Source organism: Ochotona princeps, chromosome 7 (assembly GCF_030435755.1).
Source record: "Ochotona princeps isolate mOchPri1 chromosome 7, mOchPri1.hap1, whole genome shotgun sequence".
NCBI classification, from domain to species: domain Eukaryota; kingdom Metazoa; phylum Chordata; class Mammalia; order Lagomorpha; family Ochotonidae; genus Ochotona; species Ochotona princeps.
The window spans coordinates 58,807,050-59,960,482 of record NC_080838.1 but is presented as its reverse complement, the minus strand read 5'-3'; the positions used below and the strand labels follow the sequence as shown (position 1 = coordinate 59,960,482).

The 1,153,433-nt window shown below is 39.4% G+C and overlaps 4 protein-coding genes, 1 long non-coding RNA gene and 2 pseudogenes across 16 annotated transcripts in view; 2 read left to right on the top strand and 5 right to left on the bottom strand.

Annotated features, from left to right (window-relative positions):
* The window catches only part of ARHGAP24 (Rho GTPase activating protein 24), a 422,476-nt gene extending 14,412 nt beyond the window's left edge, over positions 1–408,064 (bottom strand). The window contains exons 1-7 of one of the 6 annotated variants that reach the window (XM_004590591.2): positions 407,569–408,064; positions 337,694–337,893; positions 228,792–228,879; positions 51,608–51,730; positions 28,807–29,014; positions 4,574–4,706; positions 2,000–2,073 (exon numbers count right to left, since the gene is read on the bottom strand). In XM_004590591.2, the coding sequence (XP_004590648.2) occupies positions 2,000–2,073; positions 4,574–4,706; positions 28,807–29,014; positions 51,608–51,730; positions 228,792–228,879; positions 337,694–337,873 (806 nt within the window). In that variant the 5' untranslated portion in view covers positions 337,874–337,893; positions 407,569–408,064. Of the gene's footprint in view, positions 1–1,999; positions 2,074–4,573; positions 4,707–28,806; positions 29,015–42,304; positions 43,533–51,607; positions 51,731–113,078; positions 113,949–127,176; positions 127,551–170,026; positions 170,294–228,791; positions 228,880–337,693; positions 337,894–407,568 lie in introns of those variants that run through there. The other 5 variants (XM_004590593.3, XM_058667089.1, XM_004590594.4 and 2 more) reach the window with 5 other exon arrangements.
* Positions 346,682–346,806, bottom strand: LOC131480877 (U2 spliceosomal RNA; annotated as a pseudogene).
* A 90,660-nt stretch (positions 408,065–498,724) lies between the features above and the next one.
* LOC101527274 (phosphatidylinositol N-acetylglucosaminyltransferase subunit P) lies at positions 498,725–853,768 on the bottom strand. Its single transcript, XM_058667082.1, has 2 exons — positions 853,203–853,768; positions 498,725–498,736 (listed from the first exon to the last, which is right to left on the bottom strand). The coding sequence occupies exon 1, from the start codon at positions 853,649–853,651 to the stop codon at positions 853,247–853,249; it is 405 nt and encodes a 134-aa protein (XP_058523065.1). The 5' UTR covers positions 853,652–853,768; the 3' UTR covers positions 498,725–498,736; positions 853,203–853,246.
* WDFY3 (WD repeat and FYVE domain containing 3) lies at positions 830,079–1,040,634 on the top strand. Of its 6 annotated transcripts, none has more exons than XM_058667077.1 (67): positions 830,079–830,204; positions 864,700–864,987; positions 879,030–879,153; positions 885,785–885,838; positions 889,758–889,867; positions 893,676–893,837; positions 899,597–899,789; positions 900,848–901,034; positions 903,033–903,199; positions 909,254–909,721; positions 910,261–910,362; positions 913,098–913,291; positions 918,507–918,964; positions 920,581–920,664; positions 925,088–925,265; positions 926,357–926,571; positions 929,393–929,508; positions 929,936–930,167; positions 932,706–932,806; positions 932,944–933,162; positions 938,592–938,773; positions 940,460–940,691; positions 941,858–942,018; positions 945,993–946,104; positions 947,388–947,578; positions 949,309–949,461; positions 952,670–952,743; positions 952,821–952,982; positions 955,896–955,990; positions 961,768–961,888; positions 962,128–962,345; positions 967,081–967,271; positions 968,963–969,097; positions 970,499–970,678; positions 971,975–972,208; positions 977,199–977,298; positions 978,674–978,834; positions 979,798–980,027; positions 980,947–981,056; positions 982,995–983,177; positions 985,320–985,477; positions 986,076–986,153; positions 987,519–987,746; positions 993,198–993,251; positions 995,460–995,628; positions 997,810–997,973; positions 1,001,103–1,001,251; positions 1,002,299–1,002,419; positions 1,002,933–1,003,018; positions 1,005,423–1,005,503; positions 1,008,856–1,008,910; positions 1,009,181–1,009,300; positions 1,011,909–1,012,026; positions 1,012,899–1,013,005; positions 1,014,419–1,014,572; positions 1,019,032–1,019,123; positions 1,019,281–1,019,493; positions 1,022,037–1,022,184; positions 1,023,229–1,023,383; positions 1,024,267–1,024,425; positions 1,027,206–1,027,385; positions 1,031,250–1,031,432; positions 1,032,563–1,032,659; positions 1,035,076–1,035,399; positions 1,036,324–1,036,435; positions 1,037,610–1,037,807; positions 1,039,986–1,040,634. In XM_058667077.1, exons 2-67 carry the CDS (start codon positions 864,808–864,810, stop codon positions 1,040,107–1,040,109), a joined length of 10,596 nt encoding a protein of 3,531 aa, XP_058523060.1. In that variant the 5' UTR covers positions 830,079–830,204; positions 864,700–864,807; the 3' UTR covers positions 1,040,110–1,040,634. The 6 variants fall into 6 exon arrangements, with proteins under 6 accessions (XP_058523060.1, XP_058523059.1, XP_058523061.1 ...); XM_058667076.1 differs by having other exon boundaries at positions 967,081–967,316; XM_058667078.1 differs by lacking the exon at positions 885,785–885,838 and having other exon boundaries at positions 967,081–967,316.
* Positions 844,322–844,427, bottom strand: LOC118759088 (U2 spliceosomal RNA; annotated as a pseudogene).
* Positions 1,040,635–1,056,078: 15,444 nt separating the features above from the next.
* Positions 1,056,079–1,125,312, bottom strand: CDS1 (CDP-diacylglycerol synthase 1). Of its 2 annotated transcripts, XM_058667074.1 has the most exons (13): positions 1,125,073–1,125,312; positions 1,107,531–1,107,658; positions 1,098,968–1,099,064; positions 1,097,175–1,097,272; positions 1,093,749–1,093,888; positions 1,073,629–1,073,687; positions 1,071,620–1,071,702; positions 1,069,609–1,069,696; positions 1,067,294–1,067,362; positions 1,064,647–1,064,799; positions 1,062,516–1,062,635; positions 1,060,618–1,060,721; positions 1,056,079–1,056,331 (listed from the first exon to the last, which is right to left on the bottom strand). In XM_058667074.1, exons 1-13 carry the CDS (start codon positions 1,125,187–1,125,189, stop codon positions 1,056,202–1,056,204), a joined length of 1,386 nt encoding a protein of 461 aa, XP_058523057.1. In that variant the 5' UTR covers positions 1,125,190–1,125,312; the 3' UTR covers positions 1,056,079–1,056,201. The 2 variants fall into 2 exon arrangements, with proteins under 2 accessions (XP_058523057.1, XP_058523058.1); XM_058667075.1 differs by lacking the exon at positions 1,107,531–1,107,658 and having other exon boundaries at positions 1,125,073–1,125,207.
* A 21,944-nt stretch (positions 1,125,313–1,147,256) lies between these two features.
* On the top strand, positions 1,147,257–1,149,909 carry LOC131480770 (uncharacterized). The gene is made up of 3 exons (XR_009245805.1): positions 1,147,257–1,147,601; positions 1,148,826–1,148,896; positions 1,149,196–1,149,909. It is a non-coding gene; the product is annotated as an uncharacterized LOC131480770 (long non-coding RNA).
* The last annotated feature ends 3,524 nt before the right edge of the window (positions 1,149,910–1,153,433 follow it).

Genomic DNA, 1,153,433 nt, shown 5'->3' with positions numbered 1-1,153,433 from the left:
GATTAGGAAGTTTCAAACTTAAGGAAACAAATCAAATATCCACTGTGACCTGGCCTGCTTTGACTTCCTCTGCCAATAACATGTAATCAATGTGTTTGGACAATTCTAATATGAGTTTGAAAGTCAATACTATGGATTTCCTTCTTGTTTTTTAGTGAAGTTACATTTATATAAATACTCAACTCAAGAACAATATATAAAACCTTCTGATATAATCCCATATATTAAAGAGTGGGGAATAAGCCCTCTTGAAAGAAAGACACATAAACTACAAACTTAGTCTATTAAAAAACAAAATCTACCTCAGGAAATAAATCACTGACAGGAAAAAGCAGTAAGCACAAGTTATTTCAAATTACTAGCTGCGAAAATGAGAGTCATGGAATAATACTTCTAGTAGAAGAGACTTTTTTTAATGCATGAACTCCTCTTTACTTCTATAGGAATTTTTATTATTCCATGGCTTACTAATTGCACTGATGGACACAATGAAAAACAGAAATAAAAATACCATTTATGTAGCACTACTATGAATGGTTCTTGCTGCAAAGTTGTTAAATCCTCAAAGGTAAGTACTGCTATTATTGCCAATTTACAGATGAGAGACAAGAGGTACCAAAAGTTAAGGAACTGACAGTTGGTACATAATAGGGCTGATATGTGACCGCTGGTGGTCTGACCCTCAAGTCCATGCTCTGAAGTACTATATCATGACTTTCCAACAAGTGCCTATTTCATAGGTTTATGATTGTTACATGAGGGGACTTCAAAAGATTCATTGAGAATGAGATCTAAAATAAAAATTTATTTCAGTGCAAAACTGTTTTTTAATTGAATGGCATTTTTTTTCACATATGCATTTTCCATGGTCTTACAGAAGCATCTCCAAACCCAACCTGCAGGAAAACTGAGGCAAAGAGTGTATGAAATACCTGAACTATCTGATAAAAACAAAACAAAACCTGCTAAAATGCGTAAGGAGAGATTAAGTACTTCTATTGTGAACACAGAGATCTCAAACCAGAATTTCTTCTCCTTTGTTTATGGAAACATAACCCTTTTATTCTCCATCATGGTACTATGCATTGGTTCAAAAATGACAAAAGCCTTACATGTTAGTTTCTATTCTGAGAGTGCAAACGTTTCTTAATTTTTCTAATTTTGAACTCTAACTTCCTGTTTCCTTCCAAACTATTGCTTCTGACCATTGGCAGAAAAAAATCACTTTCTTACCCATTTATTCAAAAGGCAGAGTGGAAGATGAAGAGGGATGGAGAGAGGATGAAGTAAGGAAAGAATCTTCTACTTGCCGATTTATTTACCAAGTGTTCACAGCAGCCAGGTTTGGGCCAGGCTGAGCCAGGTGCTCCCAACAGGAAATCCATTCAGGTCTCCCACGTTGTGTGAGAGATCCAGGTGTTGGGGCCATCTACTGCTCCCTTCCCATGTGTATGAGCAAAGAATTATATCAGAAACCCCATAGCTGCAACTTGGACTGGTGCTTGAATGTAGCATTCAGGTCTCCCAAACAGTGGCTTCACCAGCTGAGCCACAGCACCCTCCCATGTCACTGCTTTTAAACTCCGTGGCTCCTAGTCAACTGTGAAAATTATATGCTCTCATACCATTTTGCTTATTTTGAATTTAAAACTCGGAAAGGATGATAACACTGCCTAAAGGTGCACTCAACAGTCAATGGAAGCATCTGGATTCCCATGCAGGTTGTCTTTCTAGTGCCAAGATACATGGAAGGAACCTACCTGGTATAAATGACTTTGAAATAAATTCAAAACAATGCATCTTTAATCAGCAACATCAATTCAGAAAACTCATCAATTTTAGTGCTGAAACAAACTTCTGAGACCACTTTGTCAAACTTCCTAATTTTGCAGTAGTTCCCTTAGAGCAATTAAGTGATGATATTTGTTGTCGAGCATAAATTACTGTCAGGAGAAATAGAATATGTTTCATTTTTTTTGTCCTTTAGGACAATTCTTACCGGCAAATGTACTTTAGGAGGTTGTAATTGACCACTGGCAAACTCTTCACCTGCTTGGCTAATTCCTTAACACCCTGAGAACAAAAAGTAGGGAGAATAAATCGTTACCTCTATTTGTGTTGGTGTTGAAGTTAAAGCCAGCTGCAATCGGCTGTGCTGCGCTTTTAACAAAACATTAATATCATTTGTGATCAATGAGAGATGTTTCTATGAAAATTTGCCATCACCATGGTGAACACAATAGAAATATTTTCAAAGATGGTAAACATCTCCATAAGTGCTGTTACTTATAGAGAAGCATATGTAAATAAAACTCTTTAAACACTTTTAGCATTTTTTCTGATATGACTGGACAGTGAAGGTGGCTCAATTATATTAATGTTTCCCTTTAAAAAAGGCTCTAAACAGTGACCCAGAACATACATAAACACAGGCCTACAGACTGGACTGATTGTGTCAAGGCCACATTTGTGTCGAGGGTTGGAAAGTCTCATTTTCCAGGAAACTTCATGACAGATTAATTTATTTCTTTTCATTACCTATTTGCCTCTAAATTTAAATGAGCTCAGAATTAAAATAGTTAATGCAATTGGGGTTTTTTTCCTGCTCTTTATGAAAAACTATGTCACATGTTTAGAGCACATAGAGTTTCTATAAAAACTGCTGCTGTAGCACTAAAGCAGCCAGACACTATTACATGATTGAATAAGCTGCATTTGCAAACAAACAAACAACAATTATACTGTTTTTGACAATAATGCCAAGAAAATTTGATGGGAATAAGATAGAGAATAGTCCTTTGAACAAGCGGTGTGGGACAACTAGACATTCTCATGGAAAAAGAATTTAAAGGTCCCCTTCCATATACCATGCATTAAAACAAACTCAATAGCAGTCACACACATAAGTGCAACAGCTGAAAATTTAAGTCCTAGTACAGGAGTCTTTGTGATTCGTGCTAACAGAGGCCTTCTAATCCCACAGCTGACAAAGGAAACAGATAAACTTGACTTTATCAAAATTAAAAACCTTGGTGCTTCAAAGACAGCATCAAGGGAATGAGTAGATGAGTCACACAAAGAGGGAAATATTTGCAAGCCATATAGGTGACAAGGGGCTTCTACCTAAACTAGGAAAACCCATAAACTCATTAATAATATGATAAATATGTTCAGTTCTCCATACCTGTGGATTCAGACAACATTGGATCGAAATTATTTTTAAAAATTGCTTCTGTTCTGAACAAGTGCAAATGTTTTTATCGTGTAATTATTCACTAAGTCATACAATGTAACAGCTATTTAGATAGCATGGACAATATATTAATTTACAGGTGATTTAAAATAAAATGGAGGAGAGGCATAGGTTATATGGAAATACTTTGTCATTTCATATGAGAGACTGAACGTTTACATACTTTGGAATGGTGCAGGGTTCTAGAACCAATCCCCATAGGCACTGGAATTATTCTAGCCTGAGTAATAGATAGAGAAGTCTTCTACATTATCCATAGAACATACACAAAAGCCAATGTGTACTTTGAATGATATTCACATCATCAGCCTTTAGGATGCTTTCACTCCAACCTCAGTGAGGAGACTCCACCTTGTGCACGTGAGGACGGTTGTGACAAGCCACACAGAGTAAAACGAGTGATGACAGAGATGTAGAAAATTAGAACCTGCTCCCATTGTCCGTGGGCCCAGAAATTCTTGCAAGAAACAGGAAATTATATGTTTATGCTACATAAATATTTACAACATTGTAATAGTCCAACAATGTAAAAAAAAACAAATGTCCTTCAGTGGATGAATAGATGAACAGTAGAGTATAATATAGAAATAAAAAGAAATTAAATAATGATATTCAGTAAAACACAGATGAAAATGGTGAAAACAGCAGTTGCAAGAAATCACATGTTGAATTATCCCATTTATGAGAAAAGTTCAGAATAGTCAAATCTATTGTGACAGAAAATAGATTAGTAGTTGTATGACCTGAGGATAGAGGTAAATAGGAAGGGTAGGTGGTTTGCTTGAAGCGAATACAAATCTTGTAAATACTCCAAATTAGAATTTAATATCTGCACAACTCTGAGAATTTACCAGCTAGTGATCTGCATAGTTCAAATGACTGGTTATACAGTGCAGAAATCATCCACCAATAAAGTTGTTTCTGCAATGCAAGCTGTGGATGTAAATCCTTGCCCACTACTGGTGCTGATTAGGCAGCACCCAATGAAAAGGGGATTATGAAATACACACCCACTTTTTTTTCATGGAATACATGAGCTGTGTGGCACTAGAATCAACCATTCAGTGAGCTGAAAGTGACAAGCGACAAGCAGGGCTGATATTATTATTCAGCCATGTTCATTTCAGGAGAAAAAAAGAATCACAAAAGTAACATCCACACTGTAGCGTATAACATCTAAAGGTGTATGATGCTAATACACAGCACACATAGTAGGAAACCAACCAAGAATTGGACAAAGGGAAACTTATAAAGACTAAGAACAGTACAACAGCTCCAAACAGAAGCTTCTTTGGAAAGAACAAATACGCATCAACGTACGGCCTCCTCTTCCTTGCTGAGCAGTTTGGCACATGACAAGAAATCTTCATACTTCGCATAAGGAACCACCGGTTCTGGAAGTTCCCGGAGATACAATTTAAGGAGGGATGCCACTGTATGCACGTCCGTGTTGCTGTGGAGATAGAAGTGTGAAAAAAATCTGTAGGACTGAACTTAACACCATTTTGCTTATTTTTCACTGAATCTGTCTACAGGTCATAATTCTATTCAAGTAGGCAACAGAATCGATTGACCCAGTTTCTAGGGAGCAGGCACTCAAGTCATGGCTGTTAGATGCCATCCCAGGTGGGGAAGAGTGGCACACTGCCGATCCTTCAGAATCCTTCATGTGCTTCCAACATCTCACTCCTGCGTGTATTTGATTATCCATAAAAGGGATAACTTATGAAGATAAGGACTTATAGGACTTTAAGTAAAATGCAATACAATTTATACATTTATGAAATCCACATATCTATATTTAATGCTAAATGTAATCACCAATGAGTCCTTGCTTCATCCCTCAGAATGTGGAACTGATTTTTGAGAAGGTCTTGTGATTGGTTATGGATTCTGGATGCTTATTACATGCTATACCTTATTTTAAAAAGGATGTATTTGTTTGAAAGGGAGAGAGGAAGGGGGCAGGTATGATTATCCATCTGGATTACTTCCCAAAAGTCTGCAATAGCCAGGAAGTCCATCCGGCTCTCTTATATGGGTGACAGATGCGCATGCATCCTGACCATCTTCTGTTGCTTTCCCAGCTGCATTAGTAAGGGGCATCTGAAGCTCGGACCAGTGCTCCTAATGGGATGTTGGAGTCATAGGAGGCCTGACAAAGTTGGCTCAGATATGCTGGAACTTCGTTAAGAAGAGCTAATTTTGAAGATGACTATTTCTTAGCTTAATTATTTAATATTCTAAAATAGCTGATCTTTTTTTTTTAGAAACAAAGTGGTATAAACACAAACAATGAAACTGGGACAAGTATTTCATATAATTTGCATACTTTATTTTTATCTCCTGCTGAATACAAGTTGGGAAATTTGCTAAAATACTAACTCCTGCTTTGTTGTCTGTGTTCCTTTAAAGATTCCCTGTTCACCTGTGAGGTCTGGTGGCCAGAACACAGGGAGCCATTGCTTTGGAGGAGGGTCAGTCTTGTGAAAAGCCCTCTGCCTGTTACGAAGCACAAAGTGGGACAATGAACAAGTCAGGGGTAATAGAAACCCCCAGACAACAAGCTCCTGGAGGGATAGGCCCTGAGAAATTGGGGTTACCTGCTACAGTGATCATTCTCATCACAAAGGTGGTTTGACATACCTTTATAAGCTGCGACAGTGTACTTCACGGCTCGCAATTTCAGAGGCATGGGTTGATTTCATTAGTTATCTTTGCACTTTTACTAGGTATTGGGAGTAATAGAAAATAACGGGTAGGGCTAGTGAGGATTTTTTTTAAATATATTTTTCTGCTTTTCTCTTAGCCTGTAATCAAGTGGGAATGGTAGCAATTGAGCTGGTAATCATACAACTCCGTAATTATAAAGTGTGGTGGTGAGCGGTGCTAAGAACAACTATTACATGATATCTAATATCATGAGAGGACTAACCCAAGGTTTAGATGGCCTCTCTGAAAGAAAGATACTGCAACCAAGACCTGAAGGGTGTGTGAGGATACTGCAAGGGTTTGTAGGGGGAAAAGCTGATGGAAAATGGAATTACAAGTAAGTTCATCTGAATGAAAACAATTGTGGAATCCATACCTAACTTTCTCATGATATGAGTTTCTCTGAACCGTATGAAGACTACTCAATTCCTAGACTTCATCTTTTTTTGTATCAAAATAAGTTTTTATCCTAAATTAATTTTTCAAGAGCTGTTTTTGAGTAAACTTGTATGCAAATGAACTAAGACAGGACAGGAAAAATGCAGTTCTGATCAAGCAAGGAAGGAAAACAGAGCTTGAAGTAGAGAGGACGTTTATGTGCTTGAAGAACTGACACAAGGCAGGGAATGTGGGCCTGGACAAGGTCTGAGCAGTGGGCTGCATCCCCAAGGACTTCAGAAAACTGCCTAGCTTGGGGCAAAGGCTGAGGGTTTCCATTCATCAACACTGGAATCCATCAGATGCTCTGTGGAGCACTGCAGATTTGAAAGTGCCACATGGGCCCGGCAGCGTGGCCTAGCAGCTAAAGTCCTCGCCTTGAATGCCCCGGGATCCCATATGGGCGCCGGTTCTAATCCCGGCAGCTCCACTTCCCATCCAGCTCCCTGCTTGTGGCCTGGGAAAGCAGTTGAGGACAGCCCAAAGCTTTGGGACCCTGCACCCGCGTGGGAGACCCGGAAGAGGTTCCTGGGTCCGGGCATCGGATCGGCGCGCACCAGCCCGTTGCGGCTCACTTGGGGAGTGAAACATCGGATGGAAGATCTTCCTCTCTCTCCTCCTCTCTGTATATCCGGCTTTCCAATAATAATAAATCTTAAAAAGAAAAGAAAGTGCCACATGGAACCTGATAGGGTCTATTCTAACTAATCGCTTTTATTCTTTTCATAATGGATACTTTTTCTTTTAGAATTCAGAATTAACAGGCAGTGTAGAAAAATCCATCACAAAGCTTATACAAAAAAGCAATTCACATATCCAAGATGCTTTGAAAGCAGAATGAGTTTACTAGTTCCTAAACAGAATTTTCCTCAGTTTAAAAAAAAACAGATTCAAGGTAGTGTTACGCTCGCTTTACGGCAAACACCTCTATTTCATGCTGATCAGACCCACCTGTGTTTCTCTTGCTATATAGGAAGCTTTTGACCTTGAAGGTAGAGTCATTAATAATAAATCCCAGCATGACGCAGGATATTCGGTACAACCTATTCCAAAAGTGATTTTCATTCTGTTCTAAGCCAAGTCACTACCATAACTGTTTGTTCTGCTATTCGAGTCAATCACAACGTTGTTCAGTTATAACGGAAAAATGGAATGACATGGAACCTATATTTCAAATAAACACATTTTTATAAAAATAAATACATATCTCAGTATATATGCATGTATACATCTATGACTGTGTAAATAAAACATAGCAAATGTTCATGAATAAATGGAATACAAAATTTAGATTAAGAAACATACAAATATTGAACAAGACTTGTGTTTTAGTTTCATTGGTGATCTATTCATTACACTGTTTCTGCTCAGATATATTATATCTAATGTAACTTGCTTGCTGGTTCCTTTATTTGACTTTCAACGGAAGTGAAACATTTTTTTGTGAGCTGTGGTACTTACAACATTAGCCCACTAGATGGCAAGATTGCAAAGTTAGACTTAGTGAAAATTGCACAGCAGGAAAGACTGCAGATTGATTCTTCGTCTGCCGGCAATTTTCTCAGCACTAGAGCTGCTGTGGGATTTTAAGAATAGAGATATCCGAACTACAAATCAAGATAAGAGAGGTAGAGTGGGGTTGTCATTTTATTTCTTCCCTAAATTGACAGGTTGCATTAACTTTCTAACATCAAAGTAAACATAGTTAATTACATGAGAAATGATGAAGACCAGATGACCAAAGATATTTGCATTTTCTTCATTTAATGAAGGTTATTAAATTTTGCTTAAAGGCTTGAACTTCAAAGTTTATGACTCTCTTTTTTTATTATGTTAAACTTCAATTACATTAAGGAAATAGAAATTTCACATTTTTTTTTTTACTGTTCTCATTTTTACTTTGTCTTTTCCCAGAGAATGAAAGAAATAATTAGTTGTGGACTGTCTTAATCATGTTTTGCCAATCCTGATTAACCATACATGTTAATAACCACTCTGCCCCAATTGTCAGTAAGCTACTTCTTGCAAATGGGCAAGATTTCATGATTCTTTGTAAAATCTTGCTGTATATTCACTCTCCAAAACACCAACTGGTAGTGCTCACTCTCAAACCTGATACTTCTTATTAAAAACTCATTATCTAAATTAATATATACCTTAATATTGAAATCAGTTAGTCACATATCTATGTAGTATGTTGGTTACCTTCTGTACCTAGAAGAATGCATCATCTTTGCCTCAAAGGAATACATCTTGACCTTCACCAAAATGAACTGAAGAGACTGTTTGTTGTGGCAAAACTCTAGGTAACTCTGCAGAATAAAACTGCTCATTTGTTAACAACACCAACAATACCTGCATATGCCTCAGACTCTCAACGCAGTCTGATGCATAGCCTCTGATATATTTGATCAGGCAACTGCACATATAGAAAATCATTTTGGCTATTCACTGAAGTAGATGGAGCTTTGCGTTCAAAATTTTTTTTAGCAGACGTTCAAACCATCTGGTAATGTCAAATATGAACAGACGCGAGTCTCTTTCACTTATCTGCTGGCAGAATCTGTTTAGAAATTAAGATAAGCCATCAGGCTCATTATATCCAGCTATAGCAAAAGGTAGAGCTAGGCAACAGTTATCAGACCAAGAGGAGCTCTGATTAGCAATCGGTTTTATTTTTCATGGTATTTTGTACCTGGACTTCATTTACGAAACCTATTTTCCATGATTGGCAGAATTTTATATTCTTATGAGTCTTTTTCTTTCCCAGGTTATCCATCACCCACTCTCCAAAATGAGGGATCTTCAAAAAGATCATGAAAATGAAAGAAACTATTTTAGAGCCTGGCATAGTAGCCTAGTATCTGGAGTCTCGTCTTGCATGCACTGGAATCCCATCGGCATACTGGTTTGTGTCCCGGCTACTCCACTTCCCATCTGGCTCCCTGCCTATGGAATGGAAAAGCAGTTGAGAATGGCCCAAAGCCATGGGATCCTGCAACCGCATGGGAGACCTGGAGGAAGCTCCTGGCTCCTGGCTTTGGCTCAGCTGAGCTCTGGCTGTTGCAGCCACGTGGGGAGTGAATCAGTAGACAGAAGACCTTTCTGTCTGTGTCCCCTTTTCTTTGTATATCTGCCTTTCTAACAAACACAAATAAATCTTTAAAAATCCCTATTTTATTTTTGTACTAAAATCAGGTTTATAACTCCATTTTTCCATAACTTTATTTTAATGTGAGAAGGATAAAAACACAGAAAGACCCATTCAAAGAAAGACAGAGTGATATCACATCAGCTAATTCACTCCCCCAATGCCCATAATGGCTGGGGTTGATTCAGGGTAAGAGCAGAGAGCTGGGAATTTCATCCAGCTCTCTCATGTGGGCATCAGGAATCTAATTAGTTGAGCCAACATCACTGTCTCCCAGACTCTGCCATGGCAAGAGGCTGGAGGTCAGAGTAGAAACTGGCATGTACAGCTTTGTGCTACAGGTGAGGTCAAATGTAGCCTCCATGTGTCTTTCTTGGGCTTATGTTTCTAATTCACCACCAGCTATACCTTCTCAAATCAAATCTCATCTCTCCAACTTCAGAACACTTCTTGTATATTTTAACTAATAAGTTTCTGCCAGATGTGTAGTATTGAATTTTCCATCACCATTTCTGGAAAATCACTTGTGCTACTGCTGTCTATGTATAAGTCCCTAATGTGCACAGAGAGATGGGAGTCTGACATGGCTTCCTCCTTGCTCTTCTTCTAGTCTCAGTCCTCCTTCCTGAACAAGCATTCTTATTCACAGTAAGAAATGCAAATGTCCCTTCGTTATAAATTTAACATTATACAGACATAATCTGGTAACATTTAAGCCTCAGAATTAGATGTGGGAATCGTTCACCCTGGATACCATGCACAGAACACAGTATAATCACTTGACTTAACTGAAAGGGATACATAGGAAGCCATCAATGATAGTGAAAACTTGTCTTCAATAAGTGCCATGACAAGACCTAAAATGCACTTGAAATTAAACAAAGTTGCCATGTCAGACTCTAGACTCCTATGAGAGCACACAGCAGGCTGCAAACCCCATGGCAGCACTATGAGGATGGGTACAGCTGCCAAACTCTCCTGGTGAAACAACCCTTGGCTCTGCTTACTGGGTTTCACTAAGGCACAGAAAAGCAATTCCAAATGTACTAAATAGCTACAAACTAAATAAAACTGCTTTTAAAAGTCTGGTTCTGTTGAAGCCTATTTTTTTAAGCATCTGTCCAAATTGGGGATATTTTGGTGGGGAAACTTGAATTTGGATAAATCATTTTTGGCTTAGTAAGTATTCCCACTAAATCATACACAAAATTGAAAGACTGCTCATCTCCAGGCAAAGTCCTGGGTTAGACTGAATCAGTGCTTGTCCCAGTACAATCCCCTTGCTGCAAGGAAGCAGTGGTAGATGACTCCATGATGACCCAGGATATTAACTGAGCGGTGCCCTTCAGCCAGTCTATTCACAGAAGCCTAACTCCTAGTGTGATAGCTTTTAGAGACGGAGCTTTTGGCAGTTGTGGATCAATAATGTCATGAGGTGAGGCCTTGGGCTCACCTTATATAATACCCTTATAAAAGCAGACACCAGAGGGCTTTGTTTTTCTCTCTACCCTTGTACATGCCCGCACTAAGGAACGGCCATGCCAAGACAGCCGGAAGACAGCAGCCCTCACCAGCACCTGCTCATGCTGTGCTGATACTCAGCTCTCTGAGCTCCAGTCACCCAAACTGCAACAACGCCAACGTCCAGTCACTAAGCTATTGGATCTGATTTGACAGTCTGAGGTGACTAACATGCCTCCCCCTAATCTGCATTTGGCCAATTTGCTTCTAAACCTGTTAATAGTCTGGTAGACTATAAGGTAGTGAAATGTGAGCCAAAACATAGAAACATGTTTTCAATTTATAGAAACTGTGTCTGATAAACCAGTATGATACAGAAAAAGTCAATTCTCAATTCTTGTTGAATATTTGAATCATCTGCAAAGTTTTAAAATATATGATTAGATTCTATACATTCTGACATATTGATCTGATATAATGAGCTCATAAAGCCTGAGTACTGACATTTTATTTTCAAGTGCAATCACTGTTGGAAAAACTCTTCAGTAGAATACATGATTGCATCGGAAAACTGTTGGACGTCTGACTGGTGAAGGACTATACTACTGTAATTATATATGAGAAGATGGCCTAATATTGGACAAAGAATGAAAAGGAGAATCCCTCTTCCTACAAAACTGCATTGTGGAAAATAATAATAATATTTTTTAATCTTCTTAAATAAAGGCCTAGAAAAGGCAGTGGAAAATGGCCCGAGTCCTTGGCCCCTGCTGCCCACGTGGGAGACCCATTAGACTTCACATAAGCACCTACTGGTCAACATGACTATATGTCATTGGAAAGATTGTTATATGATACAAACTGTTCAGCTAACATTTACCCCGAGGAAAAAAAACAAATGGAAATGGTAATACATAGTCTGTACGCATACACTAATTATAAAGTTATATTATCAGATTCTATACATGAGCTTACATGTTGTTAATTAGCAAATGTTTAATTAGCAAATGTGGCTTGGCCTATAATTTAACAGACAAAGAAGTTATTATACTGTGTAGCTTATATGACTCTTATAGTACTCTTTTCTTCACACTAGTAAATGAAAGTGCTGGAGACTTCCTCACATAGCCCATTCTTGTTTCAGTTGCATTCAGGAACTGAAATGCTATAAGTTGTAATTTGTTCAAATGACCTTCAAAATCTTGGCAAATGGTTAATGAATGTGGCTTAACCAAAATAGAGATGTCATGGATTTTATTCATTTACTTTAGGATTTTATTTTGTCTGCCTACATTTTTTTAAAATTATTTTCTTTTGGTAAGTTCTCATATGAAGTTTTGGGAAAAACAAAGGAAATGCAATCCTCACCATAAACTTCTGAGAGATTTCAGAGTATGAAACCAAGGGCTTCTGAGAGAAGTACTGAGCTCCTGATAGCAACAGGATATGGCTTAAGCTTGATAATAATAATAATAATAATAATATCCCTAATAGCAAACCCATACGTCTATTTTAATATTTCTAATTAAAAATAAGTAATAAAAGGTAAATAAACATCAGTCATTTTTCTAGCTAACAAAAGCTTCTAGCTTTACATATATAATATATATATATATATATATATATATATATACAAATACATATATACATATATTTCTGTGTCTATGTATCCTGAGTCATGGCCTGTGACATGTTATCCATGGCAACCATCATAAGTGTGGAGAATTGCGATCGCCTGCTTTTGCGACAATGAAGGATGCAAACTTTTTTTCCATGAAATTTATTCTTTCACAATATAGTCAATGAAATAGAAAGCAAAATTGCACTTTACATCAGTGATAAACAAATAGAAGCCTAGGTTTGTGTTGTCAAATTTCTAATTAGTACTGTTATTTATAAAAGGGCTCTGATATGACAAGGTAGGTCTATACGCTAACACCCAATCCATTCAAGTCCACACAAAATCTGCCCTTTCTCCAACTACTTCATAGTCTTTTATAACAACATAGAAGTATTCTCAGTGTATGGATCAGATGTTATCATTCTAGCTTACTAACATGTATATATTTGGCCAGGGAGGTGAGAAAAAGCTTTAACAAAGTTTCATGAAGTTGTTGAGGCTCTCACATCAAAACACTGTGATATTTTGCGTGGAAGAAATATTTTGTCACAACATAAATAGATGTTTATTAGTGTTTTCTACTTGAAACATGTTTTTAAAGATCTATTTATTTTATTGGAAAATCAGATTTACAGAGAGAAGGAGAAACAGGAAGATCTTCCATCCTCTGATTTGTCCCCTAAGTGGCTGCAACTGCAGGAGCTGAGCTGATCTGAAGCCTGGAACCAGGAATTTCTTCTGGGTCTCCCATGTGGCTGCAAGGTGCCAAGGCCTTGGGGCATCCTCTACTGCTTTTCCAGGCCACAGGAGGTGGATAAGAAGTGGGGCCGCCAGGACACACACTGGCTCATATATGGGATCCTGGTGCATACAAGAAGAGGGCTTTTAGCTACTAGGCTATTGCACTGTCCCCTACTTGTAACATTTTAAAAGTGAACTCAGATTAAAGGAGAGCCAGATAACAAACCATTTTATTGAGAAGAAGCAAGGATTTTTTTATACTTCATGGAGTTTGAATTTTGTTTGGTTGTCATTGTCTTATCATAAACTATCTTTAAGTTAACTTTGGAATATAGAGCATACAAATACAAGAAAACATTTTGGGAATAGATTAATACAGATACTGGTCTTATTTAGAGTTCTGGCTTTTGTAAAATTATAAACTCAACCAGTAATCTGACTTTGTATCTTAATACAGGCATTTTGCATAGTTGGCAAACATGATATTTTTTTCAAAACTGGAGGAGTTATTTTGAAAAGCAATTTCAAGTTTCCTAAATTCTCATCTATGAAAATAAACATATAGATTTTCTAACGTTGAGATGCCATAAATAATAATAATATCAGTAAATATATTCAAACTATGCTATTTGCTTTTATTTATTCAAAAAGAGTTATGGTATACCTAAATTGAATCAGACATTTTTCTAGCTGTTAGGGATAATAAGGTGACCCATATTCCAAAAATTCTCTCTCTTCCTTGAGTTCCCATTTTAGTTATATGTTTAGGGTTTACTTTATGATTATAGGGTTTCAGATTTACACCCAGGTAACAACACCATGAATAGATACATGATTTCATGATATCACAATTACATTATTTCAACCCTAAATGGATATTTTCAAAACACTTCTAGTGATTCTTTGGAGATTTTTACCCTATTATTTATCATAAAATATATTATAATAAGAAAAATGAAACATTTTAAAACCATATGCCTTCCAAGAAGATATATGAGCAGCTTGTAAACTCAGGAAACTGTGAACAGTTGTTAGAGAACTGCACAGTGTAACTGAAATGAGATAGTGTTTCAGTCACTAGATTGGCTAGAAATATAAAATGGCACAACCATTTTGGAAAAATAGTTTAGCAATTCCTCAGATGCTCACTACAGTTATGACCCAGCGATTCCACCTCTATATACGCAAGAGACATGAAAATATGTTCACACCAAAGCTCAAACATGAATGTTCGCAGAAGCATGCTTTAAGGCACCAAAAATTGGAAGAAACTTGCGTCTTCCAACTGACAAGTGGATGTACAACGTATCCAGCATATCCATAAAAAGAACTTGTGTTCACTGGGAAAAAGGATCAAACTTTTCATACGTGTTATGAGATGGATGCCTCCAACACGTTATGTTATTCTGCAGAAGCTGAATGAAAGAGAGCATTTAATGAGTCCTTTCGCATGAGATGTCTAGAATAGGGAAAACCTACGGAGATGGAAGTTCCATTAATGGTTACCCGGGGAATGTGGGGGCTGGAAATAACTGTGACTTGACATAAGGGTTCTGACGGTGCTGAAAGTATTCTGAGCTGATTTATCGTGATGATTACATGACTCAGCGAATTTGTTAAAGATCATTGAATTATAGTCTTCAAGTGAGTGAATTACACGATATGTGAGACATAATGCAACAGATTTATGTCAAGAAACATACGACTTCAAGGAATTCATTTTTATGCAATAGTCTTACTATCTGAGCTGTAAAACACAAAAAAATCACGCACTTTCAGATCATAAAATTTTATAGGTCTCCTAGTTCTTCCAGTGGGAACTGCCATGGAGATTTCAAAACAGAAAGAAAAAAATTCCTAAGGAATTATAAACACTAATGAGTTTATGGTTAGCCATCAGGGTCTGCATCTCTTGGATTCATGATCATCACTTTTTCTTATGAAAAGAAAATGTCACTCTGAATTATCATTATCATCATCATTATTATCACCATCCTTATAAAGCAAAACTTGGATGACTATTACGCTGGCAACAAAAAGGCCTAGTAAATGCCAGGGAGTAGCCTAGATGTTCCACTTTTACATTGAATCGATATTTTTTTTTTCCAAATGGTTTTTAAATGTGTGAACACAAGGCTCCGTTGGGGTTAGCCATCATTATTTTCATTTCCAATGAGAATATGAAGAGTTTGGGGAAGTTAATTGGCTAGGTCCAGGTCATGAACTGGGTAAAAAATGGAACCCAAGAATATCAGCCTGTACCTATGTGTCATCAAAGCCCCAACTCTGTGTCCTTGTCAGTAAGCAACTCATTAACACTGAAAGTTACTCAAAAAAATTCAGAAATTTCCAGATTAACTGGGCACTTTTATTCATAACCCATTCCTCAGTGGAAGGGAGACCAACTTCTGCAGACATGAATTGACTGGGGAGTGAAGCTCTTGCTCCTAAATTCAGGTACATTAGCTTTTCAGATCCTTTGCAAAAATTTAAAAAGCTGCAAAGAAAACTGACACATTTCTAGCAGATGACTTGTCCAAAAAACAGTATTGTGCAAATTCCTAGTCATGTATTTTCCATGTACAAGGTATTTTCTCTTAAAGCTCATTAAGTTTTCAAATGTATACATGACATTTTATCCCCCACAGTAAGAACATTAGTCTTTTACTGATTGTCTTTCAATTTTTCTGATTAAACTGACAAGAAAGTACTAGTTGGTAGTGAGAGATGAGTTAAAGTTGCATCAGCACTTGCTAAGGTCCATTTTCATCAAATAAACAGATAGACTTAGGCTGAGTCTTGGAACGTAGCTGTGTCTAGGGGCATCCAGTGCCAAGCCCTTGTAAGCATTGTGTTATATTGTAAGTTGTACTGTGTTACACTGGTAAGCTGTAGCTACACTGTGAGTTGTACTGGTTTTCAACTAACAAGAATATACATTTTTCTACAACAAAATAAATAAGAAAATGAAAACAATTATTACATTTACATAAAAATACCTATTGACCTAGAGACTATAATATCCAGATGTGAAGTTATAGTACAGTATGCATCTCTATTTCCAAATTAAAGATGGACTCCCAAAGAAATTGTTGAATATATCTTGACAACAGGATTCTAGACTCTGCCATTGTTCGTACCTACTATGTCAGGACACACTTAAATAACAGAACGACAAAACTTATGACTGCTGTACTAATATAGGGGAAATCAGTGAGTGAGTAGGGAGGAGAAATCCCAGACCTAGGGAACTGTATCATAAAATAAAAAAATAAGTAAATAAATAAATAAAATTTTAATAAAGAAAGTAAAAAAAGAAAAAAACATGACAGTATGTGGCTGGCAACATTTTGAGAAATACAAGATAGTATTTAGCAAATCAGTGACAACACTGCATCTTTAAGAACTGAATCAAAAAACAGAAACATTAGGAACTACGATAGCTGACTAACTGTTCACTTGAGAACTCTTTAATTATGGAAACGGGTAGCCATTTTGCTGCTTAAGCTTTCATGATCTCGTTAGGTAAATATCTGAGAGTCTATTTTTCCAATCCATGAGATGTCTGTCTTTTACCTATCCGCACGCTCTCAAGGACCCGTGTTCTTTTCGACTTTCCTTCACCAATCCTATCCGTAAGATCTTTTATGCGCACTGTGAACCCAAATCTCTGCAACTATATAATATGCTACTGTTACTCGGGAGTGTTTGAGTTTTCTCATGGATCAAAGTCTAAAGGGGCAGGGATGTAATGTTCAGGTTGCCTGGAAATGGCATGCTCCTTTTTAAAAAGATCAAATGAAGGCGTTCACCTAAACTCATTACCCCAGAAAATAATCCAATCTTTCCAGGTAACATGAGATTTACTGAACACAGAACAAATACAAGGAGACATTAAGTTCACGAACAATGGAATTTAAAGATAAGTTTATACTGGCATGTACACATTTGGAATTCAGGCTTCGAGGAGTCATTGAAAATTTCATGAAAAGGATATATTATGAAAACAAAACAACAAAAAATCAAAAAACAACTGCGCCTGGATTCCAACCTGCATTTGCATAAAAATCCCATTTAACTGCATTTTGCATGAGCATTTCAAATTGCCCTTTCGCGTTGCTTCTAATAGCACTACGACATTGATTTTGCCATTTGATGTACTAGAAAAGGAAAGCACAGTATCTGTAATGAGGAACACCCTGTTACTCTGGTCTTCTGCATCCTGTTGTCTAGTTTACTATTTCTCTGGTTATGGATTTATGATCATGTACATAAGAATTGTCTGGGAATTGGTTTAACACATATATTGGTAGGTATTCCTCAGCTTTGTAAATCAAGAGTGAGAGTAAGTGGTGTCTGGCCTCCTGAACCTGCAGATACTCCTCTAAGTCATTCTTATGCACACTGATACTTGAGAATAACCACTATATGCACAGTGCTCCCCATTTCCAAGTTCACTTTTTCTAATTCAATTCAATAATGACAAGAGCTACTTGGCTTTTCAGGGAACAAAGTTAAAACACACCTGGCTTCTCTGACTTGAAAATTTGGGGATTCTTTTTTCACACTTTATCTTTCTAGACTTATAGTTTTCCACCAAAACACACCAGAAAATGAATGAAAACAGAGAAAAGTAGGAGAGGATAGGAGGAGAAGCAGGGAAAGCCAGAACTGAGTATGTGGTGGGGAGCTGACGTCCCTCTGATGGCAGCTGTTTTGCAAGATCTGTGTCAGAATGTGGAAAACCCCCAGCTTTCTGCAGCCACTGTCTTCGCTCTCTAAATGCAATAATTTTTGTTGCTGATTCCCTAATGCCACGAGGCTTGCACCCAGGTTGCCATTCTTGACCCGACCTTCCCAGCTCTCCTTAAATGAATCTTTTTATTTCATTTATTATTATTATTATCATTTTATGATACATAGGCCCTGACATTGATTTTCCCATTTGATGTACCACAGGCCCTGGGATTTCCAAATGAATTAAAAAATTTTTTTTTAATTGGAAAGTCAGATATACAGAGAGGAGGAGAGACAGAGATGAAGATCTTTCATCTGCTGACTCACTTCAAAAGTGACCACAATGGCTGGAGCTGAGCTGATTCAAAGCCAGGAGCCTGAAGCTTCTTCCAGGTTTCCCACATGGGTTCAGGGTCCCAAGACCTTGGGCTGTCCTTGGCTGCCTTCCCAGGCCACAAGCAGGGAGCTGGATGGGAAGCAGGGCCATTGGGACAGGAACTGGCACCCATATGGGGTTCTGGGCATGCAAGGCAAGGACTTTAGCCACTAGACTACGGTGCCAGGTCCAAAGGAGTCTTCTTTAAAAGCTCACATCATCTGCAGACTTTCTAAACTGAATCTCTAATTATTTTACACATTCTGTATTTCACTTTTGTCCCTTGAAAAGCAGGGCAATTTAATACAACATGTCCTATTTTAATTTGTTTCATTTCTGAGAAGAGAGGATCTGGCTTCTCTTTCTTATTTAAAGATGACAGCAACTGATAAGGATGAAAATTCCTCCAGGTTGCAGAGGATGCCCTTTCTCACAAAACTCACTCAGGTTAAGAAAATATGGTAAGTTTAGGAACAGTGAATCATGCAAATTACATATTAATCTTGAAATTCAGATATGGAAAAATACCAGTTCCTGTAACTACAGAAGTAAGAAAGCACATGATTTAATAAAATCCGCTGCATGTGTTTTCTAAGTGCTTTCTTCTCAAACCACTTTTTCCAACTTGTTTTTCTATTACACAAAATAGCTATTTTTCACTGGAATGTGAAACATTATGTTGCAAACCACAAATGGATCCATGACTTCAGAAGCACCATCAGGTTCTGTAACACAGACAATGTTCTGCCAAGCTCTGATAATGTGTGAGACACTGAGAACAACCACAGAAACAATGTAGTGATCTGACGGATTAACCCATCCTCTCAGGGATTATGTGACTTCTACTAAGTCTGACCTTAAGACTTCTACTAAGTCTGAAAGTTTTCAGGATACAATGTTAAAGAGAAAAAACAACAGATGAAAACTGCAGGATTCCAGTACTTGACAAATATACACAACTGTATTTTGATATATCTCTGTAACTATGTCTCTACATGTCTCTTTAGTGACAGACCATCTATAACAGGACCTTTTGGGGCCATTGAATCATCAAGTATTTATCCTCCCTTCTTTGTATTTCTATATACTTTAAATTGAATACAAAATATTATCCTTTAAAATAGGATTCTCATATTTAAATTAAAATTTAATAATCAGGCATGTTTCTAAAGCGTAAGCATCTTAACATTTTACCACTGAAGTTTCATTTTAAAACCCAAATCTCAGGGCTTAATATGGCAGCCATGATGTCACTGAGTAGAGATTAGTTTTTCAGAATACTTGTGGGAGTTTCTTTCAAAACTTTGATAAAATGAATGGAAATAAAAGGTAAATCCTATCAACTCTTGTTAGAACAGAGAATAACTTGTGCATTCTCATTCCTCAACATTCTTCATCACTGAAAATAGCTATACTTTGCTTTCCATTCTAGTTCAACACTGAACGTTTTGCAGAATCTGTATTTTGTAAAATTACCTTTATTATTAAGTGGTAGATGCACAAATTGCAGCTTATCTTCATTTCCTGGCATGCTAGTCTCCAGTATACAGTTCATCTATGAGAATATATGCATATTCATGTTTGCCTATACATCTATGTATTTTGTGTGAAGGTTGTCTTAAATCAGAGGGAACATATGATACTTGTCTTTTGGGATTGTCTTATTTCACTGAACAAAATGGTCTGTAATCGGGACCATTTTGCTGCAAATGGTAGAATTTCATTCTTTTGGATGGCCAAGTAGCATTCTACAGTTGCTTTATTCAATCCTCTTTCGACAAGCATCTGAGTTGTTTACACATGTTTGCTAATACGGATTGTGCTGTTACAAATACAGGGTTGCAGGTGTTTTTCTCATATGCAGTCTTACTTCCTTTGGATATATTCCCGGGAATGGGATAGCTGGGTGATACGCCAGATCAATCTTAGCACTCTCCACACTGACTTCCATACTGTTGTACTAGCACTCTCCAACAACAGTAGAGTAGGACACCATTTCCTATACATCCTCATCAGAAGTTGCTGTTATGTGATTTCTGCATGTAGGCTATTCTCCCTAGAGCTAGATGGAGCTCCAATGTGGCTTTTATTTACATTTCCCTAATAGCTAAGAAATCTGCGCATTTTTCACATGTCTATCGGCCATTTGAGTTTGTTCTTTGGAAAAAATACCTGCTCATTTCCTTTACCTGTTTCTTCACAAAGTTGTTTTGTTGTTGTTGTTTATGAAGCTCTTTGTAAATCTTGGGTATTAGTCCTATCTGTTGTGTAGTGTCAAATATTTCCTTCCATTCTATTTGTTGCCTTTTGCTTTGTTGTTTCCGTTGTTGTACAGAAGCTTCTTAGTTTGGTGTGATCCCATTTGTTTCCTTTGTCTTGACTACCAACGACACAATTAAATATACTGTGACAATGTGATAACAGATTTTCTACCCTTGCCTATACCTGCAATTTAATGATACACTTGGTAGCAGAATGTGAAACTTGTAACTATTGCTAAAGAACTATGCTATTATGATAATAGGGAGAAGATGACCGGAGGGGAAAATAGGGAAGGGGCATGCGGAGAGGGAAGGAGAAATCCCTGCACATTCAAAACTGTATCATGGAAAATATTAATAATGCTACGTTTCTTTTTAAAATCATTTTTCTTGTGAATATTGATGAAACTAAGTTGAAATAATGAATATTTCCGAGAAAGTTAATCTGCACATCATGAATACTAAAATTGAGTTAGAACTTGACAATTTGGAATGGCAAGCTCAGCTAATAAATCAAAAACTAACAAAACAGAACAAAACAAAAAACATATAGATTCAGAACAATGTACTTGACCAAGTTTCCAAGAATAGCTTTACCATGCCCTGGGAAATCAAAATTCTGTTTTCCCTATAATTTTTTTTAAAAATGCTAATTACCTTGATTTATCAGTAGGTGCTGTATTAATATCTTTTTTTTTTTTTAAGATTTCATTATTATCGGAAAGCCGGATATACAGAGAGGAGGAGAGACAGAGAGGAAAATTTTCCATCCGATGTTTCACTCCCCAAGTGAGCCACAACGGGCTGGTACACGCCAATCCGATGCCGGGACCAAGAACCTCTTCCTGGTCTCCCACGTGGGTGCAGGGTCCCAAAGCTTTGGGCCGTCCTCGACTGCTTTCCCAGGCCACAAGCAGGGGGCTGGATGGGAAGTGGAGCTGCCGGGATTAGAACTGGCGCCCATATGGGATCCCGGGGCTTTCAAGGCGAGGACTTTAGCCGCTAGGCCACGCCGCCGGGCCCTCCCTATAATTTTAATTCACCATTTCATGTTGCCACAAATGTTACTTTTTTCTTTTTTTACCAACCCCCATCCCAAGTTTTTTTTTTCTTTAGAAAAAGAATTCAGAAATTTGCAAACTTGAGACTGACAGGTGCAAGCTTGACATTGTGTCTATCAAAAGAGGATATTCAGGTTGTTGCAAAGGCTCAATTGGCTAGTTTTCCCCTTGCGAGTGCCAGCATCCCATACGGGCACTGGCATGCTTCCATGCTGTTCCTCTTCTGATCCAGATCCCTGCTTGTGGCCTGGGAAAGTAATAGAGCATGGCCCAAAGCTTTGGGACCCTGCACCCGTGTGGGACATCCAGAAAAGGCTCCTGGTTCCTGGCTTCTGATTGACTCAGCTCTGGCTGTTGCAGCCAGAAGGGCATTCAACCAGGAGATGAAAGTTTTATCTGTCTCTTCTCTACACAAGTTTACCTTTCCAATAAAAATTAATAAACCTTTAAAAAAAAGAGGATATTCAAGACTCCAGAGAAAATTACTCTGATACGTAATTAAGATTGTTTCATTTACCTGATAATATTTCAATAGACTTTAGTCTTACTTAGAATAAGAACCAGGCTTCTTGTTGTTCTGCCATCAGTGTGCCTGCACAACAGGCATCCTGTCCAGCTTTTCCAAATTCAAATTTTATGTCTTCATAAGGTGAACCATGCCACTATCACTTCACTCACTAACACATTAGCATATCATCCCTATTGGAAGTAAATGCATATTGTTTATTTCCACATAATTAGTGAGGGGACCCTCAGAAGAGAGTGGACCCTGACTGTATGACTTGTGGAATGCTGTCTAAGACAGAGTAAGGACTCCCAGAAATCGTTTGAGGTAGATGGCAAAGAGAACTGTGGATAATTTCTTCCTTCCCTCTCCATCCAGACTGCTGCTTGGAAGAAGACTCAAAGAGGTGAGGGCAGCTAGATGGTTGACTAGAGGTGCCTGGTATACTTTTCTCCACAATGAAGAACTCAAAGAAAAAGCAACAGTAATTTTTACTGGAAGAGAGTCACAGTGCAGTGTAGATAAGGGAGAGACAAGATGCAGAATGGTGATAGCTATGGCTTTATAAAGGAGAGAGGTAAGAACATTAAACCTGTGATCTCATTGCTCAAGATCAATTCTGAGCGGACAGAGGCTTTGCTTAGTGCGAAAAAGACAACTAAGTGAGTGGAAACAGCTTCCCATCTGATTCCAGACTTTTGTGGATCAGGTAGTCCAGGGCTGCCTACTCAGCTGCTTTCTGACACAGAGGCTCATGGCACTCCTCATTCCTTTCACAGACACAGATGTATTCACTGCTAGAGAAGCTTCCAGTCGTCACATGCTGAAGACCAACTAATGCCAATTCTTAAATTATTACAAATTATTGAAAGGTTGGACATGCTTTCAAACTTCCAAACAGCATTACCCACATACTAACATCGGACAAGAACATGATGCAAAAGTAAACTACAACACAATATCCCTGATGAACATAGATGCTAAAATTCTTGCCCAAATGTTAGCACATGTGAAACAGGGCTGACACTATGGTGCAGCACACTAACCCACTGCTCGGGGCACCAGCTTCAGTCCCAACTGCTCTGCTTCTGATCCAATTCCTCGCCAACACACTCAGCAAGGAGCAGATGAGGAGTCAAGTACTTGAGTTCCTATTACCACTCTTAGCAATTTGTGTCCTTTTAGGGACTGAACTAATACGTGGAAGATCTCTCTCCCCTTCTCTCCCTCCCATCCTTCCTTCCTCCATCTGTCACTCCATCCTTCAAATAAAAACAGTTGAATAAATAGATAAATACATAAATAAATTCTAAAAATATTGTATACTTTTATCAACCAAAATCTATGCCAAGGACACAAGGAAGGCTCAACATACAAAAATAATAGCCATAATGTATCACATGAATAGCAGAGAAACAAAAAAAATCATACAAACATCTGAAAACATATGGATATACATTTTCACTTATTCAATACTGTAATAAAAATATTAGCCAGATCCAACTAGACAAAATAAATAAATAAATACACACAAATAGCAAAGAAGGTGGTCAAATTACCCCTGCATGCAGAACACAAGATTTTATTTACAGGAAAACATGAAGACTCCAGCAAAAAAAAAATCAGTTAAACTTATGATCATATTTAGTATTGGTTTGGAATAGAAAATCCATATTTGAAAAAAATCTGTATTTTTTATTTAGCAATAACAAAACTTTTGAAAAAGAAATCAAGAATCGTATTTACAACAGTGACAAAAATTTTAACTACCTAGGACTATATTAACCAGGGAAGTTAAATCTCTACAACGAGAATTGTAAAATACTGATGAAAGAAATTACAGGGACCTGAGAAAAACAGAAAGACATCCAAAGTCAAGTGCTGTTAGAATTAATGGTGTTTAAACAAAGCCAAAACCACCTAATGTAATGCACAAATTTAATGTAATTTCTATCAAAATACCAATGACAGTCTTCATGGAAATATGAAAAAAATGCTCTTAAAGTTTCTTAAACTATAAAAGATCCCATTATACAAAATATCTCATGTATAAAGAACAAAGCTGGAGGCATTACAAAACTTGATTTCAAAAATACCAGAAAGCTGTAATAACCAAAACAGCATGGTGCCAACACCAATTGCTGAGCACCAACAATGGAAAAGAATATAGAATAAAGAAATAAATCCACAGTTGAATGTGCAGCTGAGATTTGAGTGTGGCAATAGGCTTATAGACCGGAGAAAGGAAAGTTTCTTCAATAAATGGTGCTGGGAAGTATACTTACACCATAGAAAGAAATCATTTCCCTATCTTTAACTATATATACAAAACAATCCAGAATTGACCAAATTTAAATGTAAGATTCTAAACTCTAGTGGAAAAAAACACATGACAAATGCTTTAGGACATTGATCTGGGCAAAACTTTTTCATACAATCCCAAAGTCACAGGAAAGGAAAGCAAGAATTGAACTACAAATGGATTATATGAAGCTAAAAGGCTTCTGTGTAACAAAGGAAGCAACAGAACGAAGAACAAACCGATTGAATGGAAGACAATATTTGTGAACTACTCAAATGACAAGGGATTGATACACCAAGGATGTGTAAGAGTCTCAAACTATTCAAGAACAAAAAACTTCAGCAATCCTATTCTAAAAATAGACAAATCACTCAAAAAGACACTTCTCAAAACAGGAAACACAAATAAATGACAAATTTCTGAAGTGATATGACATATATCGGTTAACCTGATTTGACTAATACACATGCGATACACATATTGAAATATCATGCCTTAATCCAGAAATGTGTACTGTTGCTACATGTAAGTTAAAAACAAAATCATAAAAACGAGTAAAGAAAAAAGTGAAAATTTTAGCAAAATTTGCCTTCATCTCTGGACACTCTGCATTTTAAAGTTATTCCAGAAACACAAAAATACACATAGTTCAGCTGTGAGAAAGTGTGCTAAAAATATTAAATTGGTACTTAAACATTGGCCTTAAATATTTAGAAGGTGTAACAGGAGTTCACTTTAGAAAACAACAGAAATGAGTAACATCAAAAATCTGCCCTGACATTTAGCCAGCCATTATTCATTTTTCTTCACATGTGTCATTAGATGAGTTGCATGTGACAGTGGCCCATCCCTACAGGAGAACTCTGCTACAGCGTGGGCAGTTTCCTCACGTATGCCATAGCACCAAATTTATGACTTCTAATGGCCTTTTGTTCAATGTGTATCATATAAGAATTAACAACACAAGTCAAATAGACTTGATTCAAATTATTCACGTGTCCTTTATTATATAGATGATATTATCTTTCAAAATTTCAATTTCTATGTCTGCAACACAAGGACATAGTAATATACCATATCTCATGATAATGTTGAGAAAGGCTTAGGAGGGAAGGAAGCCCTGAGAAATCCCAGATTGTAAATAAAAAAGAGAAAATGAGCTGTCCAAGCAGCCAGCAAATATCGTCTTTTAAAAAGCTTATTTTATTTATATCAAGTAATGAAATTTCCCCATATTTCATAATACAGATTTAGGAGCATGGTGATACTTGCCACCCAAGCATCACTCCTGCCCACATTCTTTCTTCAGCCCCAGCTTAGGCACCAGACTTGCAGATAAAGCTCTCTCGAAAACAGCAGCTACACTAAACTGGGTAACAGCTACCAAGCGGCACACAGACAGGTGTTGTCACAATGCAGAATCTAAAAAGGTTACTATTTTTTTAAACCTAAAACTGTTTTAGAGTTGTTTGTTATAGAGCACTATATTCTCTGAAAGAGTCACAGGTCTCCTGCAATACAAAATTTGCAGTTTCTGTATTGGCATTTGGACCAACCCAGGTCTGGACAGACCAGCAGAACAGTGGAGAAAATGCTCTTGGAGATGAGGGAAAGATAACTACTTACAAAATAGTGCTGGAGAAAAGAACAAGGCTGTTGGATGCAGTAACTTGAACAATAGAACATATTCCTGATGAACTTTTGGCCCTGGCTAAGGAGTTTTCCAGGCCAAATGTCGAATGAAAGATTGGATTATTTTATTTGCCTCTGATAAGATAGTATGAGAAAGAGGAGCTTTCTATGTTCGAAGAGGAATCTGGAGAAACTATAGTGGCCTGAGTCCATACCCCTGTCTGGTAAAGATTCTCAAAGAAAGAAATGACCATTAGAAAAAGATCAAAGCCAGTGAAACATGAATTACAGCCCATTGAAGGGTGTGACTTTGTTCCAAAAGACTAAGCACTTCATGATTTCTCTCAACACACACATCTTTTGTTATATTTTCTTCCGTCTGTTGATGCATGATGTGCTTGACACAAAAATACACACATTTTAATAATTAGAATCATATGTCATGTAAAGGCTGCACAGTGTTTTACTCCTAGTCAGAAGTTAGGATGAACTCCATTTGGAGACGAATGCTCACATCTTATGTAAGCACTTACAGTTGTTTTAAAATACTCAAAGCAACACTCTCCTCCCAAGAGGCTGACTCCCTTTCCCCCCAAGACTTAAACTTCCCAGTGCAACACAATTAGAAGCTTTTTGAGCCTGTCGGTTTGGAGGATCAATGAACATAAACTTTATTTCATGGACAAAATTATTAAAATACAGCATTAAATTACCCAAAGGCTGTGGGTATAAGGCACCTATGAAACAAACATGAAATGCATCTATGGACTTGGAGCCCTTCTCCAAGATGTACCATTACGTCTGCACAAGTACTATAGCATGCTTCTTCACAGTAACAATTCATTCCGAGGAATTCATTGTTACATGAATGTGAACTTCTACAAACTGTGACAGGCAGACATTATATGGCACCACTATCACAATGCCGTCTGTGACTGACATAAATGTTAGGTGGCATGCACATGACTGTGCTTCAAAATCTGAAACATTTTGAAATTGGAAACATTTTGACTCTAAGTATTTCGGATAAGGAATACTGGTATCAAACAATTCTTATCTACCAAGTTCAGTAAGAGAATCTTTCCTAAAGAAATACGCTAAAAATAAAAAAAAAAGTGTTGATAAAAATCAACTGAGTATCTATAAAGAAAAAATCACAAATGAATCCCAATCATATTGAAATTGTTATTAATCTGTCTGTACAGTAAAATATCAGCTATTAAGATAATGCTTTCAGAAGCTGCTGGTGATAAAAATGTTAAAATATATCAAAGCAATGGGCACTGTGGCACAGTTGGTAAAGCTACAGATTTTCCTATGAATGCAGGCCTAGGTCTTGGAAAAGTAGAGGAAGATGACCTAAACTCTGGAGCACCTAAACCCAAGTGGGAGACCTGGATGAGGCTCCTGGATTTTTGCTCCAACCTGGTTCAACTCTGGCTCTTGAGGCCATCTGGGAGTAAATCAGCAGGTGGGTCTCTCTCTTTCTCTGTCTCTCTCTCTCTCTGTAACTCTATGTTGCAATTAACTAATCTACTTTTTAAAAGGTAATCTGAATGAATGAGTAATTTTCAATTATCATATAGAAAATTTCTGCTATACAATATTTAATAATTTTACTATATATGATTTATTTTCTACTCAGTTTTTGAAATATGAAGAGAAGGAGATAATTCACAAAATACTAACAATGATGAAGTCTTAACCAATGTATTTCTGCATGCTTTATATTTTCTTCTCTTGGCCTGCAATTATTTTTGAAATTTCACTATGCTGAATTTAAAAAAAAATTACTTCATCATTTATTTGAAAAGCAGAGAGAAGAGGAATAACTTTTTCATCTACTGGTTCAGTCTCCAAATGCCCATAAAAGCTTAGACTGGGACAGTTTAAAGCCAGGGGCTGAGAACTTCATCAGGGCCCTTCATTAGATAGCAGGGACTGTAGCTGGGCTACCATTTGCTGCCTCCCAGGGCACTAGCTGGGAACTGCATACCAATTGTCTCAACTGGGACTCAGATTGGCACTCCGATATGGGCAGACTATGGTGCAAGTGTCAGCTTAACTCCCTGGACCTGGATGCTGGCCCATATGCTATATTTCTTATTTCCTTGATATTGTATTCTATGTAAAAGAGGAGCTATATATTTACAATCGTAATATTTTTATTATCATTACAAACAGTTTTTTAATTTACATTGCCAATGTGCAAATCTCCACTCAGCAATATTTTAAGTATTTCTTTACTAAAATAAGTTTTAAAAATAAAAACAAATAATGAAAACTTTTACTTTAAAAGATTTTTTTTTTCTGAAATAAAAGTTTAATACTATTTTGAGTTAGGACCAAAGGAAAAGAAGAAATAAGAATGTGTTAAGAAATTGGAAAAAAAGTATGGAAGAGAAAGACATCTAAGGTATCCCACTTTTGACTATGTACTTAATGAAAATGGATTTTCTATCACATTTTTATCAAGGTGATGCAACCTCAGTTCAGTGTTTCCTTTTAGCTCAGCTTAGTTCCTCAGGGAAATACAGCAAACCCTAGATATCTACCTGTCAAATGATGGCTTCTCTCCACAGTCAAATGCATCCTGAAGCTCCTTCACCAGATTGGCCTGCCCTGGCAGCCGGAAGAGACCCTCCTCTTTCAGCCCCCTTTGTCGGATGAAGTCCACGCATTGTTCCACCAACATCGGAGCCAAGTGGTTGCCATATCTCTTCTCGTAGCGGACAGTGTCTTCTAGTTTCTGTCCAAAAATGCCTGAAAAAATAAAGGAAGAGTTTATATTTGAGAAATGTATCTCTGCGTATTGTTATTTTCTTTTTAAAATTTTTTTTATTTTCTTTTTTTAATTTATTTTATTGTATTGTTGTTGACAATCTTTACATAGTTAATTACGGTTTAAAAAAAAGGTTCGGGGGTATAGGGAAGTGGGTAATACTATTATGTCCATATTGTTTCCATCGTGTATCTGAGGTAAAGGGGGATATTGAGGGAGAAGACCCACCCATTTTCCCGCCCACCCCAAGTCCCGGATGTGGGGCATATTCTGAGATATTTGCTCAAGTGGTTTTAATAGTTCTCCAGTTATGAATCGCTACCAGTTTCGCTCGATGAGGTCGTCCACTGATTGATATGGTCCATCATAAAGTCTCCGTTTGCCCCATATTTCGCTGCCAACATATAGCTGATATGAATGATTGACCTGTTCTGTCTTCTGTCTTTTCTTGGCTAGGGTTCTGAGTCCAGCAGTTCGATTGGGGAGATCTCCAAAGAAACTTTGAGGTATTCCCAGACCAGATTCTTGTATGTTCTAGCAAGCACAGGGGCCGGCACAGTCCATCACCCCGATCAGCTGGTGGTTGCAATTGTTGGGTTGGTTCTGTTTTCAGTCCCGAGTTGCACTGGAACCAATGGGTGTTGCAGTCCAGTCTGGTTCTGCCCAGCACATACTCGGCCCTTACATCAACCAGTGAGAGCTGCAGCCTAGTCGGGGCGACCCACAATAACCCCCACCAGGCCCGCCCCCTACCCTGGTTTGCCAGTATGTGTAGCAGTAGACCAGTCTGTCCCCCATCCTATTTTCTTCTGACACTCAATGGAATGCAAAGGCAAGCACTGGAATGGTAGCAGGCATTTGGTTTATCACATTGTCTTAAAACCACATTCACATCAAACAAATTCATCAAATGGAAAGGTTACCTTATGCTGAGCTCAGAATCAAAATAGAAATTTTATGATATCCACTATGAAATAAAGAACACAGTAATAAATGTAATTTCAGATTGGAGTTTTTACTTTTTTGTTTCTTCTGGAAAAAGAATTGTATTCAAAAGTTTAAATGTGGAAATAGTCTTTAGTTCTATCTTTATGTTCAATTTACTTTTTGTTTAAACTATGTTCCTTTCTCTTTTTCTCTTTTGTTTTCAAATGAATTGTGATGTCTCTAATGAGGCAAAAGTGATTAAAAAAATCTGAATAGAAAGCCTGAATTTCGCTTCCCTGTGCAATGTTCCAGGTTGTGTTGGCTCTTAAAAGCTTTAAGCTATCCATCTCTTTGCAAGAGAAAAATATGAAGCAGTGCATACTGAAAATGTAGAGGTCGGGTCCTGGTGGTTTGCTCTGGTAAGGATAGTATTTGATCGCTACTCTTGGCTAAAATTGCTGACACATGTTGCAAAGAAAAGCATGCCAATTGTAAGTGTGCATTATCAATGACTAAAAAATGCCTACAAACCAGGCATGCTTGATATACTCATGTAGGGCTGAATATCCCCTTCATTTTCTCCCTTAGTATCCTAGTGACTGAGGTGCAATAGTTTTAAAATTTATTAATATTAGGTGATAGTTTGGCAGACATGATCAATCTGTGAGAAAAGGTGGGCAAACAGGCAGAGCATATGTGACTCCATTGTTTCCAGATAGAATAAATAACCAAATGGTTCTAAGGGTCTAATGGATCTCTAAAAGTGGAAGGAAGGAAATTAAGGGTTGCATGTGGAACGTCTGTAGGACTCCAGAATGTTTGGGAGCTTACTTACCAGCCACTAGCTTAAGGATTTGACAATTATAACACATGCTTTGCTTCCACCATTGGTAAAATAATTTGTTCATAGATTCAGTAGTGCAACACCATCATATTCTAAACATTAATGACTTACCACCACAGAGAATTTTTTGAGCCCCAGTAGGGGCAGTAATAATAGGCAGGTGTATTCTATCCCTGGGAGCAGACCCAGCAATGAAAGGATTCAGAGGCTCCTTCTGGGAAATAAGATTGAGTGACCTAATATCAATATTGAAGTACATATAAAGGAGAATTTAAAAATGGCATTTTCTAATGGCAGTACAGATTCCAGCAGATAACAGGCCTATTTACTTTAGTCTGTAGACTTTAGAACAAGCAGTTCCTTGATAATAGCATATCAAATATTATTCACTAATTCAACAGACATTCACACTGGTATTTTCTCTTAGCCTCTCTATTATAAAAGTTGGAAAGACAAATAATTTTATATTTCCTTGTAGTAGGGTTTTTGTACAACAAAACCTTGACTAAGACATAGCTTTTGGAAAGACTTGCAATGTTTTTGTTTGTTTTGCAGTTTTAGTTTTCTGTCTTCTTTTGGATACGTTAATGTCGCATTGATTTATTTGATTCTAAACCTACTAGGGAAGTTCCTTTTGTCCCCCCTAAGTTTATGTGAGAAATGTTCAATGTTAAATGTGAGAAATCACAAATACACATGGGGCATGTTCAGGGTGGAGTGGGTTGGTGGTGGCAAGGTGAGAGAGAGGGAATTGTTTCTGAATGGAAATCCTCCTCTTCCTCTTGAGCTGAAAGCCAAAGGCAGGTGCTGTGGTTTAGTGGGCTAGGTCTCCTCCTGTGAGGCCACTAGTCTCGCCTGGGTGCTGGAAGAACCCCATTGCTCCACTTCTGATCCAGCTCCCTGCTAAGGTTCCTGAGAAAAGCCACAGGAAAGACGGTGAAAGATGGACCAAGCACTTGGTCCGCTGCACCCAGACAGGAGATGGAACTGCTAGATCCTGCCTTTGGCCTGACCCAACCCCAACCGTGATAATCATTTCGGTAGTGGACCAGAAGCTAGAAGATCCTCCTGCCCACCTCTCTATAATACTTCCACATACGAATACATCTTGAAAGAAAAGAAAGGAAGAAAGAAAAGAAAAGAAAAGAAAAGAAAAGAAAAACAAGACAAGACAAGACAGCTGGAATTTCCAGTCACTTCCTTTTCCTGTCTAGAGCTTGCATATGATGATATTGGTCATTGTGTAAGTCATTTTCTAGCTACTAAATCAAAAAGCTGTGATACCAGAAATGAAATAACTAAATCACTAACCCAAGACAAGGAGTCTCTTCCTTTAGATTGGTGTTTTCTAAAAGTTTTACTTGTTTGTTGACGTTTGAGCACACATACACACAAAGCGAGACAACAAGGATGAGAGAAAGAAAAGAGGAAGGGGAGAAAGAGAGAGGGAGAGAACTTTTACCTTTTTTTAAAAAAAAAAAAAAGATTTATTTTTATTGAAAAGTCAGATTTACAGAGAGAAGGAGGGGCAGAGAGATCTTTCATTTGTTGATTCACTCCCCAAGTGGCCAAATGGCTGGAGCTGAGCCAATTTGAAGCCAGGAGCCAAGAGCTTCTTCCATGTCTCCCATGTGGGTACAAGGTCTCAAGGTTTGGGCCACCCTTGACTGCTTTCCCAGGCCACAAGCAGAGAGTTGGATGAGAAGTAGAAGAGCCAAAACATGAACCAGCACCAATATGGGATCCTGGCACATGCAAGGTGAGGGTGTTAATCACTAGGCTATAATGACAGGTCTGAGATCTCCTTTCTTATTGTTCACTTTTCAAATGCCCACAACAGTGGATGCTTGGCCAGATAAAAGCCAAGAGTACAGAATCCAAAATGAGTCTCCCATGTGATTAGCAGGAATGTAGGCATTTATCGCATTATCTGCTGCCTTCGGCAATGCACGTTAGTGAAGCTGGAATGCAAAGCAGAGCTGGGGGCGCAGTACAGTGGTTCAGTGGCTAAATTCTTGTAAAAAAAAAAAATGGGATCCCATATGGGCACCAGTATGCATCACAGATGCTTCACTTCCCATCCAGCTCCCTGCTTGTGGCCTTGGAGAGCAGTAAAGGCCAACCTAGGGCCTGGCGGCATGGCCTAGAGGCTAAAGTCCTCGCCTTGAACGCCCCGGGATCCCATACGGGCACCAGTTCTAATCCCGGCAGCTCCACTTCCCATCCAGCTCCCTGCTGTGGCCTGGGAAAGTAGTCGAGGACGGCCCAAAGCTTTGGGACCCTGCACCCGCGTGGGAGACTCAGAAGAGGTTCCAGGTTCCTGGCTTCGGATTGGCGCAGCACTGGCTGTTGCGGCTCACTTGGGGAGTGAATTATCGGACGGAAGATCTTCCTCTCTGTCTCTCCTCTCTGTATATCTGACTTTGTAATAAAAATAAACAAATCTTAAAAAAGAGAGAAAGTTAAAAAAAAATAAAGGCCAACCTAAAGCCTTGGAACCCTACATCCACATGGGAGACCCAGATGAAGCTCCTGGCTCCTGGCTTCACATTGGTTCAGCTCTGGCTATCGTGCCCACTTAGGAAGCGAATCAGTTATTTTTCTCTCTCTGTCTTCTCTCTCTCTGTAAATCTGCCTTTCCAATAAAAATAAATAAATCTTAAAAATGGAAGGAAAAAACAAAGGAGAGAAAGAAGGAAAGAAAGAAAAAAGAGAGAGGAAGAGAGAAACAAAGAAGGAAGGAAAGAAAGAAAAAGAAAGGGAGAGGAAAAAGAAAGGAAACAAGTAAGAATAAAGGTTGAGCTGGGACTCCAACCCAGGTATTCTGAAATTAGTTGTGATTGTCTTCTAGGTAGCTTCTAAATTTCTGTGCCCAACATCTGCGCCCAGACAGCTTTTCTATTTAAGATTTACTTACTTATTTGAAAGGCAGAGTTACTGAGAGGGAGGAGAGCAAGGAATCTTCTATCTACTTGTTCACTGCCCAGCTGACCACAATGGGCTATACTGAACCAGCCTGAAGCCAGCAGCCACAAGCTTCATCTAGGTCTGTCACATGGGTGGCAGGGGCCCAAACAGTTGGGTCATTTCCACTGTTTTTCCCCAGGCCATTAGCAGGGAGCTATATTGGAAGTGGGACACCAATTGACACCCATGTAGGATGCTGGTATTGCCAGTAAAGAGAAAAATAAGCCACCTATATGTTTAGCCCATCGCTAACTGGGCTTCTGTTACTTGCAGCAAAGCAGATTTCCAAGCTATTCAGTAGTGATAATAGTTTTGAAATTATTATAGTATTTTAATCACAAGTACTGTAAATTGTAAATGAATGGGAAATATTGATGCTTTTGCTGTATGTATTTTTTTAAAAAGTGTGCCCCTTATTTGCCTGTAATGTTTGAATTGCATTTTGCTAAAATTAAGGAAAAAGATTTGCAAGACACAGATAATTTAGAAGAATATATTGGCACTGGGGATTATAGTTTAGATAGTATTTATATTTTACTTTGGATAGACAAACAGTACATAGTGGCTTTTTCAAATCTAGCAGAAAAATCTACTAACTATGTTCTATTTCAGCATCTCTGTGTGCTACGAATGAGAAACAATCTGCCAAGGTTTAGTTTTATACAATAATAAATGACAAACCTTCTTTTCTTAACCCCCAGGATTTCTTTTTCTGCCAACAACTCAGGTGGGTGATAAAAGAATAAGGTATTTTACTTCAGGTGTGCAGTTTTTTTTAGATGTCTTTGTACATGCAGAGGTACATCATGAAAAAACAAGAATTTATTCAGAAATTATAGAAAGAAGCTTAAATCCCTTATGTCCCTGATGCATATTTTCTTCATAGGAAGCAGATAAATTGATGGCAATTCCACTTATATATGAGGAAATGGGAACCCAGAGGGATGAAACAATGTTTTCCAAGGTTACTTGCAGAACAAAAGTCCATATCCAAGTTTGCTCAGCTTAAAAACCTTTGCTCCAGGCAGAACATAAGTTCTTTTAATTCAATCATGAGTATATTGAGTTATTATTTTTAAGTAATTCAAAATATTAGTAAAGGTCCAAAGTAAGTATATCTTTTTTATGCCTTAAGGAGCAGTAATAGCATGAATTTATAGATATAGATATAGCAGACATGTTAAACTCACTTAAAACTCACACAACAGGGGTTGGTGCTATGGTACAGTGGATTAAGCAGCCACCTGCAACACAGGCACCCCATGTGGGCCCTGGTTCTTGTGTCCTGGTCATTCTACTTCTGATACCAATTCCTGTTGATAGACTAAGAAAAGGTGTAGAAGATGGCCAAAGTGCTTGGGCCCTGGCTACCCACTTTGGATATCTGAATGGAGGATGCTTCTGGCTCCTGGCTCCTGGCTTTGGTTTGACTCAGCTGTGGTGGTTGTGAGCCTTTGGAGAATAAAATGGCAGAGGGATGTTTGTCAATGTCTCTCTCTCTCTCATATATATATATTTTTTGAAAGTCAGATATACATATATATATATATATATATTTATATATATGCTTTCAAAATAGGTAGATGAATCTTTAAAAGATTCTCTGAGGACAAAGATATCTAGCCTAGCAGTTAATACATCATTTAAGGCATCTGCTCCACTTCTGAGTGATAGGCTGGATACTCAGCTCTGCCTCATCAGTGTACCTCCCTGTTCATATGACATAACGCAGCAGTATGGCTCAAGAAATTGGGCTCCTGCCACACACAAAAGAGATTTGGATGGTGACTGGGGTATGTTCTGAGTGATGGGCTTTCAGAGCCTCTCTGTGTCCAGTACTCTCCCTTTCAATGTGTACAAAAGTGCTACCACATTCTAGCTTTCTTACCCCAGCTCCTTGCAGCATACAAGAATGGAGGTCAGGTAAGTTGAGCAAATATGCATGAGGCAGAAGGTCAGTACTCAAAGCAGGTGGAAAAATATAGTCAGTGAGCACAGTACTTAAAGAACTGATTTCCTTTACATGGGCTGCTACAAGTGTAGCAATGTTAAGCAACTGAATACATACAATTTGTACATAGAATTTAAAGAATCCTGGGGAGGAAATGCCAGTTTCATCCTGCAGAACCGGCTTTGCAATTAAATGGGTGCAGGAAAAGTCTGGTAGAAAGTGGAATTGAAAGAAATTTATTCAATGGAAAAGATTTTTGCAATCTGTGTCTTTTCCCATAATGCACTTTTCCGATGAACTTGCTGAAGGCCCCTTTATATACATGAATTTCAAAAACATTGACCCCAAAGTGAAGTTCCCTTCAAATTCTGTTTCCCACCAGTGGTTTGAAGAACCATTGGAGATATGTACTCTACATTTGACAGCACTGGAAACAAAGTTTGCCAAATGCCTCCAACTTAGGCAAGAACGTGTGACTTAATGTTCTTCTTCATAGGAATATACTTTGTGGGGAAAGTTATCAAAATAGAGATTGTTAATTTGAAAAAAAACACCTTACTTAAGACTTTCCTTGAGAGAGTAGAGAAATTTCAATTTCTAAAATTAACAAAATGTACAAAGCTCATGTGCTGTTCTCAGCTCAGCAAAAGGGCACACTGGTTAGTGAATTATTAATGAGAATATTCCCCATGCGGTGGGTCTTGCAAACAGTTCATTTGAGGCCACTTACATGCCCAGTGAGATTTCCCACTCCCTGACAGAAATGTCCCTGGGACTTCCAGGTGACAATGCTATGTCATATTTACTTCCCTTGGGAAACACTGATGGAATCATAAAGCATCAGCTGGGACGTGATTTTTCTGTGGTCTGAGATGGGAAATCCCACAGGTGTATTTATAGCAGCTGCAGGAGGCTGTTCCTACAGATGTATGAGCGAGGAAGAACTTCCTGTCCCTTTGGGGATGGCAAGGGTCATTTCCCACAGTTACTGACTGACCCAATGACTGGAGGAAGCCTTTCGAATGTGATTAGATACTTCGGAAGTGCCTTTTAAAAAGTTCATGGGAATGCACATCATCAAAAACCTAAAAAACCAATTTTTAAATTATTATGTACCCAAAGAAACTTATCTTTTAATTACATTTTCCATGAACTTGGAAAACCTTAATTTATGTTTTTTTTTATTTGGATAGGCAGAGACAGAGAAATAGAGATCTTGCACACATTGATTTGTTCCTCAGATGCTTTCAACAGCCAGGTTAGGAGCCTGAAACCTAATCCAGGTCTCCCACGTGGATGGTAAGGACTCCGGTGCTGTAGCCATAATCTGCTGGCTAATGGGAAAACAATTAGAACAAAAGCTAGAATTGGGCAAGGGGACAGGCCAGGCTTGAATTAGACATTCTCACACAGGGTGTAGGCATCCCAAGGGGTGTCTTAACTGCTATGCCAAATGTCTTTCATTCACAAACTTCTAAAAATAACCTTGAATATTCAACTATAAAGTAATATAAAGTCAAACCTTTTTGGACTCTATGTACGCTCTATAGACTTAGCCTCCTTACATGCATGTTTCCAGTTACTGGTAACTTTGTCTTCATTTCATCAATTTCTATTCTCTTGTTAACCTATTGCAATTTGACCTTTGATCCTGACATTCTGCTTAAATGACTTTTTTTTTTCTTTACAGTTGCCAACAAGTTCCAAGTTGACAAATCACTGCTGGTCAGAGGTATGCTTTTGTACTACTTTGTTCTTTCCCTGTGAAATGGTTGGTGTCTCTCCTCTCTGATTCCGGGGTTAAGTGAGTCCTGTTTCTCTGAATGTCTTTTTCAGCCATTTTTTTTTCTGTGCTACTAAGTACAGCCTTTAATAAGTTGTATGACCATCTGGCTTCTATACTCAGCCCAATTTTTACTTTATTTGAAACAATTCCTCTGTTGACCTTCATCTAATCTCAACTCATCAATTGTTCCCAGATTTGTAACTCAATTTGAGCTGTTATGATCTCTCACATTGGATTTCTCAGTGCTCATTCAGTACCACAACATGGATGGAAACATATCTCAAAATCTTCTCAAGTTTAAAATCTCTACAACTTGTCATGCCACGTTCACTTTAACAATGTACCACTTGCTTTAATCTTGATTGTAGCTCCACACAAAAGCAGGGAACAGTGCAACAGAAGCCACAGTATGTTTGTTTTTATGTTGTCTTTTCTAGGCTTATGAATGAATGTTGAGAATCCATTTATTTGCAGTGACTAACACGCTACGGAAGGAAAATACCAGTTTCACACTGCTCCCTCAAATATTCAGGAGCCACACAAAAGCCAAGCCCACTCACACATTTTCACTTTGGTTCCCTCCATACTCTTTGCTATTAGATGAAGTTAAACATCCATATTTCTTACATGACCCTCCAAAACACAGAATTCCCTACGCAACCAAATGCTTCCACGGTAATTACAATGTCTCCATCAGCCCACGCTAGTTTTGAACTTTGAATCTCCCAGTGATGTCTACTTGGCCTTTCTTGGCAACCAAACTCTGACTGATAAAATAAAATCTTCCGATCTCTATTTATCCTCCCTTCAATTAACAAATGCTGCAGTATATCTACTTTTCCCCTCACGGATAGCATATTCTCATACGATATTAAACTATTTGTTGTTCTGTAAACACAATGTGACTTATATCTTCCTGCTCCGTCTAGAAGGGAAGTCTTGCTTTCGTGAGTTAACCCAGAACAATCTTATCCTGTAAGAATAATTTCACATCACCCCCGTTTAAGTCATAAAAGACATTTGCTCAACCTCTACCCCAAACCTGATACATTGCTTCTCTGCTTCCTTAATGCATTAGTTTAGATAGCTGTGTGTAATTGCTGGACAAGTTTCTCATTAGTTTTATAATTATTTGAATTATTTTATATTTTTATGAGTATTACAAATAATATTGGAAATCAGCTATAGGCCATAATTCATTCTATAAACTTCAGAAAAATATTGGTAAATTTTTCAGGATGTCACAAACACAAGGAATGAATTGGAATTGGCCTCAAGACTCTAAAATTCATAAAGGTTGAATATTGCTTTTCTGCAACTCTTCTTTCCAAGAGTGCTTCATATTTTGTGAAGTTTTTAAATTTTAAACACTTGCATATACATAATGACATGCTTTAGGGATAGGATCCAAGTCTAAACACAAAATTTGCGCTTCATACAGGTGTTCTAGATGCATCCTTCTGAAGGTAATTCTATACAACATTTCAAATAATTTCATCCACGAAACAAAGTTTCATGCTGAGGAATTTCATACTTGCAGCATCATTTTGGTGCTCTTTGGTATTTCGGATTTTGGAATTTCAGATTAGGGATGCTCCATATGCATTTTGTTCTACCATAAAACTAGGAGAATAGGCATACATGTGTATAGGCACACTATAAATTCCTGAGGTGTGCATAATTTTTGTTGTTATAAAGTTTTGGCCATCCTGTCAGCTCAAGTAGAAAGATTATACTCATTTAAACGCTGGGCAAGAACACACTTTCAAAAAATATCAAACCTATATTTCCTTTATACGCTGTTTTCATAAATGCAATATGAAACAGCTTAAGTGCAGATTAAAATAAACACTGCTTTGAGAACAGCATTTATCATTGCCTCAGTTTTAAGACATTTAGCTTGGACTGCAGTATGTAACTCTGAAGAAGCCTGAAGGAAAAGTTTTCCTCCACCACATCAGTTACTGTACTATTCCCAGAGGAATACTATTTGGTTTGTCTGGAGGACAGAGCTGATGTGTGGAATGCTGGGGGGGGGGGGGCAGCGCGAGGAAGGCAATGACAGGAGAAGCAAGTGAGCAGGAGCCAAGGGGCCGGAGTGCCACGTAGGACATTGTTAGAGGAGAAACAGTGGGATGGCCGCAAAAATCAGGGGCTTATATCCTAAGGTAGGGTTGACACAGATTAGAAGGAATTGGTAATTTAACCGCCCCGTAGATCCACCTGCGACCCGCAGGGACTTACAGACTGCCTTTGAGCTGTGGGGCGTTGCTGGGCAGTATAGAGTAGTAGAAATGCTAACTGGACAAAGCGTCTCCAGTGGGACTGTGTGCGGCAGAGAGTGAAGGATGTTGGCGAAGAGACCCTGTAGGGAGCCACCCTGTGTTGAAGGCTCACTGCTAAAGCAAGAGGCAGGCAGGGAGCATTAGGTGTACAAACGAATTGGGTGACAGGGACGGAACCGAAAGCATATAGAAAAGACAGGGAATTTTACAATCAAGCAACGGATCTGATTTCAGTGAGACCTAAGCGTTTAAGGCTCAAAGCAAGCCTTAGGCGCACTGGTAATCACACAGCATGGGTCGTGCTCCCATGCATAAACAACCAGAGGTCAAGCAAATACCGGCTGTTAAAATTCACAGAGTAAAAAGTTCCCTGGAACCTTATCTCACCAGAACATGACACATAACTACAGCCTCCACAGATATTTCTTAGTTTTGGGATTTTTCAAATCACTAAACAAATGTCTTCAGTGACTTTAATTAGGCTCCCAGCAAGCAAAGAGAGAAGGGCATTAGAGGACACAGGAGTTGGGGGAAGGGGGACAGGAAAGTGGGTTGGGGCTTGCAGCACGCCTCGCCTAACCTTCCCGAGGCCCAGTAAACTGTCCCCTCCAAGGCCGCTGGGAGCACAGCCGGCTTCCTCGCTAGTCGTCCTGCCCTTGACAGTGGTGAAAAATGTACTGTACAAGAGGTTCGGAAAAAGCAGCCGGGTGCACATCTTTTGCTTCCAGTGGCTCTTGGGTTCTTCTTCTTGCTGTCGTTCAAGTACTCTCCCTTTCCCCAGTCCTCCTTCTCATAACACCAGCGCACAAAAGCACACATTCAGCCAAAGCTCTCTGGGTTTGGAAGCCGGGTTGGGATGCGGAGGGAAAGTTCATTGTCTGCAGTTCCAAACCTCCCGTGGTGGCCCCCTAGCTCCCTGCTGTGTTGGGCTGCCTGGAGCGTGCGTGTCACCCTGCTCCTAGCCATTGTCCAACCGTGCATGTGCTGCCAGCTAGCAGCAAACCCAGAGACCAAGCACAGGACATGGCATGCAGCCTGCGCCTTCCGCATCTCCTCTCCCCGCAGCTGGGTAAGCATCTCTTACTTTAGAACTCAAATGTTTAATATTCCTCCTCCCCTTCCAACCCTGCCATTAAGCTTTTGTTTTGTTTTGTTTTCCCCCTAGGTAAGGGACACCAATTTAAAAGCAGCCCCCATGAGGAGCTGAATGGATGTGGTTTCTCCCTGTGCCAGCCCTAGGGATCTGGGCTCACAGGACTGCTGTCTCCATCTGGGCAGAAGAAGCAGGCCCAGAGCAGGACCTGTTCCGGGATGCATGCGGATGAACTGTGCAGGAGGCGGGGGCCATACCTGTCCTCTGTTCTCATCTGTTTCTCTATGCATCACTGCCATAGGCTCCATACACTGCTGATAGAGCTATAACCTAATGGGACATGCAGTTCTTACCAACCTCATGGATGAGATATGAAAGTGGATTCCTTTTAAACAACATTGACAAAATCATCCTGGCCAGATTGAAACTACTCACCAGGAAAACCTGAAGGAGGGAGGGTTTCAAAAAAAATCCCCAATTTTTTTCTTTTTGGTATTTAACTTTTATAATTTCATTTTCTTTGTGGATACTAAACAGGGGTTGTAAATTAACAAGTGGCAGATCAAAGAGGAAAGGGAGAAGGGAATGTGATTTAGCTCCTGGCTGATTTATCAGCTTACTGGACAGGGCATTAAAATTACATGCACCATGTTTCTATTTAGACACTGATTCCATTTAATTATTCTTGCTTTAAAGCAAGGGGTAATTATACAATGTGTTGATATATCAACCTTGTAGGTAAACATTTCATTTGACTGATGCTGAACTTTATATATCCTCCACTCCCAAACAATCAATCCAAAAGCATCTCAGGTTCTTTTCTTGTTCGTAAATTTTCATATTTTTCCAACCCCAGTTCCTACTACTTTACATGTTAGGCCTCCCCCAGTCTACCTTATAAATACATTTGAAAGGTCACCCTAACTTGAATGTTAATCAAAGCCACCTGTGATGGGGTGAATACAGACAATTGGAATATTAACATTTTCCCAATAGTGGAGGTGAGGCAGGCACAGGCAGCCAGAATGAAGTGCCAACAGGTGAGAACACAGAACAGGGAATTGCCAGAGATGTAATTCAAGGGGTCACAGCAAGGCTACTTGCTGGGTTTACGTCCAAAAAGGGCCCCTGGTGGCCATAGCACCTCCTCTCAGAATGGTCAGCCAGCTTGCTTAATTCCCATCAGTCAAAGTGATCCTTAAAGGACTGTTCCCTAAGCCCCACCTACCTAGCCCTTCACTCACACTAAGAAACAGAAGAATACGGGCTTGGACAAATGAGTGTTGGGAAGCAAAGGCACCTTCAAATCACTCTTTCACAGTTCCAAGCTCTAGATTTCCAAAGTTGCAATTTATCTAAACAGAACATGAATGTGTATATATGTAGAGATAAAGGACATTGATAAACCGTCTACCTACCTTTCCGAAAACTAAAACACCGTTTGATTCTTCTGTATGTAGTTTTTGGGATGAAAGGAGATGACGCTAAGGCACCTGAGGGGCGTGCCCCAGAATTTCTGTCTTCAGGCATCATACAAGCCCCAGGTCTTGAGACAGCTTCAGGCTTCTTTAAAATCTGCCTCTGTGCAAAACCCCACAGCCCCTCCCTCACATCTTTGCTTATTTGTTAGATTTGAAGTGCCGATTCTTAAAACTCCAAGGTTGTGATCATCCAGGCTCAGGCTTAGGAGTAAGTTATTACATTTCATTTACTCATTTTTAAAATCAACTTCCCTTTCTTCTGCCTAATCTGGCGAGTTTTAAAGGTCTTTTCCTTTAGGTTTCTGTAGACATTCCTGAATGTCACAGGAAAATTGCAGCAAGCAAGCTGCACTTGCCACTCAAACAGCAGGCACCGGTTTCATCACTACTATTATCATCATCATGAAGTACTGTCTTCTCAGCTGGACTAGGATTCCTTTGCAGAGGTCAGCAGATAGCCCAGTGCACAAGGGGGAAACCCAACCACGACAGAGAGGCCCCTGAGGAACACGTCAGGACTGTCCTTGCTGGCTTCTTTCATCTGAGCATAAAGGGGAGAAAAATAATGGCCCTTTCTCCAGAAAGCATTTTTGTGCTTGATGGATTCCTCTCCAAGGACTTCTCCGTTCCTTTGACAGCACCCCTTGTGTTCTGATGCGCTCTGCAGGCTTCTCCTTTTCCCCTTCAGTCTTCAAACTCCCCTGGGAATCCATACGTCAGAAGAGTCCAGTGCTCATTCCAGAGGCTGCTTGGGTCCTCTGGAGCAGGTAATTTGGCGGGGAGCTTCACCCCCTCCACTCGCTCCTCTCCTCTTTTCTCAATGAGGGCTGGGCACGAGCAGGCAGGGCTGCAGTTGCCTCGTCACTGTAGCTGTGGCTGCGGCTGCCTCCAGTGCCCGCTGGTCACATGCAGCAGGTGCAGTCACAACAATATGAGAGGAGGGGGGCTGGGGGATGGGAATGCCATGCTGCAGTGCCATGCAAACTCCTTTCTTCTTCCTGACTTTGCCTTGACCTCCTGGCTCCCATCTGTACAGCACATTTACAGCAGGCTGGCACAGCTCTCCATAAGTAACACAGCCCCAAACCACTTCTCGGAGAGTCCAATGTCCCCTCTCCCTCCCCTCTCTTACCTACATGTATTATCTTTCTGTACAAGGTTTACATTTTTGCAAAGTCTTTGCAACAGCATCTAATGATGAATGTTGCTTTCATGTGTAGAGCAGTAAATATGCATGTTTGTTATAAATGGATATGTATATAAGTTTATGTTGATAACATAGAACGTTAGTTAAAATACAATGGCCGAATCTACAGGTAATACAAATACACAAAATGTGCGCCTGTGTGTGTGGGTGTGTGTGTGTGCACACATGCACGTGACATACACACGTTTCCCAGATAGAGGCTTGAGAAGCAATTCGGTTTTCAATATTCTCACATGCTCTTGCATACTCCCTCCCCGCTCCTCAACCCCCACACCCACCATCTTTCTGAGTCCTGCTTACTGAACAATTTACTCCCTGGGTTAATCATTCATCCACCTGGCTGTTCCATGAGCAGGCTTGGAATGCTAGTGCTTTAACCCCAACTGACCCACACAGCCCTCACTGGAGCTTTACAGAGCTATAAGGGGTGCTGAAATGATACTCCCCTTAAAAACATCCCTACCCTTGCTAGCATGCCCAGATCACTAATATTCTGCCATTGAAAGCATCATTATTAGTTATCTACACCTCTTAGTTGTGTCCCCCATGTGTTGCTAGGAAAACAAAGAGTTACAGAGGACAACTAACTCAGCACCACTGACTACAACATTCACCCATCAGACCCCATGACTGTGAAAGGATTCCTTGCCTGCACAGGCTTTGGGACTGGAAATGCAAAAAACAGTTTCTCCAATTTTCTTATTATCCAAGTGAGAAAACTGAAGCAAAAAGAAGAGAAGCCATATATCCAAGATCACACAGCTGCTCCAGTTCTGAGGCAAGATCAAGGAATTGACCTCTGAATTAACCCTCGCCTACCCACAGGCCCCTCTGTCAAAAAGCATTCCTTACAAGCAGGATTTGCACTGCCTTGCTGGGTCTCCCAGGAGACAGGTATAGTAGGAGTGTGATTTTGTTAGTAACTGACGGTGGGCTCAGCATTCAGATCTAAGGAATAATAATGAGTTCTCACTCTCCTGGATCCCAGCTAGGCACTTCCACAAATACTCCCTCAGGGACAATGGAAGACAATGGAATAGAAATAAAAAAAGCAAAGGTAGGGATGAACATGGGGAGGGAGACAGGAAGAGAGAAAGAGAGAGAGTTAGAGGGAGAGAGAGAGAGAAAAGAATAATTTTCCACCTGTTCAGTAAGTGTTCTAATATTCCAACTTTTGGAATTAACCTTCTAGCAGAAACCTATGACTCTAGGTAGCAATGATAAGACCAGAAGTGGCCGTTTAGGGGTGCTAAGCAGATAAACTCAGCTGGCATACCTAGACTCAGCACCAAACACTGTTATCAAATAGGAAAGGTCTACTTTTCATATTTCTACTGGTTCCTTTCCCCAGGCTAAATATTTGGCTTTTTAAAAATCTGATTGACGATTACTTACCTACACTATGTTTGGGGTGAATATTTACTACCATTTAACTTTAGTTAATAAAAAAGAAAAGGTCTGTGACTACAAAGGCCTACATTTTATGATTTTTATGAAACAGTTATAATTTCTAAGAAATGTAATTTTCAGACAAGCACCTTAGTTATTTCCTATATTGGAATCATATGGCCATTATAATAGTGGCAAAGAGGAAATGTTTTGCATATCATTATACCTAATAAAGGTAAACTTGATTTATGAAAAACATTGTTATCAAAACACAAGTTATGAAACTGCCACAGCGAAATGAAAGACACATTAAAAGTGTCTCCAGAGGCAGTATACTGTAACAGATAACCATTCATATGTCATCTTTTCCAATAAGCCATCATTGATCACCTATAAGCACTGGAGACAGAGTTAAAAACCAAGAAATCTCTATTTAAGATGAAGTAATCTAGAAAAGGAAGTGTACTCTCTTATGAGAGTAAATTGTGGTAATTTAGATACTTTTAACAGTTTTATAGAAATACAATTCACATATCAAAAGTAAACATGGCACATGATTTTTTTTCATTTTACACCTTTTTCATTTTACAATTTTACTTCAAGTTCTTTCCACACACTTAGAAATGTTATGGTCATGATGCAATAAAGAATGAGTCTCTATAGCCAGGAAAAGAGCAATTATTGTTCAGTAGATTTTATTTTCAACTTACTTTTAAGTAGTTATTTCCCAAATAGATTCTATTTGAATTATGCCTACTGTTCCCTCACATTTTAGCTTAGAGTCCATCTTAAATTACAAAGTGAAAACTTTCATGCGTGTAGTTTTCTCATAAAAGCCAGGAATTGAGAATAAAAACATGTTAAAACCAAAAGTGAAGTATATACTTTGACAACCCCTTCATTAACTCAACAACTAGGTAATCACTTAGCAATGAAACTTACTATATAAAAAATATTTTTATTATACTTTCATCAATGGTAGAAAAATCACAGAGCACCAAAGCATTCTAATATTTCTAAATTTGTGACGTTAGCACAGTGAGCATAAATGCTGGAAGCTGTTTCCTCACTGAAATAATGTCTTTTCTTCTTCTTCTTTTTTTTATTAATTATGTTGCATTATGTGACACAGTTTCATAGGCTCAGGGATTCTCCCACCCCCTCCCCATGCCCTCCCCACATGGTAGATTCCTCCACCTAGTTGCAGCAGTACAGTTCAAATTAAGTCAAGATTCTTTCGTTGCAACCATATACCAAGCATAGAGTCCAGCATCTTATTGTCCAGATAATTTCAACAGTTTCTTGGGGAGACCTTCTCTGGTCTGAAGGTAGAGCTGGCAGAATATAATCCCATTCAATTGAAAGCCCCAGCACAACATCAACAACAATTTACAACATTATGGAATTAATTGACATGCTATTGAGTAATCAATACGTTATAACAGTGCAAGTTCTTAACCACATCCTGTGACTACTTCATTGACCCTTCAATTTTTGTTTGTACACAGAACCAGCTGCTATACACTTTAAAGTGGCTATAGGGTACTATTCAGCTGTCTCGTGTCTGTTTTCATTTTATCATTTAGCAGTTTATTGTGTTGACGCATAAGTTTGTTGTACTTGATAGATTTTAGGATAGTCTAAACTGGCTTATAAATCTAACAAAGTCTTTGTCAACAGTTGAGGTGCAGAACAGTTTTAGGAGGGGTGTGCAGAGAAATCTTCCATACCCTAGTGAGGATTAACTCATCTTTGTGTTCTGTCTAGTAAGATATATGTGGATCCCTATTGATTCCTGTTTGGTTCTAAGCTTTCCTTGAATTTCTCTGACCATCTATTCTATTTTTTGGTGGGGGGGCTCTGGGACAATCCTGATGGTCATTGTAAGAGAGGGTGGGGATCCAAAGCTGGAGCTAAGCAAGGACCAGAGGAAGCTCCTCTCCCTAGTCCTGAAGGAAGTTTGCTGTTCTTCTGTTTCTGCAGATCCCTCAGGGCTCCTGGCTGTTGTTCTGATGACCTTGGATCCTGCAAGGAAAGATTTGGGCCTCTTCCATCCCATGTGGGAGATCCAAACAAGGCTGGGTGACCTCGGAGTTCCCGGCCTCTGAAGGCACTGCAATTCCCCATGTTCTCCTTGTCTGTTGGGATGTATTCCTTGGTGCCCATACTGATAGTCCTTGGTGAGGATTCGAGTCTTCAGGGTTGGGATACAAGCCTCCTCCTGTCCATCTGCTCCACTCTGGGGTCCCCCCCTGGTCTGTGCATATGACCTCCTGTTAAGAGGTTGTCAGGATCGCTCCTGATTCCCCCTATATGTCTTTGTAATTGAACTATTGTTTAATGCTGATTCAAGTCTGTTGTCTATGAATTGCTTGTTATGCTTCTGATAGATTATACTTTACGTCTTCCTCACACATTCTAAGGAGATGGAAGATTTCCCTGTTCTTCCACCCCATTTCCAACTAGCTTAGGGTCTTAAAAGTATATTAGATTTTACAATTCTTTGATGCAGAACATAAGCAATCTGATTCACATTAATTGTATGTTCATTGATTACATCACAATATCTTAATGCATTAGATACAGGCTGTTTGGGGTTAAAATAATATTACAATACATGGGTACTATTTTCCAGATTGATGTCCTTTCATCTTATATTAAGGCAAACATGTGGTATTTGATCTTTTGGGATTGGCTCATTTCCCTTAGCATTATGGTTTCCAGTTGGGCCCATTTGGCCACAAAAACTGCATTTTGTTTTTTTTTTTAATAGCTGAGTAGTATTCCACGGAGTAAATGAACCATAGCTTTCTTATCCAGTCTTCTGTTGATGGGCATTTTGGTTGCTTCCAAGTTTTTGCAATTATTGATTGTGCTGCTATAAACATATGGGTGCATGTTGGTTTCTCCTGTAGCAGGTGTTTTGGATATATTCCTAGGAGTGCAATTGCTGGATCATATGGTATGCAGATTTTGAGTTGTTTGAGTGTTCTCCATACTGATTTCCATAGAGGCTGTACAAGTCTGCAGTCCCACCAGCAGTGGAGTAGGGTTCCCTTTTCCCTGTAACCTCGCCAGCAAGTGTTGTTGGTAGTTTTTTGTATGTATGTCATCCTTGTTGGCGTTATGTGGTACCTCATTGCTGTCTTAATTTGGATTTCCCTTATTGCCAAGGAACTTGAGCATTTTTTCATATGTTTGCTTGCCATTTGGGTTTGTTCCTTTGTGAAACATCTGCCCATTTCCCATGCCCATTTCTTGAGTGGTTTATTTGTTTTGGTGTTTTGGTTGTTCTGTAGATCTTTGTATATTATGGAGATTAGCTCCCTATCACCTATGTAGTGATGGCACATGATTTTTAGCATAGTGATGGATATATGCAACCATAGCCACAGTCAATTTCAAGACATTTTCATTGTCTGATAAAGAAATGCCATGCCTTTTGGCGACATTCTTAGTTCTCTATCCTAGACCAAAACAACCATTAATAGTATTTTCTGTCTCCAAAGATTTCCCTATATGTTTTCATATGAATGGAATCACATGAAATCATCTAAGTGGTCTTTTGTGACTGGCTTCTTATGCTTCTGATAATGTTTTCTAGATTCACTGAATCTGTCGCAAGAATCAGTGTTTCATTCCTTTTCATGGCTGAATAATAACCTAACCTATGGATATATATGGTCGTGTCTTGCTTAGGGAGGGAGAGATGTTCATAGTTAAATTTATCAATGTTGGAACATTGTAGAGCTTGCTTGTCCTTACTAAGATGGCTATAAAGTCCCTAGGGATTACTGTCACATTTGACTTTAATGTCTTTAGGCCACTATGGAACTCTATTTCATGTATCCATTCTTCTGTTGAAAGGCATTTGTCTTCTTTTCATTTTTTCTTCCCTTCTTGATGTTGTCAATTGAGATAGTTTTGAAAAGCACAAGAAATGCTATAACCCTAAATAGTATACTTTAAAAATTGTTGTTTTTCATATATTGGAGGATATGTGTCCAATAAGACATGGATTTGTAATTATGGTGTTTTTATACCACAATAGAAGTAGATCACACCACTGTGTTTTAAGCCACAAGAAAGACAATGACTTTCCATTTTTGTAACAGTGTAACATGTGGCACATGATTCACATCTGGGGTCTTAATGACCTAATGCATAGGAAGTGGGATGGAACTGAAATGTTGGTTTTAAAGTGTTCTATCACAGTGGAAAACTTATTTTCAGTGAAACATTAAGTGACATCTTAATTTTAAAGACATAAAATGATTTGCAGTTATACAAATTGTTTAAAACTCAAAAAAAAATTTTTTTTAACATTTTGTTAACTTTCAGTGAGCATGTAACTAATTAGTATGAATGTGAACACCCAAAGCCCAATATCATGAGTGATAGTTACAGTCTTACATCAGTGTCAACATTCAGCTTGGTTCTGTGTTCTATGTTAATTTTAGAACACTCTGATATTCAAAATAATTGCAGTGAGCTTTTTTTTTTGGAGGGAGATTAAATGAATTCCTGAAATATGTGGCTTGGAATCTCATAGTATTTTCCATTTATTCTTTTACAGCATTGTTTTATTAGGCATGCTCTACTGTAAAACATAAACATTAAGTTTTAAAATTAAGTTTGCATAAAATGTTCGTAAAACTCCTGAAGCATGCCCCACGTTGTCATGTGCATAAGCTAACGATTGACTACAGCAGTGTTAAATAGCTGGTGCCCAGACTCCCTGGAATGATTTCTCAAAATTCTGGGCTTGTGGAACTGCTTGTGGCTACATATTTGGAAATTCTCACTGGATTTCCTTCATTCTTCCTGAAGAAAGAACCTATGTAAGAGGAGAAAATAGCGCACAATGGGAACAAATCCTCAACTGAGATAATTCTCTAGCAGATATTAAGATTCCTCTTGAACTCAGTTGCCTCAGCAGTCTTGCTACACAGGGCGGAAGCAGCCTTATTCCGAAACAACAGGAACTTTGAAAAGACACATCCTCCGTGACTCCTCTCCCCCACTCCCAATCCTTGGTCCTGAAGGTGTCTGCCAGCTTGTTCAACTTGAATTTGCATCTCTGGTTTCTGTCATGAAGAAGCCTCAAACAAAACCGTGGGGTGGGGATTTTTCAGCCTTGGGGTCTTTTAAAATGCTCCACAGTCACCTGCCAACGTTTGTTCATAGAGTTGCCATGTATGTGATCATTCTAACTAGGACACAGGGAGGTGAAAGGTGAAGCTCTGAACATTCCACGTGGGAGGACAAGGATGAATCAGACTGCTGCCTGGAAGCCAGGAGCCATGGTCACTCTGCTTATACCATTCCTTGCCCTCAGCAGGCCACAAAAGTAGGCCAGAGAAGGTTAGCAATGATCCGTCTATTAAATAGTAAATGTTTCTCTGATGGATCTGTACTGTTTTAACCATAATTTAAACATTCAACCTTTTAAACTAACCATTCAAAGATGATTTTGAACTGTAGAATGATCATTCAGTCTAAGCGGCATCAAATATGTTAGGAAGAAAAAAAAAACTAACTTTTTGAATTGTATATGCTTGAGAATACACAGATAAGAACGCAACATAAATATAGGGGACCGTTATTATGGCACAGTAAGTGAAGCCATGACTGGCAATGCTGGCATCTCATACTGGAGTCCCAGTTTGTGCCTCAGGACTGCCCTTCTTCCAGTCCAGCTTTCTGCTCATGCACCCAAGAAGACTATAGATAATGGTCCAAGTACTTGGGTCTTTGCCATCAGTGTGAGAGATCCAGATGTAGTGTCAGGTTTCTGACTTTGCTGTTGCCCCACTCTGGTTATTGTGGTCATTCATGGAACGAACCAGTAGAGAGAAGATATCTTTCTCTCTCTCTTTTAAATAAATAAATAGATCTTTAAAAATATACATATCTGGGCATTATGATTGCCTTATGAAAAGTGAATTCTATTTTGTACTGTTTATTTCAACGATATCAACATAAAAGAATTATGCTTTACATTCTTGGTATATGTTGCTTGCACATAATTTTTGTGCTCTTTTTTGACTCCATCTATTGTATTTTTTCCTTGAATGAGTTGTCTGCTTGCATTATTTATTCAATATTTCTTGAGAGACTAACAACATATCTTTCCTTTGTCATTGTAATTCTATCAGTTTATTCTTCACATTCTAGGACTTTTAAAAAATATTAAAGTTACAAATGCCTGCTTCAAACTACATTTTTTGAAGCTATAATAATCCTCAGATTTTCATCCCAAGATTTCGCATCCATTCCTTATGCCACTGAGAAGTTTGGGGCGGGGATTGTTTCCAAATCTACTGACCAACATTTTTGTTTCATAACTAGATATTCTTAACCAACCCACATGCATTAGTGTTCTCCTATAGCAGTTCATTGTTAGTATAATGGAAAATAAAATATAAGTAAAGTATTCTCAATTTTAAAAACTCAAAATATTCATGGGAAAAGGATGGCTATTAATGCTTTGGCATTGCAAACCTAAAGGAGTTACTTGAATATGCCTAACACAATGCTGAGTTGTCTGCTCTTTGTTCTAATATGAATTCCAGAGATGACAGTACCATTAGGTTTACACTTGGTAGACTTTCCTGTCTTTCTGTGACTTAAAATGGACTCACCTCCTCCAAAAGGGCCCCATATCACTCGGCGGATGGACTTCACCCAGTCTTCCATATCATTCTGGGTGCTCGCCATGAGGAGGTAGCTCTCATGATTGCTTGTCATCCGCTCCCGATCACCTCCTGTGAAATTGAAGACAGAGACACATTTAGCCAAAGACTTAGCCACCTGTATTTCATCACCAGTCTCCAGGGACTCCCTGAGACACACACGAGGCCCGGCACACCCAGCACAAGGTTTGATCCACTGATTTGGAAATCGATACCAACACGGGGGAAAGAAATATCTACTTACAAAGGAAAAGCTCTTCTGTTTCTAGGAGAAAGCTGGAGAGCCAATGTCACTCCCCGAACACAGCCTGGATTTTTTTGTCCTAGCAACCATCCATGGGCCTGCATTAACTCATAATCCAGTCTATTCACAACAAGCTGCTGAATAGGGAGAAATAGAAAAAAAAAAAATGAAAGCTGGAGAAGGTGGGTAAGTAATCCAAACAAGCCTGGATTATGAGCTGAGGCAAGGACTGGACAATCTGAGTATGGCCTGCTGTTCACATAGTGAGGCAAACACTGGAAGGTTGTGGTAGCATATTAGTTCTAGAAAAGAGATAAGAGACACATGCCAACACTCTGGACCCAGAGGTCTTTCTCTAAGTCTGGATCCTGGAAGAGAAACCTCATCCCCAGGTCACCTGAGGGGAAAGAGGAGGAAGGCAAGAAAACTTAGGTCTTGCCAGCCACAAATGCCAAGTTAGCTCTCCAATGGCCTTCACACCTGAGGGTGATGTATGAAATTCTAGCAGTGTCTCCACTGGAAAGGTTAATGATTTCTCCAAAATACCTCCCCAAAGAAACCCTGACACACTTAAAAACCTTTATGATGTCCAAGATCAACCTTGAAGCACTGGACTTCCAATGCATGTAATTAAATTGCTAGGAAATCTTTTACAGCACATTTAAGTTTCCCTGGTTACTTAACTTGCCCACTTACAAAACAGGGATAAGCATATCAGACTGTGAAACGACTTGAAACACAGTTTCCCATACACTTTTCAAAATTTTTTTTATGTTTAATAGAGTATTTTTGAGGACAACTATCGTGGATTATATTGCCTTAGTCCTTTAGAAATTAAGGTTGCCTCATGGAAGCAAAAAGAGCAATAAAAGAACAGAAAAGTAAGTATTTAACTGAACTCGGTTAATATGTTAATATTATACTGACTTCTTCAGGTACTCAAATATCTACCAACATTTAATTTTTAGTAACTGTTGTAAACTTACAGCCTTGGGTTGCATCAGCTAATATCCAAATGTTGTGTTTGGCTAAGGTACTGCAGTTTCTTTTCTTGTAAGTAGATGTTAATACCTTTATGAGGACTTGCAGGCTGCAATCTACAAGCATTACCACTCTCCAATCTTTCATATCCCATACAATTTGAAAGCCACAGCCATGGGAGTCTGGGCCTCTGAGTGCTAAATGAATGGTCTAGATTGGGAAGGACATCTGTTCTGCAAATGTGTAGTATAGGTAAGCCAATACAGGAACTTTAAGCCAATCAGTGGGATAACGGAAATTGGTGTTTTAAATTTATCAATGGAACTTCAGTGTGAAGCTAAATTGAATTACATAATTAAACTTATTTATACGCAAAATATTTTGAAACTCATGCAGAATGTTTTCTTCTTGCATTTTTTTCTTTCTTTCTTGCATTTTTATGAACTTCTTGATGATTCTGCATACAACTAGAGAGCAGAAGGAGGGGCCAAGTGACCGCATTAAATGGGTTTTCTAAGGTTTACAAATCTCTCGATCAAACAAATTGAGCCTTCTCGCATCATACAGAACATCTCACAATTAGAAACAATGCCAATTTTGCATTTAGGTTCACCTTAGATCAATAATCACTAAACAACTTGTATCTGTGGACATCTGACTTCAGGACTGAAAGAAAACCCAGCTAGAATTGCAGTTGTTATTTTTTCTTAAAGATTTATTTTTTTTATTAGAAAGGCAGATACAGAGAGAAGGAAAGACAGAGAGAAAAGATTCTCTGTGCGTTGATTCACTCCCAAAGTGGCCATAACTGCCAGAGCTGAGCCGATCCCAAATAGCCAGGAATCTCCTCAGGGTCTCCTATGCTGCACAGGGTCCCAAGGCTTTGAGCCATCCTCCACTACTTTCCTGGGCCACAGGCATGAAGCCGGAAGGGAAGTAGAGCATCTGGGATATGAACTGGTGCCCATATGGGATCCTGGTACATGCAAGGTGAGGACTTTGGCCACTAGGCTACTGAGCCAGGCCCTGCAGTTATGTTTTATACTAGTTCTCATACCTTCACACAAGGTATGTAAAAATGCTAATACTGTGTCAGGTTAGCACACAAATCCTGCAGATATTAATGGCATCTCATTTTACTATCTCCTAGACAATGCTGGAAAACAACTAGTCAACGTTGACAAGTAATCGGCATCTTTCTTTGACATATACATAAATATCAGGGGACTTCAAAATTTTATACTCCCCACACATACTAATACACTACATTCAAATCTGTATGTGACATACATGTGATAGGAGTAACTGCATGACAAAACACAAATGGGCCTCACTGGTACAGCACAGTACTGAAAGTTGGTTCTGTATTCTTGCACACATCACGTTACTGAGACAAAAAATTTTTACCCCCTTTGAATTCAGAATGTTTTAATTATTCTTACTGTCTGAAGGATGCTTAGCTGTTCAAACAGCAATATCCTGCTCTGTCACTCACAACCCAAGCAGCAAGCAGAAAGAGCCCACGTAATGAGACTGACAGCTAGAGCGTTTCTCTCTGCAAGCAGAGGGGAAAGAGAATGAGATGCACAACCAGTTATTATCTCTCGGACTTTTCATTTGATTCGTTATCATTGCCAGTGATACTGTATGTGTCTGACTCTGACTCTCGTTTAGACTGCCAGCCAAAGATATGAAATCCCATCTGTGGATTTCACCCATGAGCATGTCTTGATTTCTTAAGTGAGGGAAAAATGACTTAGGAGAAATTTTTTGTTGAGTCTCGGTGGCAATATAGACTTATTACCAAATGTGTGAAAAACAATTACGTGAATTTATGTTGTTGCCACAGGTAGAAATTCAGTGTTCTGAGAATAAAACTCTGCTGGAGTACTTGCATGCAGGGCAATACTTGACCAAAAGTTGGCGCCATCAGAGGCAGGTGTTGTTCTAAAGGTAACAGGTTCAGGTGTTGGATGTCAGCATGAAAGGTTGGCAGCAGCCAGAGAAGGGCCTAGCAAACCAGCAGCAGGTGTCTGAGAATGGAAACTGTAAGACAGGATCATGGTTGGCAAGGCTGGAGCCCCAGGCAACACACATTCCTAAGGTGAGAAGCCTTGGGTTCCACTCTCCACCTCTCCCTGGGTGTGTGATGTTCTCTTGAGGACCTCCTGGTTGGGACTGAGACTGGTCAGTAAAAAGCAAAAACAAAAAACTCACAAAAATAAGACCTACAGATGAATTGGGTTGATACAAAATATGGTTCCTGAAATGAATAAAAGCTGCCAGAAAAGGTATTGAGTTGTTCCTCTCTAAGTAAAACGCTGCCCACTTTCAAAAACTTCTCTCTGTCCTTTGTTTTCTTGTTGTGTGTCACTCACTTTCTGAGCCTATGCTCATGCCAGGCTGGTTCCAGCAGTTACGGTCTCCCTATTCACAGGGTAGGTTTCTCATGGTCTGGTTAGCCCATGGTCTGAAAGGATTACATGGACAACTCCAGAAATAAACAATTCATGAGTTTTAAATAGCTTTCATTATTGTGTATCATTATGGTATTTGTAATTTTGCTATTGTTAATCAGTTTCTGCACTAATGGCACTAATGGTCAATTAAAATTTATCATTACATGTATACTTGAGGGGGAAACCATACATACTGATTTTGGGGATCTAATAGGGATCTTGATACATAATCACTACAGAGAATGGGATATCACTGTATAGACATGAACTACTCACACCATATGTAATATGAAAATAGTGCTTCCTAATGTGAAGTCATCTCTGTTTTTTAAGGACTTCTTTATTTATTCAAAAGTCAGAGTTATAGAGGTGGAGGAGAGAGGTGGTTGGGAGAGAGAGAGAGAAGGAGGGAGAAAGGGAGAGAGAGAATTATTCTCTTTGCTGTTTCACTCCCTAAATGGCAACAACAGCTGCAGCTTGGCTGGACCCAGTTCAGGAGCCTAGCACTCCCTCAGGTCTCCTAAAACAGAGCAGGGGCCCAGGCACCCGGACCATCTTCTGATGCTTCCTGGGTGCACTGGCGGGCCTGAGAGCAGGTTTTTGCAGCTGAGACTCTAACACTCACAAGGGTGCTGGTCTCCAAGGTAGTGGTTAAACCCCCATGCCACAAACACAGGCCTTGGGTGCCGTCTCTTCCAGTGAAAAACCCCTCACTTACTATTGTTGCTGTTATTGTTGTTTAACTGAGGGACAGAGAGAAACAGACAAGGATAGGACTTCCACACTTGGTTCACTTCCCAAATGCCTCTGACAGCTAGGACTTGGCCAGAGCTGGGAATCGAACCCAGATTTCCCTCCTGAGTGGCAGGGACCGAGTTATCTATCACCTGCTGCTTTCCGAGGAGTGCATTAACAGAAAGCTGGAATTGGAATTGCAGCCAGAACTCAAACCTAGGCATTCTGATATGAGATGCGGGCATTGTAAGTGGCCAAACGCCTCAGCCAAACCCACAGTTCTAAAAGCCTAGTATTGTACCTAGTCATCGAAGCGGCTCCAAAACATGTGTCTTAATGCTTTACTTAGCACTTTTAGTTAAGAAAACCTGGATGAGAAATTTAAAAATACAGCATTGATACTGATCAGTGGTTTCAACTGAATGTTTCATAACCCTCTTTAATCCACACATAATATGCATGTGAGTATGTAGATTATAACATATTATGAAAGTCAAAATGCATTTTCTATTCTCCAATTCTTGAACATAAATATAATACAGTTATAATTTTAAAGTGCTAATTTAAATGATGGTGCTCTTGCAAACATTTTAAAGAATACAACATATTGGTAACATACTAATTACTACAGCCACTATGAAATCAGTATGGAGAGTGCTAAAACACCTGAAAATTGATGCACTGTATGTCCCAACTATCACACTTCTGGGAATATATCCAAAGGAAATGAAATCTGCATATGAGAAAGTGACCTATAATTCTATATTTACAGCAGCATGGTCTACAATAGTAAAGACATGGAAACAACCCAGATACCCATCGGAACAGGAATGGATGAAGAAATAGTACATCTACTCTATGGGATACCTCTCAGTCATGTATATGCACATATTCATCCAGAGGAATTGTATAATGGAGACTAGCACACCAAGAAGTGAAGATACAGTGCAGCATACATTTCTACTCCCAAATAAAAGATGGACTGCATATGAAACTGTTAAATATATCCTGACAATAGGATGTTGGAATTTCCACAATTATCTATACCCACAAAGCAGAAGGATGGACTTGTGGCTGCTGCTGAAGGACTGTACTGTTGTAGTGATGTGGGGGAATATGGAAGGGAGGAGGGGAATAGGGAGGGTGGAAAGGGAAATCCCAAATCCTTGGAACTGTAGCACGAAAAGTAAAAATAAAAAAAAAAAAATCCAGGAGATTAGTACCTTCAAGATTTTAACTTCTGTTGCTAATAGTGCTTTAGTGTTATGGTTAACATAGCAAGCATTCATGATTTTCAGTTAATGAAACGTAAAATAAAATTAAATTACAAAAATGAACAGGTAAAGCAAGAAAAGCATAATGCATTTAATGGATTAAGAAACACATCATCTAAGTAATCTGTACTAAAAAAAAGTTATTTCAAAACACAGCCACACATACCAATTAAATATGAAAATTTCCAAAGGCATAGTGAATACTAATTTTAATTTAAAACATACTTTTGATGAATGCATTTGAAAAGAAGATTTACATTTTGGAAAAGAAATATTGGAAATTGTATGCCAAGATATGCACATTCATTGCTTATGGGAATCTAGATAATATTCCTTATGATGAAGCCACTAGCATAGTACTCTGAAATAAATTCATGGGAGTTTCTATGGTAAAAGCAAACATACATGTTTTACCTTATCTCCATTTTCATATCATAGAAAGCCAGAAGAGAACAGTACTAGATTAAAATCCCAAATCATTTTAACAATGGTTTTCCAAGATTGCTATGGTGGGGAAATTTTTCCGACTCTCCTTTTGGGCTTTTCTGTATTTTTCACATGTTCTAGCATATGCTGTGTCATATCAAATGTGATATTCCAGATGTTTTATCATGTAGTAATTTATCACACATACAAACACACACAGAATTATTTATGAGAACACATGTTAGATTAGATCATAAGGTTGCGAAGGCACTAAACAGTACAAGTAAAGACCATTAACCTCTCATACTGTCACCGCAGACTGCCCCCTTTGAATTGTCACTAAGTTACCTATAACCTGCTCTCCCTCTTTGCCCTCACGGTGGTCCATAGTGTATCTTCAAAGCAAGATTTGGGACAAGTGACTGGTCACTACCCATTGCTCCTCCAGCCGTCCACGCCGTATCACATAATGTGGACTTCCTCAGAAACAAAAGAAGCTTATTAGGCATTGCTGTTATAAAAAATATGCTTTAAGAAATATTTCACTGAACTCATGGTGTGGAAACATGGTGTGGAAGGAAATTGTCTCAAAGTTGACTGTTGCTTTTCTTTGTGGGAAAAGAATGATAAGTTGTCGCTAAAATGGTGAACTAAGAAGAAATACAGTGTTTCAGAGGAGATACACCTATATGTGCGTCATATTCCAGTAAAAGAAAATTTAAAGCTAGGCAGTGCATTGTCTGTACTTGAAGTTTTAAAACGAGTTTCCCAGAGGAAAAAGCAGTCACAGACCTTGGAGTTTGTTTTCAAGACAAGCTCATGGTACAGGCCTGAGGACACATCATTGAACATTTCTGATGCTGTTAATAATTTCAAGGGAGAAATATTTCCTCATTCCTAATTGCAAATCAGGTCAAAACCAAACTACTGTACTGTATTTTATTATAGCTTCTAGAAAAATACTTTAATGTTCTAACTAGTGTAATTAATTTTCACACAACTGTAAGCTGTTTTTATTATGCATTCTTATTTTCAAAACTTTGGGGGCTTTGTTGGTTGTAGAACTTTAGGGTTGAATTGCCAATTTTAAAGTATTTCTGATGCACATCAATGGAAAATTGCTGAAATGAAGAAACTTTTCTGCCCAGTCTGGAGACTGATATTTTGAAAACAAAGTTATGTAAAGTAAGGCTTCTACAGGTACTAGTGCCTCTTAATAAATACCAACAAGAAAAATTACAAAACAGCACAAGGCTAGAGAGCAAAATGTTCTCAAATTCAATATTATATTTAGGTTTTTCATATTATTCTATTGTTATTATTATTCATATTATCTTAAAGGTTTTTGTTGCTTGAAAAGCATATGTTTTGATATATTTTGTCAATCTGATTTTTTTCCAAGTATTAATTTTAAGTAAAATTACCTTTAAACATAGCAGAAGCTAATAATTTGTTTTGTCAACAGAACTACTTGCATTGCTGGTGCCTGTATTGTGGCACAGCAAGTTAAAACTCCACCTGTGGCAGCCTGGACCTGGACATTGCCGTCGGGTAGAAGAATGGGTCAGTGGCTGGAAAATCTCTGTCTCTCTTTTCCGTCGCTCTGATTTCAAATGTATCATGTATTTACTGTTTCATTGATCTACTATTATTTTAAGGTCCTTAAACCACAAAGTGAGAATTATCTAAGGGCCCCATGGTAGCATTCCATTTGCAGTCAGTACCACACAACAAACACATTATTGCTGGCATGCATTATGTTATTAGCAATGCTATGCTTTAATTTCCTGAGAAATTTATAATATTGTTTTATATATTTTATACCCCCAACTATTTTATTATCTTTTTGTAAAAAGGAGCTATCCTGCAGTACAGAGCTAGCATAGGTTTAACCCTAAGGTAGCTAAAAGTGAACACTTAGTGATTACGATTGACTGGTATTTATTAATTAGGGTAAGTTTCTAAGTATTAAACATATACATGACTTTGGGGGGTGGGGAATCTGTCTCCTTGGCCATAGATACATAAAGAGCAGACCTAGGAGTTTTACAGCACGTAAGTTATGAACGATTTGCTTTTCATCAATCTTTATTGAACAAGGCCCAAAGAACATGAACATTTGAACAAAAGTACTGCTTTTTGATTAAATTAAATATGAATATGTGCTGGTAAAGAAGTATTAAAAAGCAGTTAAAAGTTGGAAGAGAGAGAGCCAAAGTTTCTGGGTTCAAACCAGTCATCTCTGCCTGTGAGAGCTGTCACCATCTTTAACTGAGGGTAATTGATAATGGTATTCTCCTTGCAGTATTTCTGTAAATTAATTAAACTCTGAGAATCATAGAATACTTCCTGGAGTTGTTTGGACAAGGTTGCTCTGCTCATGTTATTATTGCCCTGCATAATAATTTTGACCTTACATTTATTTATTTATTTTTGCTTTGAATTGTATGGTACAATTCCATAGGGTGTGGATTCTCCTCCCCGCCTACTACAAAATTCCCACCCCCTGGACTGATTAAATAACAGGGCTGATTAACTTATGGCTGCTTAAGAAGAACTATGCTATTGTAATAATATGGGGAACATTAATCTTACATTTAAAATAAGTATCTTAGAACTTAAAATTTATACATTTCATGTGTAGTTTTAAGAACTTAATGATACTTTCCATTTTACCCTCTTCCCCTCACTTCTTCTTCTTCTTTCCTTTCTTACTTTTCTTTTAACTTTTGCAAAGGCATGTGTTCAAAGTATTTTATAATCATAAGCTTCACCTTCAACTAAATGAAGAATTGAAAAAGTGGTAAATAGAAAAACCTCTGTTCCTCAGGAGTACAGACAAGAGCTATGAACAATAATAAAATCTCAACATTTTATTCTTGCTCATGTACATTGTGATTTTTGTACTCTCTATTATTAGTTACTACAAATCAGACAAAATATATGCTATTTGCTTTTTGGGGGCTGGCTTATTTCACTAACCAAAATGGTCTCTGATTGTATCCATTTTCTTGAGAAAGACAGTATTTCATTTTATTGATGCCTACATGGTATTCCATCACACACACACACACACACACACACACACACAAACACAAATCTCGCTATATAAAATACCAAAATTTCTTCTTCTTAAGTCTCCCACATGGGTAGAAAGGGCATAGACACTTAGGCTGTCCTCCATGGCTCTTCCCAGGTTATTAGCAGGAAGCTGGATCAGAAGTGGAGTATCCAGGACAACACGCAGAAAGCACACGAGGGGCAACAGCACAGCACAGGCAGGGGCTTAGCCCATGGCACCACAATCCCAGCACTAGCCCTTTCTTTCTGAGGACCTTGAGATGTATATTTTGAGATCTGTGGTGCATTTCGTAGCCTGATAAAGTAACAGAACTTTCCAACAGAGTGCTGTATTAACAGGTCACTTAACTGTGGCAGTCTCACCAAGAACAGACCAAGGGACATGTCTCAAGGGAGGGTTGTGTGTTTGTGTGTAGGTGGGGAGGGGAAGCCAGCAGCTGGCTAAGCCAAAAATATATATAACTGGGGCACAAACTGGCACACATGTGGGATTCTAGCATTACAGATGGTGGCGTTGCTTTCTATGTCACGATGCCAGCCCCAGCATAACTTCTTTATCCAGTCATTAGTTGATGGGTATCTGGTTTGTTTCTCTATCATATCAATTAGGATTTGAGCTGCTATAAACAAGGAGGTGGCATAATTCTTCCACACTTGGATCTTTGAGAAAATCGCTCTTTCAAAATGTGGGAAGGTAGTTTGCTTTTGTGTTACTTTGAATGTATTTGTTGCGAAAAATGCAATAAGATAGTAATTTTTTTTCAAGCACAAATTGGGTCATGTTTTTAAGGGTAAAATTGTGATCAATTAGCTTTAATTTTTGACATGTTTATTTTTAGGTGATTAATGAAACAAAATCTCCAATAGGCTTAAGTTATATCTCCACTAATTTCCCTATCTTGGACTGCTTTTTCCTAAAAAGTATAGCATTTTTTTCTTAGGTACATTTATGAATAAGAATGATATAACCTTTTAGAAAGATTTATTTATTTTGCAAGTCACATTTACAGAGAGAGAGAGAGAGAGAATTTTTGAATTACCAGTTTATACCCCAGGAACCAGGAGCTTCATCTGGGTCTCTGGATTGAGTAATAGGGGCCTAAACACTTGTTCCAGCCTCTGAAGCTTTTCACAGGCCATCATCAGGAGGATGGATCATCAGTGGAGCAGCTGGAATACGAGCTGATGCTAAAATGGGATGCTAGCACTGCGTGTGGAGGCTTTATTGCATACCACAACACTGGTCCAACTTTATTCCCACATTGCATTTGAAAGGTAAGAAAGTCTCAATTGAAGTCCAACAATATATTTTGATTTTCATTTTTATTAGTTTCATAATCTGAAAACCTAATTAAATTCTTCTAGTTGAAATTTCCGAGAAATAAAGGTAGAACATTTTCCTGGCAAATTCTATTTATATAGAATTTATGTCCTTGTCTAATTTCACTTGGTATAGGTTGAGAGACAATGAATTAAATGTAACTGACCGGGCCTGGCACAGTAGCCTAGTGGCTAATGTCCTCGCCTTGCATGTACCGGGATCCCATATGGGCACCAGTTCTAATTCCAGCTGCCCTGCTTTCCATCCAGCTCCATGACTGTGGCCTGGGAAAGCAATAGAGGACAGTCCAAAACCTTGGGACCTTGCACCTGTGTTTGAGACCTGGAAGAGTCTCTGGGTTCCTGTCTTCGGATTGACTTAGCTCAGGCTGTTGCGGCCAGTTGGGGAGTGACCAACACATGGATCTTTGTTTGTCTCTCCTTCTCTGTCTATCTGACTTTCCAATAAAAATAAATCAATCTTTTTTTTTAAAAAAAGTAACCGATTGATAGAGGAGAACAGTAGGTAGCATAAATGACATTTATATGTAGGTCAGTCATTGCTGCTTCAACAATTACGATAAAAAGCCAAGTCAGAAAAGAAAACCAGATCTGATGCAAGAGCCTATAATGTGTAGCAAATGGAAAAGCATTCATGGCTAAAGAAATAAGACGGGGAGCTTCTGGATTTCTATGAATCTAAAATTATAAGCATTTTTTAAATCAAGTACTCTCTTACTAGAACAAAATAAGACATTGATATTGAACTCAATTTATGAGTAATATAGGAATTCCTTTCCAACATGGAAGTGAAAATATAGGAAACTCTGAAGAACTTGATGAAGAAACATGCATCCCTCATGTGGGAGGACAAATGTTTTAGGCATTAAATAAAAGTTTATACTCCCCGTAAATGTGGTGATAAAACCTCATGGCAGTGTTTAACAAAGTTGATTAAAATGTTAGTGTATAGGTCCCAATTGTAGAAAGCAGCCTTCATACTATGTGGCAATTTCTTTAAAAACTGAGGGTGGAATTCAGTGGTCCCCAGGCAACTGTGTTTTAAGGTGCTGACAGGTGACTCTGGTGCACCATAAAGTCTCAGAGCCTCTACTCTTATGAGAGGATTTACTGTAGCAAGCCTATGAGAGGCTATAAACTTTATATCCATACACTTCAACCACACTCATCTCATTAGCTTGCATCCTTGTCTGAATCTTTCAGCCACGGATCATATGACGCACCCAATTTCTTATTTGCATACTAAATGATTACCATTACGAAAGTAGTTTTGCAAGGATACTGCCATTCAAGTTGGGATTCGGAGAATCTGGCAAACATGACTTTCCCACATTAAAGACACCACACCTTTAATCACAGCAAAAACAAAGATGTTTCTTTTTGTATTTGAGAACAGAATTGCTATATCACTATCTCTGATACCCAGAATTTGATAAGTAGAACACTGAATGTGGAAAGATACACTACCGCTGAAGCTCTAGATTGAAAGAAAGAAAACAAATAATTTACTCATTTGCCACTCCTCTTAATGCTTTTGAATATTACAAATGTGTATACATAATCATAATGCCAGTTGGAGGTAGCAGGGTTATTTTCATTTTGCAAATTACCTTTATATTCCTTGACACATTTGGTTTTTACAGTAACTCTAGGAGGTGAAGCAGTGTATTCATTCATTTCTCCTACCCATTTCTTTGAGTAACTGCGCCAGTTACTGTTCCAGGATCTAGAGACATAGCAGTGAAAGAAAACACAGGCTGCAGTTGGGGGCAAGGTCTGGACTGAAGACTTCAGTGGTATTCTCAGAGAACAAGAGGGGATTTCAAAGCATTCAAGGAAAATGTGTATTACAAAAACAAATCATGGATAGATTTCAAAATGTTTGGGCACACAAATTAATGTATCTTTCAGTTCAAGTGCCCATGAACTTGTTGAATACCCTTGAAATATAAGTCGAAAGGAAACATTTAGTAAGGCAGTAAGACAAAAAGGAGCTGCTGAATGGCCAGATCAAGCAAAAAAAAAAAAAAAGTTGCATGGTTTTTATATGAACTTCGGACAGTTAAATCCAAACAAGCACTTTTAAAAAGAGTTATCTATTTTATTTGAAACTCAGAGCTCCAGGAAGAGTATGTCTTCCATCTGTGTTTTCACCCCCCAAATGTCTGTAAGGGCAGGGTTTAAGCTAGATTGAAGTCAAGATCCAGGAGTTTCATCTTGGCCTCCTACATGGGTTCAGGGACCTGAGTAAATGGTTCATCTTCTGCTCTTTCCCAGGCCATCAGCAGAGAGCTGGACAGGAAATGGAGCAGTCAGAAACAAATTGGTACCCAAATGTGATACTGGTTTCATGGAGGCAGTTTCACCTCCTTTGCCACAATGCCAGCTCTGATAACTTATTAAAATTAAAGAGAGAAAAAAAAAACCCGAGAAGCTCCTAGAAAATGCCGCTAGACCTTTCACACTGCATCATTTAGATTTAGTTATATGTGATCTTTCATATCCAGCAAAAATACTTATTTGAATTTCTAAAACTGTAATTTTATAAACACTTGTAATAAATTAAAATTTATTTTTCTGCTGATAGATTAATGTTACACATGTCTTAATTTTGAATTGAAGAGTAATCAGAATCCACAAGTCAATTCAAGACAGCATACTATCATTCATTAACAGTTAATGAACACCCATGGGTATGTGCAATAGTGTTACAATTCAATAAACCAGTCACTGTTTGAGGGCAACATATTGGGGTCATGTTTAATTACCAACCTAGCTAAACTCATCTAGCTAAACTCAGAGGGCTGATTGCCAGATCCATGGACATATTGTTAAAGTAAACAGGGTTAGAGTGGATTCACAGGGAATTATGTGGCTGCCTGCAGTTTTGGCATCCTATATTAGAGCACTGACTTGAGTCTCAGTTGCTCTGCTTCCAACCCTTCTCCATGCTAATGAGCCTGGGAAGACAGTGGAAGATGCTCTAAGCTCTTGGTCCTCCATAATCCATGTGAGAGAACCAGATGAAGTTTTGGGTTCCTGGCTTCAGCTTGGCATGGCCATTTGTGGAGTAAATGGACATATGGAAGATCTCTCTTTCTCCCTCTCTCTTCACACTGTCCATTTCAAATAAATAAATAAATATTTATATATGCATATTTAATAAACTTAGATTGAAAATATGCCTGTTTAAACACTATATGCATTCATGTCTGCCAAGGCACTTTGATGAATGGAAAAAAAGAACATGGAAAGCTATCAAAGTGGAAATGTACCATTTCCAGACCTTATCTGAGAGGATTATGCTCACACACAACACATCCCTTAAACTGGAGAGATAAAAGTCACATGCATCCAGCCATTTATTGAGGAAGAAAGTTTTGGAGTTGAGAGCAATATTAAATCAAACTCACTCAGTTTCTCTTTAACATATGCCATAAACACCTAAAACTTGATATTTTAGATAGTGGAAAAGCCTTACCCTTCAGAAGATCTGAAAAAAGCAAGACTTGAACCTTAAGCTTTGAAACCAGTTCTAGAAAAATCATCAGTTATATTAATACCAACTAAAGTTATTGTGTAAATAAGATAATAAGGAATTAAAGAATGTTCTGGCTTCATTCAAAGTTTTATACTCTTATCCACTAGACCTAAAATATCCACACACTAGACCTAAAGGTCATGTGGGGAGATCTCTTGATGGTTTATAGCTTACTAATCATTAAATTCAATTTATTTCCAGTAAGGGTATATTGCATTGTGTTTATTTTCCTGGCTCCTCACTCTGAGGTTGCCATGGCTGGTCTCATCTCTAGAGCAATACTCACTACTATTTCAAGTTCTACCAAGAATTTTTGTCTCTTAGGCTGGAAAAGCTCAGTCATTATGAGTAGAGCCATTACTGTTTCACTATTATCTGCGAATCCCCTGTTGCCTATCCACTCTGTGTAGATAATTTTTAACTCATCCAATTTTGAGTGGTTCCCCTTTGCTAGTTACCACTATAAATGATGCAATTAAGTTATACATTTTTACTCTTTAAAACACAATATTCTCCCCATTACTAAAGTCTCAGTTTATTTATAACTTTAATGCAAAGGAAAAGTATAATACATTTACCTTAATGCTAGGTCTATTTAAATTCTATATTCTTTCAGTTCTGGCAAGGCTCTTTGATGAATAAAAAAAAAAAAAAAACTTTAAGATATTCTCTATCCACCAGGACAATGTGATTTAATTAAGAAGTCAAGGTGTGAAATGGGGAACCTGATTAAGTAGGGATTGAACATCATCATGGGCAATCATTTATGATACAGAAAATTAGAAATACCACTTGCTAAAAAAGTAGGAAATCAATGTTGACATACATTGTTGGCAAAACGATCTGACCAAAAACAGGTCTGAAATACATGTTTGGATTACTAGTCTAAATTCAGGTGGTGCTGTACACTGCAAAAAAGAATATTGACACATGGGAGATTTCATAGATTTGCAGGCTGGCCCAGATGTTTTTGTCGCAGCCTTCCTGTCTCAGGTTGATTAGTTTCTGCCCGCTCCACATGTTTCTCAGCTTATGTCCGTGCTCTGAGACATCCTTTCTCACTTCCCACCAAAATATTATTTTTTCTTTAAATATTTAGCTTAGTTATTCGAAAGGGAGTGTGGCAAGGAGAGAAAGGGAAAGAAAGAGAGAAACAAAGAGATCTTCCATTTGATGGCTGCCTCCAAAAATGACCACAAATTCAGGTCTGAGTAACTACTCTGATCTCCCAAAGGGATGACAGGGATCCAAACACTAGGACCATCTTCTGATGCCTTTTCAGGCACATTTGCAGGAAGCTGGATTTCAAGGGCTACAATGAAAATTTCTACTCTAGGACGGACTACCAGTGTTATAAGCAGTAACTTAACATGCTTTGTCACAGTGCCTCTCCATGTTCCAAATAATCTTCTGTACTCTTGTTCTGAGTGTTCCTTTCTCCTGTGCATTGCCATCTTTTTCTACGCTTAGTGTTTTTGTAAATAACCACTCCATTATCAGACAATGCCTAACAGAGGAGTAAGCAGGGCGTCACTTTTGGGAACGAAGTCATTTTGAGCCAATACTAGTGTAGGACCCCCTCATCTACATGGCTTACCTTTCAACAGCCAAATAGGAACCTGAAACTGGATAGTAGAGAACCCTTCATATGCAAGGTTTTGTTTTTGTGTTTTCTTCTATACATATGCAACTGTGATAAATTTTCATCTTTTCACTAAAGAACTTTGTGGCTTCTCTTGACAACATCAATACTTTTTTGCACTGCATGGTTATTTTTAAAGAAAAAGGAAAAAGGTATTGATTGAACACCAGCATGGATGCACTGAGTTTGTCTGGTATCTGAGTCAGCTACTAAGTGACTAACAAGTAGGCACACTACATAATATCAATAACTTGAATACAAAGGATTCCCTTCCTAGGTAAGAGACAGGGATGGCGTAAGTTTTCACAGCACTGCTGAGAGCAGCATGCAATTTAAAACTTATGAATCATTTGTCTCCGGAATTTTCCATTAATTATTTTTGGAATACAGCTGACCTCAGGTAACTGAAACCATGGAAGGGAAAGTGTCAATGGACTACATAGTCCAATCATCAAACTAATTATGAACCACAGACATAAAAATAATTAAGACACAATTCTTAACCATGAACAGCATGCTGTCTACTGGAGAAAATAAATAACTACGTAAATGACTCTCTATTTTTTAATCCCTAAAACAGCAAAGGAATTATGTGCAAGTCCAATGGTTACACAAATACATGTTTACACACATCTGTATATATGTAAATACACATATATATACAGATGCCCACACACAGACACATCTGTACTGGTAACTGTATCAGGCAGGACATCTTCTGCAGCTGACCTAATTGAACAGAAAAAGTGCATGTTGTTGAAATCATTCAAGACATCAGTTCCAAAAAGTGAATTAAGTGCTGGAGTCTTGCTAATTATCAAGACAGTAATGCATTCCATTTTGATGGGTCCACTTAGTTTCCATGAAGTGATTCGGACAAGAAAAATAGACAACTTAAGCATACATAAAATTTTAAACAAAACTAACTCATTTGACTACCTTATTTTAAGTTGGCTTCAACAGGAATACCAAAAGATGAGCTGGCCACAGAAACTTAGAAGCCTATTAACACTAGGAATATATGAACAGCTACAAAGGAGGGCAGCAGCAATTTGAAAATCTAATATAGGAGCTAAAATTAGCTAAGGCTAAGTCACTATTTCAAAGCTAGCCATTGGAGAAGGCGAGATTCCATGCAAATCAGGCTTACTTACTATTCATTTTTATTCTAATAAAAAGAAAGTCAGTGACATGCATATTTGTTTTACCAGCTGATGTCCTTTGGCATAACTTTAACCTTCTCCTATCTTTTAGAGGGAAATAGTGAAAATGTCTTTCTGATTCATAGCGAATGGAACAAATTAACAGTGAGGGCAATGTGCTTCTGTTTAAGCATAGATCATACTTTTCCATTTATCTGTCTTTTCATGAAGCTTTGCATGTGCTCATGTGCTAACACAAAACAAAATCTCAAAATTCAGTAATCACCAAATTTGGAGATTCATAATTTATTAAGACAAAACATAGGGTAAGTAACATAGCTTTTGTTCTATTACAATACTTGTACATCGTTTGGGTTTCTCAGTTTGTATGTGTCATGAGCCAAAGCCAGGTTGCTATGAAACATGAAGAGTACAGGGCCTGACACTTTGGTGAAATATTTCTTGGGAAAGCACCATCCCATGTTGGAGCACCTGTGCTGAGTCCTTCCTTCACTGCCCGTCTAGCTGTCCTGCTTCTCTCTCTCTCCAACTTTCTCTGTTGCTCTGCCTTGCAAATAAGTAAATGAAAATTTTTAAAAAAAAGTTTCCTAACATTAAAAAAAAAGGAGCACCAAAAAGCATGTGATAGTTAAGGCTAAAATATTTTCATAATGTTTTAATTTGTAATGAAGAAAAATCAATAGCAGAAATCCATAATGAAAAACAATAAAGAAAATAGTCAGTATTACTGACTTTTTTCTTTTCCCATATACTTGAATCTCATGGTATCAGTCAGAGACTTTAGTTTGAATATTTTCAATCTCATTTTCAAATGCAATCTCAGCCAGTGCGCATACCACTTTCTGCCAGAAGACATGGCTGTCACCATTCATTTGACTGCAAGATATACACATCTTTTTCATATGAGTGATGGCTTTTATTATGCTGGAAACACTATAATGTGTACTTTGTATGCTATAGGGGTTGCCATAATTCTGGAATATTTGTAGTAGGTTTCATTACCTTTTTTTGTGAGAAGAATGAAAATGAGTAAGAGTAGTCTGTGTATTCTCTCATTATTATAAGGCTCCTGCATCATAATATGGTTCCTTGGCTAAGCAGTCTTTTTGGCCTCCAGCACCAGGTTAAAAACAGCTTTAGCAGTGACCTTGATGCCAAGATGAAAAGAGCTGTTAGTCTAATTTCAGCTCCTCCTGGGCAGACGTCCAACGTACTAATTGGCACCCAGGTGACAGTGTCATGAAGCCAACCAGGGCAAAATCACATATTCAAATACCCTGTGCAGGTATACAATTTCAGACCATCTTTGCTCCTGAGCACCAAGCATTTCAAATTTTCCTTTGCTTAACTTAATTAAATACATGGAAGGGGGTAGGATTACCTGTTAGCCCTGCTATTATTAAAGTTGATTATAATTTCAAGTGAAATACTCAGTGTGTGTATATACAAGTACAACAATGAATTGATGGGCAGCATAAACCCAGGAAGAAGACACAAGCTCAATGCAAACCAAGCCCAAGGAAAACCTCTCTACACAGAAAAGACCTGGAACGTGGGCTCTCTGCCCCCTTGCTCAAACTTTTGATCACACTTATTCATGTGAGTGGTGCAGTGGTATTTTCTCAAAGCAAGAAATAGCAGGAACAAGAGACAAATAGCAAACCGAAGAGGGGCGGAAAAAGAAACACGTAGTTTGAATATAGATACAGTATACCAAAGCTTATTACACAATTTTTTGTTATTAGTCTGAACAACACTTAATCCTTTTCTGAAAGTCCAACAGGATTTGAAGAAAAAGTTTTCTACTTAAATGAGATAATGTCACTAGCTTGGCAGTTGGTTCAGAGGATCTAAAAAATTTTAACAATCATTCCTCAATCAACTTTCTTCTCTTTTCAGTATGTTAAAACTAATAACCCATTATCTTCCTTTTTTATAACACTTCCAATGTTATGTACCTATATCCTTTCTTAGAATTGTGACCCTGTCTCTACTCTCCATACCCAGAACTTCTTTACTAGTTTTCTGATGGAAGAAAAAAGTATCAATAAAAATTTGTGTCGCAAATTTTGAAGAATCTTCTGTCTCCTCAATGAAGTGTCAACTTCAGTTTTAGAAAAAGATAACAATTAAGCATTCCTCATATAATTTTGTTTTAATGTATTTTCTATTATTATAATAACAAAACCTATTTACACACAAATTTTCTGTAGATATTTAATGGTCCTGCGATAAGTACTTTTGGTAGTTCATAAATTACTGAAATGATGTCACACATTTTGACCACTTTTGCTGTTTTTCCAATTATTTTATGCAATGAAAAAACTAAGCAAAAATGGTGTGCCTCTTTTAGCATTTCATTTTTAATGATTTATTTATTTTTGTTTTTATGTAAAGGCACATTTATAGAGAAAAGAGACAGAAAGAAAAGATCTTCCATTTGCTGGTTCACTTGCAAAGTAGCCACAATGGCCAGACTTTAGCTGATCCAAAGCCAGCAGCCAGGAGCTGCTCCAGGTCTCCCACACGGATGTAGGTTCCCAAGGCTTTGGGTCATGCTCTACTGCTTTCCCAGGCCACAAGCAGGAAGCTGGATGGGAAGTGGAGAAGCTGGGACTTGAACTGGTGCTCATATGAGATCCCGCTGCATACAAGGCAAGGATTTAGTCATTGAGCCATTGCGGCAGGCCCAGCATTTCATTTTTAGATGCATGTTGGACAATATGAATATTTCATTTTCTATCAAAACTAAGTAGAAACAATTCTCATTTCTAGAAGTATATATCCTTAAAGCCATCTGATCACATAAAAATGAGAACCGATGGAAATAACAATTTAAATCTTGTCGAAATTCATTTAGTAACATTTCTTAAAGGACATTCTTAGGAAAATAGGATTTAGGTCTAGACAGAGACGCTACGTGAAACACATACATCTGAAGAGGATGGGATTTTGCTTTGTTGTTTTTGTTACAGGTCTTCTCAGCATCTGAATACTTGGAAATTTCTAGAATCTCTGAGACTGAAGAAGAAAATGAGAAAGAAAGGAGGAAGGGCCAAGCGTGAGCAGAAGGGGGCGTGCGATGGAACGCACCATTATGCTCATAAATCTGCATGTACGAAATGCATGACATTTGAGTGCCTTTTACAAATAAAAAAATTTTAAAAGATTTATTTTTTTAATTGCAAAGTCAGATATACAGAGAGGAGGAGAAACAGAAAGATCTTCCATCCGATGATTCACTCCCCAAGTGACCTCAACGGCCGGTACTGTGCCGATCCAAAACCGGGAGCTCTTCCGACAAACAAAAATTTTTACAGAAAAAAAATGTAAATAGCTAAATAGCTTTTAGCCTTAAAGCTGTACATTGCAGCAGCTTAATATTATTAGCATTGGAAAATTTTAAATATAACTGTTTATATGATTAATTCACTGTAGTTTTTAACCTACTACAGTAAACCACTAGTGCCACTATGGTCTGGAAAAAATGTGCAATAATGTGATTGCTGCACAATGTAAGAATCTTGACTTAAAGTAATCTAGTTTTTATAACACACTTTTATTAAAAAATGCAAAATTAAAAGTTCAGTCTTAAGTGGAAACAAACTATAATAAAATCACATCCATAATAAAATAAAATAAAAATTAAATAATAAATAAAATAAAACCCATGCTCTTAGCATTGCCAAAAATCCAGCATATACAGAATGTTAGAATTTAGATCCTCTTGACTGAAAAATAAAGTATTCAGAAAAATGCCTCGACCTTACTCTTCTCATAATATAGATTATGATAATGTGCTTCTTTAAGAAAAAGAATTGGACACTTTTCTATGTTTACAATAATTCAAAAGGAGAAACGTTTTGTGGAGAATACTTAGTTCCAGCTTCAAAGCACTATTATTAAAGCATACATGAATAACCTCTATCTTGGAGAAAAATATGAAAATAATAAAAAAAAATGGTACAGGACAGAAGCCTGAATCATTTCACCAGAAAGTGTTAAGTTTTCATTAAATTTCAAAACTCTGGTTACATCTGATTTGCTGTGCTTGCTTTTGGTTTCAGTAAGGTTTGGTGAGCTCTTTGAAAACAGCTTTCTGACCTAGCCTAAGGGGACCATGTTGCCACTGACTGCAAGCCATGACTAACAGACCATGGAGGTTTTATGTTCTTCCCACAACCAATCTTATAAATGAGTGACCAGTTAAAAGCTAGAAGGTTATCTGAGGCAGGGAACCATGGTGTTGTGTCAACTGACATTGGAATGTGGAAGTGTGAAGGCCTCAAATCCCTTCAATGTGACTGTTTCAAAACAAAACTTCCTGGGAAAGAAAATATCATAATCTCTAAAATAGACCAGTAGGCTAGCATTGGTAACCCTCTGTGGTGCCGGAGGTTTTCAGAGATTCTAAACATGTTTTAGGGGCACTACTACAAAGAAAGTATCCCATATATTTGCCCTAAAGAATAAGTTTACTCAATACAAGGTGGGTGCAATTTACTTGGACACTGATTGTCAACAATACAAACTGCTTCTTTTGGTAGTAAAACTCCAACAAGCATACACTTTGTTTGGCAAATGAATTATTTATTGGCTATAAGCTGAACCTTCTTGGAGGGGAAGTACTATAATAACGTAAAGCAAGTAATTGGTGAGGTTTTGGCTCAGCAAGGAACTAGTCTTTGCTGAGAAAAGAAAATGTACTTTGAAAAACGACAAATGGCAACCAAACAAGTGTTGTTGATTCTACTCAAATTCTCATTGTATTATATTAAAGATTCTAAAATATCATGTCGAAAATCTAGTTTTCCATCAAATATAGTACTCATCTCCTAAGAGGTAGGAAATCTGAGTGTGCGAAAGAGATTTAGGCTTTCAAAGTTCTCCTCACTTATTTTTTTTTTAACTTTTTGCTCCTTGGTCTTCCATAATGGAACATGGTAAAACACCAATCACCTTGCCGCTCTTGTTACTTATTCTCCTCCAGTCTAAGGGAGAAACATCAAGTTAAGATGGTCACAGGTCTCTGTCGTAGAAACAGTTGTCTTTGATTGATCTGCAACTCTGCCAAATCATTCACTTTTCTTTTTTTTAATCATACATATCTAGCACCACAAACAGACTTGGGAATGTGATCTCCCTAGAAGAATAGAATAAGACATTTGGCCCTGCAAAGATTTCTTTCCTCAAGCAAAAGCAAGGTGACCACCTGAGAAAATGCAAGCAGAGATGGTGTAGGGTTACCCCTACCTGCAAGAATAGAGGCCATGTTTTTCCAGGGACAGAGTTTATTTCTAGCAGAAACATGAAAATAATATTTAGTGCATGCAGTGTTTTGCCTTTTGCAATAACTTGCAAATACAAGTTTCATAACTTTGGTTCTACAGATGAGATAATTGAGATAAAAAATTTAATGATTCACTGACATCTAAGAGATTCCGGTCTGGGTAAGGCACCGACACTCTTCATACACTATTTTCTCTATAACTAGGGGGTAGACTATTGTGTTGCATCTTTGCATTGTCTTCAATAAGCGGCAGGTTTGATGAAGTTCACATAACCATAGACTTCTTCATGTTCATGATAACAATTCAAGATAGTGCATTTCTAGGAGGTTCACAGCGACTTAATTTTAGTTTGGTTTTTCCGATTTAACCTTTTTAAATATCACAAAATCTAACTTTTCATTTCTTGCCTTTTCTTTCTTCCTTCTCAGTCACAAAACTGGAACTTGCTATCAGCCAAGGTACTTCCATATATAACTGCTCTTTCCAAGGTCAACTGTTTGTTTCTAGAAATGTGAATAGGTAATGCGAAAAAAATGAGATGGTTTGGCTTGAATGAATTTGGAAAATGTATAACTCCATTCTACTCATTATCTTTTGAAGACCCACATAATGCTTGAGTATATTAAAGTTTCTGAAGCACTATTCAAAGTATGTGGTAACATGTGTACACTGGCCATTCTTAATTTTGCTTGAATCGAAACATTTCTCTTCTTTTAAATGCCTTAGGCAAATGATCTGAGGAAATCAGTTCTACTAATACTAATATAAAGATCCGAAAATGTCACAAAAACACAGAATGTTTAAAAAAAACTAGTATTTTGCTCTCCAGGATTTATGTAAAATGAAATTATTATTAAATGAGATATGGACAGGACAACAGTGATTATTGTTTTTTGAAAAATAAAATCATGTCCTGTTCCCAAGCATTTAGCCTGAGTGATGAAGAGTATCTGATTCAGGATTGAGTTCCTCACTAGTTTCTGTTAGTGCAGACACTGTGGGTAAGCAGTGATGATCCAAGCAATTACATGGTGGTGGCCTGGACTGTGTTTCTGTCTCTAGGGGAGAGCATTAGCTTACTCTTGCTGAGTCTCGCTCTTTCTCTTTCTCTCTGCTTCTCTCTCTCCCTACTTTTTTCCTTCCCTCTGAAATAAATCTAAAACAATCTAAAGGGAATTAGAAATTAGCTTCAATACATTTGACTTAAAAAAATCCATACCGAAATAGAAGTGTTCTGAGTTTATATCACAAATATCTTTGTAAAGAAACTGAATTGGGGCCCGGCAGCGTGGCCTAACGGCTAAAGTCCTCGCCTTGAAAGCCCCGGGATCCCATATGGGCACCGGTTCTAATCCCGGCAGCTCCACTTCCCATCCAGCTCCCTGCTTGTGGCCTGGGAAGGCAGTCGAGGACGGTCCAAAGCTTTGGGACCCACATGGGAGACCCGGAAGAGGTTCCTGGTTCCCAGCATCGGATTGGCGCGCACCGGCCTGTTGCGGCTCACTTGGGGATTGAAACATCGGATGGAAAATCTTCCTCACTTTCCTCCTCTCTGTATATCCGGCTTTCCAATAACAATAAAAATCTTAAAAAAAAAAAAAAAGAAAAAGAAACTGAATTGGCATTTACTGAACCTGAAACAATTTATGCAAAAAAAAAAAAAAAACACAGAGTAAGCCAAAATATGAGACCTACACTCAGAAAAATAAAACAACCACTTTTTCCACATGAAAATTAGCTTATTGCACACACACTTACCTATTTTAATGTAATATATACATATCACATCAGAGTTAAGTAGATCAATTAATTGCACATCTGTCAAAGCAGATGGTAAGATGGTTTCAGCTGCATTGACATGAAGTCATGTGAGGACCATTCTTCTGTAGGAATCTGTCTTTTCTGATGTTGTAAGAGAACAGTTAACAGTGCAGGATGCTTGCATGGTTGGGATTTGGAAGATGGATTTTTTTTTTGCCACTGCAGAGATCCAGGATCCCTGGCCTCAGCATTTCTGCTCCTCAGAGGATCTCATTGGAATGGGGACACCTCTTCTCTCTGAAGAAAGTATTGACATTAAAAATGTTCTGCAGGATCCTGCTGCTTGAGATCCAGTGCATTACTTAATTTCCCATGTAAATGCATGCCATCTGTGCTTGCTGCCCACACCTTTCCTTCCCAACCTGTCAGATGAAATGAGCAGGCAGTGCTGTCAAGTCGCTCCTGCACCGTTAAGATGAGAAAATAAACTGAAATCTGGAAAGGAAATATTTGATGCTAAGAATATGTAAATACACAACTTAGTATGTGGATGTTACCAAGCATTACTATGAAACAGTATATTAAGTCTTCTATTCAATAGTTTTGTGATTGTCCCACTATATTAGCAGCACAGATTCACAGCAGAAGCATTTTAATGTACACATTCTTCTTTTTCTTGTTAGTTTGTTATGTTAGGCATTTTGACATTATAGAATTTACTTGAGATTTTTCCATTAATATGTTTATGAATCAATAACTCTGTAAATTAGTGTTTGAGGTAATAGAATCTTTAATATTACCTTAATAAAGAATATGGACTTTAGGAAAGCATTATAAATTACAAATGGAGATACTAAAGTCCTAGTTTGGGGATTTTTGAATATCGATGGAAAAAAGCTAGAAGTATAAATTTATGCTGGGCTTGGATTTAAGTTTTCTCAAAACTTGACTGGATAATATCCCAAAACATGCTTTGTTTCTATAACTTCTTATTTTTGGTTTATAATATTCTCATTTAATTTTCCTAGGAATCTATCTTGATACTTTTACATGTTAGCATTATTTTATCTTATTTTCCCATTGTGAACCTGTTTCATATATAGTGAAATATTTATTTAAAAAGCAAAGAAAATAAATGGTGACCTTTGGAAGTGAGTTGTTGAAGCAAAGAAAGGACCAGGAAGGTACCACTGAAACATGGCTTGTGGCACAGCCAACGTCACTTACTGAGTCACTGACCTTGTTCTAAAGGCAAGTGAAGCAAATTTCCACTCCAGTTAGCAACATGGTTTTGTAAATTTTGTAAGTATTTCAGTTTTGCTATCCACAATGGATTTTCTTTTCCATCCAAGGATATTCTTTCACAAATATGGATTTCCTAAAGCAAAGAACAGTTTAGACCTTCAACAAATTACTTATGAACCTGTGTTTTAAAAACTATCAAAAGAAGTTACTAATTGCTTTTGTGATACAGTGTGCAATAGTTATGTATGTAGCCATTAAAAATTTTACACATATATTAAGCCCCTACAATTCTGATTAGAATAACTTTTAGAAATATTTGTGGATGCTTGTCTTTGTTTCTTTTAAGGAAACTGATAAGCTCACAGGATTCCAGGTTTACCAGCTGCTCAGCCATGTTGATTCAATTTTATCTGAAAGTGTGTCAGGGTTTATTCATGTTCATAGTGTGGCATTTCTCATCTTAAATGATTTATCAAATGCACCTTTTAATTGCAAAAGAAGTGTGTCCCAGCCTAACTCGATTCCAAATGGGCATCTTACCAGTTCCAGCCAGAGGCTGTCATGTTGCTCTTTAATCAAGTAAGAGTGTATTGCCGTGGGGACAAAAACACATATCCTAGACCATGTATGCATCCCTGGTTAAGCTTGTAGCTGTTATTGATCTCTGCGAATAACAGACAAATGCTGTTGTCAGTTAAAGCAACTCCTGCTGAAGTTTGCTCATAGAGCCCCGTTTTCAGCAGTCACGCACCAGAGGGAAGTGGCTACAACTACCTTCAGCTTGCTTTCCCCTAACGCAACAGTTCTTTTTTCTATTGGCTGTCCATCAAGCAAGAGTACAAGTATAATCTTAACAAAAAAAGTCATAGCTAAAAAGAAGGCAGATCTGCAGGGAGACAGTAGAAATTTAATCTTACACAAAACTGTTTTTACAGATATTTCTGCAAACTAAAAACCACAAGCCAAAAACATACCTAATCCTCATAGAAATATCATGTGTAAAGTGCCATGTTGGAAATGTGTTGTATCCATGCTTCCTTCTTAGCTGTTACTCAACCAGCATTCATAGACCCACACACAAGTGTGCACACTCACACACACACAACTTCACCTTCCTCTCATGAGAACGTCTTTACATCTTTCATGTATCTATGTACTCAAGTGTTTAACACATTAAAACACAAAAGAGGAAAATTGAGAAAACTTAAAATAATAATTGGGAAAATGATAACAAGGGAGGTAAATGACAATAAATATAATGTGTGGGTGAAGCAGCAAAGGAGTAAGAAAGACAGTAAAATGAGAGGGACACACATACAGGGGGAAGAGACAAAAAGAAAGAGAGAGAGAGAAAATGCTAGGATAAGTGTGAAGAATATTCCTTTTGATTTCTATTATTTGTCTTCATTTCCTTAAATATGTGAATGCTTATAATTCTCTGATTTGTATCAGAAAGTTACTTTAAAAAATTAATGACAATAATAGATAACGCTGAAAGACTCATTTCAACAGATACTAAACCAGATGACCTCTTGGGGTCTTGAGCTGTCCATGACACGGTGATTGCTGATGGGAAGATAAAATCAAAAGGAATGTGAACATTTCACATGGATTCCAGTAGCTCTTTGTTTCTCCTCTCTGTCTGCAGTTCTTAGTTTTGCCTTTGTGATTGTATATAACTTTTTTATGTTATTTTCAATAGGATACCTGCATAATGCTGAAAGGGTTGCCAAAAAAAAAAAAAAAAGAAAAAAGAGAGCAAAATCTAGAAGATACTTTTTTTAAACCAAACTTCATAAAAGACTTTTGGTTTTGAGTCCTACACTTTAAAGCCAGAACCTACTAGTAGCATTGCCTGTTTCATGAGAAGAGAATAGTGATCCTGAGCAGGGCAACAGACGCGCCTATTTCATCCAAGAAGTGAGATGGGACCTCACATTTAAGTGGAGTCCAGTAGAGATCCCCAGCGGAGAAGCAGACACTGGGATGTGAAAGGCCAACTTGATATGCTGCTGGGGCCCCTGGACATCAGAACAGGCAGTTGTGAAAGGGTGAAATATCATGTTGTAGGTAGAGCGGCTTTAGTTCTATTTCTCACAAATAAGCAATGAAATAAACACAAATTATCTTTATATAAATAAAACTTCAGGAAAGGAATATGATCTCCTCTTTGATTACATTTTACCCCTGAGACAATTCTACAAAGAAATTCCACCACGCTGTGAGGTTTGAGGCAACTAGAATTTCCAACACAGAGGTGACAAGAAATATACAACCCAAGAAAGATGGTGTCTTCTCTGTAGAAAATGGCCACAAGAGAAATAGAAGTTTCATCAAAATTAGGCAAAGTTTTGGAGGAGATAATACGGTAATTAAGAACTGCTAACAACTGTAGAAAAACAACTGTAACTGGACAGATTTCAAAAATTAAAAAATAACAGCAATGGTAAAAGTGTAATATTAATTGGAGATTTCAAATTATCTTTGGCTACATAAAATTATCAAAGTAAACTACTGTAATTATCTCTCTAACAAGTGCATTATTTCACTAAAATTTAAGAACTTGGTTTAACTATCCCACCAGTTTTGCACTTAAGATGGCGGTTAAGATACACTCAGCCCATATCCTGGAATAGAAGACTAGAATAGAATAGAATAATAAGACTCTTGTAGAATGTTCTATTCAGTTATACCTCTTTTCAAGAATGTTGTTTACTTAGGCATGGAAGCTGCTTCCAGTTTTGTGTTTTTGCTTAATCAAGGAAATTATGTGTTTAGTTTTGGGAGCCATTAGCTTTACATTGAAGTGCACTCTCTTCCTTGGAATTAACGTAATTGATCACTACAGAAGAGAAGATCTATAAACTGCTTCTGAAAGAGAGAAATGAGCTATAAATCTTGCTGACAGGTTTTTGGGAACTAGCACTGCATTTCCATATGTTCAGATGGACAGCCTAGAAATGAAACAGCAACGCCAGGCAATAACATGCGTGAGGCTTAGCTCTGGCCTTGTTGAAGCTGTTTTGGTTGCTTATTAGTCTATCACATGTCAGGTACTCACAATTCTCACCATGTATATTTAGGCACATATACTACCATTTGTATCTGGAATTTGATTTCAAAAATCACTGATAGAAATCAGGCTAAATATATGTGAAAGCATTCAAAATCAGAAATATTAATTCTGCCCAAACACATTATTGATATGAAATTGTTAACATAGCTTCCAAAATACAGATCTCTTCCTGTAAAAATAGATCTTCTTGAGAAAACAAGAACACAAAAGGTGGAAAATTCAGTTTCTTGGTGCATGTTCTAAATACCACGATTATAACTACGTTTGTTCTTCCTGAGTGCCTTGCTGGCAAGAGCACAGTGACCTACTTAGAGATTATGGAAAGTGGCCATTGTATAGATAAATTTATACAGATTGTTCCAGCTCTGGTTCTAAACTCTTCCGTGTAAAATTCCCCATGTCAAACCCCACAAGTTGTCTGTAAAAAATGTCAGTTTTGCTTTGAATTTGGAATCTTTTACCAGTTTTCTGTTTTGTCTCCTTTCTGCTAAATAGTTGCATGAGTAATGTGAAATGCAGTCATTAGTGCTAACTAAATTCTTCAATGGTTTCACTACCTAGAATTGACAATTCTAGATCGACACTGTCAATCACATCTCATCTGTAGAAGCCTGTTGCACTTACAAAGCCCAAGAGAAGAATCAAATCACAGGGTGGGGCAGCAGAAAAGAGACTGGCATTGTCTTACGGGTCCCTTTTCTTATAAGTTGGGTTATTTTGAACTTATTTATTTAGCTACTTAATTTGGGAGACATACAGGAAGGAAGGAAAGAGAAAGAGAAGGATGGAGGGAGGAAGGAAAAATTGGATGATGGAGGAAAAGCAGGGAAATGGCATGCTCCTTACTGCTGGCTCACTGCTTAAATGCCCACAGTGACCAAGGTTGGATCAGGCTGAATCGAGGAGTCTGGAACTCAATCTAGTTCCCCGAAGTGGGTGGCAGAAACTCAAGCACTTGAACCATCATCTGCTGCCACCTGGGGCACATATTAACAGGAAACTTCAACTTGAAACAGAACTGGCACTCAAACCCAGATATGGCAATGTGGGATGCAAACCTCCAAAGCAGTGTTTTAACCATGGGAGGTTACTGCATTTTTCTTGTCCTGCAGTCCGCTAACTTTGATGTCTTCCATTAACATCTCACCAATGTTACATTGATCTAAAACAGTCCCTAGGATGTACACTCATTAAAATAACATTTGTGACTGCTCATTTCCTGTCCTACTGGATTTTCTGTGCTATTGCCATGAACTCAATTATATGATACTTTGTAAAAACTTTGATATCAATCTTATCATCAGTCTAAGAAGTCCCCAGTTCTAGAGGCATGCTGAGTGCTTAACAATCTAGTCCCAAACAGACTTTCAGTCCTGATATTGAATCCAAACTTACAGTTCATCATTTTTCTTGTAGATGGTCAATTCTAGCCCCTCACTTCCTCAGTATGCTTTCATCTCTTATTTATATTATATATCTGATTGCTTTCTTGTAACAACTCTGTTGAAGCTTTAAAAGCTTTCTTGAAAATTTCACCATGTGTGAGGTTTTCCTCATTATTCCAGCATACCTCAACTGATTTAGCTAGTTGTTCTTTTAGGACTGTATTTGTTCATGTCTCTCACACCACCCATATTCACTGACTATTATAATTCTTGGCTTGTTTATTTTTCTTCCCTACTAGGCTGTCAGTTCCTTAACTGTAGGAAAAATAATGTATCTTTCCATATGGGCCAGGCCCTAGCAACAATTGTGTCATGATGGTAGCTCATAAAGATTTGTAAAATGGCCAAGACTAAAGAAAGAAAATCAACAATTACACATATATATTTGGCACTAAGGGAAGAAGGGAGGGAGAAGGAGAGAGAGAAAGAAGAAAACAGTGTTCCACAGTTAGTTTTTAGTGTTACTGAGAGTTGAAAGAAGACACTGTCTCTAATAGACCATGCTATAGTTTAGTAACTTATTCTTTTCTCTGGACTTTTCATAACAGAATCATTGCATTTCTACAACCCTGATAGTTTAATGGGCAGAGATGATTACATATAAGTACATAATTCAGTGGGTAATTTGAATATATCCCTCTTTCAACTCATGGATTTAAGGGGAAAAAAGAAGAAAGAGGCAATAAAAAGTGGCAATCAAAGTGTTGGGGAGTCAGAATAAGATTCAGCCAGAATTCAGGTGATTTGTGTAGAGATAACACATTTGGGGGGGGGGGGATCAAGATTCACTGTGCTTTGCTTATTCTGGCTACTCTGCTGTAGACGATAACAGTACCAGGAAGCGTGGCATCATTTATATTGAAGGCTTTTCCAATTGCTCTGTAAACTTGAGGAGAGTTAATGTGCAGAGCTGTACCTAGTGAGATACGTGGGCGTTCCCCTCTCATTCCATCCATCTTGCTCTGTAAACACTAATAGGCAAGCAGCTCAATAGCCACTGAGAGGTGGCTGATTATCTGCATTCTCTAACATTGCAAACACAGAGCCACCTTATCCACTCGTACATGAGGCTTAGGCCTCACCAATGAGAGGGCGAAAAGTGTTCCCTTTTTACTTTATTTCCATGAAGTCGTCTATTTTAAAAAAGAAATAGAGTTTATTGAAGCATCTCCCTAAGTACATAATTTCACTTACGCCTTCTCTGTCAATCGCCACTTGCACTACTTAGGAAGGTTTGAGGAGTTATAGATATTGGCCTATCGTGATCAGGTTACACAACCAGATACATAAGAGAACACTGCATTTGTCCATCTTGCAGGTTACTGCTAATGTAAGTATTTTTCTCAGTGGGAAAGGGAAGCTATTCCATTTTATAGCACATCTCTATGTTATAGATTTTATTCTTTATTTATTTTTAACAATCTTCTGCTCCCAGCAACTAACTTAATGGAATAAAACCACATCTGATGCCATAAATGTCACTCTTGTATAAATTGAACTTTCTCAAATGAGGAATCCCTAAAAATGACAAAAAATCAGATCAGAGTATCAAAAATAAAATGTCATGAAAGTGAGGCTTATTTAATTATATTTAGAAGTCTTTTCCATTTTATATTTTTAAGGAATTTTTAATACGTTAGATTCTCATGGTCACAGAAAAGGCATGGCAATTACTACAACACAGTTCTCATCAATTTTTATGCTACTGTAATATCAATATAAAGAGAAAAACTTTTATGTAATTCATTAAAACATTCTGTATATCAATAACTATGCAAAACCACGAAATTATAAACATAGATGACCTGTGTTGCGCTCATATTAAGAAGACGGAGTGAAAGATAAGGGGAAGACAGTAGGGAATGAAGAAAGAACAGTAATATTGACTTCATGAAGACAATTTTGGTGATGGCAGTTGGGGATAAGGGGATGTTGGTTCCTCTGTGCTACATAAAACTGGAAATTAAGAGAACAAAAGGAAAGGAGACCAGCTTTGTAAACTAAGCAGCACTCAGGTGAGTTAACATATATTATCTGGGAAATGAAGATTTATGACCCTGAGTATTCTCTCAATGCAAAATACTAGCTGTGATATTCGTCAAGGATTAAAATAGTAAGATACAGTTCATTCTTTAGCTCTTTAAAATTTTTGTTAATATAAAAGGAATAGGTGTTATGCTCCCCATAGGTACAGTTCCAAGAAGGCAACCACACTTTCTAACTCTCATTCTTCCCACCACTACTCCACCTGCCCTACCCTCTATTCATAAATGTTTGCAAAGTCATAATTTTAATCTAGTCTATACTCACCTGCTTAATTTTCCACTAACCATAATATTTAACAATCGAAAAATACAAAAATCACAGTTCCATAGAGTTATTAATGTGGACTAAAAATGATAATCAAACTTCCAATATGACCATTTCATTCTAAATTGAGTAAAATGTCGCCAATTAGAAAAAAAATCCAATGGTAAAATAATTAAAACAGAATTTGAAATAAATTTCTCCAATATGACCTCACCTTTGAAAGAAGGTTTAATATCTTTTTATTTTGTAATATTTTAGGGCCGAAGGGACCTAAAAATCAGCTTTGAGAATTTGAAACAAGGTATGTGGCTGAAAATAAGGTAGTGAGTTTCACGTAGAGACATTGGAAAGGTTTGGATTTTCACCACTGAAAACACACGGTTGCATGATATTGCTCCGCCTTGGTGTTGGTATTGACTCTTTCCCAATCTATATAGTATTTAAATAGATGGGGCACCTGTTTGTCAATCTTGCACTCTTTTCCCTATTATTTCAAACATCAAGCTTCATTTGATGTCACTAAAGGCTATTAAAATCTGGCAGGCCGGTCCCTTGACTAACAATTCTTCACAGACATTCCAAATGTAGTTAGTGAAACCCTGGGTGAAGAAAACATTTTGCAGGTTTGGAGTTAAAAACTTTGATATGTCATTCATCTAGATAGATAGATAGATAGATAGATAGATAAACTTTTTCATAATTACTAAATGATTCCTTTAAAAATTGCAACATGTTGCAAAAACAATTGATGATATTGATGCAAAAAGCTCCAAATATCAACAGAGTAAACAGATTAGCTTTCAGAGAGATCAAAGTGAGAAATCACAGACAGGTAGTGGATGGTGAAAGCTGTTGCCAAGCCTATAGTGACCAACAATAAAATGAACGCACATAAACATAAGGCCTATGAGCCATGCATGCATCAACATCTTACACTAAAACATCTGTAAACTATTCTTTTTCCATCTGTGTGAATACAGAGGCTAATTTGAACTTATTTATTTTTAAATCTTCCAGGGAAAATGGATATGGCCTAGTTTCAATGTTTCAGCTGCTTTATGATCTGATTTGAATATATAATGTATTCAATTATAATCTTTAAATCAAAGAAACTATTCAATTAATATTTTCAGACCTCTAAATATGTTCTCAATTTAAAAGTGTCACTTATAAAATAAATATAAAATGACTGCTGCTTCCCTGTCAAGCAGGTTGGATAGCATAAACTCAAGTTACTATTATAGCAGTGACTCCAGATGCAACATACCATGTAGGTCTACCATGATAAGGCGTAATACTTGTGGGACCATCCAATAAATGCTCACTTGACATGCCATAGGCATGTCAATCAGAAGTCAAGATGAAAATGGAAAATGAAAATTAATTCTAGCCTTGGAGGAGTTTAATGTTGTACACAAATGAGTTAGCAATCCCAGATTACAATTTCTATTGTTATATGATTGCCCTGTTAAAATTATGGGATTAATGATAAATTATGCTGGCATATGACACACTTTGATAATCATTAAGCTTTCACCAAAAGCATGGTTTGCTAAAGATTGTCTGTGGCCTTTGGACAATACATTACTTCTGAGTTTAGGCACTGCTACATGAAAAATAAATATGATGGCCTGAAGATGATTTGAAAAAGCAAGAGATTTTAAAAAATTTTCCATAGCATGCCTCACATCGGGGACCTGGGTGGGTGGGAGGCTGGGTCGGGCTTTTCCCTTTGTTTCTCCCCTGACCCCAGATACATAGAAAAAAATGATAGTGTGGAAACAATGGTATTACCCACTTTCCTGTAGCCCTTGACACTTTGTACCCTAATCAACTAAGTAAGACTATTTAAAAAAATAAATTAATTAAAAATTTTCCATAGCACTTAAATAGTGACATAATGAATTGCATTAATATTCACCTTTAAATTTATTGGAGAAATGTAACAAACCGATCATGACATTGTATTTCAGATTTCTTTATGTGCAGTTATTACATATAGCAGAGTAAATAACCCAGAATTTTCCCTTAGGCATAGAAGATAATCAATAAAAGAACAACCCAATACAATGTACTCTTTCTGACGCTAAAAAATTGCATTTAAAAGCTCAGATTCAATGAAACAGTCACTGTATACACCATTCCACACTATTTCCGTTTCCCATTTAGTTTCATATATGTTGTATTTTTCAGTATTTGAAAGTGTATGGAATCACCAAGGAGAATTATTTTCCCCAACTTTTTAGAGGTAAGTAAAAAATATAAATATACAATAAAATTAGAGATAAGTAAAATATAGATATCAAAATCCACAGTAATATAATGTATTTTAAAGTCAAAACTATACACTATGTGATAAAAATATCTTTTATTGCGTTTCCAACACTTAAATTTCAGAGACAAGAAAAAAAACACCTTCCAAAAGGATGACTTTGAAGATTCTAAAAAGCATATTACTACATTCTCTGAGACAATTCCTATAACCCAAATGGGGTAAGAACTAATAGATGCTGCATGTTTCCCTAAGAAATGTACTATGAATTAGAATTTGTAAAAATACCTCACAGTTGAAAAGCACAACTTAAAGTGGGTATAAATAAAAACATTAATTTAAAAACCTATAAATAGACACCAAGTGTCAGAAGCAAATATAAGCTTAAATTAAGCTATCTTCGTGAATTATAAAGCTAAAAGGCTAAGAGTGTTACACACACTTAAAGTACTGTAATCAAGATCAAACACAAAATCCTCGGGTTTACACAAAGGAATCATAATGAATCTAACACATACCACAAAGGAAACAGATCCTAAATTCTACTGGCCAAAAATGAATCAATGTGGGTACTGAAGAAAGACTGCTTGCCTTGTAAGAAGAAAAGTCCTCTCCAAGCTTCACTTTCCCCCTATTTCATTCCACATGTGGCTCCATACCACCCTGGAGCTTCTTTGTATTTTCTGACACACACAAAAAAACTACAGGCTTAACAAATTCTTGCACCCATTTTCACCATACGTGTCTGTGCCGGAAGTAGCAAAATCTAAAATAATTTATTTGGCAATGCAGCAAATGGAACTGCAATATCAAGATTTCTAGAGAACAAACTTAGTTCTTGCACCAACTTGTCTCTGTACTTAAAAACTTCAGCTCCAAGAATTCTATATCCAGTCTTCCCAACATTTCTAGAAATAAAGAAAAAAAAATAATACCATTGTATTTTACCTTCCATCCTTTCTAGGAGAAAGTCAAACATTCCACAGCTTGCTCATTTCAGACGAGGTCTTCCTTTATTAGACAGATGTTTATCGTCAGTGGGATGGGGGGGCTAGTTTATTGACCTCCAGAGGGAGGCTCGTCCAGACTGGATGGTGCTGCGTTCACCTTATCGCCCCTTTTATCAGCTGAGGATGAGAGACCAGTGACCACACATAATTCCTCTGCAACTCCCCCTTGGCAAATGTTTAGAAAGCTCCTCTTGACAGAAACTGATTACGGGGATAAAAATCACACCATCTTGTCCCCTTACCACAAAGGACTCCACAATGAGAAGATTAAAAGACGGGCTTTGAAGTGGCGGACAGTCCCAGTGGTCTTTAAAGTCTAAATAGGGAAGTTTTGTCCCTCATTAACTTTTCAGCATCTTCCAGTTTAAATGGAGCAGAATATTCTGTGCCAAAAGGGGACTTGTTTCAGAAAGTTTGAAAAAATAATGTAAGATAAGTTGAAATGATCAATTCACTAAGTAATGATCAGAAAAGTTTAGAAGAGGAATGAACTAGTTTCTGAGTTTTGTGTTCTTATAAATTACAATTTAACTGCCACATTCTTAAATAAAAATTTTTGTGGTCTATAATTTTTTTGTGAGGACACATATATTTGACCTCCAAATACAATGGGGATTTTAAAAGGAAAAGAAATGTGATGGATTTAAATCTCCATTAATAAGGAAACTGAATAAGCAAGAAAGCTAGAACAAGTAGCTTTCATCCACATAACGAGATATAGGCGATAAAAGAAAACCTGAAGGCTTCATGCCTTCTTCGCTTGTGTTGTGTTTTGCTAGCTTCTTCCTATCCCTGTGTTTGGAATCATCCTGGCGTAATGATGTCAATTATTGAGAAACATTTGCTGTTCTTGGCTTCCAGGCTTCATGATATTTTGGTGAATCCGTATCTCTTGTTTAGCAAGTTTGTAAAGATATTTCATTGGCCCCCTTTCTTGTTATAATGCTTTATTATTTCCTAGCACAAGTACTCTAAACACCTGCAATAAGCAAATCTGGATAAATAACTCTTTGTTCCTTAAATGAGTCTACCACGTGTGTGCTCCGAACTGCCACTGGTTCCCTTAGTGTCCCTATCCCAGCACCTGTTGAGCCTCGCTTACGTATCACAGCCTCCAGAAAAGGTAATAAAGCCTGTGATAAAATATTGGAGAAGCAATCCTGGTGATTCAGTTAGTTACAATGTTCATCCATGGTTAAAAGCTGCAAAAACCCTCTCTTTAAACCTTGTGTAACACTTTCAGCCAGATGTATCCCTTTTCTCCTTCGCAGTTCTGGCAAGTTTCTGATGATCTGTACAAACTATGTTGTATATAGACTTTCCCAGGCATCCTCCTACATGCGAAGCTTAGAAGAGGGTGAGAGTCCTCTTCACTGTTGTTTTCAAATTCCGTTGGTGGTTTGGGAGTTAGGGGTGGAGGAGTGGTTATAGCAGTGCCTGCGCCACTTTTGGTGCTCACATTCCAAGCAGGACGGCTGGTGCAAATCCTGGCTCATCTGTGTGGGAAGCAGCAAGGGATGGCTGGAATCTTGGAGTCCTGACCATCTTATGGGAGGTCAAGACTGAATTCCTGGCCCCTGGGTCTGGTCTGATCCTGATCCTATCCCACAGCAGAATGTCTTAAGCATGCCATGAGTGGATCATGGGTGGAGGAATCTGTCTTGCTGTCACTCTGCCTTTCCAATGAAATGAACAATTACATGATACATAAATTCCTTAGTCCCTCAGAACTATCCCTACATGTAAGATTGACTTAGATTACTCAAACACTGGGCTGAAAGTTGTGAACATCCTCAGTGCCTTTCTACCCCAGTCTGGGTCAGTTCAGCAAGTTTCTTCTTCCTCTCCCTGATGGCAGCTTCAGTGCAATAAATCAAGTATCTGGCAGACTGGAGTTAGTTCTTGCCAACACTCTTAACTAGGCAAATTTAACTTTGCTTCCAGTTTGCTTCTCTATAGACATTAGTCTTACAAGGATCTCAGCACAATTACAGTGGTACAGAGAGCCACACACCAATGCTACCATGAACACTAGCATGATCCTGGCATTTTCTCTATGAGCTACATTCTAGACATGTACATAAAACTCTTGAAAAGGTTTTGTTAAACACCCCCTGAATCTCTTGGCCATGTGGATACTTTACTTTGATTTTTTATTGGCTCTGTATTGGTTGGGCCTATGTTCTAACCCTGTGTGGCTCCAATTAGGGTCAGGAATTATGCCAGGTCCCAGATCTGTTCTCACCAACCAATGTCTTTTGGATTTAAGATATTTCCAAGTAATAAACTTGAGTCCTACCATTAATTAAAAACTGCAGTTTATTTATCTATGCTGTAATACCACAGAGTATGTGCACATTGGGAGTTAAGCCATATTATGAACATATTTTGGAAAGCATAATATATATAAGCTTGTTTTTAAAAATTAAATTGTCCTAAAGTCCCCCAGCTATTGTCCCTTGGGGTTCATTTCATTCAAATACTTCTAAAACAGCAGAACACAGAAAACCACAGAGATTATTGTGCTCACACTCTCTCATTTTAAAGATCAGAAACTCAGCCACAAGAGTTTAATGATTGTCCTGGGTTCTGCACAAGGTTAGTGTTGGAGACAGAAGACCTACCTGCAAACTTACTAATGTTAAATACCTACTAGAAATGAAAAATTTGTATGTGCTGTAGTTTCTAATTCTCAGAAAACTGTATGGTACTGATAATAGGTGCTTATTTTAGAGGAAAGGAAAATGAGAATCATCATTTAACTTTTATTTTCAAATCTATAAACCAGACAATGAAAGATTTGGGAATCAAGGTCTACCCAGTTCAGGAGCCTGTGGCCAATTCAATCTCAGGAAAGACAAAGTAGTAAGAAGTCTCAGGTTGACAAGAAATGCCATGGAATCCCATTTCTGAAATTGGCTCTTTATTTTTTAATTCTCCATCAAATTCCTAAATTAAAGAAAATTGCATGCTGGGGCTTTTAAAAAATTTCATTAAAAGGTCAATATGATTCAGGAATATATAAAATACAGCAAACAGCTTTAATCTTATTGGGTCAGAAAATGCTCTCAAGCTCTTAAATTCCCAATGAAAAGCATCTGATTTGTTTTATGCAAAGCACGGACACTAAATTTTTATGGAAGTATTAATTCATGAATTCTCTGTTTCCCTCGCTAGACTATGGGATGAACTGAAGGGAGCCAAGAGGAAACCAGAGTGTTGAATGCTATTTGTAGTGTACAATTAAAAAATCTGAAGACGGAGGTCAGCATAGAGGTCAGCATGGGATTTACAGAGCACCCCCCCAGGTGCTTAGCAAATTGAAATTTGTGTCTTTCTTTTCCCAGGTAGCAATGACACGTTTTGCCATTTGGAAGTATTCCAAGCATCACTGACTTGCACAGTTAAGTCTGACCAAATGGATAATATTTGAATATTATAGGTTTGAATACTTGAATAATAGAGATGTGACTAAATGAAAAAAAAGCTGTACATTAAGATTAGCGTACATCTTACACAGTCTATACATTTTATAACATATCTTTTGTTTAATGAACAAAACTTTATTTCATGACAAGGTTAATGATTATGAGATATGAAACACAAATTTTCTACTTCCATAAATTCTTTCATTATTCACATTCATTTGAAAGTTTGATTAACATCTCCAGCACAAATACTATGTTATGGAATTTTATTAAGTATTATTCCAATTATCATTTATAGTTATATATGAAATGCATGAAAACTTGCAGTTTCACAAGAAGGAAAGCATAATTACATCTAAGGAATGGCATCAACAAGTTTAAAAATTTGCCAAAATATTGTTGCACCGGAAATCTGCATTTTATTAGTGTAATAGAAATCAGCTTCCTGAAATTGAACTGTTAAACAGTACTTTTGGCATTTATTGCTTGTTCCATGTGTGTAATTATAACAGATAGATGGTGATTGTAACGGTTCTCTAAAAGTAGGTAGTGCATTATAAACCATCCCATTACTTTTAATGCAAAAAGTCACCAGGATAGTTTTCAGAGTTCATTAAACTTATATGTTCATGATTCATGATTTTAGTATCCTGTCCTGTAGAATATGTTAAGAAGGACATGATTCTGAAATTTTACACCAAAAGAAGTCGAAAAAAATATTTTCCTCATGAATAGACATGCTATGTCCCTATTCTTCAACATCATTTACCAAAATAAAGCTGCAACCCCCTTTTTCAGCAGTCATCCTTCATAATATTTCAACAAGTATTGAAACATTTGGTAGTGGGGTTAGCTGGATTGCTTGGTGGAGATTGACTGCCATGTCAATTTTTCATTCCATGCTTTCACACAACTCCTTTAATGCTTTCACAAACGTGACAGCTTAAAGCATAAATCTCAGCCACTGGGGGAAAAAATTCAAGGCTGTGAAGAAAATGACCATAATGTGCGAGAAACGTTATATTGGAGATGGTGGTATGGCAAAGTTTTAAAATTGCTGTTCCAGAAACCTCTTAAGGGACATAACTGGAGGAGCTTCCAAAATAGTACGATGTTTTGTGATAGCAAAGACTTTAAATTTATTTGTACAAGGAAACACATGTATTACGTAAAATCAGAAATTAGAAGGCTGAACTTGAACTGACTTGCATCTATGAACGGACACTAAGTGTTCTACCATTAAAGTTCTTTTAAATTTTAATGTTAGAAAATAAATTTCTAGATACATTTTGGTAAAGACAATTAAAAAACAGATATATTCAAGCACGAGAAGAGACATAAAAAGAGAAAAATTTCTTCTACTTTTCAAAAGATGGCGGCTTTAACATTAACTGACACTAATTACAACTTTGAAAAGTTGGCTAAATATCCCTTCCAAAATGTTCATAAACTTGGGCTACGTACCTGTTGTAAATACATTTTATTAAAAAATGCAGGCACAAATTCCCTGGCATCATTACTAAAAGATAGTCATCTTGTTCTACTTCACACTATACTCTATTCCCAAGCCAAAGAGATTCAACTTGGTCTTTAAAAGAATTAAACAATATCACAAACACACACCATATGTGTCTGTCTGTCTGTCTATCTATGCATATACACCTCTGAAAATTAAAGGGGATTAAATAAGCATCTTTGAGTACTGCAATAATTTGACATAACAGACTTGCTAAATTCAGGAATAATTTAGTCTGATATTAAGAAGAAATAGATAGTTCTTCTTTCATTATGTAAGCATTCCAGAGTTCAATTAAGTACAGAAAACAGTATTGTTATTAAGCCAGGCTGACATCAAATGAAGAGTCTAAAGCTCTGAGGTGTGAATTTATTTTATTATTTAACAATGCAATTATTAATTATTAAAACTGCACTTTATGTGGGTATGCTGTTTTACAACCAAAGACTCAAACTATTCTTTTAGAAATAAATGTAAATAAATCAAAATTCATTTATAAAAGATTTACTGGAATACAACAATTATGTCAACCTCAAAAACATGGCAGTCTTAATTTGTAATCTTTTTATAACACTTGCTAGGGAAAAAGAAAGTTTTAATGATCAATGGTAATCCCCTTTTACCTCAGATACATGATGGAAACAATATGGACATAAGAGCATTGCCCACCTCCCTATCCCCCTGAACCTTTTTTTTTTTTTTCTTCTCTTTCTTGATTTTCCTTCAACTATAGTTAACTATGTAAAGATTGTCAACAACAATACAATAAAATGGATTATAAAAAAAAAAAAAATGATCAATGGTAGAGTTAGACTAATGAAAACACACAGCTACTGTCTTAAACAGCCCTTTGCAGAACTCTGAAAAACCACATTTATCATCAGGGGGTAAGATCAGAACAATAAATGCTCAATTTGGCCAGTGATCAGTGGTCAACTACTTCTAATGTTGTATGTCCTCTGTCACACTTGCAACCTAGGGCCCTCAGACAGGGACATGATTCTCCAATGGGTGTTGGAGGGGGGTTTTGCAGTTTGATTTTGTATTATTTTCATCAAATCCAAAAAAGAGATTCAATATCATTCATGCTTAACGTGTGACTGACCCTGGCACTCCTCAATTTTGTGAGTATGTCTTAGGGTTTGGTTATCCTTCCTGAGGATGGAGGTTCCTCCGGCAAGGGGAGTTTCAAAAGGCAAAGACTTGAGAGAGATCTTATCACGGTCTTTACGCTATGTGCTAGTGGGCTATATTGTAGCTGTACTGTAGGGTGTCTGGTTGGGTATATAATTGCATTTGATCGTAAGGAAGTAGCCCTTACAAAACAGGCAAACGGCTTGAAAAGATTCCTTCAGAAAAGCTAAATATTGAAGACAGTGCTGGAAATCCAAGCACAAGCATCTTCCATCAGGTACACTATAAGAAAAATAATTTAATCAAGTCTGACAAAAAAGTAGGACAAAACAAGATTATAGCAGGAGTTTATAAATATATATAAACACCGCGTAGCAAGCACTGTTGGAAATCTAGCACTTAATCGGGTCAATACAAGGTATTTTCTTTCTGCCTGTTTGGGATAAGGTATCTCATTTATAATGGTCATCAAAACACTCGTTTTTATGAGGTATTAAAGTTTCTGATAAACAAAGCCACATATTAAATATACCCATTTCATTTAAATAAGATTTATCATTATTCTTCACTAACTTAAGTATTTTTTTCCTTTTAAATTCTTTATTTTTCATGATACAGTTCCTTAGGCTTAGGGATTTCTACTTCTACCCTCCCTCACCCCCACCCCGTTTTTTTCCTATAACAGTAGTGTAGCCCCTTAACTACAGTCACAAAACAGTGGGTTTTTAAAAGACAATTACTTCTGCATAATTTCTTTAGTTTCTTCTGTGATTTATGACTGAAGATGTGTGCTCAGCTGAAAGGGTAGTGTGGACAAAAGAAACAAAGGATTTAACATGAATCTCTTGCTCACAATGGGTCAAATGGAGAATCAATTACTTTTGAGTTTACAGCTGCTTGAATAGTACACAGCCTGTTAACAAAGAAGAAGCTGAAATTTCAAGGCTGATCTACTCGCCCGGGGTAGACATAGTCCACAAGTAGCTGGGCCAAAATTTGAAACCTGTTCTATCTTGAGGTTTATATTCTGGGCATCCTTGTGCCACAAGTAGGAAACATGACTTCTACTGAGGCTACACACAGACCGCAGCCTTTTTTGCACAGAATACTGATGCCTAATACTGGATTCCTTAAAGTCCAGATTTTCAGTACCTTTATGGTTGACTATGACTTCCCAATCAAGGAAGACAAACTGGACATTAATAATTCACTTCTTTCTTTAAAGTTCATGTTAAATGGATTCATTTTAGTTTGGTTAGGATATGTTTTAATACTTAAAGTGATATCTATATTAAAGTCTCAACTGACTCAGTTCCTTAATATGATACTTGGGGTATTCAAATTACACTTGTGAAAGATTGTTTCATAGGTTGAAAGTCACCATCAGTTATCAAAATATATAATCTTCAGATCCAAACAAATATTTGTTCAGTTGGTTTGATGTGTGTCCATAAATAATTCATGAATATTTTCACATTTCTTTCTGTAGAAAAACCAGTGACTTAGACTACTATTTAATCCACACTAGACTTTGGTTAATATGTAGTTAAAAAGCAAATATACTTCCTAAAATATCGACCTTTTCATTATTTTTAATGAAAATAATTTATTTTCATCCTTATCTCAGCATATTGATGTTACCCGATGATTGGAAGACTTCAATAGAGCAAAATATGTGGATACTCACGGAGGGTCAATATGCCATCATTGCTTTGTGCTCAGAATTGACTTACATGCGAAATAAGCGAAGGTTGCATTTCAATGCTTTCAGTAACCTGGGCACTTCCAAGGTCCCCAGGGTCTGTATCCCATGTGCTCACACTGTCACACATTTAAACCACAGACTATCAAGTTTGGTCTTTATTCCAGTTTACCACCAATGACACTTTGCATGGGCCATGTAAACAGAAATACTGTTAGTATTTTGGCAACTAGGCAAAAGGAAATTGTATTGGACATTTATCTCGGTTAGGTTTGGTAGGATATATGCACATTTGTGGCATTAAAAAGGCTGGATTATCTATCTTCTCACTCATTTTTAGAAAATAATTTTATCATGCAGTTGTCAAATCTGGGGTACTCACTAAGTATACAGTCTATTAAGGCAGCAAAGTAGACACAAAAGGCATTTCACACATAACAGTCTGTTTTTTTAATGTCTGTGGGCATTTATTCAGTTTTTTTTTGTAATTCATTAATTACATTGTATTATGTGACACAGTTTCATAGGTGCTTGGGTTCTCCCCACCCCTCCCCAAACTCTCCCACCATGGTGGATTCCTCCACCTTGTTGCATAACTACAGTTCAAGTTGAGATTTCCCCATTGCAAGCATATACCAAACATATGAATTTGTTGTGATTTTTTTAAATTATAAAGTAGTATTTGATTATTTATAATTGTACTCTTTTTCCTTAACAAGATTCCTAAATTATATAAATGGTAGGCCTCTCAACAACTGTAACAGAGTCACCCTTAAAAAGTAATGTGAAGAATCTGTAGGGATTAAAACCTTATAACTGTGTAACTTTATAACTTGGATCAGATGAGAAAACCAATACTCTTTCTCCCAACCAGGAATGTTCTAAAGAGAAAAAAAAGTTGTATTCAAAGAAGAGAATAAATGGGAATAACAAGTCTAATCTATCTATTTGATAATTCCTCCTCTTATTTCAACATTACCTTGTTAGCAAATAGAAATACAATTACACCATTCATTAGGTACTATTCAGTACAAGGAAACTTGAAATAACCTCGCGAAACTGTAAACAGTGAGTACACTGCCACCTTCAAAACAAAGGAAAGCTTATTCTTGCCTTGCCTTCCGTACCTTCCCTTCTTGGTATGTCTCAAAATTTTCCCTTTTTGTGTACTTCTACTGTCAAAGGAAGAACCTAAAAAGCTTCATTAACTGATCAAACATCACTATATAACATAACTAGATTTTTTTTAATGTCCTCAGAACTGTAAGCATCAGTTCTCGTTTATAAAACATTTAGAATCCCTAGTCACTCATGTCTCAAAAGATTAACCTGCAAATGCTGAGGGAATATGAAAACAAGCTGCCTTACACAGCCAGTGCACAGGAGTTTTCACAGGTAAGTTATGGAAGGCTGGCAAAGCACACTGGGCAAATGGAGACTCTAAGGTGGACTATGTCAATCAGAGGATTCTGCAGCAACCTCATCGTGCTTGGAATTGTGAGATCGGCAGCAATTCCTAACTGTTGAACTATCAAAACCACCTGAGCAAGACCCTCGGAGCATGCCCCACATCAGGGGCCTGGGATGGGTGGGAGACTGGGTGGGGCTTCTCCCTTTATCTCCTCCTTTACCCCAGATATAGGAAAAAAACAATGTGGATATAATAGTCTTACCCACTTTCCTGTAGCCCTTGAACCTTTGTGCCATAATTAACTATGTAAAGATTGTCAAAAATAAAGGAAAAATGGAAAAAATATATGGAAAAAAATCACATCTTTGTTTTTTCCCCCAGCAACACTCTCTTCTGGATCTCGGAACATTTCATATTCATATTTGTGTATTTTGTATCCTAGCCCTGGAATCAGAAATTTCTTAAGAGATTTAGTTTGTTCTATTCATTCTGGTACTTGGCTTATGTTTGAATTTTAAAATTATCTTTTAGATTTTTCATTATTTTTTCATTTAAGGTAAAGTGTGCTACCCTAGGTATGAACAATTCACATATTTCCCCCATTCTCTTTTCTTTTTCTTCTTCTTTAACATTCCATCCTCAAATAATTACTATTTCCCGTTTCCCAGTAATCAATGGAGGGAGATACTCCAAGATTTCACACAAAATCTGAATTTTAATGGCCATTTTCATGCCCACACCAGGTAACACATTTCTAAGCACTCATCCTTTTCTGCTCATTATCATAGTGGCAATTTTAGATATATTGACAGACTCTAAAGGAAATGCATATAATGTCATTTAGGTCATCTAGATTATTTGTGCCTGAGAATAATAATGAGGATTGAGAGCTATTATAAAAATAGAATATTTAAAAAGACAGCTGAAACTTCTGGCCATTACTAGATTTCTATTTGTTCCTCTCCAAAAAAAAAAAAAAAAGACTCAATTTATCAAGCCGTCTAAATCATGCATGCTATTTTGAGGAAAAGAAGTTGTCCAGATTATGAGAAAAAAATCTAGAAACCCCATATGTTTATAATCGTCTAACCCAGATCAACAATAATTCTGTCATCATCTCCTATCCCTGGCTGAACAGAAAGTCAGACACTTTCAACATTAGTTACTTGGCCAGTGCCTACAGTCTTATGTGCTTTTAATCCTGACTCCGGGTATAAATGTGGTAGAATCTATGACAATGAGATGCGAATAACACACATGTTCAAGATGGAACACACATTATATCAACAGCAACATCATAGAAGAAAATGGGGCTCTAAAATCAGTTGTTCAATTTGCTAAAGATAATTTTTAACCAGGTGTTAATGGCTTTATGCACAACTTAGTTCATGCATTCCTTGTTTTCAGTCCTCCTGCGTTAAGTGCTTTAAATCTCATTTAGAAAATAAGAGGTAAGGCACTCCTTCAAACACTCATGACAAGCCTGCAGAACAGATACAATGAAATTTTCTGGTGAAAATTCTGAGCCCAGAACCACTTTGATGCTATGTTTATCAATATTTCAAGAGGAAATAGCCCATGCAAATTAATCCATGATAATCCTTACAAGGTTTAATGAAAGGACTGTGCAAAAAGGCAGGGGAGGGCAGTAAGTATGTCACGAGAGATAATCCCATGTTTGGTAAAGTCGTGTTGCATGACCCCCCCCCCCCAAGGATACTGCCAGTCAGAGTTGATACACCCCTCCCTTCATCCATAGGAGAGGGTCATGGGAAAAGACACCCCACCATTGTTCCCCTGGTCGATTTTATCAAAAGACACAGGGCAAGGAAACTGTGAGAGCCCTGGAGTAGAAACTGTGTGGAAGTTAGGGGCAGTACTACGGACCCTTCAAATGGAATAGTTTGGTAAATACTGTCTTTCCTACCTATTTGAGCAAAGAAACATGTCACATTCTTATTTTCTTTAAGGTAGACTTGTAAACCAGCAGTGAAAGAGTACTCTTCTGAATGGGTAAGAAACAAGGTGGTGTCAATTCATGTGGAAATGCACACACACACACACACACACACACACACACACACACACACACACACACTTTAACCATGCTAAGTGCTCCCTTACAGCCTGAACCCTTAGCAGGGTTGGCTAAGAAAACACCCCGTATCCTTTAAGCAGTGTTGTTGGAGTCGGAGCTCATCAGGCAGAGCTCACTGTTTCTGTTGGCTCGTGAAGTCCTTAAATCATGAGAAGCTGGTCCAGGTTTCCGAAGCCTTAACTCTGGCTGTCACGGAGGAGCTGGATGTGTCTGAACAATGATTGAACATGCTTCAGTGACTGTTTCCATCTGTGTTGCCATACAGCACACTTCATGTTAAATATGTATTTATTGATCAAGTTAGAATTGCATCTGGTTAATGCAGAGTCAGCCGGCAAGAAGAGCTAAGGGTTGTTATGAGGATCAGAAATCCAATGAATGAGAAAATATATGCTTATACTCAGCAAGCATTAAATACACACTGCAAAACAGATGTTTCCAGCAACCAAATCCATTTCTCTGCTAATTTTAGCTGATTTTTGATCTGCACATTGTTTTAATTTTCAATGCACTTTGTATACAATCTTTAGAAATATGCAGCGAATACGTGATAAATAATAAATATATAATAACATTATATAAAAATATATAAAAATAATGAATATTAAAGCTAGCATCTAATAATTCAGTCTTATTTTGAATGTCTGATAATTGGCTTCTATGACAAACAATATTTTTAAAATTAGTAATTCTTATTTGAACCAAATAATTCCTTTTACTTAGTACATCTTGATTTCAATATTCTAGACTTATTGATAAAATAAATTATGCAATTTACTATAAAACACATTAGTAAAATAAAGTATAGTCACTAGGCATAGTTAAAAATTTACTCAATAAACAATTGATTTTTGCCTTATACATTTTGTGAGCAGAACTTATAGCATCTCAGAATGAACTGATTATGTGGAAGGAGAAAGATATGAGAACCCACCAAATATCAGATGGGCAGCATTGTCATAAATTAGAAGGAGACAAACACAGCTCAAGGTGAAAGGAAGTCACATGGAAAATTGCTCAGGTTGATGTTGAGATGCATGGTAAGATGTCTGAGACTGAGCCTGGTGCGGTAGCCTCGTGGCTAAGGTCCTCACCTGGCACGTGCCAGTGTCCCATTTGGGTGCCGGCTCTAATCCCATCAGCCCAGCCTCCCATCCAGATCCCTGCTTGTGACAGTCAAGAATGGTCCAAAGCCTTGGGACCATGCACCCATGTAGGAGACCCAGAACAGGCTCTGGGCTCCTGACTTCAGATCAGTGCAGTTCTGGCTGCTGCTGCCGCTTGACAAGTGAATCAATAGACAGAAGATCTTTCTTTCTGTCTCCTCTTCTCTGTACATCTGACTTTCCAATAAAAATAAAAAATAACATAAATCTTAAGAAAAGAAAAGATGTCTGAGTCTGCATGTTAATCAAGGTAGAGGGTTGGGACAGGGGTGAGGGCCTGATGCAAGAGTTGAAGCTTTAGATCAGCCCATTCAAAGAAGAATAGGCCTTAAAAGTTGGCAGTTAGTTAGAGGTCAATTTAATTGTGGAAAAACAAATGATAGGCTTTGCTGTGGTGAAGATTCCTTGTAGGCATAGAGTGGGGAAAAAAATGGTGGATCAACCAGTAAGGACCCCATCAGGGAATTTTACATTTATGGTTTATGGAGGGCTTAAAAATTTTAGGGAGTTATCAAAGGTAACTGAATAACAATGTGCAGTAGGAAATGTTACACAGAGAAAATGTGTGAGGGGCCTTCAAAAATTGCAGAAAGCAGAATTGAAAGATATTTTGTTGCACTGTAAAAAAAAAGTCCATGCAATTAGTTATAGCCCTTAACATTATTAAATGACTATAACTGTACACAGATGATGTTTGCAGAAGGGGGAAACATGGTGTTGATGTGGTGGATCTTTCAATACATCATTTTTGAAATTACAGTGAAGAAATCAATGAGTTTTGGGGGCTGAGACAGTGGAAATAAAGAAAAAAAGTATAAAAATAACAAAGTAACTCTACCAAAAAAAATGGTGCCTGTGATTGCCGAGAGGGGAATAAGGGAAAATAACCTGTCAAATGCCATTCATAGTTCTTTCCTTCCTTAATTATCCACCCTGGCAATATGCCGAAGCAGGGTACACCATGTGTTTTGCTTCACGCTTTGTTTCCTGTGGAATGGTAGGCACTCAGCTACACAGCAATAATGGTAAACAAGAGGACAAAACTGGTGACTGCTGGGCCAAGGAGGTTCCAGAACAGAAGCAAGGAATGCTGCAAGTTAAGATGAAGATGTGCAGGGTCTATGGCTTGACCATGCACAATATAGTGGTTACACAGCTGCACAGTATAACATTTCATCCTTTGCTGAACCACCTCATATATGGCTTTTCTCCTCCTCTAAAGGAAAAGGATGATTGCTAAAACGCAAACACTATCAAAGATCATAGTGTAATCCAGTCATGGGGAAATGCAGCCATCAGGGATTAACTCGTGAACAAGGCAGCTTCACAGCTGCTTTATGATTCACCTGGACAGTTCTATTCATGCAACGGTTCTGAAGCAGTATTGAGCCGCTGAAAGATGTGTCTCTTTTTTGTCCTGGTTTTATTATTTATAAAAGGATATAATCTAACTTAGCTACATGGGAGAGGGTGTGTGTGTGTGTGCGTGTGTGTGTGTGTGTGTGTGCACATGCACCTTGGATAAAAAAATATACTCTCAAGGACTGAGACAACTCAGAGGTAAAACACAGATAATAAATGCTGATTAAAACAATCTGAGAAAATCGGCATAAAACATTGCATTCCTCCAAAGCATTTTATTCGGACATCAGGGAAAAAAGATTTAACAATATTAACAAAAATTTGCTCACAAAATATGTTGAATAGAGAAAGTGACTGCCATGAATCATTTTAATAACTAATGAAAAGGTAAGAGGTATGCTGGCAATTGTCTTCCATATCTCCCTCCCTCATTCCACCAGTGACTGAAAAATTATGTCATATTGTACCTAGGGTACACTATCAAATCCATTCACAATCATTCATTGTTTTATGTTGTCCTGTCCTTGGGAACCTAAGCTGTTTTTAATACCGACTTTCCTTTAGTAACTGTTGTTTCACTGAGAGCAAGTGTGCTAACGTAGCCCAACCCTGGGTTTCACAGAGAAACATACAGGAAAAGCCTCTACTCTTCATTATCTATTGGGCTGGTGATTTTGCAATAATGGATCCCACCATACACAGCTGAAGTAGGGCTGTCATGGCCAAGATGGTCGACAGATCTGATATCAAACCATAAATGAAAAGATGTCCCGAAATAAGTGCATTTAATATTTGGTCTTTGGGGAGACTATCTCTGTAAATCTCAATTCTGTTCCTTCTTGATATCTCTTGAGTATTCTCTGCACAATATATCAGTGTGTTTCCCTCACCTTTCGTCACACTCGCTTTTTATATTCTCCAGAACAAATCCCTCACTCTGTAATTCATCTTGCATGCCCCATTCTTTCTAAATTTAAGCTTCTTGACTTGGCTTCTGCCATATTAAAACACTTCCCACAGCAAGCTCATGTTTAAAAAGCAAATCAATTGTTCTGATTCATTTGACATGAGCTTCTGGGTGTTTTTATAATTTATTGTTAGCTCTCAGGTCAATACCTCTATGATAGCAGTATTAAATATTAAAGGCTGCTTAGGGCACGATCTTTATCAGAAAGCTTTGCCCTGTTAATATCATGGAAAATGATAGTCTCCCTCCTGGGAGAGTGCTTGCATTTTTCAAAGTTGCAGCCTCTACAGCTTGGATTCGCCATGTTGAAGTGGTGGTGAAGAATGGGTACCCTACAGGAGACTAAAAGATAATGAAATGAGTTCAAAAGAAAAGAGTTCCCTGTGTTTCTCTCCCTTCCTCTCTACTGTTAAACCAGCCAAATTAGCAGGCTCAGGACCTTAAAAAAAACCCACAAATTAGATTGTCAGACTCCCACAACCTGCAAAAAATCTGTCAGAAAAAATAACCCATGCACCTGAGTATATGAGAATGGTGATGACCATGACACTTCCCTTACCACAAGACTGGTTGCTACCACATGTCTTGTGAGAAAGACCTCAATCAAATACAAAAATCTGATAGAGAAAACTCTGTGGTTTACTTGTATCAGATGCTTTTTACATATTATACAATTATTTCATACATTATATATAACATATATTCTTATATAAATATTCTTGTTCCCAAATTCACTTTGTATTTACAAAATTGGTGATCCGTACTAAAATATGTTGGCACCTGTCAAGGACTGTGTTTGTAATCTGCTATGATTTTCTATCTTTGCTTTATGTGAACATTATTTAAGCAAATATATTTAAAGTTCTTTTGGCAGAAGTTTATGAATAACTTAAAGGTGGTTTAAGGCAGAAGAACTGACTGTGCATTGCATGAAGATCAAATTGCTCGCAAGAAAGACATAAAGCCAAAGCACATCATACCTGCGTGTACGTGTGAGTATGTGCATGGTGCACTTCTGTGTGTATAAGCACGTAGGTACCTGTAAATACATAATTGTGCATATTTGTGTGAGGTGAATGTCAGCTTGCCAGTCTTTATTTTATTCTCTCCAACTCTCAGACACTGTGTCAATGACTATTGTAAGCCCATACAAAAATGGATTTCCCAAAAACGTCTAAACAGGCAATCGGAGAAGGACACGGATTATGGAGATTGTGTGGATTGACCTGTATAGGTTGTATTGCTCCTGTGCACCTCGGGCTCAGAAGTATCTCGCCCCAGTTCCATTCCATAGTGTTAGCTTGGCATGAAACATTCTATACACCTTCTAAGCTCATATATCTGTATTTTCAGCTGATGTGCCTTTCCCCTTCTCCTGGTAAAATCCTCCAGGTCCTCTCACATCCCCCAGGATGCTCGGCTTCTGCATGCCACATTCCTTTACCTGTAATGCCACCCACACACTCTTTGTCCTTAACCTGTTAAACACATTCACTTCTAAGACTTTGCTTTCTAGAGTTACTTTGTCCACAAGGACAAAGTGACTTTGGGGACCCATGGGGAGTCAGGTACTGTTTTATTTTAATGTTTGTATGAATATATTTTGTTTTTAACTATTTAACACTGTGCATGCATGTGACTTCATTGAATAAGGCATTTGTTTTCATACAAATGCTACTGCCATAATAAAAGGGAAAGTACAGATATATCACATTAGACTTGGCCACCATTTAGTGGTATTCTATTATTGAAGCAAAAAGAGAAATCCTAAGTTCACGATAGAAGGCATGATCATGTACTAGGGGACTTTAAAACAAAATGGAATTAAAAAGTAAGTTTTTTTAGTGTAAAAAATGAGGTCTATGCATAAATTTTCATAAAATGCATTTTTCATGAACTTCTTAGGTATTCTTATATTACAAAATAGTTTAAATGAATACTGACAGAATGTCAATCAAGTAAAATATCATAAATTATTATTGGTTATCTAATAATAATGACTTTAGGGATTTTGAAGACCCATTAAAGTGTCCTGTACCTTTGCTTCTGTATCCAAGCATTACAGTTGTCTTCCTCATTCTCTCAGGTTTAGGGAAGCTCTTAATGTACAATGGGGATTTTGTAAACACGTGGTAAGTATTGAAGGTGTTTACAAGCAATCCTTGGTCCACTTCCATTTCTTTCTTATAGGCAAAGGAAATAAAATATCAACTCAAGATACTGGAGAATTATGAAAATACGGTGCATGTTTAAAATCACCAGGAAATTGCAGATCAAACTCCAGAGTTATAGGGGGCCAAAAATAATTAAACAAAATTGAAAGCAATAAATAACCAAAACAGTAACCCACATTCATTGTCTCCTTAGCAACTACTACTAGTTGCTGTGGTTTCTAGCCATTTCTATTTATTTTATATATCTGACAACTGGAAGAATAATTTCAATCAAAAGAAATACATGTTCCTATTTTCTGTTTCTGTTGGGTTGAGGATGTAATGATCTTGTGTCTTTTGCTTCTTTAATGATGTAAATTTTCCAACCAACAAATGTTAGCACTCTTCAACTGATAAAACTTCACAGAGAACATTTCTGAATAGGGAATGAAAGTATTAGGAGAAAGGCTACATGAATTTTGGGAAGTAAAAAATATCAAATAATTGGTCATCTTGATGAAGTTGAATATAAGTTCTACTTTCTTCTTGACAAGTCAAATACAGTGAGAAATGATGAATTTCACAAAACAGTAATCCTTATTGGCACTGGTTCATATCCTGGCTGCTTCATTCCATTCCAGTTCCCTTCTAACCACCTGTGAAGAGCAGCAGAAGAGGGTCCAAGTGATTGACCCCCCGCTCCTATGTGGGAAATCTGGGTAATGTTTCTGCCTCCTGATTTCATCTCGGCCCAGGACTGGTCACTGACTGGTCACTGACTGGTCACTGAGGCAATCTGAACCATGAAACAGCAGATGGAAGACTTTTCTTTCTCTCTCCTTCTTCTTGTCTCATTTTAACTGACTTTCAAACAGATCTTTTGAAAAAAAAAAGTATAAAGTAAATAGAAAAAAATATTTGAACACTTGTCAAAGGAATATTGTATGAAGGTCCAAAAGTACAGAAAAATACTAAACATCTTTAGTCATCACAGAAATGCAAATTAAAACCACAATGAAATATCACTAAGCACACACTGGAACACATTGGCATAACTAGGATTAAAACAATGAGTACGGATACCAAGTGTAGGCAAGGATATGAAGCAACTGGAACTGTATGTGCTGGTAATAATTCAAGATAGTAATGGCTGATTTGGAAAGCAGTCTGCCAATTTCCCAAATTAAACACACATTTTAGCACAACAGTCAGCCTATACATGAATTCTCCTAATATTTATAACAGTCCAAATTACCTCCACAAAAAGCATTAGAATTCACTCATAATGGATTTTTACAGGGAAGCCAACAGGTCACATGAGGAGGCCAACCACACAACTAGGCTAAGGAAAGGAGAAACGTATCAGCTTCCTGCTTTTCTAGAGAGAATACAAACATCATTGGAGCCTCGGATACTTCATTTAGAGACTATCAGGCTGAAATTTAGCCTATACACATTGTTCCTGCATCTTATCACTGTTAGTCTCTACCTTTTCCTTTGCACCTCACTTAGTTTTGGATCCAACATTTCACACCTACACCATTTTATATGGCATAGGAGAGGAAATAATGGATTTGGATACTTGTGATTTTAGTTTGGCCTTGGATCAGGGTTTCTCACTTCTTCATAATCACACACCAATAATATCTTAGCTTTTAGTTTAATACTAACTAATACACAGGATGTTTGAACCATTAATGGAGACAGCACATAGAAAGCTGTTTTTCAAAACAAGATGTTTACTACAAATTAGTATTGGCTGCATCTTCTGGGGGTGATGGGATGTGGACCTTGACTGCAAGTCACAAAGAGTTGATAATACTACTTGGTGATATTTCTAGAAGAATAAAATGATGTTCACATAAAGCGGGGCCTTTGAAAACCCCATCAAATTTCTATGACTAGCCTAGCTTCAAAAGCTGAAAATTTTCAAGTGTTGTTTTCTCTTGGAAGGGCTGTCTGTTGAGTGCAGGACTGATGGCAAACATGGTTGAGTGTCCATTCCCTAACTGTGATGTCATCCCTGAAAATATCCTCTTCACGTGGCAGTCCTACAGAGATCAAGAGCATAAGGTATCTGAGCTGGGCTATGGGCTCAGAAGGAATAACCAGCTTCACTTTGGCTCTGAACCAAGGAAAAAAACGCAGTCCCTAAGCTGGGCAACTTCTAGGTTTTCCAGGTGAAAGGAAAAGAGAGAGATGAAGCAAAGGAATAGATTGAGGGAATTCCACAGCTTTCAACAACAGGCTTTAAGATTTAAAGGTAGCCTTTCCTGGCACCTGGAATTTAAAATCAAGGTTGCAAAACGGAGGTAAAGGGGGAGAAATAAAATGACAGTTTTTACAAAGCAAGTCTATGATCTCCTATTCTTAGAGTTTTGTTCCTTGCTATTTTCTTTCTGAGCAGTCACAGCAGCTAAAAATGCAACATTACTCCTGTTTAGGAAATCCCTTGAGTCTGTGTATTGACAAGTTCTTAGCCCACTGGAAAAAAAATGCTATCCTAACTTTTCAGTTCTGTAAGTACAACATGGTATTTGTCAAGTATAGTTAAATTGCTTATCATTATATATTGCCTCTGTGACTTCTCTGTGGCAATCATGACATTACATGCTCACATTCCTTTTAATGCACAGGATTTCACTTATTTACTTATTTAGTTGAGGGAGGGAGGAAGGGAGAAAAAAAGGGGGAAGACAGAGAAAGAGAGAGAGAGAAAAAGAGAGAGAGAGAGAGAGAGAGAGAGAGAGATCCGTCTTCTGATTCACTCCACAAATGTCCACAACAGCAGGTCTGAGCCGAGCTGAAACCAGGAGTTAGAAACTCAAGCCAGATTTCCCAAGTGTGTAGCAGGGACCCAAGTAGTGGAACCAACACTGTTACCTCCAAGGGTGTTCACTTGCCAGAAACTGGAATCATGACTGGAGCCAAGAGTTGAACCCAATCACTCCAATCCTGAACATAAACATGCTACTCTCCAGAGTGAAATCCTTGCAGTATTAATAAATACACATTTGAAACATACATGAAAGCATACAACTTAGCTACTCTGTTTCCAAGGTGAACAAACCTATAAGTGAGAGATAGTTAAATTGTCAGACCATATGTTCCTGAATTTGGGCACAGAAACAGCTGATTTTTCTGCTTGTGAAGATGGTGTGCAAGACCAGGAGAAAGGTGGGGGAACATACATTCAACGATCCACATTCCTGTTTTTTAACTGGGTGAGCCAACCGACACATATCTGATTCTGTAGCGCGAGTCTTTATCTGTAGAGTGAACTCCATTCCTTTGTAGCATATAAAGACACATTCAAGCGCCTAACTTGTCGTTTGAAGACAAGGAAATTCTGTCTCCCTGACCTTCCCATCACTAATACTGCAGAATATCGCCGGGCCAGTGAGGATGACCATATGCGTGTGTCCTCGTCTCTGACCGGGACCAACCCTTCACTTGCCCCCCTGTAGCAAACTGGTCAGCTTGTAGTACCATACATAGGTCAGGCATGGGTGTGTACCTGAACGCTTGCACTCATGGTTTTCTCAGCTCTGAAAGCTTACCATACAGCAACCCACTCCTTGGGTCTTCACTCAAGACTCTGTGGAGAAGTTCGTTTTGACCATCCTGAATTAGAGTACTTTGTTCCTCTCACTCCTTTTGTTTCCTACACCATTTTTTATGGCCCTTTCTGCCTGCTATTTTGTTTACATTTATTTTATTTAGCATAATTTATGCATGTATGTTTGTATATTGTTCTTCTGTGTCTAGCACTTGCAACAAGAACTGCATCACTCTACTTCAGTGTCATATTCCCAGCAGTCAGAGCAGTACTTGCCATAAAATACAAATCAGCATACATTAGACTGGTGAATTAAAGAAATGAATCAAGGAAATTTCCTGGTGGTTAAAAACAAAACAAACTCAGTGACACTTCAAACTGTAAGAAAATCATGGCATTGCCATAAGTGAATAGTAAAACCTAGACGGTAAAATGTTATGTTGTCATAAAAATTTATTGACTCAGCTTTTGTTTTCGCCTGTGCTCCAAAGGTGTTTTACAGGAATCTGGTGTGGAGCGATTCCCATCACAGTCCAAAAGGCTGTCTGCCCTCAATATACTCCCCTTCTGCTTCTAGAACTGGGAGACATCTATCGTCTCTCAACAGGTATGGATTCATTCTGCTTTAGGTTTAATTATAGTTCCGGTCCAGCGAGAGTTGAGCTAAAAGCTGACATAAGATTATTTCAAGTTTTGCTATCTGTCTCTTCCTGGAACAGAAATAATGAATTGTTTTTCAGGTGACTGCTTTACTCCCATGACTGAAGGATAGCTCATCATTTAAGTAGTATTCAGAAAACGAATTGTTCAAATCTGTTTTCTTATTGCTTTTCCCAATTAAAAGGCTAGAAATTACTTTTCTTTCTGTTTTAAGCAAACAACTATGGTATTGTGATGAAAACAGTATTGGAATTCCAACAAATTATTTTTAGTGAAGATAACAGAGAAAAATGAAAGTGGGTTTATATCCACATACCATGTCAGAGAATAACACCATTATCATTATGTGGGAATTAATTGATCATTTTGTAATTTCATTCCAATAGAAAATTTAGGTATTAGCTGCAAAAAAACAATCCACTAAGCCCAATAATCGATAGGCGGTGATTTATACTGAGCTGTTTGACTTAATTTTATAGCAGTCACAGCAGATAAGATATTAAAGTAGTATCTCTCAGCAAAAGCATCATTAATCAAAAATTGTAACAAATGAAGGTGAAATGCCGAGTTACCAAGTCCCTTAACGGTACTGAAAGCAGAGCAGAGGGTGAAGGCAAAGTGGCTATGGCAAGCTAGTTTTTTTTTCCTTTTTTTCCTGCTGTTTTTTTTTGTTTTGTTTTGTTTTGTTTTTAAAGTAATGTCAGTAACAATTCTATAACATATGAAATAACAGAAAGATAAAATATCATATTTAATTTAAAACTTAAAATCATCAATAAACATTTAAGCTCTTTTGTAGCTAAATAAGCTATTCAGATAACTCTAGACTTTCTACTAATTTGGGTAAACAGAAGGGGCTTAATGGAAAGTCCACCAATAGTACCTACAACTCTCTGCTTGATTTTTTTTTTTTTTGAAATCCATTAATGCAGGTAGGGGAGTCCAATCCAAATTTACTGTTCATTTCACTAACACAATTATGTGATCATTGAAATCTGAGGAAATATGAAACATAGAGAAAAATCTGGGGAGAAACCAAAGTGTAATCCATTAACTCCAAAACATGTACACTGATCTATATGTACACTGATCTATCTAAATAGTTTGGGAGCAAGACAGATCAGAGTTATAGAGGGAGTCTGTTACTTTCCAGCTATGTTACTTGATGTTAACTCTTTACTTTCACTAACCTCAGGTTTCTCATCTTTAAAACAGGAATGCAACAATTACTTCTGGGATTGTTGTGAATACTGTCTCTTAAGTGAAGACTTATGTTGTTGGTTTTAATTTAGAGTATTTAATAGAATTCTTTTATGAATAGCAAATTCTTTCATGGGTTGAGTAACAACATACTTCTGCTTGAAAAGTTTACTTCAATGATACTATCCAAGAAAACTGTAATAGTGTTTCCTTTAATTTCCAGACACTGTCCAATAATTTTGACATGCAAAAGCAAGAAAAAGTATTATCTATTAATAATACACAGTTTTGTTCTATTGCAAGTTTAAAGTTGGAGAGAGCAAAGCTATAAAGTATGTGGGTTGAGCTGACTAGCTAGAATTTTCCAAACTCTTGGTCAAGGAAACTTCTGTGAAACTGCTGCCATGAAACAGGTCATTTCAAGGATTGAGTTGACCACTGAGTCCATTAAATGCTTGTTAAATTCCAGTCCTCTGTCTTCCATATATATACATCTGCAGTATGCTCATTTCTACATACATACATCTGCAGTATGCTTATTTTTGTAACATTGACATAGCATTGTTTATACACACAAAAATTGAGTCAAAAATCAAATGCACAACATAAAAAGCCCAAAATATGAAGTATATCAAAAATCTCAACTTATTCATAAAATTTCTTAAGACTTTCACCACCTAGCAAAATATTCAAAATAGAAAGTAGAACTGCCATTCCAATTTATATGAGGTACGTTCAAATAATTACTTAGGAACACTGTGAAGCATTCAATTATTTATCCAATTACATAAATGCAGTAACGAACCATGCTTTTAGTTGATAAAACAGCAATTTATGATGATGTACATGTGTATGTGTGTGCATGTGTAAACTGCTAGTTAAAATTCCTAAAAATATGGAATAGAAGAATATTTAGAATTTTTAAAAATTAATTCTGTAATCTCAAGCCATCTCAAAGCTAACTTAGCATTGTGTAATTTATGGAATGAGTTTTATACATTCACTCAATAATTTTCTATTAATGACTCACAATATGTTGGGTTTATAGGTACATAATAAGGATGATGCAGAATGAATAATTCAACAAGGAAGCCAGTAGATTCTGCTGGAAAATACATGCATACTTCCCGAATATTTTATGACAGTGTATATAATTAAATTTTCTTCAAATCTGTAAACTTATTTTATGACATTTTAATACTATTTCATTATGCATAAAATTTTCTAAGAATACCAGGAATATTAATGTCAACCAGGACATTGAGCAAGCTACTACATTCTAGGGAGGAGCTAATCTCTTAAGAATGTTATCTCATTTAATCTTTGCATGAGGATGTGAAACATTAGGATCCATATTTTGGTTTTCATAAATAATAAAAAATTTAAGGCATTTGACCACGTCATGTGCTAGGTCTTTTAGTGTCATACATTGTATTTATTCTGTACTGAATAAAAATGCCTCAATGATAAAACTAATTAATTAATCTCCCTATATCTACATCTAACAGTACTAAGTTCAATACAGGTGAAACCTATTATCGTATATATCCTTCAGCTCCGCCCAGCCTCCCACCCTACACATCTTTATCCATTCCAAAAACAAAAAATAAAACAATGTAAATCAACTGTTTTTCATCCTAGCAATTAAGTTGTACTCTAAGAACAACTGTTTATTTTCAATCCAATGACAATGTAATATCTTCCATTTCACACTCAACATCTTACTGTAAATTTTGTAGAACGAGGCTTTAAAAACCTTGTCTTGCTCTTGTCGATGTAAATCATAAAAAATCTTACTCATGGGAAAGTTTTGAATGGGCAAACTTTTCAAAAATATTCATTCATGAATATGTATAAATTTACATTTGTGACAATTACTTTAAACATAAACCTATGTATAAAATAGTTTGCTTCTTATTTTACTACATTTAATTGTCAAGTACAAGTTTATCAGAAAGTGGGCTTTATTCTGAGAAGAATTATGTTTTGGAATGGGTGACATAGAAGATATCAGTTTCAAGTCTACAAATTTAAGTTTTTTTTTCATGAAATTTTCAGGTGATTTTGTCTTATTTTCTAATTTTAAGAAATCATGACTTTTCTCATAACCAGAAGCCCTGAGAGGTCCACAGAAACAGAAGAACAATAAACATACCCCGGGACCAGGGAGGAGAGCTTTCTCTGGTCCGAGCCTGACTCCACCTCTGGACCCCCACTCTCCCTCGCAATGACCATCGGGATCGCTCCGAAAACCCCTCATAGTAAACAAACAATCATACAAACTAAAAAAAAAAAAAAAAAAAAAAAAAAAACCCTAAAATACAGTAGACAAACAACAAAAAGTAGAACTTGGAATCTGACAGGAAAGAGCAGGCGTGGATTGGCTCATGCCTCGCTGGGTGGGACACAAAGATTAGTCACTCCTCACCATGGTGTTGGGGATTTTCCTGCACACCCCCCCCAAAAAATGTTCTGCACCTTAATTGTCGACAAATGTCTTGTTAGAGTTACAAGCCAGTCTAGATTATCCTAAAATCTGCCAAGATCAGCAAATCATACTTCAACAAACAAATGGCTAAATACTAAAATGAAATAGACACGAGACAGCTTAATAGTACCCTATAGCCATTTTAAGGTATATAGCAGCCGGTCCTGTATATAAACTAAAATTGAAATGTCAATGAGCAAATCATAGGTTGTGGTTAAGAACTTGCATTTTTTTTTAACATACTGGTTACTCAAAACCATGTCAATTCCATAATGTTGCAAATTGCTGTTGATGTTATATTGGGACTCTTAATTGACTGGGATGATATTCTACCAGCTTTAACTTCAGACCAGAAATAGTCTCCCCAAGAAACTGTTCAACCCATCTGGACAATAAGTAGCTGGACTCTATGCTTGGTATATGTTTGCAAAGAAAGAATCTTGATTGAATCTGAACTGTAATACTGCAACAAGGTGGAGGAATCCACTGGGGGGAAGAGTGTGGGGATTCCCAGAGCGTATGAAACTGTCACATAATGCAAAATAATTAATAAAAAAAAGAAATCATGACTTTTCTCATATTGTTTGCCTCTTGATGTTGGATATTTGTCCCAAAACTTACTGTGTAGTTAAACTGCATTGTTTTGACTTGTAAATCATTAAAGATATGAACTTAGAACTAGTTTGAGGTCTCTTGATTTATAGTCCTATTTTAATTCTATTAATTTATTTTTATGTTACCAAACAGAAAAATACAAGAGAAACATCTAATGACATAGCACTTAAATGAAATTATTAAACTAAAAGAAAATATCTCTATCATAAATCCAATCTTGCAAAAACTTAATGACAATTATAAATGCTAACAGTGTTTCACAAATTCTACTAATATTAACAATGAGAAATTAATCATTTTCCCTGAAACCAACCCTTTCAGACATGAGAAAGACTAGAATACCTCTAATCTTATGCACTTACAATTTTTCCCAGCTTTAGCATGTATAGTTTCATTATATTCTTTCCTTGAACAATTATTACCCTAGTAAAGGAAGAGCTAAAATTATAACATGGGATAGAGCAAACTAGAAATGAAAGACCTAAGAAGTTTTGAGTAAATTAATGTCAAGGAAGAAACAGGGCATTGATAAACAAGCATGTGTTGAATCTTTATATATCTTACTTTAAATGTCATTGTTTCTAATTGTTAACTTTCCTGTTTTGATTGCTACCTCCAAGTAAGTGGTCAAGGCAAGTATCCAGAATAAACTTTAAAAACTCACAATGATATGGGTACTTCATCTTGGAGTCACAACCTCACTCTCTGTGGGTTCTTGGCTAGATATTTCACCACACTAAGTTTCCTTCACCTGTAGGTCAAGGGTAACAATACCACCTCACCATCAAGCTGTGAGGCTCAAATGAGTTAACTTCCACGGCAAGCTCAGCACAAGCTTCCTTCCTCATGCCCTACTGCCAGCTGGCTGGCAGACAACATTAAACAAAAAAAGGAAGCTATGTTCTCCTTGTTCCAGACAGCTGGTAATCCAGACATCACAGGAGTTCTACAGTGTTGACTAATTTTTGCCACAGCTGACGTGTAGAGAATGAGCCCTGCCAGCTCTCTCAATGGGGTCAATTCATGACCATGGAATAATTGAGTTGCTTTCCTTTTTGCTCTTTGTTTTATGAGGCCAGATTGAGGTAAAGCAGGACTTTGGCAATGTTTTCTACATTTCATGGACAAGGAGGATTCTATTTACTGTCTTAACAATAACAACAGTAAAGATATTTTACTTTGTTTAGTCCTCACCACAGTCTTATGATGCATGAAATATTATTCGACACAACTTGTAGATGAAGTCACCGAAAAACACAGGCTAAGTCAACCGTTGGCACTGCCGTGGCAGAAAGTGGCAGAGTCAGAATGTGAACCTAAATGTTCTGACTCCAGAGCCAATCCACTCAACTTTCAGAAATAAGAAGGTTCGATTCTCATGCAAAGTGGACCCAGTTCCTAAACTTCATCTACCTTCCATAACATTCAACCGAGTGTGCTGGATGAAGGCAAAGACTTCAGCAATGGACATTCATTTCACTGCACTTATTTTGAAAGAGAAACCATGACATTTCACCTGAAGGGATACATCTGCATCTGTGCCGCTCACAGATGATACATACAAAATTGCTTCTGCATTGGCTGGAGCTGATGCCAGGAGCCAGGAGCTGAAGCCAATCTGAAGCCAGGAGCCAGGAGCTTCCTCTGGGTCTCCCCCATGGGTGCATGGTCCCAAAGCTTTGGGCCATCCTCGACTGCATTCCCAGGCCACAGGCAGGGAGCTGGATGGGAAGCACCGATGCTGGGATTAGAACCGGCACCCATATGGGATCCCAGCGCATTCAAGGCGAGGACTTTAACCACTACGCTCTTGTGCTGGGCCCGATATTCAAATTCTAATCAATATTATCATTAAGCAGTATTTATACTTTCCTCTTTGAGAGAAATATTTGGAAGCAGAAACTATGTTAAGCCACATTTATTAAAAAATATTTATTTTTAACGTTTAAGATAATTTGTGTAAATACTTTTAAGACATTTCAGTTTCACTATGATGTACAAAATCAATGAGAGTCACTTCCATTTTTAGATCATTTATGTCTTCCCCTTCCTGCAGGAACTGAGCAGGTATTAATCATTGGATGCTATCCAAAGGACTTAGTTGTGCATAAAAATGCCACAACAATGTTCAGGCTGTGGCAACTGACGTAAGTTTTATGGGAGCTGCGTATAGAACTAGTATGATAATAGCAAACACATGTGAGGAAGTCAATGTATCTGGGAGCAAGGGGCAAGGAGAGAAGCAAGAGAAAACATCTCAAGTGAATCTCATTTGGGAAAAGCTTTGTACCAAGCGTATGGAAATAATTTTATTTACCTTAAATCCAAATGGAGCTGTGTCTCACAGAAGGGGACAATTCAAGAAATGTCAGCAGGAATAGGCGAATCCTAAACACAACTACAGTGATAATTATGCAATAAGGGCAGGGTGTTGAAAGTACATTTTAAGGATGGTTATTTGAGCATCTAAAAGATTCATACAGAATGCATGTCTTTTTTCAAAGCCAGTGCCAACCGTGGTTAAGCACACAGGCTCCAGGGACAGAGCTGAATTCTGTCATGAGTTGTCACTACATTTTAGGTAAACTCACAACCTGCTCATCTGTACACTTTCTCATCCTTGCATAGTATCACTGAGAGAATTCAACGTAAGAAAACATTGAGGAGAATCACTGGCACATTTGGAACAATACTCAGATCACTTCACTATTCTTCAAGACATTCTTCGGGAGCCACGGTGATTGCTCAACTGGCTAATCTTCCAACTTCATGTGTCCACATAGTAGATGCTCTACTTCCCATCAAGTTGCCAGCCTGTGGCCTCTAGCAAAGCAGAAGAGGACAGCCTAATCATTAGGAACCTGCACGCCTGTGGGAGACCCTGGCTCTTAAGCTCAAATTGGCCCAGTGCTGGCTTTGGAGATCACTTGGGGAGTGAAACAGCAGATGGAAGATTATTTCCTCTGTATCTCCTTCTCTCTGTATATCTGTCTTTCCAATAAAGATAAATCTATTTTTTTTTTAAAAAAAGAGACATTATTTGAACTCAGTGCATAATGTAAGAAGAAAGGCTGTCGTGGCATTCAAATGATGATGTAGTGCACATTTGAAGTGTGTACTTGCAGTTTAGTATATACAGGACTAACAGATCAGAAATACAATGCTTATTTAGGAATGTAAACAAAGTACAAATCTTGAAAGATGATGGTACAAAAATATCATCCACAGTTTTCTGATTTTCAGTTACAAAGCTTCATTGCCATATATGGAAATTTATCTTCAAGATTGTCCACGTCATCAGTTTCACTGGAATCTGAATATGAGCCACATTGTAAACTTGCGGATATCCTGGAATTTAAGACAGCAGCCTCCTCCCTGAGCACTGCTTGCTGTGGAGGATAATCCTGTGTCACTTCAATTCCCCACCCCCAAGAGAACTGTGACCTCAGAGTTTCTCTTGGGAAGTGACATTTGCACCCCTTGTTGTTCTAAATGTTTGCCCAAGATGACTCCAGGGCAAAGTCTAATTCTGCCCCTTTTATTTTAAACTCATTTCTTTCCACTTGTCTTTATGTAACATTTTTGTGGAGGCACAAAGACCTGAGGCAGGAAAGGCAGAAGCAACATTTCACCACATACCACATGTTTTTAATCACGTAGAAGACCATGCTACAAACTCAAATGACTTTTCTCCATTAGTTAGAGATTTTTTTTTCCTTGACAGGTCTTATTTCAGGAATAAATTGTATGAGTCAACTACTTAGACTGGTTCAGATAATACCATAGTGGCTGTCTGAAAAGAACCAACCTACACAAGCAAACTTAAGTGAAGAAAAACAACACTGCCACCAACAACTTTGGGCTACCTCTGTATGTGGTGATGTTTGAGTCCGCTCCCAAGAGTAATGTGTGGTAATGAAAACAACTGGCTGTCTAAATGTCTCTCCTAGAACTACCTCCAGAATTCCATATATGACAGCTGGGCTAGCATATTGGCCCATAATTGCTACATGTACTTATTAATGGGGTCCCTAACGTATATACTGCTCCATTTGGTTTGATCTCTTGGCATTTGAAATGGGACTTCCACTTTATGAGATAGAACAACAATGGACATAGCTTACATGGAAACAATATTTCTAAGTATATGATCTTCTTGATTCTTTTCCATGTTATGAGTGAAAAGAATTTTAACAATAGCCTCTCACTCATACATTCTTCAAGTCCATTATGACACAGGCAGATCATTTTCTAGATAGTTACAGGATGAATATAGGCAGTTTGTTTAATATTTCTAGGTAAAAAGTCTCCATGAGAAAAAGATAATTAATATTAAGACATTATTCAAACTAAAATGTCCCTTTTCACTGTAAATTTACAAAAAATACAAAAACTTACAAAGGACATACAACTCTGAGAAAACATAACAACTCCAACTGCAAATTCTAGGTAGCCATGTGTCAATCACTGAAAACCAGTTACTCTATTTTTTTTTTGTTAATGTTGTCTTAGGACAGCATATTTTTTTTTAAGATTTACTTTATTTTACTAGAAAAAATTACAAAGGGGAGTAGAGACAGAAAGAGAAAATGAGAGACAGAGACAGAATTAGAGACAGAAAGAAAGATTTTCCATTTGCTGGATCACTCCCCAAATGACCACAATAGTTAAAGCTGGGGTGATTTGAGCCTGAGAACAAGCAGCTTTTGCCTGATTGCTCATGTGGGTGTAGGACCTAAAGTCTCAGGTTATCCTTCGCTGTCATCCACAAGCAGAGAAATTCACGAAGCACAGGAACCAGTTTTTCCCAACTACCTTCAGAGGGAGCAGTCAACACTTTGACTTTAGACTTGTCTCCAAAAATGTGAGACAGCAAGCTTCTGTTGCTACAACCACTCAGTTTGTGAACATTAAATACATATGGCATAAGCAGAATACTCTAGCTTCTTGTTATGGATTTTTCCCTGATAACTGTTCCTTCTCTTAGTCTGACACAAACAGAAATGCTAGTGCACTAATAAACTCAGAACACGATGAAGTGTGTAGTATTGCTAAGGTCCAAGGTTAAAGCTTGAGTTGATTCTATTGTCATGACACCTTTCAGGCGTGATCTTTTGGGCATTTCACACAACAATTAAGTTGCTGTTTGGGATACCTACATCCTCTGTTGAAAAACCCTCCTTGGGTCATGACTATTCTGCCTGTCGTTCAGTTTTCGGCTAATAAACACCCCAGGAGGTGTTCAGCATGGGATGGCTCACATACTTGGGTCCATGCAACCAACAGGGAGACCTGAATTGATCTCCAGGTTTTTGGCTGCAGTTTGGCCCAGCCCTGGTTGTTGAAGACATTTGGTGAGACACTCAGTGGATGGAAGATCTGTTTGTTTCTCTATTCCTTAGAAATAAAATATTTTTAAAAAAACTTAAAAAATGATGTTTCATCACAGATGGCCAATGATACTCAACTTGACTTCTCTAATTTATTCCAAATTTCTCTCATCTAGGAAACTCGATTTAATTCCATTTCTTCTTATCATTTTCACGTAGTTGGCAGTTTCACCAGTTTATTTTGTTCAGACATTTTTCTACAATGAGATAAAGCTTTCTTTGAGGTATCATAAGAGTTATTAAGTTTGCAAGGAATACACGTAGAGAAAAACAAACCCATATGAATTTCTTTATAAGGGTGAAGGAAAGAATGAGGTAAGTTAATTTTATTCACTACATAAGTGATGAGACCTTACAAATCAGACTCATAGAAAACATGATTCGAGCACATTAATTTTTTTTTCAAAGGGTAAGGTATTACAGACCTTTCTTTCACTTACAAATTTCAAGAAAGTGAAAGTGTGACACTTGATTCTGATAATAAGCCATTACACTTTTGAATATAGTTCATCTCATTTTGATACCCTCAATGATTCTTGATTAGAGGGATGAACACCAATTTGAGAATGCTGAAAAAAATGTTGGTATGTTCAGATTTTCATATAAAAGTAGCCATGTTTGGCATTTAATACAAATATTCTGAAAAACAAACGATGATAAATATGTCCCTCATCAAATACCAAAAATTTGTCTACGTTAAAATTCTCATCTTGATACTTCTTCAATATTATTGGTTGTTCCAGGATGGGCTCCATCTCCATCTTTTGTCTTCTAACAGAGATCATGCTGTCTTCACTGGTCTTCTCTGAGGTCTGACAATTGTATCACTGTTTCACATGCTTAAATAATGGTAATTTATCCCTCCCTTCCTCTGTATGTGCATTATAAGATGGCACTATGGGTTCAGGATACCTCTTGTTCATGATTTGTTGTGTCCCTTAGGGAAACCAAGGAAGAGGAGTTGAGAATCTCAGAGAAACTGAATCAAGCCACTGTGCATCAGATAGCATGTGATAAGGTATTTTTAAATTATCTTTTATGCAAATTTTCAGTTCCCTACAACATTACTAACACTATCTCCCACCTTTCATTTTTCACTCATTCACAAATACAATCACTTGCTGTATGGTATATGGTTCCATGCAATGAGGTCAAATATAGCGGCAAGCTCTCCATTCTGTGATAAACAAACTTACCATTTTTAATCTCATATGAATTTTTGTTATCTGATAACTTTCTCAACTCCTTCCACTTAATACAGAAAAAAGGACAGTCACTTCTCCAAAATATCATAGTATTACAAGTGTTTGTTAAAATACTATCCACAGATTCGTTCTAAGATTATGCCTTCTGCTATAGACAAATAAGTTCATCATGTATGCATCACAATGTACAGTGTATGCAAAACAACATAAAAAATGAGCCTTAGAAAATTTAAGTAACTTTATCATTGCCAAACAACTTGCTCATGGGTTTCAAAACTGACCTAGCTGATCTTAGTGCCTGTCTCCTTACCAATATGAAATGTTTTGGCAGTCAAAATCCACTTCTTGTGGTTAGCAGCAAACTTTACATGTACTATTAAAAAATTATAACATTGATGCATTTGGTCTTCACTCATATTACTTTGACTAAAGTCATCATAATTTTTTAGTCATAATTTACAATTAAAAAATAGTTGTCTTTCAAATTTCTAGTAAAATTTTTGAAAGATGTTTAAAACTGTTCCGCGTTTCTAAGCAGCAGAAGTTCCAAATATAACCTGTAGTCCTCTGTGATTTTTCAATGCCTTCAGGCCTTTGAAGTTCTGTAGATTTGCCTTAATCTGTTGCTAGGAACACTGCACATTGCTCTAAACAGCCTGCCAGTCTGAGACACGAAGCGTGAATGACATAAGTGTTTATTTTATCCAGGTCAGAGGATGGTGTGAGACGGTATGTGAGGTTACAGGACGGGATGAATTACAGGATAAGGAAAACTAACTAGAATAGGAAGGGAAAAAAAATAGCAGAAATCTATAGACACTAAGGAAAAATCTTTCCAAAAGAGTGCTCCTGCTCCCACCAGACCTCACTCATGACAGCTTTTGGAATCAGTTGAGTCTAGTCTGATAACATATTAGAAGAGCCCATGTACAGCTGACTGCATCTAATTCTGTTGCCACCCAAGGGAAATCACATATCAGAAGCTGCAGATAACAGAGGATTTGATGCCACTATGAAGCCTTCGTGAAGTGTCAGATTTAAGAATCAGGAAAGTTTTGCGCAAGAACGGATTTCCTTTTTTTTTTTTTTTTTTTTTTAAATACTTTTCTGGCTGCAACATCGACTTTGGCACTGGCTTTGATATGACAAAGAAAATCTTTGGAGGCCAGCATTGTGGGACAGCGGGTTCGCTGCCACTTATGTGGCATATTCTCATTCTCGCTTGGGTCCCAGCTACTCTGCTTGTGATGCAGCCCTCTGCTGTTGCATTTGGGAAAGAAGGGGAGGACAGTATTTGAGCCTCTGTCACCTCAGGTGGAAGATCTGGACTCAATTCCCAGCTCCTGGTTTTGACTTGAACCAGATCTGGCTGTTCCAGTCATTTGTAACCAGAGAGTTAACCAGAAGATGAAAGACTCATCTCCCCATCATTTTTATTCAAATAAAACACAAATACACAGATTTCTTTAAGAGATTAGTAATCCAAAGTTAAACCTTCTTTGCTGTTCTTCTGAGGATCCTATGCTCCTCAAAGACAGAATGCTGGAGGGACATTTTTCCATTCTTGCAGAAACTACCAGGACTATCAGCAATCGAGGTCCCTCCCAAGCTGCAAGATGCTGTTTCCCAAACTGTTTATGGCTTCTTGGTGACATAACAGGTACAGCATATTCCCTGTGCAAGCAAGCATACCAAGGCTGCTTTGTGGCATGCCTGGAGCTTCACATTTTACGTTGAAGTTTTCAATTTATTTGGAAATTTAGTTTGGTAGAAGGTTCACACCTAGCATTTCCTTTTCTAAGTGACTATTGAATGTCCAGTACTTTTTACTGACTTATTCCTTCTTCCTCCACTGTTTTCTCTTCCCACCTTCTTCCACACCAGATTCCAATAATTGGAATGAAGACACTGAATAGGAAGAGTTTCCATTGAAACTCCATATGTAGGTGCCCTCAACTGTCTTCAATACTTACAAAAAGTAAAGGTGAGACAGGCATGCATGGACAACAGTCATGTTACTGACATCTTTCTTACTTGATTACAGGCTATTTTCAGAGGATTAACATCAGTTCGTGTCTTCTAATTTTTAACTATTTCTTTTACTGTTGAACTCTTTCATACTTGTGTGTATCTCTATTCTTTGAGAAGTAGGAATATTATTAGGGACAGTTTTACTAGTTTATCTAACAATACAATTGCTACTCAATTTACACATGTCCCTGCCTCATTTTACATTGGCTCCTAGAGGCACAGCTAGTTATAGATCTGTTTAAATAACAGAAGGTTGATGTTTGTTTGAGGAAAATGGGCAATATGTTTTACACTTCTTGTCTAAGTCTTTGTTTTGAAAATCAGAGTGGAAAGAGCAAACAAGCATCTTAGGAAACCTGTCAAAATTCTACCAATAACTTGGTTGCTATATTTATGTATTTGATCTCTTAATAATTATGTATGGAACGTCTGTTGTATTCTAAAAGCTGGTCCTAACAAAAGCCAATGATGAACATGAAAAGAGATCATTCCTTTTACAATTCTACCCTAAACAGGGTAAGCATTAGTTGTTAAGCTCTGAATCAAATAACATATAGCTATGGAGTATGGGTAAAGTTACCAAGTTCATTCAGTTAGGAGTATTATTTGTTTTCAACTCTTCTTCAGCTTACAGTATAGAAAACAACAAAAACAAAGCCAGAGATAACTAGAAAAAAAAATCTCTTTGGGAGTTTATTAAGAGAGGATTCTGAATGATGGAGTGCATTTGTGGTGAGGAGCGGGTTGTCTCCCATGGACTAACCAGATGAACACCACATCTGGTAAAATAATACTAAGTTGTCTATTCTTGTTTGGGTGTGTTAACCTATATGCAATGTGCATTGGCCTATTTCTAATTGCTTGACTGTCCAGGACCCATTAGCCTTGAACAGATTGTCCCTTTGAATATCAGAAAGTATCTAGAGTTAGTAAATGAGTCACCAGTGAGCTTGCCTCTCATGTACAAGCCATCCAATCTAGAGCAATGTGCAACCTTCTCTTCCATGAGGCTTATATACTCTGGGATGACATTCCATGATCTAAGCACACCAGGACCAGGTGCAAGACATTTAAGAACAGCCCATACACCTTAGAGTCCACTGAAATCTTACAAAGGGAAGCTAACTCGTGCTTACTTACCCTCCCCTGTTTTCTCCTGCATGTGGAAACCACAAAGGCTCTTGTCCATGTTTAGGTGGGGTCCCTCTGCCTACTGATGGACACTGATCTCTATGTCCCCTGCTTGACATGGCAGGTTCCCATCCCCTTAGGATAAAAAAAGACAAACTAACTGAGTCTGGCAGCATGGCCTAGCAGCTAAAGTCCTCGCCTTGAATGTGCCAGGATCCCATATGGGCGCCGGTTTGTATCCCAGCAGCTCCTGCTTCCCATCCAGCTCCCTGCTTGTGGCCTGGGAAAGCAGTCAAGGACGACACAATGCTTTGGGATCCTACACCTATGTGGGAGACCTGGAGGAGGTTCCAGGCTACTGGCTTCAGATTGGCACAGCACTGGCTGTTGTGGTCACTTGGGGAGTGAATCATCGGATGGAAGATCTTCCTCTCTGTCTCTCCTCCTCTCTGTATATCTGACTTTGTAATAAAAATAAATAAAATCTTTAAAAAAAAAGACAAACTAACTTTTAAATAGCAATTTTCTCCTGATCTGTTAGCTTCACCATAGGTTCAAAATAACATAATCTGCATTTAAAAGCCTAGTTGTTCCACAATCTTAGGGGGGAAAAAGATATTTTCTGTAGCTACAAAAATGATTCCTGCTAACACACTGACATGTTTTGCTGAATTAGTAAAATGAAATTCCATTTACAAGAGAATAAGAGCTGGAGAATGGGCAACCTCCAAAATAACAAGCATACTGATCTTAAAGTATTTCATCTAAAGGGAGCATATAACAGTCTCTTTTATTTCCTTTAACACAAAGATAAAATTGCATGGAAGAGATGGTTGTTTGCCAGACCCTGGTTAGACATATCAGGTATGGTGCCTAGCTACCCCAGTAGAAATAATTTAAACCACAAAAGCGTATTAGTTGTAACCCAGGTTAAGAATCCCTAATCCTAAAATCTCCAAATCAAAATGCTTCAAAAGATGAAACTGTCAGCACCAACATGAAGCTGTGGGTACAATTTCCCACATCTTACCTCATGTATCACACATATTCCAGTCAAAATGTAGCTGCACTAAAAATATTGTATCAGTGTCCCTCCAGGGGCCTGGCACCCTAGCTTGACTAGTTAATCCCCAGTATCTCAGTTACCCTGCTTGTGGCCTGGGAAAGCAGCGGAGGATGACACAAAGCTTCACAACCCTTTGCTCACATGGCAGACGTGAAAGAGGCTCCTTGCTCCTGACTTCGGATGGGCTCAGCTAGGGCCATCGAGGCTATCTGGGGAGTGAACCAGCGGTGGAGTGTCATTCTCTCTTTCCTTCTTTTTTTCCTGTAAATCTTCCTTTCCCATGAAGATAAATGGGTTTTTTAAAAGTCCCTACAGGTACGTGTATATGAAACATAAATAATGTGTGTATTTAGATTTGAAGCCCTATTACCAAAATATCTCTATATGTATATGAAAATATTCCAGTATCCAGGAAAAAAATGTAAATGCTTCTGGTCCCAAGCATTTTGGATAAGAGATTCTCAAATTATAATGCGTATTCAAGGTCATGACTTTCGGGCTCCCTTGCGCTGCTTGCAGTTCTTCTCTCCAATGAAGAATCACTTACAAACATGTGCATCCACCCCAACTACCAAGTCCTTAAAGGGCAAATGTTCACCTAGGAGGCAGTGACTGCCAAAAGATGGTGCTCTCAGGGAAGCGGTTGCTTTACACACCCTACCTTCTAGGTTCCTTCTTTCCAAACAACCCAGGCCTCCTTGAGATGTCTCCTTGAGCTAAGAGATAAAAGTGAGTTAAGGGCCCGGCGCAATGGCCTAGTGGCTAAAGTCCTCGCCTTGAACGTCCCGGGATCCCCTATGGGTGCCGGTTCTAATCCCAGCAGCTCCACTTCCCATCCAGCTCCCTGCTTGTGGCCTGGGAAAGCAGTTGAGGACGGCTCAATGCATTGGGATCCTGCACCCGCGCGGGAGACCTGGAAGAGGTTCCTGGTTCCTGGCTTCGGATCGGCGCACATCGGCCCGTTGAGGCTCACTTGGGGAGTGAATCATCGGACGAAGATCTTCCTCTCTGTCTCTCCTCCTCTGTTTATATCAGGCTGTAATAAAATGAATAAATCTTTAAAAAAAAGTGAGTTAAAAGGGACTGAATACTCATTCTGTTTTTGGAACCTACTTGCCATTGGGAGGGGTTAGTGAGCAGAATACAATTTACTAGATATGGCAAACAGATTGACAGTCTTTCTAAATATCACTAATCTTAGTTTACCAAAAGTGTGAAAGTGTATCTCTGCTGGCATTTGTAAATGATTGCTGACTGGGCTTCCAGCCCTGGTTACAGTTCATATGACTAAAAAAGTATGGGGCCCGGCACGATAGCCTAGTGTGGGGTACCGGTTCCGAATCTGGCAGCTCCGCTTCCCACCTAGCTCCCTACTTGTGGCCTGGGAAAGCAGTTAAGGACAGCCCAAAGCCTTGGGATCCTGCAACCACATGGTAGAACCGAAAGAGGCTCTGGGCCCCTGGCTTCTGATCGGCTCACTCTGGCTGTTGTGCCCACTTGCAGAGTTAATCAGCAGATGGAAGATCTTCCGCTCTGTCTCTCCTCCTCTCTGCATATCTGACTTTCCAATAAAAAATAAATAAATATTTTAAAAAAAGTATGAAGCTCAGAAATACAAGCCACAATAGGCTTAGTCACTGCCAGTAGGGTTGATATTTGTCTTAGTCTTTCTTACTCTCTCTTCTGTTTTCCAGCCCAGATAGAGGGCAGGGATTTGTTAATTTCGGGGGATAGAGGTTTTTCTTGGTCTCAGAGGATAAAGCATAACTGCTTTTGTGCCCGTAGTGTGTAGACACTGACTTTAGGCCAAAGGAAAAAAGATCCAGTACATTTAAACTTATCACTTTGAGAGTCTAAAATAAAAGCACAAAACTGAAAGAAGGAAGAACAAAAGCAAAAATACGAAGTGTAAAGTTTGAGCTTTTTAGAAAATGAGAGATACTTATCGAATATATACCTAAAAGCTTATCTTTCCATCCATGGGACAGCTTAATTGCACAGAAGTAAATGTGTTTGAACGGACTGTCCTGTGCTTTGAGGTCAGTACCTATAATCTCTAAACCTTTTAAACCTCTTTGCATGTTGAAGTAAGCCAGTTATCTGAAGAGTAAACTCAGACACTGTTCAAGACATCTCTTGCCTGCCTGCACTGACTATGGTCCATCAAATGTGACTAACGTTCTAGTTGTTTTATATGGAAGCTGAACACAGGTGGACATGCATGCCCCATTTGAAACTTTTGGGCTGTGATCATTAAATAAAAACAGTCCTCTGGTTATCTAGAAGTGCCTCCCACACATCATGGGATTCAGTGGTGTTAAACACTCTTACAGAATAGTCACATTTTAGATCACAGAAATATTGCAGCCCAGGGTTCCAATATCAATGCCAATCATCAATCCTTCCCCAGCCTCAGGTTACACATCTGTGAAATTCAACAAATGGCATTCCTTCCTTGCACAGAAAGCCTGCTGATGTTAAAGGCGGGTATTTTTTGCTCAACCTCTCATAAGGTTTTCACACAGAGTCTGGAAATAATAAAGAGAGCCTCCAACCAGCTTGACAGTCACTGCATTTGTAGAGAGAGGTGATACTCTAACTTGCAGTGTTAGAATCCTCTTTCTAATGAACTAAATTCAAAAGTAAGCTGGGTGGTTTTGATATTCTCGCGTTGCCAACTGTTTTGAGTAACTTTAATATTCATTGCATTGTGATAAATGTTATTGAAGTCTTCTGAAATAGAGGCCAATTTTAAATGAGGTTTTGGAATTCACTGTTTCCAATTTAATTTTATGAACCACACCAACAGAATTCAACTTAATTGAGACAGACAAGTGCATTCCACAAGTTGACAGCATGTTTTATTAAGCATGTGGACTCTTGGCTTTCTTTCTGCTGACTCTGTGTTCCTTAAGTATCTATTCTACTTTAATTGGGCAAAACATGTGAGCAGTTGAAGTACATTTCAGAATTTCCTTTTAATTACTCCTCATTTTGATGTACTATCTTCTTCTGTCACTGCCTTCATTTTCTTCTGCCACCAAATTCCTATAGTTTTTTTTTCCTTTCCTAGAATGTTTTATAAGATCAAATCCCTACGTATTTACTTAAAGATAACAAAACAATGTATCTCTTTGTTTTCCTAGGCTCACGGTAAGTAGCTAACATTCAAAACTGGCCCAGATTAAGGCCCATCTGTTTATTCAAGAGCTTTTACTCGTTCCTATTGTATGTACTCACCATGAGTGCATATTCTATGTTCCCACACATTCTCACAGGCTCACACAGTGCTTGCATTGTCCTTCTGTACACAGACTGTGACGCTGTAAAATTCAAATATGCTGAACATAAAAGCTTTCTAAGTCGATTAAGTCAATTGTAAGCACATCAAAATATCTCAAGTGTTATTTAGCTTTCTTTTTGGTTCTCAGTCATTTTAAAGTACACACGCGCGCTCACACACATACACACACAAATGGCCAAGTAAAAGTTTTCATTCTGACAAGCAAATACACAGAGACCGCCCTGATACTTCAAGCATTAGATCAAGCCCCAAGACACTCTACTTTTTCAGAAGTTTCAGCCACCGCCATGTGAGTGAAGCCATGAACAAGCTACAGCAAGTACTCCATGAAACAGCAATTCAGATTTCCCTTTGAAGCTGTTTGCCTGTGACTGTGAACTAGCACTGGATTCCTTATAACAGCCAGGTCGACAGTAAGTAATGAAAGAACCCAAGAAATCGGCACTGTAACGATCACATTTCAGCTTGGAAGAACAACTCTGCGTCCAATCTGCTGTCACGATTTGGACACCATGGAGAGCTGAATGAACCACGACAGAAAGCAAGGGCATAACTAAAACCACACGCAAGTCTAAGTCCTGAATTTATGGTGACAGAAATAGCCCCAAATCGTGAAACGCAATCTGCAGCAATACCTGGTCGTTTGTCTCCACGTTAAGGAAAAGTACCCAGCTCTCACCTTGCACAAACACACACTTCAGTGGTCAGTGACAAATGCAGGCTGCACTTGCAGGCTGGGAGACAGAGCAGCTGCTGTCCTGAGCCGCTTACAGCACACAGCCGGCTCAGGTCCGACTCTGTATTTGCTCACTGCCGCTTCTCCCATGACTCCATCACCCAGGAATGGAAACCACTGGCTCTTGTTTTTGCTTTCCCTAGCCCTCCAGCTACAGAGCCAGGTGAAAATGCTGAGTCCTGCAAGGTCATCGCAAGGTGAACATGAAGCAAAAGAGTGGAAGGAAAGAGAGGGGGCTGTGAAGGAGAATCCTTAAGCTGTAGACAGAGACCTTGCCTTTCAGGAGATTCTGAACTCCATAAATCAGAGCCGGGGCAAGAGGAGGTCAGAGAGCAGTAAATCCGAGACTGCAAAGTGGCACAAAGCCAACCAGCTAACCTTGGAAGCTTGGGGATGAGGGTGGGGGCGTTTAATGGTGCTTTCTCTCTCTCTCTCCCTGCCCCCTTTCTTCTCTCTCTCTCTCTCTCTCTCTCTCTCACACACACACACACACACACACACACACACACACAGATGGACTTTAGTGTATCTATTGTAACATTGCCCACAAATCTCAAGACATGAAAGCTTATGCTTATCCTATCCAGGTAACAAGTCTTAAAGATGAATCTTGGAAAATTGAAGTCTTTGCCAAAACCAAAGTAATTATTTTGAAAGCAAAACAATTTCTGATCACATAGTAATGAGCTCTCAGATTTCATGAACATACTAGAATTACATAAGCACTTCCTGTATAAATTGTTTTTAATTAATGGAGCAGAGTGGACTGATAGAATCAGTTTTAAAAATCTCGTAAAAATTCCCATCATCACTTTCAAGATTAGGGTTTAATTATGAACATTTCAATGGGGGCGGGGGAAGCTGATCTTTAAGAAGTAATTTCTCTCATAAAGCAGAGTCACTTTGCATGGTATAATACAAACATATTTGTACACATATCTCTAAAATATCAGCTTTTATTTTCTGTATGTCTATGTTGTCAGGAGGCGAAATGGATCAGTGTATAAGCTTGTGAGTACATTATAAACATTTATTTTTTTGTGTGTGGTAGGCATCAAGAAATTATTCTCTCCCTGTAGATTCCCCCTCCATCTCCAGTTACCACTATTAACAGCTTATTTCACCTCCTAGGAATCTGGATTTTAATCTATAAAATGGATTTATTGAGGATGTCATCTTTGGTTCATTCCTGTAGCGGAGTGAGGCTACAACAGAACAATAAGTAGGATGAATTGCTTTGAAACATCCGTAAAACATACTGCCCCTTCCCCGGCTCCACCAACAGCCCTTGTTAGTCCTGGGACTGGAGAATTACTTTTCGTGTTTCCAAGGAGAGCTTGCTGGGCTTCATTGGAGAGTGCTTGTTTCAAATGTAAAGTCTCAGGTTTTATTGAACCACTGTCTTCCCGGTGCCCTGTCTTGAGGGCAGCCACCAATCAATTCATTGTGGGCAACACGTGTTCAGTCTAGCCTTTGAGGCACAGTGAGAGTTGTGGAAACTCTGATAGAAAATGATCATGCACATGGCTAGCTTCAAAGTTTGCCTAGAGTCCTAGTGTACTCCAGTTTGACTGAGTTGGAGCAGAGAGTTAATGAAGGGGAAAGGTTGAGAATGGAATGCCAAGGTCACAGCTAAGTTAATTCAATGGACTTTCAGCACTTGTGCTAATACCCCTAAAATCACGTAGGCAATTATCTACAGGTTAAGTTATTCTGGACAGGGAATGGGAGGCAAACAGGTGGCAAAGAGGAAAAAAAAAAAGCTGCCACCTGCCTTCAGAGACACACAGTGTTGGGAACTGTAGAATCTTACCTCACCCAATCCTTGTAATAGTCCTGTGATGTAATTGTTCAAGAGGAGCACATTGCTCAGTGGGGCAGGTAGGGTGGAAGGGGAAATCCCTGTGCTGTGGAACCATATCATGAAACAGTTCCATAAAGGGAGCACATTGCTCCCTCTCTCCCTTTCTTTATCCCAGAAACTTCAATTATCCCTTACCACTGGATTGTGAGATCCTCTTTGCAAGAAGCAGATACTGAAAAGAATCACCCTTTGAAGTTTAAGAGTGTGAACAAGAGGAGCTAGCATTGTGGTGCAGTGGATTAAGCCATCTATGATGACATTTTCAATGTCTTGGCTATTCCACTTCCAACCATCTCCCCACCAATATTCCTCGGAAAGCAGCAGAAAGATGGCCTATGATCTTGGGTCCTGGCATTTATGTGAGAGACCTAGCTGGAGTTCCTGGCTGCTGGTTGTATACCCCTAACTCCAGCCCTGGCTATCGTGGCCATTTAGAGAATGGACAAACAGATCTTTTCTGTCTATCTCTCTGACTCTCCTTCTCTCTCTGACTCTATCTTTCAAATAAATAGCAAACTTAAAATAAATAATTCTAAGTATGAAGAAAAACTCATTCAGAATTATAGGCCAAGATTTGAAAGCGTAAATGCAATGGTTTTGTATTATAACAGGCCCTTTCCACCTTGAACAATGGTAGCCCCTTCCTGGTGTTTTCTGCGGACAGTATCTTAACTTCACACAGATATTGTTGAAGGCTTGTTCTGAAACTTATCATCTTTCCACTTAGGGGTGAACTGGGCTTTTGAAAGTGCAGGATGTAAACTAAAGAACATTGTTCTACACCATTTTCCCTGGTCACTCTCTCTCATTTTGTTTTATCTTGTGTCTAAGAAAGAACTCCATTTAATAGTGTCTGTTTTCCCTGGAGAGCAAATACTGTTGAAATAATGAGATCTATTTAAGCAAAAATTGAAAGCAATCTGAAATGCATATGTTTTTAGTGCTTCAATCATTTTATGTAGATGTGTAAAGACAATCTGTGTGAAACCTCTTCACATATTGTAGGAAATGTGGCACACACAGGTGTCCCTAAACAGCGTGGGACAACATCCCAATAAACCTGTCATAAGATGAAAATGTCAATAAATCAGAAATGACTGTGGTACATTTAATATATTAGTGTCACATGGCCTAATTTAAACATTTGCCACTCATTTATTGAGCCTACAGTAGAGCAAAAAGACCTATAACAAAGACTTTATATAGTACTGAAGGTCTCATATAATTTGAATATCTACACACACAAAACATCAACACAGTAGTCTGGAGAGCATCGGTTGTTTTGCCTCATGATAACAGGACCAATGGTAGCCACAGCTGCTTCTGCTGCCTGGCATAGCCACAGAGGATCTTGCCATGTGTCGCTGGCCCACATCTTTTGGAAAAGCTCCAAATCCACATTGTGAAGTATAATTTCCACTGAATGCATGTCACATCAACACTACTGTAAAGTGGAAAACCATCATAAGTTGGAGAGCATTTTTTTGTTCAGATGGAATACTTTTTAAGCAGTCATAATTAATTTTGTTCTTAAACATACTCTGGTTTTATTTTACTGCATGATGCAATTGATGTGTCTCTTCATGCCTTCCCTAGTCTAGAGTGAGAAGTATCACTGGCCTGGTTTGACTGAAAATGTGCCTAATGCAGTAGCAGTCATGGGCTATTAGAAGAGAAACATTTAGGAATGCGAAGAAGAGAAATACTTGAGATTCTCTCTTGTGTCCTCAGAGTAAGACATCTGTGGATACATACAGTTATTTTAAAATGTGTAAGTATGGGACCGGTGCAGTAGCCTAGCAGTTAAAGTTTTCATCTTGCACACGCTGGGATCCCATATAGGTGCTGGTTCTAATCCCAACAGCACCACTTCCCATTCAGCTCCCTGCTTGTAGCCTGGGAAAGCAGTTGAGGATGGCCCAAAGCCTTGGAACCCTACACCCATGTGGGAGACCTGGAGGAGGTTCCAGGCTCCTGGCTTCAGATCAGCTCAGCTCTGGCCTTTGTGGGAGTGATTCATCAGATGGAGGATCTTCTTCTTTGTCTGTTCTCCTCTCTGAATATCTGACTTTCCAATAAAAATAAACAAATCTTTTAAAAACATGCAATCATGACCTTTGGATATATCTGAAATCTTTGCAAAAACTGCAGCCTTATAGTCTAATTGGCCCCTTGCCTACTTAAGACATGAAGTCCGAGGTTCCCAGCAGGCACCTGGCAGTGGGGTGACTAGAGGTTTGGCTGCTGTTCTATTCCACTCAAATAGTGTTTAACCTGGTTCAGGAAGTTGGGCCACATGGACTGCAGGTAATCCTTGATGATGGAACCTTCAAAATCATCACAATCAATGGTCCTAAATTCTAAATAACCTCATACACATCCCTGCGCCATGATATAATCCTGGTGGAAATTTGAATACTGCTAAGTCTTTACGGATCCTTGTATTATTACCCAACATTGAGGAAAGCATATTAGAAAAGAGTGGGTTCAATGTTATCTGGCTTTTATAATCGATATGTAAGAATGTAGAAACATCTGAAATAAATGAGTGGTGAGTTCCGGAGCATGTGGACTTGATTTTTGGAATATATATCAGAGACATGGGAAATAAGAAGAGGGTGTGTTTGTAAACTCAAACATATATAGAGAAAAAATATATTACAAATGTAAACAGCATGACCTACATTTATGAATACATAATCACAGTCTTAGAGTAAGTTCTATTTCTAAAAGTGGAAAGGCGAACTTACAGTATACATAAGGCCTAGAAAAAATATATATATTTCCTTCTAAACTTTTCCTGTGCTTTACCATATATTTCAGAGAGATGATTTTTGTAGTGGTAAAATAAATTTGTTGAAGGCTGAATAGGGCCCTTAGCATGGGAATCACACTGCTGATGTGACCTGAGTCCAACTTGCAATTTTGTTCGGCTTCCATATGTCTTTCTAACATGACCAGGAGCCAGCTGGTAGAGAACTCGGGTTACAAACAAACAAAGGAGCATCTGCCTGTTGATTGAGTGACCCACTTGGCTCCCACATGTATGCATTTCTCAGAAGCTGGAGTTTGGGGCACTAGAGTCTTCAGTCCAGTCAGTATATTTGAACTAAGCCGAAAATCCATCCACCTGCTATTGGTTGGTTAGTTTACTGGTTGAAATAACATTTGAGGGACTGGAAGTAAAGCAAGACTAAATTATCATGAATAAAACACTTTAACTTTCAATAGTTCACTCATAGCCATCTATTTTCTTTGCAAATGAAAATAAAATTTTCTAACATGATTAAATGGAGGAAAAGGTTCATTGGCTGACAAAAGCCTGTTTTTCAAAGGGCTCTAATTTGCTCTTTAAACAAGAAGTCAGGACTGGGTTCCCATCACAGTGAATTAAATCAACACTGTGACACCTGCATTTCATATTTGATTGCTGGTTCAAGTCTTAGCTGCTTCTCTTCAGAACCAGCAACCTGTTCATGAGCGTAGGAAAGCACAGGGTATGGTGTAAGTACTAGGGTCCCTGCCATCCAGGAGGGAGAACCGGAGAGAGTTCCTGGCTCATGGCTTTGGTCTGGCCCAGTCCTGGCTGTTAGGAACATGTGGCAAGTAAGCCAGTGGATGGATGTTTTATCTCTCCAGGTTTCTCCAACTTTCTCAGTCATTCTGATTTTCAAAATGAATAAATAAATAAATAAATAAATACACCTTTAAAACAAACAAACAAAAGCTAACATTTTCCTAATGAAATACCTAGACATGATTAGATGCTGATGTTCCTATAAATGCCACATTCATTTATACATGATAGGTTCTAAATGCCAACTACACTTCCTAATTATTTACCAAGATATATATATGTCACGTTTCTAAAGAACTCACAGTAGTTATCTGATAAATTTATGCTTGGGTCCCTTAAAGGTTACAAACTAATTTTAATGACATGAAACATTCATTAAAAGTTAATAATGGAAGATAAAAGTCATCGTTTCCATGTTGTCACTCGTCAATAACTTGCTGTAATAGGCATGTTTAAAATTATTCACATTTTATGTTTCAGAATAATCAAAGTTAGTGATTTCAAGCAGATAGTGGATGTAGAAATGATATGTAAGCTGAGAATCTAAGAAATCGTGACTAAAAATTATAATAAAAAAGAAGTTGTGATGATATGGTGATATGCACTAAAGTTGGATTAAATCTGGCATGACATTGATTTTACATTAACCTCTATGGCTTTATATGCCAGGCAAGTCTAAGTAACAACACAACATGAAGGCATGTGATCACTAGCTCATATCCACATAAAAACTGAAACCATATTATGAGGGTTAAAAGCAAAATAAGAAAAGGAAGAAGGAGGGTGAGAATGTATGAGGGAGAGCAAGTGGAAAGTATCATTACGGTCTTAGAACTACATACATGAAGTACATGAAATTTGTTCTTTTATATCCAGAAGAATATTTTAAAAAGCAAATGAGAGGGCCCGGCAGCGTGGCCTAGCGGCTAAAGTCCTCGCCTTGAATGCCCCGGGATCCCATATGGGCACCGGTTCTAATCCTGGCAGCTCCACTTCCCATCCAGCTCCCTGCTTGTGGCCTGGGAAAGCAGTCGAGGACGGCTCAATGCATTGGGACCCTGCACCCACGTGGGAGACCTGGAAGAGGTTCCAGGTTCCTGGCTTCGGATCGGCGTGCACCGGCCCGTTGAGGCTCACTTGGGTAGTGAATCATCGGATGGAAGATCTTCCTCTGTCTCTCCTCCTCTGTGTATATCTGGCTGTAATAAAATGAATAAATCTTTAAAAAAAAAAAAAGCAAATGAGAAAGGAATGGTGTGTGACACTGAGTCCACAAGCATTGCTGTGCAGCTTTTCAATCTGCGTGAACAGTAGTTCTCAAAATCTGTCTTCTGGAAACTACTGCCTTCCATACATCCCATGACATCTCCCATGAAAAGAAAAGAGTGTACCATGAACGCAATCTGTCACAAAGAGGGCTGTTGGGACATCTTGCAAAAGATGGGAAAACTAGGAATGAGCAGGTGGTAGTGGAGATCACGAACATCTCTCCCCACAACAGGCAATCAACAATTGCTGTTCATTGGCTGTAGAGAAGAAAACAAAAGATTGAACTCACTGGTGAGGGAGAGGAGTAATGCAGGGAGGAAAATTGAAAGTGGGACTGTTTCTCCCTTAGGAAATGGCATGTGACCCTACATGAGGTATCACTTTCTGATAGAAGCTTTCAATGCTGTGATCCATAATATGAGGGGACTTCGAAAGTTCATGGAAAGTGGAATTAAGACATTAGTTTTACTTTGGAGAAAATAATTCAAATCCTGCATATGAGATCTTCAAAATGAAAAAAAAGCATACATAAAGTCTTATGCATAGACTTCAAAAACAATTTTCTGCATCAAAATAAACCTATCTTTTAATTCTATTTGACCATGTTTTTTTTAATAATGTATTTATTTTTATTTGAAAAGCATACTTACACAGTGAAAGAGAGATAGAGTGAAAAGGTCTTCCATCCCCTAATGTCTAGAACTGAGCTAAGCTAAAGTCAGGAATCAGGAGCCTCTTCCAGGTCTCCCATTTGGATGTGCAAGGTCCCAACAATTTGGCCCATCCATCATTGCTTATCCAGGCCATAAAAGCAGGGAGCCAGATTGGAAGTGGAGCAGCTGGGACAAGAACTGGTACCCAGCTGGTATGTGGGCACCACAGGATCCAGCCCCGGTCCATGAATTTTTTGAAGTTCTCTTGTGCTAGGAGTAGAAGGATGAACAAAATGGACCAGCTAACATCTAGTTGAGACATATTTCATGATCAAGCCAATCATTTCCTGCTTTGATGTTGAACATTTCCTTCCTCATTCACATGGTCTAAAATTGGGCTAAAAGATACATAAGAACCTATGTGATGGTGCCTTGTTTATTGCTTCTTAAAATTATTTATGTATTTATTTTATCATTCCATGTTACAATTCCATAGGCTCTGGGATTTCCTTTTACCCTTTCTAAATCCCTGCCCAAGCCCTAATTTCCCTAATGTCATTTTCAGATGAAAAAGACATTAAAAATGGAAAAGGCTGCAGTGAAATGTTCATGCTACAAATAAGGAAAATGCATCTTAAGGAAATGCTGCATCATTCTCACAGTATCAGTCATCACCCACTGGGTGACTAGTGTTACAACATTTTCTTAGATCAAACCTAAAAAGAGATAAAAATTAGGACTTGAAAAGTTCAGGTGATCGGTTGCCAATTACAAGTCAAACAATAGCCAACTGCGAGAGGTCCCAGAATCTGGGGATAAAAGCCAACATTTTCTACTGAATATCTCAGTAGGCATCTTTGCATTGAAAGGATTATCCTCACTGCATTGTTTATACTTGATTTTAGTACTAGTATCAGATGTGCACTATATAAGAAAGCTAACATATTTATTGTGTTCTTTATGAAATAAGCAATTAAATAGTTTCTCCAGTATTTTATGGATTCAAATTTCTAATTTGAATCCAACATCTCCTCATTTCAGGCCATGCTGGATACAAAACATAGGATAGCTACATGCAGATTAATGAAACTGGACCCATATCTCACAGTACATATAAAAAATCAACTCAAGGAACATTCAATGCTTAAATATATTACTAGCAGTTGTAAAGTTATTAGAGGAAAACACAGTGGGAAAGTGTCATGGTAATGGTTTAGCAGTGATTTTTTTTTTACACTACCTCAAACACAGGCAACCAAATACAGACAATTTGGATTACATTAAACTATAAAGATTCTATATATATGAAAGAAGAAAATCCTTCAGGTTGCTGAGACAACCCACAGAAAAGAGACACTGTTTATCATACATTTGATAAAGAGTTAACATCCAAACTATGTAGACAACCCAAATGATTCAGTAGGAAGAAAACAAAACAAAACAAAAATCCCTAGATTTAAAACATACAGAAGCTCTGAATAGACAACTCAATAAAGATATGTCAGTGCCCAACAGCTATGTGAAAAATGATCAATATCTCTAACTATCAGAAAAACACAGATCAAAACCAAAATAAAGTACAACCTTATACCCAAGGAAATGGGTAAAAGGAAATGCTTATGGGCCCGGTGGTGTGGCCTAGCAGCTAAAGTCCTCGCCTTGAATGCCCCGGGATCCCATATGGGCACCGGTTCTAATCCCGGCAGCTCCACTTCCCATCCAGCTCCCTGCTTGTGACCTGGGAAAGCAGTTGAGGACAGCCCAAGGCCTTGGGACCCTGCTCCCGCGTTGGAGACCCAAAAGAGGTTCCAGGTTCCTGGCTTCGGATCGGCATAGCAACGGCCATTGCGGCTCACTTGGGTAGTGAATCATCGGACGGAAGATCTTCCTCTCTGTCTCTCCTCCTCTCTGTATATCTGACTTTGTAATAAAATAAATAAATCTTTTTAAAAAAGGAAATGCTTATGTACTGTTGGTTAGGAAGTAAATCGGTACAGTCATTGTAGAAATTGGTATGAAGATGTCTCAGAAAATTAGAAATCAAACTACAGTGTGATCTAGGAATCTCACTTCTGGGTGCATATTTAAAGGAAATGAATTCATTATCTTGACAAGATATCTGCATTTCCATTTTCCTTACATTATGATTCATAACAGCCAAGGAATGGTGTCAACCTAAGTGTCTTTCAGTGAATGAATGGCTAAAGAAAATGTGGTGTATACACACCTGCACAGACATCCACATACTCACATACTCTGTGACCACATGAATGACAATGGTTAAATGAATCCAGCACAAAATGACAGTGTGTGATCCCATTTATGTGTGGAATGTAAAAGTCATACAAGCAAAGAAAAGAATTAATAATAGCAGCAAAATAAGAGGTATGATTGATCCCTATCAACCAAAACAATTCTTTTGGAATCTTTCATTTTGAAGAACTTACAAACCTGGAGAGGAATGTGGGAATTTAATGGCTGTGGACTCTGACACGCTCAGAAAACTAGTTCCCTGCCAAAAGTCACACTGATATGGCACATTTGAGTCAGACTTAGAAAACACCAGAAGGCTCTTTTGTTGCAGTTATGTTTTACTCTAAAGTTTTGTTTCCAAATTCCTACTTAGACACAGTAGTTGTAACTCCCTGGTGATGGTTCCGTTGTTCCCTTTGTTCAAATCAAGGCAGTTTATGGAGAAATGCAAGTGAACCATTGCCTTCTTGCCCCTGTGCCTTCCTCCCATGACAATCCTGGGTATACCGATGTGTCCTGAGGTCATTACATTATTCCATTATGGTCTTCAGTTACAGTGTCTCCTGGAAAGGGTAAATAATGCTCTTATTTCCTCCTGCCATGAAGTGCTTCCTTCATAAAGAAGGCTCTCAAACAGCCCAGGAAAAAGCTGTTCTCAGACTTGAGTCTAAGCTTTCAGAAACACGGGAGTTTCAGAAGCCTTCTTGAGTGACAGGTTCTGGGTGGCACCAATCCCACTAGACAGAGTAGGGGGTTTGGTGTAATCAAAGCAGTACACCCTGGAAAGCAAGGGGTATTTCATAGCCAGATGATTTAGTTGTGTATTGTTACCTTTTGTCTTCCCTGGGTCTTTTGTAAGAACACAGCCTTGGATCATGTGTCCTATCAGCAATAATGAGGAAGCCTGAACAGGTAAGTCAAGAAAGCCAGAGGCCCTGTGAAGTCATTACGATAATGAAGATAGCAAGCAGCTAATAGAAAAGTAGTTGCTAAATGAAAGAAAACTTTCAAGGCAGTCAGGGAAAGAGAATGGAGCTATGGTTAACCATGGGAGACCCTCCCCTTACTGACAACCTGGAGGATCTGCGTTTTACTGTTGTACCGGAGAGCAGTTTCCTTGCAGCAGGAGAAGATATATTTTCTCTAGGGAAAAAGAACAGTTTAGAATACCAAATGTTGTGTTAAATTTATTGATAGCTTAGAAATAATGTGAAATAATATCTTTCTTTGGAAATGACTGGATGGCAGAAAATAATCTTAAATCCAAATATCACTTTGAAAATATCACAAACCTATACCTGAAATTTATCTTATAATTAGCATATTTACAATAATTAGTCATTATTATACAAAATGTTATGAAGAGATCATGAAAATTATGTTTTGATAAAGTAACAAATTCTTAGCTATTTACAAACTAATGGATTTATATTAGAAAACGTATTTTTATAAAGGTAGACAATATGAATTGCATTATCAGATCTATACATATAAATTCCACACAAGAGATTAATATGTGTATGTCTAAATAATAGTGAAATAAAGTTTGCATATATATTTTTATGGTCCTGTTGATAAGTGTGAGCTTACTCACATAATAACAAGAGATGAAAACTTTTCTCTAACATGTGAATGGTTGTTCTTAATTGGAATTTCAGTTTTATAATCACAATATTCCATGTGTGCTTGTTTTATTTATTTTTTAAAAATTTACTCATTTTTATTGGAAAGGCAGATTTACAGAGTGAAGGAGAGACAGAGAGAAAGATCTGTCGACTGGTTCATTCCCCAAATGGCCACAACGGCTGGAGCTGAGCCAATTTGAAGCCAGAAGCCAAGAGCATCTTCCCAGTCTCCCACTTGAGTGCAGGGACCCAAAGCTTGCTTTTCTTTCTTTCTTTCTTTCTTTCTTTCTTTCTTTCTTTCTTTCTTTCTTTCTTCTCTTTCTTCTCTTTCTTCTCTTTCTTCTCTTTCTTCTCTTTCTTCTCTTTCTTCTCTTTCTTCTCTTTCTTCTCTTTCTCCTCTGCTTTCCCAGGCCACAAACAGGGAGCTGAATGGGAAGTGCAGCAGCCGGGATATGAACCAGCTCCCATATGGAATCACAGTGTTTGTTAGGCAGGAATTAGCCGATTATGCTATTGTGCTAGGCCCCATGTGCGCTCATTCTAAAAGCATATTTTTATAATATTTGGTTTATTTGAAATGTAAAGACAAAGACACAGAGATTTTTCATCTGTTGGTTTACTCTGTAAATGCTTGCAATAGTTGGATCTGAACCAGGCTTACATAGCCCAAGTCCCTGACAGGATCTCCTTTGCAGAGAGTAGGGCCCTAAGTATTTGGGTCATTGCCTGCTTTTGGGTGTGCTTTAGCAGGAAGCTGGGATTGGAAGTAGCTGAGGAACCAAACACACATTTTACATGAAATGCTGGCATACTGAGAAGCATTTCAATGAGTATGCCAAGCATCTACCTCTGTTGATGATACTTTATCAGTGGGATAAAAAGGCAAACATTTAAGTAATCACACCAGAAAAATGAATTTATCAGAAAGTACCAAGAAATTCTATCATGACGATTAAGTAACATGTATATAAATGCCAGCATGGACTGGGCATCTCATTCCCTTGGACTAGGACGTGAAGTCCAACCAAATTCTTCAGCAGCTAGATTACAAGTTCTTGGGTGAACCCATACCTTTCAGACACTGGGCATCAGAGCAAACATTTGAGAAGAGAGCAGTTTTGATATGTAAATACTTTCAAAATTTGCATTCAATATTTTGTAGTATTTACAGTCTAGTATCTTGAGACAAACCCTTTTGACTCATACCAGTAACAACTCTAGATATAGTTACAAATGCTGCCAATTTTAATAGCTAATAAACTTGCCAAGGAACACATAAAAAAATCACAGAATCGTCACATTAGGTGACAGTAGCCTTGAAATTCAAATTCCGCTCGTATTTTTAAGCTTAAAATACTTATTGAGGGCCCGGGGGCATGGCCTAGCGGCTAAAGTCCTCGCCTTGAAAGCCCCGGGATCCCATATGGGCACGGTTCTAATCCCGGCAGCTCCACTTCCCATCCAGCTCCCTGCTTGTGGCCTGGGAAAGCAGTTGAGCATGGCCCAATGCATTGGGACCCTACACCCGCGTTGGAGACCCGGAAGAGGTTCCTGGCTTCGGATCGGCGCGCATCGGCCCGTTGCGACTCCCTTGGGGAGTGAATCATCGGACGGAAGATCTTCCTCTCTGTCTCTCCTCCTCTCTGTTTATATCAGGCTGTAATAAAATGAATAAATCTTTTAAAAAAATACTTATTGAATGATGCATTTTCTTAGTAACTGTAGTGCACTGTTAACAATGGAAGAACAGCCTTCTGAATCTTTAAAGAATATGAAAATATGACAGAGCAACCACACAGTGTGAACCTTCACATTCACTCATGGAAACTAAAGCTACCAAGGACATTCTAAGGGTGTTTTGATCATTGAACTTGCTGTCTTCATACCCTCTTTTTTGTGTTAATAGCTTTTACAACATATTTACTCGTTTGTGGCAATACTACACATTTCAGGTGAATGTGTGTTCTAATACTTTTATAGCTCTATAAATAAAAGACAAATCTCTGCAGAATCATATATTTGCTTGAGGTGAATGAGTAAAGCATTGATATTTAGCTAGATTGTGGTAAAGTAATTTAATATTTTCATTAAAAGTATTTATTGCTTCTGGAAAATACAGACCCATTAAAACAAAAGAAGCAAGAGACATTTCAAGACAAAATATTTTCTCTGTACTACTACCAGGAAAGTAAATGCTGTGAATGATAGGAAAAAAAAGAAGAAACCGAGGCACAACACAGAGCTGTGCCACTGAAGGTCATTCAGGAGGAACTGCACCCAACATATCAGGTGGTTTGGCGCAGTATGTGGGCTTCTCAGGCCTGAGCTATGCTGTGTTCTGAAGCATGCTACTGCCTGTGCCTGTCACTTATTTCTGTGGTGATGGAGAACAAAATGATTGCATGCTATTAGCAACAGGGTCCTGAAGTGCTCTGCCATTAGTCAGGTTAATATCCCTGCTACCTCATACGTGAAACAATGAAATCACATAAAGGTTAAGGGCATTTTTTCAAAGGCATATAGCTATTCTGAGCTGCAAATGAAAGATGGAGAAAATGGTGTTTAACAAACTTGTTGATACATGAATATGAAAAGTAAAGCTGATTTTTTTCAAAAGGAAGTCTTAGTTGTGCCTATCACTTATTGAGCATTGGTAATGTTCCAACAACCTTAAAAATATTTTTGTTATCCTCTCAATGATCTTAAAAGGTAGGCTCTCAGTTTAATTCAAAATTTGATAACATAATGTTACAGATGAGGAAATAGTGTCATGAAGTTCAACTGACTTGCTCCCAAAATACAAGTAAGTCAGGTAATGAACCAGGACTGCACTCAAAGATAACGTGCTGTCAAATATATTCCGGGGCATTCATGATAGCGATAGAAACTAGAAAAGCAACAGAAAGAGAACATCCTTAATTAAGTTTCCTTACAATTTGTCTTTTGCATCTGCTCCCTAACTCATATCCCTGTGCCCACTTAGTTTTCATCACTCCTCATCACTCATCACTCCTATGGACTTGAGAGCCCATCCACACCTGCCTGCCACCCCCTACCCCCGTCCTGACCACTTGACTCAGCTTCCTTTATCTTATAGTTAGCTTGTAGCTGGAATGGCAGTACAGCATGTTAGTCCCCTGACTATGGCACCAGCGTCTCATAAATCCCAGCTGTTCTACTTCTCATCCAGCTCCCTGCTAATGGCCTGGGAAGACAGCAGAAGATGGTGCAAGTGCTTGGGCGTCTGTGCTGACATGGGAGACCAAGAAGAGGCTCCTGCTTCTTGGCTTTGGACCAGTCCCGCTCAGACTTCGATTACAATTTGGGAAGTGAACCAGCAAATGGAAGATCTCTGTCTCTCTGTCTCTCCTTTCTGTGTTACTTTGCCTTGCGAATAAAAAAAATATTTAAAAAGTTGGCTGAACACAATGTTCAGCGCACCATGAGACAATGAAAATGTTCAAACTAAGCACTACAATACCTGAAGTAGATTTTACACCTGAAAAGGAATAGGTGCTAAAGAATGCCCTATGGACTTTGATTTGCATAAGTACGTTCAGTTGCGTTATAATATTTTGGAAAGGACAATGCATGTCTTAAGTGGAATAAAATGTCTCTTTGTCTTACTCAGACTATTTATTTGATTAAATACATGAATGATTCATTTACTGTATTCAACATCCTCACATACGAAGGAGTTGGATATTTCTTATTGTATACAATGCCAGTTTTCCTCTCAATTCTATTCAAATGGAAGAGTTTGCTTGCTTTTAAATTTAAAGCCCTTTGAGTAGCTAGCATGGAAATTCCCAAAATGTTAGTAATGTTGACAAAGTGATGAGATATGTATTCATAAATATTTATAGTTACTATTAGAGAAGCTGTCTTTGACCTGGTCTGTATTAACAGAACATGCTTCTGTCCTAAATCAGTTGACCCTGCAGTTAGTATCTCTCTTTGTTTACCAAACTCATTTATGGAGTATGGGTAATGATTTCCTACTGAAGGCTTACAGCCAACTGTTTATTTCAACTCTCAGGAAAGGTGAGAGGAGTTGTGTGAATGTTTCTGCCAGGACCTTCTATGACCTCTAAAATGGCACAGTCTCTTGTTCATAATGTAAAGAAGAGCTTGGTTTCTGTTCATAGAGTAATTTGAAAAATTACTCAACTTCTCTCATCAAGAAAACATTTTTTGTTGTTTTAATGCCACAATTCCTTCTGAATCATTCTTTCATGATTCAAGCAGGTAATTATGACTGTGCTGATTTTTAGATTGCTGGTGGCTTTTTAGGAACACAGTATTATGAAGAGGCTGAGGGAAGCGGATACTGAAGGGAGATAACACCTAGGGATGTCTGGAAAGTAAAACTCAGCTAGAAGCTCCCTGGAGCTAAGGAATTGTGCCAGCTGATAGCATCAGCCTTTCTTATCTGAAGACTTTGGCTTGAGGCAAGAGGGAAGGAGCCCTGGGGAAAACTAGATGTAAAAGACTGAAGGATTCCTTTGGAACCAAGAAAGGTGAAAGTGGCAGCTTGGTTAGAGCAGCTGAAAGGAAGGTGGTAATCTCCCAAAGCAGAGTTGCTCAAAGTAGAGAAGTGTCTAGTGTCGAGACATGAAGATGGAATAGCAAAGTTGGAAGATGCCCATTTGTGATCCTAGCACTTCACACTGAGATTCTTCCTTTATACTGATGCTTACACAGAGGTTCACAATGAAATAACAACCATATTTTTGAAATTAGAAGAAAAGTAGAACAGGAATGTTGGAACATCTGGTCTCTTTCAATGCAAGAAGAAACAAACAATGATGTAAAACTGTCAGAAGTAAATAAACATATGTATTCAGACAAGTTATTAAGGAAAAATTCTCCCACTCCAAGAAAGGCATGTCAACACTGCGTTTTAAAGGCTTGTGGTGGGGAAAACTGTTTTAGAAAGGGCATTGGGGTTAGTGATAGAGACATGCTTAGTGGGAAGAGACTAAAGACGCTGACGTCAAGATAGGGAATCACATTGTCCCTGACTGGGAAAGTAGGGGAGCTCCATAGACGCAAAACACAGTGGCACTGAAGTGTTCCAGGGCGAACACAAATCCTGGAGGGGAATGGTTGTTTAGTCCATGGGCCAGCCCTAGGCCCTGGGGTCTTGAAGGATGGATAACACCTCAAAGCCCCTAGGGATGCTGCTATCGAACTAGCCAAACCACCCATTAGTGGGTATTAAGTGCCCTGGTCCTGGATAAAGACCATATTACACTTACTATTTTTTATTCTATTTGACATAGAAAAACGAGAGGGAGGGAGGGAGAGATAGATAGATAGATAGATAGATAGATAGATAGATAGATAGAATGAATATTTTGCATCTACTGGTTTATCCTCCAAGCCCACAAAGGCTACAACTGGGGCAAGTCCAAACCAGGACCACCAAACTCAATCTCCCATGTAGGTCGCAGAGACCCAAATACTTCAGCTGTCACCTGCTGCCTTTCAGGGTGCACATCAACAAGAGACTGGAATTATAATGCAAGTTGGGACTTGAATACAGGAAACAAGCATCCCAAGTAAGGTTTTAACTGCTGTGCCAAATACCTATTCAAACAATTCCAATTCAAAAGGTTGGAAAAGATGAGACAAGAAGGGATGGTAATATGTAAGATTTAATTTTTTATTTAGCATTGTGTTAAGATGAACTTCAGGGCTTAAGCAGACTAGAAAAATAAGTTAGTTCTGGCACTTGATCACAACTGGGGTCAAAAGTCACAGGCTTATAAGAACACAATTTTATGGACACCAATGATCTCTAACTATTAGACACCAGTATTAGCTGAAAAACACTTCCTGACATAAAGTGCCTTTGACTTAGTTGAAAAAGCAAATGCTTTTATTCAGTAATGGTGTAATAAGATTTATTGTTAGGTTAAGAATCATACCCCGTAAGTATATTTTTCTTGCCACCTGAGAAACAGCCAGGCTTTATTCATATTAAGATAAATTTAATTAGGAGTGAGAAAAACATCATATATAGCAAAAGCTATATATTTTGGCTTGGTCATGAAATTTCTCTTAATTTATTAATAACTATATTATTTTGATATTCTCATGCTAGAAAAGGAATTGAACTAGGAATTACCATAGTGAATATATGAAAATAATTTAATGAGGTAGCTGGTGAAAGAATGTTATTTCTTATGTTTTTTTATACTTGTTTTATTAAGTTACAGGAGTTTTTATAGCAACATCCCCCTGCTGAGTTCCCAAATTAAACCTGATACAACACTGCATGTACTAGACACAAATGAGACTGTCTGGACTACAGAGTTAGTCTGGGATCCACGTGTGAATGACTTTCTAATGGCACAGGGAACCTGAAATTGCATCTAAAATCCTACAGTTATGTGCACAGGGAAATTTTCCTAGGGAGACTCACTTTGCCTTGATGTTAAATTTCCAAACAGGATCATTCAGCCCAGCTCTGGAGGGCTTGGCTACTGCTGGGGTCTGACTGAGCTCTTCCTGAAGCTCTAAATTGACCAAAATAATTATTTCGGAGTTGGAAAAGTTAACTAGCACTAATGGGACATTAACAAAAAGGCTAAAAGAAGAAACCTGAAACCAGAGAAATTTACATTTTAATGCTGTGGTATACCTGAGCAAAGTATTTCAAGTCATAAAGCTTTTTGCTGCTAACAAAGAACTCTGACAGCAGGGGAATCATTTGTGATCAAGACACATTTTAATATAATCCCCCGGTCAACACTATGGAGCAGCCAATTTTACAACTTCCTATTCCAGATGGTGCCGTTTTATCAGTTTCATACCTTGGTATATTCAGTTAATTAACGTCCTGACAGTTTTTAATGGTAGATTTGTGTGGTGAAATTGACTCTGGAACAGATGTCGGTCAATCTATCAAAGCAGCTGGATGATGAAGCTCACGGTGTGCCACAGGACTGTTCTGTATTCATCCAGGCAGACTTGTACAAGACCTACAACCCACCTTGACCTTTACAGTTTCAGCTGGAGTAGGGGTGGGTGGGAGAAGGGTGGAAGTGGCACCACGAAGCAAGAGCAGCTAGATCCTCAGTCACAATCGTTGTTTGCAACAAATGATTAGTAAGGACAGCATTCCAGCCAACAGTTTCAATGCAAAAGTATCAAGGTGTATTTTTTATGAGACTCTCCCTGAAAGTCTCACCACAGGCTCCCTCATCAGTTTATATTCATGCTTGCCATAAACTTGCAGCTCCAACGAACTTTTATCTAACAGCCTTGTTCTGATTTTGTCTGCAAATAAGACAGCAACCTATTACAATCAGAAATCAAAGGGAAAATGGTGAGAAGCCCTTCATCTACATGAAATTCACCAAGGTCAGTTTCCTTTTAACCAACCTCCAAAGCTCCATGTTCCTTGAGCTAAACATTGTAGTGAGAGTTTGTGTTCCCATGAATGTTCTGTGTTCTTTGGCAATCTGAATGCTGTGGACAAGCCAGCAAGAGGGAAACCCAAGGAAGTGTCAGAACAGAAAGCTTTCACTGCAATAAAATGAAATGTGTTAGGAAATATGAACCCATTACCGATACATCATCTTCTTAAAAATCAATTGACGTCTCTTGGATATCTGTTAATATATGACATGCTGTTTATTAGGCTTTAAATATTAGAAACAAGAAATTTAAAAAAGGATTGAGGCAAGCAAAATAATGCATGAGACAGGGCAGTTAAAGAAGAGAAAAATGAACATTACTGCAAAGACATAAATCTTATTCTCAGGTTGTAACATGCATACAATGTTTTGCCTTTCCTTTCTTGACCCCAACAATGGCGAGAGAGAACCTGGAAATTTCTATCTCAGCAAATAAAGTGCAATCCTATTTCCTCATACTAAGAAACATGTAGGGTCCCATTGTGATAGCCTAGTGGCTAAAGTCTGCACCTTGCTTGCTCCAGGATCCCGTATGGGTGCCGGTTCTAATCCGGGCTGCCCCACTTCCCATGCAGCTCCCTAACCTGTGGCCTGGGAAAGCAGTTGAGAACGGCCCAAAGCCTTTGGACCCTGAACCTGCTTTGGAGACCCAGAGGAAGCTCCTGACTTCTGGCTTCTGATCGGCTCAGTTGTGGCTGTTGAGGCCACTTGGGGAAGATCTTTGTTTCAGTGTCTCCTTCTCTCTCTCTCTCTCTCTCTCTCTCTCTCTCTCTCTCTCTATATATATATATATATATATATATATATATATATATATATATCTACCTTTCTAATAAAAATAATTAAATCTTTAAATTAATAAAGAAAACTGCAATACAATGTGATCTTAACCACAGACAAAGGTGACTATAATAATAGCAGAGTAAACATGCTCAGGTCCCATTCCAGCACAAAGGCCAGCGTCATGTGTATTACCTTGGTATTATGCAATGCTAAGAATAACGAGGCAGGTTGAACTTGCATTGTTTCTCATTTTATATACCTCAATCTATCACCAATCTGTCAATTGTTAAAACAATCTTATTGTTTTGAAAATGTAAAAAAAAAATTTCACGGGTGTGGAGCGACTTCTCCCTTTGCTGAAGTTGAGAAATGCAGATCAAGTCCACCTAACTAAAACATAGACCCTTTCATCATTCCATTCCAAGGCCAATGCACTGTGTCCCAAAATCATCCTCACTTACCTTGCAAATTATTTTTTAAACTGGATAGTAATTCCCCCTAAATTAAGAAGCTGCTGTTCTGTCTCACCATTTAAAAGTCAATTCTTCCTCTGGATTTGTTTGCTCAGCTCTTATGTTAGACTCTCAATGCCATCTCCTGCGGCTGTTGGCACAGTTAAGTGCAGATGAACACCACAATAGTCCTTCATTCAAATACCTTTCTAGTTTTAGACAGAAATAAGTGTTAAACGGAGAGGTAATCATTTAACAGATGACATATATACATAAATGTTGTCTTTTTTTAAATTATTTTTTTATTAATTATTATGCATTATGTGACAGTTTCATAGGCTCTGGGAATCCCCCCAACCCTCCCCCCTGGTGGATTCCTCCACCTTGATGCAGTATGACAGTTCAAATTCAATCAAGATTCTTTCCTTGCAAACATATACCAAGCATAGAGTCCAGCTACTTATTGTCCAGATGGGTTGAACAGTTTCTTGGGGAGACCATTTCTGGTCCGAAGTTAGAGCTGGTAGAATATCATCCCAGTCAATTAAGAGTCCCAATATAACATTAACAGCAATTTGTAACATTATGGAATTGACATGGTTTTGCGTAACCAGTATGTTAAAAACAAAAAACAAAAAACAAAAAACAAAAAAAACAAGTTCTTAACCACAACCTATGATTTGCTCATTGACATTTCAATTTTAGTTTGTACACAGGATCGGCTGCTATATACCTTAAAATGGCTATAAGGTACCATTCAGCTGTCTCGTGTCTATTTCATTTTAGTATTTAGCCATTTGTTTGTTGAAGTATAATTTTGCTGATCTTGGCAGATTTTAGGATAATCTAGACTGGCTTGCAACTCTAACAAGACATTTGTCAACAATTAAGGTGCAGAACATTTTTTTTGGGGGGGTGTGCAGGAAAGTCCCCAACACCATGGTGAAGAGTGACTAATCTTTGTGTCCCACCTAGCGAGGCATGAGCCAATCCATGCCAGCTCTTTCCTGTCAGATTCCAAGCTCTACTTTTTGTTGTTTGTCTATTTATTTTAGGTTTTTTTAGTTTGTATGATTGTTTGTTTGCTATGAGGGGTTTTCGGAGCGATCCTGATGGTCATTGCAAGGGAGGGTGGGGGTCCAGAGGTGGAGCCAGGCTCGGACCAGAGAAAGCTCTCCTCCCTGGTCCCGAAGGACGTTTATTGTTCTTCTGTTTCTGCGGACCTCTCAGGGCTTCTGGTTATCTTTCCGATGACGTTGGTTTCTGCACGGTAGTGTTTGGACTTCTTCCATCCCCAGTGGAAGCTCCGGTTGGGGGTGGGTGACCTCAGAGTACTCGGCCTCCGAGGGCATCCAATTATAAATGTTGTCTTAATTGATTCTCACGCATCCTTTAGAATTGTTTTAAAGAGGTTTGCAAATTTGGTTAGGTATTGGTGTAAATGGCCACATTTGGAAACCAAGTAGCCAGTATTAACAATTCTCATACAAAGATGGCCGAGGAAAGAATCTTAGCTAATGAATGCCATTTACTTTAATCTAGCACAGATCCATTCCTGGTGAGAAACAGCTATGTTTCATTATTCAACACTTGCTGCACCTCATTTTTTAGATTCTAGGCTCACCAAGACATCTTTTAAGTGTCATATACCTTAATTCCATGGAGAAAAAAATATAAACTTCACTGATGAGAACAACCTACCCAAAGTAAAAGTAATATCAGAATTCTGTTCTTGTAGGTGATTCATTCTCTTGAATGAATCGAAATCGACCTGACATTGCAGGGATACCCGAATGACCGGTTTACCAGGTCTGTCTAGCATTGCAGACGGTAAGAACGCCTGTCTGAGACTGCTGCCTCATTTCCACCAGGAGAACCCAAGCAATGATTGGAATGTGTAGCTTCTTTCTGTACCTGGTCTGATCTCCAGGGAAAAACTGTAACTTTCAAATGCTTTCTAAGGTACATAAACATGTAGCACTGCAGAAGATTCCCTTAGCTGACTCCTATTTTATGAATCTTACTCATATTTTAGCCATTCATATGCTCAAGAGAAGATATGGTAACATACTTCCCTTTTTACTTGGAAACAAAATTCTCATGGCAGGGCAACTCTGTCACGTTTTTAGAAGTAACCTTTAGGGAGCAGCACAATGGCTAAATGACTAAATCTTTACCTTGCAAAGGCCAGGATTCCATATGGGTATTAGTTCATGTCCTGGCTGCTCCACTTCCCATCCAGCACCCGGCTTATGGCCTAGGAAAGCAGTAGAGGACGGCTCAAAGCCTTGAGACCCTGCACATACGTAGGGGACTTGAAAGAAGCTCCTGGCTTTGGATTAGCTCTGCTCCAGCTTTTGTGGCTATTTGGAGAGTGAACCAGTTGATGGAAGATCTTTGTCTCTTGGCTCTGTAAATCAAATCTGCCTTTCCAATAAAAATAAATAAATCTTTTTTTAAAAGATTTATTTATTTTTATTACAAAGTCAGATATACAGAGAGGAGGAGAGACAGAGAGGAAGATCTTTCATCCGATGATGGAAGATCTTCACTCCCCAAGTGAGTGCGACGGCCAGTGCTGCGCCGATCCAAAGCCAGGAACCAGGAACCTCTTGCAGGTCTCCCACACGGGTGCAGGATCCCAAGGTTTTGGGCCGTCCTTGACTGCTTTCCCAGGCCACAGGCAGGGAGCTGGATGGGAAGTGGGGCAGCCGGGGTTAGAACTGGCGCCCACATGGGATCCTGGCGCGTTCAAGGCAAGGACTTTAGCTGCTAGGCCACGCCGCCGGGCCCATAAATCTTTTTTTTTTTTTTAACGTAACCTTTATTTCACATTGCAATGTTAGTGATAAGTTATATAATGCTAGGATAATTTCAGCTGACAGTGATGGAATGATGACTGGTTATGAGCTGCACTTACTGTAACAATATGGAGGAAATCAATATGGGGGGAGGGCTTGGGGGAATCCCAGAGCCTATGAAACTGTGTCATCAAATTAATTAATTAGTTAATTAATTTCAGCTTGACTTGGTGATTTTCCTAAGGCTTTTCTTTCTTACAAATTAGAACACTTTCAGATCTAGTTACTTATTATTTTAATTTTTGTATTTCCTAATTATTCAACATTAAAAGTTTGGGGAACAGGTCTTCTACACATCAAGAGGACATAAGTAGAAAGTTATGCTACGAGAGGGTAGAGTTTAGGCTAAGAAAATTTATCACCCAATTAGTTATTTTTAAGTGCACTTTAAAACTTCTACACTTGAATAACAACAGAAAAAAGAAAAAAAAAGTTAAAGAAAAAAAAGGTTAAAACCTATGAAATCATTGTTAACTTAAAATAACAGCAAAGACTAACAGGAAATCACCTGTCGTGCGCAGTTAAGGTGCTTACTGTTTCTCTATTAGAGCTTTGTGTCCTTTGAAAGTTCTTTTATTTATGCATTTAACAAAAAAAACAAGCATGTTTTAAGCAAATCGCTAACATGAATTGTCTTTTCTTACTGAGAATTTCAGCTGTAAATATCCAGCAAATTGTATGTATTTACTCTGTGAATACTTAGGAAATTATCAGCTTGTGCTAGAATATTCTTGACTCACAAGGCAAACATGAAAACAGTATTCCCTGTCTTTGCTGCTGAGGGCACCATGTGGTTACAAGCATTGCTTCATTGTAGCCTGTTTTATTTGCTAAGCAGCAATCACTATTCCAGCCCTTCCCTGCTCTTTAACAAATTAAAGTTTATCATCCAAAATAACTTTTTTCAGATGCGGTCGCGGTGCTCCTGCCCTCCACTTTCTTCTCCTCTTCCTCCTCTCTGCTTCTTTGTTCTTCTTCCTCTCCGTTACCTTGCCTGCAACAGTTTGAGTCAGTGATTATTTTGCCTTTCGGGTTCAATTTTATTCAGCTGAGTTTCACCTGAGCAATTCATTTCTCTTGTAGAAGAAATAGCTAGGGAGAATTTGTCATTAGTTACCAGTACAGTGACTCTCAGGTCTGAGTCAATGCCACAATAGCATGGCAGGCTTTTCCCTTGTGAGCTTTTAAAAATTTGAGGTGCTTTCGAGTGCATAGAAGAGCTGTAAAGGTCTCCTAACAAAAGTCCTAGTGTATTCATCACTCAAGTTTCGCAAGTGTTAAACTGAACACCTCACTTTGCTATGACAAAGTATCTACTCCTGAATCAAATATGGACTATTAATCAAATTATCAAATATTATCAATATTATCAAATATGAATGAAACTATCAAATATATCTTGACAATAAGATGCTGAAATTTCTGCCATTGTCTATGCTTAGATGTCAGAATACACTTAAACAGCTGAATGATGGACCACGACTTTCTTGAAGGACTATGGTACTGTAATAATATAAAGAAAATAAATGTGGGGACGGGTCTGGAGAAGAAGGCATGGGGAATCCCTAAGCCTATGAAACGGTATCATAAAAAATCAAATAAATAATTACACTGGCCATCATTTGACCTTGACACCAGTTTATTAAAAAATAAGGCATCAATCTTGCCATAAGATTATCCACTATATCACAGAAATGATTAAGCTTTTGCTAATATTTTTTAAACCTTTTATATTTCAGGATACAATGCAAGATCCCACGTTTCAATGGGCTTTTGTATCCTTTTAGTCTTCTCTCGTCTTCCCTAACCTTCCATGACTGACAGTTTTGAAGATGATTGATTTTGTAGCTTCCCTGAATTTGGATTTTTCTGGTGCTCCCCATTTTGGCTCCCCACCCTCTTCTCCTGGCTGCTTTAGACTTGTACTAGCATTTGGGTGAGCAAGCATATAAGCAAAAGAGGTTTCCAAAACCATCACATCCCTAAGCCACGATGAGTGATTTGCAAATGACACGCGGCACAAACCACACTAATCAGAGTCAACAAGATCCAATTCTGGGATTTCTGTTAACTGTGGCTATGATGAAAACTTGCCTTTTGCTGCTGACTGTCTTGTACCACGTATGGTGGCAACCCTCCTAGAATGAAGCCGCTACCCAGGGGAAGCATATGGAAAATGGAGAAGAAGAAAATGCTGCTAACATCCTGCAACTTTTTGAATCCAGCCCCTTGACTGTCAATGAATCTCTTTTTGTCCGCTCTGTTAAAGTGGTTTGGTCCCTTGGAAAATTTATCCATGGCCTGCTGGCACTATATGAAATTGTCAGTAGAGGGTGCTAGAGAGACATTGCGGAAGACAAAGGCATTTGCTTCCTGGGGATTGTGTACTGGCTGTGCTGGTTCCCATGGCACAGGCTTCTTGTCCAGAACCGTGGTTCTCCAGGATACACGGGGCTGCCTCAATTCCCAGTACCTGCAGCACACAGCGCTTTTTCAGCATCAAGTACCCTCAGTACGAAGTGCCCAGAGCATTCAGTGGCTGTCCTCTTCTCTTTCCCTAAAGCAGTTTGTAGCAGAGGGCCTTTAATGAGATACCCCCCCGCCCCCCAAGAATGTTAATGGCACCCAAGAGGACTCTTTAATGGTAAATTCCCAGGGAAATTTTCCAGAAAATTCTATGGGCATAGCACTGTGATGCCTCTGTGAGCCCTCCTTGGAGTCTAAGACAGACCTTCCACAGCGAAGTCTGGATCTCAGTCTATGGTATGGACTCCATCCCACACGAGATCGGGTGGCTCCCTGTAACTGGAATTCCTAAATCTCTTAGAATTCTTTTTTCTTCTTCCTGGCCATACCTTTGACACTAATTCTTCTTTGAAACCATCCCTGATCAGAGGAGCATGTGATTTCTTTCTTTTCATCAGGATCAGATAGGCATGCCGCACCTGAAGGCTGCACTTTTCCCTTCTCCTCAGACTTCACAATTTTATGAAAGTGTAAATTACATTTTTTTGGGCCATGTTAAGTAGGGCTGATTAGTTAGAATTACAAATGTTCTGATACAACTAAGATCTAGAAATTCAATAGGAAGGCTAATAGAAACTTAAAACAGGTGATAATTAAATTCTATTAACACAAATTGAAAACTCTCAGTCATATAGAAATGACATAGTTACGAGCTGGACTTTTCTCTAAATTACACATTTATATGACATAGACATAGATAAGCATATTGTTTATATGCCTACTGCAGTAAACTTCACAGCTCTAATCCAAGATTATACGGTAGGGAACAGGTTTCACGTTGTCATCACTTCTAGGGCACAGTCTTCCTTCCAAGGAATCGACACTGATCACTCTCTGATGATGAATTCATATCATTAAGTAAGCATCATAGAGTTAATGCACATTGATTCAGAGATTTCCTCAGGTGAGGATGAATAACTGTATAAATGCAGATTTAATGAAAGATATATACAAGCTATATCCTTAAGCCAAGAAGCACCACAAATTATTTTTGTTTTGATTTTGTAATTTTATTATTACTATGAGGAGTTGATTTTTTAAAAAGATCTATTTAGTTGAAAGACTACAGAGAGTGGGAGAGAGATCTGTCTGTTGAATCACTCCAAAGATGTCCCCAAAATGCTGGGGCTAAGCCAGGCCAAAGCTCGAGGCCTGGAGCTTTTTTCCAGGAACCCCACGTGAATAGCAAGGGCTCTAGCACTGGGGCAACGCCCTGCCTTTCTCAGGTTATTGGCGGGAAGCTGGATTGGAAGTAATTAGGTCATTGACTCTAACTGTATGGGATGTTAGCATTGCAGGCTGCAGGTTTATACCACAATGCCAGTCTCAGAGGTTGCTTGTTTGCTTTCCTACTATGCTGCATTAACATAAATATATCTCTCTTATTTAATACAGTTCAATTTAAAAAGCAAAATAAAAAATCTGGAAAGTTTTGAAAGGATACACTCCAGGTAGGAAGATAATGTGTAAATAAATACCCTTATTTCAGATTCTCTGCTTAAAAAGTGAGATATTTGAGTTGTTTTGATTTGAGTATTAAATAATTGTTGCTCATTTATAACTTCCCATGTGAAAAGATGAGACCCAATAGAAGTATTCTAGATATATTCCAGCACTAAAGTTAAATCACTAACATTTTAAAATTTAAAAAAAATGACTAAAACCCTAGCACACAGAGCATTGCTTGTAATTTATTGGAACCTACAAGAAGTAAATTTTGTAATAAGTTGTGTGGCCTTTTGGTGTCAGGAAAAGTAAGGTCTTTGGACAAGGATGTGGGGGAGAAATTGCCAGACTCTCCTGGTCTCAGGTCAAATCTGAATTGCCACACAAGGAACAAAGGTCATTATAAAGTCAAGAGTTAACAGCAGTCCCCACTTCCTGATCTCGAACTCTCATCTGCTTGGAAAAAAGGATGAGGATAACGTGACAGTAAATCACCTTTTGCCATTGAAGGTTGGGGCAGCGAAGGGGTTTGGATTATAACTGAGTTGTGGCGACTTTCCCAGTTAATTTCCTGTTTTTAAAAAGTCACGAATAAATTCTACTACTAAAATCTTTTATTTTCATAAATGTTTAAAAAATCCCATTATCCTTTTACAAATTCTTTTTATTTTCAATAAAAAAATGGAATTACTTTCTAAACTTAAGTTTTGTGTGTTTAAAATTGTGTCAGGACTAGGCTAACAGGCAAAACTGCCATTTATGATGCTGGCACTCCAGACTGATGCCGACATGAATCCTGTTGCTCCGATTTCAATCCAGCTCCCTGCTAAAGGCCTGGGAAATCAGCATAGGGTAGTTCGAGTGTGTGTACTCCTGTAACCACAGAGACAACCTGTGGTCGTCCTGGCATTGGCCTGGTCCAGTATTTTACGGTTCTTTGGGTAGTAAAGAGTAGAGGGGCCCACTTCCCCCAGCAACTCCAATGTTTTCTCTATATGACTTTCAGATAAATAAATAAATAAATATGAAATGAATCCTGGTCCCTGTTTTTCAGCAACAGAGGAACTGGGTAGAATTTGCTTATTTCGCCAGTTAGAATATATTAAGCAAGTCTTATGTCACTATACATAGAAAACATATTTTTTAAAACTTCTGGTTCTGCTACTGTGTTTTTTGCTTTAATGTTATTGTTGTTATTATTATTATCGTTAAAAAGGCAGATACATAGAAGAGAAGAAGATACAGAGAAAGCTCTTCTGTCTGCTGTTTCACTCCCTAAGTGGCTACAACTGCTGGAGCTGAGCCTACTGGGGGCAGGAACCAGAAACTTCCGCTGGGAATGTTATTGCTCCTCTGTGGTGGAAAACACAGAGGACTAAAATAGACAGTAGGACTAGTTCAAATCCTAGATTTTCTGGAATTTACAATCCATGAGCTTTCCAATTCCCCATGTTATGTTTCAGTGGGGAGAGAGACAGAGAAAGGAGAGAGAGAGAGGAAAAGAAAAGAAAAAGGAGAAATTAGAGTTAAGGATGAATGATGAACCAAGCACCCTATGATTATATATTTTCTTGCCTTCCAAAGGCATTATTGACTCATTTACATGAAGTTTATATGATTTTCTGTTTCTGGAACAGACGCCAATTTCAACAATGTGAAAATGTGAAAGACTGAAAGTAGACAGCAGGAAATGTGTTGAGGAGTGCCAGGCTTGTGCCTAGCACGTGGGGCTCCCCAGCAATGGGTGTTGTCCAGGTCCCTGTGGAAGAGCTTTGCCTGGTTGTGCTTTGTTACCTTGCTCTGATCATGAAACCTGCAAGATGCTATTTGAACACATAAATCAAGAGATGCCTGAGGAGGGATCCTTGCGGTATGGGTTACCAAGCAATGCCACATGAACCAGGTGAGATGGGACAGCAAGCCTGCCAAGGGGCAATGGCAGTGTGACTCATCCAAAAGATCACAAAATCAGAATTTCCCAAAAGCATCAAGACAACGTTTCAAACAAATCTGCAACGTGTGCGCATATAAGTTGTATATGTATGCATCATAACCTACAGTTGTATTTCATGATTATTTTTTCCCTTTTATGATTGCTTTTTATTAGGCCACTCGCTTCATAATGTTGTCCAATGAGAGTTGAAGACATTGGCCAAATGAGCCACAGTGGTGCTGGGGGCTGCTTTTCCATTCCATCACTTTATGATTTTAGTAGAATCCAACTATTCTCTTGATGGACATAAATCGCATCATGAAGGACTTGTATAGCTCCATCAGTAGTCTCAAGTAGCTCCTAAAAGCCACAGAAATGGTAATAGAAAAATAGATGGTTCTGTAGAAAACAAAGATACTCAGAATTGTTTTTTTCCCCTCAACACTCTAGGACGCAAGGTCTTCTATCCTCTCCGCGATGCAGTTATCTGATCAGATTAACATCTTCATTCTGTGACAGGAAATATCCCAATCTCATTCCCTTGAAAAATCTATCTGAAATTTTAAAGAGTATACACAAATTGATGGCAATGGTCTTAGAACTTTTAACACATGTTTAAAAATAAGATGTGATGGAGGAGTTTGCCAAGTGCCATAAATAGAACTATAAAAGAGGAACAATCCCAGCCTCTGAAAAGTCTGTGGGAACAAAGCTCAACACTTCTGCTAACCCTGTTTTAGCTTGAGCTAGTCTATGATAGCTCAGTTGCTTCTCAGTTTCTGTATTTTGAAACCAAGATCATAAGTCAAAGACTACGAGTGCATCTCTATGAAAAAAACTTTTTAAGGTTTAGACATAAGACATGCTTTAGTCTTTCTTCCTAAGGATCTCATCGTTGACATTTACTGTAAATGCATTTATTGTGAATTCTATTTACTGTAATTTAAAGCATCACTGAGTTTTGTGAAATATACACCTTAGCAGAGATATTTTAAACTCAAACATGTACATTAAATATGTAATTCAAATACACTTAAACAAATGGATTTATAGTACACTGTATTCCTAAGGCATATTGGATGGTGTGTCCTGTAACATTTATGACCTCTTGATAACACAAAATATCATTGTTTAAAAATTTATTGGTGTTATATAACTGGGAACTCACTTTGTCCTTTTTTTTATACCTGTCAACTCTATTTATCCTACTGTCTTTATGAAACAAAAAGATTTTCATATTTCAAGGAGGATTTCCAAACTGGCAAAGAAAAAAATAATGAGTTTCCTGCATAGACTGATATTGTTCAGCCCAATTAAATAATGTTAAGGAGTTAAATAAGCCCGACTATGAGTAGATGGTGGAACTTGTTGATGTACTTCAGTGGTACGTGACAATGAGATCTGACAGAACTTCAAATTGTACTCTGATAAACCAGCTTGATGATCCAGGAGCTCTAGAACAGGAACTATACTTTTTGAGATCAGACGTTTCGAGGAAATAAAGTCAAACAGGGAGCAAAGGCAGACATGTTCTCTGTACAACCCATACTCTGAAACGTGACCCATATCTGTCATCACATTCCACAAAACACTGCTCATTTGTGTGTTCCGTAAGGAAGTGCAACAGAGAATATTACTGTTCCTTTTACTTGATCTAGATTCACTTAGGGAAAGCACACAGTGCTGATCTGTAAGAGCAGTAGATGCAATTGCAGATGAGCCAAGGATAGGTCCCAATCGTTCATGCTGCAAAACTGTCAGACAGGCAAAAGAATGAATGCTGCAGTCATCTGGGTTTCAGTTTCCACCTCCTGCTCTCTTCTTGATTGTGGGTGAGAATGACATGTTGGACGTGTAACTTTTTTCACTTGAAAGAATATGTGGCATCTGTCTCCCCCATCCTTGACTTTCCTTTGATTGATGCTAGATTATGGAATAAAAGTTGAGAGAATCAAGGGGAGAAAACAGAATGAAAAAGAAGCATGGGCTTGATTTCAGAGAGGAGATAGGAAAGTTTCAAGCATTGGGTTCAAGTCCTCAGAGAATTTTAAGAGATACTGTTATAAAATAAATATCAGCATGCTCTAATATAAGTTTCTGCTCCATTTAAAAACAACAACAGTAATTAATTTTTATCGGAAAGTCAGGTTTACAGAGAGAAGAGAAAGGTCTTCCCTCAGCTGGTTCAGTCATCAAGTGGCCGCAACGGCAAAAGGTGAGCCAATCTGAAGTCAGGAATTCCCAGTCTCTCACCTGGGTGCAGGCTCCCAAGACTTTGGGCTGTCCTAGACTGCTTTTCCAGGCCACAGCAGGGAGCTGAAAGGGAAGTGGAGCCGCAGGGACTAACGCACCTATGGATACTGGTGCAAGCAAGGAGAGGACTGTGGCCATTAGGCTATTGCGCTGGACCCCTTTGCTCCATTTTTAAGCAGTCTTTTTATGAGTAGAATATGTGTGACATGGTTTTTGTACAGGTAATATATAATACTCTTATTTTTTTCTTGACCTTGATTCTAAGTTATTCTTTCAGGACATTCATACTATAAATTCTCTCGATCTGACTTTTTTGTTTGTTTATTTGTTTAAATACAACTTCACAAACTGTCAGAACTTAGATTTTTATGGGAGGATGGCATTGCAAATTCCTGTATATGCATTTTTAGCTATGATATTACTTCCAGTTCATTCATTCAATCAATAGTTTCAATGGTTAAAAGAAAAAGTGGAATGTCCTTGCCATTTAGCCCATGCTCCATTTTCAAATTTCGCCATTATTGACATTTCTTTTTGTACATTTCTGCTTTTTTCTGTATAAATACACGAACATGTACTCTGCAGTATTCGTTCAGTTTGATATGACCCAAATTGACCACACAAACTGAACTATGAATTGCAATTCTCTTTTTAATGGTTCTTACATTCCATTAAAGGATGCACAATACACACCTGTTCATTGTTGACAGCCTCTGCATTTACTTTGGAAATCTCCAGTTTATTTCAGGACATTTGAAATGCTTTTCGTTTGTTTCAATGCCTGCAATTAATCTAGTCATGATAGGCTGAGTCATGCTGCCCTAACATGGGAAGCATCAAGAAAGAACCTTTCTGAGTCTCAGTAGTTTCTCAGTGTGGTCATGAGGGTCCCTGCTTCATCACAGCCATTCAAAGTCCCTACTATGGGGCTTGCACAATCCGAGAGCAGTGGAAATGACACCAGGTAAAACGAAGACACCAGGAACGTGGTGTCTCGACAGTTGTGTTCTGAACTTCCACCTGAATATAGGACACACCACTTCTGTTCATTTTTCATTGGCCAGAAGAAGCAGGCTCAAGAAGTGGGAAAGGTGTTAACAGTGGCATGTACTTTGACAGCAGAGAGCTGGAAATATGTGGTGAAGAAAACCCGTGGCTATCACGGCATTTTGTCATATACCATTTATTTTTGAGAGTCATTTCTCAAATCCTGTTCACTACTAATATTTTACAGTAATACCTTCTGTCTTCATGCTTAAGCATGTTTTACTGCTCTACCGGAACATGTTGCTACAGCAGACATTATAACACTGAACACATCAACGATGAATCTATTATGAAAGAAAAAAGGCCTGAAAGATTCCCTCACATATAAATATTTAGTTCTAATTGTGCACTAAAAGTAGTCTTATATATTATTTCCCAAAGATCCTTTCTTTTTATATTTCCTTATTCTTTTGTTGGATTAAAAAGTTTAAGTACACCACAGAGTTTTGACGAGTGGAATAGCCCCAATCATGGTGTAAACTTGCTATTTGGTCCTTACAGACTTTAGCAATTACAAGTGTCCATGAGTTCATGGTTAAATGCTTATTATACTTATTTTAAGGCCAGGTTTTCAGTTTTTCCAATGTAGTTCATGAAGAGCGAATCATATGTGAAATAGTCACCCCAAACTTGGCTGAAAACAAAAGGCTATGACTACAGTGCCTGCAAGAATGCTTATTCAATATTCCCTAGACTAACATATTTCTCACTAGAGAAAAGAGCATATACTAGAGCCATGGAAAATCTGGGGAATTTAAGGGCTTGGAAATACCATTCACACTGCATCAAACTGGAGCCCACTCAGGCAATGTAAATCTTTCCATATGTGACGAGTGCTTGCAGCCCAGCTTTTTACTTGGGAGGAGACATTAATACCCCCAACACTCGTCTGTAACATCTTCCAAGAGCCCACAGCTGTCTTCATGCTTTGCAGTTGAAAAGAACAATTAGCTAATAAACTAGGAGGAGAGAGATTTCACTTGGGGAACAGCAAAAAAGGTTCAATCTTATGATTCTGGTACAAATTAAAGCCATTTTCATATTCCAGAACAAGGATTTGTTTCAGTTAAAATAAACTGCCTTTAAAAATATAAAAACTAAAAGCAATCAAAATGTAATTACTCATGAATTCTGGACTATACCCTAAAATCCTCCCTTGCCAATGTTTTGGTCCAGGATACTTTAATAAAGATTACTTTCATTCAAGATTGATGGTGTAAAAGAATGTTCTGGTACATGGAGGGCAAGAGGCACTGTGGGGCATGTAGCACCTCAAGGTGTGGTCCATGGGCCTCCTGCATTACAACCTCCTGCAGTTCCTATGAAAGTGTATATTTCAGGACCCCATGCCGGATTAATGTAGTCAGACTCTTTGGGCATGGGGCTCATATATATACACTTCAGCTTTTCAGGTGATTTCTGCCCTGAATTAAAAACAAAAATCAGATACATATGGATTTATTGAGAGAGGACAATAGAAAAGGACATGTAAAACTGGCTGGGAATTTGGGCAATAAGTAATAAAACATTCTCTGATCTTACAGCAAAGAGATGGAAGATTCCTACAGCCTTAGAAAATCCCAATGTAATGGATTTCTCAAAGGGATTCTGAGGCATCCTCCACAAAGTTTTTCTGGAGGAGGTGGCTGTAAGCTCCAGCAATAGTTTCTGCACAGCATGTAGTAGAGTAGCAGGTGCTAACTTGTCCATCACCTCTGGCATTCCACACTAAAGTCGGAAATCCAGAACTGACACAGCACTGAAGACTTGCTGGGTTTCTCTGATCACTTATATTTATGATCTACTTTTTCTTACTATAATTTTGTTCTTATTGCTAGCTCAGCCTTGCCTTACACAGACAGAATCAGGTTTTGGGTTATCCTATTATAAACTGACTTTTCACTTTTATTTTCTGCCTTAGTTTCCATCTAATATCTAGAATCTGGGTGCACTATGAGTATGCATCTTGAATATCGTTTTTCTGCTGATTGATGTTCTAAGAAGGCCTTGGGCATAGGAAGCATCCTTGCCTGTTATCTGTGGTTCTCTGTAGATGCAACTCAGTGTTCAAAGATTCCCTGAAGACTGCGCCTGACATGTGTAAGCAAGCAAGTATCAACCCAGAGGCTCTCTAAACTCCATTGTCCTGAGGTTTACATGGAGGTCCCATTGCCTAGCATGCCTGAGGAAATCATCGATCAAGTTTGCAATTAACTCAACTCTTAACCACTCCTCTTCAGAGGAGCTGGAGCTGAGCTGATCCAAAGCCAGGAGCCAGGAGCTTCTTTGGAATCTCCTATGTGGTGCAGGGTTCCAAGGCTTATGGGTAACGCTCCACTTTCCCAGGCCACAAGCACAGACCTAGATGGGAAATGGGACAGCTGGATCATGAACTGGTGACCCTATGGGATGCTGACATTTACAAGTAGGGCATTAGCCAATTGAGCCATGTTGCCAATTCCAATTAAAAAGGATTTAAGATCCATGTGCAAAAGTAAGGGCAGACCAAATGCATATTTATCATTATGCTGCAATCTCATTAAATCAGAAATAAATTTCCTTTTTTGTCCTCGGTTTCTTCTTTTTTAAATGTTCGAAAGATTTTATGGAGAGAAGGAAAGACAGACAGAAAGTTTCCCATTTGCTAGCTCACTCTCTAAATTGCCACAATGGACAGAGCTGGGCTGATCCTAAGCTGGGAGCATCTTCTTGGTGTGGTACATGGATACAGTAGCCCATGGACTTGGGCTATCCTAGGCCATAATCAGGGAGCAGGATTAGAAGTGGAGCAACTAAGACATTAACCAGTGCCCAAATAGGATGCCAGCACAAGCAGGTGGAGGATTAGTCAGCTACACCACCACAGCAGCCTTTATCCTTGATTTTTAGAGTCCATTGCTTGAAACAGTGTTATTGTTTTGTTACATTGGTGTGATTGAAGAACTTGGGAAAAGATCACTCATTACCAGTATGGACTCATTTTATAAGATACTTTCAGCCAAGCTGATCACCATTTGTGTTGTATCCCTCGAGAAAGATAATAAACATGCGTGGTCCTTAGAGATCAGAATTTGGATGAAAATAAAACAGTCTAGAAAGGAGATTGTCCCCTAGGATAATTCCTTCCCTTCACTAATCCTCTCACCTCTGTGTTCAAGGTGAAATCCCTTGCTAAGTCCTTCAAACGTTACAATTACACCAACTTCAAATAAAAACAGGCACACTTTATTTTTTGATATTATAAACCATCCTTTCCACATCAAAATTTTCTACTGTAACATTGGCTGACAGAAGTAATTGGTTTAAGTTAAAAACATGACTCACGCAGAAGGAATGGGTGTTGATCTATAAATTCAGATGAATAAAATGTAACCCCCTTATTATTTAATACTGCCAGGTGGCTGAGCATGATTTTTGGTTGATCTGGGGCCCCCACTCTCCTGTCTATCAATGGAGATCAGGGACACACAGAGTGTCCTCATGTCCTTGGTGAGGGAGATGTGGTCTCTAGTCATCGTTCTCTGCATCCAATGGCACTTGGAAAGGCTGACGTCCTGACAACTCTGTGTGTTTCTCAGCTCAAGCCTGCAGACCGCGGGGTCAGATTGCCTGTGCTGACACCTACTGTTCAGCGTCTGCCCTCTCACTGCTCTTCCGTTGCCTTCTTGCCTGCATTCAGTGGCGATGACCAGGAAGGCTGCCTTGTACCTGTCTGTCTAGACACTCACTTCTCAGGACCTGGCACCATGCAGAGCGCCTCCATGATTTTTTGAGGACCCTTTATACAATAACAAATTGCTATAATATAATGTTAAAATCATCTGAAATATAGAAGTCTATTTCTGATACAGTTTACTCCTAAGAACGCGATGGAGTATTGTGGTAATGACTGTGTTGTGGTGATGACTCATAAACATTTTGTTATATGTAACACTATTTTACACCAAAAAACTGAAGAAGTCCAAAGTCAAGGAAACAGTTTTCATGAATGAAAAGGAGAATAAATTTCCAAGAAACACCTTGTATCTCAATTATTCCTGTTGACACTGAAAGATGAACAAAAAAGGCTAAGGTTAATTTCTGTAGTGAATTCAGAACCATGTCACGCAAGCAATATTTCAAGGAGTTGCCAGCATGACTGCATGATTCATATATTTTACAGCACTGAGAAGTTCCTTAAGCTACTTTGAACTATTTAGGTCATTTTAATTAAGTAGGTCTTTCATTACAAGAACTTTACTATTAACTGTAAGTTACTTATTGTATGGTTTATAAAATTTGCATTTGTAAGCAAATGACAAGATGCTTAAGGAAATGAAAGAAGTTACAGAGAACGCTTTGATACTAGGAAAGCACCAAGATCCTTCCACAGAAGCAACTGCAGTGTTGTCCAGGGGAAAGTACTGGAGGAGCCATTACAACTTACAGTAAGTACAAGAACAAATGGTCCATCTGCTTATCCAAAGGAAAAACAGGTGATGCTTTGGAAAAAAGGAATTGGCATAAAACTTTGGAGTAAAATAGTAGTGAAGGAATATTAGAGGCATATGTCTATAAGGTTTATTCATTACTCTGAATTTGATTTTTCAATTATATCTGATTATGCTGCTAAGTGGACTGTCAAATTCAAAGAAAAGGAAATATGTAGCCTGCAAAGGTAGTCTTATGTCAAAAAAGCCTGGGACAGGTTTGTGGTCATTCCGCTTACTTGTTTTGTGACTCTATAATTGAGTTAGGAAGAATAAATGCCAAATTAGGTGCATTGTATAAGGAAAAGTACTGTTTGCATTATGCAATTTGCAGTGGTAGAAAGAAGAGAAACTATTCTTGCTATCCTTTCCTTAAAAATGGAACAAGAAATTCCTTTTCCCCAAAATGAAAGACAATCTTACTCATCTTTATTTTTACCACCACTTGCAACTATGCCAGGTTAATCTGCATTTAACTGCACTTAATTGACCTCAGATAAAATAAAGCAACCTCTTTAGGATTCACTGGCTTTCACTTACTTACAATGATTAGTATAGATACAAACACTCACACTGTTCTGGGTGTTGTAAGAACTGTATGGAAAATAGGCGAAGCGCCATGGCTAGCATGAGGAGTGCTTTGGTACATGAGATGTCACTACTGGTACTCTGATGATAGGTGAGACTTCCAGATTTAGAAAGCATAGGTAAGTATGTGAAGGATGGATTTCAAATAAGGAAAAGAAAATGGGTGGAAGGTGGTGAGGAGACGGAGGTGAACAAGAAAAGATTAAATTCCTAACAAGATGAGGTGACGATAATAAGAAAAAATGCCAACAATAACGCTTTGAAAATTCCATAACAATTTGCAGCTGGCTGAATGTGAGGTGACGGATGAGGTAAAAGATGAAGACTTGGCTTGAATGAGAGAAAAAGAAAGAATCTGAACACTACAATACTCAAGACAGCACTGCACAGAGTCCTGAGTAGCAGACTATCCTGTTTGTTGTTGTTGTTGTTGTGGTTGTTGTTGTTTGTCATGTTTTTTTTTAAGGGCATGTGAGGTTGAAAGTTCCCTTCCCTGCTAAGCTGAAGATTCTGATGCAAGTGCTATGCATGCAAACGGGACCTCTCTCAAGGCTCACACAGAGGTTAAAAGAGAGCTTCCTAACCCAACATATATCTTGGGTTTTAAGTGGAAACCATGGAACTAGACAAAGCTTTCTAAGGAAGAAAGATTAAGAGGTTACAGGAGTGGGGGAAATCAAGCAAACACAGATATTCAAATGGAGGCGGTGGGAAGAAGACTGGAGCCCTTTAAGGAAGAGGAAAACAAAAAGTCATGCAGAGGAATAGAACCTTGGCAGAGTACAAAATCCCTAACATCGCCAAACAGTATAAACAATGGCGAACAAGTAAAAGGACAGAGGTGAAAGGTAGGAAGTAGTGACTTAGCACTGTTAACCCAGCCACTAGGAGCACCCGTGACAGGCTATGTCAGCACTGTGGTAGAAATCAGTGCTATATGCAAAACACAGAGCGAAACGAGGAAGCAGACAGAAAAGTGCATTTTTTCTTGCCGCTAGGAAGACTATGTGACAGAAAGCTTAGTGTGTGTCTGTTGGTTTAACACAGCAGATGCCTAAACACCAGTGGGCACTGAAGAAAAGCAAAGGGGCAAGGAAAGGGGCATCATTCAAGAAGCCAGTCCCAGTCCCATCTTCAGAAATGTTTGGTTTAAAAGTTCCATAAACACCAGTGGCCCAGGAAATGCTTTAGCAGATATTCATTAACCAAATGACAGCTATTTTTAAATGTTCCCATAGCGATGATATGTTTATCACTCCTTGTGTAATGAAGACTTCTGGCGTGGAATCTCGACTGCTTTGCTCAGTGTGAGAGCCCTTTCATTCCCTTTCAGGGACTAGGGTACATGGTTGACCTCTTACTCAGATGGAAGGAAATTATGCTATTCCTTCCGGACACTGCATACATTTGTCACCTAGTCATTCTTTTTTTTTTTTAAAAGATTTATTTTATTTTTATTACCAAGTCAGATATACTGAGAAGAGGAGAGATAGAGAGGAAGTGGAGCTGCCAGGATTAGAACCAGCAGCCATATGGGATCAAGGTGAGGACCTTAGCCACTAGGCCATGCTGCCGAGCCCCCACCTAGTCATTCTAAATCAATATGGAAATAAGACTGATAGTCTTGGTTGTACATGAATAATATTTCTGAACATAGTTTCTTGACTTTGTATAAAGAAGGATCAGGTTTACAAATTTCTAAGTAGCTTCAGCTCCTTAAAAAAAAACCAAGTAACACTGAACAAAAATCCTATATAAACAAATGCCGACTCTAATAACAATGCAGCAGAGTGCACCAACATAACATAGGTCCCTGACAATGAGAGCGTGTTCCATTACACACAAGATAGCTTTAAAACACAGTAGCACACACTATTGTTTTAGAGATTTTTTTTTATTGGACAGTCAGATATACAGAGAGGAGGAGAGACAGAGAGGAAGATCTTTCATCCACTGATTCACTCCCCAAGTGGCCACAACAGCTGGAGATAAGCCAATCCAAAGCCAGGAGCCAGGAGCTTGTTCTGGGTCTCCCACATGGGTGCAGGGTCCCAAAGCTTTGAGACACCCTCAACTGCTTTCCCAGGCCACAGGCAGGAAGCTGGATGGGAAGCAGGGCTGCCAGGATTAGAACCAGCACCTATATAGGATCCTGGCATGTGCCAGATGAGGACTTTAGCCACTAGGCAATTGCACCAGACTCAGGAACACACTTTAAACACCTTTATTCCTACAAAATATTCTGAATGATAATCTCTACAAAAACTATAGCAAAAAAAAAAAAAACCCAAAAACAGTATAATGAAAAGATTGATTCTTTCATTTCTCTCAATGGAACTACTGGTCACATATACTGCTTTATCATGAATACAACTTACAGTTCCAAATTACTGATAATAACAATTACATCATTTTAGTGGTATTACTTACTGGCTTATTCATATTTTGGCATGACCCAGCAATAAACTAAATAATTCATATCCAAGTAATAAAAGATAAAGTGAAACATAGCTCTCTTGAAATAATTTTATTTAGTGATTTTTGAATTATAGGTTTTATTTTCACTCAACAATTATTGCATGATTAAGATGCACAATAATCATCTTGGTGCTGGACCATACTGCCTTTGAAGCTGTCCAGAAGTGCCAGTTTAATACACTACATGAGGGCCAATCTGTAAAGACACACTTGAAGCAAGTTGAACTGCTTTTCTTTTCTAAGAGGCTATAACTCCAAATGAATGAAATATAAGCTTCCATGGGGACAAAGCAATCCTTTCTTTTTCTGTTCAACAACTGCAGATATCCTGTGAGTTTCCGTTTCCCATCTGGAACCTGTAGCATCAAGCTGGACTGCCTCTGTGAAACCACAAGCCTTGCTCACTGATGTGGAGTTTATGAACGGTCGAGAGCTCAGCCTTAGAATTCGTATGTTGTGCTGGGGTTACCAGTGCACACTAACATGGCTTGGCTTATCCCTAGGATGTCATTCTTTTTCAGTTTTTAATAGGTATGCTTGTAAATTAAAGACTTTCTCACTATGTATGTATGATGATACTGATTTTCAGGAATGTTGAACATTACAATAGCACTAAGGTGCTCATGGTGAAATTTATATTCTTTAAAAGGTTAAATTTCCTATTTAGGTATCACTGTGAGAATTAAGTTCCACTGAAACTGAAAAATTTACAAGAACAGAATTATTTCATTGATTTTAAATACTTCAGTTGCAATTTAAAAGAGCCATGTTTCAACTGAAATAATGATTCACTTAAGTCATGGCACTAACTGAAAGAAGTGGAAAGCAAAAAAAAAAAAAAAAAAATTGGATGATTCTTAGAAAAACTCCCAAACATACGTGAACCCCAGATTCGCTACTGCAGACAAAACACAATTTCTGATTCATTATTTTAAACAGAAGAATCCACCATATGAGAGTAAACTACATATTTCTTTGATATGAAGGATTTCTACAGTGACTAATTAAGGTTTGTATTTTTAAATAAAACTGAGACACAAAAAGATCTATAACACAAAAGGCTCCACAATACAATTCAGATAAAGACATATGATTAATTAGCAAATAATTTTAATCGAATTTGGAAGTTAGAATTGCCTTAGACTCAGCTGATAGCATCATTCACCTTTAATTGATTCAGATGATTTTTTGTGCAGAGCAGGAATAATAAAAACATTCATCATCATGGTCAATCAAGATCATTTAGAAATCAGTAAGGTATGAAAACACATACTGGCATACACTGAGCTTCAGTTGAAATGCACATAGTTTCTAAAATTGTTTCTTGGTATTTCTCAGCTTAAAAGAACATGCAAGTAAGTAACAAAACAATTCAAAATATTCAGAAAACTCACTGAAAAAATTAGACTAGTCTTACTCATTTTCTTCTAATGCATCGTCTCTACACAGAAGAATTTTATACACCAGAACATGAATATTTTCTTCCCTCCTACACAGTATTATTGTGCTATTCCAACCTATGCATGTGAAGAGCATGTGTGTGAATGGATTAAGATAATGCACTCAGTGTCTCATGAGCGTCAGGTTTGCCTCTGGGAATTTGGTTAGCCAATGATTCCTTGAAGCATACCTCCAGTAACTGTATCAAAAAAAGAACAAAGAGCACTTACTGTGTCCAGTGCAGTAACATGTTACTTCCTCCAGAACCAGTTCCACGGCAAACTCTACTACAGAACACAACTGAGAACTTGGACCCAAACAGAAGCCTCCTGAACACCCAAAATAGACATCATTGAGTCTATGTTGTTTGGTACAGGCACTTTGCTCATGAGAAAATCTCTCGCATGCTCAGAGAAACTTGCTGACTCTTGGTTCACCCATGATTCTTTACAAACTTTCTGGTTTTTGTTTCTCCTGCTCACACAAGAAATGATTACAAGGAGCTGGCTGGAGCTGAAAGGAGACTGTTATAACAATACAAAACTGTCTACCACCATAGGAATCCAGTCTTTTTCCACATGGAGGGTAGATGCAAGAGAAAAGAATGTCCCATAAAAAGTGCACATGAACTCAGGTCCATTTAAAGGTCATAGTGATGGTGTGACCTTTTGATATATAAGAAGTGATGGCCTTACCCATCACGGCACCAGTCCTTCCCAAAGGTTTCATTACAATGTAGAATAATCCTATAATGAACATCTGTGATCAAACACTGCTATTCAGAAAAAAACAAAATTGAGCTTAGTTCCCTCCAGAGTGCCATCAAAATATACAGAAGACCTCACAAAGATGATGACCCAGGCACGCCCTGGTTTAAAAAAAAAAAAAAGGTGGAACCTTCAACAGTAAACTGACAAACATCACTTTTGAGAAACTGCACAAGTCTTTAAATGTTGCTACTAATTGTTTACTGGCCAGCGGTAAATATTATCAATCATGATCTGGGGTCATCAGGGAGACCAACATTTCAAATGAAAGAGTTCTTGGGATCCATCCTGCCCATTCCACACCCTCCCTGGGCAACTTTGCTTTATCTGCTCTGCAAGTCCCTCCAAGACTCAGTAACTTGAAATCACAAATGCAAAGTTTAAGGAGTTTTGTTCCTTTAAGTTGGGTAAGTTTAAACTAAAATAAACCTCAACATAGGGAAAAAGGCAAGCAGCCTTACCAGAAGTTTATATAAATAAACGAGGGAACAGAAAAATTAGAAAGTTGACTGAAGTTAAACCTCTGTCCACAAACAGCATGCTTCCCAGGTAAGCTCTAGCAAGTTGTAATGGGGTGAGTGAATCCCTCTGAAAGTGCCCTGTTGCCCTGCCTGATGCTTTCCATACTGGTTCTATTCTTCAAGTGCAAGATGATGAGCCTCTCCCTCCCCCGTATTCAGGAACATTCTGTGCACTCTGTAATGCGAAGGCAGATTCATTCTTCTTCATCCAACACAAACAATAAAACATGAAAACTACACAGGACACCACGCTACAAAGGGACAGAGCTGAGTTAGCCTTTAGAATAAAGGAATGAAAACAGTATCACCCCAATTGGTACCTGAAAATAAAACAAAGACCCAGCAGCTTCCAAATCAACAACCGTAAAACGACACAGCCAAAAAGTGAAATAGAAAGTTAGAAAGAAAGTGGTTTCCCTGAGAATTGAGTTGAGATAGAAAAAAAGAGGTGAATGGCCACAGAATAGCAACCTGAAACAAATGAACTCTGAAGATTTCACTGAGTACAAAACAGTACCTTATAAGTAACTGGTCTTGTCTGCTCACAGCTGTTCTCTGTGCCGACTCTGGTTTAACTGTCTACTGCCTTCAGTTTAAAGTTAATTCTGTTGGCAAAAAAAGTACACAGCTTGCCTGGAAAATGCTGTTTGGACACAAACCATTCCTTTCAGAGCAGTGGTGGCTATATTTAAGTTTTCTTGTAGACGAGGATATAAACCCTTCCTGTAGCTGATTTTCTTCCTCCTCCTTCTCCTCAGACTTAGTCAGTATCCTCCTATCCCATATATTGAAGAAAGGGAAGGGGGGGGGGGGGTGTTGCTGGGAACTACCAAAAATACCTTAAATAATGTAGTATTTGAGCATTTAAAAAAACCCCACAGAAAGACACACAACGCATAGAAAGTTCATCGGGAACTCAAATATAATTTAACCAAATGCACTTACTTTATAGGTAATGAAAATTAAGCTTAGAGAAAAGATGACTTATATAAGCCACTCCCATAGCTTATTAGTACCACAGTTAATAGATGTCAGCATTCACAGCTCCCAAGCTTCCACTATACTCTTGTACCAAGTTTATCTTTTTCTTCCGGATCCTTGCATCAAATTCAAGAGTTGGCAGGGACACACAGTTAGGTTGCAAAAACTATCTGTCTCAGAGAAAACCATTTTCTCAGCTTTAAAATCCTTAATGTCTTTTCATACTAAGCAAATCCATTTGTTGATTTTCAAAAATATTTCCATGGGTCAGGGGGTGTTAAAATCCATTATTTCTTACACAAAAAATTTCATCAAGCAGGTATTGTGACAAATGTTATGTGATATTTGTTACCTGTTACCAGTGATGCTATTGCATGGCTCTTGAGCTACAGCCACATTGATTATGGCAGCAAATAATTTTCCAAAATGTTTTCTTTCGTTACCCACACGTACAAATTTACTGATGACTTAGCGACCCATTTCATAAAAGAAAATTGAGCTGCAATATCACAATTTTTGTCTTCCTCTTAGCATTTCCTATTTATGTATGGAAAAATGTCTTCTCCTTAAATAAGGAGGTGATGTTCTTATTATGGTGACTAACATTTTCTCTTTGTAATGAATTAATTTATAAACATATTCATTTATGTCACAAATATTTATTTAACAGCTACAAGTCTATTTCATCCTTCCCATGAGGAGCAGAGTAACTGACAAACAACATCATCAGACCAGTGTATGACTTTCAATTCAGATCAAAGGATTTGGATGGGAAGTAAAGTCAGTTTTCCATAACTATTTTTATAACTGTTTTCAAACTTCAAACAAATGCCCTAAATTGATTTACATAATATCCAGCAATATACTGCCTGGATCAGAAAAGTCAAACCATAAAGTGATTATGACTGAAACCACTCTGATCACTATTAATCTTTCGTTTAATTTGGTTCCTTAGATATTAATAGCAAAGTCCCTTACACCCTGCAATTCAAAAGCATAATAAGCAAATGCTCACACCATTCAATATCCATTTTCAAACTGTTACCCATTCTTTAATTAAGAAATTCAATGTTAGGTTTTAACATAATTTTTAGTAACTAAACTAGCATCCATAAATGAAATTTGACATTTGGATATGTCATTGTCTCTCTCTCTCTCTTTTAAAGATTTATTTTTATTGAAAAGACAAATATACCAAGAGAAGAGACAGAGAGGAATATCCTCTGCCTACTGACTCACTCCCCATGTGGCCACAATGGCCAGAGCTGAGCTGATCTGAAGCCAGGAAACAGAAACTTCTTCTAGGTCTCCCACAGAGGTGCAGGGTCCCAAGACGTTGGGCTGTCCTACAATACCCTTCCATGCCATATGCAGGGAGCTGGATGGGAAGTGGAGCAGTGGGACATGAACCAGCACCCACTTGGGATCCCCGTGCGTACAAAGTGAGGATCCAGCCAGGAGGGCATGGTGCGGTGCAACATTGCCTCTTTGTTAAAACTATGCTTAAAACTGGTATGAAGAGAACAGATTTCATATAATGATTTCATAGATACGATTCTAAGTATACAATGACACTTCCCCCTTTCTCTCCCAATCTTTTTTCTTCAATTTTTGCAATAATAGATTTTCAAATTTATTTTATAGTATTAACCTTAACGCTCCAAAACAAAGAATTGAACAATAAAAGTAGAAGCATCACCACTGAGCAGATTGTATCTCATATAATATCCAGGCATCCACTCTTTCCCTGGACTTTGACAGAAAGCAATGCATTTATGAACGGATAATTATAAAAGTCTGAAATTTAAAATGACAAATGTCAATCAGGTATTTTTGAACACATTTTAATAAATCAGTACAATACCTTGTGATGTATGGGTATGATATCAGTTGTCCAAGCCTGAAAAGAGGTAACTAACATTCAAAACATAAATGTTGAAACAGAAATCTTGAGATCTTCCTGCATGTTTTTGACCCAATGTTAGGATTTTTAACCCTCAGTTAAATATGTGCACCTGAGCTTTATGTAAAGGTCACCCCTCAAAATGTTAACAGGCACATTTACCAAATGGGACGTCAAAACATATTTATAGGCCTTGCTTATATTACCACTGACCTAGAGTTATTTTACTCTTCATTTAGGGGGCCATAAAGTCAACTATAATGGCAATTAAAATGTTATTTTAAAAATAGAAAGAAAAAAGGGAGAAAGGAAGGGAAGGAGGGAGGGAGAGAAGGAGGAAAGAAGGAGGGGAGAGAAAGAAAGAAAGAAAGAAAGAATGAATGAATGAAAGAAAAAAGAAAAGAAAAGAAAAGAATAGAAAGGAATAGAAAAGAAAAGTGAGGGAGGAAGAAGGGTAGCAGGGAGGAAGGGGATATCATTGTATTCTTAGAGTTGTATCTATGTATTGCATTAAACCTGTTCTCTTTGTATTAATATTCTAGTAACACAAAAAATAAAGCAACAGAAAAAAAAAAGAAAATGGAATAGAAGAGAAATTAAAAATATAAATTTTCCTTCTTAATATACCCTCCCATCAGTCTGAACACACTTTTATAAAATGGCAACAGCCATTTAGTTTATCTCCAATGAACTGAGTGTGGATCCCTGGAATTTCATCATATCAGATAGTTTTTTAAAACATTATTAACCAATGAAAAATATGTATGTTTAAACATGTTTTTTTTTAAATTATAAAGTTATATTTTTTATTTTTAAAGAAAAAATGACAGAGAGAAGTACAAAGAGAAACCTAGATCTCCCAGCTACTGGTTCACTCCCCAGATGTCTATAGCACCTGGAACTGGGCCAGATCAAAGCTGGTTTGAGAAATTCCACCTGGGTCTCCCCTTTGGTTGACAGGAACAAAAGTGTTAGGAGAATCTTTGCTGCTTCTAAGCATGCCCATTAATAGAAAACTGGATCAGAAGTAGACTGCCACTGTATCCCAGGTACTACGATAATAGAATGGAGGTGCCCCAAGTGGTGGTTTAATCAGCTGTTCTAAAATCCACCCCTAACTTTTTTAAGATTAAGAAACAGAAAAATGAGTTAAAAAAGTAGCTGAATCGGGACTATAAGATTAATGCCTAACGATTTCCCACTGGCATTCTCTCAAAATCTTTCTTGTTTGATGAAGACAGTGCAGGAGGACTTCCCAGGAAATTTTTTCACTAAGGCTTTGGCTGACTTTTTACATTCTCCTAAGACCCTCCTTAACATCAGCAATATATGCTTTAAGTAGCTCCAAAAAACATGGCCTTGACCTTGGTGTTTGACTAGCCTCTTTTGGAATTGTCTGGTCCACTTCCGCTCCTGGTAGCCACTGCTTTGATTGTGCTTTGTCTTCAGGATCATTTACCGATGAAGTCACATCTGATATCTTGTTCCTGTTTTTCCAATAAATGGTGCAAGATCACATACAAGATCCTGTTAAATGTCTATTCCTGTCTGCAGCTGGTCTGTGTGCTGCCGCGTTCGCATCACTGAGCACAGTTTGTTCTAAATTAACTTTTGCTCAGAATTGTGTAAGTGAATAAATGGAGATGTCCATAGCATTGGCTATTGATTTTAGTGTTAATTATTGGGTCTTCTCAATTAGGACTTGAATTTTTTCCTTGCAAACTGATATGGATAACCTACTACCATGGGTTTCATCTTCAACCTGGACTTTAGCCTTTTGTACATTGTGGATTTCCTAGGGGTATTTCCCTCATAGGATTTTCAGAAAACATCGATCGTTTAATCATTCATCAATCCAACCTTCAAAATAAATTGACTGTTTTTTCTTGCTTCAGTTTTAGCAGACTTTATTTGCTGATAGGGTCTTTTTCAAATTGATATATTTTTCTGCTTAGTGTCTCAAACTAGATCCTGTTCAAATGTGTTATAACAAGCTAGCACAAGTTTATTTTGATGAAAAATTTTGAAATCTATAGACAGCTTTTCATAATGTGTTTTTATATAAATTCCTTAAAGATATGTCATAGATAACATTAATATGTAAATTATCATGAGAGTTTGGTTCATTTATACAATAACCCTTTGAGATTACTGAAAATTTTCCAGATTTCCTTTCTAAGATTTATTTTAATGTCAGTTTTAATTTTTTTTTTTTTTTGAAATCAGAGTTACAGAGAGAGTGGATGGGAAATACAGAGAGACCCGCCATCTGGTCTACCCTCAGATGGCTGTAATAGCCAAGGCTTGGCAAGGCTGAGTCTAGCCAGATACCAGGAACATCTTCCAGAGCTCTCATTTGAGGGGCAGGTACCAAAACATGTGGCCCTCCTCTGCTGTATTTCCCAGGTCATCGGCAGGGATTTGAATTAGAAATGGAGCAATCAGAACATGAACCAGCGCCCATACAGGGTGCTGATGTCACAGGCAGTGATTTTACCCATTATGTCATCTTTTTCCTTTTGATTGTTAGAAGAAGCAGCAAGGAAGTATGAGGTCTAGCTAGACAAACGAGTTGTCGGGAGATCCTGGTGAAATGAGTGAAGGTGATCAAGTGTGGTTGAATGACCTCAGGAGAGAACGAAAGTGTGAAAAGTTATTTCACACAAACAGACTGAAGCAGCAGTTGACTGTGCCACAGACAATATATTATAGGTTCTAAACTGAAGAACCAAAGTCTCTCAAAATAGGCTTAACCAGGAGGAACCCAGCAATTTTGGTGACTAGTGCAAGCAACGGGAAATTGGCCCACAAACCTACTTCGTATTTCATGGCATAGTTCAGCCCAACTAGGGAAGTGAAGCACGTATGGTCAATAAACAAATTTAACACAGTCTAAAAATAGCACAGTGTTTCTCAACCATTAAAAATGTTTCTCTATATTTAGGTTCCTTGGTCATAGTCCAGCCTTTTCTCCTGGGGGTATGGTATGGATTTCAGAATAGAGAGGACTAGCTCCTGTGTTTCGAGGGCTGTATCCATGGTGTTGAATTTCACTGATGGGAGAAGGACTTACAGTGGAGGTGAATTCTAGGGCAGGCTATATTAACATAGTAAGGCAGTTGGAATTCTCAAACTCTTTATCTCGCCTCTCAGTTTGCAGGTTTACAGTAACACCAGAAGACAGCGTACACCAAGGAATCTCCGAGAGCTCTTGGTGATAGCCAGGAAGGATGGTGGCTGCATGAAATACAAAAGTACACTGCTCTGTGCCTGAGAGGAGATTTCACGCATGCAACAGACACAAAAATATCAGGCATTCCACTTCCTTCAACCAATGTAAGCCCACATAGACTCAGTTCCCACTGCCTTCATTCTCTTCCCAGCAGCCAGAGTAATCTCTTGCCTCATTACATCCCCCGGTGATTTCTCACTGTTGCCATTATTTCTTGTGCCTCGTGCTGTCCAGTGGTTCTCATATGCTTTACCTTCTTGGCTACCAGTGATTTCCCTTTATTCTCTTGCTTCATCCTTGCATGATGTCCTAATCTCTTCAGTACAAATTCAAATGCCTAATCACAGCTTCCTAGCACTACATGATTCAGCTCCTGTTTATATTTTCTATCAAACTTCCCAACCGGCAGTCTCATCATCAAGAATATTTCTCTCTCAGATGTTCATATAACTATTTCTTCCTTATTCAAGACTCTTCTTAAATGTTGTCTTGTCTAACTATCCTCCAACATAACATCTCTTCCTATATTTCCTTCATAGTATTAACCACTGTCAAAAGTTATTTTCTTACTCATTTAAGTAGTTAGCAGAGATCTTTACTATTTGCAAAGACAGTAAAGCAAGTATGCTTAGAATCAAAAATATAATGTTTAGGACTTTTAAAACCAGATTATTTGCAGTATTCAAAACACAAACACAAGTATTTCCCTAATTGATTAATTACATTTGCTACTGGGATTAATGATCACTAATTAATAAACATAACATCGTTCCATAAGCAGAAGAAGAGACTTATTTCTGCAAACAAATCAGCTCCACCCGTCTCCCTGCCACCCAGCAGGTAGAATCACTGGATGGCAGGGAATAAGCCTTGCTGAACCAAGGGAGTTGTGTCTACAGAAAATTCCTCCAAGATTTTGACCGTTCTTTTTTAAAGAAAAGATTTATTTATTTGTTATTGCAAAGTCAAATATACAGAGAAAAAGAGACACAGAGAGAAAGATCTTCCATCCACTGATTCACTCCTCAAGTGGCCGCAACAGACAGAACTGATCCGATCTGAACCCAGGAGCCAGGAATTGTTCTGGGTCTCCCACGTGGGTTTAGGGTCCTAAGGCTTTGGGCTATTCTTGCCTTCCCAGGCCACAAGCAGGGAGCTGGATAGGAAACGGGCCTTCTAGGACATGAACAGGCACCCTTATGGGATCCTGACGCATGCAAAGTGAAGACTTTAGCCATTAGGCTCCAGTGCTGGGCCAAGGTCTTGACTTTTATTGACACAAAAGCCACTAACCTCGACTTGCCTGAATGTCCCGCCTGGATATATGCACCTCTTTAACTGTGTTACTTTGATGCTGGAAGGTCTTAAGAGCTTCAGACATCCCCTTCATTTTTTGAACTCTACAGTCATTTCTTACTGAAACTATAGCCATTGTGGGGTTAATTGTATCCTTTCCACGCAGTTTCAGGAAGCTGCTCTCACCTGCCAGATCTTCAATGGTGCAAGCTAAATCCTAGCAGTCAGAACATATGTTTTTAAATTGAAAGGGATTGGGGGGAGATCAAATAATTCTGGAGAGATCATCACAATCTCAGCTCTGCCCTGCACTGATCTGGAGCTCTCTGGTGAGTTGTGAATTACATTTCCTCTCCTGTTCTACTAAGTCAGCCTGTCTGAGCCCTGGGACTCAGATGCATTGTGGGAAACCCTGACTGGCTCCAGCCACATCAGAAGGCACAGAGACAGGGCACTTTTTTTGTCAGAAGAAAATAACCACTTCCAAAATACTCAAGGGAAAAAATGTTTTACTTTGCAGTGGGGCCACTCAGAAGCAAATGACTTCCATTTAAAATGCAAACAATAATGTGCTCTTCTTTTGTAATAACACCTAGGCAGTACTTCCAAAAGTTTGTGGAAAATGAAATTAAAGGATATATATTTTGGTGAAAAAAAGTTTGATATCCATACAGTGTCTGTCTTCGTACATATTTTTCATGAAGTTCTAAAAGATCTTGTTATTTGTAGATTTCAAGAATATTTTGCACCCAAATAAGTTTCTCTTTCAATACTAATTTTTCATCAGCTCTTTGAAATTTGCATGTATATTAATCTGAGTACATAAATGTCATTTATTTGGTAAGTGAAACCAAACTATGAATATATGTTGATTGCCTTGTATGGGAAAAGCCTTGTTTGAGGTTCTGAAGCTGTGTAACTACTCATGATTCCTCCAGGTATAACAATATTTCTTTATCTGGAATATAGGCTTTCCCAGGAAAATAAGGAAAACATTCCATCTATGAATTTCTACAAGTCCATATTTACTGATCCCATTTAATGTGCCAAATGCTTGGGTACAGAGACAATGACAAATCCTTCCTCAGAAACTGAATCTGTTAAAAATGAGGGGAGTTTCCTGACTATTGAGGAGAAAAGCACTGGGTTACAGGAGAGCTTCAACATGTGGGGAAGCAGGTTTGGAAATAACCAAAGAAGACATCTTTGAGAAAATGATGTTATTATACCTCATTGACTCAGAAGGAGAAGGAAAGGCTTACAAACCCAAGTGGGAAGAAGACATACTTGGGTCTAAGTAGTTTTGTAGAGCTGAAATGTAGGATGAAAGATAATAACTAACAGGTAACACATATCTAAGGAAAGACAGAAAAAGTTACACTCATGAGTTACATCTTTATTCTGAAGATAACGGGTAACCATTGAAGGATTTTAAAGTGGAGGGGGTGGAGCTTAAACACACACACACACACACAAAATGTGGGTGAAGAATTTAGGGTCAGGTAGTACAAAGAAAGATTTAAGGGCCTGGCGTGGCCTAGCGGCTAAAGTGCTCGTCTTGAATGCGCTGGGATCCCATATGTTTGCCAGTTGTAACCCCGGCAGCTCCACTTCCCATCCTGCTCCCTGCCTGTGGCCTGGGAAAGCAGTCGAGGACAGCCCAAAACCTTGGGACCCTGCACCCTTGAGGGAGACCTGGAGGAGGTTCCTGGCTCCTAACTTCGGATCGGCATAGCACTGGCTGTTGTGGTCACTTGGGGAGTGAATCATTGTATGGAAGATCTTCCTCTCTGTCTCTCCTCCTCCGTATATTTGACTTTGTAATAAAAAATTATAGATTTTATAAAAAACAAAGAGTTAAGACATATTTTCTATATCCAAGGCATTGTAGCGATTGGAGAAGAGGTAGGAGAAAGAGAGTTAAAATTTGCAAATTTACTTCTAAAATCTTTGTAAATTTATTATAGAAACATAGATACCATATGCGAACTGGGTGAAACTAGTGTTTTAAAAATTCACCTTATAGAAAAGACAGTTTTTATTGTTTTTATCTGTTTATAGATGAGAAAACTGAGACATATAATTTGAAGCAGTGATATAATTTGAACTCATGGCTACATTCTTAATCAAGTTCATATTCTTTATATTCAATTGCCTTTCTATGTGAGGGAAACCTAAGTTATGGGCACAGGGTGACAAGACTTGAAGACATTGTTTGGAGTATGGCAAACCTAAGACAATCTGTGGGCAGAACTGTTTATGCTTCCCGGCAACAGTATGTTCAGATTTGAGATTCAACACACAATTGTATTTGCACAGTTTCTATGGTACTGCATGTTTAACTACCCTGAAAAGCACAGATCTTTCATCAAATTCTTTTTGGTAATCTAATTATTTTTAAGCCTGGAAGATTTATTCACACGCTATACTAGGACGGCCAGTGGGAGCCAGAATGAAAGTGAACTTGGCAGGTACCCTAGTTCAATCAAGTCAAATATTGAGTTTTGAGTTACATGGAGTTTTAAGGATAATTCCGTTTCAATGAAGCCCAGGGAGTAGAGAGGTAAAATTCTAAGAAAGGCAGACATAGCCTGAACAGGAGAAAATGCTGATATTTGATTAAAGTTGGAGCAGGATAATTTCCTTTCTGTTTTTCTTCACTGCTTTTAATTACAATGGAACTTAAGAGAAAAAAAAGGACTGATACATGCATATTTGTACATATCACTGTATCAAAAGATATGCTTTATTTCTAATTTTCAGATAATGATATGAAGAATAAAGCATTAGGACTTGGAATAGCAGTTCCTAAAGTGAGGTAAGACAACAAGAATTATGGGAGAAAAAAAGTTTATTTGAAAGAGAGGGAGAAGTGAGGGAAGATGGAGGGAGGGAGGAGATAGGTACGGAGGGAGGCAGGGAGACAAAGTAAGGGAGAGAAATGTGTGGAAGCAGGTTTGGAAATAACCAAAGAAGGCTTTCTTGAGAAAACGATGTCATTGTAAGTCTGATGAAAAATCTGCTGTTTTACTTATTCTGCAAATTCCCGCAATAGCCAAGTCAGGAGCCCGGAATTTCATCTGGGTCTCCGTTTGTGTGGCAGTGCCCTAAGCTCTTGTACCATTATCTACTGCCTTCCATGATCACATTAATTGTAACCTGATTAGAAACCAGAGTTCAAGCCGGGGACTCCAAACAGGGTGTTGGCATTTCAAGAAGTTAAACAAAATGTGTCACGGTGTTGGGCCCTCCAAATCAAGAACTCTTAACACAACTCGAACAAGGAGATACTCAATCGCATAGGCTAGATCAACAATCTGTAATACTACATTACTTACTCCAATGCATGGTTTACTAAAAATGGTACAGAATAATGAAAATTAACAATGCTTCTTCTTTACTAGTGTCACAGAATACAAGTTATGATGATTACGTGTTACCTTGACTAGTTTGAAGATCAATTAGCTGGTACAACAGTCTGGAGCTACTAAAGAATTTCGCATATGGAATTAATAGATAAGTCTAATTTGGTGCCAAAAACTGAAAATCATGTGCAAGTATTTATGATATGCATTTTCCATAATTTTTGAAGACCCTCCAGTGTATAGATTTTGAAATTTTCTTTCGATCCCACTTTTTCTTTTTTTGGTGACCTATTTATTTTTATTGGAAAGGCAGATATTACAGAGAGCTGGAATGACAGAGAGGAAGATCCTCCATCTGCTGATTCATTGCTTAAGTGGCCGCAATAGCTGGAGCTCGGCCAATCCAAAGCCAGCAGCCAGAATCTTCTGGGTCTCCACATGGGTTCAGGGTCCCAAGATCTTGAGCCTTCCTCAACTGCCTTCTCAGGCCACAAGTAGGAAATGCATGGGAAGCGAGGCACCAGGACATGAACAGGTACCCATATGGGATTCCAGCAGGGTGCAAGGCAAGGGCTTTAGGCAATTATGCTACCATGCCCGACCTCCAATCCCACTTTCATAGGAACATTTAGAAATATTCTCACAAGTCTGAGTCTGTCTGTGACAGTGTTTCCGTAAATGATTGGCAAGTGAATAAACAGATCAAGTTAGAAGACAGTTTTCCTCAGTTTCCTAGGCATCAATCAATCCAGTGTAGAGTCGGATAGCACAAAAGGTAGAAGATGAGCAATGGTACCCTGTCTGCTTGAGCTGGGTGATGCATTCTCCCTTGCTCTCTGACATCAGAGCTCCTGGTTTGTGGCCCTCAGATTTAGACTGGATTTAGGACATTAATTTCCCTGGTTCTTAGGCTTCAGCGTTTGGATGAAACGCAAGCATTGGTTTTCCTGGGTCTCTGGCTTGCAGAGAATAGATCCTGGGTCTTCTCAGCCTCGGTGGTGGTGTTACTCATTCCTCAAGGCCAATTTCCCTCTACACAATTGTCTATGTATGTCTTAGGGTTCCTCTTTACCCATAGGAACCCAAAACAAGATACATACTTCCTTGCTTCCCATCTAAAATAGTGTGTTTGCATAAACAGTTTGGCCATTTTATATGTCTATAGACAGTGTACATAGACCAGTACCCCTGAGGTATTTTGAGTGTGTAAAAGTAAGCACAGTATTCATTTCTTCAATGTATTAATCATCAGTGAGTTAACATCAATAGACACGAAAGTGAATCAAATCTCAACCTACTGTTGTACCCACTCCTGACTTTCCTAAGGTGAGGGCACTTCTCCTTGCATGGCAATCTTCCTTCACAAGGGGAGATGAAGAAGAGGATGGTCATAGTATGGGAAGCAAACATCCTCAGGTACAGACAGGAAATATCAGTGAAAATTAATTATGTTTTCAACTTGGATTGTGTAGGCAAATGGTGGTATGACCTTGAGCAAAAACAACATTTCACTTCACTGGGACTGAGTTCCCTGCTGAATAAAAGAAGGGGATTTGGGAAGATTACCCTGAAGGTTCTTTCAGATGTGAAGTTTGGCTGTTTGCTGAGATAATTATCTCCCATATGCTTCACATTTCCTTCAGGCTTACTTACCTTTTCGGATTGGGAAGATATTTGTTACATCATGTTATATATTCATGTCTACATCATGTTATGTATTCATGTTATATCATGGAAACTAAAACAGTTAGGTATGGCAAAATGACTGTAATGATAACAATAATAATGATTTTAAAGACTCCCAAGAATGTAAACACAGAGAGCAGGGAGACATTCCACTTTGTGTGAATGTATAATTGAAGGATGACTTTAATTTTTTATGTAAGGGAAAGCATCAGAAATAAAATGCCAAATCACACTGTGCTTAGTAATGTTTAAATATTAAGCTGATTAGTCTCCCTGAACACGCTGAAGATCAAATTTATATAAAGAAATATTGTTTTCAAAAGCATTGAGCCACTTCCCTACACTGTCATTTTTTCATCATAAATGAGTGAATCCACATTTGTGATACAGAACATTAAGCACCTCCCTGAGCTATATAACTTTTGAGAAGTTCCTAGATGCACAGAGTCTCTCAGCCTTGAGATATTAGCTTGACTCCAATCTTGAATAAAACCAAGTATAAGAGAGCCAGACTTTTCCCTCATATTATAATTATTAAAATTTAAATGTGATGTACAGTAAGTACATACATTTATAATATACAATTTCAACTTTCCTATCCAAACCAATACTCAATCCACACCAATACTATTATCTTTTAAAGATTTACTTGTTTATTTTGAAAATAGGAGAGAACTTCTATCCGCTGGCTTTCTACCCAACTGACCACAAAAGCCAAGATTAGGCCAAGTCAAAGCCAGGCACCAGGCACCAGGAGCCAGGCACCAGGCACCAGGAGCCAGGCACCAGGAGCCAGGAGGCAGGAGCCAGGAACCAGGAGGCATGAGCCAGGCACCAGGAGCTAGGAGCCAGGCACCAGGCACCAGGAGCCAGGAGGCAGGAGGCAGGAGGCAGGAGCCAGGCACCAGGAGGCAGGAGCCAGGCACCAGGAGGCAGGAACCAGGAGCCAGGCACCAGGAGGCAGGAGCCAGGAGGCATGAGCCAGGCACCAGGAGCCAGGAGCCAGGCACCAGGCACCAGGCACCAGGCGCCAGGAGCCAGGAGGCAGGAGCCAGGCACCAGGAGGCAGGAGGCAGGAGGCAGGAGCCAGGCGCCAAGAGCCAGGAGCCAAGAGTCAAGAGTCAGGAGCCAGGCGCCAGGCACCAGGAGCCAGGAGTCAAGAGATTAGGAGATTCTTCCTGATCTCCCACATGAGTGGAAGAGCATACACACTTGAGCCATCTTCTGTTGATTTTTCTAGGCATTTAGTGGGGAGCTAGATTGGAGATGGAACAGCCAGGACCCTGGACCGGGCACAATAGGGGATGTCAACACTGCGGCCACAGCTTTATTTTTTGCTCCATAATTCCAATTTCACATCAATTCTATTTTTAAACAATTTGTTTTGGATCCATCCTGTCTAGCTATCTGTAGAGTTCACATATATATATACTTATACAGGTATTTATATGCACACCAATAAAGGTGTTTTTGGAAATGAAAATACTCTAGTAATTTACTATAGTTTTTGGTACAACTACTTTTTCTTTCTTTAACCTTAAAGGACAGGCAAACAAACAAGGCAACACAAATGTTTCCTTTTTCCATCAGAAAATATTCGTCCTCAATTTTTAACTCCTTGGACATATCTGTACAATTTACTAGGTGGTTAAGAAAACTAACAATGATATCTTACTTGTAGTCAAGATATTTAGCAAAATGAGTTCCTAATAAATGTTTACTGATTGAAGAGCTAAATCACAATAATGACTTTGATCTGATCAATGTGGGTGATGCTGCCAGGAAACAACCATGAGTAAATTGACTCCCCTCATAATCATGCCTCTTTTAATCAACTACTTCTAAAAAAAAATCACTGAATTTTCATAAATGCATATTTCTTTAAAACCTGAAAATACTGTATTTTTTTAAAGATTTATTCAGTTTATTACAAAGTCAGATATACAGAGAGGAGGAGAGACAGAGAGGAAGATCTTCCATCCGATGGTTCACTCCCCAAGTGAGCTGCAATGGCCGTTGCTGTGCCGATCCGAAGCTGGGAACCTGGAACCTCTTCCGGGTCTCCCATGTGGGTGCAAGGTCCCAATGCATTGGGCCATCCTTGACTGCTTTCCCAGGCCACAAGCAGGGAGCTGGATGGGAAGTGGAGCTGCTGGGATTAGAACCGGCGCCCATATGGGATCCCGGGGCTTTCAAGGAGAGGACTTTAGCCGCTAGGCCACGCCACCGGGCCCGAAAATACTGTATTTTTATCATCACTGTAAGACCACAAAGCCATAAAAAGCTTGACATGAATACAGCCTCCATCCTTCATCATAAATTGGGCTCTGTAGTATCTCTCATCATTTTAATCGGTGCTTTCTAGGGTGTGTTAATCCAGTATCACTGTGGAATTTACAGTATCTGAGATTAAATGATGTTAAGTTGTTTTATGTGAATTTTAATTTTTAGGCCCAGCAGGAGTCCTGAGAAAATGGATGAGACATTTTTCCTCTCTTCCACCACATGAATTATGTATCAGGGTTGTATTTTTATCTTTCTTGACTCTAATGATTACCAGCCACATTTATGCAGTCTTCTGATTTGTCTTTTCAATTCAGAAGTATTTTTCTCCTATGGTTTTATCTTTCTGTGTTTGAGCTTCAGCATACTTGACTCATATTTTCTTGCAATTCTTATACGATGCGTAGCAATGCTTACTTGTGGAGGACCTGATACCTCCTCATCATTTTAGCCAATATTAGATTCGTATTTTAGCTCATATATGCAAGGTTTTTCTCATTTGTTCTTGTTCTTTTCTTCTTATTTTGCTTGTATTATTTCAGTTTCATTTTAGCACATTTGAAAGATGTCATACCAATTCCTTTCACTTTGCTCCAGGACGATAAAACAGCCACATCTAAACAGTTGATTCTGACGTTGTATGAAACTCTGACATCTTTCTTGCCTTGTAAGAGCACTGTTTACCTTTCCCTTGAAGTGAAGGTAATTTTTCAGGAGTTGGTATGTTTTCCTTGACTGTACACTCAGAAGGTCTCAAGATTTTCAAATTCACAGCTGATCATTCCTGCTACAAACATTTCCAAGGGTCACATTATAAACAAAAGTTAATAATGGGGAAGCCTCATAGTGTAGTATGTACAAGCAGGTATCCTGTCCCCAGGGTCACACAGCACAGGCTCATCTGTGTGATAAGAAATAAATATAACACTTGTGTAGTATGCAAAGATTTTCTCCCATTCTGTTGGTTGCTTCCTCACGTTGTTAATTGTTTTCTTTGTTGTATAGAAGGTTTCTAGTCTGATGCAGTCCACTTTGTTTATTTTGTCTTTGCCTATGCTTTTAATGTCTTTTGTAGGAAGCCTTTCCCTGTTCCTACAGCTTGGAGAGCGCTTCCTATGTTTTCTTTTAATAGTTTGATGGTATAACAGAGTTTGATTCCAACCTGTAATGGCACACTTTGGGTGTCCTCTCATTTTTTTTGAATTTCCAGGTGTTTAGGGTACTTTTGTTGCTGTTGAGACACTCAGTTTATCAGTGTTATTGATATATTTGGGTATGGGTCCTTCTTCCTCGGAAGCCCCATAAAGCATGCTGTTGTTAGAGAGTGATGAAAATCAAGGTGATGAAACATGCACAGGAAAACATGTGGTATGTATGCATGTGTGTGTGTGTATCATCAGAGCATATCTGTAATGTACTTTGCCTCTAAATAACATATCACTACACCTCACAGGGGCCAACTGGGGGCAATGCAACCTATTCAGGCAGTTTTATTCATTTTTAGGACATTACCTGAATGCTTGCACCCGTAAGAATAAACTCACACGTTTTATATCTGTTAAATTGTAAGAAAGCTTTATCTGACTTTGAGAAACAGAGAAACGCAGTTCAAGCTAGTACTGTTTGCTGTTATTTATTTATGTATGTATTTATTTTAGGTTAGGACTAATGCGTGGTCTTTGTGATTTATCCCCTAGTAGGGAGCATTTTGCATGAGAGAGGAATTTTGAATTGCTTTTCATATGTGCTCTCACACAAGGACAGTTTACTTTCGTCACATTTTATATTTTACTGTTCATTCCTTGGTCTCTTTGGAAACAAAATAACACATATCCTGCCAATAGACATGGAGCTATATTATATTATTCTTTAATATGCACAAAAATCTGCCTACAAACACAGATTCTGATTCTGCCCCTAAAGGAGACGGCCATCCTTGAATTTAAATTCTGAACAACTTCTCAGTAATGCCACTGGTCAAAGGACTACATTTTGAATGACAAAACACTAGTCACTATTTATTTTAAAAGAATAGTTCAATTTTAAGGGCCTAGAAGTTCTGTGTTGGCTGAAGAATGAATAGCTCTTCCAGTGTAATTCACCACACCCCATACATTTAGGCAAAGACAAACAGTTCTGAAGTTTCTTTCCAATAGTTTTATTATTCCCATTTGCTTTATCTCTAGTGTATTTATGTTTCCATGTCTCTGACTATCCATCCCCATCCCCCTCCTCAGCTTCCTTCTTCTAAATATAAAAAGATGACTGAGTCATGGTATTTAGAATCCAGAAGTGGCTGCACTATGTGGAGCCCTTTCCCCTAGGGATTTCAGTGTTTTGATTTTACATGTTTTTTGATGCTAGTTTATGCTGAATACAGATTATGGAAATACAGAAACTGTGATTACATGGTTAAGTTCAGCAGTTAATAACATATTAGCTTTTTTCACACTCTCTTTCCAAAAGGTGCAAATGAAGAAAGCAAACCCTCCAAACAAGAAGACAAATTCAAGCAAACAAAAAACGACTCTATTCAATGGGAGGCAAACTTCTGATCTGCCCTTACCTTTTCATTGTTAAAGAACTATGCTGTATGTGAAAAGTTCTTTGTGGCCAAATGGGCCAAACTGGAAACCATAATGCTAAGGGAAATGAGCCAATCCCAAAAGGTTAAATACCACATGTTTGCCTTAATTTAAGATGATATGATGTTATGTATAACATGTTATGTTATGAATGTTATATGTTGTGTATAAACTAAAATTGAAATGTAAGTGAGGTGGTCACAGAAGGTGGCTAGGAACTCGCATTTACTTTTAACATATTAGTTACTCATTACTATGTCAATTAATTCCATAATGATGTAAATTTTTGCTGATGGTATGTTGGAGCTTTCAATTGACTGGGATGATACTCTGCTGGCTCTGTCTTCAGACCAGAAAGGGTATACCTAAGAAGCCATTGAACTTGACGGGACAATAAGATGCTGGACTCTATGTTTGGTATACGCTTGCAATGGGGGAATCTCAACTGAACTTGAGCTGTGGTTATGCAACAAGGTGGAGGAATCCACCATGGTGGGAGGGTTTGGGGAGGGGTGGGGAGAACCCAAGTACCTATGAAACTGTGCCACATAATACAATGTAATTAATGAATTAAAAATAATAAATAATAATAAAAAAAGAAAAAAGAAAGAAAAGTCATGGCTTGATAATGAATTTATTTTTCATCTGAATAGTTAGACACTGTGTTTCAAACCTATAATTCAAGTGTTTATTTTAATTTTTCATGATAAACTCTCCTACCCATCTATCCATCCCTGCAATCTCTCTCATAGCTAATTTGCTACTCTTTGGCTCTGTAACTGCAAATCAGTAGAAAGTTCTTCACTCAATATAATAGAAGTTTTGTAATAAAAATAATAGTATATGTCCACAGCTTTTTACTACAATTGCTGCTGTGCTTAGACACCTCAGGGAATGTGTAAACACTTTTTCATACTGAGAAATTCTTTTATCCCTCACCAAATCTGTATCTATATCTGTATCTATCCATCCATCTATCCATCTATACACATATATACACATACATGTATCATATATAAAGCTATCTTATTAAATTTTCCCACTCATTTTCCTCAATGCTCATTTACTAAACATTAATTATTCATCCCAAACCCATGTGTTTCCCTTATACACTCCAAATATACCCCCAAGTCTACAAATCAATCAAAACAAAAGCTTTACAATTCCACTCAAAAGCATATTCAGATATTCCACTCGTAACAGCATCCAATTCACGTATCAGAAATAATATAATACTCCAGTTCTGGCTCACTTAGACACTGAAAAGGCACTTTTAAGCTTTAGCTAGTTTTCACTAAACTCTATTTATAGAAATGGCAGTATATTAAACTTGAGTTAACTTTCATTTAAACATTAACTTCCTACAACTAAAACTTAATGCTGATTCCTATGATAGGTCACTCATTTGAAAAGGCCAAACAAATGTCCCATGTCCCATGGGGCTGGATACAGATAAACTTTTTTAAAAGGCAAATAGTATTTGGACCAACAAACTAAATCTAGGTTTTCTCAAGATAACATGCGCTTCTCAGGGCAAGGCAAGGGTGCACTGTTTTTTTTAAGCATAAACGTGCAGAAGTGGCAAAGGTTTCTGACTCCATATGCTCATAAGGAGTTGTGGAAGGAAAGACTGTCGATAATGGAAATAACTGAAAAGAAGATGTAATTAACACCTTACCAAATCTGCTGATACCAAATTCTTCTATCGCGTTTGCATTTATAAATTGGTTTCTTACCCAAATAACTTCTGTTTGTCAGACAAAGATAAGAAAGTGACCTTGGTTTCTCCTCTATGTTCATTGATGGTTAAAAAAAAAAAAAAAAACAGTAAGAAGGGTGGAGAAGGGAGAAGCAATATACTGCCTGATTCTGTAAACAGCTCAACACTAACAAAAATCTCAGATCTTGCTTCTCAATCAATACCAAGCTCACTGATTAAAAGAGCTGCAGCAGACCAGTGTTTCATCTGGTTAATGATATCAATGAGGGCTATCTCTACAAAGAATGAAAAGGTCAAGTCAAACTGCAGAGACTCGACTGCATTATTACTGCTTGGGAATGTATTGCAGTGATCACCTAAGAATTCCTGCGTACAATCCCCTTCTTTGGATGCTTTGATTACAGCAACAGAAAGTTCCCATGCAAGAAGCTTCACTCTGGACTAGATGAAAAGGCAGGCTGTCTCAGCACATCTTCTTATATTAGGGATTGTAAAGTGAAACATGCCGTGAGAAAAGCAAAAGACAAATAAGAGAAACAAAAATTTGGCTTGAGATTTCCTGGTGGCAAAAGAGAAACCATCAACAAATTCTTCCAGAAACCTTCAGTATCTTTGGTAAACTCTTTGGCACTTGCACAACACATGATGACAGATTTTACTGTTATGCATAAGTTTGCAAATTTACTTCCTCACAGACCTTAACACTTACTATGTAACACAGAGCACAAGCATCAAAAAACACAATTAATATGCACACTTATATGGAGAATGGAGGATGCTGGTTTTTGGCTTTTATATATAATTTAATGCAATTTTGACACCTTTGTAAAACTCCTTTAGTATGGAAGACTAGCTGCTTTGTGCTTTGTAAGAAAAGTGAAGAGTTTTGATGGCTTGGATGGTACTTTATTAAGTACTGTAGACTTTTGGAAGTTAAACTATCACTCTTTCAATAGTACCATGTCAGGAGAGTAACAGAACAATCTAAAGCATTTTCATTCTTCAAATGTATGAAACAAATACTGATTACAAATGATTTCCTAGTTCTGAATATAGTTTTTGCCTTTTGCAGGTTCTGTCTGCCTCGTTTTGTTTTCCCACCTGTCTGCCTGTTATCGCCAGACGCTGGCCCAGTGGACCAGCCACAGTTATGCTAGTGACACTGGACTGGATCTAATGGCTTCTCTATAAGTTGCCAAACCAACAGGTTTTATCACCTGGAAAGTACAAGAAACAGCTAGTTATGTGAGAATCCCAGGTACCCTAGTTAATCATTCTTGCAATTAATATTAAACGGGATACCATTCTGGTTTGCTGCGTTTAGCATTGTGCTTAATATAAGAAAATAAGGGTCTGGCTACCACAGAAGTAACCAGAGGCTGTCAGTGATTTATCACCAAGGACTGCTATAGACCTGTTTGTACAGTGTTAAATAATGACACTAAATCATTCCACTTAGTACATTAACTTCTTACAAGGATAAAGTACATGAATCTGGCAGTGGATGTATATATTCAAAGTACTGAAGAAATGTTCACAAGATTCACAAATGATAATTTGTGGAATGTTTTATTTTAGGTGCTATTAGAAAAACTGCAGTAGAAAAGAAGACTTTACTACATCATTACATTTTAAACATCAGTTTAAAAAAAAAAAAGCATATACTGTCACCTTGTTTTGCTTTTCCTCAAAAACGAGAGCTGCTTCTTAACTTGTTCTTCACATTGACATGAAAGCAGTGGTGGATAGTAAATCATTGTTTTTAGGAATATAAGAATTCATTCGGGTGGGTATTTGGTACAGCTTTCGATATGATGTCTGGATCACCAGCGTCTCATATAAGAGTATGTGCATTGGAGCTCCTTCCCATGTTCCAGTCCATCTTGTTGCTATTATATATCAGTGGAGGCAGCTGTTACAGGCTTGGAGCCCTCACACCCATGTGGGAGATCCAGACTGATTACAAAGCTTCTAGCTTTTTCTTGGGCCAGCCCTGACTCTCGCATGCATTTGGAGAATGAGTCAATGTATGGAGACATGTCTGCCTGTCTTTCTCTCTGCATTTCAGATAAAACCAACAATACTCCCTTGCATTAGTGTCCTAGGAAACTGCTCCTCTCTTGGTGGGTGGGCCTGCTGTTGGGCAGCTTGTGATGGCGAGGCAGGCAGTGGGTGTGTGTGTTGGAGCATGGTCTTTGGAGCCAGACAGACTTGCAACACCTAAAACTGCATACTCCATGCACTTCCTAACCATAGGTACTTTGTTTTAAAAAGAATTTCTGTTTTTCCTTACTGTCCTAATTTTTTTTTAAAAAAAGATTTATTTATTTTTATTGGAAAGTCAGATAAAAAGAGAGGAGGAGAGTCAGAGAGCAAAATCCTCTGTCTGTTGATTTCATTCCCCAAGTGGCCACAACGGCCAGAGCTGAGCCAATATGAAGCGAGGAGCCCAGAGTCTCTTCTGGGTCTCCCACATGGATAAAGGGTCCCTGGGATTTGGGCTGTCCTCGACTGCTTTTTCAGGTCACAGGCAGGGAGATGGATGGAAAGTGGAGCCACTGGGATAGAACTGGCACCCATTTGAGATTCCGACACTTACAAGGTGAGGATTTTAGTCACTAGGCTACCGCGCTGGGCCCAACTTACCTAATTTTTAATATTGAGGTAATATCTATCTCACAGATTCATTTTAAGGAATAATTCAGATATGACATGCAAGTTGCTAATCACAAATCACCTTTTAGAAACCATAATTTTGTTAATAATAGTGTACATTTATTTATGCTAATTCCGTTTGGCACAAAGTAGGCTGAGAACAGGGAAAGTTTGTCAGCCGGGCATATATTTTCTTTCACCTAGGTCCGGTCCTCCTTGTGACTAGCTTCTTGCGTTTCTTTTCTTTCTCAAACAAAAGTGCCACATAATTGTCTGGACATGAGACGAATGCTCAACTGTGCAAATATCAATGTGTATGTGCACATTGTAACTTTCAGGGTTTGTTTTTCCTCATAAACCATGGTAACATTTTCCCTCAAAGATACTAATAATTGTGCTGCGCTGTAGCTTAGCCTTTGGATGCTACTTGAGAAAAGTATCCCTTCTTCAGTGATGTTCTCTATGCACCCTTAATCATGTGCCACTTCAGAGGGAAAACTGAGTTTAAACAGAATACTGGCACACAGTGTTGCAATTCCACCGTGGCCACCAGCCAACTGGCTCCCTTCTTGAAGAGACAATATAAAGGCTCTGAGACATAAACAGGAACTTCGGGGAAGAAAAGGAGCAGCACTGTTGATCATAATACAGTGGTTACTATGGATTCTGCTTTCATTCTTTCTACAGACACCTTAAACTTATTTGTTCATTAAAGCTTAAGATCTTACCAGGAAAAGAATTGCCTGTGTCCAGAAGGTTAAAATGACTACAGTGTTGAGATTAAAAAGGTCACTATTGCCCCACAAGGTCACCGTGGTTAACGATAATGTATTCCATAGTTCAAAATCACCACAAGAGAGGATTTTGAGTGTTCTTTCCACAGAGATGATTAGTATACCCATTCCTCTGGTTTGATGATCATCATACATGCATGTGTGTATCAAAACATTGCATGGTATCACATGACAATGCACAAATATTTTGTGTTAATTGAAAATTTAAAAATGTACATACCCTCCCTGAATCCTTTATCAGTCTATTCAGGATTTTGATACATACTTCCCATTAGTCTTCTTCTAACTGCCTGGTCATTTTATCTTTTCTCCTCTTTTGATGGCAACTGCCAGCTTAGAAGAACAAACAGAAGAATTCAGGCCTATAAACAAGGGGTCCGGAAAGAAGAACTTGATCTTTATGGGGTCTTTCTGCTGGCCACCTGGCATTGATTGGGGAGGAGACTGACAGACGTCAGTGCCTCATGAGACTGAAGAGGACAAATCACACACTTAGAGAGATACCTCTGCATGCATGTTGGCTGCCCTGCAAAGCCAGGGTGCATATTTCTTCAACTTTGCTGAAGACATGCAATAACAGGGGAGACCCCAATGAGAAAGAACAGAAGCTATCTCCACGGTGTTTGAGATCTGAAGCTCTACTTGCATAAGTAATTATAGCTTATTCACCACCGCAAAATGAGGACTTATTCTTCCCATGATAATCAGACAAACATTTTCCACATTACCATAATTGTTGTTTCCTGTTGACAGTGCAATGCCCACAGAAGTCTCGTTCCTGTTATTCTCTGTATTTTTGCTTTAAATTTATGATAAGCTCTAGCATAACTGATACATGTCAGAAAGCAGGCAGCTAAGAAATCCTTTTCAAAGAGCAATTGGAACACAACAGATCTGCATCATTCAGACTGGGAAGCAGAAACTGAACAGGAGACAAAGTGAGACTGTTTAATATCTGAACTACTTGGAACAAGGCAGATTTCCCCTGAATCCAATTTGTAAGAATGGCTAACGGACTAGACTTAAACTCTTCCAAGCTCCGTCCTTCTTGGCTCCAAGGCCTTCTGCTCTTTCTTCATCTCTTTATGATAGCAGTTACAGTCCAACATATATCATACAGTAATGATTTAATAGGCATCATGTCTTGCTGCAGAAGTATTACACTCTGGTTCTTCCCCCTCTTTTTCTCTTTGGACAAAAACAGATTACTTGAATAGCAGAAATAGAAGGTCATTTCTCTTGTTATATGGAATGCTTAATGCTGAAGAAAAAAAGTTTCTTAAACTTGGCATGTAAAAATTCTACTGGAGCAAACAAAGAGGATAGTATTCCATATGGATGAGACATTTACCAACTCTGTAATGTTCTCAGTCATAAAGTGTCTTTCAAACATTGACATGCAATGCCATGTGGACCTCACGTTCATCAGCATCCAGTGAGTGATTGCAGACTATAAGATTTTAAGAGGGCTGTGGAAAAATACAATTAAAGTTTATCTTACTTGCATACAAAAATTTTGAAGTCCATGAATATAAGGATCTTAAGAAAGATCCTTAAAAAGTTGATGGAAAACACATATTTGAAAAATATATACATGGATTTCATTTTTTGCACCCTAATACATTTATGTTTTAGTTCTATTTTCCATGAATATTTGGATGATCATATTTTTGCAAATTTATACTATATTAAAATAATACAATACTGAACCAGTTAAAGTTGACTTCAGTCAGTCCAAGGCATAATTAAGTTTTGGTTTTTTTGAAATGAAAATCACATGTAACCTCATTTAAATAACCTTGTGGTATTTGAAAATAAATTGAATCAAACATGCTAACATGTAACTCAGTAAATCTGAATCTTTTCATAAGAAAAGGAAATTTAAAAAGGAAAGTTTATTTTAACTTGGCCAAATCAAGTCAATACAGCACACTCCCCTGCAACCCTTGGAGGTCTGGATTACAGGACAAATTTTCCTGTATCTTGAACTCCTAATGCCTCCATCTTCCAGTTGTGTACAGAATTTCAAAAATGGACATGATTCCCTTTGTTCCTGCTGATCATATTATCAATAGCTCCAATGCAAAAGGTGTTTTAAGATCTACTTATTTGTTTATGTATGTATGTTCATTTCATTTGCAAGGGAGAGAGACAGAGAGAGACAGACAAACAGAGAGATGGAGAAGAGGCAGAGAGAGCTCTTCCTTCTCTTTATTGATTTACTCCCAGATTCCTACAACAGTCAGGGCTGGGCCAAGAAGAAATCAAGAGCCTGGAATTCAAATCAGATCTTTTCCAGGAAGGGGGTTTTGGGGGATACCCGAATAATTGAGCCACCATTTGTTGCCTCTCATAGGATGCTTGAACTGCAAGTGCAGACATTGTGTACCAAGCGTTCCACAACGGGGTGCAGGCTTCTTAAGCAGTGATTTGACTACTGCACCAAATGCTTGCTCTCAAAAACAAACAAGCAACAAATTAAAACAACAAAACCATTTCTATCACTCCTAGTATTGATACAGCACATATAAAGAGTTTCAAGTTAATAATGAGCTGTTTCCCTCTGAAATGTTCATTTCATTTCTTTCTTACTTCCGTTCTCACGCCCTTTTTCACAGAATTTTAGGACCTCAGCAACTTCACACATTTCCTAATGTCTTTTCCTTGATTTCTGTCCTAACCTACAGAGAAAGAAACTGTCCTCCAGTGCAATTCTGATCTCACTGCTGCTTACAGACCCCTGCCAAAGAAAATACAGCATAAATTTCAGACTCTTCAACAATCTGCACAAAACCTTTTACAGCCTGGAGTCAATGTCTTCAACAATACTGCAGCCATCAGGCCCTCTTTCCTCTGCAAGATGATAGTGATTCTTCTGTTCCCTTTTCCTAGAATGTTGTTCACATGATTTTGCTGGTAAAAAAATATTACTGGTTGAATTGATAAGAATCAGCTGAAATGCCATTTGTACCACTAAATCTTTCTTGAATCTTATGTAAGAAAGTAACTTTCCCCTTCCCTTACGTCACTTGCCATCTGCTTTTATCTGTCATCTACAGTCCTCATGAAGTTTGGCCCTTCTATCCCTATGAATGTATAACTTCATCCTGGGTGATTTTAATTTGTCCGGCACCTAGATTATGCCTGAAGGAAGAAATGAAACTAGGATTAATATTTTTTCAGCAGGATTCAGGTTAAAACCAAAATTCTTGGGCCTGGCGCAATAGTGTAGTGGTTAAAGTCCTCTCCTTGAACCTGCCAGGATCCCATATGGGCGTCGGTTCTAATCCCAGCTGCCCTGCTTCCTATCCAGCTCCCTGCTTGTGGCCTGGGAAAGCAGTTGAGGACGGCCCAATGCATTGGGACACTGTACCCATGTGGGAGACCCAGAAGAGCTCCTGGCTCCTGGCATCGCATTGGCTCAGCTCCAGCAGCTGTTGCGACTCCCTTGGGGAGTGAATCATCGGATGGAAGATCTTCCTCTGTCTGTCCTCCTCTCTGTATATTTGACTTTCCAATAAAAATAAAGAAATCTTTAAACAAAAACAAAATTCTTTGGTGGTATGTTTATATTGATCACCTGACAGTGAAATTTGAGAATTAAAGAGCATTTTTTCCTGCTAATTGTAGGACAGTTGGTATAGTTCACTCCCCCCGAGCAAGGTGCTATGCCAGGCTTGCTTCTCATTGTAGGAAACTGTGACATATGCTCACAACCTCTTCCTCAGATTTCTAAGGACCCAGTTGAAGTAATATTCCTTCCTGTAATCACACACCTCATGTGCTGTTGAGGAATTCAGCTCCCTGCTGGGTTGAACATCTCTCACAGCTGACTTACAGCTCTCCTCCCTCAACACCCACTCACAAGTGACTTGGTTCTTGATTCTTTGTTCCTTAATACTTCTGCTTTATTAAGCAATTGGGCAATCATCTGCCACTTTCCAAAGGGCAGTAGTGGGCACCTGGATGAGAAGTGGAGCAGTTGGAATTCAGACTGACTCCTGTCTGGGATGCCATAGCCACATAAGGCAATTTTAACTGATACACCACAACGCTGGCCCCCGTGGCTTGGCTTCTATAAAAAAAAAAAAAAAAAAAAACAAAGTATGGGCTCTCTTTGGAGCCTTGCTCTTGTAAGTACATAGCTGTCTGGAGGAAGTTTAATGGAGAGTGTCCTTAGTGTTGACAGACTTCTTCCTTAGAGAGACTGTGTTTGTCTTCAGTTCCTTTTTCCGTGAAATGTGAAAATTACTCTAGTTTTAACAGAAGTAGAGAAAAATGCACATTTTTTAAGCAATGATTTTTTGTTTCTTATTTATTTATTTAAAAAGGCAGCACAAATTCAGTCTAGTAAATTCCTACAAAACTGGTTCCACTGACCCTCTGCTGCCCTCTAGTGAGAGTCTGGCATATCCCCTATGGGATGGAGTATACCAGGGAGAGTGGACCACAATACACTGTAATTTATTTATTACAGATCCTGAAAGGTTGAAAAGTCATCTGACCTCTGGAAAAGTACTATCTTGCAGAAACTTTCAGACAACTGTACTAACTCAGGCAACAGAGTTAACAGTGACTAAGGGCTATAGTAGTACCCCTACATTTATCCGTTGGAGCCAATTCATTCCCTGAGGGCTTCCTTCTACTGAAGAGTTAAATCATACTCCTGGTCAGCAGGGACTGTGGAATTACATCGCACTTTAACAAGCAGCTCCTGGGCTCAAAGAATTGACAACATACCAAATGGAAGGGCCCTTGTCAAAGCAAACAGCAGCAAACAAAAGGTAGCCAAGGGTTTGACATCATCTGCTGTATGATGTATGAAACGTATACTTTCCAATTGGTATGAAGACTTTCTTAACTCAAAAAATATTGAAATTAGTGAAGACTTTCAAATACTTACAAAAAAGACACTCAGAAAATGGCTGCTTCTGCTCCATAAGTAATTGGTCATGCCTTCCATTTGTCTGTAGGAACTCTAGTCCTACCAAACACTTCCGTATTGTGATTTAAGATATTGTAAAGATAATACACGAGTCCTTGCAGTTGAGGACATGGAAAGAATGTCCAGGGAAATTTTGTTTTCATGATCTTTCAGTAACTATTTTCATCGATTAATTGAAACCTTTATTTGAAGACTACTTGAAAAGTATTATGTTTAAAGTATCTACAACACAGCCACAGAAATAAGAGAAAGTCAGGCAGATGCCTTCATACAGCTGTATTTAGTTTAAAAGTATTTGTTTCAGATGGATATGATTATGATTAAATGCACATAACTTTTCATTGCAAATGGAAGAAATGTTGATTTGAGTTTGCCTATTCTAGGTCAGTTTTAAATTAAAGAAACTTAGCAGCATCATGTGTAAAGGACTGACGATGTTATTTGTACTACACAACTGTACTATGGTATTTCATATACTGTAAACAATAAACATGGGTTTGATAAGAATAAAGTGTCAAAATTTGAGGAAAAAGAAACCAAGTTCTGAAAATTCATTTCTAATGAATGTATGCATGTATTACATATGCTCTACATTTTCATTACAATGAGAACATTTTACGTTTAAGAATTTCAGTGTTTAGGTGTAAAATGCTAAATTATCCATTTTAGAAAGTATGTTAGGTGTGGCTCCTAAGCTTTTACACTTGTGATTGTTCTGTGGGACTTTCAGTTTAGTTATTTCTGTTAAGGAACAATATAACAGGTATAGATATATTATCTCTTGTAAATTCAAATATCATTGCAATTTCTTAGCGTTTTAACTTGCTAAAAGAAGTCATGAATAAGCTTCTACCCAGTGATATCCATCAGTAGCTATAGAACTGACTGGAACATTACCAGAGGGCTAAGTTTAGAAACCACATGGTGAAGTAATGACTGACACATGAAGGAATATGTTTATTCTAATACAATTAAGGAAGAAAACATCATATTCAAATCACTGAAGAGTGTAGAGGTGTTTGAAAACAGTATGTTGCTGTTATTTTTAAGTTTTTATGAATATAAAGAGGACAGATTCCATGTATTTAACAGGTCCAATTCTAAGAGTACTCCTGCTTCTCCTTCCATAATCCCCCTCCTTTTTTTCTTTCTTTTCTTCTTTAATTTTTATAAAAAAATATTTGGAGATCAGGTGCGTTCAGGGTGGTATGGCCGTAGATGACAACCGAATTTTTATAAAAGAATATTTCAATCCATTCTATCATCATGAGTTAGTGTACCACTAATCACAGTATTTAACAAGTAAAAGTAGAAATATCAAAGTCCCACAGGAGCGTAAACAAGGCTTGGAAGAACAATTAAATCACAAGATGTTGTGACATTCAACACTATGCAAGGTTTGTGTCAACATTCAGAAATCTGATCTCAGGTACACCAAGAGAACTTCCCTGAGGGGAGAATGAGTGTCTTCTCACAATAGACTTCCACTTACAAGTTTAAAAGAAACGATTATACCTCTCAGTATATTGGAATGTGGTAAACAAGAAAAGGAGTTATAATACACCATATCACATGCAAAGGTTCTGTTTTCAGTAGCAACTTAAGGTCTGTGATCAGAAGACAACACTTCTATCCTTAGATGTTTACAAAGCTTAAAATGATAATACAGGCCAAGACCTTACACTCAAATAACACTTTATGGCTCAAAGATCCTTTACATATCCTATCTAACTTAATTCTTGTAACATCTGCAGGCGGTAGACAGGAAGGGAATAACCATTCTAGCTTTGTAGAGTTGTCAATAGAGGAAACAAAAAAATTAAGGATCTGGTTCAGTCCCTTAATAATTCCAATGGAAGCTGTAATTTGATAATTAAAATCAAATTAAAGTTAGTACTTCATAAGAAGGATATTGTTTTTTTTTCTGTGGAAAAAAACCCTACTGCTTGTATAAAAGAATGATAGCTGAATCTTAAAAAGAAGCCAAAACAGGAAAATTCTCTTTTCCATAACCGATTTAGCAGATAGGTACTGGAGGGGAACTATCAGGCAGGTTTTTGTGTAGGAACTAGAAATTACTCTACTGAAATGTTGACTTTCAAACAATATTCTGAAACAAGTGCCAATTCAGAGGCTAAGCGGATACCGTCGCTAAGGAAACTGCTTCTTAACAATTGAAGCAGTAAATATATAGTTCAGTTCCATCCCCTGTCTCAGGTGTAAGTCTTATGGAAAACAGTGACATTTCTTTTTTTGTATTTATATTAAATGAATAAATTTCATATATATTGTAATACAGATTTAGGAACATGGTAATACTCTCCACTCTACCTTCCCTGTGGTTCAATTTTCTACCCATCCTCCTGTTCCTGTATTTTTCCACTCCCCTCCCTGCCCCTTCACTGCTTTTTATAACATATTTTCATTTCATTTCATAATCATTGTTATAACACTCTATTAGATAAAGATATCAGTACAGAACTAGCAGAAAACTCATAATAAAGAGCAAAAAACAAAAGCAAAATAAAGTCTTACTGTTTCTTGGAAGTATAAATGAAGGCTCTACTCAATAATAAAATCCCCAAATGGCACTCTTGTGCCTATAAATTGCATTCTTGTACTCTGTCTATTAGTTATCACAAATTAGGGAAAATGTATGATATTTGTCTTTGGGGTATTGGTTTATTTTACCAAGCATAATTGTTTCCTACTTCACTCATTTACTTGCACAAGACAATACTTCATTTTGGGGGGTGCTGAGTAATATTCCATAGTGCATATATATATCACATAGTGATATTTCTAATATATAAAACTTATTACGCTCATAACACAGAAGAAGAAATACAAAACTTAGTGATTGGAACCAGCTCCTACAGTGAGTGTGTCTGTATTTAATCTCCAGGAGTGTTGTTCATTCCATGATGGACTTTCTAATCAGTAAAACGATAGTTTCAAACAGATACTCTTTTTCTGCTTCTACAGCAGTGACTGGAAGTGCCACAAGATTCTCATTTTTTCACTCTTTGATCTTTCTATACTCATCTTAAAGCCTTGTCAAATTAAACATTATCTAGATAACTGGTAAATATTCAGTTCCTGTTCTGGAAAGAATATTTTAGTTCTGCAAGAATTTATACTGTATTATTCCTTGCAGTACAAATCCCCTCAAATCATGAAATTCTGGTAGTCTTGGTTAACAAGTATCTCTAGTACAGGACCAGTCTGGACAATAATAAGTCAGAGCTAACTACATTTAGTTGAGGGTCTCCTATGTGCCAGACAAGGTGTTAGGCAAACATATCCACTTCCTCTTGTAGCACGTGAAGAATATACATAACTCCAAATTAGTGAGTGCTATGAGCATGGAATACACTTCACTGCAGTGAAGTGAAGCCATGTAGTTGCAAATATCAAGCAGGTAGGTACAAGCATCAGGTTCTAAATTCAAGCTTTCCATTTCCACCTCTTTTAGTACTTTCTTGAAAACATGTATGCACAGTATTTGTTTTCTCAGCCACTGCAAAGATAGTGTACCTTAATAGTTCATACCAGGTGATTGGTATTCATTGAGATCCAAGAATCTACAGCTGAATTTGAGGATTTGTTTGTATGTTTTCAGCTTTTTTTTTTTTTTTTTCAGTAGAGCAGAAAGAGAGACAGACCCAGGCCTGGCGGCATGGCCTAGCAGCCAAAGTCCTCGCCTTGAACGCCCCGGGATCCCATATGGGCACCGGTTCTAGTCCCGGCAGCTCCACTTCCCATCCAGCTCTCTGCTTGTAGCCTGGGAAAGCAGTCAAGGACGGTCCAAAGCTTTGGGACCCTGCACCCGCATGGGAGACCTGGAAGAGGTTCCAGGTTCTCGGCTTCGGATCAGCGCAGCACCGGCCCGTTGCGGCTCACTTGGGGAGTGAATCATCGGATGGAAGATCTTCCTCTCTGTCTCTCCTCCTCTCTGTATACCCGGCTTTCCAATAAAAATGAATAAATTTTTAAAAAATAAAGAGAGAGAGAGAGAGAGAGAGAGAGAGAGAGAGAGAGAGAGACCCAACGGAGAGAGACAGTTACAGAGAGAAGAATTTAAGCTTTCTTATTATTTCACAGTGGGATATCATAAACAAGGCTTACATATACAAATGAAACAGATGCCAAATACTGTTTTATGAAATAAGGGTTGTCTGCAGCAGTATATTCTGAGTGCGAATTTTGAAAAGGGCGAGTAATGATTCCTGGTGGCAGTAAGAGTGTTGTGCTGCTGGTAGATACAATATGGGTATAAATTGTACTTACCCATTGACTCTACAGACACTGTGAACCTGCGTTGCGACTGAGTTTTATCTATGCAGCTGCCCTGACTTTGAGGGCCCTCCTATACCACTGACCTGAAGGGCAGAAGTGAGCAGCTGTTGCCTACTAAAGCTGCTCAGTGTCTCTCTGTAGAACAGAAACAGCCCCCAGGCATATCTTAATGCTTATAAAGATGTGTGATCCAGGCTAACAAGCTCTTCTTTGCCATATGCCGTAGTTTGGAGATCCAGGATATAAAAGTAATGAAGAGAGTACAGGGAGGAGCTTTGGTTCTCTTTATCCCCGCCAAGAATTCAGGGCCAGGGTTAAAGTTGTGATGCAGTGGATTAAGGCTCTGCTTTCTACACTAACATCCCACTTAGACAAGTGCTTCAGCTCTCATATGCTCTATTTCCACTCCAGATTCATGCTAATATGCAGAGAAAGCAACAGAAGATGGTTCAACTACTTGGGTCCCTGCCATCCAAAAGGAAGATCTGGATGGAGTGCCAGGCACTTGGCATCAGCCTGGTCCAGTTCTGACTGTTGAGGTCATCTGGGTAGTGGTCCAGCAGAGGAAAGTCTGTCTACCTCTGTTGTTATCTTTGTCATTCTACCTTTCAAATAAATAAATGAAATCGTAAAAGAAAAAACAATTTACTATCAAATATTGTGTTAGTGTCATAAACATTATTGTATCTACTTTCTGAGATAGAAATTTCATGTATTTTTTATTTGAATAAAAAAACAGAGATTGAATGATTTATTCAGTGTCATCCTAAGGCCAACTTGTAGTACAGTTCCCTGTTTGTTCTCTTTCCCATTGAACTGCCCAACTTCTACAATGGCATTTTGACACTGGAACAGATGGAAAGGTTTTGTCCTGGGAATATTGCTGAATTTGAATGTGGGTCTAGTAAACAAGAAACCACAATTCTGTAGTGATAACAATCTACACAGCTTTCTGATTTTATCCAACACAGCTTAGCATCCAAGATATTTCCTGTCTCAACAGCTGTTAGAAATTAAAAACAAATAAACCTTAGCTAAGAACTTGGAGAGCAATTTAACAATAATTTTGTTACATTAAAGCACATAAAAAATGTGATATTTGACCGTTTTAGACCTTTAAACCCAAACATTTCTTGAAGTCTTATTAGCAGATAAATTTAACCCACAAACTGTGCCGGGCCCTCTACTTGCTAGTATATACAGGAATCTGGTCTGGGAACACCTCAGACAAAGGTTCTTTGGGGATCTCCCCAGTCAAACTGCCAGACTCAGAAAGCTAACCATGAAGAGACAGAGGACAGAACAAGTCAATCAACCACCTCAGCCATATGTTGGCAGTGAAAAACTAGGCAAACGGAGACTCTAAGATGGACTATGTCAACCAGTGGATTCTCCAACGACCTCATCGTGCTTGGAGTGGTAAGACTGGCAGCAAATCATAACTGTTGAACTATCAAAATCACTTGAACAAGACCCTCGGAGCAGCCCCACATCAGGGACCTGGGGTGGGTGGGAGACTGGGTGGGGTTTCTCCCTTAATATCTCCCTTTACCTCAGATACATGAAGGAAAAAATGTGGAAATAATAGTCTTACCCACTTTCCTGTAGTTCTTCAACCTTTTTACCCTAATTAACTATATAAAGATTGTAAAAAATATAATAAAAAAATTTAACCCACATAAAATTTAAACCAGCAAACAAGATTCATGTACAAGAGAGTTTAATTTTGCTTTCAATAGCAAAGAGTGTAAATAGTCTAATAGAGAGGTATGGAAGAATTTGATTATTTTGCATCTATACAACAAAGTACTGTGCAGCTATTAAAAAGAACAAAGTGGGGCCCAGCGAGATAGTGTAGTGGTTAAAGTCTTCGCCTTGCACGGGCCCAAATCCCATATGGGCATTGGTTCTAATCCCGGTGATCCTGCTTCCCATCCAGCTCCTTGCCTGTGGCTTGGGAAAGCAGTCGAGGACGGCCCAAAGCCTTGGGACCCTGCACCCACGTGGGAGACCCGGAAGAGCTCCAGGCTGCTGGCTTCGGATTGGCTCAGCTCCAGCCGCTGCGGCCGCTTGGGGAGTGAACCATCAAATGGAAGAACTTCCTCTGTCTCTCCTCCTCTCTGTATATTTGACTTTCCAACTAAAATAAATAAATCTTAAAAAAAAAAAGAAAAAAGTGAATCCTACTGTGGTGATACAAAAAGATATCTAGAAGAAGTAAACAAATTATAGAACAAGGCTCATATTTTCAGTATATTAAGAAGTGAACATGTGTAGGAATCACACACATACATGTATGTATATGCATAAATAAATATATACATATGTATATGTATGCACACATATATGTGATTTTCACACTCAGATGTAAATATTAATTTAGGCAGAGTAACTGATTTCTAGGCAGGGCTCTAGAACGAGGATAAGCAGGAGCCACTTGGGAGCTAAGAAACATGTTTGACGGGACAAAGTTACAAGTCTTCTACATCATCTTGATCCCCAGAGTCCTGAATGCTCGCTGCTGGAGGGTGGCACAGTTACAGCCAGTGGAAAACATAGGTGTCTCTGACTCCACTGGACCATGAAACTACCTGGTCACTCCATTTCTTCGTCCCTGATTTACTTGAACACACACATATACTCCATGTAGCACTGATTACTACCTGACAGGCACACATAAACTGCTACTTCATTGCTTATGCACATTTACATGTTCTGAGAGATGCACTGTGAGGAGATGGTACTAACAGAGTGCCCTTACACAAACTCACGTGGCACAAGCCCGTCACTCCACATGATGGGACAATGGAGGGCTGCTGCTGGTGTGATGTGGCATACTATTTTACAGTTACCTTTTGTTTATAAGTAGAAGGTTATTATAAGATTATGATAAAATAGAGAGTAAATACATAAAGCAGTGACAATATAATTTTTTACCATCATCAATAGTACATACTGCACATAGTTATGCAAGCTGCACTTTTCATACAGCTGGTAATGAAACTACCTGTTTATATGCATATCACCCAAACACATGACAGGTGTATTGTGGACAACATTACTGTAGCCATCACATCACCAGGTAATGGGAATTTTCTGGATCCATTGCAGTCTTACAGGACAACCATTGTTTACATGGTTGGCTACTGAAGGAATAATTGTTACGTGGTACATGCCTGTATTGAAGCATTTTTTGTTGTTGTTTCTTCAAAGAAAAGCCAAGTTCTAGAAGTTACTGATTTGCTTTTCCTTAATTCTTTCTCACCTGAGGGTGGGATAGTGCCAGACACCATTTATGAGAGAGGGATGGATGCACAGTGACTGGCAGAAATAGAGGGACACTTGGCACTTGGATCAGAGAAAGGGAGGCGGGACCAAGGAAGGCCAGAGGGGGAGGGAGGAGAGAGAAGGAGGAAAAGGAGGTGGAGGGAGAGGGAGAGAGAGGAGGAGAAAGAGAGGGAGAGAGAAAGAGAGAATATGCATCAATATTCCATCCAGTGGTTTGTTCCCCAAATGCCCCCTAAGGTTATATTAAGGCAAAGTTCAAGCACCAAGAACTCAATGGGTATCAGGGACCCAATTACTTCAGTCATTCCCTGTTGCTTTGCAGGGTACACACATTAACAGGAAGCTGAAATGGAGAGTAGAGCAAGAACTCAAACCAGGACTTCCACATGTATTCCAAGCATCACCTGAACTGCCATGTTAAACACCCACAACTGAACTGTTGTATTTCCTCTCTGTTTTATATAAGATGATGTGAGTTGAACTCTAGTTTCAATCAACATCATCATAAATATAACAATGGAATTTCCATATTCCCACAACTCCTGTAAGTAGAAAAGAAAATTAATACCAATATCTAACTCTTAAAATAGTAACAGAATGACAGAAAATATATAGGCAGTGTTCATGTAGTTCAACTTAACTCTCACAATTAAGGCATAAAGCATCTTGGTGCTTGCCAAAACTTACATTGTGCAACAGCACTGAGATTTGAAACCATGCTGATATCGCACCATGTAGTATTACCTTCTGTATCATATTTGAGAGATCAGAGATCAAAAAAACTTTCTTTTCTAGATGTTTTGGTTTTTATAGGGCTTTTTTGCAAAGCTGTCATATCTGAATGTCACAATTGTTAGCTACCTACTGCCTCACAATGCATGTATAAGTTGAAATAACACATTTAATTTAAATAGATACCAGGAAACTAATCTATTTTGGCTTATTTACCTTTTGATTTCTTTTTAACTTTCACTATTATTGACAGCTGGGTTTAATGTACCAATGCTTTCTCGACTACAAAAATAATATGACAATAATAAAATAGCATGAATGGATTCGATAACAAAAGCATTCCCCAGATTTAATTGTTTAACTGATTTCTGCTGTATCAGAATGCTTTCTTAACTTCAGCACATGTGTGTAAGGGAAAAGAAGATTTATATTTCTGCCAAACCACGGAATAAAAATCTTGTAAGATCTGCTAATATCACACATTCACAGAAAAAATAAAGAGTATGATGTTTACTTACAATACTAGACTGTGTTTTTGCTCATTATCTATTGAGGTACACAGATGTTTCAGGTACCTTGCTGGTACAATAGATGTCAAACTGAAACACACCAGAAGCCTTCATTATAAGTAAGGATTATATAAATCAAGTATCATTTACACACTGAAGACATGTGAATGCTTTACAAAGAAACTGTAGAGGGCAGTATTGTTGTATATTTTGTACATACCGATCCACAAACAACTTTCACACAGACAATCCAGTCGTGAACAGAAGCAGGCCTGCTAGTTTAGACAGTTTGTAAAAATACCTGGTTATTACTATTATTTTCAATTCACTCACATGTTTAAAAACATTACAACCTCCCTAATCCTCTTCATTTCTTCGGTGTCTTTTTCATAGATTATCCTGTCTTGGTGCTCACATTAACAATACAAATCACCCTGATTCAGACCCTTAATATAAATGATGAATGTGCAATTTTTGGGCACTTTAATGTCATGTTACAGATGGTTTTGTGTTTGTCCTTTTTTGCTTTGAGCTTTGATGCTCTCTTGCATTGAATGGGCATATCTGCTAAGATGATTTCTTAAGAAAAAGATATTTTCTTTGCACAAATGTTTAACAATTCACATGTAAAATGTAACTTAAACCCAAATGAGTAATAAGATACAAAAAACAAACAAACATATACATAAATAAAAGAACCTACAAGAAAAGACATTTTCTCCTGTTGCTCCAGGTATTTGCCTTAAGATAGAAAACAATATCCATTGTGCTGTTCATAACAGTTTAAAATGAACCAAGCATCTTCTTCCCTGCATTTTTACTGACTGTCAATGAAGTATATATAGATCACGGTTTGGTTTGGTTTCCTACAAATAAGCACCTTGAGACCCTATGTCATGGCTTCTCAGAGTAACAGGGAGGTGAGGGTACCAAAACACACCTAACGTTGGGAAGTAGGACAAAAAGAAACAGAGAGTGTGTAACAACTGTACATTTTATGACAACTAGAGCAAATGTTGGTGATCCAAATTAGGTCACTATATATTATATAAATTATAACCCTATAAATATGTATTAATTACTTGAACATGGGTATTGAAACTAGATTAAGGGCCAGAAGGCTTCTGCAAGTGGCAGACATAGTTAGCATATAAGAATTTGTCTTGCTTGCCTAATTCTCTCCAATGAATGAAATACTGTTAAGAATTCTCTGAAATGAGGCTTAAAAATGGTATGTGCGGGGAAGGTCATAGTTTTTGAAGAACTCAAGAACTGTGTGATAGAAAAGTTAAAAACAAAAATAGCACAGCATAATGGAAAATATCCTTGAACGAGTACAAAGGATGAATTTTACCAGTTATTCTGGATTCCTGTGCAACAGGAATGTCATTTCTACAAGCCACTACATGGCTTGACTTTAACTACACTCAGAGGGGACAGGGTTTAGGAGAAACCTCAATCAGTTTCTAAGCCTCAAGCAATCTCTCCCCCAGCATCTCAGCACTGTAGTTTCTTGAATAGTTTCTTGAATGTTTCCTCTGAGAGCATGAGGCTTGGCTCATATTTAGCAAATTCTCCTCATTCATTTTGTGACTTTTTACATCTTTCTCACATATATCAAGCAAGGACATGCCTGAGACTAAAAACAGGATTTTGAAAATTCCTATGTTCAGGGTCCATGGGGTTCAAAGTCAAGCAAATAAAAGGAACATAAGCCAGGCTTCCTGCTCTTCAGGATCGAAGCTTAATGCCAAACATGTTTGAACTGTGGTATTATGAGCAAAGTACTCAGGGCTCTAATGAGATGAAGAAAACATTTTGAAGTGGAAAATGGATTCCATTTTTTGGTGAATATTTGGACAAAGCTTGAGCCACATGTGGTAGTCAAAACAAGTTCAACAGATGCACCTGAGAAAGGATAGACTCCTTAAAACACTTTTTTTTAAAATCGCTCCCCCATTTTTTTGTATTCAGTGTGAAATTTACCTACTGAGCAGCAGTTCTATGTTCTAGGACCAAACATAGGCGGATCTTGGAATTCAAGAGCTAGAAAACATCCTCGAAGTGATCTATTAGTTTTCTGCCTTGATATTTATCATTCTGCTATGTTGCAAACTTTAGTCACTAATTAATCATAATTAAAGAGATTGACTTGTTACAATTTTTTCCCTGAAATTTTAGGCATGTTTCCTTGAGTGGGGGTGGGAGAGGGCTGTGATTATAGTCACTGCTCCCTAACTGAATCTTTAGGCAATCTCGGCTGGCTTGTGTGTTATTTCAGCAAAAGGAAAACAGGGTTGAGAACTGCTACTTCTGTTAATTGCAGTATTTCTCCTCTCTGCTTGTTTTCCTTTGTTTCAAACATTTGAAAGAAAGTCCCTTCTTCCCTCATTTTTTTTCCTTCAAAGCTTCTGACTTCTCTTCTACTTGTAAGTATTGTCTAAATGGGAGGGATGCATTTCAGCTTCCATTTAAGGTCCTTGAGGTATTACTTGCTGACAACTATGTAGCCATATATTGCAATGTACAATACTGTCATTCTATCGCTTTCAACTGTTCCCTGGATGAATCTATTATTGCCCAGAGAGTTGGATTGTCTCACTAGAACTGAGATCCTGGGTCCCTGATCAAGCACTGAAATCTCATCTAAGTAGCAATAATTCACAACTTTGGTCTCCAGGCCTCACATAAATCATGAAGATCATGACATTTTGAATAACGAGACCATGAGAGAAATTTAAGGTATATTTTACCACATAGAATCTACATTTTAGCAAATTTAAATAATATGCTAAAATTACAGAAATAGTTATTTATAAACTCCTACAAAACAACACTGAGATATAGCAAAAGTTAAGACATTGTTTTGCCACCCATAAATATACAAATTCGCTAGTTATATAGAAAATGATTGGAAAAAATCATAATGGAAAATACACAAATACTAGAAAACAGTCCATATTACTTCAGGGATTGCGACGTGTCAGAACTCTGTTGCCATTCTTGTAAACTAGAACTTACTCTAATTAAAGAACCTACCATAATGGTATTACTCTGAAACTTACAAATACCTTTAAAGTTAATGTAGACATTCAACAAGTTAACTCAATATGCATTCACATATAATCCTATCTATTTTTCTATCTGTGTATTTACATTCTAATATGTGTACTTACTTTTCATTGTTTTATTATAAACATCTAGTGCATCTATTGTTTTTGGCTTCTCGTTCCATTCAAGTAGTGGGTAAAATCAATTCAAAGTGTAGCTAAATGGATTTTGTGAGCTAATCAGTATTCTCTATTTTTCTTCTACTATTCTGCTCCAACCTCCTCTTTTCTCCCAGTTTTTAGGTTGCAGGATAAGAGACATCCTCCCTGTCTCAGCTCTTTGGTTCCTATCTCGTCTGGGACAGCTGCCAGCCTCTGCCTCCAAGGTTAAGGACAACTGCCCACTCTGTGCCCTGGTGACAGTCTCGCCAAATGGTGGCAGATGGTGTCTTCCTTGCAGACATTCCAAGAGTCAGAGGCCACTGGCCTTTGAGAGTGTCACGGTTCCTCCATGGCCAAATTCTCAATCCAGCCTGCTCTGCTTTTCCACTCCCTCCCACACATGGGCAAGCAGAACACAGACTTTAAATCACTGTCACTTTTTCCATAATCCCCTCATTAGAAAAGAGTGTTTATAAAGAGCAGATTACCCTGTTTGATTTTGGTATTTGAATTACATAGCCAGACCACATGGAGTGTTTTTGACTACCCTGGTAACAAATGACTGCAACATGAGTGGGTAAAGCATCAGTGTCTGCAGGAGAAACTATTTTCTCTCCTTTGCTTATGGAACACTGCTGTCATTGTGTAAAATGGTGCATCAAAATCTCAGTAGACAATGAAACAGCTTTCAGCCAGCTTCACCCTCCAATTCCAAGGACAGGAAATGGGACATGCTGCCCAACCTGCTCGTAGCCATCTCTCTGCTATTTGGTAGTTGTGCCTCTTCCCAAGCTGTGCGTATGCCCAAGTGAACCAAACTGAATCTAAGTAATAAAATGAAAGAGGGAAAGAGTTGTGATCACCTTCCATGTGAGAATTCACTGGAAGCAGGGTTCAAAGCTGTGTAGCTAGGTCTCAAACCACCAAATATGAAATACAGGTTCCCTGACCAGCAATTCAACCTCTGCATCAAACACCCGCTCCACCTATTATCATTGTTTTTACATTTCCCTTTTCTTTTTGAGTCTTGCCTTAATAAGACATCACAAAGCATATTGTCTACATTTCTCCTAACAATTGGAGCTATTCTGGCATCATCTTGCACGCAATTTTCTGCCATCCTATCCTCTTGTTCTTTTAGCATCTAGGTTGCTAGTGCTAGAAGGAAGAGACCCTCCTGCTGCGGTCTTTGCTTCTTAGCTCTTTCTGAAAAAGCAGCAAAATTGTTCTTTGAAAGAGACTGCCTCCACCATGTCACCAGCTGGTGACAAAGCTTGTGATAGATGGAGCCTCAGCGACTTCAGCTTGAAGCTTTCATTTTTAAAGAAATGAAGACAGCAATAGCCCCTGCTTTAAGCACTACCAACTTGAAAGAACTCAAGAAGAGACTAAATGCCCAGAAAACAGGCTGTAACTTTCGTCCCTTTGTGCATAGGGCATACGTATTTTGTAGGATGAGGGCTACTTGAGTTAGCATCAGGAGCATAATATATTTTATAATGTTTTCTAATGGAAGATGGTTGTGGGTGTGGTGGGATTTTGTCTTATGATAGAATGAGTTGAGGGCTTAAAAATATGCGAAAGGGGCCAGCATTGCAGCATAGCCGGCAAAGCTGAAGCCTTTAATGTCAGCTCTCCAAATGTGTGCAGTTTATGTCCCAGTTGGTCCAGTTGCCATTCAGGACCCTGATAATGATCTGAGAAAAACAACAGATTGTGGCTGAAGTACTGAAGCCCCTGATTCCCATATGGGAAGCTCAGATGAATCTTCTGACTCCAGGATTTGGTTTGGCCTGGTCTGATCCTGGCCACTGTGGCCATCTGTAGAGTGAACCAGCAGATAGAAGATCTCTCTGTCCCTGTCTGTTCTTTCTCTACAACTCTGGACTTTCAAAATAAATAAATAAATTGTAAAAACTATAAACAAAAACATATTTTTCAACTCACACAAAAGACAGGAAGAGGTAAAGAAGAATGATAATACGAAAATAGCTTTAATATGCAATTAATTTTTTATTGGTTTCAACAATAAGCAATGGAATATAATGGTGAATAAAACATGTAACAAATAGTTCAGTTATTACATTTAGAAGACAGGACTTGGTGATATATATAAGCAAGATAATTTATAAAGAATTATGATTGGAAGTTAGTCATCCTTACTCGAAAATCCCCTCTGAAAAGAAGACATTTCAATTGAAATTTTACACAACAGAATATCACTCAACTATAAAAAGAATAAAAAATTCTACTGTGTAAAGCAAAATTTTATATTGAGTGAAATAAGCCAGATTTGCAAAGACAAATATTGTAATCTTTCTGTCATTATGTGGGAGATAAATTAAAAAGAAAAAGAACAAGCAAAGATTAAGAATAAAAGAAATGTCTGTGAATAGCACTATCATGATAAATACAGTTTGTAAAACTTTGTTCTATACCTTTATCAAACCCATGTTTAAGGATGCTATACTAGTATAGCTTTAATGACCTGTGATTACTTTATATTTTACTGTATATAGGTGAAACAGTGATTTTTCTGTTCAAATATTGCTTATAGCCATTGTCTGGCTTCCCACCAAATGAAGGTATTTTTTGCTTTTTTTCTTGCCAATTTGTGATTCAGTATTAAGCCTTTTACTATGGTAAAAGTTGGAGTATTTTGTCTCAAAAGTTAACAACAACAAAAAGAGGGTTGAGTGCAAGGATGGAAATTAGGAGGGAAGAGGGAAGGAAGAAAAGGTTACTATGTTCTTAGAAATATATCTAACCTCGTGTAGCTGGAATAGTTCAGTTGGGAGAGCGTTAGACTGAAGAAATATATCTAACCTTAAATACTAATTAAAAATTAAAACGAAAATGAGAGAGGGAAAAAAAACAACACTCTCAGGGAAAACAGGACAGGAGCATTATTAGGAAGGAATCTAACATTTACAAAAGTCTCTCCATTTGAAACTCTTGGCGTATTTCCCTATGGCAAGCCAGTGTAATTGTTGCACAGGATTAAGAAGTAATGGGTATAGAGGACCCTGTAGACTTCTGGCACTAGGCAGGGGGCTCCAGGTCAAGGAAAGATGCTGTAGCCAGTGAACTACATTTATCTTATTTTAAATGAATTTTTTCCAGAGGAAAATGGATTCTAGAAGTATCTCACTTGTAGAAATCTAAGCAAAAGATATCAAAAAGATGAAGAGAAAAAAAAGAACTGTGATATATTACTTGTAGCAAAACCAGCATTACTGGTTGAAGGCTTGAATATCAAGTGCTAGGAAGAGAGGATTCAAAAATGATGCACAGGTTTCTGGCAAGTCCAGCCCTTTTCATTCAATTAAAGGCATCTTGAATACCTGGAGAAACAGATACATAGGTGAAGTGTGAACAGACTCAAACACTGAAGTCCCAGTGTTAAGGAAGCAGAAGACAGAGAGGCAGGTGACGGAAGAGCAGGTAGGGAGCACAAGGAGTATTCCTGCCCTAAAGCTAGAAAAGGGCAAATGCCACATTAGAAAAGTCAGTCAATGGAGCAAGTCGCAGCATGGTTCACAAACACTTTTTTTTTAATGCCAATGGCTCACTGATGTCAAAGGGCACTGCATGGTGTTCCCAGGCTAGAACTTGGGAATCTTCCCTGGAGCTGAAGTAGGTAGCAGACAGGAGACTAGACAAGTACTGAAAACTAAAACTTCTTAATCAACATGACTGATCCTGTGTTCTAGTAGTTGATTTAACCCAAGGAAGGAAATATCATAACTTGAAACACAAAAGCCACAAGAGCAGTGTCAAGCCGATCCAATGGAGAAGAAATACCATGTTCAGCACACAATGATGGGACAGCTACAAATCCACATGCAAACAACAGTCTTCATATAACTTAGTGATACCATAAGCTTATGTTGGAACTGAAAAACACCTGTCTAGCAAGCATTTTAAATGCACGATTTTATGTTTTTATATGTTTTGATACACAGTTGCCCACCATTGTATTACACTTACCTACAATATTCAGTACAATATCTGGCTGTACAGATTTGCAGCTGCAGAGCAACAGGCTATATCATACAACTTAAATATACAGTGGGCTATACCATCTCGGTTGGTATAAGGAAACTCTATAATGTTCACACAATGACCATATTGCATGTTTCTCAAACTGCATCCTGTTGTTAGGCAGTCACGGTAAGTTTCTGTAATGATACAGCACTGCTGGATTTCAGGAAGTACAACAGGAGACATTCATCTCAAAGGAAACATTAGTCAGTTCACCAGAATTCATGTGCTAACAATGGGCTGAGCAGAATGGGTAAATTTCACATCTGGGCAGTACTTCAAATTGACTGGAGAGAGGATCATCAGTGGTTTAAACTTTGACTTCTGGTATTTAGAGAAGAAAGGAAATATAGTCCCACGAAATAAATACATTTTTATACCTGCAGTAATAGACTCTATTCATGTTTCATTGAATGCTTTCTTACTAACTGATTTTCACATGAACTAGGGGGAGGTAATGAGGAAGGATGCTATTGATGCTATAATTAGATTCCAGTATATTAGAAATAATGAGGTGTCCTTTCGAGATAAATTAGTTGAGCATAAGTAAGACACACATATAGTAGGAACAATGGGGACTAATTTACACAGATCACCATTCTCACTTGGGTGACAATAATTTACAGACATTCACATATGCTATCACTTTTTGCTCATCCCATGGTATAATGATCATTTCACTGATGAGGAATTGGATGCCATAAGAATTAGAGATTTGTTTAAGACACACAGCCAAAGCAGCTGTATCATTTCTGGTATCTCTAGTTCTGTAGGGGCTGCTCTGTCAAAGGGAGCTGCTAAGTGTTTCCCAGTGTGTTCAGTAGAGCTCTGTTTCTTAAGGGATAAAGATAGAGATGATAAGTGATATCTTCTCAAGAATAAAAGCTCATTTTAACTAATTGTCTGATGAACTAAATCAAACTTTGAACCAAATTATGGAACTAGTGTAGCATTCAGGCTCCTGATTATAAATGCTAGAATACATCCATTCTTTGTTATTCTATATATGATACTGATACATATCTACATATATTTGCATATGTATATCCTGTGTGTATCTCTATTCCTCCTTTTTCTCATCATTTGAAAAATACTAATTCAATGACTATGATAGGTCAGGAAGCAGGCTAAATGCTGGAAATAGGATGAAAAACATTCTTGGGGAGATATAGAGTTTATATATATGCAAATTTATAAGAAGTATAGATTCTAGACCTTAAAAATTGGCTAAAACATAGTGGGGGAGAGGATTACATGTAGTTTTCCATATGGAATAGACAATGGAGATACCATCAGTAGGATGTGCATAGTTAATACATGACTAACAAAATGAAAGGGAAAAATCATTCTAAAAAGAGGGTGTGTGGGTAGTGTGAACCATGACATAGTTAAAACGTGTTGCTAGAGGAAAGCATGACATGTTCAACAAACGGGGCCAGCAAATGACTTTAATTTATTTTTAATAAAATTTCACTTTTGTTGCTACACTTGAGAATCTATGGGATAATGAAATATGGAAGTTGAAGCTGTATAATAGGGTAAGAACTTGACAATCAAAAATCAACAGAACTGAAGAGAATCCAAAAGGCGAAAAGACTGGATTTAGGAAGAAAAGGAAGTCTTCACCATAGAAGAAAAGAAGACTGAATGGAAGATGGAAGTGGTCTTTTATGATTGGTATCAGGAAGTTAGAGGAATATCCACACAAATGAGTTGACAGTAAGGTTCTGTGTGGAGCGGAGGTGATCAAACACAATACAGTTCAAGCGATGATTGATTTGCATCAGTGATATTCTTCCTTGACACTCCCTGCTCCTCTACACTCTGTGTAAGTTGTGCTTCACAATGAGTGGCCCAGTCACCTGGGCAGATGCCATTAGGCTCTGCTTTTGGTGTCTTGCCTGTAAACACACACTAGAGCAGTATATAATGCGTAACTGATCACTTTTCCAAAGAAATTTCCTCCCTAATACAATTCACTTTGACTTAAAAGTCAAAAAAAAAAAAAACCAAAAACAAGTAACCCAACACTAAGATTATATGTTCCATGTATTCCCTTTGGGCAAACTGTTTAGAACAAAACAAAATACAAAAAACCCTGGGAGTATGGCTAAGGATATATTTAAAGTCCAGGTTAACTTGCAGGAAAGAGTAGTTAGATATAAAACACCTTTTTATTTTCCTCGCATGGCAGCCCCAATTTAAGTTTACACGTTCCTAGTTTATACGTTGGCTGCTAAACCATTTAGTTTTCTCAGCAGTTACGAAAGGAGAATGCAGAGTTCCAGGTTTAACGTGCTGCAAATGCATTAAGGTCTAGAAGGCTACATCTTTCCTTGAGGAACAGGATGAAGCTCTTGTAAAAACCACAAAGAGGGGGCTGCCCCCTACAAAAGAGAAGTCCCCAGAGGAGCAGTTAGGTGTCATCTGCTGTTTTATTCTGTTTGAACAGTTCTAGGAAATGAATACATGCTCAAAACACTCTTCCTATTGACTCCCCTTTATTCTTACAAAATAGTATACATCGGGGTCAGGTTAAGCCTAAGGAGTTGACATCCTATACGGGCTCTTGTTCGAGTCCTGGCATCTCCACCTTCAATCCACCTGCCTGCTAATGTGCCTAAGCAAGCAGTGGGTGACGGCCCAAGCCCTTGGAATCCCCACAACATGTGGGAGACCTGTAACAAGCTATGAGCCCTATGACTTCAGCCTTGCCCCACTCCGGCTCTTGTCATTTTTCTGTCTCTCCTTCTTTGTCTATCAACCTGCCTTTTAAATAAAAACAAATAAATCTTTTTTTTTTAATAGTATATCTGGGAACTGGTGTAAAGGCTCAAATGGCTAATCGCCTACCTGCAAAAGTGACATCCCATACAGACGCCAGTTCGAGTCCTGGCTGCTCCACTTCCCATCCAGCTCCCTGCCTGTGGTTTGGGAAAGCAGTGGAAGATGACCCTGAGTCCTTGGGACCCTGTATCTGCGTGGGAGATACATAAGAAACTCCTGGCTCCTGACTTCGGATCAGCTCAGCTCCAGCTGTTGCAGCCATTTAGAGAGTGAAACACTGGAGGGAAGATCTTTCTGTCTTTTCTTCTTTGTAAATCTGCCTTTTCAATAAAAATCAAATCTTTTAAAAATACTTTATCTCAATTTCATAGAAAAATTTGGTATTGGTGCAGGGGCCTGTGTTACATATTTCTTGTCTCAGAACTTTGGGCTTTTGCTAATATGATTTTAATCTAATATTCTTAACCATATAGTTCTTAATAAAAAATCATATATATATATATAAATATATATATTACTTTTCAATGATAGACTAATTGCCTCAGAATGACTTTCTCAATCACCACCCCAGTTACCTTTACTTTTTTTCCTAAATTTCCTAAATTTCTGAGCCATTTATAATTCCATTATAATAACTCACTTTCGAGGGATGTATTTATATGTGGCACTACACAGCCAATTGCTCCAAAAAGTTGATACTTTAGAGTAAACTTTATTCTCAGCTAGGCACAGTGCTGTGTGCTCCTAATAGTCTCATCTCCTTCCACCCTTACCTCAACCTAATCATGAAGACACTCTTGTTTCGTAAGAGGAACCTGCAGTTTAAAGAGCCTAAACAAATGACTTAGCAAAGTTGATGCTGACAGATGTCCAAGTCACAACCTCTTCTCCGTTCCTACACTGCCCTCTAGGTGGCTCTGAAGGATTTCCTTTCTACCATCAACCCCAACAATTAAACATGACTGTTTCTATTCTGTATTTACTTTCACCTTTCAAAAAATACTTAAGCACTGGGCAAAGTACTGAGCAAAGTAACTGAAACATAATTGGGACTTAATAAATCCCAGGTAGTTTTATTTTAAGTTATACCACTTTTGTTATTTAGGGTGTAGATTTCAGCAGATGAGGCCTAAAGTTAATGGGGAATCCAGGATCGCTCAGGACATATCAATAACCACCCTACAGGATTATGTAGGGCTGGTGTGATAGGACCATGAGAAAGATTAGTTTTAAAGAGGGCAACACTAGAGAAACACAGACAGGACCACAAACTGATAAGTAAATGAAGATAACACTATTTCCAAGCCAGGAAGGCTAAGAAGCCAAAGAAGGAACTATTGGGCTATAGATGAGTCCTGTAGTTTTATGTTCTGAAGCACTTAGGATCATTCTATCTCTAATAAAGGACGGCAAGGGGAAAGAAAGGGAGGGTAGGAGAGATAGGTGAGAGTAAGGGAGGGGAAAGAAAATTTGGAGAAAGAAGAAAGGAAGAAAGGAAGGAAAGGAGGGAGGAATGGAGAGAGGGATAAAACGAGGGAATAGGGAGGGTGAAAGAGAGAGAGAATTGGTTGAGCAGTTTGTTGCCTTTTGGCTAGGATCAAATGTGAAAGTGAATTGGTTGGCTCCCAGGGTTTTGGCATCGGACTCAGTGACTTGTTAGATCTACTCTTGCTTCAAGCAAGGGCAAAGCACATTTATTCTGGCAAGTAATTTGTTAATAGTTAGCTCTGGCAACTAAGTAATTAAAGATGTTGTTGACTTGGTACTAATGAAGTATTGAAGGGTGAGGCAGTGCAACTTACTTTCTAGCGTGAAGACTGTATGAAGTTAATGAATTCGTCTAGTCTCCAGTCTGCTAAGGCACTAGGAAGAACAGCTAAAGATTACACAATCCAAAATTTGACTAATCCAGCACAACCATTCCATAGATGAGGTTTAGTTCATCCATTCATTCAAACATATGCTGAACATATACTTTATGATACCACCCTTTTAGGCATCAGAGGAAGAAGATATTATCTCTATTCTCAACTTCTAATTTAATGGAGCAGGAACAACACATGAAATGAAAGAAATGTGATTATTGTAAGGAGAGAATGGAAACATAAGTATAGTGACCTTTAATCCTGTAATGTCATCTAGTTAGCAAGCCTGCCACTACTCTTACAGTTTAGGAAGGCTGTAGCATGACACAACTGTGTGCTCACAGGGCACTGAGTCTGGTGCAGTGTTTAGAATCATAAATCTAAAGATTTTTAGGTGGCAGGCATTAAGACATGCTGCTTGTGATGCCTCTGTTTGGTACTGGATGTCTGGATTTGAGGCCTCCTTCTGCTTCCCATCCAACTTCATCTTGATTGGACCCGGGAGCAACAGTGGTATCCCAAGTCACTTGATTCCTGCCACCAGGTGAGATCTAGCTGAAGCACCTCACGGCTATGGCCCAGGCATGTGGGGAGTGAACTGGAAGGCTATTTTGTCCATCTGCTCCTCCTCCACTTCTCTTCATTCTTTCAACTACAGAGATGAATAAAACTGGAAAAATATTGGGCCTGGCGTGATAGCCTAGCAGCTAAATCCTCACCTTGAACACACCAGGATCCCATATCAGTGTCGGTTCCAATTTTGGCAGCTACCGTACTTCCCATCCAGCTCCCTGCTTGTGGCCTGGGAAAGCAGTCGAGGATGGCTCAATGCCTTGGGACCCTGCATCCTCATGGGAGGCTCCTGGCTTCGGATCATCTCAGATCCAGCCGTTCCGGCCGCTTAGGGAGTGAATCATCAGATAGAAGATCTTCCTCTCTGTCTCTCCTCCTCTCTGTATATCTGTCTTTCACAAAAATAAATAAATCATTTTAAAAAGCTTCAAAAATTTTTATGAAAAACAGAATTAAAATATAAGTTTATTTGGTGCACAAAATTTTGAAATCCAATGTAAGCATCAGCAATGTGAATCTGTGTTGCTGATAACCAATGGAGGTGTCCGTATCCCAAGAACAACTTGTGAAACTAGCCATTCTGGCATGTGTCAATACAGGACCTGACATCTAATATTGGTGAATATTAAACACTAATGCTATGGGAATGCTTCTCATACCAATCCCAAAGGAAAATTGATAGGCTCATGGGCCGGAAGATATTAATAAACAAGAGGATGTGGGGAAAATATAACCTTTTAGGGAGTTGTCATTTTATTTATTTATTTATTTATTTATTTTTTATTGGAAGGTCAGATACAGAAAGGAGGAAAGACACAGAGGAAGATCTTCATCCGCTGATTCACTCCCCCAGTGACTGCAACAGTCCCAAACCAGAAGCCAGGAGCTGCTTCTGGGTCTCCCATGCACATACAAAGGCTTTGGGACATTCTTGACTGATTTTCCAAGCCACAGGAAGAGGGCTGGATGGGAAGCAGGCCTGCCAGTACACAAACCGGTACCCACATGGGATCCTGGCGCTTGCAAGGAAAGGATTTTCAACACTAGGTCACTGCACCAGGCCCAGAGTTGTCAATTTATTTTTAAAGAGTTCTTTACTTTCTTGAAAGAGCTACAGAGAGATAAAATCAGAGAAAGAGAAATTTTTCCATTGTCAGGATGGGTATAAGAGGCCGAGTTGAGCTAGATTCAAGCTAGAAGCCAGGGCCTTCATTTTGACCTCTTATATGAGTGACAGAGAACAAAGCAGCTGGGCCATCTTCCCAGGCTTTTCCAGGCAGTTACCATGGAGGTGAATCAGCAGTGGAAGAGTAGGGCCTTGAACTGGTACCCGTCTGGGAAGCTGGCACTGGATGTGGCAGCTTTAGCTGATAGGTCACAACAATGGCCTTGAGATCTTAGTAACTTTTGTTTGTTTTGGGAGCCTGCAGATTTGTAAACATAATGCATAAAGCCACCATCTGGGACACTGGTTTGTGTGTTTACTGCCCCACTTATAATCTGGCTTCCTACTAGTGGCCTGGGAGTCCAGCAGATGATGGCCCAAGTGCCTGAGCCCCTGCCTTCCACAGAAGAGACCCGGAAGACGCTCCTTGTTCCTGCCTTCGACTTGGTCCATCCTGGCCATCATGGCCATCTGGGGAGTGAACCTGATATCTTTCCCTCTAACTCTGACTTTCAAATAAGTAAATCTTAAAAAAACACAAAATTTGCTTGTTTTACTTCTTAGCAATGTAATGCCCTGTCCTTTAATTCACTTGAAGCCTTAGAATGCAGATGTGTGCTGTGAAAAGAGTGTTTGGAAAATGACCAAAGCTTGTCTTATAAGGGCTGCTGCCATGTTAGAACATTTAGGAAGAGCTTCTCAGGGTTACCCAAGTATGGGGTTGGGGAAGGTTCGCAAGCCAGGCACTCCCAATCTTTTATTAGTTGATTCTTTTTTTTGTAGTTTTTTCAATTTTTAATGTTTTAAAGCTTTTGTATTAAGTACATACACATATTAAACAAATATACATCTAATTTTTTATATTAAGGCATTAATTATTTTATTTAGCACTATGGTGTGTCATTTTTTGTTTCTAATAATTTTGATTGTCTTTAAGCCTGTCTTGTATAGTATAAAAATAGCATACTATATTTTCTATTTTTATTGTTTCCTTGGTAAACAGTTTCTTACCCTTTTTTATATTTTATTTCATTTTATTATATTTTTGACAATCTTTACATAGTTAATTAGGGTAAAAAGGCACAAGAGCTATAGGAAAGTAGTTCATTCTTTTAAAAAGCCATACAGCTGACTGCAACCTTTGTTAGTACTTAGAGTTCTCAACAAACTAAGACAGGGCTTGAAAGAGAGAATTTCGGTTTGGTCACCATCCTGTATTGAAGCTTCTAAATTAACACATTGCCAAATAATACTCGAATCATGATTCTAAGGTCATCAATAACACCACAGCCTGGGGATATGGACAATCCGAGTTCTAATTCTGGCTCTACTCAGACAATCAGGATTAGTGGTTCTATTAGTATCTCCAGCTTTATTTACGCAAATCTAGCACAGGGCTAAATCTGGCCTACTGCTTATTTTTTCCATTTTAAAGTACTGGGGAAAAAATCAAAGGATTTCTTGATACATGGAAAGCAAACAATAAAGCTTAATTTGAACACAACTGCACCCATGTGTTCACCATAGTAGAGACCAGCAGTTGGAACACAGCTCTTACAATCTAAGAAGCATAACATACTGACTCCTTTGCCCTTCCTTTGCTGGTTCCCGACCCAGCATGTGGTGATGGTGAATGGATCAGGCCCTACAAGAAAACAGTCCTCGTATAGGCACTTCTCCTTGGCTGATAATGAAATCACTTGTTTCATTATCCAGACATGTTTCAAATGCCTGCTGGTTGAAATGACAGAAGCCAGAATTTTGAAGAAATAAAAAAAGTTTACAAAATGTTCTTTACACCATGTAATAACCTCTTTTAAGAATACATCTTAAGATATTTTAAGTAGAAAGAGAATTTTGAAAGAAAAATATCAGATGTTTTTAAGTAAAAAAAATACATACTAGCTAAAACATGTTAACCTTTACCAATGCATTTTTTCATTCATGTTCAGAACTACTTGTGCATAAAGAATTTGGTTTTATACCATAAACAACTCCCACTCACATTCTCTAAATTATTTGCACACATTAAAACTAAGCAAAAACAAAAACAAAAAAACCTTTCAGGCCTGCCTACAAACCTAGGCAGACAACAAAGACATTATATTTGATGCTTTGGGTAATAAATATAACTGCATGGGCTTTAACTTATAGTCCTAACACAAAAGTGGGCAAAGTTCAAATAGGGGAAGTGTTGCAACAGTATGTGTCTTAGCAGCGTATTTAAAATGTTAAAAAAAGAGGAATAAGTTTTATGCTAAAACACTCTGAAAATATCCCTACATTTTCATATAAAATAGATGCCAAACAATGACTTAAATGCCAGTAAGTTAATAAACCCACAGGCATTTCTTGTACAACTCAGAAGGAGTAGCAAGTATAAGCAGTGATGGTAAACTTTCACTGCTGATGTTACATCATTATTTCAAACACTCAGATTGGCAAAGGATCTTTTCTCAGCGACACCCACGAGTAGCTGTCAGACGATGATTTCTCAGTTGGCCTATTACATAACACAGCTGTGCTGACCATGGAAATAGGTTCAGGTCTTGATAAATTAAAAATTTTATAGCCCAGACCCATGAAATGTTCAATCCAGGAACAGTTCTTTTACAAATGCATGAAATAATTCTGTGAGTTATATGATCCTAGAAGCAGCAGAAAGGGCAACTAATTAAGAGAGATAAATGTCTAAAACTGTCACGTGTACTAGGTGATAGTAAATAATAGAGAAAAAATATCCTAATTATGCAAACATGTGCCTAAGTAACATGACTAGATCAAGACACAAATAGCTAAATACAGAAATAGTGAGATAGAGATGAATGAAGTTCCTCGTTGTAAACTTGAACTGTAGATCTTAACCCTAGTGGCTTTTGGAGGATCTTAGACCACTCAAAAGTTGTATGCAATTTTAGTAGGAAAGAACAGAACATTTAAAAAATAGGTATCTTCGTTATTTAAATGACAGAGACACAAAAAGGAAAACTGATAGACTGACATTTCTCTTCCGTTGATTCCCTCCCAGCTTGCCCCCAACAGCCCGAGCTGTGCCAGGCCAAAACAGGAGTGTGAATTAAACCTGTGTTTCCTCTATGCTAGGATGAATCAAAGTGCTAGACCATCACCCTTTGCTTCCCATGTGTGCATCTGCAGGAAGCCAGCATAGGGAACAGAGTTGGAACCTGAACGTTGACAATTGCAGTTGGTTTGCAGGCATCACAAACAGCCTTTTGAACTGTACCTGTATATACACTATCCTCTGGCACACACACTCAAACACACACACACACACACACACTCACACTCACACACACACAGTCCACAATGAAGTCATTAAATAATCCAAGCATCCCTGTCCTTTAACTTTTTACTTTGCTTCTTAAGACATCCTTCTGAAGAATAACTAGTATGGATATTTTCTGTTGTTGAAATTTACACAAGTAGCATGAAATTGAAGATGTTGGAAATAATTAACATAGCCCTAGCTAAGAATGAGGTAAGTGACGCCTTGCACATTTTTATGGGATTAATTTTGTTTCCAGGCAGATTCAAATCACTATAGAGTTTCCTTCAAAAATTCTTTTTTTTAAATTTCCATAGCAACTATTCCTTTGTCCCCTTTTCTTCTGCATTCACCACATTCCTTTCCCTGAGGGAAGGAAGAAGATACACAGACCTCCTCATCCTAGTTATTATTGATTTTGGGCTGTGGGCCAAAATGGGGCTTTCCGAATCTGGAATATCGACAATTGCCCTTGAAACCTATAATGAGTCTGCTGGCTTGGTGGAGGACTTCCCAGACTTTGATTAATAACAGTGTGTGTTTGGTGGCTGGACAGGGTGATAGCTTGGTCAGTATAAGAAGGGGTCTGTGAAGAAGCTGAGAATGATTTCAGCAATGTGTGTTTCCTAATGAAGAGAGCTAAACCCCAGAGTGTAATCATTTTCTATGGGAAAGACATTCCACGTGCAGAATCCTTTGTGGCAGGTACGCACATTTCAGTAAGATCCCTGCTGTCTGTCTCTGTTTCTTCTTCACACCTTGTCTTGGTGATACAGCTGTGACCCTGGATCTGAAAGTGGGCATCTTTACCCAGTGCCCACTAATTGATGGGATGAAACACATACAGACTTGAAAATAAGTGAAATTATGTACTGCTACCTTCTTACCTCAAGTGGCAAAGCTCTTCACTGTAATAGATAAGCCGAGAAGAGATATCAGTGAATCCATTTCAGTTAAGAAAACTAAACATGTTTATATTTTAGAAAAGCCTCCAATATTCCACTAGCTCATTTTCTGGAAGAAATATACTTTTTTTTTTTGAGAGGGAGATGGGAGACATAAAGCCTATCTACCTACTTCCAAATGACAATGACTAGTGCAGGTCCAAGCTGGGAGCCACACAACTCAGGTCTCCCACAGGCGTGCAGGAAGGCAACCACTTCTGCCATCACTGTTGTTTCTCAGAGTGTGCATTAGTAGGAAAGTAACATTGGGAGGTAGGGGTAGGATTCAAATCCAGGCACATTCCAATATGGGAGATGCAGGCAGCTAATGACTCTCATTCTAAATAACTCATTTCCAAAGTGTGGGTATGTATACATACTTACTGTTATTTTGAATCACTATGAATTTTATATTTACAATTTTATTTTAAGCATAAATCAGTGAAATGTAATTAAACACACACACAAATATTCCTCAGTATACACTGTTACACAGGCAAATCCACAAGTTAGCATTGACTTTTTTTTAAAGATTTATTTATTTTTTATCACAAAGTCAGATATACAGAGAGGAAGAGAGACAGAGAGGAAGATCCTCCATCCAATGATTCACTCCCCAAGTGAGTCGCAACGGGCCGGTGCACACCGAACTGAAGCCGGGAACCTGGAACCTCCTCCAGGTCTCATACACGGGTGCAGGAACCCAAGGCTTTGGGCCGTCCTCAACTGCTTTCCCAGGCCACAAGCAGGGAGCTGGATGGGAAGTGGAGCTGCTGGGATTAGAACCGGCGCCCATAAGGGATCCCGGGGCATTCAAGGCGAGGACTTTAGCCTCTAGGCCATGCTGCCGTGCCCTGACTTTTGACTTTAATCAAATAACTTCTTTGCTTCTTAGTTTCTTCTGAAGAACAGAGCTAACACTGTCTCCATCATGGAGAAGTAGTGAGGATCCCATAAACTAATCTGTGTAAGAATCTAACACACTGCCTGGGATGCATCAGTATAAGCACAGATCAAGCTAGAGACAACACAGTTGAAAGCAGGGTGCTATTCAAGTTCCCAGAAACTGACATGTTAGCTGTTCAATGTGCCTGGGGCCCTCATGGATTCACTAATCACCGTTCTGGGGAGTTTATTCACCTAATTTCCCCCTCCTTCCCAATCAATGAGCAGCAGACACCAGGAACTTAAAGCCCAGTCTCTCTGTTCGGACCCAGTCTGAGAGACAACCTAGACTCAGAGCTCCCTGTGGCTTCAGCAGGACCTGAACCACATTGGGACTGTGAGCCAGCTTATTCTGCTCCAGCCTGACTTCCTCACTTCCTCATGGATGACGCGTCTCCAACAAGCACTCTGAGATGGCTGTTCTAAAGTAATTTTCCAACAAAGTATGTATATTGGGAACCCGAAAGAAGACTATAGAGTTGTAAACAAAACAATTTCTCCTCATGGTCCTGGAAATGAAGTTTGGGTCCAAACCTCCAGAAAAAAAAAATGCTAAGATGCCACATTCTGAACTGAAAAGCCCAGGGAAGGCAATTCCTGGGCACTTTCATGCAGGATTCACTGAAAGTGACTCAAAGAAGGGCTCCTGCCCTTGACTTTAAGAACAGAAAGACAGCAGAAACAGAAGTGTTACTTACAGAAAGTGGTGATCAACTGTGAAAGCTTGTACCATGCAGAATGGGGTTCTATCTGCAGAAATACGCAATATCCCACAATACCACCACGAAGGAGTCCATATTTGGAGAGGCCCATGGTGACCACTCAACAACAGGATCTGTGTATGAAGATTTGCACCTCCTCCCTCCCTTTTCTGGCTGACAGCATCAGAGGGCAGAGAAAGGGAAGCATGTTAAGGAGTTTCACACCTCTCAAGGCACTAAGAGCCACAGAGCGGTCTCTGCTTTACCAGGAGAAGGAAGGATCCTATAGCACGTGAGGCAGAAGTTCAGCACGGCAAAGTGGGGAGCTATCACATAGCTGAGATTTCCCTTGTAAAATTTGTGAATGCACACACATCAGTATGTAGTTGTTCAACACCTAATGTTTTACGGTACAAAGAATTAGGGATAGAGCAATGAGCAAGATGATATGGTTCCTGATTTTGTGCACTTGAAAACAAGCATAGTCCTTTGCCATATTTTGCCTGTCTCTATCTCTGAGTCAGTTTTTTTACACCTTCTAAGGAAGTTCAGGTATTTTTATTCCATTGATTTGGTTTCATTTTTGACACAGTACAGTGAAAACTCAACTAGAACACATTTTGAGAAGCAAAGAGATGTACTGAAATTTCTTTCTTCAAGGACCGCATGATCTGCCAACATTGCTTTCCTAGCCACGTCTCCCCAAAAGCTTAACACTTGGCTGTAAAAGTTCTAGCCTAAAACTTGGCATATCTGATAGCAAAGTCTTCAAATTTGTCAATTTGGCTGACATTTAAAAAAAACAAGTAGGGTAATTGGTAAAAAAAATTAGGGTGAAATGTAAATTATGGCATATTTAAGACAGCTTATTTCATGGGATCATGAATCTATAAGAAATTAATCCTGTATTTTTAAAAACTAGTAGGTTCTTTGCAAAAGCCTAAAATCTTCATATAAATATAATATACAAAAATGAAAATAAGTAATATAGATCTTCCAAGTCTGTTAGAAAAATTTGGTCACCGTTATTTGCTCACATTTTTTTTTTCATTTTATATCATAGGGCATGATAGACTAAAGCAAAAAAAAAGTAATCTTACTCAAACATACAGATACATATGATTACATTTTAAAAGCATAGTGAATACATGAATAAAACTTACATCACATAAAAAGCTTATGTTAGTTTGGATATCATTATGGGCAAACACGATTACACAAATTATTTCCTACTTACTGGTACAGCTGTAGCAGTTAGACTTGAGATTCTCATGTATGTATACAGACAGAACTGTGTTGAATGTAGAAGCATGACTTTTAGGATAGATTTGCAGAAGTGGCAATTGAGAGAATTCCCACTGAGGAATCCCATTGAGAATTAGTGTATGCAGGTAGGCCTGCAGAGGGTCCTGCAGTGGCATTGCCCATATCTCTGTAAAACTTTCTGTCTCTTATGAGTTCTGACACATGAAACCACTCCCATGTACCATCCCAGATTTCTACATTAGGCCATTACACAGGTGGAGAAATTGGAAAATTTCTTGTAATTCCCATTTGTAAAGATAAACCAAGTGTCATGATACCCCTAAATAACTCTGATTTTGCAAAGCTTGATAAAAACTGTGACACAAATACCCATATTCCCTTACCCATATTCTTAAAAAGCATAAAAACATTTGCCTGGAAACATCCTGAAATCAGAGCAAGTGAATAAAACCTTAGTGAATGAGATTAACTGCACAGACCCTAGGTAATTAAAGTAACCATGTGTTGTTAGTGCTTTCTCCTCAAAGGAGCAGACTTACATTATAAAACCTAATATAGAAGCTACTACACATCATATTATCAATTCAGGAAGCATCTTTTCAAATTATCTCTGGACATACTATATTTACTTTCACCATTATAACAACAAGCATGAATTTATTTTAAATTTTTTTGGACAACAACCTTGTGATTCCAGATATCACAATCTTAAACTTCTTTAGCTTTTCTTCTCAAAAGTCATGATTATATACACACTGCATGTGGAAAATAAGGCAAAGCTTGGCAATGTTGGAGGGGAGTTTTATCTGACTTGCCAAATCTGAAGACAAAGCTCACTTTAAAACAGTCTTGGGAATATTCGTCCATGTTACATCAGAATTACTCCATCAAAAGTTGAAATGTCTGTGCTGCTAGTAGAAAGAATGGGAACACAGACCTGTAACATTATTGGAGATGAAAAGTCAAAGCCACCGTGGGTTAACAACACGATGGTTTAAAAGCCAACAGGCACTAATGTTTGAGAATGAATAGAGAAAGAAATTTCCTCTATTGATACTTCAAAGAGTTGGCAACATCTGGAATATGGTTCCATATGAGCATTCCACCAAGGAGTAAGAATAAAAGGATTTTAATAGGGCAAACAAGATTCAGGTTTCTTACAATATGTTCTCCCTGGAGGGAAACAAATAACCCAATGCATCTGAGTAACCTTTCTGCACTTCAGCTGCATTAATTAACATTTAGTCATGGATTCCATCATGAGCCAGATGAACTCAGGGCTACAGCTGCTTTCGTGGACAGGGAAAATATGCTTTCACGTTTTATATTCCCAGCACTTAAAAACCTGAAAAAATATGCTTTATTGACACCCATGTGCCAACATGACTGACATTAATTACTTATCTTTCACCTAAATCAATTCAAAGCCACCCTAAGCTTGATTAAACCAATATCAGTATCACATGAAATTGGAATGGCCAGAACTATTATTTTTTAAATGTGTACACTTAATTCCCCTTTTCTAATGGACAGGGAAAGGCTGGAGAACGGATTGAAAATATGGATCGTGGCCTTGGAGAAGCCCTATTGCTGGGATCCTCAAAGTCTTCAGAGAAGGTCAGGAACACTAAAGGCAATGGGTGCATGGGACAGAGGAAACGAACACATGTTGCAGAAATTTAACTGCAGGATCCGATGGCTTGGTAGAGACAGAATCAGTTTAGGAACCATACATGTGTAAGTGTTTGGGAACAAAGTTGAAGTACAGAATCCCAACACAGAACTCACTGAAACACGTTTTGTTTCTGATTTTATAGCAGAAGTTCAATTTAATCCAGTTTTGTGAGTAAATATAATAATAAATGATCTTTGAAAATTACTATGCCTTTAGTATATACACATATTCCATGTGTATATCATACAATCACTGTAACAGCAAAATTTGTTCCAATGATTTCTTTCAGGTGTTGTTTTATGACCTCAGGTTAACTCTAGATTCTTGTGCAGAAATGGAAATTGTACAGTCACATGGCCATAAGTATGTGTGCGTGCATTCATCTGTACCATTGTAGAAAATGAAATGACTCCCTGTGCACATACTAACTTTGATACTTACATCTCCAAATTAATATCTCAGTCATGACTTACGAAGCATAAAACCTATCCAACAAATCACCAACATAAAACAAAATAATTTAATTAAACTAGACAAACACCCTACCTGCCACTATTTCAAAGAGGAATTTCCCTGGGTGGTCTTCATTGCAGGGATGCTCAACGACTTTATTTCCAGGAAGGAAAATAGTACCCTGTAAATACAAACATATAAAATATCAACACCATAGATCATCATCATCAGTGAATATTTAAGGAATGGCATATTGTAGTATACAATAACATACATTTTATTCATTTATTATCTCCAAGATAAAAAACTGAGCTGGTGTTTAGCTGGTGTTGTTGATCAGCATATTAAGCTGCTGCACGGATGCCCACACTGTTCTGATTAACTTCCAGCTGCTTCACTTATAACCCATTTCCCTGATAATGAACCTGGGAAAGCAGTGGAAGATGGCCCAAGTTGGATCCCTGCCACTCACACAGGAGACCAAAATGGAATTCTTGTCTCCTGCCTTCAGCCTGGCTCAACTCTGCCTCTGAGTCTATTTAACATCTAAACTAGCAATCTTGCTTTCCTGTCTCTTTCTTAGTCCTGTTATAGTTTTTTTCTCTCTTCTCTCTCTCATCCTGCCTTTCAAATAAATAAAACAAATCTTAATAAAAGTCATGTGCTAGGAAATAGGTGTTGACCTAGCGATCAAAATGCTGCTTGTGGCACTCACATCACACGCTGAAGTGCCTGGCTTTGGGTCCTATCTCTTTTTACAAGCTTAGATTCTAGGAGGCAACAAGTGACGGCTCAGGTACTTGGATTTCTGTCATCTATCTGGGATACTTGGGTTAAAGTCTTATGCTTAGCCTCGGTCAACCCTCTCTATTACAGATATTTGGAAAGTGGACCAGAAGATGGATGCGCTCTTTCTATTTTTCTCTCTGTGCCTTTCAAAAAATATTAAATATGAAATCATGTACCAAAGTTAAATATTACTTGAGCATCTAATACGTATAAGACATTTTGCTACTATCGAATTCATTGTAAGAACAAATTTATTAAATGTTTTTTATGATGCAAATTTTTACTGAGAATTTCACCAATATCTTATTATTTGTTTATTTGCTTGGATGATTGTATGAGATTTTTATAGCTGTGTAAATCAAGAAAGAGACATTTAGCCAAAGTTGTGATAAGCCTTCTCTTGTTCTCTGGTTCAAATGTGTCCTCATAAAACTCTGTGCTGCAAGTTTTATCTCCATTGTAAGAGTGTGGAGATGGCAGGTGTTTAAGTCATGGGGTGGGGACACCTCATGGATAAATTACTGACTGTCTTGAAATGGTTTGAATAGTTAAGTGATGTGATTTCCCCTTTCTTTGCTCTCCCACTGAGATAAGTCAGCAAAGAGGTTCTTGTCAGATGTCAGCTCATTAATACTGGACTTTCCAATTTGTTTTATTGTTAGTAGCATATTTTTGCTCCAAACGTATTACTTCATTAGGGATGTTCCATCATAGCAAAAATGGAGGACAACATATTGGTTAACCCATCTCCTTCCCATTAGATGTCTTTCTCTTTAGGGGACTGCTTCCATGCCAACTGAGACATATTTAAAGATCTGTCCCATTAAAACCTTGTTTGAAAACAACTAAAATAACCTTATCATTTAATTTTATTTTCCATGAACGTTTGTAAGTACAGTCGCTATTTAACTTCCTATTACCACCACTGCTTAGATTTTAATGTAGTTAATGCTAAGGAGGTATATGACTGAGGGAGTGAGCACTGTTAGGGAGATAAAGCCAGTATGGAAAACCAAGGATGCAAAGCACAAAACTCTTGCTCTTATCCACTAGATTATATTGCCAACTTTCCCCCCAACTTAATGTAATATTTAGTGCAAGTAGAATTCTACTCAACTTTAAAACTAACTGGTTTAGCACGAAAATCACAGTCATCACCTATTTCTAACTTCCTGGACTTAAAACGATAAAGTATAGCACTCCCTAACTAAAATTAAGGAATTTCAGGCTAAGAATCTAACTTATCCTTTGCTTTTTTCTTCCAAGAAGCAACTTTTTGTACTTATCATATCTAGTTTCTTTACATCCATGATCCCAATTTAAAGCATCTTTTAACAATTACTAAAAACCTATGATTTACTATGCAGGTTTAGTGTCCATGGTTTCTGTGAAAGGAGATCATGCCAGCTGTTTCGATTTCATTTATCCTACTTTTAAAAATGATTTTGTCACTTAGAAGTTATCTGAGTTTTAAATCAACAAATCACTTAATCATTTTTACACACACACATTTGTATGTATGTACATACTGTTATTTAATTCTATGCCTTCAGTTTTACTTAGGATCTTGACATAAGTCAGATTCAAGTTCCTTCCCTGTGTAGATAATAATTTCATTAAATCCCAAATTAGCTGACTTATTAAAAGATTATAAGAAATGTAACCAACTATTACCTTTTGTTTATGCACATGATAACTCCATATAGTTGAAAACTTTATTTTGAAGTTTTTCACTATGCAAGCTTTAGCTTTGAGGGCTTCAAAATTTTCATGAAACATGGAACTAAGAAGTTAATTTTGCTGCACATAACTAGGAAATTCATGCATAATCTTTCCACAATATACGTTCCCATTATTTTTTTTGACGACACCTCATATTTTGATAGTTTTTAAATGGTTAAATAAAATATCAGGGTATGTATTAGTATGTAATAGACATGCAGACAATCTAGGATCATAGAAAGTGCTAGAGAACTAAAACATGTTCTTATATCCTCCCCCACCAGGGTTGCCTCACCCAACAACTGGAAATTGTTATTGGCACAAAGCCGCTGCCAAGAACTGGAGATGGCCAAAAATAACCCATTTAGCTATGGTTTGTGCATCCCTGTAACTATCTAAAGTTAACATGGATGACATTCAAAGACCCATCACGTACCCACCATGACTCTTCTAAGATTTCCCCAAAGGGCAAGAAAATGGGTAGTCATCAAATCGTCTTTTTCCTGGAAAACTCTACCCCATATTTCTGCAAATCCCATAAAAGATTGACCCTGAAACTCCTATGCAGGCCACTCCAGAAATTGCCTTCTCTCTTTTTGAGTATAAGTTTTAGCTCTGCTAATTAATCATTACTTCTCACCCTTGATCTCCTTTTTGTGTCACAAACAAGAACTTTGATTTCTCAGCACCTCAGTACATAGACAATATACAACAAAGGATACACTATAATTAACAAACGCCTGCTGTAGTTAATTCAATAAATCCTTCAGTAGGTAACGTTATTTAATTGAAACAAATAAATTGATCATTCTATATAGAAACCAATAGTTGAAGTCCATCAATAATAAAAATGTCTAACTGTGATGGTTACTACCAAAGCATTGAGGAATATGTATGTTGCAATAAAATTCAGGTTAAAAAAGAAACATTCAAAAAAAAAAAAGAAAGAAACATTCAAATGTTTCACATTTACCTACCATTGATAACTAGTGTTAGCATCATCACAAGTATATATTTCTCTGTTCTTATGTTTGTTTGTATATGTATGTATATAAATGTGAATGACATTTTATAAAATTAGCATTTTTACTTCAAGACTAAAAGTCATGTAGTGTTATGCCCATGTAACAATCGTTATTTTTTCATGTTGACTTGTGTAGTGTTTTGTTGACTATACATACTTCAGTATATTTTGTTATTATAAAGCATTATTGCAAAGAACATTTCAATAAACATTTGTGATATTAAACCATTAAGTTTTTCTTTATTTATTACTTCAGGCAAAATTCCTAAGAGAGAAATTAGTGATAAAAATTATGCATGATTTGCGTGGGTTTGGTTATTTCTCCAGAGCTGCCTTAAATTTGCGAACCAAACAATCAACTAAGAAGAAAATATAATTCAAGAACCTAATCTAACTCAGAAGCAATTTATTAAAGTATTTCCATATGTCAGTTATTATTTCTATAATTATCTCATGTAGCATGAGGTGTGCAGAGGAAATAGAAAATAAATGGTTTAATCTTAATACAAGAGGAACACAGCACATAATCAGTGAACAAATGAGTGCCAAGGTATGTAGAAAAACAAGCTAATAAAACAAAGCTTAAGGAGAGAATGTCATAAGGGCAGTCTCATTAGTTAGGAAAGGTAATATGAAGAAAACGGTCTCTAACAAAATACTGAGTTTTAAGGTTCAGTGAGTTGGGGTAATCTTTAGTGGAAGGAATAGCATCAACAAAAGCATAAATTATGGCCATATGTGTAGAACACATTACAGTAGGTACAAGATCCAAGTGGAGCAACACTTAGGCAGTGAAGACTGTTGAATTTGCATGTTGAATGAGTGCTGTAGAGTTAGCCTAAGACAGTGGATTGTGCAGTTGATATCAGTATAAACTCTTGAACAAAACAGGTGGTGACTTAAACATACTAGATTCTTTTTTTTTTTAAAGATTTATTCATTTTATTACAGCCAGATATACACAGAGGAGGAGAGACAGACAGGAAGATCTTCCGTCCGATGATTCACTCCCCAAGTGAGCCGCAACGGGCCGATGCGCGCCGATCCGATGCCGGGAACCAGGAACCTCTTCCGGGTCTCCCACGCGGGTGCAGTGTCCCAATGCATTGGGCCATCCTCAACTGCTTTCCCAGGCCACAAGCAAGGAGCTGGATGGGAAGTGGAGCTGCCGAGACTAGAACCGGCGCCCATATGGGATCCCGGGGTTTTCAAAGCGAGGACTTTAGCCGCTAGGCCACGCCGCCGGGCCCAACATACTAGATTCTTAAACATTTGCTATCATAAAGCCATTAATTTGGTATAAAATGGCAAAGCCACGATCTACAAAAAAAGTAGCAGTGCAAATGGCTTACATTCATATTTAAGAAACTTCACTGCTAGTGGAATAATTAAGATACATAAAGTAACTGGTCCTAGTTCAACCAGGGAACAAAGAAAGAAACGTTAAATTTGACTTCAGTTTTCCTCCTAGGTTATCTAGAAAGAAAGTGATACCTTTTATGATAAATGGGGACTTAAAAAGACCCAAGCTTCTAAACCCTAAATTATGTGATTCTTTAATTTTTGTTAATTCTGGGCCCGGCGGCGTGGCCTAGCGGCTAAAGTCCCCGCCTTGAAAGCCCCGGGATCCCATATGGGCGCCGGTTCTAATCCCAGCAGCTCCACTTCCCATCCAGCTCCCTGCTTGTGGCCTGGGAAAGCAGTCGAGGACGACCCAAAGCTTTGGGACCCTGCACCCGCATGGGAGACCTGGAAGAAGTTCCTGGTTCCCGGCATCAGATCGGCACAGCACCGGCCCGTTGCGGCTCACTTGGGGAGTGAATCATCGGACGGAAGATCTTCCTTTCTGTCTCTCCTCCTCTCTGTATATCCGGCTTTCCAATAAAAATGAATAAATCTTTAAAAAAAATTTGTTAATTCTGCTAGATGTTCTTTATTTTATCATTTAGACATTTTCTCCATTTGGCCTTCTATTCTGAGCTCCAGGAGATTAATATCTGTTTTAAGATTTTATTTATTTGGAAGGCAGAGTGACAGAGAGAAGGAGAGAGGGAAAAAAAAGACTTTCATCCAGTGGATTACTCCTCAGATTGTTGGACCAGGCCAAAGTCAGGATCTAGGAACTCTCTCTGGGTCTCCCAAGGTGCCAGAGGCACACGCACGTGGGCCATTGCCCACTGTTTTCCAGGCATTTTGGCAAGAATCTGAACCGAAAGCAGTGCAGGTGGGACTCAAATTTTGCTCTGATGTGGGATACTGGCATCACAGGCACTAGCTTATCTTGCCCTGTCACAATGGCAGCTGTCAAAAGATTCAACTCTAAACATAACACACATCTGGCTGCCTTGATTTTTAACTGCAGGTTGGTTTTTGCCAGGCTACATCAAAGGTTGAAAAACCACGAGAAAGACAGGTCAAGATACGTATTTACTTATCTTCCTCTAATGCTCTAAGCAGCATTAGAACATAGCTTAGCCTGCATCTTCTGAAGTTGGAAGTTTCTGAGGTTCCAATAAAGCTGGGGATGGTAATGTTTCCTCCTTAGTTTTAGCTCCATGAAGCTATCATCACCCTTTGCCATTCATGAGCCCTCCCAGCATTTTGCAATTGGTTTTTTATACGTTTTTTCAGTGACCCCTTTTGGAGTGAAGCTATCAACTTCTTGCTGAGATCCTGAATGATAAAACAGCCAGGGTGAAGGTTGCTGAGTATTTTAAGTAAGGATATATTGTCTCATGATTTTCAATAAGCCTAATTGAAGAATTTGGATGATCCTAGAGTAGAAATTCAAGTATAAAAAGCACTGGTATTTTTGATAGTGTAGCATCTATGGCATTAGTCCTATGACAATAATTAATCACAATATAGATTGGAATCATATGTATTTCTGTCCCTGATGGAGAATATCCCTTTTATAAAGAAGTCTTAAAAATTCAAAATGGACCAACATTGTGCCTTGAATCTTTTAGTTTTGACAGCTAAGATTTGGCAAAGTGATATAATTCAGAATCATACTAGTGACTTACTTTCAGCTGAAATTTCTATGAAAGAGAAGCCTCATCTCAAGTCAGTAACAGCTTACTGAGCAAAAACCACAGGAGTTTGGGATCAGGCTAGATGATGTTGAAAATAGGCAGATCTTTTTCTCTGAAATTTGGATTGCACAAATGCATGTAGTGCAGTAGATTTATGCATGATTTGTTAGTTTCAGAAACACTAGGGCAAGGTTTCATTTTTTCTCTAGCATGAACCACAAATAGGAGCATCACAAGGAAGGATACAAAGTGTGTCTTAAAGATATACATAGATTTTTAATGAGACTACAGAGAGGTTAAAAAAATAACTAGAATAGAGTGAAACAATTATTACTCAACAATTTTTATTAGTGTTACATAATTTGGCTCATTTTTTTTCCTTGTAGCAATTAATTGCATTCTCCACTCAGTAAATATTAATTAAATAATGTTGGATGTGTACAAGGTCCTGTCCTGGGGGGAAGAAAAAATGACATGAAAGCCCCCGGCAGCCTGAGACTATATCTAAGATTCATTAAGGGAAGGTAGAGTATTAGAAGATTATTACATATAAGGCTTTTTGTGGAAAGAAACAGGATAATGATGAAAGTTATAAAGCCTTATCCACAAGAATTTGATCACACAGCAATCTGTCCACGACAGTGAAGTTGGTGGTTTAGCAGACCTGCTCTGGTATCAGGTTCCTGAGGTCCAGATACCTGCTCTAGCACCTGTTAGCCATGTGACTTCTGACAGAACACATCTCCCCATTCCTCAGGTTCTTCATTCAAAAACACAATCTATTCCACACATGGTTCTGATGAAGTCTGGGGAAAAATGTCTAGTATTTAGTATTTGTTACCTGCTTAATACTGAAAACATCTTATATCCCAGATGACTCAAAGAAATTGCGGGCACGTAGTTTGATAATCTTCAAATAATGAAACAATTTTAGTAAATATGATCATTTATGTGAACAATGATACAGTAGAAAGCTGAAATTTTAATTTCTTTCTGGTTGGAAAGTGTAGATGAACCAAAGCAAGTTCATCTCTAATCTGTAATCATAATAGTAAACCGTAGGATATTTCATGCCAATAATGGTGATTGCTCACATTTCTTTGCTTACATTTTGCTGAACAGTTGCATTTTAATATCATTAATTCATCCCATGAGTCTATTACACAGATAGTATACATACATGAGCACAATAAAGCTCGGAATCAGATACAGTAGACTCCTAAGATATTTGGTTTGAACAAAATGGATGAATCCAAGCTGTTTCAAAGACTTTTATGCTTATTTATTAAGCCAGCTAATGTTCCTTGTTCTGATCAATAGTTGTGACTAATGCAGTTTGAAGTTTTAGACATAGTTATCAAGTTTCTTCTTAGGTTCTGAAATCAGCTACATGGATTCTTGCATTTTTTCCAGGCCTGAAGCAAAAGGGAGACTTGCAAATCTGGTACCATTTTGGAACCCACCCAAGTGATTATGATGTGTAAACTCTTTGGGGAATTGTAACCTAAATACTGCTATAAATTGCCTTATAGAAAAAATGTAGCATAATATTAGTAAAAATTTACAACTTTGGAAATGTACTATTTTTTCTCAGCTAATAAAAACCAGAAAAGCCAGTAATACATGCAATATTTCCAAGTCATTATTTAAATTAACAATGACAAACATCACAGCATGAACCTATTTTGTAATTACCACAAAATAGAAATACATTCTTTATACAGAAATCTCAACTTACCCTTTAATTTTATAAACTGCAGACCTAACACCAGAAAGGCCTTATTTCCCTAGGTTCATTTAAAATTTAAAGTAACATTTGCATAATATCACTACAGATATTCAGATCCTACTATGGCTAACAAGAAAGCTTTTATTGAGATGGAGGAAAAATGTGGGCAGTATTTTGATATAATTCATGTAGAACTCTTTAATCCATTAGTTTCAGGCACAAGGATCCTTTATCCCATGTGGATTCTCCCTTGATTTTTTTTCTTGCTGCAGATTTTCTGCATAAATGCTCTTGCATGAGCCCAACCGTGCTAGTTACATTGGGCCACATCTATTTGTCAACAGTGTTTTGATTGATTGTCATATGCAGGAATTCTTTGATTGTGGTCGTGAGAAAGAGAGGTTATGAGGGTTTGTGATTTTAAATCTGAAAGTTTAGAACCAACTTCTCAAAGTTTGGAAAGATCCAAAAGTTGCTTTGCTCAGTGCTTACCTAACATACGAGTCCCTCCACAACTCCAGAGGCATTTAGCACTTGGCTGATGCATTTCATTACTTGTCCTCAGGCACCCAAGTTATTTTTGAAATATTTATAATTGGGAGGAATAAACATCAATATGTTGACCCCAAATCTCCTACCATTTCACTGTGTGTTCTTTCATTTGGAGTGAAATCCCTTTTCTAGCCTGAATTGCTAACAGCTTTTATCTACTAAGGCTGTGTCCATGTTACAGAAAGAATGTTGAAGCATCAGTGAACTAAGTAGCACCCAGTTGGCAAGGGGACAGATGTACTTTGACCCTGAGAGACCAAATTGATTTCCACAACCAGATAACAGGAAGTCACAAAGCAATATGTTGGTACATTCACTTACTCATTTATTCATCATATATATCTTTAGCATGTATTACATATTGAAGAAGTCAAAGTGCTTAGGGAAAAATGCAGAAATATTTATGAAGGTTAATGATGGATAATCTGGTATTTCTCACAAGTAAGAGATATGAGGATTTGATACTCAACAGAGAACAAAGTGAAATCAGAGGCTTAGCCACTCCACTGTCAGTCACTAGAAACCGCCAGGGACCTCCTCGGGGTCTGAGTTTAGACTTGTTGGGAAGTCCCCACCTGTCTTTTTTTTTTTTTTTTTTTGGTCATTTATTACAGCAACAAGGAAAATAAACATATGAAACAGACACAACACAACCCTTCCAATGAGTCTCCACAAAGAACCCTGCAAATTGCTCGAGGATCCCAATTCTCAAGTGCTGAAAGACAGAAGAGAGCCAGTCACGGGGGTGGGGCAGGGTCATCCACATGTCACAGCCTTTCAGGCAGGTGGTAGCCCAAGAAAAGCCTTCTCATCCAACATGTCCTCCCAACGGGAGTAAACTGTTAAACCCACGTACCCAAATGTCTATGACAAAGTTAAAAGCTTTTCTTGGGAGTAGACTCAATGTAACTGTTAACCCTTCTCAGTCAAAATTACTGGGGCCTGATAGTGTCCAACAATTCCTGCCACATTACAATTTCTATTATCTCTCAGTCACAAAGAGAAATGTCAGCTGCTCAGGGGATGGTAAATGCCAAAGGCTTGAAAAGAAGTTTAGGGCAAAAGAGAATATTCCTGAAAGTACATGAAATTTGTTGCTCATTACGAAGCAAAAATCTAAGGCCTTAAACAGGAATCTCATGATACATGTAGAGTAGTCTGTAAAATTAAGGAAAAATAGTTCCATTTAAGCCACTAATTTTAAATAATGAATAAAGTCTGCTTAATAAATTAAGTGGAAGGGACCTAGAATGAACTTTGGAAGAAAATGTGTGGTCGTTATGTCTAGAGGTCCAAAAAACCTTCAGAGCCTGAAAACAATAATTTTGCATTTTTTTAGCCAGCAGGAGATAAATCATTTCACAGCTAAATAATTTTCCAAATATCTAAATTTTAAATTTGTAATGTTTAACTTGGAGAAAGACTCTTAAGAAGAAAGCATTTCAGGACCTAATCAAAGTTCTTTAGATGCTCTGAGCTTGACTTTTTCTTTCTTTCTATTTTTTTTTTTGTTTTAAATCAGTATAAACTTTAAACATAGTTTTCATGTTGAAACTGGACATTTCACTGATTTACAGACTGAATTCAAAAATGCTCTACCATGGATTTCCAGCAGTCTATATGCTTTTTTATTCTCTAGAAGTCCTGTGCATTAAGACTATTGCATTTTTATAAAGAAAATGTAAACGCTTTGTATAAAAAGCTGTTAAGTTCATTTCGCTCACAATGTTAAAGACACAGGTAGCGGGTTCTATATTAGTCTGGATCTATGAAGGTGTGAGCTTGGGGACTGAAAACCTGCAGGGTGTAGGGTAGCACAATTTAAAAGCAATTCTGACTCATTTCCAAATTCCTTTCAGAAAGGAAAGTGTGTTTGTGTGCAAAGGTTTTTTTTTTAATACTTTTAAATTATTTTGATCTTTTTGGCAAGGAGCTATACTTTTTACACAGCAAAACAGTGTTGGGAAAACATCACTGACTGGTATTAAAATCAACTGTCTCATGTTTTAGGCCTTGGAAGACCAACTGAAGAGTAGCATGCATTTTGCTCTTGGCTGTTGCCCTAAGCATCTCAAGTGAACTCATTTCTCTCTCGGCCTTAAAAATATTGTACTGGCTGTCCTGATTCATCAGGAAAGAGGTTCAAGTGCAAATACTCATTTGTATCTGGTTTCTGTCGGATCAACTAGACTCAATTAATGTGGTAATCGAATCTGGTAATCTAATTAAAGTCCAGTGTAACTTACTAGTAGTCAAAATTAATATGACCATTTTTCCATTTTCCATTTTATCCAAGGACATTGGGTTGAAATTCTTTGTCTTGCCATTCTTTTTTTTTTTTTTAAGATTTATTGCTATTCTTTTTTAACTTTTATTGCAAAGGCAGATATTCAGAGAGGAGAGACAGAGAGGAAGATCTTCTGTCCGATGATTCACTCCCCAGGTGGCCACAACGGCTGGAGCTGAGCCAGTTCAAAGCCAGGAGCCTCTTCCGGGTCTCCCACATGGGTATGGGATGTCCTGGACTGCTTTCCCAGGCCACAAGCAAGGAGCTGGATGGGAAGCGGGGCCGCCAGAGTTAGAACTGGTGCCCATATGGGATCCCGGCATGTACAAGGCGAGGACCTTAACCACTACGCCATCACGCCGGGCCCTATCCTGCAATTCTTTTAAAAAAAATATTTGAAAGGGTAGGAAGAAGGAATAGTGTGTGAGAGAAAAGATCATAGAGATCTCCCATCAAGTGGTTTAACCCTTGCATGCCTAGAACAGCTGATGTTCCATGAGGCTAAAACAGGAAGCCAGGAGCTCAATGTAGCTCTCCCACACAAGTGGCAAGGACCTGAGCACAGGAGCCGTCACTCGCTGCCTCACATGATGCATGTGAGTAGGAAACAGGAAGCTTGAGTGGAATCAGCAAGTGAGCTCAGACTTTATGATATGAAAAATGGATATGTTCATGATGTCTTATCCTCTGGGCAAAAGGCATTGATTTCCTGTGTCAAGGCTATATTTAATTTAGAAGAATCCAGGAATATAGGAAATACAGATAAAAGTTTACTGAATGGCTGAATCAATAAAGCAAACTAACATTTCAAAAACTATCCATAAAATTACAACAGCACATCTTTGCACTGACAGAGACTCATCTGAAGAATAAAATTAAAAGTCGTGCAGAATTTGTAAACCGCAAAACAGTGTAGAAGGATCATCTATTTTGCCCTTTTTTTCTTCCTAGAGAACTCATTTTGTGTAATAATAATGGATTTTGAAAACTAAAATTGCTTTCCTTAAGTGAACTGAGTTCCTTTTTATCTGAAAAATTCAAACATAATCCTGAAAACATCACCTTGTAAGGAATGGGATTCCCAAACTTCCATTTCCTACCCAACTTAGGCATTAGTCAGTGAGGCGGGTCAAAACAGATTTTGATGAATTGGCTGTAAATTCTGACTTCCTCATCCTGCACACAATACTTTGGGATAATCATTTCAAGTATCTATAACTCTATTTCTTCATTCATAAAACAGACCTAACAAGAATCTTCCACCTGAAGGTTGTTTGATGTTTAAAGAGTTTAGTGCTTCCCTAAGTGCCAGGATGGTTGAGAAGTAGTAAACAGTAACCATTTTTCATATAATCTTCATTCTATATCTAGATTGGTAGGTCACTGGGTGTAGAATATTGGGGGGAGCAGGCTGAGGGAAGAAGAGAATTTCCATGTAAACTGGAAAGCCTGCCAGAATAATTCAAAAAGGAGTATAACATTCAGAATAGTTTTTAACACTCAGGTACATGGACAAATGACTAGCATTTGTACTCTAGTCTAACATACATTTCCACTCCTGTGGAAAAGCGGTCACAGACATACATATATGATGTCATGCTACATATCATGCTGAAGAATACCTGAAGTCTAAGTGACACCCTGAAAAGTCTGGGCGTGGGCTCATCTGGCACGGGACAGGTTACTTTGTCAAATTGAGAAATGAAAATTAATAAGCCTCTGACCTACAAGAAGACAGATTTCTGCACCATAATTTCCTGAGTGTGTTCAGATAATTGTGCTATTAGCAATGGGCAGGTGGAGTGCTGAAAAAGAAGGCTACTATTTCCTTTTTATTCTAAAAATGAAATATAAGATGAGCAATAATTGATGACATTAACCAGGTGCTTTGGGAGTGCTCAGAGCTCAGGGTGTCACAGTCACTCTGGGCTTCTTTTTATTGCACTTAGTGATAATCAACTTTCATTCTTACTCCGGAGAGGTCAGTGGCCTGATTTTTGGATAGCACAATGGACTGTCCAAATTCTATAGCGTTCATTAAAGTTTCTTTTATTTTTAAAGGAAATTGTTTCTTCCATGCACGAAAGTCCTGAAGGGAGAAAGTATTTTCAATTTCTGCTCCTTAAGAAAAATAGAAAACCTTTAAGGAATTGCTATATGTTATTAGCTAAGTGTTCAAGCAGTACTTCCTGGGGACCTCAAATTAGAATTTACAATTTAGCCATAGTTTATAAATATTATAACCTTCACAGTATTAGTGGGAAATGTTATGAGAAATGTTTAATTTCTCTAATCAACATGTCTTATTTCCTAGACAGACAAATGAAACACTAATTCAGGGAGGTACAGGGAAGTATTAAGGGAACCAACAGACTGAAAAGATTTTCACACTATCTTCCCTTAAAAATACTGGTAAAAGTATTCCTGTGTGTGTGTGTGTGTGTGTGTGTGTGTGTGTGTGTGTGTATGTGTGTGTGTGCAGGTGTATGTGTGTGAATAACATTCACATGAGAAAAAATATCTGAATTCCAAAAAGTAACAAAATGTTATGCTCAAATATTTCAAAAATGCATGTTTAGAAATAGGGTGTTTTAATGCCCTATGAACTAATCATTTTAAGGAATACCTTATTCTAATTTTAAGAAATTTCACCCTTGTCAGTAACATGCAACTCTATGTTTTAGCCCAAAGATTGATTTTAGCACTTGTTTCACTTCCTCATTTCATTCTGCTTTTTCACCCAAACATGAAAGTGAACTTCCCTTTCTAATTTCCCCCTCTTCTTTCATCTTATCTGTGCAACCACACATGCAAGCTGCAAAGAGACGCTTTATCACTTACAGGTGTCTACACATTTATATGGTTTTTTATTTTTTTTATTAATTATTTTGCATTATGTGACAGTTTCATAGGCTCTGGGAATCCCCCCACCCCTCCCCTCCCTTCCCCCCTGGTGGATTCCTCCACCTTGATGCAGTATTACAGTTCAAATTCAATCAAGATTCTTTCCCTGCAAACATATACCAAGCATAGAGTCCAGCTACTTATTGTCCAGATGGGTTGAACAGTTTCTTGGGGAGACCATTTCTGGTCCAAAGTTAGAGCTGGTAGAATATCATCCCAGTCAATTAAGAGTCCCAATATAACATCAACAGCAATTTGCAATATTATGGAATTGACATGGTTTTGAGTAACCAGTATGTTAGAAAAAAAAAAAAGCAAGTCCTAGCCACAACCTATGATTAGCTCATTGACATTTCAATTTTAGTTTATATACAGCACTGGCTGCTATATACCTTAAAATGGCTATAAGGTACCATTCAGCTGTCTCGTGTAAAGAGAGGAAAAACGATGGGCATACAAATTCACAGGTTGACTGTAATGGAGTAGAGGAAATAACTTCAGAAGGGGAAATATTTTTCTTGGGAGTGATGGATTTGGATACGCTCCCTAGAGAGAAGCTAGATCCAAACATGTCATTGTTTTGTACTGATGGAAGTGTGATCTGACCACATTACAGATACTATGGATACTCAGCCTTCAAATGGGGATTTTATTGAATACATTTGCCATATGTTTCATTCAGCTGGATCTTCCATCTTATGCAAACGCGTATAGTGCACACATGTCTATAACTGTACATTGACGACACTCACTCTAGAGTTGGTACTAATGTGAGGGTTTACTAAGCTTCTGAGCACCTGTCAGGACCACCCAAGCAATTCTGTCTCATAAAAACAAATAACAGATAATCAAACTCTCATCAGAGAAGTTGTGAAATATGAGGAAAGATTTTTCTTTTTATGACAGCTGTTCCAAATTCTTGATGTACTGATGTCATTTATTTTGTAGTAGAACACAACTTTGCATAAATTACAGACTGAAAGATCCAAACCATACACACACACACACAAACAAAATGAAAAATTGGTTATTGACTATTAGGTGATGAATAAGCTAGCTAGATAATGCGGTCATGAAGATTGAGATAGTGTGAATCTTGTGTGGCCATGTTTATGAAGAAATATAAATAGCTGATTGTGGCAGAGATAATAGGAAGTGGTTACTGCTTTAGTTCCTCTTTCTCTAAAACTTTTCTTTAAAATCCTGTAACCTATAACTACAGTAATAGGAGAATAAGGCCTCCCAGTTATTCACCTATCTTTTATAATGAAATACTTCTTCCTATTCAAGAAGAACTTAATTATTTCTAAAAAGCAAATTATCAAGGAATTGATCTTGTAAATATGTCTGCACCAAAAAGAAAAGTTAGGGATAGTCAGAAAGATTTTTCTTCTCTTTTGCTTATGGGAAAAGCATAGTGAATTTCTCCACCACAAAGGTAGAATGAACATCCATGCAAAGTCGTCTTCGTATTACAGTCATATAATAGACTTTTAACATGAAATCCATTTACATTTGCATTTTTGGATTAGACTCCTATCCAGACACAATCAGCACTAGGTTCCCTCACCTCACCTCTGCAGAGCTATCAGCACTTCCAACAAGTGCACATATTTTTTCATCTTTCCTATTTCACACGATGGAAACTTGGTCCTTCAGGATGTGCTGCCAAAAATCCTCCTGTTACTTTTGTCTTTCTTCTATATCACACTCAGTTTATGTGCCAAATGGGCTTGTTTTGTATGCAAAACATATCTGCAGGTGCTTCTTTCTATGTCTTTTGTATTATCTCCGCAGTAAACTAAAAGTCACTGCTAGCTCTGAGCTTGAAAACCTCATTTTGTTTTGTGTCCTTAAAATGACTGATTTTCCATAGAGGTTATACTAGCTTACACTCCGACTAGCAGTGGAGCAGGGCACCATTCTCCCACATCTAGTACAATGAGTATGGAAGTCACCAATGGGGATTGCTAAGACAACTGAAAATGACTCTGATGTACAATCCAACTATCCCACTTCTGGGAATATAGTCAAAGGAAATTAAATCTTCATATGAGAAAGTGACTTATAATCCTATATTCACAGCAGCACAATTTACAATAGTGAAGACACAGAAACAACCTAGATGTCCATCAAAAGAGGAATGGAAGAAGAAACTGTGGTACACCTGATCTATGGAATATTACCTGCCGTTAAAATAATGCAATGCGACCACTTGCAACAAATGATCCCAACTTGAGAGACGATTATGCTCAGTTAAATGGCCAATCCCAAAAGGACACGTATCATATGTTCCCTCTGACGTAAGGCAACCTTTATGCAAAATACAAGCTCAACAGATATACAGGTAAACATGTCTATACATGCATTTATCTAGAGGAACTCTATAATGTAAGCAAGCATACTGTGAAGAGGAGATACATTGGAGTATGCATCTCTACTTCTGAATAAAGGATGGACTTCCACTGAAGCTGTCAGATGTTTCTTGACAATCTACCATTGTCTGTACGTACAATGTCAGGATACACTGAAATAGCATAATGATGGACTTATGACCATTGTTGAAAGAGAATAAAATTGTTATAAGCAAAAATAGTGCAGGTAAGGGAGTGGAGAAGGGGAAGTCCCTGAGCCTAAGGGATAGTATCATGAAAAGATGAAAAAAGAAAAGAAAAACTAAAAAAAAAAAATCAATTTTCAGTAGACATGCTTTTCAATTAGCTGATATAGTAATTGTGGTTTTACTCCTTAAATAATAAATAACAAATGCCTCCTAGAGTTTAGGGCACTGTTCTAAGCACTGTGGATATGCTAGTGAATAAATAAAGATCCCTGTCCTAATGGAACTTATTTTCGATGGCAGAAAGATAATAAGCAGTACACAAAATAGGTACATTGTGTAACCTACCAGTAATGGAAAAAAAAGAAAGAGTAAGATCAGGAACAACAAGGAAATAGGAAAGCTGTCTGATATGGTCTAAACATGTGATCAGAGAAGGCATGTTGGAAACATAGGTACTTTTCAGTTTGATTTCTTTTTGTATATCCTGATAGAAGACTTGCAAGGAAGTATTCAGACTAAAATGACATGTTCTGCCTCATTTCTGATTTAAATCTTTTTCTACAGCAATCAAAGTTTCTTTGAGAAAGGGAGAAAGCGGTGGCTGGTGCTGTGGAATAGACAGTTAAGCCAATGCCTGAAGAATCAGCATCCCACAGGAGCAATGGCTCCCAGTTGCTCCACTTCTGATCCAGTCTTTGGCTAAGTACTTGGGTCCCTACCCCCATGTGTTGCTAGCTTTGCCGTAGACCAGCCGTGACGGTTGTGCCAATTCGGAGTGAACCAGTGCATGCTAGGACATACCTATCTCTGTAACCTTAAAAAAGCAAAATAAAATAAATCTTTAAAAAAGGAACAAAGAAAAGGAGAAATCAAGGAATGTTTTGGGTAGGGAGACAACCAAGAAACATGGACTTGTTATGGACTGAATATTTGTGACCACTCACAATTCATATGTTAAATAGAAGTCCTAACCTCCAATGTGTTGGTACTGTGGTCTTTAGGATGCAATTAAGTTCATCCGTGATCATGAGGTGTGATCTTCACAAAGCATCATCCCCTTGTAAGCTTCCATACTCTTTCTGTCTCTCTCTGCAGCATGGGACACAATGTGAAGAATGATGTCTATAAGCCAGAAAGAGAGTCCTACCCAGAAGCCGACTCTGAGCATTTCAATCTTTAACATCTTAAGAATTGTGAAAAACAAATTTCTCTTGTTAAAGTTACTCAGTTTACCTCCCTTAAGGCAGTAAGAGCTGACTAAGATACCACTAGAGAATCAAGTGTTGAAATATTAAGGAGGTGAACCTATGAAGTCAGAAAGTCTATATTCCATAGAGAAAGTTCATGTTCAAGTACAGTTTATCGCACCTCAAAAACACTGAGACATTTAATATTCAATGAGTCCCAAAAGTCATGTGAACTCTCACTCTGAAAAATGTATGGAATCTACCTAATGCTGTACACTCAACAGATATTCTCCTATAATGTTTCCCTACATAGTCTACCAGAAGCTTTGTTTGCCTCTGCAGGCAGCCAATCACAGAAAGGCTGGCAAGCTTCTTCAAATCGGGACATAGAATGACACTTATTAAATTTAAAGAATTGTTTTAGATAAATAAGGTGCTTGTACATGTGACATTAGTGATGTATTTTTCATCAAACTAAATTGTCATTTTATAAAAATCTTAAAAAGCTATCAAAGAACACTCACTCAATGTTAAACTACATACATTAAAACCACTATGTAAATTAAAAGTATAAGTGGAATTTTTTGAAGATTTTTTTTTGGAAAGTCAGATATACAGAGAGGAGGAGAGACAGAGGGGATTCACTCCCCAAGTAGCCTCAACAGCCTGAGATGAGCCGATCCAAAACCAAGAACCCGGAACATCTTCTGGGTCTCCCACAAAGCAGGGTCCAAAGGTTTTGGGCCATTCTCACTGCTTTCCCAGGCCACAAGCATGGAGCTAAATGGGAAGCAGGACCGTTGAGATTAGAATCAGTGCCCACAATGCAAGGACTTTAGCCACTAGGCTACTGCACCAGGCCCATAAGTAAAAATTTTTAACAAAAGAAAACAAGCAAACAAATTATTCAAATAAATCATTTTGCTTACTGGCTTTTAAGTAGAGTTGCATAGTTCTTGACCTTACATCCAGCTTTTCCATATTCTGATATTAAAAATACTGGAGAAACATATTTTCTTCCTACTATTTAAGTTATCAATGTAAATGTTAGTCATACATACTTAAAAGCTGATTTAGAAATACAGAGGAATGTATATATTCTATAAGCATTTGCTGTTAGGAATTTTGTGTACTATTTTATTTTAGCTCTTTTAAAAATTATTTATTTTGGACCTGGTGCAGTAGCTTAGCGGCTAAAGTCCTTGCCTTATATGCATCAGCATCCCATATGGGTGCTGGTTCTAATCCCGGCGGCCCCGCTTCCCATCCAACTCCCTTTTTGTGGCCTGGGAAAGCAGTCAAGGATGGCCCAAAGCTTTGGGACCCTGCACCCACGTGGGAGACCTAGAAGAGCTTCCTGAATCTGAGCTTTGGATTTGCACATCTCAAGCTGTTGCGGTCACTTGGGGAGTGAATCATTGGATTGAAGATCTTCCTCTCTGTCTCTTCGCCTCCTTTCTGTATATCTGACTTTCCAATAAAAGTAAATAAATCTTAAATAAAATTATTTATTTTATTGTTTTATGACACAGTTCCATAGGTTCTGGTATTTCGCTTACCCCCTCCTTACCCCTTACCCTGCCACAGAGTTCTCCTATATTATTACAATAGTACAGTCCTTCACCAACAGTCATAAGCCTATAACTCCTCTAGTTCAGTGTATCTGACATTGCAGGTACAGACAAGGGCAGAGAATCCAGCACTAACTCATAGGTTACACAGTAAAGTTGAGGGTTTTTTTCATTGACACATTGGTCATTCCATAGCACGTTATTCAACTCCGTGGTATTGTACATTTTTATTTTTTTCTTCCTGTTGTTGATTTTGTTTTATGCTTTTACTGAAGGGGATGTATAATAACTGTGTAATGGAGACTGTCTCATCCAGATGTGAAGATGCAATGCAGTATGCATCTGTACTTCCAACTTAAAGATGAACACCCAATCAAAGTGTTAAATCTATCATAACAACAGGATGCTGGATTCCCTGCCATTGTCCGTACCTACTTCATACAAGAACTTGCTGTTTTTTCCATTTATTCTGTGACTAGGGATTCTGATGATGCAAAAGTGAACTTCAGTTTTCAGCCTTACTAGAATGTGTAAATGATCCAGGAAGTATCCGATCTCCCCCCACATGTTTCGGTGAAGACACCCGTCTGTCTTGAGCACATCTTGTGAACTAACAGAATGTCAACCAAGACCTTGTGAGGGTGGCAGAAAACGTCCACAGTCATAAATCAACATCACTTGGGTTTTTTCTTTTGTGCTTGCTTTCTTTGTTTTTAAAGATTTATTTATTTATTTTAGAAAAGCAGATACACAGATAGGAGGAAATGCAGAAAAGAAAGATCTCTGTCCACTGGCTCCTCCCCAAGTTGCCATAGTGGCTAGAGTTGCTCAGATGGGAAGCCAGAAGCCAAAAGCTTCTTCCAGGTCTCCCAAGCCAGTACAAAGTCCTAAGGTTTTGGGCTGCGTTATCTTGCTTTCCCAAGCCACAAGCAGGGAGTTGGATGGGAAGTGGGACAGGTGGGGCATGAGAACTATCACCCATATGGGATCCCAGCACATGCAAGGTGAGGACTTAACCACTAGGCTACTACGACTGGCTCAACATCTCTAAGTGTTTTAAGTAGAGAAAGATAGAGGTAGAAACCAAAAGGTTCTTTTGCTTTAACAGTGGAATATTTAGGGCCCGGCGGTGTGGCCTAGTGGCTAAAGTCCTCGCCTTGAACGTGCCCCCGGGATCCCATACGGGCGCTGGTTCTAATCCCAGCAGCTCCACTTCCCATCCAGCTCCCTGCTTGTGGCCTGGGAAAGCAGTCAAGGACGGCCCAAAGCTTTGGGACCCTGCACCCGCGTGGGAGACCTGGAAGAGGTTCCTGGTTCCCGGCTTCAGATCAGCACGCATCGACCCGTTGCGGCTCACTTGGGGAGTGAAAAACAACGGATGGGAGATCTTCCTCTCTGTCTCTCCTCCTCTCTGTATATTCGGCTTTCCAATAATAATAAATCTTTTAAAAAAAAAGAGTGGAATATTTAGAACAAAGAAAGTGAAACACATCATAAAATATTTAGATCTTCTAGTTGAAGTGAGGGTTAGGTGGTCGGTGTCATTCTCCTAAAATTCCACATAAAAGTCTGCAAGTGTGATGTAAAATACAATACTAGTATTATGCATATAATTCTACTTTCATTTTCCTTGTTGCTCCAGCTGAGCTAAGCATTGCCTTTATATTATTATTAATAAAAACCTGGTATGAAACCAGATTACTCACTATGTGACGTATAGGACTAATTTGTTACTGAAGGTACTGTTTTCTTTAAAAAAATTATTTTAATTTTTTCTTTGAAAAGGAGAGTTACAGAGAAGGAAGCAGGAAGGCTTTATTTTTTATTTAATTGTAATTTTACTGGTAGATTTACAGAGAGGAGAGACAGAAAGATCTTCCCTACCCCGTTTACACCTTGTGTGATCACTACGGCTGTAGCTGAGCTGGTCTAAATCAAGGAGCTACTTCTGGTATCCCACGTGGATGACAGAATTCCAAGGCTTTGGATCATCCTCTACCATTTTCCCTGACCACAAATAGAGGGCTGGATGGAAAGTAGAATAGCTGAGACATGAACTGGCACCCATATGGAATCCTGGAGCATGCAAGGGAAGGATTTAGTCCCTCAGCCCTGGGCCCAGGAAGATTTTAAAGAGTGAGAATAAATAAATAAATAAAGTCACAGGTGAAAAAAATAAGATATAATAATGACCCAGAAATATCTAAAGAATCATCAGGAACAGATATTTGCCAACAAATTGGAAAAATCAAGAAATGGATAAATGGAGTCATGATGAGACAGAAAATATAAATAAAACCGATAACGCAAAGGTTGAATCACTAATAATGGCCTTCCCAATAGAGAAAAACCCAAGACCAATGGCTTCACTGCTGAATTCTACCAAGCTTTTCAGAAGAACCAATTCCAATTATTTTCCAAATATTCAAAACTCATTGTGTGAGGACAGAATCACATTAATCATAAACCATTAAAAGTTACAACAAAGAAAGAATACTATAGACCAATATTTCTGGTGAACTTAGATACAAATATCCTCAACAAAATACTAGCTAATCTAAACCAACAGCACGTAAAAAGATCATTTACCAGCAGTAGATGGGATTCACCCCTGGTGTGAAGGGGTGTCTCAACATATGCAAACTAATAAAGGTAGTACATCACATTAACAAATTGAAGATTGAAAATCACATGATTATCTCAATACATAAAATCTTTGTCCGTATATTGTTTTTAAATTTAAAAGTAATCTGTTCAATAACCCCAGAACCAACTTAATCTAACCTGCTTCCTGAACTAAACTCTCTGAAAAAGCACTTCATCATAAAAATTTAAAAATTATTAAGTTATTGTATTCAGGTAATATGATTATGGAAAATTTAATTAAATATTATGAACATGTCCATAATTTTTCACCATACCTTCACGTTAGTCTATCTCTCTGAAAATTAGTCTATCCATCTATCATCCCAAGTAACATCAACAACCCACTTAATACCACGTATCCCATTGGTAAGCACCTAGCAGGGATGAATGCATGGGACAAAGGTTCTTTCACACAGTTCTTAGTGAAAACTTTCTGAAAATATTTGTTATGACTCTGTTGGTTAAATATCAAAAATAGAGATTAATTCACTAGTGCATTAAGATAATTATGTGGTAATAAATTTCATGATGTTCTTCAAATTACATTTTTTTCTGAATCTGGATTCAGATTGTAGCTTCCTCCTTATGTGAATTCGGGGGGCGGGGGGCAGCAAGTGATGGCTCAATTATTTGAGTTTCTTTCACACAAACAGAATATCTGGCTTATGTTTCTGGCATGTGATTTTGGCCTCTTTGTCAATATGGGCATTTGGCAGGTTAGCTAGTGTATGCAAGAGAACTTTTTATCACCTCGACTGTCTGCCTCTTAGATAGATAACAAATAAATATATTTTTTAAATGTTTATTTTATTTTCATTACAAAGTCAGATATACAGAGAGGAGGAGAGACAGAGAGGAAGATCTTCCATCTGATGGTTCACTCCCCAAGTGAGTGCAACAGCCAGTGCCGTGCAGATCCAAAGCCAGGAGCCAGGTCTCCCATGAGAGTACAGGGTTCCAGGTCTTTGGGCCGTCCTTGACTGCTTTCCCAGGCCACAAGCAGGGAGCTGGATGGGAAGCGGAGCTGCCGCGATTAGAACTGGCACCCACATGGGATCCCATTGAAGGCGAGGACTTTAGCCGCTAGGCCATGCCACCAGGCCCAAATAAATATATTTTGAAAATTAATTTGAGGACCAGTGATAGCCTAGTGGCTAAATCATCACCTTGCATATGCTGGGATCCCATATGGGTGCCAGCTCATGTCCTCGCTGCTCCACTTCACATCCAACTCCCTTTTCGTGGCCTGGAAAAGCAGTCGAGGACAGCCCAAAGCTTTGCAACCCTACACCTGTGTGGGAGATCTGGAAGAAGCTCCTGGCTCCTGCCTTTGGGTTGGCTCAGCTCCAGCAGTTGTGGCCACCTGGGGAGTGAATCGTCGGATGGGAGATCTTCCTCTCTGTCTCTCCTCCTTTCTGTATATCTGACTTTGCAATAAAAATAAATACATCCTTAAAAAAAAAGTAGGGACCAGCATTATGGCATAACAGAGTAAGATGTTGCCTGTAACACCGACCTCCTATATGAGTGTTTGTTCAAGTCTTGACTGTTCTACCTCTGATCCAGTTCCCTGCTAATGTGTTGGGAAAGCAGTGGAGGATGGCTCAAATTCTCAAATGTAATTAAACGGCTATTGTTTACAATATCTGTGTGCTGGTACAGCTTGTCATGCAGTGACAGACATGACAGAAACATAAATTAATACCTGCTTTTGTTAAAAAATCTCAAATATGTAACACTGACATTCAGACAAGGAGAGAGCAGTATGAGAAGGAGCCACGTGGAGATTATTGCTGAGCGTAGGCAGGACAGGGAAAACATTAGAGCTAGACACGAGGCAGTCCAGTTATACAGAAGGGAAATATGTGGCAGCACTGTTGTAAAGATAACCTGAAAGCACAACAAAACTCTATTGAACTGATAAATGTGATTACAATTTTTCAGGCATAACACTCAAAATGACAAAGTGGTCATTTTTAACTGCTTATGATAACACAAAATGAGAAAACAAGCTAAAACAAATTTGCAGAAGGACAAAAAAATATGAGGAAAATATAAAAGAGGAAATATATTGCATATTTCTTAAAAATCTGAGTTTTCTGAGTTACAAAAGATTTAAAAACTATGTAATTGCATCGGGGCTACCACTCAAGCAGGAAACATTTTGAATGTGGTTATCAGGCTGTTTTCTGCAGGGGATGGTGTTGTAGTTTAGCCAGTTAAGCTGTCATCTGCAACACAGCATCCCGTATGAGGGCTGGTCCAGCCTTGCTTCTGCATTTAATATCCAGCTCCCTGCTAATGTAATCAGGTAAAACATTGGAAGCTGGTCTGAGTATTTGGGCAACTGCCATCCACATGGGTGATACAAATGGAGGTTGGATTCTTGGTTTTAACCTTGCCTAGATGCCAGATGGGGTGGACATTTGGGGAAAGAGCTAATGGATGGGAGATCTCATTCTTTCTGTTTGTAATTCTGCCTGTCAAATAAATACATACTCCTTTAAAAATAAGTGCAGGAATGATAGCAGGTTGGGCATACAGGAATAAAGACAGCACCAAGTGGAATGAGATCTAGGATTTTCAGCGTTCTAGAACCTAGGAAGTAGTCTGAAAGAACAACCCAATCTCCAGCACAGGACATTCCCTAATTCAAAGAATGAATGACTCACCCAGAAGCAGACTTCTATAGATAGTCTGCCACATAACAATTGTTCTCTGGATGAAAGGGACTTTTTGCATGATTAAAACTAGATGTGCTCTACCACCTACCAGGTAAATATGGATCATAACCACAATGAGATACAGCTTCACAACTGCTAGGATGTGCATTGTTCTTAAAATATAGAGAAAGTGACAATTGACAGCAAACACAGAGAGAAAGTCAGGACACTTATGCCTTGTTGGTGGGAATGCAGAACAGTACAGCTGTTGCAGAAATGGTTTTGAAGTTTCTTAAAAAGGTTATAAATAGAACTAACATATGGTGCTCTGATCCTACCTCTGAGTATTCAACCAAAATAATTGAAAGCAGAAACTTGAAGAGATATTTGCACTTCCAAATTTATTGCAGTAGTAGACACAACTGCCAATATGGCAAGTGAAGTAATCTAAGCATGGTACAAAGACCTCATAATTCTGTGTCTATGAGCCCTGGGAAGTAGTCAAACCAAAGAATCAGTAAGTAGAACAGTGGCTGCCAGACTGTGAAGTTAAAGACTGGAGATGGAATGCGCTATAGTCATAAAAGATAAATAAATATCCAGACATCTGCTACATCACAATACAGTTAACATTACTATGTACTATGTTTACTTTTTTTTCCGGAGAGAGTAGATATCCTTATTTATTTCTTCCCTCAAAATAAAATAGTAAAAAGTACCATCTTTAAAAGTAAAAGCGAGGCAATTTCAAAATATTTTAAACAACCCAGGGCAGTTAATATAACAGAGATCATGTTTCCAGATAGTTAAAATATATTAAGATTTATTTTCTCTATCTGAAAGATATAGCTATAGATAAGAAGAAAGAAAAAGAGCAAGAAAGCCAGAGTGAGAGCGATAGAGAGAGAGAAAGAAAATATTTCATCTACTGGTTTATACCCTAAGTGGTGGCCATGGCCAGTGCTGTGTCAGACAGAAAGCCAGGAGCCAGAAGCTTCTTTATCGCCAATGGGATGACAGTAGCCCACACACTCAAGCTGTCTTCCACTGCCTTTCCCAAACTTTTAGCTGGGAGCTGGAAGGGAAGTAGAATAGTTAGCACATGAACTGACAACGTAGGTGGTGGACTTACCGTCCACACCCTGACACTGCCCCTATTCAAGTACTTTTGAAATTAGTAGATGACTTAAGAGTTAAATGAGTAATCTAACAATTGACAGATTATGGTCAAGGTGTTTGAATAAACCCATGTATGAAATGGAGTTTTAAGTTAATTTTTTTCTCTATATTAGTAGCTGTGTTTACTTTCATTAACAAGAATACAATTCCACACCATTACAACATGTGAGAAGATTTCTGTAAGCCTGTACTGACATGTGGAAAGGTCGCTAATGTAAATAATATGATAGTAGTTCAAAAAGTAGAAGTGGAATTAAATGATAAGTTGGAATAGGCATCAAATTTCATGGTTGAGATGCCCGTACTACATATGTGAATATCTGGGTCTAGTATCCAGCTCCAAATACTGACTCCAACTTGCTGCACAGGCATCTTCTGGGAAGCAGAGGCGATGACTCAAGTAATTGGGCTCCCGCCACCATGTATGAGATGAATTGAATTCCTGGCTACTGGCCTCAACTTTATGGACATTTGGGAAGTGAACCATTTGATGAGCGAGCTTTTCCTCTTCTCTGTATCCCTGCCTTTATCCTTCTCTATATCTCTGCTTCTCAAAAAAAAAAAAAAAACCTATTTGGGATGCGAAGAGTATTTATAAATGATTTGTTTGAGAAGTCTTTGATAAATAAAAAAGCTAAAGTCCTCACCTTGAACAGGATTTTTGCATTTCTTGTAAGCAACTTCTTGAATTTTCTCCCTAGAGGCCAAACTGATGATTCTGCATTTCCATATTATTTGTCATCTTGCTGGCTCCCAATAAACTGCAGTTGCATCAGCACTGTGGCCACATTGTAAGGTCATGAGAGCTGGGAAAAGCCAGGATGGCTGCCTCTGACTCCCCTGATGTAATATTAGAAGGCTATGTGATAAGGAACCATTGCTCCTGTTTCGTAGACAGAGAAGTCTGGGACAACCCAAACCACTGACTTTTCTCATTTAAGTATGATTCTTTTTTTCTGATGACTTAGTAAAGTGGTATACCGTTTTCAAATTAGAGTACTCTGCTGAAACAATAGTAACCCAGAATTGTTTGTCTGTGGCTTATGTTGATTTCTGTGTATTTTTAAAATTTTATCTGTAATTGACTATTGATAGTGTTACTTAAGAGAAATGCACCTGGCTAACACTTCCTAAATCAGGCACTGTTGGAGGCAAGAGTATAGTATAATGTTTAAAAGTCCGTACTTGAATCAGAAAAACTGATTGGAATTAGGCTCCATATAAACTTCTGAATGTGGACAAATTCTTTTCACTTTGTTTCTTCATGTGTAAAATGAATAGCAGGGCCTACATTCTATTGCTATTTTCAGGATTAGCATATATATTCCTCATAAATCTCTTTGACTTCACATCTTAACACACAGTAAATGCTCAATAAATTTTAACTCTGATATTAATTTTCCCTACCTCTAGGAGAAAGAATTTTGTCACTGAAATGAAAGTTCCATGAAGTTCAAAATAAATGGCATAATTAATAAATCCATTTTATCAGGGTTCATCTATAGTTTCTGTCCAACTTTAACAGTTCAGTTTCCTCCTGCAGAGTCTGCAAGTTATCTGTTGTTCTGCAAATAAGATCTAAATGTATAGTTTTTTTTCTGATTCATTGCATTAAAGTTTACATATTCATAAGTTGGCCTCTTTCCTAGAAAAAACATGGGCCCTCTCCTGGGGTGAACTTGGAATTTCAAAAGGCAATCAGAGAGGTGAAGGCAGCTGTTTGTTCCTGCTGGTCCAACCAGAATGCACTGCCTCATTCCAAACAGGAAGGAGTCCTGGGAGGGAAGTGGAGTGTCACAAGTTAGTGGAGCCTTCCTTGGACTTACATCATGCTGAACTGTATCAAATGCTGCTCATTATGCGGTTAGGTTTGTGGTGCTTCTTGGAGGGAGGAACAAGAAGCAAATTTACTGGCATCTAAAACAAAACCAGAAATCTCTGTTCCCTTGGGATCTCAAATTAGACTTGAGTCATGGGATTGCCGAATTGCTCATGCTGGAGTCAGCTGGCCTGGCTTGGTTTTTACAGCACAATACACACATTCTTACTGTCTCCTAAAAGACATTATGGAAAGGACATTCTCAGAAGCAATCATTTTAGCTTCCAGTCTCAAAATTACATCAACGGTTTTCCTGTGTGTCTAAAGGCTGTCTGTTGGACTTGGTGAAAATGTGGCAGTGGTGGTTCTGTAAAAGTTCCCATATATATATTCATGAGACACACTCCTGGCTGCAGGATCAAGATAAACACAAAGAATCAAGGATGCTTGCCACAGTATTTTTTAAACTTAATATTGAGATCACTGAGAACATGTAAAGAGGAGGACTCACCGCTGATAGTTTTCATTCTTTTTGGAAGAGACTGTTGAGATTTGGGAAATTTGGGAGATGTGTATTTAATATATGAGTCTTAATTAATGGTATTGTATTAGTGTTATCTCATTCATTGGGAAATAATGGAGGCATCTGTGCATGTGAACTTGGCTTCTGAATATTTCAGTCTTGACTTCTTCTATATGATACTTTCTGCATATTGGATTTGGGGCTACTAACTTTTCCTTTAATATCAGTTTTATGCTGAAACATGGGCAAACATTTGTCTCACAGCTTTAGATGCTTGGCGAATACATTCTAGGAGTAACAACGTCCTCTGTGTTGGGATGAAACAAATACAAACCCTGAACCTACGAGCTCATAGTTTAATGAGTTCAGAATTTGAATGACACAGAAATAGGTGTTTTAAACTATCAATATTAACTGATTTCAAGATTGTATACCTTTCTTAATATTTTTTACTTTCCATTTTGTTAGATAATTTTTTTGAAACAAAATTAAATGACAGTTGCAGGAGCTGGTACCATGGCATAGCATGCTAATCCTCCACCTGTAGTGCAAGTATTCAATATGGGTGCCCTGTCAAGTCCTGGCTGTTCCACTTCTGATCTGGCTCTCTGCTGATGACCTACAAAAGCAGTGGAGGATGGTCCAGGTCCTTGGGCCCCTGCAGCCACTTGAGAGACCGAGCACAATCTTTTGGCTTCCAGACTCGGAATCGCCCTGATCTGGCCATTAAAGTCATTTGGGAAGTGAGTGAGTGGATGGAAGTTCTCTCTTTTAGGTTCTTTCTCCTAATATAAAATGTGGACTATCTGCCAATCGCCAGGACTACAAGACAAATCTCTCTATATAAACATGCTAACATCCAAATGGAGGATTAAAAACTCATTAAGATATTGTGAGCAGGATAAAGAGAGGTGGGTGAAGTAGGAAAAAAAAAATCATTGACTGTGCATGTATCTGCTGCTAAAGACCCAAGTTCCTTAATGCATAGCACACCCATGCTGCTAGGAGCAACACTTTTATAAAAGCCTGTAGACAATCATCACTTTCCCCCAACCTGAGTGTTTGCCTCTGCTCCAGGAGGAGTTCTGTCATGCTGTGTGGGCACACCTCCCCCGCTACCCCCTCCACGCCTTAAAGCCTCAGGGAGGAAGTGGCTCTGTCTATTCCTTTCCTGTGCTGCCACTGGCCAAATCCCACTGTCTGTGTTTTTGAAGGTAACCAGAATAGGAAATATGAAGACTGCTTTCCTTAATAGGCCACTATACTTTGCAACAACTGACTGGTATTGACAAAATTAAGGGGCAGAATGTTTAGGGAATGAGATGATCTTGCTCCATTTGTCCTCATAAGAATTTCAAATGATGACTAGGCACTGCTTGGTGTTCTCATCCCTTCACCTCCAGATCAGGATGCACCCTGAGGCATCCCACACAGGTCCGCAGGAACCCAGAAGGCCACCAGATAATAGTAGAAGAACCTAGACAATGGTTGAGGCCTCTCAGCTTCTTCTGCAGCATTCCTTTCCCAGGGTTTGGCTATTTGCTGCTCCAAATAGAAAACCCCCAAATCCAAAGTGAATGAAGGATGTAAATGAGAATTCTGGGGATTCTTGCTGAACACTTTTTGCCAAATTGCAATGGAGATATCAGCATTTCCCCATTAACAAACAGAGCATTTTGCAAAATGATCTCACTGAGTTCCTTGACTATGAACAAGAGCCAGCAGCAAAGCAAAATGTCAGCATTAATTTGATACAGCTTTTTTTGGGGAATGCAGTATGGTTCATTAAAACCTTGAACAGGTGGCAGGTTTGGCATCCCACTGTGTGTATGCTGCGGACAGATTTATTATGCCTTTCATTTTAAAATATTTATGCAGAAACAGAGTTGGTGAGATAAATTATCTTGTTCACATGAGCATTCTGTTCAAGGCTGCTATGATAACTGCCATATCAGTCAAATTATGCAATGAAAGCTCACCATCCATTTTATAATCATCATCAATTATTTATAACTCAGGGAACTCTTTTCATTACTTCTCCTTTTTCATTTAGAAATCTTCCAGGCAGCCTTCCCCAAGTGGTGGGAGACACCACACAATGGAGACTGTATACAGTATGCCACCCTGGTGGCTAAGGCTCAGGGTAGAAGTCACACATGGACTTCAAAGCAAGCATAATTACATCTGAATGGCTTGGCTCAGACCATCCTGCTGGAGGATCCAGGGCGGATAGAAAAATGTAAACATCAGAATCAAGTTGAAGCATTACGGCAGAGTGCTTCATCAAATGAGGTGAGCCACATGTCGGTTGAAGCTCCACACAGTGTCAAGTGAAGCAAAGGACATACTTCAGTCATGCATGAATCCTTACTCAATCGCAGTGAATCTGTAGGCTCAATGTGATCATCTTTGAAAGGAGAACTTTCTACTAGTGGTATTCACTGTATTGGTAAAGCTGATCTCAGTGACTTTAAATATTATAGAAAACCTTCTGCTAGAACAATAGCCAGAAATGATCATCTCACAGTCTTCTCTCTCATGGAACTTCTCTAAGACCTTGAGTTTTTACACGCATTTATCAATGCACCATTCTGCCATTCTGCCATGTGCTTTCCCACATTCTGACCTGCCCAGGCCATTTTCCACAGCTTCAGAAATGTTGATTTTCCCTATCAGCTCACTAACCTATGAACAACATTCTAAGGAGACTAGAAAGGGCACATGACACATGTTACACTCTTGCTTGGACTTCTGGCTAACTCTCAATTGGTAACTCTTGACTACACAAATATTCACCAGTGTCTTAGTTGAATGTCTCAGTGACGCAAGCATCTAGATTTTTCCCCACTAAAGTCTCTTTTCTGTAATTGCCCTCATCTTGCTGATGAGGCACTCTTTTGGCCTTCATGTTTTCCAAGGACAGAGGCTTACCAACCTTTACTTTTCTCTCATCAGACATGCTGTCTTCCCATCCACTGTTAACCATATCACTTATCTTTCTTCAAAGGATGTTCAAGAATAAGCTCCACAAATTATTTTCAGCTTAACTCAAGTCAGAAAATAGGTTTGGCTGCTCAATTAACACTTGTGAATAGATCTGCACAATGATAATTGGCTAGCACATTAATTTACAGCTAACTTTTACTTTGTCTTGTCCTTATCAACAAAGTCAACTTTTCAAACACTAACAAAAAGGTCACTTTTTGGGGTCCATTAAGATGGTTCTGAGTCGGGTGAACCAAGATGGCAGAATAGGGTAAGGACACATTTAAACAGGATGGAGAAACATTTAATCAGGATGAAGCAGAGACGACACATCCTAAGAAATAGGAGAGGACAGAACAACACCAAAGGGGTACCTGGAGACTGACAGACACAGGAAAGCAGTGGACAAAATGGTGTGGTATTGCAGTGACTGATAATGCAGCGGCTCAGTGAACGGTGATCTGAACTCTACCAGCAGCTGGAACTCCATCAGCACATACAAGAGTTCCAAGAATTTAAGGAATATTTTACACAAGCAGTAGCAGCAATAAAGCAAATCAAGGCTGATAGATAAAGCAACTATGAATTTATTTGGTAAGGTATGAAGCATCAGGAGTAGTACAATGCACACATCATTGTCACCACTATCACTGACTTTGTATTATTCTGGGACTGATGATGGCCCCATTCATATAATCTATTCTAAAAGATGAGTGCACTTTTTCACAGTGGAGGAGAAATAGTATGAATATAATAGTAAAATAAGCTGTCCAGCAACATAGGTTGAATTTGCCAGGCTTGGCCCTTTTTAATTAGGCTGGCAGTCAAAATAAAGAAACATCATTACTTTGTTACTTCAGTGGATCTTTATGTCTAGCCATGGATTCTGTAGCATAAACATCCTCCATGAAAGCTACTGGAATCCCAAAGGAGTAAGACCCACCCCAGGCCTAGAACGCCAGCCTTTCCTGAGGGTGTGAAGAATGCCAGTGATGGAGAAGCACCGCTTGATCAGTGGAGTTAGATTTAGAGCCAGAGCAGTCCTAGAGGCTTACTCAGAGTAAGACACCATGGGATTCCATGCAACAAATTGCCTCAGATTTTTCCATCAGTGGAAAAAAGCTTTCTTCTGCTATTTAACTGGAAACAATTTTCTAGTAGATATGGACTACACAACAAAATGATTATTGTAAAAGTTTGTGGGTTTTTTAAAAATAAAAATAATGGGCTTGGCATGGTAGCCTAGTGGTTAGGGTCCTTGCCTTGCACATGTCCGAATCCCACGTGGGTATTGGTTGCCCATTCAGCTCTCTGCTTGTGGCCTGGGAAAGCTATCGAGGATGGTCCAAAATCTTGGAACCCTGAACCCCAGTGAGAGACCCAGAAGAGGCTCCTGGCTCCTGGCTCCTGACATCGGATCAGCTCAGTTCCGGCCATTGCGGTCACTTGGGGAGTGAATCATTGGACGGCAGATCTTCCTCTTTGTCTCTCCCTCCCTCTGATTATCTGATTTTCCAATAAAAATATGAATCTTTATAAATAAATAAATAGATAAGTAAATAAATAAAAGTAATGCCACATACTTCAGAGAAAGTGCTTTGCCAGACCAACAAAGCAATGTTGGGGTTTCAAATATACGTCCCTGCAGTAAAACAAAACAAAACAGAACAAAACAATACAAAACAAAACAAAAACCACCTGATTTTATATGAACAAGTGCACCAGCAGGAACTCTTTCAGTGACATCAGCAAAGTCACTCTTTCAGTGCTTAAATATTCTATCTGGTAAAGTGAGAGGCCTGTCCTAGAAGGGCCTCAAAGCTCTTTTCTGACTATCACCATCTCAATTGAAGACTTCATTCTTTTCTTTTGCAGTCACGTCTTGAAAAGTGCACTCAGAGATCATACAAAAAAGCTAGAGGAAATACCTGACTCAGAGGCAGAGGAAGGAAAGTCACTATACAGAAAGTTTATCTTACACGCCAGAAAGTAGTTGAAATAGAACTTATCAGAAGTAAGAAATAAAATAAAATAAAGTAAAATTAAATTAAATTAAATTTAAAAATTCATTCATGAGAGTTGAAGAATGCAACAAAGTGTGTTCAGATTTCAAAAGGCCCCTGTTCCTATCCTGAGTGGGATTGCTCTGAGGGGTTTCTGCGCCAGTATGAAAGGGGCAAAGAGGAGCCCCCCGGAAGCGTAAAGCAAGCGCAGAGTTGTTGTGAGGGTCTCAGAGTCCAGGTCACTAAATGGGAGGCATGACCTGAACAAAGAGAAGGCAGCAGCACAGTAAAGGCACAGTGTCACCCATTGAATTAAAAGCTTTTCCTCATGTCAGCATTGTGACCACTGTAATACTGGCATCACAAATGAATGTTGATTGGAGGCCAAGTTGCTCCACTTCCAAACAGTTCCTGTTAATCCATGGCAGATGGTTCAAGAGCTTGAGTACCTGCCACCCACGTGGGAGACCCACATGGAGTTACACAACCCTAGTTTCGGCCTAGCCTAGCCCTGGCCATTGCAGCCATTTGTGAACAAGCAAATGGAATGTATGTCTCTTTCTCTCTGTTTCTCTCTCTGCCTCTATAGCAGTGCATTTCGATGCATTTACAGCATTTCTTTTTAAAAGAAGCACAAGTCTTTTCTCAAGCTTGATCTATCACCTCCTCTGTGTGATCCATCACATGCTACTCCTCTGACTCACTTTGTACAGGTGACACTTAGTTCCTCAAGGACCAGGTAGGAACAGTGAGTTGAATGCCCAAAAAAGTGTAGTGCCTCTGACAAACACTACCAGACACTCAATGTATTATTAAAGATAGTATGTTGTTCTACCATTACAGCTCTAGACTATTAGACTTGGGGACATGAAATAATTTACTTAGGAGGGGAGATTTTAAAGTATCAAAAGAAAGGAGTTGGGGGAAGAAGGGCAACAGCCTTTGAAAATGTGACAATTCAATATTTTCCATTTCTTATTTCTAAATGTTTTCATATGATGATTTTCCAGCCTGTATTCTCACTAAAACTCAGCATCTATTTTTTCCTCACCATGGAGTAACACACACAAACCTACTTCTTCCAGGAGCATCACAGTCGAACTGGAGCCAGGTGCCTGCCTCTTTTCATTTGGCATCACAACTCAATGCTGCAACAGATGGATAGCCAAGTTTTTCCTGCTGATACTGAGCCATAATAAAGCTGGCAAACAGAATGATTCTGCCTCTACTCACTGCCAAAATCAGCTAGGGCAACTCCAAGCAAAGGTGGCATGGGTCGCTGAGTGCAGAGAGGATGCCCAAACATAGTTATTTCCATCACTGTCTCCCCTGTGATTTCCATATACATTCTTAGCATTGTCAGCAACAAAGTTAACAAGTCCCAAAGCACCAAGAAACATTTGTACACTCCCAGAAGAAGGCTAAAGAAACAGGGACTCATGGGTATAAAAGACATTCACAAACAAGAGAGATTTGCAACCGCAACTAAGCAGAATGACCGCGTCCGGCCACAACTTGGGTAAATTCAGCAACTCTTCCCCATGCCTCATTCAAGCTCCACTTGAAGCTCTTCCTGGTGTTTCATTTTTGTATGAGGTAAGAATTTTTTTAAGTGAAATTTAATCCATATGGTTTCTGATCCACTTGTCCACATAAAATGCAGCATTATAACAGCAGAATCACTCCTGATGGGCAGGGTATCCTAAACCTTTTTTCCTCCATAGCAATAGAAAATTGGACTGTGTTCCTATTACACTCATTCATCTCTTCATAAGCTAAAGTTTCACTCCGAAGCCTGGAGTCCAAAAAGACTTTTGAAGCTGATTAAATCAGCTCCTCAAATGCAGGGGGGGAAAAAGCCCCTGCTTACTTCAGTTTAGCTCTTTTGCGGTTCCCAGTGCCTATTGTTACAGAGGTTCCTGCATTTGTCCAGTGGTATATTGCAGCATGTGCTGCTTTGCAGAGCAGGCGGCAGCAGGCATCCATTTTTCTAGGGAGTCCTGACCTTCAACTACAATTTCATAACCTCAAAAATCAGTCAGAAGATTTCAATAGAAAACCTTGTTCTTAGTCACATAAATACAGTGCACATGGAGATTCCAGAAGAAAAAGAAGTATAATTTTAAAAGAACCAGAAGGCAAGAACTGAAAGCTCTGGTACAAAGGCTGCAGTTATATGTAATGGATCTTAAGGGCATTCATAAAAAAATTAAGTGTATTAAAATATGCATATATCTCAATAATTTTTGCAAGATGTATCCATCTATCATCTATCCATCTATCTATTTGGAAAATGATATGAGGGGAAATATAGGAGGGAGGAGAGAGGAAAAGGGCAGAATACCTATAACTTCAAAAATGTATCATGGAAACCGTTAATAACAATATTTTTTTATTTCTAAAAGGTCATTGTATCTTTTGAAACTGTCCTGGGTCCAATAATGAAGTGCTCTGTGTGTCATTTGAAGTAACGTGAATTCTATCTTGTAAGACAGTGGTTCATAGCTAGGTTTGCTCACTGAAGACACCTGGAGATTATTTTTACAAACAATCATTTCAGTCCAACCTGAGAATTGGCAGTTATGTAGATCATACGGGCAGACATTCATGGACAGTTTCCCTGTTGTCATCCTCCACTCTACAAATGTGTGCTGTGAATTCTTACCAATCTGTGTCACTTCAGTGTGTTGAACATGTGATCCTGAAAGTGAAATTAGACCTGTGGAATGATCACACCTATGGAATGATGCAGAGTCAGAGTCGTATCACATTTCTTGGGTGAACTAGTTATGTGTTTTTGCTCTCCAGACACCTTGACTCAGAAGTCAAGACTGAAAAGATTCGTGTTCCCTATGCCCCAGGATAATAGGGGAATTTTCAAAATTCAGGGTTCCTGAATTCTGTTCATCCAATTATGAATTGACTATGGTCACTACACCAAAAAAAAAAAAAAAAGTATCCTCCATGTCGCCTTTGGCAATTTTTCTCACTTACAGTGAGATAGCAATAACAACAACAACAACAAAACCCCAAAACTGAAAACAAAAATTATGGGAATGTCAGAAATTTTACCATACCCACATGTGTGGCATTCATCCTGACTCAGCCCATGCTACTTCCTGCTCATTTAATCAGCTTCACAGGTGATGTGTAGACTTTGTGTTTCCTTGCCCTTCTTTGCTCCAAAACTAGAGCTAGGGAAGTCCCTCTGCATGCATAGCCAACATTTTAGTTTATAATCTAAAACCATCCCACCTTTCTCCATCACCTTTTGGGTCAAATCTCTCCTCTTTAAGATGGATTGGATCATCAGGGCTGTCTGGAAGCATCATCTTTCCTCACCTATTGCCTTATCCCTGGAGCATTGCTTCTCCCCCTTTTGTTCTAAGTAAGAAATCAGACTTTTTTTTTGTTGTTTTTTCTCTGAAGAAGGCCAGTAGCCTCTCTACATGTTACTAATATGCTTGTATGTTTCTCTATAGTATTTTGAAAATGTACTGTAATTCTCTCTTTCCTTCACTGACCCTCTTTTCATTTTTACTACCAGCTCTTTATGGGTATTTCAGTGTCTGAACACATAAGTTTTCCATTTCCAGTTATGAAATAAGTAAATTAATGAATGGAATAAAATCTTACACAATTTTCAGTTTCAGTTTAATAGTATTTAATCGGCTGGCAGAGAAAATTAGAAATTCTAAGTCCTATGATTAAGTTACATCATTAATATTGGGATGAATCAGCTGAATCAGGAGGGGGATTATGGGTCATGTACATTTTAATGAAACATTATTTTGCTCTGACTTTAGTTTGTCTTAACTGTCAGGCTGATTTTCAAAGAGTGACAGAAAACTGAAGGAGATCTCAAGAGGGAATCCCACAGCGCATTTAGGTTAGCTTTGGGATGCATGCCTTTTCCAAGTTAAAAAGAACTTTAGGATTTATAGTACTCACCATATCAGGAAACTTTGTGTTTACAGCTCCGTATAACTTTGAGCTTTCCTGGGCTATCAAACCTGAGTTTAAATCAATTTCCGCTTTCTTTGTTTCTTGACACAGCTGAGTAAAAGTAGCTTAAACAAGTATACTAAACTGGTTAATTTTGAAGTCTTTTGCTAATAGATTTTTGTTTTACATTCATCGTAACTTATTCATGACACAAGACATAGAAAATCACAAATATTTATTCAACTTATAGGTAGAAAAGTCAGTAAAATAACTTAGGTGTTAGTTCAAAGACACAGTAAGTGATAAAGCTAGGCAGGACTAACCAATGTTTCTGGTAAATTAAATCACACTTTTAGATACCATGCTGTTTTTGCAAATTTGTAAGTCTAGAATTAACAAAATAATAGAATAGCATATAGAAGATGGCGGAATAGGGTAAGCACACATTTAAATGGATGGAAAAACATTTAATCAGGATGAAGCAGAGAGAACATATTTTAGGAAGTAGGAAAGGACAGAACAACAGCAGAGGGGTACCTAGAGACTGACCAACACAGGAAAGCAGCACACAATGGTGTGGTGTTGCAGTGACTGATACCACAGCAGCATTCAGCTAACAGCAATCTGAACTCCACCAGCAACCAGGTGGTAAGGAACTTTCACTGGGAGCTTGGGAGGTGAACTCAGACAAAGAACCCTCCGTCCTGCTGGTCCGTTTGATTTAACCAGGAGCAGAGACAGAGCAGCAGATCCCAGACAGGCAGTGTGAGAACAGGGTGGATTTCACAGCCTAGTCAGCCCCCTAGAGCTGAATTCGGCAATATTTTGGTAAAGAGGCAAAGGCAAGGGAAAGGACTGAGCATAAGCTGAATTAGGAGTGAACTCATTTCTGACTCAGTGAAGCAATGTGGCATTCTACAGGTTCCACCCAAGACAGGTATGGGTAGCCCACAGACCTGAATGCCAGCAGATCAAGCACTCTGGAGTGGTACGTCAGACGCCATTTTGTACACTGTGGCAATAGCTTTAAGACTGCAGGTGACAACAGTGAACTGCGCATGTGCTGAGCTTGGGAGAACTCACTGAATTCCGTGGATTGCATTGGTCCCACAGGAAAATAATACTGACTGTGGCATCGTATTGGTCAAAATAGGTCCGTATGGCACCAAGACCTAACATCCAACAGGTTTCAACAAGATCAGCACCACCAACAATCTAACTATATAGGACACCTGGTGTCTCTAATCCTGGAACCTGCTCCAACCGAAAGTGGGAGAAAGGTTGCAGAGACAACGGTGCAGCCTCAGCATGGTATCACATGAGGTGGATAGTGGTGAGCCAGAAGCTGGGGCTGTGGAGACCACAGTGGAAATCTGACATAAGAACCCAGACCTGGAACTCGCTGGAGGTTGTGGCACAAGTGGCTGCAAGCAAAGAGCCATGTACCAACTGCAATAAGTAAAATCAAACTGTACACCTGTGGGTGGCAGAGCTTAGAAACCTGCCCCAAGGAGAAGACTCTGCTAACCAGAAGCACAATGATCAAGAGCAAAAGAAGAGGCAAAGGCACAATGAATATTGCCGAAAACTCTCCTGCAAGGGAGCAAAACCCTATGCCAACCTCAGAGTTAACTGAGGAAGACATTGAGAAAATGGGGCAAACTCATTTTAAAACTTCTGATCAAAAATGAGAGCACATGCAAGAGTTCAAAGAATGTAAGGAAGCAATAAAGCAAATCAAGGCTGGTATATCAGAAATTAAGAACACAGTAGAGCAAATTAAAAGTACAGTGGAGAGTCTCCAAAATAGAATGAAGCAAGCAGAAGAAAGAGTCTCAGAATTGGAAGATATTTCCTGTCATCAGGGGGAAGCAAACAAAAAGCTGGAAGCAGAGCTGGATCAGGCCAAAAAAAGTATTCAAGAATTGAAAGACACTATCAAGAGGCCTAACATAAGCATTATGGGAGTCCCAGAAGGTGCAGAAAGGGAAGCTGAGTTTGCAAATGTATTTAATGAAATAATAAAGGAAAATTTCCCTAATCTAGAGAAAGAATTGGGAAACAAGATCCAGGAGGGGCACAGAACTCCCAACAGGCTTGATCAAAAGCGATCTTCACCAAGACACATGATTATCAAGCTCTCTTCAATTGAACATAAGGAAAAGATCCTTAAATGTGCATGTGAAAAAAATCAATTAACATATAAAGGAATACCAATTAAACTCACAGGAGATCTCTCACAGGAAATTCTATAGTCAAGAAGACAATGGAGTGACATATTCCAGATTCTAAAAGAAAAAAATTGTCAGCCTAGGATGACATATCCAGCAAAGCTTTCTTTTATCTTTGAAAATGAAATAAAATTCTTCCACAGTAAAGAAAAGCTAAAAGAATTTGCCTCTTCCAAACCTGCCCTACAAATGATACCTCAAGATGTTCTCTTGACAGAGAAGAGGAATTGCACCTACCAAAACCGAAGGCAAATGGGAAGAACATCCCAGTAAATTGACAACAGAAGACTAAACCAATGAACAACCCATTCCTAAAAGGACAGGACTAAAGTACCACCCATACATATTAACCTTGAATGTAAATGGATTAAGCTCAATCAAACGTCATAGATTAGTAGACTGGATTAAAAAACAAAACTCATCTATTTGTTGTCTAGAAGAGACACACTTCAACAACAAAAATCAGCGGAAACTATATCGCATGGGTTTTGTTGTTTTCTGTTGGGTTCATCTCTTCAAAACACTTTCCTCTGATTAAATCATTCAATGACTCATAGATAATACAGTAGCATCATTTTCTTCAAGAAGGTTCTTGATTTTCATTTCTTCAGCTACACGTTAGTCATTTAATAGCATGTTATTTAACTTCTTGGTGTTGTTAATTTCTTTTTTCTCCCTGATGTTGATTTTGTTTTGTGGCTTTTCATTTAAGGGGATGTATAGTAGCTATGTAATGGAAACTGTCATATCTAGTAACATGTTATTTAACTTCATGGCATTGTAAATTTCTATTTTTCTTTCTATTTTTGATTTTGTATTATGAGTTTTCATTTGAGTGGATGTACAGTAGCTGTGAAATGGAGACTGACATATCCAGATATGAGGATACAATGTAGTATGCATTTCTACTTCCAGACAAAGATGGACTTACAAATGAAACAGTTCACTATATCTAGACAATAGGATTCTGGACTCTGCCATTGTCCATGCCCGCAATGATGGACATATGACTGAGTATGAAGAACTATATGTTAGTAATGATATAGAGGAACTAGGTGGGGGGGAGGGAATTGGGGAGGGGATAAGGGAAATGCCAGGAGCCTATGGAATTGTATCATAAAATGATATTAATAATAATAATAAAATTTTAAAAATTAAAAAAAGAACAGCATATAATAGCTTAGTAACTAGAATGTAACAGATTTGAGACTATGAACTATTTCCTTTTGATCACACTGAGAAAAATAATTTAGAATATTGGGAATTGGTTTGCCCTGTTCCTTCCATAAATTTTTTTCAATATATAGATTCATTCCTTAATTATTCTATTTGACTTAGATGACTACTTTCCCTCTGTGCTAGTCACAATCTGTGTTTTCAAGAATATTCATTGACCTCAATTTCAGACAGGAAAGTATCCACACTTCAATTTTATTTTAAAACATGTTTCAACATCTTACCATGATCTTAGTGATTTATGGGTTTATAATATGCATTAATCTTTTTGCAACGTTTCTGATCAAATGCCTGAATCTAGACAAATTGATAAGAAATAAGCAGAGGCTTCATATATCATAGTATCTATGCATGACTGTTTCTATTTTTGAAGTTTTAATAAAAGTGGTAGAAGTGAAGGTGAACTGAAACTCTCAAAATAACAAATGCACTAGAAATTGGAGGTCTAAAAATAACTGAAGGTTATATCTAGCATTCTCTCTCAAAAGACTCTCCACCTATAGATTTCATTTTCAATTAATTCAGGCAAGTCCCTTCCCTTTCCCAAGTCCCACAAAATGACTTTAGTAGCCTTGAATACTTGAGTTGTTGAAACGAAGAGCTGTGAATTAATTACTGTATTTTGTTATATTTACATACAAGGCGCCCTTTAAAGTTTTAAAACAGTGTTCTTAAAATTTTGATGTTTTTGAAACTAAAAACCAAGACACATGGATCAACACTAACAGAGTTAACGCAAGGACTAGCATGGGGATTTTTCTTTATTGCAGTGCTGGCAAGCAGCAGTGAATGGAGGGGAAGAATGAGGAGCACAGTCACAGCTCCGAAGTTCATTAAGGTACTCGACTGCAACGTTAAAAGCTTTAAAATCTTACATGTAGCACTAGCTATTTTTTCCATGTAATCCACTAACCTTGTCTGAGAAGTAACAAGGCCAACTTCCATGAGCCATGAGTCACGCTGCCCTTGTGGGTGCTCGCTCAGCTCCAAGCATTCCGGACTTACAAGGAGTTACTTTAAAGAACTAACGGGTAAAAATAAACCTATTGTTCCTGGGTATGGTCTCATAAGGTTATTCTGAACTATCAGAAATGTTGCTTAGAGACATGTTTAGTACTTGCCCTGGAGCCATAATAGAAAAAGGATGAAAAGGAGAAAGATTTCTAACATCATTTTTCCAAGTCCTCCTAGCATGAAAATTTCCTCTTCATAAAATACCCAAGCAGAATAAAAGGATAAAATAATGATCATATATTGGGAAAATAATTATAACCTTTGTTGTAGTTTAGTTATAAAATGTGTTTATCCAAAAGAGAGAATTTTCCAGTTTTTTAAAATATAATTGCTTATTTTATATAATTTGAAAGACAGAAACAGGAAAAGAGCAGAGGTAGAGAGAGTTCCCATCCGCTGTCTCACGCCCTAGTTGCCTGTAATATTAGAGGTTGAATCAGGATGAAGCCAAGAGCTGGAACTCAATATGGATTTTCCATGTTGGTACCAAGGACTCAGGTACTGCACCGCCTGCTATCTCAAAGGACACACATGAGCAGAAAGACAGAACAAGGTGGCTGGGATTTGAACCCCAAGCACTGCAATTTGATATATGGGCATGTCAAACAATATCTTCCCAATAAAATACCTGCCACCGAATCTTTTTTTTTTTTAACTGCAAGTGTTATTTGAAATAATGCCATAGAATTTCTAGGGTGGATAATTTAACATTTCCACCACATTCCTGCTTTGTTTTAATGTGTCTAAAACACTGGCATTTGTATTAAGCATTGTAGATGTCATCGGAACATTTTGAGACATGATTCTTATTCTGCAATAATTTGATTTCTGAGAGAATAATTTAACTATTAATGTAAGAATGGATCAACTTTAATCTTATTCTTACTGTAAGTTATTACAATGTTTTATGTCAAAAATCTAATGGGTATTTATAATAACTCCTGATTTCCCTTTCCCAAACCATTCCCCTGGCAGCCTCTCTGGCTGTTTATGGTAACTCATCTTCCAGTTGCCCAGGAAGAAGTTTCTTAGCTTCAACACCCTGAGAATCTGGTGCCAGATAATTCTATAGGGCACAGTTCAGTCATGCCATCTGGGGATGAGGGCAGCATTCTGATCTCTACCCTCTGGATATCTGTGATGCCCTCCAACAGTGATGCCCTCCAACGGTTCTGCCCTCCAACAGTGATGCCCTCCAACGGTGATGCCCTCCAACATTCTCGATATTGTCAAATATTCACAAGGGTATAGTAACCCATGGCTCAGACTCACCTTTCACTGGACTGTCACATTCCACATCAATCGCCTCACAAATCCTGTTGACTACTCCTCAGAACAACAAAGCTACACGCACTTCTCCATTTCCGTTGTGTATCCCATGACCCAGCTGCCTTCATCTAAATCCTGCATTACTTCAAGGACACTTAGACTGACTTATTGTTGCTACTCTTGGTTGCCTAATACTCTACCTTGCACACCAGCCCAAGATACAGTTAAAATGTTAAAGCTTCCTTGCACAAAATCTTTCACTGGTTTCTATGCCACAGATAACAGTCATTGCTCTTATAATATCTTTTATAGGTGTCTCTGATGTTCTATCACTCCAGCCCAATCATATTGGCCTTATTGTTCTCTTACACCTGCTGACTCCTGCCCCAAGGCCTTTGAACTTGCTGCTTCCTGTAGCTGGAAATGAAGGCTCACTTCAGTCTTTGCTGAGCCCAGCAGTGAAGTGGTCTCTGACATTTCTACTTGAAATGTTCCCCCTACACCTGCCCCCACCTACTCTCTGACCCTCTCTTTGGTTTGTTTCTTTCCAAGGATTTTTCTCCCTTCCACCATTTACTCATTGATTTTCTCCATGATGCTTTTCTTCCTACTGCATACTCTACGAGATACCGGTCTGAGAACAGCACCATGCTTCCTGTGTTGGTGTGTTCCATCAGTACAGCACCTTCTATGTTTTTTTCCATGAACTAACCTCAGCCTCCAGAAGAGAAGACTTCTGGAACATTACTGAGACACACATCCCCACATCCCTCTTATTTCCCCCCTTAAAAAATATGTTAAAGGAACAGCCTCTCTAAGGTTATTATTAGGGATTCTGAAAGGAAATATTCTGAATTCTTTAAAGTGATTGTTTTTTCTTCTTTGCACTTTACTATTGGATTCAGTGTTTTTTCCAAATAGTGTATTTTTAAAATTTTCAAACTATTTTCACAATAACTTTTCTTGTAGGATTCATGAATATGACAAGAAAAGTGATCTGAATTAAAGAATTAAAGAATTATAAGGGAGTTTTGAAATGGGGGGTGTATTTCCGTTTACACAGGCTTTATTTAATTTCTCCTTTTTTCTTTTTTTCCCATTACTATTATTACTATTATTATCATCATCATCATCATTATCATTTTATGATACATTTCCTTCGGCTCTGACATTTCCCTGTTCCCCACCCCAAAATCTGTCCCCCTACACACTGATTTCCCCCTATTATTACTATGGTATAGTTCTTCATGAACAGTCATAAGTACATCATTGTGGGTATGGACAATGGCACAGTCCCACATCCTATTGTCAAGATATATTTAACAGTTTCATTGGGAATCCATCTTTGAACTGCAAGTACAGATGCATACTGTATTGTATCCTCACTTTCGGATATGATAGTCCACGTTACATAGTTACTAAACATCTGCTTAAATGAAAAGCCATAAAACAAAATCAACAGCAGGAAGAAAAATAGAAATTTACAACAACATGAAGCTAAATAACATGCTACTGAAAGACTAATGTGTCTCTGAACTACTGAAAAAAAATCAAGAACCTTCTTAAAGAAAAAGATGGAACTGTATGATCTATGAGGCAGTAAAGTATTTAATGTGAGGAAAAAAAACTATTTTGAAGAAATGAAAATAAAAACCAACACATCAAAATTCACGAGAAATAGCTTCCAGTGATCTTTATTGGTGAGATGTTTCTCCTGTAGGTAACAGATAAGTCAGTTTTTGTTTTTCTTAATCCATTCTACTAATCTATGCTGTTTGCCTGATAGTTTAATCCATTTACAGTCAGCATTAACAATAGGCGGTACTTTGGTCCTGCCATTTGAGCAATGGGTTGTTCACTGTTTGATTTGGTTTTCTGTTGTTATTTTACTGGGATGTATTTCCCCTATTTTTTTGAATAAAATTTTATATAAAAGAAAAAATTACATGTATTTTGGGTATACACTTTTAAGAGCATAATAATATCTCCCAATCTGTGCTCTCTTCCTGGATCTTCTCTCCCTTTATATTTTTCTCTTAGGATTTTAAGTTGCAGATTTAACAATAATCATGTAGTCAAAACTTAAAAAGAAAACACTGTAACACAGTCTAGATCCATGAAATTCTTCATTACTTGATGTTTATTTCAACTTTTTACCTCTATCACACACAATTGTTGATATTTGATTTTATCAAAAAAGTTGATAATTTGAGAAAAATCCAGTATAATTTCCTTCTTAGGAAAATTCCCTCCCTCAGTTTTTCCTTGTCCTACCACCAAGAAAGCTTCTTTCATATACATGAATGTTGAAAACATTAGAGAATTGCTTAATTTTTCACTTTGTGTATTTATCAGGGTATATGCTCATTTTTAATGAATTTTACTCTCTATTTCCTTTTGTGAGCATTTAATATGAGAGGTTAGAGGGCTTGAATTCCTCTGCTTAGTTCATTTAGGAGGGGAAACCTATCTTTCCCACACATGCTCGCCAACACCATCTCCATAGATCCTATTAAAGGAGCTCTAAGATTTGGCCAGCCAAGAAAAGGAAAAAAAAGTTTCAATGACTCCCTGAAGTCCATACTTAATAACCCTAATAGTTTTTGTAAAGCTGGTTCTGGTAAAAATTACTCTAATTATTACACTGTTGGACCTAATTTGGTCTCATAATGAGTTACTTCTGTATTCAGATGATGAATGCAAAGTAGTGCTTACTGTTCACTGAAATCAGAGCAAAATTTTAAGAAGTTAAGAGTTCAAACACTGTCTGGGAAAACATTTCTACATACCTGGGCCCATAAGCAACAGGTTCATAAAAAGCAATTTCTACTGGATTAATTTTTTGAGCGAAAGGTTAAAACAACAATGATAAGAAGAACAAGAATTTAAAAGAAGAATTAAAAGAAGGCAAGGACCTGATGTGTGCTGAACTTATATCAGGGTCCAAGGTAAAAAATAATGAAATAACAGAAACACATTTCTGTAAATTCAGTAATTATCCTTTGATTTTTATGAAAAAATAAAAGGAAAAAGGTTGATTCCAATGGTCATACTTTTATCTGTCTTAACTACTAAAAATGAATTAAGGGCCTGGCACAATGGCTTATCAGATAAAGTCCTTATTTTGAATGTGTCTGAATCCCATATGGGTCCTTGTACTAATCCTGGCAGCCCTGCTTCCCATCTAGCCTGGGAAAGCAGTCCAGGATGGCCCAAAGCCTTTGGACGCTGCACTCCCATGGGAGACCTGGAAGAAGCTCCTGGCTTCTGGCTTCTGATCGGCACAGCTCTGATCTGTACTGCCACACTTAGGGAGTGAGTGAATCATCGGACAGAAGATCTTTCTGTCTCTCCTTCTCTATCTCTGACTTTGCAATAAAAATAAATAAATCTTTTTAAAAACTTAATTTATATGCATGTATGTAAAAACGTAAGACAGAAGAATTCATTTCTTTTGTCATCCAAAAAATAAGTATTGTCGGATTGACCAGTGAGAATGCTATTATGAATGAAGATTAAATGGAACTGTGCCAAATCCTCCAGAAGTATTTGTACTGTGTCAGCCGAGAGAGATTATTACCTTGTGAAAGTGCTTGAAGGAGAAAGTCATTAATTTATCCAATGCACTATTGCTGCAGGACATCAGGCTGATGGAAATTTTCTAAAGGTTATTTGTTTTGACCATTTTTCCCTCCATATTCTTTTACAGTCACAGTGAAAGTTATATTAAAGACTTTCTGTTCGTTTTAGCACATGAGTTCTTAGAAGGAATAAAAGAAAAAGTATGTCCTCTCCTTTCCCTAAAAATTATCTTTCCTAAATCATAAAATACCTAAAAAGAAGAAAATACACCTTTTAGACTTCAATACTCTCACCCTGAAGTTCCAGTACAAATAGTATGTATTCTGCCATTGAAAGAGTCATGCATAGATGACAACAAATTCTGCTTCTGCGCATTCTTATTGTTTTTCTTACAATGACATACTTTGTTTATTTTATAATCACAGGTTTATTCCTCCAGTAAATAAAGAATTCAACAAATACTAAACAGAAAAAATACATTTCCTCAAGAATACAGACAAGGGTCATAAACAAAAATCAAATTTCTAATAGTTAATTTTTTTCATATAGATTACTTTTTGTATTCTGAATATTAGCAATTTTAAATCAGGTAAAACATGATATTTCTCTTTTGGAGAGTATATATACATATTTCATGATGTTACAAACATGACTTTACTATATAGAACTAAAAGATATTATAGCTAGAACAAAGATCTATAGCCAAGCAGTCTCCTAATCAGTTCGTAAGATAACAATTTCCATCAATTAGATAGAGTCTTGGATTTTCTGTTTTATTCATGGTGATTCTTTTCCATATACAAGCAGCTCTATAAGAAAAAACATGCTGTATAACATGCTATATAACATATGAATCTCCTCTGTAACAGCCATGGTTATGGATTCTCCATTTGTTTTTTGTTTTTTTTTTTTTTAAAGATTTATTCATTTTATTACAGCCAGATATACACAGAGGAGGAGAGACAGAGAGGAAGATCTTCCGTCCATTGTTTTTCACTCCCCAAGTGAGCCGCAACGGGCCGATGCGCGCCGATCCGATGCCAGGAACCTGGAACCTCTTCCGGGTCTCCCACGCGGGTGCAGCATCCCAAAGCATTGGGCCGTCCTCAACTGCTTTCCCAGGCCACAAGCAGGGAGCTGGATGGGAAGTAGAGCTGCCGGGATTAGAACCGGCGCCCATATGGGATCCCGGGGCTTTCAAGGCGAGGACTTTAGCCGCTAGACCACGCCGCCGGCCCGGATTCTCCATTTGTAAAACAGTAGAAGACCTCCACTGTAGGACTATGTTAACTCTCTGTAATGTGTGTAAGTGTGTGTGTTAAGCATGAAAGTCTGTGTATCTCAGATCTATATGCTGAAGACTAACCTACAATGTGGCTATAGTTGACGACAGACTCATTAAGCAGGTTAAATGAACTCATGGGTTTTGGAACCTGCTCCAAATGACTGTGTCCTTCTTAGGAGAGGTAGAGAGGTGCCAGAGAAGGCCATGTGAGGTCACAGTGAGAAAGCAGCTATATGTCAGCCAGGAAGAGGCCTTGGTAGATGGGAATCTCCCAGTAACTTCATCCCGGACTTTTATATTGCGCCACACAGGCCAGGATCATTGCTCTTACACTGTGGGCCCATGATTAAATAAAATAACAGTCACTTAGAAGCAACTACTGTGATACTGCAATGGCCAATTGGACATCCAAAATGATAGCTGAGTGATTAGCAGGTGGGGGTTGGGGACAAATGCAACACAGCTGTGCTGGGAAAAAGATGACTTGGTTACGAGGGATAAATGAAACCACCAAAAGCAAAACTGAGGGTGCTAAGGAAAATCCCTGAATGATCAAAGGTCTTGAGTATTTTCTTCATTTACACTCTAGTACCAAAAATGCTAGCTTGATGCCTATTATCATAATTAGTAATAATAAAATATGGAAGGAGGGGCTGGTGTGGTGGTTCAATAGGCTAATCTTCCACCTGCAAGCACCAGCATTCCTTATAAGTATTGGTTCTAGTCTCAGCTGGTCCACTTCCAGACCTTCTCTCTGTTGATAGCCTGGAAAAGTAGTGGAGGATGGACCAAGTCCTTGAGTCCCTTGACCCACATAGATGACCAGGAAGAAGTTGCTGGTTGCTGGCTTAGGATCAGCTCAGTTCCAACTGTTGCAGCCATTTAGAGGGAACCTGCAGATGGAAGATCTTTCTCTCTGTGTCTCTCCTTCTCCCTGTAAATCTGCTTTACAAATAAAAATAAACAAATCCTTAAAAAAATATATGGAATGAGGACAGGGAAAGGTGTCTTTACAGTCGCAGTATCCCACAGAATCAAGATGGTGGTCCTTGATTTATGCGGGCTGGTATGATAACTTCCAGGTACCTGTGAATAAGCATTTAAAATGTGCCTGGTGCAACTTAAGAACTGAATTCTTGAGTCTTTCTTTTTCCCCCTTGTGCCATTGCCTGTATCTGCTTATCAAGTTCCAAGTTCACAAAGGTATCTCTTACCTTAGGGCTTTTTCAAAGTGCACTGTTTCTTCCATGGAACACTTTCCCCCAGACTCAATTGCGAGTTTAGCTTCTACTTAACCATTAGATTGCCTGTGGCAATCCTACAGAAAGTCAGCCCAGATTATCTAAGGGAATTCATAGCCTCAAGGATAATAGTCAATGACCAATTTACGCTTAACTAAGGAGCATGATCTGGGAATATGTCTTTTTTTTTTCATTGTCATAAGTTTCCGTGTTGCACCCAGAGTTCAGCTTCTCAGCTTGAATTCCACCGGTATCACTCATTCCTCTGTCACAGGGCTCTCCTTTTAAGTTTATAAATATTCAGAATTCTAAGACTACTGCATTTTCCTTGTGACATTTCCATATATATTGTGTGTAGTATTAATAATTAATGTTATGTTACAACAAATTAATGAAAGCAAGCATTTACATAGGGTGCACCATAGAAATGAGTCACCATACTTAACTACTTGATATATTTTAACTCATTGAAATGACAATTACATGAACACAGTCAGATGGTCATTGTCATTTAAAAACCCAGAAACTCAGAGAGAGTTTGGGCCAATTTCTGTTAGTGGTAAAGTGAATCTCATATCCAGAGAATATATTTCTTCAAGAAAGCTAAATAAATTCTAAATATTGAATGAGTGAAATAATTGATGATTATTTTTTTAAGAAATATTATGAGCTTATGATGACTGGTATAAATCTGCTGGACTATGTTTGCTAAGGCTCGACATGAGACCTGACTTCTTTCAGTGACAATAACCTATAAACATTGCTTACTTTTTAAGATTCATTTTATTTTTATTTGTAAGGCATAGTTACAGTGAAAAGGATAGACAGAGAGTGCGTGAGAGACAGAGAGAAAGATCTTTAATCCACCAGTTCACTTCCCCAAATGACCACCTTGGCCAGAGGTGAGTCTATCCAATACCAGAGTCTCTCCCTTGTTTCCCATGTGGGTGCAAGGATCCAAGCACTTGAACCATCCTCCACTGCCCTGCCATCAACAGGGAGCTGCATCAGAAGTGGAGCAGCAGGTACTTGAATCGGAGCTCATACAGGAAGCCAGTGCCAAAGGTGGAAGCCTAACTCAACAGGCCATATTGCCAGTTCCTAATATTGCTTATTATTTTATTAAATGACTCATTTATAAAATCTATCATAACTTTTGTTTCTTTGCTAACAATATCTCATATAGCAAAGCATTTGAAAGGAATATGAATTATTTTATATCAAATCACAGCTGGAGAACCTTTATGCAGAGACCATTTCTCTGTAATATTGATATTGTATATCTGAAAAGTTTCATGTTCTTTCTATCATATTTTTAAACAACAAACCTGGGAGTTAGTGTACTACAAATCAATTAGAATTTAGAGTTGGAAATTCTAGAGTTTTGTCCTTATTCCTCTTTGCTAAAAACATTACCCTGAGAACTACCTTGACATTTTTAAACATCAATAATGCATTTACCTATGAAAGCAGAAAAACAATATCTAATATTCAAAGGCATTATGAAGCCTAATGCATATCAAAGGGATACAAAAATACTAAGTAAAAGTACTGAAACCATCGACTATTCAGAGTGCTAGAACGAAGTCCATACTCAGTTTATTGGTCCAATGAATGAATGATGAACAGAGTCCACCACAATATCTGTTACAGTTTCATTGGATTGGTCTAGTTCCACCATCAGAAGATATCACATTTTAAGAATAAGTCTAGGCAGCCAATTCTATGTCTCAGACATGTTGACAAACCATTAAAGAAGTCAATGATTTCCTAATGGGGAATTAAAGCAATTTGTCTAAGCACTGATAAATGGATAATATCATAATATCTTAATATCTGAAATGCTAGGAAGACTACCAGGATCATTAAGGGAGAATAATGTGGTGGATGGGAAAACTTAGAAGGCCTGAATTTGAATACTGTATGTATCATTTATGGCCATGATAAGCCCATCTAATTATTCTAACACTGCTTCCCTAGTGGTAAAGTAGCATACTAAGTCCTCACAGAGCAATATAAATATGAAGCATGAAAGTGCATTTAAAAACACAGTATCTGTTTAAAACACACTGATTATGACGTGTGAGGCACCTGCTTAACTAAACACATTCTTTGACTAAGAGATTGGAGATTGCTTTTTTTATTTCACCAGTCGTGCAGCAAATGTTAGCAAATGCTGGGCAATCATAGTACATCACATGGAAAGGCCTGTCTCTGATTTCAGCCAGTTGTGATTACCTAGCTAACAGCCTATTTGGGAATTTTACTTTCAGAAATAAAAACAAGTGAGCACCTCAAAATGTTTGTGGATAAGCCAGTATTTAATCTATCTGTTTAGAGTTCTTACCCCTCTTCCTACTACCTGGGTGTGACTCCAGTTCCAGCCTCTGACCTCAGCTTCCTGCTGATGCGAAACCTGGGAAGCAGCCAGGAAGGCTCAAGTGACAGGGTTCCCACAACCCATACACGAGACTTGGTTTGTGCTTGTTCCAGCGCTTATTGTGGGCATTGGAGGTAATGGATGGGAGCGTTCTCTGCTTCCTAAATAAATCATGTCTATAAGTTTGTGAGAAAAATCAAACTAAAATGCAAGTTTACTGTGATGCACAAAATTTTGAAAACTATGCACTGTGCCTGTATAACATTGTATGTTTTCCATGAACCTTCAAAGACCTCTGCTAAGTACTTGTATATTTGTAAATACAATATATCTTATAATGCTGAATACACACATGTGACAGTGTTTTCAGGAAGGTTAGTGTCTATGGCATTAAAAAAAGAAAAATAATACATTTTATTTTAATAATATTTAACTAAGAATACTATCCTTGGACAAAGATCTTGAATGGTAGACCCTAGTGAACACTCCAAATGTGTAGTAGTTTAATTCCAGGATGCATGAGTAACTATATCCCCATAAAGAAAATAGGCTGTTTCTCAGAAACAATTAAACATTAATAAACCGGGCCCAGCGCGATAGCATAGTGGTTAAAGTCCTCACCTTGCATGTGCCAGGATCCCATATGGATGCCGGTTCTAATTCCAGCAGCTCCAATTCCCATCCAGATCCCTGCCTGTGGCCTGGGATAGCAGTTGAGGATGGCCCAAAGCCTTGGGTCCCTGCACCTGTGTGGGAGACCTGGAAGAGCTCCTGGCTCCTGCCTTCAGATTGGCTCAGCTCCAGCCATTGCGGCTGCTTGGGGAGTGAACCATCGGACAGAAGATCTTCCTCTATGTCTCTCCTCCTCTCTGTATATCCGTCTGTCCAATAAAAATAAATATATCTTTGAAAAAAGTTAATAAACCAACAGGAAGTTTACAAGTTGAAACAGGAATTTTAAAGTTATTTCCTTTTATATAAATCAAAAGACCTCCTGACGGAAAAATTTTCTAATAAGAACTCACAGGAAACTCCAGTTCTCACTAGCATGCCACATTTGGTTTTATGAATTATGACAACATGTTACTAAATCTTTGACCTTGATTCCTTTAGAATTGTCTGTTCTGTCATCAGCGTATTGGGTAGGATGAAGGTTGCATATCTATTTGCAAAAGCTCAAGGTAGAATATATATTAAAATATGCCAGTCAGGTGTGTTTCAAGAGTACATTTGAAACACTGCTTTTCATTTGCATGAGTCTTTTCATTTATTTCAAAACTGGTGTTAAGTAATGAACATGCCTTTCATCTCAGTGCAAAATATATTAAACTAATTTTTCATAACTAGAATATCTAAGAATAAACACTATCTATTAACATGTCAAAGATGCAAACTGAACAAGATAACTCATTTCAGGACGTTTCATATGGACTTCTACAACAGTGATGAAAATGACTATTCCCACACTATGGCGTGCACCAAGAGTTTCTTCTATTAAAACAAATTGGCCAAATTTCTGTGCCTTTAGATAATCTATGAATATATATATATATGTGTATATATATATATATATATATTGTCTAAGATATGTGTGAATTATTTGTCAAGAAACATTTTCAGATGACCACATTAACTAACTTACTAAGGATGTTTATGTATTCCTTAAATTGAAAATATTTCATAATAGAAATCAGTTTGCTAAGGATTGATATTACAGCAATAAATTAAGTATGAGAGAAAAAAATCCTCCGCTCATAAATTTTACATTCTGCTTTCTGAAAATAATAGGTTTTAAATAAATAAAAGACATAGTGTAAGACATGGTGGTAAGTTCCTTGGATAAAAATGAAGCAAAATAGGGCAGTAAAATTTAAAGTAGACAAAGGCAATTTTTAAAATGCAAGTCCAATAAGGTTTATTGAGATGACACTTGACCTTGAGTCCCTAACCTATCTCCATTGTACCAATGCCATTGCTACAGTTGAAAGCATCTTCATTGTCTACTTGCACAGAGTCTTCCATTTTGAAACTCATTGATACATTCACATTTGTATGTTATTCTTTGGGATGGATATTATTTTCTACTAATGTTATATGTGAAAGCACTGAGATGACAAGTATTTAAGTGCCTTGTTTAATATCATTCACCTATCAGGAGGAAGCCTGGTTGTTCGTCTCCCAAATTTGCATACTTCATGGCATGAGTGTGTTAGCGGACAAACTAAGCTGAAGGACACCAGAAAGAAAGGCGGAGTAATGTTAGGTAATGTTGTCCAATTTAGCATGTTGCACCAATTAGATCCTACTTGGTTTTATAATGCACCTCAATCATTAAGTAGAACATTAGGCAAAGAATACATGCTTCATTAAACAGTGATTATAATAGTCAAACCCAATTTCACAGTTATTTTCATCCTGTAATCAACCTTGGGTCTTTGAGTCTAACTGCATTGCCTGTCTCCATACTTCCCCTATTGGAAACTGCCCTTAAAATTTTAAATCTGACTAAAATTCAATGATCATGCAGCTGTTTACCAATTCCTCAATTTCAGTTTATTTTTCCCTCTATATATTTTTACGTAAGTAAGTTGCTTGACTAATCAGATTTTTATGTGTGCTTCTCTCTACTACTAGGTTATAAACACATTGACATGAGAGAGTCAACATCTGTTTCATCCTTGCATGCCACAGAACTCCTAAACATAAGGTTCAACTGATATCTTCTTAAACATTTTCGTTCAATGGATATGAATGCAGATACTAAGAACTCTTAAAATACAGCAAACACCTTCTTTTCCCCAACTAGGCTAAGTCATACTATGGCCAGATCATAAACCTGGTTTTAAAATATTTGTGTCAATATTAATTTGGCATACATAGAGGACAAATAATTCAAAGAATAACAAGAACTTACAACATTTTAAAATCACAAATCTAACAATGGCATTTGTATATAAATAATGCAATGAAAATATACTTAATCCTAAAATGGTGAGTGTTGGAGATAGGATTTTTTTTTACAGCTTATTTATTTGGAAGACCTTTTAAATGACAGAAAGAAATGGAGGGACAGAAAGAGAGATAAAAAGAGAAATAGATAGATACCTTTCATCCACTCCTCTCAGTAGTTCACTCCCCCAAATAACTGAAATGACTGAAATGGATATGGCTGGGCCAGACAATGCTAGGAGCACATAAATCCATTCAGGTCTCCAATATGGGAGCAGGTGCCCAATGCTAGAACTATCTTATGCTGCCTTTCCAGGCTCATTAGCAGAAAGAGCTGGATTGTACATAGTATTCTGATAAGGGTCATAGCATTACAAGTGGCAGCTTAACACGCAGTACCACAATATTAACTCCCAGGAAGATTTGATTTTATTAAAAGAAAATCATATGGAGTTAGCATTTTGAAACAGTGGGTAAAACCTCTGCTGTGATCCCAGTATCCCATATGAGCACCAGTTCAATTTTTCTTCTTTTTTTGTTCTTCAATTTTTGGAGGTTCTACTTCTGCTCCAATTTCTTGCTAAGGGCCTGGGAAGCAGCAACAGATGATCTAAGTGTTTGTCCACTACCATGTGGTAGATGTGGAAAAATATCTGGGGAGTGAATCAGTGGATATGGATGGAATATTTCTTGCCACTCTCTTGCTCTCCCTCCCCATCTTCCTCTCTCTAGTGAATGAATAAATCTTGAAACAAAAGAAAGACACAAATCTTTGTTCTAAATTGAAGCAGAATGAGAAGCAAAAGTACAGTCTTCTAAACTTCTATTGGAAGAGAAGATGGAAAACTCAGCAAAAGGTAGGGATTTCTACTATATTAGTTTTCCACACTTCAATGACTTTTCATAAACTACACAACCACCTTTGACATGTTTGTGTAATGAGCTTGAACTAACATCTATGGTGTAATACATACTGCATCTATGTCAAACACTAGGACTTTCTACTATAATAGAGATTCATAATATAGTTTGAAATCCCAATAGAATTGAGAAAACTTCAAAGTGTTTGGATCATTAGTTTATTCTGTGGGCCTGAAGATTCACACTATTTAAATTTTTTTTTCAAGAATTATTTTATTGGAAATCAAATTCTTATTCCAATAGGTGCTTTTTTCCAGTGCAAAAATGAGATTTCATAGCAAAAACATTTACCATAACACAGGGTACTCAGGTTTGATGTCTATTCCTCAGTGTCAAGTAGCGTATGCACCTACATTTAAAAAAGCCAATTATCATAAAGATCACATTCATTGTTATGGAGAATTTGATAGTACTTACATAAGCCCTCATTTTTTTCTACCTATAGTATAAACATGCAGGAAGTTAGTTGTTTACTGCTTTTTAGTCTGGAAACATTTGAGTTCCTACTTATCAAACTGAAATCTGACAGTTTCTGCAGAATACATACATATTTGTTGAGTGACTAAAATGAATGTTACATAAAAACTTGCACTATTCCTTTAAAGCAAATTTCACTGCAAATGGTTAAGAGTGTGTGTTATTCAAAGCTTATACAAATTATCTATGACATGCCATATAAAGGTGTCAATCCATTAACTAGTATTTCTTGAAACACCATATTTGCTTTTCCAAGGGCCTGGTAGGGGTTATTGCGGGTCACTCCAAACAGGCTGCAGCTCCCACTAGTTTATGTGAGGACCGAGTGTGTGCTGGGCAGAAACAGGCTGGACTGCAACACACACAGTTCGAGTGGAAGACTGGGCTGGAAACAAAACTGACCCAGCTATTGCAACCACCAGCTGATTGGGGGCGACAGACTACCGAGCCCTGTACTGGCAAGTACGCTCAAGAATCTGGTCTTGGATCACCTCAGACAAAATTTCTGTGGGGACCTTCCCAATTGAACTGCCAGACTTAGAACCCTAACCATGAACAGAAGTGCAGGTTCCATGGTCTGCCATGGAGTGCAACTGTCAAAGTCGAGCCTCCTCAGAGACTTAGATGGAGCAGTGGACAGCATATCCAGGTGCACATGGAGGATGTGGCAGTCCATTGGAACCTGCAGAGGACTCCTCGAACCACAACAGAGGATGGAGGACAGAACAAATCAATCAACTGTCCCAGTCATGTGTTGGCAGTGAAAATCTGGTCAAACGGAGACTCTAAGGTGGATTATGTCAACCAGTGGATTCTGCAGCGATTTCATCATGCTTGGAAATGATGAGACTGACAGCAATTCATAACTGCTGAATTAGCACAACCACTTGAGCAGGACCCTCAAAGCATGCCCCACATTGGGGACCTGGAATGGGTGGGAGGATGGGTGGGGCTTTTCCCTTTATCACCCCCTTTACCCCAGATACAAAAAAAAATCCAATAATTTTAACATTAAAATTAACATAAGAAAGTATTCTAGAAGTCTATTACATCTAGTCTAGAAAATAAAATTAAAAACTCCTTTAAGAAATAAGTTATGTTTTGATAAATTATCCTTTAAGGAAATATGCCATTATCATCATTGATGTGGAATCATAGGATTTTAGTGCAAAAAGACAGGTTATAGGCAATCTATACTGCCCTTATGTTTTCAATTATAAACATTTTTAAACAACTTTCTTGCCCCAGGGCAACTAGTTTGTAATGAAGCCAAACTTGGATGTCAATCTTGATTTTGATATGATGCTCTGTTCATTAAAGAAGATTTCCCTCCTAAGTTAATAATCATAGTAATATCTACTCATTATTAGTCAAGTCTCACCAAATGAGACATGTACTATGCGCACTAGCCATTTAATTTTCACAACATCATGTCAAGTAGGTCCTCTTAGTTTTGCTATTATATAAGGTGGAATTCAAAGTTCAAGTCACTTGCCTTTCACGTAACAGTTAAGATACTAGAAAAACCTCTAGAACCCTTGCCCTAAATCATATTGTAAAATTGCAGGCACTTTATAAATGGCATTTTGGTCCTCATGGACCAAAACAGGAATGAACTATCCACCAAGAGTGAGAACATAGGAATCATCTATCAGTGACACTAATTTTTAATCAGCAATAATTAAAAGATATTTAAGTCAGGCTTCAAGCTAATCTGCAGGACCCACTTGGGAGACTCAAATCCTTAGCTATCAGTGACATTTCAAATATATCATACAAAGTTTGTTCCCACTGATTAATTCATTTAGATTTCCACATTTTCAGTAAACTTTACCATCAACCAGATACTTCCGTAGCCAGAGGCAAAGATCTCTTCTCTACTAAGGGTGTATTCCTGTGGAAGAAATAGACTGCAAAGGATAAGATCCACGGAAGAAAATTGCAGACTATGTTAGTGATGAATGCTGTGAACAACAACAGAAAAATTAAAAAAAATAAGAAAGAAAAGAAAAATCAGGTTTGGGTTATTGGAAGTGAGGACAAGAGGTTGGTTGATAATTCAAAGCAGTGATAGCCAAGAGGTGGATATTAGAGCAAAGCCTGAATTAAGGAAGGAAAGTTAACCACGGCGCTGGAAAGATGAAACAGCTACAGCAGAACTCACAAAATGTGATCATGACTGGGGATTTTCTGCAAGTCAGGCAGATTGATCAAAGGCAAGAGAAGAAAGACAATGTGAGACAGATAGCTGGGGACCAGATGGTGAAGTAGCCTGAAGGTCACCGCAACGACTCTGGCTTCTCTTCTAAGACTCACGGATGTTGCAGGGTTCTGAGTACAGGAGTAACATGATCTTATTTAAGATTCAAAAGACTCACTCTGACTATGATGTTAAAAATAGAATGCAAGAACAGATGCAGGGAGATGAGCGGGCGTCCTTGTGGGATAATCCAGATAAGATATGATAGTGACTCAGACAGAAGTGACAGAGCAGAAGCACACAGCATGTTAATTTTTTGAATATGTTTTGAAGAAGAAGACCACAAGGCATTTATATTAATGGAATGAATAGGACATATGTAAGATATGAGAGCAAGGCAGTAGCCAAAAACAACTCCCAAGTTTGTGATACAAATCAGTTCAGAAGAATGGAACTGAGAAAGGCTGTGATTAGGCATGTATGGGGGCAAGAAGAGGAGTTCACTTTAAGACATATTGGGTTTGACTATTAGCATATGGATAAAATCTGAAAACAGAAAAAAGGGATGGGTTGTATCTCTACACACAAGAGTATTTCAAAGAAGTATGGAAATGGAATTAGAAGGTTCATTTTGCTACAAAATATTAAAATCCATGCACTATGCTTTCTATTTACATTTTATCTGAACTTTCTAATCACTCTTCATTAGTGGAGGCCTCAGAATATTTATGAAACAATAACCATGAGCTTGGTTCACAGTAAAATGATATAGTTTACAGAGAAGAAAAATGTACCAAAGATTGATTTGCAAGATTCTTTTCTTGCTTAATTAACAGATCAATAATTTGAGGATCAAAGGATAATCAGTAAAGGAGAATAAGAAGTGAAGAGGGGGGATAGAAGAAGCCTGAGAGAGTGTGTAATCTGAGCAGGTTTGTCCTAGTAAGGCAGGGAATAAAAATTAACCATTGGGCTTGGCATCATCCAGGTACTGGTGACTCTGAGCATCAGTGAACGGTAGCAGGTAGGACAAGTAAAGGTATATTCTAAGATTATATTCTATTTATTTTCAGTAGTGATCTCATTAATACATTTCCTTCAGATTTTGGGTCTATAGAGGGAAAAGTTCATACATTAGTTATCTTGATAATCTTCAGAACTAAAAAAAAAGTTACTAATCAACAGCAAAAGTGCAATTTTTTTTGTTCAACGGATGAATAGAAACATTTATATGCAGGACATAGTTTACCTATGGTGACAACTATATAGATGGAGAAAAGTCTTAACCAGAAGTTGTGGAAGCAGGGAGAAAGGTACCATACTATCTTACTCCATTGTTGGGGAGAATGTAGGCTAGTACGCCCACTGTGGAAATCAGAATATCCCACTTGTGGAATATATCCAAAGGAAGTAAATCTTCAGATAAGAAAGTAGCCTTCAACCCTATATTTATAGCAGCATATTGTACAACAGCGGATTCATGGAAACAAGCCAGAAGTCAGAAGTGGGATAGTTGGGTCATACAGTAAATCGATTTTCAGTTGTCTTAGCACTCTCCATACTAACTTTCTTAGTAGTTGTACTAACCTACACTCACACCAACAGAGAAGCAGCATACATTTCTCCCCACATCCATGCTGATCTATAACATTTTTTAAATTAATTAGTTTATCTGATGATACAGTTCCAAAGGCTCTGGGATTTCTCCACTCCCTCCCCAGATCCTCCTTTGCCACTGATTCCCCCTATTTTATTGCAGTAGCATAGTACTTCAAAAATAGTCCTAAGTCCATTATTTTGCTATTTATTTAAGTGTATCTTGATGTTGTAGGTATGGAGAATGGCAGAGTCCAGCATGCTATTGTCAAGCTATATTTAACAGTTTCACTTAGAGTATATCTATGATATGGAGGTAGAGATGCAAATTGCGATGTATCCTCATATCTTAATATGATAGTCTGTTACATAGTTTCTTTACATGATTATATGTACACACATGTTCACCTATGTATTTTTGGTCTTATAACCTTTTAAAAAGCAGTGTACATATGTCACCCTAAGAGGTCATTCAGGGACGCACCCAGGGTTGTTCAGGAGGCACAAGGAGTGGAAAAGGAGAAAGTGGGAAGAAAAGTAATTAAGAGATTTTATTATGATTTCACCTATTTTAGGTATGCTTAATAAGGCCCATATACAGTATTTTCTTTTTTGGAAATTATTTGTTCCAATAAAGATCTACACATACTTGCCAAATGAACCTACATATACTTTTCTAATGAAGAACTATTTGTCAGAAAAAAGGAAAATAATAAATCTGAGAAAATCTTAATTGAAATAATCAACTCTTACTCAAAGAACACAGCATTGATTGTTTCTGAATTTAACAATGTTAGAGCAAACTATGAGAGATTATCATCTATATAGGTTTAGTGAGTACTAGACAGCACATCTAAAGACCCAAATCCTATTTTTATTTTAACCTGATTTAGGTCAGATGTCTTGTTTTAACAGCCACTGAAAGATTGTTAAAAATTTACTACTTAGCATCATACTTGCTATATGAACATAGCTTTGAAATTGCATTGAAATTTTAGGATTCATTCAGTTGGGAAATAATACTGAATGTTAGTTGTCAATATGTTGTTCCAAAGTCATTTCATGAGAAACAAGTTATGATTAAGTCTGTGAAAATGGTTGTCAGATCAAATGGTTCTGAATGCTTTGAAATATGTTCACCTATTCTGGGTAATCCTAGGAAAACTCAGATTGAAAAACCATCAACAATAGAAATCCATTGTCCTGATTTGTAAAATAGATTACTTCAGTAGATATGCTGCCACAACTATTGAAACCATGTATTATGTCTTTTCTTCAGTTCTATGTCACGTCAGAATCACAGAAAGTCTGAGAAAGTATTGCTGATAGGATTTTGAGTGTTACCAACACACAATGCCAAGACCAAAGTCAATAACTAAAGCTATGAATCAACAACACTAGGTTCTTAACCTTCATTCACAATGCTTTGATCATCTCATTCTCTCTTTAAGGGAGTTATTTTTTATTCCAGAATTTTACTTGAAGATTTTTTTGCCAATAGGAAGTATATATGAGCAGGCAGAAAGTATCATTTCTATCCATAATAGCATACCCCAGCAATTAAATGTACACTACAATTTAATTTAATAATAAGCTTCAAGGGCCAGTATCTTGTAAGTCATTAAGATGCACTATAGGATGCCCGTAATCCATGTCAGAATAAAGAATTAATTTGGATGCGTCACAATACCTGACTTCAGCCAAAATTAAAACATCATGGTAATGCCACAAAAATAGCACAGAGATAAATGGAATAGAATAGAGTCTAGAAATTAACTTACGTACATAGAGCCAACTGATTTAGTCATACATAAACATAATCTCTTAAATGAACAGTACTGGAGTATCTGGGATGTATACAATTGTAAGACTGTACTTAGAGCCAGCCCTCAGCCATACACAATATCGTCTCAAGTTGAACCAAACACCTAAATTTAAAACTTGACATTATGAAACTTCTAGAAGAAAATACAGAGAAAATATGTAAAGATACTGGTGTGATAGCGTCTTAGGTAAGACCCCAAACCACATACATTGAAAGGAAAATTATACAAATGAGATTATATCAATCTCAGAAGCTTATTCACATCAAGGAAACAGGGTGAAGAGAGAGCTGACAAAAAAGAAAATACATGCAAACTATGTATCTGAAAAATAACTAATATATAAAACACATAACTCATGAAACTCAATACTAAACTCACAAACGCCAAAAGCCAACAACTTAAAAAAAATCACATTAAGAAATGGGCAAATGTCATCACGAATCACTTTTCTAAACAAGAAAACAAATGCTAAACATGTATATCTAAAAAAATGTTCAGCATCACTAGCCATCAAGGAAATGTAGAACAAAGCCACAATGAGATGTCACCTCACACCAGCCAGAGTGGCAAAGACAAACGCAGAGCAGGACTTAAAGATGAAACTCTCAGTGTTGCTGGGAATATAAACTACTGGAAGACTATGCAAAAGAGCGTGTGCATTTCATTGTTTTTCAGAATATATGTATTTATTCACTTGAAATCCAGAGTTAGAAAGAAGAGAGTGCTTAATATCTTCCAACTGCTGGTTCACTCTCTTGCAGCAGTTAAAGCTGGACCAAGCTGAAATCAGGGACCTAGAACCCTATGCCAAATAGTGGTGGAAGACCAACCGCTTGAGACATCTTTTGCTGCTTTCTCAAGTGTGGGTACATGTTTACCAATCAGATTGCAGGGTCATATTCAATCTATTTCTAGTTTTTAAATAAATCTGAGGCCACTTTCTTGCCACAGTGGTTTAAGCTACTTTCTGGAATATCGGCTTTGCATATGATCATCTGCTTAAGTCCAGGCTGCTAGACTTTCAATCAAGCTCCCTGCTTAGGGTCTGCAAAAGCAGTGGAGGGTGGCTCACACCCTTGGGCCTCTGCACCCACGTGTGAGAACAAGGATAATCTTTTTGCTCTTGATTGCAGATGGGCTCAGCTCTGGCTATTGTGGACATTTGGTGAGTGAACTAGAAGATGGAGGTCTTCTTTATGCCTCTCCTCTCTGTAAAATCTGACTTTTAAATAAGAGTAAATCTTAAAAATGATATGCTGCTATAGTTTTAATGATCTGTGATTATTTAAAAATTCACTGCATTTAAGTAATTCAGGGTGAATGAAGTACAGGATATATTTAAGGATAAGGAAGAATGAGAAATGAGAAAGAATTCATAATATTACAAGAAACAAAGCAAGAGTTAGAGAACAGCAATTATTCTGAGTAGCTCAATGGTCTTTCCAGAGTGCCCATGCATTCAAGTCTGGGTCCTAGTGCTAAGACAGCAAACTGAAAAAATAAAAGTTAAAGAAAAAAAAATCAGTGGTAATTGCAACAAGGGTATGAAGAGTCTTAGGGACAGAGGGCAAATCCATCACTGCTGGATATTTGATGCAATAATTTTGCTTATGCAAAGATGGGTAAATGATGTCTTTTGTGTGCATCAGAAGGAATGAAACGCAGGAGACAGAGTGAAACACAATGCAAAAGACGAAGAAACTGACAGGTTCTATCAGAAAGTCAGAGACTAATCTGCGAGCATGGAGCAGGCTTCTGAGAATGGCCGTCGGTACTTGTAGATACTAAACTGAAAACTAAGTGAAAGCTGAGCTGCAGACACTCTGTGTCTGATATTATCATGATCTTAGTTTGCCTCTAGACTAAAATTAAAAATGTAATAATTAAGGAATATTAGTGATCATTAGAGGCAGATCAAACTTACTGAACTGAGTAACCCTATGGAATATTCAGTACATATAGTTCATAAAATCCTGAAGTAGAACTGACACAAATTAATACAAGATGTCTTTTAGTTTTAATATTTTAATATCTTCTAATTTCCCATTTCATATTGTGTATATTAATATACATACAGTACTTACTAATTGGCAGAAAGTAGAAAGAATCATGTGTGATTTTTTTTCATATTCAGTTAAGTGAGACTGCTAATGTTCAAAATGTAAGACATCAGGCACATAATTACATTGAAGTGCAATATGCCAAGTTATTAAATAGAAGAAATTGTGGGAAAAAAACAGTAATCAGCACTTAAAAAGGGGAGATTTTCCTGCAGCATGTGGCTGGGGAAGCAATTAAGGATCTACTGATGATACAAGTCAAAGAAAAATTTACTTGGGAGAAGAAAATCACAATGATGCACTGAAGTCTATAACCAAAGATGCCATATTGCAGAATCTAAACTTAACAGTAATTTAGCCTATACAGAATTTCAGAAAACATAGAAGAACTAAATATATTCTAACAGTATCTTTTTAAAAATTAATACATAATTTTAATAAAAAATGAATAAGAGCTAAAGTCTTAACCTAAAGGTATTTTCCAATTTCTTCCATCTTGGTGAGTAAGAAGTGGCACAGGATTACAAAATACAAAAACATACAATGACTGCAAATACAACTCTGCTGGTAAAACTTGTTTTTCAAAATGGTATTTTACATAATGATAAAATGAATTAAGAGGTCCATTCAAGGAGCAATCTTCATAAAACTTTTGGAGCATTACAGATGCTGGAGTTGTACAAAAATGCCCAACACATCGTTGTACAGTTACGTGCTAATAGCAGACACCGAATGGCTAATGAGAAAAGAGTAGAGAGTAGGTTAATTTGTCAAAATGTATTTGTGCTGCAAAACATTTTCACTATTCTCACATAATCCAAGAAAAGAATAAATTGTCAAACGAAGTATGCACCCTCTATAAGTGTAGTTGATAATTATATTGACAATTAATCAAACTAATACATACCAAGAAGAAGAGTGTGTCAGGAGGGAAACTGAAAAAAATGATAGAAAAGTAAAGGGCACAAAGAGTCATTCAGACGCACTGTTAATAACAGGTGCTAATATTTCCATGTGGACAGCTTGGTAACATGGTGTGTACAAACACACTGAGCACTCTATGCCAGGTATCGCTGGGAGCTGGAAGCATGAGCACTAGACAACAGGATGTTCATTACTATTTTTCCCTCAATACACATGAATAAGGAAAAAGTGTTACCCACTGGAAGAAAACCAAAAGGAAAACAATGAATGAGCCTAATCCATTCTAAGCAAACGATGCAGTTCCTTGGGCGATTAGCACCCTATAACATCTGCTATTTCACTAGGGAAAACCACATCTCATCTTAACTCTTGATATCTTCTAAATCATTGCTAAACCTGCAAACACCCTCATGCTGTGAAAATACACAGAGCACAAGGTGATTGCAATTCCAAAGCTAAATGGTGCTTGGAGAGGCAAGCATTTTATTGGACAATGCTATTGGACATCAAGCTGCTGATAATGCAGACTTGGCAGTAGACCGCCTACGAGTTAACAGAATGTTGAATGCTAAATATCACCTCTTTGTACATAATAGAAAAGTCTGAAAATGTCAAGAGGTCACAAAGGTGATTTTGCCTTACACTCCTGGCAATGATGTATGTCATTTTCCTTAGGTTCTGCTATGTAAAGTCAGTGAAACGGAGTGTTGAGGACTTGCTGAAGCAAAGTCTAAAAAATATAGAAAATAACTCTGTTCCCAAGCATCTCCCTTCATTTTATTTTACTTTTTACCAAAAATAGATGTTAGTTTTTATGCAGCACTTGTTGGTTCCCAGATCTTATGACACAGAGTTCAGGACCTGAAACATTCCTCCCCAAGAGGTCAGGATTAATGGATGGTAAATTCTGTATGTTGTCTGTCAATTTATAGCTTCTAATTCTTAAAAATATTCTCATATGGCTAGATTTTTATATGATCAGATCTACATGACAGACCACAAAGAAGATGTCAAGAAAGTTAAAAATGATGAACCATGAGCTGGTAAACATCAGGAAAGCTATAAAGAAAAAAATATATAAAGACAAAAATGTACTATAAGGTGATATAGATAGAACACAGAAGACTCATAATTATTAAATTATTAATTGAAGAAAATTTTCTAGGAAAAAAGAAGTAGTACATGTTTGAAGACAAAGGGCACCGTTTTATGATATGGTATACGTGATTATACTATAATTGCTTGTAAAAAATAATGAAACAGGAAGATCAAGTCATTTTAAGGACTTAAAAATCAGACCAATGTTGTTTTTCTCTATTACAATGTCCAACATTGGAAGATGGTAGAAGAAAAAAAAATGACAATGGCCTCAAAGAGAGATGCAAAACTTTCCCACGGACCCAAATGTCTGTGCAATAAATTAGTATCTTGGAATGAACAAAACCAAGGAATATTTCTATGCACTCATCTTAAAAAATTACTTGAGAAGAATTTTTTTATTGAATAGGAAAAGATGAGAAAACTGGAGCAAAATTATGCTAAGTGACCAATAGATCCATTTAATTAAAACGTGAAAATTAGAGTCATGGAACTTTTTATACATGTCACATATACTGATTACAGCAGCACACACACACACAAAAATGGGCAAGAATCTGAAGAGAGACCTTGGCACTTGTAAAAGTGCAAGGTTACTTGACTCTTACAGCTTCTTAAAATCCAATACAACTTAAAGGAAACGAATGAGAAAGGCTTCAGTTATTAGAAAAATTATTAATGTAAATTTGATGTGAGAAAAAAAGGAAGAAAAACATTAACATAATCATTGTTCTTTATGACATATATATATATAAATAAATTGTGCAAATTTTTACTTTAAAATATCTTTGAGATGTACCAGATTCAATTATCCGTTTTAAAAAAAAATGAAAGATATGGTCACGGCACAATAGCATAATGGTTAAAGTCCTTGCCTTGAACACGCCCAAATCCCATATGGGCAGCAGTTCTAACTCCGGCGGCCTTGCTTCCCATCCAGCTCCCTGCTTGTGGCCTGGGAAATCAGTCAATGATGGTCCAAAACCTTGGGACCCTGCACCCGTGTGGGAGACCCGGAAGAGTCTCCTGGCTCCTGGCTTTGGATCAGCTCAGCTCCAGCCATTGTGGCCGCTGGGGGAGTGAACCATCAGACAAAAAGACCTTCCTCTCTGTCTCTCCTCCTCTCTGAATATGTATCTGCCTTTCTAATAAAAATAAATAAATCTTAAAAAAAAACACAGGAGACCATCAAAACCCCCTTTCCCATCTTGCACTGTTTGTTTTGGATTGAGCTTAGGGAAAGAGATTTTTTTCTTAACTGTCTGCTTTGGTTGAACACTTTTTTCATGGTTCAAGTGCTGTTTTTTATGTTGGAACCAAACAGTTGTCAATAAACTTTACAAGCAAGCATTGAAAAAATGTATCTTTGAGTAAAATTATGCACTACATCAGAAATAATGCAAAAATATGAATCACATCTCCAAAAAGCAAAAGATCAAAATAAATGTCACTTGCAAACATAAAGTAAAATTGAAAAAATATGATAGTTACCACATCAAGCATATCAGAAACTTTAAATGATATATGAAGTACAGAAGAAAACAATTTAGAATACCAAATGAAAATTACATGTTAAATCCAAGATAGAGATTGAAAAAAGCACATCTAATATATTCCCAAACTTGATACATTCCAAGAAGTTAAAAAACCGCAAGATAGTATTTTCTTATAAATACTCAAGAAAATAAGAAATAAATTGTAAACAATTAAAATTAAAGACTGGAAACTGAAAGTCAATTAATTTTCTCTTCAGAAATCCATGGATCAAAGACTAACCCAAAACTAAATTCCTGGAGTATGTGGAAAAGTATTATTAAAATCATTGTCTAGCAAAGCTAATGGAGGCATGGACAGAGCCTAGAATCATCCTTTCCTAAGAACGTACCTAGGTTAACAATACCAAATAAACAATTACATATAAAGAACTTTGAAAATGAACAACACAACAGCTCAGGCAAGGTCGAAAAAATATAAGTTAGAATAAATGGATTAGGAAAACAGATAACAATGATTAGAAATCACTAGAGTCAGAAATAAAATAATCTACTAGATATGATCAAAGTAAAAAGATTAGCTTAACTGTGACAATACATTAAAAAATTTTTTTAAAGACTGCTTTAAATAACTCAGTTGAAGGCAGAGTTACAGAAAGAGAGAATCATCTCTAGTTCACTCCCCAAATGGATGCAACATCCAGGGCTGGGCTAGACCAACGCCAGGAACTTCATCCGGGCCTCCCATGGTCATCTTCTGTTGCTTTCCTAGGCACATTGGCAAGAAGCTGGATCAGCAATGGATTTGAACTGGTGCCCATACGGGATGCCAGCACTGCAGATGGCAGCTTAAACCACCATGCCATAGGTTTGGTGCAGCTCTCCTCTCTGCCCCCACACTGTGATGTAGGTGGTTATTATTATTATATTATTATTATTTCATGATGCTGTCCCTTAGGCTCAGGGATTCTCCCTTTTACCTTCTCCTACTTTCTCCCGGCAACTGCTTTCCCCTATATTGAAACAACAGTTTAGTCCCTCAACAACAGTCATAAATCCATCATTCTGCTATTTAAGTGTATCCTGACATTGCAGGTATGGAGAATGGCAGAGAGTTCAGTAGCCTCTTGTCAAGATGTATTCAACAGTTTCATTAGAACATCTTTTTATTCAGAGGTAGAGATGCATACTGCACAATGTATCTATACTCCTTGGCATGCTTGCCTCCATTATACAGATCCTCATAAAAGTTGGATTAAGTAAAGAATACCCCAGACAATGTGATTTACTCAATGTCACCAGAAAAGACAGAAGCTCCAAACCACTGAATTTATATGAAAAATTTGAAAAATTCTGTCAGAATGTCCCTATAAAAACAACACCTTGTTGTTACAAAAGGAACAAATATGTAAGTGTGTGTTACATAATACAATCATTGTCAAAGGAAAAAAACAGGAAAATATGAACTATATATGCATATATGTGTATAAATATATATAAGTCATAAAGACAACTTGTTTAATTGATTAAAAGTTCTTAGAAGCCAACCACCTTAATATTCATTTACAAAGAAAACCTAATATAATAACATATGTAAAGATGTTCCACTTTATTTCAAAAATAAAAATGTAAAAAAAGTATTTTATAATAACTTTTCACAAGAGTAGCAAAAATAAAAAGTCTGATAATCTGCAAAATTGGATAGAATATGAATAAAGAAGCATGCAGATAGCTTGCTCCCATGGAGCCATGTTTCAGACTATTCTCTGTGAACAGAGTCTCCAGGAAGCCCTCCATAGACTTGGATTTCATATGAATCAAAGTCCCCAGAAGCCAGTCAGCCATGGACACTGACAGCTGGCCCTCACAGAATGTCTGGACAACCATAGAATTAAGATTTCCCTTGCCAAAGCTAATCTCTAAAAACATAGGAGATACCTAATTCATCAAATGTGAAGATATCCATAAGAGGCCATAAAGATCATGAATCATCAGAGAAATATACTACCATTAGAGAACAAAATTAAGCAAATACAGCAAAGCTATCAGTACTAAAGGAATAGATCTATGAATTTCCTGGTGAAATTTGAAAATAACACTGTTAAGTAATCAAAACGAGGTGTAACAGAACACAAATTGGTAACCGAATTGTATTCAGGAAAGCAGTATAAAACTAAAAGAAAACAGAAATAATTAGAAGAACCAAACATCAATTACAAAGCATAAAAGCCCAATGATCAAAAGAAAAACTCCATACAAACTTCAATAGCACACTCAATCAAACCCAAGGAAACAGAGCAATAAAGCCAATGACAGGTTATTTAACATTATCCATTCAAAGGAACAAAGAGAAAAAAAGATGAAAAAGCAAAAAGAAGATCAATGGGGCTTATTGGAGTCCATCATAGGATTCAATAGATACATTACGGATATGTAAGAATAAATAAAAGAAGAAAAATGAGTATATAGATCCATAAAACCCAAAGAACCCCACGATCAAATGAAATGCCTGAAAATAATTTTCAGCAACCAAATAAAATGATAAAACATTGGAAGCAGCTAAGAATAAAGTGACTCATCACATTCAAGGGAACCCCAACAATAAGATGGTAAATTGATTTCTCTGCAGTACTGTTGCAGGGCAGGCTAGAGCAGGGATAGCCTTAATGTTCAATGTGTTAAGTGGCTAGAATTGTGTCTCAGCCGGCTAATTGTGCTGCCTGTAATCCCGCATCCCTTAAGAACTCCAATTCAAGTTCTAGCTACTTCAGTTCTGACTCAACATTCCTGTTAATGCACCTGGGAAAGCAGCTGATGATTCCTCAAGTACTTGGCCCATTGCCATCCACCTGGGAGAACCAGACGGAGTCTGGTCTGTTGGACAATTTGGGCTAACCCGATATTGCAGTCATCTGGAGAGTGAACCAGTAGAATGGAAGATATCTCTGTTTCTCTGTCTCTCTCACTCTGTTTTTCTCCCTCTCTTTCTCAATTTCTCTCTCTTTCTGAAAAACTGCTTTTCAAATAAACAAATATTAAGTATATATGTAGCTAAGAAAATTGTCAATCTAGAATACTCTACTTGGCAAAGCTTTCCATCAGAAATTAAAGACAAACCCTTATCCAGAAAAACAAAAATTTGGGAGTGGGCAATGGCCTAGCTGTTAGGAGACAGGTTAAGATGCCATGGCCTACATTGGTGTACCTCAGTTTAAGCCATGGCTCTGCCCCCTGATTCCATCTTTCTGTTAATGCTTCATTTCTGGAGGCAGAAGTGATGACTCAAGTAATTGTGTCCCCAGCACCCATCAGTGTCCCAGATTGAGTAGTCAGTTCTTGACTTTGGTTGTTGTTGTAGACATCTGGGAGAGAGTCAGAGGATGGCAGTGTTTCTGCTCTCTCACTAGTTCCTCTAACTTCCTTCTGAAGTAAATTAAGAAAATATTGAAAAGTAAAAGAGTTACACAGAAGACCTGAAATTAATAAAATTGCTAGAATAAATACTTGGGGAATAGATACATGACATCATTCTGAGCAAAGATTTACTTACACATATCCACCAAAAGCACAGGCGACAAAGGCAAATAGACAGATTAGGTTGCATCAACTTAAAAAACTTTCTTAGAGAAAAAAAATCCTGAGTGAAAATACAATTAATAGAATGGGAGAAAATATTTGCAAATCATACATTTGACAACACATAAGGAACTCAAATAATACAAGAATAAGGAAACAATCCAATTTAAAAAAAAAATGGTAAAAGGACCTGAGTTTATCAAAGATGTGTGTTAAAGATATCCATTTGGTTAACAACTCTAAAATTTTTCAAAATCAATAATCATCACTGAAATATATATGAAATTGCAATGAATAATGTATCACATCTGTTAGAATGAAAAACATGGACAAGGAGAAAAGTGAAAGAACACTAGTATACCATCAGTAGAATGTAAACAGTGAATACGATCTTAAGATTCCCTTAAATACTAAAAATATCATTACCATATGACACAGCAATCTCACTTCTGGGAATATATCCAAAGGAAATGAAACAATTATTTCAAATAGTTATCTACAGTTCCACTGCAACATTATTCATAGTTTCTAATACATGGAAGCACTCTCACTGTCCATAATAGAGGAATAAATAAAGAAATAAAACATGATGAATCTATACAGTGGAATATTACTCAGAATTAATAAGGAAGAGAATTCCGTCATTTGTGACACCTGGTAACACATATGGGTGATCTCAAAAAGTTAACTTCATAGAAGAAAAGAATACAACGGTGGTTGCTGGGGGATAGAGGTGGCAGCCACAGGGAGATTTTGGTTAAAGGTTGCAAGCATTCAGTTACTCAGTATGATTAAATTCTGGAAATTTAAGTACACCATCATGGTTATAACTAACAATATTGTAAGGTATAATTGAGATTTGCTAAGAGAATGGACATTAAATGTTTTCAACCTCATACCCCTGTCCTCAATCAAAAACTAGGAAAGATGTTAGATGTATTAATTTGTTTGAGTTTGGCCAATATTTCACAGTGTGTGTATCATATTTTATATCTTAAATGTGTCAACATATTTTTGTAAACAATATTTATCTCATTTTTGGAACCTTCTAAAGTTGTAAGTTCTACAGAAAAGAGGGAAAGGCAGGGAAGAGGAAGAAGGGAAAGGGCAGGAAGGAGACCAAGAGAGAGAGAGAGAGAGAGAGAGAGAGAGAGAGAGAGAGAGATTGATTGATTTTATTCACTAAGATTAATTTCCCAAATGGCTATGATGGATGAGCTGAGCTATACTGAAGCCAGGAGCCAATAGCCAGGAATTCCATCCTGTTTTCCTGCATGGAATGCAAGGACTCAAATCCTTGGGTTCTCTTTTTCTGTTTTCCAAGACATATTACTAGGTAGGTGTTTTGGAAATCAAGCAGCAGCAAATCAAATAGATACTAACGTGAGACCATAGCATCAGAGGCTGCAGCTTTAACCACTGCTGCAAAATGCCAGCCACTAGCAAAATTATTTTTTTTAAGACTTATTTATTTTTATTGAAAGGCAGATATACAGAGAGGAGGAGAGACAGAGAGGAAGATCTTCCGTATGATGATTTATTCCCCAAGTGACCACAATGGCCAGTGCTGCGCCGATTCAAAGCTAGGAGCTAGAACCTCCTTCAGGTCTTCCTCAAGGGTGCGGGGTCCCAAGGCCTTGGGCTGTCCTTGGCTGCTTTCCCTGGCCACAAGCAGGGAGCTGGATGTGAAGCAGGGCCAACCGGATTAGAACCAGCGACCAATTGGGATCCCAGGTGTGCAAGGCGAAAACTTTAACCACTATGCTATTATGTCGGGCCTGACTAGCAAAATTCTTACAAAGGAAATTTTCAAATATCTATTATAATTAACAATTATTTCCTACTCTAAGGAAATTATTTTATGAAAAAGTTATGGACATTCAAAATGTTGTAGAAGTATCATCTATAATCACAGAGCATGGCAGATCTAAATTTTCATAGGCAGAAAGCTTATTTAAAAATTGGGTACACACTTATAATAATTACCTAGAACATATAAAAATTATAAAGGTTTCTGCAGATATGAGTATATTTTCATATTTTAAAATCTAAGTATATATTAATTACATATATAGATACTTAACATATCTACAGATCCATATGTAAATCTATGTAATATTACATCTTTAAAATTCAAAATTCAAAATTGAAGCAAAATTTTCAAATTAAACAGAATACAGGCCTGGCATGGTAGGCTGGTGGCTGAAGTCCTCACCTTGAACACACCAGGATCCCATATGGATGTCAGTTCTTTTTTTTTTTTTTTTTAAGATTTATTCATTTTATTACAGCCAGATATACAGAGGAGGAGAGACAGAGAGGAAGATCTTCCATCCAATGATTCACTCCCCAAGTGAGCCGCAACGGTTCGATGCGAGCCGATCCGAAGCCAGGAACCAGGAACCTCTTCCAGGTCTCCCACACGGGTGCAGTGTCCCAATGCATTGGGCCGTCCTCAACTGCTTGCCTAGGCCACAAGCAGGGAGCTGGATGGGAAGTGGAGCCGCCGGGATTAGAACCAGAGCCAATATAGGATCCCGGGGCGTTCGGGGGGGGGGGGGGGGCGCCTTTAGCCGCTAGGCCACGCTGCTGGGCCCTGGATGTCAGTTCTAATTCCAGAGGCTCTGTTTCCCAACCAGCTCCCTGCTTGTGGCCTGGGAAAGTAGTTGTGGACGACCCAAAGCCTTGGGACCCTGCACCCGTGTGGGAGCCCTGGAAGAGTCTCCTGGCTCCTGGCTTCAGCTCTGCTAAACTCTGGCCTTTGCAGTCACTTGGGGAGTGAATCAATGAATGGAAGACCTTTCTCTCTGTCTCTCCTCCTCTCTGTATATCTGATTTTCCAATAAAAATAAAATAAATCTTTTTTTTTATTATTTTAAAGAAAAAATACAGTGAAGCATAGTGTTCCTACTTCTGTTTCTCAGCCAGTGGTTGCTCTCCCAGAGGAAACCCTATTACTAACTGTTAATGCATCCTCCAGAGCTATTCTATGTCCACACAAATATGCATGCATATCCCTGTTGTTATCTGTGTAGATGATTTACAGATTTCATCCTTTACTTTGTTTTCCTATGCCACCACTGTGATCCCTAAATCTTAAATCAGAGAGGCAACGCTCACCTGAATCTAGTTTCCTACTAAAACACCTGGAAAGGCAGCAGATGATGGTACTAATACTTAGTCCTAGCATTCCACGGGCGAGACCTGGATGCAGTTTCCTTTGTCTTTAGCCTAAACCCAACCTGGCTTTTGCAGCCATTTTGGAGTTGAACCAGCAAATGGAAATGGAAGGTTCTCTCCTCTCCCTCTCTTGCTGTCTCCCTCTCCACCCACTTTCTCTGTCGCTCTGCCTTTTAAACTAACAAATCTTAACAGAAATGAATATGTATATATACAGATGAAATTTGAAAACTTTATGGAAATAAGAGATTTATTTTGGTGTGAAGTCTTGAAATCCTTGCATTTTTTAAAGTATATGTGCTGTGTCAATTTTTTGAAGACCTGTAGTATATGTTCATATGGTCAAATATATATATGTATATTTAAATATGCTTACAATATAACTAGACAAATATTTATACAAGGAATGTGTAAATATGTTACACATTACTGTTGATACTGTTATGTTTTCCTTCTACTTTGCATGTAAATACAGATGTTTATTCCTTAGATAATCTTAAATTTACAGAAAAGACACCATTTCTAATAATAGAATTTCTGCAAATTAGGAATAACATAAAAGTAGGAAAATTTGGATATCTTGATACAATTTGCATTATGTTTCTTAAGTCTTGAAACTGATACAAAGTCAGAATGAATAATGATAGAGTGAATGATATCTTAAGATATCAAACTTTACAAAAGTCCACAATACTTTAAATAAGAGTCACAGCAAAAAGTCTGCATGAACTCAACATCACTCTCTTTATTCAAAGTAAAAACATATCAGTAAAGCTGGAATGGAGACTTTCTCTGCAACACACATACTAAGCTTTACTTACTGCCTGTCAGCCTTTTCAATCACAATATTAACTAACTGGAAATTTGAAAAAAGCTATTGCAAAGGTAATTTCAAATCCTTAGTTTTAAATATTCCTCTCAGCTGCTGCACTAAATTAGTTTCATGCATTTGGTTTTCAGACTGGAAAATGACATGAAGAAATCAATGATGTGGGAAAGGCTTGAAGATTTTGCTCCCTAAAAAGATTATTAAATCTCCAAGTACTCCATGAGCCTGCTCAGCTTTGAGGCATATAATTAAAATATGCATCGTTTCAGCCTGAGAGAAACACAATTACACAAACAAGCTAGATTTCATTTAAAGTCAGCCAAGAAAAATATTTTCTTGGAAAAGGGGCAATAATAACTATTTTTTCTAGGATGGCTACGACAAACAATACCTTCAGTGATTGCATACTTTCATGATACACAAATCTAAAACATTTGTTGGCTGATTTAATTGTTTCAAATTTTCACTAATTCATTGAAGGAGTAACAGCAATTGATATTAGGGAATATGTAATCACCAGCATGTTCTCCTTGAATTGTAGTGTGGATAATTCTGCAGGATGGGTTTATCTCTGCTTGTGGCCTGGAAAAGCAGTCAAAGACAGCCCAAAACCTTGGGAACCTGCACCCACGTGGTAGACCTGGAGGAGGCTCTGGGATCCTGGCTTTAGATCGGTGCAGCTCCAGCCACTGCAACCACTTGGGGAATGAATAAACAGATATTAGATCTTCTATGTCTCTCTTCCTCTCTGTATACCTGACTTTCCAATTAAAATAAAATAAATTAGAAAGTAAAAAGCCAATATATCCTACAACCTTATGTCTTTAATCATAAACCAATGGATACATATTAGGGTATTGAGCATATTTGTAAAGCAAATATATATATGTCATGTAAAGGACAAACACTCCATTTTCTAAGTAAGACTATTCAAATGAATTTCTTCTGCCAGTTATTTCGAGAAGAACTCTAATGTGATAGACAGCATCTTTATATTAATTACAACTATTGTGACAACACTGTTTTTATTGCTATTATGCTTCAAAAGGTTTCAGGGCATTTGAAATTACGTGAAATCACATTTAAGATAAACAATGTTGTCCTGGAATAAGAGAGAAATTTATTAATAAATTCCCACCTGAAACTAGTAGCTTAATCACAGGATCTACGAGCAATTTTTAATATTGACAAGGATTATGTTAGATAACCAATTTCCTAGTATTTGATGTATGAGAAGGAATAAAAGCAATAAAGAGGTATTTTGAAGCATTTGAAAATTAACACTGGAACATTATTTAGTGGAGAAGAGGGGATCAAATGTGTATAATTCTTTCTTTCTGAGGTTGGTAATTTTGGCAGCAGTATGTTGCCGTATCCTGCAATTCATTGAAAGTGAGCTAGTCATAGTGAATCCATAGTGTAAGCTGTCTGGATATTGATGGGTTGTCTGTGGCACATCCCTGAGCCAGAGAAGTCCTGCATGCTAGCATGTCACATGGTTATTCATCAACCTATTATTTATGGTTGTTTATCCTTCCAACATAGATTTTAATCTTTTCCTATTTCTTTCTCTCTAATTCAGGTTATCACAGGTAGTGTGCAGTAAGTTTCCTCATTTATTGTCTCCTGCCTTCTGTTTATCAAGACAATATAATGAATTATCTTTCACCTTTTCTATAATTTGCTAAGTATTCTATGATTTCCTGTGTGCCTTCATGCATCCTCATAAAACACATTTTATTGTGGTAAGTAGATATATATATGTGTGTGTATATATCTATACATAAATTTATTCACAATACACATTAACACATTTTAAAAATTCAACAATGGTTCTTATTCCCAGTAAATCCACCATTTCTCTAAATTTATAATAACTTTAATAATGAGGATGGCATTTTTTTAAACCAATAGTTTTTATAAGGGAAACAGTAAAGTTCAGGGAAGCTCAGGGCACCTGAATTTGAAACCTCTGTTTTATTTAAGGAAAAAAAAAATCACTCAAGTATCTACTTAGTCACCTACTATCTCATACAAAATTCACACTGTCCAGTTATATGGCATGTGAACTCAATCTCAAAGATCGTTATATAGATGCAATTTTATTTTAAATAACCTCCTCTATCAAAAGAAGTTCAACTACATGAAGTTAACAAGATATACTTGTCAACCTAATCATAGAAGAAATCACATTATTAAACTTCGTATTCCCTAACAATGTTTAACACTGTGACTTTCACAAAATGTAGTTCATTTATTGGCTAATAGCTAAAAATGTTCAGCATACATATAAATTACATAATCATTCAAACTGATCATGGTTCAGAGTGCTAAAAATCACTATAGCAAGTTCACAGGTCTTTAGATACAACCTCATCAGTGGTAAGAAAGATGATCAACCACTTAAAAACCTGTTTCTGTTTTCAAGTAACTTCCTTTAAGGGCCTACATTGTTTGAAATCTGATACAGAGTTTCAAGAAGCAACAAATGTAAAACCATGACATAAGAATTTGTGCTGCCTTTGTATGGAAGATACATGGGAGCATTCTAGGTGTGGTCCCTCACCTCTTCTCCAGCTAACCGTTGAGTAGCAATAGCATTTATTACACTTAATTCTGAAAACAACTTTAGGACACAAGTGTTTCCCTCCCCCCCAAAAAAAACACAAAACAGGTAAATTCTAGAATTGAGATGCCATATCTGTAGCTCTTATCACTTTACTTTAGTGTAAGAGGTCTGGGAATGTCAAGATCATATTGTAATTTTTTTTTTTTAGATTCTTTCTGGATCAATGGCAGTGTTAACAGAGTTCTATACTGATTTACTGCTGTTTTTTCAATATACTCTGATAATGTTTGTTGCCCCTGATGCTTTTTAAATAATACACAGCATGCTCGAAACCAACACATAAGAATATTAAAATCCAGACTTTTTATTTTAACTGCAAGCTTAGTCCACTTTTTTTTTCTGTCTTCATTTCTTTTGCCCAAAATGGCTGCTGGTGCCTATCTCTTTCTGTATAAGAAAATCAATGAGCACAAATGGTTTTTGAAGGACTCATATAAGAGTACCAATATATTTTTTTAAAATTCCATGTCCATCTATGTCTCATTTTTCTATAAGAACCAGAGGAGAGTATAAGCAAAATCATACAATGTTTAGAAGATTGCCTGTATGAATTTCTAAAGAGCTGGAGCCCACCTCTGGCTTTACTACTTGCTAAGGCAATGAGTCACCTCTTTTGAAAATGAAGATTTTTTTATTTGTATAATGGAGACAACAATGCACCTCATGGAGTGTATTTCAGAACTGTGTGAGAGATCAAGATTTCAAAATGCCTGTCTCAGTGTTGGCACAAAGGAGGCAATCAACATAAACAGTTTATATTCTTCTCTGTTTGGGGAATTGCTTTGCTTTCCTTAATTTCTTACACTCCCCATGTGTATTCTTGCCACTGACTTAAGGTAGTCCACTCCTGTCTCTTGACCTTCAACAATACACGATGCAATGTTTAGCAGAAGTAACCCAAAGATGTGCTTATTTCTGTGTTTTCCTTCTCAACTTTAGATAAATGCCAAGCCCCAAATTGTCTGTGAGCCAAGGAAGGGAAAAGGTGAACCTGGATTCATCATGTACTTCTGCTCTAGCTAATCCAAACCCAACCTTGAGCAGCCAATCTCTATCAAACATGAAAACAAAATATACAATGTGAAAACAAAAAAGATGCTTCACTATTAAAAGACATTTAGTAGTATTGCAGTCTGTTTCGTTCTGTGGTGGCAGTGGGTAAATGACCCTGAATCTGGCACCAAGAAACGAGGCACTAAAGAGCCAGAAACCTAACATATGTCTCAATGTCAGAGTGATGAGTTGACATGTGAGAATTAAAGGAAACTTCCAAACTCAGGATTCATTTTATGTGGTAGAGAATATTGGGTAAAAATGCTGCCTGTCATCTTTAAGGAAAGTCTAGCTAGTGAACTCATGAACTAGGCAAACAGATTTACAGCTGGAATACTAATAAAGCTATTAGGATTCCACTGGTTGTATTTGTTAAAGTTCTACAAGAAATAGATAAGCTTGACAAAGAAAGAAGTGCAAACAGAATTGAGAGGAAATACAGTAAGCAGAAGAATATTGGGCCTTATTTAATAGACAAAAAAGCATTTCTCATTTGAAGTTTTCTGAGCCAGTAAATACCATCCTATTAAGGTATAATGTGGCAGCAAAAAACAAACAATTCACTCATTCATACATAAATATTTATCAGAAAGCCTAGCACTTAGGAGACATTTCATAAATTTAAGATTTATAACAGTATTGGGTTCTTGCAATGTAGAATAGTATGACAATTAAAATTCATAAACTATATCCTAAATGCATCAATAAAGTAAGTCAAAATAGAATAGAAAATTGAAATAGAAAGTAAATCAAAATAGAATAGAAACTGTAAGTATAGTCTTATATTTTAAAACATCTACTTTACTTATAGATACATGTGTATGTAAAAATATGCAAAGTATAGATTAAACACCCAAACTTCAGGGTAGCATGAATTCTAAGATAGAAAGGATTGGAGCCAGCATTATGACATATGACTTAAGTGACCACCTCCAAATCTAGCATCCCTCACAGTGATGATGCATCACTCACATCTAGCTCAAGTCTCAGTTGCTCCACTTCTCATCCAGCTACCTGCTAATGCACCTGGGAAGTCAGAAGAAGATGACCCAAGTGCGTAAGCCTTTGGAACTCACATGCATAACCAATATGAAAATTCTGGGTCCTTGCTTCAGCATGGTCTAATCATGACAGTTGCCATTTGGAGGCATGAACCAATGGATAGAAAGCAATCTCTCTCCCTCTCTCTCCCCCCTCTCTCTCTCTCTCTCTTCTTTTTCTCTGTCTTCCCCTTTCTCTGTAACTGTACCTTTCAAATAAATAAAATAAATACTTTTAAAGAAAAAAGGGAAACCATAGTCTTTACATGTATGTAAAAGATTTTATTGTTTTACTAAAATCTTGTCTGAATACATGTAGTGAGAGGTTTATTATGTTAAATGTGGATGATGGCATGCATCTTATAAGTTAGCTTACTTTCCAAATTTTTGAAATACTTCACAGTTAAAACTAATCATAACAGTTACTTGAAAGAAATGACCCTGGGAAAGCAGCAGTGTAACTTACCTGGATTCCTGCCTCACACAGGAGACCCACATGGAGTCCCAGTTCCTGGATTTGGCCCTATCTGGAAAGTGAATAAACTATTCCTTTATTATATAGTTTCAGGCTATATTAAGAAAATAATATTGTATGTTAAATTTCAAATTTGCCACTTCAACTACCGGGTGTCACATTGGTCTGAAATGCTCTGAAGTGTGCAAAAGTGTAGAAGACCATAAAAGAGAAACCAATTTACGTGTATGTTTCCCTGAGTAGCTACCAAGAAGAAATATATTCTAATTACTGGCATCAGGTATTTTTAAAGGGCTCTTTGCCAGAACATTCAATTGATTACAACATACCAAGTACGATTACAACAGACCTGAAAAAAACTATAGGTGAAGTACGGGGTTACAATTAAACATCTTAAAGAAGAAACAGCATATCTGTCAGATAAAGCCAGAGCAGAATCTGAAAATGAGCAAATTAAATTCACATTTTTCCTGATCATCAAGTTGCAACAAGTAGCCAGTGCGTATTTTCATCATACATTGGCCACAGGCTCAAAGGATTATCTCAATCTCCAACAACACTCTGTGTTTTCTGAGGCCTCCATTATTTTCCTTAGGCCCGTGCATGTGACGAGTAATACACGCAATGGAGACCACCAAGGAACAGCTCAGATAATGAGGTAGTGCGTTTTGTAAAGCTAGGCGATCAATCCACAATCTTTTCCATGGGATGATTTTGTTTTAAGGACTGAACATGATTTGTAAGGATCTAAAAATGCAGACACTTTTTAGAGCAGCCTTTCTCCTTAGGTGGATGATCGTTGGAGATCTAGTGGCTATTTATGCTTTACTATTAAGCAATGACTGCCATTTACTCAACTTTATGGCAAAATGTGTTTCAGTGTTTTCTGCACATCAGTTTAGGTAGGCCTTCCTTATTTGAGAATTGGTTGTTGAATGCCCTATATTTACAAGATTACATTGAGAAATAAAGGCTTTTACAGTATAAAATACACATGCATGTACATTTGATAACATAGATGTAGTTTTACAATATGCTTAATTATGACTCTGTTAACTGATAGGGTAAACATGTACCTCGGTTTGTATTGTAATATGGGATTGATTATAAAGCATATTTAATAGCAGCATTACAGAAACTGTTGTGTATCAGACTTAAAGAGGATTTGCACACAGCATAGAAAGTATGCATACTATTTTTGCATTTGAAAAGACTACAAAAATAAATAAAATGATCATTATATGATTTTAAAAAAAATACATACTTATGTAGTAAATCGTAAAATTAGCCACCTCCCTTCAAATTTTCTTCTCAGCTTAATACATAAAAAAGAGCATGGTACAATTACGTTGCTGTATACCACATTAAATACTCTTGATGGCATAACTGTTCTTTCAAGATAAAGTCCAAATGAATGTTAGTTTTATGGTTCAGTAGGAAATGGTATCCTTTTCTAAATATGGATTTATTTCTCATTTTCCCAATTTTCTCTTATTTCTAAAAAAATCTTCTGTGCTGTTTTCCTTATTTTCAGGTGCATAGATTTTCTGTCAAAAAGCAATCTTTCTTTATTTCCCTCAGACTCATAGAAAACCACACCCAAAAACCAAGCAAATCCAGGTCAAATTTTATGCTTTCAAAAATGGTGCAGCCCAAATCTTCAACAGAAAATACAAGAGTCACTGAAGTTAAGGTAATATTAACAGAACATCCCGGAGACTCTGTAAAAAGATAGTAAAAGATTCTCAGTGAATGTGAAAGAAAAACTTGCAAGGGGCCAGTCAACTCTAGATCCATTGGAGGGCAACACTTGTTCACTGCAGTGCAAGTTTCCCCATAGGTGGGAAATTGGCATGCCCCCTTACCCCATGGGCGCTGGAAACCTCTCGAAGGGATGATTTCTGACACTGTGCTAACACAGCTTCACTGTCCCACAGCTTTTACCTCTGGTCTGCCTGTGGTGGGGATATAGAGCCAAATGTATTACCACACATCAGCTTGGCCTCCTACCCATGAGTGTCTCATAAAAAAATACATTGTGTCATAGCATGGTTTTCCACACCACCTCCTCCGATGCAATGCAACACCCCAGCACCAGACATTTCACTAGACCTGAGCAATAATATGTTGATTCAGATGTGGGCCATGCCCCCGAGGTGCTCACACAAACAATATTCATTAAATTGTCTAGAGCCCTGATCATTATGCAGTCTGGAAATATCACCTGCATAACTATGAAAATGAATTACTCTAAGGTGCTGCCTGATGGTCTTCAGACACAAAGCGCTTTAATAATGAGCCATAAAGAATGTGTCATTTAGTGGCATAACCTAATCAAAATTTACCCATTTTCCAGAAAGGGAAAACCTGGCTTTTCTTCCCCAAGAAGAGAAATGGTTTTATTCAATGTCAATTAAATAATATCAAACATCATTTCAGCACTTACTGCATTACATACATATTTATGTTGCAATTTATTTAGTTAGTTAAGCATCATGATAATCCTTGGCTGTAGATAATATTGATCTCAGTGTAGAGGTGGGGCACCTGAGTCATGAAAAGCAGAAGGTCACACAGGTGTTAGTAAACAGAGAGCCAGGGCTCCAAGCCTGGCTGTCCGGCCCCAAATCGCTTCTATATAGAGCCTTCCAACTAAAGATAATCTTCCAGACTGGTTATATCGTTGGCTTCACATTAAAGAGTGTTTACTGAGTGCTGCCTATCAACCAGATTTTGCATTAAATGTAGTGCTATAGTGATGATCACTAACTGGATGGAAATAAGAAGTACAATAAAGTCTTATGTGACATCAGTGTGGGGCACAAAGGGAAGTGCGGCTAGCCTATGACCCGTTGGATGGTTGCCCTAATTCTACCACTATTATCATCATTACTGATAAAAATAGGGAAGCGTTAGATAATGACATACCCTGGAAATTCCATTTTAAGCATGGTTTATTTATGGCTTATTTATGTCCTTAACTGTTACATATGACAACAGTCTCTCCCTCTCCCTTCTGCTCCGTCCCACCCTAGTTCTTTTCTGTATATAGAGTCTTCTTAAATAGGAGAAATTTTAAGGAATTTGTATATTTATACATTTACTTCATCTTTAGCTTCCCCCTACCAGTGGGATATGTTGCAGCTTCCTTTTTGTAACTGCAAAACAGTGAGGCATACACCTGTATAAACACCAAGTCCCTGAGATTTAGACTGTGTTACAGCCAGCACCAGGCATCCTGCACTCTAGTCTTCCTTCTCACTGGGGCCCAGCAGCACTTGCAGAAAAACACAGGACAGAGGAACTAAATTTCTTGTACCTTGGCACAGGGTAGCTATAGCTCCAACACCTAGGCTAAATGAGGAAGTCACAAAAATTAGTATGTGACAGTTTTCAGAATTTTCTTTTTCTGATTATGCAAAATTTATCTCAGCATCAGTGACATACTTACATAAATTCATAGAAAAGTATGTGCAAAAGATGTGTGTCAAATTTATTAATAGGAATACAATAGTGAGGTCAGCATCTATCTATCTATGAGTTCTACACACACACATAGAAACTCCATGACTAAAACAAAAGGGGTTTAAGGGTTTTGGATGCAGATCACACATTTCTGTTATGGGCAATGTGGAAATCAATATTTCATGGGGTCTCCTTAGGCAGATGGAAGTTGTCTGGTTATCCTGGCCCTGTAAAAGGCTGTTATTGTCACACCATCTCTCTGTAATGCCTACCTGATCTTCAAAGGAAGACCTCCTCAGCTAGGGGGAAGAGGACTCATGCTCCTTCTTACCACAGGAAAACAGACTTTCCCAGAATTATAGAAACACACCTGCCAAACTTTTTCATCAAGTTCTCCCAACAACTAAGCAAGAAAAAGAGGGCATTTATTATAATTGTCTCTCATATTGTTTGAGTCTTTCCTCAAATGTTACATCATTGGTATTTCTCTGACAATTCTTCATAAAATATGTTATCGTCCACCCTGCCTTTGAGCCTTTCTCATCCGTTTGTCAGTTGAAATTTTCATCACAGCATTTAACTTTATCTGGCACATTGTGTATTTATATGTTTGCGTAATGCATTTATAGGTTTACATAATGTCACATAGTGAGGCAAGGGTTTTATTTATTCCCTGGTCTATCCCCAAGGTTTGGAATAGTGTTTATTAGGATACTTTATGCTTGGAAGTATTTTGTTGAATAAATGAATAAAGGAATGAATTTTAGGACTCATAAGAATGTGACTTGTTCTGGCTTTAACACTAGTTTTTGCTAGGTTCTAGACCACAATTTCCTCTGAAATTTTCCTCTTTATTTTCCCTGCTTTTCTATGAAAATCCACTTGCATTTTGATGCATTGAAGAGTAAAGATTACTTCAGAACATAACTGGCACAATGTAGCTGCATAATATATTTTGTTGCATCTTAAATTAAGTAACCAAGAATATTAAAAAGCCACATAAATATTGTGACTTTTCACATATCAGAAAACTTTGGGAAAAAATCAATGGGAATACAGGGGACATGGATGGTTTCTGAGGAGCAATTTTAACATCAGACGAGGTCAGTTATTGGATATAAAATGTAATTCTGCAAGGACTCTGCTGCTGTTCTCATAAACTGTGATGTTACATACACCTCCAAGTCTGGACTGCTCCAGCTTTTATGAAATGACACCCATGTTTCTGTTGTTGTTGAACTTAGCAGATGCTCATTGCAAGAATTTAAATATGTTAAGAAAAGATATACAGAAGATAATTACTTTTCTCCTAATCTAATCTTATTAATTTGAAAAAAACCACTGTGCATTTTTTATAATGCATTTTAAATAGTTGAGATTTCAGTACTACCTTCCACCTGCGTTTTAAAAAATTTAGTGACTCCCACACATTGCAGTTTCATTCAGTAGTATTACAACTTGAGTATTAAGGACCTTGCAGTACTTTTCATGAATATAGCAGGCTAATAATTCTAATGCTTGTAGATATTTTGTTGTTATGAATTATTTTCCTATAAGCAAACCCATACACATATTATATAAGCACATAATGGTGAGCTTCTCTGCTTATCTCTTAGAATAAATTCACTTTGTGAAATTTCTAGATGAAAAAGTGTAGACATTTTAAGGTTCTGAAGTGTATTGTGGACCTGTCATCTGAAAAGATTATATAATACCAAATGCTCTTTAATAGTATGCTTTCCTGAAGCTACGTCAGCATATTATGATGAACATATGCTTTATCTCTAACTTCATTTCATGATAAAAATAATGCTTGCATAGCACAAAAATGTGGAAATTTCAGACAAAGAAAAACTTTTAAATAACACCTTTTCTAATGTATACAAATAACCTTCATGAACACTCAGGGGCAAATGCTTTCTGCATCAGTTACTTGTGGACATGTGTAAACACTCACTACTATACATTCAACTATAATTATAATTTTAAAGTGACATGTCTCTTTAAATTAAAATATAAGTAACACTTTTCTTTGTATTAGTTCTTCTTCTACAAAGACATTTTAATGTTTTTTTTTACTGTCCTGATATACAAAGAAATATTATTGAGTATGGAATTCCCTGTTATCGTGATGGTAAATTCCAATCATATCATGTTTATTTAATACTTTTCATGTATTTGTTGAACATTAGTAATTCTTAAACTCATCTTACTTTCGATTCTTCTAACCTAGATCTGTTTTCTAAAGATGTAGGCATACTTTTATTTTAGTATTAGACAGCAGAAGTTTTCTGTGACAGGCAGATTAGACAATGGCCCAAGACAGCACTTTGCACTTCAACAACAGAGTCAGTCCATAGTTGTAGTCATCCTGGTTCAAAGCCACTCATTCAAGCCTCATGAGTCATCTGAGGCTGCGGCTGGAAAACAGGAAATCTGAAACTGTCACCCAACTTTACCATTATGGAGTTTTGTAGTCGAGGACAACATCTTGTTCTACAAACTGCATTCTGCACAACAAGCATGATGCTTATAACACTTGCAAAGATGCATACTACATTTTTAGGAGTGCTATCAGGGGGAGTGATGAGTGAGTGGACTTTTTGCTGAGTGTATTATCGGACAGCAACTCAGGTAAGAAATGTTACTGCATTCACAAAAGCTTGGACTTTGAAGATCATAGTCATGGGTCCTTAGTTGACTCAGAATCTAGTCCATCATCCTCTGGTAACCTCGAGGATTGCCTGATTTCTAAAACCAACAACAACAAAAAAAACTAGTCTTCCTCCTGTGCAGTGGGAGCACAGGTCATCCCCCACCACATTGCTTATGGACTTCCTTTCTCTTGCTGTTTGTGTGGTCTGGATTTTCCCTCTCAACTGTTACCTCCTTGGTTTAAATCAAATCTGCACATTTTCCAAGTTGCTGAAAGTTTTTATTCCACTCTCAAAAAGCCTATGTCTTTCTCCTTCTGCAGTTAGTATGCACCTTTAAATATACAGAAGCTTCATTTTAACATGAGACTTTCATATAATCAAGACTTTTTAAAAGTGTGGGCCATTTGTACATGGTTATCAATGTTCATCGCACATTATTCCTCTTCTCTTCTTGTCCCTGCTCTACCAACTGACTTTTTAAATTAATTAGTCATTTAATTTTATGATACAGTTCCATAGGCTCAGGGATTTCCTCTTCAACCCTCCAACTCCTTCTCTCCAATGATTTCCACTTCATTATTACAATAGTACAGTCCTTCAAAAATAATCAAAAGTCAATCATTCTGCTATATGAGTGTATCCTGACATTGTAGGATACATTCAATACACCCAGCTTAATTTTCTTTTCTTTTCCCGGAAATGCAGATTCACAGAGAGAAGGAGAAGCAGAGAGAAAAGTCATCTTTCTGCTGGTTCACTCCCCAAGCGACTCCAAGGGCCAGAGCTGAGTTGATCTGAAGACAGGATCCAGGAGCTTCCTCTGGCTTTCCCATGCATTTGCAGTGTCCTGAGGTGTTGGGCCATCCTCTACTGCCTTCCCAGGCCACAAGTAGGGAACTGGATAGGAAGTGGAGCAGCCAGAACATAAACACACATGAAATCCCATGGTGTGCAAGGTAAGGATTTAGTCACTGGGCCATTGTACTGGGTCTGGGCAGGTTGCTTTTAATAATTTTCACAGTAGGATACATAGCATTCCCACATATTGAACAGACCTTGCCACTCCCACCATCAACCTGCTGAGCTCAAACATCATTTACTTGGAGCATCTGTTCCTGACTTTACAGCACATCTTAGTGCCTCCTATTATGATCTTCCCAGACACAGCCACAGTCTCACATGCATTTATTTCAGCACCCAATTAGAAGTCCTAGCACTGCAGGTCCATGAACGAGCCATTTTGGTTATCTCATAAATGTATCACCATCACCTACTGCAGGGCCAGAAACACATGAACAAACTAAAACTTAACCATGAACTCAGAAGTGTGAACAAAAATTCATCTATTCCTCTAAAATTAACTTTTCTAATAAATGTCACACACACCATTCTGCTGATGACCATTTTGGTATCACTTTCAGCATTAGCTGAGATGTGAGAAAACCAACAGTAATATGAGAATTTTAAAGACCTTAACTTGTTGCCTTTTTCTTACTCAAACTTACACACAGTACCTATGTGTTGAAAATAAAGATATTCAACATTCACATTATTTTTTAAATACCTTTGAAAAATATTAAGCATATTGGATAACTAAAATGTCATTAAAGAGTAATCTTAACACGCTGTTATATAGAGAAAAGTGTCAAAGATGATAAATGAGACATACCAATGTTGCATCTTTCAACAAAAGATTGGAACCCAAAGAAAGAATGTATTTGCACAGATGATTTTCCAAATTTGTGCTCTTAAGTATTCAGAACTTATAATAAATGACCATTATGAATGGCAATTTATTATATAACTTTACAACCCCTCAAAACAATTGTGGGTCAAAGCACATTATTTAAGTAAGAATATAACATTTCCCCCCTGGAAATGGAAATATTAGCTTGCTAACCACGATTAAGCAGTCTGCTTCTTCACAATGCCAAGAGGTGGAACAAAATTAATGGACTTGAAGACTTAAACCAGAGGAATCTTTTTCAGGATTTCTCTTATTCCTGAAAAAAACAGGAATAATAATTATAACACATTACACAGTGAAACAGAGCACACCGAGGTGTAGTGATGTGATCCATATGTTAATATAGCAGAGTAACAATAATCATTCAATGATCATTTTCTCAGTATTAGCTGAAATGTACATGTACGATGTTTAGCTAAAATCCAACATGTGAGATCTAAAATTAGATTTCTTTATATGAGGGTCTGAGGAAAAGAAGTGTAAGATATCAAAAGACAAATGTATAGAATCCGTCATGGTAGCTTTGAAGAGACAGCATTTAGTATAAAATACAATATAATGCATTAATTTAAAATATCTTAGGATATGATGAACAGGATAAATAGTATATATGTGCATTACTTGAATAACAGAGATGATATCATGATGAATTGGAGGGGAAAGGACAGAAAAATAACTTAAATTGTGTATGAAAATGGGCATACTGAGTACGAGTAATACATCTGGCACTTCCTGCTAAAATACAGTTAGGCTTTATTTGTTTATCCAATTAGCACACATATCCTAGTAAATAAAATAATTAGTCACTTTGTGAGCTTTTGAAGTCTTTTTCTCTCTACAATCATCCAAATCTTTAAAACTTTTATGTTTCTTCAGAAAAGCTCAGCTTCCTTGCAAACTAGCTGTGTGGTCATTTGCTTTGATTATCATCTTCCCTGGGAAATTAGATGAAGTGTGATGTATTTTTTATTTCAAATTCTCTTCCCTTTTCATGTGTCCTGCAGTGTCTTATCGGTACCATGGCTTGCTTTGATCCATTTAAAAAAAAAAAAAAACATGGACTTTTGGAAATCACTATGTAAACAACCTTCCAAATGCTCTATCCTACAAAAGGACTCTACCAATCACTCCCAGTGCTGCAAACAATCCTAGCTCTTTGCAGATTGTTAACTCAACACCATTTTCTTCTCTCCTTCTTTCCATGCAAGTAATGTTTCCTGCCTGATGACTATAGTTCAATCATTTTTGCCACTTCAAAACACTCATCGTGAGAAACTGGCAGTATTTTGTTGCCAGCAAAGGATAAATTTACTGAAGTTGTGAGTTCTTTCTTGATGCCTACGAATTAAGAGCTCTGGAAGATATGGGATGCCTGGAAGTTACTTTTCCAAATTGATTAATTCATTCAAGGAAGGGTATTTCTGTTTGCCTTCTTGAATAAAAATATATTCTAACCATTTTAATTGATAAATTGAAACATTCTACATGGAAAAAGTTAGAATTTTGCCTTCAACAATTTGGAACTCATGTAATTTTAATACTTTTAGCTGCACACTGTGGAAATAGCTCTACTATCCTAATTCTCAGGTCAGGGATTTTGCTTGTATCTGGATAAAGTTTGCTTGTCACAAGTAGAAATTTGCCATTGCAGCCAGTGAGTAGAGATAAGGCATGCTGCCAAACACCCTACAATGCAAAAGTCAAACCACAGTAGAAAATTTCTAAGAAAATTGCAGTAGTGTTAAAACTAAAAAATGGCAAAAAACAAAAACAACAAAACCTTTAATACAAATGGAATTAGAGGGGAAGTTCAAACAGGAGAGGTTTCTGAGTATTATAATAATAGACAAATGTCCTTCTACTAAATGTGTTTTGCTATGTTTGAAATACACTGGCTTATTTCTGAATGTTCATTCACTCATTCACTTAACAAATATTTATTGTGATCCAAAACATGGAAAGCCTAGGGACACAACACTGAACAGGACAGACATAATTTCACTTCCACATTACTTGCGTTTCAGTTGAGCAAACAATAAACTAAAAACGAAAATTCCGGAATGGCATAAATGAATGAAAGATTTTTAGACTGCTCATAATAAGCAATAAATAAGATTAAAGTGTTCAACAAGTCATAATATTACTGCAGGGTTTGGACAAAATTTGCATATTCTTTTGTGCTATAATAAAAGTTAACCTCAGAGCACTTTCAAATTTTGTCCATCATTTACTAATGATCTTACAGGGGAATAAAGTCTGATTTGAGCATCAGTCTCCTGTTTTAGTAAAAGATGACCAGAATGTAGAATGAGAAAATGTTCCCAGGCATGCATCTATTTGACTCCATGGCCCCAGGAGTGTTTTTCAAAAAAAAAAAAGTTTTCACTGGAGTTGGCAACAGACTTGAATAGATATAGGATATTTCATGAGCCTTGCATGAAAAGCCTATAATGGAAACCACATCAGGAAGCAGATGCAGCGCAAGAACAGCTTTGCTCAGAAACGTCTGAACTATGAAAACTGCTTAGTGTGTGTAATCTAAAATACCTGGGGCTTTAGCCTTCCACAGGAAGATAAGTGCTTTTCCCATGGCGTGTGAAAACAAAGCTTACTCTACAGTGAAATTGGAGTTGGTTGTGTCTTCTACATTTTTTAATTTGAGAGATTAAGGCTGCATCTCCTTCCTTCACCCCTGGAGTACACAATAACGTTCCTAAATAAAATCTGTCTTCCTTTCATGCTCTCCTGAAACACTTGACTTTCATAGTTGCAACAATGGATTAAACCTCAATTAGATAATATCACTACTTTTCTGAAAACTCTTCAATGTTTCCATTGCATGCAAGGAAAGAAAACAAATAAACAAACACCTTAATAAGAACCTAAACTAACTGGCCCTTGTCTGTAGGTGAAAATAATTCTGTTACTTTCAATATACAACACCTTAGCAATTCCTACATAATTATAGTGCTCTAAAAGGGCACATTATAAAATACAGCATATTAATAGTAAAGTCATTTCAACTTACACTAGAACTTTGGACTTAGGAAGTGTAATAAATATAACACAAGTCTAAAATAGAATGGATCAATTTAACAGCAATTCTTGTGTATCTCTCCAAATGAAATGTTCTCTTTCAATAGCATCAAGAGCTGTTACACAATTACACACCATTACATCAACACCATGATCAAGTTCATGGTTTGAGAAGTCAAGCTTATTTTTTGCATTAGTATTTGGTTGAATAATAAAAAGGTAAATATTGTGATATACTGAACTTTAACACATTTATCCCTTCAGCTGGCTTGAAACCATTCTCCAAACTAAAATGAAGGATAAATGTGTATTTGATAATTTCATAAGTGCTCTTCATGCTTCACATTATTGCCTGTCATAATTACAAATTTGCAACTCTTCTGATATTTTCATTGATATTTTAGCCCAGAAAACTGCTTATTTAATTCCATCAGTTGCAATTTATCATGGGCTAAATTGATAGACTATTCTGAAAGATTATTTCTTGTATTTTTAAGTTCTCTCTATGTTTTTAGTCTGCTAAAGTCAAGTTATATTTAACACTATGTATAATATAAAAGTAGTTACATATAGGCCCTTCCTTTATATGCAGGAAGGAGCCCCAGATGGGAACATAGTTCTTAGTAGCCCATCAGACCACAGTATCATTTATGTCATTTTTCTAATCCCCATTACCAGGTCAAATCTCATGTTTTGCTCATTGTTGTTATATAACCAATTAAACTGAGCCAGTCACACTATGATACTAACATATAACCTTGGGCATCCAGATCCCTTGGGAAGTGAATATTAGTTTACATAAATCCACGTGATTCATATGCTATGTCTGTCCTTAAAGTACTTGTCTTTGATTACTTAAGTCTCCCCAAAACCATTTTGTGAGGTTTGTTTTCAATCCCTCTGATGTTGCCTTCCTTCCAAACTCATTCCATAGTCAAATACAAATATTTGTAGTTTTCTGTTCACATGACTATTTGATAGCAGCTTTCCATTTATGCTCTCCAAAGTTTTAACATCATCCACAGAGGAATAGAAGAAACTGCTTTACTACTTCAGCAGATATTTTACTTTTATAAGCCAATATTGCATACTGGAGCTTAGCAAGATAATGTAACCAGGAATCCCAACCTGAAAGTCTGGGTATGTTGTTTAAAGGAAATTTTCTGCTTTGCTTCATGTCTTCCAGATTACTATGAATATCACCCTCTTTGTTTACAGTTGACTGCTGTATGTCATCATTCTCTTGGTACAAAATGAACTAGGTACAAAACAAACAGAATGTGTTGTTGGCATGCGAAGGATCTTTTGTTGAGTTTTTGAATGGGAGGTGCTTCCCAATACCTGATACAGTCCATCTCCCTGAGAGAGGTTATACGCTCGGTGAATTGGTCTAGTAGTTCAATCAAGGCTGAGTTATTTGATGAGAGATAGAAGTTTTCGTTTTCTGCAAGCCAGGATAAAAGTAAAGGTAGGTTGTCTAGCAGGTGGACAGAGCTGGCCAATCAAGTGAAAGGAAGGCAGCTGAATTAAACAAGACTGTCCCCAGCAAAGTAAATAGGGCTACATTGCTGTGGGTTGAGCTTCTTCCACCTGAAGTTGCTTTTCTAAATAGACTGCATCATTTTCCTTTAAGCAAATGAATTGAAGAATGGATTTGGCATTCCATCTATTCCCCTCTTTGGAATCTCATATAGTTAAAATCAGACTTTAAGGGATTCTTTCACTTTATTTATCTATTTATTCATTTTTTTGTAATTTAGGGTTATTGGTTAGTCAACTGTGAAAGGAATGTAGGCGACATCTGAGAGGCTACAGAAGAATTCTTGGACCACACACTGTGTACAGAATGAATCTTTAGTGCTTTTGCTGGTAGACTTTCTTGGAATTAGAAGACATGAATGCTAAATGAGATTTCCTTCCATATACACTGATCAGAAGGCTGAGTCAATGACTTTGAGATCAAAGGCTGAGATGGAAGACTGATAGTACCTCATATACTAATAAGCTGGTTTCTGTGACTGCCCACAAGGCAGAAAGATTTCATGGATCTTCGCCAAATTCTAGGAAAGGGTTGGGAAAGTTCACCTGGGTAGGAAGGTAATGGTGGGAGCCACATCTGACACACCTACCTAAGATCATGAGTCAGATCATCGGTATGCAAAAGGGTTTCAAACTTACATTGGCTTCGTCTGTGATAGACATGATTAGTACTAAAAACTATTAACAACAGTTTGTTGGGGCTGGTGCTGCTGCCGTTGTCCCAGGATCATACAATTTAAAACATTCACTAGTATTTTTAAATGCCAGATATCATGTTTATTTTATATGCAGCCACTCATTTAACACTCACAGGAATATTTTGACATAGTTAAGTTTTGATTTACACTAGTTCTCAGTTATAGCTACAATTGCATCCCTTTCTCTTTCAATGAAAGAAAATATAGAGTGTGTGTGTGTGTGGCTATTATAGGGATAATCTAGCACTCAGTAAAACTTACACAATGTAAATTTTCCTCATGCATTAATATCTACACTAATGATTGTTACTTTAGGTGACTTCAGACTAATGATCTGTGACTTAATAAAGATTGGTATTACCTACAATATGAGCATCCAGACTCACTCCCTAATTCTAAACTGAATTCAATAGAAATATCTGTTTGCATAAAAGAAAAAACAGATAAAACTTCTTTTTATTCAAATATGTATCCAATTAGTAAATAAGACTAGAAAGTAAATATGCTAATCTGTGTTAGTGGTGTTGCCTAACAAGGACATTATAAACTATTTTTGTTCATTGATTCATTTTGCAATGTAGAAACTTAGACAAATGTTTTTCAATGCTATTTGACAACTCTAATTTTTACACTATAAATATCTATAGTAGGGGGGATTTGCTTTTTAAGAAAGCATTGATGTTTACATTGAACTGTAAATGACTATTTTTATGTCTTCTTAAAATTACACTGATAATATTGATAAAAGTTTTAGAGAGTTTTTAGCAGCAAAATGGGATTTCCTTTAAAATACGCTGTTATGCAGTACAAGCATGGCAGGCAAGTACTTACGAAGTATTTAATTTAATGTTAGAAGGAAGGAAATAAAAACAGAAGAAGGAGGAGGTAGTGGGGCAAGGAGGGACATTTGTTATTCCAAACAAATTAAAATCTCATTTACATGAACTGGCCATTTTATAAACATTAGTGTCTTTGAGATTATACTTCAATGTCTTGACTTCAAAAAGTGGGAAAATAATCTAAATTAACACACAAAAGTCTCATTACTATAATAGATGCAACAAAACATGATATAGTGTGGAAATTTGCAGCAATGGCTTGAACAAATATCAGTTCTAACTCCACAACTTAAATTAAGAAAGAAATATTTGCAAAAATGAAAACTCATGCCTAGTTTTTAACTCTTGAATTTGGAAAGTATTCTTTATCATACAAAACCAGTCTGTGGTATGTGTATACACTTATTTAGCTATATGTTTATTTTGTTGATAAATGTCTCAAAACTAACACACAGTTTTAAAAAGTTAATAAATAAAAAAGGCACTCCAATACAAAATTTCTCAACAGCCACATAACCTGCTATACTTACTGTATTGTGATAAATTTTCTTTCATGTGAATTGAACAAAGAAAATCAATGGAACTGTCTTCTGTTCAGCACACGGGGCTTCCACTCTAACCAATCAAAGCCATCAACTTTGTTGTATCCTGGGGGAATGATCAGTCTGTGATAACAGAATCCCAAACTTGTTGAGGATATTACTAGGTACCTGATTCATTATTCAGTAATGTGATTATCATAATTATATAATAGACTTGTCCAAACATTAAATGAAAACAATAAAAATTCCTTTCCCTAGCCAAGTGTACGTGTGCCAATATTTCCTATCCTGTGTTTTTATTTGCCTCCCCACCCCCACCAACTGGAGGCTAAAATAATGAGGTAGTAATACAATTTTAAGAGTGACTGAAATTTCAAACTAATGGAACCATTAGCTGTCAACCAATGTAATCTTCCTCTTCTTTTTTTTTTTAAAGTTTAAAAAATTAGGCTACCCATACATTATCTGACAAAGTTTTAGGTAGCAGATTTGGAACTAAAGCCCACTGATGGGCCACTGACCCCTACTGGATCGCAATTCCACTTCGTATTCAATCTAATCCGTGTTTATGTGAATACCCATAGGAGCTCCACTTGGCAGAGCTAAAAGGACATGGGAGAGTTCATGGTAGTTCTGTTAATTATTTGCCATTGTCTCAGAGGTTCACTGAAAGTTCTTGTACAAAATTGTCTTCTCCTTTGAACTTCACTTTTTAAGTGATTTACTACAAGAATACCTCCTGATGCCCTTTATAGAAAAGGCAATTTACAATTCTCTGCTTCAAATCATTCTTACATTAAAGTATAAACTTTATGTGTCAGGAAGAATGGTGAAGTGTTCTATACACAAAGTCTTCATCAATCACTACTTTTATATTTTTTACTGTGTATGTTAGAAATTTTGCATTGAAATTTAAAATACGAGGTCAACATTTTTGGAAGCTTAGAAGTAAAATAAATGTTTGTGATCCAGCATGGTTGCCTTGTGGCTAACGTCCTTACTTTGCACACACTGGGATTCCATATGGGACCTGGTTCTACTCCAGGCTGCTCCACTGCCCATCCGTCTCCCTGCTTGTGGCATGGGAAACCAGTGAGGACAGTCCTCAGCCTTGGGACCCTGCACCCACATGGGAAACCCAGGAAAATCCTCTGGCTTCAGATCAGCGCAACTCTGGCCATTGTGGCCATTTGGGGAGAGAATCAATGGATGGAAAATATTCTTCTCTGTCTTTCCTCCTCTCTGCATATCTGGCTTTCCAATAAAAATAAATAAATCTTTATTTAAAAAAGAAATGAAATAAATGTTTGGTAATTTCCCCAAATTTAAGCTATCTTGGAAGCAAATACTGAGTGTCATGATTGTCAATAATGCACTCTCTGTAATGACTTGCTCATTATTATAGCACTTCAAATAATTGTTTACTGTTATTGATCATGGTTAAGATACTTCTTCAGTCAATGGAAATACATGGACCACACAGTGCGCACACACCTGTGCTATATGAAAGGGCCCTGGACTCAAGCAGTCAAAGTCCAGTAGGGACAGTAGTGATTCTAAAGTCACCATTTGCAGAGTGGACAGCAAATATAGTCCTCCAACCCAGACTACTGAAGCAGGACCTCCATTCCTGAAGCACAGACAGAAGTAAATGGATGAGAAGATAAACATGTTTCATATATTCAATTCTATACAAGTTACTAAAAAATTCATGAAATACATTCTTCAACACTTTCATATCAGCAGATGGCTAGGTCCCATGGTCCTTTATTTTCTAATTAATAAGCTTAAAATGGAAATGCAGTTTAAATGAGTGCCACTGTCCTAAATGCCTTTATGTTCTTCTCTAAAATTACAATCACCAATGGTACATTCTTTAGGAATTCACAAAAGTGAGTGCAAAGATAGGTTGAACATATTGTCTTCGGTTCATTTTGTATTTTGCCATTGCAATTTTCTGGGTAGTAATTTAAAGACCAACACCAGTCACTTCTCTGCATTCTTTTTGTCTTGTATCAAAACCAGAACACATCACACCTGCTTTTGTCCATGAAGTCTCTTCATCACCTGCGTTTCTAAAGATAGCCAGAAATAAACCTCAGGTTTGCCTCTGTGATCTGGACGGGGCAGAGTGGTGTGATGTGAAACAACCCCCCCCCCCAAAAAAAAAATGGAATCACTTTTAAATGCTTATATGCTGCAGAGACTCAGTGGATAAATGACAGAAAATGAGTTTTACACTCAAGGCTGGGATTTAGCAAGCTGTACCTATCATGGATACACAATCTTTAAACAAACTTCCCACAGGGCCAATTGTGTTCTACAGAAAGGCAGCAGCCCCTCTTCAAACACCTATGAGCAAAAAGAATGACTTGTGAAGATAATCCTTAAAACTCCAGAATACCTTGAAACTGCCATCATCTTTTTCCAACATCCTGGAACTTCAACAAGGCTTAATAAAAGCTATATTTCTACCTAATAAGTTAGGCACAGAGTTTAATAACTCCTCTATTCTTCCCTTGGTCCATGTTTTTGTCCTATCTACCTCCAGAGAATTTTTGTTATTGTTGTTTTCTGGTCCTATATTAGTTTTTTCCATGCTACTGCCTGGTATCTCCAGTTGCTAGCATTAAAATTCAAATTTCTAAACACTTACAAGATTTATATCCCAAACAGTAATGCAAACGTATGTGTAAATAAATGTGAAAATTGATAAAATCTAAACAGAGCACTGAGTATAGAATATAGGATGGAATATTTTATAATAGATGCTTAACCCTCTCGCCTTTCTTGAAAGGCACAATGGAGCAATGAACTATTAAATATGTCTCTCCAATATTTTTAATGGCCACTGTAATCAAACAATTAAGCAGGAAACATTTGAGCCAGCTATACTCTATAATAAGGAAGCCTCTTACTTTGGTTTCTGAGATATCAGAATAATTGCCAGAAAATATCTGATATCATGTCTGGTATTTTCAGACAACATTAAAACAGGACGATGAAAAAAGTATCTACTGTGAAGAAAACGACATGATGAAAGCGCTCAGGGGATAGCATTGCACAATGACTGTTGCCCAATCTAGAGCATAAAAGGAAAGTAGAGACCAGAAACAAAGAAAATTTCTGATAAAGCGGCTGAACACAGATGCTTAAACACGGAAAGGCTACAAATACTGTTTTCACAAATTACTTCTAAATCGAATCACAATATATAATTCAAAATATCTTAATTGCAACATGTTGAAACTTCTAAATTCAGACTTTTACTCAAGATCACAAATATTTTGGAAATTTCTTCCAGTAATATTACTTTAACACTAAGAGTTGAAGATTTAGGCCCGATATTGAAATCTCATTGTAAACTTTGTAGATAGTGACACAAAGAATATTGGAGTTTCTTCAGGGTTTTATTTGTACCCATAATTCTTTGAAAAAATAATTAGCAGAACTGATAGAATTAGCTATGGTAGATTTCCAAGTGATATAATTCCGAGAATTTCAATGTCCAGGCAAGTTTCCAATTTCATGGAAGGAGCATCAGAGGGGAGAAACTCTATTGCTCATAGCTTGAAAATAATATTAAGTGGTTTTAAGGAGTCAAAGAGAAAGATAGTATTTTAAATGAACTTTTTAAAATCACAATTTCAAGTAAAAAGATCAAACTTTGAAAAGGAAATTTTTAAAGCACTGAGTGTTTTGGATAAGAAACCATGTTACTATTTGTGATCATGGCGAAAACTGTCTTAACCAAGGAAGTTTGCTTCAGTATTCAAAATGCTGGACGACATAGAAAACTTGGAACATTCTTGAAATCTCTGTGTAGGTTGAAAATTGAATTACTACTGTTCATTTCCCCCAGGATACTCCTAGCAAAATGCTCTATTTCTAAAGTATCTATTGGTATCACAATACATATTTTATGGGAAGGAAAAGGACAAAGAATACTGGCTTACTGGAAGAATATCACAGTCTAAATATTAGAAAGAGAAACATTCTTGGGGCTAAATAAAACTTCCAGAATCTTGGGGTTGAAACAAAACTTGGAAGCCATCAGCTGCAACTTTTCTTTTAGCAGAAGTCTCATGGCAGGTGACAAATGCAAGGGGGCAAAATCATTAACCAAAAGTAAAAATTTTAATTTCGGAAGGCACATGGCCACTGTGCAGCAACTAGGATTACAAAAGGCAGACATGATATTTAGAAAGTTTCCTTTAAAATCAAGGCACAGTATAGATATTGTATCTCAGCACTAAAAATAAAAAAGGCAATTAGGAAAAGGTTTCAAAATGGATACAGGAATTTGGCACTGCAATGCTGTCTGAAAAATGTATTAGAACTTTGCAGCAAATGTTTCCTGCCTTCCTTGAAGGAGATGATGAACGTTAAATACTGCAGTTAAGTTAGGACTGTTGGTTTAATCAAATAACCAGTACATAATTCAAGTAAGGCTAAGCCATTGCATGCTAACCTAGCATGTAGCTCTTTGACCTCCTAGCTACAGATTTGATTCATTATCCTAGGAAAATAGTTTATCTATGTATCTGTATTATTTCTAACATTAGTTAGAATTGACATTATGTAAGCATATATGATACATGTTTTAATAGGGATCTGGGTTTTCAAATATGAACTAAAGATTCTGCTAATAAAATTGGGCTGATACAACCAGAGTAAACAGGCCAAGAGGAAAAAATAACTTCTTAGAAGCTTAAAATATGTTTCTGGCTTAGTGTGACATAGTTTAGTATCTTCATGTTTTGTAATAACAAAGCAAACTTGATATATAGCATGGTAAGTAGCTCACAAATGGAACAGAATATAATCTCTGGTTAATAACCATGATAAGCCACCACATGAAAGATTATGGTTAACATTTGAATTTTTTTGTCCCAGTAATCTGGACGATTGAGAAGTGTACATATGGGCCAAGTGCAGTAGCCTAGCGGCTCAAGTCCTCGCCTTGCATGAGCCAGGATCCCATATGGGAGCAGGTTCCAATCCTGGCAGCCCCACCACCTATCCAGCTCCATGTTGTGGCCTGGGAAAATAGTCTAGGTGAAACCCAAAGCCCCAGGACCCTACACCCATATGGGAGACACAGGAGAAGCTCTGGGCTGCTGGCTTTGGATTGGCTCAGCTTCAGATATTGTGGCCACTTGGGCAGTGAATCAACAGATAGAAAATCTTCTCTGTCTCTCCTCTCTGTATATCTCACTTTATGATAAAAACAAAATAAATCTTTAAAACTATGTTTTTAAAAAGAAATGTGCACATTGTACCTACTGGTTATAATTTTCTTAAAATATGACACAAGGTTTTGTAGTGATTTTGAGTACGAGATATCCTATTGTCCAGCACTGGTGTCTGCAGTCCAAAAGCAGAGATACAGACGTGTTAAGTGCTTTCTGTCCTAAGAGATACTAGAATAGAATTCAATTCAGTCAAACACTACCAATGTCATTGCCATCACTGTCAGCCCTGCCCTCTTTGACAAGGGCAAAGAGTCTGGAGGACAATCTACGACCATTCCAGTCAACAGGCAAAATGCCAAAGAGAGTCACCAGCAGCTGAGGAGATTAGCACCTCACTCCTCAATGTGTTATATGCTTGTGTTGCTTTGTACCTATGCCAAAATAGTCAACAAAAAGCAGAAAATTCTGTGGCAATCAGGAAAAGCCTACAAGACCACATTCATCCAGGTGATCTTTCATGCATTTCCAGTGAGTTCAAGCCAAACCACAGAAAAGGGGATGGTCCCCTAGTTATGAGACCCCAGCAACAAAATCTTACAGGGTATGGTATCCATTCTAAGAGTTAGAATGTGAGCACAGAGGTCAAGACACAATCTCACACACCCATGATGGTAGCCGACAGTTCTAATCTAGAAAGACAAGAGAAGCCAACACGGATGTGTAGTCTCCTGACAGTGATGGGCTGTAAGGCACAGATGTATCTGCCCATGTTTTTTGTTGTTGTTATTGTTGTTCCCCTGAGAAGGAAAGATTGTCATAGCTTCTTCCTTTATCCCTGTCTCAAACACACAAACACATTCACACACCTGTACATCCCTAGTGATGGGCAGACAGAAGAACAAGTACATATGGTGCTTCCTTGCTGCTGGAAGTATATATGGCAAGTTCTGTGGAGCGGTTTGAAGGGACACAGCTGAGACATAAACTGGATGTGAACCTTGAATTTTAAGTTACATTAAAATTTAATCATTTAAAACTGACTAACAGAATCTCTCAAAAAGTTAAAAATTATTTTCCTCCTTAAAAATCAATTCCACTCCAAAATCTACGACCAAGAGAAATGAAAACAAGCACACAAAAACTTGCTCATGGATGTTCACAGAAGTATTATTCAGAAGAGTAAAATATAAACAACACCAATGCCTAACAACTGAAACAGGGACAAAACAAATGATGCATATTAATTCAATATTTGGTGGTAATAACAAAAGAAGTTTAAAAAAAAACCTTGAAAATACTGTGCTGGAGAAGTCAAAATTCAGAAAATGAGGCCAGTTTTAACATTGGAGGTGCTTCCCTCTACATCAAAATAATCAATATGTTTAAACTTGGCCTGTAATCCATGCAGTTACAGTTCATCAAGCCACTGAATCAACGAGCACACCATAGCAACTCTTGAGGAATAAGCAGCAGCTGGATTTAGTAGGATAAAGGCAAAGAAAGGCAGAGAGGAAACTCAACTGTTCAAAGGAAGCCAAATAGGGAATAAGTAACAGATGACTGAAAACTTTTTTGTATATCAAGGACAGAAAAAGTAGTGTACCAGATTTCTGCGAACCTCGAAGGGCATATAAATTACATTTCTATCAATTATGGGGTTTTTTCCCTTAATGCTCTCCTCCCCCAACTGTATTAATGGTACTTTACTTCAATTTGTAGTAATAAGACAGTACAGCAATAGACTATCTGGCACCATATGCTGAATGGCATCACAAATATAAAAGCTTTCAATCATTATGAGAGAATTTGGAAAGCAAAATTCAAAGTCTTCCAGTTCCTACAAAATGGAGTTAAGGAATAAGTGCAAAACTTTGCAAATATACCTTCTCAAGTTTCCTTGGCTATCATAGGCTTAGCTCTAATGGAGCCTCAAAAAGTAATTTAAACAAATAGAAAAGGCATATTACAATGTAAGCATTGCTTTCTGCATGATCGCCCCATGGGAATTCAGCATCCACAGCAGAGCTCCCAAGTATAAACAAATAGTTTTCATCTCTAAGGTTAAGATGACCAGCAAAAAAAAAAAGTCCTTCTAAATGTTACATGGGATGATCATCTATCATTTCCTGTGTTCTGCACTGAATAATGTGTATATTATAGATCCTAAATTCTAAGCTGCTCTGCTGGTGTAGCCTCATGATAGAAATGATGTTGCTAGATAGATGCTGGAAATGATGTTGAAGATGACAATGATGATGCCTAATATTCATTAAGTACTTGTGACAAGTTTTAACGTACCATTATTTTACGTAATATAAAGAATGAAGCTAGAATGTGGGTTTTATTTTAATTATTTTTAGAGATAGAATAACAAAGTTACTGATACAAGGTCTATAGCAAGTGGTAAAGTGTAATCCTGAACTCTTGCAATCTGATCTGAGAAACTGTATAGAAAACAGAGCTCAACAGCATCCCCACGAAATGTACATAGTGGACAAAGGCTATTTCAGGGGAAGATATGAGATTGAAAATGTTTTTACATCACTTGATCCCTCTGCCTATCATCCTCTCCTTTGTCTGAATTTCCCCTGGCACTTTTCCTCCCAGGTTCCCTGCATAGCAGGAACAGATTTGCAGGGATCTTCCTCCTAGAGTCAACGGTTTCCTGAACAGCCTGCTCATAATTCCTACTGAAATAAAGAATAATTAGAGATCAAGTCTTTACAGGCATCATAGTTGTTTTACAGTATTTTCTTCAGACATTATATCATAATATAAAATAGACAACCTCACGAAGACCAGAATTCCAGGATTGTCATCAGAAACTTTTTGGGGGTACATGCTATTAATTCCCCCACTATGGGCCTGGCATGACAGCTTAGTAGCTAAATCCTCACCTTACATTTGCTGGAATCCCATACCGGTGCCGGTTTGTGTCCTGGATACTCTATATCCCTTCCAATTTGCTGTTTATGGAATGGGGAAGCAGTATCAGATGGCCCATGGCCTAGGAACCCTGCATATGTGTGGAAGACTTGGAGAAAAGCTCCTGACTCCTGGTTTCAGAACAGTTTATCCCTGGCTGCCATGGCCACTTGGAGAGTGAACCAGGGGATGGAAGATCTTTCTGTCTCTCCTTCTCTCTGCAAATCTACCATTTCAGTAAATAAATAAATGAATAAATAAATAAATAATTCTTTTTACTCCCCCCACCAGTATAAGCAAAACACAAAATAAGTCCTGTTTTAACTGCCTAACTATAACTTCAAAAATCAGAGAAAATAAGTAAACAAAAATAGAGTAATGCAAGTCTCAAAATAAAATTTAAAATATGTATTACTGTATTACCATTTCCTAGATTCTTAACATACTGACTATGCTTACTACTTCAAGCTCACCTCTTGTTTCCATTATTTTCTAGATACTGAGATTCCTGATCATTACCAACTCCCAACCATCTACCAAATGACCATGGCTCATGGTTTTTCTTCACCATACACATGTATGTACACCAACAGATGTCTGAACTACCTTTCATTGCTCAGGTTCAACATCTATTCCCTTGATTAAATCCGTAAGCCTTGAAATGGTGACAGGCCTGCCTCCTGTAGCTGATCTGTTTCACAGTTTTCCTTAGTAAAATAATTATTACCTTATACAGTAACTGCAATTGGCCATTATACCCCTAGAATTCAATATCTTCTTTATAAATTGTTGGTGCTATTTTAAGAATCTGGGCCAGAGCTTACTCATTCTTTTTCAATATCCATGTGCCATGTCACCAAACAGTTGCTTAAGGCAGAATAGCCTTACCTCCATATGCTGTATTTTGCACTTTGGCTAACAGCAAACTGCTTTACTGAAGAAAGTAATCCATGTGCCTACAACTGATTGATCTTTGGCAAATGAGTTGAAATTATTCCATGGAGAAAGGATAACCTCTTTGACAAATGCTGCTGGGAAAACTGAACCTCCCCATGCAGAATTATGGAAAAGGACCTCTAATTTATATTCTATAGAAGATTAAGTTGCTAAATCCATAAGTTGATTCTATAAAATTAGTAGAGGAAAACATTGGGGAAAATCTGAAAGACACTGAAATAAGCAGACTTCTTGGATAAGACCATAGGACAGGCAACAAAAGCAGAAATAAAGAAAGAGATTATACCAAGCTAACAAACTCATGTACAAAATATCAGCACTCAAAAAAAAATGATAAGCCAACTGGCAGAGTGGAATAAAATGTCTCCAAATCATGTATCTGATAAACGGTTAATACTGAGTCCATAAGGAGCTCAAGAAACGAAACAACAGGTGTAGGCATTGTGGTTTGGCATCCTAGATTCTTCACTTCTGATCCATCTTCCTGCTAATGGCCTGAGAAAAGCAGAGAAGATGGTCCAAGTATTTGCACCTTGTTGCTGATGTGGGATGGAGCTCCCGGCTTCTGGCTTCAGCCTGGACATTCTAGAAATCAGGGCAGGGAACCAGTGGATGGAAGAATCTCTCTCTCTGTGTCACTTGCTCTCTCTCTAAACTGTGGCTTTAAAATTAATAAATGTGTCTTTAAAAAAGAAGAAAGAAAACCAATAGCAATTAAACAAACAACTCAATGAATAAACGGACAAATGACATGAGTAATAATCATTCAAAGGATAAAATAAAAATTGCCAACAGACCATGAAATAAATGCTCATGATCACTATTTATTAAGAAAATACATATATAAATAAAAATAAAAATAGAGACCACAACTAAGTTTTACCTCACTCCAGTTAAAATCAAGAGACCAGAAAATAATAAATTCTAGAGAGGATATAGTGAAAAAAGTATTCTAATAAATTGTTGATGGGAATGTAAACTAGTACAACTATTCTGGAAGACAGAATGGCAATTCCTCAGCAATCTAAAAACAGATCTGTCATATGACATGGCCATCCCATGCCTGGGATTTTACCCAAACAAAATAGGCATATGAAGAAGTGATTTGTAGCCTTATGCTTATAGCCAAGATACCAAATCAACCCATATTTCCATTACTGATGACTGACTGACTAAAATAATGGGTATAGGTAGATAGATAAATAATGGAATATTAAAATATTAAAATATTCTAAATCTACTAGCTATTAAAATAACTAATTCTAGGGTTTTTAAAGGATGAAACTGGAGAAGATTACACTTAGTGAAATAAGCCAGTCCTCAAAATACACACATTCTGTTTTCTCCAACATGTGGAGTATAGAATAGGAAACGATACATAACAACGAAAGTGATAACTCATGAGCTGGCTATTGATTTCTGCCCTGTTCCTATGGATCAGGAGTCTTTCTAAATTTCACTTGCTGAACAGTTGGCAGTGAGACAGTCCTTAGATGTAAAGTAAAAAGCCAGCAATATTGTGTTTTAGTTCTAAGTTTTAGATTTGAGGAAAAAATCTGATGTTCAGTGTTCCCAGTATTTTTGCAAATACTTAGTTGGAGAGTTTGCTTCAACTGGCTAACTTTTTAAAAATTTAAAACACTAAATACCTGGGATCATCATAAATTTCATGAAATCATGTGTTTTATTAAATATATAAAATTGTAACCTATGCTTAAAACAGTAACAAATTACATTAAATTTAGAGGTCATCCCTTAGATTATAACTGACTGCTTTGTTTTAAGGCATTTTGGTCTAATATAGCATCATCCTCATCATGTCCATAAAAACCTTCTCTGCACGATTGGACCAATATATGCTATAGAAAGTTTATACTAGATTAATTGGGTTGTTGCCTGCTTGGATTTTAGCCATTTTATCAAGAGTTTCAGACTGGCTTGTAAAAATCAGTGCTCCCTAATGTGAACTTACAGCATACGGGTTCATCAGAGAGATATTGACCAAAATAATCAAACATAAGACTTGGTTTTCATTAAGTAATAGTACACTTCAAGAAAAGCAAAACAGAAAACTCCAAAACAACATTCAGAAATGTATCCATGGATTCATTTAAAAAAAAAAAAGCATCATTTATAGGACTATAATATATATGTCCAATTTTTACCTGATTAGTATCAAAAATAACACATCAGTGATTTATTATAACTAATGATGAAAGATGGAAAATATGTATTTGTCACAAACTCAGTTTACATGTCTCAAAGCCTAATAAAATAAGTGTTACAATGTCCTAGGAGTAACTGTAGGGGAGAGATCATTTTAATGGATATGTTTGTAGAAGAAAACTCTCAATTTTTTCTAAACATTTAAATATGATTATATTATGAACATTTAAATTTAAAATAGGTAATATTTTCAAAAAATCTAGGAAAATGTAAGCATAAAATGCTTACAAAAGTGGCCTATAAGTGACAGAAATAATGGAGGCATTAAATGTAGTTTTAAATGTTGGCTGTAATCATAATTTTTCCTCCTATTGTTCCAGAAATCACCAGAATCATCTTTAGTTTTTAAATCTTCTGTGAAAAAATTTACAATTTCAAACACTTACATATAACAGTTTCTTAAGAGAACTTTATCCTAGGTTAAGTAAGGCTGCTGTGTTTTTCCCCCATTAAAAAAGTGAAAGTTACTAAGGAAGCTTCAATTATTTTAAATATGAAATAACTCTATTTTGAGGTCTTCCAGTAGATCACCAGTGAAAATCTAAGAACTGAAAAGCTATTGTCTCCAAATTAGAAACTGTCCTCCAAGAGAGGAGGACCTAGAGGTACTTTTGCTTTTTCTCAAAAAGGAAAATACAGGAAAAGTGCAACTTTCTGTATTCTCTTCTTGAGTAGGTTGTTGAATATTGAGAACGGAAGGTGAAATTTGAAGTAATATCTAAAATATCAACATTCAATTCAAGCAATTAAGTATTTCACATACTAAATCAGGACATTATGATCCTGTACATATAAAAACTAAGGTGCAGAAAAAAAGAAAACCCTCACTGGTAAGGAATATTCATTAACCCAGTTTCCACATCCAAGCATTGAGACAGAGCTGCCTGGATTCCTTCAGAAGAGATTGTGTGTGTAGCTCGAGGGTCACGGGTGTCATGCAGACTGCTCCCCACTGCTTTCTACAGAGTATAGGTTATGTGCAGCACACACTTCCCTTCTTATTGAGGCCTCACTTCCTTCTCTCACCACATCTCATGATACTGGTCACCTTCATCTGATGGAGATATTTATAAACTAGCTTTAAGCAATCAGTGTGTTCATGGGACGATGCAGGGGCTTTTCAAATTCTTAAGCACTCTCTGTAGAAGCTGTCAGTCATTTCTCTGACTTTTTGAATATGTGTTTAAACATTACTGTAGATGATTAAAATTATAAAGAAAGAATTCCCTTTACTTGAATTGCCATGAATGATGAGGTAAAAAAGAAAATTCAGAACTGGTTACTCAAAACTATGACTGTGTTGTTCATTATAAATATTTAACAAATAATAAATAAAAACAGAAATCAAGAAAATGTGCAAGGTAGTGGTTACTGGTCTGTATTTAATTATTAATTTTTTTAAAATTTTTGTTAATACAACTCAATTTTTCTTACATATTTTAAGTCTTAAGCCACAGTAGCCTACTAATATAAGAATACTGTTATCTTGGGCTATGAATTAAACCAGAATTTCACTATCATGTAGATTTTCTTTTTAAGTCATCATAACGTTTTGCATTTTCCTATTTAGATTTTAAAGGTTTAATCAAAATAATCATGGTCTGTGAATGATAACATAGAGGCACTGGTCAGGACACTATGATAAACTTCTCTTTAAACATCTAAGAGTAGTATTTCTCAAACTGGGGTTCAGCTGTATGCAACTTGTCACTTGCAAGTTACTGAATTTAAGAAACACTGATTCAAGCATGGTCTGCAGAATCTTATTTCATTAACAGGACATACTTTGGACTCCCCGAGCAGTCACAACATCTGTTTGCTCTGTTTTCATCTCCCAGTCACTCAGAACCTGAATTCTTGGTTTATTCCTCCAATGCCCATTTCAGATCCTGGATCATACCTAGTTAAATCATTGATTGCATACTCATTCTGATTAATGATCAAGTCCACCCAGTACTTTGTCCAAATAAGAGTCCTTGTGATCAAATATGGGAATCTGATTCATGTTTCTATTTAGTACAACCTGTTCCTCTGAAGTCTTCCAAGTCAGTTATTCTCTGCTCTGCAATATTTTTTTAATACATGAAACTAATCTCTTTTTCTGAGTTTGATATAAATGGATTTATGCTCAAGATAACAATTTAATCTGAATTTTATACAGAATAAAATAAGGTGTAATGAGAAAATGCACCCAAGAGGTTACGAAAAGAGACAGAGATACCATTAGGTTTGCTTCTGCGCTCTGTATGGGAGTGGTCATGTTGCCTCATATTTATAAACCATAATTTTCTCTACTGTAAAAAATATTCCCTATTTTCCATTGGTTTGTTATGACAAACAAGAGAATAGATGAACAAATATGTTATAATTATCATGACATCAGTATGGGACAAGCTTATTCATTTATATATGTCTTTGACACCACTGCCTGTTTAGTGTTACACATAAGTATGGTTAGTAAATATTTCTTAAATTTTCTAAACATTTCATAGGAAAACATATGTAAATACTTCTCCTAGTGTCTGGTCCTATTAAAAATTCAAGGTTATAAGTGAATTCAAAACATGACTGATACGGCTGGTTTTACATAATTCAATTAGAAGAGTGAGAATCCTGTGAAATCATAATTCTTTGCGAAACTTAAGACACTAAAGTAGAAGCCTAACCCAAAATTCTAACATGAACATCCTGGTAGGGAAGTTTATATGGACTCATCTGTTTTTTCTTTGTGTATATAAATATGGAGTTGGAGTACAAACACAGAGGTGATGCCAAGTTCCCATCTCTTTGCATCAGCTAGTAAGCGGTGGTAACAGCAAAGTCAGTCTATTGGAGTCTAAAGCTACAAATGGAGACTTTGCATCTCTCTCATTGCCACCTTGAGGTTTACAAAAAATGACAGGCAAATAAAAGAGCGCGGTGAAACCCCAAAGAAACTTATTTCCAGAGCATTATTCCAGAAACATTGTTTCCAGAGCAGCATGCTAGGTGTAGTGGTGGGATGCCTAAGCAATGTTCACTCAAGCACTTTGTTCAAATTTTATGTGAGTTAGTTAGAGTGCAAGCCTCAGAGAGTTGATGCTAAAAATATTTTAGAAATTAGTAAAAGTTGTGTTTAATGCCTTCAAATGTGTTCTTTCAATGTATTTCTGGGAAGCATAAAGATGTTTTAGCTATAATAGTTACCTCTAGAAGATATATGTTCAAAATTTCTCATTGAATAAGCTTATGAGGGCCTAGAACTTCTGCTGCAGGTTAAGAAATACTGACATTAGTATTAATCAAGTATGCTTAGCCTCTCAATCCCAAGTAACAAGTGCAACATCTCTGAGTCAAAGGAAAGAATGAGAAAGCAGGACGCACCTATGGACTGCATGAGACCAAGGAGACTGGGTTAGCCTCAGGCTCCACCAATTTCCAGCAAGTATATCTCCTTTGATCTCTTTGGCCCACAGTGCTACTTATTTTCTCTGACTTACCAAGGGCTTGGTTTCATCTTCATCTTTGAAATAATAGAGCTGATCTCCCTTGAGCACAAACCAGCGGGTATGCCAAGTCTTCACAAAGCCTCCTTGCTTTCGGAGCCACCCACACTTCATGGCATTTTGCCGCCCTTGGCCTTGCTGGGGATTCTCTGTGGAGTCATTGTTGTCCTCCATGATCAAGCTGATGGACTTTCCTATTTAGCAAACAAAAAGAGGGAGAAATATTAAGATACTTTGCTATAGTCAATTACGTTTTAAACACCATCATTAAAAAAAAGTGGAGGTATGGGGAGAAAAGAGAAGAGAATATATTTGTGAACAAATTCATTGGCTATGTTTTTGGAAGCTACAACAACAGCAGTGTGCCAGAGGAAATCTGGAAAGAACTTTTTATTCTTCAATGAGCTTAGCATCTGTGTCATGATAACTTTTTCTTTTTTTGTTAACCCCACGCACAACTGAAAAATGGGAACGATTTCAAGCTACTGTGTCAAAAAGCAATTTTTCACAACGTAAGTGATCAATGAAAGCAAGGTTTCGAAATTAATTGGCCTCTCTGTTTGGTGTGCACTGACTGAGCAAGCACCACCCCAACACATGGTCAAGTAGAAAATGACTACTTTAAAAACCTCAATGAAGGCATTTGGTTCATATATGTGGATTTCAAGAAGTGTGCTCCTAAAAAAAAAAAGCGTGCTCCTTCCCTCAAAACTTTGTCTTTAAAAATTTCTTCACTGTCAAGCTTTACTGAAAATTAGGAAATAAAGTCTGCTTCACCACTTAGTCACCCCCCTATCCCCACCCATATTCAACATGAAACTTCAGGCATTGTTGCATATCCTGTAAATGCCAAGAGAAACAAATTTTTGTAATGATTTGTAAAGGAATATAAGACCCCACACCTTCCATATAGGAAGGGAAGAAGTCCATCATCAGGAAAAACTCATTAGAAAAATATTAAACAACAGGTGAGATGCTCACTGGATGACCCAATATGAACAGAGGAAATCAACTTCCTGGGAGAGACAAAGATACAGGATTAAGAAATGAAAGAGCTGTTCCTCTTGCAAATGCTTCCTCCAAATTGTTTCTTATACTTATTTCTTTTTTTAATATATTTTTATTTTGAATTTTTAATTATGTGGTACAATTTTGTATAGGCTGGGCTTTCCCCCACAAAACTCCCACCCCCTATCAGATTTTTCCCATTTTGTGACAATAGTGTAGTCCTTCATAAGGAATCATAATTCTATCAGTCTCTAATTTAAGTGTACTCTGACATTGTTGGTACAATGTCAGACAGTTCAGCATCCCATTGTATACACATGTTCAATAGTTTCATTGGGAATCCATCTTTCGTCTGGATGCAGGGATGCATGTTCCATCATACCCCCATGTCTCATATTTACTTCTAAGGATGTATTCAGCTATTGAGAAACCTACGCTCACCCTTGTGTTTAAGACAATGATACGTAGATACATAGCAACAATAAAGAATAGACTATTCTTGTTCAGACACATTCATGCACAAAGTTCTATTGCATAAATCTGATTGATTCTAGAGGACGAGCTGTCTTCTATCTGCTCTTTATTCTCACCACTGAATTTCAATTTGTAAATACACAGTCCTACTTATGAGTTCTACGATGCTTCAATTTCTCAGAATGTTTGTTTTTGCTTTTTTAAAAAAATGAGTTTGCAGCGATCAAACTTCCAAGGTATACTCTATAAATTTAGTTTCCCATTCCATTTGCAGAAACCCAGTAGAACTTTGATTTCAATTACTTACTCTGATCATATACACAATCTTTTTAGTAGTTTACTATTCTCACTTGAATACAACATATATATCACCCTTCCTGCTTTAACTGCCATTTTTAGAACATTTAAGACACAGCGTCAAAGTTTCAATATTACTTCTCATTCAATACCCATTCCCCTCTGTGTTTATATTGAAATGCACATCTAATTAACGGACCTCTATAAAACATACTCATTTGTCATTTGTTCCAAGTGGCATTCCCACGACAGTAACTTCTTGCTGCAGAATACACTCTCCTTTCCTGAGCCAGCACACATGAGTGCAGACTGCATCACAAACAATGCCTCCAGTTTATTATACCTCTAGGGTAGGAAATTTCATCTCCTTCCTTTCACATCTCTTGACTCCCTATAAAAAGCTAGGTAAACCCCACTCTAATTGAACAGTAAATGACATAATATAATTTAGATAACCCTAAAAAGTCTTCTTGTTTCCTGGTATTTAACTTGCTCGTATTTATATAATTTCCTATCTCATAACCATCCATATCATATTTGATCTACCATGTAACTTAAATAGAACCTGAAAACAAATATTCCAAAACACATCTGCAAATAAATGCATTCTGCAACAAGAAGTGAATTCTCTTAGGTCCAATTTTCCTTCCTTTTCTCTCAAATTTATGTTTTTCTATTAGATTTGAAATAAAATCATTTCTAAAGTGTTGTGAAGTAATTAGCAACCTACTATCAATAACACTAAAATGTGAATAATCAATTATTTTTGTATATTACTGATACCTAGGTAAAATATGCATGTAATTTAGAGCATACTTTATGATTCTTCCCACATGTTGTTTATAAACCTGGCTGAAACACAGTGAGCACTTAGTTATACTGCCTATATTTTTATAACTTCAAATGCACCAGAAAATATTATACTAATACTAATTGTAATAGTTCAGTAAAGCAGAAATGAAATAGATTTTTCATTTGTATGGGAAAATAATGCTGCAGCAATTGCTGAATATGTTAAATCGTTTTATTAAAGCAATGGTGATTTTTATAAAGAAATCTTGCTATATTTGGATAAAAATTCTACCCTTCCTCTCTAGGATGAGGATGATGTTGAATTGGATTATTTCTAACTACAGCCCCTCTTTGCCCTCTGAAATCCTGTAATTCCACAGTGTATGAAGACCAAATAGCCTCAATACTTAGTATAATATCTGCCACATAGTGACATTTAATCAATGTTTGATGAACTGATCAATTTTGCAATAGGTTTCATATTGTGTTTAAAAGTAAACATGATCACTCTCTGAACTGAACTTCAAAACCTGATCTTGTAAATAACACCATGATGCACCTCGTTACAAAAAAAAGTGATCATTTAATTCATGACTTTGCCTCACTCTGAATATAAATCAATCAGTTAAGTCCAGCAGACAATTCATCTCAAAAAGACATTCCAAACCTCTCCACTTGGTTTTATCTATAGTGCTGCCCTACAGTGCAGGCCATCATCATGTTTTTTGACAGTTATTTTACTTTATTATTGTTACCATTATTATTATTTACTTGACAGATAACGAGACAGAGCTCCTCTCTGCTAATTATCTCCCTAAAGGCTACAAAAGCTGAGATTGGGCTGAGGCCAAAACTGGAAGTCAGAAACTCAATCCAGATTTACCATATGGATGGCAAGAACCCCAAAACTTGAACCACTGCTGCTACCTCCTACAGCTTGCATTAGTAGGAGCCTGGAGTCACAAACTAGAGCCAGATATCAAACCCAGGTACTGTGTCCATTGCAGGATGCAGACATCCTAATGGGGAGGTTAAATACATGCTCCATCATAATCTTTTGATCAGATGATTTTTCACAGCCTTCCAACTGATCTCACTCCTTACATTTTAACCACAAACACAAACACTTTGTTACATGCTCACACATACTTCATTCTCCATTTTGCAGCCAAACTGAACCTTTAAAAATGCAAATCAGATAATGAGGCTTACTCTAAAAATTTTTATTGGTTTCCCACTGTACTTATGCCAAATTTCAGTCTTAACATGACCTTCCAGGCTCTGACTCAACTCAGGCTTGACTTGCTCTTAAAATAATCTCATGCTACCTCCTGCTCCTCCATCACCACACCTCAAACTTATTCAACCCTATTGGGCACTTTTTAGCTCTTGAAATATTCAAGTCATTATATGCCTCAAGGATTAATATTTGCTCATCTCTACCTAGAATACTATGCTCAGGTTCTTGGCATAGCCAATGTGCTTTCATCTAATTTTCAGGTTAAAATCTAAATGTTTTGTCAACGTGTGTGTGTGTGTGTGTGTGTGTGTGTGTGTGTCGGGGGGAGGATGGGTTGGGGAAGGGGGAAGGGAAATCCCAGCGCCTATGGAACTGTATCTTCAAATGAAAATTTATAAAAGAAAACTAGAACTCAGAAATTATCTTGTGTCTTCATATCAATCTTAGTAAAAAGCCTTACTGATGGCTACTGTAACATGCCATTGTTGAGAAAGTTCTCATCATTTGGTAGATTCATAAGTTTGAATTGTTTTCTTTGTGATGGAAATTGATTTCTAAGTCTACTTACATGGTTCTTTCTGCAACAAAGTAGGCTAAGAACATAATGGTCTTGCATGGTGCATTTAGAGATGAAATTCAGGCACCTAACAAAATTTCCTAAAAGTCAAACAGCCTTCACGTAGGTATTTTGATTTGTGACTACATTTCACATTAAAAAAATTTGCACAGATATGAGCAAAGATGTATATAAATGGAATACCATTTGCCATTACATTTGCATTGTATTTGCAATACATTTGAATTTTCTTTGTACAGATTGAGCTACATATGTTCAACAAGTATAAGAAAATGAAGTTAGTAGAAAGACTAAAGTGGAAGAGGAACAAAATTGAGAACAATTTCAGTTGCCTACAGTGCCTCCACTCCCCTCAATGGATGTCTGTCCATGGCAGGTGGTAGAGGAAGTGTTTCATTGTGCAATGTGATTCCAGAGTTGGAGTACACATGATTTCATGATTCATTGCTCCTTTAAACATACTATTCCAGTTGTCCCAGCATTGAACGAGTGATCGTTTGTATTGCTGCAGAAAACAATGAAAAAAACAAAACAAAACAAAAAAACCAAAAACCTCAGTGTTGGTGAAACATTGCAATTTTTGGAGACATTTTCAGGGCTCTCAAGAATAATTTTGATGACTCCAAATTGCCACCTTTTGATTTGAATTCATAACATAATTATTTTGTAAAATACAATTATTTTGTAAGATGTGATTATTTTGTAAAATATGATTCAGTTTTATGTTATCTAACTGCAGAGAGCCAATTTATCTGAATGGTACTCTTTCATACTGAAAAATTATGTTGTCACATGGTTATTGTTAACATGCTGGTTTGTCAAAAATTAGGGCATTTCATTCTGTTGATAATTACCCACACAACAAAGATGTATACAAAGAAAAAGAATTCATATGTATGTGTGTGTACCCCTTGATGTGTGATGTGATGGATGTGGGCAGATACACATTGTGTACATGATTTCTACAAAAGAGCATTCTCAAAGGTATAATATTTTTTATATTCTGCTACCATTTAAAAAATACTAAATGCCATGACTCTGGAAGACATGTAAGATTTGCCTGTAGATTAGGTCGTCTTTTAAAATATTTATTTATTTGATTTGACATGCAGAGAGACAGACAGATGGAGACATATAAACACACAGAGGTCCCATCCCTTGGTTCATTTCCTAAATGCTAACAGTAGCAGAAGCTAGATCTTGCCAAGACCAGGATACAGGTACTCAATCTGGTTTTCCCTTCATGGCAGGGCCCACCTTGAGCCACCGTCTGCAGCTTCAGACTGCACACATGGTCACAAAGCTGAAATCGGAAGCAGAACCTGAACTCAAATTCAGGCACTCCAGTATGAGATGTGGACACTTAAATCCACATATTAATTCCTGGGCCAAATGACCACCTCCTGACATTGTTTAATGAGGCCCAACGAATACTAAAGAGCATTGCCATATGGTGCTCACTGAACAACATGCTTGTGCCATTATTATAGTGCAGCTGTTAATCCAAAGATTTATCTTCAATTATTTCTCAGAACATTTCTTTAATAGATGTACAAATGTGTCTGATTTAGAAATTAACACTTTTGATACTGTAAGCATCTAAGTAATTTCAGGATAAAATACCATTATAAATACTTTTTGTGGGTAATACGGACACCTTTATTTAAGTTTAACTGCCCATGCCCAGATTTTAGTTCAGCTGTGAATTATTTTTGAGGAATATGTGGGTACATTAGATTCTCAGAGTCACGGTGAATGCAAGATAGTTAATACAACTCATATCAGTTCTCATGTTACTGAGTTATTAATGTATAGAAAGCAGATTCAATATAATTCACAATTTAAAATCCTAGTAATTTATATTTCCCTTCCATTTTCTTCTTATTAATTTTTCAGACAGCATATTTTAATTTACAGTATAGTCAGAGGGCTCACGCTCCACCAAATCAATATCTCGACAAGAAAAGCTTTCGAAGAGATTATAATTCAGCAGGACTACAGGCAAGGACTATTAACAATAACAAAGAAAAGATGTTCATTTTACTCATGTACAGCAAATTTTAAACTCAACTACAGTAAGTTGGGGGATCATTTTCTCCACATGCTCACCAGCTTTGTTCCTTTTTTGATTTTGGATAATGCACAATTTACCTGTGCTGAGGTGCATGCTCCTTGTGTGTTTATTGCACTTCCCTGATGGCCATTTGTATTTGATCCTTTGGAAAATGCCTGTTCATATCCTATGCTCATTTCTTCACTGTTTTTTGTTTTGTTTTGTTGTTCAATTTCTTGAGCTCCTTGTATATTCTGGATATTAACCTTTATTGACTACAGATTCTCTCCCATTCGGCTGGTTGCCTCTCTGTGGCATGCTTGCTTTGTTGCACAGGGACTTCTAAGCTTTCTGCACCACTCTCATTTCTCCTCACACTCTGTGTGACCTTATTTTCTTTTCCCCACAGCACACAAAAGACCCTTTCCTGTCTTGCTTGGTTTTGCTTGTCTATTGCTCCCTTTTGGTGTGTGAGCACCCTGGATGGTGACTTTCTCCTCAGGGCACAGTTTAGAGCAAGCAGGAAGAGTTTATTAAGCCTCTGGTCACATGCTAAATCCATGCACATTCCCTAAGGAATACACTAGTAAGAAAGGAAAGAATTCTAGAATTGTTAGTGATGCACACATGCACATTCTACATAACTAATGAGTCATATGTAAGAATTTGTCTATCTAGGTTTTACAAACATATACATTTATGAAAAAATAGGGACAAAACTAGGAAGAGTCAAACAGTTAAATCTTAGTAGCTGGTTATAAGCAGAAAAAAAGTAACATCTAAATGAAGAAAACTAATGAGTAAAAAGCAGTTCACTTGTGTGCTGTCCTTCGCTGTCTTATCATTTCTTTGGTTGAAAAGAGAACCAGACTGTAAGGAAGTAAACACTCCAGGTCTACTATTGGAAAGACTCCAACAAAATTGTTTTAGCTCTGAGAATAAATTTCAAGAGTATATTTCTGCTTTTCAGGAAACAACTTAATATATTTCAGCTCCTTAAAAAGGACTTTGGTATTCATGGTCAACTTTATTGCTTTTATCAATGCTTCCCTGTTAGCTGGAATTGTCCACCTCTGATACCAACATCACTGCCATCCCCACACAGGAATTCTCCCTTTCATGTGATCCTGTATTACTATGGCCTGAGTTTCATCACATATGGACCACCTGCTTATTCTTGTACTCTTCTATACCTTCATTTCTTAAACATACTAGATAGGCATGTAGCAGAAAATTAAGGTTTGTTGAGTAAATGTAAGATGAGTAAATAAGTCTATAAATACTTCGGTCAGCTTTTGAAACCTATTACAATTGATCCCAGAGTATCAATTTAATTCAAAATATTGAGAAAACCTCCCAAAACATTGGCATTTACTTCATACAATGCAAAGATGTCAGATTTTCTCAACTAAACATAAAAACATAAGTCAAAATTAGCTATTTAAAGCTAATCTGAATGTTAGAAACCACTGAGCAAAGTATTGCCATCTGTGTCACTGCATGATACACTTAATCTTGATATGAGTTTAAATATAAAGACACATTTCTTTTAAAAATTAATAGTGAAATGAAGCAAACATGAGAAACTGAGTTAGACACGATAATAAAAAAAACAACAAAGTTTAGTCACTGGAAAGGAGTAATTAGAAAAATTTAAAGTACTAATTCTGCTCATTTGTATTTGGTTTCCTAAGGAAACATAAGAATCCTGCTGCTTGATTCACATGAAATTAAATTGTCCAAAACATCAGAGAATATGAAATAATGGAACAATATGTATATGTTGGGATGAATTAGGAATATACATTTATAATTTTTATTTTAAGCTTTAATTCATTCATATTCACTTAGTAAGAAACCAAGATTACTTAACAGAATGAGCCATTTATTAAAGAAAAATATACTTCAGTATTTACTTCGTTTTTGTTGTATATTTTGTACTCCATCTCTTCTAGAAAAATCTGCTCCCTCTTCAGGAATTTTTGATTCAACCAGAGAGAACAGTCAAATATACATATATATATATAAAACCATGCCATGTCACTCTCTAAGGGTAAGTTAAAAAAAAGAAAATGCCTAGAATTTCTAATGCAGATAACCTGAGTATAAGTCAAAATTCAAATCAAAACATGCTATCACCAATGAGATTACAAAGGTATTTACAGATCTGTGGATATTCCATGGCTGCTGTTCAAGCTCTTGAAGACATAATTAGTAATTCCCTGGATACATACACAGAGCCCTTATTACAAATACTCTAGACAGCCTCAACCAATCAGTCACATATGGACAAGAGAGCAGCATTCACTGTGACTTTAATTTTGCAAACAAAGAACTGAAGACAGTCCTTTAAAATGAAATAGAAACTGAGGCACTCACTCCAAAAGGGATGTTATTTGAATTGGGAAAAGAAGGGAAAAACAACTCCTTAAAAAAAACATACAAAATCTAGTTTCTTTACAGAAGTTTAAGGATGGAAAAACCATTGCATCATATGCATATAATCAAATAGAAATAAAACCTGAAGCATGAAATTGGAAATAGGAATTGGATTTTGTTTGTACATTAATTAATCCAATGCATAACTGTAATTCTCAAAATTAGATGAGAAACTTGATGTTTAAATGCTTTTACACTTGATCTTAGCCAAAAGGCCGAGAAGCGATGATGTTAAAATGCTTTTGCTGTGAAGTACTTTTAACATTGAAAGAAAGGTAAAGACTTTCTGTTTAACCTTTGCCCCCACAAAGCACAAGCTCCCTTATTATAAAATTCCCCAAGAGAGTGCTTCTATCTGTTCCAGTTGACAACACAGCATTGTCACCTAGAGTCATGGATATCATTGTGGTGCTAGGCATTCCAGGGGCTGGAACACATATATGTGGATATGGATCACCAAAGGAGTGTCACTCAGAGTAAATTATCACCCTAAAAATTCTTTCTGCTCTTGTCCATTTCTCTCTTGAAACCATTTTTGGCAACCACTCGTTTTTCTATTATGTCAATAGAAACTTGATTTGATGAATGCTGTGTACAAGTTTTTTTTTTTTTTTACAGCCCTCTTGTCTCTCATGCAATATAAAACTGCTTTGAAAGGCTCTTTCTAACAAAAGAGCTTCTAGATGTGAACAGACACAGGATTACACTGTGGAAAGGATGGGACTGTGATGGCACGGTCCAGGGAGCACTTCACACATAGTGCAGAGCGCTAGGCTAGGGAGGCAGCGGGGTCACTGCAAGAGGCAGGCCTCACTGGGGCTAAGCTGCTCATCTGGCTCCTTCCTCACAACAGAAGAACATATGTGTGTATCATAAATGGAGTCCCTCTGGCTCTGTCCTCTGGAGTCTATGTATTTAAGCTTAGATGGGAGCTTTTCTAAAACACTACTTTCAATATCAGGTTCCATTCCTGAGTCAAACCTGGGAAAATAGATGTTGTCAACTGAATTATGATTTCAAGCCTCTCTGTGGCGCCAGCTTTTCATTCAACGGCACTTCAAAGAAAAGACTTTTGTAAGTGGGTAACTTTGAAGAAGATAGTCATTTATCTATAGTGAACTCTCAGGTTTGCTCCTCCAAAAAAAAACCCTGAGGTACTTAATGATTTCCAATGAGGACTGCTGCTGCTTTGTCAATTAATCCTGAGGATTGAACATCATCAGGCTTGCTTTGTAAGCCCAGGAAAATTACTAGGCTCCCTAAGTGTATAAATCTTAGTCTAATCACTGAACCACAGTTGCTCCCCCAGGAGTTTATAATACTGAGGTACTGATAACGCTTTTATTAGAATTTGAGGAAGGTAGGGAAAAGATGCAAATTCAAAAAACATATATAAGCCATGCATTATCTGCTGCAATGGCCGTATCGAGAGAGCGAAGCAGATGTTGGTGTTTCCAGCGGTCCTAGATACAGTCCTATGGCAGAGTACAGGTGCTTATGTGTGTAAACATAGTCATGCCATTCTCACAATAACTTTCTGAAGTGTGTGCTTTAATACTTCTATTCTACAGATGAATAAACGAAGATACAGAAAGGCAACTACAACCTTGTTAATAAATGGCTGATTCTTAACAATCAGGCATTTAACTGATGAACTTATCTGGACAATATGATGCTGGACTTTATGCCTGGCAGATGCTTCCAATGAAAGAACCTCAGCTGAATTTGAACTGTGGTAACGCAACAGGGTGGAGGAGTCCACCATGGGGGGGGGGAGGGCTGAGGGGCTTGGGGGGGAATCCCACTGCCTATTAAACTGTGTCACATAATGCAATGTAACCAATAAAAAAGGGAAGAAAAACAATCAGGCATTCAAACATACATGAAGTAGATACAGAGACTGTGTTCCTAACCACAAATTCACATTGCCTGTCAAATATTAACAAGCAATACATGGTAGTGTAGAACAGACACACAGATTTACAAAAACAGATGAATAAGGAAACTGTTCTTTCTATGCAAAACCTGCAGTATGTATACACCTTCTGTATGCATGGCCTTATGTTCCAGATAGATCACGAATGCCCCCTTTTCTTGGGATTTATGCACATCTATTTCATTCTGGGATTTTATTTTTTAAAATTATGTAGTTCAGCAGAACCTTCCATGTGAACCTCTTTCCACAACTGACTACTCTTTTCCTTTCAGCAACTTCAGAACTGTCAAGCAAATGAGCTTGGAAGCTACATTTTGCCTATCCTTTGTAGGAGCCAGGAAACAAAACACAACCACCCTGCAGAACTCAGAATATTTTTAGCACAGAGGGAAAAAAAGGTATGTAGCAAGTGTGCTTGACCAATTATGCTGAGAAGATTAGTGATGAATGAGACTAATTCCTTTTCACTTTTTAAAAAGGTGAAACTGCACAGCATGGTGTCTTATTAGAAAAGTACAATGAGATAGTCCTAAGAATGTTGCTGTAGCATGATTTCCAAGTGCTCACTCACTCCAAATGCCAATACTTGTATTGTCTGTTTCTCTCATCTGGGTCTCCCAAGATGCCACAGAATTATAAGTGGAAGCTCTAAGCTCACCTTTGCTGGGACCTGGACTAAGGAAGAAGTACCAAACTGAAGAACTGTTCAACAAAGATGAATTTAAATGGCAACAGAATCACCAGAGGCAGATGAAAATTATGTAGTCAGGGCAACAGGAAGAACTGAAATGCTTTATTTATTCACATGTCTAACACATTGCCTGGGAAAAATAATAATCACAGATACACAGTCCCATGAATATTAAGTATCCCATAAACCTTTTTAAAATAGAGCTGATGTCCCTGTTTATATATAATCCGAGGCTGAAGTAGCTTGCCTGAGGTATTACTCTAACAAGCATGTAAGAAACAATGTGAGTGCACATTTTTTTAAACTCGGACTCCTGAAAAGGGTTTTCTCCCTTTTGTCCCTTTTGAACCACACAACATCATACACGGACTACCAACAACCGCTACCTTATATCTCCTAGTTTTCCAAAACAGGAAGGAATGAGTAAAGAAAAAAGGGATATAGGTAGACTCTTAAATATTTATTATATCATGTCTTAGTGTTGTTGCAGAAATGTCTGACACAATTAACAGAACATTAAGGAAGTTCTCTAGCTGCATTTATTTCCATAGCATTTTTTAAGGATTTCAAGGATTGAAACCTAAAAAGAAGGCATTAAATGAAGGGTAATTTATAATAATTTTGTTATGTGTACAACTTAACATAATCTTTGAGTGAAAAGAAATAAAATACATGTAAGAATTGCAGAAACAGTTTAGCTTTCCAGCATGGTTATAAAGTCTAAACACATGCTGATTAAATATTAAAATTTACAGTTAATTTTCAATTAATTAGGAAAAACGGTCATGTCACCAAGGCAATTGGCAGGATTCAGGTTTTACTATGAGATTTAGAAGCCATTCAATTTTGTCGTACTGTGAGAAGTCAGTTATCAGTAGTTTTATCATTAATATAATGTTAAGTGACTCCTTTTCCAACCACACTAACAATTGTTATGATTTTCCTACTTCAAAAACTATATAATTCCTTTATTCTATCCTCTCCTTTCCTTTTCTCCCAACTTGTTTGTTGGTCCATTTCCACCCTCGCTTTGCTTCATATCCCAATGACAGCTTCATTCTACTGCACATTTTTTGAGATTCTAAGGGCTTTCCTCTCAGTCCTACGAGCAGGCTGATAAATCTCAAACATGCATTGTATGAAGTTCAAGACCTTCAATAGATTCCAACTGCACAGCACATTGTATTCAAACATTGCCTCATATTGAGGGTGTCCTGATCTAGTCCAGCCAATTTTTCCAACTTACTGTGCATTGTTTTTCCAACAGGCATCCTATGAAGCAATCATCCAAATCTGTCTAGTCAATTTAACCTGTTCATCCATTTCATTATTCTTGCTCCCGCCTTGAAATTTACTAGAGGCACTGTCTGCAGCAACAACTAAATGAACAGATAAACTCATATAGCACTACCTACCATGCAAAGATCTAAGTGCTTTATATGTTCAAATGACTGTAACCCTCACAATAACCTCATGAAAGACTTGTTTTCCTTTTTTTTCTTTTTCTTTTTAATACACTGGTTACTCAAAACCATGTCAATTCCATAACATTGCAAATTGCTGTTGATGTTATATTGGGACTCTTAATTGACTGGGATGATATTCTACCAGCTCAAACTTCAGACCAGAAAAGGTCTCCCCAAGAAACTGTTCAACCCATCTGGACAATAAGTAGCTGGACTCTATGCTTGGTATATGTTTGCAATGAAAGAATCTTGATTGAATTTGAACTGTAATACTGCATCAAGGTGGAGGAATCCACCGGGGGGAGGGGAGGGGGAGGGAGGGGAGGGGGAGGGAGGGGGGGGATTCCCAGAGCCTATGAAACTGTCACATAATGCAAAATAATTAACAATAAAAAAAAAAGAAAGTATATGCTATTATTATCATTCCCATTTTAAAGACAGTCCAAAGTGATGAAGTAATTCATGCAAGTTCAAACGATTAGTATACAACACAGCCAGAATTCAAACCAAGCATTCTGGTTCCAGATTTAAAATACTCAAACACTACATCAGTATCTTTCAATTACTGAAAAGTATAATATGTTCATTGTATATAAGATAATTAGTCAGTAATTAAAGCATGCATTCCATTTTTGCTGTTAATGAAAACTATCTATAACAAGAATGAAACATTTTATTACTGTCAAGAACCAATATCTCTAGGGAACACTGTTTTATGCAAAGACTTCATGTGAAAAGAGTAAACATGAAAATCAAATTTCCAAACATTGTGATTGTAAAAAAAAATAGCTTTCATTTCACTAACAAAGTGATCTGGAATAGAGCTTGTCTGTGGCAGGGGGAAAAACAGTGAAGCATGTTCTGTTACAAAATTTCCAGAGAACTATATTCCTGATGGATATAGAAGCAGCTTCTCCAAAAGGTACTAGGAAACTAATACTGGAAATTTTGGCAAAAGCAATTAGGAAGGGGAAAGAAATAAAGGACACCAAAATTGGAAAAAAAAATTAGTAATAGTTACCCTTGCTTTGCAGATGACATGATGTTACACATGGAAAACTCTAACACACCACTTAAAAGCTGTTAGGATTGATAAACCAATTCAGTAAAGTTGCAGGTTTCAAAGTAAACTTTAAAAAGACCAGTAGCTTCATGTATGTTTATGATGAACTCACAGAAAGTGAAATAAATAAATTCCACATACAACAGCGACAAAAATATCAAATATCTAGGAATAAATTTAACCAAAGAAGTGCAAGATCAAGTCAAGGCCACAAAACGTGGAGAGATATTCTTTGCTTATAGCTCTGAATAACTAAATCATTAAAATGTCTATACTACCTCAAGCAACCTACAGATTCAATGCAATCCCTACCAAAACACCAATGACACCCTTACAGAATTAGATAAAGCAATCCTAAAATTCATTTGGAATCAGAACGAACCAGGGTAGCCAAAGCAATTCTTAACAAGAAAAATCAAGTAGTAGGCATCACAATAACTGATTTCAAAGTATACTACAAAGCTACCGTAAATAAAATAGCATGACACTGATATTAAAAACTGATACATAGATCAACGGAACAGAATATAGAGCCCCAAATTAATCCACATGCATATGATAATGAAACATTGATGGATACCAGAAGCAGACACAAGACTCCTGGGTTAAAAACAACAAAGAACTTTTATTTTGAGGGAGAGGTAAATAGAAAGAAAAAGATTGCCATCTGTTGGTTCACTCCCCAAGTACATTGGGCAAAGCCGGGGTCCATGAACTCAATCCAGGTCTCCCACGTGGATGATAGCTGTCACCACTGCTTCCCTAATGACGATAAAAATGGGAAGCTGTGCCCCGGAGCCTACATCGGCATCTGACCCACTAGGTCCAACACAGCATGAAGGCATTCTAACAGGAACGGTGAACTCATCTCCAATAGCTTATCCCAGAAATTCAAGACTTTATTATCCACAGCAATAGCATTAGTCAGAATATCACACCTGCATAAATATTGGATTGTGTTACCTGACGTAAATCTGGAGCCTGGGAGACCTGAATCTATTAAAATGGACAGGAAGTCTGCCTAACCTTTGCCACAGAGCGACACATCAGCTGCAGTAAACTAAACGGTCACAAAGCTGTCCTTTTCTCAGAACGATATCGTCTCTAGGTCACCAGAGGGTTACTAAACAAACAACGGTGAAACACAAGGCTCTTTCCTCTGCAGTCTGTGCCTCTGCTCACAAGACCTGCAGAATCCTGTAGCACCCACAGGTGGTGGTTTCCTGATAACTGGATGTTTTCATTCACACACTGTTCTTACGTACACAAAACGGTAGTAGACAGTGAAGCATTGCTACTGCAAGGAACCAAAGGTGACTACAAACACTTACAAGAGAAATATTCTTTATATTATATAAGATGGTGGCTAAAGTGTATTACGTGTATATGCTTTTCATGAAAAATGTACACTAAAAAGTACACATGAACTGTTTATAAATTATAATTTGATGAAGTTAACAGAGAAAAAAAACCCAGGGTGACCATATGTTCTGGATTCCTTTCCTATAAAGGATGAGAGCTTTGTCTTGCATATCTTGCTGCTAACTGAGAAAAAGTTAGCCAACTGCATATTCTCAGTAGGTTCTCGAGAAATAGGTCACAGCAAATTAATATTTAGAATGAGTCTTTGAATGTTCTTATTTATCCCATATCAATTTGAAAAGCCACAATCTTTTTTTTAATTTTGACTTTTGTTGATTTATACAGACATGTGTATGTCAAGAAGCCATATTGTATTTTGTGAATTAAGAAAATAAATGATCTACACACTGAGTTATTGAATACAGGTTCATTTTAATAATATGACAAGTTGTTTAAAAGTAAGTTCATGCTAGGTATGGAAAAGGATTCTATAGATCAAAGAACATTGTTCTCCAAAGCAACACGATAGTTTTCAAATCTTCGGACTATAATAGAAAACAGTTCAAATGACAGGCTTGATCCAATTTTCCCTCTAGTTAACCAACTTTAAATCCCTAGCATCTTTTTTTTATTCTTTTTTTTTTTAAGATTTATTTACTTTTATTAGAAAGGCAGATATACAGAGAGGAAGATCTTCCGTCTGATGGTTCACTCCTCAAGTGGCCGCAATGGCTGGAGCTGAGCTGATCCAAAGCCAGGAGCCAGGAGACTCTTCCAGGTCTCCCATGCGGGTGCAGGGTCCCAAGGCTTTGAGCCGTCCTTGACTGGTTTCCCAGGCCACAAGCAGGGAGCTGGATGGGAAGCGGGGCTGCAGGGATTAGAACCGGTGCCCATATTGGATCCCAGTGCGTGCAAGATGAGGACTTTAACCATTATGCTATTGCGCTGGGCCTGGTATTGAGTTTCTTTTCATATATCTATTAGCCATTTGTATGTCTGTCTTTGAGAAATGCCTGTTTACATTTATTACCAATTTTAACTGGATTACTGATTGTTAGATGTTTGAAAGATATATATGTTAACAGTGATTATATGACGCGTACTTGTGCTTAAATATCACAAAATACTCCATAAGTATTGAAAGATTTTAGTTTGAATAAGTGATTTCTTTAACTAATTAAGTCACTATTTGGCATACCGATTAGAATGAAAATGTATTTTATGATGTTTGAAAAGACAAGAACTAAAATTCTAAAATGGCTATCTTAATACAATTAAATTTCAAATTTAAATGTTACTCTATACTTGCATTTCATTACATTATCTGCTGTTTTCTACAGAAAATTAGAAGGAAGAAATTCTTGTGTTTGCTAAATGAAGCATTCAAGAGACTGCTTTATCTACAAAACACTATCATGTGCTGGATGTAGGTTTACTGCACAAATAAACAAATCTATTTTTACTTCAGATCTTACAGATTGTGCCAAATTCCATAACAACTTGCAGACATTTCTCATTTATTTGTAAACACTGATAGTCTACAATGCATTTATTGTTTATATATCCCCCATAATTGCCCACAGATTCAAGGATTCTACTGGTTAACTACTCATTAGCAGCAATATCAGAAAATTAGAAGCAGAACATTTGGCAAAAGCCATAGGAACCAACAAGTCATTAATAATGTAAAGCGAACTGAATGCTGAAATCACATCGTTGTAAAATATTTTTTTTTTAAGTCAGGAGGAAAATAAATGTATTAAAATGTCAGGAGCGGCAGGTGGGTGAAATGTGCAGGCAGGAGGGTGTGGGTGGGATACAAGTGGGATGCAGGTTGTTGCAGTGTTCCTGGATTTGTATCATGAAATCCAAGAAATGTATTTCCTTTTTATAAATAAATTGTAAATAAATGCTGAATATTTATAATTATATAATTTATCACTTGTCTAATGAAATTACTCTGTTGTTAGAAACTGATCTAGAACCTTAACTTCTACATTGGAATATTTCAAATATCTGAATAAGTATACACATTTCTGTCCTGCTTCTCCAAAAAAAAAAAATGGGGACTATAAACAACTGAAATACACAATTATAGGACAAAAATGTTTTCACAATTCAGCTAACTTATTGCTCTTTGCCAAACTGATGAAGTCAATGAGTCATGTTAACAAAGTTCCAAATATTTTTAGGTCATTCATTCAAGTATTAGCCAAGCAGACCCTTGTACGAGTGAAGAGGCAGAGTTCAGCACAGAGAGGTCACTGGTCATCCTGTCTTAGAAATGACCACTCAGGAGAGAGCAGATAACATAAATGTAATTTCCCCTCTAATTAAGCCTTCAGATTAAATGTAACTTTAACCAAATTGCTGATTTCTGATATATTATCACCTATCAATGCAGAAAAGAGTATGGTTTGAATTAATATAAAGGCAAATGACAAAATGAAAGTTATCAGCATACAACTACACTATACAACATACAACTGCAGTTTATACCAAACACGGTTCCCTTTAGTAACCATCTATAGGCTGGTTTACCTGCCCACAGAGATAACAATGTTCTACTTCCCTTCTTAGTCTGTATTATATAGACACAGCACTACCTGCATTCTAACCATGCTTTTACTTTCAGATGCATGAATTAAACTTTGTACCAAAAACTTTACTTTGAATAATCCTGGCATAAATATTTCATAAGTTTTATTGTGTGGTTGTGTGATCATGATTTTTATGTGCTGAGATAGTAGTTGTAACTATATCATTTCAAGTCCAACAGTTCTGGACACTGGAAAGAATGAGAGTGAGAGAGAAAAGAGAGTCAACAAAGAGTCAGTCAAAAGAGAGAGTTAATGAGAACTGCTGTCAAACTGAATGATTGGAAACTAAATACTAGAGATGTAAATTAAGTCATGGGGTATTGGTGACAGTTAATATCATGAGACATGGTGAACACCAAATGGGGAAACGGAACTGACCCTCATGTTCTTAACATTCAAAAGGCAAGCACAGGAAACAGGCAGGGAAGGGCCTTGATGGAAGTCACGGAGGGAAAACACGTGATGGTGAGTGGAACACAGGGTTAATGCACCAAGATTCAGAGGCTGTGAACTGAGGAGAGGCTAACTTCAGAGCCTGGAGGCAAGAGTTGCAGACTCACAGAAAGTTATTTGAATGAGAATCGTGAAAAATGGAAACCGTTGAGTGTGAACAGATCTGTTATACATCCCAAAAATTATGTTGTAAGAAACAGATGAAGCCATCACTTTGTGATGTAGGCATTTTTTAGATCTGTTTATTTGAAAGGCAGATTAGACAGAGAGATCTTCCATGTGCTGGTTCACTCTCCCAATGGCCACCAATGACCTGAGCTGAGCTGATTCAGAGCTGGGAACACAGCATCTTCCTAGACTCCATTGTGGATGCAGGGGCTCAAGGCCATGGACCATCATCCATTACTTTCTCAGGCCATATACAGAGAGCTGGATCAGAAGTAGAGCAGCTGGAACATGAACTGATGCTCATTAGGAATGCCAGCGTTAGCAGGTAGAGAACTAGCTTGGCACATTACTGCACCATTCCAAAATATAGGGTTTTTACAATATGGGGGAAATGGAGATACACTCACAGAGACAACAGTGAAATGGTATTGTAGAGGCTTTGTGTAAACTCAAGCTCAGTCTCTTTGTTGGTGTTAGAAGAAGTAGCATAAAAGGGAGAAAGAAGGCTGTCAGAAACTTCAAGGACAGAAAAAAGTTATGTGACTCAGATGAGAAAAATGCTCGGCTTTGGAAAGCATCATGCACCATATGCAAATCACATCCCTTCTATTTTTAATGGTTCCCTTTTTTTCTTAGTCATCTCTAGTCTTTACAAGCCAATTGACATAGAGACTCACCCTTATTTCTAGTTCACCCCGATTCCTTTCAAGTATTCATTCAATTTGTGTGCTAATTACATGATGAGCATCAAATATTGTTTAATATTCACACATGTCTATAGTTGATGCCATGTTTCAAGTAGCAGTGATGTCTTAATTCAACTGACTGTGTGCACTTAATAAATTAGTAGGATACTTTGTGTCTGGATTCAATGATCATGTTTACTTCAGTTTTTCTTATTTCTGTTAACAAAAATGCATAGTTTATCTTCTACTAAAAGAAAGTAAAAAATGGATCAGACATAAAAATCATGTATGTGTGTACTCTGAACAACAATGGAATCCTTTGTATCTAAAGTTGACACTTTTATCAGTTTTGCAAATGAACTCAAGAAAACATCATATTTGGAGGCTGAGTATAAGTTTCAGATGTATCAATTACTATTCTTGGTAAGAAGATCCACTTAATTAAACACACAGCTTTATTGAGATTATTTTCTTTGACTTGGAAGTATGGTTAACAGATCTTTGCTAGGGGCATTCTGGATTGAGAAAGTAAGCAAATGTCTCTTGCACAATTTCAGCTGCTGCCCTGAGGTTACTGTAAGCATTTTTTATTGGATTAGGGCCATATAAAGAATAATCCTGCCGGTGTGACATTAGCATGAAATTAGTAACCAGACATTGCTCAGGTAATCCTACACACATGTAGACATCAGGATAGCATGAGGCTAGCTGTTACACTCTGCTCTCCTAGCTGATCCTAGGTTCCAAGACTCTTCACTACTTTTTTCTTACCATCCCTCTTAATATTTTTTAACATTTTTTTGGAAAGCCAGATTTACACACACACAGAGAGATATTGTCCGTCTGCTGGTTCACTCCCCAAGTGGCCCCAACAGCCAGAGCTGAGCCAAACTGAAGCCAGGAGCTTCTTCCCAGTTTCCCATGTGGCTGCAGGGTCCCAAGACTTTGGGCTATCCTTTACTGCTTTTCCAGGCCACAAGCAGCAAGCCGGATGGGAAATAGAGTAGTTGGGACACAAATTGGTACTCATTTGGGACCCTGGGGATTGCAAGGTGGTACATCATCGTGCAAGGCCCACCACCCATCTTTTAATCCTTTAATTTTCATCTACTTAAATCATGACCAGTCAACAGGATTACAGTCTTTAAGATGGTCAAGCAAACCTATTCAACAAGCACTCCTGTTCTCCCAACCAACCACATTCCTTCTGCAAAAATAGAGGGCAAGAGGAGCAGACTGAGGAGGTTCAGCAGAGACCTGAGTGCCAACATCAGCCAGTCCCTCCTGGCTCCATCCTCAGTCTCAGGGAAGATGTTGGCTCTCATTCAGGGAAGATGTTTACCCTGAAAACCAAAGTTAGCCATTATTATATTGATTTACGTTTAAAAAACCTATTTCCAAGTGTTAAATTAATAGAGGAGACTCAACATTGCACTTTTCTTCTTTTCCCAGGTATCTTTTTCAACTACTACTTTTTTAACCTTCCTTACTTATAATGCTTTTTGGTTTTATGTTTGTCTAAGTAGAGATAAAGGGTAATAAACGCTGCAAGGATGTAAAGAAATGGGAACATTTATGCATTATCAGGATGTAAATTAGGCTAGACAGTGTGGGAAAACAGCGTGGGGATTCTTTAATAAGTAGAAATAGACTTTCCAGATAATCCAGCAATCCTGGTACTGGATACATACGCCAAAGACTTGAACACTGAAAGGTTATCTGCACCACCACATTGGTAACAGCACCAGTATTATAGCCAAACTTTGGAACCAGCCAGAGTATTCATTATGAGATTAATGGATAAAGAAAATGTGGTATTTGGTCCCAGTGCAGTGGCCTAGCTGCTAAAGGCCTTGCCTTGAATGCGCTGGGATCCCATATGGGTGCTGGTTCTAATCCCTGCAGCCCCGCTTCCCATCCAGCTCCCTGCTTGTGGCCTAGAAAAGCAGTCATAGATGGCCCAAAGCCTTGGGACCCTGCAGCCATGTGGGTGATCCAGAAGAAGCTCCTGGCTCCTGGCTTCAGACCAGCACAGCTCCGGCCATTGCGACTGCTTGGGAAGTAAATCATCAGACAGAAGATCTTCCTCTCTGTTTCTCCTCATCTCTGTATATCTGACTTTGCAATAAAAGTAAATAAATCTTTTTTAAAAAGAAGAAGAAAATGTAGTATTTATACACAATGAAATATTAATTATCTATAACAAGAATGAAATTTGACAATTTGTAGCAAAACAGACTCAAGCAAAAACCCTTATGTTGAGTGAAGCAAGCCAGACCCAGAAAGATAAATACCACAAGTTCTTCCTGTGTGGGTGTTAAAATTTAAAAATAAAATAAGAAAAAGGAAAGGAACGTCTGTGAGTATCTATATTGTCACAAATACAGTTATGTAAAACATGATTGTATACCTTTGTTAACCCAGTGGTTAGAAGTGGTTATAGTCCCCTAGTTGTAATGATCTGAGATTACCTTAAACTTTGTTGTATATTGGTGAAATGATTATTTTTCCATTCGATTATTACTTTATAGCTATTTTCTGTATTCCCACACTAAGCTATTTTTCTTTTCAACTGCTAACCTTCTTGATTGGTGAAGTATTAACCATTTATTGTGATATAAATCTGAAATATTTTATATTAGAGGCTAAAAAAAGAGAAAGGGAATAGAGAAGTATGATGGGGAGAAGAGTAGGAGGAGGATAATATTATGTTCTTAGAATTACATCTACAAATCACACAAAATCTATTTAAAAGCTAGTCAGACTCTAAAATGAAAATGAAAACAAGTATATGAGGAGAAAAAAAAAGACACCAGCGCTGAAAATATCACTATTTCGTCTACTACAAACTCCACTGTCCTTGGGACTGCAAACATCCATGCTCATTTCACTAATTCTTTCCTAAAGGATGTATGGATTTCTCATTCCCGAATAACTGAGATCTTGTATGCCAAGCTCAATGCTATAAAATGAAAATGTTTCAAGTTATAAATTTCCTACAAAGTTCCTTGAAAGAAAACAACTCCCCATTTAAAGTTCAGAAAACTTTAAATTAAGGACTAACATACTGTTTGTTGATATACTTAGTGTGGCATTCCTGCAGTGAAAGTATATTGATTTGATGTATACAATAACATTTATAATCAAAATAAAAATAGCTATAGTAGCGCAAAATTTGCTAATGGTATCATCTTTGTTTTTTTTTAAGATTTATTGATTTGAAAGGGAGAGAGGGAAAGAGATCTTTTACCTTCTGGTTCACTCCCTAAATGACCACAACAGCCAGTACAGTCCAGCCAGGCAGTCCAGAACCAGGAACACCGTCCTAAATTCTCAGAGGAGCAGGGGCCCAAGCACATGAGCCATCAGTGAGAAGATCAACTAGAAAAAAAGCTGAAACTCAAACTAGAACTCCAAAATGGGATGCTGAGAGAGTGGCAGCAGCCTCAGCTACTGTGCAACAAAACTGGAACCATCTTTATCTATGTATTCTTGTGTTTGATTACTGAGACAATCTTAGAGATGTATTTCAAATTTTATAAGTGATATCTTAGAACCAACAGTTACATTCTAAATGGGAGGTAGGTTACCTCTTATTCTAAGCTGCAAATCATGCAGAATTCTTTAGCCTGTAAAGCTAAGTATACCCAGAAAACTACAGTTTCCAATGTGTGGAACACTGGAGAGTTCATCTTAGAGAATATATTTTTGCTTTAAAGATGTCATTTTGGAAAGTAACTTTGACTACTCATCACCAGTAGTAAAATATATTACTAAAATCATGTAACTTGACTGACAGAATAATGTAAGTTTAAGGTCAAAAGATAAAATAATTTAAAAAAAAACACTAGAGGTATTTCAGCAAAGTATACTTCCCTAGCTTTAAGACTAGAAAATGTACCTACAGGTGAAATTAATAACAATAAAAAAGGGATATCTTTTTGGGAAAATCCTTATCATGCAAGCCATACAACTTATAAAATTACACAAAAATGGATTTATTGTTTAATTTACAGTTTCCAACAAACATTTGGATATACTCTGGCATATTTTGTCCCAAAGCATATCTGAGAAAAGTTTCCTGGGCTTTGATCACTTCTCTCTCGTGGAAACTAAACCACACAGCTGTGTCCTTGACAGTGACATTGTTCCAGGTGTCGCGACTCAGTCTTAGCCGAGAGGTTTCCTCTCTCCATGGCAGCACAGCTGTTGACAGAATTGGCTTCCGTCTACTGAGAACTAGCACTGATCAGTGAACAGAATGAACTCAGGAACTCAGACGCTTTCCATCACTGACAAAAAACAGTGGGGAATATAAAAATAGCATGACACACCAAGGTTTTGGTGAGGCTTCCTCGCACTGACAGGATGAAAATGACCAGAGCACCACACACTTTGATGCAAAAAAGATCATGAACCTGCTGATAGAAATAGCCGCTAGCAGATGGGAACGGATGCCCAAGTGTGCATAGTCTGACCACAGTACTCTTGTCCTCTTCTTTTAAAGACCAATAAGCTCACCAAACTGGTGTTACATAGTTTTCCATATGGACACTAAATTCTGCAGAATCTGATTGTGGATAAACAAGAATGGTTTTAGAAAAACGTGTGTTCTCTGATCATAATATGTGCTTTATATCTGAAGAGAATTATAGAGACGTAAGCACAGATCCAGAGAATGTTTGTAGTTTATTATGCAGCCCTCCATATGAATATTTGTGTGGGTTATTCTTCATGGCCATTCCACATCCCTCACTCCAGGAAAGGGATTTTCTGCCCTTCCCTGTCTTTATAAAGAATTTATTTCTTGAAGTCTCTTCCTTTGAGCTATTTTTTGGGTAAATTCTATCTCGTCAGCAACTTATGAAATGTCCCAGCACATATTTCTGCATATTTAGAGCACAATTCATTTCACATGATTGTTCTGAAACTTATTCCTGAAAACAATGATGTACATTATCCCCATGATCATTGCACATAGCTGGCTTAAAAACATGTATTTTCCTTTGTATTCTACCACTTTCTGTTAATCATGAGGTTTATTTGACCTTCAATTCTAGTGATTAGACAATAAGTAGGGCTTATGAGCCCTTAAAAGCTTAAAACTCTACAGTTGGTAGGTGTCAAATTCAAAACAGATATTGGAATGGGTCACCAATATAACACGTTCTAAAAACGAGATGGACACAAACAATTTAAAAATTCAGAGGTAAAATCTCATGACTGGCATTTTTTAGCTTGAATAAAAAAATTACATATGATTTTATTTACTTGGGCTTTGTTTCATTACTTGTCAGTGAGGGAAATTAAAAAACCCATTTTTATGGGACCATTGTGACAACCAAAATAAACTATATTATTATAAGTATTTAAGGAAATATCGAGTATACTAAGCATGGCTATTTTATTTTCTAAGCAAAGACCCCTGTTTTAGTAACATTAATGATTAAACAGAACTGACATACATCATAAAACCACTAGTATTGAGACACTTGTTTTCTGACAATATCAGGCTAAAATCAAACTGGGTTACAGAAGATCATAATTAAAAGTATCCCCAATTATCCAGATGGTGAAAAGAACATAGGAAACAACTGTCCCTCTAATGCTGAAGCAAAAAAAAAATCCAATCCATAGGTCACCTACTTTCTGGTGGCCCAAGATACTATGATTCCAAAGGTGGATCAAACATCCTCAGAAGGGAACGCACAGGCAAAGCAGGCTGGATTACCCTCAGCACAAGGTTCCCTCGATCACTGAATCTTGAAGAAGACAGAGAACAACACCACACTTGTGTCATTTGCAGAAGTCAAGGACAATAAGTACCAGATCTGACAGCCTGGGAAGACGCTCTGAGACATAGATGTGGCCAAGGGAATACAACGATGGAGAGAAGGCGGCGCATGATTATGACGTGCTGGATGTACCAACACAAATTGGGATCATTCAAAATGTGTTCAGAAAGCTAATTCTTTTTTAAAGATTTATTTATTTTTTAATTGGAAAGTCAGATATACAGAGAGAAGGAGAGACAAGAAAGATTCCCAAGTAACACCATTTTATGTTGTTCATGGCCATGGCCTTTCACATATCTGCATCTCAGATTTATATGACTACTGCATGATGGACATGAGAGTATTTTTGCCACCACTGAACATAATCAGGAGAAGTGCAGTCAAGGTATTTTTAAGCATCTGACTCCAAGCCAAGATTTGCTTCTGACTCTGATAATGAATTCGCAAGTATCAATTACACAATATCATAATTATACTCAACAAAATGAACAGTTATTTATTACTGTCCCATGCAATCAATGTGACATGACACAGTGCGTGTCCAATTGCAGCAACCCAGGACTCATATGGAAAAGACAGATGGAATTTTCAAACCTTCGATTTTCATTTAGTAAGCCTATAGTGCTTACTTTTGCAAATAATTGGTATTTCATATTTGACAATACTACCTTACTTACTCCTCCTGTGAACTATGTGTTATTACACTCTCAATAAATACAGAAGAGGAAACCACGATACTAAAAGAGTTTTCTCTTACCCCTGGCATCAGAACTTAATTTGTTACTTTATTGTTAACAATTTCCAATTGATGATCTCCCTTCCGATCTTTGTTTATCTAATCCATATTCTAAGTTAAGACGTCAGATTCATTTTTCCTTAACACATTTACTCATTTTGAAAAACAAAAGAATGAAATGCCTCCTAAATTTCTGCTTACAATTAAAAACAAGCTACAATGATTTTAGCAATGGTAACCGACAGGTGTCATGTCTTCTGCGTATACACACCACGCATTAAACACTTCATGTGCATTATATTGTTGAAGTGTAGCTGTCATGGTTTGGAACATAAGATCTGCCACAGTCTGACTCAAATTTCCCATTTTTGGATATCTTTGAATGGATCGCCACCTTCCATTATAGACTTTATGTCTCGTCCCCTTCCAACTCTCCAAGGAATAGATGTTCTATCTGTTTTTTTTTTTTTTTTCCACAATGCCATTTAAACATAGCCCTCCTGTGATAGCAGTAATCATGTCATATAAAGTCAACTGTGCATATACTTCTTTCATCTGTATTTGAGAAAAGCATTCCAAATTCATTTGTCTTTCTGACAGAAAAACTATTAAGCACATTAAACAACATGTCTTAGGAAACCTGGAGAAAATACTGAGTGTTTGTTGTCAATGATGACAGGAAAATCCATACCTATTTATTTGATTAGACAAGAATATTTTGTAAATGATGTGAAATATTACGAGTCATTTAAAATATAGAATGGAACAAAAACCCCTCCTTTGTTTGAGGGTGAGAATTCCTATGTTCACTGCAATCCTGGAGGACAGGATGAGACTGAATGTAGAGAAGAAGGCAAAAACTTGTTACCCCTCTGCCAAATAAGTGCAGAGAACTAAGCATAAAAGAAGAAATAAAGAAAACAACAATATTCTGTATGAAACTCAAGGTCTCTAGCGATTGTGACTTGTTGGAAGGAACCCTACTGCATCAAAATTTCTGCTTTTGGGCCCAGCATGATAGTGTAGTGGTTAAAGTTCTTGCCTTGAACGTGCCTGGATCCCATATGGTCACCAGTTCTAATCCCTATGGCCCTGCTTCCCATCCAGCTCCCTGCTTGTGAACTGGGAAACCAGTTGAGGACAGCCCAAAGCCTTGGGACCCTGCACTAGCGTGGGAAACCTGGAAGAGCTCCTGGCTCCTGGCTTCAGATTGGCTCAGCTCCAGCTGTTGCGGTCACTTGGGGAGTGAACCACTGGATGGAAGATCTTCCTCTCTGTCTCTCCTCTCTGCATATCTGCCTTTCCAAAAAAATAAATAAATATAAAAAAAATTCTGTTTTTAGGAAATTTTACCATTGAAAATTCCCAACTTTGCCTTTTATCTATTGATAAGCATATATTCTCTTCTAATACAAAAAAAAAAAAAGATTATCACGAGATGTCCATTTTACCTGTGCATTTAGTACACAATTCCTATCCAGTACAGGTTTGATAATTAAAAAATCATGTACCACATGAGGAGTTAGAGTTTACCGAGGGTTATATTAAATCTAAGACATATAGAACTAGTTTATATTTCGAATTATAACAATCTCTGAATAATATTTTGCCTCCAAAAAGGAAGTACTATCCCCTATAATATTCCAGTTGCAACTTTTTCTTTGATTGTACAATTGGCTGTTTAAATCATCCCTACAGCATGCTTATGGTTGTTCCTTTGCTCCATCTCATGACCCTTGAGAAAGTTAAGTGCACAGGGCATTTTGATGCTGAATAAAAAGAACAGTGAGTTAATGGAAATACCCAAGGAAAAATTACTGCTTAGACTTCAAAGAGATTAATTACATAACAATTGTATAGAACACACGGAAGTCTCTTACAAGCAAATATTCATAGGACATAGTAGAAATGCAATCATTATGCATTTCCAAACCTTGTTCTAAAATAAAAATGCTGGACATACTTAGATTTAGGAATGATAGGATGTTTTCTTCACATACATATTCTCTATAAAAAAGAATTGTAAGATTATTATTGACACGCAAATGTTAAATGATTGAGAGCATTTGTCTTCATATTTTGGTAAGTAACACAATCTCCAATAGGATCTTATTTCCAAGAAAATAGGTACTAAAAAAAAATTTGACCTTTTGGGGGGAAAATAGAGTTTGGTTAAGAAAGAAAAAAAAAGCAAAATTAGTTTGATGCATAGCAACAATTATCTACCTCTATAGCAAAGGTAAAATCATTATCCGAGGAAAATGTAAGGAAAATGATCCTATGAATTATCCTAATCTCTTAATTCAGGTAGAAACTCCATGAGTTTAATAGTTGCTTCATGATAAGCCTCATACCATTATTATCTAATCATTGTTTCTCTCAGGAAATTAGGTTGTGGCTTATAATCTGATTTTTAAAAAGCTTTTTGAGATGTGAAAAAGAACCAAACCATTAACACATATTTTATACCCTCTCTAGTCAAGTTAGTATACTTCAATACAGGCATCTGAACAAACTCTGAATTCACTAGGTCCATTAACTGCTTCAAAGAAGAGAAATGAAACAAAAAGTAAATAAACAAGAGCATTTACCTCTAAGAATGAAGCCTTAAAGGTAAAGGGCCTTGTAATACCTGAATCTAGTTTTTCCTTACATAAAAGATGAGGGCAAAATGAGGGTAACCTCCTAGGAAAATAGCAACACGGGGAACATTTCATCACAACTCTCCAAGAACTTTTGCTTGTGACTTGTTAGGTTGGCTATCTTCATGGTTAATGTGAAAGTCCATATTTTTCTTTTAAACTGGGCTGCTGTTTGATAACAGTGATGGTTCATATTGAATCAGCCACATTATATCACATATTATAGTCTCCAGAAGATTGAGTCTGGTGGTGAACTAGAATGAGTTAAAAACATGCAAAAGGTCCAGGACAATAGGTTTCAAACAATACATACTCCACAATGTTATTCCATAATACTCTTGCATTAAATTTCATTATGTTCTAAAAAATCTGAAGATGAAACTATAGATTTTGCCCAAGAAACTCTCTTGGTACCAAAAAGAACCTTGGCTTTCTGAAATGAATCTTTATTGAATAGTAAAGGAAGCAAAATAAAAACTTGAATCAGATACAGTAATATTGATAAAAGGTGAGTTACACAAAGCATAGGAAGGTTGCAAATAGATAATTGGAGCCACAAACATGAACTATAATTGCTGATTATATGTGTCTAGGTAAAACTGCTAACAAAAATATTACTGTAGGAGTAGAGCATAGTTAGGTTTTGAGTATTTTATAAATAGCTTATACTTGCGTCAACGATGTAGGTTGGATATCAGTAATACAGTGACTATCATATAAATATGGATGAAACCAGGTCAAACTATGCTGGACTCCACTGAAGGAGTTATGAGTTCATATAGATACTGTCCATCACTAAGTCAGAATATGATGCTGCCACATTTTACAAGAACTCTAGAGGGAGGCAAAAAATAAATGGAGTTGGCCAATCCATTACATTCTGCTGGCTTGCCATCACTTTATCCTTGTCATGTTTAGTACTCTCCTGTCTAAACTGTTCTGCAAGCCTTTCAGATACATATTACAGTCTTAGAATTTACACATGAAAAACAACAGTTAGGACATGACTTATGTCCTTATTGCACATAATGAGTAAACATAGAAAAGATGCTCTGTTCAATTTACTGAATGATGAGTAGGGTTTTTTTTTTTTCTACTGATATAAAGATCCCACATGAAAGAATATTGGGCACAACTATTGCCATGGATGTATAATTTAACTATTGGTCACTATGGCATAGTACCATCAACATAGATCATGGACTAAGCCATTACTGTACTTAAATTCTAATTCCATGTCTTATGGTACATGTGGTCTTACCCAAGCTGTCATCCTCTTTAACTGATCTCCCCAAACATAAAGCATGAGTAGTACACCCTTCAGGCAAAGCTGCTGTGAGAATTAGACTTCCTAAGTGGACAGGCATCTTCATTTAATTCTACCAAAGGGTGGAATTTCTATATATTAAATAATATAACTAACAATAAATATTGAGTGCTGGGGCCAGTGTCATGGTTGAGCCTCCAACATTGGCACCAGCATCTCATGTCAGCACTGGTTGCAGTCCTGGCTGCTAACTTTCCAATAAAGCTCCACGATCAATGGCCTGAGAAAATGACAAAGAATGGCTCAAGTTCTTTTGCACCTGTACCCACATGGAAGACCTGGAAGAAGCCCCTGGTTCCTGGCTTTGGATCTGCCCTGCTCTGGCCATTGAGGCCATTTGGGAAGTGAATCAGCATATGAAAGACCTCTTTCTCTGTCTCTGCTTTTTTCTGTAACTCTGCCTTTCAAACAAACATAAAATAAATCTTAAAGAAAATAATATCAAATGCTTAAGAGAACCTAGAGAGTTTGGTAAAAATTAAGCCTCTTCCTAAGGTTCTAATTCTGATTCAGTGACCCAGAACAGGGAATGCTTTGTGCAGTAAGACTCTCACAGTAATTCTTACATGTGCATGACACTTGGCAATATTCTTGTAGAGACAGAGAATATGGCTATTTTAAAATTAGCCTGTGGATAATTGATGTGTTCTCTAGTATACAAAACAATAGTTAGACCCACAAATGCTAACTCTGAACACAAAACCATGTTTTCCATTACTACCTCAGGCAAAATAACAAACCCAAACAAGGATCAATCTCATCACAGTACAATCATGTCAGGAACACAGGCTTAAGGGCCAGCATGACCCATATTCAGTTTCCTGTAAAACTTTAATTCTGTTGTAAAGAAATCGATGGGATCAATTTTTATTTTAACATTTTGTCTGATTCTCCTATAAAGAAAAACTTTCTCTAAACAGAGAGGAAAAAACAGCTTGTTTTTCATCTATAAAAATCAGCTCACCTCTGAGGCGTTTATTCGTTGAAAGTTAAGTGATCCTATTGCTAATTCTATTTATATTTTATAGGTGATGATTACACTCACAAATTTCATATGCTCCTTTGAGCATGCTAACAATCCCCAAAATAACATTTTCTATTTAATACCTTTCAGTAGTTTGAAATCACACAACGATCTGTGGTGAAGTGTAAAAGTGTGATCATTATATGTTTTTTAAAAATTTAAGCGAAACTGTTAAACATACCTCGACAATACGATATTAAGTTTTCTACTTCTGTGGATACCTACAATGTCGTGATGCAGTTAAATAGGAGAACGGTAAATTGTAATGGTTACTACAGGACTGTCCTACTGTAATAATATGGAGGGAGGGGGTAAGTAGAAAATGGGACTGGAGAAAGGGGAGGGAAGAGGAGGGGTCCTTAGACCCGCATGACTGTGTCATGGAAAACTAACAAAAACAATTTTTGAAAAGATAAAGATATTTGAGTTACTTACTATTTTGCTTTTATTTTCTTAAGCCACATTAAAAGTCATGAAAGATTTTTTAAAAGGTTAAACCTGTTAGATAGATAGGTAGATAGCAAATGGAAATCTAATTTAGTTGTTGTTTGAAAATGTCGCTGCTTCAAATGGCAAAACATGCCAGTAGCATTTACCTGCAGTTCTCATAGAAGTTCCTACCTTGAATATAATAACACCACTCAAAAAAGGGCCTTTGGAAAATGCCATCTTTTATTTTTCAATCTGCACCTATGATAGGACATCACAATGAGAGAAACACCAAGTGCTACACCTGGGTTCCATGAATCACACAGAGGGCATTGTGTGACAACCCAGTACCCAGCTCGTATAAAGTGAAGTGCTGGCTTCCAATAGTGTACATCCTCCGTGTGGGCCCCAGCACTCTTAGGCAAAGGCTACAAAACAGATTGTGACTCTGGGTAGTTTCCATCATATTTGCTTTAGGAGTTTTGAAAAAAAAGACAGAAAGCAATGCCTAAAGTTTAGTCATTTCCGGCAAATTTCACTTATGCTAATGAGTCTGGCAATGGCACAAAAAATAAACATTTATATTTGTTTAAGGAGTACTTAAGCTTCTACACAGCTGCTACCCTAATCATACTGTGATTAAATCATGTCTAAAATGGATTGATGCTCTTTGAGATTTACCAAGGGATGACAGTAAGAAGATGCTCTGCGGTAAGTGTGGTGTAAGCTGTAAGTGCAAGCTACTTTTTCAAAAGGAAACTATGAGTCATTTACAACACCCAGAGAAGGACTTCAGCTCTCCTTAAAAGAAAATTAAAGCGGCTTAGTATATTAATTTTATTTTAGGGTCACAGTGAAATTGGATGACTTGGGGGAAATGTGCTAGACATGCAGTAAGCATCCTTAAATAGTGGAGGTCTGTTTCACGCTGAGAAAAGAATGTGGTCTCTGTTGGTGTACAGGTCTTTGTTCTTAGCTGTGAATAGCTAACATCATCTGAGTAGACTGGATACCATTCTACCACGTCAAAGACTGGCAGAGCCACCTGAAAATGTGTCACCACCAAAGGGACAAAGGAGCAGTCCCCCTAGCATAAGCTATTTACATATACACATCAGGAGATTAAAATAACCATTTTCTGAATAAGCAGGAAGAAGGAAAGACAAGACAAAGTAAGGAGCTATAGTTCTATAATCAAATTGAGCTCAAAGAGGGTACAACTATGTTATTACATAATTCCCTCATTTTGGATTGTGTGAATCACCTGATACCACAGAAAAAGGGGTGGCACAGTGCAATAACATAGGCAGAACTCTTGGAGCCAGGACTCCGAGTTCAAATCTTGGCTATATAAATTTTGACTTTAAAAATATTATGTATATTATTGAGCCTACCATAAATTTGATTATGCTGTTGTGATGTTTACATATAATGTTCATAAATTCCATTGAATACCATCTAATTAACTGATGCTAATGAAAATCACAAAGTAAGCAATAATGACACAGTGCCCCTTTCTATCGTCACTGACACTTCTGCTATTGCTACCAACATCCATTCTTCTAATTACCCAATATCTAAGGGTCATTACCTAAGGTCTATGAAAATAATTACTTGTAATGAGTGAGTCATAGACTATTTTAATTCTTTATCAAAAGTTATCAACAAAATTGAAAATCAAGAACAAAGAAATATCACATACAAAAAACTCTAAAATGTGTGGTTGGTTTTGACTATAATTGTGGGCGTTACTGCTTTTATTAATGTGTTCATTTAAAGTACACCTCCAGGACAGTCTTCAAAAAAAATCACTGTTAAATTCTGTATCTTTATTTTTTTCCAGGTATAGGTGATATTTAGGTACTTACAAAACAGATGCTCTAATGTTTTTTTTATTCACTTTCACTTTCTGAAGCTTTATCAGAACTTTTGTCATAAGAGTTCATAAGAAGCTATTTCTCTGGACTCCAAAATTGAAAACCACCTGATAAATATATTGAGACACACATCAACTCTTGTTTCCTTTTTAACTTTCTAGAAAATCTACCAGAGAATCACCAAATTTTTCAATGACTTAAATAATTACATCTTAATAACCTAATAATTTCAGGTTCTTCACTGACATTCTGATATAATCATTTCTTTCTAACAGAAAAGTTTATCATTAACTTTGATTAGTGCTCTTGTCAACAGTGAATGATAACTTTGATTAGTGCTCTTGTCAACAGTGAATCATAACTATATTTACCTCTTAAATAGGAAGAACTATATCAGGTTAGTTTCTGGGAGTTTCCTATGAGATCCAGGAAGAAAATACATTATGTTCCTAATAGAATTTTAAATTTGTAAAAGCAAGTTAAAGTGGGGCCCGGCGACGTGGCCTAGCAGCTAAAGTCCTCGCCTTGAACGCCCCGGGATCCCATATGGGCGCCAGTTCTAATCCCAGCAGCTCCACTTCCCATCCAGCTCCCTGCTTGTGGCCTGGGAAAGCAGTCAAGGATGGCCCAAAGCTTTGGGACCCTGCACCCACGTGGCAGACCTGGAAGAGGTTCCTGGTTCCTGGCTTTGGATCGGCGCGGCGCGCACTGGCCGTTGCGGCTCACTTGGGGAGTGAAACATCAGACAGAAGATCTTCTTCTCTGTCTTTCCTCCTCTCTGTATATCTGGCTTTCCAATAATAATAAAATCTTTGAAAAAAAAAAAAGCAAGTTAAAGTGAACATAGAAAATAGTTATATTTAACTGAAAAGGTATCACATTAGGATTAACAGTGGATACAGATGTTAAAAGAAGGAAAGTGACCCAAAGATTGGAAATGTCACCATGAAGACATACAGCATGGGGATTATGTGTGATGACAATGCTGAGGTGTGACCTCAAGGTTTCCAGTTGGAGGGTTGCCTATGTGGCCTGGGAATGAAGACTGGAAGGTGTGAACCAGAAAGCAATATTGCCTGAATGTGGGTGGAATCTCCAGTTGGAGATGGTTAAAAAAAAGGGGGGGATTTGTAACATATTTTGCATTAATATATGTTATATATTTATACTTTATATTCTATATGTTATGTAATGCATTATTTCTCACTGTTGGTAAGAACATGTGGCAGAACCTCACTCTCCTACTTGATACTTCCTTTCAGCCACCAAGTAATTTTCAAGTCCTATCACAGCAATATTAAAGGCCTTCAAAGGTTGCTGGTGAGGTGTGGGGCTGCTAAGCAGAGCATCAATGCAAAAACAAATATGCCTTTTTGTTTATGGCATATGGAATATCATGCCATTTCAAGAATCAGTGTCTTGAGGCCATTTGTAAAATGCAATGGAGAAAAAGTCATGTATGTGAGCATGTTATACATTCAGTATCAAATGAAGAGTCACTCTTCTCATCCATCCTATGACATGCCAGGAACTACTTTGCTAAAACCGAGCTCTCATCCTGCCAATGCCGTGTCCCAAAGCTTTACTCTCTTCCCTAATGAAAACCAAATAATTATGGAAGTATAAATTCATTAGCTTTTCTTAGTCAACTTCTTGGTTTTCGGATGCCCTTTTCTAATCTCTTTCCAAGCCATCCAACATATTATCAGAGTGATCTACTCTACCTAGTGTCTCCTAAGCATATTTATTATGTAGTGTCTTCCAACCTCATGTGACAAAACATTTGTAAAAAATGTATCTTCCACATATTCACCCATCAAAATCCAATCAATGCTACTCCATGCTGGCAGGAAGACTGCCTGCATCAAGCATATCTGTTCAATTGAATACACTCTGAACCAACACTGACAGAATTCAGTACTACATGATGGGGACTAAATACAGGATCAAGTAGGATAGAGATGAGGACTAATGGCAGCATACATCACAAGGTAGGAGGTGACAAGTGGGTTCCTTACCTTATCACTGCTACATTTGCAAACTCTTATTAGTCACTAAGCACCTGCTGAGTAGTTGGCATTAAATCAGACCAACACTTGATGGTTACTCAACAGGAATGACTTTTCCAGAGAGAGCATCTTCCATGCCCACCCTCTTCATGAAAGGGTTCCCCACACTATAGGATATCAAGAGATAGATAACAAAGCTCAAGTTTCTGTGGTATTTGCTGTATTCCCTAGGGCAATGGTGCTGGAATCTAAAAGTTCATCAGTGTTTTTGTGATTTCTCTCAATCTCTCCACCATTAAAAGGCCATTCATACCAGGAAGTGAAAATATATCACAGTAGGCTTGCTCGGTTCTCCTTTACCAATCAGTAAGACAAACAGGTAAGAACTCAGCACAGGGAAGTCTAAAAGACTATGAAACACCTGGCATAATGCCTTAATCCTAAAATCCGCTGACACAAATCGTATTCCTTCTACAAACAAATATTACTCAGATCCTAGAAGAATGCAATTGCTATTTTTTTCTAGGTTTCCAGGCTGACTCAGTTGATCTCACAAAAACATCTAAATTAATAGACTTTCTAACTTCACTGACATCTTGTTATATGTATATAAAACCTCTCCAACAAAACTGTAAACTGTCTCACTCGTTTCCAAACTCTAACAAAAATTAATAATAGGTTGTTTGCTGACTTCCTTGGCAAATAGTGAACTCAGTAGAGGCATGATACTGTCAGATACCATGGGAAGAGATGAGCTATGTAGGGAGAGTCAGACTGTCCTGGACTGAACATCCATCTTCACATTTCTGAGCCTTTGCTTTTCCCCATTAGAAAGTAAAAGTAAAATATGTAGCATAATGCTGCCTGGCTGACATTCAGCATCTCCCAACATCTGGCATTAAAGGGAATTGAGGAACTAATTGTGAACATTATTCCCAAGACCCTTATATTTTAGGGAACCATAAAAGCAAGTACCAAGTTTTAGAAAATGTCATCTAACCAGGAAATTCCTGGGAACAAGTCAGTTGTCACGGTCATTTTCCTACTTAGTTAAGGATTTTATGCTTCTAAGCTCACATTCTTTCTCATATTAGTTATCTGCATTAGACATGTTTGTGAAAGCATCTTACATATTTCCTTGCTTCTTCTTCGTTATGTACTGAACACAGATCAATGTTTTAACTATGGATATTAGTTTAGAGAATGTTAAGGTTTTTTTGTCCTACCTTCTATGGCCTTAGATAGCTATAATTTTGAAGATTCCTATGTAATATTCTTAGAAAACCACTTGTCTTTTTAAGAGACGTTATGTCTTAAAGTTGTCACAAGGGTTGACTGTAACATCCCCTCTGGCTTCTAATATCCTGCTTCAAATCTACATTGAACCAGGGGGAAATAATCATGAAACAACTTAGAACTGCTGTTATGTTCTGAATAAACATTTTATGTTCATTTAAAAATAATAAATTTTAGTATCAAACTTATGAGAAATGACTTTAGAGATTATTAATGAAATAATAAATGCAGTCATAGTCTTAAAATACAAATGTAAAATATTAGCTGGGCCAACAATACATACATAAATAGCATAAAAATATAAGATGGTGGGCAAGCATTTCATTGGACATTATAAAGAGTTAATATATTTACATGCAGGTTTATTAAAATTAATAAAAGATTAGAGACAATGTAAAAAGTGACAAAAAAGAAATGCTAATTAGTGAATGAGCTATTAGGAAATGCTTCACCTTTTTTAATAATTGTAGAAAGGCACATTAGTTAGAATTTTTTACTATCAATAGTTTTTAGTTAAAAAAATTATTGCAGTTGTGTCAATGGTGAATGCAATACATCACAAAAATACAAGGAAAGCTGTACGGGAAATGACAGCATAATGATGATATTCATTATTAAAATAGGGGCAAAGGGCCCGGCGGCATGGCCTAACTGCTAAAGTCCTCGCCTTGAAAGCCCTGGGATCCCATATGGGTGCCGGTTCTAATCCCAGCAGCTCCACTTCCCATCCAGCTCCCTGCTTGTGGCCTGGGAAAGCAGTTGAGGACGGCTCAATGCATTGGGACCCTGCACCTGCGTGGGAGACCTGGAAGAGGTTCCTGGTTCCTGGCTTCGGATCGGCGCGCACTGCCCGTTGTGGCTCACTTGGGGAGTGAATCATCGGATGGAGGATCTTCCTCTCTGTCTCTCCTCCTCTGTATATCTGACTTTGTAATAAAAATAAATCTTTTAAAAAAGATAAAATAAAGGGCAAAAACCTAGTATAATATATTTATTATACACACACACAAACAGGATAAACATACTAGGAATATATTCTGTTTTTAAAACAGTAACCTACTAGCACAGGCACAAACACAAGTGAACATAACAGCAGGAATATCCAGAAATGGACTTAATATCCTGCAAATATGTTCCTCAGTTAAAAATATGAAGTTCATATACTAAAATACATAGAAATTTCCTAGCCTTTAAGTATAAAGAATAGTTTTCTCAAAGCATAAGAAATTAATTACAACTATACATATTGGATAGGCCCAAATGCTCAAATTAATAGCACACTAGTATGGCAGGTCAAAGTACAAACACAACTGCATAGTAAGGCAGCACTGTATTATCATGTAACTCTAAGGATAAGACTGTGACAAGGCTGAAAAAAAGTATTTGTAGTTGCCCTTTAACTACACAACACCATTTCCTGAATTTACCTTATACATTCTACAGCTACAGAACAAGGTATTCATGTTTATTTTTCTATTTCATAATAGTTCCATATAGAAATAGCCAAAATTATCATCCATGGTAGATTGGAAGAAAAATTATGATAACCAGACAATGGAGTCGTATGAAATTGTAAAGAATTATGAAGAATTTTAATGCTAATGGACAGACTTCAGCATACAGAATGGAAAGAGTGAGATAGAAAGAGTGTGTGTGTGTGTGTGTGTGTGTGTGTGTGATCCTTACTTTTCGTATGTTTAAGAAGAATGACTACCTGCATAGGGTAAGTATATATTCCAAGGACTGCAGATTAAAGTGAAATTTCTGAATTGTTTTTACTTTTAAACCATGCATATGATTTATCATGCTAAAAATTAAAAATTAAATCCAAAGAAGAAAAAGAAAAAAGTATTCCTCTGTTTGGGGGCATCTTCAGATCATAGGACCAGTCTTGGACCTTGTATACAGGTGGCTGACAGTTCTAACGATGGAGCCCAAGGCTCTAGCTTTCTGTTCCTATGTGGATTAAACCTGGCATGTATCCTACATCTCTCTCAGAGCATATCCAGCAGATCATCCTCAGCTGCCAGGAGCAGTCACCTGCTCCATGGACATTCTTCCTCGGGCTTTATTTCTTCGCTGTCTGGCTTCTCTCTTCCTCACCATGCTGCCTTGGGTCATTTCTCCAGAACCACTTTCACTAAGTCATCTATCTGTATTTTTTCTATGAGCATCCAAACCAGGACAGGCCATGTTATTTTTTATTTTCAGATGAATTATTTCCATATTTTTAATAAAGCAAAGGGAAAAAAGAACAGAAGGAAAACCCGCTCAACTGGTATAACTTGGCCATTGGAACTAAAGTAGGTTTGTGGTAAAGAGACCACAAGATGATATATCTATATGTCTACTTAGAGAGAACTTCTATCCACTGATGCATGGTTTACTGTACAAATCTTGCAACAGCAGGGGTTGAACCAGGCCAAAGTAGCAGCTAGGAACTCAACACACGTCTCTTATGGATGGTAATGACTGCATGTCTAAACCACCACTGCTACTTCCCAGGATACACATTGGGTAGGAAACTGAAGTTGGGAATAGAGCTGAAGATCTTTATGCCAAATACCCACTCTTGGAGGAAGAACATCATAGAAGTGTAATAAAGACCTTTGGGGGAGTGTGAAAACAAACGGCCCCCTCCTCTACCTCTATTAAACCTTTCTGATGGTCCTGATTCAGATAGTCCCCAGATCTGCCAGTGGTTGGGACAGGAGGAGAAACTCCTACAGGGATCCTCATCCTCTGGGAAATGGGTGGTGTGTAAGAGAACTACTGGGCAGATGATTAGCTACTACGTATGCTGCAACAGATGAACAATGTGACAGGGAACTAACCAAGAAAAGGCAAAGTTACACTGTGTGTACAGTCATATGCTGAAAGGGATGCCTTTGTTTCAGTAGAGAATGTTGGTTTCAGAAACTACATTTGCTTTTATTTGCATACTATTATACAACATTTATAATATTCAAAAACATTAATGAGCGTGTCATTTTCTGGAAGAGAAAATATGAGCGTAGATATTTTAAATGAGAAAAACAACAGGCAAGGGCCACACACACACACATCCTAGGAGTCTTGTCCTAAAGGTCCCGATTAGACTAAGGAAAGACAATGCAATTGAGATTTTGATCAGTCCCCTAGGACAAAAATTAAAACGACAGACAAACCAGATTAGGCAATTTGAAGAACAGAGAATTCATTACAAGGGATGGAGAGGGTCACTTGAAAAAAGCCTCCAACAAAGTAGGTAAGGAACCTTTAAAATACCAGACATGTTAGACATTTATTCTTTTGGTGCTCCAATTATCCCCCTAGTCTTCTGAACGGTTCTCCCTGAGTCTGGTGGCTAAGCTTTCAAGCAAGAGTGTGAAGGTAGAATTTCACTCCATGACCAAAATGTGGGTGTTCTCTACTACCCCTTGTCTTGGTGCGACTGCTGATTCAATCACCAGATTTTACGTGACTGAGATGTGAAGGGAAAGCCCTGCAGAGCATTTTCCCCTGTGGGAAGTGCATGATACGTAGTATGGAAACCTCAGGGAAGATCATCAGCTACTGCATGTAAGAGAAGTAAACCATGTGACATGGAACTAACCCCAGAAAAGAGAGCTAACTGGTCTGTATTGGCAAGGTTGGTCAAACTCACATGAGCAAAAGAGAACTCTTCCTTTGCACTCATCAGATGGTGGAAATTTAAATGAGGCCTTTCTAGAGAAAGGTGTCCTCACTTGAGGCGAATGCAATCTTAGAGAGCTATCATTCAAAGAGAAAGCAAATTAGTGTGTGGTGCTGATACCCATCAATACCCAGATTCTGTCATTCCTAATGTTAACTGCAAGCCAACATTCGCTATAGTCTATGCATGGGAATCAATAACTTTCTTTTTGTGTTAAAATTACATTGAATTTGCTATCTTCACTATTCCAACAATCCTTAATAAAAGTCCAGACATTCATGTATAACCAACTCACTAAAAAAAAAAACAGAGAACCCTTAAAAACAGATGGAAACCATTCGAATTGGGGGTTATTCAGGCAGTTGCACTTAGCGAAAACTGAAAATCACATTGACAGAAAATATTGTCAAATGTGGTGAGCCTAACTTTACCCCGTTTCATTAAGTCAGATAAAAATTATGATCATCAGAGAGGTAGTGGTGTGTGAGTATCCCCAGGGTACTAAAAGGAACACTGCACTACAAATTCCCACGTGACTGAACATGGCAGCCAAAGAGGAAAGATTTATGCTTCTTCCTCCACTGCCTGGCATCACACTCAGGAGTCCCAGACTGACTCAAGGTTTCAGCCAAAGGCTTAGCAGGCACTTAGGAATGGTCAATGCCAAATTTCTTTCTCAACTCTCTTGGAATGTGATGGCAAATTCCCTGTGGCCTCACCCCTGGACTGAGATATTCTTGTGGATGGTGAAGGTGCATTGCTCTCTTTCTGTGTGGATGGCAGCAAAGATGATGCAAGCCTCGAAAGGAGTGTTGGAGATCCAAAGCCAAGACAAACCCAAGCATTAGAGAGGCAGGATGTGTCTCGCAGAACCAAGCATGTCTATCCAAATGCACTGCATAGCTAATCTAGAATAAACCTGTTGAAATTATTTTGAGGTTCTTTGTATGCTGGAGTGTAAACAGTTGAGAGAGTCAGGTTAGCTGCCATCTAATTCACCATCCTTTACTCACTCAAATGCCTTTGTGACAACAGAACACAATTTCACCTCCTTCTGCCCTCCGCATTTTATGTTGCAAAGAACAGTTCACCATGATTATTTTTTAGTTTTCCTTCAGCCATGTAGGCTTTTAAAAATGAGAAGCTACAGAGAAATTTGATCAAGGCTTGCCTCCTCAAACTTCAATTTGATTCAGTAGTCATAATTCACAGAGATAAGCTATGCTAGAGAGACCCTAACTTCCCAAAAAATCCCGGAAGGCTTGACAAATTAAATATTCCTCAGCATACAAGTGAAAAACCTTCAGTAAAATATGGTAACTTCTACCATATGGCCTCACTCTGAGGAATTTAACAATAAATAACTATAAATTGAGATTGTGGAAGAAAGAAAAAAACTGTACTGCTGTAGAAGGGTCTGGAGTTTGTGTGGCTGGGTGTGTTTAGAATGGTGAGGGTAACCTGAGGATAGCCCTTTGGGCTTCCGTTGGGTCACTGATTGCTTCCGCTGACCATGTACTTCTCATTTTACTCACGGTAATTCAGACTCCTTAATGGTTGCGTTTACTTCATTTTACCCATCCTAAGGCCTTTGGTATCTGGATCGTAGAATCCAGTGCAAATGTGAATCCAGTGTTGGAGATAATCACCAACATCCGGATGAGTAAATGGTAACATATCAGAAGAAAGAGACTGGCCATTAAAACGATGCTGAGCATGGGATGTGAGTAGCAACAGATCTTCCATGATTATGATTCTGTCTTCAACCAAATGCACTGCAAATGAATGTTAACTTATCTTCAGGGTAACTGGGGATATTCACAACAAAACTGAAAAGAATTTATAAACCATAAGGTTCTATATTGGTTGTGTATAGTTCCTACTCATTTGAATGTTTCATCTTGCACAAAAACAGATACCAGTAAATATATGTCTGCGTTTTTTTTAATAAATGAATCAACAAATGAATGGGAGTTCATTACCTTTGTAAAATTTTGTATTTTTATTTTAATCTGCCTGAAAATAAACAGCTACTACAATTAGAAACGTGTCTAAACTATGTTTAAATAAACTTGGGAGAGGTTTGAAGTCAAGGTTTATGAATAAAGTTGATCTATATATTGCCATTTTTATATCCATTTACCTTTTCAGTACCATTTAAAAATATACATTTTTGATTACTCTTAAGTATCATTACTTCAAATTTTAAAAAATTATTATTTTACATGATATAGTTTCGTAGGTATAGGAATTTTCCCTCCACCGCCTCATCCTCCTTCTGTATTCTTCACCCACCACCACTGTTTTCCTCTATATTATGATAGTATATTCCTTCAGCAACAGGCACAAGTCCGATATTCTTCTAAATAAGTGTATCATGGCATTGTAAGTATAGGCAATGTCAGAAAGTCTAGTATCATATTGTCAAGGTATATTTAACAGTTTCATTGGAGTCCTCCTTTTTCTCAGGAGCAGAGCTGCATACTGCGATTCATCTTCACTTCTGGCATACTAGTCTCCATTATACAGGTCATGAAAATATGAATATATATATATATGAATCATATTTTTGAAGTTTACAGATATATGACCTTAGGAATTATTTTTTCATGATGCTAAAACATATCTCAACTAAAATACACCTTCTTATTTTTTATTCAAAAACATAAAGCAGATTGAGAAAACATATTTTCTAAAATCTTTTTAAAAATACCTGTAGACAATTAGTTGGGAAAATAAGAGCAAGAATATTACTGAAGATAATGCAGTAAACATGCTAAATTAAGGAGAAACACACCCTAAGATTTACCGGAGTGGCTTGTATTGAAGGTTACAGGAACGATCTTTCATTCCTGAATTACAGCTTTGAAAAAAAATTCTCTTCCTGAAGCCTAAGCATTTGACCTAAAGCTAAAAGACATTTTTTTACAATGAGCCAAAAGGAAAATGTAATACAGATCCTGAAGATAAAATTCTATCATGCTGTTTCTGAGCTCTGCTAATTCTTGTGTAATATTCTAGCTCCTATCTCACTTCCTGAGGCCTTGCTACTCCATGTCTAGATTATTGCAATTTTATGTAAATTAACTTATCTGCCTTTTGCCTTTACTTCAATGAAATCCTTCTTGGATATTGGTGTCAGTTATTGTTAATAAACAATGGTGTTTACCACATCACTCACCTCTTCCTAAGTCTATACTGATGAGCCATTGCTGTGATTTGATAACCATCCTGGACAAATCTTTGTGTTCTTCCCCCCAGGATAGGCGTTCCACAGTCTTCAATCCCTAGACATTTCCTCTAGGGAATCCCCCTCCACCCATCCTGTCTGAGTCTTGTCAGCCCTACCACAAAGCCCGCTTCTAGTCTATCACTATCTATGCCACCATTAACTGTCCAGTTTTAGAGGATTTCTAGCTATATAGTGATCTAGTTACACAACAGCTACACAATTAGACCAACTGATCTTTCTGTTATCATCTTTCATGGATGCAAATCTACCCCAGAAACATAGGAAACAATTGAAACTAAAAAAAAATCTATTTTGATCCAAAAAGTTAGAAACACATGCATTCTTTTTTTCATGAAACACATTTCCATGAACTCTGAAGATCCATCAAAAAAAATTTATTTCTTACTGGAAATTTCTTACTTGAATTAAAAGAAAAATGTTAAAATAACAGGCAAAGTGATGCCTGGAAGATAAATAAAGGTATTCACACATTTGAGAATCTACGTGCCATGTTTCACAAATAAAGTTCTCAAACTGTTAGATACATCAACATTTTCTAGCACTGGAAGTTGAAAATATACCTTAAGAGCAGTGCTTCTCTAAAGAACTCTCACTGTTCATGCGTTTTGAAATGTTCTTGTGTCTAAACATGCTGATTCTTAACATGAAATACAGATCTACTTGAGGCCTATTTCTAACATTGGTGATTTTTCTTTGCTTTTTATGATGCCTTTCCTGACTTGATTACATTGAAGGTTTTTTCTTGAACACTGAAGCTTTATGTATATCTTTGTGTTCATCATATCTATTACAAACATATATTCTTATTGTGTATTTATAAACTAATTATTGCATTTTCAATATTTTCTTTGTATGGGAGCTGCTGGGATTCGGTTTATTCCTAGAGAATCCTGCTCCAATAAGTGTGATTTTCCAACAGCCATGCTCAGAAGATGAGCTTCCACATTTATGGCCCTTGATCTTTACTATCTCAAAATATTTCTCAATGATCAAACCACAGCACACTTGGCTCTTGGCACAAGGAAACTTGGGCTTTGATGGTGATCAAGTTGCATGTGATGTGGCGTCTCTTAAAAGGGATTCTTCATAATAAAGCAATAGGACTATACACTGCTCTTTTGTTTGAGAGAAAAGATGTTGCCAAGCTGGAAAAAAATGAGTTTTATAGGAATATTTTCCTCCTCTGGGTTTTTAGTTGGATAGTTGCCCTTATGAGCAAGTGGGAGGAACTGTGTTTATTCCGTTCTGCACAAGTGGGCACCAAAACCCTGCAGACAGCGCGTGACTGATGAGAAAGTAAGACTCACACCTTCACTGGCAGCCCCATCACTCCTCATTCACTCCCTCGCCACCTCTTCCCCCTTCCTCACCTATGTTTCACACTCTGCCTTTCTGTCTCTTTGCCCCCCATTCCTTCCTCTTTGCCTTTCACTTTCTACTTTCTCCTTTTTTTCCTTTTTCCTTCTCACTTTTCTCCCTCTTTCTTTCTCATTTGCCCTAAAATAATTCTAAATCCTTTTATTTCTTATTGTATAGAAGTTTGTTTTCAACAATGGAAACCACAAACTGGTTCATCACACACAAATAGTTGTTATAACTTAGGTGCAGGCATCGTTTTGGGCAGGTAATAAAATTCACAACATAAAACATCTGATCATATCTTTGTCACTTTTGGAATAACATAACCCAGTCTCAGTTTCTCTCTCTCCCTCTCCCCCTCCCCCTTTCTCCCTTTCTCCATCTCTCCCTCTCTCCCTTTCTCCATCTCTCCCGTGCTAGTCCCAATTCTATCACTTCTGTTTTGTGAAAGAAAATTCTATATCTCTATTTTAGTAAGTACTTCCTATGGGATAGGAGCTGTGTGTTGTGCAAACCTGTGTCTGTGCACCCTAGTATTAACCTGCTTCTTGGAGATAACACTTGTTCTGTGGAAATTCAAATAAAACAATCTTATTGCCACCCACATAAGACAAAGGAAACATTTGGCGGGTGGAATTGTTCCACTTTAAATTTTGGCCATTCCAATCACTGAAAAAGACACAGAGAGGCCATTTATGAAACATTGCGAAAGTAATTACAGGGCTGTTCATTTGGCTTAACAGTTAAAGGTGTCCAAGACCTAAGTCAGAGGTGCAGGGTTTGACTTCCATGTCTGGCTTCTGACTCCAGCTTCCTTTTAATTACTCCTCTACAATCTTTCAGGCAGTGGTGGTGGCAAAAGCAGTTTCCCTGTCACCTATGTGGGAGGCTCAGATTGAGTTCCTGGCTCCTGGATTCAGCCTGTTCAAGTCCAGCTATGGTAAGCATTGGAGAGTGGACCACTGGATGAGAGTTTTCTTTCTCTGTCCATTTCTGCCTGCCTCTCTGCCTTTCAAATAAATTTTATTTTTGAAATAAAATTTAATTAATCAGTTTTTTTAAAATCAGAATTGTTAATGTTCACTACAGCTGAGAAAGAGATTAAAGAATTCTGATTTTCTAACAATTTCTGTCTTGGAGCAGGCATTGTGGCACATTCCGAAACTGCTGCTTGGGGTTCCCATATATTGTATTGGAGTGCCTTTTGCAGTCAGGGCTTCTCATCTGCTCCTCTTGTGGATACACCTGGAAGGCAGAAACTTACAACTTGAGTGGTGCCACCACATGGAAGACAAGATGGAGTTCTTGGCTCCTAGATGTTGCAGGCATTTGGGAACTTCACCTGCAGGTGTAAGATTTCTTTCTATTCAGCTGGCTGGATAACTTAACCAGATAAATAGATAGATGTGTTTAAATCTGAGTTCATCAAAATGAATTACAACTAGAAACTCAAATTGAAAATCCTGTTCCTCAGTGATACTAGTCCATTATAAACGCTCAGTAACTGAAACTACCATTCTGAACATCACTGACCTGAATGAATCCCTATCCATATTCCTTCTTCAGCAGTAATCTCTATAAAATAGCTTTGGTTTATTATATTCTGTCATTCAACAAATCCTTTCTTTAAGAGATGATAATGAATAATAGTTGCAGTAGCTAACACTAGAAGAATCAGCCATAGCCAAGAGTGTAGGCTAGTTGGGAAAATCTCTTAATTTGAACTTCTTCAAATGCTCTCCACTTTTTCTGGCTTCAGATGTTTAACTGAGTCACTGTACCAGACAAAAGTGGGAGCAAAAATTAAGGCATAAGAAGGCTTTATCGTCTTCTGAGTGTTTTGTTTTTTCATCAATAAAACACATGTGAGTGTTTGCTAATGACACTGTACATGTCTTCTGAATATCCCTGAAAGATTGCAATTTATTAATATTATATTTGAGAATAATATTACTGAATTCAAATACAATATTTGGTTATGAAACCATGGGCTTAGAATCCCACCAAGTGTACTAAGTTTAAGCTTAAATCAGTCATTTTAAAATTCATTTTAGCAATGTCCCCTTATAGAAATGTATGTTATTTTTTCCAATATTGCTTTGGTTCATGTTCCCACACTAAAATAATAGATTGGTCGTAAATTAGAAGTTATTCTGAATAAGGCCTGGTAAATAAAGAATTTTTTAAAAGACTGTTTTTAAAAATGAATAATCCATAGACTGAGATATGAGCAGCTTAACTGTGAATTTTCTTTGATTTCATGAATGATAGTACTTAAAGCAGTCAACTTATAAACCGTGTGAAGCAAATGGAAGAAAAATAACTATTTGACAACATTTGAAGACAATAATTGCCAATGACTTGTTTCCTACTCTTAGAGTTGCCTTTCACTTTCCTGGTAGTGCAGGTAAATGTGGACTAGTTATGAATATATATGATTTTATTTTTCAATAAAACACCATAGAGGATGGTTTAATTTTTAGTAGATATTCTTGAACTTCTTTGTACTAAAGTTTGTTTTCAGAAGTTCATTACAATGTGGATTCTGGAGACCCATCCCCCCAAATTCCTTATCTTCCGTGGATGATTCAGGACCTTGAGGCTGTCTCTACATGGAGGGGGGCTCTCTCCCTCTAAAGTCTTGACAGGATACAGGGCCCAAACACAAGCCTACAGTCACTCTGTCCCAGGGCTCTCTACCTTTCTACATCAAAACAACTGAATACCCCAGGAGGCAGGTCATGGTAACAATGAAACACAAGTCAGTTGGGCTGCCTTCTGTTTATTATTGAAGTAAAGTAGTGAGATGTGTCTGTCAATCTTGAGTGTAGCCTGATCCAGCTTACTGGGGCCAAGCCACGTGATGATTTGGTGTTGAGAGCCAATCCAGGTATCAGAGATGGCCATTATTCCACTGTGTCCTTAATTCCCCTGTGGTGGCTGTCTCTGGATGAGAGTCATTATGTTAGTCACCTTCGACATATTAATACTGATTCTTTGCAAGCAAGTATTTTGTGTCCTCACAAAAAATTTCCTTGTTTCTGTTACTAAGAAAAGAAACCTCTAGCCTGCCTCAAAACATATGAATTTATTTTACTTGGATAAAGAATTACACACTTTTCATTTATCAGCTTAATAATGAAAGGAACTTAGATATAACTACCTCTTGTATAATGCAGATTAGAAATGAAAACAACTGTGAAGGGAACTGGATGTTTGTGGAGACCCGAAGCTGGCAAAATGGTGGTGTGCCCAGAGGCAGTTTCAATGGACTAAGTGGAAAGTGAGGGACACAATGTTATATTCCTAATATAACAAGAAGGTATTGATTTTGCAGATACTCTGTTTTTCTTGTGAACAGTTAATAGAGTGAACAACCAGCTACTAATGCCTTTTACTTTTTTTTAAAGATTTATTTCCTTATTTGAAAGTTAGATATATGAAGAGGAGGAGAGACAGAAAGGAAGCTTTTCTGTCTATTGCTTCACTGCCCAAGCAGCCACAATGGCTGGAGCTGCGCCAATCTGAAGACAGGAGTCAGGGGCCTCTTCCAGGTCTCCCACGTGGGTGCATGGTCCCAAGGCTTTGGACTGTCCTCGATTACTTTCCCAGGTCACAGACTGGAAGCTGGATGGGAAACGGGGATGCTAGGATTAGAACTGGCACCCATATGGGATCTGGGCACTTGCAAGGCTAGGACTTTAGCCTCTAGGCTACTGTGCTGGGTCCAGCTTTTTGCTTTTGTGAAGTGATTTCAAAGTGACATATCCCATGTAATTAATCTTTACAGAATCTCTGAGAAATAAGTATTCTTTTTTATACGGTGAATACAGAGTCCACAAAAGTCATTCCTCCAACATTACACACATGACTGGCAGAGTGATAGCCTCCCAGAAGCATGCCAGTTAATCCTCTGGGTGAATCAGGCATGGATGGGCACATTGGGACTCAGTAACCACCATCGGTGACTAATGGGCTGAGGCTCCTCTGCTTGCCTCCTTCTGCTGATTAGTCACCACGTTTAGTCATCTGAGACCTTTCACATTTCTTGACCCCAGTTCTTCCTCTTTGTCAGCAGTGTCCAAATTCAGACTAGTCTCCGGGACATTAGTCACACATCTCTTAAAATTCTCCTCCTAACAGTGCTGCTTGGCACCTGTGTTCTCTGGGCCTGAAATGACTTCCTTCCTTTTTTGTCCACCTGTCTCCACATGACCTCCTTCTTCCTCCATACACAAATTTCATACCCATTTATTCAATCCACAAGAAGAATGGACATTGACCAAAAGTTATTTGAGTAAGTATCAATTTACCAAAAGATCTAATGCCTATAGAAAATAATTTGTAAAGTTCGCATGAAAATGTGGTGCTGTTTTTCTTTTTAATTGTTACAACTTAATATCTCTGGAAGCTGGTATTTGTGAATCTTCACAATATTGTCTGATCGTTTTTTATGGCTAAGTTGCTTAATTTTTTTGGTTGTGATTAAAACCTGTCTAATATGGCAATGACATGTATTTGTTTTGAAAAGGTGATCCATAAATCATTGAAAATATTAAACTCTTTATCAAAATTAGAAGAGAAAAGCAACTTCTTTAAGGCAATCATTCTTTGGTTCTGGTTATGAAAAGTAACCAGGTAAACATTCCCATCGTACAAAAGCTTCCTGCACAGCAGTCCACAGTAACTGTGATGGGTCTATTTCTGCTGCTTCTGGCCCTGTCACACGGTTGCCCTCACAAACTGTTCCTGCAGCGCAACTGTGCAGCCAGAAAGGCAATGCAATCGTGAGATTTCCTAAATTTCTGCAGGCAAAAGTTGCCAATGCCATGTCAATGACTTTCTCTGTAAGAAAACAACTGAGGTATCTTCCTTTTTGTGGTGTCTGGTAACATTTAAAAACACCCACTCATAAGCCAGAAAATTTTAAAAAAAAAAAAGGATTGGCTTTACATAAAAGAACACAGAACTTTGAAACCACTAAGTGTGACCAGGAGTGTGAATGCTTTCACTGAAAGAGTTCACTCTGCAATCTGTGACATGGAAGATAAAAGATCAAAATCTCGCCAGACTAACAGCAGTCTAACTGCTTGATGCATTCTCCAGAGCTCAGCAGCTATCAAATCAAGACAATGATATGTATACAATCTGTGTATTTCACAAGCAAAGAGAAACAGTGCTGATATTCAGAAATTATAAGGGGAGATGCCTGAGCACTAAGCTACTATTCTACCTATAAGATATTGTATCTGACATATTATTAAAGACATAATAACAGAACTTAAATTCCCCTTCTGTCTGATCATTTCCGATGAATATCAATACATTCTTTCCTACTCTACTGTTACTTGAGCTCCCTTCTTGGCATATCTTCTTTCTTCTTTTTGCTCTTCTTCAGTACATTCTCAGAAATACAGCAGCAAAAGAAATAAGTAGCAAGAGACTGCTTACACTCTGCAGTTTGCAGGTCTTTGTTTCAAAAACAAGTTTTGTTGGGTTTGAGTGTTACTTTAAGCTTAAGTTCTCTCCTAAGTTTTGGACTTTTTATAAAGTTTTATACTCAGTTACAAAATACAAAATTATAGACATATGTCAATATTAAATATTCTAAGAAAGTAAATAATATAGTATTTAAGCTTATAGATTTATTTTTTAATTATTTGAAAAAGAGCGAGAGAAGGAGGTATGCTCATTTCCCCTGCTGATTTACTCCTCACATGGCCTTACATGCCTTTTTAGCCTGGACCAAGAGCCAGGAATAAGGAATATAATGAGGTTTCCCATGTTGGTGGCAAGAACCTAATCACCTAAACCATCAATGCTACTTTTCACTGCCTACATTCGCAAGAAGCTGGATCCAAAACCAGCACTGAGAATTAAATACAGGCTCTGCTACTTAGTCTTTAAGATTCATCTTCTTTGAGCCCGGTGCTGTGGCCTAGCAGCTAAAGTCCTCGCCTTGAACACACCCTGGGATCCCATATGGGCGCCGGTTCTAATCCCGGCAGCTCCACTTCCTATCCAGCTCCCTGCTTGTGGCCTGGGAAAGCAGTCGAGGATGGCCCAAAGCCTTGGGACCCTGCACCCATGTGGGAGACCAGGAAGAAGCTCCTGGTTCCTGTCTTCGGATCGGCGTAGCACTGGTCGTTGCGCTCACTTGGGGAGTGAATCATCGGATGAAAGATCTTCCTCTCTGTCTCTCCTCCTCCTTGTATATCTGATTTTCCAATAAAATAAAAATAAAAATCTTAAAAAAAAAATTCATTATCTTTTTCACTTTATTCTCATATAAGAAGTTGAGCTCATATAGTTTTACCACTTTATAATACAAGAATAACTCCTCCTCCTCCTCTATATTGAGCACAAACTATATATATATTTTGGATACTCATGTATGCAGCATATCTAGAAAATGCAGACATGATGATGAGGTCCAAAGTAAGGCAGGATAAACAAGTCACACCAATAACATTTTACAAATGCTTACTGTGTTCCACACAGGCTTTTACAAGGACTGGGCCATTATAATCTCCTTCCAACTGTCCAGGAACCACACACAAAAGAAGCTAAAACTTTTGCTCTCCATTTTCAGAGGAAACTGAATCCAAGAAGGAGAAATCACTTTGACCAACAATCACATACCTAAGAAGATAATAAGTAGGAGTTGAGTTCTCAATCTAAATCGTAACTACTCTGAGCCATTGTAATATATAGTCTCCCAAAGTAGGGAAACAATGTAAAATACATATGATAGTAATTTGCTACATGAGGGAAGTATAAAAGTGCCACATTATCCCAGAAAATGTAAAAGAATTTATATGGATAATAGCAAAAGGAGTATCAGCTGTCCATCAATTCTGCCTGGCTACATGGTTTTCAGTAGTTACTGATGTTCGGTAGTTCTTCTGCCAACAAAGTCGGGCTAACAAACTAGAGCTCTGAACTTGTGTTGTATGATTTTTTAAAGAATATGTATTTATGTTTATCTGAAGGGCAGATTCACGGAGAGAAGGAGAGACAAAGAGAAAGATTTTCCATATGTCAATTCACTCCCAGAATGGTCACGGTGGCCAAAGCTGAATCGATCTGAAGCCAGGAGCCAGGACTCTCCTTCAGGTCTTGCACATGAATATAGGGTCTCAAGGGCTTGGGCCGTCCTCTGCTGCTTTCCCAGGCCATAATCAAGTACTTGGATAAGAAATGGAACAACCAGAACACAGAATGGTCCCAAATGGAATGCAGTTCTTGAAGGTAGAGGATTAGCTTGTTGAGCCATGGCACTGGCCCTTGTATGATGTTTTATTCTGTTTGTGTTTTTTGCCTTTCAAGACAGTAAAAACTATGAAATGTAACTACAATGAGAAACATATGTGTTATTTTTGAAATGTTCCCCTTTGCTTCTAAGAATTTTTATCAGATATTGCTTTAAAAAATAGTATTTTTAGTGATACCAGAAATGGGGAGTAAAACTACAAAACTGCAAATAATTTTGCAAGTCTACAATCTGGTTTAGCCATCACTGTGGAATTAAAACAAAAAACATACAAGGAGCATCAAGTTGACAAAGACACAGAACATTGACAATAAGAGTTACATAAGGAAGCTTGAAATAGTAGTATAAATAAGAATCTGTAACCAAAACAAAGTAATTGTTAGTTCCCATATGAGTTACAGATAAAGCTTTTTAAAAGTAGAATGCTATGTGGTTTCCATGCTGCTGTTTTACAATAAAACATGTCCAATAAAAATAAATAAATCTTAAAAAAAAGAAGGAATCCTCTACAGGATTTCTAATTATAAAATGGCAACTAGCAGCTTCCTGGTGGAGAAACATGGCAAGCTCACCCAAGGAACCGAAGTTAACATCTCTAGCAATTTGACGAACTCTGTTTAATAACTTAGCATGCTTCTCTGGCTTTGCATTTCTAAAAAGCTTTATGGGAGTGGGAGGAGGAAAGAGGAGTTAATAATTATTATTATGTAACTATCTGCTTGAGACTTTTAAGCAATTACAGTGGCTTGGGAAGCTTGAAAAGGAGCAGAAATAACCACTACATTTTTGAATAACCACTGCATAATTGAAGGGGATAGATGATCAGATAAGCATCTTGACTCACAAAAATGAAAATATCTAATGGGTCATAAGTAATTTAGAACTTACAGCAAACTGATATAACCCAATTCTAAGGCAATAGATAGCACAAGAAAGGGGGAGAGGAGAAAAGGAGACAAACTGAAAGAGACAGGAAAGAAAGTAGTTGGAGCAGATAGAAACTAGGCATTCAACTTCAAAGAGGAAAGGGCCTCTCACTTAGAATTAGAAGTAAATGGGCTGTTGACGGGTCTCTAACTCACAGCTGTCACCTGCTTGGTATAGTTTCAAGTTCATTAGAATTCAGAATATGAAGCAGCTGAAACCTCCAAGGGAGCCTCAGGCTAATTCTGTGAGAGCATCGCAGACACCCAGAAGGTCCTCCACACAGAGCCAAGTCTCGGTCTCCTCTGTCAACAGTGTATGCTGAGAGATCTTTCCTTGGCCAAGAGAAAGGGCAAAGCTTCGATTAGAGAAAGCACCGATTCCAAAGCCCCAGCATGCTCTAAGTTCGCACCCAACCTCTCCTTTGAGCCTGTTTTCCACACAGTCATGGGAGTGTGAACAGGCCCTGGGGTCCTGGTGCTTCCGAGCTGAAACACCTAGCTCAATTATTTATCAGAAACCAATGAACACATTGTCACAAAGCGGTATGTGGCAATTCATGGTCTGAGAGACTACTTTTCTGTCACTTAATATTGTAATCGTAATTCTGAAATTGATATTAAAATCAAACACAAAAATTAGCAAAGAAAATGAGACAGAACAAAACTATCATTTTCTTGAGGATTTATGTTAAATGGAACAATATCACCCTTATCATCAATGAACTATAAAACAACTATAATCTAAACTCAGTCATTAATTATTAAAAAATTATCAATTTCAAATTAGTCTAAAAAAGTATTATTTTCATGTGATAGATTACAAGACACTCAATAACTTATATGACTTAGTCAAAACTTCCAAAAGAATAAAGCAAGAGAATAAAATTTGATCCACCTAGGGTACCAAGTTTTGTAATAATCTTTGCAAACATCAGGTGGAAAAAAAATCAGTGTTATTTGAATAGCAGGTTGATTAAACAACCCTATTAACAGAAGGAAAATAGGAGATTGCAGGAAAGACGGATACTTATTTTAAACTAAAAAAGGAAAAGTTTAAAACTCTGAGATTCTTCAAATCATTCTGGGCAGTCTCTCAAGTGAACAACATCCTGAATAATGTGTACATTCATCAAGAATTTTTTAATACTACATCCTATAAGCTCTTTTTAGGAAAACAAAAAAGTTTCAAATAAGCTATACAACATTAATTACCATAAGGAGTCTAGATTCAGAGCTCTGCCTTAGGTTAATGTGACATTCCAAAGCAGCTGGGACTGCCGGATTAATAACCTCTCAAAAGCTTCCCAACAAATGTTTATGGCCGTCTATTTTCCCACAGTTTTTAACAGTCAGGAAGTTATGGTGCTTCATTTCCTTTTATTAACAAAATTATAGTTTCCCCCAAAGAGACAGGTAGACATCCTTTTAAGTGAACATACTCTAAAGAGAATTGTGGGGAAATTTAAAGATGGAATGCCAGGAAATTGGCAGATACAATAACTAGCAATTCAAGAAAATGTAGTTTTATTTCAAATCAGCATTCACAATTAAGGTAAAAATTGAATCTGGTATCAGAGCCCTCTCTAAGCTACTTTCGAATCAATAAGTACAGCCATAATTATTCCAGTTTCAATTTATGGGTCAACATTGGCATCAGAGATCAATCTCCAATCTCTTAACCCATTACTGTTCTGTTCCCTGTCAGCTTTGACAAACAACATCACCAACCACATGTCAGCATATCATAGACTTACATGAAATGTAACCAGTAATTCCATCACATTCCACCTTACCATGATACGCAGATTTACTTTCTGCTTTGCCTCTTCTCTCCCTCCAGTTCCCCACCATTTCCACTCCCCGCAGGGTCATATTAATATGACCTTTCTACATCCCTTACTCTTTCTGAATTATTTTAGTGTCTCATTTTTGTAACACAGCTCAAAAATGATATCATACACTAATAGCTTGTCATATTCACAAAATAGTTTAGCATGACTTTTATTTTAGTTAATGGCCAGTTCTAAGAGGTTGCATACTATTTATTACATCAAACTAACAGAAAAGAGTAGCAAGAGATGCACTGCTATTATGACCACAATTTATTTGGTTAGAGTATTATTTGCTGCACACATAAGTACTAACCATCACGAGTCACTGGTGTCCTATTCTTGCCTGAAAAACAGTCCCAGGTGTGACACAAAAAAGCCATTAGTAAATGTCTGATGGAAGCATAAGCACTTAGTGTCCTCTCTATGGAGACACAGAACTAACCCCATGGTTCTGAGACAATATCCTACATTCTTCACAGCTGTCTGCCAAGGTATGTGGGACAGCCTGCTCTACCCCTCACAGCTTGGCTGCAGAAAGGGCTCACCTGGAGCCAGAGCAAGGGGCTGTCTCACCCAGCTGACCCATGGACACATACAGCCAAAGCCTTTTTCTTGCCCTGTTTCAGGAAGCAATCAGTCTGCATCTTCAAACCCCAGTCCCAGATGCCTCCAAGGCAAGGGAAGGATACTGCCTGGAATGCTCTACAAATGAAACAGTCCGGGATGAGAGGGCAAACAGAGCATCCAAGCATTGCATAGAAAGAACTCCCTGTGTTGAAGATTTACACAATTGCTGAAAACTCAGTCTTCTCCCTCCATCCTCCATTCCCTCACATCTTCAATACTTACTGGACTGGCTCAGAGACTAACTGGTTAGTTAGTCTAGTTAGTTAGTTTCATACATATATATATATATACATATATATTTGTTTTATTTTGTGTGCTTTTTATTAGTATTATTTATGTAAATTGGACCACTTAAACATTTGTTAAGTAAGGACATAAATGAATGGGCCCGGCGGCGTGGCCTAGCGGCTAAAGTCCTCGCCTTGAAAGCCCCGGGATCCCATATGGGCGCCGGTTCTAATCCCAGCAGCTCCACTTCCCATCCAGCTCCCTGCTGGTGGCCTGGGAAAGCAGTCGAGGACTGCCCAAAGCTTTGGGACCCTACACCCGCGTGGGAGACCCAGAAGAGGTTCCTGGTTCCCGGCATCAGATCAGCGCGCATCGGCCCGTTGCGGCTCACTTGGGGAGTGAAACATCGGATGGAAGGTCTTCCTCTCTATCTCTCCTCCTCTCTGTATATCCGGCTTTCCAATGACAATAAAAAATCTTTAAAAAAAAATGAATAGCCTATGATACATTCTCATAATAATTAAAACGAATTCTCAGGGATAAAAAAAATCAAAACATGGAGAAATGTTTAGGTTGATAATTAAAATGGATATGAAGCTATAAATCTGGTATGTGATCAAATATATATCTTTGGAGAAAAAAGAAGCTGAACTGTGAATTTTTGGTTAGTTTTGCTTTGCCCTTAAAATTTTTTATTATTATTATTTTTCCCATGCTACAATTTCCCACATTTTTAGTGGAATGGCAGACTTACAGAGAGAAGACTTACAGGTTAAAGATCTTCCATCCACTGGTTAACTCCCCAAATGAGTGCATTGGGCAGAGCTGAGCTGATCCAAAGCCAGGAATCAGGAGCTTCTTCTTGGTCTCCCACATGGGTGCATTGCCCCAAGGCCTTGAGCAATGCTCAACTGCTTTCCCAGCAACAAGCAGGGAGTTGGATGGGGAGTGGAGCAGGGACATGAACCCATGTTCACAAGAAGCTGGTGCTTGAAGACAGAGGATTAGTCTATTAAGCCATCATTTCGGCCCTGGTAAATGGAATTTCTTATTATGGATAGCAAATGTATGCATTTAATACTTCAGTCACAGCATTTAGTGGAACACCAGAAATGCTTAGTTATACTGAATGCAAATGACTGAAGACTTCTAACTTCATTATCCATTTTCTCAGTAAAGGTGATTTTGGCCTTGGGGGATGGAAAACTCGTTTGTAATAAGAAATCATCATTTATTGTGGAGGATGAAAGTGTTCTTGATTCATGGGCTCCGAAGACCAGTAGCTTCCAACTATTTTGAAGAAATGAAAATAAAAACAAAAACATCAAAACACTTGGGTTGCAGCAAACCCAGTGCATCTTATGTGACCCCTTGAAAATGCTCTAGGTAATGTTTTTTTTTTTTAACAAATCAGCTATTATATTTCTTGATTTTCAACATTAGGAGTTCTCAAAATGCCAAACTCGTCCCCTCCAGGGAGTTTACAATTTTTGTTTTATTACATAATCAGAACTTTCACCCAAAAAGCAATGCAGCAAAACATAAAGTGAAAATATTAAATTCACTTTTGAATGTGGGTTGAACTCAGTACAAGTCGGCACAGCAGTTTTCTAGACCAAAAGAACCAATGTTACATTTAGAAGCAGTTGACTGAATAAGAAATAATCTATGCTGGTTTTTTTGTTTATTTTATTTCATTTTATGACACAGTTTCATAGGTTCTGGGATTCCCCCAACCCCCCCAAGCACTCCCCCCATGGTGGGTTCCTCCACCTTGTTGCAGTATTACAGTTCAAATCATGATTCTTTAATTGCAAGCATGTACCATGCAGAGTCTGGCACCTTACTGTCCAGATAAATTCAATAGTTTCTTGGGGAGACCATCTCTGGTTGGAAAGCACAGCTGGCAGAATATCATCCATAATGTTGTAAATTGTTGTTGATATCTAGGTAATGTTTTATACTTCCTGACATGTAAACTTTCCTCACCCCGAATGCCAGATTTCTTAAAAATCCTAAAGGGAAAATCACACTATAGTAACTCCTGAAGTAGATGCTTAAGGCCAAATGTGAGTTCCTTTCAATAAGTGCATAAAAAATGTATGGAAGAGTTCCACTGAGAGATCCCTAAAAACAAGTAAAATTTGTTGATAAATCAAGGTTAAGAGTGGTAACACATAAAGCTGCTAACTGCAGTGCTGGCATCCAAATGAACACCACTTTGTGTCCTTTCTGATCTAGCTACATGTTAGTATGTCTAGGACTGCAACAGAGGGTGGCAATTGTCTTGGGACCTGGGAGACCCAAAAGAAGCACCTTGCCTCTGACGGGGCAGTCCAGTTCTGGCTGTTGGCTCCACTTGAGGAGTGAATCAATGGATGAGGATATTTCCCTTCTTCTGTCCCTCTTTCTCTGCATCTTTCTGTCTGAAGCACTAAATTTAAAAGGAATAAATAAATATAAAAGAAATTGAGATCAACAGGGCTACAATTAGGGTATTTTTTGATTGTCAAATGAAGCCTTCAGAAAAAAATGTTTTGTTTTGTTTTGTTTTGTTTTGTTTTGTTTTGTTTTGTTTTGTTTTTTGGTTGTTTAATTCTCCAGAAGAAGAAAGAACTGTTAAATTCTTTTCTGAGTCTCACCGAATGGTAGTGATGACCACGCTAACAAATCAGGTAGCTACAAAGTACCAAGCACGCTATGAGATGTTTTTGCTTATATTACTTTTAACTCTAGAAGCAACTGGAATTAGCAGTTCAAGAAGCAATCTATATGATCCTCCATCCAAATATTATTACTGTTTTAATTGAATCTTCAGGATCAGCTATTGGTAAAGAATGTTTCCCAATTTAATATAGCAAGCAAGGGACACCAACTTGGAAACAAAGGCATATTTGCTTTGGATTCAGGGATCATGTAATTTTTACTATGTTTCCTTCTTGTGTGCTTTTCAATATAAAAATTAGAATAATAATCTGCATGTTTCTTGGGTTGATAAATAACTGATCCTAGTCTCAATAACATTCTGTTATATGTCTTATTGATGATAGAATAAAAATAAATAAAAAATAGCAACAACAACAAAAATCACCCATGCTTTTTCACATTTTTGTCTTCTCAGTGATATCAGCTATACCATCAACCTGCAGCTAATGAAAACTGGCCCTTAGGCACATGAAATCTGATGCAGAAGGCCACACTAACTTGATCACGATAAATGTGTTTCCTAAAGCCTCAAAGAAACCACAAAACTATTCCTTCAAGCTCTGCCAAAAGTACACATAAAGCCACATTCTTATAAAAATTGCCCAGAAATTATCACTTGACCACACAGACATTTCAATGCTGAAACAACCTTAAATCAGAAGCTAAAGTCTGAAAGAAAACATACACACCAACTATAAGCTAAAGACAACCATAGTGCTACCACATGCAACATAGTTATGAGAAATGCGATAGCACATGGTCTCTCTAAAATAATAGCATACAGTTGATAAAGATCCTAAGCATATTGTTTCCTTTGATGATAAAAAAGACTCAGTATATAAACTAATTTGATTTTCATTTTACCAAAATATTTTCTTGAAGCGTTAGCATTATTATTGCATTAAGTGGGTTGTTAACCTGTTCATTCTTTGTTTCATAAAATGTTGGGTATTTAAACTAAATTTTTAATTTAATTCTTAATTTTACAACTGTTTAGGCATCTGGACTATCATCCTAGAATTTCTTGAATTGAATAGTTCAGATACTGAGAGCTATGCACAAAGAATGCTGGTTTTATATTCGAGTTCTAGGTGAAAGCTCAGAATCTACTCAATGTGCTTCCACATGTTAACTAATACCCATCACTATGCATTGGAAGTAATATAAAAAAGTGAAGAGAAACAAATGCACAAATTTAGAGTTACAAATACATTGGACAGTACTGAGGAGATAGCTAGAATCTTCTTTTTTTTTACGATTTATTTTGTTTATGGAAAGGCAGATTTACAGAGTAGAGAGAGAGGAAGATCTTCCATTCACTGGTTCTCTCCCCAAGTGACTGCAACAGCAGGTGCTGAGCTGATCCAAAAGCAGGAGCCCGGAGCTTCCTGCAGATCCCTCAAGTGGGTATATGAACCCAAGGCTTTGGGCTGTCCTCGACTGCTCTCCCAGGCCACAAGCTGGGAGATGAATGGGAAGTGGAGTAGCCTGGATTAGAACCAGTGCCCATATGGGATCCTGGCGCGTTCAAGGCAATTACTTCAGCCACTAGGCTACTATGCCGGGTCTGGATAGCTAGAATCTTTTTTTAAATATATTTTTTTATTTTGAATTTTTGAATTATGTGGTACAATTTCACATAGACTTGGATTCCCCCCACCAAACTCCCACCCCCTGACAGATTTTCCCCATTTTACTACTTCATAAGGAATCATAATTCCATCAGTCTCTTATTTAAGTGTACCCAACATTGCTACAGACAATGTCAGGCAGTCAATATAATATCAACAAGCACTTTCCCCCAGTCTGGAGTACTGTATTTGGAAGTGTTCCTTAGCATATAGTACAATCATTGGAGGCCCTGCTAAAACATAAGGGTTGGTCCCTAACAGGACCCAGTAAATTTTTTTTATAAGGCAAAACTGAGCTCTTGGTCCTGGCACCACACTTATTAACTATTGTCTCAGAGTTTTCTAAAACACAATTTCTACACTGTTATCAATAATAATAAGCATGTCATTTACTTCCACCCGGTATGCAGGATGGGTACACATATACACACATACAAAAATGAAATGGACACCACAGTTTCCTTTCATTGCACATCATGAGGCTGGATATTTTTCTATTCCAGTCTATTTCACCATATTGTATACCATTTCACTCAGAAAGAAATTGTGGTCTTGAACCACTAGTGGATGTAATAGCCAATGGTAGATAAAGATCTACAGTTTTAAAAACACATTGCTCAGGACCACCCCATTTGTCATTTAACTGAGCCATAACAACTACTGAGTTTTATTGATATTTATCAGGTGCCAGACATCCTTCCAATCTTTTCCTATACGCTGTTCATGCTATAAATCAAAATCCTCCTTCCCTAAGAAACACTGGCTTTGAACAGATGATCGCAAGTGCTTATTTCATTTTTGTTTTCATCCTTTTTCATGCTTTCCCAAATAAATCAAACTTTGCTGTCACAGTTTAGCTTTCCCAAGTTGAGTCCATGTTGCCAAAACGAGGCTATACTTGCCAGGTTCTCCTTCCTCCACCTCCACCCACTGCTTACAGTGCCCTTGTGTCTTTTGTCCCCGTGTCTGAGCATTAAGTAATAGGTAAAGAACATCAGATATCCATGGTCTGTAGTCTTTAGGTTTGCTTCCCACAAGAAAAGTCCAGTTGAGCAAATCATTACACATTGATGCAGTTATTGGCCTGGTAGACAGTCTTTTCTCACAGGACACCCCAGTTAGTGCTATCAAGCATGCAATTGTACCATAAAATTAAAAATAATAAAAAAATTAAAAATTTTTTAATAAGATATGGGAATCAATATGGCGGAATAGGGTAAGGACACATTTAAACATAGAAACATTAGCCAATGTGAAGCAGAGAGGGCACATTCCAGGAAACATGAGAGGACAGAACAATAGCAGAGGGATACCTAGAGACTGACAGACACAGAAAAGCAGCGAAAACAACAGTGTGGTGTTGCAGTGACTGATACCACAGCAGCATTCAGCCAACAGCAATCTGAACTCCACCAGCAGCCAGAACTCCACCAGCAACCAGGTGGGAAGGAAGCTTCACTAGGAGCTAGGGAGGTGAACCCAGACAAAGACCTGTCCATCCTACTGGTCCGTTTGATTTGACCAGGAACAGAAACAGAGCGGCAGATCCCAGATGGGTAGTGAGGGAACAGGGTGGATTTCACAACCCAATGCGCCCCTCTAAAGCCAAATCGGGCACCATTATGTTTAAAGAGGAAAAGGTGAGGGAAAGAACTGAGCATACGCTGAGCTGGGAGTGAACTCATTTCTTACTCAGTGAACTGCAACAACGTGGCATCCTACAGGCTCCATCCAAGTCCTGTAGCCCTAAGAGCTGATGACCAGAGGATCAAGAACTCTAGTAGTGGTAAGTCAGGTGTCATTTTGTACACTGTGGCTAAAGCTTTAGGATTGCAGGGACAGCAGTGAACTGCGCATGTGCTGAGCTCGCGAGAACTCACTAAGTTCCGTGGATTGCATTGGTCCCACAGGAAAATAATACTGACTGTGGCACCGTACAGGTCAAAATAGGTCCATGTGGCACTCAAAACTAACAGCCCAACAGATTCCTGCAAGATTACCACCAGCAACAACCTAGCTATATAGGACACCTGGTGTCTCCCTAATTCTGGGATCTGCACCAACAGGAAGTGAGAGAAAGGTTGTACAGACAACAGTGGAGCCTCAGCACAGTGTCACAGGAGGTAGAGAGCAGTGAGCGATGAGCTAGGGCTATGGAGACCATGGTGGAAATCTAACAAAAGAACCCAGACCTGGAACTTGCTGGACGGAGTGGCACAACTGCCTGCAAACAAAGAGCCATGTACCAACTGCAATAAGTAAAATCAAACTGTAGACCTGTGGGCGGCACAGCTTAGAAACCTGCCCCAAGGAGAAGAATCTGCTAATGAGAAGTACAATGACCAAGAGTAAAAAAGGAGACAAAGGCACAATGAATATTACTGAAAACTCCCCTGCAAAAAAGCAAAATCCTATGCCAACCTCAGAGTTATCTCAGGAAATCATTGAGAAAATGGGAGACACAGAATTCAAAACATTTGTTATAAAGCTTCTTATCAACAATGAGAAGCATGTAAAGCAGGTGTTCAAGGCCTTCAAGGAATATGTCACCCTGGAAATAAATCAAATGAAAGCTGATACATTAGAAATGAAGAATACAATGTAGCAAATACAGCGTTATCGGTGCATTAAAAGTGGAACTTTTTAAAAAAGTACACTGTACCATAAAAGTACAGTGGAGAATATCTCCAAAATAGACTGAAACAAGCTGAAGAAAGAATCTCAGAATTGGAAGATATTTCTTGTCACCAGGGTAAAACAAGCAAAAAGCTGGAAGAAGAGCTGGATCGGGCCAAAGAAAGTACTCAAGAATTAAAAGACATTTTTTAAAGGCCTAATGCAAGCTTTATCGGAGTCCCAGAAAGTGCAGAAAGAGAAACTGGGATTAAAGGTGTATTCAATGAAAGAATAAGGAAAAATATCCCTAATTTGGAGAAAGAATTGAACAACAGCATGCAGGAGGGTCACAAAACTCCCAACAGGGTTGATCAAAAGTGATTTTCACAACACATGATAATTATGCTCTCTTCATTCGAACATAAGGAAAAGATCCTTAAATATGCACATGAAAAAATTATATAAAGGAATGCCAGTTAAACTCATAGGATACCTCTCACAGGAAACTCTACAGGTCAGAAGAGAATGGAGTGACATATTCCAGATTCTAAAATAAAAAAGTTGTCGGCCCAGAATAACATTCACAAAGCTTTCCTCTGTCTTTGAAAATGAAATAAAATTATTCAACAGTAAAGAAAAGTTAAAAGAATTTGCCTCGTCCAAACTTGCCCTACAAAGTATACTTCAAGATGTTCTCTTGACAAAAAGAAGAGGAATAGCACTCACCAAAACCAAAGGCAAATATAAAGAACATCCCAGTAAAATGACAACAGATGACCATGAACAACACACTGCTAAAATGACAGGACCAAATTATCACCTATTTGTATTAGCCCTGAATGTAAATTGTTTATGCTAGATCAAACATCATAGATTAGTAGACTGGATTAAAAAACAAAACCCATCTGTTGCCTACAGGAGACACATTTCACCAACAAAAATCAGTGGAAACTATATCTCATGGATTTTGATTTTTTTGTTGTTGTTAGTTTCATCTCTTCAAAGCACTTTCTTCTGATTAAATTCTTCAGTGACTCATAGATTATACAGTAGCATCATTTTCTTCAAGAAGGTTATTCATTTTCTTTTTCATTTCCTCAGCAACACTTTAGTCATTCAGTAGCTTGTTATTTAACTTCACAGTGTTGTTAATTTCTTTTTTTTTTTCTTCCTGTTGTTGATTTTGTTTTGAGGCTTTTCATTTAAGGGGATGTACAGTAACTGTGTAATGGAGACTATCATATCCAGATGTGAGGCTACAATGCAGTATGCATCTCTTTTTCTAGACTAAAGATGGACTTCCAATGAAACTTTTACTATATGACAATAAATGATGGAATCTCTGACATTGTCCATGCCAACAATAATGGACATATGACTGTGTATGAGGAACTATACTTCAGTAATGATATAGGGAAACTCGGGGGGCAGGTGAGATTGGGGAGGGTATAAGGGAAATCCCAGGGCCTATGGAACTGTATCATAAAATGATAATAATAATAAAAGATTTTTTAAAAGATGTGCTGGGGAAAAATAAATTAAAGCTACACAATAAATATATTAATATTTATCTAAATATCTAACAGAGTTATAACAAAATACAAGTGGAGGTAATTCAATTTATTTTTCCATAAGCCACTTAGTTAAACTCAATTAAAAGGGCTGGGTTTTATCAGTGCATTAAAGTAGAGCTAAAAGAATGCAAAACTTGTCATAAAAAGACCTGAATGAAGGTAGACTTAAGCATCAAATTTCTGAGCTTCTTGTGTAATAGGCAAAAGTATGAGAAACATGTTGTTTTCTTAGCTTCCACGCTTTTAACAAAGCAAATACTAATACTTAATCAGAAAATAGAGCTTTTGAAATCCCAGCCAGCAAAATGAAAGATGGATCTGTTGTGGAGACCTTTACATAAAGGTTTTTGAAATATACAACATAAACTGTCAAGATAATTTCATGCAGTCCATGAAACTATTATCTTAGTTATATTTGCTAACAGTAAAAAAAAACAGAGCAGAACAAAAAAACTAGAGTATCTTGCTAAAGCATAATATAACAGAGACATTTAAGCAAAAAGCACCACAATGGGATTAGAATAGATAATTTTCTGGTCATAGAATTTGATATAGATGGAAAATCTGAATACTTTGCAGAAGGTACTGATCGGACTATTACTATTACATATCAATGCTTCTTCTTCCAGTCGCAGTATCCAGAGCTGCTGAATAAAGAGTTACTTGATCATGAAGTCTTCAGATAGTACCTGAAATAAAAGTATTATGCATTCCCGGTGGAAATATTATCCAGCAATAAACAGCAAAGTGCCAAAGATAACACTGCTCTGGAAATGAAGTGAGCCTATTTGTATTTTGACCCAAATGGAGTGTAATCCCTTTTGTTCATGCTGGATAGCAGAAATAACTATAGACAAAGACATATTTTAAAGAAGAAACTTTGTTATCCTGCTCAACTAATCATCGTGGGAAGAAACTTCATAAAGCTTGTACAGAATGGAATTAAAAAGATCCCTTTGGTGGAAAAATTCTGAAATTGAAGCACAGATTGTTCAATATAGGCATTTTTCCATGAACTGTTTGAATACTTCTCTAAGAATGGATTTCAGAACATTTTTCCACATTGTGGAATAGTGGGTTAAGTTGTCACCTACAATGCCAGCATCACATATGGACACTGATTTGAGTCCCACCTGCTGCACTTATGACCTAGCTCCCAATATCAATTCAGCTCCCTGTTACTGATCCAAGCAATTCAAATCCAGGTACACAAGCACGTTGAGCCCTGCCACCCACAAGGACATCTGGATGAATCTCCTGGTTCCTGTGATCTGAATGACCCAGACACTACTGTCACAGACACTTGGAAAGTGATGTAGCAGGTCAGAGACTCTCTCCCCCTCTCTCTGTCTCCCAATCTTCCCTCTCCTTCTGTCTCTCTCTCTCTCTTTCAGATGAATAAATCTCAAAAAATTACAACAAAACAAACTTATTTTATGTTTTAATTTACCACTTCATGAAGTTCCTTCATAATAATCAGTAACAAGAAATAAAGTGTACTTTTCAATTTCCTCCTCTTTATCCACTTCCACGTTCTCCCCTAATGCAATATGATTTCCCTCAAACAGTAAAACTTAAGAAAACTACTAATAGCTAAAAATACTTTTTTAATTTTGTTTGATGAATTAAGAATACTCTTTATTCCATAGGCAATATCTCCAAATATAATATCATTATTAGCCATCACAGTCAAATCCAGGACCTCCCATTGGGACTTGATTGGTTATAGATTTGATAAAGTGCACTACAAAGTGCAATTGTAGAAAACAAATGTGTGCTAAAAATGTTTTGGTTATCTCCAGGTTAGAATGCATTTTTTGATTTCCAAAAGAAAATGATGACTCCATCAACTCCAGATACCTGTCCATAGAGGAGTGGTTAAAGAAACTGCAGTAGATCTACTTCACGAATACTAACTAGCCATTAAAAAGAATGAAATTCTACCCTTTATCACCAAATGGTCCCAACTAAAGACCATTATTCTGAGTGAAATAAGTCAATCCCAAAAGGACAAATACCATTTATTCTCTGATATAAGGCAACCTTCGTGTATGTTATAAGATCAATGGATATTTCAATACTGTTTTTGCTACAGTCCCCATGAGTTTTGCTGTTTTTGTTTTTATTTTCATTTCTTCAAAATTTTTTCTTTTCCCTTATTAAATTCTTCACTGAGTCATATATCACACTGTAGCATAATTTTACTCAAGAAGCTTCTGTGTTTTCTTTGTCATTTCTTCATTGACACCTTGGTTATTCAGCAGCATGTCCACTTGACTCCATAGTGCTGTAAATCTTTTGTTTTATCTTTACTCCTGTTGTTAATTCTGTTTCAGGGCTTCTCAATTAAGGGAATGTATAGTGATTGTGTAATAGAGACTATCATATCCAATTGTGAAGATACAAAGCAGTATGCATTTCTATTTCCAAATCAAAAACGGACTCCCAATGATATTGTTGGATATATTTTGACAATAGGATGCTGGACTTTCTGCCATGGCCTGTACCGGCAATATCAGGACACACTTAAATAACAGAATGATGGACTTATGACTGCTTATGAAGTATTATACTATTATAATGATATGGGGGAAAAATATGTTGGGGGAGGAAATTTGGGGGAGGTGATAGGAGAAATCCCAGAACTGATGGAATTGTATCATAAAACTAAAAATAAAACAGAAGAGAAAAAATATTATTCAAATCCTGTTAAAACTCACCATGACAGCCAACACAATAAAACGACCAATTCTTCCTGTATGGAATTGGTTAAATTTTCCCACAGAAAGTTCCATCTTAAGTGGGACACCAAGAGTCAACTGGGACTTTCCAGGCAGTGGGCATTCCAGATGAGTGAAGCCATGAATAAGTGTTGAGAAGTGTGATCAGTGAGCAGTCCCTGAACAGGAAGAGGAAGCTCTAAGGAGTTCAAAGTGAGCACTGTAGATCTCTGGGATTCAAGAAAAGTTTTAGAACAAAGGGTTTATACAACCCCGTCTGGACTTCATAAAGATCAATTGTAGCATTTCACAGCAGAGGATAGACACTGCTTGAAAACACACATGGGCACAATAATCTCTGAAAACAAAATCTTCAACTCGTCATCACAATAATGCCTCCATTTCCATGTGATTTTACTTAGCTGATGAAACCTTGTAAAGTTACAGTTCACATAGTCAAGAAAGATGGTTACAATTGTGAGACTCAAGATGAGTCTGTAGCTGTCACATGAGGACCATTAATTTAAGGGCTAAATTGATCACTCACAATTTTATTTTTCAATAGCTTTCTCCATTTGGAAAAAAAAAAAAAAAACAATGCTTTAGCCATAACCATCGGGGAACAAAACAGCCTTTATTGTATACCCTCTTATGCCTTTTTTTTCCTCCAACTTGAACACCTCTGCTTCTTGTTATTGTCTGCCTCTGCACCTGCATGTGACCAATTGAGTCACTAGGCTCCATCTCCTTCACCTTGTTTGTCCTCAACACCCACTTACTTTCAACACAACTCGCACATAGCATGAAATAAGGCATCAGCATGACACAAGCTCAATTCATAGAGGGCGCCCTCTTCAGGAAAAGAACTGCAGGAAACCAAGACACTATAGCAGCATACATACAAGAATAAAAACCAAAATGTACAGTTGAAACTTTGTTGCCACATTTCCTCTTTCAACCCTGGAAAGTCAACAAGGATACTAACACTGCCAGAAAGAAAAGAGTTTGATGGGCCAGTAGGTCACTGTGAAACTGTTCAGGGCACTGCTGTTCAACACTTCTTGTCACTGGCTGAGACAGCAAAGCAATCAGATGCAAGCTTCTCATGACCACCTGCTGCACATTCCTCACCCTTCCCCCAACCCCCGCCAGAGTCCAAGATCCCACAGTAAATAAAACCAGAATCCATGGAAGCCCTGAGACCATCCATTGGCCACTACCATCTCAAACAGAACATCTGAGGAGGTCACTGAGGAACGCTGCCAAGAACACTCTTATATTTAAATCTATGTTCCTGTCAGGATGGGTGCATTCCGAGAATAATTTCTTCAGCAGCAGAGTTTTTCCTCTGGAGAAACCAATTCTTTCCCACTGGCTGTCAGGGTCTGTATTAAACAAACAGTTCAGATTCATGGTATGCATAGCCCAAAAGAAGACCTCCAATCCAAACTCTGAGAGAAAATAACAAAGTATAATAAGAGATAAATGACAGTCAAGGACAGACTTTCAACAGATTTCCACAGGCAGAAGGAATCCCGGGGTCTCTTCTCTTTTATTCCTTAAATTGTGTAGTCCTACCACATGCCTCCCACTCATTTCCAGATTTGAAAAATCTGCATCCTGTATCCTGTATTCCCACTTAAAGGCCCCACTGCCAAGAACATTTCTCCTGTGAGCAGTAGAATGACATTATTGAGTTTCAAGTTTTGTCAATATCCAGTCTGCAGCTCAGCCAAGGCTCTGAAGACAACAGACCTGCTATCTGAAGACCAGGCAGCTCAGCAAGATAAAACAGGGAGCTTCTAGACTCTCTTACAAGTTAAAATACCCCAAAGAAAAATGAAGGGTCAAGAAATTTAAAACGGGGAGTGAGCTTATGACAAGTTTAATGTAGCTTAACACTTATGTGTCACCTTTTTCCAATACATTAATGCGATGTGTTTTATGTTTTCCACTGCCCAGGTCAATACTCACACTAACACGCCTGTCTGCCCTTGGTCCAGGGTTCTAGTTAGAATCTGGGACCAGTTCCCTTGTGGTTAATCTGTCCATATTCTTCCCCCTAATTGAGTAAAGCTTTTAAACCCTATTGTAAATATCCTCAGGTCTCAATTAATTTGTCTTAAACAAGTAGACGCACTAACACATATTGCTTTACCTATAGGAAAGCAAGCCCTTTCAACTTTTATGTTGCAAATACCCACCTTTATTTAGTTATATTCTTTTTCTAGAAGCACATGAAATATTGATGGCTTGGAAGACCATGAAAATAAGTAGCATAAAATACGACAGGGACAAAAATGTTTGGAGATGATAGCTGAAATGCTTTAAAATAGATATTGACAGCAAGACATTTTGGGCTTTCTGATACAGTTGATAGTGAAAACTCAGTATCTCAAAGGAATTCAGAGAAATATTATACGCCTTCTATTTGGGGACCTAAACAGGATATGCCATCTGAAGTATTTTTAATCAGAACATATTACATGTTTATCCTTAAACTAGATACTTTCTCAAAATGTTGCTCTTTTTCTTAAAAATATTTTTTTTCTTCATATACATATGAAGAACGTTTGTAACAGCTTTAAAAGCTTGAAAGACTTAAAAGATTTCCCCAACACTTGAGTACACACACACACACACACAAATGCTTATTCTAAAAACCTCTGTATGTTTGTCATCTAGAAAGTTCTTTAAAGATACTAGAGGAAACAAATTGGGAGGGAGAGAGGAAACTGTGTTGCATCAAGACTTTTCAATAATCTCAGCTGTTTTTTAATGTCAGAAACGCAAGCAGCTTGCTGTGTTTCCAACCACGCTTGAGCTCGCAGACACACACACACACACACACACACACACGTATGCACACACGCTGCACCGGCCCAGGATTCCTACGAGCCTAGCTTGCCCCCAGCAACCTTCTCCCCTGGCGCAAAGCTACTGCACGCCACCCTTCGCCACTGTTCAGCGCTCAGTGCTCGTCCCAACCCCGCAGCCTCAACACTTACCCTGTCGCCAGTGCACCCCGACCACGGGACAGCAGCTGCTCCGAAGGACAAGGCTCTGGGCACCAGCCCAGAGAAGAGGAAGAGAAACCGGGGCGCACGGCTCTTTCACTTCTCACCAACAGGGCAAGTACTGAGCTCCATTCACTCCGTTGCCCCGCAGCGGCGCCGGATTTGGAGGAAGCAGACTGCTGCGGCCCGGAGAGCTGTGGAGGCCCAGGAAAGTCAGGGGTTGGGAGAATGCTTCCCTCAGTCCCCCGCACCTAGCTCTTTGCGGGTCTCTGCTACAGTCTTGACAGCTCCCCTGTTCTCCACAGCCCTCGCTCGGAGCCCTGCGGGTTTGCACCAGGAGCTGGGCTGAGTTGCCACATACACTTGAGAAATGCGAGCAGTTGCGCAAAGAGTCGTCCCAGAAGTTAGAAAGAGTGATTGTGTGTGAATGTGTAAATATACAGTACAAGAGGCTGGGACAACTGAGGGAGGCCAACCCTCAGACACAGCCCGGTTTCAGGTTTCATTTGGCAACTGGCAGCTTCAGAAGACTCAGCCGCACTACCAGGGAGGCAGGCAGGAGCCCCGCCCTCCCCACACCCGGGTTATCTCAGGCCCCAGGACCCTGCCACCGGGCGGCTGTCCCCCAGACTGCCAGCCACAACCGCGGAACCGCCCCTGCTCTGCTAGCTCCTCCTGAGCCGGCCTTCCCTAGTTTCATTTCAAGGGCAGCACAGATATGCCCTGCAGGTGCCAGGGGGTTGGGAAATGTGGGTCCCATGTCCTCAAAAACCTCTGCATCTCTTTAACAAAATCCTGTACAGTGGTCTCACCTACTCCTGTAAAATCTCATTTCTGCACTGAGGGCTTTCTGTGTCCTTGCACTACTATTCCTAGAAATGCCCCGTTGGACGCGTGATCTCTAGTTAGAACCTTAGAGAAATTCAAGCTGCATGGCTTCCTTAGCACGCGCTGGAGACACAAGGACACAGTAAAGAGTAGCTCTTGCTGATGTAGGCCCCCCCTTCCCATCACCACCAAAAGAGCTTTCAGTTCCAGGTCTTAACACTGCAGGTGACATGCTGTGCCAAGTTCAAAAGTTTTACAGAGTCCCCCCATTTCGACCATCACCAAACCCCAAATAAGTGTCCCCTTGAGGGGCCTCCAGTGATACAGTAGGACACTCCCAAGTTTAGATTTACAAACACTGCAAATGTTGAATCTGAATAGACGCTGATAGGTTCTTTCCACCTCCGCTCCCTGCAGGCGCCCCCTCCTCCTGTTTCTTGGAGAAAACATTCAGCTGCCTTCCAGGCTGAAGTTCTCCTACAAGACCTGATTTTCTGGCTGGAGAATTCTCAGGCCTTTAGTGAATCAACCTAAGTTCTGATGGGGGTGGAGGAATCTCTTCTGATATTTCCTCCTGACAAAATGTGTATGGAATTCCTCGCCAGAGGCAAAATGGTTTGTTGCCTAATTGGTGGGAATACATGATCTTTATCAAGGTCTTACATGTTCCCGGAACCCTGGCAGGTTGAATGCTGATGGACAGTTTTAGATGAAAGGTGGGAAACAATACAATTAACCAAAATAGAATCTGCACACACTTAAAACACTCGAAAGCCTCTGGAGAAGTTGTGTGGTCTGTGGGTATGATGCAGGATCGTGACATTTAAAAAAGACCGGAAACCTTTCATGTTGGCAACCTATTTCAGGGTTCAACAAATGTTACCACAGCAAGCTAGACTCAGGCTGATACAGAACTGAATTTTTTGTGAATGAGTAGAACCTAGTTCCAGAGATCAAGATTCACCTGTTAAGACACACCCTATCTTTGTGCCCAAGAGCTTACCCTCCACATCCTGTAGCGTGCGCTCTCTCTCTCTCTCTCTGCCCCTTCCACTTGACATGACTTCTCTGATGCTTGTGTTGTATTCATGGTTCTCTTAGGTGACAAAGCACAACTGATAGAGAAAAAGGTTGGTCGGTGATGGATCAGGCAGTGGAGGGGATGCAGAGGTGTTCCAAGCACTGATACCAGCCCCTCTCATTCCTGCTTCCCCTCTGCCTCTCTGTACAATGTGAAGAACCACTGCATTCTCTTCCCAGAAGAGTTAAAGGACATGCTGGGTTATTCATGGAACTCAGAGCTCATGTTGTCGCACTTCTTTGTGGGTTAACCAGGTCTAGGAGATATCATTCCAAAGCATGATGGCAACATGAAAAGAGAACAAACGTTTAAACAAGAGGTCTAAAGTCTGGTTTTCACCAGAGGAAGATGCTGGTGAGATGATACAGACCCCAAGGACATGGTGCCTGCCATCCTGCTACCAGGGTCAGGGCTAAGAAATTGCCTATGGGACTATTTAAAGTGGAATATTACCAATAAAACTCCATAGTGCATTAAAGGCATGCTACACAATCCAGAAATGATTCAAGGGCATGGGATAATTGTGCAGGACTCCCAGGTCCTACATATCCTCAGAAGACAAGTCCATGAAAATTATCAAAGGCAAGGAAGTTCTGAAGGACTTCTCTGTTTGCTAGGAGAGAGGTGATTCCTCTAGAACCTGAGGAATTCCAAAGATGAAAAAATACAACAAACAAGAGGAGGAGGAGGGAAAAGATAACGACCTCCCTGCAATTGGACAGTTGTTCAAATATCAGCATTGCCAGAGGCACGGACAGGAAAATTAGCTAAGGCAAAGTCCCTGGACAGCTCCCATCAGGCCATTCTATACCTGGACTTCAGTTGGGGAAATTAAGTAAGAGTTTACATATTCCCTCTGGTATTTCAAATATAGAGGTCACATGTTACTATTAGTCAAGATGGATTAAAGTTATCTTAATGTGCTTTAATAAGTCAAAATTTGCAAAAATAAGTTCTACTGGATTCCTTGCTAGATTCTTTGAAGATCATAGCATACAGTTTTTTTTTAATTGATGTATCACCCTACTGTCCATAATAACAGATACTGGAGATCTTTAATTATGTTTTAAGAAAAGATAAATTCCTCAGAGGGCAAAAACACAGTTCACAAAACAAAATAGTCAAGATTTGCCAACATCGTAACATTTCTTACAGTCTCACCAACAATGCAGAATTTGTTTGGGTAACTGGAATATGCCAAGATCTGACTTAAGGATTAAGACAGAAGGCATGCTTTGGAGCATGTCTATTTCTAAACGTCTGTGTTGTTTTTCTCTTTTTGCTTCTTGGTGAAGTTTTTTCTTTCTTTTACAAAGTTCATCTTTGTCTTAGCTAAGTAACTTTGAAAGAAATGAAGTTTCATTCCCACTGTTCCCAGTAGCTTTGGAACTGTTTTTGAAATAGCCGACATGAGCCATCTAATAGAATCCAGGAGGAAAGATGATAAAGTGAGACTAACACTCTGCAAAGCAGTTAAAACACTACGTAGGACATTCACATGTCATTTTCACAGTGCCTGGAATCTGGTTGACTCCAGCTTCCTGGGAAACAACAGGCAATCGCTCAGGTCCTAGGAGAAATGGATTGACTTCTTGTGTTCAGCTTCAGTCTGGCCTAGTCCAGTCACTGTAGGCATTTAGGGAGTGAACCAGTGGGTGAATGCTTTCACGTCATCTGTGTTTCTCTTTCTCTGTTCTGCCCTTTTTTTTAAACTGATTAATCACAAAAGGAAGAATAACGCAGGAGGAAAAGAGGAAAGAGAACCCAGGAGAAGAGTATATTATGGCTCAGATCCTTTCTTGCCTTTCTAGTTCCTTTCCAGGCTGCTATCTGCAAGCTGTTTTAAAACACAAGCATAGTATGAGCCGGTTTGGGTCCTGGGAGAAGGAGGATGGTGTCAACCATCCTTATACTTTTACTAAACAGCATATTTATGTGGAATCCCATGTTATCTAGCAATCAAAATTTCCAGAGCAGATTGCACATAAGCAAATCTGTGAATTAAAATGATTTTCTAAAGTGATTTTGTTGAGCTTTGCCGATTGATAAATTATTTCAACTTATGAAATATAGTAGGCACAGAGAAATATAAGAAATTAAAATTTTTCCTACAATCTCATGATTTGGAAAAAAGTCTGTCAACATTTTGAGTTTAAACCATTGGGTTTATACTCATCTTAGTGCCTTGAGTCATTTTATTAGCCAAAGCAAGATGCTTTTTACCTAGACCCCAAATTCAAAATCTACGTTCCAATCAAAATGGTGTTCTTCTGTTGCTAAGCTTAGAGTTAGGAGTTCACTGGATTATCCAAAAGATTTGTTTTTTATTGGCATATGCATTTCTAAATCTTTGGCTATCATAGAGTTGCCCAGTGCTTCCTGACTGACAACTTCTGTGATTTTCCTGCTTGTCTGATCTTTATTTTCTCATCATTCATATTTTAGCTCATCATGTCTTCCCTCCTGTCTTCATCTATCCACTCATACTGGACACACATGCAAACCATATGCAGTCATTTCACATTATACATCTGCAAAGACAAACACTGCTTCAGACATGCAGTTTCACATTGTAGACTCAATTATTAATACAGATTTTACAGAAGCTTAAAATATATTTTTAAAAATTCTAATTTCATGAATACCCAAGCAACAGAAACATGGGCAGGTACATAATACAATCTTTTATACTTTTCAATCTTATCCTAGCTTTGAAAACTTTCTAAAATATTAATTCATTAATTTGAAAAAAGTTGCAGAGAGACTTTTCTGTTGTCTCACACTAAGGTACAAAGAAAGCAAGTCATCAGCCAATTGTACACGTTCATAATGTGTTAATTGCAGTGTCATATACCTTCTATGTCGCCTCTTCTGTTTAGCCAATCCTCATTTCATCATAGCTTTATCATACTACAAGCTCTTTAAATAATAATTATACTTTTGTCTTCAACTCTGTTCTCTTCTTCTGTAACTGCCCACTTGATCTAGTCTCACTTTCAAAACTGAAACAGAAGGAAAAACCTTTACCTCATTGGGGATTCCAACTCCAATCACAGAAAACAGACAATCAACAAAGCAAACCATCCCATATACAAGGCATAACTCTGCTGTACTTGGCCAAATGTTATTTTCCTGGTTTGGGTTACACCTCAGTTAACTAGACATTTTGGGTTGAAGTCTTGCTTACAATCATCTATCACTAACTAGATTATCAAAGAATTAATTGTTTCATCATTATAGAGTATAAGTATAATCATCAGGAAACTACCTTTCATGAGAACTAAATAAGAAAGTATAAATTAATGAATATAACCCATTCAATTACATTCATAATGATAGTAATAATAAAATGACAGAAATGGTCCTTACAGCATTTAAAATATTTTCCCAGACATGATGTCTTTTCAAGGCAGGAATACTATGAAACATACATTTTCCAGAAGAGAGAAAAAAGACTATAGTTTCGGTCTTATCACAATCATGTAAGCTAATCATAGAAGAAGAAAGACTTGAATTCAGGCTATTCAAATATGAATGGATTCTTACTAATCTAACAGCAATAGTATCTTCCTATATTAAGGACAGAACATTTTTTCTCTCCTTTATTAGTTATACTGGCCAAGTGTTTGGCAATAATTGTTAACTCCATTCTTTTGTGACTCAGGAGACTCATCGTCCTACAGACCAATTTTAAATCTTATTTAAGGTATTAATTTTAATGCTGAATCCCCCAAATCTTCTATTTCTGTTTCCAGCAAAGAGCAAAATTAACTGCTGTTCCTGTCTTCTGTGCTCACCAACTGTTAGGGTGCTAATGAGCAGCAAATTGCCCACAAAGCAAGAGGAAATATATAGTTAGTGGAACAGCAAGGGGCTTAAATAATTCCCAAACTGGAAAATTATCTCCTGAAAAATGAGTTTTCTGTTCATATAAAAGTGAAATTGAAGAAAAATGGAAAGAAGAACTTTGCTTTTTATTTTTTTTAAACATTTATTTGTTTTTGTTTTTGTTTTTTTTTTGAAAGACAGATTTACAAAGAGAAGGAGACACAGACAGGAAGATCTTCCAAGTGCTGTTTAACGCCCCAAGTGGCCACAATGGCCAGAAGGCGTTAGGAGCTTCTTCTACATCTCCCACATGGGTAGAGGGTCTAAAGGCTTTGGGCCATTCTCCTCTGATTTCCCAGACCACAAGCATAGAGCTGGACAGAAAGTGGAGCAGCCAGGATAGAACCAGCACCCATGTGGGATCCTGGCACATATAAGGTGAGGACTTTGGTCACTAGGCTATTGTACCGGGCCCAGAACCTTGCTTTTTAAAATATGTATAACATACAGGCAGTATTAGGTCACATAGGTACTACATAAGGAACAAGATCAGGATAACGTGTCCACAACATTTGTAAGATTAGATAATGTAGACCTTTCAGAAAATCAATAAGAATAATGTTTTTCAAAGATTTTAAAAATAATCTGAGGATGTTCCAAGAAGACATACGTAAAGTGCAGTTCAAGATATAATCTGCTAAGCCGACATACACATGCAAAACTTGAGGAGATTACACAGTTATTGCTTCTTTGCTTTTGTTGGCTTCATGGTCTATATGTGTGCTTTGGGAAGGCATATTTTGGAATAGTGGAGAGATCAGGCTGAAGAGTAGATGTCCGGACTGAGACCAAGCCATGAATTTCAAAAAATAAAGCAAGCCCTCCAAGATATCTTCAGTGGAAGATTTTCTCTCCTGTGGGTTTATCAAGCAGAGGCCAGTAATGATGCTTCCAAATGATGCTAATGGGGAGTTGCCTCAAGGAATGCAATTTGGGCAACTAGGTCTTTAGCCTGAGACACTGCGCATTTTCAGAAAGGATGGTCGTCAGACCATTACATGCTCTGACTCAAACTTGAGGAAAATGACTGTGTTCGTCAAGGAATTGGATGGGGGCCCAGCACGGTAGCCTACCAGCTAAAAGTTCCTGCCTTTTACACACCAAGATCCTTATCTGAGCTGGGTGTGGAAAGGAGCAATAAACAGCAAACAAGATGGAACGCAGGTCTTTCTACCATGTTTAACTCTGGGGCAAAGCCACTGGGTCAGAAAATGGACAATTGCATGGAGGTATGTGGCAAGAAATTATAAGTGACTTCAGAATTGACTTAATATTCTACATAGCCTTGCCTGGGGGAGGTGTTAAACACATTTTCAATGTAGATAATATGCATCCACTCATGTGGCAACCAGTTACTTCTTGAATTTTCTTATTTCTCCCAATATTCATCGTCTCCATAAAATTGCCATTACTGGATATGCCTACTTTGTACTTCAAATTCCTATGGTAGTGCTTAAGTATCTCAAGGGATTGGAAAGAGCATAGGCAGGAATATGCACAGAACGTACATTAACAATACACATTTTATCTATAGGTTAGTGAAAGGTATTCAGCCCGGCAGTTAGGTACTATTCAAGATGCTTGTGTCTCAGTTTGCAGTATTTAAGTTTCAAGCTCAACTCTGGATCCTGATTCCAAATCGCTGCCGGTGGTTAGCCCAAGAGGCAATTGTGATAGTACAAGCATTCGTGTTCCTGCCCTTTGTGAGGAAGGCTGCATTGATCCCTCAGTTCCTGGCTTTCATCCAGCCAAGGCCTAGTTGTTATTGGGGTGTGTGTCAAATACATAAATTTTTAAAAGAGAAATGTATATTCAACTATTAAGAGTGGGCAAACTGAAAGCTTTGGAATCATTTTTTCAATTTCCATGTAAGATAATTCATAGATGATACTACAACTTGGATTCATTCTTGGCCAAGATTTATCTCTGAAACTGACTGAAAAATAAAGAGCTTTGGCACCAGCATAGTGGCATATCAGAATAACACTCCATCTGCCACCCCATATGGGTGCTGGTTTGTGTCCCTGCTGTTCTGCTTGTGATATAACTCTCTGCTAATGGCCTGGGAAAGCAATGGAGGATGGCCTAAGACCTTGGGTCCCTGCATCCATGTGGGAGATCAAAAAGAAGCTCCTGGATCCTTTTTACGGATAGGTTCAACTCTGGCCATGTGGCCATTTGAGGAGTGAGCCAGAGGATGGAAGATCTGTCTCTCAACAAAATCTGCCTTTCAAATGATCAATGAAATAAATCCTTAAAAAAATAAAAAAATAATTGTTCACACAGATGTCCTTTTGAAATGCTGGGACTCTTCTATGTGCCAACTCTGCCTACAAAGCATTGCTGAATTCCCATGTTGTCATCTGTTGTTATCTCTTTTATTAATGAATATGATAATAAAAATACAACTACATAAATATAAAAAGACTTTAAAATATTCCAACATTTAGAAGAGTTCCCAAAAATTGGGAAAGAGCTATGCAGCTCTGCCTTCAACCTTCCCTTTGCTTCAGTGTTCTCCTTGTACTTTAAAGTTGGACAACTGTTGTAAACTCACATCCATACAGAGCACTGGTTCATTTCAGGACTTACCACAGGGTAACTAGGGTGAGAGTGGAGGCAGTTATTTCCAGAGTATACAGTCTAAGAACTGTGTACTATAGTTTTATCAATGGGGACATGAGAGAAGTGTGCACAATAGATTTTTTTTTTTACAAAAGCTATTGGGCCTGTTTCAAAAACAGTTTAATCATTTTTGCTACGTTTAATGGAACTCATTAAAATGGCTATCATACCTCCATCTAGATGGTTCCACTATAATTTAATTGTAATTAACTTGATCATAGTTTTTCACAATGCTAATATATAAGCTGTAGCGCAACCTTACTCTAACCTTGACTGTTTTGGCACAGAATTTTGAAATTTAAATGCTCTCTTCTCCCCTTTTAAGATTGCTATAGGAGTTCTAAGCAAGTTGCAAAGCTAAAACCTAGTAACACAGGGTTGGATCTGTGTCATAATGTTAAAGCGCTTCCTGCAGCTTTGGGATCATGTCTTGTCTACTCCACTTCCTATCCAGTTCCCTGTTCATACATGAGATAGCAGTAGAAAATGTCCCAGTACTTGTGCCTCTGCATCCATGTGGGAGACCTGGATGAGGCTCCTGGCTCCTGGCTTTTGTTAGTCCATCCCTGGCTGTATCAGCCATTTGGAGAACGAGCCACGGGATGAAAGACAGGATCAATATCTCTTTCTACCTCTAGCTCTGCATCTCAATCTCTGTAATTCTGACTTCCAAATAAATAAACGTATCTTAATAAAAAAAATCAAGTGACTCTAGTTTGTGTCAATTAATCTTTTGATAACAATTGTCAATGTTTTTATGTTTTAAGAGGATTTCAAATGCCCGTGACAACCAGCTTTCACATCACATCATACAGGGCTATGACATGAACAATGCATACAGTGATATTTTTATATTTTATGTGTAGAAATTCAAACATCTTGTAATGCATTCATGAAACTATCAGGCATTGGGGATCCCTTGGAGATAATGATAATTGTTTAAAAACAGAAGTGTTCAGGCCCGTCAGTGTGGCCTAGCAGCTAAAGTCCTCACCTTGAACACCCCGGGACCCCATATGGGCGCCAGCAGCTCCACTTCCCATCCAGCTCCTTACTTGTGGCCTGGGAATGCAGTAGAGGACGACCCAAAGCCTTGGGACCCTGCACCTGCGTGGGAGACCCGGAGGAGGTTCCTGGTTCCTGGCTTCGGATTGGCGCAGCACCGGCCGTTGCGGCTCACTTGGGGAGTGAGACATCAGATGGAAGATCTTCCTCTCTGTCTCTCCTCCTCTCTGTATATTTGACTTTGTGATAAAAATAAATAAACCTTTAAAAAAAAACAGAAGTCTTGTGATTCAATGTACAACATAATTTGCATATTACTATGAATATGATGAGACCTGTCCAGGAGTTACATGTAGCAGACTATCTCTAGGTGCGTCACCTCGTAGAACCATAAAGTATAGGGTCATGAAGCTGGTATAGAAACACTGAAAAAAAAAAAACGCTATTCATGCTAAGTGACTTTCCCAGAAATTGGCACCAGGAAACTGAGCCCACATCTTCTACAAGAGTGGCTGACACTAGTGACTTGCTCTCTGTTTTCCTTTTTGTTAGGCTTCTTATTTCTATAAACTTCTATAGTAGTCAATTTCTCAGTGCCTGGCTGGTTATTTTATCATTGTGTCTGCAAATACACACACACACACACACACACACATATACAACAGTAGACTCAGTCTTGCCTTATTCTTAAGCCCTTCAAAGATGTCCTGATCAGTATCAGCCTCTCTTTCTCCACTCATCTTACAATTGGGTCTTTTGCAAACTTGTGTCATGAATGTAATGATGGTTTCTTACAGGATTTTTTCAAAGAAAAAAATGAATGACAACGTATGAATTGAGACACCTTGAGCTTGATACATTGAATACACCTTTCATTTGACCCTATAACATCTTCAATACCTGAACCCACAGAAAGCATCTGTCTCATTAGTTTCTCTAATGTTCTCTGAGAACTTCATCTTCATGAGTTCCCAAGAACCAAAATAGCATTATGCATCCAAAGTTCAAGACAGTCAATATAATAAATATGAGTGTTTGTGGCAAATTCTGGGAAAGAACTCAAATTTCAAACAGAAAAATCAGATGCCTTCTTTGGAAAGTCTAAAAAAAATCAGTTGTATTTCATTTTTATCTAATTTCAGAAAGAAAAATACTATCTAACCTTCTGGATTGTTTTCTGAAATATATGAAACTGACTTAATGATAACGTTTTAAGATACAATGTCTGTCTAAACAAATGGCAAATTGAACTTTTCACTCTATCCTAGGAATTCATCTATTTCTTTCTTTATCCTTTCTCTAATCCTCATCCCTGTGTTATATCCCAGTGTAAAAGTAATTCAGGGTAGGTTTGACAGGTCTAGGGAAGAGTTGCTGAGGACTAAGAGAAAAAGGGGTGGAAGTTCTTTTCTGCACAAGCCTTGTCTTAGCATTTATTCTTTGTTTCTCCTTGGAATGCCTTCTCTGATTGAGACAGAATGCCAGTTCTAGCTTTCCTTACAAAGCCTGACTCTGTTCTCTCCCAAGAAAAGATGAAACACAGGGCAATCTTAGACCAAATACCCATTGTCATCCCCTATCCAAGTGTCTATGTACAGAGCTGAGTATGATGATACAGGGTTAGACACAGATTATCCCCTGAGAACAAACAAGAAGCACTCGAGTTAGAGCTGTTTTGTTTCGTTTTTCTTTTTTTCCCCTAATGTTCTCTCTCTCAAAAATAAAAAAAGCCCTGCTATGGACTAACTTAAGACACAAGAGGTAAAGGCCTGAGTTCCTGAGTTGCCTGTGTTCTTTTGTCACAATTTACAGGGGAGAATATGAGTTCTGGCTGAGAGCAGAAGGCTACTAGAGGTTGCAAAGAAAACCAAGAGTCAGAAGAGAACAGAAAAACCAGGAGAATCAGGTACTCAAATTTGAGTGGGGCAGTGGTAGTGTACGGAATGAAGGGTTTGATTAGAGAAGACATAGATTTTTCACTGTTTGAAGAACCCATTTTGGCCTGTTATGCTTGACTCTGTATACTAGCCTTATGAAATCTAGAAGACAATGGATAGCTAATGCATGTTAAGTATGGTATCCATATCTCCTAAGGGAAGAATAATCATTCTGGAATGAGATCCCAAATCTGTATAATATTTCCTTTTGTGCTTTTACTTTCAATTTAGTTTTCTTCCAGCTTCCACAATGTATTTTGAAAATACGCATTAACAGTACAAACTTGTCCTAAATTAGAGTCTGGTTGTCATGAACATCAATCACACTATACTTTGTTTCTAGTTTCATCAGAAGCCTAGTAAGCACATTTCTCATTCTATTAATAATGATCTAATTTGAAATAAATTCTTGAAGGGCAGTAAGCATTTTCAAACCAAAATACAGCATACTAGGTTCGGCGCAGTAGCTTAATGGCTAAAGTCCTCGCCTTGCACTTGCCCCGATCCCATATGGGTGCCAATTCTAATCCTGACAGCCCGCTTCCCATCCAGCTCCCTGCTTGTTGCCTGGAAAAGCAGTTGAAGATGGCCCAAAGCCTTGGGACCCTGCATCCTTGAGGGAGACCTGGAAGAAGCTCCTGGCTCTGTCTTCGGATAGGCATAGCTCCGGCCATTTGGGAGTGAATCATCAGACAGAAGATCTTCCTCTCTGTCTCTTCTCCTTTCTGTGTGTCTGACTTTCCAATAAAAATGTTAGAAAAAATTAAATAATACATCATACTTTAAGACTTTTGAAACAGTCATATGAATATTAGAACTGACATGATGAATTAGATGCAGTACCACAAGGCAAACAGAAGCAAGGCACCTACACCCACAGAGGAAAGCTGGATTTTACAAGGATGCTTGTAGGGAAGATAGTGGCCAGAGGATTGACAGTTCATCACCTGTATGTAACTTTTCCTGTATACATATGAAGACAGAGGATACTAGGCAGCAGTATCTTGGCAAGCAGGGAAAGCACAGAAATGGAGAACACATTTAAGTAGGCAAATATCCGATAGCAGAAAGTGACATGGAGTTGACATGGTAGCATCCCTTAGAGAAACAAATGGCAAGAGGCTCAAAGTCCAGGCACCTATGAAACACCCAGGAGATCCTTGCAAGCTGCTGTAACAGATAGATGTGTGTGGTCAAAGAAAGGGCTCACTCCCATGGAATATACAGCATTGTAAAAGTACAGGTAAAGTAGCCAGAACAGGTGTCCAGTCCCTGCCACGTGGAAAATGCCCTGAAAGATACAGTTCATTTCCTAATTTATCCTCCAAAATTCTTCTCAAAGAGTTGAGTCCTTGAGAGTAGCTGACCAACATGGCAGATATATTTAATAACCAAGATGAGGACAGCATTCAAGCAGTATGTTAGAAACAGTGGTCCAGTGGCTGCTGATCTTGAGATAGGACAATAAAAGGATGTCAGTTAAAGTAGATTATTTGCAACAATTCTCCAGGATAATTGTCTGTGAGTGCAAATGTCAATAAACAGATTGTTAATGCAATAGATAGCATTTTTATGGGGACTTGTAAAGCTATCCAAAGGTCTTTTTTTTTCTTAAACTTTTGTGTGTTAGTTTTGGAGGCAGGATGAAACTTAACTCACAAAATGTTCAGGTCTTAATACTTGGTGTTTATAAATCAATTATGAGCTTCAGGAAGAATTCCTAAAAGGAAATTTAGAGAGAAATTTTTCATTGCATATGAAACACATTGGGAAACCTGGACTGGGTTGGTGGGAACTTCCTTGATGTAGTATGGTGTTCATATTCATAGGTCCCAGAAGGCTGGACATCAGGACAGATTCACTGGCCACAGGCAGTAGAGAGGAAAAAGAGAACAGCTAGTAAAAGTAGCTATGATAACACTCCACCTACAGATTATTGTACAGTCACACTTTGGCCAAGGTGTGAAGATTTTAACTTTGATTTTACTATTTTCCCTCTACCGAGTACCCCAAGAATTGAAAATGTTTGCTTTTTGTGTTGGGATCTGTAATCAGAGAAAAATAATGAATTGGCTCAAATTACAATGTATTATTAATCACTTAAAAGTCCCATGGCATGTATACATTCTTCTTGACCTGTTCTACTATAGATCTCACCATCATTGGGAAAACATTAGTAAAATGTTAGGATTTGTTATTGCTGCTTATTAAAGTTTGCTTTACCTGCTATTTTATAACACAATTTGTGACTAAAAATCTTTTTATTTCTTCTGTATTAAAATGAATACAAGAAGAGATTTCTGTTATACAATAACCCTGGAGAAAATGGAGAGATGACTCAGGATAAAGTGGCAGGAACAGTATACCAGAAGACAATTCCAACTGAAAAAGTGTCAGAGTCTGATAGGATTACAGTCCTCTCCATTGGTGTCTCTTCTTTTGGAAGCTTTTATCTACTCTGTGTGCTAAATTTAAACAATATGTATACACTTGTTCTGTACAAGAAGGCTAGCCCATTCACACAAACTTGACTTGTGTCTCACCAAGAGTAAAGTAAGCTCCTTAAATTCAATAATGTTGACATGTTTTTTTCTTAAGTCCCACAACTCCTAGCATAATTATAAATATTCACAAGTACGAATGCAAAATTGACTTCCTAATATTAATTTGTTGGTCAGCTGATCTCATACATAAACATATTAGAGTCTAGAACTGGAAGAGAGGGATATAAACTTCCTTAAACACTTGGGACCTGAAAAGTTAATGCCTACCATAGTGAGCAGTTTGGTCACAAAAATGCAGGTAAGAGTAAGGCATAAATTCTTTCAGCCACCACCCTTAGAAGGTGAGAAGCCAGAAGGGAAGAACCAGAGCTGAACTATTATTTTTCTCCCAGGGAAGTAAGAGATTTTCAAAAGCTGGACCCTGAAGTCAGATGATGAGGACAGGAAGTAGTGAACCAACATCACAAAACCACAATAGAGTCAGGGCAGGCTTGAGTAAGACTGGAGCAAGGCACACTAATTGTGCCTTAGGCTAAGCCAGAGCACCAAAGCTGAATAACAAGCAATAAGAATAGAGCCAAAAGTAAATAGGGAATTAACAGTGTCATACGGCAGAATAAAGTAATGATTTTTGTGACATCTTAACTAGGAATACAGATTACTGGCTACTAAGATGTTTTGAAAGACAGTATGTTCACCTTCTTTTTTTTTTTTAAAGTAGTGATAGTTTCCTATGGACTAGTCAATCTCCAGATAGTTTTTGACATTTACCTGACACGTCTGCAGTCAAGCAAGGAAAATACTGTGTCCGTTTCCAGATCCCCACTTCTCGGGAACCTATTTTCACTATATGTCTGTCCATCCTCTCACATCAACGATACTCTCAGTGAGTTCCACTTGAGGTAAAAGTAAGAATAATATAAAATTATTTTTGACTTCTGTGTATGAGACAGAAACATAATGCCATGAAAAATCCTAGAATCACTTTATCCTGAATTGATAGTTCTGAAACTCTGTGGTTTGAGTTTATATTTTGATTAAGATTCAAATATCCAGAGTACAAGTATTTTTAAAGAGCCCTACTTGGAGTGGCTGTTTGCCCTAACGGTTAAGATATTGGATAGAATGCCCAACCCTTTATCAAAGTGCCTGAGTTCAATCCCTTCAGGTTCTTGACCCCAGTGTCCTGCTCAGGAACAGGTTTCGAGGCGAGGGTTATGTTCAAGTAACTGGATTATAATGTGAGGGATCTGGATTGAATTCCTGGCTCCCAGCTATGGCAGTGTTGTGGGCATTTCCAGAATGCAACAACAAATAGGAGGTTTTTTCCTTCTGCCTCTCAAAAAATAGGGAATTAAATTTTTCTTTAAGGATTTCTTTATTTTACTTTAAAGTCGGGGATACAGAGATACAGGGACAGAAATTTTCCCTCTGGTTTACTTCCCCAATAGCTTCAACAGCTAGAGCTGAGCTGATGTAAAGCCAAGAGGCAGGAGCTTCTCCCACTTCCATGCAGGTGCAGGGTTTTAAGACTTTAGGTCATCCTCCACTGCTTGTCCAGGCCACAAGTAAGCAGGTAGGGGAAAACGGAGCATCCAGGACATGAACGGGTGCCCATATGGGATCCTGGCACATGCAAGGCAAAAACTTTAGCCACTAGGCTACTGCATCCGCCCCCAATTTTTTTTAAATTATCACTTGATGTAAATAGTATGTATGTTAACTGTTTTTTTTATTAAGCCACTCTCATTCTAACTGCAAATCCATGAGAATACCAAAAATAATACATACAATAAGATGTCAAATGATCATGGGTAATAATATGCTTTACATTAAACACCAGCAATTATTTCTAAGTGTACAGGTTGAAGATGGTACACAACTTGTCTTCTCTACTGACCATATTAACTAGTAGGTAATGCCTGAGTAATGCCTTCACAGCCACCCAAGGATGAGGTCTAAACACAGATTCTTCGTTCAATGTTTGTTTAAGCATCAAAGAGAGAAATCATTTCCATGAAAACAAGACAGAACTACTGAATAGGACAATACTTCAAAAAGTTTGTGAAATTGCAATTAAAAGATAAATTGATCTACAAGCAAAAATTTAAATCTGCACATAGCATTTTTATAATATGCACTTTACACAAACTTTTGGAAGACTCCTTGTATGCATAGGTTTCTGAATCTTTTACAGCAAAATAAACTCTCTTAATTGTGTTCCCATGAAATTTATGAAGTCGTTTTTTACATTCATGACAGAACATACCAAGGCAGAAATATAAGATCTAATTGATATCAAACAATGGAAAGCATCCCATGAAATTAAGAACATGAGAAATTCCAGATAATTATTGAACCACACAGCATTCAGTGTCAGCCACTAGCACAAAAGCTACTATGTAAGGAAGAAAGAAAATCAAAAACAATGAGTCTTTTTTAGGAAAAAAATAGTATTACAGTGTAATACTCCATTGGAAAATAAATATTTTAATATCTGTATAAACAGAGGAAGAGAGTATTTGCACACATCCATGGAGACTGAATGAAAGAGAAATGTATTTCCTAGAAGCCATTCTTTGTGATGGTTGGAGCTCACAAGCTAGGATGACTGTGTCTGTGCTTTCGATAATACACACTCAGGAAATTTCTGCTACTGGCAGTCATGCACACCCAAACCCACTGTAGTTTACCCATCTAACTTTGCTTAATAGTCACTGTCTTAGAATTATATATGAATAAATAAATGCAGTGAAATAAAGGCTTCCAAGGTGAATAAACCAGTATGTGTAAAGGATTATCCAAAGCATTCTGTCTGGAGGACTATCTGCCCAGTAGCTCTGTGGCCACTCTAATGTTTCCACTTACTGCTTAGCTTTGGGATAGTCTGGGAAGCCAGCTTCCTAGACTGGAAGTTTTCTTCATCTCCTAGATCAAAGATGTGTGAGTTCTGCATACACCTCACATCATGACTCCCAAATGGTTAGACGCTATTTGTTCCTTGATAATGGAGCATTTCCTGGGAAACCAAAACATATCTTCCAAAATTCTAAATTTAAAAAAAAAACACATTAGCGGCAGCTTGCAGCATAGTGACTGCTATATCGACATGCCATACGGGTGCCAGTTCATGTCCCAGCTGCTCCAACTCTGACCCAGCTCACTGCTAATGTCCTATGAAAGCAACAGAAGATGGCTCAAGTGCTTGGGCCCCTGTATCCATGTGGGAGGCCCAGATAAAATTCCTGTATTCTGGCTTTGGCCCGGCCCTGGTCATGTGGCCATCTAGGGAATTCACTAGAGGTTGGATGAGTCTTTCTCTCTCTGACTCTCCAAATCACCTTTAAATAAATTAAATTTTGAAAGTCCACAAATAAATTTTAAGTAGAGGAATTCATCTTTTTGGGGGGCTGTATGTAAGTTGGAATACTAATATTTGGAGACTCCAAATGTGTAGAAGAATCCCATCTTCAAGAAAATGTGAAGGGTAAATTTGGATGGCCCTTGGCCCATTTAGCTGAAAGAAATGCCCTGTTCTCTTTTGTGGCACACTCAAGATCATGCACCAGATTTTAAAAAATAAACACAAGCAGGCCACTCCACCATGGAAGTTCACATTGGACATTCCCTGAAAGCACTAGTTAACATACAACATTTACCTGAATATTTCTCTACCTATAGATATAATAGTTGAAAACTTTAAAGGTGGGACGGAGTACAAAGGATAAAGGCTATCTGGACTTACTTGTTTTAGTCTGCAGAAACACAATCTGAGGATGATAAAAGACAAAAGAAACAACTCAGTCTTATTTTGTTACTGTGACTAAAAACTATTTCTACTAAAAAAAGTATTGCTGCATAAATGGTAATTTATGAATATGAATATATTTATTAAAGGGGAAAGGAATATTTTTTTCCTTAAACAGTTGGACAGCTTTGCTTAAAGATTGATAGAATGGGCAGGATTCTGGTAGAAATAAGTCCCATGTACTTGGAAAATGACTCGTTAGGCATTTGAACAGTAAGATGTCAAAAATCCTCCAGGCAGTGGGGACAAAACCTGCTCTCTTCCATGCCTCAGTTTGCTCATAATAAAATGATAGAGGTGAAACATTGAGGTTTTTTGGGTTCTAGAAATTTCAGGGACCTGATTTGATGTGTAAGAGCCAATTTTACTACAAATGTTCTTCCACAGATAACAATATATGGTGAGCATATCATATATTTTTGTCTCCTATTGTAGCTGAATCCTTGCAGAAGACACCTCATACTTTCAACTGAAATGTCCACTCCAGCTGTCATTAGACATGCACAGACAGCCTGAAAAATAGATATCCGTAACCTTGTCAACAAAAGGGTAAATAAAAAGATGGCTTTACCATGTCTTCAAACAACAAATAAAGGGAAAAGAACAAAAAATAAAAGCCATTTTTAGAGAAAAAGTTGATCACCCTAAGGAAGGTAGGCATAGAAGGAACACTCTACAACTCATTCAAAACAATATACAAAACACCAAATGCTAGCATTATACTGAAGAGGAAAAGATTGGAAGCTTTTCTATTAAGATTTGGAACTAGACAAGGATATCCAATGGCCCTAATATACACAAGTAACTTTATGGCTGAGAAAGAACATGTAAGTACAGTCCCTTTTAAAATAGTGGAGAAAAACTTCAAATATCTTGGAATAAACCTAACCAAAGATATGGAGTACCTCTCTGTCACTCTTTTAAATGAATAAATATATATTTTTAAAAAAACAAGCTTTAACATGGGTAGGAAACCATTGCCCAAGAACAACGTAAAATGTCAGTAGAGATTACAAAAGGCTGAGTAAATTGTAAATAAATCAGTGCAAATAGAGTAACTTTCCTAGCATGAAGGATGCAGATTGGGTCTGAATAATAGGTAAATATTCTCTCCTAAATCAGTGAAGGGTGAGAACATGGATAATAAAGGAAATTTGATGAGGAAAACCAAAAGAAAGGAATTTTAAAACAGATTCACATCGTTAGTAGATATCCAAGATCAGCAAAGGAAAGTTACACCACGGGGAGGAACCAAGAATCAACATGACAGAGTAGACACAGCTATGTTATATGAACAGAGATTTGGCCAGACAAAAATCAGTAAGGAGAGAATGAGATCTTGAAAGTGGAAATAGTTACAGAGGCAAGGGAAGAACAGGCATAGGGGAATCTGAGACAAGGCAATTCACAAAGTTAATTTTTTTCAAATAAAGCCAAGTCAAAAGAGATGTTAGTAAAAGAACTCCACCTTCCAGGGAGAAAAGGCGAAGGGAGAGAAGAGTCCTACATCTGCCTAATCCCCAGGATCTTTTAGGGTCGCCTGCATGACAGGATGTTGGTCTGGAAAAAATTATGGATTTACTGCTCTGCTCCCTACTCCTTCTGAGAACAATTTTCTGTCTGAAGAGCTATTACCCCATCTCCTGTCTTTAGGAGCACAAATAAGACAGAATACAGATGTGCAAAGGATTAGATCCTTTCAGGAACACGTGGGACGGGAAGTCTGGACTTTGTCCCTGCAAAGGAGGCTGATGGGCATATCCCAAGAGCCGTACATCTGCAGGTAGGCGATTAGCTAATAAAGCCAGGAGGAGATTGACTTGATACAATTCTTCCCCCTTTGAGACTGGGGAAGTTCTGACAACTGACTGCTATGGCATCACGGTCATTTATACTTCCCCTTTCTAAGTGCTGGCAGTCACAGCTCCTAGCCTGCTGAGATGCTTGAACTGCGCTGAATTGAATGATTGTGTCACTGCAAGAAATGTTGAACCATTGATAGTAGACATTTGAGCATGAGATTATACCAGCTTTTTTCCTGCTGGATGATAAAATAAAAACAACTGCCTAGTGAAATAGCAATATATTTAAAGAGGAATAATTACAACCTGTAGTGTGTTTGACTGCAGGACTAACCATTTCAGGCATGATAAAATTTTAATACGATAATGCTGACAGTTAAAAGAATGGTAGAGGACTCAGGATAATTAAGTTATAAGAATGTCATATGATCCACATTTTAGAATTCCCAAGTCCTCTGTCAGCTGTCTGCATTCACCATCTGAAGGGCAGTCATTCAAGAGCTGACAGGTTTTAGGGTGAAAAGACTGAGAAAATTAAAACATGAGCAGAGGATTTGGTGCAGCAAAACCCTGTTGTTTAGGTTGATCAGTACAGAGAAGGGTTTGTTGATTTTGCATTCCCTAGGATTTAAACAATATCCCACTTGATACTGGAGGACATATTGACTGGCTTTGAAATATGCCTTACAATAAAGTGCAACCTTCATGCAAAATATAATATCATTAGATATATAGTAGGGAAAGATGTATTTACAAATATTCAACTACAGGAACTATGTAGAGGAGATTAATATATTGGGAATTTTTATGTATATGTTGAAATATCACATACCACCCCATAAACATGTGTAACTTATGTCTGTGCATTTTTCGATCATTAAATAAGCTTCACAACAAGAAATAAACAATATTTTCAGCTAGCAAGCTTATCCCTTGATTCATAGAACAATAAATTCTACAGCTTCCAAGAGTCCAGATTCTTGCTGAATTTCCACATAACTCCCTATCCCACTCAAATGCCAGTTTTAATTGTATCCCTTCAATTCTATGTATTCTACTTGTTTCCTTAAAGTATAGTAAGCACATCTCAGTATCAATCCACTCTTGCTAATCTCTATTACCTTTTTTTAAAAAAAAATTGTTAATCAAACTGGAGTGTGTTCACTGTGTTCCCTTAGTTTCCTCCACCCCAAAAGAATCCAGAGGTCTTCAGGCAAACATAGACATAAGAAGTAGCCTTTGTCAGTCCTATGGACTAGCTGAGACATAGCCTAAATCCTAGGATAAACAACACAGTTTAGTCTCCAGCTGCAACTTCTGAACTCTCCTGCATTAATGATATAGCACCGAATAAATCATGACTAAAAGCCTTGACTTCCATAAAAGTAGGCTATAACCCAGCTTTGTTTGGGTTGTCCCATCAAAGAACTTAAACACCAATTTTAATTTAATCGATTTTTTAGGCAAACATGTCTTATACAGCAGGTGAAGAGAAAATACAACTTGTTTCAAATAAAACTCTCTTTTTCCTAGTGACCAATATGTAATGCATATGATAGGCCATGCACTAGCTCATTAGGCCTTATAAGGCGGTGTCGCATAGTACCCACAACAGACGCATGAAGTGCACTTCATTATTATTTCCATTTCAGATGAACAAAATGTGGCTCAAGACACTTAAGCAACTTTCCCAAGGCCACAACTCTTTCTTGTAGAAGAATTAGAAAGCCTCAAAGGGAAAAAGAAGCGGATTCAACCCAAATCCTACCACACAAACAGAATTGCTATGAACACTTCAATACAATCATACAAAGATCTTTCAAAAAAGTTACAGGAAAAAATGGAATGAGAAATAGGAGTTTACTTTGGTATAAAATAAATGATGAAACTCAGGCATACATTTTTTCACATTATGACTTTCCATGAACTTATTGATGGCTCCTCATATTAGAATTCTTCCCATCAATTGTAACTGATAGAACATGCCATAGTTACACTATGATGCACTAACAATAACCTATTTGGAACATTTTGGATACTCACAGAAATTTCGAAATTCAAAAGTTATCAAGCCTCGTGTCTTAAGTTCTGGATCTGCCGCAACTCAACATGATGTTGAAAATATGTGGCTTTGATAGATGGATTTTTCTAATTCCAGGTGAGACCCTAGGAAAATCATGTAATCTTTCAAAAATACTCCCTCATTAGTAAAATAAGAGTATTAACATTTTTAATTATCAAAAAACCAGAGACAGGCAAGGCAAACACTGAGTGCCTGATGTGGACCTTCTGTTCACCAAGCACCAAGTACTTTCTCACTGGGCCTGCGATTTCTGTGTAAATGAAGGGTTCATTAGCTGACCATCAGGGAATGAGTATGAAACTCTGTCATCCTAAGGTTACTTTCAGAGATTTTAGAAACCTTCAGGGGCTGCCGTGATGGATTGGTAACAGCTCATCCTCAGCCTGAGGTGCAGGCATCCCACATGGGCACTGGTTCATTTCCCAGCTGCTCCACTTCCCATCCAGCTTCCTGCCTATGACATGGGAAAGCAGTGGAGAATGGCCTAAGGTCTTGGGACACTGCTCCAATGTGGGAGACCCAGAAAGGAGTTCTTGGTTTCTGGCTTTGTATTGGCTCAACTCTAGCTGTTTCAGCAATTTGGGGAGTGAACCAGGAAATGGAAGATTTCTCTTTTTCACTCTTCCCTTTCTGTAGATCTGCCTTTTAAAAAAGTAAATCTTCAGATATAATCTTACAATGCAATGAATTCTTTGTGTTAGAAAAGCCCTTGGAACCTACTCTAGTCACACCCACATCCAGAACCCATTCCCTCTCAGAGATGTGCCCAGGAATCACTTCTAATAAGTGGCTTGTGGTATCATTGACCCATTTGAGAGCTACAGCACAATGGGGTATGTGTCACAAAGAGGAAAACATTATCGCATGAATTATGAATGCAGGGGATTCCAGATTATTACTCCTTGTGATATTTCCAATTCCTTTGACTGTTACAATGTGGATTTAAGCCACGACTCTTGTGCCAGAACTGAATACCATGCACTGTGGTAAAGTGTTCAGTAAATACAATTTATCTCTTCAGCGAAGGGTCAATGAAGAAAGCCAGTGGACGACAGGATGGCACTTACTATATGTTGCCTAGCAAATAGCTCTGTCCTCTTCCATGACTAGAGATCTCTACTATCCAGTTTCACCCCTTCACAAGCTCCCCAAGGCAGCAATGTGTCCCACATGCACACACATTCCATACAGTTCTCACTCAGGATGAATCCTGGGCCCATCCCAGGGTTTTCTTTCTCCAAGAGGAAGGTCAGCATCTTTATGTTCACATTTCTCAACTCAGGATGTAGTGAGTTACTTGGCATCTCACTAAATTTTGATACAACTCTCACACATGTGCTAACATTTTGAATGAAAAACAGTGGAAACTTCACATGGTTGAGAGCGCCATAGGGAAAGGTTGTGGTTTTCAGACAGCTGCAAGAGGGCACTGATGAGGAAGTGAGACAAATGGGTGTGCTTCTTACTGCAAATTTGTGATGGTTCTAGTAATAAATGTTTAGAATATTAAACTGATCAGAATACCCAGTCAGTAGTCCCAATGCAGGCCAACAGCCTTTATTGGTAAGGGACTTATGGGCTTCTGGCAGCCTTTGATGAGGCAGCAAGCTGATGAGAGTTTACAGGGAGGCATCCTGCAGCGGAAGTGAGCATGAATGCGCCGACTCACACCTGCAGTGTGTTTCTTGTAACCCCGGAAGAATGTTCCGGCACAATTGAGCAAAATCATTCTCTATGCCAGGAGAACGTGTTTGCAAGGATGTTGGAAATCTGATGGGCATGCTGCCTGAAGAGAGTGTAAGGAAATGAACAAATGTTTTCCACTATAGCTGTCAAATCAGCAAAGTACTAGCTTTGCTTAACGGGGAAGGAATCTGCACAATATTGACATAATCCATAACTTATAGAATATTGTGTTATATCAATCATCTTTCAAAATAAATGGCTCAAAATAACACCAGCCTCTTTTTAATGAAAAACAAAAGTTATCAGAGAATAAAGAGTTTGTTCTTGCACAGTATTTTTTCCATGTTTTATGAAACCTGCATTTAATTATTTTGGTTCCTTTTTCTTTTTTTCTTAGAAGATTTGATTATCAGTGGCTATAACAGACATATCAGATTCTGTACAGTATTTTTCTTTGTCATTTTTGACATTTATTTCCTCATATGTTTAACATTGGGGTTTTGAATAACCTTTGTGTTGGCACTAACTCATTTGAAGTTGATCTTCCCATTTGAATACTCATCACACACACATACATACATGTTTGTTTTTCATGATACCTTTCCTTAGGCTCTGGGATTTTCTCATCCACACTCCCCTTTATTGTATTTCTCCCTATTGTAACAATAGTATAACTTCAGCAACAATCACAAGTCCATCACTCTTCTATGTAATTGTACCACGACATTGTAAGTATAGAATATGACACAAAGTCCAGCATTCTATTGTCAAGATACATTTAACAGTTTCATTGGGAGTCCATCTTAGATGCATTTTTATCTCAGACTTCATCACCACGCAGTGCTGAGTGATCATTAAATACTTGTAACTGTCAGTAAATACTGGTATCATCTCCTTCAGTAACTGAGATGAATACAAGATGTAACTCATACACTAGGTTTTTAATCTTATCCAAAGACATGGAAGACTCAACACAGAATGGCAAATGGTGACTATAGTAAGTTAAACGCAAGGCAACAGCTCCTGGAATACATGCTCTTGGTGTTTCTCCCCATGTTCTTTGTGTAGGAAACCCATTTTCCAGAGGCAGTGAGGCTGGCACTAGGCCCTATAGCTGAACCTTTTCTCTGCAGAATTAGCACCCCCTAACATGGGCCACAGAGATGCCAAAGTTCAGACTCCCTATCCCAATGTGGGAGAAAGCTGTGGTACTGTTCGCACCCACAGGCTGTGGGTCAGACTGAAGCCTCAAACAACCAGATGCAGCTACTAGTCTCAGGGTATGCATTTACCTCTGGCCTAACGATGCATTAAAACAAAGCCAAATACACTTATAAGCTGTTCATTGTGAAAACATGCACAGGGTGAGGAAAACGCTAATTTCAAGATAAGAATAAATAACTGTCTGATTATCTAGTGTCCAAATAAGAATATTTTCATATTAACAATATTACAAGGTGATTTTCATCATCTCGTGATAAATAAGTCAAATAATGAAATAATAAAACTGATAATAAAAAAATAAAAAATAAAGTTGGCAATAAAAAAGTATATGAAAAAAATGATAATAGGCCATTGCTTCTTAGACATTTTGAAGTTCTTTGACTCACTTGATAGATGAAATGGAAACACAGGTGCTGTTTACCAACAGATATGGTGATTCATCATAATCTCACATCATTAATTTTATACCACTCTTACCCTTTTAAATGTTAAAATTTCTATTGATTTTCACAATAAACCCAGCATATAGAGTTTTTTTTACCCATGATATTAGCAATCCTAAAATATTATCAATACTCATTGTCCATGAGACTCATCAAGGCAAACTTTTAAAATACATAATGGCTTAGGAGTAGAAATTTGTTGCAGTGTTTAAATACCACTTAGATTACTTGCATGTTGTATGGGAGTCCCTGGATTTGAATTCCTGCTCTACTTCCAATCCAGCCTCTTACTAATGCATACTCTGGGCAAAGAGTGGAATATGTCTCAAAGCCTTGCATCTCTGCCACCCATATTAGATATTTGGAATGAATTCTAGATTCCAGCTTTGTCTGGTCCTGCCCTGCTTGTTATGAGCATTTGAGGAATGAACCTGCAGATGGAAGGTCTCTATTTCTCTTTCATTCTGTTTTTATAGTAAGTTAAAAATACTTTTCCTGAAAACCTATATCCTATGCCAAACCACTGAAACTTAAGTCAGGGATGGGGAGAAGGGACCAGAGTCAACATGTTTTAAAGCTTCTGCTTCTAACAAAATATAAAGTTGAGAAACATTAAATCAAGTAATGTGGCCCAATTTCTACAGCTGCTATATCCCTAAAGCCACATAGGAATCCAGGGTCCTTCCGTCTCACTGGGTTTCCTTCACTTCACCTAAAGTTATGAATTTTAATTAGCATTTACAGGGAAACAATGTGGAGTTCAACTCTGCATTCTACTAGAAAACAAAAATGCATTGATCCTAACAACGCTGGCTTTGAAAGAGTTTTCACAAAACTTTTTGGATGAGTGAACTATTTAGCCATGTGTAAATGAAATTTTGCTTTCAAAAATAAATGGGTTAAGAAGTGACAAACTGCTTGGCAGAGGAAAAGTAAAATTTGACTATTCCCCAAGTGTTTGTAAAACCCAGGAGCTGTTTATTTAACCTACGATATGTCCCCATCAACACAACCCATGAGGATAGGGTAACATTAGATCCTCAGAAGACAACTAATAATAGAGCAAATGTCTAGTAATTAAGATTTTATCTCATGTGCAGGATTATCATATTTTATTCTATTTTTCTATGAAGTGTTTGTCAATTTTAATCAAACCTGATACGTAGAGACATTTTCATAGAGCATTTAGAAGTCTGTGGCAAGAAACTTGATACAGGAAACAGTATTTGCAAAGCAAGGTGTGGAGTTGATGGTGGCCTATCAACCACAATGAGAGTATATCTTGCGTAGGGAGAGGATGGAAGTATGTCAACATTGAACTCTGAGGTCCTGAGAAAATATGAAATCTCAGCCTCCAGTAAAAGTGGAACCTAGCAGGGCCAGGCATGACAGCCTAGTGGCTAAAATCCTTGCCTTGCAAGCTCCGAGATCCAGTTTTTATCCTCGCTGCTCCACTTCCTCCCAATCCAGCTCCCTGCTTGTGGCCTGGGAAATCAGTCCAGGATGGCCCAAAGCCTTGGGACCCTGCACCTGCATGGGAGACCTGTAAGAGGCTCCTGGCTTTGGATTGGCTCAGCTCCATTCACTTGAGTGAACCAGTGGATGCAGGATCTTTCTTCTTCTCTCTGCAATTCTGACTTTTTAATAAAAATAAGTAAATAAATACATTAAAATCGTTAAAAAAAAAAAGTGGAACCTAGTTCTGATCTTACCCTTAGTAGATTGGCTGAGCTCCAGCCATAAGCTAGTGGTTAGGGCACTTAAGCTCAGGGTTTTTTGAGTGTTTTGTGGTGTGGACATCTAGGCAGTCTGGTAAAGACTGTAGAATCTTTATATACTTCAGGATGATACAGAAAACCAACTATACTAGGTATTTCAAAATGTTTGTGCAAAATGAAAAGTAATTGTGGGTGGTCATGTAGTGTAACAGTTAGAATGCCACTTGAGATACCTGCACCCCATTACCAAGGCAACTGTTTTGAATTTCTCCTCCTCCACTTGCAATCCAGCTCTCCGTGAGGTGCCTTTCAGATTCCTATCGCTTAGGCGGGACACCCAGGCTGAGTTCTTGGCTCCTGATTTCAGCCTGACCCAGCTCAGGGCCCTGGCTGTTTTCAGCATTTTGGTAGTGAATGAAAACATGAACGATCTGCGACTATATCTATGTCCACCTGCCTTTCCATTAAAGTAAGTAAGCCTGCCTTTCCATTAAAGTAAGCAAATAAATAAATCAAATTTTATTTTGGTATGAATTTATTGAAGTTCATTCACAGTTGTTATCAGAATATTCATTCTCATGAACTTTTTGAAGACTTTTGTACTTTCAAAAATGTGCTCTAATCCGTTACTATCATGAATGATTCACCCCTGAAGTATAACCACAGTGTTCACTGCCTTGGAAACCACTGTCATTGAGAAGTTTCTTTTTAGGTTTGGAATGTTCTGAGATAATAACGCAAGCTTCTATGAGCTCAGAGAGGGAAGACGGCACCCTTGCTAATTCAGCTAGCATCTGGTGCCAACCTCCTGGTTTGAGCACCATTTCATTGATTGCACCAGATAGTAGCAGATTTCTTGCCTCTTCCCAGAGTTGGGGCTATGTCGCTTGTGATATCTTTGGCCAAACTGAGCCATGATTGACTCATGGTTATATCTGAATTCCAATGACTTACAATTTTTTTTGTTTGTTTTGCTTTTAGTGGAAAGTTCTGTGTTAGAGGTTCTTAAGAAGCAGCCTAGGATAACTCCAAAACTAAAGGACTATCTTAAGATGCAATGTAATACTTCATATTTCCATTTCCTTAGGGACAGTATTGTTCAGTGACTTTTCTCATTGTTAGAGAAGTCACACATCTGAATGAGGCAGGAAGAGAAGCATTTGTTGTTGCTTAGACTGCTAGGCTATCATGATTTAGATGCTTGGTAAGGATCCTGGGTTCATAGTAGATTATGTATTTGTCTGTTGCTACATATTTTGCCTCCCAAATTATTCCCCAACTAGTCCTAAAAACCAGAAAGCAGAATTGTCCAATCCTTTTGATAACAGTGGCAAAGAAAAAAGAGCTCATCTTTTGGGGTAGAAAATACAATTGCAAATATACATTAAAGATCAATGATTATGAAAGTCACCTGTTGTGTTGATTAAGGTTCTACATCATTTATTCAATCTGTTTTTCAAAAGACTTATTAAATAAATGCTGTCTGAAAGGTGTCAAAATTGTCATGATCTTTTATAAAGGAAGTTTCAAATTTCTAATATATCTTACAAAGAAACTTGTAAAATTATTTTCCTATTAGTTTGACACGTTCTCCCCAATCCATATGATATCAAAATGACCTGAATCATACTGCTACATCTCATTTTGGACTAAATTACATAAACTGAAAATAGTATTTTCTGCAATGAGAAGGTCATGTGCTTCTTAGAAACCAATTATTACAGCAACTTTAAGATCTCTGTGTTCCTAAGAGGAAATTTGAGAACATTACAAAATGCAATAAGGAGCCCGCATTGTGGCAGAGTGGCTAAAGCTACCACCTGGATGGGAGCAGCCCACGTGAACATCAGCTCATTTCTCAGCCAGGTTCCTGCTGATGCACATGGGTGAGCAGTGTAAGACCAAGCAAGTGCTTGGGTCCCTGCCACTCCCAGGAGATACCTGGATGAAATTGCTGGCTCCTGAACTTGGCCTGGCACAGCCCTGGTTATTGTGTCCTCTCCTCTCCTCTCCTCTCCTCTCCTCTCCTCTCCTCTCCTCTCCTCTCCTCTCCTCTCCTCTCCTCTCCTGCCCTCCCCTCCCCTCCCCTCCCCTCTCCTCCTCTCCCCTCCTCTCCTCTCCTTTCTTTCATGTATAATTCTGCCTTTCAATTAGGAATAATAATAAAATATTTCAGTGAACTTTTATTAATGTGAATTAGACATCATCATTGATTTATCTCTATCATAATTTCTTCCACTCTCCTAAATTTCTCTTTGATGGAAGTCATGCCTCTCAAAGAAAAAAAAGCTGGGGCTAAACTTGGTGTCTATGTTTTGGTTTACTTACTTAGGATAACGTTTGAGCTGTTCTAACAAAGATTCTAAATGTCATGGTTTAAGTAACAGATGTCTCTTCTGTCAAACAGTCCTCTTGACCCAGAAATGTGCGATGGTTCCACTCTAAAAGGAATTTCAGGAACTCAGATTGAAACAGCAACTCTGCCATTCTTAACATATAGTTTCCAAGAGTAGTGTTGTGTCCCACTATTATCAGGCAGGAACAGTGAGTGAACTAGTAAAAACATAGGGCCTAAGCTTTAAGAACAAGACCTAAGGGGCATCCACACTTCTAGTTATATCTGAATGAGAAGTCAAATTGTCACAGGCTATGCCAAGCTACTGAGGAGCTAGTTGGGCAGCCATATGTATAGCTAATACTCTTACAGAAAGACAGAAAAGAGCTTTTATCAAATACAAGTACAGTTGGTTAACAACTTACAATGGTTTGAATAGTGGTATTTTTTAACATTATAATGGAGCAGAAGCAATTTTCATTCAGTTGAAACTTACTCAAATTTTAAGTTCTGATCATTAAGCAGGCAGGTGATATGTGCTGTAATACTGTCACATGGCCCTTGGGAAATGATCATGAGGAGAAATGACTAACGATTTACAGTGTTCTGGGTTGAGCTGGTAGGATGCTTGGTGGGACACGGCGTTAGATGAATTTTTGAATTACTTTACCTACAACACCAGATAGAATTTTGAGATGTCATAATTTATTACAAGTTGAAAAGTATCTACATAACAGCTCATTCTGACAATACATCACCATTTTTCCAGTGTGGCGTTTAAGTGAAATGGATATTGTATGCAGATTATCATTTCTTTAGTGTTCAGACTCTGAAATCACTTTTTCTGTTATGTCAATTTCTGAAAATTATATACAAGAAATAGGTAGAATTTCAGCTTTGTTTTGTGGTGTGTGTTAGGAAATGTCCTCATGTTTTCAAACATGTATTTCCAGTAATTACAGAGTTACTTGTGAGTACACTGGGATGCTAAAAGTATAAGTGTTAAATTGCAAACATTTCCTAACCACCACCATTTATGAAAACGCTGTGTGCTAGTATTTGGTCTTGGATTGTAACACACATTTCTGACTCTGAACCTTACATAGCAGGCATTATGCATACAATTTGCAAATCAGAGAACTTTGGGGCAGTGAGTGTAGATATACCAGCCAAGTACTTAAGTGCTAAAGTAGAGATGTGAAACCAGATCTGTCCGATTCTGAAATGTTTCTGTTCGACATCTTACTTAATCCTCTTAACACATTTGTACAGTAGGCAGCTGCTCTGCATCTCACTTAACAGAACATAAAGCTAAAGATCAAGAAGGTTAAGCGACTTGCCAGAGAAATTCAGTAAGTAATAAAGTAAGAATTCTTGATTTTAAAATCTATGACTATAAGTCTTTGAATATAACTGTTGAAGTAAAATTCACTCCATTAATAATCAGCAAGCCTGGTTTAGTAGACAAACCTGCTATCATCTATTTGAGTGATCTTGGACATGTGACTTAATGTCCCAATATTCTAAGATTGATAATAGGCACCAAAGGTGCTGTTATACATAGGGATTAAATAAATTAATATGTGTGAAATGCATGCAAGAGTTTGATTGCAGTAAGTATTCGACCTCTGATTTGATTTTCAGTCCTTTCTGTATCTCAGATAAGGCGCAGCTTTAAAGAATCACACTGAGGTTCACACTGTGAGACATTCAGAAATAGAAACATGAAATAGAAAGCCAAGGTCACTAAAGACCTAACATGAATTGTTTACTATGAAGGCTATCGGAGAAGCCAATTTGAAGTCAGGGACAAGAAAGTGTTTTTCAAATCTTCAACTTAACAGGTGCAAAATGTAAATGGCATTCATTTGTGCCTGAAGGAAAAGGCTATGTACAAATAAGTGTACTTGTCTGTTTCAAAGAGTCATCTAATAGTACCTGCCTTCCTAAAATTAGGCTTTCTGTTTCTTCATGATTAACCTTCACATTTAATAAAACTCAAAGATTTTGGAAATTTCTTCTCTAAAATGTCATTATGTGTTAGTGTTGTTGATACATTAGATTTCTTTCTGTTTCTATGAATTAGTTTTTTATATAAGTTAACTTTTTTACTTCAGGTGAATATAAACTATGCCATAACACATGAGTGATCAAATCAATATTAATGAGTAATAGCTACTGTAGTAACTTATTTTCTATCCCCTAAGCATTTTTTGTTTAATCCTTTTCATTTGAGGACAACTCTATTACAGTGTCTCTGGGTGGATAATGCTATCATCTTCATTTTGGAGATGAAAAAACACAGCACAGGGAGATCATAAAGCTGCTATGAGGTCCCACTCTTCAGAAACAGGGTGAGCTCCAAATTCTGCAATGTAGAACCTAGCCACTTTGGCAACAATTGCAGTATCGTGCCTTTATTTTAGGCTCATCTAGTCTTGCATAGTAAAGAGAAAATGGGCTCAATGAGATCAAGGGTGTATTTTTGAAACCCTGTTTTCAAATACACAATCATCATAACTATATTCTTCCTTTAAAATCTAATATCAGGCAAATTTATAAAACTCTTTGAGGTGTCAAAAAAACCTCTCCATTAAATATTTACGAATCTGTATATATTTACTTCTCCTCTCCTTTTTTACCATGAAAGGCAGCTAAATTTAAATGTTATTCTTTACTGTTGCCCAATTGAAACTTTTGAAAGTACTATCTTATTTGTTGCAATAAGTGGGCCTGGCCTGAAAAATCTTTAGTCTGTATCTCAACTGGTTTAGAAATTAAGCATTAATAATTTCACAAAAAGTTCCCTGCATGTGGTTTACTGTAGAATAATTTCCCTTTCATAATGCAGACGTGTAAAGAGTAAAGAAATAATGCAAACTACCATAACGTGTTTTTCTTACTCTGCAGTCTGTTCCATTGGCTGTGGAAACTTTAGTATCAGGTTTTTGATTGCTCTTGGCCTGTTTTAAGCTTTATCAACATTTCATCTTCCCTGAGTTAGACAGTTGAGATCTGAGTTCAGGGCAGATAATAAAAACTAATGTGGTATCCTGCAGGAAGTCCTGAATTGGTCTTCCATGTGACTTGTCTTCACAGTCAAGATGAACCGTGCCTTTTCTTCTCCATCAGCTGGATAAATTACTCACTGCTACTTTCTTGTAAATCATTAAGTCTCCCAAATTCATATACATATCTACAATCTTGCTTTGTTTTACTTTTCTTCATAAACTGATGATCTGACATTATGCTAGCTAAGTTACTTCTTGATTATTTACCTCTACTGACTGACTCCATGAAAGCAGGCATTTCAACAACTCTGCTTGTTGCTATGTTTTCAGGGCATGATATAATGTCTGACGTCTGGTAGACCCCATTTATTCTCCTGTTGGAATGAATGGGGTTATGTTTTGTGCATGTATGAATGTGTGCCACACAAATGATTATTCAACACACAGGCTTCGGGGTGATGTAAACCGCAACCACAAAGCAGAGACAGCTAAGAGACTCCACAAATCTTCTGAGACACTGAATAGTTGCTGTCAACAGCAACAACACCAAAGGCAAAAGTTTTGGCTATGTGTTGGCTACATCTTCAGTTCTCTCAATATCCAATAGGAGAAATATTAGCTCCCTTGGCCTTGCACATCAGCAGCACCTCTGCTCAGCCTCATTTAGCAACCTGCCACTGTTGCATTAACAGTAAGTGAGCACTATCATGAAAATCCAGGCAAGCTGAAGAAAAACAAACAGTATTGATTTCATATTTTGAAATCTAATAATCCTAGATTTCTCCTCAATCTTTCTGGGAGGAATCTGAGAAACCAGAGTTCCTCTAGAGCAAGTGGGTTAAAGCCATAGAAGTTCTGTTTTAGTTTGCTGCATTAATCATTGTAACTTTACTCTTCTAAATACATTGCCTGAAAGAACAGTGATTTTAAGTATGGGTTATTTAAAATGAAAGACATATCAAAGGATGGAGGAAGCAGATATTGCAAATGGGACTAATGAGTGATTATTGTGAATGTAGGTGTGAGGACAGTATAACCTAGTAAAAGTGAAAGAGAAAAAAAGATGTAACTTTTAGTAAATTTGCACCGTGAAGCCACAGTCTTCACAGCCAGATTGAAGATAGGTCCCCACTGAGTGATGATGTATTTATTCTGAAGTAGGCACCCAAATGCAAAATAGGGCTGCTCTCTCAGAAGCCAGTGACCAACAGGAGACAGAAGGGAGAGTTTCCAGACAGAATGGAGTACGGGAAAAAAAACTTCTAGGTGAGATCTGACAGCAGCTTTTGCTATTGGATGCAGATTACATAGGGCCAGGGATTTTAGGCCATAGTGAGAACTTGGGATTTCATTTTGTGTGAATGGGAAGCCTCTGGGGGATTTTAAAGAGAGGAATGACATTTTAAAATAATCACTGGCATTTTTAAAAGAATCGCTGCCAGACGGAGAGAAAGCCAAGAGCCTGTAATAATTTGGAGCCATAATAATGGCTTTGATTAGAGAATTGGTAGCCAAAAGTATGAAAGGGTTGGATCCTGGAAGTGATTTTTAGGCAAGACATTTTTACTGACAGCTTAATGGCAAGCAAAGATATTGTAGAAACAATGACATCAAGGTTTTTGGCTGGAGTAAATGTAAGTGTTAAACTGCCATTTGCTGTGATCGGGGGAGATACAAGAAGAGAAAACTCAGACATAGAAACTAATAGTTTCTTTGTGGCATGTCAATCAGAAAATACAAAAAGAAATTCTGAGTAGTACTTGGATTGGAATTTGAAATTCAAGGGAATGGCCTAGGATAAAGTTATTACCATAGCGGTGGGGTTTGAAGCCATGGGATAATGAAGTCACCCTGGAAATGAATGTACACAGAAAGATGTCGGACATGTGAGTACAACACCATTTGAAAGTCAGAAATAGGAGAAAAATATAGATAGGTAGATGGAAGGAGGAAAGGAGAAGCGCAGAGTGAAGGAAGAGATGAAAGGAGGATGGAAGGAACTAAGCAAGGGAGGGAGGGAGGAAAAGGGGAAGGAAATAAGGGAGGGAGGAAAGAAGGAAGGGGGAAGGGAGGAGGGGAAAAGGGGGAGGAAAGGAAGAAGAGAAGGATGGAGGAAGGGAGGGAGAGAGGAAGGGAAAGAGGGCAGAAGGAGGAAGGAAGAAAAGGAGGAAGGGAAAGAAAGGGAAGGAAGGGAGGAAGGAAGGGAAGGAAGGAAGGAAGGGGAAAACAATAAGAAAATGGTCATTTTGCATCATGAGACTGCAAGTATATTCTTTTTGATTTTTAGATGTGTTCTTTTGTGCAACTGTATTGTTTTTATAAGTAGAAAGAGTTTTTAATGTAAAATTAGATGCATAGATTTTAATTATTCTAGATGCTGTAAGAGATGACAATTGAGATGTCTCCAGGGTAGATACTAATGTAGAAAGAGACCCTGGATGAAGACATTCCTGTCCAGCTGTTGGGGAGAAGAGACTTTGGGATTCACTATCTGTCCTGATGAGTCTATGATGAGCTAGACTGGGTTCCTATAAAAAAATTGCAAGCCAGAAACCATAAATAAGGAGTAAAATAATAGAGAATATAAAGTAATATTTGGGTTACAACAGACCAAGATGAAAACTCATGAAAGAAATTAGAGGCAAGGGCTCGGCAGTGTGGCCTAGTGGCTAAGGTCATCACCTTGATCCCATATGACCACTGGTTCTAATCCCGGCAGCTCCACTTCCTCTCTATCTCTCCTCCTCTCAGTATATCTGACTTTGTAATAAAAATAAAATAAATCACAAAAAAAAGAAATTAGAGGCAAAGATAAAAGTGAATCCTCATGGAGAAGGGAAAGTGGGAAGAAAATTAAAAATTTTGAATATATACTATATTCCCACTGAAATTGATTTTATGAGCAAAGCTTGTAATTGCCAGGGTGGTAAGAATGAAGCATATAGACTACAAAATCAAACTCCCTGGAAAATTTATATCCTAATGATATCATCATCCAATTTTAGAGTGGGACATAAATAATTGCATATGGATAAACCTAGTTGTATGTTTAAATCTATCATTAATTTAAATCATCATATGTCTGACTTGGTTTCAATTATTTTACAGGTTTTATTTCATTTAGTCCCCTCCAAAACTCTATGGGGCTGATGCTCTAGAAATCATTATTAATTTTAATTTAGAAGTGAAAAAAATGAGACGTTAAGGAACCTGTCCAATTACATACCCCGAAAGGCAGATGTACAGAGAGCAGGAGAGACAGAGAGGAAGATCTGTCTGATGATTCACTCCCCAAGTGGTCGCAATGGCCGCAGCTGCACTGATACAAAGCCAGGAGCCAGGAACTTCTTTCCGGATCTCCCATACGGGTGCAGGGTCCCAAGGCTTCAAGCCATCCTCCACTGCTTTCCCAGGCCACAAGCAGGGAGCTGGATGGGAAGTGCAGCTGCCGGGATTAGAACCAGCTCCCATATGGGATCCTGGGCGTTCAAGGCGAGGACCTTAACCATTACGTTATCGCACCGGGCCCGAAATAGTTGAAAAGTGTTTAAACTTTGGAAATGAGGAAGAATTAGAAATCTTTCAATACTTCATCCATTGTAAACAAACCTTGTAGTAAAAACCCATGAAACATGAAACATGAAATGAAGGAATTTCATTTTTGGATTTCTCAAAGATACTGAGAAAATTCACAGAAGCCTCATTTCCTCCTGTCACCAACGGGCCTGTAAATGCTCGGGCGTGGCAGCACTGGAAGAACTCTCCAGATACGTAAGATGTGCCTTGCCTGCTTCCATTTAAGTCCAGCTTCACGTCTCAGCTTGCTCAAAAAACAACTAAACTTCCTGATTCCATCCAATTTTGCAGAACTGTGCTTAGGTCATCTCTCAGCTTAAATTGTCCCATCAGCTACTCTATAAGACTGACAAAGTGCTTCAACTTGAATTATAGCGCATGGTCAATGAGCTACAATTGGCTTTTTTATTGATGAATTTATTTTTGCAAATGATAAAAAAACTATACCCTCTGTTTTAACTTCCCTCAGGGCACAAATACACTTAAAATTACATTAATTAAAATAGTAAACTACTTAAGTCATAAGTAAAGAGATGGTCATTGTGCTGGTTAAAAAAAACGGGGGCTAAGAAATCAGGGTCTGTTGGTTAAAAAGTAAGCATATTTTGAACGATGTACAAATTTTTATCTAAACATATTTCAAACTTTAAAATCTTTGTAGTTATTACTTTCCCTGATGCAGTTTTGTAAATTTAAGGGATTCCCCTTTTCCCTACTCATTCCCCATCCCACTCGCCCTTCCTGTCATTTCCACCATATTATTAGAGCAGTACAGGTTTTTTTTATCTTTATACAAAACAAAAAACAAATTGATACATAGGTAAACAAATATACACATATTAGAACAGATGAACTGTGCAATGGATACTAGCACACTGGGAAGGGAGGATATGTTGCAGTAGGCATCTATACTCCAGAATTTTATTTTATTTATTTATGAGAGGGAGGGAGAGAGAGAGAGAGAGACAGAGAGAAGTGAGAATGCTCTAATGATAGGTCTACTCCCCAAATGCCCATACCAGCCCCTAGCTGGAGAATGGAAACCTATTTCAAGGAAACAACACCTAAGTAATCAATGCTGACTACATTATCAGGAAGCTGGAAAAAGGAACCGAGTCAAGAATTGAGCCCATATACGGCAAGGTGACACTTAGGTATCTTACTACTAGATTAATTGTACACCTCATGAAATACAATTTTAAGTATTTGGGATGTTTGTTTCCCCTAAATATTTTTGGAGTAAATATGAAAGCATAGAGAGAAATAGGAATACTTTATGTAACCAAAAGCTCAAGAAATTTCCCTACTGAAATCTATCGATTAATTTTGATGCTACAGACAATAAAAATGAAGTCAGGTTTTTTTCTTAATTTGAATTTGCAAATACCTGAATCTGCTAAAGCTTCAGGATAATATTTGATACACAAGAGCATTTTTTAAATGTTGAGGGGAAATGAAATTAAAAGACAGATTTATTTTAGTGTAAAAACGAGTTGCAAACCATTCAGTAATCTTGATCCATGGATTTAAAAAATATATACATAATAAATTTAGGTTTAATCCCCATTTTTCCATGAGAGCTTGGAAGTGCACCTTTGTAAAGTTGAGAGTTGGTTGGGTGTGTGGACCACACATAGAAATTTGAGAGAACAATGAATGGATGAGTTGTGGAACTGGATAAGACTGTAGATAAGCAAGAGCTGAAAAAAAAGCAAAGCAGGGAACATACAAAATAGCAGCGGATTAGAAAACCAATGGAATTATTTTAGCAGGGATGCAGTTGGTGTCTTCAGGTTAAGCAAGCAATTACCCAGAATCTCCAAAGCAATTTATTGATTTTAAAAATAATAAATCAAGGAATTATGGCAACTTTTAGAAGGCAGAAGAGATGCAAAAACAAACACTTTACCCCTAAAACTGCAAAAGGAAACATAAATTCTACAACATATATATATACATATATACACACACATATATATTTCTTATATATATATGTATATATATACATATATGTATATATGTGTGTGTGTATTTTACTTTAGAGATTCAGACCCACAGAGCCACAAGATAATGAAGCCATGGTATGATAAAATGATACAGTTTCTAGGCCTGGGGATTTCTCTTATCCCCTCCCCAATTCCTTCAACCTCACTAAGTTCCCCTATATCATTACTATAGCATAGTTCTTCATAAACAGTCATATGTCCATCATTGTGTGCTTGAAGCCATGGTTCTTTAATGAGCAAGTCTGCAGTAATTTCTTTAACAGTTTATTACTGCTTAAACCCGTCTGCTTGATTCCCTCTGCCATTAGAAAGATAATTTTGGCTTGAAAATTGGATTTGCTTATTACTTCCAGAACTAAATGAAAACTCTGGTATACTACACAAGCACCCCTAGTCCCACTTGCCTCTCTAATCCCACTGGCCATCCTATGAATGCTCAGCCCCACACTTGGCACACTCATCTTCATTCCTCAAGATTCCATACACTTTACAAAATTTGGTGGCTCTACCCCAAAAGTTCTTTCCCTAATCATTCAGTAAACATATGTTTGTTCTTTTACTGCTTTTATTAAATTTTAGGTCTAACATTATCTCTTCTATGAATACATTCATGAAATCAAAAGCAGCAGCAACTTCTACTGTGACATCTACCATAGCATATTAATATTATTCCCTTTTAAATGTATCTCCAACTGGTGTCTGAGATCCTTGAAGCTGAAGAGTGTGTTTTGATTGGTGGGTTCCTGCTTCTGAGGACAGAGGCAATTCTTGGAGTTATTCAATAGATTAATAAATATATAATATTCTTGTGATCATTATGCAAATACAAATTTGTAGTTAATGCTTACATAATACAACTGTCTATAATTTTGTATTTTGCCCCAATCTCATTAATCTTTTGTTTTTGTGATAATCTTTTAAATTTAAAATCAATTATTTTAAGAATCAATAAAATATTAACATTATTTCTGAAGAAAAAGTCTATAATGAATATAAGATGACCACAATTTTAAGATAAAAATCTTAAGGAAAAAGTACACCAACATTTATTGCCTTTACAGAACTCTTCCTCATACACACATTTTATGCCAGAACCTACAATCTTCTGAAGTTTGCTCTATATTCTTTGACATCTGGTGGAGACTGTGTTAGAACTCTCAGTTCTAATAATTATTTGTAATGCATGAATGTTTCCTTTCTAGGGTCAGTATTCTCAATATTGCCCCACCCCTCCCCCTGAAAAACAATCCTTCTGCCTGCTGTGAGACTGCAAAGCCAAGTCCCACATTTAAAGTCAGCTTAAGAAACACCATCCCTGCAAGTGAGCTCACATATTGTTTGTTCACTATGCACACAGCACCAGAACATCAAATACTGCTGATTTATTAATGAGAGAATGGTGCCTAATGCCTTGAAGTCAAGGAGAGTTCCAAAGCCATTTCTGGGCAAATATCCACCGTGGATGTAAGATGCCAAATTGATTGTTTTCATGTTTTTGATACCCACAACAAGCTTCACCCAAAACTAAGCAGAATTTCCTCGTAGGCAGTGACAAGTAACCTCCTATTTTTATTCTATTTCTTTCCTTCCCAATGAAGTTTGTTATTTTCAGCCACAGTGAATTGTCTTTCTACTTGTGCCTCAAAGCATTATTGAAATGGTAACTTCCTGTTGTTATAAAGGGATTATAGAAACATATTCAAAGAAGGGGATATGAATCAAGAAGAGTAAAAATAAGGAATACAAGATCATCTTTTGTCAGCCCAGTCCTCATCAGATGAGTCATACCTTGTAAAACTTACTTGGTTCTTCCTCAGGCTCCAGGCCCAAATACACCCAAGCAGTATGCAGGGGCATAAGATGCCCAAGCTCTCTCCCATGGCTGATCTGACATTCTATGAAGTTCAAATTCCTGTATGAATGATAATGGATGGGAGAGACACAAAGAAGAGAAAACTGGACCCTCTACAATTATTTGTAACATAGAAGAGATACATTAGTGCAGGGGAAGACAAAGAGGTTCGGAGAGTGGATGAAACTATAACTGCTTACACTGATGTGCCGTTTGAACCTCTCTACGCAAAACAGCTAAATTGTTCCCACACTGAATTTTGATGTTTTGCTTTCATGATCTCATGCTGACTATTTTAGCAGAATCTTTTCTTACACTCTGATCTTTTTGACATATACAAAGCAATGCAATGCTTTTAAGGAACTAAGTTATTTTTTCAGTTTTAATTCATTATCAATGGATATGCTTGGAAGATAGTTGACAGCTTATCAAAATGTGTGAACAAAACAAAGGCACACAGTGTATAAATCTTAATCAGCATCCAAATGACCATCTGCTTGCAGCTAAGACTCAAATCACCTGCTGCAGGCCACACTTGGCATGTGGCACAGATTTGGATATCTTGATAGCAGGAGATATTGGCAACAAGTTACCCTCTAGCCACATGTTCCCTTAACATTACAACATGGTTGATAACATTGCATGCATTCCTTCACTAATAAACTCCCCTACCTATAGGCATTTAGTAAAAGTACTATGAGAATGCTGCTGATGAAGAGGATTGTGGTGCTTAAAAGGTATGACATGCATTTAGATGACATCCAGAGGCCCACCAATGACTGTGTATCTCTATAGGTCGGGGCTATTGAACATTCCAGAAACAGTCTTTCCACTTAACAATGATTTCTCTGTACAATGACAAAATGATGACATACACCTCCCTACCTTTTTCCAAAGGGCTGGGGTTTCATGGATATAAATAAAAATGTGTTTATTCCTTCTTTACAAAAGCATACCATGGAAAATAATAACAATGACAAACAAAACAAAATAAATAAAAGTGATTATTTTTAATGCTAGTACCACAGATTCCCTGCCTCTACTTCCCACCTCTTGATTTATCACAACATGTGGATGTTTTAAAGTAAAATCTTATTCACTGTTTAGATATTTTTATTTAGAAATCTTAGATTTGGTTTTGTTTGCTAGCTCGATTTTCCCATGAGACATACCAGTCCATCTAGTTCATCCCTAGACAAATTGAAGACAGTGTGTCACAGGTGTGTGATACCTATTAATTAATCAATAGGTGAATGATTCAGATAACAAAGGGTCTTCAGATTTATGTGCATTCTTCCAGAAGTTTCTCTTCTCCCTGTTTATTCTCTCCTTTCCCTTTATTTTTGTGCACTTATTAATTAAAGTCCTATAGATCTACATCTGGGAATGAACCATGGTTCAAAAGTTCCAGAAGTAAGGCTATCAACAAATGCTATGTGCATGTAATTCACAAATGACTGTGATACGTGTCACTTCTTTCCTTTATCATGTGTAACATCTGCCTATGCTGACAGTTCCTAGAGGAAAGAAACTGTTGTTTAATCCTTAATTGTCTCTATCATTTGTCTCGTGTCTATTTTCATTTTTATATTTAGCAGTTTATAGTATTGAAGCATTGTTTTTACTGAATTTGGCAAATTTTAGGATAGTCCAAACTAGCTGATAACTCTAACAAGGCGTATTTCAACAATTGAGGAGCACTAAGGTATTGAAGATTTCTCTGCACACCCCTCCTAAACGATTTTCTAAGATGAATATTATATTTAATATCTTGATCATGAATTGCACACTGGCTTCAAGAAACAGCTTTATCTGGGGCCCAGCGGCGTGGCCTAGTGGCTAAAAGTCCTCGCCTTGAATGCCCCGGGATCCCATATGGGCGCCAGTTCCAGTCCCGGCAGCTCCACTTCCCATCCAGCTCCCTGCTTGTGGCCTGGGAAAGCAGTCGAGGACAGCCCAATGCTTTGGGACACTGCACCCGCGTGGGAGACCCAGAAGAGGTTCCAGGTTCCCGGCTCCGGATCGGCGCAGCACCGGCCGTTTTGGTCACTTGGGGAGTGAATCATCGGACGGAAGATCTTCCTCTCTGTCTCTCCTCCTCTCTGTATATCTGACTGTAATAAAATAAATAAATCTTAAAAAAAAAAAAACAGCTTTATTTACCAAAGTTAGTGGTGTTGTGTTCCAATGCTATTTAGGAGATACTGGCTGATATCTGAGATATATTTATGTTCAAAATGTTGAGCTATAAGAATACACCCCCCCTTTTTTCTCTTACCTCATTTAAGTCGTTAATCACTAACACATATTAGGCCAAGGCTTGGTGATAAATTTAGCTTCATGTGTCTCTATGAAGAAAAATCTGTCACTGTTAGTGAATAGTGATGATTGCAGGGAACAAAAGGAATGATTATCGAATGAAACAAGTCTTGATAGTGTTCACATGAATGCATGATAAAGAGGAATTTTGACAGAGAAGGGTAAAGATCCTATGGAAAATAGCCCCAGATACTCCAGGTTCTTGCTGCCTATAGGATAAATCTACCCAAGCCTTATTGTATAAAAAAGACCTCTCCTCAACTACAAAATAATATTAGTTTTGTTTCATTGACTAAAGGTGTTTCTATAGGATGTGGAAGAAACATTGAATATATTAATGTTTCAATCTCTATAATAATATAAAATCTCATGATTTCCACAGAGAACACATTGCACATGTATTATAAATCTGGCTTTAGGGCTCAACCATGTAAGATCCTTTACAGGCATTCGTAACTAAAACTGAAAACAGTAAGTTTATTTCTGAGATATGTCTCAAGTCTCTATTCTACAAAGTCACACTCATTAAGAAAACCATTAATTTTAATTGGGAAAAAATAGTCCATGATACTTATGTAGAAAATATAAATACTATACAAAGCAACTAACTGAAAACATGGATGTGTTAGAAATTTGTATTTCCATTTTTTATATCAAACATGCAACAGGATGATTATATTACAAAAATTAGAGACTAAATCACAGTAAAGCGATGTTACCAAAGATTCTAGGTATGTGACAAAGGATAGCATCCTAAGATATTTTGAATGTTACGCAGGTGGTGGTCTCAATGGATAGGAAGATACTTATGTTTTGACACGATAAGATGTGGGGGGGGGATTTTAATACCAGTGTTTGTGAGTGAAATGCATTGTATGTTGACTTTTCAGGTAAATGTTTCATCTGCAGGTTAAAAAATTTTGAACTGTCTCACTAATTGGACTTTGCATTTGAGAGGTCTTACAATGGAAACTAGGAGCCTTGTTTTAACTCTGCTGTTACATTACATACCTGTTTTGGTTCATAATTCAATTTTAACTTTGAGAGATTTATTCTAGTTAAGCCATAAGTGTCGATGTGTAAACTTGTTTTGATTAAATAATTTTTCTATAAAAAATAAATAAAAAAATATAAAATCTTTTTTTGGATTAGGAGTTTTTAGCATCTAATTTAATTGAAAGGATTACTGAAATCTGGAAACTAATAGTTATGCAAATCAAAGAGATGCTGTGGGGAAAAAAGTTTAAAGAGAACAGTTGACTAAAGCATGGCATTAATGATGCCAAACTCTACAGCACTTCCTTCCCTGGCAACCCATAGAGCCATTTAATGTTACACAGAGGAAGAAGTTGCTAATTAAGAAACCCTTGGCTTTGACTTGGATATGTCTGCTCTTGGTCACAAGTGAGACAGAATAAACATTTTAATGAGTCACATAATCTCAACAGGAAAAACAATTCAAACGTGTTATTCAAAATCAACGGCATTTTTTATATTATTCAAAGGAAAGGGAGCTGTTTTATAAAGAAAATATAAATAAGCTGTCCAGCTTCACCATACAGACCGTTAATGAATTTAAACATAAAATTCTTAAAGAATCTGACTTTAAATCCAAACTGTAAGATTTATCAACCAGGTTATTTAATAAACAGGTAATTTAAAAATTTGTCTTAGTCTTTCTATGTAGCATCCTTCATCCCACAGCACACACACATGTACAGGATTGTTGTAAGGTGTAGGTGTACTACGTGTGGGAGTGGGTGACACACTGCAGCTTATTGATTAAAGGGAGTAAGTTTTGATCATGTGCTGCTGGCTTTCCACAAAGAATCACTGCCTCACTAGGCAGAGATCCCTAAGTACAGGGAACTTTTCATCATCCATTATTGTCAGAACCAGGCAAGCTGATTCAGTTCAACTCCATGTGTTGATTATGTCCTTATTTTGAAGCATGAACAGCATTACCCACTGATGATACACACAGAGATCTGAGCATAGACAGGATCATTCCTCATGGAGTTCAATCTCATAAAAGAGTCACACAGAGTGACAGTTCTTTCTAGCAAACACTCTGTAAACGCTGATTGAACTAACAAATGAATAATGATAGTCAATGAATGGCTACTTTCATTCCTGCCTATCTAATAGCATTTCTGAAACTAAAACCATGACATATTTGTATTCTTTGTCATTTCAACTTCCAGCCATAACCGATAAATTCATCAGTGTGTGGCTGCTTCTAGCACTTTGAGATGCCTTGTCTCTGTTGTGTTTCATTCATTCCAAAATTACTGTAAAGACAAGTGCATAGCTAAACATAGAAAGACCATGGTAGATATTCACAAGAAGGGTGATAATTTGCTTAAAAAATACTGAATAATCTTTCCTGAACTTAATTTCTCAGCAGTATACTAAGAGCCAGAAATATACTCTGAAAGCAGAAGCTATCCTAAGACATAGTTATAAACATAATTTTAATATAGCACTTCTTCATTAAAACAAAATCATTTAATAAAATCTAGAAAAGTAAAAATATAAGGTAATCACTAAAATATTTTAATATTTTCTCCTTTTCCCGTTTTTCAGAGATTTTTAGATAGCTGTCATTTTGTATTTAAAATAGAGATTCTTCTTTCTTTTAACTCCATCATCAGTAATTTAGTTTGGGTATCAAAATGAAAATCAGGATACATTCTTTCTATTGACTAAAGTTGCAGATTGTTGAAATGTCATTCTGAAAAGATTCAGTTACACATATGCGTATACACAGATACACATGCAAGCATATACAGATGGTCTGACAGATACATTTATAAACAACCTATTTTCACAATCAAGGGGAAATGTTCTGAGATGAATTCCACTCATTCTCAAGGCTCAGTTTCTTTCAGCTCTTTGTAGTATCAAAGTATCCTTATAGTAAATTAAACCATTTCTCTAAGTTCATTCCATTTGGTGTTTCTAACACCTACAATTAAATAAGCTGTAATATTGCATTATACTAATGCTTCTAGTAGTACAGAGGATTTAAATGAAAAAATAATACTCAGTCATAGAACAGAATGAAAACGTAAATTTTAAAAAGTCAAAGGAACCAGTATGTCCTTTAATAGGCAAATGGACAAGCAAAATACTGTTCATAATATAATAGGATATTACTCAGTAATAAAAATAAATGAGTGATCAAGCCACGAAAAGATATGGAGAAAACTTAAATACCTACTGTTATCTGAAAGAAGTCAACCCAAACAGGCTATACACTGTACATACTGAAAGAAGTCAAACTGAAGAATTTATATGCCAGTCTGGAAAATGTTAATGATAAATAGTTTCTGGGATTTAGAAGTTAGGCAAGGATGAGCAGGACAAACAGGCAATTAGAGGGAATATTAGGAGACACCATCTCATAAAACTATAATGGCAAATATTTGTCATATTGACATTTGTCAAAAGCTATTGTCCAGTGTGAACTGTGAGCTTTACTTCATAATACACCACTCTAGCTGGGAAAACTCTACAGCACTGGGGACTGGCTCCATGGTTTACCAAGCTAATACTACTTCTGCAGCACTGGCATGCCACAAAGGCACTGGTTCTAGTCCCGGCTGCTGCACTTCCCATCCAGCACCTTGTTAGTGGCCTGAAAAAGCAGAGGTTGCTGGGCCAGGTCTTCAGGCCTCTGAACCCATGTGTGAGACCCAGAAGTTCCTGTCTCCTGGCATTGCATCAGCCCAGCTCCAGCCATTGCAGCCATTTGGCGAGTGAACCAGATGATAGAAGACCCCTCTCTCTCTTTCCTTATCTTTTTGAAACTATGTCTTTTAATAAAAACAAATCTTAAAAAAAAAACTCTAAAGCAGTAATAAAAGATATTAATAATAATAGGGGATTGGGGGCGTAGGTGAAAGTGGGTATGGAAACTTGATTTTGTCTACTCTGTAATCTTACAACTATTCAAAACTAATCTTCACCTTCAATTTTGTCTTTGTTCCATCCAAAAGAAAATTTCTAAGGGCAATTTCATATACTGCCAATGACAAAAAATTTATATTATACTTCTCAGCCCCTTGAGCACAGTGTCTTATTAAACTTTGTTATACAGATGGAATCAAAGAGTTTATGCATGAGAATAACCAGTAAAAATTTGGCCAGTAGTAGATGGAACATGCACGGTTCCACCAGTTAGGAAGTGCATGACCGTCAAGGATTAAAGATTGCAACAACTTTAAAAAAAACTCTTGATTTCTTAGCATCTGCAAACCATTTATATGACCAGTATTATAAGTCTCATGAGTCTAAAATAAAAATTCAGATTGACTCAATGAGCTACAATTTTGCATCACTATTTTGAAAAGTGGGTATATTTCCAAACTGAGCTAATCGTTCCTCTATCTTATAATTCAGTCTCCTGAAACAGACACTCAGTTTAATTTAGTCTTTCCTTGCTCCCTTCTCCTTTAAGGTAACTGAAATTGCAGAAGGGTTAAATTACTGGTGTGGAGACTCTGCTGTCATGGACCACACTGAGGCCTGGCTGCCCTCCCCCCGCCAGCCAAAGTTTCAGACTCTTCCTTCTCTGTATCATTAGCCTTGTCTGTGCCTCCAGAATGCCAGGCTGTGTTCTCTGAATCCCAGCTTTTTGCTGTCTCTGGCGCCGCAGCCCATAGTACACTTCCCTGATATCTCCCAGGGTATGTGTGGCCTTCATATGGCTTCCCGGGCTCTTTACTGGTGTCTGGATTCTTGAACATTGTTTTCTGCTTAGTTTCCAACTCCTTAAGGCTTCTATCCTCACAGGCTGATTTTGGTGCTGCCCTCTGTCTACAGTGTTGCATTTCATAACAGACCTAGGATTCATGTCTCCTTGAAACACTGACTGCTCAGTAAGCCAGTTCTGATCATCCTTTTATTTTGAAAATACTCCTGCGTTCTAGATTGCCCATACTAATTTTTCTTATGGTATTTTCTTCCGTAAGTTATCACCTTTCAAAATCAACAATAGAAAGAAGAAATTTACAATGCCATGAAGTTAAATGACATGTTACTAGATATGACAGTCTCCATTACACAGCTACTATACATCACCTTAAATGAAGTCATGATACAAAATCAACAATAAAAAGAAAAATAGAAATTTACAATCCCTGAAGTTAAATGACATGTTACTAGATATGACAGTCTCCATTACATGGCTACTGTACATCCCCTTAAATGAAGAGCCACAAAACAAAATCAACATCTGGAAGAAAAAAGAAGTTAAAAACATCAAGAAGTTAAATAACATGCTATTAAATGACTAACATGTAGCTGAAGAAATGAAAATCAAGAACCTTCTTGAAGAAAATGATGCCACTGCATGATCTACGAGATGTACAGCAGCTGCGAAATGGAGACTAACATTCAGATGTGAGGATGTAGTGTGGTATGCATTTCTACTTCCAGACAAAGATGGACTTACAATGAAACTGTTTACTATATCCTGACAATAGGATTCTGGACTCTCTGCCATTGTCTATGCCCGCAATGATGGACATATGACTGAGTATGAAGAACTATATGTTAGTAATGATATAGAGGAACTGCGGGGGAGGGGACTGGGGACGGGATAAGGGAATATGAAACTGTATTATAAAATAATAACAATGATAAAATGTATTTAAAAAAAGAAAAAAGTTATCACCTTTTAGCACTTCTTTGCTCTGTAATTTGGATCGCTGTTTATGTTTTGCTCCCATTCTCACTTCCAATGTGTACGTATCACAATTTTTATTTTTATATGTCAAGTGCCCAGATCATAGCAAAAAGTTTAATAAATATGTGTAATAAATAAATAAATTTTTATTTTATTTTATTTTTCACATTTCACATTTTATTATTATTATTACTATTATTTTATGATACGGTTCCTAGGCTCCTAGTATTTCCCTTATGCCAGCCTCAATTCCACCCCCCACCTAGCTCCTCTATATCACTACTAACATATAGTTCTTCATACACAGTCATATGTCCATCATTGCGGGCACGGACAATGGCACAGAGTCTAGCATCCTATTGTCAAGATATAGTAAACAGTTTCATTGTAAGTTCATCTTTGTCTGGAAGTAGAAATGCATACTACATTGTATCCCCACATCTGGATATGTTAGTCTCCATTTCACAGCTACTGTACATCCCCCCAAGTGAAAAGTCATGATACAAAATTAATAGAAAGAAAAATAGAAATTTACAATGCCATGAAGTTAAATAACATGTTACTAGATATGACAGTCTCCATTACACAGCTACTATACATCCCCTTAAATGAAAAGCCACAAAACAAAATCAACTTCAGGAAGAAAAAAGATATTTACAATACCAAGAAGTTAAATAACGTGCTACTAAATGACTAACATGTAGCTGAAGAAATGAAAATCAAGAACCTCCTTGAAGAAAATGATGCTACTGTATGATCTAGGAGTCACTGAAAAATTTAATCAGAGAAAAATGTTTTGAAGAGATGAAACCAACAGAAAACAACATTAAAATATATGAGATATAGTTTCCGCTGATCTTTGTTGGTGAAATGTCGCTGCTAGATAGCAAATAGATGTGTTTTATTTTTTTAATCCAGTCTACTAATCTATGATGTTTGATTGAGCTTAAGCCATTTACATTCAGGGTTAATACATATGGGTGGTACTTTGGTCCTGTCCTTTTAGGAATGGGTTGTTCATTGGTTTAGTCTTCTATTGTCATTTTACTGGGATGTTCTTCCCATTTGCCTTCGGTTTTGTTTGGTGCTATTCCTCTTCTCTGTCAAGAGAACATCTTAAGTATCATTTGTAGGGCAGGTTTGAAAGAGGCATATTCCTTTAACTTTTCCTTACTGTGGAAGAATTTTATTTCATTTTCAAAGACAAAAGAAAGCTTTGCTGGATATGCTATCTTAGGCCGACAATTTTTTTTCTTTTAGAATCTGGAATATATCACTCCATTCTCTTCTTGCCTGTAGAGTTTCCTGTGAGAGACCTCCTGTGAATTTAATTGACATTCCTTTATATGTCAATTGATTTTTTTCACATGCACATTTAAGGATCTTTTCCTTATGTTCAGTTGAAGAGAGCTTGATTATCATGTGTCTTGGTGAAGATCGCTTTTGATCAAGCCTGTTGGGAGTTCTGTGCCCCTCCTGGATCTTGTTTACCCATTCTTTCTCCAGATTAGGGAAATTTTCCTTTATTATTTCATTAAATACATTTGTAAAACCAGTTTCTCTTTCTGCCCCTTTTGGGACTCCCATAAAGCTTATATTAAGCCTCTTAATAGTGTTTTTCAATTCTTGAATACTTTTTTTGGCCTTTTCCAGCTCTGCTTCTGGCTTTTTGTTTGCTTCCCCCTATGACAAGAAATATCTTCCAATTCTGAGATTCTTTCTTCTGCTTGCTTCATTCTATTTTGGAGGCTCTCCACTGTACTCTTAATTTGCTCTACTGTGTTCTTAATTTCTCATATATCAGCCTTGATTTGCTTTATTGCTGCTACTGCTTGTGTAAAATATTCCTTAAATTCTTTGAATGCTTGTATGTGCTTCTCATTGTTGATCAGAAGCTTTAAAATCAGTTCTCTGAATTCTGTGTCCCCCCATTTTTTTCGATGTCTTCCTCAGTTAACTCTGAGGTTGGCATAGGGTTTTGCTCCTTTGCAGGGGAGTTTTCAGTAATATTCATTGTGCCTTTGTCTCTTCTTTTGCTGTTGGTCATTGTACTTCTCATTAACAGATTCTTCTCCTTGGGACAGGTTTCTAAGCTGTGCCACCCACAGGTCTACAGTTTGGTTTTACTTATTGCAGTTGGTACACAACTCTTTGCTTGCAGCAACTTGTGCCACAACCTTCAGCAAGTTCCAGGTCTGGGTTCTTATGTTAGATTTCCACCATGGTCTCCAAAGCCCCAGCTCCTGGCTCATTACTCTCTACCTCCTGAGACACTGTGCTGAGGCTGCACCGTTGTCTGTACAACCTTTCTCTCACTTCCTGTTGGAGCACGTCCCAGAAATAGGGAGACACCAGGAGTCCTAAATAGCTAGGTTGCTGGTGGCACTGATCTTGCCGGAACCTGTTGGACGTTAGGTCTGAGTGCCACATGGACCTATTTTGACCTGTACGGTGCCACAGTCAGTATTATTTTCCTGCGGGACCAGTGCAATCCACAGAACTCAGTGAGTTCTTGCGAGCTCAGCACATGTGCAGTTCACTGTTGTCCCCTGCAGTCCTAAAGCTTTAGCCACAGTGTACAAAATGACACCTGACTTACCACTACTAGAGTTCTTGATCTGCTGGCCGTCAGCTCTGAGTGCCACCCAGACTTGTCTGGGGTGGAACCTGTAGAATGCCACGTTGATGCAGTTCACTGAGTAAGAAATGAGTTCACTCCCAGCTCAGCGTATGCTCAGTTCTTTCCCTTGCCTTTGCCTCCTTACACAAAAGTAAATGTTTTAAATAAATAAATCTCTGTTCTGTTTTACAGAACAAGGCTGTAAAACTCTTGCCCTATGTAATGATGTGTTATTCATTACAGTGGCGTGGGTTGTGTGCACACAACTGTACTGGATTCATATGTTATGCTGCTACTACATGTATTTCATCATGTAAAGAGCAGGACTTAGTCAATGATGCCTTCTGCACTCTTCTGCCTCTTCACAGTTCCCCAATCCAGTTAATACACATCTACTATATTCAGCTGCCCCCTGGTGGCCACCTCTTTATGGAACAGCTAGGTATAGCATATCTGACATTCCCTATCGGCCCCCACACCCAATATGGACTACACAGATAAGTCACAGAGACCACCTTTCAGTCACAACATGAATTTGTGTAACACTTGTCTGCTTGCTTTAAAACTACTGAACAGAATTGCCTGCAGGGACACCTCTTTGGGTAACAGGACATAAATAAGATCTGTGATCAGCAAATCTTTCTCAATTTTTCTCTCCACCCCTGGCTGAACATGTGTGTTACAATCACCCCTGTTCCTTTTGGCCCGTTAACTCGTGCTACCCCTTCTCTCTAGGATCTGTTGGTAATACACAGCCTCTGCTGTTACATGTCTTGTGTCACTTTCTGTTTGCCTCACCTGACAGACACACCTAACTCTCATTTCACAACTCTCCAAGAAAGTGCCTATCATGGTCAGCCAAGAGCCGTGAAGCTATTTGCCATTGAACAACCTTCCTGTGAGATAGGTACCTGGTCATGGGTTGGTTTCAGGCCACCTGCTGGAATAAACAATGGTGGCAGAGAAGACAGAATCCAGACATCTGTGACCACCGCTCCTGGAGTCCTGTTAAGACAGGGCTAGCATTTAAAACCTTTTTCCTAAGATTCCCAAGACATGCTGGCAGAAAACACCAAGTTTACCTTCCTGTTTGCTTATTTTCTCTCTCTGACTCCAGGATCTATTCTCATTTTTTTCAAGATCTGCCTTTAGTCTTCTTCTTTCTCTGGATGATCCCTTTGTATCCCTCTTCAAGCTTAACCGCCATGCAATTACTTATGGTTCTATCAACTGTCCAGGGGATGCCTGTCTCTTCTACCAGTTTTCCTAATAGTTCCCCTTGTATCCTGAACTTTCAAACTCTCAGCAATCCGCACTAACACATGAGGAGATTTATCTTTCAAAAACACATCAAGAAAACAAACGTCACAACTCACAAACATGCAAGGGAAGGAATGACAGCAAACTGGTGTTGGTAACTGAGCAAAACAACTCATAACTTTGAGGAGCCAGACCTCACAACTGCAGCAATCAGTAACACATTATAGGATAGCCTTTTGTGTGAAGAGGAGACTCACATTAAGTGGGAGGAGTTCAGGTCTGAAATACAGGGACTTCATTATATGTACAAACACAACCATGGAATGGTGTTACAAATCATGTAGGTGGGACTTCATTCGTGGTGCTTAATTTATCCTTAGTGACCCATTATCTATGTGCAGATATAAAAAACAGAGGTACTTCTCAGAAAGAAAGGCATTTGCAAAGCTGTAAGAGATATTTCCAATCTAACTGACCAGTGTCAGAGTAGGTAGCCAATCCTTCAAACACTGCTTTACCACTGGGCCAATGTACCCTCCTACCAGGCAGCTATAAGGAAACTACCAGTTAGTGGGGATGATTGTCCTTTTAAGAATGTGCCAGTCTATATAGCCCTAACTGCTGAGAAGGGCAGGGCTATAAAAAGGCAATACACCCCTTCCCTGTGTTTATCGGGGCTTTTGAGGAACTTGTAGTGAGATCAGCCTGTCAATGGCAGGAGATGTGGTTGTCCATTGCTAAACAGAATGTAGCAATGTGCAACACAGACAAAGCCATACAAGCAGCAAGCAATACAGGAGATAAACTGCATTTGATTCTCCAAAGTTTTCTGTGTGCCTCCTGAAAAGGGATTTAAAAATGCTACCCCACATTTCCGCATAGCTATCTAAGCCAAAAGAACCCAAGTTGCTTCCAAATCAATATGTCAGGCATTCCCCTGGGATGGCATATACCATTAAAAATTTTTATGCATGAGAAAAAGGCAGGAACAATTCAAATAAGCTTCCTGGCTTTTTCTGTAAAGCATATCTTAGCATGGGAATGCTTCCAAAAGAAATAACAAATCCTACATCAGAAAGCCCTGAGGTTTATTGACCTGAGGCAGAGATAACCTCCCTCCTATCTGTTTTGTTGTATCTATTATTAAGAGAATTGGAAAATGTGTAAACTTCACTGAAAGCTAAATCCAGAAAAGGAAGAATTGTTCTGATATATCTGTCAACAGTTGGCTATGATAATGCTGTCTAATACACAAATTTAGAAACTCAGGGGCTCACAAAAAGTATGCATCATTTACAAAAGACGTGTAGCTCTGCATTTTGTTCAGGTTGAAGGTCAATTCAGGTTCAGGTTTACTTACCATGCTTGCTGTCTCAAGAGCAGCAGCTTTTTGGAGTGTACTCTTTTCTTTAGAAGGACAAGAAACCTTGCCCAACCAGACTAACATATGTGAAACTTCAGTGCACGTAGCATCTGCTAACATTTTTTTTTAGCAAATTCAGTCATATCACCAAATCTGAAGTCAGTGGGGTGGGAAAGTCTACCCCACCCATACCACAAAGAGGTAATATAAGAGCTATAAATGTTTAGCTCAATTATTTTTGTTCCCCGATTTCACAGTGAGTGTGAAATTGGGGCACAGAAACGCAATCTACTAGAGCCAGACATATGGAATCATTGAGTACTGAGGATTAACAGTGATTGGCACTGTTTTAAGATTCTAGAAGTCTGGGTGTTTATGATTCATACATTTGGCTACTGAACTTTAGGAAAACACACACCTGCACGTACCAGAAATATGTATTTATCAGTATCCAAATTTCTCATACTGTACAAACATCTGCTTGATGTCACTTTCATTATGTCTTCTGAGAACTTTTGACTATGAATTTTTTTTTTGTCACTGCATAGAGTCCTTGGCTGGGCTATTCCATTGAGTTTTTGGACCAATAAGAAGTCCCGTGATTTAATTAGGCATCATAACATACAGTAAGATATAAAGAACTCAAAATATGCTTTTTCATATTCTTTCTGAGGTTCTTCAGGAAAAACAAAGAAAATTTGGGCAAATTATAGCTGAATTGTGTATGTGTAATACCAAGAAAATAATCTCTGGGATAAACTGGAATAAATGGCATTCTAAAGGTATTCTGCACTTACCGAGTCAAATACAGCAGGAAAAAGAGCTTTCCATGTTTCTACATTGTATAAACACAAGAGGAGCCGCATAGGCCAGCAGGAAGGCACAAGACACATAGTGTTCCCTGAATCTGGCTAGGAAGCACTGGAGATGGAAAACATCACCCCTGACTTACAGTTGCCTTTTTCCTGTGCTTGGAATCAATCCTTCTACCTCTGACATCTCTTCCTTGCTCACACAATCTCCAGTTTTTCTATTGAAATACTCTCACTTCTTTCCTATTTCCTCCAACACCAAGCTCTGTCTTGCTTGGAGTTGCACAGCCTTCTAGGAGAGGTGATATGTAGCAAAAACAGTCTTTTTTTCTCCAACTCTTCTGTCGACTGATAAAATAACTGCGTATAGCATTTGTCCCCATCTCTTCCTTTCATGACTCTGTTTCATCTTGTGTCACCTTTGCATCTTTATTTTTCTGTCTTATGTTTATGTTTGTTTTTACTTTGATATTCTCATCTTATTCTAAGGTATAAAGAGCATTCTTATCCAGAGTTCTCTGATGTTTACGAGCTGAGATCATGCTGTGAATGGGAGTTCCAAGAGACAGGGATAAATCTAGGTTCCTGCATTTCAGGAGCACAGAGAGTCTTCCCTGAGAGCCTGAGAACCTAGGTCACAGATAGATGGACTGAATTAGGCATAACCTTTAAAGCTTTTAAATCTTTGCTATTGCTTGGTTTTTTAATCGTACAGATTGATCAAGATATGCTTTCTGAAACAAAATTATCAATAACATATCTGCCTGATTTCTTCTCATTGCATGGATTTCACTTTGTGTATACCCTGATTTTAACAGTCACATGGAATAGTAGTAACAGCTAACATTTTTCAAGAGCTTCTGACGCATTATGCTTTGTGTTTACATGGATTACCTTATTTCATCTTCACAGAAATTCTGTAAGTTAAGTGCCATTACTAGCCATGCATTATAGATCATACTACTAGTTAATTAGTAGAGGTAACTGGGGTTGGAGATCCAAGATGGATACATAACGAGAAATTGCACTCATCTCAGGCACAGAATGATACCAGAGAAACAGAAGAAGGATCACATTCCTAGCGGACTAACTGAGAAACATTTTCAGTGCAGAAGTAGAGTAGAGCTTCCAGCAGCGGACAGACACACCGCTGCTATCTGTATACCACTAGCAACTCCTGCAGATACACAGCTGACATAGGGCTGGGAAACTTCTCAGGGCCAAGTGGAGAGGAGACTACTGTGATCCCCACCACTGGCCACTTGGATTAAGGGAGAATTCCATGAACTTTTACGGGTGTGGAGTCCAGCAGTGTCTGAGCAACTAATTTACTATATGCCACCCGCCCCACACCGCCATCCAGGAACCAGATTTGATCTGCTGAGGGGAGCTGCAGTTGATCTCTGTCCTTACTCAAGATATGGGAGCACTTTTCAGAGCAAAAAGTCTATTGTGACTGTGTAGAATTCTGGGTTTGAGCCAAGGATCTGAGATCATAAACTTTGCAGATTGTGTCTGGGTTTCTGTGCACCCGTATGGTCTGATTGCAAAAACTCAGAGATACTTGCATGGTAGGGACAGACCTTACATAAGACTTTGGGGACATACTAACGAGTGGATTGGGGATCTGTAGGACATGCATAGTTAATTCACTCTACAGCACAAATCAGTTGGTTCACCTTGGCACACACAAAGGATGGGACTATGACCATACCAGCTAACTCCAACTTTCCCACACCTACTGACTATAGCCAGAGGAGCTATGCCATGCCCATCACAGGTGTCCCTCAGTACTCTCGCTCTGCCCATAAAGGCAGCCAGAGCTCTCTGGCCCCACCCAGCATACAACTATGGAACTGCGGTGAAAGACTTTTGGGTATTCCACCAAGCCACAGAGGCGCACTTCCAAGAGTAAAACTTTCAATTTAACAAAAATAAAAAGAGAGAGATGGATAACAAATGACTCCAGATGCATAAAAATCAATGTAGAAGCAACAGAAATATGACAAAGCAACATAACTTTAAGAAATACAATAAACCTTAATATTGGACCATAAATAAGGGGAGATTGACAAAATACCGAAAAGGAATTCAGAAGAATGATCCTAAGGATATTCAAGAACACAGGGAAGTAGTTCAATGAAATAAAATAACCTTTACCTGACATGGATGAGAAATTCTGGGAAAAGATATAGTGACTAAAGTCAAGAAGCTTCTCCACGGCAAATTATAGTCACAATTTCAGTTGTAAAACACAGAAAATATCTTAAAATTTGCCAGAAAGAAAAGCCAGATTACTTTAAAGGAGCTCCTATCAGAATGATACAATGTTTCTGAACAGAAACTCTAAAGGCCAGGAGAAAATAGAAAGATAAAGTTAAAAAAAAAAAAGACTGCCAACATGCTAACACAAAATATCTGCAAGTAAAACTCACACTATAACTGAAAAATAAAGATCTTTAAGAAAATAAAAAACTTTAAAACAATATGTCACCAAGCACTCTTTCAAATAACACTTTAAGATGTACTACACACAGAAACATAGAAAGATAATCAAAGATAGTTTACATCTTAAAATAATGTGAAGGCATAATTCTTCCTACTAAAAAATCCAAAAAGATTCTAAGCAATGTTAATATTTATGGGGTACCATTTGGTAGTACCAAGCCATTACTTATCAATAATAATCTTAAATGTATATGGACCTAATTCTCCATTTAAATGACACAGACTGGCTGAATGAATTAAAGATCTAGAAAACAAAAGCCAGAAAAGAATTCTCACTCTTACAATTATTATTCAATATAGTTCAGCAAGCATAAGCCAGAGCCATTCGGCAAGAAAAAGAAATCAAAAGCATAGCAATTGAAAGGGAAGAAGCCAAATCATCCCTGTTTGCAGATGATATAATCCTTTATATAAGAACATTAGAAGACTCCACTAAGAAGCATTTGGAAATAAAATGTGGAAAAGCTGCATGATGTAAGATCAACACCCAAAAATCAGTAGCACTCTTGAATTCCAACAATGTTCAGGTTGAGAAATAACTTGTAATATCAGTCCAATTCATAATTGCAAAAAAATTTAAGCACATTGGGGTAAATTTAACCAATGATGTGAAAGAGCTCTGAAATGAAAATTGCAAAATATTAAGCAAAGCAATAGAAGAGCAAAAAATGGGAAAATCCTCCATGTTCATTCATTGGAAGAATTATTATCATCTAAATATCCATGAAAATTTAGTCACTACAATCACTATCAAAATATCAAGGATTTTTAAAAATGATCTAGAAAAATCCTAAAGCTCATATGGAAACACAAAAGATCTCAAATAGCCACAGCAATCATAAAAATAATTAGAAATAAAAGCGGAGGGCATCACAACAACAAATTCTAAGACATTTTACAGAGTGGTTATAATCCAGAAAAACTGGTACTGGTTAAAAGATAAACATGCAGATCACTGGAACAGAATAGAGGCCCCATAAATTAATCCAAGCACCCACAATCAGCTAACATTTTACTAATAAGCTAAAATAACTCTCCAGAGAAATCATAGTCTCTTCATCAAATGGTGTTGGGAAAATTGGAATTTCACAGTCAAATGTTTGAAATTAGGCCCTTAGTTGCTATAGTCCCTTGGTCTAAGCAAAAACTTCTTGGGCTAGGAAAATATGCCAGAACAGGCAATAAAAAGAATAAATTAGAAAAGGGAACTACAGTAAGCTTAGAAGCTTCATCACAGCAGAGAAAGCAATCAATAAGGTGAAAGGGCACTAACAGAATGGGAGAAAATATTTAACACTTCATACAGAATCAATATCCTGAATGCATAAACAAAAACAGTTGACAGAGTTGGCCAGACAGCAGACTTTGGCAGTAGCTCTTTGGAAGTGCTTCCATAAGAAGGGAATATACCCACAGTAGCTATTTCCAATCTAGCTCACCCCTTGCCACTGAAAGTTCAGATTCTGCAGTGTTGTGAATCCTGAGGCTGCAAATGAACAATGCCTCCTCTTTATCCATCCTGACATTCAGCTGTGAACCACTCTGGAATCCCATCAAAATCTTAACGATTAAGAACAACAGCCCTCTCGAGGGTAGGATGCTGGAATGTCTGCCATTGTCCATAACTACAATTTAAGACACACTTAAACAGCAGAATGATGGACTTATGCCTGTTTATGCAGGACTATACTATTATAATACTATGAGGGAAAACAGTAGGGGAGATGGACTTTAAGGAAGAGGGAAAGGAAACCCCATTGCCTATGGAACTGCATTATAAAATAATTAATTAAATAAATAAAATAAAATGCGTGATATTTTTTGATTGGAAAAAAACAACCCAAAGAGATTACCTTTTTTTTTTTTTTACTGTTGGCATTATAATTATGATACAAAATTAACCCAGTAAATCCAGCCATTTCTTTTATTGGCAAAGCACTGAGGATTTACTCATTCACTCATCGTTTTTATATTTATGTTTCATCTCACATAGTTGATCTATTAAGCAAGTCATATGTAACTTATCTTTGTCAAACAGATTAAATTTATCTGGTCTCATACAAAGGCATACACTGCTACACTGCTCTTAAAATTTTCAACTGTCAGAAAGCAACAACAACAAAAAAGTTAAATGTTTTTTTTTTTTTTTGCAGTGTGGTGTGTTGTCATCCAATAAACAAACTGGAAACCTTTCCACAAATTTTTACTGTCATGCGCAGAATTGTAAAACTAAGCCACAAATTCACAAGGAAGATTTTGCTTTTTAGGGCACATGCTACTTCCTTTGAAAATTAGGGGTATGTCTTTTCTAGGAGGAAATCTGTGATTCAGAGATAGAGCCTTTGGAACATAACAGGTAAAAAAAAAAATCTGAGACAAATAGCAGGTGTCGATGGCTGATGTTGAATAGTCCTTAATTGCAAACAGTATCTGCTACAGAATAAATCAACTAAACTCAAGCCATTCCAAGCCCAAAACAAAACACAGAAATGTATGCACTATATTTCATCTAATACATGCATTTATTACCCAAAGACTTTGCTTTCTCCCAGCTGTAATCTTTATTTTAAAAGGAAAGGAAAAAAATCTTTGCACAGACAGTACTTCCAAATGAGAGCTGTTTGATTTTTTTTTCTATGTCTTTAACAGGAAGGATGAAGAAAAGAGAGAAAGAGAGAGGGAGAGAAGGACAGAAAGAGAGAGAGAGATAAAGAGAGAGAGAATCAATCTTCCATCTACTATTTTACTTTCCAAATGGCCACAAAGGCTAAAACAAGGAGTAATTTCTTTAAAGTCTCCCACATGGGTTTCAGGGATGAAGCAATTGAGCCATCTTAAGTTCCCTTCCCAGGCATTTTAGCAGGGAGCTCAATCCATCAGAAGAGAAGTCCAGAATTAAACCTGCATTCTGATTTCCTGTATATTTCTTAGAAAAAAAACAATGATTTTGGTGCTTCCAATTCTCATTCTTTAGCTTACTCACATACTCTTTTACCTACCAATTAAGTTAAAATGTTTGCATTAAGTACTTTGGATAATACATACAAGCACATGTACATGAGCATGTCCAGAGTTTATCCCACACCATCTCACTAAGTTTTTACAGAGCTGTTGATAGATCATTCACCTCAGCTATTAAAGGTGAAAAACTAGGAAGTAAGTGACTATTCAGTCAACAAATAATTCTGTCAGTCACTAGAAATGAAGTGATAAAGGTCTTGGTCAAGACCTGCCCATGCTTCTAAGATTGGAACTGTTTTGGCTCTATCTTCCTGAGTGGAATAATTCCATCTCTCCCCATGGCAGAAGGCAGAATGGCAAGTGAACCCAATGCTAAGTCTCTTTTATGAAGGTCTTAATCCCATTCATAGGAGATTGTGTCCTCATAATCCAGGCACTTCTTAAAGGCACCAACCCTATATATTAATATTATTTCTTGACCATTAAGTATCAATACCCAAATTTTGGACTGGATACTTATAGGCCATAGCAAAGTACAAAACAGATATAGTGTCTGTCTTTGGGGAACTTTATCAGCCAGTGTACGTGGAAGAAAGTCTTGCAAAAGATATGAATTCCCAAGTTCATCCCTGAGAATGCTGTTTGGTTGAACTGTACAAAGGCTAAAGATCTTGCACTTCTAATTAAATAATTACTCCTTTATCAAGAGTTTCAGTTTTTGAGGTTTCAGGTACCATCAATCATGGTCTGAAACTATGAAATGAAAAATCCCAGAAATGAACAATACACTTAAATTGAAAACCATTCTGAAAAGCATTTCAGCTACAGCTAACACATCAATCCCTCTTTTGTTCAGCATGTCCATACAGTGCTACTTAATTATCAGTCACATCCTGATCATCAAGTGTTGTAGTATCCCATGCTTCCGTTGAAGTAACCTTCATGTAGCAGCTTAACTCTGCAGCACATTGCCTATAGAATTCACTTCAGGTCATCACATCACATGGGTAGTGTGTCGTCTCACATTACCACAAGAAGGTTAAATACAATACAATACAATATTAATAACATATCATTCATGCTACTGTATCATTAGTTACTATTATTAAAGATATTTTTAAGTTAGCAAGAGTTAACAGAGAGAAGGAGAGACACAGAGAGAGCTCTCCCTCCCACTGGTTCATTCCCGAAATGGCTGCAACAGCTGAAGTTGAGTTGATCTGAAACCAGGACCTAGGAGCTTCTTCTAGTTCTCTCCTATGAACAGGGAGCCAATGACTTAAATCATGCTTCACTGCTTTCCCAGGCCATAAACAGGAACTGGATGAGAAGAGGAGCAGCCAGCACATGAACCAGCACATATAAGGCTTAGCCAACTATGACACATTGTTGGAACCATCAGTTACTATTCTTAATCTCTTCCTGATACCTACTTATAACTACTTAATATATATGTAAAACTTTTATAAAAGACAATATAAACAGTATATGGTACTATGGATGATTTCAGACTTCTACTGGGAATATTGGGTAAGATCCTATAGATAGGGGTGGTAACTCTGTACAAAGTACCTGACACTAATGGTCTTATGACATTATCGGGATAATTGGTCAATCATTGGTTTTGTAATATGTGCCACTAACTTGAAATGGAAACATTCAAGTTCATTATATCTCTTTGACATCCATTAAAAAAACAACTCAAATATTCTCTTCATGCTACAAAATTGATTTTCAGAGGGAAGTGAGAGTATCAAAGTAGCTTTTAAGCAAGTGAGGCTATCTGACTCCTAACTTCTAACAAGAGATCAGTTGGAGTGGAGATTATCCCAAAGCCCTTCCTTCAGGGAAGCCTTTTGCTGTGGATGGAAAAAAGTCTCTGGTTTGTCCTCTCAGGGTCAGACATGGCTTTATATCATTGTGCTGATCAGGAATCAAGAAAATCTGATTCAAATCAGAAAGGAGCCCAGAACACTAGTTTTCGGAAATAAATTTCTGTTTCATTCCTCATGGTATTGAGCTTCTATTTGTTCCCAGTTTGCATGCATATTATGTGCTGCTTTTTGAATACTTTATTTAGTGGAGAGTCGAGCTTGTGATTATAAGGAAAATTGAATGTTATCGAAAAATTAAAAAGAAAAGGAAGAGGAATTGAAGAGATATGGGAAGTAGCATTATTCTCTTAAAACTATAGATATGAAACAATGAAATGTACTCACTATATATAAAATCAGTCACAGGTAAAATTTTTGCATGTATCATTATCTAAACAATAGGATTTAATTTGCATCATATTCAAAATTACTATATTTTTAGCAATATTATTTACAAAGCCCAACAAATACATCTTCCGCCAGACACATTAACCACAAACTCCCTGGATCACAGACCATCCATTAATGTTCAGAACACAGTACAGACACAGAAGACCTGAGGGAAAGCTTAACTGGACATTGGGGTTGTGAAATTCACTTTATTTCTAGATCCATTCTATTCCTTAATAAAATGAAAAGCCAGTCATGCTAACCTAAAATAATGATTTCTAATTTCTGCTCACAACCATACATGGAGTATGAAAATAACTTAGTGAATCAAGCATTTAAAAAGGGTGCTGGTGATGTAGTGTAATGAGTTAATCCACTGTTTATCATGTCAGCATCTTATCTGTGTCCTTCTTGCTAAACTTACGATCCAACTCCCTACGAACCATCTGGAAAAAGCAGCAGAAGACTGCCCACGTGTTTGAGTTCCTTCTGCCCATGTGAGAGACGCAAATGAAGCTACTGGCTCCTGACATTGTCCTGGTGCAGACCTGGCTATTCTGGCTATCCGGGGAATGAACCAGTGAATGGAACATCTCACGATGCCTCTGGATTTCAATTGAATAAATTAATCATAGTTTAAAAGGATTAAATAAAGAATAAGGACATGCTTCTCTACAGTAATCATAAACATTATTATTGTGTTTGAAACTTTTATTTCAGACATAATTCTATGGTGCAACAATGCGAAAGACCCTTGACATTCTAAAGTTTATTCAAAAAGTTGAAAAATTGGTGCTTCATGAAGAGCCTTTCCAGCTCCAATTTCTCTAATTGTGTGTTGCTGACGTGGTAAACCATGTGTGATTTAACAAGTTCCAATGTGTTACTACTTTCTTAGACTTCAGATGGATCAGTTTTTATCATATCCTGAAAAATAAGGATTTGGGGTTTTTTTTGTTTTTGTTTGTTTGTTTACTTCCAGAAGGTTACAAGCTAATCTCCTGTGGATTTTCTTTTCCTGGGAGCCAATTCATGGCTATTTGGCTGACCAATGGAGCTTAGAGTATGTAGCTACAGCTATATTCTCTGCAGTGATAGAAGAGAGTCTACTAAAAGAAGTCGAAAAAGGGGAAACACACTAATCCTTCTTGTACAATAAGAAAAATGTAAAAGCCCATCTGAGACATGAGCTCAGAAAATTGGTGGGTATGTTATTAAACCATAATATTCAGAGGAATCAGAATAGGAATCACAATAAAACTGGGATAAACTAAATGCCTGGAAGTAAACAAATGCTTCTCAGGCTTTCACTCCTTAAACCCCATAGAGCACTGCAGAATTCCATGTTAACTTCAACTTCTAGGAATAATTGAGCTATGGGTATCATTTCACAACTTGACATTTATTATCCTTGTAGCACTGGGGATACTTTGGTATGGAGTAGGGTGGGGTATCCACAAGCAGCACTTTGCTTCTAAAGTGTCTACCTTCCCAGAAAATGACATCTGGAGTCATGCAAGGGAAAATTTAAGTTATACCTGTCCACCCAACCAAGGTAGGAACCTAAGGTTATACACAGTTAATTTCCACATTTGAAGGTCCTCAGTCCTGGATGAGTATTTCATGTTTATGACTGAAATTCTTCAGTTGCATGACTCTTTGCAACTCTTCCCCAGTAATTAATTGATTTACACAGGTGATGAGGAAGTCCTAAATCATGACTACGTACATTTGTCCCTTGTATCAGTCAGGGATTTGGCTCCAGCAACACTTTGTCAAATCTGTAGATATTCAAATTCATTGTTTAAAGTAGTGTAGTATTGGCAAATACCCTATGCATAGAGTGCTATATAAATTATCTCTAGAATACCTACAATACATATCACAAAACAGAAAGTATCTAAATAGTTGTTATATGCTGTTGCGTATGGTTTGGGGAATAATGAGAAAGAATAGGAGTCTGCAATTTTTTTCTAAATATTTTTAATATTTACCTGGTTGAATCCATAGATGCAAGACTTATTGATATGAGGGTTAATTTTATATATGAATGTATATATATGCATACACACATACTAAGGACATGGGCAAAGAAGGACTTACAGGAGCAAATTTCAGGTAGAATCAGCAAAACTTAAGACTTCATCTCAAGGAAAATATTTGGGAAAGTTCAAGAAATTTGCATACAGTTTGAGTGCCAGAGGTGAGATACAGTTCTGTGAATAATCAATTCTGGAATCTCTTGGCTCTAACTTAGGTTATGAACACCCAAAAGAACACTTCCCTCAGTAAGGAGCTGCCTTGATACTGAACACATTTAGGACTTTTATATTTCTAGGGAACCTGCACAATGGATCTTTCTCTACAGGCAGGAAGTCATTTCCACATCCACCTGGCAATGGAGCTCACAAGAAAGGATGCGAATGCTCTTCAACCAACCTGAACCATCAGACTGGCTTTCCTCTCTGACAGTGGAGTCTTCTAAGTGAAGGAAAGGGTTCCAGCCCTGCTTAATAACTAAAGCAGTAGATATGCACCTGTAGATATTTGATACAAGTGATGATGGGGCCCTAGACTTGAATGTAGAAACACAGGCAGCAGTGTCGTTGGATTCGAAGTCAGTGCTCTGTATGCAGTATAAAAAGAATGCCTCCAGCAGTGGCAGCAGAAGCAGCAAAAACATGAACTAATTTAGGAGTGTGAAAAATATATTTGACTAATCTCAAGTATATTTGGGAAGGATTTTGCTGGCCTAGAATGTGTGATATGCAGTGAAAGGGGATTTTCTTTTTCACCAAAAACATTTTGATCTTGCTCTTACAGATCATTACTACAAGCTTGTGAAACCTACAGATGCTTCTATCACAGAAAGCATGAAGTAGCTTTGCTTTAAACAATCCCAAACAGAAATCACAAGTACTGCCATTTCTGAAACCAGGCTACTAAGAATTCAAGATTCATCTCTGCACCAACAGAACAATTGCAAAGAATACCACCCTATGCATTGCAACAATGACCAAGAGCAGTAACAATAGTATAGCCCATCAAGTAAGAGACGCTTTCCAATCATTTTCTGAGTACCATCAACTCCACAAAGCACTGCAAAGGGAGCAGCAACTCACCAGTTCAGAGTGTGAATTGCTGCACAACACATTATGCAGCCACCGCAGCACATCAATCTATCATGCAGCTACCAACGACACCTGCATCCCATATGAGTTCCAGTTCAAGTACTGGCTCCACCACTTTTAAGCCAGTTCCATGTTAATGAGCATGAGAAAAGAATGGGAGATGGCTCCAGTACTTTGGCCCATGCCTCTCACGAGGAACACCCAGCTGGAGTTCCAGATTCCTGGCTCAGGGCTGACCCAGTCCTGATTGCTGAGGCTGCTTAGAGAGTAAATTAATAAGTGATGCATCTTTTCTCTGTCTTTCTCTGCTGGTTTGCCACTCTGTCATTCAAATAAAATAAACCTCAGACCGAGAGGCTCACTTACACATCCTCACCTGACTTACATTCCCCCTAGGATAGTGAATTGTGTTAAGAGCTGGAATTTCCTTCACAATTCTGAAGAGATGCAAATAATCAATGGTTTCAGGCCCTGGCGCCATGGCCTAACAGCTAAAGTCCTTGCCATGAACGTGCTGGGATCCCAAATGGGCACGAGTTCTAATCCCGGCAGCTCCACTTCCCATCCAGCTCCCTGCTTGTGGCCTGGGAAAGCAGTCAAGTACAGCCCAAGGCCTTGGGACCCTGCACCCACGTGGGAGACCTGGAGGAGGTTCCTGGCTCCTGGCTTTGGATCAGCACAGCACCAGACATTGCAGTCACTTGGGGAGTGAATCATCAGATGGAAGATCTTCCTCTCTGTATATCTGACTTTGTAATAAAATAAATAAATCTTTAAAAAAAATTATAAATGGTTTCAAACAGCTCTTCTACCAGCTTCAAAAAAATTAAACATAAGTTAAGCATAAAGATTAAAACATTTTACCTTGTAAATTTCAAAATGAGGTTTAATTTCCCAATTATTGCAGAATATCAATCCCAGACGTAGTTCTCCATTTAATGAGGTGGCATAAAAGTCACTGCTGCCCCAGGAACTTTGTGCATTGCACTATTTCAATGAATAAAAACAGGACTAAAAGCATGCTACCTAATTCTTCGAAAATCTGAAACTTGGTTGCAAAACTAGATTATACAAAATGAAATAAACCAAGATTTGAATTTCCAGGATCATTTTTTAAAAACTTTCTTTGGAAGATCTACTAATCCCATAAACATTTTGTTCTTGTGCAAGATGATGTAGGCATTTTTTAAAAGCGTTACAGAAGTATAGAAAACTAAACAGAAGTGTCTCATGAATAGTATCTGTGAGACATGAAGAATCTTTTTGGACACACATTTTAATATTTGTTTATTTCTATAGTTCACACTCAACAATGCACTGATAATTTTGTCAAAAATTATATGTTATCATAAAGGATAAAAACAGTAAGACTTATGTAAAAGACAATACAAAAAAAGAGGTATAAAAATTCAAGATCTCATCTCTTCTTTTTTTTTTTTAAAGATTTATTATTATTGGAAAGCCGGATATACAGAGAGGAGGAGAGACAGAAAGGAAGATCTTCCATCCGATGATTCACTCCCCAAGTGAGCCACAACGGGCCAGTGCGCACAGATCCAAAGCCGGGAACCAGGAACCTCCTCCAGGTCTCCCACGCGGCTGCAGGGTCCCAAAGCCTTGGGCCGTCCTCAACTGCACTCCCAGGCCACAAGCAGGGAGCTGGATGGGAAGTGGAGCTGCCGGGACTGGAACCGGCGCCCATATGGGATCCCGGCGCATCCAAGGCAAGGACCTTAGCCACTAGGCCATGCCGCCGGGCCCAAGATCTCATCTCTTCTTAAATGAGTTATCTCTACATATTTCTGATTCCTATGGAATATTGTCCCTTTAGACTTTTTAGAAAGCATCAATGATTTCAACATTCTTTTACCTAAGATTCACCATACACTTTTCCTTCTTCTGATTTTAACTGAATTCATCTTGCTGCTACAGAGACTTTTTTAAAGAAATATCTTTCTTGGGATCTCAAATCAGATCCTGGTCAGACAAGTTATAAAAAGTAACTACATTTTTGCACCCAAAATTTTGAAATCTATGCACAGTTTTTTATAGTGCCCTTATAACTATAATTGAAGTACTGCAAAGCAAATCAGTTGCTGAAAATAAAGTATTAAATGAACCTTTAGGAAATAATCAGTTGCCCACAGGTAATCATACACTAATCGTTCTGTATTGGAAGAAAAAATTGTTTTCTTTCAACATGCATTTAACAAGTAAACTGGCTTCAAACTATTTTTTAATCACAAGAATGTCTCTTCCAGCTCTAGCTCATGGAGAATTCACGAGCTTCAAGAGCATATATGCAAGTTAATCACTAATGGTACCCCCCTTCATTGGTATTGTCATGGTACATTTATATGGCCACAATACTCCTTCATTAGTTTTGTCAGTATACATTTATATGACCACTATGAATAATAATACCATTCACAGAACCTTTATCACCCTGTTTAAATTTTATTTTGCTTAGATGAAGAAACATATATTATTTTATCCACAGTTTATTTATGACACTTTATATGGTCATAAAACCTATATGTCATCCTGCAGCAGCATTCAGACACTCAATGCAAACACAGAGGACAAATCTTGACCAATGCCATCCTTAGTATTTAATACTTCATAAAATTCTAAACATAACATATATAGTTAATAGGCTTTTAAATCTAAAAGGCATTGCATGATTTTGATAATAAAAACACTAAATTTTTATATAAGAGCAGAAGGCAGAGTCTGTAGGTAGCAATGGGCGCAGCAGGGAGAACTTCACAAAGTTATGGTCACCTGAGCTCAGGTAAGCAAGGACATCTGTCTTTGGGATATGGCATTACAGTCAATGCATAGGAACCCACAATCATTGGCCAAAGACTTGCTGCTTTTATGGAACAAACTAGTGTCAGCATAGCAATATCAGATCAAGAAATATAAAGCTCAAGGGAGGGATATGTCAATATACAATTTCGGTGTGTGGGAAAAGAATAAAGCCTGCTTAAACCCGACTTTCAGGAGAAAGCTACCCCAACCACAAGTTTGTTGAGTAGAAGAACTATACCTCAATCATGTTCACACACACACATACTCACTCACCCAAGTACACACTCAATTTGGTGTTTACAACGAATGAATGAATTGTGCCAATAGTTTACTTGAGACCCAAACCTTAATCTCTACTCCTCTTCTACCTGATGTTTTCATTTTGATTCTTGTATGTTTTTTTTTAAATATTCATTTATTCATTAATTACATTGCATTACATGACACAATTTCATAGGTACTGGGATTCCCCCCCCTTCACCCCAAACCCTTCCCCCATCATGAATTCCTTCACCTTGATGCATAACCACAGCTCAAGTTCCGTTCTTGTATGGTTTTAATAGGTTAAACTGACCCCATCTGTAGGCAACTGTGTAGGTTGCCTTGTACCTAGCCAAATATTATACTGCTGAGAAAAAAAGCAGCCAATAGTTGCCAGGCATTCTGGGCCTGCTTAATGCCAAACATTTGCTAACTATACCACTGTGCCAACATAGCTCCCTATTCTATTTTTTTTAAATATGTGTGGGGAAGGCTGGGGCACCAGACTGTGACATGCTATCCCAGCCCCCAGCACACCACATTCTGCTGTCTGGTAGGGCTGCAGATTGCCCGGGAAGCTGATCTGGAGTCATGTTGTATTTGGGTCACTGATGGGAGGTTTGACAGGATAGGTGACTTCTGAGGGCTTTCACATATCAAGCCACTGCACTCACAGGTAGGTGAGGCAACTGAGAGAGGATGGTTGAGAAGGGGGGAACTGAAGGGCATGTCTTGGATAAGCCAATGCACTTTCCTACTAGGTTCGACTGGGCTGGGCTAATTACCATTGCCTACTGCCCTCCAGTGCACACCAAAACTAGGGCTATGGAGAATGTCTGGTTTGGTTGTGCCACAGTGACCACTTGTGAGTGTTGGGGCAGGGAATGGACCACAGCAACCACAAGATTAGAAGAGAACCAGAACTAGGGGAAAAATCCGTAACAGAGTCTCCTCTGTAGGACCACAGAACTCACCAGCTTGTGAAATCTAGGGTATGACAAGGCCAGGACGAGCTGAAGAACTCATGGGATCAGGGGCTGGAGAATGCTGGCCTGGCTACAGAACCCACTGGAAGATGCAAAGGATGAAACAGGGGGAGACAATGCAAGCAGGGTTGTGGTACCCACCAGCATGAGTGAGATCCAAGGGTGGGAGCAGGCTTGATAAGGGAATTTGGAGAACTCCTTTGCTAGGCTGCAGCTAATGTTAGGGAGAATGAGAGCCAGGACTGAGGCCAGGCCAGGTCAGCCTGCACTGTTAGCATGTGTATGGTCTAAGTTTTGGGACAGTCCAGGCCAGGCCAGGCTGTAGTACTAACTGGCACACATGAGATCCAGGAAAGGATATAGACCATGCCGGGCTGAGTTAGGCTGCAAATGCCATAAGCAAGAATTGAAACTGCACGTGGGTTGTGTCAGTATAAAACCGATCATCTACTGGCATGCACAAGTTCCAGGACTGGGAATCTGCCTGGTAGGGGAACTTTGGGGACACTCCTGCTAGGCTGCAGCTCACACTCATAAGCACAAGAGCCAGGGATTGAGGAAGATTGTGTTGGGCAAGGCTATAGCACTTCTAGGGAAGCATGTGGGCTTGGTCTGAGTGCGGGCCACACTGGGATAGGTCCCAGTATCTGGTGGCACTCATGAGAGCCACGGTAAGTGTGGAACAGGCCAAGTTATGCTGCAGCACATGCCAGCTCACATGAGAGCCAGGTCTGAGGTTGGACTGGGTGGGACTAGGTACCAGCATCTGCTCATGAGAGCCGAAATGGGTGTGTGCTGGTTGAGGTCATAGTATCTGCTTGTGATATCCCCAGGACCAGGGGCAGACTATGTCAGGCTGGGGCACAATACCTGCAGGCATGCGTGAGATCCAAGGCTAAGAGCAGGCCTAGTAGGGAAACTCAGGGAACACTGCTTCTAGTGTGAGAGACAGGGCATGGGGCAGGCCAGGCCAAGCCAGCTGCAGCGCCATTCAGCAAACAAAGTAGGCCATGTCTGGAGAAGAGCCAGACTGGTCTAGTCTGCAGCATATACTGGCATAAGCAAGAGCCAGGAAAAATTACAGGCCAGGCCAGGTTGTCCCATAATAACCACCAGTTCACAAAAGTATTATAGCTGGGGTTGGACCAAGTTGGGCTAGAGTATTGCACCCGCTGGAAAACACTGGGAGTATGTGTAAACCCAGATGAGCCAGTCTGCAGCATCTGCTCTCAATTTCTGAAACTGGACCTGGCTATGCCAGACGTGGCTGAAGCACCTGCCATCACACATAAGACCAAAGGCTAGGAGTGAGCCTGGTAGGGGAAATTCAGAGACTCCCTTGCTAGGACGCTTCTTCCATTGATAATTTACTAAGACAACAGACCATATTTTAAAGGTGAAGCAACTCCAGCTTGCGAAGACTGATGACTCTGACCCCTAGTTGTTGCTACATAATGAGGTAGTCACAGCTAATCCTAGGCTTTCTGACTTCAGGTTCTTACATTTAACTACTAGTAAACATCTCTTTCCCAAACTGACAAACAACATACTCTGTAACATGAATTATAAGCTATCATTATGCATTATTTCTCTAAGTAGATCACCAGATTGCTGCTTATCAACTATTTGCTTGTATCATTAGGTTTGCCAGCTGTATTTTTATTGTCTACTGCCATAATTCACTTTTTAACTTCAGTCACATGATTTTTTTTTTCATTCCTCAGCAAGCAGTGAATCTAGGATACCAACATTTCCTGATCTTTTTGCTGAGTGTTACTCAAACGAAACACAGCTTGAGACTCTCATTAAACTGCATGCATGAATGGAGTTAGCTGATAGCTTTATTTCATTCAAAGTTAGCCAGAAATTTCCCTTGTCCTTGGTGAATTGTATTACTAAGCAAGGAAGAGCCACATTACACTGATCCACTGAACAATTTCTGAAACAGTAAAATCTTACTGAATACTGCTTTGTTAGTAACTCAGGAAATTTTGATTTGATAATACACAGAAACTTCAAAACGTCTGGGAGGGGAATGGAATTAAGATTTTATTTTCATACAAAAATAAAATTTGGGGTTTTTGTTGCTGTTGTTGTTGTAGTTTTCTCATGATGTGCATTATCCATGAACTTTTCGATGTCTGCTCGTGTGAGATGTTGTGTCAAATAAAAATCTCTCTGCTTCATATCCAGTTTCCATCCTTCACCAACTGTACAAATTGTACTGGGAGCCACTTTGTATGCTGGCACACAGTGGAGGCAGCAGCAGAATCAAAAAGAGGGAGGACATCAAAATCAATCATATTCCCTCTCTCCTTCCTGCTGGGTCACCATAGGTTGGCTATGTTTTTCTCCCAGAGGCCATCTCTCTCCTTCTGTAGCCACAGTCATCTGAGAGCAGCAATAACATGATATTACTAGCTCAGGTATCTCCCTCTGTTCTTGTTCCTGTTCCTAAAATGAGTGCACCTCTTGCAGAAAACAGCCCCTTTATAAAATGCCTGACATTACTCAACTCTGACTGACACAGGTGGCTCCACACCTGTGCTTGCTCTGTAGCCGGGTGCGCCAGCAGCCTTTACCAAAGGACATGCTTGAGACAGCAAGAAAAACGTTCCCCTGTTAGTTCAGTCTCACTGACTGCACTAAGCAGAACCAAATGGGTTTCTTATCTCAAATCTCACGGACTTTGGAGGTGTGAAACTTCACTGAGAATCTGCAGGAGGAGAAAATTGTGAGAAGTATTTTCTCATTGTATTTGTTCCCTCAGAGCATGGACTAAGATGGAAAGGGTTGAATCACTATTGACCACAGACTCCCACACTGTGCTGGTTGGAATGCCTCCAACAGGACACTGGGAAGGTGTCAGGGATGCTGAGCTGTGCTTGCCAACACAGCTGATCTCTGGCTGCTGCACTCAGCTAATTGGTATTTCTTCCACCGCCTTTAGTGAGAATTTTTCTGTCACTAGCTGTCACTTCTCATCACAGTCTCCCACAACAATTTATTACTTTCTTCTCCCTTCTGGCCACATTTCATCTGCAATGAGGCCAGACAGTTGTCTTCCTGATGTGAACTAGGATACAGATATTTCAAAATAATATTTCATCAATCTTGTGCTGTTTACTCTGTTATTATTTCTTCAGGGCTTTTGGGCTTCGGTGCAAAAGAGAAATGAATTTCCTTATAATTACAAGGGCACGAGACAGTGCTTTTCCTTTTATCTACCAAATGATTTCAAATACGTTATGAGCTATTTTTATTGTTTTAGATTAATAGCCTCCAATGTGTTTAACTTTCCTAAGCATTCATTGTTGTTTAGGAAAGTTAAGAGTGCCAGACATGTGAAAGGCAGGTCACCATCCAGCTGTCACTGCTATTTTTGTTTTGCCCATTCTGTTTGACTCCATTCAGTCTATTTTACTAAGATACCAGCTCTCTTTAAAAATATGTTCACACTCTAATGAGTTTTGAATTGTACTCTCAGTACACAATGACTTACTTTTCTATTCTCATTTCAATGCATCTCTGTGGGTCTTTCTAAAAGTCAGTTGAAAATGGAATCAAAAGATATTGGCAATTGGTGTCAATTTTTTTTGAAATGTAAACATTTGTATAATTTTTCATATAAATTTTCAAATATAGTCACACATATTTTAGATATAATTGCACATTTCAAATATGGTCACATGTATTTCTGAAGACTAAAAAGGACATACAAACTTTATAGGCTAAAACTTAGATCTCATAAATGCCAACTGATACCTTGCCACCTGATTCCCACAGTGACGGAGTCTCAACATCAAAACACTGATTCCATCTAGACATGTGGGACCATCCAAGGCTAAAACAGTGTTGGATCAGCAAATGGCTGAACACTAGTTGTCACAATTTCACTTGCCTTATTCCTTCTGAGAGACAGCCTGCTTCTTCCAATTGTGTGGCTAAGCCTCTGTCTTACAGGGAAATACAAGATACTAGCATTTTAGTATTGCAGTTTAGTGAAAAAGGCAAGGTTTCAGTTTGCATCTAAGTCCTACCTCCCCCTGGCTTTGCTAGATTTCTGTGCCCCAGTTTCTTCAGCTGTCTAATGGAACCATTCACAGTTCAACTTCAGAGGCTTAACATGTTGTGAGGCCAGCACAGTAAGGACTTCATTCATGTTTATTATTAAGCCTGGTTCCAGGAGATTTTGGTGCTTTACCCATGGTAATGCAAGTCAGAGTCCCAGCAGGAGACAGAATACACCTCAGAAGATTAAAGAGACTTGAAAGATTCAAGAAACTTATCGAAATATGTGCAGGGTTAAGAGAATCACGCCAGAATTTTGAAGCAAATGGAACACTTAGGACAGTAGGGGAGGTTACTCTGGAATCTAAGGAGAGTGGGAGTTGTCCAACAGGAGCCAGAGAAGCCCTTCAAGGGAGACTGAATGACCAGCAGAAACATGGCTCAAGCAGGGCATAGGCAAGATATTCCCTACCGGGGCCTGGCGGCGTGGCCTAGCGGCTAAAGTCCTCACCTTGAAAACCCTGGGATCCCATATGGGCGCCGGTTCTAATCCCGGCAGCTCCACTTCCCATCCAGCTCCCTGCTTGTGGCCTGGGAAGGCAGTTGAGGGCGGCCCAGTGCATTGGGACCCTGCACCCACATGGGAGACCCGGAGGGGGTTCCAGGTTCCCGGCTTCGGATCGGCGCGCACTGGCCCGTTGTGGCTCACTTGGGGAGTGAATCATCGGACGGAAGATCTTCCTCTCTGTCTCTCCTCCTCTCTGTATATCTGACTTTGTAATAAACTGAATAAATCTTTAAAAAAAAAAAGATATTCCCTACCATTCTCTCTCTTGACCCCATCAGACACTACTACCACCTCCCTCTGTGAGCGAGGTGGTAAGAGATTCAGGGCCACGAAGTTTGCAGGCACACATCCCTCTGGGCAGAGAGAGGCCAAAATAGATGGAAGACCTCTTGGTAAGACCAAGAGGAAAATAACCAGGAAGCCATTTTCAGGTTGATTTTTCCTCTAACCCAGCTCCTCAGATCAGATATAGCTTGTATATACCCATGACCACTCAGTATGCTCTCTGGAATTGAGCTGTAAGGTCACCAGCTTCTGATAATCTTATGCTGTCTGCATCTGAGTCAGGCTCCTTACTTGGTGACATTCCATGCTCAGTTCTAACAGACAATATTTTGCAGCGGATGGTTTCCTGCATGACTGCTATTTGTGACAGTTCAATTGCCAGTTTTTGCACAGATGATCAGCTTTCCCACGTAACTGATCCAAATAGGCTCCTAAGGTAACTAAGCCATGGATTGAACCTTTCCTTCTGTGTTGCTCTGGTCATAATGTGATAAGGCTGGTGGAAAGGGAAAAAACAGAACCAGCATGAAATGTAAAGCAAGAAAATAAACTCTTACAAAAATAATTCTCCACAAGTTTTCTTGGATTCCTATATGTTTTGAAAACAAAGGTGAATATTTCCCTTTGTTTCAGATCATTACTTTAAAAACTACTTTGTGTAGTGAACAGATAAAATTACTGTTTCACACAAAAGAGAAGATTTGCTCATTGTCTATTTATTTAAAAAATGATAAAAACAAAAGCAAAACAATTTTCCCTTAAGATAATGGTGCTGTCTTACTAGTCAACCAACTACTGGGCAAGCTTGCCAGCTGGCCTCTTTCACATCAGGGAACTGACTGTGGGAACTGGTGACCAGGGAGTATCACAAAAATATGGATGATCTTGATATATGTCTTGGTTATGATAAACTATGCAATACATCAAATTATAGATCATGTTTTATCTCTAATCAAGCAACCTGGCAATATGCTACAGATTGATTACTGTGTTCCTTCAAATGTGTGTGTTGAAAATGGAATCCTCAGCGTGATGGTTTTCAGAGGTGGACACTTTAAGAAATGAATAAGTTTAGGGGAGGTAATGCAGGTGCGGCTCATACAGTAGGAATGATGCCTATGGAAGTTTGAATGTGTTCCCCAAAAGGTATGCTTTAGAATCTTAGTCCCAAATGCATCAGTGTTAGGAAGAAGGGCCAAACGGCAGGTGTTCAGGTCAACAGCACTGCACCATCCTGAATGGTTTAATATGCTGCTGATGAAGGGGTTGGAAGCTGCAATTTCCTTCTGCTTTCTCCTCCATCTCAAAAGCCCTGCTACCAGAAAATGGTGAAGCAAGAGGCCTACATCAGATGCTGGCCCCACAATCCTGAATTTACGTTCTCTAGAACCACGAGTCAATAAATCTCCATTCGTTTTATACATTCCCAGTCTTCAATGTTCTATTATGGAGGCATAAAATGGACTAAGACATACCTCCATAAGGGGTGGAAAGACTACAGCTTTCCTTTCTTTCTCTCTCGCTTAGCCATGTGATGATATAGCAAGGGGTCCACCAACATGCCTAGAACTGAATCAGCTGACACATCAAACTTGGACCTCCAAGTTTCCAGAACTTTGAGAAAAAAAAATTCTGCCATTTAAGTAACCCAGTCCAAGGCATTCTTTTAAGTACCCTGAGCTAAACAACACATGGCATCATTGAAACTGTAGCTAGTTAACTCATTGTTATGAAGATGGAACAATTATAAATTATTCACAGTTATTGATAAGTGTAGCTGTTTAGCTTAATAATACAGGCTGCTTTGAATAATGACTGCCATTGGAGCAATGTCAAGAGGTGTTACTGCCAATCGTAAGTTTTTTTGTTTTTTTTTTTTTTTTTGGAAAGTTGGATGTACAGAGAGGAGGAGAAACAGGAAGATTTTTCGTCTGCCAATTCACTCCCCAAGTGGCCACAATGGCCAGAGCTGTGCCCAATCCAAAGCCAGAAGCCTGGAGCCTCTTCCAGGTCTCCCAAGTGGGTGCAGGGTCCCAGGTTTTAGGCTGTTCTCTCCTGCTTTCCCAGGCCACAAGTAGGGAGCTGGATGGGAAACAGGGCTGCCAGGATTAGAACTAGTATGCATATGGGATCCCGGGCATACAAGGGGAAGACCTTAGCTGCTAGGCTACTAGGCTGGACCCTCAATTGTAAGAGATTTGGTTGGCTACTTCCAACCTTTAATCAGTTCCCAATGATAGAAGCTTAATTTTTTAAAAAAAGATAAGAAGATGTTTTCACTTGATTTGAATAAGAGTCTATATGAAATTTGGAAATTATTTCACCACTGAGATAACATGTCATTTTTACATACTGCAGCCTATCTAGGAGCTTGGAGAAAGGTATATCCCTGAAAAAAATTCATTGGCATATACATGTATTACATAAGCATCTAAATGCTCACATATGTAGTGTCAAAGATTACATTGTTCTGGAACTAATTACTTAAGTATACAAACTGTCCGTAAAACAAGGCAACCTCAAAGAACAGCAACAGACATAGCACCTCTCTTGGAAAAATATCCTTATCTGTGAGAAACCCTAAAAAGAGACACAACCTGGAAATTTGATATTCAGGCACAGCATAATCTCATTTAACCCAGGACACTCAATTCTTACAATGTTCTCAGATTGTAGTTTTTCCTCACATCACCACACTATGGAGAAGGCTTTGCAATAAAAACCAATGTGCTCTACTTGAAAGAGGATTTTATAAGGAGTACTTTGTTGTTCTTGATCCCAATTGGATTCAGCAAAGCTTGCATCTCACCTTGGGGTGCTGCATCACGTGGATATCGGCACGGAATATATCAGTTTCTGCAATTGAAACAGGCCCAATTCCTCACAGGTGTCTTGTGTGAAGGATATCAGCCCCCAAACAAGAGGTAGAGTATTTTGGAAAAAAAAAAACCCAGATGCCCCAAAGCCTAAATCAACAATGGAAATTGTATGATTTATGATTCAACACATTTGTATAAATATTTTTCAACCCTATAACATTCTTACATATAATTGTCATAAATAGTTCTTTCCAAAAAAATCAGCCTAATTTGTTATATGTGGCAGGGTCTGTGGTAACGTGAGAAAACTAGATGTCTATTGCAGGAAAGAGTTAAAAGATATTAATATACAGATGAGGAAAAATAGCACCTGGTGTGAAGATTTTATCTATCTTTGACATCAATGTACATTCCTGCCATTGTTCCTAGGGATGTCCCCGCCAATAAAGCACCCAAAACAACAGAAAGAGCAAAGGCTTTGGATTTGGAGTTAGGCAAATCAGGCTTCTGCTTCTAGTTTCCCTGTAAGTAGCGTGGTGACCTTAAGAAAGATGATCTAGGACACCTGGCTTCGGTTCCATAAAAAAAGATAGTTTCTAAAAATAACTGGCTACCATGTGTTACTAAAAATAAACATATAATACACATCCAGAGCTGGAGTATGCTATTCTGAATCAATTAGTATCACCATCAATATTTATTATCAATTCATCACCATGTTATATTACCTAAAAAGCAATCAATATACAACTATTTTATGACATTAACTCAGATTTAACTGGTGTGTAAGACTACATGAACTCATGGATGCTTTGTTCTGGATGATGATTTTCAAGCAGAGCTAAGCAAAAATAAAGGAAAGTCCTTTGAGTGTACATCTAAATGTCAGGAAGAGAGGAATGTATAGGCATTTTGCATAAAGATTCTAGTACACATGTGGTTTTTTTGGCTTATAGTTTTACCAAAAAAGCAATAGGAGTTTGATAAAATTTCTTGGAGAATGGAAAAATGCAGAAGGAAAAGTAGTGCAAAAATGGTGTGACTTTAAAATGTTAGCTTAAAACCAGAAAACAAAAGTCAGTTATGTTCACATTCTCAATAAGATACATAAGTCTCTTTTGTATAAGGTTTCCTCATTAACACAAACAACTAGGTCATGTTGATCATTCACCAAAGTTAAAGGAATATAGCCATTTATTAGGTCTAACAGTACACATAATATCCAGTTGGGAAGGTCACCACAGCTCTAGCAGCCATGGAAGATTATAACATGTGTCTAGTCATGTGGATACACTTTCCAACTACTTGGTTTAAATTGTTCAGGATTGAACAAAAGGTCTGAAGTTTCCCTATTACCAAACCACAGCTGTGAGAAATGGCAGCTAGTATCTAAGCTGGACTCTTCTAATTGATTCACCAGTTGTAGGCCATTTAATGGCTCTGTAGGAATTTCTTGGGAGAGAAATTTCTCTTTGTTCTCTTTGGATTGTCTGCAAATATTCATAAACTAGATGTCTCCAAAGCAGTGAGCACAAAGAAGAAATTAGTCTCTCATGAAAAAGAGTCACATATTTCTCTTAGGGGATACAAGATTGGTTTTCAGCACTAATTCATGTTTTAAAACCTTTCTAGTGGCTCTTAAACTAGCTTTTCAGCAAATCATAAGGGACTATTTTTGGCTCCTTGGACTATTAGTTCCAAGTACAAAGCAAAATCCTATGAGAAAATGGATCAAAAATTTGTCCTTTAAATTACACAAAGAAGCAAAAAAATTCCCTCCAGCAAATTAATAGTCTAATTATAAACTTTCTGGTTGAGAAAGTCTTGAAAACCTTTGTCTCTTTTATGAAATCAGAAGTCTTTGGTTTGGCTTCATTTAATTTTTCCCATTCAGAACATACTGGAATATTCCCAAAACATCAGAGCAGCTGGTCCTTTCAAAATCAGGAAAAAAAATCTGATGTTACTAACACTTCAGAATAAGGAATCCACACTGCTGGCAAAACAGCTATTCTTATTTGTGAAGGATATGGCAGAGACCAAGGCAACATATTTTCCTGATTAAATTACAGTTTTGTCTTAGAGATCAGTCTTTGCTCATAAACTTATTTGTAACAATATCGGTTCCCTTCATTCAACTTGGCCCACTTAGAAAGTTCCTACATACTGAGAGGAATACCCCAAAAGCTTAATTCACATTTTGAGTAACTTCCTTAGTTCACATTTAAATGATTGGCATTTGACAAGGCACAGCTTTCATGGAAATTATCCTACTGAATTACATCTTCTCCCTAATATTTTCAGTTCCACGTGGCAGGACATCAACCAATGTTAATGATGAAGAGAAAAGAGGCAATTTAACAAAATGGAAAAGTATGTTTGCCTTTAATCGGTATCTTACATCACACATGCCTTCAGTGATAAAAGTAAAATGTAAGCCTCCCACCCAGATTCTCTTGTCCCAGCAGCAAAGGATGATAAAAAACCCAAGAAATCCCTTTAACAACTGTGTTTCCCTGCAGAAAGGTGACACAATGCTCACAGTTCTAAATTGTACATACAAAAGCATGTATCTGTCTTTCCTTGGTAGAAATACATAGTTAAGCAGGGTTGGGTAAGACTGGAAAGGAATATGCTTTCCTGAATTAAAAAAATATGAACAACAGCAGCTATTTGGCTAAGAAAAGATATAAAAACACACACAAATCAAAGTCTATGTGGTAGGTTCCTATTCCTGGCAAGCCAGAGTAATGGTAAGCTCTACATAACCACCAAATTAATGTAATCTACAGGATGTCTAAATGATTGCTCCTGACCAGAACATTTCTGCATCCAATTTCCTAGTTATCAGCTTGACAAAAAAAAAAAAAGAAAGTTATTTTATTTATGGAGTCCTTTATTTCTTGTCACCTTACAGTGAAAATATTACTTTTAAGCCCCTACTAGTTTTGAGAAAGGAAACTTAAAAAAATATTGCAGGTATGATACACATCAATCCTTACATGTGGATATGGCCTTGTTGAAAACTTTCACAATAATTATATCAATACAGGTAAGTGAATTCAGAGTGTTATATCATTAACCACATGAAAGAAAGAGAACTGTAGTTTTGCAGGTCTGTCACAACGACTTTACCACCAACCTCTGCCTCTTTCCATTTCCATAAGCCACTGCCAATATTTAATGTTCCTTGGTTTGTTGACACATCATACCTATATGTCACTGTTTTTCCATGAGTGACTTCTCCCTTGTCCCTACCCCCTCTTCTTTACAGTCTCTTACAAGTCAATTAGATTTAGGGCACACCTAACCTGACATGATATCATCTTGGGTGTCCTTAATTACTTCTACAAACACCTGCACTTCAAACAGTGTCTTGAAATGAGTTTCTGGGTAGACACATCTTTTTTGGAGGCTGTTACACGGTCCTAAGTTATTAACTGGCTTTCTGAATACAGTAACGCATCTCAGTATGCATATATGAGAGCTTTAGGAAAACAGAGAGGCAGGCATCAGGCAGAGGGGTTAATATGGGGTTAATCTTAACTACCACATATAGTAAATCTTTTATGAGTGGTGGACCATGGGATTTTCTGAACTGACGCTGTGAATTTCTCACAATGAGTAGGACCCATTAAAACTAAGCACACAGAACATCCGTGAACGACAAAATTGCTAAACCGTGTCTAAAAGTAACTTTAATTATTCAAAATTAATTAAAATTAACCAAATTTCAAGATATACATTCACCTTTTGATGTTTTCTCACTTTAGGGAAACATTTTAAAACAACGTACTGATATCACAGGTTTGCCTTAATATAAAATAAAATTATGTCAAACCTAAAAATAGTAGCTGTAAATTGTAATATTATTACACCTTCAAACTGTACCACACGATAAGGAGGAAGCTTGGATCCCAACCACGAAGACTCCCAGATCTTCAACACAAACTACTAATACGAGCAACAAGGACTATACCCCAACTGCCAAGGAGGCCACAGGGAATTGGATGCCCTCGGAGGCTGAGTACTCTGAGGTCACCCACCCCCAACCGGAGCTTCCGCAGGGGATGGAAGAAGTCCAAACACCACCGCACAGAAACCAACATCATCGGAAAGACAACCAGAAGCCCTGAGCGGTCAGCAGACACAGAAGAACAATTAATGTCCTTCGGGACCAGGGAGGAGAGCTTTCTCTGGTCCGAGCCTGGCTCCACCTCTGGACCCCCGCCCTCCCTCGCAGTGACCATCGGGATCGCTTCGAAAACCCCTCACAGCAAACAATCATACAAACAAACAAAAAAAAAAACCCTAAAATAAATAGACAAACAACAGAAAGTAGAGCTTGAAATCTGACAGGAAAGAGCTGGCATGGATTGGCTCATGCCTTGCTGGGTGGGACACACCATGGTGTTGAGGATTTTCCTGCACACCCCCCCCCCCAAAAAAAAATGTTCTGCACATTAAATGTCGACAAATATCTTGTTAGAGTTACAAGCCAGTCTAGATTATCCCAAAATCGGCCAAGATCAACAAAATTATATTTCAACACAACAAATGGCTAAATACTAAAATGAAATAGACATGAGACATCTGAATGGTACCCTATAGCCTTTTCAAGGTATATAGCAGCTGGTCCGGTCCTGTATATAAACTAAAATTGAGATGTCAATGAGCTAATCATAGGTTGTGGTTAGGACTTGTTTTTGTTATTTTGTTCTTTGTTGTTGTTGCTGTTGTTGTTGTTGTTGTTGTTTTTAACATACTGGTTACTCAAAACCATGTCAATTCCATAATATTGCAAATTGCTGTTGATGTTATATTGGGACTCTTAATTGACTGTGATGATATTATACCAGCTCTGACTTCGGACCAGAAATGGTCTCCCCAAGAAACTGTTCAACCCATCCGGACAATAAGTAGCTGGACTCCATGCTTAATATATGTTTGCAAGGAAAGAATCTTGATTGAATTTGAACTGTAATGCTGCATCAAGGTGGAGGAATCCACCAGGGGGGAGGGGAGGGGGAGGGGTGGGGGGATTCCCAAAGCCTATGAAACTGTCACATAATGCTAAATATTAATTTAAAAAAAAAACTGTACCACACGCGATAAGATATTGTGATATAACCTATGAATCAATAATCGACAAAAGACAGACTCCATATGATAACATTGACAAAAATTTGCCTTTTTACAATTATTTTTAAAATCAGCCGCAAGGAGACTCAAACATTTCTGCTGATAAACATTTTTCTGCATTCTCTGATAAGACCTTACAAACTCCTGTGCAGATAAAATAACTAAATGACTGGTATCCTGGAACACTCATAACTCGTGGCAAAGGTTATGTTGTTGTCACTAGACTTTTCTGAGGGATTCCCCTGAAAAACTGTGGGTTTCCCTATGACTCCTCTGACCCCAGAGCTGCAACAACCACCTCAAATACAACGCTGCCATTGGGGAAGATGGAATCCCCACAGGAGCTACATCAAAGAACTGAAAAACCAGATATGCTTTTAATATCTTTTTTTATTCTGCAATAGGTTGGGAGGGCAGAGAAATCTTCCACCTTCTTAGAGTGTTTAAAAAAGATGTTAAGTATAATCTATAAGATTGTAACAGGTGACTTATAGATAACAAGTTTGAAACTGCATTAGACATTAGCAAAAACTATAGGAGACATACAGTGGGATCCAAGAGCAATCCTGACAGCCTCTTAACAGGAGGCCTTATGCACAGAGCAGGAGGGGACACCAGGGTAGAACAGGAGGATAAGAGGAGGACTGTATTCTAGTCCCGGAGACCCCTGGAAACGTCCCAAGTGCTTTTGCCACAGAAGCAGTAGATGATATCTCATTAAGGATTGTCAGTATCGGTACCAAGAGCCACATCCCAATTGCCAAGGAGATCACAGGGAATTTGAGTGCCCTTGTAGGCCGAGAACTCTGAGGTCAACCATTCCCTAACAGATCACCCACATGGGATTGAAGCAGCCCAGAATGCTCCTCACAGGATCTAATGACTGCAGAATAATAGCCAGGAGCCCCTGGTGGTCCTCAGATAGAAGAATTATAAATTTCCTTTTGGACTCAGGAGACTTTCTCTGGTCCTTACTTAGTTCCAACTTTGGCCCATCATCCTCTCTTGCTCTGACCATCAGGGTCGCTCCAGAGTCCCAAAGTAAGCTCAGATAGACAGAGAGAGACTAATACAGAAAGCTAAGAATACACAAGAAAAAGTCAGCTTGGCTTTTCACATACTCACTAGGTAGGATGCAAGTTCAGTTATTCCTCACTAACTAAGTTATTGGAGATTTCTCTGTGCACCCCTCCTAAAACTGTTCTACTCTTCAATTGTTAGTATGGCTTGTTGGAGTTATAGGTCTGTTTTGATTATCCTACAATGCACAAAGCTATGTAAAATCTCACTTGAATACTATACTGCTAAATATGAATATAATAAAAAAGGGAAAAAAAAGAATTAATACCCTTAAAATAAATAAATAAATGAAACCACATACTATGCAGAAACACTTCTTAACTTTCTTTGCCAAGAACTGGTTGATGCATATACATAAAATGGAAACAAAATTTGCCTCCTTCATAAGCAGTCTTAGAAGACATTTAAAAATACACAATTAAGAATTTGAAGAAACAAGAACTGGGATGAAATCTGTAGCTGGTTGGGTGTTTTCTATGATGCTGGTTGAATGCACAGATCTTTCTAATATGACTTAGCTTATAGTACTTACTACATTGTTGCAAAAACAGAACTAATTTTTGTGCATCATGAAATTAAAGCTGTATTAGATGACTGGTAAAAGATCTTCCTGACTAAAAGTGAGTTCCGGAATGTTTAAATTGATTTTTCCACAGAATATATTATTAAATTAGTAAAACAACTTCTCCAGCTGAAAGAAGCATTGTGAAGAGAAATTACGGACATACAGCCACGCTTTTAATCCTTTCACGTCATTGCTCACAGGGAAGTTATTACAGGAAAATCAGTCTACAAGTGCACAAAGTGCTACTAGAAACCACTGATGTAATTCATTTTAATAAGACTTTTGAAACACATTAGAGCCCTTCATACTACATCATAATGAAGCAGAAAGTGAGCAAGAGTATTTGTTGCACAATCCAGAGACCTGATACGTTCCATCTGAATTATAGAAATTGTTGAACCAAAGATGAGTCATTTTCTTTTCTTTTACAAGGCGACATGATCCCAAATTTGCAGATTTGTTCCTTGAAAGATATAGTACTTCAAAATAAATAAAAACAATATAAATTTAAAAATTAAAAAACAACAAAAAGAAAAATATGATACTTGGTAATGTGCCACCAAGCAGTTAATTTCAACAACATAACCATGCAAATTATGTCCACTCAGTATAAATGAAAATTTAATAATAAATGATAATCTGCATTTTTAAAGTATTGAAAGCTATTCAGATGACTATTTTAAGGGTTTCTCTATTATATGAGAAGCAATACAGCATATTTATCTCATCTATAAAAGCTCTCAAATCTATACTATTCAAAAAGTTGGGAGCATTCTTCTCAGAAATAGAAATGGTAACACAAAAGTTCATCTGGAATGACAAAAGACCACAAATAGCCAAAGCTATCCTGAAAAATAAAAACCAAGCTGGAGGAATCGAATTCCAGACCTCAAAACATATTACAGAGCAGTGGTTATCAAAACAGTCTGGTACTGGTACAGAAACAGAGAAGAAGATCAATCAAACAGAAGAGAATCCACACAAGTACAGCCAACTAATCTTTGACAAGAAAACTGAAAATGGACCCAGTGCAATAGCCTAGTGGCAACTTGAATGCATTGGGATCCCTTATGGGAACCAGTTCTAATCCCAGTGACCCCGCATCCCATCCAGCTCCTAGCTTGTGGCCTGGGAAAGCGGTTGAGGATGGCCCTGCACCCATGTGGGAGACCTAGAAGAAGCTCCTAGCTCCTAGCTTCAGATTGGCTCAGCTCCAGCCATTGTGGCCACTTGGGGAGTGAACCATCAGAAAGGAAGAATCTTCCTCTCTGTCTCTCTTCCTCTCTGTATATCTGACTTTCCAATGAGAATATAAATCTTTAAAAAAGAAAACTGAAAGCAATCCAGTGAAAAAGCCTGCCCTATACAACAAATGTTGTTGGGACAACTAGATGGCAGCTTACAGAATTAAGCAAGACCCACACCTGTCACATTATACAAAAGTCAGCTTTAAATGGATCAAGGAACAAAATCTGCACCCAGAAATCATAAAACTATTAAAGGAAAACATAGGAAGCACTCTCCAAGAAATAGGAACAAGGAAAGCCTTCTTAGAAAAGATGCCAAAAACACATGCAGTCAAAGCCAAAATGAACAAACGGGACTACATCAAAGTAAAAAGCTTTTGTAGAGCAAAGGAAACAATTAAAAGTGAAGAAGCAACCAACAGAATGGGAGAAAATTTTTTGCACACTACACAAGTGATAGGGGACTAATATCCAGGATTTACAAAGAGCTTCAGAAACCAAAGAACAATAAAAATAAAAAACAAAGAAACAGACAAAAAATTGTAAAAAATAAAAGGCAAAGGAAACGAACAATTTTCAAAAGAACAGATTCAAATGGCTAACAGACAGAAGAAAAGATACTCAGGCTCCCTAGCAATCAGGGATATACAAATTAAAACCACGCTGAGGTACCACCTAACTCCAGTGAGACTGGCCTACATTCAGAACTCTACTAACAACACCAACTGGCGTGGATGTGAGCAAAAAGTTACTCTCCTTCACTGCTGGTGGGAGTGTAGGCTAATACAACCACTATGGAAATCAGTATGGAGATTTGCTTGGAAAATTGCAAATCAACCTGCCATATGACCCAATTGTCCCGTTCCTAGGAATATATCCAAAAGAAATGAAAACTGCATATGAGAAGGGGATCTGTAATCCTATAATAACAGCAGCACAATCTACAATAGCAAAGACATGGAAAAATACAGATGGCCATCCAAAGAGGAGTGGTTAAAGAAACTGTGGTACATCTACCCATGGATTATTACTCAGCCATTAAAAAGCTATTTCTAGTGTGCTCTATTATCACCAAGGTTGGTTAATAAAGACTTCTTAATAAACCTTAAAAAAAGAATGAAATTATACCATTTGCAATGAAGTGGTCCCAACTAGAGACCATTATGCTCAGTGAATAAAAATCAATTCTAAAAAAACAAATACTATATGTTCCATCTAATATAAGAAAACCATCATGTAAATTGTAACTCCAATAACCCATTCTTTACTGTTTTTTTTTCCCTTGGCTGCATCTCATGTGTTTTGATATTTTTCATTTCAGCTTCTTCCAAATACTTTCTTATCTCTTGTCAAATTCATCACCGGCTCATGGATTGCACAGTGGAATCATTTTACTCAAGAGAGTTTTGTGTTTTCTTTTCATCACCCATGCGTTGGTTATTCAATAGCGTGTATATATATATATATATATATATATATATATATATATTTTTTTTTTTTTTTTTTTTTACTCTGGTGTTGTACTTTTGTTGTTGCTGCTGTTCTAATTCATACCAGTTGTTGACCTTTAAGGGACTGTATGGTGATGGAGTAATAGAAACTACCATATCCAGATGTGGGGATACAATGCAATATGCATCTTTACTCCCAAATCAAAGATGGACTCCCAGTGAAACCCTTGGACATATCTAGAAAATGGGATGCTGGACTGTCTGACATTGTCTGTACCAGCAATGTTGGTACACACTTAAATAACTGACTGATGGAATCATGACTCCTCATGAAGGACTATGCTATTGTAGCAATGTGGGGAAAATCAGCCAGGGGGATGGGATTTTTTTGGTGGGGGAAATCGCAGTCTCTACAAAATTGTACCATAAAATTCAAAGATTCAAAATAAAAATTTAACCAAAAAAACTAAGGAAGTCCAAAAGAAGAATTAACTGTATTAATTGTGATAAATGCACTACACATGGTATAAGATGTTAGCAACAGCAGAAGCTGTGTGAGGTCTCGATGGAAATTCTTCGTATTATTTTTGCAATTTTTTTATCCAAAATTGGAAGGAACCAGTGTTGTGGCATAGCGCATTAAGCTGTTTGCAACACTTGGCACCCAATATGAGTGCTGGTTCAACTCTCAGCTGTTTCACTTTCAATTCAGCTCCTTGCTAATGCACCCAGGAAAGCAACAAAAGACGGCCTGAATGTTGAAGCCCCTGCTGCCCACATAAGAGACTGGGTGATGTTTCTGTTTCCTGGCTGTGACCTGGCCCAGTTCCAACTGTTGGGGCCAGATGGGGGTTGAATGAGTATAGGAGATCTTTCTGTTTCTCCCTCTCTGTAATGCTGCCTTTCATATAAATATATAAACAAATGAATACTATTTTTTAAAAACATATACACAGAATTTTCTAACCCATATATCAATCTTCCAAATGCAAAACCTTAATTTTTTGACCCACATATTAAATAGCAGCGTACTAAGAAAAATATCAGAAATGAAATTAAGAGTTAAGTTTATATTGGTATCAAAATTTGGAAATCCACACATAGCTTTTTCTATACTATGCATTTTCATGAAATTTTTAAGACCTCATATATATGTGTATATGGATTTGAAAAAATTGGCGCAAAATAAATGCACTTTTCCCATGTATTTGTTGAAGTCTCCTCATATATAAATTTGCGTGATTGTGTTCTGGATAATGTGTATGTCTTAGTATGTGTATGCTTAAATGTGTATTTCTATAAACAATTATTTGCCATATGGAATACACTCAAAATTTTTGGAGACTGAAAATCTCTTATGGACACTAGCTGATGGCATCTCACTCAGCTCTAGTGGTATTAATAATCATTGTTTATCTCTCATCTTTACCTTGTTCCTTATTCACTTTAAACTCCCCTGAAAGTACACATGTGCCTGTACATACAGACTCATGGACAGAATGCAGAAATTTGAGAGTGAAGTTGAAGATAGAAGATATCTGTCTATCTCTGTAACTTTGCCTTTCAAATCAATACATGAGTATACAGTAAGCTCTTATGCATTGCTGGCCACATGTATTTATTTGGAAATCAGTATGCCATGAGTAAGGAGCTGGATGTAAATAAAATTGTGAGTTGTCAAAGTGGAGCATAGAGAAATGAGAAATGGACAAGATCATAAAAAAAAGAAGAAATTTTAAGCGAGGATCGAAAACTGAGACACTAAATAAAAATCAAAATGCATTAGGGAAAATGAGAAGGCATTTTGGAGTTGAAGAACCAGAGCAGCTGAGCTGAAAAGAGAGGAGGTAATGACCAGAGTATGGGATGTATTTTCCATGAAAGAAGGCTATTATTAGTCATGATAAGATCTTGTGCAGTGTACTGGAGATCATCAAAACCAGGATTGGGGCAGGGATGGCTAGACAGAAAGGCACCTGCCAGTATGTGTGTGGGCTGGATGATAGAGTTGGTTGGGTTGCACGAGGCTTCAATGTCCATTGACATGGGATGTGGGTCAGACTGAACATGTCTGCAGTACATACTGGCAACAATGAGGAACCAGGGTAGGGAGCCGGCCTGGTGGGGGTTATGGGGAGTTGCCCCAACTAGGCTGCAGCTCCCACTGGTTTGCATGAGGGTCAAGTATGAAGTGGGCAGGATCGGGCTGGACTGCAACCCCAATCGGTTCATGTGGAAGACAGGGCTGGAAACAGAACCGACCCAGCAATTGCAACCACCAGCATATGCATAAGCTGATTGGGGCGACGGACTGTGCAGGACCCTGTACTAGCAAGTGCACACAAGAATCAGGTCTGGGATCACCTCAGACAAATTTTCTCTGAGGAGCCATTCAATTGAACAGCTGATCTCAGAACCACAACCATGAGGAGACTATGTCAGCCAGTGGATTCCAAAGAGTTTTCATCGTACTTGGAGTGGTGAGATTAATAGCAATTCAAAACTACTGAACTATCAAAACTGCATGAGCAAGACCCTTGGAGAATGCCCCACATCAGGGATCTGGGATGGGTGGGAGTCTGGGTGAGGCTTTTCCCTTTATCTCTTCCCTTACCTCAGGTACAGAAAAAAATAATAATATTAATGTGGAAACAATGGTCTCACCCACTTTCCTGTAGCCCTTGATCCTTTGTGCCTTAATCAATTATGTAAAGATTATCAAAACAAAAGAATTTTTAAAAAAAGAACAGAAGAGGGCCAACTGTGAAACTTGCAAGTGTTCACAATGATGTAACTGCAAAGATTAAGACTAAATAAGTTGTAAAATTCATATAGCAAGTTGGCAATGCCAATGCACCCAAACATTTGGTCAGTGGGATTTTTTTAGGAGTACGTTTTTACTGATTTATTTCTGCTTAATTTTCCAAAAGCAGCAGACTATGATGAATTAAAAATTGTAAAATATTGGGGAGGGGATAAAGGAAACCCCAGGGCCTATTGAACTGTATCATAAAATGATAATAAGAAAAAGAAGTAAAATTTTTAAAAAATTGTAAAATATCAGATGTACATATTTGGTCAATTATAGCAGTTAAATTTTCAGTTTCCAGACTAATGGCAAACTATATTTATCTAGGTGTATTTTGATATTTAATGTATTAGAGGTTATAACAGACTTTTGAAAATATTTTACTTAGAACAATATAGTTGGTAAATGTTCATAACATGATTACAAAACATGTATTTTCATAACAAAAATTAGTATGAAAAGCTGCATTTTCACATTTCTGCACATCTCTTTATAAACATCTGACTAAATAAATTACGTTTAAATTCTCATACCTGGTTCTTCAATTAAGAAAATCCAATGGATATTATATCTATGTACCTTTGGGGGAAAGTTACTACACTGAAAAACTGAGCATGACTAAAGGTAACATCTTAGTAATACTGTGAAAATTGCCGGGGGACTGGTTGGTTGTTTTTGAGTATGGGCCCCCTCAAAGCATCTTGTGAATTCAGAGTATAATGGGCCACACTTTGAGAACTACTGGTATAGGATATGGGATGAGAGGTAAGTAAGCAGGGAGGAGAGAAGTCCAAATAGTTAACAGCCACGTGCTAGAGATCACCAATAATTACAGCAGAATTGCGTTGTTCAGCATGGTAGCATGTCAAGGAGTTCAAATCTTAAAGACAAAAGCAAACAATAAAAAGCAACTGAGTAGATGACGGATGACGTGAATAAACGCACTGTAGTCTTCCTTTAGAAACTACAAAACTTGAATAAAAGCACTGAGACATTTTCAGCTTAGAGGAAAGAAGATAGAGACACTTTGCAGTCAGCCTCATGGTCATGAGCCACCATCATAGACAAGGTATGAAGAAATAGCTGTTTGCCCCACCACTCTCAGTGTTAGCTGATAGGGAACCCCTCAGTCACCCACTGAGTTTTTCTTAAGCCCAGGGAACTGTCTGGGGTCTGAATAACTACTGGGCTTCGAATAAGGAAATTGCCCTATTTGCTTCTCATCCCACATTGCCACAGACCACCATACTCAGCAGAATAGTTGGGCAGTGTCTATCTGTTCTTTTACCAATAGCAGCTTGAGCATCAGGAGGAGACAGCATCTTCTTACAGACCATTAGGGGAGATTGCTAGATCATGTCACTGGTTATATTGCATGAGAATCATGTGCATCATACACGCTTGCAGTCCAGGCTGGAACACTACTTTTGAGGTTAGCGGGAGGGGTAACAGGGTGTTCATGTAAACCCATGACATGGAACATATTGCCTGCTTGCCATCCTGCCCTATATGGTGTCTGGGCTAATAGCAGGGAGTAAGCACTACCTTAATAAAGTGAGTACTGACAGCCACGGCTCACATATTTGTGATGAGAGGATTTTACCTGAAAAAAAAATCAAGGTCACAACTGACGTTGAGTCTTGTCTGGAGTGCTGACAAGGGATAGGACACCTGCTTAAGCTTGCAAAATCATCATCTCCCCTCTAACACTAACACCTGTATTCAAACTGCCAAGGCAAAATCTGGAAAGGCTGTGGGAATACTTCAGCTTTCTCCATGTTTGCAGCAGCCTCAGAGGGCTGAGTGGATCCCCTACTCCCTAAGACTGACTGTGGGAATTCCATGACTGCATCATAAGGAACAGGGTGTAGCTTTGTCTCCTGGAATCATTGTGTCTGACTTCACAGGCCCCTGATGCTTGGGGAAAGGCAACACAGAGCATTCTCAGCTCATGATGAAGACCGCACAAATCTTTTCTACGATTCTTGTGAACGTGTGAGTGAAGTGTACAGTCACTGAGGGGCCTCCTTGGGCAAGGCTCGCCTTGGCAGAGAGGAAGTGAGGCAGTGATTACACAAGCCAATGTACCCACTTCCCTCCCACTGCTGAGGAAGGGAGAGACCTGAAATGTCCAATGTGGGTGTCACCTTGAACTCTTGCACCATCTTCAAGCACTAACGAGAGCTTTGTTTCCCCGTTTGCCATGTGTTTCTGAACATCTGTGGAAGAAGTAGACATTCCACTGAACCGCAGAGGCATTTTTCAAAAATAAAAGCCATCAGAGGACAAAAACAAAAACAAAAAAGGGGTGGGTCCAGAAATGCCCCCCAAAAATAGAAACAGAAGGAAAATGCGAAAGGCATGCAATAAGATTCCTCAAAAATAGCACAAGTAAAATTAATATTAGAATGTGAATATACATACATTAATGAAATACATGTGAGGGCTGCCTTCTTGGATTTCTCTTCTGTTCCGTTGCTCTGATTCTCTGTTCCTGTACCAGGACCAGACTGTTTGGATGATCACTACCCTGTAACATGTCGTGATGTTTGGAACTGTGATTCCTCCAACTTGATTTTTAATCTTCAGGATAGTTTTGGCTATTTGTTGTCTCTTGTGTTTGCAGATTAACTTTAGTGCCATCTCTTATTTCTGAGAATGATGTTGGGATTTTGATTGGCATCATGTTAAATCTGTATGTTATTTTCATCATTATGGACAGTCTGATATGCTGATCCTTCTGGTCCAGGAACATGTGAAGTTTATCTTTTAATGTCATCTTCTATTTCTTTTTTAATGCCTACATTCAGAAATCTACTAACAATTCCTGCTGGTGTGGATATAGGAAGCAAAGTACCTTACTTCACAGTTGGTGGGAGTGTAGGCTAGTATAAACACTGTGGAAGTCAGCATGGAGCATGCTAAAAGGACTTCAAATTGATCTGCCAAACGAACCAGATATCCAACTTCCAGACATATATCCAAAGGAAATGGAATCTGCATATTAGAAAGTTACAGGAGCACAATCTACAATAGCAAAGAAATGGAAACAACACAGATGCCCATCAAAAGACGAGTGGATAAAAAACTATGGTACATCTACTCCAAGGACTAAACTCAGCGATTAAAAAGCAATCAAATTCTGTCATTTGCAACAAAATGATATGTACTAGAGATCATTATGCTCAGTAAAATAAATCAATCCCCAAAGAAGAAATATCACATGTTCTCTGATATAAAGCAACCTTCATGCGAAACAAAAGATCACTAGCCCTTTCAATACTGCTTTTGCTGCATCTCATGAGTTTTTATTTATTTGTATTTCTTCAAAAAGTTTTTTTCCTTATTAATTTCTTCACTGACTCATAGCTCATACACTAGCATCAACTGCCTCAAGAAGGTTTTTGATTTTCTGTTTTCATTTCCTCAGCAACACATTGGTCATTCAGTAACCTGTTTTTTTAACTTTGTGTTGTTCTAAGTAATTTTTCCTCCTGTTGTTGATTTTGTTTTATGGCTTTCCATTTAAGGGAAAGTATCATAACTATGTAATAAAGATTATCATATCGAGATGTGAAGATACAATGCAGTATGAATCTCTACTTTCAAATCAAAATGGACTCCCAATGAAACTGTTGAATGTATCTTGACAATAGGATGCTGGACTCTCTGTCATGACCCATACCTACAATGTAAGGATACATTTAAATAGCAAAATGATGGACTTACGACTGTTTGTAAAGGACTATACTATTATAATACAGAAGAAATCAGTGGGAGAGAGGTTGGGAATACGGGGAGAGGAAATCCCAGAACCTATAGAACTGCATCATAAAATAAGAAATTTTTGTAAAAAGGTAGAAACTGAAAAATTATGCTATAAGAATGTTCATAAGATTACTTAAAAACAATGAGAAGCAAATTCAAAGAAATCCACACAAAACATGGATAAAAAATTTCCTATGACATAGATATACTGAAATAAAAAAACCGAACTATTAGATATAAAAAGTTTAATACTTCAATTCAAAATGTAATGGAAAACTGTTAACAACACACTTGATGAGATGGAAGAAAGAATACTGAAGCTATAAGAAAAATCTTTGAAAATATCTGTCAGATAATTACAAAAAAGAAAACTATAAAATGAAAAATCTGAAAGTACTGTTTGGGATTTATGGGATACTATCAAAATATCCAACATATATTTCTTAAGAGTTCCCGAACGTTGGAAGTAGGAGTATATTAGAAAGCCTATAAAGTGAAATTATAACAGACAATTTCTTAATTTGGATAAAGAAAGGGACATGCAAACGCAGGAAACATACAGAACTCTTTAAAGACATTACCAGAAAGCACTGTCACCACAACATATTATAGTCAAACTCTCAACAGTAAAATATAAAGAACAGATTCTAACTGTGCACAAGACAAAGCACCAGAGGACCTTCATGAATCTCTGGCTACACTGAGAGTTGATTTCTCACCAGAAAACAAACAGAATAGGATAGAATAGAGAAATATACTCCATGTCTTAAAAAGTCAATGCACAATATTGTATTCTATAAAGTTCTCACTTTTGAATAAAGGTAAAATAAAGGTCTTCCAAAAACAAATAGAAGTTAAATTTGTCACCGCTTGCCCAGCGTTATAAATGATGCTTAAACATGTGCTATACAAAGAAACAGAAATGGTAGTCATTGTTATGAAAGAATGTAAACATATAAAACCTCCTAGCAAACATATGAAGGAAATCCAAATTAAGCAATAGAAACATTTATGGGAAAATGGCCAGCTTGAGTCATTATTTATCAATAGTAACTTCACAAGTAAATACCTAGATTCTCTAATACAAAGAAACAGCTTGGCAGAATGTATTTAAGAGATGTCCCCATTACTCTTAATTGACTGTGATGATATTATACCAGCTCTAACTTCGGACCAGAAATGGTCTCCCCAAGAAACTGTTCAACCCATCTGGACAATAAGTAGCTGGACTCCATGCTTGGTATATGTTTGCAAGGAAAGAATCTTGATTGAATTTGAACTGTAATACTGCATCAAGGTGGAGGAATCCACCAGGGGGGAGGGGAGGGGGAGGGGTGGGGGGATTCCCAGATCCTATGAAACTGTCACATAATGCAAAATATTAATAAAAAAAGAGATGTCCCCATTATTTGCTTCCTGCAAGAAACACACCTAAACAAAGACATACAGAGAATGGAAGTGGAAGGATGAAATGATAACACATTATTCAATGAAAACACAAAATAAAGAGCAGAAGCAACCAATATAATCTCAGACAACATACTAATAGACTTTAACACAAAAACTGTCAGAACAACAAGGACATTATCCAATGATTAAAGTATCAAGTCAAGAGAAATATGTGGAACTGATAGATGGATACACATACAATGTCAGGTCTCTTGGCAATATAAAGGAAATGTTAATGGATCTAAATGGAGACATAGATCCAATACAATAATAATGAATGGGGGAACTTCAACACTCCACTTTCATCCATGCAGAATTGAACTATATGAAAAAAAAATCAACGAAGAAACAGCAGAGTCTATCTATATTGTGTATCATATGTACATAATGTGTATCTACTGAACATTCCACTGAGACTCCAGAGACGGGTCCAAGCCATATATATATCAATACAGAAATAGTCCACAAAGTCTGGTCAACTGCTGTGGAGACTGAATGGGCCTATGTTTCATTACTATCTGCTGACTTGTATTAAACAAAAATTTAAATTCCAGAGACTACTTGAGATTGCTTTCTCATACTATTATAGCAACTTAACTACAGACAAAAGGACAGCTCAGTGACTTTTGGATTATGGACCTGATAAGGATTTTTTCAAATTATTTTTTAAATTTATTTTTTTTATAAATTTATTTCATTTGGATGATGTTTACATACTTCAGAAGGATGAATACCCATGTAGACCACTGATTATATGTGCTGGTGCAAACTGTGGCCCAGATCATCCCACAACCAATTCTTGGATGCAACTGCAGATACTGCAGCCTGGACCAGCCCAGGCTTTTTCCAACCCCAGTACCCATAGTGTTGGTGACTTCCATGGTCTTGCCTAGTTTGGCCCATCAATGTCCCAGCTTTTGAGCAAACCAGCTGGAATAGCGCTCTCATGGGGGTGAGTCTGCAATCCCCCTATAAAATCTATCCCTAGACCCAGTTGTCTTAAGTGCTGGTTAATGTCATGGCCCAGCCTAACATGATCCAGCCACTGCTTCCACAGTCCTTGCTGGGTACTGTGATCTAGCCCTACCAGGGAGGCCCCCAGCCCAACTTTTGTGTAGGCCTGTGGGCAGTGGGCGGTGTTGGCTGATATTAATTAATTTCTTCCTTTTTTATTAAGACTCCAAACTCAATCTAGACCAATCAATGATCTTGGACAGAAAACAGTCTGAAAGGTAAAATGAAACAGGAGTATCAGCCCAGGTTTCTGAAATGCAGAGATTCATGTCAATTCCCAAATGCTAGCTTCTGTGCATGTGTCCAAACTGCCGTCATGAATTTACCACCATAGTCACGTGAATCTAATCCTTATACCAAGACTGTAGTAGCGAGAGAAGGCAACACATATTAGGGGGTTAGTCCTGTCCACTGGTCACAGAGAGGGTCTCAGTATTGGGTCAGTGGAGGTAACACCTGTCAGGCTCCAGGATGTCTTGTGTTTCTCTTACACAGTCTTCTGAAAACCATATGCAAATAGAACTCCAGATAACTAGGTCATCAACTCATGCATCAGGCCATGCTAGTCCTCAAGCTCAGACTCTAGCACTTGTGCCATAATACTGTTAAACGATTGGAAAGAGGGTTTAGGTCAGCAAACACTTTTACAAAGGCCTCCTTCATAAAAAAAAAAAAGTGTTTGTTGCTTCACATCAGAATAAAAAGTGAATATTAAAAGTCTTCAAACAGTTATAGCAACAGCTCTTCATAGAGTATGTTGACTTGTTTATGTGAAATAAATGTAAACAAATTTATCTCAACTGAAACTCAGTGTGTGTCCAAATGTCAGCGAACAATGGCAATAAAAACAAGATAGTCTGGCAGTGGTTTCATGGTTGTTCATTTAGCAATGTCTTCTACAAATCTTAACTTTTATTCTCCTTTGTTATGTTGTTGCTCATAGCTCTATTTTGCCTCCAGGTTGAACACTAAATGGTTATAGACATTCAAGGGAAGATACTGGAAATAATTTCAATGAAAAATCAGGTCATGTTTACAAGTTTTCAACCAGGAAATTAGATTTAGAAATCACTTGCATCATGGATAAGTGAAAAAAAAAGATTGATTATATTGAGCAAGATGGCAAGACATTGGAAAAACAACTGTTGTTGAGACACACAAGGAAAATGACAGGCCAGGAAAAGAGAAAAACACAGGAAGGCAGATCTTTGGGAACACAAAGCCATGTGCTATCATGGAAGACAAAGTAGGTCTTCTTTGTGTGTGTTTTCAGCACCTGGCAGAGAAAGTAATCTGTAAATAAGCTCTATTCACATGTGTATGCAAAAGGTTTAAGTTCTGTGTACATGGTTGGTGAATATGATGAAGTTAAAGTTGAACAAAATTATAATGTTCACAGGCCCAGCACAATGGCTCAGGGGCTAAATTACTGCCTTGAATGTACCGGGATCCTACATTGGCACTGGATCAATATGCCAATTGGGCTCCACTGCCCATCCAGTTCCCTGCTTATGGCCTGGGAAACCATGGAGAATGGTCCAAGCCCTTGGGATCCTGCAGCCCTGTGGGAAACCCAGAGGAGAGTCCTGGCTCCTTGCTTTGGATCAGCTCAGCCGCAGCCACTGCAGCCACCTGGGGAGTAAGCCAGCAAAAGAGCTTTCTCTCTTTTTCACCATCTCTGTAAATGTGCCTTTGCAAGAAAAATAAATAAATCTTCTAAAAAATTATAATGCTCAAAAACAATAGCAATTTTCTTCCCCCAAACATTAAATTCAAAATATGCTTGCCTCACAGTATTCCTCCGCCAAATGTTGGTTCAGGAATTCAAAGTCTTTTCATTTCAAGGCTCTGCCATCTTAAACACCTGCTTGTCAGTTTGGAGGAATACCTACATAGACTCTTCTGTATCACGTTACTAAAATGGGAATGTGGTAGGTTACATCTGCCTCTTGTTGCATAATGAGAACCAATCTCTTAAATCTGTTCAGATGCAGAAGGACCTAAGATAAATGGTTCTTGGCTGGCAACTACATTATAAGAGAATATTCTTTTCTTGAATGATTTATCATCTCTGAAATGAACTGGGAGTTTTGTTTTGTTTGTGTCATAGTTGAGATTAGAAAAAAAATGGCTTGGGAGAAAGTGTCAGAAGAGTTGCTATCAATTCAAATACAGACTGAAATGAAAACTTCATTCTGGAATGTTCCACACTAGTTAAACGATTTGTTATCAAACAGTTTCTTTGACTTATCTTATTGATTCAGCAGAATGCAAAATAAATTCTCAGTCTCTTGATCCTGATGTTATTCATAAAAATTAAATAAATTGTTCACCATTTGGAGCAAAATAAACACTCTCCCTTGTTAAGACTGTCAAGCTACTAGAAGCAGTTATTCTGTATTAATCAACCAGGAATAGTTTAACATTGGACAAAAAGAGTAATTACAAGCCTATAATTAAATTTTCTGCTGTTTAGGTAGAACAGAGATGTATGAAATTGAGTACTGTAATATAAAGAACAATGAATTACTGTAAAAATCTAAACACAAAACAGCGCTTACTTCATTCACAAAAAATAGTTCGATATTTTTCCTCTGGATTAAATTTAGGTATAGCATGCATCAGATGTTTCTAATCAATACAAAAATATCCAATAATTATACAACATTAAGGCTACTATCCCAAAATGCTGCAGGAAAAAAATACCTAAACCAAAAAGAGCTGTGTTCTAGGGCCTGATAAATGGAAGATGACAACAAAATGGCTGATTTCCAAATAAAACTATTGAACTGAGTGTCAGTATAATTGTTTTTTAATTTTAAATCCAATGTAAAGCAGCATACTTCAGTAGCACAAATAAGTCCTTTCTTACACTTCTAATGATTTTATTGAAATTTGGTGATTATGACAATAAATTTAGTGAAAATTTCAATGAAATTTTGAAACTGGAAGTTTAAATCTCAAGGGAACAAAACAAGGGTAAGCATCTGGTCTAGTGGTTACAATGCTGATTAACATGCCCATTTCCCATAGCGGAGTTTCAATCCCAGCCCTAGCCTTTATTATAGTTTTCTGACGTCACAGAATCTCAGAAGCAGATAATGGATCGAGTAGGTGCTTTCTTGCCACCTATAAGGGAGAACTGACTTGAGTTCCTGACTCCTGGCTTTTGTGTGGCTCAGCTCCAGTTGCTCCAAGCATCAATCTCTCTCTCCCTTTTTCTCCTCCCCTATCAATAAATAAAAATTTTAAAGTTTGCATTTAAAATTTACATTTTAAAAACTTTAATGAAATTTTGTTGTAACAGTCTTTTTGAGCCAATACCAAGTAATCAATTTCCAGTTAAAAGAGAATCTAATTGGAGGAGTCAGCATTGTGGTAGGTTATGTGCAGGTTATGCTACTCCCTGTGACACTGGCATTGCACATGAACACCAAATGCCAGCTGCTTTGTTCTTTCTGCTTCAGCTTCTTGCCAAGGTACCTAGAAAAGTAGTGGAAGACAGCTGAAATTGTGGGGCCCTGTCACACAATTAGGAAATCTGCCTTGAATTCCAGGCTCCTCGTCTTAGCCTGGTCCAGCCCCAACTACTGCAGTTGTTCGGAGAGTGAACCAACAATTGGAGTGTCTGCCTCTGACGTTCTCTCCATATCACTCTACCTATCACCATTATCAAGTGTCTTCCACCTGGCAGCATCCCTGGACTTCCCCAAAGGAGCGGGATGGACTCTCATCAGAATAAGGCCTATACATCTGCATAAGTGTCAATTGAATAGACTCACTGTTTTAGCTCTAATCTGCAACTATCCGTGTCCCTTTAAAGACCCTTCTCGCTGTCTATCAAGAGATTCTTCTTTCCCCAAGACACTGACTTCTTGAAATAAACTTTCCTCTAACCAACAACAATTTTAAAAAACAAAGAAGAAATTTTTTAAAATCTTCAAGAAAAAAGAAAATTCAATGAGGCAGAATATTTAAGATGAAGTAGTCTTTTATTAATGATAAGTTGTTTATTTTAGGGAGAAAATTCACTATATGGCCACCAAAACCATGAGATGACCATCATGATCGCATCTTTCTTGTCCTTTTCCACAGGGACATGACCCTAACTACCTGTCGGCCCACAGAAGTACTCACAATAGCAAACTGCATCATTTAGAAAGGCCTTGGACCTAGAAAATCAGTGACTGTTGCCTTGACATGTGTGATAGTTTTTAAAATATAAGAAATCAAAGAACTTTCCCTTGGAGCTTTGAAATTCAGAATCACAAACTTGAAATAGAAAATCATGCATTCTCTGGTCGTTAGTCATGTCCAGTGGGCTTGTCAAGGTCTATCACACTGGGGAAATAACAAGTAATAGTTACACATAGCTTAATGTATATACAATAAGTGAGTCAAAAACAAAACAAAAGCCAATAGAATTCTAAGCAAATGTTATGGCTGTTGATGTCAGAGACACTACATGAATCTACCAATTAACTGATTTGTAAAATCTTATCAAGGACTTGTCTTCCCTAGAAAAACTTCTTAAGCAATTTGTGAAAACAGTTTACCATGATCCACCTTCTTTTCTAATACATACAAAGTATAACCTATTTTACATTACATTCCATTTTCAACTCCCAATGACTGTTAAAACCTTAATACTTAAGGAAAACTTGTTTGCGCCATGCTGAGTTAAGAAGAGAGTATGACTGCAGCTTCTAAAGCAGATTCCTGGTTGTCTCCAGGATACTACAATAAATGAGTTCAAAGGTAGCTTCTTCTTCTTTTTTTTAATCATGCATCCTAGTGTACAATAGGATAGTATATCCCGACTTTAGGATTTCATGACCCCATAAACTTGGGAGACCATTTTTCCTTTAGTCACTAGAACACGTACTAGTGACAGTCACTGGATCCACCACACAAAGCATCAAAGTTAGAACCACAAGCATTCTGCAGACAGGATAAACCTGAAAACACTCAAAGAATAAGACCTAAATCTGACTAGAAACCAAAAAACAAAGCTCAAACTTTGTGTCAGTCCAGAGACCAAATATTTGAAGCCACTCTTCTGTGCTTCTAATCTGCAAACAATGGCTAACATTGACCTATTGACACTCTACAAGGTTCTTATGTCATGTCTTCTTTGTAGCTTATTTTAACCCATTCATTCCACAAAGCTCAGAGAAGCAGTAAAAAAAAAATGGGCTTATAGTGTTTGCTAATAGTTTGGGGAGGCAGATATTCTAGAACATTTGGAGCCCTATGAAGATATATCTTAGAGATATTCAGGCATTGACTCCATTTTTTGCCTTAGTTAGCATCACAAACTCTGCACTTAACTCATAAACCAAAACACATAATATGCTTACCACCTTAAATAGAAGTGTATGTACACACACACACACACACACACACACACACGTTTTCTTTTAATAATGGTACGTAAGCTCAAGTAAAAGAGTTAGGAATTAAGCTTGATTCCCAACCTTAGCAGGATCCAAACTGCCCAGAGATTACACAATCATAAAGAATCCAGGGCCTGAGACGAACTTTATTAAATATATTCCTCATCCTTCTGCTCTGCATAACTACCTTGCATACCTTTTTTATATTCTATGCTAATGGCAATGGTGACAGAGACATAGGTGGAGTGAACAGAGAAAACAGCGTGTAAATAGGTTTATGTGTCTTTGTCTCACACTGTGAATTTAAAACCCAACTGCTGCATCTCACATAACACTTGTTCAGCTACAAACCGATTGACTTATCTGTGGGCAAGTCTCCACAATCTATGCTGATTCTTCAAAACTAAGGAAATGCAATTTTACCTTTAAAATTAAGGGATTAACATAGAGGTGTCCAGAATGCAAGTGGACTGTATTCTTACTTTCATAAGAAAACTTGATTATGCAGAGTTACAACATCTAATTATAATCTCCACAAATTCATTATTAGGCTCCTCAGTGCAACTTTAGCCTGTGGGGTAGAAAGAAATAAAGAAAACACTAGAACAGCTGAGGTCAGGTTTCTCCATCCTGATAGTGTTATAAGAGCCACGTGGATAAATGGCCCTGTCTACATCCCTTATTTATCTAAACAGCGCAGTTTAAAGAGAAAACACCCAACCAAAAAGGCCATATTCACAGACTATACACAAATGCAACATCCATTACACCGGGTCTCTAGTACATGCAGTCATCATAACTACTATTTCGAAAAATAGCGAAACAGCATATTGTGCTTTGGACTTAAAGCAGTGCTTGTGAAAACACAAATGTTATATTTCATTAAGTCTGACAGTTGAATTAAATTCTCTTGGTTTTGGGTTTCCTTTTAGAAGCATTTGTTCAAAGTAATTTTTTGGGAAGTGTTAGCATACTAGCAATTCGAGGGATGTGATAAACACAGTAATGGGGAGGAAAGACTAAATGAAGCAAAATCTTCTGGATGCAAAACTTGCTGAATCAATGGAGCTGAAAAGCAATGATGAAAAGAAAGGAAGTAGAATTAGATTACATTGCTGAGTTATACTCCAGGCACCTGACTTAATGCCTTCCAATTAGTTTAATTTTGCTCTTAAAACCATAGTGATTTGGACATTATTTGTCCACATATTTCACAGATGAGGAAATGAATTCAGGGAGCTAAAATCACTTGTCCAAGTTCATGATGACTAAATCGTAGAGTTTTTATTTTTTTTTAAAGATTTATTTTATTTTTATTACAAAGTCAGATATACCGAGAGGAGGAGAGATAGAGAGGAAGTGGAGCTGCCGGGATTAGAACCAGCAGCCATATGGGATCAAGGCGAGGACCTTAGCCACTAGGCCACGCTGCCGAGCCCATCATAGAGTTTTGAATCCAGATTTGTGCATCTTTCTCCAGCACACACATTGATACCAGTATCAGTGAATTGTATCCTCATCCCAATTCTCCATATTTTTCATGGTGCAGCTAAAGTGCTGCACCTTTGATGAAAACTTCTGTGATACCTCCAGGGCCCACTTTTGCCTTGTTTTTGTGTATCTTGTGGCATTCATTTACTCCCCTAATCATGCATCCTACATCACAAGGCACCTTGTTTGCTTGTTTGTTAATTTTGTTTTGATGATATTTACATAGTTGGTTACGGTGTGAAAGGGTCAAGGTTTAGAGGAAATTGCTGTTTCTACATTCTTTTTGTCTTCCAGTAATTCAGGGAAGGGAGAAGATAAGGGGACAAGCTATATCCAGCTTCCCAACTGCCCCAGTACCCAGCTATGGGGGGCAGCCACCTGATGTTATCCCAGGGTCTCTGATGAGGGGTATGTTCTGAGGGTCCTGCTCAAATGTTTCAATAGTTCAACAGTTCTGAATTGCTGTCAATCTTGTTACTGTGAGCATGATGAAATCCCTCCAGGATTCACTGGCTGACACAGTCCAACTTAGACACTCCATTTGCCAAGATATTCATTGCCAACACTTGGCTGGGGTACTTAATCAATTTGGTCTGCCCTGCTTTCTCTGTCATGGTACCAGGTGTTCTTTGTAGGCTCCCATGGATTGCAATATACTACATGTGCATCTGGATATGCTGTCCAATCCTCCAACCTAGCCACCAAGGAGGCTCAGCTGACACATGCATTCTATAGTCAGCCATGGAACCCACATTGTTCCCCATTGTTAGAGTTCTGAGTATAGTGGTTCAGTTGGGAGGATCCCCAAAGAAACCTCATCTGAGGTGATCCCAGACCTGATTCTTGTATGCTTGCCAATACAGGGTCTGGCTAAGTCTGTCATACACATCAGCCTATGTGCACACTGGTGTTTGCATTTGCTGGGTCAGGTGTGTCTCTAGCCCCATCTCCTACACAAACCGATGGGTGCTGCAGCCCAGTCCAATCCTGCCCATCACACACTCAGCATTCACACAAACCAGTGGGAGCTGTGGTCTAATTGGAGTGACCCCCACCAGGCCTACACCACGCCCTGGTTCCTGTGATTTGCAGTAAGAATAGAAGACTTGTCTAGTCTGTCCTACATTCCATTCAGCTCTTATACGTATCAATAGGCATTAAAGCTTAGTTCAACCTAACTAGCTCCACTATCCAGTCCACAATGGTGCCAGCAGGTGCTACTCTCTGTCTAGTCACGTCCGCCCCCAGTCCTGGTTCATGTGCTTACCAGTGGCAACCTAAAAGGAAGATGCCCACAGTTTTCCTACTGGGCCCACTCCCTCTCCTGTATCTGGCATTCTCCAGGTGGTTCTGCAGTTTAGCTTGACAGTATTTGTCTCCAGTGCCAGTACTTTCCAGCTGATGCTGTGGCAATATCCTTACAACCCTCATTCACTCTGGCTTATGCATGCACCAGTGGGTACAGTCAGCCTAACCTGGCTTTCCCCCTAACCCAACTCGCATGTAAGCCAACAGGTGTTGTAGCCCTGCCTGACCTGGCCTGCCCTTAATCCCAGCTCTAACACTCATTAGTGGGAATAGTGGCCCAGCAGAGGAACTTCCCACAGCTCCCATACTAGGCTCACAAACCATCCCCAGTTCTCACATGTGCTATTGGTGCTGCAGCCCAGTCTGGCATGGCCTTTTTCACCTCATTTGCCAGTGGGGGCAGTAGCTTGGCCTGGCCCAGGCCAACTCCAGTCCCAGCTGATGCCGGTGGGGGCTATAGCCTAGTCCAGCCCAGTCCAGAGAGCCAACCCCACTCCTGGCCCTAATGTGAACTGGCTCGGGTTGAATTCCAGTATGGCTTTCACAAACTCCATAATGGTTCTCAGATCTGCTAGCGGGTGATATGAACTAGGCCAATCTGGCTTGCCCCCACTCCTGAGTCATATGTATGCCCATGGGTATTATAACCTGGCCTGGTCTGAGCTGTAACCTGGCGTGGTCTGAGCTGTTCAAGATCAGGTTGCTCCTTGCCTTGGTTCTTGCATTCACTTGCAGGGACTATGTCCCAACAGAGGAGTTCCCCAAACCCCTCCATCAGAACCTCTCCCAATGCCAGTTCTCATGCACACCAGTGAGTCAATGGCCCAACCTGACCTAGTCTACCTCCTGACTTCATGCCCTAGCCTGAATAGTGGCCTTTCCTGGTGAACCTGCACCCATTCTGGTTTTTACTAACGGTACTACAGCCCAACCAAAACTGGTCCACACCCCAATACAGCTCATGCATGGCTCAGCAGGGGCAGAGACCTAGTATAGCCTGTCCTACACTCACCCTCTCATGAGCATCAGACGGTGCTAGAGTATAGCCCAGTCTGAAACACCCAGACCAAGTTCATACCTTTGGAAACCTAGAGGGTAGTGTGCTGGCCCATAGTTCTGTCAACCCACCAGAACCCCAAGCTCCCGGCACATGGGCTGGCCTAGCATGTTACCTCTCCACACACCCAAGACCCAGGCCCATTGAAGTTCTCCAGGCCTGGACTATCAGCAAACCAGGCCAGCATGCTAACCTGGAGCTCCTCCTTCTCTCTTCTCACTTCACCCAGGACCAAGCACATGGGGAAATCCCCAGATTTGCTCCACCTGCTTAGACGCCCCAGCCCTCTGCCTGCAAGCCCACATCTTCAGGCTCCCAGGTGCTTGTGCAGCCCTCCCCCATGCCGAATCACAGCACTGATACATGCATTTGCTGAATCATACACGTGCTGCTGCGGAACATCAAATAGTTCTTTGCATATTTCAAATTTAAGTGAAACTGATTCAAAAATTAAGATAAATCTTCTAAATTTTTGTTTAAATTATAAGTCTTTGTTTACATGGTATATTTTGATACAGATCACACATGCAGAAGAAATAACTTTTCATTTTGGCTTACTAAATTTCTGTTTTCAGATTATTGTATTTGATTTCTTAGTGACTGAAGGGTAAACCTAATTAACCATTCAGTACAGATTAAAGATTAGCCCAATTTGTGACAGTTTATTCTCTAGACAAAAAAAAAGGCTTTTCTTCCCTCTGGTCTTCTTTCCAAGGAATCTGCATGAGCAGACAAAGGTGAACTGTGTAGCACAGATGTCTTTCTGGGCATTGCTGCTTCTCTTCATTAGTGGAAATGACTTTATCTTAACCTTCAGATATCGGCAATACTGATACTGTACATTATTTTTCAGAAAACCAGCTTTTCTTGATTGGGTTCCTGTGGGCTCTGCTGACCTTCTTACTCAAGTTTAAAGCTGCTAATTTATGAATCAGCCTTCAGACTCTAGAATCCCTCTTAGAAATATCCCCTGTCTCAGAAATATCAACTCAATCAGCCTTCAGCTCATGATAGGGACAGACTTCTGAATACTTCTCTTCCTCCTGGCCCCTGGTTTAACTGTGCACTCCAGCAAGCACTGTTGGGTTCATTTTGCTTTTTCATGGTGCGTAGGAACTCTCCAATCAGATAATGTAAATTTTAAGCAATTCATCTGACCAGTGATTACCATCAACTGTGCCTCTCCCAGTAGAACCTTGACCAGGACCATAAAGCAAAACTGAGAAAGGTACATCTAAATGTTTTAGTATCTTCTTTTCTCTCCAATCATCTCCATATAAGTATTTGTGCCTGATTGAGCAGTACTTTCTTAACTGCCTTATATCTCTCTTTCCATCAGTAAGTCCTATCACTGAAGGAAGGAGTGTCTCCTTCACAGGGACTAGAAAGACTGAATTTGCTCAGTCTGAAACACCCAGACCAACACCCAGCTGCTCCTTCAGAAGCAGCTTTCATATACTAAACAGGATAACAGGAATTTGTACAACCCTCTTTAAGGTTTTTTTAAGAAGTTTTATTTTATTATTTTATTTGAAAGGCAGATTTACATAGAGAAGGAGAGACAGAAAGATCTTCCATTTGCTGATTCACTCCCAGAGTGGCCACAGTGGACACAGTTGAGCTGATTCAAAGCCCGGCCAGGAGCTTCTTCCAGGTCTCCCTTGTGGGTACAGAATCTCAAGGTTTTGGGCCATCCTCACTGCTTTCCCAGGTCTTAAGCAGGGAGCTGGATGTGAACAGCCCTCTTTAAATGCCATGGTGAAATTTTTAGTCAAATTTATTTTCATTTCCAAAGCTATATAATGCCTGTTTTTCTCTTTGGAGTCTACACTACTAGTTTCTATCATAGTATCAAGCAATATCTACCCTTGGAGAACTAGAACGAAGGTCCTGTAATTCAACAATGTACAGAAGAAATGTATCTCAATAACTAATACTGAAGTGAAATTCTCAGTGTTCCTCAATGTCTGAAATAGAAAAAATGGCTATGGGTGTACTATTTTTATGAGAGCCCAGAGTCAATATTCTAACATACATGAGGATCAGTTTACTTCAATTCTTTATGTTTTTGAGTTAAATGCTAGCTTAAAATAATCAATCTGCTGTTGGTTATTGTTGTGATGGAAGTCAAAAATCAAGAGTATGGAGAAGTATTTTGAACACTTACCATGTTTCAAAATGATGATCATAAATATATACCGTCATGACAGCATCACCATCTCTATGAAATTTGACTACATTCATTTACCAAACCCATAAAATGCAACATTATTCTCTCCACATGATTCTCTTCAATCCTAATTTAGGTCCATTGCTGAAATTACTTAAAATTGCTCAGCATTTATCAAAATAAATTAGGAAATTGCCTGGGTTTTACCTACATATAATTTCTGAAGGTAGAAAAAACAGTAGTTAAGCAAACATAATTAAATTTTAAAAATTTGAGAAAAACATTTTCATGATTTGTGAACAGTATTTGGATCTTTAGACAAAGACACCTGTTAAAGATCCCAGTCATGTTTCTAAGCCTTGCCATTCATCAAACTGGATTTTGATTCAATGACAATCCAATTCATGAATGACTACGGTTTCTTTCAAATAAAATGGTACACACTGACCCTCAATTATTGAAAAAAATAACAACACAGTACCTTATTCATTCATGCAGTGTTGCACTCACTCCATCCAAAAATGCTGGGTCACACAGTGCTTAATTGGCATTAAACAATAAAAACTAGGGCACTGGAATTATTCCTCTGACCATGATAGAGTGAAGGAAAATGGAGATATTCTCCCACAATAAAAAATTGAAATTATGCTCAAGTTTTCTGTTTAAGTATTGGAAAACAGACAGCACAGAATTCTAATCCCTGAAAACCAAAATCACAAACACACACTGTGGTCCTCACCGTCTTCCCAACTTTCTATTCGAGGCATTACTTATTCAGGCTGTATGACAGGAAGGGATTTGAAGTGGAAGATAGACATAGATGTTTTACTGAGTCAAGAATACGGAGATCTTAATGTTGAGAGGCTAGGCAGCTGGAATCTGAAGGGCCAAGTCCCAAGGAGAAAAACACTACAAAGAGAAATACAGAAACAACTCCTTTCTTATGTTGAGTTCAAAGCCATGTACAGAATAGAATTCCACCTGCCTGAGCAAGTAATCTGGGAACTGGAATCTAAACAATAATACTCATCCAAAGGTTGAAAAGCTTGTGAGATCTAATCTGCCCAACAGCAAACAACCCACACAAAACCCAGATATTCAGAAGAACCTGCAGAAGGCATATGTCATTATACAAGACCTATCCTAGAAATGGAAAAATGGCACTGTACTTAAAAGCCAAAAAATAACAGAACAACAAACCCAGAAAACGTATCACAAGTAAATGTTAAATTACTATGTTTCACATATATAGATGACAATATCTTTTACATATATGCCAATAACATTATGCAGATCAAAAGATAAGGTCATAATTAACTAGGGTTGACTCCAGAAATCTAACCTAAGTTAATACTGGAAATGCAATTGGCATAATTCAGTATATAACAAGGAAACTATTACATGCGTAGAAAACAATATCATCAAAAAGGAAATATATGTGGATGACAAAATAATATTTAAAATGTGCTCAATATTGCTGCCATCATGGAAATGAAAATTAAAATACCAGTAAGTTATTGATGTGTATTAAAATGTAAATGCTGTGAAGAAAATGATACAACCATACATCTCACTCATTGCTGGAAGTATAACATCAATTCTACTCCTAGATATTTATCCAAGAAAATGAAATAAGTATGCACACACAGAATTATATGCACATATTCCTATCAGCTTTACTTGTACTAGCAACTGTAAAGTAGCCCAAATATACAGTAAACACATGTTGGTACATCTATAAGGTTGAGTGCTCCCACTATCGTATCACACAACATGGATAAACCTATAGTACATAATGCTGAGTGGAAAAGCCGGATACAAATGAGTACATAACCTGTGGTTTCATTTTAAGGGAATGCTAACAACACAAATTCAATCTATAGTCACTGGTTATCAATGGCTGTCTAAAGATGGAGGCAGAAGTATACTTAAAAGGAGCATGGGAGAATGTTTTTGGTGATAAAAATGTTCTCAAGATTGATTTTGGTGACAATTATAATGAATTTATATATTTTTGCATCACTCAACACTGAATTTAAATGAATTTTCATATGTGTGCAATTGTACCTTGTAATTTGATCGTAAAAGACTCTAGTGACAAAACAATTCACTATTTATCTTTCCATTTGCATCTTTGAATTCAAAATATGTCTCCAGGGCCCAGTGCAGTGGTCCAGCAGCTAAAGTCCTCGATTCTCACATGCCCGGATCCCATATGGGTGTCGGTTCTAATCCCAGCAACCCGCTTCTCATACAGCTCCCTGCTTGTGGCCTGGGAAAGCAGGTGAGGACAGCTCCAATCCTGGAACTCTGCACTAGCATGGGAGACCCGAAAGAGCTCCTGGCTCCTGGCTTCAGATTGGCTCAGCTCCAGCCATTGTGATCAGTTGGGGAGTGAAACATCAGACACAAGATCTTCCTCTCTGTTTCTCCTCCTCTCTATATACCAGACTTTGTAATAAAAACAAATGTTTAATAAGAAAAAATATGTCTCCAAATCGAGACACTTGTTGAAGATTTAGTCTGATGCCCTGAGGGTCTTCATGATTCTACTTTCCAAAAAGTCAATTAACATCTGTGGAATGCGTCTCTGCTGTGTAATAAAAGTAGACTCCCAATGAAACTTCTAAATATACCTAGACAATAAAATATTAGGCTTTCTACCATTGCCTATACGAACAGTGTCGTGACCCATGTAAGGAGCAGAAAGCTAGAGTCATTTCTTCCCATCTTTAATTTTAAATGGTTTTCCCTTGTGCTTCTCCTTGCTTATATGGCTAAAGATTGCTTTGCTCTTCTTCTTTAAAAAATTGCTCTTTTTTCTTTTTTAATAAGTTTTTGTAATACATTGCTAGATCATTTTTGAGACATTTTGATTGTTCGCAAACACCTGATGTTATAAATAATCCTGTCAATACTGTTTTGCTACATCTCATGGGTTTTGGTATTTTTTATTGTCATTTCTCTAAAATGTTTTCTTTCTCTTTCTCTTACCAATTTCTTCAGTGACACATAGGGCATATACTAGTATTGTTTTCTTTAAAAATGTTTTCTTTTTTTAATTTTCATTTCTTTAGTGACACATAGTGACACGTTTCTTTGCAGCACATTATTTAACTTCGTCTTGCTATAAATTTTCTCTTTCATCCTAATGTAGATTTTTTTTATGGCTTTTTATTTAAAGGGTTGTATAGTAACTATGTATAGATGCTGTCATATCCAGATGTGAACATTCAATGCAGTATGTATCTCTATTTCCAAATCAAAGATGGGCTCCCAATGAAATTGGTAAATATAGTTTGACAATAGGATGTTCCACTGTCTGCCATTGTCCATATCTACAATGTCAGGATACACTTGAAGGGCAGAAAGATGAACTTATGACTGTGCATGAAGGACTATGGATTGTAATAACAAAAGAGGGGAAGTTGGTGTGGGGAAGAGATTTGGCATGTGAAGGGGAAATCCCAAAGCCTACGCAACTGCATCATAATATAAAAATAATATTTAAAAAACTCCATTTTCCTCTTTGGTCATCTGCATATGAATAATTTACAAGCAAAGATACTGGAAGAAATTATAGGAAAAATAACCACTAATTGTCTAAATCTACAATGTTCTTGCTAAAATTTACATCTTTGTGAGACCACACATATCTTTTGTCTTCCTGTTGCATATAGGATAAGTCCTAAACTCCTTAAAATGGAAAAATACAGTCATCGATACTCATTACACTGTCTGATACAACTTCGGCATCTGTCTGCACTAGAAACAGAGCCAATGCTCATTGCAAAAATCACTAGTGTTCTTGTCCTTCTGTCACTCTATACATTCTCCCATCTTTAGTCTGTTTTTACAATTTGTCATCCTATACTGCCCAGCTCAAATACTGTGAGCTCTTATCACACCTGTAAGTGGTCATTAGTGTTTAGTCCACAGCCCTTGTATCAATCACAAGACACTGTTCAAATTGACATGCCAGCCTCCCTGCTGACAGAAGACATTTTTTCCCAAGGCCAGAGCTTTATTCTAATAATCACTGTCAGCTTTTCATTTGCTACATGTACCATTCTTATACAATCAGTGTGAATAGTATGAACACACACAAAAGATCTAATGAGTTGAGTTTCATCTGGTCTTCAACTTTGTGTTTTGATTTTTGGTGTTGCTGAAACTGATTTGAATGGCTGTTTTCTTCCTTCCTCCTTTTCCTTTCCTCCCTTCTCTTGCCCTCTCCACCTCTCCTCTCTTTTTCTATTTTTTTGTCTGACCCCACTCGTGCCTCCAAAGTGTGATGTTTTACAAACTGAAGTATACCTGATCCTTGGTGGAGCTATTCAGACCTTCCGAAGAGAAAATTTCCTGATATACCAAGTAGTAATAGAGAAGGTTAGGTTATCACCATTAGTGGGAAGCATCTCAGAGGGCACATGCTTTCAAGAGAAGCTCAAGATGACTGGAAAGTATTACCTAAGAAATAGTCAATTGCAAAGCTTCCAATAACCTTCCTTGCGCTTCAGACTTTATACCCACATTTGCTCTGATTCCATCTACCGCTTGTTAAAAGGTTATGCTGACAAAAGTATCTGTAAACTTCAAAACCCCCAAGTCTCTAGAAATTGAACAGCTTGATTTGAGAACTTCTTAAATATATTTCCAACACTCTAACTTTATAATCCATTCTCCAAGACTGTCTATGTGTTACCCAATTGCCAAGACACTGTAGCTACTTGATTTAGTTAAGCAATCAAGTTTTTTTTAAAGATTTATTTATTTTTATTACAAAGTCAGATATACAGAGAGGAGGAGAGACAGAGAGGAAGATCTTCTGTCCCATGATTCACTCCCCAAGTGACCAAAACGGCTGGTGCTGTGCCGATCCAAAGCCGAGAACCAGGAAACTCCTCCAGGTCTCCCATGTGGGTGCAGGGTCCCAAAGCTTTGGGCGGTCCTCGACTGCTTTCCCAGGCCACAAGCAGGGAGCTGGATGGGAAGCAGGGCTGCCGGGATTAGAACTGGCGCCCATATGGGATCCCGGTGCGTTCATGGCGAGGACTTTAGCTGCTAGGCCACGCTGCCAGGCCCAGCAATCAAGTTTTTAAATAAATTTACTATTAGCACTAAAGTTCCCTACCCTTCAAATACTCAGGTATTATTCTTCAATTTTCAGATGTATATGTTGGTACTCAGGGCCAAAAGGAAAGCTTCAGCACAGCCGATTGAAAACCCTCTAGGTTACTGCCTTTCTATGTGTGCTGGCGAGACTGAAAGGAGAACTTCATTTCGGGAGATGTGATTTGGCAGCAGAGAGCTAAGCTTCAATGCAAAACCACACCTGTAATTATCTATAAAGTGAAAGAAAAATCTTTGTGATAATATAGAGAAACCTAGGGACACTACATGAGAGGCTTTCTTAGAAAAGATTTTTATGACTGCACAGAACTAATCATAGGCAAAACTCTAAATTAGAAGTATTAATTCATTTACTGTTTATACCAAAGCTCTGTGGGACAGGAAAACAACATTCGTTCTAATTTACTGGTGAATGTGAGGTTAGGTGATTTGCCCTGAGACTTCAGCTAATAAATGACCAAACCATAATTTGAATCTGAGCTGTCTGGCTGGCTTCATGTTTTCCTGCTCTGACTTCTTATGATAAAACCTTATCCCATGATTCCCAGAGTTCTAGGAGCACAGCCAAGGAGTCGGGAACATTTCCTTTCCAGTTCTCAGGATAAGGAGAGTGGCTGTCCCACCAACGATCAAGCATTCAAGGGATGGTGAATGAATTGCCAGTAATACTATAAAGTTATGCAAGTGTGAAGTTGAGATATGTATTGTAATTCTTCTGCATTTACCATTACAGTCATGGTCACAAATGCATAACATTCACTGCAACAGAACTTATTTACTATGTTTTATATTTAAACATGTAAATGTGTCTTTTACAGTAATTTCTCAGTCATTTTAAAATCTATAGGTTCTTTCATTGACCTCTAGTGCTGATTTCAAATGACCTTCCTATAGAAGGTTATCTGGTAAATTATTTTAAAACCATTGCTGTCCATTACATATATTATTTAACCTCAGAGCGTTGATATTGGATAAAAATCCCATTAAAATAATACATGTTCTAAAGAGTTAGCATTAGCTGAAACTTTATGAAATCTAGCAATGTCTCTGATTATTAATGGATTTAGTACAACAATAAGTGAAACAAGTGGACAAGGGAAAGATAAGCTTCACACAACCAATCCCACATATTTGTCTGACCCGAAACACTCAACTGACCACACACATACACAGATTTGTATGTAAGTGTGCCTGGAAATGTATCTCTGAATTGAGCAATCAGATATTCCAAAACTAGGTAAACTCAAATTTTACACTGATGGTATTTGAGGAAAATAAGTCTTCACATTCCAAAAAGAACTTCTGTGTCTCTAGCCTGAAATAGGGGAGAAAGAGTTGGATCTCTGGGAATACCATGAGAAAAAGAAAGGCTTTTAGAATTGCTTCTTGGCCTTCTGGCTAAAATCAAATGAAAAAGGGCCATTAGGAAAACATTGATGTTTGAGTCCATAATTTTGTCCTGATTCACAGAAATAGGGGAAAATACATGTGAATGCATCTAATTCTACTAATTGTTGAGATTGACGAAAAGTATTTAAGCATACAAGGTATTTCCAACAATTACCATTTGTCCAATAGCATAAATGGCTAAAAATATATGTAATTACAAGTACATATGATCCATTGCATACATATGTACATGATATTGAAAGGAATATTTGGAACAAATGTGAATGCACATCAATATGCACTCCTGGAAATTACAGTCACTCTTTTCAAATAGATGAAGAATTATTATGGGAAGAATAAGATAGAAAACTCCAGAGAGCAGAGATAAGATCAAAGAGCGGAAAGTAAAGAAAACACTGTCAGTTCATTTGCTGTTGCTGTAATAAAATTCCTGAAGCTCGTACTTGTACGTCAAAAGGGATTTAGTTCATTATCTTGGAGACTGGAGGTACAAAATCTGGTGGCTCTACGTGTCTGGTTTCTAGTAACAGCCTCTTGGCTACATCACATCACAGCAGAGAAGCAGGAAAGAAAAATGCTGTGGCAGAGTGGGCAATGACATGATATGGCTTCAGTTTATCAAAACCCAGACTCCAGAGGACCAGTTCCTTCTGTGAGACCAACACCTAAGTCTGCTCACAGGACATCACCCCAGTGACCTTATTACCTCGCACTGAGCCCCACCTCTTCAAGATTCCAACTCCAATGACCATAGTCAGGATCAATGAACCTTGCAGGTCACACTTAAAACTGTAACTGAATCACAGCACAAACAGCAGTCCTGTGAAGAGAGTACTCCAAGATATTGGGCATAATTTTCTTCACTGTTGTACTTTTCTGAGAACTTTCTATCATCTATACTAAAGTTTGCCTTTTATTTAATATTTATTAACCTCCCTGACCATTCTAGAAATTTGCCAATTCAAAGAAAATATTTTTTTCAGTTTTTAGGATAATAAAAGTATACTAAGGATAAGTAAGAAAGAGTTTCAGATTAAAACAAAATTGTGATTAAATTTATGGTGGTTTCTGAAATATCTGTTATTGAATTATTTAATGAATAATTTTCCTTTAAGAAAATATAATATATGCCACAAATATTTAACAAGTTTCCTTGATAAATAGTGATGTCCTTCTTTTTGTGGCATCCACCTTTAATGTAGGGTTTTTTAAGGAACCAGCAATGATGCTTTGAAGCAGTCCCCTATTAAAATAATTATCCAATTAGTGGGGGGATAGAGGAGTGGACTTTCAAATAATAGGCAACGTCCCAGACCTGCTCTCCTCTCTGCTTAGAACATGCATACCTTTCAATACATTATAAAACATCATTGGGAAATCTCTATATTTTTTTGCTGGGTTTAATTACTCTACGCAAGTTAATACATGAGTGGGTAAAAGACATAATAAAAAATTACACATCTCAGGAAGGCATCCTAGGCCTTTGAGACTTAGTACTAATCACAGTATACCACATTACCCTTTGTGTCCTGAAAAAGTGAGAGCAGCTGTCAAGCATACCCATCATCACTAATCAGTCCACGGATGGCGTGTCAGAGAACAGCAACGTTTGCTTTCCACCTGACTTCCCATGCACTCTGCGTATTCCCCTTCTGAAGGAACAATATTTCAGGTCACCAGCCCCATAGCAAGGTGGTTTGCCGGCAATAAACGAGAAAATCTATTCCCACTCTATGAAATTCTCTATCTAGACGTTGGTGTTAACCAAGGGTGAGTAATTAGGCAAGGCAAAATTAATAGCATTTAGGTCAATGTCCCTTATATTTATTTGAACATAAGCCATTTTCCCCTCTGTACATACTTTAAACCCTAACATAACCAATATTTACTGATGACTATTTTGACAAACACTGGCTTAGTCATTATAGGCATGTATGCACATACACACATACACACAGAGTTGCACACTTATACATAGTACCAATGAGCTGCCTAATGTTTGGGATTCTAATACTGAATCATAAAGACAAGTTAGAAAATTAGAATAAATGTGCAACAAATCTGAATAATAAATATTTTTCAGAATAGCTTAAAATATTTATATTCCTTGAATCAGCCTAAGAAACACAAAATACGAATCTAGGAAAATATTTATATACCCTGAATTTTATTGTGATATTACTTATAACAGAATATATATATATATATATATATATATATATATATATATATATATATATATATAGATTTACAAAATAAATGTACAGTATGGAAATCAAATTTACAATATGGGAATCAAATTACATATTATATATGTACATACATATACATGCTTATTTATTCTGACTATTGCTCTTCAACTAAAGATTATGCTTCCCCCAAATGTCAAGCATGCAAATGTATTTCATATACTATCTGATGAACATTGATAGTGTAATCTCAATGTATAACACTTCCACAGGAAAAAACTTTCAGAAGAAACATAGAAAATGTTTAAAAATTTACTTCAGCAGTTCACTGAGATGTGATTATCTTCTTATATTGACATGCCTTTCCATCATTTGACATAAATTTCTTTTATTAATGAAAAAGAAAATACATGTTGCCTCCTTAGATAGCTGTTGGTAACAACTTCCGCACACTGTGGTATCCTTGGTGTATTGCTTCTGCAAAAACAATTTTCCGAAAATTTCATTGGCAAGTGCAGAATGGAGAAAAAAGATTGCACAGAGGACTGTTGCCTCTGCAATTGTCCTTCTTTTAAAGGGAGCTATGACTGTCATGACAGCTCTGGGCACTTGACCTTTCTCTGCTGAACAGTGAACACAATCCCAGTCTGTCCCTTTAGGATCTCTAACTCCCTCTCGGCCACTCCAAAACATCAAGCAAATTCCACATAAACCTATACAACTCTGCCTAAAGCAGAGCTGACTGGTTTGACTCACCAGCTCTGTGAAATTAGGCTCTTGGAGAGTAAGAGCAATGTGTTGCTAGGCAGTGCAGGCCTCAGATGTGTGGCTTCATTAATTGCTTGTTACATGAGGCTAGAAACTGGTTCTAGAGTGGAGGAAGATGCATTCAAAATGTGATCATCTTAACAGTCAACCTCCAGGCAGTTACATGGGAAAGCATGCTGGCATCTGAATAGACATTTATGTTGGTGCAAAATAATTTCACATCCATATATGCTGGAAGGAATATATCTTTGATTTGCACTCAAGGAAAATGTATATTATGGAAAAAAAGATGTATGGAATTCACACAGTCTTTGTACCAAAATAAACTTCCTTTATTCCACGTTTTGCAAGAACTTTTTGCAGTATCCACACGTGTATTTACAAATATCACAGCAGTTAGGGATATCTTGAGGACATCTTCAACAGCCACTTTCTATTCCATCTAACATTCTCACAAATAAAATATAACATAACTGTGTTTGTAAGCTTGAAGAGATAAAAGCAATTTAAACATAGTGTTGTCTTCTCAGTTATGGAAGTTCAAAAAAAATCCCTTGCAAAAACTGTATGAGGCTCTACCATGTGGAAAACACTGCATGCCACGTGGAGCTGAAGTGACAGAAAAGAGATATATGAACCATGGTCATACTTACACCCTGGGGAAGACAATAAAATGTTCTCTCTGGGCAACACAACAACACAAAAATCAAAAATCTCACTTCTAAATGTATGTGTCTCTCCAGCACTGCCTTCCATCAGCCTTTCCTTCAATATTTCTCAGCAACTAACTTGGCCTATCAAAAATGTGTAATGAACAGCAAGGAACTGTTCATACGAGCGTAAAATGAACAAGATATTAAAAAAAAACATAGCGAGATGAAAAGTTTGAAAAATTCCTGCAAATTAAATTATGACTGACATGGGGCCGGCACTACGATGTACTTGGTAAAGCCTCCACCTGCAGCACTAGCATCCTACATGGGTGCTGGTTCAAGTCCAGGCTGTTCCACTTGTGATACAGCTCCTTGCTTATGGCCTGGGGAAGAGGTTCCTGGCTTTGAATTAGCTAAGCTCTGACCATTGTGGCTATTTGGGGAGTGAACAGATGCAAAGATCTCCCTCCCTCCCTCTCTCTCTCTCTCTCTCTCACCCTCTCTTCCTCCTTCCCTCTCTCTCTCTCTCTCTCCTTCTCTCCCTTCCTCTCTCCCTCTCTCTCTCTCACCCTCTCTTCCTTCCTCCCTTCCTCCCCTCTACTTCTATCTCTATATCTGATTTTCAAATGAACCTTTGAAACAGGATGTAACATTGAGCCAACTTACCTCATAGAGAAATATTAAAACAAAGCTAGCAAAATGAATTAGTCATAAAAGTCACACAAGTGTGAAACTTAGTGCCCTGATTTGAATCCAGTTTCTACTTCTAATTCCTGCTTCCAGTTAATATACAGCTGTAAGGCAAGGGAGGATTGACCAATAAGTCCTCTCCAAGGGGAAATACCAACACAACTCTCGGCACCTGGCTTTGGAATGGCTGAACCCTGGCTATTGCCACCATTTGAATAATAAACTACCAGATGGGATACCAGTCCATCTGCACGTGGCAGGTGAAAATCTACCCCCTCTCATGTCTCTTTCTTCTGTGTGTGTCTCTGTGTGTGTGTGTGTATATATATATATAGTGTGTGTATATATATATAAATTGTGTGTGTGTATTTTGGGGGGCTGTCTATGTGTGTCTTTCTGCATTTAAAATAATTTTAGAAATTACACAAAATAATCATTAAGAAAATGATATCTTCTTCAGATATTATGAGAAATAAAGTCTTGATGGATCATATGATGCTAAAATATAGAGAAAAATGGAACGAGATAAAAAATGAATAACAATTGCACTTGAAGACTCAAATGGCTCACTGTTTGCAAAAACAAAAAAAGGAGACAGTTATCAAAATTAGGACACATGTCTGTAAAAACTGATATAAAATGAGAAACATATATATTTAGAGTTTACAAAACTACAAAGATTAAAAAATGTAGAGAATGAGACAGAAAGACAAACTATCTGTAAACCAAAGCAAGGAAGCAGAAGCTAGTGTGAACCTGCCAATTAATACCTGCACTTTTATGATTCTATTTCAACTGGAAACAGGCAACAAAGGTAAGCAAGCAAAAATGACTACTCTAACATGATGCTTTTCTACAGCTGCAGGAAGACAAAGACTTCATCTCTGATGGAGAAATCTGTAAAGTTCAGCTTCTAGTGATTCAGCAATCTCTTTTAACATGAGACAATATTGTTTCTGTTAAATGTAGTGAAACTCTGGCCTGTGGCATCCCATAGAGTTGCCAGTGTGTGTCCCAGTTGCTCTACTTCCAACCTCGCTGTATGCTAATGACACAAAAATCAGGGACAGTCCAGATTTTTGGTGCCTGGCATTCAGATTGGAGACCTGGATGAAGCTCCCGTTTTGGCCAACCCTGTTCCTTGTTCCTTACAGCCATTGTGGCAATGACCCATCAGAAGAAAAATGTTTCTTTCTTTGCCTCCCCCCCCCCCGTAATCCTAACTTAACAAAAAATAATTAAAGTAAATACTTAAAAATTGGGTTTACACTACAATCTATTTGGTTGTTCAAAATTACTCTTAAAAACCCTATATATGTATGAAATAAAAAATGTTTGAGATCATGCCATGATTTTTAATTTTTTTACTTAAGATAGAGACAGGTCATCATGCCATCGAAGTTTGGCTGCAAAAGCATTAAATGTTTTTTTTTTATACCTTAATATTTATACTCCAACATTACCATTTACTTTTTAGTATTTATGCATTAATAGACAACAATTGGGTTAGGTATCTTAATCTCTGATTCTATTTTAATGACCCAAATAGCATTTGAAATGCTTTCTCCCAGAAAAATCAGTAATCTGCCTATCCTTAATGCTTCTAGGATGAGGGTTCATCCATGGTTACTCACAACAGGAGGCAGTAATAGTTGATGGCATCAGGTCAAAGACAGCACAAGGAACTCAAGTGTCAACTGTATAACTGTCAAAGCCAGGACCAGAAATATTTTCCAGACGAATGTGTTTTATTTTGACTCTTTAATTGCTGCTTTATGTAAGTACTTCAAGGTACATTGGATACTTTTTTCTCCAGTCTTTTATATTTAGAGAACTTAAGCTGCCTAGAAAGCATCATGCATCTATCCTTAGAGCAAAGACCCAGAGCACAGTTTGCGAAATCAGTCAACTGAAAGTTGATTTTTGATGACTGCCATGATCTAACTGCTCCAATGTAGATGCCTAAATAAGGGTACTCTCACATTTCAGGAATTAACTGAGATCCTCACAGTTATAACTCAGGAGAACATCTTTAAAATTCTTCATTTCACTCAAAGTTCTTGTCACCAAACTCTCTACTACTGTTGACTACCAAACTGATCTTTCTAGCAGTAAATTCTGTTTCTCTTGACCTTTATGTTTAAAATTCCTTAATAAAGACTCACCAGTCTCAACAATTTCATTATGAATCCTCCTTTTATTCAGAAGTACAGATTCATACAACAGTATGACTTCATATCCTGGTAAGCTGACCATAATTATACAGTTCATCTATGAGAATATAAGTATGGACATGTTTATCTATATATCTATTTGTTTTATATTTTGATGAATGTTGCCTTATATCAGAGAGATCATCTGATATTTGTCCTTTAGTGATTGGCTAATTAAACTGAGCATAATGGTTTGCAGTTGGGACATTTTTGTTGTAATGGTAGAATCATGATACTGGATTTTCTACAATTGCCTGTACCCAAAATACTATGATACACTTAGAAAACAGAATGTTGGACATGTGTCTGTTGTTGAAGGACTATGCTATTGCAATAACATGGAGAAAATTGCTTGGGGAGAGGGGGAAGGAGAAAAAAGAGGCAGGGGTGGATATCTAGACCTACAAAGCCATGTCATGCAAAACAGTAATAATAAATAAATTACTTTTGGAAGAAGATTCACCATCTTTCCTATAAAATCTAAATCCTAATATGTTATAGAAGGTTCATCATAACATGGTCTCTTGTCCAATTATAAATCGATGTTGGAAGGGAATAAGGAGGCTTCCTTACTTAAATTTTTACAAGGAAAGACTTTTCCTCAGCAGCCATCTGGCTTGCTCTTCCTTACGTGTAACCATTGGGAAGGGAGAGATATGACAGTGAATCTGGAAGGGAGACACGGCAGTGTGCACTGGAGCAGCATCTTTGTCTCTCTGGACGTTGGGCTGTCTTCAGAGCTTCTGCCTGCCTGGCTCCACCCTTTCGCTGGAGCAGGAAAGCTAACCCATGTTGGCTTCAGAATTATCAAGCTCGCTGAGCTCTCAAATCTGAAACCTCAAGCTAGCTGGCATATATATAGAAATCTCAACATGATCTCATATTGTATCAAGGGATTATACACTGCCAAATGATTTCAGAAAGTTCGTGGAAAACCAAAATTTAAAGTATGAGGGTTATTTTTTATCATGAATAGTTACACATTTTATCAAGTACTTTCTCTGAAACTATTGACATAACCATATTGCTTTTGTTCCTTATTTTGTTGATGTGATGTATCACATTTATTGAAGTGCATATGCAGAAAGATTCTTGGGTTCCTAGGATAAATCCCAGGGCAAAAAACATGAAACAAAAATGATGGCCAAAATCATATTTGTGGGGAAAAGCTGGAAGCATTTCCACCAAGTTCTGCAGATAATAGCCAGAACCATTAGGCAAGAAAAAAAATTTATCAAAGATATACAATTTGGAAAGGAGAACTTCAAATTTTTCCTGTTTACAGATGACATGATTCTTTATACAGAGCACCAAAAGGCTCCAGTAAGAAACTATTGGAACTCATAATTTCACAATGTTGCAGCATATAAAATCAACACATAAAAATCAATGATACTCTGAAACTACAAAAAGGCTCATGCTGAGAAAGAACTTACCAGATCACTTGCATTCACAACAGTCACAAAGTAAATACTCTGAGATATATGTAACCAAGAATATGAACAATATACACAATAAATTTACAACATAATTAATGAAAGAAATAGAAGACACAAATTAGAAAAATTATATTCATGGATTAGAAGAATTAATATCATCAAAATTCCCATACTGTCTAAGGCAATTCACAGATTCAATGTGATCCAAATCAAAGTTCCCAAGGACATTCTTCATAGAAGAATAGAAAAAAAATCCTCAGATTCAAACAATAGCACAAAAGATCCTGAATAATAAAAGTGATTTCAAACAATAAAAACAAATTTGGAGATATCATGTATCATATTTCAAGACATACTAAGGAGTTGCTAATTTCAAAACAGTCTAACAACACACACACACACACACACACACACAAATGAACCCACAATCAATGGAACAAAATAGGAACCCCAGAAATTAAGCCACACATCCACAACTAACTAGTCTTTGACAAATAGTCTAAAATCTAAAATCATCCCCTCGAGAAAGGACAATTTCTTCAGCTAATGTTGTTACCAAGCTGGATTTCCACATGCAGAAGTTTGAAACAGACCCTTACCTTATACCCTTTACCTAAATCAACCCATAATGAAGTAAGGATCAAAAACTGAGACACCAAATCAACAAATTACTAGAGCAAAATATAAGGGAAATACAGCAAGTCATCAGTCTAGGCAGACTTAAAAGTAAAACTAGATAAATAGGATTATACCAACCAGCCAAGCTTCTGTATAGCAAAGGAAACAATCACCAACAAGAAGCAACTTGCACAATGGGAGGAAAGTATTTAAACATTATTCATCAGTAGATTAATCCAGTATGAATAATAAGTTTTAAAAATTTAACAACAAAATTATCTCAGTTAAGAAATGGGCTAAGGATGTGGACAGGTATTTCTCAAAGGATGAAATATAAATAATCAACAGAACAGATACAGGGGAAAAAAACCTCAGGGTCTCTAATCAATAGGGAAATACAAATAAAACTCAAAATGAGTCATCACCTCACTCTGATAGTTGGATGAAGAAAGCGCCGTATAAATATATTAACCATCTAAAAGAATGGAATCCTGATAGCTACAAGAAAATGGATTTAACTAGTGATCATTATGCTAAGCGAAATAAGCCAGATCCAGAAATACAAATATCACCTTTTCACTTACTTGTGTAAATTAACGATAGTGTAAAATTGTATGTCACAAAATTTTATATTTAGTTACAAACACTGCTTCATTGAATCATACCATGTAGAAGTGAATATAATAGTATTCTTCTTTGCCAGGTTAAAATAAAGCAGAGATGGAGAGATCAATGGAGGGACCACTGCGTGGAATACCTGCAGCTCCTCTGTGTGCTGGTGTTCCAGGTTCATTGCTCCACTTCTGATGCAGCTCCTTGCCAGAGGTGGAAAGGCAGCAGAAGATGGCCCGAGTGCACGCGTCGCTGCTACCCAGGTGGGTGACCTGGATGAAGCTCCTCGCTCCTGTCTCTGGCCTAGCCAATCCCAGCTTGTTGTGATAATCTGGGAAGTGAACCAGTGGATGCAAGATCTCTCCTCTATAAATATGCCTTTCAAGTACATAAATATTTTTTTAAAAAACTAAGATTTTTTTTTTAAAGAAGAGAGAAAATGGGACTTGGGAAATAGTGAGGATTCTGAGGATACCAGTGATGTTTTGTTCCTAATCTGAGTGTTGGTTATGAGTGTGCTAGAAGAACAAAAAACATATTTATTTGTGCATTTTTGGTATATAAACTGCATTTCAATGAAATGGTTTTAAAAAAAGACATATTTACTTTATGTATATCATTTTTTCCATAATGTATGTAGACTGTATACCTTAAAAAACTGTCACACAATTATTTTTGGTTTGTAGTGAAATAATTATATGCTTTTAATTCCATTTCCCACAAACTTCTTGAAGTGCGCTCATACTATATTGCTGATCATCACGGCCTCTGCCACTCTGCGTTGCCTCCTTGTGGTTCCTTCATTTTTCCACCATCCCATAGCCTCATCATCTATGTTGTCTGCTCTGAGCTAGGGAGGGAAGGACGTGTCCATATTTTAACCTGTGTAATAATAGGAAATTTCAGGATAAAGCAAACAGAACTGGTAGTGTTTTACCTTTGCCACATGTCCTTGGAAATTATTTAACCAGTGCATAGCAATCATACACAGTCTTCATCTTTCTGCTTAAAAGGGGGAAATGTCAATGAAGCAAGTGGCTCTGGGCCCAGAAGCTCATGTTTATAACATGTTGACTGAGAATGGGATAACAGAAGGGGTTTCCTGATTATAGCTGAGCTAGTCTGAGGAATCACCCAGGGTTCCTGACTGACAATAAAAGACGATCTCCAATCTTACCTTACTTCCCCCACAGTGTATGATTTTAGGCCCTTATGGATACGGACTATTTTGTCTCTCCTGGTAAAATATCACTAGAATTCAAACTTTGGTAAGATGACATTACTTGTTTCCTTTGCACTGTTATGACATACAAAAGACCTAACTTCTCCCTACATATACTTAACAAAAAAAAGCAGACCTGTGGCATTTCTGAAAAAGAGGAGCTGCAGAAGTATTTTGCCTAATATTTGTTGTTCCTTATTGCATAGTGGCAGATTATTTTCTGCAAAGAAGAAGTTATGTTAACCTACTTTTCTGCAGAATAATTATTCCATTTAATATTTTCTGTCAAAGAAAACACCATTGTAACATTATATGATAGTGCTGAAACACCAACTTCAAAGTAAGAGTTGTCCAAATTACATGTAGTATATGTCTACCTTTTGTTTCTTAGTCCCATTCTTATTTTTGCTATTTCTGCGGCATGGTTAGTGAAAAACATCAATTTTAGTATCTTCAGGGGAAATGCTATTAATTTATTTATTCAATAACTATATATAAACTCAAGTAAAAACTGAGTTAAGGAATTTAAATCTTTCATTTTTCATGTTTATAAAGTAACAATAAGATAATCAGTAATGCACTAAAAAGGAAAAATTAAAGTTAGTGTATTTTCTTTCAGGATATATTTCTATTTACTTGAAAGGCAGAACAAGAGAGATCCACAGATACATTAGATAGATCTATTAGCTACTCACTTCATTGCTTCTCCGCCTTTTGGCTAAGATCAAGTGTGTAGCTGCTCACTTCCCCCAAATGTCTGCAACAATGCAGGCTGCAGTAGGAGTTGGAAACTACATCCAAGACTGAAACACAGAGTATCATCTGCCACCTCTCATGGTGCGTTACCATGAATCTTAATCAGAAGAGCAGATAGGACTCAGCCTCAAGCACTACCATTTAGAATCAAATTTTTCACAAAGTGCTGAGTTAATCTGTGGTGCCAAAATGCCAACAATTAGCATGCACATTATTAGCATTTAAAGGCTTCTAGATTTATCTAGATGTTTATTTTATCTCAAGAGTAAAAACCCCAACTAGAAGATTTATATATATTAACTGTTAAAATTTGAAGCTTCACATTCTTATTTCATTAATTCTTTTTAATAGTGTTAGAGAGGAAATTGGAAGGTGTAGCAGGCAGCCAAATAACTTCTAATTTGTAATAAATGAAAGAGGCCTCCACCAAGAAAATATGGTCTCAAAATTGAATCAATATCCAATTTTAGTTTAATTTTTTCCATTAAAAATGAAATCAGTACCACTTGTCAGCCAGCATGCCAATATTGCAACATAATCTGAAAGTGTCACTTTCTGTAAGTGAAATGTCTACCAACGGCAACAGAATGAATTAGAAACTTGCTATTAAGTTAGTCATAAAGTCAGATATTGAAAAGATGATTTATTTCTTCTAGAATGAACATCTCTAGTGAGAATACAATTTAAGAATTAGCATCTAATAAAAGTAATCAGATATATCATTCTTGGTCTGGGGCAAGGTTAAACATAAAACCTAATGTTTAAACATATGCACACTCTATCACTTTCATAGAGATACCATTTATGCGAGATAGAAATAAGAGATCTGCAATGACACGAGACCCATTACCTAAGTCATTTCAGCAAATGGTCAGGACTACAGTGGCAAAGGCATGCAAGCACAGAAGGAGCAATCTTCCAATATGTCTGGCTACGCATCAAACTGACTATACCCATCTCAAGCTAAACAAATTCATGGGGTTCAGACAAGTGCTACTCTCATGGCCTATGCAAGGTGTTGGATGAGAAGTGTTGAATTTGTAAGGTACTTAATAACAACAAAACTCACATGAAACAAGATATGTAGGTAAATCTAAATTTCAGATGTTGGACTGAAAAGCTTGATGGTTCTTCCCATTCCTGTCATTGATCAACCATCATCCTTCTTGCATTTCTGGTTTATTTGCTACTTATGTGCTACCAAATGTTAGGCAGTTTAGAAAGATGCTATTTTTCCAACATTGTGCTCCACAGAGAACAGACTGCATGAAACTCCCAAGAAAAGCACAATTTATACTATACCACTTACAGAAGAGAGATGATATTCACTGAAATTAGGAAGAGCCCATCTAAATCTGATAACTGAAAATAGTTTTCAATGGATTGTCTAATAAACCTCCAAATGTGTCTGAGTATATTGCAGCAAATATGCCATAAAAATAGCAAAGGTTAAAAGATAATAACTTTCTTTTACCAGTAACAATTTATTTTCTGTTATTTGGCTTCACAGGCTATGAACTCAGGTTCACCTTTGTACTCACTTGGATTTAAAAAGAAAATCACTTTGGATTGCCCTTTTCTGCCCTTCATTCCCTTCATTTCCATTTGCTTGTCTGAATAAGAACCTCTTTGTACCAGTTTAAGTACAGACATTTGTATTTTTATGACATTCTACTAAAGCATTTTAAACATTTATTCATTTTAAAAACTGCTTTTTGCTATGGCTACCGGTTCTGTGCCAGTCAATGTCCTGCTTATCTATAAGCTTTGTTTTACAAGATGTCACATGGTAGGCCCAGATACACAATCTGCAGGTGTCGCAAAAACTGAACACTTGGGATCACTTATACAAAACTTGTTGAGACTTTTAAGAGCATTAACCAAGAGCAGGGCAACTGACCAGATTCACCGCCCATGATTCTGGCCCTGCACAGTGACTTAGTGCTAAGCCTTCTTTATGCTTTTCCATATTAAACAATCCATAACTGAGGTAAATTTGGAATGTCTTGCAAACTACAGAAAAGAAAGATAAGGCATCTAAGCCCTTCATTGCTGGTAACAAACATAAATCAACATTTGTGTCTATTGATACACTGTTTTATCTATTAAATTCACAAGAGTAAGTTTCTTGGAGAGGCCAATTGTGCACTGAAAGATGCTATTGAGATGATACAACACTTCCGATTACAGAACCAAATACTTGGGACATAAAGAAGTGGTAGTCTATGTAATTTGATTCTAGGGTCCATAATTTCCTGATATGGATAGATAGTTACTAAGCATATACTTAATCAATGGCACTAAGCATAAAAGTTCTATCACCCCTACAGGTGGCAAGTGAGAGCTTTCACTTCTAGAAAACAAATTAAAGGAAGAGTAAATTAAACTTGATTGGGTTGAGTCAGCAGATAAGTAACTGAATTCCCCAAAGTATCAGGCCCTCTGGGGTTAGAATTGAAACTAAGAGATTTCTGTCTCTCTGAGGCTCAGCGTCTAAAAATTCATAACAAAAACATCACCAACAGGCTGTCACCCATGTGTAAATGTGAAATCATTTTTTTTACAATATAGTTTAATAAGAATTTTCTCTTTATAGGCAAACACTCATAATATCCACTTACTCATTTGATGAAAATTTGCTAGATGTCTTTTAAGATTCAGGTCCTGGGCCATGTGAAATTGCCTAGTGGCTGAAGTCCTTGCCTTGCATGTGCCAGGATCCCATACAGACTCAGGATTTGTATCCCGGATATTCCACCTCCCATCCGTCTGTCTGCTTGTGGCCTGGAAAAGCAGTGGAGGATGGCCAAAAGCCTTGGAACCTTGCACCTACATGGGAGACCCAGAAGAGGTTCCTGGCTCCTGGTTTTGGATCATCTCAGCTCTGACTATTGTGGCCACTTGGGGAGTGAACTAGCAGATGGAAGATTTTTCTCTCTGAATCTCCTTCTCTCTGTAAATCTGCCTTTCCAATAAAATAAATAAAAAATATTTTAAAAAGAAGAAGATTCAGGCACTATTTTAGGACTTAAGGTAGACTCTACTTAGTTACAATAGTAAATCAAATTGGTATTATCATGAAAATAGTTTGGGGTATATGATCCTATCTTACAAAGAGATTTGAAGCCCCAGGGTTTCTTTTTTTTAAAGATTTATTCATTTTATTACAGCCAGATATACAGAGAGGAGGAGAGACAGAGAGGAAGATCTTCCATCCGATGATTCACTCCCCAAGTGAGCTGCAACAGGCCGGTGCGCACTGATCCGATGCCAGGAGCCTGGAACCTCTTCCGGGTCTCCCACGCGGGTGCAGTGTCCCAAGGCATTGAGCCGTCCTCAACTGCTTTCCCAGGCCACAAGCAGGGATCTGGATGGGAAGTGGAGCTGCCGGGATTAGAACCAGTGCCCATATGGGATCCCGGGGCTTTCAAGGCTAGGACTTTAGCCGCTAGGCCACGCCGTCGGGCCCTGAAGCCCCAGGGTTTCAAACATGTAACAGTTATACCATGATTCTGTCCTTTGCCCATGACAAAGATCAGTAAAGGGTTTCCAATCCTTTCCTTTAAAGGAATCTGCCAAAGTGAGTAACTCTTCAGCCTTCCACAAGCAGCCATATTATTAGTTAGTGAGGTAAAGTCTACTGGTCATTTTTCATTGAGACTTTGAAATGCACAGCTTATTTCTGACTGGCAAGTATGATTATTTGAGAAGAATGGTGAACAAGCTGTATTGTTCAAGACAAGTTAACTACCAAAACCATTTCAAACTTTCCTAGGCTTCCCAGTAAAAAAAAAAAAAAAAAAAAAAAAAAAACATCTTTCATTCATTCCTTCGTGACAAGCAGCATGACCGGGGGTGCGATGACATACAAAAATAAATGACATACAAAAATAATCCATGCAGGTACTGACACAGCTCAGGGTGCCACCATAAACTGCAGTTTTGAAAAACTCCACTGAATCTTCCTTCCAGAGTCATGTAGTGGGGGAAAGAAATTGTAAATAACAGAGAACTTCATACATAAAGTCTGTAAGTAGCATATTTTATATTTACGCACTTTCCATTGGTGTGATCTCAGTAATATGCCCATGCCCCTCAACTGCAAGAGAGGTTGGGAAATGTTATCTATAGGCCCCAAAAGACATGAAATGAACTTTGAGAAACACATAGACTATCTCTACTACATCTGTCCTAATCAGGGATATAATGGTAATATGTTTTGTAAATATGAACTCTGCTCACTATCAATGAATGATTCTCAGTTTATTGTATCCATCCACTTGAGAATGCTCTGAATCTGCTTATAATGAGCGTCATTTATATTATTGATAAATCTGCATCAGATTGTCTATTGTTTGAGCTAACATGAAGGCTCAATTGGCTAATCCTCTGCCTACAAGCCCTGGTAAACAATAAGGTTCCATTTCTTAACCAGCTTCTGATCATGGCCTGGAAAAGCAGTGGAAGGTGCTCAAACCTCCTGGCTCCTGGCTTTAGATCAACTCAGCTCTGGCTCTTGAAGCCAGTTGGGGGGTGAATAAACAGATGGAAGATCTTTCTGTCTCTGTGTCTCATCTCTGTAAATCTGCCTTCCAAATAAATATAAATTTGAAAAAAAATGCTATCATACAAATACTGTTGTTATTTGGACCAATCTTTAATATTAGAGAAGCTTTGACTTCAGTTTGATTATGATTATGATGTTTGTAGACAATGTGCATGTCTGTCTAGTTGAATGTTCCTTTATGTGCACTTTGAAGTGTGTACTTCTATACAAACCTCAATTAACTTGCTAAGGTAACTGTTGCACTTTCTGGGATGATGTTAATCTCCAAATTCATTTAAGGCTAAGAGGGTATTACATTATTGTATTCTTGGGCGAGTTGAATCTGTCAATCCATAAGCAGACCCTTGGGCATCCAAAATGAGTGTTTACCAATATTCTCAAGAATCACTGAGATTGTTTTTTCATAACTACCAAGATGCTGTTTAATCTGAATGAGTTCCATGTTAAGAAAATTTCTAAGGATTTGTTTCATGTGATTCTGGAAGAATGAATGGCCTGCACTTGGGGAGTGAATCAGCAGGTGGAAGATCTTTTTCTCTCTATCTCCTTTCCTCTGTAAATCTGACTTTCCAATACAAATAAATAAACCTTTCAAAAAAAAAGGCTAACAAGTGTTAAAGTTCAAAGTCCTAAGTACTGAAAATAGCAAGTTTACAGTTTTTTTTTTTAAGTGTCACTATGGGTTATCCAGGAAGTGATGGATAACAATTTTAATTTTTTATTTAATAATTGTTTACATTAAATTACATTTTAGATATGAACTATACATCTGTGCATATAGTCACTAAATCTGCTTTACTAGTATTTTTTTATCACATTGTCAAGACATTACTGAAAACAGAACAGAGAATTTAACATAGGACAAATATTATAATTTAATATTAAAGAACTAGTTCTTGTATCTACTTTTAGAATCTGGAAATATTATTCTAAGACTTGGGGAATTGTGGGGCTCAGTTTAAACAGTTATAAGCTATAAGAAGAAGTGGAAGGGAAAATCAATATGACAGTTTCTAAAAAAAGAAAACTAATATTGTTCATATGAAATAATTCAACTTGGTACAATATAGGTAAATTGTCCACCAGGTACACAACACATTTTAGGGAATGAAACTGCAGAATGCAATAATATAATAGATTTCCTTCTGAAGCAAAACACTAATGAGAAATGTAACACGCCAACCATCAATCAGAGTTAAAAATTAGAGTTGGATAAGAAAGCTATGGTTCATCTACTCCATGGAATACTACTCAGCTATTAAAAAAAACAAAATGCAGTTCTTTGTGGCCAAATGGGCCAAACTGGAAACCATCATGCTAAGGGGAATGAGCCAATCCCAAAAGGTTAAATACCACATGTTTGCCTTAATTTAAGATGATATGATGTTATGTATAACATGTTATGTTTTGAATGTTATATGTTGTGTATAAACTAAAATTGAAGTATAGGTGAGGTGGTCACAGAAGGTGGCTGGGAACCCGCATTTACTTTTAACATATTGGTTACTCATTACTATGTCAATTAATTCCATAATGATGTAAATTATTGCTGATGGTATGTTGGAGCTTTCAATTGACTGGGATGATACTCTGCTGGCTCTGTCATCAGACCAGAGAGGGTATACCTAAGAAGCCGTTGAACTTGACGGGACAATAAGATGCTGGACTCTATGTTTGGTATACGCTTGCAATGGGGAAATCTCAACTGAACTTGAGCTGTGGTTATGCAATAAGGTGGAGGAATCCACCATGGTGGGAGGGTTTGGGGAGGGATGGGGAGAACCCAAGTATCTATGTAACTGTGTCACATAATACAATGTAATTACTGAAGTTAAATAATAAATAATTAAAAAAAAAATAAAAAAAAATAAAATAAAATACTCCAGTAAACCAGAAAAAAAAAAAAATTAGAGTTAAATTGAGTATTCAAATCCATTCCTTCTGTTTACAAAAACATACTCCTTCCCCTTAGTTTATAGCTTAGTTGTGGAGACAAATATATTTGAAACAGTAAAGTATGCTCTATCCGTGGTTCAGTGTTTCTGATGTTCCCTTTCATTTCTTCAGTAATCTGATTTTGTGACGTAAATGAGGCTTACTATGTAAAGAATGTAAATGTTTTCAAGTTGCAAAGGTCTAAAAGCCTACTCTGGGAGATCTCAGAGCATAAAGACAACAATGAGAACCAAGTCCTCTACCCCCAAAACAGAGAAGAATTATGCAGGGTCTAAGGAGGAGGAGTCTAGCAACCAAGAAGGGTGGGAACAGTTGAAGTTTGCACAGATGACAGCGTTTTACTGCCTAGCATGGGGCAGCCAGACTTCCAGAGATCCTGTTACAAGCAGAAGAGTGAGCCACTTTGCCTCCAGCTCAACTCTGACTCAGATCATCTCAGTGTGGAACCTACATGGTAGGTTCATAGGGCAACATCTTGCCATTGTGAGGGTGGCTGATTCTCCAGTTGCTCAGGATTACTCTGTTTACATAAACTGGGATTGAGCCATCACAGGCAACCATCCTGGAAGCCCCAGGGGAGCCAATGCACCCCTTGAGGGTGACTTTCTTTTCTGTCCATGGTACCGCACCTGTGCTGAGTAATCATGTTCTCTTAACTTCCACTTGCCGTATCATAAACTGGTCATTGGCAACTACAAGCAAAATTCATTCACTGGGAAGCCAGGCAGCTTTCTCTGCCCTAAAACTTGTACCCACCATCCAACTTACATTTCATTCAATGTGTAGAGTTTCACAGTTCTGTAAAGCTGTTATAGAAGAAAGAGAAAAATGACTTGAATTACATAAGAAGAAGCTTTATGCAATATTGGTAATAAGAGATTGGGAAAATGTTAACAAGTGTCATTTGAGTGTTTTTGATACTAAGGAAGTTTTGCAGCTCACCCAGAGTTTCCTGTAATCACTGGTAGACCCTTTACATGTGGCGTGCATGGTTCCAATGCTTTGAGGAAGCCGACTATTAAACATTGCTTTACGATAGGAGTAGAAGTAGTAACTCAAACGGAAATATTTGGGTCTTCTGACTTCCTAGATTTATAACCTAGCAATCTCCATATCCCTAAAATGTTAGGCAAGTAATTGACACTCCGATGGCCTAATCCTGGTGGTCCTGCTTCCCATCCGCTCTCTGCTTTTGGCCTTAGAAAGTAGTCAAGCATGGCCCAAAGCCTTGGGATCCTGTACCTGAATGGGAGACCTGTAAGAGATGCCTGGCTCCTGGCTTTGGATCAGCTAAACTCTGGCCGTTGTGGCAACATGAGAGTGAATCACTGGACAGAAGATCTTCATCTCTGTCTTTCTTCTGCTCTGTATATCTGACTTTACAATAACAATAAGTAATTCTTTATTAAAAAAAGAAAATTATGAAACTGGAACATTTACACAATTCTCTCTCTTTCTCTCTGTCTCTGTCTCTCTCTCTCTCTCTCTCTCTCTCTCTCTCTCTCTCTCTCTCTCTCACACACACACACACACACACACACAAGTCAAACACCTAAACATAAGAACTAAAACCATAAAACTCTTAAAAGAACAGATAGGGCAAGACTTTCACATCATTGAATTTGGAAATTATTTCTCAAATAAGAAACATTCTAGACTTCATTTTATCTCTCTATTAAAATTATAGACAGCAAAAGTAAAAGGTAAAATGAACCACCTCATAATTAATGTTGCATCAAAGAACATTAACCAAATAATGTGTCAACCCGTGAAATAGTGAAAACATTTAAGTAATATATTTGGCAATAGCCTAATATTCAGAATATGTTAAAAAATTCTATAATTATCACCACCAAAAAAAGAGTTGAGCAAAAGATGAGCAAAGAAAAACAACACTAACAATAACAAATGCCAACAAGCACATGAAAACTTTTTCAACATCACCAATCACCAGGGAAATACAAATTAATGACACAATGACAAACTTACTAGAATGGTTCTTGTTTAAAAAAAGAAAATACCAAGCATTGCCAAAGGTGTGGGAAACTCAGAGTCTTACACAGTGTCTGTGGATATTTAAAATTGAACACAGTGTGGCACCTCCTAAAAAATTCAAAATCAAGTTATCATAGGATTCAGTTGTTCCGCCCCTGCCTATAGACTCAAACAATTGTTCAAATAGTGTTTCCCACAGATATGTGCACACCTATGTTCACAGCAGCAGTACTGACAATTGCTAACAAGCGGAAGTAACCCAAGTTACTGTCTTTGCACAAATGAATGAATAAATGACATGTGGTATAGTTGGCCCTTAATGTTTGTGGATTCTGTACTTGCAGACTCAACAAATCGTTGATTGCAGTGATGGTGTGATAATCCATAACTATATCCATGACAAATTATGCAATACAATTGCATGTGCAGTTTCTGCCACATTAAAGATTTAATATCTTTATCAAAATATGTAACAGCATCATACTGGCTCAGAAAAGCAGAAATAGGGAACTTAGATACAAACATTTTTCCTCATTTACAATAAAGACCTGTCATTCCATATATCCGACTACTATGTAAGGAAAGACAGAAATGTACTGAATTTTCTTTTGGAATCACCTACCTGTTGTAAAGGCAATATCATGCTGGAATAAGCAGATGTAGCCTTTATTAAATAAGAAGACCTATTCCTTTTTCTCATGGAATCTCAATGAAAATTAAACACATGTTGCTGGATCTGAACTGTCATTCATTCTGCAGCTATAATGGGAGCTCTCGAGTGGCAGGGCCACAGAGGGCAACCATGGCAACAATTTGCATAGCATATTAAGCATGTGATGATAGAATTATGTGGCAACTTGAATTTTTCATTCCACAATACTTCAAAGGTGCAGGAGAGCAAAAGAGACTTCATTTAATGTGTTCCATGGAGAAATATACATTACCAAATGTTCCAGAAATTACCTTGTTTAAAATAAATCAATAATCTAAGAAGAAACCCTAATGATGTTGTCAAGGGGAACGAAATTAGAAGACAAAGGATAAATAAAAAGGATAGATTGACTTTGTATTATACTTTTTAAATAAACTCCTACAAGTTGTGAATGTCACCTCTTTTAAAAGAAAACTAAATAACAAAACTCAATCTCCCATGAGGCTTTACCACTGGGAATGCTTACTACAGAATAGTCTTGAGGAATGGATCTGGTATATAAGTTCCTTCTTCATAACCAATTGATTATTTTCACATTTTAAAAATTCACTACATTCCAAATTCTATTTGGCACAACAAATTGATGCATCATTTGCAAAGGTAATGAGGAAATGGTAGCTGGTAACCCTACTCTTACAAATAGTTATAAGAGATATATTAGAATGAATCTCTCTCTCACACACACACACACACACACAAACTAGGTGATAACAACCTGTGGAAACACAGGTTGACCTGATATATCAGGATTTTCAATTAGAACATGTGAATGTAATGTATCACCTTATTGATTTGCAAGTATTTAAATGCTCCTGATCACCAGGGATAAATCTGACTTCATTCGAGTGAATGGTCTTTCTGATATGTTGTTGGCTTTGATTATCTAGTATTTTATTGAGGATTTTTATCTATGCTCATCAGGTGCATTGATCTAGTGTTCTCTTTATTGTATCTTTTTCTGGTTTGCAAATTATGGTGATACTGGCCTCACAGAAGGAGTTTGTGAGGATTCCCTCCATTTCAGTTTTAAGTAGTTTCAGAAGAATTGGAATTAGCTCTTCCTGAAAAATCTGGCGGACTGTAACAGTAAAGCCATCTGGTTCCAGTCTTCGTTGTTCTTGTTGTTGGAATGGTCCCCATTACCGATTCAATCTCTTGTCGCGATGATTGCTCCACGTAAGTATTCTAGCTTTCATGCTTCATTTTAGTAGACTGTATGTGTCCAGAAATCTAGCCACTTCGTCTAGATTTCCAATTTGTTGGACTGTCACTGTTTTTAGTAACTTCTAATGCTTTCCTTTTTTATTTCTGGAGTGTGTGTTGGTACAGCTTCTATTCCATCTGTGGTTTTGCTGATGTAGATTTCCTCCCTTTCTTTTATGTCTGTTTGTTTTGTGGGCCAATGTGTATTGATAATGTTTATTTTTTGGAAAAAAAACCAACAGATCAGCTCTCCAAGTAATGTATTGTGTCATTTTTGTTTCAATTTTTCTGTTTCTTCTCTAATTTTAATTATTTCTTCCTTTCTGTTAATTCTTGGTTTGTTTTCCTATTTTTTTGTATCCTTGAGATGCACTGGTATATCATTTATTTGATGACTATTAAATATCTGAGACAGGCACAAACTGCTATAAATTAACTATAAACACTGTCTTGGCTCTGCACCAGAAGTTTTAACATTATCTATTATCATCTTCATTCACTTCCAGTGTCTTTTTTTTAATTTCCCTTTAGATATCTTCTGTGACTCACCATTCAGGATTGTATTGTTCAACCTCCATCTGTTTGCATATTTTTTAGAGTCCTGTAAGCTATTTATTTCCAGCTTCATTTCCTTGTGGTCAAAAAGGATACATGGTATGATTTCAATAATTTTTAATTTTCTGAGACTTGATCTGTAGCCGAGAATACGGTATATCCTAGAGCATATTCCTTGGATTGCAGAAAAGAAAATGTTTATTCTTCAACAGTGGAATGAAATCTTTCATAAATATCAGTGAGGTATAATTAATTTGTTGATTTCTTTCTAGTTGTTATGTCCATTGATGAAAGATGGGTGTTAAAAAGTCCTCCACAAATGTTGTATTAAATTTATATCTCCTTTTAGATCTATTAACATTTGATTTAAATAATTAGACCCTCTGGCATTGGGTGCATTTATACCATAGTGACCTTGATTGCGTCTTTTGACAGTCTTTTTTAAAGACTATTCTGTCTTGTACCAAGATAGCTTGTTTTCGCTATCAATTAGTTTTGAATGTCCAGCTTTCACTTTAAGTCTGTGTGTATTTTTATTGGTAAGGTGTGTTTCATACAAATATCAAATAGGTATTGTTTTTATAATCCATTCATCCAGTCTGTATCTTTTATTTGGATAATATTCACATTCAGGGTTATTAGTGATACATAATTAGTTGGTCATGCCATTTTCCAATAAATATTACTGTTGTTCAATTTTTTTCCTTTGTAGTTGCACCAGGGGATTTTCTTCCTTCATATTCTTTATTTTGTTTTGGAAAGTCTTTATTTATTTTCTTTCTATATATATATATTTGAAAGGCAGATTTTATAGAGAGGAGAGGCCAAAAAGAGAGCTCTTCCATCCACTACTTCACTCCCTAAAGGCTGCACTGGCTGGAAGTGAGCTGGTATGAAGTCAGGAGCCAGGGGTTTCCTCTAGGACTCTTGGGAGTGTGCAGGGGCCCAAGGACTTGAATCATACTCTGCTGCTTTGGAGGCCACAAGCAGGCAACTGGATCAGAAGTGGCACAGCCAGAGCCACAAGTGGAGGATCAGTCCACTACCCCAAAGTGTGGGGAGCCATGGAGTTGGGTCGGATGGCATGGGTGTGTGATGAGCACTGCTCCTTGGTTAGCAAGGCTACGAGGAGTTTCTAGCAGCGAGGCAAGGCCCGGCGGAATGTCTCTGGTCACCTCATTGCTGCCTCACCACGTTGTATGGATACTCAATTACCTCTCTGATGTTTCATAGAATTCTCCTGAGGGTGGTGTTGTTGTTTTTCTGCTAATGGGAAGTGATTCCTGTAACTAGTATGACACCTCAAGTTGATCAGTCATGTTATGATAAAAACATCTTTAGCGACGTAAGGCTATGACATACAGCTAAAAGTATACAGTAGTACAATTGAGCCCACAATGTCTCCAAACATCCTGTTATGCCCACTTTTGTCCTGGAATTTGCCCTAGTATAAGTAATGTTTTCCTTAAGAAATGGCTTGATAATATCTTGCAACTGATGGTAATAATGGAGGTACAAAGAGTTTGTTTACCATGCGCCTCTAACTGTTACAACACATGATATGACGTATTCTAGTTTCTCACCACAGAAAGCAAAAGTATATGTGGCATCTTCTAAAGGGAAACAAATGTGAACCCCCCTCAAATTGGCTTAAAATCTCTATCTTATATTGGCACTTATGTTTAGGGAAAGAAAACAGTTTATAAAGATAAAAGGAAGTTGCTTGCAAAGGCCCTCTGTAGATTGGCTGAGCTGCCTTGATCCCTTTCACTGCCCTTCAACAAAAGAACAAAAGAACAATTGAATCAGTACTAGGTGAAGGTGATGGTAATTAATGCATGACTTGATTACAAGATTTAGCAAAGAATCTATGTTATATGCTTTTATAAGATCCTTTTATGATCTTTTAATTCTGTACTCTTAATATTCTAAGCAATATTAGTTTGCTTGTGTTTAGTAAAAATTGATTTTAAGTATAAGTAAATCATTTGTCACTATGTAACCCCATGCACTGCCATCTGTGGAATTCCTGGCTTTAGCCAGGTGACTGCAGGTTTCAATGAGTAATGATTGTTGAAAATGTTTTCCTTAGGATTGTTTTTTGTATTCTTTTAATCATGATGTAAAAATGAAACAATTGGATATTGTGCAAAAGTTTGTGATGATTTGTGTATAAATAAAGAAGGCACCTTTTCTGAGTTGTCCATTATGAGCATCAAGCCATAGTGGTCCATGTCTTATCTCTTCTTCTTATCATCTCGCCGATCCACGCATCCTTTGCAAGCTCTCAGTCAGCCGGAGCAGGTCTCCAGCACCAAAGGGCCAGTTCCAGAAGGTCTTTATTTCATCTTCAATTATAAATGAGAGCTTTGCTGGATATAGTATTCTGGGTCAGCAGTTTCCTCATTTTAGGATGTGAGCTATTAAACTCTACTCTCCTGATTTGTAGTTTCTGATGAGAAACCAGCTATCAGTCTAACTGGAGATCCATGAAGGTAACGTGGCATTTCTCTAGGGCATATTTTGGAACATTTATGTTTCACTGTTGAAAGCTTGACTATAATGTGTTGTGATGAAGAATGATCATGTCTGGCAGGACTGCTATCTGCTTTCTTCACTGAGATGTCCCTTTCTTTCTCACAATTAGATGTTTCTGCCATTAATTTACTGAATAGGACTCCAAATCCATTGTCTCTTTCCCCCGTTTTAGGAAGTCCTGTGACATATAGGTTAGGTCATTTAATAGTTTTCATAAATCTCAAGAACCATATTCACTTTTTCTATTTTTAAAAGATTATCTATTTGAAAGCTAGTTACTGAGAGAGGAGAGGGAGAGACAGGGAGACAGATTTTTCATCCTCTGATTCACGTCCCAGCTTGCCACAATAGCCAGACCTGGGCCAGTATGAGACCTGAATTTGGTCCAGCCCCTGCTGCTTCCCAGGGCACAATTTCAGAGGACTGGACTGAAGAGGTGTAGCAGAGACTCAAATCAGGGCCTACGTGGGACACCAGCTCCTAGCTGCCACAGTGCTAGCCCCTCTACATTTATTCTCCTCCTTGTCCTACTTCTTCCTATCTTCCTTCTTCTTCCTATTCCTCTTTTCTATTTTTGTCTTACTGATATATTTCCAAGGATTTATCTTATAGCTTGGCTAGTCTTTCATCTGCCTCATCAATAATTGTGGTTGAAGATTTCCATTGTATTTTCTATTTGCATATTGAATTGATCATATTTATATATTTCAGTTAGACTATTCTTCAATATTTCTGTATCTCAGAAAAATATTCCATCAATATTGTGCATAGATATTTTTATCTTATGAATATATTTCTCTGATTTTTGAGTAATCATGATCACTCTTTTGAATTCATTTGCAGGCACATCATAAATCTCTTTGGCTTCACATTCTAATTCTTTTTTTTTTAAAGATTTTTTATTGTTATTGGAAAGCCGGATATACAGAGAGGAGGAGAGACAGAGAGGAAGATCTTCCATCCGATGTTTCACTCCCCAAGTGAGCTGCAACAGGCTGGTGCATGCGAATCCGATGCCGGGAACCGGGAACCTCTTCCGGGTCTCCCACACAGGAGCAGGGTCCCAAAGCTTTGGGCCGTCCTCAACTGCTTTCCCAGGCCACAAGCAGGGAGCTGGATGGGAAGTGGAGCTGCTGGGATTAGAACCGGCGCCCATATGGGATCCCGGGGCGTTCAAGGCGAGGACTTTAGCCGCTAGGCCACACCGCCGGGCCCTCTAATTCTTTTTAAACAGGTACATTTCTTCCTTGTTCCTGTTTCTTGTATTTCTGCATTTATTTTTAGACATTTATAGAAACACTTGCTAGTTTTCTCCTCTGATGTATTTTATCTTTGAACTATGCTTCTGTGGCTTAAGTGGAGTGTCTGCTCCAGCAGTGGAAATCCAAAGGCATGTGTTAGATTGGATCTGGAAGCTCCAAACAGTGCTTGAGTAGGCAAGAAGAAACCACTTGGGAGATCTCCTCCACTGAGGGAGGATGTGACCACATCTGTTAACATGATCACAACCTCAAACTCCCCAATCAGTGGTGATCATGCCTAGGATTATCCTACCATGGGAAAAATCCTTACCCATGCAGGTGTGTGGAGTGCATACAGGATCTGGGTAACTCTTCAGAGTGAGCATGGAGCAACAACGCACCCAGGGATCAGGAAGCTCTGAGGCTCTGAAGCTAGATACAGTGTTTGTCCAAAGACCCAGCAATACCTTCCACCCTTTCATGCACAAAATTGTCACAGTCACAGGGTGCAGAAAATCTACTCTCAGCTGTAAGCCTGCCCTACTCACGGAGAGAGTGAGGACATTTGCAGCCAGTTGGGGTCTTTGTGAGGTGATTCAGAATTAGCAGCCTTATTAAAGCATCCCCAAGCACTGCTTGGTAGTTTGACCACAGAGCATGTTATAGAGAGGGAGAATGGGACCTTCTCAAAGTCTTAAGTGAGTGCTCATTCCTCTACCAATCCTCCAGGACAGACTCCGAGTCCAAGGAGAATGTGAATTTATTCCCCGGGTGAAACACTGTGGTCACCTGAGCAAGAGCTGCCATAGCCTCTACTGATATTCAGATGGTGCTTTCTCTATGCTGCTTGCTAGGGGTCCTTGTGTTGAGAGGAGGAGAAAGTATGCTTTTCTTTGTGGAGTTAGTATACTGTTCATGCTGTGCAACAGCATACCATTTATTTCTGCAGAATCTCCACTCCAAACTTATATACAATTCTCTCCCTGGGAATGCACTTCCTCCACTTTTTTTCTGTTATCTCTCCTTGTTCAAAATCAGCATATGTTTTCCCTAATCAGCCATCTTGGAATTCCCCAAAAAGCTCTTGTATAAAGATCTTCTGCCAAGAACAATAACAACAACAAAAAACCCTGATAACTAAGACATATTTAATAGATATTAAAGAAAAGGGCTCAAGAATATCCTAAAAGTAGTTTTAAAAAATAAGACCATTCTTCACTCAGAAAACTTTTATATAAGTGCATACCACTACCAAATTTTAGTGACTCTAAAGGGAAAAAAACCTGAAGCTGAAGCTGTCAGCCATGTAAACATCATTAGGCAGCAGGTAATTCATATCCTGATGAGGAGAACACTAGAGAACGATTGTAACAGTAACAGAGATGCACACAGAAGGGGTGTCCATAGACAGGGGTGTCCATAAACTTAGGTTTCAGTAGCAATTAGTGAAGCCTGGATGAGAAGAAAGAGCCATTGAGAACACTGCCTAAGTAAAGAACTGATTCTTGGATGAAATGTTAATGAACTCCTTGAAAATTTGCCTTGTGGATATTAGCAAGGAAGCCTTTTTTAAAAAAAATAAAGCAGTGTTTCTTTGAAACCCAACTATTGCATTACCGTCTTAATATTGTAAGTAGGAGTAGCTGAACACTGATGGAAAACATCACCACATGCAATTCAATCTTTATTAATCAAAAATCCTCAGGCAGCATATTTCAAGAAGTTGTATGTCAGCAACGAGCAACAACTAATAGAGGCCGGCAAAATCAGAAGATTTGCTTCATGGAGAAAGAAGCTCAGAGAGCACTAACTAAAGAATGAGCATGCATCCAAATGAACTTATTAACAGGAACCTAGCAGCTGCCAGATTACTACTAAGACATGAAAAGCCTATTGAAATGTAAACCACAGGAGAGTAGAATTGTATGCATGGTTACAAAAAATTCCATGAATATTCTGCAAAAACATTCCAAGGAAACATCAATTGGCAATACTTAAAATAAAAATAATATTATACCATCAATATGAAAAGACCATGTGTTAAAATAAGAATCTAGGTTTTGTTCTTTTTATATTTAGTAACTTGGGTTTTGTAGATATCATATATTTTATATCCTGGATGTATTCTGGACAGCAGATCATCATTCATCAAAAGATCAAGTCAATATATGTGTTATAGCATCCAACGAATGCATATTCTGTATTTATTATGGTAAGAATCACAATGTTAAATATGATATTTTTCTCAAGTCTATAACTATTGGCACTTACTAATAAATTTTATACAGAAAAAAATGTACATAAATACACTGAAACTCTCCCAGTGAAAAAGTGGCAGATTTCCTCACATATACAAACCACACTCCTTAAAGTGTCCATCTTTTAGAAATCAAATCGATGAACAGATCCTGAATTCAACTCCCCATATTTTAAAGCATATCATGAGTATATTTTGCCATGTTTGATGTACCTATTTATACTTAATGTATTAGCATGCATTATTTAGATTTTTGAGGAGTCAGGGCTACTCATATTAGTTTAAATATAGTACCCAAATATACTTTCAGGAATACAACATAAAACTTCTTATACAATTGCTAGTCATATTTTGAAAAATTAGCTTTTGAGCAAAATTCCATCCACAAGTATATGAGTATGTCCATTACAGATTAACATTCTTTATAGCCCAGAATTCAGAGTAGAAAGATATCTATCACTCCTGTCTTTGTGTCTTACTTCATCCAGGAGCAAAAATGCTAATTACATTCATTTTGGGATAAAGAAGTATGTGTTTCTGATAACTACTGAATCAGGTAAAACATTTCCATCAATGCTGAGCATTCAGTTCATAACATTACATCTTTATATGCATAGATCATAACTCTAGAAACACAGTTTGAAGGATTTCATGTTTCTGCCCAGAGCAGCTGGGTCAATTCTGCAATTAGCAAACAATCACTTGTCTTTGTTAATCTTTCTAATTGCTGAACCCAGTGCAGGGCTCAGTGATTATGTGGTAAATTCTGACTCTGTTTCCTATCCAGCTTTATGCCAAGGTGTCCCTTGGGGAAGAAGTGATAACTCAACTGCCTGGGTCCTGTTCTCTTTGGGAAGGGATGCAAAAGATGGGAAATCTGCTTTAGTTTCTGTGTCTCTCTTCCTTCCAGGAAGGAAGGAAGGAAGGAAGGAAGGAAGGAAGGAAGAAAGGAGGAAGAGAGCGAGAGCGAGAGCGAGAGCGAGAGCGAGAGCGAGAAAGAAAGAAAGAAAGAAAGAAAGAAAGAAAGAAAGAAAGAAAGAAAGAAAGAAAGAAAGAAAGAAAGAAAGAAAGAAAGAGAAAAAAGAAAGAAAGAAAGAAAGAAAGAGAAAAAAGAAAGAAAGAAAAAGAAAAAAGAAAGAAAGAAAAGAAAAAGGAAAGGAAAGGAAAAGAAAAGAAAAGAAAGGAAAGGAAAGGAAAGGAAAGGAAAGGAAAGGAAAGGAAAGGAAAGGAAAGGAAAGGAAAGGAAAGGAAAGGAAAGGAAAGGAAAGGAAAGGAGAAAGAGAAAGAAAAGTGTAATCATAATGAATGTCAGGAAGTGTCGGTTAGTTGGCTCAAGGAAATGCTTCTTAGAACTCGTTGTCACTCTTCTAGAGCTTTATTTTGACACTTAGATCTCTATTAAATAAATGAATGAATGAAAGCATTACTCTGTAGTTCTAAGTCTTGCACAAAGCTATCAGTGAGTTACCTAGAAGGTTCACCATGTGAATTTAGAAGGGTTTAACTACAAAATTTAATTTTTCAAAGCTACTGTAGATCTGATTGCTAAACTCTCAGTAACAGCTATGCTGTTCTCATCTAGTCATCCTTGAATGAGATTAATCTCAACCTCCATTTCAGAGATTAAGACAAGTCTTATAGGTAGCACACATCTCCTGCTAATTTCTTGTCACTACCTTCTACATCCTGTCTCAAAGCTCTTCCACCTGTTCTTAGATGTTACACATTGGAGCTCATTATGCTTTCTCCACCTGTTCATGTGTTTGTTTATCCTGGGCGATCATTTTAGAAGTCAAAACAGAGAAACAGCAGATTTTTGTTTAATAAAGGCAATTCTGGAAGGTCAGTCTCTTCAGTGAGGATTAATAAAGCATCTTTTCTCTACTCTCTCATTTTGCCATGAGCCTATTGGTTAAAGAGTTCATGGACAACAAAGCCCAGACCCTCAAATTGGATCTTCCTGCAAGTCTTAAGCTCTTTTTACTACACAGTCTTTACATGATGATTTGTCACAACTTACTTATTTCCACTATTTTCAGAAACATCAGGGGAACATCTGTTAGAGGAAAAAGCAGAGTGACAGAGAATAGTTTTTTCATAATTACTAGAAACAACAATAACAAAAACCATAACAACAGTGATACTCTTTTAACAGACAAAATGAATAAAACGGACAATCTGAAGATGTTGAGCATCACAACTGAGCATCAGACAGTGAAAGACAGTGGTTCCTAACAGCAAAGCCAACAAAGGGAGCCCCACAACACCCGTCCCAAAGACTGAAAAGTTTGATGAACTCACCAAAAAGACACGAATAATCAAGGGAGACCAACATAGCCCAAATGTATAGAAAATAGAGAAGAAACTGCAAAGACACAAAGAGAGAACCAAGGTTGAGGAAGATTCCCCCTGAGTGTCAGCTAAGTTCTGTTCTGAAGAGAACAAGATAACTACTTAACCACGCCTGTGCCCCCCCCAAAAAGAAACATCCAGAAATACTAGAAGGAAAGAATTCCTGAGGTGGATCAGCCAGAGTAGAAAACATCTTAATTCAGGGCACAGTGAGAACAGCACTCAACAGGGCTCTTGCCACAGCAGCCATGGAAGAAGCATGGCCCTAATTCTGCTTAAGAAGTTTAATAAGCAAAATTCAAAAGGATTCAACTGTTTTCAAGCAACTTAAAGGAATCCCAAAATAAAATGCAGCAGCAACATATCTGGCACCAAAGGAGGTCAGTTTCAAAATATAGGAAAGCCAATAAAAATGCTCAAGCAGCAAATATTTTCATCCATAATGAGTAGGGAAGATCAACCAAAAATCATCTAGAGATTACATGAATGATAAAGAACAACAAAAACAATTGTTACAACTGTCTTCTGTATGTTCAAGAAGACAGAAAAATAGCTGAGAATAGAAATTAGAGATATGTAAGTTATATATAAGAATTTATTTTAAACCAAGCTTCTGGAAATGATAACCACTGTTCTTGCTGAAAACATAAAAAGCCGTGTGAATTTAAAGGTGCAAATGTATTAAAGCAGAAAGACTTTTATCAGAAGAAATTAAGACATTGATAATTTTATAAATTTACTCCCACAGTCAAGAGATAATTTCTTAAAGACTATATAACTTCAAAAGTACACAAAGTATAATAATGAACTGATAACATTTCAATGACAGCACATCCACAGGTATAGTACCACAACAATAGGATGGAGCTAAAAATTCTTATCTCCTAGTGCTATCATAATCATTGTAAAAAGGTGCTACAATACATTAACTACAACTCTGTGGTGATGCTGGTGTAAACAAATCATAACACACAATTATCTATAGTACATTATGCTTGATAATAAACCAATATCCTACTAGTATACTGATCTACCATTTTGTCATTCTTTTAAAACATACCTCCTTCATATTACAAAAAAAAAAAAAGTTTGCTGTACGATACAGCAGCATCTATCTTAAACAACTGCTTACTACATCTCAGGATATCACTTATATTGCACTTGATTTAATTATGTGTTGTTAATCACAGCCTTCGAGAATAGACTATACCATATATACATCCTAAAAAGCTAAATGAGTAGTAGGGAGTAGTAGGCTAAACCATTTGACTGTGTGTTTATACTCTGTGGTGCTGACACAATGACAAAATGGCACAATAGTAAACTAACCTAATAGTACATGTCTCACATATAGACCCACCATTAAGCAATACATCATTATAATAGGTTTTTGCTTCCACTAATTCTTTTTTAGCTTCAACATTTCAAAAGCAATGAAACAACAGAGGCCAATTCTTCCCATCATGCTCCTATTTTTCTTTTCTTCGTGATAGATCAGCAAATTAGGCATCTGTTACTATCCTATGAAAACTTTCAACAAGAGAATGCACTGGAACCAGAAAACCTAATATCTAGTATGACATTTTGGTAGTTGTTTTGCAAACTAAATGTGCATAAGTGAGTAAATTTTCCTTTTTTACCCATAAACCACATATAAAACTAGACATTTTCTGTTTATCAGTCTTGATCTGTAATGGATATGCATGGTATGTTTATAAACACAGTGTTAAACCACTCAATTACAAATTATTAAGTAGGCAAATACATTAAATATTGTAAAGAAAAAAATGTATCCCTTAGTGATATACACAGATGTAGAGAGCATTATAATTTAAAAGTACAAATTCATACAATTTGTATAGTCTATATTTATATCCCTTGAAGATTTTTAGCTATAATCACCACAATTTTGAGATTATTGTATGGTTTTAGAGATAGAAAGGAAGCAATCAACAGTTTTTCAAGGTTTCATGAAGAATTTACTAGTTCATGTGTGAGACGTTGCTAGAAACAGAAAAAGTATTAAATTAAACACAGTACTTTTCTTCAAGTGTGCTGAACTCTCCGATGGTTGGGTTAAAGATAAATAAAATTCAGCCTCACACTTTTGTACATTAGTCTTGCTTATCATTTTCATCCTAGTGTATATTGCCTTTGCATCATATTTTTCTCACCTCCACTAATAATTATGGCCAAAACTTATACTTCCTTTCTTTAAAAATAGCTTTAATTTTTATATTTTTATTTAAATAAAAAGATTTTCCTTTAATCCTCTTATTGAGGTACAAGTGACAAATATTACATGTCTCTGAGTCTTTTCAGATTGCTATAGCAAAAATGCAATAACTAGAGTGTTTATAACAGCAGAAACATTTCTCTTAGATGTGGAGTCTAGGGTGTCCAGTAGAAAGATAGCAACAAATGGATGCCCAGTGAAGTTTGCCTTCTAGCTGTGTCCTCACTCTGGAGAAGGGCAAAGCAAAGCTCTGGCATCCTTTCATAAAGCCACTGATTCCCAATGACCTTACAAAGACCCCAATTCCTAAAACCCTCGTAACAGCGATTAGTTTTAAACACATAAATTTGGTAGAGACAAGATTCATATCACAGCAGTCATTAAAGTATACAAATGAAGTTGTGATATATGTGAAATACTGTGCAAGTATTCCTAATCAGTAATACAATACTATAAGTGGAAAACGCCATATCAAATTTCATGTGCTAGTTTGCAATCAAAATGTAAATGCACTAAAAACATTGTATAAAATTACTTTCATGTTACATAAGATATGTATGAACATAAATGAAGTTTGTGTTCATACTTGGGTCCCCCCAAGACATCCTATCATGTGTATGCAAATGTTTCAAATTTTTAAAAATGCAAAATTACAATACTTCTTTTCTCTAGCATTTTGCATGAAGGTATTCAAATTACTGCAGTGTAGCTGATTAGCATATCCATCAACTTACACAGCTCTCAATTTTGTGTGTGTGTTGAAAAATTTAATATTAGTCTCTTAGCAAACTTCAAGTATATCAAATAGTATTAAAAACTGTTACTAGGCATCACGCCAGAAACCTAGAAGTTATTCATCCTCTATAACACAAGTTGAGTACCCTTTGACTAACATCTCCTATTTCTCCTATGCTTTGGTCTACAGCAACCAGCATTCTGCTCTCCATTTCCGTGCTAATTTCAGATTCTACAAACAACTGTGATCCTACAGATTTGGCTTTCTTTATGTAACTTACTTCACTTAAACATAAAATCACTCTGTGTCATTACAAATTAAATAAGTTCCTCTTTAAAAGAATACATAGATATTTATAAGTGTACTATATACAATAAATACATGTATAAATATATGTGTATATTTATATACAAATATATACTACGTATTGTATATAATAAATTTATATGCAAATATATGCTGTTTGTTGTATATACTTATATATTATACATTGTATATTTTATATGTGTGTATATATGTATGTGTATATATATATATATATATACACATACACATGTGTGTATACATATGTATGTATACACCAGAAAATGTACTTCTTGACCATGGACTAATATTAGGTTAGTGAACAAGAACTTATGACATCCTTTTGCTACAGCTATTCAAGGACTTAATGGTGACTGAGTTAACATCATCTTACTGGTTTTCAAAGTCACAATGGATAACATCTCAATTTTTCACAAAAATAAAAGGAATGAGGGACATCAGTGGAAGGTATCCAAGGGATTAGAAATATGCATAGTAGCTTTTGTAATTCACTGGCTGTAATTCAATCAAATGATAGTTTGTAAACACAAAGAGGCTGGGAAATATACTCCAGTTATGCACTCAGATATGGAAGCCAGATATTTGACTGATAATCTCGGATCCACTGCCAACATAGCAGAAAATCAAATCAAACAGTGAATCAGCGTTTTCTTGAATGAAGCTAATTTTATTAATTATTTTCCTTATGAAAATATTTCATAGAAACTATATTTAAAAACCTAGAAAAATTTCTAGTAGCATGCTGTTACTTTGTTTGTATGTATATTTGTATATTAATTGCACATTTCATCATAAATTTCCTAAATTCCTACCCCTACTTTATTTTTATGAAGATATATTTTATGAAAACATAGAGAAAAGGATAATTTTATTCAGACCCAAAATACATAAATTTTTTCACTCTTACGAATTGCCTTTAAACAAAATATTTAATTCTTTCCATACTAATTTACCTAATGTCTCCTGTCACAGAGCTAATAAATTGAGTAGATTAGACCTATGTGAGAAATAATCAGTCCAGTGTTATAGAAATTTTCCCAAAAAAATGTGCATGCATCTTGATTCTTGATTATTTTGTTTTGATTTTAGTTATAATTGTGGGATAATACAAATGACAAAAAATTTACCACTTTTACCATTTTAAATGCTCAATTTAGTGTCACTGAGTATATTCACATTATTATGTAATCATCATGTATATCATAATCTCCAGAACTTTCAAACCTCAAACAAAAACTCTGCACCCATCCCTAGTAACTACTACTTAACTTTTATCTTAATAAATGTGACTAGTTTGTGTTTCTCACTTAAGAAAAATCAGGAAAAGGTTTTTAATTCATCATTTCCTTTTGTTCTCTAGATGTTCCATATATTATTGTCAAAGGGATGACAGCTTCGTAAAGTGAGAACAATCTAATCTGAATAGATATTAATCTAAAAACTCCATCATGATAAAGCTCCATTTTCCTAACTTTAGATTACCGAGGTCTAAGTGAGTCTTTCCACACTAGAACTCCATATCACACCATTTTGCTAATGCCCAGTCTTGCATCTCCGTACATACAACTTCACTAAGTTATCACTATTCCTTTATATAAATCAAACAGCAGCCATGCTCTAATTCATATTTATGAGTAAAATACGCTGCTCTGTTTATAAATCTCTTGTCAGGATGTGTAAGCCATTCAATACATTCATCTCATTCTTCCAGAGGAGAGTCATTTACCACACTGTAAAAGCCTTATTAATAAAGTATGCAATTTTATAATTGTTTACCAAAACATCCAATTATAAAATCAGCTCAGCGTGGCATGCATGAACAATCTACAACCAATGCTCTTTATACCCTGTAGAAATTCTCTGGTTTCCCTTGAAATTTGTAATTAGCCTCAGTGAGCAGTGTTCTTTCATTGTGTCATGCACTGGCATTGTAACTTGAGCTTTATTGTTACCTAGATGGTCTATGGTTTTTTTTTTATTAAGAAATGAATTAAAGAGTTGTTTTACATTCTATTTACTTTGTTTGGAAGGGTACAACAGCCAGAGCCAGATTATGCCAAAGCTAGAATCCTGGAACTCCGCTTAACTTGGTGACAGGGAATCAAGTACTTGAGTTGCAAGGCTCTGCATTAGCATGAAGCTGGATTGGAAACAAAGCACTGGGCTCATATGGAAATTGTGGCATCTTAAGTGGTAGCTTAGCCATCATGCCAAGTGTCCACCTTCTAAAATGTATGTTTTCTGAGTTAAAATGCATTTCAAATCTGAAGATAGAAGTTGTTAACTAAAATCACTTAAAATGTTTGCTCTGACCATGCTTCAAGAGGTTACACAGTTCAATCCCTTCAGTATCAAGATGTGAACCTGGTAGACCGTTTCAATGTATTGGAGCTTTAGCACAAGTTCCCTTATTCTTAATCTCATGTGCTTTATATTTTTTCATATTTTCTTTAATCTGTCACCCCAACTATTCTGATGAAAGCTAAACTGAACTGTATTGCATAGTCAGTTCCAGGAATTACATTAATAATATTCAATGACAAGAATTACCAGTTGGGCTCCCAGAGGAGAGTCCAGTATCCGGATCTTAGGCCTTCGGAAATGAGGTATGAAGCAGGACTGAGATAGAAAATAAGAATAACAATCTGAATTAATAAATCCAGATAAAAATATTTCCACAGTTTAATAAGTGGAACCAGAGCACACTGGGTTGACCTAATATCAGACGCAGCCTTATTTTCTTTGTCTTTCTGATGCTTCCAGAATACTTTCTAAAATGTTAGTTTGTGCTTGGATAAGGCCAATCTTTTCAAAAAATATGTAAGATGATTTACCCTGAGACTTCTCCTGCTGATGGGCAACTGGTTGCCAGGCAACCACCCGTTTCCTTTAAGCAACAATAAAAATGAGCAGGTCACATCTCTCACAACAAAAACAAAGCCTGAGGTCTATAGAGAGCTGAACAAAACAGGGCTAGAGGTTCTTATTAAGGTTGCCAATGAAACCCATGCTTGTCCTCCGTAACGGAGACTCTAATTCAGGGAAACAGAGAAGAAACCACAGGCACACTCATCACAATGACGAGGCAGCAGACTTCAGACAAAGCCGCGAAGGATAGACAATACACTGCGTGTCGGTGGCTAGATGATAAAAACGCTATACTGTTCAAACTGAGAGTACAAAGCTGTATGTAAGAGTTTAAGTTGCCACAGGATACATGAAGCACTTTTCAAGACTATCTGTTGTACTTAATGGTAGGAAAAATTGTAACATTACTTCTCCATCAAAATAAACAGTATACCATTGAACAGAATCTAAAACCATACCGATTTTTAAAGAAAAGTGAGTAAAAAGAAACTTTTATAATCATGCAGTAATAATCCGGTTCATTTCTCAGTCTTTAAAATCTTCCAGGAAAAGCATCCTAGTCCTTGCAGGGGTATCAGCTACTTACTGCTGAACGAAAATGACTGCAAACCTTAGCAGTTTACAATAAACAAGGGTTTACCACTTCTCACAATCCTATGAGTATCAATCTAAGAACCATTTCTGGTTTCATTTATAACCACAACTATCTGATGACTGGAACTGGAGAGTTCAAGATAACCTCGGCTTCTGTATCTGACAGTTGTGGTAGACTGTCAACTGGATTTTCTTCCTTTGGTCTGAGCCCCCCCAGAAGGCTGGAAGCATTCTTCAGAACTAATCATAACATACGTACAACCACTACAAGAGACCTTAAGGCCCAAATTCCAGAATGAAGAATACTTTAAAAAGTTGATGGGAAAAAAATATAACTAAAAGATGAATTTCCTTTGATACAAAAAGAGTTTTGACAGGTATGCATTTTTTATGACTTGCATTTTCTCTCTATGAACTTTATGAAGACCCCTCATACTTGTACAATATCACTTCTGCCATGTTCTATTCATCAAAGCAAGTCACAAGGCCGGCCTAGACACAGAGTATAAAAATAGTTTCTACTTCTTGATTACAGACACATCCATGAGAGAGGACAGATGTGATTCTTTGGACATTGTTGAAACAATCTACGGGGGTATTTCAGTGATTTCAACAAACACAACAAAACTGTGAGTCATCAATTCTGCAAAATCCTCAGGAACTAAAATTTGCTTAGGTGAAAAGAACTGCAACTATTCTGTTCAGAACATATTATAAACTGACTTTAGGAGGCAAGGCTTGTTTTAGCAAGACCAAAGAGAATGTGTGGTTACTGATTTGCTCCTTGAACACAGCATAAGTAGATTGCAAAAGTCTCAAATCAAACATATTACAAACCAGAAAATGCCAGTACCACGACTGATAGTACCTTCAAACAATATGGAATATGTAATAAATAATGTAATATTTATTCTATTTGTATATATGTTATTTTTTTCCTTTGTTTCTCAAACTGACTAGAAGTAAAATCTATTTTTAAAATACATTTTTTGTGGGCCCAGCACTATAGTTTAGTGAGCTAAGCCTGTTCTGCAACACCAGCATTCCATGTGAGCATTAATTAGTTCATGTCCCCACTGTTTGAATTCTGATCCAGCTCCTTGCTTATGATCTGGAAAAGCAGCAGAGGCTCCAGCCCTTGGGGCCTTGAACCCATGTGGGAGATCTGCTAGCAGCTCCTTTTTTTATTTTTCTTTCTTTATTTTATTATTATTAGTAGTAGTATTGCTTCAGATCAGCTCAGTTCCAGGCCACTGCTCCAGGAGTGAACCAGGGGAAAAAAGATCTCTCTTTCTCTCTCTCTCCGACTCTCCTTTGCTATATAAAACTTGCCTTTCAAAAAGAAAAAAAGAAAGAAAGAAAAAGATACTAAAAGAGAGAGAGAGAGACTTCTTTGTGTTTATTTGAAAGATGGAGAGGCAGAATGGGAGAGAAACAGATAAATACTCCCTACCCACTGTCACGCCAGATGTTCCCAGTTTCCAGAGTTGGACCAAGCTAAAAGCGTGGGGCTCAATCTGGGTTTCCCATACTGATGAGAAAGACACCATCACCATCAAGAAGTGCATTAGCGAGGAGCCAGAATCAGAAAAGAATCAGGACTTGAATCAGGCACTCCCATGTGGGATACAGAAATCCCAACCATTTGCTTAACCAAAAGATTGCCAAAAGATTGCCTGCTAGAGTACTTCTTTGTGAAGAGAAAAAAAAATGTATGTTTGCGAAAGATCACTGTCGTTATATACTATATAATTAAACCTTCAAGGAAGAAAAACAGTAAGAGACATGGCGTGCTGCAGTAACCATGAAAGCAGAAAGGGGAAGATCCTGGATTGTCACCCTTCACCTAAGGCACTCAGGAAGCCGCTTCAGTGAGTAAGGAGTCTGTGTGAACTGATGCTTCCCCACACTGTCTCGCGGCACTGCTTTCCAGTGCCTACAGATGCACCTGTGCCATCCACAGAGCCCTGCACTTCAGCGTTCTAGAGGCCAGCATACCTTCCTAACCACAAGAACTCACCAGGTTTCATCCCCAATACAGACTATGCATGATCACAACACAGGAATCTGCAAATTAAAAACTCAAAGCAATCATTTGCTTCCACTGTTATTCAAGCCAGTTTGGGTATTACCGTATCAGGTTGAATACTTCTTTATTTTGGAGATACCGCATCTTTTCATTGTTCTTTCTCTGTAATATATTACAAGGATATGGGATAAGAACACCTGCTATCCTTCAAAATATTTCATCCTGCAATGCCGTCTTTTGTCACTGTGGTGGTTTCTGTGATTAAGCTTATACAAATGTTACCATAATATTCATAAAAACGATTGGGAAACCATTTTGACTCAACTAACTTATGACAAAGACTTCAGGACCAATGTGTAAGTTAGCTGCATATGCAGAGTCTTAAGAAAAATTCATGGAAGTTTAATGTAATAAAAAAAACTAAGCATGGATCTGAACTTTGCACTAAAATAAAGTTATCTTTTAATCCCAAGGAATTTTCACATCAAAGAGTAATTTATCTTTGTACCTTATTAATAACATGAGCCTACTTTTACAGAAAAAATGTAAACCTGAAAAATCTGTTACAAGAGGGGTAAAATGAAAAAGCATAAGCCAAAACACAGAGCAGAGTATTTTGATACTGAAGTGGAGACTATTATTGGGTAAGCTTTATTCTTTCATTTCACACCAGAACTGTCTATATATTTACACAGAAAACTAAAGCCAAAAGATCCTTGACTCCCTTCCCAAACAATTCAATCGAGCTAGTTCCTGGGATCCATCTCATTATCCTCTTCCCACGTTCACCTAATTCCATGGAAAATCAAACTTGTCCCCACCACCCAGCTTCAAGTCAAGAAGTCATGACTGCTGTGCTCCAAAATCCATTGTCCACTGATGTTACAATCTCCAAGCATGTTCCAAATCAGTGGCTGAGCACCCAGGGCACTGCCAGGTATGGACAGTGATTTCTGTGAGAAATCAGAGATCTTCCAGAGTGGATACTGGAGTGAGGATTCCCAAGCAGCCCTAGGGTGCCTTTAGTGGGCTCTACGCCAAACTCAGATGACTCCTCCCAAGCTTTCCTCCAGTTCTACTTCGCTCATGGTCAGATTTTCATCCTGTCTGACCTCAGAGTTTGGCAGCTCCCTACCCATTTCCTTGCCAAAAGCTATTTCACGTAATAAGCATCTTAAATGTTTAATCCTATTTTGACTGTCAAAGGTCCTGACGTAGCATGTGTTTCAGAGATGTGAAAAACAAATTCCCACCTTCTTCACAATCTTTTATTCATGTATCTTGTACTCACATTCATACACCTGAAATTACTACTCAGCATACCAATAATAACCAGGGATTTTCATGTCCTGGTACAGGCTTTCCAAATACAACTCTCAGCTAAATTCATCAGTATAAACAAAGCTCTCATTTCACAAAATCTCCTGGATAGCACTGGATCCTCTTTTAAAAATAAGACACCACTTTAGGTAATTCCCTTATTGCCACATGGATTGTGACCAGCAATTCCTAAAACTCAGGGGCCTTCTTTCTGCTCCACAAGTGAGTCCTCAAAGCAGGGATCACTTCAGGTTGTAGCCACCTGGCTGCTTGTCCTACTTCAGCAAACAGATCCAGTAGTTGTAGATGCTTCTCTCTCCACATTACTCATCAGGATATGGGATATTCCAGCAAAAATTCCTAAATGGGACATGTCCTGGCTAAGTAGAAAACATTACTATAAAAATGAACAAGAAACAGTATAGAAATAATATCCCACCTTAGTGTGGAAATGGCATGGGGGGAATAAAAGCTTTTAGACATAAGTGCTCATTGAATTGGAAAAGAAAATGGTTTTAGGGCCGTAAATCATACTGAATTTGAAGGTATGATCCCTTTCACTTCTTTCCAATTTTTTGTACAAATGTAAAGTTTATATTTAGCACTTACAGAACAATTTTAAGGTAAAGATACATTTATTTCTTCCAGATCATAAAACAATATTACACTTTTGTTTCTCAATTAATGTCAAGTTAAATTTTGCTCTAGATCTTTCCTGAACAATAACATGACCTATTGACTGATTCTGACTCACCTCTTGGTTTTATCAGTCACATTAAGAAAATCGATGGTGCCATTGCCAGGGGATATGTCACATTATCAACAGCAGAGAATTTTGTATTGATGGATGACTTTTATTTTATTACTAAATATGTCCACCTCTACAGAGTAAGCTAAGGGAAGAAATCTAGCCATTTGGTGTCCAATTTCAGAAAAATAAAAAAGAATTCTTATTTTTAGAGTACCATGGTGTAACAGTATGATGACATTCTTAAGCTCCTATCTATTAAGGCATTTTTCAAAGGATGAACTACAAATGGCCAAAGGACGTGAAAAAAATGCTCACAATTATTAGCTGTCATGGAAATGCAAACAAAAACTACAATGAGGTTTTTACCTCATGCGAGTTAGAATGTCTATTGTACAAAAATAAACTAATAATAATAAATGCTGGCAGAGATGTCAGGGAAATCCACTGTTGGTAGAAATATAGTTCAGTACAGTATTATAGAAGATAGTATGGAGCTTGCATAGAAATCAGAAATAGATCTATCACTATAGGAACTGTAAAATGAAGACTAGCATACCAAGAAGTAGAGATATAATGCAATATTCATCTCTACTTCCAAATGAGAGAAGGACTCCCAGTGAAACTGTTAAAGATATCTTGACAACAGGATGCAGGATATACCCGCAGTGTCATGATACACTTAAATAGCAGAATGATGGACTTGTGACTGTTGCCAAAGGACTATGCTATTGTAATAAAAACAGAAGAAGAGACTTGCAGAGGGCAGCAGGGGAAATACCTGTGCCTAAGGAACTGTACCATGAAAAATAAAAACTAAAATAAAATAAAACAAACAAAAAAAGAAAGAAAGAAAATAGATCTACCATATGATCCAGTCATCCCACTACTGGGAATGTATGCAAATGAAATGAAATCAGCATGCGAAAAAGTTATCTGCATTCTCATGTTTATAGTAGCCCAATTCACAACAGTTAAAAATCATCCCAGAAGTCTACCAAGCAATGACTGGATAATGAAAACATTATATATAAACATGTGGTGGAGTACTTCCTGGCCTTGCAAAAGAAGAGAGCCACTGGCTAAATCTTCCCACCTTTAAAATGCAATGTGAGTCATAATAACTACCCCTGCTGACAATTTAACTTTAGAAACACCTATCAAACAAATAATTTTCTTACTAAAAAAATAAATAATAAAAATAAAACAAACTTCAAAATGTTGTTTAAAAAAAGAAAAAGCACTGAACTCTATCAGGGAATGGGGTGGCATTGTGCATTAGCCACTGCTTGCAATGCCAGCATCCTAAATGGGCACTGGTTCAAGTCACAGTTACTACAATTCAAATCTTTTGTTTCTGTTATTATGCTTTTTAAGCAATATCTCCTGATTTTTAAAATGGGCTTAGAGCTACATTTAATTAAATAGCCACTTTTTCAAATGCTGTTTCCAATGACGTTCTCCCTGTAGTGTTTAATAGTATTCAATGAAATGTCAGTGTTTTCCTCTATTCATTATGTAACATTAATAAGCCATCCTCTATATTAATGAAAAAGAGACAAGATAAACGTGTCTTGGCAAGATTGTGAGACTAAAAAGTAACAAGAAGTTTTCTGAACAGATATTTTCATGCCTTGGCTGCTGTTCTGAAATAACATGGGAACAGATTGTTCCATTCATAACTATCAACAAGCAGCACTGGTTTTCTCAATCAATGTCCCATGAGCTGTGATTATACTCTATCTGAAACATATTTCTATGGAAGGATGGCTTTTATTCAAAGTAATAAATCACTTATCTTCATTACATCTTTTCCTTAGATCCCTCCACATTTTTCAAATGAAATTGACCATAGTGATGTTGAAAAACTACTTTTTGAAAACCATCCATGCATGAGGACTTGAATAAAGAGTATTTGAAACCAGTGATTTGGAAGAGTCTACACCCGAATGCACTTTTCCTATTCTAGGAGTAAGAGATAAAGATAAGAACTTTCTAGAACATTGATTTTCAATGCTCTGCAGCTTCTGAATATTTTCCTTAGATAAACTCACAGAAGTCAAAAACTTTAAGATGTTCACAAAAGAATAGAGATAGAAATTCAGTCACCAAGAACACCTCAAATCTGTTTTTTAAAAAAGTTTATACACACATGTACATATATCTTTGCAAACAATATAAATATTATATTCAGGTAAAACTTATGTAACGATGAGATATCCTATAAATCTGTGCAACTATACCCTACTTCAGCCTCTGTAAAATGCTTGAAAATTGGTATTTAATAACATTTCAATTGCATTTTTACTTTTTACTATCCTTTCACATCTAGTGCCATGCTTTTTTAAAAAAATTGATTTTGTTTATTTTAAGTGTGAGCCAACAGAAAAAAATAACTTTCTCTCAAAAATCTGTCTTCAGCTGCAGAATAATTAATTAGAGTTCACTCCATTTTCTTGCTCAGATATGTTAGAAGATTGATGGTGTCGTGGGTCCTTTGGCTTCTGTGCAAATTATGTTTTCCCTTATACCTCCCACTTCTGTGGGAAACTGACTTTATCATGAGGAACAAAGAAGAGGTTTTACAACTTTCTACTTGTTCAATTCTTTAATAGAGGATTACGCTTACAGTTATAAATTACAAGGATGTTATTCCCAAAATTAAAAGAAAATTAAGGAAGGAAGAATAGGATGTATTGTAAACTATGAACATGAAATGATAACTCAAGCTGGGAGGCATCACAATATCTGACTTCAAGGCACACTACAAAAATACAATAATTAAAACAAGGAAAGCTTAGAAACAGACAGGATACGGTCAGCAGGGATGCACTTATAACTCACTGGGTGGGACACAAAGATTAGTTACTCCTAACTGGGGTATGGAAGATTTCTCTGCACACCCCTCCTAAACATGCTCACCTAAACTGTTGACATATATCCTGTTAGAATTACAGCGTTAGACCACCTGAAAAACAGCCAGGTTCAGCGAAAACGTGCTTCAATGCTATAAACTGCTAAATACTAAAATTAAAATAGGCATGAGACAGCTGAATAGTAATCTAAGCCATTTTAAGGTGTATAGAACACGGTTGAATATAAACCAAAATTGAAATGTCTATGAAGAAGTCACAGGTTGTGGTTGAGAACCTGCATTTTCCTATTAACTTATTGGTTAATCAACACCATGTCAATTAATGCCACAATGTAGTAAATGGTTGGAAATATTATGTTGGGGCTTTTAATTGATTGGGATGATACTCTGCCGGCTCTACCTTCAGACCAGAGATGGTCTCACCAAGAAACCATTGAACTTACCAGGACAATAAGATGCTGGACTTTATGCTTGGTAAATACCTCCAATGAAAGAATGTCAACTGAATTTGAACTATGGAAATGCAACAAGGTGGAGCAATCCGCCGTGGGGGGAGGGTGTAGGGAGGGGCGGGGGGAATCCCAGTGCATAAAAAATGTATCACATAATGCAGTGTAATTAATTTAAAAAATGAAATGCAATAAAAACATGTTTAAAAAAAACAGCATGATGTGGCACAAAAAACAACCTGTATGGGGTGATGTCCGCTTCCCATCCAGCTCTCTGCTCATAGCATGGGAAAAGCAGGAGAGGATGACTCACAGTCTTGCCTCACTGCGCCCAGAGGAGAGACCTGGAAAAAAAACTCCTAGCTTGTGGCTTTCAACCAGCTCCATTCTAGCCACTGTGGCCATTTGGATAGCGAACCAGCAGATAGAAAATCTCTCTTGCTGTTTTCTCCCTCTTTGTAACTATTTCAATTAAAATAAATATATCTTTGCCAAAAAAATGCCATATAGATTAATGGAACAGAATAGACAGCCCAGAAATCCACCCACATACATCCAACAAACTGATTTTTTGACAAACATTCACAGTCCATATCTTGGAGAAGAAACAATTTGTTCACTAAAAGGTACTGACAAAACTGGATATATGACAAATACATAGTATATGTGTACGTATATGTATGTATAAAAAGTGGATGTGTAACTAAACTGGATATGTGTATATACATATCTGTATGAAGGGAACAAATGAAATTAGTTCCCCTCTTATCATTTATAAAAATCAATTCAAGATGTATTAAAGATCTAAATTTGAGATCTGAGACAACAAAGTTTCTTCAAGAAAATACTTCAAGACACTGGTGTAGGTGTTGACATCTTAGATGAGACCCTCAAAGCACAGGCAACAAAATGAAAATTCGACAAATAGGATACCAGACTCAGAAGCTTCAGCACAGCAAAGGAAACAATCAAAAGCAAGAAGAGACAGCTGACGCAATGGCAAAAACTATTTGCAAGATATTTATCAGACAAAATATTAATATCCATAATATCAGCAACTCAAAACAAAATCCAGGTTAAAAGAACTACAAGTGGCCAACAACTATATGAAAATGAAAAATGCTCAGCATCGCTAGCCATCAGGGAAATGCACATTAAAATGACAATGAGCTACCACCTCACTCCTATCGGAAGACAGAAAGTACAAATGTTGCCCAGGATGTGGAAAAAGAGAAACTCTTGCACACTGTTGGTGGAAATGTAAATTAGTGCAGCCGTTTGGAGATGTCTCAAAAAAACTAGAAACAGACTTTACCACGTGGATTTCATATTATCTTATTCCCTTAACTTGCCAGTTTTAGTAGACAGCAGTGTTGAACCAGAAAGACAGCTTAAGTTAGCATTACTTTCCAAACTGACAAACTGACAGCACGAGTCCTCCAGAGCAGACTGCGTTACTAAAATGAGCATGCACAGCTGGATCGGAGCAGCGGCAGAGACAAGTCACAACTGGTCCACACCTGGACCTGCTACAGCATTGCTTTAAAAAGGACTTGGTGCTACTCCACTGCTGGTGGGAATGCAGGCTGGTACAGCCTCTATGGAAATCGGTATGGAGAACATTGAAACAACTTAAAATCAACATACCGTATGATCCAGCAATAGCACTCCTAGAAATATATCCAAATCACCTGTTTTATGAGAAACCAACATGTATCCCAATGTTCATAGCAGCACAATCAGTAACTGCAAAAACATGGAAGCAGCCAAAATGCCCATCAGCAGAGGATTGGATAAGAAAGCTATGGTTCATCTACTCCATGGAATACTACTCAGCTATTCAAAAAAACAAAATGCAGTTCTTTGTGGCCAAATGGGCCAAACTGAAAACCATAATGCTAAGGGAAATGAGCCAATCCCAAAAGGTTAGATACCACATGTTTGCCTTAATTTAAGATGATATGACGTTATGTAAAACATGTAATGCTATGTATGTTATGTTATAAGTTGTGTATAAACTAAAATTGAAATATCAATGAGGTGGTCACAGAATGTGGTGAAGAACTCGCATTTATTTTTAACATATTGGTTACTCATTACTATGCCAACTAATTCCATAATGATGTAAAGTTTTGCTGATGGTATATAGGAAGGGTCTCCCTAAGAAGCCGTTGAACTAGGCCGGACAGCAAGATGCTGGACTCTATGTTTGGTATATGCTTGCAGTGAGGGAATCTCAACTGAGCTTGAACTGTGGTTATGTAACAAGGTGGAGTAACCCAACATGGGGGGAGGGTGTGGGGAGGGGTGGGGGGTATCCCAGTAGCTATGAAACTGTGTCACATAATAAAATGTAATAAAATAAAATGAAAGGTGAAAAAAAAAAGGACTTGGTGAGTCACCTGGCAGTTTCTTAGAGCACCAATGAACTTTCTAAAGTAGTAGATTGTCAACACTGGCATCAATCTGAACATGCAGGCAGTAGAAAGGAAATGACCATACCAGGCATAGGTTTGTGTTTTTCCTATCCAGTGTTTGAAGCATGAAACACGGAGTGATTTTTCTCAGCCCTGCAAGTATGGACATTTAAATTCAAAAACTTGTGTCAAAGCCAAGTGTTCATTGTACCCCCCCCAAAAAAAACAAACACCAACAAAATAATTCCATGTTATACAAAGGAAACATCTTAAAATCCAAGTTATAATCAACTTTAAGCTAAAAGACATTTATTTGCTATCAGATATATCTTATTTATAAGGTGCTTTACTACATAAGAATTTAAAATAAAAAAAGAATTTAAAAACAAGTCGCCTTGATTGAATTTGAACTGTAATACTGCATCAAGGTGGAGGAATCCACCAGGGGGGAGGGGTGGGAGGATTCCCAGAGCCTATGAAACTGTCACATAATGCAAAATAATTAATAAAAAAAAAACAAGTCGCTAACACCCAAAAATAAAGATTAAATAAAAGGTTCATGAACAGTACTAGGGTATCAAAATTGTCTCTTGCCAAATGTTTGGTATGGGTGTAACAGGTTAGTAGAAGTAATTAGAGATTGGGTTGGTGCCATGGCATTGCATGGCCAGTGGCACCACCATTCCGTATAGGCACCAGTTAGGGTCGCAGTCCCTCTATTTTCCTTCCTTCTGCTCCCCTGCCTTGTGTGTGTGCGTTCACGTGTGTGTGTGGTTTCCTTTGCATATATTAGCTCATCTAATCTTCATAACAAACCTGAGAAGCTGATACGACTTTTTTTTGCCATTTGGTAAACAGTGAAACTGCAGGATAAACCACCACTTCAGACACCTGTTTCCCTTACTGAAAAACTTAGGCTTGAGTTGTACTGTTGCCTCTTGCTGATGCACACAATGTGAGGTAGCGGATCATGGCTCAAGTCCTTGGATCCCTAGCCGCTATATGAGAGCACCAGAAGGAACCGTGGCTCCTGTCTCTGGACTAGCAAATGTGGCTGTTGAGAGTTTTGGGGAAGGGAACCAGAAGAAATATTTTTCTCTATGTGTATCCATTTCCCACTCCCCTCTTCTCTTTTAAATAGAAACAAATGAATAAACATTTTCAAATATAAACTGAAACAAAATATGTAAACTGCATCGCTTCGGAAGAACTGAGCACAGATACAAATTTAGAAAAAGAAAATGTTTGAAATCTGTAGCACTCATTCACAAACAATCTCATTAGGGAGAACTTGAATTAATCCAGTAGAGATACAAATGGGCTATGACTGGGAAACCTGGGAAACAGGGAAGGTATGGGATTTGTGACTAATAAGCTGGAGGAACTGAGAAAGGAAGTGAAAGAAGATAATGGAGAAACAGCAGTCAAACAGTATCAATTGGATCAAATTATACGGCATTTTGGGGGCATGTGTGCATGGTTTTGTACATAAACACAATATATTCAGAGGGCCATTTAAAGAAAGACAAAATCTAGTTTATATAGAACATCTTTAGTCAGTGAATTTGGCTTCACTGTGTATTGAATCATATCTTTCAAAATAAATATGTAATAGATATGCATTCTTCATCTGTAACAGACAGGAGTTCTGCCCCCACTGTTAAGAATATTGTAGCCCAAATTCGCAGCAACCAAAGCAGTACAATCCATAATGACAAATATGGATTGGTCTCTTAAAGAAGCAGTCTCTTTTTCTGTTCTTTAATCTTGACTTCATAAAATGGAATGTAAAACAAATGTACCTTAACAGCTATAATATTGTAAATGCAGATGAATAAGCAGGTTTCAATGAATGAGGTCATTTATTATCTAACTGCCATGCAAGTTCCATACCATGAAAATGTAAGTGTCTAAAATTTTGGAAAGCTAGTGGATATCTGTATGTAGTTGTAAGATGAATTAACAAACCAATCAGCAATTTCAGAATTTAGAATACATGTCCATTGACCTATTCAAGTGTGCCAAGCATTAGGACAAGTAATTAAATAATTCAACCAAAGAACAAAATACAGAAATTAAAGAAGGGAAGATAGTGCTTGCCTATATAGATCAGCACACCGAAGCAGAGTAGCAGCTACCAACATGTCATGATTTCCACATTCTTGAAAGTAACATTATTCAACTCCTACTAGGTATTTTTCTGAGGGGCAGGCTTCTGAGCCAAGATCCAAAAACTGAAACAGAGGCTTCATGGATGCAAATGGTGGAAAACAACTCAGGCAAAGAGAAACACAAGCGTAACACTCAGAGAAACAAAAGAATCCCTGCAACAAAGAGCTGTGGAGTAATTCAAGACACTAAGCATGGACAGACAACGTAAGAGCATGACATGGAGAACTTTTATGGCCAATAATTATTTTTTCCATGTTCCTGACTTAGGTTTTAACATACAGCTCTCCTTTAGGTCATAATACCCTCAAGCCAGATATTGTAGTTAATTTTCATCGCTACCTGTTGGCTCCATTGCTTCATTTTAGGATATAAATCTTCCCAGATTTCCTGGTAGGACCCAATACTTCATGCTCTGTACTAAATTAATCACGGTCAGCACAGCATCACTGCCAACTTTTCTTTAAAAAAATATCTGCATTGCAGATGAGAAGCTAGAAATAAGACTTGCCAGAATCCTCTTCCTTCCCTCCAAATTCCCAGAAGAGCTGTCATTCACTGAGGTTAAAGAAAGGAGGGGACAGTTTTCTCCGGTGGCAAGTTTGGCTAGATGCTGTGATTTCAAGCAGGGCTTACGATCTTGAAACATGCTTATTTCATGTTTCAAGAGTATTCCCGGGAGCCATATTGTAGCATAGTGGGTGAAGTGGCTGCCTGCGATGCCAACATCCCATTTGAGAGCCAGTTTCTGGCGCAGCTGCACCATCTCCTTGCTAGGAGCCTGGAGAAAGCAGCAAAAGATGGTACAAGTGTCTAGGCCCTGCAATCCATATGGGAGAGTCAGACAACGCTCCTGGCTCCTAGCTTCACTCCGGCCCAGTCCCCGCAACTTCAGTTATCTGGGCGGCAACACAAGATATGGGAGATTCTCTCTCTCCTTCCTTCTCTGTCTGCAACTTTGACTTTAAAAATAGGTAAGTAAATTTGGAAAAAAAAAGGGAAAAGATGGGTCATGATAGTCCCACTGACTGAGCTCCCCATTTTATCCCAAGAGTTATAAGAGCCTTAATTTCCTTATCCTAGAAATTATAACTTTAATTAAAATCCTTCAACTCAGGGACATATAAATAGATTTTCATTTAGTGGCAGGAAAATAAAACCTCAAAACATAGGATAAAGAATTGACTCTCGATTAATTCCATAACGATGTTAATTGTTGCTGATAATATGTTAGTGCTTTTATTTGATCAGGATGATATTCTGCTGGCTCTGCCCTCAGACCAGAGAGGGTCTCCCCAATAAGTAGTTGGACCTGACTGGACTATAAGATGCTGGACTCTGTGCTTGGCATATGCTTGCTAAGAGGGAATCTCAACTGAACTTGAACTATGGTTACGCAACAAGGTGGAGGAACCCACCATGGGGGGACGGTGTGGGGAAGTGGGGGGAGAATCCCAGTTCCTATGAAATTACAACACAATGTAATTAATGAATAAATTTAATTTAAAAAGATTAAAAAAAAGAATTGACTCTATGAACTAATTAGACTTAAAGGTAATAAATAGCTCATTGCCAATTATAATGAAGCAATGATGATTCATGGCATGCTTGTTTCACATACTAAATGTTATTACCTAAAATCTAGTGCATTAACCTGTCAGGAACACTACTGTGGTACTATCATACAAGGACATGCTTCATACTGATTCATTGGAAAACTGAACTCACATACCAGCATAAATATTTCCATTCTTAAAATCTAAACTTTATAGATGAAAATACTGAGTAGAATGGTATTATTTTACTTTTTGCATATGCTTTCCATGTGTACCTTACTAGCAGATAGCTGGATTTTCGTATCTGCTCCACTGTTCATAACACATTGCTTTAACTGAACTAGAAAAGAAATCAGCTTCACACAAAACGTTGGAAAACAGAGAAATTTCAGAACATTCTCTTCAGGTGACTTTGAATATCATTCATCAAGACAACATCAAAATTCAACAATTGGTAGGTTATTAAGAGGTAATCCAAAGCATGCAATTTTAAATCAGGCCATTAACTTTCACAATCTTTTAAATTAAGATCCACTGTCTGACTGAATAAAACTAGACAGATAATTATGCCCAACTTAACAATAAAAAATCAACAGAAGTATTAAATACCAGCTGTTTCTGGTCATATTAGATATCTAACCTTGCAAGACAACCAAATAAAACTAAATTCCAAATAAAAACTTGTCTTTCCCAGACAGAACAGGCTCTGCTGTGGCAAAGCATTGGGCACCACATACTTAACACTTGGGTGAAAATAATCAACTGAATGTTTTTTAGTAATGCGACAAACAGTTTAGCATAGCTGCGGACTATTCATTTTTTTTTGAGAGTTCTTTTCCTTGTCCCTCTGGATATTCACAAGAACAAATGGGCAAAACAGAAAACCATAAAAAAACAACTTCAATGTTGCATGGTTGTAGGTATGGTCCGATGCTCCGGGTAAATAAAACATGAATTTCTCTCAGCTTTTTTAGACTTCTTCCCTTACAAGATGTGAAATCCTTACACTTCTGGGAATGTGGCAGCAATTGCTATGAATCCTAAACACAGGCAATGACCTTTGCATTTAGAAGAAGGACAGAAGGAAAATTCATTTCTACTGTGGAAGAGCAGGAAAACATTTTATGTCCAGGAATCTCTATGGATACCAAGTTGGGGTGCCTTGCTGCTTAAAGTGGAGGAAGAGATTCTTGCCCAGTACAAACCACAGATCCAACACTGGGACCACTTGACACAGACAGGAACGGAGCAGTTCTGGGAAAGCCTTACTTCTAAGACTGAGGTATGCAAGACTGAAGCTGGATTCACCTAAAAGAAAACTCCAGCACAACCAACACAAGTCTTGCACTATGTACCCAACAGGAGTAAGAAAGGAACACTACTGTGGTACTATCATACAAGGACATGTGAAAACTGAGGAAGGAGAAGAAACACGCTGGCCCACCTGCTAGGATGGAAGAAAAAGCAACCCAGTCACAGAAACATCAGAGGCCTGTAGCCCACGGAGGATAGCAAGAGTAATGACAGACAGCAAACTCCTGACGAATTAGCTTCATGCCCTCAAATGCCCTCACATGAGGAGTTCTGAGGGAAAAGCACAGCATATTTTCAAGCACAAATTCTACGTGTCTCTGTCTCTCTATTATTCTTTAATCGGCACTCAGCATCTACTTGGCAATTTAATTTTAAAATTCAGAACATACAGAAACACTTGGTGGGGGGGGGATTCTTTTTAAAAGACAAGGAGTGGGCTTGGCGGCGTGGCCTAGTGGCTAAGGTCCTTGCCTTGATCCCATATGGCCGCTGGTTCTAATCCCGGCAGCTCCACTTCCTCTCTATCTCTCCTCCTCTCAGTATATCTGACTTTGTAATGAAAATAAAATAAATCTTAAAAAAAAAAAAAAAGACAAGGAGTGATATCACCAATATGGTGGATAAGAATCTCCAGACTTTTCTCCCATGACGACAAATGATTCAACAATTCATAAACCAATTCCCTTTGTGAGAAATTCAGAAACACGTCAAGAGGTTCCCACACCAAAGGGAATGAAACCACCTGAAGTCAGCAGGATAGTTACTGGTGTCCTTTCAACAGAATTCCTTCCTCCAGCATAGCACCACATGGTAAGGAAGTAATTCTTAGCTCCCAAATTCTCCCTGGAGAAGGAAAAAGAAAACTGTACTGCATAGCAAGCATTCTGCTTTTTCACACACGTCTAAAGGACTGGCATCTGTCCTACCTGTCACAGAGCTCTGACAATCCCCCGAGTGCTGCAGGAAGCTAAAGGCAAAGGAGAATTTGTGAATTATCCGAACTGCAATAGAGCAGATGGAGGCCAACAGAGTCAAGTAGGTTCGCCTTCAGGAGCAGGAGTGAAGTGCACACATGTCCAACATGGAAGTGCTACAGGTATCTGCCAAGAAACTATTCTTTCACCCTGGCTTTGGAACAAGGAAGGAGCCTAATATCCTCTAGAGGCCTAAATGTCACAGAAAAACAGAGCTAAGTGGCTTGCTGGTGCTTGGCGCTACCAGTAGACACCAGAGAAAGCAAGAGATTATGAGTTCCTGAAAAAATAAAAGCAAATTGCTCTAACCAGGAAACTTCACATGCCAATGCAAAGATACATCACAGAAAATCTTTGGGAGGGCTCGGGATTTTTAGCAACAATTATTAGTAAAGATCTTTTCCTTTATAAAGCACTCCTTAAAGAAAGGGAGAGATGGCTATTTATACATAGATTCAAAGACAAAAAAAAGTTATAGGGAAAACAAAGAAACAAAGGAAATAACCCAAAGGAAAGGAATGCAATAAAACTCTGTAAACTGATTCTAAAGAAAATGAAATACAGTAAAAATTATCTGACAAGAAATTAAAAATAACATATAAATGTTCTCAATGTGCTGGAAAAACTTTGTACATGAAACTAAGAATTTTAATAAAGAGAGAAATGCTAAGAAGTAAACTGGATAACATGATAACTGAAACGAAAGGTGTACTATCAGGACTTAACACAAATAAACAAAAAAATCCCCATATTTATAAATTTGAAAAACTTACTAGTATTAAAAATGTCAGTGTTCCCCAAGCAATCTATAGATTCAAGGCAATGCCTATCAAAATCCCAATACCATTCTTCATACAAATAGAAAAAACAATCCTAACCTTCATTTAAGTCACAAAGGACCTCTAATAGCCAAATAGTCATTTCTCAATTTCAAAATGTATTACAAAGTTATCAAAAATATATACAAAGCATAAAAACAATACGATACTGGCATGATGACATACAGACCAGTGAAACAATACTAAGCACAGAAACAAACCCATGCATATTATAGTCAATTGATCTTTGACAGAGTTCCAGCAGTGCTCAATGAGGACAAGATAGGATCTGCATAAAGTTTGAGAAGATTGGTACCACACATGGAAAAGAAACTAGTCCTTGTCTTGTATCCCAGACAAAAATCAACTGAAAATATATGAGGTTAACAACTCTAAAACTTCTAGAAAATAATGGAAGAAAAGTTTCATGACATTTACCTTGGCTAACATTCCTTATGTAACTGCCAAAAGCAAACACAAAAGTTTTAATTAGATAACGAAAATGTGATACACATGCACATAAATGTATGTATAGATATTTGGATGCATGTATGTGTCTATGTATATGCACATATATGCACTAATACTTCTGAAGGCATAAAAAGGAATGAAATCTTGTCTTCCAAGCAAAATACAACTTGTAACCCTTATCCTTAGTGAAATTAGACACTCCTCCTACCCCCAAAAATCTCATATGGGTTCCCTGATCGGTGACAACTAATATACAATTACAAAAAAAAATGTAGTCTGAGTGATACTGATGCAGTACTTTTTTCCAGTTGCTATATGTTGAAACATTTATCTAATGAAGTGTTCAGCCTGTAAGTGCAAAGAAAATGAACATATGTCATCGTAAAAAAATGTTTTTAAAGGAATAGGGAAGGAGAAGAGTGGGTGGAGATTGAGGATAGAGGCAGGAGAGGGTTGTAAGCTTCAATATTCCCCTAGATCTGTATTATGAAATACATGAAATGCGTTCAATTTATATAAATAAAATATCAAAATAAACATGCAAGTGTAAAATATAATCCAGCTCCATTTTCCAAAGTGTGTCAAGCACAGATTGTTCATATCTTGATTGACAAATCCTTCACTACAGTCATTCTCCTGTATTTCTTACTTTGAATCATGATGCTAGTGATCCAGTTAATCACCAAAGTCTAAATAACACCAGAATTACTACGGCAGAAATAACACTAGCAACAATTTATTTTTCTACCAGTCTCACCCAGTAATGCCCATATTCACCAGTCTGAGTGAAATTAATTTCTTGCATATTTCATCTCTCACTCCATTTCAACTTCTCTATTTTATTGTCATACATAATTTTCTATCATCCTTTGTCCAAAATATTTCTAAAGTCTACTGAAAAAAAACCCACTGCTTTCATTCTCGCCCCAAAATTCCTATTATCTTTCACCAGCACTGGTGCTTAAAGAGTACTATAGAATTTTATATAGAATCCTCCTGGATTGGTGCCTCCTATCAAAATAGTTTAATATTTAATCCTCTTATCTGAAAATAGCACACTTCACATATTAGGATATTTCACATCTTTCTCCTTGGATCCTTGATTCTTTCCTCCACATCCTTGAAAACTCAGCTTATGAATATCTTCACTGTGCAAAGTGGATGATCTGCTCTAAAAGGTTTGAAGAAGGGGAATGTCTTAGTCTATTTTCTGTTGCTACAACAAAATGCCTGAGATTGGGTTACTCATAAAGAACAGAGATCCCAAACAAAGGGAAGTGCAAGGACATGATACCAGCATCTGCCCAGTCCCTGCTGGGCATCTATCCCCTGCTGCTTGGACTCCCAGCTGCAAGTGGAAGAGCTAGCGGCCATGTGTGACAGAAGGATAAAGCGTGGAGGGACCTTGCTTTATAACAACCCACTCTTGAGAGAAAATGGAACTCTTATTTCCTGTAAAATTAACCCAGTCTTAGAAGAATGAATGCAGTCCCACAAGAGAAGCATTACCCTTTGTTAATAACCTTGTCACTCCTTAAAAGCCCCACCTCCCGGAACCATACTCAACAGGAGCTTGAAGGTAAATAAATAATTTTTCAAACCATATCAGAGATGAAGTCAAAATGGGGCAAGAGTCTTGCCAAAAGAACATGTATGAAGGGAGGAACATATACAAGGACACGATGTACTCCCCAAAAGTATATATTGGAAATCTATGACAAAGATATGATAACCTTATAAACATGAGATTTCGCATCCTTGTTAAATACAGTTATAACATTCCAGGCAATCCTATGTTAAATATTTGCAATTTCTTTTCCTAAGACTTACTACATTAGTGGACTCTTCAATAGCAGTGCTCTAACTTTATTTTTGAAAATAGTAATTATTAAAATATTGGATATCATACTAAACAGATCTGACTTATCACATTACATCTTTCTTTATAAGCAAATAAATCTTTTTTTTTAAAGATTTATTTACTTTTACTACAAAGTCAGATATACAGAGAGGAAGAGAGATCGAGAGGAAGATCTTCCATACGATGATTCACTCCCCAAATGAGTCGCAACGGCCGGCGCTGCGCCAATCCGAAGCAGAGAACCAGGAACCTCTTTCAGGTCTCCCACATGGGAGCAGGGTCCCAAAGCACTGGGCCGTCCTCGACTGCTTTCCCAGGCCACAATAAGGGAGCTGGATGGGAAGTGGAACTGCCGGAATTAGAACCGGCGTCCATATGGGATCCCGGGGCGTTCAAGGCGAGGACTTTAGCTGCTAGGCCACGCCTCCGGGCCCCTCTTCAGTCTTACCTTAACAAGTTACATGCCTTCATTCTCATCAAGATGGGGAAATCCTTAAAACCTCATGTAAAGTCTGTACAAATCTTATTTTAAGATGTAATGTGGGGCCTGGTGGTGTGGCCTAGCGGCTAAAGTCCTCGCCTTGAATGCCCCGGGATCCCATATGGGCGACGGTTCTAATCCTGGCAGCTCCACTTCCCATCCAGCTCCCTGCTTGTGGCCTGGGGAAGCAGTCAAGGATGGCCCAGTGCATTGGGATCCTGCACCCGCGTGGGAGACCTGGAAGAGCTCCTGGTTCCTGTCTTCGGATCGGCGCAGCGCCGGCCGTTGCGGCTCACTTGGGGAGTGAATCATCAGATGGAAGATCTTCCTCTGTCTCTCCTCTCTGTATATCTGACTTTGTAATAAAAAATAAATAAATCTTTAAAAAAAAGACTGAACAAAAAAGGAATTTCAGTGAAAATAAAAGTTAAAAGTCATCATCCTATACAGACAAGGAAAAGCTTTTTAATAACAACCCAAATATCCTCTTTACTCTGTGTTGCCTTCTCTTAATGTCTGTGGGACTTGTGAACCTTCCTCTAAGCAGGTTCTGCCCCTTTATCTCCAGTTAATGCATGTATCAGAGAAACTAACAGCCAGTTAATGTTCATAACTGATACCAGCTGGGCACTCAATTTTATCATGGTGACTCCTCCCGAAAAGTCCCCTAATTGAGGATATTATCATCCACACTCTTAATCAGCAGTATTTATCAATGCACACGTCCACATATATCCAAAATGATGAACTGTCCCCAAAGTGCTATATTATCCAGAAACAAATAAGCAATCTGAATTTTTAATAGGGATTTTTTTTTTGTTTTTGCTATTGCCCAACTTAAGCATTTTATATTCTTCTCCAGTGCCTGCAGCAATGACTGAAGTTTTTCTCAACTGAGTTCCCTGAAATACATTTCCCTCTACGGGTCAATGCAGTAAAGCAAGCAAGGGTTCCACTGTTTAGTGCATTTGGGAGATTCTATATCAGACAAGATAGGATGGGGGGTTTTATTCTGGTGTTTTTCTTAACCACTTGATTCATACGCATTAGTATTTATTGTGAATGTCTGAGCAGACACCTTTTACTTCCCAGTTATTTGTCCATAGCCTGGAGGAGAGGGAGGGATGGAAAGCGGAGGGGAATTCATCAGTGTTCAGTGAAGCACTGGTTTTCAGAAGTACCAGCTACTTAATGTTGTATTCAGAGACATCCTACCTTCAAACTAGGCTTTGACTTACCTCTTATGGGCAAGGGCTGTTTTTAGCACATTTTGTGTTCATTTAAGAACCTTTAGTATATAGCACAGTAAGCCTTCAATATGCTACTGAACATGTTTGTTGAAATTTAGTTTTAGAAAAGCTATATTTTGAGAAAATCAGAAACTCACCCCTTATACACTGTATTATTTACTGAAAACATTTGGTGAACTACTTTTGGGAGTTCTGACTAGTAGGTTCCCACAACCACTGAGGGGATGCAGTGACAGTACCACAGGCTGGTCAAGCATATCCATTTACTGTAAGGCAAGCACAAACTTAAATAGCCTAGGAAAAGGAGAAGGCAGAAGGACGTTTCCTGAAAACCTCCCTATCCACCAATGGTACTGTAAGTGGCTAGAAGGCAGCTCTATGTCTTTGAACCCTCCAATCCTGCTGCAGGTCACGTGTATCACATGTCTGGCAGGTAACATGGGACTGCACCAACTTCCCAGAGTTGCTTATCAAGGAAGTCCCAGCACACCTCCTTCAAGGACAGAGACCACTGTTCTTGTCTGTATTGCCAGTGATCAGGTCAAGCTGAGGTCTCAGTGTGCCAGGACCATCACCAGGGGGCTCTCCCAGGCACACAGTGTCCTTATGATCTCTCACATAGGACAAGCAGGCAGAGAGCTAGGGGTGATTTACAGCAAACTACAAATTCATTAAGCCAAATGATAGTTAACTGATACAGCTCATTCACAAAAAGATTTTTCATGTAAAAACTAGCAATTCATTAAAGCTAAGCAAACTCAATAAAACCAAATACTATGAGTTTACAAGCTGGACAACTGAATATGAAGGGTGGACATGACTAATGACACAAAAACAGCTTACGAAATGTTGCATATTCTTATGAATTGTTGTAGATAATAAGATGGTTAAAATAAAGCAGTGGACAGTGCTCTCCCATCTCTAAATAACCTCCTCCCAAATATATATATATATCTGCTTGTGAATATTTTGTGAAACTTCTGAATTAAGCAAGAGAAGAGTACATGGAGACAAGTTCACAGCCAGATGAGTAAAGTAAGGTGTTTTAAAACTTCATTTTATTTGAAAGAGAGGTAGGAAGACCAACCCCAGAGGCATCTGCCATCGACTGGTTCGCTCCCCACATACTCACCACACGCAAGGCTAAGTACACTGAAGCCTGGAACCAAGATCTCAGTCTGAGTCTCCACCTCAGTAGCAGGATCCAACCACTTGCTGCCTCTGTGGGTGCTCACTGGCAGGAAGCTAGAACCAGAAGCAGAACTTGGACTCAAAGCCAGGTGCTCAAACATTTGATGTGAGACTACAGCTACGTCTTAACAAAGGAAGGAAAACTCCAGTGGCATTTTTAGGTCCACATGTAAAGCAAGCTCCCCCGCCCCCAAAAAAACAGGAAGGTGAAAAACAGACCTATTCTTCAGCTGCTCCTCTTCCCTTCCCAGCTTCTTCCTCTTTCCTTCCCTAGTGGGGGCCCTGCCATCCACATGGGAGACAAGGTGAGGTTTGGGGCTCCTAGCTGAGGTCTGATCCAACCTCAGCTACTGCAAGCAGGAAATTAAAGAAATGGGAGATCTCCATCTCAGTTTCTCTGCCAATTTTCTACATAAAAATAAAGTTATTTGGGATACAGTAATGCAAACTCCATCTCTGATTCCCCTACAAAATCTTCAGCAAACTATTTACTAAACAAAACTTAGTGGGGTTCATATGGGGTAAAACTAAGGAAATGCAAATTTGACATCTGGGTCAGCAAGACTTCATGTTGTTAGATCTCAAGAGGAAATAAAATGTCAATGCAATGCAAGGCCTCTGCAAATTAGCATCTTCTAGGTTAGGTTATTATATGTATTTTCACAAGCCATGGTCATATCAAGATTTGGATCTGGATACAATAACTTGGCCTTTAGCTTCATTTTAAAAACTTATTAGCCATATGACCTTCAGTAAGTTAATTTTTCAGAGTCTCCATTTTCTTATCTGTAATATAAATATAATGACTGTGTCCCGCTTGTGCACATAATACTTGGTAAACACTCATTAACTTTAGTTATATAAACATTAAATTGCCTAGCAAATGAGTTTGATAAAACTAGGGTTCTTAAGGACCTACTGTTAGAACATGAAAATGTAATCACTAACATATCAGTGATTTATTTGTCACAGCTAATGAACCCCATGCAGTTTTTGTGGTGGGTGGGTTGGATAAAAAAGCATTCTTTAAATCAACATGAAATTACTGCAAAAATAAAATCTTGTGGTATAAAGAAGTCCCATTTTGACTCCCAGCACTACACAGAAGGGTCTATGATGGTCCATAGTTGCCTTTCTCTCACTTGCTGTTTATAGTTGCTTATTGAAAGAGATTGTAAAAGGTGGCATAGAGCAAAGTGTTGAGTTGTCCAAAACTAATTAAGATAGGCTTTCTATGCAGAGAAAAAGCAAACAAAGCAACAGCTGGGGCTGAGTGCTAAAGGCAATCAATCCCAACAAACTGTTGAAGTGGGGGATCAGGCCCAAGAGCCAACAATGCTCACACATGCCCCCCGCCCCACTGCAGCTGGAGCCCCAGTACTTGATAAGATGTGCAGAAAAGTTGGCATTACCCCCACCCACCCCAAAACTGGCAAAGAAAAGATCAGAGGCCAAAGATCTAGCACCTGCTTCTTTATCATTACAATGTGTGGCATTATTTCCCCTACACAGGCCATTTATTTAACCCAAATGAGAAGGTATCTCTTCAGGGATCTGTTGCTTGATGTTGCCAAATTTCTACTTGTTTCCCTGAAGTCCAAGGGAATCAGGGCACTCACTTTGGTACTGCTCTTAAACTTTCAATTGCCTGTTAATAAACACTATTCCAAACAATTTGGGATTCATATGCTGCCTGGCCCTTCACCATTGCTATCTTATTGGGACTCAAAGGAGACTGCTCTCCTTCATGACAATGTTTCCTGCAGCTTTTGTTTTGCAGTTCGTTAAGCATCCACCTACTAGTCATAAAGAAGAAAGGTAAACCTAACTCAGCTGGAAGGAAATATGGAGTGGGTGGCTAACAGATGACTGGGCAGTTTTGCACAGGAGACTGTGTGATAGAATTAAAATCAGAAGGAAAAGTACACACCACTTTCTAATTACCACTCCTGAACTGTGCTTTCAATGAGCCCTTTCCACCTCTTGCACGCCTTCTCTCAATTGTCTTTTTGAAGGATATAGTTACGACCCTAATTAGCTACTTTCTCCCATTTCTTCTCCAGACAACTCATTTTAGCACTACACGCCACTATATAATTTTGTCAAGAGGAAGAGATTAAACATTTTGCAAGTTTATTTATAAATATTCAAAATAGTAACAAATTTGAAGAGCTAATGTAATAGGTAGATCTACATTTCTAAGGATTCTATATAGTGCAGAAACTGGTTCAAATTACAATTCCTATAAGAGAGTGATAATTAGGGCCCGGTACTGTCGCCTAGTGCTTAAAGTCTTCACCCTGAACATACCGGGATCCTATATGGGCACCGGTTCCAATCCCGGCAGCCCTGCTTCCCATCCAGCTCCCTGCTTGTGGCCTGGGAAAATAGCTAAGGATGGCCCAAAGCTTTGGAACCCTGCACCCACGTGGGAGACCCGGAAGAAGCTCCTGGCTCCCGTCTTCAGATCAGCGCAGCTTTGGCCATTGCGGCCGCTTGGGGAGTGAATCATCAGACAGAAGTTCTTCCTCTCTGTCTCTCCTCCTCTCTCTATATCTGACTTTCCAATAAAAATAAATCTTTTTTTAAAAAGTCATAATTAAAGTGAGTTTATACATTGTTACATGCATCAAGAGTCATGAAAAGATGAACTGCTATATTAATGAAAAGAGAAGCTATAGAAACAATGCACTCCTTACGCTAAACTCATGAATTCACAGTTTTGCTTTACTGCAATGACAGCTCCTTTTTCCATTAGAGTACAAGTGTTGCACACTAAGAACTGATAGTATAATGTTATTAAACATCCTCCACTCCATGTCTCAGATTTGAGTCCATCCATCCTTAATGTTCAAAGTCCTGGAGAAATCGCTGTGAAGGCCTGAGAGAGTGACCATGAATATCCTGGTTATAATGTCATCCTGTCCTGTGGCTGACTTAGAGTCATGCTCACCTCCTGATAAGCTAACAAGTGTAGGACAAATAGCAACAAAAGGAGGATGATTCTGAAAAATCAGTGTGATTTCCAAATGGCTCTGCGGAGCTGGACATTTTCAGATGTGTTCCAAAGAGCTGAATCTTCCCAGGAACAGATAGGCCAAAAGTCTACCCTGAACAGTTATGGAAACTTAGGGGAAAATCATATTCAAAATATAAAACGGAGACTATTTGCGGTAAACTTGGATACTGCTGAAGTAACTCCGATTTGACTACAAGGTTTATAGAAAAAGGATCCACTGTGTTATTCTATGTTCTTAGCTTCACGAAGTATTCCATTCTACAATGCCAAGATACACTTAAATAGCAGAATGTTAGACTTGTAGCTATTGCTGAAGAATTGTACTATTGTAATATTATGAAGAAAAACACTTTACAGGGGAGAGGGTAGGGAGGAAGGAAGGGAAAGTGGAGGGGAGAATCCCTGTTCCTATAAACTGCGTCATAGAAAATGACAAATTCAACATTTTAATTTCAGTTTTATTTATTCCAAATACTTTCTTTTCTCTTGTCAAATTCGTTGCTGGCTCATAGATTTCATGGTGGCATCATTTTTCCCAAGAAACTTTTGTGTTTCCTTTTTGTCACTCATGTGTTGGTTATTCAGTGGCTCATTTTTTCATGGTGCTATATAATTTGTTGTTGTTGTTGTTGTTGTTGTTGTTGCTGTTATTCTAACTCACACCAGTTGTTGACTTTGTTTCTTGGCTTCTCAATTATGGAAACGCATAGTGATGGAGAACTGGGGTCTACCATTTCCAGATGTAGGTGTATAATGCAACATGCATTCCTGCTTCCAGACAAAAGATGGATTCCCAATGAAACTGTTGGGAATGTATAGACAATGGGATGCTGGACTCTCTGACATTGTCTGTACCAGCAATGTCAGGGTACAATTAAATAAGAGATTGATGGAATTATGATTCCTTATGACGGACTATACCTCTGTAGTAAAATGGGAAAAATCTGTTGGGGGGTGGGAATTTAGAGGAGAATCCCAGTCTATACAAAATTGTACCACATAATTCAAAAGTTAGAAATAAAAATTAAAAAAAGAAAAGAAAATGGAAATTACATAAAATGAAATTAATATGCAGTCTGATAACATTCTAAATAATGTTTAAAACCATTATGTTTAATAAAAAAGCCAGTTCCAAAAAGCATATGTCTACCCTGACATGTGGTAATAAATACAGAGTATAAACATTTTTTTAAATCTAATCTACATGAGAAAGACTGATCATTGCCTTTAGCTTTTGTTTACACTCTTGATGAATTACAGATTTTTTTTTGCTTGCTATGTGCTGAGATCTTTACCTAATCGAGTGTTAAGCGTGCATTTGTAAAGTGAAATGAAAGAATGCCATTATAAAAATTAAAGAGAAAGAAAGAAGGAAGGAGGAGGGTATATGGGGAACGGGGACATGAAGGTAGGTGCGAAGTGTGACCACATGCCTAAATCTGTAATGTGAAAAATATATGAAATTATTTCACTTCATATAAACAAAATAAGTTATTTTTTTAAATCTTGAAAAATAAAAAAATATAGAAGAAATTTCCTGGTTTCCACATATGCTACAATATCTGTTAGAATAATAACAGTTCTTTACTAATTTCAAGCATACAGATAAATGGAGTGGAATAAATTGCTCAGAAAGATGGGCCCTTATGGTCAGAAGATTGTGAACAAGGGTGCTAAGATCATCCAATGGAAGGGACAATCTTTGCAACAAATGATGCTGGAAAAACTATATGCCACATCTGATGAATGACGCTGGATTCTTTTTAAACACTACGTACAAAATTAACATAAAAGATCTTAGAAACCTGACTGTAAGAACTAAAACACTAAACATACAATACAATATTCAGGATATTGTACTTAACAACAGTTTCTGTTATACAACACCAAAAGCTCAGAAACAAAACAAAGCGGAAGGTAAACTGCACCCCATGACTTTTTAACATATATGTTACATTAAAACGTGCTATAAAAGGCAATCTACAGAATGAGAGGAAACGTTCTGAAGCCATAAAAGTGATAGAGTGTTAGTTTCTATATGATATAGAGAACTCTTAAAATTAAACAACCACCAAAAGCAAAAACAAAAAATAATTGAAAATCACCAAAGAACTTGTGTAAACATTTTTCCCAGAGAGAAAATCACAAGAAAACATGCTCGGCCTTATAAAACACAAGGGAAATGTGAACCAAACTACAGTGCGGCCCGTCTCACTTAATATCACCAAATCGTACATTTAAAATCATAAAAAAAACACTGTTACATGTATTTTAACACAACTTTTAAGGCACTCTACAGAGTTTATTACATATCAAAGCAGTTTGCAAAAATAATGTGAGTGATGAAAATATGTACTGAGGAAACTCATTTTCAATGTCTTTCATGAGGTTATTTTCCACTAGCCTCCTAAATGTCAAGATATCCCCAAAGTTTTGTTCCCTAATTAATACAAACAGTTCCTGAGTCCACGGCATTCTCTTCTTATGACTCCAGACACATGTCAACTACCAAGAGATTATCTCCATATGGATGTAGTACGGTCACTTGAACATGAACAAAACAAAACACAATATTTTTCCCCAGGGCTTATACTGTTCTCTGTGTTTCCTATCCTGTACATTGACACCACCAACTGATTCTTCCCCCAGATGTAGAAGATGTAATAAAGGCATCACTTTCAAGTCTCTTTAATCTATGCCTTGGCTTTGACTCCCACTGTTATTTCCCCCCAACCCCTGTATCCTAGGAGCATCATAATCAGATAGCTTTCTGTCTGCTTCCAATTCTTCCTAATTACTGCCAGAATGATGTTCCCAAGATGTAAATATCATTTGTCTTCTCTGTTTAAAAATCCTTTTGAATTTCCCTATCACCTTCTCATGAAAATTCAAAATCCTTCACTTACACACAAGCCCCTTCATGATGACGCCCCTACCACACTAACTTCTCAATCACTTTCTACATAATTTTCCCCCTTAGTTGAGCATCAGCAGATTTTTCATTCTTCAAATACATTGCTTCAGACTTCCCTCCCCTTAAATATCTTTTTTCTTCCAGTTTTCAAGATAACTATTTAAATATATATGCATATGTATATACATATATATATGTATATATTCTTTTTATTGGAAATGCAGAGTTACAGAGAGAGAAGGAGAAACACAGAAAGAGAGAGATCTTCCATCTGTTGGTCAGAACTATGCCACTTTAGAACCAGGGGTCAGGAGCTAAGAGATTCTGCCAGGTCTTATATGGATTCAGGGTCCCATTGACTTGGGACAGCTTCCTTTGGCCATAAGAAGGAAACTGTATCAGAATTAGAGTAGAGTAACTGGGACTTGAACCAGTGCCCCTATGGGATTCTGGTACTACAGGTTGAGCCTTAGGCTGTTATGCTACTGCACCAGCCCCCAAGCTAACTCTTACTTGTCATTTCAAAACTCAAAGGTAACCTATCTCTATATCCATTCTAGATTTTTTTTCTCACTCCTGTCTGATTCACATTCTCACCAGGTATGTTTTACCATAATTTTCATTCCATAATACTAAGGTGGTAGATTCAAAAATATACCTTCCTGTCACATAATAAATTCCTTCAGGCCTCAACCATACATGCCCTGTTCAGCTTACCATTATTTAGAGTACACTCCCAGCAAATTATTATTCAGTACATAGCTGGCAAATGAACTGTAATAGGGACTGACATATCCAGATGTGAAGATATAATGTAATATGCATCTCTACTTCCAAATCAAGATGGACTTCCAATGAAAATGCTACATATTTTTTGGCAAAAAAAATGAATTTTTAAAAGATAAACATGGTGTATGTCCACCATGTTTTAGAATTGGTACAGAAAATTTTCTATTTATACTCAAATGCATGAGTAATTTCAGAATTTTTGCAGCAAAATAAGTTTGCCTTTAATTCTATTTTTCTATGAGCTTTTTTGAAATATCCTTGTATATGCCAAATTCATAAAATGTAGTATTGCCCAAAACAAAAAGATAAACAAACTAATTAGGTAGGATATATTTTTTAAGTAATCTTTATGTATATTCTACCGTACAGTCACATAACTATACACAAAACAACTCAAGATAAATTTTGACAGATAAATGTCTGTTTTATGAATTTATAAGATTTAGTAAAAAGAACTCATGAACCAACTCATAACAAAATGGTAGCATGAAAATTTCCAAACTCTCAATGTAAACTACAGAATGGATGAAGAAATGCTGGCTCCGACACATAGTACTACGTGTAAATAGAAGCTCTAGGACATCTGAAAAATTGTCAGCAGAAGCACAATTTGCAGGAGAGCTAGTTTGCTTTTTAACTAAAGCGAAAAAGCACGGCACTTACAGTGACTGCTTCAAGAGTCACCTGAGCAACAGGTGCCTGTCTCAACGGCAAAGTCATAATATTCCCATCTGTTTCATATTCAGTTATTTAAAGTTAAGTATAATGATTTGAATAGAATCAAACTACTTTCACTTCATTTGCTCGTCAAATAGATAAAAGGATTACATTTCAAGGGAAAAATGTGATGCATAATATAGATACGTGCTTCAACCCAATAGCAGCATCCGACTCTGGCAAATAGCATCTAATGTTGAGGAAAATAATAAATGGAAATCTTATTATGTCTGGATTATTCTGGGTTCAAGCATGATTTTCCCCAACAATTACTAGAATGTTAACTGAAAACATGCTAAATTTTAATAGTACAGTAAATTTCATTGCAATCTGTTGGCAGAATAAACTAATTCTATAGAATGCATGAGAGCTTTCTGCACTTTCCACTCAACTTTACTATGAAGCTACAAATGCTCTCAAGAATAACGTGCATTCTTCCTAATTGCAATGTTACTTAGTGAAGTAAATGACTGTCTGCCACTATGAACCCCCCCAAAAAAATCCACAGGTTGGCAAAATTTGGTCCTACCTCATTCATCTGGGGGATTTTTTAGATACTTTCTAAGTCATTAAAAAAAAAAAATCCCTTCCAAAACCACTCTTTCCAGAGTAGTCAAATTTTCATATCTCTAGATCAGCAAGCTCTAATTTTAGAGTTCTTCAAAAATTAACAGAAAACAAAAATGGGCAGAGGTAGGACTTACACAGATTTCATCTAGCACAGCTTGCTCTGGAAACTTACCACAGTCATACATTAATATACAAGTAAGTCCATGGCCCTTGGCGGGAGGTCCCTAAAGCCTTCTTCAGAACAAAAGTAGGGCAATTTCTTTACCAGCCATGAGTGTCCTTGGTCTGTCTTCAGTAAAGAGGGTGTATGTGTGTCTGTGCATGTGTGTCTCCAAACATCAGAGCATGGATGTCTTACAGACAATCAATAGAAAAAAAATCAGACTAGTTAGTAAATCTCCAAGATTGGACATGAAGCTTCTTCAAAAGGGTTCAGAAATTCAGCAGCACACGGGACATCCTCTGAAAGATTCTCTCAACAGCTCTCATTAATCAAGGAAAAACCCTATTTTTCATATAGTTTACATTTTCTACTACCCACCTTGTAATTCACAACAGTTTCCCAAGCCTTTGAATAAAGTCTCACAAATTCATGAAACTTTATGGGATATTAGCCTGGATCATTACAGGCTTGCCTTTCCAAGGGCACATTCATAATGACAGCAGCAGATCCTGAGAAAATTGCAGTTAGCATGCTGTCAGAGCAAAGGCTGAGAAGCCATCAGAGACACACCCAGTCATTGGCATCAACAAGCAGTGACAGTCGGCAGCAGGGTGGTGCCCCCTGCAGGGCACAAATGAGACATCCCCCGTCCTGCCAGCGCTCCTCTGGGACACAGCAAAGGACTCAGAACTGGCTGGAGCTTCAGATCATAAGAGTGAAGACTTAAACTGAGAAATGAGCAGAATAAATCCGTGCCTTTGTCTCAGTGCTCCAAGGACAGCACATCTGGCTGGGAGGGAGCTTTTAGTACAGATAGCAGCAAGACCAGGCAAAGCAATTCATTTGTGGACCAACAAAGCAGTCAGCCAGGATTTCAAGCAGATGGTAGAGAAATATGTCCTTCTGTGGAAATCAACATGCAGAACATTGCATTCAAAAGGAATACAGAGTAAAATAAGGAACAGTGTGGTAAATAGTAAACACTGATCCAAGAATTCTATCATGGCAGAAACCATATTCACCACTGTCATCAACTGCTTGCTTGCTTGCTTGCTTGCTTTCAATAACAAACCCTCACAGAGATTAAAAGACTCCATTTCCTAATCCCAGCATGAACAGATAGGTTCTGTGCCACTAAGTTCCAGCCAAGTAGAAACAAGCAAAAATGTGGTGTAGGGCTCTCAGGAAGGCTAGTTCAAGACATCCCCATCAGAAACAAAGCCTCTGTTATCCCTTCTTCTATTCCTTCCATGTTCTCTGCCTTGGACAGAATGGATGAAACTTCAAAACCATTCCCAGATCCTTAGGTGACCTTGAAGATGTAGACAGCACTGGGGTGGAGGGACAGAAACTAAGAAAAAGTCCAAGGCTCTGGTGACTGTGTGGTATCCAAATCCCTGTACAGTCTTTCTTTGGATTTCTCTTGCAATAGAGAAAAATAAGTAACCATGTTATTTAAGAAACTGTTAGTTTAGGTCCTTTGCAACACTCATCCGCAACTGATGCAAAGTGATACAACCCCAGGACGGATCCTGTAAGAGAGTCATTCCAGAAGACACAGATGAACATAGCTATAATTGGCAAAGGCTGAAGGAAAAAAAAAAGCACAGACCAGAAAAGACAGCTATTACTGTGGGTATATATTGCTGTCCTGAGAAATATCCAAGTATTCAGAGTCACTACACATTTACACATAAGATAAAAGCATAGAAAATATATAATATTCACCTCAGAAGGTAAATCTGATCCTTCTCCTCAAATGTTTTTGTCATCTTCACATAGATTAGAGGTCGAGAAACTCAGCAGTGCTTCAAGGAACAAGAACCCCTCCAGTCCTCTTCAGCCAGCCACTGTCTGACCCTTACAATGAGCAAACATCAGCAAGCAACATCCCTTGCACAACACGCACATTTACAAATTTGTTCTTAAGCTTGATGTGTTTTACCCAAACACCACAGGAAACTATGCAAAGTAAAAGTATGATCACCAGGCACCTCCTAGGTGTGAATATTACACTACTACACAGTAGAGACACAGAGGTTCCTAAAAGAGATTCTGTAGAATCAAGCAATTTGCCATTTTGAAAGAGACAAGAAACAAGTAAGTGGTATCATGAAGGGTAAGAACCTCACAGTTCATAGAGACAAAACAGATTCAGTCACAAAAAAAAGTAGAAAATACTTTTGAGAAATGGAATGGCAGAAAAATCCATACAGCTATCTAGAAAAAGATAAATTGAAGTGGGATGGGAAATACCCAGACATCAAAGAAATGTAAGACTAGAGAGAACACAATATATTTACGGTATTGAAAGTGACGTAGTCTTGCTCTCCTGTCCCTTGGTTGATCACGCTCCATTGATTCCTAACGACTCCTATCCCTTTTTGCCATTTTGCACCAATCCCAACACTGGTCAGTTAATTTTAGCTTGAAAAATAGCTTCTTCACCCACTTTCCCCTAACCCTTAACCCTTCCCATCCTAATCAACTGTGTAAATATCATCAAAAATGAAATTTAAAAATAGCTTCTTAAACATATTAACCAAATTTTATTTTCATTCAATCTCATAGCCATACAGTGTCTACTTCCATATTTGTGTCCCCAGACCCAACTTCTCACATGAAATCTAAAAGTCTGCTTAACAGGTATACTTGGGAATCTAACAAACATCTCAAAATTAGCCTCCCGCCAACCTGCTTCTCCTATTGCAGGAAGTCATGCAGTTGGGACAAACCACACAAGGGAGTAATGAACACCACTCCTCAGTTAACAAGTCTACAAGGAGTTTCTGGTTGCATGCCAAGGCCTGGCAGAATGTCTCTCTAATCACCTCTTTGCAACATCAACTCATTGTATGGACACTTGATCACCTCTCTATTTCATGGAATTCTCCTGAGGGTGTCATTGTTTTTCTGCAAATGTGAAATGATTTCTGTAACAGGTATAATACCTTAACTGACTTTATCAATCATGTTATGCAAAAAGGGTCTTCAGCAAAGTAAGGCAATGTCACACAGCTAAAAGCATACAACAGCACAAATGAGCCCACATTGTTACCAAATGTCTTGTTATGTGCCCACCTATATCCTGGAACTTGCCCTAAAATGCATTATGTTCAGAAATAGCTTGGCAATATCCTGGAAATAGATGTCAATCATGGAGGTAACAAGAGTTTATTTAACGTGCAGGACCAAACTACTGAATTACAAGAAATGATGCATTTTGGCTTCCCACCAGGTAAAGCAGAAAGTATATGGGGCATCTTCTAAAGCGAGACAAATGTTGTGAGCCCCTAGAGGAAAATGGTTTGAAAATTCTACCTTATATTGGCACTTATATTTAGGGAAAGAAAACAACTTAAAAAGATAAAAAGAAGCTTCCTGAGAAGGAAGAAAGGCTCAGAGAAAGGCTGAGCTGAGCTGATCCTTGTCACTGCCCTTTAACAAAAGAACAAAAAAAATTGTATCAGTACTAGGTAAGGGTGATGGTAATTGGTGTTGCATTAATTACAAGATTTAATAAAGAATATATGATGTATGCCTTTATAAATTCCTTTCATTTCTAAACTTTGTTTTTAATTCTACATCATTGATATTTTAAGTAATGTTAGTTTGGATTTAGTGAAAATTGATTTTGGATATAAGTAAACCAACTGTGAAGTTCCTGACTTCAGCTGGGTGAGTGCAGGTTTGAATGAGTAATGGCTTGCTGTAAAGGATAATCATGCTTTTTAAGGATTGTTTTTGCATTATTTTAATCAGCAAGTTAACATGAAACAGTTGGATGTTGTGCAAAAGCTTGTGATGGTTTCTGTATAAACAAAGGCAACTTTTCTGAGTTGTCCATTACGAGCATCGTGTGTAGTGGTCCACGTCTCTTCTTTCTTCTCGCCAATCCACACATCCTTTGCAAGCTCTGAAGTCAGCTGTTTCTGGCATCCTATAATAAAGGCTTTTTTTAGCTAAAGAGCATTTCCTTCTTCTCATTATTCAGACCAAAATTCATGTTACCTTCCCAGCTCTTTTAGATCAGATCCAACCCATCAGCAAATCTAATTGTCCTGAATGGGTGGCTAATGCTCCTCACCTCTTACACAAATCTTCTACTGCTCTTCCACTCTTTTCCATTTTACTGCTCATTTGTAGCACATATAGCTATCCACACATTTTTCAGGTAAACTCTATTCATTTCTCCTGCCTTATCAGGCAGATTTATTTTTATGTCTTGTTCACTGCTATATTCCCTCTATCTAGTAAGTGCCAGACATAAAATAAATGCTCAGCAAATATTTGATAAAAATGAGAAAAATCACATTCCATTCACAATTTCTCCCCGATCGCAAGCCTCCCACGTCTGCGGCATGTAGGGAAACATTGGTCTCTTGTTTCTACTCTTGCTGCGCTGTTCCCTCTCCATCCTTCCAAGTTAGGACTCTGAGAGGAAGGGTCAGAATACAGCAGAGACCTTCGGATCAAGTGGGCATGCTCATAGTTCTGTCTTGGTGGACTCTGGCTTTGTCTCGAGTTCTTCATCATGGAGGAAGCTCAAATGCTAGTTGCTAATGAGACCCTTCCCTGTTCCCAAACCCTGGCCTCTGAACAGTCCTCCATGCCAATGTTCCATAAGCTGAAAACACATCCGCTTTTTGGATCTTTGTCTAGCCCCTCTATCTCCTACCTCTGGGCTACATTCTCATGCAGAGCCAAAAGCTAGATACCCTTCATCTCCACAGGAGGTGGGCACTCTCTCCATAGCACTGATTGGACCTACAACAAACTCACACCTCCTAGTTCTAATTAGGGTTGTTCCTACCAACCGTCACTGCTTTATTGCCTTCACCTTGGCACTTAAAACTACTGCCCTTTAAGCTCACCAGGAGGATAAAAATGATGAGGTCCACGCGTGGTGCCAATACCCAGGGAAGAATTCTCCCAAGGAGTCTCTAACACTTTAATCAGAGTATTTCAGGGCCCAAACTAGCAGTTCCACCAAACAGTAACAACAAGACTGTGGTATTTGGAGTGCCGCTCTCTCAGACATCGCCCATTTCAGTGAGTAACACTCTTGATTGTCCCTCAGACGTCTTGAAGAAGAGAATATAATCACTCTGATTTCTACTGAGGGGTGGGGGGAACACCTCAGCATCATCTACTTCCAGTAATTCTACTTTCCAGAAAGGTGTCTTTTGATTTTCTAATTTTCTCTTGCATAAGGTAATGCAAAGTGATAGTCACAATCTCATTTTTCTGTATTTTAAAAAGTCCTGCAGAAATGTCTACTGCCTCCCTTTAGCAGTCAGATTCTGCTCTATACCACTGTGTGAGACTTCAGCAGAACTTTCAAGACAGTATGTAATTTCCATTCCACAGTGAGTTCTATAGGCAATGTCTGTGCTCAACTCGTACTGGGAGTTTGGGTTGGAAAGCAAGGGATTTGCAGATTTGGGTCTGCATAACTAAGCAGAGACTATATCATAAAGCATTTGCATGTCATGCTGGAAAACCTGGACTTTAAAAGTATTTTATAGTCATTGAAAAGTTTTAAGCAGAAAAGAAAAAAAGGTCACATTTACATTTTAGTGAAGATGTACCAGCTGCAGGAGGGAGATGAAATGTGAGCAATGCTGGAATCCAGCCAGCTGTAGAAAGCCAGAGCAGTAATCCAAAGAAGGACAGCTGCACCTGGAGTCCGCAGGTTGCAAAAAGCAATGAGAAATAGGTAGTGAGAAGGCATGGGATTTCATGTCCACGCACAGATCTGCGCAACACAGGGGAGTCACAGCTGACTTCCTACACCCCTCTTTCGGCCTTTGTCTATCTTTGGATGGTAGGGATTCCTGTAACTACCAAGACTCAAACGAATCGGAATCATGAAAAGGAACAGATAGCTCTAAGAATTCAAGGTATTAAATGAAACACACCAAAAACTGACACATTCCCAAACCTGCAGATCATCAGAGGAAAGTTAAACCAGCTGGAGCTTTTATATGCAAAGCACATACTTGGGAGAATCAGACATTTGCACTGGATCTCTAAAATCAGAAGACTGGGCCTAAAGCAATGGCTCTGTGTTTAATTCCTCAACTTGCAAGCACCAGAATTCCACTTCACTGGTTTGTGTCCTGGCTGCTCTACTGCCCATCCAGCTCCCTACTTGAGGCATGGGAAAGCAGTCGAGGATGGCCTAAAGCCTTGAGACCCTGAACCCACATGGGAGACCTGGAAGAACCTCCTGGCTCCTGGTTTCAAATGGGCTAAGCTCTAGCCATTGGATCATTTAGAATGTGAACCAACTGATCTGTCTTTCAAACAAAATAAATTTTTAAAAATAAATAAAATAAAATCAGAAGATTAACAGAGAAACAAGATTGGAACACTAAAAACACAGGAACAATCTGTGAAGTTACAGAATCCAGAGAATTTTGGTGCCATAAAACTGCAGCCACACGATTGATGCTAAGACTGTGGTAGTCAATGGGTGTCCAGCAGCATGGCCTAGCAGCTAAAGTCCTCGCCTGGAACACACCGGAATCCCATATGGGCGCCGGTTCTAAATCCCAGCAGCTCCACTTCCTATTCAGTTCCCTGCTTGTGGACTGGGAAAAGTCAAGGACAGCCCAAAGCCTTGGGACACTGCACCCGTGTGGGAGACCTGGAAGAAGCTCCTGGTTCCCGGCTTCAGATCAGTGCAGCACCAGCCGTTGCGCTCACTTGGGGAGTGAATCATCACACTGAAGATCTTCCTCTCTGTCTCTCCTCCTCTCTGTATATCTGACTTTGTAATAAAAAATAATAAATAAATCTTTAAAAAAAGGAGACTGATAGTCGGGCCCAGCACGATAGCATAATGGTTAAAGTCCTCGCCTTGCACATGCCGGGATCCCTATGGGCGCCAGTTCTAATCCTGGCAGCTCCTCTTCCCATCCAGCTCCCTGCCTGTGGCCTGGGAAATCAGTCGAGGACAGCCAAAGCCTTGGGACCCTGCACCCACGTGGGAGACCCAGAAGAACTCCTGGCTCCTGGCTTCGGATTGGCACAGCTCCAGCCATTGCAGCCACTTGGGGAATGAATCATTAAACAGAAGATCCTCTCTGTCTCTCCTCCTCTCTGTATATCTGCCTTTCCAATAAAAAATAAACAAATCTTTAAAAAAAAAAAAAAGACTGTGATAGTAAGTAAACTGGTAGAAATTAACTAAGAATAGAATTTTAACAGCAGCTACATGCAAAGTGCATAAAACACCTATGGGTAATATTTAAGAACCCTCCCACTAAGCTCATTACACTTTGCTTCACTCCCTAAAATAAGGTAAGTTTCTCCTCTCATCAAGCAGAGAGACATCTACTGCAAGAAATACAGCAGTCAACACTTAGGCTGGTAGGATCTACCAACTGACAATGTAAGACTGAAAAGACAATCTTCATGTCCAACTAATCCACCACTACTGCCGGGAGGCAGAAAGAGTAAACAAGAAGGAAGGGGAAACTTTTAAATTTATTCAGATTATTCAGAAGTTTGACGAAACACAGTGAAGACTGTCTTAAGCATTTGATTGAATCAGGACATGTAATGAAAAAAAAATGCTTTGTCAGGCCTGGTGATTTGATTCTGTATCATGAGGAAGGAAGGAAGGATCGCTGGCACATCATTTTTAAAGTACTGAAGGGATAAACAACTTATGGTTAATTTAGCCAATTTAGGTTGATATTGCAGCACAAATTAAGCTACTGCCTTTGGTGCTAGTATCCCATACAGGTGCGAGTTCCAGACCCAGTTGCTCTTCTTCCAATCAGCCTCCATACTAATGAGCCTAGGAAAACAGTGCGAAAGGATCTGGGCTCTTGTACACCATGCAGGAGATCTAGGTAAAATTCCTGGCTTCAGCCTAGCCAAGAGCCAGTCAGTATGGCCATTTGTAGAGTGAACAGCAAATGAAAGGTCTCTCTCTCCTCATCTGTCTCTGTCTCCCCACACCCCATAACTCTGCCTTTCAAACACAAAAATACTTAAAAAGTAATGATCTATATTTGAAAAGACATGGAAACCCCAGATACCCCTCAAATGAGGAATGGTTAAGGAAATCCTGGTACATCTATCCATGGAACACTACTGAGCTGTTAAAAATAAATATATCCTACCATTTGTAACACAATGGTCCCAACTTGAGATCACTATCTCAGTGAAATAAGCCAATCCCCAAAGGACAGATATCGTAATTTCTTCATGCAAAACAAGATCTATATCCATATATATATACATATATATACACACACACACATATACATATACATATGTAAGGAGGTACATATTCATCTAGAAGAACTGTATAATGGAGACTAGCATATCAAAATGAAGATATGCTACAGTATTCATCTCTACTCTAGAATCAAAGAGAACTTGCAATGAAACTGTTAAATATATACTGACAATAGGATACTTGACATTTTACCATTGTCTGTATCTACAATGTCTTGACACACTTCAATAGGAGAATGTCAGAGTTGTGACTGTTGCTGAAGGACTACACTATTGTAATAATATGGGGGGTGGAGAATGGGGAAAGTGGTAAGGGAAATCGCTGAATCTATGAAACTGTACCATGAAAAAATAAAAATTTAAAAAATAGTAACAATTTAATCCACTGAGTAGCACATAGAAAAAACATAATTGCCACTAATACGGTGACTAACCAGGATGTTAAAAATCAAGAGAAAACCTCTGACTAAATCAAGGGGAATCATATTTACTTTAGTAATCAAATTGAGATTTTATGCAAGGGTAATCTTGCTTTTTAAAAAATTACTTCATTTTTATTTGAAAGTCAGAGTTACAGGAAGCAAAGGAGAAAAATAGAGAAATCTCCCATCTGCTGGGTCACTCCCCAGGTAGGCTCAACAGCCAGGGCCAGGCCAGGATGAACCCAGGAAATACCACTTCTTCCAGGTCTCCCACACGGGTGTCAGGGGCACACATAATTGGAGTTTTTTCTCATTGTCATACAGTGTATTTGGTAAGAACCCAAACTTTTCTAACAAAACAGATTGAAGAGGTAAGCGATGAAAGTCTGTTTCATTTGGCTGAAGCAAAACCAGTGGAATTTTAAAACTAAACTGATGTGGTAACCCCAGGAAATCCAATTATAGGACAATCAATTTGTAAATTGACTCCCAGGCCCAGCTAGGACTATTTGTTGACAATCCAGGTTGCTAATGTTTGATCTAAAACTCCCTGCCGGGCATTCCTAATGTAGCTGATCAAACATATTAGTCCATGGTGACAACTACATTTAGATAACAGCACTGCCTTATTCCTTACAGATTACATTTCATCTGAAAATAGGAAATCAGTGTTAGGGCGCGCGAGTAGGAAAAACACTGAAAAACTATTCAGCATATGAAGTTTCATTCATCCTTGGATTTCCTTGTTCAATAAACTTAGTCATCCCACTCACTTAACTATGTTGGAAAATATCTTTTCAACTCGCTATATTTCACAGTAATTTAGAACTTAATTAACAAAAATTCCAAATGCAACCAAATCTAAATACAGCAAAAGCAAAGTCATAAAAGCAATTAGATGTATTATTGCCACCATTTATGCCAGAAAATAATTACATCAGAAATAGCTTTACATGCCTTACATTTATTCTGTATGCAAATACCTCCTCTACCTCATTTTGAAGGAATTGGATATCATCCAAAGTTCAAACACGGTCATTCCTTTTAATTTCCTAACCTTGAAATGATAATATTTTAAATTAGCTGAACATTCAAATAAAAGAAAGTTGTTTATGTCCAACTCTTCTGAGCTCCATGAGGGGACTTCAGAAATGTTCACGGAAAAATGTAATTGAACTTTATGCAAATAAAAATAAATCTTATTTCTGCATGTAAGCTCCATCACATTCGTAACACTGTCAAAAGCAATGATGCCATGTATCATGAGGAATTGGGAGTCTTGGGGATATAACTGAGCCAAAATAGTCTTTGTCATATTACTGGCTGAAAAAAAAAATTGGGCACACTTTGGAGATTTTTTGAAGATTAATCAACAAAAAGGAGAACGGAGAGGAGGAGCCAACTCAGGACTGCAAGATGGCTATCTAGTGATTTACCATTACAACACTCCCAAAAATGTTCTGGTTTAATGAGAAGAGCCAACAAGACCACTAGCCTGGTGCAAGGAGACCAAGGAAGGCACCCCAGGTACTTTTCTGTTAAAACTCCCAACATACTCTGCTGAAAAGTTGATGCTAGTAGCCAACACTGCCACACCTTACAATGCCAGCATCCCTTATGGGTACCAGTTCATGTTCCAGCTCCTCCACTTAGGATCCAGCCCCTGCTAATGGCCTGAAGAAAACACCATAAAAGAGCACGATTGTTTGGGTTCCTGCCAAATATGTGGGAGCGTGGAATGAAGCTTCACTGTAGTCATCTGGGCAATGAATCAGTGAATAGAAGTTCCTTACCTCTCCCATCTTTTTGTAACTTGGACTGTCAAAATAAACAAATATTTTAAGAAGAGAAAGAGAAGCAGATGTAATGTTTTTGGCCATTCAAAAAGTCAACAAAAAGTACCGAAGAAAACAACAACAAAAAAAGTTATTGTGACCTTTCCTCTTGACTGGTCAGTTTTGCTTTGATAGGACCACTTCTGCTTGGCTGCCACTGCTTTGGCTGTGCTTTAGCTTCATAACCATACTATCAGGTGAGGTTGGGTTGTACCTTCTGTTAGGAAAATTCTTCAGCATCTTTATCCTACTTGTTTAAAATCTGCATGGAGAGATTACGTTGTAGTACACTGCTTGAGATTCCATATTGCAGTGTCTGAGTTCAAGTCCACTCTAATTCTGATGCAGCTTCCTCCAGACGGCATTCAGAGAGACAGCAGGGGAAGGTGTAAGTGCTTGGGTCACTGATACCCAAGATGGGAGACCTCAATGGACTCTTAACTTTGGCCTGGACTTACTCTGGCTTTTATAGGCATTTGGAAAGTAAAACAAGTTGGAAGATCATTTCTGTGTGTGTCTCTGTCCTTCAAATAAATAAGCACATAAATAAAATTTTAATTTCTGCATTGCAACACCAGCACTTGACTGTGGCTGAACTGAGACATAACAGTTTTGGGCAACCATTAAGGAGAAAGGTTGCCCACTTTAATTTTTTTTTTTTTTTGGAGGGGTGGAGGGAGGTCGAAATTGCATAAGCTGAACCAATTAAGGTGTCCATCAAATTTTATTTCTAATGTTAATGTTTAGTTGTGGGCCATCACTCCTGAGTCTGCCTGCTACCTGGTAGGTGTGGCTTAAAGATTACCTCCACATGAACAGAGGCACCGCTTCTGCGTCCAAGCCTACAGATGGAGTGTGACCTCCAATATTCCAAAGTGAATACACACGGAACATGACCTCTAACATGACCAGAAAGTCGAGGGAAATAGACGGGTTGTATAGCCAATTACAGTGTCTTTGGTGGGTGGGGGATCGACCAGAAGCCGCCCTCTTGCCCTCCCCTTTCTTATCCTTTAAAATTGTAACCTATGCATAAGAAATTGGACATTCCTCACCAGCTTGTCTCCAGTGGTTCTTGTGGCCGAAGAACACCATTGCCTCACCCTCGGTGACCTCAAGGAGAGTTACTTGTTTTTCATTAGAGCAAGAACAAGATTAATCTAAAATAAATAGTTAATTTTAATAACATGCTATCAAGACTAACTAAACCATGAATAAATAGAAAGTCTGATCAGATGAAGTGAGTTTAGAGACTAATTCAATGATCAAACCTCTCCCAACAAATATAAGACCAAATGATATCTTTGCTGAGTTCTACCAAACATAAAATGAATAATCGATACCGGTTTTTCTCAAACTTCCTCAAAATAGAAAAGAGTAAGAAATATCTACAACTCATTTTTATGAGGCCAGCGTTACCCTGGTATCAACATCAGAAAAAAGATATCATAGAAAAAGAAAACTACAGTCCATTATGTTTGGTGAGTACAGGTGCAAAAATCTTTCCAAAAAATAGGGAAGCTAAGCCAAGGAGCACATTACAATAATCATGAAACCAATGTGGTGTAGTTGTTTTAACTGCCACTTGTGACAGTCACATCCCATCCTAGAGTGCCTAAGATCAAACCCATCACTGCTTCCAATCCATTTTCCCGACAATTCACTTAGCAGGCAGATTGAGTTGCTGCTACTCATGTGAGAGACCCAGATGGAATTCCTGGCTTCTGGCTTCTGCCTGGTGGGGACCCAGCTTTTGGAACCAAACAACGGATAAGGGAAAACTAACTCGTGTGTGTGGTGTGTGTGTGTGTGTGTGTGTGTGTGGTGTGTGTGCATGCAACACTCTCATCCAAAAAATTAAATAATTTTAAAAAATGAACAACATATAATAACCTCGTGTGATTTTTCTCTGGCACAAAAGAATGACTCAACAGATGAAAATCAATTAATGGTACACATCACATCAACATAAAATAAAATTACATGGTTATGTCAGCAGACACAGAATATGCATTTGGCAAAAATCCAACACGCTTTCATGAGAAGTCTCAACAAACTACAGCTAAAAGGAAATCGCTTCATCACATTTAGGTGATGAAGGAAGATCACAGACAAAATCATTTTCAACCATGAAAGGCAGAAAGCTTTTCCTGCAAGAACAAGAACCAGGCAATTCTGCTTGCTTCCACCACTTGTATTCAACATAATACCAGATCTCCTTATTACAGAAATTATATCAGAAATAAAGCAAACACTCACAAAGCAAACAGGGAGAAACAACATCCTTATTTATAGACAACATAAACATGCATGTAGAAAATCTTAACATTCCATTTTTAAAACTTTTGCCTGATGATATCCCAATTGCACACTCAAAAGGACCATGTTTTCTTTATCTTTCCCACTAAATAGTTTCCATATACTTGACTAGTTTTAATAACACATCAAAGCAGCATGCTATAACCATTAAAAGATTGGTTTTAATGCTTTACAGAATTTCACAATTAAAATTTCACTTCCATGCTAGTTAAAGGCAGGTATAAAAACTCAGTTTTTAGATGTAAATTATTTAAATATGAGAACCAATAACCTGGCATTCATTTTTGAAATTGAATAAAACAAGATATATGTGCCAACATTCCCTGTGAAAAGGAAAGCACATAAAATTGGAAAACATCTTCGAAATGCTGAGAAATCTGGCCAAGATTTCTAGTGAGTCACAATAACTGGGTCTGAACAGTGCCAACAGTTCCTCAATGGTAAACACTCAGCAGTACAACACCAGATAGACTAACAAGTAGAAAGAAGCGAACTGTCAACATTATGAATGAGAATATCTTCGATAACTGGATCCCAAAACAGATTCTGGCTCCAAGACTGTGGATTCAAATGGAGTCACTTCTTGAGATATGTATCATGGATGTAATACCATCATCTAAAACTCAGGAATGGGCACTCACACCCATAGAATAGCCATAAATTAAGCCTTACATCACCAGGATATTGTAAAAGGAAAATTATATAATTTCTCCAAAGAAAACATTTTCTATCATAAAAGTTAAAGATTTACAAGGGAATATTAGTGTTTGTGCTGGTTGCCCATTTATACATCTTTCCTTATGAAATGTCTGTTTTCTGTTTGGAATTATTGTCATATTTAAATTGGATTATTTGTAGAGCATATTTTCAACAATGACAAGTCTCAGATGTAATACTAGAAGTACATAAATGAAGCAAAACAAGTTTTCCATTAAAATATTTTATTGATATGTTAACGAAGTTTGCAATGGCCATGTTGTAAGAATGGGAGACTCTATTCTGTGAAGGTTCTTTGCAACCAGAGGCCTGCATGTTGTATTACACTGATAAAAAGATGCTCAGACTTCCCACCTCCCCAGTTTCATAGTGAGAAATCTAGGTAGGTGTTGTAATAGTTACTGTCTTCCACTAGAGGCAGTATGACATGTGTTTGTACTGGGAATACCAAGCAAACAGGAAGACATTGTGTTCATTTTTCTCTTTGTAAACAGAAAATAAACTAAACTTTCTCTATTGTACATCACAGTCTTCATCCTGTTCCCTATGCTCTTTGCCAGTCCTGATTCACTTTTAATGGCTAAATACAGCTACCACCTTTTCCTGGCGACCTTGCTCATCTCAGGATATGGCACATATTTCTTTCCTTTTAATTTTTTTTTAATATAAAGAGAACAGATTTCACATATTTCATAAATACTCTCCTATGAAGATGACCATCCTCCCCACCCTCTCCATCTCCCTCACACATCTTCCTCCTTCCCTTCCTGCTATTCTTTTCATTCATTTTTGCAAAGACATATTTTCAGGTACTCTATTAATATACAGGATTAATTCACTACTAACTATAACATTCAATATAAAGTGTAGGAAGACCACACTTCTATAGGAGTATAAATAATGACTGAGAATGACAATCGTATCACAAGATGTCTGATTCATTCTTATACTTGCCTATATTTGACTTTCTTGCTTTCAAGCATCTACAAATTCTTCCATTGTACTTGCCCTACTATTTCGTAATTCTTAATTCATGTGTTTGTGTGTTAGAGAAGTAGTATAGCATAATAGTTAAGTACTTGGCCTCTGGAGGTTAAAAAAAACTCTGGATCATTAATTCTTTTGCAGATTAATTATTATATTTTAGATAATACATTGAGATTATTACCGGAAATAAATGAATTAATATCTTGTGAACACAACCTGGCATCGTATTTCTCCTTTTTGTTCCCTCCTACCCCTCATTTTCCCGCCTGCCTCCTCCTCTTGCTCTTCCACCTTCACCTTCACTTTCACCCTCTCCTCCTCCTTCTTGTCCTCAACCTTTAGCTTCCCTTATTTTATCTTCTTGTGTTTATCATTGTCTTCTATTGTAGAATGTGATTATCATAAGGCAAGGACTAGGTCCCAAGAATTTGTTGTGTTTTCCTAGGACTTAACAAGATTGATTTATACAGCAAAGTCTTCACTAGATGTTCACAAGTAAAGTGGCATATTTGTTGTAAATTTTGAGTTCTATGTCATCCACATAGCTGACTCCATTCTCTTTTTTACTGTTGGGTGTTATAGCCTAGAGCTGAGCCTGTTGCATTATAGCCCAGAGTCAAGCCTGGTCTATATCCAGACACAGCTCATACTGGTTCAGCATAACCTGCACTCTAGCCTGGTTTCTGCACTTGCTGATGAGGTAAGGTTTGCTTGGCCCTGCTCAGTCTGTCCCCCTTCCAAAATCAACCCACACATTAGCCAGCAATTGGAGCTACCATGCCTATCCTGCCCAACTCCCAGACCTAGACCATGTGCTCACCAGTGGAAGCTGTGATCCACTATGGAAGTTTCCCCCAAGTTGCCCCACTTGGCCAACTCCCAGACCCAGATCTCATGCATGCAAGCAGGTCCTAGGCCCTTGTATGGCATAGCCTGCTCCTCCATCTTGGCCTAGTGTAAGCTGGTGAATGTTGTGGTCTGGCCCACTGCATACCCTGTTATAGGATGCACTGCAGCCTAAACATGCCCAGACTATTCTCGGTCCCTGTACCCATGAGAGTTGGCAGATTCTATGGTCACACTTAGCTCAGCCCATCATCACCCCAACTCTTGAGTTAACCAATGGAACCTGTATTTCGACAGGGTTTGGCTCACATATACCCCATAGAGTCTACCCCAGACCTGTTTGTCCTGCATGCTGGTTAGTGTCATGGCCATGCCTAATGTGACCCATCCCCTGTTCTAACATTCACTCTGGTACTGGGATCTAGCCCTACTAGACAGCCCTCAGCCCTTCTTTCACATGGACTGGCATGTGTTGGCCAGCAATGTTTCATGCTAACAAGCCCTATTCAGGATTCTCATATGGACTGAAACATAGTCTGACCCATACAGAGCTTCTGGTCTCTCTCCCCAAAACCACCAATTCTCAGTTCCATCACTTACCTGCAAGTACAGTGGCCCTGTCATTGGGAATCCTTCAGGATTCAAGGTACTGTAGTCCTTGTCCCTAATCACCCTAATCTATCATGTAAAAATCATCAGAAAGAAAAATAGTTAATGGGAAAAAATTAATATGAAAGCAGAGGTTATCTTTAACATTTGTAGTGCAAAGTATCTGGATAGCAGAGATGTAGGCTAGCCCATCCTATACCTATCCTGGTTCTCACGAGCGCCAGTGTGTGCTGGAGTCTAGCCCAGTCTGGTGTAACCCAGATCCAGGCCACACTTGTGCTGAGGGTCACTGTAACTATGCCCAGACCAGACAGCAGCCCCCATCCTGGCCTTCGCACTCACCAGTGGGAACCACAACCCTGCCAGGGCATCTCTTTTGCTCCCCAACTTGACCTGTTCCCAGCCACAAATCCTGCATGTGCTAATGGTTGCTCTCACCCAGCTTGGCATAGCCCCTCACCTGTCTTGGCCTTTGCCTGTGAATGCTATAGCCTGGCCTGACCCAGTCTGCCCCCAGTGCCAACTCTTGTTGGCAGGTGCTGGACCCTGGCCCTGCTCAGGCTGCTCTCATCCCTGCCTCATGCAAACTGGTAGGTGTGACACTAGCTCAGCAGACTCTATCCATATTTTGTGTAGTGAGAAAATTAAGCCATGTATGAGGAGATGCCTTATGGAATTAAATTGGTACAGCATATTTCTCTAAATGATGCAAAATCATAATTATTGGAAAGGATTTAATGATGTATTTAGTAAATATTAGTGAACAGCTAACTCTGAGAAGTGGAAATGTATATTCCACTTACATATTTCAAATTTACATATTAAGTAAGTGGAAAATTATTCAGAAATTCCTTTTAAAAATAAAAAATAGAACTATCCAATAATTCAGCAACCCCACTACTGACTATATATCCAACAGAAATGGAATTGTACTGATGAAGAGATTCACGCTTTCTCAAACTTATTTCAGAGCATTCACAATAACCAAGATGTAATCATCCTAAATACCCATCAACTGATAAATAATAAACAAAATGAAATACTATTAAGCCATAAAATGATGAAATTTTAGGATTCATAACATCTCTGGGATGAGAGGCTGTGAAGTCAAATAAACCATACACAGACAAGTATCCCATGATCTAATTCACATGAGGAATAACAGAAAAATGGCAATCACAAGGAAGTTAAAGTGTGGTGGTAGTGAGCAGAGATTGGGGAGGAAGGGGAACTAGGGCGGGGTGAAAAAGTCGATCAGTGCTTACTAAATTACGACAAGCTACGGCTAAGAACTTCTCGGGAAATACTGAACAACAGGATGACTATACATAATGTACTGTACATGTCCAAAGACAAAATTGCAGATAATTTAATCACACTAAAATGTTAAATGTTTGAGAAAACAATGTATTTACCCTGAATACACCTTATATGTAATATGCATATATATTAAAATGTAGTATTCCATAAATATGTGCAATTTTCATGTCTGCTATTTTTTAAATAAATGAAAATTAGTTTAAAAATAAAAACAATTGGAGGACACATAAAAATATGTCATAGAATTTTAAAATATGAAGTAAGTTATAGAATAGACACATGTTAAACATGGGAAACAAATTTGGCTCTAAGATTTTTAATGGCTAATACTCTTAATTAAATAAAACCAGTTATGCATTATATAGCCTACCTTATATGAAAACTGTCAAGTAGCAAAACTACTCTAGGAAGCAAAACACCCTGTGAGGACTTTCTCTTCTGCTTTTTCATGTTTCTTCTTAAAACATCTTTTGATACAGAATAAAAGTGTACTACTAACTACAATTTAGTAGAGGCAATTCGAATAGTAGATAAAGCAACTTGCTATAAACTGTATATCTCTGTCGTTTGACTTAATTTGGGTTAAATTCTTGTGTCTAAGATTAGCATAGATAGCATTTCAATCATACAATCTTTAAGCAAAAGGATGGCTACTCACAAAAGCCATTTAGTGACAGAAAGTCAAGGCAATAGTTCTTGATACACATCTAGACTGCAGTTGTATTTTCCAAATCATTTTAATCAGTTGAAAAACTGTAAATTTAATGAAACCCTGCACATATTTAGAAATTCAGTCACAATGTATGTATAACTAGGGATGCTACTAGAAATATTAATTACACATAAATAACGCAACAATAAAGCATAAAAAAATATTTGTAGTGTACCACAGACACCAAGAGTCCCCCAAGAAATCCAAATCTTAACCTTTAAACTGCTGACTCTTGGGCAGGTATACAAAGTCACAGGAGGAAGAGCAGGGAAATCTTCAGATTTGGTGAATCTGAGAGAAGTTAGCCATTCCGAGTGTGGGAAGGCAGCAGTTATACATGATCACGCACTGAAGTGGACATCATGACAATGAAACAATCACTTTACCTGGACAAGTACATCGCAGCTGAACGTCAATAAGCTACATTAGTAAAATCCACTAGATAAGGAAAAATAAATAACAAAGAACAAACACCAGAAGAAAACTTCCCCTTTCCATTCCGTTTTCTCTAGCACTACTATTTTGTAAACTAACTGTCATATCAACACAACAAATGAAAAAATGTATACTCATCTCAATATCTGCCAAAAATGAATTCAACAAATTCAATAACCATTCATGTTTTTTTTAAGTTAGGAAATAAGAAGAGTAGGAGACTGTCAGTTATTAACAAACATGTAAAAAAAAAAACAAGTTCCATTATTTTAACATCAAAGACTCAATGTTTTCACTCTAATATCAAACAGATAAGAATATTTACTTTCTCCTCATTCAACCAGTATAATAAGAAAAGCAAAGAAAGAAAAAAAAATACAAGTACATTGGAAACTTAAGAAGTTAAAACTTTTTTATTCAAACTCAACATCAGGATTTCATGTGAAAATCCTAATAAATCCACCAAGAAAGACTAAAACTAATAAATGGATTATCAAGGGTGCAAGACATAAAGTCAGTATGTTGAAACTCCACTGCAATTCCATAAATTAGCAGTGAACAGTTGAAATGAAAACATAGATATATTATTTGCAATGCTATCCAAAAACATGATCTAACTTAGGAATATATTCAGTAAATATATATCAAGCTTCTACATTGAAAACTATAAAACATTCCTGAGAAAAATTAAGCTCCTAAATAAATGAAGAAATAGACTATGTGCACTAGGAAACAAAATTGTTATAATGAGAATTCTCAACAGCTTTAGAGTCGACACAATTCCAAACAAAATCCTAGAAGAATTTGATTGCAAAATTGCAAGCTGCTTCTAAAATGCTTATAAAAAGAGTTTGGAGCAATGATATCACCATCATATTGGAATGCTGAAGTCCCAGCTAGTCTGCACGGAACCAGCTTCCTTTGGTGGCCATCCTGCAGGCAGCCAGTGAACGCTGAAATAATTGAGTCCTTTTCACACATGCAGGAGATTTCGATGGAGTTCTGGGCTCCCAGGTTTGGCCAAGCCCAGTCACAGTTATTGCTATTTGAAGAGTGAACTAAAGAATCTAATGAGACATCCATTGACCTATCTCTCCCTCTCAAACTTAAGGGATCAAAACTAACTCTTAAAACAGAAGTCAAAAAATTAAAAATCCTATGAAAACACAAAAGACAAAGAAGAGACAAAAAGTTTTGAGAAAAAAACACAAATTTAGGGTGCAACACCCACTTAAGAATCAAGACAACACCTCAATTTCATACCACATGGGAAATTTAATTGGAGGTGAGTTAAGATTTCATGGCAAAGGATGGTCCCAACGTCAACATTAGCTCTTTGACCTACAAACACGCATCGAAGGCAGCTCATTTCCTCCATTCCTGCCTTTGTCCAGGATGAGCATGTAGCCATGGCAGAGCTGCAATCTCATTCCTGCCCTGTCTCATGTAAACGATGCTGCCCAGGTCACCAATACACCCAGGGTTTAGCTGCTCTTTTACTCCTGCTTCCCTATTTGCTCTTCCAGGTACTCACATCTGCTATATTTCGATCCTCCTGCTCAACTCTCAGAAGATAATTTAAAATGTTAAGATTGGAGAAGATTGGGGCTCGGCAACATGGCCTAGCAGCTAAAACCCTAGCCTTAAATGCGCCCCGGGATCCCATATGGGCACAGGTTCTAATCCCGGCAGCCCCACTTCCCATCCAGTTCCCTGCTTGTGGCCTGGGAAAGCAGTCAAGGACGGCCCAAAGCCTTGGGACCCTGTACCCATGTGGGAGACCTGGAACAAGTTCCTGGCTCCTAGCTTTGGACCAGTGCAGCACTGATTCATGCGGTCACTTGGGGAGTGAATCATCGGACGGAGGATCCTCCTCTCTCTCCTCCTCTCTGTATATCTGACTTTCCAATAAAAATAAATAAATCTTAAAAAAAAAAAAAGATTGGGGGAGATTGTTCCTTGGTTTCCTAATATCTTGGCACCGAGGACAGAGCTTTCTTTTATATAAATTCACTGTGTAGTTGTGTTTCATTTTGTCATGATCTCAGCTATTCTTGCAAATACTTGATTACCACATTTATTAAAATAAGCAGGAAGACTCCTCAGGATTTAAACTGCACAGCACTCCACAAGATGGTTACCTACATTCTTGGATGATGACGGCACTGCGAACCCTTGTTCTTTGCAGAAGTGAGACCATGGAAATGGGCCAGACATCGTGGAATCTGAACATCGTTTCCATGTTTAAGAGCCCAGAGCATGTACAGAGAGTCTAATAATCATCTCTTCCCGAGTAACAGTTTGTGTTATGGCTAGAAACTTTCAAACACTTCTTACCAAATTGTGTTCGCATGGACAGGCATTCACATTGTGCAATCTAATCACCACTGCCTGGTGTGAAATCTCGGCAGCCAGAGATGATCACAAGCAGATTGAACCACCTCTTCCTGCCTTCACAGCAGCACTCTGCCCCTATTCATCATTTCCCTCTCAAAGAGGGAATCTTTGCTGTTTGTTTGGATATGATTTTGAAAGTTGGCTATTTTTCACCACATCAGAAGCAGCAATTTGAATCACCCTTTTGATAATAAATGACAGGACCAGTCTTCAAAAGAGACTATGCTTCCCCTCCATGTTTGAAAAGTTTGTGTTTTGTAATGGAAATCTAGCTCCTCGGGTAGGTTTTAAACCAAGGCACCCCAGAAAGTAAGGCCACGTGGGCAAGTTGCTTTCAACTGCACCCAGAAGCACCACAAGGACTTCGGAGGGTCATTCCAGCAATGAGAAGATACTGGTGAATATTTCTGGACCAAATTTCAGCCCCAAATCCCACTTGCATGTGCATTTCAACCAGTAAAGCTTTACCTTCTAGCACAGATTTATCTTAAAATTACCAAATCTCAGGAACTTTCCCTTGCATAGATCATTATAAGATCCCATGTAGTGTATTTTAAAAGCCCCTTAAGTTTTGCAAAATGTGTAAAAAAAAAAGTTTGATTATCCTGCTTCTTTTCCTTCTAACTTTCATGTCAGGAGATCCAAGTATGGCAGTAGGATGTTCAGAGAGATGGCATGAAGAAGAAACCTGGGCCTAGAATGTGTTTAGTGAGATGTGCATATGAACATCCTAGCTCCATCTCTGTATAACTGAGTAACTGATACCTACGCCATTATGGGGAAGGCCTCAAGGAGTGCTCCCATCACCCTCTGGGGCAACTCACCTTGCATCATCACAAGGCAAAGGTGTAGGACCAGAGATGGTGTAGAGGGATGAAGACGTGCAATGAAAGGCCTCGCCGCACAAAGGCAGAAGTTAATTTGTGTAAAATGTGTTCAATCATCAAACACAGAACAACTTAAATGGGCCTTTAGTTCTCACCTGTACCTGGTCTCACATGAGCCCTACTTCTATAAGTGGTGAGAAGGAGAAAGAAATATACATATATACATATATATTCATGTATACATTTATATGAAACTTATAAAAATAAAGCAAGGAAAAGAATTAGACTGAACTTTAAAATACTACGGTCAGAAAAATGGCATACTGCTATCATCGACTATTTTATAGCAGTGATATGAAATATGCCAAATGTCAGCCTCATTACTAACATAACTGAACTGTATCAGTCATTACCAGCATAACTGAACTATATACCAACAAAATTTGTCTATTGGAACTTACAGAATAGGAATTAAAACACAACAAATGAATCTTCCAATATTTCTGATTCTTTTCCTGACACTCTATATTTATCCAACTTCTCAGTGCAGACATGCTAAGTACTACCTGATGCTCTCATTGGTTCAATTGATTAATATTGTTTCCAATATTATAACATTCACAACTCAAAACCATTCTCAAATGTAAAATTATATAAACTTGAACTTCAAGTAGTAGAATATATATGCTTTTGTTGTTACAGCATTTGGTCAATATCTTTAGCACATTTTAAGGTTTTTTTTAGTCAATTAAAGTGCAGAATTTATCCCTTAGAATAAAAATAAATTGCTTAATTTCTATGAAGTCAGAAGAGAAACTCTCCTCTTCTATGGACATATTATTTTTTGTTAAATTATTTAAATATTTTGAGTGAATATATGATTGTAAAATAAATTCCTATTAAAAATTTTGGAAAAACATAATACTTTCTAAAAAAAATACACTATCAGCACCAACAGCGTGTTTCTTCATTTTGATGTTGCATAGATCCCAAGGGGCCTTGAACTTATAGAACTAGCTGTAACTTGCAACAATAGTCTCATCAGCATCCCTTTCACCATGCTTGGCTTTTAGTTCCTGCAGCTGACTCCAATCCGTCTTCTGAATGGCCATCAAGCTAATAAACTTTCAACTTTGATGGTGGCCCTCTGCTCTCATAAGCAAAACATTTGAATTTGGCAATCACTTCTATCATCAACTGCACAGGGCAGGCACTTTGCATTGGGAATTAGCAGTCACTTCTGCTTTTTTCCAGTTGTTTCTCCCGTGAAATAATTCATCACAGGGGCGACTGTACATTCAACATTTACCCCTCCCTTTTCCATGTTCACATTTTACTAACCATCTGCTTCTTGTGGACACTTAGCCAGTTAATCGGACAACTTAGATGCCATTTAAAAGAAACAAGCTATATATGAAAGTGATTTTTGAGGACAGCAAAACTGAAAAATGCATTTTCACATGAAAGAATACAAACTGGACAGAATAAAATATAAAAAGTTAGCAAAGGTATACATTTGCAATATGAGGATTACTAATTTTTGCTACAAATGCTTTATAGGGCCCAATAATTTATTGGGTTAACACTAAAATAACTATAGATATATATTCATACTATTACTTGATGGTGAGTAAAACAGAAATAATTTGTTCTGGGACTCAGTCCCATTCATATCTATGAAAGTTCTAAACAGATAAGAAAATTCAAGGACCACTTGAATAACACTATCGTCACAAAGAAACAAATAAAAAAGAAACTTGGTAACCATAGAAATCTAGTGACAATATTGTGTAGTAATGATTTTATATGTTTCTCAGACTCATTTTAGTTAAATTGAACAATATTGTTATTTGGGCATTTGTGTTTTCATGATCTTTGATTGCAGAGCAGAACATAGATGCAACTCATTTACAGACTTGGCCTCCTCAGGAACTTACACTGTATACAAAACAACAACCAAAACAGGAAATTATATATTGCACTTGTAACCAGCCTTTAAGTTGAAATCAGTCACAGAATTGGAGGTTAAAGCATCAAAAATATACTTTCTAAATGAGAGACTATTAAAACCAGGTTAACACTTGTGAACTTAAACGGGGACTACAGAGGCTGCAATCAAACAGATGTTATCCCTGCAGCGGAGAGGCCCTGCAGCTAATTCCCACTTAACATGAACTTCTGATTGAGTTCCAGCCACAGACAAGCCAATATCAACTGAACCTTACAGACTGAACTCTACTTCTTAGGACCATGGTAGAAAGAGTGATTAGGGATCCCACTGCTTTGCCTGTCCCAGCCTGCAGGGAATCCACAAGGGAATACAAGGTGCCTTCTTAAAATTAAGAAAAAAAAAGTTTTTTCTTTATTGGGAATTCAGATTTACAGAGAGGAGAGACAGAGAGAAACACCTTCTGTCCACTCCCTGATTCACTCCCGGAATGGCCAGAGCTGAGCTCACCCAAAACCAGGAGCCAGGAGTGTCTTCCAGTTTCCCACATGGACACAAGGTCCCAAGGCTTTGGGCCATCTCAATCCACAAGCAGGGAGCTGGATTGGAAGTGCAGCAGCCAGGACATGAACCGGCACCCCATGGGATGCCAGCACATGCAAGGCAAGGACTTTAGTCACTAGCTACCATGCCAGGGAATGTAATTGTAAAATAAAATATATCATGCATGCATTACTACTCAAAATATTATTTACTACATTTACAATAGAATTGCAAAAAAAATGAGCTTTTCACAGACTTAACACGATTTCTTGTTTCTTAATTGTACTGTTGTAATGTTAAATTTGCAGCAAAGATCAAATGAGACAAACATACATATACATATTGAACCCTTTGAAAATACAGGCAGTTATGCACACAGAATTACATCAGGAAAGTTCTATGATATCAGAAGCCTGATCATCTTCCTCAATACTTAAAATTCCTATGTGGCCTCACTCCCTTTGGTTTGACTTTTGCTACTCAAAGAATACTTGAAATACATAGATGGATAGATAGATTGAGTGATTGATTGGTTGACTGATTGATTTTTAAAGCAAGAAGGTTTGTGCCCATTCTACTTGAACAGAATAACTGGTTGATGTTTTGGGGAAATGCCCTAGTGAGACAGAGCCTGTAAAAAGTAACTTTGATGATGGAGTGTGGGCACAGGGATTAAACCAGAGCTTGGGAACACCATTTGATCACGCATCTAGATCAAGACATAATACTGAAAGACAGGAATCATGGACAAAGCTCAAGCCCCCCCCATTCTATCTTTCCTGCTATAGCCACCAGAGGAGGCAGCTGTAATAACCAACCTCATCCCCCACCCCATAAAGCAGAGCAGTACCAGAGCAGATACCCAATAAAATTTTATAGATATTTCTGTTGTAGCTCTGTATGTAAGCTATAGAGTGAATGATTATATTGGCTCATTCACAGAGCTACAACAGAATACACCCTTCAATTTAAAAATAGCACTGCCTTTAAGAATTCTTTTTCACTTATATTCATTACAAATGTATTTATACTGCCAAATGATAATATAGTACCATAAAGAGAGGGATAACAATTGAAGAAATGTGTCCCTGTGTAATTTCTTGCATACAATACAATTCAGAAGCCAAGATGATACAGCATACCAAGCATGGAGTAGTCACTTTCATATTTGTAGTACTTGAAATCTTATTATTACACAGAGCATGACTGTAGTACTAAGCCAAAAATATGAAATAAATAATGGCTCCCTAATACATAAATATCTTCAAATGTTGATTTGAATGACAGAAACAATAAGTATATTTATTGACATAATTGACTCTACTACATCACGTGACTTTTAAATATGTACCTGTCTTGTTTTCCAGCAGTGGTGACAAATTTGTAGAAAGTTATCCACACCTTTTCTATTGGACACTCTTTTAGCCAGTAATCTATATTTATACCACCAGACAACTAATTTAGGATAATATAAGTAATCTATGAGTATGTGGCCTGGGGACATCAAATCAGTACCATTTGATTTGATTTGTTTGTGTTTGTCAACACTCACAGAAGCTGAGATGCTGTAAGTGACTCAATCAAACTCTAACAGCTGAAACAACACTGCTTATCAACAAAATAGACACAACTAAGGAGCTAAAACTTTTAGACCAACAGATAAAGAACAACATAAAGAAATCATGATCAAACATGAAGAGTAAATGCTATGTTATTTTTTTGAAGATTCCCTTTTAGATTCAAACCTGTTGTTTTTATTAGAAGACACAAATCAAATTATATTCTATAAGGTAGCAGTCATATTTATCTTCTTGATAGGCTGATAAGCAGAAGTTATTTGGGTATAAATGACAGCACAATCTATCCATCTGTCTGAAGACAGAAAACTAAGGACAGAACACACATGATTCCTATTTTCTTGTGTGTAGCATTTAGTACACAAGGAAGAGGCAAGGAAATTTCCAGCCTTGGACTGTAGTGCATTCACATATGCTAAAGAGCAAGGCATGGATTCCCTGACAAGAAAACAATGGGTGAGGTTATTTGATTGGGAGACACACAAATAATAAAAATGAATCCACTGGAAACTTTCATAATGTCATTTAACCATCCAGTCCAGACATGTTACCTACGCTCCCTGTTCACAAATTAATTTGCTCTCTCTAAAGAGAAACATTTGAAAATAAATTTTTCAACAAACACATTAAATAAAATACTATCATTTTTAATCCCAAGAAGAGAAAATCAATAATTCTTTGGGACTGAAATGAAGCAGCTCTGAGTTGAAGGTATGACTCTAGAAAGTCTTCATATGAAGAGCATTCTTCTACAATATTCCATGAAGTACTGCGGGTGATGCTCCCTGACTTCCAGGCTTTTGATGGTGGACAGAATGGGAGTAAAACATCTCTGCAGTCCAAGAGTGTTAACTACTCTAACCCTTCAGAGTCCTAAGAAGAGTGGTGTGTAATGCAATATCTCACATCCATATAACCACATCTCAGAGCTGAGTACGGAATTACTATTCTGAATGAAACAAAGAATGCAGGCTTTCCCTATCTCAATCAGGAATTTTTACATAAGACTTGGCAGCGCAAATAGTAAGTGATACATAGAGTATAAATTACCTAACTTTTCCAAAGCCAGATATTTTCATTTATAGTTCCTTGTATTTTTTTTCCTAGCTGTTATTCTCTATGACAGGTTACTTTAACTCCAGTTTGTGAATATAAAGCACAACCACAAGAGGGATGAAGGTAAAAGAATAAAGATCCAGAAATAGAACCAACAATAAACTGATGCTTTAATTAAAAAAAAAAAAGAGTGAAGGCAATACAATGGAGGGCAGAAGAACCCTAAGAACCTAGGTTGCTACCCAGAGAATGATTCAGAATGACAAAAAATTGCAAAAAGCTTGCCTACTGTATGTATCCATTTTCATTGGCATTCTTGATATTATTTATCAAAACTGCTGAAATAGCAGAGGCTATAAAGTGCTGGCCAGTGGTTAAGGGAACAGAAGGATTTGAGCATGGATATGAAACCACAGCATGAGGGACTCTTGAGGCAATGAGAATGTTCTGTAGTTCGGCTCTGTCGGTGTCCATATCATCACTGCAGTACTGTAACATACTTTTCCCAAGATGTTCCCATTGGATAAACTGAATCAAGAGGAGCATATTAGGCATCCTTTCGCTGCTAGGAAATATTGGGCACAGCCTAATCTTTGTAAGTAAGAGAGTTGAGTTCACAATTCTGGCAGCTCCTAGTCCAAGACTGGACAGGTCCCAGTGGTTCAACATCTGATGACAACCTTCTTGCTGCCAGAATCCTGAAGGATCTCAGATAATCACACAGCAAGGGACCAGAGATGCCCTTGTGTGTTTATGTCTTTCACAAGATGACTAGATTCAATCACTGGTCTTCCACTCAAACAATCCAATCCAATCCAATCCAATGCCCTCTCAAAGGCCACACCCCTAGCACCATAACTTGATTACATATTCACCCTTTGAGAACCACTCACAGAGGACTTTGGGAAAAAAAATAAAAGCAAAAAAAATGAGTTCAGGGAGCTAATCATATTCAAACAGTAGCAGGTACATCGACTCCTTCTGCGTTTTTTTTTTAAGTTTGTTTATATAAAAAGCAGAGTTACACAGAGAGAGGATGTTTCTGCTGGTTCATGCCCCAGTGCCCATTACAGCTGGTGCTGGACCATGCTGAGGCTAGGAGCCAAGAACTTCATCCAGGTCTCTCACGTGGATGGCACAGGCCCAAACACTGTCACCAGCTTCTGTTGCTTTTCCAGGCACACTGGTAGGAAGCTGGATCAGAAACGAAAAGCAAGATCTCAAACCAGTGCCCACAGGGATGCCAGCTATTATTATTCCACCACAACACAGGGCTTTATGTAATACTTATGACTCCATGTATATCTACAATTATCCCAAAATTAAAAGCGTAATAAAAAATAATGTGGATCCCATGGCAGAAATAAGAAAGCAAATTATCAGTTACATGAAGAAAGCCTCAGGCAACATAAAACTAGACAAATGGGTCTCAAAATTGAATACATAGCATCATGTTTCAGATATGTATTCTGAACCTTGGGCTTCAATGGCTTTTTATTTTTTTAATTTCTCACTGAGAATCATTACTGTTCTAGCTGCCGCAGCATGATTCACAATATACACAATGCTGAATTGAGAACAGATAGGTTTCTGAAGCCTCAAGGCCATGAATTTGAGCAATTCTCAAGTTCCCTGGACTTCAACATCCTCAGCTATAAAATAAGGATTATGGTAACACTGTATAATTCTACATGAGATAATGCACTGGGAAATGGCTTGTAAACTGCGAAATTTCATAATGAGTGATTTTTGTATCATCATCACTAAATGCCATATAAGCCTTAAGTTAAGGCTTCCTAGTTTGATTACAAAAAAAGCCAGAACAGCTAACTAAATACAATGTATGTCATGATGTCAGTTACCAAGAGCCATGGCACACTGATGTCCTATCTGAAGTATCATGACAGAATGCTGTCTTTAAAATGTAAATTTTAATTAGTTTTAGGTATAATAAAGCTAATGCGTCAGGAAATATTGTCATTTAAAAAGTAGTTTATTACAGTTCCCAAAAGTAGGGGGCACACCTCAAGGAAGCGGCCCCTGGGAGGCAGCAGCTCAACCAAGGGGAGAGAGGGTAAAACAAAGGCAGGGCTGTTGGTGTGGTTTGCATGGGATGAACAGGAAAAGCAGGGTGAACAGGCTTAGGAGCAGCTAGTTTGAATAACATCAGCAGGCGAGAGTACACAGGTGCTGTCTTGTCTGGCCGTAGGGTATTAATGCAGGAGAATTGTAACCCAAAGGAGGGGAGCCTGGTACTGCAAGGAGTAGAAGTACAGGCACCAGTCTTTTGTATATGCAAAGCACCCTGTAAGCAAGCTATTTGCCGTTCTTTTTAGAAGTCTATCCAGGACCCACAAAACCCCAGATTATCAAAGCAGCAGAAACAAAGAAAAACACAAAGGCAGGATTAATGCAGGTGCCCAGGGTTTTCACTTTGAATGCCTGAAATAATACTTTATATAAAAAATAGATGATATGTAAGTAGCTTTATTTATACTGAAAAATTTGAATAATCAGGAAAAAGTAAATAAAGCCAGAAGCTAGGAAGTCTGAAATGGAAATCAAGCTAATGGGAATAGATTTTATTTTCATAGCATGAAATTATTCAAAAGCATTCCTGTTCGCAAAAAAACCTGCGGAGTGTGCCTTGGGATTCAAATGACCCTTGTCAAGCTCCTTTGGCCTTGGCCAGCATGTTCTACCATGCTCTGACTAGGAACACCACGGAGCACAGTTCCCTGGCGTCCTATGACGTGCCAGATCCATTCTAAGGTAACACCAAAGCTGGTTGTCCCCTCTGTCGTCCTCATTCCTAACAGTGATTATTTGAACTATTTTTTCCCTGGGCTTGCATTAGTCTTCCTTTGCTCTTCTTTCTCTGGATCAAACTTCTAATGTGTGTGTTGAGTGCTACAAATCTTATCTCTCAGCTTTGCTTTGGTTTTGGTTGTGTCCAACAAATTTTATATGTCATATCTTCATTTTTATCCACTTCAATGCATTTTTTGTTCCCCTGAGACTTGTTCTTTTGTTCTTTGATCCAGGGATATTTTGGAAATGTGTTGCTTAGCTTACAAGCATTTTGAAAAATGTCCTGATTTGTTGTTTTGTTTTTGTTTTCAGTTACTGATAACTCGCTTATTTCACTATGATCAGAGCACACACTCTATGTAACTTGAAATATTGCAATTTTTTTTAAATTTTGCTTTATGGTCTATCTTACTGCATGCTGCATGGGCGCTTGAAAGCAATGTTCATCTGTGGCTGTTGTCTGGAGTGCTCCACCTGTGGGTTAGATCCTGTATGTGGATGGGGCTGAATTCTTCTAGATCATTGTACACTCTGTCTCCTCTGTCACTTCCCGAGACAGGAATCTTGGAGCTGCCAACTGTAACAATAAAGTCGTCTGTTTCTCCTTTCAGTTTTAATGTGGCTCCATCTTTCCTCTCAGCTCTCTTGCTTGGTACATTCACATTTGGAATCACTGTGTCTTTAAGAGGACTGACCCTTTCATCCTTATATATAGGATATATTCAACATTTTATATCCTCAGGTTCCACCTATGGAGATCCAACCTCGGATCTAAAATGTTTGGGGAAAAAAAGTGTATGCACTGAACATAAACAGACTGTTTGCCTTGTCATTATTTCTCAAACTGCACAATATATAACAATTCATATATAGTCTAGAGATGACTTAAAGCCTAAAGGAGAACTTCCATAGGCTATTTGCAAATTCCACACCATTTTATATGAGGAACTTGAGTGTCCACACATTTGGAGGTCAGTGGAAGTGTTGTGAAACCACTCCTCTGTATGTCCAAGGGATGACTTCAATGTCCTTTTCTGTTTCTAGGGATTTTCTTTGACGTCTATTCCAGCTGATGTTAATGTAACCACTCCTACCTCCCTTGGATTAATGTTTTCACAACGTATCTTTTTTCCATCCTTTTGCTTTCGTTCTCCCCATACCATTATATCTGAATCAAGTTCTTAGTTGAAACCCACAGATTTCAGTCATTTTTCAAATCCATCCCATTAATCTTCATCTTTTAATTAACTGCTTAGATTTAGCCTTCAGCATCACTATCCTAGAGATAAGCCAACCATTTTATTTTGTTGGCTGTTCTGTCTGCTTTTCATTATTCTATTATCTTTTTCCTAGTCCCTTGTTGGTTAGTTAAATATTCTTTTAGAATTCTTTGTTGTTGTTGTTTGTCTATGCATAGTGTTTTTAATTATATCTTTATGTACAGCATTTATACTGATGGCTCCAAGGTATTACATTATTTATGAACAATTTATTGCAGTCTATTATTTCAGAAAAATATAGAAACTTTGTACACATACACATTTGATTTGATTTGATTTTACTGAAGAGAAAATTCTGGCTTGAAATTTCTTTTCTTGCACCATTTTAAAAATGTGCAATTTGACCCCTGGTGTAAGAATAAATATATTGTTGTCTGAATTGTTTATAGCTTAAACTTGTTTAAGTATCACTTTACTTTGGCTGCTTTTAAGAATCTCTTATGTCTTCAGCTTTCTCAAGTTTAATTGTGATGCATCTGGAGCATATTTATTTGATTTTTATCTACTCTTGGTATTTGCTGTTTCTTGAATATGTAAGTTTGTATCCAGAACTTTAAGTCATTTTATGTACAAGTACCATCTCATCCTCTTTCTACTTCTTCTAGGAGGACTCTAACACTATGAATGCTACAATTTTTGTTAGTGACTATCTTTGCTGTTTATTTTTGCTCATTCTATTTTCTCTGTTTCTCAGATAAAATACACGCCGTTCTGCTATTCCTAGTTCACAGATTCCTCCTACTCTGCTAGTGAGCCCCACTTCTGAGCCTTTTACATCAGTTTTTTGCATTTTCTGTCCTAAAATTTCCATTTGATTCTTTTCATTGCTGAAACTTTGGTTTCTTTTTCTTCTTCCTCTTCCACTTATTTCACCTATCTTTACTGCTTTTGAAGCACTCTTACCATAGTGGGTTTATCAGATGGTTCTGCCATTCTGCCACCTCAGCATTAAAATCTATGAGGCTTGTCTTGGTTCTTAACATCACACATGATTTTTTTTTTATTGAAAGCCAAACAATTTTGAAAACTATTACTAACCTCTGGGTCTTCTGTAAACTTTTTGCTTTGTCTGGCTTTTTGTAACGTCACTGCATTAGGTGAACTAACACTGCCTTTCCATTGAGAGGGGAGACAAGCTGAGATCCCTGAGTGGAGAGCTGAGGGTTCCAGCTCCACGTGTAGTATGCCAGATGGGAGACTGTGGAGTGAACAAAGCCCTACGTATTTCCCAGGCCTCCTCTCATACCAGCCAGAGGTACAGAAGTCACTTGTTTGATGCCGGAGGGAAATGGAAGCCCATTCTCCCTATATGAGATATTCATTATTTAAAAAAAAAAACTAATCTTGCACTCATTGTCACTCAAGTTCAGTGCTCTAGTTTTAAAGTAATACTGACTGATTAAAACAAAGCTTTCAAAAGAATCAACTCAGGACAATATCAAAACTCAGTCTCAAAATGTTCTATAAATCTTTCCAGTCATTTTCCTTTATGAATCTGTTAACAGCTTTCCAATCCTTAGAAAACCTAATACCTTTAAGACTGTGACATGCAACATCCTCAATGCTCCGTCCCATCTACCACTATGGCTTCAGACCCTAGTGTTTTTCCACATATTCTCTGCATAGTCACAGAGCATTGTCAGAATTACTCTCACAGCGTTGTTTTATAAGATAGTTTTTCTGATATTTCTTTAAATTGAAGAAGCCTTCAACTACAAATCACACATTTTTTTCAAACTAGCCAAAAATACTGATAATTTTTATGATACTTTTAACCTTAAAGATGCATCTCAATTTCAGAAATATTAGACCAGCAAAAATTACTGTCTTAAAATATGATATAAACATTGAAACATACAAAACAACATCAAAGTATTCGTAGCATATGAAGAAAACCCAATGAATTTAATATTACTGTGATATTTACTACATATTCCTAACATTCCAAATTACCATATCTTCAGAGGAAAAATTATTTGAAATTCTTTTAAAACAGGATTCCCTGTTTTTCCTTGTCCTTACCACATGTTTATATTCCCGAGGGAAAAAATTGCTTAAATTGAGCATATTCTGAATTTTACTCAAAATTCAGAAAATTTGTGTTCTCCACTTTCCTAAGACTTGTTCATTATAATCTTCCTGAAATAAATCCATTTAATAGACACTCATCTTTTACTGCTGCAACAGCATTATGTACACATACCACAATGTTTTAACCAATTCCAATACCAGAGTTAGCCCAAGCTGCTCACAGCACACATCTGGATTTTCGTTTGTGCTGACACAAGCATGTTACAATGGACACACGTCCCCTTTCTCCTGGAGCGTGTGTGCAAGCATGTCTCTGGGGACCAAGCCTAAGACTACATTTTTTTGTATCTAAACTAGGACTAAACTAAACCTCTTCAAATTTACAAGAGAATAGCAAACGTTTCTGCTTTTTTTGCTATTTTTTCTTTTTTTATGATACAGTTCCATAGGCTCTGGGATTTCCCCTTCACCGTTGCTTCCCTTTCCCCCTCATTCCACTGCTTTTCCCTATATTATTACAATAATATAGTCCTTCAAAAACAATCATAAGTCCATCAGCCTATTTAAGTGTATCCTGACATTGCAGGTAAGTACAACGGTAGAAAGTCCAGCATCCTACTGTCAAGATATATTTAACAGCTTCATTGGATGTCCTTCTTTTACTCAGGAGGAGAGATGCACACTGCAATGTATCTTCACTTCTTAATATGCCACTGTTTATTATAGAGGTACTCTACATTAATGTATGTGCATACATGTTTACCTCTATATTTACTGATCTCATATTTTGCAGGAGGGTTGCCTTGTATCAGAGAGAAAAAGTATTTATCCTTGTGGGGTTGGCTTATTTTACTGAGCATAATGGTTGGGATCATTTTGTTGCAAATAATAGATTTTTATTATTTTCAGTGGCTGAGTAGTATTCCATAGAGTAGATACACCACAATTTCTTTATCCATTCTTCCTTTGAAGGGCATCTGGGTTATTTCCATGCCTTTGCTATTGTAGACTGTGCTGCCATAACGATAGGATTGCAGGTCACTTTCTCATATGCAGATTGCATTTCCTTCGGGTCTAATCCCGGGAGTGTGATAGCTGGGTCATGCAGCACGTCAACTGTCAGCTGTTTTAACGCTCTCGATACTGCCTCCCATAGTGGTGCTGTTAGGAAGCCACTTTCTAGAGTTGCTTGTGACAACCCGCCCTTTCAGGATATACATATTCCTGCCATGCATCTGAATTCTACTATCCCCACAAAGATATCTAATCTCCCATGCTGCCAAAATCAACAAATCAGTTGATTAGTTAGTCAAATCTCAAGCTATCTCTTCAAAGAAGTAATATAAGTAATATAACAATGTTGTGGTGCTACAGATTAAGCTACCACCTGTTGGGTTCAGAAGGCAGTGCAAGCAACAGGTTTCATTAATCAAGTGAGAGAGTCCAATGGATATCTCCTTCACGGGCACAACCCAGGACCACTTCGGTGGGGGTGGGGGGCAATGGTCACCTAGGATATACAGCACTGGAATTTTATGGACCTTATATGTGGGAGATGGGAAAAGGCAGTAGCTCCTTAGTTTGCGCATGCATGTGACATGTAGTGCAGCGTACTCATCATAGTGAGGGTTTCACCTTTGTCCACTGAGACAGGTCAGGGTGGTCCCAGTAACAGCACATTTCAAAGATTTGGGGATGGGAATGTCTGCTTAAGAAGACAGCAACTTTGGCAGGGTAGTCATGATGTAGTCACCTCTGCTCTGCCTGGCCTAACAATGCCAGCATCCCGTATCCCAGCACTGGTAGGAGACCCAGGTGTTTTGCCTCCAGTGTGCACCCTGTCAAACAGGTGCTGGGAGGCATCAGAAAAGGCTGCAGTGCTTGGGCCCCTGCTGCTTATATGACAGCCAAGGAGGTCCGCTCACCTAGCTTCAGTCTGGCCTAACCCTGGCTGTTTCGACCATTTGGGGAGAAAAACCAATGAGTGCAAAGTCTTTCGCTCTCCCTCCTTCACTCTTTGTCTCTTCTTCTATCACCCTGCCTTTCAAGCAAATAAACAATTAAAAAAATACAGGGGTCAAAGTGTTCTGGATTGTTGTGAAGATTATGTGGGTTAATACACCTAGCATGCACAGGCAAGTACCTTGGATATAATCAGCAGGAACAAATTATAGATAGTATGCTGCAATGAAATACTTAAAAAAATAATGATAACACCTAAGCGTACCATGTTTTTGTGCATTGTACCTTTTGCTGTGTTACACTGGAACTCTTTCCCCCTTCCTGCATTCTGAATCTCAGTCTTCAAGGACAATATTGTACATCAACCTCAAATCCATGAATAGTTGATCATGCTTACTTATGACTGTAACTGCCTCTAATATATTATTTATCACATTTCATTCCAATTATTTGCATACTTCCTATCTTCCTTACTATAATTTAGTTAATTTGCATATACATTTTATTTTTATTCCTTCTTTCTTGGCTGCCACTTAACAAATTTACAATAAATAGGCAGAAGGATGAATAAATACGAATAGCTGTTCATAAATATTTACTTTAAAATATCAACTGGATTATAAACAGTTAAAATACGGATATACCATCATGTTCTCCTAAAAGACCTTTACAAAAGGAATTCTACTTGAGTCTTTCAACGTGACCTTTTTATCTGTATGCAACCGTAATAACCTTTTCTCCAACCAATCTTGCAAATTAATATTCCCTTTATTTTCCTCTTCCTTAAGAATGTCACCTTGCAGCACAATTGACAAAAAAATAATTTAAAAAATCCCCAGAGCACTGGGCATGATTTTTCTGGATCTTTCTTCTATTTAGTCTTAAAGTTGGTTAAAAAAAGAAAACTTTTTATTCCCTTCCTTTTTACCTAAGTTTTAAATAGAGTGCTAACACCAGAACTCTCAAACCAAGTGATAAAGTCTGCTCCTGTTAACAAGAGCAGTATGTGCAACTCTCACTGATACCAGACTTCAGTTACTAGAGTTGACAAATGTTTTCTTAAATTCAAATATTTCTCCCCTTTCAATTCTACAAAATGGCTTCAAATTTTACATCAGCACTAGACAATGAGACCAAATATCTCAAAGCAATTTTCCAAAGAATTGTGACTAGGTGCGTTAATCCTTCTTTACCCAATGCCCATCTAGTTGATTAATTGGTATCAGCTAAGACCACAGTAGCTGAAATGGAACACAGTACCCTACAAGCAATCCAAAAAGTTGATGATGGAGTATCATTTACACGTTTACTTTGCAAGTATCCCATCTCATTATAAACTTGTATCGATATAACTGAAGAATATATCTGATGGTGCAGATAACTACAGTCTATTGTTTGTTAACAGACATAGTTGATCTCACACAAGGTTATTATATTATTTATATCGCATTTATATTATTATTATATTATTATTTCATCATTTCATTTTATATCAATATTACCGCTAATAGATAGAAATTTTCATATATTTTCACCCAAATTATTTGACTTGCTTTTGAATCACCTGAAACTTTGATGACACAATGCCTGAGAGTAGTACGTGTTCAACATATATTGAAAACATCTACTTGTGAAGGCAATGATAAGCTGTAATGTTAAAGCCAGTCAGAGCTCAAGCTCATCGACTTTCCCCACACCTTTCTTTTTTCCTACTTCCCTGCTCAATTAAGTCACATAATCATCCTTTACATTGCCTAAATGTTAAACAAGGAGTCATTTCAGATTGTGGTTTTGTTTTCTCCAACCTAGCACCCTACGAATCATTCAACAACTTCCTGTCCACAACTTTGGTTGAATCAGTTACCCTTCCTAGTTCAATGAGGGATGCTGCTTTAACCTTTCATGAAGAAGAGTGACATTAATAGCACTCACTGTTAAAGAGATTTTTATTCTGTTTTAGAGTTCCCAACATATCTCCAAGTATCTGAAGAATGCTATTTGTAGAGTATTCCCTTTTCTAAGCCCTCTCAGCGATGAGTATATCTTACACACAGCATCACAACTGTAGAATGCCAGTAATCTACTGACAGGGTTTTATATTCAGAAAACAAAGCAGGGAAATTGCATAGAAATACCCAGAACATTATGTTTGTGTGTGCATACACCAAATGTCATGTACATTCCACATTCATTAACAGAGAAAACTGGAGCAGACAGTACGGTGTTTGCAAAGATAAATGAGACACAATTCCTGCCCTTATATTCAGAGATCTAGAGTAAACACAGATACAAAAAAAACCCTGAATGATCTATAGTTAAGTAAATAGATACAAAGCATAGAAAAGGTTGTGTAGTACTTGGATTTTTATGATAAAATGGAGGAATGAATATTTGCTGTGTTCCTCTTTTTGTCAGGTTCTCCAATAAGAGATTGTTCATATTGCTTTACATGTAATAGAAAACAGACGAATAACTAATGCAAGAGTTCTTGGAAAATGCAAAATCAATGCTGGTGTTTTCATCAAGAAGCAATTGCAAAAACAGAAACACTGATTTCAAAGTGCAACAATACCTTAACATCATCTCTGATCTCAACATGTAACAACGATAGGCAAACTGTGGAAAGAAAAACATTCAAAAGAGATAGAGCAAGATAAAGATCTTTGTTTTAATTCAGCCTTCCAAGTGTTGGCAGGGAAAAGGTTTAATAATTTATTAGGCAGAACAATCTCATGGTGCATAAATAAAAGAGAAATGAGACAAGGAAGAAGGGAAAAGAAAGTTGCAGATATTAACTGTGACTGACTGATGGCACTGCATATTACGTCACTGCTGCCAGCTAAGGCTGCAGTCTACTGGGTTAGGATCTAAAAGCAGATGCCTACTATATTTGTTGATGACAATCATAAAATACACGACAGTTCTCACCCCCAAAGAGAGAGAGAGAGAAGTAAAGAGGATGAGGAGTCCAGCAGTGTCCACAATATTTCATTTGCATAAAAATGGAAAAGCGCTACAATTCTATAAAATTGTGTTAGATACATGGTTATTTATTACTTTATTCTTTTCTCATATGTTCAAAGGATAATTTGCAAAGTTCTAGGAATAAGGATATGTGTGATCATTAAAACTATACTTGTGACCTGGGAAAGCAGCTGAGGATGGCCCAAGACCTTGGGACCCTGCACCAGCATTGGAGACCCATAGGAGGCTTTGGGCTCCTGGCTCAGGATTGGCGCAGCTCCAGCTGGTGCGGCCGCTTGGGGAGTGAATCATTGGATAGAAGATCGTCCTCTCTGTCTCTTCTCATCTCTGTATATCTGACTTTCCAATAAAAAATAGATAAATCTTTATAAAATAAAATGATAATTAAGGTCTTAACAAGATGAATTATTCCCATTTTGAATATGTCATATATATATATGGGTCCTAGCCCTAAAATCTTACATTTCATTTAGTGAAATTCTTCTCTGGTTTATTTTTGTGGAAAAAAAAAAGCCAGAGGGATACCACAAATTATTTCTTGTTGATAAAAACACCACAGGAAACAGGATGCTTTACTGCAATATATGTCTAACTCAAATAAGGCTTTAAGACATCATTAGAATTAGTTTAAATGGTGACTTGCATGGATTCTATTTCCTTGTCTCTCTTTGTCACCTGGATGATTAATGGTTTTTCTTGTTCGTGTAATTTTTAGCACAGAAAGGAAATGAGAACTCTGAGTTCCAACTGTAAATTCTTTCCATGAATGTATTCTGCTTTCATATTGCTTCAAGGACACTTTGGTGTCATTATACTTAGAAACAAGAGTACAGGAGGGACACGACTCTTCCAGTGTTAGAGTTCTTTCACTTCTAGGCTTTAATATCCCAAATCCATGGCGATCCAATTTTCCCTTCTGCCCTCAACCAGGCACCTTCAAAAAGAAGGTGTCAGCTTCGCTTACCAACTAAAGAGCAATTAGGTGTTTGAACACTTCTTCTGAACACGACTCCTAGTACGGAGTGATCATTTAATCTAACCAATCTCCTTTTGACAGTCCAAATCAGATTACCTTTCTCAGGCAAAGACTCATCACACTTCCTTTAGCAGCAGACAAATCAATCTCCTTGATTCTTCAGGCTTTCACAACTAATCCTTGACCAGGTCTGCGGCAGGATTACTTTAAGCTTCTTTGACGACACAGGAAAACCACAACTGTAAATATAATTAGGGACTTCTTTCCACATTTTCTAGGAGACATTTCCTGTCCTGGGAGCCAGAGACAGAAACAAGCAAAGGGAGGGGGAAAAAAAGGAGAAAAAGCATAAAGGGACTCCCAACTTACTTGCATAAACAGATGAGCAAAACAGCACACCTGGAGTACCAGTAAAAGAAATGGTTTTTTAAGATTCTCCTGCTTTGTACAACAAAATTATCTTTAGTAATGATCACGAAACGGAAGGAGGAACAGCCAGAAAACACATGAAGACACTGAGTTTATTCGTTTATCCAATTTTGTGTGTAGTTATGCCAGTTTTGTTAAAAGTAAATTTTAATAAGCAGATATCTAAACTTCGTAAATGCTATTGATGTGATGTTTTAGTTCCTTAACTACTAGTTTAGTTTTAAAGGCATTTAAAAAGCCAAAAAGAGGCATAAAGGAATAATATTGTGTCACAATGAACTTAGCCATTCCTTGTAATCCTGGTATTCCATAGTGGAGCCTCAGTTGGAGTGCTGGTCAAAGTCAGTGTAAGGTGGCCCTAGTAACTGGGCTCCTGCCACTGCTGTGGACATCAAGACAAAAGTCCTGGATTCAGTTGGACTCAAATCTGGCTGTTGCAGGTAACTGGGAAGTGAATCAACAAGTGAATAGTCTTCTTCACTCTCTCTCCCTTCTCTTCTTCCCTCCCTTCCTTTCTCTCTCCCTCTGTTGCTCTGTCTTTCAATTTTTACATATATATATATTTTTTATTATATTATTTATGTATCTGAGGTGAAGGGGATATTGAGGGAGAATCCCCACCCAGTCTCCCACCCGCCCAAGGTCCCAGATGTGGGGCATGCTGAGATACTTGCTCAAGTGGTCTTAATAGTCTTCCAGTTATGGATCGTATAGTGGTTAGTACTCAGCGTTGTGCCTTTCAATTTTTTAAGAGAGTAAATTTTTATCTGAAACAAATTATTGAAATTCAACAAAATACTGGATATAAGAATTAAAATCTGTAGGCCAGCACTGTAGTGTAGCTGGGAAACCTGCCTCCTGTAGTGTCCACGTATCATATGAGTTCGCATTCCAGTTACTGTACTTGTGCTACAGCTCCCTGCTTTTATGCCTGGGAAAGCAACAAAGAATGCTCAAGTGCTTGGGCTGCTGCATCCATGTGGAAGCTACAGAAGAAGCTCCTGGCTAATTCCAGCCATTGCGCAGCCGTTTGACAAATAAACTAATGCATGGAAGATTGGAAGATCTCTCTCAAGCTCTCTCTCTCTCCAACTCTGCCTTTAAAATAAACAAATCTTTAAGAAAATTGAAATTTTCACATAGAAATCTGTGACATGTCACAGTCCACACTGTTTCACTGCGTATACAATAAGCCAAATGAAAACTCCAAGACTTCAGACAGCTCAGCACTGAAATAACTCAAGTTCTAATTCATCATCTTCACTCTTGCTATGCCACCACCATCTATAGAGAGATTAGAAACAAATGATGTCCCAAGAAGCTCTAAGACACCAAACCTTTTCAACAAACTCTAGAAACAAAATACGGAAGTGATTCCACATAATACAGAGACAACAGAATAAGTGAGAATATTTTATGTAGAATATCATCTGAGTGCAATCTTTATTAAATGATAAATTTTTAAATGTGATAATATGAAATTTAAAAAATAGAACAGGAAAAATGTTCAAAAACAAATGTTTCATCACTGATTTTTTTCAGGAGTTATTTTTAAATTAATTTTAGGTTAGTTTTATTATTGCTTGAGCTTTTTGAAAAGATTCATTTTTTATTTGAATGGCAGAGTTACAAAGAGAGGGAGATTTTCCAGCCTCTGTGTACTCTCCAAATGGCTGCATAGGCAGGACTGTGCTAGGACAAAGCCAGGACCTGCTTCTAGGTCTTCCATTTGAGTTGAGTTGCAGGTGTCAAAGCAGTTGGACCATTCTCTGCTGTTTTCCCAGGCACGTTAGCAGGGAGCTGGAGCAGAGGAGGAGCAGCCAGAACACAAGCCACCTGCCACTGGTATTTCAGATTGAGGCTTAACGTGTTATGACACAACGGACTCTGTTCTTTAAACATTTACATGCAATATGCACACCCTTAATTCCTGTTTCTATTAGTTTCTATTGTTTCATGTCTACTCTTTGTCTAGTGCCACACATGAGTAGATATCTTGGATTTGTTTGCTCTTTTCTCTTAATAGCAGGGACAACCAATACACAATAGAGATCGGGTATCAAGGACTACTCTTTAACCAATCCATTTTTCTCTTTTTTATTTACATACAGAGAAAAATCTCACAGATTTTATATACAGTTTTAAGAACATAATAACTTTAGAACAATCCTCCCTCTCCTCCTAATTTTTCTTTTAATTTTTATACTGACAAACTCTCAATTTATAATCACAAGTCTGATTTTCCACTTAACAAAGAATTCCAGAGGTAATAAATAGGAAAATCACTGTTCCTCAGGAGACTAAACAAGGACTATAAACAATCAAACCACTGTAATCTAAGAGAAGAGTTCAACATACCCTGGAGGCCAATTTATTAACCAGCATGTATTTGTAAAAACATAATTTTAACATCAAATATCCCCTTTTTATTTCATCTGCATTGTAATTTTACAAAGTTTTACAAGAGGCATGCCTTTTTATTGATAGTAATTAAGCAAAAATATAATCATAGGTAAAGCATTCAATGTGAAATTTCTATTCAGTTCAAAATATCCTTTCTTCACATATTTTTTTTCAAGTTTTAGAGAAATAAGGCAATGTTCCTTCTACATGCAGATAGAATGGCTTCTCACGGTTTCGACAGCCAGAATTTTCTGTGATTCTGGCCACTTCTGAAAGTCACATGGCTGTACATAGAGGGCCAGGATTTCATTGTTATCCTAATTTGTAACATCATCATTTTTGTTTTATCAAAGAAAACATACAAGTATATTCAAATGAAAGGATACTGGAGATAGATGTGTGAATGCAGTATAAACTAAATACTGGTGGCCCCTGAGACAGTCCTGTAATAATGATCTCCCTGAAGTGGAAACGAATAGAAGAACCAATAAATAATTTGGATATTTACTATTTAATTATGGGCAGATATCCTTCAGAATACATGACTACTTCAAATAATTCATTGAGAACAAAATAAAAGATTGATTTGCATGCAGTTAACTTTGAAATCATGGACTTTTTTTTTAATAACACACATTTTCTGTGAACTTTTGAAAAACCCCAGGTTAGTACATAGTTCCAAAGCTTCAAGACACATTAAAATCACCTGGGAAGCTTTTAAAAACACTAATGCACAGGATCTCTTCCCTTGGCTCCCAACTTTTCCCCAGAGCTTCCGATTTAATTGGTGCAAAGTGTACAAGAGCCACAGGAAATTGTGACTATCTCTTCACCCTGACGCTAACGTGTTGCCAAGGTTAAGAACCATTGCCTTAGAAAATTGCTTCTCTGTCCTTGCTTTTAGTGGCACCATAAAATCTCTCTTCAGGAGACCTTTAGATAAAGCAAGCTGGGATCTGCATATCCAACTCACAATTTTTACTGAAATATTGTTCGAAGGTAATGAAAGGAGTTTATCAGGTTAGCAGGAAACTATTTTTTCACCACTCTGACATTAACTATGGAGAGAAAAGCTTTGGAATTAGCAGATCCTGAATTGTAACCACAGTGGCCATAATGCTGTACCTCTCAGATCTATCGAGACAACTTGCTCAGGAGATCACATTTGACCATCAGCTTCCTGACCTCTCATCTTTGAATATCCCCTGAGATACATTTCCATAGACCAGCTACCAACCAGTGACTGAGCATAACAGGAGAGCTAGCAGTGGGTCATGGCCAGATTCTTCTGACAGGCTTCATTTTACTGCAGGTTCCTAAGACATCTATCCGGTGAGATTATCTCTGAACCACATGTGCTCTGAGACTCTCCCTACCTTGGCCCCCTTTCCTTCTGTCTCCCCTGTGATGTTAGACTCGGGGTCTGATCCCACGAGTCTCTTGAATCTGCCCCTTTGTTCTTTCCCAGGCAGTCACCTCAATGAATGGTTTGTCAAACTAACACCATGCTTGTGTTCACTTGTGAGAACATCCAAATTGGCACATGACTCTGACATCCCTTTGAGCTTGGATAATATCTTCCTGGAGCTTCAGCTTCTTCACTTGGCAAGTGAGTCAGTGTATGGAGGTACTGGCACTCTCTTCTGTCTGTCTCTCACTCACTCCATAATTCTGCCTTTCAACCAATCAAGCAAAGCTTTAGGAACCACTATAGGTTTTACAAGAAAATGAGGTTAGAATCATAACACTCAAAAACTTATCTGCAGCTTTAAAAATCAGGAGCCTGGAGCAAGCATTCTGCCACAGAAGTCATTGTTTGGGATGCCTGCTTCAAGTCCCAGCTGCTCTACTACTGGACCAAATCTCTGTTAACACTCATCCTGGCGGCAAGAAATGATGACTCAGTACCTGGGTCTGTGTCACCAATCTGGGAGACCTGCATGAAATTCTGAGCTACAACCTGATGTTACATATGGGTCAAGAACCAGAGGACATGAGATTTCTCTCATTCTCCTCCTTGAAATGAAAATTAAAATTTAAAGACACTTAATTAAAAGGATGGCACAGTTTTATACACATGAAATGGTTACAGTACAAAATGCGTAAGTATTGTAATACATAAAAGTCACCAGATACTCAAACATGATATTTCACCTTGAAGAAGATCTGGAAAAAAAAAGTTACCACTTGTATGTTAAGGAATGGTAGTAGAAGGTGACGTGCAATGGGCCTGAAAGTTCTAACACCAGCTGTAGGTGGGTGTGGCTCCTGACCCACACTTGAAATCGGGAGATGGGTAGAGCATTAAGGCATGTGCACATGTTGTATGATTTCCTGTGCAGCTCAGTATAGCTGTCTGCAGCTTAGTGCATGAACTTAGAGAACTTTCCACAAAACTGTGTACCTGCAAAGGCAAAAATCCATGTGATACTCAGATTGTTCTCCCAATACATCAACTGTGTTTTTTAATTAGTTGTGTAGGCACAACTTCACATTTTACACTAAAACAGTATTCACTGTTAGGATTTTTCATAGAAATGGTGTCTTTTATTAAAGACGTAAGAGAATGTACCACTGAATTAACTATCTGAGGAAAATAGCAAGCCGTTAATCCTCTGGGTAAAGTTTCTGCACACTAAATTTACACAGTGTTAGAACAGAGATCAATTATAACTTTTCTGTAATGTTGCTTCATCATGTTTAAGAAGCCAATGCTAACCAAATAATGTTTAACTTACAAAGAAAATAAAGCGGGGTATTAATTGCTCCTCGGTTCCAAAATATATGTTTATTTTATATCTAAAGTTGATGTTGGCAATCATTTGCTACAAATTTTCATCCTTGTCAGGATCTCATGCCTGGTGGCTTATCTGTTGCTTGAATCTTGGCACCAATGAGCTTCTAATACAAATCATTAACAGAACCAAACTGACTTCTGGTCGCACTTGGATATTCATTTGCTTGGTGACCGTGGATTTCAACGCTTAGGAGATTATACAGCACTGCCTGGTCCAGCTTTCTTTCAGAGACACTGGAACTCATTTCCTATGGTAGGAACTGTGGACTTCAAATCGCAATCCATTTACAAAGAACACAACACCTAGAATTTTACCTTTCTATGTTATTTTACAAGTTCATGACTTGCTCTCACAACCATTACCTCATTTAATTTAATATAATTACATCTGCCTGTATCAGCACACACTGTGGATCATTTTCCTCTTCATCCATTCTTTCTACTTCTCCACTAAGGTTCTTTGAAATCTTTCCAGCCTACTTTTGGAAAGCGAGGCATAATTGAGCAGTTTCAGAGAAATGTGTTACATGGAGAGTTTGAAGAGATCGGTTACAGCTGACACACGCGAGGCACCTGGGGAGCAGGTCGGCCACTGAATTAAAATAGGTGATGCATCAGTTGAGCCGTTCACCAGTGAACTTCTCCGTTACTTGGAACACTAAGTCTTTTGCTTTTATTTGTTCAATGAGACTCAGGAGGTTTTTGGGGGGTTTGTTTGTATGTTTGTTTTGCTTCGCTCTGTCCTCTCCTGGAGAATGAAACCCGTTTCAAGTACAGGCTACCCACTTTCATTCTGGCGAGTGAAACCCATTTCAACAAGAGGCCACAACCAGAGAATCTAATCAAGCCTCGTAAATAGAACTCAACTTCACTCCTCTCCTTTGCAGGATGGATTTCTCCCAAATATTCCATCTGCTTGGGCACCAAGGAGGAATTACTGATTGCTGGATTTCAGAAGAGAGTTGCACCTAAGTGTCCCAGTTCCTTATGTTCCTCCCAAACTTGCAACCCTGCTACTATGCAGACCTTCAGTTCTAGTCTTCCAAGCCCCAAGTTCAGAGAGCAGATGTTTCCTCTCTTTCTACCTACAATGTGGACACTTACATGGGAGTGTTAGAATACAGTGCCTCAAAGCCAGCAATATTGAAGGGTGAATATAGAGTACAATTTTGTTAGCAAGCATAACATTGAATCTTGAGAGAACGAGTGAAGTCAGGCTGCATCTGAGGCTGACTTGGTATTCGCACCATGTAACTGTTTTTCACAACTGTGCAATGTGTTTAAAATCCATGTAGTCTGAGCAGCAGCTTTGGACCTTAGCGTTTAAAGGACAACTCACAAGGGGATTTGGAGTTGGATGAAGAACTGTGGCTTATAGTAGCTTGTCCACAGGTGTGCAGCTATTTTAATACTACGAAAGGCTGTTTTTCAACAAACTGGGCTTCACATGCCTTAAATAAAGCCACACAGAGACATTTCAAAACTGGTTGTTACAAAATGACCATGAACTATCTATCCATACTGTGCAGACAACAGGTAAAAAATAATTTTTAAGTCTACTTCCAAACCCTACCAATAGATCTTGTCATTAAACTGAGAATGCAACTAAGTTATACAACTACTTTAGAGCATGCGTGAGGTCCTAGCTTTACATTTTTATGATGGACATCCCTTTTTTAATATTTATTTATTTTTATTGGAAAGGCAGACATACAGAGAGGAGGAGAGACAGAGAGGAAGATCTTCTATCTGATGGTTCCTCCCCAAGTGACCACAACAGTCAGACCTGAGCCGATCTGAAGCCAAGAGCCAGTAGCTTCTTCTGGATCTCCCACGCTGGTGCAGGGTCCCAAGACTTTGGGCCATCCTTAACTGCTTTCCCAGGTCACAGGCAGGGAGCTGGATGGGAAACAGGACTGCTGGGATTAGAACCAGCAGCCATATGGGATCCTGGCACATGCAAGGCAAGGACTTTAGCCACTAGGCTACCGCACTGGGCCCTTGAACAAGTTGTCTTTAAAACACATGGAGAGCCCAGCACGATAGCATAGTGGTTAAAGTCTTCACCTTGCATGCACCCAGATCCCATATGGTCACCAGTTCTAATCCCGGCGGCCCCGCTTCCCATCCAGCTCCCTGCTTGTGGCCTGGGAAAAGTCGAGGATGACCAAAAGCCTTAGGACTCTACACCTAAGTGGGAGACCTGGAAAAGCTCCTGGCTCCTGGCTTCGAATTGGCTCAGTGCTGGCCATTGCGGTCACTTAGGGAGTGAACCATTAAATAGAAGATCTTCCTCTCTGTCTCTCCTCCTCTCTGTATATCTGCCTTTCCAATAAAAAAATTAAATCTTAAAAAAAAAAAAAAAACATGGAGATGCCCACTCTCACTGAATGTCCCTATGGTTCTTAGAACTGAACAACTTCACAGCCAAGAGCACCGAGACTCTACCAGGAAACAGGAAGGCCTGCAGGACATCCCACCAGACAAAACTGCCTGAATCACCACCAGGATGTGCCAAATAAGAATAGTGAAACCCTTGCAAATCCCTAGCATCTCTTAAACAGCCCTTGGTAGGCAAGGAGTCCATATACATGGGTGGATTTTCCCTCGAGATCTGGTATTTCCTGGTGCCAAAAGTAACAACTTTAGAAGTGATTTCTCCCAATTAAATACAAGTTCTCAAGTCATAGACTCTGCAAAAAACATTAATAATAATAGTGGCCTGCAATGGAGCCTACCTCCCTGCCTTCAAATCTCCTTGACTCTTTTCTAGAAACTTCAACATCACTAAATTCCAAGTCTGGAGAAAACAAGCAATGTTAGCTTGGAAAACTATTCTAGGAGCTTGGGGATCCCACGTTTTCTAAATTTGGTGGGAATGTGTCCAGTGCCCTAAGAACCTTGTGAGCCCCTGGTAGGCGCATCATCCAGTCAACAAGAGCTCTGACACCTACCAGAGGAAGAAGTTGGAGGGCATGCCTTTTCTTTCCCCATTAATTTGTCTGAAATCACAAAGATGAAATAGTTTTAGTCTAGGTTTTCAGCATGTTTAAATTTTCAGTTTAATTTTTGCGGGGTAATTTGGGGGCAGAGATCTAAAATTTAAGGAATTTAGTTTTTGATGTGTTGTTACTGGAATAGAGTCCTGCAGTCAGTTAATCCCATTTCAAAGCCACTAACAAGCTTAGGCAATATTGCTGGATATCATTTGGGCTGAAAACCGAAAGGAGTGAGAATTCTCAGCTCTAGCATAGCCTCTTTAAGACATTTCTAAAAGAAACAGATATTCTCTTATCAGTGTTTCCAGAAAGAGTGACTAAAAGTTAAATAACAGAATATCAATGTAGGACAACAGCAACCTGCCTCTCATAGACATGGTTATGCTCCGTGATCTAGAGGAAAATGAGCTCATGAAGAATACACGGGAGATGAGAAAAGATAATTCTTCATCTCTACTCAGTTTTCAGTAAAGAGATTATTCCTAAGACTTCTCACAATAAATGGTAGAGTCAGCTGCCGATGGATGAGTTTTAAAGATGATCTAGACAAACAGCTCAGCCCCTTCCCACCCACACTCTTAAAAGAACCTGCTAACCATAGAGGGGACACACAAACCACCATGCCCTTAGGTTTAGCAGGGTAGACACCCACATGGAAGCTTCTAAGTTGATTCTGGTCAAGCCTGTAGTTAAGTATTAAAATACCCATTATTGACACATTCCAAATTCACTGTCATATATTGCTTTTACCAATTCTAAAAGATAAAGGTATTTGGATTTTCTTGGCTTCCAACTCTTAATTCATATACAAAGGTAAGTCTCTCTCTCTCTCTCTTTCTCTGTGTGTGTGTGTGTGTGGGTGTGTGTGTGTGTGTGCATGCGCGCTAGGTCTGAGTCAGGATATACAAGTCAAAAGAAGATGACTCCTTGACATTAATCAGTCTAATCAGGTAACAAAAGGAAGCTTAGATCTAGGGTTTGCTATATTTGGAGGTCTAGCAAAGGAAGCTACTGAACAACAATGTTCCTCTAAGGTTTCCAAATGCAAACATATGAAGAAAACATAATAACTCCCAAGTCCAGCATTTTCCACTCCACATCTGCTCAGGTTCCTTCCCTGTACAGAGAGCCCAATGAAGCATCCGAGCACCTAAACTTAAGAGACCAAGAGTACAAGGAGCCTCAAGGACAGAAATGGATCCTATAAAAGGAAGAAACTGACAGCAACGGGGCAGCAGTAGAGTCTTGGCACTGACAATGTGGTACTAAAAGGAAGGTGAGCCACCTTTTACAACTTTCATCCCACCTTAGCACCCGTTGTCAGGAGGGAGTATATAATACAGTCAATTACAAGATAGCAATGGATAAGCCAAGAAATCTATACATTAGACTTCCAATTAAGACTTCTTATTAGACTTCTAATTAGACTTTCTAATGAAGAAAATTAAGGAATGGGAAGACAAGCATTTTCCAAAAAGCATCCAACCAGTCTCATAAAGAATATTTTGATTATCACATTAACATAGACATGATAACATAGACATGACAACATTTTTATTGACAGAGTTAGTTTGGGACCCTTGTTCATATATCAACCCAAAACAATTTTCAATGCAAACAAAACACACCATTTTTCCTATCAAAAAAAAAAAAAAGCCAGAAAATAAACAAAGCCTGGCCACATCCAGAATTTATCTAAGGTAAATCAGTAGCCGAAAAGAGGAGTGAAGACGAGCGTCAGAGACACCAGCCAGCTCCGCCTTCCTCTAACTCAGCACTGTGTTGTTATCCATCCTGTCACACAGCTGGCAAGCTCGTATTGGGGCAGCAGAGACACGGCTCAGACTTGACAATTTCTCTTATCAACTGCACAGGACATTTAGACAGCCAATCCAGCTCATGAAAACAGACATTGAACTTTCCTGACACCCCTAACCTGGAAACAACCTCATTCCCTTCATTCCTAGGAAGTCAAAAGAAAGACGTGATTCACATTCATGGGAAAACATGGATGAAAATAGTTTTCATATTGTAGTGCCACTCCAACATGTCTAGTCTCAAACTCTCGGAATAAGATTTGCAGTATGCTCTTGAAAAACATCCCAACTTGAAAGCAAACACATCCCCCTTCTCCCTAGTCCATCAAAAATAATTACTTAATTGTAAAAACTATCCCAAAAGAACAACACGTAATCAAGTTAATTAAGCCAGATTAACCACGATATAGAGTAAAGTGCGAAATGAAAAGGTTCTGTCTGACCTCTTATAGTCAAGCACACCAGGGGCCTCACACCTCGTGGAAATGTCTATTACTTTAAAAATGCATCAACTTCAGAGGGTTTTTTTTTTTTTTTTTTTGCACCAAAACCAAGTTATTCCTTAACAGCATCTTTCATGAACTTTCTGTGTGAAAGTGTGGGATTTATGCATCTACACACACACATATCCCACTGAGTCAGTCTGAGGACAATGCTCATCGGACCCATCCTGGCTATTCATTGCTTATCTTGCTAATGAGAACATAAAAGATAAGAGAACTAGGCTCCCCCAGATAACTAGGTAGCTACTTTTTAATTGTCCCTTTCACTATGGCAAGACAAGTCAGGGAACACTTTCACAAAACTCTTACATTTTGAAAACAATCTATAATACAAAAAATCCTCAGGAGAATTCCTATCTGGGATCAAAACTGACAATCCTTTGGGATGGCTACCTGGCACAGTAGGTGAAGGTACAGTCAACTCTGCTTACATCCCACATCATAGTCCTAGTCCATCTCCCAGTTCCTTGGCTTTCAAATCAGCTTTTCACGAACACAAGTACTTGGGGCTACACCGTATAAGCACGGTGCTTCCCACACTGGAGACCCAACTTGAGTTCTGGACTCCTGGCTTTGGTATGTCCTGGTCCTGCCCGTTGTGGGCATTTGGGAAGTGAACCAATGGAAGGAAGACATTCTCACTCTCGCTCTCTGCTCGTTCTCGCTCTCTCGCTCGCTCTCTCTCTCTCTCTTTCTCTCTCTCCCCCTCTCTCAAACCCAGTTCCTGTCCAGTTCGCTAGGAGTGAGGAACCAAGATCTTTTTTGTCTCTTTTGTCTCCTGCATGCTTCTTCCTCCCCCGGAACTATTGCAATTTCACCTTACAAGTATCCCACAACACAATACTTAAGCTGCAGCAGTCTTTCAATTAAACTCATGTTGGTGTGTTTTACCCTTAGATAATTGGTTCCAGCAGGATTCACTTGCCGTAGAATATAAACTACAGACCAAAGCTGTTATTTATAATTGATGCTGACACTGAACACAATCTCTTGCCAACGTAACAGTCGCTTCAAACCCACAATCACAAATATGAAGGTCACACATTCAGTGTATCTGCACCTCAACTATCATTGAGAATATTTATGATTTTTCAAAGGGCGAAAATAATATGAGAAGAGCTTCATTTTCACCAACGCTTATAATAAAAACTAGCACAGACAAAATGAAATCATTTATATCAACTTAACACAACAGACACCTAGTAAAAGCGCAGCACACATATTAAAGCCAGACCATCTCATAAGAAAGTCATACAGCCACACAATTTTGTTGAGTAAGAAATAATCACAGCTTTTTCTTCAGAAAATAGGCATAAACCTCTACTGAAAGAAACAAATTAGCATTTTATCTAAATCAACTTTTGTGCCTTGCGTAAAGTTCTGCTATTTACTTCTGACATAAACAACAAATGAATAAATTGCATCCGGATACTCACAGCGGAGATTCCAGTGCTAGCCCCTAACCTGAGACGTCGCGGCTGCAGACTGAAGGCTACTGTAGGGAGGTGCTTTTATTTTCCTAGCAAAGTAGCACCCCCTAGTGGCTCTTCAAAGATTAAGACCCACATCGCTTAAGCATGTGATATAATTTGTTTACTATCAATCTAGGCATGTCAAGAACGCTCAGGTGAGAACAAAAGCTTGCTCGGAACGACCTAGGGATCATATCCTTTCCTAAGGATTCATGGATACTCAAGGAAAAGGTGTTGAAATATTCCTATTTTACATCAGTGTGGCTCTGAGAAAAATACAGCGATCCTTAGTAGCAGCTTATTGTTTTTCTATGATTGTATTACTGGTATCATCATTTCTAAAATTACTATCTAGTATGTATTTATTATAGATCAGAAAACGTATTCATTGCTTTACACACCTGACTTCATTTAAAACTCATTATGAGCACACTTTGTCCTCATACTGATCTGTACCTCTGAGTCAGTTGCACAAAGGCTACTAATAAAGCCGAGATTAAGACCTGAGATTCACATGAGACTACTAAAACCATGGATTCAGAAGTCCTGGCTGGCAGGCATTTTCACAATCTTATTTTCAACAAGCAGAAATTGTCAACATTTTTTCACATGCATCAAATCCTGGTAAAGTGCAAGTTCAAAGCGGTAATTCAACAACAATAAAAGTAAGATGGGAGACGTTAGTTTCATTTCTATTAAAACTTTGCTTCTAAGGTTCCTTCGTTAATAATTGCTTTCCTTGGTAAATAAGAGACAAATATTAGCACTTGCATGACAAAGCTACAGGCTTCCTCCTATTTCACTGATGCCTTGTGAAAGGGCCTGACATTTGATCCAGTCATGTTTTCTTATTAAAATACAGTCACGTTTATTCAGTTAGACATTGAACAGACTTTTATTAAAGACCTCTAACAATATCTCTAATTCTAACTGGCAATGAACCACGGCCTTTGCTCTAAGCGGGCTGCCATATGAATGTCAAGAATTATCAGGTGAAGAAGACCCATATGCTTAACAAAAAGACTATTCTCACAGCTTCAGAATCTACATAACCCATCTTCAAACATTTATTTATTTATTCGAAGGGCAGAATGACCAGAGGAGGAGAAACAATGACACAGACAGAAGAATCGCCTTCCATCTGCTGTTTCACTCCCTCTAATGGCTGCGCCTGCTGGGAATGGGCCAGGAAAGAGCCTGGAGCCAGAAGCTCCAGCCAAGTTTCCCCTGTGGGAGGTAGGAACCAGGTGGCTAGGCCATCATCCACCGTCTTCTAGATGCTTTGGCAGGATGCTGAACCAGAAGTGTGGAATAACCCAGGACTCTAACCTGTACTCTGATGTGGGCTGAAAGGCATCTCCAGGATGGCTTAACCTGCTGGGTCACAAACCAGCCCCTGAGCATTCCAGTTTAAACGGCATGTGCCTCATGCTTAGTAGGTAAAACTTGTTGCTGTTGACACAGAACTTAAAGGAATCCAGAAAATCAAATAGGGAATAGTCTTCATTAAACATCAGTTAGATGTTTAATAAATCTGTTGGATTGTAGCTAGTATTTACACCCTTTACAAATATTACTGCAACAGGCACTGTTAACTTCTAGCCAAATCCACTTCCTGTTTTTCTTTAGCGCGTATACTGCATTTCCAGTCTTCTTGGTTCTTGGATGTGAGTCTGCGACTGGATTCCATCTTATGGAATGTGAACAGAAGAAATGAGGACTGCATGGAGAAAGCTCCCAGGCAACCTTGGAAGCCATGTCCTGTAAAAGGTAGAGTCGCAAAGCAGACTGAAGAAGTATGGGTCCCTGTAGTGGGCTAATGAGTTGATTAACTCTCATTAAGCTGAGCACTCAGGATTTGGGCCTGCGGCCATAGCACCTGGTCTAATCAGACTCTTTGGCGTCCTATTGTTCTGTTAATGGGCTTGGGGGAAAGAGCATATAAGGGGTAATAAAGAGAGGCTTGGGAGAGATTTCTCCCACCATCACTGGTCTCTGTGTGTCGGTGCTTGACCCCGGGACCTTCGCCGTGCCCAGGTTACCGGCTCAGCTGGTCGCGACAAATGGCGCCTAACGTGGGGCATGGCACGAAGGACCTCTGAGGGACCCCTGGACCTACGAAGGTAAGTTTAGAATTTAGGAATTTTGCAGGAGCATAACTGATTTCATCCCCAGACCCTCTCCCTGTGCTAGGGCACGGGGGACAATCTGAGGGATCCCTGGGACTCTGGAGGGACATAATTAATCTCATCCCCAGACCTTCTCCCCGTTCTGGGGCACCAGGGACAATCTGAGGGACCCCGGAAATCCGGAGGCAGGTTTAGGATTTAACTCTAGAGGGGCATAAATAATTTCATCCCCAGACCTTCTCCCTGTCTTGGGGCACGAGGGACACTCTGAGGGATCTGGAAATCTAGAGGCAGGCTTAAAAATTTTTTGCAGGGGCATAAGTAAAATTTATCATGGGGCAAGAACTCTCTAAAATGCAAGTAATTAAGGGAATCCGAGATCTGCTCCAGTCACAAGGCATCGACGCTAATGTTAAGGCCTCGCAGAGCTTCTTTGAAACTGTCTGTGACATATTCCCATGGTTTGCTCTCATTGTAGTCACCTTTTTTCTCTGGCGCTTGCTAAACATTGCTTTGTCATCCCGTCAAGCAGTGGTGCAACCCTGCCGTAAAAACTGTCCCTTAGAGATAGGCAGCATAAGCCCTTAACGCTTATCTTAAACTTTGTAAGGACATTGGGGAAGGACAGATAATGGGTGCAGTCATTGCAGAGGTGTTGCGTGGTAGCACAACCTTAGGCTCGGGGGCCCACCCAAAATGGGGATGTTTCAAATGCGGGCAGCTAGGGCATATCCATCGGAACTGCCCACTCCAGGGTTGTGCACAGGCTCCTGTTAAAGATAACAGGCAGCCTCCAGGAGTTTGCCCCCAATGCCAATGTAGGAAACATTGGGCAAATGAATGCAGGTCCAAGAAAGACATCTCCAGGCAGCCGTCTGTGCTGGGAAACAGAGCAGGGACCAGTCCCGGGCCCCGCAAGCACCAATGTACAGGGCAGCGATTCAATTTGTCCCTCAGGGACAAAGGCCATTCATGACCTTGTCTAAGGGAGCCCAAGCAGCAGAGGATGGGACCTCCATACCACCTCCTACATTGTATTGACACCCCAAATGGGGGTACAGGCTATTCCCACAGGAATTTATGGGCCACTACCCCCTGATACTGTAGGGCTCCTGCTTGGACGAAGCAGCACGGCCTTTAAAGGAGTTCACATTACCCCAGGAGTGATTGATGCAGACTACACAGGGGAAATTAAAGTTTTAGCCAGTGTTCATGCTGGAGTTGCAGTTTTGCCCCAGGGGGCAGGAACAGCACAGTTAGTGCTGCTCCCCATGGTGAAGTCAGATAATGCTTGCAGGGCTGGACAGAAGAAAGCAGGGTTTGGTTCCACTGGTGAAGCCTCTGTTTATTGGGTCGCTGATATAGCAGGCCACCCTACTTCGGAGTTGAGTATAGAAGGAAAGAACTCTGCTTTAAAACAAAAGGGGGGGGGGGGCCGGCGGCGTGGCCTAGCGGCTAAAGTCCTCACCTTGACCGCACCCGGATCCCATATGGGTGCCGGTTCTAATCCTGGCAGCTCCACTTTGTAAGGAGTTATTCCAATACCCGTCGCCATTCCTTCTTCCTCACAGCTCATGAAGTTCGCGCCGGCCTAGCTATCCACCAATCGGATGTAACCTGGCTTTCCACCTGAATCCCACCTCCCAATCTTCCAGCCCCCTCCCCAACTCCGCCCACTTGCCAATCATCCCTAGGCATTCACCTGCAGGCGCCAATCCCCTGGGGGCCTGCCCTCAATCCCTCCCAATCCCCACCCCCTATACCTGGCCGACAAAAAGGCTCCCCCAGGTGCGGCTCTCTCTCTTATCCCTGCTCTTATCCCTCCCGCTCTTACCCCGCTCTTATCTCTCTTCTCTTCTCTTGCTCTTCTTTGCTCTCCCATTTTCCTCCGGCCTCCCTTCCCTCCTCCCCTTCCCCTTCCTCTCCACCCTGTTCCTGCCTCGTTGGAATAAACCTCCTAAGATAATACCTCATTGCATCTGGTGTGTTTCAGCTCACGGTAAAGAACCAGGTTGTGGGAATTAGCTGCGCGTAATGGTGTGTTTCAGCTCACGGTAAAGAACCAGGTTGTGGGAATTAGCTGCGCATAATAATATCGTAATATCGTATGAACTAGAACTCTGCATCTTTTTAAAATAACTAACACACTTCCCATCCAGCTCCCTGCTTGTGGCCTGGGAAGGCAGTCGAGTCCCAAAGCTTTGGGACCCTGCAGCCGCGTGGGAGACCTGGAGGAGGTTCCTGGTTCCCGGCTTTAGATCGGCGCGCACCGGCCCGTTGCAGCTCACTTGGGGAGTGAAACATCGGATGGAAGATCTTCCTCTCTGTCTCTCCTCCTTTCTGTATATCAGGCTTTCTAATAACAATAAAATCTTTTTTATAAATAAATAAATAAATAAATAAATAAAACAAAAGGGGGGTTCCTGTAGTGGGCTAATGAGTTGATTAACTCTCATTAAGCTGAGCACTCAGGATTTGGGCCTGAGGCCATAGCACCTGGTCTAATCAGACTCTCTGGCGTCCTATTGTTCTGTCAATGGGCTTGGGGAAAAGAGCTTATAAGGGGTAATAAAGAGAGGCTTGGGAGAGACTTCTCCCACCATCACTGGTCTCCATGTGTAGGTGCTACCGGCTCAGCTGGCCGCGACAGGTCCCTACATCAGATGTGGAGGAATTACATGTAACAATAAGGAATATCCATGCTACAGTGTGGAAAAAAATAAGAAATAAACTTGCATAAATTTTAAGTCACTATATAGTTTTACATTTAATTATTGGTTTAAACAGCAGTAAGTACATGAATGTAGTCATTTAATTTGATCTTCACAATAGTTAATTCATTTATAGTTTATTCCCATTTACACATGTAAACCACTGAGATTGAAATAATTAAACAACTAGTCCGAGTGATCAGGACTAGTAAATTTGAAACAGTTTCAGCAGTTTTTTCTAACTCCAAAAATCATTCTTTTCTCTTAGTTACAACAAGAGCCCTCCCCACTGTCTCTTAACAGCAATGAAATGAGCACATTATTTTATATTTGTCACCTTAGTTATACTGTGGTAACAATTGCTCCCTATTTTTTATTTTACATTTTTCATTACTCTTAACAGTATCAAACAAGTTTATTATTTTATAGCATCACCTCAGTTAGGCTGTGGTATCAATTATCCTCTTTTCTAAGGAGCAAATGCTCATTTCTTGTTTATGACTGTGTCTGCTTTGCTTCCAATCAATGTCTTCAGCTTAAAAGTCCCAAGCAGCAGCCCTTATTTTCATCTTATGACAAAGAAAGAACAAGGATGAAATTACATCCTAAAATTTCTCAGGCCAGTGTTTATGGTACTTCAACTCCCGTTCCATTCCCTAACAAGTCATTTAACCAAATCAGAGGTCAACAGGGACAATAATTATAATCTTAGAGTAAAGTAATTCAAGAAAAGGATACACTAAACTGAGAACACTAAAAGCTAAGAGAACAGTTTTGAGAATGTTATGACAAAGGGAAAATAAACAGTAGGCAGATTATGGAAAGGTCAAAGTGTTGATTAAATTATGTACCCTTCTTTAGTACCAACCAGCAAATGGAATAAAGCTTAGAATGAAAAGACAGCTGGAATCCAACCTGCACATCTGAAACTTCCAGATCATTTCACTGCGTAGCTTAGAAATACAGACATTTTAAGTAACACATTATATAATAGCTAGTTGTCACAACAGAGAATACAATATTGAATGCATAGAACAAGGAAGCCAAATTTGTGTTTCATGATTAAGAAATGGGGTAAGGCCAGTATATGCATTGATTGGTGCATGAGACAGAATGAATCCGACACTGCACTAACTGACCCAACCAAGAGTCAAGTCTGAGGAATCCCTACCTAGACTGCTGGGCTCAAACTCCAGCCTCAGGAAAAACCACATATGTGATCCAACTGTGGAGGACATGTATCAGCATTGAGCCTCCTCAGTTGCTGACACCCATCCAATAGACAAAGATATGACAGCCAGCTCATCAAAGACAACAGAGGACTTCGAGCACCTAATTAAAAATTGAAAGAAACAGAACAGGTTGGATAATTCTCCTGGCCAAACTTTGCAGCACGTTCCTGGGTCTGTGAATGCACTAAGGTGAATTTTATCAACCAATAGACCTTGGAAAGATTTTCTCAATGCTGGAGCAAAGAAATCAACAACTTCTCAGAACTATGAAAGCTACTCAAGTAACAGTCTCTCAACATTCTCCCCCACACAGGGGTCTAATGCGACACCAAATGAGCATCTCCATCCCCAGGTGCTGGTGTAGTTTGACATGAAAAGATCGTCTCCCTACCCCCACTCCCTGCCTGCAAACACAGGCACACACACACACACACACACACACACACACAAGTGGAAATAATAGTCCTATCCACACATACACACACACAAAAGTGGAAATAATAGTCCTATCCACTTTACTATAGCCCTTGAACCTTTTTACCCTAATTAACTATGTAAAGATTGTCAAAAACACAATTTAAAATTTTTTTAAATAATAAAAAATAATTTTAAAAAAAGAAAAAAATTATTTCATCCATCTTCCTGCACACCCTGACCCACCTCATGCTAAGCAGAGGCACACATGGTCATACATCACTCTTAATATTAGTCAATATTAGAAATAAGAGTTATTAATAAAAAAAAGAAATGGGGTGAGAATAGGGACAATGATAGAGTAAAAAGTATAAAAACTATTGGAAGGCTCAGTCTGGTGGATGACATTCTCAATACACTTTTTTTTATCTCACAGTCCCACCAATATTGTTAAGGGAAATTATTTTTAAGACGATGATCACTATGTCTCTTGCTGTTGTTAGTGGATTTATTAAAAGGTGAAACATACTGATCCAAATATGTCATCTTAATTTTAACTTTAGCCTGTGTTTATATGCTAGTGGAACAATGTTTTCCTACTTTTCACGTGCTGAATTTTAAGGGTAATTTATTAGTCCATATAGAAAGGAATGGAATTGCAGCTTTGCAAAAACTGATGAAGAGAGGGAAGGTCTGAGGAGGTAATGAGTGGGAGCAGTGAAGTGGGGGTGCATGGTCATCTTTGAATTGTATCTATGGAATGCACAGAATACGTTCTATTAGTTAAAAAATAAAAAATAGTTTATCCAGTTTTCAGGCAGTAGTGCCAATCAAATGCAGAAGAGGCCCAGTTCATTTTCTTCCTCTCTGTAGCCTGATAACATCAATCGATCTGAGCAACTCTGTCTTCCCTGAAATCATCTTACATGTTCTTCGTGAGTGAGTGATAAATGGATGAATGAATGAAGGAGGTAGAAATGTTTTGCTTCTTGGCATGATTTTACTTACATATTTAATGCTTAGCAAGATTTGTGGTGACCATCATTTTCATACGGTTTTTTGAAACTTGATAAAGGAAACCAAGATATACATACAGAATGAACTCACAGAGCAGTGAGCCATAACTATCAACTTCTAATAAGTGAGTGAAAATAAAAGATTGGCAACAAAATGGCCAAATTGCTGAACAAATCCAGCACTCCTATCTGCAACACCTACACCTGCCACTACATCCTCAGTGTTGGTATCCACGGTCAGATGGGGACTCAGAGAGTGTTTTACTGAGCATGTTCTTAGGACTACAAGCATACGCAATCACAAAAAGAGCCCAGCAAGCATGGAACAAGATAAATGACTATAAAAACCGTTCACACAGTGTACCTTTGTTGGTCTTTAGAACACCCCTAGAAATGGCTTCTTGATCCTGATTTTACTAACAAGGGAACTATAGCTGCATGGATAAGATGAGTTATCTAACTTGAGCAGAATTAGTGGGTACACGTATCATTTATTCGACCAGGAGTAAGTGCTGATTGACTCAACAAAAGTAATTAATTTCAGAGGTGCAATGATGTAATAAAATTGGCGATATGGTCATCATGATGTAGCCAGTTAACCCACTGCTTGAGGTGCCCTCATGGTGACTCCATTTCCCACCCAGCTTTCTGCTAATGCACACCCTGAAGGCATCAGATGATCACACAGGTACTTAGGTCACTGCCACCCGTGTGGGTGGCATAGCTGGGGGCTCTGGCTTCTGGCCTTAACCCTGGCTTTACAGGCACTTGGGGAGATTACTTCAGGAGACTATTAAATAGATGATCTATGTGTTGCTCTGCCGTTCATATAACTAAATAATAAATAAAAATAATAAGAACTATTGTTCTTGTGTTTTGTAATATATCCCTAAAGTTGACAGATGAAATAATATGCCATCTACTTCAACACCCATGGGGAAAAGGAAAAAGTATGTATAAGGAGTGTAGTTGAAATAAAATTGATCAGATGCTGGAAACTGAGAGACCAACTAATAAAATTTGTAGAGAAACCCCATACCTCTTTGATATTATCTAAGCTTCCTTCAATGTTTTATGGTGAGTGGAGTATTCAGAATTGTAGTAATGGGTTAAGCTCCTAGTACTAGAAACCTTGGCTTAAATATATACTTCCTACATCTAGAAGAGGAAGAGATTTCTTTCTGGGATATTGTTTTACCATTAAGGTCCTTTTGTCTTTCATGCACTGGCTGATTCTGAAATTATTAAAACCTGTTTTACTTCCATTTTGAAGTCTTACTGTGATCTTTACCCTTCATATACCTCTATCTGTTGCTATCACATTGACTTTCCTTTTGACAAGATACATGCTCATGAACCTGTACTGCAGCACTTGGGTCCCATCAGCTTATTTGGTTGATCAACCCCTTTGAACTCCTAACTTGGCTACATTTTGCTGACCTCTGAGATGCTCCAAATTGAACATGCTTCTGTAGAATCAGAACTGCTTATGTTTCTTTTTTCTTTTTATGGTTCCTCTTCGCCTGGTTTTGACATCTTGCCTGCTGAACTTAACCCCTAACTCTTTTAAGTAGATAAGTTTTACTCAGATCTATTAACTATACATCCTCATACGAATATGACCTAAATTTCAAATTATCAAGCAGAAGCATAGAAAGGTTCTACCTTTTTGAACAGTCAACAGATAAAAAGACAAGACTCTATGATCACCTTGCATACTTGTCTCACAACTGAGAAATTGCCATTTGTGTTGGGATTGGGCAGGAGGCAACTGTTCCTCCTGCCATAAAACCAGATCTGAACTCGTGTAAACCTGAAAAACAATCTTAAGCCAAACACTATAAATCCACAGCAACTATACATGTCATGGGATGTTCCAGAAAACATTTTTGTCAGTGTCACTGCCACCCTCGTCCCATTCTTCCACACAGAGTCTCTGTTAAAGTCAAGGGAATGGATACACAGAATAGGATACTTGTGGGAATGTGGTCCCTGTTTCGCCAAGAATGTTAGGGTCAGGGTTATTTTATCATGACTGGCACTGTTCCTTAGTGGGAAAGCCCCATTTACTCTGAAAAGGAACAGGAAGAGTGCACCTGTTCACATTCCTTGCCTGTAGTAGGGAGCAGCAGAAGGGATCGTATTCCTAGTTTGGCAACCACAGATAGAGCCTCCTTTCAGGAAACCATCAGAACTGATTGTTTTCATTTGGATAATATTTTAATGCTGTATATAGCTGAAATGAATCTTTTGGAACCAACAATCCAAACATCAGGAAATAGCATTATCTGCCACACTATTAAAGACATCATAAGAATGGGTGGTTGGTGCAGCAGGGACACTCACAGTCCACATTGCAGTGCTTGGATTCAACTACTGGCTCTGCTCACAATCACAGCTTCCTGATGATGTCCACCTGAGAGACAGCAGTGACGACTGAGGTACTTAGACCCATGACACTCATGCAAGAAATGGAGACTGAGTTCTAGGTTCTTAGATTTGACCTGATCCCTCAGCTTGCCTAGGGAGTAAATCAACAGATGGAAGTGTTCTCTCTCTCTCTCTCTCTCTCTCTCTCTCTCTCTCTCTCTCTCTCTCTCTCTCTCTCTCTCCCTCTTCCTCTCCCTCTCCCTCTCCCTCTCCCTCTCCCTCTCCCTCTCCATGCAAATAAAGTATTTTAAGGAAAGGAAATTGTAGTGTAAATTTCATAAGAAATTTGTGATTCAGATCCATTACTTTAAAAAATCTAGAAAATACCTGCTACATTCTAGAATTATTAAACTCAGAGTCAAACAAGACACAATGCTGAAGACGTCAAAACAAAAAGCCAACATTTACACTTTGACTATTTATGAACTGGTTTTTATTCTGCGTATGAATATTTGTTAAACAATGTTGATAAGTTATTTTGGAAGAAAAACGTGCTGTTTGCATAACATGAGCATATATTACATTTAGGTTTGCAAATCAAAGAAAGGTATATTCATATGGGACCATATCATTATTAAATAGTAAAAGTATAATTATAAATCTAAATACATTTCTGCTTTCTCCTGAAATCTTTCCAAAGGTGCTAAACTACTTTAAACAAATGCCTTTAAAAATACAAGGCTCACTTCAGTATTAGGATTTGCTGTCAAATTTTAGAATGCATCTTGATTCCCTGTCCTGTTTTCCAGAAATATTTCCTATCTTCTTTATTATCTTCTTTTTTGAAAATCTAGATTTTGATCCTTCTAAAATTATTTTATTGCATGATACAATGAGGGGACCTATCTTTTATTCCACGTGGATTGGCATATTAGGATAACATTTTTAGTAAATAAGTGTGGATTGGAATTTTTCACCAATGGATAAAAGAATTTAGAGTACTAGGATTTTTTCATGTGATTGATCCATTTCCTACCTAGCAGAATTATCAGCCAAGGGCTCTAAATATTTCTTGAGACTTACTTTTCTTAGAAAATGAAACTGTGGCCCGGCGGCGTGGCCTAACAGCTAAAGTCCTCGCCTTGAACGTGCTGGGATCCCTTATGGGCGCTGATTCTAACCCCCGGCAGCTCCACTTCCCATCCAGCTCCCTGCTTGTGGCCTGGGAAAGCAGTCGAGGATGGCCCAAAGCCTTGGGACCCTGCACCCATGTGGGAGACCCGGAAGAAGCTCCTGGTTCCCGGCTTTGGATCAGTGCGCACCAGCCGTTGCGCTTACTTGGGGAGTGAATCATCAGATGGAAGATCTTCCTCTCTGTCTCTCCTCCTCTCTGTATATCTGACTTTGTAATAAATAAATAAATAAATCTTTAAAAAAAAGAAAATAAAACTATGACTGTAACTTACATCATAATTATATGCAGCATTATAGAAGATACTGAAAGACAGAAATCATGTCACATTTATTCTATAATCCCAACACAATTCATAGATTATTTGGTGCACATTAGGGATCCAAGAGCTTATTTCAACTAACACTAGAATTACAGCACATATCTAATTAAGAGGACTGAGGATATTTTGAGAAGAATATCCTCAAGCACAGATGCATATGTCACCACTGAAGGTCCATTTTCATATTGTAATATCATATCTACCAGTTGAATTAAAAGGAAATCCTTATGGGTTTAGTGTAATTACATTATTTGGAGAAAGAAAATCACAACATAATTAGACATGATAATAATTAGGAGACAACAAATTATTACAAAAATTCTTGATTGTTCACTCAATACACAGGTCCCTTCATCCTTTAGAGCATGAGTCTTTTGTTTGAGTCTTCAGTCTTTTGTGTGCCAACAGACAATTTTTCAAAGAGCTATTTATTTTTATTGAAAAGTCAGATACATATAGAGGAGGAGAAACAAATAGGAAAATCTTCTGTCTGCTGATACACTCCCCAACAGCCAGAGGCAAGCCAATCTGAAGCCAGGAGCCTCCTCCAGGTCTCCCACACAGATGCAGGGTCCCAAGGCTTTGGGCCGTCCTCAACTGCTTTCCCAAGCCACAAGCAGGGAGCTGAATAGGAAGTGGGACTGCCAGAATTAGAACCTGTGTCCATAAAGGATCCCAGCATGTGCAAGGCAAGAACTTTAGCCACTAGGCTACTGGATCAGGCCCCAAACAATTTATTTTTAAGAGGTACAAAATGACTGATATCAGGCAATCATGCTGTTGAGAATGACTGATGCATGTGTGCCCCAATTCCAGCTAATGAAACCTACAGGTAAATCTGTTACATCACTTCTTACAGACTAACAGAAAACAAGATAAAACAGGGCCCTCTTCTTTTTCTGTGGGTCATTGTTGAGCTATCTTGCGATCACATGTAAATAGAAGATTTTAAAACACCTAGGCCCTTAAGGACATTGTCCAACCAATAAATCAACCAACCTCAGGAACTCTCCTCACAGCAAACCCACCGTTATCTCTGGAGCTAAACCCCTGTGATTTACAAGGGGCCCTTGTAGTTGGGTCTTACTATTTACAGTAGAAAACACCATAACTCCTATAAATGGCACAACGAATAACAGCATAGAGCTTGGGTCTAAGCCCAGATTCAGGATTTACTACATTTTATCCTGTGGTAGAGACAAACTTCCATGTAATTTTCTCTGATTTTGTTTCGTGTATCTAAAATCAACCCAAATTGAAAATATTCATCACTAAAATTTAACGACATACAAAAATGATACCTAGCTATTTTAATTTAGATATAGAATCCCGTAATTTTTCACTAACCTAAAGAATGAGGGTCAATGACTTTTCTTTAATTGTAGCATTACTTATTGGAGCTCCCTATGTACATTTTAAATGATCTTAGAATTTATTATTCAAGCTAGGACTTATGAGAGTGAAAAGAGGTCACTACAATAATTAAAGATAAGAATTTTTTAAAAAATAACTACAAATGGCTATGTTTTAAGAAACTTCTTAAAATCAAACTTCTTCCTAATAACAAAATTATACATTAATGAATATGAAAACAAATGTTTTAATGTCTTGATATTGATTATTTGGATATCTAAAATAAAATAAGTAGAATATTTTTTTTAAAGATTTTATTATTATTGGAAAGCCGGATATACAGAGAGGAGGAGAGACAGAGAGGAAGATCTTCCATCTGATGATTCACTCCCCAAGTGAGCTGCAACAGGCCGGTGCGCACTGATCCGAAGACAGGAACCTGGAACCTCTTCCTGGTCTCCCACACGGGTGCAGGGTCCCAATGCATTGGGCCGTCCTCGACTGCTTTCCCAGGCCACAAGCAGGGAGCTGGTTAGGAAGTGGAGCTGCTGGGGGATTAGAACCGGCGCCCATATGGGATCCCGGGGCGTTCAAGGCGAGGACTTTAGCTGCTAGGCCACACTGCCGGGCCCAATAAGTAGAATAATTAAGTGATCTGCCTCCACAGACCTTCATCAGTTCCTAAAATCAGCTGTGTCCTACTTAACCACTGGTATTTTTCTGACAGTTTTTTTAATATGCTTTTCCTAGATTGACTTTCTTCTGTTTTTTTATAAGACTCCTTGTAATCATCTTTACAGTTGTATTTTGTGGTCATTAAGCTTTAAAATATTGACACTTTAAGTAAAGTTGTGTCTGTAGGCACATTTTCTAAATGGAAAAACATTCTCACCCTTTCCAGGAAATTTTTACAGCTAAAATTTTATAAAAATCACCACACTACAGATTCAGAATATTTTATATTTCCCAGTGGGCAGGATGCCTCATCTCAGTGAATATTTTACACACGGAACTTACCCAATAAATCTGCTATGTTCACTGCACCTGCATCTCTTACACTAATGAAGAGGCCATGGCAGAAATTTGTAATGCAGAATAGATGGCTAGGCCATTTTGGCTTACTTTAATGCAAATATTAGTGCTAATACTTGATCTCAGGAAGAAATGCTAAATTAATAGGACACTAAGTCACCAACTACGGAACAGGTGATTCTAAGCAATCCAGTATGCACAGTAACCCTACCTCTCACAACGTATTGCCAAAATTTCCAGTTGGGAACTGTTGCTGTTTTTGGCTTTAATGGCATAAAAAGTTAAATGTGTGGTAAGCAACCCGAATGCATAAAATGTCTACATTTTTACTATTTATACCTCAAGAATCTCAACAGCATCAATTTTTTTCCTAATTCAGTAAATCCAGTAATTCCTCCGACAGTATTGATTCAGTTTTCACAGGAACAGCTATTGTCTGATTCTCCTTATTCAGTCTTTGAAGATCATCAAGTAAAATACAGGTTTTAAAAATAAGTATAACTTGCATAAACAGGCTTTGGAACAAATATAGTTCCTCTTGGGCATCATCATGCAATCAGATTAACGTAAGCCATTCTCCTGGAGATGGAAAAATGAGAATTCAGAACTCTAAATAAGTCTCCCTTAGAAGAAGATTAACTTTAAAAGAAATTGTGATGTGATGATTGGCTTACTTTTTGGATTTATTTATTTATTTATTTATTTATTTAAATAATCTTACTTAGTTGATTAGGGTACAAAGGGTCAAGGGCTACAGGAAAGTGGGTAATACCATTGTTTCCACACTAATATCATTTTTTTCCCGTATCTGGGGTCAGGGGAGAAACAAAGGGAAAAGCCCCACCCAGCTTCCCAAAAGTCAAGTCACTCATGCTTTGGAACACCTGCTGAATCTTGTGATCTACAAAGCTTCTTGGTGTACTTGCTAGACTAAGATCTAAGTTCTGGTTCAGATGGGGTGTTGCGATATTCTGAGGAGCCTCTTGCCCCCCAGTTTCTTCTGATCCTAAATATCTGAAATCAGAAGAACCCTCAAATATAGGTGTCTTGTTTTGGAGACTAAATCCCAACTCCTATTAATGTAATTTGTTCAAAAAATTGTGGAAATTTCAAAAACACATAAAATCAGCATGGCTAGTAGGAAAAAGAAATAGTTTTGAACTTTCACCCAGCACGACTCACAGGAAGAATAAACTTTCATTAACTTATTTACTTACTCTACGTTATCTTATTTCCCATTCACTCCAGAAATTAATGCTGATATAAATAAACGATGAATGAGTAAACAGTTGGGGGTTGGGAAGGGTAGACAGGCAAATCTCCCAAGCAGAAGAATTCCAAATAAATTTCTAGATCCCCTAGCTTTAAGGATATAACTCCCGCTCCTTGTGGACTGAGCAAAGAAACGAGGAGGGTAAGCTTATGGGAAGAAACCTAACAAATACCACCTCGGTCACGAAATCGAAGACAGTGTCAACAGTGATAAGTCAAACTGACAACAAGTGCCCTTGACATGATATGATAATGGCATTTGAAGTCTATGGCCTTCCTCTGAAAGAACTCATAAATCTAGCCTAATCATCTTGTGAAAGAGTTTGCTAGATTTTCAAATTTCAGTGAGAACAAAGTTAGCTTAGTAACAATCTTCTCAAAGGTTGCATGATCATTCATCAGACAGATAATTTAATGACTTAAGAGAAACAAAAAGCGCAAGTTAGGCTATCCTTTCTGAACCTTACAGTTCTTTTCTCTAGGACTGGACGCAATTATTCGAGGCAAATTGTCCACATGATTTGAAGCAAGAGTTTCTTAAAATCAGTTTTAAACAATTCATCAAAAATGCATGTTTTTATATCTATGTGTGCATTTGTGTTTCAAATGAATATTTTCTACTGATTTTTAAATGGAAGTTATCAGGGATAGATAAAACATGGAGAGACAATGTTAATGAAGGTTTCTACTTCTATTCTTGTGAAGGACAAATTACAAGAGCCAAAGCTTTTTTTAATCCATTATAAACCCATTGGAGTATTTGTTATTGCTATGACATTAGCTACAACAGACACCAACATCTAACCAGTCACGGCACAGCTTATTCACAAATTCCTCTGTCACAAACACTATCAAGGAAATGTACATGTAGTAACTCATTCAGCAAACTCGTGAGGAACATATTATTAGACCACATAAAATATGATAAGCCATATTAATGATAAATAACTTGAATACTTCATCCTTCTCCACTGAAGTGAACCGCTTCTGCAAAATACCACTGTGTTCCTCACCTATGTGTGATCTACACACAATGAAGGTGAAACATACCTACAAACGTGCTGATCTTAAGTCTGTTGGAGCAAGATTGGAAGAAATGCCTTTATCTTTATATGGACCAGGTGATCCAGGTGTTTACTTTCAATAACAAAAGCCACAGTTCCTTTCCCTTTCTCAATATCCTCAGAAATTCTCTACTGGAAACCAGAAAGTGCTATAGTTAGGCCACTGTCTCTACATGACAGCAGACTCCCTCATCAAGTCCCATTAGGGGCAGTACTCTATTCACAGACTGGAGCTCTCACAACCTAGCCATGTTTCAAAAGGCCCCATCATCCAGTGCTTGTTGGTTAGGGATTAAGCTTGCAACATGACAATTTCCAGGGACACATTTATGTCATAGCATTCTACCTCAGTCCTAAAATTTATATCCTTATCACAAGCAAAATGCATTCATCCCATCCCAGTAGTTGGAAAAGTCTTAAAATCCTTGCCAGCATCTAGTCAAAAGACTAAAGTCTAGAGTCTCATCTAAATCAGATATGGATGAGATCCATATTTCTTCCTGAGACAAAGTCATCTCCAGTGTGTCTCCAGAGGCAAACCTATAAAATGTAACAAGTTATGAGCTTTGAAAATACAGTGATGGGACAACCATAAAATAAACAGTTTAATTCCAAAATGGAGAAATATGCAAGAATAAAGAGGTAAAAGGTCAACAGGGAGGAAAAAACTCTAGTGAGCAAGCAATTTTAAATCCCACTGCTTACGAATAATTTCCTTGGACTCTGCATCCAGATTTCAGATACATTGGGGGTGAGGGTTAAGTCCCTGATATTCTGGAGGATTCTGTCCCATGATCCCTGCTGGATATGATCCTCACTGTAGCTTTCATAGGTTGGAATCTAATCCTGTAACTATCCCACAATAGTATGACACACTATTAACTTTATAATAATTATGTTTGGGGGCAAACCTGGGCCCATAACTCCACTAGGAATTGTCTTTAAGAAGATGTTGTTTGAAATCTTGGTAACTAGCCATGCCTCCATAGCTCTTACACTTTTTGAGCCTACCAAGTGGATGGTATCAACATTTATGGTTTAGGCTATCCAATAGCAAACCAAAACTGCAGTTGTGACTATACACATGTTATGATGGGGAGGCATAGAGCAGAGACGTGAGGCTACCCCAAACAGCAAACATCTAGCTTACATTAGAACCCTGGTCCCCTACTTCAAAGAATTCACTCAAACCAAGTCACATCACTAATGGGTGACACAGTCACAAACATGAGGAAGTCTTTGGCCTTTCCCCTAGATCAGGTTGCCTTGTGTGGAAACAGTGAATTCCAGAAGCATGAGTTTTTGCTGGGACAGAGTACAGGATCTCAGAGAGGCACCTGGCCTCGCACATCAAATAGGAGACACAGATACATTGTCAAAGTCAAGTTTTTAGAAAACTGGAGAAATCAAAACAAAATCATCTCACTTCATGTTCAAGTACTTGTTTTTTTTCAATGCAGAACATCTAAGTCTATAACTTTGTAGATTTTATTTCTTTTTTCCATTTTTTATATTTTGGACAATCTTTATATAGTTAACTAGGGTAAAAAGGTTCCAGGGCTACAGGAAAGTGGATAAGACTAGTATTTCCATATCGTTTCCTTCATGTATCTGAGGAACTTTGTAGATTTATAAATGAAATGTGTAAATTAAATTATAATTTAGTGAATGTTTCCATTATTTATCTGCTATCATTCAAAAAGTCACCATGAGCTAGAAACCACAAATATTATCAGCAGGTTGGAGAAGCTACTAGGTCATGTTCTTCTTAACTAAAGAGCCTATGATTACTAATAAACTGCAAATCCACATCATCTCCTACTCAAAATTAACATGCCCTAGAGAGTAAATGAAATCCATAGACTAGCCAGCAAGCCAGCTGCAGCATAGGAGTTAGACCTGGCCCATTTCACTCCAACTCAAGTGCCACTTCTATTCCAAAAACTCTGCAGGGGCTCTCATAAAAATCTACACAAACTTAAGCCTCCCACATTACTCAGTTTTTCATTACTGTGACAAAATTATTTGGGGCTACCCAACTTTATGAAGGAAAGGTTTATTTGGGTTCATGATCTACAGGTTACACTGCAAGATCAGACATATTCCATTGGCGGGCCTATGAAGACAGAGATGTCAATGACAGGGTGCTTATGTAAAGTAAGTGTGTAATGGAGACTATCATATTCAGATGTGAGGGTACAATGCAGTATGCATCTCTACTTCCAGCCTAAAAATGGACTCCCAATGAAACTGTTGACTATGTCCTGACAATCGGATGCTGGACTCTCTGCCATTGTCCATGCCCGCAAAGATGGACATATGACAGTTTATGAAGAACTATATTATAGTAATAATATAGGGAACTCAGTGAGGGGGAAGGGAATTGGGGAGAGGATAAAGGAAATTCCAGGGCCTATGGAACTGAATCATGAAATGATAATAATAACAAGAAGAAGTAAAATTTTTAGAAAAGAAATCATCAGGCAAACTAGAAAGCAGAATGATTAAGCCAACCTCTCAAGAGAATCACTTTCTAAATCTACATTTAGAAGACCTAAACACTGCTGACTAGGATAAACCCCTAGGTATCATAACCAGATGAAGTTCCCATCTTCTTAGAACCATTACTTTATAACTCTGGGGTTGAATCATTCATGAATTTGGAAGCTACATCATGTTTAAATCACAGCACCTCCATTTTACCCTCTCTAAAAGTCAATATTAATCACATGAGTAAATTTTGGATTTCTCTTAGTTGCACTTTTAACCAAGGCCTATTTAAAAACAAATCTCAATTGGATCCACACAATTCAATATACATACTAAAAGACAAATCATCCTGAATATCAGTCAGCCAAACCATTTATTGATCCCTGAATATAGGCTAGCAATGATGCCTAGACACACAGAAATGAGCAAAACAAAGTCTTTGTTCTTAAAGAGTTTGAATTTTAAATGGAAAAGCAGGGCCCAGCGCAATAGCATAGTGGTTAAAGTCCTCACTTTGCACATGCCCAGGATCCCATATGGTCGCCTGTTCTAATCCCACCGACCCTGCTTCCCATCCAGCTCCCTGCTTCTGGCCTGGGAAAGAAGTTGAGGACGGCCCAAAGCCTTGGGACCCTACACCCACATGGGAGACCTGGAGGAGATCCTGACTTCGGATCTGCACTGCACAGTCACTTGGGGAGTGAATCGTTGGATGGAAGATCTTCCTCTCTGTCTCTCCTCCTCTCTGTATATCTACCTTTCCAATAAAAATAAATAAATCTTTTAAAAAATGAAAAAGCAGAGAATTGTAATCTTTTCAGAAACTTCTACGTGCACTGAGTAAAATATATGGGATCATTAAAAAATTTGCACAAAACACAGTCTAAGAAAAATTATGAGATTTTCTATAAAAAATGTGCACCCAAAAGACGCCATTTTTTAAGATGTGGGGTCTTTTTTGTTGAAAAAGTAGCCCTGCAGAGAAAAGGAGATAGAGAGAAAAAGATCTTCCATCTACTGATTCACTCCCCAAGTGGTCACAACAGGCAGAGTTGAACTGATCTGAAGCCAGGAGCCAAGAGCATCGTCCAGGTCTCCCAAGTGGGTGCAGGGTCCCAAGGCTTTGGGCCGTCCTCTACTGTTTTCCCAAACCACAAGCAGGGAGCTGGATGGGATATGGAGCAGCCAGGATACGAATTGGCACCCATATGGGATCCAAATGCATGCAAGGCAGATTTTAACCACCAAGTCATCCTTGCAGACCAAGAAAACATTTTTTTAATCCACTTCCCCTTGAGATTTTTTTTTATATATTTATTATTTAACTTCAGTAATTACATTGTATTATGTGACACAATTACATAGATACTTGGGTTCTCCCCACCCCTCCCCAAATCCTCCCACCATGGTGGATTCCTCCACCTTGTTGCATAACCACAGCTCAAGTTCAGTTGAGATTCCCCCATTGCAAGCGTATACCAAACATAGAGTCCAGCATCTTATTGTCCAGTCAAGTCCAACGGCTTCTTAGGTATACCCTCTCTGGTCTGAAGACAGAGCCAGCAGAGCATCATCTAGACTCTGAATCCCCTTGAGATTTTTTAGTAACCTAGAATACTGATAAACTGATCTAAGTTTATGGCCCTAGAAATGACACGATGTAGTCAGATGTGAAATATAATTCAGAAACAAAGGACTTACTGGAGGAGTCAACTTAGGCAGTGAAGGAGAGAAGAGTGAAAAAGAATCCCCATGTTTTGGCCTCCAACACACTGAGTGATTAAGTGGCACTACTTACTGCTACATGGAAAGACTGTCAGGAGGCAGGAGTAAATTTTTCACTTGTCTTTCACTTATTTGTGTTTTATGATGATTTAAGAGAAGTTATGTAGTTCAGAGACAGTCAAATGAAAACACTGAAGAAACCGTGAGATCTATGGCTCTGACGCTCAGGACAACACCTCGCAAAGGGCAACTGTAAAAACACTGGGAAGTGTCTGCACAGAGAGGATAATTAGAGCCAGGGGACCAAGCAGAATCTCCCAAGGAAAATGTAACTAAACAAAATTAGAGGGCTGAAACATAAACTCTAGAGCACCCCGATAGTTAGAGATGTGCTAAAGATATGGATCTGGCAACTGTACAAGCAATTTGAGAAAGTGAATGAACCCAGGCACAAGCCAAGAGCAATAAAGTAGGAAAGACAGAAGATATTCCTAAAAAAAAAATAGGCAGGTGGCAGAAGAATGATATATTTCTTGTTGATTGCATCTATTTTCTTTATGAAATTCAAAACCAAGTCATCAGCTGAGAGTTAGGAGGGACTAAGCAATGTTTGAGACTGGATAAGAGGCATGAAATAGTCATTGAGGCATGATGAAAGTGAATTTATTGTAAGTGAAGCGTGATTTTTCTGACAGTGTTCAGCGCTTTTGAGTTCTGGGGTTGTAAATCTGAATCAAGGCCATTCATTCATGGTCAGCTGCTCTTTATAGGCCAAGATATGTAGATAACTGGGCTTAAGAACAGCTAAAGTTTGGTCAGATGCATACAGTAGAGGAGAAGAGGGTGAAGGACTGTGTGCAATGCCAAAACCAGGATGTAAATCTGTAATAAGAAGACGGCAGACTATTAATAAAGAGCTATGTGAAGCAAAAACACGTGAGGGTCAGTAGACAGCAAGTCTGTTAAAAGCAGAATTATTGAAGTGGGAGTATCAGAGTTAGGAGTTAGCAGCCTGGCAGGTGTCAGGGAGGAGGAGACGTGGAGACAATGCACGAGACAGCAATAGCAGGCTTGTCTATTACTGAATACATGAGTTGGAAAAGGCATGGAATCTTTTTTTTATTGTTAACAATCTTTACATAGTTAATTACGGTGTAAAGGTTTCGGGGCTATAGGGATGTGGGTAAGCTTTTTATGTCCATATTGTTTCCTTCATGTATCTGAGGTAAAGGGGGATACTGAGGGAGAAGCCCCACCCAGTTTCCCACCCGCCCAAAGTCCCGGATTTGGGGCATGCTCTGAGATACCTGCTCAAGTGGTTGTAATAGTTTTCCAGTTGTGAATCGCTGCCACTCTCGCCACTTCCAGCTCGATGATGTCATTGAAGAACCCATTGATTGTCATAGTCCATCATAGAGTTTTTATCCGCCCAGTATTTCGCTGCCCAACATACAGCTGAGGTGGTTGATTCACTTGTTCTGTCCTCTGTCTTTTCTTGGCTAGGGTTCTGAGTCCAGCAGTTCAGTTGGGAAGATCTGCAAAGAAACTTTGAGGTATACCCAGACCAGATTCTCGTATGTTCTAGTAAGCACAGGGCTCGGCAGTCCATCTCTACGATCAGCTGGTGGTTGCAATTGCTGGGTTGGTTCTGCTCTCAGTCCCGACTTGTACTGGAACCAATGGGTGTTGCAGTCCAGCCTGGTTCTGCCCAGCATGTACTCGACCCTTTTATCCACTAGTGGGAGCTGTAGCTCAGTGGGGTCGACTCACAATAACCCCCTCCAGCCCCACCTCCCACCCTGGCCTGCCAATGTGCATAGCTGACTAGTCCAATCTATCCCGCATAAAGGCATGGAATCTTAGAAGAGATTCATGGGGGTAAGAAAGTGAAGTAACCGAGAGGCCAACAAAGCACCAACAGGAATGGAAAAGTGAAAGGAACTGAAGCACGGTTATAGGTAGCCAAGCACTAAGAAATAGCAACTAGAAGGCACTGTGAGGTGAGCAAAGGTCTTGAACTTCAAAAGAACAAGAGGCTTCACAGAAAGCTTGGAACAGCAAAGCACACGAAGAGGCTATCAAGTCATCTCTGGGCCTGAGGTTCCTATGAAGTAGGAGAGAAAGGCAGCTGTCTTCGAAAGGATTGCAGAGCAAATGGTGATAGTAAGGGGCAGGCAGAAAATGTTGTCAGGCAGAAAATTAGACATGAAAGATGAGGGCTACAAAACTCCCCTCCTTCAGGTGAGAAGCCAGGGGACTATGTTCTCTATCCAAACACAGGAACCCCATCTTGCCATCTGACATGTGGTTAAAGTATTTGGATAGAACGGAAACAGCTACATCAGAAAAGTCTAATTCGTGGTCTATGCGTAGTGAGACTCAGTATGACAATAGAATGATCCTGCTTCATTCTATGATAATTAAAATATAATTAGAATTGCACTCTTGCCTTCCCCCATCCCTGGGGGTCCTTCCCAATGATTACTGGGAAGTTGCCTGTGCAGAGTCCAGAGTCTACTAAAAAGAAAAGTCAATTAAAAAAAAAAAACTGCCAATGATGACCATGATGGCTACATCACATCAACATCCCTCATACCAGAAAAATGACAGCCCCAAGATAAGAACACAGGATGAAGTCTCCAATACCAGAGTTCAGGTTTTCTCTTCACTGGCCCATTCCTCCCTTTGACTGTGCTTTAACAAAATTCTATTTACTATCGCTACTTTTGTCTCACCAAATTGTAATCTGCTACTCTGCCAGTAAAAAGAATGGAGCACCAAACACTGCTCCACACACACACAAGTAACAGTGTCAGGCACACAGCAACAGGACAAGAACAATCAGATGAGCAGTAGGGGACACAGGCAAAGAACTTAGGACAGCCTAGGGGCAGATGTGGAGAGAGAATGGAGAGAGAGGGACAGCAGAAAGGACCATCAGAGGACTGTCTTTGAAATGATGTAATCTGGGAAACTGGTCTTTTAATAGACAAAACTCAGAAATAGGAATTTTGTTGGACCTGCCCCTGGGAATCCTGGAGACACTGGTCTTCTGGAGCCTTTAGTGGCTCAAGTCCTTTGCACAACTAGAGGAGACAAAGAAATTGTTTCTGCTGTACTGGACGCTTTGTGTATAAATAGTTTCACCTCTCACCAAAAACACCAAGGACCATGCTGAAAACTCAACAAGGCAATTACCTGGAGCCTGAAAGACTGAAATACCAAAAAAAAAAAAAAAAGGATTTTGAATTAGGTCCTGAGCACTATTGCTGGGTTTTTCTTCTCCCCCTTAAAGATGCTTATATAGCTAGCTAGCTAGAAGTTAGAGAGATCAAGAGTGAGACTTTCCTCGTTAACTGGCTCACCTCCAAAATGGCCACAACCACAACAGTAGAAGCTTACACTATTGGGGTCCCCCTTGTGGGTGCAAAGACCCAAGAACTTGACCAATTTTCCAAGGCTGTCTAAAGTACATTGGCAGGAAACTGGATCAAAAATGAAGCAGCTGGGCCTGGAACTGGTGTCATATGGCATGTTGATGTTGCAGGCGATGGCTTAATGCACTATGCCACAATGCCAGCCATTCTGTGTTGTTTTTAATGGTTTCACTAATTCTTTTTTCTTTTTTTTTTTTTAATTTTCCATTTTATCCCAGAATGTAGCAGGGGAGAGTTATGTTCCTTCTTCTGGGTCATTCCCCAAGTACCCATCACATAGCCAGGGTTGAATCAGGCCAAAATCAGAATCCCAGAACTCAGGGTGGTTCTCTCACATGGGTGGCAGGGACCCAAGCATTTAAGCCACCTTCTGCTGCCTCCTACAATACACATTAAAAGGAGCTTGAACTCATACCAGGCACTCTCATGTGGGATGTAGTTGCTCTAACAAACATCCTAAGGGCTGAACAAATACCCAACCACAACCTCGCAGTTCTTCGAATGTACAAATAGATATGATTAACGGTTTTAAAATGAGGAGGGTGGGAAAGAAGTATAAATTGAAATAATAAGACCTCCTAACAAGCAAGGCTATTTGTTCTCTCACATCAGTAAGTCTGGGATAACCTTGGGCTCCAGCCTGTTTCTACTATAACCTCATTGCTGTTAATTTCCTAGACATTGATCACTGCTCATGGCTAAAATCTTTAAATTATCAGATGCAAAAACAAACCTCATAAACCTGTAAAATTTGAAAGTCAGGAGGCATAATAAGCATAGTAACATAAAGAAAAAGAACTAAACAAAGCTATAAAGGATATTAATATTTTGACTAAGGAAATAATTTCCTGCAATAAAACATTAAATTGACGATTAGTTCTTTGCATTTTAGAAGCTATGATGAGAATTCCTGAATTTATTTTCAAACAAATGAGTTTGCCAAATATAAATGTCACTCAATTTAATAGTTGACTTTTCTTTTTTTACTTTCTCCAATTACCAGAGCAACATGTGTGGAAAATTATAATAAACTCCCCTCATGGTGCCGTTATAACATTTCACAGAAAAGCAAGAAGAAAATCTCTTGGGAAAGCCAATAAATAGGCAGTTTAATGAAATGAATATTATACTGCTTCTGTAATTTGGAAATCGGAAAATTAACTCTAAAGATAACTTACATTTTCAAACATATTTCACTCAACAAATGCCAAATAATTAGCTTCATGGCAATACTTGCTCATTCAAACATTTGTAGAGCTGCAGCAGCCAACCACTTGCCCCCCACACACTTGGAATCCAAATAAACCAAGTCTTCCTGCTTCAGGCTGCCAGGGTCTCTCCTCAACCCCCTGGAGTTAAGAGGCACTTTGATGACAACCAAGCTAATCCCTCCGTGAAAGAACCTGATACCCCTAACATGGGCAAAAGGTAGAGTCACAAATTTTGCAGACATGTCAAATTTTTCATGTAAGAACCACAAAGAGAAACTTTTGAAACCATGCATCAATAGTCAGGAAGATTTTTGGCTTGGGGCATCAAGCCAAACACATCTCTCACAAGCCAAACTTACTAAATATCATTAAGCACTCAATTTCAGCAAGCAATTTGCCACCAAGTTTGTGATGTAAATTGGGGTAGATTTTGTTTTAAAATTCAGGGAGTTAAGGATCTTCTGAACCAGACAAATAAAAGTCCAAGAAACTATGATTGTGTAATTGCAATATATTGAAAGCATTCTATAATCACATAAAATACTTAACTGATCTTAAGCTGAGTTGATGCTATTGCTAAGTTAGAAAAAGCAATGGAATAATAAATATGAATTAACTGTTTTATGGGCAGAATGCTACTCAAGCTATGACAAAAAGAGGGCACTTTAAGATTATACCCTCAAAATAGATGAGGAAATTTAGCTTTTCAACAAATAAAAACAAGCCTTAAAAAGCCAGTCACTATGACACTTCCATCATCCAATAGCCATCACACGAAAGTGTGAGTCTGACCTTTACCTGTGCTCTTTTCCCTCTGCCTCCATGATTGCATGTGACAAACAAGGCCATTGCTCTGAGGTTTGCATGAGATCATGCGATAAGTGAGTGTCATGGAAGATTATTTCAATCAAGCTCATATGATCCCAAGTTCAAATCTCAGGTTTAGCATGGGTCATACATCCATCCATGTCAAATCAGCCACATCGTAGCGAATGAATTCCTAAGGGTACCCTGTCCAGGGCTTAAAGGAAGAAAGACCCCAAGGTTACACATAGAGAGAATTAGAGGCATCTTTACCACAAAGGCACACATCCTTCAGGACCCCACATGTACCAACCTTTGTACTTGGGCACTTCCCAACACACCACTTTTATCAATGATTGGAACAGGGATAAAAATTCAGTGATATCATCTTGGCATTGCCTTTGGGGACACCAGTAACAGAAGCTGTGATGGAAGAACAGATATGAGAGGTCACAGAAGGCTCTTTGGGACAACCAGTGGTGTGAAATTTTCCCATTTTCTACAATGGAAAGTCAATATCCCAACACTTTCAAATCATTCTTTAATTAATTAATTAATTAATTAATTTTATCATTCCATGACACAGTTCCATAGGCTCCTGGATTTCCCTTTCCCTCCTCCCAAAATCCCTGCCCTGCACCACCACACCCGCCACTGATTGATTTCCTCCATGTCATTACGATAGTATAGCCCTTCGCAATCAATCATAAGTCCATCATTTGGCTGTTTAAGTGTATCCTGACATTATAGGCATGGGCATTGGCAAAGAGTTCAGCATCTTATTGTCAAGATACATACATTCAACTGTTTCATTGGGAGTCTATCTTTGATTTGTAAGTAGAGATGTACACTGCATTGTATCTTCACATCTGTATGTGATATTCTCTACTGCACAGTTACCATACATCCCCTTAAGTGAAAAGCCATAAAACAAAATCAACAACAGAGAGGAAAATAGGAAATTTACAACAATATGAGGTTAAAGAACATGCCACTGAATGACCACAAAACAAAACACTACATAGGTTTGCTGAAAGCAGGAGGCATACACAGTGACTGTTGATGAACTGGCATAGATTCCCTTCTTCCTTGATCCTACATCTTCTCATCCCTTGAACTCAGCTTTACTTTCAATCAATCCAAAATCCACATAATCTTTCAAGTACCAAAATGTTTCAATAACTGATCTGAGAGGACTTCTACTTTCCTAGCCCTCTTGAACTCTACTGTTCTTGGCTATTCTGAACAAAGCCTTTTCTTGTTTCTACTGGATCATCATCCAGATTCCACAACTCTGCATAACTGGAGCTATGGCCCAGAGTCCAGCGCCACCTTCCTCCACAGTGTCAACCAGCCAGTTACGTATTACAGCTCATATATGCTGGTGATAGTAAACATTTCATTACCAACAAATAATACTATGAGTAATTAAGCACCTACTTAATGGTCTGGATAGTAATTACGATAGAGGAAAATTCAATTTTTCTTTAATTTATTGGTACTCAGCATTATCTGGCCAACATCATAAAAATATTTTTCCTAATTACCTCAGCTACATAGCCTATTCCTCTTCATAAATATACAAGCCATGATATCCTTTGGAATATTGGATTTAATGAGAGAATCACAAGGTAGAATATTTTATGTGTCAAATATGCACAAAAATAGTCAAAGAAGAATCTGACACTAAATATTACACACAGTATCAGGAAGAGGAAACTGAAGAAACAAGATACTTTATTATATCAAAGTTTCACTACTGAAGCACCTCACATAATCAGGATTTAAAATAGAGTAGAGTCTACTTATTCAAAAATGCTATTCATAAATGCATGCCTCATTCAGGAAAATCAAAAATTAAAATTGTCTCCTTTGAGAATGTAAAGGTTAATTGAAAATGAAATGAGTAATGAAAAACGACCACTCACAATTTTTTAAGGTCGCAAATACATTCTATTTCAGCTAGAACCATTATGCCAACTTATACCCATCTGAATCACAGTTTATCTAAGTTGGAAGTTCTAGGCTGGAATTCTCAAAATCATTTCAGTCAGAATATTTAACATGCTACCCCACTGTCTTCCATTGCCCCAAGTTGTTCATTAGAATTGTTCATGTGCAATTTGGAATCATAGTCAACATTTTGCCTTCTTAGAAGCTTTCAGAAGTTTCTCTTTTTGTTTCCCAAACATTGTGAAATTTCATAATGATGTGTCATAAAGTAGCTCCCTGACTGATACCACCAGAGAGCATTCCAGTGTGGTTCATGCTTGCAGCTATGTGTGAGAAAAAGTCACGTTGAATGTTCCACATCAGTCGAGCAGATGGATGAATACTACTGAGTGACAACCATCAACACCACATGCAATGGAAGAAATGCCCCACTGAGCTCTGACCAAATTTTTGGCCACAAAACCTGTGAGGAATAACACGATGGTTGTTTTAATCCATTACATCTTGGAATAGCTAACTATACAGTAATAATTGACCATAACAATCTGTTTCTGTCTTCCAAATGTGATTGTATTATTCCCCTTTCCTCATCTTCCTGTCCCTGGGATTTATGGCTTTGTTTTTAAATCTCTGTCATTTTGGGAGCCTTCAGCGGAGGTGGGAGAGAATACGTACATATTATCCATCATGTTTAATGAGAAACTGCTTAATTTATTCTTTAATCTTTTATGTTCCAACTTATGACTTATTTATAACACATTTCATTAATAGGTTTTGTTAGATTTCCAAAAGCTAAATGAAAGTTTTTGATGGCATAAGCTATCTCATTCATTAATTATGCTTCCATAAAGCAAAGTCATTCTGATAAAACAATTATATTCCTTCTGGTCTACCAACACATCCGTAATATTAAGACTGAGCCATATTTCTAATAAAATTTAGCATTCATTATTCTTCCTAGGGGATAAAAACTTATGACAGATAACAGAAATGAATTCAATGCTGCATGTCAACTCATTTTATGAGATTAAAGAAACTGTCCTTTTTAAAAATCTTGTCTTCCCATCCAATTCTTGACAGGATCCATCAATACTCAGTTAAGAACTGGATCAAATTAATGCTTTGTGGCATGCATTAGCAGTTAGTAAGGTCATTCATCAGAGTGTGAAAGATACCCAGCATTACAAATAGGTAGAGGTTCACACTACTGCTTCATCCCAATCACTCCTATTCCCACCCCCAATTGTAGCACAGTCTGAGCATGGACATGAGTGAGAATACAACCAATAACACGTGCTCTAACTGCTATTTCCCTGGGAGCCAGCACTGCTGCAAACATATGGCTAAGTGGCAATCACAGTGATTTAGAAAGTATGCGTGTCAGTAACTCTTTGTACGATGAGCTGAGAATCCAAGGGAAGTGGAAGAGTTGGGAAAGAGAAGTCTGGGTCTGCCTGTATTTCTTTTTTTTTTTTTTTTAAGATTTATTTATTTTTATTACGAAGTCAGATATACAGAGAGGAGGAGAGACAGAGAGGAAGATCTTCTGTCCAATGATTCACTCCCCAAGTAAGCGCAACGGCTGGTTCTGCGCCGATCTGAAGCCGGGAACCATGAACTTCTTCCTGGTCTCCCACATGGGTGCAGGGTCCCAAAGCTTTGGGCCATCCTCGACTGCTTTCCCAGGCCACAAGCAGGGAGCTGGTTAGGAAGTGGAGCTGCCGGGATTAGAACCAGCGCCCATATGGGATCCCGGGGCGTTCAAGGCGAGGACTTTAGCTGTTAGGCCACGGCGCCGGGCCCTGGGTCTGTCTGTATTTCAAGGGAGATGTCCAACATGCACTGATTTCCTACTCCTCTCTTTTCTCCTCCCTGTAGAAGTTCCTGATGAATCCTATGTCCAAAGCCAGTTCAGAAGAAAGGAAATGTGATTCTGGAGGATTCCCTGTAGCCCAGAGCTTCTCAGCCTTCAACGGGAGATCTGGTCAATGACACACCCTGATTCCCTGCAGGGTTTCCGTGCATCTAATAAGACTGTTGTGATGTTAAGGGTGCTGGTCCACAGGACATACTTCGTGATGTAAGAGTGTAGTCAGATATTTGGCAATTTCTCTGCTTCATTAAATTCAGATCCTGCCCTCCTTTCCTGCTAACAGGCATAGCAGTGATGTGAAAACCAAATCCTACTTGACAAAATGAGTCCGCATGAATACTTACCTTTGAAGAGAATGATACAACTGCATACACCTGGTTCTTTGATTAAATGCTAAATATCATGAAATTTCATCTTCTTTATTGGTATTTTAAAAATTTACTTAATTGAAAGAATGAAATATTTTTGAGATCTACACAGAGCAGTTTAGGTGTGATGAAAAGGAAACCATAACGTCTTTTCTCTGAGGGCTTAGAAGAAGAAATAAAAGATATTAACTGCAAAAATCAAGTATCGATTTAAAAAATAATGCATTGAAATATCAATTGCTAAATGATTATTTTGGAATATAACTCAGATAAGGAACAGCACACCATGGGTGGGGAAATCTAGAAGAGTTCAGAGAAGGAAAGACATTGTTGCATGTTAGCATTTTTTCTCCTAATGGCACAAGGCATTGTGGTGACGCACAGAAGAATGCAAACGGACAGAAATTAACAGATTTTATTTTTATTAGCTTGATCTGTGCTGAAATAAGCCCATTTATCTTATGACACATAAACTAATTCCACTGTAGCTACTTTTGATTCCATTTTGTATTAAAATCCGTTGGAAATAAGAGAATGGATAGGTTCATTTATCTCACAAGATTTCAAATTCAGTAAATTCCTGTACTGTCCCCCAAATCAATCAATCCCAGAGTTGCAAAAATGAACTTTAGCGAATAATGTAACTTAGTTAAAATCTGCATATTGCATTCACAGTATATTCAAGGCTTCTATCACATCACATCTCTCCTAAATGGCTTTGTATATCCCCAGTTAGAGCAAAAATAAGGGAACATGTCAAAAAACAAGCTTACCGCAAAGAAACAGAAATGTGAGTGTTTGTCTTCTGGGACCTTCACAATCACACTTCAGCAATGATGAAGCTGCAGTTAGATTTGAAGCTGTGGTTTGGGGCAGGACACACAAGTCAGATTTTTTCCAAATAAGAATATCCCTTATCAAAGGGAAAAGTTACAGCTCATATTGCTGAAAATCACTGCCGGCCAAAATTCTAAGACCTCAGAACAGCCAAAGAAAAAATCCAAAAAACTATCAGCCTATTACTTTGGTGGCCAATTCCATTCCAAACTTTTCTCTCCTCACCCCAACCGCAAGCACCTCTAAAGGCCTCCCGCTCTCTTCCTCTGACAATGTATTTTCTTCCACAGAGAGTTTCTGCCAGTAATGTGTCCCTCGGTGCTGTAGGAAGAGCGTGGAGAACACACAGCAGTTCCCTGGGGAAACAGAGTGCCAGGGGAAATACAATCTCAGAGAAGTCACACCACCCATTCGGAAAGCCAGCTGGATTACATTAGGAGAAGGCTCATTATTTTAAAACCACCTACCAAGTGAATTTATACTTATTAAAATTAAGATTTACTTAATGATTTTAATTGGACAGTCAGATTTACAGGGAGAAGGAGATACAGAGAGGAAGATCTTCCATCTGCTGATTTATTCCCAAATTGGCCGCAACAGCCAGAGCTGAGCCAATCTGAAGCCAGGGGCTAGCAGCTTCTTCCAGGTCTCCCACGTGGATACAGGATTCCAAGTCTTTGGGCTGTCCTTGACTGCTTTTCCAGGCTACCAGCAGGGAGCTGGATGGGAAGTAAAGCATCTGTGACATGAACCAGTATCCATATGGGATCCCAGTGCACGCAAGGCAAGTACTTTAGCCACTAGGCTACCACATTAGGCCCATACTTTTTTTTAAAATAAACTCTTGGCATATAGTTGACTGGATTCCTGACCCACACTACCACCACCTCCAACTGAGGGCCAGACACACACACACAGAGGCAGCTGATGTATCTGTGAGTTCCAAACCTGCAGATTCAGCCACCCTGAGTGAAAATAGTAAAAATTTTAAAATGGGGGGAAAAGTGGCATGGCCTAGCGGCTAAATTCCTCACCTTGAATGAGCCAGAATCCCATATGGGCGCCGGTTCTAATCCCGGCAGCTCCACTTCCTAACCAGCTCCCTGCTTGTGGCCTGGGAAAGCAGTCGAGGACGGCCCAAAACCTTGGGACCCTGCACCCATGTGGGAGACCTAGAGGAGGTTCCAGGCTCCTGGCTTCGGATTGACACAGCACCGGCCGTTGTGGTCACTTGGGGAATGAATCATTGGGCAGAAGATCTTCCTCTCTGTCTCTCCTCCTCTCTGTATATCTGTCTTTGTAATAAAAATAAATCTTTTTTTAAAATGGGGGGAAAAGTTCCTGCACTGAACATGTACAGGCTTTCTCTCTTATTCCCTAAGCCACACAAACTAAAAACTATTTGTATGCAACTGATGCTGTATTGGGTGTCAAGAGTAACCTAGAGATAGTCTCATAGAGATACTGTAACGACTCACATAAGGGGCTTGAGCAGTCACAGATTTTGGTAGCCACATCTGACCTGAAAAGAATCCACCATGAATCTGAGGGGCAATTTTATTCATCTTCCACTGCCCTAACATTGATTTGGGAGGAAAAGTGTAAGAAGCACTGCATATTTGAACCATTTAAGAAACTATGTATACTTTCCATCCAGTCCTGCTACTTCCCAAAGAGTCAGGATGTCAGCCTGACTAGGATGTTCTCTCCTCCATAATACTTCTCGCCTTGTGTTCTGCACTTCTGTTACTCTCTTACCGTTATTCCGCACGAATACATCTGAGGATAAGACACATGTCCATGAGTAACACAACGCATGAATCTCAATAGGATAGTAGAATCAAGGCAAAAACAGTTCATTCGGATTAGTCCCTGAGGAGGGAGTTTCTCTATCACCACATCCCATAACTCTAGCTATTAATTAACAGATGGAAGATCAATTCTCTCTCAGTCTCTCTCTCTTTTTTTCCTCATTCTCTCTCCCCTTCTCTCTCTCTTCTCTTTCTCTTCTCTCTCTGTTCCTTTCAAATGAATAAACAAATAACATTTTCTAAGTCTATTTGTAAAAGTTCACACTGCCATTATATCACTTATACAATATAGTGAATGAAAATTATAGAGGCAATAAACAGATTAATGATTATTTAAGAATGTTGAGGTAGGAGGGAGAGAAAGGATTCTTGCAGTATTCTATCTACTTAGCATTTTGACTATGACCATGTATATAAACCTAAACAATGATAAAACTATATAGAAAACAGACACATAAATGTACAAGAGTGTGAGTAGACCTGGGTAAATTAGAGTAAGATTTTAAATTTGTATCTAGTTATTAATAGACTGTAGCAGTTATTAAGGAAACCAAGCAAAGTGTTTAACCATTTTGTGCTGTTTCTTGCAACTGTATGTCAATTTGTCATCTCATTTTTTTTTCAAATGAGCTATCTAAAATTCTGCAGAAGGTACTAATGATCTCAAATTAATTTTTAATGATTTATTTATTTGTTAGAAACTCAAAATTATGGAGAGAGAGACCTGGTGAGAGAGAGAGAGAGAAAGATTTTCCATTTGTCATAACAGCCATCTAGGGAGTGAGCCAGACCAAAGCAAGGAGTCAGCAGCTTCATCTAGGTTTCCTACAGAGGTGCAAGGACCCAGCACATCTTTTGCTAATTTTTTAGGTGGGCAGGAAAATGAACTTGAAGTGAAACATCAATGATATGAACTGATTCTCTATATGGGATAAAGGCAGTGGCTTGACTCACTACAAAATAATTTTTATATGTGGTGTGAGATAAGGCTCCAATTTCATCCTTTGGCATGTGTCTGTCCATTTTTTACAACATGATTTATGAAAAATATTCTGCTTTTCCTACTGTACATTCCTCGCACATTTTTAAAAAACCAATTAAGTGTAAAGACATGAATTTATTTATAGGCTTCCTACTCTGTTCCATAGCTACATGACATTTTGGTGATGGTGTCATTCTGTATTGATTACTATAGCTTTGTAATATATTTCAAAATCAAGTACTATGTTGCTTCTAGCTTTTTTTTCCCCTTGTTCAAAATTCCTTTGGCTGGAGTGGGTGTTTGGCACAGTGTTGAAGATGCTGGTATGAGCATCCACCCTCCATATCATAGTTATTGGACTGGAGGCTCCTCTTCTGATTCCAGCGTCCTAGTAAATGCCCATGCTGGGATGCAGCAGCTGATGACTCCAGTGCTTGGCTCCCTGCCACTCACGTTGGAGATGAAGACTGACTGCCACACTGCTGGCTTGGGGCATCCCCGCCCTGGCTGTTGCAGTCATTGGTGAAGTAAACCACCTGACAGAAGAGCACAATCCCATGCCCTCTGCATCTCTGCATCTCAAGTAAGGGATTTTTTTTTTTTATTTTTGTGCTTACTTTGGACTTTTATTGTCTTTTGTGACTTTATGTCAGAATTTGTTTTATATTTCTGTGAGAAGTGCCAATAGAATTCTGCTAGGGATTGCACTGAAACTGGAACTTTTTTTTCATAAGATTTTGTTGATGCTGAGGAAAACATGCCATCCCTTCCTGATTTTATTTTTACAGCAAGGCTAACTAGCAGATGAGCCCATCAGCATAAGAAAATGAGATGAAAATAAGAAAATGTCTTTTGGAACACAAAGTTATTCTGACCTTGGAAATGGCCCAGCGTCTTGGCATCTAGAGTTAGCCTGTCTCACCTTATGACATTATTCGTAACTGCCTTTCAGTGGTCAAAGGCCACACAACCAGGTCCGTCAAGTGCTCAGTGGCTCACAATGTTACTGAAGCGTCTGTGAAAGCAATCTGCTTAACTAGGCTGAAATGACAAGTTGTGTTCTACAGAAAGAAAATTCTGGAAAATTATATGGTTGCAACCCGCTACCAACAAAAATACTACGGCATACAACAAGATGCAAAGAGAATTAGAAAGAGCTCCATAGCGAATTTTCTCTTCTGCAACCAAAAAAAAAAGGTGAACAGCTGGCATTCTCTGAAAAATAAGGGGGAAAAAATCAAGCTGGATTCCTTGTAAGTAAGCTCACTTGAACCATAAAATTACATTTCTAGCTATTACATACAATCTAATTACTTCATTGGAATAAAATTAATCCAGTCTGACAAGAAATCAATATTAGACTTTGGTGTTAACAGGGAAATGCTGGATACAGATGATATATCCGAGTCAGAACCTGAATGCAAGATCATGTGTAGATCAAGGGGCAGCAACAACATGAGACAGTGTTTGCTCTGAATCTTCACTTTCTTATTTTCTCACATTCTCTTCCTTTTTCTCCTGCTTCTCCTTCACTTTCTCTCTCCCTTACTCCTTTTTTATTTTAAGATTCCTCATTCGGCTACATCTCCCAGCTTTTACCAGAGCAGTTCATTTCTGGTCTTTAGACTTGGGAGCAGGAGGTGGAAGAAGGAAGCAGAAGTCCACCTGAACTCAAGACTGAGAGGCAAGGCGAGGGAATATACCCGAGGAAGAGCCATGACTGGACCCAACAGAACATCTAAGTAAGCATCTGCTTTAACCCGCTGGCTCATGGCTCAGTCCTAGTTATATCTAGACCCACACAGACTCACTCATTTACACACAGAAAAGTAATCTTTTCACACACACAGATACTATATATGCTGTCTTCGTGACAATCTTAAAAATGAAAGTAGCACAATTGTGAAATCTACAGGACAAAGCAAAGTTCCCCTATCTGCTCTCTGAGGTCAAGCGAGGCTGAGAACCCCACAGCACCATGAAGTTCCCACAGAGCTTACCACTACCTCAGAACAGCAAACCACAGCATTGGCACTTGGTGGTGGTGGTGTCCCATGGCTGGTAGGTAATGTGGGCATCAAAAGAAGTTAGCAAAATGCACTTACAGAACTAACAATCATTCAAAGAACCTAATTATGAGCTCAGAGGACATGCTCCAAAAATGTCCTGAAATGTATGAAAGAGATATGAGTGATCTAAACCATGAAATAACAGGTAGGAAAAGTTCTACAGGTGTGAAAAACATCTATAATTTAGTTATTATAAATGTATTTTTTGCCTGTGAGACTAGTGAAATTTAGGAAAATGTAAGTTACACCTACATGAAGTTTATTTATATTTAACAGTATAATGAATTGAAATAACTGACTGGTGGTCTCTTTCCAGACATATTGGGGAAACCCCTAATTAAGTCATTTTTATTAATAATATAATTAGTAAAATGCAGTTTTCTCCAATGATGGGTCTTTTTTTATTAAAAAATTAATTTCATATATAAAATTGATTGCTAACAATTAAAAGTAGCATTTAATATCTGCTACCCAACATATGTGGCCTTTTACCTCACATCCTATTATCTACAAGATATACTCCAATAAAGAAAATAGAACTTCTTCATTACAGCACATTCAAGGACCCACTAATTTGTTTTACAACTTTTACCTTATGTAATAAATCATTTTCTCCTAAATAGAAACATCCATGGCCTCATTTATCCATTATTTCCACACTTGAATTGCACTGGTTTAATGACATTCTTCTGAAAGTCAAGCCCTTATTTGTTTCATTCCATGCCCTCTTGCTTGCAAACTGCTATATCCTTGAAGAGTTCTTCCATGTTATTCCTTATTCTCCAAACTGTATCTGTATCAGTTATCTTCACCCTTTGTTTCCTTCTCAAGAGTACGTAGTGATCTGATTTGCTAGCTTCCACAAGGAGACATCACCCAAAGATCTTCCACTGGCCCGGCTGTCTTCACTGGCCCACCCACAGAGCTCTGAGTGCCAGCGTTACTACAGCTTGACATTCGTTCATCATGATATGTAACAGAGATCCATCAGCTTTGCTTACTATTAAGATACTACTGCTTGCTTTTATTCCTCTTATTTTCAAATGTTGCTGCTAATATGCCCTTACAAACTGCTATTTTCATTTTTTTCCAGAATTGGATCTAATTCTTTTCTTCATTTTTTTCTAAAATGTTTCTATGTGATTTCTAATCTGACATATGGCAAATACAATAACAAATACACTTTGCTGACATATACAAATTAATAGAATAATCACATTCTTAAGAGATATCATTCTCCTAAACAAGTAAATATTCAGAGAAACATTCTCTCAATAGAATATGTCTTAATGATCCTCTCTATGATATAAAAGAAGAGTGAGGGGCTCAGCGCAGTAGCCTAGTGGCTAAAGCCCTCTCCTTGAATGCACAGGGATCCCATATGGATGCCAGTTCTAATTCGGTGGCCTTGCCTCCCATCCAACTCCCTGCTTGTGGACTGGGAAAGTGGTTGAGGATGGCCCAAAGCCTTGGGACCTGCACCTGTGTGGGTGAGTAGAAGAGAGTGAATGAAAGAACAGCACAGAATGATCTCAGTTGCAGAAAGAGAAGCTGGGAGTTACATTCCTGACTGCAGATCAGCAGCGCTCTGTATTTCTGTAGTCTCTGTAAAACTCTTCCAACCATGTACATACTCTCTGTTCCGTATACAGAGGTGACAGATTCTGACGGCTCTTCAGAGAGTATGTATATGGTTGGAAGGTTTTACAGAGACTACAGAAATACAGAGCTTGCCACGAAGAAATCCTCCAAAAACTCAATGTAGAGAATTACTTATAACTCAAACACACACCTTGGTAACAAATAAGCCTGTTGTGAAACTGGAATGCAGAGTCCTAGTGGCCACACACACTAGAGAGGCCTTCGTCTCGTGATCTTAAACACGGTCCATTCTGCCATGCCTGTTTCATAGTCCAAGAAGAACAACAGTTACTCACATCTAAGGTGTGTCCTCTTCTTTTTCCTCCCACTAATTATAATCACTATCAAACTGACATGCTCAGAAGGATCTATTACACCCACCCACCTTAACAGCAGTGGCCACAGCAGAGAAAAAGGACATTTTTGCACACTGTTCTGGAATGTAGCACTAGGTTTCCAGGGTAGGTAGAGCAGGAATGAGCCAGCAATCCTATCTCCTTGCTTGCTTGCTTTTACATGTGTTTACAACTGTTGTTGTTGTTGTTGTTGGCTTATTCACTCATCCCCAAATCGGCTTACCTGAGAAAGTTCCTGTAGAAACCAGCCTCTTTTGAATGAAACCTCTTCTGCTAACCTGGTGAGCTTTCTTGAAAGAGCAGAGGTATGGAGAGAAAAAGGGTGAGAGCATGACTTAGTCATATTTATATCCTCAGAATTAGCAAAATCCTTGCCCTGTAACACATACTCAAAAGCATTAAATGAAAACAAAATTAAATGTGAGCATGCTTACCATGGTCTGAATGTTTGTGTCTGCCAAAATCCTAACCTGCCTGAGGGGGCAGAGGCTCTCTCGACGCCCCCATGGATGGGATTATTGCTGACACAGGGCTGAAGGAGCTCATGTTCCTTTTCTCCATCCTATGAAGACACAGCTAAAAAGGTCTTATGAACCAGGCAACACCAAATTCACAGCAAATTGAGTTTAAACCCCCCAGCCTCGAGTATCTGAGAAATACATTTCTGTTGTTATAAGCCACCCAATTTATGGTACTTTTTGATAGCAGCCCGTGGGATTGAGATAATGCTAGTGCTCACTTGTGAATTGTGTTCACATTAGACATCTCGCTGCCAAATTATTGTTAATTATCCCAACTATAAGTGATGGAATCATTTTGTCTGACTTTTTATTTCTCTCCTCAGGGTCAACGATCTTGCTTTAATCCTTAAAACTTGTCTCACCAAGTGCCAGAGAAGCACAAGCTGAAATCAGTATAAATAGCATGGTGATTAAGCGGGCTAACTGTGGTTAACAGAGAGTCCAACTGCTGAATGCTCCTCCCTGGCTCCAGCACCTAGCAGCTGCTGAACTTAGAGAACCTAATTAACTAGTCCATGTCTTGGTTAATCCATCTGTTATTCTACCATCTATTTCATCTTCTTATGTGAGTATTAAATGAGATATTTATAAACCATTTCAAATAGTGCCTGACACAGGGTAAAGATTGTATAAATGTTTATCTTTGAAAAGTTGTCTTCTGAGATACTTTTGTCAGTTAGTCAACCCAAAAAACTTACTATTTGTAACAGAAAAGAAGTGGATAGTATGCTATTAAATATCTCTATGAAAACATGACATGGTACATGTGATATTTTAGTTGGTACAGTTTTTAAGAATTGAAAAAAAAGTATGTTTGTGAAGATAATCATAAAACTAAATTTCTCTTCCATATTGTCTTCCTATTCATACTTCCTCAGCAATTTTAAAGTGACATTTCCTTATGTCCTTTTTAGTTTGGAAATATTCCTTTTTAATATTTTCTTTTCTTTAAGATGCATTCATTTTATTTGAAAGGCAGAATTGCAGACATAAGAAGAGACAGAGGTAGGAGATAGGGAGGAATACAGAGAGAAAAAGGAAGAAAGATCTTCCATCACCTAGTTTATTCCCCAAAAGTCACAATGGTCAGAGATGGACCAGCACAAAGCTGGGAGCCAGCAGTTTCTTCTGAGACTGCCATGTGAATGCATGGGTCCAAGGCTTTGGGTCATCCTCAATTGCTTTCCCAGGCCATTAGCAGGGAGCTGGATCAGAAGTTGAGCTACCAGGAATTGAGCCAGAACCCATGTGAGATGCCGCAGGCAGAAGGATTAACCTGCCAGTGCCAAACCCCCAAATTTGGAAATATTTTTAAATGCTAGTTTGTATAGGAGTTAAAAACAATAATGCATAAAATAAACATTAATATCTTGGTTTGGGTACAATTAAAGAATGCTTAAGAAAAGAACAATATGTTTCCTCAAATCAGTGTCACTAGACACTGATTTAAAACATGAGGCATCAAAGGGTAGGTATAGTTAGCTCCGGGAAAAGCTTCAAAGTGACACTTTAATTTGTTCTGCTATCATCTAGGAATTTTTAAAAAGTGGTTTTCCACCCTCCTCCCCTTGCATGCTTAGTCTCTGGAAAGCCCCTTGCCTCAGCTGCTACCATTCCTGCTGTCCCCAGCTGCTTCACTGTGCGCACTTAGCAACTCATTTTATTTGGATACTCATCAAATGTCTGTTTGATGTCTCACTCTTTTGGAGTACAAACTACCCCATGTTGATGACTCAAGAAAATGTGCATTTTTAAAATAAGAGCTTGAGATTAAACAGAAAATTAGTTCCATTTTGTTTGTTTGTTCTGTTTTACATTATTTTGTAAGCAAAGGCATATACAAAATTTAATTTCTCCAAGAGTTTCCAAGACTAATACACCTGCATGCAAAACAGGTGTACATCAGTGATCATAGCCCTTATCTGAGTGACTATTGCCTTTCAATTTGCAACTCATGCCATCTAGTGATATGTTTTGGTTTTACAACTTGTCGATTTCAGAAAGTGCAGTGATTTCAATTTTGAAAAAAACAACTTGAATTCTTGGCTTCCTACTTAAATCAATTATTCTAAAGATATTTCTTATATTGTATCATGATATGATAAAAGTCTTCCACATAATGATACTCAGATTTTTTTAAGTTAAGTAATCAAATATCACAACATAAACATCTTGTCTTAGGAATGTGCCTACCTCCTTTCTTCCCTCAAGTTAAGACTACCAACAGCCAGCCCAGGGTAATGAAGTCAGACTAATTTAAAAATCATCATTAGGCATGGGTTTGACCTACCACATAATTCTTATTATACTTGAAGGGGCTCTAGGTTTCAAAATGTTATCATTCACATCCGTGACACAAAGAGATTATTAAATCCTATTATATAATTAAAAGATAAAATGAAAGTCACATCCCACTTTTAATTTTCCTAGCACAACAATCCCTCTCATTCAACAAATAATTATTTTCTGTTAAGGTATTGCCTTAAATATTCAATTAAATGGATGGAAAAAAACACAAAGTCTCCACTGGCACTGGAAGTTACTAATTATATTCATGAACACTCACAGGATGATAGACATGTATAGTTCATAAAATGTTACAAAATAGCCAATTCAATCTAATGGTGTCATTTGCAATTTATTAGAAACTAGAAAGCACAAATACAACCAGTAGGAACAGAAGTGGAAAGAAAAAAGGAAGAGAGGAAGGAAGGAAGGAAGGAAAAAAGGAAGGAAGGAAGGAAAGAAGGAAGGAAGGAAGGAAAAAAGGAAGGAAGGGAAAGAAAGAGGAAGAAAGGGAGGGAGGAAGGGAAGGAAAAAACAAAAGGATTGTTTGCATTAGTATTGCTTCAAACATTTTGTCAAACTTCTGTTTGTATTTTTTTCAAAGCAATTGTCAGGAATGCTATGGCTTTAATGGTCTGTGATTATTTTAAAATGTATTGTATATCAGTGAAATGGTCATATTTCCCTTTCAGTATTGTTTATACCCCTTGCCTAAATAACTGCTGAACTAGGGTCTTTTTCTCTTATTTAGTTAGATCAACCTGGAAATGAGCAACAATAATAGGAAAAAGGATTGTTCCAGCAGCCAGATCACAAAGTATGTAGACTTTGTGTGTAGACTTTGTCTTGTTCGTAGACGTGTCTCTTTCCCTCAAAATGCAAACATGGATGGTTCTGAACTTCTATATTTTCACATGAAAACGACTCATGAGTCAAAAGCATCGAACTGTTGTGAATGTGGAGGTACAAGGAGTATGCAGAAAGCCTGCATCTTCCAATCCACTTTGCAGCAAACCTGAAACTTAAAATAATAATAATAATAAAGACTGGCAAAATGCATAAAATACAAACGTAACAAACCAAAACTATACCCTAAAAATGTGGAGCAAGTGTACCAGTTAGAAAGTGGTTATAGAACTAGAGCTACAAGTCTGAAACACCGTGGAATTCAGGGGGAGAAGCAAGAAACGGACATGTAAGTTACTAACATGGCGATTAAATTTAAAACCACAAAACGTGTATTTTGGGAAGACAGGAGCCTAAGGCCTAACTCAGGCACCTTATAACAATAAATGCACTTGGAAATAAAGAGGGAAGGAAGTGAGGAAGCAGAGAAGAGAGGGATAAAACGAAGTAGGAAGGAAGGGAAAGGAAAGAAAGAGGTTCAAATAACTGTACGTCTTTGGCTTTTAATTAGTAAGTCTCCAAAGAAAATAAACAGTGGATTTTATACATTATTTCAGTCATATTACTACTAATAGGAATCACTGAGAACTTTTCCATTACAAAGCTCTAAAGTTCAAATAAATTATATAGTAGGAATTGATACATAATTTGGTTTCTGTTGGCTACACCATTAAGCACAGTTTTTTGCAATTTCTTCCCTGTGTGTATTTTTGAAGTCCTCTTTCATACTTTCAACTACTTATCACAGTATTGACCGATATTTGTTATACTTCATTTCACTACAACAAAAACTTAAATCCATTTTTCCTTAGAAACAATGTCCTTTCTAAAATCATGTCGTTGTATGAATAAACAATTCCTTATACACTGGCATTGATTCTATAATAACATAGAATTACATATTTCCTTGCTTTCAATCTTCAGAAGTGATTTTGCTTTATTCATCTTCCTATGAACAGGTCAATATTAGCTGCTAAAACAAAATATCACACCCCACATGACTTAAAACATGGAATTCTATTTCTCACAGATCTGGAGGCTAGCAAACCCAGGATCACACTGCCAACCAGTAGAGTTCCTAGTGAAGGCTCCAAATGACTACCTTCCCACTCTGTCCTCATGTGGCAGAGCAAAAGAACATGAGTTGTTTTTTTGTTACAAAGACATTACTTCTATCAAATTCAATTTCCACATGTATGACTTGACTTAGCTTTCATTACTCGTTTACTCCAAATACAGTCACATTGACTGAAAGTATCTTCAATATGTGAGTTTTGTAAGAACACAATTCCATTTCTAGCAGTCCATTAACTGATACATAAGATTCATAGACGTTTAAGTGTAGTGTTTGGGGTACATGGTACAAAGGGGCCATAATTTCTGAAATTTATATTTTAGATTTGCTGGTAAATATACCAACAGAAATTATGCAATTGAAGATACACTAACACATGACAGTAATTTTAGTATAATAAGAAAATGGAAATGCACCTGGTTGGCTGCTCAGAAAATGAAATTCTAACTGAAGGTGATTATGTTAAATGAAATAAGCCAGGCACAGAAAGACAAACATTGCATGATCTCACTCATATACAGGACTGGGAAAAGTTATCTCATAGGAAAAGAAACGAGAATGGTAGCTATAGAGGCTGAGGCAGATAGCAAGAGAGAAAGACTAGGAAAAGGTTAACTAACAAAAATTAAGCTAAGCTTTCACCTGTAGCAATGGCATCCCATATGAGCATCAGTTTGAGCCCTAGTTGCTCCAGTTCCCAACCAACTCCTGCCTTGCAGCCTGGGAAATCAGCAGGGGATGGCCCAAGTCCTTGGAGTAAGCTCCTGGATCCTGGATTTAGATCAGCTTAACTCTCTAGCCACTGTGGCCATTTGGGGAGTGAGCCAGTACATAAAAGATATTTCTTTCTCACTCTTGCTCTTTTTCTCCTTTCTGTAACTCTGTATTTCAAGTAAAAAGAAAATGAATACTGTCAAAAAAACAAATTTGAAACAAGTGAAATCAAAATTTCTTCAAAGACTTGTAAATGAAGAAAAATGATCCCTTCACTAGTATAATTATCAAGACAATCTGCAGTGTAACGGCTACCAAGATATGAAAGTGAGGACCAGGAACGCGTTATAGTGAGTAAAAGCCACCACTAGTGTGAGACAAGGTATTCCATTTCATTTAAGAGAAAGAAAGAAGGAGTGGGGGTTCATCTGCTGGTTCACTCCCCAAAAGTCTGCAATGGCCAGAGCTGAACTGATCTGAAGCTGGTTGCCAAGGACTTCTTATAGTCTCCCTTGTGGATGCAAGAGCCCATGGATTCAAGCCATCCTCCACAGATTTCCCAAGCCAAAGGTAGGGAGCTATTTCAGACTGGTGCAGGCAGGAATGAACCAGCACCCATACAGAATGCCAACGCTTGCAAGTGGAGGATCAACTTGCTATACAAGCAAACCAGTCCCTACTCCATTTCTAATGCAGTGACCTGCTAAGGAACCTCAGAAAGCCACTGTACCACCAACTTTCAAGTAAAATAAATAAGTCTTCAGAGAATCAAGATGGTGAAATGGGGTAAGGACATGATTAAACACACCAAGAAACATTAGACAGTGTGAAGCAGAGAGAGCACATTCCAGGAAACAGGAAAGAACAGAACAACAGTAGAGATGCACCTGGAGACTGACAGACATAGGAAAGGAGCAGACACAATGGTGTGGTGTTGCAGTGACCAATACTCCAGGGGCATTCGATGAGTGGTGTTCTGAACTGCAATGGCAGCCAGAATTTCACCACCTACAAGGTGAGAAGGGACATTTACCAGGAGCTCAGGAGGTGAACCCAAAGAAATGCCCATCCTGCTGGTCTGTTTGATTTGATCAGGATCAAAGACAGAATGATAGGTTCCAGATGGGCGGTATAGGAACATGGTAGGTGTCACAGCCCAGTCCACCCCCTACTGCCGATTTGGGCACCATTTTGTTTAGGGAAGCAGAGGCTATGCACAGTACTGTGCTTGCACTGAGCTGGGAGTGAACTCATTTCTGGCTCATTGAACTGCAGCAACATGGCATCCTAAGGGTCCACCCAAGATAGGTCTGGATAGCCCTCAGACCCGACGGCCAGCAGATCAAGAACTCTAGCAGTGGCACATCAGACACCATTTTGTAACAGTGTGGAAAGATTTTAAGACTGCAGGGACAACAGTGAGCTGTGCATGCACTGGGCTAGGAGCAAACTCACTGATCTCAGTGCATTGCACTCATCCCACATTGATAATTATTCTGACTTTAGCATCGTACAAGTCATAATAGGTCCATGCCTCTCAGAACTAATAGGCAAATGCTTCTGGCTAGAGCAGTACCACCAACAATCTAATCATATAGGACACCTAGTGATTCCCTAATACTGGGAACTGCTCTAACAGGAAGTGGGAGAAAGGTTGTACCGACAACGGTACAGACTCAGCACAATATCAGAGGAGGTAGAGAGTGGTGAACAAGGAATTAGAGCTATAGAGACCATGGTGGAAGTCTTACATAAGAATCCAGACCTGGAACTCCCTGGAGAGAGTGACATAATTGACTGTAAACAAAGAGCTGTGAACCAGCTGCAATAAGTAAAACCAAACTGCAGACCTGTGGGTGAAACAGAAATCTACCCCAAGGGGAAGAATCTGATAACCAGAAGTACAGTGACCAAGAGCAAAAGAAGAGACAAAGGCACAATGAATACTATTGAAGACTCCCGTGCAAAGGAGCAAAAGTCTTTGCCAACCTCAGAGTTAACTGAGGAATGAATACATCGAGAAAATGGGTGATACAGAATTCAAAACACTTGTTCTTTCTTTTCTTCCTGTTGATTTTGTATTGTGGCTTTTCATTTAAGGAGATGTACAGTAATTGTGTAATGAAGACTATCATATCCAGTAGCATGTTATTTAACGTCATGGCATTGTAAATTTCTGGTTTTTTCCTATTGTAATTTTGTATTGTGGCTTTTCATTTAAGGGGATGTATAGTAACTGAGTAATGCAGACTATCATATCCAGATATGAGGATACAATGCAGTATGTATCTCTACTTCCAGATCAAAGATGGACTCCCAATGAAACTGTTTACTATATCTTGACAATAGGATGCTAGACTCTGCCATTGTCCATGCCCGCAATGTTGGACATACGACTATTTAGGAAGAACTATACTATAGTAATAATACAGAACTCGGGATGGGGGAGGGAAATTGGGGAGGGGATAAGGGAAATCCCAGGGCCTATGGAACTGTATCATAAAGTGATAATAATAATAAAAAGTAAAAAATAAATTTTGAAAATCTTCAAAACAAAAGAGAGAGACAAATAAAACTGATAAATCAAAGCAAACTTGTAAAAGTGAAGGTCATTGTAACAATTTGGGGTGATGCTAAAGGAGTGTGTGTATTGACTTTCCAGGGGCCAAAGAATGAAGGCGTTTGTTCTTTGAGTGTTAGAAAGCTTGAGAAGGTTAGTCTATGCCTAGAAAACGCCTAGAAAGTTTCAACAGGATTCTTCTCCCATCATGAAAATGCTTCTACTCAATCTTCTTGAGAAAAAGAACAATCTTGAAAAAATTCAATGAAACATCATTAGCCATCCAACTTTTTTTTAAAAAAAAAAATACTTATTTGAAAGTCAGAGTCACAGAGAGAGTGGGAGGCACAGAATAAAAGAGGTCTTCTATCTGCGGTTTCATTTACAGACGGCTACAATGACCAGGGCTGTGCCAGGCCAAAGCCAGGAGCCAGGAGCTTCATCTGCACCTCCCACATGATTGTCAGGGGCTGAAGTACTTCGCCATCTTCTGCTTCTTATCCCAGGCAATGAGCAGGGAGCTGAATCCGAAGTGATGCAGGCAGGACACAAACTGGCACCCCCATGGGATGCAGCACTGTAGCTGCCAGTTTTACCCTCTACAACTACAGCACTGCCCCTTACACAGCAATGTTACAGTGTTGATTTAGTAGCTTCATACTTTGTTTCTTCATAATTTAAAAAAAACTTTAAAGGTACTCATTTTTTATAACGTATATAAGACTGCATTGACCTGATTATACTCCAATATCCTCAACTCCTTAGGAGCACATAAAATGGCTGGTATCATCTCTTAGAAATGTGTTTACACTTAAAGGAGATTACATTATTACATTAAGTAATAAGACTTACATTTTAATCTCTGTAACTTAAATACTTATTTGAAAGGCAACAGTGACACAGATAAAGAAAGAGAAACAGAATTTCCATCCACTGGTGCACTTCCCAAACAGCTGTAATAGTCAGGGCTGGCCTGACTGAAGCCAGGAACCAGGATACTTATTTAGGTCTTCTAATGAGTGCCCTGGCTCCAAATACTTAGGTCAACATTCACTGCTTTCTGCAGAGCCTAAGTTACAAGCTGGATCCAAAGCAGAATAGCCAAAACTTAAGAAGACACTTGATATTGGATACAAGGCATTGCAACAAGGCATTTTAATCAGCTATGCCACAAAACCCCTCATCTTCTGATTTTTATATTTTAATTCTATTCTTACATGAACTTTGTGAAACCACTACATACTTAACTAGTATATTAATTAAACACGAAGAAGAAGAAGAAGAAGAAGAAGAAGAAGAAGAAGAAGAAGAAGAAAGGAAGAAGATGACGACAAGGAGGAGGAGGAGGAAGAAGGAGGAGGAGAAGAAAAAGAAGAAAGAACGGGCATGGTGTGGTGGCTCAGTGGTTAAATCCTTGCCTTGCACACACCGGGACCACAAAAACAAAAATGAGATAAAAAAACAAGAATAATAATTGATTCATACTGGCAACTCACTCATTAGGCAACCACTAAACAGTCATAATTCAGTTATAGTGTGACATCACAATGGTGGGAACATATCTTAGGAAGCTCATACCAATGGAATTTCGATTAGTTCCATATCAGATTTTTATTTTGCTCTGACATCTGCCAAAGATAAGCAGTGTAAGTTAGAAGCGAAACTTAAGGTGATGAGAGGTTATTTACAAACTGGAAAATTTTCTCATCAGCTCAGAAGGTCTAAATGTTCTATGTTTGTAGGAGTCTGCTAGCGTCATGAGAACCAAAGCACTAATTCTGTTACATTGACCCCTAATATCCACCCATGAAAACAGTATGATCTAGTGAAAAGAGCTCTGTGTCAAAAGAGTTTCCAAAGTGCATGCTTCTCAAATAAATGTAATAATCTTGTCATCCTTGGAGTTTCACAATGCCTATTAGTTATTAGTACTTTAAGGAATCTTGAAACCATTTTTAAAATGGCATTTCACTTTGTTAACCCTTGGTTCTTTTCCTGATGGCCACTCAATACCATTCTGTACTCTTCTGTAAAAGAATGGCTGGAAGCAAGGGGACAGCATTTCCCAGAATTCTTTGGCAGTGTGGTTCTCTGTTTTAATCTACCAGTAAAAGGCACTCACCTGAGATTTGGAAAGCAGAAGAGACACAAACCAACAGTTTTGTTGCTTTATGCTTGAAGTCAGATGCACCAGCATCAAAAGATATGAGTTCCTAAGGTTTTGCTGCAAACCACACACCTCTCTTTTAAAACTTTACCAAGTAATAGACATAATAATTTTTAAAATGTATTGAAATACTACCATTTCCCTCCATTTTCCAAAGGTTGTACATTTTAACTCATTTCACCTTCACAGTAATATCTTGGGGTAGAAATTATTATTTAGTGTCTATTGATATTTTCTGTATTACAATTAAAACTAGCTGGAAATTTGATTTTAAATATTTTACCATATGCCACATATAAGCAACTCACTTCATTAGTAAGGTTAAACGTGGATTAGAAGTGAGGAACTGGAAACAGCCACACCATGCAAATGGAAACCCAAAGGAAGCAGGAGTAGCTATGCTCACATTACAAATCTTTTAAAAAGTCATTATATATTGACAAAGTAATGGACTCACCAACAACATATAAAATTGTACACACACATGCATTCAACACCAAATACTCAATTGTGTAAAGCAAAAAATAATAGATCTAAAGGGAATAATAGAGTCCAACACATTAACCTCTGGGAAGTTCAACATTCCACTGTGATCAGTGACCAGATGAGACAGAAAGTGACCAGAGTTTCACCAGTTATTTCATAGCGAAAATGAGGCTCACAGACATTTACAGAATGCCTCTCATTAGCACATGTACTATTTTACAAGATAGAAGACATGTTAGGCTACCAGTTAAGTTTCACTTAGATTTTCCACAATTTAAATCATATCCTGTATCTTCTCAGACCATAATTGAATCAAATTAGAAATCAACAACAATGAAAAATTGACAAATGCTTGAATGATCAACATGTCCTGAATGATCAACGCATCAGCGAAAAATACATAAAGGAAATAAAAAATTTCTTGAAACAAATGGAGATGAAAGCATAATGTATTGAGTTAAGTATAATACAGAAAAAGTAGTATTAACAGAAGGCATATTAGCAGGTATCATGTATTCTCCGTCCACCCCACCCCCGAAATGGGAAGATTTCAAATAAGCTGTCAAAAAATATATCTCAAGGCAAAAACCAAACCAACAATTAATAGAAGGCAAGGAAAAAAAGACTGAAGAAAAATACAAAGTGAAAGCTAAAGGAATATGGCCTGGCGCAATAGCCTAGCAACTAAAGTCCTTGCCTTGCACATGCGGATCCCATATGGGTGCTGGTTAAAATCCAAGCAGCTCTGCTTCCCATCCAGCTTCCATCTTGTGGCCTGGGAAAGCAGTCAAGAATGGCCCAAAGCCTTGGGACCCTGCACCCACCCGGGAAACCTGAAAGAGGCTCCTGACTCCTGACTTCTGATTGGCTCAGTTCCAGCCTTTGCAATTACTTGGGGAGTGAATCAGTGCACAGAAGATCTTCCTCTCTGTCTCTCCTCTCTGTATATCTGACTTTCCAATAAAAATAATTTAAAAAAAAACAAACCAATAATAACAAAATATCAACAACAACAAAAAGATGGAGCTTGTATAAAAAGAAACACAAACCTTCAACCAGACTGGCAAAGAGAAAAATTAAATGAAACTAAAATGAAAAAGGATAAATCACAACAAATACCACAGAACATAAAGCATCCTAAGAAACTACTGTGAACAACCATATGCCGACAAATCAGAAAACCTTAAAGAAATGGATAGTCTTGGGAACACAGTTCATCAAAACTGAATCAAGAAGCTGTCAAAAGTCTAAAGAGATTAACAGCTAGCCTTACTAAAACAGTAATTTAAAAGTCTTGGGACATCATGGCTTTACAACTATATTCCATAAAACATTTTTGAAAGAATTAATTTCAATATTTCTCAAACAATACCAAAAAATTAAAAAGGATAGCAGTCATTTTACAATGCCAACATTGCTCTGATACCAAAACTAAAGATACTGAAAAAAAAAAAAAAACTACAAGTATCATTGGGGTCATTAGACACAAAAATTCTCAACAAAATTTTAGCAAGCTGAATTCAATGAATTCAATAAATTCAATGAATTTAATGAATCAAAAACTTACACCATGATCACATGGAAGTTATCCCAGGGATGCAATGATGGTTCAAAACTCACAGGTTAATAAATGTATATCACATCAATAGAATGAAAAATGAAAATCATATCATGTCAATAGATTTGGAAGCATTCAATAAAATTCAACATCTGTTCATGAAAAAAATCCTGAATAAACTGTGTAAAGGTACTTCAAAACAATGGAGGATTTACATGCCAAAACCACAGCCAATACCATGTTGGTAAAATTAAGACGACTTCCTCCAAGATCTGAGCCAAGGATGTTCAGCTTTCCACTTGCATTCACCTATACTTGGAAGTCTTAGCAATTGGGCAAGAGAAAGAAGTGAAGAGCATCCAATTGGAAGAAGGAAATCAACATATCCATATTTATATGTCACATGGTGATTTTATTCATGGAAAAACATATACATCCCATCAGACAGTTATCACACATATGAAGGAATTCATTAAAATGGAGGTTACAAAATCAATGTACAATATAAATGGCTTTTTAAAAAATTTTATTTTATTTAAATTACAGAGACCATCTGCTGACTAACTCTATAAAGGGTCAACAATGGCCAGGCTGAACCAGGCCCAAATCAAAAGCCAGCAATTTCTTCCAGATCTTCTACCTGGGTGCAAAGGCCCAAGCATTTGTGGTATCTTCCGCTGTTCTCCCAGGTGCATTACCTGGGAGCTGGATCAGAAGTGAGGCAGTTGAGATTCAAACCAGAGCTCTAGTAGGATGCCACTACTGCAGGCAGCAGCAAAATTCACTGTACCACAACACCAGTCCCTCAAAAATTGCATTTTAGTATACCACTAATGTCCTTACTAAAAAAGAAACCCAAAAAACAATTCCACTCACAGTACTGCAAAAATATGTAATTATTATTATTTGAAAAAGTTAAAGTTCTAGTTCTTATGATATTATGATATTATTACGCACAGCTAATTCCCGCAACCTGTTTTTTTACCGTGAGTCGAAAACACCAGTTGCAAAGAGGTGTCTCAGGAGGTTTATTCCAGCTCGGCAGCAGCGGGGTGGAGGTGGTGGAGAACAGCAAGAAAGGAGAAGATGGAGGCACCTGGGGCCCGTTATGTTCAGACAGGCCTACAAGGTGTGGGGGCGTGATTGGGAGAGATTGAGGGCAGGCCCCAGGGGATTGGTGCCTGCAGGTGAATGCCTGGGGATGATTGGTGAGTGGGTGGGGTTGGGAGATTGGGGGTGGGATTCTCAGGTGAAATGCCAGGTTACATCTGATTGTTGGATGGCTAGATCAGCGTGAGCTGTGAGGAACAAGGAATGGCGCCAGGCAGCGCATCAGTCTCTGTAATGACCTTCAAATCGTTCCTCACATTCCTCCCTTTTGCTATATATAAAAGGAGAATGAGCGCAGTTTTCTTCTATAGCTTCTTTGAGCTGAGTTTGGGTGCAGCATTCTCTACTCAGTGGTCTCCTGGTGGTCGGGGGAGGAATGGGAGACTGGGAGAGGCTCGTAACCCTGCAAAAGAAACTGGTTAGCAGTGTCGCTAATGATTTTTTTCATTTGAGTGAGAATAAATTTTTGAAGAAAATCGATGAAGGAAGGGGCCATGGTGAGTCCTGCAACGAGTAATATCAGAGGGGTGAGAAGAGAGACAAGCGTAGATAACAGGAGACTGAGCCCAGGAATACCAGGAATTGCTATTAGTTCCAGACTGTTGAAGATGATCCTTGATGTCTAACAGGTGTTTAACATTTTGCTCAACTATCCCTGATTCGTTAACATAAAAACAACATTCCTCGTGGAGGAACATGCAGGTGCCTCCCTTTTCTGCTGTAAGAAGGTCCAGGGCCCTTCTGCTCTGGAGAGTTACCTGAGCCAAGGAGCTAAGTTGGCGCTGGAGAGAGGCTAGGGAGAGAGTGGTGTTATCCAGGGCTGATTTGAGCTGCTCTGATAGCTGCTGGATTGAGGTGATTGAGTATCCCAGGCTTCCTGCTGCTAACCCAACCCAACAGAAGTCAGGGAAGTAACTATGGACACCCCCACAAGTACTGGGAGAAAAAGTGCATGCTTTTGACACTCTTATGAAGAAAGCATCCATGAGACTTCTTCCTCGCTAAATAAAGACAGCTGGGACACGATTACTACTGGGAGAGGGAGGGGCCAGGGGAGGTGGAATTGATAGTGTTATATATAGAGCCGTTATACCACATGAATGAGCCTTTAGAAGAGGAAGTAGGCTTGGTTACCTGACCTATGGTGGAGCAGGGGAGGAGTTTATGGTAAGTCCTGGATGTGTTATAGCAGGTCAGGTTATGGGCTAGTGGGTCCCACAGGGGAACAGTGCCTAAGGGAGTAACTGATTGGGAAGGAGTTGGGGTTTGGCTGCTGCCTGCGTTGATAATGAATACTGCAGCCAGAATGGGTTGCTGCAGGAGGCACAAAGGAATCACTCAATGAAGTTGGCAAGAGATGTGGAGTTGAGCATGTCAAATGTCATAGTTAAGATTTTAAACCAGGAGGCTGGGGAGTCTGGATGGGTGTCTGACTCAAGGGAACTGGAAAGGGAAGTCTCAGAATTAAGAACGTGGGCAACTGCTGCGGTAACTTTGTCTCGATTGGGGTCTAGCTGCCTATATGTATATTATTCCAGAGGGAGAAGTGACATAGCTATGAGGGTAAAGGCAGCCCTTTTGAGGGGTAATCCATCTGCTCTTCCATGGGTCTCTTATTTTTATGTATGCACCTGTGGAGTTATGTCTAAAAATATAACCGGCCTCATGGGGATAATGGATTGTACACGACCAATAGGGACATCCTCCATAAAATTCTCCATAGGGGAGTCTACCTTGCAATAGTCATGTGTCTGGTCATACAGCAGGCACAGATATGGGTTGGAAGTGGCCCAAAACTTGATTGATTGAGGCTTACTAGGTATGAACAAAGGAGCGGAGCACCCTGTTTGGGGACAATAATGGGTCCCAATAGTTTGGGTGTTATCTTGGTAAGTCTCTCTTACATAAAACCATACCAAGGCAGGAGGGGGGTTGGATTGGACTTGGCTAAGGCTAGCTATGGGGAGAGTGACAAGCAGCCAATAGCAGAGAAGCATCCTATAGAGGTGCTGGGGGAAGAAGAGTGACAAAGCTGAGACTACCTGAGAAGTGGAGCAATGGACTGAGGTAGATTAGTGGGATTTACTTATCAGAAGTCTCCCTAAAAAGCAGTTTAAGTCCCTCCGGAGGCTTGCAGGAATACGTGGTCTCTGACGATTGGTCTTGAGGGGAAGCTTCAATCTCTGGGGGTGTCTCCGTGATAGCAGGGGGATTAACAGATGTATCTGAAGGTGGGGTAAAAAGTTTTACATGGGAGTTATGAAGCCAATAGGGCAAGCATTCAACTTTGGCAGCCGTGGGAGTGGTCTGCATGACCTTAACAGGGCCCTGCCATTTGGGTGTAAGGGGGTGAAGAGGGTGTGGATGGGGAACGGTAGAGAACTACGTCTCCAGGCTGCAAGGAGGAGCTGAGGGATTGGGGTGAGGGAAGAAGTTTGTCTGCATGTGACCAAAGAATGGGTCGTAGCTAGATTAAAAGGGGGTGAGGAGAGATGGGTCAATGGGTGCAGATTCAGCAGCCATTGAGGGAGGTAAGGCCGGGCGACCATACATAAGCTCAAAGGGGACATAAGTGATGGAATTTTGGGAAGGTATCTTAGTCTCAATAGGACAAGCGGTAGAAGGGACACCCAATCTAGATGAAGTTCTAGGGTAAACTTAGTGAGGAGGGTTTTTAGGGTCCTATTAGTATGTTCAACCTTTCCATAGGACTTGGGTTGGTATGGGAGGTGAAAGACACGACAAATAAATTGGGTTACTTAGGAGGTAAACTCTGGACCACTGTCAGATTGGATGGAAGAGGGCAGGCCAAAGCGAGGTATGATCTCCTTCAGCAAAATGTTTGCCACTGTCTGTGCCCTCTTGTTAGTGGTGGGAAAGGTTTCTATCTATCCTGAGAAGGTGTCCACTAACACCAGGAGGCATTTAAACCTCTTGACTGTTGGCATATGGGTGAAATCCACTTGCCAGTAGGTGGCAGGAGTATGTCCCCTGGCCTGGGTTATAGCGAAGACAGGGGGACAAAGGTTGGATGTGGGGTTAGTCTTTTGGCAATAGGACAAGTTGCTGAGATTTAAGAAAGGAAATGTCTTCAGATGAAAGTGGCATGAAAGTCCGGATATAGTGAATTAGGGTAGAGTTATGAAGATGGAAAAGAATGTGTAAGTACCTAAGAATCTGTTGGAGGGGGGATCAGGGTTTGACGCTAATGGATCAGGATTGGAGGGAGGACAGGAAGGATGAGACAGGAGGAGTCTAGGGGTGGGGAGGGTACCTGCTGTAACTGAAATTGCAGTCCTCTCTAAGGCTGCTTCCCGGGCTGCTGTATCAGCCAAATTATTTCCCTTTGAGACTAGGGAGGAGTCTGTTTGGTGAGCCTTGCAATGAATAATTCTGATAGCTTGGGGGAGGCAGGAGGCCTGAACAGGTCGGAAATAAAGGAGGCATTGGTAATTGAGGTCTCTCGTGTAGAGAGAAAATCTCTCTCCTTCCATATGGCTGAGTGAGAGAGCAAAATGTGGAAGGCATACTTGGAGTCAGTGTAAACATTTTCCCAAGGATATAACAAATTTCTACAATGAAAACTATAAAACCTGATTTAAAAATAATAGAAAAGAAAAAACTCAAAATAAGTGCATGTTTATGAGTTGAAAGAATAAATATTGTTTAAAAGTCCATATTGCTCAAAGCAGTCTGTGAAATACATGCAATTCCCATCAAAATACCAGTGACATTCTTTGCATAAACAGAAAAACAACCCTAAAATTCACATGGAGCTTTATGAGACCCATAAAAGCCAATATACTCCTGAGCAAATAAATCTGGAGGCATAATAATAACTGACTTCAAAGCATCCATAGTGCAACAGTAATTAAAACAGTAAGGTACAGGCATAATCACCAACACCTAGGTCAATGGAGCAAAACAGACGCCCAGAAATGAACTCAGGTGTATGTGGACACTGAGTTTTGACATGCACTGGACAGCCTCTTCAATAAATAGTGCTGGTAAAGCTGGAAAGATGTGAGCAGAAAGATGAAATTAGATCCCTAGCTCTATCATATGTAAGAGTTAACTTAAAATGAAACAAAAACCTGCATGGAAGACCTGAAACCATGAAATTCCTAGATGAAAACATAGGCAAACATTTTTAGGCATTTGCCTATACAAAGATTTTTTGGATAATATCCCAAAAGCATCAACAATAAGAGCAAAACTAGACAAGTGGAGTTGTGCCAAGTTCAGAAGCTTCTGCACAACAAAGGAAATAACAGACAACCAACACAATGGGAGAAAACCTCTGCATACGCTTCATCCCGGGGTTAATATCCAGCCTACATAAGCAACACATTCCACTGAGTGTCCAAAGCAAAGGTAATTCCTACACTTTAGAAAGACAATTGGGAACCATGCCGGTGTAAAGCCATAACCAGCTGTAACCTTGTGAGAAAGCTCCAACAACTCAGAGCCAAGTCGCTGAAGCAGCTGGAACAGTAAAGCATGAGTGTAGGCACTCTGATCCTCAAGCTTTCATAACAGACTATAGAGAGGAGTTTATTACTAGCGTACACTGTTTACTTTTTAGTAGCCTGCCTGAAAAGGATGTTCACTGATGGACCCCCGTCCCTTACTAACAAGCATGTAAACCACATCCTGTTTCAGACCCTCCTTCCTTAGGTGTCTGTGACCCTCAGTCTTCAAGTCTTCTGCTGTTACTAAACTTTGACTGCTGACTCTCGGTCTGTAGTCTGTGTGTGTGACAATCCGCTCTGTGCACCAAGTCCATTGCTGCAGGACAACAACGTTACACATCATTGATGAATACAAATTAGTACGCCACTATTCAAAACAGCATGAAGATTTTTAAAGGATTTATCTATTTATTTAAAAGATTACAGGAAGATAGGGGAAAAAACAGAAAGATCTTCCATCCACTGATTCATTCTCCAGATGGCTATAACATCCAGGACTGGGCTAGACTGAAACCAGGAGCGTCTTCCAGGTCTCCCAATAGGTAACAGGGGCCAAGTGAGCAGGACATCTGCTGCTGCTTTTCCAAGGTCATGGGCAGGAAACCTGATTGGAAGTGGAACAGCCAGAACACAAGCCAGCACCTTTTTGGAATGCTGGGGTCACGGGTGGCGTCTTTACCTGCCATTCCACAAACCAGCTTCTAGTATGAGATTCTTTTAAAAATTAGAATTAGAGCTCCCACATGACCCGGCAATCCCCTGCCCTGGGTACATATGCAGAAGAGATGACATCACTGTAAGAGACACATGTCCTTTCAGGTTCCTTATAACACTACTCCAAACAGCGAAGACATGGAATCAACCAAGATGCTCTTCAACACATTAATGGATAAACAAAATGTGGCATATATACACTACAAAATATCATCCAGCCACAAAAAATAAGAGTGAAAGCCTGTCCTTTGTGACAAAATGGATGAGACTAACTGAAGGACATAATGTATGAAATTATCCAGACACAGAAAGACAAACACTGCATGTATTCCCTCATGTGTAAAAGCTTAAAAGTGCCAACCCAACAATCAAAGAAATAATTTGCAAGGCAGGCACCTGGCGTTGCAGTCAAGAGATTGCTTGGGATACCAACATCCAGAAGCCCCAGCTCTGGCTTCTGGTTCAAGCCTCCTACTAATGTAGACCTTGGGGGGCAGCAGGTGACACCTCAAGGGCTCGGTTCCTGCTGACCGTGTGGGAGACCCAGACTGAGCTGAGTCCATGGCTCCTGACTTAAACCTAGCCAAGGCAAGGCTGTTGTAGACAGTGGGGAATAGATCAATGAACAGGAGTGTTTCTCTCTCTCTCTCTCTCTCTCTCTCTCTCTCTGTGTGTGTGTGTCTGTCTCCCTTTCAAATATTTTTTTTAAAAAGATAATCTATTATCTAATCACTGATGAGCATTTTTATGGAATGTCAATTGAAAGAAAAAATGGGCCATTAATTTTAAAAACAACTGCTTGATTTCCTTTAGCAGAGTCCCTACTATTACAGCATTTGAGTCAAGCATTTTTTATGAACTATACACTTGACAAACAGCATGCGAATGTAGATAAAATATGTGAATAGCCATTCCTCTTGACAACCCCTGTGAGTGCTGGTTCTGGTCTGCATGCTCTTCACTAGAAATTTTTGTGTTTAATAGATGTCTAAAGACTATGCCACATCTCGGCAAATTCTGACAGCTTCCACTCTCTGCAGGTTTAACACAGAATAATAAGCAAAAGGACTCAGCCATTGCAAGTGCCGCAAATGTTTTGTGTCTTCCTCTCTAGGCAACAAGACGGCATCTTACATTCAGTCATCACTTTCGAGAGGCCTTGAATTTCACGGTACTCTGAAGTTGTCATCAAGGCTACAAGGCTGCAGAAGTGCATTCTTAGTCATCAAAAAAAATTGTATAAACCCAGTCTTTTTAAGTGCACATTATGGATAAAAACACTCTCTAGCCTGATTTGAGTTTCTCAGAAGCCAACACTAAAAAATCACCACAACAATAGTTTGCAATCTCCATTCCAATCTTATCCAGAGTCCAAGAGGGGAAAACTAAGTGTGTAAAGAGTAGAGAGTGTGTTCTGGAGGTTCAGGAACAACTAGTCCAACAAATTTGCATATAAGAACATTTCTGAGAGCAAGTTAATTTTCTTTGAAATACATATATATGTGTATATATATACACATAAAATACATATGTGTGTGTATGTATAAAACCGTAACTGCTCTGGTGTGCCTATTATGAAGTAGAGTTGAATGTGTTAGGAACATTTGCATGTGTTTTAGTTTCATGTAGAGGGAAGCATCTTAACATGATGAAATTAAGTCTGGCTCATTTCTTACTGTCAATATCAATTTTTGAGGACAGATTTTTCATGAAATAAATATTCCAATCAGATATATTCCTGTATCTGTTTTTTAAATACATTAAAAGGGGACTAGGCATTTGTCGAGCAATTAAGATACTGCATAGCACACCCTGCAGCCCAGAGCAGAGGGTCTTGGTTTGAGTCCCACCTGTGATTCCCAACTCTAACCTCCTATTAATAAACTTTCTGGGAGACAGCTGTTAGCCTCAAAGCATTAGGTAGATAGCTGTGGGAGAGACACTGGCTGAATCCCCTGCTCCATCCAACCCTGGCCTTTTGGAGAGTGAACCATGTGAACAGGAATCTCCAGTGAACAGGAGATTCTCCCTCTCTCTCTTCTTCTTTCCCTGTTCATCTCCATACCTTTCTCCTTCTCCCTCTTCCTCTCCTTCTCTCCCACCCTCTACCCTTCCTCTTCCTCTGCCTTCCCTTTCCCACCTTCCCTCTCCCTTTCTCTCCCTGCATGTGTGTCTTTAGAATAATAAAAGTTTAATAAATACTTTATACTAAAAAGAGTTAATACCAAATAAATATGGAAGAAATTTTTAGCTAGAAGTACTTGTGTTTCTTAAACATTTAAGATTCCCAATCACTGCTCTAACTCTAAAGAATCTGAGTTTCTAAACATAGAGCCCAGAATCTGCATTTGGCAAGTCCCATCCATGTTTCACATGTATTCTTGAGTTTGACAATCACTAGCAAAGACATTCTGGGCATTAGCTGATTGCATGGTGATCCATGGAACTCCCTGTATTGACCATATGGCCATGAAGCCATGATTCAATTCCAAATGCGACTTTTATCTCACTTCAAATACAATAATCTGAAATCAACCATCAGAGTTCTCCCCCTCGGGAAAGCAGCTGATCATTACTCTACTTCAAACAATCAAGTGAAGTCTTGGCAAGTGTTGGACTTGTCTAGATTATACACATAAGTTCTTACAGCAGCAGCTTGGTCCATTCACTGCTACCGTTCTTCATGCCTACAAGAGGATTAAGCACATCATAAATATTCAAAAAATATTTGCTCATTCATTTTTGGCAAGCACCAAGAGAATAAGACTTTGATGTTGTTAAACATATATTTCAGTAATTTATTTTTAGAAAATTTTTATTTTCTTTTTAGGAAATTCTATCACCTTCACTGAAACACCTAAAATGACAATTTTTAAGTTTCAGAACATAAAATAATAAAATTTTGGTTATAATCATGACTTAATGGACATCTAACAGTTATTAATAATCTGTAAAATTTTAAGATCATCAACAAAAACATTTTATGGCTATCACAAAGGTCAAATTAACAAGCGATCTCGGAGGTAAATCATAAAACATATTGCATGTGAATTGGTGAGGTCTTTTCTCATAGCTTCTTTTTATGTCACCACAAACAACATTATATTAGATATCCAGAGTTTATGACTAGACAAAAATGATGAAAAGTTATACCAGTTTTTCATCATTTGGTTGAAAAGCATTTTGCTTTCCAGTGATATTAAAAACCTCTGAGCATAGAAGTTAAAGAAATATATAAACTTTGCATATCAGCTTACTTTTAAAATTACAAAATTTACAAATTCTAAAAGATGCTACTTCTGCATAATAAAGGTCATGTGTCTTCTACATTTTAATGTCATAAGAAAATACAGTGCAAATCACATGAGAACAAAAGATTATTTCTATGAACAATTCACCTGCTGTTAGTATAAAGCTGGATGGTGACAACTTCCACAAACTGATCTTGATGTGATGACTACTGATCACCCTAAAACACACTGGTAAATCTAATACTCACTGCCATCTAACTCACGCCAACACGAGCAGGTGCATGTGACTCACAAACCTATGTAACAGAGCAACTAGGAACAAAATGATCATTCCTGGAATCACATCAGCTGCTCGTAAAACCAAGCAAGGCAGAGCAACCAGCAAAACTCATAAAAGTGAGTTACAAAGAGTAACCCTCCATCTTAATAACTGGGCAGGGCATGGTAACCTGGTGGCTAAAGGCCTCGCTTTGCACACACAAGGATCCCATATGGGTGCTGGTTCATATTTTGGCCGATCAACTTCCCATCCAGCTCCCTGCTTGTGACCTGGGAAAGCAGTCGAGGACGACCCAAAGCCTTGGGACCCTGCACCTGAAAGGGAAAAGACTCCTGGCTCCTGGCTTTGGATCAGCCCAGCTTCGGCCATCGTGGCCACTTGGGGAGTGAACCACAAGACAGAGGATCTTTCTCTCTGTCTCTCCTCCTCTCTGTAAATCTGCCTTTCCAATAAAAAGAAATGAATCTTTTTTAAAACTGGGTTGTAAATGCCTATTTGTTCTATTTCTTAGAAATAAAGACTATGAGGAACTAATGATGCAAAAATATCTGAGTTTAAATCCAGTCTGCATCAGATTAACACATCCATTTCATCCTAAATATTCAGACCATCTAATTTTCAGACTTCTAATTGATGCTTTGGCATTGAAAGATATCAGGAAGTTTCATAAAATTATGTGAATATATAAAGACATAAATAACATTTGAGAAACAAATAAATGATGATGCAGTTAGGGAGATCACTTAACTTACAACAAAAACAATTCTTAGCGGTTTCTAGTAAAAAGCATTTAAAGAGAGAAAGGAAATACCTAAGTCAACTATTTATCATACAGGTTGCTGGGACTTACCATGGATTCCCTAAATCTGTGACCTTGATAGTCCCAAGAGGTAGGTATTATTATATCATTGTATGTAGTTACAGCATTTTGTTTAAACATGTATAAGAACATTAGCCAATTTTGCTGTGATTTATTTATTTCTATTCTGTCCTGACACTGAACTTTGATCTCTCTAAAGACAGAAAATTTCCTGATTCATTTTGGAATATCCGGTGCCTAGCTGCATATGTCCCAGTTTCTGGGACAAGGTTGATTTTCAAGGTGTATTTGTGTAATGAAATGCTAATAAAACAGAGTAGAAAACCTTGCTACTAAATGGTCATTTGAAAGTAAATTTGGCTTCAGAATATTTCTTGATAGAAAATGAATGAATAGAACAAAACATCATACATAGTTCATCTGCTATGTAAAAGAGGATGCTGAATATTCTCACCACAAAGAAATAATAAATGATACATCAGATAGTATGAGTTGATTATTACATAATACAAACATGTATTGAAACATCATCCTGTACCCCCATATACAGCTACAACTGTTTTGTCCATTAAATTAAAAACAAAAAGAATAGCACAGTCTCAATATTTTTGAAACATTCTTCCTACACACTTAGTGGTTAAAGACATGGGTTTTCTGTGGGAAAAAGAGAAACTAAAAATTGTAATGCCCCAAAATACATTCATGGTGATTTGCTTTTAATAATCAGAAAATCAGATCTTACTACTTGATTTAATATTTTATCCTTGTTACAAAACTATTTAAGTGGTCTTACCCAAACAAAAAAAAGGTTTTTTTACAGGAAGTTAAAGAAGTAGATGTTGCTAAACTCCCAAATGCTAGAGAATATCTTTTACAGTTCCAACAAAACTTATCAAATAAAGCTTTTACTAAAACGAAGATGTAAACTAGCATCACTGTGCTTTTTTCACTGTCCATCTCAGCTAGCCTCAGGGAAATGTGGATTCTCATGAAAATTACACATTTCCAAAAACTCAAAGCAATGACAAGATGAAAAAATGAATAAGCTTGTTTCCTCTCCTGAAGTCAAAATTCAGTTGATCTCCCATACTGCCAGTTTTGTCCAACTAAGACTGCTGCTCTTATAATTTCAATAGTTGCAACACTACGAGTATGAGGTGAGCTTCTTTATGGAGATTTGTTTCAAAACCTTCTGCTCACTGTAATCACAGCAAATGACCCCTTCCTCCCTGCCCATCCCTAAATAACTACCCACATGAACCAACCCACATATACCACAGAGGACTTTGGAAGCCTGCCTTTGGCCCTCACAGCAACTCCTATGAGAGTTCATCCAAACACGAAGAGAAGAGTAACCACCACCACAATGAAGTCCACGGGAAAGGAAACCAACTGGTCGACAAAATACTTACTGATTCCTGAGTGTGTATAGCTGAAAGCTGTAGCCACCAGCCCGGGCAGAAGCGTCTCTTTAAGGGCGGAGTGAAGGGTCAACATTTCTTTTACATTAACTAACAATACACAAAGGAGAGGACAAAAAATAGAGCCGCCCGCTGGGATTAATTATAGTAGAAATATCATTCAGTCTCCAGTTTATGGAACTATAAACTCACCTGCTGCTTCCCATTCCTTCCTTTTCCCATGTCAGAGCAGGAAAGCAACCAATCAGAAGCCACCCACTTCGCTGCCAATTCGTGGTAGGTTAGCCAGAGAAAGCTAATAGGAGCTAAGTGCCACCCCCCCACCCCCGCCGTTGCCTACAGGGTTAATCCTGCTAATCACTTGGTCACTAGCTAGTCCAGCTACAATAATTGCTACAGCCTCCTTCTCTCCCACATTTGCATTTGAATCGCCTTCATCCTAACACTGCAATGGCTTTAAGCTTTGTTTAGCCTGACCTTGTGTAGCTAACATGTACTCTTCATAATCACTCGGCATCCACCATCTGTGTGCCTGAGTAATGTTCACATCTCCTCACAGATGTTCTCAAGTAATCAAGCTTTTCTTTTTCTTTTTTAACCATGAATGCTTATCATACACTGGTGTGAAATACATAACATATACAAATGCATGCATACATTGACACATGCAATTTGATTACGTGTGGCCTTTTGCAGATATTTACATGCTGTTTGGTTATTTGGCATTAAATGTCTTCAGAAAGCACAAATTCTCATTTTAACAAATGGTGGCGAATTCTAGTTCCATCTGTAAAGGAGCCTCTTAAATTGCAACGTATTTACAGGATGAGGCTCCAGAGCAATGAATGTCCAACTGGAAGCTTCATTACACATGTGGAGTGCCAATTACTCTCATAATATTTAAGACACCAAACTAGGCACTTCCTGCAAGCAGAAAAAGGGCAATGCTTCCCCTTATTGGGTTTATATTCTAACAGATAACACCATCTGCTATTTTTTCCCTTAATTTCAGCATGGTATCATAGAAATACAACAAGTTTAAGTGAATTTGTAAAATCCTAAGGCTAACATATTCTTTCCAGGAAATTGGAAAATTTTTAGAGGAAGTGAAATTTTTCTTAACCTCTTTGCATCAGAAGATACTCTCTCTTACATGAGTGATTAATATTATACACTCTAGGGTTTGGGGTTGTAGTACAGTGAGTTAAGGCATTGTAGGTGAAGGCACTGCCTGAGACATGGATATCCATGGGCGCTGGTTCGTGATCCAGTGGCTCTAGTTCTGATCCAGCTACCTGCCAATACCCAGAAAAGCTGCAGCAAATGGCCCAAGTATGGAGAATCTTGCCATCCATGTGGAAGATTGAAAAAGCTCCTGGTTCCTGGTTTCAATCTCACGCTGACTGACCATTGTGGTCACTTGGGGAGTGAATCATCGGACGGAAGATCTTCCTCTCTGTCTCTCCTCCTCTCTGTATATCTGACTTTGTAATAAAATGAATAAATCTTTAAAAAAAAAACACAACTCTGAGACTAACTGTGGTTGTTATTTTCACTTTATGAATAACAAAATTGAGAGTGAAGTAGGGTACTTACATTCCTCCAATGCAATGGTAGAGCTAAGAAAGATTCAAATTCTTTTTTTATGACTATTTTTTTAAAGATTTATTTATTTACCTGAAATTTTACATAGAGAGGAGGAGAGACAGAAAGATCTTCCATCTGCTGGTTCGCTCCCCAAGTGAGCCGCAACGGGCTGATGCACGCCGATCCGAAGCCAGGAACCTGGAACCTCTTCCAGGTCTCCCGTTGGGGTGCAGGGTCCCAATGCATTGGGCCGTCCTCAACTGCTTTCCCAGGCCACAAGCAGGGAGCTGGATGGGAAGTGGAGCTGCCGGGGGATTAGAACCGGCGCCCATATGGGATCCCGGGGCTTCCAAGGCGAGGACTTTAGCCACTAGGCCACGCCGCCGGGCCCTCAGAGTTGTGTTTAAGGGTTATATGAATGAATGCAAATAAAGATCCAGGTCCATGGTTAACGTGAGATTAGCACTAACTATGATGATGGAAAAAAGCTGACCAACAGATCAATGCTGAAAAGTTCAAGTCTACATAGCCACCACTTCTATATATTCACATATATTCTTAATTTCAATTTTAAACCTAATTTAAACACTAATGCAGTCAAATTTGGTGAGTTCCCCTTGAGTGTCTCCACTTGCTCCAGTGTTTTTCATTGCCTATCTAAATATCCATTCTCTACTTTTTCTGGCCAAAACCAATCCTTTCTTTTTTGTAATTTTTAATTTTATTTTTTTGATTTTCACACAGTTGAGAAGGATGTAAAGGGTTGAGCAATAAGGAGAAATGGATGAGACCATTGTTTCCAGTTTTCTTTTTTTCTTTCCCTGTGTCTAGGGGAAGACAGGAGAGAAGGGTTGATTTGAAGTTGCACCCAGCATCCGAACTGCATGAGTACCAGAGGATGGCAAACGGCCACCTGATATCATCCCCAGGGTACCCAACGTGGAGCATATCTCTTAATAGACTAAAAACAGGATCAGATTCAGGAACTAAAAATTGACTTTTCTCCACCTATATGATGATACATCACTCATTCCTTTGGACCAACGCCATTGAGTTCGTTAATGCCAAGCACACTACTAGACAGTGCAGATACCATCCTGATGAACAAGGCAAACAGCCTATGTCTATGAGGAAATACAGATGATTTTAACAATAAGTGCATCTCCGTGGGTGACACAGGGACCCTCTGAAGAACAGGAGAAAATCTAACCCAGCCAGTTTTCTCTCAGTCCTCAAAAATTTTGTTTTCAATTCTCCAGTTAGGTAGGAAGAATTTAGCAAAAGTGAGGTGCTATATTTGAACAGTCTCTCATAGATAGTATTCCCTTCAGGGAGGAAAGTGCAGCTGAGGCAACCTTCCCTTGCAACAGCTTGACTTGACATGAAATTCTCCAGGCTTCTTCCACCTTCATGATGCATTTACTCTCTAATTTTAATATTCCCCTTTATGTACTGAGATGAAGAAATATGTCATGATGCTCCCAAACCTGTCAATAACAGGAAACTGTTACAAGTTAATCCTGCCCAGGTGTCACCAGCGTTACTACTGTTAACAACCGGAGATCTTCCTTTCAGTTTGTATTGTAACAAGGCTCACCACTCTGGCCTTGGCTCACTTCTTTTCCTTCTGGACGGAACAGCAATTGGAACGAGACAATGAGGTTCTTTCTTTAAATCCTCTGCATTGCTAGACTACTGTCATTTTTCTTTTATTTGCTGAACCCTATGTTTAGTAGAGTCATTAAGCCTTTGACTATCATATAAAAACTTAAGAAAATTTTTAATTTCTAAAAAAGAAATCCTCTGCATCAGATCCCAGTTAACTCATTGTCTTTTCTGCATCACAAAGCCTGAGATTTTCCCCTGATCCCTCCTCCATCTTCATCAATAATTCACACAGCTAATACACAGAGACCTACTGCAACAGGAAATCAAATAAAACGGTAAACTAGTTTGTCTTGCTCTTACCCTTGATGTCTTCCTCTCTCAATAGAGAAACAGATCTAAGATTCTAAAAAGGAAAGGAAAAATTAGATGGTTAAAATTTCTTTTGCAGGAAGGTTGCCTCCTATCAGAAAAAACATATTTATCCTACTGCAATTGGCCTGTTTCACTGAGCATCATGATCTCTTGTTGGGATCATTTTACAGCGAATTGTAGAATTTCATTATTTTTAATGGCTGGGTAATATTACATGGAATAGATGTACACAGTTTCTTCTTGCATCCCTCTTTCAGTGAGCATTGGGTTGTTTCCATATCTTCACGATTGTAGATTGTGTTGCTATAAATACAGAACTATAGCTCACTTTCTCATATGCAGATTTCACTCATTTTGAGTATATTCCCAGGAGTGAGATAACTGGGTCATATGGTAGATAAATTTTTACTTATCTTACCACTCTTCATACATTCATGCAAAATATAAAATAACTAGATATATAGTGAAACATATATACACACATATTCTCACAGATGAACTGTATAATGGAGACTAGCATACAGGGAAGTGCAGTGTGTACCTGTATTCCTGAGTAAAAGGAGGAGGACTCCCAATGAAATTGTTAACTATACCTTGACAATAAGACATAGATTTTTCTATTATTGTCTATAACTACAATGCCACAATATACATAAATAGCAGAATGGTGGACTCATGAGTGTTGCTGAAGGGCTTGTGACTGTTGCTATTGTAATGATATAGGGGGAAATAGTGGGGAGGGTAGAATGGGGAGGAGGAAACACAGGTAGAAGAAGGAATTCCTATACCTACAAAATAATAGTAACAATTAAAAACAGAAAATAAATAAACTCTGCTGTATTTTAATCTGATTTTACTTGGTTAATTATTCACTTACTATTTGCTGTCTGAGGATGTAATACAGACCACAGTGCTGCTCAGGGATACAAAACCCTTGCTCTGATGGCTTCTACTGGTGCTAAGAACCAATGTGAACTAACCTGACAAGCATAAAAGACAAGACAGCATTCAGGTAGCAGACACGGCACCAACAATAAGGGAAGAAATACTGTGTGTCTTCATTGCGCTTGCTCTTCCTGGCTTCAGAGAACGAAATGGTGCCTGTTCATCCATGAATAATGACCAGGCTTTTTCACATCAATGGACTTCCATGCCTATCTCGTTTCTACTTTTTTTTTTACTATTTATTTATTTACTTCTTTATGTATTCATTTGGAAGGCAGAGAGAAAGAGACTTAGAGACAGGCTGAGAGAGACCTTCCATCCACTGACTCACCCCACAAATAACAACAACAGCAACAGCTAATTCAGGCCATATCAAAGAGCTCAGAACTTCATCCAGATTTTCCACATGCGCAGTGGGGACCCAGGGGTGTGAGCCATCATCTGTTGCCTCCCAGGATTCAAATTAGCAGAAGCTGGATTGGAAGTAGAGTTATCATACCTCCAACCAGGCTATGCAATATGGGATGTATCCCCAGCAGCAACATAACTGTTGAACCAAACTCTCAGCCCATGTCACTCCTTAACACATCCTGATTCCTTCATTCTTCACCATAATTAGGTGACATGAAGGGAAATCACCTAGGAAAGCAAGGACTTTTGAGTTCTCATTCTGAACAATACCTTCTGATACGACCTTGTAAATGTTTCCAAGCTCCATAGTCTTAGCTTCAGAATGGCAATGACAATATGCTACCTCAGAAGCTGCTATGAAAGTAAGTAGATCTTTTAAATTATGACAAACACTTTCCATAAACAAAGAGCTTCAAAGCTGCATTATGGTTCTCAGACTTGCAGCACATCTGCGATTACATAGTGACTCGGGCACTGATTAATTGTGGCAAGAGAAGCTCCTTCCCATGAAGAGCGGCCACGGGGCAGAAGCATGTCAAGATGAAATACGCACTGAAATATCATTCCCACAACTTCATTTAAAATATACTATTGGATCTTTTCATCTTCACAGAAAGCACCTGAGCTATTTTGTGTCTTCAGAGAAGACTGAACCTGGGACGTTTGATAGACGAGAGTCAAGGATAAGAACATTAACTCCCTCCCTTATTCCTGAGGGTTGAGGCATGGAATGTTTTCTGCAGGCTGTTCATCTGTGCTCAGTAGTGTAGCGTGATAGCATGGGTTAATCAGTTGTATTTCTGCACAACCAAATGCAGGTGACAAAACTGTATTCACCACAAGCCCCCAGCCTGCTGGCCCTTTTCACCCTGTTTTCCTCTCCTTCTGATGTTCCTGGTCCATTCTTGAGTCCCTACATCTGATTCTCCACAGCACTGAGCCCTCATCCTAGTCCCATAATTTAGACAGTCCCTCATGCTACGCTCTACTGAGCTTTTTTGTGATCACATTTTGCCTGCTTCCCCAGGCACTGCGCACTTTCATTGGCTCCTCTCATGGCCCATTAGCCTTCAGATTCTCAAGTGGAAACTGTGGGTGAGATGAGATACTTAGCATGGACAAATGTCAGGTCTGTGTCTTCTTGCTTCCAGCCTTGCATCCTCTTCCTTTCGTGCTTTTTCTCTCTAAGCAATAAGGAACATTTTTGAAAATGTGAATCAGATCATTTCACTTCTGCACTTCAAAGTCCACACTGGTTTCCCGTAACTTTTAGAATAAAATGTAAACCTATTACACGATACAGACAGACTGATATCATCATCTGGATATTTGATCATCTCTCCAAGAACACTTTTATGGCCATCTCTGTGCTCCAGTCACACTGGTAGCTAAGTTGAGGTGAGGCCAAGTACAAAGACCCTGTGACATGAGTGTGCTTTTATATATGGGAAGAAGGCTGGGTCTGTTTCATTTTTTGTTGATGTAATAAAATTCAGGAGGAGCTGGTACTATAATATAGTAGGCTAAGCTTCTGCTTACAGTGCCAGTACCCCATATGTGCACTAGTTCATATTCTAACTGTTCCACTTCTAATCCAACTCCCTAATTGTGTCCTGGGTAAATAGCAAAAGATGGTTCAAGCCCCTGGGATCCTGCACCCACTGGGAGACCCAGAAGCATCTCCTGCCTCTTGGCTTCAGATCTGCTTAGCTCCAGGCATTAGAGCCATCTTGGGAAGTGAAACAGCAGGTGGAAGATCTGTCTTTATCTTTCTCTGTATAATTCTGCCTTTCAAATAAAAAATAAAATAAACCTTTAATAAATAAGTAAATAAAATGTATGAGGCTAGATTATGCATTTTTGAAAACATAGAAGTTTCCTTAATCCATTGCTGAGAGGCTGCAAGCCCAAGATCAGCGAGCTGATCCCATCATTTCAGCTCTAGTGAAGGTTTCTGGCCGTGCACTGCCCCGTGACAGATGAACTCATGGTGGGAATGCTTGCTATAGAGAGAAAAGTCATACAGTGAGACAGGATGAAAGCAGGGTCCTGGAACCATGCTTGCTCTTTTGTGGTAAATCTCACTATCATGAGAGCAAACTGGAAATCACAAGAAGGCTACATCAACGCCTGCTGAGGAAGGTGTCTCCACTGGCATAACCATCTTTCACTAACTCTACCTCTTGAAGAATCCACCTGCTCAATACCACCATATTACATCTCAAGTTTCCAGCACATGTTGGGTGCACACTGAAACCATAAACAGAAATTAGAAAGTTCAAAAGACATCTAGGTTTCATTCAGATGGCAGGAAGAAGGGGGAATATTCAAAGAATAGGTTGAGGATATAGGATGTTTTGCTTCTAATGGTATTAGAACTCCAGAAAACTCACAGAAATGTTTTAAGAACTTGAAATGGGTAAGGAAATAGCAAACAATGGATAAATGACACTCATTAGGTATTAGAGTGTGATAGAAAAATGTGACCTGCATGTCTTGGAAATGTTTTGGTGACACAAATAAGAATAAGCGGAATAACATAGTCCCAGACTGACACTGACTGGGTGTGAATAGGAAAAAGTTGATTTCTCATGATTCTTGATAACAAGGTGATAATAAGAACAGAATCCTAGAATCAAAATGGTATTAGTCTAAAGCACAACAGTTCTCTACTACAATCTATAAGGGAAGGGTCAGTTTTATATTGAGCATATCTACTTTAATTGACCCTGATGGATGGACCTAAAGAAGTAGCCAGGTACCATGCCAACTCGCGTTTATTCTCCTTCCCTTCTCAACTTCACTGTCCAAAAAATAAATAAGTATTTATTTCCACAAACAGAATTTTGAGAGTTAGAATACAAGGCCAATGTTACGGTAGAGTAACAAGGACAAAATTTTAGATCACAGATATCTGCCTTATGCATCCTTCAAGACTTTGGGATTGTCCACTTGGCTTTCTATCTAAAAGAACCCAGCACCACAACACTCTAGGATCTCTTGCACTTTTCTCAATACACATAGATTTTACATCTTAGTAGTCCTTATTTAAAATAATCATAGGGATATCATGCTTAAATTTATCAAGCCTGTTACAGCATGGGTATAATATTAATTACAGAAAAAAAACAGCAATAAAAAATATGGCTAAAATTTTTGGTATACATAAAATTGCTTTATATTTTATGGATGGTAACAATTTTCAAAAGTATAGAAAGTTCATGAATCCTTGGAAGATAAATCCAAACACTACAAAAATGGAATTTCTTTATTTATGAATGAAACATCTCATATAATTACTTCTTAGAATATTATAATTTTTAAGCTTTATCTATTTTTATTGGAAAGGCAGATATACAGAGAGGAGGAGAGACAGAGAGGAAGATCATCTGTCCGACGGTTCACTCCCCAAGTGGTTGCAATGGATTAGAGCTGAGCCAATCCAATGCCAGGAACCAGGAGCTTCTTCAGGGTCTCCCATGTGGGTGCTGGGTCCCAAGGCTTTGGGCCGTCCTCGACTGCTTCCCCAGGCCACAAGCAGGAAGCTGGATGGGAAGCAGGGCCACCAGGACTAGAACTGGTGCCCATATCAGATCCTGACCTATTCAAGGCAAGGATTTAAACCGTTACACTATCGCACTGGGCCCAGCTTTTTTTTTTTTTCAAGCTTTTTAAATTTTTATTTTTAAGCTTTATTTATTCATTTGAAAAGCAGGGTGACAGAGAAGGAGCAAGAAACAGAGAGACCATTCATCCATTGGTTCCTCTTCAAGTGTCTGTAACATCTATGACTGGGCCAGGTTGAAGTCAGGATCTGGAACTCAGTCTGGGTCTCCAAGTAGAAACAAAAAGACCTGGGTCATCATCTGCTGCCGATTTGGCACATAGAAAAGAAATTGGAGAGGAAGTCACGGCAGAATGTAAACACAGGTACTCAAGTAAGAGATGTATGTGGCGCCCAAAGCGGTAAGTTAACCCACTGCACTGCAATACTCTCCCTTCAAATACTTAATTATCTACTTCTAATCGAGAACAACCAATTTCTTCTTTGAAAATTACAGGCCCAGCACGGTAGCCTAGTGGCTAAAGTCCTCGTCTTGCACTCCCAGGATCCCATATGTTACTGGGTTTGTGTTGCAGTGGCCCCGTTTCCCATTCAGCTCCCCGCTTGTGGCCTGGGAAAACAGTACAGCACAGCCCAAACCTTAGGACCTGCATGCATGTGGGAGATCCAGAAGAGGCTCCTGGCACCTGGTTTCAGATGGGCTCAATTCCAGCCACTGTGGCTCACTTGGAGAGTGAATCATCGGACAGAAGATCTTCCTCTCTGTCTCTTCCTCTCTGTGTCTCTCACCTTCCAATAAAAATAAATAAATGTTAAAAACAATTCCAGAAATCTTTGAGCCAGACTCTACATTTACTGACACTGAGTTGGTTGAATTATTACTAATTACTGGCACAGCCACCGACAAGATGATGACATTTACACACACTGCACTGCAATATATATTCCTGGGTTATCATATCCATAACCATCTATATTAAGATTCTAGTCTGTATTTTCACACAGCAGGCCATAGTAGATTAAGTGGAAGGATTCACTTCTCCTAGGATGTATGTATTTATATACCAAGGAAAAATAACACAAGGCACTAAATCAGGTTCCTTTTAGACACCAAATAGCACAACCCAAAACAGAGTTGAAGAGAATTTAATGAATTTCAACTACAAAAGTTTAGTCAGGACTATAAGGAATGCAGCAAGGAACAATGTGTCCTCTGGAACCAGCAACTGTGAAGAGCATTGCCATTCGAGGGGCAGGGAAGACAACAGGCTATGAACGAGTAGGACTTGCTAGGAAGCTGTTGACCTCTGGGTGCTAGCAAAGCCGTGTATACGGCAAGAGACAGTTACCCATACCTTCAGTAGCCATCTACAGTGAAGGAAGAGCTCAGGCTCCCTAGCTGTCCAGGAAATACAAATTAAAACCACATCAGGATTCCTCCAAACTTTAATGAGATCAGCCTACATTCAGATCTCCGCTAACAACACCTGCTGGGGTGGATATGGGGAGAAAGGTACCCTCCTTCACCGTTGGTGGGAGTGTAGGCTAGTACAACCAATATGGAAGTTAGTATGGAGAGTGCTAAGAGAACTGAAAACTGATCTGCTATATGACCCAGCTATCCCATTTCTGAGAATATATCCAAAGGAAATGAAATCTGCATGAGAAAGGGATCTGTAATCCTGTATACAGCAACACAATCTACAATAGCAAGAATGTGAAAACAACCCAGATGCCCATCAAAAGAATGCATAATAAAAACTGTGCTACATCTACGCTATGGACTACTACTCAGCCATTAAAAAGGAACAACTGGTGAAAAATGCATACAGGAACCAAAAAAGGAAACCCCTTTCTCTTTCAGTGTCCTTGCAGTGCCCTCTGCTGTGAATGCTTCATCAAATACTTGTTGCACAGGACAAACGTTGAAAGGGTCCAGGCCCTACATGGCAGATCAGATAATGCAGAGTGGTAACTACCACACAGTAACTACAAGTTCATAGGCCTTTATGGAAAATTCAACACTTTTATCCATGCACTGATACATGCTTTATGTTATCAAAAATAATATTTTCACTGTAATGTAATTCTCAGATTATTAGACATACCTATTGAATATTTTTCTTGGATAGCCCATGTACACTGCAAATTCATAAATGAGCCTTCTTCCTCTCTTCTCCTTTAGGAATACCAATTCCCCTTCTCTTCCTCCGTCTTTATCTCAGCTAGTGACTCTAAGAAAGACAGAGCTAACTTAGACACCACGTTAAAAGTCACACACACACACACACACACACACACACACACACATCCAGTTTTGTCACTAAGTAAAATCATTCCATGCTCTATATCTCTAAATCATTCCATCTTTTGCTTTCCTGCTGCCCTACTTCAGGCCCTCATTACTTTAATAGCCCCTATATATTCTCCCTAACCTGTGCCCTACACACCAATCTACATTTCACTCCACCGCCACAGGACTTTTTCTAAATTTACACCTTACACTAGCCTTCAGTCCTGCCTGAAATTTATAAAATGATCACGTTGGACTGCTTTCAGAATGAAATCCAGAGTTCTTAACAGGACACATTAAGATCCCAACACCCAACTCTGCCCCCTAAGTATTTTATGCTTCAGTCACACCAAACATCAAGCACTTGTCTATCAGATCAAAAGTCTATGACAACAATCAGATATAATGTGATCAGTTAGTTGTGAAATATATTTTGCATTGTGTAAAGTATTACTGAATACAAGTCAATCTCTACTGGGAATTAGTACCTCACTACCAAAACAGGGAAAGAAAAAAAAAAAACACGCACACAGACAAAGCACAGAGTCGCTTGCCGCTACAAGGGTGTGGCTGGATGCTCCACCAGCATCTTTCTTTGGTTTTCTGTTCTTGGGTCCTTGGCCTTATCCTGAGTGTGTGTGATAACTGTGGCAACTGTAAGAATGGGCTCATGTGTAACAGATGGAAACAAACCTCTGTGACTTGAACAAGAAGTGTATAGGCCTCATGTCAAAATGGATTTGATTTTGTTTGTTTCTAAGATAAAAAATACTGTTAGGGACACAGATTATCTTTACTATTGAAATATCTTACTCTTAAAATCTTGAAGGTCTCTATTGGCATCTCAGCTGTACTTTTCAAGTGATGTATTATAATATAAATGTTAATAATGGGAGATATTTTAGAAATGTAAAGAAATTTCACTTCCTCTCCTAGCCAACTTACTCTGCTACTTCTTGTCTGCCATAATTGTCTTAGGAAGTGTTTTCTGATTCTTTCGACTGAAATCCAAAACTCTATTCCTCCTGTAATAGACATATTTCTCTCCCATAACTCAATACCTTGTTACTATGTTAATATACTTCTCTCCGCACCGCCCTTCCACCACAAAACCCACTCCCTTCTGCTTAGAGCTTGATTTCAGAGTGGAAGCCCTCCTCCTTCTGTGTATCACTGTGGATTTCAGTGGTGCCTCATAAATGATGTATTTATAATACATTTTTGTAGTAAACTTCCTTCGGGACGAGGGACAGGAGCATTCTCTGGTCCTTACTTAGTTTCAACTTTGGATCCCCACCCTCTCTTGCAATGACCATCAGGGTCGCTCTGGAGGGCCCCCCCCCCGCAAAAAAAAGCAAACAAAAAAATTAGAATAGATAGAGAACAATAAGGAAAGCTTAGAACAGACAGGAAACGGTCAGTGGGGATCCACATATACCTTACTACGTAGGACACAAAGATTAGTTACTCCTCACTAGGGTATTGAAGATTTCTCTGCACTGCTCTCCTAAAACTGTTCTGCACCTCAATTGTTGACATATGCCTTGTTAGAGTTATAAGCCAGTTTAGACTATCCAAAAATCTGCCAGGTTCAGCAAAATTATGCTTCGACACTATAAACTACTAAATACTAAAATGAAAATAGACATGAGACAGCTTAATAGTACCCTATAGCCATTTTAAGGTTTATAGCAGCTGGTTCTGTGCATAAACTAAAATTGAAATGTCAATGAAGTAGTCACAGGATGTGGTTAAGAACCTGCATTTTTAAAACATATTGGTTACTCAATACCATGTCAATTAATTCCATAATGTTGTAAATTGTTGATGTTGTGTTGGGACTTTCAATTGATTGGGATAATATTCTGCCAGCTCTACCTTCAGACCAGAGATGATCTCCCCAAGAAACCGTTGAATTTACCTGGACAATAAGATGCTGGAATCTATGCTTGGTATATGTTTGCAAAGAAAGAATCTTGAATGAATTTGAAGTATAATACTGCAACAAGGTGGAGGAATCCACCATGGGAGGAGGGCACGGGGAGGGGTTGGGGGAATCCCAGAGCCTATGAAACTGTATCACATAATGCAATGTAATTAATTTAAAAAAAGTAAAAAAAATGTAATACATGCTCGTTAAAAAGAAATGATCACTTGTGTGATGGCTATTGATAGATGCTATTGATAGATGCTATTGATAGATGCTATTGATAGATGCTATTGATAGATGCTATTGATAGATGCTATTCTTGTTTCTTTTACAAATGTTTTAGTTGTTCAGGGACTATTCCTAAATTTTTTTTCAGCCTCTAATTTCCTCAGATATAATAATTTTCTCTCCAATATCAATTACTCAAAGGCACATATAATTGGGGTAACACATTGTAGAGAATCATTCTCCTCATTTCACAATCAAGCAGGTGGACTACACCATTATCCATTTTCCATCGAATCTGATAAAAAGGATTAACTGGCAATTGTCCCCAAAATTTGATTTTCCTGCCAAACAGAGACAACATTTAAAATCAGTAACTCATAAAACATGCTAACAGCTTCACATAAGCTTTTTCAGAATTGTACCATTAGTGGAAGTCCCTGGATAGAATGCACTGGATCCACTCTCCCTTACACAACGAAACATGAAATAACCAACCGTAAATGTTCATTTCTGTTCATTCAGGATTTATACCCTACTTTCCTCTAAGATAATTTTACAGGAATGATCACCTGGAAATATCATTACTATCCTTATTTCAAGGACTTTATCATTCATTGTTTTATACCAGCAAATAATAGCTTATTGCTTTGTTTTTTTTTTTTAAGGTTTATTTATTTGTTTGAAAATCGGAGTTACAGAGAAGAAAGGAAAAACACACAGAGAGACAGAGATATTCCACTTGTTGGCTCACTCCTCACATGATCACAGTGGCTACTGCTGGGCCAGTCTTTAGCCACAAGCCAGGAGCTTCATCCTGGTCTCCCATGTGGGTGGCAGGCACCCAAATACACGGGCCATCTTTCAACACTTTCCCCAGGCTATTAGTGGGGGGCTGGATCGGAGACAGAGCAGCAGGGATACAAACTGGCATCTGTAATATGGAATACCAGTATCACAGGAGGTGGCTTTACCTGCTGTATTACAACACTGACTATTAAACATTTTAAATGTGTACTATGGTTGCTTTCTTTTGATTTTCCAAAGTATAATCACTATTCTTATCAATGTTTGCTCTTGAATTCTCAGCTGCACTTACTGAACTTTTGAAAATCTGTCAAGCAGTTGGTAATACGGAAAACTATTAAGTTCATATTCACACAGACACAATCTATATTTTGTGCACACGGATTATTTGTTAGTCCTGAAACATTGTTGATACCATGGTTAGAGAAAATCTATATAAAATAAAATGAGTAAGAAACAAGCTGTGTGGCCAATGTGACGGCTCAACTGGCAAATCCTCCACTCTGTAGTGCCAACATACCATAGGGGCACTGATTTGTGTCCCAGTTGCGCCCCTTTTCTTCCAGTCCCCTGCTTGTGGCCTGGGAAAGCAGTGGAGAATGGCCCAAAGCCTTTGGAGCTACCACATGGGAGAACTGGATGAAGCTCCTTGTTCCTAGATCAGCAAATGGAACAAATGGAAAATCTTTCTGTCTCCATATCTCCTTCTTTCTGTAAATTTGTCTCCCAATTAAAAAAAAATCTTTGAAAAAAAGAAAAATAAAAGAATCAAGCTACTGTTGGGACCAGCGTTATGGCCAAGCTGTCAAAGCCACCATCTGTGACACTTTATGGTCAGGAATTTGTGTCCTGGCTGCTCCACTTCTGATCCAGCTCCTTGTTAATGGCTTAGGGAAAGCTGCAGAAGATGGCCCAAATATTAGGGCTCCTGCAACCCATATAGTAGACCCAGATGAAGCTCCTGGCTTTAGTCGGGCCCAGCAGTGGCCATTGCAGCCATCCGGGGAGTGAAGAGCAAGTGGAAAATTTCTGCGTGTCTCTCCCTCTCTTCCTATAACCCTGACTTTCAAATACACATACAAGTGTTTTCTTAAAATGAATGGATTATTTCATATATAAATTAGCTTCAATAATTTCTAAAATCAGTATATAGTTGAAAGAAAGCATATTAGTGGCTATGCAGGCTATGGAGGTAGAGTTTATATAAAGGGTCATGGAGAAACTTTGAGTAGGGGAGTGCATGTAATACATGTGTAATATATTACATATTACATATATTGCACATATATTACGTATTAGCAGGTAGTTGAACTCAGGAGGCAAGTATTTAGGATTTGAACACAGACACTTCACTGTGACATGTGGGTATCCAAAGGGTATCTTAAGTGCCTCAGCAAATATTCACAATTGAAATCTTTTCTATTTTGATTGTGATTAGTGAATCAGTGATTATTGGAATGGATTTATTTGTCAAAACTTATAAAATGGAAAAACTGACTTATCTTATAAAAACCTTGACAACAAAGTCAAGTGAAAAATCAGTGGATAAACAAAAATACTTATTTCATTCAAATGCTAGGTGAATTATTGGAGAATTATAACATCAAATAGTCACTGCATCTTTAGGCTGACTATTCTTTGGCAGCTAAAATATGTATGCAGATGTCATTAAGTTATTAATACTGAAAAAGCATATTGCTCTAAAAAGAACAATAGCAGATCATTGAGCTACTTGTGTTCATTTCCATTTACACAACACTGTATCTTTTGAATACAAGACCTGTATTTAAACACTGATAAGTGACAAATGTGTGAATTCATAAACATAGCTAGCCTGTGAAAACAGATAGGGAGAAAACTTTTCACGTAAAAATGGATGAAGTTTGATAATAACCTTTATCAACTAGATGAAAAAAAAATCTAAGAGGTAAAAGTGAAGTGCTATAGTTAATACATATTGTGTCCCTCATGGCGACCTTTTGAATAGACTCCACATATGGCAAGTTTTGTCTTTCCAAAATAAATTTGGAAAATCCATTTTCATACTTATCTTGGCTTTAAAGTAATTTTGTCCCACTAAATCAGCTAACTTTAGAGGAGCCAAACTGCTTCCACCAATCATATAGAAGGTGTACTGAAACATACAGTTATAATTGTAAACTAATCAAGAAGGCTAAGTCTTCCTGTTGAATGTGAAAGCTGAGTGTTTCACTTTAAGAGATGGCAGAAGTTACAATAAAATTGATTACTTAACATCTGCGGTAATTTTAGAGAAGTCGAGTCCTACATGCCAGGATTCTGGCAGCAACAACGGTTGCTGTTTCAATGACAGCAGTGTTTCTTGGGTCTACAGAGACAACAGCAGCTGTTTGCTCATGCCAGAGTATGGTTGGTTTTGAACATGGTACCCAGTATGTTAGCCACTAATTCAGCCTGCCAAGAATCCTTAGAGCTGCATGATTTCCTCTATTGAAATCTTTGTTGATTTAAGCAATCTAGAATAGATTGTGTTTATTGCTCTGACCTGTATATATTTCTTCATAAGAATTGGTTTCCAAAGAGTAATCCCAGAGTCAAAAGGTTCCATTGAAGTTATACATCCATGATGGACAATTCTACTCCAATTTCTGAAAAGTCTTTTTTATTATAGTTGTCACAAAGTGGACACTATTTCACAAATTCTCCCAGGGACGTAGTGCTCTCAGTGTTTATGCTACCTTGGCCAACTTCAACAAGCAAAAAAGATAAGCACCACAATTTAAAAAATAAAAGCAATAAATAGGGCCCAGCGTGGTGGCCTAGTGGCTAAAGTCCTTGCCTTGAATGTGCCAGGATCCCTTATGGCCACCATTTCATGTCTCAGCAGCCCCGCTTCCCATCCAGCTCCCTGCTTGTGGCCTGGGAAAGCAGTCGAAGATGGCCAAAGTGTTGGAAGCCTGTACCTGTGTGGGAGACCAGGAAGAAGTTCCTGGATCCTGGCTTTGGATTGGCTCAGCATCGGCCCTTGCAGTCACTTGAGGAGTGAATCATCGGCAGAAAGATCTTCCTCTCTGTCTCACCCTCCTCTCTGTGTATCTGACTTTGTGATTAAAAATAAAAAAAATAAATCTTTAATTAAAAAAGCAATAAATAGAAACAGGATCTTTTGTAAAGGTACACAAATAACTAGTAAGCACATGAAATGTAACCAAAGATGCTCAGTATCACCACTCATTAGGGAAATGCAAATCAAAGCCATGATGAGATACCACTTCACATATATTAATGAAAAATATGTACAACAAGGTTTGCAAAGGATATGGAGGAATTGGAACCCTTGTTATTCCTTATAAGAATGTACAATGATGACACTGCTTTGAAAAACAGTTTTCCACTTCCTCAAAGTTTGCCATCTAACCAGCAATTCACTCATGGCTATATACTGAAGAGAAATGAAATTTATGTCCACACATTAAGAGTAACAGTATTCATCCATAACAGCCCTGAAGTAGAAACAGCACAAATGTGCACAGCTAGTCAATGCATAGACAAAACATGATGCGTTGAAATATCACATGTAAGTGGTGATTGATCTGTGATACAATAAGGGCACGCCTTGAAAACATTAGCTAAACGAAATGACTCTGTCCTAAAACGTCACATGCTGTAACATTTCTTTATATGAAATGCCAACATCAGTGGAATCTATAAAGTCAAAGAGTAATGTGGTGCTTGCCTGGAGGTAGAGAAATAGGTAGGAGTTTGTTTTTGAAATATAAAAATATTCTAACCTTAGATTACAGTGATAAGCATATGACTCTGAGTGTAGTTTTTAAATCATTGAATGGTATACTTTAAATGTGTAAATTGTATTTTACATGAAATGTATTCCATGTAGATTTAGAAAACTTTAATATGGCCAAAACTGAACTTCTTATATCATTTCTAATCCCTTAAATCTTTCTTCTTCCAGTTTCTCCCTAGTTTTCCAAACTTATAACAGCAAAATCACCCTGGACCTTTCTTTATATGTCTTTTCTTCATACATACATGCCACATATCAATTTTCCAAAGCAGTTATCATCACTTCAAAATATATCCCATTTCTGACCACCTCACTTCTTCTCAGCACTAGATCATGTGACAACATCCATATTCAAGTATAAATACTTTCTCACTGATGTTTCAGCTTCTATTTCCCTCTGAGCTGCTTTTCATATCATACCTAGCTTACTCTTTTTAAATTATAAATCAGATCACCTGCATAAAACTTGCCAATAAACTGCATCTAAATGAAATTCCCCCACCTCCCAGAACGCACAAGCCTCTATTGAATCTTGCATCTGCCTTCTCAGCAATCTACTCCCTACACTCGCAAAGCTTTCTTTCTCCTTTTCCTCAAATAGGCAGAATTTGTTTCAACCTCGTGATCTTTGCACATAACTAGTCCTTTGACCATCATGACCAAGTCATTTCACCTATGGTAGCTCAGTTCTCAAAAATCACTGCTCCAGAGTGCATTCTAATAGAGCACTGTGTCTCCCCAGTTTTAGCTGGTGTGACCCCAAGAGGGAACCTGCAGATAGAAGTCTCTGTCTCTCCCTCTCTCCTTCTGTAGCCCTTCTTTTATGATAAAAATAAAATAAATTCTTAAAACAATTAAAGGAGCAGAAGACCCAATTGATAAAGGGTCCTTACATCTGTCAAGACATTTCAAGCCACTGCTGTTTTTGCAAACTGTAGAACCTAGGTTCGGCAAGCATCCACTGTCACTATGCAATTAGCTTACATCCTCTCAAAATCAGTGGGGGCTCTGCTCTCATGAGATGACAAGATGTTATAAGAGAATTTGAAAGAGAGTGTGTTCCTTTCTACCTTTCCTTCTTCCGCCTTGTGCTGAGGCAGGAGGAATGCTGCCTTCTTCTTTCACTGCCCAGCCTCTAGAATTCTGAGAAAATAAAGAGCCATTCTTTGAATATCATCTACTCTGTGGTATTGTATTATAGTATCAGACATGGACAAAGTGCCCTTTTATCAGAAACCCGAGGGAATGCATGCATACTTCCACTATGTAAGCACACAGCTGAAGGTTTCACCCATGAACCAGGAAGTAGACTCTCACCAGCTAAGCAATGTGCAGGCAGATGCACCTGAAATTCTCAGCTCCAGAGTTGCTATAAAGTAAACACTTGTTGTTGGCACTCCACAGCCTTCCAAACACAATGAAACAGATGATCAGATTTTAGCCCTTTTCCAAATGCTCATTTGTGAGCCTGAGTAGCATCTTCCCATGTCATAGTGCACTTCGCCTAAATACCAAAATAAAGTTTAATAAAATTTTTCTTCCCATAAAGTAACATTCTCTAACAAAATTCTGATATCCTGATGTGAGAACCGATATTTTCTGAAAAAAATCAGAAGAACTAATACAGTATAGATCTATTTAATTGAAGAATTACAAATAATAAAAAATGAATCTTGCTGACTAAATTGGGATGACCAAACAGGAAGACTCCTGTGAAAACGACACACACTCCAAGGAGATCACAGGGAATTGGAGTACCCTCGTAGGCTGAGAATTCTGAGGTCAGCCATTCCCTATCGGATCCTCCACATGGGATGGAAGAAGCCCAGATCCTTCCTCACAGGATCTAATGTCATCAGAACACCAACCAGGAGCTCTGAGCAGTCCTCAGAAACAGGAAAACAGTAAACTTCCTTTGGGACTCAGGAGAGGAGCTTTCTCTGGTCCTTACTTAGTTCCAACTTTGGATCCCCATCCTCTCTTGCAATGACTATCAGGGTTGCTCCAAAGCCCCCAAAATTAGATCAAAAAGAGACCAATAAAGAAAGCTTAGAACAGACAGGAAAAAGTCAGCTTGGACTCACATATACCTTACTAGGGAGTACACAAAGATCACTTACTCCTCACAAAGTTATTGAAGATTTCTCTGCACACCCCTCCTAAAACTGTTCTGTTCCTCAGTCGTTAACATATGGTTTATTAGAGTTATAACCTTGTTTGGACTATCCTAAAATTCACAAAGTTCAGTAAAAAACACATTTGAATACTATAAGCTGCTAAACATAAAAATGAAAATAGACACGAGCCAGCTGAATAGCACCCTATAACCATTTTAAGGTTTATAGCAACCAGTTGTGTACATTCTATAATTGAGATATCAATGAAATAGTTACAGGATGTGGTTAAGAACTTGCATTTTCTAACATATTTGTCACTCAATACCATTTTAATTAACCTCATGATGTTATTAATTTCCATGTTTCTTCTTGTTGTTGAAGATCTGTAGTGACTTTTTATTGGATGGGATGATATTCTGCCAGCTCTACTTTCAGACCAAGGATGCTCTCCCAATAAAACTGTTGAATTTATCTGGACAATAAGATGCTGGACTCTGCATGGTCCATGCCCGTAATGAAGGAATCATGACTGGTTATGAACTGTACTACTGTAACAATATGGAGGAATTAAAAATGGGGGGAGGACTTGAGGAGGGCTTGGGGGAATCCCAGAGCCTATGAAACTGTGTCATAAAATGAAATAATAATAAAAAGAAGGAAAGAAAGAGAATCATACACACTTCAGCCATCATCAGCTATTAAGTTGACTCTGAAAGGAACTCAACTGTAGCAGTATAATTATATTGAAATAAAAGTGATTTTCTTTTTTTTTTTAGATTTATTTATTTTTATTACAAAGTCAGAGAGGAGAGAGAGACAGAGAGGAAGATCTTCCGTCCGATGATTCACTCCCCAAGTGAGCGCAACAGCCAGTGCTGCACTGATCCGAAGCCGGGAACCTGGAACCTCTTCCGGGTCTCCCACGCGGGGGCAGGGTCCCAAATCGACTGCTTTCCCAGGCCACAAGCAGGAAGCTGGATGGAAAGTGGAGCTGCCGGTTTTAGAACCGGCACCCATGAAATAAAAGTGATTTTCAAAGAGGAACAGAAACATGGAAAAAATGTCAAGCATATAAAGACAAAAAGTTAGTATCTTCTATCTCAAAATAGGGAAAAGAAAAATTAAATGTGTTTGAAGGTGTTTTATAGAGTTCTAAACATATTATTTATGTTTCTTCTAAAGATTTATTTGTTTGGAAGGCAATGGTAAGATTCTTGTGGGTAAGAATCAAGTTTTAGGTATTGGCCATGCAATAAATATTCAATAAATGCTTCAACAGTCTATTGATACATCAATATATTTTTACCATACTGTACAAATTATATGCATCTTTGAAAGTATATGTGAATTGTTATTGTACATAATGTATAGCCTTAGGTTTGTTGCATTTTAAAAAAGTGTTAGCTGAAGAAGTGTTCAAATTACCAGCTACACCAGATGGCTGAGAGAGTATATGAGCTGTCCCAAATGTCATCTGAGGGAACAGAATGTCCCAAAGGAATTGAAAGCTAGGGAATGGATGAATCACTTCTGCCGTTGTCATGGATACTGTTCGTCTCATCTGTGTGAACTTAAAACCTGAAAGCACTCTAGAAAAGTGTGGTTAGAAACCTAATTGCAGCCTCGTCTGTTATGAAAAGATCTAGTCCAATAAAGTCATCCTTAATGTTTAATGAGCACTCAAACTGCAGTTGGTCTTGTGCAGAATGTATGCATACAGCCTCCATTCTCCTGTCTAGTCCTCTGTTAGGGTGCTCAGAGAATCACTGGAGAACTTTGGAAAAAGTCTCTGTGGGACTTCATTCCTTGAATAGTTTGCTTTGGTGATATAAGACATAAATGGGGGGGGCATTTTAATACCCAAGTTAGGTTAATCTTACACAGCTGGAGTTAAGAACTATTACTCAAGGTCTCTACAATCTATATAATGCTCAGAAGCACCAGTTTGCATTTTAACGTTTTTCGTAGCCCCATCTATATCCAACCTAAATATTCAGGGGATAGTTTGCTATAAAAACTATCTCTTGATGCTTGAGTCTTTTGTTATCTTCTAGTTATTCCAGTGTCCATTTCTCCTTCAAGAAAATCTATCAAGAAAATGACATATATAAGTGAAAGGGTAGATTTTATTATTGGTAAGAAGTTGGATATGCCAGGAGCTTGAACTGGTGGTCCAAAGTAAAGGTTCTATTAACTTGTGAATCTTAGGATGGTCCACCAAAGTCAAAAGACTAACACAAGTCAATGGAGAAGATTAATCTTTGTGTATTTTAAGTGGTAAATTACTTGAAATTAAACTGTTGTGTGAATATAATGTTGCAAAGCCCTGGAACATCTGTATTTGCAGAAAGTCACTATATTTTTAGTTCCACATCATATCACAGCAACTGTTACTTTGTTTATAGAATGCTAAAATTCATTTAACTAGGGAATGTCATTTTATTTTTTATGGATTATCAGGACTGGTAAAAAATAAATCCTTTCAGTATAAGATACATAGAAAATGAATGACTGAACACACTAACATAACTTTTTGAGACCAATATTTGAAAAGATATCCAAAATAATTTTTTTACTCAAGATTCTGTGAGAGTTTTTTCCAGAGTAAGCATCAAATTCTAACACAACATGCTTGACCAAAATAAGAAAATTCTTTGAATCATACTACTTACGTAAGCACACAAGTATGTGGGATATGTGGCCAAATTTAAATAGTGCATTAACTCAGGTCAAAGGATCCCTGTACCCACTTCTCCTGGTACCTTTGTAAAATAGTATCTATTATGTGGCAACAAGGGCCCACACTTTTGGACATTCAGATTATTGTTGAATTTGAATGGCTAAAACCATAAAAATTTTCAAAGAGGAGGAAATGAAGCTGAGTTCATCTCAATTGGAACAGAAAATATTGTTTCATATTTATTTCAATATTATATGTACATATGAGATATTAAGGAAAACAAGAATGCCAAACATTCATGAACCGGACTGAGTGTACAACCACACTTTATAGGAACTAGGTCCAATATAGTTGTAACAAACACCCTCTCTCCCTATCTCTGAAGAACCACAATACCTTTATTGTGGTGTACCTGATTCATTCTCATGCTTGTTCCATTCTTTAATTTGGATTTAATGTACTACCATGTAATAAATTATACCAAAACACAGAAGCTTAAAAAAAAACACCAACAGGGACCCAAAGCAGTAGCCTAGTAGTCCTTGCCTTGTACCCACCAGGATCCTATATGGGTGATGCTTTGTGTCCCTGCAGCTCCACTTCCCATCCAGCTCCCTGCCTGTGGCCTTGGAAAGCAGTGAAGGACAACCCAAAGCTTTGGGACCCTGCACCTGTGTGGGAGACCTGGAAGAACTCCTTACTTCTTGCTTCAGATCTGATTGACTCAGCTCAGCATGGCTGTTAAAGCCATGTGGGGAGTGAACCAGAGGATGGAAGTTCTTTCTGTCTGTATTTCCTTCTCTGTGTAAATCTGAATATAACAACAAATCTTAAACAACAAAAAACAAACAATGAAATTAGCAATGCTTTTTAGGTTATGGCAACCAAACCATAAACAACAAAAGAAAAATTAATAGGACATCAATATTTAGAAATGGGCACCAATAAACACAATTAAGAGAATGAAAAGACAACCCATGCAATGACATAAAATATTTAAATATTTTACAAGGGTTGGGTATCCAGCATGTATGAAGAGATTCTACAAGTCAACAATAACAACCACAGATAACTCTCCAAAATAAGTAAATGCATAAAAATAACCCACAAATGAAAAAATATTAAACGTAACTGAAAATTAGGAAATGTGAATCTAAATCACAACTTTTTACTATTCACAAGCACAAGGATGGTTGCTATTGAAATGAAAAACAAAAATTAGCAAGTGGCGGGCCCAGCGGCTGTGGCCTAGCAGCTAAAGTCCTTGACTTGAATGCGCCAGAATCCCATATGAGCACCGGTTCTAATCCCGGCAGCTCCACTTCTCATCCAGCTCCCCGCTTGTGGCCTGGGAAAGCAGTTGAGGACGGCCCAAAGATTTGGGACCCTGCACCCACATGGGAGACCCAGAAGAGGTTCCAGGTTCCCGGCTTCGGATCGGCACAGCACCGGCCGTTGCGCTCACGTGGGGAGTGAACCAGTGGACGGAAGATCTTCCTCTCTGTCTCTCCTCTCTGCATATCTGACTTTGTAATCAAAAATAAATAAATCTTAAAAAAAAAAGGCAAGCACAGTGAGTCCATATATAATTGAGAATATGAGGTACCTAGAGTAGTCAAACTCAGAGAGAAAAACAGAATGATGACCAGTGGAGATTAAAAGCAGTGGGTAAATAAGCAAAGATCAAATCTAAATGGATTAAAGATCTAAACCTACGCCCAGAGACCATCAAACCTTTGAAAGAAGAAGTTGGACATACTCTGCAAGACATAGGAGTGGTCAAAAACTTCTAGAAAAAAACAACTAAAGCAAAAGAAGTCAAAACCAAAATTAAAAAATGGGACTACAATAAGCTAAGAAGTTTCTGCACAGCAAAGGAAACAATCAACAAAATAAATAAGAAACCAACAGAATGGGAAATCTTTACACACTACACAGAAGAGAAAGGGCTAATTTCCAGAATATACTGAGAGCTCTGGAACAACAATAACATCAAAACAAAGAAACCAGTCAAGAAATGGGCACAGGAAATGGGGAAATGGGCAGACACTTTACAATGGAGCAAATTCAAATGGTTAACAAACACATGAAAAAATGTTCAAGTTCTCTGGCAATGAGGGAAATGCAAACAAAAACAACACTGAGGTTCTACCTAACACCTGAAAGAATCGCCCATACACAGAAAAATACCAACAACACCAGCTGGTGAGGTTGTGGAGAAAGGGGGACCCTACTCCATTGCTGGTGGGAATGCAAGCTAGTGCAGCCACTATGGAAGTCAGTATGGAAAACACTTAGGCAATTAAAAACTCACCTATCATATGACCCAGCAATACCACTTCTAGGAATATATCCGAAAGACATTATATGACAAAGCAACATGCACCCCAATGTTTATTACAGCAAAACCAACAATCACAAGGACTTGGAAGCAACCTAAATGCCCATCAACAGAGGACTAGATAGAGAAACTATGGTTCATCTACACTGTGGAATACTACTTGGCAATTTAAAAAAATGAAATGCCTTACTTTGTGGCCAAGTGGGCCAAACTAGAGACCATAATGTTAAGGGAAATGAACCAATCCCAAAAGGTTAGATATCAAATGTTTGCTCTAATATGACTTGATGGCAATCTAGAGATATCATATGTGCACCTTAGTCTATGTTAATCAATGTTACATCATATTTACTTGTACCTAATATAAGAAGAGCTTGTGATGTAATTCATTAATAAACCATCCACAAGAGGTGGATTCTTTTTTTTTTTTCTGATTTGTGTGTTTTATTTTTTTTTTCTTCATTAATTACATTGTATTATGTGACACAGTTACATAGGTACTTGGGTTCTCCCCACCCCTCCCCAAACCCTCCCACCATGGTGGATTCCTCCACCTTGTTACATAACCACAGTTCAAGTTCAGTTGAGATTCCCCCATTGCAAGAATATACCAAACATACAGTCCAGCATCTTGTTGTCCAGTCAAGTTCAACGGCTTCTTAGGTATACCCTCTCTGGTCTAAAGACAGAGCCAGCAGAGTATCATCCCAGTCAATTGAAAGCTCCAACATACCATCAGCAAAAATTTACATCACTATGGAATTAATTGACAGGGATGTCCACTTTCTCCACTACTATTCAATATAGTTCTAGAGGTACTTGCTGAGGCCATAAGACAAGAAAAAGAAATCAGAGGAATCCAAATGGGAAACGAAGAAGTCAAACTCTCACTATACGCAGATGATATGATTCTTTATGTAGAACAGCCAAGAGACTCAATACAGAGACTGCTAGAACTTGTACGAGAGTTTGGTAGAGTGGCAGGGTACAAAATTAATGAACAAAAATCAACAGCCATAGTGTATGCGAACAGCCCCAAGATGGAAAAAGACTTAACCAGCAAGATACCATTCAAAACAACAGAGAAAAGTATGAAATATCTGGGAATAAATCTAACCAAAAATGTAGGAGACTTATTTGAAGAAAACTACAAACTACTTAAAAAAGAAATTGAACAAGACCTCAAAAGATGGAGTAACATCCCATGCTCCTGGATAGGTAAAATCAATATCATTAAAATGTCTATACTGCCAAAAGCAATATATACATTCAACGCAATCTCAATCAAATTGCCCAAAACATTCTTCATGGAACTGGAAACAATGATCCAAAGGTTCATCTGGAAACACAAAAAACCACGGATACCTAGAACTATCCTGAAGAACAGGAAGTTAGCAGGGGGAATCACAGTTCCGGACCTCTGGACATACTATAGGGCAGTGGTTATCAAAACAGCGTGGTACTGGCACAAAGATAGAGAGGAAGATCAATGGAGCAGAATAGAAACACCAGAAGGAAACCCACACAGATACAGCCAAATAATCTTTGACAAAAAGACAAACGACAATCCAGGCAAATGGGAAGGTCTGTTCAATAAATGCTGTTGGGACAACTGGTTAATAGCCTGCAGAAACAAAAAAATAGATCCACATCTCTTACCATACACTAAGATCAGATCTAAATGGATAACAGATCTAAACCTACATCCAGAAACCTTCAAACTTTTGGAAGAAAATGTTGGAAACACACTGCAACACTTAGGGGTAGGCCCTCACTTCCTAAAAAAGACTCCAAAAGCAGTAGAAATCGAGACCAAAATAAACAATTGGGACCTCATCAAACTAAGAAGCTTCTGTACAGCTAGTGAAACAATCAACAAAGTAAAAAGGCAACCCACAGAATGGGAGAAGATCTTCGCACACGACATAGGTGATAGAGGGCTGATCTCCAGAATATACAAAGAGCTACAAAACAACCAAAATGTCAAAACAAACAAGCCACTCAAGAAATGGGCACGGGAAATGGGCAAACATTTCACAAAGGAACAAACCCAAATGGCAAATAAACATATGAAAAAATGCTCAAGTTCCCTGGCAATAAGGGAAATCCAAATTAAAACATCAATGAGGTACCACCTGACGCCAGTAAGACTGGCCCACATGAATAAAAGCACCAACAACACTTGTTGGCGAGGTTCCGGGGAAAAGGGATCCCTACTCCACTGCTGGTGGGGCTGCAGGCTGGTACAGCCTCTATGGAAATCAGTATGGAGAATATTCAAACAACTCAAATTCAACATACCATATGATCCAGCAATAGCACTCCTAGGAATATATCCAGAACAATTGTCTTATGAGAAAGAGGTGGATTCTTTATAACCACCTGAGATAGTCAGTGTCCACATATAACTGTTATTGGTAAGGCCCATAAACAACAAAGGCCTAATCCTCACTGCACCTACATTAGGGCCCCAGGATACAAGAATTAACCTGCAACAAAAAGTTATTCTCCTACACGGCTGGGAGACACTCCAGTGGAAGCATGATGGACTTGGGAAAATTCACAATGGACACACATTATGAACCTAAAGGGGAAATCAGAGGGAAGGGGAGGGAATCTGGATGAGGGGCAGGGTAGAGCCCACCACCAACTAAATTGTATCAAAAAACAATTTTTAAAAAGCAGTGGGTGAGTGTTTAGGTTAAGGCATACAAAATTTTAGTTTTATGAAATAAAAGGAAATCTGGAGATGGGTGAGATGATGAAAGTACAACAGTAAGAATGTATTTTAATACCACTAAACTGTAAAATTGGGTAAGGTGATCAACTTTAATTGAAAATGGTTATGATGATAAGTTTTGTTCAGTTTTTTCTCTAACAACTAAGTAAACAGGACAGGGATTAACATGATAATTTAGCAGGTTAAGCCAAAACTTGTGATATCAGCATCAAATGTGAGAGTGCTGATTCAACGGGGAGGAACCACTTCTTACCCAGCTTCTTGCTAATATGCGTAGGAAGAAAATGAGAGATGATCCAAATACTTGGGTCCGTGCCACCCATGTGGAAGACAAAAATGGAATTTTGAGTTCCTGGCTTTGGCATGGCCCAGACCTGCTGTTGTAGACATCTGGGATATAAACAAGCAGATGGAAGCTCTCTTTCTCTCCGACTCTCTATCCTGTGTGTGTGTGTGTGTGTCTCCTTTCTTTCTCTTTCTCTCTGTCATTCTGCCTTTTAAATAAATGAAACATGAAGAAAGGGAAATGCAAACATGAACAGGTCATAGATTTTCCTCATGAACTCACAATCTGGGCAGTCCTAGATAGGAATGGCACATTCCTGTTCATGTTATTTTATGCACTGGAGTATCTATTCCAGGATGAGCACTCAGAGGCCTGGTTAATTGGAGCTGTTGTGGGAGCTCATCCAGCCTTCTTGACATGACATTAGTTTTTATCTAAGCCAACTCAGGAGTTCCTTGGTGGTACAGTAGGTTAGCGTGGTTATTTCGCAGAGACATAAATTAGAAATGAACAATCTCTTTGAATTTCAAAATAGCAGAGTCACTTTTGCTGTATTCTATTGCTCAAAAATTATGGGGGCAAAAGAAAACTACCCACAGAGTTAATCAAGATGGTGAAATGGGGTAAGGATACATTTAAAGAGACAGAGAAACATTAGTCAGATGAAGCAGAGGGTAATTCCAGGAAATAAGAGAGGATAGAACAAAAGCAGAGGGGCACCTGGAGACTGACAGACACAGGAAAGCAACAGTCACAATGTTGTGGTGGTGCAATGACTGATGCCCCAGAAGCATTCAGCAAGGTGTGATCTGAACTGCATCGGCAGCCAGGACTCCACCATCAACAACTGGAAAGGGACATTAACCAAGAACTTGGGAGATGAACCCAGACAAAGAACTGATGGTCCGGCTGGTCTGTTTGACTTCACCAGGAGCAGAGACAGAGCAGAAGGTACCAGACTGACACTGTAGGAACAGGGTGGACTTCACAGCCCAGCCTGCCCCCTAGAGCCAAACTGGGCATGATTTTGTGTAAGGAGACAGACTATAGGACAGGACTGCATATGCCCTGAGCCGAGAGTAAACTCATTTCTGACTAAGTGAAATGCGACAGCATGGCTTGCTAAGGCTCCATCCAAGATAGGTCTGGATAGGCCTCAAAGGAAATGTACAAAATAGTAATCACATATCTTACGTAATTCTATTAAAAACACTATTTGACAGGAATGGCAAAATTGTAATGCCTCTTAAAAGAAAAATGTATATGTACAGCAGTATCAAATTATACCTGCCATACCATGCATAACTGTTTATCCTGTTTATCATAAAGCAAACCATTTTATTTCATGCCCACAAGGAAGAAATGCATGTTACATGCAACAATCTAATCTCCACAGGAGAAAAGAGGAATAAAAATTAGCACACAGCACCTGCTACCAAAATTTAAAGTCACAGTTTATACCAGTACATAGATGACTAAAATTGAAATACTACATTAAAAGAACCTCTTTTATTCTGGTGTGCTAAATATCGAAACCAAGATTTTACAGATATATATTTTTAAAAAAACTGAAAATAACACATATAAATACAAACAACTTCATTGTTAGTAGTAATCCTGCTGTGGGGAAGAAAAAAAACAATTACAATGGAATGCCCATAGTATTTGTACTGTTTTTTTACTGCATTGAATTTCAAAACCGAAGTTTCATAGTTCACGAAAAATTGAGCATCAACATGTACAAGAATAAAAATATCTTCCAGGTTAGTGATCTTGGAAAAGAAAACAGTAACTGGTACAATCTCATTTCTGTGATAATGAGACAAAAAAAAAGTTATGCTTCTGGATGTTTACATTTGGGTTATGTGATTTCTTCGTCAAAATAGCAGGATCCTGAGGTGCCACAGGCCGAAGTGAGGAGACAAAATCATCAAACCTTCCCAGGCTACTTACAGTCTTCACATCATCACAAGACTCTCTGGCAACAGAAAGTGGTCAAATATACAGAAATTTAGGCAGAGTACCTAAAATTATTTTCTCTCTAGGCTTAAAGTCAAATCAAGACTGCTCTTAGTTGTACTTTGATGTTCTGTACTTTGATCCAGGCCCAGAAATCATCGCATTAACATCCTTTTAACCAGTCCTTGTTACTATTGCCAACCAGAGTAACAAAGACAAGGTTTGAGGAGTAAAAGAAACAAAGTTTAATCTACCAGTAGATGAGGACAATGGATGACTTGTCTCAAGAACTACCATTCTTCTCAAAGTAGCAGATTAAGGAATACAGAAATCAGGTTGGGCTGCTGAAGGCCTGGCTAATGACAAAGAATGAGTAGATATTGGGGCTTTCTCAGCCCCGTTTTGCTTCTGAAAGTAAACTGGCATGGTGAGGACAACTAACCCAAACAGCAACACCAAACAAGCATGTATGAACAACTCCCACCTATTTGGAAAACTCCTCTGTGGCAAATCTAAAGAACTCTCTTGAATGAACAGGGTAGAGAGATGATTCAAATGTAGGTAGTTTACTAGTGTTTTCCACCTGGTGAGACTCAAATTTTAGGCATCTGACTAGCATGTTGTATTTCCTAGCAAAACATCACTACTGGGTATGCAAGAAAAAGTACAACTGATCTATCAGAAAATAAACTAGAAATCACCCTGAGACATCTTCCCCATTCCCCAGAGAAAACACAATCCAAGTAGCAGATTCCTGCTCCTACAACTTTAATACAACTGCAGTTGAAAAGTTATGGATCCCCAGGTAAAGGAAAATAGCAAAACTCCTATAACAGACTCTGTATCATGCTCTCAAGACAAAGTTTGAATTGGATCCCTCCCTTTGGAAAAGATCTAACCACAGCCTGTGCCCATTTAAAGGCTGCCATGACTGGGACTCCTACATTAGGATTGCTAAACCCAGTCCTTCACAACAAGTAGTCAGTTAGATTTGCTAACTGCTCCCAAGGGGATGGGGAAGACCTGTGTCATGCTATGTAAATGCGGAGAGATTTTTTTGGGGGGAAGAGTATATCAACCAAATCAGACAGGTGCAAAATCATGTTCTCCATTTATTGGGTAAGAACAGACAACCCCAGGTTTAGTCGGAACAAGACTGCAATTTTTGGCCTAACATTTGGTCATGGAACTCTTGGCTATGGCCCCTCCTTGACTCCATAGCTTCCATCCTGTTGCTGCTTCTCTTTGGGCCACGTGTCTTTAATGTGCTCATCTGTTTCGTCTCTAACAGAGTCTAAGTGATCCAGCTCCAAATGAGCATGAGACAGTGCTTCCTACTTATCCTTTGAATGATATGACCAGTCCTCTGGACCATGCAAGACAATCATGTCCTAGACCACGTCCATACTACAGGATAGACAGCAAGAGAATACTCATAACCAGCTCTGCGCCTAAGTGTCAGCTCTGAGGAAAATTCAGAAGATGGACCCTATCCATGTTATAGCCTCCCCTATTCCCTGCCCTAAGATCACACGTTGCTGCCCTTGTGTGTGACAGGCTCAAGAAAAATGGGAATCTCCATGTGATGGAACAAGGAAGCAAGCCAGTATTTATGTATCAAATACCTTACCAATGTTCGACAACCTGGTTAGATGGGTCCCCATCTTCTCCCTGGGAACAGCTTAGGGAATCTCATCATCTGGCTCTCCACCAAGGGGACTATTAGGAAGATCTGGAAAGGAGTCCATACCCAGAAAGCCCTCTACCCAGCAATATTTCAGAGAAAATGTAGCAAGAGGAGAAAAAAAGGCCAATAGTCAGTATCCATAAAAACACAGTCTAGTTGCAGACTGGGTTTCACTTCTTTACTATGATGCCTGCATAGTCTGTTAGGTGTATGTTCTTTAATACTTCTTTCCATTAAACTTCTGTGGGAGCAGAGGAAGGAAGGAGGGAAGGAAGGAAGGAGAAAGGAAGGATGGAGGGAGGGAAGGAAAGAAATGTAAAAGAAATGCCCAAGGGCTTAGGAACACAAAGTCCTAAGTAGACAGGTGCTAACATCAGTGGCAGGTCTGATAATACAGAGTCTTGAATATTAATGCAGTTCCTTGAGACTCTTGCTTAACAGCTTGATACTGCCATAAGGAAAATATAGCAGGATTTTCTACACAACTAAATACCTACAAAAAATGTTTGGCTGAGTTCTGAAAGAAGCGAAGTATTATGTTAACAGACTCCATTGTTTCATGAATCAGGATGAACCCAGTCAGCCTACACTCCATCCTTGGTGACTCATACCCTTTTATGTTGCATCACAATAATTTCAAAGTTCTGGATGTACTGACCAAGTAGGGTCAGACTACTTTGCAACTTTAGCTGGATATCTCAAGGCCAGTTTATAAATTCACAAGTAAGCATTATTTACCTGTTCTAACAGATCCTCTATTCAAGTCACAGCCTCAGTAATTAACTTTTGTTCATCAGAATATGAAAAGCAAAGTAAACACTTATTTCCTGCAGTTACGAATTCTGGAAACTCCTATGAGGGACTGAGAGTTGAGCTGAAATCCCTGAATAAACCCTCTAGTCTTTCAGAGGTCCCATTCAGTTGACAAGACTGGGAACTGTGGAAATTGTAACTGCCAGGATAAAGCTAAGAGCCTGGAATTTCAGCTGGGCCTCTCACACAGGTGTCAGGAATCTAACTACAGGAGCTATCAGCCACTGTCTTCCTAGGTGCATTATCAAGAAGCTGGATCAGAAGGACAGGAGCTGGACTCAAATCAGGCACTCCAATGAGGAATATGCGTGTGCCATGCATTGGACCATAACACCCATACCTATGTTGTTTTCTATGTTGGTTAGAAGCTCTCCCTTCCTTATAATATCCTAATTTTTCTAACTAAGGACTTCTGCATCAAGAGATGAAAGCCTACTAAGGTTGATATCAAGCCCTTGCCTCCCAAAACTAAGGAGGCGCTACACGATACTGGTGAAGCCAACCACACACTTCCCTGTCTAAGTGTGAACCTTGAGCAGAGACACCAAAATGTGGTAGAACTCCTGGAGCAAACCAACTGCCATGGTCTTTCCTCTTAGTTCTTGCATAGGTCCAAATTATTTGACTCTCAATATGCTGCAGATAAATGCCCCATTATTTAAGTTAAGCATATTTAGTTTGTTGTTGCAACTAGGAACCAAAATAATACAAGATCCATAGTTGGATATGATCATCAGGAAGATATTGAGCCTAACAACAGATTTGGCAGAAAGACTGTAATTGAAAACATGGGGTGGATAAGATCACATATGATGAATACAATGGATAAGAATATATCAAATGAGCAGAAAAGTACACATGGGTACAAATGCTTAGGAATGATAAGTGTCAAGCTAGTGAAAAGGAGCCCACAGCATAAAGCTAGAAAGAATAGTTAAGGCATAGCAAGATGTTGATGGAGTGAAACCTTCATGCAACATCTCCACAAAAAAAATATCTATTTGAATAGCTACTCATACACGGAACTAGCTTCACAAGAGCAAAAAGGAAGGAAGGAAGGAAGGAAGGAAGGAAGGAAGGAAGGAAGGACGAAAGAAAGAAAGAAAGAAAGAAAGAAAGATGGATGAAAATAAAACCAGGGCAGAGACCACAATATCTAATTGTGGCATAATAATAAAAAATTCAATGAAGAAGGTAGGAAGTAAACTTGTTTATATTGTTTCCTCTTTAAACACCACCAGCGAAGCACAGAGGAAAAACGGCCTAGAGCACAAGCTTTTGGATTTGAACCCTGTACCAGGTCTGCCATGGTGAAACCCAGAACCAGGTAGTCCATTGGCTTCTACTCCCAGGCCAGTGCCCACGAACCAAGCATCTGAACCCACCTGAAGCTGTTGGCAAAGGCACTACCTCCACCACTCCTTTCCCAACATAAGGCAGCACAAAACACAGAAAGATTCCATCTGCTTGGGATAAGACAAAGACTTAGCCTTGGAAATCAATGTCAGGCTGGTAAAACAATACCAGGTAGATCCCAACAGCTTCATCCTTAGGCTAATGCCCATGGACAGAGCCGCCGGATGAACTCTGGGGCCAGGCAGACTGTTGGCTTCAGCCTTTTTTTTTTTCCAGTTAGCAACACCTGTGGGTAGTTGCAGCAATTTCAGACCACAAGTACCTCTGTAATAGTAGGCAAGATATGGCAATGTAAGCCTTGGTTCTTCTCAATGTTGCACTTCTCCCAGTAGGCTGTTGGCTCTGGAGAAGGCCAGAACTGTGATATTCATGGACATTGAACTTTCCATCTCATCTTTCCATAGGCAGCACAAAAGGTAGAGTCACCACTCATTATGGGAAGAGGTGGGAGATGGTCACCAAGTTATTGTATGAAGACTTAGAAAACATTCATAAGTAGTAAGACCCAATCCTGGACAGAATCCTGTAGTTTCCTGAACATAGGTTAGTGGTGATAGAAGAGGCATCTGGGCCCATTCCAAAACATTATCTACATCTCTTTTTCTCTCTCCTTCTCTGTCTCTTCAAAGAAGAAATATTTGTGAAAGGAAATGTATAGTCTGATATCTTTCTGGAAGGGCAAGTACAAATAAACCAAGATTACAAAGACTGGGTTAGATATTTAATCCTTCCCTGCACAGATACTGTCATATATCACCAAGAACTTTCACAATGCCATGATCTCAGCTAACAGACAAAATAAGGCATCAAATATCAACCCTGAAATAAATTATATACATGAACTCTTAGGGAATTTGAAATACCTGTTTTAAGGAAAATCAGTCAACTTTAAGGAAAGACAGAGAAAAAATTTAGTACTTTATCAAGGAAACAGAAACTAAAGTATTTTTAGAAATTCACACAAACTGTTGAGTTGAAAGGCATACTAAACAAAATGAAAAATATTTCAGAAGTTATAAATAGCAGAATAAACAGAAGGACCAGTGAGCTCAAAGCTATTTAAGAATACAAAGGAGAAAAATACAAAAAATAAACATACAGAAACTTTGAGACAGCATAAAAAGAGAAAATATGGATTACTGGAATCAAGAGGAACTCAAGAATGTTAAAAGGGTTAGAGAGTATATTCAAAGAGATTATGACAGAACATTTCTCAAACCCAGAGAAGGAAACAAATACATAGGGAGGCCAAAGAACCCCAGTAATAGTCAACTAAGCCAAGTCCACCAGAAGATGTTATAATCAAGTTGTTAAAAACAGGAGACTCAAAGTTACAAGAAAAAATTAATTAATTACGTATAAGGGTTTTCCAATTTGCTTGACAACAGACTGTTTTGGCAGAAACCTTATGGACCACCAATGAGGGTGGTAAGATCATCACAGTTTTGAAGGAACAAAAACTGCAAAGCAAGATGATTGTATCCAAACTATCCTTTACAAATGAGGGGAAACACTTCAAGATAAACAAATCTTAGAGAATTTACCACCACACCTGTCTTCCCAAAAGAAATGTGAAAGGGAATCCCTCAAACCGAAAGAGATGCTAACAAGAAGAAAGCATGAGAAGGTATACAACTCACTTGAAGGTTAACTATACCGATTCAGAATGTTCTAATATCGGGGGGAAAAAGGCTGCATAAGCCATTTATATATTTAGTATGAATATAATAGATAATTAAATATAGTAAATAAATACTTTAAATAGCTATAGCTAACTTAATATGCTAAAGGACCAGGTGAAGCTGAAGCTGCAACACCTGCAATCTTGGCATCCCAACATGGACTAGTTTGTGTTCCAGCTGCTCCTCTTCTGATCCAGCTCCCTGCTAGTGACCTGGGAAAACAGTGGAAGATGTCCCAAGTACTTGGGCCACTACACTCATGTGCGAGACCCAGGTGAAGCTCCTAGCACCTAGTTTAGGTATGGCCCAACACTGGCTGTTGTAGTTATTTGTAGAGTGAACCAGCAAGAGGAAGAATCTCCCTCTCTCTCTTTTTTTCCGTGTGTGTTTCCCTCTCTACTTGTAGCTGTCATTTTCAAATAAATAAATAAATAATAAAGTAAAATAAAAAGTTATGAAATAGGCAACACAAAAAATGTAAAATGCAAAACGGGGCATCAAAATTCAAAATAGAAGCAGACATTTCACAGAGCACTAAGACATTACTTGTGATGTCTGCAACCTATATCAAGATGCTTGGGTTCAAGCTCTGCCTCCATTTTCAATTCTGGCTTGCTACTAATACACAGTCTGGATGGTTCAAATATTTGGATTCCTGCAACCTACATGGGAAAGATGGCTTGAGTTTCCAGCTCCCAGTTTGAATTGGGGCCAGCCCATTTTTGAGGGTATTTGAGACGTGAACCAGTCAATGGGAGATTTTCTCTCTATGTTTCTTTCCATGTCTCACTGCCTCTCAAATAAGTAATTAAACCATATTTTAAATTCAAAATGTGGAGAGAAATGGTAGGTGAGTATAGAATTCTTGTTAGTTTTTTTTTATTTTTTTCAACTTGATGACCAACATAAAGTTGATATCATTTCAAATAATTCATTATAGTATACAGGTTTTTTTTAAGCCTCATGGTAATCACAATTCCAAAATCTACAACACACACCAAAATAACAAGCAAGAATCAAAACACATGGCTAGGAAAATATCACTTTACTATAAAGGTATGATGTAAGAGATGGACAAAGGAGGAAAAAATAGAAAATACAACTGGTACAACAGGTAACAGGAAAATTAAGACAATGTGGTAAAATGGATACTCAGGAAGTCTGTATAACAATAATAATAAATTCAAGAAAACACTTTTTAAGGAATGTTTATTATAACAGTGCCTATAATAACAAAACATTGGAAGCAAGCTAAATGTCAACTTAAATAATTCAGCAGATGGCTTAATTATGAAATTTCATGCCTATCATTCTTTAACATGATTTCATAATGAAAATATCCAGCACTGTTTTTATTCAGTAAATATTGCATAAGCATTATTTACTATTCTCCATTGGACTCAAGTATGCAAGGAAACTTTGCGCTTGTTTTCCCCTGGAAAATATTAATTTTAATAAAATAAATATTGGTAATGATCTTTTAAAAATAAGGATATGCATATATTTCTGCAGAACCATATTTCATAAAATCCATTATGCTAGACCTTCTCAGACATACCAAGAAATACAACACAGAGTCTTACAAACTATGCCTTGCAGCACACATATCTACTTTTCTATTTGGATGTGAGGAACTTCTAGAGGGGGACTTAAAAAAAAGTTTAGGAGGAAAAACTGTCACAGGAATTGGACTCCGTGGCCACAACAATTACTCTTCCTGTCCCACCTCCACTATGCATTTTAAGCTTCCACCACCATCAATTCCCACCTAAGCTGGACATGTTGACTTCCACAAACCCTCAATGGTTCAAACTATTAACAGCCATACTCTTTTCAAAATAGGGTTATTGCACTATCCCAACAGCAGTTTGAATCAAATACAGGGCATCATCTGAAGTCACCCAAGCAGATAATTTTGGACTACATGCATATTTCTCTCCAATTCTACAGGGTAAATGGTAGCAGGAAGAATTTTATCTTAACTCTTCCTGCTAGTCAGGATTGACTAGACCTGTCATGACAGGTTCCTCTTATTTTTTGGTCTTGCAATACAACAGTCTCAAGCCCAGGGCCCAGCATGGTAGTCTAGCAGTTAAAGTCCTCGCCTTGAAATTGCTAAGATCCCATATGGGCGTTGGTTCTAATCCCGGCAGCCCCACTTCCAATCTTGCTCCATGATTGTGGCCTGGGAATGAAGTTGAGGAGAGCCCAAAGCCTTGGGACCCTGCACCTTGGGACCTGGAGGAAGTTCCTGGCTCCTGGCTTTGGATCAGCTCAGCTCTGACAGTTGTGGTCATTTGGGGAGTCAATCATCGGACAGAAGATCTTCCTCTCTGTCTCTCCTCCTCTTTGTATATCTGACTTTCCAATAAAAATAAATAAATCTTTAAGAAGTAGTCTCAAGCGCCCTGGTGATAGGACATATATTATAGTCATCAAGGCCCTTACTGTGTCACCAGGGAGGAGGATGTCCCTTCTGGTCAACCCAATAGAATTCAGTATAAGATGGGAAGTTTGGGCCTGGCAGCATGGCCTAGCGGCTAAAGTCCTCGCCTTGAACACGTCAGGATCCCATATGGGCGCCGGTTCTAGTCCCAGCAGCCCCACTTCTCATCCAGCTCCGTGAATGTGGCCTGGGGAAGCAGTCGAGGACGGCCAAAAGCTTTGGGACCCTGCACCCACGTGGGAGACCTGGAGGAGGTTCCAGGTTCCCGGCTTCGGATTGGTGCAGCACCAGTTGTTGCAGTCACTTGGGGAGTGAATCATCGGACGGAAGATCTTCCTCTCTGTCTCTCCTCCTCTCTGTATATCTGACTTTGTAACAAAAATAAATAAATCTTAAAAAAAAAGATGGGAAGTTCAAGATTTTCTTTCTAGCCCTCCATTTCTGGACATATATTCTTCCTACTAAGGACATGGAGGAAAGAAACCTGATTTAATACAATACATGGTGCCCCATTTTTCAGAAAATTTTGTCTTAACTGGAAATTCATCTGTGCCTTTGAAGAACATGTCAGCACATCATAAAACTGGTTGCTTCTTTTTTTAAGATTGATTTTATTTTTATTGAAAAGGCAGATATACAGAGAGGAGGGGAGACAGAGAGGAAGATGTACTGTCCATTGACTCACTCCCCAAGTGGCCACAACAACCGGCGCTGTGCCAGCTGAAGCCAGGAGCCCAGAGCCTCTTCTGGGTCTCCCACACAGTTTCAGGGTCCCAAAACTTTGGGCCATTCCCACATGCTTTCCCAGGCCACAAGCAGGGAGCCGGATGGGAGGCAGGGTTGCCAGGACATGAATGGGCACCAATATAGGATCCTGCTGTGTGCCAGGCAAGGACTTTAGCCAGGTCTAGACCGGTTGCTTCTAAATGTACCCATGGGCCACTGGATTCCATGGCCACGGCCCTATTTGTTCGCTGCAAAACAGAACCCTTGAGCAGATGACAAGTTGTTTCGGCTTCCACACAAGCTCTTAAATAGAGGTGCTGGCAAAGATCTATAGAGCAGAAAAGCAAATCTACACAAGGAATAAATATCTATCACTGTAAACTAAAACAGTGAGAGAGAGGGGATGGGAATGAGCTATATCTCATGGATATTTCCATGTATATGAAGTAATGCAGTCCTGTGGCCACCTGTCCTTCTGTCAGTCTGTGTCTTCAGAGATATGGTTAAATTGAAAATGACACTAGCATGCCTTTCACCAGGGCATTTCTGATGTTCGTGGTGTACAGTATATCTGCTGAGATACTGCACTGGACAGAATCATCTGGATGGCTTCTACCCTCACATAACATATCTTCTCTAGCAGGACCCTGAGTCTTCTTACTCCTTCCTCTCTTATCCCATAGTACAGTTTGGGCATTTCTATTTGTTTTATCCTTGACCATCAATTGCTTTCTGAAAGTTATCCTAGAAAATATCATTTTCCATCATCTGACATCCTTGCTCATGTTAAATCCCATTTCTAAGCGAGAGGCCTTAAATTCTTCATATTCTGATCTCCTCAATCATGTGTCCTTGAAATCCAATACCAAAGTTGCTTGCCTGGTTTCTGCTTGCAAATGCAATCCAGTTTTTATAGCCCCTATGATTCGTGATTTATTTCTTCTCTTTTCAAATCTGACCTATTTCTAGTCAGGTTATGTTGGAATTTGTACTATCGACCTAGTAACTAGGGGACGTTTCTGGAAGGGTCATCTGTTTTTGTGGGTAAGTTACCTTCCCCAGGCCTTCCAGTACAGTGAAGGGCTTGCTATTATATTGTCTGGGAGTCCTGGAAGCTCACCAAAGCCAGATTTTTCAGGGCTGTCCATTCAAATGTCTTTGTCCTATTGTCTCAGGATCCTAGCTCTCTCAACCAGAGTTTTGACCTTACCACAACATATCTGTCTTGGTTGATTAATTAACCTTTGGATTTCTGTGACTCAGTCCACCACCTAGCTCTGTCTGCAATTTCAGTGCAGAAGTTAATGGCCTCATTGTAAACTACAAGAGATGCCCTTAGGCTTCTATAGTTAGCCTTTACATGCGTATTAAGTGTCCTCAATTTCTCATCATCCCTCTGCAAATTCAGCATTACAAATTTAACAATAACCAGCTGATGCTATTGCACTTGCAGGTACCAGGTCCCCAATATTTTTCAAGCACCTGAACCACTGCAAGGATATTGCCCTCCACTGGGATATTTTTGCTTCCTGGGTAACCACTTGTGAAATCTTTAGCAATTGGTCTGTCAATGTAATGCCAGACACTATCCATAGACTGCAGGCATGATGATCTCTGTAATTTGTAATTGAGTCAGCTCCCAAAATGTTTTTTCACTTGTTCCTTCTAATCATTTCTGGAACCATTTTGTGTTAGTTTGAGTTTTCCCAGCAGAAACTGCCAAGACGGGATTAAAAGTGTACAAGAGATTTGAGGTGGGGTGAGGAGAGGGGCTGGAATGCTTGTGCAAGGTAAAGAAGGAGCAGAGAAGGCAGGGGAAGCCTTCAAACCATGATGCGATCCTGACCCCTGTTAAAGAGACAGAGGAAGACTGTATCAGAAGAATCCAGGGGAGTCCTCCAGCCATACGTTAAAGAAATCCCGTATCTTAGCACAAATAGACTTGCTTTTGAATCTCTAATCCACCCAGACTCAGGTCGAGAGAAGCTCAAGTCTGGAATGAGAAACAACAGTGAGAAACACACTGTCCACAGGAGTCCTAGAGAGGATCCAGAAGGGCAGCATCGGAGTGCTGCATTCACAAAGGAAGAGTCACTACTAATGAGACCACAAAGCAGGCAGGGGTCAGATGATCAAAGACCTTGTACGCAATGCCAGAAAGCTAGCATCTATCCTGGAGGTCTTATAGCGCAAGAAAGGGTTTGGAAAGAAAGAAAACAGGGTTAAGAGATAGCTGCGATTTAGGATTAACTGGACATGATGACAAATCAGATGTGACAAGAAGTCAGAGTTCTGACTGCAGGTTGTTCTCTTGGGAAATATACTGTATTTGTTACATGAAGTTAATATTTTGTGGGTAAGATGAAGTGAAATTCATCCCTCACTATCAGCAGAAAATGCATTCTTCTGCCAGTCAGCCTAGTTTAAAACATCGGATTTGTTTCTGATTCAATCCAACAGTATTAAATGTCTACATAAATAATACATCAAGTCAACTTTCTAGAGGCTTGTTGCCTCAGCACAACGAGAATAGTACACACTAGTGTTTTCTAAGCCTTAGCATTGGAGTTGTAGCTTCTTTATCTTAGGAAACAGATTGGTCTTTAAAAGAAAGTTATAATAGAGGAAGAATGTTTGTGCTTACATTAATTCAGGAATAAAGGATCCTTGGCCACTGTAGATGGACAGCCCAAAATGAAGTCAAAGAATTCACCAACCTAACTGCTACTTAGGAAAACAGAATCACCTTTCCTCTCTCCCTTCAGATCAAGAGTCAAGTCCTAAGCAGCTGTCACAGGGAAGCTGGTAGGTATGAAACACTCCGAGAACCTGAGTCACATCTGGAGAGGCCGACTCCCCAGGGAGGGATAACGACAAAAGTAAAGGGGTGGAGAGGGGTGTCTGACAAAGCACTGAGGGAACAAGACAGTGAGAGGAGAACCGACTGGGAATGAAGAATGGAGAAGAACACCAACTTTCACCACTTTTCTGTAAGACACGGGAGTAATTGCAGTGACTTAAAGTAAAACCCCAGCCCTCCAACTTCATGCTACTTCAGGGTATTAACCCAAATGTGTGTGTGTTTAAAAGCAAAACAGCTGCCATCTGGCAGGTTAAGCCTGAAGTCTGAGGTACCACATCCCATGCCAGTTCCAAGCCTGCCTACTCCACTTCTGATTCAGCTCCCTGCCAACAGCCTAGAAAAAGCAAGGTAAGATCAAGGGTTTGGGCCCTTACATCCACATGGGAGACCTAGAAGAAGTTGTTATTTTTGATGTGTCCATCTACAGCCCTTGGGGTCATTTGGGAGAATGAGCCCTCAGATGGAAAACCTTGCTCTTTGTCTCTCCCTCTCTGCAAATATGCCTTTCAGTAAACAAATAAATCCACACCATAGATTCCCAGTCCGATGGGAGCTCCACCCACCTGGTGTTCCCAAGGCATCTTGGGACTCAGGATACTGCAACAGCAGTGGAGTGGGTCACACCCTAAAGATTCTACAGTCACCACCAACAGGCGTGAACTATTGGGTAACGGCCACTTTGCTGAGTTCCATGAATTGGCAAACTTTCAACTCTACCAGTCGTTCAACCTGCACTAATCCCCCAAGCTTGAGAGTCAGGCCCAAGCAGACATGAAGACCAACAGGGTAGCTATGCATGGGACTTGGAGAACTCAATGGAAAATCTGACAGTCGTCAGCACTAGCCTACCCATGCAGTAATGCCTGCCACAGAGAAGATGGCTGGGGTAGATAAGTTTCCCAGCAGTGGGTAGATAAGTTTCCCAGCAGTGGGGAGGTTGTGGCTCAGGAAGACCACAGAAACTGAAAGTACAGGAACAGTACAAGAATATTTTGAGGGTCTTAAGTCTTTTGTGAACAAGGAGATGCCAAGTTTGATAGGAGAATGGGTGTTGAGACAAATCTTTGAGCATCACAGCCACTCCCAACATCACATACTTACACCTCATCCACCATAGACTGTCAACTGGTTTGGGCACTCACCAACGGGAACCACAGCCCAGCCAGTGTGTCCTCTTTGCTCCCCAACCAGAACTGTTTCCAGCCATAGATATTGCCAGTGGTTGCTCTGACCCAGCTTGATATAACCCCTCCCCTGTCTTGGCCTTTGCCTTTGGATGCTATAGCCTGGCTTTACCCAGCCTGTCCTCAGTCTCGATACTCATTGACAAGCTTGGAATCCTGACCCTGTCTGCTCCCATCCCTGGCAAACCAGTAGGTGTGACAGCCTAGCCCAGTATGATCTGCTCTCCAGCCTGGTGTCTGCACTTGCCAGTGATCTAAGGTTTGTTTGGCCCTGCTCAGTCTTCCCCCTGCCAAAACCAACCCACACATTAGCCAATGATTAGAGCTACCTTGCCCAGCTTTCTCGACCCCCAGGCCTAGACCACATGCTCACCAGAAGCAGCTATAATCCTCTAGGGGAGTTTCCCAAGTTCCCCCACTCGGCCCACTCCTAGAACCAGATCTCATTCATGTCAGTGGGTGCTAGGCCTTTGCCTGGCATAGCCTGCTCCTCCATCTTGGTCTAGTATAAGTTGGTGAATGGCCCACCCCACACCCTGTTTTAGGATGCACATGCGGGTGCTGCAGCCTGAACCTGCCCAGACTATTCTTGGTCCCTGTACCCGTGAGTGTTGGCAAGTTACATGGTCACACTTAGCTCAGCCCATCATCACCCCAACTCTTGAGTTAATCAGCGGAACTTGTATTTCCACAGGGTTTGGCTCACATACGCCCCATAGAGTCTACCCCAGACCTGTTTGTCCTGCATGCTGGTTAGTGCCATGGCCCTGCCTAATGTGAACCATCCTCTGTTCCGACATTCAGTCAGGTACTAGGATAGAGTCCTTCTAGATGGACCCCCAGCCCTAGCTTTCACATGGACTGGCATGTAGTAGTGAGCAATGTTCCATGCTAACAAGCCCTACTCAGGACTCCCATGTGGGCTGGTGCATGAGTCTGACCCAAACAGATCTTTCAGTCTCTCCCCTCCAAACCACCAGTTCTCAGTCACCTCACTTACCTGCTAGAACAGTGGCCTGTTGTTGAGTGTCCCTCAGTATTCATTCCTCACCTATGCATACTGTGGTCTTATCCATGGATGTTTTTAGGCAGTAATTCCAGACCCCTACGACTCCAGAGCTTGCTTGCTGCCAGGCAGCGAGCAAGTGAAGCCAGGCTCTGTTGTTGCTGGGCCCACTTGCAAGCCCAGGATTTTCCCACTGCTTGGCAGTGCTGTACAGGGAGCTAGGATCCCCAGCAGGAAGCCTGGCTTAGCATGGGTTCTCCCAGCAAAGCCACATGGCTGGGAGATTCAGACACCTGCACCTCTGAGCAGACTTATCTGGACTCCTCAGTATAAAAAGTATTATAGTAGAAGGTAAAATTCTTTAAAATTCTTTAAATTTGCACTACTGAACAAGATATGCATGAGAGCTAAAGTGGAATAATGATGATTTTTCCCAATTTACATTATAATATAATTTAATTACTTATTTTCCACCCATACACCAGGAGGCATTTAACAAACTCTCGGTATGGCAGGGAAATAGTAGGACAGAAGATGAAGCGTGGGCAGCTCCTTTGTTAGCTAAGAGAGGGATAAAAATGTTTCTTGGGCTTTTAAAGAGAATATTGGGGACCGCAGCATTGGAGGCATAAAAGTAGGAAGGTGTACCCAGGGATTAGAGGAGTGAGGGCTAGAGGAGCTCGGGGTTGATCCCTGCAGTTGCAGGATATGTAGGGCTTGAAGAAGTCAGAACAGAACAGGGACTCAAACCCAGAACAGGTTTTATTTAGATATAAACCTGAGAGGACTTCACTAGTGGTGTGTACACAGGACAGAGATCGGGGCTGTCCTACACGGGATGAGGATTACATAGTTGAGGCAGTTGGGGATCAAGGGTGGGCAGGTGTGAGGTGGGGCTGAGTGGGTTTGCTGGGCTTTTCAAACTTGGCAGGCATGGGGCCAAAGGCTGAGGTGGGTTAAGCTGGCTTGAGGAAGAATGTAAGAGCTGGGGATGGCTATGAGATCTGCTCTCAGTCAAGAAGGTAAGGCATTAAAGTAGATCTCAAGCTTAAGTCCTTCCTCTCTTAGACTGAACTCCAGGAGGCTAGGGGTGGATCTTAGGGCTTACCTATGCCCTGCAGGTGTTGGTGAGTGTACCCCTTGGGCCTGAAGGTGAACCCAAGCTGTTGGGATAGGGTAGACCTCCAGGGCTGGAAAGTGAATCCCTGGAGCAGCAAGGGGTTACCTGAGAATTTGTTGGACGTTACCACTGGGTGTAGGAAGATGGATTTCAGAGACCAGTTGGGAAAATGGGGGAAGCCTAGGATTCTCCTCTCCACAAAAGCAGAGGCCCTCTGATGGGGCAGAAGGCCTTCTAATGGGGATGGTAACAGAGACTGTGGCACTGGTGGCAGAGACAGAAAAGCATTCATCAACAGAGGAGGGAGCGGCTTCATCCTCCAAGACTGGGTGGGACCAAAGGATTCTCCATTTTGAAGTGAAACTGCTAGAAAATTGATCCAGTGAGTCCAAAACTTGCCCTCAACCTTACGGATCTCTCTGCCTGATACTTTGAAAGTAATGGCCTCGTTGGGCTCAGGAGCCATCACCAGACACTGCCAAGTGCTGGTCTGGGGCTCAATGCTTTGCTCATAGATGGACATACAGCAGCAACTGGGTGTGAGGCTGTCAACAATCAGCATAGTCCATCCATAAGAGTTCTGCTGGCCCACCTCTGTGTGCTGCTGCTCTGCCACTTTGTGGCCTGGCCAATCAATCTTCACACATTTCCTTAGCTTGTGCTCGCTTCAGCAGCACATATACACATTTCCTTACCTCTACTTTGACCTTCTCAGGCATGGGCTAGAAGGGAAAATCATTGGCCTCCTTGGTAGGATCCTGGGTGTTCTCTCTCTCTCTCTCTCCCTCTCTCTCTCTCTCTCTCTCTCTGAGTGTGTGTGTGTGTGTGTTGTGTATTAGGAGTCCTTTCTTGGTGAAGTCAAGATTCCCACGGTCAGCTGTAGAAGCACTTCCTGTGGTCCCAGTTGCTCTCAGAGGAGCAAGCCACTCTTCGACTCCAAGTCTGGCTCCCAGATCAATGCTGGAAGTCCATGATGAAGGCCTTAGGGCTTTATTACACTTGGAAGAAACCCACACCTGAGACCTCACTATTACGCCTCTTTGGTTCCACCATAATTTTACTCTTTCAATTACTTTTCTTCAAATTGTCCTGACAGGCATTTATCTCAAGGATTTGACAACTGCAATTCTATTAAAGTTACATAAAACTTCTCTCTTTTACTATAACATCTGAGGACAGCCAGATAGACTTATAGCAAATTCAGGGTACATTCAGAACCTCATCAGTAATTTGAACAGGAAACAGTTAATACAAAGAAGGGTAGTATTAATCAAAAAAGGGATAAAAGAGAACCTTGAGGAATATAGAAGTAACAAAAGCAGACAGTAGCTACTTGTGTTGGGGCTGAGAAAGAGTGAAGGAACTGACATGGGAGAAACCTATCCTCCCATGCCCACCAAGACCAGATTCGTGTCTTGTGGAGACAGTGTGGTTGCCAGGAACACACAGCCTGCCAACAACACAGATGCTTGTGAGAGACAGATGCTGCACAAACTGGCAAGAAAACTTCCTGAAGGGCTTGGGGGAGCCCAGATGCTATTAAGCAAAGGCCACTGAGGGCAAGTACCCTGGGGAGCTGCAACATGCAGGTCCCTGGCAGCCTTGCAGAAGAAAACGGTCAACCTAACCTAAATCTTAGGAGCATCCTTTCATTTTGCTGTAACCTTGAAATGACCTTCCAGTGCCCCTACTGACAAGGTATAAAGTTGTACCAGCTGGCTCTAGAGAAATGTTTATAGTGTCCGGCTCCAGTGTCAAACACAGGGCAAAGAATGGTATATTACAGCTGAAGGGCAGTAAATTGATAAATGGCACAGATTAAGGTCTTTTAAGATAGAAGGTGTACAATTCACTTGGGGACCCTGAGTACCTTGAAGAGAAATGCAGTTTTCCTGTAAGGTAATTGACTTGGATGTACAGGGAGCTTTTTCTAGGAACTGGGAAAGGTAAATCTTGTGAATTATAAAGTGGTAGAAAGAAATAGAGACATGCTGAGATGTCAAGCAGGAACTCCAATGTAAAAGTTGCAAGGGTGAAGGCTCTGAAATGAGAATATTGACTTACAAGTTTGGGGCTTCTCACTTGAGCAATCTAGATAACCATTCAAGGGAAGGAGCATGTGATTTTTGTACTCCTTGTTAGTACAGTAATGGTGATTAATGACCATCATGGCAACACTAGGTAGCAGAAATAATGAAGGCAAAACCCCAGGAAAGACTTATGTTAGCAGGTTGGTAGTGGTGCTAGATACTGGGGACTGGTTAGGACAGATTAGAGAATTAACAGGAAAGCACTAGAAAAGACATGGTCTTCTGGCCTGATTTTTTTTTCCATGTGTAGGACTGCCAGATTTTTCATTGAGAAAATTTTAGGTAATACTTCAAAATTAAATATATCAAGTGGCTCTGTTGGCCAATCCTCCCCCTGGGACAATTCATGTCCCAGCTGCCCCACTTCCTATCCAGCTCTCTGCTTGTGGCCTGGAAAAGCAGCAGAGGATGGGCCAAAGCCATGGCATCTGCATCGGTCTAGAAGTCTTGTGTGAAGGAGACTCCTGACTTCTGACTTTGGATTGACTTAACTCCAGTCATTGCAGCCATCTGAGGAGTAGATGGGAGATCTTTCTCTTTGTCTTTCCTTCTCTCTGTAAATCTGCCTTTCCAATAACAATAAATAAATTCTTAAAAAAAATTTAAATATGTCAACATTCCACAGCATTATGCAAATCTGACATCACTTACCTTCTACTATAATACTTTTTATACCTATAAAATAATGACTCAGGTTTTTTGTTTGGTCTTGTTTGAGAGATAGAGAAAGACAGCAATAAGACAGCCAGAGAGAGAGAAGGAGAGAGCTCCTATCCTCTGCTTCACTCCCAAATGCCTACAAAAGCCAGAACTGACTGGTCCTGGTCCTGGCTGAAGCCAGAATCCAGAAACATAAGCCAGTTTTTCTGTATGACTATCAGGAACCAGATAAGCACCACTGCCTCCCAGGATCTACAGTGGCAAGGAGCCAGAGTAAAGAGTCAGATCTGGTATCAAACACAGACATTCTTCACTACTCAGCTTTTGAGGTTTAACTTAAGACTTACAAAACTGGGCCTGGCGTGATGGCCTAGCCGCTAAGGTCCACTCCTTGAACATGTGTGGGTCCCATAGAGTCACCAGTTCTAATCCCAGCAGCCCTGTTTCTCATCCAGCTCCCTGCTTGTGGCCTGGGAAAGCAGTTGAGGACAGCCCAAAGCCTTGGAACCCTGCACTCACGTGAGAGACTCAGAGGAGATTCCTGGCTCCTGGCTTCAGATTGGTACCTCTAGCTGTTGCAGCCACGTGGGGAGTGAATCAGCGGACTGAGGATCTTCTTCTCTCTCTCTCATGCTCTGTATGTCTGATTTGGAATAAAAATAAAATAAATAAATCTTTTTTTAAAAGCATTTTTAAAAAGATTGACCTAATCTATGAAGACTTCATTTGTATTCATAGACTTTACTAATTCAAGGAAGCTTATATTCAAGTTTATAAATCAAAAACCAACAAATATGTTCCTTTTCATAAATATACCACAGAACATAATCCTAAGTTGATTAACCTTAATTGTCCTTATAGCTGTTTTATCAATAAATAAATATTATGCAAAACATAGCTGCTATCATTTCAGCAGTAGTCAATGTGATCTAAATTATTTTAAACTTAATCTTTATTACAAATACAGAAAAACAGTAGGATTTCACTTTAACCCAACATGAATGAAAAGTGACTTTTCTGCTTTATAAATTTCTAACTTACTGAAATTTGTATATATTCTAAATTGGCAGTGCTGACTAAAATGTATTGTACAAGGTAAATGTTTAATACATATTTTACATTGTAGCAGAAGCAGAATTGTAATAGAAATTGCTATGTTTCTTGGCTGTTTTCTATTACTTAGTCCTTATCTTCTGTTTTTTCTTTAGCCGTTTGTTTTGTTTATGGCAAAAACATAATATGCCACTGTAATTCAAAGGTTCCAGGTCCATACAGATTATGCATAATGTGTATATGGCATCTGTGTTTGTGGCATTTTTAATGCAAGTCTTATCCTTTGGGAATTATCCCTTTATGTAGTGTCAAATCCAAGTACAAATACTACATTGATCTTTTATTTCCCTGGCTACAAAATCTCCTTGCCAGTCTCCTTATCCTTTCGCCTCATATTGAGGACTATAAAAGCAAGTTAGGTTAAAATTTACAATACGGTAACAAAATAGCAAAGTTCATTTCCCAGTTTTTATAAAGCTAGAAGTCCAAGAATAAGATGCCAGCAGGTTCAATGTCCAACAAAGACCTGTTCCTCATCCATCCATCTTGTTGCCATAGTATCACTGGGAAGAAGAGGCAAGGAGGTTTTCTGAGACCTCTTTTGCATAATCATATTCATGAGGGTTCCAGCTTCATGATTACTTGCCAGTGGTCCCACCTCCAATTATCATCATTCGTGGGATTAAATTCATATAAGAATTTAGAGACATTCAGTCTATAACTATACTGATATCTTATTGATGAGATTAGCATTTTAGAACAGCCAATGTGAGTATTTATTGCTCTTGAAACTATTAGCATTTATAATGTAATTGGACAAGCTAAGTTCACTTTATTCAAATGCTTATTTTAACAATTTTTTAAATCTAAAAAAATATATCATCCTTAAGGACTACATCATTAACTCTGCTTATTAAAATAAATTCAGGGGCTGACATCATGGCTCAGTAAACTAATCCTCCATCGTGTTGTGCTAGAATCCATACGAGCACCAGTTCATGTCCTCACTTTTCCACTTCCCATCTAGCTCTCAGCTTATAACCTGGGAAACTAGTGGAAGATGGTCCAAGTCCTTGGGACCCTGCACTCACACGGGAGGAAATGCTTTCTCCTAGCTTCGAATTAGCTCGGCTCCAACTGTTTGCAGATAGTTGGGAAGTGAACTAGCAAATGGAAGACTTTTTCTATCTCCCCTTCTTTTTGTAAAATCTGCCTTTCAAATAAGCAAATTTTGAAAAAAGGATTGAGATGCTAATTTTCTGCTTCATGATTTTGATCAAAAAGTATTGCAAATTCATCAAAAGTTAGTATTTACATGTTTAATCAATTGCTTCAAACTAATCTTCTCAGATGGAAGACTTTTCAAAGAGTTTTTTTTTTTTAAATCTGTTTCCAAACTGTTATGTAAGTGTAAACAGAATTTTACTGGGCGATACATATTCCAGGTTAATTTCCCAGAAAGCAAATGTTGCTGAGTTTGGGAGCAAGATGTTTCTCAAGGACCAAATCCTATAGAAAGGATGGAGAGGTAGTGGCATGGAGCAAAAGAGGAAGCTGAACTATAATGGAAACACAAAACTGCTTATAGTACAGCATCAGCAGGCAGGTCTGAAGCCAGTGGTTTGTTGTTGTTTTTCATTCTGAGCCTTAAAACGACCCATTACTACTCACTCACTCTGCCTCCCAGGAAGCGACCTCAAGTTACTTCTGCCACAGACTAGCCTGGAAAGTCGTGACAGCAGGCCATGGTCTCCACAACGGAGCAGAAAGCCCATTCTTGATCTGTGTTGCTTAACTCAGCATCTGCCACACCCTAGTATCACATTTAAATAGAGAGACAATTCAAAGCATGTATTTTACACACATGTTCTCCTCATAATGCAGCTTCCTAAAAGGATATTTATTTTTCTCTTTTTAAAATTACATTTATCTTGAAGAAACAGTATTAAGTTTAGTTTTTTTTAAGATTTATTTATTTATTTATTTATTTATTTATTTATTTATTTATTTATTTATATTTGGAAAGGCACATTTACGGAGAAAAAGAGAGAGAGAGAAAGATCTTCCCTCCTCTGGTTCACTCGTCAAATGGCTGCAGCAACTGCCAGAGCTGACCTACGCTGAAATGGAGCCAAGAACCAGGAGCCTCTTCCAGATCTCCCACGTGGGTTCAGGGTCCCAAGCATTTGGGCCATCTTCTATTGCTTTACCAGGCTATAAACAGGGAGCTGCTGGGAAGTATAGCAACATGAACAGTGTCCACATGGGATGCTGGCATTTGCAGGTGAAAGAATAGCCAATTGAGCTGTCAGGCCAACCCCCAAGTATAGTTTTTTAAATTATCATTTTTAGGGGCCAGCATCGTGGCTCCAGAGGGTAATTCTCTATCCCCTGTGTGTCCTGGTTTGTGTCCTGGCTGCTTTACTTTCAGTCCATCTCTCTGCTTGTGTCAGTCCTCAGGCCCCTGGACCCACATGGGAGACCCAAAGGAAGCTCCTGGATCCTGGCTCTGGATAGACTCAGCTCCAGCCATCATGGCCATTTCAGGAGCGAACCAGTGGATGAAAGACCTCTCCCTCTGTCTCTCCTTCTCTCTGTAACTCTGCTTTTCAAATAAAAACAAATCTCTCCCTAAAAATAGCTTAATAATCATATTTGTCATTTCAGAAATGTCATATTTATCATTTATTTTTAAAGAAAAATGTGGGTTTCATGTTCGGCACAGAAGTTAAAGCACTACTGGTATGCCCACATGTCATATGAATGCCTGGAATCAAGGCCTGATTTGATTTCCCATTCCGTCTTCCTGCTACTGCACACTCAAGTGGTTGAGTCCCTGCTTTGTGGGAGAATGGGGCTGGTCTCCCTGATAACGGCTTGGCCACTCATGATTTAAACAAAAGTGGTGCTCAGTATAATTCAGTGAGAAAGCAAGTGAATACATTCTGCCACAATTTTAAAAAAAATGTGTCAAATTGAGTACTGATTCCAGATCTTGGGTTTCCAACATTTTTAGAACGCTCACCTTATATCTGTTTGCAGAACACCATGTAGGATACTTTGTAGTGTGGTCATACCATGACTGTTGCTACTTATACCTTAGTAGTTCTCTGCATTGACCACTCTTTAATATATCTGTAACCATTGTTAGGAGTTAGGACCAGGTTAGATGGGTGTATTATTGATTCAGTGGGCATTTTTCATGCTCCTTTGGACCAAGGTAGTATTAAGAAAACAACTTCTAAATTGTTGGTAAGAATGATAATGGATACCAGAATCCTAGGCAGTGATTATAATTTCATTGGTGGTGATCTATCACTTGTTTCATTTGCATCCCTGTGGAAAGTTTCTAATAAGATAAAGTGTGCATTTTCTTAATTTTCAGGCAAGAGGCTATCTGCTCTCCACTCATGCTTTCGGGAAGTCACAATTCTCATTATTTTTTTAAGTAGAATCCATAACCCTTTTGTATTATGCAGAAACAACCAATCAATCAATACTTAGAGAGTAACTGCAGTATGTTTGGAATAACAATAAAGAAGGAAAGTGGGGATTCAGAAAGGTAAGAACAGTGAAGTGGATGTGGAGTAGCAGTAGATACGGAAGCAGGGGCTTATTGGAAGGTGCAGAGGAAGCTAAGGCAATTGGGGACACCTTTAAAAGCAAGTAGAGAACAGTCATTAGAAGCAGCAGTTAAGATGCCATCATCAATATCCCTGTCTCCATAAGCAGAGATGGCTCCAGCTCCCGTCTGCAGTTTTTCACCAGTGCAGACAGAGTGAGGAGTAATGTCACCCATGAGGAAGGGACCTAACTGAGTTCCTAGCTCTTGTTGGCTTTGGCCTGTCAAAGCAACCCTGATTGTTGCGGCCAATTGGGGAATGGAGCAGCAGAGGAGGGCCCCTTCTGTCTTCCTCTTTGCTGGTTGAATAAATTAAAAAACAAACAAGTCTAGTGCAGATCTAGATCTTTGTGAGTAATGCGTAAGGACTGACATGGTGGCTCCACAGGTTAAGTTGCCACCTGGAAATTCGCCATCCCATATGGGCACAAGTTTGAGTCCCTGCTGTTCCACTTCCAACCCAGCTTTCTATAAATACACTCAAGAAAGCAGCAAATGTATTAGTGCTTGAGTCTGCACCACCCACCGGGAAGACCTAGGAGGAGTTCCAGGTTCTTGGCCTTGGCTTGGCCCAGCCCTAGTTATTGCCTTTTGGAGAGTGAATCAGCAGATAAAAGATCTCTGTCTTTCCCTTTCCCTACACCTTCCAAACAAGCAACAAATCTTAAAAAGCGAAGCAATCAAATAAAAAAGACAGATTTAGCAGGCATCAGAAATAGAGGGAGGGGGTGGGTGACACACCACCAGCTATAGGGAATAGAAGCTGTGGGAAGTGAACGGAATGTCAACAATTTCAGTAAATAGGGAGTTGTCTTTCCTCGACACATCCTGAGTAGAGAAATAAGATTACCATGGGTTCCCATATGACCCAGCTGAGTACGTTCGTCTCTGGAGTTGTTCTGGGGTGCTCCCCTACACCACCAAATATACATACAAAGAGCTACAAATATTTAGTTTTTGAGCCCTGAGGAATTCACAGTTCAATTCGAAAAACTATTCATGTTTACATGATAAAAAAAAACAAAAACTTTTCATCAGCTCACAGTATTCCTGCCCAGTCTTACAGTTCCTTTTGTGAATCTTTCAATGTACTTCAATTTACTTCCGCATCATTTTTGGCAGCAGTTTATCTGTAGTGAGTATTGGTGGAGTGTATGTTAATGAGGACACTAAGAAATAATCTAGGAGTGGGGATGGAAAGTAGAGGTAAAGAAGAGAGGTTGATTTTTTTTTTTCTTTTCAGTCAAGTCCTGAGAAGGAGAAAGTGACTGGGGGGCTTTACCTGTACCCTATTGGGTGCCGTGTGAAGGAAGCACACATTAAAATCCTCCTCAGTAAATATCCTTATCACACAAAATTAAGAGTGTTCCTCATGCACATCAGGAGTCTCCAAATTGTTTAGCCAAGTGAATGCATACAAGGATATACAACCTACCCTCCAGATGATTGTCACCTCTGGAGTGCACTTTTTGATTCACAGTGTCTGTAAACCATAACATCTCACTCTTTTACTGCAGAGAGCTTGTGCGCTGCTGACTCAACATGCATACTCCGCTCTTCTTCCTGCCTAATTTTACCTATTGTATTACCTGGCTAAAACATACCCCCTCCGAACACATCCAACTCATAAGACTGAACACACAGCTGCTGCTTGTTAAGCCCTCTCCCTACTGCTCTAGAGCGTAGTAATCTTTTCTGGGAGCACTTAACGAATGCCTGTATAATTTATTTGAAAAATAAAAAAATTAATGCATTATCTTTAGAGATTTCTGATACATATCATGCATTATTTATTTTTTTCATGTTGTTCAGCTTCTATTCTGCCTCTCCAACCAGATTTTCAGATCCTTAAGGCCTATCATTATTTTTATGTACCACTTCACAGAAATAGCTAGCTCATTACTTTTCTATGTAACACAAAACACTAGATACAGATATAAGTAATGGGTCTAGCACAGTAGCCTAATGGCTAAAGTCCTCACTTCACACTTACCAAGATCCCATAGAGGCACCAGTTTTTGTCCCAGCAGCTTCGCTTCCCATCCAGTTCCCTGCTTGTGGCCTGGGAAAGCAGGCGGGGACCACCCAAAGCTGTGGAACCCTGCACATGCGTGGGAGACCCGGAAGAAGCTCCTGGCTCCTGACTTCAGATCTGCTCAGCTCTGACAATTGCAGCTGCTTGAGGAGTCTCCAAATTGAGGAGTGAAATAGCAGATGGAAGATCTTTCTGTCTTTCTCTCTGTAAATCTGCCTTTCCAATAAAATAAATAAATATTTAAATATATGTTTATAATATATTATACATAAGTATATATGTGATATATTTCATCCCTAGAACACAACGTGATAATGAATGGTCTGGTTTTTGTTCATGGTTGTTATTGTTGGTTTTTTTGTTTATTTGTTTTTGCATGTTGTCTATATTCATGTTTTTTGGCTTCAGGTAATTTAGGTTGGGAATAATGGAAGTTTTCAATGTTTTATGTTTATTTTCCAGAACAATTAAAATAGCACTAATGATTGTTATTAGCTCATTAGTTTATCAAGCTCCTTTAAAACAAGTTTCCTATCAGAGTAGAAACTGAGAGGCAAGACCACTTAGTGCTTCATCTTAAAGTTCAGAAGTCTAGATTTAAGACAACTAATTTGGTGGAGTGTATGAATAAGCATATTATCACTACCATCCCAGGCCTAATTCCACATTTTTTTTATGTTTTTAATTCCTTTTTTCATAAACTTTTCCAATTTTTATTTACTTATATTTATTTTTATATTAAATTTATTTTATTATTTTATGATACAGTTCTACAGACTTTGGGATTCCCTTCATCCCCTCCGCACTATATCCCCTACATCAATGCGATAGTATAGTACTTCCTAAACAGTCACAAGTCCACCTTTCTGCTATTTAAGTGTATCCTGACATTGTAGGTATGGACAATGGCAGAGCCCAGCATCCTACTGTCAAGATGAATTTAACAGTTTCGTTGGGAGTCCATCTTTGATCTGGAAGTAGAGGTGCACACTGCATTGTATCTTCACATCTTGGATGTGATAGTCTCTATTACACAGTTACTATACATCCCTTCAGTGAAAAGCCATAAAACAAAATCAACAACACGAAGAAAAATAGAAAATTAATAATAATATGAAGTTAAATAACTAAAGTTAATTGTTAACTTTCATTCTGCAGTCAAAATTCTTGATAACTTTGAGCAGGAACTGTGTTTATTGGCAGTCCTTCGGCTGCAATTGCTAGAGGTTTACGTTTCCATACAACTCTACGGCAATGAAATGCCATTGATATGATTTTTTCTTTTTCTCTCTTCTTCTTTTCCCAAGAAAGCTTTATGGACAGTACATCCCCAAGGTTTCAGGACTCTCTGAGAATATTTGTCTTTGCCTTTGTAGTTGAAGGATAACTTGGTTAGGAATCAGTTTCAGAGTCACATTTCATCTCGCCAGGCTGTCACTGACATGCCTCCTGTCTAAGCAACCCTGTGCAGGAGTCCAGGAGAGCCTGCACTCTCTTTTTTTTACCTGGAATGTTGCTTGCTTTACTGCATAGAATTTCCATAAACATTTTTTGTTAAAATTCAAAATTGCCCCAAGATCTGTTTTCTATACATCATTCAACATCCATCTTTCTCTTAGAATTTACTATGTCAATCTTCAAATCTGTTCACTCCAGAAACTGGTTTTTTTCCTTTTTTTTTTTTTTTTTTGCTACTTATTTAGCTCCATTTTTTCTATTTTCTTTCTCAATTTTTTCTCCGTGCTCAAATCTGTGTTATTTCATGTGCTGTATCAAATCTAACTATTTTTATCATCTTTGTTCAGATTTTGCTAAACAGTTTTTTTTTTAGATTTCATATCCAGTCTAATTTTAAAAATATTTATTCTGTTCTTATTTGAAAAGAAGATTTTAAGAGAGCAAGGAGGGACAGAGAGAGATCTTCCATCTGCTTGTTCACTCCCCACATGGCCACAATAACCAGAGCTGGCCAATCTGAAACCAGGAACCAGGAGCTGCTTCCAGGTCTCCCACGTGGGTGTAGGTCTTAAGGCAATAAGCAGGGAGCTGGATCAAAAGTGAAGCAGGCGAGGCATGACCTGGCACCCATATGGAATACCAGCACCACAGGGTGGAGGATTAGTTTGCTATGCCACAGTGCTGGCCCCCATGTGATATTTTTTCCCTTTATTTTACTCTCCTAATATTTTCTTTGATGCTTCCATTTATTCTGTTATTTACTTGAAAGGCAGAGAGAAACTAACAAAGAGATCTTTCATTTACTGGTTTACTTTCCATACACCGCAATAGGCAGAACTGGGCCAGGTGAAGGCCAGGAGCCAGGAACTCCCACGTGAACAGCACAGACCCTGGTATTTGAGTCAGTACTGTTCAGTAACAGTATTATTGCTAACTTTCTGGCATAAAACAAAACTTAATTTTTGTCCTACAGGTCTGTTGGCCAGAAATCTGAGGATCATGTAGCTGGGGCCTCTATTTTCAGGCTTCAATCAGATGTTGGTTAGAATTGTGGGCCCATCTGAGATTCAACTAAGAATGGATCTTCTTCTAATATCAAAACAGCTGTTAGCAGAATTCAGTAACATGCAGAATACCAGATTGAATCTTCAGTTTCTTTCTTACATATTTATTGAGATAGTGAGTCTATTTGAAAGGCAAAGGAGACACAGACAGAAAATCATCACCCAGCCCTAGATCGTGTGCCTGCCAGGGGGCACTGCAGTCAAGCCCTTACATGACTTGGCACCCAGTCCTGGCACTTGCCAGCTGGTGCTGCAGACTGGTTTGACTGGCTCATACCCATTCTGGCTCTTGTGTACACTGTCAAGTGTAGCATCCAAACCAAGCCTTGCCTGCCCCCAGGCCTAGCTGTCCCACTCATAGCAGCAGCACTCTAGCAGGGGAGTCCCGGAGTTTCCCCTACTAAGTCTGCTCCCAGCCATGCATCTTGCATGTGCCAGCAAGTACTGAGACCTAGTCTGAGATGGCCCACCTCCCCATCTGGGCATTCAGCAGCAGGTGCTGCAGCATGACTCAGCCCAGCCTGCTCCATCCAGCTCTCTCAGTGGGTACAATAGCCTACCTCAGCTTGGCTCACTCCCAGTACCAAACTTCATGTGAACTGACAGGTGTTACTGTCCAACCCTTCCTGGCCTGCACCTCATTCTGGTTCTCACTCCTGCCAATGTATGCTGTGGACTGGCTAGCTTAACCCACCCCACACAACTGGTCCACACATTATACAAACAGATGCTACAGCCCAGCCTGGTATGGTAAATCCCCAGCCCCATCTCTCACTAGCAGGAACTGCAGCCTAGCAGGGAGTCCCCCATGTTCTCCTACCAGGCCCATTCTGAGCAATGGATGTCATATGTGCTGTTGGGTGAAGCTGCAAGATTGACATGGCCAACCCCTCTAGGCCTGGCTCTCACTGACGGGTGCAATGGCCCTGCCCAGTCTAGCCCACCCCCAGATCTGACTCTCATGTGACCCAATGGATGCCACAGTCTAACCTGGCCTGTCTCATATCCATTCTGGCTCCTGTGGGCACCAGCAGGTGCTGGAGCATAGTTCAGTTTGACTCAACTCCATATCTTGTCCCCAGGCATGTCAATGGGTACTGCATACAACCTTGCCCAACCTGGTCTACCCATGGCCCTGGCTCTTGCACTCACCATTGGAAGCTGCTCCCTGGAGTCTTCCTCTCAGACCCTTTCTAAGCCCTGGGATGTGCATGTGCCTGTCACGTGCTTTGATCTAGCCTGACATAGCTTCCTTTTCTTAGTTCTTATTGGCAAGTATTGCAGCCAATCCTAGCCAGGAATGGCCCACACCCTTTCCTAGCATTCCTGCATGCTAGCAACTGCTGTGGCCTGACCCAGACTGGCACACACAAATTCTAAGGAGTGCTACAGCCTGCCTGGCCTGGCCTACCTCAGTACTGGCTCATGTGCTCTCCAGTAGGAGTTGAGACCTAGTAAGAGAGTTCCCCCACATACCTCTACCAGGTCTGCCCTCAGTCCCAGTCTTTGCATGTGCCGGCAGGTGCTATAACCTGTCTTTGTGTGGCCTTCTTACAGTCCTAGCTTCAGTGAGGGTTAGGTGAGTTCCTGGTAGGTAAGTCCTTGTGTGCCTCGTTTTTAAAACGAAAAAACAAACAAACAAACAAACAAAAACGTGTTCTGGTCCAAATTAAAGACAGCATCATGCTTTGGTTCTCAATTTGTCTCTTCCCTATTTCATTTCATTGTCTGGTGATCTGTTTCCCATTTTGCAGTTTGGGGTTGTATCACTTCTTTGGTTCATCGAGGATAAAGTTTTATTTTTTAAATTTTTCTTCAAAGTTAGTCTTCAAGTTATTATTGGTAGGTTTTGAGGACAGAATAAAAAAATTAAAGTTCTCATTTTGCAATCTTAAAAAAAAACCTCCTACTAAACCAATTTTTGAGAATTTTAACATAACTATTTACCATCTACTTCTATAATACTTGAGAGCAAAATGCTGCTTTGAATTGTCTCATCTTGCTAAAATGAAGTTGGTGTACTTTTGTCCTTCCCCAACTTTCAGTCTTTGCTAAGGTAATATTAAATTTAGAACTAAAGTATAATTATATTAATATTTTATGTACCTCGTATTGTAAGAATAATTTATGATGTTTGTATCCAGCTTACAAGCAGATATGTAACTATCTTTCAGATATCATTTTTATAAAGTTTCATTGCTTGTAGTTAGTATTTTCAAATCCTTCATTTTCATTAGTTCTTAATTTTGTTTCGTAGTTTTGTTTTGGTTTGGTTTGGATTTTTTTTTCTTTTAGAAACAGAACATTTTAAAAATGATGCAAGAAGGCCTGGCGTGGTGGCCTAGTGGTTAAAGTTCTCGCCTTGCAAGCACCAGGATCCCAAATGGGGGCTGGTTCTAATCCCGGCAGCTCCACTTCCCATCCAGCTCCCTGTTGTGGCCTGGGAAAGCAGTCAAGGATAGCCCAAAGCCTTGTGATCCTGCACCCATGTGGGAGACCCGGAAGAGCTTCTGGCTCCTGGCTTTGGATCAGCGCAGCTCCGTCTGGGGCGGCCACTTGGGAAATGAAACATCAGATGAAAGATTTCCCTCTCTTCCTCTCGCTATTTATCTGACTTTGCAATGAAAATAAATTTTAAAAAATGATGCAAGAGATCCTGGCTATTTGAAAATTATTTTCTAATGACCTTTCTACAATACCTATGACCTGGATGGATAGAGAAGTAAGATGGATTCAGCCCCACACTGGTCTGCACAAGATGAGATTTGCTGACAAAGGATCTCTAAAGTTCAGTCTTTACAATCCACTTTGGTTATGCCACTGCTTCCTTGCAGACTGGCTGCAGCCCTGTTCCACATCACATTCAGGCCTGCGCCTGAACTGATGGAGCATCTACAGCATTGCTGGCTGCCTCTACACAGAGAGAACAGCGCATTGAAGACTGTGTCCTGGCTCTTCAGTATCTGCTGGGAAGTGACATAGTCATTTACACTCGCCTTTTATTGACCAGATTAAGTCACATGGTCAAGTCTGTTGTCAATAAGTCAGGGGAAGTATAATTGCCCCCTTGGGATGGGCAGCAAAAATGTGTAAACAGTAATGCAATTTCCCACGTGCACCATATGTCATGGACAAAGCTCCATTTCTGTTGGTATTTTCATTCTTAAAGAAGGTTAAGTGGTGATTACTAAAACAGAGGGAGTATACAGAAGCAGAAATAGTTTTAGAGGAAGATAATTTTGACTTTAGAAAGTTGAGTATTTAAGTATCTAATAGGAAGTTGAATACAACGCTGAACATACAGAAAAATGTCTGGGTTGGACATAACGACCTGTGTAGTCAGTATGCCTAACTGGATCTATCAGAATTGCTCAAAGAAGCAGTACAGAATGGTCTCATCAGAGAGAACTGCAAGGCTGAGGCAGAGCAACCAGTGCTGGCAACTGAAATAAGAATGGGCAAAACTGTGAGGAAACAGGAGGCAGTGTCGTGTAAACAAAGAAAAGAGTATCAGGAAAGAAGAGAATCAGTATTGCAAGAAAAAGTGGAGGAAACCAGTGCTTTATGTTTAATAGAACATCTTTAACCCGTCTGTATGTGTTTCAGCAAAGGGGTCAAGCTGGAAACCAGTAAAAATCATTGGAATGGGGCCCGGCGCCATGGCTTAGTGGCTAAAGTCCTTGCCTTGAATGTGCCGGTATCCCATTCAGGCGCTGGTTCTAATCTCAGTGGTCCAGTTTCCTGTCCAGCTCCCTGCTTGTGGCCTGGGAAAGCAGTCGAGGACGGCCCAAAGCCTTGGGACCCTGCACCTACATGGGAGACCCAGAAGAGGCTCCTGGCTCCTGGCTTCAGATTGGCTCAGCACCGGCTGTTGCGGTCACTTGGGGAGTCAACCATCGGATGGAAGATCTTCCTCTCTGTCTCTCCTCCTTTCTATATATCTAACTTTGCAACAAAAACAAATAAACCTTTTTTAAAAAAGTGATTGGAATGTAAGTATTAAGTATCGACGTGGAGAAATGCAACATTCTTTTGGAAAAGTACAAGGGAAAACAAAAGGGTTTGTGAAATCCACCCACCATCTGGGGGAAATGAACAATGAAGAAAAGTAGCAATGTGTCTGTGTGTATTTCTCTTTCTTTCTGTGCACATCCCATCTTATTTTATAGACTTGCAATTCCAGTCAGTCTGGAATGCCATGGTATGTATGTTAGTGTGACTTTTGAGTTCTCCAGGAAACAAAGGGGGTGGTGAGAGAGGGAGAACTGGGAAGGAGAGAGGCGAGAACGAGATGCTTATTTCAAGGAAGTACCTTATGTTGTTATGGAAGCTGAACAGCAGTAATTGTACCTGGAAAGCTGGAGCCCAGAAAAGTCTACAGTGTAGTTCCAGAACAAGTGCAAGTCCAAAAGCAGGTAAGAACTGAGTCCCACCCAAACAGAAAACAGGCACATTAAAAGTGAATCCTCTCTTACTCCATTCACTGATTTCTTCAGACCTTTGATAAGTTGGATGAGCCTTCCCATCATTTTGGAGGACAATCTATATTAAGTCCAGATTTACTTAATCATATAATATTTTATCATATAAAATTGATATTAAATAACCTCAATTTGTATTCAATGTGATTTCTTTCCTTGATAAGTCAAGAACATAGAACTCTCTTTTTAAAAAAGACTTATTTATTTTTATTGCAAAGTCAGATATATATAGAAGAGGAGAGACATAGAGAAAAATCTTCCGTCCGCTGATTTACTCCCCAAATGGCCGCAACAGCCGGTGCTGAGCCAATCTAAAGCCAGGAGCCAGGAGCCTCTTCCGAGTCTCCCATGCAGGTGCAGCATCCCAAGGCTCTTGGCTGTCCTTGACTGCTTTCCCAGGCCACAAGCAGGGAGCTGGACAGGAAGCGGGGGTGCACGGATTAGAATCTTTGTCCATACAGAATCCGGGCGCATTCAAGGCAAGGACTTTAGCCACTAGGCTACCATGCCAGGGCAGAACATAGAACTCTTTGTTGATGAATGCTTAGATCTAGAAACTTAAGTTATTGGGAAAATTTTAAAAATAAAGAAACTGGGGGCCAGCATTGTGATAAAGTGGGTAATGTGGTGACATCAATGCAGGTGTTATGTTCGCCAGTTTGTGTTCTGGCTGCTCCAAGTCCAATTCAGCTCCCTGCTGAATAAGCTCATAGCTTTAGGCCTGGCTCAGCCCTGGCCATTGCAACCATCTGGGAAGTGAACCAGCAGATGGAAGATCTTTTTCTGACTTAATTTTTCAAAATAAATAAGTAAATCTTAAAAGCAAAAAGAAGGAAAAGTACACTGTAGATTGTGTTTTTCCTGGCTCTTAATTGCTTCTTTGCTATTGTGTCGTTTCAGTTCCTGCATATTTCAAGAGTACAATAAAAAAGGAACTCGGTTTTTAAAGGGACATTAATGATGGCAGAAGGCGAGAGATAACAAGAATAGAAGAACAAGCACAAAACCTTTCAGGGATAAACAAGATTTAGAAAAAAAAATGACCAAAATTAAATTCATTTGCAATTCTTCTCCAAATATGATATTGACTTAAGAATCGAATATCCATAAGTTAGCAAGCATTGTGATTATGACACCTGGACACAGCAGGCAATCTGCAAGGAAGCATGGAAGGCAAAGAACAAAACAATACAAAATGCACTTAGCCATTTGATTCCAAATCTACTTCCTATGAATGAGACAGTTGTAGACGCAGGAAGGTGCTGCCAAAATGGAAACAACGAAGAACCAGAGAGGGTGTTATTGTTCTCACTGACTTGTGCAGCCTAAGTCATATCCTAATGTGAGCCTGTAAGACTGTGTCTGGTGAGTGCTTGAATGGAAGGTTGAATGGTTCTCTGAAAGATGGAATGTTGATGTTTGTGACTTAGATATCTCAGCGGACGTGTCGTTAACAGGATGAAGAATGGAGAGGTTGACGACAGGTGATGGATACCTCACGTTAGAGGGAGCCTGCTCCAAGGACGAACTGAAAACTGGCTAGGGTGATGGGAGCAGAGGCAGTACAAGGAATCATAGTATTAGCTAATGCTTCAGGGGGCATTGTTGGCTGACTGTGCCCACTACGGTGGAATGAGGTCCTCCTTCCCTGCCACGCCCACAACCCTTTGTTCCTAAGATGCTGTGCCTTCCACTCTGCACCAGTCTTCTCTGTCTGACTGTGACATTCACGGAGACAGACATCTATTTACCTGTCCTTCAGACTTAAGTAATTCAGTCAACATTCAAGCTATAACTTTTTCTGTTTCCTAAATTATTCCTATGAAGAAACCTTTGTATAAAATTTATCAAAGCTGGGACTAGTATAGTGGCTCCACAGGCTAATTCTGCTGCCTGCAGCACGGGCACCCCACATGGGTGTGGGTTCTAGTCTCAGCTAATCCATTTATGATTCAGCTCCCTGCTTACGGATTGGGAAAAAAAGCAGAGAATGGCCCAAGTCCTGCAGCCCCCTTTAGCCTCTTTAGCCCCCTTTAACCCCTTTAGCCCCCAGAAGAAGTTCTTTGCTCCTGGATTTCGATTGGCTCAGTTTCAGCCATTTGAGGGAGTGAATCAGTGACCATTTGGAGAGTGAACCAGTGGATAGAAGATCCCTCTCTGCAAATCTTGCATTCAAATAAAAACAAATAAATGAATCTTTTGAAAATTTACCAAACCCAAGATTACCAGTTCATAGCTGTATTTTGTCATTTGTATTTTTGCAATAATATTAAATGTTTTATTTTAATCTCATATGAATACATGTGTTAAAAATGTGATATGTTCAAATATAATTCAATTGATGTCAGTGCTAACAACAGCCACATGCTATTCCTAGCATACAGTTCCTAGCATACAGACCTACTGTCAGGCGAACTGATTAATTTTATGTCACTCAGCTTATTGTTTTTCAACATAATTAAAAGACAAGGTCTTGTTCCTTAACAAATGTGTCGAAGACTAATATTTTCATTCTGGTCAGCAGATGGCAGTATCTTACCTTATTTAGCTAACTGAGGTGTCTTGTGCGACTCAAAATTTCCATTCAATTCATAAAGTAATGCAGATTTTGAGAGTTAATTTTGTAGCTTTTGATTTGCTGTTTCAATCCTCAAGTGCCCACAGCAGCCAGGGCTAAGCCAGATACCTGAAAGTCCCATCCAGGTCTCCGTGCAACTGCAGCGAGGAAGCATTTGCGCCACGTTCTGCTGCTTCCAAAGCGCACAGCAGGAGGCCAGATCAGAAGCGTGGAGTAGCTGCTCACACTGCATGCCCTGGCACTGCACGGCTACCTCCAGCAGTGGGTGCCCCAAGCAACAGCACATCCTTCTGCACCACAATGCCTTTCCCCAACCCAAACTTTACTATACTCTATTTTTTTCAAATTTTTTTTAATGATTGGTTTTGAATAGTAATTTTCATGTTTGTAAACAGAAAAACTGAGTTTACCTTCACTTATCCTCTAATGTCTGTTTAAAAAGTCCATGCTTAAATCATGCTGAAAATAACACTTAAATTGTATTTAAACTAATGTGAGACAGTTAAGCTCCCTTGGTTTCAGTTTTCCACCTGTAAGATGGACCCTTTTGGATTTGAGACTAAAGCGGGAGTTCTGTCCTATGCTCTGATGCCACAAATGACTAAAGGTCAGTGAAACAAAGTACGTACTAAGTGACATCTAGTATTACTATAGCTAAACTCCACATAGCACTATAGAGTGCTACTACAGGTAAACAACTATGCTTAACTTGTAGGACATAGTAGAACTCTCCATGTAAAAGAAGGCATTGAAAATTAATGGAGACTTCATGAAGGAGAAATACAATCATTAACAATATTATCTTCAACAATGCTCTTTTTATGATAATATAAATCATTATAGTGAGGAAGGGCAAAAACTGTATTTTTTATTTTCTCATGTGGTTCTTGTACCCATTGAATTTTAAAGAATTTTCATGTTGTGTTACCTACTTAAGTATAAAGTCAAATCAGTGCTCCAATACTTCTCTTGAATGCACTTACAAGACCAATGACTGGGACAGGCATTAGTGCAGGGATTAAAATGCTACTTGCAATGCTTACATCCCATAGCAGAGCACCTGGGTTCAATTCTTGGCTCTGTTTCCCCTTCCAGCTTCATGTTAAGGCATTGCCCGTGAATGGCTCAAGTACTTGGGTCCTTGCCTGACCCAGCCTCAGCTGTTGGGACCTTTTTGGGGGATGAACCAGCAAGAAGGAAAGCTCTATTTGTCTTATCTCTCTATCTTTCAAATAATTAGAAATAAATAGAACATTTTCTTAAATGAACAGCAAAAAACATTTCCAGTTCAAACTTTGTAAAAGCATTTCTGCCCGGTTAGAGTGCAGTAATGTTTGTGAATGACAGTCTGGGGGCCAGCTTACCAGTTAATTACACGGAGTTCTGTAAACTGTGGAGTGAAGACAGTGACGGACACCACATTTCCATCATTTCATTTAAATATGGCTGGTCACTATTCATTTGATCTTTCAGATGGTTCATCTAAAGAGGAAGATGTAGAACAGCAATGTTACTTTTTCTACAGAACAGAGGTGATGGGAAGAAAACTGTACATTTACCTACAGCCACATTCTTGTCTGGAATGTGGTTTTTACATTCAATTCCCACAGTCCCCAGAGACTTTCATATGCTTGCCTGGTTCTTTTCCATCTGGTTCTTTGTAATAAGTGAAGACAATATGGTAATTCTATTGTAGCTGACACCCTGGGAAGATGGAAATGCAGCTTACACATAGTAGTTGTGTCGTTTAGTAGTTTGAAAATAATGTCAACTAACGCTTCAATTCCTTTTCATCTTTGTGTTTAGCCTCACTTAGCACTCTGAATTCTGGTAATAAATAAAAATTTTGTTATTTTTGCCTATCTCTGGGATAATTCAACTTGTGAAAAAGCAAAAATGTAAAGGATATAATTGCTTAAATAGCAAATCATTACTACATATGACTTACCCTGAGAGCTTTCCAAAGTTAACCTTTTCTATTATTAGTCCTTCCTATGGTTTTAGACACTTTAAAATCTTCTTTATTCAACTGCCTTCATTTAAAGCTATGCTTTGTTTACTCATGAAAATACAGACCTTTCCATCACGTTAAGAGAAAATACGAGTTTTGACTTTTTTTTTTTGGTCACAGTCTCCTCTTGTTATTCCCCACAACCACCTTATTCATGAATTGTCAGTTGGGAACCTGGCTTGCGGTACAGCAGTGTTTTGAAATAGTCCATCATGCTTGTTCCTCTGTTCCCCAAGGAGTTTGCTGCACATGCCTGATCTCTTTCCATCTGGCCTCTGCACAAAGGGCTGATTCCACTTTAACACAAGTCTTTGTTTCCAAGAGGACCTGGAGTTTCTCTGAGAGTGAATATACATGAGACACTAATCATGCGGTAGGAGAATCTGATCAGACCACTGGTTTGACTTTAAACCCTAAGATGACAGAGCAACTACACTTAGCCGGCAACAAAGACGAAAGAAGGTAAGGGCTGTCACGATGACAGATCTGAAACAGGGCTGCAAAACAGACCAGGGGAAGGGTCTAATTACGACTGCAGTGCTTATGTTTATGTGGTTTCAGTAGAAAAGAGAAAAAAAGCCTACTGTGCTTATTTTTGTATGTATCACTGAAAAATCTTGGTGACATTTTCTGTTTGTAAGGCACTCACAGGAAAAATGTTGTGTCTGTGTGCGGATCTCTCCATGAAATTTACTGCAAAAACATTGTTTTGAGAGGAAAATATTTACAATTAAAATATTAAAGGATTTTAAAAATATAAACCTCTTCTCCCCTTCACTGTAAACAAAATCATGACAGACTTAACTAAAAAAATCTCACTTTGAAATCGCAGTGCTCCCCGTGTTTAAGGCAACTGCTTGTTTTTTTTTTTTTTTGTTTGGTATGCATTCATGGTCTCTAATTTTCATATTTGTTTTCTCCCCAAATATGCAATTTATAAAGAATACCGAAGAACTGACAATTTTGTGCTAATCTTGTCTAGTAAGAAAATCTAAATAAGGAATAAACATCAAAAGGCAAGAAGGGATAGAAGGCATAGACAACAGAAATTCTGGGCCACGGGCTCACTCATGGACACATACCGGTGCTTTATTTTTTCAGCATCCGTTTCAGAATGGTTCATACAACTCTGCCTCCATGACTATTTGAAAGCCAGAGTTTTAGATGAAGGTGCAGGTTGTTGACATGCAGAAGAATGACTGGCAATGAAAGATGGCACCTGGAATCTTGAGTTCAGCAGAAGTCAGGTGACTTAGCTGAGCATTAAAGAAAACCATCAGAATCCTGCTCTCCATCCAAGGACATCACATTTTGGCTTTTTTTAAAAGAAGCTCAAAATGCAAACTTAAAAAAAACTTTTTAAAGATTTATTTTATTTTTGTTAGAAAGTCAGATATACAAAGAGGAGGAGAGATAGAGAAGTAGATCTTCTGTCTGATGATTCACTCCCCAAGTGGCCACAACAGCTGGAACTGAGCTAACCCAAAGCCAGGAGCCAGGAGCCAGGAGCCTCCCGTGTGTCTCGCACGCAGGTGCAGGGTCCCAAACCACTGGGCCGTCCTCGACTGCTTTCCCAAGCCACAAGCAGGGAGCAGGATGGGAAGTGAGTCTGCTGGGATTAGAACCTGTGTCCATAAGGGATCTTGGCACGTGCAAGACGAGGACTTTAGCCACTAGGCTATCCCGTGGGGCCCAAATGCAAACTTTTATATTGTCAACATCTGAATGGAAACTATGTTGCTGAAGTGAATCTAAAGCAACATTTTAAATCGTGTGTCTTGTGTCTGGCCTGTGGAAGAACTATCCTTCGCCCTCAGCCAGCGCAGGGATTCTGACAGGACAAGGTGTTTTTCCTTGAGTTGGCGCCCCTGCGGCAGACTGCGTCTCCCCCCAGTCCCAGGTTACACACAATGTCACCTGCCTTTGTCGGTGGTGCTGGACTTTGTAGCAAGCCGCAGCAGGTAAATCATTACAAACGGGTCCAATCCCAGAGGCAACTTGGTTAAAAAGAAGGAAGCAGCTAGCCCAGCTTGCTTCGCGACGTGTGTCGACTGCAGTGAAAAGCAAGTTTGTCATTGGAGCCAGCACATTTTCACTTCCCCACTCCAGGCCTAAGGGAGCGAACTTGTAATTGCTGACTCCGTGCGGCTCTGCCGGCTCTGTCGCCAGAACTGAAGCGTGACCCAAATCGTCCCCTGGGTTGAACAGAAACAACCAACCAGAGGGACAAACTGACCATCGCTTCACAGCTCTAGGTTTACTGAAGTGCACTTAGTGGGTCTACTCACTGTCAGAAAGGAAAAGGCCCACGTTGGTTAGTGCCTTTGGGGCCAGCAACTCAAGGTCAAGTGCAGAAGGCAGTCATTGGGGAGCGCGTGGGATCCCACTTGTGGAGGTGAGCCACAGCGGAGCCCGCGCAGGATTTCAAAGCTGCGTGGTATAGCACTCGCGTGGGCAGTTCTTAAGCCGGGAGTAACACGCGAGTTTCCATCTCTCATAGCATCCATCCAGCAAATGGGTGCAGGGTGAAGGAGGGCAAGCGGAACTAAGGGTGTCCTTTTTTCAGTTGAATCTTCTGAAACTCTGGAACTGAGGATGGTGAGAACGGCGGAAGAGGGAGAGTAGGGTGCGGGAAGAAAAGGTGGGGAGCCGAGGGCAGGACCCCGCCAAGCAGCGGGAGTGTGTGCGTCGGGAAGGCGGGGGAGAAGTGGCCTGTGGGCAACCCGGGGCCAACTCCAGCCCAGAGAATCCAGCACCCGCAACCTGCAAGAAAAAAGGGGCGGAAGCGGCGCTGAGAGTGAGCGGAGGGAAAAGCCGGAGCCCAGGAAAGGGAAGGAAGTAAGGAAAGAGGAAGGAAAGACGGGCGGGGGGAAGAGGCAGAGAGCCTGCAATTTCTGCGGCCGGCGCGGTAGGAGGAGCAGGAGGGAAAAAGAGGAGGATCCAGTCAGTCAGTCAGCCAGCCAGCGGGAGGTGGAGAAAGCAGGAGGAGGAGGAGGATTAAAGATGGCCACCAACAGCTGCGGGAGACGGCAACAAGCCCTCACTTTCCGGGATGGTTCCTGCGGGTTGGCCCGGCCTTGATGGAGAGGAGAAGCCCGAGGAGCGCCAAGGCTGAGGCGGCGGCGGGGACCCAGAGAGGAGGAGGCGGCCGAGCAGCGACCGGGGCAGGAGAAGGGAGAGGCGGCGGCGTCGCTGCCCCGGCCGCCTAGCGTCGCTGCCGGCTCCAGTGGACCGCTTCTCGTACCTTGCGGCCGCAGGACCGAGCTCTGCCCCGCGGGCCCCGTCGCCCAGCAGTGGGGTTCCCGGGCCGCGCCGCGCCCGCCGCCCCCTTCCCGTCGCCGGCGCGCCGTGGGCGCGGAGAGCCCCGGGCCCCGCCACGGTCCTCGTCTCCCGGGCCAGGGCCCTCCAGGCCCTCTCCGGTGAGTGTCCCCTGCCCGCCTCCCCGCCTCCCGCGTCCAGAGGCGGCGTTGTCCAGGCCCTGCGTGCCGGGGCTGCTTTGTTCGGTGCGGGGCGGAGGCGCTGCCCACTCGCGGCCCTGCTCCCGCTGCCCCTGGAGGAAGGCCGCGGCCCAGCTGCTGTCCTCCCCAGGGGCCCGCGCTGCCCGGGAGCCGCTGCTGCTGCTGCTGCTGCCCGGGCTGGCGACCTGGCCTCCCGCGTCCTCTACTGCGGCCTGGAGAGGGCGCCGTCGCGGTGGGGTCGGGGTCACGAGCCGTGGGCAGCCGGGAGCGGAGCGAGGGTATTTGGGGGGGAGGGGGGATGGGGAGGAGAGAGATGGCTGGGGGTAGCTTCGAGGATGCAGCGGGGGCGTAACCTGGCGCTCCTGGATGGCCCGGGCGTCGAGGTGAGGCCCGGCCCCACCTCTGCATCCCTTTGGGGTCCCCAGTTCCCCGAGCCCCCTGCGCCAGGGCGCAGCCACGGGAGGCCTCCATCCCTCGGGCGCTGTCTCCAGGGCTGCGGGCCTCTCCTGGCTTTCCTCCACTACCGTCTTGTACTGGGCAGAGATGTTCCTGTTCCCGTGAACAGGAGATGCGGTGGCATCACAGACCTTCACAGTTACAGCAGGGTTGGAAAAAGCAGATGTGACCTTTTGACCAGAAGCCATCTGGCCAGTGTTGGAGCCCGAGGTGCAGCGTTTCTTTGATTCCTGTTGGAAATGTACAATAGCATATCTTCCTTTCCCAGAAATTAATCGCTAAAACCCAGCTTGAAAGGATGTTTACCACGTATGTGCACCTTGGTTTGGCCTTCCAGGACCTTAAAAATGGTTAACCGTTTTTTGTGAGGAAATGGTGCTGATGCAGACGAGAAACTATTTTTAAGTAATGGGCATGAATTGGTTAGTGCCAACTGATTATTATGTGGTTTGAGGACCAAACAATTAAAGAAAAACAGGTTCAGAACAATTCGTTTCTACCATCTAGCTTCCTAGCAAGCAAATATAACAGAAAATAGAACCGGGAATATCCATTTACAGATAAAAATTCACACCCAAACCGAAACTGAATGTAATGTTATTACTGTAATTCTACTGAAAGTAAATCCTAATTTATAACAAAACATACAGCTTAACTTTAGGGCCTACCCATAGGAATTGGCTTTGTGCGATTTTGCATTTAAAAATAATATAGCGTTAGAGTTGAGAACTCTTCCTGTGTAAGCTGGGAACCAGTGGTATGTGTTACACTTTGGACCATTTTGTCTCAGACTGTTGGAAATGCAATTTTTCTAATGAGTTTCTTTTCCTGAGTTGAAGTTGGTTCATGTGAACACTGTGGTTCTAACTTAAAAATTTCTTTGAAAAGGAGACGTGAATTATAACATGTAGTGTTCTGGTCTTACCACAAAAATCTGGTAAAAAAAAAAATTTAAGTAGTAAAAGTACACTAGTTTCATGTGTGTTGGATTGTCTAAAGATTCTTAGGTTTATCTTAGGCATTGTTAGTTTCACTTGCTTCAGAGTACCCTGGAATCCCTAGGAGTCATGAGAATGTAGCCTGTATTTGCAGTTTTCTTTTTTGCTTTTTTCTGGATGAAGAATTCGGTGTAGACATTTTATTCTCAGAAGGATCTGGCCCCACAGTAGACTGTAAACCGCTGGATAATGTAACGGTGTTTGGAGAGCTCACATTCTTAGACACTACAGCTGATCGTCTGTGTCGTTCTTTGTTAGTTAACTCTAAGAAGTGCTGATGGTTTGAGAGATTCGCATGTAGAAATTTTTTTTCCTATTTTTTTCATTCAACCCTCGGAAAAATATGAACTCTATTTTACAGATGAGGGAACAGGATGCTTCGTGAGACTATTTCAGAGACAGACACTGTTGGGCCAGTATTTGAACCCAGGTTGCCTGAAATCCAAGCCAGCACTCCTAATAGCCAAGTGACAGTAGGATATTAAGCCAAATATCTGATGCTCGGTTAAAACTGAAACACATGTGTTTGACATGATCCTAACACGATATCATGGGGTTTGGAGCCAATAGGAAAAGACCTTATTGATTCTAACATTTCGTAATGATGCTGAACTGAAATCTTGCAATGGCTTTGAAAGGCAGAGAAAGATATATCAGAGTTAGAGATTTCTCCATCCACTGGTTTACTCCCCAAGTGGCTGCAAAAGCCAGGGCTGGACCAGGCAGAAGCCTGCGAGCCAGAACTCCATCCTGGTCTCTTTCATGGTATTGGGGTACAAGCACTGGGGTCGTCTTTGATTTATTCATTTATTTTTAAAGATTTATTTTATTGGAAAGTCAAATGTGCAGAGAGGAGGAGAGACAGAGAAGATCTTCTGTCTGCTGATGCACTCCCCAAGTGGCCAAAATGGCCAGAGCTGATCTGATCCAAAGCCAGGAGCCAGGAGCTTCTTCCAGGTCTCCCACATGGGTGGAGTAGCCCAAGGCTTTGGGCTGTCCTCTGCTACTCTCCCAGGCTACAAGCAGGGAGCTGGATGGGAAGCAGGGCTGCCAGGGTTAGAACCAGTACCCATATGGGATCCTGGTGTGTTCAAGGTGAGCATGTCAGACACTAGGCTACAGCACCAGGCCTGCACTGGGGTTTTCTTATACTGACTTCCCAGATGTGTTAGCAGCAGATCAGAAGTAGAGATTGATGGTGGAGCTGCCAGGACACAAACTGGCACCCAAATTAGATACAAGGGTATTGCAGGTCATAGTTTTACACCAATTTACTTTTACAAAACTATTAGCAGGATCATCTACTGTCTGACTTTATTATTTTCTGTGATTACAAGTTCACTGTTTGTTTACATTTGAATTCCTTATTTCTATTTTTGTCACATTAAAAAATGTCCTTTCTGTTATTTACAATTCCATGCTTATGTATATGAGGCTTTTATCATTCACAAAATAATTTTTTTTAGGATTTATTTTATTTATTTGAAAGACAAAGTGACAGAGAGAAAGAGGTCTTTCAAAACTGATTTGTTCTCCGGTTGGCTGTAGTAGCCAATGTTTGGCCAAAGCCAGGAGCCGGAAGCCAGGAATTCCTTTATGGTATCACACTGGGGTATTAGGAGCCCCAATACTTGGGCCATCTTCTGTTGCCTTGCCAGGCACATTAGCAGGGAGCTTTGATAGGGAAGTCGATGTCATAGGCGGTGGCTTAACTATATATGCTACTGACATCTATGCTCCCTTCCTACTTTAGATTTTCAAAGTGAAGTATAATTTATGTGCAGTATAAATTAGATATAAGCATCTGGGGACTGTCACTACAATCAAGACAAAACATTTTCAACTTCAGAAAGTTCTCAAACCGCTTTGTAGTCTATTCTCTTTCTACCCACAGCCTTAGTTTATTTCCTTGTGCTTATGTCTTTAGCAGGCTGTTATGGAAGCAGAATCATGTAGCTTTTGTGTGTGTGTGTGTGTGAGTTCGTATCTAGAAGTAGGATATTGGGTCCTATGATGTGTACAGTTCAATATGAATAGCTTTTTACTGAACTGCCACACTGTTTTTCAAAATGGTTGCGCCATTTAGTATTCCCATCAGCAGTGTGTGAGAGTTGTAGTTGCCTGGTGCGTGTCAACACTTATTATCGTCAACTATGATCATTATAGCCATCTCCCATGTATGTAAGTGGCCTCCTTCAATTTTTTAAAAAGATTTATTTATTTTTATTGGAAAGGCAGATATACAGCGAGAAGGAGAGACGGAGAGAAAGATCTCCCATCTACTGGTTTACTCCCCGAATGGATGCAATGCAAGTGCAGGGTCCCAAGGCTTTGGGCCTTGCTCAACTGCTTTCCCAGGCCACAAGCAGGGAGCTGGATGGGAGGAGGAGCAGCTGGATACGACCAGCATCCATGTGGGATCCTGCATCCATATGGGATCCTGGCACATGTAAGGCATGGATTTTAGCCTCTATGCTATAGTGCTTCACCCTCCTTGAATGTTTTTAACATCATGTTTTGCACAATGTTTGGACCTATAGAGAGAGCTTGTGAGGACATTTCTAAGACAGTGTTTTTGACTTGACCATCACTCATGAGCTCACTGGAAGGCTTTTTAAGAGTGCTGTTTGAGTTTCTACTATGCACTTACCATTTGTGTTACAAATGTTTTTTTTCTAAAGGAACCATCAGGAAATTCTTCTAAGGCTTAGCTATTCATTTTGTTAAAATTTAGATAAAGCTTGTTTACAGAAACTTTAGAATGAAAAAAAGATCTTAAATTATTATCAAGCATTCCCTATTTTTTTATCTCAAAGGGAGAAAAATATTCTGCTTTACTACCTGTATACTGATACTTTGTTTTGAAAAGGCTTTATCACAGTGTTAGAAACTGATTGATCGTTACTTTTTCTGAAAGCACAATGGTGAAGTCTAAAGTTTGAAATTTCTTTTAGCGTAGATAGGTGGTTGTTACATGTATTTCATCAGCACATGTAATTTTCTGTAGTAAAACAATGTATTGGCCTATTAAAATAATATGTGATTATTTAGAAAGTGGTTTGAAGTACAATATTTAGAAGAGTGACTTTAAATAGTGTACAACCATGTTGATTAAAAGTAGGAATAGCCATGGTTCTTATTTGAGTACCTATAATAGGAGTTGATTTTATAAATCTCCATATCAACTTTCATGGAAAAGGCTAATTGATTCAGACATTGATTCCTTCATATTTGTGCAGGTAGTATGCTAAGTCTCTGTCATTACAGAGCCTACAGTTGAGTGGCAGAGGCCGCTGCGCAGGTTAGGGAGGAAATGATGTGTTGAGGTAACAGGTGCACATGGAGTGGAGGCAGAATGAGTGTGGAACTCAAACTTAAAGTTTGGCAGCACTCCTGGGGAGAAACAGTTTCTGTGCTGACATGTGGAGTTGAAGAAGTCAGGCAAAATGATAGTGGAATATGAACGAAATCTCCAGGCATCAAGAGGTGAGAGAATAGTAACCATTACTGAATAGTAAACATCGGTGATTTTGTTCGCAGGTAACAAAGGCTTCTGACGCCTACACTGTTGCTTCCCTGCCCAGTTTCATTCATACTTCGGAAACTTAGAGGAGAATAAAACTGGGAGAAAAACAAACAGAAAAGTCCATCATTCATGTGTAATTTTGAGTTTCCTTTTTTCTTTTCTGGCATCCCAACAATGAAATAATTAAGCCATTCATTTAAATACAAGTTTTGAAATGACACATTTGTGATATTTTAATATCAGACGTTATATCTTTAGCTCTAACTTTTTTTTTTTAACCAGCCAAACCTTCCGACTGAGCTCTGGTTATATTTAATCCAGCTGCTACTTTAGACAAACATACTGGAGCGACATGTGCATGCTTGTCTTCACGTCCAAAATTTAACTCATGATCTTTCCTCCAGAGTGCATTCACTCCCCTGTCTTCTCTGAGTAAATGGCCTTAGCAGATCCACCGCAAGTGTGCTGCCCGGCCATCATGCTCCTCTTCTGTCTTCTCCAAGCTCTTTATCTGAGTTAAGCATCAGGTTTTGTTGCTTTGATCTTCTAAGTATTTCTTGTATTCAGCTTCCCTGTTCCTCAGAACTCCATGTTTGTCCTGAATTTCTTTGCTGAGTGTTGTGGTGGTCTTTTAGCTGTTCTCAAGTCTAATCTCATCCTTTCCATACATTTGCCTTGTAGGCTTTCTAAACTGTTATTCTTTCTTAAATATGAAAAATATAAAACTGTCGTCTTCATATATAAACATATATATGGCCTTTCTCATATATAATGTATATACATGCACACATATATTTCTGCTTGAAATTGTTAGATACATGATAGATAATTATCTGGAATCCATTGAAGCGGCGAAGAGGTGGTGGCGGGATGTTTTCATCTTGGACAGCTGTGGGTTTGCTCCCTTGCATGTCTGGTGTGCACAGTGCTAGGTGATAGTGCTCGATCAGGAGCATCAGTTCTAGGTGGGAAGGAGGTGGTAGATAGCACATGTACATATTGTCGTGTGACTGACAACTGGCACTGTTACAGTGCATGATGTCATCTGTCTTGTATTATTGGTGGATTAGACTGTCCGTTACACTGTACCTAAGTGGGTTAAGCACCATGTAAACAATAAGTAGCATATGGAGGCTAAGGGAGAACTAATGTGCTGAATGTGGGGTGAAAATGGCATTTTTGGAGATTGCATGAGAAGGCTTCTCTATGAATGTGCTTCAAGCAGAGATTTGAAGCAACAGCAGCAATGAGAAACCTAGATCTGAGAGACGAGTACATGCCAAGATCTTGAAAGCAAGGATCCTTGAAATATTTAGAGAATAGTAAGGGGTTCACTTGGAAGGGGCGGTGAGAGGTGGGTCTGGGTGGTGGAGGCACTGTGGTACATGGACTTTTCTTTCTGAGCTTAAAATTCGAGTTGACATTGCATCTTATGCATGGCCAGAAATGTGTTCCTGTTTCATTGGAGTTTCTAAGCATGCAACCCTCCGCAGTCCTGAGCCTTCCCTTTTACCTGGACTTGTGATGATAGGTCATGTCTCCGCTATGTTTCCTTAGCACTTTGTTATATCCCTGTTGTAACACTTAGTAGTTAGTCTGTCTGCCCTTCCCAGGCTAAGGTTATAGGGGTGAAACTTTTTTTTTACTTGTGAATTCCTATTTCATTGGATCAGTGTTTGTTGACTTACAGAATTGTTGGATGTGGCATGAGCCTCTGAAAGCCAGATGGGCGGTAGCAACAACACTGAGTGTTGACTGCTAGCCCAGACGGACAGGGCATAATTGGCGTGCCATAAACCCCTGGCGAATGCACAGCCATGTGCCATCTTTGCATTCTCTCTGCTCCCCTGAAACTCACGGACAAACTTTCCCCCAAATCTTTCAAATGTTTCCTAGTAGCCTTATCCCACTACTAATCACCTGCTCAAGAAGTGGCGAGTATATACTTAAGAAGTTCATTCAGGGCCCGGCGGCGTGGCCTAACGGCTAAAGTCCTCGCCTTGAACGCCCCGGGATCCCATATGGGTGCCGGTTCTAATCCCGGCAGCTCCACTTCCCATCCAGCTCCCTGCTTGTGGCCTGGGAAAGCAGTTGAGGACAGCCCAAAGCTTTGGGACCCTGCACCCGTGTGGGAGACCTGGAAGAGGTTCCAGGTTCCAGGAAGATCTTCCTCTCTGTCTCTCCTCCTCTCTGTATATCTGACTTTGTAATAAAATAAATAAATCTTTAAAAAAAAAAGAAGTTCATTCATCCTCCATAAATTAATCATACTGAAAGGAAATACAGCAGCAAAGAAATCTAAAAATAATTTATTTCCAAGCCAGAGGGGTACCTTGCAGAAAGTTTTGGCTCATTCACACTTCTGTTTTCTTAACATTTTGAGACTGATTTAAATCTTTAATATGTAAAAGTTAGGTCTAGATTCTCATCCCTACCTACAAAAGAAACACATGTTCTACATAGTATAAAATGTTTCATGAAACAATTAATTATATTTCTCAGTATGCTTGATTTGATTCGACAAGGTTTCCTAGTCTGTTTACCTGATTGTTCTGGTACAGAGTGACCTTTAAAAAGTATTTATTTGAAAAGAAGAGAGACAAAGGTAGATCTTCTGCTTGCCATCTGCTGGTTCACTCCCCTGATGCCTGCCATGGTCCCTGGACCAGGGCTGAGGCTTGGAGCTGGGAATGGGGACCTGGAAAGTCCATACAGGGGACCCCAGCTATCTGAGCCATCGCTGCTGCTTCACAAGATCCACATTTGGCAGGAAGTTCAAGTCAGGAGCTAGAGCTGGGAATGGAACCCAAGAGGGATGGTAGCATCTTAATTGCTTTGCTAAATGCTTGCACTAAGATTTGGGCTTTTATTTGTTTGTTTTGTTTGTTTGAGTATGGAGCCCTAGCCAAATGTCACTGTGGACAGTGAACTATAACCCAGTAACTCCTCATTCCATGGTCCTTACGTCTTAGGCATCTGTATCAGTCTGAATTCCCAGGACCTGCATATCTTTGAACCTGCTATGGAAAGATCCGAAATACTGTGTGCCTGGAAGCTGCAGGATGAGTTAGTGTCTGTTAGGGATAAAAATCATTTCCCATTCCAGTTATTTTTATTAATGCTTTTTTTCAAAGATTATTTTTATTTGAAAAACAGATTTACAGAGAGAAGGAGAGACAGAGAGATTTCCCATCTACTGATTCAGTCATCAAATGGCTGCTGTGGCTGGAACTGAGCCAACCTGACTGAAGCTGAGAGCTTCTTCCTGGTCTCCCATGTGGGTCCAGGGTCTCAAAGACTTGAGCTATCTTTGTTGCCTTCCCAGGATATAAGCAGTTAACTGGATTGGAAATGGAGCAGCTGGAAGTCGAACTGGCACCCATATGGGATGCTGGCACCACAGGTGGAGATTAACCTGGTATGTTACCTTGCCAAGTCACTCCCCTTATGTAACCAAAATTACTGTTCAATAGATTATGTGTATTGGATCATAAATCTTCAATTTTTGGTCTTATGCAGCGATGGAAGTGATGATATTCCCTAGAGTAGTTGTTAGTACTTAATATATTCTGTATATTTTAGACGAAAAAATTAAATATTGTGTATCTTTCTATCCATATACATATCTATCTATCTATATATATATATATTTTAACCAACTAAACCGTAATTTCAGTACAATGGTCAGGTTTTCTTTTGGATTGGATTTTGTTGTCTTCATGTTTTGTGTGAATGAGTCCTTGGTGATACAGACTTTTCCATTACATTTTTACATTGTTTTCCTCATCAAGTAAAATGATTGTTTAATTTTTATTTTATTTATTGGAAAGATAGAGACAAGAGAGTGAGAGAAGGGAAAGAAGGACTAGACAAGCGGAGGACTTGCATCCCCCGGTTCATTCTCGCAGGGGTTACACAGGCAGGATGGTGCCACACCAGAGCCACAGCCCAGAGCTGACTCCTCGGTGGATGACATGGGGTGCTGCAATCCTAGGCAGCATTTTAGTGGCTGTGTCAAAGACCCTTTTTCCAAGAAATGAATTACTTAGGTTTAAGTTTTTCTTTAACTTTTTTCACCTCTTTATATTTTGTGTTTAGTATATGATTTAATCCAATGTTCATGTGCTTAGTTATTTTAGTTTAACATGTATTATTTTGTGATTTTCCAGGAAAAGGGAGCAGCCTGGGGGGCTGGCTGCTTTAGCAAGCTTGAGGTTGTAGGGTGTTCCTGCATCACCTTTCTGCCACCACACTGAGCTTGTAGCAAGTTCTTGGGAGTTTTAGAAAAACTGAATCCTTACTTAAGAAAAGGAAATAACATAGGCAGTACTGTGTTTTGGTGAGATTGTAAACTTAGATTGGAAACTAAATTATACTGTGAAGTCACGATGGAATTAAAATATTACAAGACTATGAAATGATCAGGAATTTTATATATATATATATATATATATGGTATATATATATATATATATATGGTTGTTTGATTCTTCTGAATGTGGCTTACTCCTTTTAAAGTGCTCATTGCTACTATCTGTAAAATGTGAGTGCATATTTCAGTGGCACTTCAGAGGACTGTAAATTCAAAGCTTCTTGCCCTACCCCTGCCACAAGACCTGTGTTACTTTGAGCAGGCGGGTAAACTAGCCTGCCAGCCTGTCTGGTCTTTCCAGCTCCCTTCTCCTGGAGACGATGGTTGACAGCTGCTCTGATGGGAATGCTTTCAGCTCTCCTCAGTGTGTTAAGCCCCTGGTCCCAGTATTGAGAGGCGATCATGTGACAGGGTGATTTGCAACATGTTGTAATAGGTAATGTGGTCAACACTTGATGAGTTGGCTGTGTTTTTAATACCAGTTCCAGCTTCCTCTTCCTGTATACTGTTTCCCCTCAGCTTCTGTTTTCTAGCCAGTATGGGCTTAAAGGAAGCCAACTTAGTTAATATTAGCCTACAAGAAACGAGACTCTGATTTGGAATCCTCATTATTTTGTGTTGTCTGCAGTTTTTTTTTTTAGGAGGGACAGCTAATTTATCTGTGAATTGTTGTGCTCTAAGTCAAATGTTCACACGCATAAATTCTGCTTTACAGATCATGTAACTTTAGGAAGCGATTGGTATATAAAGGTTTACTTATTTTTTTTTTTTAGATTTATTTATTTTTATGGGAAAGTCGGATATACAGAGAGGAGGAAAGACAGAGAGGAAGATCTTCTACCTGATGATTCATGCCCCAAGTGGCCGCAACGGCTAGAGCTGAGCCAATCTGAAGCCAGGAGCCAGGAGCTTCTTCCGGTTCTCCCATGTGGGTGCAGGGTCCCAAGGCCCTAGGCCATCCTTGACTGCTTTCCCAGGCCACAAGCAGGGAGCTGGATGGGAAGCAGGACCTCTTGGACCCAAACCAGTGCCCATATGGGATCTCAGTGTAAGGTGAGGACTTTAGCCGCTAGGCTACCATACTGGGCTTATTATTTTTATTTTTATTTTTATTTTTATTTTTATTTTTATTTGAAAGGCAGAGTTACCAAGAGAGATAGTCCATCTGTTGATTTATTCCCCAAATAACCGCAGTGGCTGGGTCTGGGTTGTGCTGAAACCAGAAGTCTAGAACTCATCTGAGTCTCCTCTGTGAATGACAGGGGCCCAAACCTTTTGGCCATCTTTTGCTGCCTTCCCAGGCACATTAGCAGGGAGCTGAATTAGAAGCAGATAGGCAGCACTCATTTGGGATGCTTGCTTTGCACATGTGGAGACTTAATTGCTGTGCCACAATTCCGGCCCCTAATTTAGTAGTAACTACTAATTCATGGAATTTGTAAAAATGGTACAGTCCCAGGCCTGGCTGAAGTCCTCACCTTTTATGCACTGGGGTTCCATATGGGCGCTGGTTTATGTCCTGGCAACTCTGCTTCCCATCCAGCTCCCTGCTTGTACCCTGGGAAAGCAGTCGAGAAAGGCCCAAAACCTGGGACCTTGCAGAAACTCCTGGTTCCTGGCTTTGGATCAGCTCAGCTCCGGCTGCTGCGGCCACTTGGGGAGTGAACCAAGATGAAAGATCTTCCTCTCTGTCCCTCTCTCACTCTCTCTGAAAAATCTGACTTTCCAATAAAAACAGATAAATCCTAGAAACAAAAAAAGAATAGTACAGTCCCTTGTACCCTTTACCTCAGCGGTAATATATTACATAATCATACAACAATGGTTGATTTATATTTTAACACTAAAAAATGTAGTGGTCTTATTTTTTCTCTTTCTTATTGTTATTATATTATACAATTTATAGATATAGAGATTTCTCTATCCTCTTCCCCTTTATTTTAAAAGTATTTAAACTATTATATACATTTTTATTTCTATGAAATTTATGTATTTATATGAATGTGCATTTATATTTAAAGCTTTTAAAAATATTTGCTTAAAATATTTAGGGTATGTTTTTCCAAACATTTTTCTAAACATTTTTTCTGGACATTCCTGTGAATTACGAATTACTACCAAATTAGGGCTGGAATTGTAACATAGCAGTGAAGTTATCATATGTGCCATACTAATAAATATTCATCCTCATTCTTAGGAATTCTGAAGCTCTTTACTGTGGAGTGAAAGGATGATAATACGTGTTTTATTGTGTTTCTTTTTTTTCTCTTCATTCTAGAAATACCTTGGTAAGCTTGTAATAGATTTCCCTGATTAAAGGCTGGGTCTCTCTGACTCCAGCCTCCAACTGCTTTCCCCAAGCTCAATAAAACAGAGAACTGGAAGATTTAGGTAATAAAAGCCATATTTAAGTAAAGAAGGATGAAATAAACTCGGCATTAATAACTTTGAGATTAATCATTGTGTGTTGATTGCCTCATAATTTTATTTGTTTATGTAATGAGTGACTGAATTAGATCTTGTATAAGGCATTAAACTGTGCACCTAGTTCTGATTTCTCAGAATGATACACATAAATATCCTGTCGAGAGATGCTATATTGTATAGTAATAAATTTGTTTCCAAAATATTCATCAACTATTTTATTGTGGGAGTAGGCGTTGTGGTGTACAACAAGTTAAGCTTCCTGGGAGCTGCACATCTCATGCCAGAGTGTCAGTCTCTGGCCCAGCACCTCTGTTACCATGAAGCTTGCTGCTGCTGTATCTGGTGTGCAGCGGGTGATGGATCATGTGCTGCTCAGGTCCCTGTTACCACATGGAGTTCTGAGCCCAGCCTTTTGCCTGGTCCGACCTAGCTGTTGTGGGCATGTTAAAGTAAACGAGCAATTTTCTCTCTCTCTCACTTTGACACACACACACACCCCACTGCCTTTGAGTAGCTAAAAAATGAATATTTTAAAAAGCCATCATGTACTATACTGGGTATTTGGGGATCTGTACATTAATATCTAAGATCTGAGTAATTCTGGAGCCAGTGTTGTTGTACTGGGAAAGCTGCCACCTGCAGTGGTGAGCAGTTTGTGTCCCGCTTGCTCCACATCTGACCCAGTTCCCTGCTAATGTGCCTTGGAAGATGACCCAGGTGTTTGGGACCCAGTCACAAACAGATCTGTCCCGAACACATCTGGATAAAGCTCTTGGCTCCTGGCTTCCCTCTGGCTGAGTGCTGGCCATTGGAGCCTTCCAGGGAGTGAACCAGCTGATGGAACATTGTCTCATTCCTGTTGTCTGCCATTCAGACAAATCATATAAAACCTGAAAAACCGAAAGATATGGGTAGTTCTTTCCTCAGTAACTTTATAATATGGTAGTGATATGATAGATGTTCACGTATGTAGTGTGTGGTAGCTCCATGGGCACTTAATGAGTATGAAGGTTACATTCGGTTGAAATGATCGGGAGAACCGTAAGATGCTGTTTGGAATGTCAGGGAATTTGCTAGATTTCCTGTGTAAAAAACTGTGAAGTTTACGTAGATAAAAATTATGGAAGATTATTAAATCAATTACTTTCTCTATTGGTGAATCAGTGGAAGTTTCTTGGGTAAGAACTTGGCCTGAATTTAATGTTTAAGTAATGAAGGAAAGGATAAGGAAGAAATGAAATCCTTAGGTGAAGAAAAAAAATGCCTCTGGCATGAAAACCTTACTCTTACTCCTGATGCATTTCATATAAAAGATTTTGTGGGGGCCCGGCGGCGTGGCCTAGCGGCTAAAGTCCTCGCCTTGAAAGCCCCGGGATCCCATATGGGTGCCGGTTCTAATCCCTGCAGCTCCACTTCCCATCCAGCTCCCTGCTTGTGGCCTGGGAAGGCAGTGGAGGACGGCCTAATGCATTGGGACACTGTACCCGTGTGGGAGACCTGGAAGAGGTTCCAGGTTCCCGGCTTCGGATCGGCGCGGATCGGCCCGTTGCAGCTCACTTGGGGAGTGAATCATCGGACAGAAGATCTTCCTCTCTGTCTCTCCTGCTCTCTGTATATCTGGCTGTAATAAAAATGAATAAATCTTTAAAAAAAGATTTTGTGGAATATGAATTCCATGGTATGTGTTCTTTTTTCAAAGATTTATTTATTTTGCTTGAAAGTCAGAGTGCCATCTCCCACGTGCTGATTCCCTCCCCAAATGGCTACAATGGCCAGAGCTAAGCTGGTCCAGAGCTGGGAGCCAGGAGCTTCTTCCAGGCCTCCCAAGTAGGTGCAGGAGCCCAAGGACTTTGGTATCCTCTGCTGACTTCCCAGATTGTAAGCAGGGAGTTGGATGGGCAATGGAGCAGCCGGCACATGAACTGGTGCCCATATGAGAAGCCGATGCCACTGGTAGCATGTTAGCATGAACCGCCATAACACTGCACCCGTGCCTCCCTGCATGTATTCTTTTTTAAAGAATAAATTTTACTGTGTACATTTAAAAATATATATATGATATTATGAAACACACATATATAATGAAAGGGTAACTCTGGCAAACTAAAATATCTATCATCTCAGTTACCCGTCCTTTCCTAACCTCTGCCCCAAACCTGCTAAAATCTTATTTACTTAGCAAAACTCTTTACTGTAGTACACTGTTATTAAATGTTATGCTGTACTTTAGGTCTTTAAACTTGTTCATGCTTAATGTCTATGTCCTTCAGAACACTTACCCCATTTCCTTTCTTACTTCGCAACTCTGGTAACCAGTGTTTTATTTTCTGTTTCTGTATGTTTGACTTTTTCCTCTTTGATTCTACATAGAAGTAGCATCCTGCATTGTAGTATTTTTCTTTCTTTCTGTGTCTGGTTTATTTCACTTACCAAACATCCTCCAGTTTATCTGTGGTAAATGGCAGGATTTCTCCTTTTTATGGCCAAGTCCTATTTTTATATATATATATATATATATATATATTTATATATTTATATATTTATATATTTATATATATATATATATTTCATTTTCTGTTATCCACCGATCAGTTGGTCAGCACTTTAGGTATTTGTATTTTTTGGCTATTGGCAATATTCAAATATTTTATTGGGTGGTGGTTTTAACTCATTTGATTATATTTGACTGTATATCCAGAAGAAGGGCTGCTGGATCATAAGATAATTCTTTAAATTTCTTTAGGAATTTCCATACTGGCTTTCATAATGGTCATGGGAGTTTACCATGTGTTCTTTTTAAAGCTAATTTTGTATGTTAGCTTAATGATATATATCTTTATACCCCTTGTTTAGTTTGCCAAACTTAGAAATAAGTCACATGAGTCATTTTTCTTTTAAATTTGTTCAAAAGACAAGTACACACATGCACACACACACACACACACACGCAGAGAGAGGAAGAGATCTCCGTCTCCATCTAGATCATTGTGTGAGTGGTGTGGATTAAGTCACCTTGCCCATGTGGTGTCCCTCCGGTGCACATTAGCAGGAAGGTGGATTCAAAGCAGAGGTGGGATGGAGTCTAGGCACCCTGTTACAGCATGTAGGTAGGTAGTCTATGCAGTGGCTTCACTGTTGCAGCACAATGTGCACCACAGGAATTAACTTTCTGATTAAGATGATAATTGACTTCTACTGTTTTATTTTATTTGAACATCCAGTATTTTAAAATATTCCTGTTATCTGCATGAAAAATTATCAGAAGTACTTTTCTTGATGTCATAAATTTAGCAACACAGAAAGGTAACCATCAGAGGCAGGCTTAAAGGATAGTATGCAGAAAGAAGGGAAAAAAAGAAGTGGATGAGAGAAAAGAACAAGGAGGGGAAAAGGAGGAAAAGAAAGGTAGAATTCTCTGTAAAGGAGTATTCTTCTGCCTCCGGTTGTTTGGTATAGCAGGTGCCATATTGTATCTACTCAAACTGGAAGCATTTCTGAAAGCTACTTGCCCCCTCAAACCTGTAAGCAGCAGAAAGCCTTGAGTTAGCTTGAGTTAAATGACAAATAATAATGAAAAATGATGTCATGACATTCATTTGTGGTCTCCACCTCCTTTTCCACTGAGACCTAGATTTTCATCTGAGTCACCAGAGTAAATATGTCTTGTGATTCCCAGCTTGTCTCAGGTTGCGTAACTACCACATGGGTTGACATAGATGTTTATCCTTCAAGAGGGAGTGGGAGAGACGATCAAGATATAACAGCTGTTAAACATGCATTTAGGTCCCTTCTGCCGCTGACCAGTATTTGGGTGGTGGGGTCAGCGTAGTGAGGGGAGTAAGTTACTTTGTTGCCTTCCCGGGTGGCAGCATTAGTGATCCTTATTCATAACTTGGAAAAGAGTATTTAGACTTTCTTGGAAAGCTTGTTGTTCTTTCTCCATTTATTGACATGCACTTTGAATTTTCTCAGCTTGACTAATATTTTCACCAAAAAAAAAAAAAAAGCTACTTTGCTGCTTGTCAATGTTGAAAGAGCTTTTAAAAAGATTCACATATTCTAGTCTTTCTTCTTTCTCACTGCTGTTGACACACACTGGAGTGCAGGCTTTAATGGCGATTATGCGTATGCCAGTGTCACCTGACAAAATGTCATTGCAATCCGTTGAAGACTTGTTTAGCAGCCACTGTTTTAATGAGGGAGTAGTTACTTAATGTCAAGTATGGCTTGTAGATATTAATGACATTCATGTGAGCTTTCTTGGGCTTTTCTAAAGTCTAGAACTGCTTTTATGTACTTTGTTAAGTACATTGAAAAATGTTTAGATTTTTCTCATAAGGAGCAGAATTTGGTACTAGGCACTGGCTTTGAGTTACACTTTTGCATTTTATCGTATTAACGGCTCAATAAAAATCTTATTCTTATAAGTTTTTTTTAAAGATGATAAAATGTCTATGTTGATAGAGAATGCTCAAGCTTATTGGAGATGTAGTTAAGAAGTATAATTATTATTTTTCCCTCAGGTAATCTGTGCAACTCACTGTAACTTGTATTGGAAAGAAAAACATGTCCATGAATAGCCCTTTACAACATTAACATATTCTAGCTAATTCCCAGATGCCTGGAATATTGAGAAGTCACAATAAAGTAATGAATACCAAAGTGAGTTGTTTGTTCATTTTGTTTGAAAAGCAGAGTCACAGATCTTTCATTTCCTGGTTCACTCCCTTGATGCCCATAATAGCCAGAATTGGGCCATGCCATAGCCAGGATCCTGGAACTCAGTCCCATGGGTGACGGGTAGGAAACCCATTTCAGGAGCCATCACATGCTGTCTCCTAGGGTCCGTACTGGCGGGAAGCTGGAACTGGGAGAACTGGCAGGAGTTCAGCAGAGTCAGCATCTGAACTCAGGCGCTCCTGCATGGGATGTGAGAGTCCCACACCCAACATCTGCTGCAGTGGCATGTGTTTTTAAAAGGCCAACATTAAACATAATGTTAGACTGAAGAAAGGGTTATAGGAAGATAAAGTTAGAATAGAGGAAAATACTTGTAAAAGGATAGGAGCAGATAAAATTAATCCATGATGAGAGATGTGTTTTGCTTTGTTTTTTGACCAATGAAGAAATGTTTTTGGAAGAAGAAGTCACTTGATCTGATTTATCTTTTTGGAGGAAGTCAGCATTCCTCAGTGGTTATATTGCAGGATAAGTGGAGTACACTTGACATTCTTTTATCATCTGATACATTTTTCATTCAGTGAAAGTTCTTTGATGAAAGTATTAAGATGATGAAATGCAACGTTCATTCATACAGCTGTTAGTACTCCTGTGAGTGGAGAGTTAGCAACCAACGCAGATGTTTCATTTGCTCAGAGATGGTGTTGCCCCCTCTCAGCCACTCTTTGGAGTTGCTTGTCACCCCGATACTGCTATAAGGAGCTGGAGACAACCACATGAACCTGTGTCCTTGAGCCTTGGGCTACTTGGCCCCTAGCTTTCCTTATAGCTATGATTATTCCCATTTATGGCTTGATCTTTAGTTAGTGGTCAAGACTGTAGAGAAAACCATTGAAGGATCAGCTATGGGAGCGTGACAGTGATGACAGAACTAGATTTTGGGGAAAGTGACTGGAATGCCATTTTTGACTCTTAGTGGAATTAGAAGTGCAATAAATTTCATAATGAAGAATTAATCATTGAACAAAAGAACAGATTTATATAACTAGAAATTTTATATATTATTTTATTGCCCTCATGCACCTTATCTCTTGGATTAAGAAATTAAGGTTAATGGGTGTCAGTTCCTTTATGGGTGTTCCACTTCCCATCCAGCTCCCTGCTTTTGTCCTGGGAAAGCAGTGAAGGATGGCCCAAAGCCTTGAAACCCTGCACCTGCTTGGGAGAACTGGAAGAAGCTCCTGGCTCCTGGCTTTGGATCACCTCAACTCCAGCCATTGTGGCCACTTGGGGAGTGAACAGCAGATGGAAGATTCTCTCTCTCTCTCTCTCTCTCTCTCTCTCTCTCTCTCTCTTTCTCTGTAAGTCTGCCATTCCAATAAAAATAAATAAATCATAAAAAAGAAATTATGGTTAGAACCCTTGTAAATCATTTTTACATAGTGTAATAGGATAGGTTTTCAAATGTAATATAGTCATTGTTTTTTAATTATAGTTTGAGGATTACAATAATTTTTGACATGTAGATGTCCATGAATTGTGTGACTATTATGTTATTGTTTCAATGAGATTGCATTGCCAAATTTCTATTGCAAATCATTTGGAAAATAAATTTTCTTTTGTTTATTTGCTTTATTTCTAAATTCTGTTAGTTTGGTTAGGTTTGTTTTATCTCAAGATTTGATAGAGGTTTGTTATATTTGTGATATGAGAGAGCCTAGTCAAATTTAGAGTAGGGCAGAGTGTCTGTTACTATCCCCACTTTGGGATAGTGTGGCTGTTAGAGCCAATTTAGCCCAAGCGACAGGTGCTGTGACCAAGTTATCTTTATGAGCCACACTAGGTCTAGAGCAGTCAGAGAGCAAGCCAGTCAGCCATCTGTTCTTGAGAAATTAAGGTAAAGATAGTATTTGGCATAGGAGGGTGAATACGTGTGAATAAGTGAATGAATGGTTGAAGACATACCTGCATACATATATGTGTGTAGCCACCAGAGAATTCCATCTGTGACTTCCGGGCTCTGCATTGGTCCCAGATGCCAGCACTTGACATGGAGCTAGTAACTGAGAACAGGTGTCTCAGTTCCAGGATATTACAGTGCTTGGACCAGACTTGGAACCTCTAAACGTATCAGGACAAAAACTCAGTTATAATAACTGGTGACCAGGGAGAGGACAGCAGAAGGGGTGGAGGTGAAACAGAGTAGGCACAGAAAAAGTTTGAAACCCTAAATCATCCAGAGTGCAAAGACTGGATGATGTTAACGATGATTGTATCCAGCGTCTAAGTTTGGGGCTGAGAATGCTGAAGAACCGCTGACCGCATGCGCTATTGATGATTTGGGTAGGAGAGATTAGGCACACGGGAGCAGAAACCAGGCTGACCATGACATTCGTTTATGTACGGTTAGGTGTTTTTTAAGGAGAGAAGTCATTTCCATTGTTAATGAGTAATCACACAGCCTGCTTTATTGGCAGTGGTATGGCATCACAAGACACAGAGAACTGCTGATGCTCCCCAGTCACATCCTTAACAGGGAACTGCCACTAAGACAAATGAATCTAAGCTTTGCCTGCTTGCAAAATAGGAGGATGTGAAAAAGCATGTTAGCCATGAATGTTCCTAACATCACAGTTCTGCAGGAACTCGCTGGTAGGAGTTGAGTTGGAGTGGGTTAAGAGGAAGCAAGGAAAATACATGCTTATGATAAGCTGCTGTTAAAACCAGAACCCTCTGCACCTTTCATTTATTCTTTTAGATGTCCTGTTAGCGTTTGGGAGGGGGCTATTGCAGTTAGGTGACACTAGCTTAAGGAGAGCTCAAGAAGATCTCAGGGATGTCTTGAAAAAGGGCTCGAGCAGAAGCAGCTGGAGTGGCTTTGAGGTTCTCATCAGCAAGAGGTTTTCACATCTACCCCTCCCCCATTGGCCCTTACCGTTTCGTTCTCTTTGCTCTAAAGATACAGTCTCATTGTCTTGCGTGTTCAAGTTTTACATTTCAGCAAGAAAGGATCGAAGTAGCACTATTCAGATCCGGTATCTGTCCCTGAGCCAGGTGATGTAGAGTTATGATGAGTATGATAGCCTTGGGAGACTACTTCTGTGCGTTAAGACCCTCACCCCAAAAAGGGAGAGTCCAAACCTGGGTAGCCATTTGACATCAGGTCTAGAACATCTGTCCTTTGGTACCTTCTCTTTTTGCCCTTCTTTCTCCTCTCTACTTACATGAACATGGGCGATGCAGCCCTGCTATTGCATCCTTTGATCACCGGATTCCAGTGGCAGATAATCCAAATGCAAGCCGAGAAAACACATCCAGAGGCAGTTGTTACAGAGCTGCTGACAGTGGCTGATGTCATGTTGCCTCTAGTTGCATTATGGTTCTTAATAGTTTGAAACTTCAGTTGAGCTGCTGCCATCTGTATGGCTGGGGGAAAAACAGAAGAAATACCTAGAAAATGAACTTAAAGATGGGTACTTACTGCACCTCAGTTAACAACAAGGAAATTACGGGTTTGTCTGTGTATAAAGCCCTCACCTGGTTCAGCCCAGACTTCTTATTTCTGTTGCGTTCTGCTAATCTTGGCTTGTCCATCTTATGTCACTAGCATGCTGACTCAATTTCTCATTCCTGAAAGGATCTGAGCTTTGTTATTCCAGCTTTGTGGAATTGTGTATTGCCTCTCACATGAACGAGGTATGCAGTAGTTGCTTATGGTGACTCACCCAAATTCCTCCATGGTCCCTCTGCTCTTTGCTCAGCAGTACAATAGCAACATCTCCCTGCTGTGTCATGGTTACCGGTCCTGTAGTCTCCAGTGCTTGCTTGAAATCTGTCATAAAGAAATCAAACTGAACCTGGTTTAGTTCAGCTTTCAATACATTGAAGCAGTTGTTTTGACTTTTTGAATGTTTTTGTCTGTTTTTAGGAGCAATACATCTAAATTCTTGAGATGTGCAGCAAACAATTTCTTATAATTTATTTTTTAAAAACATGCTCCTTATGAACAATAAAATTCGTTTTAGGTACCATCTGGAGAAGTGAAAGCAAATGCCCACAGAGTCTAAGAGCAATGTTATCCAAAATGGTTTCAATTTACTTTTCATGAATAATTAATGATACCGAGTATCCCTGTATGTGCTTGTTCGCTTTCTGCCTTTTAAAAATGTGTTGACGTTTCTTGCATTCTTTAAAATTGCTAACACTTATTGAGCTTTAATAATGGTTTTGATATTTTTTAGTTTTTTTTCTTGTAAATTTGTGTATTTATTTGAAAGGCAGAGTTACACAGAGAGAGAGAGATCTTCACTCTGCTGGGTGTTCCCCAGATAACTGCAGTGGTCTTGGCAGGGCCAGGCTGAAGCTGGAACCTGGATTGCCATCCCTGTCGTTCACATGGGTGACATGTGACCACGTGCTTGCACAATCCCCTGCTGCAGTTCCAGGTATCAGCAGGGAACTGGACTGGACGAGAAGCTACTGGGACGGAAATCGGCACCTGTAGGAGGTAGCTTGCTCTGCTAGGCTGCTATGCTGGTCCTACCTGCCTTTCATTTTCATATCAGTGTTTCTTGAAAAATACAAGTTGATTTTGGTCAAGTCCATTTAGTCAATTTTTTCTTTTCTTTTTTAATGCTAGAATTTCTTTTTTTTTTAAGATTTATTTATTTTTATTGGAAAGGCAGATATACAGAGAGGAGGAGAGACAGAGAGGAAGATCTTCCATCCGATGGTTCACTCCCCAAGCAGCTGCAATGGCTGGAGCTGTGCCAATCTGAAGCAAGGAGCCAGGAGCTTCTTCCAGTTCTCCCACACGGATGTAGGGTCCCAAAGCTTTGGGTCGTCTTCCACTGCTTTCCCAGGCCACAAGCAGGGAGCTGGATGGGAAGTGGGCTGCCGGGATTAGAACCAGTGCCCATATGGGATCCTGGCCCATTCAAGGCAAGGACTCTAACCACTATGCTATTGCGCCATGCCCTGGTTTTGTTTTTTGTTTTATGCTTTTTGGTGCCGTTTCAGAAAATTCTTTGCCTACCTTACGATGATTTTGTCCCAGTTTTTGTCCTAGAAGTTTCTTAGTTTCAAGTAATAACATTTACCTCTGCTTCATTTTGAGTTGAGGTTTTCTTTCTGTATGTGTAAATGTCCAGTTATTCTAGTACTGTTCACTGAAAAGCTTTCCTTTCTCCACTTGGCTTACTTTTTAAAAATCAACTGGCCATGTATATATGGGACTATTTGTCGTGTTTCTGTTTTATCCCCATTGTCCTATCCTTTTACCAGTATCACATATCTTGATTACTCTGGCTTTATAATAACTCTTTAAATCAGGTATTACAAGTCCTCCAGTTTTGTTTTGTTTCAGAATTTTGACTATTTTAGTGTCCATGCTTTTCTGTATAAATTTTAGAATTAGCCATTTGATTTCTGACAAGATGAAACCTGCTGTAATTTTTTTTTTTATTCTGACTATTGAATCCAGGAACACATTTGTGAAAAAACTATCCTTTTAACGTTTTTATTTGTTTATTTTTTTTATTGTTTATTTTTTGAAAGGCAGGAAGACAGAGACACAGAGAAATCCTACTTTTGCTGGTTCACTCTGCACACACATACAGTAGATAGCTAGGACTGAAGTCAGGAACCTAGAACTCATTCTGGGTCTCCTATTCAAATGGCAGGGAGCTGTTTCTGGGTGTGTATTACCTGGAAGCTGGCCCTGGAAGCAGGATCAGGACATGAGCATGGGCACTCTAACTTGGATCTGAACATCTCAAGGGGCATCGGAGCTGCTGTGTCACGTACCTGCTCCAGAGATGATAGTTCACAGACTGACTCTGTTGTCTCCCAGTCCGTGAACACAGCACATCCAAGTCACTTCTGATTTGTCTTGTGTTTTATAGAATCCAAATCTTACATAGTTTCTTATATTCAGCCCCAAGAATTTACATGTTGTATTTGTTTGGGGGTGCTATTATAAATGATATTATATATATGTGTGTCTGTGTGTATAATAGTTGAATATATTTAACCTGGTATTCTGCAACCTTGATCATTTCTTATGATAACCCCCTTTTTAAATTTTATATTCTTTTTTTTATAAAGATTGTTTCATTTCATTCCAATGTATGCCTTTTATTTATTTCTTTCTCACCTTATTTCACTGGATTTCTTCCAGGGTAATGTTAAACACAGAAAGCCTCGAGGTTTCTACCTTTAAATATAATATTAGCCATAGAAGAGATGCCATTTATCAGATCGAGTGAGTCCATTCTGAGAGTATTCCTAGTTTCATAAGGGCTTTTATCATGAATGAATGTAGGATTTTGTGAGATGCTTTTTTGTGGTCTGGCATTGTGGCACAGTGAATTAAGCTGCTATCTGGGATGCTGGCATTCCAAATGAGCACACTTTTCACCTCCAGCTGTTTCATTTCCCGTTCAGCTCCCTGCCAACATACCTGGTAAAGCGGGCAAGGATGGCTGTCATATCTGAGCCCCTGATACCCAAGGGGGAGAAGTTCCACGCTCCTAGCTTTGGCCTCACCCAGCCTGGCCATCCCAGGCATTTGGATGAAATATTCACTCTCTGTCTCTCCGTGTTTCTCTTCCTCACTCCTTCTGTCTTGATCTCTGTTTAGGGATGAATGTGTTCCAAGCAGTGATTTCTGTACCGTGAAATCTGCTGTCCAGATGCTCTTCCCTATCAATTTTTTAATGTTGAATGACCCTTGCATTTCCAGGATCAACTGTACTTGGTTATGATGTAATATCCCATTTGTGTGTGCAAAGATGCAAATAAAATTTTGTGGAAGTTTTTACATCTGATTTCACAATGTTAGGTTTCTAGTCTTCTTTTGTCTTAATCTGTTTCAGTTTGATGTCAGAATGCTGCTGGTCTTATAAAGTGCTTTGGAAATATACTTTTTCACTCTAGATTGAACTTGTTAGTGCAAACAAACATAGTATGCTGTCTTTTGTGTAAAGAGAAAAAAAAAGAAATTGAGCATACACAAATTTTCCTGGCTTTACAAAAGAGAAGAATGATGAGAGGTGATGGGGATCAAAGATTTATGGGAGTATATAGCTTTTTTATACAGTTGTTTGCATATTCTAAGCTAGAATGAGAATGGATAAATCCTAATACACTGAAACTTAAACCTGCTTGTGTTTTAATTTTGTATTGTTTCTACTCTTAAACGAGGGGGCAGAGTGAGTTAAGCAGTTCCTTAACACAAAATTTATTTGACTGTGTACTCTCAGGTTGGGTGAGAGTGAAGGGAAGGGGTTATAAACATATTCTGAATTCTTTTTATTATGTTCAGTTTTTATAGTAATATGGACAAGGCTCTTCTAGGACTTTTTTAGATGTAATGGAGATTGGAGCCACTATTTACCCAAGGGACGAAGGACATAGTGGGATAGAAGATAGCAAAATGAACTAACTGGTGATGGATTGGAACTTAAGTTATCAGTGTGAATTCATTCTTTTAAAATCATGTATATATATATATATATATATATACACACACACATACATATATGTACACACATATGTATATATATCAAGAGATACACACATATTTTAGCCATATGTGTGCATATATTTCCTGGGTCTGTCCAACAAAGACTTAAGAGGAAAACAGCACATCTAACGTTCAGATTTTGGTCACTAATAACATTCTGCTCTCCAGATGACCGGAGATTTTCAAGCAAGCAGCCTACTCCAGTCTGGAATGGGATGCACACCAAGTGACCCAGATCATTATGTTTTTGTGTTGGAAGACAGGGAAAAAGAAGTAATGGCAGCATGTTACAGAAGCCATAATTTTTTTTTTTTAATCCATTTCTCTTTCTTTGGACATCTGGGTTGTTTCCATGGCTTTGCTGTTGTGGGTTGTGTTGTTATGAATATAGAGTTGCATGTTACTTTCTCATATGCAGATTTAATTTCCTTTTAAATATATTCCCAGGAGTGGATCCGTTTTGATTTGTCTTAGCACTCTCCATACTGGCTTCTATAGCATTTATACCTTGAAATTATTTCCAAATGAAATATTGAAAACATTTAAAGTGTCTGCCATTTTTTGGCTGTATTTGTTTACAGAGAGCTTCATTCTTTAAAGGGAACCAGTTTGGAATGAACATTTTTATAATATTTTCCTATGTGTTGGTGTTGTGACTCAACAAAACAACCATTGTTGAATATGACAGTAGTTAAGGGGAAATAAATGGAGTGTGCGGAGGACCAGAGTCTAAACCCTAACTTTGTGTAGAACTATTTGCTGATTGGTCTGTGTTTATGGACACTTTAGCCACTGTGTGTGCTGAAATCTATGAATTCTTCATTGTTACCATTTATCTTTAAAGAAACTTTGTATGATTATTTCACATCAGAAACCTAGTTGTATGTGGTAATTTAGATTATGCTTTTTTATCAACAAGTCAGAAAGCTTCCCATTTTTTGGCCTAAGAGAATAGTTATTCATTTGCTTGTCGAGAAAACGCTGGAAGCCTGCTCTGGCCAGACTCTTTATTGGGCACCGAAGATGCAGCACTGACCAAAAGAACACTTCCACCTGCACAGATTTTATGTTACCGTTGGAGGAAGCAGATACACAGGGGTTTACGGAAATCAGTGGAGTAAAATCAAGGAAAGGGATTGAGGAATTCTGGATTTCTTTTACATGTGTTTATTTGAAAGACAGGGACACAGAGAACTAGAGTTGTTCCACTAGGGCTGGACTAGGCCAAAGGCAAGAGCCCGGACGTGGTCTGAATCTCCCGGAAGGCAGAAAACACTTGAGTCATCGACAGCTCTCTCCAGGGTGTGTATTAACAGCAAGCTGGAATTAAGAGCAGGCCAAGGACTAGAACTAGCACTTGAACCCTGATATGGGATGTAAATGTCCCAACTAGTGGCTTAACTGTTGGACCAAATGCCTACAGCTGTTGCCATTTTAAATACACTTGGTAGGAAGAATTACCCAGGAGACACTGGGGCAAGGATATGGAGATGGAGTGCGAACAAAGCATATAATCATATTTTGATTAAGTGTGTAGGGAACAGTGGGGTGGTATGGGGTGTAGGGTTAAAAGCTTTTGTTTGTTTTCTAATTATTACAGATGTATCTGATAATCTTTCTGTTTTATTGGAAGGAGAAAATTAATGGAAAGCAAGATGGGACTTGATAGAGCAGTATAGTAAGAGCAGGGACATAACATGTAATGTTAAAGTGGAGGGGTTAGGCTTTGCTGTGTTTCCTGAAATTCAAACAGAGCACAGGGATAAAGATTCAGGTAGGTGGGTAAGTATTATGGGAGATTCTGCAAAGTTCTTTTCTGCTTCATTACATAAGTATGAAGTTCTGGCAGATGGAGTCTGGTTTTCTGTGGCCTTTAACTTTTTTTTCTGTGTGTGATACTTTTTACTGGGTAATCTGCCAGTATTCCTGGATACCTCAGGCAGGCTAGAAAACTCTTGTTTAAAATATTTTTCAAAAAATTAGCCGTTTGGTATTCTTTACTCTGTATAAACTTGAAAAGAAAGCCCTAAATATCTCTGGGGTCTATTTGAATACTTAAGAGGAAACATTGAAACATGTGAGGCATAGATCAGAACTTTCATTGCATATATTCTTAACAGCAAAAGGAAACAAAATGGGGGAGGGTTTTGTCTACGGGAAGGTGAACTGCACTGTGTACTGCGGTACAGAAGAGTCCTCGTGCATAATATTGAGTGAAAAAGGATTGTATGAGACAGAAGATATCTGATACTACTTTCATGAAATCCAAACATTAGCAAAATGGACTCCTACTTATTTTTAAGAAAACTATGGAAAGTGTGGAATTATAATTACAGGGAGGAAGCAAGAGAGGAGGGGTATGGGGTACAGGTGGGGCAAGTCAGCAGAAGGTGGAATCAGAAATGGAGAGTTAAGACTTGAATGAGGCACTCTGATACGGGATGTAGGGGCTTCAAATGGTGTCTTAATCATTTTGTCAAATGCCTGATTCAGAGGACTGGATCATGTTCCTGGCTCCCGGCTCTGGTGCTGGCCCCACTGGGCCCTTGGAAAGTAAAGCAGCAAATGGAAGCTCTCTGGTGTGTCTGTGCTTTCAGTTAAGTCATTGCAGACTCTGTAATTACGGTTTCTGCCAGCACCAGCCTTTGCCATGCCCTGACTTTATTACGTGATTGTGTTTTGTTTGTTTTTAAAGATCTATTTGTTAATTTGAAAGGCAGTTGCAAAGAGAGGGAGAACTGCTTTCTGCTGGTTCATTCCGGAAGTGGCTGCAACAGCTGGAGTTGGGCCAGGCCAAAGCCGGGAGCCAGGAATTCCATCTGGGTGTCGGGTTCAAGCTCTTGGGCCGTCTTTGCTGTTTTCTGACATTAGCAGGAAGTTACTTCAGAAGTGGAGCATCTGGAACTTGAAAAGTTGCCCATATGGAATGCCAGGGAGACACCCACCAGCTGCTGCTCTCAAGTTAAGACAAAACGGCCACAGAAGCAATACTTGCAAAACAGAACACCACAAAAACATAAAACAAAATCCCACACGAACAAGCCCCTGAATTCCATGGTTCATAGGCTAATGTTTTCCCATGGTAACTAAGAGATACATTTGATTTTCTCGTGTAGGGCATACTGAATAACTTGTGTCTAGAATATGATTTTTCCTTCGAGGAAGTGGTTTTGTTTTTCCTGATTTTAATTTTAAGTACATAAGTACAGCTCTGTACTGCATTTATCTCCAAATAATTGAGAAATACACCTGACAAAAAAATTGAGGTGCTTTTTCCCTCCTTAATAAAGGCTGTGTGATGTACAGGTTAATACTAGACTGGAAGTGGGAGAAGTTGGATGCTGAACCTGGATCTGCAACCAAAAAAAAAAACTTTTTTTTGCCATTGCTTCATTGCATAACTTCCCCAGTTTTCAGTTTCCTCACCAGTAAAATGACCAAGCTGAAACAGATGGTTTGTAGAGATCAGCTGTAAATAAATAACCTTACATGTTGTATGGATTTTTTTTTTTGGTGTAGCAAATTCTATGTATCTTACAGTGTTGCTGTGTCTTCTGCTGTTCAACCAGTAAGGACATAAAGAGAGAAGCAGTAGAAAATGAGCAATGCTGATGTCAAATCAGTTTATACTCTGAGCACAACCCATGCTTTCCTTATCTATCCTTCAGCACAGGTGTAATACTTGTGCATACCCACTTCAGGGAGGAAGGTGCCTGCCATCCTGCTGTGTCTGTGCAGGCTCATGCCAACCTTGGAGAGAGGATCAGGCCCATTGCAGGCTGAAGCATGATCGTCCTCGTTGCATCACTAGACTGTGATTCGAAAGTTCTGGATTTCCATCCTCCTTTACCACTGAGTATTTGGTGAACTTGAAAAGCCACTTTTTAACTCTTAGTTTTCTGCACTTTCATTTCTCGTTTTTAAATCATTGTTTCTTTTGTTATGGGTGCTTATACATGATAGAATCATGTTTTCAAAGCAGTGTGTCCTGTCCGCTGCTGGAGAAACTGATTATTTTAAAAACACAGACTTTGCGGCCTGCTAGGTCACAGGTGATGCCTTTGAGAGCAGTTAAGGCAGCAAGCCATGGTGCGAGGTGCTACCCAGCTGCCTTAGCTTTAGCGTTTTGCTTTTCTTGCTGTTGAAAAGTCTGTTTTACAGGAGGTTATTGGTCCACCAGCAATGCTCATCAGCTTTAGAGAGGGTACATTCCTGACCATGTGAGTTCTCTAATTATGATGACAACTGACTGAATTCCAGTTAGCTTACCCAAAAAGGGAAAGTTGTCAGACTCCTGGGAGCATCCCTGTAGACTCCACAGGATCCTAGGACAAAAATGCAGGGGGCTGTGCAGCGAGGAGCCAGGGCCCTGGTGCAGCCCTGTTTCCCACAGGCTCTCAGCAGAGTGCCTTTCTTTGCTTGTTGGTCTCATTCTTCTCTGTCTCTTTGGGAGCTAACTGTATTCACACATTCATTCTTTGTGCTGCAGAGGCTTGGTTACCATTGCTTCCCAACCTTTCTCAGAGAAAGGGTACCTCCTAAATTCCTAATCTCAGATTTCCTGGAACAGGATGATTCTTTAGTCAGATGCTCCTGGTCCAGTTGTGACTTAGGGCTGGGACATTTTAAAGCTCTGCATTGGCTGTCTTTGTTTCAAAGAAGGTTTTCTGAAAAGAATTTAATAATACTTCTTCAGGTGTGTTTGCTTTCTAAATTGGGATCATAGGTGGAGCTAAAGTTGAGTTTCCCAAATTGCATACAAGTGAAATCTTCTGAAAAATGAATATACATGCAGTGAAAGAATTGGAAATTGAAAGACATGATTTTACAGTTCACAAAATGAAAAAAAAATCTTACTGTAGAGGAGGAAGACAAAATAGCAAATATGTATTTCTAAAATAGCAGTATTACAAAGAATAGATAAGGCAAGCGAAAGAAATGCTCGAATTTTCCTTTTAGAGAAGGAAAATCACACCAAAGCAGAATGTACCATAAGGTTGAACATTCCCACCTCAGCTGCCAGTTAGGATTCTGTAAAAATAAATGTTTCCTCTGTGCACTTGACTTTGTTCAAAGCCTGGCATTCTGACTCGGCTCCTGTGTGCCCTTTTTTTTCTTTTCTTCTCATTCTTTTTCTCCTTCTCCTTCTCCTGAGTTACAGAGACAGAAATGGTGAAAGGTCTTCTATCTCTGATTTACCACAGAAGTGGCCATTAATGGCCAGAACTAAGCCAGTCAGAGCCAGAGTCATGAGCCAGAAGATTCCTTCAGGTCTCTGCATGGGTGGCAGAAGCCCAAGCACTTGGGCCACCTGTGCTGCTTTTCCCAGGCCATTGACAGGGAGCTGGAGCAAAGGTGGGACAGCCCCAGAACATGCATTGATGGCCCTAAGGAGCTCCTGACCGGGCATGTGGTGTCTTTACTCACTGTGTTACAACGCTAGCCCTGACATTCATTTTTTCATCGTGGAAATGTCGTTGATGGCGGCAGTGGCATGGATTTATACGAGTTGTGTTCAGAGCAGCTCCTAGAGCAGCATCATAATCAGGTTTTGAAATGAGCTTATATTATATGATTGCACAGGTGTCTGCTCACTAAATATCTGTGGTCCTAAGATTTTCTGGTACAAACTGTTGTCTTTTTTGTGTGTGTGAATAAAGAGCTTGGACAGCTACTTGAGTCCTTCATGGAGGCTAATGTTGGTACTGTTGATGAAGATTAATTTGAAGTCAGTGTGTTAGCTATTTGATTTCTTTCTATATTCATTTGTTAGGGTTACTAAAACAAAGCGCTATAAACTTTGTTGCTTAAGCTGCGGAAATATGTGCTGTCAGAGTCTTGGAGGCTAAAAGTCTGACATCCAGATATTGGCTGTGGTATCACCTTCTGTAACCTGCAAGGGAAGGATTTCTTCCAGTCTTCTCTTCTGGGATTGTCCATGGCCATCTTTTCCCCATCTCTCTTCACACCCTCATTCTCTCTTCACAGCCTCATCCATCCACCCTCCTCTGCCTGAATCTCCCCTTTCTGGAAGGACCCCCATGAGTCGTATTCAATTAGGGCTCACTCTAGTGATCCCGGTTTCACTTGATTTTCTTTCCAAGTTAGTAAAGGTCTTCTCTCAAAAGGAAGTCTTATTTTGAGCTACTTGGGGCTCAGAATTTAAATGTGAGTTTAAATTACCTCTGTGTTTTTCAGGTCCCCAGCCTCAGGCTCTCTTCCAAAACACACTCAGCATGTGTGCTAGGATGCAAATGTGCATTGAAAGTCCTGGGGAGGATCTGCTTCTAGGTCCCTGGCATGGTTCTTTACCACTGCTGCCTTTGAGTGGGCTGTTTACCTGAAGCCTGCCACAGCTGCTTGCTTGATGGGGCTTTCCAGCAGCACAGCCCACAATGCAGCAGAAACTTCCATGAAAGCAAGCTCCTAAGAAGAGGGAAAGTAAGACGAAAGGCCTCTTTATTTATTAATTTTTCAATGAAGGCTTAGGGAAATGAATAATAGGTTTATTATTAGATTTTAGGTTTTAGAGTCTATAAGAAAAATATTGTGGGTCAGTGTTGTGGCACAGTGGGATAAATCACTACTTTGCTGGCATTCCATACTGAAGGCTGGTTCAGGTCTGTTCCACTTGTGATCCAGCTGCCTGCCAGTGTGCCTGAGGAGACAGCTGAATATGACCCAAGAACTCAGACCCTTGCCACCCTTGTGGCATGGAGTTGTTGAGACTATCGGGATTGAACCACTAGATGGAAGATCTCTCTTTCTCTGTCCCCTTCTCTCTGTGCTTCTCTCTTGCTCTGCCTCTCAAATAAGTAAATAAATATATATGCTTATTATATATATTATATATATTTACTTATATATATATATAGAGAGAGAGAGAGAGAGCATATATTTTAAAATAGTGTTGGATGGGACTGGTACAGTGGCTCAACAGGCTCATCCTCTTGTCTGCAGCACTTGCATCCCTCATAGGTGCTAATTGGAGTCCTGGATGTTCCGCTTCTGATTCAGCTCCCTCTTAGGGATTGGGAAGACAATGGACAATGGCTTGAGTCTCTGGGCCCTCGTACTCGCATTGGAGAGCCTGAAGAGGTTCTGCATGGTCTCCTCTCTGGCTGATATGGCCATTTGGGGAGTGAAACAGCAGATGGAGGATGTGTCTCTGATTCTGCTCTCTGTAAATCTCTTTCAGATCAAGATGAATAAAATTTTTAAAATAGTGTTGTATGTTTTATAATTAAAAAAATATGACCCAGAAATGGAAGACTGCATAGAATATTCTTTATAAAAACATGTATTGGGAGAGTTTAAAAACTTAAGGCAGGCAAAAGGCTCAAGAAAATATAAATTGGCAAAATACCAAGTATAAATGCTTTTATAACCAGAAAAACACTCATAAAAAAATTTAGGGTTTTAAAATTTAATTACATTTTCCTTAATTTCACAAAATGATGGTTAAAATTTAGGACTGAGAAACACCAATCAAGTCAATTGTTTTGATCATCATTTTATCCCCTGTGAAAATTTCCTTTATGTATACTGCTGGTTTATTGGATGGAGCCTGGAGTTTCTATTCCCGTATCATTCAATTGATTTTCATCATTGAATTGAATATCCCTTAGTTGGCACTTCAGTTTTGTGTAGGGGACACATTATGCATCAGTTTTTATTGGCAGTAAAACAGACAAAAAATAAAGAATAGCATGTGTAACGTGTGTAAAGTCCTAAACTTAATTTTTTTAGTTTCAATCATTGCTTATTTTGTTTGCCTTAGGACAGAGTTCCTAAACTTCTCTTATTTCCCCATCTATAAAACGTCTTTATTAATAATGCTCCTGAAAGTGTTGAGGGATTGGTCTTAGTTTGTTTGCTGGTGCTGTAACTGAATATCACCAACTGCGTAGTTTATAAAGGAAGGAGGAGGATTTGGTTTTTGGTTCTGAGGGCTGGGAAGTTGACGATTTGACAGTTTTATTTGGCGAGGTCCTAAGCAAGCCCAGCTGGAAGACTGTGCAAGTCCCAGGGTGGCTGAGGACATTATCACGAGGTGTCCTTCCTCTTACAAGGCCGCAGTCCCATGAATTAGGGATCTCATACTATGGCCTTGTTCAACCATTGTCACTTAACAGAGATCATAGTCAAGTATGTTTTTGCCTTCTCAAGACCTCACAGTTGGGACTGAATTCCAATATGTGTTTTGGTGATGATATTTAGACCATAGAAGAATTAAATGTGATCACACTTTGAAAGGGTTTAACACCATGCTTGAGACATAATGGCTAAAAGTTAAATTTGTGTTAGCTGCCTGACATTTGTTGGCATAAGCGTGAACCTTGTGTCTGATATTTGAAGATTGGAACAAACAAAATAATGTCCACAGCTAAAGATTTTATGTTATATATGAAAGTATTTGTACATGTATCCCTTCATGCTGATTGTTTGATTACACATTTTACTAATTACTGCTTTTATGTTTTGTAGAATATAGTTTGCAGAAAGGGATGTGATTCAAATATTGACTCAAAGGAGGGGGGAAGGGAGAAAAGGAAGTGCATGGGTCTGAGGAAGTGTTTTATAGTCGCTAAATCCATTTTGAAAAGTTACAAGCACCAGGATGTTTGATAACCACTCAGCATTGCTTTCTGCTTTTCTTTTTGTTTTGACAAGAGGGAGAAGTTTGCGGGGGAGGGCTGGCCCTTCTCTTCATGGTCCTGTGCAGGACAGGTGTTGCTGCTGGCGTGGTCCCTGTGTCCCTGTGGGTGAGCCTTGTGCTTGCGTCACTGTCAGGGAGAACTCTCCTCCAAGACAACTCTGTGTGTTCATCAGGCTGTGAGGTCGGATTCCTAAGAGAGCTCTTTCTCTCTTGAGAAAAAGGATCTCTGTCTCAGTTAAAGGAGATGCAGAATTAAAGAGGAAGTTTCCCAATCACAAACATTTTGCCCCTATTGTGGTTAGGCGTCAACTCTGCCTTTTCCAGGGCACTGTTTGGGTAAATGAAATGAGGCAGAGACTGCGGGTCCCTCGGAGGGTCTGTAATGTGGAAGTGTTCAACGCCGTAAAGCAGGAAGATGGGAGATCTGAAATCCAAGCTCTTGAGCTCTGTGGCTCCTTTGTGTGTACTGGAATCATAGATTTGAAAATAAAGGTTCAGCATTTTTTGACCAAATAAAGGATTTTTATAAGTAGGTCCGTATGCTGCATGAAAATCTGAATGAAGGAATTACCTGATTTTTCACAACATGTGGGGAAAATTATGATTCTTTTTCATTTTTGCCTTTTTTAACGTAATTATTTTAAGTTCTCATAAAAACTAGGACTTTTGGTTCTTTCTGCCTCAAATAGCTGCAGTTATTTGTCATGGTCTCCCTCTTGTCTCCCTTTCTTCTACTTCTTTTCCGTCTCACCTAATAACGAGTGATCTTCCAGTTCAATTCTTTCATGTTTGGGAAAAAAGCAAATCACGTACTCTCCGTTCATGGTACAGGAACTGTTTCTCTCCTTAAAAGATCCCAAGCTGTTTTTTAACTATATAATTGCTTCATCCAAAAATGTTTTAGAAAAGTCCATAGGCGTGAATGTTTATAGTCACCTCTGAGCTAGTCATGATTCAAAAACAAACTTCTGAGATCAGAGTGATTTTTTTTTGTCGTTACATTCTTCCAATGTAATAAGTAACCCCAGTGCTTTGCTGTGTGTGATTGGGCGTTCAGGAATAAAAACTTCCTTTTGTGGTTAAGAGTTATTGAAAGAAACCTTTTACAAAATTTAATAAGAAAACAAGCCATGCCTTACAGCTGATTGTGGGGATCCTGCTGTAAATTTAGGTGGTTTTGGGTATTTTTATTTAGGCTTATTCTTATCTCTTCTGTTCTTTATATTATTTGTTTCGTGTTTTTGTTTTCATGTACCTACTACAGAATTGTCTGCCTGAATGAATCCAGTTTTATAATGTAATGGATATATATGAATCTGCTGCTTTCACTTGAATGATAGCTAATGATAATAACTCTAGGCTTAAGTTGTGATGCTGATGTTTGTTCACACAAGAAAAGCTAGTCATAATTTCATGTACCCTTAGAGTCTAACTTGAGCGATAACCGATTCTAAGATTAGCGGTTAGCACTTGGTAGTCTATTGAAAATTTATTTCTAAAGGGAAAGAATATTATCCAGCATCTACAAACAAGGGAGTAACTTGTATCCTTCAATGTATCCTTCCCCCAGTCATTTAATATGTAATTTTATATTTTAAAAATTGTAAGCATACAGAGAAGTTTAATAAGTAATGTTGTAAACAGTCAGATACCTTCAACGTTGACTTAATAGTTACCAATAATTTGTCACATACACCTTCATTGTGCCAATGTACATTTCAGGAACAGGAATGTGGCATTGCTGAGATATTTACTTTGTGACATTTAGTGGCTTCAGCATGTGTCCCCCAGAAATAAGTACCTTTTTTTTAAACATGACCACAATATTAGCTTATGTAAGAAAGTGTAACTCTATACAGTCAAGTTAAATCCAACTCAATGTAAGGATTTATTTATTCAACTTGAAAGTCAGAAATACAGAATATGGCCAGGGCTGAGCTGTTGTGAAGCTGGGAGTCAGGAACTTCTTCCTGGTCTCCTGCTTGGGCACCGGGACCCAAGGACTTGGGCCACCTTCTCCTTTCCTGTGTGCTTTAAGCAGGGAGCTGGATCGTTGCACCCTCTTCTTCCTACTTTTCAAATGATGGCTATTTGAAGAGTAAGCAGAATCCATTTTTTTTTTTATAAAGAATTGTTCAACGGCAGTTTTGAAGCCATGGTCTTAATATTTGGAGCCATTATCTTTAGCTGCATCTATAGGCATTATAATGATTGTATAAGTTCTGTGGTGGGAAAAAAAGTTCATAATTGGAAGATTTTACATTAAAATCCTGTTTCAGGGCAGACATTTGGCTTAGAGGCTAAAATGCCTGCATCTCATTTTAGTGTGTCTGTGTTCAGTATCCAGTCCTGGCTCCTGGCTTTTTGCTAATGCAGACCTTGGGAGGCAGTGATGATAACACAGATAATTGGGTCCCAGCAGCCAGATGGTAGACTGAGTTCCCAGCTATGTTACTATGTTACCATGGGCATTTGGGCAGTGGAGCAGCAGATGGGAACTCTGTCTATCTCTGACTCTCCAATTAAAATGAACAAAAAAACCCATTTCAACTCACCAGCTAAGTAACCTCATTCAAATATCTAAACCTCCCACGTGGTGTCTTCCTCCTTTGTGGTAAGGAAGTAGTTTAGTGTAGGGGAAAGAGCAGAGGCATTAGAGTAAGACAGACCTGTCTAAAAGCCTGCTTCTTCCGGTTGCTAGCTTGTCACTTTGGGCTTCCTAACATTTCCTATTCTCATTGTTCTCACTTGTAGAAATGTATTGATAGTATCTACCTCATGCCACTGCTGTTAACAGCTAAAGGGATAGTTTGTGCAAGCATTGACCTAGGATCCTGGATGCTTGCCATGTGTTCAGATTCTTGCCACAAGATTGTCAATGAGAATCAAGTTCAATAGTCAGATAAATACAAAATCCTCTCATAGAGAATAAAAACATAACCAGATTTTTATTAAAAAAATAGAAATAGAATATGGATATAAATCTATGTTCCTGTTGCTGTTGATTTTTATCTTGTAGAAATTGGCAGTGTTAGACTTGCAGACTATTGCTGTAAGACTATACTGTTGTAATAAGATGGGCACAAGTGGCCGGGTTGGGGAAGAACTGGGAGAGAGGAAGGGAAGCTGCAGAGGGGAATCCCTGTGTTACGAAACTGTATCATGGCAAGTAATAATAATAATAATAATAATAATAATAATAAATGCAGAAAAAAGGAAACCTACAATGATTCTGATCTCTAAGAAATATTGTAAATTCTAGGAAAAAACATTTTAGAAATCTGTTTCTAAGAAAATACAACTAATAGTGAAGTATAAGAATGTTGCATGGGGCTGGCATTGTGGTGCCAGTTAAGCTGCTACTTGGGTGCTCGCAGCTGCCAGGGCAGTGCCAAACGGAAGCCAGGAGCTAGAATGCCATCTGGGTGTCCCATGCAGGTGGCAGGGCCCTAAGTTCTGGGCCATTTCCTGTTGCATTCCCAGGGTATTAGCACGGAGCTGGATCAGAAGCAAAGAAACTAGGACTCGAGCCAGCACTTGGAAATGGGGTGCTAGTATTTTGAGGAAAAGCTTAATCTAGTGTTCCACAGCACTTGCTTGCTAGAGCTGAGTTTTGAGCCTGGGCACTTTAATGTGGAAGGCAGGCATCCCAACTAGCCCTTCCACTTCTAGGTCAAATGCTTGTCCCTGTTTCCCCCTTTGATGTAACTGATAAGAATTTTTTTAAAAAGAAATCTTATACAAACAAAAAATAAGCTAATATTCCTCCCCCCCCCCCCGTTTTTTTTTTTGCAGTTTAGCAATAGGGAAAATATCATGTAACTCACAGGGAAAAGGATCATTAATTATTCTGTTACTCAGTTGGGATTTTTAGTTTTGATATTTCAAAGATGGGTTTAGAACCAACTGCAGAGTATCTTATTAATACTTTGGATTGGGAAGAACTTCATTAAGCATCCGGTTGTCTTTTACCCTGTCAAGGAGGAGAATGGTCCCTCCATTCTCTCAGAGTGGAGGCTGGCACTGAGAAGTAAGTTGACTTAAGAGTATCAGGCAAAATGCAAATTTTATATGGCACGTGAGTCCTCCTGAAGAAGTACAGATACAATTGTTCTCAAATGCTTATTTACTGAATAGAACAACAAGGATAGATTGCAAGAACTTGGTAAAGCAGAGTGGCTTGACTAGGGTAGTTCAGTAAGTGGAGAAATGTCTTAGAGGATAAGCTTACTCTTAAGAAGATTTCTGTGTACACATTTCATTGGACCGTATCTTGCCATCCTTCACCATGGTGCTGTTTCCTTTGGAATGTAGAAGACATCATTCACGTGAGACTTCAGTTTCCTGCTTCTGAGGGATGGCACAGAGCTGCTTGGGTGATCCTGCACCTGTAGTTTTTCAAGTGATTTTAACTTTTAAGTTTTGACTATAGCGGATAGGCATATTTTGATAACTTTTTCTGCTTCAAAAGGCTAGGATGCTTTCCCTTCTTCATTTTTGTTTGTAGAATCTAAAGAGGCAGACAGATAGCTTTTGTAAGCTCAACGGTATCTTAGAATGTTTCCCAGCTGAATATAGGTCAAATATTTCCAATTTTGGCCATCATTTATTTCTTTGAGCTGTATGTGTGGAGAGTAAGTGAAGTGGGTCTTTCATATAAAATTTCTCACTGCTCTGTTGCCCATATATTTACATACTTATGCATCAAAATCCAGGAGCCCAGAACCCATCTGCAAACTCAATTGGTCTTTGGTTCTTTCTGTTTTCTGCCTCTGTGCATGCACACAGGCACTCACACACACATGGAGTGCTAAGGTTTTAAATTAAAGTCTAAGGGACAAAAAAGTACTTTGTTCTAAAAAGGTTAAATGAATGTAATTAAAACTTTGAGAGGAGAGGAGGCTATGCTGTAGCTTATAGGTCATCACCTCTAACATGTTTTCCCTTTATAAACTGGAGAAGTGCTCTGGGACTAAGCCTTTTCTCCTGGGGAGCTGAGCCATTCAGTGACTCTCACATCTGTATGTGGCTTTCTGTTGTGTTTTACATCCTTAGTGTGAAATATCAAGAAATGTTTATCATCAATTGTGTTGTACATCATGGAAGTTTCTGGAAACTAAAATCTGTACTTACTGATGTGCACATGGGATCTTAGAATCTAAACAGAGATGTTCATTGTTGCATCTATAACATTTATTACACAAATGTGTATATGGAATATATAATATGCTGGTGTTTATGCCTTGAAGTGTGAAATTAGAAATTACATAATGAAAGTGTTAGTAGTACTATATGATGCCATATTTACTTGCAAATATTTTCTGATACAGTGACTGCTGTCAGTGAAGACATAAAGACTTTTTCTCTGATATATGTTTACTTTGCTGTTCCATTAGTTATACTTGAAAAAAGATAAGTTAACTCTGAAAATGCTGACATTTTAATACTAAACACATCTTTATTAGGAAATCCTATAAAGCAGACTTTTCTTCTTTTCCCTGTTCTGACTCTGAAGTTCTCTGCCTTTCTGGTTCTATTCCCTCTGTTTCTTTCTTTTGATTGCCTCTTTCTTCCAGAGATCTTTCCTATTATTCTGTAGGAGGTCCTGAATATTGATTACCAGCGGTCAGTTTAAGGTTAGGCCCAAGAAGACTCTTGCAGTTGTCTGCTGACCAAATTGTCAAGCATGCTATAAGTTGACCAAGTAAGATTTTTCTTTAGTATATTTAGATTCAGTTAAGAAATACAAAAATGGCATGATCAGATTTCATTTGAGTAAAGGTACTAACTACCTGGAAGTATTTAGAATTGTTTAGGACCGAGGGCTGGAGGAAGTGTGATCATTAGTTAAATAGTAGCAGTAAATCGGATAAGAGATATTAAGTTATTATGCCATGAACCAATTTAGTAGGATTAGGAAAAAAAGGACATTAAAAACTATATTCCTTTATGATGTTCTCCTTTTTTGGTATGGGAATTGAAGGAAAAGACAGAAAATGAACTGAAGTCATGAGGTAATCTGGGTTAACTGGCCAGGTTCTATCTGTGTTACAGGTTTTCTTTGGTCCTGTTCATCTGTGATTATACAAAGGAATGCATTCTGGGGAGAAAGATGCCGTGTTTCTGGGGAAAATGATTTTGGGTGGGAAATAATTTCAAACTTGCAGACATGAAAGTGATGTGAAGATCATCTGTGTTTACTTTATCCAGATTGACTTGTAGCCTTTTTCTCCAAATGTTGTTTGTTCCCTTGGTATAGGAATATTCATCTGTATATTTATAGACACATCAACTGTATTATAATCCTTTTACGCCAAAGATCTTAGTGGGATTTCTGAGAGTAAGTACATTTTAGTGTAAAACTTCCACACACTATTTTTACTTTTATTTAATTAACCATGTTTTAAAAATATATATTTAATTATTTGAAAGACAAAGTGATGGAGAAAGAAGAATAAGATAAGGACAGAGAGAGAGAAAGAGAGAGAGAAAGAGAGAAAGATTATTTCCGTCTGTTTGTTAACTGCCAAAAAAAACAAAACAAAACAAAAACCAAAAACTAACACAAACACTGTTGGGAAAGACTAAAGCCAGGAACTATGACTCTCCTACCAGGATAGAAGGATCCCAAATATTGGGCTACCTTCCTTTGCCTTCCAAGGCAGAAAGTTGGATCAGAAAGGGAGTAGTTAAAATTTGAACTGATCTTGCATAGGGGATGCATGCTTCACAAGTGGTAGCTTATCGAACTGTGCCACAGTGCCAGCTTCTTAGACAGTCATTTCCTAACTTTGTCAATTGACCAAATAAATGTTCTTCATAGCAGTTTTCTTCCCGTGTGGTACAGAAATTGATCTGTGATCACATCTTACTACATTTATATTTTTAGTATCATATTTTTAGTATCTTTTAATATGGAATAGTTGTTCAACCTTTCTTTGCCATTTAGTACATGAACTTTGTAAAGGATACTGGTGTTGCCCTATCCCTTTCTAAGCATAGTTTTCCTAATTATGAATTTGTCTGATATTTGCTTTTAATAGGTTATCTGGTTATGTATTCATGGATGGAGAACTATATAAAAGGTGTGTGCTTCTTAGCACATCACAGTTAGAGGCCTGGGAGGTCCTGCCCCTCATTTGTGATGTAAATTGTGACTGTTTCTTGGTTCAGTTTCCAAATGTATAGTACTAGATATACTGCACATGCAATTGATAAGACTCTGAAAGGAGGTGCTTGAAACAAAACAGACTGTTGCTCATACAATTTTATCTTGTCTTTGTGGTCAACCCATTGATGATGCTTAACCTCAATCATCTTTTTAAAAAAATGTATTTATTTTTATTGGAAAGGCAGATTTCCAGAGAGAAGGAGAGACAGAGAGGAAGACCTTCCATCCACTAGTTCACTCCCCTAAAGGCCACAATGGCTAGAGCTGAGATGATCCCAAGCCAGAATGCGGGAGCTTCTTCTAGGTCTCCCATGTGGGTTCAAGTTTTCAAGGATTTGGGGCATCTTCCACTGCTTTCACAGGCCATAAGTATGCGAAGTGGAGCAACCAGGATGCAAACTGGCAGCCATTCGGGATCTTGGCATTTGTAGGTGGAGGAGTAGCCAATTGAGCCATCATGCTGGGCCTTTGAATCAGTCTTAATATTATAATTATAAAATGATATTATGCCTAACCATCAGCAGCAGACATCAGTCAACATTCTAAATAAGAACATAATGCTTTTATCTCTCTGCAGAATTTTTTTATTGCTAGTATGAATTGATGGTTTTCCAATCCCTCTCCACCCTGCTATCCTTAATAGTGAACAGTTATTATTGTTCTTCCATATTTCAGTGCTCAGATAGACTCAGATCTTGACAACCTTTTTAATGCTGACTCCTGTATCTTTTTATACACCCTCATCATTGTTTTGAACACGTCATTGTTTTTATCCTTACTAAGACTCATCTCATGCCCATAATTAGCCCAGTGTTTGAACCAGTCATTTCTACCAAGAGCCCTGCTGCCTATTCTTGGGGACTGATTGGAGAAACAAAGGTCATGACCTTTTATGTACACACTGCTGTTGGATATCTTTGCTTTTGGCTGATTGAGGAACAGCGCTAAATATACATACATACATTTTTATATATATATGCGTAAATGTGTACATGGCTGTATGTATGGAGAAATATCTATGTAACATAGATACATCAGAGTGCATCAAAAAGGTTGTGGAAAATGGAATTCAAAGATAATTTTGAATTAACAGTTGTGAAATCCATCCATACAAGGAGTCTTGAAAAAGCTATTGGAAAACGCATTTTATACAATTATTTACGGCAAAATAAACTTGCTGTTGAGCTCCATTGCCATGAATGCTGTGAAGTACTGGCTGATGTGAGAATGTAATTTTTATCTTCTGTTTTTCACTTCTGTGTAGTGAGAACACAGGCACCCAACAATAAGAATTGTTTTAATCATTTCCGCGAAATCATCCAAAATAGTTTGTGTGTTTGTGTCTTTTTTTTTTAAGATTAATTTTTTCATTTGAAAGAGAGGGCAAGAGAGACAGAGAGAAATTCATCTTTGAGAGATATCTCACATCTGCAGATTCATTCTCCCAGTGGCCACAGCGATCATGCTGAAGCCAGGAGCTTCGTCCGGGTCCTCCGAGGGGGTGGCAGGGACCTGCATTACTGGACCATCGTTCCCAGGTGCATTAACAAGGGACCTTGCCTGAGAGTGGGTCAGATGGGATATGAACCAGTCCCAAGAGAGAATATGATTATGGGCAGTGGCTTAATCCTCTATGCCAAAGTGCTGGCTCCATAAGCCAAAAAAGTTTAAAATTGCTTCACATATATCACTGAAAAAAAAATGGCCTACCCTGTTAGATTGCCAACTTTACTGTTTTCTGGTTATCCTTAAGGTTTTTCTTTTTGTAATAATAAGCAGATACATGTTTTCTTTTCATTTTCTATCCCACAAGATAGCATATCATCTGTGTAAACACTGTGGTACTTAGATGTTTTTACTGCAAACCCTGTCTGGGAACTCACTCCACATCAGTCTGCCTTCTGTCCTCTGTATTTGTGTCTCTAGGTATTACTGGTATTTTACATGTGTACAATGCCACAAGGACTAACCTTGTGTCTTTTTTATTGGAAGTGTGTGTTCTGGATAAATAAAGATGTGAAATCATTGGGTCAAAGTGATAAATGCTTATGGAGTTTTATGAGGTGTCCTGGAATTCTCTTACATTGGGGTTATTAATGGTTTCATTAGCAATGCACAAGAGTATCTATTTTCCCATAGATTTACCAAGAGAGTGTATGTTAAACTTTTGGATTTTTGCCATTCTGATGGGCTGAGAAATTGAATCTCAGTGTAGTTTTGATGTGTGTTTTTAAAATTAGGCATGAGGTTGAACATCTCAGGATGATAATGGCCATATGTGTAAACAGATTCTGCTTGACTTTGGTCTTTTTTCAACTATTACACTCTTTTTTCTTTAATGTTTTATTTATTTTACTTTAAAGTCAGAATTACAGAGAGAGATAAAGAGAGAGAGAAAGGAGAGGCAGAAAGAGAGAGAGAAAGATATTCTATCCGCTGGTTCACTCCCCAAATGACTGCAGTGGCCGGAAGCTGGGCTGGTCTGAAGCTGGGAGCCTGGAGTTTGTTCCAGGTTGCCCATGTGGGTGTGTGGCCCCAAAGCCTTTGGCTGTCCTCCATTGCTTTCCCAGGCCATAAGCAGGGAGCTGGATGGGAAATGAAGCAGCTGGAACATGAACCAGTGCCCATATGGGATGCCGGAAATGGCAGGTAGAGGATTAGCCTGTTATTCCACTGCATCGGCCTCCAAATTTTTGTTGTTTTAAAAATATTAGTTCTTTATTGGTAATATTGCACATATTTTTCCTTTCTTGCCTTTTGACTGTTCATGGTGATTTTTGCCAATGTTTAAGAAAAACTTTTATGTAGTTTGATTTATTAATGATTCCTATTATTGTACTATTATTTTAAATTATAGTTAGAAAATAATGAATATGAAATGAACTTGCTGTGTTTAACTGTAAAGAAATTAGGTAGTTATTTACACTAGATGAATAGGGATAATTCTCTTATTCTATTTATCATTTTCCCACAATCTTGAATTCCAAAGCCCAAACCAGAAAAATTTGCATTTCATGTATCATATATGCAAATTCAATTATTTTAACTTTAGCTCTTAAAATGTACATATTTTATGGGTCCAGCATGGTGGAATATCAGGCCAATCTTTCTCCTTGTAGCACTAACATTCTGTATGGGCACTGGTTTGTGTCCTGACTCCTCCACTTTTGATCCAGCTCTCTGTTATGGCCTAGGAGAGCAACAGAGGGCGGCCAAGTCCTTGGGAACCTTTCCACATTGCTATACCTGATGGCCTCCATTGTAGCATTTCAGTTACTGTGAATTTTTCTTGTAATGAGAGTCTGAACTGGTTTGGCCGGCTTTGGTCTGCTGGCCTTCCGGGATCTCTAACCTCTTTTCAATAGCCTTGGCATCAGACCTTACTTCCTTGAAACCTCCTTAATACCGCCACCTCCACAGATCTGAAGATGGTGGCAAATGATGTGGAAGGTAGTAGGTTAGAGAGTCATGTGTTGTCTCAAATCAGTGAATTAACTCAAAAGATTTAGCTGATTTGTGCACTTAACGTATGTTAGGTGGCTGGTTAGCTCAGTTGGTTAGAACATGATGCTAACATTGTATGTTTATCTTAAGGTAAAGATGAATAGTATTTACTCAGAAAGACATGCATTTACACATACATGTGTGCATTTGTATTTTGTGATACGGTGTTGTTGAAGTAGAACCAGCAAGCAAGTCTAAGAAAACTTTGACTTATTTTAGCCAGACATTTTTTGGCCAGAATCTACAAGTAACACAGACAATGCTGAAAAGTTCTTATTTGCTTCAGGAAGTTTTCTGTGTAGTAAAATCATTTCAAATCAAAATTAGATTTCTTTCATTAGATAACTTCTATTGAAATTGTCTTATCTCAGGATATTTGCTTTCTCCCTATCTAGAGGCTGTGATTAATTTGTAACAATGGTTAGAGATCACGGCAGCTCTTGGGTTTCTTCATTTCATTTTGAGGGCCTGCGTGCTGTTTGGAACTGAAGTGTTGCTGCGGAGTTTCAAAATGGCCTTTTGTTAAGGCTGAAGTAGAAGCTAGTCAGGCTGTTGTTGGCAGTCATATGCTGAGAATTACAGTATTCTTGTGAAAACACTTAAAACAGAGGCAGGAAGGAAAACCAATCATGAATTTTTCATCTAAGGCTTTTAAATCATTTGCGCAAGTGAAGTGCGTGTTTGGTTTCTTGTCTTCATTGAGATGGACAGTGATAGTGGGCAGGAAGGTCGTGGAGAGGGCTGTTGTAACACAGGCTGTATAGCTGCAGAGGCCTGCATTCTTTTTCCGAGCACCCTTGGGTGGACTCAATGTTCCCCTTTGTTCGTGTTCTGTGTTTCTTGGTCTGTTGTTTTCGTGTCATTCTGTTTTTAGTTTATGATGTTATTCCTTTTCTGACATTACAGTTTGTCCACAAGACAAAGATGGTTTTCTTAAGCTAAGCAGGTAATGAGAAGAGAGCGTGGTATTTTTGTATGACAAGACTCTAAGGGTTAGGAACTTCAAATGTAAATTTCAGGGTTAAGTTTACTATGAAACAGAGATTCTTTATCACTGTGTGGAAAATAGTAGCTTTCCTGATTCAAAAACAGCAAGGGAGGTAATTGGTTTTGTGTCCCTTGCCAAAAGTGTGAGACACATTGTAAGATGTAGCTGTGTAATTAAGAACTTTTTTCTCCCAGTTCCTGTTGGGGTTTGCAAATGTTAAAAAGATTTACTAACTAGAAGCTCTTTAGTTGTGATTATTAAAAATTTGAGCATGTAGACTTTTCTCTGAGTTCCAAGAGGTTTTAAGGAGAGAATGTTAGATATGGAAATAGAACCAAAGTAAAACTAGTACCTCAAGCCAGCAAGGAACTTAGCTTTTATTTCCAAGGAGTATTTGTGAATTTATTTTGGCCTGAATGGAAGTTCTCAGCTATAAAAAGCAAACATACTTTTGGATTCATTTGTCGGTTTCTCCGTTAGTGTAGCCGGGGAGTTGAGATGCTTTCATGTTGGACACACACCTTGAAGTTGGTGCTGTATCAGTTTATGTTGTCCTGAAAGCTTTGTTGACAGAAACTTTAGCTCTCACCACATTGTCGGGTTTAACATTCACTGTTCAATGTCTTATTCTATTTAAGTATGTGAAAGTATTTATAACCTGAGGCTTGTCATTTTAGCCATATCTAAATGTATAATTCAGGTCCTATATATAGTATATTCAGAATGGTGTGTAGCAATTGCTGTTATCTGATTCTACAACTTTTTTATCATCTCAAATAAAAACCCTGTGCCCACTGGACAGTATTTTCCCTATTGTTAACTGGACCTTGGTTAACACCATTCTACTTTCTGTCTTTATGAATTTGTTTATCCTATATATTTCACATTAAATGTGGTCCTTCAATATTTGTCCTCTTGTGCTGGGCTTTTTTTCCTCCCAGCTTGGAATATTTTCATGGTTTGTCCATATTTTTAACATGGATCAAAATTTTATTTTTTTTATGACAGAAGAATGTTCCATGGGTGTGTGTGTGTGTGTGTGTGTGTGTGTGCCACATTTGTTTATCCATTCATCTGTTTATGGACACTTGGATTATTTCCATCTTTTGTTAATATGAAAACGGGGCTGGCATGGTAGCACTGCATGTTACACCACTGCCTGCATTGCTGACTTTGCATATAGGCACTGTTTGGAAACCCTGCTGCTCTACTTCGGATCCCCCTCTTTGCTAATTTGCCTGGAAAGCAGCAGCAGTTGGCCCAAGTGCTTGGGCCTCTTCATCCACATGGGAGATCCAGAAGAAGCTCTTGGCTTTTGGGTTAATCCTGATCCAACCCTGACTGTTGTGGCCATTTGAGAAATGAACCAGCAAGTGGGAGATCTGTCCCTGTTTTTCTCTCTACCTTTCATATAAAATAATTCCGTTAAAAAATGTGGAAACTGTGCTAAGAACATTGGTAAACAAGTATCTCTCTGAGTCCCTGTTCTCAGTCCTTCTGAAACAGAACTGCTAGATCATGTGGCTCTGGTAAGCATTTGGAGAGTCCATCAAGCTTGTTTACCCTGTGAATGCAGCATTCTGCATCCTCTCACCAATCCCTGAGTGCTCCTCTTTCCCTACATCATCACTAGCACCTGTTATTACCCATTTTGGAGGAATAATAGCAGACTTAGTGGATGTGAAACCACCATAGATCAGATGTGGGTTTCCCCTGTGACTAATGATATTGACCAGCTTTCCACGTGTGTACTGTATATGAATGTTGAGAGAGATACCATTTTTGATTACATGTTTGTTTATATCCTTTGTCTATTTTTTAGTTGGATTGTCTTGTTATTGAGTTGTAGAGATCTTGTTTTATATGTTATGTATAATGAACCCCTGGCAGATATATGGTTTGCTCATATTTTCTCTTATTGGTTGTCTTTTTTTCTTTTTACTCAGTTGACAATGTCCTTTGGTGCATTAGAATCTTTAATTTTGATGGACTCCATTTTATCTATTTTTTCTTCTTGTTTTCTGTGGCTTTTATGTCATATTTAGGAATAGCTGTCAAATTCTAGGTTATGAAGCATTGTCACTGTTTCATGAAAAGTTTTATTATTCCTCTTAAATTTAGGTCTATTATCCATTGTAAATTCACTTTTGTTTGTGGATATATGTTTTTCTGAGCATCCATTTATGTTGAAGACACTGTCCTTTCCCTGTTGAACGGTTTAGGCACCTGAGTTGAAGATTAGTTGGTCGTGTCTGAACCTGTGAGTTTTTCCCTGGGCTCCTTTTACTTGTATATTCACCCATTTTCCAGTATTTTGATTAATGTATTAAATGTTGCGTTTTCTGTTGATTGCTTTATTGCTGCTACTGTGTGCCTTTAAAGATGTTTCTTATGCAGCTGCAATTGTGGTGTTCCTGTCCCAGGTGTTTCAGTCTGAATCCAGCTCCCTGCTGATGGGTTGGGAAAGCAGAGAAAGGTGGCCCAATGGCCAAGCTGAGCAGATCCAAAGGGAAGAGGAGCAGCCAAGACAGGAACAGGTGCCCATATGGTATCTTGAAAAACATGCAAAGTGAAAACTTTAGCCACTAGGCTACTGTGCCAGATCCAAACAATTGTGATATTTAAATCCATTTCCTTTGTAACAATAAATTGGTGGGTTTTTTTGTTTAGCTTGAAGTATTTGCCAGATATTACAAAATGAGTTTTTTAATTAATATTTTCATATTACAACAATTTTTAAATTTTTGATATTTCATTCCAAAAAGTGTTACCAAGACCTGTCCATGCCTTCGATATACCTGTTGATTCTGCCTTTGCTTTTTGGCCTCGTTGCTCACTAAGCATCCTGACTGAACTGTGAGCCATTTCCTCCGTCTGCGGTAGAGGTGGCTCCTTTGGATTCCTTTTCCGTCACTGCAGCAGGAGTCCTCTTTGGAGAATGCAGAAGTGATCTCCTATTTTACTTTTTGAAATCCTGTGTTTCCTTATAACCACCTTCAGATTAAGCTTTAGAATGTGGCATCCAGAGTCTTCCAACTTGCGTGTCCTTTTCAACCCTCTCCTCCAGAAGCAGCACCTCTGTTTTCTCTTCCCTCTTCTTTTGAAGCCTGAGTCTGTGTCCTGGGGATCCAGGTAGGTTCTTACACTTTTCATAGCACTGGTAGGTACTGTATTTTCTGATTATTTCTCTGTTTCTTATGTGAGAGCGTCTTATTTTTCCACTCTGTAGGGCTTTGTGCAGTGGGTGGGACATCAACAGTGATTACGCTGAAAGTCAGTAGCTTAAAAAAAAAAAACAACAAAACGGAACGGCTACCGCGTCAAGTCACAGTGCTTCAGCTGGGTCATCTTGGCTTAGGTTTGCTTACAAGGTAGCGGTCAAGGTGCTGGCTGGGACTTGAAGAGAGCTGGAAGGCCGGGAAGGCTCACTCACAGGCCTGTTGAGAGAGGCTGCGTTTCTGGCTGTCAGACTCACCTGGGTCCATTGCTGCACAAAGCAGTAGGTGGAATCAGTAAGTGTTTAGAAGGCATAAAGTAGGTCTTAGCAGCTGGAGTGTCCTGGCAACATGGGAATTGATTTCCTTCAGATTTCCACCCAGAGAGAAAGCGCTCGTCAGGGGCTGTGATGCCTTTCCTGACCGGCTCACCGTGGGTGGGCACTTCTACATTTTGTTCCTTTGAAACATGACGAAGAATACCCCACAATTAGGACTGTACTTTTGAAGAGAGGAACATCAAAGGGTTTGTGAGTGTGTTGTTACCCACACAGAATGTAACAGTAATTTATGATCTTCCTTTGGGTCTGAAAACAATAGGTTACTTCCCCTCTTTGTAAGATATATTTCTCGGGCCCCGGCGGCGTGGCCTAGCGGCTAAAGTCCTCGCCTTGAACGCCCCGGGATCCCATATGGGCGCCGGTTCTAATCCCGGCAGCTCCACTTCCCATCCAGCTCCCTGCTTGTGGCCTGGGAAAGCAGTCGAGGACGGCCCAATGCATTGGGACCCTGCACCTGTGTGGGAGACCTGGAGGAGATTCCGGTTTCCCGGCTTCGGATCGGCGCAGCACCGGCCCGTTGCGGCTCACTTGGGGAGTGAAACATCGGACAGAAGATCTTCCTCTCTGTCTCTCCTGTCTGTACATCTGACTTTGTAATAAAATAAATAAATCTTTAAAAAAAAAAGATATATTTCTCCACCTCAAAGTGGTTCAATTAAAAAATTTTTTTTTTCATTTTATTTGAAAGGCAAATACACACTGAAATATCAACTCTGCGTCCCCTGCTTCACTTCCCAGTTGCCTCCAGCAATGGAGGCTAAGCCAGACTTAAGTGGGAGTCTGGCACTCAGTCCAGGCCTCCTGTGGGTGGCAATGACCATGTGCTTCTTCCGTCCCCTACTGTCTCTCAGGGTGCGTGTTAACAGGAAATGGTGGGTGGGACTCGAATGTAGACACTTTGGTATGAAATCCAGGTTCGGACATCACAAACTATCTTAAACTTCCATACTAAGTACCAGCTCTCTTAAAAATTTTTCTGGAAAAGGTTTCACTGAAGTCCTTTACTTGCTTGTGATGATGCAGAATGTCTCAATTAGATGTATTATTTAAAGGAGCTCATTCTTACTTAAATATTCATTATTTTTTATAAGATTTATTTTTTATTGAAAAGTCAGATGTGACAGGACTCAGTATTTAAAGCTTTAAAATCTTTAAGAATTGAAAATCTTTAAGAAATGGAACATCTAAGTTGTATTGTGTACTTTTAAGAGAGAAAATCTTGAATAGTCACCTAAATTGGTAGGTTGGAACACAGTTGAAATTTTAAAAAATTAGTCTTTTTTAGCCTAATATACTTGTTTAAGTAAAATTTTAGTCCCTAGTATATACAGTCCCTAAAATATACATGTAGCATGCATATACATTTTCTAAGGCATTAAATGTATGTCAGTGAACAAAACAGACATGCTCTATCCACATGGAGTTTATGACGAGTTGTATAGCTAAATTATAAATTAGATAAATAAGTATTTACCATTAATGACATGCTGTTTGTGGAAGAAATGATCATGATGATGTGATAGCAGGCTCAGGAAATGCAAAAGTATTTCTTCATTTTTGAGAAAAGGCTTGTTAAGAGAGGTGACCTTGAAGCTAAGAACTAAAGATTGTCTTTGCCAGGAACTTAGAGGAAGAGGGAAGACCCTGCAGTGTGAACAGTTGGTGTGTTTGGAATTGAAAGGATGCCTGGAGATGTCTGAGGGGAGAGCGGAATGAAGCCTGAGAGGTAGAGCAGGTCATTAGAGCTTAAGGCTTATGACAGGGAGCTCAGATTTTGTTCAGCACTTCTAAAACCACTGTGTTGACCCTACAACTTTCAGTTTCTGTTTTAACCAAAAACAATTAACATAATTATTTAAAAAGATATCTTAGCTGCAGAAGAGGGGAAAACAAGGCAAGAAAGAAACTGGGGAAATTGTGAAGAGACAGTGTGGTAGTCCAAGTAAAAGATGATAGATTCTTGATCTAAAGTGATGGGAGAGAAAAGGTTGGCTTTGAAATCTGTGTGTAGAGAGAACAAGTGGAACTGACTGTGCTGTGTGTGAAGCGGGTACAGTGCAAAGACGGTACCTCCCGTTTGGCTGCAGCAAATGGGTGAATGCTCAGAGGGGACCCAAGGGCTTATGTTTGAATGTGTTCGTTAGTGTGACACCTGCAAGCCATCCTGTGAAGATGTTAGGCAATAGCCCTGCAGTCCTGGAGCTTAGACACTGCAGAAGGCAGGATACAAATAGTATTGACAGGCATTTTTGGGGGAGAATAGATCCACGCACTCTAGCTTTCAGATTTTGTGTGTTTGGGTCACATTCTCCCATTCTTGCTTACTTCACAACAACAACAAAAAAGTTTGGTTTATTTATTTCAAGATCATATATGCTTTCTTTCCTTATTTTTAAAATGTGAGCAGCGCTGTAATATACACCAAATGAGTTTAAATCTCCAGCTGACTGATCATGTGTTGAATGAATATCAAGGCTTCTTCTTAAGAGACTTGCCTCTCCACACCTCCGTTTCCGTATCTGCTCAATGGAATGTAAACAGCGTTGGTTTAGAAATTAGATGAGACCATTTACTTAACATGTCTAGACAGTGTGGTGTCCATTGCCCAGGTTTTGCTCTTCATGCTTGTCTGTGAGTAGCAGAGTACTTTGAGACAGAGGTATTCCATTTAATGCATATATTCTCTACTCTTAAGTGGCTCTGAGTACATAAATAAATAGACTCCCAGAGTGTGTGGGTGATTCTTCATTTGTTCTAACTCCTAAAACATGTACTATAGACTGGGTAGCTCATGATGACAGAAATTGATTTCTGGAAAGTGTAAGATTATAGGACCCATAAATTTCTTGTGTGTGAGGATTCGCTTCCAGGTTCCTAGACAGTGCATTCTTGCTGTGTCCTCACATGGTGGAGAGGGCAGAGGAGCTAACTTGGCCCTCTTTGATAAAAGAGCATCACTCCATGTATTAGTGTTGTGTCACCTAAGCTCACAACCCCAGTAAGGCCCTGAACAATATCATCTTGACTGTGGGTGTTAGCATTTCAATGTATCAGTTATTTATGAGGCCAAAGGAAATAGGTATGGATAAATAGATACAGTTATAAAGCACATCATTGTGTATATGGCATAGTTCTATATTGTATATAGAATATAAAGCATATATTCTTTCCTAAATGTTGATATTACTGTTTCTGTGTTTAGTTTCTCAGCTTGTTTTAACTCTGCTCCTTACAAAGATGATTGCTTGAATAATGATGGTTTAAGATAAAGATTAGTTCTGAAATATTCCTGAAGTCTAACAAGTAGGAGGATAGGTTGAAACAGTGTTATAAAAATTCTCTTATGTGTTAAATCTTTTAATATTATTAATGCAGAATTCTTAATTTTCATATTAAATAGTTCATTGTCAGATGCAAAGTTGGATGGCTTGGTGCTTTTTGGGTGAAGACGTTTAATTTGAATTTATGAGATCTACCTCTAAATTTTCCTTTTGATCTCTTCCTTTTCTCTTCTTCCTTTTACCCTGCCCTCTCTTCCTTCTAAATAAAAAGGAATGCCTTGTTCTTCAGATGTGCTCTACTATGGAAAATATGGAAAAAGGTTTTAATATTTAAATTGTATGAACTTTGACATTTTCAGTTGCTCTGAAGTATGTGATCTTGTAACGCCAAAGGGAAAACATTCTCTATGTGTTGTCTTAGATTTCATTAAATTCGCCATATCTGAAAAGTTTTCTGAAAAGGTGTTAGGAAAGGATTATGACCTTGTTTTATTTCCCAGTGAGAAATTTACCTGTCACCTAAATGTACACAGTGTGGTCACCATTGTTTTGTTCCAAATGTATGTTTTCATCTTCTTGCAAAGGAAGAATGACAAAAAGAGAGACCTCTCCACTGGTTTTCTCCCCAGATGATGCTGGGCCAGGCCAAAAGCAGAAGCCTGAAATCCCGTCTCCCCTTTCCCTTCCACTAATCTGGCATAGAGTAAGAAACTCTGTTCAGTATAGGACTCACAAAACAATTACTTAAAAAAAATATTTGTTTATTTTTATTTGAAAGGCAGATTTTTATAGAAACAAGGAGAGACAAAAGAGACCTTCCATTTACTGGCTCACTCCCACATGGCCACAATGGCCACAATGGCTGGGACTGAATTGATCCAAAACAGGAGCTTCTTTGAAGTCTGTTACGTAGGTGCAGTGGTCCAAGGACTTAAGCCATCCTCTGTTGCTTTCCCAGGCTATAAGCAGGAAATTGGATTGGAAGTGGAATATGTGGGACACAGCTTGTGCCAATATGGGATGCCAGAGCCACACAAAGGTAGAGGATTAGCCTTCTGTGTCGTTGCACTGGGCCACAACCAAATGATTTTTTATTAATGATTTATATATTAATAGAATGGGATGCTGTGAGTATTTCATCAATTCTCAATACGTTTTTTTCTTATTTTTAAGGGATTTTGAAGCTAGACTGCATCTTTTAGTAATTGAAAGTGTAGTTTCATGGTGACACATAAGTGATAGTCTTACTGGTGTCTTAGAGTTCATGGTAGTCTTGGGGCCAGTGTTATGCTTAGCAGCTTAGGCCATTGCCTGCCATGCCAGCATCCAATATGGACACCCTTTTGAGTTCCAGCTGCTTCCTTTGTGATCCAGCTCTCTCTTTCTCAACTGCCCGAGAAAGCCGCTGGAAGACAGATCAAGTGCTTAGTACCCTACTATCCATGCTGGAGATCCAAAAGAAGCTCCTGGCTCCGGGTTGCATCCTAGCCTGGTCTACCCCCTGACCCCCCATAAGTGATCCAGTGGGTGAAAGGGTGGAGGATCTTCTTTTTCTCTCGCTTTTCTCTCACCTTTAAATTAAATAAATTTTTAAGAATAAGAAAAAAATTATGGTAGCATTGTGCAGTGATTTAATTGATTGAGTTACTTTACGTTCCTGTAAAGTTAGGGTCATTTTTAAAGATCAGGTCATGAATTTTCAGTTTGTTTTCAACTTGATAGTAAAGGTAGCGTATCGATCGGCAAGTTTTTCCCTAAAACTTCTGTTCTGGTCCATTGGGGCTTCTGTAGCAAAAGTGCTATGGGCTAAGTGGCTTGCACACAGTGATTAATTTATACCTCAGAGTTCTGGAGGCTGGGCTTTCTGGTATTGAGGTACAGGAACATTTTGTTTTTTGATCAGAATCCTTTTCCTAGAAGGCCTTCTTTTCATCATGACTCCATATGGTGGGGAGGACCGATGAGTGTTCTCTGATCTCGATTTTAAGGGCTCTAATTTGATTGATAAGGACTTCAGTTTCGTGAGCTAATCACCAGTCAAAAGCTTCGCCTGTTAGTGCTATCATACTGTAGGTTAGAATTTTTACCTGGGAAAGAGGAACCCAAGGACTGCAGCACAAGTGTTCAGACCGTAGCAAGACCACGTAGTAGATACAGTCTTTGTGGGCTGTGAGGTTTCTCCTGCAGTTCCTAAACCGTGCTGCTGTAGCACAAAAGCGGTCTTAGACTTCACAAGCAAGCATGGCTGTGTTCCAATAGAACTTACAAAAACGATTGGTCCTCTAGGCTGGTTTTCCCACTCCTATGGAACATGTATTGATCGAATAATTTTAGAAATGTTCTCTTAGAATATTCTCCTAGATCAAATTTTAGCCTTCCCCCATGTGTTATAGACCTAATTAAAAAAAATCCTGACCATTGCTAGATTTATTCCATTTGTTTATGTGTAGTTCAAAAATAATCATGCTTAGATTCATAACCCAGTATATAGTTTATCTTTCTTTGTGTAGGTGATCCTTGGTACAAGTTTGCTGTCTACCTTAGCAGGCAATTTCCGTTTGTGTTTTTTTTGTTCCTCCGCAGGTAAGCTAAAATAAGTGAGCAACTAACAGATCACCAAATAAGATTTACTCAGTTCTCTGTCTTGTCAGGATTGGTACCAGGAAGTCAGTACCTTTAGATGCATGCTAATAGAGTTGAGTTGAAGCAGTAACATAATGACATTGAATCTGAGAGGTAGTGCAGTGGTATCACTAAGAGCACCAATGCTGGAGCTAGACAGCAGGGTTCTGTACTGCTTGTACCACTTAATAGCTTTGAGAGTAGCTTTTTAAAAAGATGTATTTATTTATTTTAAAGGTACAGTTCAAGAGAGAGGGGTGAAGACTGAGATCTTCTGTGTGCTGTTTCACTCCCCCAGGGCTGGGCTTGTCTGAAGCCAGGAGCCAAGAGCTTTTTGTGGGTCTTCCACATAGGTGCCTGGGCCCAAGCACTTGGACCATCTTCCACTTCTCTCCCTGGTGCACCAGCAGGAAAGGGAGCTGGATCGAAAGTGGAGCAGCCATATGTGATGCTGGCAGCACTTCATCTGCCTTACTGGCTCTGCCACAGTGCTGCCCTGAGAACGATGATTTAACCTCTCGATTGTCTTACTGTCCTTAGTGCTGCATTAGCAAAATTCAAGAGACATGGCAGTTTGTAAACATTGGATGTTCATTGGGTTCATCATTTTGGAGGTTGGGGAGTATAATAACATGGCAATGGCACTTGGGGAAGGTCTAAATGTTGCATAACATAGTAGAAAGGCCCTACATGACGACAGAGCACACAGAGTACAATGCACTTTTGTGATGAGGGAATTATTCCATTAGATTATGCGATAAAGGCATTAATATCACTGCCTAATCACCTTTTAAAGGCTTGGTTCTTAGTAGTGCTACCAAGACAATTAATTGTCGACATAAGTTTAGGGAACATTGAAATCTGTGTCTCCGTTTCTCCTTCTGTAAACGTGGATGAGAGTAGTGCTTACACCATGGAATTTGGGGGGGATTAAGTGAACTGTCGTAAGTATCATAAATGGATGAAAAAGCTAGTTCAGGTATGAGCTATGTAGTACTGGGAAAGATTTGTGATTGTTGAATTTAAGTAACAATAATTTGCCATTCAAAGTGATCAAAAAGGAACTTTTGGTCAGTAATTGATATTTGATTCCTTTTTAGTTTGCAATGATATATGTAATGTATAAATCTTTTTCTCTGTTTCACAACTAATCTAGTATCTCGCTGTCAGTAATGTAATACAATTAATGTGGATTTATATTTTCATTTGTTGTGTTAATTTTCCATTCTCATATTTCCAGTAAGTCTAGTTTCTTTGATTTTGAGAAAATATCTCCTTGTGATTTTCCCAACAGAGAATGCTATAATTATATACACATAGGTTTAACTTTGTTAGACGTCATAATATGCTGGTTTAATAACAGACCTACATTGGTGATTAAAATGCTGGTAACACAATTGTAGAGCAATTGTGACCACTTTTTTTTCCATCACACTTGTGAGGTATACACTTATTTTAACTTCTAAATGAATGCCTCTTCACTTATATTTCTATGCTCACATATTTGTTGTATTAGATTGAGGCATCAAAATTATTGAGACTTTGCCCTTTCTGTCCTAGCAAAAATGACGATTTTATTTGACTTGATTAAGACTTTTTTTTTCCTTCTAAACATTTTTCTATTCTTTGTGATTTGGGTTGGTTGTAGCAGTTTCTGACTTTCATGCAAGCAGCAACATAATTAACTATTTGTTTCAGTTTTAAACTCTGATTGCATACATCTCCTGGGAGAGTTTGAGGACTGCCAGAGATTCGGAGAAGCTATTGGGTTTTTACTGTCAACCTGAAAGAGGCATGTTTGTAAATGGCAGAACCAGAATTTGAATGCTTGTTAGGACCTAACCTCGGGGACTACCTGATATCCCTGCTCATATTCTATTTGTTCAAAGCGAAACCTTATTCAAGAAGGACAAAGAAAGCCTTTTTCCTTTTGAAGAGACGAGGGTCAAAAATTTTGCTGATATTTAATAATTGCCACAAAATGCAAGAAAGTTTTGGATGTACTGTCATGTTAAAAAATTTATTTTGCTCTAAAAAAAACCTCTTTGATGTCGATGTAAATCATTTAAAGATTAGTGGTCATTCCTGAGTTCTTTGTCTTTCAGATTTTATCTTGAAGCAAGGTTGATTAGTTAGACACAACGAAAGCAGATTTTGTTAGCACAGACATCCTCATATTTTGATTTTTTTCCTCTTTTTTTAAACCTGTTTTATTTACACTAAATATATAGCTAATTTGTATGTGTTTTCATTGTTTTTCCTGGGAGGGTACTAAATGGTGACTGTTGTTTCCCCTGATCCTTGTTTATATTTGTCAGATTTATATATTTTAATTCTGGGTAACATGTATGGATTGCTAATGGACAGTCTGTAGGTCTGACTCTGAGGAAAAATTGCAGAGTATGTGCTGAGCTAAACTGTAAGTGGCATTGCCTTTTTCTGTGTTTGTGGACTAAGATGCCAGCTTTCCCAGACAGATGGAGGTGGGAGAGAGCTGAGTGTATGAGAATAGCTAACAACTCCGATATCCACCACGCTTTTCTGTTCATGGCTAATCGGGAGAATAGATTGGAGATACTCAGAGATAATTTCAATTGCAGTATTTCTTCATGTAGTATGGCACATGTGAGAGGGGAAATATTTTATCTAAGGGCCTCTTATTCACTCTCAGATATCAACCTGTCAAACTGTGTACACAGAAAAATCACAGAGAAATACTAAGATGGATTATTGATTTAATTCTCTGTGATAAATTCTTCAAAGAATAAAACCCAAGCGTATTATGTCCTAGGCAACATTTTCTGATTCTGATCTTCCTCTGCCAGTTCTCACATTCTTTGCTTTGATGTTGAGAGCTTGTTTCCCTGTTTCTTGGTTTTATTTCTGTAATTTGTCTGCTAGACTATGAATGTGTCCTCTCTTAAACCACCTTCAACTTTGAGGTTGAAATTTAATGGCCAGAGCAATGATGGTAACAGATGACTCCTGTAAGAGGTGATCTGGGGCTAAGGGGCACCCTACACCCCAAAGGTGAAATTGAAGCCTTTATAGAAGAGGTTCTCTCGTACTTCACCTCCGCCATGTGAGGACACAACCCTTGTCCCCTGCAGAGGATTCAGCAGCGAAGCAGCCCTGGGTCACTCCCACCTTGATCTGGGATTTCCTGTTTCTCGAACCACAGGGGAATTAATTTCTGTCATTATAAACTTCCCCACCTCAGATCTTCTATTATGGCAGAATCTACTAAATCACTATCACACTGTGCAACGGTTTCCTATTGAAGTAAAACAGATATGTTGGGTGAAAAGCTCTGTGGATTCTGACACATACAAAGATTAATGTCACCACTACCCCACCGTAGGAAGACACAGCGTAGTTGTGTATCACTCAGAACACTTCCCTGCCCTCTCCCTCATACTCACAGTCTTCCTCCCACCTCTAATCCTAGCAAGCACTAGCCTGTCTTCATCAGGATTATTGCCTTATTTCAAAAGAATGCTATGCAGGTGGATTCATATAGCCTATAATCTTTTGAAACTGGTTTTCTTTCACTCAACGTAATGCTTTTGAGAATCTTCCCGGTTATTGCATGTCTCAGTAATCCGTTCCCCTTTGTGGTTGACTTGTGTGGGTATGTCTCCATTTGTGCATCCATTTACCTGAATGTGGACATTTGGGCACTTTTACTTTTTGGTCCTGATGAGTAGAGCTGCTGTAAATTTGCATGTAGGGGTTTTGTGTGAATGTAAGTTTCCACTTCTCTAGGGCAATAGTCAATATGCTTTTTCTGTAACAGAGTTAGAGTAGGAGGCATTTTATTGTCTTGGTTGCCGCTGTTGTGCTGTTGTATGCAAGCAAGCAGACAGTATGTGTTGCAATATTTAAATAAAATGCTATTTAGAAAAAGAGGCAATAGGGCATATTTGGCACATGAATATAATCTGCCAGCCCCAATTGACCAAAAAAAACCTAGGAATGGGATTGTGCAGGTAAGTAATTAAAATGTGTTTAATTGCAAGGTAAATTGCCATGCTTTTAGTTTCTTACTGTAGCAGTGTTTGAACTATGAAACTATTGAATCCAGACTTTGTACTTCACAAAGCAGGATCCTATAATTTATAAGACAAGTTTTAGTTTTTTCTTACATTGAGGATCTATTTTGTCTTATATTTTTATTCATGTTCATGTGTGATCCTATGACTTCGAAGTATAAACCCTAAACTATTTGAATTAGTTAAGAAATATGAGACATTTTAGGAATGTTGCCTTTTTAAGCCATATAGCAGGAGCAGATGATCAGAGTGAGAGCTACTGAGGTTTGAAAATCAAATAAAGAGTGGATTTTAATAAACTAAAAACTGAATATAACTGAACGAGCAGTTGTCACAACATGTTATAAAGTCTCTTCTTTAGAAGGCTGTTAATTTGCCCAAATGAGACATTTTCAGTGTGGAAGCCAAACCCATAGTCTTCACCCAGCAGTGCTCATCTACCACATCCTCTGTATTGCACTGGTTTGTGATGACAACATAGGTATTAAATCTTGGGTTGATATCCAAGTATCCTTCTTAGAACCAGCATCCTGCAGGTACTGCCTGGAAGGTGGTTGGTTGGCTTGGTCCGTGGGATCCACCATTAGCTTTCCATTTTGTTGTGATTCCCTGGACCACAAAAGTGAGAATTTGATGTTGTAAGGAAGGCGAGCCACTTTTGAGTGTATCAGTAGCTAATGAAATTGATGAATAAAGCAAAGTAGGTGTGTCTCTGGTTATGGTTTATGTTTTTCTTTTCTTTTTTTCCTTCTGAAAAGTCAGTGAAGCAACAGGATTGAGCAACATCACAGATGTGGGAAGAACAGTTTGTCCTGAGAACAGACCCACTTGTCTTGATGTGATGGTTGAAAGGTTATGGCTGTGGGTGAGGGGTGCTACTGTTGATGTGATATGCTTTATCTAAGAGATCATTGTGTGGAAAATGGATTCTTTCCTATGTCTGTGGACTTGGGCACTAGCATTTGAATGATTCGTGTGAGACTGATTAGGATCTCCCTTGATAATCCAGTAGAAAGCATAGATCACTTCCTAGAATACACAGGAAATATTGTGTGTGTGTGTGTGTGTGTGTGTGTGTGTGTGTGTTTCACAAGTTTACTCTGATATTTCAAGGGTTTGTTTCTCTCTGACCCAGCACTAACTTTCAGCCACAGTTGAAATGCTCTGTATTAGTTTTCTCTTCATATGATAGTAGCCAGCCACTTAGTGCTATTGAGCACTTCAGGTGTGGCAAATGTAGCATTAGGAGTTGGAATTTTTACTTATCCATTTAGGTACACTTAAAGTTTAAATTGCCACAGAGTGCAAGTTGATGCCTTGTTGAGTTATATAGGTCTAAACTCTGCCATCTGCAGTTTAGAATTGCATAAAAGAGATCTTTGTATGCCTCTTGTTTGGAGGTTAGCTTGTTTACTTGACTTCTGAATTTTGCATTTAAGCAGTAATTGTACCTTTTGTCATTCAGTTAAATTTTTGTGTGGGTTTGATTGTGTCTAAGTTTTTAACTTTTCTTTTATAATTTGAGACAATTTAATGGAATTTCTGCTACTTCCATAATACATGTTCCAGGGTCTTGGACCCTTGTTTTGTCCAGGTGGTGTGAAGACATCTATTGAGTATGGTTGGAGAGGTCTCCAGTGTCATTTTGTCCTGTGTTATGAAAATTAGAGTCATTTGGAGTCACCTTTGCACAAGTATTTTGAAGACAAAATCCCATATTTGAACATGATTTAGTAAAAAAAAGTTGCGACTGAACTTGATAACATATGATCTTAAGTTTTCTGTGATAGTGTCAGTCCTAGACACACTTCAGAGGCTACAGAGAGCTGTTACAAGCATGCTTGGGCTCCAGCCCTGGAAATTGAGATGTGAATGAAGTAACTTCTGAGCATCACATTATTGTTTCAAACTTTCCTAGTTGGAACCCAGCATGATGGCTCATCAGCTACTTGCTTGCATATTCCGGCATCCAATATGGGCGCCAGTTTGTGTCCCAGATGCTCCACTTCCCATCCAGTTCCCTGGTCGTGGCCTGGGAAAGCAGTGAACAATGGCCAGCCTTGGGGCCCTGCATCTGTGTGGGAGACCCAGTAGAGGCTCCTTGGCTTTGGATCAACTCAGCTATGGCTGTTGTGGCCACTTTGGGAGTGAACCAGCAGATGAAAGATCTTTCTATCTCTCCTCTCTACCTTTTCAATAAAAATAAATAAACTTTAAAAAATATGTAAAGTCTCCAGGTTGATCCAGTGTCCAACCAGGGTTGAATATCTCTCACATAGGATAATTAATGGACTTAGGCTACTCAGGTTGAGTAGATATTCTAAATTATAGGTTAATTCACAGCTTTTTTCCCTTCCTCTTTCTAGTTGGAGCCCAGATTTCAAGTCTTGAGTGAAGTACCGTCAGGGGAATGGGCCCTGTTGTGCTGACACATTCAGAACCTGCTAGCCAAGGAATACTTTAAAGGTCAGTGTTCAAGAAGAGAAAATAGTGGGATTCTCTTTTAGATCATTACTCTGCCATTGAATTTATTGGCTAAAGTAAAATTAGAAATAATTTGTGAACTAATGACTTTTACATTTACTTGACTTATAATGCTGCCATTATAAATATAACTGCTAAAGTAATATTAAGAAACAAAGTAGATCTTGCAAATTGTTTTTTCAATGTGCTGTTCAAAGGAGGAGATGTGTGTGTGTGTGTGTGTGTGTGCTTACAAACATTTTGTGTATGATTGCAGAAATGCTTAAAAATATTACTGATAATGGCTCTGTGGAAAGGAGTTAGGTCCCTGTGGTGGAGTGTTTGCTTTTATTGTATATTCTTCCAGCGAAAAATGCATTTTTCAATAGTTAAGATGCATTTAAATGTTTATAAAAATGTATATAGTGTTTTGCTTAATATGGGAAAATCATAATTTCATAGTTTTTGGAGTTGTGAGTATCTGCTTGTTATGACTGTGTTATTTAAATTTTTAGATCTGCTATTCATTTCCTTACCCCAAGTTGTGGGTTTTTGATTTGCTTTCCATGTTTTCACCTTTTATTTCATCATTGTAAAACATCTGTAATATCTTTCACATACATCTTTGCTCATTTGCTCTTTTTTGTGGCTCAGTTAATAGCATTGCTGTTTTTCCCAATGAGACCTCTTCATCTCTGAAAAGCAGAGTTCCCAAATCCTTAATATTCTGTTGCTTCTATTCTCCCATAACGAAGGTTAAGCCACCAGTGGCAACACATACATCCCATGTGGGCCTGGTTGGTTCCCAGCTGCTTTGGATCTAGCTCTCTGCTGATCAGCCTGGAAAGGCAGAGGAATGTGATTCCAGTGCTTGGGTGCTCTGCTGTACACATGTGAGTCCCAGATGAATCTTCTGGCTCCTAACTTCAGCCTATCCCAGCCCCAGCCTTTGTAGCCATTTGGAGAATGTTTGTAGTTAGCCATTATATCAAAGAACAGAAGATTCTCTCTTTCTCTCTCTCTCAAACTCTGCCGTTCAACCAAATGATTCAATCTCAAGTAAATAATATATATGCATTCCTACATGACACTGTTTGGTAGTGTTTCTAAAACTGTGCTACTCACTGCTAAACAGGAGTTTATTGATAACCAACATGTCAGCCTGCTATAATTGACCTATGTGTCTTTTCTAAACAAGCCTCACCTTCAGCTTGCCCCATATTCACATCCCACTGTGTTCTAACTGTGTTGAGCTTCTTGGAGCACTCAGCTGTCTTTTGCTTTCTCTTCTGTATGCCTGGAGTGTTTCCTAGAAATAAGGTCTAGTTTAGCCCAGTATCAGCCAAATGAACTCTTGCTCAGTTTCTATGATTTAGTTCAATCACACCCTTTCTATGAATAGTTGATTGCCTCTTCCTTCTGTTGCCACACCACTTTGTTCATTTTTGTTATTATTTATATTACTTTGCCACATTGCTTCTACTCTGTGTTTAAGGTAACCATGAGTATGTACAGAGTGGATTCTGATCCACTTATTTATCTCCATATGAAGAGCAGTTAGATGTAATATTTGTTATTAAATACTCAATAAAAATTAACACAGTCTTTTGCGATTTTTATCGTTGGGTTCATTAACTCAGTAGTTTGAAAATTTAGTATCATCTAAACTAAATTTTAAAAATAAAATTTAAAAATAAAATTTTTATAAAAGTATTTATTTTTATTGCAAAGTCAGATATATAGAAAGGAGGAGAGACAGAGAAGATCTTCTGTCTATCAGTTCACTCCCCAAATGACTGCAATGGCTGGAACTGAGCTGATTCAAAGCTAGGAGCCAGGAGCCTCCTCTGGGTCTCCCACGTGGGTGCAGGGTCCCAAGGCTTTGGGTTGTCCTCAACTGCTTTCCCAGGCCGCGGGCAGGGAACTGAATTGGAAGCAGGGCTGCTGAGGCTAGAACTGGCGCCCACATGGCATCCAGGCATGTGCAAGGCGAGGGCTTTAGCTGCTAGGCCATGCTGCCTGGCCCGCTAAACTGAATTTTACATTTATGACAAAATGGTTTACCAAGTTGCTTGTATAATTGAGATTGAAGATAATGTTAACTCATTAAAAAAACTTATAAATATAGGTGATTCAGAAGAATTTTCTATTTACTTCAAAGGTAGAACTATTGAGAGGGAGAGGTAGAAAGAGATCTTCCATTCATCGATTCACTCCCCAAAGGCTGCATTGGCTACACCTGGGCCAGGCTGAAGCCAACATCCGAGAGCTTCTACCAGCTCTTCCTATCTGGGTACAGGGACCCAAGCATTAGGCCTGCTTCCCCAGGCATATTAGCAGGGAACTGGATCAGAGTAGCGGAGCTAAATCTGAGTTTGGTACCTGTATGGTACATGTTGCAGGTGCTGGGTTAACGCACCAAGTTACAGCACCATCACCTAAAGTGTTTTTCTTATAGAACACTTTTTTGTTAAATTTTTATTTTGAATTTTTGAATTTTATTGTACAATTTCAGAGACTAGAATTAGTAAACCCCACCCCCGTACAGATTCTCTGCATGTGAGCACTTATATTAATTAGAAGACAAGATGTTCTTAAAAGTAATAATACTGCATTAACTTAACATGTTTTCTGTTGCTGTCAAGTCTTGTTCAGTATCTATTTGTATTTTCATTTGGATATTTACATTTATTTACCTTTTATCATTTCTTAGCTTCAGTATTAAGATCATGGTAAAAATTTGCTTTTAATTTCCAAGTTTATTTTCTTTGTATATATACTACTTTATATTTAATGCTAATTCTGTGCTGAAGATTTTAAAAAGTGTTATATGTCTTTAGATCTTGATGGACCAGATTTTCCCAAATTTTCAAATAGGAGAATCTAGACAATGGGAAACTTAGGTTCTACTCATCTACATATGTATCTACTCTAAACTTGTATTCAAGATGGATGAGTGAAAGCACTTGCATTGTATACTTCTCCCTAAGAATAACTGAACATAGCTAAAAGAATAAGCAATAGGGAAGAAATATTTTGACCTTGTTGAAATGAGAAGAAAGCTGCAATTCAAGACTCAGGCACCAAGAGCTAAGATACACTGTGAGCCTTTGAGGAAACTGAGGACATGTGCGAGTATCTACAAATCTAACGTATACCACAGAGCTCTCCTGCAGTAAGTGGTGTAGGTGAGGGTACAGGAAGAGACACGGGCGATTTCATTGCTTTTTTTTTTTCTCTGCTTGCAAAAAAACATTGGGAAGAAGTGAGAGAGTGGAGGAGATAGTGTATCGCTGCTGTTGCCTTGGAATCAGTTGATGCAAAACATCTGAAGAGATGTCACCCCCGAACCACAGTGCCGATAACTGACGAGCTTTTCCTGTTGTCTCACTCCGCTCCAGCCACACTGGCTGGATGCAGTTCTCTAACTGTGCTGGGCACAGGCTTCCCTTCAGCCACTGCTTTTGCTTATCCTCCAGTTTGGAATTTTCTTCCCCGAGCAATTCTTGTGAATTGCTCCTTTACTCATTGAGATTTCTGTTCTAGTATTAAACTCATCGGAGAAGCATTCCTTGGCCATGCAGACTGCAACAGCAACTCTGGGAACATGCTGTTTTCAAAACATATCTAGGTTTTCTTTGTAGCCCTCTTAACCAACAGAAATATGTTGATATTTTTTCCTGTTCCTCACTGGCCTCTAAGCGTGGAAGGAACACATACTTAGGCTTCTGTTCCTCCTTTTTGTCCCAGAACCTAAGACACTGCCTGGTGCATGGTGATGACTTGACAGATTTGTTGAATGAGCTGTTAAACAAACAAGTGAATGTACAGGTCTTCAAGTAAGCAGCACAGAATTCTTATATCTGGATCCAGTGAAGAGATTCATGGTAGGGGGCTTAAGATATATTATCAGCAAATTTGAATCCTGATTCATGTAAAATAGCCATAAATATAATGCAATTCAAAGGTTTGATTGTTACTAAGGTAGAATTGGATGAGAGAAAAGACATTTGGTGCTCTATTGCGCAAGAGAATGGCGATATAAGAATAACAGTTATATTTTTCTTAAAAAAAAGCTGAAGGGATTTTAAATGTTTTCACCATAGTGAAATGATTAATGTTTGAAGAGACAGATATGTTCACCCCAGTTTGAAAATTACATGGTGTATCTATGTATTGAAATATTCCATGATACTCCATAAATATATACAATCAAGATTTTTACCAAATGAGATAATTGGCTATTTGGATACTGTGTATTTAACATGAAAGCATGATGATTGTTTGATACTGTGTTTTTCTTGAAGTGTGCTTGAACTTATGCCCACACATATAAAAGGTATTGTGATATGTGAGGTTTGATTTAAAATAATTTACAATCTTTTTTAATCCTAAAGGTTTATTCATTTAGCTGAAAGGCAGGGTTACAAAAAGAAAGGAGAGAGAGAGCTCTTCCATTTGCTTGACTCTCCACATGGCCTGACTGGGGCTGAGCTAGGCTGAAGCCAGGAGCTGGGAGATTCATCTGGGTCTCCCACATGGGTGACAGGAACCCATGCACTTGGATCTTCCTCCAGCTGCTTTTCCAGGCGCATCAGCAAGGAGCTGGATCTGAAATGGAGTAGCCATGGTTCAAACTGCCCCCAGAAGGATGCTGGCTTGGCAGAGGACAGCGTAACCGGCTGTGCCACAGTGTTGGCCCTAGAACTTAGTTAAAATTTCCCACCACTGAGGAAGAGTGCTTCTTAAAAACAGATACTGGCAAGTGGTGATTGTGATGCTGAATTTAGATACCATGAATACATTCAAAGTGTGATACGTGATTTTATTTAAACCAGTCAGTGCTTATAAATGACATCCTTGTATTTTACACGCTAAACTCAGGTTGAAAATGTCGGACAACAACACAGAAATATTAACAGGGCCAGTTATTTTAGTCTTATATTAGGAGTGGTGAACAGAAAGTATTTGAAGATCATTTTTGTAAGTTGCCTTTAGACAATTTATTGTTGCTTTTTTGTTTTTAAAGATTTATTTATATTACTTGAGTTACAGAGAGACAGAGAAATTTTCCTCTGGTTCACTTCCAAAATGGCCACAGTGACCAGAGCTACACCAAGTCTGAAGCTGAGCACCAGGAGATTCTTAGTCTCCCATGTGGGTGCAGGTGCCCAAGCCTTTGGCTATCCTTTGCTGCTTTCCAAGCCATTAGCAGGGAAGTGGATCAGAAGTGGAGCTGGAGCTGGAGCTAGAACCGGCATCCGTACAGGGTGTAGGCACTGGAGGCAAGCTATTAGCTTGTTATGGCACTGTGCTGGCCCGTAGACACTTACGATTTCTAGGCCAGGCTGTAAGAGCTTTCCAGGAGATTAATGCTACCACTATTGGTATGAAGAACGGTCCAGGCTGAAATGTGGGGAGAAGTGACCATGGTGCCCTGGCTAAGACACTTGGTAGCGTATTCTAGAACCATTATAGAATTCATAGACACAGTTATGTTCTGCTGAACACAAAAGGTATTAGAGTTTCCCCATGCACAGTGTCTATTCAGACCCATGCTTTCTGCTGTTCACTTTGATATTTTGATTTTATTTTAAAGATTTAAAGATTTTTTTTGTTGGAGAGTCAGATATACAGAGAGGAAGATCTTCTACTGGCTCACTCCCCAAGTGGCCTCAGTGGCCGGAGATGAGCCAATCCGCAGCCAGGAACCAGGAGCTTCTTCCCGGACTCCTGTGTGGGCACAGGGTGCTAAGGCTTTGGGCCATTTTTGACTGCTTTCCCAGGTCACAAGTAGGGAGCTGGATGGGAAGTGGGGCTGCTGGGATTAGAACCAGTGTCCATATGGAATCCCAGCATGTGCACAGCAAGGGTTTTAGCTGCTAAGCTACAGAGCCAGGCCTTGATTTTATAGATGTATTTGTTTGTAAAGGAGAGTTACCAGAAACAGGGAGAGACATAAAACCTTCCATCTGCTGCTTCGTTGCTCAAATGGTCACAGCATCCAGGGTTGTTCCAAGCCAAAGCCAGGTGTCATGAACTCTATCCAGCTCTCCTACATGGGTGGTGGGCACCCAGATCCTTGGACCATATTCTGTTGCTTTCCCGGCTACATTATTGGGGAGCTGATTTGGACGTGGAGCAGCCAGTAACCAGAGAGTATATAGGATCTGGTGTCTGGGGTGGCAACTTAACCCTCTGTACCCTAATACACATCCCTCACTCTGTAATTGTAATATGGGTTCCTTAATCGCTGAAAAGAGTTGGATTATTTTCTCTTTCCATGATATCCTTTTACATTTTTGTGGTTGTTGCATAGCAAGTACTTTGAAATTATTAGCCAGGATGAGAAATAAGTAAAACAGAATGCAGAAATGGTCACAATATGTGAATTAAAAGAAAAAAAAAACAGACTCATTGAATCCTGCATTACAGACAAGCACTCACTGCAGGTGTTTTACCATGAAAATTCATCTGGATCAAGTGGTTCGGAAGCCTAACTTGAACTCAATGTTCCATTAAACAGTCTGTTTTTGTCTACTAAATATTTCTGTTGGTCCCCATTTTTAAACTCTTGTCTTTAATTTAGAAATGAATATTATACATTGTGTACCTGACAGTTGCTAAATAAAGATTTTTTTGTTTGGTTTTCAATGAAAACAATATCATGTAGATATGTGTTCTACTGTGGATCAGTCAACATTTGGCTTGAACACGATCACTTCTAGGTAGTTTAAGCAGGAAGACATTTCTTTTTTTTTTTTTTTTTTTTTTTTAATTATTTATTGTTTAACTTCAGTAATTACATTGTATTATGTGACACAATTGCATAGATACTTGGGTTCTCCCCACCCCTCCCCAAACCCTCCCACCATGGTGGATTCCTCCACCTTGTTGCATAACCACAGCTCAAGTTCAGTTGAGATTTCCCCATTGCAAGCGTATACCAAACATAGAGTCCAGCATCTTATTGTCCCGTCAAGTTCAACGGCTTCTTAGGTATACCCTCTCTGGTCTGATGACAGAGCCAGCAGAGCATCATCCCAGTCAATTGAAAGCTCCAACATACCATCAGCAAAAATTTACATCATTATGGAATTAATTGACATAGTAATGAGTAACCAATATGTTAAAAGTAAATGCGGGTTCCCAGCCACCTTCTGTGACCACCTCACCTATACTTCAATTTTAGTTTATACACAACATATAACATTCAAAACATAACATGTTATACTTAACATCATATCATCTTAAATTAAGGCAAACATGTGGTATTTAACCTTTTGTGATTGGCTCATTTCCCTTAGCATTATGGTTTCCAGTTTGGCCCATTTGGCCACAAAGAACTGCATTTTGTTTTTTTTAATAGCTGAGTAGTATTCCATGGAGTAGATGAACCATAGCTTTCTTATCCAATCCTCTGTTGATGGGCATTTTGGTTGTTTCCATGTTTTTGCAATTACTGATTGTGCTGCTATGAACATAGGAGTGCATGTTGGTTTCTCATAGAACAAGTGTTCTGGATATATTCCTAGGAGTGCTATTGCTGGATCATACGGTATGTTGAATTTGAGTTGTTTGAATATTCTCCATACTGATTTCCATAGAGGCTGTACCAGCCTGCAGCCCCACCAGCAGTGGAGTAGGGTTCCCTTTTCCCCGGAACCTCGCCAACAAGTGTTGTTGGTGCTTTTATTCATGTGGGCCAGTCTTACTGGCGTTAGGTGGTACCTCATTGATGTTTTAATTTGGATTTCCCTTATTGCCAGGGAACTTGAGCATTTTTTCATATGTTTATTTGCCATTTGGGTTTGTTCCTTTGTGAAGTGTTTGCCCATTTCCCGTGCCCATTTCTTGAGTGGCTTGTTTGTTTTGACATTTTGGTTGTTTTGTAGCTCTTTGTATATTCTGGAGATCAGCCCTCTATCACCTAAGTCGTGCGCGAAGATCTTCTCCCATTCTGTGGGTTGCCTTTTTACTTTGTTGATTGTTTCTCTAGCTGTACAGAAGCTTCTTAGTTTGATGAGGTCCCAATTGTTTATTTTGGTCTTGATTTCTACTGCATCTGGAGTCTTTTTTAGGAAGTGAGGGCCTACCCCTAAGTATTCCAGTGTGTTTCCAACATTTTCTTCCAAAAGTTTGAAGGTTTCTGGATGTAGGTTTAGATCTGTTATCCATTTAGATCTGATCTTAGTGTATGGTGAGAGATGTGGATCTATTTTTTTGTTTCTGCAGGCTATCAACCAGTTGTCCCAACAGCATTTATTGAACAGACCTTCCCATTTGCCTGGGTTGTCGTTTGTCTTTTTGTCAAAGATTATTTGGCTGTATCTGTGTGGGTTTCCTTCTGGCATTTCTATTCTGCTCCATTGGTCTTCCTCTCTATCTTTGTGCCAGTACCACGCTGTTTTGATAACCACTGCCCTATAGTATGTCCAGAGGTCCGGAACTGTGATTCCCCCTGCTAACTTCCTGTTCTTCAGGATAGTTCTAGCTATCCGTGGTTTTTTGTGCTTCCAGATGAACCTTTGGATCATTGTTTCCAGTTCCATGAAGAATGTTTTGGGCAATTTGATTGGGATTGCGTTGAATGTATATATTGCTTTTGGCAGTATAGACATTTTAATGATATTGATTTTACCTATCCAGGAGCATGGGATGTTACTCCATCTTTTGAGGTCTTGTTCAATTTCTTTTTTAAGTAGTTTGTAGTTTTCTTCAAATAAGTCTTCTACATTTTTGGTTAGATTTATTCCCAGATATTTCATACTTTTCTCTGTTATTTTGAATGGTATCTTGCTGGTTAAGTCTTTTTCCATCTTGGGGCTGTTCGCATACTCTATGGCTGTTGATTTTTGTTCATTAATTTTGTACCCTGCCACTCTACCAAACTCTCGTACAAGTTCTAGCAGTCTCTGTATTGAGTCTCTTGGCTCTTCTACATAAAGAATCATATCATCTGCGTATAGTGAGAGCTTGACTTCTTCGTGTCCCATTTGGATTCCTCTGATTTCTTTTTCTTGTCTTATGGCCTCAGCGAGTACCTCTAGGACTATGTTGAATAGTAGTGGAGAAAGTGGACATCCCTGTCTTGTTCCAGATCTCAGTGGGAAGGGTTCCAGCTTTTCTCCATTCAGTATGATGCTGGCGTTGGGTTTAGGAAGACATTTCTTACAGGATATTAATGCCTTATAGATTCTTGGAGGGGAGAGAAGTGCGGAAGAAAGAGATTATGGGCTGCTCGTTGAACTTTTTCTGCCCCGGTGCACCACACTGAAGGTAGATTAGTAAGGCAGATGTGTGGATTTGCAGACTGGTGTAGTGGTTGGCAAACTGCTTGCCACTAGCTGATCAGTGTTTCTATTCCATGAGGTCAGAATTTTTTTTTTTAACTTTTTAAGTTTTGTTTTAAATCAGTAGTGTTTTGTGGCATCTAAAAATTCTATAACATTCACATTTCAGTGTTGATTCGTATTTACTGGAGCACCAGCCATGTGTATCCATTTACCTATTGTTATGTCTGCTGTCACGTGACAGTGATAAATTGTTGTAAGAGAAACCACATGGCAAAGCATTTATTATCTACGCCTTGACAGAAGGCATTAGCCAGCTTCTGTTCTAGGACGCACACTGTCAGTGCCATTCTGGGAAGCTGTCCCGACAGCTGATTGCTCTACAGCCGTGTTGCAGGTTATACTGCCGTTCACATGGATATGGTGTGCCCTGCCTCCTACCGACCAGCATGTCAATTCATGGATCCTGATATCTGTCTAACACTGTGGCCAAAGCAATGTAGAAATATCATTGGAATGCAATCTCTGTCTCGGCTGGCAAACCTGGGCAAGCAAGTTCGATAGGTTGAACTTTAGTTTCAGTGTTAACCTGTTTGTGTGGGAGTCTGTGGAAGCCCTGCTAGTGTGTCTCTGTAATAAATTACAGAAGCAGGACAATTGGATTTGTTCCCAACTCCTACCGTATTTATCATACAGCCTCTTCTTTCACTAAAATTATTATTTTTTTAAGGTTCAAATTCAGTGTTAGTGATTGGCTACCTGTAACTAAAGATCTGGTTATAACTAGTTGTTTTTGATCACCTGCCCAGGGGGAGTCACATCCATTGTGTTCTGACATTCTCATAGCACTGTAAAGCCAGTTCTGTAGTCATTTCCTTTTTACAGTTAAGCAGAAATGTGAGTTAGGGTTGTTAGATTTGCTGTTCCTGAGGACACACAGTGAGTGCGGGATGTGTCTGCCTGACTCCAGAATCTTCCACTCTTGTCTGATCTTCTGCTTATCTGTAATGCAAGATTCCATGATTCTAAGTTTTTTTCTTTTAATTCGCATATTGCAACCACTTCAGCATCCTGTTTCACTTATTTCTCATGCATTTACAGAAGCCACAATCTCTTCGTTTGGTTTCTTCAGTAAAAAGGGACTAGTTGATTATGTCCTCCATATTTTGCATTATATTGATATATCATTAACTGTAATAAGTTTCTATAAACCTGTAATATCATGTGCAGTATATTACATTTCTAGACAAAAGGCTAATCATGTTAATTTTGAGATATATATATATATACACATATGTATATATGTACATATTTATGTATTTAAGTTTTACGAAGAACACTTGTATAAGCTCTAGGCAACATATTCATGAAGTGTAATAAAAATTTGCTATTAGCAATTGAAGAAGAGAAATGCAGCTTTTAAAACAGCAGAATGTGGGGCCCCGGCGGCATGGCCTAGTGGCTAAAGTCCTCGCCTTGAAAGCCCCGGGATCCCATATGGGCGCCGGTTCTAATCCCGGCAGCTCCACTTCCCATTGAGCTCCCTGCTTGTGGCCTGGGAAGGCAGTCAAGGACGGCTCAATGCATTGGGACCCTGCACCCGCGTGGGAGACCCGGAAGAGGTTCCAGGTTCCCGGCATCGGATCGGCGCGCACCAGCCCGTTGCAGTCACTTGGGGAGTGAATCATCGGATGGATGATCTTCCTCTCTTTCTCTCCTCCTCTCTGTATATCTGACTTTGTAATAATAATAAATAAATCTTTAAAAAAAAACCAGCAGAATGTGGCAAGTCAAGCCAATTAAATAACGATCCAGGGATACATTGCTTGGGAGGATATTTTGGTGAAAAAGTATTTTTAATTTAGATCCTGAGTCATATTCTGTTAATTCTTTGAACTCAAGTCTAAATATTTTCAAGGCTAGACATTTGGAATAAACTAATAAAAGAATGCAATCAGTATTTGCAAAGTAAAAGAACTATAATGAAGTCAATAAAATATGAACTTCTGAGGTGCTAGTGTGATCCTGTACATAGTGCTGTGCCAGCAAACCTATGGTGACTGGCTATCCAGGAAAAAGAAGCCATGAGTTTTAGCATTTGCTGTCGTGTAAATACCGCCCCCTTGGCTGGCTAATAGTTCAACAGCTGCCAACAGTTTGACAGGGTAGTCTCCAAGATGTCTGAAAATTTGTGTACGGGGGAGCTGGTGTAAGCTGGATCTAGCACAACTACTCAACTAAGCCAAAGGTAAAAGACACTGGATAAGCAGAAATGTTGTATGTTTACATTTATAATGCATAGCTCCTCACACCTGAGTTTCCTTTATAAATCAAAAGTGACCATAGCATAAAATAATCTAAAAGGACTAGTCTAGAAGTATGCTTGATGAGTAATATAAAAGCATGGTATTTTACTCATTGAAAATTATGGTAAGTTATTATTATTGGGCCAGATTTTTCTCAAAGTTAGCACATTGTTGTGCTTAATCGCTGGTTAGTAATTTTTTTATTTCTATTTTCCTTTGAAAGATTCTGCCAGGAAATTACTTCCTGACTGTTCTGCGAATTATTCCCTATGTGGTGTTGAGGCCTGGTATTAGGATAGGGGAAGATGTGAACCTAAAAGAAGCAGAAACCCTCAAAGGAAAAGAAAACGCAGGTCAGGTGTATGTGACATTCCCTTGGGTGTCCGATATGTCTAGATACGCCAAGCATTTCCTGCCAGCCTACTACCCGTGAGTCATATTCCTTGTTACCAGCTTTGTTCCACCCTTAGTAGAAGATACACAAAGCAAATGTGGATTTTATGGGATTTTTTGTTCTAAGTTCTTGCGGGCAAGCATACTTGGTAATTTTGTCCAGATTTTTAAGGAAGCACAAGAATACTTTCTTTACTAAGAATAGCCAGGAAACAAAATCATCATTGCTTCCTCTGTAAAGACAAGAGTCAGCCTTCTGTTTAGCAAGAAGACCCAGAACTTGGAGTTCTGTGTCTAGCATTCAAATTTTAGCTAACACTGCTTTTAATCTTTTGGGCAATTCGCTTTGATTTCTCAGAGCATCATTGTCTTCATCTTTACAGCAAGTAGTGTATCTGCCGTTGTTGTGATGGGAAACAAGCAAATAAACTTCTGTAAAAGCATCTAGTATCCTGCGTGACTGGATTCTAGACGTTTGTATTAGACAAAAACTGATGCACAGGCAGGAAACCAGAATTCCTTAGGGATTAACTCCAACCCTCGCTACTAATTGCTGATGCCGTCCCCTTAGACTCTTTATTTTCTATTTGGAAAAACTGATTCTAAACCAATGAGCAGAGAAGCTGGTCAGCTCAGAGTTAACATATTCAGAGAACAAAGCGACAAAAACCTGATGAACTGCAATGATCACAGCCAAAACCAGTGAAATTCATTTGTTTCCTGTATTGTAGAACCTCTTTTTAATTGAAAGTGTACCCATCTTTCCTAATTCTATTTCTCCTTAAAATCCTGACTCTGTGCAGCTGGATAAGGTTTCCTTGTTATTCTTTCCCCATTCTTGCTTGTGTTTCCCTGATAGAACATTCATCTCCTCTGTCAGCCTTCATTATCTTGGCTGCCACCCACACAATAAATACCAGGAGGTCAGATACCCAGACTGTCTTATGTGAGTTATCACTTCCTAGCAAAAGGCAAATTTTATGTTACATGTGGTAGTTATTGGTATTTACCGCGGTACGCCCTCAGAATGGCTTATTTTGGAAACTACTTGTGATTAATGATACCATAGTGTAAAAATCATCATTCTAGACCACAGTTCCTATTATGTCCACATAGAAACTATGCGGAAGTATGCCAATATTGTTTCGACTCCAGAATACTAATGGGAAGTTGATGTATTTTGTTGTTGTTGAAGCCAAATCTGGTTATTGAACACTGAAAAACCATGTTGGTGGGCCTGACATGGTGGTTCAATTGGCTAATCCTCTACCTGCAAATGTCAAGATTCCATATGGACTCTGGTTTGTGTCCTGGCTGCTCCCTTTCTCATCCAGCTCCTTGTTTGTGGCCTGGGAAAGCATGAGAGGATGGCCCAAAACCTTGGGACCCTGTATCCATGTGGGAGACCCAGGGCAGGCTTCTGGTTCATCACTCCTGGCTCCTGGCTTCAGATCGGTTTCAGCTCCTGCCATTGCAGCCAAACCAGCAGATGGAGGATCTCTCTGTCTCTCTTTCTCTCTGTAAAAATCTGCATTTCCAATAAAAAAAATAATTCTTTAAAAAAAAGCAAAAAACAAAACAAAACAAAAAACCGTACTCCTAAACTGGCACTCCTAAACTGACTTTTGTTGTTGTTGATAGAGGTCATGGGAAGGCTTGTCTTGGAAGAAGCTCAGGTTTACTCACTCATCAAAAGTTATAGTTTGTTTTGGTGTCAGAAGGTTTTATTTCCTGTTTCTCACTGATGGTGGAACTGAGGGAAAACTTGACTGGTCTTGCTGGTCTCCTGTTTCCCCTGAGGTTTGTTATATAAGCCAAGTATCACTACTGGCTTGAGAGGTATTCCCTCATCCCCAGAAAATGGGGAGTCTATTCAGAATTTACTTTGTTTATATCATTTGGATAATCACATACCTTTGTTTTTAATGTTTACCATTTCTATGGATATATATATATATAGTTTTTTTTTTTCTTGTTACCTATGAAACAGTAAGAGCTGTGAATCACCGTAGAAAAAAAGTATCTGGTTTAACTATACTCCAATTAAGACAGTTTAAGAAAAAAACTGGTTGATATTCAAGTATTTTAATTATGTAATATATTCTTTTCTACATAAAACAGATTTGTTGATATTTGCTTAAATTTAGGAGTATTGTAAATGTTTAATAATATTGCATTTAAACTTATTAGAACAGATACTGCACTTGATCTTAGCCAAAAGGTTGAGAAGCGATAATAATATTTCTTTTAAAAAACTATATTTGGGCCCGGAGGCATGGCCTAGCGGCTGGGGTCCTCGCCTTGAAAGCCCCGGGATCCCATATGGGCGCCAGTTCTAATCCCGGCAGCTCCACTTCCCATCCACCTCCCTGCTTGTGGCCTGGGAAAGCAGTTGAGGACGGCCCAATGCGTTGGGACCCTGCGCCCACGTGGGAGACCAGGAAGAGGTTCCTGGTTCCCGGCATCGGATCGGTGCGCACCGGCCCGTTGCGGCTCACTTGGGGAGTGAATCATCAGACGGAGGATCTTCCTCTCTGTCTCTCCTGCTCTCTGTATATCTGGCTGTAATAAAAATTAATAAATCTTTAAAAAAATAATAAACTATATTTAATGAAGGATAGACATAACTCTTCTAAGACATTTAGTGTTATCTTTTTTTTGTGATTTTGTTTATTTTGGAACAGTTATGGAGAGGAGAGTTAGCGATCTTATATTTTTAGGGTCACTTCCCAGGTTGCCTCAATGGTTAGTGCTGAGCCAGGCTGAAGTCAGGAGCCAGGAGCTTCATCTGTGTCTCCTCCATAGGTGGAAGGGTCCCAGACACTCGCATTCTCTTCCACTGCTTTTCCCAGGTACATTAGTTGGGAACTGGTGGAACAGCTAGGTCACAAATAACTACCCAGGTAGGATGCCAGATTTGCAGACAAGTGTTACCTGGTATGCCACAATACAAGGCCCCAGTGTTCTCTTTCATTAGTATGTGTTCTTGCAAAATGTCTTGTGTACAGGTGTTTTTGCTTTCAAGAACAAAAGTGTTATAATACAGATTTTATCCTATATCCCAGTCCTTTTTTTAAAAAGATTTTATTTGTTTTTATTACAAAGTCAGGTATACGGAGAGGAGAGATAGAGAAGAAGATCTTCCGTCTGATGATTCACTCCCTAAGTGACTGCAACGGCCGGTGCTGCGCCGATCCGAAGCTGGGAACCTGGAACCTCTTCTGGGTCTCGCACGAGGGTGCAGTGTCCCAAGGATTTGGGCCGTCCCCGACTGCCTTCCCAGGCCACAAGCAGGGAGCTGGATGGGAAGTAGAGCTGCTGGGATTAGAACCGGCGCCCATATGGGATCCCGGGGCGTTCAAGGCGAGGACCTTAGCTGCTAGGCCACGCCGCCGGGCCCTATCCCAGTCCTTTTTGATCCATCACTGTTTTTAAGTGAAAACATATACTCATTTTTTATGTGAAAGACGTTTTTTATATGAAAAATATTTTTATGTGAAAAACATACATTTTTTAAAGAAATATTTGTTATTTCAAAGGCAGATTTGCAAAAGGAGAGGGAGAGACAGAGAATGAAATACCTTGCAACTCCTGGTTCATTCCCCAACTACCTGTAAATTCCAGGTGCTATGCCAGGCCAAAGCGAAAACCTGGAACTCCATCTAGGTCTCCCGGTTTTGTGGCAGGGAACCAAGCATTGGGCAGTCTTTTGTTGCGTTGCCAGAGCTATAGCAGGCAGCTGGATTGGAAGTAGAGTAGTCAGGACTCATAACTGGGTTCCAGTAAGGGATACCAGCAAAGTGGTAGTTTAACCCACTGTGTCACAAGGTTTGTCCCTGAAGATAGATTTTTTTAAACATTTAATTATTTGAAAGACTGAATTAGGGAGAGAGAGAGAGAGACAGAGAGATCTTCCATCTCTGGTTCACTCCCCCAAATGACCACAATGGTCACAGCTTGTGCCAGGCTGTAGCTAGTAGCCTGGAGCTTCTTCCAGGTTTCCCATGCACTTGAGCCCTCTTCCATTGCTTTCCCAAGCTCATAAGCAGGGAACAGGATTGGAAGAGAAGCAGTTGGGGCTCAAACCAGCACTACACCAAGTGGCTTGACCCAGTAAGCACATAACTGGCCTTGAAATAGATCCTTTAAAAACAACTATGGAGGGTTAATAGCCTGTTTTTGCCTCTTCCCTTTCTCAGTGATGGGCCTCCACAAACTGCACAAGCACTAGTAATGTAAATATCCATGAGCAAGTCTAAGCCTGTGACACAGACACTTGAGAGCAGTGTGCAAGATTCTGAGAAAAGCAAGAGTGGAAATTAGGTTTTCTACTGGTTTGTATTCCAACAGTAACGTATCTACATATCTGATAACGTAGTTGTTCTTTTAACTTGTTTCCAGCAGGTGTAAAGGGAATGTTTTAACCAGTTTTCATTGTGGAGAAGTGTCTTTGGAAGGAAGGAGGATTGTTTTGGCTCACAGTTTTGGAGGTTCACAAACATTAGGCAGGCTTGTTGGTCTGGTGCCTGATGAGAGTGATGCTGGTGGAATGCATGCAGAGAGCGGATCTCATAGCAGGAAGGAAGCAGCAGGAGAAGCCAGGCCAAATGTGTCTGTAACAGCCAGCTTTTCACCAGAGCTAATTTCCATGGAGATGCCCAACGGCCTAAAGACCTTTCCCTGGACTCAGTTCCTAGATGTTATAGATCAAGTTTCTATCCTGAACCCATTAACCCTTCAAATAAGACAGGAGCAGGCTCCTAATACACAGGAGTCTGTGAAGATAGTCAGTCTGTTATCCAAGGTGTAACAGTGACATTTGCCTTTTTTGATCAGCATTTCTCTGAGTACCTTTTTAAACATTTCTTCTTGTATCTGTGGTCTTCAGGTTGCTTGTTCACATTTTTTTTCTTGTTTCCATAGGAATACTATATTATTTTTGATTAGGGAGTGGTTTATGAATTCTAAATTCTTTTTTTTCATTAATATTTTTATTTTGAATTTTGAATTATGTGGTACCTTTTTGTATAGCCTGGGATTCCCCCCCAAACTCCCACCCCCGTCAGATTTTTCCCATTTTGTTACAATAGTGTAGTCCTTCATAAGGAATCATAATTCTATCAGTGTCTTATTTAAGTGTACCCTGACATTGTTGGTACAGACAATGTCAGACAGTCCAGCATCCCATTGTGTACACATGTCCAACAGTTTCATTGGGAATCCATCTTTCGTCTGGATGCAGGTATGCATGTTCCATTATACCCCCACGTCTGTATACGATAGACCGCAGTACTCCATCACTATACATTACCATAAGTGAGAAACCATGAAACAAGGTCAACAACTGGTATGAAAATTCTGATCTCTTGTGAGTTTTAGATGTTTTATATATATTCTCCAATGGAATTTTTCTATAGAGAATGATCTTGATCTGCTGCTTCAATCACCAAATACCTCCAACAGCGGGGGCCATGCTGGCCAAAACCAGGAGTACTTTCCTTAATCTTGGTCTCCCATGTGGCTAAATGGGACCCAAGTACCTGAGCTGTCACCTGTTGTCTCCTAGGGTATCTTTTAGCAAGAAACTGGAGTTGGAAGTGGAACTGGGATTGAACCCAGGCACTCTGATAATGCAGTTTTCCAAGTAACCTTTTAATGTCTGCACCAAAATCCATTCAAGGTTCCTTCTTTTTAATTGATTTTCAATGTTCTTCCCTAAACCAAATATTTAAAAAATGAAATCATACATTATGTGTTCTTAGCTTTTATATTATTATTTAAGATTATTATTATTGAAGATTTATTTATTTCTTTGAAAGTCAGAGTAACAGAGAAAGGAAGAGACAGATAAAGATCTTCCATTCTCTGATTCACTCTTCAAACGGTTACAGTAGTTGGACCTAGGCCAGGTCAAAGTTAATAGTTTCATCCAGGTTTCCCTTGTGGGTACAGAGGACCAAGAATTTGGGCCATCCTCTTTTGTCTCCCAAGCACATGAGCAAAGAATTGGATAGGAAGTGAAGTAGTAGCCAGGATTTGAATGAGCTCCCAGGTGGAATGTAACATCACAGATAACTTAACCTGCTGCACCTCAATGCTTGCAAGTCATGTAAACCAAAATATTTGATTAAAATAGGGGCTGGCATTGCTTATAACAGCGGATTAAGCCACTGCTTGTGATGCTGGCATCCCAAATCATAGTGGCTGTTTGTGTCCCAGTTACCCTGGTTTTCTGCCAGTATGTCTGAGGAAGGAGTGGACAGTAGCACAAGCACCTGGGTCCCTATCACCCATTAGAGACCCTGGGATGGGAGTCCTGTCTTCTGGCATCAGCCTAGCCCAGGACTGTCTATTGCAGCCATTTGGGGAGTGAACTAGTTGGTGAAAGATCTTTTCTGTCTCTCCCTTTCTCTATGTCATTCTGCCTTTCAAATAAGTAAATAAATTCCTAAAAGAGAATGTCTGTTATAGCCAAAGCTGAGTTGAATTGAAGCTGGGAGTCAGGAGCTTCTTCTGGATGTCCTACATGGGTGCAGGACCTCAAAGCCTTGGCCCGTCCTCCACTGCTTTCCCAGGACTGGAGCAGCTGGGACTGGTATGGTGCCCATATGGGTTGCCAGTGCTACAGGATTATCTGGCAGAGGATTAGCCCACTATACCATTGTGCTGGCCCCTGCTTCTCATTCTTCCTGCTGATGTTCAACCTGGAAGACAGCAATGATTGCTCAGGTACTTGGGTCCCTGCCACTGTGTGGGAAGCTTGGATTGCATTCCAGCCTCTTAGTTTAGTCTGGTCCAACCCCTGCAGCTGCCAGCATTTGGAAATGTAGCCAGTGGATAAAAGTTTCTGTCTGCCTCTCTCTGATTTTTATTTTCTTCCTTTCAATTAAAAATTAATAGATAAACACTTTAAACTACATAGTTTAATGATTTTTAAGCTTTGTGATTCTATGTCATTGTTTCCTGTCTTCCTATGTTTAGCACTTTAGAAGCAACTATTGTCATTCTTGACTTGAAAATTCTTAATCAGTTTTACACTTATGAGAAGACATTTAAAAATATGATTAAAAATCATAACCATTTTTTTAAAATCTGCAGATAGTCCCATTGTTATATTTCGACTCATAATTTTTCAACTTTACAATAGTACAAAAACAATGCACATTTACTGAAAGACAAACCTTGAGTTTCAAATAAGGATCTTTTTCTGGGCTAGGAGAAGTACTGCGCAGTTGCTGTGAGCCCAGCTTTTAGTCAGCCCAGTTACTGGGCAAACAGTCGCTACTCTCTGGGTTGTTGCCCAGCTAAGAAGTTTGACGCTTTACATGTAGTAAACACTTTGCAACTTAGGGTCCTTTCAACTTAGGAAGGGTTAATTGGTATGTGAATGTAAGAATATCTAATTACACATAATTGTCCTTTTTAAAGATTTTTTTTTTTTTTTAAGATTTATTCATTTTATTACAGCCAGATATATACAGAGGAGAGACAGAGAGGAAGATCTTCCGTCCGATGATTCACTCCCCAAGTGAGCCGCCACGGGCCGATGCGCGCCGATCCGAAGCCGGGAACCTGGAACCTCTTCCAGGTCTCCCACGCGGGTGCAGTGTCCCAATGCATTGGGCCGTCCTCAACTGCTTTCCCAGGCCACAAGCAGGGAGCTGGATGGGAAGTGGAGCTGCCGGGATTAGAACCGGCGCCCATATGGGATCCCGGGGCTTTCAAGGCGAGGACTTTAGCCGCTAGGCCACGCCGCCGGGCCCAAGATTTTTTTTTTTAAATTGGAATCTCAGATATACAGAGAGGAGGAGAGACAGAGAAGATCTTCCATCCACTGGTTCACTCCCCAAGTGACACAATGACTGTAACTGTGCTGATCCAAAGCCAGGAGCCAAGAGCTAGGAGCCAGGAGCTTCTTCCAGTTCTCCCACACAGGTATAGGGTCCCAAGGCTTTGGGCCATCCTCAGCTGCTTTCCTAGGCTGCAAGCAGGGAGCTGGATAGGAAGCAGGGCTTGCAGGATTAGAAATGGCGTCCATATGGGATCCAGGTGTGTGCAAGGCGAGGACTTTAGCCACTAGGCTAGTGTGACAAGCCCACACATAATGGTTTAAATTTTAAAGATATTTTGTTTAAATGTTCAGTTTTGGTTTTTAGGAGAAATCTGGGTTTATAGCTAAGTGAGTTGTCATATTTTCTGACTCAATATTTATACTGTCAGAGTATTTTAGCAAATGATTTGGATAAGTTTACTGATAAAGACAGGTCAGGAATTTTCAAAAATCTACAGCAGTTATGTTTCATTTAGGATTAGGGTGTCTTTGTGAAATGACCAACTGTTTCAAGGATATAAAGTTGCAGTAGCCAGGGGTTAGAGCTCCACAGCTCGGGTTAGAGCACTGGCTTTGTAAAGTTGGCATAGCTACAGTAGTGTCAGTGACTTGGTGTGTATTATACCAAGCTCATAATTATATGAACACAAACCAACCAGCATGTCCTGGAATAACTTATTTTGTTCATAGAGTCATCTTGTTTTTTACAATGTCATTAATAAGGAAAATAAAAAAAAAATCTAAAAAGTAACCTATAATTTCTTTATTCTTAAGTCTTTGATGTGTGTTCTCCACATGGGAAATTGTAATTTTTAGGATATAATTTTTGCAAAACTTAAAACATACATGTTTATTTTATTTTGATTTTAAATAGAATAATACATGAGGAGTTAGAGGATAAAACAAAACTTTTATCTTCTTCCTTTGTGTAGAAAAATTTATTTTATTTGTTTTTTTAAAGATTTATTTTATTTGAAAATCAGATATACAGAGAGGAGGAGAGACAGAGAGGAAGATATTCCATCCATTCCCCCCAAGTGGCTGCAATAGCAGGAGCTGCGCTTATCTGAAGCCAAAAGCCTGGAGGCTTTTCCAGGTCTCCCATGTGGGTGCAGGGTCCCAAGGCTTTGGGTCGCCCTCAACTGCCCTCCCAGACAACAGGCAGGGAGCTGGGTGGGAATCTTAGCTGCCGGGATTATAACCCGCACCCACATGGGATTCTGGCACAGGCAAGGCGAGGACCTTGGCTGCTAGGCTACCACACCAGGCCTAAAACTTTATTTTCTATAGCTTATATTTTGTATGCAGTCATTTGAATTAGAAGAGAGTAGTTGCATATTTAAGTTTAAGTTCCAAATGCTAAACTTGCTAGCAAATATTGACACTAGACTTCAGTTAAGGCTTTTGCCCTTTTCAGCAAGTGCAATGGAGCTGGTAATTATCATTAGTAACAGGGGAGAAGCGAAATGACAATGCCAGCTGGGTAGAATTGACCCTACCAACCCAAGAAGAATAGCAGTGTTCTTTAGATACTTAAACTTGATTATGGAACAGAAGAGGGAAAAAAAAATACCCTGAAACCATCAATTCTTCACAGCCAGGAGGTCTGTGCAAGTTTATCCAAGGTAGCAGTTTGTTTATTTTTTTTTCCTTGCATTTCTTCTCAGAGGAAATGAGAATGTTAGGAGAAAAATAAAGGAAAACTGATTGTATTTTGCCAAATTCTTTAGTAACTTGTTTCCCCAGAAATTAAAAAGGTAATGGATTTAACATATTTTCACTATGTCTATAAAATATACTATAGCTGAGTGGTAAAAATAGCATTTCTCCTCATTCTTCCCTCCAAATATTTTTTTTAAATAAATGACGTGTGATCAACAATGAAACAGTGTAGTTGGGATAGCTCCGATTGTGGGCATCCGTTTCGTGTTCAGTATGACGGATGACACGGAGATGTAGTTCTCACTTTTCTCCTCTCTGTTGCTTAGGAGCTCTTCAACTTTCAGTTCTTTTAGTGAAAATATACCCTGGGCATGGGAATATAAATATATTCTTAAATTGCCTTTGTGGAAACCTTATTGTAAAAAAATGATAAACGGTACTCTGATTAGCAAACAATATAAAGGCAATAATCACTGATTTTTGTGGTTTTAATATCCATATTAATATCACCTTGTATATCTTTCATATACTTGTAAGAGTTTCCAGTGTTTCCTATACTTTCTCATAACTCCTATTAAATGAATAAAGATCAGATTGTGTATATATGTCTCAAAAAAATTGAGAGAGAGTAGTTGGTGCAGAAGATAAGCTGGGTGTGAGCAGCAAGGCCCTCTGTCTCACCCTAGCCATCCATTGGCTGAGTACGGTAGGCAGCATCTTCTAGTGTCTGTGCCAAATACAAACAAAGCTGCCTGAGAGATCAGTGACCTGACCGTAGGCTGTTTCACAAGCAGTAGAGGTGGAATAGCTCCTTCCCTGGAGGTAGCTCCATGCAGCTCTACAACACACTGAGGAATTACCTTTCTGGGGGTAACTGTTCACTGTGTGCCTAGTCCTGGTAGAGGGGCATAGGTAGGTGTGCAGGTCTTTCTAGGTGATGAAAATGAGTGTATGTGATTGGAGATGGTGGAAGAGACAAGCAGAGCAAATGAACAGGCATTCCCCCAGAGAGCTGTCTGAAGGCAAGACTTCCAGTTCCGTTTATGCTGCTTATGAACAAGTCACCTCTCATTAATGAAACACCTGCCCTATAGGAATGCCTTGAATACTGCATGAAATAATGTTTTTACATGCTTCATAATTATCAACACTACTGTGTAAACATGTGTATATCAGACAGAAACATAAAAGCAGATCTTAAGAATCAGGTTTTTATTTTATGATCTTGAAGACTGCATTTTAGAAAGAAGTTGACTACATGGCCCCTTGAGGAAATACAGTGACAGCTGAATTCAAACCGTGAAATAAAAGCGTTCTGACAGGCTGAGAGGCCTGGGAGAATATTTGCCTTGGAGGTAGTACCCTTCCTTAGAGAGTATGTTGAGTAGGAACTGTACTGTCTTATTTATTTATCTTTATTGTATGTTTTTGATGAAGAAAGAAGAGTTCTTTTTTTTTTTTTCTGATGCTTTAGTTTTTTTTTTGTTTTTTGTTTTTTTTTTTTTTTATCAGAAACATATGAAAGTTTATTTATATGTCTAATGTTATTTTACACCCGAATCAGTTTTCAGTATAAGACCTTTTGGCTGTGAGAAAGAACTTCTGGTTTACTTCACTAATAGGAATATCCCTTAATGCTGGGATGGCCTCATCTTGGTATTTCTTCTGTTGTTGATTTTTAGCATAGTTATCTGTGATCGTATGAATGGAGTTGAGTGGAGAGGTACTCATCATGTTAACTCCAAGCAGGAGTACATAACCGATGACTATAGTAATCAGGAGGTACACGGGCAATGCAACTGCCCAGTATTTTTGCGGCCAATATGTCAAGCCTAATGAGTTTAGCCAAGATTCAGGAATAAAAGCCCACACGAGATAAAGTATGAAGCCAAACTGGGAGCTTAGGAAAAGAACAAAACCATAAATCGCTCTTTCGGGCAATGGCGACGGTGAATTTTCCACCATTTTCCCTGTGGCTTTGGTCAATCAGGGCGCAGGCGCACGGGCGACCCTCGCCCTGCAGGCGCGGGGGCCGGCGGGATCGCCCGGCTGGCGGCCGCGGGGGCGGAGCCGCGCGGTGCCCGTGCGCACGCGCGCTGCTGATGCTTTAGTTTTAAGAAAACACTTCACAGGGGCTGTGTTATTTTCCACCTGCGAAATATTGATGATTTCCATGGTCCCATGCCATCTGTGAATAAAGACAACATCTATACAGACTGAAACAGAAAGGTAGAATACAGTAGAAATGTGTAATGTACTGTTACCATTTGCTTTGTGTACTTAGTAAAAAAAAAAAAAAGCAGGAATTATTGTATATTTCCATAAATCTCATACATAAAAGCATGAACTTGTACAAGGCATGTGACAGTTTGTGAAATGTAGCACCTCCTCTATTAAACCTCAAAGGGAGAAATTATAAATGCCACAAAATCTCCTCATGTTTGCTACTCATATTGTCCCATGTTTCTGGAAACAGCCCAGAAATTTCCTGTTTATTGACCTCAGTCTTCACTGTGTGTGTATGTTTGTGTGTGTGTGAGAGAGAGTGAGCAAAATGAAAAAAAAAAAGTTACAGAAACACACATATAAGCAAAATAATTGTATTAATTGGTCTGTGTACAGTTTGGTAGGCTTGTTTTTTGTTATTTCTTGTTAAATGTTTGTTTTTGTCTGCTTGAATGGCAAAGTGGCAGAGAGAGCAAAGAGAGATATTGTTAATCTGATTCACTGTGCAAATTTCCACAACCGCTAGGAATGGACCTTGAGGAATACAGAAGCCAGAAACTCCATGCCGATCTGCCACGTTGGGGGCAAGGATCCAAGCACTCGAACCATCACCCACCGCCTCCCAGGATGCATTGGCAGGGAGCTGGATTGAAGGGAACGTGAACCAAAGTGGTTTTTTTTTTTTTTTCCCTCTTTTTCTCTTCTTTCCCTCTCTTCATCTTGCTCCCTCTTTTTAATCTATTTTTTTGCAAGGCAAAGTTACAAGAAAGAAAGGGAGAGGCTGAGTTCTTCCATCTACTGATGTACTCCCCAAATAGCCACATCTGCTGGGGCTGGGCCAGGGTGAAGCCAGGAGCTTCATCCAGGTGTCCCACGTCAGAACAGGGGCCCAAGGACCAGGGCAGTCAGTAACGAGGAACTGGATTGGAAGTGGAACGGCCAGAACTTGAACCAGTCCCCATATGGTATAGATGGTGCTGCAGATGGTGCTGTAGCCCACTGCATCACAGCATTGCCCCCTCCCAGGAAGCTTTCTTTTTAAAAACTGTGTCTTAAATTCTACAACATACTGCTTTCACTTTTAAGTTCTAAGAGTCATCCATAGTTTCATGTAGTTAGTGGGAATTTACTTCTGTGTTAACTTTCAATTAAGTTAATATATCCGGAATTTATGTATGCCCTATCGCTGGACTGCTATTACTCTCAGGTTTTTGTAGTTCCGCCTGGGAGTGGACTTGCTGGTCCACTTGGTGTGCACATGTTCAATCTCAGTAGATAGTATCACTCTCTAAGTACCTGCTTGTCCACATCTTCGCCAGTTTCATTTCGTCACATTGAATATTTGATTAAAAAGTGATATGTTTCCTATGTCGCTGCTGTGAGGTTCCAATTCCAAAAACCAGTCTGAAAGATTTAAAATCATAGTGTCTGTAGAGCTGGCTCCCTCCCAGAATCTTCAGGTAAGACTCCGTCCCTTGCACGTTTCAGTGTCCTGAAGCCGCCACATTTCCTGGCTACAGACCACACCACTCTCACTGCAGCTTTCAGTCACAACTCTCACCCTCATTGTCACTGTCACTCTCTTCTGTCTTCCTTTTTGTATTAGTTTTACTCAGATGATATCAGATACTGTAGAAAAAATCTGAAGGACCTCAGCTTAATCATGTTTGCAGGGTCTTTTATCCATGTAAAGCAGTGTGTTCACATGTTATAGGGATTAGGATATAGACAGACTTGTGGGAGCAGGGAGTGTTATTCTGTCTAACATAAATACTAGGTCACTGTTGGAATACTTTGTGTTTCTCACATTACTAACTAGGTAGTACAACCTTTCAGGTATTTGTGGTCATTCATGTTTCCTTTCCATTGAAATACCTGTTTGTCTTTATTTTTCTATTGAGTGTTGTTTATCATTGATTTGAACATACTCTGCATATTTTGGATCTAACGATTATTTTTGTTGTTGCTCATTAACTTTAAGAACTGAAAAGTACTTCTTTTCACGTTGGCTTGTGTTTCCTTTTTTCTCAATGGATTTTGTATATGTATTTTAGGCACAACATAATGTATGGTTAATATGATAGATACTGTACTATCTATTAGACTTGTTTTTGCTTTATTTTTAAATTATTTACTTATTTATCTAAGAGAGAGAGAGAGAGAGAGAGAGAGAGATGTTCCATCTGTTGCTTTATTACCCAGATGTTTACAATAGCCAGCTTTGGGCCAGGCAAAATCAGGAGCCAGGAGCTTCTTCCAAGTTTCCAACATAGAGGGTAGGGTGCCAGGCACTTGTTTCATCTCTGCTGCTTTTTCCCAAGCCATTAGCTTGGAGCTGAATTGGAAGTGAAGTAGTCGGGACTTGAAACTGACACTTATATGGTATGCTCTGCAGGCGGCAGCGTTACGCACTGTGTCACAATGCTGACCTTTGGATTTATTTTTTTATTAATTGACATTATGTGCACCTGGGCCATGTCTCATTGCCTACCAGAAGCATCCACAGGAAGCTAGCTCAGAAGTGGAACATCTGGGACTCAAACCGGTGTTCATATAAGATATAACCTGGTGTCACAGGTTGGGAAATACTGGTAGCTTCTCTATCTTGCTTGCATTTATACCACTCACATCTAAATGATTACTGTTACATTTGGATTAACATCTATACTGTTTGTGAGTGTTGTGTGTGTGTTCTACTTTTGTTTTTCACTCTCCCTTTTCAGCCTTCTCATATATATGTATATTTTTTAAGATTTTTTTTTTTATTGGAAAGGCAGCTGTACAGAGAGGAGATACACAGAGAAAGATCTTCTGTCCACTGCTTCACTCTGCCAAGTGGCCACAACAGCCAAAGCTGAGCCGATCCAGAGCCAGGAGCCCGGAGCTGCATCTGGGTTTCTCACGTGGGTGCAGGGTCCCAAGGTTTTGGGCCGTCCTCAGCTGCTTTCCCAGGCCACAAGCAGAGGGCTGTGTGGGAAGTGAGGCTGCCAGGATTAGAACTGGCGCCCATATGAGATCCCGGTGCATGCAAGGAGTGGACTTAAGCCACTAAGCTACTACACTGGGCTCTGCCTTCTCATATTTTATCTAACAATGTTTTATAGACTTTATTTTAAATCTTTCATTTGCATATCAAGTAAACATTAAACAAAATATTTAGTAGTTGCCCCAATTTCTAGCATATTTTGTATCTATTTCTATGTGACTTCAAATAACACTGTATCACTGGGGTTGGTGCTCCTGTCTTAAGACAGTGTTCCCAGTTCCTCTCTCCTATCCCTGATGGCTAATGCTGCTCACTTATTCAGAACCTATAGTCACTCAAGGTATTCTTACCGTTTCCATATCAAACACTCAGTTATTTCTTGGGTCAGTTATGAATAATAAAGGATTTACTATAACTTCGTTGTTCCTTATCCAATGTTTCTTTATTCCTGTAGGTACAATTTTCTGACCTTTATCAGCATTTTCCTTTCTGAAGAGCGTTTAGCTTTCCTTGCCCAGGGGATCCCTTCACAAAAGTTCTCTCACATTTGAGTGATCTGAGGAAGTACTCATTTTTTTATCATTCTCATGGGAGGCTTCCACAGGAAGTAGAACTCCAACAAGTTTCATGGGTGGGGATTTGGCACAGTTTAACCCTTCAAACTCTTCACTGCTTCTCACTTGGCTTGCACATTTTCCATGCAAAATCCACTGGAATTTTCATCTGTGTTTTTTCCCCCTAGGTCTGCTGAGATTTTTTCAAAATTTTTCACCTTCCCTTTGGTTCTGTGCAGTTTTGATATAGTACGCCTACACGTGTTCTTTATTTGTCTTGCTTGATTTTCTGAATTTTGATTTGTTGTTACCAATTTTGCAAATAATTTTGTTGCTTTTACTTTATATATGCTGCTGCTTCCATTCCTACTTTCTCTGGAAATGTGTTTCAACCTGTTTCAGAGACTCTCTGCTCGGCCTCTTCCAGACTCCTGTGGCGCCTGTTAAAACGTTCCTCCTACCTGCAACTGAGTTTTTTGTTATAGTACACTTTGTTTTGGGTCCATTTAGGAGCAATTTTCTTGTAATGTTGAAGTGCAGAATGGAGACAGACCTCTTTTGTGGCACTAGGTTTACTGTCTGTTTTAGTGGGCCTGTGGTCCTGGGCTGTCCACTGGTCCTGGGTGTGCCCCCCGGGCTTTGCTCCCTCCACCCCAGTCTTCTGTATCTCAAGTGAGAGGGAAGCCCACAGATGCAGAAATGGAAGACATGTCTTTCAGCCCCATTCTGGAGATATCTTTGGCCTGGGGAGAGTAGCCTTTTCTTTTGGCCTCATTTTCCCTCTCCGTCACAGCCCACAGGCAATATCCCTCTGATTGTCACTGTTATGGGGTGTGAGTCCTGGGACTGTGGCCCCAGGAGTCTCCTCTGCTGCGCATCCTCTGCTTCATGTCCTGCAGTTCTTTACAGTAACTGCTAAGGTGATACTTCTGTAACCGGGCAGGACATCCACCCCCGCGTTCTTCGCTAGCATGCACACCAGTGGAAACACGAGCAATGGTCTGAGCTGTAGGCTGAATAAAGAAAGGAATCTATTGGAGGTGATTCTCCCAGGAGCAAGGCGTTCTTGTATCAGAAACCAAGAACCCAGAGGAGCGCCTTGTGGTTACAGGTTCCATAGTGCTTGTTTCTGGGAGAGATACTCATAACCATTGAATTTCTTGGATTCCCTCGGGAGTTGTTAAATTATTTAAAATGAATCAGACAGGAAACAGTCAGCTCGGACTCACATATACCTTACTAAGTAGGACACGAAAATAAGTTATTCCTCACTGGGAAATTGAAGATTTCTCTGCACAGCCCTCCTAAAACTGTTCTGCGCCTCAACTGTTGACATATGCCTTGTTAGAGTTATAAGCCAGTTTGGACTATCCTGAAATTCTCCAAGTTCAGTAAAAATTATGCTTCAACACTATAAGCTGCTAAATATAAAAATGAAAATAGACATGAGACAGCTGAATAGTACCCTATAGCTAACAAGGAACAAGGAAGGAGCAGGGAGAGAGGGAAGTATCATTATATTCTTAAATTTATATGTATGGACTACTTGAAATTAAAAAGTAAGGTAGACATTATTCAGGATAGTTGTGGTAGGCTTAGGGATCATTGCATTGGACTTTGACCTTGGAGAGCTGGGATTCAACTCCCAATGCAACAAAGGAACATGGGAACTTATAACTAAGGAACAGCTTGGGGGCAGGTGGATAGAAATCACTAGGAAAAAAAACTTCAGGGTAAGGGAGAATTCTGGATAAACCTGTGTGTCTAATACGGAGAGAGACAGATATATCTATCCACAGATTCACTTCTTCAATGGCAGCAACAGCCAGGGAGCTGGAGTGGAAGCAGGGCAGTAATGGGATGTGAACATAGCCACCTGTGCTGTTTGCGTTCCACTGGGACACTTGCTGAAGGCTGGCCAGGGTAGTCAGACATTCATCACATCAGGAATGGGTGTTGCATTAAAGAGGGTGGGGAAATGATTAAACAAACATGGCAGAATTCTTAGAGGAATTAGATCACACCTAGCTTGTAAGATAGTTCTGAACAGCCTGGTTAGAGTGTAGTTTAGGAGAGAATTTTTGTCACTCTAGCTAATGGTATAGATCCTTTTGTGTCTGATAAATATATATATACGTGTGTGTGTGTGTGTGTGTGTGTGTGTGTGTAGATATAAAACTCTGATTTAGTACTTTATGTCTAGTTAGATGTTTGTCCTGCGATCATGGGAGTATTTGAAAGTGAATTGAACGTTGATGAGGACATCTTCAGAAAAAATCAAAGAGATTTCACATTATAATTATTACCTGATGTTAAATAAATAATCATGATAACTAGAGTCACATCACAGTTTCTAAGGACTTTGCAATTTAAAATAGACAACATGAGTTAAGTCAGTGAAGGGCACCTCTGGACTCTGGGCAAGTTCGCTTTCACTGTTGAACTTTGAATGAGTTGTTTTTATCTTGCATCTCTTCCTTAAAGATGGGAAGCAATTTCATGTACATTGGGAACCAAAAGAATATGAGTTTTAGGAATATAGCAAAAAGCAAAAACTTGAAAACTGAAGACTTAAGACTTGAAACTGACAATATAAAACACTGATGAAGAAAATTAAGACACAGATAAATGGAAAGATACCCTGTGTTCATAGATTGGTAAAATTATTGTTGAAATGTTCAAACTGAGAGCAGATTTAGACTAGCAGTTAAGACGCCATTGGCAAACAGTCACAACAGTTGTGAACAAGAAGATATCTGGAGGTATTACAATTTCTGATTTCAAAATATATTGCAAAGCTGTATTACAATGTGTTACTCATGGACCTGGCATAGTAGACTAGTGGCCAAAGTGTTTGTCTTACATGCACTGGGATCCCATATGGACACCGGTTTGTATCCTGGCTACTGCACTTTCTTTCCAGCTCCCTGTTTGTGGCCTGGGAATGCAGTTGAGGATGGTCCAAAACCATGAGACACAGAAGATGCTACTGGCCAGTTTAATTCTGTTGTGGCCACTTGGGGAGTAATCAGCGGATAGAAGATCTTTCTCTGTCTCTCCTTCTCTCTAAATCTGCCTTTCCAATAAAAATAATTCTTTTAAAAAACATATTACAAGGCTGTAATACTCTTAACAATGTGTTGATCACATAAAACACAGGCATATAGACCAGTGGAGAGGAAGTTTCTAGAAAGAACTCCATGCATTTACATTAGCTGATGTTCAACTGAAGTGACAAGAACTTACTGTAAGGTATATACTGGGTCTAAAAAAGTTCATTCAGCACAGAGTATGAGTGAGCTGGGCCAGGGAAACGCTAGTCCATCAACTTCCAGTGAGTCTTGAGAAGTGTTCTAGAATGGTCAGATAAGTCAGAATTTATGTATTATGTTGTGAGCCTACATTGATTGGCTTGCATAAGCAAGCTTTAAGTAAGCAGGGGTGTTCATTTCCCAACAACCAGGAATATGATTAGCTGCAAGGACCTTCAGGTAGGGTATTATCTCTGAAAAGAGGACACTGAAAAGTAGGACTACTGATGAATTTTAAGGAGAGCATTTCTGGAAATAGATAAGGCATGGACAGTTACAGAGCACATGATTACCAAAGGTTGCTGTAGATGGCTAAGACAGAACAGGCCCTTTGTACCCAATCACCCAAGACAAAATGCAATACCATTAATTGATCTATCATGTTATTTTAAGACAAATCTTAGTAGATATTTTTCTTGAAAGGTTTGCCTGGTTTTTTAGGGCTGATTTGTTCTAATTGTCATATAAATGGTATTGAGGGGCTGGCAATGTGGCGTAGTGGGTAAGCTGCTGCTTCCAGTGTCAGCATCACGTATGGGCACTGGTTTGAGTCTCAGTGCTTTACTATCTTTCTTTCTTTTTATTATTAAAGATTTATTTATTTTTGTTGGAAAGTCAGATTTACAGAGAGAAGGGGAGACAGAGAGATCTTCCGTCTTCTGGTTTACTCCCCAATTGGCCGCAGCAGCTGGAGCTGAGTGGAGCAGAAGCTAGGAGCCAGGAGCTTCTTCTGTGTCTTCGACGTGGATGCAGAGTCCTGAAGTTTGGGCTGTCATGTACTGCTTTCCCAAGTCACATACAGGGAGCTGGTTGGGAAGTGGAGCAGCAGGGAGGATCCATGGAAGTGTGCTCTGATGGGATCCCAGCACTTGCATGTGGGGATTAAGCAATCGAGCCCTTGTGCAGGGATGTGCATCCCCTCATCCCTTAGCTGCTTTACTTTCAATCCAGCTCATTGTTCCTGACCTGGGAAAGCAGCAGAGGACAGCTCAAGAGCTTGGGTGTTAGAACCCAGGTGGGAGACCCCTGATGCTGCTGTTGGCTTCACCCTGGCCCAGCCTGCGTTGGTTGGTAGTTGTGGCCTTTTGGAGAGTGAGCCAGAAGGTAGAGGTGACTTTCTCTGTGTCCCTCCCTGCCTTCCTCTCTACTTCTCTGTCTCTCTCCCTCCCTTCCCTGCAATTAGTACCTACAATAGAGTCATCCCTCTGTATGCCATGGTCTCGGTGTGGACCAGCCAATGCAAAGCCCATGTGTGTGGAGTCACATTGCACCCCTCTTCCTCACACTGGTACTAGAGTGCATCAGTACTTGCCCAGAGCCATCATTCAGTTCCCCTCATATTCTCTAGAGAAAGTATGTTTCAGATGCTTTGAAGAAACAGTGGGTAGAAGTTCTGTAAATCAAACTCCAGCCTTTTGATGATCTTTCATTTCTTTAGAAATGTCTTGCTGGCTTATGTGCTTATGCTGCACCATTTGAAATATCAGGTTATGCCCACTTTTCAACAGATTGAAAAGGCATTCATCCAAGTTCTGCATATCCATAAAGTCGTCTCAGGTTTCCTGGTTCCTGTGGAAAGGTATCATGAAATCTGCTGATAGCCTACAGTCAAGTAGTAGTTGATAGGGTAAAGACACTTTGTAAAAGCTAAAGGGTATTAATTGTCTATTTCCTCTAACCTAGCAGTTAGTTTAATTTTTTAAAGATTTATTTTATTTTTTTTTAATTGGAAAGTCAAATATACAGAGAGGAAGATCTTCCATCTTTTGATTCACTCAATAGCCGGAGCTGAGCCTATCTGAAGCCAGGAGCCAGGAGCCTCTTCCTGGTCTCCCATGTGGGTGCATGGTTCCAAGGTCTTGGGCCGTCCTCAATTGCTTTCCCAGGCCACAAGCAGAGAGCTAGAAGGGTAGTGGGGTTGCTGAAATTAGAACCTGCGTGTATATGGGATCCTGGCGCGTGCAATTCGAGAAATCTAGCCACTAGGCCACTGTTCTGGGCCCTTAGTTTAATTTTTGTAACCCCAGCTTTAGCAAAGGAATGCATTTTAATTTCTGAGTCCACACTCAAGTATCCTCACCTGACATGAGCCTCATCAAGCTCATTCTTCTTACTGTGTGTTTCTCAAGATTTTATATATTTTTCAAAGTGTTTATCACTGTCTGTAAAATGAGTTAACATGAGCTGTGTAAGTTTCAAATCCAGTTGAGAAAATGGTCTTCACTTACATGATCATTTTGACTATCCTTTGGTTATTTTGGGGGATATACAGAGTTCTGCATGAAGTTAATGGAAAATGTATAATATCAAAAACAATTTTTAAATCTAACTGTAGTCCTGAACGCAAAGCCAGATTTATGTTTGCTTCTCTCTGTAGGTTTTGTTGTTGTCATTCACAAGAAGAGATTTTTAAAAAATTAAGATATATTTATTTTACTTCAAAGTGAAAACCTGACAGAGGGAGAGACAGAGAGAAGCAGAGAGCTTCCAGCTGCTGATTCATTTCCCATGGGGCCACAGTGGCTAGGGCGCTGGTCCAAAGCCAGGAGCCAGGAGCTTCTGCTGAATCCTCCGCATGAGTAGAGTGTCCCAAGGACTTGGGCCATCCTCCACCACTTTGCTAGGCTGTTCACACAGACCTGGATCAGAAGTGGAGCACCCAGAACACAAACCCATGCCCATATTGGATGACAGTGCCAAGGCAGAGGATTAGCCCATTATGCTTCTTCACTGGCCCATACTATCACAATTTATGCTTGGATTTCAGTGTTTTATTTTGTGTTTTTACTAAACTTATCATCTTATTTCATTTTTCATGAATGTTTTGAAGTACCCATATATTGAGATATCATTTAATTCGTATATTTTTTTAAAGATTTATTTTTTATTACAAAGTCAGATATACAGAGAGAGGAGGAGAGACAGAGAGGAAGATCTTCCGTCCGATGATTCACTCCCCAAGTGAGCTGCAACGGCCGGTGCGCGCCGATCCGAAGCCAGGAACCAGGAACCTCTTCCAGGTCTCCCACGCGGGTGCAGGGTCCCAAGGCATTGGGCCGTCCTCCACTGCCTTCCCAGGCCACAAGCAGGGAACTGGATGGGAAGTGGAGCTGCCGGGACCAGAACCGGCGCCCATATGGGATCCCGGGGGTTCCAAGGCGAGGACTTTAGCCACTAGGCCACGCTGCCGGGCCCAAATATTTTTAAACACTAAAAAATTTGTCAGCTGTAAAAACAAGTTAAATAAAAACACAAAACCTTACTGATGTTTTAGGTTTCTTCTTTAAGATTTTATTTATTTGAAAGTTAACATTACACTGGAAGAGGGAGAAAGAGAAAGAGGGAGATAAAAAGAGTGACCTTGCAACCGCTGGTTTGCTTCTCAGAAGACTGCAGTGGTGCTGTGCCAAATTGAAGCTGTGTGCTGAGAACTTCTGCCAAATCTCCCAAGTGGGTGACATGAGCCCATACACTTGGGCCATTATCTGCTACTTTTCCCAGGTCGTTAGTAGAGAGCTGGATTAGAAAAGGCCAGGACTTGATATAGGATGCTGGCATCCCAGGATGCAGTGTAATGTGCTATACCACAATGCTGGTCCAGTAGATATTTTAAGATTAGGATAAAATTACTGTTTTTAACTTCTTTGTAAGCGTACTCAACTCTTAAGCAACCTATCAATAATATTATTTCTAGTCCCTTTATTTGTTGAACTTTACATGACTGGCTCAGTTGGAAACACCTATTACTTGACTGATTAATGGTTCACATTCCATGAAAATTGTGACAAAGCCCCAGTAGTGTAACTTTGAGTGCCATGATTCATAATCTGACTTTTGGACAGATTTATCCAAGTTAACTTTCATTTCTTAGTGTTTTACATATTCTGTTTAAAGCAGTAGGAGAAAATGTTGCAGACACAATTTTCTGTTTTTCAGACTGTTTTGCAGCTCTCACGTGTATGCTCGACCTGGTCCAGATGATGCTGTTTGACCGTTGACTCTTCGCTCGTTGCCATCGAAAGAGTTTATCACCCAGCAGCCAAGATGAACATGGTGAAGAGAATCATGGGGCGCCCAAGGCAGGAGGAATGCAGCCCTCAGGACAACGCCTTGGGTCTAATGCACCTCCGTCGCCTCTTCACGGAGTTGTGCCATCCTCCCCGGCACATGACCCAGAAGGAACAAGAAGAGAAACTCTACATGATGCTGCCAGTGTTTAACAGGGTAAGTCCAGGTTGCACATCCCATACCTTCCAGAACTAGATACTAGCAGAATCCTTAGGTTAATGGTAAGGCCCAGGAATGAGAAAAGAATAGACTGAGTTAGTTTTTAAAAGTTTGGCGTGTGGTAATGTGACTTAACAGGTGATCTGATCCGAATGTCCTAACTTCTAAGGGGAGAGTATAAACATACTATAAAATGTTCCAGAAGTGGTTGAGTTTTGGAAGAGGTATAGATTGTAAATTGCTACTTGTATTATTTCTGCTATATTTTTAGAGAGACTGATTTATTTATTTGAAAGAGTTACAGAGAGATAGGGAGAAATGGAGAGTTCTTCCATCCTTTACTTTACTCCCTAAGTGGCACAATGGCTGAAACTGTGCCAGGCTGAAGCCAGGAGCTTGAATAGCTGTCAGAACCTCCCACATGGACAGCAAGCGCTGGCTTCTGCTGCTTTCCCAGGTTCTTCGGCAGGGAGCAGGATCTAACTTGGAGCAGCTAGGACTCAAATCAGCACCTAAACGGGATGCTGATGTCACGGCTTTGCCTGTGACAGCGTGATATACAGATAGTGTGATATGGGATATGTGAGTCCAACATGATAACCATTCTGCTAGATCCTCACTCCTCTTCAGGTTTATAGATTCATTCCTACTTTCCATCACAATCTGCTACTGCCATTCAATGCTTTTAAACAATATTCTTGAATATTTAGTTAAGTAGACTTCCATACTAAGGAATTATTTCCTGTCCCTCCAAACCATAACATACATACTCACCAACACATGTTACCGTCCTTATCCCTTCCATGGAGTTATGTCACTTGTGTGGACAGTATTCATGCTTTGCTCTCCCTGGCTGTATTGTAAATATTCTGAGATGAACATGAAGATACACCCTCATTTTTTTCTCATTATTATAGAACTTGTTTTCCCAAGATTTGGAGGAAGTATTTCAGCACATTTTCTCTTTTCACTCTGTCTCCCCACTTTTTCTCATCCCCTCTCTCCTTCCCAGCCTTCTTATTGTTTTCCTTTTGCTCTTTGTTCCTGTATCTTCCTTCTCTTGCCTTCACAATGTCCTTTGTTTCTCACTCTTTTCTTGTTTCTGTGTCTTCTAGTTCTTTCTCTATGCCTTCATTTTTTTTTTCTTTTCCTTTCTGTCTGTCCTTCCTTTCTTCTTTTTTTTCTCATTCTGTTCCCCCAGATTGATCTCTCTGCATCTGACTACATATCTCTATCCCCAACATCACTGTCTGCCACATTAGTTCACATGATCTCTGTCTTCGGGTTGTCTTTCTTTCTGCAATTTTCTGGACTCATCTTTTGTTCCTCATTGTTTAGAAGTTTCACTGTAACATCATGATGAGGTTCTTAATCTGAAATCTGCCATTATTCAAGTCTGGAAACAATATTTTAATAATATCTCATTTTTTATATGTTTCTACTTTCTGGAGCTTCGTCAATCAGATATGAGATTTTATAGACTAACTTTGTGTTAGTGCAGTTTTAATATTCTCGAGTAGTTCTTATCTTTTAGAATTGCATAACATATCTTTTCTGAAAGTATTAAAACTTGCTTATGTTTTCTTGCATTTCCTGTGTAGTTCTGCTAGCTCCAACTTACTTTTTTGGTTTGTTCATGTTACTCTTTGTGTGTGTGTGTGTGTGTGTCAGAGGAATCCTCAGATGTCTCGTAAAGATTGCCCCGGGATATTTAAGAGTGAGATTTTGAAATATGGACGAGCAGTTGCATGGGCGAGGGTGATAGGCCTCTGCCTAACCTTGGATCTTTTGCATGTGATGCTGTCCCAGGAGGAGGTATTCCTCAGTCTGACTGGGACAGCTGAGCCTGACTCGGAGTGCTTTCCTAAAGTGAGTTGAGGATTCAGGCTGATGTTTCAGGTGCACACATCGCTGTCTTTGCTTTGGCTGCTATCTTTGTTTTTCTCTCTAGGGGACTTGATCTCCACTGTTTACTGTGCTGGGAAGGGGCAGCCACCTTCAGTTTTTGAGTTGTAAAATAAGAATGTCTGCTTTATGAGGTTGCCATGATGATTAAATAACGTGTTATGCTTAAAACACCTAAAGAATGTTTTGTCCTCAGAAATTTGTATTTGTTGTGAATATTCTGACTGCACTAATAACCAAATCTTTAGAAGACAAAGCAAAGGATATAGATTGTTAATGCTGAAATAATTGTTCAGTTTGTGTATTACTCATATACCAAACTAACAGCTAATGTTGGCAGCTGAGTGAAAGACATAGATCCTACATGTTTCTGTTGTTTGTTGCTGTATTTGTTCTGTTTTGTACATTCACTTATCAAATACACACCATGCCATACACTGGGCAGTGCATTGGAGTTTCTGAGGTAAGATACAGTCTCATTTTATAGTGCTAAGACGTAATGAGTGAGGTAAGCACATACATGTGTTGGATAAGATTTAAGCACATAAACATTGTATGCAGTGATGTTGGCACAGGCACGAGAATATATAGTGGCATTAATAAAAGTAGTTCTGAAGGTCCGTGGGGATCAGGGAAGGAAAATCTTCCTCAACAGTGTGCTACATTGTTGATCCCGTACAGAATAAGCGGTACCAAGCTTAGCAATAAATTGAGCTTTGTTAACAAAGATGCTGACGCAGAATTTAAACATGAGCCAAGGTCAAAGGCAGCACACAGTTTGATATGTGCCAGCATTTATGTGCAGTCCATCAAGGTGGGGTAAAAACTGTCAGTACTGCGTGATGCAGATCATGACTGTCCTGGTGCTCTTTGCTGGAGGGGCACAGAGCCAGGGACATTGTTGAAGCTGCAGGTGAGGGGCAGAGGAGCCAAAGCAAGGCCATCCCAGTGTTTCCAATTTGGGAGCTGAGTGATGGTTTCCCTCCTTAGCTGTGAACGAAATGGGTATTGAATCGATTTATGACCTCCCTTAGTGATGGTATTCAACAGGCAGTTAGCAGTTCAGCTGAACGAGTTTAGTTGATGACGTGTCCCCATTGACAGAAATGTGGTCGTTGAACACCTGGAAGGGAACAAGCACTCACTTCCACAGTTGAGTGAGAAAAGCAGCAGGCTAATGCAGTCTTGGAGTTTATAAGGTCCAACAACGTGGTGCCGATGTGGTCCTGTAGAGGACCCCCTGGCTGCATCACCATGTGGCAGAGAAGGGACAAGCCTGCAAGGTAACCTAGCTTTGTAACAATCCGCTCTCATCATTGCTATAGCAGGTACAGACACCGCTTGCAATGCCAGCAGCCTCTAGGGGGCGCCGGGTCGCGTTCCAGCTGCTCCACTTCAGATCCAGCTCTGTTAATGGCATGGGAAAGCAGTGCAAGACGGCCAAAATGTTTGGGCCACTGCAAACCACTCTGGAGACCCAGATGAGGCTGGTCTGTCTTACATTGCTTCCCAGATGGGAATTATCAGGAGTTCTTTCTAATTTTTGAAGTTGCTTTAACCCTCTCTTCTCTTTTCAAATTGCTACTCTATTATCTCTTCCCTTCGCAAGTCTCAGCATATAACGTTCAAGTCCTTCTTTCACAAATTTAGAATGGTATGTTCTTTAGAGACTTTAATGTTTCTATCCTTTCCTGCTCTATCCTACAACTCATGAACAATATGTGAACTAATTCTACTCCTACACTTCTGCCTTGCTAGACCAGCAAAACCTCAAGCCAACAAATCAGACACCTCCCTCTTCTACTTACAGGCCTGTCTGAACAAGATTCAGTACAAATTTATCAACCACAACTTTCACTGGACCCTCAATGCTAATTCATTCTTTTATTGCCCCTTTCTTTCTTTCTTTTCTTTTTTTTTTGTTTTGTTTTATTTCATTTCATTTTATGAGACAGTTTCATAGGCTCTGGGATTCCCCCAAACCCTCCCCATGCCCTCCCTCCATGGTGGGTTCCTCCACCTTGTTGCAGTATTAAGTTCAAATCCAGTCATCGCAAACATGTACCGTGCATAGAATCTAGCATCTTATTGTACAGATAAACAGTTTCTTGGGGATGCCATCTCTGGTCTGAAAGCAGAGCTGTCAGAATATCATCATCCCCTCTATTGAAAAGCCACAGCATAACGTCCACAACAATTTACAACACTATGGAGTTAATTAGCATGGTATTGAGTGACCAATATGTTAGAAAATGTATTGCCCCTTTCCAATTCTTTCTCTCTTAATCTCTTTACTAATATTCCAATTCATCACAATTCCCTCAAGTCGTCTGCTCCATTTACTTGCTCCATTTCATCACTTAATCTTCATTCAATTAATGTGAGTTCTGGAATAAAAATCTTACAAAAAATCATTTTTTAACATTTTAGGTAGATACATGAGATGCTTTAGTGATATTATCTACTTACAATGTTTGCTTAGTTTCATTAACTTTTTTTTTTAAGATTTGTTTATTTTTATTACAAAGTCAGATATACAGAGGAGGAGAGACAGAGAGGAAGATCTTCCATCCGATGATTCACTCCCCAAGTGAGCCGCAACGGCCGGTGCTGAGTTTATCCGAAGCCGGGAACCTGGAACCTCTTTCGGGTCTTCCATACAGGTGCAGGGTCCCAAGGATTTGGGCCATCCTCAGCTGCTTTCCCAGGCCAAAAGCAGGGAGCTGGATGGGAAGTGGAGCTGCCGGGATTAGAACCGGCGCTCATATAGGATCCCGGCACGCTCAAGGTGAGGATTTTAGCCGCTAGGCCATGCCACTGGGCCCAGTTTCATTAACTGTTAAGAAAATCCTTCAGATCGGAAATTCTTAATTGGCTGATAGAAGCACATACATGTACAGTGCCTTAAGCAGCTTATACAATGAGTGATTTCCATATTGTAATGGTCCCGGTAATTAAAAACATGAAGTTATTACTATTTCATTGTGAGCAATTTTAAAAATACAAAGATTATATTCATGTAAGTATCATTATGAGATTGTTCTTAGATATCATTTTCATTAATAAAAAATACCATTGGTAGATGGGTAGTCAAGTATCATTGTAACACCAACCATTTCTCTGCATAACTGCTAAAAAGGAAGTGCAGTATTGATTCTCAAGGCTGACTTACGCTGAATGTGAATAAACTGTAAGCTATTTCTTAGACAGGAGCTCTCACCCACAGAGCAGTTTTTTAAGTAGCTTCCTAGTGTGGCTTCAGGGTGTTTTTCTGCCCACAGGCAGGAAGCTGATGTGTGCTGAGTGCTTTGGTCAGATTTGCTGCTTGCTTCCTAAAATTCCTACCACGTCCCTCCTGGGTCTCCTGAGGAACCCGTGGACAGTTACCCTCCCTCCATGGATTCTCTCAAACTCAGAGATTATGGAGGCTGCTCAGGATAGCTGGCATAGCCACATAATAAAATATTTTTTTATTTTTATTGGAAAGGTAGATCAATAGAGAGGAGGAGAAACAGAGAGGAGGATGTTTTGTCCAATGGTTCACTCCCCAAGCGGCCACTCCGAAGCCAAGAGCCAGGAGCCTCTTCTAGGTCTCCTACATGGGTGCAGGGTTCCAAGGCTTTGGGTTGCCCTTGACTGCCCCCTCAGGCCACAAGTGGGGAGCTGGATGGGAAGCGAGGCTGCTGGAACATGAACTGGCCCTCATATGGGATCCCAGCATGCTCAAGGCGAGGATTCCAGCCACTAGGTTATCGTGCCGGGCCCTGGTTACTTTTTACCTAACATTCTTGAAGTCATTGACTTTTAGTCGAGAAATGAAAATGCACAGAGAAACGACTTGACTGAACTAGCATGAGTTGCATTTTAGGGATTGAAAAATTCATTAACAGTTACTGTTGAGTAACTTGATCGATGTTCTACTTTCTTGTCTATCTGTAATCTATACCAACTAGATCTTTAAGATATATATATATATATATATATATATATATATATATATACCATGAAAGTTGAATATAATGTCTTTTTTTAATCCCTTCCCAATTATCTTTATTATTTAAATTATTAAATTTAGAGGAGGAAGCACACATTTAGAACCAAACAAAAGAGAGCCAAACTCAGGTAATGAAGTTTGTTGCAGCTTTATTACTTTATTTATATAATTCAAGTAAAATTGATACTGGATAGTGTGGCTTGTGCTGTTCAATGCAAAATTTGCTGAATTAATGGCTGAAAGAGTCATATTTACTTTCTGGTTATTGGTAAAAAGGTCAGTTGCAGGTGACATCCAGTGCAAATGAGAAGGTGTGTTCTGTTGCTTCAGACACAGCTCGGGAAGGGAGGGAGGGACTGCACTAAGCTGTCTGTTTCTGCCCCCATTAGTGGACCTTGTTGGAAATAAAGAGTAGAGGTATTTTCCTAATCATGTACATTGAAGAGATTCTTAGACTTAAGGTGCACGATTATGTGATTTTGATCTTCTTTGTTAACTTTGCTTTTTGTAGCCAGTTAAGGACTTCTGATGATTTGTACTTTGTAACTTAATTTTTTATACCATATATTTAGGAAACAAAAGATTCAATTTGTAAAATTCCAGCATCAGGGCCAGCATTGTGGTGTAGTTTGTTAACCTGCTGTCTGTGATGCCAGCCTCTCATATGGTTACTTTTACGTCCCAGCTCCGCTTCTCTGATCCAGCTTCCTGTCAATGAGCTTGAGAAACACCAGAATATGACCCGAAAGGCTAGGTCCCTGCACTCATGTGGGAAATTTCAGTGAAGCTCCTGGCTCCTTACTTCAGCCTGGCCCAGCTCAGGCTGTTGTGGCTGTTTGGGGAATGAATCCTTGTCTCTCTATTTCTTCCTCTCTCTCTGTAATTCTGCCTACCTTTCAAATAAATGTATCTCTAAAAAATTCCAGCCTCTTTTATAGTCTTTTTGTTAAAGACTTATTTTGTTTGTTTGAAATTCAGAGCTACAGAGAAAGAGACAAAAAGAGAAAAATCTTGCATCTTGTTGCTTCACTCTGCAAATGACCAAAATGGCATGGCTGAGCCAGGCCAAAACCAGGAGCTTGGAACTCCATCCAGTTGTCGCACGAGCCCAGCTATTTGGACCATTTGCAGCTACTTTTCCCAAGCATATTGGCAGGAAGTTGGATAGGAAGCGAGGAGCTGGCTCTCATCAGTACCCATATGAGATGCTGGTGTGACAGGCAAAGGTTTAACCCGGTGTATCACAACACTGTCCTCCTTTTATTTGTCTTATGTTAACAATTTTTATTAAATAAGATAATTTAACAAATATGTATTGAGCCTCTATGTTTTTAGTGAACACCATTCATTTGAGCTGTTGAACATAATAATATTCAGGAAGTTTTCTGAAATTTTTTTAGGTTGATACTAAAGATCACTTAAAAAAAAAAAGCCAGATCATGCTGTTTTCCTGTAAGATGAACACTGCAAAGTTACAGTGATAGGAGTCATGCTGAGTATAATTGAGAAAACAATGACTAATGACTAAGAACTCAGGTTGGAATCACAGAATTAATTTTAAGTCCTTATTTTACCATCTGCTGATTTAAATGAGCTCCAGTCCCCTGTAATTCCTTTATTGATAAAAACAGAATAAGAAAGGCACTTATTTTTCTAGGATTTTATAAACTTTAGATGACATATCAAGCATTTTAAGAATGCTAGGTACAGCTGTCTCTTGTCTTTTTCAATGTTAGTATTTAGCATTTTATAGCATTGAAGCGTGATTTTGCTGAACCTGGCTGTTTTTCGGGTAGTCCAACTCTATAACTTTAACAGGACAAATGTCAACAGTTCAGGTGAATATTTTTGGGAGGGGTGTGCAGAGAAATCCTCAACACCCCAGAGAGGAGTATCTGATCTTTGTGTCCCACCCAGTGAGTCACAAGTGCATCCCGGCTGGCCACTTCATGTCTGCTTCCAAGCCTTCCCATCTGTTCTCTGTCTGTCTACAGCTGAATAGCAATCTATAGCCATTTTAAGGTATATAGACCATGGTTGAATGTAAACCAAAGTTGAAATGTCTATGGGGAAGTCACAGGTTGTGGTCGAGAACATGCATTTTCCTAGTAACATATTGGTTAATCAATACCATGTCAATTAATGCCATAATGCTGTAAATGGTTGTAAATATTGGGTTGAGTTTTTTACTTGATTGGGATGATACTCTGCTGGTTCTGCCTTTGGACCAGAGATGGTCTCACCAGGAAGCCGTTGAATTTGCCAGGACAATTAGATGCTGGACTTTACGATTGGTCAAAACCTCCAATGAAAGAATCTCAACTGAGTTTGAACTATGGAAATACAGCGGGGTGGAGCAATCCACTGTGGGAGGGGGAGGGTTTGGGGAGGGGCGGGGGGAATTCCAGTGCAAAAAAAAAAAATGTGTGTCACATAATGCAATGAAATTAATAAAAAAAAAAAAAAAAAAAAAAAAAAAGAATGCTAGGTACATAGTCAATATTCTGTTGTAATTTCTGCTGTTTCTACTGAACTTGCTAGAAGATGTTTTTGGCCTTGAGTGTATTTTTCATCTTGAGTTATAAAAATCATAAATCTGTTGGAGAATCATCCCTTTTGATTTGAATGCTTTACCACTTCTGTTGCTCAGCTCTGTCCCTTAGTTGATGAAGAGACTAAGAACCAAAAAAATTTCTCAGTAGGCTCTGAGAATGGCGCATTGCTTTCCAAGCCTCTTGGCTCCATCTCCTGTGCACTTATGTACATGATAAAATCACTGCATATTTTTAAGAAATAACCACCGTTTGGGGGCAATGTTAAACATATACCTCATAGTTTTAAATATTAAGGTTAATTACAAAATAGTCACTTTTTCCTTGCTTCTTTATATATTCAATATTTACAAAAATATCAGACTATTGTCACTTCAGTGACTTTTTGGGCTAATCCTTTCCGCCTGCGGCCCTGCATCCCAAATAGGTGCCGGTTCATGTCCTGGCTGCTCCACTTAGGATCCAACTCCCTGCCTTATCCTGGGAGGGCAACAGGAGATGATGGCTCAGGTTCCTGGCCTCCACACCCACATGGGAGATCTGGAGGAAGCTCCTGGCTTTGGATTGGCTCAGCTCCAGCCATTGCTGCCATTTGAGGAGTGAGCCAGTGGATGGAGGATCTCTCTCTCACTCACTCACCCTCTCACCCTCTCTCCCTCTCTCTTTCTTGGTTAAATCTGCCTTTCGATAGAGCTAAATAATTTTTTAAACAAAAGCTCATATGTGGTCGAAAGATGACAATAATTTTTTTAAAATCAGACTCATATTTTGGTTTCTGTTCTCTCCACCCATATATTGTATTATTTTTCCTCTTTCATAAAATATTCTAGCATTGCTAGCTTTTTTTTCAGTGTTTTTAATTTTTAAGGAATTTATTTATTTGGAAAGCAGGGAGATAGAGAATGCAAGTGATCTTGCATTCTCTGGTGCATTTTCCCAATTGCCCACAGTCTACAAGGGAGCGGGAACTGAGAGCTGGGAACTCAATCCAGGTTCCCTCCGAAGATTACAGGAGAGGAATGGTTACGTGAACCATCAGCTGCTGCCTCCCAGGGAATGCGGTAGCAGAAAGGAAGCTGGACTCCAGAGTTGAGCCTGGGGCAGGGAAAGCTGCCTCCTGGGAAGCTGGCAGCTTCTGTGGATGCTGCTTTATGTCCTGGCTGCTCCACTTCTGATCTGGCTGTGTGCTAATGGTCTGGGAAAAGCAGCACAAGATGGCCTAAGCCCTTGGTTCCTTGTCATTCAAGTTGGAGACCCCGATGAAACTCCTGGCTTTTGTCCATTGAGGCCTTTTAGAAACTGAACCAGCAGATGCAGGTTTCTGCGTGTGTCTTCTTCTCTCTAACTTTCAGACAAATAAAGAAACGTTTAAAAACAAAGCAAAACATAAACAAGAGATGAACCAGCATCCCAGCCCAGGTAACTCAGCACTTCATGTGCTGTGGATGTGCAAGTCACATTTTTTTTAAGTTTTATTTATTTGAAAGTTACAGAGCCACCTTCTTTCTGCTGGTTCACTCCTCAGCTGGCTGCAACAGCCAGGGTGAGCTATGCCAAAGCCAGGAGCCAGGAGCTTCAACCAGTTCTACCACAGAGCTACCAGGGCCTCAAGCAGTTGGACCAATCAGTGCTGCTTTTCCCAGGCCATTAGCAGGGAATGGTGTTGGAAGTGGAGCAGCTGGAACTGAACCTGCGCTCCTGCTGGGATACCAGCATTGCAAGATTGCAGTTGGCAGCTTAACCCAACTATGCCACAATGCAGGCTACTCCAAGTGTCATCTTAACCACTAAGCAGTACTAGCCTACCAACTTTGCAAAAAAAAAAAATGTATATATATTTATTTGAAAGACCAGTCATAGGGAAAGGGAAAGACACAGAAAGACATATCTTCCATCTCCTGGTTCACTCTTCAGAGTCCCCAAATTCCCACAAGGGTCAGGACCAGGCCGTGCTGAAGCCAGGAGCTCCATCTGGGTCCTCTGTGGATGGCAGAGGCCCAAGCCCTTGGGCCAGCTTTCCTAGTCATCTTTGGCTGCTTTACCAGGTGCCTTAGCAAGGAGCTTTCACCAGCCACTTTTTAATTCCTCAGACAGTGCAATGCCATTCCTAGTTAGAAATCTTTGCATAACTCAGTTCTCACTGCATGGAACCAACTTCCCTTATTTTTTGGAATTGTCACTTTTTCTCTTCATTCAGTATTCACCCATTGGCATTAATATCCTTGGAGGGATTTTCTGACAGCCTTCTTTCCAAACCCCAGACCTTCTGTTTTCATTACTTATTTTACTTCCTCTATTACACATCAGCATAACTTTAGTTTTTAAGTGCATTCATCCAACATTTGTCTTCCAGAGTGAAATGAATGCTCTGTGAGTACAATTGTATTTGTTTTATTTGGAACATTGCCTCATATTTAATAAGAGATCAGGAAATATTTGTAGGTATTTGTGAGTGAATGGATGAATGGATTAATCAGTAGTATTGGTTCACAAGATTAACATTTATGTTAAAGCAATGTGTGTTCATTCCGAACTAGCAAATGGGCATACTTCTTGTTCTATAGTATTGACTTTTATTTGGCCAATTCAAGAAAATCCTAACTATCTTTTGAAAAGATATTTCTTTGCAAAAGTAAGGCAGTAAGTATCATGATTTAAGTGAAAAGAAAGTTGCGTTTGCTGGCTTCATCCTGGTCCAGCTCTGACCCCTGTGGGCATTTTCTGCAGAGTATTATTTACCCAGCATTGCAGAGTACTTGAGTAACTATATCCTTCTACCATTCAAGAAATAAGCCATTTATTTTTATAAAATTATCTTAATAACTCTGAGGAATGAAATGCATCTTAAGAACTGACAAGCCCGCGAGCACCCCTGCCTTGTGTTCCTGGCTCCAGCTCCAGCCTGGCTCGGTTCCAGCGAACGCAGGCATCTGGGGAATGAACTAGCTGGTGAGAACACAAGTACACTTTCTCTCTCTTCGTTTCTCTGAATCTCAAATTCAAACATACAAAAGACAGAAAGGAAAAGAAAAAAAGTTCTCAGGAAAATATTCATCAATATATACTAATAAGAATATTTATAAATACTTTCCTAAAAATATGCATGTTTTTCTCTAAGTAGAGGTAAAATAGCATTATTAGTCTCCCCAGTGATTATCTTCCTGCATTTTTTCTTACAGAATGCAGGTTGTAGGGGTTGCCATTGAGGTGCAGAATGTTAAGCCACTGCTTGAGATGTTGGCAGCCCATACTGAAGCGCTTATTGAAGTCCAGCTGGTCTGCTTCTGACGTGCACACTGCAAATGCAGCTCCAGATGACCCAAGTACTTGGGCCCTGCCACCCAGGTGATGGACTAAAGGATGGAGTTCTGGCCCTGGTTTCCCTGGACCCAGAACTGGCTTTTGTGATCATCTGAGGTGGCAAGCAATGGATTGAGAATCTCTCATGGGCACCCTCATTCTGCCTTTCAGATAAATAAATATTTAAGAATGGGTAATTTGGGTCTTACACGTTAACTGTCAGGATACAACATCAAAATTTCTACAGAAAAATATTCATTTTAGTTGTTCATGAATAATACAGTTTATTTATTCTTCAGGATCATTAAAAATTACCTCCTTGGCAAGTTACTTAACATACTAGATATTGATTTATTGTTTAGTATTTTCAATTTGATTTGAGAAGGTTATTATTAAGAATGTAAGAGACCTGTTTTCTCTTAGAAATATGTTATTTGCTAAATCCTCTTAATGAAATTTTTGAAAGAGCTTTTATGTTATAGAATGAAGACACCTTATTTTTATATATATATGATAACTTATTGCAAGGATATTGAGAATGGAGTGACTAATTAGGTTTTCTGTCTTCTGTAAATTGGAGCCAAATATTGTGAGCAAAATATGGGAATTGTATTTATGGAAAATAAACAAGTATAGAAAATGTATCTATTTATTTGAAAGACAAAGTGACAAAAAGAGACAGAGAGAGACCTTCCATTCACTAGTTCTTTCCCCAAATGGCCGCAACCATTGAACTTGGCCAGCTTGAAGCCCGGAACCTGGAACTTTACCTGGTTCTTCCTTCTTGGATGGCACAGGCCCAGCCACGTGGGCCATGTTCTACTGACTTTCTATGCATGTTAGCAGGCAGCTGTAGAGCACACTTGAACCCACACAGAGATGGGTGGCTCAACTCACCATGCCAGTCCCTAGAGAGCTTTGTGATTTTATAGTTTTAATCCTCTGTGCAGTTCATCTCCTTAGCTTTGCATTTTTATCTGTTCGTTTTGTTTTAGCCAGTGTCCTCATGCTCTCCTTCAATGCTCCCTGAATATTCTCTGGAATTTAGCTGTGAGTGGTAAATGAATGAACAACCAAGTAAGGGCGCATCCCTACAAAAGCCAAAAGACAGTGCTTCGATGAGTAGGTCCTGCCTCTCCCTAAGTAGCCACATTTGAACAGGGAGTGAGAGTGTAAGCAACTGTGTAATAAAAAAGGTATTTGCTCTACACGACAGTGAATATCCTTTCATTAAAGAATATTTTACAAATGCTCTTTCAACATATATCTAGTTCACGTAGTATCTAAAATACCTTCTCTGTGAAGTCTACCCGTGTTTCATTTTTTCTTTTCTTTGCTGAGGACGTCCTGGTGTCTCTAAAACCTGTTTATTCTAAATGTCAACTGTGTTAAATATTTGTGAAGCAAGTTTATGTCATGAACTTCCTCATTCACTTCCTTTATTCTAGTCTTTTTAAAAGTGTTCTTATTTTGGAAATTGTCACAGTTCGAATTTAGAAATTCTGAGATAATAAAAATGAGTGTAGTGGATTCTGTGTTCTGCCCTGGAACCGAGTGATGTGTCTCTACCTTGCACCACCCAGTGTGTCTGTACACCAAAAAAAAAAAAAAAAAAAGTTACCTTTTTTTTCTGAATTTGCAGTTTAGGATTTCTCAGAGAAATGTCATATTTTCCAAAGCTGTTAGTAAGATTGATCAAACGTTTAGCTTTAAGATTTCATTAATTTAATTATTTGACAAATTACTATGTACAAGGAAAGGTAGGTGGACATCACTCATTGAAAAAGCAGCTGGAAATAACTTATTGAAGAACTGAATTCTCAATATATTGTCCTCCAAAGAATGTCTGCCATTTGTAAAAAAAATTTTAAATAATTTTTTTGAAAGAGTTAGAGAGAGAGAGAGAGAGAGAGAGCAAGAGAGAACGTACACCCACCTAGTGTTTTTCTCCACAAGTGGCTGGAATGGCTAGGGCTGAGCCAGTTCAAATCCCAATTCGTCCCAGTCTCCCATGCAAATGGAAGTGGCCCAAGCAGTCGGGCCATCTTCCATTGCTTTTCCTCAGCCATTCATTACCAGGGAGCCAGACTGGAAACGGAACATCTGAGGCAGACATTGGTGCTCTTCTGGGATGCTGGTGTTGCCAGCAGAGGCTTTACCTGCTTTGCCATAATGCCAGCCCTACTTGTATTTTTTGGACTTGATTTTTAAGTTGCTCCATACTTTGAAATCTATAGATTTTTTTTTAAGTTGCAATGTTTCATTGGAAATCTTTGTCTCATCTACAGGTTTTTGGAAATGCCCCACCAAATACAATGACAGAAAAATTTTCTGATCTTCTGCAGTTCACAACACAAGTCTCTCGACTAATGGTGACAGAGATTCGAAGGAGAGCATCCAACAAATCCACAGGTATTTCTACAGAAGCCAATGGGAATGAGCAGACAGTTCAAAACAAGTAAGAAGCACAAGCAAGTGCTTAAGCACATGGATTTGCTCCTGCTCCACCTTTCTGGTCCTACAGTTGTTTTCGGCAGCTTCCTCTTGGAGTAGCTATACTGCGGCTGCTGTGCCTGGGCCACCTTTTCTGAGAAAGACATTCTTTAGCACGATGTGGGAGGCAAACCTGTTTTCTTGCCATAAGTAGTTTTTTTTAGAATACTTTCTTTTAATCTTTAAATTTTCTTTCTCCCTGTATTTCAGCAAAACTGAGTTGTTTATAGCCCAAACACGGCAGTCCTTCTGATTCTTTATAATCTTTCATCCAGGAAGAACAATCTTCATCTGAATGTCTAAATTTCTGCTAAGATGAAGCCATGCTTCTTTGATGGCGAGTTTCTTGATTACTTTAGTAAAATAAACATCCTCCTCTACTCCAAACTCCTGTTTTCTTTGTCAGCTTCCCGGGCGATCGTGAGTGTGTGTCTTTATTATCCTCTCAGACTGGAGGGGTCTTCAGTGTCGTCTGTAGTGGTTTTTATCTGTGCTGGCTACATGGCTGATATTTTTATGTCTCCATTCATATCCACCTAGGATGGATCCTCTTTCTAAAACATGTGTGACTTCTAAAGTTTATTTTTAATTCTTAAATTAACTTTCTCATTTGGTAAAGTATCTTTTTTTAGCCTTTTCCTGAAAAAGATTTCAGAAGAGTTACCATTTTTAATTTTTTTTTTTATGTACCACATGTGAAAATTTCTTCTTGGCTCTAGCCAAGAAAAAAATTTTCCTTCTTCCCTGAGGCAAGTGATAACCATTGGTTTGACCTATCAGGTGATCAGAGTTTAGAATGAACACCATCATTTCTGATAGCATGCTATATTGTGGAAAGGGGAATGTGCACGACCCGGAGTCAGCTGGAGAAAGAGAATGCAGGTTCAGCACTCTGATTTTCTGCAGACAAGTGTGCTGAGGAGACCTGCAGAACCAGCCAACACCCAGGGACAGCAGAGCCTCCCCTCTTCATCCCAGCCCTTTGATGAAGTTGGCTCCATGGGAAAACTCTCAGCTACTGTTGAGCCTTGTATGGAGGACTTGGAGGAGCTGTTTGATAACCCTGATCCTCCCTGCAGCTTAGGAAGCTCTCCTTCCTGGGCAGTCAAGCCACCAGGCTCAGGTTGGGTTGAGTTGGACATTGGGCTCCTGAGTGGGGACACGGTCAGTGTGGGTGTCTGGGCTGGGCCGGTCCCTTCTGCCAAAGCCCACGATGAGGATGAAAGGCCATTTTGGAGACTTTTATAGCTTGCAACACATCAGTCCTTCTTTGAGTGAGTAGTGGCTTCGAGGTCGGAAATAACTTTATTTCATGATTTTAAAAATTGTTTCTCCATCATATTCTAGATTGTTACGGTGCTGTGAGCCATCTAAAGTTATTTAGATGCTTGATTCTTTCTCTGTGAGCTATGTTTTTCTCTAGAAGCTTTCGAGGTCGAATGTTTGTCCCTTTTATTCTAAAATTGTATGCAGCTGTGTCATGTGACAGACCGGTTTATATATACACATTATGCTAGGTACTCACTGGAGCCTTTTGGTTTGGGAATGTGTCTTGAATATTGGACAACTTTCATGAACTATTTGATGATACCCTCCGTCTGTTTACTCTTTCTCATTAGATTTTGCCTCTTTTTAGAGTGTCCTTTCATTTTCCTAAACTCTTCTTTTTCCTTTGTTTTTTAGCTGCTGGCTGAAAGATTCTACAGTTTTATCATCCACCCCGTCTATGAAGTTTTATTCATTCGTGATGTTGTAGTTTTCACGTCTAAGTGTTTTCTCTGTGTCTCTCAGAGAGGGAGTTTATGTTTCTTTAAGGAAACATTTGCTTATGTCTCCAAGGTGTTTCAGATTTCCATCTCTAAATAATGTGCATCTTTCATGTTTAATAAATGACATTTTTATTATTTTGTGCTTATCTCTTTTATGTTAGAAAATGTCCTCATATGTTTCATCCATTGGCCATCTGCCCTAATATAAGAATGGCACATTAAAAAGCTAATGGATAGCTTTTTCTTAATTGTGAGCAGAGTTTGCAACTATGGGCACTTATTTGTAGTGTTTTTCCCTGAGCGAGGCAGATTCCCACAGAATTGTCCAGTCTCTGCTTGAAATATATGTTTCTGATTCTGAGAATTTTGGAAATCAAGGACAAAAATGTTTTGGGACCCCTAACATTCAGTGTTTAAACTTCTGCTTTATTTCTTTGTGCCTACTCCTTGCCAGGTATCCTCCACTGCACAGCCGCAGTGCGGGGTTCCTGTAATAGCGGGATCTGAATGCTCTTACACCGACTTGCCAGCAGTCAGTCCTCCCCAGTGTAGTCAGTCCCACATTTACCTCTGCTTCCAAAGATATCCATGCTGACAATTCCTGAGCCTCTTGGGAATTTATGGTAATCTGGTTGTTTTTCTACACTCCTTGTACTTGTTTTAAATTTACCATGAATCTCACTTCTGCATTCATATCCAAAGTTTCATTGCTGTGCTTTTTGTTTCTTTGCTCTTACAAATTTATACCTTTGCCAAAAAAATCTGTTCACATCGATCTTAGTGAATATATGAATAGTAGCTGTGTGCTTGGCCTGCTGTAGCAACCCCCCTCCCCAGATGGGTAGAAATTCATTTTCTCTGTTTTGGAGGCTGAATTCTAAGACAAGGGTGCCAGCAAGACTGAATTTCTTGTGAGGGCGCTGTCCTTGACTTGTAGGTTGCTGCCTTCTTGTTCTGTGCTTGCGTGGAAGAAAGAGGAACAGCAAGCTCTGCTGTCTTTTCTTAAAAGACATAAATCCCTTTGTCACCCTCTAGGCCTCATCTAAAAAAATTGCCTTCCAAAGAGTCCATCTTCAAAAACCACCATGATTTGAATTAGGGTTTCAAAGTGGTCCATAACAGTTGTGTTTCAGGAGAGAGTGGAGATACTATACAGTCTTTGGAGCAATAGATAAGAAAATATTTTGAGGCCAACAGTTAAACCCCTGCTTCAAAAATAATATTGTACATATTAGTTTTTGGTTGTTACAGCAAAATACCTGTCAGAAGCCACTTAAGGAAGGAAGGAGGTCAATTTTGGCTGACAGTTTTGGAGATTAAGAGTCCAAGATCAAGTCGTCCCATTGGTTGAGCATCTGGTTTGGTAACTTACTAAAAATCCTGAGGTGACACAGACGGTCATGTTCAGATAAGAAATGTGTGTCTTATGTCACCACTGTCAATTGATTGTAAAGGGGTGCACTCAGCTGGGGCTCCACTCAACCTAATTCAATGTCATGACTTCCTAAAGTACTCACCTCTCAACCACTTAGTTCTCTACCTTCCAAGTACTTTGAGCATCTGACTTTGGGAAATTCAAACTTTAACATGTAGACCTGAGGGACACACAAATAAAATCCAAATCATAGAATCAAATATTACATGAATTGATCATTTAAAATGGATGCTTTTCACAAAAGAATCTTGACAATTTGAACTGTAATACTGCAACTAGGTGGAGGAATCCACCAAGGGGGGAGATTACGGGGAGGGGATGGGGGAATCCCAGAGCTTATGAATCTGTGTCACATGATGCAACGTAATTAATAATTTAAAAAATGGATGCTTTTCATCATATTTGCAGTCTTTCAAATAAATCTAATGAAAAGTCATTAAATGAGTTATCTGTCCCTGTGTTCTCCCCTTTTCACCTAAGCTATGGTGATATAGAGGGTGCGGTTTGCCCCCCAAATGGCCACAACAGCAGAGGCCTGGCAGGCCAAATCCAGGACCTTCCTCAGGGTCTCCTATGTGTGTGCCAGTAACCTGGACCCTTGGACCATCTTCTGCTTTTGCAGATTGGATCTGGAGCCACTGGGACTTGAACTGGAACACATATGGTGTCCCAGTCAGAGGCTGAACCCTATAGCCACCACTCTGGCCACTGTAGTTATATTTTAAAATACTTAATCTGCACATTGTAAAAAGGTCTTTTACTACAATAGGAATTTGTTTTCATGACTCCCTTTATGAGTTTACACCCATATGGCAATTTTTTAAAAGGTAGACTAAACTTTTATATATGGTATCTCATCGTTAATTAAAGTACTAAAGTGTTTTTTAACTCTGCATGTTGAAATAATCCAAGCTCATGGGAGGTTGTAAGGATGTTACAGTAGTCTTGTATGCTTCTCATACATCTTCCCCCATTGATGACATCTTGTTACCACAGGATTGCTAAGCTGTACTTTTATGTATAGTGCAATTCTGTATACTTTTTAAACTTCTGCAATCTGCTAGGATCATATGAGAGTCAGTTCCGGTTTTGTGTTATTTCCTCATGAGAATCTTCCCTGTTCACCCTATCTCGGTAGATCCCCTACCCTCTATTCTCACTGCAGCTTACCTGGATATGGCCTTTGTAGCTTTCTCCTCATCCGAAAGGATCTAGTTTATTTATTGTCTACTATCTTAGCCCTTCAGTCACTAGGACCTAGGAAAATTGCTTGTCACATATTTAGTGCATAGTGAATTTTTACTAATTTTTGCCCCTCACATCCCCATCTCCTTTGCTTCTTCCTTTTTTCTTTCTTTCTTTCTTTTTTTTTTTTTTTTAAGAATTGAAGTAATGTTGAAAAGCCCTTACTGATATTTAAGACAGGAGTATAATTCTACAGTATCTCCTCAATCAGCATTAAAGACCTCTGGCTGTGAGAATTCTGGTTTTCTTTCATTTTAAGTCTTGAACATTGAAAGATTCTTTCTTGTGTGATAGTTAATGTTTTTCCTGATACAGCTCCGTAGGCACAGGGATTCCGTTCCTCTACCTTTCCTTCCTCATTCTTCCTCCCCACTGCTTCCCCCCATGTTATTAGAATGGTATAGTCCTTCAGCAACAGTCACAAATCCAACATTCTGCTAGTAAAATGTATCCTATGCACACTTAAATATATCTATATCTACCTACATACTTATTGAGCTTGTATTTTGCAGGAAGGTTGTCTTATATCAGAGACAACATAAGATGTTTCTCCTTTTGGAACTGGCTGGTTTCACTGAGCATAATGGTCTCTAGTTGATACCATTTTGTTGCAGATGGTAGCATTTCATTCTTCTTAATGACTGAGTAGTACTCCTTGGGGCAGATGTACTCCACTTTGTTTATGCATTCGTTCTTCTTTTCAGTGGGCATCCAGGTTGTTTCTATGTCTTTACTGTTAGAGATGGTGCTGCTATAAATACAGGGTTGCAGGTTATTTTCTTACATGCAGATTTCATTTCCTTTGGATATATTCCCACAAGTGAGATAGCAGGGTCACACAATAGATCAGGTTTCAGTTGTCTTAGAACTCTCCATATTGACTTCCATAGTTCCTACACTAGGCTGCATCGCCAGGAGGATAATTCTGGAATATCTCTTAAGTCAGTGTTAAAGACTTCTGGCTACAAGAATTCTGTTTTTCTCTCATTTTTAGTCTTGAAAATTGAAAGATTCTTTTGTTCCATGTTACTGTCAAAATGTTTGTGACAGAATCTTTTTGATCTAGATGCAGCCTGCTTCATCTTTTTTGTGCTTCAATCTAATTTTCATATTTGTTTTCTTGTGGTTAAAAATGAATTAGCGGGAGGCGGCCCACCCTTTCAGGAAATGTTGAGTGTGTGGTACCACATTGTTAACTATCTATACCGTCTCTGGAGCTTTTCCATCTTCACCACCAAAACTTCATAATCACGTGTTGAAGAGCAGCCCTCCTTTTCCCCATCTCCCCAGCCATGGGTTACTAGTCAGCATTCTGCTTTCTGCCTCTGTAAGTTTGTCTACTTTATGTCCCCATTTAAGCATTTATTTTATAGGAAATTGTCATTGGAAGAATTTTTGTGTCATTTACATTCAGCTTTGAGAACTGGCTATATTTATTGTGCACTAGGATAAGAGGATTTTTCCAACAACTCCGTTTCCTGCAAGACTCTTATTTTTTGTTATGTAAACACCATTAACACCTGAAGTCTTTTTTTTTAATCAGATTATTCTTAAGATATTACAGGATGAATGATGCTTATTCTCTTGTTAAGATCTAAGGGAAGTTAGTAACAATAGAAAATGTTTACAATCTCATGATGCAGAATGGATATATGAAGTGCTTTTTTTATACACTAGGACAACTTCAAAGTTATCTTTTTGTGTCTCTTGGTTGTTGCTTCCATGTGGATTTTCTTAAATGTGTGGAGTGACACAGATAGTTTCAGAAACCAAAAATGATTTTGTGGCCCTATTTTGTCTAGAACACATATTAAGATGTTTTCCATCTTCTTGAGTTGTCTGTTGAGTTATTTCAGGCTAATTCTGCTTCATTTTAAAGAGATATGATCAATTTTCATCAGTGAAGCAGGTTATTTCCACCTGTGTAAAAATTGGGTCTTCAGTTTACTACTAATGAGTTCGCCCCCTTTCTCGTGCCACCATTAGTGTAGTGGGGCCGTCCCAGTTGGTGCCTGGTGCTGACCACAATGCCTTGGTGGCAGCTTTAATGGAATGTAATGAATCCCCAGTTCGACAACCCAGCCTTTTTTTTTTCAAACAGAAAAACAGTGTGCTCCGCTGTCCTCCAAGGATTTCAAAGCCACAACACCTTCAGGTAATCCCAAGGTGTGGTTATGTATTATAAATAAGAAGCATGAGAGCTCTCAGTTCTGATAATGTTTTTCTGACTAACTTGTGGATTCCTTTTTTTTTTTTTTTTTTTTTGGATGGAGCAGAAGTGTTTAAGGCTTTTTTCCTCATTGCTAATAATGAGGATGAATGCTAATAATAGTAATAATAATGATGATGATGTTTTTCACACCACCACCTTGAAGCATACATTTGAGGCTGACATTTGCTTTAAATAGTTGCCACCATAGAACAGTTACCTATTGAATTTTTTAACAACTCTTGTGTTCTGATTGCTTTGAATGCTAATTGAATTTACTTATATTTTCTCAGTGTATGCTGGGAAATTGCATTTGCTTTAAGTTTGTCTACATTCTTATTTAATCTAATTACAAGCTCTACTGACCCTACTTATGTACTTTTCATTCTAACTGTATGTATTGAAAGTGTGAAAGCTGAAGCTTGAATCAAATTATTGACAACTGTGAAGAGAAATTGACATAAACACATTTATTTCGTTGACTCCTACCCTTAGCCTGACTCATCACTGAAGTTTGTATTTGTTAAATGTTGAGGAGATGTGCTGCAGTATTTTTTGTGACTATGAGTTCGTCTCCCCCAGCTTCCCTGCTGCCCCGCCGTTCTGGGTTTAAGCTGTGTGGCTGACTTTCTAGTATATGTAATGTTAGTATTTGTTATACATATAAATGCTAAATGTTGACACAATGAACTGCTGACCTTATTTAAAATAGAAAGGGGAGATCTTTTTGAGATACTCTGAATCATAACGTTTAACTGGTAGATGCAAATGATTTCCTTGTATACATTTGTTTTGTCAATACAGTTGAAGATCTCCCCATGTCCTTCAACAACAACCTTTCCACTCCTCATTATCTGTATGGCATCAAAATATCACCCCAGATAGTATAATTTTATATCATTGCTGATGTAACTTAGCTTGGCTTCACCTTCTCTTCAAAAAGGGTAATCGTTATTATTAAGTTGGTAAAGATGCTGAATGGGAACTTACTGATGTAGGTTGTACTCTTGTATTCTTTTGGTAGTTGTAAATTTATTTTCACATGCACTGTCTTATTTAGTCAGGACAGTAACCCATGGAACATGTTTGACAACAAATGGATTATTGGCTTCTTAACTGATTATTTGTCAGTGAAGATGTCTTAAATAAAGATATCCTTTAATGCTCCTGTCCAGCCTACACATGAAAGCCCACACTCTTGAAATGTATATACCTGCCTCCATTATACAGTCTCCATGAACTTTTTGCAGACCACTTAACAATGTCTTTCTGATATGAGCATTGTTAAATTCAATCACGGAAGAATGAATTTTGAGTTTTTGCCAAATTGTTGAGTTCTTTGCAGTTTGCAAGAAATTTTTGCTGATCAACTTTTACTGGTAATCTCAAACCATTGTTCTTGGAGTAGGTTTATCTATGATGTTCTTTTATATTTTTCTCCCTTCTCTTGTGAGATCCTCACAGGTTCATCAGCTTCAGGTCAGTTTCAGAACTTTCAGAATCCCCTAATTAACTGTAAAAATTCCAACTTCTTGATGCCCATAAGAGGTTAAACTGGATGTGTCTTTTTTTATTATCATTGCCTTTATCTCGGTAGGTTGACCTGTTGCATCACTGGTTACTGTCTAAATGATCATGACAGCCAAGACTGGGACAAGCTGGAACAGGACCTAGGAACTCTAGCGTGGTTTCCCACGTGGATGGCAGTTGCTTAACTACTTGCGCTATCTTCTGCCACCTCCCCACGTGCATCAGTTAACATGGGACTGGAATTGAAATAGAACAGGACGGTTTCAAACTAGCATTCCTATATGATTTGCCAGTGATGCACGTGTAGCTTAAAGTGCTATGCCACTCTGCAGATATCTCTTGAGTGCCAGTTTATTGCCCAGTAAGGTGCTAGATTCCTAGGGATCAGCAGTGAACAAAGATTTCAGAAAGTCTGTCCTCAAGCTTTGTATTTTCTAGAGAAGAATGGGAGACTTTAAATTATTTTAAAAAATGGTGATTTCAACAGTTAAGACGTATTATTAGAATTAAACTTTGCTTCTGTTGGCTTCCATCTTTCCTGACCATTTTTTTTAATCACTATCTTTGCTTCTTCCAGGCTAGACAGACTGGATTGGAATATGAGTTCACTGACTAGCTATGTAACTGTTGGCAATAGCTTGTCCTCTCCTTTTCTCAATTTATACTAGAATAGGAAGTATATGAATAGAAAGTAACTCATAATGTTCTTTTAGGATTAAATGAGTAAACTCGCAAGCACTTAAGTACTTTACGTGTAGTTAAGACTCAATAAAGATAGCTATTTTAAAGTTTGTCCTTTTAAAGTGTTCTTCCAAATGGAAATGTTTAAAAATGAAATGTGCCCAGCACAGAATCATACATAAGTGTTATGCTCAGTTATCTGATAAGACATACTTCTAACATAATCTAAATTCTATTTAGTCCACTGTCTGCCTTTTTATGAAATGTAGTAAGTGTATATTAATGTCTTACCTCATGTGTTCATGGTGAATCGATTTGACTTATTTTCTGCCAACTTAATTCCTCCCATAAATCACTGTACAAATTGACAGAGTAAGCTGCAGGTTTATGGATTTCTCCATTTTTCTTTGTTTCTAAAACTGTAACCAACGAACTTTGTTGGCAGAGATTCTTCCAGCTCTTTAGCTCTATAAAGGACTCACGCATACTTCAGTTTCTCTGTGCCTACTGGTACCGTTCAAGTTATCCCTATGTATATTACCAAGTAAGCATCTCACTTTTATTTCCCTTCCACCTGTTCATTTGGCGGTTTAATTCACCAGACACATTACTACCAAATCAATAGGCTTAGAATAATCCTTTAATCATCTATTGCATTCTAAAAACTACTTTTGCTCACACTTGCCCAAAGAGTCAAATATTACCCATCTTTGTAATTAGACAACTGTATTTTATTACTATTTCCATTATTATTATTACTGATATTGTATACCTCTACTTTGCAATATCAGTGGTTTGAAGTATCAAACCATTGTTATAGTGCTTTTTGCCTTGATGTATATATGATGGACTCATAACTGTGGAAACATTTTGAATTTACCACTGTATCCCAGTCTGTATGTGTCTTTTCTCTTATCCACTTCCTGGACAAACATATACTTGTTTTCCCTGCATATTCAGCTCATATTTTACTGCTTCCATGATGGTTTTGGATTGTTTCATGATAAATGGATAGATTAACATTTACATGTCGACCTTTATTAATGATATAAGGGCTTATGTGTACTAATAAACTATTGCCATTTAAAATGTTTTTCCACTCAGTACATAATAATGTTGGTATGAATTGTGTCACTCTAGTTTTCCATTGCTATAACAAAATACCTGCCACTGAGAAATGTATAAAGAAAAAAGCTTTGTTTAGCTTATGGTTTTAGAAGTTCAAGGGCATACAGCTGGCCTTTTGCTGTGCTCTAGAAAAGGGACTGATGGCAGATGGCATCACAGTGGTGGAAATGCATGCCAGAGGATGAGATCATTTGGTGATTCAGTAAGCCCAAGTGTGGGAAAGGGCCCTTCCTACCCTTTAGTAATAGCCAACTCACATGAGAACCAATATATGAACTACATTGGTTCCTCCCAAAGTCATTGGTTCCAATGGCCTTATTACCTGACACTAAGCCCCTAACTCACAATTTTGCAAACCTGAGAAACAGCCTTCTAACGCGTGAGCCCTTTGAGGGCAAACCACATTCAAACCAAAGCATAAGATCTATATTTGCCAAATTGTCACTTCACTTGTATGTTTTAAGGGCAACCATCTTGCTAGGTGATTTTTCTCTTCCCCCTAATTGCTTTCCTTCTGGTTTTACAGAGGCTGCAAGTCGGGCCATAGTCCAGTTCCTGGAGATCAATCAGAGCGAAGAAGCCAGTAGAGGCTGGATGCTCTTGACAACAATTAATTTGTTAGCATCCTCTGGTCAGGTGAGTTCTTAGTGACCGTGTTTGATTATTCAACCTCTTTTGCCACGCTGTTGGACTTTAGTTACTTAATGTATTATCCTATCCACATAAGACATTTTAGTAATGACCTGTGTCCTAACACTTCTTAAACACTGTTTCATGCTTCTTGCAACATCTCTGAGGAGCTTGAAATCTTACACACTTTATTCATGAAGAAATGCATGGCTTAAAGCACTGTTTTCCATCATTATCATGCCATAACAAAGATTGAATGTGAGAACAGAGGTACAGTATACTGAGCAAACAGATTAGTCATGGCTGGTGCCAAGTAGCCCAGGAACTGTGCGTCTGACAGGCCCAGCTCAGTCTTTCTGTAACCCATGGCATGGAAACTCTGGCTTAGAAAAAAATTGCAGTTTGTCTAAGGCCACCCAACTAATAAGGAACAAATGACATGTGAACTATTTTAAGTTTTTCTACTTCCAAAAAACAAATAAACATTGACTTTTCAAGATAGTGTATGTTCTCTTCTTGCTTGAATCATTGTGAAGATTTCTTTTTCTTTCCTCCTATCTGTTGTGATGCATTTTGCATGTACCCATTAATCAGCCATTTGAAAACCTGAATATTTGTGGGTTGAAGGAGGTTTTTGAGCTCTCTGAGATTCAGTGTGGAATGTTTTCCAAAGCCCATACCAGTCTTAGGAGTGTCTGTTTTGGGGACTGCAATAGACTTGCATATACCTCACATCATTTAGTAATGACAGAGGTGACTGTGGCTGATCAGGCCATAAAAAATGCATATTTCTTAGTAACCATATGCAGAAACTGGCCATTAACCCAAAGTGATTAGCACTTGGATTGCTTTTGGGCAGGGAATAGCCTTTTTTGCTTTTTTTTGTTGTTGTTGTTGGCTAGTTTGCTGTGATTTTTTTTTTTTTTAACTCAAGCAATCAGAGTAACCAACTTGTCTTGATTTTCTTGGAACTTTCTAAGATTTAACATCGATTTTATATCCCAAGAATCTCCTAATTCTAAAGTAAATGGGGGTGATTGTTTAACCTGAATGACTTTGAAATAATCTTGAAGTATACCATGATTTTCACTTGTCTGTGACTATCCTACGTGATTGGAATTCCAGTTCTGTTGGCTATTTTTGATAGCAATAAATGCTTGTACGTTACTGTACCAAAATTCCTGTTAGAGTAGTGCGTCTTTGTATGCTATTTTAATACTTGAATGTTTACTGTTAATAATTAACATGTATATATTTAGTCTAATGTTAATAACTTGTCATTGTTGTAGTTTTGTCTTGCTCATGTACTTTATACATACTTTATCTTTTCTTCATTATTGATAGCAATCTATGTCCTGTCATTATGGCTAAGGATTAGTATAGATTTCCTAAATGTTTATAAACTTACACAGCATAAATAGAAAGACAGACCTAAAAGAATCACGAAAAAGCTAATAACTTAAAAAATTACAGATGTTGCCAAATACCTGTTCTGATACCAAGTTATACTTCATCAGTGATAAGATGAAGATGAAAAATTCTACCACTTAGTGGGAAGAGAAAGTTGGTAATAACCAACTGCGATGAAGATAGATTTAGTTTAAAAAGTAAATTCAGTATTATGTTTTGAACTGCCTTTTTATTTGGGTATATTTTCTGCTGGCCATAGCCAGATACAGTACTAACTAAAACAGTCTGGACTCAATATTTAGGATACAGACAAGATGCAAAGAAAGGTACCTTTATAAAATACAATGGTGGGTAATATGTAGTGCCATGAGAATTGTTGAGAATTTAGCATTTTGAAAGTGAGGGTCGGAAGGAAGACTTAGGGAAGTTTGAGATGCTGCACTTGTATACTAAGTCTTAGATGTTTGGCAACATGGAATATCAAGAAACCATAAACCATAGTTTGATGGAGCAGAGGGTTTAGATGCACAGGTGGGGGTTGTTCTGCTCATGGGCTATATAAGGTCCTTGAAATCATTTGGTCTGTCCCTGCTAAGCAATGGCAGGTGGGACTTGAAGCAATAAATCTGTGGCAGGCCTAAGTTCTTAAATTGTTCATTTTGTATGGCCCATGAATGATGTTACTAGGAGGGTTTGAGGCAAGAAATATCAGACATAGAGAAAACAGCCTGTTTTTTTAAATATTATTTAAAAAAATTTTTTGAAAGGCAGAGTTACAGAGAGGGAGCAAGAGACACAGAGATCTTTCTTTCACTCCCCCAAATACCTACAATAGCTGGTACCCACAGAGGATGCTGGTGCTGAAAGCTATAGCTTTGCACACTGTGCCACAGCACTGACCCCAAGCTCCCAGATCTTGCAAGGAATTGTTTGTGATGTTTTCTCTCTCTCCTGCTGCTGTGTTAGTTCAAGCCTCATCTCTCCTATTTTTTTATTTGTTTTATTTTCATATTCACCATTGCCTTGTGACTGTCTATATTTAACTTATGATACCACCAGCCAATTTTCTGAAATCTAATTCTGTCACTTTGTTTGTGACACTTCACTGTGTCTCTATAACCAGAAAAAATTTAAGCTAGAAGGTGGAATCATTTCTGTAGGTCATAGAGTATTCAGTCTTTGTGGGCCCCTTAACCAGTCCTCTGATCCAAAGCAAGGTTTCTAAGTGTCCTGCTTCAGTTATAAAACAATGACCACATGATAACTGGTGTGTGCTTCATAAAGTTGACTTGCAGAGTAAATGAGATCATGTATATAAAATGTTGAGTCTTAGGCCTGTAACACGGTAAACATTAGTTAAGATTAACCATTATTATAATTTTCAGTATTTAAACTTTTGTCCTCTCTGGTTCCTAGAATATATTGATCCCTGTGCCTATGACCTAACCTCCTTTGAATCTTCCAGGTGATATTTTTTTCCTCCACACTTTTCTATTCCGTTCCTGGCTGTACTGATCATTCCATTTTGTGGAAATCATATGCATTACCTTTGAGACTTCAAAGGTTGAGTGATAGTTACTGGACGGATTCGTTAAAGCTGCTAGAATGTGGCCGTATAAACAGAAGTCTGTTTTTTTCTTTGCATGCTCATTCCCCAATTCCCTGCCCACATAACTTTAGACACTCAATAAATGTTTGATGGGAAAGTAAGTATACTAATCATTAAAAGATACCAATTATTGATGTCCAGTGCAGCTGTAATTTTTATTCCATTATGCAAAGTTTTGATAATTAAAATATTGTACTTCTTAGCAGTGTAAAATGTTCACTCTATGAACATCTAGAATTTGTTCCTCTAGTAATTCTTTTAAACGCTGTGGAGATAGATTTGTGGCACTGATGGCTTATCTCAAGTGTCCTTTCAGCCCCCCAAATCTGTAAGAAATAAAGATAAAAATAATGGTGCAGCACTTACTAATATGTAATTACTTAATATGTCTTAGCATTTATTACCTTAGATTCCCCTCATATTAGCCCCAGGAAGAGTGTGCCATTCAATGCCTTTGATGAGAGAAAAGACTAAGGAAAATAAAATAGTTTTCCTGAATTCATGCAGAAATGCATTTGCTCTTTAAAATATGCTGCTTATCAATAAACAAATACCAGATTTAATGAATAACTTATGACCTAACAAACAAGCCAGTTATGATATTTAATCAAAGCAAATCATTCCTATGGGGAATTGAGCATTGTTAGTGTAGAGTCATTTTTTAAAAATTCTTACAAATGTACAACAAGTTATCTTGTCATGAATTTTGTGACTTAATGATTGTAATTTGTAGATCTGTAACTGTAATAGTTATGCATGTCTGTCTATTCACTTACTTATTGGTTTGTTTTCCAGAAAACTGTGGACTGCATGACAACGATGTCCGTGCCTTCCACCCTGGTTAAATGTTTGTATCTGTTTTTTGACCTTCCACATGTGCCTGAGGCAGTTGGAGGTGCCCAGAATGAGCTACCTCTAGCAGAACGCCGGGGACTGCTCCAGAAAGTTTTTGTACAGGTATGGAAATGTTTACTTGACTGTGTAAGCAACTCTATGTAAAGTGAAGGGGATGCACTCCTTAAGTATTCTCCCTACTCGATGTTTCAGAATTTCAAAGTGAAAATTCATAAACATTTTAAAATAGCAGCTCTGACATCAAGTAAGCCAGAAAATGTTTTTGAGAATCATTTTAAGATTTGCATGTTTCTTATAATGTCAAGAAATTTTGTTTTGTTGCTCTTTATACTCAAATACAGGAGATTCCTAGCCTGTACACATTTAACTTTTTTATATATATAAAGGTTTATCTTGGTGGCTGCTGCTCCTAATCTGCCCCTTCCCTGCAAAGTGTTGCTTTCCAACTGTCTTTGGTATTGTCTTGTTGGCATGGCAGGTCAACAGAGGCTTAATAAACCTCTGTGAGCTAGCCTCGGGGTACAGCCATCATATGTGAAGTCCTTTCTTGGAAGAAAATGTGTGAAATTAGCAATCTGAAGATATTTAGAATACATTCTGTCCACATGGGACTTGAAGACAAATCCTGTATGTTTTCACTTACATGAGACATGTGAAATGACGAAGCAGTTATGACACAAAGGGTAGTGCTTGTTGGGAGGCAGTACCAGGAGGCAGGAAACAGGAGATGTTCACTGGGTGTCCAGTGTCACTTAAGCAAGATGAAAACACTCTACAGTAGAGATCTGCTGCATAGCAGTATACATGTAGCTAACAATGCTGTACCCTTAAAAACAGTTAAGACTGTAAGTTTTATGAGTCTGTCTTTTTATCGAAGTAAAAAATAAGCAACAGTGCATTTGAATCCAAGCCCTTGCAGTTGTGGAACCTAAGGTACAGGTCTCTCACCTGTACAATGAAATTAGTGCTGAAGGTGTGTTATGAGGATTAAGTGCAAATGCATAACAGCTGTGACTCTACTTACCACATGGTTGACATTACACTGCTGTCACTGCCACCACCTTGAGAACAGGAGGAAGTTGGAGAGGACAGCAGATGTGCTGTCGCTGAGTCAGAGCTGGATAGAAATAATGGTGCACCTCATTGGCTATGATACAATAAGATGCTGGACTCTATGCTTGGTCTATGCTTGGTATATGCTTGCAATGAAAGAATCTCAACTGAACTTGAACTGTGGTAATGCAGCAAGGTGGAGGAATCCACCATGGGGGGAGGATTTAGGGTGGGTGGGTGGAATCCCAGTACCCATAAAACTGTGTCACATAATGCAATGTAATTAATAATAAATAAATAAATAAAACACTCTTGTAATAAAAAAAAAAAGAAATAGTGGTGCATGTTTACCTCCTGTCACTGGAGTCTGTATTTCACGAATGACTGCTTTGGAGAGCAGCAGACGAAGAAAAGGAAAAACTAAGCAGTTTCAAAAAGGCAAAAGCTGGCTATGAAATAAAATGCCAGATCTTCGCATATTTATTGAAAACTTACTAAATCCTGGACTTTTGGTTAAAATCTCATTTCATGTATTTGCTTCAAAGCTTTTATTCCTCCCCTGCCCCAGAAAGTGATTCTGTGAGCAGACGCCAGGTATATGATTAGAACTCAGGTTTATTTGACTCCTGAAATAGATTGGATGACAAAAGCAATGGGAATATGAGAGTAAATCTCGTAGGAATTACAGCTACTCACAGACATTGCTGATGAGGGTAAAGGATAAGTGTGTGCTAATTGGAATAATAGCTCCATTTCTAAAAGGCTCTTCTAAACAACTAATTAATGCTTTACCTGACTAGGCATAGCAAAGTTTTCTTTTAAATCTAAGAATTAATCTTTTTCCTGTACTTAATGCAGTGTGCCCTGGCTTTCCAACAAAGTGACACTTATTGTACTATAAAGGGATTATTGATTATTGGCATCAGAAGAAGCTCAACAAGATGGTTTTGTCACAGTCCTGTTTGCCACTGTATAACCTAGTTTGTGTGTGAGAGAGTAGGTGAGTGAGTGAGTGATCCCTGGCAGATGAGCTGCACGATTGAGAACCCTGCTCTCCTGCCTTCTTGTCATGTGTGTATGTGCGTGTGTGTACACCCTGGTCCTGCCTTCTTGTCCTGTGTGTGTGTATGTGCGTGTGTGTACACCCTGGTCCTGCCTTCTTGTCCTGTGTGTGTGTATGTGTGTGTGTACACCCTGGTCCTGCCTTCTTGTCCTGTGTGTGTGTACACCCTGGTCCTGCCTTTTTGTCCTGTGTGTGTGTGTGTATGTGCATGTGCGTGTGTGTACACCCTGGTCCTGCCTTCTTGTCCTGTGTGTGTGTGTGTGTGTGTGTGTGTACACCCTGGTCCTGCCTTGTTGTCCTGTATGTGTGTGTGTGTACACCCTGGTCCTGCCTTGTTGTCCTGTGTGTGTGTATGTATGTATGTGTGTGTATGTGCGTGTGTGTACACCCTGGTCCTGCCTTCTTGTCCTGTGTGTGTGTATGTGTGTGTGTGTACACCCTGGTCCTGCCTTCTTGTCCTGTGTGTATGTGTGTGTGTGTGTGTGTATGTGTGTACACCCTGGTCCTGCCTTCTTGTCCTGTGTGTGTGTATGTATGTGTGTATGTGCGTGTGTGTACACCCTGGTCCTGCCTTGTTGTCCTGTGTGTGTGTATGTGTGTGTGTGTGTACACCCTGGTCCTGCCTTCTTCTCCTGTGTGTGTGTGTGTGTGTGTATGTGCGTGTGTGTACACCCTGGTCCTGCCTTCTTGTCCTGTGTGTGTGTGTGTGTACACCCTGGTCCTGCCTTGTTGTCCTGTATGTGTGTGTGTGTACACCCTGGTCCTGCCTTGTTGTCCTGTGTGTGTGTGTGTATGTATGTGTGTGTATGTGCGTGTGTGTACACCCTGGTCCTGCCTTCTTGTCCTGTGTGTGTGTATGTGTGTGTGTGTACACCCTGGTCCTGCCTTCTTGTCCTGTGTGTGTGTATGTGTGTGTGTGTGTATGTGTGTACACCCTGGTCCTGCCTTCTTGTCCTGTGTGTGTGTATGTATGTGTGTATGTGCGTGTGTGTACACCCTGGTCCTGCCTTCTTGTCCTGTGTGTGTGTATGTATGCATGTGTGTGTGTGTTTACACCCTGTTCCTGCCTTGTTGTCCTGTGTGTGTGTGTGTGTGTTTACACCCTGGTCCTGCCTTCTTGTCCTGTGTGTGTGTATGTGTGTGTGTGTACACCCTGGTCCTGCCTTCTTGTCCTGTGTGTGTGTATGTGTGTGTGTGTGTATGTGTGTACACCCTGGTCCTGCCTTCTTGTCCTGTGTGTGTGTATGTATGTGTGTATGTGCGTGTGTGTACACCCTGGTCCTGCCTTCTTGTCCTGTGTGTGTGTATGTATGCATGTGTGTGTGTGTTTACACCCTGTTCCTGCCTTGTTGTCCTGTGTGTGTGTGTGTGTGTGTTTACACCCTGGTCCTGCCTTCTTCTCCTGTGTGTGTGTGTGTGTGTGTGTGTGTGTGTGTGTGTGTATACCCTGGTCCTGCCTTCTTGTCCTCTGTGTGTGTGTGTGTGTGTGTGTGTGTGTGTATACACCCTGGTCCTGCCTTCTTGTCCTGTGTGTGTGTATGTGTGTGTGTGTGTACCCTGGTCCTGCCTTGTTGTCCTGTGTGTGTGTGTGTACACCCTGTTCCTGCCTTCTTCTCCTGTGTGTGTGCATGTATGTATGTGTGTGTGTGTGTATATACCCTGGTCCTGCCTTCTTGTCCTGTGTGTGTGTGTATACACTCTGGTCCTGCCTTCTTGTCCTGTATGTGTGTGTGTGTGTGTGTGTGTACACCCTGGTCCTGCCTTCTTGTCCTGTGTGTGTGTGTATATGTGTGTGTGTGTGTGTACACCCTGGTCCTGCCTTGTTGTCCTGTATGTGTGTGTGTGTGTGTGTGTACACCCTGGTCCTGCCTTCTTGTCCTGTGTGTGTGTATGTGTATATGTGTGTACACCCTGGTCCTGCCTTCTTGTCCAGAGCAGCACTTCCTTTGTTCACATTCCTGATCACTGTCCGGGTCATATTTTCATCACGTCTAGAATAGCGGTTGAGCCAAGCTTATTAAATGTTTTATAGTAGATAACTCCCTGTGTTAGTATTACAGGACAAACGTTGCCTGGGACCTGAGCAGTTGGTCCAGCTGCATGCATGCGTTCAGTATTTTGTTGATCTGGCCAAGATTGTGCTGCTACACTTGGGTGGAATTTGTAAGTCCTTAGGAGCAGAAGTGGTGAGTGTAGATGCAGGCTAAGAACATAAAAGGGTTAGACTAGATTCTTTGTAAGAACTGTTTTGCCTGTAAAAATTAAGAGCCAATTAATTTAGGAGACAGATAATTTAAGCAATCATTAAAACTGGTTTATTTTTGAGAGCAGGGACTTGGTTTTAAAACAAGAATTTTATTAATTTTTGTTTGTTTTCTGTATTACAAATAAGAAATGACATCTGTCCCTTTAATCACTTAAGGCAGTGACAAGAAGTATAATGAGTAATATACAGCTCAGACCATATATCTTTTTGAGGTATTTGTCTCTATTCACCCACAGGAAATGAGACTCAACTTACACAAAATTTTGGACACTTGGTATCCAAAGTTTTGCCAGTAATTTTGGGGAAAGAAAGCTTGTGCTTGCTAGTTGTGCTATGATCCCTGATTTCTTAAGCCTTTTTTCCTCCCGACACTTGACGTCTGTAAGTCAGAAACATTTTTTATTTAAACACATGTTTGAATTGAGGGAAGGAGAAAAGGGAAGACCAAACCTTCTCAGGCAAAATGGGATTATTTCCGGTGCGTATTTCGCAGTTGAACAATTTTTCCACCAGTGTTGAAACATCCAGATCTCAGGAAGCATTTTTCTTTCCAGAGAAGAGCAGGTCTTCAGAAATTGTCGTTTGTTACAGTTCGCCTCGCCATATTTTCTTGTTTAAAAATATTTAGATGAGGCAATGTAGCACAGAGCTACACTGGGGTTAGCCAGCAGCGTTCACTAGAAGCAGGCATCATTGCTGAATTCCACACATTGCCAGCTCTTAGTGTTGTGGTTGAATGGATGAGTTCTCATTCCAAAGTTTGACAACTTTTCATTCTTTTGTGGAAGGCAGAAAATAGAAGTTTGTTTGTTTTTTTAACTAAATTGGAAAAACAAAACATTGATCTGGAATGATAAATATTGTTTTAACTCATTTCAAGCCAAAGTATACGAAGAGAGGATAGTAAATGGTTTTAAAAAATAAGCTGATATAAACAGTACAGGTTTACTTTTTTTTTTTTAAGATTTATTCATTTTATTACAGCCAGATATACACAGAGGAGGAGAGACAGAGAGGAAGATCTTCCGTCCAATGATTCACTCCCCAAGTGAGCCGCAACGGGCCGATGCGCGCCAATCCCATGCCGGGAACCAGGAACCTCTTCCGGTTCTCCCACGCGGGTGCAGTGTCCCAATGCATTGGGCCATCCTCGACTGCTTTCCCAGGCCACAAGCAGGGAGCTGGATGGGAAGAGGAGCTGCCGGGATTAGAACCGGCGCCCATATGGGATCCCGGGGCTTTCAAGGCGAGGACTTTAGCCGCTAGGCCACGCCGCCGGGCCCGAGGGTTTACTGTTTTAACACTGTACCCTTGCATATGAGAGATGATTTTTTTATGCCACTTAATTGAGTACTGATAATTGAGTTTTTACTGATTACAAACTTGTTAACGATATTCAACTCTAGTCTTTTCTCTAGCTGTTCCCTTTCTTCAACCTTTCTTCAAATTTATGTATTTACATTCTTGTTTTGTGTTTAGATATTAGTGAAACTCTGCAGTTTTGTTTCTCCTGCGGAGGAGCTGGCTCAGAAAGATGATCTCCAGCTTCTATTCAGTGCAATAACGTCCTGGTGCCCTCCCTACAACCTGCCCTGGAGGAAGAGTGCCGGAGAAGTCCTCATGACGATATCCCGTCATGGGCTCAGCGTCAATGTGGTGAAGTATATTCATGGTGGGTATCCCTTTGTACGTTCATTTTAAGTGAGAAGACTTGCCATGAGGACAACAAGATATTGTTTTATTTGTGAGAAAGCTTCAGTAAAGAAGTTTCAAATGATAGATAGCCACAGGTATTAACATAATTTCATAAAAGTGTAAATGTGAAACCATAATATAACATGAGTTTTATGACAGTCTGTTCATCCCTCTTCTTTTAGTGAAAAACAAAGCAAGTTTTTTTTAAAATGCTGTAACTGTTGATCTTTCTGAAGGTATTTCATAGTAGCCAGATTATGATCTGTGCCGTGCAGAGAGATGGAGCTACTGTGATTAAGTCACTTAGCTGTCCTTTGGGGTGGGGGTATAGCGGATGATGCATTAGCAGCTCAGATGATCTGCCGATTGGATACATTATGTTATTGTCTTGGAATACTTTAAATATAATTGAAATAATTCTGTGTTGATTTATGATTATTAAATGATACAAAACCTAATATTTAATACATGAATCACTTTTTTCTTGCATTCCTATGCTAAAGCTTCTTAACTTTTACTAGGTGACATTGGGTTTCTTTATGAAATTTCACTAAAGGTGAGAGAGGTAAAGTCTTCTTTGAAATGTCCAAATTCTCCAAGTTAATTCTTGGGCATAAATATTTCAAAACTATCAGCAAATAGTACAAACATAACTTAAAAATTTTGTTCTACTTTGTACTTTTTTAATTTCATTTTTCTTACTAGAAATAGGAGTTTTTTTCCATCATATTGCCATACCGATAAAATTTATAAAAATATCCTTTTGCAGTGATGGGTCATTTTCTTTCATACACTGTCAAAATATGATGAAAAAATCTGTAATAGAAATAACTGTTGTTTAGCATTTATAATTACTGCTCAGAAGCAGGACTTTCCCAAAGAATTTGAATCTTATGTTTACTTTTCAAATGTGCAACATGTATTTCATATTATTTAATAGGTTAAAATTTTTTGTTTCACTTAGCAACAATGAGGAACATTTCTTAAGCAGTTGACATAAATGACTTATGTCCATTTAATCCTTTATTCCTACAGAAAAAGAATGTTTATCTACGTGTGTTCAGAATATGCAGCAGTCAGATGACCTGTCACCCCTAGAAATTGTGGAAATGTTCGCCGGACTTTCTTGTTTCCTCAAAGATTCCAGTGACGTTTCCCAGACACTCTTGGATGATTTTCGGATATGGCAAGGATATAATTTTCTTTGTGATCTCTTGCTTAGGTAAAACCCCAAGATTTAAGAATGCATTCTAAATATGTGGTCAGTCTTTGCTTATTTGTTTGTTTTAATCAAGGAAGCAGCAATGTGATTCAGGCATGTGGGAAAAAGAACTCATTGAAGCACTGACTGTGTGCATGGGTGTCCTCTTGGCCTCATGCCCTTGTTTGTATCCTTGTTCTGCCATCATAGCAGACAGGTGAATTTAAACTCATGAACACTCTTTGTTTACAGGACTTTTAGTGAAAACAATTAGAAAACATTAATTTTTTTAGGAAGAAAAAAGTATTGATTTCATATGAACATTTGAAATGTTAACACTGTTAAATTCCTCCTTCCCATCCTGTGTATTTTTCCTGTAATGCATTTGCTTTTAATTATGTAATAAACATACAAAAGCTCAAAGAAAAAAACTGATGAACACAATCATGGAGTTAGAGTTTAGAGAATAAATCTGCTTGGGTTTAGAGTAGCCCATTAATGTCCCTCTAAAATGTAAGCTCTGCCTAGCTTAATACTATTTTTTGTTATTCTTATTTTATAGGACTTATAGTGTCTTTATTTGTGTAATCAATGACAAGAATAATTATATAGATTGAAAAGTATATATTTGAAATAAACCACTCACTCAAGCACATTACACTAATACCCATTTCCATCCCAAATTATGCATGTTTATGGTCAGAAAATAGCTGGTTACAAAATATATGAAGAAGAAATATTAATTCCCTGCTAGGCTGATAGTTATTTTAAAATCATTTGATCTGTTGTAAGATGGTACTATGTTGTAAACTTTTTTCTAATAGCAATTTAATCTAGTTGCTCTTAATGTTTGGCAACCCTCAAGAACATAGATTTCTGTGTATATTTCGATTTATAAAAGAGCTGTTTTATGTTCCTACTGAGGTGTTAATTGGAACAGCTCTTTGAGAATGCCAGTTGGCAATGTATTATCAAGAGGCTCAAAATGGTGGCAACTCCTTAAAAAATATGCTTTTTGGTGATAACTCTTGAACTAATGATTATTGATCCTAAAAACACAATCCTTAATTGTCAACCAAACATTACTAATATTAATGTCTTTGTATTTTGCTGGTTTTGTTACTTTCCTTTCCCTAAATGTGTGATGGGCTCTGCATAGCTATTAAAACCCTAACGCTTCAAAGATGTTAACGCTTGTAAATGTTTAAAAAAAAAAAAACAGGTGAGAAAACCGTGGTTGTGATATGACACTATTATAAAAACTATTCACATTGAAGACGAGTTTAAAATAATAAAAAATTTTGAAAGTTTTGTCTGAGTTGTGAGGTTAGGCATACTTTTTGTTACTTTCTGCTTTTGTGTTTCTTCAGGTTTATTTCAATTAAAATAATTGTTTCTATGAAGAAAAAAAACAGTAAATCTCATTCTGAAAAAAAGATATGTGTTGTATCCCGTTTCGTGACCTTAGTAAAAACCATAGTCAAAGCTAATACCAGTTTCCCAATATTCTCTTAGAAGCAACTAACACTGCTTTCTAGTATATTATATCCCCATACTTTTATTTAAATTTACTTAGATTACCTAAATTAATTAATGGAATGCAGTAAAATTCTTACACTTCTTCAAAGGAATTCTAAAAATGTTTAAATTTAAATTCCCTTTTAGGAAAAAATGGTTAATTAGATTTATTTGTAAATAATGAAAGTATAAATTTAGAGCTTAAGAGATCTTGGAAGATATGTGATCTAATTTTTGTTACTAAATAGAGAGCATGTAACAAGGGTGAATAATTCTAAAATACGTCACTGGCAAAATCAACACTCTAGTCATCCCTGTTACTAAAGGTATGATTGCCTTTCAAATACACCATGATATCGTCTAACAAAACGTGTAGGTTTTTAAATTACAAGACAGAACTTCTCAGAGTATGTTATATACTTACTGCATATGACATTGGAAAATATGTAAAATTTAGGAATACAAAAAAGAAAAGCTGCTTGTAAATCATACTCTTTCTAGATTGGAACAAGCTAAAGAGGCAGAATCCAAAGATGCCTTGAAAGACCTGGTGAATCTGATAACTTCCCTCACCACATACGGTGTGAACGAACTGAAGCCAGCTGGTGTTACAACGGGCGCTCCCTTCCTTCTACCTGGCTTTGCAGTGCCTCAGCCTGCAGGCAAAGGTGAGTTTTTTTCTTTGTTTGTTTTTTCCTATATCAATCTACTCCAAGAACCGAGGATGGATGAAATTTTTCTGGCTTTGGTTATTCTTTGTTTATGTTATTTTCATCAAATTAATGTGTCACCATGGTTTAAGTCTGGGGAAGATTTTAATTTACTTGCTTGCTTCCTGAGAAAAGCTGAAAAAAAAAAAAAAGATAGTCAAAGATCTTTCATTTACTGGTTCATTCCCACACACCTGACTAGCCAAGGGGAGTGGGCCTGGAACTAGCTTGGGGCCTGGCACTCAGTCGGAGTGTCCCACATAGGTGCGATCACTGCTTCCTAGGGTACACATAAAGAGAGGACTGGAACTGCCGTCAGGACTGGAAACCAAGCACTGTGATATGGGCTGCAGGCTTCCCAAGCAGCATTAAAGAAGAAAAAAGATTTGTACATGTTTATTGGAAAGGCAGATATACAGAAATATCACCTTTCTGCTGATTCACTCCCCAAGCAGCTGCAACGGCCGGAGCTGAACTGATCCGAAGCCAGGAGTCAGGAGCTTCTGAGTCTCCCATGTGGGTGCAGGGTCCCAAGGCTTTGGGCCGTCCTTGACTGCTTTCCCAGGCCACAGGCAGGGAGCTGGATGGGAAGCAAGGCTGCCAGGATTAGAACCAGTGCCAACATGGGTTCCTGGCACATGCAAGACAAGGATTCAGCCACGAGGTCATTGTGCCAGGCCCCCAAACATCATCTGAAGTGCTCTGTGCCAACTACCTGCCCAAAGAGAAAAATTCCTTGAATAACTTTGTTTAATCTGTTTGATAAAGCATCTAAAATTATGTTACAGAACCAAATTTTGCTATTTCATTGTAATATTTCATTTTAACATTTGAATAATGTAATTAGCTAAACATGGTGCTTTAGAATGTTGACAATTGATGCATTTCTGCTTTATGTAGATAGAACCTCATTCACACTGTGAGCTCTGCGTATATTACATAAATATGGAGAACGTGTGGCATAAACACTTACGTTTAAACTAAACTAGAAAAACTTCACATTCCTTAATTTAAGTTTTAGACTAAATTTTTATAGTTTAGATTTGAATTCTCATCTAGTACTCCTTTTCTAAAAACAAAAAAATAGAAAGAAAAAAGCCTTATTCTATAGTTGGGAACATTTAATTACAAAGACTGTCAACTAGTTTTACTTAGAATTTTTTTTTAAGCATTCTATTCAGTGTGTTTATTTATTTATTTTCCATTATACAGTATTGAGGGTATAGGATCTCCTCATTGCTTCATCTTCTCCATTCCCTTTCTCCATCCGTTCCCTCTTCCCCTATATTTTACAGTAGCGTAGTCCTACAGCTGCGGCCACAGTTCCAGCATTCTGCTGTTTGCTATGTCTCCTGACATTGCTTATATAAGCAATGGTATGCAATCTAGTATCTTACTGTCAAGATATATTTAACGGTTTCATTGGGATTCCTTCTTTTCTACAGGAGTAGAGATGCATACTGCAGCTCTTAGTTTTATTATAAAAATTTCAAACATGTACCAAAGTGGAAGAACTCACTTAATGAACACCCACTTACCTATTGCTAGATTATATTCATTTAATTTTTAAATCAACAATAACCATTACAAAAGCATCTGAGCTTAGAGGCCTCTAGCATTTCCCTTCCTGAGGTTCTTGTTTACTAAATATTTGATTGTCAGGCTACTTAGTTTGGGTATTTAAATTTTCTAGTACAAATCTGTGCATTCTGTGATGCAGAATTTGGTAGCAAGCAATGAAAAATACAAGTCATCAAGCAGCTGTTACAAGAAATACCTTCAGTTGTAGACCACAAGAGTTTGTGAAGTGTTGTAGAAATTCACAATTTGACCAAGCAATTCAAGGCTTCATTTTATTTAATATTAGTAATAAGAACAACATATGGAGAACATCTAGATTAACTTAAAGACTTCATAGTTATATTTTTTCTACAAGTTATTATCAGAATAGGTGCATCAGCTATAGGGAGCTATTGCTCCCTATTTGAGACTTTCTTATTTAATCTGACTAGCCACTTTGATCTTGATGTTGGCATAATAGTAATTGTGGTATATGCTTTTGTAATAAGAGAATTAATTAGGCAAAATTAATGTCCCATGTTTGTCATGACCTGATTTTTGTATCATTTATGATAGGGATAATTATAAAACCCCACCTTGGTGGTGTACTGGCTGTGACAGTAAGGTTGACTAGCAAAGGTCTTGCCCCAAGAGTCAAAATCTACGTACTCATGAATGATCTGTTTTTTTTCTAAACATCAAGTTTTTCCTCAGAAAAATTAACAGAATATCTATAGAATGAGTAAGTCAAGTTTCCCTTGGCCAATAAGCTAGGGGTAATACAAAAACCAAAGATGTGAAGGTACTCAAAAAAGTTCATGGAAAATCTTTATTATGAAAAAATCATGTGTGAATTTCATATTAACCTAATTGCATTTTTACATATACCTTTTGAAGTGCTCATGGTGATAATCCTTGTAAATAGAATATTGAATGCTGTCCTTTTGTCAGTCATATTGAGATAAAATTTGCAGACATTTAAATCTGTACACTTAAGTGTTGAATTTGATCAGTTTTGACAAATACATGGTTACCAGGTAGTCCTCATGTATACAATGCCCCCAGCCCTCTAAAAACTTGCTCCATTCTCATTGAGGTTGTTCTTTTACACCCCAGCTCTTGCCCTGGGAACCACTCATTTATTTAGAATTTGCCTTTTCTAACATTATATAAATCAAAACCACAGAGTATGCATTTCTTTGTTTCTGAATTCTTCCACTTAATTTTTTTAGATCCATCATTGTACCAAATGTATCAGAAATTGGATAATTTTTAATATTGGGTAGTATGTCATCGTTTGGCTACCCTATGATTTATGTATCCATAAACTAGTTGATGGAAATTTATTTCACTTTCATGGAAAAAGCTGTGGCTATTCATTTAGAACAAGTCTGTGTGAACATGTGTTTTCACTTCTTTTGGGTATAGTAACAATACATGTTTAACTTTATGAGAAGTAGCCTAACTTTTTTCCCAATGGATTGTCCAATTTTTGTATTCGGATCAGCAGTTCATGAATACTCCAGTTGTTCGATATCCACAAGACTTTACTAGTCATTTTAACTTTAGAAATACCCACTTGTGCTTTTGAAGCTGTCATTGCTCTGAGTGACCAACGAAGTTGAGCACATTTGCATGCTTGCTTTTTTACAGATTTTTGTGCCCCATTTGTGTTAATGATTTTATACGAGTTCTTTAGCTATTCTGGAGAAGTTTTTTATCCCTTAATGTATACTTTATATGTGTACTGTGTTCTCACAGTGTTGCTTGACTTTTTCCTCTCCTTAATATTATTACTCTTATTATTTTAATTTGAAAGGCAGAGTGATATAAGAAAAACTTAGATTCCAATATCCCTGGCTTAATCCCCAATGGCTACAATAGCTGGAGCTAGACCAGGCGGAAGCCAAGGGCCAGAACTCCATCCAGGTCTCTCATGTCGATGGCAGGAACCCAAGTACTTGGTTCATCATCTGCTGCCTCCCAGGAGTATTAGCAGGAAACTGGAATTGAGGTAGATGTGGAACTTAATCCTAAACTTTCCTGTATGAAGTACAGGCATCCCAAGCAGTGACATGACCTGCCGTGTCGCAGTGCATACCCTACCCTACCCACCTGTAGATCAGTTGAAGCAAAATTCGAAAATAAAATTTAAATAAGCAAGTAAATTATTATTTACAATTCTGCTTCTGTGTATATTGTAGTTTGAAAATTACCCATAATTTTATACTGTATACCAAGAGATTTTATAAAACTTTGTATCCACATTTTCCTAAGAAAGGAAATTTGAAAAACACCTTTAAATAGGAAACAGTGATTAGATTTTTATAATAACTTTATAATTTTAGTATTGTTAATATTCTGGAAACATGATTATGCATGTTTTATTGGTGCTGCTTTAATAAAAAAAACTTGTAAGGTGACCTCAGCAAGAGTTCAGAATAAAGACAGGTGTGGTCTTATGAAGAGCTACATTTTCTGTAGGAAACATATTAAAAACTTCTCATAATAGTATCATTCAAAACACATCAAATGTGTGATCCATTTATTGTTTTGACATTTATCCCTTTAGATCATTATTCCTGATATAAGTCCAGAGTATAAACTTTTATTTCCATTGTTCCTTAAGATTTTCAAACTTGCAAGTAATGTACAGATAAACAAAAATTTCTTTTTCTCTGTCATACAGAAGAAATTAGTGAGTTTTAAATACAATTTAAGATTTTGTAATTATCTGTTGATTATGCATGATGGAAACAATATGGACATAATGGCATTACCCACTTTCCTATCCCCCTGAACCTTTTTTCTTTTTTTTTTTCTTTTCTTCTTTTTCCTTTAACTGTAATTAACTATGTAAAGATTGTCAACAACAATACAATAAAAAGAAAAAAAAGTAAAAAAAAAAAAATGCTGTGCTCCTGAAGCCAGTCACAGAGATGTTAGTCTTGATGTTGCTTGGTCATTTACTGCGATTAATCTGTTTTAACTAATAGTGCCTAGATGTACTGGATGATAAAACAGATTAAGGATGGATCTTAGTAAGAAATCTGTTGGTTCAAGAATTACTAACATTAAAGCTTGAGTGAGGTTTCATACCTCAACAAAATTTTACCAGGAAAAAACAAAGAAAGAAAGAATTACTACCACCCAGTGTTCTGCTGACTAACTGTACTGAACTCCTAGTGCAAGTGCTATCTTTGTGTGTGAATATCATCCCATTTTACATCTGACTTGCATTGTTTGTGTTGTACTCATTGTGTTTTAAACAATCCGTCTCTTTATGGTAGGCAATTCATTCTTACAGATGGTTATTAGTATGCCTTATGATATCTCCTGAAACCAAATAATTAAAGTCAAACTCGGAAAAATCTAAAATGTTGTGTTACCTTAAATATAGCTCTTCTTACGTCTTTTCTTTTGGATGGGGAGCATAACAATTTATTAACTGAAAGTTGGTTTATAAAAACTACTAAAGTTATTTCTAAACTTTTTTTTGGTCTCATGCAGTTGAAGCTTTTGTATTTGTTTATCACTCTATCTATGCTTTGTTTTTGGTTACTGACATAGTAAGCACGATATCCTCAAAAGAACAGTAAAATATTAAGGAAACTGGAAATAATAGAAGTTTGTGTTATTAATTTATGTGTTATAAGTTTATGTTATAATTTTAAATATGCCAAAATTTAGACTCATATATATTCTGAAGTTTTTTGAAATGCTTTCATTTTTCAAAATGTCCAAGCTGGGGTTTATGAACAATCTTTCTCACCCATTTCATGTTTTTCCTCATTCTAGATTTATACTCCTTCTGAAATCTGGATTATCCTATTAGGCTCACTGTTAATTTTTCATCACTTCTGGAAATACTGTAGATTTCTGATAGTGGTAGATCTGTTTGTATTTATTTATAATTATTGCCACTAGTTTGCCTCTCAGGAGCAATGAAAGATTTTTGTTTTTTCCAATTGATACGTTTAAGTCACACACTTAAAAATATAACTAGTAGCCGAAAATTTTTTTAATGAGTGTTTATGTAAGATTTTTTCTTCTCCTGATTCTCTGTTTTTCATTTCTGCTTTCAAGCTTGCTGATTCTTTTTCCTCAATGCCTTTTCTGATGGAAAAATACCTGCCTTTGTTGTCAAGGCGAACTTTACAGAAAATCGCCACTATACATTTCCAAACTTTGAAGCCCAAACAATATGCTTTTATTCTCCCTACAGCAACCTGCTTTTTCAGCATGCATTATCCTTGACTTGGAATATTCATAGTGATGAATTAAAAATTTAGTCAATATAATTGATTTTAATTTTGAAAAAGAAATCTTTTTTGAAGACAGTATGTTTATGGTAAATAGTTGGTAAGTGTTATAATTCATGATATGCTTAAACAGATGAAATTGCCAAATATCCAGTAACACCTTCTTTTGTGTTCTTGTTTTCTGTTTTAGGTCACAGTGTGAGAAACATCCAGGCCTTTGCAGTTCTTCAGAATGCATTTTTAAAAGCCAAAACCAGCTTCCTTGCCCAAATCATCCTTGATGCCATCACCAATATTTATATGGCTGACAATGCCAATTATTTCATCCTAGAATCACAGCACACCCTGTCACAGTTTGCAGAGAAGATTTCTAAACTCCCAGAAGTACAAAGCAAATACTTTGAGATGCTGGAGTTTGTCGTTTTTAGTTTAAATTATATCCCTTGTAAAGAACTTATTAGTGTTAGTATCCTCTTAAAGTCTAGCTCTTCTTACCACTGTAGCATTATTGCAATGAAAACCCTTCTTAAGTTTACAAGACATGACTACATTTTTAAAGATGTGTTCAGGGAGGTGGGCCTTCTGGAGGTCATGGTAAACCTTTTGCATAAATATGCTGCCCTCTTGAAGGATCCAACTCAGGCACTAAATGAACAAGGTAAAGCATTTTCCATCATTTTGTTTATTATTTGAAGAAGGGGTTCAGGAAAATTGTTTATGTTGGTTGTGCTTTTCGTTTAGTTATTCTTTTGGGTGAATTCCTGGGAAGCATTGCTGTGACATCCCAGTGAATCTTTCCTGATGGTAGTTTGTTCCCTCACCCCCTGTTAATAAATCAGGGGAATTTAAAGTAAAGTAAAACTTGAAAGAACAACATGTGTGATCTACTACTTTCTGCTTGTGAGGGGAAATTTATAAAGCTATTATCAAATATTTATCAAATGATTTATGTTGCAAATGTAAATGTTTCTACTAATTTTAGAGAACAAATGCAAAAATGTGTCAAAATGATCCAAGAAGAGTAGAATCAAAAGATAAATTTGTTTGGCACACACAAAAAATTTTTGAAGTGTATACATGTTAAGTTATATTGTTAGTGATGAAAGTAAATGTTAAAGAAATATTAAAAACATTAAAAATGCATCAAGGAGAAATAAGCATATCATCTTTGTGATTTTGGCCTTTGATCTTTCATAGGGGACTCAAGAAATAATAGTTCAATCGAAGACCAAAAGCACCTGGCTTTGTTGGTTATGGAGACCCTGACAGTGCTCCTTCAAGGATCGAACACTAACGCAGGTGACATGCACCACGAGGCTCCACGGCTTTGAGAGGGAATTACATCTGGTTACAGTGTTATGTAGTAATTCTTGCTTCCGAAATATTTCTATCACATAGAGAAACAAAACCATTGGTTAAATGATGAAACAGTCATGATTCCAAACCTGTAATACTTTTATCTGTTAGAAGTATAGTAGTGACAGGAAATATTGCCTTCTTGCTATTTTAGAAACCTTTACCTGATTTTTATATTATACCCTGTGTGAAAGATATTTTCCTTCTGTTTAACATGAAGTCATACTCCAATGATTTATTTACAAGTTTTCCAAAATACTTGACTTCATGTGGTAAAAATCCTACTTTATCATCTTATTACATCCTAAAGGGAATATTGAGAAATTATTCCATAATAAAACTTATCCTCTCCTAGGTAGATTAGATTCCTTAATAATTTTGCTGTATCTTTAGTCTCCATTTTCCATTTAAGGTTTTCTATCCATCATGAATAGACAATCTGACTATATTTATGAAATATCACTCTTGCTTTAAAAAATACTTCCTGAAACTTTAGTCATCATCAAAAACTCTTAGGCAACATGATCAATATAGCTTGAAAGAAGTGAAAAGGCTGGAAGGGAGAGGAATTAAATCGAAACTGCTTGAATCATGGAGATTCTTTAGGGAATGGCAGTGGGTTTAGACTGTATTTTACATGATATGAGAGGGCCAGAATTTTTAATTAAATCCATGTACAAATGCATAACTGATGATCTGAAAGCAGAAAAACTCAAACTTTAACACATTTAACATACATTATGTGTCCCAGGTACTATAATGTAAGTGGTAGAAATGCAAACAACAGATAATTGCTTTAAAAAAAAATCTTTGTTTTGTTTTACTTATTTGAAAGGCAGGACTGACTGAGAGGAGAGGCAGAAAAGATCTTCCATCTGCTGGTTCACTCCCCAAATGGCCGCAACGGCGAAGCTGGGCTGACCCAAAGCCAGAAGCCGCGAGCTCCTTTCTGGTGTCCCATGTAGATATTGAGGCCCAGTCACCTGGGCCATGTGATGCGGCATTTCCAGGTGCATTAACGGAGAGTTCAGTGGAGGTGGAGAAGCCAGGCAAGCACCAGTGCACATTAAGAATGCTGACAGTACTTAACCCAATAGACCACAGGGCAGTCCTTGAGATAATTCTTGTTCCAAGTGAATTACAGTCTAATGTAAAAGGACATAAGTACATAATTATATAAGTAATTATATAAGCACAATTTTGGCAAAGGGTAAGGCATGGCTGAATTAATGTAGTAGCTAATTGAAGCAATGAATATGATTAACGGGTGACATAGTGACATTTTCTGTCATACTACATAATCTCCTTATATGCTGTAAGTAAGTTCACTTGGCTGAGATACACAGAACATAATAGAAGTATACTCACAAAACTTTATTTGGCAGATTAACTTTTGACAACCTGATCTGAAGAGGCCCTGTTGGGGATTGGAATATTTAAGGTAGTAGAGTAGGTACATTTGCAGGAATGTCAAATATGTCCACACAGTTCCTTTCTTAGCATGTTTCTTTCCCTTGTTAAGGAAAACATGACCGGCTCTCTGATCTCAGGGACTGTAGAGCTTTGTCCATTGTATTTAAGAAATGCTAGTTATAGTAATTGTCTGATGGGCCCTAACTGACAAGCAGAGGTTAGTAAGCATAGTCTTCATGTAATCGCAGACTGTCACAGATCGCATGCTGTGCAGAACGTGCAAGCCCATGACTTACATTCACTCAAGGTCATATCCTGACAAATTTAGCAAAGGGAAAGCCACTGCAGATGTTGGCAGCTGCAGCAAAACACGTGCTCAGTTATTCACTCTATCACCTCTTACTAGGATGTAATTCAAGAGGCCATCTTCGTTTCACGGGGCCAAACATAAGCAGTAATAGTAAGACTATTTGTTGTGAGTGTTAATAAAGGTATGTGTAAAGTGTGTTCTAAAAACATGAAGCATGGAGGAATTACTTGAAGGAAATAACCAGTAATTTAATCACTGGGTCTGCTTTTGTTTTTTACTCCAGGGTGTTTTTGGTGTGAATGCACTAATTGTGAACTGGAACACGGGCTATTAGGGGTACATTGCCTAGTCATAAATCCTTTTCTGTTGCTTACTAGTATTGTGTCTTTAGCAACTTCTCTGTGGCAGGAGATGAAGATTAAAACATGAATCAATAGTAAAGACTTTAGAGCCATATATTGATGCTTTGTGTTACACGGTCTGTCTGTCTTCTAGTGCTCTACTTATCCAGCATAAAGGTTTGGATTCTTGTAATGTATCCCACAGTAGAATGATTTATTTTGTTGCTTTCTTATTATCATTTTGAAAGCGTTTTTCCAATTAAAAAAAGAAACTTAAGGATAGTTCACCTGAAAATTATTTGCATAAGTTTATTTTGATATTCAGTCTCCTGATATCTTCCTGGAGAATTTCTAAATGTTCTAGATTTGGAGAATTTGGGCATGCTAAACATATCAGGACTCTAATCATCTCTTGAGGAAACCCAGTGAAAGTGTGTCCCCAAATGTGCTTTTCCTGACATCTCAATTTTGCATTGTAATTTAGAAGGTGAAATATCTTGGGTAGATTTTATTTGCAGTATTTGGAGTTTGTACCTACAGATGTAAGCATTTTAGTTCATATGACTTGTCTCCAAATTGGTAGCTCACCTTATGTAATTTCTCCTGCCCTCAAGGGATTTTCCGAGAGTTTGGAGGTGCAAGGTGTGCCCATAACATCGTGAAGTATCCTCAGTGCCGCCAGCACGCCCTGATGACGATCCAGCAGCTGGTGCTGTCCCCAAATGGGGATGATGACATGGGCACTCTCCTGGGGCTCATGCATTCAGCCCCACCCACAGAACTGCAGTTGAAGACGGACATTTTAAGGGTAAGTTTGACAAGTGTGTCTCTTTTCTTTCTGCTATAAAAATCTGGAGTTAATTATAGTAGTGATCTGTATTTAAGTCAGAGACAGGGAAGCTTCAGAAATCCAGAATACCATCAAAAACAAAACAACAACAAAATCTCTCAACTTTGTACACATCAGGAATCCAGAAAAACACAAGTCATTCAGTTTTTCTTTTTTGGGGGGGGGGAGAAGCAGGAACATTTATTCGAGCATGCCCGGGTCTCTGAAGAAAAGGAAGACCCAGTTTTTCAATATTTATTAACTCACGGCTGATAAGTCATTGCAGTAATTGTATTGGGTTATGGGAGTTATCCCTCAAATTAGAGATTATTCTAGCAAAGTGTGCCATCATATTATTGCTCCAATTAAAGTTGCTCGTAGCATAAATACATCTCTGAAATAAAGTGTTATAGAAAACATTATACATGTATGCATAAATCTGTATGTAGTGAGTATTCCTGTATATAGTAAGCAGTGTCCTAGCAAGTTGCTTATGCTTTTATTATCTATTTTTTTATCCTAAAAATAACTTTTATGAGTGAGAAAAAAAGAGTATGTTTAGAGTGATCATCTAACTTGACTATATTTTAATAGCAAAATTTTTTAGAGATTGGAACTAATTCTCAGATTTCAATACCCTATATTCTTTTTATAACACCACTGTGTTTTACAAAGATTTATACATTTTTTTCTCATTATATTCACTGATATTTCTATCAGATATGCAAGAGAGATCATGTCAAATTTAGGATGTACTACAGTCTTTATTAACCAGGCTTGGTGATAGCAGTACCCTCTAGAAATTAGCAGGTGAAAAATCCATCATGATAATCCAGTCTGAATCCAAACCGGGAGAGGAAAAATGGTCATTACTGTCAAATCCATCCATTAAACTGAAAACCTATATTTTAGCTTTCCCAGCAATGTAAATTTTCCTAAAAATGTGCAGTGAAAAATTGGATGCATTTCTAAAACTAAAAACATTTATCTGTTATTGGCTTGTTATATTATTGGTAGGCTTTACTTTGTCCTTGAACTCTTAAAAGTGCAGATATTAGAATTAGACATCTGTTATTTTGTGGACATGTGTACCAACAGCATTTTGATGTGACAAAATTTTGCCCACTTGGCATTCAACAGTATCTTTAGTATAATTCAAATAGTTTGATTAGTTGTTGTGTACAAAATGAGAGATAAATTCTTTGATATTTCTAGGAGGTCTCACTAGAAATACCAGAGTCCCAAATCTAAAACTTGAATTTTTGGATGCTTGTTAAAGACACCAAGAAGACTTAAAATATCAGAGAGAAACAGAATTGTTTTTTCACATAACGCTATATAGATTATATTTAGTTATTTACATGAAGTCTTCACATACATTTAAAACAAGTAAATAACCTTTGTTGATTTAACTTAATGAACTTAATGAAAGACAGAAAACAAAAAAATTACTTTTATATATAAAAATACTTGTATAGAATAAATAGCACATTGATTTAACTCATACCTTGAGACAATTTAACAGTGGGTAAGCACTCAACTTTATATCAGATTATTTTTTATATAAATGTTCCATTTAACAATACCTTAACAGTTATAAAAGGCTAAGTATTTTCTTTTGGTGGACTTAGTTAAATCAAGTTACAGAACAGGTTTGCAAGTAGGTTTTTTTGTTTTGTTTTCTTTTTTTTGTGGAGGTGCTGGGGATGAGGTTGGCTGTGCTGCAGCCGGAGAAGGAGGTGCAGGAATAGAGCCCCACGGACAAGAGCTGAGGGAACTAGAAGTGGCCTGCTGTGCGGTTGGAGGGTAGGGTGGCTTGGAACTGATGTGGGCAACAGTGATGACAACCAGCTGCTGGCTGTGGTCAGTGCCCCTAGATTTCCCAGCAGCTGGGCCAGGAGCCAGGTTAACAAAACCCAAGCGTAGGAAGGAGGTATGTGATATGTGAGGCTATGGTTTCCTTCTGCTTGGTTGCATTGTTACCAGGGTGGAACATTAAGGAGAATGGGATTCAGTTTCACTTCCATCTATGGGGTATTTTGGATGTCAGATCTCTTAAATACATTTGATGCATGGTCACAGTGAAACAATTTGTCTATAAAGAGGAGTACCTGCTCCCATGAGGAGCCCCAACAAAGAGGGGGAATTTTCCTCTGACACAAAGGCCCAATTGAAGGGTGATCTTTCCTTCCACATGGGCAGAAAGAGGAGGGTGAATTCCCGGGGCCCCACAGGGCAAAGTTGGTAAGCCAAGCAGAATTTGCACAGAGCAGACCAGGAGCCCACTACCAGGGCAAATCGGAGCCCACCTATCAGGCTAAATGAGGAGCCCACTCAACAGGGTGAATCGAGGCCCACAATCCAGGGTGAGGGGCCTCACCCAAGCCTTTCTGATGTCTTCAAGTCCCTGTTCAGGTGCCAGTTCTCGAGGGTTTCCCTGCCAGCAGGCCCCTGAAATCCTTGAGGGGGAAAGGCAAAGGTGACAGTCCTCCCATCCAACAACAGCACTGTAATTGGCTAGAAGGCACGTCTATCCCTTTAGACCCTCCAGTTACGTCACAGGTCACATTCATCACATGTGGTTGGCAGGTAGACTGTGGGTCATGCCCACCAGGTAGCAGGCAGAGATCCAGGGGTGGTCGCCCATACCCCGAGAGCCTAGCGGGTGACCCGGAAAAAGTTTCTGGTTCATGACTTTAAGGAGCCCAACCCTGACTAATTACAGCCATTTATGGGAATGAATCAATGGTCTGAGAAATCTGTCTCTCTGTAACTCTGTCTTTCAAATAAATGAATCAATCCCAAAATAAAGAAGCAACTGAAGGAATGGAAAGGGGAAGGGAAGTAAAGGGAAAGGGGAAAAAAAGAACAGAGAGGGAAGGGAAAAAAGAAGGAAGGAAGGAAGCTGAGTCTTGAGTGTTCCTATGAGCAAGCTCTGGCATGAAACAGGGCTGGGAGGCAGTGGGAAGGATATATAGTCTTAGTTTCAGTTTCCTATTTTTTTTATCAAGAGCTGCCTCTCAGTGCCTCCATTCAATTGACAACATGTTACAGATCTGTGTGATAGAATTTTTCATTTGTACATAAATCCAAAATTTAGTGATTATTCTACATTATAATTCTGCAGATGCAGATTTAAATTGTGTTTGTGCAAAAGTAATGGTTCATTAGTATGTTTTGTCTAATTAACCATTCACCATCCATTTCGTTGTAACTTTACTATTTGCTACTAACCATCATTGCTTGCTGGTTTCACCAAGAAGGTAGTTCTTTCAGATGCTGAAATCATTCTGTGGCAGTGTCAGAGTTCCAGCAATGCCATTTGAGGGGGTAGCAGATGTGCTTCTCTGGCACTGAACACAACATGCTGATCGAAGACTCCAAGCACTGTGTTTTTCTAATCCCCATCTGGATTAGCCAGGCATATGATCTATGCTTGTTACTGTAACTCTGACCCCCCCCTCCTCATTTGTAAACTGGTACTTGTCACATTTCTCCCAACAGTGTTTTTGGAAGATGGATGATGTTAATGGGCTTTATCTGCCAGGCAGTTAGCTAAGGGTGTTACACATATTTTCTGTAAGATGTTGTTATTTTCCATTTTCCCATAAGCATGAACTGCACAGAAAGGTGAAGTCACTTGTGGAACAAAACACTTTTTAATTTCAAAGTCAAGGTTTGAATGCAAGCATTCTTACTCTAGCCCTTACATTTTGTAATTCTGGTTAATTTACAAAAAATTTTTTTTCATGTTATAACATCTTGTGTTATTAGGAGTTAGTAAAATGTGGAAACCTTGTCGTTATCAAATACTTAAGATGAAATTTTTTTAAAAGATCCCCGTAAAGATTATAAAACCTGAATAAAAGCTAATGAATGTTATTTATTCAGCAAAAAAAAAAGATGAAAATTCATTAGTTTTAGAGCTTATGAGGCAGCATATTTCAAAAAATACTTCTATGTACTATTATATAGCTTTTCATTCTTCAAATATCTTTGGAAATATGTGAGCTATTTTCAAATGTGATGATTAGGAAATTGTGTCTTACATAATGGTAGAATATCTATCCATCATATTATCATTATTGAAACAAAGAGCATGAACACCTTTTGTACCCTTAAATACAGTTTAAATTGCCATTCAGGGCAATATAATATGGCTAGGTATATAAAAGGGGGAAATCTTGCTTTTGCCACTGCATAAACAGTATAGTCTTTAGCAAATTATTTCATCACATTGGATCTCAATTCCTCACTTACTAAAAGAAGATAATGACAGTACTTAACATGGGATTCTTGAGAGAATTAAATGAGCTAATGCATAGAAATATGTGGTGTCTAGTATATCAATAAATGTCCAGTAAACTATTAGGTCGTTTTATAAAATGCTAACTTTAAAAACAAAGTTCAGGGACTAGCGGCTAACATCCTCACCGTGTAATCACCAGGATCCTACATGGGTGCTGGTTTGTGCCCCTGTTGCCCCAGTTCTCATTCTATTCCCTGCCTGTGGCCTGGGAAAACAGTCGAGGACAGCCCAAGCCCTTGGGACCCTGCACTCATGTTTGAGACCTAGGGGAAAGTTCCTGGCTCCTGGCTTCGGATCAGCTCAGCTCCAGCTGTTTTGGCCACACTGGGGACTTAATCAGCAGACAGAAGATCTTCCTCTGTTTCTCTCTTCTTCTGTGTAAATCTGACTTTCCAATACAAATAAATAACTCTTTTAAAAAATATAATAAAAAATAAACTAAGTTCAAAGGGACATACTTCAGAAATAGCTGATAGTTCATGTGGACTGAAAGACCTTGCATCTGGGCCGCCCTGGCCATATCTTTGATGCCTCTGAGAGTAACTGAGCATGCATCCACAAACATAATCACAAATTCTCATGAGTGTGTAAAGTCATTGAATTAATTATCAATTAAAGATAGGGGGAAAACTTTCCAGCCAGGATTTGGAGATCACCTTATCCAAAGAAATGTGTGCTAGTGTTTTCTGAAGTTATCATCTGCTACTTTTAATATGGCATTTTAAAATTAACAAAATATTGATGTGTTTTATAGAACTGCCTATTGAATAATTGACATGAGCATTCATGTAACAAGTAAATTCACAGAGTGATGTTTCCTTTTGATATTTATGCATGATGGTTTTAATTTTTTTTTTTTTATTTGCTGTGCTTTTTCACTGTTAGGCTCTCCTGTCAGTCCTTAGAGAAAGCCATCGTTCAAGGACCGTTTTCAGGAAAGTTGGAGGATTTGTGTACATTACATCCTTGCTGGTTGCTATGGAAAGATCTTTGAGCTGTCCACCCAAGAATGGCTGGGAGAAAGTGAACCAGAATCAAGTGTTTGAACTTCTCCACACCGTGTTCTGCACCCTGACTGCGGCAATGCGCTACGAGCCAGCCAACTCGCATTTCTTCAAAACAGAGATCCAATATGAGAAGCTGGCAGATGCTGTTCGCTTTCTTGGCTGCTTCTCAGACCTAAGAAAAATAAGCACGATGAATGTCTTCCCCTCAAACACACAGCCATTTCAAAGACTGTTAGAGGAAGAGGTGATGTGTATGGACTCGGTGTCACCCACTTTAAGGCACTGCAGTAAACTCTTTATCTATCTCTACAAAGTAGCCACAGATTCCTTTGACAGGTATGGCTCTGTTCTGTCCCCTAAGTAGCAGGGTGCTGTCAGCATAAGTTCCACATTACCTTGAGTGATAAGTTACCCCGAAGGAAAGTGGAAACAAGCAAATCTTCTCTCCTACTTGCTATATTTGTATCTATGCTGTTGCTTTGGTGTTGACTTCCGACTCAGAAACCTTTATATTGTTTGTAAACTTAGGCTGAGCTAACCCTCATTACACTTAATGGAATAGTTTCTATGAATTCGCCTTTTATGATGATGTTTACTATCGTTCTGTTTTTTGTTTGTTTGTTTGTTTTTGCTCTTTACCCTCAAAACATTAGGTGTATCCAGGCTTACTGATACTAGTTATCAACAGAAGACCATGGTTATCAAACTACTTATTTCCAGGAAGACAGATGTCCTGTCATGCTTACCAGTTTATAATTTTCCATAAACGCTTTAGCTCTCTATGTGGTATATTGCTATATTAGTCCATCAATTTCATGAATCTCATAAAAGTCTTTCCTCCAATAAAGAGGTTTTCATTGACAGCTTGCTACACACAAAGGCATTGTGGGAGAAGATGAAAATCTAGCCCTGCCCACGGTTGACTAGGTCCTTGTCATGCTTTAACTAAAATATGGGCACATCAATAAATAATTATAATGTATGGAGACAGTCTGTAGGGCAAATCCCAGGGTTCCCAGGGACATGGTCAGAATGCCACTTGAGGTTTCAGCTGTCTTTCGGACTATAAAGAAATTGTGATCGTGCTGTTGCTCTATCCGGCCCAAGCATTATCTCCGTTACTATAGTTTTATTTCATTAATAAATGAATTTTTTGCGTATTACCTTCATTAGTAGGCATAGACCTGCTAACTGCGATAGAGCTTCAAATACGTTTTGTGTCCTTGACTTTGGAATATCTACTGAGAATCAGATGTTCCTTCTTTCTTAAATAGGTCTTAATCTGAAATGTTTGGATTTGAAAATCCAGGTATTGTAAGAAAAACTGTTTCTGATTTTCAAAATGAAATGTGTATTTTCAAAGGTACCTCAAAAAGCCTGTGGGAAAAATGGAATTAAAATGTAAATTTATTTTGGTACAAACAAGTTTTGAAATCCGTGCATTTTTTAGATGCGCATCTTAATGACTTTTTAAATGCCTCTTATGCATGCATTCCAAAATTTGACACACCAAAATAAACTTACCTTTTAATTAAATTCTCCAAGAGCTTTTTTTCATGTACTTTGTATTATCTAGGTAACATGGATTATTACTGTGCTTTAGGAATTAATTTGTGTAATTTGTTCTCTCATATTTCAATTCAACCTCTCTTCCCCTGTTTTCTACCCATCTTAGTTAGCCCGTTTTTAGTATGCTTTGTCAAAAACAGGGCTTGCAGCACTCTAACAGAGGTGTTAAATGTTGGCGTCAGTAGGATAAGCACCGGCCTTAAGCATGCTTTTCTGTCTCATTCAGTGCATGTCTTGCAGTCCTGTTCCCTGTTCCTGCTGGATAGGAAGGGTGTTTCTGACAAAACTTTGACTGGCATTTCTTGTGAAACTAACCAGCCGCCTACTTGGTGTTCTCTCCTTCTAACCTCTCTAAACCACCCTGTCTGTTTTGTTGTCTGTAGTCATGCAGAACACATCCCTCCCTGCCTGACAAGTGAGTCTTCTCTCCCCTCTCCTTGGGGTACACCAGCTTTGTCCAGGAAAAGGTACTGATCTTATGAGAGAAGTCGATATTTATATGTATGGGTTTTTTTTTTCCCTTTATATACTTATGTTAATGTGGTGATTATGTTTCATAACTTCACTTTTTTGGGGCTTTTTTTATTTCAAGGTTTTGAAATTCTCTATTTCAGTTGTGCCTGTTCAGAGTTAAATATGTTTATGTTATGAAAAATTTCTGCGATTTTGTCATCTGTAAATTGGGTAATATGAATATGTCCCTAATTGTTTAGAATATGTCCCTAAAGCAGGCATATCCTTTATTTAAAAAAAAAAATTAGAATGGAGGACTTAGTTCCTCTTTAAGCAGAGTACCTTTTTTTCTTCTTACTGTAGTGTTATTTAATCCTTCCTTGACTTTTTACAATTATTCCAAAGTGAACTTCACAGCACAGGAAGGAAGTACCTGATGAGATTCAACCAGTTGAAATGCTGCACAGGTACCAAGACTTGTTAAGGCTAACTTTGAAAAAGTGAATGAAACCCTACTCCAGTTCTTAACTTTCATCCTTTCTGTTTAAATGTCTAACTTAACCTTAGACTACCTCTTGTCAGTAATTTATGAATTTACAAAAAGCTCCAGTTGGTTGACAAAAGTACAGTTAAGTTCCATGTAAGTTTCTGTCTAAAGCCTGTATTTGCAATGATCCCAGTACGTGGGGTAGGCACCAAATACTCTTTCTTCTTCTCCCCACCTTTCCCTTTTAGCTTTTAAAAAAATAAATCCTGAGATTCTGCTATGTTATTGTTTTAAGTTTATTACTTTTCTTTGGATTTGAAAATTGAGTATAGTAGGAGTCAGTGCGTCAAAAATATTGCAAAGTCCATATTTTGGGATCAACATTGTGGCCTAGTGAATTAAGCTGCAACCTGTGATGCCAGCAATCCATATGAACATGGCTGCTCCACTTGTAGTCCAGCGCTCTCTAATCACAAGAGCAGTGGAGGATGGCCCCTGCCATCCGCATGGGAAACCCAGGTGAAGCTTCTGACTCCTGGCTTCAGCCTGACCCAACCCTGGCCATTTTGGCCATTTGAGGAGTGAACCAGCAAATAAATGATCTCTCTTTTCTCTCTCTCTCTCACTCTTTCCTCCCTCTCCCCCCTCTTGTGTAATTTTGACATTCAAATAAACAAATCTTTAAAAATATGTGTGTGTACATTAGGAATATAGTTTAGAGTAGTCTTAGAGAATTTGGATTATTCAGCATATTTGTGCTTAAAAACTTTTTTTTTTTGTCTTTGTAAACATTGTTCTTAATTCATGAAGCCCTAAACTGGGTACATTTGAACTGACATATTGTTTCTTTCTGAATGGAGATAAGATGTGAAAAGAGTACTGAGTTAGAGAAGTCGTGTTAATTCCTAAATAGATTAAATCCCAAACAATTGTAGTTCTAAAATATAACAGTCATCCTGTGAATGGTAATTTTTAGATCTAAATATTGCTATGTTTAAAAACATGTAGTCCTTTTAATAACTCAGAACTGCAAAACAGAAATTTACATGTGAAAGCAATATATCTTTTTAAAAATCCAGTAGATCTTACCAGTTATTTAAATGGTAATTTTGCAAAGATAAATAGCATTTTCTTCCTTTGCATAAAGAGATATTTATGGCCTTAAGTTAAAAGAAAGAAAAAAAAACATTTTTTTTTTTAGTGCAGCCATATGTAGGGATGCCAGGTCTTTGACGAAAGGAAAATTGTTGGAGAATCAGCACAGCTGGTTGAGCGAGTTCTAATGCATGTGAGCTTCCTGCCATTCTTACACTGAACATTATCTCAAGGACAGAAGTTCATGTCAATAGCAGAACTACTGTGGAAGTTTCGGGCTTCCAGCTATTCCATTTACATACGTTTTGCTCAGTAATAAGAATGGTAAACCAGCAAAGAGGACAATGTTTTTACTCCACAGATTTAAATATACAACTTTTGAAACAGATTTTAGTTGCGCTATCTCTGGAATTATATCAGTTTATGGGTATCTTTTTTCTTGTGGCAAAATATGCTGGTTTTGTTGGCAAAACCAAAACCAAGATTGTACTATTTTCAATGGCTTGTGGAGCATTGAAATACCAAGGACGTTTGAGTTTGCGATATTTGTCTAACATGTAAAATCCTAGAGATTGTCTAGCTGTTTTAAGAACTGATGGGAAACGGAATAGCCAGCATCATATTTGAAAATGTATAATTTAATAACCTTTTAACTTTTTATTATTCAGAAAGAATCCTAGAATTCAAGCTGAACAATGTTCAAGCACAGAGGAGGTGAAAACAAAATAAAAAAACATAACCAAAGCTCTGTAGGCTGTATCTACTGTGGAGAAACAGGTGGCACATCTAGTTGTCGAACTCAGTGCCTGTGTATACACACTTGATGATAATTAAAGCAAAGCAAATTCAGAATTTAAATATATGACTCAGTACTCCCCAAAGATGCAACTGTGTCACAAATATATGTGAGAATTTAGGATGAAATGTTTAATAATGATTTCCATAACTTTTATAAGTGGTTACAGAGTGAAAATTTAATAAAGGTTGAAGTATCACTTTATCCTCTTTGCAGTGGTTAAGTCTTGCTTGGGAATTAATCACTTAATAAGCTTATTATAATCCTGGAATTTAAAAAATATAAATAACAATGAAAGCATCAAAGTGACTTAGTAAGAATTAATGTCATTACATCCTATTAGACTTAGTTAACAAATGCCATGTTTTAGATTTCATCATTTTAAAAATATTCTTCTGTTTCACATACAAAGAATCTAATTCTTTTATCAGCATATTGTTTGTGAGAAATTTAGAAACTTTTTCTTGTAGTAATTATGTGGTAGTCAAGATCTCTGTTTCAAAGGCAGAAAAGTTTCTTGTAGTTTAATTCATAATTAAAATTCAAACCCGAACAAAATTTATCAATTCAGAAATAATTTTGGAAAGCTGGGAATTAAAATATACAATTAGGATGTGTTCATCTCTAAACAGAGTTGCAAACGTGTACTGGAAATACTTTTTATGAAATTTCTGAATTCTGTGCTAGGGAATTCTTGATACAATGTAAAAGACTTACACATTTTTTTCTAGATGCGTCAAGGTATTTTAAAGAATAAAGGAGGCAACATAAGAGTAGGATTCATTGGTATTAAGCATTTCTGAATGTCTTACTAATTTTAAAGATCAAATATTTCTGAGTAAGAATAAATGGCATTGAGAACATGGTTGTGGAGGATGTACTAACTTATGGAAACAAACTAGGAGAACTCATGCACTTCATTCTAAGCAAAGCCAAATGCTTTCCCAGAATCTCTGCTAAACAGAGAACGGCACTTTTTTGAAGACATGGCAGTGCCAATTCTTTGCTGCTACAGCACTGACGTAAAGTGTCTGTCTTCCCAAGCTGTTTCTGTGCCGGAGCCGAAGCTGCACTGCTCTCAGGGACAGAGCTCAGCAATACACAAATTATACCGAGACCACCTCACTGAAACAAAGAACTACGGAGCCCCAAGCATCTGTTCTTACTGCCAAGATGCAAAATGTGCAAAATTCATGAATTGTAGATGAATTGTATGAAATAAAACATGGAGATCATTCATTGAAGAGAAGACGTGCGCACATGTCTCAGCCTTCTGGCTCAACACAAACTTACTTCATAGAATGTGCCTTCTACATTCCTAACAATTGTGATGCATATTTTCAGTGGTATTGCATGTAGTGCTGTGTGAAGTAAGGGAAGGCAGCTGCCATGCTTATTATATTTATTCTTGGAAGCCATGCATAAGCCAGGCCTGACTGTGTTGGCTCAAGATCACATGGATCTTGTTGTATTGCCTGTGGATTAAGAGATGCTTTAAAAACTCAGAGGTAGCAATAGGTATTACAGGCCATGAGTTAAGACACCCCCTGGGACTCCTGTATCAGAGTACCTGATTCTCCACTTCCTATCCAGCCTGGTGCAAATGTGCCTGGACATCAGCTGTCATGATGGCTCACACTGAGATGCTACCACTCACTCAGCTGACTAACACCAATCTGGTACAGCCCTGCCATGACTCACATGTCAGAAGCTAGCCAACAAATAGATCTCTGTCTCTCTCTGTCTCTTACATTTCAGTTAAATAATTATTTTTTTTAAAAAAGACATATATGTAATATCAAAAGAAAACATCTCATTGCAGGAAAGATACATGAGGGTCAAAAAGGGTTGATGGTTGAGTTTCCTTAGTGTCAGTCAATAAGAATATGATCATACATTGCTTTTTTATGTCTCAGCTTTAAAATGTTTTGTAACCCACCCATGAATTACAAGACTTTTTGCTTATATCAGTGGATAAAAGTAACAGAAGATGAAGAAAATCAACCCCTAATATAATTTGAACTAAATACTCAATTAGCCTTTTTTCTTTTTATTATAGACATGCCTATCATTCTGTTTCAACTCCCCCAGTTTACCCTCATAAAAATGCGGCTGACCTGAAATTACATGTGACAACCTCATCTCTCCAGACATCCGATGCGGTCATCATCCATCCTGGTGCCATGCTGGCTATGCTGGACCTCCTCGCCTCTGTTGGGTCTGTGACACAGCCAGAAGTAAGTGTGGATATTTTAGTTCCATCTCATCCTAATTGGGAAGTGACATGTGTGATAGTTTGAGCAGAATGAGCCGAGGGGCTGGGGTAAGAAAGTGTTTCAAGCAACAGGATTTTTTAAGTCTTATCTTTCATAATGAATGTTGAATATTTACCAAATGTTTTAGAATTAAACATTCACTTTCTATTGCTGGAACCAAAGTGATTATGTGTGGTGCTCAGATCATTCTGTGTCTGCTTGTACATCTGTCCAGTCATTGAAATTGCAAATAATACAGAAATAAAAATGACTGAGAAAGATATTACCTTGAGGCAATTTTATATTTTGACTTCTGTTATCCAAGCTTGGGTGAATTGGAGTTGACTATTTTTGTTAAAATGCTGAATGGCTTCTAAGGTCTGATGTGTCACAAAATGTAAACAGTAGGTCTTTCTTTAAACTAGTTGTCTACCTACCAGAAAAAAGAACTTTACACCTACTCTGTCTATAAAAATAGAGGCATTGGGCCCGGCGGCGTGGCCTAGCGGCTAAAGTCCTCGCCTTGAAAGCCCCGGGATCCCATATGGGCACCGGTTCTAATCCCGGAAGCTCCACTTCCCATCCAGCTCTCTGCTTGTGGCCTGGGAAAGCAGTTGAGGATGGCCCAATGCATTGGGACACTGCACCTGCGTGCGAGACCCAGAAGAGGTTCCAGGTTCCCGGCTTCGGATCGGTGCACACCGGCCCGTTGCGGCTCACTTGGGGAGTGAATCATTGGACGGAAGATCTTCCTCTCTGTCTCTCCTCCTCTGTGTATATCTGGCTGTAATAAAATGAATAAATCTTTTTAAAAAAATAGAGGCATTATGTAGTCATACAATACAAAAAACTTGGAAGAGAATGGAGTCCAGCTGGCTATGCTTCTAGCAAAGTTAAAATAGGAAATGTCTGTCAAGCCCTGTTATAGAGTTGCTGTATCACTCTAAGCCAATTTCTTAGTGTATCAGGTTAGATTTTGAAGTATAAAAACGTACATTCAGAAACATAAACTTCATGTGGAAAGAACTGTCTCCTTTGTCTCACAAAGTGATACATTTCTTTGTTGCCTTTAGCATGCTTTGGATCTTCAACTTGCTGTGGCCAATATCTTACAATCCCTGGTGCACACAGAGCGCAACCAGCAAGTCATGTGTGAAGCTGGTCTTCATGCGCGGCTGCTGCAGAAGTGCAGTGCTGCCTTGGCGGATGAGGACCACTCCCTGCATCCACCCCTCCAGCGGATGTTTGAAAGATTAGCCTCTCAGGCCCTAGAACCCATGGTGCTGAGGTCAGTGAGTTCTCCTGTTCAGATTCAAATAAACCAATCAGTAGTGGCAGTTTTTAGAGTTTTTATGCTTTAAGAATTCTTGCCTTAGCAGTCCAGCATTCAGTTTTCCATGGACAAACCCAAAATTATAGCCAGAGGAACACAGTATTCCAAATATAGCTCTTAGACCCAAATCTCGCTGTTGGTAAGCACTTAACATTTCACTGCATTGGTTATTCCATTTGATTTTAACAAACCCTCACTTTCCTTTAAATGTAAGAAAAGGTTTAATGTCCGTGATTTGCATCAAAATTCATATTTAAGGACTTTTCATATATAGAAAATGCTTTGAGAAACACTTTATGAACTTTGATCTTGAAAGAACTATCAGTTCCCAAGTTTAGTAGAGATGGGTTGGAGAGGTTCCTTCTCCCCTTCCCACAGTTGCTTCCAGTGGTTCCATGCTGTGTAACTATAGTACAGCAGCACAGAGGTTCATCTTATCAGGAAGTGTCCATGTGGGTCTGTAATTGTCATGCAGATCTATGTAAAACATCACACAGTCAATATGTTACAAACATCTCCATGCTACCACTTTATTGTCCCCTAACCCTAGGGGATCATTAGTCTCTTCTCCCCAATTTTGTAATTTGCAGAGTGTTTACATGAACAAAATCATATACTATGTGACTTTTTAAATATATATATTTGAAAGACAGAGAAAGAAAATGGTCTCATCTCTTGATTTGTCTCTCAGATGTCTGCAAATATGTCTAGTTCTCGCATATGGTGCCAGGAACCCAACACTCTCCCATGGTGAACATTAGCAGCAAAATTGATTTGGAAGCAAAGCTGGAACTTGAACAAGCACTGTTAATATGACATGCAGGCATCCTAACCAGCCCCTTCACCTCTGTGCCAGTGCTTACCCAATATGTGATTTTTTTAGATTGGACTTTTATTTTTATTTACCACAATAAACTTTAATGCACACAAGCCATTATTTGTATCAGTAGTTTGTTCCTGTTTTTTTAATAGTATAAGTATGTATGTACCACAGTTTGTGAGTCATCCATATATATATATGAGAAACTGCATTGCAAATTGCCATTTTTAAGCATTTTTTTCTTTATTTTCATAACTCAACAGAGTTAATGTATGAATCATCTTATTCTTCATTTAAACAAAACGTTCAATCGTGTGTCCTTTCATTTTGGGAATACATGCAGTTCTTTTTATTAGATTTTTTTCATGTATTAGTTTTTCTTCATTATCTCTGGGGGATTGGCTTTAGGACCTCCTGGAGATACTGCAATCTGCTGATGGTCAGGTTGTATATATAACATGGCATGCTGTATCTTTCCAAATGCTTTAGATCATCTCTTGTTTACTTCTAATGCCTCATACAGCATAAATGCCATGTAGATATTTGTTCTGCATTGATTAGGGTAGTGTTACATCAGGAACATGCCTTGGGCCTAATCTAGAAGACTTCCTTTATTTTTGATACCTCTGTCATGTCCTATCACTTGGGAAATATTAATGAATTCATATTAATGAAGAAATCTTCATAACCCTCACAAGAGTATACTTTGGTGAAGGAATCTCAGATAAGCAAGTGATCATAATACTGTAGATTGAATTTTGTTATAGCAATGCTAAGCAGTTTACTAGACAGTTGATTCAGACTGTTTCTGGAGAGGGCTTATGAAGGAAATAATAGTTAAGAAAGTACAGAAGGAAGGAAAGAATTTTCTTTAGCAAAAACCAAATGTAGTGATCTAGAGCAGAGAATGAACAAAACACATTTAGGGAGTCAGAAGTATGCCTTAAATGGCCTTTGTGATGGGAGAGCAAGATGGGACAATGAAGCCGGACAGTGGAGTAAAGATCAATCCGAATTAGCTCCTGTGTTGGATTACATGCCGTCACTTGGGAGAGTCTCCATCCTCACAATGGGACAGCCACTGCAGAGTCCCAGGCAATAGGATGACAGCAAGTAGATTTCTGTTTGGGGAGATGTTGGGTGTTACAGAAAGTAGACTGAGTGGAACAAGATCAGAATCTTGTTAACACTGTTTCAGGACAGGCCAGTGCTGTGCTGTACATTATTCGCCACAGTTTGCCACACTGGTATCCTATAGGGGTGCTAATTGAAGGCCCATATACTCCACTTCTGATCCAGCTCCCTCCTAATGTGTCTGGGAAAGCAGAGGAGGATGGACAATGTGCTTAGGCTCCTGTCATTTACATGGGCGACCCAAAAGAAACTCCTGGCCTCAGTGAAATTCAGCCTCTGCCATTGCAGCCATTTGGGAAGAAACCAGTGAATGAAAGATGGCTCTGCCACTCTTAATCTGTAGCCCTGCTTTTCAGATAAATAAATCTTTAAGACAGACCTTTTTTGGGGGAAAAGAAAAATAACATGGTTTGGTTAGTAGCAACAGAAATGAAAAAAGAAAACAGATTTAAGATGTTTCTAAGGAGTAGAACAACAGGATTTCATGATTTTTGAAAATGGAAAATCAAAAGAAGAATGAAAGCACATTTCAGTGAGATTCGGAACAAAAGAGAAGCTGTAGGTTTGAGTACAAGATGATGACTTAAACTGAAACGTGTTGGACTAAGGGAATGTCTTGTTTTTATTAACTTTTGAAAAGCATGCAGTAGATTAATACATATATCAGGATGAAACTATAAAATTAACCTTATATATTGCTTCTAAGAATGACTTGGTATTTCTTTGGTATTTTGTAATTCAGTAAATCCCTTTTGTTGTATGCTGGTATATGCATTCTATTCTATTCTTAATCAGGGAATAACTACTTTGTCTTTCCCTTAGGGAATTTTTACGTTTGGCAAGTCCTTTAAATTGTGGTGCCTGGGACAAAAAACTTCTAAAACAATACAGGGTTCACAAGCCAAGTTCACTGAGTTATTATGAACCAGAGATGAGAAGTAAGTTGATTTTTGAGATTCCCTTTGTTAGACTTGTTTCATCCATGAAAATCATGTGGAAAATGAAAATCATTTCTTGTTGGGGGGAATAACTGCTGCGAGAAGTCTTCATTTCTTTAGTTTTCTCAGTGGCATATGTAATGGCAGCCATTGCTGCCTTAGATAGAGCAGTCAGTTAGATGATTATTACCAGGCTGTGGATTTACAGGACAGTGAGCATAGGAAAATGCAAAGGAGGGGAACTCAAAATTTTTGATGAACAATTGTAGAGTCAAGAGTGAAGCTTCATGGCTCCTAAAAAGCTGAGAAAAGGGATAGATCCCTGCATGGCAGCAGAGAGGCCAGGACAGAATGTAAATGTGGTAAGAGTTATTATTATTTTAATTCTATACAGTATTTTTCCCAAATAATTCTCTTTGACTTTCAGGTAGTATGGTCACATCTCTGGAAGGCCTGGGTTCGGATAATGTCTTCAGCTTGCATGAAGATAACCATTACCGGATAAGCAAGAGTCTGGTCAAATCTGCAGAAGGAAGTACAGTACCCCTCACCAGGGTCAAGTGTCTGGTCTCCATGACAACACCACATGACATTAGACTTCATGGGTCCTCAGTTACTCCAGCTTTTGTTGAATTTGACACATCCCTTGAAGGGTTTGGGTAAGGAATTTTTTCAATGTAGCCAAGCCTTGTTCTGTTATTTTTATGCCTCACACTTGCCTTTCCAAGTAGATCTTTGATTTTAAATATATGAGGTTAAATTTATTAATATAGCACACTATATATTTTCAAATTATTGTATTCTTTAAACACACTGGTTAATATATCCACAGTCAATTATCATTAATTATTTAGTATACTAAATAAAGTGATGATATCCAGGAACTAATAATCTTAAGACTCATGATTCAAAACTGCTTTTATTAATGAAACTGTTGTATACATGGTGGGGTTTTTTTGTTACTGTTTTTTGATTTTTTTTTTCTGAATGCGATTTTGTCAGAAAAGCATTACTCATTTACATTCTCTTATGTATTTTCTGTGACTGCTTTCATGCTAACATGGCAGGATTGAGTAATCATAATAGAAATTGCGTGGTTCACATAGTGTGACATACATATGATCAAACATTTTCCTGAAAAAATGTGCCAACCCCTGATATATAAATGTCTAGATAATACGTAACTTAAAAGTTCTTTGCATTTTGTGATCATTCTGTCCTTAAATGACCTAACATAGACACAAGGATTCTAAGTGTTGAGCACTTACCTCTTCAAATAAATATATTTTAATCTGTAGTAGCAGTGGGAGCAGTGAGGAATCCATACATAGAGAATTGAGAATTGCTAACATCCAGCTGCTTTGACATGCACACACATGCTGATAGAAAACTTCGGGATATAACGGTAGTTTGTAAGATCCAAAAGGTTCACATAATCTGTAAATTGTATTTTAAAAATATCATCCTAGGTTATAATCGAGCCATAGAGTGAAACATGCTTGGAGTGTGAGAATCAGCATAGCCGGTTAAGATGTAATCACTCGGGCCCGGTGGCGTGGCCTAGCGGCTAAAGTCCTCGCCTTGAATGCCCCGGGATCCCATATGGGCGCCGGTTCTAATCCCAGCAGCTCCACTTCCCATCCAGCTCTCTGCTTGTGTCCTGAGAAAGCAGTCGAGGACGGCCCAGAGCCTTGGGACCCTGCACCTGTGTGGGAGACCTGGAAGAGGTTCTAGGATCCCGGCTTCAGATCAGTGCGCACCGGCCCGTTGCGGCTCACTTAGGGAGTGAATCATCGGATGGAAGATCTTCCTCTCTGTCTCTCCTTCTCTCTGTATATCCGGCTTTCCAATAATAATAATAAATAAATCTTTTTAAAAAAAAGAATACCTCTTTACAGAAGTCAGTGAAAGAGGTGCCTGGTGCTATAGCCTAAAAAAAAAAAAGATGTAATCATTCCATATTAGAGTGTTAGCTTCTGCTGAACCATCTCACTTCTTCCTAATGCACCTAGAAGGCAGCACATCATGGCCCAACTACTTGGGTCCCTGTCTCCCACATGGAAGGTACAGGTGGAGGTCTGGCTCCTGTCTGATTGACCCTGTCTGGCTGTTGGGGGCCTCTCAGGAGTGAATCAGCAGATGGAAAATCTCTCTCCTTCCGTCTTCCTTCCTCTCTCTCTCTGATTCTGTCTCTCTCTCTCACTCTCTCTCTCTCTCCTGTCACTCTGCCTTTGAAATAAGCAGAAATGTTTGGAAATAAAAGGTAGTAATAATGGGAGTGACTAGAAAGGAATATAAGGAATTTGAATTTCTTTTCTCTTAAATTTATTTATCTGGGAGGCACTAGGAGAGTAAGAGACAATCGGAGCGAAAAGAGCTCCTGTTGGCTACTTCACTCCCCAAAATGCCTGTAATGACTCGGGTTGGATCAGGATGAAACCAGGAGCTGAGAACTCTTCTGGGTCTCCTCTATGGGTGATGGACCCAACAGAGCTATGACTACTGCTTCCCAGGGCCCACGTTACAGGGAAGATGGAGTGAGAAGCCAGAGCCGAGGCACAAACCCCTAGCACTCTGATATGGGTTGTCAGCATTTTAACTGCTAGGGTAAATGTCCACACGAAAAAAACAAATAAGGGAGTTTGTTTATGAATAAGCAGCTTGGTACGATATAAGCAAGAAATATATTTTTTTAATGTGTTTGAAACACAGAGAAAGAGAAAGATCTTTTAGCTGTTCTGTGCCTCCAAGGGCATGGAATAGGAAGAAGCTGGATTAGAAGCAGAGAAGCCAGGCCTCAAGCCAGGCACCCCAGTGTGGGATGCCTGCATGCCTCAAGCAATGACTTGAGTGATGTGCTGTCTCATCCCCAAAAGAAATCTGTGGACTCAGGATGCCATGGTTTCACCTTCCTGCTTAGGGTCAGACATTGATAACATTTTACCAAATGCAAGTGATACCTTCATTTTCAAATGTTCAAATTAAAAATAATTGTCTGAAAGATTTTTTTTTTTTAAGTGTTGTGTTTTAGGCCTCTCACATAGTTCAAGCGAGTGGCTTTGCTAGACATCCTAGACACATGCTGTAAACTTTTCTTTTGAGTTCCGTTAATGGACTGGCAGCTTGTTTCACAGTGATGGGTGCATAGTGTTCAGAAACAGTGGGCCTCCAACATGTGTTTGTCTTCTGTTTGACAGCTGCCTGTTTCTGCCCAGTCTGGCCCCTCATAATGCGCCTACAAATAATGCTGTCACAACAGGTCTTACTGATGGGGCTGTGGTCAGCGGCATTGGTTCTGGTAAGTGGTATTTTCTTTTTACTATTTTTAGTAGATTATATTTTTTTAGAATTTATATACTTTTGTTGGCTTCTTTTTTAATGTGGATATGACTCAACACAGACTCCTCCGTTGTTTCTTTCCTATTTTTGCTTCAGGTGAAAGATTCTTCCCTCCTCCCTCTGGCTTAAGCTACTCTAGCTGGTTTTGTATTGAACATTTTAGCTCTCCTCCAAATAACCACCCTGTCCGACTTCTTACTGTCGTGCGTCGAGCAAATTCTTCTGAGCAACATTATGTGTGCCTCGCTGTGGTCCTATCAGCAAAGGACCGATCTCTGATTGTTTCCACTAAAGAGGAACTACTGCAAAACTATGGTCAGTATTTAAATGTTTTGTTGTCTTCTTTTGATCCCAAAATCACGAAAATATCAATTTAATGATTTTTAAGCTCCAAATGCTAATTCTCTTCCAACATGTAAGTTACATATGTTCAGTCTTGAATATTGACTCTCAAGACACATTCAGAAAGAGAATCAGAAACTGTGAAGTAACAAGTGTGAAGAAACAACAGCTCTGACTAGGAAAGCAGGTTGCATGTTTGATGTATTTTGGTGAGGATTAGTGTTGGCTGTGAATTCTGCTTTACTAGTTTTCGTTGAACACCTGCAACCATATGCGCCACCCTGTGCTAGACACAATAACATTTCAGTTATTTTAGGCATTACTTACTTTTACAACTTTAACATACCATTTCATAATTCTAATTCCTTACAATATGCCATAACAAATTGCCATGTAGAATTTCAAGTTCTGAACATTTGTAAGGATCTTCCTAGATGATTTAAATAGCAAAAAAATATAAATTTCAAATCACCCAGTTTTCTTTCTTCTGAATAGAAACATGTATATGTACATGTTCTAATCTTTTAATTTTGTTCTTTTAACTAAAAAAATGAATATTAGATATGGATTCACATGTGGTTGGTATTCATTACTTTGAATATAAATTTCAATTTGATTATAAAATTTCTTGGCTTTGTACCCTACTTCAAGCCAGGTATCAATATAGATTAAAATTCTTGCTATAATCATTTACTCCTCATTGGCATTTAGTCCTGTTGACTTCTTTCTAATCAAAGCTCTCTAATCTTGGGGCTGCCATTAGAACCAGTGAATTAGGCTGCCATATGCAATGCTGATGTCCCATTGACTCCCCTCGGCTCCACTTCAAGTCCAGCTCCCCCCTATGCAAGCAGAAAGGCAAAAGGTGGCCCAAGTGGTTTGTAACCTAACTGTTAGGCCAGACAGCTACTTACAACTTTCCACACATCAGCAAGGTTTTGTGCTAGCTTTGATGTTAGTAATTTTGTACTCGCAGCTAAACATCTTACTTTGAACAGGAATCAAATGTCTTTCTCGTAATTCAAACAGATAATGTTGCTATTTCTTGGCATGTATAGATTTTCTTAAGATTATAAAAATAGAAATTACTAGTTCCTTCTTCACATAATTTAAACTTTACTTTTTAGTATCTCTCCTTATGTGCTTGCATTGAAAGATAGTGTGTTGTACATTTTATGTTTGGAGACTAGCTCCTTAATTGACTTATTTTTATTTTGCTTTTATTTAAAACTTTTTTTTTAATTTTCTTGAGAGGCAAACAGATACATATATATGTAGAGAAAGCTTTCATCTACCAGTTCACCCACCAAATTCCAGCAGTGAACCCTGGCTGGGGCTGAAGCTCAGAGCCAGAAATACAATTGAATCCACATCTCCCTCATGGATAGCAACAACCCAGTCATGCGAGCTATTCTTGTAGGATCTGCATTAGCTAAAGCTGAAGTCAGGAGCCAGAACTCAGTTATTGAACCCAAGTACCATTACATGGGACACGGGAGCCTGAAGTCTTCACAGTAGTCTTAAGTGTAAATGTCCACCCCTTGAATTTTTTTTTCAAGTGAGTTTTTTTTTTTTTTTTTCATTTTATTTAATTTGAAAGATTTACAAAGACCGGGCCGCGTGACCAAGCGACTAAAGTCCTCACCCTGAACGAGCTGGGATCCCATATAGGCACCAGTTCTAATTCCAGCAGCTCCACTTCCCATCCAGCTCCCTGCTTGTGGCCTGAAAGCAGTCAAGGATGGCCCAAAGCCTTGGGACCCTGCACCCACGTGGGAGAACTGGAGGAGGTTCCAGGCTCCTGGCTTCAGATTGACACAGCACCGGCCGTTGTGGTCACTTGGGGAATGAATCATTGGACAGAAGATCTTCCTCTCTGTCTCTCCTCCTCTATGTATATCTGACTTTCCAATAAAAATAAATATATCGGGCTCGGTGGCGTGGCCTGGTGGCTAAGGTCCTCACCTTGATCCCATATAGCCGCTGGTTCTGGTCCCGGCAGCTCCACTTCCTCTCTGTCTCTCCTCCTCTCAGTATATCTGACTTTGTAATGAAAATGAAATAAATCTTTAAAATAAATAAATTAATTAATTAATTAAAATTTGTTTTAAAAATAAATAAATATATCTTTTAAAAAAAGGAAAGAACGATTTACAAAGAGAAAAGAGAGAGACAGTGATTCTCCTCCTGCTGGCCCACTTCTGAAATGGCCACAGTGTCCTGGGCTGAGGCAGGCCAGAGCCAAGAGCCAGGAGCCCTTTCAGGCTGAGGCAGGCCAGAGCCGAGAGCCAGGAGCCCTTTCAGGCAGGCCAGAGCCGAGAGCCAGGAGCCCTTTCAGGCAGGCCAGAGCCGAGAGCCAGGAGCCCTTTCAGGCAGGCCAGAGCCGAGAGCCAGGAGCCCTTTCAGGCAGGCCAGAGCTGAGAGCCAGAGCCCTTTCAAACCTCACACACTAGGAGCACCTGAACCATTTTCTGCTGCTTTTTCCAGGCCAACAACAGGGAGCTAGATTGGATGTAGAGCAGCCAGGGCACGAACTGAGGTCTATACAGAATGCTCTACCTAGCATATTTTAGTGTGCAACTTTAACATCTGGTAGTCCACTGTTGTCCTACCCCCTTTTGAATACTTGGAAAAGATAAATTATCTTAATTAGTTTAACACTGAAATGAAATTAAGATGAGCCCATTGTTTCTTAGCTCAGTCTGCCTAATAATACCAAGTAGTAGATGGAATCCAAAATGGAGTCAGGAAATGATGATGGAATGTTAACAATTCGGATTATATATTCATGCATATGTACACAGTTGTTTGTGAACCATGAACTTAGGTCAACAAATTTCTTTTCAACACCATTAATTGATTCTAACTACCCCTGTCATCTGGGCAGTACAATCACAAACTAGCAATAGATAATTTCTGCTTCTACCACATAGCAGAAATAAAGTTTTTTTTTTTCCTAACTCATGCTATTATCAAGTACATGTTAAAAGTTCAAATACATTTGTGTTCCCTTTAAGGTACATTGTCAGATAACAGAGCGGTAGAGCTTATTCATCTTCCTGCACTGAAACTTTATGGTGATTGATTAATTCGCCTCCTACCCCACATTGCTCCATGCCCTAGGCGTCCATCACTCTATCCTTTGTTTCTAAGAATTTGCCTATTTTGGGATACCTCATTTAAGTGAAATCATCCAGTACTTGTTTTTCTGTGTCTGACTTCTGTGACTTAGCATTATGCATCCCAGGTTGATTCAGTTTGCCACAATTTCTTTATTTTTTAAGACTGAATAGTGTTCTGTCGTATGTGTAGGCTACATTTCCTTTATCCATCCTCTGCTGACAGAAGGATAAATATCTTTTCAAGATCCTGATTTCCATTGCTTTGGGTGAAATTCCCAGAAGTAGTACTCCTGACTCATACAGTGGTTCTATTTTCCATGTATTGCCATTTATCATAATCACAATCCATGCATGAAGGTTCTAAGTTCTGCACTTTTTTTTCTTGGTAATAGTTACACTGATAGGTGTGAGGTGACTTGTCAAATTTGGTTTTGGTTTGCATTTCCTTAACATTGGCCATCTTTTCATAGATGTCTCAGTGTTTGATAATTGTGTTTTATTTAGAGAAATGTACTAAGTACGTAAGTACATTGAAAGTACTTAGTGCATTGTTTTAAATAAAGTTTGTTTAAAAGATGAAGAGGTCACAGACATAAGTGGGCCATGTTCAAAGATGGAGTGGGCTGGGAGGGGAAAGGTAGGAGAGAAAGAAAAGTACATAGAGCACAAAAGTTATGGCGTCCAACTTGTAACCCTAAGAATCTCTGTCTCATTGCGTTCTTGCCTAGAGATTTCCAACCCTTAATCTTAAGGGTTGCTGAAGAGTGCAGAGTCATTATCTTATGTAATTACTTCCTACTGACTAGGGCATAGGGCTTGCTGATCCTATGTTCTGAAATCTCTAGCTCGTCCAGTGGATCCCTTTCATGAGCTGGAGAATTTCCAGCCAGTGGCCAAGGACTGTGTCCCCCACATTGTCATTATTGCTCTGATAAGCTGTTGGCTACTTTGCACAGGGGTCAGCAATGCAGGTGAACCAATCAGAATGTGTGCACTGAAACCAGACCATACACATACACCTAAGGGTTGTAGTCAGGGGGATGGGAGATCCTAACATCCACAAGGCCAGTAGGACACAAAAACACCAGCTGGTTGCCAATACCAAAAACCATTAATAATCACACCCCCACAAACACAGTAGGTCTGTGGCCTGGGCCAGGAGTACTGGTGTGCCAGACTTTTAGGCCCCCAGCCTGGTGCACTCCCAGGCCTGGCTCTCACGCATACTGGTGGGTGCATCAACCTGGCCTGGTTTGGTTCTCCCCTAACCAGCTCCCCCTGCCCTAAGCCCCAACCTTGGCTGTCATGCATGCCAGTTGCTACAGTGACCTTACCTGAGGAGACCCACGGTGCTGGCTCCTTGAGCCTTCCTTGTCCACCCCCTACTTCTCCACTTTGGCTCTCTCATTTACTGGCTTGTGTAGCACACTGGTCACTTAACATATTTTTCAGTCAAATTTATCATTTCCTCTAATATTGAGTTTTTTGAATCCCTTATATATTTTAGAGATTAACCTCTTATCAAATGTGCTAATATTTTCTCAGAACCTGTAAGTTGTCTATTGATGGTTTCCTTTGCCTTGCACAAGCTTTTTTGTTTATTGTAGTTCCACTTGTTTTTATTTTTGACTCTAGTGTCCATTCATCTCTTTTTTTTTTAAAGATTTATTCATTTTATTACAGCCAGATATACACAGAGGAGGAGAGACAGAGAGGAAGATCTTCCGTCCGATGATTCACTCCCCAAGTGAGCCGCAACGGGCCGGTGCTGCGCTGATCCGATGCCGGGAACCTGGAACCTCTTCCGGGTCTCCCACACGGGTGCAGGGTCCCAATGCATTGGGCAGTCCTCAACTGCTTTCCCAGGCCACTGGCAGGGAGCTGGATGGGAAGTGGAGCTGCTGGGATTAGAACCGGCGCCCATATGGGATCCCGGGGCTTTCAAGGCGAGGACTTTAGCCGCTAGGCCACGCCGCCGGGCCCCATTCATCTTTTTTAATTACTTATTAAAACGTTATTATCTAATTTATTTTTGCATAGTTCCATATTATAGATTTATTTCATTGTAAGTTCGTGTATCTTAAGGAGAAGAAAAAGAAAAGTCCTAGATTTTACTTCTTACCGCAGATCAGGTTATTATTAGATTAATATGAATTATCTTAATTTTTTTCATTTTTTACATTTTAATATATAGTCAAACATAAGAATCTACATGCAAATTACTGTCAGAATAGATATAACACTGGCAAAGGTTTGTTTCATTTTCTCCCTTTATTTCAGTTGATGATTTTAGTGAAGAATCTTCTTTCTACGAGATTCTCCCGTGCTGTGCTCGCTTCCGATGTGGAGAGCTTATCGTTGAAGGGCAGTGGCATCATCTCGTTTTGGTGATGAGCAAAGGCATGCTGAAAAACAGCACTGCTGCCCTGTATATTGATGGACAGCTCGTTAGCACCGTGAAGGTAAGCCATGGCATGCCTGGGAGCCCACTTGCTTTTCAAGATGCGTTAGGATGTGTGTACGTGTGTGATCTGTGTGTATGTATTTGCTGGAGTGTTGTTGAGATTTCTATCTTAATTTTAAGCTTATCTTCAATTCTCATTTGAACAATACATTAGGGTAACTTGATTGACTAATTCATGTAACTTGGTTAGAGAAAAATTGGAAAGTTACAGTGTACCAAAAAATTACTGAAGGTTTCAGCTCTTAAGTAGATTGTTAAGTACTTTTTCAAATAGAGAAGTGAGTTGAAAGATGCGATCAGTTTAGTCCTTGATAATGTTGCTAACTGTTCCATATATTGGATGTTGAATGCGTGAATACATAAACATTAATCTACTTAATCATACCATAGGATTCAGAAGACACATCAAGTAATACCTAAACAAGTAGGCACAATTCTGTTTTCTGAATCAGGGTGAATGGTGGTAATTATTTTCTGTTGAACTCAACAAGCAAACTTAAAATTCCTTAAATTCTTAACAAAATAAAAATCCATTTTACAATGCTATTATTGCAAATATCAGAGGTAAAGTTTTGTTGTCCTATTTGGTGAATTAAGTTTAAAAACACTCAAACCAGCAACTTCTTTGAATGCATATTCTCCTTAAAGATAATGATGTTTTATTGTGAAATTGTGTTTCAACATAATGAATCCCCTGATAGGGACATTGGTATTTTTGTATATGAGATAACATTTGAAATGTGTTGGTAGAGTCCCCAGATGATTGCTCCTTCAGTATTCATTAGTGACATTGAAAATAAAAATGTTTTCAGATTCCAGAGCTTAGGGGGAGTAGATTCATTATTGATGTGTTTACATTGTCATGATCCCTGTCTCCTGGAGTAATTGCATTCTCATAAAATCAAATTCAGTTCACCTACTGTTACATTATACTGTTAACATCACCAAAACTACTGTATAATATATACAGTCAAGATGTGGTCTGAAGCTGAGATGATGTTATGACAAAGTGGTCACAGGGAATGTCCCTCATTCCATAATGCAATCAAAGATGCCTTTACAACAAGCAGCTATTTAATTCTCCTATCTCATACTATACCTGTTACGAAGTAATTAAGTAGTAATTGAGTCACCTTGTTAATTAACAGTAATTTGAAATCAGAACATGTCATGCAACAGTACTTAGTATTTTGCGTTAAAATTAATGTGTGCATATAAATTATGTCCAGATCTTTCACTTTTCTGTCTTCGTAGTACTTTTTCTCTATTGAAAAACATTTTTCATTAATAATTTTAGTTAACTGATTCACATTTAAGTTACCATAGTCAATTTCTGGACTGCTTTAATCCCATGTTGAAGAGCTCTCTGATTTCTTTCAATCCAGAAATTTTAGAGAAGCATCATTAATTTGGTACACAAACCTTCAGGTAATGATAGTATCCATTATTTTATTCTTCCCATTTTTAGCATTTGGATAATTTGCTTTAATCAAATTAGGTAGCAAATTTTTCACCACCCTATCTGATATACATTTTAAGATCCAGGAATCTTTCCCTGTCCTTAGATTTCTCAAGCCCATCTGTTTTTGAACTTCTATAAATTTTGCAAACCTTTGGAAAATGAAAATATACACACTAAGGTATTCTTTCATGTCTTACATTTTTGCTTTTTTCTTCTTTGCAGCTTCATTATGTTCACAGTACTCCTGGGGGCTCAAGCTCTACAAATCCCCCAGTGGTGAGCACAGTCTATGCATACATTGGTACTCCACCTGCCCAACGCCAGATTGCATCATTAGTTTGGCGCCTGGGACCCACACATTTTCTAGAAGAAGTTTTGCCTCCTTCAAATGTTACTACCATTTATGAACTTGGACCAAATTATGTTGGAAGCTTCCAGGCTGTATGTATGCCATGTAAGTAACTTCTTTAAGTTGTTTGAGTCTTGACTCCTGCAGTAGAGATACATATGTCTGTGTGTAAAATGATGCATATGTTTACCTGGGACAAGGGCCCTGTACTCTGATTGTCTACACCATGGTACTCTTGACAGTTCCTATTTAAGATGTTTTCTATTTATCATACTCTATTATTTTGATTGTCTTTATGCCTCAACACTATCCACTTTCTCTCACTGGCTCTAAGATCCTGTAAGAGTCACCTCAAACTTATTTTTGTCCTGAAATTTCTGCTCTGACCTGAAATGGTTGAAAGTGCAGGTACTCTTGTTAAAAGAAGCATAAAGAGTCCAGGAAATACACATGTATGCTCTACAGACCAGAACAGTTAACAAACTTTTTCTTCATTACTTTCCCAGTCCACTTTTTTTTAACCTCCTTTCTCTCTGGGAAAACCTGAAGTAAAATGAACTGACATTACCATCCCCCCTATTCTGTTAGGACAAATCTGTTGTGAACAGTCAAACCCCTAGAGATGGTATCTACTAAGAGGGAACACAGATGGAGCACCAGGCAAGGTGATCTGCATGAAGCACCTTGCTGTTCCAAACCTGTGACATGTATTCATTCATCTCTGCTAATGCTTTGGGTTATGAGCTGTCATTTTCACTCTCGTTTCACAGATTAGAAAACTGAGGCACAAATATATGGGGCATACATCTTTTAAGTGTTCAAGTAATACTCACACTCATGTTTTCGGATTCCAAAGCATGTGCTCATAACAACGCTTGTCTGTTGTCTGGGAGATATGTATGCAGGCCTGGGAGATGGCCTAGTTCTGTAGGGCTACAGAAATTCCACTCCTTTTTGCTCTTTTGTTCTTTGAACATAGGAGAAGGACTTAATTTGTTAGCTAACAATTAACACCACTTTCTCGTTTTTTAAATTATGCTATATGTAAAGCATGGAAGGGAATGTAGAATTCTATGATTCAGCAGTTTTTTCTTTGTTTTCTGTGAAATGAAGAGTTGAAAATGAAGTCTTTGATTCTTCATTCCAATTTTTTAAGTTTTCAGATTTGCCCACTTAAGAATGATAGTAAGAATTTAAAAAAAAAAAAAAAGCCTGTGTAGGGTAAGGAGGATAACTGATCATTTTGAACAAGAGCTCTCCTTCTTTTGAAGGTAAAGATGTGAAATCTGAAGGTGTAATCCCATCTCCCATATCGTTAGTCCCGGAGGAGAAGGTGTCTTTTGGCCTCTATGCGCTTTCTGTGTCCTCCCTAACAGTGGCAAGAATCCGGAAAGTGTATAACAAGTTGGACAGCAAAGCCATTGCTAAGCAGGTAAGCAGAATGATTTTTCTGTAGCTCATCGGCCCACTTTCCCTGGGAAGATGTTTCAGAGCCTCATTGTGGATACCATCCAATGATAAGTGATCTTTAAAAATAGTCTATTCCATACATGTTTTATATTTGATTTATGTATCTTCATTTTAACATGAATACCTTAAATGTTTACCTTTAGTCAGAAAAATGAGGAGTCCATTCTGTTATAAGCAATTCTTATATCTATTGGCTCTTAGGGAGTTGGACTTCAAGAAGTAATTACTGTTTTTAAAGCTATCACTCAGTGATTTCTTTTTTTATGGATCACCTATTTATGTGTCAGCCACTGTTTCATTGGAACATAGTAATGGATAAGAAGAAATTTTGTGAAGTTTTTGTTTCTTACACTTTAGTGGAAGAACCAGAAAATAATAACTAAAGAAATAATTGAAAAAATCCTAATGTGTGTTAGAAGGTAATGAATTCTATGTAGAAAACTTAAAGAAGGAAGGGGAAACAAAGAAGTCATTGAATTTTAAATATGGTGCTCAAAGGAGGCCTCACTGAGAGGTGAGAGAGGAGGGCTGTCCCTCCTGGTGGCTCACTCTCCTAACTGTCTACAGTGGGTGGCCAAAGCGAGCTTGGAGCTGGAGCCAGGAGCTACCCATTCAATCCAGATCTCCCACAGGGGTGATCGGAACTCAATGATCTGAACTATTATACTGCTTCCCAGGATCTGCACTGGCAGGAAACTGGAGTCAGAACTGGGCACCCAACTCATTCACTCTCTGAGGAAGTGTCTTCATTGTTAAGCTAAATACCCTCCTCTGAGAGGTAAGATAAGGCTTGGACAGTAGACAGGAGCCCAGAAAGGTTATGGAGACCAGATTGTTGAGGATCTAAGGTGATTATGGAGACCTTGGCTTTTACTAAGTGAGATGAGAAGCATCACATGGGTCCCAAATATAGGAGTGAGATTAAATTTCAGCCAAGATCACTGTGATGTCAGTTGAGAATAGTTTGATGCAAAATGGAATGAAGCCAGTACAACAGAAATTTTCTTTTCTTTTCCTCTTTTTTCTTTTTTGAAGATTTCTTTACTTGAAAGAGTTACACAGGAAGAAGAAAAGAGAAAGAGACTCTGTCACTGGTTCGCTCCCTGAATGACCACAATGGCTGGACCTGTGCCAGGATAAAGCCAGGAGTCAGGAGCTTCTTCCAGGTCTCCCATGTAGATACAGGGACCCAAGCATTTGTGCCACTTGCCACTACTTTCTCAGATTGTCGTGGAGCTGGATCAGAAATGGACCAGCTGGGACTCAAACAGTATCCTATGGGCAATAGGATATCCTATTGCAGGCAATAGCTTTACTTGCTATGCCACATTGCCAGCCCCACAACAAAGAATTTCTGCAAAAGATTATTGGAGTTTTATCCAGGGTGAGAGCAGTAGCAGTGAAAAAAAAATGATCAGATTCAAGATATATTTTGAAAACCTAAGAGTTTTAGACACTAGAATGTGGAATGGATGTAGCATACGAGAGAAATAAGTCAGAAGTACCCTCAAAGCTTTTCTCTTGAATAACCAGGAAAGCAGAATCACCTTTTCTGATTTGGAGAAAGCTATACAAAAAGAGGAGACTGGGGGGATTATTGAGAATGCTGCTTGGAATATTTGAGAAATGTACTAGACATCTTTGTATCGGGGCCATTGGGAAAAAGAATGTGGCGCTCAGGAGAGAGGGTTGAGTGTCATGGATGTGTGCGAGTGAGATTAAAAGCCATGAGTCACTCTATATTCACCCAAGCATAGATACAGATTAAGGAAAACCAGGAACATTTTCATATTCTGGAGGTGGGGAGATGCAGAAGAACCTACAGATATCATTAAGAAGTAGCACTCAGCAAGAAAGCAATAACGTAAGGAAGGTGCCATTTTACAGAAATCAGTGATTCACTGGGGAAAGTTGTTAAGCCGTCAGGTAGAATGAGTGGCAGCTGGCCTTGGGGTTTATTGAGGAGTCAACATTAGTGAGCATAACAATCATGTGGGCTGATTACCAACGGCTGGGCCCAGGGGCGCTGGGATCAGTAAAAGTTGACAACTGTTATGCAGTGTTTGGCCACATGTATCTCGTGCTTGAAAGGAACATGAACCATGCATAAATTGAATTATTTTTTTTTTAAAGATTTATTTTATTTTTTTATTACAAAGTCAGATACACTGAGAGGAGGAGAGATAGAGAGGAAGTGGAGCTGCCGGGATTAGAACCAGCGGCTATATGGGATCAAGGCGAGGACCTTAGCCACTAGGCCACACTGCCAAGCCCCACATAAATTGAATTCTACACTAAACAAGAGAAGGCCCTGGGATTGTATTTGCTTTGAAAACTCATCCTTATGTGTATGTTTGTGTATTTCTATAAAATATAACATTTCTTTTATTCAGAATGATTTTTCACTGGATTGAATCATTGATTAGGCAGGAGTTTTACAAACTTGACTTGTATCAGCGGTAATGGTGCAGTTGGAGAGCATCACACCTCCTACAGGCTGCATAATGAAACCACTGGTACACTGCGATACAGATGTCACTCTTTCCAGGGCTGCAGCTCCGGCAGCCTGCAGATGTCAGCCCAAACCTTTACCTGTGCTTGAGGATTAGTGTGGGTGTCTGTTGGGTATCAGAATTTCTTCTGAAAGCTTTATGGACTGAAGTCCTCATGATAACTTCCTGGAATTTATCCATGGAATGTTCACCAACCCAGTAAAACTTTAGGACTCTCAGATCCCCATGGTGCTGCCAAGCACATTCCTCAGCAAGAAACTGGGAGTTTCCTTCAAGCTTTAACTGGTTAGCACCATGATGGGCAGCCTTTCTGTAGGTTGCTGACTTGGGATCCAGGCACTTGCAGCCGTGACAGTGTACACAAATCCTATATAGAACAGAACCTGGCTTGGCCCTGTTTCCCAGATCATGAACTTCGTGTTGAACCAGATATTGTGGGGCACCTTGTGGCATGTAGACTGCTGACTGTAATGCCAGCTGTGGACCTTCAGGGGAAAACGCATCAACTTGACCGCTGCTTTTTCCATAGCTCCTGATGTACTTGTTTGTACCCATCCTGGCTTCCCTCTGACAGCTACCCGCAGACAAAAAAACAATACTATGTTGTTGTTTAACTTGCTTTCTGTGAGATTCCGCGCTTTGGACATGTTTGCACATTTTTTAAAAATGCTATTTTACATCCAGGGAGTGGCCAAGGTAGATGAAAGTAAATGTTTGTTTTCTGTGCTGAAATGATAGGACAGGAATTGTTCACTTAATTCACATGCAGGAGATCCAAGATTCTTGATATACTGGTCAGTAAGAATCATTTTTGAAAATCTTGAGGCTTGTGAGCCTGAACTGACTTAGGCGCTCCCATGGGGTGACCTGTATGTTCCTGAAATCAGCCCCAGCCCACGTGGGCTGAGTGCCCTCCGGGGTAGGTTCTTGTATCTGTTGACTGCTTGGATAAGAGTGTTAGTTAATCAGCGGATGAGTCTACTCTTTCACTATGAATTAGTGCCACAGTGCCCCGAGGCCCACCACAGGGCGACCTACTGGAACCTGAACTTGGTTATTCAGACAGGTGATGGAGAATATTAATAAGGTACCAAGGAATCCAAAGTGATGAAGGTGAAGTCTAATGGAAGCATCGTGCAGGGGATCACCATTGTGGGGAAGATGGATGTTTTGAATGCTTTTTTTTTTAGAAATGGATGCACTAGTTTCAACATAGACCTTGATGTTTAAATAGGTAAGGATGTTGCTTCTTTAATGTAAGGAAATAAAAATGCTTCTACATGTAAAAGATGAATGCTGACTTTTAATATATTCTAATAAGGATGGAGAAAAGCTGTGTCACCAACCAGGCATTTCCTCTTTTGCAGTCAAACTTTCAGACTTTTTTTCTCCAATTACAGTGTTTTCCTTTTCTCTTTTTCAGTTAGGCATTTCCTCCCATGAGAATGCCACGCCAGTGAAGCTGGTGCACAACTCAGCGGGACACCTTAATGGACCTGCGCGGACTGTTGGGGCTGCTCTGATTGGATATTTGGGTCAGTTAAATTTGTTGTTTCTCACTTCTTTATTTGCCTTCCAATTTGCATTCACTTTCCTCATTTGAGGGATAGCATTTAGTTTTATATTTTATGACACTGAGCTGTACTAGTATTTATAATGCTTAGACATTAATATAACATCATCAAGTTGCCATCAACTCTAGAAATATTAATCTTTTATAAAATCTCATGAACTTTTTCCTCTTCAACATAAACTACATACACACTTCTGTGCAATCCTTAGGTGTATTTCCTACAACATTAGAAACAGCTGTTAAAATTCAGAGCTATTGTTTGTAGTTTAGTACATGTAGCAGATTTGCCTCATGAATGCTTCTTTTATTTTAAAAATAAGATCGGGTTTCTGAGTATAAACACAACATCTGAGTGTGATGCAAGTGTGCTGGTGGACATTCCCTAGAGCCACATACATAATATTTGCTTGAGAACAGTTGATGTTTTTGTTTGTTTGTTTACTAGATAAGAATTCAAGGCCTAATCCAATCAAACCATCCAAATCAGAATCTGTGATTTTGCCACTTAATGGGCAAATCAGTATTAATGTTACTACCTTTTAAAAATAACAACAAAATGTACTCTTCTGGTTGGAATGCTCTACATCTTTATCAGTCCTTGGCAACTGTTATTGTCCCCATCATGTGCTCACCTCTGACCTTTAATATTTCCTGTTTATAATTGCATTGGTAATAGTTTCTTTATGCCAAAACACATTCATTTACTCAATCCAAAAGGCATATTTGTAAAAAGAAAAATTTATTTATTATCCTTTTATTGGAAAGTTGAAGAGACAGATCGAAAGAGATCCTCCATGCATTGGTTTACTTCCCCAATATCTGCAGCAGCTGGGACTGTGCCCATCCAAAACCAGGAACCCCGACCTCCTTCTGGGGTTTCCACATATAGAGTATGGATTCAAGGACTTGACATTACCTGTGGCCTCATAAGATGTGTTTAGCAGGGAGCAGGATCAGGAAGGAGCACCTGGGACTTGGGAGCACCTGTGTGCTTGCTGTAAAACCCGGGTCCTATCTTCCCTTCCTTTACTCTTGATTCTGCTCTGAGAGTACATACATTAGCTTTTATTGTATTCTCCCAAAATCTGCCTTCAGCATTTTAGTTGTTGTTGTCGTATTTTTATTTTTGAATAGAAGAGTTTTTGTTTTTTGTTGTTGTTTTTAAGAAAAACTTTTAATGATGATATTCAGTTTTAGCCCACTTGGGGAGTTTGTTGTAATTATTTTTTACTATCTTTCAATCAGGAGTAAGAACATTTGTCCCTAAGCCTGTTGCCACTACTTTACAGTACATTGGAGGAGCTGCAGCCATCCTGGGCTTAGTGGCCATGGCCTCCGATGTGGAAGGGTTGTATGCAGCAGTCAAGGCCCTGGTTTGTGTGGTCAAGAGTAACCCACTAGCCAGCAAGGAGATGGAAAGGATCAAAGGCTACCAGGTTTGTAATTGTAAAGCAATGCCTTCCCTGTACGTTGTACCAAAGAATGTTCTAATTTTGATTATTACTCCTATGTTTTATTCCCTGGAGGAGTTACGCTATGTCCAAGTCAACTTAATAATGTAGGTTTTATTTGAAATAACATAAGTCATAAGACAATGTGAGTTGTTTTCATTACATTAAATTATTTTTTCCCCATCTCATCCTGTCTTATTTATTAACCCCCTAAGTTAGTTTCCACTCTATCTTTGTGACTTTCGAATATAGTCATTCCTTTGTATCCATGAGGGATTGATTCCAGGACCCCACTACGATACTGAAATCCTCAGATGTTCAAGTCTTTTATATGAAACAGCATAGTATTTGTGAGTAACAGGCCTATATCCTCCCTACTTATTCCTTAACTCATCTGGAGAATATTTACAATATCACCACAGTGTATATGTTATATAGATAGTTATATTGTTGAAAGACTAATGAGAATATAAAAACTAAATCCGTCAGTGCAGACACTGGTTTCCCTTTGGCGTTTCTGATCCACAGTTGGTTGAATCCACAGTAGGCTTGATCCACAGTAGGTGTGGATCTCCTGGAGATGGACGGCACCTGCATTCAGATCATTTGAGCAATGAAAATGAAATGAAATGAAACAGGGTCACGTTTTCTGCTCAAGAGTTTTCTAAATCTGAGGCAGATCCTGGCTTTCCCAATTCTCTTTTTTATTTTCCCCTCCACTCAGCAACCTTTGATTTCCTACCTCCTGAACTTAGAACATGTGAAGCTGTTATCAAAAAAGTATGTGATCACTACTCCTAAAAGCTCATGTGGAATTAGAGAAGTGCGGAGTTCAGATGTCCACAATTGGGAAATTCAGTCAGAAATCTAATTGTACGAAGAAGCACTTGCAGCAAGATCAAATGCCTCTATCTTAGATTCAGTTCAAATACCTCCTACAACTTTAGCCATTAGCTTTTTTATAATAAATGCATTATTTACCAAATTGTATTGTGTAAACTTAGTCACAGAATTTGAGATATTACAATCAAAAAGATTGCTGCACCATTGTTTACCACAAAAACAGGAAGAATCTAAAGGCACCAACAGTATCAGAACAATCAATTTTTCTGTAATTGTTGCATAGGATATCTTTCAACCTTTTAAAATTGAAATCATAAAGACTGCATCCCAAAGGAAAAATTCATTTGGGTAGAGTTTATACATTAATATGTGAATCAAGAGGTCAGTATCAAAACGGTATCGGTGTTTAGAGTGGTAGTTTGTTTTTCTGATTTTTTCTAATAGTATGTTTCCAGGTAAAAAAAATTAGAAATTAGTACAAGAGCCTCAAGATTAGAACACATGACATTTTTTATTTTAAAGGATTTACTTGTTTTAATTGGAAAGACAGAGAGAAGGAGAAACAGAAAGATCTTATGTCCACAAGTGGCCGCAATGGCCAGAGCTGAGGCATTCCAAAGCCAGGAGCCAAGAGCTTCTGGGTCTCCCATGCAGGTGCGGGGTCCCAGGGCTTTGGACTATCCTCCACTGCTTTCCCAGACCACAGACAGTGGAGCAGCTGGGACACGAACCAGTGCCCACATCGGATCCTAGCACGCGCAAGACGAGGATTTAGCCGCCGAGCCATCACACCAGGCCCCTACGTGGCATTCTGCATGTGACACATACAGGTGTTGATTTATCAACAGGTGTTTATTATCACTTTATTCTAGTTGCTGGCCATGCTACTTAAGAAGAAACGTTCCCTTCTGAACAGCCACATCCTCCATCTGACATTTTCCCTAGTGGGAACTGTTGACAGTGGGCATGAGACCTCCATTATTCCAAATTCAACTGCTTTCCAGGACCTTCTGTGTGACTTTGAGGTATGTATATGAACATTTACCGGTAACCATGAATCTACTTCTTATCCTTTATGATGATAATTTTTTATCTGTAAGATGTATTTAAACTTCTATGATTTTATGAAGCTCATGTTAATATCATTTAGTAAAATATATGTGAAAAATATAGTAATAGTGAGGTTTCTCCTCTTCAAGAATACTCCTTTTAAAAATACTGTAAGAGTGAAATGGTGAAATACATTGACTTAACTAGCTGAATGGCTGGTTTCACCAGGCACGTTGTGAGAGGCAACCATCTGGTCATCAATTATACTGGAAATGTTTTCTTAAGAGATGGGAATCTAGACCTCGGATTTTAGATAATACAACTGCGTAATAAATTGTCACTCATTTTGCCAAAATAGGAAAATTTCCATTTTTCTTTTTTTTTTTTAAGTTTTTAAGTTTATTTGAAAGACAGAGTTACTCAAAGATCTTCTGTCCATTGGTTCACTTTCCCAATGTTCACAACAGCTGAGACTGATGTAATCCAGAGCCAGGAGCCAGGAGCCAGGTCCATGTCTGCTACGTGAGCACAGAGACTCAAGCACTTGGACCATCCTCCCACTGCTTTCCCAGACACATTAGCAGGGAGCCAGATGGGAAGTGAAACAGCCAGGACCCAAACTGACCCATACGGGATGACCAGGTCACAGGAGATGACTTAACCTTCCATACCACAAGGCCAAACTCAACAATATTCCCGTTTCTGCTGTTCTATTCTCCATCAAAGCTTAAAAGTGCCTTAATCACCACTACCCTTGCTCCATTTAACTTCTTTTCCACAGCTTTTGCATAGTATGTCCCTGTGGAACTGCAGATTGTGTTGGCATTAGGTGGAGAGGGCAGGTCTACCTTTCCATCCTATCCCTATAGCCCAGAGTGGTGCCTTGCTGTTACTGTTTTGCTAGTGACTTTGTCTGCACTTTTCACTCTTCTTCCTCATCACCACCATGAGCTCTGCTTTGTCTACTGTTGAATCCCTGATGAACAAGGCTGATTGCTTCCTCAAAACTGTGTGTTCAAAGCCTATTGGCTGTCTCCTCCTGAGTTAAAATGTGACTAATATTTAGTTCTCAGTATCCATAGCTCTAGTCTGCCTTTGCTGTTGCTGTTTCTCTATTATTTCAACCCCTACTTCCTTTGCTGCCTTTTGAACATCACTGTTATGATATGTAGTGTCTTCTTTTCTCATTACTTATTTTTTCTATAAATTTCTGGCTTTGAAGTTTTCATTCTCTTACATAAAAATGTCCAGTTGCACTCTTTTCCTTTTTGTTTTGTTTTTGACCTTTAGATTCTGACACCGTCCCACAGAGTCATGTCAATGGAGTTAAATTTCAAATCTAAATCAACTGAATTCTAAATTTATTTCCAACTACTTACTCAACATTTCCCTGCCACCCTCTTTTTTTTATTTTATTTTTTTTTATTTTGGTCCCAGCTCTATGTTAACTGAACATCTCTCCCCACACCAGCTCTTTCTTCTGATTTCACCCTTTCTATTAATAACACCGCCTTTCTGCTAGTCACTGAAGCAAGAGATCAAAGTCAGCTTCCTTGTTCCTCCCTGTGTGTAAGCGGTTCATAGTGTCATGTGGATTCAACTTCCACATTTCATGTAGTCTGCGCTTTCTGCTGCTACATTGACATCCACACCCTAGTCGTTTCTCCGCTTTCCTGCTTGGATAACTCTCACTTCTTTCCCGCTTTTCTCAGGCTGTGGTATATGCTTTGTAACCTCAGCCTTTCTCTGCCGTAATCACGTCACAGGCTCTGTGATTTTCCTTTCCTGCACACTGAGTCTGGTATTCAGAGCTCTAATGCCTACTTCTCATTCTTCCAGCAAGCATTAATTGAGTATTTTTTTTCCCAAACAGTGTACTAGTTGCCAAGAAACGAAGATACAAGTGAGAGTCCATGCCCCCAAAACTTAACACATTAGACAAGAAAGACAAAGAAATAGAAATGTCTGAAAGCACAGAGACAAAGATAGGCACAAAGGATTCTTGGAATGCTTAGGAGACCAGGCTTGTTTTCATCCAGTAACTTAAGTCATGTGTTGCATTTATTTTATGAAAACATAATGTCCAAATGAAAGAAATCACCTAAAAAATTTTCCTTCTTTTATAGTATCTTTCTCACTTTATGGCATCATGCAGAATCTCACATTGGGCCAACCTCTGCTGCTTTCCCAAGCCATAGACAGGAAGATGGATCAAGAAGTAGAGCAACCAGGACACACACCAGCACCCATATGGGATGCCGGTGCCAGCAGTCAGAGGATTGGGCTGTTATGCCACTGTACCGGTCCTTATGGCATTTTTATTACTTTGTACAGAATCAGATTTCCCTGAGATACAATTCTTTCACTTGGAGAAGAATTGTTTGGCGTTTTTTGTTCTGTCTGTCTAGTAATGAGTTCTCCCATCTGAAAGTCTTCTTTTTTTCTTATTTTGGAGAATATTTCTACATGGAATAAAATCCTAGGAAACCGCATTCTTTTCATCCTTCAAGTATGTTACTCACTGAATTTCCTCTATATTTCTTTTCCTTGAGGTTTGTTGATCTGTGGCTTTATCACTTGATGAAATTTGAGATTTTTGAGCCATTAGTTCTTCAACTGATATGTCTTCTACTGTTCTTTTCTCTGGGCAACGATTACATAGATCTTACATTACTTGGTATTGTCTCATGAAGCAAGTACTCCGGTCTTTTCTTCTTAGTGATTTTCTTATTCTTCATTTAAAATTGTTTCAATGGTTAAGTCTGCAACTACAATGAATTGGGTTTGGTTTGTTTGTTTGTTTGTTTGGTGTAATCTGCCGATATTTTCCACTTTAAATACCTTTATATGTAGATGTATGTTTTGTGGCTTTTTGGGTTTGGTTATTACCAGCATCTCTTCTCATTGTACTCATTTTTTATTACATTCTTTAACATGTAAGACATTAAGAATGGCTTTTAAGAAGCATGATATTTTCATTATCCCTGTTATTTTGGACCTATGTAGAGTGATTTTTGTCCTACATGTAAGGCTTCACAAAATGAAAATTAATGAAGTAATAAAGCAGTTCGATTTAATAAATTTTGTACAATGGAGTAATGTAGCTGTGCTATGCTGTGCTGTTTTCCGGATTGGAATTGGGATAGTTTTTAACCTTGCATTTGCCTCTGTTCTGTGTTACAGGTCTGGCTCCATGCTCCGTATGAGCTGCATCTTTCCTTATTTGAACACTTTATTGAACTGCTCACAGAGTCCAGGTATGAGCTGATACCGTATAGTTAATTACCATTTAGTTATGGAGAGGACAGTGCATGAAATCTGCTTTCTCTTACAGTGAAGCTTCAAAGAATGCCAAGCTAATGAGAGAATTCCAGTTAATCCCAAAGCTACTCCTAACTCTTCGGGATATGTCGTTGTCCCAGCCCACAATTGCTGCTATTAGTAACGTGCTGAGCTTCCTGCTGCAAGGCTTTCCGAATAGCAACGATCTCCTCAGGTAGTGCACATGGTGTGCGTCCTCTTGCGGGCTAAGTGTCTCAGTGAGGTTAAAATGAGTGACGTTGCTTCCTAGGCCAGTACCATGCCTGTCATGGAAAGCATTCAATGGCATGGGATCCTGCCATTTACTAGGCATAGCCAATTGCTGCCAGTGGAAAGTAGCAGAATAATAATGACGAAATGTGAGAATTAGCCCAATAAGACTGATTGCCCTTTACCGAAAGGGCTGATTGGCTTTTACCGAAAAGTCAGTATAGGCAATTTTAGTCCAGACCTCTTCCTTAATCCCTGCTAATTCTTTTTCTTTTTTAAAAAATTAAGCTGCATTATATTTATTGTAACAGCAGAGTTACAAAGAGAGGGAGATAGAGACTTTCCATGCAGCCAGGAATGGGTCAGGCTGAAGTCAGGAGCCAAGAGCTTCATCTGGGTCTCCCACATGGGTGCAGGGACCTAAGCACTTGGGCCATCATCTTCTGCTTCCCATCTAGAATGGAGCTGGATCAAAAGTAGAACAGCTGGGACTCAAAATGGCACCCAGATGGAATGCTAGCATCACAGGGGCTACACCCTGAACTGTGCTAACTCTTAAGTAAGTGTGCACAAGCACCGTTACACACTCAGTGGGCCTAACTTCTTTTCCGAGTAGAGTCCTTCAACAGATATTTGTATTTTATTGTTTCATATTCATTCTTTTAAAAAATACATAATTTTTGCTGCCAATGTAAAATAAAATTTAAGTCATACTTATGGAGTGTTAGCAGAACTATTCTCACCTTCACATGATAATCCCTTTCTCACTGAAAATGGTAGACAAACAAACTACCTAATCAAAGTATTTGCCATGTTGGAAATGGCTTAAATTATATTTGATCACCACTATTCTTGTAAGTTCATGGGGCTCTCAGGTGAAATCACTCCAATTCATTAGGTTATTCTTAGTGAACACGTTTCTAATCTGTGTAGCTTATATTTCCCCCACCTCTATAATACATGTTTACCTTGTGGTGGAATTGCAAACTGAAGGTTGCGAATTATTTTACAGAGTTACCGTTACCACGATATTTACTTGGAATTCATCCTGGCATTGTAATGATTCTTCTCCTTAAATCCAAAGGATGTTTATTTGCTTGTTTTATCTTCACAATAGAAGGAAAGAAGCCTAAAAAAGTTAAACTACTTGTCCAAAGTCACATAGTAAAAAAAAAAAAGCTTATTTCCAAAACATAAGATCTTAAACACCTAAACCATAATGGATTTGTAAATATTAAATCCACAAATTTTAGAACATTTCATAAACATTGTTTATCTTCATTGTATTTGAAAGGCAGACAACCAGAGATAAATACAAATCTTCCATCTGCTAGTTCACTCTCCAAAAGCTAGCATCATGCCCAGCCACATCAGGCTGAGGGCTGAAGCATGAGAATCACTGTCTCCTGTGTGGTTGGTAGGAGCCACTGTCTGTTGCCCACTGGGGTGTGCATTAGAAGAGGCTAGGGGCCCGGCGGCATGGCCTAGCGGCTAAAGTCCTCGCCTTGAAAGCCCCGGGATCCCATATTGGCACCAGTTCTAATCCCGGCAGCTCCACTTCCCATCCAGCTCCCTGCTTGTGGCCTGGGAAAGCAGTCGAGGACGGCCCAATGCACTGGGACACTGCACCTGCGTGCGAGACCCGGAAGAGGTTCCAGGTTCCCGGCATCGGATCAGCGCGCATCGGCCTGTTGCGGCTCACTTGGGGAGTGAATCATCGGACGGAAGATTTTCCTCTCTGTCTCTCCTCCTCTCTGTATATCTGGCTGTAATAAAAAATGAATAAATCTTAAAAAAAAAAAAAAGAAGAAGAAGAGGCTGGAATTGGAAACAGAGCCCGAACTGGAATCTAGGCTCACCGTCATGACGCAGGCTTCTCGGGCAGTATCTTACCCACTATACCAGTTGCCTACAGCCTATTGGAACATTTTAATATGGATTATTCTATTTGGTTTTTGAAACTACTTGGATTCTTGCATTGCATATTTTGTGTTTCTGCAGGCCAGTATTGTATTGTAGCACAGTGGGGCAAAGTGCCCCTTGTGACAGTGGTACCCATATCCGAGTGTAGGTCTGATTCCCAGATGCTTCACTTGTAATCAGGCTTCCTGCTGCTGTGCCCAGGAAGCCAGCAGAAATGCCTGAAGTGCTTTTACTTACCCTTGTCACTCATGCGCGTGACCAGGATAGAGTTCTTGGCTCCTTGCTTCAGCCTCAACTGTTGGTTTGAGGAGTAAATTAACAGATAGAAGTCTGTCTCTATCTCTCTTTCACTCTCTGTCTCTGCTTATCTATCTTTGACTGTATGACTTTTGCATAAGTTTTCTTACAAAATAATTCAAATTTCTAGACACATACATCTTCCCTGTATTTTTTTTAAAGAATTGTTATTTTTTTATTGGAAAGTCAGATATATGTAGAGGAGAGAAAAAGAAGATCTTCCAAGTGGCCACAATGGCCATAACTGTGCCAATCCGAAACCAGGACGCTTAAGCCTCTTCCGGATCTCCTACGTGGGTGCAGGGTTCCAAGGGCTTGGGCCATCCTCCAGTGTCCTCCCAGGCCGCAAACAGGGAGCTAGATAGGAAGCAGAGCCGCTGGGATTAGAACCTGAACCCATATGGGATCCCAGCGCATGCGAAGCAAGGACTTTAGATGCTAGGTTACCATGCCTGGCCCCTTCTCTATATTTGAAAACATTATTATGTATTGTTTTGGATAGTCTGAAAGGAATCAAACTAAATACAACTACCCAAAGAGTCTTAAAAAGATTAAGGCGGTACAGATTTTATTCATTTCATTGTATCTTATGTTTTTGTTTGGTTGGTTTGGGGAAGGGAAAAATAAACTCCTTGACCTTTTTTCCCTTTTCTTAAAGGTTTGGACAATTTATTTCTTCCACTTTGCCTACCTTTGCTGTTTGTGAGAAATTTGTAGTTATGGAAATAAAGAATGAAGAGAAGCCTGACACTGGTGAGTTAACTCCAGAACTTCGTGAACCTGGTGGTTGACAATTACTGCGCCTTTTCTTCTTCTGAATGATATGTAACAACCATACCTAACTTTTCTATTACTTTTGGATTTTGCCAGATGTTTTTGTCTTATGTCAAACTGAAATGGCATATAGAAAAAGAGGTTGCCTACAAAATGTAATAGGATGTGAAATGTGCTTGAAAAAATAAAAGCTTCTTTATTTGTATGCTATACATGGCAATGTTCCTTTACGTAGTAAGCTCTCATAATATGATTTGATCGTTATCTGATTTGTAAAATTATATCTTTCAAAACAAATTGCATCCATATTATGATTATTTCATACCCCAGGTAAATATTTAGTAGTCACTTGGAGAAATGATGTTCTACTAGGATCATTTTATGTATGTATGGTATTAAAACACTGGGAGTCTCGGGCTCATGTCAAGCAGGCTTTCATTTTTGTTTCTGCTTTCTTTTTGGTGCATCTTTTTTCCAGTGTTCCCGTGTAGTTTCCTGGGAAGCTTTGGAAGGATCTATTGCATTAACTTCTATGATTAGAACCACAGATTAGTATGTTTCTTCAGCATTCCTTGCATTCCTGTCTGTTACATTATTCCAGAGTAGTGTGACATGTATGGGTACATGATTCCTTTAACCCTTTTCACCCCCGCCCAGCTGGTGGGGAAGAAGAAATAACTCTAGTGCCTGTGCCTAGTGGGATTCTCTGCTTGTTGGGTATCCAGTGCTTAGGGTCCTCTTCTGGGCCTCTTCAGGAAGATCAACTGGCATTATCATCATGATTTTCAAAGGAGAGACTGAGGGATATCAGAGACTCAGGGACTTGCTGCAGGTCACAGAGCATGTTAGTGACCGATGCAGAACCAGGACACAGACCTGTGAGTAATCAAGTTACTTCCAATTTGTTTGGAACAACATTGGTGTGTGTTTGCCTAGTAAATTAGCAGTGGATGAAAAAAAGGGGGGGGCAGATCAGTGGGAAGCAGTGAAAGTTTGTTAAGTGCTGTGTAATCTTACTGCATTCCGTAGGAAAGTCTTAGCCAAGATTAAAATACTGGCCACATTTCAGTCTGTTCGATTCAAGCCAACAGTCTGAACTTTTAATTGATGTGTTATCCTAGCATATGAAAACATTATTTCTAAGTTGTGGTTAAACATAATCCAAACAAATATGAACTGGAAAACAATAAGGATTTTTGGAAATATACAACACATTTATTTCAAGTATGAGAAAGTTGTAGGGATATTCAGTTTTTTGTTTCCACGTTTCATTGCTATCCAATTCAATAACCACAATACTTTGATAAAATTTTCTTTGCTATGGAGTAATGTGGTAAGGATGTGTAAATCCATAAATTAAGTTGACTAGACTGGTATTCTTATCACTGTATTGCAATTTGAAATAGTAAAGTTGAAGGACAGTGCTACTCTTAGTGACCTTAAATATTTTTTTTTTAATTTATTTATCTGAGAGATATACAAAAGAGCTTCTGTCCATTAGTTCACTCCACGGATGCTCACAGCGCCTGCAGCTAGATCAAGCTGAAGCTGGGAGTCCAGCTTTCCCACATAGGTAGCGAAAACCCAACAACATGAGCCATTACCCACTGTCTCCTAGGGGGCTCCTTAGTAGACAGCGGAGTTGTGAGCACATCCGGGACTAGAACCCACACAGTCTGATATGGAATGTGGGCATATCAACTGCAGTGGTTTTTTATAAGATTTATTCATTTATTATACAGGTAGAGCAGTAGAGAGAGGAAGAGAGATTTTTTTCATGTGTTGATTCATTCCTCAAATGCCTACAACTGTCATGGCTGAGCCAAGTCAAAGCCAGGAGCACAGAATTGCTCCAGATCTCCTTCATGGGTGCCAGGGATCCTTGGACTTGGAATAACATCAGCTATCTCCCAAGACACATTACCAGGATAAGAGTGTAGGAACCAAGACTCATACCAGCACTTTGATGTGGTATACAAAAGTCCCAGTGGAGCCTGGCGTGATGGTTCCGTAGCTAAACCGTCACCTTGCAAGTGCCGAGATCCCATAAGGATGCCAGTTCCTGTCTCAGTTGCTCCATTTCCACCCAGTTTCCTGAAGATGGCCTAAAGCCTTGGGACCCTACACCCTGTAGGAGACCCAGAGGAAGCTCCTGGCTCCTAGCTTTGGATTGCCTCAGCTCTGGCCATTTCAGACAATTGAGGAGTAAACCAATGGATGAAAGACCTCTCTCTGTCTCTGTCTCTGTCTCTGCATAGATCTGATCTGCCTTTCTACTAAAATAAATGAATCTTAAAAAAAAAAAAAACAAAAACAAAAAGAAGTACCAGTGGCAGTTTAACGTGCTTCACCACAATGACCACTTCCGCATTCAGTGTCTTAACCACTAGGTCAAATGCCTGCCCCTGGTGCACAACATTTATTATTATCTATTTCCAACAGACAAAGCCTGGGTTAGCTGTAATATAATGTACTACAAATATGATGTACTACACACCTACTGATAACAAATGGCTTATGTTGCACAGTGATACACACATCAACACAGAATCGTATGAATGTCATCAAAGAGGGATGCCATGAGGAAAAAAGCAATAGTTTGAATGAAAGTTAACTTGGAAATTTCTTCTAGAATTTATTTTTTTAATGTGTTTGAAAATTATTGGATGCCTGAATGAGAGTGAAAAAACTAAATGTAATAAAGTACAAAGAATGTTGAATGTTTAATGTTTGCATAGGTTTTTACTTTATCCTAAAAATTTGTTATAAAAAGTAGCTGCTATGATAATTCAGATTTTGTGATGTATGTTGATAAGACAACTTGTCAGTCTATGCCTCTTAGAAGAGGATGAGATCTGGAGGTCTGCTTACTAACCTTGAGACATCCATAATGAATAAAGTGCTAAATCTGCCTTTTAAAAGGCAATTTAAAAGGTAGTAACTGTCCCTTGCCCAAACAGAGGTATGTAATCATGGAAAGTTTAGGTAGGGTCTTGGTTCTTAAGGAAAGTAGGCAGATTGGGGTCCATCAGCCAACAGCTGCTCCCTAACATAGCAGGAACCTCAAGGCCATCATGGGCCACCGGCTGCCTCGTGCCTTGGGGACCGGTGCACTCTCCATCTTTCTCCCTTTTGTTTCCACTGTCTCTCATTTATTTGCCTCTCGTCTTTACTTTCTAATTCTAACTTACCTCTATGTGTTAAATATTTGAATAGTTTTATGCTGCGTATCTTCAATTTTTAAACCTGGAAAGTGTAGCCTATTCCTTCAAAAAGAAGCCACAAGTTCAGGATTGTTGGAGAGTGTGGGCTTGGTGTGACCATTTTTGTTCATATGGTCTTCATTTGATGGCTTTCTCTGTTGAGAAAAGACGGGAAGTATTCATGTGGGAAAAAAAGGAGCCATAGCCTCTCTTATACTGGTTTTGAAAATGCCAACCAGAAATGAATGATTTTCAGGATTCCTAATCAAATGATTTAACCAATCCTTTTTGTTTTCAACTTTAATGGAAAGAATTAGAGAAAAAGTTTTCTAAAAGATAAGTTTTTCTTAAATTAAGGCGAACATGTGGTATTTAACCTTTCGGGATTGGCTCATTTCCCTTAGCATTATGGTTTCCAGTTTGGCCCATTTGGCCACAAAGAACTGCATTTTGTTTTTTTTAATAGCTGAGTAGTATTCCATGGAGTAGATGAACCATAGCTTTCTTATCCAATCCTCTGTTGATGGGCATTTTGGTTGCTTCCATGTTTTTGCAATTACTGATTGTGCTGCTATGAACATAGGAGTGCATGTTGGTTTCTCATAAAACAGGTGATTTGGATATATTCCTAGGAGTGCTATTGCTGGATCATACTGTATGTTGAATTTGAGTTGTTTGAATGTTCTCCATACTGATTTCCATAGAGGCTGTACCAGCCTGCAGCCCCACCAGCAGTGGAGTAGGGTTCCCTTTTCCCCGCAACCTCGCCAGCAAGTGTTGTTGGTGCTTTTATTCATGTGGGCCAGTCTTACTGGCATTAGGTGGTACCTCATTGATGTTTTAATTTGGATTTCCCTTATTGCCAGGGAACTTGAGCATTTTTTTATATGTTTATTTGTCATTTGGGTTTGTTCCTTTGTGAAGTGTCTGCCCATTTCCCGTGCCCATTTCTTGAGTGGCTTGTTTGTTTTGACATTTTGGTTGTTTTGTAGCTTTTTGTATATTCTGGAGATTAGCCCTCTATCACCTATGTCGTGCGCGAAGATCTTCTCCCATTCTGTGGGTTGCTTTTTTTACTTTGTTGATTATTTCCGTTGCTGTACAGAAGCTTCTTAGTTTGATGAGGTCCCATTTGTTTATTCTGGTCTTGATTGCTATTGCCTTTGGTGTCCTTTTTAGGAAGTCGGGACCTACCCCTAGATTTTGCAGAGTATTTCCAACATTTTCTTCCAAAAGTTTGAAGGTTTCTGGATGTAGGTTTAGATCTGTTATCCATTTAGATTTGATCTTAGTGTATGGTGAGAGATGTGGGTCTATCTTTTGGTTTCTGCAGGCTATCAACCAGTGTCCCAACAGCATTTATTGAACAGACCTTCCCATTTGCCTGGATTGTCGTTTGTCTTTTTGTCAAAGATTATTTGACTGTATCTGTGTGGGTTCCCTTCTGGTGTTTCTATTCTGCTCCATTGATCTTCCTCTCTATCTTTGTGCCAGTACCAGGCTGTTTTGATAACCACTGCCTATAGTATGTCCAGAGGTCCGGAACTGTGATTCCCCCTGCTAACTTCCTGTTCTTCAGGATGGTTCTAGCTATTCGTGGTTTTCTGTGCAATGAACAGATGAACTTTGAATCATTGTTTCCAGTTATGATGTTATGTATAACATGTTATGCTATGTATGTTATATGTTGTGTATAAACTAAAATTGAAATGTCAATGAGGTGGTCACAGAGGAGGTTAAGAACTAGCATTTATTTTTAACATATTGGCTACTCATTACTATGTCAATTAATCCCATAATGATGTAAATTTTTACTGATAGTATGTTGGAGCTTTTAATTGATCGGGATGATACTCTGCTGGCTCTGTCTTCAAACCAGAGAGGGTATACCTAAGAAGCCATTGAACTTGACTGGACAATAAAATGCTGGACTCTATGTTTGGTATATGCTTGCAATGAGGGAATCTCAACTGAACTTGAACTGTGGTTATGCAACAAGGTGGAGGAATCCACCATGGTGGGAGGGTTTGGGGAGGGGTGGGGAGAATCCCAGTACCTATAAAACTGTGTCACATAATACAGTGTAATTAATGAATAAAAAAAAGAGAGAGAGAGAGAGAAAAAAAATATTCAATAGCTACTTTAGAAGACATCAGAGATACTTGATCCATGCATTTATATGTGAATGTGATACAGCATAATATTTAATCTCAGAAAGAGATTATATCTAAGAGACAATGAAAGGATAAACAAATGACAATAAATGGGCAGGACAAGGTTATGCTAGTGTATCCTTTTGTTACAGCAAGGCTATCTATCACCTAACCATCTAGTTGCTAACAGAGAAGAATTGCTAATGGACATATATGGTCATTTGTTGTTGAATCTGCTAGGAGTGTGCTTAGTTGATCTTTGTATGGAAAATACAATCCAGTTTATTTATTATATCGTATATTGTTAAAAAAAAAAAGTTAAGTTTTTCGATGAGATCTCAAAGATCCGCATATTGACTGCTTTATCCTCGCTTACTTAGTGTGTTTATGTTCATGTTAGGAACTGAAGAGGAGTTTGGAGGTCTTGTGTCTGCTAATCTTATACTTTTGAGGAACAGACTTCTAGACATCTTGCTTAAATTAGTTTATACATCTAAAGAGAAGACAAGCATCAATTTGCAGTAAGTAAAACCTTTTTAGAATTGATAGACAGTTGCTATTACTAGTTCATTTATATCAGGGAAAAGAAGGAAATTGCTACTGGCTTTCAATAGAGTTTTTTGGTTGTTTTTTGTTTGTTACATAAAGCTGTGAAATGTGTAGTATCTCAAGAATGAACCCGTCTTATCTTTATTTAATGTTTGTTCATTATTCATTTATTCCTTGACATTAATTATTTTTTTTAACTCTTTTGGAATAGAGCATGTGAAGAGCTGGTCAGAACGCTGGGTTTTGATTGGATCATGATGTTTATGGAAGAACACCTGCATTCAACCACCGTTACTGCTGCCATGAGGATTCTTGTTGTCCTGCTGAGTAACCAGTCCATTCTCATTAAGTTTAAAGAAGGACTCAGCGGTGGAGGATGGCTGGAACAGACAGATTCTGTACTAACTAATAAAATTGGGACAGTATTAGGTATGGACCATTTTATTCTCTAGCTATTTTAAAATTAAACTATTATGCAATATTTCCTTTCAGATTTTATGTTTATATTCTCCGGTTTATGTGATAGCCACTAAGAGTTATGAATTTTAATGAATGATAGAATGAAAAGGCTACAAGAGGTTAAGTTTGAGGTTTTAAAATGCAAATGAGGACCCTGGTGCAATAGGCTAATGGCTAAAGTCCTCCGCTTGCACATACCAGGTTCCTATACGGGCGCTGGTTCTTATCCCAGCTGCTCCACTTCCCATCCAGCTCCCTGCTTGTTGCCTGGGAAAGCAGTGGAGGCTGGCCCAAATCCGTGGGACTCTTAGCCATGTGGGAGACCCGGAGGAGGCTCCTGGCTCCTGGTTTCAGATGGCCTCAGTTCCGGCAGTTGTGGCCACTTGGGGAGTGAATCAACAAATGGATGATCTTTCTCTGTCTCTCCTTGTGTGTAAATCTGACTGGTCAGAAAAGAAAATTACATTGAAGTCAGAGAAAGAAATTTAACACATTTCTGAGGCATCGAGTTAGGCCCATTTTAGAGATTAGAATGCCAAGGTGTGGAATGAAATAGCAAAATTTGAATCTGGTCACTCAAATCCGAGCCTGTGCTTATAGCACTTTTGCTATATTGCTACTGAAGGACTTAAGCTCGATCAGGGTCTCAGCCAGTCATTTAGAGCTGCTTTCTACTTACTGTCCAACATTTACATAATCCTAGAATATTGGACTTATTTGAGCTGATATACTCCTCTTCACATTAATAATTTTACCATGGCAGATATATATATATTTGAAGATTAAATCATTTAGATTTTAAACTACTTCAGAAACCCATTTATCACTGTAACTTTACATTTTAAAATCATAGTAATGGTTATGTGTCTGATTTTCAAAAACTTTTTTTTTAATTAAATTTATTTTATTGTATTGTTGACAATGTTTACATAGTTAATTACGGTTAACAAAAAAAGGTTCAGGGGGTATAGGGAAGTGGGTAATACTATTATGTCCATATTGTTTCCATCATGTATCTGAGGTAAAGGGGGATATTGAGGGAGAAACCCCACCTGGTTTCCCGCCCACCCCAAGTCCCGGATGTGGGGCATGTTCTGAGATATTTGCTGAAGTGGTTTTAATAGTTCTCCAGTTATGAATCGCTGCCAGTTTCACTCGATGAGGTCGTCCACTGATTGATATGGTCCATCATAAAATCTCCGTTTGCCCCATATTTCGCTGCCAACATATAGCTGAGATGAATGATTGACCCGTTCTGTCTTCTGTCTTTTCTTGGTTAGAGTTCTGAGTCCAGCAGTTCGATTGGGGAGATCTCCAAAGAAACTTTGAGGTATTCCCAGACTAGATTCTTGTATGTTCTAGCAAGCACAGGGCCCGGCACAGTCCATCACCCCATCAGCTGGTGGTTTCAATTGCTGGGTTGGTTCTGTTTTCAGTCCCGACTTGCATTGGAACCAATGGGTGTTGCAGTCCAGTCTGGTTCTGCCCAGCACATACTCGGCCCTTACATCAACCAGTGGGAGCCACAGCCTAGTCGGGGCGACCCACAATAACCCCCCCCAGGCCCGGCCCCTACCCTGGTTTGCCAGTATGTGTAGCAGTAGACCAGTCTGTCCCCCATCCCATTGGGCTCTTGTACTTGTCAATGGGTATTAGTTCCATCTAACCAACTCAACCATCTAGCCCTCACGGATGTTGTTGAGTGCCTCTCTGTCTAGCCACCCCAGCCTCCGTCCTAGTTTTCATGCCCTCCTGCAGGAATAGTGACCCAAGAAGGGGGGACCCACTTTTTCCCTCCAAGGTCTCTCTCTGTCCCAGTTTATGCACTCTTTAGGTGATTTGACTTGACAGAATTAGTCCCCAGTGCCAGCTTCTGCCAGCTGATGCTGAGCTAAGCCCAAACATCCTTATCAAGTGAGAAAATCAAGTTTACCCTTATCAAGTGAGAAAATTAGGGAACCAGAATTTAATATGTAAGCTATTTATCAAAATCTGTTAAAATTTCAATATCTTGGTGCTGCTTGCAGTACGTCAAATACCACAGCAATTGTAGGAAGGCAGAGGTTTCAATATAGTCTGTAGAAATTTTGTGTGTGCTTTAAAGGAAATGGTGTTGCTTGCAGCTCACTATGAAATGACTTAAGAAAATGATCTACTTTAAAATACACATTTTAAATGGTCATTGTAGGTTCTTTCATGCTCTGAAAAATGGATCACTGGTTTGCATGGACTCAGGGGAAGAATGTAACCTTGCAATGTGATTGTTACGGGTAGGTTAATAGCAGGAGATTTAGCTTATTGGCCTTACTAATAGCCACTAGAGAATAAACAGCAAAATGCACCAAGTGAGCTCTTTGTGCATGTGAATTTTAAGTGCTAATTGACAGTGTAGTTTATAAAGACCCAAAGCAGCAATAGTAATAACTAAGCAATGTAGAACTAAGATTTATATTCTACATTGCAGTTTGCAAACTTTTTTTTTTTTCGTATTTCTCATTTCATTTGGTCTTCATGATGCTGGTGCTAGGTACAGTTTTACAGTATATAAGTTATAGGAAACAAATCAATAAGTACACATGGAAATGAAGGATTAATTTCTGAAACTGGAAGATTATAACCACTAACTGTGTAAGGTTCCTGGGTCAGGGAGTAAACGTGTGTGAGTTGTAAGTGCTATGGTTTTCCTGTTCTGTAAGAGGCACTTTTACTCTACCTATTCTACCTAGCTTCTTGCCTTAGGTGCTCTCATCCCAGAGAAGAAACGTAAATATTCTATCTCAATTTAGACTTAAGCCCACTTAGTTTAATATTCTTAGACAATCTACCTGGTCGATGCATATAATTGATGTTTACAGAGCTCTCATCTCATCTGTTTCTGTTTTCTGGAGTTTATAAACAAACTTATGTTTGACTTTAATATACTGATTTTATCAAACTTTTCTTCCTTAAAGTAACTCCTGTATAACTATAACTTAGATATAAATGAATGCTTAATTGCAAGTAGTGTATTACATGCTCTTTGGAAAATGAAGTATAAAAGAGAGTGAAAATGTTGTTACCAGTTTTGTTGTAGGCTGCAGTTTAGCCAAAATTTATTTTCCTAATAATATGTAAAAAAAAAAAAGCATTTTATGCAAGGAAGAGACTTTTTTACTCTGATAATGTCATTTAGAATGTACTGGAAGCCAAAACCAATTCAATACTTGATTCTAGCCAATCTTTCAGAAGCATGGCAGTGTCTTTCAGTAGGACGTAATCCTGCAGGCTCTGAGACATCAGGCTGCAAAGTATGGTGTCATCGTTCTCTACCCCCATGAGTTTAAACAAATAGTATGTGTTTATACTATAAAGATACTAGAAGTTTCTAATTTATATGTTCATTTTGATTTAGATATGAGATCTGAAAGAACATGGAGAACTGCTCTGCGGCATACTTTAGAATATTAATTCACATTTCCCCTAGAATTCATTAAGACAATATGTTTTAAAAGCAGCTTAGCTGTAAGACACAGCAAAATGTGTTAAGTAATAGTTGCAAATATGTTCTTACTTCATTCTACAAAACTAAGTTGGAAAAATGTAAATATCCCTTTGAAATATAAATTGCTTCAGAGTAAAAACCAATCCTTCATCTGTTGGTTGCTAGGGACAAGAGTGTTAAAAAATGTGATCAACATTCACTCTGTGCTAAGCATTATCCTAGATTTGGGGTGGTTAAAAAAAAAAACACTATCTTTGGGTTGCATCTTGAAAAGAGTTATCTAACAATGGAAATGGAGCTGATGGAAACACTGATTCTCTAGAAGTCGCATTAGTAAGCATTGGCCATGCCCTGGGTAAAGGAGGGGAACTGGGGATGGTCAACTCTGCCTGCAGGCGGCAGTGGGCGGGACCTTCCCAGGCCTCCAGCAGATCTCAGACAATGTCCTCAAAAGTATTGTTTGGCTTTTTCATCTGGTCCTGTCTATAAACTCACAGATAATTCAAGGCCAACTAGTTGCAATTTTTTGGACAAATGAAATATATTAACCATACTATAAAAAATATGCTGTTGTGGATAGAGATATGTGAAGATTTATTTCTGTACTTTGAGATTTATAGAGAAAGATCTTCCATCTCTGCTAACCAACTCCCCAGATGGCCGCAGCAGCCAGGGCTGGGCCACGCTGATGCCAGGAGTGGGCAGTGGTGCCCAACCACTTGGACTGTGTGCTCTGCTTTATCCAGGGCACTAGTTGGGAGCTGAATCAGAAAGAGAGCAGCCTTGTGCCGGCACTGCAGATGGTGACTTTACCTACTGTGTCATAGTTACAGTTTTGTAGCATCTATATTTTGATTGTGTTTTGAATTTTATTTTCTGCTTAAGGAAATAGAAAACTCTTCTGGGGTTGTTATTATTATTACCATCATCATTGAGTAGAACTTGTCTCATCTTAAGAAACAGCTTTTCCAGCGTCTATTATATTTGTCTCAGCTATGTTTCAAAACCTGTGTCTGTATAGACATGATTATTGAAGCCAGACAAATAGTCAAGTAAAACATTATGACTGAATGTATGAGTTCCAACAATTGAATAGTCAATTTCATATATTGATCTGAACAATCCAGATAGCAGTATCACACACACTGATTTACTCCCTTCTTTGCTAATGCAGCCTTGTTCTCTGTAATCAACCCTGTAATTCCTGTTTCCCTTCTCTTTTAGGATTCAATGTGGGCAGGAGTGCTGGTGGGAGATCCACAGTAAGGGAGATTAACCGGGATGCCTGTCATTTTCCTGGTTTCCCAGTTCTGCAGTCGTTCCTTCCTAAACACACTAATGTCCCCGCCCTCTATTTTCTCCTCATGGCATTGTTTCTGCAGCAGCCAGTGAGCGAGCTGCCTGAGAACCTGCAGGTCAGTGTGCCTGTCACCAGCAGCCGATGTAAGCAGGGTGGCCAGGTAGGAATTATCTAGTAAGACGTAAGTGTGTTTGTTTGTACCAGAATCACCCTAGGGTGATGGGTTAATCACGAAAAGCAAAACAAAACAGTGATTGATTCCATCACTTTTCTCACTTGAGGCTTTGATTTGCAATAGAATAAACTGAAGGAATAAATGCTCAAAGTGTTTTCCCCAAGAGAAGTCCTATATCCCTCTTTGACCTGTTTTTTCTAATATAGTTACTTTATACGTGTGTAAGGACTCTGGATAACATTTTAAGAATGAACTAAAGTGATTTTGTCAATGACGGGATTTTATCTGAAAGGGTTATTTAGTTTCCATAGAGTTAAAAATGTTAAGAGTGGCAGTAAGCTGCAAATTAATCGAGTAGACATGGAAGATTCCATATGGTATTAATTAGCATTAACTAATTAAAATTATTAATAAATTCATAAAGTTAAATGACATCTAACCATAAGGTTTCATTTGATTTCTAACAGAGGACTGTTGCGGATGTCTATATATAACATGTATTTATCACACTACAGACATAGAAATTTGGCTATTAAATCCACTTTACTTCCACCCTAATGCCAAATGCTATTTGAATCAACTGTTGGAGTTAACAAATCCTTTCAAGTGTAAACACTGAATCTGTACCCTTATATTAAATCAAGATATAAATTCATGCTTAGCAGAGTTGGGTTGGTTATGCAGCTTTTCAAAATATGCGTGATGCCATGCTCATATTATGTAAAACTTGCATGAATAAATCTCCTTCATTCAGTTTTTATTTTGTCAGATTTTATCTGTAAGTAATCTAAAATTGAATTAGAAAATTTCTAAGAATGGTAAAGAAATGAGTTCTATGTGCTTTTGAAAAAGGTCCCACTGAATATATTTGTCAAATCAATAGTGAGGTATCACCTCACCACTGTCAAAATGGTGAAGACACCAAACACAGAGCATGGCAGATGGCAAGGATGTAGAGAAAAGGGCATACAGGCACTGTGAAAAACAGTGTGGAGGTGCTTACAAAACCAGAAAGGGATTTACTGTATGATCCAACAACCGGCTACTGGTATACCCAGAAGCCTAGAACACAGTGGCTCAAACAGGTATCCAGCCACACCACTGTGTTTGTAGCAGCACTGCTCACAATTGCCAAAATATGAAATCAACTAAGATGTCCATTATCAGATGAATTGATAAAAAAAGTGTGGTATGATATGCAATATTATTCAGTTCTTTTAAAAAAAGAGAAGTTCTACCATTTACAGCAAAATTGACTCAACTGGAGGTAATCATATTGAGTAACATAAAACAGATACTGCGCATTGTCCTGATAAGCGGGAGGTAAAACTTCAAAAACTAAACAAAAATCAGACAAAAGAAAAATCATCAGTCCTAGGTCGCCTCTTGGATATTGAACAAGTATTTCATTCTTTATTTTCTTTAGCAAAGTAGAGGGCACTGTATTTAATAGATAACAGGGTGATACGTATTCAGTTTTTCTTTATAGCGTTAAACATAAGTTTTACAGTGTCAAGTGTAAGGTTTTCAACACTGTTACTCATTTTTTACTTTTAAAGTAAAAATTTATTTCAAAGACATTGTAAAAAGCTAGGACTTCCTCAGGGCTCATCTGTACTCTGCCTCTGCAGTTCGATCTGGATTCTATCTGGACATTCATCTTCGGAGTGCCTGCCTCCAGCGGGACCGTGATCTCTTCCATCCATAACGTGTGTACAGAAGCAGCTTTTTTGTTGCTGGGAATGCTGCGTAGCATGCTCAACTCTGTAAGTTCTCTGGGTAGACCACTTTGTCCGTGTTGTGTCTTCGGAAATGAAGTGCTTTGGGAGCCTGTTTATTTGCCACATGATCCCTGAAACCTCTGTCTCTGTGTTGTGTCACCTCTTCAGCTCAGGGTGGAGTAAATACTCTGGATACCTTCCTGAGTTCAGATCTCACCTCTGCTATTACACACATGCTAAGCTCTATGTTTCTTTAATGTGACCTGCTGTTGATGATAGAATCGATCCCCTGTGGCATTTGTAATGATTTACATGTTTAGCATACACATAGAGCACTTTCAGGAATGCCTGGGCGTTCTGCAGGCTTCGTGAATATATATAAAATGCATTACAATGATTAATGAAATACTAATAAATAAATAAGTATAATGCTATAGTAATGGTGATGTCACATATTAATATATGGTGAATATAATAGTATAGACTGTATGCTACTACACTAATGTGTTATTTGACCTTTTAAAATAACTGTCATTTATAGGTTAGAAAGTTTATCCAAGCAAAGATTGTTTCTATTCTAATCATTTCTGAGTGAGAGATGAATTATTAGAAAATTATTAGAAAAGCTCCTGCCATCGCAGCCGCTTGGGGAGTGAATCACTGGAGGGAAGATCTTCCTCTCTGTCTCTCCTCCTCTATATAATATCTGACTTTGTAATAAAAATAAATAAATCTTGAACATAAAACTATGAAACATATTTGTATCTTACATGAATAGTGATGGAATTTTTCAAAGGATTACATTTTGAGGGAAAATAATAACTTAGAACCTTTGAATTATATGCACCTGACAAATAAAACTCTAGTCAAAACTGTTATTATACCCTCTAAATATGGAGCATTACCGTTAAATGTATTAATTTCGAATAATTTCGGAATTCTTGTTTTAATGCCTATTCTTAAAATTCTAAGTCAAAAATAAAGCTATTCTTTGGGCAGATTTGAGAAGATATACAGCATTCAACTATATTCCCTTTTGGTGGTGTTTTCCCCCCTTGTTGTTGTATTACCTAATTCTTGTTGGAGATCCGGCAGCTGGATGCTCACAAAGAACTGACCTCCCCGTCTTGTGTCTTGCTCCTGGCTCTCCGTGCGCTGCACACTGGGGCAGCATAAATAGTCCTGGAGCCACTGCTATTACCAGCTGTACTCACGGTAGTTTAGGTGAGGAGTCAAAACCAACCCCTGCAGTTAGCTGAGTATTGAGCACTCCAGGAAATACGGGAATAGCTTGGGAGAGGATTGCTTCGGTTTCCGCTGCCCTCTCAATCTGTTGGCATACGTGTGGTGATAGACGAACCATCAGTGTGTCTCTTAGGAGTGATGGATTCTTTAAGTCTTTCCCAGAGTTGGTTTCCCTGACATCTTCTCTCACCTCTGTGACAGCCCTGGCAGTCAGAAGAAGAGGGCTCTTGGCTCCGAGAATATCCCGTGACGCTGATGCAGTTCTTCAGATACTTGTACCACAACGTTCCAGACCTCGCCTCCATGTGGATGAGCCCCGACTTCCTGTGTGCATTAGCAGCCACGGTCTTCCCCTTCAATATTCGCCCTTACTCAGAGATGGTAGGGAATGGGGAGGAAAATGGCAAAACTGGAATTGGTCTGTTCCGGTGGTTAGCAGACACTTTTCTTGTCCATCTTTTAAACTTCCGACCAAGTCACAGTGTCTTCATTGTCATGTCTCCAGCTCCCCACACTTTCCAGCTGTTTTCCCCTAAAATAAGTGAACTCTGCTTTGTTTTTGATTCACCTTATGCTTCTTCCCTTAGCAGTACTTTCCTTCTCTCAATAATTACTGGTCCATTTCTTATTTTATGTGGTAGTAGCTAGAAAGTTGTAAAATATTCTCTTCAGTAATAGAACCTTAGTTATGCAAAATTATCTAATTTCAGGAATCACGCTTTTGCTGGTTTTAATCTTCACAAGTGAATTATAGGGTTGGTAGTTTTCATTCAGAGCTGAAATAGATGTTGGTCCTTTGTTCTTCTCAGCTTTTTAAATTTTACACAACTTTATTTTTCTTTTGTATAAACGTAATAGAAAATTATTAGACTATACTCATGTGTAGTGTAGGGATTTCTTTTGTCCAGCAATACAAACACAGAAGCACTTCATGGTACTTCAGAATTCCGTGAAGTTTTCTCTTCATTTATACATATACTCTGTGGCCTGCAATAAACTATTTCTTTTAAGCTATTTTTTTCCCCACATATAAAGGAGATATACTTATCAAAAAATTCTGGGTATTTTTAGGAAAAAGGCAAAAATGAACCATACAATCTTAACACCTAACTTGTTTATAATTTTAGAATCTTCATTTCTGTTTAAAAATTAAATTAAATTAAATAATTGATTTTAAAAAGCTGCCCTTTAATAATGTCTCACCCTTGTCAGCATCTTGCAATCAACCACTCTTTCCCTTTTGCTTGACTCAAAATTGGCACTGGTTTTATTGTTCATTTATTTGAGGTTTCATTAATGCACAGAAAATGTGTTGCCTATGAGGTGTTATCTTTTTGCCTTATTTTTATCTGGAAATTTGTGATATTTGACTTTTCATAAGTGGATTTCAAATATACAGATGTGCTCATTCTTACCTTCTGATTTTAAGTACCGTTATCCACAGTAGACATACAGTTTAACATAAAGCAGCTTTATTGTTGGTGATCAGTCCGAAAGACTGTATGTTGCACAGCCGTGACATATCAAGGAGAAGTGTGATAGAATGTGCTGAATAGGTTAGTAGGAGGGAAATGAAAAGGAGGATGCTGCTCCTGCTGCAATTTTGATTTCAGGAAGCAAGAAATTATCACTTAAAGTCCAATGTGATTATCATATCTTCCCATTTGATTTTGCCAGGTGACTGATCTGGATGATGAGGTCGGGTCTCCAGCAGAAGAGTTCAAAGCTTTTGCAGCAGACACAGGGATGAACAGGAGCCAATCAGAGTACTGCAACGTGGGCACCAAAACATATCTGACCAATCACCCAGCTAAGAAGTTTGTTTTTGACTTTATGCGAGTCTTAATAATAGACAACCTTTGTCTTACACCTGCCAGCAAGCAAACTCCACTCATTGACCTTTTATTAGAGGTAAAGATGAAGAAATACATTCCCACTTCTGTTGCAGAGCTTCTGTAATTGGAATATTACCCAAGAAAGTTCTATGCTGCATTCCTTTCATATTTCTGTATTTCTAGTTCTAGGTTATGTAGAGTAGCACATAACGTGAGCCATGAAAATCTCTTAATCCTATGTATGTTTTAGACCCTATCAATTGTCTATTAAAGCTTTATTTTTTTATTTGTCTGAAAGGCGGAGTTACAGAGAAAGAAAGAGAAAGGGATCTTCCATCTACTTGTGGACTCAGCAGATGGCCACCCTTGAATGGGCCAGGCTGCAGGCAGGAGCCTGGAGCTTCTTCCAGGTCTCCCACATGGATGGAGGGGCCCAGGCACCTGAGAGGTACTCCACTGCTTTCCCAAGTGCGTTATTAGGGAGCTGGATCAGAAGTGGAGCAACCAGGTCTCAAACCAGTGCCCACAGAGAATGCCAGCATCACAAGCAGTTAGTGGATGCAGTGTCCCGGTCGTGCTTTAGACCCTGTCAATTTTGGTTGCTCCTGTTTTCATTTCTCACCTGTCCTTAATTGAATCTTATATTACCCTTTCTTTGGAACCTGGCATACTTTTTCTGTTGAGTGCCAGATAATAAATACTTTTCCCTTTGTGAGCCTCCCAGTCACCATCAAAACTGTGCTTTGCCATTATAGCCAGAGAGGAACTATAGACAATACATGAAGGAACAAGGAATAAAATGTTGCTGCAAAAACAGGCAGAAGTTAATGGTAGTCACAGGCTGTGGTATCTTAACCCTTTCTCTAGACATTGACGAGACATTGACTCTTGCGGCAGTGTCTCTTCACCTCATAACTCCCTCCTACCATCCCTGTCACTCATCAACAGCAGGTGTTGTTGCTGTTAATATTCTTTGCAGCTCATGATACACTTTAATGCTCATCTATATGCTGAATAGGTACTTGCTCAATTTTCCTCACGGCAGCAAACTTGTAGGTTGCATGTCCACTTTCCTGGTAGGACATAGTGTACATATCAGCGTCTCCGTGAGGACAGGAGAAAGTAGCCATTCCTGGAAAAATCCTAGAAAATGTTCACCTAGAAAAATCTCAAGAGACTGAAAGATCACAGAAAAGGAATTTCCCGTATGATTTCCTACCTGTACATCTGTATTTGCTTGAAGAAGTGGGAATAAGCAGTACATGCTGAGGGCTCTGGGATAATAGCTCCTGGGCAAGATTCAGTCTGTGTAGGACCACTCCTTGCTGCAGCCTCTCAACAGGGTGACATCTGAGCCCGAGCGCTCTCTGCTCCCTCTAGTGACTGGTATAGTTCACTTTTTAATTGCAGCCTTAAGATCATGTAAGATAGTCATCTTATCTTTGTTAAAAAAAAAAAAAAATCTGACTTGGGCAATGAGAAATAAATTACTGATGTAATTTAGATAGCCATTATGGTAAGTGTTTAACCAGGATATCTTGACATATAGGGTAAAAGTTGGAGGCATTCTATGAAAAATCAAATGCTAATAGAAAAAAATGATAAAATTCAGTACAACTGTGTACTAGAAAATGTAACTGCAAAAAATGGAGTACACATATGTGAAAGATAAGGAATATAGGAATCCCTTATGTTATACCATTTCCAAGATTTTAGACATTCTAATTAATGAACTAGCCATGAACAAGTTGCAAAATTGTCTTGCATTTTTGTTTTCTGTACTTTTTTAATATGAAGAGTTTTCTATAACTTGTATTAACCTGGAGATAAGGCTTTCCTTGTTGTAGACACTGATTTGCCCGGCTGTGGAATCATGCCTAATTACAGGAGGGCCTACCTGGGGGCTGTGAGCAAGAAGCAGGATTTGTCAGGATTGAAGCCCTCAGACCACAAACCTCTCTCAGTTGTCACTGAAACCTTGACTCCTTTAACCCTAACCAATTTCTGCCCGCCCTCTGCTCCAGCTTCTTGCTGATGTCCCTAAGAAGCAGCAAATGATGACCTGAGTGCTTAAATTCCTGCAAACTGTGTTGGAGACCTAAACAGAGTTCCAGGGTCCTAGTTTTGACCCAGCCCAGCCTCCGTGATTGCAGCCATTTGAGAAAGAACAGCTTCACGGATGTGTGATTTCACTAGTGTGAAGTCTTTATCCCTGAAGAGATTCAGGAGAGGAATTCTGTATTTACCATTTACCCCTGTGAGGAAAGGGCCTTAAGCAGATTTTTCAACTTTATTTAACATGAACAGCGCCATCTTCAGTCTTACGAGTGTTAGAGCTTCATCACGAGCAATTGGAAACCTCTTTCTGTCAAGGGTCATTTAAATATAACATCATTCACAGGCCATACAAAATTATCAGCTCCAGAATTAACATGTTTATCGAATTCCGAGTTCCACTTGTGGTTGCCTAGTCCAAATATGAAGGAGTTTGATGTAGGGTAAGGAAAAGAACAAGGCTTTTAGAGCAAGAAATGTCTGGCTTTGAATCTACCTGCCACTGTTTATTATGTAAGAATTTTTGCTTCTCTGAACTGATTTCTGGAGAATCATACTAGTTACTATCATCCCTGCATGATTGTTGTGAGGGTTAAATATTTGAACATTATCTAGCAAAAACATTTTAAGGGATTCAATGTGTGCTGGTGAGCTGTGTGGCAATGGCCAAGTTCAGTTATGTTCATATGTTGCCATCAGTCAGCCCATTTTTAAAATTATGTAAAAAGGGGTTCTACCTCTGAGAACTAGTGTGAGGATTAAGAGAACACATTCAGTAGTCAAGACACAACAGCTGGTGCTCTCAGCATCCTCCAGAGCTGGGTAAAGGGCCTGTGAGGGGAGACTCGTGACTCCTCCCAGCTCACATTCATCCATATCTGCTGTAGTCGCCCCCAGCCTTCTCCTGGAGAGCCAAGCGGATCTGCTCTGGATGAGTACCGCTGTGGCAGCTGGAAGGAAGGCCACAAGAGCGAGAGTCATTTGCTACTTTCTGAGGTCTGAGGCGTTCACTGCTCAGTCTTCCCAGCCATCCTCTATGAAACATCTCCAGTATCATCCATCAGAGTGAAGTGCACCCTGAGTGACACTAGAGGAGCAAACAAGTAGCACATGGTGGCATAAAAAGTTAAAGAAAGAGAACACTTTAAGATGACTCCCAGAGGAGTCGAGACCAGTCAAGAGGAAGCCTGCAGTCGGAGGAACCAGAAAGCTGCAAATCTACCCAGCCTGGCCTGTGTGGGGGACATGAAAATCACCCTGAAGCTTTGAAGACTGGTAGTGTGGAGGAAGACAGCTAAAGCAGGCACAGCTCTCACCCTGGCTCCATTTGCACTGTCTCCTGAGGTTTTCTCTAAGCGAATGATGAAAAGATTGTAACCTTAGTCCTGTAGAGGTGCTCTAGTGGTGACTCCTTCAGCAGCTTCAACACGGAGACTTTTAACAGAGTGGGGACCATGTGAAGGAGCTCCAGAAGCCATGGACTCTGGCCTCAAGGAGGCAAGATTTGAATCATAGTTGGGTCTTGACTGAGGAACCTAACCTCTCTAAGCCTCACCTCTGGAGAGCATTTTACATCAATGAGATAAAAGATACAATGATGCATGAAGAAGTCATCCTTGAATTGTTTAAAAACAAAAAAGTACCTCAAAGACAAGGCTGCATGTATTTATATGTTCTTTTGTTCATTAATGTTATTTGAAAGGCATAGAGGTAGAGAGGGGAGGCTGATGCCCATCTGTTAATTCATTGGCCAGATTCGTGCAAAAGTTAGGTCTGGGTCAGGCTGAAACCAAGAACCAAGCTGTCAAAACAGGTCTTCCATCACCTGCTGCACCTAGGGTCTACATTGGTAGGAACCCAGGACTCGATGCCAGACTCCAGTGCGGGGTACTGACATGCCAAGTAGCTGGGCCAGACACCTGCCCCTCAGATAATCTTAAAATCAGTATACTTTACATTCAGCAGCAATCACCCACTTAACTAGGATCAATAGCAAGTGTAAATTCTGAGTCACGATCACTCCTGTAACACTATCCGCAAGCATTGGAGGACTAAGTAATTGCTTATTGATGGCTGAGCCAGACTTAAATCCTCCTGTAATGAGAAGCAATATATTTTAAAGAAAATAAATACCATTATCTGACCAAGTACTTTTCTATACTTTATAATTCCTTGTTTAAGAGACTCATCACACAGAAAGGAAGAGACTGAGAGAGGCAATGCAGTGTGCTTTCTTTTAGAGAAAATGAAAAGCTTGATAGGCCATGTTTTGGCTCCTTGTGGACATGCGCCCTCTTGATGACTAGATTCTTGATCTTTTGTGTCTGCTGTAATGACCGTATGATTTATTTTATCTATTTCCTGGTTAAACACCAGATGTGTTTTTGAAAGTGAGGTGGGAGCCCGGTGGCATGGCCTAGCGGCTAAAGTCCTTGCCTTGAAAGCCCCGGGATCCCATATGGGCGCCGGTTCTAATCCCGGCAGCTCCACTTCCCATCCAGCTCCCTGCTTGTGGCCTGGGAAAACAGTTGAGGACGGCCCAATGCATTGGGACCCTGCACCCGCGCGGGAGACCCAGAAGAGGTTCCAGGTTCCCAGCTTCGGATCGGCGCGCATCGGCCCGTTGTGGCTCACTTGGAGAGTGAATCATCGGACGGAAGATCTTCCTCTCTGTCTCTCCTCCTCTGTGTATATCTGGCTGTAATAAAATGAATAAATCTTTAAAAAAAAAAAAAGAAGAAAGTGAGGTGGTATAATAGTATATTGTAGCATATTAAGTACTTTTAATTTTTACAGTAGTATTTTTGAAGGTATGGATTCATAAGAGGATATTATACCTTTGCCTTATTTTTTTAAGTTCTATCAGAAGAATAAGAGACGATAGTAGCATATGTATCATCTCTCGGTATTTTTTTTTAATTCACAAAGTTACTTTTTTTATCAGTTGATACAGTTAGAAATGTGACTGGTGTGGTTTGGTGTGGTTTCTAATTCTAAGTTTTGTTTATCAGGCTTCCCCTGAAAGATCTACAAGAACTCAGCAGAAGGAATTTCAGACCTATATTTTGGATAGCGTGATGGACCATTTGCTTGCTGCTGATGTACTGCTGGGTAAATTCTGTGTTTTCTCTGCCTAAACACCCAAAGTATCTCCTTTTAACTTCGTCTCTTTCCTTTTCTAGTCAGATTTCTTCTAATCAACATCACAACCGAGATAGTTATCCATGTGTTTGTGTGTAGTAGGAGCCATTTGTTTTTATTACTATATAGTATTTTATCATATGGATATATAAATTTAAATGTTGTTAGATGTGAATGTTTCCAATATGAGAAAATTAAAAACAAACCTTCCATCTGACTTATCTGACTTAGCAAATATGTGTGTGATATTTGTGCATTTCTGTTGGGTGTACCTGCAGAGGAATTGTTAGGTTGTTGCAATAGATGCTTACATTATTCTTTAATATTTCTACCAAGAAGGTAAAAATTCATTGAAATGTTTTTATGTTTAATCACAATAAAAATATAAAGCATGGTATATTTCCTGTTGGGTCAATATTTATATAGGAAAAAGGTTAAAAAAAATGTGTAGGTGAGCAAAAGATAATAGTTTAGTATATATACTGCTTTGAGTTCTTGGTGATAATAAAGATAATATAATCATAGAATTTCTGTGTCATTAAACTGACATTTTTTTCTCTAGAATTGCCAGGGACGCTTTGTGGATTAGGAAACCTATCACTTACATCTCTGTACCCTCAAAGCTAGGTGACAAATCACACTTTTATATTTATCCGTTGAAATCCTTCTATATAATGATACAGAATGAAGAGTTTTTGCTTAATAGGGGCATTTAGAATTAGGTGTGAATGACAGTCACATACAATACAGCCTTTTCAGAGGAAAGGTCAGGAGGATTAGCCCTGAAGCCGTGTGGATGTCTGAACACATGTATAAGCTATAACGAGAATACAGTGCCAGTAGCAAGCTTTAGCAAGGAAGCAAAAGACACCACTGATTGCATTTTATTTTTCCACAATTTTTCTGAGGCTCTCTTCTGCCCATCATTGCTGATAAAGGTATAGTTTAAAAAGAGAGAGAGTTTTGTTAGCCTTTATTACCTCCGCAGGATCAATTTAGAGTTAGTAAATGAACTTAATTTTTCACTCTGATGATGAGTACCTGTCATTGGCAATTTCTAGTTACAGACCTGTTTGTCACAGTCCAACTTTAGGTAGTAAGAGACTTAACTCTCCATAGTTTTAACCCATGTCACTTTACCTTGCTGAAATTATTTCCTCCCTTATTTTTCCTGATTTCTTTCTATAGCATCATTTTCTTACAATAGTAACTAAGAGCTAGTAGTCATATATCTGAATGTTATAATAAATATACTCATTTTTCCCTGGCCTCATTTCCTTGAGGTTGTGGTCTTGTACTAGGAGATACCAATTTTCTTAGACCTTTTTTTCCTCCTGGAATTTAGGGGAAGACGCATCTCTGCCCATTACCAGTGGAGGAAGCTACCAGGTATTGGTGAATAATGTGTTTTATTTCACACAACGTGTGGTGGACAAGCTTTGGCAAGGCATGTTCAACAAAGAATCTAAACTTCTTATAGATTTTATAATTCAACTAATCGCACAGGTAATCCATTGTCACTTTTAGTTGTAGAGTACATGTTTTCCTATTGAAAAAATGTTACCTATGGTGTCAGAATTGTTGGACATAAGTATAATTATAATAAGAAAATAAGTATTAACATCCGTAGAACTAAACCTGTTGCAAGTGAATAAAAGAAAAAAGCTTTTAACCTCTCCCTGCCTACCAATAGCGCAGTGCTGGTGTATCTCTTTTAAAGTTGCCTACTTGGTGGCACACTCTCTGACCTCCCTTCTGATACTGTTTTTGCTATCCCATACAATGGGACAGGTTTTGACACTATAGTCTATCAGTTTGTAAAGGCTTGCAGAACATGAAACATTGGCACTAAAGTAAAATCCTTGCAGTTGAATCTTACACAGTCCATGATAGTCTGTGTTCCTCTAAGGACACCCTTTTCCATGTGTATCCATGGTGTTCCTGTCTATGAAATAATGGCCTGGTTTAGCACAGGTGCTGACTCCAATTCAACATGCACCGTTTTCTTGTTGACCAGCATCTTGTGCAGATGCATAAATTAGGTGATATCACCTAAGATATTTTTTTTTAAGACAGCTTGTATTTAAGACCAAGATAACAATTCTCAAGTAAAGGGATAAAAGTTATTTTTACTAACATGTTAGCTCTTTTGAGTGGAGGTCGTTTACCGTCATCACGTGCATTTGGTGGGAGACTCCAAGAGCGTTCTCCTAGAGGATGCTTTGTTCTGGGAGTGCTGGTGGCCTTCCTCCTTGGACGTTCACGTGGGGCTCATCCCATCCCCTACCTTGTGTTTATGCTGCCTGTGGGTGTTAAACTCCACGACAGCAAGAACTTTGTACTTCTTACCTGAGTACCCCGGGTTCTTAGCATGGCGTCTGGTACATTAATAGAATAGACATTTGTGTATGAATGATAATCTTTTTATTTTTGTCCATTACACTAAAACTGTATCTTTCATATCTTTAGTCAAAGAGAAGATCACAGGGGTTGTCACTGGATTCAGTCTACCACTGCCTCAACAGAACCATCTTGTACCAGTTCTCACGGGCACACAAAACTGTTCCTCAGCAAGTAGCTCTGCTTGATTCTCTCAGGGTCCTTACTGTAAACAGGAACTTGATCTTGGGACCTGGGAACCATGACCAAGAATTCATTAGCTGTTTGGCTCACTGCCTGGTCAGTCTGCATGCTGGCAGGTAAGCCTTTTCCGGTTCAATGTGTCTTGTTGAATTGATCTTTGTTATTATTGTACTAGAATTTTTTTTTCTTACTTTTTTGACAGTAACATTTTTTTATTCCTTTAGTCTGTTTGCCTTAAAACTTTATGCAAAAGAGGAAGAATTTTTGTTGCACTTTTCCAGTAAAATAGTTGGGTTCCCTCCCCCACCTTTATTTCTCTGCATTTTTTAATTTTTCTAAAATCACCATAAGTCATCACATAATTTGAAAAGGGGAAGTTAGTTTTTAAGGGAATAAAATACACATTTGGGGGAGTTTAAAAAGAAAAAAGAAAAATTCAGCACACTGTTGTGTATTAAATGGGTGAAATTATTTTTGTGTAAATCAGTTTGGTGGATGTTTCTTTAGTGTGCTAGGCACTGAGTTAGGAGGTGGGTTCACAGGTGAGCGAGTAAGGTTGGCCAAGGGACGACCCTGTTGAAAGGAGAATGGGCACTATGTGCTCTTCAGGATCAGCACGGTGCTTTGGGAGCATAGAACAGATGCCCCAGCTGATCGCCCAGAGAGAAGGAATACAGCCATCAGGGAAACTGCAAGTATTACACACTCCTGGGGTAGAGAAGTGAGAGGTGGGACTAGAGAAAGGCCAATGTTCCTTATCAAATGAAATTTCTTATAATTTTTGGTTAAAAAAATTAACAATATCATCTTAAATCATCATCTCGATGTTATAGATTAAATGCATGTAAGTGGGTTTGAAAGATCACCCTTTACAAATGCACCTTCATGGTAAACCAGAAACCCTGCTGTGTGTGTGTGTGCGGGATGTTTGTCTGCCAATAGTAGCCCTCTGTGATGGAGCCACCATTTGCTTGTGTTTGAAGAATGAGTCATTGTAGTTTTAAGCTACATATAGTGCAAACTGGAATTTTTCAGCAACGTGGATGGATTTGGACTGGAAGCAGAAGCTCGTATGACTACCTGGCATATAATGATCCCCTCTGACATTGAACCAGACGGTGGCTACACCCAAGATGTCAGTGAAGGTAATTATCTGAATTTATGGCCTTTGGTTGTTGCTACTTCATTTCTAGTTCTTAAAATATAACCAAAAATGGACTTCCAAACCAGCCAACACTGGCAGCCACTTTCTGTACAGCCCCCAGCACTGTATGTCAGATTGTCTTGAACTGCAATGGACGAAGCACTAACCACTGATTCTGCTCACTCTCTACATGTCCTGGTGAGGCTGGGAGCCCTGATGGTATTTACATTTGCACAGATGCTAACTTGGAGTTTACAACTACCTAATCATAATAGTCCATTTTCAATTGTTAGCAGCAAAATACCTGTGGGTAAGTAACTTACATAGATTTATTTGACTTACAGATCTGGAGACTGAAAATCTACACAATGTGGTACTAGTTCCAGAAGCGGCTCCCCTGCTGTATCATCTCATGGTGGAGCAGGAAGGAGAAGGAAGGGAAAGGAAAGTGGAGAGCCATTCCGGGGTTAAACTTGCTCTTTTCTAACAGCCCTCTGATGAGAGTTAACCAGTAAACTGACTGCATCAGTTACTGTCAAGGGCAGTAACCTCAGTGAGAATTCCTTTCCTTCGGCCCACACCTTAAAAGTTTCACCACCTTCCAACATTGGCACACTAAAGGTCAAGCTTCCAACACATGAACCCTTAGGGGACACACTCAGGCTACATCCAAACCAACACAAGTGCTGGGATTCATATCACATCAGACATAGATATTCCTTGAATCAGATTGTCAGTAGTACCATTTTTATTCTTTTTTGAAACATGGTCTCCTGACTGATGTTACAAAAGATTGTGGTGTATTGAAATCTTATCCTGGAATGGCTTCTGACAATGATATGTGAGGGTTTGTCTCCCCTGTAATACGATACATGGTAGTTTTGCCTGTGGTTTTGTCGTTGGAAATCTAAGCACTCGCTCTTTGTTTTGTTCAATTATTTCAGCATTAACTTGCTCTCTATTTATGAAAATTTCTTGAGTCCCAGGCACTGCAGACACAGCTTGTTTTCACCTTCTGAGGCTCTGACAGTCCAGATTGTTGATTCTCAAAGCAATGTCCTCAGAAGGGCAGTGCTAGCGGCACATGGGAATTTGTTAGCGAAGAAGTTTCTCTGGCCTGTCTCAGGCCTACTGAAGCAGGAACTGCAGGGACAGGGTTCTCAGTGATTCTTACGCTTGTTAGAGACTGATTGTAGAGGACAAGGCAGATACATTAGCAAGAAGTCAGAGCAACAGGGACTCCAATAATAAATCATTAAGATGCTTATTACGTCTGTCCTTTTCAGAAAATAACTTTGTTTTGAGTGCACCTTCAATGTTCAAACCTAAAAATTATTCTTAAGGTATTTTAAAATTTAAAACAATTCTTACCTAGAAACCTGATAATTAGTTAGGTGTATATAAAATTTCTAACTGTATTTGTATTTGTTTGAGTGGCAGAGAGAGCTCACATATGTTGATTCACTGCTGCATGGCTCACAACAGGAAGCCAGGCTGCAGTCAGGAGTTAGGACCTCAATCCAGGGCTACGTGGGGTCCGACGCCACTGCTTCCGCCGTCACATGCTGCATCCCCGGGTGTGCGTTCGCAGGCAGCTGGATTGAGAGTGGAGCCAGAATTGAAACCCAGGCACTCCAATCTGGGTTGTGAAAATCCCAATCCCATAGTCACACATCCGCTCCTAATGTCTAACCTTATGGGTGAAAATGTGATCTTCTTGCATGAACGTAAAGATTTTTAAAATAGTTTCCAAGGAGCTTGAATACCAGGTAATCCTTTGGACTAGGCTGGATTTGTTATAAACCACTCCCCCCTCCTTTTTTTTCCCTCGTAATTAGGTACTGTAGCTTGAAATTCCCAGGAGGAAAGCATGGAGGAAAAAACATAAACTGACTTGGCATTTTGTTGATCACCTGCTTACTCTTTTTCTATTTACTAGGCCGTCAGCTTCTCATAAAAGCTGTAAACAGAGTCTGGACGGAACTGATACACAGTAAGAAGCAAGTCTTAGAGGAGCTTTTCAAAGTAACTCTGCCCGTGAATGAAAGAGGCCACGTGGACATAGCCATCGCAAGACCACTCATTGAAGAAGCTGGTTTGAAGTGCTGGCAGAATCATTTGGGTAAGAAGACCTGGAGGGATCATGTGACTTAGAAACTCACAGGTGACTGTCTTAGACGTGCACACTGCAGAATCATAGTAACCTTCCCAGAGGACTCCCATAATGGCAGTAGGAAAACAAACCTATGTGACAGAAGCATTCTGAAATGGGTGTATGAAATTTTGGCTCTTTGTAGATTTTTTTTTTTAACCTCTAAGGTAAATCAGGCATCTAACTTCAGAAAATAATACATTGCTTGGGCCCGGCGGCATGGCCTAGCAGCTGAAGTCCTCGCCTTGAATGCCCCGGGATCCCATATGGGCACCGGTTCTAATCCCGGCAGCTCCACTTCCCATCCAGCTCCCTGCTTGTGGCCTGGGAAAGCAGTCAAGTACGGCCCAAAGCTTTGGGACCCTGCACCCGCATGGGAGACCTGGAAGAGGTTCCAGGTTCCCGGCTTCAGATCAGTGCACACCGGCCCGTTGCGGCTCACTTGGGGAGTGAAACATCGGATGGAAGATCTTCCTCTCTGTCTCTCCTCCTCTGTGTATATCAGATCTTTAAAAAAAAAAAAAAGAAAAGAATACATTGCTCACAGATTGAGATTGGTCACTCTTTGTGCTCAAGGTCAAAAATCCCTAAAAACCTGCGAGATTTTTGTTAATAGGGTTGGGTGCCCAAAATCACTTGTTTGCAAAAGCTAACTAATCTTTTGTCTAATCCTCCTTAATGTGAATATTCATACATGTTTCATGGTGGTAATACTCATGTATTAAATTGCCACTTATGACCCTAAATCCTCTGTTCACGTTATATTATATGGAGAACACCTAACCCCCCCAAAAAAAAAACTTTTTAAAAATTCAAAACTTCCTGAATTCTGAAGTATACCCAGTATCAAAAATTTTAGATAGGAGATGGGAACTTATTAACATAGAAACTTACTGCAGTTAAGATAAATTTGCATATCATTTCAGAGCTGTGAAGTGTCAACTATTATAATCGTTATTAGACAGTCATCCTTTAACAAGATCGATAGGAAGCAAATTTGTTGTATTTGAATGAGATGTCTGACCCAGTGTTATTTTTTCATAACTACTGTAGACTGTAGTCCATGTTATGTACAGGAGATGCTTAAAATCACGGACAGCCTCCGATCCTACATATACTCTGTTTTTCCTTATATAAAAAACTATAATAAAGTTTAATTTGCCGATTAAGCCAAGTAAGACATTAACAGCAAGGCAGTGACACAGAGTTATGCTACTGCCTACAAGGCTAGTATCCAGTATGGGTGCCAGTTTGAGTCCTGGCAGCTCCACTTGTCAACCCTTTCCTTGCTAATGCTCCTGGGAAGGCAGTGCAAGATGGTCCAATGTTTGGCCCCCAGGCCACTATCATGGAAGACATGGGTGAGACTCCTGAATTAGGCCTAGGCCTGCTCCAGCTGTTGCAACCATCTTGGGGATGAACCTCTCTCCACTCTTGCTCTTTCTGTCTTCCTTTCTCTCTCCTAACTCTGAGTTGCAAGCTAATAAATAAATAAGTATATTTTTTAAGATTTATTCTATTATTTTTATTGCAAAGTCAGATATAAGGAGAAGAAGATCTTCATCTGTTGATTCATTCCCCAAGCAGTCGCAATGGCTGGAGCTGAGCCGATCCGAAGCCAGGAGCCAGGAGCTTCTTCCAGGTCTCGCACATTGGTGCAGGGTGCCAAGGCTTTGGGCCGTCCTCGACTGCTTTCCCAGGCCACAAGTGGGGAGCTGGATGGGAAGTGGGGCCACAAGGATTAGAACCAGTGCCCATATGGGATCCCAGCATGTTCAGGGCAAGGATTTTCCAAGCTAGGCTACTGTGCCGGTCCCAAGCAAATTTTTTTTTTTACAAAAGTAGTTAGCATAAAATATGACAGTTGTAGCCATATACAGTAATAAAAGCTTTGTGAATATAATTATTTTTCCCTCTCTTCAAGATGTCTCTTAATTTCTCATCACAGTATAGTAATATTTTTGGACCTTGGTCAACCACAGGTAACCGCAGAAAGTAGTACCACAGATTAAGGGGAACTACTGTGCAAGATTGTAGCTTGGCAGTCATAGTACAAATATATTGAAGACTTCATGAACAAATATGTAAAATATTCTGATTTTAACGTCCTAGCCCACGAAAAGAAATGCATCAGTCGAGGAGAGGCCCTGGTGCCCAGCACGCAGTCCAAGCTGTCCCGTGTCAGCAGCGGCTTCGGCCTCTCCAAGCTGACAGGATCAAGAAGGAACCGAAAGGAGAGTGGTCTGAACAAGCACAGCCTTTCCACCCAGGTACACGGTTTACTTTCACTGTCCCTAGTCACAGGAATTTGTATTTCAAGGTTTAGCCGCAGGGTTTTTCTTATATAATACACTTAATGTGTACGAACAGAGGATTCAAAATGTGCCTTTATCTGTGTTTGTGCTTTAAGGGAGCAGCAACCTGGGTTACGACACGATCTCCCGTTTTGCTCAGATGCAATTGCCTTGCAAGCGCTCAGTGTTTATATCCATGTCATAACCAGACATGAGTTTGAGAGATTGACGTATCAACAGACCATGCATACTTTTTTCCCAATTTCCTAATTTCAACAAAATTGTTTCTGATCCCCAAAGGGCAGATGGCACTCAGGAGCTGGGGCTGCAGGGCTTTCCCTGAAAGGGCTTGTGGGCTGGGTTACTGTGGTCTGTATCCATCGTACAACCCCTCTTAGACTCATAGAGTGATCATGTCATCTCTCAGTGGCTTTTTTTCTTTTCTTTTCTTTTTTTTTTTTTTGTAATGATTTGACAGTCAGTGTTTAAGACTTTCTTAACAAATTGTTCAGCATTCATTTCAACACTAAATAACTCATGAAATATTAAAGACTCTTTTTCCATTCATTGTTAGGAGATTTCTCAGTGGATGTTCACACACATTGCTGTTGTTCGTGACTTGGTAGACACTCAATATAAGGAGTATCAGGAGGTAAGAAATCATAATCATAATAAAAATTTGTTCTGCATTCCTTCAGTAGGAAAGACTGTCCCTGCTGTTATCTTCTTATAAATTTTCAGGGCACACTGCAGTAATACCTTCCTCACACAATGGTGAGTTTAATTGTCCTGAGCATCAATTTTAGCCATGGAGATTACTTCCAAAAATTTGTATTTCCTATAAACACGCTGCATTTTCAAAAGCAATAGTCATTTGGAAATGAGCCTAAGTGACACTCACTGCTTAGATATAACATACCCTTGTTTGTAATAAAAATGTAAGAATGATTCTTCTCCTTCATACTTTAAACCAAGGAGCTGAAAATCGCCATCACAGTTTCTAAGAATGCTCTTAGAACTGTCAAAAATGTACAGGATGAGGTTTTTTATACCATGCATTCTAGGTAATGTCAGTGAAAGATAAATTCCAAGAGGTGAGTTTCTGAACGGCTTTCTCCTGATGTTTTACGGACAGCCTGCTACTGCTGTTGCTAGACATGCACTAGCTTCGTAGATATCCAGGGTTGCAAGAGCCCCATGCATACCACTATGGTACAGAGTTCCCTGATTATTCACTTAGTAACCTTTACTGGTGATCATTTTTAAAGATCTTTATTTTTCCTATAGCTTAAATCATATACTTATATTCCAGATATCATCAGGTAAGCTAGTCATCCTCATGAAATATAAAAACATTACAGTCTTTTTGTTAGACACAGCAAGAAGTTTTATCAGATCACAAATTCCATTCAAGTAAACGGTTTGACTCTATTTTAGTTGTTAGCAAAAGTTTTCTTTTTTTCCTTCTTTTTTAATATGAAAGTTGACTTTCATGGCTGTATGTTTATATTCTTCACCAAGAAATCTTTGAAATTGTTTAGGAAGTTGACCAGAAATCTGGCTTGTTGACACAGTTTGTTGGTCAGATTTCTTTCTGTGCCTATTTCCGTGGCTGGGGAGTAAATCCTCAAAATGCTATGTGCATTTGTTAACCCTCACAAAGCTAACCATTTCAATACATTTTAATAAGAATTAAATACTTTTATTTTTCCTTTGCCAGAGAAAGAAAATTCCTCCTATTATCTGTCCCATGATATTCTGTATTCTCCCTGGATATAGTTGTCATTCACCTGATGCTAGAATAATCATTTTCATAAGTCACCACACAAAACCCCACTTTCTCACAAAATCATTAGTTTATTTTAACCTCAAATAAACACAGCCTTACTTTCATAGTATTAGATGAAATGTTGTGTTTGTCTCCAAGTAATGATCTGGTCTTGAAGTTATTGTTAGGCATCTCTTTGTTTATCTTGCTTTTGCTTGGAAACCATCTTGGGCCTTTCCCCCCGCCCAGCGCCAGCAGAATGCCCTGAAGTACGTGACGGAAGAGTGGTGCCAGATGGAGTGCGAGCTGCTGCGGGAGCGTGGACTCTGGGGTCCCCCGATCGGTTCCCATCTGGACAAATGGATGCTGGAGATGACAGAAGGGCCCTGTAGAATGAGGAAAAAAATGGTGCGAAATGATATGTTTTATAACCATTACCCTTACGTGCCAGAAACAGAACAAGAAACAAATGTGGCGGTGAGTGAGCAAAACTAAATATTTGTTTCAACTCTGTGAGCCTTTTTTTTTTTTTTTTAACTTCTTGGTAAGCATTGTTCCTTATTAGGTCAAATTCAACAAGCCATGTTCCGTTGATAATGCCTGGGTGGTGGTGGGTGGTAAGATGAGCTAGTGTAACCAGCAGACATCCCGGCGGTTAGATCACAGTTCTGCGCCCTGCCTGCCTGGGGTTGAAGCCTGGCTCTGCCACTTTCCTAGATAATTACAGGTTGTTGAGCTGCTTCAGCTCTCCACTCCCTTTTGTCTATTGTGGTTAAGAGATTTCCACCTCACAGGGCGCTTAGAAGCCTTATGTGAGTTTAAAACAATGTGGGGCTTGCACTAGTATCTAGCAGAGAATAAGCTCCGAGCAGTTTGGATTATGAAGCAGTTCAGATGGTTAGAATACTTTTTTACTTGTTTCCTCTCCACATATTCTGACTTCCCTCACTTACTGCAGTTGGTTCATCCTCTGTCCTGGTGCTAGAAGACAGGGCTCAGAATCCATGCAAATGTCCATCAGTGGGTAAAGGATCATGAAAACGAGCCGTCCATAATAACACAGCGGACTGCTACTCAGCCTTAATGAAGAAGGAGATCCTGTCGTTTGCCAGCAGTGAACAGGAGGACATAATGTTAGGTGAAATAAGTCAAGTGGAGAAACACAGTCACCGCATGGCTTTGCTTAATGTGGAATCAGAATGAACAGACGCAGAAGCATAGAACAGGACGCTGCTTACCACGGCCCGTGTGGACCGAACAGGGAGATGTCCATCAAAGCGTAGTTTCAGTTAAACATGAGTGTAAGAGGGTTTTTTTTTTGACATGTGTTGTACGGCATAGCAGCTATGTTAATAGCATGTATTTTAGAATTGCTGAGGGAGAACATTACTAATGTCAGCACAGAAAAAGAAGTGTCTGAGGTGTGGCCACGTTCATGTAATCACTTCAAATCGCATACTGTGTGTAAACCACAACATCGCATTGTACCGCATAGATACATGTAATTATAATTTTTCAGGTTGAAGCAACCTCTTTAAAGATTATAGGTCTCGGACGCTGCAGAGATTTAAAGTTTTTGAAGATAGTTCCTGAAAGTCTTCTCTTCTCAATGCTAAGTTGTGTCAACAGCACTATAATTGAAGCACCATAGTAGTTCAAAACCTTTTGTGAATTTGCAGCCTTTTCTGAGTACCTACTTTTACAAAGCCAGAACACCAGTATAGCCTCTTGCTGTGAATTCTCCTCCAGACAGATCCTGGTAGATGTCCAGCCTAGCTGGTAGGGTGCTGGAGTTTATGTTCTGGATCCACACCGGAGTGGTTTCCTGCCAATGCAAACCCTAGAAGGCAGCCTTGATGGCGCAGTGAGGTGGGCGTCCGCAGCCCGTGTACAGGTCAGGGTCTCATTGACTCCCAGCTGTGGCTTTGGCCCAGACCTCCAAGTCAGCACAAGCGTTTGAGGAGAACCGTGTGTGTGGTGTCCCTTTCTAGCAAATAATTTAAGCCCGTAGCAATTGGATAGAATATTTCTTATTGAAGCAACATTTATATACATTAAAACCATTCAGGAGTATCAAAATAGAATGCACCTACATTCTTTCAGCCCTGACACCAGTTAACCCTTATCATTTAGCCTAGGTATATATTTTGATTTTCCCGATCACTGTCTTATCAGCATTTTTGGGATAACAAATGATAGTGGTTGATGAAATTATGTTTAAGTTTTGGTGTGAGATGTAAGCCAAATCACTTATTCGGGGCTCATACCCACCAATCCCGGAATCATCAGCTTTTCCCCTAAGCCACAGTTCACCAGCCTGGGAAATCTAAACCCCATCCCATAGAAGGCTCTGCCATACGGAGCCCATCTCTCACATGTGGGTCACATCCTGGAAGGACAAGGCCTTTGAGAAATGCTGCAGGTGAGCTTACCTAAAGGGGGAAGCAGGCTGGAAGGGGCAACGACGATGCGCGTGGAGCGCACACGTCAAGGTGACTCCGCTATGATCAGTCTTCCAAGTGGATAATTCTTACTTTGGTTCTCGTAGCTCATAATCTTCTGTAAATTCGAAACACCTTCAAATAGCCACTTTTACCTTATGGCATGTGCAATCTGAAAGTGTTGAAAACTGAAAATTTCAGAAATGAGAAGCATCTGTTATCCCCTTGACTGCTACCATAAAAGGGGGAAGGAGGTGCTGACACACTTAGGCACCATAGAGTGACATTTCTGTCAAGCACAAGCCACGTGTACAGCTGTGCAGTTAAGCATGTCACCTGGTAACACTGGAGCTGTGCCGGCCTCTTACCCTCCGTGGTATTTACCCAGTGAAGGCATCTTGTTAAGCAGCCCGTGACTGTGGCTACAGGGTGCGGGGAGCTGAACGCCACAGACCAGTGTCCAGGCGATTTTAACCGAAGCATAGTTATTACTGTTATTTCAAATTTAAGAGAAGGAACTAAGACCCTGGAAAGTGAAGGAACCCCTCTAGAATACAGCCACCAAGTGGTGGAGTAAAGATCTGAGCAGGGCTTGAAGAGTCTAGGTGTTTTCTGCTGTTGTGATTTCTGCCTTACTTGCCTGGCTGGGGGCTGTGTGAACTCCGGGCCTGGCAGTCCACCCGGCAGGACACCTGCAGGTCACGTGGGCAGACCACTCCTCAGGGAGGAGGTGTCCCTGGTGTTAGGTAAGACCCACTGCCCTATAGCACGGGGTTGTACTTTTTGAAAGTTGCTTGCTTCAGATGCACCGATAGAAGCCTGTCAACTTGCTCTTTTTGAAAGTTAACAGTTAAACTGACCAATCATGACTGTATACTTGTGTGGAATTGGTTTGACATGTATAAGAACCCTGGGCTCTTGAACCTCAGTGAGTCTCTCATTTTGGACCTTCTGCTGCAGCTTTTCCTGCTTCGGCCACCTTGGCGGCAGCTGCTGCTGCTCCCCCGTCCTGCTGGACTGGGAGCCTAGGTTAGTTTTGAATAAACCGCCTTTATGCATTTGCATAGACTTCAGACTCCTGATGGTTTTCTGGGGATCACAAAATCCCAGCACAACAGACTCAGTAGTCCCATATAGTTTGAAAAACAAGATTGGGGGATTGCTTGTTTGTGACCTTGTCCATGGTCTGTATCACATTTCTCCAGCATTGAGTTGTAAGTCTTAGGCAATGATGAAAACATAAAATGTGGTTGTTTTTAAGCAACTCTGTGAATCTTAGTGAAGAAAAATTAAGATGTCATATTTGTCATTTTAAAAATCCTGCTTAAGTCTACAGTAGATTTAAGCTGTGTGGTTCATTCTGTGTTTATACAGAATGATGATCTCAGAAATGTTGCTAGATTCTGCAAAATCTCATCAAGATGAAAGCTTGCCTTGCGTCCTTTAACTTGGGGCTGTTCGGGGACAGAGGCTAACTGGCTTCCTTCAAGGTTCCTTCTCTCAGTGGATCTGTTGCCACATGCGTTTTTTTACAACAAAGTCACAAGACTCAAACTAAGCAACTTATTTATGAAACTGTATTGCCAGCATTTTAGAAAATTAAAGTGAAAGAACTTTAAAATTATTTTCTAGAACTTCTTTGAAAAACTTCAATTTCTGTATATGCATAATTATAATAACTTAGGGCTACCTGTTAAAAGGAAAGGAAACCATGTTATTCTGAAATTGTTGGCATATTGTTATTCAATTCTGGACATTTTAGTAAAGTAGGATCCTTAATTAGTCCACGATTGAATTAGGAAATGCCTATTAGGCCAGCAGTGTGCCGTGTGTTGTTGTAGGAAAAGTTAAAGAGTGTAACGATGGGTTCTCCCCACACTGTCTGTGGATGTAAAAACAGGCTGTAGTGAATATCAAAGTCGGACGTAAATAGTCGTCGTTCCGTTTTGACATGCTGGCGTACGTAGCGGTCCAGCGCAGGAGCTGCAGTGTGAATTGCAGATCAGTGCTCGACATTGCTGAACACTTCTGCATGTCACGAAGTATAGTTCAGTATTTCTTTATAATTGTTATTGAGATATATTTTACATACATTGGAAAATGCAGATTTTAAATGTACCATTCAGTAATTTTTTCTTGATCTCTTGTTTTTTTAAGATTTATTTTTATTTATTTTTATTTTTAATATAGAGAGGAGGAGAGACAGAGAGGAAGATATTCTGTCCATTGACTCACTACCCAAGCAGCCACAATAGCTGGAGCTGAGCCAATCTGAAGTCAGGAGCCAGGAGCCTCTTCTGGGTCTCCCATGCGGGTGCAGGATCCCAGGCATTTGGGCTGTCCTGGACCGCTTTCCCAGGCCACAAGCAGGGAGCTGGATGGGAAGTGGGGCTGCCAGGATTAGAACCGGTGCCTGTATGGGATCCTGGCGCATGCAAGACAAGGACTTTAGCCACTAGGCTACCATGCTGGCCCTGACCTCTTATTTTGACAATGCTTTTGTCTTGTGTTATTGTGATCCAGTAAGTTTTAACAAGTACATGAGTTATTCCTGTGTAAACAAGTTGCCCGTAGATAACACTGTGAACTTTTCAATATTATTCTTCGGTATAATATGTACTTTTACAGTAAGTGTGCTTATATAAGGAAAGATTCGGTAACAACATGTTAAACATTTGAATGTGTGCCTAAGGAAGCAAACATTTGTGAAAAAGTTTGGTCTGCTCATGTGTTAAGTAGAGGAAGATACGAAAGTCATCTGCAGATACAAGCCATGAGCAGAAAGAACAGGGTACAAGTGGTTCTTGGCTGCGTTGTTCATTGTCTGTAGTGTCTGCGTGCTGACGTCACCTGCCGTGTGCTCCAGTGCCACAGGGAGGGCCTCCTTGTTGACCAGGCAGCCGCAGGGTTCTTGTAAAAGCTTTCCAGAAAACCACCTGATTTGGGCTGAAGGGTGCTCCATGTGTTCAGCCTTTCTCTCATGCCAGTTCAGAAGGAAGGTTTCTGGGTTGTTACGGGAAGACACTTTTCCTCTAACAAAGAAGTGTGATTTCTGTGGAAAGGTTAAAGGTTAAACCACCCAGTTGTTCCTGCAAGGCAGATGTCGGGGGAAGATCCAGTAAGGGAAGGTGGGAACAGCTAGCCAGCAGAGGTTCCGCCGTCCAGGTTTCTGTCTGTTTCCTTTTGAGTTCACGGCGAGCCTGTAGATCCTCCCCAGCAAGGGCAGCGTGTGCTCAAGTTTTAACTGTGATTTTTGCAAGAGTGTGTCCTGTTCTGTAGACTGGAGACTTTGGGTGTCCCTTAAGTTTTACCTAAAACCATATTTGATCATTGTGAAAAACTAGGTGTAAGGTGGTCTGTTATACATTTTCTTGGCGTAACTGCATCCTCCGTATTTCATGCCATCCTCAGTTTTATTTTTGTGTTCCTCATTATGTTTTTTGTTTTTTGTTTTCTGATGTCTCTGTACTTAATACCCTGTTTTCAGTATGAGATTCCAAGTAAACAGCCTGAGACACCCGATGATATCATTCCTCAAAAGGTAAACCACACAAATGACCACAAAAGAATGCAAAGTACTTGCAGTTTTTTTGTTATTTTTGTTTGGTCTTTTTCTGGGTTTTTGTTTTTTTTTTTTTTTTTTTTTTTTTTTTTTTGGTGCACGGTAGACTAGACTAACAATATCGGCTTTCCGTTTGCTCGCGCTGTCAGTTCCTTCATTGAACAATGGGATCTTCCTGTCGGGGTCAGTGCTGCCGTCAGCTTGGTTCTGATCAGCCCTTCCCAGGGCTGCTCTGTGCACCGCTCACTAACACACTGGACATTCAGCACTCTCCCTTGCGTGCTGCGGATCGCTGCACACCCAGCTCACCGAGTGGGAAGCATGTTCCTCATCGGCAGGCTAGCATCTTCTAGTTCGATTTTTTTGTTTTTAAGTTACTCTCTTTAATGCTCCTAAATATTTTGAGAACATAAGCATATCCCCTTATAAAAGTATTACTTTAATCAAAGAAAAATTCAGTATATGATAATCTTTTTGAAAGGCAATTTTAGTTGATTTGGATGAACATTAAAAAAGTATCATCATTTTCATTTTCCAGAAAGATTGAGAATTAACCCTGCCAAAATGAAGCTCCTCAGAACCCAGAAATACACCTCAAAATATTTAGGGAAAAATTCTCCGTAACCGAGTAGTTGGTCCTGCCGCCTGTGTTAACCCATTGTCTTGGCCATCACAAACTGCTTACGTGTTTTCAAGTGTTAGCGATTTTGAATTGAAGATTATCTTCACTCCTACAGAAGATTGTTACAGAACAAAGTTTACTACCTTTTTCTTTATTAAGGCATCACAGTATTCTTACTAGTTTGGCCATCCAGTTGAGCCTTCAGTAGTTGTAAGATTAACTTATAGCATTTTAATACTTTGCTGCCATGTGAGATTTTTTCCGTATCCATTTGCTACACATCGTGTCTGCATTCACTCACAGTTGCTCCTTCCTCCCTGGCTCTGCACTTAAGGGGAATAAGACTTTAATTAGAGCCTTTTTTTAAACTGAAAATTGTTTCCATGTTTCAGTCTACATGGTCCGCCCACAGACGCGTGTTTTCCACTTTAGTTGAAAATCCCTTTTGGAAGCCGAAAAAGTCTGCTTAAAGTGAGCGTTGTCCTAGCTGATACACACTAACTGCTTGAGTCTGGAGAAGAAGCAGGCAGTAGAATCTCTCTCATTTGTTATTCCAGGAAAGGAGAAATAAAATAACAATTTAGGAGAAGAGATTTTAAGAACTGGTTGCAAATTGCATCATTTTTTAAATTCCACAGAAGTCTGGGTCCCATCCTGATCTGCAGAACCTACTTACATGTGGACTATTTTCCTCTGGCTTTAAATTTTGTAGGGTGTTTTAGACCTTAATGCCTCATCGTCTACAATTTTAAGAAGAAAATTTTATGTCAATTGGAGAATCTGCTTTTAGATCGACAATTATTATGAAAATACTCTCGTATTATATATCAAAACATAAAAAATTGGTTTCTAGATAATTTCTTCTTCAAGACAGCCTTATACATGTTCTTTCTGTTCTCATTATGTTCATTTATGGATTATATTTCACGCTAGGAACAATGGAGATGTTTGAGCAGATTGGAGCTACTAGCTTGTAAGGGGGAGGCCAGCCCGAGCGCGCCATCTGGTGGGGAAAAGGTTTTGGTCCATTCCGGAGTTGTGCTGAAAGCCAGGACTATGGGAATAGTCTCCACCTGCTAGAATCTGAAATAAATACTCCTAGTGATTTTTTCAACTGAGTGAAAAAAAGCCTTGGGGGCCTGTTTTACTTCCTTTACTTGAAGTGGAAGCAAAATTGCAAGCTTTTCATAGTCCAGACAGCAGCCTGTACCAATGCTCTCCGTCGTGGGCATTCTCTATAATGTGCCAACCTGATAAAGGAGTTTCTGGCACGTCAGGTGTACTGTGCTAAACAGAAGCATTGTTTGACTAGAGATTGTGTATTTTGAGAAGAACAAAACTGCTAAATATGTTCTTATATGCATCCTTTAAAAATCCATGGGATTGCAAAATTGAGAAATCTAACCCAAAAGTCTCTGGATTTACCATGTGTGTACTTCCAGTCTAGTAAAAGCCTCTAAAAAAAAAAAGTCTCACGAAAATATCTTAACCCTATCTGTTGCTTCAAGCTGATGTTTCCGTTCTTGAAGATCTGTTTCTGAGCCATCTCTTCCGTTACTTCTTAGAAGCCTGCTCGGTACAGAAGAGCGGTCAGCTACGACAGTAAGGAATACTACATGCGCCTGGCGTCGGGCAATGCAGCCATCGTCCAGGACACCGTGGTAGAGAGTTCCGAAGGGGAGGCCGCTCAGCAAGAGCCGGAGCATGGCGAGGACACCATCGCCAAAGTCAAGGGTGAGCCTGCCTTGCTGACCTTGATGACAACACTAGCAGCCATAAGCAGTCGGGCCAACCCTAACAGCATTTCCACCCCACCCGTCCTACGGATTAATTTCCATATCGGGACCAAAGCGATTGGCTCTTCTGCACTGGCTGCAGAGGAATTCCTAGTACCCCTTGGCACAATGTTTGTTTGTTTTCAATTATATGTGGCAGAATGCCCTGTGGAACCAGACATTTTAAGTTAAAGTCCTGATAACTAAATAAGTATTTACAAAATTACAGGAACTATTAAATGTGTCATCGCATACCAGCCAGTAGTACGAAATGATGGTCTTTCTCTCCTACAATAAGGGGAATCCCCAGGCTAGGAGCATGGAAGACAATAAAGGTGACTAAGATAGCCATGGGCCTTTGGATGCTACACTTTTATACATATGTTCTCAACCTGGAGTGGTCGCCTCCCCGTTCTGCATGCACTACAGACCCTGCACCTGCGTTCGTCCTCCCTAGTCCTGAAGGCAGTTGGCTCGGAAGCCCAGTACACATGTTAGCATCAGAGACTGTTGGCTGCTGCTCTGCTCTCTGTCACTCATAAGGCCTTCTTGGAGGCAGGGGTTATTTCTTCTGACCATGTAGGTTTGGGTCCATGCCTAGCACAGAAAGAGGCGTCTGGCAACAGGGAAGAAGGAACTGTTTCAACTTCTTCAATCTGTTAACTTCTCTAAGCCTATAATTTACCACACATTTAGAAAGCTTTGTATCTTCTAAAAATAAAGCCCTAAAGGATAAATTACTAATCTAATTAAAAACAAATTTTAAAAGATTTTTAAATTACTAAGTGGAAGCTTTCACCACTCACTGTTTAGAACACTAATTGTGACCATATCAAATAAACACACCCTCCATAATTGTGATTTGGTTTACTTGTTCTCTTTTCTGATGACTATAAATTACTAAAAATTGAATAAGTAACCTTTTCCTAAAATCCCTGAAAATGTTACTAGTTGAACAGGAGTTGAAACCTCCTCATTTTGTTGACATTGCACCAGTCAAGTTGTTCCTTTGGCCTCAACGCCGCAGTGACTGGACAGCAGACAAAGCATAATCCACAGAATTTGGTTATTTCTTTGGGGCGTTGACACGTAGCTTCTCGTGCCTGAGTTCTCTCGTCTGAACTGAAACCACGCGTGCTTGCTGAAGTGTCGTGATATGCCTGTTGTCATGCTAGACAGAGGTTGGACTCATTAAAACCAGCTGTAAGCTGTCCCCAAAGGGATTTGATCTCTCCTGATGACACGTCATTGTTTGTCACAGCAGTGAGGTTCTTACGAAGACAAGCAGAACTGCCAATACCGAGTGGTCAGGGGAGGAGGCACGAGCCAACCGAGCCCTCTCCAAACACGCCAAGCAACTGTTAGCAGAAGGAAGAACATTACTGTCCTTACTACAGCTAAGGGGAGATTAACTTCATGAAATCTGTGATCGAGAGTATAGTTTAAGGACTTCCGAACGTTGGAGCTTTGCTGTTTACTGTCATCAGCTGATTTTAATTTTCCCGCATTATCAAAATGCACGCTGTGACACGTCTCCTTCATCTGCAGATACAAATGATCGTTCCTTGTGTTACAAAGAAACCTGCCCCTGTTCTTCCTGACCTGATGTGTTGACTAAGTTCATTCATGCATGAGAAGCCATAGCGCCACTTGTGAAATGAGGCTTGAAACTGTTTTCCCGAGCCTTCCAATGAGGCGGGATCTCTTACATGTGGATAACTTGCTGTGTTTGCTTTCATTTGTGACAGTGACTGGTCATTTATTCATGGTGTCTCCTTCAGAGACCCTTCTTACTGCTAATTGGGCTGAGCTCCCTACCATCATCGTCTGTCACTTGCCGAGAGTTCGTTATGTATGAAGGGTGATGCCAAGTGCTTTCCATGAATTACCTCGCTTGGTCCTCCGGCAGCGCTCTCAGGCAGTGCCCTGGTCCCAGTCTTGGAGATGAGGGAGTAGGGCCCACCAGCAGCGCATCATTTTCCAGCATGACACAAACTCTCCTAACACCCGACTGTGCTGCCGGCCGCTGGCGTTCTGCCGCCCCTCGCTACCTCCAGAGTTCTCTCAAAGCTGGAGACACAGGGTTCTGGGTTGCTCCCGGAAGACCTATACAGTGACCATCTCGGCTGTTATGCCCTAGGTCTGGTTAAGCCTCCTCTGAAGCGCTCCCGTTCCGCCCCTGATGGAGGAGACGAGGAGAACCAGGAGCAGCTCCAGGACCAGATTGCCGAGGCGAGCGCCATAGAAGAGGAGGAGAAGACCGACAACGCCACCTTACTGCGCCTGTTGGAGGAAGGGGAAAAGGTACTGTGCATCTCCGAAGCGAACATAGTACTCAGGTGGCATGTTACAATAAAATTTCATCAGATGTGTGGGCCCAGCATGGTTGCTTAGTGGCTGAAGTCCTTGCCGTGCATGCGTCACAATCCCGTATGGGCACTGCTTCATATCCTGGCTGCTCTGCTTCCCATCCAGCTCCCTGCTTGTGCCCTGGGAGGGTGGTGGAGGACAGCCCAGGGCCTTGGGACCCTGCACTCATGTGGGAGACCCAGAGGAGGCTCTTGGCTCCTGGCTTCGGATCGGCTCAGCTCCAGCTATTGCAGCCACTTTGAAAGTGGACCAGCGAATGGAAGATCTTCCTTTCTCTCTCTCCTCTCTGTAAATCTACCTTTCCAATAAAAATAAATAATTTTTTAAAAGTTTAATTAGATACAGTGTTAATAATTGCACCTTTATCTAATTCATCATTTTCCTCTACTATTATTGTTAAAATTATAATCATTAGAGAGAAGCTCTGCTCTGATTCTGTCCAAGCCGTGTGGTGCACTCACGCAGTTGTCTGGCTTGTTCTAGTCCTCTGTAATTCTGCTTCCGCCCGCAGGCAGCCTCCATCAGTGTGTGCCTGTCCCCCAGCCTTGCGCCCAACCCCTGTGCTCCACAGACTGCACCGTTTTCCTGCTTCTCTCTCTCCTGCCTCTTACCAGGCTCATATTGCTAACTCTATTTGGAAACCTGGATTAACACGTCATCATGTCTCTTTTCTTCTGCCGTGTTCTCGCTCTGTGCTTGACTCCTAACACTGTCTGCCAGAACATCCCTGTTTCCTTCACTGGCATGCCCTCTTTCCTAGTCATTCCCGTCTGAGCCTCTGCCTGGAAGCTTCCTGGAAGCTCCCGGACATCCCTCCCCTGTGCTTCTGTAGTTTCTCACGTGTGGGAATCTGTATGATGGCATCCTAACTATTTGTCCCTGTTCGTGTCTCTTCCCCTAAGTGCTATAAGCCAGCCCCATCTTGTATTCCTGTCTCATTACTTTACACAATTGGAGAAACATCACAGATACCCAATAAAGTTTCCCTTTGAATGAAAAGATTGAGTAATTGAAGAAGAGAAGAGGAGGGAAGCCAGGAGGAAAAGGAAAGGAGAGAGGAGAGGAACTGCATGTGTACAGAATATTTTTTTTTAAATTGTATTCATCAAGTTTTCATTGTTACAATGAATACCTAAGGTGAGCTACTCAGGAAAGAAGGAGGTTCAGTTCCGCTCGCATTCCACGAGCAGGTGGCCCCGTGGTGTACCTCCCCGCTGATGAGCGTGGCGGGAGCCAGACCGGATGGTAGAACCCATGTGGAGGAAGGTTCACCGGGAAGCCGGCTAGCAGAGAGTGGCTGGCCCAACTAAGCTTTCAGAACCTCTCCTCTAGAAAGAACCACCTGCCAAGGGCTCCCCCTCAGCCCATCTCCGGGATGCTATTGTTGGATGCAGTTTCCACTGTTCAGCTATTAACATTTGTCTATTAGCCATTTGTTTCTAAGAGTCATTATTCAAAAGGTGGTATGTAACAAAATGAGACACAGAGGGAGAGAGGAAAGGAAGCCTCGCAGAGGCCACAGAGCCCTGGGGAGACTCCATCTCCGGGGCTAGGTGCTGCTCAGCTATGTTTTCAGCATTTGTAATTCAGCAAACTGTGTACCTATGAGTGTTCTTCTCTGTGTTATACTTCAAGAGCTATTTAAAAAGTACATTGAAAGTTTTCCTGTGAAAGTCTGTTATCCAAACAATGCATATATAGAAATGAAAATTGACATTTTGGTATTTCAGAAAGTATATTATAATTGCTTTCATTTTTAAAACTTTTTTCAGTTTTGAATTTTTACTTAACTTTAAAAAGAAGTATGTTTATCCATGCGACCCAATGTCATGTTTTGATCTATGAACATTACAAAAAGGTCCAGTTAAGCTAATTAACATATGCATCACCTCACCAATTATTGTGCTGCACACATCAGAATTGATGTGTGTGTAATAAGAACTTTGAGTCTGTAACTCTGGTGCCCCTGGAAGGCAACCGGGCACTAACACTTTTCCCTCCAGTGTAAATAAAACTTCGTAGCCTTTGGTCAGCAGCCTCTAGCTCCCTACCCTTCTGTTCTCTGCTCAACCTCTGGTAGCTGCTACCTTTCTGTTTTCTGTTCATCTTTCAAACTTTTAGTTTCCCGATTACAGTTTTTGCTGAAACTGCTTTAAGCTTGAATAGCGTAGGAGGTGTGTTAAGGCAGACATTCGTTTGACATCTGTTTGACTTTGATTTTCTGGCTGATTTTTTTCCCCCTTGACTCATGTTGAACTGAAATTAAGCAAGGAAGAATTTTGAATGAGAACTGGGTACAGCATTTTGAGAAGAAAACAATACTTACATTGAGAGATTTGGCAACCTTTGCTCCTGTGAGGAACACATGAGTTGTGCCAAGCGTTACTTTTTACAGTGGCGCAGTAGCCTGCCAGGGAAGCAGGGTGCAGGTGGGGAGGAGATGGGTGCTGCTGTCCCAGCTCCAGGGCTGTTAGAGAGAGAAGAGGACCGACTGCAAGCTGCGCGAAACGGAAGACAACCAGCGATTCCCAACACTGGGCTGCACACTACCTCTCTTACAACAAGCCGGTGCTGTGTATGAGAAACTTACACACGGGTGCAAGGGGCTCGGAGAAACTAAGAAATTTGGCTGTTGTGCTAATGGTTACATGACAGAAAACTGCACACTGGGACCATCTCTTCCCCCATGGGACACAACGCTACTGTCATCTCTGTACACGTGTGCCTCAGTTTTCTCTCCTGCCAGGGTGTTGGTGTCTGTCCCCTCCCATGGAGAGGGAAGCTTCTCTGAGCTGCCGCACGTGTAGCACACACGTGTCTGGTACTAAGGAAGTGTTCCCCGAGGGCTAGGCGAGGTGGAGAGCATGGCGGGGGTGGGTAGATGCGTGATTGTTAATGTCAGCTGCCAATCAGACCTTGCACTGTACTGAATCATGGCACACTTGACTCATGTTTAGTTTGCTACATCCATGGGTTGCCAAACACCGTTTTTCAAAAAAGATAGCAATTTTCTGAATGCTTTTAACGTGCCATATTAACAACTATGTATGTTTTTTCCTATAGATCCAACACATGTACCGTTGTGCTCGAGTTCAGGGCCTGGATACCAGCGAGGGGTTACTGCTTTTCGGAAAAGAGCACTTTTATGTCATTGATGGCTTTACCATGACAGCAACGAGGGAGATAAGAGACATTGAAACCTTACCTCCAAAGTAAGTACATGAATAAGGAGATACAAAGGATAGCTTACTTTAGAAGATAATAAAATATATTTGCGTATTTTTTTAATACAGAAATTTTGTTAATAATTTATACTGTTTCTGTTTTTATGTCCATTATTCCACTTTCACAAGGATAATAGCATTCAATTATTTCAAGGTAATAAAGGCCTTATTTAGGAAAATGAAAACTAAGCAAAATTTATGCCCACACATTAATAGCATCATACACCCTATTATATATTTATGAATTGAATATGTATGTGTAAAATATTCTCTTTTAAAAAGTATTAGTGTATGCACAATTATACAGTAAATGCAGGTTGCTCCATAATGCACAGTGGTCTTCAGAGGGCAGTCTCCACATCCCCTTGAATCCCCCTAGAAGCAGTGACCGCAGCCCATGATGGGCTAGCTGAGCTTTGTCCATCTTCCTTTGCTTCTGCTACCCTTGTAACGGAAATGGTAGTGAGTCGTGGAGAACTATGAAGCTGAACAAGCTATGAGGAAGATGCCAAGCTCAAGTCTTGGGAAATCAACCCTATTAACATTTGGAATGCCAGCCCCTGTCTGTTTAATGCAAAAGTGATCTGCGGTTCATTTCCTGGGAGATGTTTCAGTATTTCTTCTAACAACAGTGTTGGCCATGTTATGACTTTTATGGGCCCTTCCAATTATATTTTGTGACTGTTGCTGCGAAGATAAATACAAGTGTATTCAACGTTTCACTTTTTTCTTCTTCTTTTAAAATAAATTAAAGTATTTCCTTGAGCTCCAAAAATACTTGGATTTAGGCACTGGATTGGCTGCGTCCAATATGTAACCTGGTTCTGACAGCAATGAAGGGATTGTTTTTTCCTTTTTATTCACCAAAGAAGATTCCTTTTTGGCCAAGCAGCTGAAAATTTGTTCTTTTATGCATATTTTTTGAACCTGAAAATTCTGTTAATATATTGAAAATATCCCACCCCTTGTTGAGCAGCGCGTTTATCTCCTGTCTGTATTTTTTGTCCGTCGCCCCTTCGTCTTGGCTGCCTCCAGCATGCATGAGCCCATCATCCCGAGAGGAGCCAGGCAAGGCCCTAGTCAGCTCAAGAGAACCTGCAGCATCTTTGCTTATGAGGATATTAAGGAAGTGCATAAAAGGAGGTACCTCCTGCAGGTGAGTTGACTCAATAGTAGAAAATGTTTGTATTTGGAAGGTGTATTATTTTTTACCTGGTGTTTCATGAAAACCCTCCACACAATTATGATTCATATCATTCTTTAGATAAATTCAAGTCACATGGATGCCTAATTCATTAGATTTTTAGATACAACTTAAACTTTGGGCAGGGTTCTTTTTATCCATTTTTCCCTGTGGGTATCCAACTCAACATTTTGCTTTTTATTATAAAAAAAATACTTCCTTACTCTAATTTTGCAAAAAATAAAGTAGTCCAATTTTGTAATTACTTTCCTTTTGCCATTATTCTGTCAGTAAAGATTCGATAAATAGCAAAAGGAGAAGGGTCTGTTTCTGGTATAGCTTCGTGTGCGTTGTGTTCACCGCTCAAAAGTGTGCTCAACTCAAGAAATGTAACTTCTCTGATGTAGAAATCCAGAATAGAAAAGTTACTCCATATCTCATGCATGTTTGTATTTTGTTTTTTTCTTTTTTCTCTTATCTTCTTAGCCTATTGCTGTGGAAGTTTTCTCCGGAGACGGACGGAATTACCTGCTTGCTTTTCAGAAAGGAATTAGGAACAAAGTCTATCAAAGGTCTTGTTTATTTCTAACACTGTAACTACTGTCCTGGGAAAAGATGGGAGGGAAGCAATGACCTGTTTAACTATTTTTGTTTTTAATCTAGAATGTAGATCAGTGGGTCAGTATATCTTTAAAATTTTTTAAAGATTTATTTATTTTTATTACAAAGTCAGATATACACAGAGGAGGAGAGACAGAGAGGAAGATCTTCTGTCCGATGATTCACTCCCCAAGTGACTGCAACGGCCGGTGCTGCGCAAATCCATCAGGAGCCAGGAACTTCTTTCCAGGTCTCCCACGCGGGTGCAGGGTCCCAAACCACTGGGCCGTCCTCAACTGCTTTCCCAGGCCACAAGCAGGGAGCTCGATGGGAAGTGGAGCTGCAGGGATTAGAACTGGCGCCCATATGGGATTCCGGTGCGTTCAAGGCGAGGATTTTAGCTGCTAGGCCATGCTGCTGGGCCCCAGTGGGTCAATATCTTTAAAGAAAATATTTGTCTCATCTTGTGCCAACTCTTGAAATGTGATTCTTCTGCATAGATTCCAAAATGAGACATTCCTGCTGTGAAATAGTTTTTCTTTCTGATATCTTACACAGTGATCATCGGTTGTTGCTTTTCTGAGCTCAGGGATTTTAGGGGAATTAGGACCTCCCAGATCAGCTGCAGGTGGCAGGGTCCCCAAAAAGTGGCATCTCAATGTCTTATGTCTAAATACAAAACTATGAAAAACTCTCTTAAAAAATAATGCTTCAGGGCCCAGAGTGGTAGCCTAGCAGCTAAAGTCCTTGCCTTGAACGTGCTGGGTTCCCATATGGGCGCCAGTTCTAATCCCAGCAGCTCCACTTCCCATCCAGCTCCCTGCTTGTGGCCTGGAAAAGCAGTCGAGGATGGCCCAAAGCTTTGGAACCCTGCACCCGCGTGGGAGACCTGGAAGAGGTTCCTGGTTCCCGGCATCGGATTGGCTCAGCACTGGCCGTTGTGGTCACATGGGGAGTGAATCATCAGATGGATGATCTTCCTCTCTGTCTCTCCTCCTCTCTGTATATCTGACTTTGTAATAAAATAAATAAATCTTTAAAAAATAATAATTATTATTATTTTAAAAATAATAATAATGCTTCAAATGTATAAGTCATCTTGTTTCCTGTTGGTCACAGTGAAGGCAGTTTCAGTCCTTGCTGTTGAGTGCAGGTCCTGAGTCCCTTAGAAGCTCACAGGAGAGTCCTCTGCAGTGACAGAAGGAGTTGGGGACTTCATTCTCAAAAAAGGAGCAAGGCCAAATAAAAGCAGTTTATCTAATTAAGGCATGTTTTAGCTTTGGCAAACTACTTGAAATTTACCTTTTAAAAAGTTTTGCTTATTTGAAGGGCAGAATTCACAGAGAGAGGGAGAGAGAGAGAAATTGTCTGCCTGTTGGTTCACTCCCCAAATGGCTAAAGAGGCAGAATCTGGAACAGTTCGAAGTCAGGAGCTGGGAGCTTCTTGCGGGTCTCCCACATGGGTGACCACATGGAGTGGCAACAGGCAGTGGTTTTACCTGATATGCTACTATACCAACTCCTGAAATTTACTTTCTAAAAGGAAAACAGTACATATCCAAGGTACTTGAAGATGCTTCTGCTAGATATGTGAATCTTAAGGCTGTTTCAAACTGATCAGTACCGGAAGAGGCATTTTAATGGTCTGTAAAGAGTGGTTAGGTCCTAGCAGCCCCTCCATTTTGGAAAGTCTTATATTTCACACCACCTACATAAGGGGTAACTGACACCACGCACCTTTGCTTATCATTGCAATCCAGTAATGTACCCAAGAGAGGAGAATGGTTCTTCACACAATGGGCTTTTGGCTGTTGATTAATCCAAACCACCTTCACATAAGGGAAGGACTTCTAAGTGGACAAGTTTCACCTTTACTCTAATGTGAATGTTTGAAAGTGTTTAAAAGACTTCATTAACATCATAAACAACTCTGAAGAAACACTGTAAGATGATGTTACATGAAGGTTCTAGGTCACATGGCTCATCATGTGGGTCCTTGTTCCATCATCATGTGTTGAACTATCCCTATTACTTGCTGTCACATGAATAGTTGGCCAATGAATCACATTTCAGGTCTTCGTTAAGTGGACTCAGTTCCTGGGACTTGGCATGGCAAGGCTTTCTAATATTGTGAAGATGAAAGTCCGAAAGATCAGCTCCTATGATACCCCTTTCTCTTTGGCTTTGGAAGTCATCATGTCACTCTCCTTCAAAGCTGAACATGTTCTCATGGTCGTCCACTCCCTGGGTCTGCCATTTCTGGGGTGGGAGAAAGGTCACCCCAGCTGAGGGCCGCATGCATCATTCTATCTTTGGTTTCCATGGAATTCCACCTGAGACTTCATTTGTAATTTATGTCATTTTTCAATGTTCCAGGTTTTTGGCTGTAGTGCCATCCCTGACAGATAGTTCCGAGTCTGTGTCCGGACAGCGACCAAACACAAGCGTGGAGCAGGGGTAGGTGGTGTATCTCCTGGAATTACAGCTCAATACTAAATTAGATTGCATCATGTCTGGATAGTGTTATTTAATGTCTGTAATGAGCATTTTCCCTATAGTGGTCATAGAAAAAATGATAAATACTAAAAACAAGAAGAAAGTTTTAGCCTTTTAAACACAAGGATATTGCTGTGTTTATAACTGTTTATACTCCAACTGTAAATTTCTATTCTTCTTCCAGTGTTAATATTTAAAAAGTCCCCCATTATTAAAAAGTTTCTCAAAGTCATAACTTATCTAGTCATTGTATGTATAAAGCATTCATTCTCTTTTAATTTCAAATATTTTATATTTGCCAGGTTTTCTTACCATAATAGAAGAAATGAAATCCTCCTTGTTTTCTTAGGGTAGAGTCCCTTTCATGAATAAATGGTATGAGTTTTAAGGCTTTTAGTATGTAAAACCAACTTGACAGCCATAAAATGTAGAGAACCACAAATGGAAGGATTATAATAAGCTTCTATTATTGGTTGGTTGGTTTCAGTACATAATTTTTAGTTTTATATGTAAATTTTTAAAATTATATTCCTTATATGAATGCTTAATTTTTAAATGCATACCTTAATTGCTGATATGTTTGTTAGCCATTTTAAGCCATTATTTGTAAACTATCTCTATTCTTTGCCCACCTCCCCTTTAACTGTTAAAATCAATTTGTACAGAATGTTTCTGAAATGAGGATTATTGCTTGTCATAATTGTTGCAAATTACCCAGTTTTCCTTCTAGTTATGTTTCTTCATTTTCAAATTTAAACTTCTATTTTATAATGTAAGGCTGTTAGAGATTCCTTTGTGTTTTTGACAGCTGCTTTTAAACTTAGAATGTCCCTAACAACCATTTTAAGGATCCTTACACCCAGCTCCATTCACTCGCACGAAGTACCATTTCCAATCACTCCGCATCCCATTGTCATCTGGTGGAAGAGAAGGGGTGTCATTGGCCTACAAGTCAATGATTATACAAATCTACTGACGATTCTGTACTTTGAAACTAAATTTTGATTCCGGTCTGTGTGCATTTAAATAATTTTTGTGGATTTCTGTGTAAGTTACTGTTCTTCTTCTTTTAGAGATTTATTTTTTGAAATGCAGATTTACTGAGAAAAGCAACCAAAAGCTTAGCAAATGGAAATACTAAATATATTTGTTTGTCAGTCTCAGAAATGTGTTCTGTTCCTAACAATTTATATTATTGTTAACATAGTTATAGGAGATCAGAAGTTTGCTTAAAGCTCGTTCAGCTTTTTTCTACTTCTGAGCAAACTGCCGCTTCCTTCACCTGCTCAGATGATCCTTACTCCCTGTTTCACTGTTTTGCTATTTTCTACACTGGATTATCAATTCTTGAAAATCTCCTAAAAGCGCGGAGTCAAGAAACAGTTTTTCTCAGTTGTCTGCTGCCTTACAGCACTTAGGAGTGATCATAACGATTGCTCTGGGAGAGTCGAAAGTTTATCTGGAAGTGGAGGCATTTTTATTGAGCTGGATGTGTCTGTGACCCAAGGTTCACAAATATGTTGATTTCCTTTAAGAAAAATAAACAATCAAATATTTTCCTCCTAATTCCATGACCAGTAACTGATTATTCACATTAGCAGTTTAAAAAAAAAAGCGGTTAAATCTTAACTAAGAGTTTATAATAATAAAGGCTATTTTTTATCCAAAAAAAGTAATTTGTAGTTTTCAAATAATATGAACAGTATCTCTTTTGTCATAAAGTATTTATATTTTTCACTCAATTATTTAGTGTATCTTGTAGAAGCTGAACTTTGTACAAACTATATAGATAATATTGTGTGTTTCATTTATTCCAGTTAAATGTCTTTGGATCTCTACATACATAAGGGATTAGGGCAATAAAAGGTTGGATTAGGCCAGTTCTCTGAGACTATTCTGGAAAAATAGTCTCAGTTACAGAGATCCCCTCTGTCATCCCAAAAGATGTGGGGATTTCTTCCAGTTCCACAATGAACATCAGCTGCACATCCTTTAATCCAATTCCTTTCTGACACACTACCTGGAGACAGTGAGATTCCACAGGCTGAGTGTTCAGACAGAGAGGACTGCCCCACTTCAGATACTAATCAAGGCCAGGCCGCCCCGGAACTTCTGACTGACTAGCTACACACTGACATCCATACAGTTCCCCTTAAGGTTTGATTAAGATGATAACATGGCTTGCAGAACTCAAAGAAACACAGACATTATTATGTTCATATAGACGGCCTTTTAAAGGATGCCAATCAACATGTAGAAGTGATCGTCTTAGGTGAGATTTAGAAGGGTCCTGAGGGCAGAAGCTTCTGTCTCGTGGAGTTGGGCACCGGCACCCTCCAGTGCCCTTGATGAGTTCTTCATTCCTGTGAGCCTCTGCATGTTCAGCTGTGGAGAGGTTCCCTGATCCCTGACCTCTTGGGTTTCTGTAGAAACTTCATTGTATAAACATGATTGAAACTGCAGTGTGCTAGACCTAAATAGCACGGCCTAATGCCAGTGCATTAGTGAGAAAACCAACAAGGCTCTTGTTGGCCTCTGCGCATAGCATTTCTTCCTCCTGGGTGTGGGGCAGGACCACTTCTGAAATGGGGATTTTAGGATTTTATATCAGACAAGGTGGGTCAGAGACCTTGGCTCCCAGCTCCAAGATAAATGGAGAAAGGTTAGCATCTAACTTTAGTTTCTATGGCCCAGCTTGGGAAATAAACATCCTAGTTCCTACGGCCTACCTTGGAGAGAGAAAAGAACAAGTGAAGGGGCAGGACAAGGTCAGAGAAGTAGTTTGCTTTCTGACGCCTAAAGGACCCTGACATTATGACACAAGACTTTGATTTTTATTGCTCTAAAGCTGCCTTAGGGTCAGAGGACAAAAGGGCAAATTTGTTTAGCGAAACACAGTGCCTATTGTTCTAAGCCTTCAGGAAATAACAAGGACTGTGGACTTTGTGAGTCAGCAACCTTGCATTCAAATCAAAATATTCAATCATATGATCCCACATATTTTGGCAACTCTTTTGACTGTGAATCACAGTAAAAATTATGTATCATTTTACATACCAAGACATACAGAGTCACAATTACCAATATAAAACTCACAGAAGATATATTGTTTTGACGTCTTATGATCTTAAGTTCCACCATGTCATATTTCAAAATACCTGATCATAACCCCCCTAAACTGACTTTATGACCTGTCACTAGATTCATTGTAGTTTGAAAAATTACTGGACCAATGAGTTAAGCTTTTCAACTCTGCAGTTGCCCAGAGTGTAAGATGACAAGAGCTGCCATTTACGTTGTTACTTGTTTTTAGGTCCGGGTTGCTGAGCACCTTGGTTGGAGAGAAGTCTGTAACTCAGAGATGGGAGGTAAGCTTAATGAATCTGTCAGTTTCTGTGGTGGGGCTTCCATAGTTACAAGGTAGAAGTGATAAAGTAAGAAGCACTTTCATAATCCAGAAACTATGTACCCTATAGGAAGCATTCTCTTGATGTTCTATTTAGAAACAAAAGTGTTTGGCTGCTCAAAATCTGTTAAAAATAAACTGTCCTCTACCTCATTTTGCATTAAAAAAATGTTTTAAAGTAGGCATAGTAGAAGTAAATGATTGTTCTAAACTGTATGTTATCCTTCCCAAGAGAGGTGAAATCAGCAATTTCCAGTATTTGATGCACTTGAACACCTTGGCTGGCAGGTCATATAACGACCTCATGCAGTATCCTGTCTTCCCCTGGATCCTTGCAGATTACGACTCAGAGGTAAATCTCAAATCATATTGCTTTAAGTGGAACACATTTTCAAAACCAATTGGAACCTGCTGCAATTGCTGAAATCTTTTTTTTTGTATTGTTTTGTGGTTTATTATTCTCCCTGCTGGCACTGGCATTTTTTCCAGATTAAGAAATGTTTTCTTTGATATGTATAAAAAATGTTTAGTTGATTCACCCACTTATTGGTTATTGGAAATGAATTCATAATGTCTATTCGATTTCCTTAAGTGCTAAATAATTTGCATCCGTTGGTGGATGTAGAACTTGTCAGTGTGGTCTGAATTATTCGCTAAAAAAAAAAAAAAAGAGATGAATGCTGTGCAACATATTCCTGAGTTTTTGTTACTGTTCCAAGAAGCCTTGGCAAAAGATGGCTTGACTCACAGGATGGCTTTTCCCCTGCCTCCTGTCTGGTAGCAGTCTTCTAGTCACGAAGCAGAGAGCCTTCCTCCTGGATAAACAAATTCAGCTTAATCTTAATCTTAAATTCTGCTTAATCTTAAAATTCAGAAATCCACGGGACTTTCTCATCCACTAGAATCAGAACTGCTTGGATTGTGACAGGTTTCAACTTTGACATATAGGAAGAAAGAGAAATCATCTGTCCTCAGAACATGTTAGTCTAAGGGACAGTGGAGATCCACCCTGCATGGCTGAGTATATGCGAGCACATGGGATGTGTGGCTTAGCATGTGGAGCTAACATACACTAATGCACATTTAGGTTAATGAGTAATATGGGTGAAAACATGAGAGCAAGTCAAGTGTGATGTTTCATAGACTGAGAACACTTTCCCTTTCAGTCAATAAAGGAAGTTCAGAAGAGAAGGGCAGATTTAGAGAGGTAAAAGGTCAACAAAGAATGTAGTTTCTTGAGGAGATGGGGAATTGTGTCAAACTGTTTTTAAACATTCTGTTACAGGATCGTCACAAATCCCATTACTGAGCCTTGGGGTCTCTCCTTGATTGTATAGCGCCCATCTCAGGAGATGGCACCAGCACCTGTACCGTCAGGGGCTAGGCGTGAGGGACACTTTGAGGTCTGTGTGTTCAGGGATATGACAGTCGAGTTGGGTCACACAAGTAGAACCATCATCAACTGTGGGAGACAGTACCACGATACACAGCTGTTGCCCTCCTCTGGTCATGGCTAAGGCATGTCCATGTGTCCTCCCATGTGAAGGGTATTTCCAGCATCTTTTGTTTATCTTCATCAACACCGTTGGTGTCTCTTTCCAGCCCTTTATATCTGTCACTGGACCACTACTGCAGCAGCCTCCTACCCTTCTCCCTGCCTTCCTCCGGTCTTGCCTTCGTTCACCCTAGCCTACTTAATAGAGCCAGCTCAAAAAGCACGAATCTGATTGAACCAACCCATTTAGAAATTAAAAATCATCAATTTGGCAACCTCTTCAATTCAGTTACTCCCCCCAGAGATCCCTCATATACTCCCAGTACTGCCAGCCTGGAATAACCCATTTCCTCTTTCCTGCCTCAGGGGCTTTTTCCATGTGTTCCAGCTTGCCTGGGATTCACCCCATTGCCCTCCATGCCCACTCCATTGCCTGTTAATTCACCAGGCTGACTCCGTTTAGCTCTTCAGGACATTCTCACTTCACCTTTGTGGTGGCAAGCCTTCTGTTTCTCTCCTCTTTCCTGTTCTGATGTTGCCCTGTAGCTACACATCATAGGGCTTCCCTGTGCCCTATCCACCCTGTATCATGGTGGTGTTTGATAGCAAGATGTGGTCATTCTGTTTGGCCCAACTCGATTATAAGATCCTTGAGCACAAATTTACAAATACCCCTGTATTATTTCTAACTCCTAAAATAAGTGGTCCTTACCATGCTTTCATGTTTGTTGAATTTTAAAAAAAATGGTATATGAAGTACTTTGCATCTAGACTTTGAGAAGCCATGCATACTAACTTATGACATATAAATATGCACAAATCAAATGTCTGCCTTGTACTCACTTCAAATTTCTACCTTTAAAACCCGGAGGGAGTAAATTACGGATCCCTTTTAAACACATAAGTAGGCCAGCTACAGATGAGCTTTTAAACTAATCTCTGGTCTGTAGAATCTATTTCACTTGGAAACCACTTGATCCGTTTTGATATTGTCTTCCAGGAGTGAGTGAATTACTAAGTGCCCTAGTTTATATCACTTCCAAATCACCTCTAAGAAGCTGCAGAAGTGAAGTTGGAGGGAAGCAGGGGTGGGGCTGTCACTGAAACCAGATTTGATCCTGTGGTTATGTGGGTGATGATAATGGATAATAGTGAATTGGAGCTTTAGTATCCTCAGACTCCTGCTGTGCCCTTGCCGAGGTGTGAAAGCACTTTTCCACTCCTCATTTGTGAACCCAGACCTGGGTGCCCTCCCAAAGCATTTCCTGAGCTGCCATGTGCCTGTCTGCAAAGCAGAGACCAACAGCAGGTCTGTGGCCTTGCACTGTCGTCCGGGACTCATGCTTTGGACGTAGAGATCCGACTTATCTCTGAATTGTCATTCCTCGCCAAGGTCAGTGTGTCCACACTGATAAGCCAGGAGGGCGAATAGTAACATGGAAATGGATTTTTCTTGATATTCTAGGAGGTGGATCTTACTAATCCCAAGACATTTAGAAACCTGGCTAAGCCGATGGGAGCACAGACAGATGAACGATTAGCCCAGTATAAGAAACGCTACAAGGACTGGGAGGATCCTAACGGTAAGCATTCTCCTCTGTCCCTGGACTTTGTAACTAAGGTTTTAAAGTGACGCTCTGGCTAGTGCCCTGGCTTCCTGATAGCACCCTTCACTTTGCTTATGTATGGTTTCATCTATAAATGTGACATAGACACAGAGATTAACAGGAAAGAAACTCGAATTTTCCACGCCAACTGTGGTCATACTTAGAAGGTGTCTTTAGGTAACTTTCTAGAGTTCTGGCAGGAATCCGTCTGTATACTTTAGGATGGAAACTCGCCAGCATAGTCTGCTCCTGTCGCTGATTCTATTAGATTTCGTCCAGGGATTACGTTTTGGGTTTGGCTCCCTTTTAGTATTACTGAGATTCTTTCTTAGGAATCCTTGTGCATTATAAATAGAATGTATGTACTTGCTTTGTTACATTCAGTAGTTTTGTGTTTTTTCTATAAACAGGCAAAATAAAAATGCAGGAGATGGGGGGAAAAAAGCAACAACCTATGCCTAAGCCTGTTAGCACTCTTTTTCTCTCTCTCTTTCTCTCTGTTTGTCAAGTAGAATATATAATAAAAATACATCAAATTGCATGATATTCATAGGCAGTAATTTAGTTATGAGGAACCAGGGCCCAATAAAAAGTAGTTGTAGTTCTGTGCTGTCTAGGGTTATGAGCCTCAAAGCTTGAAATGGCAGCAGTGCTCAGCTTTGGGGAAAGGCCACTAAATTATACTGTTTCAGATACAGTGAGGGACAGTGTTGTCATCATGAAGCAACCCTGCCCCGAATGGCAGCACCAACTACGTAGTGTCAGTTTTCACATATGCTAACATTTCCAGACTTACTTTTTTACTTTTCCTTTCTCATTTTCAATCACCACTTAATGTTCTTAATCAGGAGAAACTCCGGCCTACCACTACGGGACCCACTACTCATCTGCAATGATTGTGGCCTCATACCTTGTAAGGATGGAGCCTTTCACCCAGATATTCCTGAGGCTACAGGTAAAGCTTGCAGCTTGGCGTATTTCCATTCTACTCAAGCCTACTTGGTGTTTGAAATTGACACTTCTTCTTTTCATGCCTTTATCTTACTGTACAAGAAGTCCCATGTGTTTGAATGACAGTGTGGTTAAACAATTAAAATGAAATTTTAGGAACTAAGATTGATGAATAAAGCAGAATTCATTTAGAATAAACAAATGCCAGGGGCCCATTGTCAAGTAAGTATATAGCAGAAATTTTTCTACCCAGATATGGGAAATTCAGCCCCAACTGGTTGAATTTAACAAATGTGTTCTTACAATGAGTATACAGTCTAGCTTATTTGCTGTCTCTGCTGTTATTATTATTTTTTACACATTTTCCTCCAATTGTTTATCAGGTATTTGCTGAATGTTTACTGTGTGACAAGCACTGTTAACATGGGAGCAAATCAGTGAATAAACTTTTTCCTTGTAGAACTTAACACATTTGAGTGGGAGGAGTGAGCCAAACATAAGTAAATGAGTAAATCATGAAGTGTGTTGAAATGTGAAGGAAGTTATCAGGAAACTCTAGATCAAGGGAAGGGAGCTAGGAAGTGAGGGAGGAAGAGCAGGGCACTTTCCAGAGCGTGGACAGAGGGGGCTGCTCCGCACGGTGTTCTCATGGAGTCCAGGGCTGCGATAGGACCCGAGGCAGCCCTGTGCCTCAGGTGGGAAGAACACCAGCATGACCGACGCGTCCGGAATAGGATGAGCAACGGGGAAGGTCCTAGGAGAGGAGCTCAGAAAGCAAATAGGCTTCAGCAGCCACTGGGTGGGCTTTGGCGTTTTGCCACCTTGAGCATCATATGATTAATGTACCATATTCACTTACGATGTAACATAGGAAGCTTGCTTTAAAGCTATATCAATAAGAAATGACTTTTCGTTTTACATTTGTTGGATAAGGCTAGTTTTCTGATAAGTTTTCCAAATTTTTCACTAAACTGTCATTGATAAAAGAATTTGAATGTCACAGTTATGTGTAAATTTGATAAACATACACCTACATATATATATACACTTGAATCTGTCCAACAATAAATGGTTTAAATTAGCGTATACTCTTTGGAGTGAATCATCAAACCGTGGAAGAACTATAGTATTCCTCTTTTCCTAAAAACCAATGTTTTTAAATGACTTTTTGAGATCTTTACATTTGGATTCCATTTATATTATAAAACAAAGACATTGAGCACCCTTTGAAAGAGTATTCCGAAGAGAATTAGACTTTGTTTTTGTGATTACCCAGAAGTTTACTTATTAACACAGGATCACAGGAAATCGAAACGTCGCCCAACATGTTTGAGGGTTTTTCCTCCTTGCACTTGGCAGAAGCTGTGCATTGTGAATGGTGTTCTGACAGGCAGATGCCTTCTCATTCTGCCCACAGGGTGGCCACTTCGACCTGGCAGACCGGATGTTTCACAGCGTGCGAGAGGCCTGGTATTCTGCATCCAAGCACAACATGGCAGACGTCAAAGAACTTATCCCAGAGTTTTTTTACTTACCAGAATTCCTGTTCAATTCCAACAACTTTGATCTGGGTACGTAGAACCATGACAGTATCATGTCATGTTAGCCAAGAAAAGATTACTAGAAATAAATCATTTTTCTGGGAATTGTCCATAGTGCCCATTAACAACAAAAAACTTATAGTTTGGGTTGTTTTTGCTTACTCTGAAGTGTTTGTATATTTAAACATTACTTTAAAAAAAAGAAGAAACTTACACCTCAAAGATCTGATTCGAACTTTGAGTCTGGATTGCATCATTTGATCAGAATTTTGTTGTTCAGATGAAAACAAAGGTGAAGTGAAGATTTATGTGACAGTTATTCCTATTGACACATCGATAGCCAAGAACAGTTTATCCAACTGCTGGTTTTTGTAAAATCTTGTAAGTTGCCCCAGGTATTCTCAATATGTATGCTAGCATGTTTTAAAATTAGAGGTTCAGGGTCCAGCGGCGTGGCCTAGCGGCTAAAGTCCTCGCCTTGAAAGCCCCGGGATCCCATATGGGCGCCGGTTCTAATCCCGGCAGCTCCACTTCCCATCCAGCTCCCTGCTTGTGGCCTGGGAAAGCAGTTGAGGACGGCCCAATGCATTGGGACCCTGCACCCGCGTGGGAGACCCGGAAGAGGTTCCTGGCTCCTGGCTTCGGATTGGCGCAGCACCGGCCCGTTGCGGCTCACTTGGGGAGTGAAACATCGGATGGAAGATCTTCCTCTCTGTTTCTCCTCCTCTGTGTATATCTGACTTTCCAATAACAATAAAATCTTTAAAAAAAAAAAATTAGAGGTTCAGATAACTAAATAGATTCTTTCTTTTTATTCTGTTATGGTCCTATTTTATAAAACTAAATCAATATTTATGTAAAGGAAAGAATTTCACTAGCAGTGTTTTTATACTATGGCAGTTAGAGGAAGTAGATTTGACTTTGGCTACAGTTTCTTGGAACATGATTTGCTGATCTGTGCTTTTGAATATTTCTATTGAAGCATAGCTACTCTCTGTAATTTCTGCTTTAGAATATTATTGTCGGGAATTTTTAGGCTTTTAATAGCCTGCATTTCAGCCCTATCTTAAAAAGAGTTCAATGCACAGTTACCTACACTGAAACCTCTAAATTTGCATTAATAGAAAATTCAGAGAAATAGTCTTATCCTGTACATTTACATGGTTTTTTATTTAAAATCTTTCAAAAATAATATCTATTTGATTATCTACCAATATCCCTCACTATTAAATAGAATTCACTGGGAGATACAATAAACACATCTCTCTCAACAGCCCTAAAGAAGCCCTTATGACCTCTCTTTAATAAAATAAATGATTCATAAGTGATATCAGTAAACACATACTATGGCATTTTGATATGGGGACACAAATAGCATTTCCTTATATTCACTTTTACCCCACTGTGACAAGTGCTGCCTTCTTCCGTAAGGTCACCAGTTTCCAAGAGACAGATATGGAGAAGTACAGAAAGAGAGCAAAAATACTACCTCATGGTCAAGATCATCTCCAGATTTACCCAATCTGTTCTTTAAATAAGGGACTAAAGGAGGCATCCTAAATCAGGCTCACGTTCAAAACAGTTATCTTACCTCCTTGAAATCACATGCTTTCAAAAACTCTGTTTGCATATAAAGGATAGGAATCATAAAAAAAAAAAAAACCATGAAGCCATAAACAACGTAGAGCCTGAGTCTTTGTGATTTTGACTTTGGAAGTATGTCCTTTGACATAACTTCCCAAAGCTCACGCTACGACAGCAAAAGGTAGAAAGGACATCAACAGAGCCGAAAGCCTCTGCGTAGAAAGGCTCTCGTATGGAAAGTTAAAATAGCTTACAGAACGGAAGAAGTGCAAATGATATATTAAGGATCTAGCACACAGAATAAAAACAGCTGTTGGAACTCAACAACAAAACAAGCAACAACCAGTTGAGAAGTAGGCAAAGGACTTAAATAGACACCTCTCCAAAGAAGTTAGACAATGGCCAGCGATGTTCAGCATTAGAGGAATACAACTCAGAACCAAAGAGAGCTACCGTTTCACACCCAAAATGATGACTGGCAGCAGGAGGGTGCAGGACACAGAAAATAAACAGGGAGGTGGAAAAGTTAGAACTTCCTTATGTTGCTGGATTGCTGATGACAGTGTAGAGAGATTCAGTAGCTTGGCATTCTTCAGAAAGCTGAACATACATAATTCCCATAATGCATAGCAGCTCCATCCTGAAGCATCTGGAGTTACACACACAAGCCCATTCACAGCAGCATCCCTCATAGTCACCAAATAGTGGAAACAGCCTCAGTGTCCATCAAACGTTGAATTGTGGTGTGTACATGTAATGAACTATTCAGCTAGAAGAAGGGATACGGAGTACTGATAAATGTTCCATGAGGATGAGCCTTGAAAACCTTCTGCTAAGGGACAGAAGTCTACTGACAGAAAGTCATGTCATGCTTGTTTCCTTCATAGAAATAACCAGAACAGGACGGTGGTTACCAGGTCTAGGAGAGAGGAATCTGGAGCAGCTGCCTCAGTGATGCAAGGTTTCTGTTTAGGCACTGCAAAGTCCTTGGGATGACATGGGGAGGATGTTTCTGCATAGCATTTTGACGTGGTAAATGACACTCAGTTGTTCACTTTAAAATAGTTGATTTTGTGATAGTTGATTTGTTTAGTGAAATGTAAATTTCACTTCAATAGAAAAGAAAAAGAACAAAGCCAAGACACTATTTGAAAAGCTATTGAATGGTATAAAAGGAAGAACACGTGGGTAGGAGATGCTGAGTATCCTAGGTTCTTCTCGCTCTGCCTTCCTCGCTGCCGTGGAGAGGAGCAGCAGGATCAGACCAAGACTTCTGGACAAGTCTGTGTGCTCTTACCTTTTTTTCTTTTTAAGATTTATTTCTTTTTATTGCAAAGTCAGATATACAGAGAGGAGAGACAGAGAGGAAGATCCATTGATTCACTCCCCAACTAGCCACAATGGCCAGAGCTGCACTAATCTGAAGCCAAGAGCCCAGAGCCTCTACCAGATCTCCCACACGGGTGCAGGGTCCCAAGGCGTTGGGCCGCCCTCGACTGCTTTCCCATGCCACAAGCAGGGAGCTGGATGGGAAGCAGGGCCACCAGGATTAGAACCAGCACCCAGTGGGATCCTGGCACATGCAAGATGAGAACTTTAGCCACTAGGCTACCACTCTGGGCCCACTGTTATCTATCTTTAAATTGCAGATGCCACTAATAAAAGTATAGCACAAAATATTCAGGAATTGCAGCAAAATGTCAAAAAGTAGTTTCTACACTAAGTATCCTAGTGATAATTACCTGCTTTTTATCATCCAGAAGTCACCCTACAGATCATTTCAGGGGGATGGAAGCGAGTTGAGGATGGTGCAGGGGAAACAGTGTTTTAATTTGATTTTTGTTTTGTTTTAAGTCATTTTCCAACCTATTCAAGACATTCCCCTAGCAGTAAACTGACTTGTATGTTTCTCAATGATAACGGGACAAGACTTGTTTCTAAAGGAAATATTTTTATTGGCTTTCACTTGGAGTTGACATGGTGCTCTAAAATTTGAACAACTGCACAGCTCTGGGAAAAATTCAGATATTACTGTTTATTTAACCTACTGCTATTAAGCCAGTGTGTCAATAGTAATGTTTAGAAAATCACTTGTTACAATGATAATCTGATTTGCACCTATGAAACATAGCTTAGTAAGCTGAAATTTTTTTTTAATATGAAAAAGAATCTGTTTTCTTAGCTGCCAATTTCATGTTATACATTTTGTTATGGGTAGATTTTATAGCAATTATTTCCTTATTGTTTGAAGCATGATCTGGCTATGCCTTAAAAATAAGCATTCATGTAGAACAAAAGTTATTTCTATGCTTTTGATTGCAATATTGTGTTCTTGCTCCTGCCAGATAACCCCGTAATCTACCCAAATGCTTTTTTCTGTTAAATGATGCAGTAACAACAAAAAATTACATTGTATCAAATTCATTTTTTAAGTGTATTCATTTATTTTATTTGGAAGGTACAGTGGCAAAGACAAAGAGAGGTGTCTTCTGTTACCTGATTCTTTCCCCAAATGCCTGTAGCAGCTGGGGCTGGGCCAGAAGTCCAGCTGGGCCTCCCACAGGGCAGCATTGCAAAGACCCAACCCTTTAGCCATCATCTGCTGCCTCCCAGGGTTAGTCAGCGGGAGCCAAAGCAGAATTGGACGTGGCATTCAATCCCTGGCATCCAGTATGGGATGTGGGCACACCCCGTGGACGCATACCCTGTAATACCATCACATTCACCCCAAATGTTACCTTTCTAAATGAGAATCCTTATTGCCAAACACGTATCAGCAACGCAGGTGATCTCTCAGGGTCCGTTTTAGTGGTCAATTTTTCTAGTTCTAGTAATAAATCTACCTATTTCTGTCACTATTATCCTCTTCTTTCTTTCATTGTTTTTTATTGATCCAATTTCATAGGCTGTAAGCAAAATGGCACTAAGCTGGGAGATGTCATCCTTCCACCCTGGGCCAAAGGGGATCCACGAGAATTCATCAGAGTCCACCGCGAGGTAATGGGGGTGCACTTGGGTGTCAGTTGGCCACAGCAAGGAGCTGACACCATCCTTACGGATGTTTCTGTGCATTTGTGTTGGTCACTAGTCAGGTTGCTTCTGCTTTGTCCACATGTACTGAGCCTCTGTTGGTTGATTTCCCCCTGCCTTGCAGGCTTTGGAGTGTGACTATGTGAGTGCCCACCTCCACGAGTGGATTGACTTGATCTTTGGCTATAAACAGCAAGGTCCTGCTGCAGTAGAAGCCGTCAATGTCTTCCATCATCTCTTCTACGAGGGCCAAGTGGATATCTATAATATCAACGACCCGCTGAAGGAGACAGCCACCATCGGGTTCATTAATAACTTTGGTCAGATCCCAAAACAGGTGCGGGTGCCTTGCTCTTCCATTAGGGGAACTCAGTTTTGTTTAAATGCTGTCATTTTTCTCCAAATGGCAGGTGACCATGATGTAGTATGTGTGCTTTGACTAACTGGATTAAGAACATTATATGCCACCCATTAGCTTCAATAGATTCCTGGATCATGGCTTTCTCCTCTCTTCTTCAGTCCAGATAAGATAAGTTCTGCTGTTTAAAGAGAGCTCTCTCATAGACTAGAGCAGGGTGTGTTTACAACACCATGAAAGGGGATTTGCAGGCCAGAGTGTGCACAGAAACGTGGCGTCTGCCCTGAGATCAGGAGACAGATATTGCTGATTTCAGGCAGGGAAATGGCACGGTCATAGTTAAACTTTCAAAGTTCATTTCTACGTCAATGCCTATCTTTCTCTCAGCCTCTCTCTCACACACATCACATACATACCACCTATACAAAAAATGTAAGCATAAAATTAGGGCACAAGACCAATTAGGAAGCTGCTGTAGTGCCTCAGTGAACAGCTGATAATGCCTGCAGCTAGACTCTCCGCATGGCGGTGGTTCATTGCTATGCTGCGAGGCCACATGCTGTCATCATCATGGCCATCTAGAAAAGTACAGGAGCTCAGGCTGTCAGCACTCATGTGCCAGAGATGCTTGGGCTCATGTGCAGCGATGAACAAAGCGTCAATAGGAGACTTCATCCCCAGGCACAGGCGTGGCAGGAGGGTAGCATGCCCCGGGAGTTAACTGCTGCACAGCTGCCACAGGCTCAACTGCTCAAACCACTCACTTTCATTAAAGGCTACTGACTCTACACCCTGACTGTATACATCTATATAGATATAATAGAAAACAATTTATTTGTAATTTTAAATTATCATTATAACCACGTCTGAGGTAGAAAAATCTAACGGGAACTTGAAGCGGAATGTAAAACGAAGAGACGTATTTTAAATATCTGTGAATCTTCTAGAACATTCCAGGAAAAGAGAGTAGAGACTCCTAATGTACAAACAGTTGAACTTACCTTCTTTACAAAGAGAGAAAGAAAAATCTTCTATCTGCTAGTTCACTCCTCAGATAGCCACAGTGGCCAGCACTGGGCCAGGATGAAAACAGGAGCTCATCTAGGAGTGCCCTGTGGGTGGCATAGTCCCCAGGTATGTGGGCCACCTTCTGCCACTTTTCCCAAGCCATTAGCAAAGAGCTGAGACAGAAACCAGTATGGTATACCAGTGCTGCAGCTCGTGACTTTACGCGCTATGCCACCACACTGGCTCCTGACTCAGCATTTTCTGTTGCTGATTCAAGTGTCTCTCCTCAAATGCCTTTTGTTATGTTTACCAACTCTGAGGAGCCCAAGGAAACACAGGGCACAACAGTGGGTCTTTACATGTGAAAAGGCTTTGGTAAACACTAGGACTGCCCAAAACCCTACCCTCACCGTGCATCCTGGGAAGAGAGGAAATGAAGTTCCTCTTGTTGATCAACTCCACTCACAGGTGAAGAGTCTTCGTTCAACCTTCCTTTCTGTTGAGGGGTGCAGAGCAGAAGCTGTGTTTCATAGCCTGTGTAGGAACATTCTGAACAAAAAGGCCAAGACACAGTCGCTGTGCCGCCTTGGAGTTAAGTGACCAGTGGTCTGGAAGATACAGTTCGAATGCCAGTTTATTTCTAGGACATGCCATCAAGTGTAGAGGAGCACTCTCAGAGAGAACCGTCTAGTGAAGATAGGTTTTGTGATCACTGTATCCATGTGTTCTCCAGTCAGTGGTGATTCCCAAACATGTTTTAAAATGTGTATATACTTTTTCACAGCTTTGCAGTCTCATGTCATTATTTACATTTGCAGAAGATAGCAGAGCCCTGATATGTGACCCTGTGGAGAGCTCAAGTTGTAACCAAATGTTAACCAGTGGGGAGCCTAGCATGTGCGCAAGTCCACAGGGCAGGTGTTCTGTTTCTTCCCCCAGGAACTCACAATATCTAAATCACAAAGTGTGATCTCATTTCATCTCGGGTTGCTCGGATGTTCTCCTCAAATGCTATTTATTTGTTATTTTTTTTTATTAAAAACCAGGCCTGTTTGGAAAGGCTGTTAATATTTAAAAAATATTACCTTACCCATTGTTTTCAGTCCTATAAAAACAATGAGATGCCGAAGATTTTTTTTACTTTTTCCATTACAACATCACAATTCAAAAGGGGAAAAAAAGTAAGAATGTTTCTGCTTTCAGCAAATTAGCAAAACTAAGAATGCTGCTGAGTCCCTCAGCACAAGGCCACGCTGAGGCCCAGGACCGTCCAACTGTCCAGCTGTGTCACTGGAGAAACCTGGACATCTTGTGCAGTTGGGTTTTTCTCCAGTTTGTTTGGTCAACTTTGAAGCATCACTCAAAAAGAAAACAAACAAACAACAACAACAAAAAAACAAGTTGTCTGTCTTCCCTAAAATCTGAACTAAGGATAATATGGTGCCTGATGTTATTGTGAAATCAGAACATGATGTCTAGCATAAACCAGGGCTTATCTTTCTTTATCACACCAGTTATTTAAAAAGCCTCATCCACCCAAGCGAGTGAGGAGTCGGCTCAATGGGGACAATGCAGGGATGTCCGTCCCACCCGGCGCTACAAGTGACAAGATCTTCTTCCATCATCTAGACAACCTAAGGCCTTCCCTGACACCTGTGAAAGGTAAAGTCTTAGGAAATAAACATTGACTCATGAACTCATGGCAATATTTCATTACCCTAGACTGGCAATAATAAATTTGCTTTTCTGCAGTGGTGGAATATGTAACATGCTGTGTAGCATTTGTTAAATCACTAAAGATTTGTTGGTATTTAGATTTTTTTTTCTTGTTTTCTTTGGGGGATGGGAGCTGTTGGGTTTTGCATCAAAAAGAACCAAATAGGAATTTCCCTCCAATTAAGATAATCAGAACCCTAAGTTATTCTAACTTCAAATTTATATGTAAAACATTATATTTCACTTTTCTTTTATGTGCATGCATTCTGCTTAGCATAATGGGCAGTAACACAACTGTGTTTTTAATTTACCAGGCAAAAGACATCTTTTGTTTAATGGCATGAATTTTTCTCTGAAAGAGTTTTTAGAATATTTCTTTTAGAATAAACAGCTTTTTTACAGACTCTTAAATTATCACTTTTTAAAAATTTTAAGAGTTGGAGAATCAAAGTCTGATTGACTTGCCTGGCGCCCATTCTGTGCCATTTTCCTCATTGTCTAGACTGTGCTTGGTGCCAGCTCCGGGCACTGCCTGGTGGCTGCTCTGTAGAAGCAGTGTGCTCAGCGAGTTCTGGTGTGGAGCAAAGAGGCTGTACTTCTCAGAGAACACCAGGGCCTTCCTTCCGGAAGTCCAAGAGCTGGCGAAATTCAGGAGGTGCTCAGACGTAAATGAGTTGGGGTCCATGGCCCTGTGACATTCCGGGGAGGATCCCAGGCTGCTGTGTGCAGTCCTTACGCTCCAAGAAGTCGGGTCTGCTTGGTAGGAACTAAACCCAAGAGGCATCCAGAAAGAAAAAGCTGGAGGGAAGGCCTGCAGGACACCTGTTAGGGTCAACAGCCCACCATGCGGATCTCACAGGAGACTCAAAAGCCAAACTCTAAAATCATTTTGTCTGAACACAGGAGCCAGGATGCTTGGTTTTTATGAATATTTTAGATTATTGTTGCCTGTGGAACAATGTCCTATCCTAATATATTAATTTCTTGTAGAACTCAAAGAACCCGTGGGACAAATAGTGTGTACAGATAAAGGTATCCTTGCAGTAGAACAGAATAAGGTTCTCATCCCACCTACCTGGAACAAAACTTTCGCCTGGGGCTACGCAGACCTCAGCTGCAGGCTGGGGACCTACGAGTCTGACAAGGTTCGCAATTGTTGCATGCTTCCTCTCTCCATCCTGCTCTCGCTTGGTCTGGATTGTCCTTGTGAGTGGGGATGCGTAGGACACTGTCCCAGGGCTTGTCAGCTGTTCTCCAAAAGCCCAAAAGAAAGAACTGCCCTGCATCCTATTAAAATAAGGGGGCTGGTGGAGATATTGTGTTTTCCTTTTAGAATTCATATAATAAAGGCCTGCTGTTTACTTTCCCCTCAAAGAACTCCTCCAGGAGACGCCAGCCAGCAAGGGCTCCACCTCAGTGACAACCCGCGTGGTCTCCTTTTTGTGGTCACAGTCCAGTCCACTTAACCTTATTAGCACTCTAAGGAAGCAGGCAGAGAAACTGTTAGCCTCACAAAAAGCAGCACTAACTGTGTCCATCGGTGTCATTGGAGAAGTGTTGGATTTCTCAGTGCCCGTGTGCAGTGTCTCACCTGTGTCTTCCAGCTCTCAGTGGGAGTAGAATTCATGCAGTCTGTCGGTGCCACACCATAATCCGGTTCTGTTTCACTCATGGCCTGCTTAAACATCCACACTCTGGCTTTCTTGGTGTGTTCGAAGCTGTGTGATTGCCAACACTTCCTTTTCCCAGGTTATCCACTGCATCTTACGTAGATAGCATCACAGGGCAGGAACTCCCTTTTCCCAAACTGGACAAACTGGAGACTCCTGTTAGGACCAAAACCCTGCTTAATTGAGCTTTTTAGCAGCAGCTGTAATTAGGAGGCTGCAAGGTAGTTCAGGGCGAGCCAGTGTCTCCCTGTGAGGTGCCGTGTGAACCCCGCTTCCCCTCTCCCAGCTCCACCCCTGGCCTTTACCGTGGTGTACCACTTGACAGCCTATGTGTCTCATACCCGTTTTTATCTTGCAGGCGGTGACCGTCTATGAGTGTTTGTCTGAATGGGGCCAGATTCTCTGTGCGATCTGCCCCAACCCCAAGCTCGTCATCACGGGCGGCACAAGCACTGTGGTGTGCGTGTGGGAGATGGGCACCTCCAAAGAAAAGGCCAAGACCCTCACGCTCAAGCAGGTAACAGCGACTGCATCTTAGCTGCCCACTCCTCAGAGAAACCATGAAGCTTCCTTAGTCCTGAGGTATTGCAAAACATGATGAGCAAAGCCAAGAAATGCTCTTTTTTCAAGTTAACAGTGTCATGGAATTTTAATATTTTTTTTCTCTTGAAAGACAGAGAGAGAGAGATCTTTCATCCATTCATGTAGTCCCAATACCCATAATGGCCAGGGAATAAAGTAAGGACCAGAATGAACTAAGGACTCTGGAACACAATACAGGGCTCCCATATGGTCCAGGACCTAAGTATTTGAATCATCACTTGTTAAGCCCCAGGGTGCCTGTCAGCAGGAATCTGGAATTGGAAATGGAGCTGAGGCTCAAACCCAGGCATCTGATACAGCATCTTAACCACTATGTCAAGCACTTGTCCCCCAAGAAATGTGTCTTTGCTAGAATTTTTGTATTTAATGTAAATCGGAGTACATTGTTGCTCATAAAAATTTAGCTGGTACTTTAAAAATTTTTTTGAAAGAAATTTTATTAGGTAATAAATATTTTAATGTATCTAAGTATTATACATGCTTCTCTGAAATTCTATTTAAATCGAGGTTCTGCAGATGATACTTGCTATCCATTTATATTGATTTCCCTTCAGGGTCACATTCATTGCATTGGACCTCTCTGTCTTTGATGTTCTGATTTTCCCTTTCTTAACACATCATACCTGTAAGGATGTACCGAACGGCGAGAATATATTAAGCAGAACTTTTGAAATTTAATTAGCAAGTAATTGTGATCACCTATTATGTACCCTATTCTGTTATTAATTTTTAAGTAAGATTCCTGTTATAATTAAGCCGTCTTTTAATATTTGATTGGTAAGAGAATATACCATAAAGTTTTTAAAATAAGGAACATGTATCTAAGTGGTTTGTGTGTGTGTGTGATACAAATTTGGACATTATTTTAAGAATTGTACCTAAAGCTACCTACTGTCTTCAAGGTCCTGTTCTGGTGTTTTGAAAACAGGGAACTCTATGGAGAGGCCTTTCATGTAATGGTTGAGACGCCTGTGTCCTGGATTTGTGTTCCAGCGTTAGTACCTGAGTCCAGCTTCCTGCAAATGCAGACCATGGGAGGCAGTAGTGGCAACTGAAATGAGCCAGTCGCTGCCACGCAGGTGCAGAGCTCAATTGAGTCCTCAGCTCCCAGCTTCCGGCTGTCCAGCCCTGGCCATTGCAGGCACATGGGGCAGAGCCAGCAGACGGAGTCTCTCTCCCCTACCTCTCAAGTTAATTAACGCCTCAATAAAAGAAAGAAAAATTCCAATCCTCACAATATCACACAGTAGTTATTAGCTCCATTTTATATCTGAAAACAAACTCACACATGTCAAAACAGCCCCAAAGTCACCATGGTGGCAAAGCTGATAAATTCAGTTCTTTCAGATGCCAAGGCTGTTTTAAAGCCATAGCTAAACAAGGTGGGGTCTTGCATGTGCGTGCGAGGTGGTGTCTTCCTCATATGTACACCAGCAAGCGTGTGTTTAGGTCAAATACTCCTGGAGTTGCAGGGCTTTGCAGCAAGTCGTGAAGAGAGACAAAGTCGCCTCATGAACAGATGCAAGGCTGACGGCGCATTGTGCTGAAGTCTAAAGTATTTTCCATTTAGATAATGGACTCTGGAACTGATGTGTCAAACGAATGGACTTTTCACTAAAAAGCCTTTGGGGGGTTTGCTAGGAACACAGTGAGGGTGTCTGTATGGCCTGGATTTCAAGGCAGCTTATCGTGTAAGCAACTGAATTGCCCTGCTTATGGCCCATCCATCGTAATGCTCAGGATCTCCTGATGGTGATCAGAATCCTTTTGCACATCGCCCTGTGTCTGGCTCCTCCTCTTCATGTGCCAGTAAAAGAACCCAGCTCTTACTACGGTCACAACATGACCCTCCCAGGCAGAAACGTTCAGACATATCTGCTGACAGATTGGGACCATTTACTGCCACCATTCGTTCTCAGTCTGTGCATTTCACTATTATTTTTAAAGATTTATTTATTTTTATTGGAAAGTCAGATATGCAGAGAGGAGGAGAGACAGAGAGAAAAATCTTCTGTCCGATGAATCACTCCCCAAGTGACCACAACAGCCAGAGCAGCGCTGATCCGAAGCCAGGAGCCTCCTCTGGGTCTCCCATGCGGGTGCAGGGTCCCAAGGCTCGGGGCCATCTTTGACTGCCTTCCCAGGTTACAAGCAGGGAGCTGGATGGGAAGTGGAGCTGCCGGGATTAGAACTGGCATCCATATGAGATCCTGGTGGGTAAAGAGGAGGACTTTAGCCGCTAGGCTACCGTGCCAGGCCCAGCTAGTGTTTTTGTTGTTGTTGTTGTTATTGTTGTTTTTAAGTCTTCCAACTCTAGTCTCTTACAATTGACTAAGCAAGCATGTGTGAAATAAAAGAACAGTTGCAGAGTTGAAGCTTTGTATTTTAGGGATCCATACTCAATACCTCCCCTCCCACACACAGAGAAATGGGCTAAAGAAACACAAGCTAATTTACTGCCCTCCTGTTGTTCTCAGGTGCAGGAGGAGAAGCAGACAGTGAGCTGCAGCCTCCACTCTCCTCGTGGGCAGGGCCAGGCCAGCAGCCACAGGGGCCTACCTCCTGGACTGCCCCACCATGGCTGCTCAGGTCCCCTCTTGGGCATTCCTCCATGTATTGGTTAGCTTCTGGAGTCACTCATAAAACCTTGTCAGTGCATGCTACCTGATTTTTTTTTTCTGTTCCCACTTGTAGGCTCTGCTTGGTCACACTGATACTGTGACCTGTGCCACAGCATCCTTAGCGTATCACATCATTGTCAGTGGGTCCCGGGATCGAACCTGCATCATTTGGGATTTGAACAAGCTGTCGTTTCTCACCCAGCTCCGAGGCCATCGAGCTCCAGTTTCTGCTCTTTGTATCAATGAACTGACAGTAAGTAGGATGTTGACCACTAGGTTTATGCTGAAGAAAACAGATGATTCTCACCAAAATGATCCTGTGTTTCCTAAGTTGATAGGCACTCAGCTTGTAGAAGTCATGTTTTTCTTGATGTATGTGTCATTTGAAAGGCAAAAATAGATGTTAAAGTTTATAATGCAGAGAACAGATTTGTCTTAAAGTATGTTCACTGCCACATATTTAAAAGAGAATTAGATTGGGTTAAAGTAAACATTCCAGAATATGCTTCTGTTAGTGAAAGGAAGTTTTAGGATTTGTTAAGAATAGTAAAATCTAGTTGAAATTTTTAGTGAAATATATCAAAATTATTTATTATGTAAAGTGAAAGGAATAACAAGAAAAAAATTAATGTAGTGTTATGTCTTCTCAAAAATAAGCATTCTATAAACTAATAAATAAAATGAGCCAGAATAAAATATTTGCCTGTGGCTCTGGTATTGTGGTACTGCAGATGAAACCACTGCCACTGCCTGCCAGATCACCAGTTCAAGTCCCAGCTACTCCGTTTCTGATTCAGCTCCCTTCTAGTATTCCTCAGAAAGCAACAAAGGATGACTAACCTGCTTGGGTTCCGCCCACATGGGAGACCCCAATGGAGTCCCTGGCTTCTGGCTTCTGGCCTCAGCAGCTTCAATCAACTGCTGTTGAATGGGTGTCAACTCTGCCTTTCAAATAAAGAAAACAAAAACTCTAAAAAAATTTTCCTAGGAGTTTCCCCTAAGCCACCTGCAGTAAACAGAAGTGGGTTTCATTGCTGGTGTGGGCTGGTAAGCAGGAAGCTTAAGGACAGGTTTCCAGAGATTGAGGCCCCATGTCTGAGGGACACGTGCAGATAACACGCATATGTGTTTGTGTCAATAATGTCCCTACATGCACATCAGCCTTTGAAATGAGTGGAAGTTTACCCCAGCCTTACCACTTACTTCCTCCTTACAACTCCTTTTTCCATCTTACCTACACTCCTGCCCCAAGGCCACCCTACATGACACACAATAGTCCCCGCCATGTCACTGAGTGGCATTCGTGTCCTCACCCGAGCAGACAGCCTTCCTGTTGGAGAATGCTCCATCTGTAATTCCAACCAGAAGGTACTGAGTGTTAACACTTTCAGTCAAGTGTATTTCTGTCACTTAAAAAAAAAAAGGACAAAGAATTTCTGTTCCAGGGAGGGGCACTTGGTCTATCATTGGTAATGTCAGGAGTGCTCAGAGTTGGGAATGAATGGGACACCTGCGGGGGTGAAAAGAGTCAAGTCTGTTTCTGGGTGTCACTTGAATTCTGTGCCTTGTATTCAGAGCACCGCCACAGGTAGGTGCTGCACATGGTGGTACCCAAAGAGCTTTATGAAAATCTCAGTGCTCCAGAAACAGTGCTGTGTTTACATAGACCAGGCTACACCCACTGGGTTGCAGTAGTTGTAAATCCCGCAGAAGCTCTTTAATTTAAAAAAGAAAAATTCTTTTGTAAAATCTTAAAAATCCATGAAAAAATGCTCACTTGTGCTGTCTCTCCAAGCTACAGTAAGCACGCCTTCCTTCAGTTGACATTTTAAGCCAGAGCTGTCCTTGAGTCCCTCCTCAGCTTAGTGCTGTTCACCACAGGCTGTACTCCTGCTCCCACTGAGAGAGGTGCCTTGGTGTCATTGGGGAAAGTCTCACCTAGCACAGAACCTGGAGGCTGCCGGGCTCTGGCAGAGACTCAGGCTGCGAGTTAAAATGGCTGCTGAAGCTCATGACCGCACAGAGCCTGACACATGGATACTTTGCAAAGCATTGCTTGTGATTAGGTTTTGGTAGAGTTCTTGCCATTTAGTGGAAGAAGAGCAGGGGTTGGAGTGGCAGTGTGAGGAGCTTGGCACAGGCGGCACCTGCCCCCATCACCCTTACCAGTCTAGTCCTGCCTCCCTCCTACCTTCTCTCTGACATTGGTGCTGCTGATCAGGCACAGATTCACACTCTGCCATAGACAACATCCTGCATCTCCCTGGAGGGCCTGAGGTGTCTTGGGGCTGTGCTGAAGACACAGCACAGGGTCTTGTCTAAGCTGGAACCCAGCAGCAGGACATTCCGGTTATCTCAGCGCTGAGAGAGGAAGCATAGTATGGTGTATAAGCTTTGCAGCTAGAGGGAGAGGTGGCTTCCCATCTTGATTCTGCTAATAGCTGATGCCTTAAGCTTTTCCTATACCACTTCCATGCTCTGGAAAGCAAAGCTATTGATGCCCAGCCTCACCTGCTTGCTATATGGCTAACGTGGGATGTCGGTAAGGTGTCCACTATAGGGTCAGACACAGAGTAGACACCTCAGTCTGGATTCCTACCAGATTCAGGTGGAGCCCACTCTGGCAGCATTTGAGAAGCTTTTCTCTTTTCTATCTTCAGAATTCATGAAATAAGAGTCATGAACTCAGGAGATCTTGGGATTTGTCGGCTTTGGTGCCAGTTTGTGTCCCAGATCTCTGCTTCCGATTTGTACCCCTGCAAATGCAACTAAGAAAACAGATGATGACCCAAGTGTTGGGGCTTCTGCATGCCGGGGGAGACCAGGATGGAGTTCCTTGCTCCTGGCCTCACCCTAGCCCAGCCTTGTGGTTATGTGGGGAGTGAGCCAGTGAAGGGAAGATTTCTCCCTCTCTTTCCTCTCTGTCTGAATCTGTCACACTGCCTTTTAAACATATATTTAAATCTTTTTTTTTTTTAAAGATTTTATTGTTATTGGAAAGCCGGATATACAGAGAGTAGGAGAGACAGAGAGGAAGATCTTCCATCCGATGTTTCACTCCCCAAGTGAGCCGCAACGGGCTGGTACGCGCCAATCCGATGCTGGGAACCTGAAACCTCTTCTGGGTCTCCCACGCGGGTGCAGGGTCCCAAAGCTTTGGGCCGTCCTCCACTGCTTTCCCAGGCCACAAGCAGGGAGCTGGATGGGAAGTGGAGCTGCCGGGATTAGAACCGGCGCCCATATGGGATCCCGGGGCTTTCAAGGCGAGGACTTTAGCCGCTAGGCCACGCCGCCGGGCCCACCTCCGCTCACTTTTACAAAGTGAATCCGCCCAGGAGAACCTTATCTTCTAATTAAATTGTTATTCACAAGAGAGGTGGAGGAAGAAGGAAAAAGTAAACCAGTACAAGGATTATTTTTTGGGCAAATTTTCTTCTTTAAGATTTAAATATATATGGGCCCGGCGGCATGGCCTAGCGGCTAAAGTCCTCGCCTTGAAAGCCCCGGGATCCCATATGGGCGCCGGTTCTAATCCCGGCAGCTCCACTTCCCATCCAGCTCCCTGCTTGTGGCCTGGGAAAGCAGTGGAGGACGGCCCAAAGCTTTGGGACCCTGCACCCGCGTGGGAGACCCGGAAGAGGTTTCAGGTTCCCAGCATCGGATTGGCGCGTACCAGCCCGTTGCGGCTCACTTGGGGAATGAACCATCGGACGGAAGATCCTCCTCTCTGTCTCTCCTCATCTCTGTATATCCGGCTTTCCAATAATAATAAAATATTAAAAAAAAAAAAAGTGAGCGGAGGTGAATCCCTGCCCGCCAGGGAAAGGGCGAGTGGCTGCTGTGCTCAGTGGGAGCAGAGGGGGCAGGTCCCTCCCCCTGCCCTGCCAAGGGCTTGTGCTTGGAATCAGAATGTGCCCAGCAGCCCACTGGGCAAGTGACCCTGGCCCAGGCTCCACTGTGACTCCCTGGGCCACAGCTTCCACTCAGCTTTGAAGCTTTAAAGGAAGGCGTGGTTCAAGAATTTTTTTTTTTTGGTAATCAAATCAAGTGTTGGATTATGAAATTGGAATGTAATATGAAAGAGCAAGGAGAATAAAGCGTTCTCTTCTCTTCCCAGGGGGACATCGTGTCCTGCGCTGGCACCTACATCCACGTGTGGAGCATCAACGGGAACCCGATCGTGAGCGTGAACACCTTCACAGGCAGGAGCCAGCAGATCGTCTGCTGCTGCGTGTCAGAGATGAACGAGTGGGACACCCAGAACGTCATAGTCACTGGCCACTCAGATGGGGTGGTTCGGGTAAGTGAGTTCCCAAGATGCACTGTCTAGGCTGCTGGCTACCTTCATTCATCTGAAATAAATGATGTGGTCTGCAGCCTGCAGTGTTGCTTAGCACAGTCTAGCCCTGATTCGCATAAGCCTTGGCCCCTGTGTTTTCAGAAGTGGGGGCACCATCAGGGGCTGGATCCCTGTCCTTGCTGCTAGTTAATCTGTTAACGGTGCTGACTAGCTGACAGCTTGGCTGACCCAACAAGGCCTCTTACACCTGGTTCCCGTGTTGTACTAGGATTGCTAAGACATACACACTGCCCAGGTTTTCACACTGAGTTTTCAGCCTGTCCGATGGCCTCTTGGAGAAAACACACTAGGCAGGACAGTCTCTTCCCCATGAAAAACACAGAATCAGAGTCAGTAAATGCTTCCAGAGGCCCTGGCTGGAGCCCAGGGGATGCCCCCTAAGCCCAGCTGGGCCTTACCTTTTCTTTCTTTTCTCTGTGTTGAGCCTCCTCAGAAAAGATAATCAATAGAGTATTTACTTTTGTAGTCTCTTCAAATATTGGACATACGCCTCTCTCAAGAGTTTTCTTTGTGTCTGCCTTCTCTCTAAAAGCAAGGAGCACCTGTTGGCCACAGTCGCATACCTAGAAACAGCTAGGCTGGCAGCCAGCTGCCAACCACACCCGGGGATTCTGCACACTCTCACACCCACACGCACGTGTGCACACACATCCAGACACCCCCCCCCCACCCCGAGCCTGCTGTTTGAAGAGGGGATTTCAGATGGCTGGGTGTGTGAAGCCATGGAGCCGTGGGGCAGTCCTGCCTGCCACATGCCGCCTTTCAGCTCCGCGGAAGGCAGCGGACAAGCGGTTCCGAGTGGTTTTCATAGGAAGCAGATGTGTGCAGTGGTCGAACCCTGTCTTAAGTTTCCCTAACCAAGGTCCCTGACCGTGGACCAAGCTGTTCCCCTCAACTGGGAACAGCTGTCCTAGCAAGATGACCAGGGAGCCTGGCTGTGCACCCTGATAGAGAGGCGAGCCTCTGCTTCACCGTGAGAACTCGGCACCATCCCAGGAGTGGGAGTGCGTCCTTCATCTGTTGCCAACTAACTGGTATTCTTTTATATTTTCATTCTCTCATAAATGTAGTTTTGGAGGATGGAATTCTTACAAGTCCCAGAAACTCCTGCTCCGGAGCCCGTGGAAGTCCTGGAAATGCAGGAGGACTGTCCAGAAGCACAAATAGGTATTTCCTGCCTGTGAAGAAATTGTCCCATGATGACCTTGGTGCTTTTGGTTTTTTTAAGGGGATACAGGTAAACTTGTACCAAACCATAGGAACAGGAGGCCATGGTCAGAGTGGCTCACAGAAGCGTGGTCACTGCCTGCTTTGTCATGCCGTGGCACATGGGCAGGGCTCCTACAGGTCACTCACTGGACAGCGGCCCGTGTGTAGTGACCACTCGTGGAAATCTGCATCCGGCCTAGACACAGGCCCTGCTTACCAAAGGCTGATGCCCCGGTCACGGTGCGGGACAACAGATCCTGGGGCGGGGGCTAGTGCTGGGAAGTCAGGCAGCCCCCGTTCTGCCCACCCCGTGGCCGGCACCGTTTGGCAGCTGTTCACAGAGCCCCCATCGCAGTCCCCGCCCCCGGCTTGTGCATTAGGGTGTTGATTGGAACCAAGGCTGGTGGTACCTGAAGCACTTTAAACTTTGCCAATAAGAAGCAGAGGTGGGTGCCTCTGCATGGAGACACTGGCAGCAACTCCGTCAGACCAGGGCGAGATCTGCTTGGCACAACTGAGCTGCCAAAGCACTGGCTCCCATGTGGAGCCCTTGCTGCAAAGGGCTCCCCAGCAAGGAGTAACATTTTCAGTTTGACCTTCACATTGTCACCAGTGACTGAATGTGGCACCCTGAGAAGGCCTTTCACGATGTAAGGGAATTGCTAAGGTAAAAGCTTTTTACCAGAAAGACACAAATCTTTGCTGTTGGTAAATTAAAAGTAGTCTTTACCTTCCATACCAGAAAATAGAAAAGATCCCATGGGCATGACATTTGCATGCCTCTGATATGTTAATACATGTAAATTTCTCCATTGTCAGGTGCATTCCCATCAGAAAGGTCATCTGGGTATTGGGCGACTTATATATTCAGTTCAGTTCAATTCTCTAAGTGTTTGGAGATGTTGGAGTAGGAACCCCAAGTGCAAGTGAGCTACTTTCCCTTCCTTTAGTGGAGGTTTTACATGGTGCCAGTGGAAGGAAGATAAGATGAAGAAGTAAGGTGGAAGAAGGGTCAGAATCAGGGTAAAGAGACATTTCTCTTTTTCTTCGCCTTATATTAATACTGTCAGTAGTTTGGGTTATGTGGCCAAGAGGGGTATCTGCCCTCAAAGGATTAATTATGCACAGTGTTGAGGTGGCAGCGCTGTGGGCACTTGTGGAAATGAAGAGAAGCTAAAAGATTGCTGAAAAATCAAGGCATTCCCAAGCCTTCCAGTGTGACGCTCTTAAAGCTGCAATCATAAGACCTGAGCAGTTCTATTCAGGGTGATCCAGTAGACTGCTCACGGGGAGGACAGAGACGTCAAGAATCCGTCTCGCTTTTAATGTGTGTGTGTAGTAGGTTGGTGCTTGCACACTTGTTATTTCTTCCTCTACTTTTTCCCAATTACATGTATGATTGATGCATGAAAACGTATCATACGCTTTTCTCTCCAATGGACGTTATTGGAAGAGAGGAGCGAGTCGATGTGAGGAAAGGTCAGTAGCGATGGAAAGAGGAGAGAGACCAAGCATCCTAAAGCAGAGCTTTCATCTTTGTAGTCTCTGACATGGATCACCAGGCTAAGACCGCTTCTCCCATGCTGCTTTCTGGTGCCTCATAGAAAGAGTTCCAAGAGCAGTTGGGGGCTGGGGGTGAGAGGCATGAGGGGTGTAGAACTGTCCAAGGAGGGCCTGGCGTGGTAGCCTAGTGGCTAAAGTCCATGTCTTGCATGCTTCAGGATCCCGTAGGGGCGCCAGTTCATGTCCTGGCAGCCCGCTCCCGGCTTGTGGCCTGGGAATGCAGTGGAGAACGGCCCAAAGCCTTGGGACCCTGCACTCACGTGAGAGACCTGGAAGAGGCTCTGGGCTCCTGGCTTCAGATTGGTGCAGTTCTGGCCATTGCAGCCACTTGGGGAGTGAATCAATGGACACAAGATCTTCCTCTCTGTCTCTCCTCTCTCTGTGTATCTGCCTTTGCCATTAAAATAATAACTCTTAAAAAAAAAACTGTCAAAGGAGTCCAGAAGCAGGCCGGAATTGGGTGGGATTTTAGAGAAGGGAGGTTGAGCGTTGGGCCTTGCACACCGGGTCACGTTGAAGGCAGAGCAGCTGGACGGAGGCTGCACGTGCAGAGCTAGCTGTGGGGAGCAGCAGAGCTGAGTGGCATGCTTGCCTGGATTGCAGTAGCAAGAAGCACGGCTCAACCAGATGGTGAAAAACTTGGTGCCAAAGCAAGGATTTTGGCCAAAATAGAATAGTAGGTCTTCCAGAGAGTCTACCCATTTTTCCATTTTTAAATTAATATCTGTAGTTCAGCCAAAAATCTTGGCTTTTTTTTTTTTAATTTTCTGTGATGTGTATGCGTTTCTAATCCTCTCAATGCTTTCCTCAGGGCAGGAAGCCCAAGATGAGGACAGCAGTGACTCAGAAGCCGAGGAGCAGAGCAGCAGCCAGGACCCCAAAGACACGCCCAGCCAGCCCAGCAGCACCAGCCACAGGCCCAGGGCGGCCTCCTGCCGAGCCACAGCCACCTGGTGCCTGGACAGCGGCTCCGACGACTCCCGCCGCTGGTCAGACCAGCTCAGCCTCGACGAGAAGGACGGCTTTATATTCGTCAACTATTCCGAGGGTCAGACCAGAGCCTTGCTGCAGGGTCCCCTGAACCACCCCCACCCCAATCCCATCGAAGTGCGGAATTACAGCAGATTGAAACCCGGTAACTTGCAATCTGGTTGTCTGTTTCTGGCTGCTTGGGGTGGTGTGAGGGCTGGTGGATTGGAGGAAGGTGACGATGTCTAGCTGTCCCTGATGTGTGCTATGACCCGGGCCACCTGTGCTGCAAAACCTTAACTGTCTCTTGCATAACGTGGACCCAGCAATTCCGTGTGACCATGATATTTTACATTATACTGGGCATTTTTGCTTATTTTGTTTTAAAAAACACCTCAAATGAGAAATTGCACTCATTCATAGTGAACTCATGAAATCTTTTAAAAAATAGGCATGTTATTAATTCCAATTTAAAAAAATACTACATTTGCAAGTTATTTGTAGGCCTATGATAAAGGCAAGGTCACAGTGGTAAGAATCGCATACACCTCCTCTAAGATTCTCCCCTCTTTTTTTTTTTTTAAGATTTGTTTTTGTTTATTTGAAACACAAAGCCAGAGGAGGAGGGGGAGAGAGAGACATCTTCCACCCACTGGTTCACAATAGTGAAGTCTGGGCTGGGCTGGAGCCAGGAACTTCATCCGGGTTCCCACGTGGGCTGTGGGTGGCAAGGGCCCAAGGACTGTGGCCATCTTTCTCAGCTTTCCTAGGCATACTAGCAGGAAGCTGGATCCAAAGTGGCCCTTCTGAGACTTAGGACTCAAACTGACACTTCCACATGGGATGCTGGCACCACAGCTTTACCCACCACACCACAGCACCAGCCCCCCCCTTCTCTTAAGCTTGTCTTCTGTCACAAGCCATTCTACATCTCCGCGCACAGTTGCAGCAGCTACCAAAATCTGGAAAAGCTGCCCTAATTCTAGTTTGTTGGGGTAGACCAGCTTTTTAAGGCCGCTGCCATAGGGTACAACTACCCAATGCAGGTTCCCTCGATTTAGCATCTCACATCCTCCCCTTGTGCGTGCAGGGTACCGCTGGGAACGGCAGCTGGTCTTCAGAAGCAAGCTGACCATGCACACGGCATTTGACCGGAAGGACAATGCCCATCCAGCCGAGGTCACGGCGCTGGGTATCTCCAAGTGAGTGTCGGGCTTTTTCCTGCTCCTCTTCCCGTCTGCCCACTTCCAGGCCAGTCTTTAGGAGAACAGATGCCCTGTACAATCTCTTGTTAGGCCTAAAGAGATGAATCTGCTGGAGAAAGCTGCCATTGGGTGGGGGTTTCAATTCAGGTTTGTTTGTTTGTTTGTTTGTTTGTTTGTTTGTTTTGAGATTCATTTATTTGAAAGAGTTACAGAGAAAAAAGGGACAGAGATCTTCCATCCACTGGTTCTCTCCCTAAATGGCTGTAAACAGCTGGGGATGGGCCAGGCTGAAGCAAAGAGCCAAGAACTCCAATCAGATCTCCTGCAGGTGTGCCAGAGGCTCGAGCACTTGAACCCTTCATAGGTGCATTGTCAAAGAACTGGGCTGAAAGTGGAGCAGCTGGGACTTGAACCGGTGCTCAAACTGGATGCTGATGTTGCAGGCAGAAGTCTAACTCGGAGTGCCCCATGCGCTTCTGTTCTGAACTAAAGAACACAGATGTTTGCCTTCTTGTGTTCTCCTGCAGATACAGTAAGGTTTGATTCAGAAGAAGTGGAATTGAAAATGCACATTTGAAAAAAAATGCACATTTGGGTTCATTTCTGGTCTCATTTTATACATGCAAGAGGATTTCTTCAAAAAGTTCCTGGAAAGATTATGAAAAACTATGCATGGACATTTTTCACACCTAAAAAAATGCAGCATTTTTTAAGATGTACTTATTTTTATTGAAAAGGCAGATTTACAGAGAGAACAGTGAGATCTATCCACTGCTTCACTATCCACATGGCCGCAATGGCCAGACCCGAGCTGATCTGAAGCCAGGAGTCAGGAGCTTCTTCCTGATCTCCAAGGAGGATGCAGGGGCCCAAGGCTTTGGGCCGTCCTCCACTGCTTTCCAAGCCACAAGCAGGGAGCTGGGTGGGAAGTGGAGCAGCTGGGACACAAACTGGCACCCAGATGAGATGCCAGTGCCTTCAGGTTGAAGATCAGCCAATTGAGTCATCAGGCATGCCCCCAAACGTAACCTTCAGTGTTCCACAGACTTTCTGAAGCCCCTGACACTTTCCTGTGTTACTTAAGGGGGCTCCTTGTGGCCCTTACCACCTATCCCACACTACTGCCACCAGGCCTTCTGTGGGCTTACTGTCTCCACGATGTCTCCTACAGGGACCACAGCAGGATACTGGTTGGTGACAGTCGAGGCCGCGTGTTCAGCTGGTCCGTGAGTGACCAGCCGGGCCGTTCCGCCGCGGACCACTGGGTGAAGGACGAAGGTGGGGACAGCTGCTCGGGCTGCTCTGTGCGCTTTTCTCTCACAGAAAGACGGCACCACTGCAGAAACTGTGGGCAGCTCTTCTGCCAGAAGTAAGCGGGCACCCACACTGTTGGCCCAGCCGGGGAGGGAGCTCCACGAGGGGTCCCGAGGCCTCACGCATGAGTCCTGCCCTGCCCTGCTGTCCCACTGCAGTTGCTGTGTTAGTGTAAACCAGCGTTCACTTTGTGTGGGGACGGAAGGGTCTAGCATAGTGGCCAGAAATGGTCACAGCGGCAACTGGTGACCCCTGACTGGGAGGCTGAGCACCTGTACCTGTCATCGCACTTGCTTCCGAGCTGTGTGTACTTTTATAACCCAATCACACCCTCTTCCTCTCCGTGCCTTTTCCAGAAGCATCTGTTGCCTCTATGAACCATAATTATTTTTTTCTGTGAAAGACAGAGAAAGAAAGAGATCTGTTGGTTCCTGCCCCCCAAGCAGCCACAACAGCCAGGGCTGGGCCATGTCCGAGCCAGGAGATGGGAACCGCGTCTGTGGCTCCCACGTGGGTGGCAAGGACCTACGCCCTTGGGCCATCATCCCAAGCTGCAGCTTAAGCTTTTGTGTCACTGTGCTGGCCCGCATGTGGCACGTTCCTAACGCCACATTGTTTCCCAAATCTCTTCCTAGAAATCATCAGTGCTCTAGCATATTTGTCTTGGCTACTGTTGGGTATTTTATTGTGTGACCGTATCAGAATTTAATTCCTTTGTGATGGCCTCTGAAGGAATTTATTTTGTTTATACCATAAGTAATTCTTTATGAATATTGTCCTAACACACAAAGTAGAGATGATGGAGTGGAATTGATAGAATGTAGACTCACTGGCGAGTTTATTGGATGTTTCTAAATTAGCTTCTAAAATAGTAGTTCGGTTAATGCCACCTCCAGCAGGGTATGAAAGTCCTTCAAATTCATAGTCAGACATGGTATTGCCAACGCTTTTCAGTTGTGCCAATCTGATAGCTAAGGAATAATGCTCTGTTGTTTTAACTGGCTCTATGAATGAGGTTACATATCTTTTCGCATGCTTGGTGGCTATTTGGATTTCCTCTTAAGTAACTGCCCATTTTCCCTTTAGCATTGCCTGGTTTTTTGTTTTTGGTTTTGGTTTTGGTTTTTTTTTGTTTTGAATTTCTTTTCTCGAGGAATTCATTATGTATTATGGGCTTTAGTATTTTATATTTTATATATCTTGTAGATACCCTATCACAGGCTGTGATTTGCATTTAAATGTTTTTCCTGCTACCTCAGGTTTAAATTTTGATGTCTTTCTTACTCTTAATTTTTTTTTGTTTGTTTGTTTGTTTTTTTATGCTTCAAAACTCTTTCCCTGTGCTAAGATCATGAAGTCAACTTTGTGTTTTCTCGTAAAAGTTTCAAAGCTCTATTTGGCACATGTGATCTTTGTTGCATTAGGAATTTAACGTAGGCTGTGACCCAGACTGGCGACTGGCCCTGGAGGACACAGCCCCCAGCCCAGCCCGTATGTCCTTCAGGAACTCCTTGAAATGCTGAAACTGAGAGCACTTAATTATTCTCAGGCTCTTCTCCTGGTAGATTCAGAGAGTTATATATAAATTTCCACTTTAGTCTTATCGATACCCAAACTTAAAGTGATTTCATACCAATCCAAGGTCACACCCAGCTTTATTCTAGGAATAGGAACTGTGAATACCTTTTCAAGCATTTGGACCAAACAAGTAAAACCAGACTACATTTGAGTAACAGACCAGTCAAAATGCTTAGAAGCACAAAGGAAGTTGGTAGTGGCCAAAATGTCTTTTTGAAATGGGCACTATGTCTTCTGAATTCCTAAAGAAAACAAGTCAAGCTCCACCTGAGGATGCTTCCCAAGTTCACAGGCCACGAGCGCACAGCTGGAACAGGCCCGGAACAGCCGTCCAGTCCACGGAGCTCTGTCTCGCACGACCATCTCAACTCTGCTTTGTTGTTGTTTAAATCCTCTTCAGTTAGAGGACGGGCTCCCTCTGGTTCAGTGTTACTTTTTCTCAATAGACAGAGAACACAAATCATGGAGCGTTCCTGTTCGTCTTTGGTCAACCTGATGACACAGCCCGCGTGCCCTTGGCATTCTCCTGGCCTTGGCCATAATGCAGCAAGGTTCCCAAGTCATTAAAGTAACATTTCTAACCTCACCGCATGCACACGTGCACACAACACACGGAAGGGACCATAATTAAGTGATTTTTTTCTCTTTCTTTTAGGTGCAGTCGATTTCAATCTGAAATCAAACGTTTGAAAATTTCATCCCCAGTGCGGGTTTGCCAGAACTGTTATTATAACCTACAGCATGAGAGAGGGTCAGAAGACGGGCCTCGGAATTGTTGAAGACAAAGCGAGCCGGCTGTGGACCACGGTCTGTAGATCCCTGCCCAGGGCCCCCGGCACGGCCTGGGAGGCGCTGAAGGAGAGGCTCCATCTACACGCCTCCTCACGGCACGTGTTTGACGTGTGGCATCCAGAGGGAACCGAGACAAGACGGGGGAGCACGGGGCAGGCCGGGCTCTGGAGGTGAACAGCACCAGAACAGGAGGTGGTTTCTGGCAGTGACCTTTTCCATACCCAGTTCTTCCTGGTCACAGTAGCTGTCTCCGAGAGAAAAGTCCTCACCTATCAACTGTCCTTTCCTGCCTCTCATTTTTCTAGCTCCTCATCATTATTTGGAAGAACGAACGGCAAAAAGACAAGAAAAGAAAAAGAAAAGAAAAGGCTTTTAGAAAATAGTTGTAAATCTGACTTCTTTTCAAGTAATTATGTATATTGTAAATAAGTATAAAGGCCTTTTTTTTTCTAAATAAGGACTTAACTGCCTGTAACATGAGAATTCAAACTAAACCACTAACTCAGTGAACTGCTTATGGTTTGTCCAACATCTCTCACTTGCCAGTTATAAATGCTTTTTTGTTTAAATCTTAAAAGACATTATCTGTGGTAATTTTTTCCCCCTTTCCAATCCAGCCTGTGTGCCTGGTATCATTTCTCTCAAGTTGCCCACAGCATGTCCACTTCTGCAAGGCTAGTGACCCCAATCTCAGGCAGCGGTGGGGAAGGGTCAGAGTCCAGCCGAAAGCTCACCTGGCACTATCTGGGCATCTTGCACCTGGCTCTGCACCACCCCACTGTTGATCTTCACACCCAGGGCCCCTGTTAAATCGTCACGGGGGCTGCTGTTTGGTCCAAATGAAGCTTGTTTAGCGTTGCACAAGTGCAGTCAGGTGACTAACAAATACAAGGCAGGAACAAGCCCCACCTGGACTAACGGGGATGTATTTGCATGTAACCCCCAAACTAGCTCCTTTGGCATACAACATAATAATTATGCCTTTTGTGACACTAATGTTCTACTAAAATTTATTTTCAAAGAAAAAACAGAATAAAAAGTGTACAGAAGTAACCTTAAGACCTCGTAAAACTGGATCATGTCAGAACTGCTTGAGATTAACCTTTACATTTATTGCCATCTACCTGAAAACAGTGAGATTTATACTGTATCAGTCTATTTTTTTGGTTTTGCTATGAATATAATTACAGTATTTTAATATTTAGTTATTTAATTTGTTCTACCAGTTGGATACGGAACACACAGATCCAGGGGGTTTCAAGCTGGTGGGGACTCAGAAAAATGTAGTTGCAAAGGCTTTGGTGGTGAGACTTTTTTTTTTTAATGTGTGTGATGTACATAAGTATATATGTGTGTATATATATATACAAGTAAATGAGACAATTAATCTAGATTTTAACACTTTCAGATACTTAGTGATAATATTATGAACAATTCTAAAAGCCCTATGGTTTGAAAAACGTAGGCTCAGCTCACTCATGGCCCAAGACAGGAAGGACCGGCCTTCACCACCACCCCCCAGGAGAATCCCCCCAGGGCAGCGGCTTTGGCTTTCTCAGCATGTCACCCGTAGGCCCCGGGGGCAGGCACACTTATGCACTAAAATGCACAGATATGCACAGGCATTTGGTACAACAGTGATCTTGTACCTGATGGGCTGAAACCAGCTTCAGATCAGATGTGTTCTTCCTGACAACTAGGTCTCCAAGAGAACATACAAAGGCTGCTTTAGTGCCTTACGCTTACTAAATTTAAATCTTTCTTTACCTAGGTTTGAGCCTACAGTCTATGATTACATATCAAAACTGATTAAGATACTTCCATTTCTAAAAGTTCAAATCTACTTGTTAATAAAAGGATTATTGGCATTAATGCGTTAACTTGAGGAGAAGTTGCGTTCTGTTTTCCTTTCTGTGTCTTACTCTCCTCCCTCCCCGCCGCCCCAGCCACCATCCCACTCCGATTCTGATACCTCAAGCTGAGGGTCAGACTGCCCAGCTCCCACGGAGCGCTGGGCTCCGCCCCGTCGGCCCCTAGGGGAGGGGTAGCAGTGTTACTCTACACTTTTTCATAGAAGCGTCCTCCTCTCGTTCACGAACCGTGTTTATACCCAATGGCAAGAGATGTTCTTTAAAGACTTGAATATGCGAATGTGTGTATGTAGTTACTTAAAGGTTATTCCAGTATGTACTAGGAAATTATATGGGATGAACACTTTTACACTCTCCAACACAACTTCCATAACAAACAAGTGGAAACCAAAACCCTCATGATAGTATTTCCTCTGGCAGCTGGTGCTGTGGGCAACTGTTTGTTTGTTTGTCAGGTTTCTTTTGTTTTGGCTTCTAATGCAGAAATCACCAAGTCACTCACACATGCAAGTACACTCACAAACATAAACTAATTGTTTCTCAGAATATCTTTCTGTGTTCCATGTAAATTTGTTTACCAACATAAATCCTCAAAATTACCTCCATCTGTGTGTGGTCTGTCCCCTTTCTCTGCGAGTACCTCACAGGGCTCCTGCCTAATCTTCGTAGTGCGTCCACCCATCCGTCCATGCATTCATCCACGTATTCTAACACTCGTGTGTAGTATGCAATTGTCATGTCATGCTTCTGTAACAGAATAGCTGCCCAGAGCAGCCGTCCATCTGGATAATAGCAAAACATTCTAGATAAGTTATTTTGCACTTTCTTATGTATAAAGTTGGTAGAAACTTATTTTTGCTTTGTATCATTTAAATACATTTTGTTTTGGTAAAAGAACTGTGTATAAAATATTTATGCCGTTAAAACTGTTTTTAGAAAGTATTTTTAATTTCAGCAAGTTTGGTTACTTGTTGCATGACAATTAACACAACTGACTTTTTGTGTCAGTGCAATGTATATTTTTTGTCCTGTTATTAACTTGTAAGCCCTAGTAATGGCCAATTATTTGTACAGCAACAGAAGTAAACTGAAGATACTGGCTAAGACTGGATTGACTGTAGACTTTTGTACTATACTGCAGAACCCAATATCTGTTTTTGGTGGTTATGTAAAAGGCCTGAAGAATTGCCCGCTAGTGTACAATCTGTGATATCTGAATGTTCATTGTATATCTGTCTCTGATGCAAAAAGGTAGAGTAACACAATTATAATACATGATTAAATGCAATAGTCCAGGTACTTAAGTATTTTTTTTTTAATTTCAAATAAATACCTACTATTTACCACCAAAATAAAACCCACAGAAGTTGTTTTTCAGTCACTTCTTCAAGGAAGCGAAGCAGAAGTACTGAGCTCTAAGTCCCTGGCTGTGTTGAGTTCTTTTCTCGGGACTATGTGCGTGAGCAGCACGTTCTCGAACTCGCAGAGATGGCTCAGAGTTGTAGGTCGAACCCTCCTTAAAACCCAGGCTGTCTGCACTCTGACCCGCCTGGTTGGCTGCATTCCCGGGACCCTGAATACACACGGGAGAGGGTAGAGCCAGGAAGATGGCTTCAGCAGGGTTGGAGGGTAGAGGGGAATAACAAATGTATTCAACCTAGAGCAAAACAGCTGTCTGTGCCTGTGTGGCTTGGGCTCCTTTGGCCTGAGCCTTAACCCATCCCACATGCTGCACAAAGGAAGCCCAGTGTACCTCCCCACGCATCCTTCCCCTACGATCGTGCCCGCTGCCTGTTCCTGTCCCCTGAAGCGCAGGCCAAGTGTCCCAGAACCCACGACTCATTTCTCTTGTCATTAGCCTATTGCTTTTAAATAGTCTTTCCAGGAAAAGCAGGGCAAAGAATACAGTTCTGTAAGTTTGTTATGTCATCTGGATGATTTTACTGTCCTCAAAAGGTACTAAGTTGGATTTATGCTTGAACAACAGAGTCCCAAACCTAAGGATATTATGCTCATTACAAATACCACTGCAGTACACCTCCACTTTAGCCAGAGAAGAAAAAGGAATATCAAGACCTTCTAAAGCAGTAGCAGTTTCTTTAAAAAGTCAGTGATCAAAGAGAAATCCCTGGGCAATTTCCATGTGTCTGTATGTACCACTGCTTAGTGTTCCAATGACATGTACAAGGCCTGCTGCCAGGATGGGCGCGGCCGAATTCTCAGGGCAGAAATCTTTCCAGAGTGAAAAAGGACAAAAGATGCCAGTGATCTTCAGGAAGCCCGTTTGCCACCGCTGGCCTCTCTCCGGTGGGACTGCGCCTTCACCTCTCGTTTTGCATCATTGCAGCCCCGGCTTAGTCTTTTGGGCTTGTTTTGGAGCTGTTTTCCCCCACCCACTGCAAAGCTCTTTTCTAATTTGCTGTTTTGAAAAGCAGCACCCAGAGACAGCATGGTGTCTGGGAGAGCCCTGGTCAGGGACTGAGTCTGACGCTGCAGCCCCAGCCCAGCTGGGGGCCTGACGAAGCCCCCCAGTTTGGGTCCTTCCTGTTTTGACGGGGAGCAGCTGAAACGCACTGCTTTAAATGGCTGGTCCTTGGACACTTTGATCCTTAAACATTTCAAGAACTCTGAAGTGTTTATATGGTTTATGGCTGTCCTCAGTAGTCACTGTATTTGATATGTTGAGATCCTAATTTGTAATTGCAAGGAAAAAACCATTACATTGTAACATTAAACTACCTCAAAATACTGTTCTAAACAAAAAACCTTAGAAGCATGGACTTTTCCTGTGATGTTCCAAATCTTCCAAGTCCGACTTGATAGAGACAGACTCTCCCACCTGTTCCTGCCTTTCGTCCACAGTGAGGACTTTGTGCTGGCTGAAGCATATGAAGAAAAATCCAGCCTCACATGGATATGTGGTTGGGAAACTGCAACTGTAATGGCCTCACTCAGATCATCACTTCTCAAAGGTAATCTTTTTTTTTTTAAATATCCTAGACTCAGTCTCTAAAAATTGATTATCACATGGAATCTGAAATTATACCAGTGTACTGTGCTGCTCATACCCCATGACCTTAAAATCCACTGGTAGGTCTTGCACTTTACGTATATATTTTTACCTATTCACAACTTTACAGCATCAGGCTTTACTCATTTTAGAAAATACGGATTCAAATTCAATAAGGAATTTGCCACTACGTGGCTGTGTGCATGGATCTAAAGGTTAATGTTTCATTATATAATATCACAAAATCATATACAAATTTTTACCAGCAGTCTTAAAAAATTCTAAGTTATATTAGTATAGTTCCCCATAAATACAATTTTTACTTAAAAATTAGAACTTGTCACTGACAGGAAATACTACGTCCTGGTTTCCTTGACACAGTGGCCTCGCTGTGCTAATCTAGAACATTTCTGCTGTGGCACTGTAGTCAGTTAGTTGCAATTGGTTCTGCTTCCAACTCCATTGAAATGTTCCTCTGCAAGCCAGCCATTAACTGCAGTATGCAGCTGCTCCATGAGTACCTAGCACTGTCGCCTGCTGCTAGGGGTCACGATTTACTGCTTCTCCAATGACATTAAGAGACACAGGCACTTTTTAAAAAAAAAGATCTATGTTTGGGCCCAGCGGCGTGGCCTAGCGGCTAAAGTCCTCGCCTAGAAAGCCCCGGGATCCCATATGGGCACCGATTCTAATCCCGGCAGCTCCACTTCGCATCCAGCTCCCTGCTTGTGGCCTGGGAAAGCAGTCGAGGATGGCCCGATGCACTGGGACCCTGCACCCGTGTGGGAGACCTGGAAGAGGTTCCTGGTTCCCGGCTTCGGATCAGCTCGCATCGGACCGTTGCGGCTCACTTGGGGAGTGAATCATCGGACGGAAGATCTTCCTCTCTGTCTCTCCTCCTCTGTGTATATCTGGCTGTAATAAAAATGAATAAATCTTTGTAAAAAAAAAAAAAGATCTATGTTCTTATTGGAAAGTCAGAGATGTACAGAGAGGAGGAGAGACAAGGAGAAAGATCTTCCATCCACTGACAGAAGTTATTCTGACCACTGGTTCACTCCCCAAGTGGCCTCAACGGCTGGAGCTGAGGTGATCCGAAGCCAGGAGCTAGGAGCCTCCTCTGGGTGTCCCAGACAGGTGCAGGGTCCCAAAGCTTTGGACCATCCTCAAATGCTTTTCCAGCCCACAGGCAGGGAGCTGGATGAGAAGCAGGGCTGCCAGGATTAGAACCAACACCCAAATGGGATCCGGGTGTGTTCAAGGTGAGGACCTTAACCACTAGGCAACTGTGCTGGGCCCTAGGCATTTCTTTTTACTGAAGTGCTTGGCGATACAGAATGTGATGACTGGTACTGGCAGGCGGTGCCACTACCCGAGGTTCAACCAAGCTTCCCGTGGTTTTCCCACAACTGCCTGTGCACATCAATGCAAATACCAAGGCAGGGGAAAGGGGAGGCAACATCTTAGTAGTATGATAGGGTGTTCAGGAGCCTAGTGGCTAAATCCTCGGCTTGCATCGGCTGGGATCCCATAGGGGCACCAGTTCATGTCCTGGCTGCTCCATTGCCCATCCAGCTCCCTGCTGTGGCCTGGGAAAGCAGAAGAGGACGGCCCAAAGCCTTGGGACCCTGCACTATGTGGGACATCCAGAAGAAGCTCCTGGCTTCAGATCAGCTCAGCTCCAGCCGTTGTAGCCATCTGGGGAGTGAAACATCGGATGGAAAATCTTTCTCTCTGTGTATATCTGACTTTGTAATAAAAATTAGTAAATTGAAAAAAAAACTTTGCCACTCTTGAAGGAAGGAATAGATAAGTAAAGGGAGGCAGGAAGAGAAAGAAATAGAAGAGCAAAGAAAGAGGGAGCAATAGAAAACAACACGTTCATGCTGCATGCTGTAAGGGTTTTGGGACTCCACGGTTCTGACTTGACACGCTGCTCCACCATGCTGGCTGCTGTACTGAGGTGCCCCCCACTTCTGACCCAACTTCCTGCTAATGGCCTGGAAAAGAAGATGGTTCAAGTTCTTGGGCCCTGTACCCACGCGGGAGACCTGGAGGAAGCTTCCGGCTTCAGATCAGCTCAGTCGCAGCTGGTGTGGCTCTCTGGGGAGTGAACCAATGGATGGATGTTCACTCTGTAAGTCTGCCTTTCAAATAAAAAGAAATGAATCTTTAAGAAAAAAAAAAAAAAGGAAAAACAACTTGCTTCTCATCTTTCCCTTTAGCACTAATGTAAGTTCTAAACAAAGTTTACATCCTAAAAATTTCTCCTCCTGTCCATGAAAGAAAGCCATTCTTCCAACTGATTCTGGGACACTACCATGGAACAAAGATCAATCAAGCAGCCTTCCGGTTACAAACAAACAATGGTTTCAATTTTACACTGCTGGCTGATGCTACCAAGAAATCTACCAAGTGTGCTTGTTGTTCAAGTTCAAATTCATGAAAAATAGATGTCTTCTCTCCTTGTAGCCATTTTGTGTTCATGCTGCTACATATTCAGCTAGACTTGACAAGTAATACAAAAATGAGGTAACTACCCTCTTCAAGAAAACTCTAGGCTGGACGAAAAAGCTGGCCTTTGTGTAGAGATCTGGAATTGAATTTCTAGCAAGCCTATTCCATTATATTGTTGCTAATTCAGTAGGAGTAATGCTGTCTTCTATAATTTGTTTTCTTGGTTCTGCAGTCTTCCTTATCGTTGTGTTTTATCATCTTGGCCTGGACCCTTTACTGAACTCATGTATATCATATCTGTATCATGCTTGATACAGAGCTTCCTCCTGGATGCACTTCTCTGGGTTTTGCTCCATCCCCCAGCTGGGCTTTCAGGGTGTTTTGCAAGCCTTCTTGCCTACCTGCCTGCCTTTTTTGGGGATGCATTCCCTTGCTTTCCATCTTTCTACTCTAAATGAGGACACCACTGCCAAGACTCTCAATTTTCTGGGATATTCTGAGTAAGACCCCAGTGCCACTCTCACCTGTAATTTGAGGATTAAGTGCTGTAATTTTTTGCCCTCCAGCCTTTGCCTCCCTCCATCCATTCTCAGCACAGCAGGCCAGCCAGCTGATCCTCTCACTCCTGCTTAACTACTCCTCCACCACCACAGGGCTCTGCATCCCACTAGCTCTGCTTCTGGCCACACCTCTACCCTGGCCGTGCCCTCTGCTGGCACCCAGTGACCCAGCTGTGCTCCTCTTGTCACTGGCTGTCCTTAGATCTCCTCTCAAATGTCTCCCTCTAAGGCCTTCCCTGGCCTGCCTGCAGAATGTACTGCAGCTACCCCTGCTCCCGACTTCCCCATCACCTCCCTTTACCCTTTACCCTTCCCCATCACCTCCCTTTACCCTTTACCCTTCCCCATCACCTCCCTTTACCCTTTACCCTTCCCCATCACCTCCCCAGCCTTTCATTCCATTCTCCCACAAACTTGTGCAAGTGCCTGGTGTTATTTCTGCCCAGTGTCTCTCCCTGTTGAGTATGCGAGTGTCACAAGGCAGCAGCCTGAAGCTGATTTTAGTCTGCTGTGTCCACTGCTGCCTGAGTGCCCAGAACCCTCCCTGGTGGGGGAGCTGCTCAGGGGACTCACAGGAGGAGTCAGAGGCAGCCTGTGACTTACCTTGACTCTGATCGGTTTTTGTAGAGTTTGCGAATCATCTTTGTGTTGCATTTGAGCTTCCCTGGTGTTTGAAATCTCAGCGGAAGTGTTTCAGACATTTAAGGGTCCTTAGGCTGTGAGGGGATCCCTGAGTGTGAGGCTCTTCCCCCAGAGGAAGAACCACCCACCCCACCCACCATCCCATCAAAGAAGCCAGGGGGTCTTTGCAGAAGGGCTCCCACCATCCCATCAAAGAAGCCAGGGGGTCTTTGCAGAAGGGCTCCTGGCGCTTCTTGGCCCAGCCTCAGCAGGGGAGGTTGAAATATCCCAGGCGGGGCAGCTCTCACCTTCCACCCTGCCCAGCAGGCAAATCAAGGCAGGGCGGCTGGCCCCACTTTCCCAGGGATTTTCCTCAGATGTTTTAACAATTTTGAGATGTACTATAAAAGTGTCAAAGCACATAATCCTCTGAGTTACACGAGGGTACTTCTAAAAGTTAATGAAAGGATAAAAAATATTTGCTTTTAATGCCCAAATTTTTTAAATTGGCCTGTTCTGGACTTTTCACATAACAGAGCCAGGCAACGTGTGGTCTCTTGCAGCAGGTGTCTCCCTCTGAAGCTGAGGCTCGGCCATGTCCTCACACCTGCTCTTACCTGCCGGCTGCAGTCCTTCTCAGGTACCTGCCATGTGTCCTTCCTCGCCTCTGATGGGTGTGAGGGTTCTGCCTGCCTCACTGCGATGGGTGCGGCTGTAGATGGTCATGGACAGATTTTGGTGTGGACAAATGTTTTCCTTTTTAATACAGAGGAGCCCACTGTCCCTCCTGTGGTATATCTGAACAGTTTATATTCTCAGCACCAACTCACGCACTCTGTGCCATGTGGGGACAGACTACTTTTCATTGTGACTCCAAGAAGGTATCTGGCTAAGAAAGCAGGTGAGAGGGAGAGCCCAGCCCAGCAGCCCTCCGGGCCAGCCTGGGTTTCTCCTCCCCACTCTGGCCACTCCCCGCCAGCTCCAGCCCAGGCTGAGGGCCCTTCCTGAGCAGACCTCAGCCCCTGTCCTGTTGACATTGTCTCCCTGCCAGTCTGCACAGTCCTTGGAAAGGAGAGGATGTATTTCAGTGTTTTAGGTAATAAAATGTTGGCTTGATTCAAAAGCAGTTCTACGTCCATGCTCAAGGAACACAGAGCATCCGTCACGCCGGAGTGCCGGAGATGCCAGGCATAAAGGTAGCAAACATTTGGAGCTGCCTCTCTTTTACTTGGAGAACAGACTCTTGGATCATCACTGGGGTGCCAAGTGCTGCCTGCCTCTTAAAGAGGGGTGCAGCAGCAACCACAGCCTGGAACTGGGGCCAGCCCAGCTCTCCTGCACACGGACCCAGCAGAGACCTGGAGAAAGCTGGGTGACCACCTTCCCCTGGCCAACCCCGAAGCTGCTCTCACATTCTCAACGAACAAAACTGACCAGCGGGACATTATCAAAACTAAAATTGTAAAGATGGGCATTTAGTGAGTAAGATGCCATTTGGAACACACACACCCCAGTGGGGAGTGCCTGGGTTCACCTCCTGGCTTCGCTCCTGGTTCCAGCTTTCTGCTGGCACGCACCTGGGGAAACAGCCAGTGACGGCTAGGGGAGCTGGGTCGCCGCTGCTCACTTGGGAGACACTGCCCCTGGTTCTAGCCTGATCCAAACCCAGCATTTGGGGAGCAAGACAATGGAGAGGAGATTCCTCTCTCTTTCCCTCTCTCCCCTTCTTGCAAATTAGTTCAAACAGAAAACAATAAAAGTTGTCAAACTCCAAAGGCAAACCATTAAGAAAATATAAAAATAAGCCAAAGCTTGGGGGGAAAAAATCTGTAAATCAAACATCTGATTAGGAATTTGTATTCAGAAGAGATAAAGATTTTTTACAATCCCCTAAGAACAAAAATTGTATCATTTATGAATAAGTATGAGAATTACTCAAAGAAAGTATAAAAATGGAAAATGAACAAGTGAAAAGATGTTTAACACTGTCAGTCATTGGGGAAACACAAATTGAGATGTCAAGGCGGGTCTCAGGGGCCAGCTGCCGACGCTATGCCCGCCACAGGCACACGGCTTGTGGGGGCCTCAGGATGTGGGCTCACAGGAGGCCACTGGGGGCATGTGAAGAACTGGAGGCTCATGCCCAGGCAGGCGGAATAAGCCTGGGATTCCCCCACATACTTGGTCCCTGGAGGAATGAATGGGTTGTGGTTCCCACTGGTGAGTGCGAGAGCCAGAAAGCGGGCATTGGGCTGGGCTGGACATGGCTGCAGTCTCCCTCAGCATGGGTGTGGACTGAGTCTGGGGTGCACCAGACTCGGCTAGGCTCCAGCACCCACTGCTGCTCTTGAGAGCCAGGGCAGGTGTAGGACAGGCTGGGCTACGTCTCCTCCCCCTACTGAGCCATGTGAGAGCTGTGTCTGGCTGTAGACAAGGTGGCTGGGCTGGAACACCCAACAGTAAGAACTAGAATAGGAATAGGCTGGTCAGGCTAGGCCACTGTTCTGCCAGGACAGGAGGTAGACCAGGTCAGTCTGGGCCAAGGACCCACTGGTGTGTGCAAGATCTGATGGAGGCAGCCCAGACCAGACCAGGCAACAGTATCCACTGGCATATGTGTGTCAGGTCTGGGGGCAGTCCAGGTTGGACCAATTCATTATACCCACTGACAGATCTGAGTACCAGGATGGGCACTTAGAATAGGCCGGGTCAGGCTACAACACCAGTCAGTTCACATTAGGGCTGAGACTGGAGGCTGGCTGGGCTGGGCTTAGCTAGGCTGCAGCACCCGCCAACATGAGCTAGAACTGGGTACAGACTGGGCCAGGACAGGCCAGGCTACAGAACCCACTGGCAAATGCCTAGACGAGGTGGGTCACAGCACCCACCTGCACACGTCAGATCTTGGGGGAGGGGTGCAAGCCCAGTGAGGGGAAGCACAGGTTCCCATGCTGGGCTACTGCTCCCATTGGTGAGCGTGAGAACTGGGACTGGGGGCAGATCAGGCTGGGCAGGGCTACAATACCTGTTGGCCTGCATGTAAACTGGGTTAAGGGGAGAGCAAGGCTGGGCTAACCACTGTATCCACTGGTACATTCATGAGCCAGAATAAGTACACGCTGGTTGGGCTTTGCCTCAGCATAGGCTGGCAAGTGCTGGAACCAGGGGAGGCCAAGTCCTGTCAAGCTGGACTGCAGAAGCACCTGGAGAGTACAAGATCCAGGAATTGGAGTAGGCCCATGGGGAAACTGTGGGCACCTCTCTGATGGGCTGCAGCTCCCACTGGTGAGTATGAGAACCAGGACCAGGAAAGGGCCTGGCTAGACAGGTGGTGGCACCTGCTGGCATGAGTATGGACTGGAGAGTGGGGTTGGTTGGGTTAAACTAGGCTCCAATGCTCATTGATGTATATGGGAGCTAAACTGGATGTGGAACAGACTGGACCAGTCTTCTGCACATACTGGCAAGCACAGGAACCAGGGCTAGGGGCAGGCCTAGTGGAGGTTATTGGGAATCACTCCAACTATTCTGCAGTTTCTGCTAGTGTACATGAGGCCTGAGTGTGTAGGACTGTGTTGGTTTGAGCTGAAACATCCATTGGTTTGTGTAAGAGATGGAGCCAGAGACAGAACTGACCTAGCAATTGCAACTACCAGCATGTGCACTAGGCTGATGGGGGTGACAGACTGAGCCATACCCTGTACTGGCAAGAACACAGAAGAGTCAGGTCAGGAATCACCTCAGACAGGGTTTCTTTGGGGATCTCCCCAGATGAACCACTGGACTCAGAACTCCAACCACAGGCAGAACTGTAGGATCTGTAGACTGATCATGGAGTTCATGTATCAGAACTGGGCCTTCTCCCTGGCTAAGACAGAACAGTGGATGGCATGCCCAGAAGCATATGGAAGATATGGCAGTCCACTGGGGCCTGCAGAGGGCACCTGATGCCATAGCAGAGGAAGGAAGACAGAAGAAATTGGTCAACTACCCTAGCCAATAGTTGACAGCAAAAATCTGGTCAAATGGAGATTCTAAGATGGACTGTGTCAGCCAAAGGACCTTGGAAGGATTTTCTCATCCTTTGAGAGGCAAGATCAACAGCATTTCAGAACTATCGGAACCACCTAAACCAATCCTCCACAATGGGGAGGCATCAGGTTCCCCATCCTCAGGTACTGAGACAGCTGGGAGGCTGGGTGTGGCTTCTTCCCTTATCTCCCTCCTTTCCCCAGATACACAAAGAAGAAAATAAAAATTTGGAAACAAGGGTTTCACCCACTTTCCCCTACTCCTCACCCTTCCCACCTGATCTACTATGTAAATATCAAAAATAAAATAAGTAACAAACAAACAAACCTTCAGAGCACTACCAGCTAGATTTAACTGAAAAGACTGACAATGGGAAGTTTTGGTGAGGATACAGGCCTGGCCCCTTGCACACCGCAAGCAAGAATGTCAGAACATACAGCCACTGCTGAAAACACATTGCTTATCTGTTAAGAGCTTAAACTTACCAAGCAACACGGCAATTCCAATTCTAGACATCTACCCATGAAAAAATGAAGATACATCCACACTGACATGTATGTCCACAAACTGTTCACAGCAATATTTTTCATCAGAGCACCTAACTAGAAATAACGCAAAAGCGCATCAAGTGGTAAACAGATTAACAAAATATGGTAAACTACTGCTACAGTGGGTAAGTCCACGGTCACAAAAATTCACATGCACATCTGAAGATGGCACTGCAGTGGCTTGCTCTGCTCTGCCACCACTCTCCTCCTTGTTCACCGGCCTGTGACCCCAACAGGACCACCCAGTGTTAGACTGCGAACCTCCAAAACCATGCTCCCCAGTGCACCTGCTTCCTTCCCGAGGGACTCCTTCCAGCTGGCTGACGTGTGGCGATGGAGCACACCCCACCAGCCTTAGGAATATCTGTCACTATTCTGGAGCACTAGTTGAATGTATCTTTTCCAGTGAGAAAATGGCACGACAGAGTCAATATGATTTGCTTGTTTTATTTTCCTCTCAGAAAAGATTCGCAGAACTGACTGACACGTAGCATCAGCTGTTACCCACATCCGCTACAGACGCGTACACCGTTTCTACTTTCCAGTGATCAAGGTGATTCCATCATTGTTCAAAGTGCAATTGAAGATACTCTCCGTGAAAGACACAAGAGCCTCTGCAGTACTTTTATTCTCAGACTGTAAGTGCAAATGCACTCCCAGCGGGGAGGCACCTGCCTCCTACAGGTGAAAAACTCCAGTGGAAAGTACCATCAGAGAACCCCCACACATGGGGAGTTTAGAACAACTAGCAATCCCTGGGACAGCTGTCTCTAGACTTTGGCTTCTCTATCACCACACTGGAATTCAAGCCTTCTTCACAGTATAAATATAAAAATGATTGAAGTCAAGGTTTTAGGGCAATCTTTTGTTAAAATATACTCTATTTTAATATATACGCTATAAAAAGTTCATTTTTTACAGCTCTGTTAAAATTAAGAATTTACTTTTTTAACATATAGCATAATGTACATCCAACTCTTCAAAGTCTATTCCAGGAAAACGTTAACTGTGGCCCCAAATAGTTCCAGCTTCAGGTTTTCTTTATAGTAAGAATGGTTATATAATACATATATTCAGTGCGCTCTTATACTTCTGTAGTGCGATGCCTGAGTGATTTAAACACAAATGCAGAGGGAGCTGCGTGTTTTCCCTTGTGCAAACTACCAAGTTTTAAATATAAACTCCTATCAGAACTTTTATTTCATTTTTTAAAAAAATTCTGATATCCTAAATTCTTTTGTGATCAATATTTGGAGCTGCCAATGGGGCAGATATTACAAGGTGATAAAAATTAGCTTGTAGGTGGCCCAATTGTGAAAGTGCTCATTCTCCCCCGTGCAGCAGTTCTACCGGGAATTCTAGAGTTTTATGACATCTTTTGAGATGCCACACGCTGGCAGAATACATCCAGGGGAGTTACATCAGCTGAATGTAGACCAGACCAAGGAATGAAGTTCTTGGTACTGAATGTACCTACATTTGCAATCTTTCATTTTAGATATAGTTGTAGGATGGGAATATAGAAATGAACATCTGTATTTAACCAAAAATATTTACTCTTTTCGTTAGCAAAACATTCTTTAAGATATATTTGTTTCTCCTCTCTGGATATTTAGCCAGAAGCACTGGTAGTTCCAAAGGCTTAGAGCCTCCCATCCAATGTTTCAAATGCTGTTGCAGAGAATACACAGCAGCAGTAAACAGCTTAGCTGAGTCCACTGATTAGAAATGCGCCCGCATGTGCTCAGAGCACCCAGCCCACCGCAGAGGCGGCTCTCGCTCGGGACGGGGATCACTTCTGCTTGATTTTTCATTCTTGCAAGAAAAAGCAATCAGTCGCTGTCTTCGACTTCTATGACATGATGCGAAAGAGCAATGCGACAAGGCTGAGCTGTGACCAGGGAGTGGCCCTGCACCTGCACAGCCAGCTGTCTGCCTCCTTTCCTGCTGGGCTTCCAGGAGGAGAACGCAGGCACCAGGGCCTGGATGGGCAGGGCCTTCCTCCTCTCAAGAACAGGTCTTCCTCACTTAGTCAAGCACCCTGCAGTCTGCTGCAAGCCACTGCCCCTGCTCAATCTCAGCACAAACTCTTGGCTACAGGGCGTACAGAAAGCAAAAAGAAACCAAGGGAAAGCCTTGACCATGCGGCAGCCATTGCCACACGTTCCTGCTGCTTCCAGGGCTCTGTCCTCACTTCAGATCAAGGGGAGGGATCTGCACTTCGTGTTCTTTGTAGTCAAGTCCTCTTTTGTTTCTCTTGAGAACCTTCTGTGAGTTTCTGTGTTTCCCCACATTCTATCAGAAGCAGAGGAGGCCTGCTCCCAGGGCAGCCAGGGAGCCCGCACCTTTCAGCCTTCCTCCATTGAATGTTGAACCAGCCTGAGAGCGCAATGTTTCCTCCTGGCAAATGACCACCTCTTTCGCAAGTGGACAATCTTTTTTTCTTTTTTAAAGGGGAGAACAGGTGTCCAATGCGGCCTTTCTGAAGATACTTGAGGCCACAGGAGGAGGAAGTGCAGGAGAACAAACTTCCTGCCAGGCCTCACATAAAACATCTTGCTCAAGCTGAGAGCAGCTCCAAGTGCGAAAGTAAATATTAGTGTCAAAGGTCCCTGTGCCAGATGCACGCTTGAGATATCCTCCATTTTCTCACTTTATACTGTTTGACTTTTTAAAAACACGAGGCTTTTAAAGGATGAAACCAAGAGCGAGTGAGGGGAAGGAAACGGACATTGGAAAATGCGCCTTAGAAAAGGTACAGGATATTTTGCTGGCAATTTGCTACTTATTCCATAACTTAGATCAAGTACGTGTTTGTTAAATATTCACAGTAATTTCAGAATAAGAAACATTCAGGTCTGTAAAACTTCAAATCTATTGCATTTTAAAGCTTTTTTTTTTTCTGTACAATGACAAAAGTCCATTGGCCTGTGCTTCCCTGGAGAGCTCCGTCTTGCTGGGCCTTCCCCCTGCGGGTCCATTACACCTTCAGGGTGGGCTGCAGGAGACCTTTCTCGATGAGATGCGTCTTGAGGGCTTTGTATATATGCAGCTGCTGTTCCGGCTGAAGCACCAACAACTGTTGCAGCACGCGGCTGGGATTCGGGCCCCTGACGGCAAGGCAGAAAAGACAAGGCTGGTGTCACTCTCACAGAGCTAAACGAAGCCTACGTCCCAACGGAAAGCAAAAGCTATGAGGTCTGCATTGGGCCTAGACAGTTAAGCCGCCGCCTGCGATGCCAGCATCCCACAGTGGCACAGGTTTGTGTCCAGGTTGCTCCACTTTTAATCAAGTTCTCAGTTAATATACCAGCGAAACGCAGCGGAAGATGGCCCAAGTAAGTACTCCAGCCCTTTTCCTCTGTCATTGTAACTCCAACTTTCAAATAAAAGAAATCTTTTAAAAACAACAACAAAAAAGTGGCAATAAATGAGAATAGCAGTTCTTCACCAGACTGAGACAGCTCTTGCTCAAATATTCGACCCAGAGGGAAGAGAAACCCAGATGTGGAAAGAATATGCCAACAAAGCAAGGAACAACACAAGGTAGTTTAGGGGCAGCAGACCTAAGTTCTTTAAAAAAACAAAAAATAAACAAAAAACCTTTCTAAAGAGACACCCTAGTTAGAGGTGGGGACAAATAAAACCTGAATTGAGTCAAAAGACCGCAAAGCTATTTCAAATAATAAAAGAAGTCATCAGGAATACAAACAAAGCTGGAAGCATCACACAACCAGATTTCAGGATACGCTGCAGGGCCGTTGGAACCAACTATGCATCTGATAAGAGAGTAACAGGATGTGTAAGCTCAAGAAACAACAGCATAGGGCCCGGCAGCGTGGCCTAGCGGCTAAAGTCCTTGCCTTGAACGCACCAGGATCCCATATGGGCACCGGTTCTAATCCCAGCAGCTCTACTTCCCATCCAGCTCCCTGCTTGTGGCCTGGGAAAGCAGTGGAGGACAGCCCAAAGCTTTGGGACCCTGCACTCACGTGGAAGAGGTTCCTAGTTCCCAGCTTCGGATTGGTGCAGCACTGGCCGTTGAGCTCACTTGGGGAGTGAATCACTGGACGGAAGATCTTCCTCTCTGTCTCTCCTCCTCTCTGTATATCTGACTTTCCAATAAAAATAAATAAATCTTTAAAATAGAAAAGAAAAAGAAACAACAGCATAAACAGTGTGGAGAAATGCTCAAAAGACATGAACAAAACTTTTCCTCAAAGAAGGAAATATAAATGGTCAAAAGACAGACGAAAAGATGCTCAGGCTCACTAGCCATCAGGGAGATACAAACCAAAACCACAGTACAGTGTCACTTCACTCCACTTAGGATGCATGTCACCCCTAAGTCAAAAAATAAATGCTGACGAGGATGTGGAGACAATCATGCCCTGACACAATCTGGTGGGAACGTAAACTAACAATTATGTAAACCATTAAGGAAGATAGTGTGGGGATTCCTCAAAAACAGAAACATGGATCTTCCAATTGATGCAACCATTCCACTCCTGGGAACAAGCAAGTGAAAGTGCTATCTGTACCCCATGTTTATGTCATGTTTCTGTGTATATACACACACTGGAATACTACTCAGCCATAAAAAATGAAATCACATCTTTGCAACAAAACATGCAACTGGAGATCACCATGCTTAGTGCAATAAGTCAGTCCTCCCCTCAAAAAAATATTATGTTTTCCTGATGTGTGTAGCCAACAAATAAGAGTACAAAACTTTTTGACACAGAGGAGAAAAATGACAATCTATTTTTAGTCCTTGACTATATTTCTGAACAGCAGTCTTTCTACTTTTTCTTCACTGAATTTCTTTATTCAGTGGAGCATTAAGAATGCAAATGTAATATAAATTAAAAATATGCTATCACAAAAATTAAAATGCAAGAAAGGAAGGGAGCCTGGAGGAGGCAGGATAAACCAAATAGAAGCTATGAAAATATAATTCGAATGTGTAGCTTCTAGGACATTCCATATGATGGAAGGCACCTTGTCCAAGTAGCCCCAGGGCTAAGTCCTGAACCCTGCCCTGAGGCTCCTGCCTGAGGCAGACAAGAGGACCATCAGCTGGCATATAAGAACCGTGTGCTTTAGTGCAGGGGTGGATTTCTACTCACACACCATTCCCTCCCTGGACAACCCAGCCTCAACCCATTTAGCAGCCCGGACCATTTGTGCTTCTGCAGTTACATTGCTAAATGCTAGTTTGTCAAACTAAGGATGAACCGAATCCAATTCTTGATAAACAATGACTATTCCTGGTACTTTCTACTGTCCACTTGAATAGAAAAGCAGATGGCTGATTTTTGCTTGTGGATAGCATCAGGCAAAACAGCAAACTGCAAACTACATATTGGGAGTGCAGAGGCTTCTAAGATATGCACATGGGTAAGTAAATGTGTCATTTATAATGAAGACTGATCAAATTGGACTGCAGGAAAGTGGGAGGACTCTGCAACAAAGAAATGCCTGTTAGATTACAATGAGGATGAGTGCAGGAACTATTTATCATAGAAATCTTTGATTTAGCCAACTGCACAATAGCCCAGATAAGCCATCCCCTGGGTCACCTTCAGGCACATGGCTCAACTCATCTTCCAAAAACCTGCGGCTGTATGTTTCTCATGGCCAAGTCAGAGCCCAGCAGATCCTATCACATTTCTTTCAAAGTTTCAGCAACTTCATAGAATAAACCCAGGCTAGACATCCACAGAGAAAAGTGATGCCATTCTAGCAAGTTCAGCTAAATGCAAAATTATGTCAGCAGGTGCTCCCAGACAGCTGCGTCCTGGCACCCTTACTTTTCCAATTGTCTAAATATTTGCTTTCAAGTGGCAGACAACCTGCCTCAGCATGACTTCTCTCCACTGAGACAATGAGGGATTTCTTCAAAAAAGAAAAACCCAGTGTGACTTAGGACAAAAGAGATCAATTCAACAGAGACATGACAATCCTAATTCTGCACACATCCTTAACACAAAAACTTCAAAACACACAGTGCAAAAATTGGCAGAACTAGAAACAAGAACATATTTATAAGCTTTAACAGAACTCCCTTGGCAAAAAAAAAATCATTGCAGAAAGCTTAGTTGAACTGAAGCTTTACTTAGCTGACATACACAGCACGGCATCTGAAGGTTCCCGCGGTCACATCTGTTGCAGGTGCACGGGAAACATGTACCAGAACAGAACACAGGCCAGTGTCCTCTGGCCACAGTGACGTTAAGACAAATGTCAGTAAGGAAAGGAGAAAGAAAAGATGTGCATTTGTTCAGAAATGAAACAATGCACTTAATAACCCCTGCAACGATGAAAATCAGAAAATACAACTGAATAGTGAAAATATAAATACTGTAACTTGTAGGGTAAGGAGAAGGTGATCCTTAAGGGGAATTGTATGGTCTCAGATGAAACTCAAGGGACTTTCAAAAAGTTCATGGAAAATGTATTTGACCAAGAAACCACGTGCATAGATTTTAAAGTCTTTTGACTAAAGTTAATGTATCTGTATTCCAAATTTCCACTAAAATGTCTGAAATATCCTTTTATTAGACAAGGCTGCAGATCAGTCATCTAAGCTTTATCTCATGAAGCTATTCAATAAAGGAAACTGAAGCTAAAGAAATGGTAAAGGAAAGACAGAGGAGTAGAAATCAATGAAGTAGAAAATATACAACAGTGAACATGAGCAAAGTCAGAAGCTGGTTCTTTGAAAAGATTGATTCTTTGATATAGTGCTAGTGGGACTGCCCTCCACCCCACCATACGCACACATAAAAATTGCTACTGAAATGCGCTCTTTGCTCTGGGGATATATTTAAATGTGCACTTAGGGATTCTCTAAATATGCACTTCACTCCCAATGAAGGAAAGCCATCTTTTTTGATGGCTCAAGCACAGTTAGTAAGTGTTCTGCTGACTGGTTCTCCCCAGGAGATCACAGAAAACAAAATTAGTAAGTGGTTGATGAGGTCGGACTTCATGCCGAAAGCTGGCATTTTAGGAAAGATCCAAAACATTGAAGCTTAGTCACAAAGGTTTCCTATATCAAATAACTGGCCCAGTCCACCCACTCACCAACCAACTGCTTGTATTATACATACAAGTATTCCCAATTCCTGATCCCTGCAAGGCTCACACCTGAAAAACCACATCTGGGTCTCTAACACGCTCCTGTGAAGGACCGTGACACACACTGCTGAAATTGCTCAAATGTATGGAAAGTGACTACAATTTAACCAATACAGCTGAGCATGACAATTCCGGAACCACCATTCACTTTGATGTAGTAGACTCCCAGTGTTGGAAAAAGCTTATTCAAACTCATGTTGACAGCACTAACCACCCAAAGAAGGCATTAAAGAATGTTTTAATGTAAAAGTACCTTATAAAGCTCGTGATGTACACATGCACAAACGTCGCCATCAAATACTGACAGTCAAACCTGTCCATTATCCCACCATGTCCAGGAATGGTGTTTGCAAAATCCTTTAGAAACAAACAGATACATTAGCATATTTACCCATCAAAAAATTACCTGACACAAAATTCCTGCCTACTGATGTTTCACATACCATGGACTGTATAAGAAAAATGCTACTAAAGCTGTCCACTAAATACAAATGTGTTAGAACAAGTATGATAGACTAAAACTACATCCTGCAAATACATGCTTATTTTGGATTAACGTCTCAGCTCACCCACAGCTTTCAAATGGCACTCGTTCAATGCCAAGCAAACTCACTATTACCATTACCATCTCAGGTAATGAGACCTATCCTAATAAGAACATGCTTGGCCATGACTGATCGCATTGCCTTGCAGCCTCTGCTTGGGGCCACCAGAAGCCACTTGGGGAGCTGCTTCAGTGGCGTTGGCAAACGTGCAACCAGTTCCAACTCATGTTTACCCTGGTAGGCCTTTCTCTGAAACAGACATTTTACTACTATGGTTAACATCTCTTCCTGCTTCAATGTTGATGTAAAAGGAAAAGTCGAAACAGCTAGCTTGTTTGCAATATGTGAGCCCACAAACGGCCACACGGTGAGTGGGGAGCGAGCCCTTCTGAACTGCACTCTGGAGAGACAATCCCACGCCCACGCAGCCAGGAGTCTCAGCTGGCCAACTGCTCCTCCTCTGTTCACATAGGCAACCTAAACACAAGGAAGCCGAAAAAGCATTTCAAATGCTAACACATTTGTTAAATATGTTAGACGTTTGTTAAATATGTTAACATATTGCTAACATATGTTCATTTCAAATAAGTTTTTTAAAAAAAAAGTCTCACCATTCAACAAGAAATCCTGCCTGAGAACCATTCTAGAAATACATTTTCTCTATTTTAAAAACTATTGACAAATTCTATGGTTGGCTTTTGCCAACTAACTTCATTTCCTCCATTTCCTATTAATAAAGAACCAGAGGTAACCAGCTGGGGAGCAGGTGCTGTTGTGGCATAGCAAGTTAAGCCTCGGCCTGTGACACCAGCATCTCACCTGGGTTCCAATTCTCGATCTAGCTGCTCCAGTTCTGATTCAGCTCCCTGTTAACGTGCCTGGGAAATATGCCAGTTCCTCAAGGAGACCTACCCTCCCCATCCCTCCAACAGCTACCCTCTCACTCAGAATGGTACCACCTTTCAGAACCTTAACCCCCTGGGGCCACGGGAGGGAGGCTGGGTGAACAGGGCTGAGATCCTGCTGCTTCATGATGATCCGAGTTAACCAAAATGTCAGGAGAGTTTACAGCACCTAATCCTGGGGTCAGCATCCCCAGAGCAAATCCAGCCGTGGCTTGTGGCTGTGAATAAAATTTCATTAAAATTCAACTACACTCACTCATTGGCAGATGGCCTGAGAGTGGTGTTAAGTCCAGATGAGACAGGTGGTATAAAACAGACAGTGTCCCTGGTCCAGCAGAGTGGGCAGTCACAGCCAAAGGCTCTTCGTCACATCCCTGCAGGTGAGGCTGCCCCCAGAGACAGAGGCTCACACACTGCGCAGGGCTGGATTCTCACGGGCAGATTCTGGGTACCACAGCACTAAGCACACATGCCACGCCAGGGAAAGAGGACGCTGTGTGTGGCACCATAAAGTGCACTGAGGCCACGTGGCTCAGCTGGACCAGAAGGAACATTCCCCCGTCAGCCAGGCAGCATTTCGGCTGGGGAAACACAGTACAGGTAAGAGGTTTTTTGCCTGGCAGGATAACAGTGACCCAAATCCTAAATTACCTGCTCTAATTCTACTCTCTAATCTCTGAACAAAGACTCCCCGTACATACCTTGATTTTGAAAGCTCTTTTGAACCCACTGGCAAAGAACCCTCCAAATGGGCCAATTAAAGATGCAAAAGTTGAAAGAGCAATGCTGTGAATCTGGAAGGGGTACAAGCTCACCGTTTCCTAAAGTGGAGAAAGAAGTGGGAGGCAGGTGAAGGTTGGTGGGGTTAAACTGTGAGCATGCACACAGTCCAAGACCCGTGATCTGAATGGTAGGCTGAACCGTGCTCCCCACTGTCTGTTAACAACACTAACTGCAAGGATCACGGAGAAAAATACCCGCTCAGCTTCCTGCACCCTCCTCTGCAGAGCCAGAGGAAGCCCGTTCACCCCCGTAGCTCACTCCCAAGCACGGCACCTGTGGACACACTGCCACTGCACGGGCTACTCTCTAGCGTCAGCCAGTAGCTTTTACAATGGTGTTTGCTCGGAAAGAATCAATTAGTTACCAGTTTGCTTTTTCTACTAGCTATTGTTTTTATGGTTACATAACTTTGTCTCATTTGAAGAAATAAGGGGAATGTTGGCCTCTTCTACAATTCAGTTGAATGGCATGGGAAAACACAGAAAAAGCTGTTTAAAGATGACCAAAACTGAGCCCCAGGAAGACAGTTACCAACAAACTGGAGCGAGGACCACATACATGAGAACTGGTGTGCAATGGCTGTAGCTCAAGAAAGATGCGAGACGATCAAGTTTTGAAAACATTTTCCAAGCAACAACCTTGAGCCTAATCAGAGACTGCAGGCATCACGACTTTTATGGCTGGTAACAGATGGCTTGGGGATTAAAAGAAATTCAGGGAACTCAAGCACAATGTATTCAGCAAATGATATAATACAAACCTGCTCTCAAAAGCTCTGGATGCCAGTGGCGGGCTTTGGCACAGCCGCTCAACTGCCACTTGGACTGCTCACTTTTCACACCAGAGTCCCTAGCTTGACTTTGGCTACTTTGCTTCCAATTCAGTTTCCTGCTTTTACGCACCCCTTGGGACACAGCAGACCTTGATTCAAAGGGCTGCTCCCTGCCAACCATAAGGGACACCACTATGACCTTCGAGGTTCTGGATTCAGCCTGACCCAGCGCTGGCTGTTACAGGCATTTAGCAAGTGAATGAGTGGATGGAAGACGTCTGGCTCTCAGTCTTTCCAATAAAATGAAGTAACAAAAACATTTTTACACGACTGATCTTAGTTAAAAAAAGTAAAATATTTTGGGCCCAGCACAATGGCTCAGTGACTAAATGCTTGCTTTGCAAATGCCGGGATCCCATGTGGGCACTAGTTCATGTCCTGGCTGCTCCACTTCCCATCCAGCTCCCCGCTTGTGGCCTGAGAGGACTCTGGAGGATGGCCCAAGGCTTGGGATCCTGCACTGTGCGGGAGACCCAGAAGAAGCCCCCGGCTACTGGCTTCGGATCACCTCAGCTCTGGCCGGTGCAACCGCTGAGGGAGTGAGCAGTAGACAGAGGCTCTTTCTGTACTTCCTTTTCTCTGTAAATCTGCCTTTCCAATAGAAATAAATAAACCCTTAAAAAAAAAGTGTTCCAGGTGCTCACAGGTGGACACAGAAGCATACATATGAGTACTCTATCTCCCACTTCTACCTGCCCACCATCAGCCTTGATGTCACTGACCAGGTGGGTGTGATGGAGACATGTCAACCCGTTTCAGTGGAAGACCTCACAGATGCTCTAAAGCAGAAGTGTCTTCCACAAGGAAAAACCCTTTTCAGCAGACGAAGCTTTCTGCACTAATAAACACCCTCTAAAAGTCAGGGGCCCTTTGAATTTTAATTAGGTTTTAAATTGAGTTAATTCAATAATAGGTGAAACTCATTCTAATCTATTTGATTCATTAAACGCAAAAGTCCTTGGCAGTACGTAAACCATTAGGCAAAGAAGTTCCTGCCACCCCAAAGGAACTGCAGTTTTCATATTTTTCTGCTCAAGAAAGTAAAATAACAAGGAGAGAGAACAGATTTTTTTTTACTGATAAGCAAACACTAAACCACTGTAATCATAATTCAAATTTCTGCGGAAACCGGTTCCTTGCAAAAACTCCAAGTCCCACTTATGAAGGGGATTTTGGGTCTCGAGAGCGGAGGATCCCTCACACGGCGTGTGCCTTACCTGCCTCCACACGGCCTTCAGGAAGGAGGGCAGGGCATAACTCTGAAGCTGGAAGAGCTCAGAAGGCTCACATTCTGTGACAAAGGAGTTCACGTCGCTGCGGTACTCCACGGGGCAGACAAAGTACTGGTACTTGGACAGCACGTAGGCAGCCTGCGTAATGAGGCAAGAATTCACAAAACATGGCCGGATACGGAACACCTGAACGTCTTCCTACTAACATTCCATTAAGGCTTCTCAAAGTTAGTTGGGTAACCACTGGCCCTACAAAATACTTCAAACATTTTCAGAAAATGACATTTCTAGAGACTTCTAACATGACCACAAAAAGGAGAGAGTGGATAAAGAAAAAAAGCTGAACTAATTGTAGTAATATCCACATTTTAAAAATACAACCATTCCTGATAGCTAATAGTTACAAAGATATAGGAGAATAGAGGATGGAGGTTGATAATAGACAATCCTACTTAATTTGGCTAATGATTCAACAGTGATCCAAAATGACTGGGAAAGGATACACTACTGTTCATAACCAACCCAGAAAACTGTAACTCAGTCAACCCTTCCCTGGTCACATCACTGCAACTGAGCCATCAAAGCAGAACAGTGAGGGTCAGCCTTGTGGCAGAGTAGGGCAAACTGCACCAGTATCCCATACAGTCACAAGTTCCCGTCCCAGCTGTTCCACTTCCAAACAAAGTGGAAGATAATAAAGCATTTGTTATAAATTTAAACTGCTAAATATTATTCTTTTTCTTTTCTATGAACCCATTCACTCCATAATTCTGCTCTCAAGAATCATTAACAGTGTAACTGTGTTATATTTACACTGTAACATCTATTATACTAGGAATGAAAATAAATAATTTTGCTTCCAAACAACCGATTTCCTCAAAACCGTATACTAAAAAATTAGTTTCTCTCCTCATTAACTCTTTCAGATACTGCATTCTTAAAGGACAGTTCTTTATTTTCTTTTGAGGATATGACTATTCCTGTAACATTACCAAATGAGTCTTTTCTAATACTAAAAAGTTTTACATTAACCTAGTATTTTAATTATTCTTGATTTATAATATACAAATATTGAACAGAGGTGGATTCTTTCTCATTCTACTTAGTAATATTATTCATTCTCTTGTACAGAGAGTTTGGAAAATTTTATCAAATTCTCTTAATTTTTCAGGAAGAACAAGCTAAACTTATAAGTTAGATGCAGTGTTTATGGTAGTTTTCCCCCATCCAGGACCATGGCGCATTTCTATTAATGTTCTTTTTGTCTCTTCACATATACTCACACCTTTATGTTTCATGTATTACCAGTTATTTATATATAACAAGTGCCAGATACTAGAGTCTCATAAATTTAAACTTCCTAAGGATAATTCTTAATTCTGTTTCTCTTATGTTCAATCATTTTACTATACTGATTCTCGGTAGACACTCTGTAATAAAATCCTAAATTTTATAACTGCAAAATAACTTTGAAGATACAAACAATAAAGGTGAATGTTACTTATTCATACTAACAAACCTTTTCTGCAAGTCAACCTCACCACGGTAACCAGCCACTGAGCCATGTGGTCTCCAAGAAGGTAAACTTTGGGCCCAGTGCCATGGCTCAATCAGCTAATCCTCCCCTTGCAAGCACTGGCATTCCATTTGGGCACTGGTTCATGTCCAGCTGTCCCACTTTCCATTCAGCTCTGTTATCGTTGAGGAAAGCATCAGAGGATGCCCCAAAGTGGTGAGACCCTGAACCTGCACGGGAGACCTAGAAGCTCAGATCTGCTCAGCTCTGGCCATTGCAGCCATTTGGGGAGTGGACCAGTGTGTAGAAAATCTTTCTGTCTCTTCTCCTCTCTGTAAATGTTTCAATAAAAATGACTATATATTTTAAAACTAATAATAATAAGCAGAAGAAGGCAGAGCTTGGGGCTGGCATGGTGGTGTAACAAGCTAAGCCTGTGCTTGCAGAACTGGCATCCCATATGGGTGCCAGCTCAAGTCCCAGCTGCTCTACTTCTAATCCAACTCTCTGCTTAATGCCCTGGGAGAGCAGCAGCAGATGGCCCGAGGCCATGGGTCCCTGCATCCACAGGCAGATCCAGAAGAAATTTCTGGTTCCCAGCTTCAGACCAGCTCAGTTTTGGCCATTGGAGCCATTTGGGGAATGAAACAGTCATTGGAAGATCTCTCTTTTTCTCTTTAAAGTAAAAAAATATATCTATTAATCTCATTTTTAAAAAAAAGGGCAGAGATTTTCAACATCATTTACGTTCTTAGATATTACTCAAAGCCAGCTACTATTCCTATTCCCCTACGCCCACCCGTGCCCTGAGACAGAACAGCACTCAGAGACACACCAGCAGCACCAGGGGTCTCCAGCCTGCCTGTGTGTTAAGATCACCGGGGGTGGGGGGATTAGTTGGCCTGAACAAAGGTTGGGACATACAGTTTGTTAAGCTGCCCAGGCAAGTCTGATACGCAGCCAGGAGGAGGACTACTGTGGCGTGCAGCTGCTTCTCTTCGGTAGGTAACACCTTATTAGTATTTTTTTGTGCCTTAATACTTTTAGCTGTGGAACAAACTAAGAAACTTCATACACTTTACCAAAAGAAAAGTCAATGATCTTCAAAAAACTCACAATGAATCCAAACACGACTGTGGAAAAAAAGCCTCCAATGAATCCTTCCCAAGTCTTCTTAGGGGATAACTGAAAAGGGCCAAAGAAAATCACAGAGTTACTCAGTTCACACACAGTACTTCCGCAGAACGTTTGAGGGGTTCCTACACTGTATGCCTATTTCCCCCTTGCAAGCCCATTTTCCTTGGTCCAGTGATCCTGACCGACTTGGGCAGTGCTCTCCCTGAATACACAGAACATGGTAGGTGCCCAGCCATGCCACAAGCTGTTAATACCTGTCTGTTGCTTTTTTTTCCTCCCATAGGACTTTACTACATACTGACTGAAATGCTTACATGAACCTCCATAACAGTTGGCATAGCTCTGTGTACACAGAGTTGGCATTGACCTGCCACTGAACAACAATAACAGGACTGTGACAAAACCCAGATATTATAGCTCACCAGATTTTCTCATGTTCCGAGTAGGACACACACTCAGCGTATCTGTGAAATACTCAGCCCTCCCCCCAGACTGCACTTGTTTCTCAAGTATTCACATATCCCTCCTCCCCACAACATGTCTCCCAGATGAAAGAAATGTGCTGTGCTTCTAGAAAGAGATACTGTTTTTCTCTCTCTACTGTTGCCAGTCAGTGGGCTTTCAGAGAGCGGAACTCAGTGATACAAGTGTAGGTGGGAAAGACCCAGGAGCAGACAGGGTGCCCAGAGGTGCGTGTCAGAGAAGGCTCAGCTGTGGAGGGGAACAGCTCCTCAGGGGGTAACTGGTGGTCTTGGTGAGGATCACTTCAGGGCAGCCAGGACAGAGCCAAATTTCAGAAGAAGGTTTCCAAAGATAAAATGGGGTTATGGGTTAAGCTAACAAGCTCTTTGTAGGACTCATATCTTGAGGATCCAAAAAGTCCAGAGTCAAAAGTTTCAGAAGAACTGGTTTTTTGGCTTCTGATAATACTTTCACAGTGAAGGGGCAGATGAATTTTCTCCTAGAATATTTCAGTGTCTGCATTACTGCCATGAACTTAAGAGTAAGCTTGGATTCCAAAGTATAACAGAGCTTATAAAATTGACAGATGTCAACAAAGATGTCAGTTGCTCAATTACCTGGATCTGTTATACAGTGAATCCAGCCCCGTAAACTCACTGGGAAATGACACACACTCTCAGTCATGGAGATGGTTCACAGCTATAGCTACCTCTCAGGGCTTCCTAAACCAGGAACTTCTGAGTCCACACAGAACTCTGAGTGTGGAATTACTTGCTCCTATGTGTCAGCAACTTCACAGACATGCTTAAAATATGAGGTCACAAAATCAATGGAAAACTAAAATTAGAAGGTTAAATTTAGGGGTAGGCATCTGGCAAAGCAATTAAGATGGCATTAGGGTATCTGCATTCTGTATTGGAGGGTGTGGGTTCCAGCCCCAACTCTTTCCAATTCCAACTTTCTGCCTAATGTGTATCCTGGGAGGCAACAGGTAGTGGTTCAAGTGGTTGACCTCTGATGCCCACATAAGAAGGCCTCAATTGAGTACCTGGCTCCCAGGTATAGCCTGGGTCAATCCTGGTCATTGCTAGTATATTGGGAATGACCGAGCAGGTAAGAGTCCCCCGGTCTGTCACGTCCTGTACTACATCATGACACTTTCCACTAATTCTGGAAAATGTTTTTGTCTACACCACGTTAGCCAGTTCAATCAAGTTATGTATTTGTGGGAATTATTTGAAGCTCTGTAAAAAAAAAAAAAATCAGTCTAGGAAGAGTCTGATTTCCATGAAGAACTGCTTTGTTTCCTTTCTTCTCCAAAGCATTAACTGTATTACTTAACTCATCTCTTTTCGTTCCCTCCATGGCCATACACAGAACAGAGCCTCAGCAGCCAATCTCAGGCAGCTGGCGTGGTCTGTTCCTGCGCCTCTCCCTTCCCCTGCCTTTACCCTTCATGGGTGCTCAGTGTTTTCTGCATTGCTTTAGGGCCCCACGATTTTTATGGAAATGAGTTTGGATGTAAAGGTTTGACATGGGGACAACAGTAGATGAAACTGGAATAAGTCACTTAGAACATTCACCCGAGGAAGGAAAAGGCAGCTTGAGGGGAGAGCGAGGTCAGTAGACCTCTGCAGTGGGGTTGCTGGGGAGGAGGGCGTGTGGCCTCGCCCGTGAGAGAGGGCTTGGGTCAGGAGCCCCGTGCTGTGGCTGCTAAGGGCAATCCAGGCGCTCTGGACACAATGGCAAGAGCATTGTGCTGCGCGAAGTGTTCTCCTGCGGAGAATCTGAAAGGCTGCACTGGTAGCTTGACTGTGATATCTTTCCATTACCTTTATTAATGGAGTTCTTCCAAAAAAAAATCCAAAAAGGTATGCAGTTATGTCATTGCAGATAACACTTGATATTGGAACAAGGAACCTTCAAAAAAAATCAGCAGAAAAAGTCCATAAGATAAAGTGGCAACTTTTCACACATGCAGGTTATAATTCATGATGGACCAGGGTAATAACCCATGGCCTGGGGCCCAAACAGGCAGGGGGTAACATTAGCAGCAGCCATCAGTACCAATCCAATCTGCCCATTTAGCAATGAAGCTGAGTAAAATCTATAAGTAAACTAACACACTAAAACATGATTGGTCAGGAATATGTGAAATGATCAATTTATATAGTTACAGACATATACATTTTTATGAACAACAGTTATAATAAGAGACTGAAAGTTTATCTTAAGAAAAACAGCCTTTTCACAGCTACTGTAATCACTCACATGTGAGCATAAATTTCAACTCACTGATGAAATTCCAAGGGGGCAGTAATCATTGGATTTGGGGATAGGAAGGTATTTTTGGGTAAAAAATATATCCAAAGTGACTTTATCGTTTTCTATTCCCACCCAAGAGTTTCTGTTACTGCATGTCGCTAGTAGCAATGGTGTTTCTGGTGGTTTTGATTTGAAGTATTTTCATACATGTATATATGTAAAGATTTTCATTGTTTGAGTTTGAAGTTCCTTAATGGCGTATGCCTATTTTATGATTGGACTATCTTTTTTTAAAATAAATTGTTCTGACATTTTGCTCATTAAAAAAAAAAAAAGAAAAACAGCCTTTTAAAACAGCAATGAGTCATTCATTTAGACAATCTAATCTGATAAACGCATGCTAGCCTCTTAAACACAAATTAACTTCAGGAAAAATTAATAATTTTAATTCTTCCGTAACCTAATTGTACAGAAATTATCTGAAAAATTTAATAACTTTAATTCTTCCTTAATCCAATCCCCCCAATCAACTGTTTTTATGACACCATAAAATGCACTACACCAATTAATTACACACACAGAATGTTGCTAAAATATGAATCTGTGAATAAAATGCATTTTCATCAAACCCATCAACTCTGATTTCAAGAAATAGGTTTTAAATGACTATGGGGCGAGGGCTGCCACTTGGTGCAGCAGCTTAGGTTGGTGCTTGCGCTACCAGCATGCCAAGGAGCACTGGCATGGGGCCCAGCGCTGCAGCTCTGATGAGACGCAGCTCCATGCTAACGCTCCTGGGAGAGCAGCGAACGAGGGCCGGTGCAGAGGCCCCGCCAGCCACAGCTGACTCGGAGTTCCTGATGATCCACTTCAACCTGGTCCGGCCACCGGGAAGTGAGCCAGCCAATGAGGACCTTCCTCTCTCCCTCCATTTCACTCTGTCACTCTGCGTTCCCAACAACATTCACAAATCTTTTTTTTTTTTTTAAAGATTTTAACTGTACTGGGAATACAGTTAGAATTTTCTTAAATTTTAAGCTTTCCTTCATTTCAACTAATTTTTTACCCAGTGACAAATTTTATCGTTTTTCATGAATACAAATGCTTTTTTGCAGGCTTCTGCTATAATGCAAGCAATTCAGTACACGGAATATTTAGAGGCCTATTCCTTCAGGAATGCGAAGCACAACCAGCATTCTGGTATGCTGTCTGCTGGCAGGCAAACTGCAATATTCTTGTTGCATTCCCTGGACCTAACACAGCTTTTTAAAGCCTATCGTCTGTGCAAAGTCACGGGAAGGCTTATTAACACCTGCAATGCAATTAACTACCTGCGGCTTATGTGGGAACATGCTGCATTTACTGGGAACTGAAAACAGAACGGCTTCCAGTTGTTGTTAATGAAGCATTTTGTCTTCAGCTGCCACACAGCAAGCAAAACTCGGTGCACTATTTTAACGGAATGGAGGAACAACAGGTAGTACGTTTGAGTAGAAATCTGTAAGACCCAGTCCGACGTTAAAGAGCTCTAGAGGCACTATCACATAAATATTAAGGTGCATAATACTGTTCCCTTACCATATCATGCCTTCAAACAGATTTTGGATGACAAGATGTGACTGAGTAACGGTTATCAGTAAAGTGACATGAGTCCATGCGAACTGTCAACAGCCCAACAACACAAATGTTAGTTAACACACTGATCTGAGCAACCAAGGAAGCAAATGCCATTCTGAAACACAAATTCCTACAGTGACTTAAGCTGAAAATTATAAGATAAAGTCATTCAAAAAAACGTTGTTAGCAAACCGTATTCATTTTATTGTCTACTGGAAGCTTCCAGTAATGAAAACATTTAACAAAGCAAATCGTAATTTACACACAAATGGAATGGTAACAATATTAAGATACACTAATTAAAAATGCATATACAAGTAAGTCATAATCTTGAATTACTCAACTTGAATGGTAAGGAGAAATTTATGAGGTTGCTATGGCATTTAGAGAGGACAATTTTATTCTGGCTGCATTCTGAAGTTACCAAAAAATGCCAAAACTGTTTTTCTTTCATGATCACTCTTTCTCATAAAGTGTTCTTTCTAACTCAAATGATTAGCAGGGCTCAAACGGCCCTTTAATGTCACACTTGAAACTCCTCTTCACAGTCCTGTTTAATGACAGGACTTTCAAATTTCCAATAGCCCCGAGAGTTGGCTATGGTGGGGGTTTTTTAGCACAATACAGTGAGTAAAACATAAACTACCATTTTTACAAACTGAGTCTTATCATTTTGGTTGGAATATATTAACTACCTTTTAAAAATTCTTACGGTTTTGATTTACTCTTACTAAGCCCATTTCAGCAAGGAGTGTTTCATATGATTTGCTTTGTTTTATATTATTTTTTTCTGTTTAAAAGCTCCAATTTTCTTTTAGGAGTTGCTTCAAAATGTATAAATGCTTTTTTTCAATAGGCACTGTTTGTTCAGTTAGTCTTCCATATCTGTGAATTCACATCTATGGATTCAACCAATTACACATGAAAAATTGCTGAAAAACTGCATGTGTGTTGATCACGTACAGACCAGTTTCCAGTTGTGATTCCCCAAACGGTTGAATAGAACAAGTGTTCACAGCATTTATACTTTACTAGGCACTTCGGGTAATCTAGAGTTGGTTTACTGCATGAGAGAATGGGTATGGATGATACGAAAACAATATGCCATTTCACATGAGGGATTTTGAGCATCTGAGTAGCCAGATGTCCTTGGGGGACTCAGAACTAAGCCCTTGAGTAAACAGAGGGCTAACCATGTGTGTTCACAGCAGACTTTATTATTTCATGTGTCTCAGCTGCTCTGAGAGTTTTGGTAAAACTTTACACTTTACTTTGTGGCCTCCAGAAATGAGAAATGTTAAGAAATCCCACAATTTCCTGAGGCAAGATGGGCATTTTCGTGGAGAACAGCAAAGCATCAATACAGAACACATCCCTTTTCCCAACAAGCCTTAATACACAAAGTCACAGGTCTATGTACTCACACTATATTGCATGTTAGTCTTCTAATCAGCTACATTGTAAGAAAGTAAGTTCACCATGTAAAGTGGTAAGTTTCATAAAACACAGATGCTGATACACTGAACAAAATACACCCCAAAATGATGTAATCCCGTAACTAATCATAACTATCAAAAAAACACATGCTCCACTCCCTCATGCTTACGCTGAGAGCAGGTAAAGTTTGTCTCCATAGAACAATACGGCAGATGCTTCCAGAGACTGGAAGAGGTCCTTATGTGGGTATGAATTTTGGGAATCCACACACTTACTTAACTTTACAACCTTTGGAAATTTTCAAGAATAAGTTTTACAGAACCTTTCGCAACAGTCAAACCTTTTTAAATCCTCGAAAACTATTCAAGCTTAGCATCTTGCATATAATGTTCACACAAAACTGAAATACTTCCCACAGTCAGGCAAGACATCGACTAGCCAATTAGTATCTAGTCATTACAGGAACAGCAACAAAAGAGGAGGAGAAAATTTGCATCACATGTGGTGACTACAGAACAATGGTTCATACGCACCATGTAAAACTGCAGTCGATAATGCTTCTTCACCAGGCTCAGCACAAACATGCAGAAACCTGTTCAAGAGCAAAAGACGTGTGCTTGTTGTGCAATACTGTACCAAGTGTAAGACTCCCTGTGCCCAAACACACCAACTTCTTTCATCACATCTAGGCATACTTTAGCAGCAATCATACCATCTCTGTATCTTAGGGGTAGCATTTCAAGTACATTTTTTGATGGGAACAATCTTATAATTGCCATAAAGTGCCCAAAATACTCCCCACAGCACACAATCAACAAGCCTCTCCTGCCTTAAGTAAATGGATTATTCCCTTGCTAACACATGGATAAGGAAAACAGTTCTAGAAATCTGAGTTGAATGAAACTGCTGTATCATTCCAACAAGTGTACATACAGAGTATCTCCATATAGCATAAAAACAGATACACTATAAAATGAATTGTTCTGGCAGCTACTATATTGGACTTATTAATTTCAGGTTCTTGCATCAGCAGTTACACATATGGACTCAATTCTAATCCTTCCAGCATTCCTGTAGTACAGGTTCCTATCATCCCCATTTTACAGACAAAGGAAAACATAAAAGGTTTTTATTAATTTACTAAAGATTGTAGGGGCAGAAAGTAATGCCCATATCTTAATGGTCTTCAAGAATCACATATCCCATGAACATGCATCAGCAAGATAAAATTGAGTAATTTCAAATTTCTGGCTCATAAGTCATCATAAAACATAATATTGTAATAATTTCAAGATTTATTTAGTATGTATTCATTTACATTCTATACATTGTAATGAAAAAGCACTATACATTGTAATGAAATTCTTAATATGTGAAATCTTCAGCTAATACACTAAAATAATGGGAGGCAATATGATGTATCTCTTGCCTATTATATCAGCAAATGTCTCAAGTTAGGGGTTTTTAATAAACAGATGTACACACTAAATATGCATAAATCAAGTTTAATTCCTGGTGAACAGCAGTCATGTATGTATTCCATTCTACAACACTTTTAGAGAGTGAGTTCTCCAAGAATGAAGTTGAACTGTGACTTGATCTCATCTATATAAAATAAAGCCCAATCTTCAGATCCTTGGATTATTCTCACCAAGGTACTTCTACCCACCACGGCAGGCAAGGGTAGCCTTATTCTCACCAGGGCAGCCTTATTCTCACCAGGGTAGCCTTATTCTCACCAGGGCAGCCTTATTCTCACCAGGGCAGCCTTATTCTCACCAGAATCAAACCGCAGGTGTCTTTGGCTATTCTCTGATGATTGATTCCAAATGTCAACACATAAAGGAGAGTGACCAAAACAGAGAATACATACTGACCCCAAATTTGTATCTGTTACCTCCCCAGTGACCTGATAACTACACTACAAAAGCATCAGGGAAAACATTTTCTGGGTAGAGGCATAATTAAAGCCAGTGTGCCATCTTTAGAGAAAGATCTGTCCAATTCTAGGCTTTCTTTGTTGTTCTCTATCTGTTCTAGATTTTTTTGTTTGGCTGGTTATTTGTTTGTTTTGAGGGGTTTCCGGAGTGATCCTGATGGTCATTGCCTGAGAGGGTGTAGACCCAAAGTTGGAACCAAGCGAGGACCAGAGAGAGTGCTGACATATGTCTTGTTAGAGTTATAACCTAGTCTAGACTTCCCGAAAAAAAAAAAAGCCAGGTTCAGCAAAATTATGCTTCAACACTATAAACTGCTGAATGCTAAAATGAAAATAGACATGAGACAGCTGGATAGTAATCTATAGCCATTTTAAGGTGTATAGAACTTGGTTGTATATAAACTAAAATTGAAATGTCAATGAAGAAGTCACAGGATGTGGTTAAGAACTTGCATTTTTTCTTTAACATATTGGTTACTCAATACCATGTCAACTAATTCCATAATGTTATAAATTGTTGTTGATGTTATGCTGTGGCTTTTAATTGATCGGGATGATATTCTGCCAGCTCTGCTTTCAGACCAGAGAAGGTCTCCCCAAGAAGCCGTTGAACTTATCTGGACAATAAGATGCTGGACTCTATGCTTGGTATATGCTTGCAATGAAAGAATCTCAACTGAACTTGAACTGTGGCAATGCAGCAAGGTGGAGGAATCCACCGTAAAGGGAGGGTTTGGGGAGGGGTGGGGGGAATCCCAGTGCCTATAAAACTGTGTCACATAATGCAATGTAATTAATAAAAAAAAAGAAATTAAAAAATAAAAAAAAGAGAAAGATCTGGGGGTGTGGGTTCAGAGGAGGCACATAAACTTGGAATTCACAAAACTGCAACCACTGGGTGTATAAAACAAAATCCATTAAGAAATTATTGCATCCCAGAGTGGGGGGAGATGGGGACCCCAGAGTGGAGCAGGAGGACAGGAGGAGGCTTATATCCCAACCCTGGAGACTCTCAGATCCTCACCAAGGACCATCAGTACAGGCACCAAGGACTATACCCCAACTGCCAGGAAGACCACGGGGAACTGAAGTGCCTTCGGAGGCCAAGAACTCTGAAGTCATCCACTCCCGCTTGGATCTCCCACATGGGATGGAAGAAGCCCAAATCCTTCCTCACCGGAGCCAATGTCATTGGAATAACAGCCAGGAACCCTGAGCGGCCCACAGAAAAAGAAAAACAGTAAACTTTCATTGGGGATCGGGAGAGGAAGTTCCTCTGGTCCTTACTTAGTTCCAACTTTGGATCCCCACCCTCTCTTGCAATGACCATCATGGTCTCTCCGAAGCCCCCTCTCCCAAAAAAAGTGAGATTAGATAGACAGAGAACAACAAGGAAAGCTCAGTGCCAGACAGGAAACCGTTAGCCTGGACTCACATATACCTTACTAGGTAGGACACAAAGATAAGTTACTCCTCACTAAGGCATTGAAGATTTCTCTGCACACCCCTCCTAAAACTGTTCTGCACCTCAACTGCTGATAAACACCTTGTTAGAGTTATAAGCGAACATGGACTATCCCAAAATCCACCAAATTCAGTAAAAATCATGGTTCAACACTACAAACTACTAAATACAAAAATCAAAATACACACGAGACAGCTGAATAGTACCCTATAGCCATTTGAAGGTGTATAGCAGCCAGTTGTGTATAAACTAAAATTGAAATGTCAATGAAGTAATCACAGAATGTGATTAAGAACTTGCATTTTCTAATATGTTTGTCACTCAATACCATGTCAATTAACTCCATAAGGTTGTAAACCGTTGCTGATGTTATGTTATGGCTTTTAATGGGTCGGAGCACTATTCTGCCAGCTCTGCCTTCAGACCAGAGATGGTCCCCCCAAGAAACTGCTGAATTTATCTGGACAATAAGATGCTAGAATCTATGCATGGTACATGCTTGCAATGAAAGAATTATGACTGGATTTGAACTGTAATACTGCAATAAGGTAGAGGAATCCACCACGGGGGGAGGGTACGGGGATGGGTTGGGGGAATCCCAGAGCCTACGAAACTGTGTCATAAAATCAAATGTAATAAAAAATTGTTGCACACAAGAATTTCCTCTACAGGGGGTCAGACTCATTTTAGAGCCCAAGAAATAATATAATTTTCATGTTGCTTCATGCCAAAAGTTTAAAACTGAACCCAGACTGGAGTTGGTACACAAGCTGACAGGGCCGGGGCATGGCAGAGATGAGGCAGACGCTACTGACACAGCTCTTCTGTCCAAACAGAGTCCTTCCTGACCAACCCAGCACAACCACAGGACTTTAGCTCTGGGGGACAGGGATGGCTACAATGCCAAATAATAAAGAACACTCTAAAAAGAACTTACGGGCTTAATTTTTTATTCAATACCATGCGCCCACATGAATATTTTATGCTAACATATGGACACACCTGTATACAAATATGTATGTGTACTGGTTACTCAAAACCATGTCAATTCCATAATATTGCAAATTGCTGTTGATGTTATATTGGGACTCTTAATTGACTGGGATGATATTCTACCAGCTCTAACTTCAGACCAGAAATGGTCTCCCCAAGAAACTGTTCAACCCATCTGGACAATAAGTAGCTGGACTCTATGCTTGGTATATGCTTTCAAGGAAAGAATCTTGATTGAATTTGAACCGTAATACTGCATCAAGGTGGAGTAATCCACCAGGGGGGAGGGGAGGGGGAGGGGTGGGGGGATTCCTAGAGCCTATGAAACTGTCACATAATGCAAAATAATTAATAAAAAAATAAAAAAAACAAATATGTATGTGTATATCTATCTATATAGTTATAATTAACATATGGAAAGGATCAATTATCTATTTCATCCACAGTTTGACTTTTTCCCTAAGTAGCCAAGACTATGTATATGACTACATTTCCAATTAAAATCACAGGATTTTGTTAGGATTATAAAAACATGGAGAGTTCAAAAAGTTCAAGAAAAAGATGTTATTATAAAAAAAAAGCTTAGAATTCAAAATGCTTTTACACCAGAATAACCTTGTCTTTCAGTTGCATTTGCACTAGTTTTTAAATTTCAAAGTTCCTTTGTGAAACTGGCTCATCAAAAAAGCTAGCTTGAACGCAGTGCTTGTCTGATGATGCTTAACTGAATATCTGATGGCCATTCATCCACTCAGTGCTGTGCGAGCCTAGTGTTGTCAGTACAAGGACATGCACAGCCTATTTCCCAAGCAGTTCCCCAGGAGGTAACGGAGGGTCAAGACAATGAAAACACTAAGGGGTCAGGAGAGGTAAAGGGAAAAAAGTCAGACACTGAAAAGTGCAGAAGATGGGACTGAGGAATTTCAGAAAAATGAACAAACAAAATAAGTCAATCATTTATAAAATGACAGACACCAAACATAAAAATGAATACAGTCACTGCCATTCAAGAGCTCACGGTGTTAGAGAAAACAACAAAAAGTTGTTTTATAAATGTATTATTGGTTATTAACCAACCGAGTAAACATTGTAGTCCTTAACCCCAAACACAGATGCTACAGTGGGCCCAAGAGGAAACACCAGCTCTGACCAACTCATCTGTATTCTTTACTTCGCTGTTTTTGTAAGGGGACACAGGGGTTCTTTTTTTTTAAAAGTGTAATTTGCCTAAACAATCAAAATTCAAAAAAAAATTCTAACACTATACTAAATAAATACACACTGCATTATCTGTCTCATTTTTGGATGCTAAACTACAAGTGATTTTTCAAAACAAGTTTTAAGTGAATACACATTATAGAAATCATCACAAACCAACCCTATATTAGAGACAATTTTAAAGTTTTCTAATAATATGAATAGTGAGGGTAAGGGATAGAAGAAGGACTGCCATTAGATGGTAAAGCGGCGAGGCAAATCAAGATGGCAGAAGAGGGTAAGGATCCGTTTAAGCAGATGGAGAAATATTAGCCAGTGTGAAGCAGAGAGGGCACATTCCAGGAAATAAGAAAGGACAGAAAAACAGCAGAGGGGTACCTGGAGACTGACAGACACAGGAAAGCACCAGACACAATAGTGTGATGTTGCAGTAACTGATACACCAGAGGCATTCAGTGAGCACCTGAACTGCATGAGCAATTGGAACTCTATCAGCAACAAGATGGGAAGGGACTTTCACTAGGAGCTCAGGAGGTGAACCCAGACAAAGAATTGCTCATCCTGCTGGTATGTTTGATTTGACCAGGAACAGAGACAGAGCAGCAGATCCCAGATGAGCTGTGCGGGAACAGGATGGATTTCACAACCCAGTGCATCCCCTACAGCCATAAGGGGCACCATTTTGTTTAAGGAGCCAAGGGCTATAGACACTACTGCACATGCACTGAGCTGGGAGTGAACTCATTTCCAGCTCAGTGAACTACAACAACATGGCATCCTACAGGTTTCACCCAAGAAAGTCCGAGTAGCCCTCAGACCTGACAGCCAGCAGATCAAGAACTCTAGTAGGGGAACATCAGGCGCCATTTTGTACAGTGTGGAAAAACTTTAAAACTGCAGGGGCAACCGTGAGCTGCACATGCGCTGAGCTTGGCGAACACTCACTGAGCTCAGTGCATTGCACTGGTCCCACATGGAAAATAATACCAACTATGGCATGGTTCAGGTAAAAATAAATCCATGTGGCCCTCAGACCTAACGGCCAACAGGTTCTAGCAAAAGTACCACCACCAACAACCTAGCTGGAAAGGACACCTGGTATCTCCCTAATCCTGGGACCTGCTTCAACCGCAAGTGGGAGAAAGGTTGTACAGATAACAGCAGCTTCAGCATGGTATCAAAGGAGGTGAAGACTGGTGAGCCAGGAGCTGGGGTTACAAAGACCATGGTAGAAATCTAACATAAGAACCCAGACCTGGAACTTGCTGGAAGGAGTGGCACAATTGGCTGCAAGCAAAGAGTTGTGTACCAACAGCAATAAGTAAAATCGAGCTGGGTGATACAGCTTAGAAACTTGCTTTAAGAAGAATCAGCTAACCATGGGTACAATGTCCAAGAGCAAAAGAAGAGACAGAGGCACAATGAATATTACTGAAGACTCCCCTGCAAAGGAGCAAAAGCCTTTGCCAACCTCAGAGTTAACTGAGAAAGACATTGAGAAAATGAGCGATACAGAATTCAAAACACTTGTTATAAAACTTATCAACAACAAGAAGCACATAAAGTAGGCATTCAAGGAATTCAAGGAATATGTCACAGTGGAAATGAATCAAATGAAAGCTGATATATCAGAAATTAAGAACACAGTACAGCATATTAAAAGTACAGTGGAGAGTCTCCAAAATAGAGTGAAGGAGGCAGAAGAAAGAATCCCCAAATTAGAAGAAATTTCTTGTCATCGGGGGGGGGAATAATCAAAAAGCTGGAAGCAGAGCTGGATCAGGTCAAAACAAGTATTCAAGAATTGAAAGACATTATTAAAAGGTCAAATCTAAGAGTTATGGGAGTTCCAGAAGGTGCAGAAAGAGAAGCTGGGTTTACAAATGTGTTTAATAAAATAGTAAGGGAAAAATTCCTAATCTAGAGAAAGAATTGGGAAACAAGATCCAGGAGGGGCACAGAACTCCCAACAGTGTTGACCAAAAGCAATCTTCACCATGACACATGATCATCAAGCTCTCTTCAATTGAACATAAGGGAAAGATCCTTAAATGTGTATGTGAAAAAAAATCAATTGACATATAAAGGAATGCCCATTAAACTCACAGGAGATCTCTCACAGGAAACTCTACAGGCAAGAAGAGAATGGAGTGACATATTCCAGGTTCTAAAAGCAAAAAATTGTCACCCCAGGATATAGTATCCAGCAAAACTTTCTTTTGTCTTTGAAAATGAAATAAAATTCTTCCACAGTAAAGAAAAGTTAAAAGAATATGCTTCTTTAACAGGATTAAAGGGAGAAATAGACTCCAATACGATTATAGTGGGGGACCTTAATACCCCATTAACACAAATGGACAGATCAAAAAACCAGAAACTCAGCAAAGAAACAATAGAACTCATTCAAACTCTAGAGCAAATGGACTTAGTTGACATCTATCGAACCTTTCATCCTACTGACAGAGAATACACGTTTTTTTCATCAGCACATGGAACTTTCTCCAGAATTGATCAAATCATAGGCCATAAGTCAAGCCTTAGCAAATTTAAAAAAGTGGAAATCATATCATGCTCGTTCTCAGACCACCAAGGAGTGAAGCTTGAGACCAAGAATTCGAAACACCAAGGAAGACCTACAAACATATGGAGGCTGAACAATATATTACTAAATGAGCAATGGGTTAGAGAGGAAATCAAAGGGGAAATTAAAAAATTGCTTGAAACAAATGAAGGCATCAGCACAACTTATCAGAACTTATGGGATACAATCAAGGCGGTGCTGAGAGGAAAGTTCATTTCAATTAATGCTTATCTCAAGAAACAAGAAAAGCACCAAGTAAATCAGCTAATCTTACAGTTGAAGGGACTAGAAAAACAACAACAAAGCAACCCTAAAACTAGTACGAAAAAAGAAATCATCAAAATAAGGGAGGAAATAAACCAAATAGAGACCAAGAGGACTATACACAAGATTAATCAATCAAAGAATTGGTTCTTTGAGAAAAATCAACAAAATAGACTCCCCACTAGCTCGACTAATTAAAAAAAGGAGAGAGAAAATACACATTAATAGTATCAGAAATGAGAATGGAGATGTAACAACAGATACCTTAGAAATACAAAGAATCATCAGGAACTACTACAAGCAACTATATGTGAACAAATTAGAAAACCTAGAGGAAATGGACAGATTTTTGAACTTATACAATCCACCAAAATTGAATCAAGAAGCAATTAACAATCTAAATAGCCCAATAACATGCACTGAGATTGAATCAACAATTTAAGCCCTCCAACCAAGAAAAGCCCAGGACCAGATGGCTTCACTGCTGAATTCTACCAAACGTTTAAGGAAGAACTAACCCCAATCTTACACAAGCTTTTTCAAACAATAGAAAAAGAGGCAATTCTTCCAAACTCGTTCTATGAAGCTAATATCACTTTAATACCAAAGCCAGAGAGAGAAACAACAGAAAAAGACAACTACAGACTGATATCCTTGATGAACATAGATGCAAAGATCTTCAATAAAATATTAGCCAACAGGATCCAACAATACATTAGGCAGATTATTCACCCGGACCAGGTGAGATTCATCCCAGGTATGCAAGGATGGTTCAACATTCGCAAAACAATAAATGTGATACATCACATCAACAAGTTGACTCATAAAAACCATATGATCCTCTCAATAGATGCAGAGAAGGCATTTGATAAAATCCAACACCACTTCATGTTAAAAACCCTAAATAAGATAGGCATAGAAGGGACATTCTACAACATAATCAAAGCAATTTATGATAAACCCAATGCCAATATCATACTAAATGGGGAAAGACTAGAAGCCTTCCCATTAAAATCTGGAACTAGACAGGGATGTCCACTCTCACCGCTACTCTTCAATATAGTTTTGGAAGTTCTTGCCAGAGCTATTAGACAAGAAAAAGCAATTAAAGGAATACAAATTGGAAATGAGGAATTAAAAGTATCGCTATTCGCAGATGACATGATTCTCTATATAGGAGAACCAAAAGACTCAGTCAAAAGCCTATTGGAACTCATAAGAGACTTTGGCAAAGTAGCAGGATACAAAATTAATGAACACAAATCAATGGCATTCGCGTATACAAATAATTCCGCCACTGAGGAAGAAATTGTAAGTACAGTTCCCTTTTAAACAGAGGAAAGGAATCTTAAATACCTAGGAATTAAGTTAACTAAAGATGTGAAAGACCTCTACGATGAAAACTATAAATCATTTAAAAAAGAAATAGAAGAAGATCTTGAAAAATGGAGAACCTTACCATGTTCTTGGATTGGCAGGACCAACATCATCAAAATGGCCATATTACTGAAAGCAATATATAGATTCAACGCAATCCCAATCAAAATCCCAGCAATATTCTTCTCAGAAATAGAAAAGATGATACAGAAGTTCATATGGAACCACAAAAGACCACGAATAGCTAAAGCTATCTTGAAAAATAGAAATCAAACTGGAGGAATCACAATTCCAGACCTCAAGACATACTATAGAGCAGTGGTTATCAAAACAGTCTGGTACTGGTATAGAAACAGAGAAGAAGATCAGTGGAACAGAATAGAAACACCAGAAGGGGATCCACACATGTATAGTCAACTAATCTTTGACAAGAAAACAGAAAACAATCCAGGTAAAAAACCTGGTCTATTCAATAAAAGCTGTTGGGACAACTGGATAGCAGCTTGCAGAATAAAGAAGCAGGACCCGTACTTGTCGCACTATACAAAAATCAGCTCTAATTGGCTCAAGGACTTAAATCTACACCCAGAAACTATTAAACTACTAAAGGAAAACATAGGAAGCACACTCCAAGATATAGGAACAGGGAAAGACTTTTTAGAAAAGACGCCTAAAGCAACGGCGATCAAATCCAAAATGAACAAATGGGACTATATCAAACTAAAAAGTTTCTGCACAGCAAAAGAAACAATTAAAAAAGTGAAGAAACAACCTACAGAATGGGAAAAAATTTTTGCATTCTACACAAGTGACAGGGGACTAATATCTAGGATCTACAAAGAGCTTTAGAAACCCAAGGATAGTGAAAAAAATAAACCCTGTAGCAAAATGGGCAAAGGAAATGAACAGACGTTTCTCAAAAGAACAGATACAAATAGCTAATAAATATATGAAAAGATGCTCAGGCTCTCTAGCCATCAGAGAGATACAAATGAAAACCACCTTGAGGTACCACCTAACTCCTGTGAGACTGGCCTACATTCAGAATTCGAAAAACAACACATGCTGGCGTGGATGTGGGGAAAAAGGTACCCTCCTTCACTGCTGGTGGGAGTGTAGGCTAGTACAATCATTGTGGAAATCCATATGGAGAGTGCTTGGAAAATTGCAATTAAACCTGCCATATGACCCAGCAATCCCGCTCTTAGGAATATACCCAACAGAAGTGAAATCTGCATACGAGAAGGGGATCTGTAATCCTATATTCACAGCAGCACAATCCACAATAGCAATGTCATGGAAACAAACCAGATGTGCGTCTAAGGAAGAATGGTTAAAAAAACTGTGGTACATCTATTCAATGGAATATTATTCAGCTGTCAAGAAGAACGATATTATTCTATTCAAATCCAGGTGGTCCCAACTAGAAACTATTATGCTCAGCGAAATGAGTCAATCACAAAAGAATAAATACCATATATTCTCTCTCATATAAGAAAGCCAACATGGAAAGGTAGAGTTCATCAAGTGCCCATGGAGTTCTGATCTAAATATAGATTGCTGCAAGTCAGGTCCCACGGCAAGAGATGGTGAAAATTCTCTGTTCCAGGCATGTTGGCATTTCATGGATGAAGTAACAGCAGAGTATATTTAGCATGCTGTGAACATGAATATGGCAAATTGGCAGTTTCCGTCAGTTGCTGGCAATAGTTTAGAGTGATGACAAATATTTTGATTTTTTTGTGTGTTATTTAGTTATGAGGAAAGTGTATGGTAAGCAGTCCATTTGATGGTTTACTAATTTCCTTGTTGTTGAGAAGTCCGAGTTGATTATGTATTTAATATGATAACAATTTGTGTGCTGTGAATTGCATGAAGAGTTAGGTAGGGCAGAGATGATGCCTACTAAATGTACAAAATGGATTGATGAGAGATTAGCCAGTTAAATCTTTTCACCAGTAAGGCACTCAACAGCCCATGAGATATTTATTAAAAATGTCAAGTAAATCCTCTTATTTTTGTATCATAGTGTCAAATAGCAGTAAAATAAACATGTTAAGATCCTTAATCTGCTATGTTTCACTGTAAAATTTACCTCTGTTAAAATTTGCTTCTGTTCAAATTTGTTGAGATCGCACGTAAAAGTATCCTAATATTACTTTGGCTGGTATTTTCTAATTACTGTATAATATTTTGGGAATGTAAATTTTATTTGAATGTCAACTACAGTTAAGCATGTGCCGTTTGTTTTTCTTGCTCAGGTTTTGTAATTTGATTGAATGTTTTTTATTATAGTTTAATAAATGTTGGCTTTATTTAAAAAAAAAAAGAAAATAATAAAGTGTCAAAAAAAAAAAAGAATATGTTTCTTCCAAACCTGCCCTACAAATGATACTTAGAGATGTTCTCTTGACAGAGAAAAGGAATAATGCCCAACAAAACCAAAGGCAAATGCAAAGAACATCCCAGGAAAATGAGAACAGAGGACTAAATCAATGAACAACCTATTGCTACTATGACAAGACCAAATTACCACCCATTCATATTAACACTGAAATGTAAATGGCTTAAACTCATCAATCAAACATCATAGATTAGTAGACTGGATTAAAAAACAAAACTTAACTATTTGTTTCCTACTGGAGACACTTTTCACCAACAAAGATCAGCGGAAACTATATCTCATAGATTTTGATTTTTTGTTAGTTTCATCTCTGCAAAACACTTTCTTCTGATTAAATTCTTCCCGGATTCATAGATTATATAGTATCATTTTCTTCAAGAAGGTTCTTGATTTTCTTTTTCACTTCTTCAGTGACACATTAGTCATTCAGTTAGCATGTTATTTAACTTCATAGCATTGTTAATTTTTTTTTCTGCCTTTGTTGATTGTTTTGTGGTTTTCATTGAAGGGGATGTATAGTAACTGTGTAATGGAGACTATCATATCTGGATGTGAAGATACAATGCAGTATGCATCTCTATTTCCAGACAAAGATGGACTCCCAATGAAACTGTTTACTATTTCTTGACAATAGGATGCTGGACTCTGTGCCATTGTCCATGCCTGTAATGATGGACAGATGACTGTGTATGAAGAACTATACTATAGTAATGATATAGGGGAACTCAGTGAGGGGGGAGGGTTTTGGGGAGAGAATAAGGGAAATCCCAGGGCCTATGGAACTGTATCATAAAATGATAATAATAACAAGAAGTAAAAAAAAAAAAAAAGAAGAAGAAGAAGAAGGCAAAGTCTCCACCTGCAATGCTGGCATCCCATAGGAAAACCAGCAGAAGTTCCAGATGTTCCACTTCTGATCCAGCTCCATGCTAACGGCCTGGGAAAGCAGCAGAGGATGGTCCAAGTACTTGAATCCATACACTCACACAGGAGATCTGGAAAAAGTTCCTGAATCATGGTTTTGGCCTGGCCAAGCCCTGACTGCTGCAGCCATCTGGAGAGTGAATCAGCTGATAGAAAACCTCTCTCCCTCTAACCCTACCTTTCAAAAGAAAATAAATAAATAAATAAAAAAGAAGGATCTTTAGAGAAACACCAGTAGTTATGGAGATACAATACTCTTATAAGTTATTTGTGATGCTTTTCTAAGAACTGCATAAATATTCCCTAAAAAGAACAGATGGAGGGGGTGGTGGTGTGACAAGGCAGGTAAAACCAGTGCTGAGATTTCTACAATTGCCATTGGAGCACCGGTTCTTCCACTTCTGATCCAGCCTTAAGGAAGTAATGAGTTATAGCTCAAGTACTTGAGTTCTTGACACTCACATGGGAGACTCAGCCTAGGCGCCTGATTTCAGCTGACCCAGGTCAGGGAGCTGCTGCCAACTGGAGAGTGAAACAGCACATGAACAACAGATCTCTCATTCTCCATGCCTCCCCACCCCCGTGTGTGTGTGTGTGTGTGTGTGTGTGTGTGTGTCACCCTACATTTTAAATAAATAGAACCTTTAAAAAAAAGCAAGGAATCTGGGGAGAAAATCTTAATCATGCACTAACCTCAGTTACAATTTAATATTACATGTCTCTCAGTTCTCTTGAATTGAAAGCAGTAGAAAGCCACACCATCTCCTCACACTTTAAAGAAATCAAAATAACTTTTTAAGTGCAACTAAACAAATATTAAATATAATAAGCATATGGTTCTTGTTGGAGAAAGAGATACCTTATGCAGCATCACAGCTGAACATGAACTTATACAGCTGATGACGACTCCCTTTGCACACCTGGACCTGACAGACTGCTTACCAAGTCATTTTCAGTTTGATTTTTTTCTTTGCTGTCAATCAAATTCATCCTATAACAAAATTAGCTAAATGTTTAAATGACTTCCAACTCCCAGTCAGTGAGTCATGGTGTGTGATATTAAATAAGTCATTTAATTTCATGGGCCATGAAGAAAATAGTTATATTTAATTTCAGTAATAACACTCAACATTAATGAAATAGTTTAAGGCTAACTAAAATCTGCTAAGACCTACACTTGCTAAAGTCATTTAACCGCTACATTATGACTGGAATTGTAGCAAAGGCCTTGGAATATTATTTACCAAAAAGATTTCCAAACATTTCTACAGCATACTTTGAGCTGTCCTAAAGCCCAGCTCCACTGGCTAGACTGAATGAACGTTGCCTACCCACATCAAGAGCCAGTATGAAGGCCTCAACACTAGCCAATGGAAGAGTGAGGCTAAGAAAACAGAAGCCCATGTACAAGTATTCACATCCTCAACTTCTTTTTTTTTTTAATTTTAAAGATTTATTTTATTGGAAAGGCGGATATACAGAGATGAGCAGAGACACAGAGAGGAAGATGTTCCGTCCAATGGTTCACTCCCCAAGTGACAGCAACGGCTGGAGCTGAGCCAATCCGAAGCCAGGAACTCACATCCTCAACTTCCTGATCATGCAACCAGCAAGTGTGTACTGAGAACCTAAAACGCCAGAGCTTGTGCTATGTGCTGAGAATTAAAGCAGAGGAACACACAACAGGTGCTTCTGGTCCAACAGGACACAGAGAGTCACACTTGAAGCAGTAACAAATGCAAGAATCCCTGTGAGTTTGTGCTGCGGTTTCATCACTTAATCCAGTAGCTCCAAGCTGTCTTCACGTTTGCATTATAAACACGTATTTGTAGGACTGTAACAATGGTCAATATCCTAGCTTGAGAATATGTAGTTTTGAAAAACTGTTGCCGTGCTGGAAACTATGTGAACATACAATTAAAGGTACATTAAAAGGCAGTAATTTGGGATACAAAAATGACTTTCTATAGCATGTCACTGAACAGGAGCTGGGATCTCAGATCAGCCCACCTTACCTCTCTACTTTTTAATTAGTAACTCACTCAGCATTTGTTACAAATCTCATTAAGGGCTCAGGTCTTAACTGTACCTCATGTGAATTCCAACAATGTTTCCCTATCCAGTTCCCCTGTGGAAGTCTCCCAACACACATTTCCATTAGCTATAGACATGGTGAGCGCATGCTTTCCCAGAGATAAAAAGCCAACGTTCCCCATGACAAAGCTTCTTCAGCTGTGGCTCCTGCCCGCCTTCCCACGTCGCTGCCTTCCAGAGCCCGGGTCCTGCCATCCTCCTCCCTCTCCGTGCCTTGCCCAGCTGGCCGCACCCTTCGCCATGATCCACCTGCTAGCCTATGCCTGTTCTCTACTTGTCCTGACATCTGTCGGCTCTTCTCAAAAGCTTTTCTGTGGCCTCCCTGCCCCTTCACGAAGCAGGGCCTTTTCTCCCTGACTGTGTTCAGGGGGGGGGGGGAACACTCACATTTCAGCAGCTTCCAGACACCGGAAGTACACCATCCGTTTCCTTCCCTTTATATTCTCACCACTTTCAGACTCTGTACTTAACAACTGGAAAGCATTCAAAGGCTTGTGAAAAGAATGACTCGGGAACCTTCAATGAGCTTCAATGAGCCTACGGCACCAAGTGCTAAAAGACGTCAGTGTATTGTCAAGAAAAAGAAGTATGGATGTATACTTTATAAAAGTACAGCCAAAAAGTTTAACGTATCAAGCCCCAAATTACTGTTAGAGGGTTGATGCTATTATGTGGAAAATGCATAAAAAGAAACAGCAAACAAAATAAACTATATCTGTTCCTCCTCAGTAGAGAAGTATTCACAAGTACAAGGCATAGCCAATCATGAGAAAACAGCAATCGCCTGGTGGGATGTCCTGCTATCCATCATAGATCGCTATCTAGAAACACGTAAGTAACTGAAGATACAGAAAAAATGAGCAAGATTTAGGTGTGTCGATATAAAACTATCACCTATAAGTCATATTAGGTGGTGAAAAAGAGTATAGAATTGTTACTATTTATATTTTTAAAAATCAAAGAGGAAGGGTGTTTTAGTCAGCTTTGCCCATTTTGAACAAAGTGCCTGAGGCAGCCTAACTTGGTAGGTTAAAGCTTACTGAGGGCCACAGTCTAAGCCTGGGTGGTCTCCAGGAAACACATTCCTGCTGGGGGGGCACCCTGAGGTGGCGCCCCACGGAGTGTATCTATCCCCACATGGTCTCTATAAAGCCACCAGTCTTCTTTAGTCATTATAATGACCCAACCCAACCTATTCAGTTCCCCAAGACCCCGCTTTCACACTCTGTAACTAGACTAAGTTGCCACCTTTTTAGCAGTGTTACCTTAATTCTCTGGGAATCAAGTATTTCGCACACAGACCTCTGAAGGACATTCGACACCCACAGTACCACCGAAACCACAGAAAGGATTATGAACTTGAATATCCAGAACATTGCCGCAATAAACGACTAAGTCACTGGAGACAGCAAGGAAGGCACTGAGGTTGGAAAAAGATGTCACAGAATGCTACTCTTACTATGGCTATACATTATGTTTCCATTTTTTGAAAGTTTAGTTGTGACTGAGCAAGTTCAGACTTTGCCCACCACACCAGCATCTGATATGGGTGCTGATATAAACCTCAGCTGCTCCGCTACTGATCCAGTTCCCTGATAACAGCCTGGAAAGCCAGAGAAGAATGGTTCAAGTCCTGGAACCCATGCAGGAGATCTGGAAGCTCTTGGCTCCAAGTTTCAGCCTGAACCAGCCCTGGCTATTGCAACCACTTGGGGAGTGAACAAGTACATGGAAGCTTTCTCTCTCTCTTCCTCCTCTCATTGTAACTCTTTCAAATAAATAATAAATCTTAAACAAATAAACAAAAAATGTTTAGGGGATAGCATGATGGCTTGATTGGCTAATCCTGCATCTCCGAGTGCCAGCATCCCATGTGGATGCTGGTTCATGTACCAGCTGCTCCAGTTCCCATCCAGCTCCCTGCCTGTGGCCTGAAAAAGCATTGGAAGATGGCCCAGAGCCTTGGAATCCTGAACCCATGTGGGAGACTTGGAGGGGAGCTCCTGGCTTCTGCCTTTGAATTGGCTCAGCTCCAACCATGTGGCTATCTGGGGAGTGAACCAGTAGATTCCAAAAACCAAAAGATTTCTCTCCATTTCTGCCCTCTGTAAATCTGCCTTTGCAATGAAAATAAATAATTTAGAATTCTGTGAGCAAGTGGTTCTGCTTGGAATCCAGTCACTACAAACTAAGATGTTAAAGCCACATTAAGAGCCCACAGGTAGGTGCTCAGGTCAGTAACGAGCGTGCCTGAAGCCCCAAGAGCCACCTGAGCAGCCTACTCAGATGATAGAAGTGACTGAGCCAGCCTTTATCCTATCACTACCATAAGACAAGCCACAAGCTGGAAATGCCCAGGTAAGCCCAGTCATACCACAGGGCTGAGACAGCAAGCAATAAATGCTTTGAAGCCAGGAGAACAACAAAAGCCTGGGTGAGGCTTTGTCTTTATCACAGGTACTTACTCCTCCTGCATCCTGATATTCCACCAGAGTAACATGAAAATAAATTAAGGTAAAAAAGAAAACCTCAATTACAAAGAGAACTGGAGAAATGTCAACAACGAGAAGGACCCTATCAAGAACTCTGACAACGGGGTAACTTTTAGCAGGACGAAGAAACCAGTTGAGGCCTTTTCCAGAGAAACTAAGGAGAAGACTCAGAGGGAGGCGAGTGCGAGGCTGGGGTTTCTGGAGTGCTGTGTGTAAGCTCATCATGGGGAAGCATTCACCACAGCAATCGCCTGTGAGATCACACCGCAGGTACTTCCAAAAGTGCTTGAGACTAAACAAGGCATTTGTCTACCATGTTTCATTTCATACAGCAATCCTGGAGGTCATGCTTCCGCAAAGCTAAGGTATTAACCAAGCTTGGAAGGCGCAAGATAGAAGAAACGGGAGCCCTGACCCAAGCAGCCACGGACACAGACCCAGCAAGCCTAGTTTCCAGGATGAAACTGATGGGAAACTGAAGGGAACCGATGGGCAGACATTGTGGAAACCACCCACAGACATAGGACAGAGGGAAAATGAGGGATCTTCATACCAAAACTTAACACAGAAAAGAGAAGGTAAGGCAGTAACTAGGTTGGGGGAAAATGAACAGCTGGAAAAGAATGGTAATGGGGGGAGTGAGGGTGATCTGACTGTGCGGCTGTCACCCCAGTGCTCAGCGGGGTTGATTCGGCTGATCTGGCTGGCTAGGGATGTCCCTTTCCTCCCTCGGCGCTCCATGTGTGTCCCACCCGGAGCTGCACGCGGAGTGGAAGAGCATGACCTTCCCGGTTAGAGCAGAACTATTCTTCGGTCAAGGGTATACGAGTGGCTGTGCTCCCCTGCTAGAACCTCCAGACAGGTTCCCAAGAAGGGCAATGTGATCACAGATAAGACTCGGCTCCTAGGAAATGACGTCTTAGGGACCTGTTTAATAAACAATGACCATGAAAACCTGAGTCAGGTCAAGGAAGGAAGAAAGGTTTCAACAGGTAGATAATATCTAACATAAATTAAGAAATAGGCTTTTTACTCAGATTTTTTTTTTATCTGAAAATGGCGGAGCCCAGGGTTGCTGTATACAATCTAAGTCTTTTGGATCCGTTAGTGTTCTGACTGCTCCAATTCTGATGCAGTTCCTGCACCTTGGAAAACAAGAGAAGAAGATCCAAGTTCTGGGGTTCCCACCTCTCCTCTTTCAACTCTACCTTCTAAATAAATCAGTAAGTCTTTAAGAAAGACTGGCAGAAGACAGAAGAAAAAACAAGAATGTGAAAAAAAGAAAAAAATCCCCCAGAAAACGTGTTCACTATCCCATCAAACCAAACTAAGCCAAACCAAACCAAACCAACCCCGTGGTCCCTGAAGATGAGCATCACTTCCAGACTGTTCCACGTTCCTCCTCCTGTCTAGGATCATGGGCCGCAGAACTGAAAGGGCCCTTATGAAAGCCCAACATCACTGCCAGGTACACCATGGCTCCCAAGGTGGTCGACAGGCTTTCCAAGCACTGAGGAACTATCTTAAGAGCCAAAATAACTAGGAACAGCTAAAACGAGACCTCACAAGCTTCATTTCCTACTTTAAGTGAGAAAATAAGACTAACAGTAATAATGAAATAGTGCCTCATAATGTTCCTAGAGGAACAAAACAAAAAAATTTCCCAAGGAGTAGTCAGCTAAAGCAGCGGTAGAGCCATATTCAGATAAGTAAGCTGTCTTTTAAACAGTGATCCCAGGAGCTAGGATTGTGGCACAGTTTGTAAAGACACTGACTGTGGTGCTCATTGCACACGGGTGCCAGTTCGTGTCCATGGCCTGGGATAGCAGCTGAAGATGGCCCCCAAGTTTGTGCCCCACCACTCAAGGAAGAGCCATGGATGAAGCTCTCGGCTCCCAGCTTTCCCCCGGCTCCGTCCTTCCCAGTCCTGGGAGCTGCCGCCACTTCAGGGGTGAACCGCGGCAGATGGGAGATTGAACTCTCATCCCTCCTTTCTCCCCACCTCCCTATTCCTTCTCTTACTGGAACTCTTTCAAATAAACAAAAGATTTTTTTAGACAAGTTATTCTGATATGTATTTAATTCTTAGAGATTTTCTTTTATGATCCATAAAATTTCATGGAAAAGAAACCAGTTAATTCTTCATTTAAGTAAAATATCTCATTTTAATCTAAAAATCATAAAAATACACAGCACAATATTGCACAAGCAATGCTGTTGTACACACAAAACCATATTAGCCAAAATAATTATCCTGACTGATTCTATATGAAAGTCCCATTGCCTTGAGACAAATAAAGTAGCATATATACATGAAAGTTTCTTCATAAACTACACTGGAATAATAGTCACTATATATTTAGAAATTCCTTCTTACACACAATAAAGAAAAATTTCAAATACATAGAGTGGTTATTAATCAAGTACTGTTATTTAAGATCATGATGAAGGGTCAGCTATGGGGCATAGCACATTAAGCCTCCATGTGTGGTGCCAGCACCCCATATGGGCACCAGTTCGAGTACCGGCTGCTCCTCTCCCACACCAACTTCCTGCTAATGAGCCTGGGAAAGCAGTGGGAGCAGACCCAATTGCTTGAGCCCTTCCACCCTCATGAAATATCTCAGGCAAAGCTCCTGGCTTTGGATTGGCCCAGCTCTGGCCATAGCAGACATTTGGAGAGTGAACTGGAAGATGAAAGACCTCTTTCTCTCTCTCCTTCTCTCCCTGTAAATCTCTCTTTAAAAAAATGATGGAAGAAATTACTTCATCTACAAGAAACAAAATGAGAGGCTGGAATAGAATGAAACAAATAAGTGATGTCATGAATTTAAATAACATAAGTAAAAATGGGCTTGGAAAACATGTTGGCTACATAGCCAACCAGAGTATTTTCTCTTACCTGCCAGATAAAGGGCAAATGATATAAATCTGTGGTAGCGAATGAGGAACTGAAGCTGTTCTTCTCTTTGAACAAACGTAGCAAAATAATCTGCAACAGTCTCTCCATAGAAAAAGTAGTTTACACACAATAGGAAGTACCTATAATTTAAAAACAATGAACATTTTATAGTAAATTTTTCCTTCAATTTCAAAAGAAATACTCTCTTCATTTTAATGATGAGACAATAATCAAAATTAAATTAAGAGGATCAATTCAAGATGTATTTGGCTAAAACACAATTTTCTTGCCTAAAACTTAGTCTCAAAGGTTAACAGTCAACAACACTTCAACTCCAGGCCACTGCTTAGGCTGCCTTGTAGCTAGGCAAGAGTTTCACTGCTGCGACAAAAGCAGCCGGGAGGTGGTAGGAATTTTGGAGGTGGTTAGTGCCAAATTTGTGTTAACTGTACCAGTGTGCCAGCATGGTTGCTTATAATTTCCTTTTTTTTTTTTTTTTTTTTTTTTGTTAAGGATATGGGGAAGGCAGGAAACACCAGGCCAGGACACACCTCCTACCCACTCACATGCCCCAGTATCCCAAGCTGCAGATTGCTCAGTGAAGGGGGTCTGGGATGTATTGAAGTGGGAGCAACTGAGGGTATATTTGACAGGGGAAGAATGACTACTGGGGTCTTCCATGGACCAGGCCACTGCACTCTCAGAGAGGCAAGACAGCAAAAACAGAGTGGCTTACAGAGGGGGAAACCAGAGGGCATGTTTGGGTCAGGCCAAAGTCTCTATCCATGTGGGAGACCTAGGCTGGGATAAATAGCATTGCCCACCGCCCACTGGTGCAAGCAAAAGGTAGGGCTGGGGGACATGCCTGGTTGGACAAGACCACAGTACCTAACTGTGAGTATCGGGACAGAGGGTGGGCCATCAGGCTGGGCGACAGCACCCACCAAAATGCGGGAGAAAACAGATCTGGGATTAGATTCTGTAGGGGACTTGTGGACTCACTTCTGCGGATCTGCAGCCCCTGTCAGTTAAGACGGAAAGCCGGGGGATGCTAAAAGGCCAAGTTAGGCTGGAAAACTGAACTCACCTCACAGGAACCTACCTAACATCAGCAGAAACTGCTGCTGAGAGGTAGCAGGGCTGGGCCAGGCTGCAGCACCCATCAGCATACGCAAAGGCCAGGACTGAAGGTAAACTATGCCAAACAGGGATATGGCACCCACTGGCACACATAGGATCTGGGCATGGGAAAAGGCCTGGCAGGGAACTTGCGGAACTTCCATGCCAGGCTGCAGCTCCCACTGGTGAGCACAAAGGCTGGGGGTGGGCCAGGCCAGGCAGGGTTGTAGCACTCTTCAGTATTTGTGTAGGCCAGGTCTGGGGCCAGGCTGTGCTGGGCCAGGCCGCAGAACCTGCTGGCATGCACAAGAGCCAAGACAATGTGTGGGCTATGGCCAGCTGGGCTAGGCCACAGTATCTGCCAGCAAGTGTTAAGATTGCAGTCAAGCCATGCCAGGCTTGGTCAAGGCACCCATGAGCATACATAAGACCCAGGGATGGAAGCTAGCTTGGTGAGGGAACTCTGGGGATTCGCCTGCTGGGCTGCAACTCCTACTGGCGAGTGCAAGAGCTAGGGCTGTGGGAAGAACAGGGTGGGCAAAGCTGCAGCACCCATTGGTGGGCTGCATCTGGCATGGGCCTGACATAAGTGGATCTAGCACACAATGGCACTTGCAAAAGTCAGAATGGATATAGAACAGGCCAGGCAAGGCCACCACACCCAGTGAGTCACATAAGAGCTGGGTCTAGGGATGGGCCAGGATGGACTAGGCTGCTACACCCTCAGTGAGAGCAGAAATGGATGCTGGACCAGGCAGGTAGCATCCACTGGTATATGCACTAGCTGCCGTAGGTGACAAACTGAACCTGACCCTGCACCGGCTGGTGCATACAAGAGTTAGGTCTGAGGTCACCCAAGGCAACGTTTCTTGGGAGACTCCCTAACTAGACCGCTGGACTGAGCCTCTAACCACAGAGAAAAGTCTCAGAATGTATAGCCTGATCTGGTAGTGCATAAGTCAGGACTGGGTCTCCTGAGTGACTGATGCCTGCTCAGTTGACAGCATGCCCAGATACACACTGGGGACATGACAGCCAGCTCATCTAGGTCAGCAGGGTACATCAACTGCCTTGTCAGAGGATGGGAAGCAGAACAGGGTCTCTCAAGGCCTTGTCCTCAGGAGCACAGGGCCCCCAGGAGCCAGGAGAGCAGTGGCATGGCTCTGGGATGGTTTCCTCACCAGTAATCAAACAAGCCACCTGTGGAAGCAGACCCCATTGCAAAAGGAAAAGGCGGGTTATTTCCATCTCCATCAACTGCATAACTGCTCTTCTACCTTCCAACGACAGAAACTATGGCTGACTCCTCCGTAAGGTTCACTAATCCCTAAGAAACTGCTCCGGCCTAGGAGGCAGGAGGCTGACCCGTGGGAGCACGGGCCACGGCAGCAACTGGCTGTGTGTCATTTCGCCAACCCAGGACACACTCCTCCCTCCCAGCTCTTCTAGGAAGTCTTCTATAAACATGAGAGCCTGTCCAGATCTGGCTGCTCTTTTCCTGCCCTTAGAATCCAGCCCGCATGGCTCAGCATTCATCCCCAGTGGCTTTATCTACTCCTGATGCCCACACAGAAACCTGCTACCAGGGAAAAGGAGCTAACAATAAAATCAAGAAATGACTTCGTCACTCTTCTAGATCCCAAATGTGATACACCTGTTTTCAGAAGCCACTGCACCCTTGGCTGGTCTGCTAATCAACCAACCATAGAAAAAGGGCACAACCACACAGGTTCAACACAAACTACGACATTACTGTACTGTCTCAGTTACACAGTTCATATTAAATTAATGCTCACAGTTATGAACTATAACTGAAAAATTTTAAACAATTTTTAAGATTCATATAAAGGGAACACATTTCATATACTTCATTTTTACAATTTTAAGAGCGTAATTATACTTGGCACCCTACATTCTCTCTGCTGAAGTTTATTTGACATACATGAAAGTTTGGCTACTAAAAGCATGTGGTCATTTTTTTCCTGCTAATCTGACACGCACTACTCTGCAGTCTCATATCAGCTGATAGGAAATAAGGAAAAAATAATGACTTCACTTGCTGCTAAAATTATGATTATAAACAAGAAAAAACACATCCAGTATACTGTTGAATGATATACACATTCAATATAAATTACATTTAGTTATCTAGACTCAAACATGGCCAACATGTTGAAATGGAAGGGCTAAAGTCCTTTTTTCTAAAATTCAATCACATTTTTCAAAAATTCATCTTTCTACAAAGTGGACCCAAAAGACAAACTTGAGAAAATAATCCAATTTTGCTATCTCAAACAGTTTCCTTACCAGCTTAGTGTCCTAAACCACGGGAGATCATACGAATGATAGACTCTGTACCCGATGGTGATGATTTCATGGAAGCATTTCACCTGGATGCCGAGAACCTGAAACCACAGAAAACATCCGCGTGCATTTCTCATTGCTTCTGCTTGTGCTTGGTTGTTGCTGGTCACACTCTTTTTTTAAAGTAAGTATTCATTTGTTTGGAAGCCCTAATTATACACAGAGAAAGTTTAAAATATCACATACATGTGATCTCTATCTACACATCTGCTTTAGAGCAGCCATGAGCACTGGATATGGTGGGGGAAGAACTTCTGATAGCACAAATGTATTTATATGATTACGAACTTGAGCTTGCAAGGAGAACTCATAAGAGCTTTCTAGGACAACAGGAAACAGGGCATTCAAAGCCCTTACAGTCCTTAAAACAAATGTGCTCGTTGCAGAGGTGAGGCAGAAGCAGCTGAAATGCCCCAGTGTCGACACGCAGGACACTGGACACTTGTTAGGCTCACGGACTCAGTGATTGTGCTGAGAGTCCTAAGATGACTAGCTACTGAAGACACACAAAATACCAAAGGGCCTCTGTTCTCGGAAAGGAGGTGGCTATCAGAGAAGGAACACCCACTATGCAGGACAGGAAAGCAGGTGGGTAGAGGCAGTGACAGTCTGGCTGACATGCAGCAGCCCCGGGAGGATGTGCACAGTCGTGACCAAATATACCACATGTGTCCTGTGAGTCCACTTTTAGGTAGGGACGAGGCGCTATGAGGGAGGTACACCCACTCCCAACATGCTGGAAAATCAAGGTGGGTGTGCGCTTGAGGGGTGAGCCAATCCTGGCAGTGGGGTGTGAGGAAGCAGCATCCAGAGCTGCACAAAGGAGCTCAAGTGACATGAGCAGACACTGCCTGACCGTGGGAAATGCAGAGACGCTGAGGGAGGCAAGGGTCAGCATCTAACCAGGAACAGTGGTGAGGGATGGAGAGGCAGAGGTGCACGAGCAGGATTTTGTGGCTGAGGAAATCGGGGTCTCAGCAAGAAAGGAAGACAGAATGATAAGGCTTAGGAAAGCAGACGCACTCATGTAGGATGGCTGGGAGAGGGGACAGAAGGACACAGGCAGACTAGGGAACCTATGGGATGGCTATCTCCACTTTGAACATCCAGTCTAAGAAAATCACCCTGCGGATGAAAACAGAGCACGTGTATGCTCCGGTATGTTCAGAACAGTGCCATTCACAACAAAGAAGAACCAGAACATAAGGTGCCAATGTAAACCCTGCACTGGCACCATCTTCCGGAAACCCTTCCTCATCTCTCCCTCGGACTGGATGGCTGCACTCTCCTGGCACGCTCAGTGCAGCACTGACCCTGTCTTTTCTCATACTACTCAGGTCACACAGTTACTTGTACATCTCTGCTGTTACACTGAGTTCCTTGAAGCTGGGGAACTGGCCAGCAGATGCCTATGCTGAAGTCGCATGTGTATTCCTTCTGGCTAATGCTCAGCCCAGTGTGGGACATGGACCTGCAACAATTAGACACACTGGGTCTGTGCGTGTGCGTGTGCGTGTGTGTGTGTGTATGCACGTGTGTGTGCACCTATATAAACTAATCACACAACAAAAGGTCATTTTGCAAGCAGAAGAGATAAGCCCAGTTCCTTTATGAACTGGCACGAAATGCGGTGTTGACAAATCTTGCATTATCTTTCATTTTGTGACAAGGTCAAATGACTTAATTCATATATATTTAAGATAAGAGCAAGATACACTGAGGATCACATCACTTACAAGAAGCATCAGCATAAAGGATCCCATGTAGATGATTAGGAAAAACATCGAAATCATGGTTAGAGTCAGAATCCCACGGATCCACCAGTTTTTCCACCTACAAAAAAAAATGTTTATGAAGTTAGCATTTAATATATTCTTAACATTGTGTGTGTGTGTGTGTGTGTGGTTTCATAAAGCTAGATTTAGGAATTTTGTCAGACTGTAAGATTTGCCTACTTCTGGAAGTCAGGGCTGGAAACAGAACCAACCCAGCAATTGCAAACACCACCTGATTGGGGAGATGGACTGTGCTGGGCCCTGTACTTGCTAATACATACAAGAATCTGGTCTGAGAACACCTCAGACAAAGATTCTTAGCGGATCTCCTCAATCGAACTGCCGGACTCAGAACCCTAACCATGAAAAGACAGAAGACAGAACAAGTCAATCAACCACCTCAGCCATATGTTGGCAGTGAAAAACTGGGCAAATGGAGACTCTATGATGGACTATGTCAATCAGTGGATTCTTCAATGACCTCATCGTGCTTGGAGTGGTGAGACTGGCAGCAATTCATAACTGGTGAACTATCAAAACCACTTGAGCAAGTATCTCAGAGCATACCCCACATCCCGGACTTGGAGAGGGTAGGAAACTGGGTGGGGCTTCTTCCTCAATATCCCCTTTTACCTCAGATACATGAAGGAAACAACATGGAAATAATAGTCTTACCCACTTTCCTGTAGCCCTTGAACCTTTTTTACCCTAATTAACTATGCAAAGATTGTCAAAAATTAAAAAATGGAAAAAATAAATAAATAATAATAATAAATTTTTAAAATAATAAATAAATAAAAAGATCTGCCTACTTTTAAGGCCAGCGTAGTAACCTAGTGTCTAAGGTCCTTGCCTTGCAACTGCCAGGATCCCATATGGGCACCAGTTCTAATCCCAGCAGCCCTGCTTCCCATCCAGCTCCCTGCTTGTGACCTGGGAAAGCAGTAGAGGACGGCCCAAAGCCTTGGGACTCTGTAGCCACAGGGGAGACCTGGAAGAGGTTCCTGGTTCCTGACTTCAGATCATTACAGCACCAGCCATTGCAGCCGCTCAGGAAGTAAATCAATGGACAAAGATCTTCCTGTCTGTCCTCCTCTCTGTAAATCTGACTTTCCAATAAAAATGAAATAAATCTTAAAAAAAAAATTGCCTACTTCACTTTGTGCGATAATATCAAGAAATAATCAGATAAAAAGTAGCATGGACTAAGATCTTAAAATTTTTACAATTTTGGGGCCCGGCGGCGTGGCCTAGCGGCTAAAGTCCTCGCCTTCAACGCCCCAGGATCCCATATGGGCGCCAGTTCTAATCCCGGCAGCTCCACTTCCCATCCAGCTCCCTGCTTGTGGCCTGGGAAAGCAGTCGAGGACGGCCCAATGCATTGGGACCCTGCACCCGCGTGGGAGACCCGGAAGAGGTTCCCGGTTCCCGGCATCAGATTCGCACGCACCGGCCCGTTGCAGCTCACTTGGGGAGTGAAACATCGGATGGAAGATCTTCCTCTCTGTCTCTCCTCCTCTCTGTATATCCGGCTTTCCAATAATAATAATAAAATCTTTAAAAAAAAAAATTTTTTACAATTTTGAATTAAACAAACAAAAACAAGTAATTTCTGCTCAAAGTGAATGGATGAGTCATAAAGAGCGGGAATTAAGCGGCCAGCATGGATGCAAGGAATATGGTGCTCTGTGACCAACAAAGCAGTCATGACGCTGAGGGCAGTACAGCCAGAATGGGCTGCCAGTGAGAAGAAGCAAGCCAGGGTAATGCAGACCCAACAGCGGGAGGCACAGCTGCTTCGGAAAGACCAGCGGTCAAGCGCAGGCCTCGGACACAGCACGCGGCTCTTCCTTCTAGCACTCACGTGGTGAGCTGCCCATTTTCCTCCATTAGAGGCACAGTCTTTGGCAGCAATGCATTTTGTCACCAGGGAGCTCTCCTCCTGGCTGGGAACACAGCTTCCCACAGAAGGGATTTCCCTCAGGCCACTCCCCAATCCAGCTCTAGGTGCCTCAGACGCCCACCTGCTGTGCAGCCCCTAGTCAGGGCCGGCCTGCAAATTCCCCAACTCAGGATAATCAATGCTGGTAGCCACCACACAGAAAGAGTTCTGAGTGCACCCACACAGAGATGATCACTCTCAACTAAGTGTTGTCGTTCTAGGAATTTTCTGATTTTTCTTAATGCAGACGATAGCATCTAAATTATATCACAAGAGATTCTGAAGTAACTTACACCCATGTAGTAACCTACCTTATTCTAAACACAGGCCCTCTTGCCTTTTTTAACCCCAGAAGTATTAATTCATTTCATACATTTAAAAGACATTTCTTACAGTCTCATGAGGTGGTAAGCTTGGGTACTAAAAAAAACATACTGGGTATACATGTAAAAATGCACCAGCTAAAAGGCTATATTTATTTTTACAGATATAGCTGGGTGTGCATAAACGAATGAAATGGTAAATTGCGCTGGGTCACAAGACGCATTGGAGGTAAAGAAAAAATGGGTAATAACAAACCCTTAGGGCACAGCACAATAGCTTAGCGATTAAGGTCCTTGCCTTGAATGCACCCGATGGCATATGGGCTCCAGTTCTAATCCCGGCAGCTCTACTTCCCATGCAGCTCCCTGCTTGTGGCCTGGGGAAGCAGTCGAGGACAGCCCAGAGCATTGGGACCCTGCACTCACGTGGGAGACCCAGAAGGAAGTTCCTGGCTCCTGCCTTCGGATCTGCACAGCACCCACAGCACTGGCTGTTGTGGTCACGTGGGGAGTGAATGATAGGACAGAAGATCTTCCTCTCTGTCTCTCCTCCTCTCTGTACATCTGCCTTTCCAATAAAAATAAATAAATCTTTTTTAAAAAGATAACAAAGCCCTTGGTAATAACCCTGCCCTTTTGGTAGAAAACCCAGAACTACATTTAGCCCATCTTTCGAACTGATCTTGAGAATCACTGAAGGCCTCTTCCAGCACACAGCACACAGCCTAAGCTTCAGAAATCCATGCCCAGGAGGGTGCTGCGAATGTCTACCTGCCCCTCTAATGTCTGGCTTTGAGTTTCAGAGAACATTCAGTGCTACGAGCAAGAAAGTTTAAACAGGAACCCATACGCTTCATATCCATCCCAAATTCCCTGGTACCAGAAAATCTGCCCCCCCCCCAAATTATCCTAGCTGGCTGTCTTTAATTATATAAATATTTCCCCTTCCCAAAAAATCTCCCTCTTTGAATAAGATCAAAATTTTAATTTACTTATTTTAAATGATTCTCCTCCAACTCTCTTAACAGCATCTAATACAAAGTGCATAAAAATGAAAACATACTTAAATACTGTGTGTATTTTCACTAATACGGTGTCTTGGTCTACTTTCTGCTGCGATAACAGAATACCAAAGCCTGGGTAATTTATAAAATGCAGAGATTTCTTAATTAGGTTTTTGAAATCTGAGCAATCCAATATGAAGGTGCTAGACTTTCTTGCTGCACTATTCCACGTGAGAGGCAGGAGGACAAGTGAACAAGCAACAATCCCCCTCTCACGATCACTCACCCCCTCCAGCAGTCACCCCCACACCCACTCAGGAACACTGAATCCGGTTCCCTTTCGCAACACACTCACATCAGGGTTAACACTCTCGCAAATGAACTCCGAGGCACACATTCTGACCACACCACACTGTGACCAGGTATCACATCGTGTCAGAGGACAAGCACCAAACCAAATAAAGCAGGGCACGTGAGGGCCAAATCACTGCCACTAAAACACAAGGCCGTCTCAGTTCTGAATTCAAAAATTTTTATTTCCTTTACCAAGCAGGTGCAATGATCATGTAAGGGTAAAACTTTAATTTTGTGGCCAAGTCATCAAACCAAAGCCTCCTCCAATGGATAGTTTCATAAGAAACTCATTCTAGCCTAATTGTCCTAAAACTCACAGAAACTGAAAGCAAGACTTCTCACAGTATATAATTAAACCATGTTTTAAAAACAGTCTTTAAGATATTTATTCATTTATTTTGAAAGTCAGAATTACAGAGGTGAAGGTGGAGACACACACAACTTACAGAGACAGAGGGGGAGACACACACACACAGAATTCGCCATCCACTAGCTCACTCCCTACATGGCCATGACTGCCAGGGCTGGATCAGGCCAGGTCTACTCCATGCAGCCCAAGCATTTGGGTCATGCTCTGCTGCTGCTTCCAGGCCATAGCAGGGAGATCAACCTGAAGTGCAACAGGCAGGACTTGAAACACCACCCATTTAGGATGCCAGTTTTTGCAGGTGCAGCCTTTTTACCTGTTACGCCATAATGCTGATCCTCAAAATAAACATCTTAATAGCACTTATTGTTCAAATCAGTCACGTGGCACATAATGTTTAAAATTTCCATATGCATTGAGGTATTTTTGTTTTGTTTTACTCAAGAGACAGAGAGGTCCCTCATCTGTGGGCTGAGAGCCAGGGCAAGGCGAAGACAACCCAGCTATCCCACATGGGTGGCAGAACCCAATCACTGGAACCCTTACCACTGTCCCAAAGGGTCCCTCGCAGTAACAGTGGCAGAGTTGGATCTCCAACCCAAGCACTTCAACATTAGATGCAGACTTTTTTTTTATTAAGGCGTCTTAATTGCAAGGCCTTTGTCCACTCCTTAAGTGGTTTTTATTTCAGGAGTAATGAGATTTAAAAACAAACAAACAGAAAAACTCCCACTTTGCCAGAGGCAGCCCTCAGGAACAGCCACGGCCCTGGGGAGCCCTCTGGTAGACAATGGGGGTGACGGAAACTCCTTCTCAAAGCAAGGCAGGAATGCACAGGAAGCTGTGTGAGTTCCTGCAGAAAAGAAAGACAGCGTGACAAAGAACAAGCGCTCCAGCCAGGTGACATCTGGGTGGTTCTCACACCTAGCACCAGCGCCGTTCAGGGCTGTTCCGGCATGGCCAGCAGCCTTCCTATGAGATGGCAGGAGCACCTCGACCCTTGAAGATACATGTGGTTCTTCCCAGTTTCAAAGGTGGACACTCTGGCCCAGCCCCTGGCACTGCAGCCATCTAGGGAGTGAACTGAGCCAGCAGACACAGGAACTCTCCTTCACCTTTCAAAGTAGTAGTGATAATAATCATAATCATAATAATAATAATAAAAAACAACTTTCCTTAAAAATGAATATAGGGTCCAGTGCGATAGTGTAGTGTGTAAATCCTTGCCTTGTAACTGCTGGGATCCCATATGAGCACCGGTTCATGTCCTGGTTGCTCCAGTTCCCATCCAGCTCCTTGCTTGTGGCCTGGGAAAGTACTTGAGGACAGCCCAAAGCCATGGGACCCTGCATCCGTGTGGGAGACCAGCAGAAGCTCCTGACTCCTGGGTTCAGATTGGCTCAGCTCTGGCTGTTGGAGACAACTTGGAGAGTGAACTAGCAGATGGAAGATCTCTCTCTCTCTCTCTCTCTCTCTTTCTGTAAATCTGACCTTCCAATGAAAACAAAATAAATCTTGGAAAAAAAGATGAATATAGGCCTTATCTTGAGGAAATAATTATGGATTCTCTTTTATTAAAAAGATAATGATATGGCTTTTAATTGGCCAGAACGATATTCTGCCAGCTCTGCTTTTAGACCAGAGATGGTCTCCCCAAGAAACTGTCGAATTGATCTGGACAATAACATGCTTGATGCTATGCATGGTACATGCTTACAATGTAAGAAGCATGACTGGATTTGAACTGTAATGCTGCAATAAGGTGGAGTAATCCACCATGGGGGGAGTACAGGGAGGGGTGGGGGCACCTCAGAGGCTATGAAACGATGTCATAAAATGAAATGCAATAAAAAAAGATAATGACAAAGGAAAATGTTCGTGCCAAGATGTTTTTCATCCTGGGCAGTTATAAACAAACTTAAATGCCTAGCATGAGATGCTCAGATGAATAAACTGGAATGCATCCATAGAATGGACTATATCCTACAGTCTTTAAATGTTCCTGGAGAATATTAAGGATATAAAATGTTTCTAATAACATCATGAAACTAAAACAAAAAGAGGGCCCGGCGTGGTGGCCTAGCGGCTAAAGTCCTCGCCTTGAACTGCCCCAGGATCCCATATGGGTGCCGGTTCTAATCCTGGCAGCTCCACTTCATCCAGCTCCCTGCTTGTGGCCTGGGAAAGCAGTGGAGTTCGGCCCAAAGATTTGGGACCCTGCACCCGTGTGGGAGACCTGGAGGAAGTTCCTGGCTCCCGGCTCCGGACTGGCTCAGCACCGGCCATTGTGGTCACTTTGGGGAGTGAATCATCGGACTGAAGATCTCCCTCTCTGTCTCTCCTCTTCTCTGTATATCCGATTTCGTAATAAAAAAATAAATAAATTTAAAAAATAAACCTTTAAAAAAAAAAGAAAACAAAAAGAGCAAAGAAGGAAATAGTATGGTCACATTTTTGCATCTCTCTCTCACACAGAAAAGTAATACACAACAAGAGAGCCTCAAGGAGTCCACACCAAAGCATTCTGAATATCAGTGTCTTGGTAGGTGGGTATTTGAGTTCTCTCCCCTTCAAATCATGTGTGTTCCTCATGGAATTAGGATGTTTGCCCCGGTAGCTGTGCAACATGGTCTCTTTGGTATTAACTTAAAAAGAGGCTAAACTGAACAAATAAAGATTTTTGAAATACATAATCTTGGTAGAGAAGTCTTTTGACAGGATTCCAACTGTTCTACTCTCTACTTCTCATATGCAGAAACAATTTTCTCATGAGTAGCTACAACACGGGTATTCGCAGACACACACTGGGTTCCAAATGTGGCTCCATCATTTGCTGCTCGGTGACCCTTGACCTTTCATCTCTGCCTCAGCTTGCTCACCTGCAAAGCAGACACACTCTAACTCTAGCGTTGCTACAGGGATAAACCAGTTCAGTTATTTAAAGTGCCTGCTGTGGGGTCCAGCATGTAGTACAGTATGCAGTATACACCTATGTTAGCAGCTGCTATTTTTAACAGAAAAAATAACCCCACTTAATTAGTATTACGCACAGGAATCCAGCTGAATGTTCCTGCAGAACACCAGCTTTCAAGTATTTCAGGTCTGAAACAGTCCTGGTGAGACTTTCAAGCAGAGATACAGCTGTCAACTAGGTCAGGAAAACAACTGGGAACAAAAACTATTAAAATGATCGTCAAGCTTTTAATAAGACCGCAAAGATCAATTGGCTAAAAAGATGAAAAATTCTGTGTGAACCAATTTTTTCCAGCATGACTGCTATCACGGTATGTACTTTGGGTTTCACTGCCAGGGTTCCTGGCTCAGAACCCCCACAGGCTCTGTCATTCCCTGACAGGTTAGACCTCACAACTCTTTTAGCAAGAGTGCAAATACACATATGTGTATTATCTGGAACATGGTGTAAAATGCATTTCTTAATAGCATGTCACAGGCAAAAAAAACAAAAGCTTGTAAACACTGCTCTTCCACAGCGATATACAGAACCTTCCACATATTAAGATGAACAAAATCTTCCATTTCCTTTGCTTTCATAAGTTTTAGAGTTCATATTACTAAAGCACTCGGTAAAGGGTAATATAAAATGAGGTGAGGGGCTGGAGCAGTGGCATAAAGGCTAGCCCTCTGCCTGCAGTGCCCACAACCCATGTGGGCACCAATTCAAGTCCTGGTTGCTTGGCTCTGATCTCGCCTGGATCAGCTCAGCTCCGGCCATTGTGACCATCTGGGAAGTGAACCAGCAGATGGAAGATCTCTCTGTGTCTTTCCCTGCTTCTCTAACTCTGACTTTCAAGTAAAATAAACAAACGTTTGAAAAAAATTATGATAAAGACTATTTTTAAAAATTAAAAATTAGCTGAAATTCTGTGGCCGCTAAGTCTTAGAAAATATAGCACAAATAGAAAACATGGACTATGGAGTTTTATAGTCCTACATAACTCTGTCTAGCACATGAAAATAGGCAAATAGGGGGCTTGGTGCAATGGCTTAATTGGCATCCTCCCCTTGCAAGCACCAGGATGCATAGGACTGTTGGTTCATGTTCTAGCAGCTCCGTTTCCCAGTAAGTTCCCTCTCCTTTTGGTGTGGAAAAATCACTGGAGGATGGCCCAAAGACTTGGGACGCTGCACCCATGTGGGAGACCTGAAAGAAGCTCCTGGCTTCCAATTGGCTCAGCTCCAGCCATTGTGACCATTTGGAGAGTGAGCCAACGGATAGAAGTTCTCTCTATGTCTCCCCTCTCTGTAAGTCTGCCTTTCAAATAAAAAGAAACAAATCTTAAAAAAAAAATAAGAAAGAAGGAAGGAAACAAGAGCATTTTGTGACCCACTGTGCCAAAATGTAGGCTAGGACCATGGCTCACATATTCAGTGGTCAAACTATAAGCCTTCTCTCTCATAGCCCCACAAATTACAAGAAAACAAAAAAAGCCAAGTACACCACATAGACACAGACAAGGATAACCTCAAAGCTTATCTTGTGCACCAAAATTCACTCATCTCCTTCCGGCCATACCTTGAGGATAACCCAGACAGAGCTCTCTTGAGAATCTCGGGGGTTCTATCTGAGGATGGCGGGATATCTGGAATATCAGAATCTGCTCTGGAATCCAAATCTCCATATCTGTCATCGATATCTGTTTCCTAAAATTGAAGAAAAAGGAAAATCACTTTGGAAAACAATTTTTTTTAAGAAGCCAATGCTTGCCAGTGCATGCATTCATTTCTCAGCGTGTGGGATCTGAGTTGCATAACCTGGAACAAAGAAACTGCTTTTAATTTGTCTTGAATATCTAAGCACTGTTATGCTTCCTGGTTAGGAAAGTTTGATCATCTTGGTTAAAACCTAGCCAAATAAAATACTGATTGCTTTGCCACATAACGAAGAGAACATGGGTGCTATTCCTATGAACATCGTGACCAGGTGTTCACATACCCTTTTTTAAACTGCTCACAAATAAGATCACATCAACAATAAGAACAGTATCTTACATAGGCATGGCATTTGCTACACATTTTAAGCGTTTTAACTTTCATTATTTTGATGGACCCTTAAGAAATTACCCAATGAAGCTGGCCAAGTGAACATAATCATTTCTACTTTACGGATGACTAAACTGTGATCATAAGTGTATGCTTCAGTGGTGAGCATTTTTTTCCCAAAAAATTATTATAAACTAACTGCCAAGCATGCACGTACAGCATTTGTGTGTGTTACAGTTGAGGGGTGCGACAGACTCTTCTTGTGGTCACAGTAGTATTTCCAGGTACAAGGTGAGGCCAGACTATTTTTTTTAATAATATTTATCTTTTTATTTAGAAGATTTTTTTATTTGTTTGTTTATCTTTATACATATAAGGCAGAGTTAGAAGGAGAGACAGACTGTTTCACTCTCCCAAATAGCCACAATGGCCAGAGCTAAGCGAAGCTGAAGCAGGAAGCAGGAAGCCAGAGCTTCTTCTGGGCCTCCCACATGAGTGCAGGGGCTCAAAGCCTTGAGCATCCTCTGCTGCTTTCCCAGGCCACAAGCAGGGAGCTGGGTGGGAAGTGGAGCAGCTGGGACACAAACCGCTGTCCATATGGGATCCCGGCACATGCAAGGCAAGGACTTTAGCCACTGAGCCATCACACCAGGCCCAGCTTCTGGTTTTTGTTTTGTGCTTCAAAGCACAAATATTTTTTATATTCTCACTTCTCTGAAACCCCCTTAAGTTTGGGAGACTGGCGTGACAGCATGACAGTCTGAACCTCTACTTGTGGCTCCAGCATGCCATACAAGCACTAATTCATGTCACAGCTGCTCCATTTCTGAACCAGCTTCCTGCGTATGGCCTGGAAAAGCAGTAGAGGATGGCCCAAGGCCTTGGGTACCTGCACCCATGAGGGAAATCCAAAAGAAGCTCCTGGCTTTCGGCTCCAGATTGGCCCATCTCTGGCCAGCGAGGCTATTTGGGGAGTAAAGCGGTGCATGGAAGATTTCTCTATAATTCTGACTTTCAAGTAAAAAGTAATTTTAAAAAAGTTAAATTTTAATTCTAATAATAATAATTAAAAGATAATCCCTTAACAGTGGCATTTTAGAGCAATTATTCAACTATAGAATTATTAGCAGGTATCCTTATTGTTCTGCATTTTCCTCTATTACAAAGATGACAGTCTTGGAACAGAACATAAGAATGTAACTGGGGACCAGGGGAAAAGGAAGAGGACTCTTACACAATGCACAAACAGAACTTGCTGCTTCTTAACTCATAATTTAAATCTGAGGTTTCCAAGTTGGGTCTGACCTCAGGCACAACTCCCCTTTCCCTCTGTGCACACACTGATCACCCCCGAGAATCCGTTTCTCCTGGTGGGCTTTCCACCAACATCAGCAGAAATTCAACAGAGGCAAAGTGACCCTCCCCCTTACACCCCACACTACCCATCCTCTGTATTCATGTTTTTCCACCTACTCAGGTCAGAAATGGTCATCATGTGCACACATCTCCTGTAACCAACAACCAATGAGAATCCCTCTGTCTCCACCTGCACCTAGGGCTGTGTCCTGCCCATCCATTCTGCTCACTCAGATGCACAGTTCATTGCACAGCAAAAGCAGCTCCAATCTCCACACTGACTGCCGAAAGCCACTGGAACAAAGCTAAAGTACCTAGCACCACTTGTGCTTCTCAGCAGGGGACCTCCCTGGTAAGGCACACAACATCATCTCTTGCATTCATAAGGCTCCCGTGTGGACACAGTAGGAAACTGCACTCACTTCTCCGCATATGCCCCATTCCAAACCTCCCTGCTCTGTCCTCCAAGCCTGGATACTGGTGCCAGTTCCCGCCATGGTCTTATTTTCAAAGTCACCTTCATTTTTCAAAAAGATCTATTTTGCTTGAAAGAGGTACAGAGCAAGGGGCGAGGGGAGAGAAATCTACCATTTTCTTGCTTACTACCCAAACGGCTGCAATAGCTGGAGCTGGGCAAGACTGAAGCCAGGAATCAGGAATGTATTCCAGGTCTCCCACACGGGAGCTGGACAGGAAGCGGAGCAGCCAGGACTCCATATGAGATGCAGAGTCACAGCCAGCAGCTTTACCCGCTGTACCCACCATGCTGTCCACCAAGATCATTTTCTTCAGGAAATTTCTTCCTTGACCCCTGACATTACCTGTTCTCCAACTATGTTATCTCCATTCTATCTAGTTTACTTATTAGTCTAATTAAAATGACCTCTCCGCTTGTCTACAATTGCCAGGGAAGCATAAATTTTGGTATAACAAAACAGGCTTCTCTAAATGCCAGCAGCCTCGCTGAGGACCTATACAGGGACTGGCATTTATTAGGCACTAGACAAATACGTGTTGAATGAGCTAAGTATGCAAACTTATGCTAACACTTAAAATAAGTTCTCGCCTGCTCATGCCAGGCCAGGATTCTTGCGCACGTCACTCAATGTGGGGCTTCAGTTCCAGTTACTTAAAATAAGGACTTTTGACCATAGGGATTACTCTGGTCCAACTACAAAGCTAGAATGAAGATATTTCTGCTAAGCTATGTCTAAAAGTTGGAAAAAACAACACTTCATTTTATTGCCTGTAAACGCAGTTTGTATACTAAACGTGTACTGAGAAAACAAAGCAAAGCTTGTTATAAACATTGGTTTGTTTTATTTCTATCATTACCAAAGAGATAAGTAAATAACTGCCTCCATTTTGTAGATGGAAAAAAGTGGGCTCAGAGATGTTAAATAAATGAAATACTCAAGTTTACAAGGCTCTGAATAACCTCACCGGGATTTGAAATCATGCAGAAGACGGTAATCCTCTTCAAATAGACATGTATATTCGGGGCAACCCCAATAAACATTGCAGCAAGGCTTTGCATGGAAATTTACAGTCTGAGTCTTAAAAAAAATAGGTATAGATAAGATCACTGAGAACAATGATCAATAGAACAGAAATAGAAGGTCCAGGAAAATCCAATATACATCTGAGTATCAAATCAAGTTGCAGTGGTAATTAAATAAATGGTATAGAGATAAATAGGAAAAAAAAAGCTTTGACCCATACCTCACACCATTCAGAAAAATAAAATCATAAATATTTCCATAAACCAATAAAGCGTCCATAAAATCTCTAGGATTTGGGTTGAGCTAGGCAAGACTTTTTTTACATATGATAATAAAAGCATGATCCACTAAAGAAATATATAATGTCACTGTTTTTCCAGCAAGAGCCATTTGGGTATTTATGATATCATTCACAGGCCATAAAAAGTATCAACTTAAAAATCAACCTAACATAGATTCATTGAATTTCAAAGTCCCACCTACTGTTGCCTTGGCAGGGCCAGACCAAACCCCAAGAGAACGAGAAAGGAGAAGACAAGCCCCAGGCTGGGAACAACTGGACGCACGTCACTCAGCTGCTACAGCACGTGCAGCTAGCGTGCAGGAAGGGCGCCTCAAAATACAATAATAAAACAAGTCAATTAAAAAGCATGAGCAAATATTTGAACAGACACTTCGCCAAAAGCTGTACACAGATGGCAAACAGGCACATAACAAGATGTCCAATATCATTAGTCATCAGGGAAATACAAATCAAAACCACAGAGTGATGTCCCTATGTATCCACCAGAATGGGTACGCTTAGGAAACAGCCTATCAGATGCTACGGAAAATGTGGAAAAATGGAAACTCTTTCTGGGCTTTGGTTTGCTTATGGAATTTTTAAAAAATGAACATATTTTTTCAATTTTAAGAATAAACAATTTTTAGTATTTTGCCATATCCATTTCTTATATAGATATGCACAGATACACACATATATTCTTTTTTTCCATAAAAACAGGAATGTCAGTGTCATAAATTGAGAGGTTCGTGAAAATGCTCATAACATGGGCAAAGAAAGGCATATCGTCATGTACATGATATAACTCAGTGAAGCAATATTTATAACTGCATATAAAATAATGTGACATTCATGCAATTTTTATATTATGTGTTTTAACCTCCACAATTAAGACAACACATGACATTCAATGTTCTGGGCCTAACATTTCATTTAGCCTAACGATTTTCAGTTTCATTAATTTTATTACAAATGTCAGAAGATCATTTACTTTTTATTTTTAAAAAAGATTTATTTATTTTTCTTGAAAGTCACAATGACAGAGAGAAAGACAGTGAGGCAGACGAGAATCTTCCATCCCTGGTTCACTCCCACATGACTGCAACGGCCAAGGCTATACAGTCTGAAGCTAGGGGCCTAGGATCTCCTCTGGGCTGCCCACCTGAGCGCAGGCACCTGGTGGCTTGGGCCATCCTCTGCTGCTTTCCCAGGGCACAGCAGGGAGCTGAATTCAAAGAGGAGCAGCTGGGTCTCAAACTGGCAACCACATGGGATACCAGCAAAGAAGGACACGAAAGCTAATCTTTCACCTGTGGTGCCAGGATCCCATATGGGCACCTGTGCTTGTCCTGACTGCTTTTCTGTTCCAGCAATCTTCTAATGCTCCTGAGAAGGCAATAGAAAATGGCCCAAGTGCTTGGGCCCCTGCACCCATTTGGGAGACCTGGAAGAAGTTCCAGGATCCTAGGTTTGGCATGGCCCAGCCTGGTTAATGCGGTCATTGTGGGAAGTGAAGCAGTAGATGGAAGATCTCTGTCTTTTCCTTGCTTTCTGAAATTCTTTCAAATAATTTTTTTTTTAGATTTTTATTATTATTGGAAACCCAGATATACAGAGAGGAGGAGAGACAGAGAGGAAGATCTTCCATCCGATGATTCACTCCCCAAGTGAGCCGCAACGGGCCGATGTGCACCGATCCGATGCCGGGAACCAGGAACCTCTTCCAGGTCTCCCACGTGGGTGCAGGGTCCCAGTGCATTGGGCCGTCCTCGACTGCTTTCCCAGGCCACAAGCAGGGAGCTGGATGGGAAGTGGAGCTGCCAGGATTAGAACCGGCGCCCATATGGGATCCCGGGGCGTTGAAGGCGAGGACTTTAGCCGCTAGGCCACACCGCCGGGCCCTCAAATAATTTTTTAAAGCATACATTTTGGAAAATAGCCAGTTTCTTTAAAAATTAAGTATATATCCACAAGATGAACCAGCTAGTCCATTCTTAGATATTTAACCAAGAGAAATGAAAGTATCTGTTCTTGGGCCCGGCGGCGTGGCCTAGTGGCTAAAGTCCTCACCTTGAAAGCCCCGGGATCCCATATGGCGCCGGTTCTAATCCCGGCAGCTCCACTTCCCATCCAGCTCCCTGCTTGTGGCCTGGGAAAGCAGTGGAGGACGGCCCAATGCGTTGGGACCCTGCACCCGCGTGGGAGACCCGGAGGAGGTTCCTGGTTCCCGGCTTCGGACTGGCACGCACCGGCCATTGCGGCTCACTTGGGGAGTGAATCATCAGACGGAGGATCTTCCTCTCTGTCTCTCCTCCTCTCTGTATATCTGACTTTGTAATAAAATAAATAAATCTTTAAAAAAAAAGTATCTGTTCTTGCAAAGAGTTTTACACAAACATCCAAAGGTAACTTTATTTGTAATAACTCCAAATTAGAGACAACTCAAAATATCCACTAGGAAACAACAGAATTATATTATTTCAATATGATGTAAAAATACCTCAGGCAAGAAGGTAAATTACTAATGCATAGATTATTACAGACAAATCTCAAAGTAATTATGCTAGGGTAGAAGAATTCAGATAGCATGTATGTGTGTATGTGTATAGATGTGCATGCGTGTGTGTGTGTGTGTGTGTGTGTGTGTGTGTGTGTGTGTGAATCTTCCACTGCAGGCAGCCCTGCTCCAGTCGCCCACTGAAACAAAGGTGGTCCGACAGGCAGGTGCACCTCACAGGCTCCTGATTAAGCATCACAGATCTTGGCGGACCACAATGCCCGAGTAACAGAAAAACAAAAGTTCTTCTGAAGCATGTAAAATGCAGGAGTAAAAAAGCCAATCAGGTTCCATCAGCCGCCAACACAAGAGCCTTCCAGAAGCTGCCCATTGATTAAGACCAAGCCTGGTCACTCCATCACGGGTATAAACCCTCTCACCTCACACCCACCCTGCCACTCCACACTCTGCAAAACTCAAATCTTCCTGCACTCCCCGCATCAGCCCAAGTCCCCACCTCTTCACATACCCTCTATCTGCAGCGCTCTTCCTTCTTGAGCCTTGCTTTGCCTGGCTACTGCCTGCTTCTCCTTGAGGTTGAAGCTCAGATAACCCTACGAGAAAGCGCTTCTTCCAAGAACCTGTCCAAGGCAGAGTACTAGTTACCCTCACTCTCCCACAGCATTCCCTAGTTATTCCTGGAAACTGTGAAGATGGTACGGTACAGTGCAAGGGACACTCAGGGCACTAGGGAAAAGCAAGTTTGCTAATCGACTGCCCTTCCGATTGGGAGAAGATGCTGGGCGGGCCAGGTGAGTCAGCTATAATCACCCAAGTCCTCAGAAGGAAAAGGAGGACATCCGAGTCAGGATGAACTATGAGGACAGGATGCTGACTTCGAAGATGGAAGAAGGGATCAGGAGCCAAGGCCCGTGGGAACCTCCAGTGGCCATAAGCTGGAACAGACAAGGCCATACACTTCTCCCTAGAGCCTCCAGAAAGAGTCAGACTGGCACCCGGATTCCAGCCAAGACCCATTTTAGACCCGTGGCTTCCAGAACTCTAAGTACAGTACAACCATGTTGGGTTAAGCCACCAAATGTGTGACTTGTTGAAGCAGCCGCAGAAAACAAACTGGTGCAGAGACCCTGCCCCCTTTGCGCTCCAGTCCCTGGAGCAGTCTGTCTCCAGGCCAGTCCATACAGTATGTCTGGCTGGCTGGCTGCTCTCTCCACAGCTCTGTGAGCTCTGGGACAGTGTGCTGAGGGAACAATGACCATCCCCATCACCTCTGATCCCAAACACAGTCAGGCCAAGTCTTCCTGTTTCCAGCACCACTGCCTAGAGCACCCTCTGCCTAACACGCTATCTCTAACATTCAACCCCTACCTAATTTCCTGATTTTCTGAAATGCGTGTTCTCCTCATTCGGATCTTTATCCAGTGCCACACCATTCTGCCACATCTCAAAACATATACTACATCTCTTTTAAATTACAAATCAGGAATAAAAATCCCTGAAGGAAAAATTCATGGGATAACACCAAAGAACCTTAAAAGAAAAAGTGATGTTCTTTAACTATGAATCATAACCATCATCACAAACATACATTTTTAAAAAGTTTTTTTTTTTTAATTGGAAAGGCAGATTTTACAGAGAAAGGGAAAGACAGAGAGAAGGCTTTTCCATCTGCTAGTTTACTTCTGGAGCTGAGTCCATCCAAGGCCAGGAGATAGGAGCATTTTCCAGGTCTCCCACGTGGCTGCAGGGTCCCAAGTCTTTGGGCCATCCTCTACTGCTTTCCCAGGTCACAGGCAGGGAGCTGAATGGGAAGTAGAGCAGATGGGAGTGAACTGGCACCCATATGGGAATCCCAACATATGCAAGGGATCTAAACCAAAGGCAGTTTGAGGATGTAAACCTATACTGAATATCTACCAAAAGGAAGGAAACAGCAAACATAAAACTCCAATTGTGATTATCTCCAAGCGGTGTAAGTCATTCATATAACTAGCTGGTATCCCGACCCTTTTAAATAAGATGATCAGGTGCAAAAGTCCAGGGGGATGACCTTTACATGACACATGTCCCAAAGTTGTTCAATAGCTTAATTCTCGGGCAGCCCAAATGCACACATGCAGTTAGCACGAAGAAAACAAAAGCAACCCTGAAAGGGACATGAGACTGATCCTGTTCCCCAGGTCTGGACTTAAAAGCACTGAGGTAAAATGCTAAGTCCCACATAAGCTTAGTAAATATTTACTGCTCCATGGCACCACAGCATTTTGAAATGTCTTACCTGGGACAGGAAGATGAGCAGAGAGCCCAACTTGAACTGCCAAGGTGTTTGGGTTCACCTGAGCCAGCCGGTAATCAACCCAGATGTCTTTATTGGCCTTACACAAAGCTCTTACATAGTGGGCCAAGGGTTGTGGCAAACACACTCAACTGCAACCTCAGTGAGGAAGCCAAAAAGCAACACTACTGTTCTTGCCAAAAGCTGCCCAACATGTTCACAGGCAGGTGATCCTCTGGCCGGACTAGACTCTATCTTCCCTGAGCTGTATCTGTCTACTTTATGTAAAAAAAAAACAAAAAAAAAAGTGTAACATCTTGCTGGTTCTGTAAGTCTTAAGCAAACACTCCATGCCACGCCACAAAAAAATAAGTCATACCTCTCCTGTATGAATAAAAAAACAAGTCCGATGTTAGAAAGGTCATTGAACTGAGCATACCTCAAGCATGTTGAACCACCAATAGGGTCATGTTGAAGCCCAGAACACCCCACCCCAAAATACAACCACGGGAGACAAGAAGGTGACAGTGAAAAATTAGATTTCTTTGCCATGTTCTGGGCTAGTGATTCTAAGACATTGCAGGCACAGAGGTAGCGCTGAGGAGCTGTCCTCAAGCCAAGTTTACATCCATCAAGGAAATCACTTTGGTGAAAGCATCTGGACCAGGAATAGCTGTTTCCAGGCACCCTTCAGGACAACGGTTATTCATTCCATATTCCCTCCTTTCCCACTCACTGCCTCTGACACTAAGCCGCAACACTTTTATTCCCTGTCCGTTAAAGATTTTATTTTTAACGTAAAGGCAGATTTCCAGCCAATAGGTGAGAGAGAAAGATCTTCCATCCACTGATTCACTCCCAGACGGCCACAACTGCCAGCACTGAGCGGATCTGAAGCCACAAGTCAAGAGGCTTTTTCCTGGTCTCTCACACAGGTGCAGGGCCCAAGGAACGGGGGCTATCCTTCACTGTTTTCCCAGGCCACAAGCAGGGAGCTGGATGGAAAGTGGAGCAACCTGCATATGAACAGGTGCCCATACGGGATGCAGGTGCTTGCAGGTGGAGGATTAGCTAGCTGAGCCATCGTGCAGGCTCAACTACACTTTTCCAACCCTCAGGATGCTAAACTTCAAACATCTGACTGACCCTACTTAAGTATCATATTTCACAACTGTAAACATGGCTTTCCCCCTGTTCATTTTACATCATTTTAATTCACAAACCAAACTTGGGCAGAGGAAAACCATTTTATAATCTTCATTCATTGATTAAATTAATTATTCATCTCTGTAGTCATTTGAAAATATGACATAATTCTCATCAAATACATTCTGAAACACTGACAGAATTGGTGAATCACAATGTAAATAGCCACAAAATAAATAAAAGCTGAGGAGTTCTTCTAATTAGTCACCAGGCAAGCAAGGGAACACCTAAGATACATTAGTTTGCTGAATTTAAATACTAGTGGCTGATACAGAATTGGAGGTTTTTCGTTAAAAATTTGTAGCCCAATGCCAATTTCTCCCAGGTTGAGAAAAGCCAGATTATTTTAAAATCATAGAAAGTTATAATAGAATATAAATTTCCAAAGCAAACATTTTAATTTTATACATTCAGAATCACATAATTTCTCCTTCACATTTTTTAGTGTGTGTGTGTGTGTATGTGTGAGATAGAGAAAATATAGACTAAATATCAGCTCTAAATACTCTGTAATTCTAAGCAGGGTGTTTTTTCAGCTGTAAACTAGACTGTCTCCCTTATCTACAGAATTGTTACAAAATTTAAATGGATAGTACATAGAAGCAAGTATTTGCAAACTCTATTTTATACTAAATATCTAGTTTCACCATTGTGATTAGTCTACCTAATGGAAAGTCCAAACTCTAAGATGTCTACAAAATTTTATGAGTTATTGAGCGACGATCAAATTCCAGCTCCATCCCTTTTCTCACAGGTACAAAGTACACACTCCACCCTTCCAGGAGGGAAAAAAAAATAAAGGTGATTATTTTCAGAGTCATCACTACCACAGGTATCCAGAAAACATTACAAAGTGTACACAACTAAACCAAGCCTCCGAAAAAGACACTTGCTAAGACTCTAAGTGACCTATCTTCTTTAAGCTGAATTAAAATCTGCATTAAAAAAATGTTCGATAAAAATAGATGTACCAACACACACCCATCAACGGTAATAACACCACCTACGTGCATATCAGAATTCTCAATGATAAAACAACTTCCCAGAGCACTACTATCATTGCCCCACCTTTCCCGGGGCCACTAATGACACGCAAGACACATGCACCAACCAAATCCAATACAGCTGCACATCCAGAGCCTGACACAAGGGCTCTTCAAAAGGCTCATGGGGGTGGGAAACATATGGAATTAAAAGGCGATGAGCATTGTCCATGTGCAACTCATGACACGCTATGTTAACATTCCTCAGAATAACAGAGAGTACCTTTCTTCTCGGTGGCTGGGAGCAGAAAAATAGTTTAACACAACAAGCGCAAGACGGAGAATCCAAGAATGGACTCAAGCACAAGGCAGCTGACGCACCTGAGCCAACTGAAACTCAAAGTGACAACTTCACCTGGTTGGCTACTTACAGCTCCAAGTGCTATTTCCTTATCTAAAGCGATGCAAAGAAACTTGATTTAAAAAGTAAAAAAATCTGTTAGTTCACCTAAAAATGCTCAAAGAGCAGATTATGTGATTCATCTCTAGGAGGAAAACATTGCCTCTCAGAGCTATATTTGAAAAATTCAAGACAACTAAATATAAAAGGAAATACAACAGGAGACCAAAGGGAAGGAAAAACACTGGGAGATCACACAGATAAGCAAGACAAAGGGCCTAGGCTCTCCGAGACTGGAAGAAAACCATGACCTCGTTGGAAAATTTTAATCTTTGCATCAGCTGTCACAAGAGGATTTTATAATACATTCAAAAGCTGAAGCCTGAACACCACATTAAGGAAATCTGGTAAGGATTTAGAAAGAGATCCACGCAACCTTCATGCAAATTGTAAGATCAATAACCCCTTTAATACTGTTTTTGCGGCAACTCATGGGTTTTGATATTTTTCCTTTTACTTTCATTTCCTCAAAATAGTTTATTTTCTCTTATTAAATTCTTCACTGATTCACAGGCCATACAGTAACATCATTTTCTCAAAGAAGTTTTCTTGTTTTCCTTCTTCATTTCTTCATCGACACGTTGGTTATGCAGTGGCATGTTATTTAGCTCCATGCTGTTGTAGATTTTTTTAACTTCATTCCTGTTGTTGATTCTGTTTCATGGCTTTTCATTTAAGGGGATGTATAGTTCCTATGTAATTGAGATTAACATATCCAGATGTGAAGACATAGTGCTGGGTGTGTCTCCACCTGCAAATCAAAGATGGACTCCCAGTGAAACTGTTGGATATATCTTGACAATAGGATGCTAGACTGTGTGTAATTTCAGGATACACTTCAATAGCAGAATGATGGACTTCTGACTGCTAATGAAGGACTATATAATATTATAATAATATGGAGGAAATCAGTTGGTAGGGACAAGGGAAATCCCAGAGCCTATCGTAGCATAAAATGGAAAACAGAATAGAAGGAAAAAAAAAAAAAGACCCACATCTGTGTGTACCAGGCTGGCACCAGCTCTCAGCGTAAAGAGCCGGGGCAGAGGAAGGGAGGGCACTGCACCCAGGACATGAAGAAAAGGACATCAAAAATGTGGAAAACAGGCGCTGCCTTAAGGCTCTGCACTCCTAAGGCAGACAAATGCAAATTCAGAACAAGAGTAATGAAAGAAGCTGCTCTGTCTGGAAGGACAGCCTCAAAGGCCAAACACATTGCACAGAGGACAAAGTAGCTTGAAAAGAGACGGGCACAAAGGTGCACACAACATACAGAGCTAGTGGCTTTTCATACAAAGCAGTGACCAAAAGATAACGGTCATAAAGCCTAGTGATGGAGAAATGCTTAAACCCAGAACCATCTTAGGAGCACATGGGAAGAATAACAAACTCTGAAAAGGCTCATGGAAAACTTTTTTTTCCTTAAAGAATCAGTCATTATTTAGCCAGTGTCTTGGCGTACTAGGTGATGCTTCTGCCTTCAATGCCGGCATGCTCAGGGTTGCTGGTTTTGTTCCGGCTGCTTAGCTGCTCCACTTCCCATCCAGTTCCCTGCTGAAAAAGCAGTGGAAGAGGCCCCAGGTGACTGGGACCCTGTCACCCACGTGGGAAACCCAGATGAAGCTCCTGGCTCTTGGCTTCAGCCTGGCCCAGTCCTCACCATTGCAGCCTTCCGGGAAGTGAACCTGTGGGTGGAAAATCACTGTTCTCTCCGTGTGACTCTGACTTTCAAAATAAATCAATAAATTGTTCTTTAAAGAAATAACTGTTAAAAAAATCTTAAATTATAAATGGGGAGAGGGGAGTACTGTCAGTCACTGCTGTTAGCATCAGCGGCTGCTGACTTCATAGCACTGGAGCAACACCGAGCGGAGACTCCAATCCTGACAAGAAAGGCTGAGGCAGAATCACCAGTGGCAGCCACCTTGAGAGAGCTGCATCCTGTACACAGCTGTTAGCGGGACAAAGGGGACTTTCTACTGTCAAATGTTCGGTAGTGTAACAAGAAGTTCTATTTCCCTACCAAATACCTGGGAAGCTTCTTGTATTACTTTCAGCTTCCATCTTCTTGATTGTAAACACTACCATAGGGTTGAATGCTCTGCTATATACATTATGTTTGTGTGTGCTTGTGTTAGTTCTGAGGACGAAGGCACAGATCCAAGACAACAACAACAACAACGAAACTCCCTTTCACAATGGGGGAGAGGGGCGCAGGGATGGAGGCTGAATAAGAAAAACTCCTTAATGTCAAGATCACAGAAAACACATAAAATTCATGTGGCAATTCCAGAATATTCTTTTGCTCATCTCCTAAATGGTAATACTCCAAGTATATCTAAATTGTCCAAAGGAGCAAACAAGATGGATTTCTAAATCACACATAAGCATCAATTATTAGGACTACTACTGCTGAGTTAGTTCAGAACTGCCCAAGTTTGGTTCACAACAAATTGTATCCAAGTGGATCTTTACTGAGTGTGATAGTTCTGTTAGGTGCCTCTTGGTCATACTCTCTAAAAATGAATCCATGCTTACACCAAGGTCAATGCCAACAGAACCAACGGTTTAGTCTGTGACTGAGGTTCCGAGATGGGTTTTAGGCTCAGCTCTGCTGCTTGCTCTAGTTTGGGGTAAGAACCATGTGTAGGGAAGCTTTCTTATTATTTTAAGATAGACGTGGACATATTGAATTCAGTTGTCCCAAAGCTCTCTTAAAGCCTGCTGGTTCTCGGTCCCTGCTTCCCAAGGAAGTTCAGGGAAGCAGTCAGGCACTTCCACCTTCCCTCTTCTGTCCTTGAGGTTTCCATTTCCACCCTCATTCTCTCTCGCTCCCCTGCCCTCAGGTGTCTCAATTCTCTTCCAGAACCTACCCAGTCTTCGCAGTGTTTTCACTCAAACTTGATTCTTCACTGAATCTTCCTCTCCTTCGAACAAGACAACCTTCCCCGCGTGCTCCTGCCTTCTCTAACCGCCTGTGACCCGGCTGCTGCACACTCAGCAGTCACACAGGAGAACCCTGCTTCTCCAACTCTGCTCAAGCTCTGGGCACCTCCTAAGGCTCTGCCCTCCGTCTCTCCTTTCTATTCGAACGAAAACAACAAGACTCTTCACCTGTTAGGCACAACTTACTTCTCTATGTGTTAGAGAATGACAAAACCTGCCAAACCAACTCAAAACACTCCTATTTAAACTGAACATCAATGGCTGCTTTTTGTTTGTTGGCATCTATCCTAAAAAATCTTAAGTTGTCTTTCAAAAAGTGTCTCCTCTTCAATTAATCTTCTGATCACCTCAGGCTCAATCATTATTACCTGAAGTTTAAGGGTACTTCCATAAGCTCATTGGAAATGGACTTGAGATATTTAACTTTTAGGCGTGTGCTGTGACTTAGCATGCAATGCACACATCCCATATGAACATCAGTTCCTGTCTCAGCTCCTTGCTAATGGGCTTAGGAAAAACAGCACCCAGTGGTCCAGGTGTTTGGGCCCCTATAGCCATATGAGAGACCTGCAAGAAGCTCCTGGCTGTGGCCTGGCCTGGCCTGGCAGCTGTATCAGTCTGAGAAGTAAACCAGCACACGGAAGAAGTCACCCCTGCTCTCCTGCACTGTAATCCTGACTTTCAGATATATAAGTAAATCTTCTTTCAAAAAACATACTTAACTGTGGTGCAAAAACAGGACTCAGTTCACAAATGCCAGGCATCTTCAAAAAGCTCATGGAGAAAACTATGCATGGATTTCAGAACTTTTTGCATCAAAACAAACTTATCTTTGAAATCCAATTCCCATGAACTTCTTGAGGTGCTCTCCTCACACACATCATCCCTCTTATGCAGATTTCCCATAACCCACATCAGTTCCTATCAGCAGCATCTGCAATACCCTCCCAGCAGGTGTTCTTTGAGGCAGGTCACTCCCCCTCACAAAACAGACTGATGCCAGAGCGCTAGACCAATGTCTCTGCAAACTTTCCCTGTGGCTTCCCAGAGTTCCTGAGACAAAGCCTAATCCCCTTAGAAGACTCCAATACCCAGCTCCACCTCCCAGACATGCACAGGTTATGCTGCCAGATTACCAAACTAGTTTCAGATTCAGGCCTAAAATGCTGACTCAAGAAACAGCTACACACACCCTTTGCCTAAAACGTCCTTTTGCAGCCCTTGTCTACCGAGGGAGTCCTGAGAGAGCTTTTAATCCCAGCTCAACTCTCACCACCCCTTTAAAGCTTTTCCTGTTAGCACCACGTACAGTTCAACTTTGCCTTCAAACACAATGAGTCTTGAACAGAATTCCAACACATCAAACTCATATGTATTTTGGGGGGTACCCTGAGAGGGTGGCTTCTGCCATTTTCCCAGTACCATTCCAGCATTTACAAAGCAGCAACATCCCCCTGCAGCCTGCAGGTAGGAATTACTTTATTTTTATTATTTATTTTACCTTGATGATTCTCTGCAACACAGTCTTCACTCAGCCTACGGCTCCCCGTCTTGCACCATGGGAATACAATTTCAACAGCACCCATGATAAAAAGATTACAAAGTGGCAATGCATGGGAATGGACTCCAGTAGATCACCATACACCTCCTCCCTTCATTCCCAGGAGTTTTGCCTTTACTGCAACTTGAACAGAGAAGGCCCCTGACAGGGTTAACCACCCTCCAACGTGCAAACTGATTTTAAAACAGCCCTTGACCTGGAAATACAGGTATATTCAAAGACACACCCTGATAAAAAAAAAAACAGGCAGAGGATAGAGGTCAATGTCTCCTACTTTGTCAGGAGCTCCTTGTGATAAACTCTACAACGAATAGCTTAGCACAGCTTAATGCAGGTTCCATCCCTAGGACATCTTAGCAAAACAGGTTGCATATGGCAATGCTGATGGTCAAAAAATCCAGCTGGAAGTGTATGCATGACCACCAGCAGGACACTGCTCCTAGACAAGTACATGTCAACTACATGGCCAAGTCACACACACACACACACAAATAGCTTCAATGAGTCCAAATCACACCACAGAAGTAGCTTTCATTTTAAGCACATTATGCTGCTAAAAGACAAAAGCAATTCAAAGGGTTGTTCCTTGAGCATGTGTTGTCTTAACTCCATCCCTGAAGGAAGTCAACACGGGGAAGCTGGTACTTCCTTGATTCTACCAGCCCTAAGACAAAATAAATCCCAACCGAATTAGTTCTATTTTAGGCCTAGTTGCCAAGGGAGTTTTTCACAGCCTATTCTCAGCCCCCTGCTTCTAGCTTCCTAACTTCAACCAATAGTGGACAGAAATCGTTACATTTTGTGTTAACTCCTTGAAACACAGTGTCTCCTCTGCTCATTTTATTCCAACAGCTACCAAGAGTAGAAACCAAGTGTCCTTCCACGGATTCCAAGTTTCCCTCGTAAAATCGGGCATGTTTCTGTCTTCACACTGCTGAGGCTTTTAGACCTTTCCACCTTGGGTTACATCAAGTTCATCACCGTCACCTTTCCAGGTGGGCTCCTCCCAGAACCAGAACTGCAAGTCTCAGCGACAGCACACATCAGAGGAAAACAAGTCAGGAAGCCTCCGTTCCAGTTTTCAAAAGTGCCGAACTTGACTTTATATTCCTGTAATTTAAACCGCAATGCAGCTGCTTGGTTCCATAAAGAAGACTGCTTCTAGGAATAATTTGTGTCTTCAAGTTCACAGATAAAAATGAATTCTGATAAGCAGAAAGTTTCATAAAACAATCCCTTCTTTGGCCCCATTTTCTAACACAGTCCACTCTGAGAGGTCATAAAACTGGTATGTCTTCAAAAGTTCTTGAACTGACGCCATGCCTTATCTAAACACACCCTCAATGGCCTTCTTCTAGCTTTAAATGTAATCATCGTATTACATCTTTCTATCCTTAAAGGTGTAACCAAGTTCATCTCTGGAAAGGGGCGTGCAAACACCTTATCCATGAACTCGTCGGGTTCAGTGGAATCTACCAGAAGACACGGTACATGACCAGTCTGCGTGGACCCAAACCAAGCTGGAAGGTCACGGCAGTGTCACGTGTGTGACAGCCTCAAGTCTGCAAAAACCCATCATACTGGAAAAGGAGAGGGGAAGCGAAAGTGCTGATGAGGTGGCCGCGCGGAGCCAAACCTCCAGTGGCAGGATCCAATGACAGTTGGCGCGCAAAGTGCCCTTCTTAAGCTGAGAGCTAACTTTATCTACGGAAAAGCTCTGTGCCGCGCCCCAGTGGGAAACCAGCTCAAGGCAACCAAAGCAAATCACCCAGCTCTCTCGAGGCGCGGTGCTCGCGATTGCCCCAGGGAAGGCACAGTAGCCGACCCCACTCTGGGGAAGAGGAACTCAGGGCCAGGCCCGAGGGCAGCGCAGAAGACAACCCTCACCTCCCAACCGACATTTCTGAGGGCACCACCAGGTATCCGGGAGCCCAGCAGGACCCGCGCGGGGGCCGGAGTGCACGCCTTCCCGCAGCTCCACTTACTTTGTCGCTGGTGCTCTCGGTTTCGTGGTCGCCGCCGGCCGCCTCTCCCTCGCGGGGTGGCGGTGCCACCGCCCCGCCGGGGCCGGGGCAGCCTCCGCGGTGCCTCAGCTCCAACATCTCCCGCTCCCGCGCAGCCGCGGCGGCCTCTTCCAAACGCCCCGAAAGCCGAGCTGCGCGCGGGGATTCGAGGGGAGGAGGGGAAGAATTCCGCAAGACAGCCAGCCGCCCCGCCGCCCCGCAGCCGCGCCCTCGAGGCCCCAGCGGCGCCGCGGTCACTAACACCTCCCTGGCATGGAGCAGCACCCCCCCTCCACTGCCGGGTCGGGTCACCCCCAAAACGGCACTAACGAGCTAGCAGTGCTCGAGGCCGCCTCGCCTCTGGCGAGCGCGGCACCCCACGGAGGGGCCGGGTCGGGGTGCGGGGCAGGCTTGGGGCGCCCGGCCCGAGCCGAGCAGGCGGGGACGCGGCGGAGCGCGGCCGCCGGTTGCCAGGTGCGCGCCTGCACGCACTGCGCCCGGGCGGGAGGAGGAGGAGCAGGGGCGGGGAGGCAGGGAGCCTGACCAGCTCTGACGCCCGGCCACACCCCGCCCCGCCTCCCGGAGCCCGACTCGGCAGCTCCCCGGCCCCTCCACCTGGCTCCCCGGTGCCCCGCAGCCCGGTCACGCGCCGCACGCCCGCCCCGCCCCTCTGCGCTGCACTGCGGCGCCCGCAGTCCCGCCTCCGCCTGACGTCACGGCCCGCCCCGCCGCAGGTGGGTGCTGCGGTGGGAGAGTGGGCCTGGGTGCAAAGGCGAGGGGCGGAGCGTGCAGGTGCGGGGCCGTCGGGAGGAGCCGTTTGCAGACGCCCTGGGTGCCTGGGAGGTGGCTAGGCTGGGCTCGCGACAGCCGGCGGAGGCTGGGACGCGCGGCCGCGTCGGGAAGCCGAAACTCGTCCGGCAGGCCCGACCCGTGGGCTCCGCGGCATTCCAGGCCGGTGTCATCACCTGGAGAACCGGAGATGGGCGTCCTGGGACGGGCTGCCCTACTGTCTCCGTCACAGACCCGGGGTGTGCCGAGGTCCTCCCCGGGGTCCAGGGAGAACCCGCGATACGGCGGGATGCACCGCCGAGAGCTGGTCTGAGCGGTCATGGGTGGACCTTGGGCTGCTAAAGCTGGAACAGGAAGGGCACAAGATCCGCATTAACTCCAGCTCCAATCCTGTTAGAGGACGATTAGTTTTCTTGATGTGTCTGCCACCTGGTCACTACCGACAAGCTGATAGATGAGAGCAAGGCAGCTGCATATAGACAGGGTGATCTTCAGGAGAGCACCTTTATGCAAATAAATCCAAGTTTCTCAAGGTCACTACCAGACGTGTTACTCTGAAAATTTGATATCCAGCGCACAAATCCGAAAGTTAAGATACGTGAAAAGCAGAACGTAAAGGCAGCATTTTACCTCATCAAACACAGCTTTAAAGCTGGGGGTTTAATTTGGGTTGTCATATTTCCAGAAGGATGCAGAGAGTAGCAAAGAGGATGGGGAGATGAAAGTCTTTACAGTGACGGAGTGGACATGAAGGCAACAGGTGAGTGAGTTGCTCAGTTGTCTCCATTGCCTTGTGGACTAGTAGAGAAAAGAGAAAGCTACCCCATAGCCAAGAAGAAAATGGAAATATAACCTTAAAAGGCCACTGAAGGCTGTAGTTGGGGTGTCCACCCCACCAGCAAAAAGCATTAGACGAGCCCCTCTTCCCTCCCTAAGCTTTCCCACTCCTGTATTTCTGCCTCCATGGCAGTTTCAGGCTTCATCATGGTTAATTGCTACCTGTCGAGTGGTTAGGTGGCACCCAAGCAGCATAAACTGCACTTTGTTGATTTTTACAGGTCTAACTCTTGCCACAGTGACAACCCCCTCCTTCCAACAGTCAACAGTGCTTGCTGGAGGCAGGAAACAATGAATGCATGCCAGAAGTATTGTACAGCAAGTGAAAACACAACAAAGTGTTCCAAAGTTGGGAAAATGCGTATTATGAAAAAGCTTTGAATGGAATTCAAGTTTGCTTTGGACCAAAATAAACACACTTTTTCATTCTATTTTTTTCCAAGAAAATTTTTCCAGTAACAAAACATACTTTCTTTTTTTTAATTGGAAAGTCAGATATACAGCGAGGAGGAGAGACAAAGAAGAAGATCTTCCTTCTGCTGATTCACTCCCCAAGTGGCTGCAATGGCTAGAGCTGAGCTGTTCCAAAACCAAGAGCCAGGAGCTTCTTCTGGCTCTTCCATACAGGTGCAGGGTCCCAAGGCTTTGGGCTGTCCTCAACTGCTTTCCCTGGCCACAAGCAAAGAGATGGATGGGAAGTGGGGACACAAACCGGCTCCCATATGGGATCCCAGCACGTGCAAGGCGAGAACTTTGGCCACTAGGCTACCACGGTGGGCCCAAAGCACACAGTTTTTAATGATTATTTGATAAAGAGATCTACATGGGATTAGGCTTCATATGAAGAATAATCAGATTTAACCATCATTGTGACGTAGCGGTTTAAAGCCACCACTGCCAACACCAACATTCCAAATGACTGGAGTCCCTGCTGCATCTACCCATCCAGCTCCCTGCTAATGTGACTGGCAAAGCAACAGAAGAGGCCCCTGTACCCATGTGGGAGGCCTGGATGGAGTTCCAGGTTCTTGACTTTGGCCTGGCCAAGTCCCAGCCATTGCAAGACTCGAGGAATGAATCAGTAAATGGAAGATCTCTTTGTTTCTCTCTGTAGCTCTGCCTTTCAAAGTAGATAAAACTTTATGTTAACAACAATAAAAATTTCACAGGTAGGCTCAAGGCCCCAGGTCAGATTACCCAGACCCTGTCACACCCCATCCCCAGGGCTCACAGATCCAGCACCTACCTACCCCCACAGGCTGGCCCAAAGGCCTGGGCCATGCGACCCAGACCCTGCCAGACCCCTCCACCCCTGGGGCTCACGCATCTGACACGCACCACCCCCAGACTGGCATGATTCATCTCACCTCACAAAGCACCAGTGGGTGCTTCAGCTTGGTTCAGTTCCAGGTTCCTTCTGGTTGGTGCTGTGGTCTAGCCTTGTCCAGTCAGCCCCCAGTCCCACCCTGTGTGAACTGGCTGATGTTGTGGCCCAACCCAGCCCCTCCTTCACCCCATCCTGGTTCTCAGATATGCCAGTGGGTGTTATGAACTGGCCAGGCCTGCCTCCTCCGACACACACACCTGACCCACATGTATGCTGGCGAATACTGGCCTGGTTTGGGCTGGTCCTTGCCTTGGTTCTTGCATTTACCTGCAGGGACTGCAACCTGACAATGGAGTTCCCCAAGCTCCTCTATCAGGTCTCCTACCAGTGGCAGATATTGTGCACACTGGTGGGTCCTTAGCCCGGGTTGACTTTGTCTGTCTCTTGTCCTGGTAGGAACTGTGTCCCTCCCCAATCAACCCGTACCCTTTCTGGTTCTTACTGTTGGGTGTTCCAGCCCAGCCACCTTGTCTACACCCAGACACAGCTCTCACATGGTTCAGCAGAAGCTGAGAACTAACCCAGCCTGCTCTACACCCACCCAGGCTCTCACGAGTACCAGTGGGTGCTGGCGTCCAGCCCAATCTGGCACTCCACAGACCCAGTCCACACCCATGACAAGGGAGACTGCAGCTATGTCCAGCCCAGCCCAATGCTCCCATTCTGGCTCTTGTGCTCACCAGTAGGAATTCCAGCCCAGCCAGGGTGTCCCCTTAGCTTCCCAACGAGGCCTTTTCCGAGCCACAGATGTTGCATGTGCCCATGGAGATTGCTGTTCCACGTGGGTGAGCCCACATACTCCCCCACAGATTCTACGCCCAGACGTGATTCACTCACATGCGTATTGGCTTCATGCATGTTGGCTGACACTTGCTGGTGGACTCCAGGTCTATCCCTAAGAGTACAGTGACCTTGTTCATGGAAGTCCCTCAGAAGTCATTCTTTACCTGGATGCCCTGCTGATCCCCATCTGTGCCATGCCTCAGACTCCCTGTAGCCCCACACCCTCAAGATGCCAGAGTGCACTGCTGGGTGGCCCTAGGGCTTTGCCTGATACCACTGACAGTTCCCCCGGCCACAGCCATGCAGCTGGGGGAGCAAAAGTCCCAAGCCTCCAGTCCAGACCAGCTCAAGATCTGCCCAGGGCATGGCCTGGGTCCATGGGTCTGCCTGTACGGTGGGTGCTGGATCCATGAACCCTAGGGTTAGGGGGGTCTGGCGGGGACCAGGTTGCCTGACCCAGGTACTTGGGCTTGCCTGCACGGTGGGTGCTAGATCTGTGAGTTCCAGGGGCAGGGGAGGGTCTGGTGGGGCCTGGGTCACCTGGCCCAGATCCTAGGCCCACCTATGTGGTGGGTGTTGAGTCTGTGAGCACTGGGGATGGGGGGGTCCTTCAAGTCTCAGGTCATCTGTCTGGGACCTTCGGCCCATTTGCAAGGTGAGTGCTGGATCCATGAACCCCAGGGGCAGAGCGTCTGGTAGGCCCAGGGTGCCTGGCATGGGGACCATGTCACCTGGCCCAGGTCCTTGAACTCTCCTGCATGGTGGGTACTTGGCCCGGGAGCCCCAGGAGCAGGGGATCTGGTGCTTCTCGGGTCATCTGGCTTGGATCTTCGGCCTGCCTGTGAGGCGAGTACTGGATTCACAAACACCAGGGCTGTGGGTCTGGCATGGCCTACATCACCTGTTCCGGGATCCATGGACCCACTTATGAGAACTAGTCCTCCTCAGTGAAAAGAATGGAGTGTTGGATGGCAGGCCACGGTGCACATGAAGGACATGGTAGCCCATTGGGGCCTACAGAGGACATCTGGTCTAGCAGAGAATGGAGAACAGAACATATAGACAAGTACTCCCTCCAAATGATGACAGCAAATATGTGGACAATTGGAGACTCTAAGGTCGACTGTGTCAGCCAATGGACATTGGAAGGGTTTCCTTATCCATAGATCGGTGAGATAAACAGCATTTCAGAAACATCACCTCTACCTGGGCAGAACCCTCAAGCGTGTGCCATATCAGGGACCCTGGGTTGATATTGGATAGCTGTTCCCTATCCCCAGGTTCTGGGGTGGTTGGGAGGCTGGGTGCAGCTTCTCCATTTATCTCCTCTCTCCCCGCAGAAGTGGGAAAAAGAAATAGAAAGTTTGGAAACAATGATCACACCCACTTTTCCCTAACCCTGGATCCTTCCCACCCTGATCAACTACATAAACATCATCTAAAATAAAAAAGTAAAATAATTTTTAAATGAAAGAAGATTTAACTTGATATATATTAACAAGACGTCTAGTAATAAAGTTTATATTTTATTCAAGGTATGTGACAATGTATTCAACCACAAATGTGCTTACTGACCTCCAACTCATATTTTTCTTCATTTTCACTTTACTTTTCTTCATTTCAAGGATCTTCCATTCTCTAAAGGTGCTTTGTAACATCATGTCTGGCATGTAATCGTTTTTAAGGCTTCCTCCCTTGGATTTACTGGAATTTTTCCTTGAAGACTTATTTTTATCGGAAAGGCAGGTCCACAAAAGAAGGAAAGACGGAGAGAAAGACCTCTCTGCTGGCCCACTTCCCAAGTGACTGGCGCTAAGTTGAACTGAAATCAGGAGCCAGGAGCTTCTTCCAGGTCTCCCACGTGGGTGCAGGGTCCCAAGGCTTTGGAGTGTCTTCTACTATTTTCCCAGGCTACAAGCAGGGAACTAGATAGGAAGTGAAGCAGCCAGGATAGGTACTGGTGCCGCTATGGGATCCCAGCGCATGCAAGGTGAGAACTTTAGCCACTGAACCAGCACTCCGGGTCCGGATTTACTAGAATTTAACTTACTAGCATGCACGTGTTAATCCATGCATGTTGTAATCACAGAAGAGACTTAACCAACATGAGCTCTGGGTTGACTTAAAAATTTTCTATGTCAGTGATGTTGATAGAGGTATGAGAGAGGAAATGCTTATGTTTTCCATTTTAGCGAGGCGTTTTTTGTTTGTTTGTTTGTTTTACCGTCTCTTTTGCCCAAAGTGATAGGGGTAAGATGGAGAAACTTGTTGTCACTCCTTCCTGAGTCCCCCAGAAACTTCCAAGACTGTTAAACATCTGAGACGCTTCCCGGGCATCTGGCTGGAATGTCCCAGCCGGCCAGAGGAAGGAGACATTTTCTTTCCTGTGACTTGGTACACCTGCATCACAGCGTTTGTCACTTAACCTGTCTTGTCTTTGTTACCCACTGTCAGCACCATTTATAAGTTAGAGGCAGGAATTCTGTTTTAGGTCTATAAGGAAAATATTTTGTGGGATAACCTTGAAAGACTCTTTATGTTGACATTCTTGCTGTGAATAAAAGTATAAGGAAGAAAAGTGGCATCAAGCATTATACTGAGTATCAGAGGAAAGAACGTGTTTGTTCGGTCAGAAGCGTGGGTTGTATAAATCAGTAACACAATCTTGGGACCAAATCACAACTCGGCTGTCTTCTAGCTGTGATCTCATTTAAGCGATATTTTCATCACACACACACACACACACACACAACACACAGCGCTATATCCTAACAGACATACCTGAGTAATAACTTGATGTGACACTTTGCAAAGCATGTTCATACATGTCATTTCATTTATTCTACTCAATAATTAAGATAGGCATGATGAATATTCTTCCCATTCTATAGAAAACAGAAACCAGAACATGTTTAGGGGTGCCCTAAGCACCAGCTGGATGTGTTGTGTCATGTATGCATTCCACATAGAGTGGCAGTTCAACCCTAGTTACTCTGCTTTTCCAATCCAGTTTCCTGATGATGTACTTGGGAGGCAAGGAGGATGGCTCAAATGGCTGGGCTCCTACCACCCGAGTGGAGACCTGGATGCAGTTCCTGGCTTCTGGCTTTGGCCTAACCTTAGCAATTACAGATATTTGAGGATTGAACCCACAAATGGGAGATCTCTCTCTCTCTGATTCTCACTTTTTCAAATTAATACTTTTTTTAAAGATTTATTTATTTTTGTTGGCAGGCGGATATACAGAGAGGAGGAGAGACAGAGAGGAAGATCTTCCATCCGATGGTTCACTCCCCAAGTGACCACAATGGCTGGAGCTGAGCCAATTCGAACCCAGCAGCCAGAAGCTCTCCTGGGTCTCCCATGTGGGTGCAGGGTCCCAAGGCTTTGGCCCGTGCTTGGCTGCTTTCCCAGGCCACAAGCAGGGAGCTGGATGGAAAGCAGGGCCACCAGGATTAGAACCGGTGACCATATGGGATCCCGGGCATGCAAGGTGAAGACTTTAACCACTATGCTATCATGCCAGGCCCCAAATAATAAATTTTTTAAGGTAAATATGAATGAGCATGTTTAGAGAGCAAATTTGAGATCGAAACCAGATTTTTTTACTTCAAAGTATGTGCTCAAAGAACATGGGAACAGGGACACGTAACTAACAGGAGGAAGTCCTTTGTTGTGCCAAGCACGCAAATTCTGCATCCAGCCCAAGGTCAGATCCAAACTCTGCCACCTCTTGGTCTTTAAGTAGCTAACCTGCTGTGTGCTTGAGTGTCCTCGTGAGTAAAATGAGAATAAAGGTAATAATATTCTCCTAGAATTCCCACAATGATTACATTGGATACTATATGTAACATACTTAGAATATTGCCTTGTCATGGCAAAGCACAATGCAAGTGCTACAGCTATGATTATTCATAATACTGAGAGCTTGATATCTCCAGAACACTGTTAGACTTCTCAACTCATCGAACTGGAACACCAGAGGACTTTGCAAAAGAAAAGGCAATTTGGATACTGCTTTCATGAGGCGGATAGAAATTATAAAGAGGAAAGCTCAAGTGCCTGGGCCCTGCCACTCATGTGGGAGATCCAGAAGAAGCTCCTAACTCCTGGCTTTAGTCGGATGCAGCTGCAGCTTAGCCCTAGCCATTGCAGTCATTCGGAAGCACATAGGGTGCTTTATATAGCACTTTGCAAGCAAGTGCAAAAAAAAAAAAAAAATCATTGGTTTACCAAAGTAAGTGCTTTGTGTCTTATCATTCGTGGATTGTAAAATTAATAAAATCAGTATTGCCTGTTTTCATATCTGGAGTCAATTACTGTCTATGTATCATGCTTGTAGTATGATGACAGAGGAATTCCATTGCTAGTTTTTCTTTGCTGATCTGGGTAAAGCTTATTTTGGCAAGGCAGCATATTCCGTCCACAGCTTTGTAAATTGCCCTTTAACAGAGTGAGTGGGGTGATTCCAGCCTGGCCTCGTGCTGGCCAGTATGGCTCTCTGGGAAGTGAGCAGCTGATGAAAGATAGCTCTGTGTGTGAATGGGAGTGTGTCTCTCCTTCTTTCTCTTGGAAGTTTTAACTTTCAAATAGCTAAATAAATATATCTTCAAAAAAAATCACAAAAGCGTTAGCAACCAGACTGTAGAAGAAATGATCATATTAAGGAAAATACAAAGAGCTACTCAGAATAACTCAGAGTGTAGAAATCTCGTAGTCTATTTTCTATCAGTTACAAATGGCAATCAAGCTTGTATGATGAAATAATATAGGATTTCCTACCAGATGGTGCAGTGAGTATTTTATAAAAATCATCTAGAAACATGGGGTTGATTACCTGTGCATTCCTAACCCGATTCCGAACTTAGTAGCTCTACATATTCATGGGCATCAAGATGGGTATTTGGATATTTATTTGTGTACGTCATATTATTGTTATTAAAATCCATGATTTTTAATTACTTTTTATAAAAGATTATTTGGCAGTCAGAGCCACACACAAATGGACAGAGAGAGAAGACACAGATTGTGAAGGAGAGAGAGGAAGAGATCTTCTAGCTGCTGGTTTAATCCCCAGGTGGCTGCCATGGCCCTAGCTGGGTCAGGACAAAGCCAGGAGCCAGAAACTCCTTCTCAGTCTCTCACTTCTGTGCAAGGCCCCACTACCTGTGCTATTAGCTGCTGCTTTCCTAAAGCATGAGCAGGAAGCTGTTTCGGAAGTGATGCAGCTGAGACTCAAACTGGCACTGTGGGTTAGAATGCCAGCAGTGCACGTAGCAGCTTAACATGCTGCAGGACAGTGCCAGCCCTGACTGACTTGAAAGGCCGGAGACTGGGAGTGGGGGAGGGTGTAGAGACAAAGAGAGATCTTCCATGCACTGGTTCACTTTTCAAGTGACTGCAATGGCTGGGGCTAAGCTGCAGCTGCATCAGACTGAAGCCAGGAGTCAGAAGCTGCTTCTGGGTTTCCCACATGGGTGGCAGGGCCCAGGCACTTGAGCTATCCTCTACTACCTTCCCAAGGACATAGCAGGGAACCCAAGAAGCCAGGACTAAGACCAGTATTTCAATATGGGATTGTCTCAAGAAGTGGCTTAAACCCTGGGTCACAAACTGGCTTCCAATAGTTTAATCACTTTCACACTTTCAGCAACTATTTCATGCAAGTTATTTAAAAGTCCCATGTGTGAATAAGGAATGATCATAACATGGGTTTCAGGATATTTGCTGTTTTTATTTTAAAGATTTACTTGTTTTTATTGGAAAAGCAGAAATTACAGGAGAGACGAAACAGAAAGATCTTCCATCCGCTGCTTCACTACCCAAGTGGTCACAACGGCAAGAACTGAGCCAAGCCAAAGCCAGAAGTCAGGAACTTCTGGGCGTTTCACATGGGTGCAGGGTTTTCCTCTACTGCCTTTCCAGGCAACAAGCAGGAAGCTGGAAGGGAAGTGGAGCAGCTGGGACATGAACCACCACGCACAGTGGATCCTGGCATGCACGAGGTGAGGACTCTAGCCACTAGGCAACCGTGCCAAGCCCATATAAAAACAAACAAACAAAAAACAAGTTTCATTTATTTTTGAAAGGCAGATTTGGCAGAGAGGAGAGACAGGTCTCCCACCTGCTGGTTTACTCCCCGGATGATAGCAGCAGCAGGAATGGACTGACTCAAAGCCAGGAGCCATGACCTTCTGGATTCCCCCGGCGGATTCACGGGCTCAAGGACTTGGGCCATCCTCCAGGACTTTTTCAGGACAAGTACAGGGAGCTGGATTATAAACAGAACTACCAAGTATGAACTGGTGCTCATATGGGATGCCAGCTCCACAGGCTGAAACTTCATCAACTATTCCACAGCACTGGCCCTAATTTTGTAGTATTTGAAGTAGTATTTGAAGGTGAACCTTGTGACGGGTCTGGTCAAGTTGTCAATCTGTTGATTAGAATTCAGCTTACTGCACCACATGCCAGCTCCAGGGTATTTATTCTTCATTCAACAAACACTGAATTTCTATTCAGTGCCACAAACACTTCTAGAGCTGTGTTCATGAACCTTACATTGTTACTGGGGGTGGGTTGGGTTAAGAGAGAAGGCAGATAACAAACGGGTGTAATGTTAAGTGGTGATAATTTCCCCCAAAAGAACATAGAACAACTGGGTAAAAGAACAAAGCATTTTTTTTTAATTATTTTTTAATAATGATAACATGTTTGATCAGGGTGAAAAGGATTGAGGTTTAGGGAAAATTGGATGAACTCATTGTTTCCAAATCTACTGTTTCTTCTTGTTGTTTCTGGGGGAAGGGGAGAGACAAAGGGTGAAACCGCTCCTGACTTTCCACACGTCCCAGTACCCAGGGATGAGGAACTGCCACCTCATATCAACCCAGAGTCTCAACGTGCACATATTCCAAGGGTTCTGTCCAGGTGGTTTGGATAGTTCTGAAGTGCTGCCGATTTCACCGATCCAAGAATGATGTCACATCCCAATGTCCATTGGCTCCATTCACCAAAATTATTTGCTGTCATCATTTGGGGTTGTTGTCCAGTTTGTTCTGTTCTCCTTCTGCTATAGCATCAAATGTTCGGCCATATTCTCCTTTTACAACATGGGCTTTGTCCACTGCTCCATCTTTTTCAGTCGTTAGGACATGTTCTTGCAGGCAAGTCTGTGTATCCAGGCCAGGTGTCCCAAGCATTGCTGAATCCTCCATCCCTGGGGCTCACAAACCCAGCACCAACTAGTAGGTGAGCGCCAGGACCTGGACCAGGCAACCTGAATCCTGCCCGATCCTCCACCCCTTGGGGCTCATGAACTTGAGCCCAGGCCTAGGACCCAGGACCAGGGCCAGGAGATCCAAGCCAGAAGACCCAAGTCCCACCATATCCCCGACCCCCGGGGTTCACAAAACCAATACCCACCTAGAAGGTAGGCCCTAGGATCTGGGCCAAGCAACCCAAACCCCACCAATTCCCCCATTTCCAGGGCTCAGGAATCCAGTCCCCACCACATAGGTGGGCCCCATGACCTGAGCCAAGCTACTTGAGCCCTGTCAGATTCCCTGTCCCTGGGACTCAAGTTCCTGTCCTCCACTGTACCAAGGCTAGCATTACTCACCTCACCTCAGCATCTGCAATCTTATTGTGCAGCCTGGCCTAGTCTAGTCTGCCCCCTGTTCCAGCTCCTGCTCGTGGGTGCTGCAGCCTATCCCAGTCCAGCCTGATTGCTGTCCTGGTTCTAATGTGAACTGGCTGGTGTTGTGGTCTGATCTGGCTCCTCATGCCCTCTGCCTTGGTTCTCAGATCTGCCAGTGGGTGTTATGTGCTGGCTCAGACTGGTCTGTCCCCAGACCTGACCCACTTGTATGCTGGTGGGTACTATAACCTGGCATGGTCGGGGCTGCTCCTTGTCTTGCTTCTTGCGCTAGCCTGCAGGGACGGTATTCCAATGAAGGATTTTCTCAAGCTCCTCCATCAAATCTCCTCCCAGTGGTAGTTCTTGCACACATCAGTGGGTCGTTGGCCCAGGCTGACTTTGTCCACCTCCTGCCCAGCAAAGAACAGTGGCCTTGCTCAACTGGCCACACCCATCCTGGGTGTTGCAGCCAAGTGATACTTAGTCCGCATCCAGACACAGCTTTCACATAGTTAGCGGGAGTCAAGACCTAGTCTGGCTTGTTCTACATCCAACCTGGCCCTCACGAGTATCAGTGGGGGCTAGAGTTAACCCAAACCTGTCGCTCCACAGTCCCAGTGTACATCCGCGCCGATACAGTCCGTAGCTATAAAAGGCATTAAAAGGCAGATTTATTCATTTTTATTGGGAAGGTAGATTTTTAAGGAGAGAAGGAGAGACAGAGAGAAAGATCTTCCATCTGCTGTTTTCACTCCCCAAGTGGCCACAATAGCCAGAGGAAGCTGAGTCGAAGCCAGGCACCAGGAGCTTCTTCCAGGTCACCCACAAGGGTGCAGGGTCCCAACATGTTGGGCCATCCTGTACTGTTTTCCCAGGCCACACAGGGAGCTGGATGGGAAGTGGAGCAGCCGGGACATGAACTGGCACCCATGTGGAATCCCAGTGCGTGCAAGGCGAGCACTTTCGCTATTAGGCTACTGTGTTGGGCCCAAGGCAATTTAAACTCTGGTAATGTGTGGCATGTGGGGAGGAGAGCAGGATTCAATTTTGCTCACGGTGGTCAAGGAAGACTGCATTTATCAGGCCCAGTGTGAGTCCCGGCATGGAGAAAATGAAGGAGGGGATCACACAAATAATTCAGGAAAAGATTAATCCAGGCAGCCAGAAGAGCAAGTGCAAATGTCCCTGTGGCAAGGAGTTCAGTGTGGCTGGAGACAGGCGAGTGGAGAGATAAGCTGACAGGCTGGGCAATGCTGACTGTGATTCACCAGGTCATGTAAGCTCTGCAGGCCCTAACGAGGACTTGGGCTCCACAGGAGACGGAGACCAAGAGAAAGCAAGTTTGGGGGGAGTTTCAGGAGGATGGGGTTTTGGGCCAGCATTGTGCTATAGCCAGCCAAGTTGCTGCTTACAACTATGGCATCCAATACAGGTCCTGGTTCGAGCCCTGGCTGTTTCATTTTCAATCCAGCTCCTTGCTAATGTGTCTGAGAAAGGAACAAAGATGAATCAAGTGCTTGGTCTCCTGCACCCATGTGGGAGACCCAGAAGAAGCTCCTGGCTTTAGCCTGGCCCAGGTCTGGCTGTTGTAGTCACTGGGGAGTGAACAGCAGATGGAAGAATCTGTGTGTGTGTGTGTGTGTGTGTGTGTGTGTGTGTGTGTGTGTGTTTGCCTTCCCTTGTCTCTCTCTGCTACTGTGTCTTTTAAAAGTGTGAGTACATTTTTTTTAAGGGAGAGGTTGCATGACTACCCATATTTTCGAGCTGCCTTGGTGACATATTGAACACATACTATAAGAATTAAAAAAAAAAAAAAAAAAAAAACAGAGCCCAGCATGGTAGCCTACTGGCTAAAGCAAATTCCAAGATTCAGGCCTGGCATGATAGCCTCGTGGCCAGATCCCATATGGCCGCAGGTTCCTGCCCTGGTTGCTTCGCTTCCATCCAGCTTCCTGCTTGTGACCTGGGGAAGCAGTCGAGGATGACCCCAAACAAAGCCTTGGGATCCTGTACCCATATGGGCGACCTGGAAGAAACTCCTGGCTCCTGGTTTCAGATTGCTTCAGCTCTGGCCAATGCTGCTGTTTGGGGTGTGAACCAGCAGACAGGGATTTTCCTGTCTCTCCTTTTCAATGTATATCTGGCTTTCCAATAAATATATAAATATGAATATTTTTATTTATAAAAATAAAAATAATTCCAGGATTCAAGGTCCTGGTTGGTTCAGCCCTGGAGTGAACCAGTAGATAGAAGATATCCCTGTCTCTTTGTGTCTTTGTCTTGCTGCCTTTCAAATGAATAAATATCTAATACATGCTTCAATTACCAGCTGATTTCCACCCTCAGGATAAGGGTGAGTGTGATGTGTGTACAAAAGGAAAAGAATAATTTTTAGCAATAGCTGATTGTGTTTTCCTGTCGGGCTTTTTTTTTGTTTGTTTGTTTGTTTTGAATTGTTGTCTTTCAGGAATTTGTTTCCTATGACTTCTTCCCCAGTATTTGGCAGGTGATCTAATACTTTGGTTGCTGAGTGAGTGTGATGGGTGATAGCACTGGGTGTGCCACGGACGACTCCGATGTTGTGACTGTGGGCCTCTGGGGAACAACTGTGTTTGCCCAGAGCAGGCAGCTCGCAGAGGACTGTCACTGCCTCCCCATCCCCAGGGAATCTAGCAGTGGGTGAGGGCTGAGAATTTAATCTGGAACAAGTTTTGAGATAATAATGCAACACTGAAGTAGACATGTTGAGATTGTGGGAGTTGGGGCCCGGCGGCGTGGCATAGCAGCTAAAGTCCTCGCCTTGAAAGCCCCAGGATCCCATATGGGCGCCGGTTCTAATCCCGGCAGCTCCACTTCCCATCCAGCTCCCTGCTTGTGGCCTGGGAAAGCAGTTGAGTACGGCCCAAACCTTTGGGACCCTGCACCCTCGTTAGAGACCCGGAAGAGGTTCCTGGTTCCTGGCATCGGATCGGCGCGCACCGGCCCGTTGCGGCTCACTTGGGGAGTGAAAACATCGGACAGAAGATCTTCCTCTCTGTCTCTCCTACTCTCTGTATATCTGGCTTTCCAATAATAATAATAAAATCTTTAGATAAAAAAAAAAGAGAGATTGTGGGAGTTGTATGGGACTGTGAGGTAAGCGGGAGGGCAAAGCCGGAAGGTAACAGACTGAGGAACTGCCAAAAAGACAGCAGAGGTTAGAGTAGAGAGCAAGGCAGGCTCCTTCAGAGAGTGAACTGGCCAAGGGTTGATGGGATGGAACGCACAGCGGAAGGAATCCAGGCAGAGAAAGAGTGTCTAGATAAGCGAGTCAAATGTTGGAACACTCTGGAAGCCTAAGATGAAAACTGTTCAACAGCAGCTAATGTTCATAAGGCTCTTATCATGGCGTGCCCTGATCCAAGTAAAATTTTCAATAACCTTATAAACAGAAATCTGTTATGAAACTTTTCCTCACTGATGAGGAAACCACCTTTATGAAGGTTGCAGAATTTGCCTGAGTCACATAGAAAGAAATTCAATAAAGATTAAGCGAGCCCCCAGATCCAGGCCCATAGTGACTGCTCTTGAATCTAGTTTCCTCCACACAGTGACTGGCAGGCATTTCATTTTTACTGCCCAGCAGGCTCTGTCCTGTGCTCTCTATGGTCCCCAAACTGGAGCATGGAGGGATACTATGTTACTCACCTGAGACCTCAGGTTGATAAATAATATACAGGGATTTGGATTTTGTCAGTCTGTTCCAGAGTTTGTATAAAAAAATCATTTAGGGCAGGCATAATTTCATTTTAACAGCTAAAAATCACCCAGCCTTTTCTCACTTGGTGACATGGTCATGGGACTAAACTCGAAAAGCCATTTTCTTTCTTTCTTATTTTCCTTCTTTTTAAAGATTTATTTGTTTGTTCGTATGAAAGGCAGGAAAGATGGAAAGGGGAAAAGACAGAGAAAAAAGAGAACCTTCCATCCAGTGTTCGCTCCTCAAATGGCCACCACAGCCAGGTCCTGGCAAGGCCAAAGCCAGGACCCTGACCCTCCATATTGGACTTGAACATGGCTGGCAGGCAAGTATTGAATCTTGCTGCTTTCCCAGGCTCATTAGCAGGAGCTGGGTCAGAAGTGGAACAACTGGGACTCAAACTGGCACTCATAGGCTGCCAGCATTGTGAGAGCAGCATCATTCATTGCCTCACAACTCCAGATCACAGCCACCGTCTCTTCAAAAGTAGATGTTGTGAACTTATTTCTCTTACCCAACAGATTTTGTGTCTGTGATCAACATCTCTCTGAGCTCTGCTCACCTTGTCTTAGGCTCTGGGAACTGCCCAATTCTATTTCTGAGTTTATTTATTATTTAGATTCACAGATGAGTGAGATCACATGGACTTTATGTTCCTGGGATTGACTCATTTCGTTCTAACACAAAATCCAACAGGTTTATTATCCTCGTTGTGAATGACAGAATATGTCTTTATTTAGCTGCATCGTATTCCGTTGTGTGTGCTTGTGTGTTTGCTTTATCCATTCATCTGTGGATGGACAGTCGGGTCTGTTTCTACGGCCTGGCTGTTGCCAAGAGTGCTGAAGCGAACAAGGAATGGGGATGTCCCTGGGCTGTACCGACTTTATCTCTTTCGGGTGTCTGCCAGCAGGGGCAAAGGGTTGGCACTGAAAGCTACTGTGGCAACCTCTGTCAGATGACTCTGTGCTTGTTCTGCACGGCAACCTTGCAGGCTCAGCCTCTCAGAAATCAGATCTGAGCAGTTTCACAGTCTCCTGCCATCTTTGCGCCCTTTCTGCCCGCTCCTCAGCTGTAGCAGAGAAGCTGGGGTGTCTAAAGGTCCCAGTCAGTTTGTCATTGCAAGTTGGAAGTAGCTGACTGTCTCAAAGCAGAGAGAATTTAGTCACATGCATTGGTTTCTTTCTTCTTTATTTCTTTGCTCCTAATAAAAGTCAGGACAAAGAGTGAATATTGTAATTTCTTTAAAAAATACAATGCACTTCATCCTGTTTGGAATAAATCACTTGTTCACCTCTCTGCTGTTTTACTAAGATCAAGTGTAGAATGGATCACCTTTCACATTGTATATAAAGATTGCTTAAAGTAGTTTTCCTTTTCTTTTTAAATTCACAGAATTATTTGAGCTTCTCCCATTCTACTTACTCATTTTAAATAAGGCATTCTCTATTTCATAATAAATTCAATGTGGTCCTATAATCTTTTCATTCTCTATTTACCTAACTGACTCTTCAGTTAGGTAAATGTCTTTTTTGCAGGAGAATATTTTTTATGTGCTTATCCAAACTGAACATGAAGAAACATGAATTTGCCCAAATTAACACACACACACACACACACACACATACACACATTGTGTTTTAAATGATACATTTATAATACTTAAAAGAGGAAATTTTTCTTGGCCTATTTAAAATTCCACATGTACTTTAGTGGAATTATCTGTTCTCTGATCTCAGGAAAGTCAGGCTTTTCAATGATTCTAGACTTGGCCTGGCATCATTGCTGGGCAGTAAAGAGCAGCTGCAGAGATGGCAAAGGCAAAGGTTAGGAAACCAGGGTTGGGAAGATGTGAACAGACGATTCATCCTGCCTGAGTGGCTGGTTTCTAACAGCTGGCTGGGTGAGTAAGCACATACAGGGCAGAAGTTGGGGAGTTGGGTTCCCACACAAATGGCTTTGTGTTGCAATTCTGCCTCTCACTTCCCTCATGTGGGACTGTGGGTAAACTATGTACTTTCTACAAACCTATTTCTTTATCTGTAAACTTGAATAATATAGGTCTCCTAGAACTGGTGTGAAATTTGTAATATAACAAGTACTTTCTGTCTATATCAGACCACTGAACACTTGTAGTGTGTGTGTGTGTGTTTGAGAGAGAGAGAGCAGAGAGAGATTCCGTCTGCTGGTAGGTGGCCACAATGACCAGTGCTCGACCAGGTCGAAGCCAGGAACCAGAGGATCCATCCAGGTCTCACATGTGTGGTGTCTGGGGCCGAAGCACTTGGGTCATCTGCTGCTTTCCCCGTTGCGTTAGCTGGGAGCTGGATTCAAGTGGAGCAGCTGGGACTTGAAAGGGTGTCCTTTGCATTACAGGGCTGCAGGTATCACAACACCAGATCCATGTGCCATCATTCCAATCAGCAATTTCCTTCAGGCATTCCAGTTCTGAACTGTCCCTGTCTCTACCGAGTAGGGAAAGAGTTATTTGAAGCATATGTAGGAAGATGCTATCATTTAAACATGCCATCCCTGTTTTCACAGGCTGCTCACAGTGCCACAAGTAATTGGTGTCCTGAGAATGTCATAAGGACAAAATGTGAATCTTTCAAGGAAGAAGCCAAACTCAGATGCTAAGAGCCTAAGTCCAAGTTCATTTTAGCTTGCTCATCAGCAAAACGTCTCTGCTTTCTTTGGCTCGAGTCTTGCAATTCAAAGTCAAATGAACTAGAATATCAGCCTTCTGTGTAATGGAGAAAAAAAAGTTATAGGACAATGATGCTGCAACTTTCACTCTCCTGTTGGCTTACCCAGAAACCATCTGAAAGACCCTTGTCTGAACCCAGAACCCAGGCTGACAGGCCAGCCTCAGGATATTTTACATGAAAGAAATACTGGTGGTCTCAGACCTATTTGGTGCACAGTAGTTACGAAGGTTACAGTGCTTTGATTTTTTTTTTTCCCTGTTCTTGGTCAAAACCATAGTGCATTGCAGAAGGTTTCAATTGGTTTGTTGATTAATACTCTTGGATAGTTAGAATCTTTTGTTGGAGTTGAATTTCCTTATCTTAAAAACTTCCTGTGAAAAGTGAAAGGTACAGGATGTTAACTGTAAAGGCAACATACTCATAAGAACAAATTCATGAGGAAATTTTTTGAACCTACAGAAGGACACAAAAAAGAAAGTGAATCATCTTCAAATCTCACAACTTTAACTTTACCATTGCTGATTTTTTGGCATATTCTTCATGAGATATAGAGTTTATAGAAAGGACTCTAATTATGCAAGATCACGTAATAGGTAGATGGAGATGTATAATCCCTACCCACTGTATTTTAATCCCTCCCATCTGCACTTAGGAGTATATCATAAACATTGTCCCGAGCACAAGTCTTACAGACTACATTATAAGCAGGATTCCTCCTACCCCCAGTTCTACCTTTGTGAGACCCAGACCCTCAAGCAGTGGCTGCATGTGGCAGTGTCACATCTGTGACTATGCCATTGGAAGTTCGTGGTGTCTGTGTGATTCACTTGCTTGTAACTGGTTTTCCAGCTAGCCCATTTACACAGTCCATCCTAAGTGGACACAAACTCACACACCCTCAAGCCTGCGTTAGTTTAGATTCAGTTCCCCTTTTTCTGCTACTGGTTGGAGTACTCATTTTTAGAATGAGTTTCTTGGACCTTCCTGGAAATGAGTCAAATAGAGGAAAACAATACCAGCCAAGCTCCTTTTTTCATAATTCAAAGGTTCTGTAGCCAATGATAATTGCTAATGATCCACTCTGCTTTGCTGTAGGTGAAAGAATCAGAACTCATCATTTACTCCAAGCTTTTTCCACTTTCTGCAAACTCAGATGATGCAAACCAAAGCACTTTGTAGTTCTCCAACTGCACGGTCAGACAGGGAAGGATGCAGTATCTAAGTGGGATGCCACTCACTAGGAGCTTACTATAGACTCATCAGTGCACTCAGATCTTTACAGATGTTGTTATTACTTTACATGTGCTTAAAGTGAACTTCAGAAGAGATAAAGTTAAGAAAGCTGTCATAGCCAGTGTTGGGATACAGGTCTCCCCTGTTCTTTCCATTACGAAAATCCAGCTCCAAGTAAATAGTAACTTGTATGCCTCACAGGTGAGTTTATTTCTGTGAAAAAAAAAAGCCCTTGTTACATATTCAATTTTGTCTTTTTTTTTTTTTTTTTACAAAACACATTGTTTGCATCTTTTCTTTAAAACTCAATGCATTCGATAATTTAATATCCAGTTAACATTGCACTTTTCATCAGCAGTATGTATTACAATTCTTAGTTGTGAAAGATAGATTTTCCTATTGCTGGTTTTACAGTGAAGCTGGTGAAAGTCTATTGAGTGCCCCTGCTGGCAACCATTCTCAGTTGTCTTGTACCTAGGCAAGAGTTACACTGCTGGGATAAAAAAGCAGCCAGTAGCTGGCAGACATTCTGGGTCTGGTAATGCCAAATTTGTCTTAACTATACCACAGTGTCAGCATAATTGCCTTTTCTATTTTTTTTTAAAGATTTATTCATTTTATTACAGCCAGATGTACACAGAGGAGGAGAGACAGAGAGGAAGATCTTCCGTCCGATGATTCACTCCCCAAGCGAGCCGCAATGGGCCGATGCGCGCCGATCCGGAGCCGGGAACCTGGAACCTCTTCCGGGTCTCCCACGCGGGTGCAGGGTCCCAATGCATTGGCCCGTCCTCAACTGCTTTCCCAGGCCACAAGCAGGGAGCTGGATGGGAAGTGGAGCTTCAGGGATTAAAACCGGCGCCCATATGGGATCCCGGGGTGTTCAAGGCGAGGACTTTAGCCGCTAGGCCACGCCGCCGGGCCCTTTTCTATTTTTTTTTTTAAAGATACGTGGGGAACATGGGGCCTGGATGTATTCTTCCCCCTCACTGCCCTCAGTTGGCAGGGCTGTAGATTGCCCTGGGGAAGGGGATCTGAGGACACACTGGAGTGGGAGCAGCTGAGGCAATGTTTCACAGGGAAGGGATGACTTCTGGGCTTACCACAGACCTGGTCATTGTACTTGCAGGTAGGCAAGGTAGCTGAGACAGGGTGGTTTATAGGGGGGAAACCAGAAGGCATATCTGGGCAGGCCAAGGTACTAGCCATTGTGAGAGAGCTGGGATGGTTTAAGTTGCGTTGCCCACCGGCTGCTGTCACTCACAAAAGTTGGGCCTGTGAGGCAATCTTGGCAGAGGTAGGCCATAGAACTCACCCATGAGTTTTGGGGCAGGGTGTAGTCATACCAGACTGGGCCACAACACCCATTAGAGCATGAGAGAATTGGATTTGGAGGCAAATTCTGCAGGCGACTTGTGGGCTTACCTCAGTGGGACTAAAACCTGCCAGTTTACTAAAGAGGTAGGAGTGGTGATGGGCCTAGTCAGGCTGGATCACAGAACTCACCTGACACTTATAGGAGTGGGGCTGGGAGGAGGCCAATTTGGGCCAAGATACAGCACCTGCTGGCACATGCAAAGGTCAGTTACTGAGGTCACACCATGCCAAGCAGGGCTGCGGTACCTGCCAGCACATGAAGATGGGGGAAGACCTAGCAGGGGAACTCACCTACTAGGCCACAGCTCCTGCTGGGAGTTGGGGTTGGGAACAGACCAGACCAGGCAAGTCTGCAATACTCCTCAGCATTTGTGTGAGCTGGGTCTGGGGATAGCCTTGGCTGGGCAAGACCACAGCACCTACTAGCACACATGAAAGCCAGGATTGGGGTGTGAGCTCTGCCATGCTGGGCTAGGCTACAACACCTTCAGGTGAGAGCTAACACTGTGGGTGGGCCATGCCAGGGCTGGGTTGGAGCACCTGACAGCACGAACAAGATCTAGGACTGGGAACAGGCATGGTAGAGGAACGTTGGAGACTCTTCTGCTAGGCTGCAGCTCCCACTGATGAATATGAGAGCTGAGACTGGGGACTGGTCAAGCCAGATTGGACTGCAGCACCCGTCAGCATATGTGTGGGCTGGATCTGGGTGCTGACATGTGCGACATCTGGGTCTCGAAGTAAGCCTCGTAGAGTGCTGTGGGCAGTCCCCTGCTGGGCTGCAGCTCCCACTGGTAAGCATGAGATCCAGGGCTGGGAGCAGGTTAGGCTGGTCAAGGTGGCAGCACACCTTGGCACATATGTGAGTTTGGTCTGGGGGCAGATAGGACTGAGCTAAACTACAGCACTCATGGGTGTACAAAAGAACAAAATGGGATGTGGAATGGACCAGACACGGCTGCAGTATGTGCCAGCACATGCAATAACTGAGGCTGGGGTGGGCCTGGTAGGGGTAGTTGGGGGTTGCCCCAGCTAGGCCACAGCACCTGCTGGTGGGGGTGAAGACCAGGCCTGTGGTGTACTAAGCCAGGCTATGCCACAGTAACCATCAGTTCACTTGAGACATGGGGATGGTGTAGAACTGACCAGGCAAATGCATTTTCTGGTATATGTATTGGCCAGCGCAGGTGACGAGCCAAAACCAACCCTTCACTGGCTGGTGCACAGAAGAGAAAAGTCTGAGGTCACCCCAGGAAAGACTTCTTGGGGGACTCTCTAACTAGATTGCTGGACTCAGGCCATGACCACCCCAGAAAACCACAGGATGTGTGGTCTGACCTTGGAGTGCATGCATCAGGACTGGGTCTCCTCAGTTACTGATGCCTTGGAAGCATGCCCAGATACATACTGGGAACATGACAGTCAGCTCATCTAGGTCAGCAGGGTACATCAACTGCCTTGTCAGAGGATGGGAAGCAGAACAGGTTGGACAGTTCTTCTGGCCAAGCTTTGCAACATGTTCCTGGGTCTGTGGATACACTAAGGTGGACTTGGTCAGCCAACAGATTTTGGAAAGATTTTCTCAATAGTGGAGCATTGAAACCAACAACCTCTCAGGGCTATAAAGCAACTCCAGTAATACCCTCAGAACACTCCTTTGCACATTGGGGTTTCTAAGGTGTCATCAAATGATTGTCCCCCATCCCCAGGTGCTGATACAGTTTGACAACAAAGAGCAGTTCGCTTTCCCCCATTATGGACACAGGAAAAAAAAAATAACTAAAACATTTGTCCCACACACCTCCTTCCATATATCTACGACCCCTCCCTGCCAATTGGAGGATCATATGAGCATGCATCCCTTTCAACTATGTAAATAATATCGAAAAGAAAATTTAAAAATAAAGAAAGGCTATTGAATGGTTCAATAAACCCTTAAGATAGAGAGGTGTTCTCGGAAGCTCTGTGGCCAGGAACACCACACAACACTTGGAACACTGCTGGGAATCCCTGTGCCTGGTAGGTCTTGCTGACTTGGGGTTTAATTATGGCACAATCAAGTGGAGGTCTTTTTCTTCCTTGATTTGGACAGTTTCCGAAGGAAAGAATTTCCGGTTTTCTGTTAGTTTTACTCCAGTTTTTCATGTTGGAGAGACAATCTGGAGGTTGGCACTGAAGGATTCAGATGTAGATTTCCACACTGGCTTCCCATTCAGCGTCTAACCATTACTTTCAGTCTTGTCTGATGTCTCAAATCACATGAACTCTGTGGCTCAGAGATCATCAACTTGTCTTTTTCCAGAATGGGAAATGGTGCCAGCATGGCTTCAGGGGGGATGTGAGGGGATCTTGAACGGAAGTTATTGCTACTCCTATTACCCTATCTGCAGAAAGGCCTGGTGCAGGATGCTACCCAAGTCTTTCAGCAGTGAGAGCAAAGAGCAGAAGTGCTCTGTGTTGAAAAATATATTACTTTTTATTGACTCCCCCCCCCAGCAAACAATTTCACCATTCTCTGATCTGCTACATTAGTTATGATTCATCCGTCTTCTTGCCAGCTTCCAAAATAATGCTAATGTTTCATCTGCTCCCTTCTTATCTCCACTTTCATTCTTTCTTATCTCACCTCCCATTTCCCTTATTCTTGTGGCTTTTTATTCCCCTTACTGTAGTTTTAGTGGTGTCTTGGTAGGTGGTGGTGATAAACATGATGTTTAATATGCCTCATGTTAAGGAGGCAATGCCTGCTACAATATGGCCTGTAATAATATCTATCAAAAACAAGATCTGCAGCTCTGTCTTAATTTATTGAGTGATGCTGTTGTCTGTGTTCCTAACCATACTGTATGAAGTTACTTAGCTAGTTCTTGAGGCAGCTCGGATCACTGACTTCAGCATTCCAGTATTATGTGCCACCCTGTGCCTCATAATAGCTTCCTTGAGAAGTATGTCAGAACTCTGCTCACAAAACAGTGTTCTGATACCAAAAACTATAGTAATGAAAGCTTGACCTGTACTTATTTCTTAGAGCTTGTTAATGGGTCATAGATAGAACCTATGTAGTTTTTATTTGTTACCTTCCAAAGCTTTCCCAAGTTATTTAGCTTGTCAGTATTGAGGTCATGATATCGCTCAGATTTTACAAATGTATTTTGCTTTGGAGAACATTAAATTTGGAGGTTGGAAAAATTAAGATACCATAGATTCAAAAATGTTTACACATCTGCTGGTTTATTCCTCAAGTGGCTGCAATGGCGAGAGCTGATCCGATCCGAAGCCAGGAGCCAGGAGCTTCTTCTAGTTTTCCCATGCTGGTACAGTGTCTCAAAATTTTGGACCATCCTCCACTGCCTTCTCAAGCCACAAGCAGGAAGTTGGATGGAAAGTGGAGCAGCTGGGACATAAACTGGTGCCCATATGGGATCCCAATGCTTGCAAGGGAAGGATTAGCCAATTGAACCATTTATGGGACCCTATGGGTGACATTTGCTAGGAAAATTGCATTATGGTGTTGGAACAAAGATGAGACTAAAACACTAGCAAATTATATTTTATTAATATCCTTTTATAGACTTAGCTCTTTGCCATCCATAGTTTTTCTTTGATTCTTGAGGTCTCTGTTAAAATGAAAATGGAAAACCTAAACCGGCAAGAACTTACCAGCCAATGGCCATGCTGCCGAGATGAAGTGAGATGAGTCTTTGCTTGGTGGACGGTTGGCATTTCAGCAGTCGGCAAGAGGTCCTGACCTGTGTGGAGACATGTCAAGAGTAAGCAGAGCCAGAGGACACGTGTGGAGTCACGTGCGTGGAGGTCCATCGAGGGTGAAGCCAAGGAAGACAAATCTATCACCAGATGACAGAGACATCGATGATAGCAAGGGGCAAGGTGGTGAGGGTGGATCCAGAAGGTACCATGGATAGATTCAAGAAACAACACAGGAGCAGGCAAAGAGGAGTTTGGATTTTGGGTGAATAAGGCTGAGTGTCTCAGATCTCCCTGTGCCTGTGTGGCGGCTGTGTGGCTGATGAGTGTCTTGGCTGGATATGGAGAAGGCCTTGTAAGCAGTTAAGTCACCACTTAGGACACACGCATCTCAAGTCCTGATCCTTTTCTTTCTGACCCAGCTTCCTGTTAACCCACATCCTGTGAGGCAGTGGGGGATGGCTCAAATAATTGGGTTCCTGCCACTTGCTCTGGAAGATCTGGACTGAGTTCTGGACTTCTGGTTTTGGTCTGGCCCTGCCAAGGCTAGTATAAAAATTTGGGGAGTGAATGGAAGATCCTTTTCTGTTTCACAGTCTCTGTCTGCCTTTCAAAAAATAAAAATAATAAACAAAACAAATAAGTTGCTCCCTGCATACTGCTCTTTTCTGAAGCAATTGAAGAAAATTAAAGAAAATATAGGAAGCTTACCACAGCCAGAAGACAGCTGACCTGCTCTGCCACCCATGTATGTGCCCAACACTAGGCAGATATATTAGCTTCTTAGCCTCAGTCCCTACTCCTTCCCGCATCTCTACTGCTAGGTGCTACTTGTAAATCTCATACTACTTAGAGTGATTGGGGTTCTCCAGAGAAACAGACCTCTATTTCTGTTTCTCTGTGTGTGAGAGTGTGTTCTGGGGAGGGGTATGTAATGGATTATTTTAGGGAGTTTATTCAGCTCATGAAATTGTGGAAGAAACCTGGAAAAGTTGAAATCAACAGTACTGTGGGAGTCAAAAAGCAGTATGCTGGCAAAAGTCCCTGGACTTCAGAGCAAATAAGTCTTTTTCTCTTAAGGCTGATTGGTTGAGACCAACTTGAATTATGAAATACAATTATGAAATATAATCTGCTTTGTTCAAAGTCTACCATATCAAATGCTCATTTTATTTTAAAAAAACTTCACAGAAATATCTGGAATAATGCTTGACGATATCTGGACACCATGATTTAGCCAAGCTGACAAGTCAACTTAATCTTCATTCTCTTCTTTTTCACCAAAAGACACCCAAAAACTTCTACCAGGTAACATCACACAAAGGGAATTAGGCTCATTCTTGGAAACTTAAAACTCATCTTCATGATGTGTATTAATTTTTATGCTCTCATTATTGGGCTCTCACATTAGCATGGCCTAATTTCCACTACCAGGAATAGGATGTGCACTGTGCTAATGGGAAATGATATATTTAGTGTTTAGTATGATCATTCTTTAGTGTCTGTTTCCCTTTTATTGGATGAGAGCCCACAGAGAGTGGCTAGATAAAAGTGTCCTTTCTGCTTACCCTGCATTAGGAATAAAGGAGAGAGAAAATATGTGTGTGCTCAGGAAAAAAAAACCATTATTTTATAGTTATTTATGGCATCATAATCAATATGGTAACATCAGAGTACCTTCTAGTTAGTAGGCCTTGCAAGGATAAAGAAATGCCATGCTGGCTGAAGCCAGTGACTGCTCCAATGTTGAGTTCAATCCCAGTTATGCTGTAAGTGACAGCTTGCTCCTCCATAAAGTTTAACAATGAAATACTTTTTTTTCTTTTTATTTATTTATTTTTTTTTTAACATATATTTTTATTGCATTTCCTTTTTGTTAAAACTAATTACATTGCATTATGTGATACATTTTTTATGCACTGGGATTACTCCCCGCCCCTCCCAAAACCCTCCCCCCAGGGTGGATTGCTCCACCTTGTTGCATTTCCATAGTTCAAATTCAGTTGACATTCTTTCATTGGAGCTATTTACCAAGGATAAAGTCCAGCATCTTATTGTCCTGGTAAGTTCAATGGTTTCTTGGTGAGACCATCTCTGGTCTGAAGGTAGAGCCAGCAGAGTATCATTCCAATCAATTAAAAGTCCCAACATAATATTTCCAAACATTTACAACATTATGGCATTAATTGATATGGTATTGATTAACCAATATGTTAACAGGAAAATGCAGGTTCTCAACCACAACCTGTGATTTCTTCATAGATATTTCAGTTTTGGTTTACATTCAACCATGATCTATACACCTTAAAATGGCTTAGATTGCTATTCAGCTGTCTCATGCCTATTTTAATTTTAGTCTTTAGCAGTTTATAGCATTGACGCATGATTTGGCTGAACCTGGCTGTTTTTCAGGTTGTCTAACTCTATAATTCTAACAGGATATATGTCAACAGTTTAGGTGAGCATGTTTAGGAGGGGTGTGCAGAGAAATCTTCCATACCCCAGTTAGGAGTAATTAATCTTTGTGTCCCACCCAGTGAGGTATAAGTGCATCCCCGCTGACCGTTTCCTGTCTGGTTCTAAGCTTTCCTTGTTATTCTCTGTCTATCTATTCTAGTTTTGTTTGTTTGTTTGTTTGTTTTGAGGGGTTTCTGGAGTGCTCCTGATGGTTATTACGAGAGGGGGTGGGGACCCAAAGTTGGAAGCAGGCAAGGACCAGAGAAAGCTCCTCTCCCTAGTCCCGAAGGAAGTTTACTGTTCTTCTGTTTCTGCGGACCACTCAGGGATCCTCGTTGTTGTTCTGATGACCTTGGAACCTGCAAGGCAGGATTTGGGCTTCTTCCATCCCATGTGGTAGATCCAAATGGGGGTGGTTGACCTCAGAGTTCTTGGTCTCCGAAGGCACTCTGTTTCCTCGTGGTCTCCTTGGCAATAGGGATGTAGTCCTCGGTGCTCCTTGGTGAGGTACTGGGAGTCTTCAGGATTGGGATAAAAGCCTCCTCCTGTCTGCCTGCTCCACTCTGGGGTCCCTCCCTGCTCTATGCGTATGACCTCCTGTTAAGAGGTTTGTTAGGATTGCTCCTGATTCCCCCATATGCCTTTGTAGTTTTGCTATTGTTTAATGCTAGTTCGAGTCTGTTGTCTATGAGTTACCAGTTATGATCCTGATAGGTTATATTTCCCATCTTCCTCACACCTTCTAGGGTGATGTAAGATTTCTCTGCTCTCCCTCCCCATTTCCAAGTATCATGGGGCCTTACAAGTACATTAGGTTTTACATTTCTTTGATGTAGATCATAAGCAATCTGCCTCATATCATTGGTTACTTCACAATATCTTATTGCATGAGATACAGGCTGTTTGGGGTTGAAATAATATTACTGTTTTTCGGATTGACATCATGAAATACTTCTTTTACTGGGGAATTTAATTAGTACTCAAAGACAAAACGTAAGCAAAAGAAACCTCATATAAATATATTATGTTACACAGCTAGATAGCATATTTTGAATTAGAGTAATTTTAATCAATTCAGTGCTTAAATACCATTATTAATCTTCACAGTATGCTAAAGAGACACATTCATTAACCCAAATAGCATAATGGTGTAAAACCAGTCTTTTGAAGCACCATAAGAACATATCTTTGTTGACTTGATAAAAGTTAACATATTGGACATGGTGGGGTAGTCTAGTAGCTTAAGTGTTTACCTTATATGCACCTGGGATCCATATGGGTGCCAGTTTATGTCCTGGCAGCCCTGCTTCCCATCCAGCTCCCGGCTTGTGGCCTGGGAAAGCAGTTGAGGACAGCCCAAAGCTTTGGGACCCTGCACCTGTGTAGGAGACTGAGAGGCAGTTCCTGGCTGCTGGCTTCAGATTGGCACAGCACCCGCCGTTGCGCTCACTTTGGGAGTGATTCATCGGATGGAAGATCTTCCTCTCTGTCTCTCCTCCTCCCTGTATATCTGACTTTGCAATTAAAAAAAAATCTTTTTTTTAAAATTATTTATTATTTAACTTCAGTAATTACATTGTATTATGTGACACAATTACATAGATACTTGGGTTCTCCCCACCCCTCCCCAAACCCTCCCACCATGGTGGATTCCTCCACCTAGTTGCATAACCACAGCTCAAGTTCAGT

Bases quoted from the DNA above. Each gene is read 5' to 3' on its own strand.
- LOC101527274 (XM_058667082.1), bottom strand. From the start codon at position 853,651: ATGGTGGAAAATTCACCGTCGCCATTGCCCGAAAGAGCGATTTATGGT.
- WDFY3 (XM_058667076.1), top strand. From the start codon at position 864,808: ATGAACATGGTGAAGAGAATCATGGGGCGCCCAAGGCAGGAGGAATGC. The intron at 1,008,911-1,009,180 runs GTAAGCTTAATG...ATCCTTCCCAAG, and splicing joins CTGTAACTCAGAGATGGGAG to AGAGGTGAAATCAGCAATTT. The intron at 1,031,433-1,032,562 runs GTAAGTGAGTTC...TCATAAATGTAG, and splicing joins ACTCAGATGGGGTGGTTCGG to TTTTGGAGGATGGAATTCTT.
- CDS1 (XM_058667074.1), bottom strand. From the start codon at position 1,125,189: ATGTTGGAGCTGAGGCACCGCGGAGGCTGCCCCGGCCCCGGCGGGGCG. The intron at 1,073,688-1,093,748 runs GTAAGAGAAAAT...GCTCTTGAACAG, and splicing joins ATTTGCCCTTTATCTGGCAG to GTTTCTGCATGTTTGTGCTG. The intron at 1,056,332-1,060,617 runs GTACTTTTACAT...CCTTGCCGTCAG, and splicing joins TACATCACGAGCTTTATAAG to GGGCCCGAATCCCAGCCGCG.